The sequence below is a fragment of the Lycorma delicatula genome, chromosome 4, assembly GCF_047948215.1.
Source record: "Lycorma delicatula isolate Av1 chromosome 4, ASM4794821v1, whole genome shotgun sequence".
Lineage (NCBI taxonomy): Eukaryota > Metazoa > Arthropoda > Insecta > Hemiptera > Fulgoridae > Lycorma > Lycorma delicatula.
Window position 1 is genome coordinate 28,552,989 of NC_134458.1, and position 1,153,433 is coordinate 29,706,421.

The following is a 1,153,433-nucleotide window of genomic DNA, read 5'->3' on the forward strand; positions in this document are numbered from 1 at the left end:
GTGACATTTAAAGTAAGAACATAAGGTAATTTTTTGTAATTTCAGGAATATAAAATCAAATAAGAATAAATTATCATTTTTCATAAATTTACTATTATAAATATATAACAACAGCTGCGCATAAACTTGTTAAAGAATTGAAGATAGAAACAAAGAAAAAAAGGATCGAATTAGATTTTAGTGTAGTAGTTATCAGTGACTGAATTTCTTACTGGTAGTGCAAGAAATGAAAACACCACTCTTTTTAATTTGACATACGTGCTAGAAACCCATCGCAATTGAATCTAATAGACTAGGAAACTTTCCTATAGTTCACTGATATACAAATATATTTAATTTTATTGTAACTATTATTACATTGTAACTTGATTTCCATTCTGAGCGTGCACGAATTTGGAAATGTTGACCCGACTTTCTCAGTCCCCCGCGTTTAATAACAATGATTTATAACGAATCCGATAAAGAATATTTTATATATGAGTTGTAGTCGAAGAGATATTTTGACTTAAAAAAAGCATAAAAATTGGAACGGTATCAAAGTTAAAAACCTGAGATTTGGCAGATCCATAAAAAAAAACTACGACGAATAAAGTTTCAAAACTCTAAACGATTTGATTATAAATTTCGGAAGTTAAAACCACCAGAATTAAGGCCTTTGGAATCAGAGCTTTAAAAACGAAACCATTTCGAAGTATGAAATACAATACAAAATCTTTGTATAAAATATAAGTAATTAGAATATTTATATTTTAATTCTTGGTAAATAAAAATTCAAATTTGTTATTTATAGTTATATAATTTAAAATAGTAAAAAGTAAATGATAAAAACTGGAAGAAGTTATTAAGTCTAGTGATGATACGAAAATAAAAATATTTTACCGTTGATATATTAACTGGGAATATTATTTTTATAAAAACACAAAAAATGTATCTTTCCCAAAAAATAACGTAAAAATAAAATAAGGGAAAAACGAAGAAAGTTATCTATTTTCATAAATAGTTCACTGTTTTACATTTTTAGTAAAATGGATATCTACGGTTAATCGACTTTTGAGATACAGTTGATCTGACTAAGAAATACTGTTATTTGGTTTGCCTAGAAAAACGCAATAAAAAGAAAAATGAAAAATAAATTATTAAAATGAAATTCTAGAACATTTTATATCGTATAATTTTGTTTATAATTAATTTATAAAAAAAAGAAGGGAAGATGATTTTGTTTTAACAAAAAAGCATATTGAATCTTAATTTCATAAATCTTTCATTATACGTCTGCCCAAAAAGTTGTGTAATATTATTTAGGGTGTGTGTATATTTGATCCACGTAGCAGCCGGCGGAACCGATTTAGATATGTGATCCCGCGATGGAATCCTTAAGATACCGGGAGTATCATAGGCTATATAAAATATGTATGTATGCGTGTATATATATATATTTGCAGTAGTGAAGATTTGCTTGTTGAAACACAAACTTTTTAATGAATTGAAGTTATGAAACTGTGAGCCTCTATCACTGTGTTAGCTGGGTTTGAACTGAATGATTATAAAATCTCTGCAAACAATCGTCCGATTTTCAAAATTCAAACTGGGTATAGGTTGAAGGCTAACTTTTCCATGCATCAGGTACACTCTCGACCTAACAGATCACCGTGATTCGGAAATATCGCTATATCTTTGCAACCGATCTTCAGATTTTGAAAATTGAAACGGGGTATTTTCTAGTATAATACAAAATCAGGATGGACCAAACCGGAACAAAAATTAACTGATATACTCAAAAAAACTGAGCGGCTTGCGCTACGCTGAGACCAGCTTGAGCCCGGCGAGCTCCCGCAAACGATCTTTGTAGAGTTTGACAGTACGATTAGAGGTAATGCTGTCGGCCTACTCTTGTCAAATTTGATGCTTTAGGGGAACAGGTCAAAGTAGGACGGCATGTGCTGCCACTAATATTGTGCCGGAGTGCGACGGGGCATAAACTACAAGCGACTACCCTAGATAGAGCTGTCCTAGATCCGAGCAGTCTCATCTTTGCCGAGGGCCAGGCAAAGGGCTACGTAGCACTAAGTCGTGTGAGACAAATGGAGAGTTTAGCGATTAGTTGTTTGGATCCCAGAAAATTGCTGTATGATCCGCGCGATAAAAAGTCTCTCGAGGAACTCAATCGCTTGAGAAATCTCTGTACATTTAGATTGGTATACGCCGATTGAATAAATAAATTGAATTTTTTAATTTTTCCTCATTTTGCTCAGTACATTAATTACGTTATACCCATAAGTTTCCGAATCGTGAATTTTTTTCGATGATCACTAAAAGGCATAAAATAATAAAAACAATTATAAAGGTTAAACACACGACTGCCGAAAAATAAAAAAAATAAATCGAACTAAAAAATAAATAAAACAAGTTATGAAAATAAAGGAGTAAACGTCGTTGTACATTATTTAATTAAATAAATTAATGGGTAACCAATCGACTTTCATATAGTTTTAATATATTGTACAATATTGGTATATAATAATTTGTTTAAATATATTTTACATGTTGTATAAATAGCAGGCATTTAAGATTGTCTAATGATTAATTTTTTACCAGGTCTTACATCGAAAAGAAAACTTTGTCCTTCAACGAAAATAATTAAATGCAGTCGGAGGGCTCTGAATAGTAATTATTCTGTATTAAAGAGCACCCCCTCGTCACCCATAAGATGGTCACCCATTGTTCTATTTTATTAAATACTGCATATCGATATTTAGTCCTTTATTTCCATATCTTGTTTTTTTTTTTTATTTCAATTATTGTCGTTTTTTTAATTCAATTTATTAATATTTTTAGCAATATTTATTTTTTATTTTTTATAATTGTTTTTATTATTTTTCAGTTACATGCGTGTTTTATCATGTACGAATCCCTATTTCTTTTGATAAATAAAAATAATTTTGAAATACAATTTAAACTTTCTACATGACGGAATTAATTTCGTGTTAGATTTTATCCCTACTTTTGATTCCCTGATGAGAGTTTAAAAAAGTTTTTAAGCGGCATGCCGTAAATTAAAAATGGCTGAAGTCGGACCGAATACAGTTCACGATTAGATACTGATAATCAAAGCAGATATCTTTGATTACCCGTCTGACTACAACGTTATTTCGTCCAGTAAAAGGAACTAATATGTTAATTCTTGTCGTGAACTGTTAAAATTTTGATTTGAACGTTTTACTTATAATAAGAGATGCGATCACAAGAGTTACGGAACTGAAAAGATAGGAAGTTCATAATCTTCCGATTTCATTTTTATATGGTTTCTACTCGCATCAGTGTTACATAGTTTTCCTACATTATTCATCGTGCTACAAGTGCTTAACCGGTAATGAGAAAGCAAGTAGAAAGAATGTATTTTAATTAGAATTGCGATTTAGAAAACGCAGCCGTTTAGATTAATTTTAGGGATACTGACAGAAATACAACTAATTTTTTGCCATTTTTTCTCATGGAATGCATTTTATAAAAATAATTTAACAGTAAAAACATCGCTGGAAAATTTTTTTTTCTAATTTTGAATTAAGAATCTGACTATTGTAATCAGTGTTTTTTTATGATTTTCTACCTAGCAGTGAATTTAGGAAAAGTATCAAAGTAAAAAAATGTTATTAACTTTTGCGGGAGCATCCTCAAAACTATCACCATAGTTTACATTACTGATAGCATATAACCGACAGCATAATAAGAATAGAAATATCTGGGAGAACACCTGGTAAGTCAGCTATCTGCGGAAATTTGCACAAAAACCGAGTAAGAGTTGAGAAAATCAAATTCTTTGCTCTGTTTCCCATCGTTGTATTACTGATAATACGGAATAACAAGTTAATCGTAATATTATAAAAACCTTCCATCAATTGGTCATGAATTAACTATTTCATATAGGCTAAATGTTTACACCGATCTACTTATTTTATTTTATTTTATTTACACAAAACGATTGAAAAGATCGGATGTTATCAGAATGACTGACAGAAATACGTTGTATGAATTACACCGTACCCGTCTTAAATTTGTACAATTGTTTCCTTAAAGTGTTTAACAATTTTAATAAATTATTTTGTTGTGTAATACAGAGTGAGCAACATAAAACCAAACCCATAACGTGACCGCTGCAGAACCGGTAGGTTATGTTGGAATGAAATTTTATGAATGATGCAGATAAATTAAATAAGTAAAACATAATTAAAATTTTGCATTTATCTATCTTATTGTTACAAAAGATGTTCAAAATGATCACCCTGGGCATCAGTGCATTGTTGTGCCCCACAGATGATATTGAGAGTCGTCTGACGCAAACCGTTGTTGCCAATTCAGTTGATTTCTCGTTGAATGTTCACCTTCAGTTGTACAATTCACCTTCAGTTCATCAATTTTGTGGGAATTAGATGCATGAACTCCCTGCTTTAAGTAGCTCCATAGGAAAAAAACGCAGGTAGACAGCTCTATCTGTCCACCAACAATGTTTTCGAGAGGCCAGTTGCAATAATCAAGTCGTTTCGGTTTGTTTCCTTCAGTTGTACAGTTATAACGCGGTACGGTTTCAATTTTAATTCATGAAGAATTTTACGACAAGATGTGCATTTAATACCAGATTTTTGGGATAACTTGCGTAGTGATTTTTTTGGACCGGCAGTAATTCTCCTTTCAATATCGGCAATGGCCTGTGGAGTCCTAACGGAAGGTTGCCTATTTCGCTTTGCATTTGAAACTGAATTTTTTGTACGCCATTTTTAACTAAATTGTGTATGCTACTCTTCGTTGGGATACAGGCATTCGTAAATCTTTCTACGAATATTCGACATGATTCTTCAAACGATCCAGAATGAATATAAGCTTCAAACTGGATTGAATAAGGCATTTTACACAAAGACAACTGCACTAACAATACTGCACTGCAACAAAACGTATACTGCACTGACACTTAACCGCCTGACAAACGGCAGCACCAATCAGTAGTAACATATAAATCCACTAGTCGCGCTAGCTGCGTGAGTCTTTCTCATAAATAGTGCTGGGTAGCGGTTTCATTGTAGGTTCGGTTTTATGTGGCTCACTCTGTACAATCACATAATATACGATACAGACGTGTCAAATACTTGTACAGCTGTGTGTTCGCAGTAACTCACTGGAATGCAAAAAATTAGTAAAACAGTGTCAGGTTATAACTACAATATTCGTCATGAAAAAAAGCTTGTCTTTAAAACTTGTGTCATAAGAATCGCGGGATGAAAAAAGATTGTTTCATACCACAATAAATCTTATTCTTTTCGGCGTTATTGTTGAGAGATTTAGTTTTGTCTAAAATCTGTAGGAACTACGGCCAATTACACTATAAAACTATGCTGTTTTTCATCCGATTTATCGGTAATGCGATTTCAATCTTCATTATTTCGTTAAGAGAGTTTATAAAATATAAGGATTTAAGCATATTTAAAACCGAGCTTTATACGTCGTCGAAGAAAAGTTTCCCTATATCAGATTTTATAATCCGGCAGTTTGAAAAAGCCGGTAAAGGGTTGCAAAACTTTTCCCGGCACCGTTCCTTATGTTCAACAAATTTCTAAAATGCGAATAATATAATAAAATTAAGTAAAACAAAATTTATTAAATTTCAAATAATTTTAAAAAGTAGTATTATTATTCGAAATTTACCAATAAAAAAATCAAACAACGTTTAATCCCATAATTTTATTAAATAAAATAAATGAAAATAAAAAATTGTAAATATTATTATTATTGTTATATTATTATTAAATATAAGTTGTTATGACTATTAATATTAATAGTGTAAATAGTGTTTTTACTGGTTTGACCAACAGGGTACAAGAGACAGATTTGGCCTAACATTTTGAAAAAGATCAAATTGTTCCGTAAAAAAAAAGTTTGGCTCTATTTGACCACCTTGATCAAATGACATCTTTACCTAAAAATTTTGCAATATTAAAAATACGGATGAGAAAAAAATCAAAATTCTCAGTAAAAAGATTTTGGGTCACGGTTGACCAAATTAATGCTTGTCTCATAAAAATTTGTATTGTATTTAAAATACAATTACTAAAAAAAAATTGAAACTTTAGTAAAAAATGTTGGGTCCCATTTGAACTCTTTTCTCTCACTACACCAACAAAATACATCATTTTTAATAACAGCCACGACTTGAAAAATAAACCAAATCAGAAAATATTTTTAAAAATGTTAAATTCTTATATCGGGATCACCTATTTTTTTAGAAAAAGTTCCTGTCACGTCTACATTAATACTACGAATAGATACGGTTGGATTTTCAATCTTGAAAATTAAACTGTAAAAAATTAATATTTCACACATTCCTTTTCTATTTGAAACACTAATATTTTCTATAATCTATTAACGAAGTTACGAATCGTTGAAATTGCGCTTTCAAATAACAGGCAAAAATCGGAATAGCCTATACTTTATTCATAATTTTTTGGAATTCCTTCTGTTTTTTTCTAAATAAATTGCAAATCTTCAGAATAACGCAGTTTAAATTCTAATACGGTATAAAATTTCATAATCGAGTTTTTTTCGGGGTCTTGCGCATAGATAGAGTATAGTAATAGGATTAAAAACATTTTCTTGAGAATAATACGGTTGTATTATGTTTCTTGGCTGCAAAAATTTTCAGCAGGTCGTTCCCAATTCCCAATTCGTGCGGAACGGTATTATTATGCTATGCTATTAAAACGATAGATAAACGGTGCGCGATTGTGATCAGTGGCAGTAGTAATAATCGCAATATCGGGTTTTACCACGGGCTGCTTGATAAAAGTTTTGTTTTAAGACTGTTGAGTTTTTTTTAATAACCGAATGCAGTTTGAAAAAACTTTGCAACTTTTAATTCTAATGAAAATTAATTTAATTCTTTAATTGAAACAAAAATATTTTATTTGTTACAGAAGTGGCAGAAGTTATAAAGGACTTAGACGCCATGCGGTAAGTTTCTACATTATTATTATTATTACTACTATTATTTCACATACACAAAGAAAGACAAAAATAATTCTTTACAAGGGTAGTAATATAATTATTATATAGGTATTTTATTTTACGAATAAAACTGAAATTTCTCTTGGAAAGAGAATGCCATATACATAAGTTTATTACCATTATGGGATGTAGAAAACGGGATAGTCGGAGAACTTTCTTTTATTCCTTAGGGATATTCATTACACCTTCGTGTATTCCACCATCGTGCTTAAAACTACACGACTACACCATCAATTCCAAACCTGCACGCGATACCTTTACATATATTATTGCTACGGTTTAACCTCCCCGATATTAAATAAAATTAAAGTTTAAGAATTTGTTTATTTTTCTTTAGTGTAAAAAGTATAATTTATTATACAAATTAAACAAATATAGAGGCTTATATACATATCTGAACATAAATTGGACATTTCTTGTTCGACTAGGGTGGACTGCTATGCGATCGCTGGTCGTATTGTTACAATGGTTTTCTGTGTCGTAAAATTATCCATGTCTATTTTTCTACGGTAAAAATCTAATTAATAAAACAAAACAAACATAATTATATTAATATAATCAAAAATATAAGTATCTTTACCATAATTTTCAGATCTTTAGCGGCCACCAGTCGACGGTTTTTTATAATACGGGTTATTAAAAAAGTGACCCGAAACGGATATATAAACGGTGAAAACGTTAAATGTGGCGGGAAGAGTATCTTTCATGTCTGCTATAAACGCACAAACACAAAGTAAGTTAAGCGAAAACTACAAAAATTATGAAACTTTTCTTTTTATATTCTCTGAAATTAAAAGTATAAGTTAATTATATACCAACAGGAGAGGAGAGAAGCTTAGAATATTGTAAAGGGAAAACCTTAGTCGTTGGACGGTATATTAAGACGTTCAGGCATAGTTAATTTGTATGTAAAAACTAAAAAGGAATAAAAAGATTAGAATTTATAAAAAAGATATCCGACGATGTGGGGAGCGATAATACGTCCTTATCAAAATATTAGCACAGAAATGAAAGGAATGGAGAGTAGCGTTAAACCGGTCAAATTACTGACGACTGAAGAAAAAGGTAAAATACTCATTTTTATAGAAAGCGGTTGGTATTTTGAATAAATTTTGAAAATATTCAAAATTAAATAGATATTACTGCACAGGCGTAATCACGAGGTGCAATTATAAAAAGATCTTACATTAAAACTAATACATTTTGAACCGAATGCGTGACGTTCAAAAGTTAAACGTTTTAAATTTGTAGTGTTTTCATTGTACGATAAAATACGAAATCTCGAAAAGATTTTATTTCCGGGGAGACTTATTAATGCGCTAAAATAATTTAGCGTGAATTTAAAACAAAAAAAAAAAAAATCAATATTCAAGCTTATCAAAAAAATAACAAAAAAGAATTTTCAAGTTACACAGGATATATGGCTTTGGAGAATAGACCTTGACACGCTTCTGTTGCCGTTTTTAATAAATTGTCTTAAGAGATATTCTGATAAATTTAATTAAAATTACATATTTATCGCCTTATTTTTACACTAACAGCATTATTCTCTTGATAAGTTTTGAAACAATATAAAGTAAAATTGAAGTTTCTGAAAATTCGTTTAAATTATACTTTCTATCGATGAAAACCTTAAAAACTTTAACTTTATTACACACCTACTTTATTTACTATTTTCTCTATTATTCCATATAAGAGCATAAAATTATAAGTTGTATTAATATGGACTATTACTACATTTTTTTTCTAATTATAATTATATATTTTGTAACGAAGCTCTAATCAAGGAAAAGTATTTTTACCCTTTGTCCTTCCAGGAAAATGATTTAGTAGTTCATTGTTGTTATTCGTAGAATATTATACCAACAGTTCCTGACGAGGTCTATATAACGAACGAGTATAATAATGATCTGAATAGATTTTATATTTACTCACTTGTAAATTTATAAAAAAATTAATTTAAATCGGTTCTTATTAACCGAGTTTATCATGGATTGTACATATTTTAGCGCACGTATGTACATATTAAATTTTCGGAATTAAATAAATATCGAATTTGTGAAATATCATTATTTCATATAGCGTCATTTTAAAATTATTTGCGCAAAAAAGTAATCTATAATCGTAAAATTATTTAAAGATATAAAATATTACGTAATGGAAGATTTTGTCGGTAAGGGATGGTAAACAATGTAGCGAAACCAAAATCTTTAAAAATAATTATTCACAAATATTTTGTAGATTCAAGTCGCAAGGAACTAAAAGTAGTATACCTTCAGATGCGCAGGTCACCGGCTAAAATTAAAGATAAAAGTAAACTTAGAAATCCAATCTTTAGCGTGAGGTGTGTTATTTTTAAGAGGTTTATTCGGATTTGATTATTTAACTTATGAAGATAAATTAAATACGAGTAAAAATTTCATTAGACCGTAAAATTAACCTAATATCTAGAGGCCTTATATAGCGGCTACAGCACAGTAACGGTATATTTCGATCTCGTACAAAACTTTTGCCATCACTATAATAATATCAATAACCCTTATTTTTTTTTTCGGGAAGTAGGAGGAAATGCATTTACGCACGGAGTGTCGGACTCCTGCTGGTGGTCTCATCTAACCGTCACCAGCAGACTACCGACTAAAACCACCCCCCTTTTATTGGAGTAAATCCTACGTACCCTAGAATCACCGCATGACATTATTTCGGGGTGCGCAGGCCTTCTAACGAGTTCGCCCGTTCCGAAAAAATGCGCAACAACATTAAATTAACTGTACAAGCACGCAATACTAAATACAAAATTTACGTAGCCTAAATTAAATTGCCAAACGAAGACAATAACCACATTAAGAGTATGCACAATTTTTTTTTTCGAGCACTCTACTCTAGCTTTCTGTACTAGTTTCAGAATTTGTACAACCTAAATTAACGAACCGGGTACGCTCCGACACGATGATTCAGGAGCAACTGACAAAACAAAGCAAACACACAGCAGGCAACAGCGCCTAAATAATACGAGTACATAACAATATTAAATAAAATTATATACAGCCTAAATTAGTAGTTACCACACCGAACTAACGAAGATGGACCACTCAAGGAGTACGCTGCAATTTTAATTCACCAGACCCTCCACTCTTGTTTTCTGCGCTGACACCGTTCTAATGTAGGTAGCGGCGGCAGTCAACGCCTCCACCTCTGAGCATAAACCCGCAGATATTATCGGGGTTTATGAGTCCTACCTCCGCCACTAACTTCCTTCCGACCTTCCGCCGCCCACTCCCACCTCGAACACTCGAAGATAATGTGTTCGGCAGAATTTGCCGCCGCCGCGCAATAAACACATGCAGGGGTGTTCCTTTTTCCTATTTTAGAAGGATATGCGTTGTTACACCCGTGCCCCGTGAATAATTGAGTGAGATAGAAGTCAAGCTCTCCCACCCTCCTGCTCACCCAATCCTTCACAACCGATATCAGACGCCTAGTCCAGTCCTTTAAGAATACCCTCCCACATCCTTTGCCAGCTCACAAACTCTGTCTGGCTAAATTGCGTTCCACGCCTTCTTTCCTCTCCCTTCTCTTCTTCGCAAGCAACTCTAGAGGAGGAATTCCGGCAAGAACCATTGCCGCCTCGTAAGATACTGTACGGTATGCTGATGTTACGCCAAGGGCCATCCTCCTCCGCATTCTTTCCAGCGTGCCCTTACCCCTGGCGATCTTCAATCCAGCGTCCCACACTGACGCCCCGTACAGTATAATCGAGTCGACTACTGTAGCCAGCAGCTGCCTTTTTTATTGCCGCGGCCCTCCTACGTTAGCCATGATGCGACAGATAGCTGAGGCCGTTCTCTGCTTTCTATCTCAGATGTACCTGGAAGGTCAGTCTCTTGTCTAACCAGACCCCCAGGTACTTCACCTCAGGCGCTGGCACTATGACTTCTTCCCCCACAGGGAAAACAATCTCTGCGAGCCTCCTTTTTCCAGCAAATACAATGGCCTGCGTTTTCTCAACCGCCACCAGTCGGCCGCTGGTCTCAAACCAGGCCATTATTCTGCTGACCGCATTGTTTGTTACAGACATCAACTCGTCTTCCGTCCTTGCAACCACTAAGAGGGTGAGGTCGTCGGCATACGCGATTGTTTATGCCCCCTGGGGCATCTCTAGTCGGAGTACTGGGTCGTAGCCTAAATTCCATAAGAATATCAATAACGCTAGAGCAACGGTAACATATATATGGACATCGATCGGGGTTCAAGGGAATGGTTTATAGTTCATTCGGATAGTTTCGCGACACAACTCTGGGATGTCGGTTTCTACACTTGTGGAAATATTTTTTGAGACAGAATCTTTGGATGACATTAGCTAACAACAGTGAGAATTTGATCTTTTTCAGAATAGAGGTGTTTTTTCTTGAATGTAGATCGTCGTTTCAAACCCCCTCCTCCAGTTCTTTTCTAAATCCGATCTTCCCGGTTTTGGGTTTTTGTAGAAATACGAGCGACCCGGCTAGATTACGCTGAAGATGCAAGTGCATCAGATTAAAAGAGAAAACCGGGCCTCTAAATTCTAAATAAAGTAATAAATACGCACAATTAATAAATTTTATAATTTTACATAATTTTTTTGTCAGATATTATTAAAAACTGACAGAGCTTTGTTCGCTTTTCTCCTCGGCCAAACAAATCAAAGATCATAGTCGGCTTTGTTTCACGTGCAGCAGATTATCGCGATACAAAAACATAAAATATTTGTACGTCAAAAATTAATGATTTAATTAATGATTAAGTAGTAATTTCCTACATAGTTTAAAGTAGCTATTTTCGGTGGAGACGCACGTAACAGACCGAGATAAAATAAATATTCTAACGATGTTGATAAGACACTTTTAAATTGAAAAGGAAATAAATCGGTATCAGTTGATTAACTGCGATTAAATAATAATGAAAAGAAAAAAAAACGAGTTAATAAGAGTAAGCGGTAAACACCGATTGCAATAATGTGTTACATACGGCAGTTTTTTTACCTCATTATAATAAAACATGCATTGTAAAACCAAAAAATATTTTCAATAAGTACAGAAAGTATGTATCATTAATTATTATATCTTTAATTTAGGGATTAAAATAAGGTTAATTACAATTTTCAATGATTTATTTGTCCGGGAGGAGAATTTACGAAGCGATTCCGTAATCATACCCGCATAATTTTCAAACCGGATGTTTCTTCAATTTTTAATCGCAGAGGATATTAAAACGTTAGGACGTATTAAATTGCGGATAAACAAGTTTTTACTGTTTTATACTATACAAGCTAGGAAATCGTAATTGAAAACTTAAATCGTAATAAAAAACGATCTAATTTGAAAGATAAAAATATACTGTTAACACTTCTTTGTAGCTTTTATAAATTTGGTATGTATTCGTAAGCTTAATTATACTGCAAGTATTACTTTACTATTATCATAAAGATCGGTTAAATTAGGTCGTAAAAGTTAATATAGTTTTAATTTAGCGATGAATTAAAACTTATCTGAAATTAATTCGTAATATCTAAATTTCATAAAACCTACAGTTACAAGGGCGTAACAATATATAAAATAATAAAATCTAGTAACAGTTCATGTACCTCGCAAACAAAGTAAAATTAATTTTGCAATAATTGCAATGTAATTATTACAGTGGGCAATATACATATTCTAATAAAGTAATAAGAAAGTTGTTATCGGTAACATTTTTGCTTAACTCGTTCAAAGTAGACGAGATTATAAAACATTTTTTTTTTAATAATATAAACGAGATTAAACTGTAATGTTTTAAATGTAATAAAACAGATTTTATGTTCTAAATAAAATATATTTATATTTAAAATGGATAAACCTAAAAAAATGCATATTAAAATTTTACTTACTTTTTAAGACAACAGAGTTTAAATGTAATTACTCATGTTTAAATAAATATGTTAATAATACGGATTAACAGAAGGCTGTTCGTGTAAGAAACGGGAAAGAAAAACAGTTATGCAGCATTGTACGCCGTGCACACAAACTACAGAGTTACAGACGGCTTCTATTGCGATATCATTACCACTACTAATCGTTACGATAGGCGATTGAAAACTAACTGATCACGAAGAGGAAGGGGAATGGTGGGACGTCCCTTCAACGCGCTATCATCTTACGCCATCATTACGTACTATCGATACTCCCAGATAAACAACGTGATTACACTGATACAAGCGGTTTGTGGATGATGTGTGTTTGTGCTATAGTCAGCCTATCCGCCACTAACGTATATGGTAAGTAAAATATTATACTTTTTATTTAAGTGTATAAAATATATTTGTTTCATTTTCGATGTGTACCTGTTTATACTGATTCAGTACAAATTATAGCTTAAATGTGTGTGACGTTCTTAACAAATTACGACATCTACCGCCTTTTTCATCCGCTAGTACTTTAGTCGCATGCGTCATTCAAAACCTGTTTTCACCCTTCTTCCCTATTCACTTATACTTTTTATGTTGTTTTTTATTTTTAATTTTACTTTAAAAATTAAAGAATTCAAGCTTCCATCGCTTTCTTTACTTATAACTTTTCGCTAATCGCTTTCTTTACTATCCTCATTAGGTTACCAGAGTATAACTTAATGAGGTTCGTTACGTTACAACTCCTCTATTATTTCTTCTGTTACATGGAATATTTTATAAGTTTTCCTTTTTCACTGTGAATAGGTAAGAGAAAATTTGGCTTTCGGTCAAAAAATGGTCTTAATAATTTATCTTGTTTTTGACGTTTTGAGTCTGAATTCGAACAATATTTTAACGGAAGATCTCAGATCTAAATTTTGAGCGAACTTATTTGTGTTAGAATTTATCTGTTTCGCTTTAGTTCCTTAGCAACGATCTGATGTATGTTCATATTATAAAATCATTCGTGTGTTAGAAATTATTTAGGTTATGTGTTTAAATAATTGAATATAGCGGTGGGGATGTTATTCAGTTGCACATTGTCTCGAAGGTATTGGGACTTTTGAAAATTTGTCCTACCGTAAACAAGTATTTAATAAAAATAATTATTATCGCAAAATTTTATCGGTTGTTTTGATTTATCATACGAATTTTGTGTAATTTACAGTTAGTTTGAGATAAAAATATCTGTCCAACTATTCAGAGCTGGAAAATTCCTATTTCATAGTTTCATTAAATTAATTCTTTTTAGGATAAACCTTTGAAAAGCTGACTGAAATATTTATAGTTCGTACCGCTTTAAGTAATGGTTATTTAAAAATATTACCCAGGAAAATTTAAATCCGATATTGTTGATGGGAACGCCGGTAGACTGGAAATTCAAATATAAAACTTCTTCAAATTGATAAATAATATTTTCTTAATATCTCATTAGTATTAGCATTTTGTAACATCGAATTAATATTATTATTAAATTTTTCTTAATATACGATGAGAGTTTAGTACTGGATTCAAATAATAAGGCGGTTGACCGAGATATTCATCTATTCATCTATTCGTTAATTTTGTTTTTTTTTGTTTTTTTTTTTAAATAAAAAATGTTTATGTAAAACATACGTATTATGTCAGAATACTACGTGATTGCTTCAATTTATCGTATCAAATGTAATATATTTTTGACTTTTCCAACGAATTTTTAGTTTTTAAAATTAGGTTTAGTTAAGTCTGGTTGGTGGGGAGAAAACTGCTAACCGACAGCAGTTTTTTTTTCATAGAATCATTAAATTTTATTTGAGAAAAAATTATTGAAAAACTGGTACAAAATTCATTTTCCGTTATAAAACAACGGGAGAAAAATTAAATTCTGCCATATACACATTTTTAAAAACCAGAAACAGCGAAAGAAATATAAATCAGAATATCTAATTTCATTCTGGCCAGTAGATTTCTGCAGCACGTGACATTTTACGGTACATGTAATTCTATTTCAAATTATTAAATAATGTTTAAAGTCTTATTAGCTTCCAGTTTTTTTTAGGTTATGCGAAATTAGTGTTAAGTTTTACTAATTACATATTTTTTACATAAAAAATGTTAATTTTTGTCAAAACGTTAAGTATATTTTACAGTTTATCAGACCGTATAATTTTCATTAGGATTCTTCTAATAAATAGATTATTTGCGATACATAATACATCATCACGATGGGATTAAGTCGCAAATATCTTCTTAGATATTAGGGCCCAATTCCATGTGTCTCGTACGGGTTCATTAATTTCATTCTTTACAATAATTTTTTCAAATTCATCTGATAATAATTTTCAAAAGACTTTTTTATTTATTTTTTTTCTTCTTTTTTTTTGCCCTACATCCCCGAGTCGGACTTCCAATTAAGTATACTCGACTCGGGGACGAGTCCTTTCCGAATCTTTTAATTGGCTGCCTCTAATCTCCAACGTAAGAACCAGGCCCAGCTATGCCGTTACCAGCCCCCCGCCGGAGATCGGGTATCAGTCTTTCCTTTTGCCAGCCCCAAACCGACGGCGCAGGAGCCGAAGCCGCCAAAGCGTATCCGGGAACCCACACCGCCGGCCGGGTCTCGATCTTTTCATTCATTCGCACCTAACGGACCCCAGGAGTCCCCGCTCCATCACGGGAAACCACACACCAGGGCATGTGAGCCCTCAGGAACGGGGCTGTCCGCCCAGCCCTACTATAACCTACACCCCTCAGTATCCCAGTCGTCTTGCCTCATCTTCTATTATTCTGATAACTGTTCTTGTAAATATTGCAAAATTATTCCAGTTTCCGGACATAGCCAAGAGCCACTCCCAGATCTGCTCCGGTTGGGTATGCATCAGTCCTGCATTTATTCGTTGTTCCTCCCATCGTCTGCACTCAAAAATAGTGTGTTCGGCATCGTCAACCGCATCGCAGTAACAACAGATTGGTGACTCTCTCCTGCCAAACCTATGCAAGTATTGTTCAAACGCACCATGTCCCGACATGAGTTGCGTTGTGTGGTAATCTAATTCACCATGAGAGCGATCTAGCCAAGCATCCAGGTCCGGGATAATTCTTCTTGTCCATGCGGCCACTGCTGAACCTACCCATGCCACTTTCCATTGTTCTCGTATAATAGAACTGGCCTCATCTTTGGCTACACCGAACGCCCTTAGTTTTCGTCCTTTAATCTGCAATTCTATCGGGGGCACCGAAGAAAGCACGCACAGTGCATCATACGATAACGTTCGGTACCCCGAAACTACCCCCAGAAGCGACTTCCTATGACTGCTAGTTAGTTTTCTTCTGTTGCGCTGGACATTAACCGCATCGGCCCATATCGGGGCGGCGTACAACAGAGACGTTATCGCCCAGGTGATAAGTCGCCTCTTCGACGCACGTGGAATTCCTTGTCCCGCAAAGAGACCTCGCATGGCACGGATTGTTGTTTCCACTCTGTCGCAGATCATGGCCACATGACTGGAGTATTTGAGGTGTTTATCCAGTAACACCCCTAGATATTTAGCCCTTTCCACCTCGACAATGCCTCTCCTCTCAGGCGCAGATTTAATCTTCTGAGTATCCTCCTACCAGTGAAGAGGATACGCTTGCATTTGGAAGGAGAGACCTCCAAACTGTAATTGACGAGCCATTCATTCACTATTTCTAAGGTAATATTCCCCTTGTCCTCCACTTCATCTAAGGTACTGGCCTCCACTAGCAGCGAGATGTCGTCCGCGTATCCTACGACATTCATCCCCGGCGGGAATTGAAGTCGGAAAATTTCATCATTGAAGATGTTCCAAAGTAGGGGTCCGAGTACAGACCCCTGCGGGACTCCACCGAAGATCTGATGACTTACGACACCATCCACCGTATTGATTTCAGTTCGTCTCTCGGATAGATAACTGGCTACTTGCGTCACTATGTACTCGCTTATATTTTTTCTTTGAAGTGCCCTCAATATAGCTGGCCAAGGTACCGAACCGAAAGCGTTCCTTATATCCAGGAGTATCATTAGCGGGATACGCCTGGTTCTCCAAGTCCCAGCCCTCACCGTAGCAGCCCATGAAATGACTTTGTTGATGGCGTTAATAGTTGACCGCCCCCGCCTAAAGCCAAACTGATTCTCATGGAGGAGGTTGTTGTTTTCCAGCTCCTCAATTAGTCTATTAGCGATGAGCCTCTCCACGACTTTTCCCATATTATTAATGAGATTTATAGGGCGATATTCGAGAGCCCCTGGAACTGACTGTTGTTTGGGCAGGAAAACAGTTCTTGACGCTTTCCAGCAAGCAGGAAAAAAGCAATGCTGGACCCCATAACTCGCAATTTCTGTCATCTCCCACGGGATGACGGACATCAGACCCTTTATGACTGCAGCTAGCACACCATCGGGTGCTGGACTCTTTTTATTTTTTAGACTTTTAACCGCAGTTGCCACTTCATCCTGGGTGAACCTGCCGCGTTCACCAGGTATTAGCTCCGTGACGCCTGTATCAACCCGCGGGAAAAGCGCTTCCATGTGTCGTGTAGCTTCTATCTTATTAAGGACGGGCAACCGTCTTCCCAGTCTCTTCATGACTACCTGGTACGCCCGTCACCAGGGGTCAGCATCTAGTTCACTGCATAGCTCCCTCCACTTCTGCCTTTTTGCATGCTTAATCATGAAGTTTAACTGTTTTCTTGCTGCTCAGTATTGTGTAATCGCCGTGTTCAGGTCTCGATCAGTTCCGTATGCTCTCGTTCTAAGTCTCTGCACGCGCCTCTTCATGGATTGCAGAAACCTGCGTTGATCCGCAATATCGGAACAGCACCAATAGACAGGGTGATGTCTGGTAGCTCTTTCGGGGAGCCTGGCCAGCTCAGTAATAATGATCTGTTGTAATGTATCTGGCGTGACCGGTCTTAGATTCCGTTATTTTTGTAGCAACTTTGCGAACAATGGTCTCTACTTGACGTTCCGAAAGTCTAAAGCATAGATGTTGATTTCTAATATGAGTCTCAGTATCAAGGATTTCAACAGAAACAGCCAAATGATCACTTGCAATCTCGACTTGCAAAACCTGCATGCTCACCATGTCTGGTGGAAATCTACCGTCGATCAATACCAGATCCAGGATAGAGGAATGCCCGCGAGCGTAGAAAGTGAGCGACCCATCATTGATGCACACAAGCCCAGTAGTTCCTAGTAGTTCTTCTAGCGCTAGTCCTCTGTTGTTCGAGGAACCAGCCCCAGCCGCTACGGTACGGCAATTGAAATCACCCACAACAATTGTCCTCTTTGGGGCGTTTCATGACCATCCTCTGCAGTCCGAGTAGTCTGGCTTCGTACTCCGCCAGCGTCACATTCGGGCTTATATAGACCCCAAACAATATATAGCTACAGAGTTCTATCGCAACGACTCCTTCAGTCCTCAACTATAAGGTATAGTCCCAGTTTCCAGTAATTTTCTTGATAGCCACATCCCCAGCGGTATCTGGCACCCATCAAAACCCAGCCGCAGAGTATACGTTAGGCTCAGTGGCAACAACAAAGTTGTACTCTCCAGTATTAGCTGTCTCCTCCACCAAGTCATGGGATAGGAGGCTTCGATGGTTATTGATTAGTAAGACTTAAGGCATCGCGCTTCATTCCGAATTCAGTGCCCCCGGTGCGGTGGTTTAGGCTATAGCAATCAAGACATCTGGATGCCTCTCTGCATTCCCGGATACGGTGTCCAGCGCTACCGCAGTTATAAGAGAGATTGGTTCTGTCCGGGCCCTTATAGTCTCTGCTACTATGTCCGGTGCCCCAACAACGGTAGCAGCGCTCTCCTTCTACACGAATATAGGTCCTACAATGGACCCAGCCAACTCGTAGTCTTGATGCCACCAGCTTTGTGGCGCCTCTGTGTCGTGATGACGGTGGCGTTTTTAGTGTCACCATATGCTTTCCTGAAGGAGGTGACCTGGAATTTCTCCCCCGCGCCGACAACTCTAGAAACCGCTTCTCAGTCCTTCTGTCAGCCCTAGAACTTAGGTCCACCCGAAGTTCTGCGACCGATCTCTCAGAAGAGTGGTGAGTTCTCCTGCCTTCTGCGGCCCTTTTATCCTCACCTCTAGTTCTTCATTTCGGCCTTTCCGGAGGGAAAGGACCTCGCCTGCCTCTTCCTGGGTGACTTTGTTTTTCATTGTTCTTAACAGGTCGGCATAAGTCTTTCCCTCAGCCTTAATAACGATAGTCTTGCTATCAGTTACCGGTGATGTGCCCCTTCTGGTTGAAGCCGATCTTGAGCGAGCCCAAACCGATTCCCCCAATCTGGGCAGGACCATCTTCGGGAGCTCCTTATCTTTTCTGGTCAGATATATTATCAATTTCCTTATCGTTGTACCCGCGGGTCCCGGTGGAAGCACGAAGACCGGAGCCCTAGTTTTCACCACGACTCGTTTCAACGCCCTAAGGAGAGTGGCGGCTGTAGCGCGGTCTCCTGCCGATGAGTCGTAAAGGACCGTGTATCTAGTCCAATTAGTAGAAACATTATCTTCGTCTAGAATGGTGGTATTGTCTATGCTGATTGACCCCCGGTTTAGCGTTAGCATATTTGCCGCTAGCAGCACTAGGTCTCATTTGCTTGTTCAAGTCTACAAAATTACATCTGTCAGAGCTATCAGACTGAGGGTCAACGGAAGTCACTCTATTCATGGCCCATGTGGACCAGCGACCAGGCAATCTATCGATTAATTGTTCGTCGGTCAGTTCGGATTCAAGAATGTCCGTCAGTTCTTCTGCCCTGGAGTGTTCGGTTTGTGTCCCCTGTGATTTAATATCCACGTCAGCCATTGCGTCATTAAGATGCTGAAAAGACTTATATATCTCCGTCAGCTCCCTCTCGTGGACCTTTTGATGAGTCACCATAGACTTGCCCAGATTTTGTCTAAATGTTATAAGGGCATGGCCCAGCCTATAAATGAGATCCCACAATGTAGGGGTAGTCTCTTCTTCCTCGGAGGAACCGGCTGTAATTCGTTTAGTCCCTTTGTGATCCGATGCCTTCCATCCTTTCTTCTCTGGGGGGCCAGAAAGCCCGGAAAAAATTAATTCCATCCCCTCCTCCATAGGGAAGGAATTAAAAAAATCACCAGTATTTTTATTGAACTCTCGGCTCAATTCCAAGTCAGTAGATACCCCACTCGGGGGTGATAGTGGGGGTTCGGGTACGGGGGACGGGTTTTTTTTAGGGGGGGTCGGAAAATGTATGATCCCGAATCTGTCCTCAGAAAAATTCAGGTGGGCGGTGGGTAGGGGGTGGGGGTCGAATATGTATCCGACCAAAAGTGCCTCCCCAAAAATTGTGGTGGGGTAGGGGGGTCTATGGAAGGTATTGGTCTCACATTTACGTGCATTAAGACACTCATAAGGACAATATTACATTCGACTAAGAATGCAACGTTTTCAGTATAAGTTTTGAATGGCTTTGAACAGGAATTTCGGTCACGTTTGATTGAATTTTTTTACTCGCTTTTTTAAAATGTATTCTGTGAAAACATTAACAAATTCTAGTGGAAAAAATTAATGGGTTAAGTATTAAAAAAAAGTATGTGTTGCCTACTTAAGTAATATTGAACCGAGGCATCGGAGTCCCATCAGTTTAAGAAAATTGTTGTTTCGAAAGAAAACCTTTTAGAGAAATTGTATTTTTTTGTGATAATTAATGAAAGTCCTTCATCAGTTCTTTACATCACTTGTATTTTGATCGATCTTAAAAATTCCACAAATTTTGTTCAAAAGTGATAAAGCAGAATTGATGGGTTTAAAGTCAGGAATGGTGGTTTAGGAAATATAATACCATTTTATGTTCGGATTGTGGATATAAATTACTCAGGTCAGCATTTATGGAATACAAGTCACCAACGAAATACGTGTCTGCTTCAGAACTTAGTGTCGTTATCGTTGTCAAGCTTATCTACTTCAATGAAAAATAAAGGCACATTTATTGTTATTATTTTATTTATATACGACATCAGACATATATATATATATATATATATATTAAAGATGAAATAACTAAATTAATGGATTTATACAGAGCATTATACCATTAATGATATAAAATATATTAACTCTCATTGTAATTATCCTAAAGTAAATTTTATTTTGGATTAAAACAATAGATTTTGTATAAAAATAATTTTTAGTTTTCAGTATGAAACGATGATACTTTTTCGTTTTACGCTCCCTAATTTTTTCGCATTTTTTCACATAAAAATTATTTAATATAGCATGTTTTATAATAATTTATGAATAAAACATTAGAAAAAACATACTACCATGCTGTTTTATACTGGTCATTTTAAGCATTCCCCATATTAACATATTTTACACATTAAAAATATAAGCATTATTGCTTATATATATATAAATTATAAATATAATCAACCAAACTTAACGTACACTCGCTAACCTCGGCTAATTAACAGTAATGTTTTGATCATTTAATTATAAATAATTGGAATAATTGCTGAATTTATTATTTAAATAATCAAAACATTACTGTTAATTAGTCAAGGTTAGCGAGCGTAGGTAAGGTTTGGTTAGATTATATTTATAATTTCTCTACAAATACCTCGAAGTACCCCCTTTCTCTAATGTTTTATTCATAAATTATTATAAAACATACTATGTTAAGCTGTTTTTATGTGAAATATGCGAAAAGGTTGGGACGAAAAACGAAAAGGTACCGGAACGATTTGAAAACAGTGGTATGGTACTTACGTATTTTGATATACGTACGATTTGCCAGTACACGAAGTCAACACAACCTAAACAGCAGCTGCAGCTGCGGTGGCGTTAATACGTAAGTACCCAGTGGTATTAATTTATTTATTTAATTGCCACACAAAATCGCCTGTTTGAAAATTCTCAACGGTAGTTGACTTATGAGATAGTAAATTTGAAAAAAAAATATGATGTAAAGTATTGTATATAATAAAAAATATAATAAAGGATAGCACAAAAATTACTAAATGTTTAACCTCAACCCACCGGGTTGGTCTAGTGGTTAACGCGTCTTCCCAAATCAGCTGATTTGGAAAGTCGAGAGTTACAGCGTTCAAGTCTTAGTAAAGCCAGTTATTTTTACATGGATTTGAATACTAGATCGTGAATACCGGTGTTCTTTGGTGGTTGGATTTCAATTAACCACACATCTCAGGAATGGTCGAACTGAGAATGTACAAGACTACACTTCATTTACACTCATACACATCATCCTCATTCATCCTCTAAAGAATTATCTAAACGGTAGTTACCGGAGGCTAAACAGGGAAAAAAATGTTTAACCTCAAACCAGAAATAAATACGGTTGGGAATGAAATATCAAAACTAACTAGTGTTTACTAAAGTCCTCGACAACTCTTAATGTTATTAAAAAAAAAAAAAAAAAATGAATACATGGAAGGAATAGTTGCAATTTTTAAATGAGATAAGTTTACTTTAAAGTTAAGTAACTTTTATTTTTTATACGATACTATTTATTTATGATGACGTTATAAGGATGAAAATCGATTTTTTAAAAAAATATTTTGAATTATGCATTATAATTCCATTAAAAATTTGAGTACGTTTAATTTTATCAAACATTCTCCGCATAAGTTTCTGAATCAATTATAATTATCGTGATCTTTTATGTTATGAATGAATACTTTTTTGTAAACCGTATTTCCCTCCCCAAAAGAATTGCAGCAGCCAACTACGTAGGCGTAATACAATACGTTCCTGTCCACAATTCACAATAACACCTTTATTATAACGAAATGTGAGGGATTTAGTCGTTTTATTATTTCAGCTACGCACCACCAGCAGGCCGTAAATATCACGGTATCGGTGATATTTGGATTGACAATTTAGATAAAATTTTGACGATATTACTATTCCGATTTCCCGTTACCGAAGTTACTGCAGTAACTACTAATAAATAACGAATTTGTTATTTCGTTAGTTTTCAAGATAAAAATATGGGCTTCAGATCGTCGTTTGGCGCTAGTAGATATAGCTTTTGCAGACAGATATATAAAGAATTATAAATATTAATTTATCTAAGTGTGTCCAAATGTGCAATTTTTGTTAAAAATAATAATCTTGGTTTTAAATATATATATATATATATATATATATATATATATATATATATATATATATTCATTATCATACCACATAAAAGAATTGCTTTCGTGTAAAATAATACATATCTTGGGTTACTCGAAAGGGCTTATATTATTCTTCCGTAGCCATTTTTAATAAACTAACTGAACCATTTGAAAAATCTTTCCTTTTATCTATTTAAAATTACAATAAAAAGTTTTCTTTTACAGAAGCGGTATTAATCCATCAATGAATTTTTAAAAATACTGATTAAAAAACTTTGAATTTTTTGTATTCCGTTCAGTGTGTGCTCAAATAACTTTCATTAACGCATATTGAATTGTGAATTATTTTGTAATCATTTTTCATATTTATTGTCTTCATATATTCATTTTAACGTTATTTTATGTGCATTTTAAACAGTTAATATGGACTTTAATCACTTCTATTTTTTATTTTATTATTAGTTGAATATTTTCTGATGCTATGATCCGTGGCTTTATCGCCGTTTCCCTTGAGGCCGTTTCCATTCATGCAAATGCTAGGAGTATTTTTTTATTTATTTATGCCATAGCATGTCTACCTATTCCTGACGCGATTTATATAATTTATTATTATCTACCGCTTGGAATTAATGATTTATTTATTTATTATTGTTAAACATTTCAATGCGGTCTCTGATATATCACGGTGTAGTGAAGTAAAAATTCAGAGCCCTTTGCGTATTTTATTATTTCAAATATCGTTAGAAGCACTTTATATGTGATAAGGATGAAATTTCAACTGTTTTCTAAATTCTTATCCGTCTGTCTACTTAAAATAGCTAAGAGTATGCGAAAGAATTTTTTGTAAAGAGTATAGGTAAAGGAACTAAGTAAAAAATTCTATTGTTAGACAATCATATAGCAGTTACGACGGAGTTACTAAAAATAAGCGAGAAATACAATCAGGAAAATATATGAAAAACCGAAACCATATGAAACAGTAAAAAGCATTTATAACCGGTAAAACAAAAACTGATAACTAGCAAACAAATCAATCTCGTTACGAATAGCTCAAACGGAAGGCAAAAGAGTAGCGTACATCAGTTATATAATAATAATAACAATATATATATATATCATCCAAAATTTGCACTTGGACTGACAATATAACTTAATACTTTTTTTATAAGTCGGTCCAGATGGGCAGGTTCGGGTGATAGTGACTGTACTGCAAATTAATAACCTTTTCTTTCTGCTTGAACAATAGTAAAATTGAGAAATTATTATTTCTCATCGAATACACATACACACACACACACATATATATATATATATACAGCCTTTTATTTTAGTTTTTTTTTGTAATTCCTGAGTTCTTTATAAACCTCTGATGGCGAAGTAATGTGTTTTGTTCTTTAATTCTGATAAAGGTTCTTGTGATTACTCTACAACGAATAATTTGACATAGATAATTCTTTGTATTGTAATGTATGCATTTTTCTTCAGCTTGGAATAAAATCTGTAGTATGTATTTCAGTAAAACTTGCAAAGCGCCTAAGTATTTTTTATTAAACGACAGCTAATCTTAACCGTTATTTCTTAAAATCTACAACTGTAAAACTGAATGTTACTCTGCTATTTCGAACCTAAGCCGCATATTCTTTTCTACAAGTTTTCGTTTCAAATCTGATGTTATTTCAAACTTTTGTTACATATCGCCTAAGTTTGAAAGTAGGCATTTTTTTTTATATTTCCAATTTCCCGTTACGCTTGTAATTTTTTTATATCCTACTGGCTTGATACCGTATTCCTTTCCGACTCTACTTTATCGGTAATTATATACGTTTCTAATCTTTGTGATGCTTTTATATAAGGTAACACAGAATTTAAAAGAAACGGTATTATGCTTACCCAGGAAGCTTAAAACTGCCCATAAGTTAAATAAATGAAGTAGTAGCGCATCGTAGGCAAGATATGAAGAAAAAATTAATATATAAAAAGTAACTATCTCCGCCTTTTCTAACTCAAAGAAGGTGAAATATCCTGAAATAGGTGGTAGTATTTGTTATACTTAAAAAAATTACAAAATAGTCCTGCATGTTACACGAGAAGGTATAATTTCAAAGGATTTAGAAAAGCCTTTAAAAGAAAAAGGTTTTTCATGACCGTCCAAAGTCTGTGTTTTCACAGATAAATACAGACAAAACTGCTGTATTATTCGATATTTCCTTACACAGTAAAGTCTAGAAGGGAAAGCAAATATTCATCAGAACTACTGTTTACGAAAAAAATGAACTAAAAATTTTTACTACTGACAGAAGAAATTGCAACTTTAACATCACTTCGATTATAAATAAAATGCCGAATGAATGTATTTACGTGACAAGACATGAATATATGCTTCAGAATTAATAAACAGATGTTTTGATTGCGTCTTAGAAAGACGCAATCTGGTTGGCTCGCAAAGAAATAAAATATGACGGTTTGCTTTACGCGGTCATATATCGTAGAAAAATGAATCTCATCGAGAAATAAGAATCGATATCTGGCGATACTATAAATACATGCGAATAAATAGTTACAGCTATTCGATCTGTATATTAAGCCGTTAAAATCCGCCGAAAACCAATGCGGGGTTTTATAAATTTATAAGATTTTATTTCGCCTGTTTTAAAGTGCATCGTTTATCATAAACTGTGGATATTTTTAATTATCGATGTTCAATTCACTATTTAATCTATTCTCTTTTAAATAGCTGTTTTCTCGATCGTTACTTACCATTAAATTTTTCGGATTTTATTTTCAAATAGATCAACGGTTTCTGAAGTCGCGATACGTCTTAAAATCAATCGAATAGTAAATTTAAAGTAATAGGTATTAATATTTGTTTCATAGCAGGAACTAATCCGCGATATGAAGGTAAATAATAATTTTAAAAACTTAGTACGATCACATTTCATTACTCGAGATCTAAATACTTCTTAGAGGCAGAAACGACAAGGAACGTACAACTGGGTCTTTGTTTTATGATTTTACTATTATAAAGTTCTTGATTTCAGAAATACCGCAACAATTAGCATATTAAACGAACGTTGCCGGTTATATAAATTTCCGGCCTGTGTAATGACAATTATAATCCAGAAAAACTTATTTTTACCTCTATATGTAAGTAAAAATACTGTAATAAACATCTACGGTAGCGTAACCAAAAAATCCGGATGAAATATCGGATTATATATTATGAGAAAATCTCCTCTACAGAAGGCTCTTAAGTGACAAATGGTTTTTTTAATATTCTCTTCTTCAGGACGTATTTCATATGGAAACAGGCAACTGTGAAATTCTGTAAAATTAAAAATAAAGCATCCATCTTCAAACATTGAAGATTTTTATTTTATATATATATAAATATTATTATTATTATATAAATAAATGTATATATATATATATATATTTTCTTTTATTGTACTGAAATTAACAGTTTTTCTAAAAGATGTGATACGATGATAGGAATAGTTTTCAATCCTTATCGATTTGGGAGTAATAAACTAAAGGTCTTCTTTAGAAATGAGGTTTTGTTGGAGTAAAATCATTATTATTTAGTATTTACTACATTTTTACAAAATCTTAATACAGATTAAAGTATAGTTGAAGGTTTGAGAAATCAACTGGGAAGAATATTTCATTATTTTTCTTTAGAAAAAGTAAATAATTAAAATTTAAAAATAAAAATGGTGTTAAAATTTATCGTTATAGAAACTTAAAATTGTAGCTCTATATAAATACCGGAGGAATCATTATCTTATCTTTTTTAAACCGTAACAAACCTTAGCGATATTGACAGTATGTAATATGTATTAAGTACAATAACGTTGTAATTAAGTATTTACATTCTGATAGTACTTTTTCTTGACTTTTTTGCGAGTAAGGAAGGTCACCATCATCAAAGATTTTGCTTGCAGTAATAACGAAAATATTTAAATCTCTTGGTATGTCATTAACACTAGAATTTAAAAACGTACGCCCACCCACACATAACTTGTAATAGTATAGTACTATTATAATACTATTACAATGGTCCTGAAATTCTTCGTTTGCGAGTTACGGCAAGTGAAAGTTTTCGCTCGGATTTCAGGTACACCGGTGAAGTGATATTTTTAGGACCGAAATTTTTAGGACATTAAGTAGCTAGAGTAGTGACATATTATGGTATTTGACTTGAAAAATCTAATAAAATAGATCCCAGAACCGTATCTGCAGTAGCTTTTGAGAAATCTGGGGTTAAAATCAATAAATTGGGGTAAAAACACGGTTTTTTATGTTTGACCGTCAATAACTTTGTTAAATCGGTAATGAACATATAAAACTTTTAAACAAAACTGGTTGAGAATTTAATTCGGAACAAAATAGTGTAAGTTAAGAAGAATGAAACAAAGAAAAGTTAGAAAACTTAGAATTTTAATTAGAAGTAGCACTCTAGGACACTATGCCAAAGTGCACTATATTTACCGGTTTCTTATAAATGTTAAAAAATCAGCCCGCCAATTTCAACATATTTCTCGGCAGGCTTCTGTACTGAATTTTTTGCTCCTTTTAGTTCTTCAGACTGTCCTTAAGTTGCTTAGCCGCATCCATAATTCAGGCAATTAATTCCTCACTAGAATGTATTTTTGTTTTGTATAAACTATTTTTTATTCATCTCCAGACGCAATAATCTAAAGGTATAAGATTATTGTTTAATGATTTAAACTTTAAAAAAGGATTAAAAATAAAAATAGCAAAATCCGATTCTGAATGCTTTTATCCGACGCCGATAAAAACATGAAAATTGAAGAAGAGTGTTCGAAATATAACCGCCGCGAGTGATGAACAATATAAAATCTTGTTATCTCAATAATACTTTAAGTGAAAATATTTTTAAAAATGTCTGGTTGAACACCTACATGTTTTTTTTACATTCTTATTTCGTAGAAATTATAAATAGTATTTATACTAACGGTGTAAATCTTTAAAAACCATTAAGATCTTAAACGGAGTGACGTAGATTAAAAAATAGTTTCCGGTGGAGCATGTCTTTTTACCATTTTCGAGTGAACCGCAGATTAATAATAATAAATTATTTTTCCGGGAAAGTCATTCTGAATAATATTTTATCTCGTTTCCTTCCTTTGAAATCCAAGGTGAACGAAGATTTTAAATTTCGTAGTCTAATTATTAACTCTTTCTAATACTCAGACTTATTAAAATTCCCCTAATTTTCAAAAGACGATAATTCTTTGTCTTGATAAATGATGAGACGAGAAACGATATAATGAGATTACTACCGATCATGAGCTAAAATTTATTTCTGAAATACGGGAATATTTAGTATTTTTTAACTCTGAATCTTTCTACAATTTTTTTTTGAAATTTTTATTACCAAACGGATATCATATATATCATTCCGTTATAACAATTAAATAATCAAAATTCTGGATGGATAGATAGATATCGTCAAGTACTCGACTTTGAAAAATGTAACAGTTCGTTTAAAAATTCTTCTCCGTAAAAAGTAATCGTCGTAAACGGTCCCCTCGATGAAAATTAATATTTAAGCGTAGATTATAAATTACTGGGATCGACTCGGAAAAGTTCTTCTTTCGTGAAAACTTATTCCGGGTGATTCGTAGTAGTTATCTTATTTGTTTAGATTAGTTTCTTATGAATTATATTTTGTCGGTATGCTTTCTTAGCACAAATATTAAAGTACGATTAAAAATAAGATGGAAGACAAAACAAAATTAATAGATTTTTTTTGTATTCTTTATATACGCTAATATCTATTAAAATCTTTAGACAATATGCGTTAAAATAAAAAATTTGAAAATTGTTTTTTCTTAATATTAAATGGAAAGTAACAACTAAATAGCAGTGTTCTATCTGCGCTTACGTGTGTATCTTGTTTTATTTAACGTAGCCTAAGTGTGCGCGTATGTGTTTGTAAGCGAAGCGTACAAAGTATTATGTCGCCGAATGAATTGCTTTTCTCTTCGCTTTCAGTTTACTCTCATGAATTTTCCTGCCCGCCTTGAATTCCAATTTTTTAAAATTTGTTTCTTTTTTCTACAGTTGACCTCCTAAATAGACACATATAAAGTGATTTAGCGCACAGGGTTGTGAGATAATTTAAAAACTGAGGGGATAGATTGTTAAGTAAAAGGAGCGCGGGCGCCACTGCGCTTTTGTTTTCGTTTAAGCGCAGAGAGATGGGAAAGTGTTGAGACATGCGCCGCGCAACTTTTAGCCGCTTGCATTTACGACCGCTTCCACAGTATTCCTGTGTCCGGCAGTGAAGTCGATTGTTACCTTCGTCTTTGTGATCAGTCGTAATTTAGGATTCTTTGTTAAATCGATCTTTTTTAATAATTCGCTAAGAAACTAATAAATATTTCTTTTCGGCGTAATAGTTATTTGTTTTAATTGGTTAAATAATTAAGCAAACATTTTTATTTGAAAAGATAAAAAAAATTCCGTTACGTTACTTGGAGGTAAATAACAAATTTGAGTACATCTAAGTAACTGTATCTTCGTTTTATTAAGTTATCGTTACAAAAATTATTGTAACGTTATTGTCGTTATTGAAAATTGTACGTTAATATTCCCGGTCTTAATATTTAATATTTCGTTCAAATAATTTTACGTAAAACAAATTTATATTATTACTTACTTAACGACCTATTCGATAGAAGTACTCTTCGAACAGGTCAAACGTAATTTCTTAATTTCAATTATTTTATCTTCGGTTTAAAATATATATTTTGATACAAATATCTTATTATTATAGACGTAAAATATTATCTTTGTAAAGTAAAACTGGTCGAAAGGAATCAGTAATTAATAAAAGTTAAGTATTTTTAACGATACAGTTAGTTTACTTTTTAAAACAATTATCGCGTTAAAAGAAAAAGTGAAGTTCAAATTTGGGATTGTGGCGTCACGGAAAGATAATGAAGAAGAAAGGCTTGCCGAGGAGGCTGAAAGGAAATCTTACAAGGAATCCCGGAGAAATGTTCTTGGTAATCTTCTTCTACTAATATATTACAGATTATTATTAATAAATTATGTACATATTCTAATACGCATTTTGTAAAATTTTTTTGTTTTAATATTCTCTTTTATTTGAATACTCCCTTTTCTTAATTTAATACTAAATAAAATATATATTTTATATGTTTATTCTAACTTTCTAATGCAACGACTGTACTGCACAAGTCAGAAATTTTATATATTAAATTTTCAAATAATTTATTGCGTCATTTATTTAAAAGTTTCTTTTCTAGTTCTCTTAATTAAAATTAACAGATCGATTATACCGATATTAAGTTTTGGTGTTCGTTCATGAATTCAATAGACTATAAAATTTAATCGATTACTTCAAAATAATATAATTGTATCTCTTTTTCGTAAACAAAAAAAATCACTAAACTTTCGGAATAAATTATTTGTTAAATATTTCAGTTGATATGTATGTATGTTATCGTTTAATCTGGACCGCAATATTATTCTCAAATTTTCCTTAAAAGAAAATTAATTATTTTTGTCTTTTTATTAATTTTGTAAAAATTGTTGTTTCGATTCTAAGATTTTATGCAAATATTTATTATTTTATGTTAGTAAGACACATATATATTTTAATTTTATTGAAATTTTTCGGGTTTTTTTAGAAAATCCTTGAAAAAATCTTTATATATTTTAATTGTTAAAATACATAATTTTTTTTTAATACAGTATATTCATACAATGAAAGTTTTATAACTGGAAAAAGCGTTAGGGATCAACAGTTTTATTAAAATTAACTAAGATGTGTAGATTATTTCATACATTTATGATTATTCCCGTCAATTAAATTATTAAACTTTAATAAAAAAATCAAACAATTTTTGAGATATTGAAATGTTAAATTTAGATTATAGGAAAAAATCTAAAAATATTAATTATTCTGTGAAACTGCATATAAATAATTTTTTTTTTTTTTAGATCGGAACATAATTATACATGATCTGTCAATGTTAGAGTGTTTAGATTTGTTTCTCTGGAAGTAAAAAGGTATCCGCGTTTGCCCGGAAGGATTAAAGAAATCTTCTGACGAAGATTTCTTTAATCCTAAAAATAAATGAAAAAAATAGTAAAGGAAATACGTAAACGTTATATATAAATAAAATCATTACGGGTTTAAATAACAATTAGAAAGATGTTAATCGAATCGATAAAATATTTTCATATTTAAAAGATGCAGAAAAATGAGTTTTTTTCGTAATTGATTAATATTATGTTATTTAAAACCTCATCGATATGGATATTGTTTTCGTAAAAGAAATTCGCAAGTTCTTTTATATTGGTCTGTATTTGGAAATATGTTAAGGTTTCTCTCGGGCTAAATATCATGTTGTCTTACGCAAAAGTAGTTCTACTATAAGGTTTAATACGAACAAATGTGAATATAAAGTACGCATTTATATTTTGAATATAAATTTTTATCATGTTCTGAATTACCTAGTGCGTATCTCATTTAAAGAAATTTTTACCAGATTAACAAGTCGACCGCTGTGGAAAATCTTGCCGTACTACACTGTAAGCGTGAAGCACACCGTACTTTACCGATTCTATCTTATGTCCAAAAGTAGGATGTGTAATTTAGTTTAATTTTTGAACGGCAGGAATTCGTTTCACAATTTTTTTTCTGTTTTCTAGCAAGATTTTTATACAGTTATAACTCGTGCTTACGCCCGTGTAATTAGCGTTATGTAATTTTAATCTCGTCAAAAGTTATTTGAAACAGGAAAGTATGTAATTTATAAAGTGTTAAAGGGGTATGTAATTTATTAAAAATTGATATCTGAAGGCTTTGGTGGTCGACGTGTTAACGCGAAAAAAACATTTAATTTCTGAAATAAATTATATATTATTTCAGAAATATTGTTATATTTTGGAAACAAACGATTTTTTTTATTATTAGGTTTAGTATAATGAAGGTGTAATAATAAATAATAAAAAAAATAAAAATTTTTAATTAATTAAATGTCGCTTATTCTCACGAGTGACAAAAAATGATTTGAAAACTCAGTTTTGTATCCTGGAAAAAAAAATTATAGTTTATATAATAAGATTTTTTTATTAGATTATAAGAGAGGTACATCCTATAATTTTTTGCTTAAAAAAGTAATATACTTATTTTATTGTGGTAGTTTTGCTCTCGACTTAGACCTGATTAAATGTCAGGAATAATAAAATAATTTCTTCGTTTAGTATTATTATTATTATTATTATTAATGATTTTTTAAATGTAATATTAAACCGATATTCTTAATCTTATTTTATGTTTTTAAACCGTATAACATATTTTAGCTTCATTAAAGAAAGTTGTTCCTTTATACTATATTTTTTGTGTAATTTATTGCCTGGTGAAAACCCAAAATAAGAAGAATATCTGCGACTCCATAAATTGGTAATCGTTGCCTATTAGATTTATAAAGTGACGTTTTCATATTTACGGATTAGAAAAATAAATTAAAGAACAAATACGAAATAATCGAATTAAAAAATTCCGCTTTAAGATTAAATCGTAAATCGATATTATTCAAAACTGCGTTAAGGTCGAAATTAAGTTAAGATCGTCTTATCCTGTAATAAATAACTAATATTCTTAAAACACGACTTATTTTTTATCTTTAATTGATGAGAACATGTAATTTTTTAAATTTGATCTTTTCACTGAAAGAGAAATGTGCTTTAGCTAATATAAAACAAATAATAAATATAAATATATTTATTATATAAAAATACAAACATTAATAAATATAAAATATTTGTTCTTTGTTATTATTATTATTATTATTATTATTATTATTATTATTATAAAACGGTGCAACGTTATTGGTAAATAAAGGTTGGTTTTGCCGAATTTTTAAGATTGCTAATTTTACGTTTTCTTAACCTTTAAATCTTTTAATCGTAACAAGGATTATGAAAACTTTTACCATAAACCGGTATGTTCTTTCAAATGTTTTATTGCCTTTTCTTCTGTAGTCGTCAACGGAATAGCGTTAACGACAAAATATTAGTTTTGAATCCGTTACGATTTTATTTTTATTTTTTGAAATTCATGTAATAAAATTAATTTCCTATACCTGGAAAACGAGAAGTCCGCTTTTGGTGTTGTGAAATCCAATTATCTTTTCATTTCCTTTCTTTTCTTCTCGATCTCATTTGTGGATAGAGCATTCATAATTCCACGGATGTAGCTTAGTTTCTTATAGAATACAGCTTCATTTGAACTCAAATTTTCACTGTACGAGAAATTTTCTCTTACAGAAAAATTTACTTAAAAATAAAAATATTCTTAAAAATATTATTTTCTCTTGTACAGAAAATATTTTTTTTAGTTAAAAATATTTAATTGTACTTAAAAATATCCCACTTTAAATGTTTAAAGTAATAGATTACCTTTTAAAACATCGTTATCGAGAACACAACATAACGTTTAAAAAAAAAACACAAAAGAAAGAAAATTAAATTTTGATTATAAACGATTGAGAAATGCCGATTTGATTTTTTATATCTCCGAGTTCACTGATAGATAGATAGCCTCGTCATGATTTCACGATAACATGAACTAGTATTTGTTTGTGGAGGGTAAACTTAATTAAATATTTTTCAAGATCAACCATGTTTTAACTGAATCTGTCAACCTTTAAAATGTGCGGTTTTTAATGGACCCACGTAAAATTCCTGAGATTTTGATTTCAGTGATAACACCATTACAGATTTACAATGTAGAATGCTTTTTGTATTTTACCCATAATTTTTATTACGCTTTACCATTTATCGATTTATAAAATTCAAATGATGTGTATAATTTCAGTACAGAGCGTATACGGGTAAATATTTTTAGCAAAAAAGGGTAATCGAAGCTCGTTTTAGTTCACTGATTGGAAAAGAATTGGATAAAATGCCAAAAATGTTTAGGTATGACCATAATCTACGGCTAAGAGGAATGGTTTATAATTTATCCTACCAAAAATGAAACTTCCTTGAAAAATATCAATTTATAGAAAAAAAAAAATTATTTCCGATGATCTTGAACGTCTCTCGGGTACTGTACAGAGTCCAGTTCATGTTTACTTCTATATGAGTGTATGTATCCACTTGAACACCATATAATTAAGAATTTTAAGAATTTTTTTTACAGATGATAGCGGCAAAAACTTGATATCGCATGAATTTCTTCCGACTGATATTTCAAAAAGGCAGCCGCTAATGTGAATCGTGTTAAACTTAAATAGGTGATTCTACTTTTCGATAACTTAAAAAATAATTAACTTCACTGCCTTGAGTTTTGAACATTCTATAAAATAAACATATTAAAATCGAATGAAAATTACGTTTGATGTTTAACAGAAACATCTGTTTGAAATAGATGCATTTAAAAAAAAATAATACTTTAAAATAGTTTTCTGTGCTAAAACAATGTGCAAAATTAAAGGGCTACATATAGTTACACAAATATCTAGGTTTTGAGAAATATAGGTTTGGAAAAACAATCATATTCGTAGAGGGTTAATGAGAAAAGATTGTTTATCGGGTGATTAGTAGGACTTTTTTTCTGCCCGTTTGATACCCGCGTAAATCGAGTTAGACTAAAGAAGTAATCAAAGGGTACTTTTCTTTCAGTATTTTGAAAAAAATAAATCGCGTAGTTAACAAAAAAGCGTTTGGGAAATAAAATTAGACCGACTTTCTTTATTTATTTTTTTTACCTTTGTAAAGTTTCAGACTAACTGATAAAGATATAACGTGATAAACACAAGTAAATAATTAAATGTAATTTAAAAATTTAAATAAGTCAATACAATCCAAAGAGAAAACAGCAAATATATGTCTTATAACAGCAAATATATCTTGCAATATATGTATATATATATATAAGCAATATGATTTCGTAAGTTATAAAGTTATACTGATTTAACATTTTATTTATATAACGTTCAGAAATCATGCTTAATTTTAATTTGTGTTGAGACGAACAAATATAAAAAAAATATCGCTAAAGTATAAATATAGAATATTTTAAATTAGTTAAGCCTTACTTGTAAATAAACCTGTTACTTTCTTAATGTTAATGTTACTTTCTTATAAATTAGAGGTACAATCTACTTGTTAACAATTAATGAATAAAAAAAGACAAACATGTAATCAAATTCCAGGTTTACTTATAAATAAAAATATCTAGAGTTATGACATTTAACTTTATTCATTAGTTACTTATTCTAGAAATCCGCGACTCTGTATACCCGTTCAAAAAATGACTTCGAAACGTGTTACATTAAAAGCAATACAAGAATAGTTTCAAATTTAGAAAATAGAAAAAAACGACCGATAAAACTATGTGTTACATACATTATATGTCGATAGCGTTATTAAATTATTTTCTTAGCTAGAATTAGGCACAAAGAAATACCGTGAATTTAAGTAGGAAATTGACTATTCATTCTCTATGAGGAAGAAAACTACCGACACACCAACGGCGGCGCAATACTCAACAGCAGACATAAAATAAGACTCAAGGCATTAAAATAATATACTGTCGTCTTATAAATTACATAAACATTAAGCACAATTTATCCCGTAAAATACATTATTACAAAGCCGTACATAATACAAAAACAATTTGTAATTATGAAATGTTAACGTTGCTTCAAGTTAAAAACATTTCTTCAAGAAAAATCCTGAAATCGCCGTCTAGCAAACAAAATTAATTAATGTGATTTTAAAGAAATACTAAAAAAATTAACTTACCAGGTTTCGTAAATAACACGTTGTTAAGTTCGAGTTGTATAAACAAAATCGTAAAAAATTATTTTTTTTAATTTTTTAAAAGTTTTTATTTATATGTTTAATATTATTATTTTGTAAACATATTTATCGATAAGGTTTAAATGCATAATGCGATCAAAAATAGTAACTTTTGTAATAATTGGCTAACAGAGAGAGAAAAAAAGAAAAATAATGTAATATTAAAACAAACGGTCTGAGTTTACTCGAATAAAATTTTTCAACGAGAGCTTGTTTAGTAGTTTATAACTTTATTTATAATCTTATTATAGTAAGAAGTTTTGCTGATGGTAAAACTTAAGTTCTGTCGGGTAAAATCACAGTAAATTATGCAAGGAATTTGCAAGTTTTACAATGGCATAACAGAATTTAAGCGGTCGGAAGAATGAAAAATACAGTCAGAAATTACGAATAATTTCACTTTCATCAGTTACATATTAAATAACTCGGATAATTTTAAAACATGAATTTGTCACCGAGCTCATTCAAACAGTTTATTTTAACGATAAATAAAAACAAACGCGATAAATCACAGTTACAATTAAATAGCTTTAAAATAAATGGTACTTTTAACGATTATTAGATTATGATGATTATTCTTATAGGGCGGCGGGAGTAAAAATAAGATGACGCACACGAACGCCAGTAACACGGAGTTTTTGAGCTTGTATGAGAGTAAAAATTTCACCTACAGTCCCCTATTTTTATTCTTATCTATATTTCAATTTTATGTACCTTCTGTAAATATACCGATTTTTAAAAAATCGCTCAACTTTTGTTTTATGCTATCAGTTTAGGCGTTATCGATCTGTAGTGTACAGTTGTATTTTTATTAATATGGTATATGGTACATATTAATACGGTAATCCGAGATATTTATTTGCTTATTTTGCTACTCTTGTTGTACTGATGTAATCAGTCTCTGTTATAACCCACGTGTTTATCACAAACACAAGGTCCTAACAGCGGTTGCTTATTGTCAGTAATCCCGTCGGATGATGGCCAAGAGGAGGCGCGATAGTGGTAGACCCTCATCAGGTCTTCCACTATCACTTTTTATTTTTGCGTTGGCTGTAATTGTATTACAGTTGTGTCTAATAGACACCCAGCCGACCCAAAAGTCGTCGGCTTGTTGTTCTTCCTATAACTTTTCTCTTCCTGTATATTTCGTCCTCGATGTCGTCGTAGAATCTCCCGTTGTCGAAGAAGTACTTAATTCTTCTTCTTTATAGTCTTTGTCTTTTAATGGAGTGAACCAAACCGGTGAATATTTTTTATAAATTATATTCTTGGTTTATTCGCTAAATTAGACTAAAAGTTCCTATGTATTATTATTATAATACCTTTTTATGGAAAAATTAAATCCGTAGTTAAGAATAAAACCTACGTAGTGAAAAAAAAGTGAAATTGACGATCATGTTTAATGCCATTATAATGTATTTTTTTGTAAATAGCAAAAGAATATTAAACATTCATTTCTGGACTGTTAGCGCGTAAAACACACCATTTATTTTAAATATAACTAAATGCGATTGATTGATATTATAATGTGAACGTGAAAATTAATCTCCCAACATAACTATTGCAAAAATGCGCTAAATGTGAAATTCCGTGAAAATGAATATTCCTTTAAACTATACTTAAGATGATGTAGGATTACTTTAACATCAGATTATTTATTCCAGATAGCCAGTCATATTCATTTATTGGCTTGAAAAATTGAAGAACAATTAATGTTTGTTTGAGCCTTGTTCAAAAGAGATTGCATAAAATATTTTCCCACCCGAAGCTAGCAAATAAAAATTTGAAAAATTGGGAAAGTAGTAAGGGGAATAATACTAATTTTAAAATATATCTTCGTTAAAGGAATCTTTTTTATTTTAGGAAGAATAAGAAGACCCTCGTTTATTTGACTGGTACTTAAGCCGGTAGGATTGTAGAGTGGCCGTCGGACAGGAAACGGGTGTGGGAATTGTAGGATAGCCTCCCCTAGCAGATAACATCGAGGATGCACTGGACTTAGCTGTGGAGGTCCCGACATCCTCTGCACGGAAGATCATTCGTAAATCGGTTGAAACGATAAGGGGAACTAGCGATCAAGAATAAAGGAAAAGAGTGGGAGTTGAGAATGGACAATTTACTCTTGGAAGAATTTCAATACGGACAAGCAACACCACACAGAGGAAAATTTCTTTCAGATAAACAGGAAATTTCAAACATTTCTAACAGAAAAATTGTTAACAGATACCTTGCTTCATCCATTTTCTATATTTATAGCCACTCCGATTTTATAATTTTTTATTATTTTCTACGCGATCGTTAGATTTTTTGTTTTATTAATTTTACGAATTAATGATTCTATCGTTGATCTTTGTTGAAATGGTTTTGAAAAAATATAATAGTAATTATAGATTAATTAAAAGACAAATAATGTACCAGTTTATTTCTTTTTAAATCGATATTAATTGAATTTGTTAAATGAGGTAATCTTTTACTTGGACTGACCGATTTGTTTTCAATTAACGCTTTGTTACATTAATTCAATCGATTTAAATAATAATTATCTAAGTGTTGTATATCCAGTTTATCGTTTATTTAATTACTACTGATCCAACTAAATGTATAGTCAGAATTTTACTGAGCGTAATTCACTTATCGATATAATAAAATACATACAAACACAACCCCCCCCCCCCACACTCAAGAGACTTTTAATCTGAATAATTGCATCTAATAATATTAACTGTAGTTCCACTACCCAAGACAATTAAATTTGTCCATTATCTCTTATTAGAAGTTGGTACAATTCTTACGCCTGTAAAAGCATCTAAAATGAAACAAGATTCTTCATTTTTGTTGCCGTTGAAAAATTGCCTCGCACTCAAATATGTTTGGATCATTTACATATCGTGTTCCTTTTCAGTGAATTATTTTTAAAAAAATATATATTTTTAGTACAAAAGTTTTTATTTAATTCAAAAATAGGAAATATTCTGAAAACGTTAAAAGATTAATTAATTCCAAAGCTATATTGCCACTTCAATTGTTAAACGATCATCACTAAACACTGAGCAGTTGGCATTAAAAAAAATAAATAAAAAATTACAATCATATAATAATAATAATTAATGGCTAAATAAATAATACTTACGAAAAGTTATATAACGGTTATTTTAATAGATTTTATTAAATAAAAACAACTGTAATTAAAAAAATTGTGCAATACAATTTTAGACAATCCCAGTAAAAGCGGAAAGATATTTATTTAAATAATCGTATTGCGTAGCTCCCTCTCTCTTTCTTTGCATGTAAGTTTTCTCCTATTTGAAATTTTATCAGCGATCTTAATGTATAAATCCGCTATTCGACTTCTGCTCTTAACAGAAGACCAGAATAGTCAACGATCGTACTCGAATACAAATATAAAGTTAATCATGTGATTACAGTCATGTTACAGAGCCCAAAAAATGTTGTGTTCGGCCTCGGCCTCATTCGGTATACGTGTGTAACAATGTATAAGTTACATCAGTGTAATTGATTATAGGTAGTGTACTTTAACCGTGCTCGGTTTAACCGGCAATCATTTCTTCAGTCCGTACAGCCGCTGCACAACGACTCACATTCTTTCTCGAGTTTTTTCGATTACGTATTTTTAAGGGTCTTGATAATCGACGTGCACGTATCATTTCATACATCTGATTTTGTTTGACTTCCTCGGTTTGATAATTTCGCTAAATTTATGTCGTTACTACTACAAGTGTATTTCCAAGTGTTTCTTTTTTTTAGTTTGTTTCTGTACGTGGTAACTTTTTATGATTAAATCTTAATCTGCTTTTACTATAGAACAGAAACTAAAAAAAATTAGAGCCTGCAGACCCTTAGATTAATATGTCACTTAACAAGTAATAATCCTCCTTAAGTTAATAACAAGAAGAAAAAGGGAAATATATAGAAAACTTATATGTGACTATTTAGTGTCTGTAGTGCAGTTTAAATGAACCGACAGCGAAAGAATAAAAAGCATTGATACTCGAGCCTTTACGCAAATTATATCGGAAAAATAAAATAATTAATTATATCGGATAAATCTTGAATGTTAACATTCAAGATGACTAATCGAGGTCGATATTTGAGGTTTTTTCAGGAACGCCGATTATCGGAAGTGATATCGAAGAATAAAACCTTAATTCTACAAACCGAAATTGAAATAAAGGAAAATTTTCCGTCAGTGATATATTTGGTAGACGAACTGTATTCAAGAAAAATATAAATAATATTAATTAATCTATAGAAGAATTAATATACACAGCTTTCCATCTTATTTTAAAGTAAAAACTTTCTTTTTTTAAGCAAATAACCCACCTTATCGCTGTTAATTCTGTATTTTCGAATTAATTATTCGTTTTTCTAATAAAACAAAAACCGTCTAATTTTATAACGTTTTTATTTTCTTTATTTATTTTTTCTGAGCTATGCGTTTAGTAATGCATAAGATAAAACTCCTCTTAGGATGAATTTTAGAAAACATAATTAACAGAAATGAACAAATTTAAATTAAAATATTGATTTGAAAAATATTTTAAAAATTGAATTGATTTTCAATTTTTTACTAAAAATAGAAAACTTTCTAACGATTAACTCGCTAAAGAAGCGTTCTGACATAAAATTTCATGAGATAAAATTGAACAAAGCAAAGTTTTGAAGGTGAGACACATATTTAACACAGAGATATTTTTTTATTACATTTTACATACTAAAACTATTCATACGAAGTAAGAAACGTTTTAAACTTTTACAAACTCTAAATGAAACGTTTATTTAAAAGTTTAAAAGTGTTTTTACACATCTGACCGACAGTTTACAATTTATTTTCACCATCACAGGTGAAAATAGGGAGCTAGTTTGTTATATATTTTCACTGGCGATAAAGTTTAGCATACCATTTCAAAGAATAAGAGTTAATGCAATAAATAAATACTTTTATTAAATCAGAACATTTTTTTACATTATAAAAATTACTCTGTAACGGGTGGTGTACTTCACCAGGAATAATACAAAGAAATATTACGACATTGATTTGCAAAAATTTATGGAAAGGTTATTAGAAATATCGTCCAATACTAAAAGGTCCATTCTACGAAAAAGTTCTCTGGTTGTTAAGGTCCATCTTTCAAAATGGTCCTATCATAAAGGACGTCGAAATACAAAATTTTCAATGTCAAAATGTCCTATAATGTCAAATGTCAAAGATGTAAGTAAAATGCCCTGGATGGCATTTAATAATGTCCAGCAAAATTGTCCTAAAATTTCAATAATTTTTGGAATAATAAGGAAGTTTAAGAAATCAGAATATGAATCGACTGTTTATTAACTTCAGATAATACACAATTTTATCGCCCGTTCTGGATGGCTGGATCATTTTTAAATGCGAAGATATTGCTATTGAATACCAAAGTAGGATAATAAATGATTTTATTTTATAATTTATCATTCTACTGAGCTGGATCGCTGTGAATTTTCAAAAAGTAAGAAATTGCTCTTAAATAGCGGGGGACGTCGTTTCCAGCCTTATACTACTGATATCGGTCAACCTGAGCGGCCACTCTCTGTCGGTTTAAGAAGTATTTCCAGCTAACACTTGTGTAATCAATATTTCTGTTTTATTTTTTGTTGCTAGAGGTGTTCGATGAAGCACCATATATTTTCTTGATACGGAACAACTAATTTTTGAAATTGTGTATGAAACCCTTCAACTGTAATGTCGGTTTGTTGAAAACTATTATACCACCAAATCGTACCCATTCCACCATGCAGAAGGAAATATTGGAGGCACAGCTCTCTTTCGACCTCTTGCAAGCCGACCGATGATGTATGTAACTTCGATGTACTATACCGACTCCAGCTCTTCTTCGTCGAACCGGTCGTATGATAATTCCCACACCTAAGTTAAATTTTTCAAAGGAATGAATTGTAATGCGATCATCTCTTGCATGCGGTGTTTTATTTGCGGATGATCTATGTCCAAGTATGCATCTTTCAGCCCTTTATTTGTATCATTTTTCCAAACGGATTGTCTAAAACAAAAGAGACTAGTCTTTATAGTGATATTTGGAAAAAGCTTCTCGACAGGCGTTACTGTTTGCCACCTCAAAATCAGACACTGAAAATGTTGGATAAGCTAAATAAATAAGATAAATGAAAATTGTGTCGCTCCCAAAAATAGTCGTCTGTTTCTTAGTGTCGAAAACATCAAAATTTTATTTTTGTCGTGTAAATCAGAATCATAAATAGAAATTTTTTCCCTCGTAATGTATTAGTGTACGGTTCTTCATTTGTTTTTTTTCCCCCTACTCTCCCCGACCGGATATCCATTTAAGTATACTCAGTCGGGGAGAGTGTCCTTCTACTCAAATGGGGCGTTCCCCACCCACCGGCATTACATCCGGCACGGCAGGTTGGCCCCCCGGGTCTTGGATCTTTTGTTTTATTTTTTGCCTGCCTCTAATTCCCCGCGTTAGGGCCAAGGTCCGGCGATGCCGTCCCCCAGCCCCTCCGCAGGGAATCGGGTCTCGGTCTTTACGCCTATGCCTCTAACCGACGGTACCCACCCCACAAAGCGCCTAGACGCCCCCAGGGAGAAACACCGCCGGCCGGGACTCGGTCTTTTCTTTTATTCCCATCTCCCCTGGAGTTCTCCCCCTTCGCAGGAACCCGCATACCAGGGCATACGGGCCCTCCACGGAGAGACTGTCCACCCTTCACTACTTAACTTAATCACAGTCTACCGCCCTCTTCTTCCTTAGTTCTCAGTATCTCTCCAGCAAACCTTCTGAACCAGTCCCAGTTCTCTTGATTTTGTACCATCCAATTAATTAGATTATCCGGTGTTAATCGATTTGTTATAATTACCCTCCTGTTTTCAACCCATCTAGGACATACAAATATAGTGTGCTCCGCATTATCTGTTTCCTCACAATAAACACATTGTGGTGTGTCCCTTTTTCCAATTCTGGCTAGGTACTGCCCGAAAGATCCATGCCCGATAATAACTGTGTCATATAGAAGTCGACGTTTCCGCGTCTACTTCCATACCACCTACCTATATCAGGGATTAGTCTTCTAGTCCAATCCCCGACTCTTGAGCGTGACCATTACAACTGCCATTCTTGCTCCAATTGAGCCGCTATCTCGTCTTGTGGTAGTCCCTCATATCTAAGCATCCTGCTTTTAATCTGCAGGTATATTGGTAGAACCTCTGTTATTACGCAAAGCGCGTCATAGGACACCGTTCTGTAACTAGCGGCCACCCTCAACAGTGCAAGTCTATGCGCGCTTCTCAATTTTCCTTTATTCCGTTTAATACTAATTGTATGTCCCCAAACCTGGGCCGCGTATAATATCATTGATGTTGTTGCAGCAGTTATTAATTTCCTAGTTTCTATTTTTGGTGTTCCATGGTTCTGGAAGAGTCCTCTCAGAGCTTTGACCATTGGAGTGACCCTACTACATATCATATCGATGTGTCTGCTAAATCTCAAATTTTTATCGAGTATGACACCCAGATATTTTGCCTCATTGACTTGCATAACTGGCTCTCCTCTGATATTCAAATTTATACCTCTAATAGGTCTTCTGCCGGAAAGGGCAATACAACTGGACTTCCCTGGGGCTATCTGTAGTTGGCTTCTTTGTAACCGTTCATCTATAATTCCTAATGCCAGATTGGCTTTGCGTTCTAAGTTATCTACTTCCCTATCCTCAACGAGGATTGCTATGTTATCAGCATAGCCAATTGCAGTAACTCCTTCAGGATAATTGAGTCTGAAGACTGCGTCATAAAAAATGTTCCACAAGGTTGGGCCCAGCATAGAACCTTGAGGAACGCCACCAAACATCTGGAAAACTGCCTTACCTTCCAAAGTTTTGATCTCAAGAAACCTTTGATGTAGATAGTGATTAACTTGATTTATTAGATATTCGCATCTCATGCAATGCATCAATTATTGATGACCAGGGGACTGATCCGAACGCGTTCCTAATGTCCAGCATTATCACTAGGGGGATTTTCCTGGTCCTTCAGGTACCGCTCCTGCTATTTAAAGCCCAATTTTTAACTTTCTCTAAAGCATTTATGGTAGATCGGCCTTTTCTGAATCCATATTGTTGTGGATGTAGACAGCCCTTTTCCTCAAGCTCTGCCCTAAGCCTGCCTTCTATCAGCCTCTCAACCACCTTTCCCATATTATTAATAAGAGTAATCGGCCTATATCCATTATTTACCCCCGCCTTGGGTATAAAAACCGTCCTGGCTGCTTTCCAGCAGCCAGGAAAATTACAGTTTTGTAGACCATAACTAGCCGGATCCACAATTTCCCAGGGTATTATTCCTGCTATAGTCTTGATGATGGCCGCAGGTATGCCATCCGGCCCTGGACTTTTCCGGTTTTTCAACTTTTTAATGGTCTCCATTACCTCTTGTTCTGTGAATCTGCCACCTTCACAAACAATTGTTTCCCTATTCAGATTTTCAGGTCTAGGGAAAAGAATCCTAACTTGTCGTTCCGCTTCCTCCTTAATCAACGTTGGCACCTGTCTACCTAGCCTTTTGGTAATTATCTTAAAAGCTTTCCCCCAAGGGTCAGTGTCAAGTTCGTTACAGAGCTCTTGCCATTTATTCCTCTTAGATTGCTTAATGAGAAAGTTAAGCTTTTTCCTGGCCTGTCTATAGTCTTGGGCAGCACGTCGACTTTCTTCATCGTTACTATTCCTTGCTCGCGACCTCTGAGCAGTTCTTTTGTGACGCTGCATGATTTTTTCTGATTCTTCAATTGTTAGTATGACTAAACTTAACGGTGTCGGAGGACGGACCGATTTTGTCGGTTGCATACAAGGCGAGTGAGAGCATTTCGTTGTGGTAGTGATGTCAAAACCTTTTTGTTATCGATATGTGATACTTCGTTTTTACCACTGCAGAAGGTTTTTCAGTAGGGTTTACGTTCGCACGTCTTCGTATTCTGTTTAAAACTTCTCGTACACGTACTTCTGTGACGTCGGAGGGGGGCTGCAAATTATTTTAAGTTTCATCTCTGATTACTCGTATATTATCCAAGTTCTCATTTGTTGTGCACCTGGCATTGCACTACTTACGATCAAAGCAGCGCCAATATCTAGATGTACAGCGAGCATCTTTTTAACTATTAATAATTATATAATTTTAATTATGTATATATAATTATGATATAGATCGTTTATATTTTCGTGTTTGAGTACGCATTTATCGAGTGGCAAAGACAAGTAGCGGCCCGGCAGCTCGACGAATTAAACTTCCTTGCGTATCTGACGAGAATAGAACAATATCTTTTAGCGGTAGATAAATAACAACTGTTTTTGCAAGTGTTAATTTTGAATAATAATCCGTAATTTCTAATTTAATTATTTAATTTTCATTGTTCATTATTTTTTAGAACGCTAATAACGTTATTTGAAAATTATGTTTTGTACGTATGATCCAACGGCATCGTTCTACAATCATTTTTTTGCTAACGATGTGTACTGTAATTGTTAATGAAGTAACAGCAAGTTTCCGTTTATTAATCGTAGATCAACAAAATAAAAAATAAAAACAATCGATATCAGATATAAATGCATTTTATACGGTAAATTATTGTAACAATAATTTTGGAAAAAAGGGACGACGATTAAGATAGATCGAAATTACACGAGTGCAGTTAAATGAGCGCAGAAAGTCAGTATATATAATAATATTTCGTTTAACATATTTGTCAAAGATCTTTTAATTTAATTTTAAATAAACAAGTCAGAAGATGATCTCACAGATCTTAAGCTGGTATATTAAGATGGAAACCGAAACCGAAACGTAATAAGGTCCCTTAATCATTTATCATATTTATCGCAGTTAAATATTTAAATAGGTGTAATTTGTTACATTATTCGAAACTTTTACTGACGGTCTTTCCGCTTAAGAATCAAAGCTGTTATTACTCCGAGTAATCGTGTAGAGTAGCATGTAGATGTAACGACGTAGATGTCTTTCCTTAAATACCCATATGATTAGTAGTATTATAACCGAATGTAAAGAGTAATAACCTTTTAAATGATTTCATATGAGATAACTATTCGTTTAATGAATTCTATAAGTAATTAGAAAGTATATTAAAATAGAGAAGTGGAAATATCAACTTTTTTTCTTAAATTAATTAGAATTTATTATTTAAGTAGTTTTTAAAAAGTAAACTAATAAAAAATTTCGCTCGATAGTTTTAATAAATTAGTTTTTAAACGAAATTGTATTATTACAGAATATTACGTCGTTAAAAACTTTCAGTAACAGTGGTATAAATTAATTGTGAAATATTTGTTAATCTGTTTGGTAAAAAACGTTCCGTATTCTACAAAACGTTTTTATAACTGCTGTTTTTATTGTTATTATTTTTTAAAATGATAAACGTTTAAAAATGAGAAGTTAATAAGAAATGAAATAAATATTAGATCTCTCTCAGTTAAAAAAAAGAAGAAAAACGATTAGAATATAATAAAGAAATTTTTTCATTCTTTTATATAACAAAAATATATTTCTCTAAATGTATAATACATTAATTTTCCGCGAACTAAAAGTTTATTTTCAAACAATATTATAAAACGCTCAGCTTTAATAATTAAATTCCTTGATTCTGGTTATCTACGTTTGAAATTTATTACGGTTGCAGTGCGATTATTTTTCTTATGCGATACTCATTTTTATTAAAACTTAAACAGGGTCTGTTTTTAAAATATGATTTAAAATTAAAAGATTAATATCTTTTCTTTGAACTGATAATGTATTATACTCATATTTCTGTATAGTCTTCGATTCTCTGAACTGCTGATTGACGGAGTGAAAACATTTTCACTCTTTCGCTATAGCTCTCTATTGTTGCTGCAGCAACATATCAATATAGCGATCGGTCAAAACTTTTGGTAACAGTGTTTTTGCAAACTTAGACAGGATCCATCAGTCCAAAAAATACAAAAAAATTGGTTTGTGTGGAACTACGTTTCGCACGAGATTTGAGCGTGACAACGTCTTGCAAAGACGACCTTTGATTTTAATGTCGTAAAAAAAAAAAACTTGTTATCTTTATGAAGTAAACACATGTTTTTTGAGAAATGAACATCAGCAAGAAAGTTTGAAAAAAAACATTGAATACTTTTAAAATTGCATACTTTTATGAATTGAATTGAATCATTATTACTGAATTATCATTATTTTGTATAATACAAAGGAGTTAATTGAAAACTACAATTTTATCGATAAATTAACATTTATTTGCACTCATTAATTCAAATATGATTATTACTTAAATTAACAGATTATTTACAAGTACCAATGGGCTATTAACAATTTATTTACAACTTATATACATGTGTGATATTCAACTTCCCCCAATCCTTGTTATTCTGTTAAGGATAGGACGATGATAGGAATAGTAGGAAATCAAAGGGAGTGTTTCAAGTGTAATGTGCCTTGAAAAAGTCAAATCGATGGTTGTTCCTCTCAGCGTTGTTGACTTATTAACATCTGATACGCATTCGAGATTGTACGTATCTTTCATGAATTTGAGGAATGTGTCATCAGTTTTTACGTTTGTGTTGAAGTCGCCGCAAAGAAGAATTGGTACATCGACATCAACTTGCAGAAACGGTGGCACATATAGGCTGTTGTGTACATACGGAAGAAGTGCACACCATTCTTACATTTAAAATGTACGAATTATTTACCTTTATTGCCGCAATTGTTGTGTAATAAACAATGAAAACCACATTAACTTTTCACTTTACTTTATTAACAGTTGACGAAAACAGTTCACGTGTAGGTGTAAGTTGTGTGCTGCCGCGTCTCTCTTCTACTCGGACGCATGGGCCAATCGAGGGGAAGAGAGATAGTTGCGGCACAAACCGAACGCTTAGGCCGATCGTGCCTCTCTCTTGCACGCTCGGCTCAGGCGGAACGGGACAATGAGTCATGCTTTTTCGTGCGTGCTGCCAGCGTTCATCGATTTATAAGACGTTGTCACGTCAAAAAAATTATAGAAATCTCCGGGAGATATATGTACGTACGTACGTGTGTTGGCCTGTATTTTCATTAATATCTCCGGACTGGCTCGACTTAAATATATAGAAAATAGCTCAAAAAAAGTCTGTATACGGGCCGTTGATGGCATTAAATTTTGGACAAAATTAAAAGAAAGGATAGAGGTAGTTCTCGCATTTTTTACTTTTTCGAATGGTAATCATTGAAAATATAGCTTTAGTACGATGAAAGTATTTAAGTTATTTAAAATTCCAAAGTTTTACGTAGTCTGGATTTAGGGGTAGGGAATATTTAACATTATTTCTAAACAGTTTTTGTCTCATATCTTGAAAACCTGTTGACAAAAAAAGTTTAAATTCGGCTATGTATATCCCAGCTTTCCGGCTTTGGCCTGATTTCCAATCCCATCGGACAAAGGGGCTTTACGATCCTGCGTTTTTTTAATTTTTTTATTAGATTTTTTTTTTTTTCAGCTTTGTTTAATAACATTGCACCAAACCTTATTGAAGTAAATAATAAATAAAATAAAAATTAAGTTACAGTGAATAAAGCTTTAAGCCCCAAAAACCAAGGTGGCTGAATAGGACTTGTACTTAAAATATAAACTTTCTTAAACATTAATTATTTTAAAAAATATTCAATTTTTAGTATTTTTTTACTTTGTTTTTCAAGTTGTGGCTGTCATTAAAAATATAATATGAGGTAATTGTTCAGCGGTAGCCAGGGTGTAGATCTATGACCGGTAACTTTCAAAGCATTAATCGCTTACAAGGCGGGATGCATCATTTTTCGGGGAAATTATATTAAATTTATTTTTGTTCATAAAAAAGGATACTTGATTATTTTAAGATTCATACTCTCCCTGTTTTTTCGTGATAAATTTACGTTTTCCCTACATAAGTGGCGTGCGTGGTGGTGGGTGATCTGTGTTCCGAGTTTCTATGTTTAGACTTTTTTAAGCCGAGTTTACATTTCAACTGGGATTGTCTAAAACGATAGTTCTTTTTTTTGTAAACAGTCGTTTTTATTTTTATTCTATATATATATATATATATATATATATATATATCCGTGGTGGAATTCCGGTTACGTAATGTTTCATAAGTATTGTTTATTTGTTAATTAATCCTTTTCATACTCTTTTCCCACTGTCTTCTGGTGGTGGTCGATTAGCAAACGAAATGAATGTTTAGAATATGTAATTTCTTTTTTTAAAGTTTTTGGTTTTCCAATCGCTTTAATAATCGATTAATAAAAAAGGTACTTAGAGTGGAACAGTTTTTGTTTTTAAGGGCATTAGATGTAAGTTAGTTGTCAACCGTGTCAGTTTACTCCTGATGGTAGATTAAGTCAGACATCATATTTTTGTAGGAAATACGTCGTAAAACGAATTCAAGTCGCTGGCAAAGTCTGTTGAATTATTCATTTCAGATAGATACTGAAACTTGAAATCTAATACGTACAATGCTGTATTCTCTTCTCATTTTTTCCTGTATACAGTAATACGGTAACTCAAATAAAACCGAGAACTCTGGTAGAGGAGTAAGAACTCAGGCGTTATTTGTATAGGAAATATGTAATTTAATTTTATCGCTAACTGAAAAAGATAGGGATGTGTAGTCTAATATTGTAGAATGCTTTTTCTGGAAAATTTCAGATAAAAGATTTTTATCACAATTTATGTAATGCGCCTTATTCCTATATTATTTTTACTTTGTAAATTAAGAACATAATTACTATACGAAATCGTAAAAGTAAGTATTCTTCTCATGAATTTAAACATAATATCTGGATTATTTTTGAAAATTAAAAGCGTTTTCTTATAGAATTAAAACAAAGATATAATTTATTTATTTTTTTAAATTAGCCTTTTTTTGTATTTTATGTTTATTTGTTTTTAATGCGTTATTTGTTGTTTACTTTTTCCTTTGTGCTAATAGTCCTTGAGTTTATTCTCTTCTCGCATAATCCATTTATTGCTAACAATAATGAATGTTTAAATAACATTTTGAATACATAAGTATTAAAATAATTTAATTTTAGGTCCTTTTCTGGTTAACGCTAGAAGGTTTTCCTGTAGTATCTTTAATCAGTTTCCCGTGATATTTCTCCAAAACTAAAAGTTGTTTGTATCTATCAAGGTACTATTTTTTTATGGGTAAAATAATCTTCAGTTAAATGGCCCAAAAGGTTGAAATTACAATCACCTTAAATATCTTTTAGTGTCGAACTTCGTAATCGCCTTTTCCAGAATCGGTTAAAATAAAGTTTCTTGTGCGTATATGTCTCTACCGACCCGAAGAATATGAACTACGATCGCAGACATTCCCTTATATGACCTTCATCATTCTGAAATTAAAAATAATAGTATGCTATGCGCAGAAATTCAGCTAGACTATTTGAGATAATATATATTTACTTCGATACATAATATTCGATATTCGATAATATGATATTTACTTCGATTACAGATAAAATTGCTAGCATTAAGTGTTTTCTATCCCACAGGTACACAGAAGCACATATACATATTACATTTTACAGCGACTTATGGTCGCTGTACTTACGCTTCCTCGCTCTTATGCGTATATCTAGTCGTGCTGAACTACTGATCCACTCAGCGATTCAAAATTATAGTTTCGTTTAGCAACGCTTTATTCATGGGGCGAACGAATCAGCAGTTTTTGAGTTTGTTGTTCCTTGTATTCTCCTGTGTATTTATAAGATAAATAACACTTATTCGTCTGCGTTTTATGATCGATCAAACTTAATGAAGAATAAATATTAATCTACTCGTAAAGAGGAATTATACCGGTGTGCATTATTTATAACGTCTTCCCAAACATTTCTCTTGGACTTAAGAATTTTATTCTTAATATTTGTTTTAAAAATTAGTTTTATATTATTAAGCAAACAGAAGTACAAATTAAGGGTCTTGAATCTCTTAGAATAAATATTGTACTTATATTATAAAACAAATTATACTGTAGTAAATCATTAATTCGTTGAGAAAATTTTATTTGCAGAGATTTTAACATTTAACGAACGAAGTAAAGAAGTCGTTTCTACGTCGGTGCCAAATTTACGCTTGGTTTATTTTTTATAACAATTTTACATCATTTAAACGTCAGTTTCCGACAATATATTTCTTTGACAAATAGCAAGTTTCATTGAAAAATTATCAGTAATTTCGAGGTTCATCGTGTTTACTTACAATAAAGACAACACTGTACTCTTTACATTCTGCTATTAAAATCTAACGTATCTCTCGACTATAATATCTGTTCATAATTTATTTTAAATACTTAATTATTTTTTAACTTTTATTTTAAAGTATTCAATTACACTTATCTTTAATGCCGGGATAAAAGCCGGTAAACGGACAAGGATTCATATCAGCAAATTCCATCTTATAATAATAAATGTTATAAATAAACGAATAACGCTGTTTTTTCGTCCCTATCTGCAAAAGAAAATGTATTCATTATCTAACGAACTAAAAATATGTAATCGGATTTGCATTAAGCCAAAACTGGGTAATCTATACTATTATATAAAGATGAAGAGAAATTTTGTTTATTCGGTATAAACAAATACTGGATCAATCGCAACCAAATTTTTATCCATATATCTTGGCATAACTGAGAAGGTTTTTGAATATATTTCATATCAAAAACCAACCGATTGTTTGCTTCCAAATTTTCAGAACACATTCGCATTATACCGTGGAAGGTTTTAAGCCACAGACTTTAAACCGAGGTCGTAGCTCCCTTACAGGTTAAGATATTAAAAATATTCATTATTTCTTCACCCCCAAGGAGGCAAAGTTGAAAATTAAAGATATCAATTAAGGAAAAAAATATTAATCCTTTTATTCTATTATTATATTTCTGCCTCCGTGGCAAAGAATTTAGTTATAAATTTTTCTACTTCAAAGGTGTATGTACTTCAGTTACCATACCTACTATTGTTGTGTCTTTTGTAATTTAGTTTCTTTTTCAGGTTTCCATAAAGCCTGAATACTTTAATTGTTATTCTCACAATCATGAGTATGACGAATAGTGCGGGAATCCAGGGAACGGAGCCCTCTGGGTAGACGGGAATGGTGACCGAAGTGAGCTCTGTGGGTGTCCAAGGCGCCGTCCCCCTTCAACACAGGAATGGCGAGTGAAGCAAGCTCTGCGGTCCTGGGGTAGGTCCCTTGGCCCCGGGAGGCCACGAGAAGTCTGTGAGTTGGCTCCGAGGTTCGTGTGGGCTGACCTGATTGCTGAGGGTTAAGGTTCTGGCTAGACAGGGCGGTTAGTTTATGAATAAAAATAATATTGAAAAGTAATTTGAAACAGTTTGTAATAGTATACTTTTTACATTTTCCTGTACTGAATATATGTATAATCTTTATGTTAATTTTAAATTAAACGTTCTCTACTTATCGGATGAGTACAACTTTAAATGTAAAAATACCGATTAAAAATACAATATGTTTTGTTTTTGACTAATATTTTTTCTAATTTAGTAACATTAAAATACAATATTTAAAAAATCTCTCTTTCGGTACGCCGGAAGGCGGAGGTAGATTTCACCGGTGCTAAGTAGGGGATAAAATAGATTTCCACCTTAAAGTTAAGAAAAACTTCAAATTTACTCAATACGACAATGGTTGCATGTTTAGCATACGAAAAACCCCATCTTCTTACAATTCCAGAAAAATTTTGGTCATCCCTTGCCGTAAAGGTTGATCATATCAAACATTGTTTCAGACAAATGTTTAGAGGACTAACGACCACTTTAAACCGATTCGATACTGTGCCTATTAAGGGAGATTTGATATTTTTTGTTTTCGTAAACCCGTTTTTCAACCCCCTGAGCCAAAGGTTAGAGATATCAAAAAACTTCACTTTCTGAATTTTAGGCCCTTATCCAAATAACAGTAGGAACTTTAAACGAATTCGATGTTTTACTTAATAAGAAAGTTATAGCGATATCTTTGCTTTTTTTTCGAAAAAGCTCTCTCATTTCCACCCCGATGATCCGATTTTGCCCATTAACGAACCCGACTGAGATTTTGGATCGTTATATTTTATGTATCAGTTTGAAAGTGCTTGGTGCAAAATTAGGACAGTTATCGTGTCCACAAGAAAGTGAAATATATATAAACTTTTGAACTGACCGTGGTTTTGGGGTCTGGGGGATGTGAAACGCAAAGATATGTCGAAATTTTCCGGAAGTCGAATCATGGTACTCATTACAATAGGAAGCTTTCTTATGAAATCTGCCTAATAAGACGTAAGAAACGCAAAAAAAAATGAACATAATATTTACTATAAATTTCAACTTTGTGATGTCGCTCAAATTAAGAATCAGGAAGTTTTTTTGCGTTTGATTTTAACGCGGCACAAATTTCAAAACGCAGAAACTTTTAAAAAATTACAAAATTATTCTCATAAATTTCTGTTGTAGTAAATTTTATTTTTTAAACAAATTTTTATATTATTATAATGCGATTAATTTTTTTACTAATTGTACCGTTTTTATTTTTACAGATTGTGCTATTTATGAAAGTAAAAAATTACTATATGGTCGTTACATTTAAAATTTTACCGATTCCTAAACGAAAGCATTTTTACAATACACTTTTAAGTAGATCAGTATCCTTTCATTTAGTTCAAATCAAACAAAATCAACATTATTAGTACTTTACTAATCAATGCGTGTGTATTCGCGTTTATGTAAGAGTGTTTAATTGTTATTAAAAAATACATGGATCGGTCGCTCTTTAACAATAACAATACAGAAATTAAAGGATGAAACGTTATTATAAACCTATTAGTTTTTCCCTTTTTCACCCAAGTACTGGGGTGTTTTTCTGCTTCGATATGCGCTATCTTTTACGTTCTCTTTTATTCTCCCTTTTAACCTCTTTCTCTATCGTACACTGAACCGCTGTTTTACCCCGTGACAATATCAACAACCACATCACAGACATCAGCCTACACAGACGCACAAACGCCTTCATTAATGCGAAAATGCGTGAAAAGGACGTTGAAAAATTGTTTTTTAAACTTTTAACATCAGTTTTTAACTATCCGAAGTTCACTGAGTATTATTATTATTATTAAATGATTTGTAATTAATCGATTACTTGATTAATCGGTTATCTACAATGATTTATAACTACGGAATTTTAAAAAAATAATTTTACGTGTGGGACTATATAAATAGTCAGTTATTTATCGATATTATTTATTTTTATTTGGATGTTAATGTAGTCTATAATCTTGTAAACCATTAATTCACAAAGATCTCAATAATTTTACAATTACTGTAGCATCCATCGCGAAGAGGTGTAGCGTACCAGTTGCTTAACGGAAAAAGTGATTTTTTAATATTTCGTTAAGATCTTTTATTCTACGTTATTACTGAGAGTTTAAATTTAATTTAAGATTATCAGGCCGTATTACGTATAAACTGTATCCCGTTTTTTGCTTTTGTCCCCGGTAGTGTGATTTCAATTTTTCATAACTTCCTTAAGAAATTGTGTAAAAGAATTAGTGTACAAACGGTTTTATCTGGCGTTTAAATGTTTTTAATTATTCGACGGTGAGTTACAATAAGGTATTAATTTTTTTAAAAATACTCTTTCGGCTTTTGGTAAAAGGACATTTGCTCGGAATGAAAACGAGGTTATATTCAATTTCCATTAAAACTACTAGTAAATTCCTCGTATGTTGAGGAAGAATATAGTATCGGGTCGGTGCTACACATCGAAACACCTATGCAGACAGGTCCGAGATTTGTTCTATGTTCTTCGATCCTAGGTATTAACGACTGTATACTGAATCTAATTTGCCAGCAAATATAATGGAATTTTTTCTTTCCTTCATAACCTATTTTTCCATTACAACTGTTAAATGAAATTACAAAAGCGTGTAAGCACCGTTACAGTGCTTAATAATGCGTTTAATTTAGTAATCAGTTATTCTAAAAAGCCCGCCGTGTCGAAATAAAAACTTATAAAATACTAAAAAAACTTAACGTGAAATTGGAAATTTGTTCTTAAATATAATTAAGTGATGATTCTTTGCATATTTATTATCTTAACGAAATTATGGAACGTTGAAATCGCACTACCAGGAAAACGGACGAAAAAGTTGTAATTTTATGCGTAATTTATTTAGTCCTATAGATTTTCTTAAAATAAATTTAAACTCAAAAATAAGTTCTTACGTGTTATAAAACTAACTATTATCCATCGAGCGATTAATAATAAATAGCAGATCAACGACAAGCTTTTTCTTTCGTTACTCGTATTTCAGTCGTGATATTTGTTTACTAATGGGTTTAAGCTTACTAACGACGCTTCTCATTAACGGTAAAATATTGAGCGTCTTATTTTTTCCGCTGTCATTTTTCTGTTAATTTCAATCGGTTACTCAAATATTTACTCAAAAAAAGTAAACGATTTTTTTTATTCGTTTTTAATTTTATGTCCTTGTGAAACGAAAGAAATTTTTAAATACGTTCTACTGACTTTTTCTGACATTATTACTGACCTTTCCTGGTACCCTTTTTCTGTTTAAGTATTTTTAGTTCAGAGATTTCCAATTTTTTCTATTTTAAAAATAATTACTATCTCGGTTAGGTCAGGGTAGGTTAAAAAAAACTTTGTATGTTCGTTTGGATGAAACGATTAAGAAAAATGTCTAATAAATAATGTTAACCGTTATAATTATAGGAACAAAGTGATGTTTAAAAAAATAAATAAAAGAAACAAATATATAACGGTGGAAAGGAGGGTACGGTAACGGAACTCGTAAAAACACAACGAATTTACACTTGCGGTCTGCTGCTTAATGGATAAAACTGTTTCTTGTGAAAGTTAATGTACATGTGTACATCGATTGTACTGTTGCAAAATATATATAATCAAATTTCTGTAAACAAATACCAAATTTTTTTAAAAATTCATTCGCGACCTAGTTGTTTTTACTAACTAGACACGTTTTCTTAGAAATACTTACGTAAGCGCGGTTAGAGAATGAAATGACTCTCGTTATTTTTATTTTTATTAGGAAATAGGTTATCAAGTTCTGCAAACGCGAACGACGTTGATAACTAACTCTCTGATAATTGATTTCGAATTATTGATCATTTATAATCGATTACGATAACCAAATATTTTCCTCGGTGGTTTGAGCGAGTAGGTTGTTGAATTACCCACCGGATTGGTCTAGTGGTGAACGCGTCTTCACAAAATCAGCTTATTTGGAATGGAAGTAGGGAGTTCCAGCGTTCAAGTCCTAGAAAAGGCAGTTACTTTTATACGGATTTCAATACTAGATCGTGGATACCGGTGTTCTTTGGTGGTTGGGTTTCAATTAACCACGCATCTCAGAAATGGTCGACCCGAGACTGTACAAAACTGCATTTCATTTACACTCGTACACATCTTCCTCATTTATCCTCTGAAGTAATACCTGAACGCTAATTTCGGAAGGCTAAACAGGAAAAAGAAAAGAAAGGTCGTTGAATTAATGTATAGCCGAATTTTATGTATAAGAGTGCGCAGTACTAACCCGTAATCAAAGTTAATTACGAGTATGTTTGTACTGTCAAGCACCAATTAATATCATGCATCTGTAATTCATTTTCTTTTAATAAGTATGTAGCATGTACGTTATAACTGATAACGGTTTCTAAGAATTTAATAGATTTTATTATTTAGTTTTAACCTCTTTATTTAGATCTAATCCTCTTTAAACAGCTTTTATTTATATCCCCTTTAAAGTCAAGCGGATGATCGGTTTTATGTCTCGACCGTGAAATTGCCGCACAACAAACAACAGTTTCCAACGAGTTGAAAAAGAATTCTATAAACGCTGATCGTTTTTAGCTTCGGTTATTTATCACCATCCAGATGTCGCTCGAACTGGTATCTTGCATTTTAATGCTAAAAACAGAGTATTTAAGCTTATATTTGTTTTCATTTAAAATGTCAAATGTATTCATTTTTTATGTAATAAATACTCCTTAAAATCAAATTTATTTTATTTTTTAAATTAAAAATAAATGCGTAAGTGTTCATTAGAAGAATGCTTTCTCGTTGCATTAAATTATCCGTTAAAATAAATGAACAGTTATCAGCTCGTTTTGGTCGCTTCAGCACGAAATGGATGAAATGTAATAGAAATATGAAAACTGGATTATATTTTATAACAGAAAATTTGAAAATGATTCTAATATTATCGTTAAATTAATCCCAGAGAGGTTTCCTGTTATTATGGCTGAATCCGTAAAGAAGGTGGTTGGGGATGTTTAAAATCGGAAATACAATTTTTTTCGTTAATTTGATGTAAAATAAACTATTTAGGGTCATCGGTGAGTTGATAGCATTTTTTTTTCGTTTCTGTTCTGTTAAATCTTTTAAAATACCTCATCCTGTTCGCTTCATCCTAAACCGTTCACTCTTACTCGTAGTTAACTGTTTTATAGTTCCAGTCTTTTTCTTTCTCGACAGGTTTACCCTTTACACATCCCTGTTTTACAATATATTAATTAAACGTAGACTGCTTGCTTAATGATTCATCTATCTACTCTGTTCAATTAAAAGATTCTACACATATTTCTCTTCTTCTCCTGGTTTTCAACATTCTATTGTTATACTATATTTTAGCCGATATTATTTTCCATTCCAGCTTTTCTACAGTCCCCGTTTCGTTAGCCCAAAGCGCTGCCTCCAAACAACTATTTTTAGCAATTTTTTTCTAAATCCTGGATCTACTTTCTTAAAAAGCAGATTTATTCCTGGGTATGAAAACTCCACGCTCTGACCTTCATTATGTAAATAACAAAATTCTGGCATTCATATTCCTTCACAATATAATTTCTAATTCTTCATCGACCTACTTTCTATATATATAATTTCCTATATTCTATTTTTGGTTCCTTTTTTCTAAACTGAATTACTTCCTCGTCGCTAAATCTAAGTCTTTTACTAATTTAAATAAAAGTATTTTTTTTAACTTATTTTTAATTAAAGGAATAAAGTTAGCGAATATTTAATACCAAATTTGCTTTACTCAGATTATAATTTTTCTCTCAAATATTTTGCTTTCAGTTTTGTTTTTAGGTGTATGTTCAAAAGCTACCGGTTCAAGCTACATTCATTATTGTTCCTTTCTGAAAAAACCTTGTCTTTCTTCATCTTTTACTTTTACAACTGCTACCTGATTCTTGATAGGCATCCTGGAGTAGTCGCTTTAATATTGGACAGGTAGAGGGAAAAAATTGTGTAGGCAGGTAACATTTGGAATATGTAAAAGAAATTGTTAGGGATGTAGGATGTAGGGGATATACCGAACTGAAACGACTAGCACTTGATAGGGAATCTTGGAGAGCTGCATCAAACCAGTCAAATGACTGAAGACAAAAAAAAAATAATAAAAGTTGAATTTTTTTGTTTTTATAGACTTTATTAAATAATAATTCTTCTCAGATTTAAATTTTCTACTGGGTTTGATAATAAAATTTACGCATTTATTAGTCATTTAACAAAGTTATTGTACTTTAAACGTAAAAAAAGTGTTCGTTACGGAATTTTTCTGTTTTATGTTGGATCTCATGAAAGTTACGGGAGAGACAGTTCTGGAATTTGTCTTATTCTATTTTTCAGATCAAAAAACATAAGAAACCTTTTTATTTGTTTTATACTGCCTTAAAAATTTCAATATATTATTTCACCGAGGAACTGAAATCCGGGCGAAAGTTTTTGCTAGTCGTAAGCAGGAAACAAGCGTTTTTGGACATATATTTGTATGGAATTTTTCTTTATTCAAGCGTTAGATTCCCAAATTATTTCCCTTTCCTGCTGAATCATTTAGTATGTATAGATACTTCTTCTGTACATATGTAAATGGATTTCGTTCCCAGCTGTTATTGATCACGGATTTCCGTAACAGTATGTTTTGACTTTGTTCAGAAAAAAAGATAAAATATTGCAGTGGTTTTTTTTATCCTATGCTTTGATTTTCATGGGCCGTTTCGGCCATGCGACGTCTAGCAACCCAATACACTTCACCTTCGCTCTTTGCTGTGGTTCTAACCTCCCGTAATTGAGTACAGGTCGATAAATGCAGGTCTTTCCTAGACCCTTGTCGACACAGTGGCCATGTTGCTGATTCGGCGACTCTAATGCGGTGGAGGTGGCTCTGGAGATAGTCGTGCCCTGTCTTCATTCGAAACTGTGCAACAACCTCACCCCTTGGAAGATGTACTGGCACTTGTCCCTTTTCGTCAAGTAATGATGCTCATTGCTTCTCCTTTAAATCTAGCCGCCATTTCTGCTCCAACTCTCTCGTGATGGATGATTTGATTAATTTTTTGCCGTCACAAAATGTACTGGTGTATCGGACTGTTCCTTTCTGGTAACTGCTTTAGATAATTGATCAGCTTTTTCATTGCCCGATAACCCACGGTGTGCCGGTATCCACTGTAAAACGAATTGTATGCCTTCTAAAATCAATTCCTGACACATATTAACATGATTTGTGAAAGAGCAGGAAACGGCATTTATGGCAGCTTGCGAAGCAATCAGGATAACGAATTTCTGCGGTTTGATTGTTTTTTTATGGATTCCAAGGCGAGAAAACTACTCTGATCTCGCCGTTAAAGTTACTGGCTAGCTTTCTCACAGGCTCTGATAACTGAAAAGCTTCTGCATAAACTCCAGCCCCTCCATCCTTTCTTGCACTAGTTGCAGAACAGTCTGTGAACACGTGTAACCATAGGGGTGTGGGGTACCGCTCTCTTATAGTTTCGGCCGCAAAATTCTTTAGCTCTGTTCTTGAGCAGCTTTGTTTGGTCATGGTTGCAGGAGCTAAAATTTGGCTTCTGCTGATTTTGTAGGGATCCTTGGTGGAATCATAACGAAATTTTCTCTATTACCAATAGCAAGTCCTATCTTCTCTTAATTGAGTCTATTTTATCTATGAATATGACCTCGGTTTTAAGTCTTGCGGTAACAGGTTTACAGCCAGTAAGTAATATCTAAACGCTGTAGCGGCTCATTGTAAGTGCTACTGTCTCATTTCTTATTTTGATGGGTTCTATTCACGATTGCAACTGCATAGCCGCAATTGGAGTTGATTTTGGAGCTCCTGTAATAACTCTGTACTCTCTTGTACTCCTTATTTTGTACTTTTTCAGTTTTTTTTTTATAGTGGCCTCCTGCGCTATAATGAGTAGTTCATTTCCGTATTCGAGAACGGGTCTCACATAACTTTTATACGTCACAGACAATACGTCTTAGTGTGCTCCCCACTTCGTACCATTGATTTTCTTAACCAGGCCAAGACGCTTATCACCTCTTTCTACCAGGTGGTCTATATGCTTTGCCCAACTCAATCTATTGTCTAGGACTACCCCAAGGTACATCGCTGAATTTTTTCGTCTTTGTTTCTCTTGAGCAGAGTTATATGATGTTCCTTGGTTGAGAGCGAGAATAGCTGAAATTCGGTTTTCAAGGCATTGACACACATCTCGTTCCCCTCAGCCCACTGGAGCTTCTCTAGTGCTTTATTCAGGTAAGCTTCTAATGTTCCGATATCACTGCTTGTAGCCCAGATCACGAGGTCGCCAGCATACAGAAGCACTTTAATTCCTGGTATGCAGTCAAAAATCTGTATAAGATTATCTATCATTATATAGAATAGAGTAGGGCTGAAGACCGAACCTTGCGAAAGGACTAGTTTTATCTGCCTGAATTTGGATGTTCCTTTTCTACAGCTGACACAAGCAAGTATTTGGTCCAAGTAAGATGAAATATACTGAAACAATTTGTCCTACACACCCTTTTTTAACAGCTTTTCGAGAAGTCTCTTCCTCAAACCTTATCAAAGGCAGTTTTGAAGTCCAAAAAACAGCTAGCGAACTTTGTTTGTAATGATATTCATATTTAATGTCTTGTGTAAGCTGTATTACTTGTTCTATGGCGCTTTGATATAGTCTAAATCCTGCTTGTTTGTGTGATATAAGCCTATGATTTTCCAGATAAGTTGGTAATCTCCTCAGCGCCATCTGTTCAAGCAACTTGCAAAAGTAAGTGCTATAGGTCGGAGGTATTCCACGCAGAGGTTTCCCTTTCTTCAGAATTGGGATGACCTCGGCTTTTCTCCATTCATATGGCACATAAGGCCATACCTTGTTGAGGAACCGAGCCACCACCTGTTTTACTGAACTACCTAGGTGGGTGAGGAATTGAGGTATTATATTATCCGGTCCAGCGCTATATCCATGTTTTATTCCTTTTAGCGCTGCCTCCATTTCAGCTAAACTAAATTCATTGCTAAATAGAGCTGATTCTTCTTTATTTAAGCATGTTCGTCGGATTTGAATGGCTAGGGTCTTATTATTACAGTCAGGTGTGAAATTGCTAATCTTCGTGTAGTGCTTACTAAAATTGTTCGCTATTTGCTGGTCAGTAGTGAGGAGCTTATTTCCATGTTTCATAGGGTTATCGAATGTGATTTTTTTATTATTTAATCTAGAAAAAAATTTATGCGCAGCTGTCCAATCTCTTCTGTACTCTAGATTTTGGAGGAACGACCTGTATGAACTTCTTTTAGCTTCTAGTACGTTTCTTTTCAATAATAGTCTTGTGCTGTAGCACTGCAACATCCTGAGCTGCCACACTTTGTCCCTTTAATCTTGCTCTATCACGTTCGGCTTTTAGCACGTCCAGCTTCTCATTCCAAAATCGGAAGTACCTCTTCACCCTTCTTCTTGAAATGTACTTTACCAGCACATTTGAAAAGAACCTTCATAATCTTGCTTAGGGAGGAATCAGGGTTTTCCTCGATGAGTCCTTAAGAGAGCAATTTATCGGTTAATTTGGCGTATACGTCCCAGTTTGCTTTCCTCAGGTTCCAATTAAATTTGTTGCCTTTATTTTTATCGTTATCACTTTCAGTGAATTCTATCGTCAGGATATTGCGTCCAAATCCTTCTGGTGTAAACAAAAGTTCATTTTTCAAAGCGGGTTTTAAAGAGATGTGTGCAAGGACTATGTCGGGATGAAATCTATTTCCACAGTAAAATTGAAAGGTGGGAGCGGAATCATTATTTTCAATGAAATCTTCTAATGAATTCTTCCACCACTCAGCCAATGAATTTTTCCACTATTTCAACTGCATCTGTGGAGGCATAACCCTATCGTGTTGAGAGAGCGTTTAGGTCGCCACAGAGAACGCACCTTGAATCCCAAGTTATTTCAAGCCGTCAATTTTAGGTTTGTTTCTAAGTGGATTATATACACAAAAGAGGGCGCCTCCTTTGTGTATATAAACACAAAGGTGTACTATTGTACACACGGTGTATAATAAACACTGGCGCGGTGTTTATTATTCTTCCATATTTACAATTCTGTAATCTCCATCTTATCTGCTTCAGTCATAACTTTTTTTATACTAAAATAAACTTTAAGTGACTGCTTTGCTGCGACTATGATTCCTGATGAATGAAGTCTGTGTCTTGGTAGAGCATAGGTCTGGTAGTCAGGGTTTTTAAAGAAATTCAAGGATTCCGAAGCCTCTTCAGCCTCGACTATGCAATAAACGTCAGAATCTTGACTTCTGAAATTATCTTTCTTAATTGTGTGAATTCGTTGTTAGTCGATCCACCCGCATTCCAAGTTAGTACCTTGAGATAGGTGTTGTCAGGGTCTTTAGAAAGACCATTTGCGGATGACAGCCATCGTTTTGGTCCAAGAATGTTGTTGAGCTGCAAGAGGTATTAGCATTGGTCGTTAGTTCTCTTATTTTTCAAAGATATCCAGGGAGCAGGTGGTATTAGTTACACCGGACGCGATCACTATCACCCCCCCCCCCCCCCAACTGCAGTGGGTATAATTGTTATAAAATTTCGCCTTTTTTATTTAAAAGAAAACATAGGTACTACATTCAACTTGATTAGAATAAATAAAACCATAGTACCTAGGTCACTTACTCTTGTTGATCCATCGAAGGCCAGTCCATTTTGTAGGCTCAGCTAAAAAATATCGATTGAGAAAAAATAAATGATAAAATATATTGAAAACTGATGAAGTTTCCCCGTTTTTAAATAAAATGTAATATTATAAATCCAAACAGTTAGAACAGGAAAAACAAATTACACTATATATAATTACATTATATATATATTCATATATATATATAAAATACATAGTAGCATCAACTATGCTTCAATTCTACTAAATATATCTAATTAACTTGTTTAAGTAATATCTAGCAACAAAGAATGTTTGTTACGTTTTATTGAACAGTGCTCTTTAACCTCTCGTTCGGAGAACAAAGTTGTTACGAATTTGACGTCACTAATACAAACTCGTCTCATAATAGATTATCGCCCATTTTTTTTTTGTCTGGATATCTTTCAGTCTATTCAATCATTTGTAATTTGATTATTATTTATTATTCAATATTTATCGTCATTTTCAGAAAATCTACGTATTACTTGTACGTGTAAATCGGTTTATTTTATTTTTCATCAATAGAGCTAAAAAATAATATAAAAAACGTTCAGTATGGCATAAATATACTTTTATATGACAAGTAAATATTATATACTAGTAATTTTGTTACTCCGTAAATATAATATAATAACGAATTGAAGATATGTACATCCAGTAAAAGCGACAGTAGACGTCAGCAGCTAACTCTTTCTAACGGTTAAATAATTAGATTTGTTAAGTAACACGTCGATATAGAGCGCAACACTGCCAGATCCATCGTTGTAAAATCGGTTTAATAAAATTCAGAGAGACGTTACCCGGTATAAAAATATCCATGAATTGACCCTGTTTTTTGTATACATTTTCACAGTTTATAAGTAAAATATTACAGTCCACATCTAAGCAGTTAAGATTAAATAAAATCATGTCGTATTATAGCGGCATTAATGCTCAAATTGTTGAATTAATTCCTATAATGAACGTATTAAAAAATGTATCTAGCAACAACTATTTATGAAACGTAATGCAAAGGAGTTTTATTTTCATTAATTCTTACAAATATATATAAATATAAAATAATGAAATACTAAATGAAATACTAAATAAGATTTAATTAAATCAAATTCCATTTCGTTGGGACTGATCCACCGATTACCAGGTCCCACAGTGTAGGATTATTAAAAAGAATTATCAAAACAAAATTGCACGTGACAAAAATACTTGATAAATTTACTACAAAGAATAATTATATTTCCGATATTTTTCTTTAAAAAAATCTACTCTACTGTACGGCTGGTTCTACTGTTGTTTCTGACGAAAATAACATGTACCTCCGGTCAATATTGATGACTAGACTAAAATAATGAACGAGTTAATAAAAACTAGGTCGATTATTTTATATCAAGTCGATTGATTAGAATCTAATTAAATCACTTAAATCTGATTAAAGCGTAAATAAAAATAAAAAAAATATTTGTTTGTAGAATATGCTGAAAATTAATTAAGTTTACCATTTTTATAACAATAAATATAATACAGTTTAAATTCATCCGATCGCAATAAATAAAATCAAGTTTTCTCAAGTCCAGATCGATCCATAAGTCGCTAAGTTCATCGCTTCCTGCATTGTTAATGAAAAAACTTGATAAAAACATGTTTCCTGTTATGTACTACACCGTGAAATAATAAAATTTTCACTATTTCTAATAAAATATGTTATACAGAACACGTTCTATTAGGTTATTGTGAAAATAAAACGATTTACTGTTTCATCGAAATCGATCTGCATACAGTTTGATTTTTCACTACAGAGCTTGCTTACAAAAAGCAGTACGAAAGAACTCGCTGAAAAAATAAATTAACAAAATATACTATAAATTTATTGTAATTTGTAACTAAAAAATTGTAAAGTAGGCTTCAATCAGTTACATTTGAATAACGGAAACCAAAATAATCCGCACCGGGCGTGCAATTACTAAAAGCCTGGTCGATCTGTATCACCTTAGTTTTTTAATTCGATTAAAAATGTAATTATCGTAAATTTATTTTTGAAATATTCAGTAACTTATCACTTTTTACGGTTTTTAAATAAAATATGTAAGTGAATCATTTAGATTAAATGAGTTCGAATAGAATACCGTCGATCTAGTATCGTTTTAATTAAAGTCTCTAAGAAAAAATCCAAGATTAATAGTAATTCTTAAATATGTGAAATTATTAAGAATTTATGAAATTTTCAGTATTTGTAAAAGGAAAATATAATAAACACCTTGTACAAAACCGACTTCGAGTATGCGAAAATTAATCTGCATATTAAGAAAGTATATTTTAATAAACTTATCCAAAAAAAAAAACTGTATAAAAATATCTTTGAATCGCGCAAAAGAATTAAATTTTTACTATTCCTAATCAAGAAATATTAATACAGATTGTATTCGTGTTTTGCATTAATAAAAATAAATTCTTCTGGGATTAAACCACATATACCTGGTCCAGCACTACGATTTCAAAATAATGAAATCGATTTGCCAAAGATTTATTACTTTTTCAATATAGTTTGTTAAAAAATAAAATAAAGACCATCTCCGAACAAATTAGCTGGAAAAAAAATCAACGGTGAGTCTGAATCGATGAATAACAAGTAGGTACAGCTTAATAAAGTTTTATTCAACAATATTTAGTATTAAATATATAACAAATAAAAATGTATAATATTACTCAGCTTTAATAAGCTAAATATTGTATTATTTATTATAATACAAATGTCTATGAAATATTTCATAAAACGCTTAAAGGTGTCGCTACAGATAACTTTAACTATTTCTAAGGCTTTATAGAAGTCTGAGGTTACTGCTCGTAATAAATCCCTTATCCCGCCAGATCGTAAAAATTAAACGGAGTTCCGTTTTTTTTTTATTCTGATTCATCGATTACGGGCTCCCGTGCAGTATAACTGAAATAAGTTATACAAATATTAATACTACCGGTGTACAAGCAGAAATGTCGGTTTTGTGCTCTGTATGAATCAAATAATTGTCTGAATGTATTATAATCATAACTTATCGATGAGTTTTGTTTTTACGTTTGAACGGCAACACAGTATCCAGGTATAACGGCGACGGTTCATTACGTAGTCGTATCGGCTGTTTCTCCCGACAATAAATCTTCACTTTCCTGACCGTTTTCGGATAGGTGTAGTCGGTGTCCACCTGCGATTCGCAATCATTATTATTAACCGTTATTCTTGTGTACATGTATCTATTACCATCTCTTGAACAGTTCCATTCGCGTCTTTGCCGATAGATACGGGATTTCAGCCGACCGTTAAAATTTAACTTTGTATGCGATCGCCAAAGCTGAACCAGTGAGTAATATTTTTTTTTCTAGGAAACTATTTTGAACGGGCTTAATTTGAATGGGAACCTTTAAGGGCTTAACGGCTTCATGAAAGTTATTCGATTCAATATTTTTTTCCGTTTTTACAAGTAACCTTATTTTCACTTTTAATTTCACGGATTGACCGGTATAAATTGTTTTTTGTACAATGGTACGATCTAATGTTCGAATTACTTGTACGTCTTACTTTATCGCGTTAAGAAAATGTAGATTCTTTAAAACCTTTACCTATATTGAAATGCTGAAATAAATTATGAATTGCGAAATTCTTTCGTTCTTGTTTGTAATTTCTTTTTATTAACTGACTTCACTAGCGATTAATTTAATAATTTTTGAAACATCACTGTTTTTTGAATAACTGGTGTATCCTCGGAGTGAAATATATTTAATTCTACGTAACGAATTAAATCATAAGGTCGTTGAATGAAATATCACTGCATAGTGAATATTAATTCTGTTCACCCGGTGAATAAACCAAAATCTTTAATCCGGATAAATACTGTTCCGTGTAAGTAATTAATTTCTGTACGCGTACGATAGGAAAGGTCTTAACTAGAGTTTCTGTATACAGGTTTATTTCGCGCTTAGTCGAAATTATGCAAAGCAGGTTCCAAAACAGAACTTACTGAATTAGTTGCCTCAGGGGATGTAGCCGACGGTGCTACCTGAGGTCGGTGTGCAAAGCGAAGTTCTTAGATTTTAAAATTATTATTTTTAGATGTATAATATTATTAATCGTTTTAATTTATTGACATTATGGATAGCGGGTACCGTGACTGAGAAATAATACTTGAGATTTAAAAAATAGTATTTATAAATAATAAATATAATATCCTAAACAAACACGTTTTTGGATAAAACTGTTTAAAAACCAGTAACCTAACTCACTTCAATGAGTGTATGAAGTAAAATTAAACATAGTGGTGCGATAAGAATAATTTTAAGTTTGCGAGACAACGCAAAGGTTAATATTTATTTCAATAACATAGTAGCAAAACCGCATTAGAAAATTGTTAAACACGGTAGATTATGTTTTAAAAATTATACAAAATCATTTATTTCCAGCAACTTTTATTAATTAATGGAATCGACTACTATGCTCGTTAAGCACTATTCTGTTTCACAAAACAGGCCGACAGCCGACTGAAACCGCATTAAACGTTGTTTAATTTCTACGGGGACCATTTTATTAAACGCGATATTTTATCCTAAATTCTCACCCTACTGTTACCAGGATTCTACTCTTTTAGACGTTCAAGGTATCGACGTAAAATCAGTTTGAAGAAATGTTGTTTACCGTGTTATCCGGAGTCAAGAAGTCCTTTATTGTTCGATTACCATTTTTATTGTTATTCCTGTTTGTTATAAAAAGTAATGATGAAAGGATTAAGTTAGATTCCTTTTTAACAGGTAATAAAAAATTCTTCAGATAATTTTAAAGAAAAAACTGTTCTCTAGCCGTTCGTTGGTGATAATTACGTGACCTCCATCGTTGATGACGATGTAAACGTTTCATTTTAAAAGACGCTATAATCGAATTAAAAGGTGTTCGATGAATTTTTATTTCTTTCTACGTCGTTTAATTTAATTCTGTAACGTAGGCGATCCGACTGGATTTCAAGGTTCTAATCTCAGTAGGAACTTAAACGTTCGTTTCTTTTACTAAACATCAAAATTAGACAGAAGAGTCAGGTCATCTATAACCCAGTATTTGTAGCTTTATTTAGAAGATCTTTATCAGACCGGATCATATATTCGAAAGGAGCGACCGGGTACGGTAAAGTTAGTGACTGTTGTATAAGCGAAAACGATCACGAATAACTGAAAACTTATTTTGAAATCTATAATCACTTATTAACTTATTATAAGTAAAATGCCTCTTAACACGCATATTGCTTCCTCAAGACCTCGCTATAATCGATTAGCGGGGCTGAGTATACGGTGTTATTTTGAAGCACCTGTGTTTTTATATATATAGTTTAATTTTAAGATTGCTACATTTTGGAATACCGTCTTGAAAATTTCCATATTACATATAACATCACCTTTTCTTACTGCATACCTGTTGCAGCTATCCGCTGAATTAGATCTATTGGCGATTAGATAACATGAACCTAACACTAACACACATGCTACACATGTGCATAGCACTAACCTACATATGCTTTACATATATGTAGGTTAGTAGACTACTGGAAATTATCCAGTGTTAGGTTTTTCCGGGTTAGCTGTTCCTTTCCTCATTTATCAATCGCAGTTTTATTACGATCACTTAAACGTACAAATTAAGATTTAATTTACATCGGTACGATATCAGTATCGGTTTCAAAAGCACTCGCATCAGACTTTAAAGACGAATCCCTGAAGGTATACGTTTGGGTAGCTGAACGTATCGTCTAACAGGTCCGAATTTAGCTTCTTTTAGTCGGCGTTGAGAAAAAACGGTGTCGTTTTATAAACCATTTTTTACGTGAAAGTTCTATTCATATGATGTTAATAGAACGTTTACAAGAAGCTCTTTCGGCTGCTCGAATAGATTTCAACTTAATATCTGTATTTTTTTTAAGCTTTTATTTATTTTCTGAAGTAATTTTTGTACACTCAGTTGTCCAAAAATACACTTGTTAAAACTTTTCTGTGTCAGATGTGTTTAATACAGCTATAATATTTTATTTTCTTAAGAGTGATTTTTTGATTAAATATTGCTCGTTTCAGAAATTACACCTTTATAATTGCTCCACTTTTTTTATTTTAATTAAATTTTAAACTAACGACACGGTTTTATGAAAGCTAAGGTTTAACGAAAAATCTTTCCTAAGTAAATAAGTACTCTTAAAGAATTCGATTCGGTAGAATTTAATATAAAAGTTTTCCGGCAACAAAATCTACTTATAAATCGATTGATTTTTCTTGAGCATCTTCATACTTTTTAATTTAAGTAAGATTTTATTGAAACCGTTCACTATATTTTTGTAAATAATGGATTACAGATAAGAATTTTTTTGTGTCGACAAACAACTTTGAAATATCGTATAAACAATAATCGATTATTTTATTATTTATTATTTCTTCCGTAAATCGTAAGATTTAACTCCATTAAAAATTAAAAATGTTAACTTATCCTTGTATTTATATTTATGAACGTGCAATATTTGCTAAAAAGAATAGCCGCTTCTTTAAAGATAATAACTAGTTCTATCGAACCTGCAATATAATAGTTTTCTTTAACTCAACATATTACTTCAGCTTACAACAAAACCCTGATTACGTTTCCGTTGCCATTTTTCATAAACTTCTGAACCCCACTTTAAAAATCTTTCCCCCAACTTATTTAAAATGCAAGAAAACAATTTTCTTTTACGGAAATAATATTACTCTGTGGATGAATTTTTAAATAATACGAATTAAAAAAATTTCAAAAAAAAACCAAAATTTTCTACATCTCTATTCAAAGTGTACGAAAATATGTAATGAAATAATTTTTATTAACGTTTTCTAAATTGTGATTTATTTTTTAGCGATTTTAAATATTTAGCAGCTTCACGTATATGTTTAATTTTATAATTAATTGGGATACCGCTCTGGTCAAATACTTTATAAAACTCTGAAAATAACAGAATTTTTTTGTAAAAAAAATGTTTCTTGTAATCGACTTTAACAAATTAGCAGTGGGTTCAGCAAAGCCGATTTGAAGAAAATTTTCACGAATACAAAAACACAGATAACACGATCAAAACAAGCTATAAAAATCAAAGTGTAACATACTACTCATTTTGTCTACAGATAAAAAAATGACATTTCAAAATAAAATTCCAGTTTACCATTGCTCAGTAAATGTATTTTTTTTAGCGAAAAAACTACCATTAGTTATAAAACAGGACAAAATTAGTTATACAATATATTTATATATTTTCCCATATTATAAAAAACAAAATAAATACGATTGGACGTCGGTTTACAGCTAGACACTGATGTTAACGCTTCCAAATGATGTGTATGCATCCGTGTAAGAAATCCTCAGGTGAAGAATATCTCTGAAGTCCTAATCAGATGTGTACCGTATTCCATCAAACAGATAAAAAAAAGTTTAGATCTGCTGATCTAATCTACTTAACTCTTCAGTAATGATTCTCAGATTTTCTCATCTCAATACGTCATATCTTGTGAAGACAGTTCAACATAATTAACAGCTGTTCAAAAAAACGTTGAACGGCTGTAACCGTAGTAACTAATCGCATCACACTAATTATTGGGAGTCATAGTATTTGAAAAATGGAATTTTATTCTTGTTTTAGTCAGATTGTTATTTTTTATTTATTTTTTGTGACATGTTTTAATATCCTTGGAAAACGTTCAGCTTAAGTCGATAAATAAAATATCTATAATCAATCGAAGACGGGATTATGTGTGAAGGGCTCAGTCGTTAACTATTAATTCATATGTTAATTGTCTTGAGTTCGAGAAAATTTCCTCGGGGAATCTTTATTTTGTAAGATAACAGGTCCATACTTCACACTACTTTGTTGTGATAATTTTTCCTATAGGGATTACGTGTGTCAAGATATATAAAAATAGATTCAGTAAAGTTTCTAGAGCTCTTAACACCACCACCGCGTTAATATGCATAAAATATTTACGCATATTAAAATATCAACACAGTTTGTGTTCTTTTCTCTATAATAGTAGCTGAGATACAATGTTGGCGTCAAGTTAATTAAGATTTCAATACTTGGTACTATTAAGTACTAACATTTAATAACTTAATATTAGAATAGCGTTAAACATTTACTGAGTGTAGAGCGATCAACGCATTCATTACCTATGATGATAAATTATTATTTATAACCATATAATTTAATTTTATTTTAAAACGTATGTGTTGTTTTGGTCACGCGTTACTTAAAATGCTCTTGTAAAACTTCTTCCTTAAAAGCTATGCGAAAATAAGCCTAAGGACAAAAAAAATTGGCCCGTAGATAATATTTTAAATTAACGTAAGATAATTTTTTTTCTGAGGATTACTTATGTTGAAATATGTAATAAAATAGCCGCGAATTATTTTTAGAACGCTAATAAAAAAAACCGTCGAAACGATACGAAATTCCAATGTTTTGCTATTCGTATATATAGAGTCTTAAAAAATTCTTGAAACTTGCTGTTTGAAGCGGATCAGAATTTTTCGATAAATTTTTATATTAAAAAAAAAAAAAAAAAAAACTTAACGCTCACCTCACTTTTATTAGCGCTTTATGTAGTTTTTGTTACATTTTAAAAAATAAAAAGAGATAAAACTTAAGAAGACAGCAAAATTGAACACATAGTTTATCTATCTCTGTTTGTAATAACTAATCATACGTTTAAAAAATATCGTTTTATTTCCTTATTTACGTAGTAATCTTGTTTTGCATTAGTATAAATGATTTCATACCCGATTAACAAAGTGAAATATATTTTATCAAAAAAAAAATCATTGAGTTTAAAGCTCAAATTTAGAGAAGAGAATGAGACTGAGAAAACTGAGAGTGTATGAGATTGAGGGTGGATTGATTTTGAGTATTATGTTTGCTTATAAAGTAAAAGCCCGTATAAATATAAAATTCACTAGTTCACTATATACATTAGTTATATGTAAATTCAACTCTCTCACTCCCTCTATCTCTCTCTCTCTCTCTATATATATATATATATATATATATATATACTAGCAAACCCGGCAATGCTTCGCTATTGCTAGAGTAGGGTATATATATATTAAATGAACACAGTTGAAAGTTTGATAAAACATTAACAAAATAAACATTACAGAACTTCACAAAATTTAACTTTTTACAATATTTCCTTTCCTTTTCTCTGTTTCTCCGTTCCCTTTCCCCATTTTCTCCTTTCTTCCCCCCTTTACCTTCCCTTCTCTTTCCATTTCTCTTCCCCCTTCATCTTTCCCCTTTCTTTTTTATCCTTTCCATTCCCTTTTCCCCGTTTTCCCTTCTTCCAAAACAAAAAACAAAATAGATAAATGGGAGGATATTAATTAATCGTATTTAAAATCATTTTGGTATCGATTTCTTTCATATAAAAATAATTTTATAAAAAGACACATTGTAAACGTTAGTGAGTTCTGGCAGAACATATTAATCTATCCAAAGTGCCGTGCGTATATCACAATCGATTGCAATGAAACAGTTAATCGATTATGAGGTAGTTAATAAACAGTACATGTATTTACAAAATAGTAGTGTGAATCAAAAAGATATTTGTAAATAAAAAAGCTCGTAATAAAAACACCGAAATATAAATAACTATTGATTTTATCTGCAGCGTACGAGTATATTATTCTGATAAACTATAATTCATTTGTCAGTAGCAGTCGACATAACAAAAAAGATTTAATTAATATTTTTTCGATTGAGTTAGCCGAAACTTCCATCTCGATTCTAAGCATTGTTTTTCAGAAGCACAGTGGATATTTATTCAATTTTAGAAAAATGTTTTAAAAAGTAAATTAAAAATGATGATAATAGTAGGTAGGTGATCGCATTTCAACATTCAGGTATTATATTATCAACGTATCTGTTAAGGTACGTAGTGAGAAAATTTCTTCTTCTAATGTTGGAATACTTAGAAAAAAAGTATGTTTCTTGTAAATAGGCTCTATTCTATTTCTATTTAGTTTTTAATATTTTTTTTCGATTTGTGAAGAATTTTTTCTCGAAAAATTTATTTTTATAATCGATAATATAATTCGTTTAATAATTCGTATAATTTTTATTTAATTTCATACATTCGAGTTATTTTAATAGAATACATTTTTATTAAAGTGGTTACAGAAATCCCGAACACAAGGAGAACATGTAAGGAATTTCTATAGAGTATCCGACAGACGTTCCTGATTTTTGTTGTTTATATCTTTTCTCGTTTATTTATTAAATTAAATTTATCCTATAATTTTTTTTTAGATGATTATAAGTGTACGAGCTACTACTCATTATAGTTGGAAAACTAATCATCCAAAAAAATCGTATTCTAAACTTTGTAGAGGCAAAGTCTTAGTATTGTCGTGCACCACAAATATATTTAAAAAAAATCGTAAGCAGCTCCGCTGCAAGATCAGCGATCTCATTACTATCGAAATGAAAATCTTAAATTATTAATTAAATAATCGTTAATTAGAGAGAAATTAGTTGCTCTAAATTCTGTTTTTTAACATTTTTAAGTAAGTAAAGACTTTTACAAAACTGTTAAATGTTTAGCGAAGTTAAGCTGAAATAAAAACTCAATTGCAGTTTAGTGCGTTTACACTAGAAGAAACTGGTTAGCTATTGGCATTATTCCGATTCAAATCGGATCAATCGTAATTTTCTTCTTGAAAACGGATGGAGTAATTATTTAAATACGTTCGTAAGTAAATTTTTCTGACAGATGACAGTCTACTTGAAAAATTCAGAACGAGGTTTCAAAATAAAAAAACACGGGCTTTCATGTTTGTTTGCAGTATTAAGAAAGAGAAAAAATCTACTTACCCCCCCCCCCCACAATAATAATTCGGCCTAGGAGAAAGGACCTTAATACATTACCTAACTATTTAAAAGTTCTCCAGATCGGTTTGTTTAAATTTTAATTATATGCTTCCTTGTACAAAAACATTATTACTCTGTCAGTAATGAGTTTTTAAATAATGGTTATTAATTAGATAAATATCATATTTTTTTATATAGTTTAACGTGTGCTTAAATACACAATAAAATTCGTAGCGATTACGCCCTTTACAATTATTTTATTATCGGACTATTTTATGTATTTATTATCTTTGCGTATTTACATATTATTTATTATTTCATAAAGTAACTATTTTTATGTATTAATATTAACTATAACTACTTATTCCCAGTTTTATTTTTAATTAACGTTAGAAAAACATCACGTTCATTCTAAACATCTTAAGAAAAAAACATTTTAAGGAAAAAATTACAAAACATTTACGGCCACTTAACATCTAAGGACGTCGCTTAAAACTTTATCTTAGTGACAGGACGGATTGCTTTCGGTTGTGACAGATAAATTAAACAGTAATAAAAACTTTACGAGAATAAACGTAATACCCATTGCAACTGCCACATTTATTAACAACACATCTAATTACCCCACACATTCAAAAGATGTTGCTTTTTAGTTGATCTTACGTAACACGCTCTTGTTAGTCGATCACTATAATGAACATTATAGTAGTAAAATACATAGCGTATAGCTTGTGCGCGCTCGCACGCGCGTACACACACATACATACACAAATATATATATATATATATATATATATATATATATATATATATATATATATATTACTTGAAATACAAAACAGAATAAAAAGGTCACTTAATGACAAAAATGGATACATTAATATCACTCTTAGCTTTTGGCCAAATTTTTAGGGAACACCAACACTCTTCAGAACCACAAAAACAAGTACACAATAAAATCACAAATACACGATGTACACCGCAGGCTAAGTATATAGTTATTAAAATAGAGTGACCGTACCAAACATTACTCTGAGTAAACCGGATGCACATTACCCAACAGTTACAAAGTACTAGGACAAGCAATACACAAATAAGAATCGACCTTTACGAATCGGATCGTAGAAATCTTTTTCGTATACAAGGATATTAACCACTATATTCGAATTAAAACAACGCACGTGAAAGTCTTGAACAACATTAAATTTACAAACACTTTAAATTATACATATAAAAAAACAAACCGAACTAACAAACACAACACATACCGAATGTATTATTTAACCATATATTTAAAAATTTTAACTTCAAAATCCTCTTTCTTTTGGTAAAAACTTTCAAAAAAATATTTTATTTTAAATCCTACAACTTCTTTCTATTTATAAAATTACACGGTAAAACATCAGTGTTGTCGTCACAATATTAAAAAAAAAAGTAAGTAAGATTTGAAATTTCATATATACAGATGTAAAAGAGATGTTTTTCATTAATTAAAAAAATATAATCAAGAATGTTATTTTATATTGTAATTATTTTTACGATTTAATAAAACATTTTTTGCGTGATTTTAAATATCTTGTATAATAATATACCTAATTTAGTATGGGAGCACTTTTTTAGAGATTTTAATACTGTAATAATCATTAATTTTTAAAAGAATTGTAGATATGTGAGGTTCCCCTGAAGTGTCCTGAAGACGGCGAACACTGTGACATGCGTACGAGTATAACCTAATCTAATCTTAGCTACACATGGGTTCACTCGGGTGGCCAGAATATGTTTATATCTCGTCATATTTGATCGAATAAATCATCCCTCGCGTGACGTCTCTTACGCAAGTAGGAATCTATAAAATTTCTATTTTACCGCATTCTCATTTGTTTCGGCGTTTTATTTGATTTCACGTAGAATCAACAATTTGGGTATGAGCACCCATATATGGATCAGCGAAATGTGCAGGATGGTTCGCAGTTTCGTGTTCGTATTACATATTCTGAATACCTGGAATATTGTAGTACACTCTCCAAGAGTCAGAAATCATTTTTTTACCGGATAAAATACAGGCTGTAATCGTTTCATGTAGAGTGGCAACTGTTCTTTCTGCCACACCATACATGAAACATTAGTTGTCCTCTGTACATATTCCTCCTAATACCTACTATTGAAGAAGTACCCGATCGAAATTGTATTTTTGACGCGAGAAGCAACTGTCGTCAATCTCGGCGGCTTTTCCGGGCCGCCAATTTTTATCGAGTTTTCTATTAAATAATGAGCGAAAATTTCTCGGAGATAAATCTTCCAGTCCGCAGTACGCGTAGTATTTGGGGACAATCTGAATTCAGTTATACAAGATTGTTGTATGAATTTACCCGCGCGCTAGTAAAAATGAATAATCGTCTCGGATTAATTTCGAGTCTTCCAACTGAGTTAATGTTTCGCCACGAATCAACCGTACAACATCCGTGTCTTTGACATCGCCATCTGTCTTTCTTACCGGAAAGCTGTAAATTCATTTCCGATCTCGAGGATAGTAGAAGTAACTAACTAGCTTCGTGCAAAATTCATTTGCGTTATAAGAACTCGTCGAAGCTAGTTTTATCGAGTATATCGCGAACTAATTCTATAAGCGACATTATTGAAGTGTAATACGATAAAAATAACTTAACACGACTGTCATATAAAGTTACTTAATTATGAAATGCAGAACATTTACAGTTAAATAAAAGCAGGTTACATCGTGATACAGCTCATGAAAAAGGATAAATTTTGTTGGGTTTCAAATTACCCTCCAGCAGACAGCACTGTTTGGAGGACATTCTTAGTATTAATTTTTAGTTTGTAGTTTCAGTGTAGGGACACGTCAGTGGACAAAGAAAAGTCGGACAATACGGTTTATGCACGCCAGTACGGCCTCTGCACCATAGTAATATAGTTTAATATTTTTAACCTTATATAGTGTAATTAGTTCTTAATCAGTTTGTAATTATTTATTTAAAATACAGTCCATTAGAGTTCATTATTCTGCTATGTAGTAAATCTATGAAATGTAGTATTCTTTAAATCAAAACATTTTGGTTCTGAACTTTCTAACGGAAAGATATTGAAAATAATTATAATAAATTATCTTTTCTTTTCAAAAAACTCTTAATTTTGGAAATTTAGTGTCTATGAGTAAAGTAGTAATACTCAGATTTTAAATTAAACTTTAAACTAAAAGTCTGATTTTAAAATGCACCAAATATATTTATTTAATATCTGCTTAAAAATTGTACAAATGATAAAGCAAAAAAAACCTTGCGTTTATTTACGGTTTACATATCATCCATTCGACACAATAAACATTAATATATTGTCGAAATACAACATAATACTGGGTTTCGACATCATTATAAATAGTTAGCGGTCAGATCAGCATTTCCAAATCGAATAATATTGACTTGCAAGCATTAACCGCAACTAAATTTCATCGGTCATTCAATGATCCGTATTCAAACATATGTATACGATGCTAATATTCTACGGTATGATATGATAATATGAAACACGTATCATTTCCGGCTACGTGTACTTTTGCGGGATGTAATTTACCGTTTATATACACATAAATAAAATTTGAAGTCACTTCCTCAAATTGTTCAGTCGCTCGCTCGCTGGAAAATTTTTATCTATACCGATGTGAGAAATTATAAGCGTTATTCTCCCTAAACATGAAGGAAAAATAAAAATAAAATGCAAAAAATGAAAAATGTAATGTTTATATTATTTGCAAGACTTGGGTAGTGTAGTCCCACAAATTGTTTATAAGAAAAAAATTGGAGTAAAATATGGGTATTACAAACACATAAGTCGTCGTTGTATAGAAAAATCTCCGAGAACCATTTTGTTCTGTGCCACTAAAATAGCCGAACTTGTTCATCTATTCGGGATACGACCTCTTCAAGGGTACTGCCAGTAGACGTTCTCCGTAACACATTCTTGGAGCATAAAATTCGTACACATTTTTTATGTCGTACATATCGTGACTGTCTCAAAACCGTCTGCCAAATCGGACGAATCTGTCTTTTCGCTAAAAGGGTGAACCAAGTCATATAAGCGTAACTTACCACAGTCTGTGTCGATAAGCAAAAAGTAGAGATAACGTTACACATTTTAAATTTGAGATATCAAGGGACCCTAATAATTTTTTACGCTTATCTGGTTGTTTGTTAACCAGATTATTATTTCGCGGATTACGTGTTGTAAATAAAATGTGAAGGTATTTCACATCGTACGAGCCATGTACGAGATAGTACGATACATTTATGTGAAAATGATTAGCGGTTGTCTAACGAGCAGATGTCCATGTTAGGAAGATATTATTTTATTACTACCATTCTATACAGTATCTCCATCTCGCCGAAACAGTTTTTTATGTTAAAGGTTTTTTCTGAATTATCATTCCGTCCCTAACATAATACACATCGATTTTAATTGCTGTATAAATTTTCTTATTCGGCTTACGATAATTTTTTTTTACTTTTAAAATTATCATTCCTAAATAGGAAAAAGTGTTACTCGAAAAAGTTTTAGTTAACGGGAGAATAATCAATAAAAAGACTTATAAATCGGCCGAGGATAATGAGGAAAATTTAATAATTATGAGTTAATAAAACGTAATTTAATAATTTTTTGGAACGGTAGATTAAAATGCAGTAAAAAAAAATGTACTTTCTTCAGTTTTTTTATAAAATGAACGAAATCAGATAATTATGTTAATAGTAAAGAGAGTGGATTAACTATCCTGAGTTTTTTATCGTTGTTTAGAAAGAAGTATTACGCATAGAAATTATCGGCATAGATTAATATCACTGATGTCAATCTGGTTTTGCTTAGCATTAAGTGTAGGAAAAATGCTAAGAGAAGGTGTCACATTTTTAAGGAATATGGATAATACTAAATTACGATTGGATGATCGATTGATAAATTTAAATGATTCAGTATTAATAAAATATATCAGTAGAATGTCGATATAAATTTGTTAAGTCTATCATTAGCTGATTTTTAATTAATATTGTAACATGGATTATACAAATGTAAAAGCTTTCATTTTACATCTCATCAATATCTTAGTCGGTTTCAGACTAAGTTATTCCGTGATGCAAGTTATTGATGAATTTAATCTCAAGCTTAACGTCACGAATATAATTTACTTTACGTAATTATTTCAATCGTATAATTTTAAGAATCCTTTTATTAGTTTATTTATATGTTACGCAAAACTGATGCAAATATCCCGTTCCCTTGATTTTTATCGGTTAATTTGCATGCACTACTAAAGAACAGTTGAAACGATTATAGATAAATTCAACTTGCAAATTTCGTTAAATTGATCGATAAGATTACAGTCTAGGTAATTTTCAATGTTAAATAATCATAATGAATTCAGCCTCCTTGTTAACGAAGAGTATTTTTTCGGAACATTTACTAAATAACATTGAATTTAACTCTATATAACGACAAAATTGTAATTATAATAAATGAAAATAATTACTGTAAGTAGGACTTAAAATAGCTTTCAAAAAAAAAAAAAAAATTTTTAAATTATGGGCAATTTAAGTCGTAAAATAAAATAGAGATGAAAGTTTCATTAAAATAGAAATACAACATTAAGTTATAGATTTGATCTCACGAGGAGGTTCACGTCTGAATAATTATGAGGATTTTATTTATCGACCGAATGGGTTTATTTTTTCGTGGATACCAAAACATCATCGAAGTGATGGTTTAGTATCAAACACCAGTCTTATTTCTCTTCATATATGTACAAAATCGCAACCTTTTTAAAATATAACTCCATTTACGGTTAGAAAATTTATTTTACAATGAAATAACTTTCGTTATTAATTAAATTAGTCTATTTATTAACAGTTTTGAGCTGAAATTCCATATAAATGAAGAAACAAACGTGATTAGCATATCTGTCAAAATTAATTCCGTACACAGTTACGCATTCATAACAATGTTTCACAAAATATGTGTACGCATACTCTCCAAAGTCTTCGGTATTTGGAGAATTTTTTCATTTGAAGGTTCTCATTAGTTTTTAAGTAGGTTATGAAAAAACAGAATTTCTTTCAAATAACCCCATAAAAAGTCAAAGAGAGTTAAATCTAACGATCTTGATGGTAACTCAAAAAGCTCACGACCCGAACTATTCATCGACTAGATAGTTCATTTAATAATAGCTTATGATGTTGGCATAATGAGTTGAAGCATTATGTTACTGGGGAAACAAAAGAATTCATTTCTGAAATGGTAAGATCTGGGACATCGTAAAAATATTTAACAGATATCATGCTGTTGTAAAAGATATTCTAAAACAAAACATCATCGACAAAATGATCCTCCCTTATTGTAATCCCTGTTTTATTAAAGCATTTTCTGCTCAGAATTTTCTCCGCTAAGAAGGCGGAGAAAATTTTGAATTTTGTAGAAATGGATTTTGTGTTTCTTTACAACAGTCATGAACTAGATTTTGGCATACTTATCAAAGGACACTACTATATACTATCAACTTCCTAGAAAGCTCAGGAAAAAAGCATAAACACACACACACACAGAATGTGTTTCTTTCTTTTCCACATCTGAATGTCAGCTGTAGTTTTATAGTGCAGTTCCTATTTCCAATATCAATATCTTTCACTTTGCGATTGATGTTTTTACTGAAGATTCATTACCAGGTTAAATAACTTCACAGCATCTTACACCATCTAAAAGATTCTCAAGTCCTTGAAGCCCAAGCAGTACATTTCGCTTTCAGTTTTATTGAATAAAACATGTTTCGTGAGGGTAATTTCATGCAAGATAACAAAATTAGAGGTCATTACGCTTTCATTTATTCCAGTTTTTTTTTTCTATTGATGGAATAGTTATTCAACAGCACCCTGGATGGTTATAACTTGAGTAACAGATAGTTCACAATGAAAACATACGATTCTCAAAAATATTTAAAAACTAGAGTTTTATTTTGAAAGCTTCCATTTTGTTTGCATGTAACAAAGTGTGTTGATGGTTTATATAATTTTTTTTCTGACGTTTTTACATAGAAGACTTTATCTTTATGAAGTAGGTAAACAAAATACCGATACATAACCAAATACATAAAGTTCTTTGTGCAAAGTACGATTTTCAGTTTTCTGTAAATGTAAAGTTATTAACAAATTATTAAGTTGTTTTTTTATAAATGGTATAATATTGTTCAGCACTTGAAATACATTTTCTAAGAATAACATTTATTCATTGATGAATTTTTAAATTATTCTCTGCATTTGCATTAATTCTTCCTTTTGTCTTAGTGTAATGTATAAAATTTCTATATCTATATTCGATAATTCCTAGTGATTAAATATTTCAGTTATTTTATATAAATGCCTTACTAAAATAATAGTTTCCAGTTTAATTCACTGACTGCACTTGAGGGTTTTTTAAATCTCAGTTAAAAAATAAAAAAAAATTCCCTTCCAGTATGTTTAATGATTTGGACGAGATCGATTTAAACTGTTACTTATACCATCTATTTCATCATGTATTTTAGTAGAAACTTCATTTCAATTGTATTTTAATTTATTTTAAATTGAAGCACCCTTGGTTTACTTGCTAGTTATATTTTTATTTGTCACAATTTACCATTGGCTGCATAATACAGTTCTAGTTATTGTTAAATAAACAACAGATAAGATAAATTACAGATCAGTAAAAAAAAAAATATATATAATTAGAATGATAAATATAATGTTATAACTCAAGTCATCATACTTTGTATTTCAAAAACAGAAGGTTCTTGTTATCAATCGTGTAAAATTTATACGTTATAAACTAATTGTTATGAGCTTAAACAGTGAAAAAGGTGAAAGATTCATTTTTGTACTATGCTCTTTGCAATGTAAGATAAAGCCTGGCTCTAGAGAAAAATTTACTGAAATCTAAGTAAATTTTTATTTTATTAAAAACTGTAGTTTCCAATATAAACTGTATTGTTCATGAATAACAAGTTTAAAAATTAGTGATGTTTTTATGAATTTGCATATTGTTGTACATGTTTCCAAAGGCAGTCAGGCATGCATCTTCTCTGCTGTGAGAAATATAGCTGAGGGTTTGTCTGTAGCAATAAAAAATAAAAGTTTTGTACCGATCACCTTGACTATTTACTGCTATATATTAAATATTTGCCAAAGAGAATTTTGGTAAGGAAACATTTCTCAGGATTTATTGTAAACTTACCTTAAATTCTATAGTAAAAGAAAATTTTCACAGTTAAACTTTTAATGTTTAACTAAAGAATACATAAAAATTGGAAAACAATGTGTATTAATAAGTAATATTTTGCTTTTTCTACCTTTGTCTTTGTTTAAAAAAAATCAAATATCTAAATATTACATTTATATATATGTATGTATGTATAAACTTCATCAATAGTTCTCCTATGAGTACATAAATGCATAAAAAGTGTTGCGAAACAGAATTACATGTATATTATTTTATAAAATCTACTTGCTTACTTTCTCTTTATACCACTGCTCTCATTTCATTTACTGATTTGAGGATTTGGTTCTGTAATGTTTGCTGTATTTTAGTAATTTTATATGCTAAAATGTTCATATGTTATTACACTTTAAAGTACAATATTATGCTAATCTCAGCAGTATTTCTGATTTCCTTCAGTCTATATGTGCATATATTATATTATAGTACTCTGTTCATGATAATCCTTTTTAGAGGAAAATGTACAATACCTTTTGGTTTCAAATGGTACACCTCTGAGATTTTGTTTATATTATATATATATATATATATAATATAAACAAAATCAAACAAAAAAATCAAATCAAAACAAAATAATAAACAAAAATATATATATATATATATATATATATATATATATATGTGTGTGTGTGTGTGTGTGTGTGTGTGTGTGTGTGTGTGTGTGTGTGTGTGTGTGTGTGTGTGTGTGTGTGCGCGCATCCCAAAAAGGAAAATGTAGACTTTGTTAAAATGAAGTTAGCAATATTCACATAATTTTATTTTAATTAGCTTAATGTGTTAATAATCAGTTTTGTAGCATATTTCTTATTTATTAAAGATATAACATTTTATTGTAAAAATGGACTTTTATTTTGCAGATATACATATTTTATACAACTAATATCTGCTGGTTTTTCTAATTTATCTTCTACTGTGTGAATTTTTTATCTTAGGTAAAAGATGCCAGTCCACTTGTGAAAATGAAATAGTCATTCTTAAATATAACAGACGTCTTACTCTAGGCTTACTTTTTTCTTTTTCTGTTTAGTCTCCGTACCACCATAAGGTATTACTTCAGAAGATGAATAAGGATGATATGTATGAATGTAAATGAAGTGTAGTCTTGTACAGTCTCAGGTTGACCGTTCCTGAGATGTGTGGTTAATTAAAAATCCAACCATCAAAGAATATCGGTATCCGTGATCTTGTATTCAGATCTGGTTAAAAGAAACTACCTTTACTACGATTTGAACCTTAGAACTCTTGACATTCAAGTCAGCTGATTTGCGATGACAAGTTCACCACTAGACCAACCTCGCGGATTACTCTAAGCTTGGAAGTGAAGAGTGAAGTGGTTTCCCATAACCTTGTTCATCGATCCAAATATACTGGTTGTGTAACAACACAATAGAACTCATAGCCAATTGAAATTCAAGTGATTTTCAGCCCTAAAAGTGACACCGGCACACTGTTCACTCTAGGAACTGGCTTCATACAGAAAATATTATTACTCTTAGGCAGAATGATTTTCTAATGATTATTGCCTCTTGTGACTCAGCTGCTTTACTCATACATCACTGTTCACTGTTATAACAAAGACTAGGACAAGTGGTGTCTAACAACAAATTATTGTACTTTCTTTTGTGAAACATTGCTCTATATATATATATTGTTATATATATATATATATATATATATATATATAACAATACACTGCCTCTCTAATCAGTAGTGGGTATAAATTACTTCTTCAACTAAAAGATTTTATTTTATTTTCTACCAGTTTTATTTGTTTATTTTCAACACATACTTGCATTACTTTCCTGACAAAATAATTTTTTTTATATTAAATTTTTTGTGTTTATGAGAACAATCATGATTTTCTATTAATTCGGTGCCTCATCATGTTGGCTGTATGAAATAGGTGAAAGCATTAAATCAAATGAGCTAGCAATATGATGCAAATTAACAACTTGTATATTTTAGTATGTTTATTACTGGTATTATTTAATAAGGTATATTTTGCTACATTTTTATTCACAGTTATTATTTTATGTTGTCATTATTTAATGAAATAAATTATGAAGGTAATAATATACAAAAATTCAGTATTTTAATAGTATTTTTTGTGTATTGTCTATCTCATGGTGGGAGATTTTTCTGTCAGTCCTGAAACATTATATCCGTGAATGTTGTTTTAAGAAGTAAATTATTATAAATAACTTTTTTCAAATGTTTGCATTGTTAAATAGTATGGAAATTACTTTTGTATAGGATTTTGAAGAGACATAACAAACACAGAAACATCAAAACATATTTTTAACTGAGTGGTAGGAGTTCCATTAAATATAAAAAATATATTAAAAATGAGATAAAAGGTTTGGAAAAATACATAAACCTAGTACTGTTTATGTGCTGTATATAACAACATTCCTTTGAATCTGAACAGTGGTTCTTAAGTTTTTAAATAAAAAAGTTAACAGATGAAAGTTTAAAAAATGATAGGGAACAAATCTTTGTTTAGAATAATTAAAAATACTTATTTCTTAAATACTTATATGTTATCATCCAAGTCTCTTGGTTCTTAATTTAAAAGTTTGATATTTGATTTAGTATTTTTCTATTGATGGTATATCCATGATTTTCATATCACTGAATTCCTCTTCCTGTCATTAAAAAGGCAGGGTTGTACACAGTTTGTATGCACTTAGAGATAACATACGCAAATAAATCTCTTAAAATATTATAAGACGTATTGGGGACTGGATACTTGATCTCACCCATCAATACAGCGAAGACATGCAAGTACTTTGAAAATGTTAAAACTCTAATGACACTTCCAAATTATGTGGAAATTCTTCTTCCAAAAGATCTGTATTTTATTTATGAAGCTCCTCTTCAGTGGAGTTATTAATAGAACTGTTAATATTGTCATCCATATAAAGTGTTAAGGCAGTTCTTTTAGTATGTAGTCAGACAATTCTATCTTCTGCTTGGCACATTGTTTTATCAAATTTCATGTGTTTGTTTATAAATTTATCATTCAAATGTGGGACCTTGGTTTTTAAATAAATAAATTTACCCTATGTAGACTAAGTTTATTATTTGAGTACATATCAAACTACGTACCTAAAATGAGCATCATTTACAATTCTCTCTCTTTCTATATATATATATATATATATATATATATATAAAGTGTAAAAAGTGTGAAATGATTAATCAAATTAACTGCTAGAACAGAAAATTATAGAATTCACTGGCTAATAAATGAAAGAATATTAACTGCTTTTATCTCACCTGAAGAAATTTTCAAAGAACAACCAAACAAAATTTAAATAAATAAATAAAATTAAACCAAAACAAAGTTACAGTCAAGAACTACATCAATAAAAATAAATTTGTTACCAAGCTATAAACAATTATTTTCAAAACCCCTATCTCTTAATTATATTAAATTTGCTATAAAATTTAATGATATAATGTTCATCCAGTTGTGATTATTTAGAGGTACCGTAGCGGCTTCAAAATTTTCACATTATTTTGATACTTGCTATAGTTTTGCAAAAAACTTTTTTCAGGTAATTAATATACAGAATGTTTCTAAAACGGTCGGCTGGATATACTTTTTCGAATTCTACTTGTAAAACTAAACAAAATATATCCTTTGGAAAAATGGCAATTTCTCCTTCGTTCTCCCGCTGGTCGCCATTTTGTTATTTTTATATAAAAATTTATATCTCAAGTTTGGATAGACAAATCACATTGATATTTGGTAAGCGTCTTGGTAATATAGTTTTAAAGTTATCAAAAAATCAGGATTTAAATACCTTCGCAAATTACAAAATGGGGCCATGTTTATTTTTCAATCCGTTACATCTCCGTAAATACTAGTTTTATAAAAATTTATATTATTTTGATATAAATTTTTATATAAAAATAACAAAATGGCGAACAGTGGGAAACGAAGGAGAAATTGTCATTTTTCCTAAGGATATATTTTGTTTAGTTTTATAAGAAGAATCCGAAAAAGTATATCCAGTCCAACATTTTAGAAACGCTTTGTATATTCTGAATATGAGCGAAATCGGTCCATAAATACAATTTTGCTAAACATCTCAACGCCAGCGTCACCTAGCGGGTCCATTTTTCGCAAAAATATTTCTTTTCATGTAACTAATATGTATTCTAAATATGAGCGAAATCGGACCATAAATACAATTTTTCAAAATATCTCGACCCTAGTGCCACGTAGCGGATCCAAACTAATTCAGAAACCTTCGTGGGCGTGCGTACAACAACTCACCAAAGTTTCATCGCAGTCGGATGAATGGTATAGGAATGCATACGGGACAAACAAACAAACATTAACTTTTTTAATACAGAAAATATGTTCTATATTTATGATGAAATCTTAAAATTGTTAATTATAGAATAAGTCACTTTCAAAGTACTTCTTCCTCACTACAGTATAGTAACTGGTAGTGCTGGTGTGTTAATGGCGTCTGTCTTAAAATAAACGACTTTTTTTAAATATTTATACAGATCAGTTATTCGCCTCTAATATACATTGTTTTTTATCTGCTGTAATCCAGGTAGTTATATAATGATAATTTTAACTGAAAATATCTGTTTTATCATCAATCAATTCATAAAATCACTCAATACATTAATTTAAAAGATATTGATTTGTATTATATTCAGGTCAAGTTGATATTACATGTCAGCAAATGCATTCTCTTATGATCGGTTGGATTCTAGAACATGATATTATCATAAGTCAAACAAGTATTATAATATGAAAATATAGATGCTAGAAATGCCATGCCATAATTTCAAATGAGAAAAACTATTCAAGATTACACTATTTCATCCATCTGATTGTTTTATGCTGTCTCCATGCATATACCTGTTTATATTGTAAAAATCAATAATTAAATTATTATTATTATTTAGAGCTGTTATGTGACAAATATGACTAGTAAAAAAATTTTTTTTAGACAGTTAAATGTTTTTGAAAAGTTTGTGTTGTCATTATAGATTAGAAAAGGAACCTAAAAATCAATTTGGAAGTTCTAAATTTTTCCACTCTGCATTTGTTCAGTATGTTCTTAAAAGGGTTCATTCCGAATTTAGTAAAATTTTTAAATTGTGGTCAAGTTTGTAGATCTTTAAGCTAACAGAAAAAGTATTTTTGTATATCTAGTTGAGAAGTTTTCAGCTTATAACAACAAACTCCAAAAAAAGGATGAATTTCATGTATATTTATTATGAAAATGTTAAAATGTTATAGAACCTGTATTTTTTGTAAAACTATGGTTTTTAATCTTGGTAATTGCATTTGAAATTGAAGAGTTCATAAATTTTGTGGAGAGAATGTAATTATTTTATATATATATATATATATATATATATATATATATATATATATATATATATATATAAAATTTTTATAAATATTAATAATTTGTTTTAATGACAGTAGCATGAACGGTGCTTTTGTTAAGTATTAATAACAATGCAAATATTTCCTAAATATCAATGTAGTTAGCCATACATTACAAGCTACTACTCCCACTCAAATTGTTACATTTGCACAAAAAAAAATGTACAGAATATTTTTGAGGATATTAAATTTCTATTTCTTAAATAACATATAAAAAAAGGGGCTAAGTTCCACACTCTACGCTTGCTGAACCCCCACCAAAAAGATTCTTGTTATTTGTACTTATTTTAAAACCACCTTTTTCATGAATTCAATTCAATTCTTCCGCCATCTTTTTGCTATGCAAAAATGTGTTTTAACTTTTATTTTTTATATTATTTATAAAATGGTATGTTTCATTTTGGAAAAAAAACAATCTTTGTACAAATTTTCCACCTACTTCTTACTCATTTTTGTAGATGACATGCTTATAAATTTTCATTCTTATTTTTTGCAGTTTTTCTAAGAAGCGCTCTTTACCCAAATTATCCGTCTCCTTATTCACTCACTTTTTAAGAGACATTCTTTATCTTTAAGTAGATAAAATCCTATTAGTCTTTTCTCCTTTTTATTAGTTGAAGTTTTTCATTTAAATTTTTCGCGTAATGGTTTGCTATGTTTGACAAGTTTTCTTGGATAAATTTTCTACTAGAATTTTTAATTTTCTTCAATAAATATGTTAATTTAAATTTATTCGGTGACCTTTTAATTTTTGTCTTGTTCCTCTCGTAACATTGATTAGCTGTTTTTTTTTAAATTTGTTTTATATGGTGAAATTAGGGCTGGGATGCCCTGAACATGCCGAGGGCATCAACAATTTAATAAATAGAATGACAATGAAGACTAATATCCCACCAAGGGAATGAATTTTTCAAATAATATCTAGATAATGAAACCTAAATTTGTTTAACATGCACTCTATCTTACTTTTTCCATTCACTCTGCATAATTCATAAATCAAATATTTGAATGCCTAAGAATTAAACCATTAAAGGCGTTTTCTCATGTAAGGATTAATTATGCCAAATGCTACTGTATTTATATTGGTGTTGTGTAACTTAAAAAAAATAACATACTTTAATGAAATGGATCAACTACTGCAAAAAAAAAAAGAATTAAACAAATAACAACCTGATTGTACAAGTTTATTTGAAAACTTGATTGATTCAATTGTGCTAGTCTGGTGTAAAATGTAGTGCAAAACAGTGGCTTAATTGTTATACAAGTCGGTCAGTGCGAATGGGATCATGCTTTGTTAGTTTGCTGTATAATCTTGTGTATTTCATTTATAATTTGGAAAGTATAATGGTAAATTTATTTCCCAAAAATTTTAACAGTTTTTTGTGCCTGTTTATTAGCGTCATGCATTTTCTGTCATCACTTGTATTTTTGACTGTTTTGTATTTTAGTGTCATGCTTTTGTAAATACGGTCAGGTATTAAATGTTTTATTGTCCTGAATTATTCATTGTAGATATCAGCTGACAAAAGCGTGTGGATGATGTAACACGCATAAGAAAGTGTATGTTTGTGATGTGTGGAGTGGTTATATGAGTTTTGTGAAGAAATGTTAGTTGTAATAGGTTTTATATTTTAAATGCGTTATGTATTTTTGATATATGTATTTTTAAATGTGTCAACTTCGGCCCAATAAACGCACTATGGGGATTCTCACCTCCTGAACCTGTGCACGTAAGAGTTGAACCTCCCTGGACCCAAGAGCATTTAGGTCATAAAGAATCCAGCCTCCCCATGTTGTCTGTTAATCCAGGGTTCAAGTACCGGGATGAGGCGTTTCGTTCACGCACCCTTGTCTGACTTCTCCAAATAAGCCTGCTATTCTCTCAACATGAGACCCGTGGCCTGCTCCTTTCGCATTCCACGATGCGCTCTTGGAAGCTGCGCGGCACGAAGGGGTACCGGAGTTACGCTAGTAATAACCTCTACTGTAGCACCCGAAATCGTCCTGCAGGCCAACTACCGGCTTTTACTACCTTTTTTCCTGTCTAGCCTCCGGGAATTACCGTTCAGGTATTACTTCAGAGGATGAATGAGGATGGTATGAGTGTAAACGAAGTGTAGTCTTGTACAGTCTCAGTTTGACCATTCCTGAGATGTGTGGTTAATTGAAACCCAACCACCAAAGAACACAGGTATCCGCGATCTAGTATTCAAATCCGTATAAAAGTAACTTCCTTTACTAAGACTTGAACGCTGAAATTCTCGACTTCCAAATCAGCTGATCTGGGAAGACGCGTTCACCACTAGACCAACCCGGTGGGTTCGAATTTTACTACTTTTTTCTCCACTCTCCTCCACTGGGTCGGATCACCTGGTTGGTATTTCGCCACCCGTTTTACGGGCCGTTTTACGCTAACGGGCCTTCCCACCTACCGGCTTAATATCCGGCATGGTAGGTCGGCCCGCCGGTCGGCTCTTTTGAGTGATCTTTGTTTGCACTTTCGACATCACGCCATACCTTGACTAGTCGCGGCGTGTGTCATGTCTTTTCTCTTTATGTCTCATTCCTATTACCCCCTGGAGTCCCCAGCAGATCATTGATATCGACACACCTCAGCATGCCGACTCTCACCGCTGGGGCTATCCAACCTTCCCTATTCTACTTTTTAAAATCTCAGTTGCCTTTCATGTGCGTATTTTATTGCTAGGACCTTTCTTATAAAGTTTGCTGTTATACTCCATTTTTCTTTGTAACATTTGAGCAGTTACTTCTCCGGTCCTCATATCTGCGAAGCCTGAATCTAGCCTGTATTGTGCCCATTTACTGCAAACAGTAAACGCGAGTTCGGCATCGTCTTCATGTCCATAGTATATACAGGCCGGTTCTTGTCTTCTACCTATCTTATACAGGTAATTATTAAAATTACCGTGGCCCGTATAGTACTGTGTCATATAGTAGTCCATTTCTCCATGCCTCCTTCCAAGCCAGGCCTGTAGGTCAGGGATCAGCTCCTTTCTCCTTTTAGCCGGTCCATCCTCTTTCCATCTATCCTGCCATCTGGTTAATAGCCTATGCTTTGCTTCTTGCTCTGATAGCCCTTCGGTTCTATCCACTCTATATTTAGCCATTAAATCTATTGGAGGTACCCCAGACAACACGCACAGTGCTTCATATGATACTGTCCTGTATGCCGAAACTACACCGATCAACAGCCTTCTGTGCGTCCCCGACAACCTCTTGCATCTTATCGAGGACCACCATACTGGAACAGCATACAGGAGCGAAGATGTTACTGTTGAGGCTATCACTCTCCTTTTTGAAGCCCTTGGAGCTCGCTGAGAGGACATGATTACATTTAAACTCTTAATCATGCCTTCGGCCTTATCGCATATATTGTTAATATGTTCCGTGAAGCGACCATTCTTCTCGAAGGTGATGCCCAGATATTTTAGGCATTGCACCTCCATGATCGATTGGCCATTGATGTTAATATTCAGCGGCTCCAGTTCTCTTCTTTCGGTCAGAGTGATGTATTTGCTCCTATTTACCGATAGTTCCAGGCCTCTTGTTTGAAGCCATTCGTTTATTTTTTCCAGCGTTATATTTGTTCTCTCTTGTATCTCCAATACTGATTTCCCTTGCACTAAAACGGCTAAATCATCTGCATAGGCTATTATCTCTGCTCCTCTCGGATATTCCAGCTGCAGGATGCCATCAAATGCTAGGACCCAGAGTACCGAGCCAAGTACAGACCCCTGTTGGACTCCACCGTACAGTTCAAATTCAACAACCTCCTCCTGGGCATTAATTTTACAGTTACGTTCTGAGAGATATTCCCCGACCTGACTCCGCAAGTATGCACTTATCCTTTTTTCTTGCAGTGCTCTGTGTATGAATTTCCATTTTATTGTGCCAAATGCGTTTTTTACATCTAATGAGACAAGTAGGGGAATACCCCAATACCGCTTGTTCTCCAGGTCCCTTGTTTAACCTGATTAGCCCATTCTGTAACTCTAGTTACAGCCTGTACAGTGGAGCGCCCTCTCCAGAATCCATACTGATTAGGGCTGATCCCTACACCTTCTTCTATTTCATTTATTATTCTAGCGGCTATCGTTTTCTCGACTACCTTTCCCATTATGTTTAGGAGGCTCAAAGGTCTATATTGCAGAAGACCATCTTCATTGGTGCCCTTGGGCAGTAAAACCACCCTAGCCTCCTTCCAACACTTGGGAAAGCTGCCACTCTCCAGTCCTTGACTGACCACTTCAGCAATCTACCATGGTGTTTTCTTTACAAGGCCCTTGATCAGTGCCGACGGAATACCATCCGGTCCAGGGCTCTTTCTGTTTCCGAGTTGGCCAACCGCACTCACGAGTTCGGCAGGCGTAAAGCGTCTTGGTTCGAATTTAAAACCGGTATACACCTGCCGAAGCGCTTTGTGACTATTTTGAAAGCTTGTCCCCAGGGATCATTGTCCAGTTCATTGCACAACTTGTTCCAATGATCCCTCTTAGCCTGCTTTATTTCCTTATTTAGTGCCCGCCTGACCTCAAAATATATTAATGCACCTGACTCATAATCTTGGCCACCTCTGGATCTGAGCCTCTGTTTCCTCCTCCTGGCATTTTGTAGTTTCTGTCTTAAATTAGCGATCTCACTAGACCACCGATAGAAGTGTTCTTTCAGCCACTGAGAGACCACGATCTTTTATGTGTAACATTGTTGCTTTATGGTCACTTGTAATTTCATTGTTTAATACACACCAGTCCTATTGTCCACACCTCCACCTACTATCTATTATTGTCAAATCCAATAATGAGGAGTGGCCTCTAGCCTCATACGTTGGAGTGTCTATCATACACTGTCATTAACACAGTGGCAGCCGATGGACTCCATAAAATCGGCCAGTATTTCGCCCCTTCTGTTGTTGTAAGGGCTCCCAGCTGCAACAGTTTTGCTGTTAAACTCTCCCAGTATAATTATTTTTTTGTCCACATTAGCAGTTATTCTGGTTATTGTATCCAGAAACCGTGTGTATTCCCGTATGTCTATGTTTGGCGAGACATAAGCTCCTGTTAATGGAACAGAGTCCGTTTCGACCACCACTATGCCACTCGATCTTGTTTTAAAACTCCATGAGATCCTACCGCTTATGTCTCTCAGCGCCACATCACCCTCTGAGTCAGCCGTCCAGCCCGATTTTGCCACTTCATATCTGTTTGGCTCCGTTGCTATTAAGAGATCTACCTCCTTTTCCACAACGAGCTCGCTGACCAAGTCATGTGCTAGTGAGCTCCTATTTACATTAGCCAAGAGGATCCTAAGCATTCTGATTTTTTGCGCATGCCCAGGCTCCTGTTCTGTGCTCATGGCTGCTACAATTTAAGCAGCTCTTTGGCTCCTTGCAGTCCGCTATCTTGTGGCCCTTTCCGCCGTAGTTGAAACAAAGATCCAACCTATCAGGCCCTTTACAATCCTGTCGGCGGTGGCCAGAGCCCCAGCAGCGGTAACACCTATCCTCATCTTCACGGATGTAGACCCTGCAATTGACCCAGCCGATCTTCAGCCTTTTTTTTTGTTCTTTGTAACATTTTGGGTTTCAGCATACCCTCTCCTGATGGATGATATCTTTGCTTCTTCACCACCTCCAATTCTGTTCACTATCGCAGTCATTATTTCCTGCTCCGAAGTATCAAAATCTACATCTTTAATGTGAACAATTGTTCGCCTACCCGTTCGCGTTCTCAGATCTACCTGTAGGTCCGCCGCTTTGTCTCCAAGAGTGTTAGTAAAATCTATAGCTTTCTGAACGCCCTGGATCCGGACATGTAATTCATCGTTTCTACCTTTCCGCAGTGATATTACATCCTTTGCTCCTCATTGTTTACTGCAGATTTCATTGATCTGAGCAAATCTGCGTAGGATTTTCCCGCCGCTTTTACGACCACAGTCCGGCTGTCTTCTAGCTGTGCAGCATTGCCTTCTTAATTGGCACCTGGCCTGGTCTGGTCTGTCCACCCCTAGCCTCAGTATGTAAAGTCAGGACCTTAACCGGTTCAGCACTATCCTTATTTATGAAAGATAAGATTTTCTTTGTATAGTTGTCAATGTTATTGTTCGGCAGTATAAACGCAATTTTTGGTGATTATGTGTTAATCTTACTAATGGCCTGTAATATATGTCCCATCGAAGTCTTCTCTGTGTCTCCGGAGTCATAATAGATCTTATACTTGCATCTCCGTACTTCGACAGTTTGGGCACCAGTTACCGAAATTTCATCTCTGAGTATGTCACCAGCAGAGTATCTCGGTCTCTGAACCCCTGCATCCTCATTTGTACTATGTTTTCGAAGGTCGTTAATGCTGCATGTGTCCCCTACTTCATTGCGTACTTCTGTTACAGAGATCACTTTGTCTCGTAGCGAGGTGGGCCAACGCCTAGGCAGCAATTCTATTAACTCATCATCTGTTACTTTACCAGATAGAGCTATCTCCATATCAACTTCCGTTGTGACCAAATCCGTCTGCGTGGCCTGGGTCACTGTTGTCAATAAAGGTGACATTTCAGTTAATGTCTTTAGACCCATATATCTTTTTTAATTCCATCTCATGTTCTCCAATATATTTTGAGAGACCAGAGCCCATGTGTTGCTTTAACGCCATCATTGTAATTCCCAGTTGATAGGTAATACTTCCCAAACTATTTGGGTTTGACTCCTCTTCTACTGAGGATCCTTGTCTGGCTCGCTTCTTGCCCTTATTTTCTGTCATTTTCTTCATAACCACAGTTTTTGAGGTACCAGCACTTTGTGTAGAGATCTCCTCCGGTGGGAGAGACCCTCTGCGGCGCATTGTCTACGGCTGAACTCGGGGGACAATCCCGTGTCGAACGAGTACCCACACGATATAATTGGGGCCCCAAAAATTTTGGGCAGGATGTAAACTGTATCAATACAAATCTGAGGTTCAAAAATTGGGGGGTCAGGGGGTAGGGAAGTCTTTGGAACGGATTTATGTCAAGGTATTTTGAGTCTAGGATTTTTGGAACAAGATCTATTGAGGAAAAACTATAACCGTTTTTAATCAGGACTTAGAATAATTTTCGTAATATTATTCTGACTCGTATTAAAAATATTCTAAGTCGTTTACGACTTAGAATTTTGCTGCTTCAGTCTTGTCTATTCGACTTAGAATATTTTACTGTTATAAGCTATTTTATAACCTCAAAACTATTAATTATTTTAGTAAAAAACAGTTTATACTCACTGTAGATATTCTATTTACGCTAACTCTTGTATTCTCGTTGATTATAAACCACAATATTTCACTAAAAAACTGTGTACCACCAATAAATAACTAAAAACGTTTCCTAATATTCACTTATTTAGCTATTTCACTAAATCTTTAATAAAAAAGTAAATCCTTGACCAAAACTCATAAAAATTAACAATCGTGTCCATTAACCATACCACTTTGAGTCCCGTATACCAAAACCAATAAATTATCCGAAAAACCAAACCAAAAACGCATAAAACGCAGAGCTAGAAATACACGTCCACTCAGTCTGAGTATCCACACTCGACTTCGAATTTTACTACCCGAATACTAAAATGTTCACGCTTCTGACATATTGTGTATATTTTGTGTATTTATTATTTTTATTTTTTTGGTAATACAGACTATTTTTTTTTTACATATTTTAAATTAATTTATACCTTACCTTCTGATAATGCCGTGATGGTAATCAACTTTATTTTGGTTGGGGATTATAATATACCCTTTTTCTAATAACTTGCAACTTATTGATACAATCTTTGCTAAATTTTATCATCTTAGCATTATTTGTGTTTATTTCATTTGAAGTATTTTAATACGTTTTGTTATCGTGTGAAATACCAAATTTTACAGATATTTTTAGCACTTGCAATTTTTACAAAATTTCTTGAATATTTTATTTTCCTACTTTTAATACTTATTTTCAGTTTAAATCCCATATTATTAGCAGCAAAATGTAATACAAGTACAAAAAAAAAAAACATTTGAAATAGTTTATATGTTACCAGCATATGCGGTTTTAAATTCCAAGGAAAAAAGATGTTCCACGAAGAAAGACTAGTTGCCTAGATACGGTAGGGTCGTTCGGTTAGGGTGGCTGACCCTCCTCCTTCTAGGTTATTGAGATCAGAATTGATCTAAAAGAATTGCTACAAATAAACAAGCGTGCGCACATACACACATACCCGGTCTCTCTGTATTCTACCGAAGGAAAATTCTGGATCATCTGAGACCATTTATTTTGTTAAAAAAAGGATTTGTAGTATTTTTCAAATTATTTCAAATAACAGTGATCTATTCAATCAGTAATGATTGTAAGTTACAATCACGTCCCTCGTTTAAAAATTAGTTCATCCAGTTGTGATTAGATGCCAAGGGAATTTGAAATGCGCTGACGAGATCTAGTACAATTATCTTCACTGTTGCTAATTTAGTTATGTGTAAACGGTTAAAATGTATCGATAATTTAAAATCAGCAGAAAGAAATACGTTAATAATATTTTTGGCATTTTATTTTATTAAAATAATAAAAAAAATTCTTTATAAATATTACATGTAATTTTAAAAAAATATAAAATTTATTTTTATTAATTTATGAAAATTGATTCCTGGCTTCCGAAATTCTGTTTATATGAGACTGTAATTATTTAATAATTAGACAGCTCGTAATTCTGTGTTCATACATATTTATTATTTAATTAGCGTTGCGTAAAACTGCGTTACATAACAGTTATCTCCACACAGACATTAGTCATATTAACATCGATTAATTTGACATCAATGTCGCTGTCGACATTTCGGTAAACTACTACAAGTCGATTGTTATAGTAGTTTATCGTGACATTTACTGTAATTTTACTTCACTTTGAAGTTAAAGATCTATACGTTAGAGTTCGGTAACCGATATAACAGAGTTAGGAGTATTCTGTTTCATATACAACTTTCAAAATTGTTTAACTAAACTCAAATATCTCAGTATATCTTTCACATTTTACACATTTTTTTATTCGGGTCATCGAATACTTTGGACATTAGCCCATTTCCTAAAAAAAAAAGATCCAAATATATTTTCAACTTTGATAGTATTAGGATCTTTCTTCTTTCTTTTTCTGTTTAGTCTCCGAAACCACCATACGGTATTACTTCAGAGAATGAATGAGGATGATACGTATGAATGTAAAAGAAATGTAGTCTTGTATAGTCCCAGGTCGACCATTCCTGAGATGTGTTTTTAATTGAAACCCAACTACCAAAGAACACCGGAATCCACGGTCTAGTATTCAACTCCGTATAAAAGTAACTGCCTTTACTAGGATTTTAACCTTAGAACTTTCGACTTCGAAATCAGTCGATTTGCGATGACGAGTTCACCACTAGACCAACCCAGTGGGTTAATATTAGGAACATAATCGTATTAAAACATTCCTTATACTAAAATATATTAAAAACTTAGAATATTTTGATTTAAAAACATATCACAATTGTTATCGCCGAAGTTTTCCTTTCGGCCATCCTTTCTTACATCTTTTCTGCATCCTTACGGCCTCCCCACCTTTGATGATAGGGTGTCTGAGGCCTCGGTCATGGTATCCTCTTCCTTCTCAGACACCAGGGCTTTTCTGCGGCCGACACCAGGTTATTCCGACTTAGATGCAGCGGGTTAGCGTGGTTGTCAAAGAGTTTAAACTCGATGCACTCTCCAATGAGTTTTCTGAGGCGGCTGAAATACTTGCCTTCTCCGTAGAAGCCCTCTGGGCTTTTGGAAGTTCTGTAGCTGCATGTTGCACAGTCTCTATATCCAAGGCCTTCTCTATCGAAACTTGAACCTGCATCACACTAAGCTCAGACTTCTTCGCACTTTCCGCAACTTCCTTTGCCTTATTACTGGTCGAAGGACTGGTGTTTTTGGCTTTTTCAGATGTCTCCTTAACATTCTTATGCACAACGTCCGTCGATGGTTGCATCTTTGCGGGTTTTACTGGTTCTTTTCGCTGAGGAGATTCCATCCTAGTATCTATGATTCTCTCGATCGTAGTAGCAAGGCTTGGCGCAAATTCAGAAAGCAACCGGCTGGATGAAGAACTTCGGTTTCAATAATGCAGCTGTTTAAAAAAAATCTGGTACAGTAAATATAGAGGATTTTTTATTTCTTAGGATTACGCATTATTACAATATTATTATAGTATGTAAACGATTTTATTTTCAATCAACAATAAATTAAAATAGGGAATCGTAAAAAGAAGAAATTTCATTTAATCTGCTGGACATCTTGACCGTCTGTTTGAAAAGAATACATTCATTTCACAGTGTTTTACAGCTCAGTAGTCACACACATAAAAATCAGGTCATTGTTGTGCTCAACATTTACGTGATGTTACGAGAATTTTAAATTTCAGTATCCTGAAATGAGTCAAAATTATAGAGTGCTTACAAAGCGCAATTTTCCATAATTCTAATAGGTATTTCTCAGGTAAATACTACTTATTGCGATCACGAAAAACAAAATTAGGTCAAATATACCCAAAATTCAATTTTTTATAACGAATGTTTGTTAAGATATAAGTTTTGAAAGACACATTTTTTCCTGTGTAATTGATAACGTAGGTAGTAAGTTCGGTTAGGAATTCTATCGAATTCCAAACTTGTCCCTCTACTACTGATACAACCCTCAAAATATTTGATGACTATGAAAAAATGTGATTAATCGACAGAGGCCAAATGTTTAAAGTCGAATTTCTTAAAATCGGTTCCTATAATCTGAGAATAAGTTTAATACGTTTATTGTTAAATATGAATAATCGCTTTCGTAACAATTATCATTTAAAAAAAAATTATTGGTTATAAAAAAATCGGAATTATAAATGAAACTTGAAAGAATGAAATGTAGGTGATAAATGTAAGAAATCGGTTACTACGTTTGTAACCAACTACGTACACTTAGATATTGTGTATTTATTGTAACAGTTTTATTCATAAAACCTGAGATAACTTTATATAACTTTTCATTTTCATGAGAAAGTGTATTTAAAGTCGTTAACATGCTCTTAAGTACAAGTTTAACTGAAACATAAAACCTGCAACCCTTATATTTATTTATTAATATCGATGCTCCTATGGTAAAATACGACCGTGTTTATACTCGTATAGTGTATTAGGTTATAATCAAAAATTAAATTTTTAATTTAAAATGATGTTTTAAATTAACATAGGAGCATCATCTACCGAACTGATATTTAGATAATGGACTTTTAAACAAAATAAGCACAATTATTTTCAATGTAACGACTTGCCGGTTCTAAAATTTACTCGTAATAGCAGGAAGTATACTTTATGAATACATTTCATTTTTCCTATGATATTTGATAAACTAGGTTATAAAAGTTTTAAAGGCTCCCAAGAACTTGAAAGATTTGACTTAGTTTATATGTATATATACGTATAAAAAACAAATAATCTCATTTATTTGTATTTATAAAAAATGTATATATACGAACTAAGATAAGAGGTATTTTCATGATATGTTGTACGGTATCTTTGAACTTTGTAAAAACATTAGTCCGGGTATGCCTTTTTTCAAGCGACGGGTAACAAAAAATTACGTCCTAATTTAGGACAGTAAATTTCTTACGAAATTACTTCATATGAGATGTTTCTCTACTGATAAGAAGACAGATCAAATAATCTTGTAACATGAGACAATCCACATTTTGTAAAGAAGCTAGGAATTGCTTGAATCGGGGATGCGGGCGAATTAATTGGCTTCTAAGGTCACCCGGCTTAACGCCATTCGAATGCTACCTGCGAGGTCGTATCAAAACATCAGTACAGAAATTGAAGTTATTCGCTGTAGTTACATGAAACAAAGCTCGGATTTAAAGAGGATACGGCTTTGGTATTTAATTAAACATTTCGAGTCGAATTACACATAGACCTACAAAATTTATCCCGTAATTGGTTTTCCTGAAATTCTGTGTAACCTTATTAATATTTGTGGTAAAAATTGATGAAATGTCTTTTGTAAAATGTAGGCTCTCAAATCCATGTTCGAATTTCTTTGATCTGAAGTATCCGTTTCCTCCAGGATCACTATATACAAGAATATATATATATATATATATATTCAAACACACACAAACACAACCACACACACACTTTTTATGTGTGCGCGCGCGCGTGTGTAAGTGCTAATAAGACAGTTAAATCTGTAATACCAACGTATTAACCGTTATATCACATACACAAAGTTATGTGAGTGAACGTTTATATATATATATATATATATATATATATGTGTGTGTGTGTGTGTGTGTGTGTATTTTTATCAGAATAATTATTGTAATCTATAATTAAAATATAAAAAATTAATTGAAAATAAATTACATCGAAGTAAAACTGATAAAAATGAAGCCGCTGTAATAAAAGCCATTGTAATTAGGTTAAATTTAATTAAGATTAAAAATTCTTAATTTCAAAGACAAAAGAAGCAAATGTTTTTTAAAAATTACAAACAATAAACACACGAAAAATATCTTAAACAGAAATCCTAAATCTCCTATTTAAAAGGTATTGTTAAAGGACATGAGAAGACTAAACCAGTCAGACTGATTTTGCTGTAGTCCATGTGTTTAATTTCTCGAGAGAAATGAATACATTAAAAGAGAAAATAATACGGCAGTGTAAAAACAAAAGGACATCTTTCATTAATAATTTAAAAATTCATGAAATAACCAACAATATTGAAATAATTTCGTTCGCTGTAGTTAACGCGTATACAGAAAAAATCTGTAAATATTTAACAAATAACTAAAATACGTATAATAATGATGGCAAATTTATCAATAATTACTTATTACTGAGGGGATGCATAATTAGTTATAAATTTTCTAAAATATTTTTACAAGTGTCTAATAAATTGGTAATTAATTTAATGATTGTTTAGCGCTAATAAATCGGCGAGTGGATAAGAATAAAATTCTAAAGTGTATCATTAAACCGCATAACGAGATTCATTCTAAAATGGGAGAAGAAATATGCTTTATTATAAATACGTTTGTTTACAAATTTATAAAAAAACACAATTCAATATTACTGTAGGAATAGCGGGAAAATAAGTGTTACCATTCTGATACCAGCATAGTAACAGATTTTGAAAAAATTGAAATAAGAGTTTCGTTTAAAGGAGGTACAAAACCCATATCAACACAAAAATAAAGGATAAAAAAATGTGTCTCTCCGAAACTTACCGAGCATCCTTAAATATACAACGTAAGAAAAACCCTTTCATGACATTTAAACAGCACAGAAAGGATTATACAAAACCTAAAGTATACAAATAAGATAATAGCTAAAGATATATCCCATGTTTTTATGAATAATAAACACGAATTTTCAAATTTAAATGATGTAAAATTATTAATTCAAATTAAGAAAAATAAACATGTGTATATATACAAGGACAAAAATAAGCTAAAATTAAAGACCCCGATAGAAGAAGAAGCATTAGACATTTTAGTAGATGTTACACAGGCTATAAAATCATTGTTTCAGTGACAAAATGAGAGTGTTCTAGGAACAGTTAATATTACTGCCAAGATGCTGAAAGCCAGTGGCAGAATGTTACACTCATCACTTGCAAAACTACTCAATGTGCCTCATAGACCAAAAGATTCAGAATACATAGAAGCTGCTGAAGTGATTCTTCTACACAAGAAAGGAACTCAGTGGAACTTAAGAAACTCAAAGGAACTCAAGAAAGGTACCTGAAAAATTATCGCCCAGTAAGCCTCCTCTCAGTTATTTACAAGGTTATTACCAGGATAGCAAAAAGAATGCTAACAACACTGATTGAATCACAACTAAAGGTGCAAGCAGGCTCAAGAATAAATATCACATAACAGGTTAGCACAATAGATCACATCCAGGTTGTTGTTTCAGCCGCAGCCTGAGCATAAGTTTTTTTTTTGCTCTAGGCTTGCGGGCGTTTACAATTATCTTTGCTTCAAGTTAGCTGATTTTCTGCAGGGTTTTTACTTCCTGCACAGCTACTTCATCTTTGTAAACAGGACAGTTTCGGGATCTGTAGCAATGCTGTTCTTTACAATTTACACATGAAGGATCCTTACATGGCTCCCCCTCATGAACCTCTTCACGCACACGCATATTTGTGGTCCCTTGCATCTGGCAGCGGTGTGCCAAATCGTTGGCACTTGAAACACCTCATAGGTTGGGGCACAAATCCCCGCACATTCAAACAGTGAATTCTTGCACGAACTTTCTCCGGTAGGAGAAACGACCTCGCCGTTTCTTCTCATGTTCAACCTGCGGCACTCTATCACGCCTTGTTGGCAATTCCTGAACAATTTCCTGCTCTGTGCAGTTCAGAAGATCCCGACAGACCACAACACCCTTTGAGGTATTGAGTGTGCCAAGAGGATCGACATACACAGGAAAATCGCCAATATTCTTGAGCCCTAGCCCTTTGTGACTGTGCATCATTAGTAGTCCCCACATGCAGTCCATTACAAGTTTTTCTTATTTCTTTAACTGGGTTTCCAGTACATTTAGTTATTTCTCGTCCAATGAGAAATTTCCATCATCTTTCATAACCAAATACTTTGGTTTTGGTATATTACTTTTGTAAAAACTCTTTGCAAGCGCTTAGCCTCATTTTCTATCCGTCTTCACTCAGCACTCTTTCTCCGTTTCGCCTCGGGTGAAACCACTGGTTCCAAACGGGGGTGTTTTCGTGAACCCTCTGTCACGTCAGATTGTTCATGCAAGGCTAGGCTAGACTGTTCTGTAGCAAGGCTAGCCGCTGGGATACACCCCCACTTCAGGGCTACCAACCCTGGAGGTCCAGTTCGGTAGTCCGGTGAAACCGGCTTATGTCTTGGCAGAGAGCGGACGCGCAGTCTCTGCACTGACTGCAGGCCCCTACAGACCGAAGTTTTCAGGGCTCCTATGCACCGACATTCATGGGCACCTTAGCTAATTGCCTGCCATCATGGGGGGCATGTGGAGAGCGGATGGGCTTCCGTTATACCTGCAATAACGTCGACCCTAGCTGCTGCATCGGCAGCTCTAAAGATGGTGTGAATCCATTTCCTTAATCATTAAACTTCTTCACATTTGCAGGTGGCTGAAAATCCAGTCCTTGTATTGTGACCCTAGGTGGAATCGGGCCGAACAGAATTCCATCTCCGAGGGAAAACACTCGGAGCCCCGTTAGCCAGCATTATGAATAGTACATATGTACAGCTGTTTTCGCCCTGGACGTGGAACGTAGATGTTATGTTACGGACTTGGAGATTATCTACCTCAGGGCATTATTATTATTATTATTATAGGGAGACGGACTTGGTGCTGATCAGCGAGGAGTACCGGTACGATTCCCAATGTTTGCGGGACTCGCTCGGGACTGCCGCGATTTGGATCCCGTATCGCAGAAAAGCCCAAGTTTGGAGGCACGGCGCAGGCGAGGGTTTCGTTTTGGTCTGCTGGTGGTAGCTGGGGTCGTCAACTTCAGACGCTGGAGTGGGTATGGCGCATACCAACTCCGGAGAGAAATACGTCCTGGACATGACGGCACGTATTTGACTCCTGGTTCTCAGCATAGGGAACACGACGACCAGGATATTCGAGACCATTCCCGATATTTCCCTGTCCTCCGAAGAGCTGTCAGCGGGAGCTCAGTACTACGTGCGGAAATGCATTTCCACCTCTCTAGCAAAAAAAAACAAAAATTAGAATAAAACACTATTAGATAACTACAGTACCAGTACTTATCTTAAGTAACACTGAATTTAATTTTTTTAAATGATTTTTTGTTTATAAAATAGTAAATTATAAAAAAAACGAATAACTTTCCATAGAATTGAATTACTTTCGTAATTGTTAGCGTTTGTTATAAATGGGGATAGTGCAATAAACCTTTTCATCTCTTCTGATATAACTTAAATAAAACCATCCCCCTTAAAAAAAAAAATAATAATAATTGTTAGTAATATGTGTGGCTTCTCACGTTCTGGAAATATTGTTTTGAATGACTTGTTGGTTTTACAGGATGATTTAAATAATAAAACATTATTCATAATAAATATTTTTAATGAAATCATAATTTTATGTAAATTTAGTTTTAAAAGCTGAGAATTAAGCGGATCTTTCTACTAAGTACCTAACTACATATTATTGAACAAACTTATTATGGATAATTAATTTTGCATACATTGTATAATCCATTTACGATAAAATTTCTGTGTAAGAGTATACGGTTATAAGAAGAAAAAAATAAGTAATAAATTTCTTAGTCATTAGTCATGTGGCTGGATTAATACATTTCTCCATCGATTTATATATGCTCTAGTATTTTAATTTCAATGAGTTTGCTGTAAATTACGTCTTCAATGTATGCTTTATCTAACTAATTTTTTTCTCTTGGCTTGGTTTTAATTTCTAATCTAATTAACTACGGGTACCTTAATGAAGATATTTATTTCACTAATAATTTACAGTAGGATATAATAAAATTTTATGAATTATGTGCATGTTACGCCTTATCGTACATAATTTTGGTGCGAACTGGAACATTGTACGGGCGAGCTCTTGATCTTATATAATTAACGTTAGTGGTAAAAAAAATTTTTGAAATATTTACATTTTTTATCTTATGTATTCTCCACCAAAATACGTAAAGTTGATTGTGTATAAGAACGACTTGTACAAACGAACGACTTTTAAGTTTAAACATTTTTTAGGTTTTTTTCTAAAAGAGGAAGTCGGGGAGTTCTGAATAGTAATTGTCCCATATTAAAGAGCTCTGTATAGTAATTATTCTATATTAAAGAGCTTCCCGCATGCATTTAAATATTTTCGTTGAAGGACAAAATTTTTTTATCTATTAAGACCTGGTGAAAACTTAATCATTAGACAACCTTAAATGCCTGCTATTTCTACAACATGAAAATTATATTTAAACAGATTAAAACTATCTGAAAGTTGATCGGTCATCCATTATTTTATTTTATTAAATACTGCCTAACTATGTTTAGTCCTTTATTTCCATACCTTATTTTTTTCTTTTTAGTTAGATTTATTGTCGTTTTTTACTTCCTTGTATGAAGTAAAGGAAGTATTGTAATCGCGAAAAATTTTGGTTTTCAGATTTCAACGGAAATATCCATTTTGACTAGTTTCAGCGTGACGTCTGTACGTATGTATCTCGCATAACTCAAAAATGATTAGCCGTAGAATGTTGAAATTTTGTATTTAGGACTGTAGTAGCATCTAGTTATGCACCACCTCCCCTTTTGATGCCAAAAATGTGTATACAGTCAGACCTCTAAATACAGCGAGATTTCAATTTTGAACCGTTTCGATTTTAGACTTTTCTTAATTGCAGTAATAAGTCCTCGTTGAAAGATTTTCAACGATATATCGTTGGTACGTAAATATGTGGTACTTATTTTCATCGGTTCCAGAGTTATAGCCAAATAAAATTTTAATTAATGAAATATTTGGATCTTACAAGAGGAAGGCTCATCGGTTCGAACCAGACTTCATATACATATATTTTTTTTTTAATTTAAATATATTGATTTTTTAATAATTATTAAACTGATTATAAAAAAATTAACAATAAATAATTATTCAATATTACAATACAAAAAAATATGAAAAAAAATCAGAAGTTATTAGTGGAATAAAATTTTATGTACTCTTATCTTAATTCAAACCTTTTTACATTCAGAGGTTAATAATTATTAATAAACCAATATATTTAAATTAAAAAAAAGCAAAAAAAACAAATATGTATATGAAGTCGGATTCGAACCGATATGTGCTAGGTTGCGGATCCGTCATGTTCTCACATACACCACATATTTACTTAAGACGTGACACAAAATTAATACATAAACTAATATAAAATGCTAAGAAAATTTTTAGAGCCATTTTTCTTGAGTATAATTGAATATTGCGTGTTAGTATTCTGCGATGAAGACACGTAAGCAATGAACTACTCATACACGCAATACGGTTCAAATCGGTGTCCCGAAGCCCGTGCCTTCCCCTTGTTAGCTACAGTAATATAGATCTGAGGAGCCTTATACCGCTTTAAATTTTTATAGAAAAAGGTCACTTCAGAATTGTAAATAATTTACTTACGAAAAACAATTTTTTTTTTAACATTAAGATCTTAGTATTTAGAATTTAGTATTTTTAGTATTTAGATTAGATCTTAGTATATTAGAACAATTTTATTTCCAAAACCTATCTTGTTTTATTTACCTTTTATACACATTCTCAAAAACGATTAGCCGTAGAATATTGAAATTTTATATTTAGGACTATTGTAACATCTAGTTGTGCACCTCCCTTTTTGATTGCAATCGACTGGGCAATTGACATTTAGAATAATTGAAGTTATATTGGTAATAACCATGTATATTATATTTGATTATTTAATATTAATGGAAAATTATAAATTAGAATCGTATTATTTTTGGATTTTCTTAGCAAAATTTTCTAAAAATTGTGTATTTATCTAAAAAAAAATCATTTTATTTAAATATTTGATAGACCAATAAAATACAATGTTATGTTGGTACTAACTGTACATAGTATTAGATAGATATAAGACTTACATTTATTTAACGAGTAATAAAGGAACTTTTACTCTATCCTAATATTTCAGGTAAGATTATTGAATTAATAATTGTATAAATATTTGATGTTAATAAAAACTAATACTATAGCGATTGTGTAATTGTCCACTTTATTAAAGAATTGGAGGATCGTACCTCCCTTTCAAATAAGTTTAAATGAAGTGCAGCAAAAATGTGTATATGTAATTTAATAGGCGTACAAGGAAATCATGCATTGTACACATCAGATTTTTTAGTTCTATTTTTTCCTTCTTTTTATTTAATTTTTTTTTTTTTAATTTGTATAATTATTTTTATTATTCAAAGTCTTTATTCTTACGAGCCGCTTGAAAAAAGTCAAAAATAAAAACATTTTTTGTTGTACTGAAATACGTGTTTCCACACTATTTCGGTGCGTAATTACATTTAACAACCGGGATGAATAAGGATTTAAATGAAAAAGTAATTTTCGTTAAAACTGTTGGTAACTTGGCTTTCTAAGGTTGAAGAGAATACAGTCTATTCACTGTGGCCTATACCGAAACAACTGTACAAAACAATATAGCTTTTATTACATATTGAAGTAATCGTAATTATTTCTTACAGACCGCGATGGTTCCCACTCGTACTGGAAATTATTCTTCCGCTTATAACTTTCTTTTCATTCTGGCTGTTAATTTAAATTATTTACTCGATGTAATATACTTGTTAAAAACCAGACTTCTGTCCTACAAAAAATTCCTTTTTTTTCTTCGCTTCGACCACTACGGATCGTGTTTGCATAGTTTTGACTTCTTTTTCTTTTCCCAAAAGGTTTTCGTTCTTTTTCTCTGTTGTTATCGCCTATCTTTCGTCCATATGTTCAGGTTTATACCCTTCTTTTTCTTTCTACTCTGGAAATTTCGATTCTCGAATATAAATATTTGTTTTGTTAATCTTTGGTCGTTCATTCTACATAAATGTCCGTAAAACTGTAATCTTCTTTTTTATTTAATTCCCCTATTTTTTCTGCATTATGTAAATTAATTTTTCCTTTTTCAAACTGTAAATTCTGTCTTCGTATTTCGGTCCATAAATTTTTCTTAAAATTCTTTTTGCTACTTTTGCTATTTCTTGTTCAAAAAAACTGCAGACATTTTGCCTCATACAGTACTTCTGGAAGGACTACAGTTTTATAGCGCCTCAATCTGGAGTTATATGAAAGGGATTTTTTATTGTAAGTGTTCTTCGTGAAATGATAAGCGGTTTCCATTTTTCGTTCTCTATTCTTCATTCGGTTTTTTTTTTCAATTTATATTCGCCGTTATGATTTTTCTCAAATATTTAAATATTTGAACTCTACTTATTTCTTTGTTGTCGGAAATTTTAGGAATCGAGTCCTGTTCTCTTTATCATCGGAAAAGCATTTAGTTGTTCCATAAGAAATTTGAAGACCGATTTTGCGTGCACATTCATTTTAGTTTTCACGCATATCTATCTTTATTAAGGCCGAAATAACAGGTGTTTCAAAAAGGACAATCCTAAGATTAAGAAGATAGAAGTCACGTATAGGTAGATTTTATTTTTCCTTACATGTCAGTTGGCAACACTGCACTCAAGGTTAGCAGCTTGTAACAGTTGAAATGTCCTTCTTATGCGTTAGTACTAAACCAGTATAAATTCGTCTCTACTGTGTTAACTATGTCGTTTTCCAAGGACGAACGTGTGTTTATTTTTGAGAATTATTGCGCGTATAAATCTTACGAACGAGTGAAACACGAGTTTCGGATAAAATTTCCCAATTCTTCAGTTCCTAATAAGTCGAAAATATCGCGTTTGATTAATAAATTTTTGTGGGACTGGGAGTGTACATGATCAGAAAAGTACAGGTTAACCATCAATATTAACAGTAGAAGAGGATGTGAAAGAACGTTCATCCAGAAAAACGCTCAGAAAGTTATCTTCACAGACTGAGCTTTCACTATCTACAGCTTTCAGGGCTACTAAAAAATTACAGTTGCATGCTTGTCGCTTAGGTGTCGTTCAAGAACTGAAAGAAGTAGACCGCGGAAAACGTACAGTATTATTGTTGGTTTCATTCTCTTGTTGATAACAAAGGTATTGCAATTTTTGATCGTGTTTATTTTAGCGACGAAACATGGTTTCACTGATGGTTACATTAACAGCCGAAACTACCGAATACGAAGCGCTGAAAATCATCAAGCGTTTAATGAACGACCAATACACGCGTATAAAATTGGTGATTGGTGTGCCATCTCCCGGTGTCGTGTAAAAGGGCTTTTATTTTTTGGCAAATCTGTAGAGGTTTGGTTTATCGCAACTTAATCGAAAAGTTAATTGCCGTGTTAGATTTACACGAACGAGAATGTCGGTTCCAGCAGGATAATGCAACGTGTCATACTGCTAAACGCTGGATATGTTACGGGAATTTTTGGACAACGATTGAAATCAAAAGGATTTTGGCCTCCAAGATCTCCAGATCTTACACCAGCAAACGTTTTCCTTTTGGGGTATTTAAAAAAAGTAGTTTTTAAAAAGCATCCTCCTCATACATTTGACAAATTGAAGCCTAGCATTTAAAGTGAGATTTCGAACATTACTGAGCAAGCATTAGGAAAAGTGGCTGCAAATGTTATGAAACGTACACGATCAGCATCGCGATTAGAGAAAGTCATTTTGCACATCTATTGTAAAGTTATTAAAGGTAATTTAAATATTGTTGTATAAATATTTTATTAAAAATTATCTTTTTGTAATAAATTCACGCCATCAATTCAAAAGGGTTGCGTCTGTTTGAAACACCCGCTAGTTTTTCTTTAACGGTCGCTACGTTGTACCCGACTATCAGAAAATATTTTTTAAAAACTTATGTTATTAATAAAGTTACGTCTGATCAAATTCACATTACCGGAAAACCAGACCAAAACAGGGTACTGTTAATTATACATACCTCAGTTTTTCTCTAAATAAATTTGAACTTACTACAGTAATGCAGAAAGGACAAGTTTTAATAACATAAAAAACTCTTTTACGTAGATCTGTTTAAAAAATATAACTATTTAAAAATCAAGTTTTTCTTCCACGGTAAGTGAAAGATTCCTGTCTACCATAAGTTGATACAGAATTTTTCTCAAAAATTGTTCGCCATATTGGAACCGACCGCTGGAGAAATTTGTAAAAATATTTAACCGACAGATAAATCTACGTTCCTTAATAAACCGAACACTATTTTTCTTGTTAACTAAGTTACGGGACGTATAATTTTTTCGCCTACACGAAAAGAGGTGTGAAGTGGGATACTTTTTATGTAATTTGCCAAATAAGTTTCTTTAACTAAACTGAGACTCAGTAACAACCAGGAAAATTCAAGGTTTAATATGGCATAAATCTCAATTATTTTTGTTTAACTGTTGTAAGAAATAGCTCTTCAAAAACAAGCTTTTTCTTTCCTTACTAACATCTACAGTTCCACACTTAGACGCAATACATCTTACACATCATGTTTTTATAAAATATTTAATCGTATCCGTTAAAGTGGGAAGTAGTTGATTGTATTCCTTATTTAATTTAATATTTCATACATGTCGTGAATGCATGAAATTTAGTGCGATTCAGATATTTCTGAGGATGTATTTGTTATATTTACTGTAATGAGCGATTACCAAGCCAGAAAAAAATGAAATATTCCAGAATTTAATTGTGATATCAGTTAATATTTAATCAAATTATCCTGCAATGTAAAGTTCATATAAACAAATAAATGGATTTAATGTCAGGTCGGTAGATTAAATCTGTAAAATTCTTTATCAATTTAAGAACTGAAATTTTGTTGTTCTTTTTTTTTAATTCGGTCCTTTGCATCGCGATGGTAACAGATCACACGAACGACGTAAAAACAAAGTAAAATCTTTACCTTTTATGCTTTACTTAAAATACAATTTTAATTCTTCTTGAAGTTTGAACGAAGGAAAAATATTTCTTTGAATCTTTCATCCATAACAAATGAATTTTAGATTTCGGTTGAGCGACCAGAAATTTTTATATTTACTGATATAACAGTGTTCCATAAACGGCTATTAAGAACCGGGTCGGCGAAACATTTTATAAAAAAAAAGACAGGATTCAGTTCACTTTATTAGTCGCATGAATTAAAAGGGTTTTATGACAGCAGTATTTTACAGATAATTAATTAATCAACAGAGTTATAAAACGGATAGTTAGCTGTTAAAAAATCATTCATTGTTATATGGATTGTGTAACTGTTTAACATTAAGTAAGGATAGAATCGTAAGAAATTTGTTCCTTGGATAAACGTGTTACGTTCCTAATTACATCGGCAGTGTTCCACTAACATAAAGGTAATAGAGGTAGTATTTCTGTTACCAGTTATGCAGTATTTACGACCATATTATTAGACGTTAAATTTTCATGAGATAATCGAATCGAATATGTTTGCGACGAAATCGGCCATAATATAGTTTCTTGTTGAAGCGTATTAATCGATTGTTAAGATCGGCATCGTCGTTAAATATTAGGTAGATTTCATAAGAAATCTACCTATTGTAATGGGTACTATGATTCGACTTCTAGAAAATTTCGACATATCTTGGCGTTTCACATCCCTAAGACCCTAAAACCACCGTCAGCTCAAAAGTTTATATATACATTTATATACGTATATATTTCACTTTCTTGTGGACACGATAACTGCCATAATTTTGCGCCAATCACTTTAAAATTGTTCGCTAAAAATAATTCGACCCAAATTCTCGATCGAGTTCGTTATCAGCCAAAATCGGACCATGGGGGTGGAAATGGGGTGGCTTTTTCGAAAAAAAACAAAATATTGCTATAACCTTTGTATTAAGTAAAATATCGGATTCATTTTAAGTTCCTATTATTGTTTGGATGAGGGCCTAAATTTTATCAAAGTAAAATTTTTTATATCGCCCAGGGGGTGGAAAACATGAGGTTTCGAAGAAAAAAAATCTTACCTTCCTTAATAGGCACAGTATCGGTTTAAAGTTGTCGTTAGTTTTCTCAACATTACCTAAAGCTTTCGTATGAAACAATTTCTGATATGACCAACCCTTACGGCAAAGGATGAGCAAAATGTTGCTGAAATTGTAAGAAAATGGGGCTTGTCGTATGCTAAACATGTGAAAATTTTTTCACAAGCAAATATTGTAGTATTGAGTAAATTTGAAGTTTTTCTTAACTTTAAGGTGGAAATCTTTTTTTGTCCCCTACTTAGTACCGTTGAAATCTACCTCCGCCTTCCGGCGTGCCGAAAGGGATTTTTTATTACACAGATGTATATTCCGTCTGACATATAATGCACTACATCTCGAGGCTGCTTCAAAAGTCAGGATGAGTTTTCAAGGTAAGATTACGGGTTGAGATCTTTATACGGCGCTGGTAAATATGAAGTATGCGAAGAGATTTTTCTAAAAATTCTAATATTTCTACGCATTTATATTTGAGAATGCGATTATTCTGCTAAAATGTGATTATTTATTTAAAAACGTAATGATATTCTCTCCCATCAAAGCAAACGTCACGACTATTTTCAAATAGTACTAAATAACGATTCGGCTTATGAGAAAGGCCGAATTATCAGTAATCATTTATAAAGATTAACTTACGATCTAAAGGGAATCCTCCGTCCGATTATTTAATAATTGAATTCAAAATTTTCCTTATACAGCAAAAATATTATTTTTTCTATGAATTCATAGGTAATTAATTAATAAACCTGAATTTTCTGCGTACTAGTTTAACCTGTACTTAAATATGTAACAAATATTTTTCACTTAACGTTTAAAAGTTTTTACTTTATTCTGTAACGATTTTTTTAGTGTCTTCATAGCGATATTGTAGCTCTACTATTTCGTAAAATTATTATTTCTGTATATTAATTCGAAGTCGAAGCGCTTTTGATTTTATTTATTAATTCTCTATTTTGTAATGCTACTCCGATCACGGTTTCTTCATGCTTTATTAATATTTCATGGCAAATCGCCAAAGCAGATCCGTTTTGCAACCCATAGAAAAGCACACCTACCTTTCATAACGCATATAAAAAACTGAAATAAAAAAAACTAAAATGATTTAACTACATAAGTTACATATATATCTACACTACTTCGCATAGTCTCATCCTTATTCACAGATTTATCGTGCGGCGATGGATCGTCACGCGAAACACTCTCTTTGTGTGCGTTATTCGCCAACAAAATCGTGAAAAGAATTTAATCCTGCACGAATCGTTCGAAGTAACTCGACTAACATAGTATGACTGCTGGATTAACGCTAACTCCGTGGCGGAGCGGTAGCTTCTCAGCCTGCCGCCTGAAAGGTTACGGGTTCATTTTTAACACACGATTGGATTTGCATATCGAATTTTCAAGCGCGTGCTTATGCGGGAATCTACAAAAATAAATATATAAATGATCGGGAAATAACGATAAACGTGGTCGAATTCTCCAAACATGTAATGGATAAATACAAATGACCACATCAAAACTTTTATTCTACACGTTCACAACAAAGAACGTATTTTAACAAACCGGAACGTCGTGAAATAAAAAAATCCACAAGAAGGATATACTAAATGAACACGCAAAATCCAGATTCTTCACTCCTTTAAGCCGCATTCTAAATAAGTTTGTCTTCCTAACTCAACAAAAATAGGTAGTAAAAAAAACCACCGGCTAATGCCAAGGAGGGAGCAACACCAGTCACCTAAGATGGCTGAAAGCGCTGTAACATGAGTTTTGAAGAAGTCTTATTTAATACGCTTAATTCGGTTTGCCATTAACAAAATCGATGCTTTTATACAAGGCTTTTTGATTCTTGTAAGATAAGAAATTATTTGTTTAATATACAGAACTTTTATTTATTTATTTATCTGGTATTAATTTGCAGTAAAATGACAAATGTTATCATAAATCTCTCAAATGATAATGTAACGACTTCGTAATCGGTTTACTTAATATTGACCTTATTAACATAAAAATAATTTTAATGGCAAATTATAATGAACCCTGGCGTTATTAGAATTAACGTTAACACTTTAATTTGAAATCAACATTTAAAGTCCTTCTTCTCCTGTATTTTATTTTACTTCCTTTAATTTATCAAAACAATTAAAAACAATTATTAATTTTAGAAGTGCCGGAAATCATTTTTTTTTTCTGAAAAACACTAAGAAATCTTTTTTTCTAAAAAAAGGCTAATTTAATTAAATTTTTTATAAAATATTATTTACATTATGTTAAATAATATTTTATAAAACTTAAGTGTTCATTAATGACTAAATATGAAAATTATAGTCGTTGTGGTTTTGGAAAACACAAAAACTTAGTTAAGATTAAGAAATATCATTAGTTCCTACCAATCGTTTAATAGCTTTTAAAGGATAATCGATAATTTAAAGGATATCGCTTTACTTTTACGGATAATAATAAATCGAGAAGAGAAGAAAAATCTTCCTTTTTATTTTTATGTTCTACCTTTGATTTGTTTTTAATAAAATTATACCACAAGGATATTTAAAACTTTACTTAGGTTATTTATACCACCTGTCTAGGACTGGCAAGAGAAAACGATGAGTTCTTCAACGTTATTTCTCCCTCCCGCTCAGAAAGACATCCTACTGAAAAACATAAGTAGTTTTGTTTCAATTTCCACTTCGTAACAGTATTACGAATAATTTATGCAGTTTGTAAATACTGAAATTTGTTTATATTAAATATTATTTTTAGACGTACATATCGGTTAGTTTTCGGCTCTTATTTTTCCTTGGCAGGTAAATTTTGCTCAAAGGTCACGCTTTGGAAGGTATTTTTGTGGTCATATCATAATTTGCGACGATTTATCGGACAAATATTTCGAAGAATACTCAAAAGCATTTACCATATCGTGCTCATCGGCGTCGAAACAACACTGTGTCCGATAAAGAACGTTCTAGTAAAACAAAAACTTTAGCCAATAACGACACTTCGATCGGTAGAAATAACAGAAGGAGGTTTCCAAGAAAACTTTATGCGGGTACAACATTTAAACTTAATGAAGGAAGCCGTAGTTGTGATTGATTTGTACAATGTTTCATAAGAATGTTCATTTAGATTTTCTCTACATTACTCGCCTCCACATCTGTTATCGCTGATTAATAAAATGAAGACCTTTGAACGGCTCATGTGGTTCTTCGAAGAACAAAAAAAAATTACGAGATGGAATAATTCTAATAGAAACATTTAATGATGAGCAGAGTCGCTCTCTGTTACGTCTAATATGACGTCAGTAATATGAGCTGCATAACCGTAAGTGCGGTATGCCACAAGAAGTTAAATACAAGCCGGGAGTAATTTTTTGCCGCGACCTTCTGGACTTGGATATAAGTGAAATAGTTGATGAACTTCGTAATCAGGAAGTTGCGGAGATGAAAGGAATAAAAAAACGACAGAACGGCGTGAAAGAACCTACACTTTCACTTATATTAACTTTTAATCTTCCGGTACCACCAGTGAAGACTAAAGTGGGTTACTTGTCGGTTCGGGTGCGATCTTTCATCCCCAACCTACGACGATTTTTCCAATACCAAGGATATGGCCACACCAGAACGTCATATCCAAAAACTTTAATCTGCGCTCGATGTGCCAAAGAAGGTCATAACGACACTAACTGCCAGGAGTAAGAAAAATGTGCTAACTGTGGAGGTGAAAATTCAGCTGGATCTCGAGATTTCCCAGCTTTTAAAGAAGAGAAGGCAATCCTAAAAATCTGTACCAAACAAAGCTTTCTTTTCTAGCCACCGAAAGAGAATATAAAAAGACACTTATCTCTCGAAACTTCGTTAAATCGGATATCTCTTTTGCTTTTGACATCAATTAAAGCTCCTATAAATGTAGGTAACCAACAGAGCGAATCCTGCAGTGAACTGAAAAAGCTTGTTCAGATGTTATCTGATCAAGTTGCTTCACTTACTGCAACTATCTCTGAGTTAACGAAGATGAATAAGAAGTCGTTAGTTGCAGCTAGTGAAACTAACACTAGTGGAATCCCTCTGAAAGTTCCTGTCCCTAAAGTTCTACCTTTGCGGACAGGAATAAATACAGCTCGTGGACAGCCACCCAACAAGCTCCCTGTTAAGGGAGCTCACACAACTACCTCTTCTGGGATGTCGTCAGCAACATCCCATTTATGAAAATCTCCCCTCCAACACCACGTCTACTGGATGAAATGGTAGATGAACCACCCAGCCACAGGGCATCAAAGTTTTTTAAAACAAAATTTCGAAAAAGAAAAACCGAATCACCTACAACTAATTTTTTAATATATAATTATCTGTATTTTTGTATCTAACTACCTTTATGAACATTATTCAGGGAAACGTTACAGGTCTTCGGTCCCGCATTGAAGATGTTAGAGTGTTGATGCGGGCGCACATAACCATGAATATGCTTCCAATACATGAACTTTCTTTACATGAACCATAATGTGCTTCCAAGAAACACATCTATTACACCAAGATGCGGTAACACTCAGAGACTATACCTGTGAAAGATACGACTATCTTGTAGATTGTAGAGAGAGTGGTGGTGTTGATATTTTCATGCGTAATGAGGTGTCGGCTACAAGGCTACTACTAGCTTTCCTCATTCGTGCTGTTGCTTTAAAAATCTCAGTCCCCTTTAAATTGCATATCTGCAATTTGTATCTTTCACCGAACTCTGAGTTCAATGCCCAGAAAGTTTCAAATCTCCTCACGCAAATCCCATGGCTGTCGTTAATAGTAGGGAACCTCAATCCCATCATATTTTCTGGGGCTCATCTTTCTGCTCCTCTCAAGAAAATATGGTAAAAAAGTGAAAGACTTCGAATTTTGTCTACTGAATGATGGGTCAGACACATTCATGTCTTCATGGTCTGGTACACTGTCAAACATCTTAAGTTCACCGAATTTACTCCCTCGTCTTAATTTGCCCTCTTGTGACGACCTTCATGGCAGCAAACACAGGCCGATTATTATAACCATTGGTGTCGACCGCAAGGTGAATAAAAGGCCACGGAGCTGGATTGTTGAAAAGGCAGATTGGAACAGTTATCATAAAGCCTTCCCATCACAGTATGACTATGGTACAGACGTCGTTGACGAACTTACCTCTTTTACGTCTCTGATATTTGTCAATGCTAATAGATATATTCCACAAACATCGTGAAACCCAAGACGTCTTTCCGTTCTTTAGTGGAATGATGATTACCGAAACGCTATTAGCAATCGACGACAAGCGCTGCGCAAATTTAACCGTAGGCCTATTTATGAACTTTAAATTTATATCGTAAGGCTAGAGCGATGATAACGTTAAAATGTTTTTCGCCCCCCCTTCCAAAAAAAAGTGTTACTTGTAAAAGTGATTATCACCTGAATTTTGGTAAATTTGGAACGGCGAGATGCAACAATATATCGATTAAGTGAAAAAAGTAACAGGAAGCCACTTCACTCCTCATATCTCATAGTAAAACTGGCACAGATACATTTTGTTCATGAAATGGCTTCCCATTTTCGAGAGTAACGCGAGTATTATTCGAGTCCCCTCCAACGGCTTTGTACCTAAAATAAAACTCGGATAAAATTCGATCAAAATTTGTAGGACTGCTTGTGATAATTTCTATTTTGAGTTTAGGATTTTTAAGAAATTATTAGTTTTTTTAATTTTTAAAAGATTGCTTCCAAGTATTATTAAAAATTCGTACAAAAAACAAAAATATAGCAATTTTTATCATCAATATTCGGGATTTTTTCGTAATTTACTGTTTTTAAAAGAATTTTGATTTGAAATTTTAAAAATAATTTTATTTTCTTAACATACAGAAGAAGCTTTTCCATTCGGCTTAATCTGCTTGTCAACACAAAATTTATTCAACTTTTATTTTGCGTCGTTTAGTCGCATTATGATTTCGTAAAATGTAATACGAGCTAGCGACGCTAGAGCGAGACAACAATAGTATATCCTAATTGACATCAGAAAGTCTATGTCAAAATGTAGACGAAAAGTCTACGAAATGTGCATAATAAAGTTTGTGTTAATTATACGAGAAATAATTGAGTTAGCTTCTGATAACACGTAATATGAATCGAATTAAAATAACTTTGCAGTTTGATAAAGGTGCTTTTTCTGATTAAAAGTCCTTTGAAAACTTTTGATTTCAAAGAAACAAATTTTCATAGATTTATAGGAATTTATTTTTGCTTTATTTAAAGTAATTACGTTGTTCTTTTTGACAGATATTTTTTCGTATTTATCTGTTAAATATTTGTTTTGTTAAAAATGACAGAAAAAGTGTTAATATACGCTTCCTGCCATTATTTATATATATATATATATATATATATATATATATGTGTGTGTGTGTGTGTGTGTGTGTGTTTGCATATATATATATATAAAACCATAATATAAGTAAAAGCCCCAAAATAAAAAAAAGAATATTGAATAGGTTTATAATATATTAAAACTAAAAACCCTCAAAATGCCGAAAAATGTAAATTATATACATAGATATTGCAACAAGACCGGTGTAACGGACCTGAGCAAAGATCCTACCAATTAGGAAGAAAGTAATAGAAAATATAATAATGGGAGGAATCCAGAAAGGGACTAAAAGAAACTTTTAGTAAGGATAACAGGTCTGTTTAACAATCGTCTTTTGAAATTCTACCCACTGAAGCATCTAAACAGATGTTCCTTGAGAAGAGTTACCGGACCAGGGTAGGAATTTCATGGGAATGTGTTATGGCGGACAATCGTTCTCAGGCTCAACTGGGGTCTGGTGCTGCAGGTAAAGAAGATAGTAAGAATACTCTGGGGAAGATCAGTTGACGATCAGTCTAAGCGAGACGTTATGTCGTCAGTCTGACAGATAAGAATCTGCGAAATCAGTATAAGCGAGACGTTACGATGTGACTCTGTGAGAGCGCTACGGTAGAGAAGATATTATGCTAGTTTGACATGATTGAAGTTTGACGTCACAAGTAATTACGGTACACGAGAACATAAAATTATTCGGTGAGTTACTGTAAGAGTATAAGTGAAAGGTAATATATTAAATTTCATTCCAAAATTGTTAAGGTAGTTTTATTTGTGATCAGCAAAGGTATTTGCAGGCAGTAAAAGAACTTTATACTTGTCCTATCTATTGTTCTATTAATGTTAATACAATACTAGTTGTCAAAATTGTTAAGACTAGCGCGGTCATGCTAATCTCTTTTGTCAATGGGACTGAATTATATTTAACTACCTGTAAATAAATCCTGACGATTACTTTAAATTCTGTTTTGTATGTAATCACTGTTTATTGTTATTACTATTGACATTAATTATTATTTTTGTGGTTTTGATTATGATGATTATTTTTATTATTGTTTGGTGTTATTATTATTATTGATTTTTCTTGTTTTACTTTTAAACCAATAAATTGTAATTATATAAACATTTCCAATCCATTTGTCAATCTCTCATTATCCTGATCGAGCCGCGAACACGTAACAGTATAAATAAGGGGTATTCAATCCAAGGCCTGTCGGCCAAATACGTAATATGGCCCATTAACCCCAGGTTTGAAAAATGTAATTTTAAGGTATAGCATTTTTCATTGCAGTAGTACCATTTCCTTGATCTTTTTATTTATAATAAACGTAGTACGGTTGTAAATTAAAACTTGCAATTAAAATTAAGCAGACAAAGACTTCAAAGATAAACTTATAGATTTAAAAAAAAATTAATTAATAGTAATTTTTTTTTTTAATTTTAATTCTTGATAAAGAGTAGGTTCGAAATTTGTTTTGTAAGCTTGTTCTAGCCTGGATATGTGTTTAGCGATGAATTCGCTTCATAATACGAGTAAAAAAAGCATTGGTTTGTTTATTCTCAAAGATGTCTTGTTACATAAGACTATACGCGGCTTCTCGATGTAGCTATAACGATTAAAAAACACTCGATGGTCAGTTAAAAACACAATACAAATAAAGCACATGACAGTAAAACGCTTTATAATATAAATCCTGCAATATAATTCATACGTTAAGTATAACGTTAAAATACTATCAATATTCACAAGCTTTATAACAAATTGAACACCTATTTAAAAAATAATTATCTATATATATAAAAATCAATGTTTGTTTGTCTGTCTGTTCCAACTTAACTCGACATATACCGGACAGATTTGTCTAAAAGTTTGCACACCTACACTTTGAAGCCCTGCGGTGAACATAGGCTAATGTTTTTGGACCTCAGACATAACGGTTGCGAGTTATCGGCGTTAAAGTTACTTTTTACCATTTTGACAACATTGGATTCATTTGTTCGTATGCTTTAAAAGTTAAATTTCATGTGATTTTAATACAGACTTTCTTTATATATATATAGAAGATAGAAGGTTACCCGTGCGGACAAGATACATATTACAAAATTTTACATTTTTTTAATTCGGAAGATCTCACAAGCAAAGAAGTACCTAAACAAAAAGAAAGAACCTGAAAATCTCGCAGGCAAAAGTATCTAAACTCTAACACTTTTTCATAAGCGATCAGAAAAAGGACTGTGAAAAAGTGCATAGGTGAATAAAGTGTAAAAGATAAAAATAAATAAAAAAAGTGTTTAACAAACTTGTATATGGTTTCATAACTAAGACAATAAGATTTTATTAAAAGTTTTTGAGTTGTACGCACGCCCGCGAAGGCTTCTGAAATAATTCGGACCCGCTAGGTGGCGCTGGAATCGAAATATTTTGAAAAATTGTATTTATGCTCCGATTTAGCTCATTTTGTCGAAAACGACAAACTTTTGGTCGACATACAATTAATTCATATGTAACCTTATAACGCGGACGAAGCCGCGACTGAGATGCTAGTAACAATTTAATAATAATTATGAAGTATAGCGATAGTTAAACGATTACAGTTAGTTAAAATATTACACCAATTTAATTATCGAAATCGGTATTTATTAATTTATTATAATCAATATAGTTTTTGGGATTGACTTTTCATTTAATAAAATATGAGGTTTTTATAATTACATTTATACCGTTATCTAGATACGCGTAATTTAAAACAAAGCTTATTAATGTTTCGATAACCGTACAATTTCTAACGTAAAATATACGAATCGATACTAAAGAGACCAAAAAGAGTAAGATTTTATATCGCAATAAAGTCACTGATAAAATCTACAGAGAATAGCGGGCCTACGGTAGACTTATGAAACTCCCTGCAAAAATTTATTTTTTTTTATTTCAAGAAATTCCTGCAGTTTTTCAACCATTATAACAGCTTTGCGATTCCATAAATTGTTCTCTGTTATGTAGTTACTGTTTTAATCGTTCTAAAATGACACAATTTACCCTGTTATGTTCAAGATCAGCAAGGAATAAATAATAATTCAAAGATTCAAATTTTCCAGCTACTGGATATACTTTTAAGAAATAGCTAGTTCAATCAGGAATCTGTAAAAATAATAAAACCTTATGTTCTTTTTTATTTTTTTATAAGCTGAATAAGAAAATATGTACATCAATTAAAATATACTATTACGACGGGAATGAAGTGGTATTTTAAGATATAACTTGATTAGAATAGTTCTAATAACTGTCAAAATAAATTCCTGAACTCTTGATTGTTAACTTCAAATTTGAACCTGAAAGCGGTTAAAATTAATCTCATATTGCGATATACTCGTACATTAAAATAATAAAAATTTCCCGCGATAAAATGTTATGAAACGGCCTAGGGATTTTCAAAAGTATGGGGGGACGCCAGATATAAAAAAATTAATCGATGAACCCTAATGCCGGTTTGGTTCGTTCATACGTCTTATATCATTTCCGGCTGCACTACCGTTAACTGTTTTGACTATCTGCTCGATTTTAGATTTCGTTTTGATCGTACTAAGAAATAAATAAAGTGTGACGTTTCATACCCGCTAAGAGTTCAGTCAGTTAGTTTTGACTTCCTCTAACTTTACCTAGCCCAAAATTTGCATTCTTATATTATTTTTAATCTCAAGTACGACTTCATTTTATATAAAAAATATCAGAATATGAGATTTAGTGCGTCACTTTTTTTTGACGATACGATACATATTTCTTCCTTGATACCGTAACAAATATACGATAACCAGCTTAATCATTCTCTTTATTAAATCTTGCTACATTTGGTAGAATAATGGCTACATATTTATCAGTCGTAGAAATGGAATGTCGTAAATAATAATTATATAGTTTAGATGCTCAAATAATGACACAGTTAATAAGTATTATTTTTCGTGGACGCTAATTAATTGGTTTTTAAAAATATATTTTAAGTCTACATTAAACTATTTTAAACGATCGACCGATTAATTACTTTTTTAAACCTAAAAATATATTTAAAAATCATAGTGTGAAGCCGCTTTTTGTATCTGTCTTTATAAAATTAAACACTTAACCACTTTTTAACATCACACTTTTTTCAATTGGCTTTAACTAAACTTAACTTTTTTAACTTAAACTTTATCATACTTTTTTTAACATTAACACTTCTTTTTCTATCTAACCTCTTTTTAACTTCTGTTCTTAACTCATAGCTTACATCAATAGTTGCGGTTAACGGTATCGATTGGTTATTCTATACCAAAGAAGTACTAATGAATTGTTAGTACAGAACGTCTAAAATAGAATTTGAAAGAGATCAAAAATCGGTGAATTTGGATTTCGAACCATCAAAATGCAAAAATTAACCGACCGCGCGTGCACTGAAAAAACCTATACAAAATCAACAGTCTTTTTGGGTATTCTCAGTTTTCGGTTTTCTGTTTTCACTTTTTAGTATTCTTTTATTTAGAAAATAAAAGATGTAGGTTTCATAAAATTATGAAAAAAACAACTATCGATCTTATCAAATACTATTTGAAAAGTTAAATATGATTATTATATAAATAATTAACTGAAAATATAAATTAAATTATTATAACAAATTAATACTTTACAATCTTCAATCGGTAATTTGTCTTGAAAGAAAGCAATAGTAATTAAATATAGTTACGGATGTCTTAAAAAAAAAGGATTCTTTCAGACACAACGTTTTTGTAATTTCACCGTTAATAAAACGTATTCGCGGATGCTACACGGTCCATTGTAAAATTCAAAATAACTTAAACCGTATAAGCCCAATTTACCATCAGTTTATTAAATATCTTTGCAGAGAATATTATATATAAGGTAATAATGTAATCTTTTATCGGAAAAAGAAATGGAAAAGGAAAAAAATATTGATAATATCTTAAAAGTTTTGAGTATTGTTGTAGCCGTTAAGTTCAAAATACAGGCTACTCACTTTTTAAAACTCATGTAATTAAGAAAGAAAACTTGTGTTTAATCGATTACCGAATTTCTGAATTACCTTGACATGTTCACTGTTATTGTTGATCCCTTAATTATCAGACCAATTTATCTTCAAGCAGCATTCGGTTACCGTTCCGACAAAGTAATAAAGAAAACGTACAAAACAATGTTTAAAATTGAGATTGATCCTTTGCATCTCCTTTTTACCTCTTTGTAAAATTTTAAACTCTGCTTTCATTTGGAAAACTCAGATTAGGTCTCTTATGAATCTTATAATGATTGTAAAGTCTCTAAACCGCTTTAATGTACTGTACTTTAATTGATATATATTTTTTTAATTCTAGAACGCCATACAAAAAAATATTACTAAATATCCGGAAGACAGACGTTTGTAAAAGGAGAGTACGGTTAATAACTTTTATAAATAGAATTAAATAATCTATGAGTAATCTCTTAGCTAATCCCTTTATGCTATGAGTAAATTAGTATTTTGAATGAAGCGAATCGGTTTACTTTATTTTAGTCTCATTAGAAAAATATAGCCTAATTTATAACTTTTCGATTAGAAAGTAATCTAGCATAAATGGAGTGGTTTTACATTAGTAAAAAATGGAGTGATTGTCATATGTATTATTATTGTATTTCGTGTTCTTAACCGCAACCAACCAAACGGATACATCTACAAAACTTTGTTTTCGTATAATTTCTTGAAACACAAAAAATTATAGTTATCTAACATTGAGTATGTTTGAAGTCAAGCAGAAATTTCAGGTATCGATTTAAATTTAAATTCAGGTAGGAAAACGAAAATTTTAAATCCCGTTAGCGTTCATACAAAAAATACGATCTAAATCCGACAACAGATTTTAATGTTACCAGTTCCTTAGTTAATTTTAAGATTTTATCCTTTTCCGTATTTTGTAAACAATTTGAGTGGCTGGAGTACAAAAATAATCCATACTTTATATTAACAATAAAGATTTAAATCAAACCCGATGCACATCGATGCTTGTACTCTGAATCCTTGCTAGAAGCTCTGTCGACATGTTTCCACGGTTACGACAGCGGGTTTACATATATATAAAACCCGTCGCTATTCAGCGACAGGTTTTAGTTTCATTACATTTAATTTGTATACGCTAGAATTTTATCGCTTTGTAATCAGGACCTTCTGACCGCAAACCTCTCAGACTGAAAATCAGTATTTCAAAAAGTTTCATTTTCGCAAACTTCACTGACGTCAAATGTAATGGAAGAAAATTAGCGTTTGTATGATCGCTCTGCTTCGAACGTTTTCATTTAACAGTAACGTAGGCCTACATGTTATTATGTATGGAGGTTTCTCATAACTCCATTATTTATTTTTTTAAAAATATTTAACAGTGTAACTTTTGGAAACTTTTGTAATTCTTTAAAATATTTATTTATAATACTAACATTTTGGCAATTTCCCAATATCATTTGTTACTAAACATTACAGTTTTAAAATGGTCCATTATCTTCTCATTCCAGTTTCCCGATCAAATGAATTAGCGGAAAGCGGCAGTACTCCGTAGACTTTTTTATTTGTAAATAACCCTTGGTAAACCGTTATTATTTAAAAACATTTATACCCGGTTATTACCTTTTTAAGGTTCTCATAATTGCATGACGTGAATGATTCCAGAAATGTAAAGCGTTTTTTAATTTAAAAAAAATACAAATGTGTTTTTTGTGCAGAATTCTTTGTAGGATATTTTAATGTTGCGGCTGTACATCGACTCGTATTTGTTTATTAAGGCATTCGAGAAAATTTTGGTGTGATGTAACAGGTCAGTAGAACAGATTTATAACCGTGGTTCTGATACTATATAATAATCATTTTATTGATAATAATCAGCTTTCCTGAAATTAATTCTGCGCTTAAAAAATATACTTTTAATACATACATTTTTACATCGATGTGCAACTATATTTTATTTCTTCGTATAAAATTAGAACTTCTACCGTCGGTAGAATAATTAGAAAACTATTATTTACACTTAAATATAAGCGATTCATTAAGTATTTACCCCCCCTAAAAAAAAGTAAAAAAGGAAAAAGGGGGAGATTATTCTCCGACAGTGTACAAGATTCCAAAAGATCTCATAGGAATACTTACCAGACATATTTCTGAACACCTTCTGATGTCTGCTCGATCTATGTTCCATCGATTAACGATTCACATTAATTTCAAATAAAAGAACATTCTAAATTCTTAATTTTTTGTAAAATGTATTTTTAAATTTAATTTATTAAGCATTTGGCACCGTTGGTATTAATACAATTGCATAAATTAAATTTCCACTTACTAACAATTTAAAATTTGTAAATCCTAGTACTTTCGGAGCTGTTACTCCATCTTCAGGGATTTTCTAAAATATATCATATATCATAAAATGTGATAACATAAAATTGAATAATGAAATGAATAATATTAAATATATAGTTAAAATAAACTATACATCAGAATAAAAAATAAAATACACATCAAACACAAAATAATGGTAACGAACAATAATATAATAAACGAATACGCTAAAATTGAATACAATATAAATTATAATAAAATATTTAAAACTTTTAAATTACAAATAATAAAATACATAAATAATTAAGACCCTTCTATTACAATGAATCAAAATAATAATTATAATTTAGAAAAACAAGGGGTATGTAGTCTTAGTTGCGAAAATTGTGACTTAATATATTGGAATGACAAATCGTTCATTCGCCATTAGAATTAAAGAACATATTAATTGTATTATTAAAAATAATAAAGAAAAATCTAATTTCGCCAAACACATTTTAGAAACTGGACATAATTATAACCCCAACGATTATATTAGAATACAATAATAATTATTATAAAACCAGTATTTTAGAAAAATTTCGTGTATATTTAAATAATAATAAATTGGTGAATGAACAGGTCACAGATTCGATGATATGCTTTATAAACAAATTATATAATAATTAATTATTAATAGGTTGGTAGCATTTCATTTAATATTAAATCTATTTCATAACAGTCGCAAACATCTTACATATATGATGTTATTCTCTTATTAAAGTACGAATTAATGTTTTTCTTGACGACCGACTGTTATGAACATAACAGTATAATTTAAAAACTATTATTGATTTGAATTTAAATTAACATATTTAAGAAAATTCCTGAAGATGGAGTAACAGCTCCGAAAGTACTAGGATTTACAATTTTTAAATTATTGGTAAGTGGAACCAATTTGGTAAGTGGATTTAATTTATACAACAGTAATTTTTATTTAGACAAAAATGAATCTATATGACCTGATGCTTACTATTTCTAATCGTTTAAATTAATTAATATTTTGTTTGAAACGCTCAATAAAAATGTACGCGTTTAACTTTAAAGTTAAATACAAGCTTGTTCCTTTACTGTTTTTTTTCTGAGAAATAGCACATATTTCCTTTCATAAATAACTGCACGATTTGAAACCAAATCTATTTCAGTCGTTAGTATCAACGACCGCTAAATGGAAGTTTCCGGATTCAATTCCCGGTAAGAGTCTGGATTTTCACCGCAAGATATAAAGTACCTTTCGTGATCTTTCTGTCATTAAAGCCATACAATTAGAAAAAAATCCCAGTGTTACAGTATTACTAAAATAATAAAACTTAAATCGTTTTTCCGGTATTTTATTATAAACCACTGTTCTTTTATTTAACGGGCAATATTTCTCAAAATGTAATTTTTTTTTACTATTTGTATCTGGCTATTATATTCTGAAAATATTTTATCTAGTTTGAATGTAGTATGTTGCAGCTGTCCTCCGTCTCCCGAATTATATTTGCATTGTTTGCGAATAACGTCCGATTAATATTTCTGTAGTAGAAATTAATACGTATATCTACGTACGAATTAAGTAATTTAGTGAAAAGTGTTCAGCCTGGCTTTCATTATTATTTAAATCTGAAATATTTAACAAAAATTTGTAAACATATCGTTTTGTTATTTATATCAGTCCTTGATAAATATTGAATGTAAATATTTCTTTACGCGGAACGTTATCTAGAAAAATAAAGTTTTGTACTTTATTATTTTTTTATGCGATACCATGCGGTCCATAATTTCAATATACATAATTTCATATTTTGTAGAGTTATTATACTGTCAAGTGGGGAAAACTGGAATGTATCGATAGTTTCTGTGCAAAAGGGATAGGAAGTAAAGGAATTAATGTTCATTGCTCTTGTAAATAGTAATTTTATTTCTCATTTTATATTATTGTCCGATAAACTCGCATAAATTTTTTTTACGTGAAAGACTATTTGAAAAAATTTTTTTTTCCTAATCATTATTATTAGGATATAATACGGTATATTATCTTTGTATCTTACTTAGTTTAAATCCCACCCCGGGAATATTTCTGTATGAGGTAAATTTGATAAAAATTTACTTATCTTTAAAGTTAAGCTTTATATACAGTCTCCAACGCCGGTTTCAATTTACGGTTGTATAAGAGGTTGCAGTTTTAATTAATATTAAAATAATAATAATAATAATAATAAAATTGTAGGACGATGGAATATTGATCTTCCAACTAACGCTATATCGGTGGTTCGTGAAAATACAAAGAACAGCAGAAACAAAAGACCTTTTCATATCATATTACAAAACACTGATGATAGTGCTTCATCCATGATAGGCTCTACACCGCACTACCTGCATAAATGACACACGATGTTTTACGGTAAATAAATCGATACTAAATTTTACTCTGATAAAAATTGTGACTAAATCGAATCTACGTAATCGTAAAAAATGTTAAATGCAAATTTTTAAATTAATTAATTGTGCTTTTCTGACTGATTTAATGGACAACATATAAATTTTTTTATAAATTTCGGTGAATAAGGATTTATATATGCATGTGTGTGTGCGCCGTTGTTTACTTTAATGCTTAATATTCCGCAACCATGTAAAATAATTTGTTGAAAATCTGTAGGATTATTCTTGTACACGTGGAAAACTTCAATATTAAATTTTCGTTCGTATGACAAGGTTTTGGGAGAGGTATTACTCTCAAGGTGGATTGAATTTATGAAAAATTTACCCTGATATATTATAATTTGGTTTTCAATCATAATAAAAATAAAATACATTAGAGAAAGATTCGTATAACGGAAAACTTCATTTTTGGGATCATTGAAAAAGAGTTAATTCCTAGATTTCAACCTAAAAACGGTTGGAAAAGTTATGAAATTTTGTTGCCGGATTTTTTAAACGCTATTTTGTACTCGATAATATAAGTTATGTTTCAGCCGTAATGAAATTACTAACAGAATCATAACTCCTTAAATTTCAAAATAAATATTCTAATAACGATTGTTTTTAGTCATGATCGAGTATCTTAATTTTGAATACAGTAAAGAGTAAGGGAAAAAAAGAAACTGATTCGAACAAATTTGTACTTTTTTTATATGTGGAAATTTTAAATAATATATACGAGTTCACGATTATGTTAGAAATTAAAAATACATGGTTCTGAAAGTCGTCATTACTGAACGGAAAAATTTCCCTTTAATTTTTTATTTTTTCAGGAAATGAAAATGTTGCGTACGGTCTTTCGATCTAGAGAAGTCAGAAAAATTACTTTTATAAGATTTTTAAAATCCTGTAATGTTTATCCGTCTTTCTGGTCTCTTTTCTCGCAACAAAACGTATATCATAGAAGGTTTAAATTTGACACATATACATAATTAGGCACAGAAAAAACAATTATAAAACACTGAAAAAGGGTTTATCAATTCAGAATTCTTTCAAAATAATTAAGGCATTATTTGTTTCTTTTTTTCTTTTTTTTTAGGGCTGAAAAACGTGTTGTCATCGCCAGATTTCTTGATAAAAAAAAAATCTTACGAATGTTAAAAGTGCAAATAACCTTTCTTCACAGTTTTTCAAAAAAGCGACACCTGGAAAATAGGGTAGATGTGAAAAATAGAAAAACTCTATTCTTTAATTCATCTAATCCGATTTATCAAACGGTTTCGATTTCGGAATCGGAGAACATTTTTCGTCTTACGTACAAGAATAACTATGGTTCTTTAGAGATAAAGAGTTAACATCAGGTAAACTTAATAATTGTATTTATCGAGGTTTAACTGTTATTTTCTTTTAGCGTTGTTATGACATCTTCAAAACCATTGTGCCCTTATTTCTTTATATGTATAGATTACATGTTATCTTACTCTTGCACGAAAAGCTTAGCTTCTAAGCTTTTACTCTATATAGGTTCTTGATTTTTGTATAAGTGTTAATATTTTTTTAGAAGAATAGATTATATGTATTTTTGTTAGCGGTAAGTTATACGGAGCTATATGAAAACAAATACTGAACATCGGTGCGAAAAATTTACTTTGTAGGTATGTAATTACTGATATTATTTCTTTTACTCCAGTGTTTCGAATTAAAATGAAACGTATATTTTGCAGGTAAAACTATCAGTTAGAACTCTTCTCTCACAATTTGAGTGTTTCTAAACCTCAGCCGAATTGACATTATTTAATCCGTACCAAAAATTGTTAGCTGTAAAGCATTGATGCATTCGTTCACCTGTTAATTGGAAAAAAATTACAAAACAGCACAAAATTTTAAATATTTTTATCTGGCACTTGATTAGACACGATTTTCATAAAAGAAATTCGTTAAGTTGTGAAAGCTCTTATAATCAGGGTTTAGTTATTTATTTTTTAACTAAAAATGAAAAAATACATTAAAAATCAACCGTTTACGTTTTTTAATTAGAAATCTCCTTGTACTGTTATCATCACTGTAAGTGTAAAGGAATAATTTTTTTCTTTTTTTTAGGGTAGATAACTTAGGAAATAATATTTCCTATGGAAGATAATGTATGTTGAGGTAAAATTTTTAACACATTTTTAACTCAAACATCCTTTAAGTGTTAATAACTGATTTATGAGTAACATTTTCGTGAATTATAAATTACGATCTTTCGTTTAACTAAACGTTCCACTTGTTTCTTTCTAACTAATGGATTTATTTTCGAAATTTTCATACCAGTTCTGAAAACACAAAAAATATGAATGTCAAATAGGGATATTACCACACCATAATTCCAGTTTTGTGAATCGATCGTTTCGGTTAAGTGGTGGAATTATCTTCAAAAGAAAATTTTGTAAGTATCAGGTCATTTTCCTTTATTTCTTTATTATTATTTGACCACAGTTTGAGAAGAAAGTAAATGTAATAATCTGCATCTAATTCAATCTAAACTAATAATTAAATTAGTATATTTGATAAGAAATAGTTAATGAGAGGTACATTAATCTACATGCTCAATAAATTAAAAAATCGATCGAGCGAATTGTTGCAGAATAAATGTGGGGAATTTTTCATGAGTTAAAGAATCAATCGGTTAGAATTTTGAGGGTACTAGGAAGTTTGCTTGCTACGCTTAATAATTACAAGTACAGTACAGTGATCTCTTTAAAAAAAATCAACCGTGGTTCCAGACGATTTTGATTATTTTCGGAGATGATCGCGTTAACAAAAACCGATACCGGTGATCGCTTGAGTATTTAAGACTGTTAAGAATGTTAATGCAGAGTAAGTACATTATTTACGTTTATTTACGCAAAATCTAGTTATTATAGTTATTTTAATTACAAAATTGTAAATGTATGTGCAATTGATGGAGCATGTACATTTATTTCTTTCTATGCGATGTGCAAGTTCTTTAGAATAATCGAATAAACATTTATCTGTGATAGAGGAATCCAACTAAAGTTATCAAATTTATGCGTATTCGCCTAAGTAATGTAGAAATTTATATTTTGAATAATAAATATATTTAATAATTAATTAAATAACGAATTATTAATTAATTTTTATTTTGAATTACAATAAATTAAAATTTATTTTGAATAAAAAATGAATTTATTCCTCAGTAATTAGATCGTGTTAGCTGTTACTATTTTACATTCGTTTATTTCACTGATAACTTCACCAGCCACTTTACATCTTTGCTGATTCATTGGAGATTTAATAACTCGCGTTGTAGTGAAGATCAACAATGCGGGTGGTATTATTTTACTGGCAGGTTAGTTTTGTGGTAACTTATGGGATTTAATTTAACTTTTCAAATTTGTTTGCAGATTTACAAAATTGTTTGCAAATTGAAAGTAACTAAAAAACAATAACCTCTGTTGAAAACTTTTAAATTTACTTGATTTTACGCCCCATGTGAAGCGCGTGAAAAAATTCTAAAATTAAGGCAAATTAATTGCCTAATAGCAGATTTTTTCTCATGGCCGTCGCCCGATTTGGACGTTTTTTGACTGATAGTTTTGAGTTAACAGCTGTTTTCAAGTAATAGCTACCTCAGTTAAGAATTTTATTTAAAAAAAAAATGAAATAAAAGTAGAGAATGATTTGTTTTTTTTTATAAGCCGATTAAGAAAATGAATGTACATAAACATTAAAAATTAAAAATACGATTACCGAAAAAAAGCTCTGCTAACAAGCATTGCTCTTTTTGTCTTGGTTTGGTTCCATTGTAATTTTGCAATATACTAGCAAATACCCCGTTTACATTTTGAAAATCTGAAGATCGATTGCGAAGATATAACATTTCCGAATAACCGTGATCTGTTAGATCTAGTGTATACCTGATCCATGCAAAATTTAACCTTCAACCTGTGTGTGTGTGTGTGTGTGTGTGTAATACTTATATATGCTATGACACTCCCGGTAATGTAAAGATTCCAACGCGGGGTCATACATCTAAATCGGTTCAGCCGTTAAGTTGCTACGGTGGAACAAATATACATTCAAACATACAAACATACACCATAACCACATTACACTCTTTTTTGGGCAGTCGTGTATAAAGGATACTTTTCTTGAGATTTTTGTAGTTTATGAAGTGTTATCACCAATCGATTGAAATAGTGTTCTAACATCATTTATTCTTTAGAAAATAAATGTTTAGGTTTATTACACGTTTTTCATTATATAGGTCTTTACTTTAATAAAATTACAGCAGTAAAAAGTTGAATACAGCCTATTAAAAAATGAGTAAAATTATTACAAAATTTCGCTAACTTAGCATCCACCCACTCTCTTACTCAAATATCAGAAGCCAAACACATGTACTAGTGGATAAATGCGCGAGCACGATTATTATATTGATTCTTAAGCTAACGTATCGGTAATTCTTTTAGTTGTATTATTTTTTTAATTTAATTTTCAATCAGGAAATGCTCATAATATTTTATCTTATTCTGTAAGGTCGAATTTATTTCGGCCATGAACCCCGATAAATTATCACAGTTTCGTAATGGAACTTTGATTTTAAATAGATGCCGATAGAAGTTTTCATTCGTTTATTTGGTCGCTGTCTCTACAGATCATTTATTTTACTCGCATATCTTTTGAGAATGCATTAATAAAATTTCTTAAAAAGATGAATAATAATAAATAAAAACAATTAAAAAAATACACATTAAAAGTCGAAAACTTCGAAGAAGAAGAAAGATTCGATTCTTCTATGAAAGAAAAGATTTTTGGAATTCCTAACCAATTTAAAAAAATAAAAAACATTTACTAATCACTTTCTGTTTAGAGGTGGCTTAACAAGTAGAATTTTAAGAAAGGATGAAAAAAAAACATTTTTTTTCGTTTAGAAATTATTCACTTTTATTAAAATTTAGATAGGTCAGCAAAAAGCACAGCCCTGCAAAGATAGATAGAATAGCCTGGCCTTTTAGGTCAGGCTAAAAAGAAGAAAGAACAGCGAAAACCTTATGAGATTGCTACCGAACATTCCGCTCTTTGAAATTCCACTCTTTGAACATTTCCGTTCCTTGAAATACAGGTATATGATCAATTTTTTTTTACCCTAAGTTTTTCAACTAATTTTCATGAATTTTCTCATGAAAATATTTTGTATATCAGATGATGTAAGGCTGTACATCATTTCGTTGTAATAAATCGATACTAAACGATGACAATAAAAAAAGAAAACACTTCACTCTTAAATATAAGATTGGTTTTTGTTTACAAATCTTACATTTAAGTTATCGGTAAAGAAAATCTTACAAGACTACAAGAGGAAGCTTTATCTCACAATAAAAAAAACGAATCAAGGTCGGTCGATTTGGTGAAGAGTCGAGCTTGTACATATTTCGTAAATAAAAAAATAAATAAATATAAAATTTAAAAAATGCAAACGTATCAAATGGGAACCTCCATCTTCTTTTTTTTAAGTCGGTTGTGTACTATAAATTAGACTAAAATATTAATATTATTAATTAGACTAAACATAAATCTTAACATGTTGTAACAATCTCTGATGAAGTTTTTAATTTATTCGAGGAACTGTCTTTTCGTCCTACTGTTTTCATCCTTCAGTTAGAAATTTATTTTTAAATTTACGTTAAAATTTAATTTTTTAATAACCTCGGTGAAGTCGATAAGATTTGTTGATAGGGTCGATTTGCGCTAAACAATACTTTACTTTTGCAGTAAATATCCTTACTAAACAATATACTGCCGGATAATTTATTTATTAAAGAATAAAATAAAACTTTTCAGCAGATAAAAATATTCCTGTGCCGTTCATGCTACTGTGATTACACAAATTCCATGTAGTATTCTATACGTATTATAATTATTTATATATTAACGTCTGAAGTTGTATGTAAATTATGGTTTCTTTTAATCGGTAAGGTAGAAAAGATTTTAAGTAAAGGGAAATAAATGATATGATCACAGCTTTTGTTTAAGTACTCGAGTCGGTAGATCGAACGGAAATACCTTAGACTAATTAACTTCAGATAATTTAATATAAAAAGGATTTTTTAAATAATTTTGAGATAAACACTACTGAAATGATTTTATATATTACCAGGTATTTTGAGAATAATCGAATAAAAAATAGAACTGTTTATTCATTTGATCGGTGGTTTTTTTCCTATTTACATTCCATGAAATAAACTGCAGTTAAATGAGAATATCGATTATGGATCTTTGTTTTAATATTTCAATGAAAATAAAATTTTTAAAATTCATCTGTGTTTCTATTCTTAATAAATTACTAACTTTTTAATATAACGTTTCAGTCGAGTTAAAATCCGTATTCTCATTTCCACTTTTGTAAGCGCGTTATAAAGTAAATTAATCTAACAATTCTGTGTGTAGACCTCACGTACGACGTACATTTAATTTGAAATACTGGTGTGATATTTGAACTATCTGTTTTAGTTACAATAGCAGAGTTGAATTGTGTCTCTCGCCTCTGTAATTTTCAAAACAAGTGTTATATAGGACGAACAAAAAACGCTTTAAAATCTTTTTAAAATGATTTTTCAATTCGGTGAACAATTTTACCTTATAAGTATAAAATGTAAAATAACCAAAAAACCACATAGGAAGCTGGAATTCCTTTTATACTGAATACTCGTTAAAACCAACATTTTACTTTACCGTATAAAATTAAGATTTACATATCAATCCCTTCTTCAAAACCTTAACGATTGCCAATCAACTGTCGCTATAAATTATGTAAAAAAAGAGGTAAGGTCGGTTTTCCATATGTCGCAGAACGGAACTCGATAATGTTTGATGTAAAAGAAAATAAGACATGTTTTACAGAAAAATTTTAAAAGAAAAAATTTTTGAAAAGGGTTCATTCTAGTGAAAAGCATACTCTGAGGTATCAAGTTTATAGTAGCGAGGAATTAACTTAACATCTTCGTTAGAATTTTTAATGAAATTATAATTTCTACAATATATTTACCTTAGAGTAAAAATTCAGAAAAACGATAGAGTAGTATATATGTCGTAGGGGAACTGAAAAATCAGGCCGTCATTTTGCAGTGCGCTCGGCAAATTGGAAAAATCTAGCAATTTCTAATCAGCCTGATATTTTTCAAGCTTTTTATAATGAGTCCATACACCTTTAGGCTAATTAGAAATATTGTTAAACATCAGAAAATATTGCACATTTTTTCTTCTAAATCAGTGGGTGTTTGGATGCATTTGCAGAGTAATTATAATCTAACGAAGCTTAACGTACGCTCGCTTCGCTCGCTAACTTTCGCTTGCTAGTCAAGGTTAGCGAGCGGAACGAGCGTAGGTTAAGCTTGGTTAGATTATATTTACAATTATAAGCAATAATGTTTATATTGGACCTCTTTTATCTTTAATGAGCAAATTTTTAATTTGCCAAAAATTGTGTGGGCTCATTACAATAAGCCTGAAAATTATCAGAAATTGCGAAAAAGAAAAGAAAAGATGAGAAATTACTAAATAATTTTACAATTTTTCGGAAGCATTGCAAAATGTCGTAGGGCCTTAACAATAAGCACGATTTTTCAATTCGCTTACGACGGGTATTACACATACCCGCTGATTTAAACCAAATAAATAATCGGTTTTAATTTCCATCAAATGGTTCCATTGATATATGCGTAAAAAACCTGTATATAGTATTTATCTACAAATTTAAGTAAAGATTTTTTTAAAATTCTACATTACTACGACACAAATATTCCTTCGTTTTGGAAAAATATTTATGGTAAACATAATTTGCACTTAAACATAATTGCACCGCTTTGTTGTTACTACACAGCTATTCGAAAATTGAGTTCTGTGATTCATAAAAACTGTTTGAAAAGCGTGTTATATTTTTATATCGGTCAATCCACTGACGAGTTTTCAAGCTTCAAAAAGTTAATAAAATAATGTTAATCACTTATGTCTAATACGTTCTGGTTGGAGTAAAATGAGTAAAAACCAGATATTTAAAAAAAAAACCTTTTTTTTAAACAATTACAAAATCAAAGTCGATCAAGTAATGGTGTCCGCAAAAAGATTTCCTTAGTTTGTACATTATTTAAAAATACTACAAACAGTTATATAAAAATATAATTTTATTATCGGTTCAGTTGAACCACAATGACTAATTTACATTAAAATAATATTTAAGTGAAATATACGTTTTACAGGTAAAATGAAATTAGCAATATACTGTGTAATGCACACTTACATATATTATATTTAAGAGAAAAAATAGTTTGCATAAAGACTAATTGTCCACAACTATTTCACATACTTAAGAGTAATTTTATATGAAATATTAGCTTATTGTACTAAAAGACACAGGGCGCTACATGAATAGGATATCCTAAGACGGTTTGGACATTTACAGAGAATGCAGAGTGAAGGAGAAGCAAAGACATGTTGAATACGAACATAATACGTAGAAGATTTAGAGGAAGACCGAAGAAAAGACGATTATACTATGTAAAGGGAAACCTGAAAAAAAGAACAGAGGTGAAAAAAATTTTCGAGGAAAAGCTGTAAAGAGTCAAAGTTAAATGAAGGCTCACAATCTACAGCGCGGCCCTATAACAATCAGACAAAGGGAAAGATTGATGATTATCTTGCTCACCTCTTACCCTAAAACAGCTTGGTTGATTTTTTTTAAGTTTTGACATTATCACACGACTTATTTCCGAAATCAGATAACGCTCAAAAATTTTAACGTTTAGACGCTATTGTGTATAGCTTTGAAATTCATCACTTACGAAATATTTTTGGAAAATTCGACCTACATCAAATACTGTAGACGGATATAAAAAGAACTAAAAATAGACGAATAACGTTTTCTTTGAATGTTTCCATATTACATAATGCGATCGGCTCGTTGCTGCTACCGTTTAATACACTACAGATTAGTATATCATAGCTCTGTGTTAGATTCAGGAGGACAGATTTTTTAAATCACTTCGTTTACAATATAAAAGTATTAAATCGGGGAAACGTATTCCATCCGATGCCCGAGTTCTATACATCGGGTCGGTTCTTTAGAATGAGGAGCTTCGTTGTACTTCTTGAACATTAATCATTTTACGTGTAATAATTATAATTGCATAAAATAAATTAGGTTTTTGTTTTTGAGAACAAGGAAAAAGTAAAGGGCGAGAATAGACGGATGTGTAATATAAGTTAAGATTTTCTGAGATTTTTTTTTTTGTGTGAAAACTGCAATTTCATTCAGAAACAGAATTTCGTATAACCGAAAGATCTATGGTTCATATATCCGTACGGATCTAAGTAGGAATTTTAATGAAATTATTCTTTTTATTTATTAAAGTGCTGTGATCAAGTTGCAGCATGCGAGAGTTGTTATGTTACAGCGTCCGTGACAGAAGATCGAAGAAGTAGATAAGGACGATAAAAAAAGAATCAGGCGTAAAGGAAAATGGAATAGTAAAAAAAATCTAAAGCATATTTATATTGCATTTTATGTACGGTTACGAAACAGCGCTTTGTTAAAGAAACACTACAAGAGGCTGGAACTCTTGTTTATATTAACAATTGTTTATATTAACAATGTAGAATATATAAGATTATGTGGACCGACAAGATCAGAAACTTACACGAAAGAATAATTGAACACAAGTTTACGTTGACGGATAAATAAAATCTAGAAGAAGAATAGGTAGGACATAGTTTGTGACAATATTTGGTCGTAGATATTTATTTTTATTATTAACAATAGTAAATTACAAAACGTTTCACATGATTTATATAAACTTTTTATTTCTTTTTTTTTTTTTCTCTCAGCTCCCCTGGGCCGGACCGACTTGGTATTACGCCGCCCAGGGGAGTGTCTTTAAACTCAAATAGGCCTCCCCACCTACCGGCTATATACCGGCATGGCAGGTCGGCCTACCGGTTAGCTCTTTTTGAGAATTCTTTATTAATATTGCCCTTTTGGACACCACGCCAGACCCAGTTCGTCGCGACGCGGCGCCGGGTCCCTTTAGTATTCAGTGTGCTGTTACCTGACTGTTACCCGTGGAGTCCTTGGTGGCTCATCAGTGCCAACACACCGCAGCATGCTGCACCTCACCAGCAAGGCTGTCCACCCAGTCCTATTCTAGCCAACACCTTGTCTTCCCTCATCGGAATATTTCTGTAGAACAATTTGTCTAACAAAACTAGCAAAATTATTCCACTTTGACTCGCTTCTTAGCATGTAGTCTATTGTTGTCTCTGGAGTTATACCTGTGAGTGCCTTACTATGTCTAAGTGTGTCCCACCTATTGCACTCAAAAAAGGTGTGCTCAGCATCATCTATCTCGTTGCAATAGTTGCAAATTGGCTCTTCTCTCTTGCCTATTTTGTGCAGGTAGTTATTGAAGGAACCATGTCCTGTAAAAAACTGCGATAGGTGATGATCAACATCACCAAATCTTCTCGACAACCGTGGCTTGATGTTGGGGATGAGGGTTCTCGTCCATAGACCCACAGCTTCCTGCGACCATCTTTCCTGCCAGATATTATAAACGGATTCCCTGACCTCTTGTTCTGGCTTTCCTTGTGCCCTCTCCACCCTCTTTTTTGCGATTAGGTCAATAGGAGGTGTACCCGATAACACGCACAGGGCGGCATAGGACACTGTCCTGTATGCGGACACAACACCTAGGAGCACACACCTGTGCGTCCTCGCCAGTCTCTCTTTGTTGCGCCTGATGGCGATAGAGCGCCACCAGGCCGGAACGGCATACATAAGCGAAGACACGACGGTGGTCGCCAGTAAACGGCGCTTTGAGGCCCGAGGGGCATTCTGCGATGACATAATGATGTTTAGACTTTTTATCATCCTTTCTGCCTTGTTGCATACATTGACTATGTGCTCGGTGTATCTACCATTTTTTCTGTATCTACCGTTTTTCTTATATAGACCTACCTTTACATTATAATAACTTTAAAAAAATCTTTGTAAAATAATACTATATTACTCATAAATGAGATTTCATTGTTTTTTCGATGTAGCTGATGTAACTAACTAAACTGACATTTTTATGAGTAGAGATTTTTGAATGAATCAAAATATCCTACTAATAGGAAATTACATAAATTCAGTTACTATTTAAAACCTCATAAGATAAATAAATAATTAAATTAGAAATCAATTTATTTTTAAAGTAATTATTTATGACTTCCGTTCGCGTAAAAATAATCATTAGTATACCGTAATAGCAACTATTTAAATATTTTGTAATGTCTAGTATGAATTATCGTTATTGTTTAAAAATTCGTATATAAATATATACATTTCTTTAATTTTGTGGCACGTAGCTCTAGATGTACGCTTCAAGAAGGAAAGTATGGTAATCAGTCAAAAAATGGGGCTTGGGATTTTAGCATTTTTCGACGTTTCATGACCCAGGGGCCCAAAAAAAGGGAGTAATGTTCGTTCGTACGTACGTATATACGGACTTATGTACGTGTGTGTGGGGTTGTTTGAATGAAGCTTAATAACATTTGATTGGATAAACCGATTTTGATGAAATTTGGCATAAACTCGTGTATATGGGGCAATTTGTTGGTAAACGTTTGCGGTCAATATCTCCAGGGGGTGGAGTAGATAGTCTTTTGGCGGAAAATTTTCTTGCAATAGTAACCCCATTTTATATAAAGCTCAATACGTGCATGTTTCTTACCGTTTAAAAAAAAAAATTGCCCCAAAATTCTCCCCTCCCAAAAATTGAAAAAAGGTATCTTATTTATTGCGTAATTTTAACCGTATTTATAAAATCTTTGGGGGCAATATAGAGATCGGGAGAGCCGACCAAAGTTTAAAAATTTCGAATTTTTTAATTTGTAAAATCTTTGTTCGATATTTAAACTTTTTATATTATAAAAACTTTAAATAATAAACCTTTAGTAACAATATTAGAATAAAATGTCATTATAATTCATCCTCCCCATCCCCAAAAAATAAATCTTAGATAACTTTTTATTTGTTGTACAGTTTTTAGTGGAATTTTTTTATTCTCTTCCATTTAACATAGTAAATGTAGAAAAATTAAAACAATATTCTTAGAAGGTGATTTTAGAGTTGGGTGTAGCAGAATAAAATTTTAAAAATATCGATTTTTTAAAAGTTTTAAAACTTTTTTTACTTTATTTAAATATATCTTAACTTTACATTAAAACTTCATCATAAATTACCCTCACCACAAAAAAAAAAATGAATCCTAGGTAACGTTTTTCATGTATAATTATTTTTCCGCTATATAAGATTAAATAGCTAATGCCAGGAAAGTATTACAACTTTGTTGTCACCTTGTTTTTTTTGCAAGACTTTTAAACGTTTTGATACGGGTCAATAAGTGATTCTTGTTTAGAAGACATGAGAGCAAATTCTTGTGCCTAGTATTGTAATTGTTAAAGAAATTATCGCGAAGAACACTTTCAATGAACTAGGATTTAATTAGAAACTTTAAACGGTAGGTAATACAGAGCGGGATAAGAATAATTTTTTTAAAAATATCCCTTTAAAAGACTAATAAAACGAAACACTAATATATTCATACGAGCCAGAAACTAAGCAACAATCAACTGTTTGGGTGTTCCAAGATGAACTGAATCCAATAAAAGTGGTTCGTTCGCGAAGCACCTCCAAGAAAATGATCGCTTGTTTCTTCGGTTATACATTTAGGAACCATTGCTTTATAGAATCGAGGAACAGGTAATGCTGAATGATATACATCTATTTTGTTTGCCAGAAGTCATCGACGAAATCAGGAAAAACAATCGAAAACATCGCATCATTCTTCATCATGACAATGCCAGCTCTCACACAGCACGTCAAACGATTGATTATTTGACGAAGAAAAACATAGAATTAATGTCTCATTGCCCGTATTCACCTGACTTATAGCCGAACGACTTCTATTTTTTTCACGAATGTCAAACAAAAAATGCGTGGACATCGATCTTCATCACCTCAAGAAGCTGCTGAAACCTTCCAAAACCATGTTTTTAAGGTACCAACTTCAGAGCGGAAAATATGTTTTGAGAATTGGTTCGAATGTATAAATCTAAAAAGCGAATATTTTGAGAAACAATAAAACGATTGTACCAAAAGATTTTTAATTTAATTGTTTTTCTAAAAAATTAAAAGGGTGCCCTTGAATTATATATTTTATTCGACTATCTAGATGCTATTTCAATTAATAAACCCGGTCAATCCTTTATCGTATATGTGTATATTCAAATCGATGTGTGTGGAATTTTCACAAGCATCGACGCGTGTATAACTGTCGTAAAACTGTATGGATGTACATACATTACCAATTTGTGTACTGAATAGCCAAGCAAATGTGCTGAATAACCAAATTTCTTTTTTATATTCTGTATCTTTGTTCCACGGGATATTGAATTCGTTGATAAAATCCATGCTGTAAGTCGCAAAACAAAATCGTTTCGCCCAAAGGAGCGGGTCAGGACCGTAAAATGGAAACCAGGATTGTAAATTTTAAATATTTCATACAAAATTATATTTAATTTTATGAGGTTTTATTTTTGCTTTGTTTTTTCTCTTTTTCAATGTAATGAAAGAGAATAAATGCCGACTATTTTTTTTTCAAGAGTGGTCGGCTCCCGAAACAAATTTTTCTGAATGGTAGCACGTGTAGCATAACCGCCTTGTAAAATTTAAGATAAATTCATCTAATCAGTTTCTCTTCATAGGAAAGGAGAATGAATTTGAAATTTTTGGGTTATTACTTAAAAGTTAAATCGACTTATCAAAAGACTAATCATCCCAACCTCGTAGGGGAAGACACCCACCTTGTGACGTTACCGGTTGCCACACACCCCCTCCGGTCCGAGACCTGAGGGGCTTTACCGGAGGTCATATTTAGTCCCTCTAACTGATTACTTCTCACAGTAATCAGCCAGGCCTCGGTCGGAATGTCACTGATGTAAATGCCTCAGCAGACATTTGCATCAGTAAAATACAAATAAAATTTTGCCTTCACGTAGGCCTCAAACGGATATGTTCACATGCAACTTAAAATAATTCCCTCAAACTAACTCACCGAGACCCGGAAGCACGAACACCGCGTCTTGTATAAATTTGACAACATCGTTCGTGACTGCGAATGCCTCAGAAAACGAACGAGTTGTAAGTTAAATCAGTGTTACACTCGTAGCAATCAAAATTATATTTTACGCAACATAGAAATTCAGACCTACACCCAATAAGTCAATCAAATTAGGTCATCTAACAAGGGGAACGTAACCTCACTCCAGTCCGCTCAGGAACCGGGGACAAACCCCGCACTCACACCCGGCCTCATCATGGAATCTCGCCGCGGCATTACAGTCACAATCAGGGACCATCGCACAAGCTACCAAACCCCGGCAGCGCGGCACCCCTGCTAGTGGAACCCCCTAATCGAATCACACGCGATACAAATGTAACCGTGGCACAATGCCCATGCGCTTGCCTCCAACCAATCTAATGCGTAGGCCGGAACCCTAGCCACCCGGAATCCTTCCATGATCAAATACCTCGATTAAACTCCCTCTGTAGACCTCCACACCGTTAGGGAATGAAGAAAACAGGCCACTATAGACCACTCCTCGCGGATCATCTAGTTAATACGGAGATCCAGAAAGGAATGTATTCTCTCAAGTTCCCTAACAGCTCGTGAACGACCGACCTCATATCGGGGACAGACATAGAGGATGTGGTCCACAGTATCATCAGTCCCACAATCCGGACATTGACTTGAATCCACCAAACGAAAAATAGCCAAACTCGCCCGAAAAGGCACCATGCCCGGAGAGAAACCGTGTGATATACCGATTGGGGGAAACCCATCTAATCTCACTCAAATCAGACACTATAGGAAATATACCATGCGTGTAGCGACCTGTGGGGGATTCGTCCCACCTGACCTGCCAAGACGCAAGGCCCCGGTCTTCAATCCCCTGCTTTCGTTCTGACGTCAATAGGTTATTTACCTTGGAAATGTATCAGCTTGTATCAGAAATATCAGCTTGCAAACAATTTTGAGTACGTAGGCTAGAAGTAAATGTATTTGTTTTAAGCCAAACGTTGACTCGCATTAATGCACGTTATAGCTATTTAATTAAACCGCACATTTGCCACTATAAACAGAGATACCTGTAAACAGAGCTGAGTGTTAGATCCAAGATTACAGAATATTGGATGGAAACGGTGTAGGTCGCACAGCGGGGGAATTGTTTGAAAATTTTAATTTTAATCTTATTTTGATCGTGGATGAAGCTCGTAAATTATTCTTTATCGCATTTTATTATCAACATTTTCTTAGTTTTATGTTTATATTTAATTAAACATTTATTTAAATATTTTCAATGTATCTTATGTAGGTTATAAAATTATTATAACTAGTGTTTTAACAGTACTAATTTTAACTCTAAAATGTAAGTAAAATTTTTACAGTAAGTTTTAACACTAATAATCTTTTAATATAAAAAAAATTCTCTTATTGCCGTAATTCCTCATCGGTTACAGACGAATAGTTATTGGGGTGGATGATTTTTTATTTTGAATTAGTTATCACGTGTGAAATTCATTAATTTCAATCGCCGTTGCGAGTGAAGGGAACTGAGGTCCATCCAAGTCACCAAAAAAAAGCAAAACAAAAGATTAGAAAAATAACGGAATTCATCATTCAATTGCTTCTTCCGCATATAACATTCTGTATTAAATTATATTATTAAAAAATTAATTTTTATTTTGTTGTAGCTAAATGGCATAAATATGCGGTTTAGACACGATGTATAATTTGTATCGGGCAGATCAACTGTTGGAGTCGGCCATCGTGCGTTTCGACCGTGGAAGCAAGCTTCCACGGAAAATGGTGCTAAGCTAGCTTTTCGGTCGCTAGTTTGTGCTCTGTTGTGAAATTTCATTAACATGTAGAACGATAAGATGTTTCTTTTACCTACCTTCTGATGATAAGGACTGGCACGTAGCGGCGACCCTATAACTACGGTCTCTCAGAAAACAGTTTTTGAGACCTGGTGGATACTAATAAGGTTATATAATGTGAAGTTCTGTAAATTGTAATTTCCTCAAGGATTTCCACCGTACATTTTTTTTTATATTGTATTTAAGTATTTCAATTTTCTTTTTGTTGCAGTTTTTTTATTTACCGAGCGTCTACAAGTTTTGATTAAACTACAAAATTTTAAGCGCTAAATAAGTATTGAATTTCTACAAAAATCTGATTTTATAATCTTTATTTAATTTCTAAAATAACAAAATATAATAATATGACACTAATAATATATGATAAGCGGTGGGGAAAATTCCTGTAAAACAAGTTTCTCTAGATCCGCCTCCCCTATTAATGCTAGTAATCAAAGCTCCCTTGAATCGCAAGAAATTTTGCCGACGATTTATCTGAATATTCAGGTTTTTGCAAACGCACGAAATTTAACTCGTGATAAAGCTAAAAAATATTATTTATTTTACGTACTTATTCATTAAATTTTTATTTTAACAAGATAAACATAACAAAAACTTTTTCTATAATGAATTTAACGGTCGAACAGTAAAAGTTTATAAAAATGAACACAGGTCCAATTCTGCACTAATGTTTATCTTAACGGATCTTAGAACGTAGAGAAAAATGCATAAATATAATATTTTGGGCTATTTGAACAAAACTTTTAATAAAATGTTTAACGACACATTACCTTTATGGTTAAGGTCGAAATCTAATCGCTTTTCTAACGTTTTATCTAAAAGAAATTAATTTTAAAATTTCAAGTCGGTTGAAACTGTAAAAAATTATAAAAATAATATTTTTGGCGATTAGTTTTTTCAGTCATTTTTTATATTATTTGTGATAATATTAATCTATGGTGAGCCAAAAACCACTCAAGAGAAAAATTTTCTTTAAGATTTACCCTCATTATCTCCCTCTATTACCCAAATTTTCTCAAAATTTAATAGAACCGATTCCTGAAGCGTAAACGGACTACATTGTAATTTCTGTTTGAACTGTTCCAAATATAAAGCTGAAGAGAGCCATGTATAAATATATACATATATCCATGCGTACAACATTTTTTTAATCAACTAGTATTTTTTGGCCTTTATAAATGCTACATTTTACACAGGTTTTTTCAACATATCTGTAAGAAAACTGTAAATTGTTAGTATGGGTACGCCTAAAGAAATGTCTTTGAAAAGTTCGACTCGAGTTCTTTTTCTTTCGTTCTTAAGATTATTATAGTTAAGGATGAATGATAATTTACTTAAACGGTTCCTTTTTTTGCAAGAAGTAATAGAATATGTTCAAAAGATTGTAACGTACAGTAAAGCTTTTTATATTTTAAACTCGTTTAATTTAGAATTTGTGAACGAAATGATTAGAGAAAAATAAAAAATAAATACGAACGAGTGTGTGTAAATAGTCATCGGTTTCATTACGTTCAAATGTGTAATTTATGTACGACTCAAGTCATCCATAATAAACCTTCATTTAAGTCGATGGAGTAATTAAAAATTTCCTAACGTTCTTTGAATGTCTTTATTATTATTGTTATTATTAATTTATTATTTTATTTACTTATTTTGAGATAACACTTGAAGAGATCATCGCTAAACTTTCGCGGTTTTGCATGAAAATTATTTGCTTAGCTGAGTTATAATTTTAAAAGTATTTTTAATTTTTTGACCTTACCTATTTTCTTATTTATTTACGATATGTTTTTTTTTTTTTTTGTAAAAAATAATTAATAAAAATTATTTCTAGAAGTATTTGTTACGCGAGTAAAAAGTTGTGAAATAAAAAAAGCCATATACGATACTCCATTCCAAAATATATGTATAAAAGAAAATGTAGTCAGAAATAAAGGTTTTGGTCGACAGTATATTTCGGGCCGTTTGAACAAAAATTAATCTGTTTAGATGAAGAACGTTACCAAATACCAAAACTAGAATTACTGCGTTGAAAAGATAAACAGAAAAAATATAGTCAAACACCATTTATCCAGATCACCTTTTGCTACGATGTATCCGAACAATTAGATGATCTTAACCGTATAATTCAAATTTTTATACGATGCGTTAACAGGTGGAATACATAGAAAGTATTTTAAAGATATAAAACAAATATTTATTCAAGTACTAAATCAAGAATAGTTATGGAGTGAAGCGTATCGTATTTTAGAAAATGGTGAGGAGTTGGAAAGGGTGATCCGTTTTACGTGATCTATTTATTAGAATGCTTAATGCGGATTTTAGTAAATTATTATGGAACTATCCCCATTATGGAATAAGTATTAATAATAAAAAAATCACACGTTTAAGGTTCGGCTGATAATTTAGTGTTGTTTGACTGGAATGCCACGGATTTAGAGAAAACGATAAACCAGTTAGAAAGTGAAGAGGTCCTTTAGCAGGATAAAACGTGAATGAGATGAAACCAGTAATAATAAGAAAGGAGTAAAAATTGAAGTTAAATTGGCTGGAAAATTATTGAATTACGTAGAAAATTCGATATATCTAGTCTAACTATTAGGACTTGGGAATAGATCTGAAAAGTGAGTAGAGATAAGATATGCTAAAGGTTGGAAAAAAATACTGGTCGATGAAATATATAATGAAGAACAATAGTCTCATTAAAGAAGAAGGGATTATCATTAAAAGATTATCAAAAGTGAGAAGTAACACGAAGAGCGTCGGAAAGGAGTATGAAAAGAACAGACAAATTTAAAAGTTTGATAATCAAACTAGATACAGAAATGAGGGATGTAGTGGAGATAATAAAGACACTGGTGTGGAAAAATGGGGAGGGGCAAGTAGTAATATGTAATGATGAAAGATGGGTCGAACACGGTACGCTATGGGCTCCTACTATGGCAAGAGAAAGATAGGAAGGCAAAAGATGCGATGGCAAGATGATATAGTGAAAGTCGTTGGTCAAAAATGATATAAGGAAACACATAACGGAATAATGAACTGAATAGAGGTAGGAGATGCCTACCTAGGTAATTTTGCCTGGTTTCACTGGTTTTGATTATATATATATATATATATATATATATATATGTGTGTGTGTGTGTGTGTGTGTGTGTGTGTGTGTGTGTGTGTGTGTGCGTGTAAGGAATAAGTTTATATTTTGTAGTTTTTTGTATCGTATGATTTTCTTATCGTATTAAGTTGAAAACGATTAAACTATTCGTAAGAAATTATATCGTTAAAAATAATAATAATAAAAATAAAACTATATTTGTTTCTCAATACAGTAATATACTACATATTTTTATAATTCTCAATATGTAATAATACCACGTAAATTAATTAAAATTCCATAAACTAAATTATATAAATTATATCAGTTTAAAGTTCCACAATATTTTGTTTATTTATGGAACTTTATAACTAGTTTACGGAACGAAGTAACAAATCGAAAATACTCGTACGTTCTATATGTGCAAAACCTTGCAAAATCGGAATGGAATTTGTTTAAATAAAGGCCTAATACAATTTAAAAAAACTTAACATTATAATGCTGAAATTATTAAAAAGTACTTTTTTTAATACTTTCAAAAGTCAATAATTCAAATTAATGCAAAACTTATTACTAAAGCTCCGTAGTATTTCTCCTCAAAAAAATTTCTGTGTGGGAAAAAAACGCTTCACCGTTTAACGACATACGTGTACTGAAAAAAAAAAAGGTTTCTCCGATAAAGAGAAATCACATTTTTTTAAGTAATTTAAAAGAGGAAGGTGGCTCGCAATTAATCCCGTACGGATCAGTTTATAGTATCTGTTTAATCGGTACAGCCGGATTACAACGGACTGGTGTTGCAGAAACTTAAAGAATAGACTGATTTTTTTGATTTTTTGTTTGTTTTATCTTGTAGTAGAAGTTCTATTCTGTAAGTTCGGTTGTTAATTTTTCTTCATAAATTAAGTTAACGATTTTCAAAACGAAACAAAAATCGAACCAAATATGTATATTTCCATTATTGTTTAGAACTGGATTAGCATATTGTAATTATACAGCTTGATGTAGCTGCGAAATCTGAAGTATATTCGTAGTAGAATTCGAGAAAATTAATCGGAATATTTAAGTTAAAAAAATAATAGATATTTATTACACAGAGACTTGAGTAACGCTCGACGGTTGCTCGCCCTTGTCTTTCTTAAAAAGTCTTTTCATACCGACAGCGTTTTTTTAACGCTTAACAATTTAGATAAAAATAAAACCGCAATTGTGTATTAATACTGAAACACACTCACGCAAGCAATCACATACGGGCGAGCATATTATATATACACGTTAAAGCTGTTTTAAAATAAACCAAAAAGAGGAAAAAATATTAATCAATTTTTCTTTGTATTTCGACTTCATGAAATCGACGCACAGTTAAAAACGTATCACCCACAACTTAACCGACTCTGAAACGTATTTCCATTACGATATTGTTAAAGTTTTGCTTTCTTATATCGATGTAATACGAGCTGGCTTATGAGTATTATTATTAAATACTCGTATTACTGCGGATTTCATATGTAAACTCATTTTTTGTTACTTCAAAGCTCAATTTCCATACTTCACTTGTATTTTGTCATTTATCTGATTAAAAATACTGGACTCCTGGTATAACATGTAATACCTATGTATATTATTGTTATCTTACTTTCTGTCATACTTCATTTCGTTTTTAAAAAATTAATTCTTTCCGACCAACGAATTTATGCAGTTCGATATTACTTCCGACTCGTTTTGGATTTCTACTGAAAGAAAAATTTCACTGAATTTTTACTTCCTTTATTGTGGTATTTGTAATTATCGAACTTCAGATATCAAACAAATTCGTATTTGTACCCTCTAGAGACATATATATATAGGTATATCGGATGCTGAGTCGATACTTTTAATAGTTGTGGTATATGACGTTTCCATGCAAACGTAAGGCGGAAAAAAAAACCATTTCAAAATATGTATATTTCCAGTTACGTACACGGAAAATCGTAATATCAAATAGAAATTTTATTCTTTTTAATTGTGTAGAGTAGCGTTAAATACTATATCTTACCAATCGTGTTATTCACTTAGCGATATCTAAGCTCTGTCGAGCCAATTAAATATATTTTTCCTCAATCTTTCTTCATCGACATTAGAAATGGTAAAAAATATAGTTTTTTAAGGATTTTACGGATCACGACAACGGCATCTGGTGTGAAATACATTTTTAAATCGCAAAATTATTCCTGAAATAACGTTTGAAGGAGACGGAAGAGATGTAAAAAGTGTGACAGTTTATGTTATAATTTTGGTATGAAATACTCTACAGAAATGAAGGTGCTAAGAGGTGCTACATTAAGTACCAATACTAATCGTTTGTTACAGATACAAGTTTTAGAAAGGAAGATAAAAACGTTTGAAAAGTTTTTTTTTAAATTGAAAACGTTAGAAAAAAAATCATAAATGTCAAAAGGTTTTAGGAATTAAAAATCGAAAGAAATGAAAAATGAAGGGGATCTGATTCACAGAATGTAAATCAAAGATGGAAGCGTAATAACGGAGGCACAGACCTTTAAACTTTTAAATTACAAATTTTAATTTCAATCAAGCAGATATTATCACGTACAGTTCAACTATTGCGTTATACCTATTAGGCTTGACTTTGTACTTAACCATCCTTTATGACAACGGTTCCCTTCTCGGATCGGAGACTCGGGGATTTCAGGTAGAGTGACAAGAAAGCAATCATCGTTACAGTAGCTCCTGATTGGATTTATGAAGGAAATATATAAATAAAACGTAAAAGCCCCCTGCACGAGCAAACTTGTATGTGCAATCATCGCGTTCATACATATAAAGCCCCTACATTGAGCCGAGACTTGTTAGAAAGCAAAAGAACGTGCAAACATTCATGACACTGTAGGGAGGTGGAATGTTTAGACAACCTATTCTACAAGTAATAACCACTGACGTTTATATGAAGTGTACTCTCTATTGTTTGTTTCCGATGTTTGTACAAACAATACTGAGAGTTTAGTGTGCAGCGGAGAAGGTACAACTTGTATATATATTTACATACTCGCACATACAAGTTGAACAGCTAAACAGTATGCACTAGGACATTAGCAGGATTGCTCCACATTTTATTGTTCTGCCCATCATGTCACCACACAGAAAAGTTAGGTAATAATATTGACGTTGTATAGTAAACTTAAAAAATGGTGTAAAGAAAAAACGAGTAAGTTTTTCGTATATGAATTTGTTAAACGAATTAAAAGTTTCCGCACAAGAGGATCTGAAAATTTTTTTCCGAATGGATGAAGAAAGGTTTTAAATTTTATTGGATGTAATAAGACCAATGATAACTAAAAGAAATACTGTAATGAGAGAAGCAATCAGGGCAGAAGAAAGATTAACATTAACATTGAGGTTTCTTGCGACTGATAGAACGTTCCAAGATTTAAAATTTTTATGTGTAATTTCCTCCCAATTTTTACGTTTTATTATACAAGAAACATGCTATGTACAAAATTTTACGGGGTGAATACATGCAGGGGAGTTTCTCAACAGGAAATAGATAAGACGCTATTACCGCAGTATCCTTTTTATTGGCTACGGTCAAGTTAGTAGAAGTCTTCAGTTAAATAAACAAAATAAAATAAAATATCTTTTAAACTTTTATTCAAAATCAATTGACTTGGTATTATGTTGATCCCATCCTAATTTAATATTCATTATTACTAACGGAAGTATATCTTATCTGACCGCTGTTAATTATTAGTAGAACACTTAATTATTCAAAATTACAAATTAAATAAACTGTAAGTTAACTTTCAACATTTATTGAGAACATCGGAATCTAAGCCCACACCATCCTAATTAATATTTTTCAACATTAGAAGGTTTTTATTTTTTATTTTTTTTGCGCGCGCGAACGGAAACGTTACGAGCGATTTTCCCGCGCTTCATAAAAAATGAAATTTTATGAAAATTTAATATGAAGGTAGGTTGAAACATGACAGTTTTGTCATATTGCCCTTATCGACGTCTGTTATGTCTTTCTTGCGATATAGAACATGCCTTTTCATGTCTGCCTCAGGTGAACCAGCACAATGACAGTGGGCACGCGATCCGCCAAACACTTACCGGATACACGTGTGTCTGGAATATTCCTCCAAACACTAGGGCCCCCACGGAAGGCAAATTCCTGTTTGACCGAAAGGCTCTAGCACCGAAAGGACTTCAGAAGACAGACTAAAAGGGAATATTTCCGGGAGTACAAAGCACATACTCGCTTAGTCTCCTCGTGTCAGTCCCGGTCAATTATTTCTCATTAGTCTAAAGGACCGGAACGCAAATACCAACTCCGTCCATAAATAAAATAAAACAAATAAAATCTATAACCCCCACTAAACAAATAATAACCCGCCAGATAAAATAGAAAGACACAGAAGCAAGGGACACTTGTCCAGGTTCTACAATTAGTATGGAGAAAACAAAACTCCCGCTTTCGTTCCGTTCCGTGGGTGAGTTTATAGTAATAAAAAACATATTTTTATCGTACAAATATTTAATATTACAATTTATTTTTTTATCTGATTTTAATTAGTCCATTATTAATTTATTTAAATTCAATTAAAGTAAATGAAATAAAACAACTAAATCTATTTATTTATTTTTATTTATAAAAATGATTTATAAAAAAAAAAAATATTTCTGCTTAATATATTTATTTATTTTGTAAATATCAAATAGATTACATAGAGGAATTTATTAGTGCAATATTTATAAATTAAAAAAATCAGAATCTTGTGGCACAGAAGTATTTGCTGCAGTCTAGCAGACGAATACGAAGTGTACGAGGGAGATTGAAAATTCTGCGGTCAATTAAAATTTAGAATTGATGAGCCAAATTGTGCTGCAAATTCGAGGCTCAATTTCTCTAACTCTCTGAAAAGCAATCTGTCCTTGATAATTTTTTCAGCGGATAAACGTTGTTCTTTGCTCAAAAATCTCAATTTCCTGGCTACGTTTTGCTCAAAACTTTCGCAGGCGTCTTCAGAGTGTAACAGTACGGCATATGCCTTCTGTAATATATTGGTTTGAGGTATAACTTTACCCTTTTTTGCTAAATTCCTTGTTTTTAAAAGCAATCCCTCTTGAATTACTTCAGAACTGCTTTGTTCACATTCCTAAAACAAAAATGGGAATATTTTGTTTCGGTTTCCGAGTTCCGAACAAGAATGGTTGGATATTAAAAGAGATTTTGACTTGTCTTGAAATTTCCCACACTGCCTTGAAGATAGCAGTTAGATGAGAAACACATCGAGATAACTCCAACACCTAATTCTCAGTTATTACTACAATTATAAAGGATCACATACTATTGTATTGTTGGGGGTTGGTTAATGCCAATCACGAATTTGTTATGGTTGATGTGGGAGTTAATGGAAGAGTGTTTCATGGAGGTGTCATTGAATTTACAATGTTTTATAAAAAGTTGATGTATAAAAAGTTAAAGTTATCGGGCCCGTAACGACAAAATTGTAATAAAATACTTAGCGTTTGCTTGCCTTTTAACAACGATCCCTATTATAATTCTCTACAACTACTTGAATGTAATGAAAAAACTTACCCAAACCAAATTTTGTAAGAAATTGAGTGTTTTTATAAATAAAATTTCAATTGTTGGTTATTAATTCCAAAATAACGTTGGAGTAATATTATATGTGCTTATTTCTAGTTTCTGACGTCAGTTAACTAGGAATTTTAATGGGTCCGAAGGTTTTTATACGATTATAATTTAAGAAAAATTTTGAGAATATTTTGTTAAATATAAACTTAAATTAATACGAAGCCTATTTTCTTATGATACTTTTATTTAACGTATAAAAAAAATTAAGCTTGGAATTGTTTAAATAGTTGGAATAAAATTGTAATTTAATTAATCGAAGTTAATTTATTTTTAACCGAGTAACGCAAAAGGATAAGGCTCTAAATTCAACCCTAATTTTTTTTATGTTAGGGTGACTCTTTACCAAACAAACCGATTTCGATGATTTTGTTTTTATTTGAGCGTGAATTTCTTCTGGTGCTGTCGTTGTATGTATTTCCTAGATATCCTCAGAAAAAATATACATAAATGAAAAATAAACTTTTCTACGTAGAGGATTCGAATAAATTTTAACATCTTTCCGTTATAATCGCGTAGTATTAAATTATTATATCATGATTTTAAACTACCAGAGGTCATTCTGATATTTAAATTTAGTTGAAAATTTCGGGTGAAAAATAACACGTTTGAGAACATTAGCTCACATTTGCATCAGCGATCACGTTACCTCATTTCTCTGCATTCTTCCTTTCTTATTTTCAGCAATACGCAATAAAAAAAAAAAATAGTGTAGCATTCCACAGACACTTAGCTAACAGTTTTATTTAAGTACTTGACTACCTTTAAATACGAAGTCAAGTCAAATAACAGTATTGTTTTTTTAATACAACTATCACCCGTTAGAAACCAAAATTCTCCATTGTTTGTGATACATTCATATTATCGGCCGAATAAAACGGAATTGAATTGTGAAATTACTTGTTATTTAGTCTTTATTTTATCATTTATATTAATTATTTATTTATCATTTACGTGAGAAAAGTAAAAATATATCGGATTTTATGATCAAATTATCGAGGATTCTTTTTTAACAATTATTTTAACGTAAATGTTTTCTTTTTATTATCCTGTATTTTGAAATTTTTCACAATAAATTACTGAATTACACAGTTTTAATATGTAATTAGCTTTCGATGTATATTTAAATTTTAATTTGGAAATGACAAGATTTTTCTTACAAAATTTTATGGTTCGTTCAATTTTACAAAATTAAAACTAATTTTTTACACCGCCAAATGTCTTCCGTCATGTAAAAAGAAACCTTAATTAATGATGAACAAATTTATCTTGTATGTTTAAAAGAGACGTTAAAAAATTATATATAAAAACAATTTTTTTTTATTATCGTATTGTTTCTGAAATGACCGGATCGTATGCCAAGTTACGATTCATATTTGAATCAACCTGTACACTGACCGTGCTAGATGAGGATAGAATCAAATCCACAAATTCTCAACCGAAACCTTTATTAATCTGAAAAATTGTGATGAACAACTGTGTGCATCAGTCGTTCTAGAATGGTACGTTTTGACTGACGTTAAAGATAAATTCGAACTTAATTTTACATTGAAGCAGTAAACAGGAATTTAAATAGATTAATAAAAAATAATGAGCAATAATGAAATTTATTTTTAGTATAATAATCTCATGGAAAAAACAGCAAAAAAATCAAAAAAAAAGAAGATAAAATAATACAGTAAAATACTGTGATTATTAGTCTTGTAATCTTGTTTATTAATTAAAAAATATATATTTCATTCTTAAGTATATTAATACCATAAGTATCTGTACATTACTTCTTTGAACCGGTGCAGTGTTTGTGATATTTTTCATAGTATTCAATTACGAGCATCGGTGCTAAACTCTTCACGGTTTCGCTTTTAATTCTTTCGAAGAAGTCATCTTTTTCCCATTGCACATAATAGTATAATTGATCGTTCTCTTCTTCCGAAAGGAGGATTTTTTTAATTTTATTAACAGTGTGGGTGGCGAATTTTTTTTCTGCTGGGTGCCGCTTTCTTTTATTTCCATCACCCGATTTCCCCCCTGAATTGCCAACCGGGATGAAGGCGAACGATCGTGTTGAAGACGTCGATGGTACGTTGTTCGACGGAGTCTTGCTCATTTCTGAAAAAGAAAAAAAAACAAGTGTTTCCTTATGAATAACATTCGTTAATAACTGTGAAATAATGGTAAAATGGAGTATCGAATAGCATAAACATTACAAATTGTGGCTCTTACTATTCGAATTCCTTATTAATCGACGCTTTCTTAATCCTTTATTAACTTCAAGAAAAATCTGAAATTGTCTATTGAAAAAAGTGACTAAATTCTTGATCGGCAAACAAGGTACCGTAATCAGCTATTTTCATAGCCTCAGATATCAGTTTCTTTAATAGCCTGGAATATAACAGGATGGTGTGAAATAATTTTTGTGATGTTACATAAATTTATCCGGATATTACTGAATTGAAAACCTTAGGCTCTCGTTTTCATAATGAATAAATTATTCCTAACTACTTTTTAGTTTGATACTTTTTCAAGCCGAACGAAAATGTTGCATAATAGCTTATATTTTTTTAGTTGCAAAACCGAAATTTTTAAAAATAGGACGATAAGGTTTCAATAAAACGTTAATATGCGAATAATAAATTCATAATGCGCTTTTGCGCTCATTTTTTTTTATACTAAAAGAGATATTTACAAAATTATCCGGAGTAATATATATTGTACAGCTTTTCATCTTTAATGCTAAATTAAGATTCCTGAAAATAGTTTATATGATTTTAAATACGCTTATTTTTGATGGAATAGTTCATTATTGGAGCTAATTTTGGATTATCATGAAAATTTTACAAAAGCTTTCGATAAGTAGGCTTATTCTCCTTTTAATATTGCCTAACGATATGAAATATTTGTCACGGACTGGTTTTGCACATTCGTACATTCTTAATAGTATTTTTCTTAGAAAAGTTTCATGATTGCCCCCCCCCCCCCAAGTTTATGATCTATTTTAAGTGCTTAATTAATTATTTTCAAACTAAACGATTAATTTGTAATTATTATTATTTTTTAATTGAATAAACTATAAGAATACTACGTCCCACCTATGTTAATTTAAAAACATTTGTTTGAACCTTAACATTTAACGTACATTTTTATTTTTAACGAGTATATCGAAATTGTTTGACGTCTCCTAAATTATTACTTATCTATCTTTTGTTTAACAAAGATTGTGTAGTACGTAATTAAAAACCGTGAAATGTAATTAAAGATCATACGAAAAATTAAATTACTAGGAAATTACATATCCTTGTCGTTCTGTTTATTTATCTTAAATATTACCTTTTATATTTCTACTTGATTCATTCACAAAATAAAGAATCATTCCAAAGAGTAATAAAAACACAAGACAATTCAATTGTCTAATAATAATACGCTCTCAAAGGTAGATAACTGTAAAAAAAAAATCGCAAAACTTCTGAAATCTGTTCATCCTATTCTACGTAATCCTTCATCAGTTCTCCAGGAAGGATGGAGTTCGAAATTCTTCCTATCCTATAACGGATTTGTCTATTTTAAATGCGACCGAAAGGGCAGATTGAATTATCAACGCCAATTAATATTGATGTAGACTCTAACGAAGTCGATTAAATTCTGAGGGATCCGGCATTAGTGTCCCTATCGCGTGACCTATCGATTGAAACCGGACAATCACGCAAACGATTCAAAATTATTTATTTAACAAACCGCAAAACGATAGATCTCTTCAGCCGGTATTATACAAAGTTTTATTAAAGTTAAACATAAATATGAACGAACAGAGATTAGGGGATTTACTGACGAGAAGACAGCATACTCCCGACAGGTAAAACGATAAGCCAAAAAAAAAATCCAAGCTCATTTCTTCTGCTGGTACTTAAAGATCAACACAAAAGCGATCCCGAAATTTAACCAAAATATTTAATAAATTAGAATTACAAAATAAATTTTTTTCTTTTTTAACCTATCTACCGAGTTTATCCTTTAACAAAAAAGTCTTCGCTTCGATGATAGACTCTTATTAATAAAATTTAACAGTTTTTTTAAGAACGAAGAGTTAAAAAAATAAACAGCTAATAAAACAAATGATAAGAACTGATTAAAAAAAAATACTAAACTGTAAATATGACGTAGAATCTCTATACTTTTTCACATTCGCGACCATAAACCGATGAAATGGGGAAAATTACCGATATAAAAATTCATGAATGTAATATAAGTACGTGGTTATAGGACACTTGAAGAGCTGACAACTTTAGATGATAGTGTAGCTCAAACATAATCTTACAGAAAAAATAAAATTACGGTATATCCATTTATATGAGTATATTAATATAAAAGGAAACCTACAGACTAAGCCTACTTCATTCTTTTCAAATGAGGAACACAAGTTACTAATTTTTAATGTGTCTGTATACTTAAAAAAATTGTTTACATTTTACACATATTTTTTACAACATATGACACTAAAAGCATATAACACAAATAAAATAAGAAAAAGAGGAAGAAATTTGTTCGTAAATATAATATATTTTGATTTTAATTTTTAATTAATACTTTTTTACGAGTAGTTTTACTTTTTTTAAATTCTTTATTTTCTTTTGCGCTACGATTCTTTCCCGTTTACAGAGATTTGGTGAATTAATAGTAATACTATTTACTACATCAGATACCATGCGATGCGTTTTTCTATGTTAGGTCATCTCTCAAGCACATTCATACTCTCCGTGTATAGTTTCATCGATAAGTATGTCATAATTTTGAACGCGAGTTTCACTTGAAACTTGGTTCCCGGTTTCTGTAGCATCTTCGATCATCCGTTCAATTAGGTCTTTCTCCGATTTGATTTAAGTCCTAGGTGTATTCCGATACATTGTTTTACATCAGATTTAATATTTATTAATTTTAAAATAATCATTCTACGTAAAAGTGAATACAACTTATACAGTAAATACAATAGTTTGTTAATAAAATAAATTAGCAGCAGAATATTTTTTTAAAGTTTTATACGTTAATCCACGTAACTTTAGGTTCCGCTTCGTCAAGTCGAGTTTGGATACTCATACTGTGAGGACGTCTTATTATTGCTCCGCGTTTTGTCGCTTTTTCGATAGGTTTTTCGGTTTTTTCATTGATTTGTTGATTGGATGTTAAAGTGTTATGGTTAATGGACTAGATCTGAAAATTTCAAGAGTTTTGGACACGGAATTACTTTCTTATTAGTGTTTTTTTAGTTTTCAAACTATTCAGTGAATTAAAATAGCTATAATTTACTTTTTATAAGGTGTTGAAGTGATATAAGTTATCAATAGTGAATAAGTATAAACTGAGTTTACATACAATTCAGAAGAGTGAGTAGAAGATACTTTTTTAGTGTTTTATTATATACTATTGAGGTTATAATAGTATAATATTAGTGAAAATTTTCCAAGTGTTTGAACAAGCTATTGCAAGTTAATAGTTTTAAGTAAACAACCACTCATAAAAATTTTAGAGAATTTCATAAGAATTCAATACGAGATTTTTTCTAAGTCCTACAAGACTTTTAGTAGGGGGAATTCCTTTCCTTTATAATTCCCGAACCAGACATCATAATCCAAAAATTCCTTGACCAAAATCCGAATCATAACCTTCCTGACCCTTTGACCCCCCTCCACAAATTTGACCCCCCCCCAATTTTTTGGACCACATTTTTGGCATCATACATTTTCGATACCCCCAACCCTCCCCCCCAATTTTTTGTTTTGGGGCACCAAGGCTTGTGGGTACTCATAGGGCTTGGGATAGTCCCCTGAGTACTGCGATACATCATGAGAAGACGAAGTTCGCTCCCGCTGGAAGCTACAGCCATGCAAAGCACCAGTGCACAGAAGTTAACACACGTCAAGAAAACCGACGTTAAGGGAAAAAAGAAAGCGCGGCAAGGGTCCACAGATGAGAAGGAACCTTTGCCAGAGACATTGGGAAGTCTGATTCACCAACTAGGGCTCACGTTGGCGGCACTTAAGCAACATATAGGGCCCGGCTTGCCCAAGTATATAGACACCCATGAAATGGAGCTAAAGAAGATTTATGAAGGCTTAAATGCCTTGACTGATCTGTCGGCGCCTTTGACCTTAATTTCGCAGGCCACACAAACGACGTCCACCTATAGAGAAGACGATATTGAACAAATACACACAAGAGAGCTAGATGATCAAGAACGTATTGAGTTATTACATAGGAGATGGCCCAACGTACTTAGGGCTAAATTGAGTTTGGTTTCTGAGCTGCCTTCTGGAGTAGGTTACGTGTAGCTTGAGAGATGTTTGCAGAATCCGTGACAGTGAAAATTATGATGCAAGGAGTCCCAAATATAAGGCGGGGGATATTATGAAGGATGAGCAAACTGTCTTTGGAGAGGAGACAGAAGTGAAGCGGAGAAAGTATAAAATTTACTATAACTCTAGCATGGATGAGAAGAGTACTATGCTTACCATACTGAAAGCTCTTAGAAGAATTAAAAGAAATAATTATGAATTAGCATATATATTGCCTAATAATAGTATAGGAAACTATATTAAAAAGATTTTGTCATACCTCTATAGGGAAAAAGAAGAAGCTATCAAAGTTCTGACTCTACATACGGACAGTGCTGATACCCAGGTTAGTCCCGGGCAAATGCGTATTAAGAAGTCAACCCCTCCTGCGGAGGATAGCAGAACATTAGTCGTTAAAGCTGCGGGTAAATCATATGCTGAACTTTTGGGTGCCATGAAGACGGCGGTTGCAAAAGATGATGCTAAAGAGGTAATTTCTCTAAAAAAAAGGAAGAAATGATGAGGTACTGGTAAGAATTCAGGGTTCTAAAAGTGCTGAAGAATTTACGAGTATTCTAAAAAGTAAAGCTGCAGACCTAAAAGTGGATCTTAAAACAAGAGCCGGGCGTCGAACCATTGTCCATATCAGAGATGTCGAAGTAGATACCACTGAAGAAGAAATCTTAGCGGCAGTAACGGCAAGAGTTGGTGATGTGGAGGACGTTAGGATCTCTTCAATTAGACCCGGAATCGCGGAGACTAAGAATGTTACGGTGATCACATCCTATAAGGCAGCCTGTAGGATGGTGGAGCAACGCTTACGTATCGGCTGGGTGAACTGCAGAGCCTTTATTAGGCTTTATTAGGATGACGAAAAGTGCTACAGATGCTGGGGCTCTGGGCACCGTCGACAAGACTGTAAGGGCCCAGACAGGCTGGACCTATGTTTTAACTGTGGCGGCAAAGGGCATAGCATTGCGGAGTTTCGGGAGCCTAAGAGCTGCCTCAATTGTGGAGGTCACGACCATCGAACTGGTGCTTGGGCGTGTTCTCATAATAAACATGACTAAACTCCTCTTAGCTAATGCGAACAGAAGCACGCTGTCGCATGACTTGCTACATGAACTGGCTTTTGAACGTGATGTTGACCTGTTGGTGATCACAGAATCTAATAGATATGAATCGGCGAAATCAGCATGGATCGCTGACACAGTGGGTGACGTGGTCATCAGGAATGTAAGCAATAGAATGGCCTTGAGCTTTAAGGAGATAGCTGAAGGCGTAATAGCGACGGAGTTGGATTCCATAATTATTGTAGCGGCGTATGTTTCCCCCAACATCTCCATCATCGATTATGAGAAGTTTTTGGATAGCATATATAGAATTCTGTCTAGGCAGAATAAGAAGTTTGTTTTGTTGGGGGACTTCAATTGAAAAACTGTTTATGCTGGCTGCTCGCACAGTAATAGACGCGGTGAATTAATTGAAGAGTTTATGGAATCGATTGATGGTCACTGTATAAATGATGGCACGCCGACCTATGAGGCTCGAGGTCATTACTCGATACTTGATCTAGTCATCATTGACAACAGATGGTTGAGGGATCAGTGTGAATTAACAGTCCTGGACAATGATATCGCTAGTGACCATTTTTCATTACAATTCGTCATAAGAGATGGCACTCATACTGCAGTAGAAAGACCTATCGTGATTAGACCCACGGCACGCCAGGTTGATAAAATAGTCGATAAAGTGTCACAAAGACTTAGCACTATAATTGAATTGACACCTGATACTCTCACATCAATTATTCAACAAGAGATGGACAGGGAGATAAGGGCCACCAGGAGTAGAAGACAAGTATACTGGTGGTCCAATGAGATAGCGTGCTTTCGCAATACTCTACAACAAGCTAGGAGGAAAAAGCAAAGACTAAGGATCAGAGGCGGCTCTGAATATGACACCGCAGTCAAATGTTATTTAGAAGCAAGGCGTCAGCTTAATAGGTCTATCAAGAGAGCCAAAAGGGATCATTGGGCCAGACTCTGCGAGGAGTTGGACAATGATCCCTGGGGCCAGGCATACAAAATCGTCACGAAGAAGTTCGGCAGGCGTTTACCGATATTCAGCGAGCTTCACGCCAGGGACCAGTTCAACGAGTTATTTCCGTGCGAAGAAGAAGCGATTATCACCTTAATGATTTTGAGCCCAGGAGATTTACACCTGCCGAACTGAATTGTGCCATTGGCCAGCTTGGCATTAAAATAAGCCCCGGCGTAGACAGAATTCCAGCTGCTATACTTAAAGGACTTTTTAAAAAACGGCCTTGGGAAATGACGGACATTGCCAGCCATGGGCTAGAGAATGACTGCTATCCGCGGTGCTGGAGAGAAGCAAGAGTTGTTTTTCTCCCCAAGGGTAGAAAGGAACAAGAACAAGTTCGATACAGGCCGTTAAGCCTTTTAAATAATATGAGCAAGGTGATCGAAAAGATGCTTGCCGCAAGGATTATTGGAGAAATTGAGCAATGAGCGGGGATTAGCCATAAGCAATATGGATTTTGGAAAGGTCGCTCCACAGTGATGGCCGCCAAGAAAGTAATCTCCTGGATGACAGATGTAAGACGCGTCACCTGGAGGACGAGGGGTGCTTGTCTCATTGGATATCAAGAATGCGTTTGGCTCCATTAAATGGAGCCATATACATAGAGCGCTATTAGCAAAAAATGTTAGTCCATATTTGAGGAGGCAAGTAATGAGATACCTCTCTGATAGAACATGCAAGGTGGCAAGAAGGAGAAATGGAGATAGATATACATGGTGGAGTGCCCCAGGGTTCAGTTTTAGGCCCATTATTACGGGTCTTAACGTTTGATGAGATCTTAAATCAAGACTATCCTGCTGGGGTTGAAGTTATGGCCTATCCCGACGATTTGGTGGTCTTAGCGAGTGACAGGCTATTATAAATGGTTGGCTATGTGAAAAGAATCTAACGCTAAATACTGGTAAATGTAATTTTATTACATTTACTGGCAGAAGGATCAACGAACGGCTAAATATCAAGGTCAATGAACAAGTAATAGCAGAAACAGATAGATTAAAGTACTTGGGGGTCACCTTTCAGAGAAATGGTGCATTTATGGAACACATACATGAGGTTTGCAATAGGGCTGATAAGATGACTAAATCTCTTAATATTATTATGACTTCTCAAAGAGCACCTAAAGCGTCTAAAAGGAGGGTTGTTGCGTCCTCGGTTATGTCGTCGATATTATATGCTGTCCCGGTATGGTGGCCTTCAGTACGGATAAAGAAGAACTTGGCACGCTTAGTTAGGACCCATAGGAGACTGTTGCTAGGCGTGGTTTCCGCGTACAGGACAATATCCTATGAGGCGCTATGCGTTTTATCAGGAGTGCCTCCGATCGACCTTATGGCTCATTTCAGAGTCGAAAGAGATCAAGGTGTTGAAGTACATGAAGATTAGCATCTCTATTAGCATAGGCTAATAGAGAGATGGCAGGAGAGATGGAGCACAGCAGGCCCTGGAGACAGGACCAGAAGGCTAATCCCCAATCGAAGGAACTGGATATATAGAAAACACGGTGAAATAAACTTTTACACGTCACAGTATTTTACAGGACTCGGTAGTTTTAATTACTATCTGCATAGAGTCGGTAGAAGGGAAACTGCAGCCTGTATGTACTGTGACTGAGATGATGATGTCGAACATACTTTCACTGTATGTCATAAATGGAGGGAAGAGACAGACGGTATTGACCTGTCATCTGATGGAACTGGGAGACTAATCAATAACATGATAAACAGTGAAGAAACTTGGAAAAAAGTTGAGTTGGTCATCAAAAGAATACTTACGCAGAAAAACAATGATGAGAGGAGACTAGGTTTTTAAACTTTAGCATAGGGCAGGGTGGACAGCCTCAGTGGTGACGGCTGACATGCCGAGGTGTGTCGGTTCTGATGATCCACTGGGGACTCCTAAGGGTTTTATCGTTAGGTTAATATCAAGATCTGAGAAGTCCCAATCGCCGCGTCGCGACAATGCTGGTATTGTCGTGACGTGGCGATATACGGATGGGGCAAAAGAACTCAAAAGAACTGACCGGTGGGCCGACCTGCCATGCCGGACTTATAACCGGTAGGTGGGAAGGCCCATTAGAGTAGAACAGGCACTCCCCTGGGTGGCGCAATACCAACCAGTCGGACCGGCCCAGGGGAGTAGAGTTCAAAAAAAAAAGAAAAAAAAAGGTTCCGCTTGGTCTCGTTCTTGGGAAAAGTTTTCTGCTATTTCGACCCTCAACGTCTAATCATTTTATTAAATATTTTGCACTAACCTAACCTTGACGGTATCGTTTAATTAACAAGAGTGTTAATTGCGTAAATACTATTAGCCAATATTTATTTGTTTCTTTGCGTTATTTAACAGTGAAATTGGTAATTAAGAACACGATAAAAAAAGACACACGCACACGTATGCACAGAAGATTGAGGAATTAATGAGTGACGTAGTAAAATTTTATTGTAAATATAGTAAAAAGCTAAAAGGATTGAAACGAAGTAAAAGTACATAAATAAAATCTAAGCCAGTATTAACAACCGAAGAGATAAATAAATATGCTAATTCATTTCTTTGAACTTTATCTTTTTATAATAATAGAAGGATTCGATATCAAAATTTTGTTACGCTCATCGGTCAATCGTAATACAATAAGATTTTTTTAAACAACAAATTTCTAATAAACTGGAATACAAATTATAAACGATAAATAAATTTGCTTAATTCAAAAATAATTCTAATGAACCCAACAGTGGACTGGAACTCGCACACTTAAGTTATGAATTTACCAATCTTTCGTTTAACCTTCTGCTCCGTCATTTGTACTTCGCACGGCACCTACTTTAACTTACTCAATCAACAGGTATATTGACGAGAAAACACAATCGTTCGTGAAAAAAGAATTACAATTTATTAAAATCAGATGAAATTTTAAAAAATTTCACCCAAATAACGGTGAGATATCGAATTTAAAATAATTATCGATCAATATTAAATTTTACATTAAATATTCAGCATTATATATAAGTGAAGTACTGTTCTCATTACTTCACAAAATCATTTCAATCCTTAATTAACATAAGTTGTGGAAGAGAAAGCTTGAATACGCTGCTAAAGAGGTGAAAAATGCGATTTAGAATAAAGTTAATCGAAGTTAGCAATAAGAAAGCCTCACGACAGTCCAATGATGATCTATAATACTGTAGAATACGCACATATTTCGTTAACGCTCTGTAAGTTCAATAATTTGAACTTAATCGAAGTTTAATATTTATCTCCCCCGCATTTAAAAATTTTTGGATCTATCGTAAACGCAAAAGAACAAAATCTGTCTGTCAAGAATCTGTCTGTCTCTTGGAGCATCACGACTGAACCACGCAGGCGGATTATTTTAATCCCAGTTGGGTTTTAGGCATTAAAAATTTCAAGAATGTCCCCGGCAGTCCCAAAACGGGAAAAAGTTTAAATCTACAGGCCCGACTAAACATATTTTTCGTTCAAGTAATAAGCACCATCTAACTTGATTTCTGCATTTCAAACCGTAAAGTTGAGAAGGAGGTGCTTCAAAATTCAATAACTACTTAACCGTTTGATTCAGTATCACGCTTAAATTTATTAAAACGGCCCATACTGCCTATCAATCTGCCCATTCAATCTATAGTAATTGTTATGTGAAGAGATATTTTTTATTCGAAGCTAGCAGCAGTTCCTATCATTCTCGCAGTCATAAATTGCACATTACGCAAAATGAAATTACGAAGTTTGGTTCGAGTTAGGTAGCCGAATCCAGTTTTCGCGCCAACTATGTTATATTAAATAAAAGAAATAATCCCTGTTTACTTACAAATCATTATTTTACAGTAGGTAAACTTACACGATTCAATATTTTTTTGAGAAAAAAATTGAATCGTGAAGATTTCATGAATTCATATTCGGGAAAGAGGTTAGAGACAAACGAGGGAAGACGGATACGCTGAGCGTATGCACATAGTTTTGAATTAAATTATTAGAACTGTAGAAATATTCGACATTAATCGACTTGATTTTTTACCACTGTTCTAAAATGGAAGACCATACATCGAAATATTTCAGTGACAAACATTCATTATTGTTAACCATTTTGCATTAACGGTCTACAGGTTATAAAATAATACGCGTAAAATTAATATTCACACAAATGAACTTATTAATTTTCTTCAGAATAGTAAAAACTGACTTTTTTAGATTTTTAAGAAAAGTGGAAAAATTAATTTTCTAATTATTTTGTAAAACTTCTTCCCGTTGCTATATATAATATATTTTACGTAAAATGTATCGATAAGTTTTATTAAAGCCGCGCATACGTTTTTGAGAAATACAACTTTGAAGTTTGGAAAAATAGTAATTTTGCGTGTGATTAGCACCAAAGTAGTAGCTTTTCATTAAGAAAGAATGGGTAGTCAAAGATAGTTTGAAATAAGAGACTTTTATTGAAACTTTGTATTGCCTTTTATGTATGCCGAACAAATTTTTTACAAAAGATTCATTTACTAGTTTTTAAAATTTAAAAAAATTGTTTAAATAAACAGGGAAACTGTTAAAGACTCTAACCGCAATAAATATATTTTTCTCGTAAAACACTGTATTTAGTATACAAAATTAATATTTAAGGATCAGCAAAAATGTTAATAATTTAACTATGTGAGGAAAAATAAGAAGCTCGTCTTTCAGAGCAAAAGGTTTGAGCAGGAAAGAATTAGATGTAAATTGCTATTTTTTAGTTAATCAAGTTTTTTTTTTCATTTTACCGTAAATAATGACTTCGTTGATCAGAAAAACTTAATTCGTTATAATATTTTTAATAACTATAAGGTTGTTACGATATGATCTAAACAGCAGATTGAATGATTTGAATTTAAATTTTAATCAATAAATTTATAAATTATAACTACTTTTACATCTTACGCGTGTATTTAAAAAACTATAAGTTGTCGTCATTGTATAATAAATTTTTGATAATTTAAATATTTTAAAATTTGTTGACAATAATAATACGACTTCCAATGGAAAATAATAGATCATTCAAAACTGCAGATCAGGCAGTCTATCTGGAGAATCGATCGCCACCTTCCTGCCAATTATAATTGCGGTTCAAGGATTGCTTCGTTTTCAACTGCTTCGTTTTATTGTATAAACGATGTGTTATAATTTAGTAAATCAGACGAACATCTCAGGCGCGTTGAATCTTGTAGCAGTTATTTATTTATATAAATTTATAGAATTTTTTCGTTAAATATGAAGTTAGAAAATTTTCACTGGAGTACGCGATAACTTGCAATTAATTTATATTGACAGAGAGTAGGCAGCCAGGTAGGCTTTCACAACTTAGGTAGAAACAGCCTTTTCCATTAATGAATAAATATGATTATTATATAATGAACGAAATATCTATGTTGTTGCCGACCGGTATTACAACGTACCGTACGTAACAATATCGTTTAACTAATTATTGCCTTTTTTTTATTAAGATTAATTATATGTTCGTAATCGCCAAATATTTTTTTGATTATGTTATGAAAAACTCAAAGAACAAGAAAATTGTATTTAATATTTAACGAAAAGACGTTAAAAAAACATAAGTTTGATTTTTGCGACATTAAAGCTCCCGAGTTAAAACAAAAATATATATACTGTATATGTATTTATATGTACATACAAACATCGTTTAAAAGGTCATACATTATTTCAAAGGATACATTGTTTCAAAGGTCTTTGCGATTCAATAAAAACGGTATAAAAAATAGATTCTGACTATTTAAACCAAAATAACGACGACAAATGATGTGGTCATTAATTAATTATTGATATTTTTCAAATACTTCTTTTAATAAAACGTACAGTCTTGAATTTAAAATTTTTTGAGTGAAAAGTAATTTACACCCCCCTCTAACTTCATTTATAATTGAGATAACTGGATGCTGTTTACGGCATTCTTCCTTGTACCGAGTTGCTATTTCAACGAACATATATTTCACTCTCTTTTATATTTTTGTCCGGGGGTATGGCGGCAAATCAAAAATTGTGTAAATAGGTTCAATGGTCTTTGATATATCATTGTAAAGAACTCGATGAGACAAGAAAAATTATACAATTACTAAATTCTGATAGCCAAATCCAAGATAGCGGTCAATTATATGTTTTTTTTTCCAGATACCTAGATCTATGGTTGTGTGCTCCCTTTTAATTTTATTTTTGTTATTTAAAGTTTCCCGATTCTCTCTGAAAATTTTCTCTGACATGAGAGACTAACTCAGTAAGCCACAATTTACAGTATTCGGCCTGCTTGGGTTGGGCGGGGACAACTCAAGAACTTTAAATGAGACGTATGGTTATGCGATACGTTGTTTTAAAGATCTTTGCGATACAATAAAAACGGTATAAAAAATAGATTCTGACTATTTAAATCAAAATAACGACCACAAATGATGTGGTCATTAATTAATTATTGAAATTTTTCAGATACTTTTTTAATTAAACGTACAGTCTTGAATTTAAAAATAACTAAATATAATTAATTTACTCATTTTTTAACGTTAAATTTTATTTCATAAGAAACTTATAAGTAATTTTTATTTCATAAGTTGATGTCAATAGCTTATCCACAATTAAACAAAAGTAAGTTACATTTTTCAAAATTTATATTCATTTTTATTTGCGTGATAAGTAACTAACAAATGTTGAAATTCAACTGCATTAGTGTTATTTTTAGACGAAGTTTAGCGTTTCTGTTTAGAAACCAACAAAAAAGAGTTAAACATTATTTTTCATATAGTAGAAAATAAGGGTATGAAAAGGAAATGATCAGAAAAATGAATAAAAATAGAAATAAAAAAAAAAAATGAAATTAAAACAACGAACGATAAAGAAACTTTTAAATGGAGTAAATTAACATTTTTTGGGAAAGAAATTTACCCGATTAAACAATTTTTTAGTAAATATTATATAAAAAATGACTATAAATACAAAAAATACACTAAAAAAGATTTTTAATAGTGTTATAGAAGAAAAGGATATTTACAACATTAATGGTATATACAAAATAAAATGTAAATGCAACTCAACATACATAGGACAAACGGAAAGAAAATTAAAATTAAGATTTAAGGAACTCATGAGATCTTTTATAAATCAAAAACAGGATTTAAATTTTGCAACGTATTTACTAAAAGAAGGACATACTCCGATGAAAATGGAAGAATCAATTAAATTGATTCCCAATTGTACTGTGGAAGAAAAATGAACATTTTTAAAATTTAGAAGTCTTTAAATTAAAAGGTAACAATAAAACGATCATAAATGAACAGATAAACAATCAAGAGGATGTCCTTTTCAAAAACCTTAATTTTCTGAAAAAAAGGAAATAAATAAATAAAATTAAAAGATAGGTATAACCATTAATAACAAATAAAAAGAAGAAAGCCAGATAAGGCATGACGTCATATAAAGGGACTGGCGTAGACTAAACTCTATATAAAGATTAAAAGAAATTTACAATTACCAGCACAATAAGTTTTGACAATTGAGTTGTTCCGAAACGCGTCAACGTATATCAAAAGAATGAAGCTGAAAAAAAAGTCAATAGAACTCAACAGAGAAATGATGTGCTGTTAGCAGAAGATATAATATTTATTATCTGATTTTAAGAACAACAGTAAAATGAGTTTGTAATAAAATCCTTGGGATACAAGTTAAGCGGCAAAGTTGGTGGTTTTTATTAAATCTTTTAATCTGTAAATTTTAATTATAACTTCAGTAGATTACGAGTAAATAATGAAGCCCAAAATACTGAAGTCGAGAACTACACTTTCTTTTAGGTTTGGCGTAAATTTACTTCGTTAACTAGACAAATTTTAGTCATATTTTAATTCTGACAAACGAATGTCAGAGAAGTCAGCTAAAACGGTTAAAGAAATTAGCTTTTATTTTGACGTATTTAATTTAAATCGAAACAGACCAAAACTAGGCAGATAAATTGTATAATTTTAAATTGAACCAAAAGTCGTTGTATGTTGTAAAACAACTGCGGGAATAGAATTAACTATTCATAAAAACAGTTTTCTCGTTAAGGCCATGTAAACCGTTATAAAAATAACTTATATTATTTTTTGAATGAATGAATTTTCAAACTGGAGGTGACATAAACCTTTAGAACTAACTTTTGTTTTCATAACCGATGAAAAAAGAACCCTTTTTTCATATTTACGCGTTTAATGTTTATTTACGTTTAATATTTATTTATCCAAAATATTTTTCTTAATTAAAGTATCAAAAAAACTTAACCTCCCTTTAACTAAAGATCCTACAAGTTTATTGTAAAAAAAAATCATACTTTAATTGTGAGTCTGTCCGTTTAAAAAAAATATCACATAAATTTCACTTAAAAATTAACATTTCAGGCGTTTGTTTGTAAAGATTATTATAACTGGATAAATAGCTGTTTTTATAAGGTAACACTTACTTCCTAGAAGCAACAAGTCAAATTGTTAATTGAAGTAAGTACATCACCGCTTGTGTTTAATTAAAAACAAGTAAAAAAAATCTATCTATTAAATTATAAAATATCTTTTATGTTATTCCAGTAGATAGACATACAATCGATTTTAAAGTTTCTTGTATTTTAAAATGTCTCTGGAACCTATTACTAATTATACAATTGTTGAATCAAAATAATTTTTGATTGCTAAGTAGTATCGCTTTTATGGTCTTCAGCTACATTAAGAAATGCGTCGTTATTATTATTTCTTATAATGAACTATTACAACGTTCAATAAATTAATTTTTTGGCATATATAATTCTGAATCTTTAAAAATTTGACGATCATTTTTAATCTTTATAAACTGGCCTTTGTAGTTTTTCAAAACAAATATTTTGTTCCCCAATTTAAAGTTACATTTCTAAGGTTTTTTCTAAGTAGTACACGCACACAAACAAAAGTTTAATAATATTGACTTCTCGATTGATAATACATAAAATTAATCATATTTTTAAAGGCGTTATAGGAGAAAATGGAGAAAAAACATCAGAATTAAAGAAACATAACCTAAAAGGGAGTTGCCAAGACGGCTTGGCAACAATCTTATCATTTCTGACAAGTGACTGAAATGATGATTGCCGATCGGCTGTAAAGAACATTGAACTTCATTCTATTTTAATAAATAAGATTTTTAAGTTGAAATGTTTTACCGTAAAAATATGAATATTGTGTTTTATTATTATTCCCAATAAATCTAAGGCGACTGTATAAATGCATAATTCATCCATTACCAACCTAACTTGATAAAAAATTGGACAACGTTTAATCGGTTACAAGATTTATACTTTTTCTCTTCAGCAAACGCGGTTAAAAATAATTTCATACTAGAAAGACCTAGAAATTAGTATAAATTCTATGAAAACAAGTGATGTTTAAAAAAAAAAAAATACTAGGAATTGTCAACCTTGTGATAAGGAAACAGAAAAATTATTTTAAAAACTGGTTTAAGTTAAGTGATATTACTGTTGTGAATAAAATGGTTAAATAGATGTGCGTAACTTCAAAGGAAAAAACATGATTTTAAAAATTACCAATAAAAACATTCTTAGCAATCTGTACAGCTACAAAATACATCTTTTTCTTTAATGATGTTGCGCAACAGGAATCGGCTAGGAAACTAATCTGCAGTTCCAACAGATTTTTTCGAAAATACGTAAGTATTTAATTAGCGAATCGTATTATAATTGTTTATAAAAATTTAAACTTCACTCGGACTCGTTTATCTACAAAACTTAAAATCGGATTACTTTCAGTAGTTATTTTTGGTTAGCGGTGATTAATTTTAATGAAAATATCACTTTCCAAAATTAACCTGAAAATAATTTTACATTAATTAAGATAAAAATTTATTATATCTGTACTTACTGATGTACTTTTGATTTAAATAAGAAAGTCAAACACTGACGCGTATAACGATATAAGCGCCTGCTCTAAAGCCGTCTACGACCCCGAAACAACTGCCGAGTTCACAATAAAGCATACAATTTTAGTTAAAGAAAGAAAGCGGACGCAGTGACATCTATAATAATGATATAAAACTAAACGCAAACAGTACGCGATTGGTCAAAAAATAATTCAACAACCAACCAGCTCTTGTTCGCCGGACAAGCTTTGAGAGGGAAAGAGAGAAGTAATTTTGCATCTGAATGTTTCTGTAATAAAAACATTAGTCATTTCTGTGTTTTGGTATCGGATGTTGATTAACTCAACCCGTGTTAATTTTCTTAGTACAGCGTGTAACGAATGGGTTGTACACGCTGATAATTCTACCGGTTTCGATAAAAGTAATCATACATCGATTTTTACTGTTTTTTTTTTCGTTTTTTTTAATAACCCTGACTATAAGTTATGAATAAATGCACGAATTAAATTTATATTTTCGATTGGCGACTCTTCTGTCTTGCCTTACTATCTGTTACATGTATTTTAGCATATCTCGACCTAAAATCTAAAAATGTAGACATAACATTCATTATAAATAAGTTTCTTCCTACAACTTCTACAGCTTGTATTTTCTCTTTTTTTCCTGTTTAACCTCCGGTAACTACCGTTTAGATAATTCTTCAAATGATGAATGAGGATGATGATATGTATGAGTATAAATGAAGTGTAGTCTTGTACATTCTCAGTTCGACCATTCCTGAGATGTGTGGTTAATTGAAACCTAATCGCCAAAGAACACCGGTATCCACGATCTAGTATTCAAATCCGTGTATAAATAACTGGCTTTACTAGGACTTGAACGCTGGAACTCTCGACTTCCAAACAGCTGATTTGGGAAGACGCGCTAACCACTAGACCAACCCGGTGGGTTTGTATTTTCTCTTACAACTTTTTTTTCTATACCCTCATATCTCCCTTTTAATTTTGCATATATTTTTGCACTCGTCAAACCTGAAATCGTTCTTTATTTAATAATAATAATAACAATAACTTGCATCGGAGTAATGAAGACATTTCCTTCAGCCTGTAATGCTAGTCTTGTGATAGGTTTGTTTATTCAAGACCGGCCGAACGAGGTTCATTTTAACTTTTTAACATTAACATTTTAACAACTCCTGTATGTTGTCCCATGCCGCTATTCTCTTGTTTTATTTTAATTGACAACACATCCTAACTTGGTTACCATTAGACATAACGAACTACAGGTTCCCCCGTTACAAGAACAAAGAGCAAAGCCGCCTGCTGGGCCCGAATCAAGAAAGCCGCTCTAATAGATATCTAAAAACTTTCGTATATGAATAATCTACATGTATATATTGTAAGGAATTTTTTTTTAGAAAAATTTAATGACAAAAATATACAATAATCAGATTTTGGTTATTAGTCAAAACTTACAATAAACTAATAATAATATTTCATTTTTTATCATTTCATTGTGTAATTAGAGTAATAATTTGTATAAAAAAATTTATATTTTCATCCCTGTACGGTTAAAATATTGATGAAAATAATAAAATAGCTTTCAAGAACTGTGTTAGTCTCTTTCTCTTCTTTATTGTCATTTCTTTATTTCCGTTGTTTTTACATCTAAAATTTAGGAATTCCTTTGTTGAACAAAATTACTGTCTTTGTTAAAATAGCAAAAGTTTTTTGCGATTGACGATTTGAGAGAGAGATAATAGTTCGTTTACTTTCTGAACTGTCTTCAATTAAAAAAAAATCATATTTGTCTGCCTTCCATTTGCTGCTTTTATAGAGCCTTCACAGTACAATTCTCACTCTCATTATAATACCAGTAAAAATAGCCTTAACCTGCGAGGAACTTTCCTCATCTTCAGTATACTTTGTTCCTCTTCCACACTCCTCGTCTTTTCAGCCACCGTACATATGATGTTCAACAGTCTGTATGTTCATATCATATCGGAAACCTTTCTCTCTTTATATATATATATATATATATATATATATATATATATATATGTGTATATTAATTATTACCAGGCTCACACCTGTATCATAGAAATGCACGGAAGCACTTTAAACGTGTTATTTCCTACCTTACCTATATTTTTTTGGTCAGAACCCTTCTGTTATTAGCACATTTTGTCGTGGAAATTCTGATTTTTCCAAGGCATTTACGTCGATCTAACTGCAAGAAAATAAATCTTCGGTCTGAATGCTGTTCACGAAAAGGTTCGTTACTTAGCGGAGGGATGTTGACTTAGAGTGTTATGGAAACCCAGATAATTGTTCAATGCCACACCAAGTCTGTACTAGATAGCTGCACTTATAAAATCTTGATTCAGCCTTTACACTTATTTTGTTTACTGATAATATGTATTTCACAATTTAATATGTTTTTTAATTCTTTTATCATATATTATTCTGGAAATGTTCTTTTTTAAATAAACTTATCTATAAAACTTAAGAATCGGATTTTGAACAAATCTTGTCATTTCTATTCCAAAATTACATAAAGAAGATGGGTATTATTCAAGTGATCTCACTTATGTCAGGCTATCTGAATTTATCGTCCTTTTTTCCAATATTGCTACAAGAAGCAAATCTATAGTACATATGTACTATAAATTGTTAATAAGAGTATCCCTAAAGAAAATTATTTGAAATGTCAGACTTGAGCTCATTTCTTTCCTTTTAAAGTTACAATTTAGCAGTCTTGTGCAAGTTGTAGATGACAGTCACCCGTCGAGTACCGTAGTAAAAAAAACAAAAACTATCGAACGTAGTTATCAGATTCCACCGCCTACATTCACTGAGACCATTAACGTACTCGAGGTGATTAAAACTTTCTCAACGAACCGAGTAACAGCCTTTGTTAAAACAAATTAACCAATTTATTTGAGAGTCTGTTTGGTAAGTCGATAATAAAGTATGTTCTCTTCGTTAAATAAGGGATTTACCGGAGCTCATTTCTCTCTTCAGAATAAGCTATCTATTTTTAACTAGAATAAAAGAGTACTACAAAACCACCGGTTACAGACACGGACGTTCAGGGTGAAACGGTAATGCAAACTTAACAACATACTAATCATTATATAAAACCTGTTCATTTAAGTCAAATTAAATCAGATTTAAATAAGTTAAATTACGTGTAAATTGAAGTAAAATGGATATTATTTTCTGTAGATTAATTTTTTTTTATTTATCAAAAAAATTCTAATCTTTGTTTTGTATTTATAAAAAAAAAAAAAACTAAAGATTTCATTTTCTAAATCGGTAACAAAAGTGGTTACAAATAAATTTGAAAAAACCATACTCAAAAACTATTTACAAAAAACAATTAATAAATAAATGAAACCTAAAACTGATCGATCAATTCCATAGTTTAGATACTGAGGAAATAGTATACAAAATATAAAAAAAATAAATAAATAAATAAAATTAATTAACAAATTAAAAATACTTACGAAACAGTAAGAATGTATATCTTTATTTGTGTTTACGATAAAAATAAAAACAAATGTTGATCAAAAGAGTGTTGTTTTAGGCGACCCCGATCAAAATCGCAACGTTAGCTTAAAAACAGTCTAAATTACTGAAACTGGGACTGATTTCAAGTCACTTATACACGGATAAGATAAAAAAAACTAAAATTTTACCTAACGAAATATAAAGATAGCATTAACCTTAAACAGAATGAAAATCTGTTCCTTTTTATAAACAAAATATTAGGGAAGAGTATGTTTAATATTGTTACGGCGTAAAACTTTAACAAAAGAGTTTTAATAAATTTAAATGCTAAAAGGTTCTTCAACATTCCTCCAATTTGCCAGGGGGACCGGCGCCCTGGACACCCGCAGAGCTTGCTTCGGTAGCCATTACCATCTACCCAGAGGGCTTCACCACCAGGATCCTCGCACTGAACGTTATCCTCATGCTTATGAAAATAATACTGATACATAATAATTATAGTATTCAGGTTTTATAGAAACCAGAAAAAGAAACAAAATTATAAAAGATAGAATAATACTAACTATGGTAACGAAAGTACACACACTGACCAAAAATTCATAACTGATTTCTTTGCAACGGTGGCTGAATAAAATAATGAACTAAAAGGATTAATCTATTTTTTTCCTTAATGAATATCTTTAATCACATCTTCAACCTCCATTATCGTTAAAAAGATAATTTTTAAATTTATTTAATATTTTATGTAACGTAAATTTAATTTTATTATTTTTGTGATATTATTCATTAAATTGATTCGAATCATTCAGTTCAAACGCAGCTCACACAGTGATAGACTCACAGTTCACAATTCATCAGTTTAATTCATTAAATTTGTGCTTCAACCGGTAAATCTCCACTACTACATACATTTTTTTTTCAAGATGAAATATATCTAAAAACCTTGTCAGTTATGCCAAGAAAAATGGGTAAACATTTCATTGCAATTGATAAGTAGTTTTTTGCTTATCCGAAAAAACCAAAACCCTCTTCCTCCTTATATAATAGTATAGATTATTCGACAATTAAGTTTCCTTATCTTTATCGATAAAGTAAGTCTCTCAACTGTTTTAATTCCTATTTATCACAGATATTTTCCTATAAAAAGATTGTTAGTAGAATTATCGTTTCCAACAAAACTATTGTTTAAGCAGCTGCGTAGGATAATCGGACTACGGCCTGTACCTCTGTTCTTACCCTAATGAGCCAAATTCTTTTTTATTGTAGTTTCAATTCTTCTTTTAGTTTTCCCTATGTACCCTAAATTACAATTACTGAATTTACAAATCGATTTCCAAATTGGCAAAATATACGAATTGTTCTATATTTATTTTGCCTTGTAGAGAAAGATCCGGAGTGTTCTTGTTGTAGCACAATCCGAGAAATTCCGAAGAAAAATTTCCGGAGAAAATCTGTTGTAGAAAGATCCGGAGTGATCTCGTTATTTTTTCTTAGTTTTTTTGGGTAATTTATGAAAGATTCTTTAAAAAAAAAATTCTAAAATTCTATATCTACATTAAAAATTTTTTGTCACAATCATTGATTATTTTCAAATTATTACAGCACGTAAACCTGATTTCAGTTTTATATTGAAAGTATTTTTATGGGAAAAATCGAAAAAAAATTAATTTAAAAACTTAGGGTAAAAAAAAATTAATATTTCTGAATTACAGAAAGCCTTAGCTAACGCTCTGTAACAATTTTAGCTGTTTCTGTATGCTACTTAATTTTATGAAGACTCGGGTATCTTGTAAAAGGTTTTTTTCTTACAGACGTAGTTTTTCGTTAAATTATTCGTATTTTAAATAAAAATTAAATAAAAACCGCGTTAAATAGTAATAAAACAACTAAAAAACTACACTATGAAGAAAAACATAATTTTTCAATTATTTAAATCCCGAATCTTATTAATAAGAGTTTTTAAAAATATTTAACAAAATCGCTTCGCCTAACGTTCAAATTGTCATACCGAATTAAAAAACATTAGTTATTTTTCCTGAGGTATAAATTAAAATAATCGCTAGCATACAGTCTAAAGTAGAAAATATTATAAAAATGGCTTTACTATTTGTTGTTACAAGGACCTTAAACATCGAAAATGGCAAAATTGTTTTAAAATATAGTAATACTATCTTTCTTATTACACGTTAACGATAAATTTAGACTTAAAAGCTAACTCCACATCGTTTTCACTCAACATCGTTTAAATTTTTAGTTTACAACAAAAGCAGCGAAATTATAGGAAAATATTCCTGGGGTTTTTTTAAAATAAAATATTTTTTCATCTAGTGATTTTTTTATATTTACGTAAATAAAATTATCATACAATATGTTTCGCAAGTTTTTTAAATAATCAGAAATTCTTTAACTGTTTTTGTTTTAAATCATTATTTGGTTTGAGGTAGAAAAGGTAAAGGATTTTAGGTAGATAAAATTTTATTTGATATGAAAGGGGTGGCAAATAAAGGGATGAAACAGTTAATTAGTATCCTTGTTGGCTCTTTATGTTTTTTCTTTAATATTGTTACTTAGTTTCTCTTTCTTGTAAATGTATACTTTCTTTATAGATATTTTAATTAATTTTTCTTTACAAAAAATGAATATTTTAAATAGGGAAACTGAAAATTGTAATTCTTTATAGATAAAAATCTTAAGCATAATTATATAATTTCATTTAAATATATGTTTAAATCATGCATGTGTAGTAGTGTAATGCGACGTTGTAACTTTTTAAGATTTAATTTATTTTTATAATTAAATATAATTTATATTGTAATTTGATTAAATTAATTATTTTATGTTATTACAAAAGCTCGCCACATTTAAATTGAAATGCTTTTTGTTTTTTTAAATAAAAATGATTATTAAACTGTTCTTTTAAATGCATTCAGTTTATTTCAAAACTTTTTTAAATTACTTTAAATGATAGTTTTACAATTATCTCGAAGAAATTGTAAGTATATTTTTGCAACCAGTCATTTGTGTTCTTTGGCATAAGGAAATTCGGTTTGCATAGTGTATATAAATACAGTAAAAAATTTTTAAACCGAAATCGACATTAAAATTCTATTATAGGTTTTTATTTAAAAGTGTTTCTTGTAAGTGATATTATAAAAAAATTAAATATCATATTTTCATAGGAGTTTTAATAGAAATTGCCCGTTTTAATAGAAAGTTAAATAAAAATATTAAAATAAAATTGTAAGGACCAAAAAATTACAAAAAATATGGCAAATAGATTAATTTTAAATATCCAATCACCCAATTAAGTTCACGTCCAGCTAAGAAATCGACTGGATCAATCTAACAAAAACCCGATTTTATCGCCGTTTGGTGTTCTTTATGCAGTATATTTGACCGTCGTCAATAGTTTGCTCTTACTTTCTACTATTGTAACCACGGCAACGTCATTCTGATCTCGTTCGAACTATTTCATATCACGTTTTAGTTTTTGAAGCGTTCAAGATACCCATTCGATCTTTAGAATTCATTTTTCCCAACATTCTTGTCACTCATTAAGGTAGGACTTCAATAACCGACCCAAAAAAGACATTCCTTTTGCTCGTTCACACGGAAATCATTATCAAACGATACGATTAACATCACAGTTACTGGAACTCGATCTTTTACTTTTTCCGTTTGCAGATTGCCGGTTCTTTATTTCATATCACGTATAAGAAGATATTTAAATCTTTATTTCTGTGCTTTTATAATATTTTCATTTTTATACAGTGTTAATTTAAAGTTATAGAATTAGAAATCTTTATTTATTTTATCCTTCCACTATTACTTTTTCAGTTAAAGTTTGACCTAAATTTATTTTCAGTCATTTATCGAAAAATCAAAATCAAAACTGTAATAGACTAATAAAATTAAATTAATAATACACGAATGAAAATATTTTATAAAAAATAAAATATATAAAAGCATTTTTAGTCTTCACGTTCGATGAATTGCTGAAAAATCATCGACCTACACGAATCGTGTGCAATAAAATTCCTTACAAGTAGTAAAAATAAAGAACAGAATCATGCGGTTACAGTATAGAAAATTAAATTATTTAAAGCGATTCAAAACATTTGTACCTAACGTAAAAGTTCATAGTACATTTGTATCTTAATACAAGACTAAAATTGTTTAATCAAATATAAAGGAAATGTAATTTACGATGGATTTTATATTTCCTTTTAAGACACCAGTTCAGTATCATATTAAAGGCCGGAAATGAATATTTTCTAAGGAATATGATTAATTTCAGAATGTTTTATTACTTGTATAAAAAACATAGTGTGCTGCTGTCAAATTGTGATCAGTAAGACCGGAAAACAATTATCTTCTACATAACTTCCTTTATTTAAGCCAATAAAATTCTAAGATAAAGTACACTTTTTTCAATTTCTCTTTTCAATAAAATGTGAATATCTAAGAAAAAACATGCAAATAGGCTTTTTTTAGGGCGTTATGAAGGTTTTCCGCTTTATTAAAGGAATTAAACATTGATCGGAAGTTAATATTTTTTCTGGTTTTACAATTTTTTTGCTTTATTATAAATCGTTTATAGTATACAGCTACATACAAACACGGAAGTCTAGCCATGTACAAGTGGAAAACATCAAAACACAAAAGGTTCAGTCATATAAAATGTTGTACGGGTATAATACTGCGGATAAGTTTTATTGTGTTTTCTATATATTGTGTAACTTCGAAACAACTAGATGATAAGATTCTAAACCCACCGGGTTGGTCTAGTGGTGAACGCGTCTTCCTATATCAGCTGATTTGGAAGTCGAGAGTTCCAGCGTTCAACTCCTAGTAAAGTCAGATATTTTTACACGGATTTGAATACTAGATCGTGGATACCGGTGTTCTTTGGTCGGGTTTCAATTAACCACACATCTCAGAAACGGTCGAACTGAGACTGTACAAGACTACATTTCATTTACACTCATACATATCATCCTCATTCATCCTCTAAATTATAATCTGAACGGTAATTACCGGAGGCTAAACAGGAAAAAGAAAGTAGATGACAAAATTCTAGTCTTGAAAGCGAGTCGTTTAAGAGTTTATAAATACAAAAAGTACATTTGACAATTAAAATCTTACATCGTGTGGTCTTTGAAGCTTCATTGAGGTGTCTTTTTTTTAAATTAGAGATTAAGGGAGCCGGGCAACACTGAGCTCGAGATAAAAATGGCAATATATGCTGAAGTATAACCGTATAAAACAGCTTACAATCGTTACACGCGTTCCATATCTACTTTCCATATTGAAAAACACAGTTTGTTTAGCGTAAGTGATATAATTATGTTGCTACCAAAATAAAGTGCTGTAATGTAGACCGTCCTGAAAAATATGCGTCACCGTTTCTTATTACCGAGAACTAATAATACGTGTAGATTATTGCTCGATGATGTAGTCCGATAATTTTTATTTTATAACTGATGCTTGTCTCACAAAACCGTGTAGCAGATATAAATGTGAATTTAGCATGTGTGAGTGATTCTATTACCCCCCCGCGTGTAATTATTGCTTTATGCGAATAATAATGGACTATAAGATATCACTTGTCTGGCGCCGTGGGTTGCCGATGATAAGCGATTAAAACAGTCCTTGTTATCGATGATAACATAATTTGTAATGCTTCACACGATTAATCAGTTCAGTGAAAGAACGTATTCCGGCTTGTGTTATCGTGTTACTCCGTACGGTACGACAGAACCTTATATTTCATTTTTATAACAGTTTCATTCAGCGTACATCACCGATTAATTTATTCGGCGAGAACGCTTCCATTTGTTAGAAATAGATTTAAATTTCGTTCACTTAGAAATTTAATCAATTTTCCAAGTAAAATTAACAAATTTTACGTAATGTTTTTAAACAAACAAAAAATTACTTCACAGAAAGAGACAGTAAATATAGTATTACTTCAAAGTTTAGAAAGCGTTAACATACAACAGCGCAGTAATTCTATCTTCGCTGTTTGAAGTATTATCGACACTGTAATAATACAATGGATATATTAAAAGTTAAATTTTTGCCGTTAATATTAAATATTTTATACCAAGAACATTTATCGAACTGCTTATCTCTTCTTACAGACAAAAGAAGATTATGGTTATAACTTGTATTTCTTTTCTGAAGTAAACAGAAACATTTCACGCTTAATTTTTTTATTAAATTAAGCACTTGCACCTTAATGCTACTTACATATATTTTTAAACATACATTACAAAGTGGTTTTTTTTTTTATGTTAGCTTCGTTATAATTTAATATTTGTTACGATTTTTTAAGTATTAATAAAGCTATCCGTTACTCGTCAATTATTAAAAAAAAAAGAGCGGTCCGTTCATAGATAATAAGGCTATATATCATTTTAATAAGTATTAACTGATCATGACGCTAGTGTCAAAAACATTTAATGTAAATATTAAATAAAATTTAAGTACGATATTTCTGCTAAAGACGCCATAAAAAAGATACAGGTAAAATTGATATACGTTATCTAACGTAACTTTTTATCTTTAACTGTATTTGATATTCAATAACGTATTATTATTATTGACAGTTTCTTAAATTGAATCCTTTTGTTAAAAAAGGAAAATTTTAATATTAACCTCTTAAATTTGGAAGTTTTTTGTTTATTCTTCCCGTGAGTCGTATATAAAATACATTTAATGTACATTAATATTTATTTAGATTGGTCAGCGTTCACAAAGTTTTTGTATGAAAAACCATTTTGATGATTAACGGGTTTTCTATCAACAAAATGTTTATATTTAAAATAACTTAATCACTAACAGTGAAATTAGTTTGCCGATAACAAATCATTACAGCCAACTGCACAAGATTAAATTGTGAAATTTTTCTGTGTTCTTTGATAAATTTTGTTTTTATTTCTAGTAAATTTAAAGCTAATTTCATCTGATATTTTGTAATTATAAGTGAAATTTCATAAAATGTCAATTCTTACCTTTTTTCTGACTGAAAACTGAAGTACAGCATTACACAAATACAGTTCATCAAAAGCTGAATTGCTGTAATGGAGTCATACCGTAATATCCACTATAGGTCACGTTCTTAAACATAACCTAATACTTCATTTCAGTATTTAAAATTAGTCATTTTTAAATCGTTAATTACACACACACACACACACACACACACACACACACACACACACACACACACACACACACACACACACACACACACACACAAAACTAAAAATGTAAACCGTAATCATTACATTAGTACCTCGTAGTTCTTTAATAATTAATAAATAATTGAAAATAAATATCTGGACATCTTTTAAAAAAATTAAAGTTTTAATCCGTTGAAAAAAAAAACCATCGTAAATATTGTATTTTATATCATTAAACTAACAATTTCTTACACAAAATGTATAAAAAAATGCATTTATAAAAATAAATAGAAAATTGATGCTTTACGTCATAGCGAAATATGTTACGATTATTCAAAATTTTATTTTTCAAAAAAATTGTAACTGAATATAAAAAAAAATCATATTATATTTATTTTTAGTACAAACCAATTTGAGAAAAATAACAAAATCACTTTAAAATTTACAAGGAAATTATATTATTAAAAAAAAATAACAATATTAGAAAATATGTCAGAAAAATAAACAATATTAATTCTTTATCGATACAAAAATATAATGTTACTAAATACATCGTCCCCCGTTGTATTAATCATCTGATAACTCACAATACTTGTGGTATTTCTCGTAGTATTCAATAAGGAGCAAAGGAGCTTCCTTCTTCACCACTTCACTCGGGACCTTTTCGAAGAAGTTAGATGCATCCCATTCCACAACATAATATTGTTGTCCGTTTTTGTATTCCGATTGACAAACTTTTTTTATTTTATATCCTTTGCGAAGACCTTCGATTACAGATTTTTTTACCGGCGGTTGCACTTCTCCGCCCGCAGCACCGGCGTTTTTTTCTTCCTCATCAGCTTTTACTTCATCCTTTGCTTGACTGATTTCTTCATCCTCGTCATCAGTGATATCTTCATCCTCGTCATCAGTGATATCTTCATCCTCGTCATCAGTGATATCTTCGTTCATGGACTCATTCCAGTTATCTGCGGGCACTTCTTCTTCTTCTTGATCCTTCATTTCATTATTTTTATTTTCGGAAGAAAACATCGACGGCGACTGAGAAAACGTAGCTGGTGACGACTGTGTGTAAGGTATATAAGATGATGCCGATGATGGCGAAGCACGAGTTTGAGAGACGGCGGTGGCCTCGTCGTCGGCAGCTGGCTGCGTCGAGTTTTCCGTATCAAATTTTTCCACGAATTCGGCGGAAGAGGTCGAGAAATCGCCGTCAACAAAGCCGTTTGCCGGTGGGATGTCCATATCGTTGACTGGTTTACTCATTTCTGCAAAAAGAAGAACAGATATTTTTAATTTACAAAAAATAGCGATGTCCGTTTTGATGGATGAATGGATAAAACACAGTTTTGAACATAAGGGTAGATAAACGATTATTCTAACGAACGATAAATTACATATACACTGTCGATCTAATTATTTGAGCTACTGATTACGAAAGTTTTTTTTACGTAGTTTTAAAATCCGTAAAATTTCCGTGGAAGAAATCGTCAGTTGTCAGGAACTGCAGAAAATTATTTCTCGTTTTCTAAAGTTTATTAAGTTTTGTAAATAAATAATTTATCTTAAAATATGTGCAAAAATATAATATTCTACTGAACGATAAAATTATAGAATTAAAATCATATTTAAGAAATTTATCAAAGGTTTTGCATAATAGTGGCAATGCCTATAGTACAAAGTAGCTTTGCATTCGGTTTACATTATATCAATACTTAAAAGATAACTCGACATCAACTATGTACATCGAAATTTTGTGTAGCTTTTGCAAACAACAGCTTTTCGGTATAGCTTAGTACCATTGGTAACCTTTAAATTTATAATATTTAATTTATTTACCTCTTTTTATATATAAAACAAAATTAGTAGTAGCAGTATTATCTTTATTATTATTTTTATTGTTTTAATATAGAGGTAAAACATTTATTTTTCCCTGCGGATGGCAAGTAGGAAATCATTAGTAAACAGTTAGCCCTTTCATCATAAACCGTGGACTTATTAAAGTATTATAAAATTTAAATTAGAAGTATGAACTTAAAGGCTCGGTCAGTATGTAGAACGAAAGGAATACAAATTAAAAGATAGCAGGATTTGTTACCGGAAACATAAGACAGGAAAAAATTGGGAGAATTGATGAAATTATAGGTAACGGCAAATATTTATCAATAATGAATATCCCTTCAAGAAATGAGGACATCGATGATAGGAAAACAATTGCTAAACGTAATTACTTACAGTAATTCTGATCGTTATTCGATTAATTTAAGATCTTATGAACGCCAGATTAAACGATTCGAAATAATGAAATTTTTAATTCACAAATTTGTAAATTATAAGTATTTTTACGTTTTACGTATGCATTTATATATTAATACAAATCATTTATTTTAAACACTAATTGTGAGGTAGCATGAATTCCACTGGAAACGTCGTTAGACGAAATCTGAAGTCGCAGTTCAGACGGTTACTTAGGCCGGAAGCACTGATCACTCGCCACGTCAGTCAATTTCCATTAATTATAACGCAGAGATAATTCTTTTAAAAATTATCATAAAAGACAAGTTAAAATTTTCTGATTTTTTTATAAAGTTAACCACTTCCGGTTATAAAATAATATAATTTTTTTAATATATTAAATATAATACAATAATTTTATAAAATTAAACCGTTGTTGATTCCAGCAACTCATCCATCCCCACATCCGTCAACTGGCGACTGGCCGTCAACTGGCATCAATGACAGGCCACAAAATTAGTCTTATCTAGTTGACTGGTCACAATCAGTGGCGACTGGCTTCTTGCTACTTATGTCGTCCTATCGCAGTACACTATCTGCTTCACCGTTTTATTATTTTTGGTGCCGACACTACTTCAGACAACCCGGTTAGAATCACCGCATTTCTGTTCTCACTTTCTAAACTTTGACGAGTAATACGTAACAATCGTAAACTAGTAACAAAACGAATATAGCAGGACCATTCGTGTCGATTGACCGATTTTGTTTCTTGTAACAATTAATTAATTAAAAAAGAAATTAAGAATAATAAGTTTATAGTTAATTAAGTTTAAATACAAATGGTTGCAAAAAGAATTTTATCAAATTGGCATTGACTCAGGACAATTTTTTTTTTCATATAATCTACTTATCTAATTAAACTCTTTTTTAAGTAATTATAATTTGAAAACTTTATATGAAGCAGCAATGAGGTGAAACCGATTTAGACTGACGGGTGAAGCTGGGTGGTCAACCTTCTAGCCCAAAAAAACTTTCTCAGGAATGCTTAGATCGAAGTAGACTGTTATCAATTAATTGTATATATATATATATATATATATATATATAAGAATTTACTATTTCAGTATTAAACAATTTTTCTGATAGCTTAACTCAACTATTGTTACCGAAATAATTACCCCAGATGTGCTTTTTTTAAAATTGTAATATATAATTTTATTGAAAAAAAATAATAATATTAATGAATACTTTTCTTCATAATTTAATTTAACATCATTTAAAAAAAAAAAGTGTTGTTTACATATTTATAAACACGCGGTCACCCCTGCAGAGTAGAGACAATGTACGTGATTGATCGTTTACCACAGAAAGAACTTATTTATATATTGACACTACTTCACTCTTCCCTTTTTACGACGTGTTATGTCGGTTATTCTTAAAACCCCTAAGGTATTTCCATAAGTGACTCGTACGTGCCGTCAGGTGGCCGCAACAATCATAAGGTTATGGTATCTAAAGCATGAATAAAAAATCAGAATAAACGCGCTTTTCACGCCCTCTTTTAGGGTGTGTGATTTCTAGACTCTTATAGATTACGTTAATTATACTTCAATTAAAAATAAGTAGTTAATATGATAATTTTTTTTTTCTTTTTATCATATAACATCGTTAGGTCGATCATTTCGGGGATAGTGGATATTTTAATACGAATTCATATTTCTATCGTGGAGTTTAATATAGAATTTATTTTTAATTAATAATAAACACAGACACCAAATACCGCAGAAATAAATTCAGTGATAACAAGGAGGGAAACGACCGATTATAAAGTCTTGACATGAGCGCTAACGTTGGGTAGTCAACTATTAAATACCAAAAAATGTTCCCTATTTTATTATTAGTCCCTAGAGGTAAAAATCAAGACGAGTATGTAGTGTGCCTCGTAGGCTGTTATCGGTTAAGGTATGGTAATCCCGACAGTGGAATTCTTAGCATTGGCGTTTTATTATTGATTTTGCGAGTAACATTCGACAAAATCTATTCCTTCATATTTTAAATATTTTATGATACAGAAATATAAGAACCCCTAGATTTACGGATAGGATTAATGGAATAGCATCCGAAATACCCGAAAAAGAAAAAAATGATTTTAGGAAAACTATATAAATTATCCTGATCGGAATTTAGAACGGTATTCATACCAGGGCATTTGAAAAATGTTGCCGATGAACCGATCGGAGTCGGAAGAGATAAATTTGCGCTTGGCAGGTAGAATGAAACAGAGAGGAGTTGATACGAAAAGAAATTATTCGTTAATTACTGTGGCTGTAACGTTTGAACATAAGGACTGTATGGAAGTTTTTTGATGGGAGCAGAAATATTTTTAATAAGGTGTTTAGATAGGTGATGAAGTAGAATGATTTAAAATCTACAAGAATATCGTGTTCTTCACCTATTCACCAGAAAATTGACGGTTCGCTAAACACAGAAAAAAGGTCAAACGAAAAATTGCGAAAGAGTATTTTTCACGTAAATTTAGAGGATTGCTGTAGAGTCGGAGTCTTTATGAAGGAAACTGAGAATAAAACTTTTAAATATGTTATAGATTATGACATTTTTTTAACATATTCGTAACAACCCTTATTTTGTTATCCTCGAGAGGAGACTATACCTAGTACGGAAGTTCGCAATGTTATTGGGGAGCACAACAGACGATCGGTTGAAACAATAAAATTTAATTAAAAAGTATATCTCTATTTAATCCGTATTTCAAATTTATAACTTAGGCAATTTAATTTCAATTTTAAAACTACTTTTTATTGATAAGAAATAAACTTTTCTGTACAATACCTACTGGCAGAGATTTTTTTTAAAAGCATTACCATCGCCAGTAGTGAATCCAACGATACGAAATGGATGGTAGCTACATATATTTTAGCATTTTTTATGACAGTTATGGGTCTTGAGAATTTCACATACTAAATTAATGACATTAAAAATTATGTTTATCTCCGTTTAGATGAACTAACAAACTAACAGTATCTTGTTGTCCTATCAGTTTTAGAAAAATAATGTAAAAAATGAATAGGCAATCTTATACGGATGTATAATATGACTTTTACAGAATTATTGTTGTTCCTCTTATTAAATATATTAAAACCTTGTGGGTTTTCCCTTTTCTTGAATGAAAAATATTAAATATTACTTAATAAAAAAAAGTTTAGAAACTAAACACACACAGTGTGTAGTTAGTTCTAACTTGACATACTCTAACCGGTGTCTGAAGCAACGTTGACACTGCTAATAGTATACTGAAAATAGAGTGTACTGCGATAGACGACTTAGGTAACAAAATTCCAATCACTGGTCCAGCAATCTTTTCCCGCCTGTACATCAACTGAGATTTCTAAACTTTGACGAGTAATACTTTTTTTTTATTGTTAGTATTCATTTCGATCAGAACTTTATTTAGAATGCGTAATATATTTTCTACAAATATAAAATTCATATTCCATTATTTTAAAGAAAATTCCAAACAGATTATTAGTCTCTGAAAATCACATAACTACTAAACCGAATAAAATCACATATAATGCAGTGCTACCGAGGCACCCGCCGATAATTGATTGATTCTTTTCAGATTAAATTTCTGGGGCGATGGAGTATTTACAAGATGTAATTAATAAAAAGTAATAGTAAATATCGGATAATTAATATAAATCTAAACGATTACCAAAAGTTAAATTAAAAATGAACAGATGAAATTAAAAGCGAAATAAATAAAAGAAAGTAGTAACTTGAGCTGGCGATAGTATTACTAAACTATATATGACATGATTCAAGGAATTCTAATTAAAAGGCTAGCTTACACTTTCACCGACAGAAAATTCTGCGTAATAACGGAAAAGAAACTAATGCTTTTTACTGGAGGAACTGATTTACTCGTTTGTTAAAATCTGTACACGCATTTAACACCCGTTTTAGTAAAATACAACGTGATATCACATTTATTTCACTATTATTAGTATTTATTTCAATACAATTTTGTTTTTTTTTTATCTTCCTTCGATGAAAGTCTCTTTAAATTTCTTATAACAATTACAAGTTAACTGTAAATCCAAACTTTTTATATCGCGTTATAAAAAACACAAAACAAAAAGATTACGTTAACTTGAACTTTCAGATTATATAATATAAACTTATTAATACAGTTTTAAAAATAACTATGTTTTTGAAGGGTAACATTTAGTTTTAGGAAGCTATTAATCTCATTTTTAATTTTAAGATGTACGTAAACCACTTTTGTTCATAAACAGATGCTTAGAAAAAAACTAATTTAAATAAACGTCGTATTCAATTATTTTTTTTTTTTAAATCGAGGTAGAGGCATAAGTTAGGGGTAAGTTATTAAAACAGACGTTACTCGTCTAAGTTTTGAACGTGTAAACGCACAGATACACAGTCGTTCTATCTGGGATGTCGGCTCTGTTAATAATTCAATGGAGGGGATAGTGTACGGAGACTTGATATGTGAGTCGCAATAAGCCACTCATAATCCATCCCAACCCTGAATGTCAACTGAGTTTTCTAAACTTTGAGGAGTAATCGCTTAATTGTTTTGCTGTAGAGTAACCGTGCACTTTTAGACCTTTAAAATTATTTCTCGAATAACGTTCATAAATAACTAAATTTTATTAGATTTTTACTTACAATTTCTTATTTTGTGCAAGTTTATTAGATTAATGCAAAATTATTTTTATATTTTGTTTTAAAAATTTTCACGATGAAATAAAGTTTAATTTCAATATTAACATTTTTCTGGCCGTTTTTCCGAGTCATAATTTCTTAGATACAGGCCAGGGTTCTAACTAAATCTTTTGAAATTATATTCTTGAATGATTAACTTTTTTTTAAAGACAACCGTATCAATTTTTTAATTACATTAAAGGAACAAATATGTTCAAGTATATTTTTCCAAAAAAGCTAATGCTGGAATCAACGAAAGCAGTATGATTTTTCATTCAAAACTTATTTAGTAGGTAATCATTCCAATGGAATTTAAATATCCCGGAAAATTAAAAGACACAAACTTTGCAGTAACATCGGTAGAAACATTTTTAAACTTTAACCACTTCTTACCCCTAATATAGGCACCGACCTATATAGACGCGTGCAAAACAAGGGATCCTAGCAACACTTACAACTCTACTACAGCTTAAAAATAAAAACAGCTGAATATACGTATTTATCTAACTATGTACTTTGTTTATGTACTGTTAAAGACAATTTTTTAATAATAATAGATGAAGTAAAATCAAGGTAGTAAGTACATTAAGTTTACACTAAGACCAATAGTCTTAAGAGTCTAAGTGTACACTAAGATCAAGTAGTAACTACACTAAGTTTATCTTAAATCTAATGTCAAGTGCGATATGAAACATTCGTATAAAACACAATGTAAAAATCCAGACCGGTTAGGTGATTACATACTTCTAATAATTCAAACGTATCATCTGTAAATATCTTTAATCCTTTTCTTAATAGAAATGTTAGAGATTTTTAATAATGTATACCTAATAATAATAATTTATAATAATCTCTCATAATAATAATCTTTTATCTAAAAACAGGACGTAGACTTTTTTTTAATATAAAAAAATCACATTTCAGTTATTGAATGTTTAGGTATAATTAAGATTTGTGTACGTTACATCTTTCCACTTGCAGTAAATTATAATTGCAAAATAGATAGAATACATAGTGTTATAAAAGAGAGAAAACATTTTTAAAATGACTGCTGTTTTAAAAATTCCTTAAACATATTAGTATAATGATATAAAACAACTTATATTGTTATATTAAATTTTAAAATCATCCAAGTAGATAGAGATCATAGTGAAAACTTAGAGACTAACAGTATTAATTAAAAATTCATACTTAACAATAGAAAAAAAAAGAAACTTAATTTAACAGATTATTAATGAATAAATAGATTACGAACTTTCTTAACATTTGGAACTATGCAAAACTTTTCCAAAATTCTAATGAATTTCCTTTTTTTCGGTGACGTATCTCAACAACAATCAGGTTAGAATTGAACAGCAGTTTAAAAAAAAATATTTTACAAAGATTATTTTGAAGTATTTAAAAAGCGAATCAATTATTTGCTGATTTATATCTTATTTTATTACGCCGATTCACTGAATTAAAGATTACATAATTTTTACTTAACATTGAAAGATTACGTTTGGCGTTGATACTTTTAAACTAAAATATTATTTCCGTTAAATAATTCTGAAAAATAGATATGATGTTAATAGTATTGGTGAGTTACTTACTGAAATCAAGTTTTAGATAACAAATGAGGAGAATAACAAACGACTCGAAATGCAGATTAAGATGATACCGAATTCTTTGCTCGTATGAAACAGCGCAAGTGGGTTACCTAAATCGTCTGGCAAATTAGAAAGGAAACGTGCACAGCGTCATCTACGTAGACTTGTGTAACTAATAATAGATGTTTCTGATTGGTCAAACAAAATATTATCCCGCCAATTTCTTTGTTGCCTGCCAATTTTTATTCGCCTGAACAGCTATAACGTGATCAGGAAGTACGTACTTATTGTACATATATAGCTGTTTATTCGTCTACTGAAAACATTATCTTCTTTTTAGTTAAACTATAGTTTTCCTTCTTTAACTGTAGTTATTTAAGAAATGTTTTCAGTACGGCGCATAATGCGCAACGGTTTGTATAATAGCCGTTATAATTACTGAATTTTTTCCAGAGAATGATTTTAACAAAACATGATTATGGCACCAAAGGCTATTTGTAAATCAAAAATTAAGTTTCTTTTTATGTTTAATTTTAAACCCTTACGGCGAAATTTGTCTATCCGTCTGAAGTTTTATTTCATAGAAGTTCTAACCGCATCTCTTTACTGAAAAGATGAAATTTTGTTTGCTATTCGGTTCTTCCTTAAGTTTTTCCTGTTCCTTATTCTTGTACTCCTTTCTTTACCTACCTTATTCTTCTGCACCTTACAAATCCCAAATCGTCTTGCTTATAATTATGTTTTGCTTTACTATTCCTTACCGCCTTTACTATTTCTTACTCGAATATACGTTCGGTTGCGCGGAACATTCTCTATCCGGTTTGCTCGGATGCCTTTCTCCCCATCGGTATAATATGTTCCCCTTCCGTATTCCTTAACATTTGATCGTGTCTCAATTTTTCAGACCTCCACATCCAAATGTCGAATCTTTTTACACATTATTTTTTTTTTACAATATCGTTTGAGTTTCAACACAAAAAGAAACACTCAAACTAAGCATTATATTACTCTAATGTTCACACCGCTCCTTTATTTGTCAAAAGACCATTTTCTACGAGAATTTTGGGCTTCAATTCACTTCTCCAGCACTTTTATTCTTTTACCCCAGCCGTTTCCATATACATATTTGTTCTGTTCGTATAAAATCTACCTTTGTCATTCTTTTCTTTCGCCCCTATTATTTTTGTTTTCTTATCGTTTATGTAAAACTTACATTATCTATTTTTCATTTCATATAAGTGTTGCATAACCTAAAATACTCACGAAGAAAGCACGAATCCGGTAAGATTTTAGCCGAATGCGCGGGACTTTACCGATAAGAAAGAGAATAAAGGAAAGCGGTTAATCGTAAAAAAGGAACTATATTCACGGGGAGCGACATCGACATCATCTGAAGAGTCCTTCAAAGTCCACCACGTTATGCAGCAATCATCTATCTCGTCTAAAATTTGTCAGGGATCGCGTTAATCAGAATTTGCAAATTAATTATTTCACGTCGATCGTCTCAAGTGTATTCCGTAAAAGAAATGTTTTTTTCTCAAGATATTTCAGTTCCACCGGACAACAGGAAAAAGTTTTCTTAAAGATGATCTCGACCGTCTTAGATTATGTCAGTATGGAAGAAGCAGACCGAATTATAAATAGTTTAGTCACAGTTCTACTGGAATACTATTATTCTGTTATTACCTCGCGTAATTAGATTTTACATTATAGATAAATCATTATTGTCATTGGTTTTTCGGAATTTTGAGGAAACATAAGTACTCAGTGTTTTCCAACTCCAGTAATAATTTCTGGATACGGATTTTATATTCATTGTAAAAATTTACAATAATATTTTAACCTTTAATAATGTGAAATAAACTCTCATTATCCAGCAAAAAGTGCTAAATCCAGGATTATATAAAAGTACATTTTGACAGACGATTTTACTAAAATATATTTTCCACTGAGCAGAAGTGCTTGGCCTATAATACTTTTATTTGAGTAAAGAAGATCCTTTTTAACAAAATAAATGATACAAATAAACGTATTCTGAAATTTTAGACTTTTTATCCTAAGTGTTCTTACAGCATCAAAATTTAAGTTATATGTATCGTACACAAGTTTTAACTCAAATTTTTAACAACAGCCATCCGCCCTTTGTACCGTCCCAAATTTCTGTCCGTTACAATGTCTGTTAATCTTTTGGATAACCTGTTATTGAGAAGGGATAACGTCTTCAATATGTAATTAAATGCATTTCTAATGCCTGCAAGTAGATGACATTATAATAAGTTGAAATTTAATTATAGAGTATAAGATATTGTTAGAACTGTTACTCGGTAAACGAAATATACCTTAAAAAAAACTTTTTTTCTAGGAAGTTCGGTTTAATACCGAACTCTTTATAATAGAAAAGTTTGTTGTTATTAGGATACGGATTTTATCTTAAAAACATTTAGTTTCTATTATTTTAATACTTTTTCAACGCCATTAAATTTAAATCTAGTAGATACTTAGTAAATTTGCCCTTTTAATATTTCTTTAACACATGCTAAACTTTGCTAAAAAAAGTAGTCATTTATAAAAAAAAAACTTCCGTAAAACCGGAAAAAAGCAATGTTTTCGCTTACGTTTCTTAAAACTTCACTCTATGATAAAGGACCAATTTTGTTTCAATCGCCATTTTAAATTTAAGAGAAACAAAATAAATCGGGTGGTAGGTCCTTAAATACTATTAATAAACCTGAATCTTCTTCCTACTCATTACGCCTGCAAAATTGTTATTTTATTCTGTACCGATTGTATGTATGTATTATCATGGTCGCATCACTGTTATTTCTTATTTCACGTATTAATATGGACTACAGCCACTTCACTAACTTAATTACTAATCTTATATTTTGATCAAGATCTTGAATTTATTTTGTCCGTCCAAAGAAGTGCTGGGGCATTTCCTTTCTGTTTTCCGTCAAACATTCCTTTTCTCCCTGGAACACCGGTAATAGGCGTTGTTAGTGTTAATATATTATGTAGTGATATGAATAAAATATGTATTTATTATTCCAAACTATATTAAATCGATCATGTTATGTGGAAATGCATAATTAAATGAGAAATACAATGACAAAGATTTTAATAGAAATTAGTTTTAAATATTAGTCGTCATTAAAAGTCGATGAAAAGATGTTATCTACTATATTTCTACATTAATGTATAATAATACAACCTATAAGGAATGCATTGGAACAGCCACTCAGTTTGTTTTTATTTTTCTCTAAGTTTTGAAGTTCACCTCTGAGTCCAAATTGCAAAAAAGAACTAGGGCGCCGTTCTGTATTACATGCATGTTGGCGTCCGTTTATTTTATATCTCTGGAACGGGTGAATGCATAATAGAAAGATTTTATTTGACAACTCGAGAATATGGGGATTAATACCATTAAATAGTTCTAAAATGCGACAAGCTGGTCGGGTAATACCCCTTTTGCACGCGTGGGGATAAGTGAAATCGGGAAAGTACCTCCCATTTAGATGTGGCGAACAACCCAAATTCACTTAGTATTAGAAAACAAATTATTGCTTATTGTATCGATGGGTTGGTTACAAGTTTTAAAAATATAAAATTGTAATCTGATAATTTATTATTGTTTAATTATGTGTTGTAGTTGAATACAATTTTAAAATGTGAGGTTATTTAAAGGTCGAGGATAGAAAGATATGTAGTTCAGCGAATTCTACTTAAATGATTAAACAACCATTAATTTTTTTGTTTCCGTTATGTGGAACAAAATATATGAATATAGACACGTTTCCTTTTCTTAGAAATTAGTCTTATAAATTAGGTGGAAAAATGACGTTTTGCCTATCGATAAAAAGGAAATGATACTGAAGCTATTTTAAAATACGGTATCAAAACTGTTTTGAATATGTAAATTAATATGAAAATAATTTTTAATATATCTCAGTTATGATAATAGTAAACGAAAACAATTTAATTATAAGCAAGAAGGTACGCAAGGAAATGATACTGAAGCTATTTTAAAATACGGTATCAAAACTGTTTTGAATATGTAAATTAATATGAAAATAATTTTTAATATATCTCAGTTATGATAATAGTAAACGAAAACAATTTAATTATAAGCAAGAAGGTACGCAATGTTTATACATCATGGCGTACCGATTTTGAGACTTAACGTCAGCTATTGATATTTTTGTAGATTATTCTCTGTTAATTCTTAGATATGAAATAAACAAACTGCGATTGCGATAGTGCGTGTACATACAGCCCATTGATGTACGCGTCGAGCTGTTGTAACTACCAGATGTTTATAAACAAACATCGTTGTTTATCACCAGCTTCAAAATTGCAGTATAAATTCTCTTATTCCATACTGGATATTTTTAATTTTCTTTTAATTATAGTTCTGTGTGTCAGATTTCAATTAACCGCTCATCTCAGGAATGGTCGAACTGAGAATGTACAAGACTACACTTCATTCACACTCATACATATCATCCTCATTCATCCTTTGAAGTATTATCTAAACGGTAGTTACAGAAGGCTAAACAGGAAAAAGAAAAAGTTCTGTGTGTCAGTACTTTTTTTGGTACGCGCGCGCGCGTACGTGTGTATTACAATAAAACACACACGCGCGCGCGTGTGTATTCGAATAGTTTATCGGTATGGCTAATAATTCAGGAAAAACTTTTAATAAGCACAGAAAAGGAATGATTTGCGAAGTGGTGAAAAAAATAACAAATTTAACGTATTTAATCAACTGCTGAAGAAAATTTACATTGGATAAAAAACAAATAGTAAAACCTGCTTCTGAATTAACTGGTGTGTCGGTTAGTGGTATTAATAGATTACGGCCTGAAATAAATAGGAAAGGAAAGGTAGAAGAAATTCCTGATAAAAATAGAAAACGTGAAAAACCTGTGCTAGGAAAATGTGATGAATTCGACAAAAATGTAATAAGGTTGTACATAATTTCTTTTCTCGAAATGAAATAACATCATTAAAAAAATTGCTGGCTGTGATAAACTGTGACAAGTGTTTACCAAAGATTGGACGCACTAGTTTATGCATATTTCTGTTGTCGATGAATTTTTAATTTATTAAAGAAATAAAGTGTAATTGTTGATCGAGAGATCATAGTTTTGCGGCCAATTATTTTTAAAAAAATAGCAAGTTATAGAAAAACGGGTAGAAATATATTTTATTTGGATGAGACGTGGGTAATTGAAGGCCACACCACATCAAGAATTTGGTGTGATATGACAGTTACATCGGTAAAAACAGCATTTCTGTCAGGATTAAGCAGGGCCCTGCAACCTCCAAAAAATAAAGGAAAGCGATTAATTGTGGTACATATTGGCAGTGAAAATGGATTTTTAGAGGGGGGATTACTCGTTTTTGAATCCAGAAAATCTGGAGACTACCACGATGACATGAACAGAGATATTTTAGGAAGTGGTTTGAAAAAGTATTGTCATTGTTACCCGAAAATATTATTTTAATAAAAGTCGTTAAAATCTTGCTTGAAAAAGGCGTGAACGAGCTACCAACCGATAAGTGGAAACTGCGTAAAGCATGTTACAGAAGAAGAAAGAAATTGTGGGAATTTTCTCGATGTTGTGGTCAACGAACTAATAATTAATGTTAGAGAATTCGTCGTCAACGCCTACTTCTGGGAGTGATGAAGAATCGGATATAGTAGAGGGAATACGGTGTTTGTCGGACACTGACAGAGAATACGGTAAGCAGTTTTCTTGATGTTTAGAAGGGGTAAGGTTTTGTTCAAGTTATACATTTTACCTATTAAATTATTTTTAATAACACGGTAGTTACTGTTTGGGATATTATTATTTTCGTAGGTTTTATTGTAATAAAACTTTTGTGTGAATTACAAAAAATTGTAATTTTACTATGCATTATTTTTTGGCACGCTGTTCCACAGTGCTCTGTCGTCTGCAGTGTGTTTAAGTGATCTCCTTCTTAGAATGAACATAGTACAATATTCGAGTTATTACGCAACAAGTACTTGCTTATTGTTTGGAGCGATGAATTTAAGTATTTCGATATAATATTTGTTCTACATGTGTTAATATCCTTTTGTATTAGAATGTTTTCACTGTTGACTTTTCACTGTCTCACTTCTGGGAAGGTTCGACCGGTTACTGGTGTGCATTCTCCTCACCACTGGCCTCTTTGATTTGTATTGGTTTTTAATGTATTAGTCAGTCGCGCAATTATGATCAAATTAAATGAATGTGTGATCAAAATATTAAGCCGAATCTACTCACATGAGTTTATGTTATATTATAAGTTAATTATTATGATTGTTTTCCGTATTTTATTATTATAGTTAAATATGTTACTCTTCAAAAAATTAGTACGTTTCGTTCTTACTTATTGTTTTATTTGTGTCATAATACCATCCCACGGATTTAACTCAGTACCTGTTTTATTTTATCTATACAGTTCACAAATTATCAACGTTTCTTTACGCAACAAACACTTATCGATTACCGATTATTTACTCTGCGACATCTAAAATATGATAATACGCTTACTTAATACACTAATATTTTTAAGTAAAAGTTTAACGCTATAATAGAGCTTGTGGGCGTTTTGAGGAAAAAATCTTTCAGCCGTTCTCAGTGTTGATCAGAACTTCTTTATTTGAAGATTTATTGAACTAAGCTTACGTATGAATAATGGCTTAGCCTACAGCAAGCTTGTACATTTCATTACAAACGTAATCAACTTAACCGATACCTTCTGCTGGACTCGGAATAATAAAATAATCCGATCTATAGATAATTTTTAATGAAGAATTAAATAAAACAAAAACTAGCAAGTAGGTAAATAGAGACTAAGAGACACAAAGAGATTTGTTTTTTTTTTTATAGTATAAAGAAAGTTATTGGGCTGTACAATGAAATCGCATTAATGGGAATGATAATGAAAATAAACCAAAAAATCTGAATCGCCGATCATAATAAGAAGCTTTAACCAGCCCCAAATGTAATCCTACTTTATTACAAATATCGTAAGCATCTTTCAAGGGAAACATCAGGCTTCTGAGGGTTGATTGTTCAGGAGAAGCCTTCACTCTATCGCGATTTTTTTATTTGTATTTTTTTTTTTTTGTCAAAAGCACATGGGATAAACATATACAAAATTTAATATCTGCAAATTTGTACAAGAGCCCTCGTCAGGCGGTGACTCGGTGAGTGAGGATTAATCTCTTCGCCTCTTCACAGTTTCTAAACTTGCTACTGTTCAGGGACTACCGTTTATAAATAGAGTATTTTATGAAATATCGTTACATTTATTCCGTTCTGCCTACCGGCAAGGAACTTTGCTGCAAAATTTTATAGTAATTTTAACACATTAAAATTTAACTGCGCCACAAATAAATAAACATCAAAATTTGTAATTAAAACCGGACCTCGTTTCTCTCGGTCAGTTAATTTCTGCAGTGATGTTTTGAAAACAGAAGTTAAGGAAACAAACAGATCGTTAATCAGGGTAAATTGCTGCAGGTGGTTCCGTAGGATTCGATCAGTTTTTATCGCATTTCGATTTAACATTAACAACGGTTTCAGTCTTACGAATCCGTGGAACCTGAATGTTAATAGAATTCAAAATTTGTAGGATTGTGATGAAGAGACTTCTTCTTTTTCCTGTTTAGCCTCCGGTAACTACCGTTTCGATAATTCTTCAGAGGATGAATGAGGATGATATGTATGAGTGTAAATGAAGTGTTAGTCTTGTACATTCTCAGTTCGACCATTCCTGAGATGTGTGGTTAATTGAAACCCAACCACCAAAGAACACCGGTATCCACGATCTAGTATTCAAATCCATGTAAAAATATCTGGCTTTACTAGGACTTGAACGCTGTAACTTTCGACTTCCAAATCAGCTGAATTGGGAAGACGCGTTAACCACTAGACCAACCCGGTGGGTTTGTGATGAAGAGACTACTTATATGAAACGACACGATTACGGTAACATAATCATGTATATTTAAATGTAACCGGTAAAATAGGTAGAATAAAATAATGGAATGATCAGCGGGAAAAATTACGCATACAAAACGGTGGTATGTAATACACTATCTGTAATGTAACAGAAGTAATTACTAATAGAAACATTACCATTTATAACAACTAATGCTAACAGTGGACTAATACTGTAACTAATAAATAATACTAATTCTTAAGTAATAAATAATTTATAAAGAAAAAGAACTTTCGGCAGTAATATAATTTCGCGTTATCTGTAGTATCGCCACTGTCGAATCTTGCTGTGGACCCGACTCAATTAAAGGTCAAATCCTATATCACTGTTATTTGGCATACGAAAGCCCTTCTACTTTACATCAGTGAACATTATATTAAACGCGGTAAATTTAATTTATATAAAATATTTTATAAATTTATTTAAATGATAATAATTCAGCATTATCCTACTCTGTTCTTATGTATTTTAAAATTTTATTTTTATTCTGTTAAATTTATATATGTTTGTAGATTTTTAATCATAAATATATTATCTATGCGTATAACTGATCGTAACAGAATATATATTTTGTTCTCAGGAAATTATAATGAATATAACATTTTTTAAAACCAATAAGATAGATATAAATTTAACAACAGAGTTATTCGAATTTAAATTTGCTTGTCCATTTCTAATTAAAATGATTAATTAATATTAATGAATTAATTTCTAATTAAAATTCATTAATTTGAAACGTTGCAGCATTGTCTAATAATTTCTATAAAATGATTACTATTAAAAATAATTATCGAAGAAATATTCAGCGATTAATTTATCTTCTCGCACCGGCAACAACAGGCTACAGGATTACAGTCGTTCTATTATTTTTTTATGATAGATAAATTTTATGGTGTTTGAAAGGGAAAAGCCGACTTGTACTCAAGTCGATTTTGTACTCGATGAGGATGAAAGGCTGACACTCTGCCTTTTCACCTAGGGAAATACGTCATTGTTCAGAGGGGATCTGAATGACAATTTTAAGTGAATATCTAAACCTCAATATTATGGGGAAAAGGACCGTATTCCTCAGTGGTATAGTAAGACAAAATTAATTCCGTATAACACGGTAAAAATATGGAAGGGAATAGCGTCCTTGAAACGGAAGGGTGTAAAGTAAGTTGAAGTGTTCCATAAACCGCGGTTCCCTTAGATCACCAAGTTAGACGACGTTGGGTATAATTTTATTGTAGGTTATCGGCATCCGGTAGTAGGGAATGGATGTAACAGGAGGTTTTATTTTAAAAAATTAATAAAATTAAAAATATAAAATTAGTACATATTACCTAAAGTAAGTAAACAACTGTTAGTTTTTATTTTTACAATACAATTTTTCTCGCGTAAAAAGTATGCGACTCTTATAATAGTCATGGGAGGAACTTATTTTGTCACTACTTGTTGATGAACGTGAAAGAAACTATTAAAAAAAAAAAAATTATTCTTAATGAGATACAACCCTAATATTTCATTCAGTTAATTCTTGAAAAATTCATATTTTTTATTTTTTTAAACACACTTCAAGAAGGGAGGTTCTCGGTTCGACCTGCATTACTTCTTTATTTATGCATATTCAAACATTATTCTTTATAAAATAAACCGATTTAGATGATTATTTTTCAGTTTTTTGGGGAAATTACTCTGATAGTCACGTTATAAGTTTTTTTTAGCAAAAACTAAAAAAAAAAAAATATGTTGTCTACATAGACAACCGACAGATATTTTTCATTTTTTAGCGTACACTGCACAGAATAGAAGTGTTACAGAGTAGTACACCTTGATATCGTTCTTTTATTCAAAGTATTATTTTCTTGCCAAATTTCAAGAAAACTAATAGAAAATATATACCTTTTACCTTTTTCTCTTTACCGCAGGTCTTTTACCTTTCTCTTGCTTACACTATCGAGAATCGCGTTCCTGCAGGATATGTTTTGCAAACGGCCTTCTTCCATAAAGCATATAAATATCAATTTTTTACTTAAAAATAAAGCTAAAAAAGTGTGAAATATAAATAAACTTTGTAAGCAAATAAAAGAGTCTTTTAAAAAGACATAAAAATTAAAAAAAAATTATTTTCTTATACATTAAAATTTGGGTTTTAGAGTCGGCAGTAAATTATAGATCGTTAATGGTTAATGGTTGTATTTGTATTGCGACACGTAAAATCTTAGGACAGTATTGTCTCTGTTTGTCAAAAAAAGACTAACAGAAAAAAATCACGGTAGTTAGCGAAATCAGACTTTTATTACCGTTTACCGAACATGCTTTATCGATAAGTTATCGTTTAATATTTTGAATAAGTACTAATTCTGAAAAAAACGAATTATATTATGTTTTTCTTTGGTAAACATTTAACGTAAATTTAACCGTTAAAGAATTATTTGAAATTTATGTAAAATCCAATTAGTCAACAACAAAAATCAGATAATCTTTTTTCACCATAAAAAAGTGTGAAATGTAAATTCTTAATATCGGATGAAGAATAACAAACTTATCGTAAATGTGAATTTTCCTTTATTCCATTGAATCAGTGGAGGCGTTTTTCCCCTGATGTTATTTTAACATCCATGTTGTGGCTTCAAATCTGGTTTTACAAAAACGTTTTTGGCCGTAAATAATTTTTACATACTCGCTGTAAATGAAATAAAAAGTTATGGAATTTTTTCAATGGATAAACAGTTCAAATCTGAAGTTGTGATCAAAGATAATAGTGTTGAAGAGATCGGCGTTGAGAAATTCTTAACACTTTAATCCGGTAATCCTCACCCGCTTTCCACACACTATATTAGATTTTCCAATAGCACCTAGTTTATATCGTGATTTCGTTTTGTTGCTTTGAAGTTTATATCACTTGGTGTCTCCGATAATATAAAATCCGGATGGTTTAAGGTCACTTTGATCGTTATAGAGGCTTTTTAGGGGAGAAATTAGGATTCTTCCGATCTTGGTTATCTCTGCCGGATTTCGATATTTATTTTTTTATACAAAACAAAACGTCGTTAATAGGTAAAATATAAGTTATCTAAGTACTATTTTTTTTAATCCTTCTCAAAGAAAACAGATTAAAAAAAAAAATTCTATTTTTTGATATAATCAATATCTGAATTTTATTTATTGGCATTTAGAGCGCTTTAAGTTAAAGAAAACAGATTATCAGGAAGTGATAGTTTAATTTTTGAATTTATTGTAGTAGTATGGAACCCTCAGATTCAACCGCCATTTTGCTTTCTATAAAAGTAATGATTCTTTGAAGGTTGAATGTGTGGTCATGTTTCCAAGATGAACGTGTGCTTCTAGTTAAATTTACATCGTGAAAGAGTGGATTTACTGAAAAATATATACAGTAAAACACGGGTTTGAGTTATCCCCAAAAAATCACATAAAGAACTAACAATCAGAATGACGGTAGAACCCGAGGGTCTGTTTTCACTGGTTTATTCAATACATTAAATAAAATTTCAAAATACATTTCGAATCAAATAAAAATACATTAAAGAACGGTTGCTTTCAATGATGAATGTGTGTTCACGTTAAATTTACATGTTGAAAGATTTGATTTACTGAAAAAGTCATACTAAAACATGTGTTTGAGATGCTCCATTCTGTACATTAAATAAAACCTCCATACATTAAAGAATGAAAAAAATTTCGAAAAAGAATAAAGTATGTAAAAATTATCTAACGCTTATCTCTATGTAGATCATTCATACGAATAAAAACAAGATTTGACCTATGATTTTTCAACGCTTGGTTGTTACATCCCATTACCGGTTAATGCTGAGTAAGCAACTATATTCTCATATATTAATTAACAAGCAAAACGCGATCGCATTAGCCTTGAAATTCTCTTCGGTTTCAACTTTAATTTTCAAATAAATAACACCTACTTTTATAGTTTTATTTTTTCGGGAACAACCAATCACATGGAAAGGATATTTATTTTTATAATCTGAAAATGTGTACGTCGAGTCAATATTTTTATAGTATGATTTTTGAAACTCTAAGCATATTATACTTCATCACACGATTCCCCTGTAAATTTTCACACGGATATTGATCTGAATTTATCATTACTATATTTTTCACGTTACTTGAATCAAATTCTCACGCGTCTTTCGTAGCTTTATCTTTCCTATTAGTTTGAAAACCAACAATAACGTATCGTGATTTTTCTAATTGTGACGATATCGTAACGATTCCATATCAAAGAATTTGAGGAACTACTGAATTTTCATAAAGTCCCCAATTTTTAAACGTCATACGCATCTTTATTTTTGTTTCTCAATTTAACCAATTCCGGTTGATATTCAGGCGTTGTTTTTAAATACGGCACAACCCACACGATTTCTGTTAATTCTAGTTTAGATTATGATTAAACTGTAGCATTTATCGCGTTCGAATAGTCACTACGACGTCTCAATACTAATTCTTATCTATCGTTTATGATTACTTTTTTATAGTCTTCAACGAAACCCAGTAACATTGATAATGGTATACATAAGGTTAAATTACCATCATCATCCATATCTATTTTACTGTTACACTTAACTCTTACAGCTCTTTCAGATGATGAAATTAACGAATTTATCATTGAAAAAACATTTTTCATAATCGTTATGATAGCTACATTTCTTGGGCGTTAATATTATTCTGTATCTCATCGAATAAAAATGCTACCGCAAAATTAACTAATTCTGAAGTTGTTGATTTTTTCCCGTTTTCACTTACCAGCTTTCCTGAAACAAGCAGAAAACTATCACCTGGAACAGTATACACATCCGATTGATTTATTGGTATTCTAATATCTTTCTCAAGATTATTAAGTGGATATTGTTTGTGGTATTATTTATATGTTAACGTCTCATCTAAACGTGCAGTTTTTTTAACGTTCACATATTTCATTATGGAATCCATATAAAAATATTTTTATTTTTTATTTCAATAATGTACTGGTTTTAATTTCCCTTCAGAATCAATTTCAAATCCTAGAGATTTTAACTTTTTAACGCTTTCTTCGGTCAATTTGTAACGTTTTTTTAACAAAAAGCCCATCATCATTTTCAGATATAAAAGGCATTTTTATCTATTTACAGCTAACTAAAAACTCAATTACAATAGTTTATTTTTATTTTTTTCAATACCAACAATATGTTTACTCGTTCTCCGCGAAGATTTAATAAATTATAATTTTCGTCAGTCAACTGTATCACTAAATCATAAATTTCTCTCCCATCTACCGGTAGAAATTCAATATAAAATGAATATTCCTTCAATCAAATCACTCGGATCTACACTCAATGGAAACTCATATAAAATACGATCTTGATCTTCATTTCTAAAACTACCCGAAATAATATTACATTTTACACGTATTACATTTACTGGAGCGATATTTATTATTTGATCAGAAAGATGTGTTACATTTGGTTTGAGAATTCTCGATCCGTAACCCAGTAGACTGCCGATACTACAGTCTTTGTCTGAAAAATTTATCCGTAGAGTGGTTTGAATTTCAGTCCGTAATGTATTGCTATTGTTCGCATACAAGTAAATGTTTTTTTTAAATTTTTTTCATTTCATCCTGTATATATTCAGCAATATCTTCAATGTCATAACTACCTGTCGATATGTTTACGCAATGTTTTTTAGTTATCTCATAATTATTATTTTAATTTTTTTTGACATCTTTATCGAACGCGAAACACAATTTATTGTTTTTATTCTCTTCAACGTTTGTAATAGTAGTGGCTGTCATCAAACACTTTAAACCCAACTCATATTTCCCATCGGAAAGGTCGATTGGAGGAGAAAATGGGTTTTTAAACACCGAACTATTACCATCAATTGATAATAGACACGACATAGCTATGTAGGGGAAAAAATAAAACAAACATATAACTTATTTGCATAAAAACTCTAAACGTAATCGCCCGCAAATTACATCGTCGTCGGCTTGATGTCTTATAATTGTACGTTGCATTAGATTCTCCACCGAAATACATCAATTGTGTACATTCTTTAAAACAAACCAAATGCGTACCGCGACCGTTTGAAATGTCTAAATTAATTATAGCGCGTTTATTTTTTCTAATCTTTTTCTGTAAAGCTTCCAGCATAAAAACTCCTCCAAAATCGCGCGTTTCGGTATTGAATCGATTTTTTTTAAATTAGTTTTCTTAGCAGTAGTAGCAGTTAGTTGGCAGTATTGCTGCCAACTTTCTTTAATTTCAATCTACCACCCTTTTTCAGTTTCAGTCTACTACCAGATTTAGATTTAACTTTCATCGCATTAGTTACTGCCTAAGCCACCACTCTTTCAGCCAAACTGCTATCCGGCGCGGTTACGCATTCGCAAGCTCTTTCAGCTAGTGCTTTTTCAGCTTGAGATCCGGTTTTATTGTCCGAATATTTCGAATTTAAATAGCAAAATGACATTCAGGAATGGCAAAGATAGACTATTGACATCGAACTTTCGATTTTCTTTATAAAGTAACTGCAAAAATGTATTCACATTTTTATTAGTTTGTTATGTCATTAGTTATATTTAAATATAAATTTTCAGTTTTAACAGGTAATTTGAAATACGAAAGCATAGGGTGTAAAAATACATCACAATTTCCAGTCGATTAGAATTATCTATTTCATTTTACACAAAAAATTAAAATTCAAAATTAACCTAACTTTTAATGTAATGTAATCGAAATCGCGATTATAGAACGGGAAAAATAACTTTGTGATATGACTTAAAGATTTTCACTTATCGCTACAAAAGTAGCTAAAATTTCCGCTATTTTTGTAATTACGTTATATTATCAGCAGCTGTATTTTGAATCACGTGATTTGATGTATGAAGAGATATAGATATAGGATACCGCATGCAACTTCCCATCGTATCGAGCTCAATTATTTATTACAAATTAAACAAAACATTTTAAAACAATCAAAATTGTCTTCATTTTACTGCAGTTGATTAGTTTTTAATTAATATTTGGCAATCAAAAATAATTGGTTGCACGACATGACGAGCTGCTGACCTAGACATCGGCTCAGCAGGGATTTATTATACAACTTATTGAGAGTTGAAATGCGGATTAAATTTCTAATAATTGTTATTTTTTACTTTATTTTTTTTAATCACTAGATGTATTTTGATGTATATTTTAAATTGTATCTACCGAAATTTAGAGTTAATTTGTTGTATGGTCTTATATAGGTACACACTCCACAACCATCTCCTCTGCAGTCCGATCGGAATTTTAGTACGTAAAAATATAATAGGAAACATTACATTGTTATTTTTCCATCGGTTTCTGTATAAAAGTAATAGCTTCATTTAATAGGATTTTTAATAACAAAATAGGAGAATGCAGAGGAATAATGATGGGCAGTCGCCACAGATTTCTAACCGACTGGAATCGATTATTTGTCATCACTGTAAAAGTGGATAAAAGTAATCAAAAAGGTTTACCTTTTTTGTCATTAGCTATATTTCAACAAATATTACTAAGCCACCCGTATTTTATTTTATCATATAAATTGAAATACGAAGACGTGCAGAGGTGTACTATAGGGTTCACCGTAACTGTATTTTATAAGGTCATTTACCTATCCGAATTCACCAGTGGATAGATTCATATGCCTGTTATTCATGGCATTCAATTAGTTATTCGATTAGTTACTAACTAAAAGTCCATTACATTATTTATTAACTAAAAACAAGTGAATCGTTTCAGATTACTGAAAGTTAAAAAAGAAAAAAATGAATAATCTGAAGGTACAGTGTAAGATACCTATTTCTATTACGGGTTAATTGAAATCGATAGATACTCATCACTGTTGAAAATGGTGATAAATTTCTTTACATTCGTTCGGTTTACTTCATTCCTTGAATAACAAAATTTTAACTCAGATTTTATCTCTTATCTGGAACATTTTAAAACATCAGATGACTTAAGTAACGGAACAGGACGTGGAAAAACACTTCGTTCATGTCCACTTCCAAATGCTTCAGTTTTCTTGTAATACTAATTAACTGACTCAAACCATAGTTTTTCTTTTTAAAAAACTCTGCCCGAGGTTTCGTTGATCTCAACCAGTTGATCTTAAAACCTCTTCGTTTCCAACTTTATAGATTTATCTAATTTTTAAAAATCTCCTGTACTAGCGTATTTCTAAAAAATTACTTTTTTCTTTGTTCTCATTGCGTTCATGTTTGAATGTGAAAAAAGCTGATTTCTGGTTTCTTCGTTTAAAACACGGTTTAAAAATTGAATTTTAAAAATATAAACGTTTGTGTTTATACGGTAACAAGAAATTTTGTAACGTCTCTTTTGTTTGATCATATGATCAAACAAAGTTCAGTTATATAACTGAATGTTATAACCTATATTATTTAGTTCCAATTGAAATGGGTTTAAAAGTAATGTTCTACGCTATTTTTTCATTATTTAATTTTTTATTTAAATTTTTAAGCATGACAATAAAAAATCTACTGTTGTTATTACTTTACAAAGCGAACAAGCAGATTAAATTTATTGACTTTCAGATCACTGGTTCCTTTCACTGTAGCCATATGATTAGTGCCGTCTTATTCCTTGTTATATATCACAGACTATGGAAATGACTGAAAAAAATTATAACTTTTCTGTCATGTAAAATGTATTTGTGTGTCATAGTAGACTGTTTTCCCTTTTGATTTAGCACAATGTATATAATGCATGTTTCTCACAGAAAGAGGTGCAGTAATTTGTTGTTTTACATTAACAGTGGGGTTAATTATCTTATTTGTGATAAATGATAAGCACCTAAGGGGCAAAAGACAGTAATCGGTGTTATTCTTTCAGATAGTAATGAGTTTCAGCATACAAACAGTATCTGCGGTGAAAAGATGAAGGTCTCGCTTGCAGGACAGAATATCACTTGCATTTCGGTAAGTTTGGCGTTCCGATATAAAACCGTATAGGGCTCAGTGAAGAAGGCAACAGGACACCGCTTCATTTTTCATTTTCTTTAGTAAGCCAGGAATGAGGCTTTTAATTCTTAAAATTGCTCTGTCATTTTAAGTAGTGACATGCAGTTTGCATCAGATCGCTTACAATTGCTACGGAAATAGCACATAACATAAATACATGAAAAAAAATTTATTTTCAATTAGTCGAAAGTGAATATAATTAAATGTACAGAAAATAAACGATTCATAATAACATATTACTATATATAATAGATCGATTTTAAAACAGCAAGGTAATAAAACGTCTACAATTAAAAATATAGTAAATAAAATTATATTTAATATAATTAAAACATATATTTCTGAAAATAAAACTGAATATCCGGTCTGAAAACGAATATCAAATAATGAAATTAAAAATTAAAAAAAATGAAAGATATATATATATATATATCTTTCCTCGCAACGACACGATCACTATGCGAATATTTTTCTAAAAATGAAAGATATATATAAATCTTTCTTTTTTTTTTAAATTGAAAAAGAATGAGGAAGGTCTAAGGTTCCTTCTTCAAAGGTAAAAAAATAAATATATATATTTTTTATTTATTTTTTTTTCATTTATGGACACGTATATACCCAAGATTAAACATAGATAGGTGGTATAGAGTGATAATTAAACACCGAATTTGTGTGATTATTCTTATCTCATTAGTAAGTTCAAATCATCAAATGCGTATTGAAAAAATGGCTATAAAAAATTGTGTAGTACTCGATCGCTCACGTTAAGTTTTTTCCATTTGGCGCGCGATTGAAGAACAACGAATGTGTGTGGGTAGACGTATCCAAGGACGATCCTCGTAATCTTGGCTGACGTACCGGGAGTCGGACATGGTCCTCGTTGTGGCTCGTACACCGGGAGTCGATGCCAGCAACAGCGCTGCGCGATGTTGACCGTCCGAATTTTGGCGTTCAACCGAAGACCTTCCCGCCTCGCACTGTGATAGGAGCTACCACAGGAGTTCTCTACTAGTTCTTGGAGTAGAAACTAGTGGTTGCACACGAACATCTTCTTTTTTTTATTTAACCCCCCGCAGTCAAGTAAGTCTTTCCGCAGAGGATGCGATGAGTGTTTCATCCTCTAGAGATCATCCTATCGCCGGTTAAACTTGTTTATCACTTGCATCCTGTCATGTTGTTGGTTGCACAGGAAACCTTAATTAAACATTTGTTTACACAAGAGGATGTACCATCCGGTGGTTGTGTACAGACAATCACATCTGATGGATGGGTATTCAGAAAACGTTTCCGTTTACTACATCATGTATTCCAAGAATGATGCACAATAAACGCTTATGAAGTGTATTCTTGCGCTTCTGCGAGAGTGCCTCAACGGAACCGATGCTATTATATCAAAATCTTCCCGTCATGGGAACAGTGGCTTTTGGAAGTAGCGCATTCGCACTATCCCATTTCGTTTTGCGCACCAATTTCACATCCGTTCCACCATAACGGATTGCATCATCCGACCGGTGTGGCCAATTAAAAAAAAAGTTTTATATAGATTACGTTTGTGTTTCCACACCACCCTTGAGGTAGCAACCCCGGCGCGTTGAGATTTCTTTTTAAGAAAAAGGTGAAATTATTCCCCGATAGGCATACTATGAAACACTCGTACCCAGCTAAGGACTATTTATTTTTAAATAGTAAAATTAGTTTTTTTAAATAAACTTTCACAAATAATCGTGTGTGCGTTCTCTGAGTATGTATTTAGCATAAAATCTTTTGAAATGAAATAGTTAATTAAAAGTGAGTAAAGAAAAAAATCAGATGGGTGGATAAAGTGACAAATAAAGAGGTATTGTGGCAAATAGATGAAGAAAGAAGCATTTGGAAAAATATAGTTAAAAGAAGAGACAGACTTAGGCCACATACTAAGGCATCCTGGAATAGTCGCTTTAATATTGGAAGGACAGGTAGAAGGAAAGAAATTGTGTAGGCAGGCCACGTTTGGAATACGTAAAACAAATTGTTAGGGATGTAGGATGTAGAGGGTATACTGAAATGAAACGACTAGCACTAGATAGGGAATCTTGGAGAGCTGCATCAAACCTTTCAAATGACTGAAGACAAAAAAAAAAGAAAAAAAGGCGTAATAGAGTTTGAAAAAAGTATCCATCTCTGTTAAAAAGGACTGATAGATAGGTACCAAGAGAAAGAGAAATCTTGTTAAAAAGTCCACAGTATAGTGCTGGACAGTATATAAAAGAAAATTTGTTTCATTAATTCTATTCGTAAAGTTTTAAATGTGGTTATCTCTAAAGATTATTTTCTCTATCTAATATAGGAGAAGGCAAGACAAACGAACTCCGCTATTTTTTGTCTCGCTTGCTAAAATCGTCTTAATACGTTCACACTAGGGTGTAATAATAATTTGTTGTTATTACCTCGATTAAATGAATTGTTGTATCGAAAAATAAACAAAAAACGAATCTGTTGCGTTTTTTTTTTGGATAAGCCTACTACTTCTATTCGTGGTAGGTATGTCATAACTCGGTATGTCATTCGTTGACATACCGAGTTATTTTACAAATTTCTATAATAGTTAAGCTGTATAGTATTATTTCATAAAATATTAAAGAAATATGAAGTATATATAAAGTACATTTATAAATTATTTTATTAATTGAGATTACGAGTGCTTAATTACAGTTTGTAGACAAAAGTTACAAAAAGAAGTCGTAGAGACGGACCATCTGGATTTTAAAATGTTTTCTTACGATTAATATATAAATCATGTTTATTTCAGTTACATACGTTCTTGTATCTTATTCACGTAAGCTATCTTTTCTATATTTCAGACTTATTAATCATAAAATTAAGGTATTTTGATCGAGAGACCTGTAATAATGAATAAGCTTCAAGAAGCTTTACTAATATTTCGATCGAATCTTTTTAATCAAAGCTTCCAATTCTACTTTTAACATTACGGTGCTAAAATTTATAAAATCATGTCGAGGTCAGATTACGAAATTTAGAAAATCGATTATGGGAAACGAGATGGTAGTAGAAGGACATGATAAAGGATACTTATAATTAAAGAAAGGACTAGAGCGGTTAGAAAATGAATCATTTTGAAAAACGAAGAAACATCAGAAAGTAGATTAAGCTATGCAGTTTAAATATGATCTTTGAAAATATTGAAGAAAGGTCGTTTTTAAAACTGAGATAAAGCAAAAGATCGTGTTAGACATGGAGCTGGACACCCTGTAAAGAATGAATATCCCGTGTAAGTATATTCTCCCTTACCGAGTTATTCTTCCTGAGAATTCCTTTTGTCGGGGTTACTTTTTTTGACAGTAATAATCTTTATTAAATATCCGATCCGTGTAGTGAACGGAATGAAGGTGTTACTTGTACAGTTGAATATAACCATTCCAGAGGGGGTTTAATATACGCCGATTTACATCAGTATATTTGGCTGGATGATGTAGAGAACAGTATTATATAAGCCAGGCAAGTGATGTTTCTTGCTCTTGAGGATGGATTTGTCATCTTCAGGAGTAACTTGTCATCCATCTCATGTCTGTTTTACCCGTTAAAATTATGACACCTAACCAAGAGATACAAGTATTTTTAAGAATATCCCGCATCTGAATCTGTTTTTACTATATCATAACGTTTTAGATTTTGAACGTAACCGTTTTTGCTTGTATTATTATTTTTATATTTTGTTTATTTTGCCGATTCTTTGTCATTATATTACTTAAAAAAAAGTATTTTTAGTTTCTACTTCGTTATGTTCTCTTAATATTTAATTGCTCATTATCGTACATTCTCTCTTGTTACTCTTATTTTATTGTTCCTTTTTTATTTAAAAACCGAACTTGTTTCTATGCGATGAGTCCATACAGTTCAATAATAGATAACTCATTTTCAGTTATCGCTAAAACAATATTGTCATCAATCCATAACTTCTTTTTTTCTCTTCATTCTTTGTTTCTCGGCTTTCAAAATTTTATTTACGTTAAAAATCTAAGTAGAATGACATATTATTTCTATACTTCTTTTTATAAAGCAGATCTTGTTCTTTCTTATCTTTCGTTTTTGTCATAACTACTATATTCTTATAAAGATTTTAAATAACTAATTTTTTTTGTAACTTAACCCAATTTTTCTAAGATTTTTTACTTTATTCGAAGATATCGAATTCCTTTTCAATATCTTTAAATGCATTTCAATTAATTTTTAGTAAATGTGCTTCTAAAATTAATATTAAGTCTTGTGTCTCAAAATCTCATTAAGAATGGCTTTAATTTTACGCTTTCTCTTTCTGATATGAATCGGTCATCTTCCAGTACATCTTCCGCCACGTATTCTATTCGTCTTTAAATTTAAATTAAATAAATTTCATATAATAAAATCTAAATTAATTTATTCTATTCTTCTTTAAAGATTTTAGACTGATAATGCAATAGTTATCGCATTTATCTCTTTTTACTATATTTGGTAAGATAACAATAATATTACTATATATACGTGTATATATATATATAAAATAAAAATACATATTTTACTTAAAAATATTATCTTTATTAATTTCTTTGGTTAACCAATCAACTATACAAACTTATTAATTATCACAAGAAATTAATAAAGGTAATATTTTTAAGTAAAATATGTCTTTTTATTATATTTAATTCTAACCAATCAAGAGGAAAATAAAACTTAAATAAATTACATTTAAGTAAATATTCATATATGGGTGGATTTTTCCCATACATATTCGTTTATTATCAGAAGTGACTAACGGGATGCTATATAATAAGAAAAATATCAATTGAATTTAGGGTACTTAAATACGGTTAAATATAAAAGAAAGAGCTCTGCTAAATGGCTATTGAACTGAAATTAAGAAAAAAAAATATATATAAAATATTTTAATAACTTTAATAACAATAATTAATGCTCTCTCTCCCAAAATAAGATGGTTAAAGAATAATCATAACCAACGAGTTGCACCGTAATATTTTACCGTCTAATACTTGTATGAGTGCATTACACAGTGCTACATGAAGAGGATTGATTTCCACAAATTTTTTTACGTAGGATTTTAACTTAGAAACGTCATACTGTTCCACTAAACCTCCACAAAAACACCAAGAGATCAGTTGAGAGCATGTTTTGAATAAATTATTGCCTTTTCCTGGTAAAAATCGTTAGGCCTGATCATAAATTACGTCACGTTATTTTTCAAAAATCTTTAATCATTCCCTCTTTTCGTAATATATCACAATCCTGCAGTACCATTCGATGTCAGTCACATGGCAGAATATAGAAATATGAGGATCGATTAACAACGTTCACCTCGGTTATACATACGGGGTGGGGCCGCATCGTAACACTCACCAGGCGTATAATTTTATCGCTACGATTGAAGTTTTAATAAAACGGGAGAAATTATAACCACAAAGAAACGGTATAAATAACTAAATAAAATACTTTCCTCGTAACAAAAATGTTAGAAGTCCTGGTTTCGTAGACGTACGATATGATAAAATTATGAGAAATCCCTAGGTTTCAGTTATCTTGTTCAGACTTGTTTGCATTGTTTTTCAAATTTAATAACTCAACTTATTAAAATTGGTCCTTAGTTATTTAAAGTAATACTACTTTAAAAAACATATTAATATTGTTATAATAATTGGCCAACCGGTCGGTATAGTATGTACTGTAAACTAGGTCAAGAGGTTCTTGTAATACATAATTTCATCCTTTTTTCTTTACTTACAGCTCTTGTAAGCAGTATTTATTATCTGTTTTATGATAAAGTTATATATATTTTTTTTAAAATTGCACTTGAAATAAAAAAAAGGTGACAACAAAGATGAAATACTTCCCTGACATTAGTTATTTATTTTTATATAATGAGGAAAAATTATACATTAAAAAGTTACCTAAAAGTTAAGAAAGTTAAATTGAAAAAAAGTTAAATTAAAAAATCAATACTTTTAAACTTTGATTGGTTCCCCCCCCCAATATTGCTCCCAAAGTATTTTTGGATTCTTACACTACTTCTATGCCTAGGAAGACGTAAGAAAAGGTCGGTTAAAAATATGCACTAAGTAAAAAAAGTCTCTTCGATTTTTTAGGAAGAAGACATTTTGGAGAAAAATCTTTTTAAAAATGTTACGTAATCGTGTAGTTATATACTAAGCTTCGCAAAGCTTAGTACGTGGAGTTAGGTTCGCAAAGTTTGAAAAAATTGACCCCAGAAACATGTACACCACCCCCTGGAGATATTCACCCCAAACGTTTACCGTCAAATTGCTCCATACATACGTTTCTGTGCCAAATTTCATCAAAATCGGTTCATCTAGTCAGAAGTTATTAAGCTCCAACACGTATGCAGGAACATTACCTCCCGTTTTTATTGTCATTTGGGGTTCCTGGGTCATGAAAAGTCGAAAAATGCAAAAACATACTCTCTCGTCAGGGCGTCAGAACGGTGGATTTTCGGTTTTAGTTAACCTTCATAATCTACCCAAAAATCCAGTTTTTTGCCTCCGGTTTTAGTCAACCGATTTTCTTGAAAATCAATACGACTGACTATTGCCAAGAGGTTTACATAACCTCACCAAGTTTAGTTAAAATCGGTTAATATTTGTATCCGATAGAGCGGATGAGAAAATTTTATATATATACATATGTATACTTACCCAGACGCAGTAGCAATTTCCAAATTCTTTGGAAATCCGCTAAAATACCTATACCCCATAACTCTAGAGTTCTGTTGCCAGCAAAGTATAAATTTTTATAATAATTTTAAATAAATCAAATCGTTAGCGCGAGAGGATGTTTAACATCGTATATTATATTAAAAAAATTAAAATTATTCTTTTAGAAATTGTTAACTATAAAAAACTTATTAAATTAATTAAGAATAAATAAATTTTATTTTGAATATAATACTAATGAACATATAAAATTGAAAAAAAAAACTGATTGGAGACGACATGACTTCCTTGTACGCCTATTAAATTCATTTACACATTTTTTCAAATGAAAAGTACATAAAATTTTATTTCATTAATAACTTCTGATATTTTGTCTTATTTTTTTTTAATCATATTGTTGAATTATTATTTATTGTAAAAATTTTGTTACGATAAGAGATTAATAATTATTAATAAATCAATATATTTAAATTAAAAAAAAAAAGTTAAAAAAAAGGAGACGAAGTCTGATTCGAACGAATGTGCCCACCCCTTGTAAGATCCAAATATTTCATTAATTAAACTTTTACTTGGCTATAACTCTGGAACCAATGAAAATTAGTACTACTTATGATATATCGTTGAAAAGCTCTCAATGGTGGGCTTATTACTGCAGTTAGGAAAAAGTTCAAAATCAAATTTTTTTTAATTTTGAAGTCGATTGCAATTCAAACGGGGGAGAGGTGCACAACAAAACTAGATGTTACAACACTCCTAAATCCAAAATTTCAACATGCTACGGCTAATCGTTTTTGAGTTTTGCGAGATACATACGCACGTACAGACGTCACGCCGAAACTAGTCAAAATGGATTCAAGGATGGTCAAAATGGATATATCTGTTTAAGTTTGAAAACCGAAATTTTTCGCAATCTCAATACTTCCTTTACTTCGTACAAGGAAGTAAAAATAGCTCAAAAAGTATGTACAAAAAATAAATATATAAAACTAGTTAAACATTTATATTTTTATTGTATATAGATGTTCCCCACAAAAGGATACAATATCGCTTTAAACAATCAGTACTGAAAATGAAAAGTGGATGCATTAACCAGTTACCATAATTCCCCACTCGTATTTGGCCTTTTCAATAATTTTTTAATATCTACGTATTGTTTAATTTATTTTTATTTTGAATAATAGTCCAGTATATATTTATTTTATCTTTAATAATGGAAATGTTTAAAATTTAGATTTAGTTTGAGATTTTTTTTTTTTTGTAAACGAATATTTTCATCTCGATATTTCTCTGGAATATTTTATTTTGGTTACCGAAAACCGTAATCAAATAACAGGCTCTTGTGGAAGTACATAAACGTGAGAAAACTCAAACCTTACTATAAGTTTACCACTTCTCATCGAAGAACCCCGTAAATGTATTTTTAAATCCTTTCTGAAATAGTAAAGGCATCTAAATTAAGGAAAATTTATTATTTTCTCGACTGACCTCGGCGTGTTCTGCGATCGATCATTTAATAACTTGGGTCTTTTTTCAAATTGATCGAACGTTTAGATTATTGTATCGATCCGTTATAATTCTTTGAATACCAGATGCTTCAAAATCAAATAAATGTAATTTCTGTAGAATCTTCTTACCTACATAGTTTCTGATTCTGTAGACTGGGTTCTGCTATTCGCTAAGGACATATACTCGGGTTAGGAGAATAAAGACGGTCGTTCACAAGCGTTTCAAGTCGCGGTACATAGGAGGGACTCCAATAACAAGAGAAACGGTCATGTTTTCTGCAATCTTAACTGACATTACAAATAACTTAACGAGGTCGTCTTATGCCCTTCCATTAAAACGAATAAGCAGAACAAGTGAATGGTCTATTCTTGAGTAGCTTTATAAATTAGATGGTCAGCAACGTACTTGAAAGCACGAAAAATTTAACTCGGTAGAGAGAAAATCGGTCGATATAAGAATACACCACTTTATATTTTATATTAGGTGCTACCCCGTTACTATATAAAGAATCATTATTTTACAATATTAAATGAGGCTTCCAATAACCTCGATTGATAGACTAATGTATTTATAAAATGCTCATTTATATACCTTTAGAATAAATATTTAGGTCTAAAGCTCTGCAGAACGATAGAGGTTCTAGTTCATGTTCCGATCGGATCCCTTTTATTCCAGCCACCTAATAATATCTAAAAAAAACTAATTACAAATAAAAAACACGTTGTTTATAAGGCAGTGCTTTAGATTTAGGTAAAAATATAGATTCTGCGGATCCACAAGATTATAGAAAATATGACATAGGTCCAGAAAATAAGATTGATTTTTATTATCCAAAAAACAAGACGAATGATTAATAAGAATTTGTGCTTTAAATACATGCTTTTATATTTCACCGCATCAGTCCAACCGAGCTCAACATAACGAAAATGCAGGGGGTATCTTTTAAGTAGCACTGTAAACATATGAATAAAATGCGACCAACCAGTGTTCTATGGGGCAGGAGATATGAAGTGAAGTATGGGTGAAATCTTAAAATCGTTATTATTGTTAATATTAATCACTTTATAAGGTAAAAATGGATACCTTATAAAAAAAGTAATGTAGTTATCTTCGTTTTATATATATATTTACTAATATAAAAATCTAGTGTAAACTTAATGATTTTTATTTTATACTGTAATCATTTTATAAGGAATTAGAATGATCACATATGTTATGTGTGTGTGTGTGTATACACGTTCAAAATGAAAGTATTGAATGTCATTTATACCCTATCCATGTAATACCGTAATGTACAGTTCTAATAAACCAAATTTTCAAAAATATATTGCAAACTTTAGGTTTAGGCTTTCTGTCAAGTTTCAAAAATTCCGTCCCCCCCAAAAAAAATTAATTTGTATTATGTTATGTTATTAAAAGCATGTTTCAGTGGTATTAGCATGAAATAAATTTTGTTTCTTTATTTTGCATTATTAATTTGATTCCGGCTTAGCTTATTTCTTGCGGTAAAGAAAGATATTTCGGTATGATTTAATTTCTGCGTTTCATTGTTTTAACAAAAAAATATTGTGTAATATAAACGATTCGCTTGCTTTGAGAATTTTTTAAGGAAATTTTATCGTTTTAGAATTCGTGTCGTAGAAAAACAAACAAAAAAATACTTTATCATGATTCATTTTACAGTTATTTTTGAATTTGCGAGGATTCTCACATTAACTACATATTCTCTAATTAACGTATCACATTCTAACGCAAGTAATTCTTTCTCAGAATTAGTTATTCAATCTCCAAACGTAACAGCTTTCTATCCGAAGCTAACAAGACGGTGCTTCAACTCTTTAACACCGTCTTACTGCATATGAATTGTTATTTCTGTTTAATGATGAATTTTAAGTGGATGCTTTTAAAATGGATTTTAGGCTGTACATATATAACTCTTTGAAACAAATTATATTTATATTTCTGGATATTGCATGAATGCATTTTTTAAATATTTTTTTTATATGTTTTGTAGTACACATTTGGTAACCAAATGTGTACCAAAAGTACACGTTTTGAAATACCAATAATTCTTTGTGTAACTAATTCTCACACGTTTTCTAATTAACTCGCATTAATTAGAGAAGATATATTAAAATATTTACTAGAATAAAGTGTAAATAAATACTCGCATGGTTATTTTCAAAATAAAATGTATACTTCAAAACATAAAAAATATTTAAAAAATGATTTCATGCCATATCGAGAAATATAAATATATTTTTTTTTTAAAGGGTCACATACGTACAGCCTAAAATCCATTTAAACAGCATCCATTTAAAATCCAGCATTAACCAGAAATAAACAATTCAAATGCAGTAAGACGGTGAAGAGTTGAAGAAGCGTCTTGTTAGCTTCTGATAGAAAGCTATACATTTGGAGTGTACTTTTGCCTAGACGTGGAACACTTACAATAAAAAAAATAGAAAATAAAGAATGGAGACATTGAAAATGCAAGCGTAGTGGCGAGTGTGAAGATTAGATGGACAGACAAAGTGAAAAAGTAATAGAAAACCGAGGGGAGAAGAAACGCTTAATAAGAACGATTCCAAATAGGAAAGCTGACATATAATCAGGGTAGAAGGATCGATTAAAGCAGTACTATAATATTGTAGAGGATGCAAAGGAAGGGTACCGGAATAAAATAAAAATTATAGGTGATCTGACAGTTGTTGAAGGCAGTCATGCCTAGATCTGTTGTTTAATCTGAACGATGTGCCGACTCCCGTTTGTTTCTCTCTAAAGAATTTCAACTATTTTTACAGTTTCTATTAAATCGACTTTCATTTCAATGGTATTCTTCTCATTATGTAATAATTATCACAACCACCAAAAAAACAATTTCATTGTAAAAGTGTCAGTGAATCTTAACACCGCCCCAAAAAAAATTTAGTTGAAAAGAGAACCAAAAAATAATTGTTTGTCCTGAACAATGATTCTTTTACCAACAAAAACAATGATATATAAAAATTACGAATAATAAAAAACTCGGTACTTACGTATTAACCCGTCGACCATAACTGTAATGATCCCGTAACTTTTAAAATACTTCAAAGTTATGGGACCATTAACATATTTTACATATTAAAATATAAGCATTATTGCTTATGATTATAGATATAAATTAACCAAACTTAATCTACGCTCGCTTAGATCGCTACCTCGACTAATTAACAGTAATGTTTTGATTATTTAAATAATAAATTATTGCAATAATTCCTGAATTTATTATTTATAAATACTCAAAACATTAGTGTGTTAATAATAAAGGTTAGCGAGCGTAAGTTATGTTTGGTTAATTTATATCTATAATATAAATGGTTATAAAAGTGGTTATATCAGGTAGTATTAACAATAACCCAAAAGTTTGCAATTTATTGGTCGACGGGGTAATACGTAAGTACCATAACCCCCACAAACACTTACAGTGTGAAGGTATTCGTCAAATTTTTCTCCAATCTGAAAAAGTTGTTATACAAAGAATTCTATTTGCAACTCTCAAATTTCTCTAAAACACAATTTTTTGCTCTAAAAGGACAGAAAAAATGTTTAATAAATTAAGTCATGGAAAAATTTTAAAAAAATTACAAAAGTTCACTCGGCCTCCCTTAGGTAGATTTCATAAGAAAGCTACCTATTGTAATGGGCCCCATGATTCAACTGCCGTAAAATTTCGACATATCTTCGCGTTTCACATCCCACAGACCCCAAAACCAATGTCAGTTCAAAAGTTTAAATATAAATTTATATATATATATTTCACTTTCTTGTGGACACGATAAATGCCGTAATTTTGCGTCAATCATTTTCAAATTGATACATAAAATATAACGAACCAAAATCTCGGTCGAGTTCGTTAATGGGCAAAATCGGACCATGGGGGACTTTTTCGAAAAAAAAAATCGCTATAATTTTCTTATTAAGTAAAAGATCGAATTGGTTTAAAGTCGTACTATTTTTTAGATAGTGCCCAAAACTTATCTAAATAAAGTTTTTTGATATCACCAACCATTGGCACAGGGGGTTGAAAAAAAGGGGTTTCGAAGGAAAAAAATCATACCTCCCTTAATAGGCACTATATCTTTCTTTCTTTTTCCTGTTCAGCCTCCGGTAATTACCGTTAGATAATACTTCAGAGGATGATATGTACGAGAGTAATTGAAGTGTAGTCTTGTACAGTCTCAGTTCGACCATTTCTGAGATATATGGTGAATTGAAACCCAACCACCAAAGAACACTGGTATCCACGATCTAGTATTCAAATCTGTGTAAAAATAACTGACTTTACTAGGACTTGAACGCTGGAACTCTCGACTTCCAAATCAGCTAATATAGGAAGACGCGTTCACCACTAGACCAACTCGTAGTGTTAATAGGCACTGTATCGAATCTGTTTAAAGTGGTCGTTGTCCTGTAAACATATTACCTAAAAATTTTGTATGAAACAATTTTGGATATGACTTACCCTTACGGCAAAGAATAACTGAAATATTGCTGGAATTGTAAGAAGATGGGGCTTCACGTACGCTAAACATGTGAAACGTTGTCTCACATGTTTAGCGTAAAATGTTCTCAATACAATGGTTTCACATGCAACCATTGTATTGAGAACATTTTTTTTATTCTCTACTTAGCACTGGTGAAATCTATCTCCCCCTTCCAGTGTCCCAAAAGGGATTTTTCAACTGAAAATGGTTTTCTTTTATGGCAGAATGGGGGGGGGGGAGTGATAAGTAGCTTCACTAATACTTTACCATGAAATTTTTTTTTGGTGGTTGTGATATATCAGTTATTTTTTTATATCTTGTTAAAATGTATGTTTATTATTTCTTTTAATTATTTCTTTAGGTATACGATTCCATAGCTTTAACGGGAAGCTGATATGGTGCAGTTAATTTTCGGCATGACGTATAAAATCCAGTCGCTGAAAAGAACTGGTATTTAGTTTTGACCCTGAGTGTACGACTGGGTAGCTTTAACAGGGAACTGTTGTATATGATGATTTAAAAAACAATGTTTTTAGACCAGTTTAATAAGCAATTAACACAATACGTAAAAATTACCTTTAGATTGTAGTTGCCGATTTCCTTACTCTCCCAGCAAACTCTCGTCGTCAAAACGGTTGCTTTGAAAGCCGAAAACACCGTTTTCCCAGCAAAACCATTTATTTCATTTTCCATTACACTACATTCACCGCTACATACACGGCGAATACTTTTAATTTGTAAACATAAAATTAGCTCGACTCGAAATTCAAAAATTTACTTTGAAACACAGTGTGTTTTGTTTGGAAATTTTTACATTGTTGTAAGTTTCCATGTAAAAAATATAAAGTGGATATAAATAGAGAATAACACACAAAAAATATAAATCTTTTAATTTTGAATGCATCTCTATATTGCTTAATGTGTCCAGTATTAATATAGATAATTGAAACAAAAATTATTTCGATGTAACCTAAATTGCTTTTTAGAAAACAATTTAAGAAAAATTATTTTTTCTAAGTAATTTCCGTTCAACTGATAATTACCTTATCGTAGACCTGCTGATCGTAATTCAGCTGATATGACTGTTCATTCAGTTAATTTTACTGTGTTTACCCTTCATCATAGTAATACCAAAAAAAAAATTATTATTTATTATCTTTATTATTAGGTTTGTTAATAAATAAGGATAACTATTATTATTCATTATCATTATTATATTCTATTATATTTATATGTATAATAATTTATTAAACACTATTTTCATAATAACCTTTTGATACATATCCTAGGATTTTCCTAGGAACCGTGATAGCTTGCGCCATCGGACGAAATATTTACGGGAAAATGGCAATTTAATTTTTTTGATGAGAAAAGAGTAAAACGTGATTGTGTAGCCTGCATCATGTGACGTAATATAGACGAAACGTACATTTGCTAGCCGTCGGAGAAGAATAAAAATTACGGTTTCATTTTATGCGATGAGAAAAAAGTAAACATATGTAAACGTGTCACCTGTTGTAATGAATATTTAATAGTGAAAATAGTTTTTATATAAAGAAAAATGTATAAAATAGTGGCATTACCGTTTATAATGTTAGTGTATGTTTTTTTAGTAACGAAAAGTCGCAACCTTTCACAAGAAGCTTAACCACTACTGTAAATAACACCTGTTTGTCGTTTTCTTGTGTTTTTATTTCACTCTTGTGTTTGAGCTTTTGGCGGAGATTCATCCGACTCCCGATTGGTGAGTCTTGATAACAAATCTCGGAATACTATAAATGCAAAGTAAGGTTTACATACACTAATGAGTATAAAGTGCAGTGAACGTAAAAACTTATTTCGCGCTACTTGTTCAAGATTGCGAATATACGAAAATTTAAGAAAAAATATACAATCTCGAGCAGCGTGGAAATATGAAGACTAGTAGGTTTTTCTGATTCTGATGCGAGTCACTTTAAAGACCGATTCAATAAAATTATGGAGATGCTGTGCCGAAATGATGGAGGGTGCAAGATCTTTCTTCTCTCATCGATACAAAGAACTGCCTACTCATATAGAAGCGTTAAATAAAGCGATGGAAGAAACTAATACATGTCTGGAACAATTATCAAGGGTAAACGCCGCTAATGTCAAGAAGTGTAATGAATTACAAGAAAAGAATGTAGAAATGAAAAATCACAATCATCAACTACAAATTGAAATATATTTCCTACAACACCAGTCGAGAATGGAGAACATCGAAATAATCGGAATCCCTCAAACAAAGGGTGAAGATTTGCACTACATTTTGGAGTCGATAGCTCGTGCTTTTCATGTAAAATTCAAATAGGAAGACATTACACAGATCAGCATGACAGGATTTCAAACGCCATAATAATAAATAAATAAAAAGTAAAAATGAATTAATATTTTGTATTCTATCAAAATAAATAAACAAATACTTATTTTTAAATACCGATATAATTTTTTTCATTAAATATTATGAAACCAAAACTGCAGTTTAACTGTTTCGAAAAAATTAAGGGTAAAAGCAATCGGGTTGAATATTAAAGGTTCACATCAGCGAAGTAACCTCTCGCATCTAAATTACGAAGTCGATATCCCGTCGTCGAAGTTTGATATAAATAAAAATGTATTCCTTTTTTATTATTTATGCGATCACCAGTGAAGCCATGAGGCTCCTCAAGGTCCTCTTCGTCCAGGAGTCGTACGTGGTCGGGGACAGGGTGGTCCGTTTCCACGGGGTGGATGTTATTCATTCTCGTGGGGGACGGCCGCTCTCCGCGGTTGTGGTGGCCAGTCCGCTGATTAGAGATTGCCTGGAGCCGTCATGACCGCTGCTTCCGGGGAGCCGTCTGTTAGACGTAGGCGGAGACCCAGGCAAAAGTCATGGCCCTCTGACATGAGTGTGTTGGACGCAAGAGTTAAGTCCGCTAGGAGAAGATATCAGCGTCGCTCCCTAACAGGGATTATCGTTAGGGATAATCCGGCGCGTCCTTAACGAATATGTTCACGCCATCAAAGAAGCCAGACTCAAGTGTTGGTCAGACTACATGCGCGAGTTGCAGTGCAATCGCTGGCAGCTCGCGAAATCATGTTACCGGCCAAAGCCATTGCACGTGTTCTGCAGTTTTCGATGTGGGTTTGGTGGTCGGGACCATACATTAACATCTGTGGCGACTTACCAGGCGTTTCTGGATACTCTGTTTCCAGATGCTTTGGAGGGTGAAGCAGAGGTCGACGTTAGGGCGGGATCTATGCCCTTCCCTAGCGTACGGGCTGCGGATCCCGTTAATATAGACGGAGTGGTTTCTCAAATGGCACTGACAAAGGCACCGAGGATTGACCAACTTCACCCGGATATATTTTACCATCTACTGCCTGTCATAAGAGACCGGGTTGGTAGGCTATCCTCGGGGTACATAAGCTGGGGTTTCTTCCCGACTTGTTGGAAAGTGGCTTTGGTGAGGATGCTCTTAAAACCAGGAAAGGATCCTAGTAAGGTCACCAGTTATCGACCCACCAGCCTCTTGTCGATAATCGGCAAGTTGCTTGAGAGGCTGGTTGTGGAACGGCTCTGGCAAAGCACTGAGATGAACTGTTTTCTAAATCGACCCAGTATGGCTTCACGAAAGGGATTGGCACCGAGGATTGCATCTTAAATACTCTTGTCGAGGTGGAAAGCGCTGACAGTGAATATCTTTTGGCCATTTTTATAGATATAGAGTCATCATTTCCTTCCTTGTGTTGGAGTTCTGTCTTCTATGAGTTGGAACCCCGCAATGTTCTTGTAGCCCTGCAGGGCATAGAACGTGACTATTGGTCTAACTGGACGGGTCTGTTTAAGGACGTGCACCTAGTCGTGGAAAACTCTGTTACCAGGGGAAGCCCACAGGGTCCGTTCTCAGTCCCCTGCTGTCGAAGTTGGTATTCGACGGATTTCTTGGGTTGACAATTCCAGAAGGGGTCACGGCCCAGGCTTTCGCCGATGACCACAGGGATCACGATCACAGCTAGAAGATCGGCGCAGGCGGCCTTCTCAACCGCAGAAGGCTGGATGTACATTCAAAATTTAAACATTTCTGTGCTCGATACGAAGTTTATGCTTCTCAAGAGTGCAGGCAAATTATCGTAGAGTCGTAACCCCCATATTAAATATAAAGGCTGAGTAATCAGCCGACTTAGAGTTCATAAGTACCTAGGTGTTTTGTTTGATGAAGAGTTTCTGTTTAACAACCATATTAGGAAAGTAGCGGCGGACGCCGTCTCAGTAATGCACAGACTTAGGAGGATTGCTCAGAAAGACTATCGGTTGTCAGGCCGTCAAATGTACATGGTGTACCAAGGTGTCTTCGAAAACATGTCCTCATACGCGGCGCCCGTTTGGGCGCATAGGTTGGATATGAATAGAGCACTTGTTCAAAATTTAAGGAGTGGCCAGCGCAGATCCTTAATTGCATGCACTGGTGTTTTTATAACAACTTCCTACGATGCTACCACCGTATTGGGAAAGGCTCTTCCCAATCTATTTAGAGGTGAAATTTCGGGCAGCCATGTGGAGATTGCAAAGATGTTGAGACGTATTTGGGATGCGGTTTCGAGCCCGGCCAGTACCAGAGCGGAACGGTGATCACATTGCACCGGATTTTATTTCGTTCAGTTGCTCATCTCCCGCTTGAGAAAGAGGTTGCAGAGCCTCGCGATAGAAGCATGGCAGCTGGATTAAGACACCACGACTAAGGGAAGAACCTTGTATACGTTTATACAGGATCTGGGGGGATGGTATACCCCGAGCTCGTTTTTAAGGGCAAATTGGTGCCCGGGTGCTCACCAACCACGCTAATTTGAACCAATATTTGTTTCGGTCCCGCCTGACAGCTGATGAGCTGTGCGTCTACGGGGAGGTCCAGTCAAATGAATACTTGATGTTTGACTGTCCTCCTCTCGGTGGGACCAGAGACCGGGCCACCCTGGAACAGAGGTCAAGGGGAAAATTGGCCACTCACAAGCGGCGAGTCGGTGTCGCGAGAGCCGCATTGTCGGACCGTGAGGGAGTTCCTAGATGCGGCCGTGTGGGAATTCCTAGATGCGGTTGCTTTGTTCAACCGGCATCCGTAGGTTACTTAACGGAAAGACTCTTACCGCATTGCCGTGGGTTGCTAACCCTGAGTACTTCTGACTACCAGCCAGTTATTATAGCTCCAAGCGCTCTAAAATGGTGGACAGATACTTACAGGACTTATGCGTGGCAGCGAATTGCTGCCTAGACGAAATAAATTTTATTTATGGATGTCATATATATTTTTAATAGTTGACAGGGTGCGCCTATCCATTTTAGTAAATATATAACAAGTGAGCGGTTGGGACACGTAAGCCGATGATGTATGGCGCCGCGCTTAGTCCGCTCACACAGTTAGGTAAGCTCTGGGAGCTATGTTAGGATACTGGTCGCTAAACTGTTCGAGGGTCAGTTGCGGTTTTTGACGCAGACATTCGGTGTTATGCTTTAGGGTGACCGAATGAGATGGTGGCGGGAAAAATGCCAAGCAAACCAATATGCGATTAGGATTGTCGCCGGGTCTAGCGCAGCAGTCGAACGTTTACTTTGACTTAAACACAGATTCAGAAATACAACGGTAGTCCGTGTTAGATACGATACGAATAAATAGCTTTTATTCTTTCTATTTTTGAACGACTAAATAATTACTTCTTATTCGTTCTTCCATACCTATGCCTGGCTTCATTCCTTTCCCTACGGTACCGCTTTCTAATATCGACGTACGTGTTACCCGGAACATTCTCGATCGTCTGTTTTCAATATATTCTAATTTTTATCTTTGTTTGTTGCCTGTTGTTTTTAGTCTGCTCCTTGGATTCCTATTGTATTATCCACCGGATAGTACATTACGGATCCCTTCTTCTTCCTTTTAACTAGATTCTGCCGCGTGTTCCTTTCTTTTCCTCCTAAAAAATTGTTCGTTTCTAACTCTTACTAGTCAATCTAGTTATTAACGTTTTCCTGTAATACCATATTTCTTGTACGCTTCATTTTTCTTGATACCTATATCCCGTAAAGGAACTTATTTCTGGATTACTTATTTTTTGATGCCGTAAAGTTTAGTTTTAATTAAAATTTTTTTAAGAATTTCTTTTCTTTTTTAGGAATTTTTTTTTTTAATATTAAGTATGACACCGTAAGATTTTTTTTGGTTAAAACTTTCTTAGTCGGAGCCGCTCTGATTTTGATATATTCTTTCGCTTCCTTTATTCCTTTGCGCGAATTCTCCTACTTTTACGACTTCTGGTACAACGCATTCTCTTATTAATGTTTAATTACGTATTTTCAACCTTTCTGTCGCATTATATTTACCTTCGTTTGACTTCGTTTTTGTTTTTTTTTAATTGAATTTCTTTCCCAGTAGTGATTTTGTCTTAATTACTTTTTATCGTTCCTACGTTTAATAGAATAGTAATACCGTAAGCGAATCGTAAATATTTTGTATCTTTTGTTGTTCTATTATTTCTCTTCAATTTGTTTTTTGCACTTTTATAGCTTCTTCCGCTTAAAAATTACAAGTTCAAGGGTTCAGGTTCATCTTTAATTGTCTCCTTACTACATTGCGGTTTATCTTTCGTGTTTTTTTTTACCGATTTTTGTATACATTAATAATCAATCGCTCATCTTTCTCTGTTTTCGGTCCGAACGATTTTTTTATATTTTTTTAATACAACTGGTAATATAATTATTGATAAATACAATAATCGATATTCCAATAACGATAAAATAAAGTCATAATTTCTTTGCATAGACTTTGTACAGGAAATGTACAGAAAGGTAAAAGGAACAGTTTCCATCCGCATAATATTTGAAGAATATTATATTACCTTTAGTATCACATTTTATGGTAATATCAACTTTTCTGCAATTTTCCATTTTCATGAAAATATTAATAATTTAATTATGACAACCAAATAAATTATAATTTAACAACTAATATCATTTCAGATAAAATTCGTAACTAATATAATAAATTAATTATGTACTACTATAAACTAACATATATATATATATACACACACACACACACACACACACACACACACACACACACACACACATATATATATATATATATATATATATACGCACGGCCGTACACAACAAAAATTTATTTAGTAAAGTTAATTAAGTTTTAAGTAATCATAATTATTTTAGAATAGTTCAAATGGTATAAAAAGGAATAAAATAATTAAATATTAATTTGAACAACGTTCACTACATAGTTACAAACAATTAAATTTAGAATTTTTATCTTATTATAAAAGTCTTTATTAAGTATGATCTGATATAGAATCGAGTAGGTCTATATATAGAAAATTAAGCCTCCTAACGTATCCTTGTTGTTTATATCTATGAATGTACAATCATCGCTAAAAAGAATGGGGGAGTCGCATTTGTGTATTCATTTGTGACTATTGTGCTTCTGCCCGCTTCGGCATCGTCTATAGTGCTACCGGGGATCTTATACTCCTTTTGTGCAATTTAATTTAGTTGTTGTGGTAAGTGAACAGTGATTAGTTTAATTATAACTTTAGTTTATAAAAAGATAAGGGGTTAGAGAAGCGCGTGCTTTCGCGTTCCTTATTCACTTAACTTTTTGCTAGCCGTTCGATTTTAATCTAATATAATTTAGTGATAATATTACTAGTACTAATTTATGCTTTATTGTTAAGGGCTAGATTATTTAAGATGTAAGCGTGCATTGGTGGGCGACAGTCTCTCCGCTTGCTGTCGCCGTCATCGCTAACCCCTCCTACATTGCGACCTTCGTGCTCAGTCTCGTGCTAGCTTCCTGTCCGATATAACGAACTTTTAATACACAACGTGTATGTGTATATATAAATAACAGGCACACAAAATATTCAGACCCCCAAATAATTCACTACGCAAGTCAGAGAAATAAATATAAATACCAGATTAAATGCGTAGAGTTAGAGAACTCTACGCATTTAATCGGGTAGAAAACCACAAGGAAAGCCGGGAATCGTTGATATTTTGCGAATTTTCCATCGAGAAATCACTTTTAAGTCCTAAAATCTTGAATTCGAAAAAAAATATTTTATCTGCATTCTGTTCAACGTATACATAAACACGCGCTCAAAGTAATTTTTAAAAGAGATAACTGAATTGTGAATTATTCATAACAATATTTTATATTTAATATATTTACCTTAAGATTATTTCATATCCTCGTATTATTAATATGAACTTTAAACATTTTTACTTTTTACTTTATAATTTGATTTTTTATTTATAATTTATATTCTATTGCGTGATCTGCATAATGTATTTTTACGTACTGATCAAAACAAAGATTTATATATTTATTTATTAATCCATTAAATAGGGCGTAAAAATCAGTTTATAAGAGAAATTTAGGTAACTTGCAATTTGTTTTGAGCTGCCGGTTAAAAACGGTTTATACAAATGGTATGATGGCGGTGTATAATACAGCATCACCGATATTTTATACTTTTTTTTGTTGTAGAAATTAATATACCTGATATTTTATAGATACTTGGGGTTGTTTCTGAAAAGTGGTACGCTCTCAATCGGTTCGGCCAATCGGAGTACCCATTTAGTTTGACGTTACACCTACATTCTGGCAATTCCTCCCGCCGACTACCGACTTCCTCGGAGGGGGAATTGTTACGATAGACCTACACTAAAGAAAATTTTTGTTCTCTATCTCGCTTTAACTCGCCAACCATATTGAAAGACAACCTTAGTCTCTACAAACGTCTGCGCTTCATATCCTTACAAAAGATCTGATGATTTTGGTAGTTTTAACGTGATGGAAGGTTGAGATTTTAAAATAGTTATTTATCCTTGGCGATAATGTTCTCGAAATTTGACCGGTTTCAACCAAACCTTTTTAAACATGTGCTATTATAGATACAATTATGTGAATTATTAAAGATATATTTTGTAGTAGATATTGAAGTCACGAAGCAAAAAAATTGGGTAACACCCTTACCTTTACGGCCTATCCTTAAAACGGTTTTTTTTTATTAAAGGAATGGATCTAGAAAAGAATTATAGAAATTTACTGTTAACGGTGTCTCTTGAAATTTCATTTCCAAAAAACTGTGTGCTTAGTTTTTCTCTTCCCGAACAATTAATAATTAAAGGTGTTGAATAAGTGACTATGTTTCTGTTTTACGCAGATATTATTCAAATTGGAAAAGGTTTTTGTGGGATTTTTAGTTTTTAAGAAACATTTAAATATTTTAAATCATTTTAATACGTAAACTGGCGTTAAACAGTAACAGAAGTATTCATAATGTTATTTAGTTTATACCCTTTAATTACTAATCTATGTGTAAACTTAACATTTATTTGTTTATTATTTTTGTTTGTACGTTTCCTTTGGATTTAGGGCTTAACGAAGCACTTTTATTATTGTCTTTTACACTTGTACACATAAAATATATACTTACATCAATTGATTATTATTATTCACACGATTTAATACCACCGTTACCGTCGGTGAAGTGGAGGAACTGCGAGGCGATCTGAACGTCGAACATATTAACTGCACCAAATTGAGAACTCGATATTCTTCTTACAATTCCTTCCACATTGAGGGGTACAGCCGGGACTTTAATAAAATAAATAATACTGATATTTGAACATGAGGTATTCTAATTTCCCCTTTTTGGGGGCCTCAAAAACTGATACGTCCACGAATTCACCGGCGAAGGATGGTAATATTGGAACTAATGGTTAAGCTCTACCTATTATATCAAAATATTCGAGGCCTTCATGCTAAGGCTGCCGAGGTTTTTTTTTTTTTTTCCCAGTACTCTCCCCGACCGGATATCCATTTAAGTATACTCAGTCGGGGAGAGTGTCCTTTTACTCTAAGGGAGGGTCCCCCGCCCACCGGTTGTACACCCGGCACGGCAGGTTAGCTCCCCCGGTCTCGGATCTTTAATTTTATTTTATTCGCCTGCCTCTAATCCCCCGCAACGGAGACGGGGTATGGCTACGCCACCTCTCATCCCCTCAGCAGGGAACCGGGTCTCGGTCATTATGCCTTTGCCTCTTATCAGCGGTACCGCCCCCACTAAGCGCCGAGGCACCCGCAGGAGCGGCACCGCCAACTGGGACTCGGTCTTTTATTTGTCCCACACTCCCCAGGAGTTCCCCCCCTTCTCAGGAACCCGCACACCACGGCGTACGGGCCCTCCACGGAGGGACTGTCCTCCCTACCCTAATTTCAGAAACCCTTTCTTCTGTCCTCTTCTTCCTTGGTGCGTAAGATTTCCCCGGCAAACCTACGGAACCAATCCCAGTTATTGTCACTATAGACCATCCAATTTAAGAGGTTTTCAGGTGTAAGTCCGTTGTCCGAAATTTCTCTTCTATTTGGAGCCCATCTTGGGCATACAAACACAGTGTATTCCGCATCATCAGTCTCTGGGCAGTACACACATTGTGGGGTAGGTCTTTTTCCAATTCTAAACAGATAATGGCCGAACGAGCCATGCCCCGTCAACAGTTGTGTCGTATAAAAATCTACATTACCTATTCTATTACTAGTCCACATATTTATGTTGGGGATTAGTCGCCTGGTCCAATCCCCAACTCTAGAGTGTGTCGATGTATCCTGCCACTCTTGATCAATTAGCCGTTCAATCTCATCTTTGGACATACCCCTATATCTAAATGTTCTTTGCTTAATTTGTAAATCAATAGGTAGAACCTTCGTTAGTATACACAACGCGTCGTATGACACTGTTCTGTATCCCGCAGCTACACGCAGTAAAGCAAGCCTGTGTACTCTTTTTAATTTTGTTTTGTTTCTCTGAATATTCATTGTATCTCCCCATATCGGGGCCGCATATAAAATTGCTGACGTGGTAGCCGCAGTTATCAGTCTCCTTATTACCATTTTCGGTGTACCATGGTTCGGGAAAAGAGTCCTCAATGCCTTAATCAAAGGGGTGACCTTGTTACAAATCATCTCTACGTGTTTGCTAAATCTTAGGCTTTTATCCAAAAGAACCCCTAAATACTTTGCTTCTTTGACCTCCTTAATTCTCTCTCCTCTAATGTTTATATTGAGGTTTCTAATAGGTCTTCTACCTGAAAACACCAAACAACAGGATTTGTTAGGGGATATCTGTAGCATGCTTCCTACCAGCCATTCATCAATTATTCGTAACGCCTGATTTGCTTTATCCTCTAGGTTATTAACTTCTCTGTCTTCTACTAGGATAGCAATGTCATCAGCATATCCAACAACAATAACCCCCTCGGGATAATCTAATCTAAAAATTTTGTCATAAAAAATATTCCACAGTATAGGCCCAAGGACTGATCCTTGTGGAACTCCTCCAAATATCTCAAATGTGGATTTTCCTTATAACGTTTTAACCTCAATGAATCTATGGTAAAGGTATTGATTAATCTGGTTGACTAGATAATCACTTATATTCATGGCTTGTAATGCTGCGATAATGGCTCTCCAAGGAACAGATCCAAAAGCATTTTTTATATCCAACATTATAATAAGTGGGATTTTCCTAGTTCTCCACGTGCCATTTCTACTATTTAATGCCCAGGTCTTAACTTTATCGATCGCGTTTATCGTAGACCGGCCTTTTCTAAAACCATATTGCTCCGCATGTAAACAACCTTTTTCCTCGATTTCTTCTCTGAGTCGGGTTTCTAGTAATCTTTCGACTACCTTACCCATGCTATTTATTAGTGTGATTGGTCTGTATCCTACTTGTTCTTGATTTGGTCCTATTTTAGGAATGAAAACAGTTCTGGCTTCTTTCCAACTATTGGGGAAGTTACGGTTTTGTAAGCCATAACTTGCAACATCCACTAATTCCCAGGGTATGATCCTGGCAAGGTCTTTAATGATGGCGGCAGGTATGCCATCCGGTCCTGGACTTTTTTTATTTTTTAATTTCATGATGGCTTCCAAAACCTCCTTTTGAGTGAACCTGCCAGCCTGACACTCAATTACCTCTCTATTGAGATCTTCTATTCTGGGAAATAGCAATTTAACCTGTCGTGCCGACATTTCAGCACTCAATGTCGGCACGTATCTTCCCAGGCGTTTGGTCACTATCCTAAATGCCTTTCCCCAGGGATCTTCGTTAAGCTCTTCACACAACTCCAGCCATTTCTTTTTTTTAGCTTGTTTGATAAGGAAGTTAAGTATTTTCCTAGCTTGTCTGTATTGCTCTATCGCAAGACGCCCTTCTTCTTCCGTTCTATTTCTAGCGCGTAATCTCTGAGCTGCTCTTTTGTATCGTTGCATGATTCTTCTCTGCTCTTCTATCTCTGCAGACCACCAATAAACCGGGTGATATTTATTGTTACTCGGCGGTATTTTAGCTATCTCCTCTTTAATTATATCCTGGAACGCCTCAGGAGTTATTTGTGGACAATTTTTGATTCTGTTTGCTGCGTTGTTGGTAACGCGATGAATCTGTTGTTCTGTCATTCTACTGAAGATGTTTAACTGTCTTCTTCCTGGTGGGTACTCTCTAAGGGTGACTAAAATGGCCCTATGGTCACTAGCAGTTTCTTCGTTAAGGACCTCGAAGTCAATTGAGTAAGTACGGATCCTACTGTCGATTATAACCAAATCAATTATTGAATTATGTCCTCTTGCGCTATAAGTGGCGGTCCCGTCGTTAACACAATTCGCGCCATTAGCCTCAAGCAGTTCCTCTAGTATTCTTCCTCTAATATTCGTGTAGGCCGCACCAGCTAGCGCTGTCTTACAATTGAAATCGCCTAGGACAAGCGTTCTCTTACAGGAGCGCGTCATGACTTGCTGTAAGTCAAAAAGTCTATTTTTAAAGGCTTCCGTAGTACAATTAGGACTAATGTAAATTCCTATTATTATTATATTGCTTAACTCTACGGCTACCATACCATCACCCCTATGATACAGGTTGTAGTCCACATTGCCAGCAATCCTTCTGATGGCCACAACCCCATTCCTGTCAGTCACCCAATGTCCCCTGGCCGCCAAGTACACATTTGGTTCCGTGGCCACCAAGAAGTCGGCATCGTACCTTGTTGCAATCTCCTCAGACAGATCACAAGACAAGCGACTTCTATTATTATTAATTAGTATTACTTTAGTCATGACCTTTGTTACAGCACGGGTTCCCGGTCCTATGTGAAGTGGCTCCACAGTCCAGGCATATGGTCGCCTCCTTGCAATATTTAATTACATGGCCGGGTTTACCACAGTTGAAGCAGAGGTTTGAACGGTCCTGGCCTCTGCACTCTCTTCTGCTGTGACCGACATCCCAACATCGATGACATTTCTCTATATCCGTCCGGATGTAGGCCCTGCAACTCACCCACCCTACTCTCAGCCTTGCTGCAATTAATTTCGTTGCATTCCTTTGACTTGTGACCACCGTGGCATTTTTTGTGTTTCCAAATGCCTCCCTTAGTGATGTGACCTGAAAGTTTTCTCCTTGTCCTAGTACCTTCTCTACCGCTTCCCTGATCTCTCGCTCAGTAGTGTCGCCTAGCATGTCTTTTACATGGACAACCGTTCTACGGTCTCCTCTTGTTCTTATATCCACCTGGAGATCCTCTGCTCTGTTCTTCAGCAGGGAGGAAAACTCCCCCGCCTTCTGCGCCCCACTAATTCGGACCTCTAGTTGTTGATCCCTTCCCTGTTTAATTGACAGTATTTCGCCGGCCTCCTCAACCAACGTCTGATAAACTGTGCAGAGCTTGATATACCCCATGTCAGCGACGATTTGGTGTTAACTAGCATCAACGAAGTAAACCACAGGGTAGACACTGGACTTGATGGCATACCAAATTTCATCATTAAAGGCTTCAGAAGCGTAATTGCACTTACTCTGTCCTCATTAAATAATTGGAGCTTGAAATCAGATACCTACCCGAACCTTTTTTCTTTTTTTCCCCCTACTCCCTCGGGCCGGTTATCCAATTAAGTAAACGCAGCCCGAGGAAGTGTCCTTTTACTCAAAGGAGGCCTCCCCACCCACCTGCTGTATGTCCGGCACGGTAGGTCAGCCCCCGGTCGGATCTTTTCTTTTTGTTTTCTTTACATTGCCTGCCACAAATTCCCAGGGCAGGAACCGAGTACGGCTATGCCGTCCTCAGCCCCAGGAACTGGGTGTCGGTCTTTTGGTGTTGCCTGCCTCTAACCCCGCAGAAGGTAGACCAGGCCTGACTATGTCGTTCCCGACCACCAACTACGAAGCCGGGTCTCGATTTTTACATTCCCAGTCCGATCTCGTATCGCCTACTCGCGGTCGTAGCTTTCATAAAGAGACACTACTTATGAATATCCTAGTTCTACAATTACTTCAGTCTTTATTAGTACCCCATACGTCTTTCAGTGTCATCTTTCTCTTTTAAAACTAAAAAGGAGAATTTTTCAAAATTATTACAATTTTGTCTAGAACTCAATATGACGCTGATTAGTTCCTCGGGTGTGACATTCTGTATTCCCGTGCGGAACCTAAGTGTTGTCCATTTATCGCATTCAAATATTGTATGCTCAGCTGTGTCATCGCGTTCACAGTACCAACAACGTGGAGAGCTTCTTTTGCCAAAGCGGAATAAATATTGCTCGAAATTACCATGTCCAGAGAACATCTGAGAGACATAGTTTCTGACCATGCTTTCGATTGACCCATTGGCTAATGTCAGAAATCAAACTTTTTGTCCACATAGCCCCCTCATGTTGACTCCATCTACGCTGCCATGCCTGCATAACCACTTCAGAAGCATTACCCCGTTTCATGCCCTGAAAGCGAAGCCAGCGTTTCAAGACCTGGAGTTCTATGGGTTTTGTGGACGCCAGAACGCACGCCGTCTCATAAGATATTGTGCGGTATCCGAACATCACCCCAAGTAGAGCCTGTCTATGTAGACTCCTCAATCGTTTAGCATTCCTTTGCGTGAATATGACTCTATACCAAACAAGTGCAGCATACAATAAATCCGAGGTGCATGCGAAGACTAAAACCTTACGTTTAGATGATCGTGGGGCTTCACGTCCAGTCATTAATATCAATATGGCTTTGAGAGTTTTTTTAACAGATTTACATCTCTCAGCAACGTGTAAACCAAAATTTAAGGACTTATTTATTATTAGGCCAAGATATTTAGTATGTGCCACTCTTCTTAATCTATGTTCTCCAATCCACAAGTCGAGGTCTCGAATATTTCTTCTGCCCGCATTCATTATGTACTCGCATTTGACCAGAGATAATGCCAGTCCATGTTCAGTGAGCCAATCGCATACAGTTTCAAGTGCTCTATTACCAGAGGTCTCAAGTTCTAGCTCAGTCTTGGCGTTGACTATGATAGCTAAGTCATCAGCGTATGCGAAAACCTCAGTTCCGGCTGGCATCTGCAATCGCAGTACGTCGTCGAAAGCAATTAGCCACAAAAGTGGCCCCAGGACTGATCCTTGAGGGACACCACCGTGGATTTGATAATTCAGTGTACCACCCACGTGTTTACCCTGGTCCATCTGTCTGAGAAATACTCAGCAATCTGTCTCCAAAGACCAGCGCTTACATTTCTTTTGTTGAGTGCTGTAATAATCGTAGCCCGTTTGACAGAACCGAAAGCGTTCTTAATGTCTAGAGTTATTAAGAACGTTATCTAACTGGTCCGCCATGTTCCGCTTTTTACTTTAATAGCCCATTTAATTATTTTGTTCGTGGCATCCAGGGCGGATTTTCCTTTAATAAAACCATACTGATTCTTATGCAGCCCGTCGCTGTTATTCAGTTCTTGTATTAACCTGTTTGCAATAAGTCGTTCCGCCACTTTGCCCATTCCGTTAATGAGGCAGAGCGGACGGTATGCAATCTCAGAAGAACCAGCAGTATTCTTTGGTAGAAACACCGTCCTCGAGGATTTCCAGCACTTAGGAAACATCTTATTTTGGGCACTAAAATTGGCCGCATCTGTTATCTCCCAAGGGACCCTTTTAAAAAGTCCCTTGAGAATCACGGCAGGAATGCCATCAGGTCCTGGGCTCTTTTTCTCCTTAAGTCTTGACACAGCCACGGCAACTTCTTGCTGCGTGAAACGGCCGGCATCGCAATTCACCGATTCCAGAGGGTCCGATTCAGGTACCGGAAAAAGCCTGTTTAGCTGTTCCACAGCGGTCTCCGCCGTAAGGAGAGGCAATCGTCTTCCCAGTTTACCAGTAACTATCTGATATGTCCTCCCCCACGGATCCGAGTCGAGCTCCCCACATATCTCTTTCCAGCACCGTCTTTTGCTGGTCTTGATTAGCTGCAGTAGCAACATTATTAACAGTATTAATATAACCTGCGTTTCGGTAGGCTTATTGACACGGGACTGTATAATATTTGGCTTACTGAAAAAGGAAACGATAAAGGATTCATCTTTATTTTTTTAGTACGGGACTTTAAAAACGTATATGCCGCTTAGCGCCAGACTTTTGTCTCAAAAGTCTGCCTTCAACCGATAGGTTACCACAGCCGATATACGTATACATTTAAGGTTATTTTTAGGAGAACGATCGATTAATTATCCATATCATTAAAAAAATAATTTAAATTATACCATATTTATCTGATTATTTAAAAATTAAATTAACGCTTTATATCGCAATGTACATAGACTACGCTACGTGATTATTACACATCGTACAAAAAAAGCAGAATCATAGATTTTAGAACGCCACGGCTTATCGTAAAAAGTGTAAGTAAGTATCGTTTCAATAACTTAAACAATAAATTGCAATTTATAAAACACCGAGTAACCGAATTTTACATTTTTATTAATCTATGTGTATTCACTTAGAACATATATTTTTCATTTTACGTATTCACTCGGCTTTCGTGTTTTTTTAATTAAAAAGTAAATTTGTTTCTTTTATTTTACCGCAGAAAGACGTTTACTTGCATGAAAAGTTCTTCCACTTTTTTTTTATTCTCCAGAAACTTATCCCGTTTTAGCTTACGACTAATAAATGTAATCTATTTTATAATAATAATAAAAGAGACCTTTTAAGCGCTAAAAAAAATATATATTTAAACTCTTTAAGAGGTAAACGTTACCGTGTTTAAGATAATCAATTCGATCCGGCTGCGCTGAGTGTTTCTCATCGGCCGACCGTCAAAGATGATAGAATTTGAAACGTCTGGTTAAAGGTAAATGGACTAATAAAACAACGGATGTACACTTAGTTAAGGCCATAGATTCTTCAGAATAAACTTATCAACGGCTAATTTAAGAGGTACATTTCTGACAATCACCGAATTAATTGGAAAATACTGGTACAGTGTTCGGTAAAGGTAAAAAAGAACCGGTTTTGACTAGAAAAAAAACGCACAACAATGTTTTTCGGATGTAAGCGCCATTTTTGTTGTGTCTCAGTTATTCTTTCTTCACGTTCTTAAGCATACCACATTTTCATGTGGTATGCTTAAACACATATTTAGAATATGATTAAAAAGCGTGTTAATGTGAACTGTGTCCGTTTATTTATATATATTATTGATGTTACATGTTTTTCAGTAAGTGTATTTCCTATCTTTATCGAGGATGTTAAGATTCGGTCCTTTTAGGTATTTCTACTGCCAATGGGTATGAGAAGCGAAGACTGCCTCATAATCTAACAAAAAATTATATTATAGTTTTGGGTAATCCGAAACATCCTTTTTTTTTACTCTACGGAGAATTCGCGTGTATCCTCAAGTGCAAATCCATTTACGTAGCAATTTTTTGAAAGTTATTACTGTAAAATAAAAGTTTATTCTATGAGTATTTTGTTCCTGTTAGGAATTTTCACAAAATTATAAAAAAAACACTCTTTTTTAAAAACGATTGCCAAAAAATGTTAATGAGAGCGCTTGTAAGAGTTAATAACGTATAAAAAAAAATTTAATTTTCTACTAAACGTTTAAAAATGTTATCAAAGTTTGTAAAATTGTTAATGAGACAATTATTTTTGAAATTTAACTTTATAAAAAAAGATTAACTAAATTATTTAAAATAGTTTACTTGTAAAGTAGATAACTTTGTGAGATTTTGCTTGTCGGAACTAAAAATATAGTACTCTGTATAATAACATATATTCGAGTTGCGTCGTATCCTTTTTAAGAAATTAATTTTTTATTTTAATAATATAATTGTTTTGCGTATTGAATAAAGTTTTTGAGTTCGGTTTTGTATAAATCCAGAATATCGTTAATGTTACGTCCTACTGAGTGGTGGTTGCTGAAAATCAAAGCATAGATTGTTTGTCAGTAGAAATAAATCGATTTTTTGTTTTATATCGTGTCTTCCCGTTTTAATTATGCTTAAAACAAATATACAACATGGTACAAGAAGCAGCAGTCAAGAGTTAATTTTTCTGATATACATCGCGTGCAGTTCGGTGATAACAACAGAAAACTACTTTTCTCAGTAAGCTTGGTAAGTTCACTTGTTATTTTTGGAAACGGTTAACCTTTTTATAAAGTGAATTTTTCGTTTATGACGGCCTATAGTGGTCAGGCTAAGGGACCTAACCTACTCGTATATATGAACATAATTATTAAAAGAGTAAGCTTCACGAACGTGTGTTCGGCGTTGACAGATCTCTGCCGAAATCTCAAAAACAGTTTACGAAGAATAATACATACAAATAGCTCCATCTGTTACAATATCATTATAGTATATATATAGATATCTGTATCTGTAGATATAGAGGTATAGCGATATACCTCTTCGATGATAATCTTTATCTTTCGAAACAGATTCTAGTTAAGTTTTATATACTTAATAAATTTTGATGTGTACGTTTTTTTTACTTGTTATTTGTCTGTTAAAACATCAAGCTACTTTCAAAAGCGCCAACAGTAGTTAATAACGCTTTAATCACCCCGGCATAGGTTCTTGTTATTTTTTCAAATGTTATTTCATTTTCACGAGCGGCTTGTGTTCCGTGCTGTGACACTAAAGACGCGAGGTGCAGTGCACAAGATACAACGATACACTATTTGTATATATGCCGGAATGCTTTTTATTTATACCCGTTTAAAATTATGTTCTATTTACCCGATAGTTATTTATTTATAAAAAAAAAAACTTGTCTCTATTTCAACCGTTATTGTTCTACTAATGAAATAATTTTAACTTATTTTTCTTTTTTAATTATTTATTTATTTTACAAACGGTAGTATAAATAAAGGTAATGTGAAAAGTCCAAAATACAAAACTAGAATATAAACATTAATTAATATTCATTAATCAACTAAGGATAAGTACAAGTAATTAATCACATAACACATAATGTATTTACTATAACAGTAACACATTAAAACACCAAACTATTGTTTGTGTATAAGAAGTTATTTTTTTCACTTTATGGAAATGTAGTAAATAAAAAAAAAATATATTACTAAAAACAAAAAATAAATTCCAAGTACTTTGCCACCTTAACCTCGGCATAGAAAACTTAATTTTTATTTTGTTTACAACACAAAAAAATCTTTAATACAAAAATATATTCGTAATTCTTGCCATTTAAAACCTCGGCATTGAAACTTCATATCTGTTTTATACACAGTAACCAAAGAAAAAGATTTTAATTAAATACAAGTAAACAAACAATTCAAATAATTATACTTTTTCAAGTAAAACCTTACTTAATCTAAAGCGTTTTATTTTATTTTATAGAAATACAGCGAGAAAAAAAAACAATTTTTTAATGCAAAATTATTATAAATACTTTGCCATATAAAATCTTATTATATAGAAAATTAACCAATATAACTTCTTATATGAACTTAGTCATCTTTTAAAATCTAATTAGCTGTAAAAATTTCAAAAAATTCTTATAGAAAAGTAATCGTATAACATATTATACGAACAGTTATCTTGGACTGTCTAATTTTCCGGAATGTTTCCGAAAAGTCTCTCCAGGAGATAGTTTTCCACCAATTCAGGCATTACATAGATAGCGTGATGAAAAGGTAGGTATGTCATATTACCAGAGTTTTCCCATTTAATTAGAAATAGCAATTCTCCGTTATACCTATGAGCAGTGACCAATCGTATGTTTGTGTATCCGTTTATCATGTTCAGATTACAGAATGCGACAATTAAATTGGGTTGAACCTCCGGAATGTTTTCGGGTTCATGCGGAGCAGGCGGATCGCAAAGCGGTGGATTTGCCATTACAAGCGGTGGATTCGCCATTTCTCTAGCTGCGACTGGCGGAGCCGGAGGGAACGAATTGAATGCTACGGAAGAACCCGTCCAACGAAAACAGCTTTGTCCGCCTCCGACTTCACGAGAGTTAGACCTTCTAGTCGGCATGTTTCTTCTTCTTGCGGCTTCATACGTCGACAGTAAGTATTTACTTAAATTTTTTCTCGGTTCCCAAGAGTTGTGCTTGCTGCTATATCCTTTCCATTTTAGAAGGTATTCGACTTTTCGATTGGCTACCCTTCGACCAAGAATTTTATCGACCAAATACATTCCATTACCTAAGCCTCCTGAAATCAAATGTATTCGTAAATTATAATTATCTAAATTTTATAATAATATAATTTTGTAACATAATTAAAATTATATTGTAAATTTTTACGAGAAAGCTGCAAAGTCTTATTAAATTCTACAATTATTTTTAATTAATGTTTCTGAATATAGTTATATGTCTCGCAAATGTCAGGATTAAAGGAATTTTCGCCGTAAAAAGATTCCAATCTAAGAAGGTATGGTCACGTATTTTTTTGTCGAAGGAAAGTTTCAGCCTGTTAGTCCGTGGGGTTGGACGATTCAGCGGTTAAAAAGAAAAACTTTCTTTCCGGTCTTTGAACGCCTCACTAAAAATCAGTCGTTTCTGTTCTAATAAGGAAGTAAAAAATCACATGTAGTCGAAACGAAAGGTTTTCAATAATTCAACAAGGAAAGAATCGAAGAATAATTTTGGCGAGGTGGTTCGGGAGTGCAGTGACAAGTACACGAAGTCAAATTTTGAACACCTCATAAGCGGGGTTCAGATGCTACAGTGTTATGCAGTACATCATATTGTCTTTTTTTTTCTTTTGCTATTTAATCCATTTTTGAAAAAATAAAACAACTATGTCGTTTACCTTTAAAATAAGGAACATTGAAATAATAGGAATTATGGATCCTGGGTAATCTAATTAACTACCGTTAAAATACGATGGCGTCTTAATATACTTAACTTCGCTAGGCATAAAAACCGACAACCTGGAAAGGTGTGAAGTACGGATAGATTTAAAGGACCTGAGCAAAATTTGATAAAATTTGGCAGTTCATTTACGTTAAACAATATGTAACCTTGCAGGGTTACAGTCAAACTGAAAGTTATGGACATAATCGATGATTTCTACCGAATGTTTTAGTAATCGCGTAAGAAAACTTTATATTAATTTTAAAAAACTTAACCTGGATAAATTCAGAAAAATACATTAAAACTTTAAAATGTTTATGTATTTGCAGTGATTCACAGTTTTAAACTTAGGCTTTATTTTGTACCTAGTGCAGTCTACATCTACGTATTCTAGTATAAAATAATAAAGTACATCCACGAGTTCATCATTATGAAGCGCAACACGTTAGAATCCTCTACCGTCGGAGTTTCTAGAACTATATGTTCTATCAAATCATATGTTTCTATCAAATCAGTCGGGGAGAATCGATTTAAATCAGCTTAATCAAAATTATCAGTTTTTCTGTTTAGTGGTATTACTGTCTTATGAACAATCGCATAGTGAAATACATATCGGTACAAAAATTTAGAGGTACAAATAAAATATATTTTCTAAATTTTATATTAAAAATTATTATTTTACCTGCCATACGATTTTCATCACCGGGCTTTTGTTGAGATTTTTTATTTTTATTTATTTTTCTATTAGTAGCACGTGCAGATGATTTTTGATTATTCCACTTTAAAGGCTGAATTAGATTACGGTTGATGCCTTAAAAAGCATGGAAAATTATTATTAGTTATATAAAAATTAAGTAAATTACATAAAAATAATCAATAACAGAATAAGTACAATGCGTTCAATATACTTCACCATCATACAAAAAAAAAAAAAATAAAATAATTAAATTTAAATTCATCAAATAATTTATTTAAAAAAAAAATAAAACATCTTTTATCCCTGATGAAGAATTGTTTACAATAACTTAGCTAATATTTTCATACCAAGAGATACCTTGATAGGATTTTATTACTTTTGACCAAGTGACATACTTTATATTCATAGTGTGAAATGATTTGATTCTGGAGATGATTAATATAATACTGAAAAAAAATTTACGCATCAATCAGTATACCTGTCTCCTAATTATATTTAGTAATTTGATTTAAATTATTAACTTAGATAACAATACGTAGTCCTTGTTTAGGGTCTGAATCCCGGTCAGGCTTTCAATTTTACACGCGCTTCAAAACTAATGACAAATAAAAATATCGGAAAAGATCTAGTCTGGAATAAGAGTTAATTCCGGAGACAGAATATTTAATCTATGCAGTAGATTATTATGTATTAAAAACTATTTGTATGAATTACGATAGTCCTTTCCGAGTTAATCATCCTCTCCCTCTAATCCCGTTCTGAGTCGATCTCTTTTAGGCGCATAGATAGTAGCGGTCGTCAGCCGTCTTACCGTCTCCATCTTTGAGGCGCATCGAGACAGTTGGTTCGACGAAAGATGTAAGTTCTCTCTTAGCGGAATGATCGGTGACTGCAGACGCGATCGGTTTTTCCTGTTTGGAGATCGCAAAAAGTCGAATCAGAGGTTAAAAATGTTGAGGCATGGTCGATGTAGCGCTGCCTGCTTACCCGTATTGTACCTATTCATAATTAAACACGATGCCTGATCTAGGACCGAGTTGTGTAAACGGTAAAGCCGAGGCTTCTTTTAATCTTTCCTAATGGAAAGAGGTGTCTTTCGAAAGTATGGCCTCTTATGCTGCGTCCGTTGGGCGCATAGGATGGACAGAAATTGAGCACTTATTCAGAATTTAAGGAGTGCCCAGCGCAGAGCATTAATAGTATGCACTGGTCTTTTTAAAACAACCTCCTACGAGGCTACCACCGTATTGGGAAAGGCTCTCCCAATCGATTTAGTGGTGAAAGTTCGGTCAGATATGTGGAAGTTGCGAAGAGGCAGTGAGGCCGAGGTACTTGGGATGCGGTTTCGAGCCGGGGGGGCTCGGTACCGCAGCGGAACGATGATCACAATGCACCGGTTTTAAATTTCGTTCAGTTGTCCATCTCCTGCCTGAGGAGGAGGCTTTACAGCCTTGCGATGGATGCATGGCAGCAAGAATGGCACACCACGACTAAGGAAAGGTCCTTGTATAGATTTATACAGGACTTGGGAGGATGGTATGCCTTCCTTCGTTTTTAAGGGCAACGGGTGCCCAGTTGCTCTCCAACCACGCGAACTTGAACCAATATTTGTTTCGGTTCCGCCTGGCAGCTGATGAGCTGTGCGTCTGAGAGGAGGTCCAGTCGAACGAACATATAATCTTCGACTGCCCAGCGCTTGTGTGAGGGGGGGGGGGCAGAACTCTGGCCACCATGGAACTTAGAGGTGAAGGGGAAAATTGGCCACTCATATGCGGCGAGTCAATGTGGCGTGAGCCGCATTGTCGGACCGTCTGGGTGTTCCTTGATGCCGTTGCTTTATTCAACTGGCAAGACTCCAAGGGAGTCTTGCCGGTCTTTTCCAGTTTTATCCAGTTAAAGGAGTCTGGTTAGTCTTGTCCAGTTTTATTCCTGGCAAGACTCTAAGGGAAAGACTCCTACCTCGCTGTGGGAAGCTACCCGAGAGTTATGACTGACTATCAGCCAATTAAAGCGCCAAGCGCTTTAATATTGGTGGACAGGTACTTGCTGGCATTCAGCGACCTAGACGTGGCAGCGAATTTCTGTCTTGACGAGATAAATTTAATTTATTGAATGTCATATATATTTTACTAGTTGACGAGGTACGCCTACCCGTTTTAGAATGTATGACAAGTGAGCGGTTGGAAGCGAAGCAAGTGGTTTGTGGCACCATGCTTAGCTCGCTCACGCAATAGCTCTAGGAGCTAGTTGGGACACCGGTCGCTAAACTGATTCGAGGCTCAGTAGCCGTTTGTGGCACAGACATACGGTCTTATGCTTTAGGGCGACCGATTGGAATGGTGGCGGGAGAAATGCAATACAAATCAATCAATCAATCTTTCCTAATACATGTACTTGTGTACGATGCTATATCCTCTATTAATATAAGAGATCATTTAATATCGACATTTAAAATAAAACGTAAAAATGGAAAACTGAAAAAGATACCGGCATTCGTTCGAGAAAGAGCTTTTTATTAATAGCTATTAGATAAAAACTTAAACAAAAATTAAAATTATGATAATAATGAATTGCGCTATTGTCTATTTACATACCACTGGTAGATGGCTGAGGATTGTTGAAATCAACTATTTCCGTTATTTTATCATTGTCAGATTGTTTCTGGTTATCTTTTTCTTCCAACATTCTCTTTAATTCAGCTAAAGAAAGATCTGAAATCACGTAAGTAAAAAGTTTTCATTGTTTTGATAGAAAATTTTCTTTGTGAATTTGTTTTTTATCCTAGTATTATCATAAACAGACAACTGTTTTTAATTATATAAAATATACTTCTGAATATATATTTACAGTAATTGTGCTGCTACTCATCAGTGTTATTATAGGTTTTATTGTCGTTAATAGATCTCATCTGTGATCCCGCATACGTTAGGTTAATTTTGTCAGGTTCAGAGTATTTTCATAAATTACAGGGATACATTTTAAAAGTTGCACGGTGTGATTAATCATTCCTGGTTTCCTTTGAGAATCAACGATTTTCAGACGTTGGTTTTTTTCTGTTGAGTACTGTTTACCTTTTTTAGTTTTATTCTTAATTTCGCGTTTCGGACCACTCCCTTGTCAAAACTTATTGTACTGATACTTTTAAAGTTTTGTTAATCTTTATACAGCTTTTAGTCAACGCCTCTCTCTTTATTTGACGTAATGCCTTATCTGGCATTATTCTTGTTTATTTGTTATTTACGTTTATACATATCTTTTAATTTGATTTATCTATTTCCTGTTTTCAATAAATTGAGGCTTTTGAAAAAGACATGCGCTTGATTGTTGATCTGTACATTTATAATCGTTTTATCGTTACGTTTTAGTTTAAAGATTTCTAAATTTTCTAAAATGTTCATTCTTCTACCGTACAATTGAGAATTAATTTCATTGATTCTTTCATTTTCATCGGGGTAAGTCCTTTTATTAAATGCGTTGCAAAATTAAAATCCTGTTTTTGATTTTTAAAAGATCTCACAAATTCCTTACATCTTAATTTTAACTTTCTTTCCGTTTGTCCAACGTATGTTGCATTGCATTTACAGTTTATTTTGTATTTACCAATACTGTTGTAAATATTTTTTTTCTTTTATATTAATACTAAAAAAGTTTTTTTGTGTATTATTTGTATTTATAGCCATTTGTATATTGTATGTACTAAAGAATTGTTTAATCGGGTAAATTTCTTTCCCAGGAAATGTTAATTTACTTCATTTAAAAGGTTTCTTTATCGTTCGTTGTTTTACTTAAATTTATTTTTATTCATTTTTCTGATTATTTATTTTTTATACCCGTTATTTTTTGCTATATGAAAAATAATATTTAACTTTTTTATATGTTAGTTTCTTTAATAGTAATTTACGTAGTCTTATCTATCATGTATCTAAAAGCCACTAATCTATGCTCCATCGGGTGATTCGAATCGTAAGCTATATTATTATCTTTATAGATTTCTTTTCTGTTTATTTCAAAATATAGATTATTATTATTTCTTTTTATTGTTAGGTCTAAAAAATTAATAGTTTCGTCTCTCTTTTCCGGTGGTAAATTCAATGTTATGGTGCAATTTTTCATTTCTTCCAGAATCTTTTCTTCATTATTATTTATTTTTTTTTTAGTTTACTAATAGAGTGTCATCCATGTACCTAATAAATTCTAAACAACTTTATTTTTTCACGATAAATGGTATATTATCTTCTTCCATATTCTACAGGAATACTTCGCTTAGTATCGCTGATAGTGGGTTGTCCCTGCCTAGTCCATCCTTCGTTTTTTATTGTTAAATTTAAATTGGAGAATTGTTTCCAAAGTTATAATAATTTTTATTTTCAAGCTATTATTTATCTTTCCCTAATTTAGTTTCTATTCTAAAATCTTTATAGTTTCTTTTAATGCTGTAGATGGATATAGATTTTCTACATTTTCGGGTAGTACATCTAGTACACGGCGGGAGCTGTGAAAGCCGCTCGGAAGAATTGGAGTCGATGCAATAATCTCTTGGTAGCAGCACTAGTACACCTGGGGTTTGCTAACTAGGATGACAAGCCATCCTTTTTTTTTTTCCCCTACTCTCCCCGACCGGATATCCATTTAAGTATACTCAGTCGGGGAGAGTGTCCTTCTACTCAAAGGGGGCGTCCCCCACCCACCGGCTTTACATCCGCCACGGCAGGTTGGCCCCCCCGGTCTTGGATCTTTTGTTTTATTTTTTGCCTGACTCTAATTCCCCGCGTTAGGGCCAAGCTCCGGCGATGCCGTCCCCCAGCCCCTCCGCAGGGAACCGGGTCTCGGTCTTTACGCCTATGCCTCTAACCGACGGTACCCACCCCACAAAGCGCCTAGACGCCCGCAGGGAGACACACCGCCGGCCGGGACTCGGTCTTTTCTTTTATTCCCATCTCCCGTGGAGTTCTCCCCCTTCGCAGGAACCCGCATACCAGGGCATACGGGCCCTCCACGGAGAGACTGTCCACCCTTCCCTACTTAACTTAATCACAGTCTACCGCCCTCTTCTTCCTTAGTTCTCAGGATCTCTCCAGCAAACCTTCTGAACCAGTCCCAGTTCTCTTGATTTTGTACCATCCAATTAATTAGATTATCCGGTGTTAATCGATTTGTCATAATTACCCTCCTGTTTTCAGCCCATCTAGGACATACAAATATAGTGTGCTCCGCATTATCTGTTTCCTCACAATAAACACATTGTGGTGTGTCCCTTTTTCCAATTCTGGCTAGGTACTGCCCGAAAGATCCATGCCCCGATAATAACTGTGTCATATAGAAGTCGACGTTTCCGCGTCTACTTCCATACCACCTACCTATATCAGGGATTAGTCTTCTAGTCCAATCCCCGACTCTTGAGCGTGACCATTACAACTGCCATTCTTGCTCCAATTGAGCCGCTATCTCGTCTTGTGGTAGTCCCTCATATCTAAGCATCCTGCTTTTAATCTGCAGGTCTATTGGTAGAACCTCTGTTATTACGCAAAGCGCGTCATAGGACACCGTTCTGTAACTAGCGGCCACCCTCAACAGTGCAAGTCTATGCGCGCTTCTCAATTTTCCTTTATTCCGTTTAATACTAATTGTATGTCCCCAAACCGGGGCCGCGTATAATATCATTGATGTTGTTGCAGCAGTTATTAATTTCCTAGTTTCTATTTTTGGTGTTCCATGGTTCTGGAAGAGTCCTCTCAGAGCTTTGACCATTGGAGTGACCCTACTACATATCATATCGATGTGTCTGCTAAATCTCAAATTTTTATCGAGTATGACTCCCAGATATTTTGCCTCATTGACTTGCATAATTGGCTCTCCTCTGATATTCAAATTTATACCTCTAATAGGTCTTCTGCCGGAAAGGGCAATACAACTGGACTTCCCTGGGACTATCTGTAGTTGGCTTCTTTGTAACCGTTCATCTATAATTCCTAATGCCAGATTGGCTTTGCGTTCTAAGTTATCTACATCCCTATCCTCAACGAGGATTGCTATGTCATCAGCATAGCCAATTGCAGTAACTCCTTCAGGATAATTCAGTCTGATGACTGCGTCATAAAAAATGTTCCACAAGGTTGGGCCCAGCACAGAACCTTGAGGAACGCCACCAAACATCTGGAAAACTGCCTTACCTTCCAAAGTTTTGATCTCAAGAAACCTTTGATGTAGATAGTGATTAACTTTATTTATTAGGTATTCGCTTATTCGCATCTCATGCAATGCATCAATTATAGATGACCAGGGTACTGATCCGAACGCGTTCCTAATGTCCAGCATTATCACTAGGGGGATTTTCCTGGTCCTCCAGGTACCGCTCCTGCTATTTAAAGCCCAATTTTTAACTTTCTCTAAGGCATTTATGGTAGATCGGCTTTTTCTGAATCCATATTGTTGTGGATGTAGACAGCCCTTTTCCTCAAGCTCTGCCCTAAGCCTGCCTTCTATCAGCCTCTCAACCACCTTTCCCATATTATTAATAAGAGTAATCGATTAATAAGAGTATATCCATTATTTACCCCCGCCTTGGGTATAAAAACCGTCCTGGCTGCTTTCCAGCAGCCAGGAAAATTACAGTTTTGTAGACCATAACTAGCCGGATCCACAATTTCCCAGGGTATTATTCCTGCTATAGTCTTGATGATGGCCGCAGGTATGCCATCCGGCCCTGGACTTTTCCGGTTTTTCAACTTTTTAATGGCCTCCATTACCTCTTGTTCTGTGAATCTGCCACCTTCACAAACAATTGTTTCCCTATTCAGATTTTCAGGTCTAGGGAAAAGAATCCTAACTTTTCGTTCCGCTTCCTCCTTAATCAACGTTGGCACCTGTCTACCTAGCCTTTTGGTAATTATCTTAAAAGCTTTCCCCCAAGGGTCAGTGTCAAGTTCGTTACAGAGCTCTTGCCATTTATTCCTCTTAGATTGCTTAATGAGAAAGTTAAGCTTTTTCCTGGCCTGTCTATAGTCTTGGGCAGCACGTCGACTTTCTTCATCGTTACTATTCCTTGCTCGCGACCTCTGAGCAGTTCTTTTGTGACGCTGCATGATTTTCCTTTGGTCTTCGATTTCTCTGGTCCACCACTACACCGGATGATATCTATTACCGAACTGCGGTATGTTAGCAATTTCCTCTTTGATTATTTCTTGAAATTTCTCCGGTTCTATGTTTTCACAGTTCCTAATCCTATTTGCCGCATTATTTGACACCCAGTGTATCTGGAAATCCGTTAATCTAGAGATAATATTATCCTGCCTTACCCGCCTTGGACAATCTCTGATGTTAACCAATACGGCCTTGTGATCACTACCAGTTTCTTCGGTAAGGACAGCAAACTCGACGGTATCTGCTCTAAACCTATTATCCACAATTACCAGGTCTATTGTTGATTGGTGACCTCTTGCGCTGTATGTAGGAGCCCCATCATTTATACAGCACGCACCCGTAACCTCTAACAAGTCCTCGAGAATTCTACCTCTAGCATTTGTAGAATTGGCACCCGCTACAGTAGTTTTACAATTAAAATCTCCAAGCACTACCACTCTTTTCCGCGATCTGGTCATGATCTGCTGTAGGTTAAATATCTGGTTTTGATAAAACTCTATAGTGCAATTGGGGCTGATGTATGTACCCACAATAATCGTGTCACTTAATTCAATAGCTATTATTCCGTCTTCTCTGCTGTACAAGTTATAATCCACTCTATCGTGTATTCTTCTGATGGCCACAGCCCCATTCCTGTCGGGTATCCATTGACCTCTGGCAGCCGAATACACATTAGGCTCCGTAGACACCAGAAAGTCGACATTGTATCTTGTGGCTATTTCCAGCGTCAGGTCTCCTGATAGTAGGCTTCTATTATTATTACTTAATAATATTTTAATCATTAGGTTTATTGCAGCTCACATTCCCGGTTCTGTGTTCTGTACTTCTGCAATCGAGACACTTCATTGCTTGCCTACAGTCTTTGATGAAATGCCCCGTATTACCACAGTTGAAACATAAGTTGGTGCGGTCAGGGCCCCTGCATTCTCTTCTACCGTGCCCCATGCTCCAGCACCGGTAACATTTTCGTTTTCGATGCGGATATATGCCCTACAGCAAACCCAGCCTACTCTCAGTCTTGCTGTTATTAACTTTGTTGCGCTGCGTTGAGTAGTAATTACTGTAGCATTTTTGGTACTACCGTATGCGTCTCTCATAGATGTTATTTGAAATCTCTTACCTGTTCCTAGGACCTTCTCAATTGCCTCTTTTAGCTCACCTTCCGTAGTATCTCCAAGCATGTCCTTAATGTGTACAACTGTTCTACGGTCTCCCTTGTTACGTATATCGACCTGAAGATCCCCTGCTCTATCCTTCAGCATTGCAGAAAACTCCCCTGCCTTCTGTACTCCACTTACCCTAACTTCTAGCTGTTCATCTCTACCCTTTCTTATAGAAAGAATTTCTCCAGCCTCCTCTACTTTAACTTTCTCTTTCATAGTTTTTAATAGATCAGCGTATGTTTTCCCTTGTCCTTGTACAACAATGGTCTTACTCTCGGCGACCGGTGGGGTTCCTCGCCTTACAGACGCCGAACTGGATCTTGGTCTCGCATTGTCACTTGGATTGGGGAGGACCATCCTTGGTAAGGTCTTCCCCTTCCTTAAAATATATATTACTATTTTTCTAATCAAAATGCCTGGAGGGCCATTTGGTATCACGAAAACTGAAGACTCAGAGTTACCCACTACTCTTCTTAGTGCCTTAAGTACGTGTGATGCCATTTCCTTATTCCCGCAACTGGAGTCAGAGATGACTGTGTATCTTGTACCGTTAGTTGTGACCTTACTGTCTTCGAGTATCGTTGATTCCTGAAGAAACATTGCACCAGGCGTTGCTCCTGCATATATGCTATTTGGTCTTATGCCATTCAAGTCTACAAAGTGACAACTACCCTCTCCAGGTTTTGCTGCGTTAACCTGAGTGATCCTGTTCATCACTCACCTTGACCATCTGGAGGGCAGTCTCTCTATCAATTGCTCATCTGATAGATCAACATCCAAAATATCCGACATCTCGCTGTTATAATGACCTTCAGTCTGAGTGGTCTGATTACATGTCTCCGCTTTCTCTGCACACAGTCTTTGTAAGTCTTCATATATTTCTTTAAGTTCCCTTTCTTGGGCTTTGATTGCAGTTTGACTCCCCTTGCCAGTCATGTGTCTCAGTTGTGTGATTGCATTACCTAATTTGTAGGTAATTTCCTCAAGAGTAGGAGGGGTTTCTTCCTCCTCCGAAGAACCCGCTCTAGGTCTTTTGGCTACTCTGCACTCGGTTTCCCTCCATTTATACTTTTCCTGGGTGCTCACCGTAGTATCCATACCTTCAGTGTCCACTGTGCCACTCTCTCTCCTTCCAGTTGCTCCCTTCGAGGGTCCAGCCCCTTGTGAGGCTGTATCCTCAGATGGGAGGGAGCTACGACGTCGCATGTCTCGAAATTGTACTTAGGGGACAATTCCGCATCCGTTGATCCGTATATACTTAATATATATATAAATGATAGCTTGATAAACTAAGCTACAGCAGTCTATCTTATCAAGAGATAACAACAACCGAAATTAATTAAATTAATTCCAATATCAAAAGTTTATCACTTGAATAATAATAAACAATATTATCAGTCGATGCCAGTTACAATTGTCTATGCCATCCACTACAGATAAGCTACACCCGAATTGAAAACAACTCAAGGTACACCACTAAAATGTTATTAGTGGTGATGAATCTTGGATATTTGAGAACAAAAACAAAACGTCTGACCAAGGAGTGGCACACTTCAAACTCACCACGTCCCCAAAAATGAGCAAATCAAAAATCAAAACCATGCTAATTTGTTTCTTCGATAGTATTGGCATTTTCCGTACGGAATTTACAGATTGTAAATCAATATGTTTACCGAGAAATTCTTGAAAGACTGCGGAAAAGAGTTGCCACGTGAGACCAGCCATCAAAGACAACTGGATGCTGCATCATGATAATGCACCTTGTCACACTGCACTCTCAATTAATGAGTTTTTGGCAAAGAAAAACATTCCTGTAGTTCCTCAACCACCTTATTCACCTGACTTGAGTCCCTACGACTTTTTCCTGTTCCTGAATTTAAAAGTACACCTCAAAGGACACCATTTTGGAACAGTAGAAAACATAAAAATAATGTAATCGACTATCTGAAGGATATTCCGATTTCTGAGTTCCAACACTGCTATGAAGAGTGGGAAACACGTTTGAAGCGTTGCGTGGTTTTCCAAGGGAACTATTTTGAAGGTGATTGAGTCCCCGTATAATTGGATTGTCAATAAAAGTTTGTCTGAACCAGTCTCATTACTTTATTTACAGACCTCGTAAAATAAAATGTGTTGGAAAAAATATTTCATTTTTTGCGTTGAAAATAAAGCTTTAGTTATTAAAACAGCTTTTTAATCTTTTTTTTATAGAGCACAAAATAACTGAAAGATAATAATTATTTTTCAACCTATTTTCCAGCCGAGATTTCTAAAAATGTTCAAGTCATAAAGTACTTTACACTATATGCCATACGCTATTATTTCTGAAAATCTTTTGAGGGAATATAAAAAAAGAGAGAAAGAAAAGTCTACTAGGAGCGTATGAAATGTTTTGATAGCATATTATTCTAATGAAATCAAATTTGTTAATAGCGAAGTTTTCATTGCAATCTGGTCTGGAGATTTTAATTGATAGGCAGACAAATAAACATGTTAGAAATCGTGAATAATAATACAAAAAAAAATGCTTAAATATTTTTTAAATTATATAAACACTATCGTTGTGTTGTATTGAGTAAAAATTAAATATATATTCATAAAATGAAATAACGTAAATACTGTAACGTGATGAGCCATTAAGTCGTCTTACCGTCGGGAATCCCATTTTTAGTTATGCTCTCCAAATTTTCATTTTTTGATCGATCAAAATTATTAGTTACTGGATTTGGAATATCAACGTCACTGGAGGTAGTAGATTCAGCGTTATCAGACATTGTTGCTGGAATTGACGGAGCAAATTCGACTGAAAAAAAACAAATTAAAGGATATATTTCAGTAAAAATGTATATTTTTTTTGGATAATCATACTTTGCAGAAAAAAAAAATTAATAATAATAAACATTGCCTTATTAAATTGATAGAACTGGTTACTTGATTAAAATTATAGACTAAAAAAAAGAAAAGCTTGTTGCATACATTACAATCATTTTTCTTTATGGAATTATGTCTAGACTTACGGCTCCATAGAACAAGTAAGTTATTTTCTTTTGTTATGTTAAAAAACAGATGAAACTTACTGTCCACAATTTGAATGAAAATGTCTTATTGCAACAAAGGTGGACTGGTACCAAAACGCCGTTCTTGAACTACTTTTTGAGAGAAATAAAATATTTTCCTTTCACATATTTGTTTTGACTTAAAGTCTGGGCTACATTTTATTTTAACATTAAGTATTCACTCTTTTCATTTTTCTTAATGAAATATATTATCACTTCCTCAAATGAAGTTGACAAAGGACACGGACATTGCTGTAAAATATAAAATTCAGATCGCACGAAAATTAAACATACTTTTGGAAATCCGTAGACAAACCGCAACATAATAAATAGCTGAAAATCTAATTCACGAAAAAAAGTTAAATATTTGACATGAAAAAGATAAGTTTTGCTTCTTATCAATGTAAATATAGAAACGAATGTGCGTTTTTCATAACATTGCCCTGCGCTTGTGGAACCATTCTTGCGGTCTTCTATAATACAAAATCAAACGTTCCGATATTGGAAAATTTACGAGTGTAGCCCCTGATTACCAAATAATTTATTTAAACTTATAAAATTTGCTGACTTCAAAGGTTGGTAAAATTTCCTATTTCGTATCATATAACTAATAAAAAAAAAAAATTGCTTAATGAGTTTAAATATACGAGTGTATAAACCTTATTTATGACGGCTAAAACATTTTATAAATATATATATTACCTGATTCCTATATGGTTCGAAAAATACTGATTTTTCACCATAAAGATGCTAATTATAACTCCTAGTCTATCTTGTTCCTGGCCGATAACTCGCAGCTCCTTTGAGTTACAGCTGACAATTCTAAACGATGAACTGTCACATCATATACTAATAGTACCGATACATAGATTATAAATAAATTACTCCACCGAGGAATTATACCGGATACGAGATCGCAGATTTTTTTTCTGGAGAGTTCTACAAATGTAATCCGACACTTTTCTTTTCATAACAGTTTCTTTAAAACTGAGAACTCGTTGAACATCAGAAACTACAACAAGATTAAAGGAAATAAATATTTAGGAAATGCTCTGAAACGTTACCAGAATTCAGTCCTCTTCGCAACCACAATGTTACGTCACGTTCATGTTCTGATGTATTTTTCCCGCTAAAACTATCTATCGAGATAATCTTCTTGAATAGTATAACATTACTCTACTCCGTTTTTTTGTCTTAATGAGAGCTATCTCCATAAATAAAATTTGTGCGATAATTAAAGGAAGTCGGATCGTTCTTACGCCCACTGTTGCTTTAAAATATAACTTTTAAATCGACCTGGGTTTTTCTAGAGTTATTTTCTAGAGTTCACGCTCTACGGTACACGTAAATTTTTTCCTTTTAGTATATTAAAAGATAGATGAAAACTTACCATCCACAATTTTAATGAGAATTAATTCTATTACCAAGTAATTTATTTAAACGTAATTAATTATTCTCACCGATAATATGAAAGAAATGCTATGTTACATCACGTGATCGTGTTCTGATGTATTTTTCTCGCAAAAATTATCTATAGAGATAATTTTCTTGAATTGTATTGCATTACTTTTTGGCCCTATTTACCACAGTTTTTCTTTTTAGTTTTCTTTTCTTGTGGTTTTACTTTTTGTGCACCGCTCAATTTTTACTTACCCAGCCTAATAATGTTACACTGTATATGTAAAAAACTTTCTCTCGTGAATATTTATATTTCTTGAAGTTCCGAAGTCTCTTGAATCCAAAATCATTACATTAGATAAAAATCTTTTTTGAACTAAGAGTAATCTTAATAGTAAAATTCGTTCGACTATAAAATATTTAAAAGTGAAAATATTACGACACGACTTTTTAATAAATTACTTTTCTACGTAATCATCGTCCACATTCGCTATCCATCTTCAGTCCTAGAGGTGTATGTTTCTCCGCAAGCGGCATTGATGTACTCACAGTATTTTTAAGATAGCCCTTGAACGTATGCGAGACTCCATCGTTCATACTTGTAATTAAGTATGTTGGATGGAGTCTTTTGGTTTATATATCAATAAAATTTAACGATGTAACTTACAGTCGCAAAAGCTTATATGTATTAGGGAGATGTAATGTAATTAATTTTCTTAAAAATTGGTAGAAGGGGTGAGGATGTAGGAGTATAACGGAGTCGTATATTTCACAGCGGATTAGACTTATTCAAGATTTATTGTTTATCTTTTTTACGGTGTCAGAAAATAATACGGCTAATTCTTTTTCAGTAATTTTAAAAACCTCTTCACTACAATTATGCAAATTATAATGTTTAACTGTTTATGACTTGTTGGATTTGGAATTTTTTTCGTAATTATAATTTTTTCTAAACTAAATGTGGGGAATGATGAAAATTAAAAAATTAAATACTGCCAATTTCACAAAACCTAAAACATTGAAAGTTTAGATATATACCAAATTTTATAATTCCTAACAACAGATTACCTCAACCGAGGTTGAAATCGAGCGGATTTTTGTAACCTTTTATTCTTTAACAAATTTAAATTTTATTATTTAAATTATGATGATAAAAATTCTCGTGTGAGGGTAAAGATGTTTTTTTATTTTATAACTCAAGTGGTAGTTAATAAGGTCGATGCAAGCTTGGAGAGTTCAATAACATCGTCGGCAGACTGTTGGAAATCCATCTTTCTAAATAAACTTTTACTAAAGAAAAATTTTCTAAACATATTTTCTTATTAAATTTTACGTACTTATTTTTGCCTAACTTTTGTAAAGTATATAATAAAAGAAGGGACAAGAACTTTTAATTTATGTGACATTTATATTTATCGCTTAGACATAAGCTAAACAAGAAATTTTTTAAATACCTTTGATAAAAATTTTCTGTTTCATATGACTGGAATGATATTAATAGGATAAGTAGGTTTTTGAGAACAGCTTTCCCCGTGAATCATTAATTTTTATATTCGCGCCATTATTTTAGGAGTGGGAAGTAATTTTTTAATCTTATTTTACATTGGATTATATTCTTGTAGAAGGTGAATAATCGACAATTTAAAACTGAATAAATCAAAAGTAAAAGACACAAAGTATTTAGTTTTTGGCTTTCTCCTTAAAGAGAAAACCAAAGGTTTCTTTAAGATCAGATTAACCCCCGTAAAGCGGATAGATATGATTTCACCTGCAGTAATAAAAAAACAGATAGTACCCTGCTTTATTGCGAAATTTCATAACCGATTGGAGCTGCTTTGTAGGGGTTAGGATGGACACACACGATCGTATAATCCTTATAGTAATAAAATTCTTATAGTTATACTTACTGGCTTCATCTGCTGCTAGCCATTGCACGTGCTGTCCAGTGTTCGATGCGGGTTTGGTGGTCGCGATCGCACTTTAACTTCTATGGCGACTTACCAGGCGTTTCCCGACACTGTTTCCAGATGCTCCGGAGGGTGAATAGAGATCGGCGTTAGGGCGGGGGCTATGCCCTTCCCTGGCGTGCGGGCTGTAGATCTCGTTGATATAGACCATATGGTTTCTCGAATGGCACTGTTTTAGTTCGTGGTAATTCACGACCACAGCTAGAATACCGAGCGCAGGCGGCCTTATCAATCGTAGAGTGCTGGATGGACATTCAAAAGTTAAAGATTTCTGTGCCCAAGACTAAGTTTATGCTTCTCAAGAGTGCAGGCAAATTATAGTGTAGTCGTAACCCCCATATTAAATATAAAGGCTGTGTAATCTGCCGAGTTACAGTTCATCGGTACCTGGTGTTTTGTTTGATGAAAAGTTGCTTTTTAGCAACCACATTAGGCAAGTAGCGTCTCAGTGATGCACAGACTTAGAAGGATTACGCGGAAAGACTATGGGATGTCGGGCCGTCAAATATACATGGTGTACCGAGGTGTCTTAGAAAGCACGACCGCGGCGCTCGTTTGGGCGCATAGGTTGGATATGGATAGAGCACTTGTTCAAAATTTAAGGAGTGCCCAGCCCAGAGCCTTAATTGTATGAAATGGTGTTTTTAAAACAACTTCCTACGAGGCTACCACCGTATTGGGAAAGGTTCTCCCGATTTATTTAGAGGTGAAATTTCGGGCAGCCATGTGAAGATTACGAAGTGGTCGGGAGGCTGACGTATTTGGGATGCGGTTTCGAGCCGGACCAGTACCGGAGCGGAACGGTGATCTCAATGCACTTGATCTAAATTTCGTTCAGTTGCCCATCTCCCGCTTGTGAAAGAGGCTGCAGAACTTCGCGATAGAAGCATGGCAGCTAGAACGAGACATCACGACTAAGGGAGGAACCTTGTATAAGTTTATACAGGATCTGGGGGTATGGTATGCCTCGAGCTTGTTTTTAAAGACAACGGTGACTAATAAACCAGGTGCTCACCAACCACGCCTGGCAGCTGATGAGCTGTGCGTCTGCGTGGAGGTCCAGTCAAATGCACACCTGATGTTTGACTGTCTTGCTCTTGGGGGGCCAGAGATCGGGCCACCGTGGAACTTAGAGGTGAAGGGAAAAATTGGCCACTCACAAGCGGCGAGTCAATGTGGTAAGAGCCGCATTGTCGGACCGTGTAGCAGCTCCTAGATGCGATTGCTTTGTTCAACCGGCATCCGTAGTTTGCTTAAGGGAAAGACTCTTACCGCATTGCCGTGGGAAGCTAACCCTGAGCATGGCTGACCACCAGCCAATTATTATGGCTCCAAGCGCTATAAAATGGTGGACAGGTACTTTCTGGCATTCAGGACCTAGTCGTGGCAGCGAATTGCTGCCTAGACGAAGTAAATTTTAATTTATGGATGTTATATATATTTTTAGTAGCTAACGGGGTGCGCCTACCCATTTTAGTAAATATATGACAAGTGAGCGGTTGGGACACGTAAGCCGGTGGTGTATGGCACCGCGCTTATTCCACTCACGCTGTTAGGTAAGCTGTAGGAGCTATTTAGGACACTGGTCGCTAAACTGTTTCGAGGCTTAGTAGCCGTTTGTGGCATAGACGTTCCGTCTTATGCTTTATGACAACCGAATTGGGTGGTGGCGGGAGAAATTCGAAGCAAACCAATTTATCTGTTGCTAATAGTTGTGTTGTATACTTAGGTGTACATATAACCTGCTCTAGAAAGGATTGTTAAGTTATCGAGATTAGATATTTGAATTAAATTAGTTATATCCAACATTTTATTGAATAAAAGTAATTCCAGTAATTTCTGATATATATATATATATATATATACGGAGTGTTAATAATAAAGTAAGGAACTCTTAACTGATTTTTCGACTGTTAAAAATCATTGAAAATCAAGTAGGAAAATTAAGTTTTGAAGTAGGAGAAAATGCTCCTACTTTGAAAAGATCTATTTTTCGGTATGAGATTTCCACACCCTAAGCATCCAGAGGGTCTCCGTGGTAACGCAATAATTTTAAATGGAAAGGGTAGAGTTGTGACAGTTATTTTACAGGACATTAAAAACAAAAGTTTTGAATAAATGCTTTGGCTACGATAATTCTAACCAAAATTTCTGATAAATAATATTTTTCAAAGCTAGTTTTAAAAGTAGCCTAGTACACATCACTCAGTATTGCATGAGGTGCAATTAGTTACCTTCGGACTCGAATTCCGAAGTCTTCTGAAGTTTCGGTTTCTTCTTAATAATTTCTTCGTCGCTGCTAGAGTATTCGTCACTGATATTCAGCTTTGAAAACTTTTCAATACATTCTGAAATCACAGATGTAAATTCTTTTTTTTTTTAATAAAATAAAATCGACTTTAATACCAACTGCACTCGAAAAAGGAGGATTAAAAGTAGGATTCGTAAAATAGATCAGCTTACAGAATGACACGGGATGTTTACAATAAGATATTTCTAACCTATATAGCTAAACAACGACACGAGAAAACAGTAATTCGCCTAGAAGATATCTTATGATATGCAAGCGAATGTTTAAGAGTTTAATATAAGTCTTTTAGAAGAAGACGAATCTTAAGTAAGATTTTTGGACCCAAAAGAACAAAAGAAGATTATAGATTAAAAAAAAATTTTTGATGAAATAAGATTTAGAAACGGAAATGCGGGAAAAAATAATGAGATTCTTTGGCCGTATTTATAGAATGAGTTAGAAAACAATTATTTACCTTTTACAAAGATAGAAAAACAGAAGTAGGGTGTCACCGGGAAGTAAACCAAGACCTAAAAAAACTAAATAAAGAATAGAAAAATTAAATAAAATAGAGTTTCGAAAAACAATTGAAGATATAAAATTAGATGAAAAGGAAAACCAAAGTTCAGCTATAGAAAATTTACAGAGCAAAAACAAGTACTTTTGGAAAGAATGAAGAAGTAATGGAAACAACAGAAAGTACAGGAAAGAAGAGGAAAAGAAGAATGCAAATGCAGTGAGATCTAAAAAGGTCTAATAGGAAGAAGAAAAAGAAGAAAATCGACTTCAAAAACCGCATTAAAAGTTATAAAATAATACTATTCAATTCTTTAAATATGATTCGAACTTTTTTTATTTGCTAGATATAGCTGTCTGCAACTCACTAATTTTTAATTTGACGCCGATTCTTAAACTGGATAATATCATCTTTTAATTTTTAATTCGATTTTTGAAGTCTGTTTTATGTTTTTTTTTTGTTTGTTTTTTTATTTTTATTAAAAATTAGGGTAGACCTACAAAAAACGCCGCCAAAGTCAGAAAGTATTTCGTTAAAGGTGAAAAACTTGTACTCGATATAAATAATTAAAGGATGGGAAAGTAATTTTATAGAGTTAAGTAAACCGCGACAGTTGCTTGTAATAATAGAGCTATAGATTTCTGGAATGCGGGAATGTTTATTAGTTTTACCACAAATTTTCCGACTAATTTTCTTTAAGTTTCGTATAGAAATAACTGTATTATTACAATGATTATGAGTTAGATGTAATATATAATATTTCGGTTTGATTCAATACAGTGAATAAAAAACAAAAACGTGTATTGAGATCATATGCGTGAGCATGTAGGTTTTTTGTTTAAAGATTTTTTTTCTGAAATTGAAAGAAACTGATTACGGGACCAAAGACGTGTTTTCTTCAGAGAACAAACAAAAATGTATCGTAGAAATCAGTGCATTCAATTTTAAAAGTAAGCCTTGAAAACGTCTATAAATAGAAATACTCAAAGAGCTAATTGAGATCCTCTCCGTTTTTTAAGTGGTAATATTATTTAAATAAAATAATTGGTATTTTTCCAAGTAAACAAACACTAGCACAAAAAAGAGCACATTCAACAATTTTTTTACTTTTTTTAATGAGCCTACCTTACAGCATCCTATTAATCCCAGATTTCACATGATTTAAAAAAAAAAATAAACCGTCTTTTTAAAATGTAAGATTTTTAAATGTAAGATTAATTGCAGAAATCAAATATATATGATAAGTACGTTTTAAACTTACCAGCAGACATTTTATTTGTTATAAATTTCCCTTCAGTTTCTTTAATATCGCTATCGGGAACAATTCTCTGCCTAACATTTGGCGCGGAAGTTCCTGTTAATTGAGGTATTTCGAGATCTGAAATCGAAAAAAAATAGCATATTTAATTATCTTAAAATAAAATATTTATGTTTTCAAAAGTATGTAACGATTTTAATTTATATTATTATAAATTTATTTAAAAATTAATTGAAAATTCGCTATCGTTTATTACAACTTCTATTTCTGTATTTTTTGTTGGGAAAATCATTTTGCAGTTTCGTTGTCGTTCTACTTATGACATTATTTTTTTAAATATTGCTTGTGCTTATTTTAGATGTTACCGGCTTTAAAAATAGTAGCAAACCGTTCAGAATGTCGTGTAGCACACCTTAATGCTTTTAGGATCAGGTAATTAGGATCGGAAGAAAATGTAGAAAATAATAACTGCAACGGAAGACAAGGATCAAAGTGCATGACAGATTTAATTTTCGATGCAGAACTATTAAATGAGGATTAAAATAACGATACCACGGACTGTTTTCATAACTCCAGAGAAAAAATTCCTGCCTTCCGAAATTACGATTTTAAATAACGTTTTCACTTTTTATTCAATAAAGTTTTTTTATAAAAATTTATAATAATGGCATATCGACACAAATAACATTTTAATTTGGTATAATCTACTTTTTTCTAATTCTTTAAGTTGTAAAGTTATAACGGTTAGGACTCAGGTTTATTTTTTCCACAACCAGACGAATACCAATTCATCGTTCTTAAGAAATTATACTAAACTGCATTAATTAGTAATTACAAATTTACCCTATATAGGCTGAGTGTTGTAGTCGACTTGGTATGAGACACAAGTCGCTCCCAAAAATTTTACAAATCCATTCCTGAGATAACAAGCTTCCTGATGTCAGCTTACAGCTTAATTGACATATTGAGAAGCAAAGTAGTTTCCTTTTTTTTTTCTTTTTTTTACTGAACCGAATAAAATATTGAACATCAATGATACCAAGCGCTCCAAAATACAGGTGATATTCAGTAAAATGATAATTTGACCTTTTTACTACAGAGAATGGCTCATCATTCATTTTATTACTCTCCTAGAAAGCAATTCTAATTGGTACCTCTTTACCCAATACTAAATAGATAAGTTACACTTATAAGAACGCTTGGAACAATGGCGTAACAAATTAATGAACTATTCTACATCAAGAAAAACGCCTTACGCTCAGATATACTGTAACGCGCTATACATATATATATATATATATGTGTGTGTGTGTGTGTGTGTGTGTGTGTGTCCGATGTTAACAAAGTAGATCAGTCCTTAAATAAATTTTCAATATTTGAAGATAGAAAAATGAAATTTAACAGATACTCCTTCCTCGACAGCGGAAAGGATAGGGTTGTGAACATCATTTTAGAGGGTACAGAAAAACAAATATTTAAAAAAATGTCTGGCTCCAACAATCCAAACGAACATTCCAGCCATTTAATATTTTTCACGGCCTGTTTCAAAAGTAGTCTACTATAGTGTATCGTAAATAATTGCTCTACAGTGAAATGTTAAAAAAAAAAAAAAATGTTAAAAGGCTTCTATCTCAAAATCCTTTGGAATGAGACCACTACTTGAGCTCTATTCTAGGCAAATTTTGAAACTAGCTGTAAAAAATATTAAATTACCCCCATTTCAGTTAGGATTATCGTAGTCCATCGGTTTTTTTTTTCATTATTCTGGCTTTCAAAATCCTTTCAAATTATATGTTGCTAACACACACTTTCTATTTAAAACGTCCCCCTAGGCGCTTCGTGTGCAACGGTCTTATATCTAAAAATAGATCGTTTCAAGGCAGATGAATTTCCTAGATTTACATTTTCTAGTTGTGTTTACCTGTTAAAAATTTATTTAAGGGTAGTCATACTTTGTTAATACGCTGTATATTTCGATACCCTACTTTAAAAATGTTTTACAATATATAGAGAGAAATTATATTTTATTTATTTTTTATTATGTGCGTGATCTCACTTCGTATCGAAAAAATAAACTAAAAGAAAATGTTTTTTATTACTTAATATAACTTGATTTTCAATTTAGTGTGAAATAGGCCCAAAAATAAATGCAACTTTTTTCTCACTCGTCACGCTTGAGATACTTTCCACAAAGTAATATAATATGAGGGGTTAATTATCAACTCTGTTAAAAAATGATTCAACACGTTTTAAACTTAAGATTATACGCGGATGATTCTTTTTATTTCACATAATAAAGGTTTTAGAAGCAATCCACATTTTCGGCGATATAATGAATTAGTATGCGTCAGTGTAAATAAAACAGATAAAATGACAATTTATTATAAATGTAAGTGTACATAAAATATTTCCTACCTTTTTTAGCTCGCGCAGAACCATTTTTTCTGAATATTGTTAAGTTAAATAAAAAATATTACATCTAATGATCGATAACAGATTAAAGCTTTAATAATGAGTCAACGTTATGCTATTTTGTTTAATATAATGGAATAAAAATATATAATTATTTGTATGCTTTTAATGTGTCTTAAAGTAAACAAACTCTACAATAGTACACTTAATTCCATTAATAAATAAAAAATCCTAAAACTACTTTCTCTTATACAAAACTGTAAGTTCGTTCCGATTGTACTTCAATTTTATTATTATACCTCTTTTCTTGAAACAGCATCTAACAATGCAAAAAATATTGTTATACTAATTAATGTAATTATTGTTAACTAATTTTTTTTTTTTTTTTGTTAACTAATTTTTTTATACGAATATCGCTCAAATTAATGATTCTTAATTAATTTTTTTTATTTCACTGAAAATGGTAAAAAAATGTTTTTTTCTTCATTCATAGTAATAATTACAGAATGAAGTCGATGGATAACCACTATCCATAAGACCAAAACAAGCTAAAATTATGAGAAAGAAAATATTTATTTAGCAGTTTATCGTCGATCAGTTAATTTTAAGGTAACTGTAAATATTCATAATCTGTAACTGTCAAAGAGTTTGAAAATAAATAACTTTTGCGATTAGTATTTCGAAAAATATAATAAATTGTAAATATACATTTTTTTTTAAAGCTCTTTTCCAGTTTATTTTGAATGATTAGGCCGGTGGAATCGGGCAACATTTTACCCGACTTTATGCTCCACACCGGCTTGCTACAGAGAGCGAGTTGTAAAAATTTATAGCGCGTGAGAAATGCACGTACGTAACTGGGGTTTGAAACCGGAACTGACGATTGATCAGAATTATACCGCGGAGTAGAACAGATACTTTCCCCCGTTGAGGCGGGTGGATTATTTGTAAATAATAAGTAAATGAAATAAATTTATATTATTTTGTATCTTCATGAATTTCAAGTATAGAGTAATATGGACACAAATAAGAACGAACAGTAGTGTATTATATATATATATATATATATACTGCAGTACATTCTATAAACATAAAACAGTGACGTCGTAAAAGAATCGTGGGGTTTTAAGGCGTGAATTAAATAAAAACAAAAATACTTACAGTTATATATTGTTTTATTTGTGAAAATCTCAGCCTCAAATAATTTTGTTACGTAGTCGATAAACCTCAATATGCCCGCCCTTCGTCGCACGGGAAATGTCCAATCGATATTCAGTTTCTGCCTATACACTATCTAACATATCTTCTGTTATGTTTATAATTGATTCCATATTTTAATCGTTCCATTTTTGTTTGTTTATAGTTGTTTGTGTCATTTATTTTATTGTTTAAATGATTGAGATCGCGTAATTTTTGCGGTAAACAATGTTTTTATTGTATCTCTACAAGAAAAGAATCATGAGGTATTTGGTCCGGACTTCTTGGATGGATAGGCCGAGCGCCTACCCATTTGTTGGCGAAATTTTATTCGAGTCCGGCTTACGAATACGTTATGGTATATGTTGCAGCATGTTGTTGGATATAAAATTCGAATACATCCGGTTGAAGAAAGTAAGTCATTTAACCTGTCAAGATAAAACTTCCATTAATAATCTTTTCAGCTTGCTTGCTGAAAAAAAGAGCTGAAAGTTCTTTTGGGTTTTTTTTCTTTAAAAGGCCTGATTATACAATTTTTCATTAAACTGCTCTAAAAATCAACTTTAGACATGTCGCGTGTTTAGTAAAAAATTACATGCCGGCTTTCAGATCCCATATTTGTTAATTGTATTTATTAAAATTTTTCATTAAACCACTCCAGAAATTAACTTTAGACGTGTCACGACCTTTCACAAGAATTACATATCGGTTTTCAGATCCCCGTAATTGTATATACTAACTCATCCATTAAGTTATAAAAAGTAGATTCACCGTTAAAAATTATTTGTTTTAACTTTGTCTAACGTGTCAACCGCGAACCGAAAACATTTTTCTGTATCAGATGATTTTATCGGTTACTGTAGCTCGTCCAACCTTTTACTTAGAACTACATGAACGGTTTTTTTTTTAATTGTAAAATCTGTAACGGGGGGGCTTTGTTTGACAAGCGATTGATTCTAATCGCAGATTGTCTAATTCGTTCTTTACTTTTTTCTGATGCTGGTGGCCTTCCAGGCGATTTCTGTCTTGAGAATAGATCCTCTTTCTTTGATCCTATTGAATCGGCGTCATATATTGTTTTCACGCGGTAGCTTCTTTCCATACGTATATAGAAATGCAAGTCGAGTTAAAATTACCGACTCCGGTTTAGAAGCCGCAAAATACACTGTGCTTTTTCTTGAATGGAACACACCTCAACGACAATAAGGAGAGCGATGCGGCGGTTGAAATGGTTGTTACACAAACTTTTGGGTGGAGGCTTTCAGCACTACCAACATAATTTCTAAAATATTTTAAGATCTCTAATGCCTTGATCTGAGTTACTGTCCTCTTCTGGGTTCTTTTATGAAGAACCTATATTAATCGATTCTATTGCAATCTGTCGTTATTAAGAGTCGCGGCGTTACGGAAATAGGTTGATGATGTTCCATAACGTTGCTATGTCTCAACAACAGAAATAGGATAAGACATTTTTCTCTAATATTGTGTTTTACCGCCATCACTTGTTGATTTTAATACTATTAAAATTATTTCGAAAATTTTCTTAACGTTTAGCTTCACAAAAACTTTTAAGATTTCTTATTTTCTCACTAAATTCGTAACCTTGTATAATTTTGTTTTTAAATTTTTAACGGGGTAATCCATAGTATGTATTTAGTTACATCACCGAATAAAATAGAAAAAATCTTAATTTTTTTCGAAAATTCGGTAAAATATGATCAAACCGGTTTGGTGTTACAATCTTTGTTGCATTAAATTATTCCTGACTTTTACCCGAAGCAGTATTAAATTAGTTAAAAAATTATGTACTATATATATATATATATATATATATATATATATATATATATATATATATATATATATATATATATATATATATATATATATATATATAGTATTTGTTTTCTTTTATACATATATATAAAACAATCATTGCAGTGATTTTAGTTACTAATAATTATTTCTTAATGCTGAGAGTTAAGCAATATAAGGATCATACGAGTATTTTATGTGTTTCCTTTTATATTTTTAACTGCTAGGAATGATCGATGAAAAATGCTTTTATTAAAAATTTTGCAACAAAAAACCTGAGATACTAAAAAATGCTTTTTTAAAGCGAAGTAAGACTGTATTTGAAAGATTATTAGTACAAAAAGCAGTCAAAATCACTAATGTATTGCAGTGAATACTTCATTTTAAACCAAGAAAACTGTAGTAGACATTTGGAAATATCCAGCGTACTTTACAAATCAATCAGAGGGTTAGCAGACGATCCTTTAAATTTCATTTAATTACGTTAGTTTTGTCGGATGATAAAAACTATACTGGAAAATATTACATAAAATTTTTTTTTTTTTTTTTTAGAACTTAAATGTTGAATTTAATTTTCTTTAAGCCGGGCGACTTATCCGTTTCCATTCCAGCGATAATTAAATTAATAACGATAGATAAAAATCTTTTCAAGTGCTTTACCTAGAAATAGTCGCAGAAAATTCCTACAACTTTTTTTTTAGAAAATAAGAGTATATTACGTATAAGCGTCAACTTTAACTGCACAAACCTCTTCAAACGACGAACAGCATTTTTTGTTTTTAATTTCTCGAATACTCGAGTATTTCTCGAGTAATCTGTTCTTAACAAGATCTATATCACCTAATAGAGTGTAATTATATATTAATAAGAATAAAAAAATAAATTTAATTATTACGGTATAGTGTTTATTATTATAGTGTTACTTTGTAATGTACTTCATTTTTTTTTTAACGTTATTTTTTAATTAAATGGACCGACACTCTCCTAAAATCGTTAAAAAAAATGAATGATTATAATCCATCCAGCAGTTAATATTTAATACAATGCGATATGTATTTTTATAAACTTGACTGTATTTTCCCTGACTCTTATTTCATAATGTAAGGAAAGTATTGTTTACAGTTTAAAAATAGCTGGTTTTATTATTTACTGACTTTTAATATCTCCGCGATCCACAGGCAGAATAATGTCATAAGCGTTACCGTTATACGGATCCGTGTTACCGTATACACCTTTTCAACCTCAAGAATGTTTATTTATTTTTCATATTAGATTCGTTCCGTACATGAAGTCAAATGTTGTGCGCAAGAATAGTTTAAAAAAAATTTGAAGAAAATGAAAAATGCCAAACCTGACCGGAATAGAACGTACAGCTACTAAATTTGGCAAGTAGGAGGTGACCGTTTTATGTCCTTTTATTTCAGCGGATGAGGAGGTAGAAAGATATAAGGGTTTTATACCACGAAGGAACTCAGGCTCATGGAAATTATATTCGTAAGTTTTTTGAACTTCTAAAACAAATTAAATAAAAATGAAAATACCGCCGGAAATAAACTATCCAAAACTTCTATAAATTTCAACATAATTCAAAGTTTATTGTTTTATTATATGTATTTTGAATAAAAAAAAGTAATTACAGTATTTTCTGGAAAACTTACACGCATGAAATAATTCAAAATGCAACAGGGTGTTGCATTACTTCATGTTTTTTTTTTCATGTATATATATATATATTCATTTAAAATGATATTTTGAGGGTTATTTTTTTCAAGGTCCGATCGCTCGCGAAATAAAATCGGATGAACCTTTGCGCATATGTGTTGCGTATCGTCTCTAGTATGGCCTTCAATCACGCCGCGTCACTTCGTTTAGTTCTGAACACGCAGCTAGAACGTAAACATATCTTCAACAATAGCATCTCCCGCCAAGTGTGAAGTGCGTGCGGTAATTCGATTTCTTCGGGCTGAGGGGTGTAATGCGGCTGAAATTCATCGACGAATAAGTAGTTTGTACGGTGAAACTTCAATGAGTTACAGCAAAGTGCGACAATGGTGCAGGAACTTTAAAGCAGGACGTGCAGATGTTCATGATGCAGGCGGTCAGGGAAGGAAGCGAGTGTCAACCGATGATCTCGTTGAGCGAGTGGATGAGGCGATTCGAGAAAATCGTCGGTTCACAATTTCTGTATCGAGTGATTCGTTTCCTGAAATTTCAAGGTCAGCTCTCTACACCATTGTGAGTGAAAAACTTTAGTACCGCAAACTGTGTGCGAGATGGGTTCCCAAGATGCTGTCCGACCATCACAAAACAATGAGAATGGACGCCTCCCTAACGTTTCTCCAGTGCTACCACAATGAAGGAGAAGATTTTTTGAACAAAATTGTCACAGGGGACGAGACACGGGTCCATTTCAAAACTGAAGAAACAGAAAAACAATCCAAAAACAGCGGATGCATTCTCATTCTCCCAGTAAACCAAAGAAGTTCAAGCGAACACTGCAGCTACAACAAAGAAGCTCCTGCAGCGTTTTCGTCGGGAAGTGTTTGATCACCCACCGTACAGCCCGGACTTGGCTCCATCCGATTTTCACCTCTTTGCTCACATGAAACGCCGGCTAGGAGGATAACATTTTGGCACAGACATCGAGCTGCAGACCAGCGTAGAAACACGGCTGAAAACACAGGCGGCTCCGTTCAATGACGAGGGTATTGGAAAGTTGGTACCACGCTACGACAAATGTCTAAATCGGAGTGGCGACTATGTAGAGAAATAGCGTAACTATGTAAGTGCTTGTTACAAATAAAAAGTTTTTATTTTCAGTGTGGTTTTAATTTCGTGACCGATCGGACCTTGAAAAAAAATAACCCTCTATAATATATATATTAGTTTTAATGCATCCTGAAATATTAAGTGAAATAAAAAAAAAAATATTTTGTGCAACCCCCTCCTGTTAGTGCTTTATGTTGAAAAATGGGATGCATTTGAATAATAGTTGATCTTAATCCCAACTCCATGAAAGTTAATCTTAACTTTCGATGTAAATTTCATTAAAATTCGAGGTTTCTGTTGTCGAGTAGGATGAGTAAAAGTTACCCGACACAAACGGTGTGAAATTGAATACTAAATAGTGTGTTTGCATAACATTTTCGTAATATTAAAAATCAGAAAATACCATATTGTGAACAATATCTCCATTAAAGTAAAATAACAAGCACATATAATTAATAATATATGTTATTATTTGTTGATTTTAATAACAAATAATTATCTTATAAGATCTCAAACTTTTGATACATCAAATTTTTTACTGGTCTGTAGAAGCACAATTCACTGGAAAAAAAACTAAAAAAAAATAGAAAAAATAAATAAAAATAAATTTAATTTACCAATATTAAAATTTTTGCAATTTAGCTAGCCTAGAGCTTTTGCAGACAAACGGTCCCTTAAAATCTTCTGTATTATAGAGTTTGATTTTTTATTTGTTTTTGAAGGTAAAATTCATTCTGAATTGTACTAAATTTATATATATGTTAAATGAGTGGTGGCAGGGGCTTCACTGGCGAAGCGTAGGGAGTCGCAAAACATTTTATGTCCGTTGCGTATCTTAAGTTTCTTTGAAAGTAAACCGTATTTAAAAATAAAAAATAGTTTGAAGATCTCATAATTTTATTTTTTTGTTAATTTAAGCGTATCCACGATTTTTTTTTTTCCCCTACACCCTCGGGCCGGTTATCCATTTAAGTATACGCAGCCCGAGGAAATGTCCTTTTACTCAAAGGAGGCCTCCCCACCCACCGGCTGTATGTCCGGCACGGTAGGTCAGCCCCCCCGGTCGGATCTTTTCTTTTTGTTTTCTCTACATTGCCTGCATCAAATCCCCAGGGCAGGAACCGAGTCCGACTATGCCGTCCCCAGCCCCAGCCCCGGGAACCGGGTCTCGGTCTTTTGGTGTTGCCTGCCTCTAACCCCGCAGAAGGTAGGCCAGGCCCGACTATGTCGTTCCCAACCACCAACTACGAAGCCGGGTCTCGGTCTTTACATTCCCAGTCCGATCTCGTAACGCCTACTCGCGGTCGTAGCTTTCATAAAGAGACAATACTCATGAATATCCTAGTTCTACAATTACTTCAGTCTTTGTTAGTACCCCATACGTCTTTCAGTATCATTTTTCTTTTTTAAAACTAAAAAGGAGAATTTTTCAAAATTATTCCAATTTTGTCTAGAACTCAATATGAAGCCGATTAGTTCCTCGGGTGTGAGACTCTGTATTCCCGTGCGAAACCTATGTGTTGTCCATTTATCGCATTCAAATATTGTATGCTCAGCTGTGTCATCGTGTTCACAGTACCATCAACGTGGAGAGCTTCTTTTGCCAAAGCGGAATAAATATTGCTCGAAATTACCATGTCCAGAGAACATCTGAGAGACATAGTAGCTGACCTCGCCATGCTTTCGTTTGACCCATTGGCTAATGTCTGAGATCAACCTTTTTGTCCACATAGCCCCCTCATGTTGACTCCATCTACGCTGCCATGCTTGCATAACCACTTCAGAAGCATCATCCCGTTCCATGCCCTGAAAGCGTTCCAAGACCTGGTGTTCTATGGGTTTTGTGGACGCCAGAACGCACGCCGTCTCATAAGATATTGTGCGGTATCCGAACATCACCCCAAGTAGAGCCTGTCTATGTAGACTCCTCAATCGTTTAGCATTCCTTTGCGTGAATATGGCTCTATACCCAACAGGTGCAACATACAATAAAGCCGAAGTGCATGCGGAGACTAAAACCCTACGTTTAGATGATCTTGGGGCATCTCGGCCAGCTAATAGCCTTATGAGGGCTTGTAGTAATCCTTCGACTCTCTCGCATATATAGACTATATGAGCACTAAAACTCAAGGTTTTATCAATTATCACTCCCAGATATTTAGCCTGATTGACACGTTCAAGCCTATGTTCCCCTATCTTAAGTTCAAGATCTCGCAGCCGTCTCCTTCCCGCCAACATAATATATTGACTTTTATCTACTGAAAGTGTTAATCCTTTGGTCGGTTAGCCAGTTATTTACGATCTCTAGAGTATCATTGCTCCTTTGTTCGAGGACATCTTCTGATCTCGCAGAGGTGAGTATCGCTAAATCATCAGCATAGGCCACTATTTCCGTCTCTTCAGGTAGCTGTAGTCGTAATACATCGTCAATGACCAGTAGCCAAAGTAACGGTCCCAGTACTGACCCCTGGGGGACACCACCATGAACTTGGTATCGTATGTCACCATCAAGCGTGCTAACCGTAGTCTATCTTTCAGACAGGTATTCGGAGATCTGTCTCCTAATGTAACGGCTTATTCGCCTTCTGACTAAAGCCGCCATGATGGAGTCCCACTGGACGGTCCCAAAAGCATTTCTAATGTCGACCAGTAAAGGAATCTTCCTGGTGCGCCATGTTCCAGCCTTGACTGTTATAGCCCAGCTAGTTATCTTTTCAATCGCCTGAAGCGTCGATTTGCCACGCCTGAACCCATACTGGTTGTTATGAATACCCCCGCCTGTCTCTAACTCAAACAGTAACCTTTCTGCGATCAATCTCCCAGACACTTTCCCCATATTAATTATGAGGCTCAACGGGCGGTAACCAACCACTTCTGCATTAGCAGTCTTCTTGGGCAAGAACACAGTGCGCGACTCCCTCCAACAATTAGGGAAGGTCCTGTTCTGCAAGCAATAACTTGCCACATCTGTCATTTCCCAAGGGGCTTTCATCATAAGTACCTTGAGGATCGCAGCAGGAATACAGTCTGGACCCGGACTCTTTTTGTTCCTGAGTCTAGATACCGCCAAGGTGACTTCATATTGTGTGAATCGACCTGCATCGCATTCAACCAGCTCCGATAGACCCGATTCAGCCACCGGAAAAAGTGTTCTCAATTGTATACCAGCAGACTCAGCTGTAAGGACAGGTAAACGTCAACCCAGTCTTCCCATGACGATCTGAAAAGGACGTCCCCACGGTCCGAGTCCAGCTCCAAGCATAACTCCTTCCAACGTGCTCTCCTGCTAGATTTTATTAGGTAATTTAGTAACCGCCTGGTATCAGCAAAAATATTTACAGCTTGCTCATACACAGCACCGCCTCTTCTACGGAGTCTAAATTTTCTCCTTCGCCAGTACTGCAGAATCCGTCTTTGGTCCGCAATCTCCGCAGTCCACCAGTAAGCGGGTTGATACCCCCTGATATTTTGGGGAATCCTCGCCATCTCCGTGACTATTAATTCCTGCAGAACAAAAGGCGTAACCTCTCTGCCACCCATGAGCTTGCGAGCAACTTTGTCAACCACTACTTCTACCTGTCTTTTAGTCAATCTCAGCGGCTTTGATGTTCTCCCGATCAGCGGTCGTATACCGTCAAAAGAAAATAACGTGGCAAAGTGATCACTACCAGTTTCTGACCTCAAAACTCTCCATTGATAGAGCGAAGGATCCCAACTATTGTCAACCAATGTCAGGTCTAATACAGATCTATGACCTCTGGCTTCAAATGTATAAGAGTCGTCATTTAGACAGATCATATCAGTCGCCATCATCATTTCTGTAAAGATTTCCCCTCTTCTGTTAGTATAACTGCTACCAGCAATCGTGGCCTTGCAGTTAAAATCACCCATAACCACGGCTCTTTTCGGTGACTGTAAGATGACCCGTTGTATTTCGTCAATGAAAAGTTCATACTCAGCAATTCCAATATTAGGACTCACGTATCCAGCCACAAGGACAAAATTCGGCAAAATAATCGCTAAAATCCCCTCTCCTCTATGACGCAACTGCCATCCGATCCTATTACTGATGTTTGTTATAGCGACATCACCAACAGCATCAGCCAGCCAGTCATGACGAGCAGCAGTACCCAAGTTCGGCTCAGTAGTAATCACGATGTCAACATTCAATTCCCTGGCGGTCTCTCCCACTAAATCATGGGACAGAATACTCCTGTTGGCATTGGACAATATTATACTAATCATTTCTGGCTTTGCCGCACTTTACGCCTCCGGTGCGATGGTCAGTTCCATTACAATCGAGGCATTTGGACGCCGCTTTACAATCACGTATAAAGTGGCCTGTACCCCCACAGTTGTAGCACAAAGCCGACCTATCAGGACCTCTGCACTCAAAACTGGTGTGTCCCAGCGCCCAACATTTATGACATTTGATAGGATCCGTTCTGATGTATGAGCGGCAGTGCACCCAGCCAACTCTTAGCCTTGATGCAATAAGTTTTACCGCATTCTTTTGTGTGGTAACCACCGTGGCGTTCATTGTGTTTCCATACGCTTCCCTGAGAGATGTAATCTGAAAACTTTCCCCCGTACCCAATACTTTTTCTACTGCCTCCTTGACCTCACATTCCTTGGTGTCGCACAGCATATCCTTTACATGAACCACCGTTCTGCGGTCCCCTTTTGTTCTAATATTAACTTGTAGGTCCTCTGCTCTATTTTTTAGTAGGGAGGAAAATTCCCCCCCTTTCTGTGATCCATTTATTCTGACTTCAAGCTGCTGATCTCTACCCTTTCTAATAGACAATATTTAACCAGCTTCCTCCGCCTTGACCTTCTCTTTCATTGTCTTCAGGAGGTCAGCATAAGATTTTTCCGGAGCCTTAACTATCACGGTTTTACTTTCTATAACCGGTGGGGTTCCCCTTCTCGCTGAAGCAGACCTGGACCTCGCTCTTCCGTGATCTCCCAGATTAGGGAGTATCATTCTAGGTAGTGTCTTACTTTTCCTTATAAGGTATATAACAATTTTTCTAACCAGAATACCCGACGGGCCAGTGGGCACGACGAAAACCGCTGACTCAGTCCTTCCCACCACTCTTCGAAGAGCTTTTATGATGTGAGAGGCCATAGCCTTCTCACCCTTGCTGGAGTCGTAAATCACCACATATTTTGTAGCATTAGTAGTAATTTTCTCTTCCTCAAGGATCGTAGATTCTTGTAACACCATTGCTCCCGGTGTAGTCCCAGCATACTGGCTGTTCGGCCTCAGTCCATTCAAGTCTACGAAGATGCAGTTATCATCTCCCGGTTTCAAAGTATTTTCTTGGGTGAGTCGATTCATCACCCAAGTTGACCATCGAGTGGGCAGTCTTTCTATTAACTGTTCGTCTGATAAGTCAACGTCCAATATATCCGACATCTCATTCCTATGATAGCCCTCAGTTTTGTACCCTGGGAATTCGTGTCAGGTGCTTCCTCACTTATCCTTTGTAGTTCCTTGTAAATCTCTGTAAGTTCTCTCTCATGGGCCTTTATCGCTGTGGCACTTGCCTTACCGGTCAAATGTCTTAGTTGCAACAGTGCATTTCCCAATCTATAGGTGACGTCTTTTAGATTAGGAGGGACCTCCTCTTCTTCAGACGATCCCGCTCTTGCTCTCTTGGCACCTCTACCCTCTATTGTCTTCCATTTGGCCTTGTCTTGGCTGAGTGTTGTGGTCTCCATGTCTTCTGTACCCTCAGTAACGCTCTCCCTCCTTCCAGAACTTCCCCGCGAGTGCCCAGCCAGTTGGGAGGCTGTATCTTCCACGGGAAGTGAGCTACGTCTCCTCATTGTATGGATTCAGAATCAGGGGACGATTCCGAATCCAACGATACCTCACACGGGCAGGTGCCCCCCAAAATAATTTTGGTGGATGGTGGGGGGGGGGGTGGTCGGGGGGTTAGTAAAATGTATCTGTCGAAATCTGAGGTCCAAAAATTTGGGGGGTCAATTTTGGGGGGGTTGGGTTAAAGGGTAGGAAATCTTTGGGTTCGGAAAGAATTTAAGGAATTTTTCTTCTATTGTATAAACTGTAGGAGATATAGAGGAAAAGGAATTGCCCGTATAAAGTGCTTCCAAACACTTAGAAAAAATTCTGACAGTATACTATAAAGTCTGTGAAAATTCTCCAAGTCCTTGTTTACTAGCTTGCCAATGACGTAACGAGCAAGACAATGCTTGTCGTTCGACTTATAAAATTTTCACTCTATATAAGCTAATATATGTAGACTTAAAACACTAAAAAAAAACTTATTTAGAATGTTTTTTAACTCACTCTACAAGTATGAATTGACTTATTACTCTTACCAGCAATTCCACTACACTACGGTCCTTCGCTGTTATCCAAAAATTCTACAGCACTGTAAAATCACTTCACTATTCTCGAAACTTTGTTTTTTTAAGAAAAAAAGTCTAATAACTTAATTAATCCGTGACCAAAACTCAAAATATTTCACACATATGTCCGTTAACCATACCACTAAAGATTCCAATGTCCAAATCCAATAAAATATCCAAAAATACCAGTCAAAAAGCATAAAAACGCAGAGCTAAGAACACACGTCTGTACTCAGTGCCGTCCAGAACTCGACTCATCCACGAAATCTAGGTTGCCTATTCATCACGCATTGTGGTTTTTGCTGGTCTTCGGTAACAGATCGTATTTTTAAAACGAACGATTTGAATATCGGAATATTTAAATTTTTGTCGATCGAGATCCTTCAGGCTGGAGGGGTTTTAAAAGCTTTTTTAATTTTCCCTTAAGGTAGAATGAGCATTGAAAAAGTACGATTATCAGATTTAGGAAAATTTAATTACCTTCCACACTGTGCAGCTCCAGAAGAGCCGACTCTTACTGCAACGGAAAGACGAAACCGTTTTGTGACTAGATCATGTTTGTATCGATGTAGTCCCGATATAAATCGTTTGTGGGAAAACTCCCGTTTAAAAGTATTGGAAGTCGGAAGTAAAGTTACCGTTCGATTCGGGACGTCAACGACATTGTAGTTTCGTCATCTTCCGGAAGGAAGTAGACAGTAGAAGGTTATTTTATTTGTTTATACGGTAAAAAAGTGTACTAATTTGTTTGACATTATTCTAAAAAAAATTTTTATTTTTTCAAATTTAGTAATTTAGTAAAACTATTAATTTTTATACGGTAAAGTAAGTTTTTAAGAAATATAACATTTATCTCAAATAGAACTATCATGAATAAGCCTAGAAATAATATAAAAGAAAAATACAGTTACAAAAAAATTGAATATACCAACTAAAGTGTGATTGTAAAGCGACGTGTATAGGACAAACGAGGCGAAAATTTAAATAAGATTAATTGATCGTTTAAGGTCGTATTCCCAATGAAACGATAAATCTATGAAAGTATTACATTATACAGAAAAAGGAAAACGTTTAAATATTCTCGAAAACATGGAAATACTCAAGCTAAAATTGAAAGGACAGGACATAATTAATAAACAATTCGATGTTATATTTAAAAATTTTAAATTGTTAAAAAACAAATATTTAAAGAATTACTTTCAAGATATTGTAGAACCGAAAGGAGGGAGGGACAAAGCAGTGAGGCTATGATTGTGGTGTTCGGGAGGGGAAGTAGCTAGTTATCTGACGATCCCAAAGACCCAGCAAGAAGGGACCGTTATCCAGGTTCTGCAATTAGTAGGGAGATACATATCACCCGTCATCATTACGTTCCAGGAAGAGTAAGTGATAAAAGTAGTTTTGAGAATGGAGGTACTTGGAAACGCACCAACTATGGTACAAATGTTAGAGTTACTATACTAGGAAAGGCAGAAAATAACACTCGGATAAAATATTCTGTTTTTTCTTCAAAAAATTGCTTAGAGAATTAAGGTTGTTGGATACTTTATGAATTCAATTTTTATCTACTATTTATTAATTTTTTGGCGATTTAATATTAATTTGCTTTTTACCAGAAATATATTAATTTGTTTAATGTATATTGAAACATGCTCTGTTGTTAGGATTTAGTTTTCATTTCGGTTTTGTAAATATAATCATCATGCCTTACATTTGTATAAAAATTTCTTTAAATCTTCCGACTTTTGTGTTAATTTGGATCGAGCGAAGCCCAAGTATTAAATAAAATCAGAATTAATCAAAAAGCAGTGTGTACATTACTTAACGTATTTTACAAACGAACTATTCGTTGAATTAATTTTTGTTGGCTTCTCAGCCGTGAAATTAATTTTTGAAAATATATTTCTAGATCTATCGTTTTTATTAAAATAAACTTTCAAATAAAATTACAAAAAAAAAATATATTTCAAAATATTCTATTTACTAAAAGGTAGCAAATTCACAAAAGAGTAGTAAAGGTCTCAAAATATGAATGAAATTAAAAACTGAACTCTCGATAAAACAAAATTTTAATAAACATTGCCGGTTTGAAGAAAGCTGGCATCAGTTTTGCACGGCACAAAAAACTTATATTTTAAAACCGCTTTATTTAACCATCTCCTCCCTGTTTCTGTTATGGGATTTCATCAATTTCTCTCGAGTAGATTTTTAGTTTATAGATTTAAACCAAACTCTAAATAACCGTCATCATATTTACGATATTTTCGTTTCTACACAGTCGTGCCTCTGGTTGAAGACATACGTTCTTTATCTACACTATTACGTACATTACTGTTCAAAAATCGGTCCATCATTAAAGATTCAAGAGCAATAAATCACAAAATTATTTATCAAAGACGATAAACAAGAAGTAATATAACACTAACTATACTACATGAACTAATTTATATGACTGTTTATTTATATAAAGCGCTGAGATTAATTTCACCGGACTTAGATTATAAACCGACTGACTGAATCGAACAGGCAATACTTGCTTATATACTTTCCGCAAGATCTTCCAGAACCTCCAAATTTGTCGCGAAGAGTACACATCTCGACGTGTCTAGTGCGATCATATGGCGCGATCGAGAAGGCGCCATACTGCGCCGGCGACTTTAGTTTTATACAGGGTCAGGTAAAAATAAACCAGACAAAAATCTAGATATTTTAGCTTCCCACTTTTTTTTTGTTTAGGTAGGCTAAATGTAAATGTCTTGGTTCAATTAATTATGAGCTTTTACAATATTTCCCGCGCCCGTGTGAATTAGCCGCGGCTCCCCGGGGCGCCGCGGGCCACAGTTTGGGAATCACTGTATTACTTAATTTCTTCCTTTATAATCTTGTTCTCGATTACGTTGCGATTATCTGTGAAATTTCATTCGTTACTATTTGCTTAGTTCCGTTATAGTGTAACCAATCGTCTATTCGATTTATTACAAAAATTATTTTTTTTATTTTTTCTATGTACAAAAGCGGTACTGCAGTGCGAGTATATAGCCGCTTCCTGCTGTACATTTCTTAGAATTTCATTTTTTCAGTGATTTAATTTTAACAGATTATCATAATTTATTATCGGGTCTAAAATATAAACTTCCTAATTTATCCATACACTTTCTTTAGCGGGAACCATGTATCACCGTACTGAACTTTCATTTTCTAATGAATTTTGATGGTTTACTCCTTATTACTCTAGAAGTAAATGATACTATTCCTTCATGCATACTGAAACTGGAGCTACCATTTGTCGGCCAGTTTTCAAACTTATCAGCTTTACTGTTGCCAGTTTATAGGATAAATGTGGAGTGTTTTGAAATTTTATTGCGCTTCAATAATTTTCATTTGACTGTCCCTCACACAATAAGTTTGTTACTCTGTTGTTTTTTTTATTTTAAATAACAGTTTGATTTATATACCTGTTTATAATAGGATTTATTTATTTATTAGTTTTTAATTGAGAGAGTTTTTCCATCTTTTACTTATTGTCAAAAAAAATTAATCTGTAGTCTTATCCAAAATAATTGATATAATTTATTATGTCTGGTAGTTTATAATTATTAATAAAAAATATTTTTTGGTTCGGGGTTAGTACGTGTATTTTTTTTCGATATTGTATATATGTGCATTTGAGGATAGGTTTACAGATTTCATATGTATATAATACTTAAATATGTGCTAAGAAATATATATAAATATAAATAATATAATATATATATATATATAAGTATTTCTTAGCGCATATTTAAATAAGTGCTGCCTTGTTCATTGTAGTTTGGATTCATTACAACCAAATATGTTAATTTGTTACTTCTATGAAAAATGTACTATATGTAGAGTTGTATTGTGTTGAGGTTTTGTGAATTATTATATTAATATTTACAGATCTACCTTTTCATCACGAGTTACGTAAATATATCAGTAGGTAATATCTATTTATTCAAATGACAGGAACACACATGAAAAGAAAGAAATATTGTTTGTATTACAATAAAAAAAAAAAAAAAAAAAAAGAGAAATGAAAACATGTTTATGATTCCATTATTTACAGTTATGTTACCTGTCAACATAGGATTAATATATTTTAAATCCTTTTTATTGTCAGATAAACTTGTAGCAGTTGATTCATCAAGATTATTGTCTGTTAACGAAAAATAAAATAAATAAAAAAATAGTAATATTTTTAATATTTTAGGGATGTACATTTTAATACAGTATGTCAGGGACTTGCCTCTAACATGCAGAAGGCCTTGATATAAGCAGATAGAAGAAAGTTGTAAAAAGTATAGTAATAAAAAAATAGTAATATTTTAAATATTTTAGGGATGTACATTTTAATACAGCATGTCAGGGACTTGCCTCTAACATGCAGAAGGCCTTGATATAAGCAGATAGAAGAAAGTTGTAAAAAGTAGAAATTTAATTTCTCTTTTAAAGAGTAGAAACTGGAAAAACCAGAAATAATAAAGTGAGAAATTAAGAGCTCTGAGTGAAGTCGTATTTGTTGGGTTGTTTGCAGAAAGGAGTAACTAAGACAAAAAGTATCCCAGAAACCTACTTTGAATGGCGAAGGAACAAATATCATAGAACAAGTAATAATAGAAGGAAACTAGTGTTAAAATGAGAGTGGTGACTACAGATAGTTGGATGGATTCGGTCGAGGACAAAAATGAGCATATGAAAGGAATTTTTACCTTGAAAATATTAAGGAGAAGAGGTTTCTTCAGAGGGAAAGATGGAGACATTATCGATGGCTCAATAAGTGAGAAACCATAAAGCATGGAAACAGCTAAAGAAGGAATCAAAGAAATCAGACATATTTATTATTATATAATTAGCAGTCATCTTACCCATAAGTACTGGTCTCACATCTTTTAAATCCTTACAGTATTTTAGTAATATTAAACTTTAATTCAAAGATATTAAATCAGTCTATCTTTGAATAATTAGAGGCCATCATAATGAGAAAAATTGGTTTATACTTGCATTATGTAAAATCGTTTTAGTACAACGTTTAAATTTTAGCAGAAGTTGAAGGGAAATAATGTTGATTTAGGCATCATAACCTTTACTTTGACTTTTTGTGCCACCTTATGTAGAATCAAATTTCCTAGACATTCCCACAGAAAGAATTACAGTCCTGCTGTGTTTCAATAAAGAATTGGCTCAAATGCCAGAGAAGTAAGATAAGTCAGGAAGGCATCTGTGGCATTTAACCAAGGAAATAGATTGAAGAATATGGCAGGGAAAGGATAGAGGAAGCAAACTACAATAGAGGGACTGCCTCTGATCTGGATAAATTGAGCTAATTTTCTGTCTTGAATAACTGTTTAAGAGAAATCAAATATGTTTTTCATTGCATAATCTTCAACAATTTTTCCTGCATGAATTAATAATAATGTGAATTTATTGAAAATATCTACAATAAGTATTAAAGAAAATTAACATTTACAATTGTATGGTAAAAACAAAATTAAAATAACCCATTAATGCAGGGCAGACCTGTAGGTCATCAGCCAGTGTGGTAAGCTTCCTTAACTCAAAACAAAAATGAAAAACAAAGCTGCAGAAGTTTGTTTAATGTCTTCTTATTGTTTGTTATTCTTAATTTCATAAGCTATGATTGTGTCGGTTAATGTGCCAAAACTATTGTCTCTAAGAAGAAAAATAGAATGTTGTTAAATAGATTGTCTTCTTCAGAATCCTTGCTATCTTAAATTATTTTTTTCTGTAAAAATGCTCAATTTTCCACAACAGTTTTCCACAACCTCCAGTTGTTTTACAATGTACATACATGTGTATTTTTGCTTATTTTAATTAATATCATCTACTACATTCACTATCTAGCAAGCACTGATGACAAGGTGGGATTATCCTTTTGAAAGAAAACTCCAGCTGCTACAATTTTACTTCAGCGTTGAATTTTCTTCCCACGAATAAATATCGACATAATCTAATTTCTATTTTTAACAGAAATGAGACAATTATTGGCGCATTTTAACATTCTTGTTTCTCTTTCTTACACTCTTTCCTAGAGCACATTTCCTATACTGCTTTTCTCATACATATATCCACCCTCTGTGAATAATGTTTAGTTAGTTACATCAGTCCAGAGACTGATTACAACAAATATGTACTTTGCAATACGGATTTAAAAGTTTTAAACATTTAATGCATGAATAACATAACTTACATATTTTATTCTGGATTAGAAACGATAATCATTCTTATATTAATTTAAAAATTTATATAAAGATGAATTAGGTTGATTATATTTACTGTTCTTGAATCTTTAATTGAATTTACAAGAATTACATGAATGGAAAATAAAAAATAAAAAATTAAGTAAAGATAAATGTATACTAATAATTTTTTTTTGCGGAAGGAGGTGGAAATGCATTTACGCACGGAATGTCGGGCTCCCGCTGATGGTATTATCCAATCACTATCAGCAGACTACTGACTAAAACCACCCCACTTTCTACCAGGACTTGGCCCGGAACCGTTTAACACGTTACTTCCGGTCTATTCCTCTTATACTAGCCTGATTAGGTGCTACCTAATTTTCAGGACTATCCAGGTCAACCTTTTTGGCCCTGAGAATGTTGCCGACGAATCGGGCTACACTTTCCCAGCTGCTCAGGTCACGGAGTATCATCGCAACCACGTTGTGGGGGCTCAGTGCTCCGAGATTTGCCTCTAGTGTCCCTCAATCTGCCGCCCAACGAGCACATTTGAAAAAGGTGTGGTCAGCGCCGTTCCGTACACCGGGGCAATAGAGGCAGTCGGGGGACGGCGCTTTCCCTACGACTTGGAGGTAAGCGCGTAAGTACCCGTGACCCGTTAAAAATTGGGTCATGTAGTACTCCACCTCTCCATGCCGTCGCTCCGTCCACAGTCTGACCAGAGAAATAAGCCTTGCGGTCCATCGTTCTCTGGTCTTGTGGTCCCAGGTATTTTGTCATGCGAGGAACGTGCGAGTGCGTTCCTCGTTGGCAATGGTCTCCCGGTCTTCGCCTATCCGTCGCCTCCTGTAGATCACCTGGCGCTCCCTTGCCAAAATAGCAATGGGTATGACGCCGGCGACCACAAGTACTGCAGGTTCGGAGATCGTCCGATACGCGGAAGCGACTCGCAAGGCTGCGGTGCGTTGCACCTGCGCGAGCCGCTTCCGGTTTCTTGCAACTCTTAATGCCTGGGCCCACACTTCCGACCCGTATAACAGGATGAAATGCACCGTGGACATCAGCAATCGCCGTCTGCTGGCCTTCGGTTCGTCGACATTCGCCATGAGCCGGCTAAGTACAGTTACGGCTCTCGCAGCTTTGTCCGCGGCTCTACGAACCTGCTCAGCAAAGCTGAGTTTCCGGTCAATCATCATACCGAGGTACTTTGCGGCCGGCTTGGTCTCCACTACCTCTACCCCGACCCGCAGGGTGAGAAGGTTGTCGATACGCTTCTTCGTTAGAACCATGATCTCCGCTTTGCTGAGGGCTACAGACAATTCATGGTCATCCGGCCAGGCACCGACTCTGTGCATGAATCGAATGAGCCTCAGTTGGGCGCGCTCCACGTCGCGGTCTGCGACAAGTAGTGCAACGTCGTCAGCGTTCCCAACCAAGACAGATTCTTCTGGCATCTCCAGCCTTAGCAAGCCATCATAAACGGCATTTCCAAAGCCGGGGCCGAGAATCGACCCCTGCGCAGAATAATAATAACAAATCATTATTATTAAAAAAAACATTTGAGGTTCTTTATTATTTAATTTGTTTTGTAAAACTGTGTATTACTAATTAAGGGTGAGACAGGAATAGAGAATATTTTTGCTTCAATACACTTACAGCAAATTGGTTTTCCTGGACTTCACATTACATAATCTAGTGTAAAATTTTTATGATTATCCTTTAAGTAAAAAAACAAATTCTAGTTTGAGAAATTCAATTTTACTTAAAAGCAAATCGCGGCAGAAATTTTTACTGTTCTAAAAAGTAATAAAGAAAAAATCAAAATTATCAACATTCAAGCTAGTAAAAATTTAATTGTTTTACTTAAAGATATTTTTAAAAATAAAACAAACTAAATTTCTAATGAATGTTGAAAAATTCCACAATCAAAATTGATGCATTTCTTTACTCCTTTCCGAAGATCTTGTTTTGTTCATTTCAAAACATCTTCATATTCCTTTATGAGGACAATAATACAAGGACTTGTAAAAAAATTATCTACACTTTCTTTATAACACACCTTCAACGTTGTCATATTGCCTTCTGCGCATGCGTGCTTGGACTTATTACGACTGCGGTCGCGTGTACGAAATATGATCCCGGTCGCGTCATTTTCCTTCCGTCTATTACAGTATAAACAGACATGTCCGCTCGCGTAGTATTTTGCACCAAGGACGAACAGCGAGCAGTCATCCAATTTCTCTGGTCGGAGGATGTCAAAGGGGCTGAAATTCATCGTAGACTTTTATCACAATACGGGGACAGTGCTTTATCACGTAAAAGTGTTTTTTCGTGAATCAAGAAGTTTTAAAGTACCGGAAGAACTGACGCACGTGAAATGTTGGAAAACAAGCTGAAGTTTCGCAACAAAGTCCAAGGTTTATTGTCGTGTTGTTGCATGAAAAAAGTCCGCCCGACCACGGCTCGCCAGACCGTTCAAACTATAAAGATGAATTTTGAGGTACTGGAACACCCTCCCTACAGCCCAGATCTTGCTCCCTCATACTTTCATCGGTTGGGGCCGTTGAAGGATGCTTTGTGAGATCGTCGATTTTCCATAGGGTTAGAGGTGCAGGAAGCGGTGCAAACGTGGGCTAGCGATCAACCGAAAACCTTTTCCTTGGAAGGAATTCGCAAGCTTGTGTACTGCTGGAGCAAGGGAGTAACAAGGGAGATGCCTACGTAGAAAAATGATGTACATGTTGAAGTCCTACCTTTGTGTAAATAGATTGTAGAATGAAAAGTGTAGATAATTATTTGCTCGTTCTGGTAAAATTCTCAAGGGATCAGCTTTATCTCTCATATTAAGTTTATTTCTTTCATATTTTGAGTTTTTTTTGCATAAACTCATTTTTCATCTGACCTCATAAGCAATAATCTAATGAAGTAAGATCTGGAGATATTTTTGACCGATTTACAGGTCCTCCATGACTAATTCTTTTCCAGCAAAATGACGAGATAAAAATTCTGTTACATGATAAGTACAATGTGGAGGAGCTCTGTAACATTGAAAATACATGTCCATTTATTCTGAGAGCGGGACATTTACCAATAGAGTAATAATGAATAATAGAGAATAAACAACTGTATGTTGTAATATGAAAGGGCTAATTAATCGGCTAGTTACCGTACTATAACGTGAATTCGCTAAACATCCAAATTTAAGGTGTGTATCCACAATAATGTGTGAATTCTTTCCTAAATGATGAGAATTTACACTATTGTTGATAACATCACGGGTGAAAGTCGATTCATCTGTAAATACTAGACATGAAAGTACGCAGTAATTTCCTTAATCTATTCACAAAATTGCATTCACGCAGCCATAATCTTCTGGCTGAAGGTGTTGCATTTTCTGCATATTAAATGAACATAATCCATGAAAATATAATTTTCTTCATGCATGAATTTTTACAATATTAAATTGCCAAGATATTCTTCAAAACTGTTGTAAAACTATATTTAATTATTTTAATTATATTTCCAATTTTATCTTCACATTCAAGTCCACGTTGAGATGAAAAATATTAGCACTAGGAAGAGTACCATTTTTACACAAATTTTTAAAAATCGTATTAAATACTTTATCGTCCGGAACTTGCATTTATATTCTGTAACGAAGTTTTAGAATTCCTGTTGCAAAATCTATACGTTTAAACCGTATCTGCATATTTGGCAGATGTGAATAAGTGAACCATTATTAAAGCACAGTAGAAACAGAATTTTAGTTTTCATAAACGCAAATTGAATTTAAATTTTAAACATAAATAATCACAACTCAAAAAACTGAAAATTTAACGATACGTAATACTGCATGGATTGCAATGGATATCATTCAAATTAAATGCCAGTTCATTTAGCCAGTGATGCTAACTAGCTGGTCAACGTAAAATAATTCGATAGAAAATATTCTATAACTAGCATCACTGTCGTGGCTTGGTCCGCGCTGTGTGGTTACTTGCGTTTCCCGTCATAATCAAGGGATGATTAGCTGGTCGTGACTCGCTTCACTCGCCCTTCCCGTTCAACTAGGTGGCTCTGCACCCTGGACCTCTCTGTGTTCATTAAACTCGTGCTTGCTAGAATAACAATGACAAATAAAGATTAAACCCTGTTCAATTTATAAAACCTATCGGTGTATTATAATTCATTCAGAACAATACTCTGGACAGTACAGACCCCAGTAATTGGTTTTTAAATTTCCCTTTGCGGCTTCGCTCGCGAAATACATAATGAGAATTACAAACATAGATTACCATAACAATATTACTAAATCTCATAGATATTGATTCAATAGTGGTAGCATAAAACGGCTAACCCACCGGGTTGGTCTAGTGGTGAACGCGTCTTCCCAAATCAGCTGATTTGGAAGTCGAGAGTTCCAGCGTTCAAGTCCTAGTAAAGCCAGTTATTTTTACACGGATTTGAATACTAGATCGTGGATACCGGTGTTCTTTGGCGGTTGGGTTTCAACTAACCACACATCTCAGGAATGGTCGAACTGAGAATGTACAAGACTACACTTCATTCACACTCATACATATCATCCTCATTCATCCTCTGAAGAATTATCTAAACGGTAGTTACCGGAGGCTAAACAGGAAAGAAAGAAGCATAAAACGGCAAAAATTCAAATAAATTCAAATAAAAATCCGCAAATCGTTTTTAGATATTTATCTGAAAAGTATTTGCAAGCCCAAATCCAGTGAATATCTCGTTTAGTATAGTTGGAAATGGGAAAAACTTGCAATCATTATTTGAAATTTTTTTACCTGTCTTCATCCCTTTCAAGTTGAATTTCAAAAAATCTTGAAATTAATTAAAGCTAATTAATTAATATCTTCATTTATTACAAAGAAGTTTAAAAAAATAATAAAATTTAATATTACCCCAGTTTAACCCAGTAAACTCGGAATTTCATAAAATCCTTTCTTTGTATAAACTTACATCTTAAGAAAAACGTGTATGCAAATTTTCATCAATTTATCTTCAGTAGTTTTTCCTGGGCATTGATTATAAATCACTCACGACATGCTATTTTATACTTATATACATAATTAGATAACTTCTAACTAAAACAGTAACATTGCCTTCTGACTTATCTCTATTAGCTTGACTTATTTTTATTTTTAATTTAAGTTAAATTTCTCACACTAGCATTTCTTTTTTTATTAACTTTATTTACATCACTTTTCTCATAATTACATTACTAAAACGTTTGTTACCAAGTTTTATTTGTTTATTGAATGTTGAAGGGGGTATTAAAGAGGGCTTCACACCTGAAGAATGAAGTTTGAGCTATAAAACAGAAAGCCCAGATGAAATGGGAAGAGAAACATAGATATTAGAAACTAATAATTTCTTTTGGAGATAGGAGAGTTTTAGGGAATGAAATTGAAATGTTATAGATATGTTAAAAGAATGAGTGGAGAAAAATAATCAAAAGCGATGGATATAATACAGAAGGACGGCAGAACACCGTAGAAGTTCTAAAGGCAAGATAAAAAAGGTAGTTAAGGAAGTGCGAAGAGAAAAACGTGCAACTGACAAAAGGTAGTGGAGAAGAAATATGAAAAATTCTAAAATTGGAGAGGCCTAATGTTTATCCAGACGTGACAGTAAATGGAACAGGATAAGGATGTATATGCATGTAATTTATTGCATTATACGAGATTTGTTCAAATAATAGCTGAATATTTTTAATTACGCTACAACGGAGATATTTAGTGACTTGCGGTTGGCAGCATTGTGTTGCGCATAACCTTCTCTGTAACCACATCTTTTTAAATGGTTGATATGCCGTTTAGTTTTCGTGTTTTGTTATTTGTGTGCAATTTGTTTAAGTGTTAGTAGCGATTTTTTTAATGTGCGATTTTCGGGAGCAACGATACAACGTAAAGTTTCGCGTGAAACTGGGGAAAACTTTCACAGGAAAGTTTCAACTTTTGAAACAAGCTTACGTAGATGATGCTCTGGGTAGTAAGCAATGTTACGAATGGTTTTCACGATTTAAAAGTAGTAGTCAGTCAATTGAAGATGACCCTCGACCAGGAAGGCCTTCCACTTCAACTGATGACACCCACTTTCAAAAAAAATCAAAGATTTGGTGCTTGCAAATCGCCGATTATATGTCAGATAACATGCAGAAGAGGTAAGCATCTCAACTGGATCATGCCGTAGCATTTTGTCTGAAAAATTGAACATGCATCGAGTTACAGCAAAGTTCTTCCTCGTTTTACCACCGAACAGCAGAGAGAACATGGAATGGACGTTTGTCAGTAACTCCTTGAATAAGCCGATGGCGATGAAACATTCATGCAAAGGATCATAACGGGAGACGAAAGCTAGGTTTACGGTTACGACATTGACAAAATTTCAATCATCACAATGGATCGGCAAAGAATCTCCATTCCCCAAGAAAGCACGTCAGTCTCGATCCAATGTCAAAGTGATCTCTCTTTTTTCCATTTTAATGGAATTGTGCATTTTAAATTCTTGCCTCGAGGTGAAACTGTGAACCGTGCGTTCTATCAAGGCGTTTTACAATGGTTATGTGAAAAAATCAGCGAAAAGAGACCAGAGTTATGATAACTCATGGTTCACTCACCACAACAATGCACCCGCACACTCAACTTTGTCAATTCGTCAGTTTTGTGTCAAATATCAGATGACTGTCCTCCCTCAGCCTCCCTACTCACCAGACCTGGTTCCTTGCGATTTTTCCTTATATCCGAAATTAAAATCGGTGATGAAATGACGCCGTTTTGAAATTATTAATGACATTAAAGCAAATTCGTCACGGACCTTAAAGGCCATTTCAAATGAAATTATCCAGGAGTGTTTCGCAAAGTGGAAACACCGGTGGGAAAAATGAGTGAATAGGGGAGGGAAGTACTCTGAAGGGAACAAAGGACCAATAATCTATCAAATTAATAATAAAGATTAAAAAATAAAGTTCGGTTATTTTCTCAATAGAACTCGTACATTTTCATTTTTTTTAAAAAAGACAATAAGTACCTTACAAATTAAATAATCCCTGTAAAGATTTAAGAAGAAATATTTTTGTGAATTTTATGAATTGCTGTAAGAACGCATCAAAAACGGGCTGGCACAGTGAAGATAAAGATATCAGTAACAATATAAGTCTGCTGCTACCAGATATAATTCAAGGATATAAATATTCCTAAAGATATTATTATAGTGAAAGGTGCTCTTTGTCAATGAAGTGCAGATGATAATGAAAAAACGTAGTTAAATAAGTTTTTTTGAAAGGTGGTTGAAGTGTTACATCTGGTAGTCTCCTGAATTCAAGTACGAAATAAACAGGTTTTAAAATAAATTGCAGAAGAGGAAATTTTTGTACTGGAACCTGATAAAAAGAATTACAACTTTGATTGGTACTGTATTAAGATATCCAAGTTTATACAAAAATATTAATTTTTAATGATGATCTAAGCCGAATTCAACTTAATGTAAAATTTAACAAATATTTGTAACTTAATGCATTCAGTAGGTGTACTGATCGGTTTCAGTGACTGATCATCAGTTTCTTTAGGGAACTGAAGTTGATGTCATCGGTTAAAAAATTGTTTTATTAAAATAAATTTTGCATGATTAATTATTATTAGAAATTCATATTTTTTTATAATTTTCAACTATCAAATGTCAGAAAAAATTCGCATTCAATTGAACTGATTATACAGGGTTAATTAGTAAAAAAGGTAAAAGCTGTAAGAGGTGATAAAGATTAGCAAGCATGAATAAGATAATATGGGATGTATGGTATAACAAGTGGTGTAACAAAAAATCTCAAAGAAATTAGAGAGTATCATTATTTATCATTTCCTGTGACAGTATTGAGTACTGGGTGAATAAAATTTAATTTTAATTTGAAATTACCCAGACTTTTATAAGATAAAAGGATTTTTTGTACAGTGTAATTTTACTATGAATAAAAGTGTGTGTGTTGAAGCTTAGTAAATTATACTAACAGTCTAGAGATATTAATACACTGGGGATAGTGGCCCCTTAGTATAAAAAATTGTATAAATAATATCTGTAAATTACATTCAGAGAAAACTGGTTTCACATTTAGTTCACATATGTGCTAAAATTTAAATAGTGTGTACTAAATTTATACTAATTTTAAATATACATGCTACATTTTGAACAACATTAGAGTAACCGCCTCTATGTATCAACTTCTGTGAGAGTCTAAAAATTAATGCAGAAATTTTGTTTCCCACTTATTCTGTTTTCATGTATAATTAATGAATAATTTGCAATAATGTATCATAGAATTAGAACAATATTAAAATTATTATTTTAATCAAGACTTAATATTTTTCAGTTTCTAATGCTCATGAGCGCTTAGTTACTGATCTGTACTACATCAGGTGACAATTTGTTATTAAAAAAAATCATTAAATTTAAAATATAAGGAAACATCTGTTTCTTCAGTCGTTTAATGAAATGTTATCTAACATCGCGGTTGTTGTAGAGGTAACAAATAATGATTTAGAGATTTATTTAAATGCGATTAAAAGCTAAAATTAAGTATTAAACTTCATTTATAATCTCTCTACTGATTAATTTCTCTTATAATTGTATAAGTTTAGAAGTTCATTTATTATATTTTCATTGGTTTTTCTTAAAGGGTGTGACATTTTAAATTTGTCATTATGAATTTATACTACTGAAATTTACACCATTAAAAAAATGATTTTGTATTTTTTAATATGATGTATGAAATAGGTCTTTGTCATACTTGTACACTATAAAATGTTAAAAACACTTTTTAAATTTTCTAGCGATCATTCCTGTACAAAATTTTTTATACATAATTTTTCCAGATTTATTTGATAGATATCTGGTTTGTTATAAAATATTTAACTTGGATTTATTTTTATTAATTTATTTAATTTTTTGTTTTCTGTTTTGTATGCTATATTATGACCATTTTTTTTTTTTTTAAAGTAGTATGTTTTAATTTGAACTTATAGGTGCATGTTTTTTTTTGTTTTTTTTTTTTTAATGTCTTTTAAGTCTTTTAAGTCTTTTAATGTATTACATTTATCTATTTTATAACCATTTGAACTAATTTTTTTTTATATAATTATTTATTTACATAATTATGTTGCCTTATCAACCCTTCTTTCTGTGAATGGTGATTATTAAATGTAAAATAATTGTGGTCTAAATAAAAAATTAATTATTGTTATTCCTCGATTAATAATTACTTATACAATTATTGTTAAGGGGTTTTTGTTTTTTTAATTAAATAATTTTTTTTTATTAAATGACTAGAAATAAACAAATATTACCTTCTTCCAATTTAATTTAATGATCTTTAATAACCATATACTACTCATTTGATGAGGTAGTTATTGCAATGAAAGCGCTCATGAACATATAAAAGCTTAAGAGCAGTAAGGAAGGTCATGATTAAAATTAGACATGTTAGTTGTAATCATAATCACAAACTCTCACTAAACATTTTTTCTGCGCATCCAATCAAACAAATAGCAATTCTCTTATGTTGTTCAGATATTATCATACCTCTTTGATATGCCTGTGATTCATCATTGCTTTTATTAGTTAAAATATTTTGAAAAGTTGTCTGTCTCCTTTCTCTAAGCATTTTTACATTTTTGGATATATCTGAAATCACAGGATTAAGTGTTTTACTATTTAAAATAATATTACAAAAATTTTTAAACAATTTTAAAAACTTGCTTTACACCTTTTTTGTTGTGCATTAATCAAATTATTATCATGCATTGTATGAGTTTAATTAGTAGATTAATTTGGATTTGAAACCCCGCATAGCCGTTTTGCAGATTTTGAAATTTTTTACACCCGCTCCCTTAATTTACCGCCATCAGGGGGGGATGTTTGCAAAAGTAATGGTGGAATATTGTATTGTCTTCTGACCATAGTAACTGTGCATAATTTCGTCAATCGACAATTTCAGGAAGTATATTAAATTAAGGATGATTTGAGGAAAAAAAGAAAATTGAAAAAACATTTTGGGTTAAAATTAAGCAAGTAAAAAATGGATTTATGTCAAAAGATAATTTACACAACACACACACACACACACACACAGAGAGAGAGAGAGAGAGAGAGAGAGAATCGTTAGTGGATTGGGGAATTTGCTAATGATCAGACAAAATTCTTCAGTATTTTCTGAATTTATGTACTTAAAAAGACTTTCCTATTTTATAGTAAAAGTTTCCAAAATGATTTGTACTTATTATTGATCTTAAATTATTATTGAAAATGTAGTATTATTAAGAATATTGAAGATACAATTGTACTTTTACACCCCTTCTCATAAAAAAATTAACTAATATTGTAACAGTAGTAGATCTATGAATGGACTACTCATTTTTTCTGTTATCTCTTCAAATTCTTCTTATTTATAAACTACTGGTAATTCCAATTTCTATTTCAAAATAACTCAATATTCTAAAAAGTTTAGTTTTTTTTACCTAGAAATTTAAAAAAAAGCAAAGAATTTAGTTTCTGTAAATTTTTCAGTTTTGATGTACAAGTTGAAAATGAATGTGTGTGGGCACATACAAAAGTTAACATTACAGGCTTCTATGAAGTTGTGTGAGACATGAAAAATTGATTTGTGTATAAACTTGTGTTTTTATTGAAAAAAAAAATTGTTTTATGAAAAAAAAAACAGTTGTGGAATCTGCGATTATATAAAATAGATACAGTAACTTTTATTTACTCATATTATCCTTTGTCTAATTATTAACAATATGAAAAAAGAGTCACAATTTTTAGCAGTTTCTTTCAGTTGTAAACTTCCAACCGACAAATCTGTGTGAAATATGCAAGCAAAAGTACAATTTTACAAGTACAAAGTATAGATTTCTAAAATTATTCATTTTCTCAAATATCAATTTTATCCTGATTACCAGAACCGTCATATTTTTGTTATTGATGGGTGGCCAAGGAGGGCCCAGATCTTTTTGATCCCTGTGTTTTTGTTCCTCTAAAATGAAAAGTTTTAAAAAGAAAGGTTAGATCTTACAATTTCAATTCTCATTAATATTAGAGGGCTTTGGGTGGTAATGGTACCTCTTGCCACACAAACATAATTTCCTTTTTGCTTTTTTCTTTAAAAATAATGTATTTTTAAAAAATGAAGTTTGATTATCACAGGATTTAATTTCTGTGCTTTATTTTATTCTGTAAAAATTTTATGACAAATGATTATTTGCCTTAATTTTTTGGAATAGCTATTAAATTAATAAATTGATTCATATTTTATAAATTATTAAAATATTTAAAACTTTAACATTTTTAAATAAACCGTAAATAATTTTACCATCGCTCTTAATATTACAATTTCTTAATCTTTTTCTTAAAACAAAATAATTTACCCCTGAAAAATTAGAAAGTTTAAGAATAAAATGCTGTATAATATAAATTCAATTTATTTAAATCTGAAAAGTAGTAAAATGGATTTACTTAAACAAGGCTACAGTGCTAATTAAAAATAATATATATATATACATTTTACTACCATTCAAATTTAACAACATTTTTATTGCAATTATTTTGCTTGGATTTCAAAAACAAAAACTTAATAACACTTGTGAGGAATAGTTAATGTTAGAAATTTTTAAATTGTACAAAAGATTATAAAAGTTGAAAAAGAGCCAAATTTTATAAATAATGTTAAATAATGTAGCATTAGTTTTTGCAGCTTTCCTTCATTATTGTCAGTGTCACTTCATTCAATGCACAGTAGGTGGTGTGTTCTCTATTATCTAGTCAATGTATTTTACAATGTATTTTTGTTTTCATGAGAATAATGAACAGTATAAAAAAATAATGAGAATAATGTACAGTTGTACAGTATAGTTGATAAGTAGTAAGATAATTAGTCAGACATGGAATAATCGTATGTGGAAATTAATGAATGTGCATCAAGTTACTCGATGCCTTTATTTTAACAAAAAAAAAGAAAAAAAGAAATAAATAAACAAAATGGTCAGTTATCATTAGGTTAGGATTTTTATGTGTGCTATTCTTACATATAGAAACATGTGTGTATTTCTTGTATTTGTTTATCTAACAAGTTACTTAATTTAATTATAAAGTAACATAAATTGAAAGAACACGCACACACACACACACACACACACACACACACACACACACAAAACTGTTTTATGATCAAGTAATCTTACTTCTCATGGTCTCATCATTATAATCATCGTTATTAAAATCATTTTCCGGTTTTTCCTCATACTTGTGTTCAGATATTTTGCTTGCTCTTATTGCCATCTCAATTTCGTCTGAAAACAAATCCAAAAAGTTTCACATTAGTTTTACAAGACAAAGCAATCTCATAATGTTGTTGATGTAAATTTAATACCTGACAGATACAAATAATTAATAGTATATTATTAAATAATAATAATATATTTATAATATTATTACAATAATTGCACATTACTATATCTGGGTATTGAAAAGATATGTAATCAGTATTGGTTAAAATGTGGTTTAACCTGGTAGGTGATTTCCACTTAACCAATTTAAAATATATCAATCTTCACGCAAAAAGGGGTAGGTTAAGTTTGGGGGCAGTGCTATCATCAATCTGGTATATTTCTATTATTTATTTTTTTCAATTAATGGTATATATAGTAGCTAAATGTTAAAAATTACATGAGAATGTTTATGATTTTTCATTTCTTTTGTTACATTATGTTCTTCTCTGGTGGAAGAACATAATTCCAGGTGGCAGGAGGTGTGTGTGTGTGTGTGTGTGTGTGTGTATTATTTCTCAACAAAAAGTGATATATTAATTTTTTGCTTTACACTATTTGTTGTGATCTGTCTTACTTATATGTGTGTGTTAGGAGAATTTGGTTCCTAACAGGGCGTTTGTATTGAATTATTGAGAAATGATGGTCAGATTATGATTTAAACCATTCTAGGGAGAACTGGATCTGTGAAGAGAAAAACAGATCTAATCAAATCTCATTATGATTAATCATGTGATCGCTAATACTAATATAAGTTGTGCTGTAAGTAAGATCATAATTGGAAAGCACCAGGTACTGACAACATACAGCATTTTGGTACAAGCATTTTCCATCTGTACAGCAAGAATTGTTCAGTTTTACTTGCAGATATTTTAGGTTGCAAATCTAAAGCCAGATATTTTTCATGAAAGGGATGACCTATTTGTTCTATTTCAATCTTTCTCAATCTTTCAACCTTTCTAAACATAGGCCTACTACTTGCCTCACTACCATTTATAAGATATTAATAATGTCTGCCCTGCATACCAAGGTAAATGGACATCTTGAAAAGCATCAGGTGATAGCAAAGCTGCAAAAAGACTGTTGGTGGAGTAGTAAGGATTGTAAAGGAGTAGTCAGTTATTGATGTTGTCATGTCTGGCATGGCAAAGATGAGAAAAATCAGCCTGTATATGGTATATACTGATTACAGAAAGGGCTTTGACTCAGTGCCATAATTCTGGCGTTTGGAAGTGCTGAGGTTATACAAAGATGATCCCTCATCATTATATTTTTGGGAAGGAGTATGGAAAAGTAGCAAACATCTCTTCAGCTGTGTATCCTGAGTAAGGATCCAACCAGTATTGGTGATGTTAACATCTGGCGAGGGATATTTACATTACCAGAATATCTATTAATAAGGGAGATCTGTTAATAAGGGTTTCCAGGTGGATAAATGTAGTCTCAGCCATCTTATGTATATGAATTATATTAAGCTTTTTCCAGTAATGAAGAAGATTTAAAGTAATTTGTTTACCTGGTTGAACGGTTCAGTATGGGCATATGCATGGGGTTTTATTTGGACAAACACCAGGTCGTGCCATGAAGAGAGCTCAGTCGAAGCAGATTGAGGGTAGTGGAGTGCCTATAGTGGATTTTGCTGGTTTTATCAAAACTACAAAACTATGGAGCATGGTGAAACTTACAAACCCTTGGTTTCTTGTAGGATGTGGGATTGAACCACGATAACATGAAAGAGGCTTTTACATCTAATTTCAAAAGTCAAGTAAAGGATGTCATGAGTTTCCAGTTGAGTTGTCCTAATAAAGTAAAATGGTCCTAGTAAAGTAATAAACGCATTTGCACTTCTACTTATTAAGAATAGTTTATTATTACAAAATGCAAAAAACAGAACTCAAGAGGCTAAATTGTAACATAACATGATCTTTACAAAATTCAGTGTGCACCATCAAAGGAGCTCAGTTGGGCAGTTCTATTTACCCAAGAAGAAAGAAAGATGGGAGAGGGATTGCTGATTTCCTTCAGTTACATACAAAACAGCTGCAGAACCGCAGTAACTTCTCTAGAGAAAAGAGCATCCTTAGTTTAGTCCACACAGAGGTAGTAGGAGGTGATATTTGCTTAACTCCATTACAGCTAAACAAGAGTTATTTCCTCTTGGCTAAGGCGCCCTACAGTTGATAAGAAGGTGAATAAATGGAGAAGAAAAAAGCTCCATAGTAGATTAATTGCATGCCTTATGGGTGGGAAGACAGACTGATGCTTTTGATGGCTGGAAGTGCAGGGCTATTTCTTAAGACCGACAGCCTTGTATTTGTCATACAATGTAGAATAATCAACCCCTTCAGTAACAGAAAGTATGTGGTGAAAGATCCTGTATTTACCTCAACTCATATCTGTGCCATCTGTTTAGCAAAATGGATGAATCCATTGAACACATAATTAATAGTTTTCAGATTTTGCCCCCAAGATACTATATAAATTATCACAGCAGTGTGGCCAAAATAATACATTAGCAAATAGCTCTGGACTTGAAGATTCTGTCCTGTACTTCTAGTTTATTATTTTCTAGGAAAATAGTGACGGAGATAACATAAAGTTTCTTGTTTAACCTTTTGTAATATTTATTTGTATCAGAAAACTGTATGGTTTAGTTTGTGTGTGTATGTGTGTGTGTGTGTGTGTGTGTGTGTGTGTGTGTGTGTGTGTGTGTGTGTGTGTGTGTGTGCATAATTAACGAGCAACATACCACCAAGACTGTCATCAGAAAAACTATCAATTGCATCTTCATTATTTAACTCTTCTGCTTCCATATTGGTATTTTTTCTCTTTGGGTTTTCTTGATCTAAAACAAATAGATAAAAACGATTATACTATTTTTTTTTAAATCAATTTAATAGATTTAGTGAAATAACTGTTATCTGATGCTTAAGGATGGCAATTCATATTTACTCAAACTTATTATTTGTTACTAGATATGAATGCCTATGTAAAACACATCATTTGTACCAGTATAGACAATATGTATTATCAATATCCAGTTGCTGAACAAAGTTAACAACTCTGTCTCAGGAGTGATCTGCCTGACACTGGGGAAGATTAGCTGTAATTGGGTTTGCATCCTATTATAAGATATCATAATCTCAAAAGAATAAAAATACCAAAGGAATTTCCATGAAATAGTGCTAAAAATTTAATTTATAACAGACAAAATAATTACTTATATATTTTTAAAAGTTAATTAAAATAATGATTATGATTATTCAGTGTTAGAGAATTGGTTTTGTTATTCATCACTTCAGTTCAAATTTGGGTTAACATTTTGGAAAGTGATACGAGTTTAGCCTTTTAGTATAAGAACATCATATAGTTTTTGACATTTTTAGTGTGTAATCATCAAATTTTACATTGTTTGAAAATATTTTTACTTTGCATAATCTACATCCATTTCAGCATGTACTGCATTCTTTGCAGTAAACATACTCTATTTTTATCTATGTTACCACATATATGCCCAGCGTAATTTCGGCGGACACAACGCTAGCAACTCAGATGTCAGCGGGAGTACATTATAACTATGCGCTTGCACCGTCGCTCCTACCATGTAGATGACCGCGCAGATCTCCCATCATAGCGGCGCTGCGGCCCCATCACTCGCAGCCTCCAATAAACGAGCATACACGAGAGTAAATTTTTAATTCGTCGTCGACTACCGCCAGTAGAAGACCAAGAAGAAGTTTTCTGGCCAGCTTAATACGGGACCTCCCGGCAGATGCCAACATCCCCGCCGGAGCAGCAAGCCTGGCCGGTCCGTCGAGGCTGACGCTACCTTCCTGCTCCAGCTCACAGGGCTTCAATCGCCCTGGCCGGCGGACTCAGCAGCAGGAGCCTGCCCAGCGTGGGATCCCTCGGGGAGAACCGCCTCGGCCGCGCCGGCAGAAGACGACCGACACTGCAGGGCTCTGGGTACCACCACTACCATGTAATGGAGACCCAACTGCCGCTGAGGCGAAGGCCGGTCTGATTTCAATAGACGAGCCGCAACTCCCTGATTACAGCCGAGTCGACTTCGCCGGAGACCAGCTTCCGGACCCAACAGTTCTTCTCAGAGCTAACGCAAAAACGGCTCTTTTCATAGCCACCACTCCAGAAATCTCAATCAGCCCTTTTCAGGGCTACCAAAAGGTTTTAAAATACAACGTGCCGTCGAAGCCATTCGGAGAGTCTTTAGAATTAAAATTTTACGAGACTACTTCAACTATAAATTCACTGCATGCTTTGGATGCTACCTGGATTAAGCACTGAGTTTTTGATATGGCATGTTTTTGTTTTTTTCTTATTTTATATGTAACTTTATCATTTTATACTAAATAAAGACCATATAGTATATCATTATTTTTGGGTACAATTATCTTCCTGCATCCACAAATAACTTGATATTTGAGTGTGAGGTACCAAAAGTAACATTTCAATATTTATGTACAAAATATTGCTGTAACATCTCAGCTCCATTAGTTAAAATAATATTACACTTAATAAGTTATAATATTCCAAATATAGATTAACTTTAATAAAAGCTTCATTATGGTTAGTCAATTTTCTAACCAAAAAGCTGAAAAATTCATGAAATATTTCTATGATGAACGGAAATCTCATATTACAGATTTATTCTTTATTTAATTTTAAAAAAAATTCCTTTTCGGCACGCCGGAAGGTGGAGGTAGTTTTCACCGGTGCTAACTAGAGAATAAAAAACCACCTTAAAGTTAAGAAAAACCTCAAATTTACTCAATACGACAATGGTTGCATGTGAAAAACGTTTCACACGTTTAGCATACGACAAGCCCCATCTTCTTACAATTCCAGCAATATTTTGGTCATACCTTGCCGTAAGGGTTGGTCATATCAAAAATTGTTTCAGACAAAAGTATTATTAATGTTTAGAGGATTAGCGACCACTTTAAACCGATTCGATACTGTTCCTATTAAGGGAGGTATGACTTTTTTTCTTCGAAACCGGGTTTTTTCAAAACTCCTGGGACAATGGTTGGTGATATCAAAAACCTTTACTTAGATACGTTTTAGGGCCTTATCAAAAAAAATAGTAGGAACTTTAAACGAATTCGATATTTTACTTAATAAGAAAGTTATAGCGAAATTTGTTTTTTTCGAAAAAGCCCCCATTTCCACCCCCATGGTTCGATTTTGCCCATTAACAAACTCGACCGAGATTTTGGGTCGTTATATTTTATGTACCAATTTGAAAGTGATTGACGCAAAATTACGGCAGTTATCGTGTCCAGAAGAAAGTAAAATATATATATATAAATGTATATATAAACTTATGAACTGACGGTGGTTTTGGGATCTGGGGGATGTGAAACGAAAGATATGTCAAAATTTTCCAGAAATCGAATCATGGTACCCATTACAATAGGTAGCTTTCTTATGAAATCTACCTAAAAATATCTAAAACCCATTTATTATCATGTATCCTTTTTAAATTACAATATTTTTTTGCAGTAATACAGAAAATGTACCATTAAAAGTTGTAAGTTATTTATTTAATACCTGGAGTATTTTGGGGAGTTACGTATTAAAACACACAAGGATGTAAAGTAAGGATTAATGCCAAAATTTATCATCTTGCCTAAAAAACTAGTTACTGTTAATATTGAATGACATTTTGTAATATTACCTTTAATTGTAGGTAGTCTATCATATCAGTTTTCGTACAAAAGAATATTGTATGAAAGAGATCTGTATATATTTGAAAAATATTTTTAAATTGAAATTATTTTAATTGTAGTTTTCACTAAGGCTACTGACTTTGTCTAATAAGAGGTACCATAATCATTTTCTACTTTTCAGAAGTTGATTTAATAATTTTAAGCAATTACAATTTTTGTATTATTATATGAAACCCATTTTGATACTTTTGATTTTATGACAATTACGTATGCATTTACAATTTTACAGTTATTTAGTGTGTAAGTATATATATATATATATATATATATGTGCGCGCGCGCGTGAGTGTGTGTGTGTGTGAGGCATTCTGCATCCAGAGCAATGGATTTTTATGGAGGATTAGACCTGCAGACCTGCACACAACGTAGAATACAGAATCGCCAATTAAACCTTGATATGTTCATCATGGTCATCAGGCTTTGGCTGACTCACTCCTCAAGGAAGAATTGCTTCACTGATGAACTAACAGATGAATTGCTAATTAAAGAGACCTAGCCCAACATGGGGCCATTCATTGTATGCTATAGGGCCTCAGTAACTAAAATTATATATAATGGCCTATTTAAATTTAAACATTATAATAAACAATTATTTATAAACTAAGTTAGCAAGAATAAGCTGAAAGTAGTTTTTGGATTCTAAGAAATTACTTTGAAAATATTTGATACTGATAATATTTCATCTGCATCTCTTACATTAATCATATTTTACTACTGATCATATTTTACTAAAAATATATCAGGCTGAAAATATAAAACCTTTCAGGTTGGTCAATTTTTATGGAACTAAGCATTCAGTAGTTTTTATGTTACTGACTACAATTATCCTACATTTCTCAATACCTACAGGACTATTTCATATTTGTCTGTATTTGTAATAAGATTTTGCAATCATTAAACATTAAGTCAAATCCTTTTAAAATACTTTTCTAATTTTTTTGCAAATAAATGTATAAAAAATACGTAATAAATGATCACAATATAAGAAGAGTTCCTTCACCTCCTAAAATTTCTTCGGAAAATAAACATTTTCTATTATGTTTTATTATTTGTTGGCAATTTAACAAAGTTTATTTACATCAAACCAATAAAAGTTGTTTTTCAATTTTATTTTAAAAGTTTTAAAAAAATTTTCTCTAAAAAATACTGGATCTAGCTCAAAATTTTCAAGTAAAATATCATAAACAATTTTTCTTCATAACTGTGTTCTAACTTTTTGTATAGTAGTATTTTTAAAAGAAAAATCAAGATGAAATATTTATCATAACTCAAAAACAAAGAGTTTCCAAACTCATATTTATACATAGAATTTTACTTCAGTAGGATGCAACCCACATGTGGGGTAAAACCTCATAAATTCATTAAAATTATTTATAATTCATACTTAAATTATTTTATTTATGAATAAGTTATATATTTAAAAGAGGACTTGAATAATACAAGGGAAGGATTTTTTAAATTATTTTGAAAACTAATTAAAATATTATACATTTTTATAAAGTAAATTTTTAATATATATGATATTATATTATAATGAACAGCAGTATCTTACCATCAGATAAATCATATTCAGAGAATTTTTTGTCAGCATCAAATTCTCTTTTGAATTTTTCTTGACAGATTTTTGTCTTATATTCTGGTTCATCTGAAACAATAAAAGTCAAACAACTATTTTTATATCAAAAACATATCTTTAATCATGAATACAATTTCATTGATGCGGCATTACAAAATTAATTTTTTAATATTTTCTTGGGTGGATTTTTCCTCAGTTGTTAGAACTAGTTCAAAGTAATGTAAAATTAATGTTTGTTCCAACCATTTTGTGAATTACTCTTTAATTTTTTTTTCAAACAGCATGATTTTAACTTAAAATTTGTAATAAAACTAATCAAAGAATGTTATGTTTAGAAATGAGTTTGTCTAAAATATTCCTTGAAAATATCAGGCACTGATGCTCTTTCTTTGAATGATAATTCTAAGAGATCTTTTCCCACACAATACACTATTAAAAAAAAATTTGCATTTCTGCACTCCATTCTCTTCTGCACTAAAATTCTAACCTTTATATGGTTGCTACATTCTATACCTAAAGTTATGTGCTATATTTGTTTGCTAATTGTATCTGTAAGGGTTTAAGAATTTATTTAACATTTTTACCAGCTAAATTAACTTGAATGATTACTTATACAACTTAACTTCTTCATGCTTCTTTCTAAAAATTTTCACAAATTTTCTTCTCCGATTTGTCATAAAACTCACATATTTCATCACTATTAAAATATTTTTCTTTATGAAAAAAAAAAAAAAAAAATATATATATATATATATATAACATACCTGATAATTAACTACCATTTAAATTTAGAATCTGTTTGTTTCTTAGTAAATTCTATTTTGTACAAATATTTCCAAAACCAGAATAAGTAGAATCCAAGAAACTCAAGTTATGAAAGCACTACTTTTATCACTATAATTCAGTGATATTAAGCAACAGCACTATGTCAGAGAAAATAAACACTTATAAGGAGAATAATTAATAATACTTACCATTCTTATAATCTATATCCTTTAAATAAGATCTTTTATTTCCAGCGCAGTTGGAGGTATTCTTACCAGGTTGTATCTTACATTCAGTCATCGATTTATTATGATTAAAAACTTAAAGCAAACAAAATATATTTCTTCATCAATAAATAAATAAATGTATCATATATATATATATATATATATATATATTTGCTCCTTTCCTTGACATATCACATCTATGATTTTATGTACATGATCATGAATTTATTGAGCAAGGAAGCACAGTTTGCGAATGAGTTTTTAAGCAAGAGCATGCAGTTGGCCCAATCTTTTTATGAAGGAAAGGAGTGAAGTAAATGACTTACATTTAGAAACCGAAAATATCTGTTACCTATAAAAATTTGATAAGCTATTTGAGTCAATTGGCAAAAAGCATTGTAAACAATAAAGCAATCTTATCAATTATTATTATAAGCATTGATCAAACAGGACATGAAATAACAATAGATAAAAATATAAGCATGGATATTTCTGCAGCTCTTATGTGATAGTTCCAGGAAAAAATATGTAGCAGGCACGACTCATTTTTGCAAATATTTTGTTCGAGACCGAGACAAAATAATTGAACTCTGCTGTTACCTGTGGTACAGTTATTCTTAACTTGGATCTACTATTTTACCTGTAGAGTAAAGAGAAAAAATACGTATTGGAAACCTATCAAAGTTCCTCCTCCAAGTAAAGTAAAATGAAATTCTTTAGTGGCCAAGATTGTAGCTACTGTGTTGAGGGATTCAAAAGGACTTATTTACCTAGACTTCCTTAGCATTCAAAAAATATCAATGATAGTGTTATTTAATTATGCTAAATGACAAAATGCACATTTTACAGATTCAGAATAAGATAAAGAGCAAGACAAAATTCAGTTTTGTTTGGTTAAGACAGTGCTCAACTTCAAACCAATGTTTAATACCCTGCCAATTCAAACAGGAAGTTCTGCATTATTAGCCTACAGCCTGATTCTCTGTCCAATCATTTGTTTAAAGAATTCATATCACTTAAAACAAATTTTGTGGTTTTTATTATAATGATACATAATTTTATTAAGATTTTAATCTTAGTAATTTTATTATTGACAGTTGTTGTAGTTTGTTTAAGAGACTTCCATAATGATTTTAGAAGTGCATTTGCTTTTACAATGAACATTATTAAGATAACACATTTTGATTGAAACTATGAAACATCTACTCATAAGGAAGGATTATATTTTTTGGGAATAACAGGAGGAATGGTCTAATCAGTGAGCATCTCAGCCCAAGGTTTTTCTTGTTATATAATTCCAGACAGGAAAAGAGTTTGTGGAGAGGGCCAAGTGCAGAGTTGCTCCTACTAACTGCATATTAATGCTTCAATAGTACAGTAGCTATTCTGGATGCATAAGTTAAAAAAAAATGGTTTAATAAAATTAGTACTTTGTTTTTAATTTTAAAAATTCTTAATTTAATTTAATGATTTTTCAGAATTAAAGTTATTATTCCTAATCACTAATTCAAATATTTTATTTATGATCATTTCTAATCAAAAGTTTATTGTATAATTTCATTTAAGGAGTTTTTATAAGTTAGTTTTTTGATCAGCCCATTACTATACTATAAGAAATACACATGACAATAATGAAATAATAATATTGGTAAGTTAAACATTAGAGTATAGTTTTTAATTGAAAAATTTACAGAAAAAGTTTAGATAAGAGTAATCAAGAGTATTTACCACTATCAGTGTCTTTCTCCTTTGGATATGTTCTTTTATTTTCAGCATAGTCAGATTTTTTCTTGGCAGATTCAGTCAAGGTTTCAGGTGATGATACTTGGTGATTAGAAACTGAAAGCAAACAAGATATTTTTCTATAAGAATAAACAAATATATTGTAATTTAATTTTTTTGTAAATTTTATTTACTACTTAGTTACTATGATGCTATGAGGGAGAGAAATAATTGAATCTGATGTTAAATGAGACAATACTCAATATATTGTTGTTGTTGAGGACAAGGGAACATATTTTTACTTATAAAGTGAAGAGAAGAAGTATGCAGTAGATACATTAGCAGTTTCCTTCCTTCATATAAATTAAAATAAATCTCTTTAGTGGCCAAGATTATAACAGTTTTCTGGATTCAAGGGGCTTTATTTACATTGATTAAAGTGGCATTAACTTTAATAAAAAAATAATGTATTTGGCCAAAGAATATCAACGAACAGTATTATTTAATGGCTGAATGTTAAGGAGAAGCCAGAAATCTACTTCTCACAATGAATCTTCTTGCTAAGAATCAATTTTTTTTAAGTCAAGACTCTCTATATCCTAACACCAGTATTTAACATCGACTAACTCTTTGTCAACTATAAAGGGATGTTCCTCATATCAGTTTCTGTTTGGCTTGCCTGCAACCATTTATAGAAGTTATCTCTTCATCCCTAATACTATTGATTGCAAGCCTAGCTGTAGGGAACAAGGTGTTTACAGTTTATGAATAGGCATGACCACAGTTGTTGGTTGTCATTATAGTTTAGTCCATTCAGTCTTGTTTAAGACTTGGTTGATGTGTTTTGTTTCACTTCTCCATAGATACTAGTACATCGATGAGAATGTCGCTTGTGGCATTTGCATAGATCACATCCTGGCTGAGCTAGACTGAAATATCTCATATGCCGAAGTTTTGAAGATAACCTCCAGAAAAGCCCATAAGGGTTAGGTACAGAGAGGGTGGTGGAGGATGTCTTTCCCTATGGGGTCAGAAGTTTATGTATAGGAAAATACCACTAGTATGAAAATTAACAACAAACAAGAAGCAATCTGAATAAGAATTCACAGACAGTATCTGAGGTGTGGTGAAGTACTATCTATTGAGGTTCAGTATGCCTAAAAAATGACACAAAGCCAAAAAGGATAATTTGCTAGGGGCTAGTATCTGTTGCCTGTAAATAAACAGACATATCTCTCTGAGAAGCAGCAAAGGAGTAATTCTTGAAAGGAAGCAGCAGCTTCCTTTCACAAGTCATTGGGGCAGTGACTAATTAATTTTTGGCACCGCTTACAAACTTAAACCTACAGACTTACTGTTTATCTATTTTAGGTTTGAGTTCTACCTGGCTGAAAGCAACAGCCATATGTTCCTAGCATATGCTTTTATTCCTTTTTTTTATTAAATGCAAATGATGGCTTTTTCTTTGGAAATGTATTCCAGATATTCTTTGAGTTTGAGTATGGAAGTTAGAAGTTTAAATAAAGAGTAGGATAGTTAATTTAAAACAAATATGGATAGATATGATAGATATTATCAGAATTAATGAGGTGAAATGTAAAGATAAAGAAGATTTTTGTCAGGTAGTAAGAGAATAATTTAAAAAAAAATCAAATAAGTAAAATGTTAGGATAGGAGTACAGGAATAAGAATAGAGAACAAAGGATGAATTATTACTAACAACACAGTGAAATAATTATTTTAGTTAGGAGAGATTCAATGCCCAAAAGTGCTACTTACACAATAGTGCAAATTTAAATGCCAAACTCTTCAGCAGAAGATGAAGAAATAGAAGATCTAATCAATTATGTAAAAGTAAATGATAATCTACTACTAGTGGAAACTGGATTGCCATAGTAGGAGAATGATAAGGAGGAACATTAGTGGGAGAGTACAGGCTAGATTTAAGAAATGAAAGAACTATGCTTAGAATTTTGGATTAATTATAAAATACTGATAGGAAACTACCTATTTAAAAGTCACAAAATGATGTACGTGTCGGTGAGATCAGAAGATGTAGAAGATATCACACTCCTTATGTAGTGGTTAAACACAGATTTGAAGATATTTTATGGACCGAAAAGTATACCTAGGAGCAAACTGATTTTGAACATAATTTAGTAACAATGAAGTGTACATTAATTTTTTAGAAATTAAAGAAAATAATGTGAAAAAATGATAAGTCAGGCTAAAGAGAACGATGTAAAATTAAAATTTAAAAAAAATAGTAGATTCAGAACTGAAAGTTATTATAACAGAAGATTCAGATGAAAATTTATGGATAACGTTAAAAAAGGAAATAATTAAGGCAGGAGAGGTGTTAGGCAGAAAAGTAACATTGGGCAGGAAAACTATGGATTATGAGAATTATGCTATAACTGATGGATGAATGCAAAAATATTAAAATGATCATGAAGGAAGAAAATTGTATTAATTGTATTAATAATTGTATTTAATTGAAATAAATTGGTTGTGTGAGATAGTAATGAAAGATTGGTTAAAATACTGAAGGAGAAATACCGAGATAGAGAAAAGTATGATTAAGAAAAGGTAGATGTAGGATTTACAAAAATAAGAGAAATATTTTAAGAAATAAAATTAAATGAATTAGTATCAGAGGTGAGAATGGAAAATCGTTGTTACAGAATAAAGAAAGAGCTAACAGGTAGGAGGAATATACAGAAGTATTGTCCAGACAAGAGAAATTATTATCCAATAATATACTAAAGGAGGAGAAATAAATTGATGATTTCAGAAGAAACTGAGGACAAATGATCTGAATTTGATCGAGTTCTGTTTAAACAAGAATAAAGAATTAACCACCTGAATTATTATGCTGTTTAGAAGAAACAGGACTGGGTATGTTATTATTAAAAAATTTATAACTTGAGAAATACCCTCAGATTTTAAAAAGAGTAAAATTATTACCATAACAAAGAAAGCAGGAGCAGAAAAAAGTAAAAAGAAGTACATCATCAGTTAAAATTCTTATGGATAAAAAAATACTCAGTAGGGTAATTTACAAACAACAAAGCATATGATAGAAGATATGTTTGATGAAGGCCTGGTTGGTTTCAGAAAGCGTATCCTTCCTTCATCTTACAATTATTGGCTGACTGAAGCATAAGTGACTCCCTTAGCAAAGGGAATGCATTGTGCCCTCCAATAAATAGGGTTCTATCAGGCACATTCCTGCTAGACTGAAAAGCACTAGCACGTAAAGGTCTTCAATGGACTGAAGGGGAATCATGCTGGGAGAAAGATGAAAATACCTTACTAGTCTCCCAAGGATAACCCAAGTAATAATATATTAAAATTGATCTGTAAAGAAACAGAACACAATCCTCAATTCGTCCTAAAACAAACAAATGTATGTCCAGTAATGACGGACCCAGCAGCAATTTCCAGGCTCTGCAATGAATACGGGGATATACGAGTATATCTCCCGATATCCTTGTGATCTGTTCCATTCAGAATGAGTGCAAGACAGACAATTGTGGTCATCAGATTAACCTTGAAAGGCAGGGATTCAGATGAATAAAGCCACTTATTAAACAGTATTTGTTGATTCAGAGAAATTTGGGTTAAAATTTTAAGAAAATTATGATTTAAAGAACATGAGGGAGAGTTATTTATAATATGGATAAAAATAAGGTAGTAGTTAATAGAGAAGAACATGAAGAAAGGTTAGCATCAATTCAGAAAGGAAAGAAACAAGGTTTCAATGTCTGTTCCATTGCTTTTTACCTTGTACGCAGAAGAAGCAATATGAAAATTGAAGAAATTTACTTACACTATCAAACTTATAAAGATGGCAAGGATTTATAAATAGTAATTATTTTCTGTAGATAATATAGTTTCCTTTACATAAAAATTTGTGTATTCAGTATCAGTGTAATGAAATAGATATAAATTACCTTCTGACTTTGGAATTTCTGGCTCAACAGAACTGTTCTCAGAAAAAGTTATCTCCACATTTTCCTCGTACTCACTGAAGTCTGAAATTAAAAAATAAACATTATCAGCACATAAAATAAAATTTTTATTATTTTCTTGAATTAGTTTTTTGTATATTATATTTATTAGAAATGTTATCAGTGTTGTAACAGTTATTTTTCTATCCTATGATCAAAAAGCTTGTGATTCTATCTTATTCTTGTTAGGTCTACAATAGAACTAGACACATAGAGTCTGAAGCCCTTTTATAAGATTGTACATTTAAAGTATTTTTGTTAAAATTAACTTTCAATTTTTTTCATCACAGCTGTTTCTTATTTATGATGTTTGATGATTGACTCTTTTTCAGAAGAAGTCATTGTAATTGTTAAAGTAATCATTGTTGATAATTGACACAGCAATAAATATGCCTGTAAATTTAAAATTTGAATTAATTCTTTATAATAAATTTACAGTGAAGAAGCACTACTGTGTGAAAATACTTTGTGTAGGTTATTAAAAAAGAAAAATGAGAAGTCATCAGAAATTATTTTAAATAAATTATTTATTCTGCGATGCTAGAATTTGTTAAACAGTTTATTAACTGAATTATTGTACCGCACAATCTTTTAAAGTTTTAGACAAAATCTTTTACAATTTTCATTAGTTTAGCACTTTTTCAATGTAACCAAATAAACACACAATTACAGGTCTCATTTTCTTAACAAAATATTACTATAGGTTTGAATTGTGTATCTCATGATTGTAGTAGTTATTTTAAAGCATAAAGTATTGTACAAACAAGTTCAGCTTGCACAAAAGCTGATTTGATAATATGATGAGGTTTGTAATGAATTAGTTTAGATGGGAGAAGTTATAACATAGGAAGAAGTAAGACAGTGGACATCAATTAAGATTTGGTTAATTTAGTAAGTTCATATCTATACATAATAGATATTTAGCATCTTGACACATTATAGATCGTATGTTTATAGATACACTAAAATGTACATTTTTACCTTTCCATATATATTAGGTGTAAAAAGGTTTTAACATTATTATAGTCAAAGTCCCATAAATTCAAATTTTTCATAGTATATTAGTCTCATAATTTTGTTTTTAAATATTATTTAAAGAGTGTGTAAATGATGTGAAAGCCTGATAATTCCATTTTTTTGCTGATATAACCATCACAAATTATGCAGTCAAAAGAGCTAAAGGCATGAGAATTAAAGAGCATGAGAATGAGCTAAAGGCAGTACAACAATTTAACAGGTTGGATAAAAAAATATTAACTGGAGTGAACCTCTGCAAAGATGTAACTGTCAAAGAACTGTAAGAAGTGAATCATGTAAATTTCTACATAGTGAAAATTTAACTTTAATTTTTTGGTAAAATACAAATGTATTGGTTTTCATTTTAATACTCTATAAAACTACCACATAATTTCACTATTTTTGAATATCAAGTTTCCTACCGTTCAAAATGTCCTGATGCGCAAATACATCTGCATGATGATCACGATCATGACTGATATTACTCTGGGTATTCGTCATATCATTTAATGTTCTCAGGTCCATAACATTTGGTGGTCTGAAGTCACTCATTTCTGAAATTAAAACATTTTAATTAGAAAGTTATATTAATGTCAGAGAGCTAATGATATGAAATAAATAATATCTAATAGATGTAGCATGTATGTTAAATAAATCTTCATGTAGAAAGCACTGTGTCTAGTATTAATCTGTTATAGGCCTGTTCACCATGTTAATCAAAATTCTCTTTTGTTTCCCATTGCACTAGTGTGTGCTTGATATTTCTATAATAACAGTTTGTAAGGAATAGATAACTTTTTATAAGACTAAAGTAAAACTATTGATTATTCAGTGAAATTAAGTGCGACTGAATTATAATGTTCACGTACAATTTAATTTGTTTTGATGCAAAATAGTAGAAAACAATATGTCTAAATATATAACCTTGCATTTCATTAATTGCTGCTTATGTATGATACATTTATTAGTTTGTTTCAAATAGTAAAATTTTGTTTATAAAAAAGAAAAAATATCTTTAAAAAGTAATTTAGTTAAACAATAATATTGTGAGATTTAGCAAAAGCCCCAAGTGTTGATAATGAACTTGAATAGGCCTACACCAGTAAATATAACGTAGCATTACTTTTCACAGTAATAAAACTAAGATGGAATGTGTACAATTATTGTTCTGCATGCCATTTTACTTACAGAGATAAGCAGATAAAGGTATTGATTCTATAAATTTATCCACTGTAAGTTACCAGAAACATGACTCTTAATTGTATTAAAAAGTAATTTAAATAAGAATACAGTGAAACCACCAATTAAGTTCTAATTCAGTGAAATTTAAGTGTGCCTCATTGAATTTTAATGTTTCTACATGATTCAATATATGTTATTGGCAAAGTAGCAGGAAAGAATACCTCTAAATGTAGATTCTTTACCCTACTCGATATACTTACTGTATTTTATTGTAATGTATTTCAAATTACTTTTAAATTTTGGTTGTGAAAAACAAAAAAAATGTCTGTTAAAACTGTTATATGTTGTCAATATGTCCCAAATCGCTTATTTGATACTAAATACATTCGTTTTAATAATAAAATTTAATTTTAATATAGGTATGTGTTAATAAACTTACTACGGAAGTAATATTGTAATAAAATAAACATCGAGAGTTAGAATTAAACTTATTCCCCTCTTTTTTAACAAATCACAATCAAGGTTTTACTGTTAATCTTTTAAAAACTAAACGAACACATATAATTTTTATTATAAATACTTCTTAGATAATCAGTAATGAAATATTTTAGTCACTGGATGAACTATTAAAAAAGCAAGTTTTATCGCTTCAGATTGCTTTCCGCAACGGTTATAAACGGAAGTCATGGCTGCTCACGTTGTACATTTCGAAGAAAGAGGCCATTACCGCACATAAACTATGCTTATATAATTGTTCCCACTATTTTACTGAGCTGTCAATATTATCCAGATAAGTTTTATTACATTATTTAAAATTTATATAATTTACTTTTCCAAAACCTTTTACATACTTACTGAAATACATAAAACGATACCTTTTATTTTTTGATAGAAAATTAATTAGCTTCTTTTTTAATACATGATAAGAAAAATAAAATATTTATCCTACCGAGTACGTGATCGACTTAATACAGAAATTTATTGTTCGATTTTCAGACTGGAATGTTTTATAGTAAATAAGATTAATTTTACTTGATTACATAATATTTTTTTTTACCTTGGAACGATTCAAATAATAGGTTATAAATGTAGGCCTAAGTAAGAGTTCTATAAAGATGCTGAAATTGCATCTAATTTATATTTTATATCTAATCTATAATCTATTATTACATCGAATAAAACTTACTCAGTAGATCGTAAAGGGTGTTATTTAGGATAAAATTAATTCATCTGTTATGTAAAAATATCTGTAAGAGATTGTAGACATCAACAAAATGTAAACCTAGTTCGTAAGAGTTGTATCACTAACTGGTTTTACAGTGCCATGAATTTTATTTAATTATGTTCTACGTTCAAGTTATTTTACACTTTTCTATTTAAATTAATATTTATATAAATCTATATACAAAAAATAGTACTATCTTTTCCTTAATATAGATTAATTCTTCTTTCTTTTTTTTGTTTTTGAAAAACGAAGAAACAAATACTTTCTCGTCCAAAATTAACAGTAAAGTTTTATTTTGTAACCGAAAATTATTTTTGAGTTCTCAAAATAAGAAAAATCGAACATGAAATAAATAATAGAATGTCTATCTTTGTACAATACAAAATGAGACTGATGGTAACTTTTTTTTTGTAGAAAATCACTGCATGATTGCTGAAATAGCTCGTGACAAAATAGGCCGATAGACAGCTCATGTGATTTCTGACAACTATTATTTCTTATTTAAAAAAAGAATGCGATTATTTATTTTAAATTTTATATAAAGGTTAACTAATAAAATTAGATTTACCTAGATTGTAATGTTGAGTAACGTCGATAAACACTACTTCTCTTGCCGATATTAACTATAACCTAGTCCGCTTGACTATCAGGTATAGATGATTCCGATTTGAATCCACAAACGACGATGCGCATACGTATACAAAACAGATAGTGTTTCGCGCAGGATTGTGCGGTGTAATTTAATAGCTCTAACCAATCATATTGCTCCATTCTATTTTGATACTTATATTGCAATCTTGACACCCTTCGAGATTATTCCATAGTCTTGCTGGTATATATGATTATTCCATATTCTTGCTTATATATATATATATATATACAATTATTAAATTATATAAGTTATTGCATATGTAGCTGATTGTTATATCTATTTTAATCTGATCTTTCTTCAGCAACAGCTTCTTACAGTAACTTTTTAATATTTTCAACTCTTTGCAATTTTTTTTGGAAAATAATAATTCTTATATTATTCAAAAATAGAGCCTAATCTAGTTCTTTTCTTTATAAACGTTCATTTTATTCTTTATTTTTTCTTTAATTTTTTTGATTCAATGAATTTTTGTTCCTCTTTGTTTTGATATTTTTTTCTTGTTTATTACTAGGAGGATAAATCATCAAATTTAACTGTTGAAAAGAAGAAATTATTATTAACAATAATAAATATATATATAAAATTAAAATATTATCGCAGAAATAACGCAAACTAGATTTATTTTCAAACGAAATTATTTGATTACAAATAAAAATCAATATTGCCAAATAAAAATCGTATCACTTCTAAGCGTACGTTTTATATTACGTTATTCGATTCGTTTGAACAACACATACACTTTCACTACGCTGCGAGACATTTTTGTCAACGTCCAGCATATTTTATCCTTTTGCAAAAAATAAATTATAAGTATTTTTATTCTTCTTTTATAACACTAGATCTCTGCAAAGATTTTACTTCCTGTAGTACTGTAGAGTCATTACGGAATTTCTAAATCTGAGTCGTGTAATTCACTTTCATCTACGCTTTCTCTTTACCTTCAGATTCTATATTACCTAACATACACGTACATTTAATCTTCGATTGACCCGTCTATCTTCTCTCTGATAACCTTTTCTTCAGAAATGTTTCTGGCATCCTATCTCTGTCCATTCTTTCCAGGGGACTGAGTCATCGAATTGCCTTTGCCTTTATAGTCTCGACGTAACTTCTCCACCGGTCAAGCGGCCGGGCTCCTTCATCCATTCATCCTTTTTACGCCGGTCCAAAAGTTTAATTTAAGTATCAATAAATATAATATTTCGATACAGCTCTCATCTGTTATCACGGCTCATGATTCTACAAGGTATTGGTTTGCTTGGCATTTTTCCCGCCACCACCTAATTCGATCGCTCTAAAACATAAGACCGAAAGTCTTTGCCACAAACGGCTACTGAGCCTCAAAACAGTTTAGTTACCAGTGTTCTAACTAGCTCCTAGAGCTAACCTAAGATCGTGAGCGGAATAAGCGTGGTACCACACACCGCTTGCGTGTCCCATCGCCCACTTGTTATATATCACTAAAATGGGTAGGCGCACCCCGTCAACTACTAAAACATATATGACTATCAACAATTAAATTTATCTCGTCAAAGACAGCTATTTGCTGCCACGCCTAGGCCGCTGAATACCAGCAAGTATCTATCCACCTTTAAAGCGCTTGGAGCCTTAACCTGGCTGGTAGCCAGCCATATCTCACGGTTAGCTTCCTACAGCAGCGCAGTAGGAGTCTTTTCCCTTAGGAAAACTACTGATATCGGTTGAACAAAGCAACCGCATCAAGGAACTCCCACACAGTCCAACAATCTCATTCACCACATTGACTCGCCGCTTGTGAGTTGCCAATTTTCCCCTTGACTTCTAAGTTTCAGTGTGGCCTGAGTTCTGCCCCCCCCCCCCCCCCAAGAGTAGGGCAGTCAAACATGTGTTCTTCGATTGGACCTCCCCGCAGACGTACAGCTGATCAGCTGCCAGGGGGAACCGAAACAAATATTGGTTTACATTTACAAGGTTGGAGAGCACTCGGGCTTCCGTTGCCCTTAAAAACGAATGAGTGTCAAACCATCCTCCCAGATTCTACATAAATATATACAAGGACCTTCCCTTATTCGTAGCATTCCATTCTTGCTGCCATACTTCCATCGGAAGGCTGTAAAGCCTGCTCCGCAGGCGAGAGATGGGCAGCTGATCGAAATTTAGAACCGGTGTATTGTGATCACCGTTCCGCTCCGGTACAGGCCCGGCTCGTAACCGCATCCCAAATACATCGGCCTCCCTGCCTCTTCGCAATTTCCACATGGCCGCCCGGACTTTCACCACTAGATCGATTGGAAGAGCCTTTTCCAATACAGTGGTAGCCTGGTAGGAGGTTGTTTTAAAAACCAGTGCATACAATTAAGGCTCTGTGCTGGGCACTCCTTAAATTTTGAAAAGTGCTCGATTTCTTTCCAGCTTTTGCGCCCAAATGGATGCCGCGTAAGAGATCATGCTTTTGAAGACACCTCAGTACACCATGTACATTTGACGGCCCGACATCCCATAGTCTTTCCGAGCAATCCTCCTAAGTCTGTGCATCACTGAGACGGCGTCCGCCACTACTTACCTAATATGGTTGCTAAACAGCAACTTCTCATCAAATAAAATACCTAGGTACTTATGAACTCGAACTCATCTGATTACACAGCCTTTATACTTAATACGGGGGTTAAAACTATGATAATTTGTCTGTCCCCTTGAGAAGCATAAATTTCGTCTTGGGCACAGAAATCTTTAAATTTTGAATGTCCATCCAGCCCTCTGCAGTTGACACAGCCGCCTGTGCTCGGTCTTCCAGCTGCGGTCGTGAGTTACCACGAACTAACAGGAGAGAGTCATCGGCGAAAGCCTGAGCCGTGACCCCTTCTATAAATGTTAATCTCAGAAATCCATCGAATACCAGGTTCCACAGCGGGGGACCGAGAACGGAACACTGCGGGCTTCCCATGGTAACAGAGTTTTCCAACACTAGGTGCGCATCCTTAAATAGAGCCATACGGTTAGAAAAATAATCACATACTACGGCCTGCAGGGCTACGGGAACATTGCGGTGTTCCAACTTATAGAGGACAGACCTCCAACACAAGGAAGGAAATGCTGCCTCTACGTCAATAAAAATTGTCAAATCATATTTTCATTCGGCGCTTTCCACCTCGGCAAGAGCATTTAAGATACAATCCTCGGTGCTAACCCCTTTCATGAAGTCATAATAGCCTCAATTTAGAAGTGATTTCATATCGAAGTTTTCCCAGAGCCATTCCACAACCAGCCTTTCAAGCAGCTTGCCGATTACCGGCAAGAGGCTGATGGGTCGATAATTGCTGATCTCACTCGGATCATTTCCTGATTTTAAGACACCCTCACCAAAGCCACCTTCCGAAAAGTCGGAAAGCTACCCCAGCTTAGGCACCCAGAGAAGAGCCTCCAAGCGGCTCTCTTATGACAGGCAGCAGATGATAGAAAATATCCAGGTGAAGTTGGTCAATCCCCGGTGACTTTCTCAGTCCCATTCGAGAAACCACTCGGTCTATATCTACGGGTTCCACAGCCCGTACGCCAGACTTCTAACACCGACTTCTGCTTCACCCTCCGGAGCATCTGGAAAGAGAGTATCAAGAAACGCCTGGTAAGTTTCCACAGATGTTAAAGTATCGTCACGACCACCAAACCCACACCAAACACTGGTCAGCACTGTAATGGCTTTGGCCGGTAACATGATTTCGCGAGCTGCCATGGGTTGCACTGCAACTCGCTCATGGAGTCTTGCCAAAACTTGAGTTTGGCTTCCTTGCTGGCTTGAACGTAGTTATTACGGGCGATTCTACAGTGTATGTTGGTTGACAGCCGGTCTTGAAAAAATCGTAAAAATGCTTTCATTTGTATTAATTTTAAAAAAAATTAAGGAAAAGAAAATTCGCATTTTAAAATCAGAATATGTGTGAAGCGGTTACAATTACAATTTAGTTAGTATAGAAAATATAATTTATTAAATAACGAGAACCGTATTATTTTTATCGTTTATCAGTACGCCAAGTAATTTTAATTTTATAACGCCAATAAACCTTCTTTCTCACCGCTCGTAAAAACCAAAATTTTGCTTCTCTGATACGGTGTTATCAATAGATACTTAGCCTTATGTAAGTCCCTGGCTGATTCCTTTTCTTTCTCCTTTAAGGCTGCCACAAACTTTTTTCAAATATTGACTTTTTTAAACGATGAAAAATTTACAGATTTTTTTTGTATCATTATTAACGTATAAACACTGTCTAGGAATCAGATGATATCGTTACGCGTGTGCTGTCAGAAGCTCTTAGAGGGGTGCCTGAAAAGTAAATAGCTACTAGATGTACTGGTATAGGGCGCGGGTAGACGCTCATACACATACATGCAAAACAGATCTGAGGAGCGTTCCGGCTAGCTCTTTCGGTAGTTATCGAGGTGCGGAATCGGTATCAGTTAATACATCCCGAACGACTAGAACTAGTACTAGACAATCTACAACCATAACGACTAGAACTTAACACCTAAATTACTGAAGTTAATAATTCAGATTGTTTTCGAGTATGAAGTCGACGAAAAGCAGAAGTAATTTCCGACAAAAAATATTCGTCATTTCTTTTTTTTTTGTTATTTATTGCCGCATCTTCTCGGGTAAAATATTACGAAGCTAGAATAGTTCCCCGGTAGGATCTCTGGCTGGGGATCATTTGAATAAAGATCTTCATAAAATACTGAAGAAATTATTATAAAATATAAGATTCGAGTCGAGCATAGAAGGTAAAATAGAGATGTAATATGAGAAACAGAAAACCTCACGAAGTAGCTATGAGAACTTAATAAAAGTAGAGATCGGATGCTGTTGTAGGGAAAATAATCGACGAGATTAGGCTAGTTAAACAAACGATGTAGGTTTTCAGAATTTTGTACGATATCGACTAGCGGTAATTATTACATTTTTAAAAATAAGGTGAGACTTGGTACGGGATTATCTGTCGAATAGAAATTCCGAAATCAAATAACGGATCGAATAATGCATTGAGAGCAGAAACAGGTACGGGTTGTATTCGGATATTGTGAAATTTAGATGGTAGTTCAAGAAATTTAGTTTTAAGAAATTACAAAAGAAACTGGGGACCGTGAGACGGAATAAACTTAGAGTTAAAATAACTATGAAATGCCAGGTTTGAATGGACTTAAGTACAGGTTTAGAAGTTATTACAAAATAAATTAATATACTGAAGTACATGTACGTACAGTAGCAGAAAAGTAGTTGATGTTTTGAGGAAAAGTAATCGGTTGATGTCAGAGTAGATGGATTCTATACGCCAAGATCTAAATTTTAATTATTTAAATAAGAATAAGGCGATCGGGATAGTCGATTACACCGTCCGAATTACTTTGTCGTAAATTGGTCGAATTACTTTGGGTAAATAGGTCTTAAGTCGGTATGTGAAATACATGAACTTGTGAACCGCTTTCAAATTTTAACAAAAAATATAATTCCTATCTTTCATTCTTTGTTTTTCTCCTTCCCCGTTATTTTTTTTATATCGTTAATTAGATAGGCTCGATTGAAAATTTATCCAGAAATATAAGAAACTTTTGTCGCTAAAAATAATACGATATACTCCGACAGTATTCTATATTATGTAATATTTTTTTATATTTTAATTTTTTTAAGCGGTTAGTTCAGCGTAGCGAGCTGAAGAACGCGGTAATTTTAAATCCGCGGTACATTTTAGTAAATAATTGAAAAATAATCGTTAAAATTTTTTATTGCATGCGACGTAATGAACTTAAAAATTGTGTTCGTAATGAAATATTAACAAATTAATCGACGAAGTAACGGTTATAGTATAATCCGTTCTGTTCTTCCGAATCTTGATTTATAAATTAATGATAAAATTATGGGGCGTTTGTTATGCGTTATTTATTGTAGTAATTAAATAGTTTTGTAAAACAAAAAAGAAATTATAATTTAACATTTATGAATAAAACGTGACATTTATAAACTATAATAATTCATTACGGAACATGATCGATTAGGACCGACTGACGATTAGATTTGCTGTAACCTTATTTATAAGTTATTATCCGGTTCGATTTCACGATTTCCGGTCAAATAAACAACTATTATCGTTCGTATGAAAATGTGGTTTTTTAATTTCATTCGTTGAGAGTCGTATTTATAAACAAAAGGTTTGCCGTATCATAGTGTATCCTGTTATTTATTTTTTCAAACCCTCTGCGCCCCGACCGTTTCCTCCTTCAAACTTCGTCTTTACGTTTCCAGTGACCACAAAATCTCTCATCGAACAGCACTCGTCTGAGATGTTTATCGTCTGTCGTACTGTACTAAAAAAAGTATATTCAAATAGATGACAGCCGAAACTTTTAATCGATTATTTTCTAGTTTTGATTTAATAGTATATATATATATATATATATATATATATATATATATATATATATATATATATATATATATATATATATATATATATATGTATATATATATATATACTATTATATTAATAGTATATATATATGTAGTAGTATATACTTATACTTCCGATTAAAAATAAATTTTAAGTGATAATAATCAATTTCAATTAAATTTATCAGATGTCATTACCGTTTTACTTTTAAGAAGCTTAGCTTACGTAGTTTAGTTAGACTAACTGGATAAAACAAAAAAATGAGTCTTTAAGTAATTGTAAACACGTAATAAAATATACAACTAGAAAGTTTATTGCTTTGTCTTAAATTAATACCCAAAATATTTTACTTAATTTTTATAGATATGTAATGGTTTTCGCAACCCAATGAATTACAATAATTTTGCTTTCGAGTCAAACAAAATTATGGAGGGAAATGTTATAAGTTATTTTCCGGTTCGATTTCACGATTTCCGGTCAAATAAACAACTATTGTCGTTCGTATGAAAATGTGGTTTTTTAATTTCATTCGTTGAGAGTCGTATTTATAAACAGAAGGTTTGCCGTATCATAGTGTATCCTGTTATTTATTTTTTCAAACCCTCTGCGCCCCGACCGTTTCCTTATATTAATAGTATATATATATATACTTATACTTCCGATTAAAAATAAATTTTAAGTGATAATAATTAATTTCAATTAAATTTATCAGATGTCATTACCGTTACTTTTAAGAAGCTTAGCTTATGTAGTTTAGTTAGACTAACTGGATAAAACAAAAAAAGAAGATAAGTCTAAATAATTTATTTACGTATTCATTAGACTTATAACTGTTTGTCCTTATGTAGATTCCTCGCCGTCACAGAGAACACATTTATAAATTTATAACTTTGAATGAGTCTTAAGTAATTGTAAACACGTAATAAAATATACAACTAGAAAGTTTATTGCTTTGTCTTAAATTAATACCCAAAATATTTTACTTAATTTTTATAGATATGTAATGGTTTTCGCAACCCAATGAATTACAATAATTTTGCTTTCGAGTCAAACAAAATTATGGAGGGAAATGTTTTTTATTATAACAAATATAAAATACAATTAATAATTTGGAACACAGTTTTTATTTGCTTAATTAGTGTTTTATTTGCCCGGTTTTTGTAGTATACAAAGTGTCTCACGAAGAAATCAAAGGAATTTCAAGATTTATTTTACCTGTGAAAATAAATAAAAATTTTCATACAGATATGTCATAACGCGTGTAATATATTTTATTTGATTCTGTCATCTTAAAAGACTGTTCAGATATCACAAACAAAACTCGATTTTTTAATCGGCTCTTAATATCTCTGTATTACGAAATAAGATTAAATTTATGAAATAATCTACTTTTTAATTCCATTGTAAATATGAAAGTTTCGCTTTTTTTAACTTAAAAGAAATCAGCCTTTTATTTAATTTTTCATTTTTTAAAATCTATTTTGAGTAGTTAATTTTTTCTCTACGTTTTTTGCCTTATGAAAAAAAGTTTTTGCTGAAAATTATAACGTGTTTTCTGTAACATTTTGGTCTATTTTGTGTAACAAAAATCCGCATCCTTTAACTGCTTTCGGTTGAGGTTAAATGCAATCATTTTATCCGAATTAAATTCTGTGCAAAATTTTATTACAATTTTTTATTCGTTTATCGGTGACAAGACTTGTAACATGAATATGATGAAATTATCTAGTGTAACACGTGACGATTAGAAAATCGCTTAAGAATTGAAAAAGCAAACCGCATACGTTCGAAACTATCGTCTTTATATCGGTGGGAGGTTACAGTTAATTATTATTAATGACGCAAGTCAAAGCGATTAATTACAATGGATCGCTATACTGAATTCCCTTCACTATTTAAATAAAAGTAACGGAGTCTTTCTTATCGGGGCATATCTTTAAGAGAACTACGACGCGAGTCGTAGGTAGTTGGAGAAATCACGGGCGAAAAGTGACATATGACGTCAACGTTAATCCGACCATCGAAAGAATTTTTACATTACAACTTTTCAAAAGCGCACCGCATCCACTTTGAAAAACTAAGGCGTAATATATTTCTTGTATTTATTTTTTCAAATAGAAACGCACGCCCACGTATGTAACTGTTATTACAATGATGTATTATGAATGCAAAAATTTATCAGACAAATGTCGTCAAGAAAAGTTTGAAAAATCTTCAATTTTGTTGATGCATCAAATAACGCATCGACAAAAGATTGCCACTTCCAGTACTCTTCTTATTAGTGGTAAGAAGAGAAACAGCTGATGGTAAGGAAAACTAGCTTAATTCTTCATCAAAAATTAGAATGCTGAAGTGGAATGTATTATTTTCAGCTGATGGAGATATAAACAAAAAAACTAATAGAAATGTACTTTATTAGTGCAATGCTGTCATAGGCTCGACTCTGTTATATGATTAATCTAAACCGGGAAATAAATGGTACCTGAACTAGTCTGTCGTAGAGTATATATATTAGATTTTTTTAAGGAAAAATTAAAAACCTTGTTTATTTTTACAGCAAACGTCAAGAAACATACTCCTCGGGCAGCTGAACAAGCAACCCCCTGTCGCACCACCACAGTAAATGAATGATCGCACATTTTGGTATCATCAGCTGGCATCTTCAGTGGATCTAGGAGGTCCGACCTAAACTCACAGAACAAAAATAGGAAAGATGTAAGGAAAAGAGTTAAACGATGAGAAAGGTTTTATCTACCCTCGGAAGAACCGTAATAAAAGTCGAATAATTCTACTCGAAGACAGTGTTAGAGCCCCTTTTAGATACTGAACATCTATTCCCCCTACAATCCCTTGAAAAGTCAAGGAATTTTTATCAGAGATGGGAACAGAATATTAATTAATGACGATTCGCGTTTCCCTGCTTAAATATAATGCTTCTCAACCGAAAACACGAAGAGAATTCTTAAAAGGCACGTACGGTGTGCAGAAGTATCCGATTGAACTTTCAAGCTTTTAGTCATACGCCATTTGATATAGGATGTAGGTTCATTCGGGTTAAAGGGTTATAATATATAATGGTAAAATATACAATGCGCACACTTCAGTTGTAAAGAAAAATTTCCGATATCGCTGGTTTGAGAGTAGGTCAGTAGAATTTTCATTTGATGTCGGTTCGATTTATGTCAACTTATTTCTTCAGAAAATAGAAAATTGCGATCGCGAATTTTTATTTTGGAAATATGGGCAACGAGCTGCTTTCTTGAACCGATTAGCAGCTACTTTAGCGGTTGCTGCCTTGAGATAAGCTTTACTAATCGATTTTCCGATCGATCGCTTTAGCAACGAGCAAAGGATGGTTTCGAGGCCGCGGTCAATTTTCTGAGCATGAGATTTTAGAGGTGACAATCAAGAAGATGAATTTTACATATGTTGATTTTTAATTATTATTATTATTATTATTACAGACTTTACTTGTTTATTTTATATCACTTGTTATTTACGTTACAATTAATCCTGTATTTTTTTTGACACTGCTCTGATCAAGTTTTACCACGTGGTTTCTTTTGACACATCCAAGGCAATGCTGGGGCAATTGCCTTTTTTATCTGTGAGATAGCAAAAACCTATTCATTCCTCACGTGATTTATGTAATTTACTCTAATTCACAGCTCAGAAAAGTATAATTACTTATTTCTGAAACATTTTTTACGGCTGAATGGTTTGAAATAAATAACACTTCAAAACAGCGTTTTTTCTTTTGCGACATTCTATAGCCGTATCTTGCGAATAATATTAGTTAATTTCCGTAAGTCTTTGTTAGGGCACTATTTACAGTATTTATAGTACTACTATATATATATAACATTATCTTTTCGATTTATCCATCTGTCTAGCTTTTTTTTTTTGGTTTTTAAAATCTCGATTTAAAATGTAAATTTGGGATTAAATAAAGTCGTGTAACTGTTTAATCAGGACAAATTTTCTCAGTTCGTTTTAACATTTAATTTTTTTTTAAATTCTTTAATATAATTTTTTATTTTGATGTTATCAACTTGTTATGTAGAGTAATCAAAAAACTAAACGTTAACGGAAAGTTGTAAATTTAGCGAATTCAATGTTTAAAAACAATTTAAAAATCCATTATTGCCTCGATCCAATAATTAAAAAAAAAATTACCTCATAACAATTAAACAACATTATTTGAAAAAAATATTATCAATACGATCTTTTTTCCGCTAAACGCCTAAGCGATTAGAATTAAAATGATTTTCAAACACAATAATTGTATAAAATTTCATAACATCTTATACAGGAATGTTACATTTTTCATTCTATAGTTGCTATAGAATGAAAAACATGAATAATAAAAAAGGTAGTTTCCTATAATGTAGAACTTCCCTCGGGTACTGTACGGTTAGTAAAGGTATACAGTTATGTATGAAGGCTCAAATATACTAAGCCGTAAACAAAACGTGCGCGCTCTTTTTGATGATATTTTTTAACGGGTTGTAGTAAGAACCAGACAACGTATCGATATGAAGTTATCGGACGAATATTTATAAAACATCAGCCGATAACGTAAAGCAGTTTAAACAAAAAACATGATATTTTTCAATAGCTTCTTAAAAATAACCAAAATGCGCTAAAAATGTTTTCAATAATTTAGTGTTTCGCACAACGATAAACACATTAAATTTTACGAAACGGTTATGGAGAAACTTCATATTAAAATTAATTAAGCGTTTTCGGGTGTTTAAGTGTATGAGAATTGCAGGGTGCTGAATGTACTCGTGCGAGGGAAATGAACAAAGATTAATAACGAATTTATTTTTCGCAAACAATTTTTTTTTTCGAATAACAATTTTATATTCGCAATAAAATTCTATTAAATCTTAATTGCTCCCGGAATATTTTTTACGGTAGAATTTGTTCGAACTAGAAAATAAGGCTCCTTAACCTTTGCCAGGAAGTTTTGTAAAAACATAATAAGGCCTGTATGCGAATGCGAAGTGCATGCGAAAAGGTGAACGAGACATACTGAAACACAGATAAGTGACCAGAAAAACATTAATTCTTAATAATTTCAACGCATTCTAATTTATTTATTAACGTACGGTACATAGACGAGCTATGTCCAAAATATAAAAACTAAATATTTGAACGGTTATAATAACATCCTATGTTTAATATTTATATAGGTATGATTACAAATTTCAGTATAGCTAAAAAATGACATCCAGTTTTTTTTCAACCGTTCGACTCCAGGCGGGGTAGCACGATATACATCTTGTGGATCTCCCTCGTATACTCGCTGTGGACAGTACTTAATTACATGTTCAACAGTTTTGAGTAGTTCACCGTACTCACAACGGTCGTAGGTGACACAACCCATTTGTTCAAAAGGTACATCTACCACGTCCAGTTATTATACGATTAAGTCAGTACCGCATTTGTCTAGACTAAAGCCGGCACTTGCGCACAGACCACCTCTATCCTTCGGCAGCCATAGTTTTTATCCCGCGAGATCAGCCATCGGTTTTTGATATTAAAATTCTCCTCTATAAGCTTTTGAGCCTGTTCCCGTGCAGTTTTTCGAGATTTCAAGAGCCGATTAGTTAATCCACTGAAGACCATGTTCATCGTTGACGCTGCATTGGTAATCTTTTTCAAGAGTAGTACGAGGGAATTCTGGCGACTGAGTTGTGGTGGAGGTATATTAGCCTGTACTGGGGACCGTTTAATTGTTCTCACGATTCTATTTAACTCGATATCCACCTTACCGGTATGACAGCTATTTACCCGACAGGTGTGCAATACTCAGCCACAGAGTAGGCCAAGACTAATGCTGATGTTCGGAGTACGCTTGCATCCACTTCCCAAGAGCTTTCAGACAGCTTATGACTTATTTTACCTCGAGTTCTCAATTTTCCAACGGTATTCATAATATGTTGCTTGTAGGTCAGGGCTCTGTCAAGTGTCACGCCGAACTACTTCGGAATCGGATTATGTCGCAGTTCATTCCCCGCTAATGAGACCTTTAGCGACTTCCTGGCATCTCTATTGCTTAAATAGAAGTAGCTTATCTCTGTTTTACTCGGGTTCGGTTTCAGATCCCATTTATCGAAGTACATACCAAGCGATCTCAGATCCTTCTCGATTACTATCAGACACTCCCTGAATGTTTTACATTGTGCGGCAAGAGCAAGATCATCTACATACATGAATTTCATGCATCTAGCAGATGGTAGGTCACTTAGGTCACTTATGTATAGATTGAACAACAAAGGTGCAAGAACAGAACCCTGAGGCAAGCCGTTATTTAATACTCTCAGCATACTCTGAGCCTCACCAACATGTATTGTGATCCGTCATTTGACAGCATTTCAGTGATGATGTTATTAAAGGTTATGCACTGATTACCCCAATTAGTTTATTTCTTTACACTCTTCTGACACAGCTGAACAGATGATGCGATAAGATTTAACCTTTGCTAAAAGTTTATGGTGGTTTATAGCTTATTGTTAGATAATTTATTTTTGAGGAATTTGTACGCGACTTAATTTTACGGATTTTTAAATATTCGATTTCTCGCCGTGATACTAAGGTAATGCGATACATATTGATTTTTCAATGCGTAATATATATCGATGCTCACTTCATACGATAGTCGGTAACGTGAACTTTGAAGTATTTTTTTAGTAAAAAGTGTGGCATCGAGTAAATTATACGACTATGCTTTGTAATAAAAAGGTAAAAAAAGAAATCAAGGTACATTAGTACACCTCAACGTTTATAGGAAGTGCCAATCCAACTTTCTATATCCAGTCCTTTCTATAGAAAGTGGAAATTATTTCTGTCAGTACCAATAATTCACTGCTTTTTAAATAACAGTTAAATAACAAAATTAACCGAAAAGCTAAATATGTAGGTACAGTAATAACAACTGAAATATCAGTTTTGATATTAGATGTTTTAGCAGTTTAAAACAGATGTTTTTAGCTGTCTAATCATATAGACAAGCCGCATCATCAATGACGTGTAAGAATTATTTTTAGACAACTTCTGATGTAGGGTAATTCATTTAACTAATTTATATCTATTAACGTAACTAGTGATAATGGAATACCTAACTGACGTTAAATCAATCACTAATTAAACAAAACCCAATGTAGCGGAGGAAGGAAAAAGACAGAAATTGTTTAAAATTTAAAGTATCAAATCAAAAGGATTGAAAAAATCATTTAAAATAATAGTCATAAATTCGAGCGGAGTGTTTATTTCTAATTTATTTTTATCGCAGTTTATTTACGTTTTTATACTAATGAACATTCTTGAATATTCGGAGCTAAAATAAAAGAACAATAATTACCTTCTCTCTTTGTAAATTGGTAAACACGGAATAATAATATATATGACATATCTTATTAGAATTGTTTAATGTTTTTAAGGCAAATCCACCACATTTATTTAACAAACATATCATTAAACTTGGTCCTTGGATTCTATTTTCAATTAATATCTTCTTCAGACACACACACACAAAGAACTTAAAAATTTGAATGGATTGAATGGATTTCTTTTCAGTTATCCATTGCTGTCTTTCAATAAAAAAAATTGCCAGAGTTCTAGTATTGATAAGTTAAATATTGTTTGAAGTTATACTTAAATTAATTCAACCGATAGTGACAAAGAGATGTAAAATAAATTAAATGATAGTAGTAATTAAAATAAATTTTTACTAAGAAAAAACAGTTACATACAGCTCATTTTTTATGAAGATATTTTTAAATTAATAAGAATTTATCGTTTGATTTTTGTTATCTAACTTGTTTTATTTTGATTTTAAGCAGCTGAATTTTATTTAGATTAAAATTTAAAATTTTTCTTGTAGCCGTTATTGTTTAGTGAACCCTGTTATCAGAAAACACATCCGGTTTTAACTACTTTATTTTATTTACTGTTTGTGTTAATGGTGTTGGCATTAATATGAAAACCAACCAACACTGTAAGTCTATATCCTCAATTAGCACAAAACAAGTTATCACTAAATTTCAAATTCCAACTAATTAAACATTTTATTATGTGTATTAAATTATGTTTTTATCATTATTATTTTTTTTTTTTTAAATTACATTCAATATATATATATATATATATATATATATATATGATGTAAAAAAACTGTTGGAACTCTTCCGTTATATGTCAAAAAACCGTTATAATGTCAGTTTTTAACTGGTTTACTTTAAAACAAGGCCCGTAGAATAATGTTCAATTAACTGAAGATTTTGTGAATCAATATTTTTTTTAATTAAGTTAATAAAAATAATTTGCTGTCAATACTTTACGTTTAATAACCGTTGTGAGTTAAGGTATTTGAAATGATGGTTTTCTGGCTGATCCTTTTTTAGTTATAGTGTTGTTTTAAATATTAAATTGCCTTTTATTTAGGAGGCCTGTAAGCGGCAATGTCAGCGAGGATTTTCTGAAATAAATCCCATTCTCTATGACCGTGACGCCACATGAACTCTACAGTATACGAATCTATGATTCCTCTATCTGTACCGCACCGCATTTTAATGGCGTTTCGATCATTTCCAGACATTTTCTATAGTTTGTAAAGAAATTCAAAGCGTTTCACGTTATTATGGAAATATTGATCAAAGGGACTTATTGCAAAAATCTGTTTATTAAAGTAAGTTTAAAACAATCACTGTACGATCGGATGCATACGTTCACAGATGTATTCGAACTTTCGATAGAGTAGTCGAGGAGGTTCTGAATCACCAGATAAATCAACCGTTTTCATGAACTTCCATTTTTTGGGATTCCTAAGTCTTATTATAAAGCATTCTTTATGTGTATTCCTAAAAATAAGGAATTTTGTATAGAAAGCTGGATTATGGTTTGTTTACATCTTTTATTTTCATAACTAAATGGTTACGAGTGATAACACTCGAATCGCTAAAGAAAAACAGCTTAGCTTTCTTATTTTTTAGAATAATACTCATTCCATTTTAGGCTTTCTATAGATAGTGAGAAGCGAAGCGGTTTCCTTGTCTTCTTCATCGAGCCAAATATATTGCTGAACATGAACATGCCAAACATAAAGAAATTTCGGTTATATTCAGCCGTTCGAGTTACACCATCACTATATTCGTTAAAAGAATCGATGGATTATAGATATTTTACCTTTTCGTTAGGCTGATAATAGGAAAAACGATCGTAAATAGATTATGCAGAGTTTTGACATCCTTAAAGACTGACAAATACTGACGATCGACTTTACAATAAAAATAAAGCAAAAAATTGTTGAAAATATTCTAGTAAAATTCTTTTGATCCATCTGGATAAAATATTTTCCGAGAACACGCTTCCCAAGATTAAAAGTTAAATCATAAATTAGTTTATGAGAAAAAGTTCATAAATTTTATTAATTTTAACATTATGAGGATATCAGGTTATGCAGTGTCATAAACTTCTTTTTTATATTAGTAAATCCATTTCACGTCTAATGTACGTAATACTCATTAGCGTTAATTGAAAGAAGAAACACTAACTGTTAAATATGAACTAGGTAAGGAAAAGAGAAATTTAATAGCGAGATATGAACGTGTGTGTACTTATAAACTCGAGCACGCACACGCACACACACACACACACTCTCTCTCTCACTCACTCACTCGCATGCGAGCGCTTCTTTACGTATTTGCAAGGAGGGTGAGACCATCTTTGAAAAATAGTAACGTTTAATGTTACGATAGGAAGATCACAGATTTAATTTTCCATCGGCTGCACTTTACTTTCCGCAAGACGATCAAAACCGTCGTAAAATAAGTTAGTCACAAGCTATGATAAAACTGACTATAATGTAAATGTTAAAAGGAAAAAGACTTTTAAAAACTAACGTCTTATTTCTTAGTGTAATTTATTTGGTTTTGATTAACGCATTTTAAATATTATATAATTTCCTATCTTTAATTAATTTCACTGAAGGTGGTTATTAAATATTTATTATCAGGGGATTGTGATGTTAAATTTTTCTCTTTATTTCTTTCTTCGTTTCCTTAAGTGCTCCTTTTTTTAATATTTCCGCTCTTAATTTTATTTTAATCCAGGATTCCCATTAGAATTTAATTTTTATGGAGCTTATAAAGTTACGAGAATAACAGGTACGTTTATCTATAAAAATAATTTTTAGGAAAGTGGATTTTAATTGAAAATAAAAAAAAAATTGTTTCCTAGTATGAAAAAGATGACGCCCATTTTTATAAATGTTTGTATTTCATCTAATGCTTCAATCGGTACTGTTATTCTTATTCGTGAATATAGTCCGACAAAAAAATAAATGCTAGAACCTAATCGTGTCTTATCAGCCGATTATTTTAAGAGCATAATTCCTTTTACAAAGATCCCGATAATTATCGATTAAATTATTTCAAAAGAATATTTTTTAACATCGAAAATTATATTTTTTTTTATATATTCATATGAAAAAATATGAAAATCTGAACGTTTTGTGTGTGTGTGTGTGTGTGTGTGTATGAGTGAGAGCGCGCGCAAATTTACACACACGCTCACACAGCGTGTCCCACTGAGTACTTTACATCTTTGATCGGTTGCAAATATCTTTTCTACTGATCGATTTACTGAAATTTCTTAACGACCACAAAAGAAATAACAAAAATTCACCATAAAGTGTTATTGTTAATCTTGGAGTCGAAAGAAAATAGCTTTCAAATCCTTTCAAAATAACAATCGTAGTTCTGTTATCGGAAATACGGAAAACCAACAGTCTACATGAAATTTTCAGGATCTTAGACAGCAAGATCTTGTAATTTCTTTTGTCATTATTTTTATTTAAATTACGGGCTTATTTAGCAAAAGCAGTAAAAAAGGTATCGGGTTAAAATATCGGAACGCGTAAAGTAAAAAAAAAACTTAGTTATTATATAACAGTCTAGTTTATAAAGAAAGATAACGAATATAATGTGCAAGTATAAATCGCAAACGAGTAAAATGATTATTAAATGTTCACTTTTTATTTTTATTGGGGAAATAATTCGAAATTAAGTGACACAAATTTCGCCTAACGACTGACAATAAAGTTAGTATTACAACGCTATAAACAGAAAATAATGCGATGTTCACCCCGCTTTAAAAACTGTGTACCTATATAAATGAACAAACAAACATACTCATTTATATCTACATCAAACACAAAACTGTCAGGAGCGAGAGTGAAAGAGCAAACAAATTAAAACTGAAAGGTGAAGGTAGTAAACCAATACTCATAATTATTATGTGTACCGTGAAACCGGTTTTATCATATCTACTGTGGACACATCTCATCCGCTTAAAGTGATTCTAATTCTTGTTTCAGTTTAATACATTTAGTGAATAATCGATTTTGAGTCGTTACCCGTTAAAACCCTTGATTTGCATCTCCGATTTAATTCTTCCAACATCGTAAGGATGCTACAACTTAATCCGTAAGAATAGTTTAAAATTAATTACAAATCTAATAATTTTAATCTGGAATTAAAATCCTCATCTATGAGCTCATCTATATTAGGTCATTTAAGCTTTATCTTAAATATTTTTAGGATTGTTCAAAAAAATTCCTTATCGACTTAAAAATATCCAGAACATTTATCTAGAATATAATTTACTGTTATCCAGCGAGTTAATTAATAATATTTTTTTTTAATATTTCATGAATTATCATCCCAAACGTTATGTACACCACACTAGCTTCTAAAGCAGTCGGTCTCCGTTTTTATAATTGACAAAGGTGTGATAAATTTACTTACGATTCAGTAATTTTACAGTCTCCGTTAAAAAAATTGTAGTGTTTAACAAAGCACGCTGTTGACAATTGATTTGTAGCTTCGGACATGAAGGTTTTTATAAAATGTTATCTGTTTATACGACTTCCGTTTCAGATTGAAAAATCAAAACTTACATCGACCGCTTTAGAAGAAAAAAAAACAAGTACTCAGGAAATTCCTAGATGAAGGCAAAATTTGTTAATCAAATTTTTTCCTTTGTTCTGAAGATAATATAAATATGTGAGTACAACCGAATAATTTAGTAAGATTGGTACTTTTAAGGAGTAGTTAGCCGATAAGAAATTTATAACTTTGATCTGAAAATTTACGGAAAATATGTTTATAAGATTATGCCCTCTTCCTTTTTATTAGTTTATAAATAGAGATGATTTTTTTATTTTTTATTAGGCAAAATGATAATAAAATTTAACTAGATTGAATCCGTTCATCCGAAGGTATCTCGTGGCACTCGTTCCAGTACTCCGTCTGTACTGTACTTACAGAAAACATTCCCGTCTTTTTATGTCGTATTACAATCGACATGAGTTAAGCTCACATTACTTGCATTACGTCTAGGATTACTTAACGATGAGTTATTTTATTTGTTTATGAAAACCTCTCCATTTTAGTTTAAACTGTTAGAAATATTTTAACGAACCAAGTTGACCGGTTAGTCTAAGCGCTGACTGTTCTGAGGTAGAATTTTCTTATATTCTTCACGACACTTGTTATATCTAGAATAACGTTTAATACCAGTGCGCAAAGTTATGTTTTTATAGTTAATAAATATTCCACAATACCTGTATTAAAAGATTACTTAAATTTAGTTTTAGTGGTTCGATCCGTTTACGGTAACAGTAAATATATCTGTAATATATATATATATATATATATATATATATATATATATATATATATATATACATATATATTATAAATAATAATATATATATAAATTACAGTAATATATTTGTAAATTTATTTTATCTTTATTTAAAATTTCGATCGGCCTGCAAAAATAGAGCCCCTTGCGAAAAAATGCAAAGATGAGAAACCTGCTTCTTAATAAAAATATCAAGAAATAAGAAGCAAGTTGATACGGTGTGCAGTGATATAATTATACGAGTATTTCTAATATATAAGAAAAAAACACCTGTAACGTCTTTCTGGAAACCTGATTCACTGAAATTATTGAAAAGGAATGAATGTTAAACCTCGCAATCCCGTTCACCATAACTATCTTTTTTCACAAGTACTGAGCTTTACGACGGGTTGTTGTAGGAACGGTTATAAAATTTGCACGGGTTTTTTTGATAAAAGTTAAAACTTTCGTAGAGTTCGTTTTTAATTTAATAAATAAAATAATTTTTTAAACTGAATTTTCCGTGTAGTTTATTCCAAAATACCTGATAGGCGTTTTTGTTGACAATAAATTTACAAATTTTTTTAGAATATTTATTTCACAATATACAATTACCGTTTGCCTTATTTTAACTAAACAGATTAAAATAAGTATCTCCGTTTCTATTTTAATTAATAAAATGATATTTTTATTTAAATCGCGTCCATTTAGTTCGAGGTATCTGATAAGCATGATTCTTTGCATTTATCAGCTACTTTTTTAAATATTAATATGTAACTTATCTTTATGTTTATGTATTACCACAACGAATGCTAATGACATGAATCTTTTTTTATAAACTGTTTTTAAACGGAAGTTCATTTGTGATTTTTTTACACTTTATTTATTATAAATAAGTGAATTATCAAGTCGATAAATGATTTTTTGTACGCGTCATTTGAATTAATCTGGATTGTTTTTTGAATGTGTGAAAATAATCCTAGTATTAAAATATGACAACACACTACTAGACACACTAATACACTTCATAATAGTAGAAAAAGCTTGGCAATTTTCTTACTTTCTACTCAGGCCAATATTATGGCAACCCATAAAAAACGGTAATCTTGGACTATTTAGAAAAAGTTTATTTATTGCCATATGTAAAGAAAACTATTTTTTTTTCTTATTGCATTAGTATAAGAGATTTCCACCGTTAAGAGAATATTTCTGCTAAAGTATTAAGAGCAGGAGTTTGGCATCAAAGAAACAAATTACTTAATGTCACTTTTTATTTGCGTTAATAATATAATATCCTAAAAAAACATTTTAAAGCCATATTTCGGACAAAAATGCTTTGCACGATTGCGTAGAAAGAAAATTTTTTTCAAGCACAGGTCTTTTACATTGTTCTATTGCATACTTAAGGGGTTTCCTAATCTTTCTAAAACAAACACCTTTGTATATCAGTGCTACCGAATGTTATAATAAGGAAGAAGCCGAAAATTACTTTCGAAAGGTCTTAGAAAAAACAACTTTCATTAATTTGAATGCGAGCCGTTTAGAATCAAAACGTTTTAAATTGTGAAAAACAAAGGAATAACTTTTCACAAACAAATAAATCTTAAAACTCTTTGTGAGGAATTGTTTATTTACTTTTATATGTAAAGTATACAATTTTTATATAGTATTTGAAGGCCAACATTTTATGTCTTCCGTGTTTTATATGTATTTCAAAAATGTTTATCCAAAAATGGCAATTTAAAAAAATTTAATTTTTTTACGGTAAAAAATTATTTTAAATACATTAAAAAGAAAAACCGGGGATGAATGGAAACTTAGGAAAAACAAGTAAGTCAAACAGAAAAATTATCAGCTGTGATGAGGAAAGGAAAATCATTTTATTTAAATATAATATTTTTTTCGTTTATTTAATTCAATGATTCTAACTAAAGCGCGCGCGCAAACCGTATTTAATTCGCGTGGGTGTGGCTGTACTAGCGACGAAGGTTGGCACTATAATTTAATAACTTACATAGAATAAATTTCGCTCGTACAGTCGGCAGCTGGTGTAGCCGCAAGGCTGAGATACTGAGTCAATCGGGCGATCGAGAATGAGACCCAGCCAGACCGTGATACTTTTTACACTTTAAATATTATTCTTTTTTTTTAATCACCGCTCACCTGTGACGTCACAACATAGCAGATGACTACAACAGCATTTTTTGGGATGGGGTGCGATTTTTTAATTTTTTTTTGTACAAATATTGTTATTATTAATTTTTAACAAATCTGACTAAGAAAAATATGACCTTTATTAGGAAAAATCTTGAAATACTGAGGGTGACCTTGCTCTACGGTCTCACTCTCTTGATCTTTTAAGTTGAAAATTTAACGACATCAATGTCCCATACGTAGAAGTAATCTGACCAAGTTTGGTCAAAATCACTCCAATAGTTCTGGAGATATAAGATGATTTAGAGTGCGATACAGAACACATACACTTACATACATAACATCCGGAAAATTTCCATCCGGTTTTTTTAGTTTTTTGGGTTCCTTACGTGTCAAAACTCAAGATTTTGTGAAAACCGTATATGCCCAAGTTGGATCGATTACAATATTTTATTTTCTAGAGTTATAGCTCTGCTATAGCGCTATCTAGACGGGAAATTAAAAAAACATTGTAGACATTTCTTGATAGCACTATTTATAAAGTATAAACTTACAAAAAAATCTTTGAAAAATATTTAAACGGAAGGAACATTATTTAAAAAGTTGAGGTTGATTATTTAAAAAACGTTCTTTTTTGAATTATTTATATATTCATTAAATAATTTGGTAGGTAAAAATTTATCTTTAATAAACTTTCTCTGCAATACCTCTGAAGAACATTGAAATTAGTTTTTTTGCGATATCCTTCCACATTCTTAACAATTTTGAAAAAATAAATACGATCAATGTCTCATATGTATAAATATATGTGCTAAATTTGAAGAAAATCGGTTCAGTTAATCCTGAGATATAAGGCCAAAAGCAGTGGGACACATATACGTGCATACGTACACACATACTTACGTGTTTTTTTTGTCTAAATAAACTAGTTGGAACTCTAAAACGTAAAATTTGCAAAACACCGATATCTCGTTTTTTGACATGTTTACTATACTTTCCCGGTTAATACAGTTTTTATAGTTATATTCACAGGGAAAATAAAATTTCTTCCTAATCTTTATGTGATAATGATCAGTATTTTTTCTTAAATAGAAATTTTACTCATTATATTTTTGCAGCGTACAATATTTCATTTCAGCTTAAGACCTAAATAATATAATTGCTATGGTAACAATAGTAAATACGTAATTTGTCTAAATATCACTTTGTTTCGATGTTGGAACGTATCAGATAGCTATCTGATACACTGTAATCAGTCCTGCAACTGCGCACTGCCTGCTGCGTTCAGCCTGCCTGCGACGTCTGCCTGCTGTTGCTGCGCGGACATGTTACAACGGGCTCGAAACGTTGTTAGCTACGCGATGTCAGTTCGTTTATTGTACGTTTAGAGCTCCTGTTGCGTATAAAAATATAATAAATTCGTACAAACTAAATAATATTTTTTTAGTCATTTTTAAGATTGTTTAATTGTGTTTTGTGTGAGTTCCTGTTTCTACATGAAAAATGTATCTTTTGGAGTATTTTATGTTAAGGAGTATTTTATGTAAGGTATTTTATGTTAAGGTTATTATTAATAATAATAATAATTTAAAAGTGCAATTACTTATTTCGTTTAATATTAAGGATCTGCTTGTTTAGTCGTTTCTTTACATTATATTAATATTATATTCACCCTGAATTGACATCGTAATTTAATCATTCAATACGAACTGGTATCCGAATTTGGAGTAAATATTTCATACTAGTATTAAGAATTATTAGTATTTGTGATATGTTAAATTTATGTTTAGTTGTGCGATATGTTAAATTTAATTCGTTTTTTTAGTTTTATACTATAAAATAAAAATAGTTAATCTATAAAAATTGAAATTGTTTGTAAAAATATTTGACTAATATTAAATGGATTTGGATCGAAATATTTGAAGAGTAATGATTAGGTTTTTAAAATCTGTTTATACACATTCTTTAATAAAACGAATTGAGTAGTTGATCTTCGAAATGAGAATGGTTTTGATGAAAATATAAGCATGAATTTTTATAGCTTATAAAAAAATTGATACCCCACACCACTATGTTTGTAACTTTCATTGCAAATCCCAAATGGGATTTTTTAGGGTCCAGCCAATAGGTGGGGGTTAGAGCCCCCATATTGTAAAGGAAACATTTTTGGGCACAACTAAAAGCCAATAGAAAAGACTGCAACGAAAATCACCCCTTGTTGGCTTCTACAACTCTTCAAAATTAAAACCATTTTTAAGGAGTGGGGTTAAATTAAAAAAAAAAAAATGACTAAAGTTAATTATTAATATTCATTAAATTATTTTTTTTTAAATATAATCTTAATTATGAAAAATCTGGAGACGATTTCGTTTTCCCCTGTATCTCCCATCCCCAGAACTTTTGAATTGAAAATTTAATAAAATCAATGCCCCTACTATAGGATATTATAGCCAAGTTTACTGAAAATAGGTCAAATAGTTCTGGAGATATAAGGCGATTTACACGCCAACATACATACATACGTACGCACATTTTGTCGCAGAAATTTCGATGCCATTTTTCGATTTTCTGGGGTCCTTAGGGGTCAATTCGTCAAGATGCCCAATTTTGACTGATCACCGTGTTTTTCCTGCTATAACTGCTACATAGACGGGAAAGTAAAACTAATATAAATCATCTGATATTTAAAAGTTGTGTAATTTTGTCATATATTTAACGAAATTTTTTCTTATACATTAGCGATACTATTTTTAATTTTTATTTTTTAATTAGATTTGTCTGCTATAAGTGTGCGAGCAATTTTTTAAAATATTGAATAAACGATTTGTCCTGAAAATATGTCAAATTCAAGAATATCTTTTTCCCAGCAATTTTGGTAAATATCAATAAATAAAGTAAAATCTTAATACTAAGAAAACTTTAATTAAAAAGTAGATTTTATAATTTCGAAATTTCTCTAGAAAATTTATTGAGAAAAAGTAATAATAAATTATTTTTTACTTTATTAAGTATACCAAGCGTGAAATAACTAGATCTATCTACACGGTCTGTCTGAAATCGTATATTATAATGCTGATCTCCTCCTATCGTAGAAAAATTACATTTATTTATTAAAGAAGTTATTTACAGTATAACCGTAGTTATTTGATAGCTTCAGAAGAAAGTTATATTTAGTCATGGAACATTCAATTTTTAATCTTTTTTAAAGTAGAATAAAGATTAATTGTACTGGTAAAGTTAATTTTTTCTTAGTTTTCTAGCGTACTACAAATTAAGATAGAGTTTTGCAGGAAAAGTTATTTCCCGTTTATTTCAAAAATGCTTTTAAAAAATTAATATAAGATATTGAGAATATTTCTAACAACCAAAAACCCCAAAAAATTAACGTTATAAACTTTTATCAAGGTTTACTACACGATACACCTTTTTCTTAAGACTTTGTAGTCGACGGGAGAGCTTGCGATCCTTTGAAAAACAGCCGTACCGTAGCTTCTATCGTAACAGGTAGGACAGAGAAACCAAACTTAGAAATATTTTGTGAAAGAGGACCAGTAATAGCAAGCGTTTTACTAGTCCTTGAAGGCACCGAATGATGGTTGCTACCCGATTTAAGCTACTAACAAAATCTTTTTTTTTTAAACGTTGAATAATGTCTGAAAACAAGAGAACTGCGTAGGCTACTTTTTTTCTAGGAAGTGTAACATTGAAAATAGAAAAATAAAGAAACAAAGAATACAGAACTTTGAAACGCGGTGTGTCGATAGAACATCGAATAATAGGGTTTTAATATGAATTAGAGAAATTGTCGTCAATGAATCGCGTAAATAGAAGAACAAGATCGGTGAAGCATTCATAAGGAATCAAATGTTTACTTAATCTGTTAACAGAGAGTAAAAATACTAAAGGGAGACTATTACTGAAAGTTATGAATCTAATAAACGAAAATGTAGGATGTATTTAAGAATAAAAAAGTGGCGTGGGGTAGAAAGGATAGGAAACCCGTATAAATGAGTCATAAACCGTATAAACGACTATTGGCCAGAAATAATTCCAAAACAAACTGATATAATACTATAGCGGCTTGCTGTATAAACTCACACATACGACGATTCCCTGTCGCTATGTCAGATTGATACGGTCTTATTTACTAGACCGACAATTTGTTGTACGCGTAGGGGGAACAATCTCCTCCGCCGGAGACGTAGCCGCTGGAGTCCCCCAAGGAGCAGTGCTTTCGCCGTTCTTGTACACGGCCTACGTCAACGATATGCCGCTGTCGGAAGGAGTCAAAACAGCTCTATACGTAGACGACACGGCATATTATTATGAATCCGGAAGTGTAGATTACACGATCGAGAGGCTCCAACGGCAACTGGATCTATTAGAGCCGTGGCTCGATATGTGGAGAATCAAGGTCAACGGTGAAAAATCGGTGACAGTGATGTTCACATATAAGACACGTGCTCCAGCCAGACAGCTGGAAATCTCAGGAGAGAAAATCCCCTTTGGGAAAACAGTCAAGTACCTGGGAGTAGTGCTGGACAAACGGCTTAACTTAGGAGAACATGTTAAATATTTGACCCAAAGGGCAAAGGCCGTTAGGGCCTCACTATACTATAGTACTGAACAGTGCCAACCCATATCCACAGGTGACCAAATTGCTCATTTTTCGGCTATACGTCCTGCCAATTCTAACAAATGCTTACCCGGCATGGGGAGCTTTGTTGAACTCCACGCTTCAAAAGAAATTAGAAGCCGTCCAAAACATAGCGTTGCGGACGATATTTGGAGCACCGTGGTTCGTCAGAAACGTCACTCTTCGCTACGATGCGGAAGTGGGAGGTGGGAGTGGCGCAGGCACGCAGACTGTTCGGGAGAGCGGTCGTGTCCGAACACGGCCATCTCCGGGACATCTGCCTAGAGGACCGTACTCCACAGGGTATAAGAAAACGGCCGCATGCCGTATTAAACGAACCACCGTGAAAAGGCGGCACGAGAGTCAACAAAATGACAAACCAGGCTTAGGAGCCTCTATATTTCGTAACCTATAAATGGAAACCGCACAAACATTCCGGCCGCGAAAGTGACCGTTTTCGCAATTAAATTTTGTTAAAACTATAAAAAGCTAGACGTCACCCCACACCGTCCCACAAAGAGACCACAATTTCATTTAGTTAGCATATGCGAATCCCTCCGGGGAACGGGGCGCATTTCTCCCTCCAAATAACTAGCGCTTCAGTAGACGCACTCCTGCTAACCCATACGTGCTGGTACCGAGGGTACTTCAGCGGAGGACTGAAGAGGAATCACGCCGGGATTACTAGGCTCAAAAGCTTAGTCTATCACGGTCAGAACCAGTAAATAAATTACACCATGGTCCATACGGATAGGAACGCAATGAAATCCGTCCATAATTAAAACTTAAAATTTATAACCGCCACTAAATAACCGATGAAATCCGCCCGATAATAGAAAGATTCAGCAGCAAGGGCATTGTCCAGGCTCTGCGATCTGTAGGGAGAAATATTGAAACTCCTGCCATTCTTGCGTTACGTTCTATATAATACTGATATGCATTTAACCGATTTATTCTGAATAATTTTGTCGTTCGTTTTTGTTAAACTATTTTCTACGTGTACATTGTAATTAGTTAATCGACTATTTACGCTATACGTTCATCACTTATTGATAGCAAGAAACATCCTATGAGGAAAATATACAGTTATAAAATTTAGATAAGCATCGGAATAAAAAGCTAATGAAAATAATATTTTTAGGTTATGACTGATTTTAGCGTGCATATTGTTCCGTCTCGCTGTAAAAATTGGGAACTTCATTTTAGCAATCGCTGGTACTGGCGACTGGCAAGGCATTTATATCGTGAATTAATTTATGGGTTTAAATTAAAATATGTCAATACATTCTAAATCGTTTAGATGTCGAATAAGTCGCTTCGTTACAATTTTATATGTATTTTTCTGATCGTTTGGGAATCAACATATCGTGTAGCTTTTAGCGAATGGGTACTATTAAAGCCTTCCTTACAAGCATAATATGTAATATCAGCATAAATTTAAAAGGGACGAAAAATAAACATAGATTTTCTATTGCACATTTACGTGATGACCGTTTCTTTTTATTTACAGTAACAAAAAATAAATTTTGTTAACGGTTGCATAACCTCAAAAAAATTGCAAAAATTCAACATTGTAGTAAATTTAACAGTATTATTTGTACAAATTTATTTCAAAACTTTTCTATGAAAATAAGTTTTCATTAACATGACACACAGTAATTGTAAATGGAAACTTTTATTACTATCTTGGCAAAGTTAACTCATCCGTATTTTACAAAGTTGTATAAATAATTTTTGTTAAAGTTTTGTACACACATACACACACACAAAAATAAAATAAGGTATCGTTATTTTGCTGCGATCAGGTTAGTGAATTTACATAACTGACAAAATATATTATTAGAAATGCAGAATTAAAAAAAATAGCTCTAGACAAAAATATGTCTTCAAGAAAAAATAAATAATTATACGTTCCTACGAAGGTATTTTAATTACACTTTTTTCTCCATCACTCTTCTGCGTAGCAGAAATATTTAATGATCCTAGTTACAAGAAATCAGTCTTCTTTTTTCCCCCTATTGACGGGAGTAGAATTGTGTAAACACTTTTTTTTTACCACAGAAAGCGTTATTTTACATATAGATAACAGTATTTTTTTACAATTGTGGTGGTTGTAAAGCATGAAAGATGGTACTAATTAAATTGCTTTCTCTGAGAGTAATGCTGTTTTTTGTACAAACAGTCCGTACGGGGAACAAAATGAAGCTCTCTCATATGTAAGGAAGAATATTACATGGAATTTAGTGTCGTTTCTGTGATGATACATATTCGGTTTAGTGAAAAAGTCCACGGGGGACTACTTTATTCCTTACTTTACTTACTAAACCCGGCACGAAATATTTATTATTCTTTGGAAGAGCTATGGATTTTTAAAATCGATTACCTATAGTGTCACGTCTCTTCGATAGTTACGGTTATGGCATCTAAGATAGATGCACGTACGCATGATTGTTTTTAAGCGTGATATTTGACAAGAGATCCAGTAAAGTAGGAAACCTACAGAAAATTTCTTAAAGTTTTATTAATTGTGATTACTTTCTAATAAAGACAGCCGATATGTTTTAAGCATTTTAGGATCAGAAAATTAAAGTTTAGCGCACAACTTTCTAGTTATTTAAGTTTTCTGAAGACTTTTCCGAACAAACTTGTTATTTAAATATTACTTTGCTCGATATTGGTACTTAACGGATGTTACTGATTGAACTTTTCCCGTAGATAATCTTTCTAATTTTAAATAAAACGGGAATATATCTTCACGAAGATAGGAGTATAATTATAATTTTATAGCGATTAATTGTTCAATAATGTAGTAACTGACAAATAATTCAGCAATAAACGATGTAAAAAGATAGTAAAAGCTTAGAAAAACAACCCGAAACAACCTATATCAACAATACGTTCGAGTGACTGACGTTATAAAAACCAAGAATCCCAGTAGATACTGCCAATGACCGGTAGTATAAAATAAAACAAAGTGACTATTATTATTGATATCTAAAGCGGCAGTATAGTGAAGAATAAATAAATGATTTTGCAAGTTTACATAATATTTCAGCGGAAAAGGAACAAGACGGTTAAAAACTCTAAAATAATATTACTTCAGCTGAATTTACTTTGCTACATTTTCGATGACTCGCTATTTCACTAGAAAACGAAAAAAGGGTAAAACAGTGTTTGAGTCAAAATCTGAATTTAAACATCTTAGATTAAAATATTCAATGGAATCTTCCTGTAAGTTAATTAATTAGAATTAAGGAAGGGTAGGCCTACTTGTTTATGAGATTTATGCGATATTGCACTACTGAGGATCATTTATATGTCTTTACATTTTTACTGTTTATTTACTTAGGGTACCGCACGCGTACATACATAAGACACGTATCGGTATACAAATTTGATTCGAGGAACGGTGGTTCTGAAATTTTCTGGATGGGTAAAATAAATAAATCATTTATTATTCCTCATTTCGCACAACGTATAAAACCCCTCCTCAGTATCACTCATTACTATAATAACCCCGCGTCGTCTTCCATCAATTCATCGTTATTTCATTTAATGCTTTTTCTAACGTCGCGTTACCTCTCCCATCTTTTTCTTCTCTACAGAAGTTTTTTCTTTAATTTTTTTTCATAATCCCGAGGGAGTGGGTACATTAACACCAAAATCGTATCATTATCTCTAATAGTCATTAACGAACCAGTCAGTTCATTTGCCCGTCCTTACACAAAAGCTTATGCACGTTTTCTTTGTATTTTTTTTTTGTGTGTTCAGTTTTTTATGTTAATGCTGATCATATAGTCAAAAAACATGAATATACTCTCATGTATCAATTTCTTAAAAGTGACGCCGCGAAGTACGATGTTATCTTTTATACCGCATCTCCATTTTTATTTACTGTTTTTGTTTCTTCAAAGAGCGAGTGTGAGAACAAATAAATTACTAGAAAAGTAATTACGACTATGAAAAAAAAATATATAAAAAAGTAATCTAATTTTTGTCCATTAATTACAGCCATTTTTTACGTATGTTACAGATTGAGCTACCCGGTGTTCCTTTGGGTAGTGTTTTTGTCGATTACCTGTAAGAAACCTTAGATGAAATTAGAAAAAACAACTTATTGGAAAAAAATTTGTTTCAATTTTTTTTTTCTTTAATTTTTGTCCGTGAGAATTTTTCTTAAGCCAAATCTTTTCCTTTGTCAGTTAGTATTTTTTAAAAAATGTACATAAGAAATTTATATCCACCTGTTATACTACGCAATCGCCTGCGTGAGGTGCTTTCGCGTACTTCTACTTACAAAATGACACGGCAATTCAATTCTACTACCGCTCTTTAGTCGCCGTTATATCACAAGATAGTTAAAATAAATCTAAAAAATAACTGTTAACAAAATAAAACAGCAATCTAAACTGTTAGCCAAATAAAAATAAAAAAATTCTGTCGGCTAACAGAAGGGATTCTTTAAATCAATCCACAGCCATTAAATCATAAATACATAATGGTGGAAACCACTGGGGGTGGGAACAAAGGTCCACTAAAATGTTCAGTTTGAAAAGTTCAAATTAAAAAAAAATTCTTCTTAAAATATTGTTTAAATTCTATTTACATTAAAAGGTATCTGATGAAATTGTGTTAAAATATGTATTTACTGAGTTAGCTAAAAACAATTTATTCAAGAAGGTGAAGGTATTAATATAGTCGGGAGTGGGCTCCTCCCGACTATAAGAATGTGTTTCCAAGGGAATGCATTTAAAAAGAAGTTACATTTTTATCTGTGAATTGTTTTATTAATAATCAACCTGAAGTTATAAATTACAAACGAATATATGCGAAGACAAGATAGATCTTTTATGAAACAAAAAAAAATTCTGAAAAGAATATTATGTTGCGCTTATTATATTTTTTACACGTTTTACTATATTTATTATTATTATTGTTCAGATTGTATGCTCGGTGACTGAATAAAAAAATGCTTTCCTGTAGCTTATAGGAATAAGTCCCCTAGAAAAAACTTTCAAATTATGTATCCTTCAAAGGTTGTAAATTTTGTTAATCTTAATTTGGAGCCTTTCTGTTATCCCTACACATATCCATAAAAAAAATTTGTAATAAATGTAGAATTAAACTAATGAATACTTACTGAAAGAAACGTAAGAACGTACTTGATTTACTCAAAACTTATTTATTTGACGATAAATCATAAAAACACTCGCACAAACTCATCCACAATGATCATATGTTTGGTCGGTGAGTGTTTTATTTTTCTCTATTCTTCAAATAATATTTTTGTTTGTGCTACTTCGGGGCGCAAAAAATTCATAAAAACAGGAATACAATCCTTTTCTTTAATAACCACATTCCTTTCCGTTGAAACTGGCAGGTGTTATTAGATTCCGCTGAATCCGTAGTTTCTAAAGACTTGAGAAATCCGAATGCGACTTGCTTATCGCAAAATCTTTTGCTCATCAGATAGGCGTATACACTAAAGAACAAACGGATTCAGCGGAATCTAATAACACCTGCCAGTTCTATAATTCAGGGTTACCATTATCGGTTACATAAGTCGGAAATTACAGTTCTGCTACAAAATTATTCTTAAAACAATCTTTGCGGTTCGTTCCGAAGGCAAATGTATAAAACAATCCTTATTTTCTTATCAAAAAACACAAAAGACCCTTCGGTGCGGATAAATTATATCAAAATTATAATTCCTTAATGAGAAGCAAGTTCCATACTTACCAACACGTGCCTCTAAGTTTCTTAAATCAGCACCACCGAAGCACAACAGAATTCTTAACGAATGTAGTTTCTTTATTCCAGTGAATTGCAATATCGTTCATCGAGATCTAGAGTAAAGAATTAATAAGAATAATTCTTGAATGTGATCATAAAGCGCTTTAAAAATAAATCACTGTACTTCTGAAAACAAGCGTGAGAGAATAACCAATAACACTTATCTTTTTTCTCATGAGTATCTGTGGTTACACGCAAGTCAAGATGATTTAGACAAATATTCTAAGCGGATACAGAACTAAAATTTTAACCGAGGCAATGTTTGAATAGAAAGTATCATTAAAATTGTTTTTCCATGTTACATGATTATTGTACAAACTGAAAAATGAAGGTAAATGTCACTCTCACTTCAGTTTTTGGTAACACTAAAAATTACAGGAAAGATCGTATGCCGAGTTTTGTACTGGAAAATTAAAATTTTGTATGTATTGGCCTATCGGTTTCGTGATAAAACGATACGCGTTGGCAGAATAAAATAGCAAGCAATCATAAAGTTATTCAGAGTATAATTCTATGTTTAAAATTAAGTTAGGGATAGAGAGTAATTAAGTTGGGGATAGTGAGCGAGTGAGGGAGGAAGGGAGAGAGATTGGGATATACTGTATATACGCTAGATAGTGAGGTCTCCCTATTTATTACGTAATCTTTACTCTGTAAATCTTTAAGATGATGCGCTGGAGGTTCCTTTGTAAGAAAATATCCCGTTATTTCACAAATTCTAATAATTTATAATTCGTAATATATTGATTTAAATTTTTTGGTATAAATCTAACTATCTTTTAACGTTTCCCTTTGTAATTTTATCCGATTTATGATTATAGAAATATTTGTATGAGTACTAGTTTGTAATATCACTTCCATATGCTACAGCAATTTTTTTGTTTTTAATTAATTTTATAAGAACAAAATTTTTACAAAATGAAGCGTCTTGACTGTGCTGCCATTGCTTTATAAATTTCAAATAACTTAAGTAAATAACTTTCATCTGTAAATTCTTCTGGAGTAATGTACAACGTAAAATAAAATTCTAATAACGCATTGTAATCTTTGATATTCGAAGTAAGGAGCAGGACAGCTAGTAATACAGAATTTGATATCTAATGAGATTCTGGTCGTTTCAAATCTGGCTCTGATCACCCGATCTCGATGTTAATCTTCTGTAAGTTGAACCACCTGTGTTCATCTTTTTCATTTGTGGGTTTAGTTAAAAAAGGTCTGGTGCAGTGTTAGCCGCATTACTTTCTTTTGTATTTTTGAACCTTAAATACAGTCTATACATTACCAAAAACTTAGCGTTTGGTTTAGCCTTCGCTTCAGAAAACAACTATTAGTTTTACAACAGGTTAATTAAAATTAAAATTCGAAAGAAAAGAGAACAGAAAAGTGTACATAAATTTTTGTTTTACTCTTCGTCTTGGAATCTTTCTTATGGTCGTGATCCTTGTAAAAGCACCTGAGGTGCAATAGGCGCTTGTCAAAGTCGCCTTCTCATAGTTTAATGATGTTCACTGAACAACCGGGCTCTGTGGGGAAATAGTGAGAAGGTATCCGACGCTTTGGCCGGGTCCGTTTGTTGATAAGCAAAATTAAAATCGGTTCATTAAAGAAGTTAAGAGGAAACCGCTTTACTACTTACTTTACCTAGAAATTCCTGATTCGGTAAACTTGTCACAGTTAAAAATAGCTGTGCCATTTTTGGAAATGTCTGATGTGTCATGTCAGGTCGCCTAAAACAGTACTGTTACTTCTGTTTAATCTAATGAACAAATATATTTTCTTAAAAATGGTCAATTTTGTATACTATTTTTTTATTATCTTGTGTGTTTCCCAGAAAATGTATTTTTTGTTGTGTGTGTGACTATTTTTGTACGCGCACGCACGTAGGTGACGAAGAATGCGCTTTCTATAGGAGAGAAATTTGATTATTTGGTATTACTAGAGAATCGGCTACACCTGCCCAAACACAATTATTTTTGTGTCGGTGAAACTGATGTGCTATTTAAAATGGATCCATCATGTGTTGGACGCTTCGTAGAATAGGGTGAGGCAAGAAGATAAAATTCGCTGCGTTTTGTGCCGGTAAAATTTTTATAGATAAAACTTAAACGAATCCGACGAAAAAATGAGATTCGTGAATTTAAAAAATTAAAAAATTCTATTTCTATCCTTTTTTACGTAGATTTATACATTTTAATTATAAAAAAAAAAAACTAGTGAATAACCGCCTCTTTTTTCTTTACACATTATTTGTAATTAATCTAAGAATGATAAGAACAGTTAACATAATTACGAATTAACAATCGCGAATTCAAACAATTTTATATTTTTTTATTTTACATTATTATTATTTTTAACATTTTTTCTTTTTTTTTTTTGTCTTCAGTCATTTGACTGGTTTGATTCAAGCTCTCCAAAGATTCCCTATCTAGTGCTAGTCGTTTCATTTCAGTATACCCTCTACATCTTACATCCCTAACAATTTGTTTTACATATTCCAAACGTGGCCTGCCTACACAATTTTTTCCTTCTACCTGCCCTTCCAATATTAAAGCGACTATTCCAGGATGCCTTAGTATGTGGCCTATAAGTCTGTCTCTTCTTTTAACTATATTTTTCCAAATGCTTCTTTCTTCATCTATTTGTCGCAACACCTCTTCATTTGTCACTTTATCCACCCATCTGATTTTTAACATTCTCCTATAGCACCGCATTTCAAAAGCTTCTAATCTTTTCTTCTCAGATACTCCGATCGTCCAAGTTTCACTTCCATATAAAGCGACGCTCCAAACATATACTTTCAAAAATCTTTTCCTGACATTTAAATTAATTTTTGATGTAAACAAATTATATTTCCTACTGAAGGCTCGTTTCGCTTGTGCTATTCGGCATTTTATATCGCTCCTGCTTCGTGCATCTTTAGTAATTCTACTTCCCAAATAACAAAATTCTTCTATCTCCATAATCTTTTCTCCTCCTATTTTCACATTCAGTGGTCCATCTTTGTTATTTCTACTACATTTCATTACTTTTGTTTTCTTCTTGTTTATTTTCACGCGATAGTTCTTGCGTAGGACTTCATCTATGCCGTTCATTGTTTCTTCTAAATCCTTTTTATTCTCGGCTAGAATTACTATATCATCAGCAAATCGTAGCATCTTTATCTTTTCACCTTGTACTGTTACTCCGAATCTAAATTGTTCTTTAACATCATTAACTGCTAGATCCATGTAAAGATTAAAAATTAACGGAGATAGGGAACATCCTTGTCGGACTCCCATTCTTTTTACGGCTTCTTTCTTATGTTCTTCAATTATTACTGTTGCTGTTTGGTTCCTGTACATGTTAGCAATTGTTCTTCTATCTCTGTATTTGAACCCTAACTTTTTTAAAATGCTGAACATTTTATTCCAGTCTACGTTATCGAATGCCTTTCCTAGGTCTATAAACGCCAAGTATGTTGGTTTGTTTTTCTTTACTCTTCCTTCTACTATTAATCTGAGGCCTAAAATTGCTTCCCTTGTCCCTCTATTTTTCCTGAAACCAAATTGGTCTTCTCCTAACACTTCTTCCACTCTCCTCTCAATTCTTCTGTATAGAATTCTAGTTAAGATTTTTAATGCATGACTAGTTAAACTAATTGTTCTGTATTCTTCACATTTATCTGCCCCTGCTTTTTTTGGTATCGTGATGACTAACACTTTTTTTGAAGTCTGACGGAAATTCCCCTTTTTCATAAATATTACACACCAGTTTGTATAATCTATCAATCGCTTCCTCACCTGCACTGCGCAGTAATTCTACAGGTATTCCGTCTATTCCAGGAGCCTTTCTGCCATTTAAATCTTTTAATGCTCTCTTAAATTCAGATCTCAGTATTGTTTCTCCCATTTCATCCTCCTCAACTTCCTCTTCTTCCTCTTTAACACCATTTTCTAATTCATTTCCTCCGTATAACTCTTCAATATATTCCACCCATCTATCGACTTTACCTTTCATATTATATATTGGTGTACCATCTTTGTTTAACACATTATTAGATTTTAATTTATGTACCCCAAAAATTTCCTTAACTTTCCTGTATGCTCCGTCTATTTTACCAAATTTTTAACATATAAATTTGATTTAATAAATACATTTTTTATTTTAGTAAGAAAGATACATCGGTTAAAATATCATTTTTAGACGTATTGCAGTTACTAGTTGGTTGTCGACACAAAGTTATTGAGTAACGTTATTTGCTCGTATTAAAGTCTGTTTCGGTTATTTTTAATGTAATTACCCTTGCTCTTTTTCATTGAAAGAATATGTTTCTCTATGAATATTTGAGTTTAGAAAGCAGACTTGTAAGACAAAAATTCTCGTAATTCCTTTAGACCGGTAAAAGAAGGATAAAATTCTTTCAAGACTGTACAGAGGGTTATAAAGTTTTTTGTTTATTTACGTAAAATATAAAACAAATATTCATTTTTAGGGATATAATATATTGCGATTGGAATATGTAAACGAACGATTTTTTTCACGGCAGAATTATTCTATGAAATGAAATGGTAGCATATTCTTTTTGAGTCTGATACCGTGTGGAGCATTCCACAAATAAATTCCACTAATTTACGAAAAAACTATTATTATAGTTTTTTCGTATATAATTAACGCGTATGACCTGTGATCTAGAGGAAAACAATTATCTACTTAAATTTAAAAAAAAACATTAAAAAATTCTTTTCATTTTACTTCTGATACCCTGGAAAAAATTCAATCTATCGAGGTAAAATCTGTAATTTAAATAGCAGCGCTTTTCTTTTTGTGAATCTTCGTACGTTAAACGGACCACAAATAATTATGTTACACATTAGGTACTTAATTAACGGCCAAATTAGCCCGATTGTTCTTAAAGCTAGTTAGTTCTTAAAGCTAATTAAATATTTAGTTAAGGATTATTTGTAATAAATCTAGATAGTATCGTGCAAAAAATTTGTATAACGATTTCGGTATACTGAATCATAAAAATCATTGTTGCGTTGCATGTTCAAAAATACGATTCATTTTAATTTTTTTTTCTACAACCAGAAGAATTTAAAAAGATAATGTTACTATTTTGAGATTCAAAAAAATCACTTTAGGGAAATGTATATTTGTCATCGAGCCTGACGATAATATTAATTTTCGAAATTTTAAAAATTTTAAGAACCACACACTAATAAAAAAAATTAAAATTTTGTATTTGATGCTTTATATCTAATCGTTGATGAATGGATGTTAATCGGCTATAGTAAAATATTTTTGGGTTTATTATATGATTTTTTGTTGTTGACTTTCTCCTATCAGCGATTAAAGTCATTAGACGTCTGTATAGCGATCAAATTTAATTTTTGATTGATAATAGTAAAAAAAGTACTGTAATGTTGCAATTTTTACTTTAATACAAGTTGTAAAATACATAGGTTTTTGCAGATTTACGTATTTTACTGCTAGAATCAGATTGCATTTTATTTTATTTCAAATAAATGAGTAAAAAGAAATATAAAATTAAAGAGTAAAAGATACAGATCTGTACAAAATTAAATTTTAATAAATTTCAACTGAATTTAAATTAAAAATTTTTCTTTGAAGAAAACACTGCTGTTTAAAAACTGTGTTTACGTTATGTATTAAGATATATGTTAATTAAAATTATTATGCCCGTAAAGAAGTTATACACTGAAATTAACATTTTGAACACGATTCTTTCTTATTTTTATCGTTGTTAAAAATCGAGATCACACACGTGAAAAAGATTCTTCTTTAAAATAAATATAAAATTATCATCGTATTAGCCTCGTTTATCACCTAAACTAGCCTGATGAAGTATAAAAATGGGAAAATATTTCTGAAATTATAAATTAATATCGTGTTATTTTACTATGATAAACGTCTACAACTAAACTTATTAAAAGGAATAAAAAATACAAAACATCGGCATCGTCCTCTAAGTTTAAAACCCCATCAACTATCGTGTTTCCAGTGTTATTAAATTTATGTTAACTTTATTACTTATATTGAAACATTACTTACAATGGAAACAGGATGTTTGGTCGGCGCACTGTTACCTATAAGACTTTAAATGATTTTGATGGTAAATAATACCGTTAAAAAGATCTAATATTATCTCTGTTCTTCTAGCGACAACTGTATACTACATCCTAATTCTCATTAAACTTTTCTGGTATATTTTGAAATTATTCCTGAGAAAACAACTTCAGCGAATAATAATATAATCTATATTTATTTGCTTGGATTTTTACTAAAAGGTGTTATTTACAATGTACCTATTTTTATATTTGCTGTACGTATATGCCGATCAAAAAATGTAGGTTTAGCCCCAGATTCCTATATTTAATACAGCTGATACGTGTTATGAATGCCTTCCCCGATTCATTCGACTGTATTTTACTTTCATTAATCCAATTTTTGTGCAAGTTCGTGAAAAAGTTGTTATTTTACCGGCAAATTGGCTTAAAATTTGAACAAAGGGGTAGTTTTAGTATTAAACTGCGTATTTTAATATTTAATATATTTTAATTTCCGTACCGAGCGGAAACAGTGTGCGTACATCGCATTGTTTCCTCCAAAAAGGAGTCTATTAACGTAAGCTATTAACCCTATCTACCCCTCGGTATTTTAGGGCTGTAACGCACGTAAACATCTTAGATACAAGGGACAATAGTTACAGTGGTTTTCTCAGAACGTAATAATGTTAGACTTATAGCTAATACTTATGGTGAACGTTGTCAGTGTGTCCCTTGTAAAGCCGAATTTCAACTAGATTTCAACGGGTTATGATTCGCGACAGTTTATTCGACTAGAAGAAGAAGTGACAGGAAACCGGTTCGTACACTGTTTTCCCCTAGCAAGCCTGGCACAGGATGCTTCTTATCCTTGGGAACGGCTATGCCGATTTCGTCAGCGGTCGTTTTCTATCTGGTCGCCTGTAACCTTTACAACTACGGGATCTGAAATATATATAATTAATGATATTTCCGAAAATAACGTCTCCAAAAAAATTTATTGTGAGACCTGAAAATCGCATTCTCAAAATAGCTTCAGTTGTAGGCAATGATTTTGTCAATAAAAGCTAACGGATATGTTATTTACTCGATTAATAACTGTTTATTTTATTTTATTCAAATTTAAGAGCGCATATGAGCATAATAGCTATCAGGATAAAACAAATAACAATTTAAATAAGGCTTTATTAAAATATTCCGTGCAGAAATCTAGTTTCAAACAATATACTTCATCTTGTGAACACTTACCTTAATTAGTTCTCTTCCACATGCCTTACGATTTCAAACAGATTTAGCATGAAGGGCTCATGTATTCGATAGTGAATAATTAATTAAACCATACGCTATATTGTTAAGGAAAACGATAAGAAGGATAGTATAGTTGAAACTTGACTAGAATATATTATAATCTGCTTTTAATATTATTTAATACACAGGATAAGATTTCCTTTGTTTTTTTTTAAATTTTAGTTATCTATTTAATTAATTTTTTAATTATTATGGAAAATAATTGGTAAAAAATCTGAAAAAATAAACTAAGAGGGATTAATCTCAATTATTGTACAAACCTTAACCGGTTTTTTAATATTTGAAAGTATTCATGAAGGTAGAGAAGATTTTCTGACCCGTGGTACGAAGGCGGCTGCGTTTACTAATTTTTATTTTTGTTTCTACCGAACTTCTCTGTATGTTGTTACATCCACAGTTCGACAGGCTTCACAGCACAGTTAATAAGACTTCAATAAACAGATCGGTGACGGGTTAATAATATCGAGAGTAGCCGTTAGGGTTAAAATATAATCGGTCCGATGGACCTCGAACTTGCTTCAAACTTTAAGACAAATGCCGATTCCGTTGCTGCGACACCCATTAAAACATCCATTCCAACCCCCGTAAGGGAAGACACCCACCTTGTGACGATTCCGGTCGTCACCCCCCCCCCCGTTCATGCCCTGATGGGGTAGGCTTTAACGGGAGTCGTCTTCAGAACCTCTAACTGATTACACCTCACACTAATAAGCCAGGGCTCGGTTGGGATGCCACCGATGTAAATACCTCGGTAGACATTTACATCAGTGATTTTTAAACTCACTTTTGCCTTCGCTCTAGGCCTCGTCCGGACATCTTGATTGTCCTACATCGTTTCCCTCTGAACTAGCTAACCTAGTTCGTGGAAGCATGAACCCCGCGCCTAGTTCTACTTTTACTGAGCCAATTCTAGTAAATGTCTCGTAAATTCGAGGCAAATTAAACAACAACATACCACCAAAAATGTTGTTCGCAACAATGAAATTTAGTCCTAGTTCCTTTAGTGAACTCAACCTTTCAGTTCATACCCCAGACTTAGGTTAGCCGAAGAGCAGCTTCCGAACCTAACTGCTCTTTCAGAGCTAACGCAAAAAACGGCCCTTTTCAGGGTTACCATAAAGTTATAAATTACAACGAGTTGTCGAAGCCGATCGACGACAACAACAGTCAACAGATCTCATATTATTTACTGTAATCGATAAACATTAATACAGAACATTACACAAAAGAAGTAGATATTTTTATTAAGGTGGTAAAATAGAAACGATCGTTTGAGGAAAACTAATCATTTAAAGGTTACCTCCTAGATTGTAGGATTGTTGACTACAGTAACTGAGGATATTATTCATATATATATATATATATATATATATATAATAAAAGGGTCATATCAAGTTATAAAACACCGAACGTATTAAAAGTAAATTTTCTATATTTTATTGGGTCTAAATGCAAAAGATTGATAGCAGAATAGATAAAAAGATACTGATTTATAGACGTTTGAAATGTGATGTTATTTGCAAATACTGAAAAATGGATGGAGTACAAAAACTTTGATGTAGAGGTTTAAATAAGCGGAGCGACACGGCCGTGTCGCTCCGCTTATAAATAAGTCGATAAATAAGAAACAACGTGGTGTCAAAGAGTTCGGAGACCCTTATGCACTCTAGCCCTCACTATTCTCAAATTAATTATATTTAAATATTGTATTATTTAAACCGTTCTTTGTTATACTTTTTCTACTTTGACAGACGAGTAAAAAACTTTTAATGCAATCTAGTGCTAGATATTTTTGACCGTTTGCCACCTGTTCCCTTCAGTTAAACATTTTGGAGTATTCAATCGATTTCTTGTTTTTGGAAGCCACTAAAAAACGTACGAGTATATCATGGAAACTTTGAGACCCATTTTCCACCTACGTATTCTAGGTTCTGTAGGCCTCTTTATTAAAATAAATTGAAATATTTAAATTTTATTTTCAAAAAAAACTAGTTCAAATTAAAAAGAAAGATTAATTTTCAAGGATATGGATATCTTTTAATTTAATTTTATATCGGGAAATAAAAATATCAGATGTTTTGAGCCTCTTTGATCCTTCCCAAGCCTCTTTTAATCATCAACATTTTGTGGGCTTACAGGCTTACAAATTACATCAATTCATTCATAATTATTAAAATCTGTACTTATAAAATAACATATTTTTGTTCGTATTCTTTACATTACAGTATTTTCATAAGAAAAGAGTTTAAAAAAATTAAAGCAAACAAGTTTGCGTATTTATCTTCTATTTCAGTTGGTATGATTTTTCTCATCAGATTAAAAAGCATTATTGATTTTAATGAAATTTGTACGAGAAGTTTTTCTTAATCAGGATTGAAATATATTTTATTTTTTTAATATACAATTTATAGTTCTTCTTTGAAAAACAAATATCATTCATGTGTTTTTTATCATGCATTAAAACTAATCAATTTAAACTGAAAAAAAGACCGTCATCTAAAATTTTCAGAATTATTGATAGAGCCTTCTGTTTTTTTTTTCTTATTAATTTCAAATGGAACGCTCCAGATCCTTCTATTTAGCAAAATAATTTCTCCATTTGTTTATTGCTCAAAATTTATGTTGCAAAGTTTCAAGATTAAAAATTAAAAGATAAGTCATTCGAAACAACTTTTGTAAGAAACGTCTTTCATAACGTTTACAAGACGACCCCTTGTACGCGTAATAAAACTCAACAAAAAGGTTTTTGTCTATTTGGTCCCGTAATTTTTTTTTTTATTACTAATTTTTATGCTTATAAGAATAATGGTGATAAATAGGACATCAAATAGTTCAAGTGAAACCAGGTAAGACTTCTTGAGTTATAGATGATCTTAGACCGTTCATTGTTATCATTCATTGTATTCATTGCAGAAGAAAATTTAACCAGATTAAGAATATCTGCATAATATTTTACAAAATCACTCATCGGGCGGGTGTAACTAAAAACAAAAAACAGTTATGTCGCCTTTATTGAAAAATATATACGTTGAGTTTTAAAAAATATACAGAAAAGTGACCAATGCGAATTTTATACCAACAAAAGAAACTTCACGATCAACTGATTTTCTGAATAGTAACACAATCGTTTGAATAAAGTTTACATGACAAAAACTGATATAATATTCAATTGAAACAAAATCTAAAACGGATAACAACTGTTAATCGGTAGTAATAAAACTACGTCGAAAATAATTAGTATAAATGCATAAAGAATACGAAAAAATAAATGAAAAAAATATTTATGACTATTTATAATTCTTAACTAAATAAATAATAATATCCTTCTTGAAAATTTAAACAAGATTAATACAAGAAATCAAATGAATGTTACTTATGAAATAAAATTGCATATACAGCCAGAAATTGAATTCTTTGAATGAATATAAAACGGAATTAAATAGACTAAATAAATTGATATCAATATTGACAAAAACAAAAATTAGTCTAGTCGGTCGGTTGAACTCCAGGAATCTATCTTGCAATTAGCCTTAATCAAATCATGCGAGAACTGATGTTTTTGTTAAATCTTCATCTCATGAACTGTAATTCTTTTTCGGTCTTATTTGCACATATCAGTAATAAAAAATATGAAATTAAAATAAGAAATAAAAGGAAAATTGACTTCTATATTATTTACTTTCTCTAAATGAAAAGTAGATTGTAACCGTCTTAACATTAAATGATAAAATCTTTGTTGTGTAGATTTTCAGGCGATTTTAATATCGGTAATCGCGTGGACTGTATTTCCGTGAACGATAATAAAAGTATATCTGTTCCTCGTTAACAGTTTTGAATGTTTTTGTTAAGTGGTAAAATTTTGTCGGACGACCGAATTTACTTCATTTCTGATACGATCAAACCGTGTCTTTGTTCTAAAGACTAATAAAACTGATAGACAAATAAAAATTTTTATGTTTCTTTAAGTGTGATACCATTTCTTGAATTGTTTTTTTGCGTACTACGCTTGAAAAAAAATTAAGGGAAAATATAGTTAAAATCTGTAAAATTTATAATTTTGCATGCCCATACCTGTGTTAGAATGATTTCGCTGATGATTTTCTTTTATAAATAGCCTCAGGCACATCCCGAATTAATGTCCAACAGTAATCGGCTAGCACGTTACTATTCCATTTCCCTTTATACCGGCTTTCCGTCACCGAAATGTCTTTGTGGAAATGTTCACCGTGTTCGTCACTTATGTCTCCGAGGTTGTCCGGGAAAAAATCCAGATGTGAGTGGAGGAAATGTATTTCCAAAGACATATTACATCCCATCGGTCTGTATGAAATAACAAGTTGATTGACAACATGGAGGTAATTGTCGGATTTTTTTTTCCGAGAAACGTTTTGCTTCACTTCTTTAAGTGAAGCCCAAGCAGCACTTTCTACATTATTTAATATCGAGTTAAATACATCATCTTTGACCAACTCTCTTATTTGAGGACCAACAAATATTCCTTCTTTAATTTTTCCTTCACTTACATTCGGTAATTTCTGTCTGATGTAAAAAAATCCGGTACTATCCTTCTTCATTGCTTTAACAAAATTTTTCATTAGTCCTAGCTTGATATAGAAAGGGGGTAAAAATATTTTTTGGGTTCAACTAAGGGATCATGAATAATATTTTTACCATTTGGAGTTAAGTAGTCCCGTTTCTGCCACTCTTCGGTAACATAATGTTTATTCCTAGCTTGGCTATCCCATTTGCAAAGAAAGAACATGTACTTAGCCTATTAGCTTATTTGTATAGCTTAACTGCATGCCTAACAAAATAGCTACAACTTTCAAATCACCACATATGTTCCACCTATGTTTTTTATAATTTATTTTTTCAAGAACGTCTTTCATCACAACGTATGTCTCTTTCAAATTAATACCGTAAGCGATTGGTATCGAAGGATATTTGTTACCGTTGTGTAGTAGAACCACTTTTAAACTATACCTGGACGAATCTATGAAAATGCACCAGTCCTCAGTTTTATGTACTTGTCCTAAGTGCAACATAAGTTCATTAATATTTGTGCAATAAACCAAATTATTTTCATCGATAAAGTACTGTAAAGTTCTTTTTGTCGGCTTCCAAAGCCCGAAATTTTTGTATTTTTTTGAAATAGATTCCAACCTTGCAGTCTTGATTCTAACAGTTCAGCTTGATTATTTTGATAAATTTAAATCCCTAACCAAGTCATTTAATTCACCTTGTGATACAAGATGTGGTTTATTAGAAGATAATGATAATTCAAAATCATTGTTTTCTTCTTCAGTACTGCCCGATTCTTCATCGCTACTTTCGAAACATACATTCACAGGTGGCTCAGGAACTGGAATAATTTCACTGTGAGGTACAGGCCTGATTACAGATTGCAATGAAGAATATTTTATAGTATGTTTAGATTTTTTAGAAATACCAGACACACTTGTTAAGCAAAAGCAGCAATCGGTTACACGATTCTTTGGTTCACGCCCAACCATAGGTACACCAAATCGCAAAGCCTTCCGTGTATCTTTCAACCAGCCTCTTAAATATACAGAACAATTATTGCATACTATACGAGGTGCTCACGTTATATCCTGATCACTAGTTTTACACTGAATGTACAAATGATATGCTTTTGTAATTAAAGGTGTAATTTTTTTTCTATTTGATTTTACAGTAAACTCACCACATACATAAAGAAAGGCATCACCCATAACATTTACACAATTTCGAGGCATTATGACACTACACTGTTAACAAACTTATGACAACAAATAAGACTGAACAAAATTAATTCATTCCTAAATCCAATGCTTAATATAAATAACACAGCTGTGTTTTCAGCTACATGTTTTGACCTGCACGGACATGATTAATCTTGTCCATGAAGGCTCACTCTTCAGTATTAGATATGTCTTAGATAGATTAGATATGTCTTCAGTATTAGATATGATATTAGATATGTATTAAATATGTTACTATGATATGATTTAATTCTTTGTCTAGTATTGTTTATTTATAGCTTATAAATTATTTTAACAAAGTTAAACAATAAAAAATGAGCTAAAAAAATACAATATAGGAGCTTAAAATGCTTACTATACGTTGAAAAATGAAAAAAATCCTTTAATTAAAATTTTAAAGTTTTTCAAAAATGATGGGTGATAGAAAGATTCCAGTTCATATTCGTTTTCAGCATCAAAAATCAGATTAAAATCATGTATCGCATGTTAGGAAACAAAAATTATGTTTATCAATCGAACGCTAAGCAGAAATCAATTTATTATTTTTACGTATTTCGTTGTTAAAATGTAATGTTATACGGTAGGGTTACTTTCAATAATTCAAAACGACATTTCAAAAAGTAAAAATTGTCCGGCAGATCTTTTCTCGTACCGGTAATTTGCTCCTTTTGTGATCCAGCGCTCTTAGGAAACTGCTAAAATCATTCGCTTAAAAAATAAACGGATTCTATATTTCTCTAATCGTAGTTATAACTTTTTATACTTTACTAAATATTTACGCCAAAACGATTGCAAAAAGAAAATTCATAACGTGTCTAGTATTAATCGTCAAAAGCCCGGTAGAAATTAATTATTGCAGTTTTGCATAGAGGTTTATATACGAGGACGGAAAGGGGTAAACACAAATATTGCTCACCGAGTAACTAACTTTTGACATAGGTTAACACTATCGCTACCGTTATACAATTTATTTATAATAATATGTAAATTTATGTTAAATTTAGTATTATAATCTGTTCAATTTCTAAATATTCATTAAATAAAAGCTACGTGATTGCCTTACATTGCCATCAGATTGTTAGTATACACACTAGTTGCGCTATGTCTTTACCCGATGAGTTTGAAGTTTTATAAATAATTTCATCACACATAATTACCGTAAAATTTAAGGTTTTTCTTTGTTTTTAATTGATTATTTTCACATAGTTGAAGGCAAAAAAATTGTAAAATCTTATTCCATTTACTACTTATCTAATATTTTAGCGTTGCCCTCAATGAATGTCGGTGTTTGGTTATCGGCTACTTTTCAAGCAAGTTATTTTGGTTAGGAACGGCTATTTTTTTCGTCTAAAAAGTCATTATTGTCGTTTTGATATGTTGAATAATAAGATCTGTGGATTACTTAAAAGTAACTATTATTATGATTAAGTTGCTTCATTGATCGCTGCGGAGAGAAAAATGCATCCTAACGATCACGTGATCGCAAAGGATACAAACACTGGTGTTAAGGGTAGCTGCTACAAAAAATAGACCAGTTTATTTTCTTCTGAAAGTTAATGTAAATACCATGCACTGGAAACGAAGTATTTAATCGCAATTATAATTTCCTTCACACGGCGTAATACGGTATTACTCATTTTTTTCTTCGCTTTAACAAAAGAAATACAGATTTTTTATTTAAAAAAAAAATTGGTCTGCCAGAAATAGCAATTACATGGAAAACGGTCGATAACTAGAAGACCTTTGAGTGAAAACCCCCCAAATGTTTTGAGAATTGTGAAAACCGTTTAGTTAAGCGATTAATAGGATATATTTTTAGAATTTCCTTGCGCGTTTAAAACAATCGTAAAATTACGTAAGATGGAAGCAGTCGACCCTCAACCTTTACACAAAATTGCGCTTTTCTTTAATTGTTCAATCACCTGAAGAAAATTCTCTGTAATGAGATTAAATCGTGTAGATAAATAGCAAATTTATTGGGAAATAATATAAGACGACTGTCTATTTTTAAAAAAATAGACAGTCGTCATGAAATGAGCTTTTAAGATTCAAATTCATCGGCAAAGACAAAGCTGAAAGTATGTAGAGGGCTTCTCATTAATGCTAACATCTTTTTTTATCATTAATTTCAACGACAGAAGTTCATAAATAATGAGCGTTTAAAATTTGTTTATACCCAAATAATATTCGCGGTACTGTTAAAAGATCAGTGGTCAAATCGTTAACGTTCGAAATCCTATGATAAATTAACCATAACGGAAAAGTTTATAAGTCGAATTTCTTAAACGTTGACAGAAGATTATAACACGGTTTATATGAGTTTATTTCGCGATGCATGTGTTTCTAGGCTTTTACGTCAAAATCCTCAAATTTTATAAACTGTACTTTAAAAAGTAACGATCATTTTCTTTGTCATTGTTTTCTCTACCAACCTCTCTGTTAAAGAATGCAAATTTACAGAAGAATTAGAACTTTGACGTCATGAAAATGTTGAGGAACATGAATAAATGAGAACATGAGGTATGAAAAAAAGGAATAAGTAAACTGTTCCTTTCCAAGGAGTATCTTCTTAATCGTTTAAGTAATTACTTTAAGATAAATATTTGCTCTGCAATTGTATAAACATCGGATCGCTTTAATAATTTCGTATGTTGTATTAAAAAATCCTTTAAAATGACGAAATGTTATTTAACTACTTAATTTTTTGACTTTTTTTTGTAAAAATTGGTTAAATAATTTTTGAAATTGAAATGAAACACATTTTACCGGTAATGCAGACTGATTGACATCCTATATTTTTGCCAGTTCCCAATTCTAAGAATTTAGTAATATAATTTAAAAAATGTTTCTTTGAATATAGGAAATGTAAAAGAGATTTTTTAACGTAGAATTTTTCGTTATTATTTAAATCTACACGAAAAAAATTTGATTTTCCTTTATATATATACACACACACACACATACACGAGCAACAGATAAAATATATATATTTAAAATTGACAAATAAACAAGGAAATTGATTGATTTACCTGTAAGAAATATTTAAGTGCACTGCAACGCGTAAGGAAACAAAATTATCAGCTTGAAGTTCGGCGCTTACTGGTCAGATTTAATTTACGTGATACTCAGTGAGAAAAAGGAGAACTAACATGTGTGTAGGTGTAAAGGGTTTTAAGAAATGATATTTGGTGGAATAAAGAACTGCTAGTCTGACGTTTACGATAACCAATCATGCAGTGATAGCAGCAGATTTCTTCTTAAATTTAAAGATTTTAAACTTATTGGTTTGGTTGGTTAAAATATATATTGCATATTTGTTAGTCCGTTTGCGATTATTTGTCCATGTTTAAAGGAATTTTATCGGACGCTGATAAAATGCTGTTTAACGTCGCGGGAAAAATCTTGAACAAAAAAACAGGCCTTTAACTTATTGTATGTATCTATGTAATGTGCGCAAGTCCGTTTTTAGAATAAATTGCGGAAAAAATATATGAAAAACCTTCAGTTCCTGTAGTACGGTTCGAAATGGAAAAAATAGTAAAATGACGTAATGTAATAGAATAATCTTTTCGAATAGTATTTATCTAATTTACAATCAAATGTAAATAATTTTAATTATTAAAATTTGCAACAACAATAGCAATACCAATTTGATAATGAGATTAGATGTTATGTTTAGAGTTTAATTTAGAGATTTCATCTTCTAATTGATATTAAATGTTTTCACGTTTTCTTTGTTTTTAATGGTATTAAGGTTGATTGATGCGTGGCAGTCAATAAAATCGTGGTATTTATTTTTGCACTTAATTTTAAGGATTGTGATTCTATTCGAGTGAGATAAAATTCTGTAATGTTATTTTCATAAAACTTTTCCGCTAGAAAAGCTGTGCAAAACATTAGAAGGTTAGTGGTAGATTTAACTATTCTCTCTAGGTTTTCCTTTCAGGATTTTGAAGTTTTCATGAATAAAGTTATTTTCATCACTAAATCTAGTTTCATGTATAGCGCAGATTTTAATTTGAAATTTATTTGGAAGTTTTGTTAGCTAAATTAATTTTCCTTTTTTAAAAGAGGATTAAAAGAAATAATAAAGATTTTAGGATGCCAAGGAAATGTTTTTGTTTGAATTTGAGTTTTGAAGTTAACTTCCAGAACTCGTTCTTCTCTAAATCCTGTCCACAAAATCCGAGATGACAGGTTGCATTCTTTTAGAGGTACGGTGGATTTTTACCGCTGTCAGATTTCTTCTTTGAAAAAGATTCTGCATTACTTACCATTGAAGTTAATTTGACGATGACTTCCATGCGAGAAGTTAACATCATTAAGAAAGAATTATAAGTTCTAGAATTTTCACAGCCGCCCGATATGGGAAACAGACGCTGACCAAAATGCCGCCCGCTACGGGAACAAACGCGTTTGGGTCTTAATTTCTGTTTTAGTCCGCCGTTGGTACTTTATTTCCCACCTACCCTACATATCTCTAGAGCCTTCCCAAATCTGCCGCCTGGAGATGCGCCTGGTAGAGGAACAGAAAACCTCCTCAGGAGTTTATACTAATTTAATTTACAATAAATTTTCGAAAATACCACCATTGACATCGATGCACATTTCAACTAGTTTCTTTACATTTTCTGTTGCCAACTTAATGATATCCTTGCGTTCCTTGATAAGGGCAGCAGCACGATAGTGGGAGCGATCAATTCATTGCGTGTGTCTACTTTTGTTTGTATACTTCACATTTCATCCACCCCCGTAAACAGTAATGTAAAGGAGCAAGGTGCGATGATCTACGTGGCCGATTTACCGGCCTTCTACGTCCAGTACAATTACCAGTAAATTGTTCATTTAAGAATTGTCTTACTCTATTTGTGAAATGTATCGGTGCTCCATCAGGTTGATGGTATATTTCAGTTCGATTCGCTAATGATAAATTTTCAAGAACTATAAAAAATTAATTGTTGAACCTTCCTGATAATTTCTCCCTGTGACACGTTGTTCTAGTAAGATAGAACATATTGATTGATTATCGATTGTGCCACACCAAACGTTCCCCGAAAATCGTTGCTGGAAATTTGATTCAGCTTCAGAATGTGGGTTTTCTTCAGACCACCGATGTGAATTTCGTGTTTTATGTATGCCATTACGAGTAAAAAAAGCTTTGTCTGAAAATAGTAAGAATGGAATTACTGTTAACCCACTGAAAAAATGCAGTCGTTTGTCATGGTCACCAAGCTGGAGGAGTTGAACTTTCTGGATTTGATAAGAACATAATCCGTGAGCATGTACGTTCTCCATATTGTACGTTGTGGAATGTTGAGTCATTTAGAAATTCTTCGTGTGCTCGTTATAGGACTAAGCTGAAGAATGTTTTCCCTTTCATCACCATATACCGGTTGGTATTCAAATGAAACAAGAGCAATGGGAAGTGTACCGTTTTCGCGGAAATTATTAAAACTTCAAAAATATACTTCCTTAACGTTTAATTGTTGGGAAGATACTGAAATCTATTGTACTAAAAACAGCTGTTTTTAATTTTTACAAATCCATAACATTTTTCTGTCAAGTTTTGTCCTGTGTTGTTTTTAATGGTAAAAGTTGATAATTTTTTTTTGTGTTTCATAGACTTTATTACAGAATTTTCTCAGAATTTGTAGAACTTTTCTATACATTTTAATAATAAAATTTACTCATTTATGAATTATTTAACGGCGTTATTGTACTTCAAACCTAAAAAACACATGTTTTTTGTCAACGAATTTTTCTGATTTTATGTTGGTTATCATTATCATGAAAACTACGGAATTTATAGTTCTAGGACTGCTTTATTAAATTTTTCAGGTCAAAATTATAAGAAACCATCGAGTTTACGCCTTAAAAAAGTCTGTATGTTCTTGTATTTCACTGGAGAAGTAAAATCTGTGCGGGGTCGAACAAAGCGAGATCTGTGGCTCTGGAGTCGGGCCCGTGACCCCACGAGACCCCGGAGAGCACCTGGGCCGGCTCCGAGACTCTCTTGGCCAACATGATCTCCGGAGGTCCATTTCCCCGGGGCTCGCTCGGCTCATCCCGACCGGCTAGTATATATATATATATATATATATATAGAGAGAGAGAGAGAGAGAGAGAGAGAGAGAGAGCGATTGAGAGAGAGAGGGTGCGAGAAAGAGAAAAAATAGAAATGCATATATAAATCATTATATACATATATATTATACGTACAGTATGTTTCATTCTGTTTTGGCATCGCTTCTAATCGTCTTATCCTATAATGAAAATCGCTGGTTGATTTCATCTTGACCCTAATTCAAATTTACGATAAAGAAATACCGAAGAAGTCTTAGAGTGCCTCTCCTGTTTTGTCATAAGAAACGGATTATTGCCATTTACTTGCTTGAATGTTATTTTACTTAAAAAAAAATTATTCTTTGTGAAACTTCGAACATAATTCCTTAAAAACATTTGTATACTTTTGACAATTTCCCACTATCTGTATTCCGCTTACGGTAGTGACTAGAATAGGCCTACAACAGTGGCCGAATTTATAATTATGTTAATAAATTTTTAGAAAGATTAAATAAAATATTTGCTCTGAAATAGAAGAACGTGGAAAATCGTACAATTTCTGATAAGGAGATTCTTTAAGCTACAAATCGGAAACGAGTTCGTAATGTTAATTATTACTTTAAGTTTTCAGTGTAAAACGCATTTTATTATATTATTCGTTAAAATTCAAATATTTTGTGTTACATGAAATCAGTTGTATACTAAAAAAAAAAATAAATTAAATTTATTAAAGCATGATTTTATATTTTTTCAGTACTAATTTCAAACTCTTTATCAGGAATTTTAATGATTCAATATAAATTTATCTTAAATTACGTCTTCATATTACTTTTTACAATTACTAAATGATCGTCAACATTTAATTTGATTATTTCTGGTTTTTTTTTTTTTTGTTGGTGATATAGATATTAAAAAAATTCCAATTCGATTACTTTCATATTATGGTTTCAGTATGATCTCGATTAAAAAAAAAATCAATCAGAGAATTAACATAGATCAGAGAATTTTAATAGGCAAGTACTCTCTCTCGGGATATCCAGATGAAACCGGGTTTGAAATAATAACTAAATCAATAAACTACTTACGTTTAATCTTCATACGATTCTGTCTAGAATAAAAATTTCTGAACTTTTTAAAGAAGATAGCCATTAAAATATTTACCATAAAAAGGGGAATCTGGTGGAAAAAGTTGGGAATTACGATTTAATATAACGGAGCAACGCATCTCCCAGTTGTTTCTCACGAAATAATACACATGATAAATTTCAATGGTAAAATGTGAGATAGTTTACAGTAATTAACTTTTTGCAGAAAAGTAAAGGAAGAAGAAAATTTATTTCGATTTTACTCCTTGTAAAATGAAACATAATTTTTGTTTTCTAACATTTGATACATGATTTTAATCTGTTTTTTGATGTTGAAAACGAATATGAACTCAGAATCTTTCTATCACACACCATTTTTGAAAAAGTTTTAAATTTTAATTAAAGGATATTTTCATTTTTCAACGTACAGTTAGCATTATTTTTAGCTCCTATATTGTATTTTGTTAGCTCTTGTTTTATTGTTTAACTTTGTTAACATAATTTGTAAGCTATAAATAAACAATACTAGACAAAGAATTAAATCATGTCATAGTCACATATGATATATGTACCTATGGTTTGGCGTGAACTAAAGGATCATGTTACCGATTGTTACTTTTGTTTAACAAGTGTGTCTGGAATTTCTAAAAAATCTAAACATACTGTAAAATATCCTTCATTGTAATCTGCAATCAGGCCTGTACCTTGCAGTGAAATTATTCCAGTTGCTGAGCCATCTGTGAATGTATGTTTCGAAAGCAGTGATGAAGAATCGGGCATTACTGAGGAAGACAACAATGATTTTGATTTATCATATATCCACATCTTATATCACAAGGTGAATTAAATGACTTGGTTAGTGAAAAAATCAAGCTGAACTGTTAGGATCAAGACTGCAAGGTTGGATAACTGTCTGTTACTATTGTGCATTAATTCGGGATGTGCCTGAGGCTATTTATAAAAGAAAAGCATCGGCAAAATAATTCTAACACAAGTATAGCCATGCAAAATTATACATTTTTCAGATTTTTACTATATTTTCCCTTAATTTTTTTTTGAAGCGTATCTTATTTAAAACTAAGGGTGACACAAAAATTGTATTTACAGATCTGTAATGTACGCAAAAAAGCAATTCAAGAAATCGTATCTCATTAGAGAAACATTAAAAATTATTTTTGTATATCAGTGAAGAGAATTTAGGCGAATCCTTATACTGTTGTGTAACGCGCAAGGCATTTCAAATTTCTTAGAATATTCGGTTCCATTTAAAAATTGATTCGGTGAATGGCAGTCGATCGTGATACGACATTGATCGATATTGGTTAGTTTTATAACAGATGAAAACTTAATTAGCTTCCGTTACTGTTTGTGAGATGGATATTTATTTTATGTTGTCGGTACAAAAATCAATTCAATTAACTATCGACCGATTCACATCGACCTAACAAAATAATACGGTTATTCTACGTGAAAGGAAGGAAATACAGTTTATATTCTAGCAGTTGTAAACTCTAAGGTTTGAGGTGACCTCTGATTTGCTTGAATAAATAAAAAAATAAAAAGAATAAATGAAATTAAAATTATATAAGGAAACGATTTATGAATTTTTATCTTTTAATCGTGTTCAGAAGGTAAAATCTTATTTAAGTTGTACTTGAAAACATTCTTACACAAAAGTATAAATGAAGCGAATATATCTTTAATGATTTAACAGTTACTTCGTGTTCATTACGATTCGACTTTTTTTCTTCTTTTTTTCTCAGAAATATTTTACGATATGTCATATTTTGTTAGATACCGGTTATTTGAAACATCAAATCTCTTAAAACCCTGTGTTATTAAACGAGTCGACATATCCTACGCCAGTAAACGTAACAAATACAAAATAAAAAGGATGACTGATGTTACGTATAGCACCTAAAAGTCATGAACTCGGCGTACTTGAGCGATATGAAACCTGCATACGTACTAAATTCTAAAAAAAAATTGTATGAAAAAACATTACGTAGAAAAAACATGCTGTTCGACAAATAAGCGGGTTTTCTAACCGTTTTTCATCGAGCACCGCTAACAATCATGCCATCTTCAACATCACTAATAAATGAAGTTGAAACTTCATTTCAGTTATAAAAACGGTTCTTCTGGAACTTATTTCCTCCTATTTTAAACCAAAACTGTGACAAGTACCCACGTCTTCTTCCACAACTGGGACACTCAGGGCATTACCTACCTTCTTTAAAATTTTTGTTATTTGCTTTTGTAGTGCCATTTATTTCCAAACAATTTATACGAGAATATTGTTCCAGTTCATCCGGTTGGTATTCCAAGCTTTTAACTTTTTTTAAACACGCGTTTTCTTTTCCAACAGCTTCAAATTTAAGATACAACTTCAAAGTTAACAGATACAGCTTTATCGTTTAGGCTTACTCTTTCATTAGTTTGACTAGACGTGTAATCTTTTTGTGGCAAAAATCAGTCGATTTTCCTAATCCATTTTCCAGTGATTATATTTTCGACTTCGTTTATTCTCCCTCATTTCACGTAAAAACTTTATGACGTCTTCGTTACTTGTACCGATCGCTGTCTCCACTTGCAGGCTCTTTTGTTTCAAACATTGACACAGTTCACAACTGCAAATAGTATTTTCAGTTAACAAATAATCTATATCATTTTCAGGTAAATTAACACAACTGCCATGAAAAAATCGTTACATTCAGTACATTAAATTTTTGTGTTTACTCGCGTAGATAGAGTTTTCACACAACTTCCATTCATCAGTCATTTTAAATGCCTGGTTAACAATTTTAAATGCAAAATTTGTTTTAACAAATTTTTTAGGAAGCCCTAACAATTTTTTGTTAGGAAGCCGTAACAGGTACAGTTATAGCAGTCGCTGAACGTTATCAATTAAACAAAGAAAAACCACCGATCGACCGCGCCCGTCAGCACACTTGTAGCTCTTATTCATTACTGATGAGTTACATAAAAAGTTACTTTTATTATTTTAATTGCACTCATCGATTTAATGTATCGTTGTGTTGTAATTTTTTATTTTTATTTTTAAGGATAGAAATAATATATTATCAAAATACTTAAGATTAAAGTAAAATTGTATATACATTAATTATTGTTGCATATAAGAAGCTTCATTGTAATCTCCTTTCATCCATTTTTTATTATCTTTTTACGGTTTCCATTCTTTGCATTAGCTCTTCACAATAATAAACTGATAAATAAACACATGTATACTTCCTTTGTATCAGTACATTGATTTTATGTTTTTCCGTTATATCAGTAACTTGTAAATTCTTCTCCTTTTTTATAAATTCTAGTTCAGTCTGTAATCACTTTCTTTCGGTTGTAGGTAGTGTACATAAAAAATAAATAAGTTTCTCAGGAAACCGATAGGATAATTTATTTTTAATGCCGGATAAAATGGTATACTTTATTTTATTATTATATTTTCTTTAAAATATAACAGCAATATATACGTTTAACTGATATGTAAGTGTTTTTTATTAAACCGATTTCTTTGATTAAATTCTTTTTTTAATAATAATAATAATAATAATAATAATAAAAATGACATGTTTCTACTAAAGCCTTTCAAGCAGAATAATAATTCAACGATACATCCGTGCTAAACGTTATATCTTACGAAAGACAACTTTATATAATGTAATTTGGATAACTATGTAAAGTTAAATTAACCGGTACTGGTAACAGACGGATCTCTTAGAACATCTAATTTTACATCGAAAACATTAGTAAGTCGAAACGACATCCAAACTTACTCAACACTATCGTAATAAGATTATCTTTACAAAACCATGTAACAAACTTTCATCGGATATAATGTATTTACATAAGCGCGTGTGCTTATATAAATGTATTCCATGCAAACACGCACATCTACAAGCAAACAAACACCTGTTAAGAACATCCACAAACATCATTTTTGAATTTCTACGACTTGAATTAAATATTTTTAAAACGAATACTTGTATACAAGGTGCACTTGATCGTGTAAAGTGTACTTAGCCGTAAATATTGATTTATAAAAAATTGAATTATACAATTTTTTTCAATTAATACAATAATAATTATATTAAAATGTTTAACACAAAACATATTTTTAAGTTATTCCTTTACAAAAATAAACATTGATTTTCTGTCAACAAATGTTTTTGCGCATCAAAACTTTTTTCTTCCAGCTTGTGGTGGGAGGTAACATATATGATGCGCTATTTCTTTCACAAAATGACCCGTTCATTTTATACCGGTCTTTATTATTGCTGTACACATACAAAACATTGAACTATAAGCGGTAGCAGTTAGAATCGCTTTCTTGGCTTTCTCTGAGAGAAAAATTGTTCTGAGAGCAAGATGTGAGGAATTTTATAATAATTCGGTTAACGATAATTTACCGGTAATGTTTTCACAAAATATAACATTTTTCAAGAAAATAAGAAAAGTATTTCATTTATTGATGAAAGAATCTTTGGACCACAAATAACATTTCTCCACAAAAAAAGAATTTTTTTTATCGTATTAATATAATTAGAATTTTAGCTATAATAAAGTTAACATATAAATTTATAATTTTAGTTAATTAGGTAAAAAATAATAAATAATGACTTGATTACATAATTGCAGAGATTTAACTGAGAAAAATTATTTGTAGTTTGGAGGCTGTGATGTACTTTCGAGTACTTATTTTGAATCGGTTATATATGTGCTATCACCAATACGTGAGTTCTATTTAAGCTTTTTTTACGGCTGCATAATTGTGAGATCAATAAAACGTACTAATTTAGCTTAATTCGTATATTTAGATCGGAGACAGATATTTTTTTTTTTTTTTTTTGTTAAGAGTGAAATGTAATAAAGTTATTTGCAAGTAAAATTTGCTGTTGCGTAACATTAAAAAAATTATTATTATGACTACTAAATATAAATGACGGTTTATGACATTTTTTTTCTGTCGAAAATTGTAACGTTCTTCTTCCACAGTTAGGTTTTTTGTTTTGAATTAAACGCTATTTCTGAAGTTTTTACTTATCTGCTATCTATTTCATTTATATAGATTTTCTAAGAAATTTAAACTGCACTGTACTGGCAACAATTCATTTATAGCAGTAACGCAGAAACCCGCGACGCACTGATGACACGACATAAAATGCATCGTTAGCCATCTGATTTCTGTGTTACCGACTTACGAATTCATTATTTTTTAAATGTTTAATTTGAAAGTGTATTCGTGAACGATACCCAAACTTTATTATCATAGTATCATTATTACTGGTTTTTTATTATAATAATTTTTTAATTTTTTTTGCCATTATAACCATTTTATTTTTTATTATAACCATTTTTTGTATCGTTGCAGCTTGTACGAAAGCAAACGAGCTTTGTACTTGTAATCCCTTCGTTTTCATACGTGTTAGTAATATAATCAAATTTTTTCAACTTGTATTTGTTTTTGATTGAGCTACTTTAAATCAGTTTTTTCACAATAGATTCTCTACAAGTTTTGATAATAAATTTTACGCATTTATTAGTCGTTTAATAAAGTTTTTGTATTAAAAAACGTGTCTTTAAACCACAAAAGTTTTTGTTTTATTTCTAAAAACTACTGAAGATATGATTCTAGAATCTTTTTATTCAATTTTCAGGTCAACAAAAACTATCAACTTTATTCCTTAATTTGGGCTCCTAGAATTTCAGTACGGTTTTATTTCACTCTTTGCCCAGGAATCAGTACAAAATCTTTCGCTAGTCGGAGCCATGTTTATATGATTTTTTTCATTATTTTAGCTAACAAAGTGAACTCAGAAAGCGTCGGTAACACTACGTGAATCATCCTATAGTATTACACGGCAAATCGTAATTCTTTTTAACGAATCATTTTTTATACACTTTACATCAATCATTGTTATAATATGACAATAAATTCTAGCCAGAATTATTTCGTATAAATATATATAATATATGAGAAAATTTAATTTAATTTAATTGTTATTTATTTATTGTTAGTTATTTATTTAGAGGTAAAAGAAATTTAAAAAAAATAAGTAAATAAAATGTAGTTTCGTGCTAAGGTAGAGCAGAACGGAGCGAGCGGGCAAGGTAAATTAGCGGTATTTGTTTATGTTTACTCTTTTGCCGACTGGAATTAGTTTGTAGCATAAAATTAACCTTAACGAACCTTGATATATAATAAGCTAATTATTACAACTAGTCATGTTTGTATTTTATACTTCTCTAAATGTAAAAATATTAAATAAATCTCCGAAATATTTTGAGTGTTTAGTTTTTCTGCTTTCAAGAGTATTAAAATTGTAAAACTTTAATGTATTAACGAGTAAACCTGTCATAATTTTAGCAGAAATTTTTAGCTACAAAGTATTCATCGTAAAGCAGTATGTTAAATTATTTGAATTTTTATAATTTCGTAATACAGTCTTGAGAATGTATGTTTTGTTTTTTGGAAAAAACAAATTAAATACAATGAGGAAATAACTTACTGTAGGATGTGATAAATAAATAGTGTTCGAAGAACCTCTCGTAATATGAAGTCATTTAACTTCATTCTCACTAATTTATTTCTTCTAAAGTAGTTGCTTTGCCTGGAGTTGATTAATTAAAGTAACTGAAAAGTAGATACGTTAGAAGTCATCTGTCCAAACCTGGGTAATCGTCAGTTAATAACTTTCTTACTTCTTTATAACTTTATTATTTCTTGCAGATGAATATCCTTTAAGTACGAAAAAAATAATTAATCGCGTCGACGACAAAAAAAAATTGTTCCTTTCATTTTGATTAAAATAAAAATGAATTGAATTATTTAATTCGATTAAATTTTTGTGTGATATATTTCTGTTTGTTAGAGACAAATCATACGACTAAACCTCGGAAATATTTTGGTTAATATTAAGTTCTCCTCACTTTTGTGGAAGATAAATCTACTACAGTAGATCTCAGTTAAGTCGATGGTGCTCAAATACAAACCCGTTGACTAGCGATAGTCCGCCGCAATCGGTTAAAAGCTTAGTTCAATAAATCCTAACTATAGATATTCCTTCTCATCAAGGACATGATGACGGGGATAAATGTCACAAAACGTTTGTCTTTAAACTTACATATTTGTATAATTTGCGCATCATTAAACTCTTCTCAATTGACATTAATTTGATTAACTTTTAAGCAAATATACTGTGCTCAATAGCTTTGAATATTGCAGTCTGAAAATATTAGAAGCGAAGATGATGGTATACGCGATTCGTAGCCTCAGTATATAAATATATCTTTTATTCTCATTCATACATAATAACACGTTCTATAGATACTGACAGGAATGTTTAAACTAGTTATTATAATAAATTATATAAATAGAGATTTGGTTAAAGTCAATATTATTAATTTTAAATACAAACATGTGAAATAATATTACGATAGAATACATTATATCAGTGAAGATATTAAATATAAAAAATAATTCACGATTCAGAAGGCTTTATTGAAGATTATTTAAGCACATTTATGTAACCTAGAACGGGATGCAGAAAATTTACGTTTTTATTTTATATCTTTTAATAACTATTATTTAAATATTCGTCGACAGAGTAGTATTCTTTTTACAAATGAAAACTTTTTAATTGTATTTTAAATATAATGATGGAAAGATTTTTTAATGGCTCATTAATTTGTTAAAAATGGCAACGGAAGCATTATGACCCTTCTCATAAACAGAAATATTGCGTTGAGTTATAAAAAAACAGTTCTTTTGTTTAGTTTGGTAGAAGGGAATAACGTTAATTTTTTAAGAATAAGTGACGACCATTGTTTTTAGAAACCGTTTTCATAAGACTTTCCTAAATATAAACGCAAGGATAAGTTATTACATTTAATTTTTTGAAATTCAGTCTACACTATTCATACTTATGGACGCTAAACAGTATCTGACAGCCCATTTTTGTATTTTGAAAACTCTGTCCGACTTTTTGAGGGAGCCCCAATAGATTGCATTATATCTTTAGATGGGATACAAAAGTAATTTCTCTTAAATGTTTAAAGAAAAAATCGAATGAACTCATTTGGAATAAAAGAAATAATGCTATATTATTGAAGGTAGGGTGAAAATCAATATCAAAATGCAATTGGTACATTATAAAATATCTTCTCCTAGAAATGAAAAAGTGAAAAAAAACCAAAAAAAAAAAAAACATAAAATGTGCGGTTTCATTAATTACTTTAAAACATATGATAACAAAGCTGTAATACTTTCCTGGCATTGGTAACTTATTGTTATACAGTAGAAAAATATTTATACATGAAACAGGTTACCTAAGCTTTATTTTTTGGAATAGGAGTAATTTATGATGAATTTTTATTGTAAAATTACTACTATACGTTTAAATAAACCAAAAAAGTTTAAAAAATTGAAAAAAAAATGGTATTTTTTTATTTTTTCTGTTCCCTCCTTCCAAGATTTTTTTATTTTTACTATTAAAAAGATTTTTAATATTAAAGATTTTTTATTTAAACTTTTAAAAGTTTAAATAATAACTTAAATATAAGTTCCAAAAAAGTTTAAAAAATTCAAAATATCGTTATTTTTAGAATTTTATTGGCTTCCCCAGCCTCAATACTACCCCAAAGTATCTTTTTGGGGTCGCTTGCACTGCTACTATGCCTAGGAATAGATTTAAAAAAATCTGTTAAAAAATATATAATAAATAAAAGGATAGTTTTTTTTCAATTTTTGGGAAACGGGTATTTCGAGATATTTTTTTTTTTTAAATGGTAAGATAAGCACGCACTTACGGACTGATCTTAATATAAAATGGGGTTATATTTGCACATTTTTGGGGTCCCTGGGTCATGAAACTTTGAGAAATGCAGAAAAACCGATTGCCCTCCTTTTTACTGATCAACATGTTTTCCTTCTTGCAACTTAGCACTAGAGCTATGATGCCAGGAAAAAAATAAAAATCATTCATTGTACAGAAATTATTAAAAAACGAAAAAGTAAGGGGTAATGTTCGTATATACGTACGTTGTCGTGTTTGAAGCTTAATAATGTTTGACTGGATGAATCGATTTTTAATGAAACTTTGTACAGACTCGTGTATAAGGGACAATCTGTTGGAAAAATTCTGAGATCAATATCTCTAGATGGGGAGGGGATTTTGGGGATTTTGGATAAGTCATGCTTACTCACTTATCTTAAAATTTAAAACAAATTTGTCCCAAATTCTTCCCCTCACCCTAAAATCGAAAAAAGCTATATTTGTATTTATTGCATATTTTTTAACCGAATTGTTTTTTACGTCTTCTTAGGCATAGTAGTAGTGTAAGTGACCCCCCCCCCCAAAAAAAAACAATATTGGGAATGAGGGAGCCGATCAAAAGTTTAAAAATATCGTTTATTTTTTAATTTTTCAAAAGTTTTCAATACTTTTAATAGTATTAGAAATTTAAATAGTAAACCTTTAGCAATAATATTACAATAAGATTTCATCATAATTCACCCTCCACCGACAAAAACGAAATCTTCAGTACCTTTTTTTGGTTGTACATGTTTTATTTTTTGGTTAAATTTCTTTTCTTTTCTTCCATGTAATATAATAAAGTAGAAAGATCAAAAAGTTTTCTTGGAAGGTTATTTTGGAGGTGGAAAGCAGAAAAAATAAAAAATAACGATAATTTTTGAAATTTAAAAAATTTTTTTGGTTTATTAAAACTTATAATTTTAAAATAAAACGTCATCATAAATTACCTCCACCTCAAAAAAAAAGAAACCTTATATGTATAATTATGTCAAATAAATAACAATGCCAGAAAAGTATTACAACTTGTCAGATTTGTCTGCATTTTTATATCTATTGATGATGATTATTTAATAATCGAAATGTCCATGTAGTTACACATTTTAATTTTTTTACAAATGTTCATGAGCATTTGGATTTTGAATTTTACTTCTGTAATCATGTAAGTTATTTGAATTTGTTTTTTTTTTTTATAAATAGTTATGGATGGAAAAAAAATTGTTAAAGGATTATTGGCAGAGAAGCTAACTAGATTTAAACTCAAAAGAAAAATTTTAACCCGTTTTTTTTGTTTCAAATATTTATTTTGAAACTTAAATTTGGTTTGAATGCAATGAATTATGAAAAATAACGCTTCTTTGGAAAGTTTAAGCGATTTTATTCATGTTAAATAAACCATTAAAAATATAACAGTTCCTTTCGTTGTTAATAAAAATAATAAATAAAAAAAATAGCGGATAATACTCGTATATCGTTTATGTAACATAAATGTTTTGAATTCGCTGTCAAACGCACGTAAATTTTCTATCAAGCCTGGGAGATTCAATTCATATTTTATTAACGCCGTATTTTAATAAATCTGATTTCGAGTTCGTGAAAAAATCTATATTTAATTCATGTTACTGTTCACCGTACTTTATTCCGATTGAATAAAATACGACGTTTCTGCTGATTATAATACATGAAGATTATAACACGTGCAAACATCTGAAGATAAATAAAATTTTCTATCATCTAATCTCCGCCGGTCTTGCGCTCTGTCATATGTCCTCACGAAAAATTAAATCGGGATTTTCTTGTATCATAAATAGTTTGACACTCGCAGTGCCCTTACCCGAAATAGATACATAGTGCTTAGTTTAGAAACTTAAAGATCTCAACGGCAGCCGGAGATAATCGTACCTACCGTTTACTAATCGTACAGCCGGGACAACTAACTGAAAGAACGCATATAGACGTTAAAGTAAATACCTGCTAAAAACTTGGCAGCGACGGTTTTATAGTGGATTTCGTCGAAATAATTTTTACGAAGCGTAAAAATTAAGCCGGTCGTCTGCTTCGGCAAGCCGGGCGCTGCAAAATTATTCGGTGAATTTCCAGGTCGATAAAAGACGGTTATCTAAATTATTCGTTACAAATCTCTCGACATAAGTGGTACCATCAAGCAAATGAGACCGATAGTCAAAAGCAAGTTTACTATTAATAACTTAATAATTAATTATAAGGAAACAACACGAATAGACATTCAATAAAATTTACGAAAGTAATCGGACAATATACTTTTATGAAACTAGTGATTCTCTGTTAATGCATAACCTCTCTACGCGATTATTTGTAGCATCTTTATTCATAAGTAAATAAATGCGGTTCTTATTAAGAATAGATTTATTTCAAAATTATGTTAAACTTACTTTTTATCGAAGATTTTACTAAAATAAAGAAAAAACAGAATATGTGTTATAGTAAAAAGGTTAATTGTTTTCATACTTACACAAAACAATTTTTGTTTTTAATCGCTTTTTTACTTTACTATATTTTTTTCTTTCTTTATTCATCGAGTAAAACCATTAGATAAATAACTCCGAATTAGATTAAAATATAAATAATATCGATAACGAAATGCGCTAAAAAATTAGAAAGTAAAATAATAAATCTATAAAAAATAAACAAATGAAGTGAATAAATGAAAGCAGTACAGAATACGTAAGATTAAATATTAGGCGTTAATAATAAAAATATTTTAGTACATATTACTACGTAAATATTAACTATTTAACAATATTTACCTGGTCATTACCGAAGATAAATAACATTCTGGTTAATTAATTAGAATAATTTAAAAACAAAGCAAAATAGCTCTTTATTTTAATTGTAAATAAGTTGCGGGTTTTGATGGTTCGGTAACTTTTTTGATGCAGCGACGAAGTAACAATAAGGCCCGTATCCTTTTCTTTAGGTCTAAGTATATGTTACATAACACAAAAACAGAGTTCTGTAACCTGGAATGTTCAAACTGAAGAAGTAAATTTTTTTTTCATAACACATTCGGAAATATAAACGCACAGACTTCTGATCATTTCTGTTCTGATCTGCGACAAATAGATTTTTGTTTTTTGTCTTCAGTCATTTGACTGGTTTGATGCAGCTCTCCAAGATCCCCTATCTAGTGGTAGTCGTTTCATTTCGGTATACTTCCTACATCCTACATCCCTAACAATTTGTTTTAGATATTCCAAACGTTGCCTGCTTGCACAATTTTTTCCTTCTACCTGTCCCTCCAATATTAATGCGACTATTCCAGGATGCCTTAATATCTGGCCGTTAAGTCTGTTTCTTTTTTTAACTATATTTTTTCAAATGCTTCTTTTTTCATCTATTTGCCGCAATACCTCTTCATTTGTCACCTAAACAAACAGATTTAAAAAAAAAAATATTCTCATCACTGTGAATTTATAAAGTCTTGAAAAAATTGTTGAATTTGCTTACCTTCTACCATAGGGCCGATAATGCTCAAAACGTGGAGGTAATTAGTTTATTAATTTATGTAACTTTTGTTTCAATGGGAGCAACAGCTAAATGAGGGCATATAACTTACATTTGGGCATATTTTTTCTAAACTTCACCCGCACGAAGCGGTTGAAACAATTACGTTATTTCGTCATGTCAGCTTTGTTATTTGCCAAGGATGAGCGTAAGTTTATCTCATGTTGCGTGTAAATCTTTTAAATGTATAAAAGACGAGATTCAGTTGAAATTTCCTCAGCTTGATATTCCAGGTATACAATACCGCGTTTAATACATTTTTTGTGTTGTGCAATCTCTGTCACCGTGTAATCGGTCCTTTAATATATATTTTTTATAAAGTATAAGTCGTGAAGTCTATCGTGACTTTATCTAACATTTTTCTGTACCGTTAAAGGTAAACGAACGAAAATGCTGATTTCACCAATGTTGTGCCTGCTGACATACTGCTATTAAACAATAGCCATACTACAAGAATTTTTTTATCATCGCTTGATCTCAAAAGACTTGGGGTGTTCAAGAGCTCTGGATCTTCTGCAATAGATTCCTACTTCGTTTTAAGGGTATCTATAAAGTTTAGTTTTTTCAGAAAAATCTCCATACACTCGATAAGTAATAAATGACATTGAAAAGTGAGATTTCAAACTTTAGTAAGCAAATATTACGAAGTAGCTGTAAATGTCATGAAATTGGTAGGAGCCAACATCCAGGTTGAAGAAGATCACTTTTAATATATATCGTTAAATGTAAGGTTGTGTGTGTGTGTGTGTGTGTGTGTGTGTGTGTGTGTGTGTGTGTGTGAGAGAGAGAGAGCGTTGCAATCTTTTTTGTACAGTGTGAAAAAATAATTTAAATATAAAGTATTAAAATTTAGGTTGCGTACGCTTTGAAATATTTTGTAGAAATGATACATAATATTTCAAGTTTACTAAATAATAATGACATCTACAAAAAAATGAATTAAAGTGAACAGTTCACCAACTGGGCTGGCAAGAATTAAACCGTAGTTATTGTTGCCTGTTTTATACTGTGGGCAACAAAAAAAAAAATTATCAGTAATTACAGAAGAAATCGAGGTAAAATTTGAAAAAAATATTACAATTTTATGCGATATTAACAAACTGGTTTTTAAAATTGTTAAAAAATGGAAGTAATAAGTGAAATAGTTGAGAGGACAAATATTTAGGAAAAGAAACAATAATGATTAAAAACTTTATAATAATAATGAAAGTTGTTGGAGAAATAAACTGGTGAAGTTAAAAGTATTTTATGTTTTTAATAGTTGCAAAAATAGAAGCGATCACTTTATCGTATAACTGTAAAGCGCGAAACTACAATTATAGCCGAAATGCGGTCTACAACAATCTGTAACAAAATAGTTTCATGTGTTTTAAATTAAACCATTTTATGAAATTCATACTCCCCAAGTAATTCAATTGTTCATCTACAGATAATAGAACGCAGTAGGGTTCGAAAAATTAAATTCGACTTCATTAGCGAATTACTTCGATGTAAGTAATCACATTTGACTTTAATAAGGGGAATGTGCAATAACGTGTGGTGAATAGTGTAGACGATTCGTGTATTTTGGATATCATCAGCTATTTTTGTACACAGCAGAGATAATTATTTTAGAAGACGCGGCATCTTTGTACGAGTATACTGATAACCGATATAAAGAATGTACATTGTGTTATTGAAACCGTTTTAAAATATTGGCATAAAATTAATTAAATTTTTAATTATTTGTCCATATAAATTAACAGGTTAAATATTCTGTAAACCTTTATTATCGCCGATTTTCTTGTTTACTTTTAACGGTATTTAAGATGATTGCAACTACGCGCAGTATTTTAAAATTAATACATTTAAATTAATTTAATTGCTAAGTGAGTTTTTAATTTTCATAATAAATAAGTTTCTTATGAATGTCCAGTTTACAAAAACAAATAGGGGGAAAGTAGTTTTGGCTGATCCAGAATATTTCTTGGGTACATACGGACTGTCCTAATGCGTGTGGTGTTTCCAGCGGCGTACCAGATCTTTTATACAGGTTTAAATATGATTTTATTCTGAATGTATTTTTGTAGTAAAGTAATATATATTTCAAAAACTGTAGCCAATAATAAGATTATGAGCATTTTAAAATAAAAAAATTAATTTCTTTTCGGTAATTTTGTGAAAATTGATTGCAAATACTATCAATATGTATCATTCGATTTTTATTTAGTTACTTTATCCGTTGATTTTTCAGTTTATTAACAGTAATAATATAGAATAAATATAGATGTAGTAGGAATTAGCGAGGTTCGGTGGAATGAGGAAAACTACTTTTGGTCAAGTGATTTTAGAACAATTAACTCAGCTTCAAATAATGGGCAGGCAGGAGTAAGCTTCGTAATGAACAAAAAGATAGGGAAGAGAGTAGAGTATTTCAAAATGCATAGCGATAGAATCATTGTAATAAGGATAAAATCAAAATCTAAACCGACAACGATTGTTAACGTCTATATGCCTACAAGCGCCCATGATAATGATGAGGTAGAGTGTGTATACGAAGAGATTGATGAAGCAATTAAACACGTAAAAGGAGATGAAAATTTAATAATAGTTGGAGATTGGAATGCAAGCATTGGAAAAGGCAAGGAAGGAAATGTAGTGGGTGAATACGGGCTGGGTAAAAGGAATGAAAGAGGGGACCGACTTATAGAGTTTTGCACGAAGTATAATTTAGTAATTGCCAACACTCAATTTAAAAATCATAATAGAAGAATATACACATGGAAAAAGTCAGGTGTTACTGCAAGGTATCAGATAGATTTTGTCATGGTTAAACGAAGATTTAGAAATCAACACCTCGACTGCAAAGCATATCCTGGAGTAGACATCAAATTTAGATTTTCGTTTAAAAATCTGAAGAAAAGGTGTCAGATGAATCGGTGGAATTTAGAGAAGCTTGAGGAAGTGGAGGTAAAGAAGACTTTTGAGGAGGACATCGCTAGAGGTCTGAGTAAAAAATAAAAGGTAGAAAATGTAGAAGAAGAATGGGAAAATATAAAAAAAGGAAATTCTTAAATTAGCAGAAGCAAACTTAGGTGGAACAAAGAGAACTGGTAGAAAACCTTGAATTTCAGACGATATATTGCAGCTGATGGATGAACGTAGAAAATATAAGAATGATAGTGATGAAGAAAGTAAAAGGAACTATCGACAATCTAATAATGTTTTAAACAAAGATGATACACCGATTTATAATACGAAAGGTAAAGTCGATATGTAGGTAGAATATGTTGAAGAGTTATACGGAGGAAATGAATTAGTAAATGGTGTTATGGAGGAAGAAGAGGAAGTCGAAGAGGATGAAAGGGGAGAAACAATACTGAGATCTGAATTTAAGAGAGCATTAAAAGATTTGAATGCCAGAAAGGCTCCTGGAATAGACGGAATACCTGTAGAATTACTGCGCAGTGCAGGTGAGGAAGCGATTGATAGATTATACAAACTGGTGTGTAATATTTACGAAAAAGGGGAAGTTCCGTCAGACTTTAAAAAGAGTGTTATAGTCATGATATCAAAGAAAGTAGGAGCAGATAAATGTGAAGAATACAAAACAATTAGCTAAACTAGCCATGCATCAAAAATCTTAACTAGAATTCTGTACAGAAGAATCGAGAGGAAAGTGTAAGAAGTGTTAGGAGAAGACCAATTTGGTTTCAGGAAAAATAGAGGGACAAGGGAAGCAATTTTAGGGCTCAGACAAAAGTAGAAGGAAGCTTAAAGAAAAACAAATCAACATACTTGGCATTTATAGACCTGGAAAATGGATTCGATAACGTAAACTGGAATAAAATGTTAAGAATTTAAAAAAAATTAGAGTCCAATACAGAAGATAGAAGAACAATTGCAAACATTTACAGGAACCAAACAGCAACAGTAATAATTGAGAACATAAGAAAGAAGCCGTAATAAGAAAGGGAGTCCGACATGGATGTTCTCTTCCCCCGTTACTTTTTAATATTTACATAGAACTAGCAGTTAATGATGTTAAAGAACAATTTAGATCTGAAGTAGCAGTAGAAGGTGAAAAGATAAAGATGCTACGATTTGCTGATGATATAGTAATTCTAGTTGAGAGTAAAAGGATTTAGAAGGAACAATGAACGGCATGGATGAAGTCCTACGCAAGAACTACCGCATGAAAATAAACAAGAACAAAACGAAAGTAATGAAATGTAGTAGAAATAACGAAAATGGACCACTGAATGTAAAAATAAGAAGAGAAAAGATTATGGAGGTAGATGAATTTTGTTACTTGGGAAGTAGAATTACTAAAGATGGACGAAGCAGGAGCGATATAAAATGCCGAATAGCACAAGCTAAACGAGCCTTCAGTAAGAAATATAAGTTGTTTACATCAAACATTAATTTAAACATCAGAAAAAGATTTTTGAATGTATATGTTTGGAGCGTAGCTTTATATGAAAGTGAAACCTGGACGATCGGAGTACCTGAGAAGAAAAGATTAGAAGCTTTTGAAATGCGGTGCTACAGGAGAATTTTAAAAATCAGACGGGTGGATAAAGTGACAAATGAAGAGGTGTTGCGGTAAATCGATGAAGAAGCATTTGGAAAAATATAGTTAAAAGAAGAGACAGACTTATAGGCCACATACTAAGGCATCCTGGAATAGTCGCTTTAATATTGGAAGGACAGGTAGAAGGGTAAAATTGTGTAGGCAGGCCACGTTTCGAATATGTAAAACAAATTGTTAGGGATGTAGGATGTAGAGGGTATACTGAAATGAAACGACTAGCACTAGATAGGGAATCTTGGAGAGCTGCATCAAACCAGTCAAATGACTGAAGACAAAAAAAAGAAACAGTAATAACATACATAGAATGCAGCAAAATATATCGACGTTATTCTATTCATTAAAATCCTTTATTAACGATAAAAGACCAGAGAAAATAGTATTGAATGATGAGAATATCACAATAGAAAAATTTAATGTACACATTACGACTTGTACGTACTAATTTGAACCTTTGTAAAAAAAAATATTTATAAAAATTAATTATTTTACTAATACCTTCTTTTTAATTATTAGTAACGACTTCAAACGGTTTGAATATAAATAACACTGATTCTTTTGGAAATATATTAATTTTCAAATGATTGTACCAATTGCATTATTTAAATTTATTTATTTAAAAAAATAATGTTCTTGTACTATTTACAAGAGCGTGCAGGAACATTCTATATTTCAATACGCGCAGTAAACATATGGTTTTACATCTGCTCATGTGGTTTAAATTACTAATAAATGGGTAGTATTCCCAGTATATGTTTTTAGCTCCCTTTCATAATTCTTGTCGATTTTGTAGAAGAAATAAGTGGCTTATTTGTTGTAATTTATATGGCCTGAATAATATCCGTAAAACAATAGTAGGGTTTAATACTGTATATATAGATATGCAGTAAGATTCTAGCAACTTGTACTTACTATAAATCGTCGAAGGCGACTTTTATCGCGAACGAAAAGCGAAGGATATTGCAGCGTTTATTCGATTGTATTCCTAAACGTGTGCATGTTAATGCATTTAGGGGGTTCGTAGCTGTTTGCTGGAACTAAATAATTGTCCTTTGAGAGCTCTCATAACAGTATACGCCCTAGACGGTTCGGTCTATGTCCCTTGCTAACATCAACCGCTGAATTTCCTTCCGGTAAACTGTATAATTATCTACCTGTTTAATATACATTCAAACCGAGCTTGTTTAAAATTTAAATTCGTATTATGTACTTTAAAATAAGGTCATCGAATAATAAACGTATCGTAAAATAGATCGATTCTGTGATCGATTATAATCGTTATTGAACGCATAGTCTTCACGTTTTTAAACCCAGAGATGTGTCAATTTATTCACTACTCATTTTTTTACTACTTTTACGCTTTAGAATTAAAACTAAACGATTTGCCTACAAGTTTTTTAGTTTATAAAACTTTTGAATCCGTTTATCGTTGACTATGTAACACCCTCTGGCATATAGTAATTTTATTTTCCAAGGAGTTATAGTGTAGTGTAGCTAACTCCGTATAAAAAGGAAAAAATGTGGTAAGTAGTGCAAAAAATCACCTTTCCATTTCATCGGCATTTTCGAGTCTGAAAAACATGAAATGATGAGAAATCCAAAATCCCCCATTCGTATGTAAGACTGCGTCAAAATTGAACACCGCCAACGCTGACTTTTAACTTTCTTAAAGTTAATGTGTTTTTTCATCGTTGAAACAAATTTTATAATAATTACTGTTTTAGGTATTTAAAATCATAAAATAAAATTAAACTCTATTCCATTCTTAATTTAGTTAAATTTCGGATAAAAAAACAAGAAAATTGAATTTTCCTTTACTGAAGCAGAAAAAAAATTACTTATTTCATTTTTTTTTAAACTAATAAAAATGTTTTTCTTTATACAAAAACAGTGAGTTTTCAAGATATACATTTTGAAATAAAATAAAATTTTAATACGATAAAAAAGAATGTAGAAAATCGTTTTTCAAAATTTTCAATTTACAGTATAATAAAAATATTATTGGGCTTATTTACGCATAGATGCACAAATTAACTTTTTTTTATTTTATAAACAACGATTTTTTTTTTCTCTTTTGATTTAGAAATCTCGTCTTCTTTTCTTGAAATAATATTTCGTTTGGTATACTCAGAAGCTGTTTTATACCGGATAAGTACTATAAAAATTTAATTATATAGTAAATGTAATTTATTATAAATACTATAAATTAAAAACTGGAATTAAATGTATGAGTTAAATATATAGAATAGATTTAAATAAACCAACGGATGATGAAATCGTTCCCGGTACTATCGACCTATCGATTAGATCCCAAGGAATTTCCTAGAGAGTAAATTTTAAAAGGATATTCAAAACCCTTCGCGCTGTTCGTTCAATCGACTCGAAGGGCTTAGCGTTAACTATGTTTTTATAATTTATATTATTTATAAAAATCAAAAACGGTATTACTTGCCAATGAAAAGGAAAAGTCGCCCTGTTTGCTGTAGGAGGATTTATTGATTTTTATGCTTTATATCGCAGTCAGGAGTGAGTAGAATTAAATTGTATAGCTATAAGCAAGGGTTTGCTCCTTTATTGGAATAATTAATTTTTTATGTTTCCAGAAACGATTTTATTTTTTAATTATGCGTGCTTAGGAAATTATAAATAAAATTTTATTGTATTCTTTTTTGTATTCAAAATATGTATAATATAAATATTAATAGGAGTTAATTAAATTAGGAAATAATAAATATTGAACTAGGAAAAATTGAGGAGGAATTAGTTTAGAAATAAATGACCCCTGAATTTTCCCTAGGGGTTGTGTCGTAATTAAAACAGGTTCGATCCCAAGGCCAAATAACAAAGTAAGAGAAGAACACAAACGAGTTAGGAGACAATATATTTCTGTTGCCGTTTTTTACCAAAATAAACCAGAGGACTATGAATTTTTTTAGAATTTAAAGAAAAACGGATTCTTATGATAATTTATTAAAGAATCAAACTACTGGTACGATATATGTTAGAACGTGTCGTTATAACTACGGGTAGATGTTACACGTTTTGTAAAGATACTAGAACACATGAAATTAAATAGAAGTGTATAAAACAATTAAAAACATACGAGGAAGTAATATAGAATTAATTACACTTTATTACAGAAAATACGTTTTTAACGATAAACTTTACAAAATAATTACATTCCGAGTTACTGAATAGATTACGTGTACGACTTAACCGGAATTATTACAAAATTCTGAGTCCGCATAATAGAAAATTGAGAAATTTTTATTCGGATAAACAGAGAGCTAAGTTTAATCGTCCACTAATCAAAATGTTGGTATCCAGAGTAGTCTCTTGTTTTCTACCGAGAGTTGCTCTAAGTTTTATATACCCTCAAATAACTTAAAATGTATGTTGATCCTTATTCACGGAATTTTGATTCTGTACTGTTTTATTTTAAACGTAAAAATTATGATTTCATAATCTTCTTATAATAAAATAAAAAAATACCGGACAACTAACAATATTGGAGCCTTTTATCGGTAAAGCACAAAGGACGTGTGCTTAGCCGGTATCTATATAACAATACGAGTTATAAGAGTTATAAATAATAAAATTTATATATATACGAGTTATATTATATATACAAGGTAATGATTATGCATCCGCTGATGGAAATATGAATTTTCACCCGTTACGTAATATCCAATGTAATACCGTTAATATTGATTTTAATAACTGAAATTTTACTCGGAAAACCAACTACAAATGCTTTTATATTCCTTTGTACAGGATAAATAATTGTAAAATTATATAATAATATATCTATTTTGAAAGGAAGAGGTAAATGTAAATTTTAAGTTCATATCTCAGTTCTCCTGCATGAATATGCCTTTCAGAATGTGCTTCTGAAAGTGATCGTTTTCATTTAATTTAATATGACCTCTCTAATTGCTTTTTCTTATAATTTATAGTCTTCGTGAAATACAGAAAGGCAGTTCAATACGAACATGTCGATTCACAAACGCAAACCACTTATATTTTCTGCACTATACGCAACTTACGCTCCACCATTTTCGTCTTTTATATACCGGAACAAATTTTTTAATTTCCAGTTGTCAGAGAAACTAAATGAAATAAAAATAACTTTACGACATGTTTGGTAAAATAATAATAATAATAATATTCATTTGAGAAATTTAATCTTGCTATTGACCGCTCTTTAGTACCGAAACCCACTCTCGCTATAGACCAACAGGAATATCAATAAGTAAGTAAACAAAACTGGAATTCTACGATCGATTAATACACAGCAAGTATGTTTGTATACTAACATAATAATGTTCTGCGTAAAATATATTAATATAAATAATTATATTATTGAGTATTGTATAGTACTACTGAAGTCAAATTAAACATGAATTCATCATAACATTAATAATTCTTAAAGTAATAAAAAAACCAGCTTTCATCGATTAAATTTAAAACATTTATTTATAGAATATATATTGTTCAAGTAATTTTCTAAATATTCGTATGGGATAGTGTCCCATTCTCTTCTTTTATTTCTGTGAGGGCCGTTTCGAAATTTCTCAGCCTGACAAAAAAAATATTTTTCAGAAATCTTTATTTCTCATCACTGTTACCTTGCAATATGATACTTTTAGACTAACGACATTGCTATTTTTATACCCTCCGAGCTATTTCATAAAGTTTGAGAAGAGAAAACAATCGCTGAGAGTCAAATCCACGGCCAATACCCCCAATATGAAAGTATTTTAAAGCGTAGGGTATGAATTTTGCAACAACAATCCGAGACCTGTCCGCAGGCGCATTATCGTGCTGGAAGAGCACTTTCTTTTTGGAAATATGTGGACGTTTAGCTTACATAGTACCCTTCAACTGGTCCAGCAGTGAAGAGTAATACTTCCCACTAAAGGTCCTGTCTTTGTCCAGTACCAAGAGAATCCAAAAAAAAACCGTAGCCGTGACTTTTCCTGTAGATGGAATCGTTTTCGCTTTATTTGACGCAATTTCATTCGCTCCCACCCGAATCCATGTACCGCCTAATATTAAAAGACGTTGAAGAAATTTTGCTGAATTACTTTTAAGTAAGTCTAAAACCCATCGAGAAACGTTCAGTCAATGCCTTCTTGGTTGAGTGCTAACAAACGCGCACCCATAAAGTGGAAAGCTGTTTCACATCCTAAACTTCGTGTAAAATGTAGCGGATACGGTTTGTCAAGATTTTGGTGATGTCAGCAAGTTCGTGTATCTTAAATCGGCAATTATTTAATCCGGCATTTTAGATTTTTGTAACGATTTCGTCGGTCATAGAGGTTTTTGGAAGTCCCGTACGTTCATCGTCCTGAGTGGATGTACGATAACATTAAAATTCAACACCTACTTTTTCACCGACGGAAACAAAGGGGAAATATCCTTTAAAGTTGAATTTTCATTCTATTTGCATGTTTGTCGGGGTTAGACCATTTACAATATAGTACTTCATAACAGTTCGAACTTTAGTTTTCATTTTTCAGAAAATTTCAAAACTTGTTTGCTTTACCAGATCGCCACAAACAAGGAACTAAAGGCACGCGCCTGAAGAAGTGCGTAAGAATCACTATTCTTACGCACTGCGTAAGAATAGTGATGGACAAATATCTTCATTGACTTGGGAAAGGCTTTCGACCGAATCCCATGCAAGCTCATATAGCAAGCACTAAGAGCCCAGCTGATACCAGAGCAATCCATCAGTATCATACAAGACATGTATAATAACGTAACAACAGGAATGCTATCACCAGCGGATACAAGCGATAATTTTGAGGTCGAGGTAGGGGTCCACCAGGATCCGCTCTGAGCCTCTTGCTTTTCAAATTTTCATTGACTACATCACAAAAGATATCCAAAAACTGGATCCATGGATACTTTTATATACAGACAATGTGGTTTTAATAGAGGAATCGTTGCCGGGAATCCAAAACAACCTCGACAGATGGCGTAAGGCTTTGGAAAGCAGTGGCCTACAAGTAATTCGACAAAAGACTGAATACTAGCATTGCAGTTTCTCTGGTGACAACAGCAACACTCAGGCAGTACCTACTGCCGAAGGAACTCCCTTAAATAAAGTAGAGGCATTCAAGTACCTTAGATCCATAGTCAATATTAGGGCAAACACGGAAAGAGATTTAGAAAATCTTTTGAGTCAATTTTGAGACAAGGCAGGCTGGTTCAAGTGGAGGTCGCTCTCTGGGGGTCCTCTGTGACTCAAAAATAGCTATTAGAACTAAAGAAACCGTGGATAAGCGAGCCGTTAGACCGGCAGTGATAAATGGATCCGAATCCTGGGGGACAAGGAAATGAAAAATGCAAAAAATGGATGTCACGGAGATTAAAATGCTGCGATGGGCAGGTGGTGTTACGAGACTTGACAAAATCCAAAACAAGTACATCCGAGGGACCTTTAAAGCAGCTGAAATACAGCAAAATATGCGAGAAAGCCGTTTACGTTGGTTTGGACACGTAATGCGTGAAAGTGAAGGTCATATGACCCAACAGGTTTTAGCTATAAAAAAGGCAAGAGGAGCAGAGGCCGCCCACCGACTATCTGGACGCGAACCATCTATAATGATATGCTGACGATGGGCTTAACGCCAGACACAAAATCGCCAAGACTGGCGTAAAAGTATCAGGATGGCTGACCCCAAAAGAGGAACAAGCCAGGGGATTGATTAATTCTTTATTCAAAAAGTAATTTGTTATTTTATTATTATATTTATTATTAGAAATTAGGCTCAATTCATGTTTACTCTATCTTATACATTTATATATTTCTAATATGCACTTTTTGACCGCATTCAAAATATATGTATTCCCATTAAAAAAAAGCGTCTAGTAGTACTAAAGCTAGGAAATGTGGAAAAATAAGTGTATGTAGAGTGAATTTTATCCATTAGGCTAATCAGGCGATCGTCTATACGCCTTAATTTGAAGAAGCCAAATCATGGTAACACTTCAGCAGCATTAATTTATTTGTTTGTAAAATGCACGATTATGTAATATACACGATTATAATTATAGATATTTACAAAATATCATACAGTCTATATATATATATATGAAAAAGGAATAGATTTATTTGAAATGCAAGATTAAGGACCCTATAGGACCCAACAAAAAAATCTAATTCGGCAAAAAGTTTTTATTTATTGCAAGGGTGTTTATCTATTGTACCCTTAATTATCCGGTTCTTTGGTTACCCGGTCATTCTCTTATTCCGAAACTCAGTTATATCTACGAGACGGTATGACCATTTAACAAATTTAAACGGCTTATTTTTTAACATGTTGAGTGCTAACGTTTGCAAAAAAAAATTATGTTCGGTTATCCGTTATTTTTCTGAAATTTACTTATATCTCCGGAACGGCACGACCAATTTAAAAATTCAAAGTGTATTTGCTAGCAATACAAGGGCTAAAATTGAGGGCAAGGGTTAAAATTATGAAATAGAAATAAGAAATCGAAATGAATAATTAAAGTACCGGAAAAACAAATTGTAAAAATCTTTTAATTATGGTATTTTTTCGTAATACGCAGTTAATGTGAACACGGAAAAATTAATCGTGTCTTTAAAGATTTACAAGACTGAAAAAAAAATCACATTTGGCTGTACCTCATAGGTTGTGTGGGAAACGGTTACAATTATTTTTGTAAAAATTTAGTGAATTTTATAACTGCAGTAAAAAATTTGTATTTTTTCACAATTACGATAAATAAATCAGCGTTTCAAAAACTGAATCTCCTTTTAGTCCCCAAAGAGCAGAGCGAAGCGATGCCTGGCTGAGTAGCTAGCTGGAGCGATAAATGCGGAGAATAAGTTGCGGTTCGATAAATGAAGCTGTAGCTAAAATCACTGCAATAAGTTCATCGCGGCGAAATGCTACTATTTATTTTCTTAAAATATTTCAGTAAAATACTTAATATTCTAACAAACATGAGGATACGAACGTGACAAGGGTCCAGGATGCAGAACTCCCTGGCTAAACGGTCGGGCGAGCGAAGCGAGCCCTGACCGGCTATTATGAACATAGAAATACACACTCGTAACTTAAACTTTATCGTATTTTTGTCCATTATGTTTATCGGTTGAAATCATAATTCAGTAAACGAATTTACCACCTGTTAACAACGTTACAGCCATAAACATCGATGTTATAATTAATAATCCACATCGCATCTTTAATATAACTGTAAATCTCTAATTAAGATGTTTGGAATCTTTCAAAATCGATATTACTTCCTCCAACCTTCTTCGTTCTAAAACTACTTGAGACAAAAAAATTTTAAAAAATCGATATTTTAATAGGTAAATAATAAAAGGGATTTTTTATAGACGGAATGTATTTTATATCCTAAAATCTTTTGAAATAGCTCAGTCGATTAATATAAAATGCGAGTATGATCTTAGCATACTTAAAGAAGTCTGTAACGCTCTTGAATATTAGCCCATATAATACAATCGTATCCAACAACCGACTGCACTAACGCTTAATAAAAAGTACATAGAATATTTCAATTAAAAACAAAAACCATTAAAGTATTAAATTTATAAAACATCTATTTTTATTTGTGAACGTGTAGATTATATTTCAAACGTCTATCCGAAATAACACCCAAATAATTACAAGTGGTAATCGATTTCCGTCCTTTTGTTATGATACGGATCAACTCGTTTGCACTTATGAAATTTATAAGTATTTTTATTCCAATTCATATTTTGTTATGCAAGAATGAATTTTTCCACAGTTATGAGCTGTAAATTGATGAACAACCAATTTTTAATCATAGTGACACCATTGGACGCTTTAAGCATTTGTTTACCACAAATTGCATTTTTTTGTTATTCGCGATTCACCCGATCAATAATTGTAAAATTTAGCGGATGAGGTTTTAGAGGTATCGTTTTTCAATTTGCTTCGGTCGTTTTTGTGGCTTGAGCAGTATCATTTAATCGCTGATAAAAACCGGTTATGGGTAAACATTCAGATAAAGCAAAAAACTTTTCTGATGTAGAATACATATGTTTTTCGGCTCTTCGATAAAAAATTACTTAATTAAACTATTTCGTATCGTGAAATACAATTAAAGGGAAAAATATCAGATCGAAAACATTTAAAGGAAGATTTTCCATTCTCTGTAAAATTAACGATATTGAATTTGTGGGATTTTTTTTGTGGTTAAGACAGAAATTTATATCAAACTTATTATGTATTATCTAAGCTTCACACTGTAATCTAAAAACTGCTAATAAAATCTTGTAAAAAAAATAATAAAATCTTATAAATAATCTTGTAATCTACTAATCACATTATATGACTGTACAAAAAATATTTGATAGGTAAAAATAGACTATTTTTATTTATGAAATGAAAATAAATATTACTAACTTAATATGTTTTGTTTCCCGGTTAAGTAATCCTATTATTTCACACAGTTGGCAACACTGTACTGTTACATCCGTACTCTCTAACATTCATGGTACTTGGCAAGAGTATAATCCTTTTAATCAGTAATGAAGAGAATATGTTCGGATGTATACTTTTTCTATCTTACACGCTCATTTTTCCTTAGTTTTTCTGTTCTAGTCAGAAGAGGAGGGGTTTGGCAGCATTTTTATGGCTGGATGCCCCTTCTTCTAGATGATGCCAGGAAAACACGAAGTAAATCATCTAAACGGTCGGTTATCCATTTAATAATTGTGCTTCCATGTTGCTTAACTCCTTAACGTTTTTGTTCAAATAAAAGGACGACCTTATTTATTTTTCACACACGTTTCTTGACAGTCGGTTTTGGAATTCAGTAAAGAAATCTCTAACCGACTCGTTAAAATTTATAATATTATTTATATTTAAGTGAATACGAATTAAAAGAAAAAATTGTGAATGTAGAGTACATTTCTTTAAAGAGAAAATAAATAGTATCGTCTCAGCCAAATCGTGATATTTTTTCTGATAAGGTTTTTATACGGAAGAAAAATTGATTATTTATTTTCGTTTTGACAACGTACAGTAGTACAGTACGTCAACTACGAGTATTTAGGAGTAGAAATCATCAATAACTATGGTATCGATGTCGTACTACGATTCGAGATTTTTTCCGGCGGTTTTTTTTTTTATAAAGATATTTATTGTTAACTCGATAAAAAATTTGTTAAGTAATGCCTTTAAAATATCCTTTAAGGAGAACTAGTAAAAGGCGATGAGAATTTGGCGTTGCATTTAACCATCAGGTCTCCATTTTTCCGTTTCAATATCTGTGTCGTATACCGCGTTGAACCTTACGTTGTTGTACGAACGCTGTAGAAGTCGTTCTTCCTGTAAACATGTTTTTTTTACAGGAGTTTATCTAGAAGTATTATTGGAGGTCGAAGGAAGGCGGTACTTTCCTTCCTTCTCACGATGTACAGGCCATGCATTGGTGGATCGCTAGTTAAAGAGAGGGATAGTTACGCTCGACGTCACAATAGTCTCTCTACCTCTATGTCGGGTTCCATTTCTAAACAACAGTTTCATCGCCTGAGATTTAGCACTTTAATAAAAATATCATACTCATCGTTTAAAATTATCTTTCCGACCAAGTCGGCACCAATTAATATTAAAAAAAAAAAAAAAAACAGATTTGGTTTATAATAATTCAATTTCGGTTAAATTTATGAAAGATAAATTTTACAACATAAATGTAATAAATATAAATAATATAAAACAAAAATAAATCACCGGTTAAGGTTCTTTAGAAATTCGTCAAACTAGTATAGCAGGTTTTTAATAAAAAGTTTCTAACGTCTTTGTTAAAATCTGTGGCGGTTTAATTTTAATATTTTCAGGTAAATTATTAAAAAAATATTATTGCTTATTATTTGATAGCAGCACAGTTATTAGCTGTGTAGTACTCAGCAGATTCATATCGGGTTATAATTGTCACATTTTCATTTCTTCAGTACCTGATGAAATTTAATTTTTTTTTATACATTCAAGAACACAGCTATAAAGATGGAAATTATCTGATTATCTTTAAATTCTGCTTTATAGGATCTACATTATCGATAAAAATAAGTAATAATTATGATAGTCTTTTGGGCGACAAATACTTTTTGTTAATGAAGAAGGTCACCCGATTACTTAATTCCATACAGAATTTTTGAAATAGCTAGCTGACGTAAAAATATTTAATTAAACTTTATGCTCAGTACATTTTGAAATATGTAAATCTATTCTTAAGATCATAACTTCCATAGAGCTAATAAAAAATCTATAATTCAAATCGTTTTTGATATGACGTCGATTTACTTTGTTAAACAAAATAAGATTATCAGATAAAGGAAAAAAAGAATGTTTATTTAAACTATGTAAAAAATAAGATTAAAACGTTTTAAGTACGTATTTAAAATAAGATTGCTTCCGGTGGATATTATTTCAGAGTTCATTAGAAAATTTATTTGTTTATTTATTTAAATATAGTTTTTTCCTACAGAAGCAGTATTATTCGCAAGTTACAAGTAAAGAAGGGGCTAAAGAATAGAAAATTGTCAAAAAAATGATGTTTAGTCGGTGGTAAAATAAAAAATTTATTTGTACACCGTAATCAGTTACGAGTTGTAAACGAACGGGTACATAGGACGCTAATATTCTGATGAAGCGCTGTTTACGTGAATTACGGATCCAGACGCGATCGGATAACTTATCCCGTAGCGTCTATCAACTTTGATAATAAAAAAGACTTTTAAAGTTCTATAAAATAATCTTGATTTGTTATAAATAAATAAACTTCTAGATTTTAAAGTAGATACGTGTAAACTATACGCCTACCGTCGGGACATGTTAGTTTTATTATTTAGTAATTCACTTTGTAAACATCTATCTGATGGGATTTATTAGGTGGAGTTAAGTATTATTTGATAGTCGTATAGTAACTAAATACAATGAGCGAGTTGGGTTTGTCGCCAAAATTGAAGCTTATAAAATCGCTTCATTATAATTTAAAGTATCGAAGGTATTGTTTTGTTCCTAAATCGGTTTCTTGGTAGTTTCTAGGTGATCTGTCACGAAACATAGGCCGCTTCTAAACGCAGTACTCATTCAAAAGAGTAAGAAATCCCGCGTCAGGCTCGCAAAAGAAATTCACTGTTCCTGACGACTACACCGAATCAAGTTTGCTGTTTCATATCAGCGTACAGAGCCTGTTAACTACAGGTAACATTGAAACCTACAACCGATACCCTATCTTCATTAATAAGAAAAAAGTTTCATTTATTTAAAAAAGTAACAAATTATATTTTACAACAAAGGCGCTACAGTCATAAAACAATACTATTGTGTTAAGATTTTAAACAGACCTCAGCTATAACAAGTAAAAAAAACGTTTCTTCTACATTGTTTTTTGCAAAATTACTATACTGTAAGTTACTGCCTCGAGGTAATTAAAACTTTATGATGGAAGGAAGGACGGTTGGAAAAAGTCAACACCTTCGTCCTGCTAACAGCCGTCCGCTATCAGGATTTTATGTGGAAGACGCATAAACACGCAGATACGACACTAAGATAATAAAAAGTTACTAACTTAAAAAAAAATAAAATCATTACAACTTATTAATTTTTCTATAAAGTTTTTTTTTAACTTTTCGTTACGTATTTTATTTCGCATTATTTACACAATATTTATATTTTTGATTAAAATTTTTGGGTAATCTCCATCAATTATGTTAATTTTGATCTTATTTATTACAAACTTAAAGTCTACTAGCTACTGAAGATCGCATAATACGACTAATTTTAACAGAGGAATAACCTTCCTCTGTTATGAGGCAGATTTACCTCATTTACCTACAAATGTGGTAAAGTTGTTTACTTCATTTACAATTACGCGATAAAATATTTAAAATAAATTAGATTAATCAGGGTACTAACACAGTCAAATATTTATGTGAATAACGAGTTAATATTTAAATGAATTTTGATTCATGCAAATCGGTACCGTATTTAAAATGTTTAATCTTCTGGCCTAAACTGAAGTTTTATTTATCACTTCTCGTTAAAGCATACACAACCCCACTAAATTTATTATCTGCAGTATTTTAACACTACAGTACATTCACTCTGGTATCATATATACTGGACAGAACTTTATAAACATTTATCCTGTCGTTTCACTGCTTTGCACATTTAAAATCGGTGTCGACCCGTATTACATCCCGCTAAAGTTATAAATTATTCCAAAAACATCTCTTTGAATTTTAAACAGCGGAGTATATATATATATATATATATATATATACATAAAAGAACTCATAAAAAATCATTAAAAAAAACACTGTAACAATATATTTACTGCGTTTTTTTATAATTCATTATTTTTACACGGGCATTATTATCTATTATACATAGTATATAAAATAAATACCGTATAAACATAAATAAATACCGTATGGAACAACTTTTATTCCGAAGAGGTTTAAAAGCCATTACAATGAAAAATATAACCTCAATAATATCTGCCTCAGCCTATTTTTTGGGCCGCACGTTTTAAAAGAGATGCGAATCAAGCGATTTATGACGTGCACTATATTCCCGTTAACTGCAACCACGGTCCACGGCCCCCGACTTCATACAGGCTTCTGTGCCGATTCACTCATAATCGTAATCTAAGAACGCATATCCTTAAACCTACTCATAAAGGAAAAAATACCCGCAAAATTAAGATTAATAACTTTATTACCATTATTTTCTTCTGAACATAAATATCTTTTCTTTGATGAATTTCACAATTATTTACATCTTAAACAGTTGCGGTGCCAGCCATCGTTCTTTACGTAGAGTGACGAAGTCATTTGAAGGGATTTCCCATGATTTCTCAGTGACCGTGTCTTCCCTGAAAATCGTTTTCATGAAACTATGTTCGGTCTTTAAAATGGAACTCCATCGTATCGAATTACTTTTCAGCACCTTCTAAAGAACTTTCCGAGCTAGCATTTTCTCAATAGTTTCGAGTTCAATGGCTATCTTGAAATGCAAAACTTTTGCGATCGATCTGATACCGTCTCTTATAATGAACCTACACGATTTCTATTCTCCATACTGTAACCGAATCGACTCGATATGGATGTCTTAATATACGGCTCGCCTACCAAGTTTGTCTACATTTTCAGGATTCTGCCGTAAATTTGTCTCCTTTCCAACTCTAAGACGTTTTCGTTTTGAAATATATCAACTAACCTTCTGTAACCTATGTGAAGTTACAGAAACAGTTTTTCTGTGACCTTACATTTCTTTTCCTATTTATTTATTCAATTTTTCGTATTTCGCTACCGCGAAGAGTCGCATTATAAAATATGAATAATAATTAATGAAACAGCGGCTGTGATTATAATTGTACGATTTCATTATCTTACAATTAGAAGATTTTAAAATTTTGTTTGATGATGCTTATATGTATGATGAATCGTAGGGCATATATATAGAAAAAGAAAAAACACAGTGACCCTGACCTGTCAATCCGGTTTTACGTTTAAATAAATACACGATGTTTTATTTTTTGTTAGTAACGTAAATAGGACTATATATTTACTGAATCGTTCAAGTTATACTTATTCGAAGTAACAGATACTCTATTTCATTCGGTCGAGAAATACTTTGCATTTGTTCGAGCTTTGAAGGCGAGTATCCATTAGGCCGATTTGACTCGATCGCTATACTTAAGTTTACAGATTTTTTATCGGTTCGGAGAATTGAACCTAGGATCCTTTACTTATAAAAGATTCTTAAGCTAATACAAGTACGACATGTAAAAGTAGCAAATCTTTCTTATTTTTATTAATTTATACAAGGTGATATTCAGATTTTATGTAATATTTACTAGCAAAACGAATAGGTCTTTACTTTAGGAACGCTTTGCAGAGCGGTCCTTAAAATAAATGTTATCAATTTATTCGGTAAATATACGTCATATTATTAGACCGCTCTGCAAATGACATCGCAGTAAATTATTAAATTAGACGGCTTACTCTCGCAGTTACTTTCTACAGTGAAATTGACCTCCGTAGAACTTAATTTGTGCGCTTCAGTGATTCCTCTAAATTACCGTATATTTAATAATGTCCTACGTAAGAAGAAAATTATTAAATTAATAATTGATCACGACTTTAGTATTTTTCGACTAATAAAATCAAATTAACAAAGGAAATACTGCTTTTATTCTAGAGTATTACGATCAAATTTATTAAGAATACGACTTTTGTAGATCGATTGCTCGAATGCAATTTATTTAAAAATATTTAACGAGAAGAAACTTTGCATACCAATTAGTTTCCGATAAATGACCGATTGAACGACGTAAATAATACAAATATTAATATTATATCATAATTACAAATATTATTGGTAGAATTTTAGAGCGAGATTGGACTGTATTTTCATAGGTGATGAATGAAGACAACGCCTTGTCGCTTATTGAATAATGGTTTAATGAATTGTCATCTTCACAGTTAATGAAATGAATCGTAATATAACGTATAACTTTACATATAAAAATTAATAAAATATAAAATTAAATAAAACATTAAAGCTAACGTTCATCCGAACAAAGAATGGAGTCAATTCGGACTAAGAGTATGACGTGACCGCCTTGGATTAGATTCGAGCGCCGAATACTAGTAACTATGAGTAACACTAATTGTCCATCCGGACGAAATTAAAAATACTAACGCATTGCGCGTGATTCTAACGTAGAATGCTAGTACGAGCAAACTTTCCGGTTAGCGCTAGCACCCACTAGATCGCAGCACCGGACGGATCGGCGTGGAACGGAACAATTATAATTTCTTTTTTAAATTGCAATAAGAATTAAAAATTATTAAAAACAAAACGTTATTGTTTTTTATTCTTTTTTTTCTGTTCAGGCGTTTGACTGTTTCGTTGCATTTTTTCACTCCTTTCTACTCTGTGAAATTATCTTAGTCTCAACATGTTCTTAAACTGCCGTATTCTCGTTTATCTATTTTATTGTTTTTACTCCGTACACTTCTTTTAGCACCGAATTTGTTGAATACGCATGTCTTAACATCTATAACACATACTACCTCGATTTTTTTTTAACAAGATTTTCTCATAAAATTCACTCTTCTCAAATTCGTATTAAAACTTCTTCATATCGTACTAATCATATCGACCTCTCTAATACATACTGGAGGGTCGATCAAATCTCCAGTAAATATTTTTCGCATCAACCTTCCTAATCGTTAACAGTAGTGTTACATCACGTCTCAAAAGCTTCTAATCTTTGTTTTTCTAGCTTTACTTTTACCCACGATTCACCGAAACAACGCTACAGTCCACACAAATATTTTAAACAATTTCTTTCTAATTCTTATATCTATGTCCGTTATTTTCAGAATTCTTTTCTTCACGACAACTTTCCTACCTTTCGTGCACGTTTGCACTTCTAATTATCGTTCCTTTGTAAATTTATTAAATTAATAACTACATCAATATCATCCGTCAGTCACAACATCTTAATTTCTTTATTCCTTCGTTGTTTTTCTGCCTACAGTTTTTCTTCTAGTCGTTTTGTTTTTTCTTAATAAAAATGATTTTAAAAAAGGGACGGGCTAAATCGTTGTCCTCTTTCTGTCTTGCAGCCTACCTAACTGGTTTTCTTCTCTTATTGTAGTTACCTGATTCTTGTACAACTTATAGGTAACTCTTCTTCCTTTGAATTTGAGCCCTATTTCTCAAAAAAATATTTAACATTAATTTACGAGTTGGTGTTTCTTCAACTCGCTTTCTAAAATGAATCACACTGCAAATAGTATTTCTAATATTCTCGCGTTATTTAAGATGTAAAAAATTAACTACTTACGTTATTTAATATGTCAATAATTAAGAAAAAATAACTGTATAATTTTTTTTTAATTACCGCAGACCATTTACCTTTTGGGCTAAATTACATTTTACCTTTTCAGCTAATTACATTAGTGTAAATTCTACATAGAGATGAAAACTTTAACGATAAAGTTTCACAGCTTTCTTCGTTAACCCTTTCCATTTTCTAAATAGATTATTTTTAGCGATTAGAAAGATGAAACGTACTGACTGTTTTAATCGTGAACAAATAGTGTTTGAGTCGGCGTGAATAGCATAGTTTATTTAGTTTGCATAGTATACCTCTTCTCCCAGTACGGTTTTATGAATTGTGCTACCGTAGCTCCTGTTATGTTCTACACATATAACTTAATAATTTAACTTAATCTACTACTGGCGTACACATATAGCAAGAAAGTAAATAATTTTATAAACAATTCTCGCTTAAATGCCGAATATGTTGACTTTATTTATTGTTCCTGTCAGATCTAAACGGGTTAATAAATCTAAGTAAATAGTAAAGTCTCTTTAACCTAACTAGAACCTCGACTTAAACTTTTAGTCTGGCTTATCTCTAAACCGTAGGCTAACTTTAGTCGATATGATACATGAAAGAATCGGGAGAGTATTACAAAAAGTATACTTTGTGATCCGATCAAAATAAGAAAAATAGTTAATGCTTTATATTAATTTTTAGTAAATCTTGCGGTATTCGTTTTAAACTTACTCGATAAAAAGAATAACCTTAAAAAAATAATTGTAAATAATACTTTGTAAAATTAACCCTAAAAAGTATTTTATTGTTTAATCGAATTTTTAATTCTTTTTTAAACTGTAAATTGGTTTTGCTAAACGTTTGGAGTTAACGAAGGGTTTATGAGCAAGTGATTATTGAAGGTGCCTCAATCGTTCTGTGGTGCAAAATCTATTTGAAACGAACACTTTGCCAGATGTCATATTTTAATAGATGAAGAATTCAGCACAAAGAGCTACTAGCTTTCTAAGTGAATCGAATAGAGTAGAATACAAGTCATTGACTGCTAACAAGTAGAAGTATTGCAAGACGAAAGCACTACTTTACCCGACATTTGCAGAGGACTAGTAGACTTCTTATTTATATCCCACCTTAACACCGATACCTACCTTGCGTTTTATCACTGATGAAATCGGTTTTATACTGCTAAGTTCTTGTCACCTATTATAGTGTTTCGATTTATTTATTTCATTAAGAACTAATTATAGGGAAATTTTAAATTACAAAAAATACCAAATTTGAAATTCAGAGACAAAGACAAAATAAAAAAAAATAATGAAAAATAAAAATTTTAAAAGGAATTATCACCTTAATAATGATTAGAACTACATTTTAAAAAGGTAATGTAAGCAATAAAAATATAAGCTTGATTATATATATTTACAACAGTTATAATAAAGTTCTAGTAAGAAATGCAAAAACAAAAGAACAGGTAAAATAGACTGAAATAAATAAGCAATTTATTCCCGCAACAATAGTTAAGGAATTAATAAAATTATATATATATATTGTCGCCGAATGGCTTCGACGGAGGGTGGCACTTAATAACCTTGTAGTAGTTTCTGAGAAGGACTGTTGTTGTCGTCGATTGGCTTCGACGGCTTGTTGTAATTAATAATTTTTGGTAGCCCTGAAAAGGGCCGCTTCTGTCGTCGATCGGCTTCGACGGCTCGTTGTAATTTATAACTAAGATAGCCCTGAAAAGGGCCGTTTTTTGCGTTAGCTCTGAAAAGAGCTGTTGGGTCCGGAAGCAGATCTTCGGCTAACGGTATGAACTGAAAGGTTGAGTTCACTAAGGGAACTAGGACTAAATTTCGTTTTTGCGAACAATATTTTTGGTGGTATGTTGTTGTTTAATTTGCCTCTAATTTACGAGACGTTTACTAGAATTGGCTCAGTAAAAGTAGAACTAGGCGCGGGGTTCGTGCTTCCGCTAACTCGGTTAGCTAGTTCAGAGGGAAATGATGTAAGACATTCAAGATGTCCAGGCTAGGCCTACAGCGAAGGCAAACGTGAGGTTAAAAATCACTGGTGTAAATATCTACCGAGGCATTTACATCGGTGGCATCCTAACAAAGCCTGGCTTATTCCTATGAGATGTAAAAAGTCAGAGGGTGATAGACGACTCCCGTTAAAGCCCATCTGGGCTGATATGGGGGTGGTGGCGACCGGAAGTGTCACAAGGCGGGTGTCTTCCCCTACGGGGTTGGGATGTTCTCCGGAAAAGTTGGGGAGTTGCGACTTGTCCATTGAAATCATACCGGGCTTCCCCTCAGCGGCAGTTGGGTTCCCACTACAGCGTGGCAGTGGTGGCCCCCAGAGTAACGCTCAAGTAACGGAGAAAATATTCACAGAAAAATCTCCAATGTCAGTATCCCAGAAAAGAGTATACCAGAGTCACACACGAATATCTGATCTCAGCAGGACTCAGCATGACTGTGCACCACATACGTGTGGATTACATTTGTTATCTGACGTTGCGTCGTAAATTTAAATTGCTCTGAAATATCCGCAAATTTTTTATCAATGAGAATGAAGTTTAGGACCGGATGTTTCTGTTTTTGCATCGTGTTGGTTTTATACCTAAAATTTAATATTGTGGCGTATAGTTTCTGTTTTGGAAAAGTTTGTAATGTGTCTATTTTTTCTTTATATCTTATGATTTTGTGTTGGTCTTTTTTCTGTTATCCGCGAAGGGGCCCTTTACACCCCCTCTCGGAGTTAGGAAAGTTTTATATTTAGTTATTTAGTTGAACTTTATATATTTTTATTTATTTATTTTTTTTTATTATTATATTACTCTTATTTTAATTCGTTATGATACCTTTTTAATCCGGGTGATGATAACGCGAAAGCGTTTTCGCCTTCAAAAAAAAAAAAAAAATAGAAAAATATTCTTTTTTGAGAAAAATGTCACGTGTAGCTTTGTAAAACGCGTATTAAATCATCTTTAACTTGAGGGTTTTTTTTATTACTGTACGACCGAGAAGAACGTTCTGATACAAGTAGCCTGCTTCACTATCCCCTCCATAGTTATAAAATAACTGTTTGATAAATAACCTGTCAAAATAACAAAATCTGATCACACTACCAGAAAAAGGTGGTGAAAAGTATATTTTTGCAAAAGATTAATATTTATTGTTTTAAAGAGATTTTTTTCATGAAAGATTTAAAAGAAAATTTGTATCGGTTTTTTAGGTCGCGGATGACGCTTGAGATGTCAAAATTAGAATTGACCGATGAAAGCTGTTAATCTCCATGTCAAGTCTGTAGAAAACTATTTTGTAAATAACGAGGTCATTATAAGTTTTCTTACATCGATGAATATAAATTTGATGTTGAAACGGGTTCGACAAACAGTCATATGTTTTTTTAACATTCATTGTGGTAATAATTTATTACCTGCCGCGATAACAGATGAGTGAATTTAAGGCGAATCCATATTTGGCATTTATACACTACAAACGGGAATTCTCGCTACGCGGTCTATTTAGGTTTAATGATATTTTAGGAAATAATAATAATAATAATAATAACTAAATTCTTACAAGGTGGTATTTTTAAGAAAAATCATAGCTCTCTACAAAACTGTAACTAATATAATATTACATAATTTACAGTTTTTATTTCAATATATTTTAGTTTCTTAATTTTTTTATTATACCCTTTTATAAAAAACTTGCTATTTTATTAAGACCTGTTACTTCACTTACAATCATAAAAGTAAAAGAAAAAGAAATTTAGGACATTTTTTTATCTTTAATTCAAACTTCGTCTTTTTGTAAACCGAATATATTTTACGTGATGAACAAAAATATAACCGGTTTGGTTTTTCTTTAAAAGTTGTAAAAATAGGCTAAGTTAAAATAATTTAGATTTTAAATTCGTTTTACAGAATCCAAAATTCAGTGTCGCCAATTTTCTTCTTTTTTTAAATTTTATTTTAATAATTACCAATAATTATTATTTTTTAAACATTTAGCTACGTTGTTAAAATGGTTATTTTCAACCCTACACTGATGATAAACGATTGAATCTTCCACTATTAAAAACCTCATTTATTGACCGATAAACATCTTAAAACTAGATTTATTTAAACAATAATATTTGTAACAAGTATGTCAAAAGATAATTTTTCTTTCAATTTTTTTTTAATTTTATAATTATAATGTAAGATATGTATTTACAGAACTAATAAAATATTTAATAAATGCACACAGCTAAAACTAGTTATTTTGTTTTGTATATAATTTTTTTTTTAGAAATTCCAGTTAACCGGAATAATTAAAACTTAATTTACCGTCGGAAAGTATTTTAACTTAGTAGTTTCACCGCGCGACGTTATTTTTCGTAGCCGGCAGTTCGTACTGAAACTCTCTGCCCCTAACCCTTCAATTGTTGTTATCAATGGCATTTCGAAAGTCACTGGTGTCTGGTCCGCATTTTCGATTTGAAGTAGGGAATAATTGTTTCTTTTTGGAAACTTATGACATGTTTGAAACTTCGTCTGTTTATCTTCGTAGCACAGCGGTTTCTGGTAGCCGTTGTGTTAGTGTTGTCCTTCGAAATAAAAAACTATGGAGGCAAAAAAATCGGCGTACTCAGACTTCCTTTAGATAGACCGATCTACCTTTAAATTCATCCCTAACGATGTTAAATTCATCGGCGATTTCTAGGGCTCTCATCTGACACATTTCTGCAGAAATCACGTATCCAAACCGATACATATATCGCGTATACATTTAATATATGCGCTGCACGTTTTTCTTCTATTTCCGGATACTTTGCGTTTTTCCGCAGAAATGATCTCTCGTTTTCTTATCGGCTACGAGAAGTTCATATTCTTTCTTTAGCCCACTCACCGATTCGGGATTCTACTATATCAATTTTTTTCCGTCTGTAGCACGATTTATTTCTATGCTCCTTTGCGCAAACAATATCATAACATTTTTGCTACAGTGAATGAACGCAATTTTTTTTTCGCCCATATTATATTATACACGAAACTTTTATCATAAAATTATTCCAAAATTATCGATAAAAATGCTTTCGAATAAAATATGAGTAGCCTATGAACGAGAGAAATACAAAGGACGGCTTCCGTTAAATCTTGTACCATGTCGTAGATAATAGTTTAATTTTCTAATACCGGTAATTACTCGTAGCCCAGTGTTTTTGTTTCATCCTTATCACTTTATTTCACTATATGTAGGTTCTTAGTCAAAACAAAGCAGTATGTAAAGATCGATTAATGTATATGAGTTTAACGATTATATCATTATCATCAATGTGAAATCCTAAAATTCCTATACGACGTGCAGGATATTTTTTCAACCGTCATTCCGGGCAAAGTGATGCGCGTGGTACACGGGTATATACTTTAATTAAAAATCATCGGGTTTCGGTCAATTTTTGTCGAATTGTAATAAAAAGGGGACCATTTGAAAAAACTTCAAGTGACGTTTTCTCGAAAATCAATAATTAAGTTGCCGACTAAATATTTTTAAGCGATTATTTAATGAAAATTTTTATAATGAAATATTCATTGCTTTTAACAACAATATTAAAATATTACGATCCTAAAATATACGGTGATAATTGCAATTTCATAATGAGTAAGAAAAGCTTACGATATTGTACTGTTTTTTGTTGATTATATTAATAGCATAATAAATTTGAATTTAATATTTTAATTTTATTTTAAAATATATGAAGTAAATTAATTATAATTAAAATATTAATATACTGAAATTTATTTTTATTTGCATTAGCTATTTTATTTTTACTTATGATTATTATGGAAATTACATCTTTATTTATTTTTAACAAAAAGGATTTATTCTTTTTGTTACTGTGGTTTTTTTTGCTTGATGATATCACTACATAAGTTTGAAGCTTGCGCCTGGGATATGGTAATGGAATTTTGTATCGTGTAAAAAATGCCATACCTGACCGGGATTCGAATTCGAGACCTCCGGATGAAAGACCGAGGCGCTACCACTCCGCCACACATCAATTAATTGGCTTCATCCATCGACTATATAATTTATTTTCTTGGCAATTCATCTTTTAAGTACTATTTTTATCAAACTACTATTTCAACCTTTCTTATGTTAGTATTATTAATTTTTTGTTATCTGTTATTTAATTAATATAATTATTGTATTTTGTTATTCTTTTCTTGCAAAACTATAATTATATTTTATTTAGATTTCGTCGATAAGGGCGCCTTAAGATCCAGCAACATTAAGTCAATCTAACTGGCATAAATAGGGTTAACGTTTTTTATACCTGTATTTTAATCCAAGAAAATATTGTGAAAACGTATGCAAAATATTGAATATTATTATTCGTCTTAATCTATTTTTTTTCTATACTAAAACTATTACTCGGTCTAAAAACTGGGTATTAGAAATACACGCACTTATTTTATGGCAATGTAAACACGAATTTCCGAAATAAGCGCACTAATATTATTATACAATGAAGCATTACGAAGTTCGTGTATTTCTTTCTAAAATTGTTCTATCTACTGATAAAACTGGAGGTGGAAAGATGAGAAGAGGTTCAGCGTGTTGGTGATCATTGTGTGTATCTGAGAGTAATATAAACGACTTCCTTTAAAAAAAAAAGGAGAAAAATGCATAAAATGGAATCCTTTCATGCTGTAGGTTAGATAACATTGCCTTCCTTTTATGGAAAGTGCCTACTACTGCATCTTCGACTTCTTTTCTTTTTTTTTTTTTACTGTTAATTCAGCAAAAGTGTAATGCATTTGCAATACGGTTGAATTCACATATATATTTCTAAAAAAATCTATAGCTTCTTAAAATAAAAACGACAAAATTAACTGTTTTCATTTATTATTACTCAGCTTATTACATTTTTCAATTCCCGTAAGTTTTTTTTTAGATACATTTGCAGATTGACTTTATCTGAAAAGTTTCTTTACAAGAATAACCACCGCATCTTTAACTTCTGTGCTTTAGTATGCTTTTCCTTTTACGTTTATCCCTGGTTTATACTAAACCTTTAAATCGGATTTAGGACCTTTAGTAGATTATAGGACTTTGTCCTATAATCTACTAGGTCATCGGGTAATCTTTTTATTCGAAGCCTTTTTACCGCAGGGGTTAAAAGAAAAGTCTCTTATCTTGTTTATTTAGTTTTCAGAAATTATTTTTCGTACATTTCCCAAACATTTTTCCTGAAAAAATTATGAAATTTTCTTCACTAAATGCATATAACCACTAACTATTTTATCGATCCTCGTTTACGTATTGAAGCATTAATAACCAAAGATTGATCGAAGTTACATTGTCGTGAAACTTTTCATTTCGTGTTAATTACAGTTTATTGTTTTCTGAAACCGTTTACTGTATTAATAAAGTTTCAATTTTCGAAACGATAAACTTAAATATTTTGTGTTTAATATTTACAGAAATTAAAGGTTAAAAGCTCGCGTTAATTTTATGTATAGCGAATGGAAGCGCTTGAAAATAAAGCTTTGTTTACGAAGTTTAATTGAAGAGAAATGGTTTTCATTGAATTACTTGTAAATTTTTTCTTATTCGATTGAGTTATAGGTTAATTTTACGTTTGGACAGTAAATATAGTCGGCAGATGTTCTACAAGCTATTAATATTATGTTACAATCTTCGATAAATTTTTTAGCGCTTCTGAATATCTAATAAAATTTGTCGCTTCATGCACAGTTTGAGTACTCGGGTAGAAACAAGTAATCTAATTTTTTGAAATTTAACTGTAGAATTTCTTATACTTCTCAAATTATATACTTTTATTTAATTAACGGTTGTGGGTTTTAAGGTTAAAATTATAATTTATAAAACTAAGAAAAATGTTGATATAATAAATATTCTTCATTATAACCCCGCTCTGGGTTAGTTAAACGGTTAAATTTATTATTTACCTACAGAAAAATAAGATTCTGATATTTTGTGTATCTATATAGAAAGTACGGTGTATTGTCCGAGGTCAAAGAGAAGCGATTATTTTCGGTAGAATTGTTAAACTGCTGAGAAAAGAGTCGCCAGAGGTTATACTATCCGATGTGCGTCGCTACCACCACCGAACACAACAAGCACGCGTAACCGCAGACTTACAGGAGCAGCAGATTTGACCGTATCGAATCAAAACTCCTTACCCGAGAAAAATAGTTATGCCTGAATAAACTTTTTAATACAGCAACTGTTTAACCTGTATTCTTCGCTAGCGTCTTACCTTTGCGTGAATATTCTGTAGGTGAAACTAATTAATTAATTAATTCCTATTGTTCTGTAGGTTATTTAATAAATTTATAAACAGCAGATAGCTAAAATTTCAGATAAAGAATATTTTTAAAGTAAATTATCAGTACTTCATAAAAAATAAATTGGTTTTAACTCGGGAGTATATTTTTTATCGGACTGGTAGTCGGAGGTTTAAAACAGTATATGTGTATGTTGTTACGGTAAAGTTTGCTGTAAGAAAGGCAAATCTTCTATTCATACTACTTCTGAGAAATTTAATCGCCGTACTCGTCGTGGAAATTACGAAAAAGAAATTCTGATATATTTTATTATCGGAAGATTTAATTAAGCACAAACGTACTATTTCGTGAGAGTGGAATAAGAGGAGTGGAACGGGACCTCCTGAATCGGAATAAGGAGAAAAATACTACCGATTGTTTTTCAACTCTCTCTAATGTATTATTTGTGACAATTAAAATTCACATTTGTCACAAGTACTTTTCACTGAAAATATTTTGGCGTAGTACTAAGCGTTACTTATTGCGAAAGCACATTTGCTTATTTTTCAGTGTACATTCCGTACACCTTTTTATTGTTGCTGATTGCCAATCGTTAGAGTTGTGTTGTGATGTTCACCGTCTTCAGAAGGACTTGTAGTAAAAGCGGCTGCCATTATCTTTACTAAATAGGTCGTAAGAATAATCTTGCTTGTTTGGTAGCTAATATCGTTAGTTTTTTGGAAATTTAATTCGGACGATATGTTACAAGCTAGGCGTTTATTTACCTGTTGCCTATAGTTACATGAACGTTGCGAATCCGATGTTTTTTTTTTAACTTTCTATTTACCTTATGCACTGGTTGGTGTCGTGTATAATATGATCTGTAAATCTTGTCGCCCTGGCACTGATTTCTAACTGCGAAATCAGAATACAGTATTGCTCACTCAATTTTAAAGTAATTATTCTGTATTTTATTTTAAACATAGTAATAAAAACATAATTCTGTTTTTCTTTTTATGTTAAAGAACTGGATTTGGACTACCTGGAAAGAAGGGCAGGGACCCGGCTAGATAGAAGTGCATTGTCCTTACCGGAGACAAGTCCTGACTCGATGGATCTTGTCAAGGTGATTCTTTTAGGAGCACCTGGAGTCGGGAAAACCTCTATAATACAGGTAAGATGATTTTAACCCGATAACTTTTCGATCGACTTATAAATACAATAACTCTTATATCTTTTTTAAAGTTTCTAATAAATAAACTAAGAAATATAAAAATGATTTCCTGATCCAGATAATGGTCGCTGGATCTTTAAATTCATAATTTTTCTTTCTACGCACTGTTGACGGCTACACTGTTCTTTGTTATTTTTAATAAATAGTTCACTATTAAAGTAAACACCTCGTGGCATTAGACTAAAAACGTTTTCGCCCGATGGAGAGTCGACTGGAGAAGTGAAGCTTCCATATCACAGGTCGTGCAAGCTGACTGATCTTTACTGAGCTGCGGTGTGGTAGAGATTTCACCCGATATTATTCCAAAAGTGTAAGAAGAATGACGATCCGATATTTTACTACCGCTTCTATTTCGCTTCTACTACCCACCTCCATATGCGGTGAAGAGAAGAGATTCCTGGAAGCATTGTTACGTCGATTCGATACCCGACTGCTCCCAATCTCTCTGCGAAGACACATCTCTTCGCGTCCCTCTACAGGTGATTTATCAATCGATTTATATATACCAAAGGTATTTATATGTAAAATAAATCTCTTCTCTTCTATTCCCATGGGTGAGCGCATTAATGCGTTCACCCGTCCATAAAGTGAGGATATATGTTTAATAAAATTATGCATAGTTTAATAAAATTCTTTTCTGTTAGAAAAGCAGAAAATAAATTGCATGATACTCTACAGAAGCTTTCCAAAACTTTGTATATAAAAAGCAAATAGATATTTTTTTTCAGATCGGTATACAATAATGAGTATACACTGAATACACTATATGAGTACATTTCGCATAGTTCACGAGGTAGTTTTGCTACTCTACAGGCAACAAAAGAAATTGCTCCTGCATTCGTCGGGCAAAGCTAATTTAGTCAAAAAATCGATAAAATAATCCGTCATTCTCTATAAACCGTTTTTGTAATTGAAAAAAAACTTTTGTACAAATGTATTTTTTTAATGAACTACCAGAATCGATGCGAGAAGTATAATGAACCGAATAATTTATAGTTTCAGTTACTCGTTGCTGAAGAAAACAATTTTTGGGTAAAAACTTATATTTTTATACATAGAAACTTCCTTTACTTTCTATATCTCAGACTAATTAGATTCTTTTCGATTAATACAAGTTTTCTTACAAATACATTCGTAATCTTTAATAATATAATCCTTCACAAAGCAGGTTCTTTATATGATTAATATTTTTAACTCCAAAATATACTAAAATTTCCAAAACTTTTCATTAGTTTAGTTATTTGCAAAAAAATAGATAAATCTTTTGTGGTTTATTAAAATATTTCTCAACTTCTACACAAGATTTGTTGCTTCAAAAAGTACGACGAGTAAAAAAAAAATGCTTCCAATAATTATTTCATTTTTTTAATAATTTTTTTCTTGTTACGAGAATAGATGAAAACGGCCTATATCAACCGATATAACTTTAGACGTTATAGTATTTTATGGATTTACATTTTACATTTTTGGACTTCAAGAAATGTTAAAATCAATTTCAATTATTTATTTCTTCTTTGTCCGTTGATGTTGAAACTGCTGATGAAAACTTACAACTGGAACTAATCGAAATTCAGTGCGATTCCGTATTGAAACAAAAATATATGGATGTTGGGATTAAAAATTTCTATAATTATTTATCATCAATTAAAATTATTTAACACCAGTGTGTTATTAGCAATTAAACGTATTTTATCTATGTTCGGTAGCACATATTTGTGCATACAACTATTTTCCACTTTAAAAAATAATAAAACTGGGGAAAGATTAAGATCACCAAATTTTGAAAATTTGGTTAATGGCAAACGTTGGTAAGTTTCTTAAAAATAATTAATAATATTATTTTATTTAAATAATGTTAAATTGAAAAAAAAGAAACTTCCCTACATACATATGTATTTTTTTATATGTTTATATTCTGTGTATTATTATTTTGTATGTATAGATTTGTTTATAATTAAAGCTATGCTTCATCGTTATTTCCATTTTTTTTTTTTGTTTTGCGGCCTGCGATTTAATATATAATACTTAATATGGCTCTTTGACTTACCTGCTCTAGACAGTCTTATTTTACTTTCGGTAATAGTCTACATCGTTTCTCTGCTTTCCTTTTGTTATTATTATCGAGATGTTTCACATCTTTGGATTACAAACCGCTTTTTCACAACAGTGCGTTTTTTTTTATTTTAATTAAAAAAATTAATCAAAAAAACCTTTTGAATAGTAAAACCGACTCAAAAACTAATTCCACTAAAAAAAAACATACAAAAAAATATTTTTGTAATTGTTTAAATATTGTCTCTAAAGTTTGACACCGACCGTGGGAACCAAATTAAGGATTAGTAAATCGGTGGTGGTGGTTATTTATAGTTTGGCGGCAACTTCATAAACGAAATACTATAAAGAAGAATGGAAAATTGTAAATGTTTTCCATCGTATTACGGGTATTTTTTTTATCTAGATTTTATCTTGTTCTTTTATAAGTTTATTTTATAACTTCTGCAAAACAGAATAATTAGTCATCACAAGAAGATGGGAGTAATTCTTCTTGATGAAATCCAGAAGAATGTATAATTATGACGTTAAAAAATTAAGGTTCACTGTACTTTTATAGTCTGTATAAGGCAATATTAGATATGCTCTACGATCTATTATTATATTAAAAAAATAAAGGTAAATATTGATAAGGATAGAAAAAGTAAAAAACTAAAAAATAATAGAAAAATAAAATATCAGTATAACAAATATTCTGGTTTTTTCGTTAATTTCTTTTTCTTTAAACGCAAAAATGGCATTTTCAATATAAGATTCTCTTAATTTTGTTTCGGGTTTTTTTAAAATCTCGCTGGTAATTTTTTCTACTATTCTTAAAGTATTTCATTGAAAGTACATTTTATTTGTATCGTATTAAAAAATATGAAAGTTATATTTATGCCTTCTTTTGAGTCAAAAGATATCTTTATTACAGTTTACGTATTGGATAAGGCTACATTGATCCGACTATTGCAATCATATAATGATTAATAAAATTTAGTTTTCATGTTATTTTATTTCCTTACAATCTGTTTTCCTATATTATAGCTCTTTCAAGTCATTTCAAGTATTTCAAACAAAGAATAACAACCGATAAAGAACTGCATTTTAAATAGAAATCAGAATTGTGTTTCCAATAAAGAATTTTGTTCGTGCATAAAGGGTATGATAACAAAAAAAATATCGTCAGAGATTCATAACATATACTCAAAAATACAGTTTAATATATATATTTAATCAAGAGAAAGTTCAATTAATTTTAATTTACAAGACAAAAGTATATAAAAAGTAAGTACCTGACCGTAACAATAGCGTGTAAATTATCATCGATTTATAATTTATTCTAGTAAACATTAATAAAATCGGTTATCATTAAAATCGATTATAATATAATTCAGAATCTGAACTTAAAATTACGATCGGTTGAACGTTTCAATATTGCGATTTTAAAAAACCGTCGTCTAAAACATTCTTTAAGCGTAGATATTACGCGATGAAGAGTTTCATTGGTATGTACACAGTAAAATATTGAGGAAACATTTTCTATCTTTTACATTTTACAATTAAAAATTTTTTTTAAATGACCGTAAAAGATCGTAAAGTTCCTCTTTTTAAAAGAATCTTTGTAATGCGACTCTCTTTATTGAAAAAAATCCTCCATTTCTCTTTAAAAAAGATGTGAAGTGCACGTTGTTTTTCATTTTTACATTCCCTATTCTTTTACTATACGTGGCAGAGAAAAAATATTTTTATTAGCTAAGACATAATATTTCCATTAGATTATTTATACTTCTGGACATTTTGCGAGTGAAAATATATTTTTCGCTTTATACCGAGGAAATATTTAACCTGTAATTAGGAAACTGATGCAGTACGTTATGTGTTGCAAAGAAAACACTAATTTTCGAGTGTCACAAGTGTTTTCGTAAGGATCGTGTTAGGTGTGATGATATTCATAGCTAGTGTTCTTGTCAGCTACCGATAATGAAAATATTGAGTGTCTTTTGAAGTACCCTGTTGTGAAAATAGCGTTAAAAGTTGGAATATCGGTGATAAATTACCACACCTTTCGCAGTGATCTCAAACATTAAAATCCAAATTGTTGCCATTATTGATCAGTGTCAATGACTTTCACTGACATATAATATCTCTGGAGCATCCTATCCTCAAACTGAAGACACCAGTCTTTTGGTGATTCCGATTGACTTACCACTGCAACCGTTCTTGTGGCTGATAGGCAGTTTTGGAGCCTTTAGAACATCTACCATAATCAATCGACTTCAAACATAATTTTATACTAGTTTTCTCACTTAAAATCGCTTGTTGAAAGGAAGACGATATAAGGACCGCGATGACGTCATCAGTAGTGAGACGAATCAACTGAAGGAGATTTCTAAGAATGTATTCCAGGAATATAAATGTATTCATAAAACATTTCGAAGATATATAATATATACACATATATTTAATATCAGAGGAGTAGATGATGAAAACGATACTATATATTATTAAAGAGAATTAAATTTTATGAAAATTTTATTTTATATATATATATATATATATATATATGTATATATATATCAAAATGCACCACTATCTAGGTTCGAGACTGACGAATATTTTTTCTTGTGCTAAAGTGTTTTACTTATTTCCCTTAAATAATTGCGATATCATTTTTTTATTTATATTTCAATAATTTGTATTGTTTCAGCAAATTAGTTTGAACATTTCTGTATTATCTTTCTCAAAATCAAGTATTTATAGGTCATGAATATTTTCACAATTATCCTAACCGTAAAAAGTCGGTGTTTTATTAAATAGATTAATATTTTATTCCTACTGTCCGGAATATTTTCATTTGAGATGGTTTTAACTACACGTTATACATTGGTATCTAAAACTTTTAACGAAGTTGAATTTGTGAATTCGTGTAACTACTAAGTTAATTTTTTTATTATTATTTTTTTTGTTATGCGGGCATCGACTTCTAAGGTCATTAGCCGTCCTCACATTTCTTAAAAGAAGTTTAGATCACCATCAGGTTCGTCATATGTAAGGGTGTAAAGAGCCCTTACATTTTATTTAAAAACAACAAAATAAAGAAAACATTTAAGCACAAACACTGAAAACACTTACAGGGTGTAAAGGGTCCTGATATTAAAATTAAAAATAAATAGAACACAATAAATTAATAAAAAAGATCGGCTTCACAATCCCGTATTTCCTTCTTTTTTTTGTCTCCCTTATTTTATTTATGCACCCCCGGGGCAACCGGAACCGCCGTTAAGCAGCACATCAGTCGCCCTAGGATGCCGTGGCAGTTGGCTCCCACCTGCTAATAGTCCTGTAGGATATAACCGATCGGGGTCTCCCCCCGCGTTTAAGAGAAATTCGACCACCTGCACAGGACGGCCAAAGAACCCCTCCGTAACCTCCCCTAAAAGATTTGTTTAAAAGAGTTAGGAATGAGGTCACATACATGTTGAGATCAGCAAAAAGAGAATATTATCATAAAAAATTTACAGAAAATTTTAAAGCTGTAAAGAAATCATTGAATATTATTAATCAATTTATTAATTAGAAAAAGAGGCCAACAGTATCGGAAATAATTAAAGAAAATTTTAACTTAAAACACGATTAAGATATATGAGAAAAAACAGAATTCAAAGAGAGATTTAAACATATGATAGAAGACATTTTAACAGAAATGAAAGGAGAAGCACTTGAAATGAATGATAAAAGGGTTCAAGGCAATTACTTAGCAGAAGAATATGTAAGTATGCATTTTAAAATGATTAATGAAAAACTTTTACAATCAGCAATAAATTAAATTATAAATCCCCAGCTGGACCGGAAAAAATTAGGCCTAAAGATACAAAAAACAATATATTCTACCTGAAAATGATACTGATGCATTTAATAAGAGGAATTTTTAACACTGGTTCGATACCAACATTAATGAAAACAACTCACCTGAGACTCTTGTATAAGAGAGGAAATAAACAAAATGTATACTGTTGTAGGCAAGTGGGTTCAATTTCTGTACTAACAAAAATAATGGAACATTGTGTGTGTGAACAGCTGAATAGGTATCTTGATATTGCGAATAAGGCCAGTGTGGCTTTATTAAGAAAAGTTCAACTATAGATTTACCGGAACTACTTACAAATGACATAAATAGTGCATTGAATGAGAATAAATATGTAATTGCTGTGTTCACAGACTTAATCAAGGCATTTGATTTGATAAATTATAACATTATGTTAGAAAAACTTAAGAAAATAAGAATAAGGGGTAAACTATATGTATTTTTTGAAAACTATTTTAAAGACAGGAAATTATGTGTCAGTTAGGCAAATATATTAGCAAAATTATGATCAGACATGTGGTCTAATACAAGGGAGCATTCTTTCTCCGACTATGTTTAATTTTTATATGAATGATATGGCCAGCGTGAAGTTTAATAGTAACCTGAAGCAATTTGCTGATGATAATATACTGTATCTGGTATATACTAACCTAACAGCTGATCTGACATCGATTCAAGATGACATAGACTTGGCTGTGAAATTCTTTTTTAATAACTCAATAAAAATAAGTGCACAAAAGACTAAAGTGATAGTATTTAAAAATTCAAGATTCTCATTGGATATGAATTTAGAATCAAAATTAATCTGTCACTCACAAGAATGTTTATCTAGTTGGCCTATTCTGTCATTGTAGATTGTTAGATTTTGTTGATAATATTAAATATTTAGGAATATTTGGATAGCGATATGAAAAATATAAAACGCATATAAAATCACTGAATAGAATTATGAGAGTTTATTTAAATGTGAAAGAATTACTTTTTCAAATGTATATTAAAAGAATAATATATTTCTCTCTAATTCAGAGCTGTTTTTATTATGGGATTTATTTGTACTATTTGGCTCCAGATTATATAACAAAGCCTCTAAAAAATACTGTAAACAGGATATTTAAAGTTTTATTTAATAACATACAAACAAATACTTTATGTATAATGACTGAAATGTTTAGCAAAATTCACTGATTTATCGAGAAATTATTTTAAAGATGAATTTAGATCGATACAGAATATTAATTATAAGCCGAGGAATAGACATTACTTTGTACAAAGACACTCAAATTATTATGGCAAGTAAGCGGGAGAAAAAAGAATCGCTGAATTAATAAATTCACTACCGGCAGAATTACAATTGTTGCAAAACAAGAACCAGGTTAGAAAAAAATTAAAGAATTATTATATGGATATGGAATGGTCTAAATTAGATATTTGGAAACATAAGAAATATACACGATTGTAAATCGCACTGAGAACACTTGGACAATCTCTAATTTCAATATTTACTGAAATCAGGAAATTGAGAATACAGAAAGGTTATGAAATGTGTTATGAAAAGTTTATGAAATTTAAAAGACATTACCAATCAGCAGAAAGCCATCATCGACGCTGGACTATAGTAAATATTTTATGACTCATCTGTTTAGGCTTATGTGATAAGTTTCGAATTCGTATCTTTTTAATATTGTAACTCTTTTTCCTATTGGATATAATTTTAATATGATCTGATATTTTATTATTTGATTCTGATTTTGTTTTTCACAGTAATTTTAATTTCAGTTTTTTTTTTCGTATAAAATTATTAGATTTTTTTTTGTCTTCAGTCACTTGACTGATTTGATGCAGCTCTCCAAGATTCCCTATGTAGTGCTAGTCGTTTCATTTCAGTATATATTTTATATATACTGAAATGTATATATAAAATACATATAAGTAAAGATAAATGAAAAATGTTATATGAATGTAATGTTCGTACGTATATCACAAAACAACGAATTATGTAATATACAAATTATTGTTACTGTAATATTTGATATTAAATGTATGTTAGCTATTTTGCTAATTATTATATTTTGAATTTAATATTTGTATATTATTCTAACATTGTTTCTAATATTAACTGTAAATTCATTTTTTATTTGTTAAATAAAATTATTAGAGAATATTTTAATGTTTGCTCATTCTAAATGTAATTAAAGAAATTTTTTCCTATAAAATTATTAGATTATAATAATAATTTTAAATATTACAACATTATAATTATGACATTATCACAATAAAAGGTAAAGGTAATTTCCAGGTTTATATGAATGTAATGTATGTATTTATATTCTGACTTTGAAAAGATACATATGTAATGTATAAATTATTTTACTTTTTAATATTATTAAATGTATGTTTGATAATTTGTTTTTTTCTCTCAAATTTAAGCTAAAGAGATAGAATATATTGGAAAAAAATAAATAAATAATTTTTTTTTTCAAGAAAATAGTGTGCATCGACTGCTATGGTCATTAGCCCTCGTCACAAATTAAAAAAACATTCCCTCTCCTGTGAAAGTGAGTTGGTCAAATGCCAGTCTAGTGAAACACATCATCCGGAAAAACAGATTTGTCACAAAACTATAAAAACCCAGACAAACGTTAGATGACAAGGGTGTATAGGGCCCTTTTCACTTAAAATTTGGTATCCATTTCTAAAGAAATGTCGTTAAATTATCAAATCGGGTGTAAAAGGGCCGCAACTGTTAAAACACATCCTTAAATAATTTGTCAACTACACTAAAAAACACCAAAACTCAATACTGGAGAAAGCAAAATTCACAGTTAAAAATACAATAAATTAACAGTCAAAAAGACAGAAACAATTAAATTGATTTTATGAATTATTTATGATAATGAATGAGTCATAATCGCTTCAATAAACCGCTTCCTCTGAGAAACTCAATCATTTTCTTTTCTCTTTACTCATTATATGATAAATCATGTGCCAATTGGCTGGTTAGACTGAGCCTCATTCTGAGGTCTCTATACAACGTACACTCTTCTATTATGCGTTTCACTGTGAGATATGTGTCACAGCTTTCACATATTGGTCTCTGTTCTGCTAGCATATAAGTCGAAGAAGTCTGGTGTGACCTATTCGAAGTCTTGTAAGAGCTACTTGTTCTCAAAGAGTTAAACTGTATTTTGTTTTAATAGGAAGCGAGGTATTCTTAATACAATTAAGCCTCGTAGTAAGCGCACCCCACCTCCTTATCTATTTCTTTCTTATGACCCTTTTACTGTAATTTTTAAGGTCATCTAGTTGAACTAATGAAATGTCGATTTGTTTGCTTTTTGCCACTTATTTGGCTGCTTTATCAGCTGTTTCATTACCAGGAATACCGAGATGGCCAGGTGTCCATATCAAGATGCACTGTTTGCAGTTATCTTTAAGATTTTTTTTAAATGCTGCCAAAATATTCTGAACAAGTGCATCATGCGTGAAGGCATTCCTTAAAACGGTAATTGCACTTAAGGAATCGGAGGAGAAAAGCACTTTCTCTTTGTTGTAATGTAATGCATAACGAAGAGCTTGCTGCAATTGCATATAACTCTGCTGTGTAGACACTGGGCTATTGCAGATAAGCCCCAAAAGTGGGATTTGTCATTTACGTCTAATGAGCTTCCGACGCCGTTCTCAGTCCCGTCAGTGAATATATGGGTGAAATTTTTAAATTCTGCAATCAGTAATCGAAAAGCATTTGAAATATATACGTCTGGTAATCCCTGTTCTATCTTCTCTTTCAAGTCTATTCGGTCTTCCACCGTAGACATCAACTACGGCGGGACTTCTCTTCTGGAGACCGGGAGAACTTCTGGCAGATCAATACCATAGCTTCCACAGATCTCCGTTCTCCTTATTCCAGCTGATCTAGAAAAGGTGGGTCTCCTCTGAAACTGTTCAGCCAAACTGTGTTAATAAAGGAAAACAAAATTTGTATGTCTTGGGGAGGCCAGAACATAAGCTGCATATCTTAGCAGGATTAATTCTCTTCTATAGTTCAACGGCATAACTCCTGCTTCTGACAATATACTGTCAATCGGACTGGTACGGAAAGCTCCTGCAGCAAGCCTGATTCCTTTGTAATGGAACAAGTCGAGTTTTTTAAGATGAGACAATTTGGGGAGCCATACGCTATTGATCCGTAATCTATTCTAGATTGGACCAATGCTTTGTAAAGTCTCAACAATACTTCTTTATCAGAGCCCCAATCCAAATTTGACAGACACTTGATGACATTTCGTGCTTTCTGACACTTAGTTACTAACTCTATCATATACGTCCTCCATAAAAGGTATCTGTCCAAGTTTTCTCAGTTGAAAACCGGAGTCCATTCATATTTGCTACTTCGACAAGTTTGATAATAGCCGTCTGTAGCTTGTATTTAATCATAGCGATTTTACTGCTGGCGTAAAAGATCGCAAGGTCGTCCACATATAAACTTCCGGTGATATAGCGGGAATAAGCTGGTCCACTGCAATTGTGAACAAGGATCCGCTAAGCGGTCATTGTGGTACACCATTTTCTAACTTTCTGAGCGACAAGAATTCTTTTCCAATTCTAACACAAAAGTGTCTTTCCTCTAAATAACTCATAATAATGTTTGGAAGTCTTCCTTTTATTCCCCAATCTTGTAGCTGTTTAAAATGCCGTATCTCCAAGTCATATCCACAGCTTTCTCTAAATCGAAAAAGACGGCAACACATTGCTTTTTATTTATAAAGCTATCCAATATGAAATTTTCAACATTAATCATCTGGTCTGTGGTGGAGTGAAATTTACGATACCTCGCTTGATGGTGTGAAATCCATTCCATGATCGTGGGTATATACCAGAAAACCAAATTTGATTAAAGAGTTCTAATATTTTCTTCCTTGTAATGACATCTAGCATTCTGATCATTTCGTATCGGATGTTGTCTGGACCAGCGGCAGTGGTCGCAGTTTTACTCAAGAGCATGATTGAATTCTTTTTCAGTGAATTCTTCATTATAATACAAATTAGTCTGGGTATCAAACAACATGTCATTTTCAGTTACAGCTTTCTGTTTTTTAAAATCATCATAATTTTCGGTTGCACTGACAGCTAGATAGTGACTCGTAAATTTCCCGGCTATGTCCGAAGGCGTCAAGAAGCTTCTCTCCATCTTTGATACAGGTAAACTGGTGGTAAGTTGATCCATCGGATACCGCTTTGACTTTGCTTCATACCTCTGCCAAAGCTGTCTGTCCTGTTATCGAGGAAATATATTTTTGCCAGGCGGCTCTTTTTTCAGTTAAAGTAACTCATTTAGCGCTAGCCCAGTATTTTTTTTAATTTCATTATTATTATTATTTATTAATTTATAATGAGAGTAAAAAATATTTTTTTTTTTTTTAACTTTAGGCAATTAATTTATTACGATCTATCGGTATACAGTGCGAGTCAAAAATATGGAAACCCCTCAACAACTTTAAAACCGTTCCAGATAGAAACTGTAACTTTTAAGGTAAGTTATCGGTCAATTACTTTACCTTTTGACGAGAAATAGAATTTCAACCCCTTCTTGGGGACGGCCAAGGGGTTGTAATTTAAATACTTCAACGGTAACACTCTTTGTATGATACATATTTCAAAGGTTTATTCAAGTCAAGAAAAGTGATGTAAATAGAAGGTTGGTACGATGTCTGTACCCAAAATGGTGACGGGATAAATTCTGGATTAAAAAAAAAAAATTACCTTGAAATTTAAGGAACTGTTATCGCAAATAAATAAATTTATAAAAACTGGATTAAATTAATATTATCAAATATAATTATTTGAAAAATAGTTATTTATTAAGCATAACGTTCGTTAATTTGCTTGGAATGGAATGCAAAGGTGGCGGGAGTTTCACAAATTCTCCCTACGAATCTCAGAACCTGGACAGTGTCCCTTGCTGCTATGTGATTCTATAATTGGGCGTGTTTAAGGGTTTATTTTTAATGACGGGTCTAAGTTTAAAAGTTTTATATTATTTTTTATTATATTTTAAGGACGGATTTATTAGCATTCCAATCCGTTTGTACCAGCTTTCTCGAAACCCATTTTAGGGTCCGGCCGCGGGAGGCTAGGCTTTTAAAACCTGTCCTTGCGACGTAATTCCCCTTCAGACCGTCCACTGAAGTCCTTTCGATGCTAACGCTTCATAGGCTAGCAGGAATATGCCACAACGGGGCACTAACTGTTTTTGGAGGGAGCAATGCCCCCCCTTATCCGGAGGGAGTCGCAATTGCTGTTTTAATTTAATTTAATTGTAAGTGTTTTTGTTAGGAATGGATAAGGAGAAGATCTTCATTCACTTCTTTAATGCTTGCCCTTCACGGTGCATCTTTGCTGGGCTTAATTTGCTTACATTTCATTTTAATAAATGTTCGAAATGTCTCCCTTCTGTTATTTGACGGTGTGCCAGTCAAAAGTAAAACGATCATTATTCAATGATTCACTAGTGATATTTTGTGTTGATCCTCTATTTCTATTTTTTAAATCATCGATTTGTCGGTGCTTATTATGATAAACAATACTTTTTAAGTAGTCCCATAGAAAATAATCCGATGGTAACGTGTCGGGTGATCTGGCTGGAGATTATTTAGACTCCTTTGGCCAATCCATTTTCTGAGAAAAGAATTACATTTTACAATTAAAATTTCACCTACCTTAAGACAAAAATGAGGCGGGACACTATCTTGTTGAAACCAAATATTCTGGAAGTCGGGGCCAACGTTTTGAATGTTTGAAGTGAAATGATCGAGAAGACCATATATTTCTCTGCGTTTAAATTTCCATCAATAAATATAGGCCCTACAGATTGTCCACCAACAATATATTCCCATAAGTTTACTTTGACTGGATACTGTGAATGTTCCTCGCGATACTAGTGTGGATTAATATCATTCCAGTATCGACAGTTATGGCGATTTACTTTGCTGTTTAAAAAAAATGTGGCCTCATCACCAAAAACTATCTTGTTAGTAAATTAGGATCTGCACAAATATTTTTCGTCATAATTTTGCAGAACTCAAGTCGTCGATCTTCATTAAGTTCTTGCACCAGACGAATTTTGAAGGGTTTGAATTTTTCACATTTTTATGTTTGAATCACCGATCTTAATAATGTCTTGCATAATCTCTAACGATTTGTTATTATTTGTTGCAGATTTAGGCCTCCCTGGATTTTTCCCTGTTTAATAACAGGGAAACGGGGAGCATTAATATGCTCCCCGTTTCTTCAAATCGTTTGATGGTTTTTGACACTGTACCTTTTGAAATACGTTCACGATTATTAAATATTGCATTAACAATTCACAAACTTCATTTTACGACCAAACTCTGATATAAGGAGCACGAAAGCCCCTCATCATTAGAAATGTAACCCTTTCTTTCCTGTTCACTGAGTGACATGTTGATAGCAATGTTAGCATGTAGCACAGAAAAGATTAATTCGGTAAAAAGCAATTATAAAAAAGGTAAAAAAAATGTAAACAGCAAAAGTGACTTAGAAATGCGGTAATGGTAGACAGAAACAGTTAGCCAACCGATCATAATAAATTCGCATAAGAAACCAAGAATGTAGTAATGAACACTCTAAATGGAGTATTAACCCACCGGGTTGGTCTAGTGGTGAACCCGTTTTCCCAAATCAGCTGATTTGGAAGTCAAGAGTTACAGCGTTCAAGTCCTAGTAAAGTCAGTTGTTTTTACATGGATTTGAATACTAGATCGTGTTCTTTGGTGGTTGGGTTTCAATTAACCACACATCTCAGGAACGGTCGAACTGAGAATGTACAAGACTACACTTCATTTACACTCATACATATCATCCTTTTTTTTTTCTCTACTCTCCCCGACCGGATATCCAATTAAGTATACTCAGTCGGGGAGAGTGTCCTTTTACTCTCAAAGGAGGCGTCCCCCACCCGCCGGCTATACGTCCGGCACGGCAGGTTGGCCTCCCTGGTCTCGGATCTTTTGTTTTACGTTGCCTGCCTCTAATCCCCCGCTTTAGAGCCAAGGTCCGGCTATGCCGTCCCCCAGCGCCTCAGCAGGGAACCGGGACTCGGTCTTTACGCCTTTGGCCTCTAATCGACAGCGCCGACCCCACAAAGAGCCTAGGCTCCCGCAGGGACGACCCCGCCGACCGGGACTTGGTCTTTTATTTTAACCCAAACTCAAACTTCCCTGGAGTTCACCCCCTTCTCAGGTACCCGCACACCAAGGCGTACAGGCCCTCCATGGAGTGACTGTCCGCCCTACCCTACTGTTTATACTCCCATTCTTCTGTCTTCATCCTCTTTGGCCCGCAAGACCTCCCCGGCGAACCTGCGGAACCATTCCCAGTTCTCATTGTTGTACCCCAACCAGTTTATGAGATTTTCTGGTGTAAGACCATTAATTACTATTTGACCTCTGTTAACGGCCCATCTTGGACATATGAACAACGTATGTTCGGCATCGTCGTTTTCTGGACAATAGATGCACTGCGCGGTGGCTCTCTTCCCGATCCTATACAGATACTGACCGAAAGAGCCGTGCCCCGACAGTGTCATGTAAAAATTGACATCTCCGAGTCTATTGTTATTCTAGGTTTTAATATTAGGGATTAGGCGTCTGGTCCATTCTCCCACTCTGGACCCTGCCCACTCTTCTTGCCATTCTTGTTCTATAATCCCTTCCATCTCTTCTTTCGACATACCGCTGTGTCTGAGGGTTCTGGCTTTTATCTGAAGGTCTATGGGTAGGACCCCGGTCAGTACGCACAGCGCGTAATACGATACCGTACAGTAACTAGCAGCTACACGCAGCAATGCCAGTCTATGGACACTTCTCAACTTCTTTTTATTTCGCTGTATGTTCATTGCCCCCCCCCCCCAATATGGGAGCCGCATACAGTACCGCCGAAGTGATAGCCGCGGTTATCAATCTTCGAATAACCATTTTAGGTGTGCCGTGGTTTTGAAATAATCCTCTTAATCCCTTTACAGCAGGAGTAACTCTCCCACAAATCATATCAATATGCTTGGTGAACCTTAAACTTTTGTCCAGAAGTACCCCCAAGTATTTTGTTTCTTTTACTTCATCAATTCTCTGTCCTCTGATATTTAGATTCACACTTCTTAATGGTCTTCTACCCGAGAGGACCAGGCAACAGGATTTATTAGGATTATTAATTTGTTATCCTCCATCCATTCATCTATTGTTCTAAGCGCTTGGTTTGCCTTGTTCTCCAGTTCATTAATATCTCTGTCTTCTACTAATATTGCGATATCATCCGCGTATCCTACTATCGATACCCCTTCGGGGTAGTTCAGCCTGAAGATTTTATCATAGAAAACATTCTATAAGGTTGGGCCAAGGACAAATCCCTGCGGCACCCCTCCGAATACCTGAAATATCGCTTTCCTTTCTAGGGTTTTGACCTCTATGAACCTATTTTGCAGATATTGATCTATCTGATTTACTAAGTATTTACTTATTTGCATGGCTTGAAGCGCCTCAATGATGGCTGTCCAGGGGACCGTACCAAATGCGTTTCTAACATCAAGCATTATGATCATGGGGATTTTTCTAGTCCTCCATGTACCGCTTCTGCAATTTAATGCCCAGTTTTTTACCTTCTCGACTGCGGTCACCGTGGACCGTCCCTTTCTAAATCCGTATTGTTCCGGATGTAGACATTGTTTTTCCTCTATTTCCTCTCTAAGTCTATTTTCTAACAACCTTTCAACTACTTTTCCCATATTATTTATGAGCGTAATCGGTCTATATGCTGTGTTCTCATGAATTTGTCCTGCCTTTGGGAGGAAGACTGTTCTTGCTTCCTTCCAGCATTCAGGGAAGCTTCTATTTTGTAGGCCGTAGCTGGCTACATCGACTATTTCCCAAGGTACGATCCTAGCTATTATCTTAATGATGGCCGCTGGGATGCCATCTGGGCCGGGGCTTTTCTTATTTTTTAATTTATTTATAGCTTCCATGACCTCTTTTTGTGTAAATCTTCCTCCCTGGCATTCTATCACCTCTCTATTATATTGCTCCTACGTTCTGGGGAATAACTTTCTGATCTGCAACGCAGCCGTTTCTTCATTCAGTGTCGGAGCTTGTCTCCCAAGCCGCTTGGTTACTATTTTGAAAGCCTTTCCCCACGGATCAGCATTCAACTCCTCGCATAGTTCTAACCATTTCCTTCTTTTGGCCTGCTTTGTGAGGAAGTTAAGCATCTTTCTCGCTTGCCTATATTGCTCTGTCGCAATGTTACATCCTATTTCCGAACCAACTCTAGCTCGCAACCTCTGGGCCGTCCTCTTGTGTCTTTGCATAATTCTAAGCTGTTCCTCTATCTCCCAGGACCACCAGTAGACCATATTATGTTTAATATTATTTCTCCTCGGTATGTTCGCCATCTCTTCTTTAATTATATTTTGGAATATTTCAGGTGTTATCTGAGTACTATTTCTAATTCTATTTGCCGCATTATTAGCCACTCTATATATCTGTTGATCAGACAGTCTGATATTGTTATTTATCTGTCTTATTTCTGGCCGTTGCTCTCTGAAGTTAACAAAGATGGCTCTGTGATCGCTGGCTGTTTCGTGATTAAGAACCATGAAATCAGCTGCATCAGTGCGCATCCTTCCATCAATTATAACTAAATCCAGGACCTATTGATGCCCTCTTGCTTGGTAGGTGGCTGTCCCGTCATTAATACATGTCATTCCTGTCGCTGCCAGCAATTCCTCCAGGAGTTTTCCTCTAGCGTTCGAGGAGACCGCTCCAGCTAGAACAGTCCTGCAGTTAAAGTCTCCAAGGACTACAATTGTCTTCCGAGCTCGTATAATGACTTGTTGGAGGTCAAGGAGTCTGTTCTTAAGAGATTCCCTGCTGCAGTTAGGGCTGATATATACACCTATTATAATCTTATCGCTTACCTCAACAGCAATGAGTCCGTCACCTCTACCATACAGATCATAATCCACATTTCCAACGATCTTTCTAATTGCCACATCACCATTCCCATCGGTCAGCCACTGTTCTCTGGCCGCCGAATACACATTAGGTTCGGTGGCCACCAGGAAGTCCGCTTCGTATCTAGCTGCTATTTCTATGCTCAAATCACTAGAGAGTAGGCTCCTGTTATTATTAACTAGTATTACTTTAGTCATGACCTTTGTTACAGCACGGGTTCCCGGTCCTATGTGAAGTGGCTCCATAGTCCAGGCATATGGTCGCCTCCTTGCAATCTTTAATTACATGGCCGGGTTTACCACAGTTGAAGCAGAGGTTTGAACGGTCCTGGCCTCTGCATTCTCTTCTGCTGTGAACAAAAACAATTTTTTATGTTAAATTAAATTAATTTTTTATGTTAAATTAAATTAATTTTTGAAAATTTTAAATTAGCTTTTAAAATAAATTGTAATTAAATTGATTACTTAATTTAATTAATTTTAATTTCTTTTTATGTAATTTTATTATTTGATCTTACTAAATGTAGTAATTTTCAAAATCCAAAATTATCTGCCGCCGTTTTGGGTACAGACATCGTGCCGACTGCTATGTATATTATTTTTCTTGTCTTAAAGAGACCTTTAAAATGATTTATCAAATGAAGGGTGTTACCGTTAAAAATATTTGAGTTACAACCGCTAGGTCACCCCTCAGTAAGGGTTTGAAATTCTACTTCTCGTGAAAAGGTAAAGTAGTTGACCAACTTTCACTTTACCTTATCCTGAAAGTTACAATATTCTGTCTTGAACGGTTATAAAGTTGTTGAGGGGTTTCCATACTTTTGATTCACTGTGTACAAGAAAGGTTGAATAACATAGTTGCCAGATTTTTTATGTGATGACGAATTTTAAAATATATATGAATGAACAATTTTTAAAAAAATATATCATTACCACAGAATTGGAAATAAACTTATAACAGAATTTATCAAAATAACGTATTATTAAAGTATATTTTGAAAGCTCATTAGATTTGAAATCGCTTATGTTTTCTGACTCCAGCCAGATGCAAAATTTCTAAGAGAGTGAATTTAATCCTTTTGCAGTTTTTCGAGAAGGGATATGCAAACAGGAAGGATTACTATAAATTTTTCAACGGAAGCTTAAAGGCAGTAAAAATGAACTAATCAGGTTTTTTACCATTAATATAAAATCACAATATTACTAAAAATAGTTACATTTTCAATGAAATCCTTGCCTTTGTGAAATTATTATTCCGTAAACTAACTTAGACTTTTTTCATACGCCATAATCTCCTTAAGTTTACATTCAAGATACATTAATAATTCGGTATTCTATTATACGCTGATTTTGTAGGGCGTACAAATCAGCAGAGAGTTTCACATCCAGATATTACTAATTAACTTCATCGTTACAAAAGAAACTTACTGTTTCCTGCCAATCCTGCTAAGTATTTCTTCGTACAAAGCATCCAGAATGTTATGGTAAGACGAAGTTAATATTGCTGTTTGCGTTACGTCCCCTGATTTTAACTAAGTTGAATTATCAGAAACTTTAGTTTGACGCTATTGTATGGTAAAGCGATTTCTTTTTAGCTGCAGTTGAACCTGGAACTTTCAACGAACAAACTTAAGAAACATTAATTGAACTTTAATGTCGAAACGAAAATCATTCATGAAGATCCGCTTGCTAGAATATAGTGCAAACACTTTAGTCCTCTAAAAGTTTTAACCTCACAAAAATTCCAAACTCCTGATTTATTTTTCATACAGGTATATTTTTCGTAATTAGAAAAAAGAAAAGTTTTCTCAATTTGTATCGATCTACCTAAAAATTGACTAAATTGCCTTTTTTCCCGAAAAATATGACTAAATAAAAATAAATATAAAAACTGAGATCATAAATTAAAAGAAAAGATTTGAGAGAGAACATTTTACATAAAAAGACTTTTTTCGTTTTGATAAATACGATTTTTTTTTTATAAAATGCAACTACTAGTTGCATTTCGGTTCATTAATAGTTGTACCCACACGGCAGAAGGAGTGTAAGGAACGTATGAGTTTCCATACTTGAATTTTTTTATAATAGAATTCTTCCTGGCAAAATATTTAACGAGGAGGTTTTCAGTTTCTATAAAATATGTCCTAGAGGATCGCAACCATTATTATTCTGTTCAAGGGTTCTAATCTATTCCGAACTGGGAGTAGTGGAAAAGAATGCAGGAATTTATTGTCGGAGTACTTTTGTATTACTAAGCCGTTTTTGAATGGCAGCTACTACTAACATATTTAAATAAGTCGGCTGGATTGAAATGTACTGATTTTATATGACGCTAATCAAAAGTTGAATAACTTTTTAAATACTCGTTCACCTCGTTCTTCCTCTTCATATATCAACTACGTTGGGATTCGGATAGTAAATTATAATGCCACAGTATCATACCTAAACGGTATCTGTCCGGCGTATGCTACTAGTACATACGGCAATGTTTTGTCGTTTATGTTGGACCGATGAGGTATTATCATTTTTAAGGTGAGATTTTATAAAGATATTTAGGTAAACTAAATGATAAGTGTTATGTTCACTCGATAGTTATCAAGTGATAACTAACAAAAATTACGACCTGTATGTAAAAATTCAGCCGGTTTTGGAATTTTTGAGAGATTTTTTGCCTGTTATTTGATGGACTGGACTAATTAGTACGATTACAGAAAAAAATCATTTGAAAATTAAGAATCTAACTTTTATCTTAATCGATATCTTATCTTTAAGGAGATGAAAATCGTTAAATAAAATTTTTCTTCCAGTTCAGATGTTACATTTTAATCGTTCAAACGTTTTTAATGAAACTAGATCTAAGATTTCATTTTTGCACTATTCAAACCTATCGTTCCAACAACTGTAATTGGCGGCATCCAACTGCTCTTGGTCAAATATATTTTATACTATTTTCCCGCTAAACCTTTTTTTTAATGTTAAATTATACAAACTAGTGGGGTACCGGGGTTTACGCAAGCGATGGCGTTTACGCCTGATTCAAATACCTAATCAAACGACCTGATAAATATTTTCACTAAAAAAAATTTCGAAAATTAATTAGAAATATATTTCGATTTTTAACACGTTTTTAGGTAGATTTCATAAGAAAGCTTCCTGTTGTAATGAGTACCATGATTCGACTTCCAAAAAATTTCCATATATCTTCGCATTTTACATCAGCCAGATCCCAAAACCACCGTCAGTTCTAAAGTTTATGTATACATTTATATATATATATATACACACACACACACACACACACACACACACACACACACACACACACACACACACACCACACACGTATTTCACTTTCTTGTGGACACGATAATTGCCGTAATTTTCCGCCAATCACTTTCAAATTGATACATAAAATATAACGACCCAAAATCTTGGTCGAGTTCGTTAATGGGCTAAATTTAACCTTGAAGGTGGAAATGGGTGGGGGCTTTTTTCGGAAAAACGAAATATCGCTATAACTTTCTTATCAAGTAAAATATTGAATTTGGATAAGGGCCTAAAACTTATGTAAGTAAATTTTTTTGATATCACCAACCATTGGCCCAGGGGATGGAAAAAATGGGGTTTCGAAGAAAAAAATCATACCTGCCTTAGTAGGCACAGTATCCAATCGGTTTAAAATGATCATTAGTCCTCTATATATTACCTAAAATTTTTGTCTGAAAGAAGTTTTGATATGATCAACCCTTACGGCAAGGGATGACCATAATGTTGCTGGAATTGTAAGATGGGGCTTGTCGCATGCTAAACATGTGAAACATTTTTTTACATGCAACCGTTGTCATATTGAGTAAATTTGAGGATTTTCTTAACTTTAAGGTGGAAATATTTTTTATCCCCTACTTAGCACCGGTGAAATCTACCTCTGCCTTCCGGCGTACCGAAAGTGATTTTTTTTAAGTGGGAAGAATTCCTTGTTATAAAAAGGTTTCTTATGAAAGCTGTTTACTTTAATTCCCTTTACTTTTTCATTGAAAATCTATTTATCAAATTATTTTTAAAAATGTTTGTATCGATGTGATAAAAATTTCATGAAGTTTGTTTTAGCATTTTTAAGTTTTGCTTGAACAATTAAACTGAAAAAAGGATATTGCCTCCTTCTTAATAGGAATACGTGGATAAAATGCAGTACAAAAACGGTTATCTATCAAAGGAAGGGATGTTGTCCGTTAACTTGTTTCTTATTTCCATTCTCTCCTTGCATAGCCATCTCTTACGAATCTTTTATCCGATTTTGAAGAGAAATTTTGAAGATGATCCGGCTTAAATATTCGGTTAGGTTTCATTTAAAAAGTATAATGGCGATGCATCTCTTCTTTCGGGAATCGGGACGTGAACAAGTTAAAGAGAAGCAAATTTTAACCGACTCGTAGTTTTGAAAAACGTTATGTATGTAAAAATAATAGTTACATACGAACTAGTGGTTTTATTAGAAACTAGGGATAAAACCTTTTAATGTAATTTATTTACCTTAATTTAGTGGTTATTTAACAAGGATTTTACTGAGTGATTCCCAAATAATCATTTACTCGGTCTTAGAAAGTTATTACAAACGTGTCCAAGTTATTTTCTCTACATCGTATGGTTGCTGTTCTATCGAGTTGATTTTTAATTTAGGACTTCTCTTTTAGCATTAGGAACGGTCAGCTCTCTATGTTTTGTATTTTAAATAATTTTTAGGTTAATTTATTGATTCATTTGTAGCCTTTATTAATCAAAAATAAAATGTGAGCGGAGATATAGTTAGCCCCACCTAAAAACTCAAATCGGCTGATAAAATAGATGTAAAAATAAAACGCAAAATACAACTAAAACCAACAAAACATATAATATTACTAAAACATGTAAACTGAAAATAATACGCTAAAACTTTAAAAAAATAGTATATTAAAAAGAATAATAATAATGGAAAGTAGTACTTATTACGTTAAGACAAACCTGTCATGCAAAACAAAAAAGAAAAAAATTAAAAAAATAGAAATTAGTTAAAATCTATAACGCACTTTAATTTTGTTTTATATAAGGAAAGTAAAAGGAAAGAAACAAAACATTCTTTGATTAAGAAAAATAAAAAAGAAAGAAAAGAGATGTGGGAGAGGGACGAGAGAAATAAAATAGTGAAATAAAAATAAAGTGCTTAACTTTAAAACTAGTAAAATAAAATAACGTAATGAACAGTAAAAAGGAAATAACGTTGGTCCAGAAAAAGAAACACAAGATAGAAAAAGAATTTCAAAATTTTAACATATGAAATAATAAAAACTGTAAAGTTTGAATGAATGATTACTTAATCGAGAATAACTGATTCAGAAAGAAAAAGAGAGAGAGAATGAGTGAGATAGAGGGAGTAAGAGGGAGTGAAAAGGCTTTTCTGAACATTTTTCAGAATAACCTTTTTTGTAATTATTTTATCGCATTATACAAAACTGAAAGAAATAAAGCTAATTTTTAAAATTATTTTATTATATACGAGTATTAAAAGGAGTTCTTTAATGTTTTAAATATTTAAAAATTTAATTAATAGAAGAGTATTTTTTACATCATTAACGAAATCGATATCGCAACATTTATTTGTAATTTTTTATCAAAAATAATTTAAAAAACCGTATAACTTCTATAAACCGATAAATTTTCGTTACATCCACCGCTTATAGAATTTTTGGATGTCAATTAAAATATTCATATTTTCATGTTGCTTAAAATACTTGTATGCGCACGCGCGCACTCACACAAGAAATTTAATTAAGTAAAAGATGGGTTGCAAAAAGTTAAATTTTGTGCTTATCAGCAAATATTTGTTTAGCTCAGTTTTTAATATTCTATTTGATTATGAGGACGAAGTCCCCAAATTGATTTTATCTTAGACAAGATGGTTGATCTTTAGAAAATTTTAATATCATTTTAATGTTTACAATAACTTGTGTAAAGAATGGATGCTTATAGCGTTGTCTCTTGTCATCGTAGCGAAATCTTCGGGGATTTCTAACACCATCTTATAAGTGAAACTTAATCCGTTCTGCGGCAAACAAGTGTTTATACACACTCAATCGTTCACCGACTCATATACAGCCAACTTATGCAACATAGATATTACTTGCGTTAGAAAATCATAATTTACAAAATACTGAAAGGTCTTTACTCATAAACAATCCAAAGTATTAAACAATTTTACATCAGCTAAAATATGTAATAGTTTGTTATTTTATCATAAGTACAGACGAGCAGTTATAGCAAAGCGTTTGCGGAGGGTGTAGATGTACGGCTGAGGAAGGTACGCAACAAATGCGGGGAAGAACTTACTTGTAATAGAATTCAGTATACTAATCTATGCAAAAACCATTGAGCGTAACATTATTTCCTTACCCTGATTAATGTAACTCTTCGATACCACTAATTTCACCGTCTGAATCGTCTTCGTCACTGGATTCACTATATTATTATCAGTATAGTTTTCATAATCGTTTGCTGTGTTCACTATAATTTCCGATATCTGGTCAATCACGAGCTCGGTCTCTAAATATTTTTTTCTAATTGGCGCACATGCTGGAATTTTTGCATTCAATCATCTTTATTAATTATACTTATTTTATCTTGCAATAATTTTACACAATCATGCAATTTGAAAGTCACATTTTTATCAGCAACATAATCCTTTATATCAGCCCATATGATCTCTGTTGATTGAGATCCGGGTGATACGGTGGAAGCCGTAATACACTGTGACCCTATTCAGCAAGTAAAGCTTCTTTTTTATACAATTTAAATCTTGATTTACTGACTGAAATTAATTTATATAGCTCTGGTTTTAACATGTTTTATTGAACGGTATATTTTTTTTAGTCGGCCATTCAGTTATTCGCATTTCTTGGAGGTTGATTTTGGTGCACCATTCAAATCCAAATCGTGGTAACGTGCGTTATCACTGAATGTTGTGGTAAATTTTTACGAGTTGATTTGCAACCAGTTTTCATAATTTCTATAATTCACACAATCATGCTAATCAAATCAAATCATAGTAATTGCCAGACTCAAGTTATGGCACGACTCCATGGGCGAGTTGCAGCGCAACCCCTGGTAGCTCGCAAAATCATGTTACCGGCCAGATCCACTGCACATGCTGTCCAGTGTTCGATGCGGGTTTGGTGGTCGGGAACAAACTTTAACATCTGAGACGACTTACCAGGCGTTCCTGGATACTATTTTTCCAGATTTTACGGAGGGTGAAGCAGAGGTAGGTGTTAGGGCGGGGGCTGTGCCCGTCCCTGGCGTACGGGCTGTGAATTCCGTTGATATAGACCGACTAGTTTCTCGAATGGCACGGGATTGATCAGCTAGACCCGGATGTATTCTACCATCTGCTGCCTGTCATAAGAGAACCGCTTGGCAGGCTCTTCTTGGGGGGTGCCTAAGCTGAGGCTACTTCCCGACTTGTGGAAAATGGCTTTGCTGAGGGTGCTCTTAAAACAAGCAAAGGATCCCAGTGAGGTCGGCAGTTATCAACCCATCAGCCTCTCGCCGGTAATCGGCAAGTTGCTTGAAAGGCTGGTTGTGAAACGGCTCTGAGAGAGCATTGAGGTAAACTGTTTTCTAAATCGAGGCTAATATGGCTTCACGAAAGGGGTTAGCACCGAGGATTGCATCTTAAATGCTCTTGCCGAGATGGAAAGCTCCGACTTTAAATATGTTTTGGCACTTTTTATTGACATAGTGGCATCATTTCCTTCCTTGTGTTGGAGTTCTATCCTATATGAATGAATTGGAACGCCGCAATGTTCCCGTAGCCCTGCAGGCAGTAGTACGTGACTATTTTTCTAACCGTACGGCTCTGTTTAAGGATGTGCACCTAGCTGTGAAAAACTCTGTCAAAAATCTGGAGGCAAATTTAAAAACTACCCACAGAAGTAATGCAGAACCGAAATGAAATATTTCTGTCACAGTTACCCCTTATAAAACAGATGAAACCAAGTGACAAGCTTCAGTTTCAAATTCAATTTATGCAACTTATCCAGACGTACAGCTATCCGAATCGTAATTCGTGCGAGAGTACCTCCACATCAACTCCATCCCCTATTAACGGCACCTTGTCATCGTCATCGACCACGTCGAGGGCACCATCAATTGCAGATAGAAAAATTTCAATTATGATAATGTCTTTTTAACGATCAAGTAATGAACCGTATCCGATAAAAATTAAGGATTCTGACAAAACAGGAAGATTTATAAAACCAAAAGTAAGTCAAATTCAATATGAAAAATTTATATAAATTAATAATTATGCAAATTTTAAAGGAATCAGCACACTTTATGTATGTAAATATTTATTTCTACTCTTCCGGCTGTTGTAGTGTACACCAGAGGAATTTTACTGATATCAGTAAAAAATATTCCATCCCCTCGGTTGATAATACCACGACGTAAAAATATGCCTCGGTAGTTATACAAGTATATCAACCAGATTAGTATATTTTCTGATGTGTTGAGGTCACCCGATCCAAAAAATACAAACATTTCAAAAGCAAATTATGTATTTTGTACGGTGTGTTAGCTTTATAACCCGAGAATAATTTAACCTGGAACTGTGGTGTTATATAGCAGCTTCTATATTAAAGGGATTTATTCTATGTAATATTTTTTAAATAAGAACGATTAGTAGAGCAGATATTGAAGGAGGTGAAAGTGACTGTGCTTCATGAATATTTTACTCGTATTTGTTTATCCATCTAGAAGGAAAAAAAATCGAAATATCATGATCGTTAATTACTTAAAAAATCATTAATAAAGAACCCGACTCTTAATATTAGTATTTAAGGGGACAGTATACGTTAAAAGCTATTTTTTTAAATATAAGCTCACGGTTACAATTTTTTGTCATAAGTTTACAACAGTTATGAGTAACGCGTAGCATTATTTTCAACCCCAGTAATTATTTACTACCCCTGACGTAGGGGTTGAAGTGGCAAAAAGAGTGATTTGCTAGAAAAATCATAATTTCATTGATACTGAAGCTATAACAGCAAAACTAGTGTCATTTAAAAGGCCTAACTTGGTTTTATGAATTCTAAGGAAATATACAGTTTCCAAGCAACTATTTATTTATCTTGTTTTTAATGTAAAGCCAAATTCATTGATGTAACTATTTTTAAAAAAAAATACCTTATACCAAAAACACTATATATGTTTCTATCATTTTATAGATCAAGAAATTCTGATCACTTGAAAGAAAATTATGTTTCTACCTAGTATAGAACCAAAGATATGGTTGATCTATGAAATGAAAACGTGGAAAAAATAAATTTGCGGAAAACAAAATAAAATTAACTAAACAAACAGCAATCAAATACTAAAACTCATTCTGAATCAGAACTACCTGCTGTATATGTTTTACCTTCTTCCTGCAGTTATTTTTCTTCGTCTTTTAAATTTTATAAACGAAACGTTCTCTTTCTTTCTTGGTATGTGTTAGACTGTATTTTAGTGTTCTTCGTTTTCTTCTATTTCCATTTTTTCGTACAAGAATGATGGATGAACGCCCTGCGGAAACCCCAGCTCTGTCCATCGCTGATAAAACTGATATATTTCCAAAATTGTACTTACCAATATTTTCTGCTACAGCCGTCTCAACGATTTTTCGAGAAACACTTCAGGGTTTGTTATATCTTCGCCATATGCAATTAATCGAACTTTCATTATCGTTTTGGGTTAGCCCTCACTGCATCTTGAAAGCAGTGTCTATTACACTTTCATATATAGCGGCGATATGCTGCAAAACAAACAAACTGATCGGTGTCTTCATATTATCTTTGTTTCCCAGGAGTTTTGTCATGTGCTTGCGCTCTGTTATAAAAGCACCAAGATTTCTCTCTAGTCAGACACTTATGATATGTAGGTTTATCTTAAAATTTTCCATTTGCTTACAGGTAACTTCCTACGCTAAAAAATTTTATAAATAATTTTTACTCTTACATCCTATCATCGGTATGGTTAAAGTTTATCATGTGCGCTCCATATAAATTTTTTAAATGCAAAAAACGGGCTGTATTATTAAAATAAACCGATATACTAATACTGGAGATACAAGACAGTGTAATAAAACGATCTAGAACTTCATTTTAATTTTTTTTTTTTAAATAAGTCAAATTAAAACTTCGATAATTCTATTATTTTCTTGCTCTGAGAGAAAGCAAGAGATTAAATTTTAAGCTCTACGCAAATTACGAAAAACTTCGTTTTCCAACCTTAATATGCTTTAAATATTTTAATCTGTGACATCTTCGTCTTTTTTTTGTAGGAAGTGCTTTAGACAGAAAAATTATTTCTTATTGTCGCTAAAAAATTTCAAATTCCTATCACAACTACTTGCAAAAGAAATATCTATTGTATTTAATTGTATTTTAATAAATTATGTGCTAATACGTTATTCAGTCGTTTTATCTCTGAACCAAATCGTCAACATATTCACCGATTCCGAACTGCCAAAACCAAAAATCTGTGAAAAAATTTGAAACCCCTCTGCATTTTCTAAATATTAAGAAGGTAACGAGTTTCCTCTCGCTGCTAAAAATTAAAATTGCAATCTTGATTTCTTATTGGATAAGGCTCAGAAAAAAATATTTGATTTACGAAGTTATTTAAATATATTTTTATTTAATACCGATAAAAGATTTGGTCGTATGACATTTCATCAATTACCAAAATTTTTGTTCTTTTATTGTCGGTTAAATTTTGTTTTCAAACGTATTTATATAGTATAAATTCAGTTTTTTTTTATTTATCATATAAGTATACTTTTCGTTTTATATGTACTAGGTTTCTGGTAACCTCAAATATCCGTACGTATTATTTATAAGTAGAGAAATGAATCAGTACGTATAACTCTAACCTAAATTTAAAAAATTCGTGTTTTGACTGATATCTTTTAATAAAAAATAAACATCGTCATTTAAATAGCTTAAATCCATTTCAATAAAACCCTACAAAGCTTACCGATAAAATTAAACCGATATAATTTTTTTAGTGTAGCGGTATATTGACTTGAGCCGTTTGAAGTTAAAATCGTTTGGAGTTTCTTTGAATTTCATAATGATTTTAGGCTTCGTTTATCTGAATGGATTTGTTATACATTTTTTACGTCTCGATTTTTCAGTCATAAAGCTAATAACATATTTTGTACTTATTTTAATAAAAAGTTTTTCAACTAATATAATCCGGTTAAAAATATAAAATAAATTTAAGCTTGCATCTTAATATTTTCAAAACGGACTTGATAAGAAGTACAAATCATTCCTGAAATTATCGTAGCAGTTCCCATGATAACACGCACTCACGTCACTCTTACTAAGAAACCAAAGTGGGGTTTCCCATCGCTATCAGTTCTTTACAATCTCTAACCATTTCTTTTCAGGTATTTTTTTATTTTATTATTTTCCTATTCTATTATTAGTATAGAATCCAACAATAATGGTAAAAATAAAGCAATCTATTCATTATTTCTTGACGTTGAGGTTCCCTGGATATAAAAATGACAAAACTAGGGAAAATTTCTATATTTTTATATGTGTGTATATTTATTTGTTAGTTATTTTTCTTAATATTTTCGAAAAAGTGACTGTATGATCGTAAAACTTGGTAGTTACTCGTTCATGTGAGAGTGGGTATTCATGGAATTAAATTTTTATAAAAATTTGCGAAGGGGTAGGATAGCTAGTTCTTTTTAATCTAGGACTGCTAGCTCGATACGGCTGTGTTTTGTCAAACCTCCACCAGAAAATTGTTTTTTGACGAGCAAAGATGTATATATGTACTGCTAAGAAGTTGGATGGAGTCCACGACTGATGTCCTTTCCTCTTACTTATAGCAGAGAAAATCGGTAACTAATTTTATTTAATTTTTTTTATACTAAGCTCAGTGTTTAATGTTTTTCGTGAAAGTTGCATAAATATGGGGGCTGACCCACCTCGAATTCATGATTGTTATATACTCGGATGGAATTTGGTGGACATTTAACCAAATAACGTAACTATTTTTTGAGACTATTAGAATAAATATTTTATAAGAATAACAAATATTTGAGAAACGTTCTCACTCCATTACCGAAATAGAATACTAATCTAAAAATTCGGGTTTTAAATTATTTGACATGTTACAAGTACAAAAAAATAGCCTATAATAAAGTGTGGTGTACGAATCAGAGGGAACGTAGACTTCATCTTGGGTTAGAGAAGGGAGTAATTAATCTTTTTTTGTTATTTTTTATATATCACAATAATTACTTTTTAGTTTCCTGTGAAAATATAAGACATGTTTACATTTTTTTCATTATTTTTAACACAATATTGAAATTTTGATACCTTTTTAAGAGAATCTGGTACTAATTGTACCTGAAAACTATCGCATTGTTCAGCATTTTTTTATTATACCTTATTGTTTCTTTACCTTAGCGTAAGGTGAAATTTGTAGGAATTTTTATATTATTTTGATTTGTTTAAAAAATCAACCGACCTAAAATATTTTTCTTCACATAAAAAAATAAATAAGGCTGTGATATAATAATAATTTCCAACTTTATTATTCAGAAAGGGGTTAAAATGTAATCTGTATACAATTGCGGAGATAGTTCAGGGCACAGTCGCTAGCTTTTTTTTTTCAGTACGACATTAATATTTCTACTTTACCATGAAATAACAAAAATATCTACTGTGTTATTTTTTATATTTCTATTTTAATTTTCCTAGTTATTTCTGTTTTTCGTCTACGTAAATTTAATAATATTTATACTTGCGAAGTTTAATTACTTGTCCTTTTCTCTTGACAATAGATTGTAAACATTATATTAATTAGTATTGAAATTTTAATGGGTTTGGATTATTCACGATTGATACCTTATACCTACTCGGTGTACAAAGCAAAAACAACTTAGCTTAGCCAAAGTTTAGGTACGGTAACAGTAAGTAAAAGTAAGTTCAGTAATATACTCGTATAACTAACTTAAGTTTGTAAGCTCAAGAGAGATCTGCAATAAAAGTTTATATAGATACCTATAACTTAACTTCTTCAAAGCCCTGGAGCAAATAACCTACCTTCTTGGAAAAAAGTTGCCTCAGATCTATCGAATACATTTCTCCATTCCCTAGTCCGTTAACGTGTGCGCGCGCGCGTGAGTGTGTATTCGTTTCTACGTGAAACTGCCTTTAAACGACAATACTCAAGCATAACATTTTTTTCAAATATTTTACAAAAGCTTGAATTTCTGAAACCTTTTATTGTAAGCAGAAGTATGTTTGAAAAGATCGCAGCAGGCGCAGAATTTAAAGGTTCTTTTTTTCAGTATTTGCTTTTTCGTAAACTATGAAAATGTAAAATTGTTATTAAAAAATTTCATTGTATTTTAAAATAAAGCGTTATATAATTAAAAAGAAATTTTTTTAATTGTGTACTTTATTTACGAATTATCCAATTAGTAACACCTAGGTTTTTTATAATTTTTATAATTAAGTATTCAGTGGACTTTAAAAAACTTATGGCTGCGCAGCCAAGTTGAACTCCGAGAAGAAATTACTACTATTCGGTTTTGTTTTATTTACATAAATCGAATACTGAAGATATTTATGCATTTTAATATAGATATATTTTAATTTAAATACTATTATCTATATTCGTTTTTGGAATATTTTCTTTTTCTGTTTTTGGAAAGTCGTTATCAAGATTTAGAATGCCGATTCTTCGTTGAAAGATATATTATATTCTTAATAAATTTTATCTGATTTCTTGTGATAATAGGATTTTAATGGCCTTAAAAATCTTGAATTTTAGATAGTTTGAATAAATTCCAAACAACCTTTTTCAAATATTTAAAACATTTTTATAAAAATTCTTGTGTTTAATTTTCCAGTTATTCCTTCAAATAAAAAACACTTGCGTAAATTTTCAAAATTGACAGTTTATTTGACATAAAAACAGTATACAGCTATTTCGATTCCAATGGAATCATCTTCAGTTGTATAACATTAACAGAATAATAAAAATGTTAACATTAATAAACTATCAGTATTTTTGAAACACGGAAAGAACATGCAGCTTCTGCGGAGATCTACATTTTATAGAATAACTAAAAAACCTTGGCGTATTGCCGTATAAAAATTTTTCCATAAACAAATGGATATTTATAAAATTCGTTATCGTAGAATTTTCACAAATAAATTTGTCAATAAACGTCCAACAGCCCTTATTTAAGGATTTCTGCGTGTATTAAAAACGATGTTATCACTGTTATCAATTCGTAAACGTGAATAAAAAACAGGTAGAAAGCATCTGGTCTTGTACTATATATTTAAAAATAAATAAAATCGTGTGAATAAGAAATTATATTAAAATGTATAACTCTTCTACTCATAAATTTAGTTTAAAAAAAAATATATATTAATAAATATATATATATATAAGAATAAAAATAAATTTTAGTTTCTTTCAAGCAACATTTTTGCACACTTATATATGTACATTATTAACGCAGATATAAATTTATTTCAAAATATAATTAAAATTGGCACTTAGAAGTTTTCACTTTTTTATGTTTTACACACAGATTAATTATTCATAGCATTTTTCATTACATGTTACGTCACATTTTACTTTGTCATAAAGGCATCTTTTGAAATATTCTCTTGTCCTCTGAATATTTTAAAAAGTTTGACTTTTATAACAGCTACATGCTATTTTCTTAGAAAGTTACCGTTTTAAAAAAATAACAAAAAATGTAAGGTACAAGATGGATCTCTAGGGAAATTGTTTAGGGTGTTAATAAAAAAAAGTAATAAGTTTTCTTTCCGGAATGTGTTGTAAAAAGTAATACATAAATAAATATCGACACAAACATTTTTACATCTTCATTTTTATCTCGGAGATATTTTTGTATCTTTAACTATTTCGTTGTAATAGAACAATTCTTAATAACTTCCGAAAATGTATTCATATTCAGTATTTTCCTCGAGTTTTTTTGTAAAATTATCCTTTCCCAATTTACATCTGCCTTCTGAACCATTACAGTTGCGAGCTGAAAAAAAATTGATGTTATAAATAACTTTTAAATAACTTAAATTCGAGGGTAGTTTACGAATTTTTAAAATAAAAACTTCGTGTTTAATGCGATCTAGTTTTAACCTTTAAATAATGAAAGTGTTATATATATACAAGTAGGAGGCTAGGACTGGTAACGTTAGAATGCTCGTTTTTCAAACAGGAGAGCGGTGTTTAATTCCACTTAGGCGATTACGTTTTCCACCTCTTTTTTACTTTAGAATGTTATTATTTAACATAATTTTATAAATTAAACTTCGGTCAGTATCCCTACTTTTTGATATAATTTCTCTTGATCCTTAACAGACTTGCCTGAATCAATTCCATGATTTTATATTGACTTCAAAGTAATAAATAAATTAAAAATATATATAAAATTTATTTCATTTTAAAAATTAAATGTTTATTTCCTACCAAATTAGAATAATAAAACTGAGAAAACGAAAATTTTAAAGTACACCTAACTAAAATTCGAAGTTTTATAAATTATAAAGGTGCGTGTATGCAGTTGGCCTTGGCCTATATTTTGATTAATACATCCGGTTCGCTAAGCAAAAATCTTTTGAAAATGACCCAAAATATTTCAGTATATAGATTAATGATGGCATTAGAATTTTGGGCAAAGTTTAAACAAGTAGGGTTAGTTTTCCCTGTTATTTTTTTGAATAGCGGTCGTAAAAATTGAGCTTTATTACAATAAAAGTACTAATTAATTTATTTAAAATTCCAAAGTTATAAGTTAATCGGATTTAGGGAATGGGAAAGAGGATATTCAACATTATTTGTAAATAGTTTTTGCCTTATATCTGGAAAACCTGTAGACCAACAAAGTTGAAATTTGGTTATCCCAGGTTTTTCCATATTTTCAGTGTCATCGCATAAGTGGGCATCACAGTACCAATATTTTTGATTACCAACTACAAATGCAATTTTTTTTAGCCCGATTGAATAACACTGCACCATATCAAAGCAACTTCTTAAAGGAAATAATTATTCCAATAAATACAATTTTAAGTCCCAAAAAACGATGGAGGTGAAATTATTTTTTTGTTTTTTTTTTTATTTTTAAACTATAATTCCCACTATTGAAAATCCAACTTTATCTAGTGTTAATATATAGAACGAGGTAACTTTAAAAAAAGGATGGTCCCATAGGACCCGGTTAAGAGTTTAATTTAAAAAGCTTTTTGAATTTTTTATAATTTCTGATATTTTATCTGTATAAAATTGCTCAATTATTAAAAGTGTTAAATGAGATAGCGGTCGATCGAGGAAGTAAAGAGAACCCAAAACGTTTTCTACAAAATTTATTATTTTTTTTTTGGTAATTACACTCTAAATACAGTAACATTTGAGGATAACAAAAGTCATTTTGGTCAAGGGGTTTAATTTGGACCCAAATCTGTTTATTGAACATTTTGACATTTTTCAAAATTCTATTCTAAATATTTTATAATTAGATCACAAATATTTAAAACTCCTTTGGCGTATTTGAAACAAAAACCTGTTATAAGTGAAGCCGGGAAAGTTATACAGCCTTTGACGGCATTTTTAACTACATTATTATAATAGAGTAATTTTGCTTGCGATCGAAATTTTATAAATATTTACAACTTTTAACGGGTTTAATAAATCTACATAAAGATTGTATTCATTAATTTTATTAATCTACGTCAAATAATAAAGCATAAGGGTAAAATAATTTTTAATTTTGTCATCTCGTGGAAAGAAAGATTTTAAGCGATAGTTCAGTTCCATAAAATTTCAGCTGAACTGTTACAATCATTTTTAATGATAAATATATAATTCCTAAATTGTTTTATTTTAAGTATTCGACATGAAAAAACAAGCGTATCTCATCGAACAATTCGTGAAAAAATATGTCGTTTCTCCTTTTGTTACTTTATTAAAATTTGTTCTATTCTGCGTTATATTGGCGAATTGCAACTTCTAGAACGAAACATGCAGATTCCGTAATTTTACCCCATGCACGTCTACGCTACTATAGCGTGTGTATCATTTAAGCAGCATTTTTAATATACGCGTAATAATTATCCTGTTTTTCACCTGTTTTCAAAGTAATAGAATTTTCAGTTCCCGCAAAATTATTACACTTTCATTAACAAAAATTTAAATTTAGGTCGCTTTTCACTTATAACTAACAACAAATGTTGAAAATATCCACTTTAAGCATTTACATAGGCATCAACTCATTTCTTCTTGTTTAATGCAGGTATTAAAATGTAGAATTTCTACATTGTAATCGTTTACACTTTCGTCAATATTCTGTAGTTCTTCCGATGCGTGCATGTTTTTTTGAAATCACTATATTTATGATGACCTCAAAAACAAAAATCATCGGGTAAGAGGTCTGGGGAACGTGAACACAGCAACCGCAGAAATAGAATTTACCTAAGATCAAGGTGGTTCATTTGTTACCGAGGCGCATAGCGCCATCTTCCTGGAACCGGTATTCTTACTCAGCAGCGTATAAAAAAGCTAAAATATTCGTAATAATTTCCTGCTAGCATTCACCAGTTAATTTATCTGTAATAAATATTTTCCGACAACTTTTCATCGACAAATCGCTCATCATCACCGACCGTCTAAACATACAAACGTTTCACATGAAAAGCGTTTGTCTTATCGTAACTCCCTACTGTACTGTTGTGGCCGTTAATGTATACGAAAAATAAAATCGTATTTCATCTGAACAGAAAGCATTGTGAAAACATTCACACCATCCGGAACTAAACGAACATGCATACTTATAAATCTAAAGTAGGTAATTAAATTAAGGTTCTCCGAGTTCATGCATTATTTGCCTCCTATGCGGGCACGACTTAGGTTTTTTTGATTCGTGAACAAAACAAAGAGAACAGCTACGTTCTTGAGAAATTTTACTGAAGTATTTTTGCCAGACATCTAACGATCGAGAAATATTTTGTTAAAAGTCATCTTGTAAAACCGACGGACGATCGCTGTATTTACCGTCAGCTACAGAAGCGGTTTTTCGAAATCTAACCGTTAAACGAGAGATTATTTATTAGCTACAATGATAAAAAAATTAATCGCAAAATCGTTGTGGGATGGTGAATATGACTTTTATCAACCGATAATTTGCAGGACTGTACACCTGATGTGCGTTTGAATAGACGAGTCAATACGATGTTAAAATTAAACTACCGAGAAACTAAAACCAAAAACGGGTACTTTTTACGCCTGATTTCCGTAATTGCTATAAGCTTCCTTGGTGTGAACTGCAACTCACACCAACACAGAAAATAAAATTTTTTTACGGTAAAAATTAATTTTTTCCATCAAACGGTCGGTTATATACAATGTACATATGAGTTTTGCTTTCGTGAATATACTGTAAATATCTACTACTCTATATTCAAATTTGACTTTTATTTACCTTAATAGAAAACAACCTATCCGTTAAATAATTCCTTTTTGAAAATATTTGTAAGATGTAATATCTGCATATTATATGTTAGGTTAATATGATTTTTTATTAACTGTTCATAGGTCCCTTTGAAGTCTCAAAGATTAGAAATTTAAAAACAGGACAGGGGAAAAAGAAGATGAACTCGCTTAGTTTACTGTTGAATGGTTCCAGCTAGAAATCTGTGCACCCGCTCTTTGCACGAATCAAAAGTCTAATCAACTGTTAAATCAAAGCAAGGTGAAATAAAGACCTTAAAAATATAGTAAAGACCTTAACATCGTGTATTTATTGATTCGGTTTGAAAAGAAAATGTTTGGAATTCATCAGCCTTCAATGTAAAGGAGTATTACTCAAAAACGTATGTTAGCAATTATTTAATTAAATAAAATATAAAAGAAAAGAGATCGATCAGTAGTAAAAAAAATTGCACCGACAAAAGTCGTTAATATAAAGTAATGAGATATTGCATCGATTTGAATTTAAATAAACGATTTATTATTGATATTATAGTTAATATACAATTAACTCTATATTATCATAATTAACAAAATACCGAACAAACAAAAGTAATTAGTGATCGAATAAATAAACATATTAAAAAAAGTGTATACATATAATTTATATTCTCTTCATTAACTACTTTTTTATGATAAGTAATAAAGTTTTCGAATGTGTAAAAATGGCAAGCCTGAGGGGGATTCGAACCGGGAACATTCCGGATAAAGACAGAGACGCTACCACTCCACGGCTTACTTTCTTAAACATTTATTCGATGCAAATTCATTTATTATTATTTTTTCAAAATTAAAAAGAGCTTGTTCGATTATGATAACACTAATAGACTTTTTATTATTATGATTTTTATTTTTGACCTACTTTATTCCTTTATTCGACTGAGAACAATTTTTCACGATATAATTTTTACAAATTCGTAAAAGCGGTAGATCTGAACTTAATTTTAAAAAGTGGAAGAACAATTTCTATAAAGTTTTTATTTTTACCTTTATTTAGAATTCTAATTTTTATAACATCGATATATGCACATAAAACCGTTATTTTTTTACATTGTAGTAAAATGACTTTTTGCGAAAATTTTAGTTATTTATTTGTTTGAATAGATATATTTACATCAGCAGCTTTTATGTCTATTTTATGTAATATGCTTTCTATTACTACGGTAGTGCGATTCTGGAAAATAATTCTTTACATTTACCAAACGAAACGTTTTATTTTTTTGTAAACATCACTTTTAATGAAAATAAGTTTTTCGTATAGTTTATTTTTATTATAAAAATTGTTTTTTTCTCGTACGATAACGGAATAAATTTGATCTTTCCTCCGACTCCAAAAACGTTTATTATATATAATTTCATATTAATTTTTCTAGTAAATTGGATAACCTACACCGCTTATTGTACCTAACTCATATAGATATTAGAATATCTTTAAAAGTGTTCGTGAGTCCTTATGACGTCCAAGAGTATTCTTTGGCAAGCATCTCACTGCAGTGAAGATTTAATGTAAATAATGCATAAATATTGCATATATATCAGAAATCTATTTGATTGGGATCAATAATTCGCTACAATGAGCGTACGTTCATGTTTGTAATAGCCAGTCTGTAAATCGTTTAAAAGCGTAGAGCAATATGAACATGATGTAATAGTTACATTGATGTGCATCTAGAACTTGTAACAATAATACATTAATCAACAGATTAAATTATAACATGAGATTAAAATTATAACATGAAATCTTAATAATAACATAATGTATTAAATCAGATAATATATCTTGAAAATATCATAATTTAAATTAACTAATTATTTATTTAAATAATAAAATTTATGTTAATCTTTAAAAGTTGCTAAAAAACATAATTTATTTATAGGTCTCTTTAGTGAACCATTAGCTGTATGTACATCTACAACTCTGACTAAATTGTCAGAACCCGGATAAATCTGGGTTAAAACTTCATGTTCCCAATACACGGGTGATCCAACTTTCGTTGGTGATCAAAACTAGATCTCCAGCCGAAAGGTTACGTGTGAGAAAACGCCATTTGTTGCGTTGTTGAAGATAGTGCAGGAATCCTTTGACATCCTCTCCAAATGAATTGTTTAAATTTTTGGAGCAGTTGCCATCGGCCTAACCGCGTAATTTCAACCCTTTGGTAATTGGGTTCAGGTAAAGATGTGAGAGGACATCCAAAAAGAAAATGTTCCGGTGAAAGTGGTACTGGGTCTTTATGGTCCGTGGAAATAGCAAAAATAGGGCGAGAGTTAAGAGAAGCCTCAATTTGCGTCAACACTGAATAAAATTCCTCAAAGTTGAGAATTATTTTTCCTATTACACGACGTATATGATATTTGACACCTTTGATTGCACTTTCCCATAAACCACCAAAATGAGGAGATGAAGGAGGAATAAATGACCAAGTAATCCCTTGTGGTGTTGAAAAGGTTTGGATGTTTGTTTTAAATTTGTCTGACTTTAAAAGTTGGTTGAAGTTATACAAAATATTTCTAGCAGAATGAAAGTTAGAACCGTTATCAGAAAATATTTTAGCAGCTATACTTCTGCGTGAAATGAATCTTTTGAAGGCGAAATAAATGATTGTGAAGTCAAATCACAAACTAACTCTAAATAAATAGCCATAGTGGCTAAACGTATAAAAAGCGCTGTGTAACCTTTACTTAGTGTTGTAGATCTCTGCCCGCTATGGGGAATTATAATTGGGCCACTACATTCTACTGCGCAAAAAGAGAATGTCCGGGAAGGAATCACTCTAACAGGCGGTAATTGACCAAGTGGTTGGGATTGAGTTTTTGCATCAAACTTAAAGCAAGTTAAATACTTATGAATGATTGACGAAATGATTCTTTTTGCATCTATTATCCAGTATCTCTATCGCAACGATTGATGTGTTAATTGTACACCAGAGTTTAAGATACTTAAGTGTTCAAAGTTGATAATTAATGTCGTAATGTTTGCACTAGGGTGTAAAACGGTAGGATGTTTAACGTGATATTGTAGGAGAGAACGTTGAAGTCTGCCTCCTACACGGATTAGACCTAAATCATCCAAAAATGGATCTAGTGAACTAAGCTTACTTTGTTTTATCAGTAACCTGATTATTTTTAAGATTCTTTATCTCGTTATTGAAATACATGGATTGTGATTGACATATAAAAAGTAAAGAGTATGATATAACTCCTTAGTGGTTAGAGTACCAAAGATACGTTCATACGGTTTTGATTTAATATTGTGAATGAATCTGAAACAGAAGTTAAATGTTCTTAATAAGGCATGGTAAGAAGAAAACCTTTGTGTGTAATCGCATACAACGTTAGATACACATGCAATTTATATAGTTTTACGCCTTTCTAACAAACATTCAGGATTTAAATTGTCATCATTAAACGTAATAATACGATCCGTTGGCCAACGGGAAGAAGATTGTAATAGCCAAGGAGGACCACAGTGACATATGAAGTAATTTTTTTGGTAAGCAATCTCTAGACAATAAGTCTGCTGGATTATCAGAGGATTTTATGTAATGCCAATTGGTAATTGAATTGTTTTGTCGAATTTCAGATGCTCTATTATCTGTAAAACTTTCCAACTTGAAGAATGTCTGCGAATCCAGCAAAGTGCTATTGTGGAATTCGTGTCTAAGTTTATCTCGTCAAAGTGTGTCTTTAACGCAGTAGATACCTTCACGAATAAACGTAAAAGTAGTAAACAACTACAGAGTTCACGTCTGGGTAATGAGATCTGTTTAAAGGGGGCTAATCTTGATTTAGAACATAGTAGATTAGATGTAATTATATGGCTGGCGAATAAGGTGCGTATATAAAGGAAACAACCGTACACCTTAATAAAGGTATCAGAAAATCCATGAATAGAATGAATTTTAGTATTATTATTAGAATAATGGATCTTCTTATCTTAAATGACGCAATTAAATGTAATATATTATACAGTGAAAGCCATTCTATTATTAATGGTTTGGGTAATATTTCGTCCCAGTAAATTTTGAGTTGTCATAATGATTGCATAACTGTTTGTATAAAAATATAATAGGGCCAATGAGTCCTACAGGATCATAGACTCCTGCTACGATGGAAAGATATTCCTTTAGGTATAAATTTTAGAATTAGTAGAATGAGTGATTTGGAAATTTAGTTTATCTGACTTGTTGTTCCATAGAACTCCTAGAATACGTATATTGCGTTCTTGACTAGATAGTATGGATGAATTTACCCACCGGGTTGATCTAGTGGTGAACGCGTCTTCCCAAATCAGCTGATTTGGAAGTCGAGAGTTCCAGCGTTCAAATCCTAGTAAAGCCAGCTATTTTTACATGGGTTTGAATACTAGATCGTGGATACCGGTGTTCTTTGGTGGTTGGGTTTCAATTAACCACACATCTGAGAACTGAGAATGTACTGTATGTACACTTCACTTACACTCATACATATCATCCTCATTCATCCTCTGAAGTATTATCTGAACGGTAGTTACCAGAAGCTAAACAGGAAAGAAAGAAAGTATGGATGAATTATGATTAGAAGTAGAAATGCTGCTGTTAGAATATAATATATAATATAAAATTCTGTTAGAATACCATGTGTGAAGTGAAAAACCATACTGTTGGAATAATTTGGAGATATCGTCCTTTAATTGAATAAGTTCATTTAGGTTATCTGAACCGGCAATAAGATCATCGACAGAGAAATCATTTTTAATAGCTTTAGAAGCTTGTGGAAAATTATTTTCATTTTCAATTGATATTTGAATGAGACAACTTGTGGCTAAATATGGTGAACAAAAGGTTTCATAAATTACGCGTCGTAGTGCATAATGTTTTATCTCTGTTTTGGAGAATTACGCCAGAGAATCCGTTGTAAATTAGAATCACTGGACTTAACCTGTCGATGTACCTGTAGGATGTACGTGTCGATACATCTTTTTATGTCGGAGGTAATGGCATAATTATGAATTTAGAATCTTAACAATATAGAAAATAAATCTTGTTATACAACAGGTCCGACTAGTAGAGTATCGTTAAGAGATAAACCGTTAGTGGTTTTAGATGAACCGTCGAAGACCACTCAAAGTTTAGCAGTTAGACTAGTTGATTTAAATATCGGATGATGGGGTATATAACACACATTTAATGACATGTGACCCAAGCCCAAATATTCTTGTATGAAAGTGAAATAGTCAAGTTTAACATTGGAATCATTGTTTAGTCTTCATTCCAACGAGAAAAATCGGTTCTTTGCATTTACGAAAGAATGGTCTAGCTTTCTATTACTGGGGGTTTCCGTGGTAATGCCATTACAAATCTACTTTGATTGTTTCGAGTAAAATTGAGTTAAAAATGTTTTTCGCAAATAGAACTTTCATTAAATGGAATATCGGTATTAATTTCTTCAATTTTCCAGAAGTTCTCAAGTGCAGTCGAAATATTTGTAGAATCCTTTCGATAAAAGATGCAATGGTATTATTGCTCTAAGAGTTAATAGGACAACAACCTCTGAGAATATATCCCAGTTTGCTTTCTTGGAGAACAGGATATTTAAAATTTCGAATAAATTTCCTTGGTAAAATAAAATTGTGCTCCAATAAGGACGTTAATTTTATTTGTTACGTTAAATTCAGGTTCTGCAAAAAAACAGATTATGAGGCAAATTAAAATGCGAAATATCAAAGGTACATGTAGGCTATCTGTTATTTCTGTTAAAATAGCACATTGCAATTGGAACGAAAAGTTCTTATATAAAGAATGTAATGTGAATACAACTATATTCGGAATAAGAAAGTGTATTATTTATTCCTAAAATAGGAATATCATTTTTTATAAATGGAAGTTCTAACCGTCGTGCGAATTTATAAGTACAAAAATTCGCTTGAGTGCCAGAGTCTAGTAAAACTCGACATGTGAGTATTACCATGTACATCATTGGTAATAAATAATGCGGCAGATAAAGTTATGTTTTTGTTTTACTGCAGTTTAAATGACGAATGATTATTATTTTCAGACTTATTGTCTTTTAATTGACAATTAAAATTATGTATTTGAATAAGAGTGTTATGTTTTTGAGAACAAATCTCGCGTACACGTTTAGAATAACATCCGTCAACTGAATGAATGGCATTTAAGTAAACAATTGAAACAACAATTGTGATGTTCCAGAAATTCTTCCCGTTCATCAACAGAAAATTTTTTAAATTGCTTACAATGTAAATAATGTTTAGAATTACCAATTAGACATTGCTTATAATTAAATTTCGAATAACAGCTAAAATTATTTGCCTTACACTGCTTGTTAGTATTTATTTTATAATGTCTAGTTCAGAATTTAGTTCCATTGTTGTGTCGTTCCTTGGAATTATGTCTAAAGATGCCTTGATGGTTTGACTTATTTGCATTAATATTTTCAAGCATCTGTCTTCTAAATTTAAGGAATTCTATGAAATCGTTGAAAGTGCGAAACCTTTCAGTTGAAAGTTTCTCCTTCCATAATCTGGAGGTATTGTAATCTAACTTTGATATTAACAACCGAACAACAATAAATTCATATGTATTGATTGGATTATGCATTGCTTCAAGAGCGTTGACATATGAAGATACTTGGATGAAAAAATTGGTTAAATTATCCAAAAATTCTTCCTTTATGGAATTTAGTTTTAAAATACAATCTGCGTTATGAGAGGCAATTAAATATTTATTTTTCAAAACGCCTTTTTAATAGATCTAGTGCAATTGTATAATTTTCATTCGTAACTGATAAATTAAAATCAAATCGTAAACTGATATAGCGCTTATCAAGATAACAAGCATCCCGTGCCAGGCATACTAAGGAGACTGAGGAGTTGTGGATATATCTTGCTCTTCTTCATAGGGCTTCAATGTATTGTCGCATGTCGGCAAGTCTATCTGCCCTTTTATCGGGAAATAGCACATATACACATGAACTGTACTCGGTAGGAGAAGAATGATTGTATGAACTTAACACGTACGCCACGAAATTATTTTAATCGCATTTTAGCGAGTGCTGTCCCGGTTCCCGGAGACCGGAACCAATCTTGCGTTTAGTGTGGCTGCTTTTTCTTCTATAACGTGATCTTTTCAATTCTATAAAATATTATAGCAACAAATAAACGATTTAAATTTTTTTTTTGTGACTATTAACCTTCCGATCGCCGGCGGTACGAAACGCACAGTGGTTACGCCATATTACTTAGTTACGATGGTTACCTCCGGGATAAGGATGCATCAATTATTTAAGTTTTTTTATAACTTATGAATGCCAAATAACTCCGTTATTTCCTGTTTGTTGTCAAGATTATTTGTTTGAATAATAATCAGTATCTGGTTAGGCCTAATGGTAAAAAAAATGCTTATGGTTCTGATTAATAAATTGCATAATTGCTTATTTATGCAATTGTCAGCGACCTTGTACGCTGAAAACGTTTACTCTGGTATTTCTCTGGCATAGAAATTATTAAAAAATGAAGATTGCGTACTGTGGTACCTTGTGAAGTAATAGAAAAGAAGACTCCAAAGAAATAAGACGAATGAAATTAAAACGTGGGGAAATCTTTGGTCTAGAAAAGAAACAATTTAAAGTCATAAAATGGCTAAACAAACGGCCTGCATTAATGTTGACAACAGAGTATTCAAGACACAAAATTAGTTGACACAGGAAAGACCAACAGAAAAGGTGAACCATTGAAGAAACCAAGTTATATTATTTAAACCCACCGGGTTGGTTTAGTGGTTAACGCGTCTTCCCAAATCAGCTGATTTGGAAGTCGAGAGTTAAAGCGTTCAAGTCCTAGTAAAGCCAGTTATTTTTACACGGATTTAAATACTAGATCGTGGATACCGGTGTTCTTTGGTGGTTGGGTTTCAATTAACCACACATCTCAGGAACGGTCGAACTGAGAATGTACAAGACTACACTTCATTTACACTCATACATATTATCCTCTGAAGTATTATCTAAACGGTAGTTACCGGAGGCTAAACAGGAAAAAGAAAGAAAAAGTTATATTATTTACAAAAATAAAGCAAAACAAGAAGTAGACAGTGACCAAATGTCGTCATTCTGTTTTGCGTAAGAGTATAAAACGGTACCACAAGGTCGCATTTGAATTAATTTTTAGAGTCGCAGTAGTTAAAGCTTGGATCATTTATAAAATGATACCAGGTAACAACAAAAATTGACAATAACAGGATTTAGGAGGGTGTTAGCAAATAGTTTGGTAAGTAAACCAAAAACAGTTGATATAGAAAAAGGAGTAGGCAAGAGACTTCGTCATACGTTTATAAAACCCGAAGGTCCGGGGCGTAAGAAATGAAAAACATGCCACGGTTGCTACCAAAATCTGGGGAATCAATGAATTGCAAAGAAGCAGGCAGAAAAACGCGTAAGATGACATCTTTCTGCCAAGAGTGCGATGGCAATCCAGGTTATTGTCTAGAGTGTTTTAATTCATACCGTACTTCTATTTAAACTGTAAAAATTTTAAAAAGTTAAGTTTCGTTAGAATATTATTAAAGTGATAATAAATTTTACAGTCAAGCGTTAATTCTTATATTACTTGATTTTTTAATGACTTTTTGCCCGTTTTTTTAATTCTTGAATTATTAATACGGAATTTTTTAGAATGTAATTAATAAATTATTGAAAGAACAATAGAACAAAATTAAATTAACAACAAACAGTAGGATATCTATTATAAACTAAATATACTAGAAATATTTTTACTTTTATCTTATTTACTTATTTTAAACTGTTATGTATTATTTTTCATTTAAACTATTTTAATATTATTTATTAAAAGTAAAGTTGTTTTAATTAAAGTGTTAAAAGATAAAAAAGTGAATTTATTAACAGATGGCTTCTGATTACGCCCATAATTATTAGTCCGGTTTCGGACTCCGGCGTTAGGAAAACTAAATACATCGCCATTGCTACTCCAGATGCCGGTGACACGAACTACGTGAAAATATGCAAAAACTAACGTAAAAGAACAGATTCGTAAACTAAACGTAGCAGCAAATTACAACTTGATTCAATAGATAGCGTTATAAGTATCAACTGTGTTCTTGTACCCGGCGACCGGAGCCGCACTATTGCTAAAGATATGTTTCGCATCCTGGGGGTGGGAAACACATTACCACCAAGGCAGGCAATTTTAACATCGCACTTGATTGAATAACCTTTCCTAGCACCGGGGACCGGAACACCAGCGAACGTGTTAAGTTTTAACTTTAAAATGTATTCTAAAGCTACAAAATACAATTCAAAAATTTGACGGTCCTTGTAACGAGTAAAGTGTATGATTACTGTAAAATATTCGCTGCTTAGTACATCGCTTTCGTGGTGATGAATTCCAGATACGTTTTCACTTATAAAATGTCAAAACACTATCACGGATTTCAGATCTTTTGAATTCTAAAGGCTTACCGACGAAAATTGATGCAGTTCAGTAGTTATTAATAAAGTAATGTTTACTTTTTGCGTATCTCTGCGTCGAATCTTGTGTTACCTCTTCGATCTACTCGCATTACTCTTGTTCTATAAAAACTCGCATCACACGCGTAATAAATAAAGGCGACCGTGTTGTTTACTGAAGTGGACGAAATTAATAAAAATTTAAACTATTTATAAATTAGGTAAGGTTATGTTTAACAGTAAAGCCTGTAACTGGAAAGTAAATTTATCCGATCTGTTATTGTGAAGAGATTAAAATGCTCGGCATAAATAAATATTCAATAAATATTTATTTTGTATTTTTTTTTGCAAGAGATGATGTTTGGATAAAGGGATTTTTAAATCGATACAGGTCATTGCTTCTTTATCGCATAAATTAACTCGCCGCTGAAATAATAGTCATAAATTTTATCAATATGTTATTCGAAAGCTCGTTATCAAAAATCAGTTATTTTAAAAGAGGTGTGTCTTTAAAATAAAGTTCCTCTGCATTTAAACATCTACTTAGTCTACTCGTGTGAAATTAATAGTGATGGGTATTATAATTAAAACCTACATTATGAATAAACTGATTTTCATAGGGTTTACCAAACTAGAATACATGATTTATAATTTCGACGATATTTACTCGAAAAATATAAAAAACTATCTCGGCGCAAAAAACTTATTTCACGGACGTATTATAATAGATCCTACAAATTGTGTTTCAATACCTCCCTTTAAAATATCTACATTATACACTAGTCTTGCAAATTAATAGAACGCTATTCGTTAACTAAGTAATTACGTTTCACTTATTATATTAAATAATTACTCGTAAAAAAATAAACAAAATGAACGAAATATTTCCACGCAATCTTCATTCAAATACTTTTATTCGATTATTGAATATATGAACATTTCAATCTCATTATCTTGTTTAGTAACGATCACACTATCGTGTAATTTGCACATTATTTTCAGCCGAAATATGTTCGGTGAAGTTTACTGACGATGCAACTTGTGAAAGTAAAAACTATTCGCTCGATTAAAATGAAAGAAAGTGATCGTAATCAGACGCGGACATCGTCGCTCGACAATGTTTCAGTAGTAAACCGGCCGGACGTTTAGCGTCACCTCCACAGCTTTTAAGCCCTGAATTACGGTAGTGAATGTATTCCTTCGTACTTAAGTATAGGCTATGAAAAGAGTTCTTTACAGTCGGCGCGATGTAAGTGCCTTTCCCCATTCCAGGCTACATTTCCGTTATTTTTTCATTAGCAACATGCCAATAGACTTTTTGTACACGGAAAAGCGTTTGCCACGACAGCATTCGTACATCTGTCAGCCGTAATAAAATGTGCTCCTATTCACTCTGTAATATGTAACTACTATTTTCCAACGATCGACGATTACGTCAACACTACACTGTCGTGCGCCAGGCAGATTCCCTGTTTAAATCCAACAGCTATTAACAGAATTGTGAAAATAATTATTATATACTTTTGCAGTTACGATTATTATTACATCGTTTGATTACATATTATTCAATCAGCGGCGTGTAAATTTTAACGTAACAGTGGGAGGAAAACCGGATAACACATATTCTAATAAAACCGTTTCGACTTCTGTTTGATTATTTTTTATCGCTTGAAATTCTTTGTGAAAGTTAAAATTAAAAATGATTTATTTTTAACTAGTCTGTAATCGGACTTACCCCACACAGATAAAGCTATTTGCCGAAAATATGACAAAATATAATAATAATCATGACTAAGATAGAAACCGAATAAATGACGAATGATATGATGATAATACTACCATCTGTTGCAGTATATTGTCATCAGTTTTTCAGAAAACTAGTGAACGCTTCTTAATAACGATAAAAATAGGGTAGTTTACCTTTCCTGATCAATTTCTTCTTTTAATATTAGTAATTTGTACGATTCCTAAAAATCTTTTCCAACGCTGTTTACTTCTTTTATTTTACATTAAATCACGCGATTCTCTACTTCACATTAACTAATTTAAAAATTGTCCTAAACTTTTGTTTAAAAAATGTAAATACATATATATATAAGTGTAAGATTATATACATACTTGAATTACATAACGCAATAATAAAATTTGTATATCTTTGTAGAGTGCAGATGGATTTTATTCAAGAAGATTCAGTTCATATCATGTTTTGCTAATTCAGAGGTTCAAGATTTATTATTATTTTTGTTATTATTAATATTATTATTTATAACATTTCATCGCTAAGTCCTATGAATTTTTGTATCTACGTATTTTGCAAATTGACCCTTATATATCATTGTTGTCACTTAAACTTCCTTGAACGATAATTATGTGTCGTCCGATTATTATCCTGATAATTTTGCTGTGTACATTGATCGTCAAGTCGACATTTCTGGAAAGAAAGACTGTTGTCGGGTAATCGTTATATTGGTTTTGATACTCCCTTTCTTTTACTACAGTCGTACTTAATGAGGAAGCCTAAAGGATTGACTTAAGTTCTTATCGCGTGTTGATCATCGGTAATTTTAAATCTAATTTTCGTTTGTATGCTAAATTGGTGATAGACTTCTTACTGTTTGGTTTTACTAATGACCTTAATATGACGTAGTTAATCTGTACCGTTCGCCAGAGGCGAAAATTCTTTATAAAGCCGGTTTATTGAATAGGACCTGGTCTGGATGAAGAGAACATTATGAGGAGCCTGAAAAATTAAAACTATACCTTAAAAGACTTCGATGGTGTTCGTCCTCTCAGAACTGGAAATCGGATTGTTAATGCTGAAGATTTTTTTGTTCAATTCGGACCCTATTTCATGTCGGTTTCACCCCTCTTTGATGGACGTCAACAAGATAGATCTTAAGTCGTGTGACAGTGAAGATCTTGACATACGTTGGTTTCGGCTGTTGAGTTCTGTATCAGGTGTTTGCATGTTAGAGTTGGCGGTGTTTTGGACGGACGCCCGCGTTTGTTTTTAAAGCCTTCTCCGATGCGATCGTCCCTGTATTTGCATGGATGTACAAACTTAGCTTGAGATCTGGTGTGTTTCCTGTCTGTTGGAGGTGTGCAGTTGTCACGCCGGTGACCAAAAGAGTTGCTGCAAAGAAGTTTGAGGTGTTTGCCCTATTAACATAGTTTCCTTAGCCATAATTACGGCAATTAATCTTAGCGATGTGTTGCTGTTTACCGCTCCAGAAGTTGGATCGCTTAGACAAGTTGGCGTTATTTATATTTATTTTTCGCAAGATGTTTGATAATGCGCCTCAAAATTTACTTCTGATGAAGCTTATTTTCTCGGTACTGGAGAAGTGATTCTGAAATGATCGAAGAGTTACATTTAACGCGTTAAGATGGCTGTTATAGCTTCCTGTGAGTTTAAGGCTGTGTCTGGGCTTCCTCAGGATTCCAAACTCAGTACGTTATTATTTAATATTTTCATTAATAATATCTATAGCGGTATTATACATAAAGTATTGTTATCTGCTGATCAACTTAAGATTACCGGTCGGGTTAATAAAGTTTCTGATTACGTGACTTTGAAATGATATATTAACATTCATGATCGGTCTATTGTTAATAAAACGCCTCTTATTTCCGATCAAACAATTATTATCATAGAAAAATCCTGATGATGATATATTTATACAAATTTGACCGACACTCCATCTAACGTATTGTATGTATTTCTGATCTCTTGGTTGTTTTCGAGTCTAATCTTCTTTTTAATAAACACGTTTCTAAGATCGTGTCCAAAGCCGCAAGGAATCTCGTATCGCTTCTACGGTTAATTGCAATTTCCGTCATGCAAATACCATCTTTCATTTATGTGAAATTATGTCAGGCTCGTTCTCGAATATTGTTCAGTAATTTAGAATCGTGGTACGGGCTATATATGTTATTAAGGATGGTCCAGAAGTTACTATTTTATAACCTATATCTACGTGGATTTATTCATCCGAGTGAAAGTAATGAGCCTGCAAGTAAAATTGTGGAACTCCTTACCCTCAAAACTTGGCATGATATACAACAACTTATTTTTAAGCAAAAATTTATTAACGGTTCTAATTTTGGTTGTATTAACGATATTATTTTTGTAGTTCTGTATGTGTACGCTAGGAAATACCACCAGTTTTAAGTGGTTTGATAACACAGATAAATCAGAAACAGTATAGAATGGTATACTATATTATACATTATAGTATAGTATATTAGTATGATTATTTGATCGGTATATCTTCTATTAGACTAAAAGATATCAGATTTTTTCCGAAATGAATTGCAGTCGGTTGTTCGAATCGACAACGCTTGTTAATTGTGAAGAACTTAGCTTAGTCGTTTGTGACCCACCCGTTTTGAATTTGTTCATAACATGTTTGACAGACACTCACCTTGCTGATTGTTTGATATTTATGGTTTTGCTTTTACGTGTTATTTATTCTGTAAGCTTGATTTTATTTATTTAATATTACCTTTAAAGTTAACTAAAACTTTTTATAAGTGTTTTTAGCTTACCTCAATATATTTTAGATATTATACTAGGTTTGTACAATATTACTTATACTTATGACGATCCCGCTATCAATATTTCCTTGTTACGTTAAAAACATACGTTAAGATTTTTTACTGTTCTTCGCACTTTTTTTACGTACTTAACATCAGTCACTTCGTTTCCTGTTTAGATATTTATCTTCATGGAGGCTGGAATGACTGTAAGAAAGGTGGACGCATCAGAGAAATGTGTTACTATTATTGTTATTATTATCGCTTCTCAGCCTCTGGACACAGGCAATTACCGTATTTTTTTCTGTTATTAATAATGGATCGTGGATACCGGTGTTCTTTGGTGGTTGGGTTTCAATTAACCACACAGCTCAGGAATGGTCGACCTGAGACTGCACAAGACTACACTCATACATATCATCCTCTGAATGATACCTGAACGGTAATTCCCGGAGGCTAAATAGGGAAAACGAGAGAAAAAGAGAGTAATGGATCGAGAAGTACTAATAAAATCTTCGGGCGACTGTTAAAAGTTATCAAAGGTGAACACGATCGAAATCAAAGTCTACCTGATAGCAAAACTCCCTTATATACTGTATTCAGGAGGAAAAAATACATAAATATCAATAAATAATGGGAAATTTTAATTAAAAGTATAAAAATGATTATGCAGATAAAATAATATACAACTAAAATTAACGATTATAACTGTTTGACAACTCAAAAACGTTGTAGGAAAAAAGTTGTATTGCTTAAAATTCCTCGTACGAGTCGAATAATTTTCACATCTCTGTTAAATTGTATATATTTTATTCATATACTCATTATTTCATTAGTTAAGTCGTTATATACCCCCTGGCTAGTCGGCCCTGACGGTCTAATCTTTAATAAATTTAAAAAAATTATTCCTCCATCTGATAACTCCTCCTTTGATGAAAATAATAATAAAAATACACTTTAGCGTAGAGGTTTCAACAGTAAAAGAAAATCAAAATTCTATGCATAATAATTATTAGTAATGGTTCATTACCACCAAAAATCTGTTACGATGTAAAACTATTCTCTCATTAATAACGCCTCGCACAGAAAAAATTAATTTAAATGATGCCTTCAAACATATCGAGTTTAAGGTTACTAGTCGGTAATTTGGAACAGTAATAAACGAGAAAAGTTTACACAATTCCTGGTTTTAATGGTAAAGGTAAATACGATTCCTAAAATTAAGGATAAAAATTATTTCTACCCCGATAAAATTTCATTTAAAAAAAATAATTTTCAAATTTTAATCGATTATTTAAAAATATTAGATATTCAATTTAGAAGGCAACGTTATAAAAACTAAATATCGAGTAGGACTTTATAAAAAATATTTTCAAAAACCGTTTCCCATACCGTCGTATTATTTTCTAAGCGTATTTTAGATAATAATGTGTTCGCAAACCCAAAATGGTCTTTACCAGTTAATTAACTGCATATTTATAAAAATTATTTAAAACTAAACGACCATCGTTTTATTACTAATTTTACGAGGCTGCTGCTGATTTTGAGCTTCGGAGCCTAATACCTTAGCTACTAAAGTGTTACGTTATTGATTCATTACGTTAAATTGCGTATCAATTTAACGTTTTTATCGTAAGGCAAATTACTGCAGGGATTGAGTTTGTACTCGGTAATGCAGTATTACAACGATTCGTTTGATAAGTTTATTTTCATTAATTATTTATTTGTCGTTATTGTAAATTAATTGACATAATTAATTTATAATGACAATGTAGAGTTAATGAAACGTGTTTAGTTTGTTCTTGTTTTACGCCACCGTTGTATCGCTATTTAACTTAGTGTTAGTTCGGTGTTTCGGATGAAACTTTTATAGAAATAAAAGTCGGAAACTTACCGTCCGCTGAAAAGGCATCTAATGCCTTCCTACAGAAACCCAATACCAAATATTTTGAGTAGGAAAACATATGTTGCATTAAATAATATAGTAGTAACTATTATGTAAAACCTTTTTAGTAACTGATCATTTTAGTCGGCAAAGGTTTTTGTGAAAGTCGTCAAACGCGGACCGATAATGTTGAACTGGTACTTTCGTAAGATTAGAAAATCGATGTGAATTTGAAGACGAAGTAACTCATTTAAAATTTTTCCCTCGTAACAATAACGAATACTATCAAAGCCGATATAAACGAGAGATTTGTCATTTATTTTGACTGATGGCGCGCGTATTATATCATCTCGATTAAAACAATTCAGTTCTGGTATTTCGAAACCGACTGCAGACAATTTTTTGTATTCAAATAGTGACAAGTACGCTAATCATCGAAAGGTTATGGGAAAGTGAAAAATGCCAAAGAAAACAGCCCGGAGAACGAGAATACATTTGTAATCGTATTTAGGGGAATTCCAATGAAGGTAGTCGCATCAATAATTCGTTTTTTCTAAAAAAAATCAACAGAATCGGTCCCTGTAGTACAGGCTATCGCTCGAAACTTCTGTGTATTCATCATGATTATACTTACGTCACCAAGAAAAAAAATGTGGAAAACCGTTTTAACTCCTTATACCTACTAATAAATTGGTATCGGGTCCTTGGTATCCTTTAGGATAGTTGTGCCGTTTTGAGAATCTTTCTCATGCCAGGTCACCTATCTATCGGATTATGTCACCTATAAAATCTACAATTAAGTTTTACGCTTATTTTAAAGAAGATATTTTTTTCAGTATTATATTTTTCAAGATTGTTTACTAGTTTGAGGTTTTTTGTTTTTTATTTGCTGTTTCTGTCTGAAAGCAATATTTTATTGAATTATTCGTTAAAATTTAATTTTAATGTGAGATGAAGACTTTCTATATGGTTCTGTTTATCTTCAGTTATTTAAATTTGAAATAAACATTTTAAAAAAGCTTGCATATAGATCGAGTCAGTAATTTTTGAGAAATGCCAACCAGGATTGGTAAAATTCACGATCATAAATCTATTAAAAGAGTATCGAAAAAATAAGTTCCATTTAATAATAATATAATGTTAACTCTGATACCGTAAAAGCTTTTTAATAATCCATCATTTTAAATTGAAGACTCCCATTTATTAATTACATGAATGTATTAAGGGATACTTTTAATCGGTACCCGAGTTAAATTTTTTTTCTGTAATTAGTTGATATAAATATTAGCAAATGCGGTTTTATCTTTAATGCAGGGCATCCGTAATTTTAATTAAATTATAAACATTTTCCACGTAATTAGAAGTACATTACAAGGCTAACGTAAAATGCAATCGTCTATTTTAATTACAAATATTAATGAGATAGCTAAATCCTCATTACATTAATTATTTTACAGTTCTTTTTCGTAGAATACAATAACAGTTTTTTTTCTAGTAATAATAATTAAAAGCCCCCCCCCCCCGACCACCTTCCCTTACAAACCTTCCTCTCTCTAAAACGCTAGGTCCACAGCGTTGGACGTGCGCCCGGCAAGAAAGGGTCTTGGCCGTGACAGAACGGTTTTGAAAATTCACCCTACTTTTCGCAGCCGCTATATAAAATAAGGAAAACAAGAGAGGGAATTCTGCAATAAAATTAAGAATTATTAATAACTACAAAATCACATACGTGTAAGAAACTTATACAAACAAGCAAGTAGTTTAAACATTTACTTACATTACACATTTGCTTTATGTAGTCCACTAATATATATGAAAAAATAACTTTAAAAAAATAAATAAAGTTATAAAACCAAAGAAGACAAAATTTGATTACTGTTAAATGTAAATAAACGATCTACCTCAATGATATTTCTAAAACAATCGCAGAAATACATTTTGCAAAAAATTGTTAGTTTTTACGTAATTTCACGGGGAAACCTATGATTTATTTAAAAAAACTTTTTAAAGTAACTGTTACTGTAGTGTGTGTGTGTGTGTGTGTGTGTGTGTGTGTGTGTGTGTGTGTGTGTGTGTGTGTGTGTGTGTGTGTGTGTGTGTGTGTGTGTGTGTGTGTGTGTGTGTGTGTGTGTGTGTGTGTGTGTGTGTGTGTGTGTGTGTGTGTGTGTGTGTGTGTGTGTGTGTGTGTGTGTGTGTGTGTGTGTGTGTGTGTATGTATGTGTTACATATGTATTAATAAATACATATATTTAGGATAATCGGGTTGTTTTCTATTTTAAATCAAACTACAGTGTATTAAATTTTTAAACTACTTCAACGAAAGATCCGTATGGAATATTCTTTATGTTTAAGCTTGTACTTATGTTTAAATTTACAAAATTTTCAAAATCAGTCGATTTCGATGATTCTTTTTATTTTGTCGAAGTTTTACTAGATATTCTGTTATTAATTTTTTTCCATATAAAATAAGTATATTTTTTTTATCAAAAAATTAATTGACTTTATAAACAATTGAACATTTTTCTTTTAGTTCGTCATCGTCGCTTAGTATTTTATTTTTATAATGGACTGATAAATAGCCTGATATCATTCTGATATTCAAAGAATTTTCGCTTAGAAATAAAAGAGAATTAGTCGGGGAAAAATAGGTATAAAAAATAATCCATATTCTGCTTTTGAAAGAGCCTTGGGTTACGCTCGGTTGTTGTATTCTCACATCTCTTTTTCTGCTCGGTTCTCTTTCTCTACATTCCTTGTCTGCGTTATCGAGAGGTCAGAGTTCGTGCTCTTACTTTCCTAGCAAACGGCGTTTTTTTTCATTTAGGTAGACATTTTTGTAAAGCCATCCATTTTTTAAATAAAAATGAAGCTAAACCGTTTAACATATTTTTTTTTAAAAATATTTTAAAAAATCGCTCTAAAAATATAATTATACTGTTTCAATTTTTCTTAAAATATCCCCGGACAGAATAATGAATAATTAAGTTGTTTTTAATTTGATGTAGGCTTCAAATGTTTACATTTAAAGTAGATTCTAAAATATTTTAACTTTTTACAGTTTAAAATATTTGTTGAAGTCGATTTTATTTAGTAATTTTCAAGTATATTTTATTAAAACATCTTTTACCTAATTTGTACGATATATAAATATATATGATTTTTATTTTTTGAAGATTTGCGATCTCCTGAATGCAAAAACGAAAACTTGAACTTTCAATTCTCTCTCTCTTTGGCGCGCGCGTTTGTGTGGTGTAATTTAACAAGTTTTATCTTTTTTTTTTTGAAAGAAGGTTAATTTAATAAGATATAGGATAATTTATATGGATATTCAGAACGAAAGCGGTAATTAACAAATAAACATCTCTCAAATATTTCTGAATAAAAATGTTGCAATTTATCTCAACACAATTTTTATTTTCTTTATTACAATGGGGTTCAAACGAAACATTATGTTTGGATTATTATTATATTTTTAAGAAGCCAAAACAAGAAAGTAAACAAAACATTATTAAAAAAAAGTTTTAAATTTAAGTACGGATTATTTATCAACAAACTATACCTATCAGGTGCCAAATGGAAGGCAATAGAGGGTAGAGGTGCTAAAAGAGCAAGAGCGGAATCGTCCGAAGAAGAGGAGGTCCCTCCTAATCTAAAAGACGTCACCTACAGATTGGGAAATGCACTGTTGCAACTAAGACATTTGACCGGCAAGGCAAGTGCCACAGCGATAAAGGCCCATGAGAGAGAACTTACAGAGATTTACAAGGAACTACAAAGGATAAGTGAGGAAGCACCTGACACGAATTCCCAGGGTACAAAACTGAGGTCTATCATAGGAATGAGATGTCGGATATATTGGACGTTGATTTATCAGACGAACAGTTAATAGAAAGACTGCCCACTCGATGGTCAACTTGGGTGATGAATCGACTCACCCAAGAAAATACTTTGAAACCGGGAGATGATAACTGCATCTTCGTAGACTTGAATGGACTGAGGCCGAACAGCCAGTATGCTGGGAGTACACCGGGAGCAATGGTGTTACAAGAATCTATGATCCTTGAGGAAGAGAAAATTACTACTAATGCTACAAAATATGTGGTGATTTACGACTCCAGCGAGGGTGAGAAGGCTATGGCCTCTCACATCATAAAAGCTCTTCGAAGAGTGGTGGAAAGGCCTGAGTCAGCGGTTTTCGTCGTACCCACTGGCCCGTCGGGTATTCTGTTTAGAAAAATTGTTATATACCTTATGAGGAAAAGTAAGACACTACCTAGAATGATACTCCCTAATCTGGGAGATCACGGAAGAGCGAGGTCCAGGTCTGCTTCAACGAGAAGGGGAACCCCACCGGTTATAGAAAGTAAAACAGTGATAGTTAAGGCTCCGGGAAAATTTTATGCTGACCTCCTGAAGACAATGAAAGAGAAGGTCAAGGCGGAGGAAGCTGGTGAAATATTGTCTATCAAGAAGGGTAGAGATCAGCAGCTTGAAGTCAGAATAAATGGATCGCAGAAAGCGGGGGAATTTTCCTCCCTATTAAAAAATAGAGCAGAGGACCTACAAGTTAATATTAGAACAAAGGGGGACCGCAGAACGGTGGTTCATGTAAAGGATATGCTGTGCGACACCAAGGAATGTGAGATCAAGGAGGCGGTAGAAAAAGTATTGGGTACGGGGGAAAGTTTTCAGATTACATCCCTCAGGGAAGCGTATGGAAACACAATGAACGCCACGGTGGTTACCACACAAAAGAATGCAGTAAAACTTATTGCATCAAGGCTAAGAGTAGGATGGGTGTGTTGCCGGACATACATCCGGACAGAAATCGAGAGGTGTTACCGCTGCTGGGGTACCGGGCATAGCAGAAGAGAATGTCGAGGTCCAGACCGCTCGGATCTATGCTTTAACTGTGGGAAACCTGGCCATGAAATCAGAGACTGTAAGGAGGCAACATGATGCCTGGAATGTAATAGTACGTTGCACAGGACTGGCAGTACGAGTTGTGATAAAAGTCATGAATAGAGTGATCCTAATTAATAATAATAGAAGTCGCTTGTCTTGTGATCTGTCTGAAGAAATTTCAACAAGGTACGATGCCGACTTCTTGGTGGCCACGGAACCAAATGTGTACTTAGCGGCCAGGGGACAATGGGTGACTGACAGGAATGGGGATGTGGCCATCAGGAGGATTGCAGGCAATGTGGACTACAACCTGTATCATAGGGGTGATGGTATTGTAGCCGTAGAGTTAAGCAATATAATAATAATAGGAATTTACATTAGTCCTAATTGTACTACGGAAGCCTTTAAAAATAGACTTTTTGACTTACAGCAAGTCATGACGCGCTCCTGTAAGAGAACGCTTGTCCTAGGCGATTTCAATTGTAAGACAGCGCTAGCTGGTGCGGCCTACACGAATATTAGAGGAAGAATACTAGAGGAACTGCTTGAGGCTAATGGCGCGAATTGTGTTAATGACGGGACCGCCACTTATAGCGCAAGAGGACATAATTCGATAATTGATTTGGTTATAATCGACAGTAGGATCCGTACTGAATCAATTGACTTTGAGGTCCTTAACGAAGAAACTGCTAGTGACCATAGGGCCATTTTAGTCACCCTTAGAGAGTACCCACCAGGAAGAAGACAGTTAAACATCTTCAGTAGAATGACAGTACAACAGATACACCGCGTTACCAACAACGCAGCAAACATAATCAAAAATTGTCCACAAATAACTCCTGAGGCGTTCCAGGATATAATTAAAGAGGAGATAGCTAAAATACCGCCGAGTAACAATAAATATCACCCGGTTTATTGGTGGTCTGCAGAGATAGAAGAGCAGAGAAGAATCATGCAACGATACAAAAGAGTAGCTCAGAGATTAGGCGCTAGAAATAGAACGGAAGAAGAAGGTCGTCTTGCGATAGAGCAATACAGACAAGCTAGGAAAATACTCAACTTCCTTATCAAACAAGCTAAAAAAAAGAAATGGCTGGAGTTGTGTGAAGAGCTTAACGTAGATCCCTGGGGAAAGGCATTTAGGATAGTGACCAAACGCCTGGGAAGATACGTGCCGACATTGAGTGCTGAAATGTCGCTATAATTGCTATTTCCCAGAATAGAAGATCTCAATAGAGAGGTAATTGAGTGTCAGGCTGGCAGGTTCACTCAAAAGGAGGTTTTGGAAGCCATCATGAAATTAAAAAATAAAAAAAGACCAGGACCGGATGGCATACCTGCCGCCATCATTAAAGACCTTGCCAGGATCATACCCTGGAAATTAGTGTATGTTGCAAGTTATAGCTTACAAAACCGTAACTTCCCCAATAGTTGGAAAGAAGCCAGAACTGTTTTCATTCCTAAAATAGGACCAAATCAAGAACATGTAGGATACAGACCAATCACACTAATAAATAACATGGGTAAGGTAGTCGAAAGACTACTAGAAACCCGACTCAGAGAAGAAATCGAGGAAAAAGATTGTTTACATGAGGAGCAATATGGTTTTAGAAAAGGCCGGTCTACGATAAACGCGATCGACAAAGTTAAGTCCTGGGCATTAAATAGTAGAAACGGCACGTGGAGAACTAGGAAAATCCCACTTATTATAATGTTGGATATAAAAAATGCTTTTGGATCTGTTCCTTGGAAAGCCATTATCGCAGCATTACAAGCCATGAATATAAGTGATTATCTAGTCAACCAGATTAATCAATACCTTTACCATAGATTCATTGAGGTTAAAACGTTAGAAGGAAAATCCACATTTGAGATATTTGGAGGAGTTCCACAAGGATCCGTCCTTGGGCCTATACTGTGGAATATTTTTTATGACAAAATTTTTAGATTGGATTATCCCGAGGGGGTTTTTGTTGTTGGATATGCTGATGACATTGCTATCCTAGTGGAAGACAGAGAAGTTAATAACCTAGAGGATAAAGCAAATCAGGCTTTACGAATAATTGATGAATGGCTGGTAGGAAGCATGCTACAGATATCCCCTAACAAATCCTGTTGTTTGGTGTTTTCAGGTAGAAGACCTATTAGAAACCTCAATATAAACATTAGAGGAGAGAGAATTAAGGAGGTCAAAGAAGCAAAGTATTTAGGGGTTCTTTTGGATAAAAGCCTAAGATTTAGCAAACACGTAGAGATGATTTGTAAGAAGGTCACTCCTTTGATTAAGGCATTGAGGACTCTTTTCCAGAACCATGGTACACTGAAAATGGTAATAAGGAGACTGATAACTGCGGCTACCATGTCAGCAATTTTATATGCGGCCCCGATATGGGGAGATACAATGAATATTCAGAGAAACAAAACAAAATTAAAAAGAGTACACAGGCTTGCTTTACTGCGTGTAGCCGCGGGATACAGAACAGTGTCATACGAGGCGTTGTGTATATTAACGAAGGTTATACCCATTGATTTACAAATTAAAGGAAGAACATTTAGATATAGGGGTATGTCCAAAGATGAGGTTGAACGGCTAATTGATCAAGAGTGGCAGGATACATGGACACACTCTAGAGTTGGGGATTGGACCAGGCGACTAATCCCCAACATAAATACGTGGACTAGTAATAGAATAGGTAATGTAGATTTTTATACAACTGTTGACGGGGCATGGCTCGTTCGGCCATTATCTGTTTAGAATTGGAAAAAGACCTACTCCACAATGTGTGTACGGCTCAGAGGCTGATGATGCGGAACACACTGTGTTTGTATGCCCAAGATAGGCTCCAAATAGAAGAGAAATTTCGGACAACGGACTTACACCTGAAAACCTCTTAAATTGGATGGTCTATAGTGACGATAACTGGGATTGGTTCCGTAGGTTGGCCGGGGAAATCTTACGCACCAAGGAAGAAGAGGACAGAAGAAGGGGTTTGTGAAATTAGGGTAGGGAGGACAGTCCCTCCGTGGAGGGCCCGTACGCCGTGGTGTGCGGGTTCCTGAAAAGGAGGGGAACTCCTGGGGAGTGTGGGACAAATAAAAGACCGAGTCCCGGTTGGCGGTGCCGCTCCTGCGGGTGCCTCGGCGCTTAGTGGGGACGGTACCACTGATTAGAGGCAAAGGCATAATGACAGAGACCCGGTTCCCTGCTGAGGGGATGGGAGGTGGCGTAGCCATACCCCGTCTCCGAGGCAGGGGATTAGAGGCAGGCGAATAAAATACAATTAAAGATCCGAGACCGGGGGAGCTAACCTGCCGTGCCGGGTGTACAACCGGTGGGCGGGGGACGCTCCCTTAGAGTAAAAGGACACTCTTCCCTACTGAGTATACTTAAATGGATATCCGGTCGGGAAGAGTAGGGAAAAAAAAAGAAAAGTTATCATAGCTTCGATGCGTGCACGCGGAGTCAGTGGATATATATTGAGTATTGTCAATTGCTATCTGCATGAGAGGAAGGTGACGACTCTGACTGTGGATGGGGAGATCTCCTTTGATATGTTTGGTGGGGTTTCGCAGGGGTCGGTCTTGAGCCCGCTCTTGTGGAACCTTGCCTTCGATGAGCTGTTGCGTCTTGAATTTGATGGAGACGTCAAACTGGTTACATATGCCGACGACCTGGCCCTCCTGGTCGCCGGCTATACTGAAGCAGAGGTTGAGGATACGGTGAATGCCGCTGTGCAAAAAGTGAGTGAGTGGATACATTTGAGAGGTCTTAGTTCGGCCCTCCGTAAGTCCAAGGCCGTCGCACTCGCTGGTAGGAGGGGAATACGAGAGATGAGAGTAACTATTGGAGATGTTTAGGTTAACACGTCGCAGTGCGCTAGATACCTCGGAGTATGGATCGAGAAGAATCGGCTCTCCAACACACATCTGATGAGAACATGCGAGCGGCCGAGAGTGTTGTTGCCAAGTTAGTTCAACTTATGGGAAGCTATAAAGGACTGCTGGCGTCCAAGAGACGATTTATCCTGCAGGTGGCTTTATCCATAATTTTCTATGCGGTCCCTGCCTCAACACTATATGAACGACCGTACTTTCCAAGTACGCGTCACAACAAATATTAATCAGAAAAATATTGGAAAATGGCATACCACAAGGCTCGCCTGTGAGCGGTACCTTGTTCACGACCGCCATCAGTAAACTAATATTAGCCATTCCAGCAGAAATCAGCAAAAGTGTCTATGTCGATGATCTCGCAATTGTGTATGCCAGCAACACTACAGCTATAATGAAGTACAAATTGCAACGAGCGATAAACGCTCTCAATAAAGTTACAAGGAATAATACATTCAAATTTTCACCAGAAAAAACTTGTTGTGTACACTTCTGTAGGAAGGGCTCACCGAAGTCCTATTTTGACCATCGACGACCATCCAATAGAATATTAGGAAAATGTTCGATTTTTAGGTTTATTATTGGATAAATCCCTTACATGGGGATTACATATACAGAACTTGAGTATTAGATTCAAAAATCCATTAACATTATTAAATGTTTATTCAACATCAGTTGGGGCTCAGATAAAGAAATATTATTGAGGCCGTATAAAACATTGGTTCAATCGAAGATTGACTACAGTTGTATTTTATATTCATTCGCTAGAAAGTCAAATTTACCGAAGTTAGACGTAATACTTAACAGCGGAATAAGGTATACCATAGGCGCATTCCGTACAAGTCCGGCGACTAGTCTAATGTCGGAAGCCGGAATAATGCCTGTACATTGTAGAAGAGGTATCCTATTGCTAAGATATGCAGCAAACTGACGGTTAAAAAACCGAACATGGTGTTGATGCTCCACTTGCGTGAATGGGAAGTCCATTTTTGGAAACTGCCAGATAGGTTCAGTGTATATATGGCAGAACTTATTGCCATACAGGAAGCTCTTCGCTACTTGGAACACTAATGCGAAGAGAGAGAGCGCTAATATATTCCGACCCTCTAAGTGCATTTACTGCATTTCAGAATAAGAACATTAAGGACGTCCTTATTGCAAACATCCTGTCCATTTTGTACGTTTAAATGAACGAGGATAGCGATGTGTATTTTTATGAACTCCTGAGCATGCTGGTGTTGCAGGGAATGAAACTGCAGACGAAGCTGCCAGAAAAGCGGCAACCTGTGATAAACAACGTATAATTCCTGTACGAGTATCAGATGTTAAAAATTGTCTAACCAATGCAATAAGAAACAGGTGGAGTAATGACTGGAGAAGATTAAATACAAAACTAAACTCAGTTAAAACTTCTTATAAATGGAAGAGCATCGTGAAGCTGACTTGCCGAACAGAAGTATCGGTGACCAGACTTAGAATCGGTCACTCGCGAATAACAATTTCATATTTGTTAACCGGTGAAGAAGAACCAATGTGCGGTATTTGTAATAAAGCACTTACAGTCAAGCATCTAATGAAAACGTGTACCATATATGAGGATCTCAGAGAGGTTCGGACTAAGAAATAATGTTGCTGCTGGTTTGGAAATTGGAAATAAAGAAAACATAGTTGCTTATCTACACGCCAGTTGACTACTGAGGAGTCTGTAAGTATTTTCAAGTTGTGTTAAAGAATCTCTAAGGGAGTAGTCTAATTCTATGTATACAAGGGGAGTCTTGACGCATGGGACGTATAGGGACGGAGGGTAGCTCTCTTGTCTAGGACGCCCGGGCTCGCCTGAATTCAAGAGTGGTGGAGTCGGGGTGTATTCGATGGTTGCATAAGAGACTTTCGAGGTTGAACTGAGGGCGCGTGGCAAAGGGTAAACTCAAGGCATGGCTAGAGCCACATAATTCAGGACAGAGAAGAGCAGCCTTCACGCCTAGGGGTATTTTGGCCGTCCTGAACAGATTTGTCTGGCATGTCTGCCACACACCCCATTCGGTCACCCTAAAGCGTAAGACCGAATATCCGTGCCACAATCGGCTACTGTGCCTCAAAACGGTTTAGCGACCAATATCCTAATTAGCTCCTAGAGCTTACTTAACTGCGTGAGAGGAATAAACATGGTGCACTACACCACTTGCTTGTCATATATTACTAAAATGGGTACGCGTACTCCGTCTACATACTAAAATATATGACTTGTCAATAGATTAAAATTTATTCCGTCAAGGACAGCAATTTTCTACCACGCCTAGGTCGCTGAATGCCCGCAAGTGCCTGTCCACCATATTATAGCGCTAGACGCTATATTTTTTGACCGACGGTGAGCCATAACTCAAGGGTAGCTTACTACAGCAAACGGTAGGAGTCCTATATCCTTTAAATTACTGATGCCGATTGAACAAACAACGGCATCAAGGAACTCCCACACGGTTTGACAATGCAGCTCACGCCGCTTATGAGTTGCCAGTTTTCCCCTTGACCTCTAAGTTCCAGGGTGGCCTGAGTTCTGACCCTCTCAACAGCTGGGCAGTCGAACATCAAGTGTTCGTTCAACTGGACATCTCCGCAGACGCACATCTCATCAGCTGCCCGGCGAAACCGAAACTGGTATTGGTTCAAATTCGCGTGGTCGGAGAGCACTTGTGCTCCCACTGCACTTAAAAACGAACTAGAGGCGGACCATTATCCCAAGTCCTATATAAATCTATGAACCGGTGCATTGCGATCACCGTCCCGCCACGGTACATGCCCGGCTCGAAACTGCATCCCAAATACCTCGGCCACACTACCTCTTTGAAATTTTCACATGGCCACCCGAACTTTCACCAATAAATCGATTTGGAGAGCTTTCCCAATACGGGGGTAGCCTCATCGGAGATTGTTTTAAATACACCAGTGCATATGATTAAGACTCTGCGCTGGGCACTCGTTAAATTTTGATTAAGTGCTCGATTTCTTTTCCATCCTATGCGCCTAAACGGAAGCGGCAAAAGCAGCCCTACTTTCGAAGACACGTCGGCACAACATTTAAATGACGGCCCGGCAGGCCGTAATCCTTCCGAACAATCTTCCTATGCCTGTGCATCACAGAGACAGTGTCCACCGCTACTTGCCTAATGTGGTTGCATAACAGCAACTTCTCAAACAAAACACCTAGGTACTTATAAACTCTAACTCGGCTAATTACACAGTCTTTATATTTAATAAGGGGGGTTACGACTGTACGATAATTTGTCTGCACCATTGAGAAGCATACACTTCGTCTTGAGCGTAGAAATATTTTAATTTTGCACATCCATCCAGCCCCCTCTGCTGTTGACAAAGCCGCCTGCCCTCGGTCTTCTACCGGTGGTCGTGAATTACCATGAACTAACATAAGAAAGTCATCATCGACAAAAGCCTGGGCCAGAAAATGCAGAAAATGTCAATCCCAGAAATCCGTCGAATACCAGCCTCTACAGCATGGAACTGAGAACAGTATCCTATGGGCTTCCCCTTGTGATGGAATTTTCCACAACTAGGTGCGCATCCTTAAACAGAGTCGCACGGTTAGAAAAATAGTCACGTACCTCTTTGTCCTGCAAGGCTACGGGAACATTGCTGCGATCCAACTCATAGAGAACAGAACTCCAACACGAGGAAGGAAGAGATTGATGGGTCGATAACTGCCGACATCACTCGGATCCTTTTCTGATTTTAAGTGCACCCTCTCCAAAGCCACCTTCCAACAAATCGGAAAGCAACCCCAGCTAAAAAATCCCGAGAACAGCCTGCCAAGCGGCTCTCTTATGACAGGTAGCAGATGATAGAATATATCGGAGTCAAGTTGGTCAATCCCAATCCGTCCGGAAAAAGGCACCCGGCATTGGCCAATCCCGGGTGCCTTTTTCAGTGCGATTTGAGAAACTACTCGGTCTATATCTACGGGATCCACAGCCCGTATGCCGTAGAGTGGTGTCTCACCCGCCCTTACGCCGACTTCTGCTTCACCCTTCGTAACATCTGGAAAAAGAGTATAAAGGAACGCCTAGTATGTTGCCACAGATGTTAAAATGTGGTCCGACCACCAAACCCGTATCAAGCTCTGGACAATATGTGCAATGGCTTTGTCCGGTAACATGACCTAGCGAGGTGCCAGGGGATGCGTTGCAACTCGTGCATAGAGTCTTGTCAAAATTTGAGTTTGGCTTCCTTGATAGCATGAACGTACTTACTACGGGCGCGCCGGTAGATCTGCAGACACTCCCGCGCACGTCGTCAACGATAATTCCCATTAGTGGGTGACGCTGGTATCTTCTACGCGCGATTATAACTCTTGCGCCCAGCACGCTCAGATCAGAGGACCACCACTATTTCCCGGGTTTCCGCCTGCATTTAACAGATGGCTCCCGACAAGCTGAGGTCATGACGGCTTTAGGCACTCGCAGATCAGTGGACTGGCTACTATACAAGAGTTTGTACATTGGCCTAGACCGCCGTAGGACTCTGTTGCAGCTAGTCGTGATGGCTCGGCCGAGTTGTTCAGCCATCATCATCATCAGTTATTCACCTCCTAAACAGTGTAGGAGGTGGTTCAAGTGGTCAAATTTCTCCTATGACACCTGGGAGACCCCGATGGGTTAAGTCCTTCGAGACAATTTAAATGGGGGAGTCAACTGCCAGGGTATACTGTGGCGACTGGGCTAATGCTTAACGGCGGTTGCGGTTGCCCCGGGGGTGCTTAAAGAGAAATGAAAATAAGAATTCTGGTGTTGGAAGACGTTCTTTTTCACTTTCTTTCTATTCTTTTCTATTTTTGTGTTTTATTTTAATATTAGAGCCCTTTACAGCCTGTAAATATTTAGTGTATTTTAATCTGTATTAGTGATTAAATGTTTTATGTAGTCAATTTTAGTGTTTCATTTTAGATTAAAATGTAAGGGCCCTTTACCCCCTTACGTATAATGAACATGATGGTGAAGTTAAACCTCTTTTAAATAATGTGACGAGGTCTAACAATGACCTTAGAAATCGATGCCCGTATAACAAAATAATAAAAAAATAAATAAATAAAAAAAATAATAATAATAACCAAAAATACTCGTATTAAGACAAATTTAATTTTTTTTAATAGATATTGTTAAAATAGTTGTTTTTCCTATCAACAAAGCTAACAGATTTTGTTTTTTGCTTATTCTGATCTTTATATTATTCTAATAATATGATATTTACAGGGGAGTATGCTAATATAATTTATCATATTCAGTAAAATGAGTTTACATGATAGTAAAATATTACATAACTCGGCAATATTAAATTACAGATTCATATAATGGTACTTGTATCGCATAACTCTGGTACTATTGATCAAATATTGCAAAACTTGCGTAATTTTGAAAGGAAACATAACACTGAACATTTTTAGAAAGGGTACGGAAATATTTATTTATTTAAGAGTTATTGCGTATTGAACATAAGTCAATGAGTGAACATAATGATAAATTCGATATGTTTTGAAATTTTAATACAAAAAAGGAAAGAAAATAATTGTAATATTTATGGACATAGTACGGTATCAGTACGCGTGACAAAAAGATGGTTTGAGCGTTTCCAGTCCGGAAATTTGGATGTTAAAGATGTACCTCGCTCTGGTCGGCCGATGACTGAAGAAGTCGATGAAATTATAGTGAGAGTTGAGAAAGACCGGCACATTAGCGGTCGTGATATCACTTACGTTTGGGTAAGAACCACGAAACAGTTTTAAACCGTTAGAAGAAGGGCGGATATGAAAATAGTCGATGTTTGGGTGCCATGTGATTTAACAATGAGCATTTAATGAACCGAATTTCCATTTGCGAATTTTTGCAAAAATGGAACGAATTCGAACCATTTTTGGCAGCTTATTACGGGTGACGTAAATAGATTGCGTATGATAATAGTGTTCGAGAAATATTGCGGTCAAAGCAAGATGAAGCTCCGCAAACGGTGGCCAAGTCGTCAGGATGGAGACCAAGAATAGATCCCACGTGCGGTGGGATCGGAAAGGAAATGCTCGTTATAAGCTACTGCCGCCTATTCAAATGACTGATTCTAACCTCTGCTATCAACAATTGTAAATATTACACCAAACGATCGAAATAAAATGACCAGAATCGATCGATAGGAAAAGTGTCGTCTTTCATTACGGCGACACCAGACCCCACACGTCGTGGGTGATTGTCAAAAATTCATACAGCTTGATAGCGAAGCTTTCTTGCATCCATCGTAGAGTCCTTGCACCGTCAGACTACCATTTGTTTTGTCATTATAAATATCTCTTGAGGATATAAAGCCAGCTTCAGAAGAGACCTGTGAAAATCACTTATCACAGCTTTTCTTCCAGAAAACACAGAAGTTCTACAGTGACGAATTATGATTTCAACTCAAAAATTGCCATGGTCGATCAAAACGGCACAAGTTTGGTTTACTATATGTCATTTGAAAAATAAAATACCCTTGTATTTTACTTTTGTATTAAAATCCGAAGAAACTTTTTATCCAACCATTAATATAATATAATTTGGAATATACTACCACAGTTCTTATATGAGTGCTTAGTGCAGTAATTTATAAGTTCACAAAAATAATTGCAATTTTTTTTTTTCAAAAGTACCTATTCCGTTCTACCCGCTCTCACTAACACTTCCATGTTGAAACTACTATAGAATTCATTTGAACTACAGCGTACATGGATTTTCTTGCTGATTATTAATGTATGGACTGGAGTGAATGCGTATAATATAAAATTTGGTTGATTACGGCTGGAGAGATATCAATCTCTCTATTGTTAGAGAAATTTCTATTTAATATTCAAGTTTATAAGTTTTTAAAGTGAATTTATCTTTCTTAAAATAAGTTTAAACTGTTAATTTTATGTCAAAACGAAAAGAGACGGTAATATTTTCAATATTTGTTACACCCTTCATTAGTAGTCTGGCTAGAATCCAAAGATAAGTTCTTTGTTCTAAGATTTTTCTTTTAATTCTAGGTCGGTTCTCGTTGATATACATTAATTTATACGAGAAGCTGAATCTTAGGAAAAGTTTATCAGATAAAGTAAGGGGTTTATCTATATGTATACTAGATATTACCGATCGATATAGCTAAAATTTCTCACGGACATCGAAACTAGGTTTCTTTCTATAAATTTTATTATCTAAATCATTTGATGCGATAAAAAAACGCAATAAAGAGTCATAACCCCTTATTTTGTAAATTTTCATGAAAGTATCTTCACTAAACATTCTCTATTCAATGAATCAAAAATAGCTTTGCGCTTGGACTATAGCATTTGAAAATATTTCAGACGTGATACAATGTTTTAGAGTTACCCGTTTATGTAATGATTTTTTACCGACAATCAGATGTTAAATGGGAAACATTGCTATCGGAAGAAAGTATTATTGTAGTAAAAACATGTGGCTGTGCTTCAAATGTACAAATCGAGTTTTGTTGGCTCTCGAGTTACCGAACTTCATGAATCTTTTCTGGAATGTCTTCTCTTGGATGTATATTGGGAAAAGCTATCCATTATCGTAAACATTTGTTAAGTTGACACCAATTTCATTATTGTAATTCATAAACCCTCATATATTGGCGAAGTAAAAGTTTAAATTATTATTCATATTAATGTATTGATTTATTACATCGTAACCAACTTATTTACATACCAGTTATTTAAAACCAGTTATTTACATACACGATTTCCTGTACATTATTTGGAGCATAATATCGTGTTTCACTACGGCAAGTTATTAACTGTTTAATCCTATTTGAAAAATTTGTAAATAAAAAAGGAAATATACTCAACATGAACTAACAATTGAGAGAAATTTACACATAGTATACGATAAATTAATATTTTGCATTACATTGTTTGTTGCCTTTTATAGAACGAAAACAAAAAAGCGTAACTAAGTTTAGTATAATTTTCGTGACTTCGGAGGGTGTTGTAGCATGATCTGCTGGAAATAACGAGTAGATGATAGAAAATAATTTAATAATTATAGTAACGTTAACATTTTGTAAACAAGCACAGGTGGGAGAAATACTAGGTCCAATTTAATTTTTAAGGATAACCGTTTTGTTTGTATGCAAAAACATAACTGACTGATCCTTTACAGTAATTTTTTACGATTTGTTTTTGTATCTGTACAAAATTTCAGTTAAATCTGTGGATAAATAAAATATCTGCAGCGATTGATACGTAAACCTGTGTTTGAGAACAAAGTACAATTGTAGAAATACGATCACGAGGTAATCATTTACACGAAATAAATATGTTTCACGCGAAGCGTTCGGAAATGTAACTTTACGGTTCATATTACTACCGATAACAGAATTTGGTAAGTTTCATACATTTTCTCTGAGTTAAAATAATTAATCGATGTAGGAAGAATTGGGAAGGAGACTGAGAAATTGATGATGTATAGTAGAACTATTTGCTTGAATTACATCGCGATGTGTCAGTCAGATTCGGATTTGCCTCGAATAAATGAATGATTAGATGGAAATACATCTACAGGTTTGATCCATAATCGGAAAAAAATACCGGGAGAAACACAAAACGAAGAAGAAGGAGAAAGAAAGAAAAATAAAAAAAAACACGTTTTAAAAATAAATCAAATGTAAAAAAGTCAGTTAAAATACGTAAACGGTTAATTTTTACCCGACTAAAGAATTAATTTTCGAAGAAGGATCACCAGAAAATCGTTGTTAAACGGTAATGAATAACGGTTTTAGAATTATTATTATTTTTAAACAGGAAAATGAAAATAATTAGTTATATAATATGGATAAATGTTGTAAAAATTAAATTGTATAAATTAGTAACGGCTCATCGCACTGAAACTTTTTTGTACCAATTTGTTCTTAACAGGACGAAGTAATATCAATCTGGGAAAAGGATTGTTTACTGTTATATATTTTTATTTATTTATTTTTCAATAAATGGACAATTAATTAAAAATATTTTTAATATTCGAATAATTAATATTTTATTATTGACAATCTTATATTTGTAATTGGAGATTCTGGGATTTGATCTAAGTATGTGTATGTATATATATATATATATATATATATATATATATATATATATATATATATAATTTTTTATTAACCTTTTGAGGATATTTTTACACGATTGCCCAAAAAGGAGTGTACTGTATTTAGGGTATGTATGTTTATTTGTTCCACCGTAGCACCCCAACGGCCGAACCGATTTAGATGTATGACCCCGCTTTGGAATCCTTACGTTACCTGGAGTGTAATGGGTTATATAAATATGTGTGTATATATAAATAGTCATTTATATAGATATATATGTGGTAGTGGAGATTTTCCGTCTGAAGCACAACCTTTAATAAATTGAATTAATGAACTGTGAACTGCGAGCCTCTATCACTGTGTTTATTGGGTTTGAACTGAATGATTCTAATCAGTGGAATGAAAAATGTTACAAAAATAATAGAATTAAATTTACATTAAATAAATTTAAAAATATTTCTCTTTAATAAAAATATCTGTTTAATAAGAATGGGTTTCCCGTGGGGAATACGTGTGAGGCTAGAGTGATGAGGTTATGCGAGGCTAGACGATCATCACCATCAACTGGTAACAAACGGGGTGCCCCTGGGGCACTGTTTTGGGAGGTGCAATGGGGTTCTCTTATAATATCTCTGCAAACAATCGACAGACTTTCAAAAGTCAAACGGGGTATATATTAGCAAGTTGAAGGCTAACTTTGAATGCATCAAGTACACTCTCGATCTAACAGATCACGGTTTTTTGGAAATGTTATATCTTCGCAACCGATGTTTCGATTTTCAAAATTCAAACGAGGTCTTTGCTGGTGTAACACAAAATCACGATGGAACCAAACCAGAACAAAAATTAACTCGGTGAGCTCCGGTCCGGTGAGCTTCCACAAACGGTCTTTGTAGAGTTTAATGACGGTAAAATTAAAGGTAATTCTTCGGTATCGGATTGAGGATCGAGCCCGCTTTTATCGAATTTCATGCTTTGGAGGACAGAACAAAGTGGAACGGCGTATGCTGCCACTAATATTGTGCTGGATTGTAAGATGCATAAACTACAACGGACTACCCTAGATAGGGCAGTCGAAGGAGCTCAGACGGTCCCCCAAACCATTCTCGGACACACGTGTGTCTGGATGACTTTAAAATGAAGTTTTTTCAAAAGAAATCTTCATTTGATCAAATAAAATGTTTCAATCGACTTTCCGCCCAACACTCGCGAACGCGAAATTTTTTTGATATAAAATTGTACGACACCCAACCTCCCATTTTCTAATCCAAGAAGAAGAATATCGCCGGTGGACAGCAGAAATTGTGGAAGAAAAGCCCAGTAACCGCCCGACGGAAGAAAGAAGAGGCCTGTCCTTTCCCCCGTGCTGTTTTTTCAAGATGCACGGGGGAAAGGGCACGGGAGTATGCAAAGCAAGGGGGAAACCTTGAGTAGTCCCGTGCCACGGGACTATTCAAGGTTTTATAGCATGTAAATTATTTACAGCTGGTTTACGGAAAGGCAGGCTACAGAAGAAAAGAAGAAAGAAGAATTAAAATTGGCCCACCATCACGAAGTAGAAGCCGGCACGACGGAGCCCAGCAGAGACGCAACAGCGAAGACAGTCCGAGTGAAGGAAGACTACAAACTTCAACTTCACCTCACCAATCACCCACCATCCTTTTGACCTAATTCTAACAATTATATTCCCAGGCAGCCATTCGATTCCCTCCGGAAAGGGGAGCGCATTGCTTCCTCCAAACACTAGGGTTCCGGAAGTCGTATTCCTATCGCGCCGAACAGCACTAGCACCAAAAGGACTTTAGGGGACGGACTGAAGGGGAATCACGTTGGGAGTATGAAGCTCATATACGGCTAGTCTCCCACAATCAGCTCCAGTCAATTATTTTTATTGGTCTAAAGGATCGGTACGAAAATACCAACTCCGTCCATAAATAAAACACAAAAATATATAACCGCCTATAAATAAAAATGACCCGCCCGATAAACGAAAGACAGAGCAGCAAGGGATATTTGTCCAGGTTCTGCGATTAGTAGGGATAATAAACTCCCGCTATCCTTGCGTTCCGATCCAGGATCTGAGAACTTGCATCTTTGCCAAGGGCTAGACCTACGTAGCACTGAGTCGCGTGAGACAGAGTTTAGCCAATAGTTGTTTGGATCCCAGAAAACTGCTGTGTGATCCGCACGATAAAAGGTCTCTGGAGGAACTCAATCGCTTGAAAAATCTTGTGAACTTAGATCGGTATACGCCAAATAAATAAATTGAAATGTGTACAGTTTCCTCATTTGGCTCAGTACGTTATATACTTTATATTTATAAGTTTTCCAATCGTGAATTTTTTATCAATGATCACTAAAAAGTAATAAATAAAAAAAATAAAGAAACATAACTGCCAGAAAAAAAAGAATTGAACAAAAAAAACGACAATAAATCGAACTAAAAAAAAGAAAACAAGGAATGGAAATGAAGGAGTAAACATCGTTATGCAGTATTTAATTAAATAAAATGATGGGTATCCAACTAACTTTCAGATAATTTTAATTATTTAAGTCATTCATATAGACGGGCACCTGAACTGAAAATATGATATTAACCGTAAAAGCAGTATTTTATAATCTATTCTAATTCTTTTGTCAGTATAATTAATTGAAGGTTTGTTTGAAACATCTCTTTTTGTTATATTTAATTTTAATTGAAAAGTTTATTTATTAGTTTTCCAGCTTGATTAATGTAGATTAAAATCTGAATCTAAAAATATATTTGAATCCTGATGATGAGTAATTTATGATATCACTAATAAAAGTACAGTACTTATACAAAAGCGATTGTTTTTTCTCTAATTATGTTTACCGGGCAAATATTTCCTGAAAAGCAGAAGTACTATTACCACCTACTGATAGTAATAAGGATTAATTTGTGCAACTCTTGACTACTTCTTCGAATATAAGATCTTTGGGAATCTGATTTAGTATAATTCATGGCCATCCTACTAATCGACATTAATTGGATTCGTGAAAAATTCTTAAAAAGATGTAAAAATAAATATCGGCGCACGTTGAATTCTGCGTTCCCCTTTCATACGATTCTGGTTGCTATTATTAAATGTTGTTACGTAACTGCTGGAATCACTGCCGGTAAAGCTAGTGCGATGTTCCAAATGTTTGTCTGCTATCCGAATCTTATTGATTACTGATCTACTTGCCTGTTTTCTTGGTACTGAACTTGAATAACGATTCAAAATTTTACTGATTAGATAAGAGAGTGCCTCGGCTTATGTTTCCAACCGAACTTGAAACTGAAGTATCGAATAGATTTTCATATTTTATTATACTCACGTAAGTAATATAATGACAAAGGATTAAATTGAATAAGTCTGTTATCTCGATTTGAATCTCCCTATCTGCTTATTTGTTTATTTTTCATCGTTCAAGAGTGACCTTAAGAACGTACCCTTGTTTTTTTTTTACTGCGAGATGCTATGGTAAACGTCTATACCTATCCCTGACACAATTTAGTCGGTATATATGCGGGTATATGCAATCCGCACAGTCAAAATTGAAACATTGCCATTACCTGCTGCCGTTGAATCCTACCGGTTCCTGGGAGTAAAAAACATTATATCGTCATTCATTCTGTGAAATCTCTTATGTGCCTCAAAAATCGATTTTGAGTTATATATATATATATATATATATATATATATATATATATATATATATCACTGGAATCAGCTTTTCAAACTCTACAAGTCTATGAAATCCCTTATGTGGTGAAAAAATTGTAGCTAATGCTATAATGAGAAAAGGAATCTCCTGTGTAAAAACACAGTATTTCTCAACTTGAGAAACCTCTTATGTAACATTAATCCACATGGGACTTTTCCTCTATTTGATATTGCCATGTAGATGGCTTAAGGTGAACTATGTTATGTGAACCAGATGTTACTTAAGAAATTTCATGCAATCAGCTGTTTGTACTTGTATTATTGTGATTATTAACACGTGTGGTTAATGGTTTTTTGTTTTTTAGCTAGATTTAACTGTGTTTTTGAAAATATGAATAAAAGTTATCCCATTTTTAGTCTTGGGTAACTTCTTTTGAACTTGGCAACAAGAAAATTTAATGGTAAGTTAATTTCAATTCCTTTACATTTTTACATTTTTCCTTATAACCTAAAGTATGTTACAATAGAAAATTCATTACACATTTTTTTGTTAATGATTTTATTGTATTATGTTCTTTTTCTAGAAACCCAAGAGGCAACAAAAGATGAATTTGTTGATGCAATTGAAACAGAAGCTAACACTGAAGCAGTCCAGAGCTCCTGTCCTTTAGACAAAACTGGTAAGTCTTGATGTTTAAAAGATTTTTTTAATTGCAGTCTTTGTAGCCATTTTTACACACTAAATTGAATCTATGCTTTAACTTTATTTTATAAATCTAAAATACGTAATATGTTCTAGTAAGTTGATAATTTCTTGATAGATTCCTTTTTTTAGATGTGCGTTTTGCGCATCTAATAACATGCTGAATGCCTTGCATGATGATCCTGTGCTATAAAGTGAGCACTATAAAACAGATAAATAATATCTGGTAGCTCTGTCAATAAAATAAAATTTAAAAACTTCATAAATTTTTGTTCACTACCGTATTATTAGCTTTTATGATTTTTTCTTTCAGGTACCCAAGATCATTCCAGATCAGTTGAAGTTATATTGAAAGCAGCGGTAGGTGCAAATGTCAGTATCGAATTAGTTCAACAAAATGGATCTTCTTTTGATGAAGCCAATGAAGATAGAGTCCGTTTTTTAATTTCTTGATACCAATTTCAGTTAACACTGCGGTCTATAAATTTTTAGATTCTAACAATGAATATTCACAAGAAAACAAGAGTTTCTCAGAAAGCATCACTATCAATAATACTGTTGCTGAAGAAAAAAAAATACAAATTGAGATACTCTATGAAAAGATTACAGATCAGGCATTCCAATTTGAAAATACATTTGACGTTCTTTCTGATGGATCTTACCTTATAACCGAGGTTGTGGAAGACCAGCTAGAGTTTATTGATATAGTTGTCTCAAATACTACACCAAATAATAATTCAAGAGCTATTTCACCATTGATTGACTCTGATGTTGTAAGTTCTGAAAGACCTAGTATTGAATGAATTGACTGTTATTAATTAGGAAGTTGGCTCAAATATTCCTACTGCTACTAACACCTTCTGTGAGGAAGTAAATAAGGTAAGAAAGCCAAAAGAATTAGGTGTTGTCGAGATAAAAGACATGAAGCATTTAATAGAGCTTCAGGAAGAAAGTATTTAGGAGATAAAAGAGTTGGAACAAAGGTTGTAGGAACAATTGTAAAGGAAGCTAGGACCCTAAAAGGTAGATGTAACCATGTCTTATTACCCGAACCTCTGAAAAGAATGAATCGAACTTTTTTGTATGCTACGGTATCTGATACCAAGTGACAAGAAATATTTAATCATTTTTGGCATAATCTTGCCTCATGGAAAGAAAAACAAACATTTGTGGCAACTTTCATTAATTCAAGGTCCATTATTAAAAGAAGAAGCTCCACAGATCTCAAAAAAGCCAAATTGTACGGGCATGACAACCTGCTGGAAAATGATGCTGGAGAGAAGATAAGGGTATGTAGAAGCTTTTTTTTAAAAGACCCTTGATCTTGGAGAGGATACATTTAAAGGATGGGTTTCTAGATCGGGACAATAACCCGATAAGATAAGTGAGAATGTAGAATCAATTGGTGAACTAGATGGACAGACTGATAAAATAACAGAAAAGAAACAAAAGAGAGAAGACTATAAAAAAGAAAGAGAAAAGTCCCCATAAGTGACACGAAATATCAACATCTGCAGAAGCTTAAAAAAATTATAGATAAAGATTTTTGGCTCTTCTATGATGGTCTTCCAATCAGTTGTGCAGGAAAACGAGGAGCAACAGAACATGTTAAGGTAAAAAGAAATAAAAAAAAAATTTAAAGAAAGGGGTCAACAAATTAATATTTTTAATGAAATAATATTATTCTGTACATTTATTATGTAAAACTATAGTGTATAGAACTGAATGAAATAATGAAGCAACAGTTATTCATTAGTTTCATTTTTAGTCTGTAAACCTAATGGTAATAATTCAATACCAAGTTTAATTTTTTATTTACAAAAGTCTAAGTTATAATATTAGTAAGTTCTAGGTCAGTAGGATAAGAAACTAACTAAATATCTCTTAAAATGTATTTTTGTACTGTTATCTAGAAAAATAAAAGTGTTTTGTGAGTAATGTCTTTACTTTCTATCTCTACAATTATTTTGTTTCCTAGTAATATCAATAATTAAGAAAAAAAATTGATAATATAAAGAATCTATTAATATCATGAACACTTGTATTAGGTTTCAGTTTAAGAAAAAAGCAGGAAAAATTAAGTTTCTAGGCAGACAGATGTTTTTCACAGCATATTTTTCAACTATAACGTGTTTAAAACGCCCAAGAATAAAGTTCAAAAGGCTCTATGTAGCCGTTCACCGTTGTTTGAAATCACCTACGTGGCAAAATAAACACATACGTATTTTTTCGAATTTAAGAAATCTCCTAAGTGAGTAATAGATGAAAAAATCCTTGTTTACAAGCAAAAAGGCAAATCATACAAAGAATTTATCCTAAAAAACAGGTAATTAGACATATTAGATTAAATTTACGATGTAACTGTAATATTACATTCTGTCAATTGAATTTCAAAGGTTTTTCTTTCCTGAAAAATTTAGGTTTTTGCACATAGGAGGTTATATAGAATGAATGACGATGTGCAAAGCGTCAGCTGTCATCTACCCTAAAACGACAAACCAGATTTGAAGGTAAATGAACTTTTGCAAATGAACTTATCCTTTTTCTTTACGTACTTTATAAAATACATAAACCTGAAATTTCAAACTGGTACTACGACCAATTAAAATTTTTGTAGTTTAATTCTTCAGGAAGCATTTTTTTTTAATTTTATTAAATCGATAGCAATATGATATCAATTTTCTTAAGTAAAATCTTTTTATGAAGTACCAATCGAAATTTCCTCTTAATACCTGTATGTTTTTGTTTTATCAATTTATTTTTTTTGTTACTTTTATGTCATTATATCGTATCGTGTAATCTTTTTTTTGAAATTATTCTCTGAGAATAAGTATTAGTGAAACATAATGACAGACAGAAACGAGATAAAATTAATTTTAAGCATCACTCTTAGAAAGTAATCTTTGAACATCGGATGGGGTGTAGCATTTTGACATTTATTTTGCGATTTACTGAACCGCGATGTGGGAGATAAATAAAGTGATTAATTTTAAGGTGCAAAAACTTACGTAATTAACAGTTTTGCGTACGGAATTTTAAACAAATTTGTCGAAAATTTTGTCCGACGATTAGACCTGCTTTTAAGGATTTTTTTAATAATTCTCTTGATGATGACGCATTTAAAAGTGTAGGAGGGAAAAACTAATTAAAGCGATACAACTTTATAAAAATTCTTGTATGAATCTTTTAGTTATTCCGAGGTTCCTCTCTTGTTAATACACAAAAATTGAAGATTTGGGTACTGCTTTATGATTCTATTACTTTCTTAAAAATATCTATAATAGTAGGTACTATTATTATATAATGAAAGCAGTAACTCCACTTTAGAGACGATAGAAGATGTAGGTGAACCGTTATCACTACCCTTTTCCTTACTTTAAAAATGTTAAAAACGTAAAAAAAAATTACATCATTATTACTGATCACCTGATGATCTATATTCTGAGAAATATATTTATTTTACGTTATATTAGATACAAATGCTTATATATCAGTGAACCACGTAAATACTGACAACTATCGAATATCGGACATTGTAGTAAATACTGACAGCCCGACTAATATTACACACTGATGAGCGGATGTCTCGCACTAAACAAAACAATCCTTTATGCGAAAGTTTTATGTAATCTACTTGTATTGTATTACGGAAAAAAATTATTGAATATCATTCTATATTAGATTAGTTTGTAATTCCCATTTATCTATAAAAAAAATACTACACACATGTAGTGACAATAGTGATTCTTTATTATGTCAAAATCACAAATAGGTAGACACTTATTTTCTTATAAAAGATGTTTGTAAATGTTTTTTGCGAAAAAAACTGCTCGAAAGACTTTTACTTTGTTTACTTAATTACTAACTATTCTGTCACGAATACGTCCTACGACAGCTAAATTTAGCATATTTTTGATATTCTTGTGAATAAATCTTTCAACTAAAATTTATGTATTAAAGACTATCGGTTTGTATATTTATACCGATGTTCGCATAAATCTCAGGATACGCTGAATCGATCGACATGATTCTTTTCATATACTATTTTTCGAAAAAGCATTTTACAAGTCATTTATTTTTACATCGTCTGACTTAGAAAAGCGCTGCGACAAACCTAGAGCGATCCATATTTTAAGGTAAATTTTAGTGAAACGATATTATCGTCTTAGTCGAACAATCATGTTCTATAAATAATATTATTTGTTTTCCGCAAATTAAATTTATTTTCCGCAGATTAAACTTTTCCTCGTTCTTTTTATTTGTCAATAAAAGACAGAAAAGACGAAAGAATAATGTTAAACAGATTAATATGAGTACACGCGCGCACATAAATATGCACGTACCTATATAGGTTTATAAGATTATAAAATGAGATTAAAAAATAATGATCATCTACCGTAACAATCCGTGGTAGTTGCACCCACCTGAATAAAAAAGTTAAGAAATTTATTTTTTATTTTTTCATCATAAAAATACCTTTATATTGATTACATTGAAGTATTAATTTTTTTTAAAGAAATGTCAATAAAAGAAATATTTCCTATAATTGAGAGCTTAAAAAAAGATCTAAAAAAATTAAGACCGTGATTTGAAAATTTCAGTTCTTCAGGGATCCGTTTACATAAGTAGATGTAGATTACACTAGTTAAACCTCTTTTTACAAACAGCGTAGCCTAAATCTTCTTAATGCAAACATTTATTCATGAATAATATATTCGTCGTATATACTCGCATTACTGATAACAAAAGCAAGCGTTAATTTATTCATGAAAACTGAAAAAAAAAGAATAAAAAAAATTTAACAGAAAATTATATTCTCCAGTAACACACCACCAAATCGTAGAATTTTTGAAAATACTGTTCATAATCATAATCCGCTTCGTGTTTTAATAGAATAGACTACCGGATTTTAGGTTTAAAAAACCGGAGCCCTTGATTTAAATTTTCTTTCTATACTTTATATTTTTTTTAAATGATTCGTTTGTTAAAGGGAGCGAAAATATATAGTGATACGAACGAAGGTTTGATATCGTTAAGTAATTTCTTTGTTTTTATGCAATATTTCTGAAATAGTTTCCGAAAGGGTTCTCACTCGTTGAGTTCTATTTATAAACGACAATATCGTGAAATCCTATGGGGTCATTTGAAACTTATCGGAGGTTATTTCTGTTTTTTATTTTTTTTTTTATGAATTAAGAGTTTATATATATATATATATATATATATATATTATTTTCTCAACATTCAAATATTTTATTATCATAATTACCACTGTGTTAATTGATCTTAATATGATATTGTAAAGAAAAACACACCAAACACAGTTAGTTATATAAACATTTAATTAAGTTCCAAGAGTTAACTTTCGCGGTTATCCTGCATCGTCAGTTGCTGATTAATATTATAATTATATGAAAAATTATTAATCAAATGACTGAAAAAAGATTTTTTTAATCATTTTTCATATTATTATAATATTAATCACGAACCAACGATGCGGGAAAACCGCGAAAGTTAACTCTTGGAACTTAATTAAATGTTTATATAACTAACTGTGTTAGGTGTGTTTTTCTTTACAATATCATTTATAAATGTATAATCTAGATACTAAAATTTCGTAAGTTATTTGTTCCGTTTCAAATTATCTTTCCTTCAGGGAAATTATGTTTTTATGTATGTTGGAAGTCATGGAACCTAAATAAGGGAAATTCCCATCGAGATGTCTGCTAATCCGAATCCCGACCTCACTCTTCCGGTTAAAAAAACCTTGTACCGTTTATGATGTGTAGTTTCTTTAATTTCTAAAATTAAGTCAAATTTTATCGCAGAATATATGACTTCTTAAAATTCTCTGGGAAAAATATTTTCTCAAGTTTATATACACCCGTCTACAAGGGATAGTAATTTTTTATTTAGTGAAATCATATCATTTTTCACAAAATTTACCAAATATTTTCTATTTGTTTGGTTTCCAACGCGCATTGTGTCAAACTAATCTCATTTTGATTTCGCATCGAAATAAAAGGCGCAGAAAAGAAATCAAAATCCAAATATTTAATCTCTTCATTTCTGAACGACGATCGGTTGCTTACCGTAACGTAACGCTGCGGACGTTTATGGATATCCTGAAATCCTTTCGATCGGTTGAAATTTATCATAGCCGATTTTTTTCAAATTTTGAGGAATAACTGTTGTATTTTACGTATCCTTTAGACATAAACCTGGCATCGGCTTGCCGGAATCATAATTTTTAAATCGTGAAATCAGTTTTTACAATGTTTTCTTGAAACGGTTAACAGATATCGGAGATTTTTCTATGGTATTCCGCTTTATAATATTTTATATTGAAATGCATTAGACGTTTGAATAAAACAATTGTTTATGTGTTTCTTTCTATCCCTTTACGTATCAGATTTTCTGTAAATTTTCCAGTAAAGCTTTTTCGTACTTCCAAGAGCTTATTATAAAACTGGGTGCACTGCTAATCCAGGGATTGAAATTTTGTATTTGTCGAATAATTTTTCTGTTGAAAAATGACTTGAAAGCTTCGTAAGTCATCGTTGTCGTACCGTGATGACAACGGAACTTACCGCGGGCGGATTTTTCCCAAATTCGAAATACTTATATTTTAAATAAGTGTATGTGTTTGAGAATATGTGTAGTTGTAGTAGTAGTAGTAGTAGTAGTGGTAGTAGTATTTCTGTTATTGTAAAGTTTATTGCAGTTGCGATGTGTTTCTATGAATTGGTTAGTGAGAGCTCAGACTGCATTATTTGAAAGAGCTTTACATGTTTACTATGTCGTTAAAACTGCTTTTGGTGAAACCGAAATAGAAATTCATTCCGTCGGTAAAGTTAAATTTGTATACTTGTTGAGCCTATGTTTGTTTAGAACGCGATTGTTTATTTTGTATTGTTCTTTGTAGCAAAACATTTTTATCGCGTTTTTTACTTATTGAACAAAACCTTTTTGTTAGTAGCTTTACCAAGAATTTTGAAAATTATATAGGTCGGTAAATTACAGATCAAAGGTGATTTATGATAAAAGAAAGACTTTCGTAAAATAAATTATTGTGGAAAAAAATTTAAATCGCAAATCTATGCACAGGACTGTCAGCACGATCTGATTGTTTTAATATTAATAAAAAATAATGATAATATAACAACACTGTTATTCATCGTATTCAGTTTTTAAATTTATCTTTTTAAGGAGTAAATATTACGATTTTTCAGTATGTCTTAAAAGTTAAACGATCCGAATGTTTCTCTCATTTTACACATCCATTTATCCTCCCTCTGAAACTTATCCTGGTCGACCGAGATTTTCTGATGAGTTATTTTTAAGGGACAATTTGAAAGTGATTGACGCAAAATTACGGCAGTTATCGTGTCCACAATAAAATGAAATATATATATATGTATATAAACTTTTGAGCTGACGATATTTTTGGAGTCTGAGGGATGTGAAACGCGAAGGTATGTCGAAGATTTCCGGAAGTCGAATCATGGTACCCATTACAATAGGTAGCTTTCTTATGAAATACACGTAAAACATTACATTGTACAAAAAGATAATGAAATAAACTCTTTGCAATTTGGAGTGTTTTACCCATTTACAACCCCTTAAAACTGAATAATTCATTCGATTTGAAAAATAGGTATTTTACGTAAAAATAAAAACAATAATTTATTTTTAATTATTAAAGATCTTTTACTGATTATGAATAAAAGTCCATTTAAAACCATAACCTAGTTTATATTAAACATCGGACCTTTAATTATTAAATATCACGTCATTATTTTCAAGTAATTTAAATATAAAGTGATGCGTTGTTATTAAAGTGTAAGCTGCCCTCATATTTGTATTGTATTATAATATAATATTAAATTTAAACTTATTTTCATATTATAATTTATTATAAGCGTGTCATTACACGTGTATTACTCATATTTTTTTATAAATTTTGTTTTTATGAAATAGTTTTTTTTAATACTATTACGTTCTATTAAATGAAATGTTTTATCTCTTTAATTTTTAAATAGCAAATGTAATATTTTTTATTACTTTAGAACGGAACACTCACTTATAATTCTATTTTGTAATATGTCGACATTATAATATAAACAACAACAAATATATATATATATATATATTTAACCTTTTACTTCAGAGTTTCTACCTTTTTTCTGTTTAGCCTTCGGAACTACCGTAAGGTATTACTTCAGAGGATGATATATATGAATGCAAATGAAGTGTAGTCTTGTACAGTCTCAGGTACCGTTCCTGAGATGTGTGGTTAATTGAATCCCAACCACCAAAGAACACTGGTATCCACTATCTAGTATTCAAATCTGTAAAAACGTTATAGTTATTCTTGCCTTTGCTGGGATTTGAATCTTAGAACTCTCAACTTCGAAATCAGCTGATCTGCGATGACGAGTTAACCACTAGACCAACCCGGTGGGTTTACCAATTAAGCCTGCTACTCTTCAAGACCTGCGAAATCGAATTGTTACAGTAGTGAATTCAATAACCAGGGACCAGTTTCCAATAAAAATAATTTGGGATCAATTAAAATAATTAACTTTTATTTATAAATCTCGATATTTACATCCTTTTACAAAGTAAAGGAAGTATTGTGATCGCGAAATATTTCGGTTTTGAAATTTCATCGAAAATTTCCATTTGACCATCCCTGAATCCATTTTGACTATTTTCAGCGTGACGTCTGTACGTACGTATGTGCGTATGTATTTCGCTTAACTCAAAAAACGATTAGGTTTAGAATGTTGAAATTTTGGATTTAGGACTGTTAAAATCTAATTGTGCACCTCCCCTTTTGATTTTAATCAACTGGACCAAAAGTGTCCAAAAAAGCCAAAAATCCAAAACATTTGGATTTTGGAGTTTTTCTTAACTGCAGTAATAAGCCCTCATTGAGAACTTTCAACTATAAATCAATAATACGTGGTACTTATTTTCATTGTTTACAGAGTTATAGCCACATAATATTGTAATTGATGAAATATTTGGATCTTACAAGGGAAAGGTACATCGGTTCGAATCTGACTTCATTTTCTTTTCTTTTTTTTTTTTGTAAATCTTAAGTACGTAAAAATTTTATTTCACTAATAACTTCTGATTCTTTTTTCATTGTTATTATTGAATTATTATTAATTGTAAAACTTTTTTTTTACAATCGGAGGTTAATAATTATTAACAAATCAACATAATGAAATTTAAAAAAAGTTGAAAAAAAGATTTCACCGGTGCTAAGGAGGGGATAAAAAAAATTTCCACCATAAAATTAAGAAAAACTTCAAATTTACTAAATACAACAATGGTTGCATGTGAAATAAAATTTCAAATGTTTAGCAAAGAAGCCCATCTTCTTACAATTCCAGAAAATTTTGGTCATCCATTGGCGTAAGGGCTGGTCATATCAAAAATAGTTTCAGACAAAGGTTTTAGGTAATGTTTAGAGGACTAACGATCACTTTAAAACGATTTTCTACAGTGCCTATTAAGGGAGCTATGGTTTTTGTCTTCGAACCCCCATTTTTTTCATCCCCTGGACCAAGGTTGGTGATATCAAAAAACTTCACTTACATAAGTTTCAGGCCATTACTAAAAAAAAAATGTAGGAACATTAAACGAATTTGATATTTTACTTATAAGAAAGTAATAGGGATATTTTGTTGTTTTTTTTTAAAAAGCCACCACATTTCCACTCCCATGGTCCTATTTTGGCCGTTGACGAACTCGACCGAGATCTTCGGTCGAGTTTTTTTAGGCAACAATTTGAAAGCGATTGGTGCAAAATTACGGCAGTTATCGTGTCCACAACAAAGTGAAATATATATAGATGAATATATAAAATTTTGAGTTGACGGTGGTTTTGGGGTTTGAGAATGTGAAACGCGAAGATATGTCGAAATTTTCCGGAAGCCGAATCATGGTACCCATTACAGTAGGTAGCTTTCTTATGAAATCTACCTAAAATTGTAATAAAATATGAAAATTAGCATACATGAAGCAGATAATTAATAAATAATGTAGTAAACAAGTAACAACTAATTACAAAAAAAAAAAACACCCATTGTATTCCGTGTTGCACAAAAGTAACTTCGTAGTTGCTTCTTAGAATTTTATGTACAAAAACTTAACTTTATTACTGAAAACATAAAAGGAAGTAAAATATTTAGTCGTCCTTTTAAAGTCTGGATTAAAGCTAACATGAAACTTTTGAAGCAACAAGTTAAGATTAAAAATTTTCCACTTACATCATAGCCATCTCGCCCGGTGAAAAGTTATGGTCAGACAAATAAATAAGAATTATCAACAAAAAAAGAAGAAAAAAGAAGAAATCTATAGAATATATAAGTTTTCAATTCACTTGAACTGTTGAATAATTTTTTTCTTTTTTGTTACGTATGTTGATGCGGAAGAAATGATAATGCTTGCTTAACAACAAAATTTATTTTACTTCTTTCGTATTTAATCAAAGAGAGTATGTTTTATTTCGAATCCAAGAAATTTATACAATATTATTTCAAATTTGATATTCTATAACAATGACCAATAGTTACTAAATTAAAATGTAATAATTATATAAAACAATAACAATTATAAAATACAATTTCAGTGTATTAATGATAAAATAAAATACGTAAGACATGAGAATATGACGATTTTTCGAAGCATCAGTATACATGATAGGATTCAATTAGACATAGTAAACTAATAAATAAAAAATAATGACTAATCCTGTTTATGTTATCGACCTTCCTTTTAAAAATAACCGTAGATGCTCGTAAATGCATTCGTTGTTACAATATATTTTTCAAACGATGAAACATACGTTCCAGCATGTTGTTACGTATGGGTTTGATTTTCTTAAATGATGTTTTAAAATTTTCAGGCGATCTCAGTTCTTTTTCGTATCCTTCTGCTTTTATATAATCCCATCAAAGCGAAATTACTCGTACCGAAGTCGGGAGATCTCGATGGATTCTTAATATTACCCTTCCGAGAAATCAACTGACAGAAAATAATATCGCTCGTAAAATATTCATAGATATTCTTAACATGTACATGTTCGTTTAAAAATTGAGATTCATTCATCGATGAAATCGTAGAGCCTGCCACCGTTTTATTTCTTCCTGTTACTGTTTCGCTGTTTAATTCAAAGAAATAAGGACCGATGACTTCATACGTTGTCACTCCATGGCAAAGTTAATTTTCAAAACGCGTTAGTCGTTCGTGCTTTTGATAAATGTTGTTCGGAAGAATCTACAGTTATATTTAACACACCTAGTAAATGTAAAACAGCTTCATCTGACGTAATTAAATCGTAAAATAATTTATGGCTCTCGCATAAAATTCGAAAGAAATTTTTTTTTTAAAGTCAAGGCGATTCGGTAGATCGTTCAGCAAATTTATGTGAAAATGGAATTTTTACGGGTAAAAATTAATAAAACAGCTGAAAATATATCACATATTATTCGCTCCGTTAATCGACGGCGATTCTACACTTATCGATCGTCGAAAGCCTTATACCACCGCTCGACTTACCGTTCAGATTTTTAGGATTTGACAGACCAAAAAAAGTACCTAATACCCTTCCAGTTTTATTTTAAATAGTTTATACCGTGTTAAAATAAACCTCCAAAAATCGAGGTACATTTTCTATGAAATCTTTGAAAATCTGAGATCGATTTACCACTCGATGAACACCATTACAGAAAAACCCACAATGCAGTGTCGCGACCAGTTCTCGGTAACTGCCGACAAGTAAACGTGTAGAAGACATTAAGCTGTATCCGTATTCTCTTATTATTTCCTCTGTACATCAACGCAAAAGTGTCGTATTCTTCTCCCATACATACAACATGTTATGCTGAATTTAAAAAGTTATAGGAAAAAAATTCATCTCAATTAGGTTTTCTTTTTGAGTAATTTTACGTTCATAATCTTTGAACTCGGCTCCCTGAATCTTATTGAAATGTATCAGTAGATAACTTTACAATCAATTTAAACAAGCGATATTATCGTTACAGCGATAAGTAAATGTCTAAAGAATCAGAAAATAAACCGAACAAAAATTAAGTCATTAAAATCGATTTAAAATATTATTTAAAGTTTAAGGGATCAGTAATAAAGAATAAAAGCACGAAAAAAGTTAAAAACTGAAATAAGGTATGAAATAAGAGAACTAAAAGATAAATAATGGAGATTTCTAGAAAAAGGGATTTTAAACGCAACCTTCAAAAATTAAAAAGGTTGATTAAAATTTTTTTCCTGGCGATGCATCAATGTAATAATGCATTTCCTGATCATTACATACTATTGCGATTAGGTCAATAATCAGAACTCCACAGATACCATTAGCGATACAAATTTTAATTAAAAGTACCAATAAAGTAATATCAAGAGTTTCCAATTTTATGCTTTCCAATCCAATTATAGACATATTATTCTCGTTTTAAATTGAGTGACGCACAAGAGTAATTTATCAGAGTTTGGTATTTGCAGCTGTAATTTTTATTGTCGTATGAGGTCATAAAATTAGTTACAAAATTGTAAAGATCTCATAAGAAGAGGGAAATTCGTCCATTTAAAAAATATGTTATTGTCTCTTTCAATAGACATGTGTACATCTACACGCACAGGCGCGTGCTCGTTCACACACACACGAATATTTTGACGTCATAGAAAAATTATTCGTTCTCAGTAAGAGATAGAGGTTAAAAATTATATTTATTTTAAATAGAGGATTATTTTAATGTTTTTACCAGGAAGGAGTATTTGAAGGCTGTAGTACTTCTGATAGATCAAATTCGTATTCAATCATCTTTATGCCACGCGCGTGCGCGTGTGTTTAGAGTTCCCTGAAGCGACAACGACTTGCTTTTTTACAGAACTACAATATTTTGTTTCAACATTAAAAATTTTCCAGTTCACTTATGAAAAACGTTTTTTTTTTCCTTTGAACGTAGTGGAAAATACGTATAAAAATACAAGACAATAGCACTAAGGTACGTTATCGGATCGATCATGCATTACGACACGCTCTTTTTAGTATTTTTCAGACCTCACAGACGTCCGCTTTATCATCGCTCTTTGTCATACTATATTCATCATAATTTTAAGACACAATTCTTAAATTACTCTGCCGATTTTACTTCAAATTTATTAATTAAAATCTGTAAACCCTCCCTCACTTTTCTACAGATCTATGCAGTTTTGAGTCCCTTGGCAGTAATTATAATAATATATTAATGTTATTACTTATTTTTAATTTTTTTTAAATAATTTATAACTTACTTTCTTTGATTTCATTGTTTTTGTTACTTTTATTTGTATTTTAATTCTACTATCTAGTACTTCTGTGTTTATATTAATGTTCAAGCATGAAGAAGCGGGCAAACTTTGTTTGTCCTACATTAGCAGACTACCTCTTTATCACACAGGTAAAGGAAAAAAGCCAGCAGAAGATTTTACGGTAGAGTTAGAGGATAGCGGTAATTCGGTAGAGAGCTCTCTAGGGTGCATCATAGTCATAATAGTTGTAGATGGCAGGACACAAAATCGCTTACAAAAATGGCATAGCTGTTCCCAAGAATTACAACCGTACTACATCGAGCCTACTGGTTTCTCTTTGCCTTCTTCAATGAGCCAAATATACTGCAGCTTATCAGCAGGTTGATGCGGCTAATATTCGGTCCTACAACCGGTGTGAGTATTCGAGTGTCAGGTAGTACATAGGGTTTTGAACGCTAAGCGTTCAAAAATTTCAGGCCGTAAAGAAATTTACCGAACGAGTGAAAACTATAGTTTTGTAAGGAAAGCTTTTTTGTGCGTATAAATTTTGGAATTAATGTTAACACGTCCAGGCCGAATTAAACTTATCCGATTGAATTTACATCTTAACTAGACTACATGTTGTTTGTGAACGGAGTGTACAAATCTTAGAACCGTATTTCTTTATAAGCAAGGTAAAAATCGCCAAATAATCCTTCATAACGCTTTCTCTAGGGTAAGACTTAGATAAGGATTCAGGTGCTTTACATAATCTTATTAGTATCGTTCATTTGTTACACCTATTTACTTTGAAAGAATCGGCAGCCGATTTAAAAATCCATAGAAAAAATCTCACTAGCTTGCTACAATTTCTTCAATAGTGCTTTTTTCTTTCAATAATTCTTCAAGCTACGCGTATTCAAATAAAGTTTTCTGTCTTGTTCGTGTCTGCCCACCGGACGGGCAGTGTATCTTTATCTCTAATTATAACTTTTGATTCGTTAATAATTAACAGAGAATAATAATAACGTTAAATTAAGTATTTGTTACCGTTAAGGTTATTTATAATTAAGAAACTTTCTCTATGAAAACTCTTTTAAATTTTGCTGTCCTCGAAAGAGAAGTTAAAAGGGGATTCTTAAATTAAAACGTAAAATAAATTAACTTATAACTAACAGACATAAAAAAAGTTCTTCTATTTTACGGATGTAAAGATTTATAACCACGGTTAAAGAAATATAGGGTTAGAAAAATTAACTTTTCAAGCGCTTTTAAAAATTAAAGTCGAACACCAATTAAGTTAAATAATTTTCTTAGAAATATTCCAGTTTAACTATAACGACAGTAGGCCTCCCAAAAGAAAGGTTATAAGCGTTTTCATATTATTAACCACATGATGAAAAATAATTGAGTTTTATATCAGATAAAATATTGTTCTTTTCTGTACTATTATTTTAAATCTCAATTTATTTGAATAAAACTTGTGAGGATTTTTTTTAAATACCCTCAGTAAAACATTTATAAAGATATTTTGATATATATTATGTATTTTACGTTTATATGAAGCGACTGTACTATTTTATAACAGACGGTCGAGGTTTGAGCAGGTTTAATGGAAATTCTTCTTTTCTTCTCAATCCTTTTCAATTTCATTAATTATTTAAATTCCCAACACATTGTAACGATTGGTAAATCAAATCTTTATTTGCAAAAGTAAAATATCCTTCCCTACGGTGAGCAGAAATAGGCATTTTTAAAAAATAGTGTTGGTCTCTTTAAAAGAGTCCATCGGACATTTCTTTTAAAGAACTAAATGTCAGAAAAAGCTTTTATTAGATATACTTATATATTAATTTATTTTTTGCATTATTTCTTAACGATGTAATGGAAGATCAAAACCTCATTATTGGGTTAAGAAATGAGAAACCAACTACATATACATCTAATTTTCCGTCTTTACTAAAGGTTTCCTTCAAAATAAATTACGGATGACTGCAATAACGGAGAAAAGAAAGTTCCGCATGAAATCGATTTTTTTCATCTCGGTTTTCGTAAGATACAACTTCTGAAAACAGGCTTTTCTTTCGTGACGAGTATTATAGTAACAATTATATTTAATGTGCATTTACTTTGTTAGAAAAATTAATCGCGTAAAAGAAAAATTAATACCATTATTTCTCTCTTTCTTTAAGTAATTTCTCCTCTTGGTTGCAGGTTTTTTAAAATATTTTACCCGGAATGAACGCCCGGTCAAAATTCCCAAAAATATTTCGTATCGAAATTTACTAGTTTTGAATTTTATTATTTCGCTATTTTTTTCAGCTATAATTTTGATGAAAATGGATTCTCGGGTAGTTGATAAAAATTAAAATTGTTTAGCCCAGTTAAGGTAAGTTTAATAAATTATTCTGAAAATTTGTTCCAAAATTTTATTTAGTTTCATTTTAATTCTTGCAATTGTTTTACTAAATAAACTTTGTGTTCATGTAAATATAAATACTGCAGATTTTTCATTTCTGTTTTTTTTTTACTAGTAACAAAAGAGGTAATTTTTCCTTTATTAATTACACATTTCTATAAATAGTGACGATCGGTACAAGAGGCCTTGTACAGTCAAGAGGATATTAAAATAAAGTATTTTGATAAATGAATATGTATGCTCGATTTGAGTTTTATCTCTGCCCTTCCTAGCATTGACACTCCAACATTCGTAGTTGACGCGTTTCGGACTACCTCCATTATCAAAACTACATTTAGCACTCTTTTACGCTAACTGTAGTTTTGGAATGAAGGTAATACGAAAAGCGTCAAATACGAAAGTTAGAGTATCAGTGCTAGGAAGAACAGAATATAACACTCAATTATGATAATCCTAGCGAAAATAGAAAATATTTTGAAGATTTTGAATACGTATATGTTTGAGGAGAATCCGCAAACGATTTTGTAACCAGTAGAAGCAATTGAACGGTTCTGCTGCAACCTTGACTTTTAACCCCTACTCGGTACAACTGCCAAAACGCAAATAACAAAAACACTTACGACTTCACAATTTAGGTCACATCGATGATGTCACAATATTAATTAACTGGCCTTACAATAAGTTTAAAAGAAAAAATTGATATATTTATGGTGGAAGGTGCAATTCACAAAGGTACGTTGTGCTAACCGATTAAATTTCCAGTTAATCCAGATCTGGATGATGAAGAGTGTACCTGATGCATTAAACAATTAGCACTCAGCCCACTGACACATATGCTGTTTTAATCGTGAAAATCGGATGAGTGGTTGCCGAGATAATGAAAGTGAATCCCTCAAAATAAGCGCTCCAGGGGCACCTCGATGTTACCAATTGATCGCCTTTGGTGTGATCAAACGGTGTTACGGAAGGACGAAATTTTTTTAGAGCACTAGTACCAACCGTTTTCGAGATATTTGCGATTTTCGTCCGAAAATTCGGATATATTGAAAAATTAAAATATTTTGCTCAGTATAAGTCTGTTTATACATTGCAGTGCTAATGTACTTAGTTCTTGTTGTACTCGTATATACTGATATATACATTTAACTTAGCCGATTAGCCGCCATCGACTGTTATAGAAGGAACCATATACAAAGCGTATTTAATAACCACTGTATATACTAATATATAAATTTCACTTGCTTATAAAATAATAGCATATGATCATTTAGCTGCAGTCGGTTGTCATTGAGGGAACTGTATAATCTACGTGTTAAAAGTATGTATTTCAAACGTGCGCACGAATTTTAGATTCAAACTTAGCGAAACAGGCTAGGTTAGCGCTATGCGATTCGTTAGTTTACAGCTCTAGCCAATGTCTCGCAATGATCCAATGCTGAAACATATCATTACAACTTTCTTTTTGATGAACAAGTCATCGCCTTTCCTGATAAAGTAGGGGAAGATATCAAACGTTTGTTGGTAGATTCAATTAAAAATACAGGGTCTATAAAGTTCAACCTTCTTCTTGGACGTACTGGGATTGTAAGGAAAACAAACGTTATACGGGAGCAAAGAGCTATAGATCTGAATAGTGGTGATATTATTGTGAATAACGACATCAATTTAGACGAATCGCTAGAAAAGCCAACCGAAATCATTTATGATAAGGTATTTGATCGTGAAAACTTCCACTTGCTTAGCGTTGACGGCTTATTGCCTTGAATTAATGTTAACTGTAAACGAGGACGGCTGCCAAAAACCGGTGCGGGTTTGACTGAGGACAATACCAAACTCAAAAATAAACGTCTAAAACAGGAAATATGAGAATCGTCGCATATACTTTAGTTGAGAACGCGTTCCATAAGAATGTAGCAACATACCAAAATAGTCTCTGTTTAATTTGATTGCTTTGGACAACAATTTTCTCATTACTGATCATTTTTCAGAAAATCTATTGAGGAATAAAACGAGACCTCTCTTAATTATTTTAGTGCGATTCTGAAGAAATTTAATAAGCTACAAATTATAAATTTGTATCTTCGTTCAGGGGTTAACTGATTGAATTTCGGCTCAACGATTATATTTTAACGTTTACAGCTCCTAACAGTGTCTCTCAGTATCCATCCTGAGTTAGGGTCTAATCAGCTGTATATACTATCCTGTTCATGTACAGGGTACAAGTGGAAAAAAAACAAGAGCGTAGTCGCTTACGGATCCCGAATAAAAATGCTATCTTAATATCTAGAGATTTTCAAAATATCATACATAGATTTAGCAAAGCTAAAGATTTATCGCCAAAGACGTTAAATTGTTTATTACCGAAAAACTGGATAAGGTAATAGCCATGTCATACGACTCGACTGGACTTTTACATCAAATAATTACATTCAGTTGCAGCTATTTTATTGATCGTAAGGGGAGTCGAGTAGTTTTGGTTATGCAAAATAGGGAAGTAGGAAAGAGGAGAAGCCCTGTGATGGACGGTGTAAAAAAATTATACTTTGTTTTTAATAAGAATCAGCGATGGGCTTTATAAGGACGATTTAATTTCAATGAGTTCAGCCAACTAGAAAAACGATCGGCCTTGGCTATACTACTGCATACTTCCTTTATCGCGCTATCGTTTTCTACAGTAGCGTTTTCTAAGTAGTGTACTACTTTTGTCGTAATTATGACGGCACGAGCAAAGGTAGAGCAGCCCAAAATTCTCAAGGCCGTGCACGGTCAAAATCTGTTACTGGATATGGCCGTCGAAGATTTTCTTCGGATAACCAAGGTGGTTCGGCAGCTGGGGAGAAATCAACCCCAAAAAGTCACTGGGTGTAGGAGACCTCGCCAAAGATCCGGCAAGCCTTGGTGGCCGGTGGACGTTTGTTTTTCGGGTGGACCTCATGTAGGGTTGATGACCTCATATCGGTCGCCCGATGTTTTAAGTTTCAGGGCTTGGGTCACTCCTCTCTCCGCCACAGAGAGCAGTCGGAAATGTATGGTAACTGTGCTCTTCCGGGGCGCAGGGCAGCCAATTACCCTGCCAAGTCCGCCGCGTGTATATTGGTGAAAGGCAGCGATTCTGGACACCGGGTCGGGGGTAGGCAGTGCAGGGCGTATGATATTGCACGGGCGAGAGCTGGGACAAATACAGCTTATGGCGACGCCTGAATTGGGGGAAACCTTTGAACGCTTGGGGCAGTTAAATCTGCATCATTCCCGGGCGGCCACCAGTGAAGCCATGAGGCTGTTTGAGGAGTACAACCTCGAGGTCTTCTTGGTTCAGGATCCGTACACGGTCGGGGAAAGGGTGGTCGGCTTCGACGGGGTGGATGTTATTCATTCTCGTGGGGGACGGTGCTCTCCGCGATCATAGTTGGCTCAGATTGGTTGGGTGTCCTCTGGATGTCCCATTGGTTCGATAAGCAATTCACCGTCGTGCGGCGATGGACTACTTACAGTATATTCCTTATTTTTCTAACGATAAATCACAGTAACGAATCGTAAACATTCAGAAGAATCAGCTAAACCTCTGATTCATTAAAATTTCAAATTCAGTAAAATCTATCATCATAAAAATTTAACGCTACTAAAACCTGTTATAAAGTTAAACCCCCATAAAAACCAGTTTTTTTAATTAAAAAAGAAAAACAGATACAATTCTCACAACATATAGAATATGACAGATACTGAATTCATGTGTATTCATGTGCTGGTAGTTCTTAAGTTACTGGCATTTATATGTGGAAATGTTTACCTACGTGTTACTAATGTTAACAGTTTCATTTTGATGTCTCTCTTTCTTACTCGACCGTGGTCCAGTCAGGAAAGTTATAGTTTTTATTCCGAGCACGTTTCTTTAAAAGCCACTACAGGTTGAATGAACTTCTGAGTCGATTCTAAGGTAAAAACATCAGATTATTTATTTTTCTTAAAATAATGCCACTTTGAAATAATTAAAGTATTTATGATTGAAATAGAATAAAACACACAAGCAAAAATAATAAGGTTTTTCTGAACAAGTGTGAGTAAAAATTGAGTCCGATAAAAAGTTATTCTTAAAAAATTTATCATCGAGTATTGATCTCTACAGAATCGATTGACATCTAACTTTTTACAAATCCGATCTAGTAGAATTTTATTATAATTTTCTTTTATTAATACAATAATTACTATATCGACAAGGATTACCACACAGATTTTAATTTAAAAAATAGCTATATTATTCACTAGACAGCATGACAAATCGAGATTACATTTTACAATTATTAAATATTCTTTTCAAATTATCTTTCGAATAATTGGATGTTTTTCTTTCAGAGATCTTTCGGAGTTCAGTGTTATCGGATACTCCACTGAGGAAGGAGCTGATAATTATTTTCGGAAGGCATTTAGAACTAAAATTTTCATTAATTTGAAAACGAACAGCTCAATACTTTTAATATTATTTTATTACTTTTTTTAGTTTATTCTATCCATTTATTTACATAATAAACAAAGAATAAAAACAAAACAAACAAGAATTGCGATTTATTAATTGCAGTTATGAAAATTGCAGCTCTAAATTGGACAAACCCATATTTAGAGGAAGAGTAAATAATTTTTTAATTTAGTACATTATATGTTTTTAAATAGTAAAGAGAAGTCTTGATTATTTAAATGTAAAACTTTAAAGGCAATAATTTTCTTTTTTGAATTAATATTATTATCGAATATTTTTTAATAATAAATAGAATTTTTCATTAAAAGTAATTAAAAACACTATGAATTCATATATAACTAGGTAAATATTAAATTTTCCCCGAATCTAAGGCACTATTCTATGGAAAGAGATACGTAGGGAAGTGGCGAGTAGGACACATAAATCAACAATAGTTACTAAAAATTGTTTCTGAAATGTAATAACGATACTTAAAGAAGGTGTAAAAGGTAAAGTGTTGTGTTTTGTTGATAACACTGCTAACAATTTTGTGACGCAGCTTGTAAGATGTTCTGGAAAAACAAATTATGAATTCAGGTTGATTAAAAAGCGGATACATCGTAATTTTTTATACACATAAATGCTGCAAAACTTAAGTTATATATCTTTTTAATAGGAGATGAGTACCTAACTCTAATTATAAAGTAGTGCTGCATAGTTTTAACTGTTTCTTAACCTCAATAAATCTTCGTATCTATGATACGAAAATTTAATTTAAATCTTTAGTAGCTGTAAAATATATGGGTATTGCGATCGATAAAGTTTTGAAATTTTAATATCGTAGTAGAAGTTTTTGAAATAATGAATGGTTTTGTAAATTCTCAGTTCAATTTAAGTTTAACTTACGAGTAGAATGAGTTATTGTGAACTAGTTGGATCTTCATCGTGTTACGGAATAATTACTTGGGGTAATTCTTAATATTTTGTGCTGCATCATTTTGTTATATCTATAAACTCTTCTGAAAATTTGCTTAAGAAAGCCTTATTTTAAGTAATAAAAACCTTGAATTCGCATTTTAATGCTAATCGCTTGAATGGATTCTTATTTAAAAATTTACGGTTTTTTGTATTTAAAAATAAATATTTGTTTAATTTGTATTTTTCACATTCATATGTAACAAGACATTAAAAGAGACTTCGTATCTGTTTACCAAATAAGGATATGTCACTGTTTAGAAGCGCTCTTTATACTTCTTCTAGTCGGCGTTTACTGAAGTTAGATATAACTATCCAAAACTTTACTGCTTCGATGAATTTAAAAGTAGTGTAAATTTAACACATCACATTGATGTTAATAGTGTGTATTATGAAACTTCTTGGTTTTCTTCTCGGCTCTTGTTACTTTTTCGTTTTATATACAAAATGTCACACGAAGAAAGGGAGAAAATTTCAGGACATGTTCTACTGGTGAAAATAATGAAAAAGGTTATATTAACATAGGTCTGGAAACGCTTGGTTTCTGAGTTACGGCTAGCGAAAATTTCATCCGGATTGCAACTCTTATATTAAAAAGAAGCCCTACTATAATCTTTGGAACTAAAATTAAGAAGTATAGTTGATGGTTTCTTATGAAACTCATTTCGAGTAATAAGCGGGGTTCTTAAGGGAATCAGGACAAAATTTCGCTGTGTTAAAAATTTTTTGTGGGAAAGTTTTGTTATAGTGGTTGTTTTACTCGGATCTGAGACATTCGATAAATTGGCTCATTAATAGTTAGTGCTAGGCGCAGGATCTTCATTCCGCGGTTAGGCTTCTAGCTTAGTTCCTGAGGGTGACGTGGTAGCTGCAGGTGTCCGTTGTCTTCTTTCTGAAGGCATAAACTTAAAAACTACTATCGAGGTGAATTTTACCGATGCAGATATCCCTCGGGGCATCTGCATCGGTGGCATCTCTGCGGGGCCTGAACTGAAAGCTGTGGTTCGCAATCAGTTTGAGGGCGAGAAGATGTTCTCCGTTAAAGCCACTACTGGCTAGGAACGGAAGGGGTGGTGTAGCGACCGGACACGCTACGAGGCGGGATCTTCTCCCGGGTGGGGGGGGGAATCGAGATGATGGTTTCTTATGTAATTTGAGCTGGGAAATAGGATAAAGTAGGTCCCAAAACTGTAACTCCAGTTGGTTTTAAGATATCCGACGTAAAACACAAAATTCGGTATCGAAAAACAAGTTTTTTTTTATAGGTTTGTAGTACAATAGCTTTGTTAAATTACAAATAAATGCGAAAAGTTTAGTATCAAAACTTGTAGAAAATTTAATTCTGAGGAAATTAATGTAAACATAGCCGACAGAAAGCAAAAAACTTTTAAAAATTGTTTTTTTATTGTAGCAACAGACGAAAAATAGACAGAAAATCCTATTATTCTTTCTGTACTTATTAAACATTATTCTTAATATAGCAAAACAAAAAAAATAAAATACATGAAAAGATAAATGGTAACAAAATAACAAACCTCAGTAATAGTAATTCTTCGAAATTTTCTTTTTCACAGTGTACATAGCACTGCTCGACGTATAATATTTCCGATGGCTTTCCGTTTCACGATCGATTTTATTTCTTATAAATCCAGTACCATTTCGTATTTTAATGAGTAACTTATCTTTAGTATTAATTTGCAGGTATTCCTATTAGTATATAATTTGTTGTGCACTATCGTTTTCAAATGGCGCTAAATGAAGTAATCAAGTGGCGTTAAGTCAGATGATCGTGATGGCCAATCTTAACGCCAGACTTATATTTATATGACCTTTTTTTAATATTTTCACCAGTAGAACATGTCCTGAAAGTTTCTTCGTGGGACACTCTATATATAACGATTACATTAATTATATTTATTATAAAAATTATAAAAACCGTTTACGTTCGTATAGATGTATGTTATTGTAATATGTTTTCTGTACGTCGGTCTTAGCCGAAGCTTTGTGGTAATATATATATGTATCAGTTAGAAAAAAAATGTTTTATGAGAATTATTAATTAATGTGTCTCTTCTACGTCTATAAATGCCAAGTATTTTGGTTTCTTTTTCTTTAATCTTCCTTCTACTATTAATCTGAGCGCTAAAATTGCTTCCCTTGTCACTATACTTTTCCTGAAACCAAATTGGTCTTCTCCTAACACTTCTTCCACTCACCTCTCAATTCTTCTGTACAGAATTCTAGTTAATATTTTTGATGCATGACTAGTTAAGCTAATTGTTCTGTATTCTTCACATTTATGTGCTTCTGCTTTCTTTGATATTATGACTATAAAACTCTTTTTGAAGTCTGACGGAACTTCCCCTTTTTCGTAAATATTACACACCAGTTTGTATAATCTATCAATCGCTTCCTCACCTGCACTGCGCAGTAATTCTACAGGTATTCCGTCTATTCTAGGAGCCTTTCTGGCATTCAAATCTTTTAATGCTCTCTTAAATTCAGATCTCAGTATTGTTTCTCCCCTTTCATCCTCTTCGACTTCCTCTTCTTCCTCCATAACACCATTTACTAATTCATTTCCTCCGTATAACTCTTCAATATATTCCACCCACATATCGACTTTTCCTTTCGTATTATAAATCGGTGTACCATCTTTGTTTAACACGTTATTGGATTTTAATTTATGTACCCCAAAATTTTCCTTAACTTTCCTGTATGCTCCGTCTATTTTATCAATGTTCATTTTTCTTTCCACTTCTGAACACTTTTCTTTAACTCACACTTCTTTTGCTAGTTTGCACATCCTGTTTATAGAATATCTTAATTGTCGATAGTTCCTTTTACTTTCTTCATCACTAGAATTCTAATATTTTCTACGTTCATCCATCAGCTGCAATATATCGTCTGAAATCCAAGGTTTTCTACCAGTTCTCTTCGTTCCGCTAAGTTCACTTCTGCTGATTTAAGAATTTCCTTTTCAACGTTCTCCCATTCTTCTTCTACATTTTCTACCTTATCTTTTTTACTCAGACCTCTTGCTATGTCTTCCTTAAAAATCTTCTTTACCTTCTTTTCCTCAAGCTTCTCTAAATTCCACCGATTTATCTGACACCTTTTCTTCAGGTTTTTAAATCCTAGTCTACATTTCATTATCACTAAATTATGGTCGCTATCAATGTCTGCTCCCGGATAAGTTTTGCAGTCGATGAATTCTAAATCTTTGCTTAACCATGATATAATATATCTGATACCTTGCAGTATTACCTGGCTTTTTCCATGTGCATATTCTTCTATTATGTTTTTTAAACTCTGATATAAATTTTGTAATGTAAGTATTACAAATTATTTGGGAAGTTCGATTTACTGACAGAAATTGTATTGTTATCAGAGATAAAATAATTTTTTTCACTTGTTCATGTTAATGAAAATTCTGCTAGGATTTAGAGAGAAAATAAAAAAAAACAATGAAAAACTGAGCATAAATCTAAACATTCAAAAAATTATTAATCCTAAAATAATGAGGAAATTTTAGAAATCTCCGTGTAGAATGCTGCACTAAAATCTATAAATATACATCAACACTGAATATTATATTATAATATTTAAAATGGACAAAATATAAGTTTTCTTGTTGTTTTAACATATTTATTCGAGTGGCAAAAACAATGTAACTAAAATCAATTGATTTACAACGTTTTACTTTGTTCTTTTGACAGTGATTAGACTAAAAGAAGAAATTAGGTTACTGACTAACAAGCCAGTTAATTAGTTTGGGAATTTCGAAGTTTTTTTTTAATAGGAAACCGTGAAAAAACTAATTATAATACTCTCAAGGGATATCATATACGCGCATCCGCACGCGAGTGCACATACAACATATTCAATTTGTCACTCTTAACACGTAAACTTTTTATCAGCTAGATCAAAATTCTTACCGGTTATTTTAAAAAAGATAGTATATATATATATATATATATATATATATACGTTATTTTAGAAAAAAGATAGTATATATATATATATATATATGTATATATATACATACTTTTTTTTTACTAAGACTAATGAGGATAAACACATATTTTAATAATTATTTTCCCTATTAACTTTGTAAAAAAGTATATATTACAAGATTCTTAAGAAAATTATCTTTTAAGTAGGATACAGAAACAATTGAAAACCAAGTTATTTCATATTCGTTTAGAATCCTACAAATACGTACAATTTTCCCCGTAATTAATGTTTTTCTTTTTTGAAATCATATTGTAAACTACAATACGTATTTTAATAGTATTTGAATAATTTCTGTGATTTAATTATGCAAAAATGTTGTTTTCCAATCAGATAAAAAACATAAAATCTGAATTCCGTGTACACGTAGGCCTGCAATCTGTATTTTTGTGTACTTACGTATGGGCCTCTCGTGCAATTTGTTTCTTTTTTTAAATAGTTAAAGATTAATCCTTATTTTTAAATGAACGAAACTAACATTGAAATATTAATATATATTTACGTAAGCGTAAAATAATTATATAATAAGCGTTACTTAACACAAAGCGTATATATTTTTCTTCAACTGTGATTACTCAGTAATTTGAAGACACTTATCATTAGGTGAGAATAAAAGGGGTCGTGAAGAGAGATTTTTCGATGAGTAGTAGCGCGGTCACTCATAATAGTACAGTGCGTCCATACTATAAAAATAATGTAGATTATATAGAATATGTCATATGTGGACTAGCACAATACAAAGTAGTTCGTCGAGAGCTGCGTTGCAAACAGTGTCGCTATTATAGTAAGTTAAAGCGGATTAGATAACTAAAGGGAGCTCGAAGGTAATATATGACAAGTATAGTAAGTATAGTATGATAAGTATAGTAATATATGACAAGTGAGCGGTGGGCTCACTTGTCATATATTACTAAAATGGGAAGGCGCACTTTTTCTACATACTAAAATATATGACTTTTCAGTAAATTAAAATTTATTCCTTCAAAGACAGCAATTTGCTGCCACGCCTAGGTCGCTGAATGCCAGCAAGTACCTGTCCATGACGTAATAGAGCTTGGAGTTATATTTTACCGATGGTCAGCCATTTCTCGAGAGTAGCTTCCTACACCAAGCGGTATGAGTCATATTCCTTAAACTACTGATGCCGGTTGAACAAAGCAACGGCATCAAGGAACTCCCACACGGTTCGACAATGCGGCTCACGCCACATTGATTCGCCGCTTATGAGTGGCAATTTTCCCCTTGACCTCTCCGCAGACGCACAGTTTATCAGCTGCCATGTGGAAACGAAACAAATATTGGTTCAAATTTGCGTGGTTGGAGAGCACTTGGGCTCCCGTTGCCCTTAAAAACGAACTAGATGCGTACCATTCCCCAAGTCCTGTATAAATCTATTAATATCGTGTCCGAAGTGTAAACTCCTCCCTCTTTTGATTGTACCGACCGCCTCTTTCCTTTATTTAGCCTTTCTAGGACCTTATCGTCTGCCGCATGGTATTTCCAAAAAACCCTGATTAACCGCCGGTAGCACCAAAACTCGAATGCTTGTATATGTTTGTTGATATTTTTGGATAAGTTCCACGATTTGATAACGCGTAACATCAGAGTATATCGGTGGCTTAATATTCAGGGATAGGATAATCGGTAAACGTTTTAAAGGTTTAGACTCACCTCTTGCTTTTTCTGTTCTGACCCTTATTTGTTTAGTGCGGTTGTATATAGGCTTTTCGATTTAATCTGCTTTTAAAATGACAATTTCCTATATTTTTCAATACCATTTTCTTTTTGTTTATTGCCCATTCTTTATCAAACGCACCGATTTTGATTATTCCTTTTCACTTTTAAAGGAGAAAGTTTTCTGGTGGTCCCGTTGTATGTTTTACTACATAACTTAAACGGTAAATCTCTTTTTAAAAAATAATTATACATGTCTACATAAGAGTATAGAATTAGAAGGTATATTTTTATAGCTTAATATTGAATCATTCTACAATCAGCACACTGTGTTATATGTGGTGGCCTAATTTTCACATTTGATATCTTATTGAGCAAACGTTCAACAAAATTAATCGAAGAACTTAGAATGGGGTTTTAGAAGTATTATCTCATTTCAAGTAGCCTTAGTTCGCACTCGGTAGCGATCTCTTTACGTCATTTTCTTAATTTTAACAAGTAGAAGGTTTCTCCCCTTCCCGTCTCTTGCGAGTGCCTTTTATCATACGGGCAGCGTAGAACTACTCAGATTTTAAACAAAAATAAAATTAAAACGTCTAAAATATATATACTAAAATAAATTACACTTTAGAAGAACTAATCATTTTCAGTTCTTTAAATTATTTTAAGTAAGTTCCTTTTTTTATTTTTTGAAGTCGGAAACAAATTAAGTCAGTGGAAATTGATTTTTAGTCGATGCCGTATTCTAAAGTCAAAATTTAAAGAAAAATTTACTTTTTAAAAAATTTTATTCCGTTTTATAAATTCTGTTTTATTTTTTAATGATTTATTCAATTATAAAAAAGCGGTACAAAAAAATCGTTATTCTAAAACGAAACAAAATATAAGAAGATTAATTTAATTAAAAATAAAAACATTAGGAGAAAGAGGATGAATTCATTTTTTTTAATTCGTTAATTAAACGTAAATATAATAGTAATAATAATATGATTTCTTTATCGCTCCCATAAACAAGAAGAAATATGACGTATCAGTTTAACTAACAGACAGGAACCTAATGTTGATAATTTATTAGACGGATCCTGTTGCACGAGTTTCAATTAATCAAAGTCGCTATAGATTTTCTTCCCTTTAACTTTAACCGTTTTAGGTAAGAGGAATGCAGTGATACTTATCATTGTCTGCTATGTAAATATAAGAATATATTATGTCGTAATATTTCAAAATTTTAACAGAAATTTGATTTACGATTCTCAACGCGCGTATAAATCATAAACACTTTTTAAAACTTCTAATTTAATACGCATTTATTTTTCGTTTTTAAGGTAAATTTTCGATCATTTATTTTTTACAAGGTAAATCATTTAACATTTCTCTTGTTAACTGTATTATAATAAAAGATTTTTATTAAAAGGTCACGAAAGCCTTTTAAGAGTGTAAATTTACGTTTAAATAAATCTTTTGAGCTTTGTATTCTTCTTCTCTTTAGAATAGATAGATAGAAAAAAAATATATAACTGAAGAAGTACAAACCGATTAAATAAGTTGTTATTCATAAATATAATAAACTCATTCAGATTCTATCATCTTTTTCTTATATTTAACGCGTAAAATAATAGCTAAATACGTTGATTATAATTCAACCGACCGACGTGGTGATATTTAAAAATATATATATATAAATAATTCCATTTTTACATCGGGTACCTCAAAGCTTCCAGAAATGCAAGATGCCGAATACTCAAAATTTCGACCGATTACTATAGTTGTAAAGATTATTGTGTACTATATTAGCAAAAACGAAAAAATATATATTATACGAGGGATTCTTTCACAGCGTAGAATACATTTACGTGATACTCGCTCAAAAATTACACTCTTTGAGTACGACGAACAGTCCTCGACTACGTCTAATCATCATGTTGTGGCTGATATTTAGTAATTTAATAAATTAATATTTCAGTATCTTTTTTTGTGATATGTTTTTACACAAAACATTTTAATAAAAAAAACAATTTACATAAAATCATGTTGAAAAATTTGATTGCGAGTGTAAACATTAAATTATTTAAAACAAATGCTCCTGTAGAAAACGTTACGTATAATATCAATTGCATATCGGTATACGTACTACATCTTCATGAAAGTTGCTATGAAAAACGAAAAAAAAATTGAAGCTTTTTTTAATGAGATTAGGTAACTCCAAAAATACAATTGTCTTTGCGATAACCGTTAGTGAAATTAATTATATTTAATACTCATATTTATAAACAGAAAAGAATAAATACCTTTATCGTGTGGTAAAGTAATTTTTAAATTACCAACACGTAAAATTACATAAACCAGGTAAATCGATTTTATTTTTGCATTATTTTTTTCTTTTTTTTGAATAGTGAAGCGGGGGAATCCTAGTTACGGACAACGTGTCGCACTCGCTACAGGTTCCACAAAACGTTAATAATATGCGATGTATACTTTTTTTTATGTATCCCGTACTCCCCTGAGCTGGACATACAATTAAGTAAAGCTCGGCTCAGGAGAGTACCCTTTTACTCAAAGGGGGCCTAACCACCTACCGGCAGCACGTTCGGCATGGAAGGTCAGCCCCCGGTCGCATCTTAACCTTGCCCGCCTCTAATCCCCAGGGGGGTAACCAGGCCCGATTATGTCGTCCTCAGGTCCCACCCCACGGTCGGGTTTCGGTCTTAAATTTTCCCCTCTTAATTTCCCCCGGAGTCACCAGCCGTTCATTGGAACCGGCACATCTGAGCGTGCCGTACCACGCGGCTGGGACTGTCCGTCCGTCCCTAAATTAATAACCCCTTCTTCTGGCTTCTACGTCTGTGCTGTATAAAAATGTCACCGCGAACTCCTCAACGAGCCTTCAGTTGTCTGCAGTTGAAAGCATATATTCTACCAGGTATTCTGGATCAAAGCCTGTAGTGCCAGCCAGTGACCGTTGCTCAACCCACTTGGCACAGTAAAATAGCGTGTTTTCAGCTACGTCATCAAAATCGCAGTACATGCAACGGGGAGATTCCCGTCGGCCTATTCGATGTAAGTATGCTCAAAGTTTCCATGCGCTGTAAATAGCTGCATAAAATGATGATTAATCTCCCCGTGCCGTCTGTCACACCACGCGTTTAAATCTGATACCAATCACCTAGTTCACGTAGAGCTGATCCCTACCCGCCATTTTTCGTTCCAGTCATTAAAACTTACAAATCTAATCTCGGATCTACTACTGCCTTTATAGACGTTCTTCCGTTGCCGCACTAATAAGTCGATGGGAGGGACGGCCTCCAGCACACATGCCGAATCGTAAGAGACGGTTCTGTATATCGAGGTGACTCCCAGCAGCGACAATCGATGAACCCGTATCAATTTGGCCAAATTCCTTTGTATATTAACAGCAGTGCCTCAGAGTGGAGCAGCGTACAACATAGATGAAGTGACGGCTGACATAAGAAGTCTTCTTCAGGAGACCCTAGGGGCAGACTGTGATATCAACAAACTAAGAGTCTTCATTGTGGCACGGTTTTGTCGGCATACTCCTTAACATGATCACTGAATTTGCATGCAGGATCAATCATCACTCCTAAATATCTGACACTAGCCCTGAGTCGAATTAGCTGCCTTCCCAGTCTAAAATTAACAGGGATAACGTGTCTTCTTCCAGCCATTATTGTGTATACGCATTTACCAGGAGATAATTCCAGACTGTGATCCACCATCCAAGCACACATTGTTGCTAGTACGGTGTTACCATTCATCTCCTGCTCTTCTTCCGTTTAGACGCTAACCAAAACAGCAAGGTCGTCAGCGTTACTTATGGCTTCATAACCCATTGGCAGTTAGAGCCGAAGCACCCCGTCAAAAACTATAACCGACAACTGCTTCGGGCTCTGTGCCGGCGGACTCTGGAGCGAAGCCTCATTTGAAGGGGGTCTAGCTCGGATCTGAAGGGATAGGGTGGATCGAGGGTATGCGGTCCGCATGGGCCCAAATTTTCTCAAAAAAGGAGTCTAGGATTTCGGTCGAGTTTAGACAACCGGTCGACTCGTACCTTTCTGAATGTTCCTTGATGGTTGCTGAACTGGCGTTGAAAAACGAAAACCTCCAGGGCGCAAACCAAGCCCTTGATTCAGTCGTTTCTCAACTGTCGGGTAAGGTGGATCAGGTGGTAGAATCAGTTAAGGACTTCAAAACGGCAACGGATCATTGGCGAGATCCACACTTCTTTGAAACGGGTGGTGGAGAAGACAAAAAAGCCTGTCTCCTTCGCTGCAGTAACAGCCAATTGGAGCCTAAGCGGGTTAGTCCCCCGCCACCAGTCCAGGCGTTGGCTATCAAAATTAAACGGGCCGCCCTCAAGTGGCCCCTGTGACTCCTGGTCCGGAGGCTTCGTCTGCGATGGCGGAGCTGACTCTGAAGAAGGTGCTGGCCCCGCAGAAGAAAAGGTTCCAGATTTCCCGGGTCACAAAAACAAGGGACCATGGAGTCGTCTTAGAGGTTGTTAATGAGCAGCAGGCGAAGCGGCTGCTCTGAGGCCGACGTTCTTAGGAAGAACAGGCTAATGGCTCAGTTAATGGCTGAACGGAGGCCGCAAATATTGGTCTAAGATTTGCCAAGGGTAACGAGGGTGAAGGAGTCCGAAATCCTCAGGGCTATTCACAGCGAAATCCTGTGTTGGATATGGTTGGGAGGACTTTGTCAAGGGGTGCTGCATCTGGGGAGGAATGATGCTCCAAAGAGCCACTAGATAATTAAAACCTTGCCAAAGATCCAGCAGTTCTTGGTGGCCAATCGTCTGCTGTTATAAATAAATTTATTTTTATTTCTTCTACCGCGTTTCCGTTACAAATTTATTACTGCTTTCATCATTTCAGATAACCGATATGGAATATACTCTAACTTTTTTTTTTTATTCTCGAGTCAGAGAAATACCATTTACGTACCCCTCATAAATGAGGGAGTGTCGGACTCGTACGGGTTTTGCTAGTAATTATTAAAAGCCCCTATGTGTTCTCGCACCCTACCGACTAAAACTCTTATCTCACCGTACCCCCTCCCACCACGCAGAGCCGCATCAGTATTTAAGCACTTGCTGAGCTCTGGGTGTGCCTGCCTACCATGGATGAGCTGCACCAGGCCCGGCTATGCCATTCCCCGCCGCCACCACCAGTAGCCGGGTCTCGATCTTTTCCGCTCAAGTGGTCCCACCGCTTCATCGCAGCCAACCATCCAGTCAAGCCCAGACGAACAACTCCACGGAGGTCTGTCCCAACTCCCCTCCCTCCTTCCTCTTTTATCTCTATTTGGTGTTAATCCTCACCCAGTTTCTAGCTTCATCTTCCTTTTTCTTTAATATGTCAGCGGTTAACTTTGACACCTCAACCCACTGAGCTCCTCCTCTTAGCATATATTCAACGGTATTATCTGGTGTCAGCCGCCCCAGCCCATACTGATGCCTATCCTGATCACACCTATGACAGTTGTAAAAGGTATCTTTAGCTGTATCTTCTAATCTGCAGTATTGACAATCTGGTGTCCTCCTTCTTTTGAATTTAAACAGGTAAGAGGAAAACCCGCGTGTCTCGAAAACAGTTGTGTAAGCCAATAAGTAGGTTCACCATGCTTCCTTCTAATCCATGGCGAGAGCTGCGGTTTTAGGCATTTAGTCCATCTGCCCTTATTCCTCTCATCCCATTGCATCTGCCGTTCCCTCAGCAGTTGTTCCTAGGTCGGTCCATACTGTAACCTAAAAATTAACATAATTTATTAGAGATAGCTTAAAAGATTAGCTTAAGGGTAATTAGCTATTAGGTTATTAGCTTAAGATAGCTTAAGGGTAGTCGAAGGTTTTACATCGTAGTTGTTACATAATAGTATTAAGAGTCAAATTTTCAACCGATAACACTTAAAATTTTGTTTATGCTCTAAAATATTTACGTATATGATAGGGAACTTGAGTTTATAAAATATAATGCTTTTCTCCGAATACATTTTAAAAATTGTTAAAATACCATAATTTAAATTGTCGAGCAGTATGCGTTTTTGGTTCTAACGGCATATTTCGGAAAAAGGTACCAATCAGGTCGATTACACTAATTAAATATAATTGCGTGTGTGTCCCCAAGCATAATTCAAACTAACATATTCTATTATAAAAGTTGACTGAGCCGATTTATTAGACACGCTCCTCGTTGATAACATATTGACCAAAAATTTGTAATGGCTTTTTCTTTATCAACGTTCCTATCTTATCGTTACGTGCAGATATAAAGCATGTCGTGTGTCATCAAAATAGAAGTTTCTGATAAATTTAAGGTAATTATACATTTTGGTAATTAAAGAGATTATTAGGAAACAGTTAAAAGTTAATAATGAATCGTAGAACTTAGTATAAGTCGTTTTTTTAATGCTGCTAATAAGACAGAATTTAATTTTACTAGGTTTGTGTATAGCGCGGTAATTAAACAGCAGTTTCAATAGTGCTATAGAAATTACGTATGTGTAAACCACCGTTTAATTACCTACTGAATTCGGTTGTTAATGTCGAACTTTATTATTAGTGAGCAGTTAGTTAATGGATGTTTATATTACAAATTGTCTATATTGGAGCGGATTAGTTATACAACGTATAATAGACTGTTACAGCCGATTCAAACTTTCTTGTTCAAAATTGGTTTACCGAACAAGAATTGATAAACTGTAACGCGAAATAACGTCAACAGTTTTCACACATTGAAATTCTGGAGGAAATGATAAACATATTTACTAATAATTTTCTCTTAATGCGTTAAGTTTTATACATTTAATTAAGTCAAAAAAGCATTTTAAAAGCTTGATTCGTAGTTAAATTCATATGATTTTAGTGACATAAATTAAAAAAATTATTTAATTTGTAACAGAATAAAATTATATTTTATTTAGTATTTTTCGTTAAAATTTGTAGGAGGTAATGTAAATATCTTTTAAGAAATTAATCAGCGGATCTACTTCCTGCATTTTATTATTAAAAAACTATGATTCTAAATACTTTATTGCCTATTAGCGTCATAGGTACTTAAACGATTTTCACATATTTATTTTTGTTTAAAAAATGCTTTCAATAATTTTTCTTTATTTTAAATTTCCTCGTAAAAATGATTAAATTTCCTTAAACTGTAATTTAGATGTAAAAAATTCTTCTTTTTGAACTTTCCTGGCATCATACCTCTAGAGCTAGGCTGTAAGATGAAAGTATGGTAATCAATAAAAATGAGGTATGAGTTTCTTTGCATTTCTCGACGTTTCATGACCAGGAACCCCCCCCCCCCCCCACCAAAAAAAAAAGCAAAAACTGGGGTAATTTTCGTGCCTACATATGTACGTGTGTTGACGTGTTTGAAGCTTAAACATTTTTGACTGGATAAACTGATTTTTATACACTTTGTACAGAAACTTGAATATAGGGAAATTTGTCGGTAAAATTTTCGCATCAATATTTCCATGGTGGGTTTTGGGGGTCAATTTTCTCAAAATGTTGCAAACATAAACCCACTTTATATTAAGCTCACAACATGCGTGCATGCTTATCTTACCATTTTTTTTTAATTTGTCCCAAAATTCTCCCTTTCTCCAAAAATCGAAAAAATCATTTTATTCATTACATATTTTTTAACAGCAAACGACCCCAAAAAAATTACTTTAGAGCCATATTAGGGGAGGGGAAGCCGAGCTCTCTCACCAATGGTTACTGTCACTCCCCCCCGAACATAAAGTCCAGCATGTTATCAGGCGTTATGTGTTCCACACCGAGGTCTCTTTTTAGCGGCGCCCACCTCCCACAATCGAAGGTGTGTTCAGGCGTGTCTACCTCCTCGCAATAGACACACCCTGAATCTCCCCTTGGTGGAACCTGTGGAGGTACTCCCCAAACTCGCCGTGACACGTGAGGAGCTGAGTCAGGGGATAACTCAGCTCCCCGTGTTTCCTTCAGTGCCACTGCACAGTCCTCCTGATTAACCTCCAGGTCCACCTACCCTTCTCCGACCAATCCCATAGATCTTGTCAACAGTCCAAAGTCGGTTATCTCGACTCCTGTGGTGCCACATATCTGTGCCAGTGGATTCTCTTCGCCTCAGTCAGTCTTGCCGGAGGTATTCCTGCCAGCACTTAGACCGCCTCCCCCGAAACCGTCCCCTATGCTGTTCTAACCCGGCATGGCATCCTCCGCTGTACTGCTTCTAATCTTGCGGCATTCCTTTTAACTTGTACAGCTTTGAAAATTGCAAAAAGGCAGGGAGGCCGAGATATTTGGGATGCGGTTTCAAGCCGGGCCTGTACCAGAACGAAACTGTGATGTCAATGCACCGTTTCTAAATTTCAAATAGTTGCCCATCTCCCGCCTGCGGAGGAGGCTTTACAGCTTCACAATGTAAGCATGGCAGTAATAATGGCACTCCACGACTAAGAGAAGATCCTTGTATAAGTTTATACAGGATTTGGGGGGATGGTATGCCTCTCCTTCATTTTTAAAGGCAACAGAAGCCCGCGTGCTCTTCAACCATGCAAATTTAAACCAATATTTGTTTCGGTTCCGCCTGGCAGCTGATGAGCTGTGCGTCTGCGAGGAGGTCCAGTCGAACGAACATATAATATTCGACTGCCCAGCTCTTGGGGGGGCCAGAACTCAGGCCACCCTGGAACTTAGAAGTCAAGGGTAAAATTGGCGACTCACAAGCGGTGATGCAATGTGGCGAAAGCCGCATTGTCGGACCGTGTCGGAGTTCCTTGATGCGGATTCTTTGTTCAACCGACATCAGTAGTTTACCTAAGGGAAAAGATTCCTACCTCACTGCTGAGGGAAGTTAACATCATAGAGATATGGCTGGCTACCAGCCAGATTAAGGCGCCACACGCTTTAATGGTGGACAGGTACTTGCTGGCATTCAGCGGCCTAGGCGTGAGAGCGAATTGCTGTGATTGACGAGATATATTTAATTACTGATAGTCATATATGTTTTAGTATGAGGTGCGCCTACCCAATTTTAGTGATACATGACAAGTGAGTGGAGGAAAAGGCAAGCGAGTGGTGTATGATACCACGCTTATTCCGCTCACTTTTTTAGATAAGCTGTAGGTGCGAGTTAGGACACTGGTCGCTAAACTGTTTCGAGGCTCAGTAGCCGTTTGTGGCATAGACATTCGGTCTTATGCTTTAAGGCGACCGAATGGGGTGGTGGCGGAAGAAATGCCAAGCAAACTAATGCCGGGCTTTCCATTATGTGGCCGGCATTGCCGCACGCCACGAATCTACCGGCTCCATGCAGGCAGCCCGGAAATGCCCCTTCCCACCATAATTATAGCACTTCTTGGACCTATCAGGACCCCTGTATTCTGCCGCTCTGTGTCCGGGTTCTCAGCATCTGTAAAATGTCTCGTCACTCTTGCGGGGCTCTATTCTGCAGGAGTGCCATCCTAGGAGTATCTTTTGCCTTTGTATCAGTCGTGCAGCGGAAGCACAACTGTGGCATAATGTGTGCTCCCAAACGCAGGTCTAAGCGATGCAACTTTGACGCTAACCTCTCCCCAGTTGTTTATTAGTAATGGTTGCAGCCCACCTACTTTTTAGTTTTTCCCAGATCAAAATCTTTCACGTGCATCGGGGCTATCTTTTCTCTTTTGCTTCTTTCTGCTACCACGAAGCCTATTATCTTGGCACCAACCCTCTTTTTGAGACTGTTCTGCTGGCCACTCTCCTCTTTAATGCGAACTTCCACCTCCTCGTTCCTTCCCTTTCTCACAGAGAGGACATCTCCTGTTAAGTGGTTGTCCGCACTCTGCTTAACGTCACGGTTAACCTCACGTCATGACTTAGAGTAATTTTCCTTGTATAATTTCTTCAAAAATTCTCTAACTCCTTTTTTACTGTGACATCATTCACTTGTACAGTCCTGCACACAGGATTTAGGAAAATTCTCTCCTGCTGTGCTTGTTTCTACTTATTATAGTACTATAACCTACAAATTAATAAACTTACGCGTTTATATGGGGGCCTTTCAGTCCTGTGCCGCTCCAAAAAAAAACACAAAATAGAATGCACAATATTACTATACAACACGCAAATCTTCCTTCACACCGTATTCTTATAAATAAATAAAACTAAAAGGTGATCAGATCGCCTGTTTTCACACTGGTTTGCACAAAAATAAATATTTCTTCCAACCCCCAGGTGGGATTTCCACAAAAATTGGTCGAAAATACACGACTGAAAATACTGGTGAATGGAGTGCGTGAAAAGGCGGCGCAGAGATACTACACGTGCGTGATCGGTAGTCGATCAGAGCCGGATGGAAGAATTCAAGGAGAAATAGTCCAACAATACCTTCACCGACATTACGTGTCGATCCTTTAATCTCGGCTATTTTAATTGTTATTTGGGCCGATTGATTTCATTTTTTTTTTTTAAACTAAGTCCGTACAAGGGAAATAAATTATTTAGCTTTTATAATCAAATATGAGTGTAGAGCTATTTTGTTCTGTTAAGTTGAAAATATTTTTATTAAATACTGAACGGTAGAGTAATGAATTTAAAACCTGCTTTAATACAAACTAGGTTAGAAAGTTTTTCACCAAAATAAATAATACTTTTTAAGTTGTTCATTAAAACCTGTCATCTCATGTTCTGAAATAAATTGTTTTTGTTTGAAGTTAAACGTATAACAATAATAAAAAAAAACTTCATTCCACTAAATCGCTTTATCGTAAAAGCCAATGATTACTGAACAGAGAAAGAAGAGTTTAATTTTATTTTCCCTACTATTCAATATCAATATAATATGTTTTTTACTATTCAATATAATATGTTTTTTTGGAGTTTATTCCTTTGTAAATAAACTAAGTTTCATAAGCAGTAAATAAGTTATTTAGTTGATAAAATGCGGGGTGTTTCGATTTCACTTGACGAATTTAGTTTTTTATAGTCCAAAATCATTAATTTAATTTTTTTGTCTTATTTATTTATTATTAGTCTATTTGTGGACCGATTATCATTTGAATCGTTATTATTAAGAACTATAATTATAGAAAATACTAAACGTGAAAAATAATCTCTAAACATGGATATCACTTTGAGGGTACAAACTCTTTACAGATAACAGGACTTAGTCGGTGACGTCAAATAGGAAAAATTTCTGTTTATGATCATTTTTACTAACATTAGTTCAGATTTCATCTTTGTTTTTTTTAATAATAATCTGGAATTTTCTCTTATTTTATTTCGTCGTGGTTCTACGTTTTCGGATTATCACTGTTCGATTTTACGTCGGACAATGTGAACGCATTGTAATAATTACAAGTACTTTTACTGATTCTACATTTAAAAAAATCAATACTGAATAACTACATCCTCCGATTAATGTGAATTTATAATCGAACAGAACGTTTGTAATTATTTTAATCATGCATCTATCCTCACCTTTTCGAAGTATCTTTCAATAATATTCACGTAATGAAAATAAACGCTTATACGGTTGAGTACAATGTCGTTTCTAGGGGGCTTAAGGTATCGTTCAACGAGTTGTAACACAAGAGGTTCACAAATGAATTCATCAAAATCTAATATTTAGATCTGTACCCGCCTGTCTACCTACTCTTTATTACTGTATTTGTAATCAGGAACATAGATGCTTCTGAACGAATTTAATATTACATCTACCGATGAAATATTCGATTGACAACTAGCGGGAGTGGATGTAATACATTTATATTAAATTAACATAGTCCTATTTGTATGCCGATTCAAATAAATCGCTCTAACGAGACAATCTTTTTGTTGGACTTTTTCTCAGGAATTGTCTGAAATCAAAAAATACGGTTACTCGTGTCATTTTCCATATGTTAAATTTAAGATTTTTCTCTCGCTGACTAGATGGCAGATCTTAAATATAATAGCCGTGCATAATTACTGAACGACTGGCACAAATCCTGCGGCGGGGAACCGATTTTATACGATAGTAAATATTTAGAAGAAAAAATAATCTTTTTTCCACAACAGGCCTGATACAAAACGGTTATGTTCACACAGGATCTCACGTCCTACACTTAACTTAGAATTAAAGAATTTTTAGGATTCCCTAATATATAATTAGTTATTATAGTATTATATATATATATATATATATATAGTTGTTTTAGTAATATATTATTATAATATTAATTATATTATGTATAATTAGGATTCCTAATAAATAATTAATATTCTTCTACAGCACCGTCCTTCCTCAGCTAAGTGGTAACGTGAAAACGTGTATAAAGCTTAAGAAGAGAGTGTGTATATGGGATCGTGTCTGAAATATGACCGGTGTGGCCGTTATTTCAACATATGGAAAAAACGGTAAATATGGAAATCGGTAGTAACCGACAACCCTAGTAATTTACACGCCGTTTAATATATTAATTCAACACACAGACTACATCTAACACTTGTGTGAAAAATAATTTGAAGAGAAAAAGAACGTGACTTAAATACTCCTTCATCAGTATCATTAAATAATATATACTAAATATATATCTCATTATATAACGATAAATGATTAAGAGTAGATATATTTGTAAAAATTTAATATTTTTTACATTGATCCGTCTTAAAAAATGAAATTTAGTCGAAGAGACGACGCTAGTTTTAGTTTTATTTATGTAACGTAAGCGAAACAAAAAAAATAATTCAAATGTTATTAAAGACGTAATAACATTTTGTAAAACTTACTATTATTTTATTGTTAACGCGTATTCTATATCTTATCTTTCGCTTCATTCCTACAATTTCTTCTCCTTCACCCTTTTCTTGTTTTTTTCCTTTTGACATATTCATAGTAACTGTTGGAAATCATCACAAAATCGCTTTTAAAAATCCCTGTCTTAAAATTCTTTTAGAAAACGGATTTTCGATTTTTAAAAGTTAAACGTTTTAGGTATTTTTTAGAATACCGTTTTGAGTATGTTGTAAATTTTTAAAATTATTTATTTTTATTACAGTTGTAATAGTGATTAAAACGTTTGTACGTATTCGAGCCGGTTTTATGCGGCTGAAATATAAAATAATTTCTAAAGAACATAAATTGCCGTGAAATTTTCTGTATGGTATTATCTTATAGATGTATCGTTATCGTTGAAGATGAATGCAATTCATCTGTAATTTACAATGTTATAACAAACGCTATTCGGATGCTTTATTTGATTACGTGCAAATACTGCTACTGGATTTACTTCTTCTGTAGTCGGCGAGAATTTCTACGAGACAAAACGTCTTTTCTTGGAAAAATATCGCGTAGTAACTTTTATTCGCAAGTTTTCTGTTTTGAATACATCCTACCATCACGCTTACTCTTTTTAGATAATTCATTTCACCGCATTAAATTAAAGAATTTGCTTGATGTAATTTAAAACAGTGTATCGTGTGAAGATTGCTTTCCGGAAAAGCGATTAATTCATCGCTACAGAGTTTGGTAAGATTTAACGTAAAATAAATAACGACTCCAGTATTGTATTTTATTTGTATTTCGGGTGAGATTAAGAGTCTCGGCTTTACTTCATAAAAACTAAGTAGCAGGGTTACTATACAACTACCAGACAGGAAACAGATTCCACTGACAGGTCCATAGACAGCTGTCGTAAACATATTATAAGACGGATGCACCGACTCGGCAGTTCCTCATATTTTTAGCATGGACTAGACTACAACCGCCGACTTAAACCAGGAAAAGAAATAAAAAAAAAAAACAAAACGGGTGGGTGTTGAGAAGGGAGTACGATATACCATCCCATCCGGAGAATAATTTAAGGCCCTCCAGGCAGTCTATCTCTCGTTCTTATTCATTTAGGATCAGAGAATTTTTGCCTTGAATCGGAACGGCACGGATCGATAATTTTGTGTTAGTTTTGATGCGCATAGCTTCAAACATATTCATCTGAAAATAAAGTGTTACCTGGGAACTTGAGTTTCAATTACCTATAATTATATGACGTTGACGAGTTCAACTGAAAATGCGAGTTTAATTCTTTAGGACCATTAGCGGAGTATTGATGACCGGCATAAGTTTTTAAGATATTGTAAAATTTAATCGTAAGCTGTTCAAAGTTAAAATACAAATTTTAACTTTTAATTTAATTTAATTTTTATTTTTATTAAAAATAAAAAATAAATACATCCTAATCTAACGAAAATCACAAACTAAACGATATAAACTTAAAATCACGATTTCTCTATTGCAAAACGACTGAACAAATTACTCTCCAGTCATTCTCTTATGGCTTAATATCATCGTCTTATACCTTATATACTAAAAACACAAGATATACGTGTAAAAAGTATGTATTGTTCAGTCCCACGTCCTCCTTATTTGTGGTAAACAAATTATGTAACTCTTTCTTTTTACTTATGTAAGCCATACAAATATGTCAATCTAAGTTGAGTTCAACAGCTGTTATAGTATATATTTTTTCTTTATAAATACTATTGTTAAATATTACATTGTGTTTAACAATGTAAAACAAATCGGTTCTTAAGAGATGTTAAAGTAAATGTACTTAAAGTGATTTCAGTTCTGCTATAAAATGTAACTTAAAACTGAAAATCTAACTATAACAGTATGTACATAATAATAAACCTTAACTATATGAAAAAGTTACTAATACTATAAATATCTTAACAAATAAAAGGTATCTAAATCTATTATAAATTATACATCGTAAAAATATAATCGATCACAGTAATAAGGTATTTATTGAAAATATTGAACCAGTGGCAAACGCTTCGAATTCTGGAAAGTGTAATAAGACACATATTTCAGACATATGTAATATTTACAAAGGGTGCGTGCGAGTAAATGAATATATATTACGTGAATTTTACGATCTACTAAATTGAAATTACAAACATGCGCACCAATATAGTCTCTACACAGTGAATGTACAAACAGAACAAGAAGGATAGACGATAATAAGTATTATTAACGCATATAGACGCACTAGAAAATACGATAAACTTCTATGTTTATTTTAGGTAGGTATATAGATATTAAAAAAAAATAAACAGGATTTAATCCGATTTAATTTCATCATTAGGTTATTCAGTAAACATTCACAGAAATTTAATGCTCGGTGACTTTCTTTTCAGCACTAATGGAGTTCTAGTTTATGCATTATACGTGTATTGTAAAATTTTGACTATACAATTCGGCTTGCTTTCTTTTCCAAATTTACCATCACTTGTAATTCATTTTCACTTCTACAAAACGTGAACTGTATCGAAAATGTATAATAAAATCTATTTTAAATGTTTTGAAATTATTAACAGCGGAAAAAGAAAATAGAAAACTTTAGAATAAGAAACGTCTTCGGTATTGCGAAAAGATAAATTAAAAAATAATATTAACGATAGAAAAAAATGTCTTTCGTCGAACAATATTAAAAAATATAATATTTTTTTTTTATTCGATTTCGCAAAAATATATCGAAAATATCAAGTAAAATAAAATAAAAAACTAATGTAACTCGGTTAATGAAGTAAAACATAATTTGATGCGTGCATCACGTTAAAAATTCTTTAAACAATTTTTATTATTTTTTCGTAAACAACTTCAGGACGGATAGCGAGGAAGAACTGCTAGTAATCGGGTCATCGCTGGCAGAAGATGTAGAGGGACAGATACGGACGTGAAAACGGAATGGGTTCACAAAATCAATAAAAAAGAGTATATTACGGAGAGTATCATACGTACAATGTTCCCTGATTCGGTTGATGATGATAATTTTTTCAATACTTTCGTATGGCTTAAATAAGTTACTCTCATTAAACTAGGTTCTGTTAGCTAGATTCATCGTATAGTTAGAATTTTGATTGTAATTCTTTTACTGATCTACTTATTTACTTTTAATTAAGAGTTGTTTTGCTTATACATCGATTAAGATTTAATTTCAAAACATATTTTGGAGTTTGAAGTCATAATACACAAATCCTCTTTGAATCGGTTTCATTAAAGTTAATTAATATAATAAATGTTTAATGGTGCGCTGAAATATTGATTCGGTAAACGCATAAATCGAGGTTGTAGTCGCTACAGTTTCTGAATTGTTAACAGTACAGACAGGTAAAGTAACTAGGTCGGTAGCGTATATCTATAGAGAAACCGTATTTGTTGATATCGTTTCATCAATATCAATGTTGTTTCTTTACCTTATTCTTGTACATTTTTAATATTTATTTTATTTAACGTTCTAAAGTTTTTATTTAAAGATTCCATTTGTAACAAAGATTCTTTGGTAATAAAATACTGTACCGGATTAAGGAATTTCAGATAAAAATAAAATCTGCTGAATATGTTACGGTGGAACAGTACAGCGAAATCGATCGGTCGATTCGTATATTACTTCAAAAATCTCTATGTATCTTGTGCTGATTTCTTGTCGGTAGACGGTTACGTTCTTTGATCTAACTTATTGCTTCTTGTATCTTCGATTGCCGAGCCAGAACGGTTGTTAATAAGAACCCGACGACAGAATGGTAGTCAGAGACGGATTCGAGGAACCGTTGGTGTTAACGTATACATATCCGGACCGGGCTTGAACCTACCTTCCTCACTGGTAAGCAAGCTCTAACCTTAAGCGCCGCTCCGCCCGCAACAGAAAATAAAATATATGAACTGAACAATCACTACAATGAAGAATGTTAACCGGGAGTCGGACGATTAATTTCATCGATAGCACTGTTTAATTTAGTTACTTTACTTAGAAAGTATTTCGCTGGGTATTCGAGCAATTAACCTCGAACTGTAGCCTCCGTGTATAGATGTATAGACCGAAGCCTTCTACTGTTGAACCGTCAAAACACATAAATACTGTATAATAGAATTTCTGATAACAGAATACTGTCTTATAGATATTCCCTCGGTTTTGCGAAGAGATGTTTTTTATGTAGAATGTTGCCGCCGGTAACATCTCGCTTCTTTTTTAACTGTATACTGTGGTTCAGCCTTCCTGTACGCGGTAACAAGCTGAATCTTAAGATAATTTGTCGATGCGATTGCAAATATTCCCGCAATTTGCTTCTACTTCAACCTATGTACGTCAAATGCCGTCACTACAGCCAGAAATTTAATAACTGAAGGCGAACAGAATGAGAAGCGTCACTTTTCACCATTACCTGCGCATCTGCCGACGTTTCTTTGCCGGCCCATAAGTGTAGTGAGAGAACAAAATGTTTTTACTGCCACCGGTGTGACGGTTTAAAATGCATTATTGTTACCTACCCCTATGGCGATAATAATATCTTTAAATATAAAGGCGATAATAAGCACGCATAGTGAACGAGTTTTGGACAGCCTGATATTATTTTTAACCCGTAGTAAGAAACAAATATTGCAGAAGAGAGTTAATTATTCTAGAATCTAGAAGCCTTCCATCAGTATGTCATTACTAATCGGGAAATAAACGTACACATCACATCAAACTACATCGTACCACATATACATCAAGCCCTTTTTTCTTCTTTTTTAATTACGTTTTTAATTTTAATTTACACCGGGTGACATATGTTATACAGCATACATTTCTAAAGTTAATTAGGATTTGGAATTTATTCATGAAGCACACAGCTTTGAAATGTTCGTATTAATCAAGATTAATTAAACATTTGAAAATTTTAGTTAAAAAACTAATAATAATTATTTGAAAAAATGTGTTTTTTGCTAAAAGAAAAACAAAATGAATTCAGTAATGATTTTCAGTCGTACCACATATTTGCTCATCATATGGTAAATCATTTATACTTTCCAGTGTTACAGCTTTCAGCTTTTATACAAGTAGTAACAAATATTATAACAAATGTTTTAACCGGATAATGACATCCCGGTTTTTCACAGCTTAACCGTCTGAGATCCTCTCAGTTGAAAACCTGGATGAACTTATAATAATGAAATACAAAAATGTGACTCGTGATTACAGGGTATTAGCGCTATTAAATATTTATCAAAATCGGACAAGGATGTGAAATACTTTTCCTTTAACCCATGATAGGTGAAAAGTCGCAAGCCGGTGAAAATTTGACGGATCCTATTAAAAATTATGCACCAATGAATCGAAGGAGTGTCATCCCCATACCCGTCGTAATAATTCATAATTCTCCGATTTGAAATACTTTGAACGGCATCACTTTCTTTGAAAAACTATTAAGAACTGTACATTTATCCGAAATATGTATCGATGTTAGATAATATAACCGGAACGGCAAAAATTACGCAGTCTTTCCAAAGAATATCAAGCATCCCGCGCCAGACATACTATGGAAAGAGATGGTAAGTTGGTTTCCCGTTACTTTCTTCGCTGAGCCGAACGTACCGTTTCACATCAGCACACCGAAATGCAGTCGATACTCGACCCCGCAAGCGAAATTTTCTCGTCACTATGTTTTCTACTACATTGTTGTTTTACTGTATATGTTTTCTGCTATATTTTCTCTCTACCATTAATAACACGCACTTAAAACCCATAATGGTACGAATACCATTAAACTCAGAGAAAGCAATTCTGAACGGTTCACCTCGTGTCTTATATGCTTACATGACATTCGTAACAGAAACTGAAACAGATAGTGTAAAGCACAGATTAATGTATCTCTTTCTACGGGAGTCAGTGCATTAATAACACCGTTCCCAGTAAGTAGGGAAAATGTTAGATGATATTCGTTCATTAATTAATACGGTAGATACGTTTCGTTACGATGGAACTGGTATACATCGATGTTTGTAAATAATTTTATGAAACGTAGAGGAATTTTACGAATTGTAAGAATTACGTTACTTATTTGGTTTCTACTGGGATTTATTAATATCTGCGACGCAAATCCGAATTGAAAAAATCTTTTTAGATTTATATTGTACATTTGGAAGACGATTACATGATAATAATATGAAAACTACATTTAATATAGTTCGAAACGTGTTTTAATAGAAAAAAATTGCTTCCTTCAAGAGACCTTTTTATGGAAATAAGTTCCTTATTCGGTTCTCTGATTACAATATCGGTTTTACATTACATATAGTTTCCAACATGTTATTTTCTGGATTCCGTAACTATTGTAGTATAATTTGCATCTTGTTACTATGCCAAACATTTACGTTTAATAATATTCGATGAATATTTATCGTTTTCTGTGTATTTTTTATTACCAGTTTAATGGATAGTCTCACTCTCACTATCGCGAATTAGGTGTAATTTACACGGTTTTAAATTTTATTCTCTGGTAAATGAAATGCATATATATATATATATATATATATATATATATATTGAACTTCAGCCAATCCGCCAAGTACAGAATTAAAAAAACATTCTTCCCTTCATTTCCTTTGCATTATAGTGCTTTCAGGCATAAGCCCATCTTCAGTAATGTTTTCACATTTATCTTTATTTCCATTTACACATATAACTACCACGCAACATCTTTACAATTGATTACGTTTTTATAATTTTAGTTTTTGAGCAAAATATAAAAAACTATAAATTAACAAAAATTTCTAAAAAATTTCTAAGACATTTTAAATAATTTTAGTATAAAAATGTTAACATTAATTGGAGTTTTAGTATATGTTTTTAAATTAAAAAAAAAATTGACTGAATAAATGTACGTTCTGTAAATGTTTAAAGTTTTTTCTTTAATTTCTTTAATTCTGTACTTGGCGGATTGGCTGAAATTCAATATATATAGGTAAAATTAATGTACAGACGAATTAAGGACTATAAAAATACTAATTTATATATATATATATATATATATATATATAAACAGTGATCAAAGATCATATTTGTTTCCACAATTCCCATTCGCTTACAACAACAAAAAATCTTTAGCTTTGGTTAGGGTGATTTCATAAAAGGTTCTTAAAAATTAGGGAGAAAAAATATACTATCGTCCCATTGTGAGAATCCTTTGAAAAATACAATTCCAAAATATGTTTATATTGTAGCTTTGATGTCAAAATATTACATTTATAGCAGAGTTATTAAGAACAAAAGATATTAAGAATAAATCGCCTTTATCACATTAATTTGTTTTGCGGTTAAATAATAAAAAATTTAAAAAATGTTTTTTTTATGGTTTTTTTTACCTTACAGTGATAATTATTATAATAGTTTGGTTTTAATTCATTTTTCCATACTTTTCTTTAATGTATAGATTTTTAAAATCAGTATATTTTTTAGAAAATTATTTAACATACTCAGGTTTTATATATATATATATATATATATATATTTTTTATTTTTTATTTATTTTTTTTTTTATTAATAAATGCAGTTTAATTTTGATTGTTTGTCTCTGACAGGAACACATATTTTGACCCACCAGGTTGGTCTAGTGGTGAACGCGTCTTCCCAAATCAGCTGATTTGAAAGTCGAGAGTTCCAGCGTTCAAGTCCTAGTAAAGCCAGTTATTTTTACACGGACTTAAATACTAGATCGTGGATACCGGTCTTCTTTGGCGGTTGGGTTTCAATTAACCACACATTTCAGAAATGGTCGAACTGAGAATGTACAAGACTACACTTCATTTACATTCATACATATCATCCTCATTCATCCTCTGAAGTATTATCTGAACGGTAGTTACCGGAGGCTAAACAGGAAAAAGAAAGAAAAGGAACACATAATTTAATCCGCTTTTATTTTATAAAACGATGATAATCTTCTTGCGTAATCAGTGGTATTTTCTTCGGATTTTTATCTTTAAAATATGTGCTCCTACACTGATAGAGGAAAAGAGAAGTAAAACGAATCAAGAAGAAGCGGATGCCTGTAAAACAAAGACTCACGTGCGTCCCCGTGCAAGAAATGGGAGAAGAAAAGTTCTCGTTTATCGATTTGTGCGAGAATATGATTCATTATCTACCAGACTAAATTAAAATTTTACTCTACAATATTTGAAAATAAAAGAAGGATTACGAAGATAAAATATTTTAGCTGTTTATCCGCTTGCGCGAACAAACGTTAACCACCGGATCGACTTCTCGTACGATTTTTTGCTAGCTTCTTTTTATTTTCTCCGATATGCGAAGTGACATTCGATTACCTGTATGTTTCATGGTGGAAGAATTCTATTTTCTTTGCTTTGTTTTACTTCACTTAGAAGAAGTTGAAGTATTAAGGTGGGAAAAGATCTTACTGTATATCGAACGATTTTCCGAGTTTGTGTTTCTAAGCGTTTTTACAACATATATTTAATATCCGATTTTTTTTGGTCGATTTAGAAGTGACTGAACCGATTAAAATTTCACGTTAATTATCTCGAACTTAAACCGTAAGATGTCTTAAAGCGCTCGCATTTTTGCGTATTTATCGGTAAGCAGAATAGATAAATACAAAAAGTCCTTTAAATATAATGAAAATAACATGTTGACCTCCTTTCTTTCAACATCAAACGAACGTTGTACGATAAGTTTTCTTAAAACAAATTTTCTTATTTTATATAAAAATTGGCAACATTTAATTTAATGGATTAGGCATACTCACGCCTAACAACTATTATTCAAAGCACGGTAGGGGCATATATAACTACTGAATACTATTTTAAGAGTAATTGTATTGAGTATTTAGTATTCTGTATTTAACTACTAAGTATCGTATTGTTATTGTATGAGTATTGTATCGATTATATTTCTCTGAGGGAAAAGGTAATAACTTTGCTTCGTATCCGTCTGTTACTGTCAAGATTTTGTGCAGCAGCTGATGTGTTAGCCTTTGATAGATTAAAACAGCCTTTGAATCAATAAAAATTGATAAATATACAGTTGCTTTTGTAATGCTGACAATACATGTTTGTTTTTTTAATATTATTAAAATTGGTATATTTAAAAACATAGAAAAATCAATAATGCTCTTTCAGTCCAGTTGAATTTTGAAATCATTACTAGCTATTAGATTACTTTGTCTGTAAGGTTATTTATTTTATTCTTGAATTGTTACTATTCGTATTATTATTATTATTATTCTCTTGGGCAAGCCCAGTAAAAAGCATCCTGGCCGGCCCAAAGGCAAGGCGCAGGAGCTATAACTATTGTTCTGACATGCATTGTATATGGTAACATGAACTATTGAATACTATGGGTGAGATATATGAATGAAAGACAAAATACCAGACATAAAAATTTATTAACTGCCAGATCTTAACGGCCATTGTCCCTCGTCTGCAGTTCCATCTGATGACGATCAGGTGGCCCTTCAAGAACAGGCGTTATCTTATCGCTCGAGCTTGTGATGTACCGGCGGACCAAGCGGCATGTATCCAGCAACACACCCTTCTGCATTGGTCGGAACAGATTTGCTGGTGCTCCAACGGATCTTAATGAACCATGCAAAGAACGTGGAATCTCTCCCATCGCGCCCAAAACCACCGGGACCACCATTACGCTCTCCTGGTCCCAAATCTCCCTGATTTGTTCTGCAAGATCCCTATACTTCACTAGTTTTTCCGTGTACTTCTTCACTATGTTGGTGGACAATGGGATTGTGACATCGATCAGGAAGGTGATCTTTTCCTGCTTCTTGGTCAGAACGATGTCTGGCCTATTATGCTCCACTGTCCTGTCCGTCAGAACAGTACGATCGTAGTACAGTTTATACTGATCGTCCTCTAATACAGGCTGAGGAGCATACTTAAAATACGGGACTGAAACGGCAAGGAGACCCAGGTCCAAAGCGAGTCTCTGATGAAGTATCTTCGCCACGTTGTTATGTCGGACTGTATATTCCCTTGGAGTTAAAAACTGACACCCGCTAACGACATGTTCGATGGACTCGTTGGTCGATCCAAAAGACGGCACAGGTCAATGTTTACAGCAGGATCCTTGACGACATGCTTTCTGTAGCTGAGTGTGCTGATGACCCTGTCCTGTATAGCAAATACAAGGCCCTCCGTCTCAGCAAACAACTCGGCATACTTCAGCCAGGCCACAGACGCATCTCGATCAACCGCTTCATCCATAAGCGCCGCGTAGTACCTCCCATGCAACTCCCTCGAACGCCACCTATCCATCACACTGATCTCGGAGAAGGTATCCTCAAGGGGCTGAAATTTCTCATCACTGAGGCGCAGTGGGGTTAGACTACTGTCACTTTTTACTATAACCCCGTGGAGCAAGCTGGATTGGCTCTTCTCTAGGAAGTATTTCCGGAGATTCAGCAGTTGTTTTGAATGAACCTCCCGCAAATCCACAACGCCTCTTCCTCCTCTATTCCTGGACAGGTGAAACCGCTCGACGGAGCTGAGCGGGTGATGGGAGCGGTGTCGCGTGAACGATACACGCATCATTCTATTAAGCCCTTCAAGGTCTGTCCGAGTCCAATTTATCACGCCAACGCTACAGGAAATCAACTGAACGGCAAATATGTTAATGGCCTTTACCGTATTAGAACCACTCAACCGGGAACTCATGACGGCTCTTACTCTACTCTTGAAGCCAGATGTAAGGGCCTCTTTCGCTCGACAATGGCTAATTCCAATATCCTGCAGGAAACCAAGGTACTTATATGTCTCACCACGCTGCATTGCATTCATGAGTGCAGGAGCATCCATCTGCGGCACTTCACACGCCTCAATCTGCGACCATTTTCCTCTCTTCATAGCATTGACCCTACACTTGTCAAGACCAGAACTCATGCATATGTCGACACTGAACCTCTCGACTAATTTGACAAGTTGCCGGATCCCTTTTTCAGTGTCAGAAATAAGCTTAATATCATCCATATACATGAGGTGGCTATAACTGTACTGCCCAAGAGCAAAACCCTTCTTGGACTTCTGTAAGATGGCAGACAGAGGGTTCAACGCTAAGCAAAACCATAGAGCGCTCAAGGAATCGCCCTGAAAAATGCCTCGGTTGATCTGTGTTACTCCGACCTTAACGGGGTTCTTATCTGGAATAGTCAACAAAAGATTTATGCACCACTCACCCACAACGACACTTAGGCACTCAACGACAACGGGATCGACTTTGTAGAAACGTAAGACTTCTATCAACCAGGAGTGCGGAACCGAGTCAAAGGCCTTCCTGTAGTCTATATAACCAGTATATAGGCTGTCCCGACTCTTCTTTTCCGTTACAGAGATAACGCTATCAATCACTAGCTGCTCTTTGCAGCCCCTACCACCTTGACGACACCCTTTCTGCTCCTCAGCTAAGATCTGATGCCTCTCAAGATGCTTATTGATTTTGGCAGTGAGAACAGAAGTAAAAAGCTTATATATTGTAGGGAGACAGGTAATAGGTCTGTACTTGGACGGGTCTGCCTTCGCAGTAGAAGATTTCGGGATCAGATAGGTCATCCCCTGGGTGAAAAAGGTCGGCATTAGACTTGCATCTCGCAAGATGGCAGAGTAAAATTCTTCAAGACGCTTGTGAACAGAAGAAAAGCGCTTGTACCAAAACTTATGCACTCCATCAATCCCAGGCGCCTTCCAATTATGGGTTTTCCTAATTGCATCCTGTACATCTTCTAGAGTGATTAAATGATCTACCATTGTCTGGACTCTATCAACTCGTTTTCGTTCCTCACGAATCGACCTTGCCCCACTGTTATGCTGTGAGGAACACGACCAAAGCGGGCCCCAATAACCCAAGACCTCCTCACTAGTAGGGGACGCGTTCGCCTGAGGTTGTTGCTGAGGTGAAACCTGCAACTGCTTATACAGCTCCTTTTGATTGGTACGGAACAAGTGAGCTTGTTCCCGGCGCATGTTACTCTGCCGATACCGCCGCAGCCGACATGACAGTACCATCAATCGTTGCAGGACTTCATGGCCGGTGGTGTTTGCCGGGTTCTCATATGTTCGGATTATCGACTCCGCTCCCGATCGGATCCTTCCACTGGGGTTAGCAGATGCTAAGAAACTGGACAAACGACCAATCTCTTTTCTCAGCTTATCGACTTTCCTACACAGTCTCTCCTCCCAAGGTGGACGCTGTGGACTCTTACGCATTGCAGGAGCGACGATTCGCTGGCCATTCGATCTGACTGCCGTCATCGCACCGATCTGCCTTTTCAAATAACCATCTTTTAGGGATGGGATACATTGTTCTTGTAACATCAGTTACAATTTGCACCGGGAAATGATCGCTTCCATGCAGATCGTCTATGACATGGAAGCTGTACCTCGGTTCTATCGATCCGCTTATAAGTACAAGATCTATACAGGACGACGATCCGTCTCTGGCATTGAAAAAGGTTCCTGATCCGTCGTTTAAAATAATAAGTTCTGAATTCATCAGGAACCCTTCCAGTTCTCTTCCACGGGGATCTACTCGATCTGATCCCCAAAGAGAATTATGAGCATAAAAGTCACCCACCAGTAAAACAGGTGGGGGAAGCTCGGAAATTAGTGTTGCTATGTCATCCTTATTCCAATCAAAATACGGCAAGTATATGCTGCAGACAGTGACCTGGAGCGGACGCTTCATTCTAACGTCGACCGCTTGTAGGTTTGTGTTTAGAACAACCACTTCGGTGGCAGCTCTAGTCGATGTTAATATAGCCACTCCACCTCTAACTCTTACATTTGGCGGTTGATCTCGCCGAAATATATCGAATCCTTTTAATTTAAAATTTTCATTTCGGCGGAAATGCGTTTCTTGCAGACATATACAAATCGGGTCTACATCGTGTACCAAGCGTTGGAGCTCATGGATGTTTGAAAAACATCCATTGATGTTCCATTGTACAATCGACTCGCTAATTTTTAATTAAATTATTGTCTGGGTTTGCCTTTCGGCCATCCTTTTTTTCTCTTCTTCTCCATTATGCGAACGGCATCAAATTCGCGGAGAACGTCGTTGCCGGCGTAGCTTCCGGCCTCCGAATCGGAGACCACCGAAGTCGCCGACGACGACGGGCATGGATCGGCGCCGGTTTCAGGCGCCGATTGAGAGGCGGCAACCTGGCCGCTCCCCGACATGGGGGTCGCACCGGTCACCGCCTGTGGAAGGGGGGACACTCGTCCCCCTGTGAAATTTTTTGTGGCCTCTGAGGCTTAGAGGCCACTTCAGTTACAGGAGGCTTGGGAGCCTCCATAACAGACTCTGTAGCTGTCACTTTCTTATCTTCAACTAAAATCTCACTAAGACGGACTTGGATTTCAGGTTTAGTGTCCGTTTTCTTCTGTACTGGAGCGACTTTCTGTTTTGTTTGTCATATTTGTAAACCTGATCGTTGTTTCAAAACGTCCGCCTTGTATAAACTTTTTCTATCTTGTATGTAAACATTTTTACAATTTTTCTCAGTCGTGACTGTTATAAACTGCCGAAAAGCTTCCGTCGCTTTTCTCAGAACGCTCCATATGTAAAAAAAATACAAGTATAAACATGAAATGACATGACACCGTAGCTTAAGATTCGTTTAACAGATGTTAAAAATAGCTGTCAATGTTTTTGGTATGAAATTTTACATCGCTGTGCGCTGTGAGAAAGTAAGTCTCAAAATTACGGAGTTAGATGTTCGTGTATCCCCTGGCCTAACTAAGTTATTCCTATTTTGTTTACGTACACACCGTTTATAAATAAAATATATTTTACTTTGAAATATCTCTATTCTAAATCCTAGTTTGTTTTTTTTAAATAGTAGATATTGAAACTACAAATAAAAAAGATGTGGTTTAGCTACACGAATGAAAAACTAAAATAGTAAAAATATGTAAAAAAAATTGAAATACAAGAATTTTAATCGCTTAAAAAATAGAAAACCTTTATGATGATTTAGTGATTTAGTGAAGCTTTCATTTCTTTAATTAAAGGAATTAATTATCTCACTCGCCCTAATGAAAATTAAATTGTTAGAGGAAACATTTTTATAAAACTTCACTCCAAACTTCTGCATTGCGTGTGACATGACATATTAAGATTATTATTTTTTTCTATCCAAGATAATGTACACTTTTAAGAACATAATCCCCAAATTCCTATTTGTGTACGAATATTTTTACGTTGAGATATTGTTTATATGTACTTAGATTGTTCTTGCTGTTTAAGGTTCCATCTTAATAGAAAATAAAAATTAGTTTTTCAAGTTCAACTTTGTTTTCTTAATAAAAGGAAATTCTGCGGACAAAACCAAAAACCTTCTTTCTAAAGTTTTTTTATTAAATCTGTAAATTTAAAACTTACCGTATTATTATCAGTCCTCATGCAGGTTTCTTCTCCTTTCTCTTATACTTTCAGCCACTCGGAATTTTGAAAATTCCGAGTCGCTCCCGTTTCCTGTTAGTTCGTCTATAATTTAAATTTAACAATTTTTTATCGTCTCTTTTTTGAACCTTCTATTCATCCTTCCAGCAGCATTTATTAATCAAGCCTCTCATGTTATGTCTCACCGTGAAAAATTGTACACATGTTCATAAATATAAAGTCCTAAAACGTCATATTTTAAGAAAGAAAATATCAATGCTTTTATTTTGTAATAATATAATTCATTTTTATTTTTTTTTTAAATTTTGATTACTGTTTAGTTGTTTATTTTAATGTTTTTTTAACAACGGCCTGGAAAAACCTTCGACCAAAAAACAAAGATTTTCTTGTGTTTTTAATCAAGTTATGTATTAGTATATTTAAAAATAAACACGTTTATTCTTTGTATTCCTGGAATATCTTTGGTACTATTGTAGAAATATTTCCTGTGCGGCTTTCGTGTACCTTTTACAAAAAATTTATTTACCCAGCAAATACAAGAACGACACGAATTCTTCATAAATACTTAAAATCGACAACTCAAAATGTTTAAATTACAGACACCAAGCGATTATGCAATACTTATTAACGTTTCCCTTAACTTTTTTATTATTTAGAAAGTCCCCTTCCATTAGAAAATGTGTACTTCGCGTTACCAAATATGAAAACAATAATATTTTTATAACATCACTGTTTTTAATTAAACAGTTAAATATCTGCATGAAATATTATCCCGCACGGTTCAGAAGCGGTGTACACTATCTTATGCAATGTTTCTAGATACAAAAAATTGTTATCGATTCATTTCTGTGCCCTAATCCGTCTCTGTCTTTTTTATATCTATGGTGCATGTAAATCTCTGAAGTACATGAACCAAAGTAGCCTTCTCTATGACGAATAATTCTTCCTTTTCTGTCGGTTTCTGAGATAAACAAAGTTGAATCACATTTAGACAAGAATTTTGATTATTTCTGTGGCATCATGTCGACATGTATTTACTCAATGGGCTCACTGAAGGAAACAACGGGAAACCACTTCTTACCTCGCTTTCTCTATGACGTCTTGCATGAAATAGTGTGTTTTTTTAATTTTGTAAATGGTTTTACCTTTTCAATAAAGACGTGTTTTACAAAGTGATCCAGTGTTTTCTTATACCGAATAACTATGGAATGAAAATGGAGCTGATGTTGCAAAACTTTCCTATAGAAATAAGTGCGATTATTTGTTACTTTACATAATTTGTCGTACTTTCTTAAAACTATGATTCGTGTAGGTTAATGTTTCTTAATCTGTGGGGCACCCCCCCCCCCTAGGTAGCTGTGATAGCACTAAATGGGGGGGGGGGGCAAGCATATTGAAAAGAAAATATTATTAAAAAATGTATTAATTTACTTAAAAGAAAGTAAAACAAAATACTTGCTGACATAATAAATAATAAAATACACATTTACACTGATATAACACACTTATAAATAGGATTGTATTATAAATAGGACAATGTATTTAATAATTAACTTATCGATATTAAATTAAAACAAGTTTAATAAATTATTAGCGACTCCCTTGGGCCTGTCTTGCAGAGCAAAGATTTTCGAAGGAAGGTTTAATATTAGAAATGGAGACTCTGAGCTCTTTTTCTATATTTAGCTGAGATCTGTATTTTGTCTTCAAAGCAGCCACCGCAGAAATCCGGTTTCGCAAAGGTAGGATGTTGAAAATAGTGATAGTATACGAAATTCTCTTGTTTTCAATGCAGAAAACTCATCATCCACCCCTGCCCAAAACTCAAGGTGTGATTTATTAATAAATTGTCTTTTGATTTCGCCACTTGCCATGAAGTTTATGAAGATTTCTTTTTCAGCAATTTATAGCCCTGAAATGGATCCCTAACCCACACGTAACTTGCTACCAATTTGTCGTCAGGAAGAATATACTTTTTAAAATTCTTTGCCGGCATGGCTAAATAATTTTCAACGGATACTAAAACAACTTTCACATGTTGTTCTTCAGCCTTGTAAGTTTTAACACATTCATCCACATTTGCAAACATTTCTAGGTTTTTTGCTTTAAATCTCTGCTCCACAACTCCAGTTTTATGCAAAATGCATTAACTGTATCGTTCGTATCCAACATATGTGTATTTGCTCCTTGTAGTTGAAGATTCAAGCTGTTTAATTTCTCTAATACGTCGACCAAGAATCTCAGTTCCATCGCAAATAAACCATCTCGAAACTTCTCGACTTCCGGTTGGTTTTCCTGTTCTAGAAAAATTGCTATTTCATCTCTTAATTCATAAACACATTGCAAAGATTTCTCTCGTGATATCCATCTTGCCGCAATAAAATATTAACTGTACCCATGTCTACAAAATGCAGAAAAGATTCTTGATTTTAGGGGGTCTCATTTTTATATAATCTACTACGTTTACAACCGTCAGACCAGGACTCATTTTTTTGGAAGCCAGAGCTTCTCTGTTGATCATGCATTATGTCCAGTCACACTGTGGAGTTTTTGTTTAACAGGTGCTTGTATACTTTGGAATCTTTCAGATATTGAATGAGCGCCATCGGTACATATTCCGACGCAGTTTTTCCGCTCAATGTTTACCTCTATTATAAAATCATTTAAGATAGGAAATAATGCGAGGGCTGTTGCTTTGAGTTCTATTGATTTGCAGAAAGTAATTCTTCTAGTGTTGACATACCATCACAAAATCGAACATAGGCAACAAAATGTGCATCTTTTTATCTATATGTTGCATCATCAAGCTGAATTGAAAACAATTTGTCACGCAACTTCTCGAAAAGCTGTTGCTGTACATCTTCAGCTACATCACAAATTTCACGGGCAACAGTATCAATTTATAGAGATATGAACTGCAGCTGTTTAGCAAAATTATCTCCAAACATAGTTTCTACAATCTCAATTGCAGCTGACAAAATAAGCTCTTCACCAGTAGTATGAGGCTTTTTACCTCTGGCTATTTTATTTAAAACTTTGTAAGAGGCAAGTAAAGCTTTTTCATTCACAGACAAATTTAGAAACAAAAATCCACAAACAAATTCAGAAATTGCATGCGTATAATACTGTTATACTGCCGACACAATGCTTTTTCTCACTACAAAAAATATTAATTACAAAAAAAACTATGACTGATAGAAAAAAACTACTTTAACGTTTGAAATAAACATGAAAGATACTACAAGATTTAACTATTAACTTTCTTGTAACAAAAAAAAGAAGAAATTTCATTGTACAGTGTAATAGTTCCCACACAACTATTCTTAATTGATTAGCTAAATCCGAGTATGTTATTGGAGTGATAAGAATTTTCATCTTTTAGTTAAAAAGTAAAAATTATTGTTTTTTTTTCAAGTATACGTAACACCCGGATGTAAATTCGAGGTTACCTCATTTAATTTGACACGTGCTTACTCAAAATATGTATACACTTTTTTTAATTTAATAGATCGAAAACTTTCAGTAGCATTTTTACACCAATTTTTTTTTAGAATTTATAAAATTAAAAAAAGATTTTTTTGAAATAATAACTACACTACATAATTTATTTTAAATTATATTCCATATATATCAGTTGCTATTATTTTGTTTACGTAATCACAGTATAAAATGAGCTAAGATCACGTATTGTCGGCAAAGCGAATTATATCCGTGGCCGTGTGTAGTCGGTTACAGATGTTAGCGATGTTATATTCCATCCCATAATTGTTTTTTTCCTTTTCTTCTTGTTTGTTACTTTTATTAGTATTATGTCGACAGAAACAGTGAAGTACAAACGATAAAATATAAATAGTAGCTCTTTATCTTCTGCTTTATTACATTTTTTCAATATTTACAAAAAAGAAAGAATTCCCATCGAGAAATTTAACAGTAACCATTATGACATTTATTGAGAAGTTTTTCGTTGTAAGTGTTTCATATCTTGTAGGATTTCATCTTTAAGTCAAGCTGTCGTATTTTTATTGGGTTAATAGCGATAAAAGAGTAACAGTAATAATCCAGCATAGAAGGGTTTTGTGTACTTGTTGGACTAATACAGCTATTATATTTGCCTTTTTTAGACAAATCTATAAATTTATTATGGTTTCTCTCATTTTAAACGACAGCTTATAATTTAATTTTAATTATTTTACAACTCTGTGTGTGTGTGTGTGTGTGTGTGTGTGTGTGTGTGTGTGTGTGTGTTTCTATACAAAATTATTTTTGTAAGTTTTGGTGCATTTGCATGTATATAGTTAAATCAAGATTTATGTATTCTCTATTTCAGTTTTCCATTCTGAGTTAGAAAAACAACTTTTTTTCATTTATGAGTATTTATTAAATGCGTAAAATGTACTCCGTATTTCTTAAACACTAATTTAATGATATTCCTGAATGCTAAATAAAAATAATGGAAATAGTCGTCAAATTTCCGTCATAATTAAGAAAAACTGTTTTTCTTTGAAAAGCTAGCAAATCATAAACAGAAATAAAACCGCCTAAAATGATACAATCTTCTCAGGTTGTAACCTGAGAAATTACCATCATTCAGGTTGTAACTTACAAAAAGTATTATTTTCGAGCGGTTATATCCTTCAGTGTTCTAAATTGAACTGTTACTAAGTAAGGGAACTGTAAAGGGTTTTACAATTTTAATTATTATTTTTAATAAAATGTCGAACGATTTATTTATTCTTATCGGAAATATTTTTATTTTGTAACGGTCATGATAATTCCATATTGTAATCGATAGAAAACTGCTGATTTCTGAATGATTTTATATGTATGGTTATGACTGATAAAAAAAGTATCGTTATGAGTCGGGATATGGTATTAACGCCGCTTAGGTCTGCAATCGGTCGAATAATTACGCATTGCAATCGGCTTAAAAAGTTTCATTGTGATCGGTGCCAGATGGAATTTATTGTATTGTACAAACTTTAGTTTTATTTAAAATCCAGAAATAATATTTTGCGTTTCTTTAGCACTTGTTATTCAGTAGCTAACATCGTAAAATGAGTTTTGAAACTTATCTAAATCGCAAAAAAGATGAGATAATTTTCTAAAATTACGTGATCTCAAATAAGTCTACTGAAATTTTAGACCTATAATTGTATAATGAAAACTCACCCTAAATCAAATCCAGAACCTGCTACTTATACTTCGAAATAACAGGGATTACTATCATTTTCTATTATTTTATAAGTAGGGTTTTCTGTATTTAAAAAAAATAGATTGTATTTTTTCATAAAAATTAAGAGTTTAAAAAATGTCCATCTCTTTTATCCTAGAATTATAAGATTTGTGCCTCTTGATGTTAAATATAGTCTTATGTGGAAAGTATCTTTTAATTATTTTTTAAAACTACAACATTTCTAAGCTGGATTTTTCTATAACTGCCGTAATAATTTAAAAAAAATATTGAAGCGTCATTAAAAGTGGCATTAAAGCATACTCTGTAAAAAATTCTATGTACATCTTGTTTATTGGGAATTATTTTTTATATTTTTATTCGTAGTATTTTTTCATTAAATTTTTAATTACTTTTACAGAAAATTATCAAATATGTAATTTATGTTTTAAAATTATTTTCATTTTTTCGTTTCGGACCTGGGAGACTAAAACAAAAATGAAAATTTTTTGTAATTTTTGTTGGAAAAGATAAGTAAAAACGTATTTTTTTTGAGTAAAAACGTATTATATTATTAACAAATTTTATTATTCACTGAAATACTGTACGATTGAAATAATTAACAGAATTAATTAAAGAAATGCGTTAACAAAATGAATAACGTGAATTCTCATTTTACATGTCTTCTACATCTTTAGTAGGGCTAAACAGTCACCTTAGACTTGCGCTTAATACTTACTTTTAGTTTGTAGTTCGGTTCTTTGTAGCTATTTGAGTTTTATATAAATAAATTTTTCAGACTAACTCGGTGAAGGTATCTTATGGTATCCTTACTAATTCAATAAAAGCGCTCTTTTCAGGAGGTTGAGAATGATTTCCGACCTCATGATTTAAGTCCTTTTCTTATATTCCTTTTTTTAACTTTTCGACGCGATTTAATACCGTCATCGATTTTATTTATTATATTTAATAAATGGCTAGGCTTTCTATAACTCACATCGGCAATTTGTTTCGTGTTCATAAAATTCCAATTAGACGGCAGTCTACATTGTGTACACTGCGATCCCGATTTGAGGTACTACTTTTCAGCATTAACTATTATTTATACGATATTTTCAATTACTTATTTAAAGCATTTATATACTATTGTCTCTCTCTCTCTCACACACACACACACACACACACACACACACACACACTCTCTCACTCTCTATCTCTACCTATCTCTCTCTCTCGCTCCCTCTCTCTCGCTCCCTCTCTCTCTCTCTTTCACTCACTCTCTCTCTCTTTTTTTCTCTCTCTCTCTCTCTCTTTCTTTCTCTATTTGTAGACGAGCTGTGCGTTTTCCTCTACTTACTTGCTACATTTTTGTAAAATGTTATTATTTCAGCCATAATTTGTCGATTCCTTTTGGCAACTTTGATCGGAAAGTCATTTCAGTGGAACCCTTTCATTTATTAATACGTAAGTGATATTTTTATAGTTTTGAAAATTTGTAGGTATCTTCAGTTTAACCTTTAACAGTACATTTATTATCGATTTACTTCTATTTTAAAGTTTATTTTTATTTTTTTATTTGTTTTAATATTTCTGTTCATTATTTCGTTTATTTATTTTAATTATATATAATACAGTAAATTCATCGAGTTAAAAAAGCAAATTTTGAGTTAATACCTGTGCGGTTTAATTTAATAGAAATGTAAATAAATAAAATTGTCCTAATTGTTTGTAATTAAAGCATTCTGCAAAGGATTAATTCGTAACAAAATAAACAGGTTAAATAAAAATGTAAACGTCACTCGTGCAGCCGGGCATGAACACACACATACACAGATACAAACTCTCACATACTTATATTTTTTTAAATTCATTTTTAAAACATTTAACTAAAATGGAAATATTTATATAAACTGTAGTATGTTACGACTTATGGATTCGACACGAAATAAAAAAACAAATTGCTGGCTATGGAGACGGCTTCCTACAAAAGACGTTTTGAAAACTCAGTATTAGATCTAGATGATCACCAGGACAAATAGAAATGATAAAAATGTAGTAAAGTAAATATTTGAAGAAATCCTTGCCGGTTTTGACAAGCTGACAAAGCATATCATCGTACACGATACGCTTACATGTTTACGTTTGAGACTAACAACAAAAAACTTGTCTGAGATATAAAAAGGGAAAATGAAAAGTTATACCCGTTTTTTTTCAAACATCAAACAAAATGAAAAAAAAAAGGAAAAAATGTATTACTGTTTGTGTGACCGAAGCTTTTGTTCCGTAGTCGATAAAAATGATAAAAACGTTTACGATTCAATAACGGAGAAATAGCAGTAAAAGTAAATACATTGCTACATTCAGATTAGACTTCTAACAGTAGCATATTTCAAAAAATGTTAGATCTAATTTTTCATACTACTGTATTTATGATTTTACGTAATTCATTGTTTTCGAAAAGTAAACTGAAACAGTACCGTTAAACATTAATACTGAAATATATATTACGCAGGCTTATATATCTATGTATTTTAAATAAGACCGTTTTAATGTTCTAAAGGTTAATAAAACAAATCTTTTCTCATTATCCTAACTGAATTCGATGATCAAGTTATGAAATCGGTACCGGAGAAAAATCGTTAAAACTGTTACATTAACCTCTAGATAGATTCTGAAAAGTGACATAAATCACTTTATGTTGTAACGACCATGAAATAACATGGACTACAAAAATACACTTGAGGACTTCTGCTCGCCGACTAATTATTTTTTTGTCAAGACTATCTGTATATCGTCTGTTCTAGCGCGAAATATTTAATATAATTTGACAAATATAATCTCCGATACAGTAACGACGTTTTTGCAACTTATGTTTTCGAAACGAATGTAGGAATTTGTTATAATTTTTAAGATAACGCCCATCAAAAACGCTCACACTTGATGAAAACAGCGAGGATGAATAAGATGTTTAGTATGGAAAGACTGTAAAGAATCTTTTTAACGTAAATCCTCACTTAAATTCGACTAAGGTTAAACGTCAAGAGTACTTTTCTATAGCTTAATAATGGAATGAAATTCTACGGTTAACGGAAAAGTGATCAAAGAATAAAATAGCATCGCGCTTGAAGTCTTACTTATTACAAAGCGAATAAACTAACGACTAAAATTTTTAGTAAGTGTTTAAAATGTTTATTCTTTCGTATGTAGTCTCCGACTCACTTGTAAAATATTCATTTAGTTATAAGCGAGCGGTATTTTATTTTTGATCTGATGAATTTTCTTTGTTCAGCTGTAAAATGCCGCAAAATGTAAATGATATACACATCGATTATTGAAAACTGCTTTGTTTTTAACCGTTACTCCATATTTCAATATACATTATAACCGGCAAATAAACTTTTACTAATACTCCCTTTTTTATAACTTACTACACGAGAAAGTAACATACAGGATAGCTGATGCGTTGAACGCTTAAATGTAGTTCGTGAATAAACCAAATTTTTCCCAAACCTTTTAAGGACATCACGACACGAATCGTGCTATTATTGCCGCTTATCAAAACAACGGAATACATTTTTTAAAACTAACGAATGTTTTTTCTTCAATTGGTTTAATTGTTTCAGCCTTTAAAAATAATATAATTTTATATTAAAAAAACGGTACGGTATTTTTAGGTTTTGTAATATTATTAAGCACGATATGAAAAATATAAGAAATATATACTAAATAGAGGAAATATAAAATTTAACGTAGGGTAGGATATTCCATTAATCTCAAAACACCATTTATTTGCCTTTTTCTATATTATTTCCGACTGTTTAGAAAATATAACCTATTTTACACGATGTAACCTAGTGACACGAGCAAGATTCCGTTCGCGTAGTCGGTTTATCAGGAGAAGAAAGATTTATTGCGTTATACATTTTTTATAAGACCCGCGATTCATTACGTTTACAGAACTGTTGGGTAACGAATCGTTTAACGTTCAACGCAGATCTGTCAACGTTTCGTAAGATTAATCTTCACGAACAGTGAAAAATTGTCAGATTTTTAACTTTCGATCACTTAAATAAAGAAAAGGTAAATACTTAAATAATTACTTAATGAATACCAGCAGTTTGATTTACTTTTCCATTTTATGCGCATAATTATATTAAGTAACGTAAAATTAAGATAATAGTAATATTAATTACAAAAAACAGACAGCGATGTTGCTGATTTCCTACCGTTTTACTGAGATTATAATTTAGCACCATATTAACGATAAAATTAATTGAAAATTAATGATTGAAATAATTAAAATTATTGAATTAATTAAAACAATGATTGAAAATTGTTTTTATTTATTTATTATTTGTTTAGTTTGATTCAGTTATTATTCAAGATCATACGGAATGCTACAGCATTTATCATACACGTAGTCATGCGTAAAATAGTTCTACCAGTACACGTTAGTGTATTACGATAAAGCGTAAACAATTAAATTATTTAAAATACTATTAGTTATGACTTGATATAGGTACTGTAAATTACGTTTCAATAATTAAGTTATAATTATGTTAAGAATTACTTAAAAGTATTTCAAATGCAATAATAAAGTATACTCTGTTCACAAAGATACACAAACAATGGATTTATAAACATACATGAAAACACACTCGTGTACTAGCGCACATACCTGTGCACTCACAACTTATAACAATTTATCATTACAAATAATAATAATTATTTAAATCACATACATTGAATTAATTTTTATTTCGTCAAACCATGATGACTTACAAATAAATAAATATATGTATTTACAATTACATGTAAACACTTATACAATTCACGACTATATCTAGTTTTATAACTGGAAACTTAAAATTAGAAAAAAAATTAGATTGATTTGTTTAATCGGTAAAAGATTATAAAAATAACCAAAAATAGAAAAAGGTAAAATTATATATATATTTCAAAAAAATTTTAATCCCACTTTTTAAGATTCTCTATCTTGTAGTACCGGTGATGTAAAAACACCTAAAACCATATTCTGGGCTATTAGATAAAAAAAGTCTAAAAAAAAATTATCACTGTCTTCGATGAGAAGGGAATAAAACGTTCTTCTACTTTTATACTTACCTTTGTTTAGGAAAAAAATAATATAAAAAGAACTAGTCTAGTCGATAACTTGTGTTTATGCAAGCTCGGTGCTATAACTAGAAGCGTATTGCAATAGACATTAGTCGTTCCCAAAAGAACGCAAAAGTACCTAAAGTTGGAAAAGTGAGGAGTGAAGTGGTTCCCCTTTTCTTTTTAGCTGAGCGTAATATGCTGTTGCGTGTCAGCATGCCGAATCCATTGAAATGCAGTCTATATTCATCTATGTAAGTAACAGCTTCCTTCTTTTTCCGCTAGGATCTGCAACGTAATGGACATGTTTTTTTTTCTTCAGAAAAACGAATTTAAGCGAATCCGTTTGTACTTCAGGTGTTTTACATTTATAATAAAAAAGACCGGAACAGATAATATCAAGCGACGAATTAATTTACTTACCCCTTTCTGTCGGAAATTAACATACACGAAAATGTCTCAAGTTGAAAAAGTGAAGGTGTAAAAGTAGAGAAATTAGATGTTAAAATCAAAAATTAGTTCTTTAAACAGCACGACGAAATTGTTCGAAAACATTTTAAATTTTATTAAATTATAAATGGCTCACGAGTTCGGTTAGTTCGAAGTTTTGTAGTGATATAATAATTTATTAAAATAATCGATTATTAATTTTAAAACAATATAGGGGCACCGTAGATAGATAAAATAGCTTGAGCCCAAAATATTATTGGCGAGAGTCGGTCTCGAACCTACGGGTGGATGACCGGACGTTAGTGTTGATAAATTTATTTCGTAAAATTTCTACATTGTCGGAAAGAAATTTACAAAATTCGCATTTTTAGGAATACGAACTATTTATATAACATATATTTTAAAATAATTCATAAATTTATACCCATATCCTTTCTTGAATGTTTTATAAAATCGCTAATTCGGTAATAATATTGACAATAAATAACTACTCGGATTGTTATATTTCTTTGTAAGAAAAATTGTAGCACGAATATACAAGTACTCGAGTAGATCGGATAACTACGATCTAGTTTACACTCTTGAGACGCTGTATTCGGTGTTAATAAAAACAGTTTCGAGTTCGCTTAAGAGTCCGTGTGTTTTTTAAACACTAATTCAGAAATGCACACTTATACAGGTAATGTGTCGTAAATCTAATTAATCAATCTACGGTTATATTAAATTGTTCCTGATATTAGTAGAAATAATATAATTTTAAATTTGAATAAAAACTTTTTATCACATGTTTATTCAAATTTTCACTCCACCAATGGATTACAGCTCTCTAATCTTAACTTACTTTTAGATTCTTCGCAGATTATTCATAACTCTTTTATTTTGTTCTTTAAATTCTCATATCAGATTTGTAATGATACTTAAAAAGAGTAGAGCGTAAAGGAAATACGTACCGTTTGTTTATTTTGTATAAATGTTAATTATTATAATTATTTATTACAGAAGAAAACGAATGATAATCGGCTTAAATATTATTGAAATCATCAGAAAAAAAAGTAAAAAAACGATAACGAACTATTTGTTTTTAACTTATACATAATGAAGCTGTCATCGATCCTTACTAGTACTGTACATAGGTTATTTTAAATCAGAAGCATTCATTTGAATTTTAAATTAAGTTAAATTTAAACATTCTCACTTAATACCGTCAACATCTTGAGTAGCTTTTTAGTATGTAAATGTGCAACCACAAAAACATGTTTTATCAGCAAAATAAAGAAATTTTTTCTTTTTTATACTTAGGAGGAAATACGATTTATCGGATGCGAAAAATACAGAATTTTGATATTTTTTCGCCAAAAAAGCTTTAATTATGTTGGGGTTTTAATATATTTAATAAATAAATGTTCTTTATTTTCAAACAACTTTTATCACACAACGTTAAAACAAACACTCCAACAATTATTCGTTAGTATAACCTATTATTTTCATTTAACGATGATATGTTTACTTGAACTATATCCTGTTTTAGTAAGCGGTTGGTTAGTTTCCCCTTAACGACTTAAATTGTATAAAATATTTATATAAACCTGCAAACATAGGAACAAATTCCAGTACTGTCTACATTATGAGAAGTTATTTTATTAAGCACATTTTTCTCCCCGTTGATTTACATTAATGTACGAAGTTTTTTTCTTAACTTTAATTCTCATTTTGTTTTTACCTTCCAACTTTCAAAAAGTTGAATTATTTTAATTTTAAAATAATATTATTATTATTATATCACATCTTCTCGTTTATTTTCCTATTTACTTACGTAAAATTTAATCTACAGTCGATTTCCATTTTTTTTCTAAGATTATTATTTATTTATTTTTGCTTATTTCCATATTTATTTAATATTCATGTTACATGAATTAGCCGCTTGTTACAAACATTACCTTTGGTCTTAACACAGATTTTGCTCGTTAATCGGAGGTCGGTTGCCTACGAGAGCTGCGCTCTCTTTAATTTTGAATTTAGTCCGAGTTTAGGAGAATTCCTCAATTAACTTTGTACCATTTTTCTGCGTTTATAGTGATGCATCTGCGTATATATAGAAGTAATTATGTTTCCCGAAAACTTGCTGATATCAACGATCGTTTCTAAATTCGTTCGAATAAAGTCCTCACTTCGGTTTCCTTTTAATCTACTGGAAAACTGAAACCGTTTTTAATTTATCATCACTTTTTCTTAAGCTTACTACATCCGTTGACAGGGAAATCTCAAAACGTAAGAAAATCGACCTAGGATTGTACCGATCAGTGTTATCACTGATATTTCAGCCACTCCGGAGATATATTTACTTCAGCCACTCAGGGGGTTACGTAAATCGGGTATATGTATATCGTAAAGTGACAAATGAAAGATGTTGCCCGTCTAGTGTTCCTAACATCGCAGCTTTGACACTATAAAGTGGCCACGCATTGTGGAAAATGTGAAAATTAAAATTTTTAAATAATAATTACATAATCCATCTCTTGAAGTATACAGTGATAAATCCTAAATGGATATATATTATTTAATTGTGTCTAACTTCAAGCATTTACTATTAATTTCATTTTATTCCTTAAATTACGTTTCTTTATGCTTTGCTTTTTTGTTCAGCATGTTATAACGAACTTTTTTTTTCTTTTTTTTTCTCTCAGCTCCCCTGGCCTGGACCGACTTGTATTACGCCGCCCAGGGGAGTGTCTTTAAACTCAAATAGGCCTCCCCACCTACCGGCTATATACCGGCATGGCAGGTCGGCCTACCGGTTAGCTTTTTTTTAGAGTTCTTTATTAATATTGCCCTTTTGGACACCACGCCAGACCCAGTTCGCCGCGACGCGGCGCCGGGTCCCTTCAGTATTCAGTGTGCTGTTACCTGACTGTTACCCGTGGAGTCCTTGGTGGCTCATCAGTGCCAACACACCGCAGCATGCTGGACCTCACCAGCAAGGCTGTCCACCCAGTCCTATTCTAGCCAACACCTTGTCTTTTCTCATCGGAGTATTTCTGTACAACAACTTGTCTAACAAAACTAGCAAAATTATTCCAGTTTGACTCGCTTCTTAGCATGTAGTCTATTGTTGTCTCTGGAGTTATACCTGTGAGTGCCTTACTATGTCTAAGTGTGTCCCACCTATTGCACTCAAAAAAGGTGTGCTCAGTATCATCTATCTCGTTGCAGTAGTTGCAAATTGGCTCTTCTCTCTTGCCTATTTTGTGCGGGTAGTTATTGAAGGAACCATGTCCTGTAAAAAACTGCGATAGGTGATGATCAACCTCACCAAATCTTCTCGACAACCATGGATTGATGTTGGGGATGAGGGTTCTCGTCCATCGACCCACAGATTCCTGCGACCATCTTTCCTGCCAGATATTATAAACAGCATCCCTGACCTCTTGTTCTGGCTTGCCTTGTGCCCTTTCCACCCTCTTTTTTGCGATTAGGTCTATAGGTGGTGACCCGACAACACGCACAGGGCGGCATAGGACACTGTCCTGTATGCGGACACAACACCTAGGAGCACACACCTGTGCGTCCTCGCCAGTCTCTCTTTGTTGCGCCTGATGGTGATAGAGCGCCACCAGGCCGGAACGGCATACATAAGCGAAGACACGACGGTGGTCGCCAGTAAACGGCGCTTTGAGGCCCGAGGGGCATTCTGCGATGACATAATGATGTTTAGACTTTTTATCATCTTTTCTGGCTTGTTGCATACATTGACTATGTGCTCGGTGTGTCTACCGTTTTTCTGGAGGATATTCCTAAGTACTTGATGTTATTCGTTTCTTCTATAACATGACCGTTGATAGGAACCGCTCTGTAATAGGTCATGCCGTAATATTTTGTGTCTCGCCAAATCCTTTCCTCATGGATGTTATCTTGACTTCCTCGCTAGAACCCACGCGATTTATAATGGCGGCCATAACCTCTTGCTCTATTGTGTCATGCTCGACATCTCGGATATGCACAACAGTTCTCCTTCCAGCTCTGCTTTTTATATCAACGTGAAGGTCGGCAGCCTTGTCCCTCAGGATAGATGTAAATTGTTCCGCTTTCTCTGCACCCTGTATCCTAACGTGGAGCTCCTCGTTACGGCCCTTTCGCAATGAGATGACGTTATTTGCCTCCTCGCTGGTGACAGCATCATTCATGGACCGGAGGAGCTCCGCGTACGTTTTTCCTTCTGCCTTAACAATCACTGTTCGGCTTTGCTCCGCCGGTGGAGTTGCCTTCTTTATCGGGATTTGATTATTACCGATGTGCCTGGTCCCATCATCCCCTTGGAGAGTTAACACATATACAGGTGTTTCCCTTGTTCTGAAGATATAGGATATGATCTTCTTGGCAAAATTTCCGATACTGCCCGAAGGCAGTATGTACGCTGCATTTGGTGAACGCCTTCAATAAACAAGAAAAGGTTTCCTTTTCCGGGGCTCCCGAGTCATAATGAATCTTAAATTTCTTCTTTTTTTCTTCAACGGTTTGGTCTCCTATTAGAGTTATTTCGTCTTTTATGATGTCACCAGCTGCGAATTTGTTACCCATATCCTGCCCACCTACTCTCCTTAAATCTCTAAGAGTACAAGTGTCTTTGACTTCAGGTGGAAGGTCAGTAACCAACTTTAGCTTGCCCCTAAGTGAGTTAGGCCACCTTTTAGGGAGGAGCTCAATGAGTTCTTCATCACTCAAATCGCTGGTCAAAATATACTCCATGTAATCGTCACCCGCAATAGGGTCCGTTTGGGTAGCTTGGGAAGTCTTTGTGTCTGGAGAGGACAGCTCGGAAAGCGTATTCAGTCCCTCGTATACTCGCCTTAGATCCTGTTCATGAGTCGCAATGTACTTATTCAAACCTGGGCCTAAATGCTGTTTCAACGATATCAGTATTAGACCCAATTGGTATGCTAGACTGCTCACTGTATCGGGTGCCTCTTCTTCCTCCTCGGAAGATCCTTGACGGAGCCTCTTCTTCCGTTTTAGATCGGTTTTTTTGACCGTCGCCGATTTTGTCAACCTGCTGCTACTTTGGGCGGATGTCCCATCCATAGGGAGTGAACCACGTCTTCGCATGATATAGTACTGTACTCAGGAGGCCGTCCCAAGCTCAATGAATACCCACTCGGGAACGGGGCCCCAAAAAAAATTGGTGTGATGGTAGGGGATAAAAAATTTTATAACGAACTGGATACAGTTTTTCTTACTTAGAAAATGACTTCGTCGTAAATTCGATATATTTATTCGTCTATCCTGTCTGCCATTTTTAGAAAAATTTTTAAGCCTCATCCGATCATAATGAAATTATCTATAATATTTATAGATTAATTTTATAATGAGCGAATTCGCCCAGAATTTTCTGGTTTAAGTAAAATACATGTAAATTAAAAAGTATTTTTTTATTCTTTAGATAATTTAGGACGTTTTTATTCCCTACGCTAAAGTCTCGTTTTCTAAACGATAACGTTTGTATACTGCACCGTCGGTCCCGATTAATTGAAGATCCCCTTAAGCCCGTTTATTATCTTTTTTACGCAAAAATATTATTTATCTATTTTTCGCAGAACCTATAAAATTATTGTCGTAATTAATTATTACAAAAGATAAATTTTAATTATCTTAAGTTCAAATAAATTTCGTCTTCTGGAGGCCCGTGAAGTTTAAGGTTTAGATTTATCCACGTTTCAGTTTTATCGGTTATTTAGGTGGGTACAGTTTGTTTCTCTGCGGTTTGAGATTTTTGGAAAACCGTTAAAGATATAGCCTAAACATCTGTCTAAGCTCTGGAGTGGAGGATGACATCTAATAATTTAATTTAAATCATCTTTTTTTTTCTCTCTCCGATATTATTATTATTCTAAAATCGTCATTTATTTATATCGGTTTTATCTTTATTACAATATTGATTTTTGTCTTAAATTATAGAAAAATTTTTTAAAAAATTATAATATTTTGTATACTTGACCGACAGGCAAATTAGACTTAGAGTAACTGCATTTTACCTAGGTACTTAAACGCAGAAATACGGAAATCCAAACGACAAATATTTGTACGTTTATTTTAAGCGATATCACATCGTTCGCCGGGTACTATCGCACGGCCGTTTGCGATGATTTTTTTCAAAAAATAAATACTCGAAAATTCCACTATCGAATTCTATTCCTTCGACGATGGCATTTTACATTTTTTCATAGAAACCTTGCTTCGACTTTATTTTTCGATATGAAGATTTGAGTTTGTTCATATCGTGTGTGTAACTTCGAACAGAATACGTTTGGCATAAATAATTCTATGAGAAAAACATAAATATCCTTTAAAATAATTTTTCAGAAGTCAAAATACAAATTTCCCTTCATTTTAGTGCGTAGATTACGTTCAAACCGATTCGTGCCGCGGTATTACATCGGAGAATAATTTGTGGTGATAAATCGATTGAATATAATTTATTGTTTTTTTTTATATTTTATTACACCAAAATATTATTCCGATACCGTAATTATTTTTTTACGTTTAGTAATTTACATAGTTTACTTTAAAAATATTGTAAACATAAAACCATTTATATAAACTTAATTTTAGAACTTTAGATTTATCCGTATGGAATTTATATTCCTCTTGAATTCTTTTTTAATGCCGTTTAAACAAACACAATTACTGTGATTTCACGATAGATAGTTGTAGTACGAGTAAAAAAGAATAATTTAGAAGTATATAGAATATTTAACGAAAAATGAAATTAAAAAAAAATATGAGAGTACAATATTAGTTTAGTTGTTTTTTCTACTGAGGTCGCATCGTTCGGCAGTTGTTAAAAAAGAGCGATTAGGGAATTTTTTAACACCTTCCTCCGTATTATTGAACTCTATAAAAAAAATATTAATAATAATTTTATAGTGTATACTTTAGTTTTACTCTTTTAGATTTAATTTTCTCATCTGTTTCAACGATTCTCACTTGGATCCGTTTGTACGAGTATATTTCATCTGTTATCAAACCTGTAATTTTGATTACTGAATTCGATTACTCTACTTTTTTATTTTGTAACGGAAGTTTACCCGATGATTCGGTTGAACTTTCAAGGCCGCTTTAACGGAAGTCTTTTTAAAATAATAACTGTGTAGTTTACGTAAATGATTTAAACGGTATTTTCATTTTGTTATGGACACCGTTTTATTCGATTATTATTACAGAGAAAAATACTATTCTGTTATTCTGATATTCAGAGTATTTTCTTAAAAAATTGTAGAAAACTAGATGGAAACGTTACAGTAAAAAAAAATACGTATACCCTCCACATTCCAGAAAGCACCCGTTTGTTACTAGCCTGTTTAGGCCTACATCGTTTTTCTGCATTCGTTTTCTTATATTTATCAAGTGCAGGATTTTACATTTCTTGCAAACGGCTTGATTTCCCTACGACCAGTATTTTTGTCGGCCTTCCATATTATAAAAAACCGTCTATATCACAATCGCCTTAAAAAGTAAAATGTATTATTATTTTTGTTCAATTCTTTAAATTTCAACTTCTTGAATTTCTCTTCATAATAGTGAATAAACTTCATAGTCGTTTTTTATTTGGTGCTGATTTCTAAGGCGACGGTTACGAATCAAGCTAATAGGTGAGTGCAGTGTGAGCGTGTATAAGATTAAAGCTAAGTAATTATTCCGTTTGCATTGCAGTTATAAACACAGCGAGTCCTTTTAATTACGTTTCGTTTGACTGACACGGTTTCAACTCCACTTTATTTTTAAATCTAGTTATTCGTTTCGGATGTATTTTTTAGATGAGGCAAATGAATGTATAATTTTAGTTATTTTTTTTTAAATTATTTTCTGTCTTCGAAATATTCAACGTTTTCTTAAATTTTAACAAAGGCATCTTTTTCAAACAGTGGATTTTATGCTATTCCATTTTTTTAATGCCTTTGTGTTCAGTTAATATTAATATTATTTTTATTATTATTATTTGTATTATTTCCTTCTTTGTCGTATTATTACTTGCACGTACTTCTTCATACGATGAGGGATAATTACACTAACCAGTGTAGTAATTTCTTTAGGGTGACGAAATTTCTAGGTGACTTCCTTTTGGAGATACAGGCTATGTTTCGCTTAGAAAGTGTAAGCTAACAACAAAAAAATGTTATTTACTAATTTTAATTAGTAAAGAGCACCACTCTTTGATTTTCATAAAAATGTCCGTTTAAAATATCAGCAAGTTTTTACTCTTTTGCTTCCAAACACCTGCTATGAATTCACAAAATTTACAAACACATCATAATTTCATCACAAACGTTATTAAAGCCAATCGTCCTTCCGTCAAGAAACATCACTTGATGTGCTAGGAAAAAAGGGGGTAAATTATAACAACATTAACTCTTACTAGCCCGACTCCAACGTTAAAACTATAGAACGAAATAAAAAAGTCTCATTCTATTCTCGGATTCTTATCGGTTGGAGTTTCTCATCGTAATTTGGCAGATAATAAAAAAATCATTCGTACCGGACGTTCACAAAACACTATGAGAAAATTTCACTCCTTTTCAGTAGCTAGCATTAGCAGCTACTGTCGTCGTATTATTATTGTCGTAAATCTAGTGTGCGATCGACAAATTCAAATGGAAATTTCCGAACACCACTGAAAGCTACTAGAATAATCGTATACACGTTAAAACAGCTCTTAATTAAGGCTATCGATTCATCAGTTATAAGGAATACATTTCAATAGTGCTGCAGGCATTGTTGAATTATATTGCGTGTCGTTTGACCGTGAATATACACACCTGGGAAATAAAGCTTGATTCATAGCCGATAGCATTAGTTTCCAGTGGATTTAAAAACCCTCTCGGGCAACGTAACATGTCACTTTTATCTTCTCATTTCATTCGTAACCTCAGCTTACAAGAAATTAAGGTTTAAAGTAGCATTTCTTTATACATTTTTATGGCGGTTTTTAGGTATTTTTTGTACTTTTTAAAAGGTTATCTTATTACACGTATTTTAATTTAATAAATCGGTGACACAATATTCATAATTATTAAAGAAGAAAGAGGTCTCTGAAATCACTGTATCCGATAATTTTTGAAATCAAGTTGTTTCAGTTAATTTCAAATAAAACAAGAGCATATTTATGTAGTGAATAGAAATTATTATTTTTATTAGTAATTCTTTTTGTCAGTTATTCGACCGATTTAGTGTTATTCTAATTACCTTATCGTATTATTTTCTTTATGTTTTCTATTGAAAACATAAAATTTTACTATTTTAATTGAAAACATAAAATAGTTCACTATTTTCCCGATCCTCATTTGTATGTTCTAATCTTTAGTTTCCTTTAAAACTTAAACTGTTACCATCAATTCCTTATAGTACTAACTTATCAGAGACACATTCGTCAACGTATTATTTTTTTGCTTTACTGAATTCTATCTCTACGTTCCTTACTTTTTTTATATTAGCAGAATTATTTTGTGTACGAATGCTTTCCCAGTTTAAATCACTGTGCTTTTAATATTATCTTTATTTTGACCGTTTAATGATTTTTTACAAAATTCTGCCTGTCACCTTTACTAGTTAAATTTCTTCTCTAGTCATGAAGATGGGCATCCTCTGGCAAAACCTTAGATGTCTTTGGATTATTACTCTTATCCTAGCTCTTTTAATTTCAACTTGAAAAACGAAAGCGATGGAGATAGTCTACAGCCTTGTTTCACTACTTTATGTACTCTCATCATCTCTTAATAGCCACATGGATTACACTTACTTTAATTATAGATATTATTTTTTCCTATATTTAACCGTGCTTTTCTAAAAATCTTAAATATTTCATATAATCAAATGCTCTTTCAAAAACTGAATGATATGTTTTTATAATTCAGTCTGCATTTTAAAATTAATCCGTTAAAATTGGTTCTTGTGAACTTATCATCTTCCTGTAAACAAAATCCCCGTTATTTTTTTCGTTTTTCCTCTTAAGTAATACAAAAGAATGAAATATTAGACTTATAAGTGTGTATGTCTCACTTCGCTACTTAAGATTCTTTTTTGGAATTGTAATAATAATTACACATATATCGAAATCAGAGTTCTTCGATTTCATAAATATCAAATAGTTATTTGCTTTGCTGATTTATTTCTTATTACGTCGTTCAAGCATCGCATGTTAATTTTAATATTTTATAATATATTCCTAAAGCAAATATTTCTAATGCAAACCTTAGGGTTCTGTAGCATCAAACCGTATTTTCCCTTTTCCATAAGCGTTCTATTTGTTCATTCCGTTTATTTAATTCTTTCTTCTCCTAATAGTCGTATTCAATTTACCTTAAAATTCCTTTCTTTCGTGTCTCTAAACGATTATTTCTATGCCTTCCTTGTAATTAATCGATGCTTAATGTTGAAACTATGTAAGTAACGTATAAATAGAAAACTTGATTTGCGGAAAATCTTAACTTTTTATACACCGAGTATCTTTTGAAACCACTTAAATTTACTATAATAAAAATTTTATACCCAGCAGGGATATTACTACTTACATTAAACACGATTTTCAGTATTAAGAACTGAAATCGTTGAAAATTGAAGAAGTGACAATTTTCTCACTTATTTTATCTATATATATATATATATATATATATATATATATATATATATATATATAGATAAAGTAGATTATTAAGATATAAGTAGATTAATAATAGGAGGAGAAAAGATTATGGAGGTAGAAGAATTTTGTTATTTGGGAGGTAGAATTACTAAAGATGGACGAAGAAGGAGCGATATAAAATGCCGAATAGCACAAGCAAAACGAGCCTTCAGTAAGAAATATAATTTGTTTACATCAAAAATTAATTTAAATGTCAGGAAAAGATTTTTGAAAGTGTATGTTTGGAGTGTCGCTTTATATGGAAGTGAAACTTGGACAATCGGAGTATCTGAGAAGAAAAGAATAGAAGCTTTTGAAATGTGGTGCTATAGGAGAATGTTAAAAATCAGATGGGTGGTTAAAGTGGCAAATGAAGAGGTATTGCGGCAAATAGATGAAGAAAGAAGCATTTGGAAAAATATAGTTAAAAGAAGAGACAGACTTATAGGCCACATACTAAGGCATCCCGGAATAGTCGCTTTAATATTGGAAGGACAGGTAGAAGGGAAAAATCGTGTAGGCAGGCCACGTTTGGAATATGTAAAACAAATTGTTAGGGATGTAGGATGTAGAGGGTATACTGAAATGAAACGACTAGCACTAGATAGGGAATCTTGGAGAGCTGCATCAAACCAGTCAAATGACTGAAGACAAAAAAAAAGTGACGCAAATACAACACCTGAGCTATCACAGGTATCGATTATAATCATTTTCTCTAAGAATAATAATAATCTAAGATGATCTCTATACCACCTGGCCCTGTGAAGAAAATACTGTGAATGTCACCTAGTCTGTTATCCCTGGTATGCAGTTATAGAACAACGTATATGGAACGGTGACGAAATCAAACAGAAAAAGTTTCATTTATTTCTTGCTTCTTCCTGTGAGCGTTTTATGGTATTCTCATTATTCTTTTTTAGGGTTTTTCGGGGAAAAATCACTTCATATTGTGCATTATATATATAATACACATGTTTACGTTGCATTTAATTGCTAATTTAATTACAGTCAGAAGAATTCAGATGGTAAGCATTACTAGAAACAAGGTTTCTGAACTTATCAGTAGCCGCTATTAACATGCGGCAGGAAATTTAATATAAACTATAGGTGTAAAATTCCTTAGAAATAAAGATGTTTTGACTGATCAATATTTTTTTTTTATTGCGTATAGTACGGAATGAAAATTGTATTATAATTATACCACTTTTGCGTGACAAAAGTGGTTTTTGCCGTAGCTATTGTGTTTTTTCTTGACATAATTATACATCTTCAATTTGTTTCATGGGAAGAATGAAAAGTGAAATGTCTATAATTCTCTTTAAGAAGAGAAAGCTCATCATATTATTAACTTTTCTATATTCTCTTTTGCTATCGCTGGCACCCTGTAGCAGATGCTGATGGATGATAATGAAAAATTAACTTTATACAATGTGTGAAATGATTCCGTGCTTGACCGAGATTCGAACCCAGAACCTCCGAATGAAAGGCAAGACCCTACTCCTCCGAGATCGGGATTATAATTATTAAGAAGAATTTTGCTTTTATCTAGCTTTTTTAGTATTTATTAGTAGATGCTTCAGTGATCACAAAGATTATTATGTAAGCATTAAGCGAATTTAATTAAGTATTTTAAAGGATGGTGTAGTAATATTCATACGCTTATGAACTCATGAGCTGATAGAATTGAACTTGTGTATCTTACTACTTTATTACAATAATTTCTATCTTAATTCATTTACTAGTTGGACGATTTTAATTTTTCAGTTTCAATAAAAAAAAAAATATCTGATACAAAGTTATAATAGTTTCCTGGCATTCTTATGAAGTGGAAAAATAATTATACATGGAAAAAGTTGCCTAAGGTTTCCTTTTTTAGATTGATTTGTGAATTATGACGAAATTTTCTTATAATATTATTATTAAAAGTTTATTATTTAAACTCTTATAAATATTAAAAGTAAACTAAAAAAATTTTGGAAAATTCAAAAAGTTTATATTTTTATAATTTGATCGGCTCCCCACTCCCAATATTGCTTTACACCTTGAAAGTATTTTTTTAGGTTGCTTGCATTACTGCTATGCCTAGGAAGATATTAAAAAATCTATTAAAAATATTCGATAGATAAAAAGATAGCTTTCCGATTTTTGACAAGGGGGAATTTTGGGGTAAACTGTTTTTAAAAACGGTAAGATAAGCGTGCACGCATTTACTGAGCTTAATATAAAATTGCGTTGTGGTTGCAAAATTTTGAGAAAACTAATTTCCAAAAAAACCCCCACCCACTGGATATATTGACTACAAAATTTTAACGACAAATTTCTCCGTATATAAGAGTTTCTGCACAAAATTTCATCAAAATCGGTTAATCCGGTGAAAAGTAATGAAACTTCAAACACCCCAACTCACGTACAAACGTACGAATATTACCACCACTTTTGTTGTTTGGAATTTCTGGGTAATGAAACGTCGATAAATCCAGAAAAAAAATAAAAATTTTATATGATGCCAGGAAAATAAAAAAGGTTATATTTATTTACAAAAAATGTTATCCTTTTTGAGAGTTTCAAACTTAATTAATTTCATAACTTACAATTGAAGTCAAAATACATAAAATATGACCGTTAAGAAAAAAAAGATACCGGCTAGGTTTTTTTCAAGAAGAGATATTAAATAATAACTAACCAGGAACTTTTGAGTCAAGGTTCCCACGTTCCTTCTTTATAGATCAAAGCGAAAAATGAAAAAAAAATTATTAAGAAATATTTTAAAAACTTTTGAATTTTAACAACAAACTTAACAGAGAGGTAAAGAATTACCTTTAATGTTACCGTTAACAAATTAACGGAAATTTTTTCAAAGCGATCTATTTGAAAGATTTTTTCATGTTTAAAAAAAAATTGTATATCCACATTCAAAATAAAAAGAAAATTTTGCACATAAAGGCTAAAGTTTGCTAAATTACCAGTTATTAATTTCTATACGTTTGCGTTTGTAAAAAATGAAAGTTAACCGAGCGAGATGTAGCAATATAAAAGTAAAAGGCCATTTTACAATAGTTTCGCCGCATTTTTTATACATTAATTATTGTGTAAAATTCAGCTTAAGCTGGGTTTATAACAACCACATGTCTTAAACTAGAGGTAATCGTCGGTACATATGCATGAAATTAAATTTAAAATTGTGGCAAAATAGAGATTAAGACAGCAGATATCGTGAAGTTAAGTTTTAACAGAGTAGAAAATATCATAGATGATTTTCCTCCACCCTTATGCATAATTTTTTTTATTATATCCCGACTAGTTCTGGAAATGCTAGTTAACTTTTTAGCAGTATTGTGTCTCTGAGTCTGCAGTAGAAGCCAATAATTTATCTAGCTAGAGTTTAATATGTTTTAAACTCGTTATATCATATGCTGGTTAAGATAAATAGAACTTCTTTGGCACCGTATTAGAAAAAGAATAGCAATTTAGATTTTAAAATTGTGTTACGACAAACCGAATCACATTTAATAGTAATAACCTAATTAAAGATTTCAAAATATTTTCAGTTCTCTTTTCGGCAGTCCTCAGCGTCTCAAAACGTTTTCTATGGCAAAAATACTGAAAATGTATTCAAGTAGGCTTTTTTACACGTTTTGTTACGAAAACTTGGTTCATGATCGCTAAACGTAATGGACAAGAACGTAACACAAAATAAAGAAAAAGTGTTTCGCGAGTTTGACTTACTTGAGAAAATGTTACGCTTATGTCATTATCGTTCTCTAAACGATTTAATTATTTTTTCTTAAAAATTTTGTAAATACAGAATTCCCTAACGATAAACAGTCTGACAGAATCACAGTTTGTAAACTATAAGTTAATATAATTTTTCCTTTGCTATCAACACTCACTGTTATATCATCGATACGAAATGTATTATTCATAAAATCTAATTTAAGAAAAGCGTAGTAAGAGACAAAACACGTAGAATACAATTTTATTTTAAAAGTGTTTGTAAAAGTTAATTCAACATATTATTTTTCTGATTTAGCTAAAAGTTAAATAAAATTCAATGTTTAAATAAGTTTAAGTAATTAACCGTAATAAATGACATTTATTACGAATCCGCCATGCAGATGTCACAATGAGACATCTGCATGGCGGACAACATAAAATATTACTTAAATTACCTAAAAACTTCTAAATATTCTTGAAGTTTTACCATACTAATATAGAGTATGAATTATTAACAGGCTGAAAAAAATTAAATTAAAAATTAATTAGGTCAAATTGCTGGTATTAGAGGAAACAGGTATGACTGAATGAGGACCCAAGATATACTCAGCCGAGAGAACTGTAACATTTTACACATGAAGAAATGAATTTGGTTATTTAAGAAGAGACGTACACATCTGTTTGCCGTTATAAATAAAACAAAAAATTCTAATTACGGATTTTCTTACAGAATTAATGTTAAACTTGGAATTAAAAGTTTTTGCCGAGTAAAATTGAGCGAAAAATTAGCCACAAAAACTTGAATTTTAATATAGATGTTCTCAAAATTCTCATTTCCCTCACAGTAATCATAAAAAAATAATAAAATTAAAATTTACCGCGTATTACAAAAGTGAACAGAAGAAGAATTTTTTTCAAAAATAGGTAAAAATGAAAAATTTTAAAACTAATAAAACACTATTCATAGAATAAAATCCCATCGCAGAGAACATTAAGTCTGATGATTTAATTAATCTCTTGTACGAGTACACATTGTACAAGTAAAATTAGGTAATTATATTAAACACATCGATAGCAAATTCTATTTAAAAAATGTTCAGTAAAGTGTTAGGAGCAACAGACCAAATTACTTTTTTAAACAGTTTTTTCTGTTGTATTTTTATATAAAAAAATATCAAAATGAATTCCTAGCCGTTTTTGCCACAGTATGCTTTTTAACAACCTAAACATTTTTTTTTAATTCTGTAATTTTAAGGAATTATGGGGATAACTTGGTCACGTTTTATAGTCGAGAGTCGTTTATAAAAAAAGTAAATGAATAAATAAATACAAAACAAAGATATTTAAATATGTTTTAGACTTTGATACAATTTTCATGAATTGCCGTTAGAATAAAATAGGAAAGTCTCTCATTTTCAGAAGTTAAATCATATGAAATCCTGTTTTTACCTCAATCATTTTTTATTGTACGGAGACGAAAAGCTACTTCCAATGCAATCATAAATTTTAGATTCCAGAATTTCTATTATAATATCGTATTCTTATCGTTTGTACTAATCGATGATAAAAAGTAATCTAGATGATTTAAAATTTAAATTTACGGATGAGAATCACGACGGGGATAGGACAAACTATTGACTTTTTTTCAGCGAATATTCCTATAATAACTAAGACTTTTTTATTTGTAGCATTGTTAAAATTTATTAAAATTTAATTCGTAGAAATTTCTATTTTATTATTTCGATAAAAAATTTAATTGAAAGTTTTTTGATAAGTTTATGATCAAGATAAATATGAATAAAGGTGACGGACGTTAAATTTGTTTTATTGTAAAACAAATTTGCCAATAGGTGACATTACGATCTCGTTTGCGCACTGTAAACTACAATAATATCCCAAGGAAAATTAAGAATGATGTAACTAAAATAATTTGAATTGTGCTGACGCGAATGGAAATCAGTCTCTCAGAATTATTAGACAAATAAGACGCTTAATGATACACCCACGGTAACAAAATAATTAAATGAACAGAGGTGAAAAGAAAAAAGTTACAAACAGCATTCTCATCGATCCTAAATTAGCTACTCAGACTCGTATTAGCCGCTTTACATTTTCTGTGAGTTTGAAGCAAAATTCGGTACAAAATAATAGTGAAAGCAGGTAGTTTTATTTTATTCTCCAGAACCTTTCTGTTTAATGTACCGGTGCACAATTTCGGTAAACTTTTTATTTAAAATTATTTATTAGACAGATTTTTTTATTTTTAACGGAACAATGAGGTCGTCGCAGTAATTTTGTTTTATCAGTTACTAATTTCAACATGAAAATAATTTCTCTGTAGTCTGGGTAAAATTTGGCCTAGGTTTGCTTACATAAACTTCAGAGAACTTATGATACGGACTGGGTTATATAAGCACAGACTTTTGCGTGCTTCGTAATTATTGCTATTTTAATTATTAGTTTTAATTATTATTAGTCATTCTTATTTAAATTTTTCCTTTTACTGTTTATAAATTCAGTTTTTTTATATACTAATTCTTCAGTGTTACTGATGATGAATATTAAACGATCGAAGTAGCCATCTTTTTTTTTAAATTTTTTTTAATTGAAAACGGTTTTTGAGTGTTTTTTAGATCTGCAACTTCAGTTACAATGAGTCTAACGCTTTACTACAGAGACTTACGAACTAAATGAAAGTCTAGTATATATAGATAAAGGTTGAAGTAATAATATGGAGTATTCATAAATCGAATAATATTATATTTAGGACGTAACTGATGAGAAGAAATTGAACTACTAACTCACAATAAAAGGTTAATCATTTAAGTGAAACTTGAATGTTACAATGTAAAATTTTAATTTTTTTGTATTAGCGGAGTAATACATTTTTCGATTAACTAATTTATAAAGGCGCATTAAATAACAGACATGAATATTAAAGTGTTTTTAAGAGGAGTTTTAAGTGAAAACCTATCCCCGTTTATTAACTCCAGAAAATTTAATATTTCATAAGAATATTTTAAAAGAATCAATTGTTAATGTTTTTCAAGATTTCATCAGAAAAAGAGGGTAAAAACATGAAAATGTTTTTAAAAATAACATTGATGTTATTTTTTCCGGTTTTAATCTCCACTGAAAAATAAAGAACGGGAAAAATAGAGATGAAAAGAGCGTATGTGATTCATAATACTACGGTATTGCCGCCCATAGCGATTAATGGCACGATTTTTTTTTTGTTATTACTATTATTACTTTTTTTTAATGTATCTCGCAACTTCTTTCAATCCCTTTGTTTTATTTTTCTTCAGCCTGCCGATGAAAATCTACGTTTATGTTTACTGCAACGTTATGTCAACAAGCACTCACATAGGTGCATACACTTACACGCATGTACATTAAACTAGTATACCGATCAGTTCTTTACGTTAGATTTGATAGTCAAAAGGCACAGAAGGAGAATGAATGTTTGCGGTACAAGCCGAATTTTGGAGAAGGAGCATTTGTTATCATCTTTTGTCTGTCAGTTTTACTTATAACACCTATAGGATCTCCATTACAAACACAAAAATTAAGAATATTGAGTTATAAAAACACGAGCTTATAAGTAATTTTTGAAAATGTTGACCTAGTTGTCATATAAGAAAACACATTCTACATCGAAGAATGTGCATGTTAGTGTCTTAACCGAACGGTTGAAGGAAACCCCCGATCCAAAATTCCAATTACCCTTAAAGTTGGTGAAACTGTTATTAAGAATATGAGTGTACCGGAAAACGCTCATCGGAGGAAGAGATGAGAGAAAATTTTTCCGATCGATTTCATCACTGATCCAATATGTTTTTTATACCTGCATACCAGGATGACAGCAATCCAGGTGAGAATCATCCCTACGAATACGTCTTCAGTTTTCCTTACACAGACAGATGGTATAGAGGTCATCCTTACTTTCAGACAAAATCAGTATAAGAATATCGGAATGGATTGATGGTGCAAAAAATATTTCAAATTTTTAAATATTTTCATGTATTATATTTTTTTAAATATATGATGCAGTATAAATTAATGAATAAAAGGATTAAGAAATGGAAAAGTTAGTGGTGTGATTTTTCATTATAAAAACTGAAACTTTTTCAATTTATGTTACTTTTATACTGAACAAATTGATGTTTATATCTACATATTAACTCGTATTTAAGTCATGTTTGTTACATAATATAGAGTGGCAATGTTATACAAATTTATTTGCGATAGGATAAAAAAATTGATTATTGTTAATCAAATATGTACAAAATAAAGAATACACGTTTAAAACAAAAAAAAAAATATATATATAAATTTATTATTCAATTTAATTAATGGAAAAAAATGATGAGTTGATTGATCACTCAAAATGGTGATTTCTACGTGTGTAGATGCTTAGATTCTGCCTGATTTAGATTCTTATTTTTTTATCGGCGTGGGACCAAGCCGTAACTTGACATTCTATTTCATGTCGCCATTTAAACGAGTAATGGAATTTTAAAAAAATAGAATAATTAAATTTAGAAATACCGCTTTAGATGAAAAATTATCATATAATTGAAAACGTCCGAACATTGAATTATTCTAAGGCTGGTCGCGATAAACGATGCGATTTAATTTTACTGATTTTAGATAAGTTTAGAATTTTCTCTACATTTAGTTAATACATTTGTGTGTGTGTGTATATATATATATAACTACGAAAGCTAAATCCAAATCGATTAAAAGAAAAATATAAACTTTAATGAGAGAAAAGTAATATTTTCATATTTTTACCGACCTAGAAATGAATAAACTAATAAAAATAATTTATTGAAAAGGATTTAATGTTTTATTAAATATTAAAATTTTATGTGAAATTGAATTAAAACACAGCGTTAAAAATAAAAAATAAAAATCCTTAACCTGCTTTTATTGATGAAAACGTTGAGCTGAATGATACCGAAGTCAATAACCCGTGTACCGAATCGCCTCGGTTCTTAAATTATTATTCAGAAAAAATTTCACTTCATTATTATTATAATAATAATAATAAATAAATAGTGTGAAATAAAATTAGACGAATCAGTAATCCATTTTTCCCGGTTTACACCTGCTTTGCTGACATGTAGGAAACCTTGGTTGTGAAAGTTACGAGTAAACAGATACAGTGCGGTCGCCAGTAAACGAAGTTAAGTAAGTTGGTCGGGTAATGTTAGTAACTCGAAAAATTTAGGGAGAGATCGGAAAGTAAAGGGAAAGAACAAACGAAGAAGAAAGATTGAAGAGATGCGATATGAAACGTACGGCGTGGACTAAAACTAAAGGAATCAGTCGATATAAACTTTACAACAAACTATTGTCTCACACGCAAGCACGCGGGTGCGTGCACATTCACACATAAATATTAAAACAAATGATTTTACTTAAACAAAGTTACAAAAAAAGAAATAGTGTTCAGAAATTCAAAATTCTAACGTAAATAAAGCGTCATAAAATCTGAAATAATCATATTATAAAAGTATAATCATAGGCTCGTCGCGACATAAGCATTGTTGTGTTTTAAACGATTTTCTACGCAACAAAAACATTTGAACGATACCTTTGCCTAAAGAATACATTAAAAAATTAAAAATTCTATTTTCTTTCTGTTGTGTTCGCTACTATAGATTATCACTGCATGCAGAAACGAGAAATATTATTTTTATTTGCTTATGTCTCAAAAAAGATTTTAATAAATCACTACCTTTAATAATTGTAAAAACACAAAAAGTCTTTAAAATTTTACTCGTGGAAACCATGTCGCTAATACTTTAACGATGTAATTTAGTTAACGTTTCAAAATATCAGTTAATAACAAAAAATAACGATGTAATTTACGACACCATCTTGCTTTAATTTCCCTTTATTGCCTAGTTGTTTGTCGATCTGTTTTGATAGATTTTCCCCTAAAACCGTTCTGAAAGTTCAAAAAATACAGTGATAAATCACTGATATCGGACCTGCGATCTTTATTATTATTTTTTTATGCATAATATTTTAGTCACCAAACGGTGGCAACAGAAAAATTATAGAGAATGAATTCGTTATTCGTCTTGTGCCGTCAATCACTTTCTGGTACGGATGACATGCTTCCGATGAAGAAATCGGTTATCATTCAAGGAATCTCGGGAGAGATTTTATTTTTTAAAATGAAAATACGTTTCGGGGGTATAGGTTTTTACCGATAGAAGTTTGCTGCCGGTGGAACTGACAGAACAACACTGATCTGATCGTATCATTTTAAAATCAAAATAGAATGACAGTGACCTTTCCACTGTATTCCGGTAAAAACTTAACCTACGATACAGAGATTCTTTTTGCATGTTATATGAGACAGATCTATTGTTTTAATTGTGCAATTACTTTTTTTTGTGGGGAAAAGTTTTTTTTATTTGGGTATCAGGTCAGAATATTTTGAGTACATCTACTTGTTGGACGTCAGTAATTCACTTATTTTTAATAAAGAGAAACTCTAAAGATTTATCTTACCGGTAAAAGGAGTTATAATAAAGATTTTTCAGATTTATCTGTTCAGCGAATACAAATGGATTAAAAAATATTACAATTCTTACACAAATTTGTGAGTCTGTAGATGACACAACTCACAATTTCTGTATCGGTTGAGATCTGCAGAACGGCATCTTATATCATTTATAACCCCGATTTTAAAAGTACGGGTTAAATTTTATTTCGTCTTATTATATTAAATTAATTAAAATTTTATTAAAATTTAGTCCTTGAATAAATAAATAAATTTCTTCAAGGAAAAGGGTAAGATTATCTGTAAGTTAGAGTTGATATAAAACGTTCTGAAAATTTACCTAGTTTCTATTATAAACTCCGTATAATGCAATTGGTTATCTGTCCATTATCTAATAAAGCGTACAAAAAAATATATCAATCTACAAAGATGGGAAAGAGATTAGCAAAAACTCAAAATCTTTTTTCTTAGATTTCGTTAAAGAATTAACGGGTACAAATTTAAATAATATATATTTCCTATTGAAAAACTTGTAAGCGACCTGAATATGTAGGTGAATATGAAAATAAATGTTGATTTGTGTAAATGGAATACCGATGTTTACGATACTTTTTTTTCTCGAATAGTGTAGAACTTAATACCGACGGTATATCGCCGGTGAACGACGGATTCTGGATAATTTCATATAAAACTAATTTGCAAACCGTCAAAGATCGCGATATTCCGTCTTTTATCGTTAGTCTACGCGGCGGAACTTTTGCTACATAGTTAAACGGTATCCCCGGTTTGTTCATTAAAAGTAATATCATTCTGTTAATAAACCCGTTAAAACATATCTTAAACCTAAAAATATATCCATTTATTACTTAAAAATATATTTTTATGTTTAATGAACTTACGGATGCTTTTAAGAAACCCTAGGGTGCTTTCAAAATCCCGAAAGTTTACCCTGTTATAAAAGAACGAGTCCTCAACATTTTAACTAATGACACGTTTCGCTGTTAAAAATGTTTAATCACCTTAACAAGTACAACATGTTACCTTAAATTTAAAAGATGCATTTTATCTACGGTTTAGCGGGAAATAAAATTAACTACTAACACTAATAAAGAGTATGAGTATTAGGTTTTTTAGGTTTGGCGAAAGCTTTCGATAAGGTCAAAGGAATTAAATTGTTTCAAAATTCAGAATTCAATGGAGTCAGACTCCGTACGCTTCCGTGGTTTAGTATCTCTTTCGATGATAGTCCGTATTTTAAGAACGAAGTGACGAAAGGTGTAGTGGGTTTCGGTGCCGTACAAGAAGTACTTTATGACAGTTCCTCGTTCTGACGTGCTATAATAATTCCCAAAAAATTTAATTTTGAAGGGGAATTCTCGTTATGTGCCAATGAAACTGTTTTTTTTTTTTTTTTTTTTTTTTCAGTTCAATAACTGGAGAGGTCTGTGAAGTTATACATCAGGATCTATCAACAGCTAAGAAACTGTTTAACTGTTGAGGCCTGGATGATTATAATTTGTGAAAGTATGATCGTTTCCTATATAAAGTAGATTATTAAGGGAGTTAGTCTCAATTTGTGAGTCGGTTCGTCCATGGAATCGGTCATGATGTGTAGTTCGGATACGTAATATGTAGTATAAAAGTACTTATCTCTATATGTTAATCCTGAGTTATATTACTATTGCAACAATAGCGGTAATATTTAATACATGACGAGAAGTTAGTGTTAAAATAAGCGAGGGCAGACGTATATGACACCGAGTTAATGATTGCGATAGATGAAAATTAGCAAAGGTTAGTTACATAGATGTGAAATATAGCGTTAGTATTTCTTTTTATAAAAATTTACTTCGTTAAAATTTAAGTACCAAGAGCTGTCTAAACAGGACCGACGTCGCTGTTCCGTCTTTATCGATGTACTTCGCACACTTCGGTACATCGTCTTGCTAATGTTTTGCTCAATCGCAGAACGATCGCTAGATCGCAGCACGTACGGTTTTATTGAAAGTACATTTTACCAAAGGTTTTTCTAAAATATTTTTTATTACTTTTTTTTATTTTAAATATTAAACTAATTAATTATTTGGCGTTTTATGTAAGTATTATTGTTGTTATACTTTTAAAAATAATGTTTATTATACAATACATTTTAAAATAATTAGCTTAATATTTTACATATATTTAAATAAAGCTATAATTTCATGAAAAAATTATTTGCACGATTTAATAATGCATAGTAGTAGAACGAAAAAAGCTGAACTGAATCCAAAAACCCCGTTTTATAGCTCTGACTACAAAAACCGATTCGCTTGACAATCATTAGGGCTCTATTCCCAATAGTTTTACATCACCCCATCGAGTTTCATCAAAATCGGTTAAGATTTGCGTCCGGTAGAACGAATGAAAAAATTTTATACGCACAGATATATAATGTATATAAACATGAAAACAGCACATTAGCGATTTCCAAATTGTATAGAAATACGCTAACAATATAATACAAATAAACTGAACACTTTTTAACTCATTACACGTTACAATATACTAAAATATGATAATAAATAACTGCTTGACTCGGACGCCTAATGATCGGCAATAAAATAAAACATACTAAATTATTTACGTTTCTTAAGAGCTAAATTATATCTTATCGTAAAAAAAATAAGGTCGTTTACTTTCCTTATATTCAACTTACACTCTTAGAGAAAGACAATCGTATGGAGTTGCTTTTAAAACCGTTTTCTGACCGCAAAACCTAGCGCAAAAAATTATCAGAATTATAAAAAACATTTTCCACCTTTTTCCTCCGATTCGCTTTTTAATTGTTTTAAAGTATTAGATGACTATCGAACTACGACTAGTTCGTTAACTATTAAATAAAATTCTAATTTAAAAAGCGTAAGATTATATAAAAATAATTTTTCATAATTATATAAAGCTCTGTGTAACTAACACCGGAGTATCAGCTCTTGATCAGAGACAAAGTAAAACTTTTCTTACGACCGAGCTCTGCTGTTTTCGCCAGATATAATAGAAAAACATTATATCAGCAACATATAATTATATAGTAAGGAGGTTTTTTAAATTTCTAATTGCTGCTTATAAAAATTGGGTTGAAAATTTACGGCAAGGTGTAGGATGCAGCAAGATAATTGTTCGTTATATCATTTATTTATAGATCTTTAAGGAAATAAATAATCTTTTTTCTCCTACACACATGTGGAAAATAAAGCGTTAACAGGAACTAAGGAAATAATTAAAGATACAGTTCTTCTCAATGTCTGTTTTTTTTAAACTATTTATTCATTTGTTCATTATTATTAATATTTTTATATCCTTTCTAAGTTGTAATCGATACAATGCGGTCTATATTGTAATATATATTAATTTATACAAAGTGGTCTCTCGGATGGTAAAACTCTAACTGTGGTGAAGTAGACGGAGGATCTACCGAAATTTAATTTTCTATGTTGTAATTATTTTATCTTTCAGTTGTAACATTCTATTTATTTACGAACTAAAAATTCGTAAATAAATTCTTTTAAATTTTTAATTCTTAAGTTTATTATTATTTTTTTTAATGGTGAATTTATTTATTATAATTATTGTTTTATAGATTATTGCATTTTTAAATATATATATATATATATATATATATATATATGCAAGTTACTCGTAACACAGTGAACAAATTTATGTAGGAGTAAAATGTATCTTCCTGTACATCAGTTTATAAATGATCAATTGAATTTTAATAAGAAGCAGAAATTAATACAAACATAATAAAATAAAGTTAAATAAAGAAAAAGAACTACGATCGCGTTTCGCATGATTATTTATACTTTCTATGCTATCGACATATTGAGAGGCTGAATATCGCTCGATATAGCTGATTTTCCGACATGCTTATCAGACTAATTATTCAGTTTCATCCCCGTTCCGTTTCTAGTTCGATTACGTTCAAGAAATATTTTCTTTTATTTATTAAGGAGGTAAGAAGTAATATATAATTTGACAAAACAAACGCATCCCTTCTCGATTTCTTTTCGAAAACATAGTATAAATATTATAAATTTTAGAAATATTAAGAACGTCCGCACACGTTATGCTGTCATTTCCATATCTCATCTTTAATGATTTTTCTGTTTCCAAACGATGATGGGCCTTCTGATCACGACTAAATCGATAGGAACGATTCGGCTGATAAAACATCCCTTCGCTGTCACTAAAATATCATAAATATCTACGGATACAAATGCGAACGCACTTTCAGCCTATATACATGAATATTGATTTCAGTAAATCGTATATATGCTGGTTTCAACTGTGAAATAATTATAAGATTCTAAGTAATTTTTTATGAATATATGTGTTTACGTACGCGCGCATGAAAGTTCTCAGCGATACTGACCGTTCCCAATAGGAGAGGAGAACGTAGCGGTGGAAAGATAAGCGCAGAAAGTTTTCAGTCATCTTGAGTTCCATTGCCTTTTCTGTCCGCGATAATATCGGAATTAATATCTCATAACTTACAATTGCGTTATATATTTTTAGGACTGAACGAATGAATTATCGGTATTCAGTTTGTAACACCGTGTTAAAATCGTTTATATTTACTTAAGTTTTTTCTCGAGGATGCAAGTTCCTTATAAATTTGATGACCTGGACATCGATCGTCGTATACATTGATCTCTTGCTCGGTTGTCATGAATATCATAAAAACTTTTTAATGGTCTTTGCGATTGTCTTTCTCACTTGTCACTATACAATGAACATTTGACTCGATCCCTACCGTGTTCAAAGGAAACTTTGATAATAACTCTTCATTCCGTACTATTTTCATAACAATACACTTTGTGATACTGTAACTTTTACTAAGCTAAGTTTCAACAGAAACAGTGGGTGTATTAATTTATATATATATATATATATATATATATATATATATATAGAGTTGAATAGTTGTCGAATTATTAGAAGCGAACAAAAACGAAATTATTTCTTTTAAATATGACAAAAGAGCTGTTCTAAACGGTTATCGAAAAAAATTCCAGAGAGAAACACTGAAGAACGTTTATAAAAGTTAAATCAAATTTTTTTTTAACTCTCTGGAATGTTTCTTAAAAGCTTTTATATTTTCCATAAAGTATTTCGGTTTCAGTCGAAGGTCTTTTATTTTCAATACGCATTTATTGTTGGAAATTAAGAATTTTTTTTACGGTGTAATTTAATGAAAGAAAGAATGTGAAAAAATTTCATCTATTTTGAGTTAAAAAAAGTATTTTTTTTTTTAAATTAGTATTCAACTTTTCAAACAGCGATTCGGTCAGTATGTTTAAAACAGGACATAAAAACATATGTGATAACATTCTCATCGACTTGTAAAAAAAATGCGATGCTTTACAAAAAGCATCGATGGTTTCTGTATTTTTAAAATTCAGTTTTTTAGTTCGACTACATTTACCTAATAGGTATAAAGTGGCTTTGATAAGGTGATCTGTCCTTAAGCATATTGATAACTGAACTCCCGATGTAAGTTAACTTTATAAACACGTACGGTTAAGTCGCAGTTACCAATTGCTAAGCTACATTACGTTAGTCGAATAAAATTTTTATAATTTTTGACTTCGTTTCGTAACACGAAATGGGTTTTCTTTATCGTTTATTTTTCCTGACTACTCTAATCTCTGAATGAAAAGCGTTTTTGTCACAGTTCAAGTTAAAATCGATCGACGTTATAGTCCGTCGACTAATAATAATTTGCCCCTTCCGCCCGGGTAAAACCTTCTCCGATCTCTTGAAGGATTGTAGTCAGATGCGTAGCCGTTGTTTGGATAAAGAATTAATCTTTCCTGCGGGTGAGGTGGTTGTTCGAATCGTATTGCGGTTTCTCCGTGGTAGATCATCATTTGTTACCGTCTAAGTCTTTGTTTATTTCTGATCCCTTTTTCCCTATTTCGGGTTCTGAGATGACCTGGTTAAATCTAAAATGAGGATGCTGGAACTTGAAGAACCGGTGCATTACCGGTGTTCTCTACAAAGTCCTATAGACGTGCGAGGTGTCTACTCCGTGACCGACGGCTGTTGAATAATCCTAAAAGTATCTCATTTAAAACTGAGCTTCCTAACTTTTCGAAAAGATAAGTACTTTTTTAGATCTGTGACTCTGAATCGGATCACCTCTAGGTCCCTGCTGACACGATGCGTACCGGTAATCGCTTGGTTTGAAGCTTTGTTCGAAGCGAGCAGTTCGTAGACCTGCCTGGAACTAGGTTTCCTATCTGGTAACTATAGAATAAGCCTAACGATCAGACCGCTTATAGATTTGCGTCCGTATTTGTAATCCCTCATAAAATTTATTTATAGCAGTCAACTCTCCAAAAAGCATCGTAGAAATCGATCCTTTCGTTTAGAAGAACAGACTGCCGGAAATTCAGTTGCTGAGTTTCACTCACTAGATAGGCGTCATAACACTGTTACAGTTTATTTGTTGTTGCAAAGTCGATCCCGAACAAATACTACTATGAAATCCATCCTCAAAAATTGACTTATTTATAATTCTAGACGTTCTAAACAATGAATTAGGAGGCTGTTTTATAAATCAAATTTCTTTCAGCTAAACAAGTTTAGTCTCCCTACGTAATGATTTATTATCAAAAGGAAAGTTTACTGGCGCCGTTTACAGCTGAATAAAACACACACACATATATATATATATATATGCACATATAAGTTTTGTATATATATATATATATATACACACATGCAAGTAACGTGTTTAGGGGTAGCAATCCGATTATACAATTTCGTAATTTGTTTTTGTCCTTGTTTATTAATCCATTATTATCGGAAAGTGAAGCGATGACAGTATTAAACTTTATAATAATAAATATTCGAAATAATGATGAGTCCGTATATATTATTAATGAATTATTTCAGATAGATCCATTTTGAGTTTGAAAATGTAATGAACGGTTTCGTAAGTTAAGTTTTACTATATAAACTACATTTATAAATTTTAATTTCCATTCAAATCGTCGCGTAATCGTTTTAAAGGAAAACAAACCCTATTTTACGGTCGTATCTTAGTATATCCTATAGTAAGTGTTATTTCACCACCCTCTTGTAAATAAATTTATGCCGTAATAAATTAGGATGTAAGTTAACAGTAGACATTAAAAAATAATATAAACATGCTTAAATCTTTCATCGATTCTAACAAAAGTAATTGTAAATGTAAAATCTTTAAATGTTTCTTTATTTAAAATGTTAACAAAATTTTACCGATCGTGCTATATACTTATCCGTTTTAGCCTTAATAACCCGGCAAGCGAATTAATAAAAAATTAAGGTAAAAATTTCACAAGTCTAGTTACACTGTCCGCTTTTTTCTTATAGTAATCATATTTACATTATAATACATTATTTTATTTCATTTCTGAACGTTCCTTCAGGAAACTGAAAAAAATTAAAGAAAAGTATCCTTTTTTTGAATATTTTTTTATACTAACTTTACTTTATGACCGTATGAAATATTAAAAAATAAAATTCTCCAAGCTACCCGTAAACCGTGTAATAACAAAATATTTTTTTTGTTTCCTAAAAATTTACTGATCGTTAATAATATTAAAAGTAAACAATGAGTAAAATAAATATATACTTTTTTTAAGTTTTAGGGGCATCAACTGCTTTGGTCATTAGCTCTTTCCACATCAAAAAAAAAGAAAAAACATACTTTTCCCTCCCTGTTAAAAACACAAGCGACATAGTCAGTAGACTAGTCTTGCCAATAGAGATCATTTAATAAACAGACTTGTCATCGAAAACACCAAAAGAAACATAAAATGGCAAAAACCCCCAAAATAACATTAAAACCCCAAAAGAAACATAAAATAGCAAGGGTGTAAATGGTCCTTGCCACTCAAAAACAAAATCATTTCTATGCGAAATAATCAAATTCGCATCAAGTAAACACAATCTAAAACACCATTACAAAACATTAAAACCACAATTATAAAAAAAAGTGTTAAACACATAATGTCAAGGATATAAAGGGCCCTTGGCACTTAAGATCACACTGATCATTATGATAAAACACTATTAAAACTATCATGTTATTCAAAAATAAAAATACAACCTTTATTGAAAAATTTTTTTATAGTATCATAAAATCTTCTTAAATTCTATCGCCTTGGTTTCCCTTTAGGCCACTTTTTTCTTCTTCTTTTTTTCGTCTTCTGAAGGCCTCGATGTCGAATTCCAAGGTATCTGAGACCTCGGAGATGGAGTCTTCAGATCCTCTGCCGTAAGTCTCAGAGGATCTCCTGCTGCCGGCATCGAATGACACCGGCTCCGCTGTCGCTATCAGATGTACATCACATTCGAGACTAGATGCACTCACCGCTAGAACATGTGGGGGAACTTATCCAAAGCTGGTGCCAATACTAAGGGCACATCTTGTGATTTTAAAGAAGTTGTAGGAGCTGAAGGAGCGGTCGCAACTTGTGCGTATGACGCGATCTTTGCCTTCTCCCAAGCACGATTTTCCTTGCGTTAAAGTGCCTGACTTTCTGAATTGTCTTATCTCTTGGAGAGCTGCTTTTTATTTATAAATAGGACGATTCCTAGACCTTGCAGAATGGTGGCAGTTGACACAGACAGGAAGATCCCTGCACTAGTCATCTGGATGTTCACCTCATACACATATTTGCTAGCTTGTGCAACGAGCCGCCGTGCATCTGAATCTCTGACGCCCAAAGCAACGCAAAGGTGTGTTGGGATAAACGGACGCACATCCAACCTATGAAACCCAGCTTTTATCTTCTCCGGACACTTCAGTTTACTGAAAGTTAACACGTGTGAAGCAGAGAATAGAACTTCGTTGTGTCGCGCATTTAAGCGACGGCACGCAATACCTTCTTCCTGAAGTTCATCTACAACTTCCTCTTCCATGTATTTTAACAAATCCTTGTACACGATAACGCCCTTTGAGGTATTCAAAGTACTATGAGCTACCTCAACATACATGAATCCGATCTTCTTGGCTTTTAATAATCGCAACGATTGAACGTCATTGACAGTTTCCACAAAACGTCCCAACACTGCAATTTTTCTCGGCTCTTTAACCGGTCCTCCAGCAGCTTCTGTGACGCTACGAACTATCACGAAAGGGCTAGTTTTCGAAAAATCGCCTTCTTTCTTCATTATAACTAAGTATTTTGGTACTGAACCACTATTCTTCGTTCTAAACTTAGACGTTTCCTTCTTCCTTTCCAGATCTATAACTTCTTTATCACTAAATTCTACACTCTTCCTTCTCTTCGTCTGCAAAGATAAAAACTTAATAATTTAAAAGTTTTTATTCATTATATTAAAAATCTATATTCGTTCGTTTCAACGGTTCATCCGTTGCATTTGGATACTTTTATTGAATACAATAAAACTAGACTTATGTAGTTTAAAATCTTATATATACCTATTTTACATATTATAATAATAATAATAGCTCCGGAAAAATATCTCTAGCCCCGAAAAAATCTAACCCTACGTCCGTGCAATAACATCTACGCACACATCCCGGGCGGGTGACGACATAGTACTTCGTTACATCCACTTATGTCGGCCAACGGGGCAATGGTTTTGCTCAGGAGCTCCGTTGTGGAGTACGATATTGGCGGTCAGAATCAAGAGATTTAGCAAATTTTTTTAAAAAATGATAGCACACCTGTTGATAGTGGTAAAACTTTATCTAGAGCACCTGGTCCTTCTGTTTCCTCTTTCTTGTCTTCTATTTTTGGTGTACAAAGTGTTAGAAATGTAAGAGACGGGGAGGTGAATACTGAACGTGTCTTTGAATCTCATTGTGAAGTTTCCATGAACAAATTATTTGATGTGATTGAACACCCAAACACTAAGGTAAGTTTTTAGATCAATCGTGTCTCAGACATGAATAGGGAAATTGTTTCTTTAAAAACAAAACACTTGTTGATAGGCTTGATAAAATTAGTATGGACGGTTTCTTTGTCTTCGGAATCTACTTCGTCTACTTCTACCGATATTATTGTCGATTTAATTAGGGATGTAATAGGTATTGACGTTGTCTACGGTAAGTTGTAAACAAAAAAGAGGGTTATAGTTCATTTTATCTTGCGATTCCTAAGGTGCACTTTGATAAAGTGATGACTTTTGAAACTTGGCCTTCTTGTGTTTTGGTACTCCCTTTTTACGGACAGTTAAAATCTGAACAGTAGTTTTTTCGTGGTTGTAATAAGTTCATGGAAGTGAATTGTGGCCATTGTTATGAGGAAGAAAAGTAATTTAAGCATAATATATTAGAATGTTAGGGGTCTTCGTACCGAAGCTTCTGATTTTTTTGTATCTGCTGCTGCAAGTCCTTATGAAACTATCGCTGTTACCGAATCAGCTTTTAATTACACCTCTCTGAATTATGAATATTTTCCAGACGTTTTTAACGTTTACAGGGCTGATCGTGACTTCCTTAAATCGAGCAAGAAGTATGGTGGTGAGTCAGTACTTGCCGTTCGCTCTTCTATTGCTTCCTTCAGACGTCCTGATTTGGAAAGCTTGGACGAATGCGTCTGAATTGAAATACGGTTCCGTTGCGGGGTCAGGGTTCTGCTTAATAATCCCTATTCTAGTCTTGATACTAGGCCTCAGATTATATCTGATTATTTTGATAGACTGGCTAGTAAAATTGACGATAGTGCTTATTATATAGTAGTTATAATTGAAGACTTCAACGCCCCAAATATTAAATGGAAAAATAGAGCTGTTAGTAATAACGCTCACTTTTATGCCAAGAAGAAGGCCAACATTTTATTTTTATGGATGACCTAAATTTAAATTAATAAAATCTCATTTACCTGCTGGTGTGTCATCCATTTTAGATCTTGTTTTTTTCCAATGGTGCTGTTGATGTTAATTTAGCGGCTGACCATCTTGTCCTTCCTGACAAGCCACATGATACGCTTTCTATTAATATCCCTGTCAGTAATATAGTATTCTATAATGGTTCTACTGAATTGTTAAATTTCAGTAAAGGTTTATATCAGTATCTTGGTTTATATCAGGCTGTAGATGGAAAGATGTTTGTCAATCACCTAATGTTGACACTGCTGTCTTTGTTTTTAATGAGATTTTTTTCTCATCTATACATAAGCATATTCCTTTATGTAGACCAAGGTCTAAAACGTTTCCGAGTTGGTTTTCATCTAGCCTGATCAAGTGTCTTAAACAAAAGGATTTTTTCATAAAAAGTATAAGAAAACCGGTATTATGATCTACTATCAAATTGTTTTTGAATTGCGTAGTAAGGTTGAAACTCTCTTCAGAGCTGATAGTTGGTTGGCTGAGAATGACCCCATGAGGAAGCCACAGAACTTATTACGTCACGTGAAGTCAGCACTAAAATATTCTGGTGGAGTTCGCCCGCTTAAAGTTGGTAATCGGACTACTGTTGTCGGTTTGGAATTACGTGAAGAATTTGGTAGGCATTTAGTGTCTATTTAAAAATTTAGTGAACAGGTCGTTTGGAAGATTGATTTTGGTATTCTTGATGACGTTATTGTCGACATTCCGGTTGTGACTGTTGAGGAGGTCGAGTTGTGCATCAAATCTCTGCGTCCTCATTCTGCGGCTGTTATCGACGGAGTGCCACCTTTTATCATTAAAGACATCTCTAATCTGGTTACTCCAGTTTTATCCTGGATTTATAATTTTAGTCTGTAGTTCGGAATGTTCCCGTTCAATTGAAAGTGTGCACTTGTTTTACCTGTGCCAAAGAAAGTTGATCTTCAATGCATCGATAATTATCGTCCGATTTCGGTCATTAATGTTGCTAAAGTGTTTGAAAGAGTAGTTTACCTACATCTTTACACATTACTGGGGAAGATGGTCCGCCCGTATCAACATGGTTTCCGCGAAGGTAAATCCACTGTGACTAATATTAATGATATGCTATTATTCACTGCTCCCTAAGTTGAATCTTGTAAACAGGTTGATGATGTTTATTTCGACTTTCGTAAGGCGTTCGACACCGTGTTTCATGATCTACTTCCGTTGAAAATTAGCTGCCTCGGTGTTAGTGCAGCAAAGTTGAAATGGTTGTGAAGCTATATTAGTAACAGACCTTTTCGCGTAAAAGTGTTCGGTAGGGTGTCTGGTTAGTTCAAGGCTGTTTCTGGGGTACCTCAGGGATCCAACCTTGGCCTTTTTTTATTTGTTCTATTTGTAAATGATACTGGACTGAATATTTCTTGAAAGGCATTATTGTACGCCGACGACCTTAAAATTATGGCTAGGGTTAACAGCTATTCTGATCGTGAGGTTTCTGCAATCTGATATTAATAAAATTTATAAATGGTCAGTTGACAACAGAATGCTGCTTAATAAGACAGAAACAGCTCTTGTAATTTATTCTAGAAAAACCCTCGTGACCAAATATACTTACAAGATAGGTCAGCACCCGTAGAGTGCTGACCAATCGTATACAACGTGTTGACGGTATCTCTGATCTTGGGGTTTATTTTGATTCAAAATTAATTTTCAGTGAGCATGTAAATAGTCTCTAAGTCCAGGACTCTTGGTTTGCTTCTTTGGTTAGTCGGCATTTCCAGTATGCAAGTACCATATAAAATGCACCTATATTAAATTATGGTTAGACCCATTCCTGAATATTGTGCTGTCATCTGGAATTGTGTTAGGGACTATACGGGTAATAGCATAGAAGCAGTGCAGAAGCGACTATTCTGTATGCAGCGTCTTCGTTGTAAAATCTCTTCCTTTGAAAGATACCAGGAGGACTGCTGTTTTTGGAAGATGGAGCCGATCAGGGTCAGGCGCACTGTACAAGCGCTTGTCTTTGCCCATAAAATGGTTAATTGACTGATTATTGAAAGCAATTTAAAGAACATAACCATACGTGTTCCTTTTATTCGCTCTAACAGGTACTGTCTGTTTAAACGGTGTAACAATAGTAGATTGACACCTATAGCTGGGTTTATTAGCAGCCTAAACGAATATGGTTGTGTGGTCGATGTATTTCGTATTAAACCCTGCGACATAATCAGTTTACTGGAGTAGAATTTTTTGTTAGTGCCTGGTTAAGTTATATTTTGTTTTTTGTATTTTTTTTTTGTGTGTTTATTAAATGTATTTTTTTCTACGTTCCCCTGCTTCATACGTTCCCTGATGGGTTTAGTGCATATATGAAGGTCTCTTTACTATGCACTATCTTCACATTAGAGTAAGCCATTCTGCTTCCCTGTTAGTTAGGGGTTTTTTCAGGGAGGTTCGGATGATTATAAGGGGCGATGGGGGCTATCAAAAAATTAAAAAAAAATTATTATTAATAAAATTACTTAATGAAAAAATTTGGATGGATGTGAGTCTTTGGTCAAAGACTGGCTTAAAAAGGTCTGATCCAGTTAATTAGGTCTCAGAAGATAGCGATCCACGTTAAAATTAAATGCATTCAGGGGTCATTTGGCCAAAAATGTAAAATCAGACGTAAAAAAAACTAAACAGGATTTAGTTATAATACCTTAATACCTGGTGGTATGACTTTACAGTACAGGTTCTGAATGTAGTTGTGAACTAGCCTTTTAAAGATAATTTTTAGATGCGAAGCAACACTCGTATTGGAAGAACAAAAAACCTTCCGTGAGCTTATTAGTTGAGTGCATTATTAATTCATAGAACTCTATAACACTAGATAGCATTATTCGAGGATTTAAAAAACGTTGCATTAGCAAAACATTAGATGGAACTGATGATTATATTTTGTGGGAGGAAGAATCAAATAATGAAAACAAAATTTTATTTTTAGGTAGGAGTAGTGGTGATGAAAACGTCAATTCAAGTGTTATGAGTTAAATTTTGTGAAGCAGTGAATTTCTTTATGTAATTTATGTTTTCATAAAAATGTAGAAATAACTTAAATAAACATTTAAAGATTGCGATCATTATTTCTTTTAAAATATTTCTTACTAAAAATCTTAAACAAAATCTTATTTATTTATTTATTTTTTATTCTGATGTTATTTAAATATAGAATTTAAGCAAATGTGTATAATATTACAAAATAGTATAATAAAATACTGTCCCATGCGGTGTGGGTGTGGTTCCGCGCGGCTCGATCAGGATATTGAGAGGTTGTTGACAATTTATAATGTTTATAATTATAGTTTATTGATTTAAAATGTTCAAATTACAACCAGGCAGATTAATAATAGCAGTGATAGTAATAATAATAATAATAATAATAATAATAATAATAATAATAATAATAATAATAATAATAATAATAATAATAATAATAATAATAATAATAATAATAATAATAATAATAATAATAATAATAATAATAATAATAATAATAATAATAATAATAATAATAATAATAATAATAATAATAATAATAATAATAATAATAATAATAATAATAATAATAATAATAATAATAATAATAATAATAATAATAATAATAATAATAATAATAATAATAATAATAATAATAATAATAATAATAATAATAATAATAATAATAATAATAATAATAATAATAATAATAATAATAATAATAATAATAATAATAATAATAATAATAATAATAATAATAATAATAATAATAATAATAATAATAATAATAATAATAATAATAATAATAATAATAATAATAATAATAATAATAATAATAATAATAATAATAATAATAATAATGCAATAATAAAACAATTAATGAACACAAATATTAATATAGTAATTACAACCACAATAATAGTCAGGATAATAGTTGGAAGCATGACATAAAAACAGACAAAAATACATAATGCAATCAACAATGATAATCAAAATATTACACATCAAATAGTGATAGTAATGTCAATAGTAAGTGATAAATACAGAATACTCGAAAGAGGGTTTAAAATAAATAAATTAAAATAATATTCTTTATAAAAAGGGTTCTCCATTTTGTTCCTTTCTGAATTCTTCCAGTTAATCACATTTTCTATTACTTTTAAAATAATTGGTAAGAATCCATTACTCAGGCCCGCTATACCGGTCTTGTTACAATACTAAAATAATAGTAATAGAAATGTTGTATAATATTACGTAATTACGTTTAATACATTCGAAAAATAATATCTTATTGGAAGAAATATCTTTGTTTTGGTGGAAAAAAAGTTTATCTATTTTTTCCCTGAAAATTAAATTCAAGAATGCGGTAGACCTATATTTGAGCAAATACGGTATTTATTTTTGATCTCAGCTAGAAAGATTTTTAACATTTTGAATACACATTAGTTTAAAAAAATACTGAATGATGGAAACACCTAATGATGAAAACGAATGATCGTTTTTCACACCTACTGAAAAATTTTACCCACCTCTTCCTTTTCTATATTTGTTGGAATCAAACAAAATTCTTGTTCCAAATTTTGATTTTTTTAAGAAATTAGAAAATTTCCTTCTTGTTGCTAGCAGAGAATCGCAAATTTTGCTATAAACTGTTTTTCACTTTTCTTTAATATTATTAAATTCATTTGAATGATTTTATGATTAAAAAAATTACGGTTTCCGATAATTAAAATATGTTACCGTCTAAGATTAGTGGATTATCTACAAAAAAGGTACTATTCAAGATAAAAGTACAAGAATCATAGACTATTCTTTTTTTTTATTCCCCGCCAAAATTTAATTTTTTATTACTTTGTAAACGTTTTAATGAATAAATATTAATAAAAAATCAGATTGTTAGTTCATAGAAAATTAACTACTTTTTAATTTTTGCTGTACTAATTTACATTGCATGTGATAAATTTATCCCGCTGTTATGATAAAATTACACGTCCGGCTAACCTATAGATTAGGCAGAATTATCAGAATCAAGTGGATAAAAGCCTCTAAACAACGCTTGAACCGGGTGTATGTTTATCGTACTCTACTCGATGTGACAATGTTGTTCACTGATGCGTAGCTAATGTTATGTATTGTATCTCGTTTAAACACAGCGTATCACACCTTCTCTTCTCGATAATTGACAGTATTTTAACGTAATTTATTTTTTCTCAGCGTTTTGAATTCGGTACAGTAATCGTATATTTAAAAGCATACGTCACTTATTATTCTGAACTTATGATTTATTTCGGTCGGCTTTTGATACTCACTGTTTTTCAGAGGTTTTAAAATCGACTACAAAATTTCCTTACAAAAATTCTACTTTGTAATTTTTACAACGTATCTACCGTTTTATAATTTCTTTAATATACATACCGCATTGTATTATCGCAATTTAATATCATTAGTAATTTTTTCAAGAGTTAAGCCGTTAAAATCAAAAATTCTGTGATACATAATATTCGTTAAAGCGAATAAAAGGAAGTAAGTACAAACCTTTTAACTGATCGCCGAATAAAAATAATTTCTGAAGCAAGAGAAAATATATTCCGTAACCAAAGTTTTTGTTCCTCCGTGTGATGTACCGTTTCCTAATATTTCTTATAAATATGTTTTAAATGAAAAATCAGTTTGATTGATCCGGAAGACCTCTAAAAAACAAATTCGAAAATGGGAATTGCAATATTGGAAATATAATAACGGATAATAATTATCGTATAAATTTTATTATTCGCTTCGTTATCGTTTTCTTATTATCATTATATTCGTTTTAAGTACCTGAAGGTTAGTAGACTTTACAATTATAACTAACTTTCACTTAACAAACTTTACACTTTTACAATTATTATTGTTCAGGTTTTGACCTATTGAACGATTTTGTGCAATATAAAGCGATCTTTTCAACAGTAGTTTATCGATTTGTTTCTGCAGCTATTTTCTCCTGTAAATAATGCAACCGTTAGACCGATATGAAAATTTATGAAATGAAAGTGACTCTCCGGCTGTATTCTGGACTTCATTAACTTTTTCCCGTTTATGAATTACTACCTGATGGTAGATTAGGTTAACGCTTCATAAATTTTTTAGAAATTGCTTACTTTGTGAAAAATCTTGACTATCGTGTAAAATTTGTCAATTTAGCATCGTGCGTGATGAAAGTTAGACATCTTAGTGTGAGGGATTACCATAGCTAAGCGTAACCGTTGTCGATGGTAGTCCTACCCCGATTACACTCAAATCATCCCAGTAAATCCCTAGAGGAAATCTTCGGATATGAATTTGATCCTCTTACAAAATATTTCATCTACTGATCGTGAAAGTTACCTATAATCCAATTTCTCTATTCACTTTCTCGGTAGACAAAATTTCATAATAAAAAATCTATCTGAATATTAAACAGTTTTATTATTTATCTTTATCTTTAACTGTTAACAGTTACAAATGTTAAATTAAAACGATTCTTACGTTTCTCTTGAAGCGTCAATAGTGTCTGTTATATTTTAAAGAAAAACGCGGCAAAGCCCGGTCTTTATGCTTTTTGTCGGGTATATGCTATCGCCAATAAAATTATAAAAATTACCTAGTCAACAAGTATTAAAACATTGACTTTTTTTCTTGGTTCTCACCAAGTTTTAGGTCGTTTTGGTGACAGCAGTAGTTAAACATCGCCTTAATTTCAGTCTGAAAAATATGCGTTAGTACTTTTTTCTCATTAAATAAATCCATTACTCCGGTTAGTTTTTGTAATTTAAAAAGGAGTGTTAAACCAAAAAAATCTCAATTTTATAGCTATTATTTTTAACTTTATTTTTATTCATTTATTTTTTGGCTTATTTGAAGCTGTACTATATTCCTTTCTTCGATTAATCTCGCTGTAATTACTATACTGTATTGGTTATCTACTCGTCATCTGTTATCTACTTTATACATTCCAGTTGTTGTCTTTCCGTACATTTTTACCCTTTGCCCATCCTTTTATTTCCAAATTAACTAAATCTGGTTCTCTAATATGTGTTCGGCCATCCTAGTGCCCAGCATTATGCGGGAGGTTTTCTTCATTTCCTGCTCATCCTACGGCAGCTCTTCGTTTAGTGCTTTATACTAGCGCATAATTTTCAGTAACATTCTGTAACACCATGTCGCAAAGAACTTTCTACTCTTTTCTTATCGTCCACGTTTCACTACCGTAAACAAAACTATTAGACAAATATTTTAAAGAATATTTTGGATGAAAGCTTTCCGTGCGCGTGCCCGTGTGCTTTTTATTTGTACCTTCGCGCATCCTTTGTAATTTTACTATCTAAGTAACCAAATTTTGCAACCGTTTATACCTTACATTTTACTATCTTAATATTAAATTCTTCATTATCTTAATTTATATTTTTCGGTAACCTTTCATTATCTTTTTTTTTACTATAATTTATTTTAAGTTGAAGTTTTCTTCTAGCGATAAATCCATTTATTATTGGATCTAATCATTTTGGGTTTCTTCCAAAAACAGTTTTACCAAAAGGAATCGCAATAGTTATATTTTTTCTGCTTGGTATTTCGATCTCGAATTTACGCTTCGATTCCTTTGTCTATGCACAAGTTGAATATATCATTTTTTAACACAACTAAAGCTGCGTAGAAAAATATTACTTACCTTTAAAAATCCTAATTTATAACGTAGGTCGGTCAAAAGGTCTCAACAAAATAATAAAACAGGCTTTAATTTCCTAGTTGGAATATTTAGTACTTATACTACACGAGAAAGAAAATACTATGCATATTGACTGTACGTTTGGTGCAATAAATAAGTACACTGATTAACTAGAAAAATTTCCTAAATTTTAGTAATATTTGATAATGAATAACTAAATAATAAATCTTTCTAACTGTAGAAAAAATTTGTTTTTATTTAATTTTTAAAAACATTTAAACGAGTTGGATTTTTTTAAATATTTTGTATTACTCATAGGGAATGTTTGAACACAACTTGTGCGAGTTTAAGTTGTACACAATCGGCTGGTCGAAATAATACTGGCTGGCCTTCGATTCAGTCGGTCCTAGTTTCTAATTCCAGCAGGAACTTCTGACTTTTATCGATGGATTTTGTGCGTATTTTAACAAAAACTGGAAGATATTTGTACTTGTAGCTGTGCTTCAAGTATTTTTATATAAGAAGTAATAAAATATATCTTGCAAGATTAGTATATCCAGACGATTATTATTTTTTTTACTCGTAATAATTTATAATAGACTACAAATCAAACAATAATTTTATAAAAATATTTATACTTAGAAAAAGATTTTGTGATAATTTATTAACAGGTTATACGCAGGAAAATAACTTGTAAAAAAATACTAAATTTCACAATGATTTTGGGTCATTCTAATCTAAAAATCAATTAAACGTTTAGCAAGATATGAAGAAACAAGCTACCATAGTTCTCATAGGGTCGCTGAGTTTTCAGTTCATTTTATCTCAGTTAATCTATTATTTCGCTATAACTATTTTATAAGTAGGAAAAACACCGAGTGACAGTTAAGATGCAGTCGTGGCCACTACTATTTTAAGAAACTTTATCAAATTGTTAGTCGTTGTAGATTAGAGTCTACCTATCATGTAGGTAAGAGCGGAATGAAAATTACACGAGCCAGCGGTGGTAGGCTGCTTGTGCACAACACTCGGCTTAGTTATTTCTGACCAATTTTTTTTTAATAATAAACACCTTTATAGCTTCTGAAAATATAATTCTAGTTATTCTCATCTGGAAGTTTTCCAGTGTATTTTACACTTTCTGGTTTTTCTCACATCATCTGTAGAGGTATATTACCATCGTAAACCCTTCTGCTTCTTGTTCATTCCCGGCCTACTGGTATTTTACTTTTCTTTTTTATAATGAGTTAGTTATTTTGTAACTTAATCGTTGTTTTAATGCCAATTTTGAATTCATAAATCTTTTTTTTTTAATTCAACAGCGATAATGAGTTTTCATATTAATATAAAATTAGTATTCAAAAGTACTTAATTCTCTGTGAAGTATGGAAAAAGGAATGATCCGCATCCGCATTTGAACTTCCTCTTTCTGTTATTAAAATCTGCATTTTTTAACAGACGAAATTAATTTGATAAATATGCAAATATTTTTGTTTCAAGACTGTGCTGCAATAAACATTGGGGTGCACTACCGATTATAGTAGAATCGCTTGCATCGCCTATTCTAAGGATATTCCTGAGGAATTTTCATTGATTTGATCCAAGCGATCAAAATTTAAAGATGACAGGTCATTGAAATATTATATTATATTAAAATCATAACCAAAACTATACTCTTAACTAAATACCGGAGTCGTACAACATCTTAGAACCGCTGACCGACAGTTATCTTAACTACTTCTCCAATCTACGATTGCGTATCGGACTGGAGCAAGAGGTTCGGATTGCCTCGGTGCGAAAAGTTAACGTTTGAAAGCTTCTTCGGACCAGTTTTTCTTTAAAGCTAATAGCTCTTTGGTTCTGTCTCTCGACTACTATTCGCTTGTTAGATTTTTCCAATGAATCTAAATTTTTCTAGCTACTAATTTTTTGTTTTATTTTATTTTATGAATCAACCGATAATGATTTCAATGAGTCTGTTTAATGATTTGTGTATTGTATAATATTTTGCATCACTTTGTGAAGATCGTTAAGAAATTATGAAAAAAAAATCTACAGTTTTTTAAGTCGACTTAAAAAAAGAAAAGGTTCTCGGATCCAGCCGAACTTATATTTATGTTATGTATGCTAAGGTCAATTATTTAGTGTACCAACTGAGATGATTCTTTTTTTATTTTATAAAGCGACTTCCACTGGAGGTCCCATTGTAAGTTTTTCCAGATAACCTTAAGCGGAATATTGTTAAGTAAAAATTACAGTCTTTACCGATGATTTGAAGAAAAAAAAATTCTTTATTGCCTGATATTTTATTCGATGAATTGAATTCTTGAGGAAAATTTAAAAAAAAATCTATTGGGAAAACTTAATAAAAAAAACACAAACATATTTTCTCATTCCTGAAAACCCTTATTTTATAATTGGTACCGACTTTTTCTCTTCATTCCTTTCATTGTTTCTATCAACACGCAGGTTTCTGGCCTTTTTTTTAATTTAGGCCACGTTTTTAATAAAGCGTGGCCCTTTTCATACTGTTATAAAATATAAAACTAAAAATCATTGAATAAAATAAATGTAAAACAAACAAACCGACTTCAAAAATAGTACTGAGATAAAAAATTATACTTTTTCAATTAATTTTTGTGAAGTCGACGCTTGTTAAGGGTTAATAAGTTGTGGGTAGTTGTTTTTAATTTGGAGCTTCAAAATATCGAAATTTAAAGAATTGAAACGCATATATTTATTTTTCACTCCGGTTTTTTAAGTAAATTTTATTATTTTTAAGGTTTTTTAATAGTACGCTGACGTACTATAAAAAAATGTGGTGGTTGTCTTTTTAATACCGATTACCTTACTTTGTTTCAAAAACGCTGTTGGTTTTTCCTTATGTAACAAAATAATAATACACAGATATTGTACCGTTAAATTACGAAATTTGTTGTTTCATTTAGTAAAAGACGTTTTCGTTAAAATAAATTGTTTGATTATTTATACATAACTTTTCAAACATTTATATAATTTTATTAATTTATCACTATTTACCATCGCTTATTTCACTGTCTTCGGGAAATGAAACGTAACGAAACTGTCAAATGTGTCCGGAAATTGGGAAACCGACCGTCATTTTAATCTGTATTTTGAATTTGTTAATATATTAATATCGTTATTACGTAAAATAAGGAAATAAAGTTATCACCTAATACTTTAAAGAACACACGTTTTGTTGAACATAAATTAGGCAATCATATAAAAATTTTATTCAGTAAAATAAGAGAATTATAAACGTTAATGTTAGTAAGAAATGTGCAGTTTTAAAATATATTATTTTTATTCGACCGGGTTGATTTTAAATTCATCGCCGTTATAAGAATCTTTTTCAAGTTAAATAAGAGATATATAATTAAATTAAGCAAAATTTAGTTTGAAAAATTGTTCACTTTACGACTTATTTTATACGAAAAATATATTGAATCCTGGATAATAAAGTGTGTTACGACACGGGACGCTTGTATCGAACACAACTGTACTACGTTCGATCGGGCTCTGCAATTAACAGTGATAATCTGGAATGAAAAGAACAGTTAAATTTTATCTTCGGATTTGAGGATAAATATTACAGCTTTTTTTTGAATAGTTTCTTTCCGATTAGCCTAAAATATTGACATCTGAAATGATTTTAACTTTATTTTACGATACCATGGAAAAGGACTTCAGGATTGACTTTCAACACTTATCATTTAATATATAAAAAAATTAAATAGAAAATTTTTCATTTATTTATTTATTTACTTATTTTTTAAAATAACTGTAAAAGGTTTTACTTACATCTTACTAAAATCTATTTTTTCAAGACTAAGGGATGAGTTAATTTTAAGTTCAATTTGAACTACGGTAAATTTCAACAACAGTTATTGTATTTTGGTGTTTGATTATTTTATTAAACTTTAAATGCGTATGATATAGCCTCAGAAATATGTTAAGTTATTACGTCTGATGTATTAGCAAGAAACATAAGACGTATTACCTACCCGAATTTCACCGTTCTCTCAGTTTTAATACTTGATATCCTCCGGGGAAATTTAGAGCTTCAGGCGGAGAATAATGTAACACAGATGTCAGTCACCAGAACCGCACGTAAGAAAAATTAATAGAAATCGCACGAAATGGGATAAAAAAATAAATCGTACGATGATTTGTTAAAGTGTAGTTTAAAAAAGAGAGAACATTTTTCATATTAAATTATTTTGCGTTTCTCGATTTTAACACTGCGTTACCTAACATTTTATTTAAGGATAAATTTTAGTTAACATATTAAAACACGTAGTAGATTGCTAACCTTATCATTCGCCTAAATCGGTTTACAAAGATAATAGGTTTTATTAAATGCGGTTAGACTCATACTTTATAAAGTATAATATAATAATTTTAACCCTGTTAAAATTACTCTTCTTTTATTAAATAATTAATTTATATCATTAGAGCACTTATCCGCCCGAACACCCGTTTACCTTTGATTTTTCTAATATTTATATTTCATAAAAAGAAGCGAATAAATATTATCGGCTCTTGATTATTTTATTTACAGCCTTTTATTTTGTTTGAACTTGAAAAAGATATAGTTTTATTTTTAATTGATAGGTATACTATATACCTACCTATAATTTAACTTTTCATACATTTCTCTTTAAATTATTACGAGAAATAACAGAACTTGGGTCGATCGATATACATCTGGATTACAACCGGCTATAAATATTTAATGATATATTGTCATACGGTGTAATAATGAATATCAAATGATAATAAATTCTGTTTACCAAAATTTGAGCGAATGATAAAAATGATAAACAAACTATTTAAATTACTTTTGCAAACCTATAAGGATTCTGTATCGCATTATTAGTATTAAATTTTTGATAGTAGAAATAACATATCCATCAAATGGAATTCCCTTAACAAAAATGAGTATTTTTAAAACTATATTTCTAACGGCTATATAAGTTAAATTCCCAAAAATGAGTTTTATTCTTTGAGATGTTTGGAGATCGGTGACCCCATGATGGTTAGTGGTCCGCTTGAAAAATCATTAAAAGATATTTTTGAAAATATCCCACTCAACGTTGCCTGACAGAAATGTTGATATTTTTGTAGAGAATGGTGCACCTTTTAAAAAGAAGAGAATGTAAGAGAATAATATGAAGAAAATATAAAGATCCTTCAATGCCTCTTTATACTGTTGATTATCCTCGACGCACGGCCGGGTTATTCTAGATTTTACCGTCTTTTGCAATTTTTAAATTAAAACATGCCGTCCGTTTATCTTCCCTTGTATCCTTCCCTGTTTATCCTTGTCAGTCAATGTTCATCGCTATCTTGGAGGATTTGTCCGCTTAATATTAATTCTACCTTAATTAAATATAATAAGAAATACACAAACCGGGATGTTTTTCAACAGGAGTTTTATAATATCATAAGTGATTTAAACAAACCGTAAAGCGTAAAACATAACGTGCATAATGGAATTTCAACAATCTAAGCTTAAAGCATAACATGTTGTCATATACGACAACTCTAAAAATACTAATTCTTAGATTGCGCTTTTGTTTTCGATGGTAGAACGTGTATGTTTCAACCGCCACGTTCAATTATTATGTTTGACACCGAGGACTGTATGCCATTAGTTAGACCCTTAGACGTGACGTTATTCGTCCACGATGTCGTCACGTTCTCAATCGCTCAGATTTGATGAGCGCATTGCAGACGTCAGGAGATTTCTATTTAAGACATCTTATCGTATCGGAAATTAATGCAGCTATTGCTTAAGTAATCCGCCGTATTTATTTATCTTTCGCTGGATTCCTAGCCGTTTCAGGATATTCAGCAATGAACTTGCCGGATAACGCAACTAAAGAAGCCTACACTCAGCCCGCTTTTAAAAATAATATCGGTCTCCTTCATCAACTTTTTTTTTCAAATAACTTCTGAATAATGACTCGACTACTACTGCCGATAAAAAGTTACTACGTATCAAGAATACTGCGCTGCCTTGGAATTTTTACAATCTAACCCGTCCCCAAAAGGATATTGTAATTTTTCTTTCAGAATCGGGCATACGAGAACTACACGAACTACACATGGGTACTTGCCAGAATCAAGCGACGCCCCGATGTGTGGAAGATATAATTTGCCACCTCACAGTCGGCCACATCCCCATTGATTGTATGCGTTATCCGGTCTTGATGAGGGAAGTTCAATTTATCTCTTTGTGTTTGCGGTACGTTGAAGAACGACAAAGTTATGATTAATAAGCGTTTTTAGCGGAGAATTAAAATGATTCAATGTTTTTGGTAGGAAAGATGCTTTAATTAACTCCTGCTACTCGTTTTTTAACCTTTATATATATATATTTTTTTTTTTTTTTTTTGTTGATTGAATCGTATTTCATTTTGTTTTTTGTTTGTATTTTTTTCTTTTTATAGTTTATGCAAGTGATGGCTCTTTAAACTTCACTTGCACTGTTATATATCTACAAAGTAATGATTTTAACTTTTTAATTAAAAGATGAAAATTTAGAATACAACAATAAAATACTCGGATTTAACGAATTAATTAAAAATGGTTCTACCGAAACTACACTGGACAACGAAATTTCGTTTTTTGTTTGTTACAAGAAAGTTAATAGCTGAATCCTATAGTGTTATTTACGCTTATTTCAAACGTTTAAGTAGTTTATTTCTATCAGGCATAGTTTTTTTGTGATTAACATTTTTTGTAGTAAGAAAAAGAATTGTGAAGGTAGTATAACAATATTATATAAATGCAATTTCTACATGTCTAAAATCTGCTTGTTTTGGATTATCTGGTGCTGTTTTCTATAGGTACATCAGTGTTGAGATTACAGCAGTAGTCAGCCAGCATTCTTGAATTATATTTTCCCTGCTAGCGTGTTTCCATGGTGAATATTTCGTGTTAAAAGCGTTCTCCATGTTCATCACTCAAAGTTCCAAAATTGGTAGGGGAAATCCAAATCAGAATCTAAGAAGTGAATCTTTAAGAATTTCAATAAGAAATGAAATATTACATCAAAGTGTATAGCTTTTAAGAAGCTTAGTTATAAGTTATTTCTGTTTATCTGTCTTACGATTTCTAAGGAAGTTGATTACAACCTTTTGAAAAGATATCAACACGCAGCCTCACAGTCATTCAAACTGTCTTCAAATGCAATATCATTCATTGGTTTTCTTATTTGTGGTCCAGCAAATATATTTTCCTTTACCTCAGCATCGCTTTTATTAGGGAACTTCAATCCCATCACCGTCCATTGCTTTAACGAAATTTTTCATTAAACCTAAATTAATGTATAGCGGCTTAATGTTCATCTTTTTGGCCACTCTTTTTTAAATTGATTCTTTCCATTTTTGCTGTCTCACTCGCACAAGAAGCGACAAAATTTAATTTACACCCAAAATGTAAGCCAAAAAATAACAGTTCTATTACTTTCACAGGTTTCCACAAATATGGCAGAAATGCTTCTCTTACTGAACCATACCGAACACAAGTTTCTTGTTTTCATATAACGCCATGTGATATGCATGAGCTAAAGGGATTAATGGGATATTATTTCCAACATGAAGAAGTACAACTTTCGAACTACCCTTTGAGGAGTCTTTAAAAATCATTCATCAGGACGGTGCATATATCTCAAAGCATCTAGTAAAGATTCCAAATCATTACAGTAAACTAAATCTTCATACTAGAAGTTCTCGTCCAAATTGACATCGCCTGTCATGAAAAGCACTTATTTTAATATTCTGCTGTAAAAGATTCTACCCTTTCAGTCGTGATGTGAAAATATCTACTTGATTCTTGGATAGATTTAGATCACGAATAAAATCTTTTAATTCAGACCGATTAATTAAATTTGGTTCAGTATTCTAATTTCCTAAAAAGTCCCTTCTTTCTTCATCATCTTATGTATCTGCAAAACCTTCAACATCAACAGCTTTATATTCATCTGATTTCCGTGTTTTTTGTGATACTGTAATGAAAACTGTGGACGGTGAGGCATGGTTCTTAAAGCAAGGAAATATTTAACAGTATGTCTAGTCTTACCTGTTATCTCTGACATTTTCGTTACAAAAAATAGCAGCCCGTGAAGTGATCTTTTGATCTTTCGGTTCACTCCCAACCATTGGAATTGCAAATGTGCATTTAAGATCCATTCAACTCACCCGTCACCAGTGTTACATATGAATTTCAGCAAATATGAAGAGCCCAGGACCTCTCCTGATCAACTATTTAACATCCATAATATATTTCATATGATTTTTTATCAGTGGGGTTATATTTCTTATCTGAAACTTTAATGTTACCTTACCACGAATGTAGTATAAACTGTATGGACGGTTAGTGTAGTTGCTGACATTTTTATTAAAAAGTTCACTTCAATACACTCACAAGCATGTGTTACAAACAACATTTTATACAGTCATTAATGTAGTATATACATTGACTTTACAGGGAAAAATAGAATCAAAAATCAGTAGGAAAAGTAGCTGCACCATAAAATGTTACACACGTGAGAGCTGCTCGCACTTGACTGATGTAGTCGAGATTTTTCTTAGACAGCCTGATGCAGTGTTTATTATTTACAGTATTACATCCAGCACTGAACCACCAAAACAAAATTCATATGGCCTACATAATGTGTGACTAATGAGTGACATAGCTACATTTAGAAAAAAGATAAGAATTTATAAACTTAAAAACAAGTTAAAAGGCGACTTTTTCTACTTTTTATGAAGTAACATCGGTAAAATTGAGATTATTGTACTACCAGTTCGGTAATTTTTGCATATGCACAGATAACAATAGCTTTTACTGAACTGCCTAACGTCACGTTACGCCTATAGTTTCTACAACATTTAGAACCAAATTTACTTAATTTAAAGAAAAATTTATTACTTTATTAAATCTTAATGTAACATGTATTACAAACAACGCGACATCAATAATACGCGTATAACATAAACTACGCCTACAAAGAATTCGTCACGCGATATATACCGTATCCAAAATATTAATATCGATTTTATTTATTCGCATCGATAATTAGGTCACTTTTGTAATATTTTTAGAAGTAGTAAGCATTTTAAATTATCTGTAATGCTACTCCAGTGAATTTGTCGTTTTTACAAGTACGATAAATTTTTTCCAACATCTGCGGAAAATCGGTCGCGCGATCTTTACTTTTCTACTACTTTTTTATCGACTATTTTTTTTTTTTTTGTAATAGGATTTCAAAATAATTCTTATTACATTTTTTTATTATTATTATTATTTATTATTAGTCTCCACTTTATATCAGTTTTTTTTATTTCCCATCAAACAGGACGTGGTGTCGTGTGAATGCTACCTACCTTAAACGGTATTTATGAACAACACTAATTTTTACCTACGTTCAAATAAATTTAATATTAGATCATTTTATTTATGAATAATCTTGTATGTGTGTGCGTATGGATTAAAATGTATTAAAAAAGTAATATTAAATTATATTTACTAACGTGTATATTTTGTTTGTATTACGTTATAAACAACCAAAACAAACTAGGCAACGATGAAAGCGTAATTCGTTCGTGAGTTGTAATTAATTTAACAACTCGGATTAATAGAAACTAATGAAGCGACTGTTTTATCAATTACTATGAGTCGGTTCATCAGTGTGAGTAGTTGATTTATGTATATATCTTTAACTAAATGCTTCAAAACGTATTCACCGCACACAAAGATTGTTTTTCAGTATAAATTTTTAATCAAGCTGATTCATTACCAGGTTTTTTAACGCGATGTTCGAAGAAACCATGCTATAAGAAACTGTTTATTAAAACCATACGTTCTTGAGAAGACAGTAATTCACTGACTAGATTGGTAAAAAAAGAAAAAAAAACCTGTTACAAAGTATTTTTTTTCTATTTTCAGTTTGATATTTAACAACTAATTTGGTAATGATTGTTACTGAATGATAACTGTTTGAAACCTTCCTTGTTGATGGAGATCAATAAGGCTTCCTTTGCTGATGTAAAGTTTCAGAAAAGATAGAACATCCATCTAAACGTAAGCTGTAGGTAACTTTAACGAGTAGAGAAAAGTAGCAAATTGACAACAATAAAGTCTTGTACTAACGTACTCATGATGGAATACGTACTAATAATAGTCTTCAAGAATATATAAGTGTATTCATTTTTTTGTTATTATTATTTTGTTTGTAAATTTATTTCACCTGGAGACATTCATTTTCATTAAGTTCTTTCACGATATGAAATTTCTCTCTCGTTATTGTAAGGGTACTGTCGGGTAAAGTAAAGCTTTCATAAAAGTTATGATTTCGTGGAGAGTCCGAACTACCCTTTATTAAAACGCTGGGAAATTTCAGAAATCATTATAATTAATATTATCACTTTTTCTTTTTTAAGCTCCGGGACCACCGTTAGGTATTGCTTCAGAGGATGAGATTAATTCCGGAGACTTCCGGATGAAAAGCCGAGACGCTACCACTCGCGCCACGGAGGCCGGCTAATATTTTCGCTTATTTTACTAAAAATAAACAAACAAGTATTGTGATATACAAAGGAATAGCGGTTATTCCAAGTTTACGAGGAAAGACTTTAACATTTATTGATTTTCCCCTACTGAGTATGTGACAACATAAACGAAATCGTATGCCGTCGACATTTTTAAAATATTTCCTTAAGAAAAAACTAAAGTATACTCTCTACAGAATATCGTATTTTGGATGCGAATTCCGTGAATAAAGTAATAAAACAAAGGGAGTATAAATGCAAATGATAAGAGAAATTCAAATAACTAAGTTATGAGGTAATGTAATAACACGAGCCGCAGCAGTTTCGTTGTATTCACTGAGAACATTTTCACGTCTACCTTACAAAATTTCCACTGTCAGTCGGTTATTATTTTCTTCTATATAATATAATTAGTTCATACAACGTATAGTTCATTCGTATAAAGACTAAATAACACTTCTTAGATTTTTATTTAAAAAGTAGCAGACCCAGCAGTGCTTCGCTATTGGTAGATTTGAGTGTATATATAGACTGAATGAACACACTTCAAAGTCTGATAAAACATTAACAAAATGAACATTACGGAACTTTTTTCCAGACTTATTCAAACTTATCCAAACCTTTCCAAACTTATCCAAAATTATCCAAACTTTTCCAAACCTTTCCAAATTTTCCAAACTTATCTAAACGTATCCTAACTTATCCAAACTTTTCCATACTTTTCCAAACTTATCAAAACTTATCCAAACGTATCCTAACTTATCCAAACTTCCGCAGAATTTAACCTTTCCCTTTTTCCTTTTCCCTTTCCCTTTCCCCTTTCCCCATTTTCATTTTCCCTATTTCCTTTTCCTATTTTAATTTTTCCTACATTTCCTTTCTCTTTCCCCCAATTCCCTTCTCTCCCCTTTACCTCTTTGACCCCATTTATCTTTCCTTATTTACCTTTCCCCTTTCTCTTCCCCCTTACCTTTTTTCTTCTTTCCCCTTTACATTTCCTTTTCACGTTTTTCCTTCTCCTTGTTCCCCCCTTTTTTCTTTTCCCATTTTCCCCTTCTTCCCTTTTTACCTTACCTTTTTCGATTTCCCCCTTTTCCAATGTTTCCCTTTTTCTCTTTTTCCTCGCGCGTAAATCGGCCCATTAGTTTTTTAGTTTAGCGAACACACATATCGGATACACTGAAATGGAATCGTAAAATGTTTAGTATACCGTGTGTTGCTTTTACGTCCAATAGATATCGCGCGTTTTTCAAATAAATTTTTTTTTTTACCTGTCACAGTTGTGACATCTTAGGTATTTAGTTACCCCTTCTGTAAGAAATTATGGATTACTCTCGGTGACTTTATTCAGTTGGGTAATTTATCTCAATATTAAAAGTCTATAAGGTATGTTGTACCATACTTTAACGATTAAATTAAACATCATTTCAGTAAAATTAAAAAAAACTAGAAAAAAGGCGGGCCTAAGGCCCGCTGCGTAAATATTACATGGTTTATATTTCTTTACACATGATTTTTTAAATGTTTTTGCCGACTGTAACTAAATAACGTTCGCGATTTTAGCGTACTAACAACAAAAAATTTTACAACGAAAAGCTTCAAAATCCTGGACATTTTTAGCTGTTTCTTGAGTTGTGATTTTTTAACAAAGCTCTGACCCCAATATTTTCCTTTTTTTATTCCCAAAACACAAATATAATTTTAGGTAAATCGTTAGTATGAAGAAGTATAAATCGTTCGAACGAATGAATCGTTCGTGCGCTGCACGCAGCCTCTCGGCACTCCACGTAGTCCTTTCAGCGCCAGTAGCAGTTAAAATAAAAATGCGAGTACATACTTCAAACAAATAAACAGACCCACGAGGGAAAGATATCATTTTTAACATAAAACAAAACAAATGTGAATTAGCTATAACGTGAAAATATATCGTATAAAATGGAGGTCCTCATGAATAAAGTTTAACCTTAAAATAATAAATACAATGTGTATTTTAGACATAAATATTGCAGTATGATAATACACAATAGTATTCCCCATATATAAATATTTTTTAATATTATATAATAAAAAAATCTATTTTCTTAAGGATATATTTTTTATCATTTAAATAGTTTAATAATGATGCATGTTATATATTGTCCAGTCAATATTGTGTGTATGTGTGTGTGTGTGTGTGTGTGTGTGTGGGTGTGTGTGCGCGCGTATATATATGTATATAAGAAGGAGAAACAAGGAATAGTACACAGAATAGGGTAGATGTCTAAAAAGCAATTTAGAAGTATATTTCTTACAAATAAATATTAAGCCTGAGCCAGTTTTCAGATGGCTCTTTACTATCTAGTTGAAAAGTTTGTTGCAGCGTATATTTTAGCAATGTATCAGAAAATGATTATTCAGTAATGTGCTTCTTGTATTTTGGATAATGATTTCCTAAAGAAGTGATAGCTGAACGGATATGTACTGCTATGAGAAAGCAATGAAACACTCTTTAGATGATTTCCTGTTTCTTGTTATTTGTGTTAGTGACAGATCATTTTTTTCTCACTACCCATTCCTTTTCTTACTTATAACGCCTTCAATCCTGGTTGGAACTCTTTGGCCAAGGGACCAATTTGAAGATCCTATCTTCTATGTGACGGTTGTAAAATACAAAGAAATCCAATGTGTTTTACCTTCAAACAAATACATACGAATCGCTCAAAAAATTTATATTTAAAATCGAGATCAATTAAATTTTATAATTTTAAAATAATTTTTTTAATATTTTTACTATATTTCTGTATAAAGAATAGCAAATATATACTTCCAAATTCGTACAAACTAATATAAATAACTAAAAAGAAAAATTTTGTCACATTATTACTACTAATGAAAGAAATATAGGTTCACTAAATTTTTTCATAATGAAATATTCCTAGGAAGAATAATTTTAAACAAACCAAGCTGAATGAAGAATGTTAGCTTAAAAAAATTTTACTTTGTTTTAAGCAATAATTTTTTATCTTAAGAGAAAAATATTTAGTTTGACGAGAATTTAAAAAAAAACTACCTTCTTGTGCGAATAATTGACGTAGTAAGAATATATCGTGTTTTGAAAATATAAATGCGGAATAAAAAACCCAGATTTATATTAATCCCTATTATTGATTTTTTAATTGAAATTCAATCATATTATACAGTTTCAAGAGAAAAATACTTCGTTTGACGAGAATTTAAAAAGAAAACTTCCTTCTTGTCCGAATAATTGACATAGAAAGAATATATCGTGTTTTGAAAATATAAATGCGGATTAGAGAAACCCAGCTTTATATTTATCACTTTTATTGATTTTTTATTTCCAATTCAATCATATTATAGATCTTTAAGTGAAAAATATTTAGTTTGACGAGAATATAAAAAAAACTACCTTCTTGTCCGAATAATTGACATAGAAAGAATATATCGTGTTTTGAAAATATAAATGCGGATTAGAGAAACCCAGCTTTATATTTATCACTTTTATTGATTTTTTATTTCCAATTCAATCATATTATAGATCTTTAAGTGAAAAATATTTAGTTTGACGAGAATATAAAAAAAACTACCTTCTTGTCCGAATAATTGACATAGAAAGAATATATCGTGTTTTGAAAATATAAATGCGGATTAGAGAAACCCAGCTTTATATTTATCACTTTTATTGATTTTTTATTTCCAATTCAATCATATTATAGATCTTTAAGTGAAAAATATTTAGTTTGACGAGAATATAAAAAAAAACTACCTTCTTGTCCGAATAATTGACATAGAAAGAATATATCGTGTTTTGAAAATATAAATGCGGATTAGAGAAACCCAGCTTTATATTTATCACTTTTATTGATTTTTTATTTCCAATTCAATCATATTATAGATCTTTAAGTGAAAAATATTTAGTTTGACGAGAATATAAAAAAAAACTACCTTCTTGTCCGAATAATTGACGTAGTAAGATTATGTCGTGTTTTGAAAATATAAATGCGGATTAGAAAAAGCCAGCTTTATATTTATCACTTTTATTGATTTTTTATTTCCAATTCAATCATATTATAGATCTTTAAGTGAAAAATATTTAGTTTGAAAGGAATTTAAAAAAAAACTACCTTCTTGTCCGAATAATTGACGTAGTAAGAATATATCGTGTTTTGAAAATATAAATGCGGATTAAAAAACCCGGATTTATATTAATCCCTATTATTGATTTTTTAATTGAAATTCAATCATATAGTACAGTTTCAAGAGAAAAATACTTCGTTTGACGAGAATTTAAAAAGAAAACTTCCTTCTTGTCCGAATAATTGACGTAGTAAGAATATGTCGTGTTTTGAAGATATAAATGCGGATTAAAAAAATCCAGCTTTATAGTAATCAATTTTATTGAGTTTTAATTTTAAATTGATTTATAATACACAGCTTTAAGAGAAAAATATTTAGTTTGACGAAAATTTAATAAAAAACTACCTTCTTGTCCGAATAATTGACGTAGTAAGAATATGGCGTGTTTTGAAACAATAAATGCAGATTAAAAAAACCTAGCTTTATATTTATTAGTTTTATTGATTTTTTATTTTAAATTCAATTATATTATACAGCGTTAAGAGAAAAATATTTAGTTTGACTAAGATTTAAAAAACTACCTTCCTATCCAAATTGTTGTCAAAGTAAGAATATGTCGTGTTTTGAAAATATAAATGCGGATTTAAAAAACCCAGTTTTATATTAATTAATTTTATTGATTTTTTATTTTAAATTCAATTATATTACACAGCTTTAAGAGAAAAATATTTTGTTTGACGAGATTATAAAAAAAAACTACCTTCTTGTCCGAATAATTGACGTAGTAATAATATGTCGTGTTTTTAAAATATAAATGCGGATTTAAAATACCCAGCTTTAAATTAAAAAATTTTATTAATTTTTTTAAAAGTTGAATTATATTATACAGCTTAAGAGAAAAATATTTAGTTTGACGAGAATTAAAAAAAAACTACCTTCTTGTCCGAATAATTGACGTAGTAATAATATGTCGTGTTTTTAAAATATAAATGCGGATTTAAAATACCCAGCTTTAAATTAAAAAATTTTATTAATTTTTTTAAAAGTTGAATTATATTATACAGCTTAAGAGAAAAATATTTAGTTTGACGAGAATTAAAAAAAAACTACCTTCTTGTCCGAATAATTGACGTAGTAATAATATGTCGTGTTTTTAAAATATAAATGCGGATTTAAAATACCCAGCTTTAAATTAAAAAATTTTATTAATTTTTTTAAAAGTTGAATTATATTATACAGCTTAAGAGAAAAATATTTAGTTTGACGAGAATTAAAAAAAAACTACCTTCTTGTCCGAATAATTGACGTAGTAATAATATGTCGTGTTTTTAAAATATAAATGCGGATTTAAAATACCCAGCTTTAAATTAAAAAATTTTATTAATTTTTTTAAAAGTTGAATTATATTATACAGCTTAAGAGAAAAATATTTAGTTTGACGAGAATTAAAAAAAAACTACCTTCTTGTCCGAATAATTGACGTAGTAATAATATGTCGTGTTTTTAAAATATAAATGCGGATTTAAAATACCCAGCTTTAAATTAAAAAATTTTATTAATTTTTTTAAAAGTTGAATTATATTATACAGCTTAAGAGAAAAATATTTAGTTTGACGAGAATTAAAAAAAAACTACCTTCTTGTCCGAATAATTGACGTAGTAATAATATGTCGTGTTTTTAAAATATAAATGCGGATTTAAAATACCCAGCTTTAAATTAAAAAATTTTATTAATTTTTTTAAAAGTTGAATTATATTATACAGCTTAAGAGAAAAATATTTAGTTTGACGAGAATTAAAAAAAAACTACCTTCTTGTCCGAATAATTGACGTAGTAATAATATGTCGTGTTTTTAAAATATAAATGCGGATTTAAAATACCCAGCTTTAAATTAAAAAATTTTATTAATTTTTTTAAAAGTTGAATTATATTATACAGCTTAAGAGAAAAATATTTAGTTTGACGAGAATTAAAAAAAAACTACCTTCTTGTCCGAATAATTGACGTAGTAATAATATGTCGTGTTTTTAAAATATAAATGCGGATTTAAAATACCCAGCTTTAAATTAAAAAATTTTATTAATTTTTTTAAAAGTTGAATTATATTATACAGCTTAAGAGAAAAATATTTAGTTTGACGAGAATTAAAAAAAAACTACCTTCTTGTCCGAATAATTGACGTAGTAATAATATGTCGTGTTTTTAAAATATAAATGCGGATTTAAAATACCCAGCTTTAAATTAAAAAATTTTATTAATTTTTTTAAAAGTTGAATTATATTATACAGCTTAAGAGAAAAATATTTAGTTTGACGAGAATTAAAAAAAAACTACCTTCTTGTCCGAATAATTGACGTAGTAATAATATGTCGTGTTTTTAAAATATAAATGCGGATTTAAAATACCCAGCTTTAAATTAAAAAATTTTATTAATTTTTTTAAAAGTTGAATTATATTATACAGCTTAAGAGAAAAATATTTAGTTTGACGAGAATTAAAAAAAAACTACCTTCTTGTCCGAATAATTGACGTAGTAATAATATGTCGTGTTTTTAAAATATAAATGCGGATTTAAAATACCCAGCTTTAAATTAAAAAATTTTATTAATTTTTTTAAAAGTTGAATTATATTATACAGCTTAAGAGAAAAATATTTAGTTTGACGAGAATTAAAAAAAAACTACCTTCTTGTCCGAATAATTGACGTAGTAATAATATGTCGTGTTTTTAAAATATAAATGCGGATTTAAAATACCCAGCTTTAAATTAAAAAATTTTATTAATTTTTTTAAAAGTTGAATTATATTATACAGCTTAAGAGAAAAATATTTAGTTTGACGAGAATTAAAAAAAAACTACCTTCTTGTCCGAATAATTGACGTAGTAATAATATGTCGTGTTTTTAAAATATAAATGCGGATTTAAAATACCCAGCTTTAAATTAAAAAATTTTATTAATTTTTTTAAAAGTTGAATTATATTATACAGCTTAAGAGAAAAATATTTAGTTTGACGAGAATTAAAAAAAAACTACCTTCTTGTCCGAATAATTGACGTAGTAATAATATGTCGTGTTTTTAAAATATAAATGCGGATTTAAAATACCCAGCTTTAAATTAAAAAATTTTATTAATTTTTTTAAAAGTTGAATTATATTATACAGCTTAAGAGAAAAATATTTAGTTTGACGAGAATTAAAAAAAAACTACCTTCTTGTCCGAATAATTGACGTAGTAATAATATGTCGTGTTTTTAAAATATAAATGCGGATTTAAAATACCCAGCTTTAAATTAAAAAATTTTATTAATTTTTTTAAAAGTTGAATTATATTATACAGCTTAAGAGAAAAATATTTAGTTTGACGAGAATTAAAAAAAAACTACCTTCTTGTCCGAATAATTGACGTAGTAATAATATGTCGTGTTTTTAAAATATAAATGCGGATTTAAAATACCCAGCTTTAAATTAAAAAATTTTATTAATTTTTTTAAAAGTTGAATTATATTATACAGCTTAAGAGAAAAATATTTAGTTTGACGAGAATTAAAAAAAAACTACCTTCTTGTCCGAATAATTGACGTAGTAATAATATGTCGTGTTTTTAAAATATAAATGCGGATTTAAAATACCCAGCTTTAAATTAAAAAATTTTATTAATTTTTTTAAAAGTTGAATTATATTATACAGCTTAAGAGAAAAATATTTAGTTTGACGAGAATTAAAAAAAAACTACCTTCTTGTCCGAATAATTGACGTAGTAATAATATGTCGTGTTTTTAAAATATAAATGCGGATTTAAAATACCCAGCTTTAAATTAAAAAATTTTATTAATTTTTTTAAAAGTTGAATTATATTATACAGCTTAAGAGAAAAATATTTAGTTTGACGAGAATTAAAAAAAAACTACCTTCTTGTCCGAATAATTGACGTAGTAATAATATGTCGTGTTTTTAAAATATAAATGCGGATTTAAAATACCCAGCTTTAAATTAAAAAATTTTATTAATTTTTTTAAAAGTTGAATTATATTATACAGCTTAAGAGAAAAATATTTAGTTTGACGAGAATTAAAAAAAAACTACCTTCTTGTCCGAATAATTGACGTAGTAATAATATGTCGTGTTTTTAAAATATAAATGCGGATTTAAAATACCCAGCTTTAAATTAAAAAATTTTATTAATTTTTTTAAAAGTTGAATTATATTATACAGCTTAAGAGAAAAATATTTAGTTTGACGAGAATTAAAAAAAAACTACCTTCTTGTCCGAATAATTGACGTAGTAATAATATGTCGTGTTTTTAAAATATAAATGCGGATTTAAAATACCCAGCTTTAAATTAAAAAATTTTATTAATTTTTTTAAAAGTTGAATTATATTATACAGCTTAAGAGAAAAATATTTAGTTTGACGAGAATTAAAAAAAAACTACCTTCTTGTCCGAATAATTGACGTAGTAATAATATGTCGTGTTTTTAAAATATAAATGCGGATTTAAAATACCCAGCTTTAAATTAAAAAATTTTATTAATTTTTTTAAAAGTTGAATTATATTATACAGCTTAAGAGAAAAATATTTAGTTTGACGAGAATTAAAAAAAAACTACCTTCTTGTCCGAATAATTGACGTAGTAATAATATGTCGTGTTTTTAAAATATAAATGCGGATTTAAAATACCCAGCTTTAAATTAAAAAATTTTATTAATTTTTTTAAAAGTTGAATTATATTATACAGCTTAAGAGAAAAATATTTAGTTTGACGAGAATTAAAAAAAAACTACCTTCTTGTCCGAATAATTGACGTAGTAATAATATGTCGTGTTTTTAAAATATAAATGCGGATTTAAAATACCCAGCTTTAAATTAAAAAATTTTATTAATTTTTTTAAAAGTTGAATTATATTATACAGCTTAAGAGAAAAATATTTAGTTTGACGAGAATTAAAAAAAAACTACCTTCTTGTCCGAATAATTGACGTAGTAATAATATGTCGTGTTTTTAAAATATAAATGCGGATTTAAAATACCCAGCTTTAAATTAAAAAATTTTATTAATTTTTTTAAAAGTTGAATTATATTATACAGCTTAAGAGAAAAATATTTAGTTTGACGAGAATTAAAAAAAAACTACCTTCTTGTCCGAATAATTGACGTAGTAATAATATGTCGTGTTTTTAAAATATAAATGCGGATTTAAAATACCCAGCTTTAAATTAAAAAATTTTATTAATTTTTTTAAAAGTTGAATTATATTATACAGCTTAAGAGAAAAATATTTAGTTTGACGAGAATTAAAAAAAAACTACCTTCTTGTCCGAATAATTGACGTAGTAATAATATGTCGTGTTTTTAAAATATAAATGCGGATTTAAAATACCCAGCTTTAAATTAAAAAATTTTATTAATTTTTTTAAAAGTTGAATTATATTATACAGCTTAAGAGAAAAATATTTAGTTTGACGAGAATTAAAAAAAAACTACCTTCTTGTCCGAATAATTGACGTAGTAATAATATGTCGTGTTTTTAAAATATAAATGCGGATTTAAAATACCCAGCTTTAAATTAAAAAATTTTATTAATTTTTTTAAAAGTTGAATTATATTATACAGCTTAAGAGAAAAATATTTAGTTTGACGAGAATTAAAAAAAAACTACCTTCTTGTCCGAATAATTGACGTAGTAATAATATGTCGTGTTTTTAAAATATAAATGCGGATTTAAAATACCCAGCTTTAAATTAAAAAATTTTATTAATTTTTTTAAAAGTTGAATTATATTATACAGCTTAAGAGAAAAATATTTAGTTTGACGAGAATTAAAAAAAAACTACCTTCTTGTCCGAATAATTGACGTAGTAATAATATGTCGTGTTTTTAAAATATAAATGCGGATTTAAAATACCCAGCTTTAAATTAAAAAATTTTATTAATTTTTTTAAAAGTTGAATTATATTATACAGCTTAAGAGAAAAATATTTAGTTTGACGAGAATTAAAAAAAACTACCTTCTTGTCCGAATAATTGACGTAGTAATAATATGTCGTGTTTTTAAAATATAAATGCGGATTTAAAATACCCAGCTTTAAATTAAAAAATTTTATTAATTTTTTTAAAAGTTGAATTATATTATACAGCTTAAGAGAAAAATATTTAGTTTGACGAGAATTAAAAAAAACTACCTTCTTGTCCGAATAATTGACGTAGTAATAATATGTCGTGTTTTTAAAATATAAATGCGGATTTAAAATACCCAGCTTTAAATTAAAAAATTTTATTAATTTTTTTAAAAGTTGAATTATATTATACAGCTTAAGAGAAAAATATTTAGTTTGACGAGAATTAAAAAAAACTACCTTCTTGTCCGAATAATTGACGTAGTAATAATATGTCGTGTTTTTAAAATATAAATGCGGATTTAAAATACCCAGCTTTAAATTAAAAAATTTTATTAATTTTTTTAAAAGTTGAATTATATTATACAGCTTAAGAGAAAAATATTTAGTTTGACGAGAATTAAAAAAAACTACCTTCTTGTCCGAATAATTGACGTAGTAATAATATGTCGTGTTTTTAAAATATAAATGCGGATTTAAAATACCCAGCTTTAAATTAAAAAATTTTATTAATTTTTTTAAAAGTTGAATTATATTATACAGCTTAAGAGAAAAATATTTAGTTTGACGAGAATTAAAAAAAAACTACCTTCTTGTCCGAATAATTGACGTAGTAATAATATGTCGTGTTTTTAAAATATAAATGCGGATTTAAAATACCCAGCTTTAAATTAAAAAATTTTATTAATTTTTTTAAAAGTTGAATTATATTATACAGCTTAAGAGAAAAATATTTAGTTTGACGAGAATTAAAAAAAAACTACCTTCTTGTCCGAATAATTGACGTAGTAATAATATGTCGTGTTTTTAAAATATAAATGCGGATTTAAAATACCCAGCTTTAAATTAAAAAATTTTATTAATTTTTTTAAAAGTTGAATTATATTATACAGCTTAAGAGAAAAATATTTAGTTTGACGAGAATTAAAAAAAAACTACCTTCTTGTCCGAATAATTGACGTAGTAATAATATGTCGTGTTTTTAAAATATAAATGCGGATTTAAAATACCCAGCTTTAAATTAAAAAATTTTATTAATTTTTTTAAAAGTTGAATTATATTATACAGCTTAAGAGAAAAATATTTAGTTTGACGAGAATTAAAAAAAAACTACCTTCTTGTCCGAATAATTGACGTAGTAATAATATGTCGTGTTTTTAAAATATAAATGCGGATTTAAAATACCCAGCTTTAAATTAAAAAATTTTATTAATTTTTTTAAAAGTTGAATTATATTATACAGCTTAAGAGAAAAATATTTAGTTTGACGAGAATTAAAAAAAAACTACCTTCTTGTCCGAATAATTGACGTAGTAATAATATGTCGTGTTTTTAAAATATAAATGCGGATTTAAAATACCCAGCTTTAAATTAAAAAATTTTATTAATTTTTTTAAAAGTTGAATTATATTATACAGCTTAAGAGAAAAATATTTAGTTTGACGAGAATTAAAAAAAAACTACCTTCTTGTCCGAATAATTGACGTAGTAATAATATGTCGTGTTTTTAAAATATAAATGCGGATTTAAAATACCCAGCTTTAAATTAAAAAATTTTATTAATTTTTTTAAAAGTTGAATTATATTATACAGCTTAAGAGAAAAATATTTAGTTTGACGAGAATTAAAAAAAAACTACCTTCTTGTCCGAATAATTGACGTAGTAATAATATGTCGTGTTTTTAAAATATAAATGCGGATTTAAAATACCCAGCTTTAAATTAAAAAATTTTATTAATTTTTTTAAAAGTTGAATTATATTATACAGCTTAAGAGAAAAATATTTAGTTTGACGAGAATTAAAAAAAAACTACCTTCTTGTCCGAATAATTGACGTAGTAATAATATGTCGTGTTTTTAAAATATAAATGCGGATTTAAAATACCCAGCTTTAAATTAAAAAATTTTATTAATTTTTTTAAAAGTTGAATTATATTATACAGCTTAAGAGAAAAATATTTAGTTTGACGAGAATTAAAAAAAAACTACCTTCTTGTCCGAATAATTGACGTAGTAATAATATGTCGTGTTTTTAAAATATAAATGCGGATTTAAAATACCCAGCTTTAAATTAAAAAATTTTATTAATTTTTTTAAAAGTTGAATTATATTATACAGCTTAAGAGAAAAATATTTAGTTTGACGAGAATTAAAAAAAAACTACCTTCTTGTCCGAATAATTGACGTAGTAATAATATGTCGTGTTTTTAAAATATAAATGCGGATTTAAAATACCCAGCTTTAAATTAAAAAATTTTATTAATTTTTTTAAAAGTTGAATTATATTATACAGCTTAAGAGAAAAATATTTAGTTTGACGAGAATTAAAAAAAAACTACCTTCTTGTCCGAATAATTGACGTAGTAATAATATGTCGTGTTTTTAAAATATAAATGCGGATTTAAAATACCCAGCTTTAAATTAAAAAATTTTATTAATTTTTTTAAAAGTTGAATTATATTATACAGCTTAAGAGAAAAATATTTAGTTTGACGAGAATTAAAAAAAAACTACCTTCTTGTCCGAATAATTGACGTAGTAATAATATGTCGTGTTTTTAAAATATAAATGCGGATTTAAAATACCCAGCTTTAAATTAAAAAATTTTATTAATTTTTTTAAAAGTTGAATTATATTATACAGCTTAAGAGAAAAATATTTAGTTTGACGAGAATTAAAAAAAAACTACCTTCTTGTCCGAATAATTGACGTAGTAATAATATGTCGTGTTTTTAAAATATAAATGCGGATTTAAAATACCCAGCTTTAAATTAAAAAATTTTATTAATTTTTTTAAAAGTTGAATTATATTATACAGCTTAAGAGAAAAATATTTAGTTTGACGAGAATTAAAAAAAAACTACCTTCTTGTCCGAATAATTGACGTAGTAATAATATGTCGTGTTTTTAAAATATAAATGCGGATTTAAAATACCCAGCTTTAAATTAAAAAATTTTATTAATTTTTTTAAAAGTTGAATTATATTATACAGCTTAAGAGAAAAATATTTAGTTTGACGAGAATTAAAAAAAAACTACCTTCTTGTCCGAATAATTGACGTAGTAATAATATGTCGTGTTTTTAAAATATAAATGCGGATTTAAAATACCCAGCTTTAAATTAAAAAATTTTATTAATTTTTTTAAAAGTTGAATTATATTATACAGCTTAAGAGAAAAATATTTAGTTTGACGAGAATTAAAAAAAAACTACCTTCTTGTCCGAATAATTGACGTAGTAATAATATGTCGTGTTTTTAAAATATAAATGCGGATTTAAAATACCCAGCTTTAAATTAAAAAATTTTATTAATTTTTTTAAAAGTTGAATTATATTATACAGCTTAAGAGAAAAATATTTAGTTTGACGAGAATTAAAAAAAAACTACCTTCTTGTCCGAATAATTGACGTAGTAATAATATGTCGTGTTTTTAAAATATAAATGCGGATTTAAAATACCCAGCTTTAAATTAAAAAATTTTATTAATTTTTTTAAAAGTTGAATTATATTATACAGCTTAAGAGAAAAATATTTAGTTTGACGAGAATTAAAAAAAAACTACCTTCTTGTCCGAATAATTGACGTAGTAATAATATGTCGTGTTTTTAAAATATAAATGCGGATTTAAAATACCCAGCTTTAAATTAAAAAATTTTATTAATTTTTTTAAAAGTTGAATTATATTATACAGCTTAAGAGAAAAATATTTAGTTTGACGAGAATTAAAAAAAAACTACCTTCTTGTCCGAATAATTGACGTAGTAATAATATGTCGTGTTTTTAAAATATAAATGCGGATTTAAAATACCCAGCTTTAAATTAAAAAATTTTATTAATTTTTTTAAAAGTTGAATTATATTATACAGCTTAAGAGAAAAATATTTAGTTTGACGAGAATTAAAAAAAAACTACCTTCTTGTCCGAATAATTGACGTAGTAATAATATGTCGTGTTTTTAAAATATAAATGCGGATTTAAAATACCCAGCTTTAAATTAAAAAATTTTATTAATTTTTTTAAAAGTTGAATTATATTATACAGCTTAAGAGAAAAATATTTAGTTTGACGAGAATTAAAAAAAAACTACCTTCTTGTCCGAATAATTGACGTAGTAATAATATGTCGTGTTTTTAAAATATAAATGCGGATTTAAAATACCCAGCTTTAAATTAAAAAATTTTATTAATTTTTTTAAAAGTTGAATTATATTATACAGCTTAAGAGAAAAATATTTAGTTTGACGAGAATTAAAAAAAAACTACCTTCTTGTCCGAATAATTGACGTAGTAATAATATGTCGTGTTTTTAAAATATAAATGCGGATTTAAAATACCCAGCTTTAAATTAAAAAATTTTATTAATTTTTTTAAAAGTTGAATTATATTATACAGCTTAAGAGAAAAATATTTAGTTTGACGAGAATTAAAAAAAAACTACCTTCTTGTCCGAATAATTGACGTAGTAATAATATGTCGTGTTTTTAAAATATAAATGCGGATTTAAAATACCCAGCTTTAAATTAAAAAATTTTATTAATTTTTTTAAAAGTTGAATTATATTATACAGCTTAAGAGAAAAATATTTAGTTTGACGAGAATTAAAAAAAAACTACCTTCTTGTCCGAATAATTGACGTAGTAATAATATGTCGTGTTTTTAAAATATAAATGCGGATTTAAAATACCCAGCTTTAAATTAAAAAATTTTATTAATTTTTTTAAAAGTTGAATTATATTATACAGCTTAAGAGAAAAATATTTAGTTTGACGAGAATTAAAAAAAAACTACCTTCTTGTCCGAATAATTGACGTAGTAATAATATGTCGTGTTTTTAAAATATAAATGCGGATTTAAAATACCCAGCTTTAAATTAAAAAATTTTATTAATTTTTTTAAAAGTTGAATTATATTATACAGCTTAAGAGAAAAATATTTAGTTTGACGAGAAAAAAAAAAACTACCTTCTTGTCCGAATAATTGACGTAGTAATAATATGTCGTGTTTTTAAAATATAAATGCGGATTTAAAATACCCAGCTTTAAATTAAAAAATTTTATTAATTTTTTTAAAAGTTGAATTATATTATACAGCTTAAGAGAAAAATATTTAGTTTGACGAGAATTAAAAAAAAACTACCTTCTTGTCCGAATAATTGACGTAGTAATAATATGTCGTGTTTTTAAAATATAAATGCGGATTTAAAATACCCAGCTTTAAATTAAAAAATTTTATTAATTTTTTTAAAAGTTGAATTATATTATACAGCTTAAGAGAAAAATATTTAGTTTGACGAGAATTAAAAAAAAACTACCTTCTTGTCCGAATAATTGACGTAGTAATAATATGTCGTGTTTTTAAAATATAAATGCGGATTTAAAATACCCAGCTTTAAATTAAAAAATTTTATTAATTTTTTTAAAAGTTGAATTATATTATACAGCTTAAGAGAAAAATATTTAGTTTGACGAGAATTAAAAAAAAACTACCTTCTTGTCCGAATAATTGACGTAGTAATAATATGTCGTGTTTTTAAAATATAAATGCGGATTTAAAATACCCAGCTTTAAATTAAAAAATTTTATTAATTTTTTTAAAAATACAGCTTAAGAGAAAAATATTTAGTTTGACGAGAATTAAAAAAAAACTACCTTCTTGTCCGAATAATTGACGTAGTAATAATATGTCGTGTTTTTAAAATATAAATGCGGATTTAAAATACCCAGCTTTAAATTAAAAAATTTTATTAATTTTTTTAAAAGTTGAATTATATTATACAGCTTAAGAGAAAAATATTTAGTTTGACGAGAATTAAAAAAAAACTACCTTCTTGTCCGAATAATTGACGTAGTAATAATATGTCGTGTTTTTAAAATATAAATGCGGATTTAAAATACCCAGCTTTAAATTAAAAAATTTTATTAATTTTTTTAAAAGTTGAATTATATTATACAGCTTAAGAGAAAAATATTTAGTTTGACGAGAATTAAAAAAAAACTACCTTCTTTTGTCCGAATAATTGACGTAGTAATAATATGTCGTGTTTTTAAAATATAAATGCGGACGGATTTAAAATACCCAGCTTTAAATTAAAAAATTTTATTAATTTTTTTAAAAGTTGAATTATATTATACAGCTTAAGAGAAAAATATTTAGTTTGACGAGAATTAAAAAAAAACTACCTTCTTGTCCGAATAATTGACGTAGTAATAATATGTCGTGTTTTTAAAATATAAATGCGGATTTAAAATACCCAGCTTTAAATTAAAAAATTTTATTAATTTTTTTAAAAGTTGAATTATATTATACAGCTTAAGAGAAAAATATTTAGTTTGACGAGAAAAAAAAAAACTACCTTCTTGTCCGAATAATTGACGTAGTAATAATATGTCGTGTTTTTAAAATATAAATGCGGATTTAAAATACCCAGCTTTAAATTAAAAAATTTTATTAATTTTTTTAAAAGTTGAATTATATTATACAGCTTAAGAGAAAAATATTTAGTTTGACGAGAATTAAAAAAAACTACCTTCTTGTCCGAATAATTGACGTAGTAATAATATGTCGTGTTTTTAAAATATAAATGCGGATTTAAAATACCCAGCTTTAAATTAAAAAATTTTATTAATTTTTTTAAAAGTTGAATTATATTATACAGCTTAAGAGAAAAATATTTAGTTTGACGAGAAAAAAAAAAACTACCTTCTTGTCCGAATAATTGACGTAGTAATAATATGTCGTGTTTTTAAAATATAAATGCGGATTTAAAATACCCAGCTTTAAATTAAAAAATTTTATTAATTTTTTTAAAAGTTGAATTATATTATACAGCTTAAGAGAAAAATATTTAGTTTGACGAGAATTAAAAAAAAACTACCTTCTTGTCCGAATAATTGACGTAGTAATAATATGTCGTGTTTTTAAAATATAAATGCGGATTTAAAATACCCAGCTTTAAATTAAAAAATTTTATTAATTTTTTTAAAAGTTGAATTATATTATACAGCTTAAGAGAAAAATATTTAGTTTGACGAGAATTAAAAAAAAACTACCTTCTTGTCCGAATAATTGACGTAGTAATAATATGTCGTGTTTTTAAAATATAAATGCGGATTTAAAATACCCAGCTTTAAATTAAAAAATTTTATTAATTTTTTTAAAAGTTGAATTATATTATACAGCTTAAGAGAAAAATATTTAGTTTGACGAGAATTAAAAAAAAACTACCTTCTTGTCCGAATAATTGACGTAGTAATAATATGTCGTGTTTTTAAAATATAAATGCGGATTTAAAATACCCAGCTTTAAATTAAAAAAATTTATTAATTTTTTTAAAAGTTGAATTATATTATACAGCTTAAGAGAAAAATATTTAGTTTGACGAGAATTAAAAAAAAACTACCTTCTTGTCCGAATAATTGACGTAGTAATAATATGTCGTGTTTTTAAAATATAAATGCGGATTTAAAATACCCAGCTTTAAATTAAAAAATTTTATTAATTTTTTCAAAGTTGAATTATATTATACAGCTTAAGAGAAAAATATTTAGTTTGACGAGAAAAAAAAAAAACTACCTTCTTGTCCGAATAATTGACGTAGTAATAATATGTCGTGTTTTTAAAATATAAATGCGGATTTAAAATACCCAGCTTTAAATTAAAAAATTTTATTAATTTTTTTAAAAGTTGAATTATATTATACAGCTTAAGAGAAAAATATTTAGTTTGACGAGAATTAAAAAAAAACTACCTTCTTGTCCGAATAATTGACGTAGTAATAATATGTCGTGTTTTTAAAATATAAATGCGGATTTAAAATACCCAGCTTTAAATTAAAAAATTTTATTAATTTTTTTAAAAGTTGAATTATATTATACAGCTTAAGAGAAAAATATTTAGTTTGACGAGAATTAAAAAAAAACTACCTTCTTGTCCGAATAATTGACGTAGTAATAATATGTCGTGTTTTTAAAATATAAATGCGGATTTAAAATACCCAGCTTTAAATTAAAAAATTTTATTAATTTTTTCAAAGTTGAATTATATTATACAGCTTAAGAGAAAAATATTTAGTTTGACGAGAAAAAAAAAAAAACTACCTTCTTGTCCGAATAATTGACGTAGTAATAATATGTCGTGTTTTTAAAATATAAATGCGGATTTAAAATACCCAGCTTTAAATTAAAAAATTTTATTAATTTTTTTAAAAGTTGAATTATATTATACAGCTTAAGAGAAAAATATTTAGTTTGACGAGAATTAAAAAAAAACTACCTTCTTGTCCGAATAATTGACGTAGTAATAATATGTCGTGTTTTTAAAATATAAATGCGGATTTAAAATACCCAGCTTTAAATTAAAAAATTTTATTAATTTTTTTAAAAGTTGAATTATATTATACAGCTTAAGAGAAAAATATTTAGTTTGACGAGAATTAAAAAAAAACTACCTTCTTGTCCGAATAATTGACGTAGTAATAATATGTCGTGTTTTTAAAATATAAATGCGGATTTAAAATACCCAGCTTTAAATTAAAAAAATTTATTAATTTTTTTAAAAGTTGAATTATATTATACAGCTTAAGAGAAAAATATTTAGTTTGACGAGAATTAAAAAAAAACTACCTTCTTGTCCGAATAATTGACGTAGTAATAATATGTCGTGTTTTTAAAATATAAATGCGGATTTAAAATACCCAGCTTTAAATTAAAAAATTTTATTAATTTTTTCAAAGTTGAATTATATTATACAGCTTAAGAGAAAAATATTTAGTTTGACGAGAAAAAAAAAAAACTACCTTCTTGTCCGAATAATTGACGTAGTAATAATATGTCGTGTTTTTAAAATATAAATGCGGATTTAAAATACCCAGCTTTAAATTAAAAAATTTTATTAATTTTTTCAAAGTTGAATTATATTATACAGCTTAAGAGAAAAATATTTAGTTTGACGAGAAAAAAAAAAAAACTACCTTCTTGTCCGAATAATTGACGTAGTAATAATATGTCGTGTTTTTAAAATATAAATGCGGATTTAAAATACCCAGCTTTAAATTAAAAAATTTTATTAATTTTTTTAAAAGTTGAATTATATTATACAGCTTAAGAGAAAAATATTTAGTTTGACGAGAATTAAAAAAAAACTACCTTCTTGTCCGAATAATTGACGTAGTAATAATATGTCGTGTTTTTAAAATATAAATGCGGATTTAAAATACCCAGCTTTAAATTAAAAAAATTTATTAATTTTTTTAAAAGTTGAATTATATTATACAGCTTAAGAGAAAAATATTTAGTTTGACGAGAATTAAAAAAAAACTACCTTCTTGTCCGAATAATTGACGTAGTAATAATATGTCGTGTTTTTAAAATATAAATGCGGATTTAAAATACCCAGCTTTAAATTAAAAAATTTTATTAATTTTTTCAAAGTTGAATTATATTATACAGCTTAAGAGAAAAATATTTAGTTTGACGAGAAAAAAAAAAAAACTACCTTCTTGTCCGAATAATTGACGTAGTAATAATATGTCGTGTTTTTAAAATATAAATGCGGATTTAAAATACCCAGCTTTAAATTAAAAAATTTTATTAATTTTTTTAAAAGTTGAATTATATTATACAGCTTAAGAGAAAAATATTTAGTTTGACGAGAATTAAAAAAAAACTACCTTCTTGTCCGAATAATTGACGTAGTAATAATATGTCGTGTTTTTAAAATATAAATGCGGATTTAAAATACCCAGCTTTAAATTAAAAAATTTTATTAATTTTTTTAAAAGTTGAATTATATTATACAGCTTAAGAGAAAAATATTTAGTTTGACGAGAATTAAAAAAAAACTACCTTCTTGTCCGAATAATTGACGTAGTAATAATATGTCGTGTTTTTAAAATATAAATGCGGATTTAAAATACCCAGCTTTAAATTAAAAAATTTTATTAATTTTTTTAAAAGTTGAATTATATTATACAGCTTAAGAGAAAAATATTTAGTTTGACGAGAATTAAAAAAAAACTACCTTCTTGTCCGAATAATTGACGTAGTAATAATATGTCGTGTTTTTAAAATATAAATGCGGATTTAAAATACCCAGCTTTAAATTAAAAAATTTTAATAATTTTTTTAAAAGTTGAATTATATTATACAGCTTAAGAGAAAAATATTTAGTTTGACGAGAATTAAAAAAAAACTACCTTCTTGTCCGAATAATTGACGTAGTAATAATATGTCGTGTTTTTAAAATATAAATGCGGATTTAAAATACCCAGCTTTAAATTAAAAAATTTTATTAATTTTTTTAAAAGTTGAATTATATTATACAGCTTAAGAGAAAAATATTTAGTTTGACGAGAAAAAAAAAAACTACCTTCTTGTCCGAATAATTGACGTAGTAATAATATGTCGTGTTTTTAAAATATAAATGCGGATTTAAAATACCCAGCTTTAAATTAAAAAATTTTATTAATTTTTTTAAAAGTTGAATTATATTATACAGCTTAAGAGAAAAATATTTAGTTTGACGAGAATTAAAAAAAAACTACCTTCTTGTCCGAATAATTGACGTAGTAATAATATGTCGTGTTTTTAAAATATAAATGCGGATTTAAAATACCCAGCTTTAAATTAAAAAATTTTATTAATTTTTTTAAAAGTTGAATTATATTATACAGCTTAAGAGAAAAATATTTAGTTTGACGAGAATTAAAAAAAAACTACCTTCTTGTCCGAATAATTGACGTAGTAATAATATGTCGTGTTTTTAAAATATAAATGCGGATTTAAAATACCCAGCTTTAAATTAAAAAATTTTATTAATTTTTTTAAAAGTTGAATTATATTATACAGCTTAAGAGAAAAATATTTAGTTTGACGAGAATTAAAAAAAAAACTACCTTCTTGACCGAATTATTGACGTAGTAAGAATACGTCGTGTTTTGATAATATAAATGCAGATTAAATAAATCCAGCTTTATATTAATCAATTTTATTGATTTTTTATTTTAAATTCAATTATATTACATGGCTTTAAGAGAAAAATATTTAGTTTGACGAAAATTTAATAAAAAACTCCCTTCTTGTCCGAATAATTGACGTAGTAAGAATATGTCCTGTTTTGAAAATATAAATGCGGATTAAAAAAACCCAGCTTTATATTTATCACTTTTATTGATTTTTTATTTTAATTTGAATTATATTATACAGCTTTAAGAGAAAAATATTTAGTTTGACGAGAATATAAAAAAAAACTACCTTCTTGTGCGAATAATTGACGTAGTAAGAATATGTCGTGTTTTGAAAATATAAATGCGGATTAAAAAACCCAGCTTTATATTAATTACTTTTATTGATTTTTTATTTGAAATTTCATTATATTATACAGCTTTAACCAGCTTTAATATATATATATATATAAATATATATATATATATATATATAAATATATATATTTATATATATATTGATTTTTTTTTTTATTGATTTTTACATTATACACTTTTCAAACTATTATTTAATTTTCTTTAAAGAGAAAATATATATATATATATATATATATATATATATATATTTATATATATATATACACACAATTGACTGTTTTTACAATTTTTCCAGATATTTGCAATTATGATTAATTCTGTTCACATACCTACAACCACCTTTCTTCCTACTCTTAGTAAGTTTTGCTACAAATGTATACGTTTTTTTTTTTACTTTAAATTTTTCTTCTGGTTTTTTTTTTAAACTGAATTATTTTATTTCTACTGATCTATAGCGCGAGGCGAATTCTGATATAGAACCGATTACGTTTGTCATGCATATTCATTTAAGTCGTGTCTTATACCTCCTAGTACGGAAATCGTTTCTATAAATACGCGTAAAGTAAAATTAAACCAATTTTCTTAGATTATTTTAGGAATAATTGAATCACTTTATTAGTTTTGAGAGGAGTTACTTTAAAAACACATAAATTTTAAGTGTATTACTTTAAATACTAAAATCTAACTCCGTTTCTTTACCTTATCTCAATTGTGCAGATTAGTGGTTTCAAATCACTGTTATCGACCTGTTACATTAATAGTTTTTTTAACATATAGTAATCGCTTTAAATTACGAAAATTGTAAATTTGATAACAGAATGTAAATTTAAAATGAGGGGAAGATTGATTTTAGCAGTTCCTTGTCAATTTCTTTTCTACGGATTTGAATACTAGTTTGTGAATAACGGTGTTCTTTGGTGATTGGGTTTCAATTAACCACACATCTCAGGAATTGTCGAACGAAGACTGCACAAGACTACACTTCATTTACACTCATACATATCATCCTCATTCATCCTCTGAATTAATACTTGAACGGTGATTCCCGGAGGCTATACAGGAAAAAATAAAAAAAGTTACTTGTCAAAATCAAATCCTTAAAATTCTTTTATTGTTAAAATTCAACATAATTCTGAGATCATTTCCTTGGTTCAAGTGCTTATTAGTAAAATATTTCTTATTAGAAGCAATTACTTCTTAAAGCCTGTAGTAATTATTTTTCTGTTAACAGTCGCTGGGCTGATAATAGTTTTTCATTCCTTCCTATAATATGCTGGTCTCTCTACTTCAACGTACCTCTTACAATATACATCCTCAATTATTTCTTTCAGATATTCTAATATTTGTGCTCCTTCATCAATTTTATCACCTACATTTATTTCTACAACCGAATTCATAAGTTCGGATGCTTTAATATTCTGCCCGCCAACCACGTACATTTTTACAAATTTCTGCCGCAGACTTCTCTCTTTTTAATTTATCTTTAAAGCTCTTAATTTCCTGCCTAAAATATCAGCCTATTTTTCAATTCTCCTAGCCTTACATTTCAAAGCAACAGGTTTTTTCTATATAAAAGCTTTCTTTATTTGTACTTAATAGTTGTGATATCTTCTTTAATTTTCCCGTCCTTTGTAATTTTGTAATTTGTTATGTAGGTAACTAAATTCTGCAATCTCTGAGCGTATTATTTTCTCTTATCACCTCATTAATCTCTTTTCTATCGTATTTCATTACCTTTTGTTTTATTCTTGTTTACTTTCAATTTATCTTCCAGCAACTAATCCATAACCTTCATTGTTTCACTTCATTCCTTGTTCAGCGAATAAAACAATATGATCAGCGAAACTTTAACATTACTTATTTTTTGCCCCTGGATTTTTACTCTGCTGCTAATTTTTTTCATTTAGTTATTTTACTTCTTCTTCCAAATTTAAAAAAAAATGGGGTTTCTGTAATATTATTGCTTACTATGCTTGAAAAATTATAAATCATTTTTATTTTTCTAATTTCAATCCCATTTTTTTAGAATATTACATATTACATTCGATTCTACAATATTAAATTATTTATCGAGCTCTCCAAATGCGACATTTTAACGTTTAGATTAGACTAAAAATTAGATTATATTAACCTAAATTATCGTACCTTCAAATATCTACTCAGCATTATGTTATAATTCTTAATTATTAATTCTAAGAAATAAAATAAACCATACACATATTTACCGTCTGTCATATTGATCCGTATGTCTTGAGCTATTACTCGCAGCATAATTTGATGGCCGATTTTGGTCTGTTACTACAGTATAAAAAGTGACAAAAAATGAAATATACAATTGCAACCATCTCCTAATATCTATAGTGTGGCTAACGAACAAAAACACCTGAATTTGAACGGTTATAGTTATGCATTCTAGAAGAATAAAGAGAAAATAATGTACCCCAATTTATAGCAAGTTCTATTTTACGCTACTTCATTAAAAACCACTTATAACGGCTAAAAACTCGTCTTTACATTTAAAAAAATATTGTAAAGATTAAATGTTAAAGTATATATTTTTTATTTGCATTTACATCCAAAAGACAAAAAACAAAAAAGACAAAAGATAGTTTTAACGTTGTTATTATTACATTTTGTGTACGATTATTTTTTACGGTGCTATTTACTCGCTAAACTCCTTCTCCGAGTTACATTGAGCGTACTATTATACAGAGTGTCCCATATAAAACGCAACCCAACCTTATATTGGTAGGTATTGAAATAATAAAAAGGCATGTGTAAATGTAAATGTAAATGTAATTTTTATTATTACCATCCATTACCTTACATTTACAGTAAATGATGGAAGTGGCCGCCATCTTCTTGAATACAAGCTTCAATTCTGTTTACAGCGTTTCTTGTAACTTTTTTCAAAGTTTGTGTCTGGATATTTAATACAGCTTGTTCAATATTGACTTTCAATTGTTCGTGGTTTGTTGCTGTAGGCTTTTTCTTTGAGGTAACCCCGTAGAAAAAAATCCGCCGCAGTCAAATCTGGAGATCTTGGTGGCCACAAGCCTCGACCGATAACACGATTACCAAAGAATTCCTCAACGAAATCAGAAGTTGAACCTTCTGATTTCGAATCAGAAGTAGTGTGATGTCGCACCGTCATGTTGTAGCCAGCAGTGTCTGTCTTCCTCTTCCAAGAGTGCGATGAACTGAAATAAAATATCCTGATATCGTTCTGCATTAATGGTGTACTCGAAAAAAATAGGACCGATTATTTTCTTCCGCGATATCGCGCACCACACGCCCGACTTCTGCGGGTGTAATTGTTTTTCGTGATAATCGTGGGGATTTTCAGCACTCCAAATTCTTCTGTTTTGGCTGTTTACGTAGCCATCCAAATGAAACCGTGCTTCATCTGTGAAAAATAACGAATCCATAACATTAATTCCCTCACGCAGAAATCGACGGAACCGTTGAAAATATTGTAGCCGTTTTTCTTTGTCGGGCTCAAGAAGTCGATGAACCGTTTGAATGCGATAAGGTCGTAATTGTAATTGTTTGGTCGCCCGATGAACAGTTGATTTAGACAAATTAATTTCAGCAGACAAACGTCTGATCGATTTATTTGGCGAGGCGAGTAATCGGTCTTTGATATCAGTGACTGTATCTGTATTCAACACTGACGCAGATCTTTTGTGTTCCTTGTTATTAACAGAACCGGTCTCTCTAAATTTTGCGACTAACCTTAATACTGATGTTTTGCTAGGAGCTGGTTTATCTGAGTACTTATGGCGAAACAAATCTTGCACTGCAACCACTGATTTCGTACTGAAGTACGACTTAACAATGAAAACACGTTCATCTAGCGAAAACACCATCTTGTCTCTAGTAATACACTGAACGTTATGATTGCATTGTTGTTACTATCGGTAGTGTTCTACTGCGTCGCCGCGATGTTCAGATGTTGGACGAGTCCATTTCAGTAACGAGTAGGGGAGTAAGCTTGACTTTTGAAATTTCATGGATGAGTGATTTATGGGTTGCGTTTTATATGGGACACCCTGTAGTTTTCTTTGTAAATTCAAGGAATCTCCACATATATAGGGTATCAGAACCGATCCCAATCTTTTTTTTAACAGGTGTCTGTAGTTACTTGGATTTTCCTAGAACTTGACCTCCCTATACAAATAGAGAGATATTTGTATATCACCTACTGTCATCGACAGTACGTGAAATGCTAACACAAACATTTTATTTCAACCGACTACCGCTGTATATTTTTATCGTTTACTTTACTTCCTTTAGGTCGTTTGACACCGAGGAGCCTTGCTAAATTTTACAAAGTGTCAGGAATTATAGACAAAAAAGCCCCTAGTTATTTCATGATATTTTCTTTCTTTACGTTTCTAAAGCATTGTCTCTTACAAAATACCCTGTCGTTTATTCAAGACTAGTTCCCCGTTCGTAACATATTCTTTTCAGAGTAACTTTGTTATTCAGTACCGGCAGTTTCTTTGTTTTTATAAGCTGGAAAGTTGTCATAATATGAGCTTAAAATTTCTCTTATATAAATAACAAGACGGAAATAGTAGTAATGCAGTCTGCGTTGAAAAGATTATACTATACATTCGTATACTACATGTGTGTGTGTGTGTGTGCGCGCACACACACACATACACAGATACATAATCGACTTTGAACCGTGTAATGCAAATCAGAAAATTAAAAACTTTCTTTTAAAATCTTTTTATTTTTTTTTTTTATTAATCTATTTTTTTTTTTTATTATGTCTTATTATTCTTGATCTCTTTATTTAAAAAAAAAAAAAAAAAACAGAAAATCGTTGTCTTAACTAACGCTAAATCTAATCTTGATTCCTGCTGATTATCGATAACATTAGGGTCTTAGAGTATTGCCGCATCATATTTCTGTAACTTATCGTGTGATCTTTCCGTTTGAAAAGGTCAAATTCATTTGAATATAGGAGACATATTAACCCCACACATATTATAAACGTATGTTTCACATGTTTCCTTGCTAGTATCTATATCATACACCTATCAGGTGTAATATTTTAGTGCAAATGGTGACGCGGACCTTTGCTGTAACATTACTTAACAAAAGATCGTTATACGATCGGAAAAAATTGGTAACTCTCCATCCCATCAAGAAGATTATTTACGTGAATATGGGATACTAGTGTGGATGTATCCCGTATATTACTTCTATTTAATTCTACTTAATAACAGCTAATTTATTGTTAAAGAAGTCTATCATTTTTCACGAGTTTAGAATCACTTATTAGGGTATAAAAATCTATTTTTAGTTGAATAGGTAAACTAATCATTTTTTCTATCCGACTGCCCAAATGATTAAAATTTCTCATAGCCGTTCCTATTAAATCGGATAATCGAATATTGATAAAAACGATCGTGCTGTAGAGAGAGTGTACAGTTTGTATACGTTTTTAAAACTGTTTTAATTCTCCATGTTGACAAAAATGGGGGGAATCTTGGTTTAAAATAAACAAACGGAAACTATTCTTAAAATACCACTTTTATAACAATCTCTTAACTACAGCAAAAAAGAATATATTTTTTAGGTATCATTGAATTCTAATATTATAAGTCGGTAATTTCACTTTTCAAACTATTGCAAATCTATACTTTCCAACGATTCACAATATATTCATAAGGTTTTAATACTTTCGATACTAAAATGCATTAAAGATTCAAAATGGAAGCGAAACACCGTGAAGTAATGTCACCGAATCGCAAATAAAGCAACCAAAAGATTTTCTATTTACTTAAAATGACTTTCACGATACGATAAATTATACGCAAAAAGATTTAAGAAACAGATCTGTACCGGTAACCACCCGTGGTAGTTCAGAAGTTTAGCTTGTGGGTCTAATCCGTTCTTCTTTAGATGTGCAGACATTATCGACTTCTTTCTTCTATCCGCATTACTTTTGTTTTCCCATCGTTAATTCTAATTTTATATTCTGACATATCTTCTAATTTTTAACAGGGCTGTTAGATATTCTGTGTTTCATTATCTAAATAAAAAAAGGGTCAAATCACTCCGTTTTGGCACCCATTTCAGAGCCGTTTTCTGATTCGGGTAATTCATAAATAATTTTCTACCATTCCGACATACTTTTTAGCTTCTTAATATTCCCATTAATTATATTCCACTCGAAACGATTAAATTATTCTTCCACATCTTTAACACTTAAACTTATTTTTTCCCCTCTATCTATACGTACATCTCTCAGGAATAATTCTTATTAGCCCGTTCCCATCCCTTGTGCCTATTCGATTCCTAGATTCCCATTGTTCTTCTGTACGAAAGCAGTAACCGACCGGAAGATATCTTTATGTGAGGTTTATTCCTATGGTATATCGGAAGAAAGCGAAAAGACATCAACGTAGAAGTAGACAAGTAGCAAAAAAAATCACGGAGAGGTACTGCCTCGGCAATTAATTTGTGGTGTATATTAAGAAAAAGTCATATAGTTGTTTTATAACTACAGTAGTAATAATAGCAAAACCCTTCTTCAGATTAATTAAAATATATTAGAATCCGGATTTATTATGCATTCAGACAGCTAGAAAGGATACAATCACGATAAGCTGGAAGCTGCAGAATTTATAGACCTAGTGGCTACAATTTCACCGATCTCTCGTCTCTAGTATGAACCAGAGCCGAGTTCATACTCCCGACGAAGTATATGAACATATATTGTACGTGTTCATATGCAACGTAGGTTTGATACGTCTAAAATATCTGGGAATACATCAAATCGCATAATAACATCCACCGAAGAAGGGAGCGACTCGATTTAAAAAGGACCCTGACTGAATTCGCATTTTATGAAATATCTTCACAGAATGAAGAGTTGGATTGTATTCTACGTTGATTTACTAGAGTGCTAATCTGGACTCCTGAGGCGAACTAAAATTACCAGTCTAAAATTTGTTCGTTTTAAAATCTTACGAGTATGTAACTATTGCAGTATCGTTCGCGATGCAGAAAAACTTATATTACATAAAATAAATGAATTCCTAGTTAACAGGCAAGTCCCAGAAGTACGAGATAATATTCTACTGGAAAGCTAATTTGCGGTTTCAAATTAGTTCTGCGCTGTTGTCAGCCGTCATCTTTAGTCGCCTAGATTATTATTACCTTCAATATTTACTTTTTGAATGGATTTTTTGAATAAGCAACCGAATTAGTGGCTTCTACTTTTTTATTCAAAAAAAGTTATCTTTGCCTTTTACTAACTCGGTGTTTTTTAGTATATATATTTTATTACTTAAATAAGCGTAAATATAAAATAAATTATAGAAAATAAACGAACGATTTAATTTATTACTTTCAAAATTATTTTTAAATTTAGTTAGAATCGTCCGTTAAGTAATTATTTTACTACTTTAAACATTACTCGATATTCTGGGCGCACCCGATATTTATTGCGGTGGTAATATTTATGTTATTAAAAACTAATATATGTTTAACAAAATAACAGAATACATTAAACGTATGTTTTCTGATCGACTGAAATAGAATTTTTTTTTGTTAACAGAATATAACATTTAATTTAGACAATATATTTTATGCGATAAAATTTTTACAATCGTTAATTTTAAATTCCGTAATAAAATTTATTTTAAATAAATCGATGAAATTTACGATAATCGATACATTTTCTGCACACGTCTTACCAAAACATTAAACTATTTTTAGTCTATTATATGTTTTACATCCTGATGAACACTGAATTTCTTACATCAGGTAACAATAAAAACATTTTCATATTGCAAATTATACAACGGTTACTTTGATTTTATTTATTACATTATTATGAATTTAGAACTAGAAAACTCTCAAAAATCGTTAACTACTTTATCACGTTTTTTACATTTATTTAAAATCATTATTTAAACGGTTATTCTAGTTAAAAATTTATTTTGATAACGGTGATCTTAATTAAATTAATATTTTGTTTGCGAGTTAATTACTCGTATTATTATTATTATTATTATTATTACTGACACAATAATCGTTCAATAATAATTAGAGACAAACGATTGTATAAAAATTATTACTTATTCGATGACAATGAAACTAACGCTACGATGTACATGTCTGTGACAAATGACAAGAAAATAATCAAAATAATCTCCGGCTACATTTAAGCATTTTTCCCATCATTCTGTGAGCTTTCATGTTCTAGTCGTAAAGAATTGTTCACTTCGGTGTTTGAGTCGTTCTTAACCCGCTCGTTTTTCAATTCTGGTTTCTTTTTGATTTTGAGTCGACCGTTTCAAAATACATCTTGAACACGTATTGCGGTAATTCAGCTTATCGTCGATAATGGAATGTACAGTGACGTTAGTCGATCTGCAAATTTTAGCGATTTCCTGAATTTTTATGCGTCTACCCTCACGAGTAATCAATGGAAATACTTTTCGAACCGCTGATATTTTCTATATCAGGGTGCCGACTTGAAGGGTCAGACCATCTCAGTTTATTTTATTAAATAGATTTTCCCGCTATTGCTATTTGTTTCTTTAATTATAGAACTACCCTCATATATGTTAAATGCTTGATTTTTTGTGATGTTAGACGTTCTCTTTGTCTTTTGTTACCGTTCGTTTGGAACCGTGCAAAACATGCAGGCTATTTGCATACTGCTACCTCTACTTGAAATGAAGTACGTACAGATGGAAAATGTTTTAAAAATATAAACTGTATTTTTTAAATTAATATTAATATTTTTATTATTAAGTATTTATAATTAACAATGTACATTTTTACCATTTCTATATTACATATACCGTTGATAACACTGGTCAACATGACTTTTGTCTCACGAGCCCTACCAATAGGTGTACTTATTATAGTATTTTATCCTTTTTTCAAATATATATTCAGAATTTCTCCATCAGCCACAGTTTTTTTGTTATTTTAATTTTTTTTTTAATTTAATACGTTTTCGTCCATTTGTCTACTGTCAAGTAAAGGCTCCTGGAGCATTTTAAATATGATGTAACAAAATGAGCTAACTCAGAGGGTAGCGTTGCTACTGTTGTCATTCATCAGAACGATGCCAGTTGTGAGATAGAAGTGAACCTGTAAACACGTCATTGTGAGAGCTTTGTGTGTCTGAATTATTGTGTATTACATACTTACAACTTTATTTCTTTTAATAAGTCGTTAGTTACAAAATTCCTAGAGTTAGTTTAAATCATCCTAACAATTTTTGTTACGTATGTGGTGAAGTGACGCTCAAATCCCAAAGGCGAAACCTTACTCCATTACTAAAAAATCGTTATGAACTTTATTTTGGGTGTAAAGTCGGGGACTAAACAAGGGCCTGGGCCCTACATATCTGTTGTTTGTCGTGTTCTAGGCTTCTCACTGTATGGAAAAATGGCACACACCATATGACACTTGCTATCCCTATGATTTGGAGGGAACCCAAAGATCGCTCTTGACTGTTATTTCAGCTTAATAAACATTAAATGGATTACATCAAAATCAAAACACACAGTGCTGTATCCTAACTGGCAATCTGCAATGAGACCAGTTCCACACTGTGAAGAATTGCCCATAACTAAAGCTTTCAGAACTTGTGACATTAGATGAAGAAAACACAGAGTCTGATGGAAGTAAGGAAGAAAGTGAAACAGATTCTGGTGATACGACTTTTAAACAAAGCCTTCATCTGAGCCTCATTTAGTGACTCAAGAAAATCTTAACGATCTCATTTAAAGTTATCCAAAAAACAGTCTGAAATGCTTGCTTCCCGGCTAAAAGAATGGAATCTTCTTCAAAAGAATACAATGATATGTACTTATCATAATCGTCATTCTGAATTTAAAGACTATTTTTCTGAAGAAAACGACTTAATGTTTAGTAATGACATTTCGTTTCTTACGGAGACACTTTGTAATGAACGTTACCCAACAGAATGGCGCTTGTTCATTGATTCCTCTAAAGTAAGTTTAAAAGCTGTGCATAGTGGCAATGAATTTCCATCAGTAACTGTGGCTTACTCTGCTAGTATGAAAGAAACATATGAAAACTTTAAATCTATATTGAAAAAGCTTCAATATGCAGTGTATGAATGGAATATTTTTTTGTGATTTGAAAGTAATTGCACTTATTCTTGGTCTGCAGCTTAACCAAGCTGTGTAACCACACAAAGTACTTTTTTGTGTGAATGGAATAGTAGTGACAGAAAAAACTATTTGATTAGAAAAGAAGCCTAAACGCGAATCACTCATTCCTGAACAGAAAAATGTGAAACATGACCCATTGTGTAATCCTAAAAATGGGTCTCTACCTCCGTTACATATCAAACTAGGATTAATGAAGAATTTCGTCAAGGCGATGGAAAATCCTGATTTCATGTACTTAAAACAGAAGTTTCCTAAAATTAGTGATGCAAAAATTAAAGAAGGAATATTTGTGGGTCTACAAATACGATCACTAATGAATGATGAAAAGTTTGAGGAACTATTGAATTCACTGGAGAAAGCAGCTTGGCAAGCATTCAAAAATATTATTCAGAGTTTTTTGTCGTACATACGATAAACAGCTGACACTCACAATGTTTCGCAAACAATTTTAACCCCCTTTTAAGCCGATTTATGAATCATACGTACGTACAATATTCACATTTATTAGAACCGGTCAAGGACTTCCCTGCTGCATCAACTGTGCACGTGTCTTACTCCCATATGTATCTTTTATAGTTTTTTTTTTTAAATTATTTTTTCCTTCTTTTTTTAATTGTAACCTTTGAAGAACGTTTATGAAAACTACGCTAAAAACAACTATGAAAACCCATTATTAAAATAGTAAGTAAAATATACCTATCGAACGACTGGACATTATTTAATGTAAAACGTGTTTCTAGTTTTCTCTATTGAAATAGCATTTTATTAAAACTTTTCAATTTTTATGATAGATCATGAGGAAAATTTTCTAACCGACATACCTAAAAAGAAGGTAATTAATACTGACCTGCTCTGAGCTCTAAATTATATCCGTTACCGATTTATCTAAGCACGCACACACACTCACAAAAATATTATACATTTTAAATAGTTCCGTATGTAGATCGGATAACGTATATATTATTTCATCTTAAATTGTAACAATGCGACCGAAAACTTATTAAAATAAATCCCTAATCTTTCTAGGTTTGGTAATAGTGAAAATATAGTTTCAGATTTTTCTTTTGACTGAACTGTCAGAACCATGAGTGTTCTTTCTTTGAATGAAAATTACCTTGTAATAATTCGTGAGTAATTTAACTTGTCTTCAGCTTATAGTAATATAAAATTTATACGGGGTGTGCTTATTATGAAGTGTTTAAATTGTATTAAATACAATCTAATAAGTATCCGTAGACTACGGTCAACTTGTAAAGACAAATCAACTCATATAGGCTACCGGACAGTGAATTGTTGCCAACTGAATGACTCTCGATGTCAGTACGGTGAGCAAATCGTAAGAAGATCCTCGACCGCACAACGATGGGTATGAAGTAGTTAGTTCGAAATATCTGCTATCGGTAGATGACCTTTTCTAAGAAAAGGAGAAACTTCGTAGAGGGTCACAAAAATAAGGTAATATGTACGGAGTGTTCCGGGACGTATTAACCGAACTTCAGGAACTGATTCAGTATACCAAAATGAGCAAAAAGGTTTATATCGACCTATTAAGTCCTATTTTGCTTTGTTTTCCTTCTAGCCGCCATTTTGTGATTTTCAAGAAAAAGATTAATATATTATTACCATGTAAATTTTATGAGAAAAAACGATTATAAAAGCCGTCTCTCGATGATAACTAGTCCTGTTTTTGAGATATCAGCGACAAAATTTACAAAAATTGTGTAAGTGCAAAAGAATCGCGTGAATCTGCGATCTCGGGTCTTTATCTTTCCAGTAACCTAAGAGGAGTGGAACAAGTTATAAGTGCTTTTGTCGTTACAACAGGGGAAATAATTTAGAAGGCCCGATTTTAATTTTAGTTCGGTTCATTTTCACTTTCTATTTACATTTTTTTTTTTAATTTTTACAAATTCTTGACTTAACGAATTTTTTAATTTTACTGAAAAAGATTTATATTTCTTCATTAGATAAGTTTCTTGAAATTCATTTACAGTTAAAAATTTTAATCAAGTGAACATTAGAATTTTATCTTCTACAAATATAAGTATTTTTATGTATTTATTATTTTCTCTCAAAATTAAATACAGTAACACAATTAAATATTTTATTTTTAATAATAATAATAAAAAGAAAATTCAGTAAAATAATTTCTGCAATTTAACATAAAATGTGTAACTTGTATGAAAATAATTTTTTTTTAAATATACCTTTTTATATATCTTATCTTATATGAAGCGAATCTAGATGTAAATAATACTCGGCATAAGTAGTGAAAATTTTCCTATCACCTATCACGTACATTTTTTGTAAATTCGTATAGATGGAAGCGTGATTCTTAGACAGATAAAAATTTCTATGAAATGGTTTTTCATTGATTTTGATAGAAAAATTTCGGTAAAGATTATTCTTTTGTTCAGATCAGTCAGTTTTTATAAACATTAACTTTTATTTGCTCGAAGTGTAAGTTTGGGAATGTGAAGAGAAACATATGACGAGGGTTACTACAGAGATAAAAGGAATTAATTACACACGGATCGTTCTAAGAATTTACGTATCTCGACCGGATTACTTTTGTACTAATGCGCTTTGAAAACATCCACTTTTAATGTAGCTCGTTAGCTTACACGTTTCACTTAGTTGTAACTAGCGAGTGGTTCACCTAATTTTAATAAGACTTAACATAATTCAACTTCTGTTTCGTCGGTCCACGATCTCGTTTAAGTTAGTGTGCATTTTAACGGCGATCCGCTAGTGTGTATTAATACCCTCAACCGCAAATGCTACTGGTGAACATTTTTATGCGACTAATTCATTAATCATCAGTCCGGAATGTACGCTTCTGACAGCAAGAAACTGAGCGCAACACCTTAAATTTTGGCTGAAGATACCTCTTTAATATCGTTTAAAGTTTTTTTTAAAACTAGGTAGCTCGTTAGATCGATCATAACTTTCGAGTCGATCGTAGACTAAAATATTCTATCCTTAAAAGAAGAGAAGACGAAAATTGTTTAAAAGAGGTTAAAAAAAAATCTAAAATAAAAAATTACGCTTTTTTTAGAAAACATGCATCAATGTCAAATTAGGTAATTAGTAAATTTACTTTTAAATTGCTCTCACAAGGTTTGTCTATTCTTAGTGTTTTTTTTCTTCAATTTTCATAGTGATGGAAGTTAAACCAGATCACTTCAGCGGTTTTTTGTACTCATTCTTTTCTAAGGTAACAAATACTCTTATTTGCTAAACCGATCGATGATTTTCGTATAGTGCAAATTATTAATTTTTATCTGGGACTACAAATTATCTTTTTCCACACTGCTTCATGGACTTAGTAGAATGAATATTGTTGTTAATTTTTACAAATAAATCATACAATAAATTAATACTGCTGTAAAATACATATAGTATCGCACAAAATACATGTGATTGCAGCAGTCATAGTTGTGATAACTATTTTATAAATAATTATAATGGATAATTATATAATTCTGAAACGTAAAATAATCTCTCCTTCTCTTGGGTAAAATTTGTTTGCAACACTTAACAGTGTTTAGGAGCCATCCGAAAAAGAAATCATGAAATTTTATCATTTTCACCCATCTACTTTTGTCGCCACGGGTGACATTTTCAACATCTCTCCAGACCTTCTAAGGAATGTGAAAAATAAAGCGGTTTCCTGTTACAACGACAGTAAAGGTTTTCGTCAAACGACGGAAGACCGGCTATATAATGAAAGCGTTTACTATCGCAAAAGACGATTACGGTCGGTGACTTTTTTATCTCGGGTGATTTGCATAGTTTCGGTCGTAACGAAGACTGGGACAAATATATGAATACGACAAATTTATGTACCCGTTTCTGCTGTATAATAATGCGTTAGCTAAATACTGTACCTCCACCATGTATTTTACTCTTGAATTGACAATTGGTATACTCATTTTTGTGGAACTTTATTCTGGCCGGTACCCGAGATAAATTTCTTTAAATTATACTATTTTTGTTTGATACTTGTAAAGGTATGTCATCTTAAAGGTTAAAGCAATCGAGTATTCGCTTTTAATTATTCTGCATCCACTGAATTTAACGTAACTCTAAAATAGAATTAAAATTGATAACAGACACTGAAGAATTTTCTACGCTAGAAATTGAAACGGCTGATTCAGCATTGCTAATAATGTCAGCCTTTTCAGAACGATAGTTTTAATCCTTCAAGGTATGAATATAACAAACGGCAACCAGATCCATGTATTTAGGTAATTACTACTGTATATTCCATCTCTTACCCTTCACTGTAAGTGCGACTCTAGAAACCAAGCCAGAACTTAAAGAGAAAAATGAATGTTGAAAATATTTTAACCTCTTTTGAACCGGTTCACCTCCTCCGATGTTTACAAGCTTTTTTATAAATGATGCATAACTAGGTGTTAGCCATTTAAAGAGAAATCTCTTCGTAGAGTCAAGTTTGTTGTTTTACGTACTTCTTATGCGCTGTAGGTGTTTTTTCTGGTAGCAAAGCGATCACGACGTACTTCCTGTCCTCTTGTATTCATGATAAAAAAAATTCTGGCGTTTGTGAATCGAGGGAAAAGACGCTAATCGCTCTCAATAGATATGAAGATCGTTATCGTAGTCGTAGTCCAAGGTCGCCGTTGTCAACAGCAAGCGCGAGATCATAAGTAAGCAGAGCGATTGCTCGATGTGTCAGAAGCGTGCAAAATCCGGCTAAGTCAGATTTATCCGGCTAAGGTTGTCGACTGTTTCCTTCTCGCTTGTGACCTATCCTCTCCCGGATCATCTAAAGTTATGATAGTATGTAATCTGAAGACTTTCTATACCGGCCTTCTAAAACGTTAATTTCTTTTTTAAATTAATAATGCAGTCTATTAGACGTTATTATTGCACATGTAGATATTAATATTGTAGATATAGATATTAAATATTTATTCTTTAAGACAGTCCTGTAAATATTAGCTCTTTACAAATATGTACAGCATTGAAATCTAATCTCTACAAACCCTCGAAAATTTAAAAAATGACCCTCTAATTAACCTTTGTAATGACAAATATTTTCGAAAACAATCAAAGGAAGAGATATGTGTATCTTTTAAGATCACCTATAACGTTTTTTTTTTTTCAAAATTCCTACATTTAAAGCGATCTACAACAACCGACTGATTATTATAATGCTCGATATTTCACTGTTGTAATGGTAGTTAGGATTATTGGAAGAATAAGTAAATTGAAAGTTTGGGTATGATCTTATAACCGGATCAAGAATAAGTTTTTTGAAGTGCAAAATTCGATAAAATAAATTTAAAAAAGTTTTTAACAGTGAAAAATGGAACAAAACAAACACAGGGTTTTGAATTCTCTTTTAAATTGATTTTCCATCCACCTCTCTCCAAAAATAAAACCAACTATAAAATATAGAAGGATCCTGCAAATAATGGAAGAATACTTTCGTGCGTCTACTTCAAGTTATGAGACAAAAAAGAAAAACATGAAAAACTGTATTTCCTTAAGGACCAAAGTGGCAACTACTTCCATTTCTTTTACGTTGAAAAATACTAAGTGTTCCTTCGAATCTGTTATTAGTTGTAGAAGTATGAGTATGTATTTATTTTGATATCTATACATACGGGTTGTTAGTCATTATGGGATAATAGTATGTATCTGACCCGTTAAAACAAAATTACTTACCGGTTTTATGTTTTAAATTCAATCATCTCTAGATGATTTACTAAACTTAGGTGTAACACTTAACATTTAAATGTAACTTACATCAATTTATTTTCCATGAATCTACTTGTCTTCCCACGATGTTTGTTTATTTTCTTGTGACCCCTGCATCTCTATTCTAAGGAATCCCGTTCTTCATTCCTCGACTATAAATCATATTTTATTGACACAGATATCTGAAATTCTCTTTTGACTTATGGGTACTATAATTTTATATAATACACCAGTACATAAAAACGTATGACAAGTATGTTTATAGTTTTGCTAAAACTGCCATAAGTAAAATTTTACATAATAATAAATACAATTATAAAAATTAAGAAACACGACTGTCAAAAAATAAAAAAATAAATTGAACTAATAAAACGACAATAAATCTAACTAAAAAAAAAAAAAAAAACAAGGTATGGAAATAAAGGACTAAACATCGTTATGGAGTATTTAATTAAATAAAATAATGGGCGACTAATCAACTTTTCAAACAGTTTTCATTTGTTTAAATATATTTTTCATGTTGTACAAATAGCAGGCATTTAAGGTTGTCTAATGATTAAGTTCTCACCAGGTCTTACATCGATAAGGCTGTGAATAGTAATATTCTGAATAGCAATATCTATGATTGCAATATGGTATTCATTTTTTCCCCACCTAAATTTTTAATATCTGACATTAAAAATGTTGCGTTATTACTACCAACATATTTTTTCAGAGCTGACCATACCATCTCAATCGGATGTAAATCGGGATGGTAAGGTGGAAGTCGCAGAACATGATGCTCTTGTTTTTTTTAATAGTTCATCAAAACGGTACTTAACGAGTATTTTTGAATTTCTATGTGATTTAATTATGTCATACAATTGTGGTTTTAACACTGCTTTATTAAACAGAATATTGTTCTTTTGTCACCAATTAATCAGCCACTTTTCCTCTCGTTTGAATTCGGAGGTTTCTTTAGACGTGAATTGTGGTATGACGCATTATCGGTAACAACTGCTGCCTGGAGGAAAACCAGGTATTAATTTCGCAGATGCCCACTTCATAAAATTGTTGTTGACGCTGCCGTAATAGTCAGCACTTTATGAACTCGTTTTCAAATTTAACGTCGCGTTCAGAATGAACCTCATTTCTCCTCCAGCGTGGATTATAATTAACCGATCACCTTTATTAGTCGACATTTTTACTCCTGCAGCTGCCACGCAGGGGTTGGAATGGCGCATGAAGCACAATGAGGTGGTGGAATTGATGGCTGAACAATTCGGCCGGGCCATCAAAACTGGGTGCGATAGGTTCCTACGGCGGCCTCGACCAATGGACGGACCCTAGGTAATGGCCAGTCCGCCGATCGGAGAATGCCTGGAGCCGTCATGACCTCTGCTTCCGGGGAGCCGTCTGTTAAACGTGGGCGGAAACCAGCGTAAAGGTGGTGGTCTTCTGACCTCACCGTGCTGCGTGTAAGAGTTAGGTCCGCTAGAAGAAGATACCAGCGTCGCCCTCTAACGGGGATGACGTGCGCGCTGCGGGTCTACGGATCTACCGGCGCGCCCGTAATGAGTATGTTCATGCCAAAAGATTAAATTACCGTCAATGGTTTAAACGTTTTACTGACCAAATTCCGTAAGTATTCTCAACATTACGTTTTTTTACAGATTAGGCTTGGTTTCATCTGAGAGGTTATATTAATTCACAAAATACACGACAGTGTTCAACGATTAACCTCCATGAATTACAGGAACACTTTTTACCCGGAGCGAAAGTTGGAGTCTGTTTCCAAAATTTTTGAAAATAGAGTTAATAGCGATCGTTATTGTGCTGTTTTAACAAACTCATCAGTCAGTTAACAGAAGTGGAAATCAATCACGGTTGGTTCCAACAAGATGACCCACAGCGCACACAGCTAACAGGTCAACGACGTTTAGACGAATGGTGAACGAATCATTTCGAGGGGTATGATCGCCCGATCTGACTCCTCCAGATTACTTTCTATGGAGTGCAGCGAAACAAACAGTGTATCGCAACAGACCATGCATGATTGACCGACTAAAATCCGCTATTACGGCATAGTACGAGATATTCCAGTACATCAGCGAGTTAAAGTGTTTGAAAACAAATTGAAACGTGTGTAGTGATTTTGTACTGGTGTTGGAGGAGGTCATTTTCAATACCTTTTATAAACTCTTCCAGTTATTGTAATATCCGTTTCGTTAAAATAATGAAATACAAATACAATGTAATAATTAAAAAAGTTTCGTCATTACACCTCCATGATTCCAGAACACAGCAACTTTTCGAACGCCTGTATAATGGATTGGGCTGAGAAATTTTTAATTATTTTTGACAATCAAAAAACACAAACATAAAGCACTTAGTTGCTTTTTGTTTGTGTTTTTTAATCACTGCCGCATCGCAGATAAATTATATTTTATAACTTGTTTACAAAAAAAAAAAGTATATATATATATATATATATATATATATATACTTTTCTATAAAATAATCTATATATAATCTTTCCTATAGAATCTATCTTAAATAAAAATATTAATTTTTTAACGTATTTAAAAACCTACAATTAACATTTTAAAAATAGCCATAAAGTTTTAAATAAATTTAAAATCAATGTTATATTAAAATATTAATATAAAAAAATAAATTTTCAAACTTCTGCATCAAGTCATTTTAATTACTCGTATTAAAAAATCGGGGACATTTTAACACACTATTTTTCCTCCTTTTTTCTTATTCTGTGATTTATTAGAAACTTTTTAAATTAAATGTGGCTTTGGCCATTGGCATTTTATCCTTGTTACACAGCTGCCCAAAAAGGAATTTAGGGTGTATGTATGTAGATACGTTGTTCCACCGTAGCTGCTCAACGGTTGAATCGATTTAGATGCATGACCTTGTGTTGAAATCCTTACGTTACCGAGAGTGTCAAGCTAAATAATTGTGTGCGTGTATATATATATATATTTATTTAGCCATAAATATAAACCCATAATAAAATTAAATTCAGGTTAAAGAAAATAAAATAACATTAAAAAGATTTTAAAAAGTTCTGTGTAATAATAATGGGCTTCCCGTGGGAACTGCCAATGAGGCTAGAATGATGAAGTGATGCGAGCACCTTGTGCGAGACTAGACCGATCATCACTATCAACTGCAACAAACGAAGTGCCTCTACGGCGCTGTTTTGAGAGGTTGAAGGGGGTGCTCTAATATCACTGTAAACAATCTTCCGATTTTCAAAATTCATACCGGGTAGTTGCTAGTATGATGCAAAACCACGATGGAACCAAACCATAACAAAAATTAATTGATATACTCAGAAATTAACCTTATTTAGCGTTGCATAGAATACGAATGTAGTGTTAACAAAGCTACATCTGTTAGTAGAAATTAATGTGCAAGCAAATTCTTAGATAAAACTATATCCATAGATTTAGTGACGACAAAAATGACGTAATTCAGCAAAATATGATAATTATATTTATACCGATTTAAAAGACGTTCTTCGATCGTGTCACATGGTAATTCTTATTATTAGAAATTCTTACAAATATAAAAAAACTCATGATCACAAAATTAGATCTCTGAATTATTATAAATAATAGTTATTACACGATTGGCCAAAATGGACTGTAATGTATTTAGAGTGTATGTATGTATATTCGTTTGTTCCACGTAGCATCTAAACGGCTGAACCGATTTAGATGTATGATCCCGCGTTGGAATCCTTACGTTACCGGGAGTGTCATAGGATATATATATATATATATATATATATATATATATATATATATATATGTTTAAATAATTTTTTTTAAATTTGGGAAAAAAATTATACTATATATAAAATCGCCACCCGCACGCTCTTTAATTATCCTTTATTAAACAACAGTGTTTGTCAGCAAATTTTTTTTGACAGTCGTATTTTTTAATTTTTATCTCTTGTTACCAAAAGTTATTTAGTCTTTCATTATTTCATTATTTTTTCCATTATTCTTCTACTACGAAATATTTTGTTTAAATAAATTCATTCTCGCCTAATAGAGTACAACAAAAAATTTTGTTTTATTTAAATAGAATAGAGATTTATGTGAGGTTTGAAAAATCATATTCCTATAAATATTCTTTTAAATTTTGTTAGCGTATCTTAAGAAAAATCCCATTTCTTTACCTCATAAATTTTATTTGGGCCAAAATGCATCCTCAGCTCTAATCATGAAAGCAGTTTTGCCCATCTGGGTGGGTTGAAACCCCTTTTTAAAATTTAAATTTTCATTTCTCCCGAACAAGTTAAGTTTTTAAAAAGAATCTTTTTGTTTAATTCTTGTTTTAATTGAAATGTTTTTGTAACGTTCATCCTGAGCGGATGAGTGATTCTAAAAAAATAAAAAATATTTTTATTGAGTTTCACCAAACCCTGATCAGTACTCTTTGAAATTACACGAAACGTTTTTCTACAAAGGCGTTTCAAATTTTATTCTTTTTTATTTAATTTTGTCCGTTGAAATCATTCGGAACAAATTTAAACAATCTGGACATTTTTAACAATTATGGAACATTTGGAATCATTTGAAATGCAACGTAAGTAAATCATTTAAAAATTAAAAAGAAAATTATTTTTTCAACTCACCTGCTCTATTACGCTTCCTCTTCCAAACACAAGCAAACATGTATTTAAGACATGTGCACGTGTAACCTTCTCTTTGCTAACCTGAGTTTGGGAAAAAGAAACCGCAGTCGATTTAGGACTATTAGCCGATATGGAGAGCAGAAAATTCTGAAACCTTTAATTTAGTAAAAACTGAATTAAAAAAACTGAACCTGTTGCGGTAAAAAAAGAAGGAAGGAATCAATAGAAAATAATTTCTAAAGATTAACAGATTTCAGGTAAATTCAGAACGCTCAACATCATCGTACGGTTATCGGCCCTGAAGCAGGTCTCTTGCACAGTTTTCAACTCCATTCTCCAGTGGCAGCTTTTTAGAGATTGTTCGTTCCCTTTATTTTTAAGTCATTTGTAATCCATACTTTTTTCCCATCTCTTTTCCATATTCCATTAATCCTTCTCCTCTCATGATCGGTTAGCTTTCCTATTCTGAATCGTTCTAACCGAGCTTCTATTCTCGTTTACATTCCTCCTTACTTCATTTTTCAATTTCTGTTATCTAATCTTCTCTGATATCCTCCATACAAACATTTAAAATGCCTCCACTGTTTCTTTTTATCTTTATCTTAGTGTCCACGATTCATATTCACACACAGTACACTCCAAACGTAACAATTTTCGATAAGGTTCGTTGACTCTAGTTCCATCTTACCTTACATAACTGTTTCTTTCTGTTAAATGTTAGTTTATCTATTAGCCTACTTGTTTTCATTTCATTTTCACCTTACAGTCTTCTATTAACACGGCACGTTATACTGTTTTACTCATTCGATTCTTTCTTTTGTACGGCGATTTATCGGCTTGTTTTCTATCCTCATTTTTTCGGTTTTCTTAACATTGATTTTCATACCTTACTCTGTCAAAGTTTTTTTAAATCACTTTTTTAATAACTTATGCTTTATACGATCTCAGAAATTTATACGATTTATTCTCATTCCTCCTATACCGATTCGTTTACCCCTTCTAGAGCAGTTTTGATCGTAGCTTCGATATAAAAGAGGTCGGTGATTATTATTATATATTAAACTACCATGTACGTTGTATGTTTCTAAAGTATGAAATTCCCGGTATAAAAAGTGGAGTGGTCTAGTTCGATGACCGTTTTAAAAATGAGTAGTAAACATCATCATAATCATTTGTCATGGATTAGACTCGTTGGCCTGTTCCGGCGGCATCCATCGCTTTCTTGAGCGTCTTATATCTCTTTTTCCTCTCGGTTTGTATCTCTATACTTGAGAAGGAAGTCTAAAAAGCGGCATACGCATCAAATGATCGCTCCATCTTTTACGATATTCCTTTAATGTACTCAATAGTGGCATCACACTTAGCTGTCTTCTTATCCCCTCAATCTTTATTCGGTCTACTCGAATACATCTTTTGACCGCTCTCCAAAACCTCAACTCAGCAGCCTGAATATGTAACTCATCCCAACTCCGCAGAACCCACATTTCACAAACATAAGTAAGAATAGGCACTGCTATTGTTTTGTAGAATCTTAACTGAGTCCTGTCTTGCCTGTTTCCCTAACGTCCTCCCCGAAATCGACACAGCTTCTTATTAACATCTATATTTTTTTCGTATGATAGATCACAACCAAAATAATTAAAAACTCGTACTTGTTCCAAGATCTGCCTTTCCAAGATTATTTTCGAGCGTACTGGCCATTTACGTTTAAAAGACGTAATCGTTGATTTCGCAGGCGAGATTTTCATACCCAATTGCTTACTTGTTTGATTTAGGATATAAATTTCAAGTTGTAACTTATCCTCAGTATCAGAAATAATTACGGTGTCGTCTGCATACAATAAATAATTTAAGTAAGTACTATCACAAAGCCCAGTGCCTGAGTTAACCTGATGTTTCAAAATCTTAAGATTTTATCCACGTAAATACTAAAAAGGGTCGGAGACACTGGACAACCTTGTCGCATTCCCTTATTGATTTTTTATTTTTCGTTATTTTATTTTCACCTAAGAAATCGTTATGGTTGTGTCAACATACATTTCAGCAATAGCTGCTACAAGATATCTCGGATATCCATTTCTGAGCATTATATCCCATACTATGGGCCTCTGAACACTATCAAAAACTTTCTCAGTTTATAAAAACCGTGTGAGTTTCATAGTTATATTCGCGATGCTTTTTTATAATTTGGGATACACCACCGACCTCGTCGAAAACCCATTTGCTCTTCTCCAGTCAAACAATCTGCTATTGCATGCAAGCGCTAATTCAAAATAAAGGTATAGTATTTATAAGCAGCATTAACAAGAAGACTAATCCCTCAATAATTTTCTGGCTCTGATTTTAGTCCTTTCTTATAAATAGATATTACTTTTGAAGAAGCCCAGGCCTGTGGCATTCGGTGTTTCTTTTCCAATACATGTTGTAAACTTGTAATAACCTCAAATGAAAGAACAAGCCATCACATTTTATAATCTCAGCATTCACACCATCTAAACCTGTTGCTTTCCGATTTTTCAGATTCTTAATTGCTTTCTGAAGCTCATCCATAACGATATCATCAACATGACAGTCGTAGCAGTCGATAAATTCAGAATTAGAGAAAGCTTCGTCATACCATAGACCCATATAATGCTTTCTCCTCTCTTCCTCTGGCAGACAATCTATTCGCACACGTTCTCTTTGTGTTTGGCCCATCGACATTAAAAACCTATCAGCGAATTCCTCCCTGCCATACAGATCACTCTCAATGTTAGCAATTAATCTTTCCCAAGAGCTTTGATGAACATGCCTGCCAACGAGTTTTAACATAATTCCTTACTCTTTTATAGTCATTCCTATTTTATTGCGTGGGATTAGCCGACCATTTAATATAAGCCTTTTGTTTCCTAAAAATAGCCTCTGGAATTTCATCATTCCACATTTGTAAACCTTTCTTTTTGTTTCGTCGTTTCCAAGTGCTTCATCGGCAGCTTGTTTTAAAGACCTCTATATTTTCCCATTCTCTATCTATATTTTCTTCAGTATGGATAATTCTCAATATAGATGTTAATCTATCTTGAAACAAACGTTCCACACCTCCATCACGCAGTAACGATACTTTAAAAGCTTCTTCGCTACTACTCTTTTTCCGTGCGGCATAACCCGATGGATGATACCATCGAACATACAAATCAATCTTCCCTAATACTAAAAAATGATCTGAATCCGCGTCGAAACTTCGAAAAACCCTTACATCGCGAAGCTGTTTCGCCAATCTCTAATTGGCAATGATATAATCTATGATCGACCTATCTCCTCTAGCTGACCACGTAAACTTATGGATATCTCGCTTTCTGAAGAAGGAATTGATGACTTTCAGCTGATCACAGTGACAAAATCTCTTAATTTGATTCCATTCCGATTAATTATTGTCTCTCCAAACATTCCAACACAGTCAGGTATGAGGCAGTTACCAATTCTGCCATTCAAATCTCCCTATCAGCAAAAGATCATCATTCACATTAATATCATCAAGCTGCACATAAAAATCATCCGTTTCTTCTTGTTTTCTATTATCTGTACTGTCTTCCGCAGCATACACACCAAGAATCGAGAAGTAACCAATATCCTGTGGTACTCACACTGTCATAATTCTATCATTCATAAATTTATAATCTTTAATTCTTGAAGCCCAGATCCTATCAACATATATGGCTAACCCGATGCTAGTTCTCTGGTCCTTCCGAACCCCACCATACAGCATAATGTAATCACCCGCATATTTAGTACCTTATAGCTTCTTTTAGGCTCTGTAACTACCGCAATTTTTATCTTCGCATAACGAAAGAGCTTTATTAATTCCATCTCTTTATAAGACAAATCTCTAACATTCCAAGTTGCCACCTTACTGTGTCCATAATCCATTTAACATTTTTTTAATTTTGACTTTTCCGGTTTTCTTTGCCGATTATTCAGATTCTGATCCGAAGCTAATGGATGCTTGCCAGTACTGTAAAGATTCCTCTAGCCGCGTTACGGGCGCTGCGTAGAGTAAGACTGATGGTGGGGCTGCCACCTCTCTGCTTCCAGACTTGCAGGATTATCATTCAGGGTTTACTCCCCTAGGCTGTTTCGCCATGTCCACCTTTGGGAAATTCTTCCTCTTCCGCTGTAGAGGCCTTTGACCTGTTACCGGTTTTGGTCCGCCCCGGGTATTCTATCACCCGGTACCCACCATATCTGATGAGCATTCTCCTATCCGCCATCTTGGGAGGCGCCCGATGGGAGACCGCAAAACTCCGCACACGGTAAACCGATTAGTAAACATAAACCGATATTAAATATCCTAAAAGTCTAAAAAATTAATAGGATAGTGGATTTTAAAATTTTTATACTGAATATTTTTTGTACAATAAATTACGGATAAAAGTGTTGATTGCTGTTTTATATAAACTAATTCCTGTTTTATATAGGCTACAAAATGAATTAAGATTAATCACGATAGTAAGTGTTTATTTAATTAATTATTTTGGCTTACTTTTCAATTTAAAATATATTATATTAACGATATAATCCTCTTATCGAAAAGGTTAGAAAAGCAAAATAAAACGGTTAAGTCTGAAAAATACATCGTCTTCCTATCGATTTAATAAAAGTAGGCGTCTTTCTGAAAGGTTTATGATAATAAATTCAGAGGATAATGTTCTTTACGAAAAGCAAAGAAATATAAACTATTTGAAATTCCTTGTGTTTTTTATGTGTTTAACGGTTTTCCAGGAAACAGAACTAAAAAGAACTTATATAAAAGGAACTTAAACGATAAGGATGAAATCCTTTATATTTTTATATGTAGCCATTAAAGGAACGGTATTCCTATACATATCACGTATCGCTCACACGCAGTACGTAAAATATGATGTACTCAACAAAGAAAATTCTTCAAACGATAGCTATCATAAATAATATGGTATTTTTTTTTATCGGTATGTACTAGATATAGAGATTATACATTATGTACGACCTAATAAATCTTTTAAGTATTCTTTTAAGTTTTAAGTATGTTAAGTAACTTTTAAGTGTTTTAAGTATTTGGTGAAAAAGCTTGAATGATAGAGTAAATATTGGTTTTGCTTACAGGAAATTATTTAAGTATGTTTTACTAGTATTTAAATTTCAAATTCTTTCTCGTGTAAAGTAATTGTTTGTGCGGAATTAAATTGTGCAAAAAATTAAGTATCAGAAAAATAATTGATTATTCTTTCCATTTATTTAATTAGATAATACCAGCACAATTTCACAAAATTTGAAAGTAATACAGATATTGATATATATATATATATATATATATATATATATATATTCTTACTTTTATGGATTTGTATGATATCTTCAAATAACTTAAGTCTTCATTTTACCCTTTTCTTTGATGAATTTCATAATTTCTATTCTTATGATTTCATTTAATAATGACTCGATGTAATAATTTAGCTTTTTTTTTCTAAAGTTCTAAAGTTACACAAATTGTAAACGAGGCACGAGAGTAGCTTTGACCTGTCCGGGTGACAACTTCGTTTGTACGGTGTCATAACTGTTTGCAGGGTGAGTTGCATATTTCATGCGTGTATAAATTTAATATGAATTTATTAAACAAAATCTGTCACAACAAGATTATCGAGTCATCATTATTTTATTTTTTTATTATTAATCTAAACATTGTTAGACTGAAAGATTTATTTTCACATCATTTTTTATCTTATTATTTTTTTTTTGTGCTCATAAGTCGATATTAAAACTTTCGATAACACAGTAAACAATTAAGTTTTAAATAATTATAAAAACTGACGTAAATTATGTTATCAGACGAAATTCGTTAAAATCATGATAATTTAAGTTTGCGTACGACAGTAGATTATTTATACTATACTCATTACCATTTATATTGGCGGTTTTCCCCACTGCCTGTCGGTAACATCTAAGCAGATGCTACCGCCTTGTCACCCGCACTATGACCAAATTCTCCAATTCCGTGTGACCGTGTATAAGTTACCGCGAAAACAGTGCCGTGTTTCACTGTGCAGTATACGTGTACGCTATGATCTGTAGAGAAATTACACAGTGAGGAAAACATTGCTTACTGTTTTAAACAGCCTGCGTGTGAGAGAGCATATGCGTGTATCAACTGAGATCTATGACGGAGACTGTATGCTGCGCGCGCAACCAGCCGATATTAATGGTAATGAGTATAGAAGGTAGAAATTATGACATTTTTTGAATTCTAATGTAAGGTTTGAATTGATTTAAGTATGTCGAACTATTTACAAAATAGTTCAAAAATGTTATATTCGTAAACTTATAAAATAATAATAGAAAAATAGTAGGAAAAATACATTCGTATACAGGGGAAAAATAAAGTATCGTAGCACTCGTAAGTTAGTGAATGCAGCCGACTTAATAATAACGCCTGCAGAAGCAGGAATAGACCCAAGACCCAGGCAATTTTGTTTCTCGCTGACGATACTGCTAATTTATTTCTCTCAATTTGGCCCAGACGCTCAAAATACTAAACAATCAAATAAAAATCTATTAAAAAAATTCAGGTTGGTGATAATTTTCAGAAAATTCTATATTCATTGGTATAAGATAACGACGAGACAGTACATTGCCTCGTTATGTCCTGAAGTTCCGAACGTAAAATGATTTTACGAATTGAATAACAGTTCTAAAATTATTAAAAGCACAAAAAATGGAAATTTTTTTCCATTTTCCTCCTGGAATTTCAGGAGTGATAAGTAGTTAATACAATGGGCTATCTTTATAAAAGTTTTAGCAGGATCGGTGAGATAGAATTTTAATGACAAGCGACCAAAGCCGATCTGCACCACAAAAGACTAAAAAATGAAGTCTCTTTTTCCGTTATCACAGCAGAAACATACATCAAAATATTAGTAATTAATACAAAATATTAACAAAAATTTTTGTTCGATACCACCACAGGCATAATAAAATTATGAAAATTTTGGTGTAACTTATTTTGAAATCAGATAGACGGTTTGTATTTTTTTATAAAGCTTCAGCTGGTATGTATATAATTTCTGTACCGGCCGACAGTAATGCGTATGATATACGTTTACGTAGACAATAAATCATAATATTGCGCGGGACTTTTTCAGATAGTGTAACTATTGTAAACCTTATCTTGTTAATCGAAGTTAATTTTGATGAAGTTTTGGATGATTAATTAGAGATCCGTCGTATAAGTTGAATTTAAATCATGCGGCTGTAATAGCTGCAATTTCAACTCACTACTACATGCACATACTTAAATGTATACAATAGTCATTATTAGCTCCAGGTTTCTAAAACAGTAATTAAATATTTATTTTACTACTGTTGTAGTAATTTGTTTCTGCTTACTACTACAACGAAAAAAATAACAAGGTTTAATACTGTATAAAATTCAGTTTATTTCCCGTAAGACATCATTATTCGGGCCGACATTGTCTTTCGTGTCGCAAACTATCTATGAGTGCTTACGGTCACTCATAGAATTACTGCACTCGCCGTTCCAATGAAAAGTTGAATATATTGAAGCGGTACGCCTTCTGCTGGAGTATTCAACACAGAGATCGATGGAAATAATAGCAGGAACTGGTAACCGTTGGAGAGAGGAAAATTCTTATTAGATTTTATTTGTTAAATATAATATAGGATGAAATTAAAAACTAATTACTAAAATATTATAATGGTGAAAATGGACTTAATAATACTAAAATTAAACGAGATCGGAAAATACTGTAGAAACACTTTGATGAATTTTTTACCTACGATTTTAAAAATCATTCGTTACGGTAATTATTTTCTGATATAATTACCTTGGTTTTTATCGTATCTCTTTACTAAAGTCTACAATGAGATGTGAAGATACAGACTGAGATTGTGGAACGAAGAAAGTATGTACAGAAACGCAAATTTTAGTCATTTATAGAATATATAATTTTAAAGGAAGCAATTTCATCATTTAACGGGAACATAATATATCTTACAAACGAGATATTGTTCAGGTAAAAGATTAGCTGGATTCAATTACACCGAAAACCGACCTCTGACTATCATTTAAGCCTAGATAAACTTAAAGAGAGAAAGTGAGACCGGTGAAAAAAAGGTAGAAAATATGTTTTCATTTTTTTGCAGTCAGGTCAGAGATTCAAATTTCCTTTTAATAATTAAGTTAATTATTTTCTTTTTCTATCCTTTAGTTTACGTATTCTCCGTAAAAATATATCAAAATATTTTTTCAGCTCTCAGGAAAATGTAAAAATAAATCATTCGCGTCCTTCCGCGTTAATAATTATGTCGAGTATTATATCTCAAATAAAATGAACGATTAATAACTGGTATAATAAAGTAAGAAAATACAATAAACGAGAAAAAGCGTATAATTTTTAATTTTGTTACTTTAAAATAATTTACGCTTAACTTAACAAAAATACGAATTCTTTCCTATAATTAATTAAAAGAAAAGAATTTTAAAAATAAGAAAGTTATAATAAAATAAAAGAAAACTGCTCAAATAGCCGAGTAATTAAAAGCGACAGAACTAATAAAGTTCGAGGTCTGGTAATCTAAATTCTACCGCGTCTAATAAATTAAGAAAATAAGTTTGTAAAACCATTTTTTTAAACTACTGCAATGCTTCATCGTCGTGTACAGCGACAAAACACTTTGTACTCGTAAAACCGCTAGAAGAGAGTCATTTTTTCTTCTTTATCCTCTCTTTCTTGTTTGAGTTTCTCTTCTTCAGTTTGTTGATATTACATATTTAATATAATGCCTCTCCTATGTTTGTCCCTCCTTTCGTACCCAGTCTCTTTCCATTGAAAACGTACTACTATCATCGGTCGTAACGCCTTTCTAAACGCGTTTACATAGGAGTTACTTAAGACAATGGGCCGGCTAATCGATTTTTTTGCAAGAATAAACGTACATTGTCCGTTCTGGCCCAAAATATTTAACAAAACGCTTCTCTGTCATAATACGGTCATCCACGTCTTAATTTTGAAATATCAGTTTATATGCGAAGAAAATTATATATATGATTAATGTCGTGAAATATATAATTTCCAATTTTGTGGTATTTTAATTATAAATGGCAATTTTCGTGAAAGAATTTAATTATTTTAAATACGATTAAAATACTTTTATTCAACAACATAAATTTTAGTATCGCTTTATCGTAGACTTAATAACCCTGTTTTTAATTGCACATTTACTTAAAAAGTTTTAATATTTATTTGCGGTTTCATGCAGCGGTTACATTATAAAGTTCGTCATATTTTTAGTAATACTGTCACATATTTCTTTAAAACCTTTTTTACAAGTATACAGCACTGCTCCTTTCAAATATTAATTTCATTACGTCAGTCGTACATCAGTTATTCAGAAATTTAATTGACAAAAGTCGATTAAATTTCTGAAGAATGGGAAATAGTAATACTCGTTAAATTTTCATTTAATTAAAAGCGTCTACCTACTAGAGCGGTCAATTTATTGATATTTCATAACGAAAGCTTTATCCTGATCGATATCAGTCGTTCTTGAATTAAAGGCAAATGATTGCGAAGATCGAGATAAAAATGTGGAAAAAATTGCAAAAAGTCATTATCGGTATTCTGTTGCCTGTAAGTATATATAAGAAATAAAAATCGGCTAAACTAAAAACTAAATAAATAAATAAACCGTGATGATGTAAAGGCTATTCGATAAAACAGAGAATAAAAACGGCAAAGTTATTCGTTGTTAAATGTTCAATTAGATATGTTCAGAGTAGACTATCTTCTCGGCCATGTTCGATCGACGGTTTGAAGATTGCAAATTTCGATGACCGTAATACCTTCAGAGTCGTTAACGATCTCGTTAAGATTCCTATGAGATTATCGAAGTACACGTAGAGTTCGCTACAGTTTCGCGATGCTAGGTGATGGCTCCCCCTGGCGCGAGCGGTACGACTCGGCCTTTCATCCGCACAATATCATTATAACACTACAACTTATCATTTATTTGAGCGTAAAATGGTTAAATTTAAAAGGGATTGCAGTTTGAGCTGCTGTTACCGAGGATGAGAGACGGCAACGACACGAAGACTAACTCGTAATCAGAGGTGTAAAATAACACGTTATCCCCCTTTCTTCTGTTATCTGAAAAGAACCATCTTTGGATAAATTCCGCTTTTTTATAACAGGTTGCTGTTTCAAACCGTTCAACATGAATGAAACCGGCACTGTACAAAAAGAATAAAAGAATAGAAATCATTCAAAGATCGATTCTTTTTCAAAGATGCAAGCGGTGTCAACGAATCTCAGAAGCGGAATATAACCTAACATTACTCCCATATTTGATTTAGTTTTCTTGTGGTTTTACTTGAAATTATTACTTCTCTATAAAAATATATGTAGGCCTGTATAATTTTATTTTTAAATTTGATTGAAATTTATTTGAAAAAATAAAATGTGCTATTAAATTTCTGGTATATCGGAAATGACCCGACTGGCAGGGTAAATGCTACTGATCGGGTAGGTGTACCCGATCCTGATTGATTACTCAAGATTAGATTGTAATTTCATATGCTAGAACCGCTTAATTTATCTCTTTTCTTTCTTTTTCCTGTTTAGCCTCCGGTAACTACCGTTTAGATAATACTTCAGAGGATGAATGAGGATGATATGTATGACTGTAAATGAAGTGTAGTCTTGTACATTCTCAGTTCGACTATACCTGAGATGTGTGGTTAATTGAAACCCAACCACCAAAGAACACCGGTATCCACGAATAATTTATCTCTTACAAAACATTATTTGGTCAGCGTCTCAAGATATTTCTAAACACAAAAATAATTCCTTAAAATACAACACGCTGTCGATTTAAGTCCTTCTGCTTACCTTATTAATTAGGCATCTCATTAAATTTATGCCTGTAAACTTCTCCAAATGTTCAGTAAGTACAGCGGTCGATTAATCATTCAGGATCATCGGTCTCTGAATTTAAGAGAATATTTATTTTCTTAAGTTATCACAAGTGATATAAGAAACGTCTGATGCATCAAACATATCAAAAAATAAAAATACGTAAATAATAATAATAAAAAAGGTAGAAATTAAAAAAAAAATTATTTAAATTAAAAATGAATTAATTTTATTTAAGATTAGAAAAAATTTTAAATAAATTACGTTGTTAATAACAAATACGTGGGCAATCTAATATTTACAATGACTTACTGATCTGATAAAATATTTTTCTATTAACGATAATGTTTTTATCAGTTTAATCCTTTTTGTAATATAATGGTCCGTAAAGTTACTTAAAATTTAGAGAATTTTCCTGAAACAACTCTTTTTTTTTGTTTCGTGACATTAAATAATAAAAAAACGGATGAATATAGAATTTTCAAATTGATATACCTCCAAACATATCTTTCTTAATAAAGTGAAGATTTTATACTTTTGAATCTGATAAAAACTGCGTTTCATGCGTGAATTTAAACTTTATATGTATTATATCAGCTTCGATTAGCGTAAGTTTATTTATATTAAATCTAAAGAGTGTGCTCCATAAAATGTAATCAGACATAAGACATCGCTGCTAAATATGATGATATCAGTTAATATAGATACAGATATACAGATATAATACAGATACAGATATAAGTATGATATCAGTTTATTTCAATAAGTAATTTACAAGTGAATGCGAAGAGACAGAAAATGCCAGCCCTTTTCTTGTAAACATGAGATATTTCGCTTTATTAAGATACCCGGCTTACTCGCATATTAAAATCAATCATTTCCGCCTTATTTACTCGATTTTTTTCTGTTGATTTTTCATTTACGATTTTATTTTAACAAAATATTTCAAGCTAAATGGAACTCTTTATTTAAAACAATTTATAAAGAAAATGTACACATTACACATTTTCACGGTATTAATACTTTAAAGAAGAAATTTCTTTCGCACTACCGCATTCGTACAACAGTCGGTAAATCATCTTTACTTTCCGATAATAGAACGATAACCGACAAACCTTAACATCTACAATTTTCCCTTGGGATTGCTACTTTTACAATAAGATTTTCTTTCATACTTTTTCTGCTCGTAAGTTAAAAAACCGTAAAAACTACATTTTTCTAACTTTTTTTATTATAGATATTTCTCTTTTGTCCTCCTATCGTAATGTTATAAAGGATGAGTAATACTGGACGGTAATTAGGAAAAAAATAGTAAAATAGAATATCAATATCAAACCTACAACAAATCAAAGTTTACAAATATGTACGCACTTTGATTATTTAAGTCATCGATATTTATAAAGGAATTAGTAAAAATACTCGTAATATTTATCTATATAAATAAAAATGTAAATGTTCTTTTGTTCAAAATTTTAAATCTCCAAAAGTTAATGACCGATTGCTTTCAAATTTTCACACAACGTTGCATTCTAATACGTGCGTGTTATTATATACCTACTATTTAAATACCTAAGATGTCACACGTATGACAGGTAAAAACATGCTCTTTTTGAAAAACAGCGCTATCTGTTGGACGTAAAAGCAACACACGCTATACTAAATATTTTACGATTCCATTTCAGTGTTTCCAATATGTGTATTCGCTATAGACTAAAAAACTGCTGGACCTATTTACGCGCGGGGAAAAGGGAGAAATGGAAAGAGGGAAAAATTGTAAAAGGTAAAAGGGAAGAAGAGGAAAAAAGAAAAAGGGGAAAAGGAAATCGAAAGGGGAAAGGAGAAAAGAGGAAGGTAGGGGGAATACTGGAAACAGAAATGGGAGAAGGAACAAGAAAGTAAGAAAGGGGAAAATGGGGAATGGGGAATTGGAAAGGGGGAAATGGGTGAAAGGCAATGTGGTAAAAATGAAAATGTGAAAAGGGAGGCGGAAAGGAAAATGGGGAAAATGAAAAGGGGAAAAGGACAGGGTAAAAGGGAAAGGTTAAGTTTTGTGAAGTTGCGTAATGTTCATTTTGTTAATGTTTTATCAAACTTTCAATTGTGTTCATTTAATCTATATATATATACTCAAATCTATCATTAGCGAAGTATTGCTGTGTCTGTTAGTAACACAATAAAAATAATAAAAAATAAGTGTAGAATATATTAATTAATACTCCACTATTTTTTTTTTACATTTATACACATATCCTTTTTTTTTAAAATACAGTTTGTTTATAATTACAGTGTAACCCCGTTTACCCGGGTCCCGTTAATCTAAAATACTAAAATACCCTGACCGATTAAACATCGGGATATTTATTTATATCTAGAAATTCTAGAACCCTTTTTGAAACTTTTGTAAGTTATTCTGTTTTTTTCACGTCGGTAGATAATTATGAAATATTCACGTAAAATGAATGTATTAGCTTTATCATAGTCAGAGAATTTAGTTTTTTCATATACATTCATTAGTAATTAAAGTTTATGTATTATAAACCCAACAGTTACGTTATACATTTATAAACAAGCATAATGTGCTGATGCGTAGCACATTGAACTGACCGGCCTACTCCGCCATCTAATAAATACGAGCGATTACTTAATGTATTGTAGGCTTATTTCTTTAAAATTTATCGTATTTTAAGTAAAAATTGATCTTTTATTAATACTTACAAATTTATTAAATGCTGTAATTAAAAAATAGTTTTTTTAGAATCCGGGACCAGCAGCTGTGTTTCCTTCTTCTCCAACGCTTTCACGAATTCTTTCATTTTAAAAGGTACATTGTATGAGTAATTATACTCAGTTCTGAAATTTAGTAGACCTTCAAGTTCTGCTTTTTTCGTCCGAAAATCTTCATCTTAGTTAGCCGTTTTGCTGACCTTTTCAAAGTGATTGGCTAATAACTGCAATTACATTTGGAGTGTTTCATCTTCATCTTGAAGACTAGTTATGGGAGCAAAGTCTTTACGCCCACAAATCACCTTCACTTTCTTCCAAACATCTGATACAATAGTATTTCTGTCAATGAATGACAGGTATTGCTGCCAGGATCGTTTTTTAGAGTCTATCATAAGTCTTTTTGCATACGCCCTGTATTTTTTAAAGGCAATTAGATTTTCTAGTGTTGGACGTTTCTTAAAAGCGTATACGCTTTTTTCTTTGTTTTAATAGCTTTACTTATTCCATCGTTCCGCCACGGAATAGGTCGCTTCTTAAGTTTCCCAGATGTTTTGGGAGTTTATCTTGATGCCGAGTCAAATACTGTATTAGTTATACCTTATCCCAGGCGTCGGAAAACAGATCACGGACGTGGGGTTGGATTTATCCGAGGCATTATTTTTTTTTTTTTTTTGTAGTTTCAGGGGCATCGACTACTGTGGTTATTAGTCTCTTCCACAACAAAAAAGAAAAATAAAAAAAGATTTTATATCCTCCCAGTACGAAAACTCTAGCGACATAGTCAAAGTACATAATAACTTTTTCTTCCTCGAAAAACAAAAACTCAGGTGACATAGTGATCGACTAGTCTTGTCAAAATAAAAGAGAGCATCTAAAAAAGACTTGTCAATGGTTAATGAAAACCCCAAAAACACAACATAACAAGGGTGTAAAGGCCCTTGTCATTTTAAAATATTTTTATCCATTGCTTACGAAATTTAGTCAATAACTGTCAAAAACAAAACTTGTCAGTGATGTAGAATGAAACACACATCAATAAAATCTATTAAACGAAAGCATGACAAGGATGTAAAGGGTCCTTGTCGTTTAACATCACACGAAAAAACACTTATATTCAATCTTAAATATCTATATTAGTTTAAAAACAATTGAAATTATATTTATTTCTAAGAAATCTCAATTAAGATATTTGATCTTACTCTGTTAACTTTTATCGCCTAGGTTTTCCTTTAGGCCATCCTTTTTTCTTGCTCTTCTACATTTTCCTGACGGCCTCGAAGTCGAATTCTGCTGTGTCTGATCCTATTAATTATATACACCATAATCAACTTAACCATAATAAACGCATTCAAAAAAAATAATATCAATTTTTTAAACCAAATTAATACTCAAACAAATTTAACAAAAGCATCTCTAATAATTTCATCCGACATCGATCCCTCAATTCCTCCGGTAGAAAGCACGGAGGATCTCCTGCTGCCGGTATCAGTTGATACCAGCTCCATTGGCAGAGCAAGAAGCACATTACAGAGAGTGCGTAGGACGGCCGAATGTCTCGCCCTCTCAGATAAAGGCCTCTGTGATTTCGGAGGCTCCATTTTAGCTTTCCCCAATCTTCCTTCTCTAAGATAGGTATGTCCATTTTTGCGGATCCCGGAGTTGGGATTTGTTCAATCTGAATTTGGTTTCAGGTTACTTCGTTTGCTTTGGACTTTGCGTCTCCTTTGAGTTAGTTGAAGGCTCATTTTTTGTAGAAGTCACACGCTGTTGCTTTGGCAGGTCTGCTTTTGTTTTAGACGACTTTGGGCTGTTGTTCCTAAATGTTCGATTCCCTAACCGCTGATTAATGATTCCTTCTACCAACATTGTTATAACTGGCGCCAGTTCTGTTACCACGTCCTTTGGTTTGACGGTGGCTACAGGAGCAGCAGCAACCTGTGCATAGGTCGTGGTCTTTGGTGTTCTGCTACGCACGATTTTCTTAGCTTCGAAATAACTAACCTATTGTACGGTCTTTACTTCCTGAACTAAACTAGACTAAAACTAAATATTATTTAAAGATGTAATTAAAATATATAAAGCGCATCATTTTACAATTAACATCTCATTATACAAATAATATTTAAAGTGCGTAATTATTAACTTAATTTAAAATGGGTAAGATTGTTTTTTAAAGTTGTTTCACTCATCCGAATGATAAAAAAGATAGTGTAGAATGAAGATGGCTAAAAATATGAAAAAATTAGAATCCGTATAGTAAACTATAAACATACAACGCGGTATGATCACAATGAAAATTTGGCGAATATTTATATAAATCCGTTAGGCTTTATCACTGACGCAAATGTGTTATCATTAGATAACTTTGAAATAAATAAGTTAATTAGTAAACAACGTTATTGTAATATCATAAAGCACGTGAATTGTGCACAAGTCTCTAACATTTCCCGATTACGCGTTATGACGTATTTCCAGCACGTGGACTTTTTTTGTGTTTTTGGAGTGGTCAAAGGTCAAGTTTTTTTTAATGATGTCATGGGGGTGAAAGTTTAAGGTTGTCCGACCTGGAACTGGCATTTCTACGTTAATCTTGATTTGTGTTAAACTTAAAAGTGTTACGTATTTCAAGTTTACCTCTTCATTAAATCTAAACTTACTTCATTAATACTTACTTCATTATTCGCAATAATATTTTTAATAACTTTGAGTGTATTGTAATCAGCTACTTCATATCTAGATGCGTTAGCCATAAAATTTACGTCATATATTTTATTTTCATTAATGTTGTTTGTATTATATATAATGTTCCAAACAAAGTATTAATTTATTTTTACTTTCTAAGAAACTTAAGATGTCAAAGAAGATTTGTTAATTTATAAATCTGTATAAATGTGTGCTTTTAAATTTGTTATGTATTCTACGTTAAACGTAGAAAGAAACATTTCTGTTACACATCTAAAGAAGTTTACAAATATTCCTCTTTGAAGTTCTAGAGAAATAAATAAAGAAGAGGATATTCCTGTTTGTGAACTTTGCTGTTATTCGCCTACGCAGTTATAATTTGTTTCGAGTATTTAATGTATCTGACACTACTTCATTTACAAATGCATGTCTTTCGAAGACTGCGGTTCAAACGAACTCGACGAGTACGATTCCCTTCTTATATAGAGTAATCTGATATTACATGTAAAAATAAATACGCATTGAAATACAAGTTTTATTAACTCCCGCGTTTCAAAAATTAAATACAGTAAAACCTGAGTTAACAGAATTTCGCGGGACCGAAAATATTTTCCGTTGTGAACAGGATTCCGGTGAATGCAGGGATGAACTAGCGGGCTATACAATTAAAATTTTCGTATTTTAATTTAAATCTTAAATTTAGGAACTGATAATTTTGAAGAATAACGAATTTCAGTGCCTTAAACTAATTACACTTTAATCAGTAAACATAATTTAAATTAACCTAAATGTAATTTATTATTGTTCATTATGTAGTTTAGTCTTCAGTACAAGAAAAATAATTGTTTTTTTTCTTTTTTACTGAAATTTTACTTTCAACTACTCTGTTTTCTGTCAACATTCAGGCTTTAATAATTATGTTAAACAACTCTGAATCATTTGTTTAAGTGAAAATTACTGAAGGGCTAGGATGTTGGATAACGCTAAAAGCGTTATCCAGCATTAAATATGTTGGATAACGCTGCATGGTATGATCTAGTTTTTGTATCGTTCGTTGCTGTTGCAGCGTTACTATTACGGTCCTTGTCATCGTAATCGCTTTTGTCTTCGTCGGTTTTCTCTCGGTGGTGGTCAATAAATTCATCATCTGTATTCTCTACGTTAGCCTCGGTCTCTAATAAGTTGTCCATGTTAACAAAATTTTTAGCAATTATATTTTCATAAGACGCCTGTTCAGTTCTTCCTGCAAGTCATCAAATGTCGTCGTCACCTCCGTTTCTGTAGCTGTGTGCAATTGAAAGTTTGTTTTTTGGAAGCAGTGTTGAACCGTCTCTGCCGATACGCATTTAAATGCTTCCGACAGCCAAAAAAAATTATATCGTCGAGCACAGATATAGATTTAGATTGATATAGATTTATTGAGTAGTTGACCGTGCCGTTTCAGTAGATGCTAACAGAGATCTCATTAAAAATCTACGGCAGTGTAATTTGGGACATTTAATTACACCCTGATCCATAGGCTGGGTAACGCTTGTCGTATTTGGTGGAACCCAGTTAAATTAAAATGGCTTAATGCAATATCCGGATGACATGTGGCGTTATCTAAAAATCTTTGCGTTTTTCCAGTTCTCCTGTCATAAAACCGCAAAGAGAAACCGTCAACGTTTCCTTGGAATGCTTCCCTCCTGTACAACGTTCTCCTTTCAAGCAAAGAGTCTTACTCGGTAGTACACAATAAAAAAGTACGGTTTCGTTAGCCGTTTGCAATATTTTTAGGTTCGTAATATTCAGTCAAAGTAGCAAGTTTTGTTTTCCAGTCGGTTACTGTCTCGTCACACACATCTCCAGCCTCGCCACATACTTCTTTAAACACAATTTGATGTCTCTTTTTAAAACTTTTCAGCCAACAGTTTGAAGATCCAAGGAACCAAACTATTAGTTCAGATGTTTACTTTTAACAACTAATGAAACTGGAGGAAACGATCAAAGAAAAACGGCCAGAATTGGCAAATCGCAAAGGAATTGTGTTCCACGAAGACGATGGTTGGTAACACTTGTTCCCTTACATATGTTTGGTAACTCGTGGAAAATTATTGGAGCACGGCCGGGAAGTGATGTCATCCCTGATAACCCTGATCTTGCACCGTCAGATTACCATGTATTTTGACGTTTGAAAAATTCTTTGAACGGTAAAACTTTCACTAACGATGACCTGAATCACACTCGGTTCATTTTTTTTCTGATACGGACCAGAAGTTCTATGAGCGCAGAATCATGAAGTCGACAGAAAGATGGCAAAAGGTTATCGGACAGAATGGAAAATATATAATTGATTAAATTCTATTCCTTGGATAAAAAATTGAGCTTTATTTCCCACTAAAACACCGAAGTTATTTTCTTGTCAACTCTACAATATTATGACTGGTCAGAAGGAAAGCATAAACGTTCACTTGGAGGAGGTTATTGAAGATCACACAACCGCTTAATAATATTAACTATCTGGGTGTATTATAAATACCGTACATAACAATTATAATAATAAAAAATTATTTTGAAATAAGTGTTATTAATACGATTCTTCACTTTTTTAATTAATTTTTTTCTGTTTTTGTTTTGAGATCAATAGTTAAAGTTTTTACTATTAAGAATAGAACTTTTCTTCTGCTTAAAATGGTACCTTTCTCTGCCACATTTTGGCCTGTTTTGATTTGAATTAGATCGATTTCTGAAACTGGAGATTTTTCTACAGAATTTCTCGTATAAATATTTTCAGAATTAAATTCTCTACAAAATTTGATAGAAATTATTATTAGTTTATTGACACGTTAACAAAGATAATTTACGCCGAACCTAAAAAAACTTTTTTTTCTTGATTCCACCTTTTTGATCTTTGAAACTTTCTTGAAAAGAATACGGTTCTGGAATCTGTTTTATTTAATTTATCAGACCACAGAACATTTAAACCACCGAGTTTTCCCATAATTTGGGTTTCATGAATTTCAGAACAGCTTCACTATACTCTCGGAACAGAAATAAAGGAGAAATATTTCGCTAGCCATAACGCGTAAACAAAACGTTTCCTGACATGTGTTTGTAGGAACTTTTATCTGTAATTACTGCCCGCATCAGTTCCTGAAATATTGCTAGGCAATCTTGAACCATTCCGTTATATTAATTGTCAGCGTATAGATCGATCGACATACCGAAATTTTCCTTGAAAACTTGAAACCGTTCTCCACTATGATCTGCCTGGTTTCTCCCACCGTGTCCGGTCCGAAGCCTTACCCTTTTGCCTTACTACAGGGATAAGGATTCACAGTAATGCTTTCGGAGGTGAATTGATTAAAAAATTAAAAAATATATATATAGATTTAACTACGAGTATTAAAATATGTAAAAACGCGTATTAATATATAAATATTTATTTTTTTAAGTGCTATCGACTTCTATTGTCATTACCGATAAATACCAACCGATAAATGCCAACAGCATGCACTGAATGTTGAAAAGGTAAATCAGTCGTTACTTACCTTTATTCTATAGTTATCTGCGAGAACCGATTTATAAAAAAGAACATGGCACACCTTTTAATTTCCAAGATGCTACTCCCTGAGACGTTCTTGTTGACTGTAAAATTTTCCGGTTGGCGGTTAACCGTCTTTTCGAGACTTAATATTTGTGTTGCATTCATTCTTTATTGATATAAACATTTGGTGCCTATGAATGATTCTACTAATAGTTACAATAAGTCAAATGTGTATCTCGTAGTTAATATTGATTAAAAAGAAGCTCTGCTTTGATCATTTTTCCTTCTTTTATATCAACGAGCCCGAGAATGTAAATAGTCTAATTTTTGTACGAATACACAACGACAGTTTTTTAGTTCTAATTGTCGAAGGATAAATTATGGGGTACATGATGCTTCCTTCTTTAATTAATACGGTTTATTTTTACAACTAAACAAAAATATGTGAATTCGTCTACGAATTCATGCCCCCTGTACGATATAATACTGAGTAATGTCCTTTTTTTTAAATAAAACAGAGAAAAATTCTTTAAAATTAAAAATTGAATTTAATCTTAAATAGATTTCATTCATAACTACACATGACGATAGCTCTGCTTTATAATTTGCTGCTACTAAACCCCGTTTTTTGTAATCTACCGTTCTCAGTGCAGTATACTCTAGTATTTAGATGCAAGCTCATTTAAACACTGCGAAACGAATACATAATTTTAACGGTATTGTAACTCTAATATATCAATAGTACAATATGTCTAATAATATTATTTGTATCGTTTCACAATTACGAATTGTATATTCTATCGTACGTCTCATTCTCTAGATGTAATAACGACCAGAGTTCTAGAAGAACTAGAACTCTGTTTTCCTGTTGCAAAAATTTCCACTGCTTTGTCCTTTTTTTAGCAAAACGAAAAAATTGATCTTTTTTGTTTTACAAGAAAACCTCGACAGATAAAGGATGGAATACGATCTCTTGAATCGAGGCAGAAATGCGGTAACTCATTTCCCGTAAGATCTCGCCCGACACTAGAGAATGAGACGACGCGCATTAAAACTATTTGTTTCTCTTTTAATTATTTTAATTTTTGTATTTTGTTTTGCTCTTTGTTTCATGTATCGATTCGACCGTACCGGACGATAGCAGTTCGTATGGAACGATTTTTCAGAAGAGTACGTATCTACAGACCGGAAACACACGTATTATCCGTCGGTAATCATAAATGACCGTTTGTACGAGTTGAAAATATCTGATCTTCCAGCTATACCTTATTTTCCAGTCAATTCATTTTACGAATGGACAGAATTTCGGTTTTACGGTCTTCGAAGCGCCACAGCTTACGTACTTGTGTTCGATTTATCGAATACCGATACGTTTCAGTATATTAGGACATTGCGCGATCAAATAGCTGAGAGTAGAGATATTAGAAACGTACCGCTTCTTGTAGTGGGAAATAAACAAGACCTTTTGGTGAGCGCAGGTTCTTCGGCGACTAACTGCAGAGGTAATAATAGTTCTTGCACGGCCGGTCATTCGAGCGGCAACACTTCAACGGTACCGGCCGTCGGTTTATCGAATAGCGAGCGAGATAGACGGAGAGACATTATGAATCTCGTTAAAAAACACTGGAAATGCGGTTACGTCGAATGTAGTGCGAGATATAACTGGCGGGTCGTAGCCGTTTTTAAAGAATTAATGAAAACTATCGACTCTATGGAGTCGGCCGGCGGTGGAACGCAAGGACATAAAGAAGTCTGTTCGCCGATGATCGACAATATACACGAAGCTTTAGACAGAAATAAATGCTCCATTTTGTGACTGATTTTTCCGGTTGTAAATAACGGACGAATTCACAACGATTCGAATTCATCTACCGTAAATAAATCGGTACTAACGATATTAATAAAATTATATTTTCATAAAACTTTTAAGGATTTAAAGCGATAATTTTAAGAAAATTTTAGGATTCGATTCCTCACGTATTAATAACAGCAAGATTTCTACCTTAATCCTTCGAATGCATCACCTAAAGAGGTGATATTTTTCCGTCGGTGCGACTATTTATTCACCTATATTTTGATAATTATGGCATGAAAAAACACATTTTTAAACGTTTGTATACAAGAAAATTTTATGTCTTACTGAAACCGATGGCAATTTTTCCGAGTTAGAAGTATGAAAATATCAGTCACAAATCAAACTATAATCGTTTGAATGAGAACTCCTAGTTTTTATAACCAGCTCGACATCCGCATTTTCAATTCGTTTGACCCCGACCTTCCTAGCAGCGCAGGGATGGAACAAAAAACTTGTTCAGGGTGTATTTAAACAAATATATAACCTTTGCACTTATTCTGCGCTGGTTTACTCGGCTAAAATAAAATTAAAAAAACAAAAAAAAAACAATAATAATAAACAGAAAATATTTTTGCTTTCCAAGATAGCCGATAATAAAGGTTATAGAAAACGATTAATCTCTAATTACAGTGTTTTTAAATATCGTTCCGATCCTAATAATGATAAAACCGTTTTTTCTTAGTAAATGACTTCCATTTAGTCCAAATTCGCTTCAGCTTATCGTTAAAACGAAAAATATTTTCAAGATGCTATATCATACTGATAATATAAGAAGAGTAGGAAAATACTCTGTAATCTCTGAAAAAAATTTTTAGCATTCATTCTTGTCGGTTCGACTCGGTATTATTTTTGAGCTGCTCACATGTCAGATTTTACTTTTACTTCCCACCGGTTATAGTATGTAATGTAGGAAAAGCATCTCTTTCAATAAAAAATGATCTGTAATTCTTGGCACTTTGAGGTCCCCTACATCCAAAAATACTAACATTTTGGTTAAAAAATTATGCGTGTCGGCGTCTAGTCGCATTAAACTCAGGAACATTCAGATCTACAGTGACAGCATTTACAGATAACTTATCTGATAGGAGGAGGAATGAGAAATGATTCTATTAGATTTCTTTTTAAATCAGACAACAAGAATGAGGGAGCGGTATACCTAGAAGGTGATTGTACATAAAAATTTCACGAAAATATTTTAATTAATCAAAAACATAAGTAATACTATCAGGAATATCAATGAAAATAATCCACAGAAGCAAAGAATCAGGAATATCAAAGAGGGTGAAATCAGGGAGGAAGTCAGAAATATATCTGTCACTTGGGAAGAAGTAGCTTAAACAGTAAGGAATTTTACTGATCGGTTCAGTAGTTCCTAGAATTAACCTACAAAAAACTAACCTCTCTTTACAGCGTTATAGACTTTAAATCCTTTATTTTTTCCTCTCAAAGCATTTTAATAAATTGGACATTTAGTAAAGACGTTTTTTCTAAATCCACAAGAAAAGGTTTGATTTTCAATTAAAAAAAAAAAAAAATGCTTATATCCTACAGTTTTGTCTTGGTTATGACGTACTTTGGTAAAATTGCTCTGACTGCTTTTGAGCCTACACACAACAAATTGTAGAAAGATGCAACTCGCAAACTAAAATAAAAAAAAAAAAAAAAGATGAAAATGAAACCTCGTCTCTAAATCGTGCAAATAGTTTCTTCACGCTTATCGATATAGATTTTGGTCGCATAAATAAAATCAGAAAAGCAATAAAATTATGAAATGGTCTGAACTTGGTCAATAGGTCTTTGTTAAAACACTGCAAATTGAGTCAGGATACTTCTGTAATTGCAAAATAATGATGATGTTTCAGATGCAAAGAACTGTGATCAGTAGATTCTATGGCAGTTTTTGTTCATCATTTACAATCATAGCTGTATTCATCAATCATCTTGCTGTAATTAATGGTTTAGAGTGGTAGCTTTAAAATAATAATAAAAAAAAAAGAAAAACAATAGTAATGTAATAGATAATACAAATTATTGAATACTAAAAATAAAATATTAATTTGTATTTAGATAATCTAAACGATAGAAATGATGTGCCAAAATTTTGTTATTGTTAAATTATATTTAATTTAGTAAATAAGAAAAATTAATATGTATGAACCTACATAATGTATGGATGAGTTTCTTTTAATTTAAAATAGTTATTTGTATAAAGAAGTAGCATGTATATGTAATCTTTAACATATTTATATGTTAGTTTAAATAAAATGACCTATTTTTATAATTTTTATTTTCTACCAGTTCAATTAATATAGTTGATTTAGTTAAAACTGTTAAAAAAATATTCTGTTATTGGATAGAATAATGCTTAATAATTTATGTATAATTCTAGTACAGCAGTCTATATACTTTTACATTCCTGAGCTCCTTTATTCTATGAAAACTTTAACTGTGTAGAGTTTCTGTTTGTGTGGATTTTAATTAATATTCGTATTTATAACATTACAGTTTGTATTTGAGAAATATATGAGTTATTTATTTATTTTCTTTATGTGTAACTTAGGAATAAACTGTATTAACTTAATAAAGGAAGGGTAACTCCTCAATTATTAGATAAAAAATTCTGATGCAAGCACTCGAGCAGAAAAAATTTCAATGGTTTGGCAAAGTAAATAGTAATTGTGTTAGACATACTGTCCTTTTGTTATCGGTTATTTAATAGCTAGCTATTAATCATTCAAGTGCTTTTTTCAGGTCTTTGATTGATTAATAGTGTCAAAGTTTTTACCATTATCAACTTTTTGAAAAGTATATGTTAATGGAGAAAACATGACCAAAAGGTCAGCACAGGAATCTCTCAACCAGGCTTGAAATTTGTTCAATTACTTGACAGTTTTTAGAGAGAAAGGAACATAATCTGTTGTTACATTTTAGGAAAATTGAAACTAAGGGGGGGGGGGGTGTTAAAGGAACGTTTTCCAAATTTTTCTAAAATACTATTTTAAAGTCACTACTGATAACAGCATTGCAACATATGCTTCTTCCAAGCAATATTTTTACTTCCTGCATCTCTTGAATGCAAAGCTTTTTACCAAAAGTTATTTTAAAGCTGCATACTTGTTTATCTAAAATTTAAAACAAAAGAAACTCAAAATCATCTTAATAGCTTCAATTTAAGGAAAATTGTTCTAATTATAATAATAAATTTTAAAATTTAACTTATCTATTTTAATGAAACAATTAATTTTTCTCTATGATGTATAACTGTTTCTCCTGCCTACCTGTCTTTTCTCATCTGTCCATGAAAGAGAGGTATAAAACAGCAAAAAGGTTTAAAACATAAAAAATCCAATATTTTTTTTTATTTAACTATTTAATTTCTGCACATTTTATATATTTTGTTAGAAAAAGACATTCTATAATTTGGATGTGTAATACTGGATTTGTTTTTTTATCTTTTATTTATAAAATTTTGAATTCTTATTTGCCTCTCCTTATTCTCTTTTAATTAATTGCTTTCTTTATGAAAAACTTTTATATCTCTTGATTTGTTTAGTTATGTTTTTAGATGAATACTTGCTCACATTAGAATTCGCTGTTGATTCATCATGCAAGTAATAATATAATGTAGATGTCTGTAATCAAAGCCATGGTTTTTATGATTATTTACACATCCTCAGCACTGATCGAAGAATTATATTAAGGTGTATAACAGACATTTAGGTTATACAGATGTACATATAAAGATATGAACAAAAAACAATACCTAATGTTAAGCACTATAATACAGAGTTGTAAAGAAATATATCCTTTCAAAAGCACTGTTTCAAAATATGATAAAGTAGCGTGGTAAAGCTACTTAGCATGCCATCCTAAACTCTGAGTATAGAAAGCACAGATGAAGGGAGTGCACTTCACAATGTTTGGAAGTGGTGTTTAAATTGTACAAATGATTGTTTCGCAGTTACCCTTGCAATAAATTATCCACACCTATCACCCTGTGAGAAAATTGTACTGGTGTATTTGGGTTACCATGGATTAAAAATTTCTTTAACTTCTAGAGAAAATTAGTGTCATGAGTGTGTGTAAATGAACATATGCCATGCGTCCTGCTCAGGCATTTCTAGGCAAATTTTCTAGATTTCTACTTTTATCTCCTTAACTCTAACCATCTGCCTTTGTTTTTCAATGCTTATCATTAAAAAAAGTAGAAATGTATGTGATCTATTAAAGACAAAATAATTTTTAACTCTGGAATATATGAAGACATATCTTTTACTTCTGCTTACAAATTTTTTAATCTTCTATAAGAGAGACAATCTGGGTCAGAAACATAACAGAGCAGTACTTTAAAAATAAGAATTTATTTAATGATCAAAAATTGTAAAAATAAGATATCATTTAATAGTTTTAATTACAACTAGCTATCATAATATTGTGTTCAGGTAGCACAAAAGCGCTTACCTTTCTATTGGGATATCATTGGGTTGAGATTAACCTATACTAGTCTAAATATTGTTTCCACAGTATTGTCTTCTCCTGTATTTTGTTATCAGGTTCTAATTAGTCCTACATTGTGGCCTGCTGAACTTAGAATGTAACACAGCTGCATGTACATTGTCACTTCATTAACAAGAGATACAGCTACTGATAGATCCTGATTAAATATAGCAGAAACAGTTGCCTTTAAAACTTTCTGACTATTATACAATTCACTCACTTAACATAAAATTTGGAAAAAAATAAACATCCGCCTTTCATGAAAGAGCTAAGCCCTGTTCTGTTCAACTTTTGTAGCTACAAACTATTTGCAATCTGAAATGGTGTTCCATAATTTTAATCAATAAGTAATAAATAAGAATTTAAAAATAATTACATAATTTTTATTAAGAAAAATAATAAATTCTAAGTTGTAGTTAGTGTATTATTTTAGGATTAAATATGACAAATTCCTTTTTAAGGAATAAACAATATCGGTGCTTCCACCCACTTTTCCTTTATTATTTTTTTTTAAGGAGAAAAGTATTCAAAGCTTTACTTCATCTTCAGTTCCCTTCCCTTCAGTTATGTAAATTTTTTTTCCTTAGTATTTAGCATGTTAAGTTATCAAAATATTTACAGTAAACAATTTGTCATCTTATTTGGAATTATGTTGGTAAACTAAATCATATTTTATTTACAAAATGAAAACAAGGCACTGAGTAAACAAATAATAAAATGCATATTAAAAAAATTACTCATTATATTGTTATGAATTGCAACTTTATCTATTAAACTTGCTGAATCTATATTACTGTAAGTATTAATTATTAACTATTTAAACCAACAAGAGAATCATTTCTGAAATGCAATGTTCAAATAATCTTAAACTTTGCCAAAAACAAAATTGTATTTAAGTCATTGATTAAGTGAACTGTTAATTAAAATAAGCCAATCTACTTTAAAGTCTTGCTAGTTTATACAGGTCATCATAATAAACTATGGTGGTTTATTAGTTTACATTCGTGTTAAAATTTTTTTTTTTGAACACGCCTGCAGAGGACCATGCAAACATCATTTCAATTCCCTCAATTCTGATTTTTCCTCTTTTCCTCCAGAATTCTTTCATTCTTTCACTATGCTGTGTTTTTTTCTTCTGTCCAGCACAGGCACTAGCTTTTCTTTTTTGCATTCACAAAATCTTTATTCTGCAGATTTTTTCTCTAAATTTTTTTCTATCTTGACAATTTTTTATTTTTATATTTGCTTTGTTTTGGTTTTCGTTTACTTGTTTTACGTGTTGCATATTTACATATATATATATATATAATTTAATAAATTACAAAATTACAAATTCAAAATCACCAAACATAGTACATTACAGACAATTGAAAAAATAACAAAGCACTATATGCAGATGTATTTTTGTGTAATTATTGATATTAACTGCTGATGATGAAGTAATCACTTTGAAAGTGTTACATTTGGTAAATGTCTCTTATTTTTAATTTACTGGTTTCGATTTTATAATTGATTAAATTACTAAATAATTTAATAATATTTATGTATATATATATATATATATATATATATATATATATATATGCAACTGGTATATTTGTAAATATATACCAGTAAATATGCAACTGGTTATTTTTCAACCTTCTGTTGTTTCCTCTTTGCTTCATCTCTTTCCTTTTTCTTCCTAGTTGACTGCATATTAGTCATCTTCTGCTATTAGAATTTTCTAGCCTTATTTCAACAAATTTGTTGAGCATGGAAATAGCTGGTTTTTCTTGCCTTATCCCCTCAAGTTATGGGGATGATGTATTCACAGAATGTGATGCTGTAGCCTGATAGAAAGATTTTTTACCAGGTATTCGAGTGTTAACACTTTTCTTTCCATGACAGTAGATAAATTTTTGCTGGGTCTGTCTCCTAAATTACAACTTCTATTTTAAAAAACAGCAGAATTTTGTGATCTTGTAAATGTTATCCACCAAAATTAACAACGTTTACAGAGTGATTGCAGGATGCTTCTTTTTCATGAATCTTTTTCTGGAACAAATACCAATTGCAAAAATGTGTCATGAAATAACCGAAATGGTAGCATTTAAAGAAGGACATTGGCAATGAAATATACACACCAATATCCAAGCAATGAATACTAGTATGGAACCTCTCTGGCAGTATTGATCTAATAAAAGTTAAAATGTGAGATGGAGAAGGCAGAGTTTTTCCATTTCTTCTCCCATTCAATCATTAACACGTGATCACTCATTGTACTAAAAGCTGTTCAACAACTTCCTCTTTCATATAGTTAAGGATATTGCAACAAACTACAACACCCAAGAAAAATTAACGTACCATGAAACTAAATGACAATCTTGATATCTCCCAATTTCTTAATACAAAGAGTCTTGCTAATCGATCATAGCAGACTGTTTCTTGTAACAAAACAGCTACTCTTATTTATTACAAAGAAGAGCTTGCTTCCTTGCTTCCTTTACAGGAATAAAAAGCTTGGCAATTGCTTTGGCAATAAAGAATGGACTAATCTTAATAAAATCATCATCGACACTCTTCACAGTAATATTTTCTGGAGTTAATCTTTATGGGGTTGCATCGCTTTACTTGGCAGTTCTTTACTTTTCATCGTTTGACTGCAGAAGGTATTAAAGAGGAACAGTGGATTTGCCCTCAGGGTTTTCTGCCATAGCTGAACAAGTTCTTGATGGGTTGTCATTATCCATAAACATGTAAATTATTCTTCATTCCTTCTACTCCCTACTCAACTCAGAGCCACATATTTTGAAATGCATATTCAGGGCCGCTAATACAAATCACCCTGAAGTTAAAACATCAGGGCTTCTTGCAATTTCCACCTATCTATTCCACAAAAAGACAGGATGCATAGGCCAACATGCTGCACTGGTAAAGTTGACCATGGATTTCACTCCGTTGGGACAGGTTTCCCTCAAATACCAGGATCTGTAATATGCTCAGTAATATTCTAGAAATCTTTTTTTTAAATGAGCTGTTTATTTTCCCTATGTATATCATTATAATTGTCACTCTTTTTAATACATCACATAAATTATATCTGTTTTTTCTTTCTCTTCGGACATGTTTTTTTTATAATTCTGATGGGTTTTATAATTCTTTTAGGTTATATAACTCATAATAAATACATTTTTATCATTATTATAAACATTTTAAAAATTTTGTAAGTTATTTAAGTTTTATACTTTATTTTATTTATATACTTATGGATATATCCATTTTTTAGCTATTTTATTTATATAATTTATTCATTTAATAACTTTGTTTTTATCACCACCATAAACTCCAGTAATCAAAATGTAATATGTTTTATAACACTGAACTACAATTCATAATTTTGTTATTGTGTATCCATGGATGATTAGAATTCTAGTATATTAATTCTATTTTGTACACATCTGCATCTATTTTTCTTATGCATTTTTGACTATTTTATATTAAAAAAAAATTATTATATTTCTCGTGTAAATTGTTATTAGATATATTATTTGCTTTAATAATACTTCATGCTTGCCAGCCTCTGTGGCATGAGTGGTAGTGTCTCAGCCTTTCATCCAGAGGTCCCGGCTTTGAATCCCGGTCAGGCATGGCATTTTCACATGCTACAAAAATTGTCATTCATCTCATTCTCTGAAGTAATATTTAACGGTAGTCCCGGAAATTAAAAAAAAAATTAAAAAAATACTTTATGCTTGTTGCTGATTTATTGGCTAAATAGAACTAAAATTCATTCACATACTGATTTCAGGTATCTATATCATAAGTGTAGGTATAATGATGTCTTCAAAATATTGAAAGTCAACCTCTGACATCAGTGAAGTCAGTGAATTCCATTGCTAATTCTGCAGTTTGTTTATAATAATTTTTTAATAAATATATAGTAATTAATTATTTAATTTGTTTAATTAGAAAACATTTCATAATAAGGTGATTATTGCATTTATGACATTTTCTTCTTTGTAATAATTTGATTTACACTCAATTATTTTAACATCCATATTTCTAAAGATTTGACTAATAATGTTGTGTATAATAATAAAAGTGTTATCTAGGTAAGTGTGTCATCATTTTACTGCATGGCAGGTTTAAATAATTCAGAGTAAATAAAATTATATATAGTAAAGCTTTACATATTATTATAAAAAGTCTGCTTCCATGGGAACACTGCTAAATAAAAGTAACTGCATATTTCATTAATCCAGCATATTACCAGTTGGCTAGTAAGTGCTGTACTCATTTTGATTTGAATTTTATTTTATTCTTTCTTTTAGGTCACAGTGTTTAACATCTTAGGCAATACACTGTCAATTTCTAGTCTGGGATTAAATCCCTAATTTTTTCTTTGGTACACTGTTGCCAAGCCTTCAAAATCTCACTTTTTTTTAAGTTTAATGATTTTTTACTGAAAATCACCTACCAAACATATTTATTCTGTGAACAATGTTTTTTTTAAAATCAAGGAAAAATTAAAATTTTAATATTCTATAATTTTACTGGAAAGTTGTGTTTTAACAACCACAACTTTGACCTTTTCAGTCAATGTTTTTTTTTTTCTGCTGCCACTGATTCTACACTAATAATTACCCTATTTCTATTATACAATGCCATAATTTAATTAATAAACACTGGTTACTATACATTAATTAAAGTACACTAATACTTTATTCATAGGCTTACCATGTTTTTTTGGGTCCAACCCAGGACATATTTTTGAAATTACTTAATAAAAGTCTTAACACTTCACTGAAAAATTAAATTTAAAAACTTTTTTTCCTCTTTTTTTCAATAGTATCTGGTACTTTTTCAGAACTTGAACCAAAACCTATCCTTTGGTTTTGAATTAACTGGTTCAGCAATATATGTTCATCAAATAAGTCATCAATATTTATGGAATTTTTTATAATTTCATTAATAACTCTCTTCTAAATCAGACCAGGCAATTTCAGTCCATAAATTTATCAATTTAAACTTATTAACTTTATCAAAATAAAACCCACCAGGCTCGTCTAGTGGTGAACTTGTCTTCCCAAATCAGCTAATTTGGAAGTCAAGAATTCCAGCGTTCAAGTCATAGTAAAGGCAGTTACTTTTATACGGATTTGAATACTAGATCGTGGATACTGGTGTTCTTTGGTGATTGGATTTTAATTAACCTCACATCTCAGGAATGATCAAACTGAAACTGTACAAGACTATACTTGATTTACACTCATATATATCCTCATTCATCCTCTGAAGTAATATCTGAACAGTAATTACTGGAGGCTAAATAGGAAAAAGAAAAGAAACTTTATCAAAACTGGTTCTCCATAACTAAGTATTGTATACTAGAATTATAAAAATTGTTGTTTTTTTAGAAGAATTTTTGTTTCTAAACATCATTATTTTCTTTTAGGGGTAGAGAATCACACGCTGTTTGTACTGAATTGTGTACAATGTGGGCTGAACAAACAATTCCTAAAATAGGTCTATCTAAATTACTTTGAACTTTTCTGAACACATTTTCATTTTCCTTTCTCTTAACACCACCAAAATTGCTGTTAGTGTTATCAGCAGTATAACAAACCAACTTTTTTTCAAGTTTATATTTTTCACACTCTGCAAAAGATACTGAGCAAAATTTAAACAATTTCACTCGATACTTCATCAAAATTTAAAAGTTTAACTTAAATTCCCTCCTCCAGACTAAAATATCTTACAACAATTGGAACAAGTTTTACTTCACTTCTGTTTGAGTTATCCATCTTTATTGTTACATAATTAATGTTTTCCAAAGAATGCAACACATTATCAAATGTAAATGGCGAAATAACATTAACAATAACTGCCTCAATTTTGGTTCTAGCAGAACAAAATTTGGGTCATATAACTTTTTAACCAGTTTAGAATTGCAATCTGATGTTTTGAAACTGAGTTTGTGTTTAGCAGTGTGGTATGAAAATGTAACTTCTTTAGCAGCACACTCCAGATCACTGTTATTGTTATTCTCATCTTTGATATTAAAAAAATCTCTTATGTTTGCTGAAACAGTAGCATTAATAGCACTCCCATGTTTAGCTGTTTACAGGTGATCTTCTATATCACCCTGTCCTTTATGTGCAACAGAAAATTCTCCAGTATATAGTATGCAATGAACACGTTCATTATTACTACTGTCATTACACAATTTCAAAAATTTGTATCCTATTCCAGGTTAACATTAAACACACATTTTCTTTTGCCCATTGCTAAATGATGAGACAAAAAATGAATAGAGAAAAAATTATCAAAAACATGTAGAAAAGTTATTTCACACACCAAAATCAACATAAACACTTTGCTCCTGTTGTGTTGCCAAATGACTAAGTAAAAAGTTGTGACAAGACCGGTAGCCATGCCTTCGTCAAAATCAACATCAACGCTTACTCCAAGGTTGGTTGAGAGATGCACGGCCATAAGAGAATGTTAAAAACGCAATGTCAAACATATAGGTCTAAAATTAAAAAAATACCTCACCAGTCATAAAATTCTCAAACCCCAGACAGCACTAAAAAACCAGGACTGTCTGGGTTAATCCAAACGTATAGTAACCTTATTTATTCACCATTAATTATTCTTCATAGTTTTCTGATAGATGTATTAGGAAGCCAATGTATATTTATAGATGTATATTTATATTTTTAAGGCCAAATTTTATTTCACAAAAATAAACAGATCATTTTTATGAACTTTTTGTTTGTACCTCAAAAAAATTTTTTTGTGAGAAATGTTTTTGCTGCTATTAGAAAGAAATGTACCATGTATCAAGCTAAATGTTCACAAAATTTCCATAAATCGTTTTTAACAGTTATTGGATGAAAGTTGGATCCAGAAACAGATAAATATAAAAACAAATTATAAGACAAAAAATGGATACATTAAAAGTATATATTAATTATTTAAATACAAATAATACATAAAATAATATTAATGTCACATTAAATAAAAATTACTTCACAATAATTCACAAACCAATTGTCACTATTAAAAATTATTTTGAATACATATCTATTACTTGTTGAACAGGATGCAAATAAATATTTTTTTTCATTTTTAATTAATATTACTTAAAAATTCATACACAGAGTATAAAACCCTCCTAACCGGGGGTGTCTAGCTTGACAGAATATAATATAAGGTGCTTAGTAAGAATAAAACACTGGAATGATTCTGCTGTCTGCTAGATGAAATAAGAGACTTTTTGAAATCATCTCCTGAACCATATTATCAATATTATCATATTGTCAATGGAGGCAAATGGATTATTAACAAAAATATCACTGGTTCAAGTACTGAATACTGGCTAAATCTATTGTCAAATTCAAACACAAGCGTTTCAAGTTGCTTGGCATAGAAGGAAAGATCAGATTCACCGTCATTTATTGTTTCTAGAAGCGATTTGAAATTTGGAAAGTGTGAAAGGAAATTTCTGTTTAAATGTGTAATTCATAACTTCACTTTCTTTACAAACGCATTTATAATACTTATCATATGTAAAATACTACGATATTTCCCTTGCAATTCGAGGTTTAACTCGTTTAATTTTAAGGTGATGTCTGCCAGAAAATGTAAATCTAGTAGCCATAATATATCATCAAGTTCATGATAATATGGTTTGGAAGATGATTTCAAAAAGTCTTATTTCATCTAGCAGACAGCAGAATCGTTCCAGTGTTTTATTCTTACTAAATCACTTTATATCTGCATGAAGAATTACATCACCATATTGAGTATCTGATATATTCAGAATATTTTGAAACAGTTTATGATGTGTAGGAGACGATCTGATATAGTTCACCACACGAGTTACAACTTTCATGACATGATAATATGTTAAAACCTTTGCGCATAAAACTTCCTGGTGGATAATGAAATAATAAGAAATAAACTTTGGAAATGATTCATCTTTAGCACAAAGAGATAGAAATCCATTATTCCTAGCAGTCATAGAAGGCGTTATAACAACAAGCTTTGAAAGTGGAAAAGTTACTATCTTTGACAAGTTTAAGGAACGCATTAAATATGTCTATTCTCCTAGTTTGTCCATGAAGTGGCAACAGTTTGACAAACTCTTCCTTTACTGAGAAATCATAGAAAACTATTCTAATACACACAAGTCAGCAATATCAGACATGTCAGTATTTTCATCAAACTGGAGTGAAAAATATTCACATAATTGGAAATCCTGATGTAATTGAGGTTCCAAATTATAAGAAATATGTTCAACCCGCCTAGCAACTGTTTGGTGAGACAATTGTAGACCTTCAAAGGAAGACATAAGTGCAGATTTATCTTCGTGACCTACGAGCAGAGATTCGGTGGCACTGTTCATTGTTTTTTTTGCTACTTCCCCATCCCTAAACGGTTTTTTCTTTTAGCTAGTACATAACAGATTTTGTAAGAATCTTCTGTCAAGTTACTGGTGTCCTGAACAGCTTTCATAAACACGGATTGTTGCAATTGTAATTTAGATTTAAGGTCTTTCACTTTGTGTTTTCTCAGTTCAGAATTCACAGGAAATTCATTATTAAACTGTCTGTGATTAGTCAAAAAATGTCGCTTTACATTTCTTCTTTTAGAAACAGATATGCTAGCATTACACAATAAACGCACAGATTTTCGCCTATATTCAACAAAACAATATTGGTTCTCCCATTCACTGTTAAAGCTGTAAGTTCTTTGCCTTTTAGCCACGTTAAGACTGCACTAGATATTATGTCAAAATAATATCTAATAATTTAAAGAACTTCACTTTAAAAACACTGATAACATGTAGAATGTATAACATATACATTCATATACATAACATATCTCATATACATGAGACAACGGAATAAATTGTACCAGCAGAACGTAGGCCTACTTCACTTCACAACTACCAAGTTATATAGAAGTTAAAATGCAAGAACCGGATGGCATTCAATGAGTCAGAATTGTTAAAATGTGCAAATTCATCTCCTTATTGGCTAGACATAATTATGTTGAAAGACAGAAGCTCATTGGTTCTTCTAACTAACAGAAAATTTACTGGCCACACCCATATGCAAATTAATTCAAAAACTCTCTCTCACACGAAACATCTGTTTCTATTTTAGGAAAGTCAGGTTAAAATTTATTAAAATCGATGGTAGGAAATACAAATAATGAAAGGGACTCAGTTTTACCAAAGAACAGAAAAAAAATTTCAATTTTAAATTTATTACAAAGAATGCTAAGTAGCTTGAGTGGAGAGCAGACCACCAAGTGAGTGACAATTAGGTAGTTTGTTCTGTCAAACTAGACCTCCTGCTAGGAGGGTCTTATACTTACATACACCATTACAAAGAAAATGAATTTGTCAACAACAATGACAAAGATTTGAAGACGTGTTACAAATGCCAGCAAAATTACTACTGTAAAATATAACGGCTAAAATGTATTTTTTATATCCTTTTTAAGATGTAAAATATAATGTTATTTTGAAACGTGAATTAATATTAAAAATTGTGACAAATGGGTGCGGACGCCAAAAGATGAAACAAAGGGTGCCATGGCACTCGCGGGTCCCAGGTTGGACAACACTAGTATAAACCATTGACTTTAGGTTACTCTGGATGGTCCAAACCAACCTTTGGCATTATTGAAAACTATTTTGTAAAAAACTTAATAAACAGTGATAATAAAATAACCACCTTCTAAGTTCTAAATAATTGAATAAATAACAAATTTACAAAAAGTATTAGTTAATAATAATGATTTTTTGAAAGCAGCTCAATTACTTCTTGTAAAGTATTTGATTCAAAGTTTAATCTTGAATATAAATAATAGATTGAATTTATCCAATATATTTTAAATAATAAATGAATCCATTATTTAGATTTAAAGTTTCAGTACTTTGTGTCAAAATAATTTTAAGTGAGAATAAACAGACCTGATGATTGGTATAGATAAATGCAAATCTTAATCATATTATTGCCAGTCACCTACCCACAGTCTTCATTCTGACTGTTCAGAGGTTAAATTGTTATTAAAAAATCTTATTGTTATGACGGCTAAAATTCTGTTATATGTAGATAATACTCTGTAAATCCCCCGCTAAATACCAATATATCACTGTTCATATACAGCTACTTATATTAGTATGAAATATCATTTAATGTTTTTTTTTTAAGATACCTGCCTCTAGTATTATGAGGAATTAGAAAATTTACTTTATAACATTAGAAAGAGCACAAAAAATACATTACATAGTGTCAAATTCAAAATTTTGGACAGAACTGTATGTAGGGATGTATTGTCTGACAATCAGCTCCGTGAATCTGCTCAACAGCGTCGAGTAAGTTGGCGAGGTGAAGATGGCAATTACTATATACTACATACATCAATTATACTAGTTAAAAGAATCTGTAACATATTTCACAACACTTAAAATAAATACGTAAAATAAAATGTACTTAAAATAAATACTTGGTACATAATATTTTTGTACATAATAACATTTATTACTGCACAATTTTTTTTTTATTAATTTGATTAATTCTTGTTTTAATTTTATGTTAAAATAAAATTACAGAATTATATAAATGATAGTTTAAAATTTATGTTACAATTTGCATAAAAATTTGTTATTTATGATTTAATTTAAAGGTGTAGCTAAATCACTCACTACCTTCATCAGAATCATTTCAGTTTTCACTGCTTTCACCATCACTAGAATTGCTATCATTTTCATTACAGAGATTAACAATAAATTTATCAGTTACATCAGAAACTATTACGTCATTTTTCCAGCAGTTAATTTTTTTATACATTCTATTTTATTACAACATGTATTCCAGTCGTTTGGTGTAACATTTGCAATAGCAGTTGTAGGTAATGTTTCTTCAGTGGGCACCGGCAGTTTTTGTTCTTGTAATTGTTTTGCTCCTTTATGGATATTAATAATGACATGTACTGATTTTCCACAGTAGTCAGATGCCCTCTTAGCTGCCTGACTGATTTGGTAATTAGAGCTTTACATTTTGATTTGCTGTCACATATTTCAATTACTCTGCTAATTAGCACACTTGGTTCAGGCCGGGTAACTGTTGCTCTTACTCAAAATAATATGTCAAAAAAACAAAAAATTAAGTAAATATTAAATGAAAACACTGAAGTAACTCATGTAAACACTCGCTCCCTGAAAACTGAAGCCGAATATGTTAACAATAATAATAATAATAATAATTACAACAAAACTCAGTTGATTTAGAATAAATGTTAGTGAAGAGAAAAGAATTAACAGTACGGTATTATAATACATGGAAATTAACTAACAGTATTTAAAATACAAATGTACAGTAACTGTTTTCATAAATTCGCTGTTACTTGCTGAATGTCATTTTACTCTATGATATCATGTAACTGTTACTCAATACCTATATTCACAGCACTCTGCATTGCATAATGTCTTACCTTAAAGGATTTATGTATGAATCAATTACTAAAGGACATTTGTACCTTACATCTTCAAGATGCATATACCCTTTTTAAACATACTGCTGCATTATTAAACAACATTAAACATACTGCTGCATTATTAAACAACATTAAACATAATGCACATGCATTATTAAACATACTGATTTATTATTATATTTTTTGAAATTACATAATATGAAGTAAATCTGCAACCAGAAACAAAAAAGTAATTTCCTTTTAATTAATTTGTACAAAGAATGTTTTCAGAGGTATCACCAGCTGAAACCCAAAGGGATCACATTACAGCCCTTCTAAGCCCAGACATAGTAACTGCTCATCAGCTGTATCTGAGAAAAATTAGTTTTAAGTATGTTTAGCTGCCATTTTATACTAAGTAAAGTAACATCTTCATAAACAATACTATTTTTTTTAAATTTCTTCTTGTTGAGTTCAAGTATGACAAGGTAATTTACATGCAATCATTCATTATTAAATAAATGCGATTACTATGAACAGCAATTCAGCAAGGCAATAGCCATATCGGCCAAAACTGTATAATGCTAATCATTATTGCGTGAGGGGGGGTTAACTGAGTAGATACAGCATAGTGACATACACTGTAGCTAACTTAAGATACAGCTAATAAAGCCTAGCAAATGATGTTGTAAATCTTGTAGCTATTTTAGATGTAGTCTAACTTATGAATACTAAATTAATTAGCCTATGAATACTTTTAACATATTGATAAATTAATATATCGCTGAAAAAAATTATAAAACTTTATAATCGCTACTGATAAGTTTAATTTAGACTACAGGGCTGAAACCAGCAGTTATTTCTTTGAAGCTAATATACACCAGTAATTAAAAAACCATTAAATATTTGTTTAAGGAGAATATTCTACTTCAAAAAATACTGCAGCTTCAAAAAAAAAATGAACACATTTTTCATTATAATTATCAGGCTTAATTAATTAAAACAATTTTACGATTAGGGTTAATAATGCCTGAGGATACTTTATAACAATGCTAAATAAAAAAGCATCTTATTACATTCTGATTAAATACCAAACAAACCAAATGATAATTTAATAAATGTTAAGCTAACAACAGCAAACTATTTTTACAAACCTTAACTAATCTTATAAACAAATCATATGTTATATAAAAGAAATTTTATTGGTTTAATATACAATAAAAATAAATTGAAAGTTGCTGTTACATTTACAAGCAATAATGTTATGAGAAAGCTTATTTTAAACTTAAAAAGTGTTTTAAAAAAGAAAGGAGGCACTTCATTACATCTTCATATTCAATGTAATATTAAATTTTTAAGTATATGAGAACAATCTATAATAATAAAAACCACAATGCACAATGAAACAAAATGATTAACAGTTCCTAAGATTACCATACAAAAACTTTAAATAAAAGGGCATCACATTTATATAAAGAAAAAATTACTTTATTCTTTAATTTTTCCCTTCTTCAACCCATCATTACTTGTCAGTGATAATTCATTAAAAAATTGGTATCTATTTTCAGGAACAATGCTTGTTCCTGAAAATAAAATGTTAAATAAACATAATTAAGTATTGTTAAGTAATTATTGTTAAATAAAAATAGTTTGTTATATTTCAATTTTTAGAATCTATCAAAATTCCATGTGCTTGTAATTGAGCTGGTGGTAAAACAGCTTGATTATCAATTTCTCTTGAATTTTTGTAATGTAAAAAATTTACTTGCTGTGAAGCAAATGTGAATATGTTTTATCTAATGTTATTATGATCTAAGACAATTTATTCGTAAAATATACATTGTGTCTTAATTATATGTTGCACTTTCATTTACATTTTTCAGTAACAAGCTACAGTAAATAATATCATGTAGTTTATTGTTATTTGAATACTAAAAATATAAAAATGTCCCTCAGAGTCTCTTATACACTCCACATTACAACAGATGGTTGAAAATTTGTAGCACAAGTCACTTCAAAACGGGTAGTAAAAAAAAACAACTTTTAATTGTTGTTTAGTTTGGTCAACGTCTGAATTTGATTATGAAATGTTAAAAGGAGTAGACGTACAAAATGTCCAATATTTAAATAACTCTGGCGCGCACACACACACACATACATATACTGGTAATTACAATTTTTTTTCAGACATATAAGTGAACATATACGTGTCGTATGTTCATACATATATATCCAATTATAACATACTTGTCTTTTTGTGATTATTTTCATGTTATCTCAGCTATTGGTCTTTGTCAATGCAAACTTTATGAAATAGTCATTCTATAGTTTTACTGTTTAAATGATTATAACTTTTATATTAAAAAAATGGGTACATTCAATCCTGCGCCTTAAAAATTCCCCTACGAAAATAGCCTTAACACATTTGTGGTAAAACAATAAAAGAAAACAATGCTCTGGACATAATTTAGAGTAATAAAAATAAACTAGTTCTATTGCTTCATGGATGATGGATCTCAAAAAGCAATAATTAATTTATCATTTCTAAACATTTATTTGTTGCAGTTTGTTATTGTTAGTAGTTGTTATATTAATAATGTATGATAAAATGTTATAAATTACTTTATGTATGTTACTAATTTTTTATAGTTAAGTAACTTTGTATTGTAACTATGTATTGTTTGTAAAAACATTAAAAAACATTTTTAAATGTTCATAAAATTATTTATTCTATTGATTGCATAATAATTAATTACCAGAATGCATGCATTATATAAACAAACAAATATTAAAATCCTAGGAATTTACTTTGCTTAACATGTATTACTATAGTCTGTTTGTAATATAAATGTTTGCATGTTTACACATTTTACATAATTCATTTTCTTAGGCTCTACAGAACATTCCAAAAAACAGTAATCATACACAAACATATGAGTGACTGTTACACAAACATAACAGACATAAATGTGACTGTTTCATATGATATAACAGATATTGTAAAATTAAGAAAAAATATGCTTATGTAAACATATACAGCAACTTTTTATATACTTTTATTGTACGTTTGAAAAAAACATAATTTGAAAATTATTTTTAAAGGTATCAAATGTTATAGTCATTACCTACTAATAAATACCATTACACATGAAGAAACTGTGCCTAACTGTTTCCAGTAACAAACAGGAACTTGTTTACTAAACATATCTCCTATTGTCACTTTATACTTACACTATGCCTTTCAATCTTCCATGATGCTAGTCTCTGAAATTTATTAGGTATTATCATCAATTTAAAACAGTTGCAATTTTTTTTCTATTCAAGAAACACTGAAATGAACATGATGAATCTGAATAAGTTAAACAACGCCAAGTCTATTTTCTTGCATGTTGTTGACATTTACGGATGAAATTAGTGGCTAATGACTAACAGATGGCATTTAAAAAAAAAAATAATTTCTTTATTAATTTTATGAACCTATATCATAAACATATATTAAAATATGATTGTGTACACTGATTAGTAATAGTAAATAAGTGTTAAAAATGAATATCATCATATCCATCCTAATTTTCTGCTTGCCAAACTGTCTTCATCGCTTCATTGTTAATTTGCATGATATTCCTTACAAATTGTATACTAAACAGACCAGTTTTTGTTTTTCAGTGTAAAATATTATAATATTTTGTTAATATTTAACACTTATAAAGATATCACACATCATTAAACAGCATTAAATAAATATATAAAAAAAGCTACTTAAGCTAAAATGGACAACCTCATTTTTTAGAGTATCTTAAAAATTATATTACTCAAAAATTAAAATATAGAAAAAATGGTTCTTTCTGAAATTTGGAAAGTAAATTTGGTCTTATTCCTGAAAAAAATTTGAAAATACACACAGGCACATTTGTTTTGTGCAAAGGCTTCTGTGTAATGCAATTACTGCAGCAAAGGTATGCTGGTTCCAACAGCAGAGTGTAGTATGAGGAAAATATAAAAATTACAATTGTATAAATCAAAAACTTTTAATCAGAATAAATTAAATAATTTTATTCAGTATCTTTAATATTAAAAAAATCATACAATAAAAATTGATACAATAAAAAATATTATACCAATAATATTTTGATACAATAAAAATATTATACCAACAGAACATAGACAGTGTTAAGAATATGTAATTAAAAGCTAAAAACTTAAAGGAGCATATTAAAAAAATGGTCCTTCTTAAATGTTCAAATTTATTCAATTCTAACATTTTAACACTGATCAGTGTAATAGGATAAAACATAATTTTCATAAATAACAAGCATTCCTAGTAGTAGTACTTTTATTTATTACAATAATGTAAAAAAACTTCCAGAAGTATTTTATACAACTATTCATTTAATTCTATCAAATTAAGACTACATATTATTGTTTATTATAAATCATCAATATGTGTAATATGTTTCATTTATTTTGTTAGTTCAATAAATTAAAAATGGATAATTTGAATACTATGTATGTATTGTATCGTACAGCAAAACATTACACAATATTATTTATTTTGAAACATGCAGTGCATCCCTAAAAGAATCATTCGATTTAAAAATTTCATAACTATTTAGCTTTTAATCCATTTTGATAGAGCAAAGTACTGTGGAAGAGGGAACTCACGAGTTTCACTTTCCAGCAGGATGGAGCACCACCACACTGGAGTCTGTATATTCGAGGATTTCTGAATGATAGGATTCCTCAACGATGGATCGGCCGAATGGGATCTAATGATTCAGCTTTACATCACTGGCCTCCAAGATTGCCAGACCTCACTGAGTGTGATTTTTACTTATGGGGTTTTGTAAAAGATTCCATCTATGTGTCTCCCCTTCGAGCTACAGTGGTCAAACTGTGGAACCACATAACAGCAGACGTGGCAGCAGTGAATAGAGAAATGCTTGCTAAGATGTGGGGCAAATTCAACTACTGTGTGGTCATCTGTCGTGCATCCCAAGAGAGTCATATTGAGCACCTACGACTTGGTATGTAAAAAAACTTCATGAATAAACCTAAAATTAATCTTATATTTTTAGAATATATATTTAAATATTAAAATATATTATATATTATAATTATAAATATAAATATATTATATATTAAAATATATTTTATATTTTTTCAATATTTTTCAAAATAAAAACAATTCAAATCAGATGATTCTTTTTGGGACATAATGTATATTATATACATAAGTTTAAAACTGATTTCAATAAAAATAAGACATGTCTTTAAGCATGAATAGATAATCCTTATTTTGGCAATGCTCTATTCAAATTGATATCAAAGTCAATTTCATATTCAGCTGCTTGTACCTGGTCAGTTAAATTTCTGATATCAGTTGTCCTGTAACAAAATGAAAAGAAAAAAGTTGAATTTATCATAATAAAACTGTATATAATGAATAAAAATAAGCTCCAAAATTACTAATCTAATTTTTATTTTTATTTTTGAGAAGATAAGATCATGCAAGCACCTCTAGAACTTTTCTCTTTTCCAGATAAAACTTGTTTTATTAAATTTTTTCACACAGGATATACATAACAACTAATATTTGCAGATAAAACCTTGAAAACTGTTATCATTTCTACTTAAATTTTTTTGTAAAATTTTATTTAGGAGACTCAATACAGTAAGATCTCTTCCAAATAATAATTCTCACCTAAAATGTATGAATGGTTTTCCTTTAGAAGGACTTTAACATTGTAAGATATTTCTTAACTGAAAAAGAAAGAGAAGGTTTTTTCATGCTTTTGAAAAGATTTGAAAAATAATTTATTAGGTTCCTTTGTTTTTATCCTTTCTAAACGTTCAAGAGTATCTTGGAAATGCTTTTATGATCTGAGATTCAGCGATTGGAAAATCCTGATATTTACCTCCCACTGGTAGAAAGAGGGCAAAAACTGTATGTATTAACAACTGCTAACAAATGAAGGGACTAAGTTACTCCTGGTGTTAAGAAGTCTCCCCATTACAAGGGCCAACAGCCTCCTCAGAGGGTGGATGAGCAGTGGTGGGTACAGAGTACTCAACTGCCCCCAAAAGCAGAGGAATTTCTTGGTATAAGAATGCAGAAGGCAACAAAAAACCACTATATTAAAAATCCTAGTATTAATTTCTTGCATTATTCTATGATTCTGGCTTTTTCTGTTAAATATAAGTTCTCATTTGGATCTGTGGGGGAAGAAATATAAAAAGGTTAAAAGACTGAATGCATATACAAACTTGGAATGTCAACTTGTTACAAAGTGGAAAGAGTCTCAAGAGGGAAATGAAGAAAAATAAAATGAATACTTTACGACTAAATCAAGTAAAGGGGAGGACCAGGTGAAATGAAGAGTGGAGAAGTTGACATATTCCATTCTAGAAGAAAGGAAGGAAAAATGGAGTAGCAATAATTATGAAGTACGAAGTAGCTAAACAGGAGCAGAAAGTATGTTACATAAATGATAGGTTAATGTTGTTATGAACTGGGATGATATCAAAAATGTTGTTATAGTATAAGTATATATGCTGACATCAAATTATGAAGAAGATATTGAAGAGATGTATGAGAGTACTGAAGATGTAATAAAATCAGAAAAGGAATGCTGTAAGGTACTGATGGGAATTGGAATATACTGTGGTTGAAAAAGATGAAGAATGAAGTGTGCTAGGGAAATTTAACTTAGGGATAAGGAATAGAAGGGCGAAGAGATTAGTAGAATTTTTCTAAGAGAAAAAATTATTTATAGCCAACATTTAATTAAAAAATGATTTAAGGAGATATAAGTGGGTATACCCTGGTGACAAAGCTTGCTATGAAATAGACCATATTTAAGTAAATGAAAGGTATAGGAATGCTGTTAACCCTATAATGGTAAGGTGAAGTCTCTCAGACTACTCTCCTAACAAAACTGATCTCAAGAAGCAGTTCAGGGGATGACGGCATCAACAACTCCAATACCTTCCCTTCCATCCTCAAGGTCACCAGTCTTACTTTTTTTACTTCATTCCATTAGTGCCACTACCATTGTTATGTGACAGACTATACGTTACCATTTACATTAGTTTTTTCTCACTAGTTAAATACACAAACAACTACTAATTTTAGTAGTGTGATGTACTGTTACTTTTAGTAGTGAAGTTTGTAAATATATTTAGTGAAATGGGTGACAGACTAAATACTAGTTTTAGAACAAACGAAGTGCTTTCTCAACTTGATAGGGAGGACTGTGATTAGCAAGATACCTTGCATTTTTCATGGAATGCTGTACAGTATTATAATCTACTCTTTTGTGATATACGTACATCAAGCAATAAAAGCCAATGACAAGAAAAGCATTTGCAAAGAAAATCAGCAAGATCTTATCATTTCAAACATTCAAAAGCGGCAAAAGATCCCAAACTTGACAAGACTCTCAAGCAAAACACCAGTGACATTGGTCCATAGACTTCTGAAGCTGATAATGATCATCAAGAAGTAGGAACAAGGATAATATGTGGATCTTACCCAGCTAAGAAGCAAGATGACACTAAGAAGCAAGAAGCATGACACTTTTCATTGAAAAAATGTTTGTTTGAGTAGAAAACATATTACATGGAGCATTAGGAATGATATGTGTAGAGTGCACAGAAAAGTTGGAAATGGATAAAAACCATATAAACATATTTAAAATAATGTATGTATCTGAATTAGTTAAAATCTATATTAAAATTTGTTTTCAGTTCTTGAATATTTTTTCTGTTTTTTTACATGAGTAGTCTGAGAGTTACCATTTCATGTGTAAAACCAGTGTTACCATTCTAGGGTTAAGAAATCTAATGTATTACTAGGTGCAAATATCAACAGTCATCAAGTGCTACTTATGATGGAATTAAGAAAAGTTGAAGATTGGGTGAGGAAACAATGGGAGAAAAACTAAGGCAATTAAAAATGAAAACAGTAAGGAGACCTGGATGAAAATAAAAAATGCCATACACAGCAAAAACTGCAGAGGAAGAAATATGCTATTATGAGGAAAACAGAGCCAAGAAAAAATGGGTAATAAAAGAAATGCTAAAGAAATTGAAGAAAGAAAGTGATACAAGAATAAGACAAGAGAAAAAGAAAGAGTGATTGATGTATTGCAAATTATATTAATGAGTTAAGGGGAGAAACACAAAAAGCTAGGGAAAGTTGGTTGATGGAAGAATGCAACGATATTGAGGATCTAGCAAAGAAAGGGTAGTATGATATGATGTACAGGAAGGTGAGGAGCATTAAACAGGATAAATGGAAAGGGAATGATAAAATGCTATATGAGGAGAAAGAAGTAAAAAAAAAGATGGAAGGAATACATGGAGGACCTGTATATGAAAAGAGAGAAACCTGAGGAACTGAACATGGAATGGAAGGTAGCTGAAGAGGATGAAGTACTGTAGCAATGCCAGTATGACAGACCTGGGTAACAGATTCCTTCCAGTTAAGAAGAAAATATGAGAAAGTAACAATGAAATGAATCCTTTTCTCATGCTAACAGGTCTAACAATTTAACAATCATTATTTGTAATATTGCCAATGAACACCTCCAACATCTGTTGTTCGATGAGAAGGATTACAGGACCAGAATAGTAATTCATGGGAAAATGTAAGGCCATGATGATACTTCTCACGCTTCAACAGTTACGGAATATGGTGGAGTCTGCATGTCAGGGTACATAAGACTGCTTGGACCAGGAGTAAGAAGTCAGTATGAGATGAGTGTTGAGTGAGGCTGAGATGCAATTGTGAGATTGCGTTATCAGTCAACAATGACTGAAGTGATGTCACAAGCATTCCAGTGTGGATAGTGGATAAGTTGATCGGTGAGTTATTGGTAGAAACTAAATGAAAGGGATAAAGTATTAAATTCATTCTTAAATTGTTAGGGTAGTTCTATTGTAAACAGGAACAGTATTTGCAGTGAATTGAATTGAATGATCCTTAAAATGGTCTAATCTTATCTGGTTGTTAATACAATACTAGTTGTTGAAGGTGTTAACATTGGCGATCATTATAATGTCTTTAGTCAATTTGACTGAATTATAGTTTTTATGACATAACTATTTTTAAATAAATGCTGTCCTTATTTGAAATACTATGACATCACTATTTTTAAATAAATCCTGTCCTTATTTGAAATACTATTTTGTATGTAATTTATTCATTATTATGATTATTACTGTGGTTGTTACTAATATTATTATTCTTATTATTGTTTGTTGTTTATTATCGTCATTAACTATTATTATTGAAATAATAATAATTATTTTTCTATATTCTTAAACTAATAAATTGTATTTATATAAACATTTGAATGTTTATATAACAAGAAATGCATCTCCAAACAAGCCAAGATAAGACACTATAATACGGTGATCAAATCGGTAGTAATGTATAGGAGTGAAACACTGGGTCAAATCAAGATAGCATCGAGAAATGAAAAATTAGCCAAACTAGAAAGAAGGATCGTAAGGACCTGTATTGGCAGGGTAAACTTGGTGGAAGGAAAGTGGAGATTACTCCCACACCATAAAATCGATGAGGTCCTTACACCAATTACAGAAGAAATAAGAAAGACGAGAATAAAATTCTTTCGCCACCTCTTGCGTTTGGAGGAATCAAGAAAAAGTAAACAACTCTTGGAAAGATTGCTAAAGCTAAAAACACAACCAGTGTGGCTCACTGAGGTGCTTCAAGACATCAAAGAAGCAGGCATTGCACTGCAAGATCTCAGAATAGGATCTGGAAATTATAACAACTTGCCCGGTGTTAAATTTGGAGAAAAGCCTAAACAGAAAACGGGGACAGTTTGGACAGAGGAACGGAAAAGGGATTTTTCCAGGAAAATGAAAGAGTATCGGAAGATAAGAAAGACTAAACATAAATGACTAATTGGTCCATCCGCGCCGTAAAAAAAAAAAAAAAATCTGAATTTGTTAGTCTTTCAATATCCTGGTCAAGCTGTGAAAACACAACAGTACCATTATTAAAATATGAAATAAAGAAAGTAATTAAAGAAATAAAGGATAAAAAATAGACTGGAGTAGATGAACTTCCCATAGAATTTTATAAATGCTTAAGAGGGAATGGGCAAAATAATTAAACTGTGTAATAGGACATACAGAGAGAAGAATCACCTGAAGACTGTGAAAATGATAATTATATCATTAATTATGAAGAATCTAGTACCAGAAAATGTACAGAACACAGAACAATAAGTTTAACAGCCCATGTTGCAAAAATATTGTTAACAGTCCTAAACCAGAGGTTGCAAAGAATAATGAAAGAGAATGCAGGAAAGGCTTCAGGTAAGGGAAAGGAACCAGACATGCTACTAGGCTAGTAGCATAAAAAAAAAAGGATGGCTGGAGAGAGGTATTTAGAGAGAAAAGAGGAATGACTCTGTGTTTCTTAGATTTAGAGAAGGCATTTGATAAGAGTCAAATGGAAGAAAAATGGAGATTCTTAAAATAAAAAAGTAGAATAGAAAGACAGAAGGTAAAGTCAATAATTATATATGAAACAAACAGCAGAAATGAAAGTAAATCAGAATATGACTGACTGAGTGGGTTTACGTCAAGGTGTTAGGCAAGGTTGTTGCCTCTCACCGACACTCTTCAACATTTACATTGAAGATATGATAAGGAATATATTAGAAGCAAGAAAAAAAGGATTAAGTGTAGGGGAATGAAAAATAAGCTGCATAAGTTTTGCTGATGATATGGTAATTTAGCTGATGACACCTGGAAGAAAGAACAGAAGAGTATGGAATGAAAATAAATATAGGAAAAACTAAAGAAATGGAAATAAACAAAGAGGATTTTAGCGGTAAGAACAAGTAAAGGAAATTTAGAAAAAGTACAAAATTACAGATATTTTATACAGTGGTGGCAGGGAACTGGAAAAGTAGTAAAATTAATATATTTATTAATAAATAATATATTTTATATATATATATTAATAAATAAATGAATAAATATTGCGATCCCTTGTGTTGTTTAACTATGAAGCGGACAAATTACAATAACAATTTGCCTACAATACCAACAAATTTTCAACCCAAATCAAACATAATTTTTGATTTCATAGATTTCAATGAGGAATACAACTGACCTATTAATAAAATATTATTTTCTCAACTGAGTATTTTTAGTACTCAGAATTACCCACTGTGCTAGAGGTTGTTGAAATGATAAAATGCCTCATATTCTGAATTATTCCTTCTGTTCAAATTTACGATTTTTATATTTACCAATTCAATGAGTTAGTTACTATTTTTATCTATCAAAATATGGCACATAATAAAATTAACTTAAAAAAAATTTTAAAGTTACTATGGATTTGTATACAGAAGGAAATGAATTTACCAGAACAACTTAATTCTACACTTTATATTTTGTTATTGTTAGTTTTATATTCACAATTGTATTTCAATAAGCTAACTATTTGACGTTATAAGACATTCAATAATAATTTTTTTTTTTAAAGTACCTATACCATTACAATTGCATACAAGTTTGGAAATTTTTAACTAATATTACAACAAAAATGTTTTTGTACATATTTTCCTTGCCATAAAAGGTCACTTACGAGGCATGTTTTTTAAGTAAGGGCTGTTTTGATATAAAAATTGAAATAAGCAAAATAGAAAAAAACTTTATTTTAACAAAATAAACTACATGATATATATGCTATTTTTCTACATATATGCCATTCACTGTAATAAATACATTTTTGATATCGGCTTACCAGCTTCATTATTTCGTTAGTGAAGAATTCTTCTGCCTGTGATTTAAACCAATTAATTATGTTGTTCTGCAATTCCTCATCATCTTCAAACTTCTGTGATGCAAGCCATTGTTCTATATGGAAAAAAGATAATGATCACTCGGTGCAAGATTTGAACTGTAACGTGGATGTCTGAAGATTTCCCAACAAAATCATTGCAATTGTTCAGTGGTTTTGTTTGCCGTCTAAGGTTATGCGTTATCGTGGAGAAACAAAATCCCCTCTGTTAGCTTCCATTTTGAACTAAACATCTAAGTTTTCTAAATGTTTCACAATATGCATCAGCATTTACAGTTTTTCCATGTCCAAGAAATTCAACCAGCAATTTCCCTTTGGTGTCCCGAAAAACAACAGCCATAAGCTTCTTCATTGAACTTTCTTGCTTAAACATTTTGGCTTCAGGGATGATGAATGCTGCCATCATATTAACTGATTAATTGCTGCTGCTTTGACTCAAAATTTGTATAAGATATCCACGTTTCATCACCGGTTAAATGTGTTTCCATAAATCATTACCTTCATTTTCGTAGCATCTCAAAAATGAGTTGAAGCAACACATTTTTCTTTGGGTATTTCTGTCAACATTTTTGGTATCCATTTGAAACATAACTTTCTGAAACCCAGTTTTTCAGTTAAAATGTTGTAAATCATTGATCGCAAAACAAAAGGAAATTCAATCGATAATTGAGAAACAGTAAGCCTTCTGTTTTCATGGATTTTTACATTCACATTTTCAGTCATTCATCAGTGATGAAGTTGGTGACCACTATGTTCTTCATCAATAAAACATATGACACCATTGGCAAACTTTACCTTTGCACATAACACTGGGTCTATAAACATTGACAATTTCTCACTGCATCCATAAACATCGACAATTTCTCTATGAATATCAGCAGCAGATTTGTTTTTCACCAATAGATAACGAATTACTGATTGCACTTCACAACTCATGGGATTATTTATTGTAGCACTCATTTCAGCCTGGCTATATACAGCAACTAACACAAATAATGTTAAGCTACTGTAGCAAATAAATGATTGTTGATATAAATAAACATGCTACATTAACGCCATCAATTTCCACGGCATCTAATGGCGGCAAATTAGAAACAGCCCTAACTAAAAACCACGCTTCGTATATTACATGTCCAAGATATATGATCATATATCATATTTTATGATATATGATGATTACATTTATTTGAGTAGTCGACGTCAAATGATATGAAACCCTAATAGCAAAAATATTGTAATTACTATATGTGTATTAATAGTACATGTAATATACTATATGAACTACTTGCATTGTGAATACTCATGTGCCTTCACTGAACCACATATTTACCAAACATTACTGCTGCTTGCCAAATGTCAAACAACTTCTATACACGTGGAAGTGTAATTTGGTGTTCTACACTTTTAGTTCTCATTTTCCTTCTATATTTGCTGTTGGGTTAAAATTACATTATATGCAAGAAATATCATTAAAGGAATGGAATTTTAACCTTATTCTTATGGACTTTTAAGATACGCAAATATCCCACCAATATCTTGTAAATCTTGTTACAGGTCGAAATCATTAGTAAAACTAAAAATAAGTTTTACTGAAATCGAAGCAAGACTATAAAAATAAATAAAAAAAAATTCCTTTCAGCACGCCGGAAGGCAGAGGTAGATTTCACCAGTGCTAAGTAGGTATAAAAAAGATATCCACCTTAAAGTTAAGAAAAACTTCAAATTTACTCAATATGGCAATGGTTGCATGTGAAAAATGTTTCACATGTTTAGCATACGACAAGCCCCATCTTCTTACAATTCCAACAACATTTTGGTCATTCCTTGCCATAAGGGTTGGTTATATCAAAAATTGTTTCAGACAAAAGTTTTAGGTAATATTTAGAGGACTAATGACCGTTTTAAATCAATTCAATACTGTGCCTATTAAAGGAGGTATGATTTTTTTTTTGTCTTCAAAACCACATTTTTTCCACCCCCTGGGCCAACAGTTGGTGATATCAAAAAACTTTACTTAGATAGGTTTTAGGTCCTTATCCAAAGAATAGTAGGAACTTTAAATGAATTTGAGATTTTATTTAATAAGAAAGTTGTAGTGATATTTTGTTTTTTCCCCCACTTGCAACCCTGTGGTCCAATTTTGCCCATTAATGAACTTGACCAACATTTTGGGTCATTATACTTCATGTATCAATCTGAAAGTGATTGGTGGAAAATTATGGCAGTAATTGTGTCCACAAGAAAGTGAATTATATATATCAACTTTTGAATTGATGGTGGTTTTGGGGTCGGGGAATGTGGAACGCGAAGATATGTCGAAATTTTCCAGAAGTCGAATCATGGTACCCATTACAATAGGTAGATTTTTATGAAATCTACCTAATAGCTTTCTTATTAAATCTATCGATCAGCTGACTTAAATAGTTTATACCATTCTATTTCACAAGTCACTAATTAATCTAAGCAATAATTTAGTAGGACCACTGGTCCTACCTTAATAATGAATACCATATCAGTTATCATACCATGATATTGTAAGATCGATATACCATGAAGGAATATTCTTAATTTCACTCTCACATCCTTTTTTAAATCAGAGTACAATATAACAAAATCAACAATAACATACACTTACATATTTGAGAAACTGTTGCTAAGAATATGAACATGTGAATCAGGCATATAAAGTTCCTTTAAATTTTGTGACAGCCAATTTTGCATCTGAAAATAATAATAGTAATATTAAAAATTGGAATATGGATTTTAATTTTGGAGTACAGAGTGCATTAGTGACAAATCAATTTTTCTTCTATTATGTTCTTCAAATCATAAGTTAATAATCAGGAAGTTCTTATAATAAGAATATATATTCTGGTTGAATATATAACATAAAAAAGCCATATATAAATAAATCACAAGGTGATGTTAATAACATAATAATACTGACATCTCATAATTAGCAATAATAATTATGAAACCTTTTGAGCAACAAGTAAATATATTCTAATTTTCAGCTATGTGCCGGTATAGTTCTTTTTTTTAATTCTTCTGGACTTTGTTATCTTTTTTATAATTGGGTCTTATTCCATTGATTTTGCAAATTTTCAGAACAATAGCTGACTAACACAGAAGTTCTGAGGGAGGTAATTTCAAGTTTGCTGTAGGTTTTTATAACTTACATATAAATGGAGGAACCAAATTTTTTTTATAGATTGCCTTTATGAAGTTCAAAATTATTGTGTATTCACAGAAGAAATGAATTCTGTATATTGCATAATTCAATGCTCTAGTCTAAATATTTAGGACTAAATATTTCTATTTTTTTTTTTTCAGGACTAAATATAATTCTCTGCTAACTATAACTAATATATTAAACCTTTGCCACCTGCAATGATAATTTTTTTACAAATTTAAAAATGTTTTCAACCTTTTGTGTAGATTACAGCCTTTCAGATTTTAACTGTCAAACTGTAGTAGCATCAATAAATAATCTACGAGTAACTGTTTGTAAGTGAAAACATGTGACAAGATAATTATTACTTTCAATTTTTAAAGGATGATCAATAAAAATTCAGTTACACATTTGAGACTCTTATTATCAGAAGAAAAAATGGGAAAATATCGATCAAAAATTTAACAATTCTGTAAATGATTTTCAGAAGGTCTTCTTTCTAGCTTGCCTACAGTAAAAAAAAAATCTTGCACAGTTCTGCACAAGAAGGTTAACTTTTTGTTATTAGAAAATACATAATATGTAACATGAGGTTATACATTTATGTATTTTGCAACTTACATATATTACAAATTTTCTAACTAGCCCTGCTCAAATTTTTTCAACCTTAAATTGAGTATAACTCAATCTATCTTCATCAAATTTTCACATGCACAACTTCAGATACGTTACTAAAGCACACCTAAATATCAATGAAATTGATCTAGTAGTTTTGGAAATTTTTGAGCCACAAAATGTTATACATAGGCCTGTAAATAAATAAATATACATATATAATCCAAAATTTAAGTAACTGGTAATTTTGTATTTCTCATACCTCCAAAACATAAAGAAAATTCATTTTCAACCCCCTCCATTCTTAACATGTGACCGAAAGTAATACTGTACTTTTCTTCAAAAGGTTGGTAAAAAAAAAAAGAAAGATGCATGAGTTACTAAAGGAACTGTAAAATCTAACTCTATGCTAAGAGATCTGTGTGAAATGTCTAAATATAATTTGCCTGATAACCTTCAAAATTATTAGAAAAATTGCATATGAATTAGTATGAAAGTTATCCATAATGCTAAAAGAATATATTCAAATAATTTAATATCTGATTTAAACACGTTAAAGCAATGTGGGGAGTTATTAAAAGAAAGTGGAATTGGCAATAAAACAGGCCAAATAACTATGCCAAAAATACAACTCTGTTATCTCATTCCCTACTCTGGTAGCAGAAAAATTTAATAAATTCTATTCTGGCATTTCAAACAATAATATTGATCCATTACAATCAAAGCCATTCACCTTAAACAGTTTTGTTGATGAATAAATACTACAACTAAAACTTATAACTTATTAAAATACTAAAACTTATTTTTCACTGAAATCCAGGATGTTAAAATCTGTACTTTGAATATAAAAAGTAATAAACATTCAATGGGTTTTAATGAAATTTCAGCCATTTTTAAAAGAAGCTGTAGATGCTACAATCGCTTCTTACAAATTTAATTACTTAACAAATCTTTTAACAATGGAGTATTTTCCAGTCGCCTTAAGATATCCATTATTATTCCCATCCTTAAAAATGTTTTTGCACTTGCATATAATTTGAAAAATTGCAAGTTTAATTATTGTCTATATTTCTAAAATATTAAAAAATAATTTGGAAAAATAGACTACAGAATTCTTTTAGAAGGCATTACAAATTGAAAAACCTTCAGCATGATTTTAGAAAAACTTGTCTAATGATATCCTGGTCTTAAAAAATATTTTAATTAGAACAAATATCAAAAAGATTTCAGTTTTGATATTTGCTATCTCAGTAAAGCAGTAGATTTAGTTCTGTATTTCTGAGTAATGAAAATACTTAAGTTTCTACAGTATCAGAGGAGCTACTTACAACTGGTTACAACTATACCTTACTTTCGTAAACAGGCAATTCGAATTTCATCTTTGATAGAATACATATGTAAAATAGGTCCTCACTTCAAGATGTAGAACATTTGAATGTTACAAGTGTCCTCGGTCCCTTTTTTATTATTTATTATCTGTCACAGAATCTTAAATCATCTTTTGTTACTCTCTTCACAGATGACAACTATATCTACATCTGAAGTAATTGTTTTAAAAGTACTTGAAGTTTCTACATTAGTGCTTCAAAAAATAATTCACTGGATGAAAAGCAGATAGAACTGTTGATTGTGCTTCTCACTTGGATTTAACATTGCTAACGGCATACACAGAATATCTAATAACGATAATGATAACATATTAAGTAAATTTCTGAACCATTAAAAATTATTTAAAATAATATTTATCTGTTCATTTTGTGATTCTATTCTGATCAATGGTTTATCAATTTTCCTTAATCCACCCAGGCAAATGCTAGGGGCAGTTTTTTTTTAATCCATTGATTAGCTTACCTATCCATTCCTAATGTAATATATGTAACGCATTAATATATATTGATCAGAATAAAAAACATATTTATTTCTCCAATGTTACTTTCTTTTCCTTACTGAGTGATGAGAGTGTGTGTAAGCACTCTTTTAAATAAGAAGAGGGTATTAATCTGTCACCTAATTTTAACATTTCCTGGGAGGGGACAAAAAAATTACAAATTTTATTTGGATGAAAATCATGTTTAGGAAGATGATGAGCAAGTTCTCCAAAATGCAGAAGAAAGAGAACAGAAAATGACTAACTATTTTAGAATTTAGAATCATTTAAACACAACAATTTAGAACTTTACTTACTGAAATTATATTTTTTATTAAATTACAGTGGTACATTACATTAAAGGGATATCATAATTATTATTATTATTATTGTTTATTTTGTGTTGAACACTTTCTGCACCATTCACTATATTATTTTCCAGTTCATTAGAAGGTGACTCATCCACATCTATTATGTACTTTATGGCTGGTAAAGACTATAAATTTAGCATTCAGAATCTGCAGTTCACATCTGAGTTATAAAATTTGCAAATTTTTAAAGTGATTGTCTTTGTTCTAAAATTTCATATGGTAGTAGTAGTTTGCACTTTTTTAGTTCCAGAATGGTTTTCTCATCTAATAATGAATCCCTATCCTTATAACTTCATGAAATTGGACCTAGCTAGCCAGTATTTTCTGAAGAAACTGCCTACATAACACGATTCCTCAGTTTTTAGTACATTATACCAATTTTAATGATAGAATAAGATTTTAGGATTAAATCTAAATATACTATAAGTACTGCAAATGAGCAAAAAAATACATACAATGCGATTCTGACTGACTTCTCGTAGTCGAAGATGTTTAATTTGTTCTTGAAATTTATTTACAACAGACTGGATGTCAATTAACTTTGTGTACATGCTCTTTTCTGATCTTGTCAGTCCTTTATCCATAGTTTTTAAGTTCACTAAAATATGTTCTGCTCTGAAATCAATTATAAAATATTAATTTAATGTAATAACATTTTAAAAGCTACACAACAATTAGAATGTGTTTAACACGAGGGCTTTTTATAAAAATTTTAACTAGTGATATAAAATAGTTTCCTTCAATAATTATTTAAAAGTATCATGAAATAACAGATTTTAAGTTTTTAACCGATTAATTAAAAAAAAACAAAAAAAAAAAAAAAACTTTTACTTCTGCAATAATAATGAGGGGGATATTTAGAATGTTCATTACCACCAACAAATAATTTTATGGTAAAATATGTTCAGCGAGTTCATTTCTAATTTTGATTTTTTAAGCTAATCTTTATTTATAATTAACAGAACCATATTTTACTGACTACAAACACAGCTTACTATGAATTCATAAGTTAAAATAAACAAACTAGATTATAAAAAAGGATCTACTATGTGTCAATATCAATATTAATAAATGAACAACCCAAATCCAGTAACTAACTCAACACTTAAGAAGTTCCTTTTTGATTTTATAATTATTAATATAATAATAACATTCTTTGCACTAAAAAATAGTATTTTATCAGATGGTCCAATTATTATTATTATCATATATATAATAAAAATAAAAATTGTATATTTTTAAAATAAATGATATATTTATACAAGGTGTGTAAGAAAAGTAATGAGATTGGTAACACTGCGAGTAATCTGGAATGCTCTGTCTACCAGTCTGTGCTAGACCGGTTTGTTCATCCCTTCCACATGCTCAGTACGAGTTTCAACTCCGTTCAGCCAACATTATTTTTGACAGTGTCATCACTGAAGAAGTTGTGTTATGAAAATGGAGCATCGAAATTTAGAGCAACGTTGTGCAATCAAGTTTTGTGTTAAACTTGGGGAATTCGTGAGAGTGACCTTTGAAAAGTTGAAACAGGCCTGTGGGGAACATTGCTTATCAAGAGCACAAGTTTTCCGCTAGTACAAATCATTTTTGGAAGGTCAAGAACAAGTTGAAGATCAACCTCGTTCAGGGAGATCTTCAACTTCAAAATTTGACCAAAACGTTGAGCGTGTGAGGGTTCTTGTGAGATCAGACCGTCATTTAACAATAAGGATGATGAGTGAACTGTTAAATTTAAACACTTTCACCGTACATCAAATTTTGACAGATGATTTGGACATGCGAAAGGTTTGTGCGAAATTGGTGGTGAAAAACATCACAATGAAACAGAAGGAGAATCAAAGAAAGGTGTGTGTTGATCTTCTTGAGAGGATTGACAATGCTTAACAAATAATTAAACATTTAGCTGGGTTTTGTTTTATTCAACTCAAATGTAAAATAAATACATGAACCAATATTAATTTAACCCCATTACAATAACCTACAATAGTATAGATAAAATCTAATGTCCTAACAAGTGCTTAATAATAGCTAAACACATGGTTTTGTTGTACTATGCTTTGAAGCTGTCCTCAACAGGAAGTAGATAAGATGCTGCTACCTGGCCAGACCCTTTTCATTGTCTACGGTTAAGTTAGTGGAAGTCTTCAGTTAAATAAAAAAAATAAAATAAAATATCTTTAAACCTTTTATACAAAGTCCATTGACTTGGTATTTTGTTGATCCCAACCTAATTTAATAATAGGCACTATTACTAACGGAAACTTATCTTACCTGACCAGTGTTAACTACTAGTAGACCACTTAATTATTCAAAATGATAAATGAAATAAATTGTTAACTTTCAAATTTTATTGAAAACATCTGAATCTAAGCCCATACTATCCTAATTAATATTTTTCAACATTATTAGGGTTTTTTTGGCGCGCGCACGTGAGCAGGAACGTTAAAGAGTGATTTTGCTGTGCTTCATAAAAATAAAAAACAAAAATAAAACTTTTATAAATATTTAATATGAAGGTAGGTTGAAACATGAGAGGTTTGTCATATTAGCCTTAACGAGGTCTGTTATATCTTTCTTGCAATACAGAACATGTCTCCTTTTTATGTCTGTTTCAGGTGAACCAGCACAATGACAGTGTCCACGCGATCCCACCAAACCCTTCCCAGTCACACATGTGTCAGAGAGCTTCCTCCAAACACTAGGACCCCACGGAAGGCAAATTCCTGTTTGATCGAAAGGACTTCAGAGGACGGACTGAAGGGGAATGTTGCTGGAAGTACAAAGTACATACACGCTTAGTATCCCCGTATCAGCCCCAGTCCATTGATTCTCATTGGTCTAAGAGACCGGAATGCAAATACGAAATCCATCCATAAATAAAATAAAACAAAATCTATAACTGTCACAAAACAGATGATAACCTGCCAGATAAAATAAACTCTTGCTATCCTTGCGTTCCATTCCGTTTTTTAATCTACTTCCTATTAATTTCCTCTGTGAATTTCATGAGGGGGGTATTGCTAAACATTGGGGGTAAGAACCATTCTACATGAGATTTTACTAATATTTATCAGAAACTAATAAACAGAAAGTTTAATGTAGGAAATATTTTTATGTCCATTACTCAACATTATTCCAAACTTTTATTAAAAAAACAAGATACAATAATTCTGAATTATGATATCAAAGAAATTAATGTAATTTCTCTTAGAATACACACGTTCAGTATGGATTTAATTCCAAAGAACTCTGTAAAATGTTGCAGTCATTAGCAACTAAAAAATGCTAACAATGATGTAGTGAACAGTACACAGTGTTTTCAACTTTGGTAAGCTACATGTAAAGGATCCAGTTTATACATGACTTCATCTATTTAGCAGTTAGCAAGCATTTTACTTTAGCAGTACAAATCCTTTGATTACCAAGATGAAATATTCTAGGCATTACAGAATTACTGATCGTAAGGTATTCAGTTTGACATCTTATCTAGGACCTATTCAACTCATTTCTTTTTATAACATTGCACTCCAAATCCTATAATTTTATCCTGGAAAGGGCTTTAGTGATTTCAATTAAATTTTCACCCTTTTTTTACCGCTTATTTAAAATAACTAACCAGAAATGAAGTTCAAAATATTAAAGTAGTTCTAGAACTACATTTGTAACTCAGCAAAGTAAAATTGTAGTCCAATAACTATATCTGTATTCACTATCAATAACACAATTTTTAAAATTTTCATAATGAATAATTGATGGTAACAACAATCTATAAACAAAAGAATATGTTTATGAATAAATTAAAAAAAACAAAAACAGAACTGAATGCACCTTTTATATAAGTTGATCTGTTTTTCATTTATATCTTCATACTTCTCTGCAAGATGCTCTGCTGAAATTTGTAGGGATGCTTTACTATTAATCAGAAGTTTCAAATCTTCATGCTGTTGTTGCTTCATTTTTGTCAACATGATTGTTCTGGAAACAAAATATTAATAATAACAACTGTAATCATGATATGTAAATAAATTCTGAGCAGCTCTGTTCACGTTAATACCAAGTAATTAAACCTTTGTGCAGCGAAGTTTCTAGCATTACCTTGGGTGTATTTTTTAAAAATTACATTTTTTTACCAAAAATTATGGAATAATTTTCTATCATACGGTGAGGTATGAAACACCTAATTGAAACTGAAAAATCATGAACTGTTTCTCATCAATTTTTTAACTGGAATCACAAAACTCAGAATTTATTTCAAATTATTATTTTTATTATATGATTCAGGGGAGTAATCAAATACCAGTTCAAAAATAATTCACTACCCATAATTTCACAGAAATAACAAGAGTAATCTATGAGACTAAAACAAAAAACTGCTAAGAATTAAAAAATGTAAAACCAAACAAAAATTACAGCATACTGTCAAAAGGAAGTAATGAAACCAGTAAAGAATTTATAACTTCAATGGATATCGCTGTTGCTATTAAAATATTTATCTTTTTTCACTTTAAAAGTATTCCAGTTTTTCTATAGAAAATTCTTTTAAGAAATGGCAATATTAAAAAAAAAAAGGATATTTGGCCACAACAGACTACAGACTAACAAAACATAGATCCATATCATTGAAAATAAGGATTGCTAAGGACAGTAATGCACAACTACAATATGACAATAATAAATAAAGGAATAAGAAAGTATTCTTAATAATAATTCAAAGCTTACATAATAGTATCGACAGGTATGATTTTTTATTTATTATGTTTTTTACTGAAATTTTATAAAATGTGTGGCATAGATGAGTACATGTCATGTCTATATAAATTAATTGAAAAAGACTGCAGAATTTCAAAGAAACTGAATTTCTAGAAACAGCTGGTAGAGGGTTCAATTTCAAAATGAGTGTTTGCGAACTCGTTTCGGTATATCTTACCTGCAGACCATTATTTTTGTATAGAATTTCTGCACTTGTTTATTTTAGTGAAAAAAGAACATAATTAATTTTGGTGAAAACTGAAGTTCAGTTTAAGAAATATTAGTGAAAAATCACGCTTACATTTTTTTCTTGTAATAATCAATTACCAACATACCCAAAAAACATGTTCAATTGCTTCAGAACTATATGTCAGTTAAAACTGAAGCATAAGCCCATGTATGGTTTTGGTGTAAGTATGATCGAGTGTGTGACTGGCCAAGCCATGTCTAGATTGTGAGCACTCTTCAATCTAATTTTATTTTTTATTTAATTCTACATTAAGATTTACTAAGTGTAATCTCATTGTTTGATTGTTTGTTTAGGATCATTTATTAGTTACTTTGTTTGATTCAGTCAGTCTTTCCTTCAACGCAAAGGATTTTATTGAAATTAACTACAAACTAGACAGCCACAGTCATTCAAATTTATTCAATATGAGGTTATTGCATTACTGTTGAAATTTTCTGTTTTTCTAAGGCTATTATATTTTTGATATTAGTATTAGTGTTATTTATAACAATGAATTTATTAAACATTACATTTCTAGCAAAAATTTTGCAATCCTAAAATGTCAAAATAGATAAAAAATTATTTTATTTTTTTTAATACTACTTCCAGTACTTCATGATTTGCAGATAAATTAAAACTACATAAAATGCATATTAAAATGCTTTCGATAAACTACTTTATATGTTTTCAAGTTGTGAGGTTTAGATAATCTAATGGAAAAGGAAATCAAATCTACTAACTGTTTTTATAGAAACCTCAAAAACCCTCATGTTTATAGTTCCATAAACAGCCAAATAAGATAGATAGTTAAATACAGTTACTGAATATATAATATAACACAAATTAGGTTAAAAATGTACTAGCATTCAAGGTTGAGACAAAATAATTTATTTTGAAATTATAAAAATTTATTTTATAATTCATTATTTCAGGCGATTAAGTATCCTATGAGAGTATGTAAAAATTAACAAAGTATATAAATGTACTGTTAATTTTGCAAAAGAATGAATATCAAAAAATTATTTTTAAATCTATCTGAATGATTTTTTGTAGTATATCGAGTGTATTTGAAAAGTAAAGCTAAATACAGAGCAATTAAGGTTGTTAAAACATCATGAACGCTATGAAAAAAATGTCTCTTAGCTGCCATTGCCACAAGCACTGGAAGACATTTATGTCAGTAGTTTATGTTAGTTGAGAAATGAGACGTTTCACTTCTCATTCTACAAGGCACTTTACAATTTATTACACAAAATATGTATATTCAATAGCTTTTTCAGTTTTTTCATAGATCTTTTCTTAAAAAATTTATGAAAAAAAATCTGAAAATTATACCATCAATTACCGGTCTTTATTAATAGTTTACATATGAAAATATTTATTGTTTAATTTTCAGTTCATTTTATATAAGTATTTCATTTTTTTTTATGTTGGTAACATTCAAGCAAGCTTTGTTTACTTACTAATCTTTAAGACATGTATTCTACCTTTCTAAATGTGCGATTATGTTTGTAAAGTTTGTATGGTTATTTATAATCATATTCACTGTTCATTTAGGCAATTTTAATTTTTTCTTGTAGCTTGCTATGCGCTTTTATAAATAAATCTATCAGCAACTTTTGTAAGTAATTAAATGTGGATGAAATAAAAATCCAGGAAGTTTTAAATGAGCTCTATTTTGAACAATGAAGTTTGCTTGTGGACAGTAGCACTTATGATCCATAATGAGATGATAAAGATAAGGCGGTTAGTTCTCATGAAAAGTGAAACAGGATCATATGAATGTAGGTATTTATAATATCGGGTCGATGAGCATAGGCCATAATATGTTTTGAACAAAAAATATATTACGTTTTATGCAGATAAATGTATTTTTTTGTTTGAACTTTATACCTTTAAAACAAGGAAGTTGTAAAATTTCTCTAAACCTAAAAAAGCAAAATATAACAAATAAACAAAAAAATAACCTTTGCTTTCAACTCTTTAAATCTGGTAACAAAAAAATATAAATAAGCGTGCCAAAAATAAATCAATATTACTGGTAAAATTTTTATTTTATATCAGGTAATTCAGTATGGACTGACCCTGAAACGAGTGATATAACACAATGAGTTGCCAAATAGGTTACATCTACTAGGGTCATCCAACATAAATAGACCTATTAACAGAACTTGGATCAATGTGACAGAAAATTTAGAACTAACTGATATGAGCTGTCAGATATTAACCAAGATTTAATAGATGCAACGACTTATTGGACTCGTGCGTGCTCTGAAATTAGTTTTTTATTGATGCAGTTACATTAATAATTGCAATAAAACCAACCATTATACAGTACAACAGAATAAACCCGAGGAATTATATAATTCCAAGGCCTATATTGCAAAGAAGGTCGTAAGTGATGTAACCAAAATGCAAACATTTACAGGAATAGTCATGAACATGGATCTAATACCCATTCCCAGCAGCAGACATTACTGATGTAATGATGGGCTATACTCATCACCTATGTCAAAATAAATGAATAAAATAGGTCTGAATTAAATTTATGTATGTTTCACTACGCTGATAATACAAATGTTCCTTCATCAAATAACAAGTCTCACAAAATTCAAAACAAAATTGGTTTAGTAGTAAAAGATTTGAAACTTGCATTTATCCTAAAAAAAAAATGTATATATCTATGAGACAAGACTTCCATTTTTAGGAAGAATTTTTTTTTAGGCAGTATTTAAAGGAAAATATAAGTACGATAGAAAATCTTTAAAATTTGCACTAAGGGATTTTATACTGTAAAATATAATGTGTAATGGGAGAAGAAAAAGAATGATAAAAAGATGATGAATTTGTATACAAATAACTGTAATGGGACTCATAAACCCATTATCCTGATCCTGATTCTGGTCATACGTTGTTTACCACTAATCGGTTTAAAAGTGTGGCATTGGCACCAGAATTTTAAAACAAAACACATCCTCAAAATATAATCAAACTACCGTCAAAACTGTAATCTTCATTACAGTTTTTATTTGTAGGGATCCACAAAGATTCTTTTTTGATCTTTACATCTTTGGAATAAGAATCTTTTTAGATCCTAAAAAATAGAAATTTATTTTACGAACATCAAGCCACACGCTTTACAGATACATACAATATTTTTGAATCAACAAGCAATTCTTTTGATAAGACTGTTCTTTACTGGGGTCAGTGATGTTTAGTTTCTATCTGTAACATGAAATTTTCTGTCTCTACCATTCACTCACAAAGAAACCAACAGTACTTCATGAAATCAAGTTTAAGTCCAAGCAACAGAACAATTACCTTTATATTGCTACAGACATTCCACTTACATGCTTACATGCTTATTCATGCTTAATTTTATCCAACACTTATTTCATATTCTCATTAGTCTCTTTCATATCAGTGGCATAAGTAAGTTTCAGTTCTTATTTCCAACATGGAGAAACACAGCTTTAAGGTAAATTAACAAACAAATTTCATTCATCCGTTCTTTGTTCACTGAAAGATTCCGTTACAGAATAAACATTGCAAAAACCAGGAACATCTACAACCAAACAGGAATCTTTAGTCCTTATGCCTATTTCTAAAAATACATACTTCTGTATGCAAAACATATACTCTGTACAATTATATAATTGACTAAATAAAATAAACTTACAAATAAAAATACACAGATGTTCAATGCGCTAAACTCAGACTGCAAAGTGGCTAAGGGGTATAACTCAAAATACGAGGTGCAACAATAAAGTAATGGACTGATTTTTTTTTTGAGCAAAATGTGGCAACTCTGCAGTCTTCATAGAGACTCCATCTTTAACCTTGATCTTCCCGCCACTAACAGTCCAAATGGCACAGTCGTATAACCTCTCAGTCTTGAATAGTGGTATAATAAGAGAACGTGTTTTGGTATCTTGTCACGGAAATGGAATCTAAAAATTTGGCAGCTGATCTCTTCGAACAAGTACAAATCAACAGAGTTATTGAGCTGTGTTATCACTGGTGATGAGAGTTGGTTCTTCCAGTATGATCCATAGACAAAACATCAAAGTTTTCAATGGTGTTCAAAGGGATCACCCAGACCAAAAAAAAAGCTTGCTTGTCGAAGTCAAAAGTGAAATGCATGCTTGTGTGCTTTTTTGACTACAAAGGTATTGTTCATAAAGAGTGCGTGACTCTTGAACAAACAGTTAATCAATATTTCTACAAAGACTTTGACGAGTCCTCTCAGTCTGTTCAAACACTGGTATGAATTAGATTCTTCATCACGATAATGTGCCACATCATGCTACATTGTCTATACAACAGTTTTTAATCTCAAAATGCATTTCAGAACTACCGCAGGCACCTTACCTTACTCACCACATCTCGCCCCGAGAGACTGTTTTTATTCCCAAGTGTAAAATTGGTGGTCAAGGGACACCATTTTCAAATGACAGAAGATGTCCAAAATGCTGTGACATGAGTCTTAGCAACATTCCAAAAGAAGAATTTCAGAAATGTTGTGCAAGCAAAAGGGAACTGCTTTGAAGATTACACCCCAGCTGAGTAAAAACATAAATAAAAATTTTTATCATATCAGTCTCATTACTTTATTGTTGCACCTCATAAAATAGCTTTTAATCAAGACAAAAATTCCTGACTCACCACTTTAACCATCATCTAAGAGATTTATGATCCATATATAACTTTCATGTCATGGGCTTTAACTAATCTTTCCATAACAGCAGCTGAAAAAGAATTAATTAAAAAAGGATTCCCTAAAACATTATTGTAATGCATAATCTTTAAGAAGGGGCAACTTAAAAACTAAGGAAGATAGAAAATCTTAAGATTTTTTAATTCAGCAAAAAAAGTACATACACATGACATCCTAATTGGTCTGTGACAAAACATTTACTAGTATAATTTTTTTTTTTAATTTAGCAATCGTAATTATATAATGTGGTAATACGTTTAAGAGCCGACTAAACATGTAATCGTATGTATTAATATAATATACTTAATCATACCTAATACGGAGGAACTCAGCAGCTTGTTCTTGTCTAGGAATGGCTACTTCACGAAAATAAGATGTTGCTCTAGCCAGAAGCTGCAAATAAGAACAATTAACCACAGTTTAACTACTAAAATAAACTAAGGACAAAATGCATGATATAATGTTTATTTTTACTATAGAAGTGACAAGAAAAAGATATTTTGTTTTTGAAAAAAAACTAATTAAAAAGAGTGAAAGTAGATAAACTGTCAATAAATTATGATAGAGAAAATATAAAAATTCATGTTACTCAAATACAGATGAAACTAGATAACCTTAACCAATAAAAAAATAGATTATAAAAATTCAATTTTTTTAATAAAACAAAAATTATAATCATTCAGGGTGTCTTGCAAATAAATGGAAAGGATTTTAGAGCACGTTCCACAAATGGAAATAAAGAAAAATGCTCATATAAATTTGGGTCACTAAAAGTATGTATTATGACACAATATTTTTATTTAAAAAAAAATTACTTCAGATACAGTTCTGGGACCTATTTTATTTCATTTTTCAGGTCAGAACCCATAAGAAACCATCAAATTTACTATTGATTTATGTGTCAAGAATTTTGTACGCCTTCATTTTACCCCTTGAGCAAAAATCAGGGATAAATGTTTTTAAGCTATAACTCGAGAACAAAGCGTTTCCAGACCCATGTTTATATGAATGGTTTTCTTTATTTTCACTTGAACATTTCCTGAAATTCTTTTCATTTCTTTTTGTGACACTCTGTATACAAAGGATATTCCTTTACACAAGCATTTTCCTGATTAAAATAATAAAAAATTTAACATAAATATGGTTCCAGAAACATTTTGTTTCAAGTTAGAGCCTATCTATCAAAAATTTCTCCCTTTTTTTGATCTCAAAGGTAAAACAATGTTTATTGGGCATGTGTGAACACAGTTTATAAGGTTAAATTTATGATGTTCATGTAATTTAACTTAAGAATTTTAAAAGATCACAAAAATATGCATCTTTTCATATTTTTGTAAAAAAATAAAAAGGTTTTTCTAGAAATTTAATAAATTATAATATTTAAAATATTATTATATAAGCAATATATATTATTATTATAAACCACTTTTTCCAAAAAAGAAATCAACAGTAAACATGTAATGGAAAATTAATTGTGTTTTCAATAAAAACAATATAATACAGAAAAGTTACATTAAATATAATATTTGCACCAAAATAAGTTTCTCATATTTATATTAAAATAATCTCAACAAACAATATTTTTATTTTATAAATTAATAACTTCATAAAATTAATTTTTATATCAACTGTTAAAATTGCTCACCAACAGCTTGTGTACTGTTCAGTTGTTACAGATGAGATTACATTCTTTAACATTCTTGTAGTGTTCTTCATTTCTTCAGCGGCAATCATGATTCTTTGTAAAAGTTAATTTGTCAGTAACCGACTGTGAGTCACAAGTAAAATATATAAGTTTGTTTTGTGCATTGGCACGCAACTTCTTTTCTTTGTACAGTACCATCATGAACTCGATCTGTGAGTATAAACTGCCATAGATTGCAACAACTACTTATGAGAAATATGTGTTAAAGCTTTTAAGACACTACTGCTAATGGGGAAGAAAACATAGAACAAACTGATCTTATTCCCCTTTTGCATACTAATTGACTTCAGATTACTGCTTGGGTCGTTACTGCAGATGGTACTTAATCTTAATTCTTTAGTAGACATTTAGGTATTTTAGATTAGCATTATGTCCTACATCATACCATTTCACAGTTGTTTTACCTAATTCAACTATGGCTATTTTCCACTAAGAAGATGTTACAGCTATTTATGCAGATTGTAAAACTGTTATTACACAATAAACTGTCTGGTAGCAGGACTGGATGGGATAGTGAAATTTTAGATTGGTCACAGAGTTTATTAGATTTAACTGTTGCGACTGTAGAAAGGGACATGGTTACTACTGTAATCAAAATACTACTGATAAATTAAAGATCATCAAAGAAATTATTCAAATTCTGAGAAATTTTTTCTGGCATGCTTACATATTGTTTAAGAAACAGTGCTATCAATGCGTATCAGTGGATGAAAATTCAGTCAAAATCATTAATTGATGGTGTGGACTATATCAACTACAGATTAACAACAAAATAGGATATCACATGCAATTCGATCATCATTTCAGAAAGGACCCTGCATGTTTCTATCATATTTTTATTATAGTAATTGGGTAGTAATAACTATATTGAGGATTTTTGGATAAGTTTATGTACCACAAACTAAGTTTTTATTTAATTTACCACAAACCCTTTTGATACCAGCAGATCTTGTGTACATTGCACGTGAGTAGGAATATGTTATTACATAATGCATAATCATAATGCAATATCATGTAAAATTTAAAATAAACTGAATAATTTTTAGTGCAATCATTCACCATACTCTCATAAAGACCTTAAATTTCCTCTTTAATTAGTATGAGCATATAACAACATAATTTTTGATAAATGGATTACGTATATTAAAAGTACTTGATCAACAAAACAATCTACTTGGATACACTTCTTGTGTGTGGTTCAGTAATTATAATCATTTGAATATATTCATTTTATTTACTATAAATTAACCATACCACTTCCCAGCTAGAGAATATCATTAATTCATCATATAAACAGAAATAAGCACAGTAAAACCTTCCTGTGTTAAGAAAATACCTGTACTAATTGCTTGAAACCAAAGAAACTAATGCAGAAAATTCATACTTTTTTTGTGACTAAAACAGAAAAAATTTCATTTCATTGAATTTGATTTGGCATCACTACAAAAAGGTGTATAAACATGGAAACTATCAAAAGGTATGTAAACATGGAAACAATCAGTATTATTTCAAACTGTAGAAAAATTTTTCAGATATGAACAAATTATATTACAGGAAGTGTATACATACAAAATAATGTTTATTCAAATAAATTATAGTAAGAACAGTCTGTAGTAAGAAAAAAGCAATTCTTACAGTTGTATAAAGATTGTACAACAATAACAGATGGATAATAAAAATAAAATTTTATGTCAAATACTGAAGGAAAATACTAAATTAAAATATATATTATACTTTGTCAAACTGTAAACAATCAGTAAAATTAATATAAAAGGATTAATAATAAAAATAAAATTCAATTTCTAATAAAAAAAAAAAGTCACTAATGCTGTTTGCTGTTCTCTCATCTTTGTAGAACACTAAGTTAAAAATGCATTTATGTTATAGCTGCCGTCAAATATCATAGTTCATCTTTTTAGAATATTCACCATAAAAATATTATATTATAATATGTATATATATATATATATATATATATATATATTTTTTTTTTATATATATATGTATTATATTTATAATATAAATGCTATAACAATTTTGTAAATTTTATTGTAATCTATTAATGTAAATAATTTTTTACATAAATCAACATTATATTTGTTCTGGTAACACTCCAAATTTATTTATTTAAATAACCATATATAATCTTTACTATGTTAAAAGATTATTTTCCCTTTAAAATTTCTAATTAAAAATGTAATAAAAAACAAAACAAATTAAATTATTAAAAATAAAAACAAAAATTAATAATTGTAAAATTTTTTTCAAAAATGAAAATAATAAAAAATAATAATCCCACAAATTCTTGATTAAGATGGAAGTCTATACAATACAGATTATTAAACTAAAGAGTAAGTAAAACAGCTTAGCTAAATACATACAAGGGTTATTTTTTTTTTTCAAGGTCCGATCGGTCACGAAATTAAAACTACAGTGAAAATAAAAAATTGTTTATTTGTGACAGTACTTACATAGTTACGTTATTTCTCTACATAGTCGCCCCTCCGATTCAGACATTTGTCATAGCGTGGTACCAACTTTCCAATACCCTCGTCATAGAACAGAGCCGCCTGTGTTTTCAGCCATGTTTCTACGCTGGTCTGCAGCTCGATGTCTGTGCCAAAATGTTGTCCTCCTAGCCGGCGTTTCATGTGAGCAAAGAGGTGAAAATCAGATGGAGCCAAGTTCGGGCTGTATGGTGGGTGATCAAACACTTCCCAATGAAAACGCTGCAGGAGCTTCTTTGTTACAACTGCAGTGTGCGGCTGAGCATTGTCATGGAGAAAGACAATTCCTGATGACAACATTCCTCTGCGCTTATTCAGAATTGCCCTTCGTAGACGCTGAAGAGTCATGCAGTATGAGGCTGCAGTGATGGTCGTGCCACGTTCCATGAATTCCACCAAGACGCAGTAGCCATACACTTTCTGTTGGAGAAGATTCGCTTGAACTTCTTTGGTTTACTGGGAGAATGAGAATGCATCCACTGTTTGGATTGTTCTTTTGTTTCTTCAGTTTCGAAATGGACCCATGTCTCGTCCCCTGTGACAATTTTGTTCAAAAAATCTTCTTCTTCATTGTGGTAGCGCTTGAGAAACGTTAGGGAGGCATACATTCTCATTGTTTTGTGATGATCATACAGCATCTTGGGAACCCATCTCGCACACAGTTTGCGGTACTGAAGTCTCTCACTCACAATGATGTAGAGAGCTGACCTTGAAATTTCAGCAAACAAATCACTCAATACAGAAATTGTGAACCGACGATTTTCTTGAATTCCCTCATCCACTCGCTCAACAAGATCATCGGTTGACACTCGCTTCCTTCCCTGACCGCCTGCATCATGAACATCTGTACGTCCCACTTTAAAGTTCCTGCACCATTGTCGCACTTTGCTGTCACTCATTGAAGTTTCACCGTACAGATTATTTATTCGATGATGAATTTCAGCTGCATTACACCCCTCAGCCTGAAGAAATCGAATTACCGCATGCAGTTCACACTTGGCGGGAGATGTTATTGTTGCAGACACGTTTACGTGTTAGCTAGTTCAGAACTAAATGAAGTAACGCGGTGTGATTGAAGGCCATACTAGAGACGCTGTGCAACACATATGCGCAAAGGTTCATGTGATTTTGCACGGGTTTTTATTTTGCGACTGATCGGACCTTGAAAAAAAAATAACCCTCGTATATAACCTTTTTAACAATTTATTCTATTTTAATATATTGGTGAAGAATACTCACCTCAAGAGACTGCTGTGGGGAAGGATTTGCTGGGTCGGCCATTTTAAATACAGGAGTACTTTTGTTATCAGGTCGCAAAATTTTCTTTACAAAGTCCTGAAATGGAGGTGAATCCACCTACAAAAAATAAATATTAAGATTTAAGCTAAATCTCAGACAAAAATTTGTCAAAAAGTCTGTTGACAAAAATTTTGATTTAGTTGTAACCCAAAAATTCAGTAAACATTTAAAACTAAATTCAAAAACTAATTTAAAAAACTAAATTAAAACTAAATTAGAATTTAATTTGTTGAAAATAAATTTTATTTAGTAAAACGATTTAAATAAAACATTATTTTGTAAACACCTACATGCATATAAGTTTAATATAGGTCTATATCACTACTAGATGTGATTGATGCAGAAAATTGAATGAGTGGGAATCAAAATTTGTTGGAATTTATAATTTTTAATGTTATTTTTTTAATTCACCTGTACACTGTCAGTATGGAAAATAGTTTTGAAGAGTGATCCTTTTAGGACTAAACAATTTAAAAAATACATTTTATTATTTTTTAACAATTACTTAACTTTAAGATCTTTTTTCATCTAATTTAAATGTCTGATGCCTTCATAACCTAAAAAAAGAAGATTATATGGATTTCCTTTCTTTTTTAGTCCTGCAGGGAATATTTGTGATTTTTATGTGGAATAAATTTCACAATAATCAAACATCTGGTGTAGCTATTGAATTCTACGTGATCATGCGTAACACAAAGGTGATTTTAAAATAAAAAAAGATGTGAAATATATAACAAATTCTCTAGTAATATGTGATGAACATAATATTACAGACCTAACCTCACTAAATTTTAAAGATTCGTGTGGAATTATAGGTACATTGAAGGAAGAAATTAAAGAACTAAAGGAAATAAATTTTCAATCAGAAAATGAATGTAAACAAGCTAATAGTCAACATGTTATTAAAACGGATTTTGATAAGTTAAAATCTGAGCAATCAGAGAAAAAATTCTTTATCAGAAACTAAAGCAAATGAATTTACGAAGGAAATTGAATATTTAAATGAAATTAATCATGAATTATGCGATAAAAATACTACAAAAGATGTTCAATAATTAATGAGAAAAATTGATGTAGAGAAATAATGATTCATTCATTGACAATGAAACTTTGCCAACTTTTCAAGTTGGCAACCTTGGGAACACATTTAATCAGCTGTTCGATCATAATTAATCTAAAATAACCTATTTTGTTGATTTCAGAATCTCAGCTCCACTTGAAACGTGTATGCCGGAAAAGCAATGTTCAGTGATGAGATTTTTGCTATCAGAAAGTGTGAAACAAGTGGAAATTTACTCAAGAATGTTGAAAGAGTATGGTGTTTAAACTGCAGTAACATGTGTAAGAGAGTGGAACAGTTATATTTGGGCAGAACAAGTGTGACTGATCTCCATCACTCTGGAAGACCAGTTAAAGTTTCGACTACCGCGCTGCAAAATCGCATAAATGATCTTATTTGTCAAGAGAGGTGAATCAAAATTTTCCAAAATGCCAGTTTGTGTAATATTAGAGTTGGAACTGCACATTCAATCATTCATGACGTGCTGAATTATCACAAAATGGGTTTGAGATGGGTTCCAAGATAGTTGACTCAAGCCCATAAAGAGAATGGGAGAAACACTTGCGAAGTTGGGTTGAGAGGTGTTGCCACCTCAGACCTCGCCCCATCCAACTTTCATTTGTTTGGCTGCTCAAAGATTTTTTACATGGCAAGAAGTTCAATGACAATGAAGCGGTCAAAAAAGCAGTACACAAAAGGTTCAAACAGCAAGGTAAAGACTTCTACCCTGCGGAAATCAGAAAGCTCACAGAACAGTAGAGAAAGTGTCTAAATGTTACTGGAGACTATCTTGAAAAGTAGTGTAAGTTTCACTGTCATTGAATACATAATGTTTTTCCTCTACATCAATTAATTACTGAAGATCCCTCATATATTAAAGAATCTTAATGCACAGTTAAAGGAAAAATTATTTTGCTACAAGATAAAATTAAAACTCAAGAAAATTCTGTACAAATTAGGAATTAATTCTGAAATTACAAAAAATAATCTCAATGAAATAATAAGCTATCTACCAAATATTACTATAAAGTATACAAAAGAAAATGTGTCTGATCATCCAGCTGATAAGTAAAGGCTTACTAATTGGCTTCTTCATACGTTACAAAAAATTAATTATCCATTTAATCTAATATTTTTAGTGTAATTATTATTTAATAATATTCTTAGTCTCAACAATCTAAAACAGTTCAACAATCTAAAACGGTGTTTCTCAACATCAGGGTCGCAAAATTAGCCTATAACTTTACACAAAACAATAATGAAATTATTTTACGAAAAAAAAAACATATATTACAAACATTTTACTTATATTTATATGTACACGTGTAAAGAAAATATAGATCAATGAGATGGCTGTGTTTGTTTTTCATTTAAAAGTTTTTCCATACACAGATCTAAGTTAGAAATGCACAAAAGCAAATTGTTTTCAAGTGATAAACGATGATTCCTATGTTTAAATTTAGCACAAACATAGACAACAAACCATCTTCACACAGGTAAGATGTGGCGAAAGAGATTAATATTTCCAGTGCTTCTATTATTAAATTTCCATATTTATTTTGATGAGCAAGACAAAATGTATCTAAATTTTCAGATATGAATTGTAGTTGTGATGTTTTATCAGCAGACATTTCGATGAGCTGGTTTTGAAATTCAACCGATAACTTAGCAGCCGCAACAACAGTTTCATTAAATGGATTCAGTACTAATCTCTTTGAGAAATTTCATCTTCCAGAAAGTACTTCACCAACTGAAGTTTCAGCTCACACATATGTATCTTCATGCTATCCAAACCGTGGTGAATAATAGTGTCTTCTTCATCCAAATTTTTCTCAACGTAATCAGAAGCAAGTGGAAACATATCAAAATTTTTTTCTTTACAGGTAAATAATCTAGATATCAAACTTTTTAATGAAGTAATGAAATTTGTCTGTCATTAATAAAATGTTTTTATCACGTCCTTCTAAATTCACATTTAAGTTGTTTAAATATGAAAATACATCAGCTAAGTATATATCATGCTAACAGCAACATTCTCATTATTCTGTAAAAACATTGAGAATGGAATTTGTTTATCCTGGAATAATATTATTAATTCATCTTGCAATTCCAGTAACTGTGTTAACACTTTCCTCTGCGATAACTGTCTGAGTTCTGTATGGAAAAGAAGATTTTTTCTTTTCACCCATTTCACTGCGTAACTTAGCAAATAGCCTATTCTGTGTTGTTTGGCTTTTAATAAAATTAACCTTTTTTACTGTTTTACAAAGAATTTGTTTGAAATTTTCCAGCATATTTTTTCTGGCAAGATCATGTTTGTGAAGGAAGCATTCCACCCTTGGTATAAGATGATCTTTTGATTTTTTTCTTTTAAATCCACTGTTCTTTTCTGTTGTCGCCTTTGCACCACCACTACATACTGCAACACATTTTGACTGATCTATGTTATAGTTTTTAGTAGCTTCATAAAAAAAAAAATCTAAAAGACATTGTCCTGTTCCATGACCAGGTATTGATATGAAAAACAACATATTTTCTTTGATTGATCTGTCCCTATTACATTCATATCTCACAAAACATAAGAACTGAGAAATGTTTGCCACTATTTATTCATCAAATAGAATACTAAGAATTTACTTGAACTCACTTGCTGAATTATCTGATCACAAACATTGGCAGCCATGACATCAATTTGCCTGGACAATGTGTTATAAGAATGCAAAATTACATTTTTTTTTTTCTTCTTCCATGCCTATTAAACACTTTCTATATCAATTGTAGCAGGCAATATGTAGTATCTGCGATTGTATGGAGTTTGAACAGGTTAATTACTCATAATGCTACGAAATAAAATACTTCAAATGTACTTTTATTAGTACAGCTTGATTTACAAATAGAAGTTTCATAATTTCTCAAAGTATGTCATTTTCTTACAAAAAATTACAAGGGTTTGCTTTAATCCAGATGTTTAGTCTCCAAGTGTAGAATTAATTTTGATGGTTTCATGCTTTCATCGGAGAGGAGTTGAAAGGAAACAATGCGCTGTTGGCTTTCCATCCAATGAGGTAAAACTATAATTTAAATAATTTTCAATCGTCATTGTACAATTTTGTCTTTTTACCCATCGATTCACTGGATGTAGATGGCTCACTTCCATTTTTTCAAAATGTATCCATTTTGCATAAGAATCTAATTGAAAAAAAAACAAAAAACAGTTACACTGTTTGACTGTATATTAAAAAATTGAAATCTCAATTATTAATATTTTCAATGAAACTATGCTTTTAAATAATTAAATAAAGGCAATAGATGCAAACTTTGCCTTTCGAAACTAAACTGATGTTCCGCAATCCTTTACACCTCCTTTATACTGCTGTCAGCATGGCGTATTTAAATGTATCATATGCATATTTGAACATGATGCTCTCACAATAAATATTATGCAAGCTGACCAAATTGTAAGGAGCACGTACACACCAAGTTGGAACATGTAAATTGCTCATGTTTGTATACTTCATACATGCATGTTCCCACCCATTGCTATCAGTGCAGCTAATAGTTTTAACTAGGTTTCATTGAGGTGGGGTTGGGGGTCACAAAATAATAATTATGTATGTTTTTTTTACATTTTGGGGGTCATCGAGCTAAAAAGATTAAAAATCACTGACCTAGAAGATAGCATATATATTTGCAATGCAGAAGGAAGTGAATTGAGGGCAACCAATGTGTATGTTATCAATGAAGAAATTTTTGGAAAAGCATCTGATTTTAATTTAATTAACAAGTTGTAATGGTATGCTATTACTGTCTGTTAACATAAGAAGTTTGAAACTAAATATTGTTAAATTAGAAACTCTTTTACATCAACTTATCTTAAAACCAAAGATTATTATTTATAATGAAGGTTAAGTGAAAAAAATAATTCTATTTATATCAATTGTTATAATTTACATAGGAACAAAAACAGATGGGGTTGTGATTTTTATTGATTACAACATTGAACATAAAGTAACTGATGATAATTTAGGATTAACTAATTACTTATACATATAACTAAAAAATAAAAATATAAACATATTCACCATAAGTCATGATTATAAAAAAAATTTATCAAGGATATGTATTATTTTATAGGTAATAAACACATAAAGAATCATATAATATTAGGTGATTTCAATATTGATATAAACAAAAATGATTTTGAGAGTGTTCTCTTAATAACTTTTATGGATTAGGATTTGAACCTTATTTTAATAAAAGTATTTGAATCAGAAGAAATTTTGATGAACTGTGCATAGACGCTTTTATTAAAAGCTTTTTTATATAAAATTTATAAGGCTTAGTTATCAGATTACTGATCATTATCCTTTATTTTAAAATATTAATAATGAAATAATATCTGAATTTTTTGAGACTTTTGCTTATATTGATTTAAAAAAATTGTTATTATTAAGTACAGCTTTACCTTGGGAGAGGTATATTTTGTACATAATGTAAATGAAGCAATAAAATTATTAACTGAATTACTAAATGAATTAACTGATAAAACTAGGAAAGTTAAAAAATTACATAACAAAGGTTCTAAAAAACCATGGATTACACAATATGGCTAATAAAAAAAGAATGGTGATTACAAAAAACAATAATGTAAACAACTTGAATAGAGAGTGTATGAGCAAAAGTAGAACTAATGTTAAGCCAATATATCTTAGACATGTAGAAAACAATGAAATAAAGAAAATAATTGATAAATTGAAAAATAAATCAGGTGGGGCTTCTGGGATACATACTTCTGTGATAAAAGTATTATGCAATAATATTAAATTTATTAATGCTTAAATGTATTTATACAATTTAAGCTACTATACAGGTATATACCCAGATCAATTGAAAATGGTTAAGGTTAAATCAATTTTTAAAGCTGAATTAATAAAACTAATCCTGGAAATTATAGACCTATTTCTCTTGTCTCTGATTCTGAAATTATATATGAAAAATTATTACATAATAGAATTTTAAATGTCCTGAGTAAATATAATATTCTGTGTTAGTGAATTTGTAATTAAGCATCATAGCATGTTTTATTAACAAAGTTAATAAGAGTACACAATTATCTGCATTAAGTCTTTCTCTCTGGTGAAGAGAGATCTGGTCAGTGGTTAACAGTTCATTTGAATATTCTATACACCACATAATTCTGGGAATGACTAAGCCTAACTTAGCCTCAGCCTAAGTTAGTTATTAGGAGGTTCATTTTAGAAGATAGAGTAATTTATATTTCAGTATATATTTAATCTGATCAATGCAAAATCATTTATCAGTAATGTGCTGTTTCCATTCAGGATAAAAATGTACCAACTGACCGAGAGATAATGGGCGAGATAAGCACTTGCTGCCACAGGACTTTGTAACTATTAAGGTAGTTCAAATTTAAATGAGAATTTTATTCTGGAAAAAAGAGAAATTAATGAACGATGTTGTAGCTGCACTGACTGAGAGACTGGACTAGTAGAGATCACTCTAACTTACTGCAATTCTGTTTTCATTGTTGGATCAGTCAGTAGCACGATCAACAAGCAAGAGGTGCATGTGTCTGTTGCACAATGCATTATCATTAAATTTTTAATTAAAGAAGATGTTAAACCTCCATTAATTTACACCAGGCTGTACACATAATTCGGTGGTTATATGTTATCAAAGGCACAAGTGAATCAGTGGTGTAATGCCTTTTAAGGAAGGGCATGGACGAGTTGAAAATGAAGCCCATGATCAACATCTGCGTACTACTGTCATGAACTAGAACTTTCATCACACTGAGCAGATGATTTTGGTTGACAGACACATCAATGTAAGATGACAGCAAGAGTGGAAATTAGTGTTGGCAATATCAAAACAATTATTCATGACTATCCTGGTTACTATAGAATTGCCACCAGATGGGTATCTCGCCTTCTTACCTTTAAGCAAAAGTTTATGAGGAGAAAGGTCTGTGATCAATCATCACAGAGCTTTTGCATAGAATGAAAAAACAGAAAACCGTGAATGCTGCCTACTACAAGCAACCTCTTATGGGAACACGTGAAGCCAGCCTATAGATTGAAAAAATGTGATATTCCAATATGGAGTTCAATCTTGATGCACAACATGCAGCTCCACATTGCATGTTTAATATGCGAGACACTCAAATACCTGGCCTATAGTCCTGATCTCAGTCCTTATGATTATCATTTGTTTAGCCCACTCAAGAATGCATTAGATGGACATCAATCTGTAACTGATGATGAGGTTGAAGAATTCAGCTCACTTGCAGAATAGCCAAAAGAATTCTACAAATGGATGTTCAAAACTTCCCAAAACACTGACAAAATGTATGACTGTTCATGGAAACTATGTTGAGAAGATTTAATACTCATTTTGTCAATTTCTGTAAATAAACTATTTATTCAGACAAATTTTCATTTAAATTTGAACCACCCTTGTATTTTGTAAATTGTATTTGGTAAGTGTAGGTCAAACCCTACTAGGTCCATGGTGATCATGTAAAAACCTGTGTCGGCCTTAATATGATCTAGTCGATAGCAATCATCTATACATATTTCTGAGGATTCTGTTTTCTGTTCGGCAGCTGCAAAATAAATCTAATAACTGAATTATCTATCAGGCAAAGTAAGCCTCCAAATTTTCCCTAAAATATAATCTAAAGTAAGTTTAAAAAATCATGCATGTATGATTTTGCTGCATGCAGAATATCACAACACATAATTCACTCCTTAAATTTAATAACTTACTTAATCTTTTTTTTTGTATTTATTTACAATTGATTCAGGGTAATTGAATAGCTTACACAGATAGATGCTTTAAGCATAATTACATCAACTGATGCTAAAAATAGTAAATATGTAAATAAAGTATCAAAATAATACTGTAATAAAAAGTGCAAATTAATCACCACACAGATATAATGCTGATGTCGAGTACATATGTAGGAAAATTCTTGCATCTAATTACAAAATGATCCAACTTCAAAAAAGTTTATTTACAGAAAATAATTCAAGTACGCATCTTTCCTGTCAATAAAGAGGAAAAGACTTATTTAGAAGAGAGAGAAGTACTAAATGGAAGAAAAAATATTTTTTTAGAATTTTTCTTATTTTGAATGATTTTTACATTATTCTACAAACATTCAAAAGAATTACATGAATAGTATATAAAATGTTCCATTTTTTAGAATTAAATAAAATATTTAATTTCATTGAAATCTGTATCATAACTCTGATTTAATGTTTATAAAATTATTCTGTTAAATACAAATAAAAAATGAATTTGCTTTATCATTTCCAAATAACAATTCTGATAAAGACAGCATCTATAACTATCGTTTGAAAATTGATCATTCTCTTCCTACATATTCCACTAATTTTTCACAGATCCTTTTTCCCTGGATTCCTTGAAGTTCATATTAGCTGATCCACTGGGAGAGTCTGTATTGCTAGATCTGCACCATCTGGCTGCTAATGAGGCAACATTACATCTATAATATTTATTATGTCTATATGTTTATTATATCTATAATTTTACAAGCAAATATTTCAAAGATTAAATTTCTTTCTAATTATGATGAACTTCAAGGATGTGTCCTTTTCAAGTCTAGCAATTACGCCCAAATAAAGTCTGAAGTTTCTACAATAACCAATAAATTTACAACTAAATATCAACAATAAATTGATTACCAGTAAATGCAGCTTAACGTTTGAAAATAGATATATTTTTTTTTGCGGTTAGTATTACATAATTTATCAATTTAAATTCTTATCTATCCCCACAAAAATGATACTGATATTACTATAATTTGGGGTTTTATTCATTTGTATAGCCTGAACTCTTCATTTTGGATTAATTTAATTTTCCAAATTTCAGAACTGCCCTCTCATTTATATTACCTTTGAAAACATATTTATTTACTCTGAAGTTCAACATAACTTAAAAACTGTTACACATATTTACATGTTATAAAGTAAATTAAAAAGTATATATCCCTGAATAAAAATAAAAATAATAAAATTATATTTATTTTTATTACAAAACCACATAATCTGAATTAAATGAAAGACGTTAAAACTGGTAAGTATAAGTACATAAAATAAACACTACAAGATTAATAAATATTCTAAATATTTTATCTATAAATAAAAGTTCTACAAATTAGTAATAATTGAGTAAGTTTTACTACCTGATCTGCTATGCTTACCGCATTTGCCACTGGTCCTATCACCATATATTTGTTAAATGGATTACGAGACACTCCTGGTGAAATATACCATGTTGTTAATTGTAAGCTAATTATTTCATCTGGAAATAGTGTAACTAAAGTTGAAGTGGGGCATTCAATACATACAGCACCAACAACTGGACATGGTTTTGTACCACACATCTGGCTGCAAACTGTATATTCAACCACACTTCTATCCCTTTTAAAATCAAGCAATGCATGTGGAGGTAATTCAGATGGTTCTAAAATCATTATTACACAGCAAAATGTAAAATTATGAAATTAAATACATATATTTTAGTAATGTAACAAAATAATTGTATATTTACTTACAAATATACTTTCGTAAAGTGTAAATATTTAGTCCTCACTGAATAAGTAGCAGAGACTATCCATGTTATATTTTCAATTTATTTATAGAAAATGTACATCCCTTTGGGTTCACTTACAATTTTTAGTTTGTGACTATTTAATTTACATCCTACTGTAGGTGGTAAAATGTACAGTTATAGAAAGTATTTTTACGAAATGAAGACGAATGTTCATTCCAAATAAGAAATTATAAATGTATATAAAAAAAAGAGTCATAAATTATAGAGGCCAAAATGTTTTACTGAACCTTTATAAGATAATTTTTATTCTTTTAGTACTGTAAGCGCTATTTTATACCAACAAACTGAAAATATAAGTATAAATTTAAATATATAAATTTATTATATCTATAATTTTACAAGCAAATATTTAAGGTTAACAACCTGTATTGTAGCTTAAATTTAGATACTTCTTGAAAAGTGGATGAGTTTGTATCATCGTATTGTTGAGTAATTACTATCACTCTAATGTGATTATAGATTTAAACATATTATTATGACACAGTTTAACATACCCCAAGTGATTCTGTACACCACAGTACAAAATAACAAATAATTTTACTAAATGGTACTTATTTGATGCATGTTAACCTGAAAAGAGATGAACAGAATAAATATTCTATACAACTTATTACAAAAAATATATAGTTCCTAAAAACTTTTCTGCCTAAACTTTTTTGTGTGAAAATGGAATACAGGTTAGCAATACAACATATTACATATGTGACAATGCTACTCAAAAATGAAATTTCAAAACTTTACTTTTGAAAGGTACATTAATCCTAAAACCTAAGATGGTATTTTGAAAGTATACAAATACTAAGTATTATAATAATGTGTTTACAAATATTATGTATTTTATTAATAATTCTTGATAGATGATAATCAGGCAGGGATTGAAATGAACAATTAAAATTGCTGATTAATATGATTTTGGGGCTATGTGCTGGAGAATGTTTTTATGAATAAACTAGATCATGTCAAGAGTTAATATAATAATGAAGTTACATAATAACAGGAAAATTAATATTTTAGAAAATCCATTAATAAAAATGAGTAATAATCAGACTATTTAATCAAAATATTTTCTAAAAATTACAGTTTAACTTACAATATTTTCACTTAATAGAGAACAGGGATACATATAAGATGTTACAACTGCAACAAATAGAAACTTAAAATAATAGAGAATTACACTTCTAGAATTATATTAGAATAATTAAAGATTTATAATAAAACTGTTGATAAATGTAACCAAAATTTTGGTTATATGGGAAAAAATTATAATGGAATTGTAATGGAACCATATCAGTCCCAATTTATTAAAAAAAATTAGCAGGTAACTTAATGCAATACCAAGCTCAGCTCTATTTAAATAAATGAGGAACGTTGAATTAGTAACAATCTGTGACCAAAAAAAAATTCTCAAGCTTTTTCAGTAAAGTGATGGGGGAAATATGATTCCTCCTTAATCAAATAGTACTGAGCCAGGCTCAGCACCAACATTTTTTAACATGTTATAAATCTCCACTGTATATTCATACTGACACCAGTAGATCTTGCTTATTCGCTTAACTCCAAGAAGAGGTATGTTTCAGACTCTATTTTTTTATGACATCACTTATTTACATTATCAGTATGATATGTTCAGTAATGACCTATTATCTAAATTTGATAAACCATTTGTTGGAAGACTGATCTTATCAACAAAAAGCAATAACATTTTGTTATTCTTGCTGGCTTTTTTTTAGTGAGGAATGATTATCAGTGCCGACTGTTATAAGGAAACTCTCAAAAATCTTTGTTGAGTTTCAGAAACAAGCAATAGGCTCCACGAGTCCAATGCTTACTGCATTCATTCATCCTGAATGCATATTGTACATTCATTCTCAAAACATTCTTTGTTAGGCTCCATGAGTTGTAAATTACAGTGTTCAAGATACTTTACAGCAAGATTTGGCTGCAACAAGATGTGGCTCCAAAACACTGTATTGTTACAATGGTTAGAAGCAGTAATTTGCTGTTAAATTATTTGATAATTGGTTTCACATGCAGTAATTTACCACAATATGTAGACAGTATCTGTGGTGTCATTGTATAGATCAGTGCATAACAATTAATTAATTAATTAAAACTGTTTTAATTTAATTACTTAATTATAGCCAATAAAAAATATTTAAGTAGTACTTAATTGCCTGATAATATGTCTATGCTAAAACTTGTATCCAAAGCAATTACATGTTTACTACTTGTTTACCGATGAAGGAATTTATATCAATGATAATAGATCCAGTGGTTAGTAAATTAATGTTTTGTTTTATGTCTTGAATCAAAAACAGAAAAAAATATCTCAATAAATTTTTTAAAGTTTTATCAGATGTCAGAATGTTTGTTTAATTGGTCCAACTTTCATGTTTCTGTATTTTAATGTTTTATTTTTCATGTCATACACGTATATCTTAGGATATTTCTCTATTTCTACGATGATTTGTTCATTATCTAACTCCATTTTAAAAATTACTGCTGACTGATAAACACAATAAAGTGAAAAAAAATCATAATTATGCAACTGGATATAATTAAATAAAAAATATCTGGATTGTATAGAAAATTGGAATAGTATGCAAATAAGCAGTGGCAATAACTTACAGTGTGCGAAATGAGGTCTCAACAGTAAACTATCGCTAAAGAAAACAGAACATGTTCTATACAGCAGCAATATGACTTTGGTAATTGTGGAGCGATTCTTACAGCCACTGTAGCATTTAGCACATGAAGCCCCACTTCTATTTATCGATGTGTCTAATTTTTCACTGTAAATTGCAGGAGGTACAACCAGTAAAATACAAGTTGTGGAGTTCCAGCTTTAACGGAGACTTTTACATGGAATAATTCTGTAACATAATGATACGCACCAATATGCTGCAAAAATCACTATCTCTCTTTTGAAATTGTACTAGTGGAAAACCTGACTCATTTTGTATTGCCCTAAATTCATCCCCTTTGACTTCTATAAAGTTAAAAGAAAAGTGCATTTTGCCCAAAATTAAGTAAAAGAAATAAAACATTCTTATGGGAACTGGATGAAAACACTTACAAAGAAGCATTAGATTCGCTTATAACCACTGGGATAAATAATTATTTAATTTCAGTGGCTGTACAAAAGAAAGTACAAATGTATAGATTTCTGGACCTAATATCAAATAAAGATTATAAATCAAAAATGGATTTTTGTACAGCTTTCTCATTTTGTCCTATAATTAGTGATTAAAAAGTTGAGAAGTGTTCTACACAGATGAAACAGCATTCATATGATCCAATTCTTATATATAAAAATATACTTTTGTGGATATATGACATTTGTGGAGCTATTCAACATTTTATTCAGTATATTTTAATAAATAATGAAAATAATTAAAATTTTTTTCATATTTAAAAGCAAATATAGCACACAAGAAAATTATTTCACTGTCACAATAAGTAAAATAATACTGTAGATAAGTCATCACTACTGAAATTTTTTAGTTTATCATAAACTTTTTCAACCAACCATGTAAATAAAATGTGCAAAATTGCATTTACATATGCATTTTTTGTTCACAGTTTATTCTAATTGATAAATGTTGGTGTCCATTTGCATTCCACAGTAGAACAGCTAATGAATTCAAAACTAATTAAGTTGTTGAATTTTGTGAAACTAAAACTTGAACTAATTACATCATAAGAGGAGTGATCACCTGTGAAAATGGTTTTCAAATCTGTTATGAATGTGACTAAAAAAAAATCTTGTTAAATTAGTGTCACGTACACTAGGGTTTAGAGTAATATAATGAGAGAACTGTTTCGGGTTGGATATACCTGAAGTAAGTTTAAAGTTAGAGGATAGACTTGTAGTTTTAAGAGTTGGTAGAAATAAATGATTATCACATAAAGATGGCCAAATATTTGTGTTGTCTGGTTTAGCAGGACATAAATTATTTGATTACTAAAGTTGTAACAATTTGTAAAATATGTAGCCTTTGCAGATGGCTGGGTGGGATCTCCTACAAGAGTTCAAGTAGCTCGATATCTGGTGGTTTATTGCAATTAGAAAAGTGACTGCAAAAAAATCTTCATACCTCAATATTGCTAAAATGAGAATATACCTTTTAAGCTGAGGAGGTTCCATTGTTAATGGAACCATTGTTAATTCATCACTGGTTCCAGTGATGAATTTAATGTAAAAACATCTTATTATTTGGAATTATTTCCAAATCAATGGGAAAAAAACAGAAGTTGTATTTTTTCTATGGAATAACATTTTATATATAAATATATATATTATACTTTATGTTCCACAGTAAGTTCATTAAGGTCAATCATGTATGGGGTAGACCACAAATAATAAAATGGAAATTTTATCATCTTGTAACTGAACATGACAGAAGTCTGCAATGCACTTTTTAAGATAATTGACTAATTTTCTACAAGAATTGGAATTGGCTGGGTAGATTTTAAAACTGTCAGTAGTTTTAGAGTATCTGAAATTTTTTTTATCCCAAAATAAATTTTTTATACAAATTACAAAACAGAAGATATTTCACAAACTAATCTACGATGATTTGGTATTATGTACATTTAAATTCAATTTCTGAATCACTCTAAACTCTGTACTGTTATCAGAAGACTGTAAACCTGTAACTGCTTATAATGAAAAGAGAATAATTTTGAAAAAAATGAAAATGAAATACATATTTTTTTCTGAATTTTATCTGTAGTAACTATATCAGATTTCCTAAAGAATGTAATTTTTTCTTTTCTAACTCAACTTTCTATTATACAAAATAATCTATAAGTTTAATTTAAAAGCAAAGAAAATCAAGTATAGTTCTACAAAACTGTTTAAACAAAAGTAATAATGGTCTACAAAATAAATGTAAAAAAAAATTATCTCGTTTAGTCATAAGTAATTGGAAATAAATAAAAAAAAATTAAAAAACGGGGTGAAAATTCAAAATCTGTTCCAAAGTAGTCTCCTCTCGCCATAAGCACACCTAGCTGGTGCGCTCTTATAAAAGCGTAAAATACAACCAATTTTAGGAATCTTTCAGGAAAATTTTCTTAAGTTGGAAGGAGAAGTAAGATAACATTTTTATAAAATATACTTTATGAATATACTTTTTATAAAATTACAGGCTTGTTTTATTTTATATCTAAATTAAATTAAAGTCAAAATGTCCACGGGTTTGTTTGTACACATCCATTAATGTTCATGTTAAACTCTGAAACCGATGGGTGATGAGAATAATTCTTTTACCAATGGTTTAAGTGAACTCTAAGAATGGACAGCATATAATATCATATCATGACACATTTTCTGTGTAGTAATATTTAGTCTGACTAAATGATATTTGTAATATGTGGTTCCCACGAGTAAAATTTATAAACTAGACTGAATTTATTTTGGTATTTTATTTATCTAAATTGGGTTAAGTGTTCTTGAGAAATCAGCAATTTAGTAGAAAATTTCACTTTTTTGTTTTATAAAGAAGCGAGTGTAATAATATTTTTGAAACAAGATTCTTTTAAATAATTAAAAATTTGTTCTTTGGTATTTTGCATTTCATGTAAAACTAATGCTTAAGAGATCTGCTTTTTTATTTAAGAAGCGGAACAGTTTTTATTTCAATTTGTGGATGTAATTTTGACTTTTGTATTTTTCTGTTTGTATGGGATTACCTGAGAATGGTGTAACCTACTTTAACAAAACTTGCAGAATGAACTTATTTTAACTAGACATTGAGGATTTTAACATTTAATTGATGAAGATAAAGAATAATAGGATAAAATAATTAAATTATTTCACTTTTGACAAAACTTACAATTTATACATTAAATAACCTCTTCGACAAAAAGTTTCAATTGAAAATAAAAATAAATAGAAAAAATATCCTAGGAAAACTTTTTATATTTGGATTGGAAAGACTGGTTTCACCCAGTAGGAGGGTAATTTAGCAGTTTTAAGAAAATAAAGAAATAATTATTTACGATTTTAAGAAAATCACCTTAAAAAATACAGCATCATTCTTTATAACAATAAACATTAAATTTTTATTAAAAAAATCTGTATCAACTGTTTTTAAGTAATTCAGCGTTAAAATTCTGTAAAACAGTGGTTGTAGAATAACCTAAAACTAGTTTGTTTTTAGCTTCTTTTTAAAATAGAACAACAATAAATTGAGTTACAGTTGTTCTCTTGGCAAAGTAGACTTTATCCATTTTTAAAAGAAAGAAAGGAAATTAGTTACATTATAAATTTATACGAACCATAATTTTTAGAAAAGTAAATCTTGAACTCTTGCATTATCGGAAGATTAACAGAATGGAGACCTGCAGCATGTATAATAAAGTACCTAGAAAATAAACCACAAATATATGTACAAATACAAACAGTAACTCATTGATAAAGTAGTAAATACTAATGAACTGAAATGTAATGAATACATTTAAATCACAAGGATAAATGATTAGTAGCTTATAAAGCCCAGTGTTCACTGCTAGACACTGCTTCTTGACTTCATCTAGAGTTTTATATGAGATCTGTTCAGAAAATAACCGAACTTTATTTTTTTAATCTTTATTATTAATTTCACAGGTTATTGGTCCTTGTCCCCTTCAAATTACTCCCCTCCCCAATTCACACAATATTCCCAGCGGTGTTTCCACTTTGTGAAGATAGCTTCATTTGAAATGGCCTTTAAGGTCTGTGACGAATTTACTTTAATGTCATCAACAGTCTCAAAACTGGGTACTTTCATCATTGTTTCTAATTTCAGAAATAAGAAAAAAGGAATAAGGAACCACGTCTGGTGAGTAGGGAGGCTGAGGGAGGAAAGTCATCTGATTTTTGGCACAAAATTGAGTGTGCGAGCACATTGTTGTGGCGAAGGAACCATGAGTTGTCTCTCTGGCGAGACAACTCATGTCTCTTTTTCCAGATTTTTTTTCACCTTGATAGTAAACACAGTTTCACCTCGAGTCAAGAATTCAAAATGTACAATTCCATTAAAATTGAAAAAAAAACAGAGAACATGATTTTGACATTGGATCAAGACTGATGTGCTTTCTTGGGGCGTGGAGGTCCTTTGCCAATCCATTGTGATGATTAAACTTTTGTCTCGATGTCATAGCCATAAATCCAGCTTTTGTCTCCTGTTGTGATCCTTTGCATAAATGTTTCATCATCATTGGCTTGTTCAAGAAATTGTCGACAAACATCCACTTGATATCATTTCTGCTGTCCGGTCATCAAACGAGGAACAAACTTTGCTGCAACTCAATGCATTTCCAATTTTTCAGTAAAAATCTCATGGCATGATCCAATTGTGATAGTAACCTCTCCAGAAAGTTCTCTGACAGTTAATCGGCAATTTACACACACCAGATCGTTGATTTTCTAAATGTGGGTATCATCAGATGAAGTCGAAGGCCTTCCTAGTCAGGATCATCTTCAATCGACTGATGACGACCACTTTTAAATCATGAAAATCATTCGTAACATTTTGTAAAATCCAGAGCATCATCTCTATAAGCTTTTTCAAAGTTGAAACGTTTCTGTGAAAGTTTTCCCCAGTTCACATAAAATTTTACATTGTATCGTAGCTCCCAAAAATCGCATATTATGAAAATCACTGCTGACACCTAAACAAGTTGCACTCAAATAACAATTACACGAAAATTAAACTCGATATCAACAATACAAAAACATGTGGTTGTAAAGGAGGTTATGCGGAACACAATGCTGCCAACTACACGTCACTAAATATCTCTGACGGCGTGTAATTAAAAATGTTAAGTTATTTTTTGAACAGGCCTAGTACACTCCCTGTGAAGTCGCAGATGGACATGTGCAAGGTCACAGAAGCATGAATGATAATTATTCCGATATATATATGGAATTATGGTGCTGGTACGCATGAAATGTTTAAGTTGGACTTTTTTTTTTTTTATAGGAATAGTAGAATTTTTATTATATTTCATACAACAATAATTATAACACACTTCATCTACCCACCGGGAGAGAAGTGATTCTATATATTTAAACTTTTATTTCTGTTACTGTATCAGTTTACCTTTTCATTACAAAATACTTATTTGTTTACTACTTTTTACTTATTTATTTACATCTTATAATTTAATTCTTTAATCACCCAAACTGAAATTTAAAACATAGATTCACAACTAGCTTTTAATGTAATGAAAATGGTGGTTTTATTTTTTTGCCAAACATATCGTTTTATTTTTCTTGTAAAACCTTCACATACTTACAAGATTTTTAGATTTAACTTATTCAGCTGACTTAAATGTTAAAATTTAAGTCCGCTTTTTATTTTATAATCCAAGAAAAAAAACGTATTGATGCAAAAAAATTTAAGTTAATTAAAAAGCAGATTTTTAATTAAATTTGCAAGGATAAAAACAAAGGCCTATACAAGATATTATATCATTTCTGTTTAAAACATTTTGTGATATTTTACTTTTTTTGGTGAATTTTTTGTTTAAAATAAGGAAAACCATCAAAATCAGCTTATATGTTTAATGAAAAAAATTACAGCTCATATAACAAAACAATTAGATTACAATATAAGTGTTTCACCCACAGTGAATTCTAGCTTTCTTAAGGTTAATCTTTCCTAGGTAGAAATATTAATATGACAGAATGAATCTAATATTGTTATCAGCATATAGTATATTATTTTCAATGTACTAACTAGTTTGATCCTACATTAAACAATTAATTAATTACATTAAAAATCAATAATTATGCTTGTACAATATACATGAACTGATATGCTTGTAAACAAGTTAAAAACATATTACAAATTTTTAATAAAAATAATTATAAAAGCTGACTTAAAAGTGATTTTGCATTATTGTCTCTATATCTTAACAGCATGGAACATAATGTTACCAAAAATTATATATTGATCACATGCACTTGATTATAATTCATGAGCTAAGGGCATGAGAGACATGACGGCTGTCCTGTAGCTTTTCTGAATTTTCACATATGAATCTAGTACATGCAATATGCAACATATGTTACTGTCTTGCCAAATAGCTCTACATTCTGTTTTGAGAGTAGCCTAAAAATAAATAACACAAAACAGCTGACTATGTGACAAATTAACATAAGTTCAGCAATTAAGAGCATTAAGTTCTTATTACAAAATAATACAAATAAATAAAGTATTTTAAGAAATAGAAATGAGATTACAAGTATTTACAAAAGATTACAATAAAATCAACAGAAAAAACTCCTAACATTATGTAACATAATTAAAAAAAAAAATCTTAAAAGGATGCTGATATTAAAAAAGGTAATTTTCAAAATTGAAAAACATACCTAATTTTCAGAATCTTGTAGAAAAACTGGAAAAGATACTGAAAATTTCAAATCTAGCATTTCTCCAACAGATATACAGACAATTGTATTTTAATGTACACATTACTGAAATTGATGTTCCTTTCTTTTTATCGATAATTCTTTTTCTATTAACAGCTTTTACAGAGATGTAATGACAATATACAAGGGTCAATCCATTTGAAGTGTCCCAAAAACACATAAGTTGGTTGCTTCACCAATTCAAACAAAAATGATACTTACCCATTTGTTTCCTACATGTCTCAGGACCTTAAAACTATTTGTTTTAAATTTTTTATTTAAGCAGTTTACCTGTGGTGGCCATTTTTGTTATGGTGCACACACTTATTTTTGTGATTGTAAGGGTATACGGAAAAAATAATAACTAAAAAACTATTCGTCCTGGAAGGATGAAACAAAAAGCCATTTATTCATATTTTCTAAAGGTAAAAAGATTGGTCAGTTGTTTATTTATCTATTTCTCTTCTTTGTATGAGAAAATTATCAATACATTTTAACATGAAAAATTGTGAAATTTCACTTTTGGTAATTTTTTTCAAGAGGTAGGGATGGCATACACAGTTTGAACTACTTTTTTACATGTAGGTTATGTTTATAGATTTACCGTAAATAATATTAATGGTGATACATTTACCCCTAAATTTTTATAATGTTTTGAAAACTAATTTTGAAAAAAATTCAAATTTTGACTTCAAATAACTCTGATGGGGCTGGTGATAAAAATCTCAAATTTGCACAACTTACAGTGTTTTTGTAGATGTTTATGGCAAATAAAAAAGTTTCTTGTGTATTGTACTAATAAAAAAGTTAAACCTCTCAAAAACCATGAAAAACCTGTTAAAAGCAATACCATTTTGACTCACTAAATAAGTGCTCCAAGGGGACTTCTTGTATTCTTTGCACTTTATGCTACATATATTTTTTTATTTAGCCCCTATGTTGTTGAGGTTGATGTTTTTAATATTCATAAAATAGTTTTTTAAATTATTAATGATAGGTTGCAATTTAATAATAACTTAACCAGTACCAGTAACCTAATATAATTTTGATTCAAAAATGCTTGTAAAACTTACCCAATCTGAGATTTCAATAAGTAGCCCACCATCTTTTTTCAAGAATTCATTTTTATTTTTATACCGGTTTATTTTTGTAAACACTATTGAAAAAAAATAAATTGAAGCAAAATTTTAATTATTCTTCAATGAAATAGCCTGTTTTTGTAGCAATGAAAGTTTATTATTTAGTGTGGTTAACCAACAGCTGTGATATCTCTTCTGATAATTCTCTTGAAATTGTGTGGGAATGACCCATTACTGTAGTTAGTTCAAGTGATGTCAACTTTCTTAGGACTCTGCAGATCGGTATCCACACTTTGTTTTGTTGAGACTTTTGAAATAATGTACGTAGTCAAGCTGCGTGGAAAAAATGAACCTGCAAATCGTCATTTTCAAGGTTAATATCTACCACTTCTCCTATCCACCACTGATCATCATACACACAAGCAACAAAGTTTTTTTCTTTAAGTGAAAGTGGTACAATACTTGATACAGGATGGTCTTCATAGTCCTTGGGGTCTGAAGTAACATAACATCTTACAATGCTTTCTGACAAAGGAACATACTTGTGGTAGCTTCTAGTACCAATAACTCTTTCACAGCAGTCAAAACAGTTTTTTGACCTACGTATTTGTACCTAAGTTATATATGTAATAACCTAAGTTATTTGTCTTACATTTTTCTTAACTGTTTTTTTATGAGTTCTGAAAGGGTCACAACAGAACTATCCATACTAGTGACTGAATTTTGACAAACACTTTTTTCATGATATTTACAAACATTAGTGACATCTGAATTATCAAGTAAAAAAATAAGTTGGTTTTCATCACTAAATTCACAAATTTTAATGAGTTCTTTTGTCACTGTACCATACACTGTTTTAAGACACTTTTCATTCACATAAATTCCTATTGAACATTGTTCTTCCATTGTTTTATTTGAAATTACTTGAAAAGAATGTAAAAATTATACCAATTTTAAGATTTGCAAATATAATATTATGAAGTAAAACTTATTTATTTAATAAACATTTTCAAACACAGGATGAAATTTGAGATACTCGGTAAAGATGTAAATATGTCACTGACTAATGTCAGACTCTCTTTTCCTGTTTAGCCTCCGGTAACTACCGTTTAGATAATACTTCAGAGGATGAATGAGGATGATATGTATGAGTGTAGTCTTGTACATTTTCAGTTCGACTATTCCTGAGATGTGTGGTTATTGAAACCCAACCACCAAAGAACACCGGTATCCATGATCTAGTATTCAAATCTGTGTAAAAATAACTGGCTTTACTAGGACTTGAACGCTGGAACTCTCGGCTTCCAAATCAGCTGATTTGGGAAGATGCGTTCACCACTAGACCAACCCGGTGGGTTGACTAATGTCAGACTGACCAGTCTATAACTGCAAAGCTAAATGATGCAACAAGCATAAATGACCATGTTGCAAAATGAATTTTCCTGATGACTTGAAATGACTTCAAGCTTCTGTTATAATATGAACACTGCAGTTGAATGGTTCAAATAAGTCTAATTAAATTAGAATAATAAGTATAAAAATATTAAAGAACCAAGCCAAGAAACCCCTTTTTGGAGCACTTATTTAGTGAATAAAAATCACTTTTAACAGGTTTTTTATGATTTTTGAGAGGTTATTAGTAAAAGTACTTTTTTATTAGTAAAATGCACAAGAAACTTTTTTATTTGCCATAAACATCTACAAAAACACTTTAAGTTGTGCAAATTTGAGATTTTTATCACCAGCCCCATCAGAGTTATATGAAGCCAAAATCTGAATTTTTTTTTTAAAAATTAGTTTTCAAAACTTCATAAAAATTTAGGGGTACGTATATCACCATTAATATTATTTACGGTAAAATTACTAACATATATCTACATATAAAAAAATAATTCAAACTGTGTATGCCATCCCTGCCTCTTGAAAAAATGACCAGAAGTGAAATTTCACCATTTTTCATGTTCAAATTTATTGATAATTTTCTCAAACAAAAGTAGAGAAATAGGTAAATAAACAACTGGACCAATATTTTTACCTTTAGAAAATACGAATAAATTGCTTTTTGTTTCATCCTTTTAGAACCAACAGTTTTTTAGTTATTTTTTCTGTAAACCCTTACAATCACAAAAATAAGTGTGTGCACTGTAACAAAAATGGCTGCCACAGGTAAACTGCTTAAATAAAAATTAAAAAAAAAAAATAAATAGTTTTAAGGTCCTGAGACATGTCGGAAACAAGTGGGCAAGTTTCAATTTTTTTTGAATTGGTCAAGCAACCATCCTTGGATCACTTCAAATGGATTGATCCACAACTAAATACTAACCTCGTATCAACAGTTGCATCACGAACAAGTTTCAGTGGAGATGATGTAATTTCCACTCCAGTTTCTTCAGAATGTACCTCTAAATTAAATCCAATGTCCAGTTCAACTGATTCAATAACATGAAGTGCATACTGAGGTTCTTCAAAATGACCACTAACCTGGAGAAAAAACAGCATTGTCAACGATATGAAACTATTTCATACATACAATAAAAAAATTATTACACTCCATTATGAAAAAAAATCATACATTCATGCTGAACACTTTTAAACACACACACACCCACACTTTACTTAATAATATTTCTAAAAAAAACTATCAAACACTGTAACAAAATAACTACCTTACACCCAATACATACCAACACACAAATGAGTGAAAAAATATACGTAAAGCATTTATAAACTAATAATAATCATTGAAAACATTACTAAAATTTATAATAAAGAAATATTTAAACCAGCATTCAAACTGAATGACCAAATAATACAATATTAAAAAAAAATAAATAAAATTAACAATCTGTGTGGAATTTATAAAATTTAATGTAATAGTTGTGATGGTATTTATACAGGAAAAACAGATTTCTTGAACATTACAGAAAATACAAAAATAATAAATTAGGTTTATCTAATATGGCGACCATCAATAAACTAAAACATTTTATTTCTGATATTAACACAAATTTAGAAATATTAGAAATTAATAAAGATGACATAAAATTAAATACATTAGAAAAATATTACGTATATAGATACAAACAAAATTTTAATTTAATAAACCAGACAGTGTTTGAGAGAGATGGTCTTATAAAAACTGAAACAGACAGCAGCACTTGTGTAAATTAATAAGCAATTTTCAATGTTTTAGTACTTTTACTTTTAAATTTTATTATGAAATAATGCAATTATCTCAGTCATCAATGAGATGCAGGATCTTGCAAAATTACTTTCATGAAAAATTAAGGTAAGATATGTCTTACCTTAATATTCTGTACTAGGTGGTTTATTTAATGAAATTTAAATATTATATATATATATATATATATATAATTTTTAATTAGTATATGTAACGGCATACATGTAATTATAAATTAATAGATATAAGTACAAATGAAAATCACTTCAAATGGCTGCCACTCCTTGTCCAACTGCTTTCATATAAAACAAAGTAAGATTTACTTTAAGAGAGGTTGGTAACAAAAACTTTCAGTTATCAGAAATATTCCACATTTTTAAAAAATTCGACAGGATAAAAGTTTTAATATTCATATGATAACAAAATTTCAGAAAAATTTTAAAATTCTAAAGGGTTTTTGATCCCTATTGTTATTCAACAATGAAGTTTTTGCATAATTATTAATAAAGTAAATTTCCCCCCCCCAAAAAAAAAATCTCAGTCCTGTTCGTTAAGTACATGAATTAGATATAAGGCAACTTTGAAATAAAAAAACAAATTACCACTGTTACTTCTATGCAGATTGTTGCAATCTTTTATAATCTCATTATTTGTACACACCTTAACCAACACAAAAAATTATATTGTGAATAAAACCATCACTCATATAATTTTGACATTTTTTAACTTGACTCCACCAGATTTTACTGCTAATTTATTAATTTTACTATCATCACCTAAATATTCATATCACAGAAAACTGTAAAATTGTAACTGCAGTAAATATCATTGCATTACTGAACCTGAACCGTTCATCTGGTACTAGAGGTAACCATAGATGCTTGAACGATTTGGTTAAAAAAATTAGAATAAACATTTTATACACTTAATAAAAAAATTTATAAATAACGGATGGAAATCTCGCTTACATCATCTGTGTTTTTATTTTCATAGTTCTGGTAATCAGGTTCTTGAAGGTTAAGCAGCATGCAGTGGTACAGAATTCCAGTACTGGATGCTATTACAACAATTGGTAATGGTCCATTTAAAACTAAAATTCCACTGCAATCTACACCATAATTATCTTCAGCAGATGGAAACATCAGAAGCGGAGAAGTCATTCTTGCAACTTTACTGAAATATATTTAAAATTTATAAAAAATGCACTATATATATTAAAAAAAAATATTCTAAAATTCCATTATGACTATTAAAAAGTTGTTTTGTCCGTTAGGGCACAAAGATATAATTTAGCTATAAAATAAACATTTTTATGTTTTCATTAAATCATGGGACAAGTGCCCAACAGAGAATATTATGATATATTTGAAGTAAATAAAAGGCACTAAAGATATTCTATTTAAAGTAACTAAATGTAAAGTTACAAAATAACTCGGTGAATTTAAAAAATATATATTTCAAAGAATGTTACAGTTAAAACTACATTGTAAAATCTTCCATATGTTACTTTTTTATTTATATATTTTTTTGTGATTCTTAAAGCTACTGCAGTTTTTTGCTATCTAGATTATTTTGTATGTAAAACTAGTAAGTCTAATTTGGATTAAAAATTAGAATCCTATAGGAGAAAGATTATTTTGTAATATTTTCAAAAAAATATAAAAATAAATTAATTTTGAAGTTACCGTTATCTCAATATTAAATTTATAGAAAAAACAAACCAGCATCAGAAATTTTAGATTTTCCAGTTAATCCAGTGGAGATTTAATATAGCTGGTTTTATATTTAACCAACTGGTTGGTTCTAGGCTCGTTTCTACAAAAGGATCTGGCATTTGTTTCACTGTTCAATTCATATTACTATTATAATGAGAAGAAATGGAGAAACCCTAAGGCACAAGACACTTCAATCATAAGATTTATTAAGCGCTTCTAAAATTTTATTTCACAATTAAAAATAAAAGGTCTGTTGTAATGCAGCATGTAGTAACAGTAAAATTAATTTATATAGGTAAATAGTAAATATAAAAAAAATTAGAAATAGGTATAAAAACAATATATCAATTAACTTTTTCTCTTAGACAAAATGGGACTCGAGTATGCTTTCAATTATGGCCCATCCATTCATTCACCACTGATTCTAAATCACGTTAAGGACAGCGTTTTACATATTGCACATCGTCTCACACACATATACAATAATATTACATCAGTGATATCATGGATATAATATTAAATAGTATTAGATTTGACAAGATTCATCCATCTCTGAGTGGATTCACCAGGAGTAACTTCAAATTCATCAGATCTGGCTAAAAAGCTCAGTTCTGGAAATATACAGGGTGTTCTAAAAAGGCGAGACCAAACTCTAGGAAGTGATTTTACTTAACATATTAAAGAAAAAAGTCCAATAAACATAGTTCCAGAAACGCATATTTTACTTTTTGTCTGCCATTTTGTGTTTTTTAAGAAAAAAATTATTTTTCAAGAACGGTTGGAGATAACGCAATAAAATTTTGTACTTTACTTTAAACTAACATTTTTTAATGGGAAAATGAATAATGACACTCTTCGTTGACAAATTTCATAATGGTGGTCGTTTCAATTTTTCAATCTTAAATATCTTATTATCATTAGATATATCAAATTGTGTTGTATTATAATTATGCATTTCTTTGTGAACAAAATAACATCTTAGTTGTAAAAATTTACCAATAAGCAATGGAGTTATTGCAAAAGGGCCTCAACCAATAAGGTGGCCATCTTGTTTTTTTATTGAGACTCACTTGATAACTAAATCAAATTTTTTGATTAAAATTGCTAAAAATTCAACATTATCGATATTTAATAATAATTACTGTAAGAGCATGAGACATTTTGTTTGTTTTCCGATGAGAATCACAACAAATATTCAATGTGACCTCCATTCATTCTAACACAACAATCCACATGCTTCATTAGTGACTGATGAAGGTGCTCAAAAATTCCTGGCTGCTCCCTGATTGTTTGAAAAGAGCAGACAGTTCTATCTTCTAACTGATGAGCATCAACAAGTGGTGTTGAATAAACAAGAGACTTTACATGTCCCCGTAGATAATAGTCTAATGGGTTCTGATCTGAGGAGCATGCAGGCCAACAAATAGGACTGCCCTAACCAATCCATCTTCCTCGAAAATGATCAGTTTATTTTTCTTTGACGCCAATTGCAAAGTGGCAGGCACACCATCATGCATGAACCACATTGTGCTTTACAAAGGAATGTCCTCCAGAAGTTCAGGTAGGTCATTTGTTGTGAACAAATTACCTACCCGTTACCATTATCCAAATATGAATCACCTATCAACTATGTGGCAAAAAGAAAGGGCCGATTAGCTTATCCATGTAGATTGCACTCCAAACAGAGAAAACCTATGTTGACTTTCTGCTTGAAATACTGCACGAGGATTTTCCTTACACCAAACATGTCGGTTATAGAAGTTATTTATACTATCCTTAGTGAAAGACGCTTCATCTGTAAAAAGAATGTTAGATATCCACTTTGGGTTATGGGCACACTTGTTAATTAACCACCAATTGAATGCAATCGGTGGTCAATTAATCAATCACCTGGTAAGTAATTGGTTATCGCCTAGTAGAAGAGCTTGTACCTGTTGCAGATGGTACAGGTACAATAATTGGGAGTGTAAAATATTCCACGCTGCTTTACAAGATATGTTTTCTTGGATAACAACTCTTCTGGACGATAATTCTGGACCCTCTGCAAACTTGTTCAAAACCCTTTCTTCTACCTGTGGTGTTGAAACTGTTTTACATCTACCATTACCAACTATGACGGCTTTAAAGCTTCCAGTTTCTCTTAAATGTGCATGAAGACATGAAAATAATTTTCTATCTGGCTGACAGCGGTTTGGATACTTTTCTTGACAAAGCAGTTTTGCCTCCCTCGCATTGCCATTGGCAAGTCCATATGTAAAATGCCTACCAGCGAGTTCATTATTTGTATAATTTTGATTCATTTTAAATGAAAATTAACGTGATTAATGACAATTTTCAACCAAAAAAAACAAAGATTTTAAAAATTCAGAGCACAGATATCACAATTCAATGGAAGCAATACAACATGAAACTGTTGTTCACAAGTGAAAGAAAAGTAATGTAAGTAAAAAACCAACTGTTTCAGTTGCAATTATCACAGAGTACTTATTTATATATCCTTTGTGATTAATAAAATTTGTTAGAATATGTATTTTACATATATTTTTTTATTTCATTTTCAAAATTTGCTTGAATAACCTATCTATTTGATTTTCACATTTTTTTTCAATGTGACCTCCTATTACTGTTTCTAGGATAGGTCTTACAATAATTATTATTAAATATCCATAATGTTGTATTTTTAGTAAATTTAATCAGAAAATTTGATTTAGTTATCAAGTGAGTCACGATAATAAAAAGCAAGATGGTCACCACGTCGATTGAGGCCTACGTTTTGCAATAACCCTGTTGTTTGTTGTCAGACTTTTAAGACTAAGGTATCGTTTTGTTTACAAAAAAATGCTTCATAATTTTTATAATAAAACACAATTGGTAGATCTAATAATTCCTAAGATATTTAAGATCAAAAAATTGAAATGACTGCCATTTTGAAATTTTTCAACGAAGAAAATCGTTATTTTTTCCCTATTAAAAAATGTTAGTTTAAAATAAAGTACAAAATTGTATTGTGTTGTCTCCAACCATTCTTAAAAACTAATTTTTTTATTAAAAAACACAAAATAGCAGACAGAAAGTAAAATATGCATTTTTGAAACTATGTTCACTAGGCATTTTTTTTTCAGTATGTTAAGTAGAATCACTTTGTAGAATTTGGCCTCACCTTTTAAGGGCACCAGGCAGAATTCCAAGATTTTAAGGACTTCTGGAAGAACAAAGTTAAATCTACAGCCAATTTTTGGTAGTGTAAAGGAGTAAATAATTTTGGGAGAAAATCATCAGATGATAAAGATGATGTGGTGTCTTCACATCAATTTCATCAGGGCCCCCCTCCAGTAGGGTGATAAGGACCACTATATATAGAATTCATCTTCAGTACATAATTTTTCATAAATAAAATACAGAAAAAAGCTCATTTACTATTTTTCCAAAGAATAAAACATGGCTGTACTCAGGGACAATGTAATATTTATATGAAGTTCAATGCTACTGCTGACAAGCAACTTTTATCATTTACTCTTAAAGCTTTTTTTCCTCTCCTACACCCCTGCGCGGGACCAACAGCAAAGTGTTACAATATGAAGAGACGTGTCCTTCAACTCAAACGGCCCTCCCCACTTATTAGCATAACGTCTGGCATGGCAGGTCAGGCCAACGGTTGGAGGATCTTCTGTTGTTATTTGATTTACTTACTGCAGTAAAAACAGCCATTGCAGACTGCCCCACCGGTCTAGATCTTAATGTAACCCTCAAAAAATTGCTACTCAACAGGAAGATGCAAGGGATCCAATGTTCCCACACTTCTTCACCACCACCCACCAAGCAAGCCCGGATGGATGGTGACTTCATGAGAGGCTAATCTTCATCCCCCACATCCACACACGTCATGCAGCCACAGATACTCATGATCCAACTCTCAAGCATCACAGGTTTTTGTCATAAGTATTCTTGAAGCAAGCTTCTCAACATCATCCCAGCCTCATCTACTGGACAACATTTAGTCCATGATTCTCTCTGGAGTAAGCCAGACTAATCCAAACTCCTGTCTCACACCATCCCATCTATAACATTTATAGATGATATGCTCGGGTGTATCCAGTAACTCACAATATCTGCAGGCAGAGGTAGCATGCTTTCCAAATCGACACATGTATCCTTTGAACTCCCTATGGCCTGTTAGTATCTGGGAGAGGTAGAACCCCACCACCCTGAAGCTATGCTTCACTAATGAGTCAATATTACATATAATACGCTGAGTCCATTCCCCAGTAGGCGAGGCATTCTAAGTGTCTTGCCAGTCTCTCAACAGTATATGACTTGCTTTAGCTTTAGGCATTCCATTGTATACTGGAAAGAGCATTTGGGCCCTCAACAAAACTGGAGGAACATCCCAACCCCATAGGGGATGACACCCGCCATGTGACGCTTCTGGTCACTACCCCTCCCACCATTCCTAGCCCTGATGGGCTTTAACGGGAGTCAACTTTTGTACTGTAACTTTTTGCACCTCACAGTAATAAGCCAGGCCTTGTTGGGATTCCACCGATCTAAATGCCTTGGTAAACATTTACATTGATGATTTTCAAACTCGGCTCTTGCCTTCGCTGTAGGCCTTGTCTGGACATCTTGAATGTGCTACATCGTTGCCGTTTGAACTGGCTAACCAAGTTCACAGAAGCACGAATCCCATGCCTAGTTCTACTTTTACTGAGAACTGGAGGAACATCCGCAATGACTTCAACCGCATTTTGAGAGACATGCAGTATGCCGCAACAATACTAATGGCTGCTCGCCATTGCATTAACAACAGCCTATTAACATTCTTTTTGAGAACCACAACTTCCTTCCAGAGTCTCTCTACAATTTGCCACTTAAGAGCTTACCAACAGTATTCAATAACGATATAGGATGATACGCAGTCCGAACATCTTTTGTTACGGCTTTCATCAGCACCAGCACCAACAACGGCTCCTTCCACTGTAAAGGAAAACTACAATCTTGTAACACATCGTTAAATGTATCAAGGGCAACCCAAGGGTGTCTTGACACGAGCATCTTAATGATAGATCCTGGAACCATAACTGGGCTCGGGCTTTTATCAGGATGAAGCCGTAAGGCCGCTCCGCGTAACTCCTCAACAGTGAATCGATTCGTATGAGCCACTTGTATTTTATTTCAAGCCAACTCAGATACTGGAAAGAGCTCCAAAATAGCACGAATAGCATCATCTCTGCTTAGGGGGCAACAGATTTTCTAAACATGTTGATAAAAATTTTATATCATCTCCCTCCCGCGGGATGATGTCTAAATCTGCAAGTAAATCATGCCAGGCATTAGCCTTCGCCTCCTTAACGGCAGCATTCAATATACCCCTCGCACAACGGTAGGCTAGAAGGAATTTATCAACGACCCGACCAGCTCTTCTATTGGTACGCTGTAGTCGCCTCCTGGCCGCAAGAGCCGCAGCCCGTTTGTTCGCAATGCCACTGGATCACCAATACACAAGCCGCTTACCAGGACCGTACGGCATTCCACCACGCAGGCACTCTTCACTTATGACGTCTGACAAGCTCTCAGGAGTAATGGGATTGTTTACTCCAAACCTGGCAACAACACAAACAGACTGAACATCAAACAGTTTCCATCGTTGGGGTCGTGTAATATGTCCAGTACGTTCAGTTTGGAACTGAAAAGTGATTTTTCTATGATCACTCGCAATTTCCTTACAGAGAAGGTTCCGGTCTTGAATCCTAGAAGAAATCCGTTCAGATGTTGCTATAAGATCAACAACCGACCCACGCCCCCTTCCAATGAAGTTAGGTGAGAGCCGCTCGTTGCGAACAAGCCTCTGCCGAGAACATAGCCGCCAAAATATGTCCTCTAGGAGTAGAGATTTCCCCCGAGCTCGAGGGACTGCGAATTAAAATCTCCAGTTAAGATAACCGGGTTCCTGGCTCTTTGAATACAATCTTCTAAATCACAAACAAAATCGTGATACCTGTCAGCACTCGAGTTAGGAGATATATAGCCTGAAATGAGCATACAATCGGTAAGGTCTACTGATACGTAGCCATCACCTCTAGAGACTCGGGAAGTGATATGTCTGCCCGAAACATTCAGAATAGCAGCATCTCCAGATCGGTCAACAATCCACGAATGCGCGGCCACCTTTCTCTTACTGGGCTCAGCAACAGCGAGGAAATCCACGCCATGCTCAATCGCAACACGCCAGATAAGGTCGTGAGCAATAGAACTCCTATTAGAATTAACATGTATAACTCTCACTGCGTGGTCTGTTTACAGTCCTTAGACCCAGCCCCATGTCCAACAATAGCACAGGAACCACACCTCGCAGGCTCCTTACAATTTGCCCTTAGGTGGCCTTGTCCAACACATCGGAAACGTCGACCGATCCGGGCCCCTGCAGTATGCAGCCACGTGGCCGGTCTCCCAGCACCGGTAACAGCGACTTTCGGGTTCCCAGATACTCATACAGCAATGGACCCAACCAATACGAAGTCGCTGCTCAGTTAACCGTTTAGCCACCCGATAGTTAGTAATAACATTCGCTATCCTTGTGTCATCAAAAGTTGAACTAACCGAGGATAAATTATTCAGTCGCATCAACAACCTGTAGCAAAGCATCAGTAATCTCCTTCTCAGTAGTATGACTAGATATGTCCTTAACACGGACTATCGTCTGACGACTCTCTCTAGATTTGAGATCAGCCCAAAGTCCAACAGCACTAGAACACACAACATTACGGAATCCTTCTGCTGCAGCTGCTCCCTTTACCCTAACATGAAGGTCTTTATTAGTCCCCTTATGCAGGAACAGGATTTCACCAACCTCGCCAGAAGGCACCCACTCCTTAACAGTCTTCAGAAGATCGGCATACAATCTTCCCTGCACCTTAGCAATAAATTTTCTGCTGTTAGATAAAGCAGGAGTAGTTCGACCAGCCCTTCTACAGTCAGCAGGCACCGTGTCACCAGAAATCAGATACTGGTAGTATCATCATGTCCACGATACAAATAAATCAACAACTTCTGTATGTGTTCCTCAAGCTTACCTCCCGGTAAAACAAACACTGGTGAAGATACCCGAAGTACCTTCCTAATACAATCCAGTAAAATAGCCAAAGTGGATTCATTTCCCGAAGACAAGTCATAATATACCGTAAAGCGTACTGTCAAATTAGACAGAAGAATCGTCCTCCCCTGCCCACTCCTTAACAGTCTTCAGAAGATCGGCATACAATCTTCCCTGCACCTTAGCAATAAATTTTCTGCTGTTAGATAAAGCAGGAGTAGTTCGACCAGCCCTTCTACAGTCAGCAGGCACCGTGTCACCAGAAATCAGATACTGGTAGTATCATCATGTCCACGATACAAATAAATCAACAACTTCTGTATGTGTTCCTCAAGCTTACCTCCCGGTAAAACAAACACTGGCGAAGATACCCGAAGTACCTTCCTAATACAATCCAGTAAAATAGCCAAAGTGGATTCATTTCCTGAAGACAAGTCATAATATACCGTAAAGCGTACTGTCAAATTAGACAGAAGAATCGTCCTCCCCTGACACCATCGAAAACTCCTTCTTCCTTACTTCAACCGCTTTAATTTCCGGTCGCTGTGCCGTAAGATCTGATCCGCTCGGAACACCAGCAACTTCCTTAAAATGACATAAGTCACCTTCAGTCGGAAGAGAAGCCAGTTGTTCAACCTTCTGCATAATATCAGCCGGCCATCTCTTTTCTACAAGCTTACACAATTCTGCATCCGAAATCGATCCAGCAAGAACATCAACAACATTCCGTATACCGTGCTCCAAATCGCTCCATGGCCGTTCAGTCTGCGAGGTACCCAATCGCGGAAGACATTTCATAAAGAGAGGTCACCACAACCTCTAAATTCAGAGCTTTTTCAAGTGCCCTAGACGCACTCTCCTTAATTTCCTCCTTGATACTGGTATTCTGTAGAATAAGCCGCTCCAAAATATTCAATTCCTGCAATAAATGGTCCATATCGAATCCGTCAGTACCGCTCCCTTCACTACTATCAGAAATAAGGTTAGACTTCCTCTTAGGGATCCGCGTCCCTGTGGTTTGAGATTCCTCAGTCACAACAATAATCAATTTTCCTGTATCGTCAGAACTGTCTAACTCCGGTAAGATAACACGCATACGCTGTTGTCCAGCCGTAGTACGGCGAGGCTTCCCTTGATAAGGTTCTTTTTGGGCCATTCTGAACCAAAAAATACGATAGTCTACTGCAATATTTAATATATTTTATGTCGTAGTTAATGCTACTAATCAACAAAGAAATTGGAATTTAGTAAATTCCAATACTCAATACCATAGCTTAAGATATAAAGCTATTAATCTTACCAATAAAGATAACAATGAAAATAAAATAAAATTTATTTTCAACACTAATACTAGTACACTAATAATAAGTAATAGTCAATGCCACCCGCACAGAAAAACTACGTTTACTTCAATGTTATCAATTAATGATAACAAGCAATGTCTATTGTTAATAAAAGAACAATAGCAAGATAAGCAATAAATAATTTCTTACTCGCAACAAGAGGCTTCCCAAAGGGAGCACAACAAGCGACTATAGACCTTATTATTTATGCAAATAATAGACTTCATAAAAAAAATAATCCATTCGCCAAAACTCATAAATCAGTTTCGATATCCAATCCACAGTATCCGTTTATAAAAAACCACTAAATCCAGTCAAAAAACACTAATAAAGGAAGAGCTCAAGTAGCGACTACCACACTCGGTAAAACCTCCAACTCGACTATCCTTTTAAAGCTTAGGACTTCAAAACTTTGTGTTGTAAATACAGAAAATTTGAATAAAATAAGATAATCATTTATTTAAATTTTACACTAAAATGAATAAATGAGATAGATAAATGAATAAATAACAGAAAGCACATTTTTACAACTAACAAAACTTTCCACTTGTAAAAATCTGATAATGTAAAAGTTAAGGTATTTATTATTACTATGTCTAATAACTACAATTTTATTTTTTAAATTATAAAGAATTATAATGAACACATTTTTATATTCCATGCAAATATAAGTTCTATTACAATGAAAAAGTAAAACAAAAACCATTTTTCCGAGGAGACTGGAAGATCAAGCATAATAACATCACCGTTTCCACGCAGTAATAGGACTGGCCATTCCATAGGTTCATTTTTATTTTCAGGATATCGAGGAGGTATGTACTGAAAGAAAAAAAAATTATCTGAAAACCAATTTAATCACAGTTACAAAATTAATAAAAAGTGTTCATAAACATGAATAAAATTCACTGTTCACAATTATATTACAAATTATATCTTGACTAGAACACATTCTTGAATCGATTTAACATTTTTTTTCAATTATTACACTATTATTTCTCGATCTATAAAGATAACAATTCTAACAGACTTAGTCAGAAGATGAATTGAAAAAATAAGTTCTATGTAGAGATGCTTAATTAGCAACTGAAAAGATTTGAAAACTGTTAAGACTACTTATATTTAAATACAAATATGCAGGAGCTCTCTTCTATAAGAGAGTAAATGCAAGAGATGCGACACATAATTCTATTTTTTCTAATTTTCTTTAAAACCCAATAATATGCTTATTGGTAAATTGAAAATAGCCATTTTGACACGCTGATACATATATTAATATGGTCTGTGATACAGACAGAAAAAAATTTACAAATATTTTTAAGAACATTTAAATTGGAAAAAAGTTTAGATATTAGAACCTACTAACGATATGTTTTCTCAATCACAGTTAAAGTAGCCTGACTATCTCCTGTTTTTTATTGACACATTTAAAAAAATGTTACTTTCTAATGTAGTTATTTCACTGACCGATTTTCAAGTAGTGGACAAAATCAGCCACGGACCAGCTTTCACCGGTTCATGACTGATTTCTCTGGTAGTGCACTTTCAAACGGAAACATTTAATAACCGTTTTATTGGTAGAAGTTAGAAAGAAAAAATACAGAGATAAGGGATAATAAAAACTGTACTGAGAGAGAGAGTACTAAAACTTAATTACTACTAAATCCAAATAGAGAAACAAATAAAGCAAAGTTATTTTATGAGTGTAAAATGACAACAGTTTTTACAAACCCATAACCTCTGCGGTACCTGACTATTTAGCCAGGTACAAATATGTAACTCAAAATAATATTTAACTGTTATTCACTCGAAGTATACTGAAAAAATGAAGAAATTCTATTTTTATAATTATTTTAGTTTTTAAATGGACAAAATATTTTACAGAACAAATTTTAAAAACGGTACAAAATATATGAAGAGAAAACAATTTTAACTTTTACTTAATTCATCATAAAGATTATAGAAACTTTTACAAAAGAGATCGAGTAAAATAAAGGAAAGAATAAAAGAGATCGAGTAAGATGTAAAGAAAAGAGAGAGTGTGCTTAGAGGTAGAGGAATGAGAAGTGTACAGTATGGTGAGAGAAGAGGGTGCTTAGTGGCAACAGAAAGCGGCAGCAGTGTTTTCCAATCAATTAGTCTCTCAACGACTTTTAAGGAGAAACAATATTTTACAGATTAAAATCTGTAAGTTGCGCATCTTATAAAATGGGCCCCTCTCTATACGTATCCCAGTATAACTTACTTGTTACTTTTAGGAGAGTAAAGAAGAGAGCGGGTAAAGTGAAAATTGTAAATTGAATTAATGGCATTGAAAATTTAAATGACTTCTTATCTGAGTAAAGGAGGGATGAAGAAACTTTTGCATTTCTCCTGATGCAGGAATTCTGTAAGTTGAAATAAAGGGCGGCGATAGTAACGGTACAAAAAGTTAACTGTAACAATTCTTCGGTAAATAAAAGATAAAAAAAATAATCACACCTTACATATATATATATATGTGTATAAGTGATAACAATAACCACATAAAATTTTGGGACAATGAGAAAAACAAACATAAAAAATTAGTGAAGAAATCCTGTATTAAAATTTGAGATTACCAAACATAAAAATCGAGGTCCATATCTAGTTAAGGGTAAAATTTTTGATTTTTAAAAAGATTTTCTAGCAATTCTCTTTTCACGTTAACAAAAAAATAAATTTGACGTTAGGTAAGATGAGTTACAATGAAAGTGCTGAATAGGAACTTAGTCATTATATGAATGTCTTTCAATTTTTGTGCGTTTAGAACGAGAACCATTAGAAAATAATAATTTTGATTTATTCAAATCGTTAGACTACAGTAACATAAAATTGAAATTGTAGATTTAACAGAATAACACAATAAATTCTTCTAAGTTTGAAATAATTATTAACGTGTGAAATTTACTAGTTTTAAGAATTAAAGAAACTGATTATCACGTAACTGCAGTCGATTGCCAGTAATGTTTGACAATATTAGGATTATTTTGAATGTTTAAATATCACAATTATTTAAGTGTTTAGGCTTTGCATATTAATTCACACGCATTACTAATGAAGTTTATATTCTATAATTTAATTATAACCTCTAATTATATTTTTTTTAAATATTCACGCAGAAAACTTACAATGATCGTACCAGCATGTGGCTGCTAGATTGTAAAAGTATATTTACACTATAATTAAAAGCTTTATTTGTAATTACTATTATATTAGCGTATTATATCAAGGTTATTGACTATTCGAATGCCGTAAATAAAAGAAATAGTTATTACAATTAAACTAATACGCCACATGTATTATATCAATAACTATCGTGCTACTGATTTAGTTTATTTTAATCCCCTTAGGAATGGTAAGTTACATATATTTTGTGCAGATTGTTATTTTGCATAGTTCTTCATTCGCTTCAGCAAATTAAACTATAAAATCAAACACACTAATATCCAATTAAAAAATATAAGTACACAAATATAAACTTTATATTGCCATAAATAAAAATATGTATGAAAATCGGTTCATTACTTAAAAAGTAGAAAAAAATGTTAAAATGATGCCTATATAATGAATAAGTACTGATGGATTTATTTGAACAAACTGGTTTAGATGTAGTGGAAAATACTATGAACGGGTATCAGATACAGATAAAATGAATTCACTATACTTTCATAACGAATAAAACTATTTTTTTTTTAAGATAGTTTAATTTTAAAAAATGAAAATGATTGTTTGAGGTAATATCGAACCTCCCTTGGTTATTCTATAAATCTAGTCTTTACACACAGGTTTTTTTTTCTGAAAGTAACCGGACTGATACTGTAAAACTCAATTTATTGAAAATATGAGCAAATACATTTAATAATCTTCTAAATAGGCTCCTTATGCCGTGCTCCCAGCGATGTTTCCATTGTTGGTACGCCTTCAGAAATCCCTGTTGTAGGATGCTGTGGATGTTCCTTGTCACGGTCTCTTGAACAGCTTTAATGGTCGCAAATCGGTGTCTTTCATGTCTCTTTTCAGCAGAGGGAACAAAAAAAGTCGCGGGGAGACAAGTCGGGGCTTTGGCAGTACCGACACTTTCTTGTCGGTTAGAAACTCCCTCGTCAACGCAGTTGCGCTTGAATTGTCATGGTAGAGGATCCAGTTGTCAGAGAACTCGGGACAAACGCGAACGATGCGTTTTCTAAGTCTTGCCAGCACCTGGGTGGAAAAAGCCGCATTCATTCTCATTTCAGGGGGGACAAACTAAATTTCCACATTACAAGTTTTCACACTCATCGTGCCTTCACGACGCACCAGAGCCAATCCACATACTTTTAGGACAAACCCTGTATGAGAGTATGTATTCACCGATGTAAAAATCTTTAGAACTGTTTTTTTTTTTGTGCTTGGTTGAAGTGAGAACTCAACACTGCATCGACATGAAATTTCTTCCGCTGATTCTGTGAAATTATTATTTTAATTTGAATATTGTTTGTATTTGAAATAAAAGTTGCCTACAAGCGCTAAAGATACTCCGTACAATAATAACAGCTCTGATTATTATAATTTTATCAAAATCTCACTACTTTTTTTGAAAAATTAAAATTTGATATTTAGTATTTTTTGAAAAAATATATTAATTTAAAGGAATAATTATTTTTTAATAATATTGTGAAAATTGCTTAAAAATAATAAAAATACATACAAAAATTAATACGGTGTATAACAATCAATATTTTTTTATTAAAATTATATGAACTATTTTTGAAAAATTCTTGAAATTTTGCAAAATAGTGGTAGCGCCTATAAAAGAAGCAGTTTTTCAATCCGGCTAATACTAGTTAACGAGTTAATGATTACCTTTTCCTAGGAATGATTCACAAGTTTCTAAGAATAAGGTACAAAAAATCGTCCTTAACCAGAGACGAACTACAATTTTTAGAGTTTCAATTTGTGTGCATACCGTTTTTACTGCTTCAAGTCATATTAAATTTATACATTAAGAATGTGTAGTCACACATATTTTTTTTTATAGCACTCAGATTATCACACTATTTCCTTGTCAATGAAAACGATTAATTTATAAAGATTTTTCTTAATTTTCATTCATTTATTTAAAAAAGAAAGGGTATTATTATTTTTTTATACTCGTAATTTTTATATTGACGGTTAGAATAAGGATAATACGGGCAACTTAAATGAAAAAAATTTTTCCTAAAACGATCAGAAGACATTCCCCAGAAATGTCTCAAAAATTCAAGTAGAAAAAGAAAAGACAAAAAACAATCAGATTCAACAGAATTGAAAAATAAATCTACTTACTGTAAATAAATAAAAACCCAAATTCCAAAACACGAAAAAAAAACATAAAAGGTAAAACATGGAATTTTTTTTGTTGTAATTTAGCTAATTTGTATTTTAATGTTGAATAATTATTTAAAAAATGTTGGAATTTTGAAATTAAGGTTGTTTTTTTTCATCTTGTTATCTGATAAACTGATTTAATCAATTTGTTTTTATATTTTTTTTATTTTTTTCATTTTGAAAAAAATTTTTTTTTTTTTAATTGTTGTCAAATTTATGAATAAATATATAACAATTTAAAATTATTTTATCTTTATAACTAGAACTAATTTACACATTTTTATGCATACAAAAACACTTAACACTCCACACATAAGAATGCAGATATTACACATATAAGAACGCTGAAGAATATTACACATAATAATATAAATATTACACGTCTTACCTTTAATGATGAATGCGGAATAAACTGGAAATCTACCACATTTTCCCCAACAGATTCGACCGATGGTAAACGATTAGGTGAGGCGGTATTAAGTATCCAAGAAGTGATACATTTATAAGATGAAACGTCATATATTTGTATTACGTTATCGTCGGTTAATATGACGAGATGGTTTTCATAATCTGATCCTGGATGCCAGTCGACTTGAAGAATATCTGTGGTACCTTCATTAATATTTAATTTTCTGCATCTGAAAGACAACAAGAAGTTTTAGTAAGAATATTTTGCTTAAAAAATTATATTTTATTTTAGAATACGATAGACCCATCCGACCTAAAAATATTGAGGTAGAATAGCGACTTAGTAGTTGCAGTTCAATTCGGAAAGCTGACTGCTAAATGCCTGTCCGTACTAATCGCAGAAGTATTTTTTTACCGATGTTTCTCGCTACAATTAATTTGGGTTTTGCTACTAACACATCCTGGTATTAACTAGAAACTATATACGACCCTAGAATGCTAATATGTACAGTATATTAAGAGTGCATGAAGACGCGACACCTATCTTTTAGCGAAGATAGAATCCTAATTTAGGATTCGGTGAATATCCTTATATCTGATGGATGTCCAAGATAGTTCTAGATTATCTTATAACTTGCTCCTTCCCGTCAGATCTAGCGATAAACGTTTTGAAAGGTTAAATCTACGGATGTTACGTTTTAACAAGATACTACTTTCAGAGCGCGAAAAAATAATTCTTACATAAATTAAACGCTTACGAATAAATATATTTACTTTTTGATAGGAAGACCAGATAAAACTTTCTATCTGTTATTTCTTCACCGGCCGTGACTAAGAGCTAATCAAGTGCATTAATTCTGAAGAACCTTGTAGCCAAAAAGTAAAGAAAGGATGTAACAGTTTAAATTTAATTTTACTCTCAAATATATTTCCTCGTTTCATCTCGAAAATGAAAACATCTTAATTATATGCCCTCCAAATAACAGAAAAGGAGATCGGGGATCTTTATTTGGAAGGAAGCAACATATTAAAAGTAAATGATTTTGTACGATCGGCTTAAATATAAGGCGTAACAAAAATGTCTATTTGGAAAAAAAGAGGAGTCACCGGAGAAGTGCAGGGTTTTTAAAGGAACAACTTCGTTCCCTAGAATTGTGTGGGACGTGAAATTTCCAAATGAAACATAAAATGTTCAGCCAGAGGAGAAGAGATGTGCAGTCAGTTAAGCAGTAACACTATGCCCTTCGGTTGAAAGGAACTTTTGTATACTTTTACCTTAAATCGTATCGATAAACTGATGCAACTTCTGTGTACAAATGTTTTCCTCCATAATAATGATTTAGATCCCTTTAAAAAATTTTAGTGGATAATAAAGTTTTATTTTTGTAAAACAGTTCATCCTCTTTAAATTTTTATTAATTACTTTTTTAACATTTTGTGAATTACGATAGTTTTACTGACAAAAATACGCGATTTTTATATAAACAAGTGAATGTATAAAATGGACAAAAATTACCGTTCAGTACATGGAAGGTATGATCGTCATGAATTGAAAACCAAAATAAAATTAGGAATTTTCTCTAAAGTTCATTACTCGATGCTATATAAAAACTCTTACAGAAAGTGATTTCAAGATTAAAAATTTCACTAGATGAAAGATTTTGAATTTAAAATATTTAAAAAAAAAAACTAACAACATAGTTAAAGGTCACCGGGTTTCCCTATTTATGACTTTCCTTTTTTGGGATGGGGGTGCGATTTTATAAAAAAATATTATTTGCAAATACTGTTACTGTTAATATTGTTAACAAATCTGCCTAAGAAAAATATGACAATTAGGTGAAACCACGAAATATTGAGTAACCTTGATCTACAACCTCATCCCCTTGACCTTTTAAACTGAAAATTTAATGGCATCAATCCCCCACACGTAGAAGTAATCTGACTAATTTTGGTCAAAATCGGTCCCGTAGGTCCGGAGATATAAGGTGATCTACAGGCTAACACCGAACACACACACACACACACACACACACACACACACACACACACACACACACGTACATACGAACATTCCGGATTTTTGGTTTTTAGGATTCCTTATGAGTCAAAACGTCATGATGCGGTGAAAATCGCATATGCTCAAATTGGACCGATTATAATACTTTCCCTTCTGGAACTATAGCGCTATCTACACTGGAAAGTAAAAAACAAATCGAATGAATGTGTAAAACAATATATTATTAAAGGCAACAAATTTAGATAAAAAACAAATAAATGATCTGATTTGACCAGAAACCGCTTACAAAATACGAATGAATTTTTGGTTCCCGAATCCAAGAATCGATAATGTGGCTGTGATACCGTGAAGTAAAGGATACAATCTTTTTTCATGGACACTTAATGCGAATTTTTGGTAAGAATAGCGTTTTCATCGACGATCGTTATGTTTCGCAAAAATAAGCTGTAAGTTTACAGAAGCCTGTCGATTATATTTTATTTTATTTTTATTTTCAGACATCTTGTGCAGTTGTATCGATTCCGGGAGTGTAGGCGGCTGCAACGCCCGTAATGAATGTACAAAGCCTAATAGTGAAGTAAGTATACATGTTTTGTTACATCTTCGAATGGCTAGACGAAAATTAATTAAAACCCCGAAACAGAACGACGATCGGAAGACGGTATCGAAGAGCAGTATCATAAGCGTTGAACTATAATCGGTCCAGCCTGCCGTCGACCACCTACTTTCGAAAGGGAACGGGTATCCTTTGGGTCGACCAATTTTCAATTATTACAGGAGATATCCGCATGAAATACGAGCTAATGCCATCCATTACAATTTAATTGTAAGTGAAGCGTAAAGGGTAGTCATACCGGCCGTTTTTTGACCACCGTTAAGATATAACCCAGAAGTAAATCTTATCGCTTCTAAATACCAATATTTTTTTCCTACCAACTGAGATTTTTCCTATCTTGTTATCACGTATTTTGTAAAGAAAATGATACAACTTCAAGAGATAACCTTTTTATAAAGAAAAAAAATCACACCAACTGAACCAAAATTGTTAAATGCGCTGAACTTTATTATACGCATAAAAGTAAACCGTGTTTTTCACATTTATATGCGAAAACAAAAATTTTCTTCCTGGAAACGGTTATCGGTAGCGACTATGTGCTAAGTGGTATAAATTATCGATTTCTTAAATCTATTTAATTATTCACGAAGAAATGATTATTTTAAATAAGAAATAATAAGTTTTACTATACTCATACGTCGAGTTAAGTCGCTTAGTGCTACATTTAACACTTCGTACCGGTGACAGCACCGGTTTTCGCTGAATAAAATCAACACATAAAAAACTCGCCCGGTATAAGAGATTAATTGATTGTCATTTTGTGAAAATACAAAAAACACACCTACATATACGAACCCTTTTAAAATGCTAGCAAGCAAGCAAGCGAAGCCATTCCTACCTCACCCTCTATATACGATTCTCCGACAGGGTAAAAGAGATTTTCCGTACCGAACTCGAACCAAAAGCCATACACGAAAAGAGGAAACGCAGGCGGAGAAAAGAGAGATGACGAAGGAAAGAGATACGGGGGGAGAAAAAGGGATAGCAATTCGCTACCGTTACTGCAGGAGGGACCGCAACCCTTTTAGATAACAAAAAGTAAATACAAATGATTCAAAAAATGTCCTCCTCCAAACGGCGAGACAATTTCTAAAAATTATTAACGCGGAAAAAAAGAAAAGACCAAACCTCTACTTCTACCTCATCCCGAACAGAATTAAACCGTTTTACCTTAGCTCACAAAGCTTTACGGTATGAATATCGCACACAGAAGGTTCGCATCGCCGGTAACTCATCACCACCATCAACATCATACCTCAGCGAGATATGTTACTTAACACTCATTCAACTCTTATCGTAAAGAGAAAAAAACATTTCATCTACTAATCTACATTGTTATAGAATATTATTCACGATTCGATGAGCTAAGAGAGGAAGGGAGTTTGTGCGAATAAAAATAAAATGAACGTGACGCGATAAACAATAACGGGGAAATATTCTTTTTAAACACGACACTTTGACGATTTGTTATTCAAAGGAAATACAAAAAATATTTTTATAGTAAAATCAAAAGTAAAATTAATGAGTTAGAATAGTAAAAAGTTAGAATAAATAAAAATGATTGGAATCATGTTTTGGTTAAATTTTTTTTTTCTTGGCTGAGAGTCACACCAAACAAAGGTCATGACGGGTTGATTTCTTCTTTCTGTTAATCGTTTTAAAGAATCTTTATTAAAAAAAAACCTATTAAAAAGTTGTGACGAAATATCCTTTAATATTTCGCTGGAAACATTTTATTAAAGTAAAATACAATCGGTAGCGAATAACTTCTATTTGGTCTACGAATGATATAGTCTGAAACTTGACGTCGAAGAAGCGAATTCGACGGGGAGAAGAAAGGTAACATTAATAGAACATAGGTCGATAGACCTCGGTTCGAAATAAATTTCTTGAAAGAATTGTCAATTCAGATCTTACGGTGGCTAAGACCGAAAGCGTTCATCGTCAAGCGCCGGTAAGCTTATAATAAACACTAATAAAAAATTATTATCGATGAACATTCGAAAAAAAATTCAAGGTGTTTAGGCACGGTATAGATAACAGAAGTTAGAAGTTAGGACTCGCCTAAGACTTCTTTTTCGGAAGAGTAGCTCGTATTCCCGCCTTCAGAATCTTTTGATTCTCCGTAAACGAAACACCCGAATTAACGCTCGGCATATATTTTCAAGCACACTTCGTTTCAGAATTTTTCTAGTATATCTCTTCGCTCTACATTAGAAAATGTATCGCGTACTCCTTCGAATAAAGGTCGTAATAAAAAACAGAATGCTGATATACGATTTAGGTGTCCGTCAGATCCCAGATCAGAGACAGGACAAATGCTTACACGAGACTCGTCTCGTAACTCTGGAGCTCGTTTTTATAACGAAAAGCCCGAAAAGAATAAATTAGTTATCGGATTCGAATTTAAAAAAAAGACTATTAACCCAGTCTCACAGTTAATTACACAAAGCGTGGTTTAGTTTTTAAATCAAATAACGACATTATTTACATCGACTAATATATAATTTTCAGTTGTAACCGTGCATATGATATTTGCTTTGTGTAATTCAATCGAGGCTACGGTTACTGCCTTAAACGTTGTATATTTGATTTAGTTTTATTTAGTTCGGTGTTCCGTTAAAACATGAATTTTTTTACTTAATCGGATACATATTTGATTAATGAAACGATAAAATGTTAGTGTGAACGACTCGAGCTTAACTTTTATAGCGAGTTTATTTAATCGTTAATAATTTATTTAAATTACGTTATTAAATAAAGAATTATGATTCTACGCGTATACAAAAAAATATTTTTATTCACATGCCAACTACAAAAATAAATTCTACTAACAATAACAGAATACTTGAAGAGATTACGAGAAAGGCATTTTACAAAGATATTAAAAAAATAGAAAATTCCTAAAAACAAAATCTCTAGTCTATTTAAATTTGATTTATTTCTATAATTAAATATATTTTAATGCACGAGGATAAAATATATCCTACCGTTCTTACTAAAATATTTTAAAATAATAAACGATATTTTATTTTTCTTCGGGGGAGTAAATGAAATCTTGCTCAAAAGGAAAAAGAAAATAAGAGGCGAACGGATCGGATGATTTTATAAATTCGATATTTTCCCATATTAACGTAGAGGAAAAGAAACCCTTAAAGATAGCCGATTAGTAATCCTTCGATGATATACTGTGACCTGAAGTAAAAGAGTTTAAGGGTGAGTAGAACGAAAAACCGCAGTTACCCCTTTTTCATAATATTCATCATTAGATTACAAAACCATTAAAAAATCTGTGCAAGAGCCCGAACGAACCCAGTAGTAACCGACTCGTTCGAAGCGAAATACGTTCCTTAGTACCACGATCCGAGGGCCGAGGGAAAGCCGGTTATCGGTTAAAGGGAAGACAAGAGAGAGGGAAACCGGAGGAAAAAAGAACACAGGCGATGCGGGGAGGGAAGATATTTTATGATCTACCCTTTTTACATTTAAAACGTACAAGATAAAAAGTTTCTAAACGGGGAACGGACCTAGACCCTGGTCTACAACGGCATTTCCCTTTTCCTGATACCGAAGAGGGCGGTGACGGCAATGTAAAAAATTAAGGCGTGCATATTAATGTTTCTGTAGTACATCAAAAAACAATAACAGTCTGCAAAATATATCAACGATTATATCTTTACGAATGCAATAAATAACCGAAAGAGGGAGACGAATATCACGATGAAATTTAATATTCAGATTAAAAATCAAAGAATTTTACACCACACGATTAAACGTTAAGGAAATAAGAAATTTGATTTTTTTTTTTATACTTAAGTAATAGGAATTAGCTAAATTACCAAAAGATCTACGGGTTGTAAATTCCTATGAACTCTTTAAGAAAATATCGTATTTTAAAAACTATTAAATACTAAATCTATTACTTCTAAATTAACTTTAAAAAGCTTTTGTTTACTTTATAAAATTAAAAAGAAAATAATAATATCGTAAATATATACAGCATGTATACAAATTTATATACATTATTTTATTAAATTTTATTTTTCTGTCTTTCTACTAGCTTGGCTTTTTTTTTATAAACTCAGTCAAATACTTTCGCAAACGTATGCTTCTTCCGAATGAATTTTTATGAAAAATTAATAAAACTTAAGTTAAAACCTACAAAAATAGAGGTTTAATTTCCTGTCGTTAAAAAAAAATTCTGCTGCTATTAACAACTAATGTAGACAACTAATCCATTACCGTATTTTTTGCCATATTTAAATATATTTGATATATAAAAAATAAATGTATGTGTAAATTTAACCTTTTTGTGACGTCTTTAACAGTGAAACGCGATGTTTTTATAACAAATTACTTTTAAAAATATAAAAAAATCACAAGTTTTCAACGGTATGTCATCAGTTCATCAGTTACAAATGTATTTAAATTATTTACAATTAAGACAAAAGGTAAAATTGATCATTTTATAACATATTCGTTTTAATGAAATCGAATATATAAAATTATTATAATTATAAATAAATATATATATATATATAAATAATTACACATTCGCACTTTACAAAAACTATAAATACTTTAGTGGACAGTTACTTACTTAATCTTCTGTAAAGGAAAGAACTAAACAAGGCCTAACTGTTCAAAATGTAGAAAACAAATATATTTCTTGTGAGCTTTAAAAATTAAATTAGTTTTGAAAGTTAAATACAGTTATTTACGTATTACAGTTAACGAAATGTTTAATGTCCGCATTACGTAAGTCTCACGACATATATCATCCAGGGACTCCGATTCATCTCAAGCACGTGAAAGAAAATCTCGCTCGACACTAGCAAGAGCGATTGCGATAAGTCGTTTAAGGTATCTACAGGAAGGGAAAGAATAATGTGTGTGTTTTATAAAACCCAACAAAAATAGTCGCAAGGCATCAAGTCCGCACTTGTTGATAGCCGACGTATAAAGGCCACGTTTTCAATCGCGCGGCCGACTGCCGACTCGGAAGATAGTCGCCTACATAATTTTGAACCTCTACGGGCCGATGAGGCGAAGTTTCATTTCCATCCAAGAATGAAGTTTAATCTACCTCGAATCGAGGCGTTAGCCGTTCGCTTAACATGTCGAGATAAATTACTCCCGTTACTGTGCGTTTGAAAAAAAAAGAACGGTCCATATACCTTTTCGCAGCAAACAGTACAGATGTTCACTTTAGGCGAATCGCGTATATGTTGCACAGCTTCTCTAAGGTTTTCTGTTCCCCGAATTCATACTCATGTCTACTGGCCTGAAACGTGTCTACATTGACGTGAAACTTACACGCGTCATCCAAAAATTACGCGATGAAATCTTTTTCGTCGATACACGTTTCTGTACGACCAAACAGAAATCTTTACGTTAGAGTTTACAGTAGTCGCTTAAACTTTATACTAACTATAATTTATAAAGCGCTATTTTAAACTTTCCTCCAAAAGTTTCTACACGTTCACAGTTGCGGAATTTGCAATTTTAAACTCGCCGATCTTGTCGATTAACCTAAAATACGCCGGTACACGGCGCGAACACGATCCACTCGTTCTTCACACACCGGTGGTCTTCCAGAACCTTTCTTTTTACAGACACCCTGTGTTTTCTAACTGATTTTTCCAGTCGTAGGCGGATCACCGTGTTGGCGGTCGTTTACCGTACTCGCTTCCGAAACGCCGCTGCAGGATAGTAAATAGTAATTAAGTCTGTTTCGGTTAATTCGAGCACAAGAGTAGCAGCCACAGACAAACTACTCTTTCAGACCGGTTAGGCGACACAACAATCAATAATAACTTCAATAACAGCGATTTTGCCGACTTAATAACACTCCCTTTAAAACCATATAAATTGGTTTTTACTATCTTTACATAAATAAGTTAAATTGTTTTTTAAATCATCAAAAGTGTCTGTTTCACTTGCAATTATCCTGTAATGTTACTTGCCTGATTTACTATACCATATTTAGAAAACCGTTTCTAATTTTCAGTTTGCATTAACGTAAAACATGAAAGAATTTCCGTGAATGAATCTGACAATTAATTTGCACGAATTCAAACATTAGTGACTAACAGACGATGATATTGTACCTCTTTTTTTAAGTTAAAACTTTTAAGAATGTTCTAAATATTTATTATTTATTGGTGTTACGGTAAAAAAAAAAGTTTAGGCGAGCGTATGATTTTTATAATCAATTATTTGGCAATCGTCTTTTTTATTGTGTCCTTCAAGGATATCAAAACAAAAATGATATATTATAGGACATACGCTTAAATACATCTGTGGGGTTTATAGCCAGATAAAGTACCCAAACTTCTTACCTAAAAGGGATGTTTTTGCAAATAACTTGGTTACAGATGGATATCTTTAAGTATACTACATAAAGAAAAAATAAATAAAAAATACACCGAAACCATCAACTACTTTTCTGTAGAAAAAAGTACGTATTTTTAGAAATTTGATTGAGTTTTTAATAATTAATAATTTAGCTGTATCAAAAATAAATTACGACCTAATATTTTAGGTAAATTTAACAGTTGGTTTTTCAATAATTCGTTATTAAAAGTAATGTTATACTGTTTAAAGGAAATACACAGATTTAAAATTTCATCAAAAGTGAAAATATTATTAGTCAGAATACACGAGACCAATAATTGTTATTATTATTCAAATATGACATTAAATTTTCATTTGTTATAGAAATAAGAGGTAATATTTCGTACGTTATGAATCGTTAAACAATTATATTATTATTTATTACATATATTAATCGGAACGGGAAAAATAAGCAGGATTAAGTATGTAGGCAAATTTATCCCCTTTATATTTTACCTCTACCTCATTAGAATGTATTAAAATTATATTTAATGTAACAATGAACATTTTGCGTTCTAAAAAACAAATCATACATGCCACGGGACACGGAATTTCAATATTCTTACCGTTATATGAATCTGAACGTTTCATAAATCCAGTTAAGGAATGAAAAAAGAAAATATTACTTTTTCGGATTTCTCGGACAGGGACATCTAGTACGTAACCCCATGGCTGAAATTTGAGCCCGTAGCTTTCGGCATCCGACGATAAACCTTGGTCTCGTATGAAAATCTCTTCCGTTTCATTCAAATCTGTACAATAATCCACTTCGGTTATAACAAATAGTGTGAAATACATATTTTCCTCAGGTAAGAGAAAAAATATACATATATTTTGTCGTGTACATTTAATGGAAACTAATTATGAAATGTAAGGATGACAGTTAAAATTAAAATATTTTATCAATAAGGCTAATAAATAATTAAAGCGAGAATGAAAGTCAAAAGATCCTTTTTTCGTCAAGGTGGACGATCGGCTGGAAATAAATTCAATCAAAAGAATAACTGACATCTCTGCGATTTCAATACTGTTAATCATTATTTTCAGTTAAAGTAAATTTATTCATAACGTTCTAATAAAAGCTAATATTGAACAAATTTCATAAAAGTTTAAAGTAAAACGAAAACATATCATCTTCTGTTAGTCGCCGATGAAAAACGAAACTGTTGAACCCAAAAATACGTTTTTCATCAACTTATTATATAACCTAAAGATAACAGTACAATAATACGTTTCGGCAACCACTCGAATCGTTATGTTTGTTATAGACATGCCATACAGATAGCGCTCACCCGCAAAATTACACCCGTAATTTAAAATTAAGTCGCCCGTAATTTTACACTAACACACACGCACATATACAAAAAAATGTCTTATTTCATTTTATCAAGGACATGAAACAAACAACAAAGAAACAACGGAAAAAGAGTTCGCTCAGAATTCAAAATCCAAAAGCAAAATAGTAAAATATTCAAATCGACTAAATTAGCTCATAACAAAATGAACGGCTTCAAAAGACAATTCGGTATATAGGCGGGATAGAAGAAATAATTATACGTAATGTATATTAACCGATTAAAAATAGGGTATTATAGTCGACTACACCGATGCGATGATTAAAATAAAGAGAAAGAAATTTATTTTCGATCCGTATAACCAGGACCGTACCATGGCAATGGCAACGGGACATTTGTCAAGGACGCAAAAATTTGAAGGGCGCTCGGAACATTAAGCAAACCTTTCTTACGACGAAAAATGCAATATAAACAATAATCACGATAAAGAAAACCGGAGAAGGAATTGCATCTGAAATTAATAAAAAACTGATCGGGGATGGATTACAAATCGAAAATATTTGTGGCCAGGGCTATGACAACGGAAGAAGTATATCTGGCAAATATAAAGGTGTACAAGCTGTAATAAAAAATGATAACTTGCTAGCAAGATATATCCCACGTTGTTCGCACAGTAGAAATCTTGTCAGTCTTTATGCGGCGTCGGTAAATGTTGATGTCACAAAAGTTTTTAATACTACACAAGAACTTTTCAATTTCTTTTTTTCTTCTGCTAGTAAGTGAAAAATTATCATCTATTATTAAAATTAGCCTCAAAATGAATTCTGATAAGAGATACTGTTTTATAGCAAATGCAATCAGCTGATCGATTTGAGGATATTGTTTCATTCTTGAGAAATATGAAAGAAATTCGCTTGCCGAATCGCTGTACATGATGTACAATCTTAAGTTTCTTATATTTCTGAATCTCTGGAATCTGGTACTAAATAATTCAATAATGTCAGTATATTATTTCAGAAAAGAGATCAAGATATTTATAGATCGTTGAAATTGATTCAAGGGTTTATTGAAAATTTTACAAATTTTCGAAAGAACAATGTAGATCAAATTTTCATAAAGGTTGTTGATCTTTGAGATAAATTAAGGACTAATATCAGACCGGATAAAAAAAATATAAACGAAAGAAAATGACAGATGAACTTGGCGATGATGAATCGCCGAGTTTAAATTTCATTAAATTCTTATATTACAGTGTTACAGATGCTGGAATAATACAATCGGAAGAACGCTTTCACTGCATTCAACAGATTGCGGAAGACTTCTATTTTTAACCGGAAAAGGCTTAAATTCATCATCAATGGAAGAAAAAGGACATATATTATCGGCAGCATACCCAGAAATAGACAAAAATAAGTTCATAAATGAAGTGAAATATTTTAAATACCAAATAAAAGATCTATTGGAAAATAAAGAACCGAGCGCTATTTGTCATGCGAATATTTTGAATATACTGAATGAATAGGATTTAGAAGAATCACATTCAAGTATTGTACAACCTAAACGCATATTTCTGACAATGCCAGCGACAATAGCCACGGTCGAAAGAAGTTTTAACAAATTAAGAATAATCAAAAGATATTTGACATCTACAAGTCTCAAGATCGTGCTTGAAATCTAATCTTTTTGTCAATAGAATGTAAATTAGTGAGCGATTTGAAATTCGACGATATCATTAATGATTTCGCTAATTCAAAATCGACAAAAATAAAACTACAGAAGCATTTTTTTATTTAAATTTGAAGTAAGAATAATTAAATTAGTACAACGAATAAATGTTACGTTTTACTGTAAATTTGTTTTACATTTTTATCGTTTTAAAAAAGCTTAATTTTATTGCGATAAATAACCTGCGTAATAAAATTATTTCTTTATGTTTTTGCCACTTATTTATATAAAAAGACATGAAAAAAGGCGCCATATTTGATATTCGCCAAGGGCGCCGAAATAATTGTTACGGCTCTGCGTCAACGAAACGAAGTGGGGGACACAGAAACGAGTGAGGTTAAGAGTTTAGGTTATCCGCGACGCTTCGATTTTTTTACGAGAAAAAAATCAATAAAGGAATTAAACAATTTCATGAGACGCATAGCCGGATATTTTTTCGATAAAAACGTGACGTAAACGACCGTAATGAAGGTATACATATCGATTTCTATAGATAAAACTATCGTGTAGATCGTACGTACGCATGCACGCGTGTGTGTTCGTATTTGTTCCTGCGAGTACGCTTAAGCGGATATAAAATGAAATAAAAAGCGCACGACTCGAGTCGGTTTAGTTTCTAAACGCTGTTTAAACGAGGTAGAAAAGAAAATGAATAGCTACTGTGTGACCGGTTAGGGGTCGATCCGAGTATATATGTATCTGCGTCTGTATGAATGCCGTTTATGTGTACGCGTGTGTGTTATTTTAACCGTAGTCGTAGTAACAGTAGGAGCTGCAGAGACGGTCCGGCATACTAATTCCGGCCCTAATGACCCGCAGATTTACAAGATACGGTACAGGACTGTCGTATCTCTTTTTCCACGGATAAATAATATCCCGGATTTTTAAACCGTCACTAAGCGACCGTATAGCAGCATCGTTACTCCGACTCGTTATTGTTTTTATTACAACTAAAAATGACGGTAAACAGCATTTTACTTTAAGATAATTCGATAAAATTGAATTATTAGGAGATAAAAATAATAACAATATTAAAAATTAAAAAATACGACTGCTAAGAAAAAACCCTAATCTTTAATATAGGATAGTCATTAACAGAGGATAATTAAAGAGTATGGGGGTGACAATTTTGCGTATATTTTTATATAGTATAATAGTTTTTTCAAATTTTTTTAAATTTATTTAAACATATATATAAATACATATTTATATAGCCTATAGCAGTTCCGGTAACGTAAGGTTTCCAACGCGGGGTCATACATCTAAATTGGTTCAACCGTTGAGCTGGTACGGTGGAACAAACATGCATACACTCTACAATCCTACAAGTACAAACCTTTTTGGGCAGTCGTGTAAAACTTTTCGTTTAAGGACAAAATTTTCTTATTGACGTAAGATCTGGTGAGAACTTACTCATCAGACTACCTTAAATGCCCGTTTCTACAAGGTGAAAAATATATCTTTTAAATAACAGAATACAACATAATAATAATAATAATAATTACAATTAAAATTCCTACGATTATTTTGCAGACATTTACGTTTATATTAATTTATTTTTTCTTATTTTCATTTTGTGTTCAGTGAAGTCTTCTTTTTATCATCCAGCAGTGGTCACTCATCACAGATTCATCCCATTGGTGGAACCTTTCTCCTTGTTCGTCGCTGATGTCACCCAAGTTTAAAGGGAAAAAGTCCAAATGGGAATGTAAAAGAATGGATTTTCAATGACATTCTGCAGCCTAAATTTTTGTAGTTCATTTATACGGTGATCACGGTTTTCAGTTTTTTTGTTTCAAAGAAAACCGGTAACAATATATTTGAATGACTTCCATGCCGCTAGTTCTTTGGGATTCAGTTTGCTATGAAGTATATTTTCACGAATTAATTTTCTTATTTGTGGCAAGAGAAAACAAAGCAAAATAGGGTTTCTGTCGATATGAATTTTTTTTTATTTTAGTGTCATGAATCAGTTCCTGAAGTTCGGCTAATAAGTCCTGGAACATTCTGTATATAAATATACATTAACAATTTTTTTTTTTACTTTTATATCAAAAATGACTTTACACCCGTACGAAATACGTAAAAAATTGTAAAAATGTATGAGCATGCTTCGCTACAAAATACATTAATCTGTCGTTTGACACTATCTGTCCCCGGTTTTTCTTGTGAGCGTATGTAAATACGTCTGAGAGATAAAAAAGCCACCGGTCAAATTTTCTTTACTGATGTTCAACAGCCGTTTCTTGCGGCAACTCGAATGAAAGTCTATTGAACATCGTTTGTATTTTAGTCGGCCAAGAGTGCTGATGTACGACCGTATACTTGGCCGGCAGAAGAGAAGGACGGTAAGCCACTTAATCGTCACTTTCCTTTGGCATGGGATTCTTGTTATTCTTACAATCAAAAGGGGGCCTGGATATATAATTTTTGGGAGTAATTTACAGCTCGAAGTAATAGCTGGTATGTTTATGGCGTTTAATACAATAAATGCATAAAATACACTAACATAAAATCTTTTTTTTATTCTTTCTCGGTCCGTTTTGGCGTTTGTCATAAACGTGTGTACATTCCAATTACGGGCTAATTTTCTGATAGTAACAATTTCAATCAAAAATCAAAACTATTTTTTAAATTTAAAATACCCATTAAAAATACCCATTTTTTAAATTTAAAAACGTAAATTAAGCAGTAATTAACACTTTTTATTTTTTAATAACTGCTATATCGAGTGCTAAGACGTAGAAAATATAGTGTAACTAAAACCTAATAATATAGCTGCTCGCAGGATAAAATATCGGTTAATCATTTTCTCGCAAGAGTTACCGTACATCGAATATTTATTTTTGAATATCGATTCATCACGACATAACGGTCACACACCCTCACACCTTTTTACAATCATACATATCTTTATCGCTCAAATTATCAAAGCGAAGCGGTTCCTTTTTTAATTTAAAAAAACCATTCCGATAGAAATAACTATTTTTTTGAAAAATTCCCGTTAACTGGAATACCACCGGTTGAAAATTCCCAAATTGGGGAGGGGACAATGACAAAAGACTACTTGTCAGCCGTACTTTTTAGAATTTATTTTACGTTTCGCGTGGCCATAATATACAATTAAGTTGAAAATTCATAAAAAAAGTTACTTTTCTTCAGTTCTTTTTTTAATATAAGTAATAGGATGAAATTGCAACAAAAAATTTGAAATAATAAAATAACATCAGTTTCAATTTTTATCTTTATTAATAACAAACTTTTAAACATATCCGACATTTAAACTCATCGGTAAATATATAGGACGACTAATATACGTAAATAAATATAGCGGCCCAGATTCTAAAGCCTCTGAACATCTAATTCATCGTAGCAGATATTATCGTAATAATCGCCAGAAAGAATACAAGAACTTGTATATTAAACCGATTTCAATTCGATCTCCTGATCTTAATAGATTTTCATTTCAGTAAAAAAATATTCTTATTGAATCTACCTTTATCTACTTTTTGTTCTATTTATTTAAATTTTAAACTACAAATCGCTCAAAAACCGTTACAAAAAAACTGTACTTAAATATAAATTATTTTAAAAATAGCTTCACTTACCTCTTTATTTAAATTAAATTCATTTATCTATTGCGGATTGGAATTTACGGGATTTTTTTCTAAGTAAAAAAGGTTCAAGCAAAGGCATTTATTAAATCCGATCTTGTTTTCCCTATTTACAAACGATTTAGATAAATATTTTTCAGGAGTTGCGACATTTCATAAAGGAAACGTTCTAAATTGTTGTATGAAGATATCTTTTTTAGGCCTCTGTTAGGCTTACGTTGTAAAATACAATAAACGAATTTTAAAAGTATCGTATTAAGTGGAATTTGAAATTAATATTATATAAGTCAAGCGAACAGTTGTGTTTCAAAAAGTCGGAAAAGCGGTGGTTTGGAGCAGAACGGACCGAAATCGTGAAAATTACAAATATATCGATTACGCCGGACCTCTAGAACACCTTTCAAAAGATATTTAAGAGAGAAAGCAATGAAAACAGAGTCGGCGATTAATCTTTTTAACAATATTATTCATAATAATGTCATTAATCTTTCAGCCGTGCTCGACATTTTTATCGGGGTCTCAATTAAGTGATACGAGCCTGTAAAATTTACGATACCTTACTCTATTATTCATTCCTTTTTAAAAAAAAATCTTTAATTTACCGAATTATTCGCTTGACTTTTTGAAGTTCTTGGAAACTAATCTGTCTCCCTTCTACTTTTGTTTTTACATTAAAAATTCGTTAACATTATGCGCGAAGTTGTTTTAATTTGCTAGAGAGCCGATATCTTAAGATTCTTTTGATAGAAATTTTAAATAAAAAAACATCCTTCTATAATGACCGGAGGCATATACGTAATTCGTTTAAATTTTAATCTTATGAGTTTCGTTAAATTTTCCCCTGAAAATACGAAAATTAGAATTATTTTGAACGATAGCGGAAAATCATTTAGTTGCCAGTTACGGGTCTCGATCGCATAACAATACCGACGTACATCGTACAAGAAATCGAATCGTTACAATTCTTGCCCGTCTAGTAACCGGAATAAAAGATGTTCGATTCTTTAAGGCCAGAACGGAGTCGCTGTATTTCAAGCAGTTCTTTTTAATAGTAAAAAAATGTTCTAAGAATAACATTCATGCACGAGAAAGTTTGTAAAATTTTATTGTGGACTTTCAATTCGGTCTGAATCACGAAGTTCGTTAGAACTTCGACGGTAAAAGTCCGCAGAACTGGACGGACGGCGAAGTCAACGAACTATTTTTACAGTTCTAAACATTACTTACCAAACCTAAAAGTGAAATGAAAATGAAAGAAAAAAAATAATTAAAAAGTAAGCATGAAAACTTTATATTTCAGTTCAATAAAGAATACTTTCAAAAAATACCTCGAATTTTGTTACACGTTTCTTTTTCCATTTGATGAACCGCGGGACTCGAATATGTCATTTTTTAAGGTGACTTTACGAATCGCGCCGCTAGATAGCAGTACTTGATAGTACTAAGTAGCGTACAAAAACTTGATAATGTACTTGAAATAATAAAATTTAAAAGAAAATATACCACAGCTTGTTTTAATAGTAAACGCTCTTATGTAAATGAAAGTACTGAACATGAAACAATTTTTTTTAATTCCCATCACCTTTTTAGAAAAAAATAAAAGTATTAGTTTACAAGAGATTACACTAGTTTTATTAAAAAAGGAATACATAAAACAGAAATAAATTCGATCGGTAAAGTTTTTATTCTACAAATAGTATTTGAACCATCTGATGAAGAGATAAAAAAAAGTTCATTTAATCTTATATATACATATAAAAATGAATGTTTGTTTGTTTGTTTGTCCCGTATGCGTTCCATACCATTCATCAGATGAAACTTTTGTGAGTTGTGCGCACGCCCGCGAAGGTTTCTGAATTAGTTTGTACCCGCTAGGTGGCGCTGGGATCGAGATATTTAGAAAAACTGTATTATGGTCCGATTTGGTTCATATTCAGAATATAAATTAGTTACGCGAAAAGAAAAAAAAATTTTTTCGAAAAAGGGAAGAAGGGTAAAAGGTAATAGGGAAAGGGGTGAAATGTAAAGGGCAATGGTTAAATTTTGTGATAATTTTCAGTTAATGTATTCAGTAATGTTCAGTTTTTTAATATTTTATAAAACTTTCATTTGTGTTCATTTAATCTATCTATATCTATCTATATATATATATATATATATATATACTCAAATCTAAAAACAGCGAAGCATTGCCGGGTCGGCTAGTAACAATATAAAAAGCATATCCACGAATAAGATAAAAATCGGGGATTCCACGTATTATAAGTAATAAGTGCAATTCCACGTATATTCCAAGTAATAAGTGCAATATTATATCACGGATCTTCAATTCGTGAAGGTCATTATGCTGGTTTTATTAAATAGGAAAAATATGTTATGAAGTGAATGATATAACTATTAACAACAAAAAATTGGCCGTGAAATTCAAAAAATGTATTTTTGTTTGTTCTAGAAAGGCAATAATTTTAATAATAAATCCATTAGATAAAAATTAGTAATTGATAAAAAAAAATAAGTAAAAGAATAATCTAACAAAACGTAGTGATATAAAAAAAATACAATGAAATTGTAAACCGTGCGGTAAGAATATCGCAGATATAATTTCTTCCGCTGAAAAAACAAAGATTTTTGTAACAAATAAAACTGTTTTTAACTAAATGATACTGATATCAAAAAAGGTAAGACATTACATTTCTATTATCAAAATCGGTTATTAATTTAGAATTTTGTTTAAAAAAATACATGTTAAATATATGTAATAGCCAATAGGCATACATTAATAGATAATAAAAAATGTTTAAGCGTTTCACAAAATAAGTAAAAAATAGAAAAATTTGTTACAAAAGTCTTACCGGCCCGATTTCATTTACATATCACATTTACAGAAATAATACATTTCTTATGATGCCGGGTCGGTAAGAGCTTTGTAACAATTTTTTCTATTTTTTGCTTACTATGTGGAACGTTTAAACATTGTTTATTATCTATTATTGTATATCTATTGTCTATTACATATATATAACATGCATTTAAAAAAAAAAACAAAATCTAAATTAATAACAGATTTTGATAATAGAAATGTAATGTCTTACGTTTTTTGATATCAGTATCATTTAGTTTTATTTATATTACACAAATCGTTGTTTTTTCAGCGGAAGAAATGATATCTGCGAGACTCTTACCGTACGGTTTACAATTTCATTGTATTTTTTTTTTTTTGGATTTAGATTACGCATCGTTTATGTTTATATACCTAAAGTTAAGTAATTTAAAAAGTACTAATCGATTTAAAGCGAGCAAATATTACGGATCGGCCTGGAATATACATATTCACTAATTCACTAATCGGAGTCGATTTAATTATCGACTCTCCTACTTCTGTTTTTTTATTTAACAATTTATTTGTTAACTTTTTTCTAGTTTCTGTTTTATATCACTACTCTTCAGACAGTAAGACATGCTTGGAATTTGTTTATTAAAAAAAAACCTTTTTCTTTAAACAATGTAGTTGTGATTTCTTTTATTTTGAAGTATCTTTGGTTAACTACATCGTGTGTACTTACTACAAAAATAGTAATCGTAAAATTAATTTATATAGGAAATAAAGATAACAATATTATATTACTGTTTATTCGAATTTTAACACCACCATTATTCAACGCTAAAAACAATAATAAAACTAACTTTAATAAATAAATAATAGAAAAAAAAAGATAAAAGCCCCATTATAATTAAAAATATATTTGCTATTACCCCAAAACGACATTAAATTGTAGAATTATTAAAAGTAGCTTAGAGTCGATCAAAGATCTATTTTCTCTTCCTCAGTCTGATATCCACCGATCTTTTTATTACCGTAATAACTTTACAAAATGCTTAATCGTAAAATATAAATCGGATAAATAATCATTAATGAACGTGAAAAAATAATTTTTTTATATTTTTAAAAAACATGCCGTCTATAACCTACAGTCATAATAACATTTTTAATAAAGATGATTTTTAATTGTAATTTCCAGGCTGGAAAGGAGAGAGATTAAGTATAACTGTTCCGCTAAAAAAAAAAAAAGGAGTTAAATGAACGCTGATATCAGCGGTTGTTAACTGTTATTGAGAATATATTATAAATAATCGTTTTATAATTAATATTTCGATAATTAATCTGATCGATTTCGAGATATTGCACGGATAGGGTCCGTGAAAAAATTAATTTATTTTAATTTTAACGATAAACAAATTAAAAAAAAAAAAAAAAACTAATTAAAACTAGATGAAAAAGCAGTTTTTGCATTAGCATTCCGATGAACTGCGTAAGAGTGGTGCGGTTGTACAGGGGCGGTATCGCAATCTTGTTCCCCGCTGCTAATGTCTGCGTCCGTATTTCAAAATAAAATACAGACCGGACCGCCACCCTTACAGTCAGTAATTATGTATACAATACATGTCTTAGCCATTAAAACGAAAAATCCCCTACGCCCGGAACCGAGGGCATCATAACGGTCACAAAATATTTATAACTTTTTGACCCTTTCTCGGCCAAAATGCTATCCGTTTGAGATCCGCACTCTGCCCGCTAATGACCGTCGCCTTTGCAAACCGAATGAATATTCCGAACGAAATCGTCTCGCACACCATTACAGTAGTATATTTCGTACGTACACGATGTACAGCGAGCGGCCTTTTACCCAAAATTATAATTCCGCATAAAAGTACACTTAATTCTAACCGGATGCGAGTGAAGATACAAATACGAGTACTATTATTATACCGGCGAGAGTTAATAATATAATCTTATACTGAAAAGTTGAGATGACAGAAATACAGTTTTTTAATAAGAATTTTAAACACATGCTACATTCACAACTAAGACGAAAAACTAAAAAACCGTTTAACGAATTATACATTAAAACGATTTTATAATTGAAACTACTCGTAAAAGGAAAATCAACAGAAGAAAACGACTAGCGGAGGAAAGTTAACTGGTACAATAGTTATGTATTCATGATTTGAGGCGTTTGGTTTACACTTTTCCATCATCCCTTTCTCTCTCTCTCTCTCTCTTTCTCTTTCTCTCACACGCATAAACAACATATCTTATCGGTGTATTTCGTAATACCTGCATTTGTATTTCGAGCACCGAGCAAGTACAGGAGTATTATAATTAGCTGTATTAGTAGTGGTAGAAACAGTAGTAGAAGGCCTAATTGCTCTGTGCAGCTTGCTAATAACAAGTACGTACGACTTGTAATGTAACGGTGTATATATATATGTGTTATGTAGCGTTGCGGCAATGCAGTAGCGTCTAAATCTTTGGTACCCGGTAGCAAAGCTGCTAAACGGGCACCTTACACGTAAACCTAGGTTATATAAACTAATTATTTTTCTCTGAGCATTAACTGAGACGAAACCTCAGAAGTTGCTCAGAAAGGCATGAACCCTAATTCACAGTACAGCGTGCCTGAAATACGCGCCTCCTGTACCGCGTTACAACCGACATTACACTCCATAAGCGCATTACAACAGACCTACTATAGAGCTGTTGCCGCCATCTCTTGTACGCTTTCGTGTGCCCACCCGCAGTCGCAACGCCTTCGACTACCTACCGTCTCCTTCATCAGCCAGCCGACCCTCCGTCTTTCATTTACTTCCCTTCTAATATCTATATATGCATGCGCTATATATTTATACGCATATACATCCATACGAATACAAGCACTTACAAATTATGCATTTCAATTTAACTCTTGCATTATTAAAACGTCTCATCCGACGAACAAACAAGAAATTAAAAGACAATCGCGATACATATGAATTTAAAGCAGCGGTTCTTTTCACAAACAGAAAAATGAAGTTAATAAAATTACTCGTAATTTATACAGAATAATCAAATAAATAAAAATACTATTTACGGATTACAAAAGAATTTAACAAAATACAGCTTTACCAAGAAGTAATTGTAATTTGCCGACAGATAAAAGCATCTAAATTAATATTGGATCTACTGCTTACTGGATACTGCTTAGTATAAGCGCTTTGAGAAATTAGAGAAAGGTTTACTATATAAGGTACAACAGATTTGATGAAGTCCGCGTGCAAAAATAACTAACCGAAAGAGAAACACGAGACGATTAATTGAATCGTTCTAATTTACATGATCTCAACATATCGAAAAATCTAAAAAAAATTTATCCCAGAAAATCTTGATAAATACAAATATTGTTTTAAAACTGCAATTAACACTTTCAATGTTATAGTTACTACTTAAACTTCAGAACTCAGAAACCAATACGGTAAATAGGATATGGCAGCAAGTAAAATCAATAATAGGATATCTGATTCACATTAAAATAACGTAAACCGTCTATTTGTATTCTAGTGACTTAGAGATACAAAAATTAAAAACGATAATAAAAAATTATGTTCCTACATGGAAAAATATTTTCGCCGTTTAAGAGTTGGTTATTAAAAAAAAATTACCATGCGTTTTAAAAGATATCAGTAAGAAAGGGGAAAAAAATGAAATCCATAAAATTTACAGAAAATTAATTAAAACTTCCTTAAGAAATCTTGATAAGTGTTTTCAATTTTTTTTTTTTAGACGAGTCGGGTTTTGTTAGGTATGTATATATTAATGAAACGGAAAAATAAGACAAGAAAAATAAGACAAGTTCGTAAAAACGATTTCGACAGCTTTTGTCGGTCTGTCTATCGATGACGTTTCTGAGTAAACGATCTTTCTTTTTCTGTTTAGCCTCGAACCACGTAAGGTATTACTTCACAGGATGAATGAGGATGATATGTACGAGTGTAAATGAAGTGTAGTCTTGTACAGTCTGTGTTCGACCGTTCCTGAGATGTGTGGTTAATTGAAACTCAACCAAAAAAGAACACCGGTATCAACGATCTGGTATTCAAATCAGTATAAAAGCAACTGTGTATAAGATCTGAACGAAATACACTTTATTACACATCGACGTGCTCGGTGGTACGGTTTTTTGTGACATGTACGTTACGAGAAAAAGGACTGAAGCGGTTTCCCGCTGTCTAATCACTAGCACTCGTGATCCACCAATGTGGAGGCAGCTCATCTTACGGTCAAACCGTGTGGTAGACATAATTTTACTCTAAAATAAAGCGATTCTAACTGCCGCCTATTTTATCATAAATCCTTTTATTTAAAATTCATCTGCAACAGGGTAACTTTTATACGCTTTGCAAAGACATTAGCAAAATAATAATTCGACAACAGAATATTAACATTTTATTAAAATAAAAGGAAAAATAACACTCACGATCAAAACAAAATATCCTCGACTACTTTTGTTACCGAATGTCAGAATACAGCGTATCGCTTCGGTTCTTTCAAGATTCCGACCGTTTTTTAGACATCTAAAATCCTAGCAAAAAAATAAATAACGTTATTTAAGCTTGATTAAATAACGTTTTGGAGTCTCAGCACATAATATATTGTTATGTAAAAGCGAAGCAAATACGCCTGGTTATTTTTCACCTTCGTGTTTATAATTTACGATAAATTTGTACAAGTCATTAAGATCTAATTTTTTTATCGATTCAGACCTTAACGAAGAAAGGAAAAATGTAATATTAATTAAAAATTAACATTTAAGAGCTAATAACTCGAGCGAATCGAGGTAACAAAGTTCAGCTATATGCTACTCACTTAGTTTATAGAGTTCAAGTAAACAAAATGCGCCGTATGGTGTTCAGGCAGCCGATTCACAAGTATCTCCTGTAAATCCTGGTGCATACAAAAGAAACTACGCGACGTTAATATTCAGTAACCAGGCGGGCATTTTAAATTATATTATATTTTAAATAAATTAAGACAGTTTATCTGAGTTTTTTTAATAGTTATGAAATTGTCAATTGTCCATAAACAGTAAAATTTCACAAACGTATTAGATTAAATTTGTACGATAATAAGCTAACAATAAATTCAATTCGGTTTTCGTCAACCGATTGTTAGAAATCCGTAGTGCTGTCCTTATTAAGAGATACAACGGGAGGCTCAATTTTGTTTTCTATTATAACATCTAATTTCCAATAAGTTTGTTCAACAGTATCCGTTACATGTTTTATACAGTTTTCCCTTCCTGCTAGCCTGTTTTATCGATGGTTTTTAAGGGTACATTCTTAACATCAGATATTTTAAAAGCGGTATTTTATGACGGTACGTAACTTTTGATTTTTCCCAAATTAACTCGATCGGGTTGAGTACAGGATGATAGGGAGGTAATCGAAGCACGGTTTTGCCATTGGATCTTGTTAATTCGCCAATTTTATAAGCATTAAAATTACTTTTAATACGGGAATCCCTTTACAATAATCGGCCTTAAGTTCATCCTCTTCAAAAATTACTCCTTTTGAACTAAGTCGCATTTTGATATCGTTATTTTTCCAGGCACGGCTGGAATTCTTTCCTTTTTACAAGAATGATAAGGAACGTTGTCTAAGACGATAACCGAATTAACTTCCAGGGGTAACAGATCGCTAAACCGTTTCTCAATAAATAAAATTCGTGTACTTTTTTACGAAAATAGCGTTTTTGTCGAAATCTTCAACATTTTCTTCAACTGACCTACGGGATTTTGTTATCTTAGGAAACCGTAATTAATTACTAGATTTATACTAGCGATTCATGTTGTACACTGAAGCAGTCCAGCTTCTACTTACGTTAGCAGTTTTATTAAGGACATCCGAAATCAACGTAGTTGGATTACTCTGTATTCGCTTTTGTAAGCGTTTATAAAATATGCTTTTCAGCATGACAATAGGGCTTTTTTAGTGGCCTTTTTTCGGAGAGGATGTCAATAGTCGTGTACTATTATTATCTGAATCGGAATCAGATATGATGTCAAAATAACGGTATAACTGAAGTTGTTCACACACAAATCTAGGAATACACTACACTCACGTTCCAGCAAACATAAAAAAAATGCATTAACTTTAAATAAAATTAGATTAAATAAATAACAGAAGCACAAAAATTGAACACGAGAACAAGAGTGATCGTATGAAAAGATCAAGAGCGTTAATAGAAATGAAAGACATAATATTATAAATTTATAAACGTATGATTACACGAGTAGTATATGATTAATTAATTATACGGCTACTAAAATGAGCAATGATTATTGTGTTTTATATAGGTACAGTCGAGTTGTGAATCGTCACTGATACAAGGGACGGGACTCAGCAGAAACATGACAAAATCACTAACACAAACCCAACGTTTGTTTATTCTTCACTCTACAAGCTAACTGAATACAGTATAGTTAATTATGCAATTCTCAAAGTCGAGAGTTCCGACGTTCAAATCCTAGTAAAGGCAGTTACTTTTATACGGAGTTGAATACTAGATCGTGGAAACCGGTGATCTTTGGCGGTTGGGTTTCAATTAACCACGCATCTCAGAAACGGTCGAACACGGACTGTACAAGACTACACTTCACTTACACTCATACATATCATCCTCACTCATCCTCTGAAGTAATACCTGACGGTGATTCCCGGAGGCTAAGCAGGAAAAAAAGTATAGTTAATTACAGACCTATTATTTACATTTCAATTTATTAAGGTATATTTGAAGTCCGTTAAGAATAATTTCGCTAACAGAAGATTACAAATCGCGTGCGCGCTGTCGGCAATAGAAAAAAAACAAGACTCAACCGTTAAATACTTTTTTTACTCTAGGTTGTTCATATACTATACGATTCAAGGATACGTATGATAAAACTAAATACTCTTATTGCAGATTAGTCACCGTGCAGCGGCACTACCGTAGTAAACACATTTACTAAACGGCAGAAGAGAATATGCGTGAGTGTAAGTTTTCGTAGATGTATAATACCGCGAGTGTTTAATGAGGACCGTACATCCACTGTACATTAGGAGAGGTGATAGTAGGTCTCCCTTGTGCCTGCTACATCTTCTTCATTTCTTGACAATGCGGCATTCCGAGTCGTTTCCAAGTCCATTAAAATCCCTGTCTACATTCTCACACGTCCTACTTAACTCGAGTCTATATAATAATAAAATGAAGACGATGAAGTTAATAATGCGCTACTGTTAAAGCGGGCTAAGTTTTAATGTTCCCGCCTCTCGGTAGCCGGGCGTACGGGAGCTCACGAACTCGACTTTCTAACGGCTTTACTTGTACGCACCCACGGCGCGCTCGCTCACCGTTATGTATCCCGATTTCAGCGGGTTGACAATTAGAAGACTGACGACACAGTGCGTTCACTTCCTCTCAAACTAGGCTCAATGGGGTTAACAAATGAGAGAAACAAATATACATACGCGTACCTACACAAGATAAATTTATTTGCCAGGATGTTACCGTTATCGTCTCACGAGTCTGTTCTGTTCATTATAATTAAATAATACATCTTCCTCTCTTTTTGTTAACGAATTATAATTCTATCGTTACTTATGTATACACTTTTATCTCGTACATCGAATCGATATAATCAACAGCGATTTTTAGGCCGGGTTTTTTAATGCGGTTGTAAACGATGAGAATCAATAATCCGATCGAATGACAGCTGTTTCATACACAAATGCAATATTGCACTGCAAATGTATACGTTTCTGATAAATGCTAAAATGTCCCTCGATACAGAAAATAGTACCTGTCAATATTTTTACCGTGAATCTGCATACGATTTAACTTACCTTAATTTCCCTGTTAACCGGTCTGTCGGTTTATTAAAAAAATGTCCTATGGAATGCGTTAAATAGTTAAATATCTCAAAACCATACTCCAATACGATTTCTATCAGAGCATTATTTTTAGCTTACCGTGTTTATTATTATTAATAGAATAGTCGTAATATTTTCTGTAACTGACTATTACGCACATTAATTTGCAGGCGAACTTTTATTAAAAAGAATTTTGATAATGTTATTGAAACAATTAAAAATAAAAATAGTAGGGAACGTAGTCGACAATCTTAAAAGTATTATTATTATCAATAGGAAAATTACAAAGTAAATTTATAAGGCTCTTGAAATTTGTTGTTACAATACACTGTTAAGAACGGCAGGATTGATACACGTTACTCAGAAGTCTTAAAACGAACCGGAGAATATAAAACTTAGCGGTAGAAACTTATAAAAAGAGGGATAAAGATATCGACCACACAAATATCCGGGTACGGCTAATTCAACAGAGATTAAAAACTATAAAGGAAGATCGAGATCACTATAAACGAAGAATTCAGTCTGTAGGGGATGAAGATATATTTTGAAATTATAAGATAGAAAGGAACAGGGAATAGCGACAACCGGTGGCTCGACTTATGAAGAAATTAAATCGCAGGGCTAGACACTCGATTATGTAATAGCGCCTATCGTTCTATTCTCATTAAAGCCGACAGTGCATCTGATATGATTTCTTTAATAATAATTTTTTTAACGAAATTAATACGAGCCTAATTATAATTTTCTACCGTCCTAAACTAGGAAAAGTTGCTGTTTTTGAGCGTATAAAAAGTTACACGAAAACCGTGATAAAAATAATAAGAAAACATATTGAAAAGAACCGTTTTCTTAAATAAAAAAAAACGCTCGAAGAAAAAGTGCAATAGTTTCTTTTATTTATAATTTATTTAAATTAACGATCAACCTAGCATTATAAATCATCTGTCTATGAATTTTTAAAAATTGAGTAAATTTTAATTAAAAAGAAAACTTTTTTCCAATTTATTCTTTAACAGGATAAAGTACAATTCTACGAATCAGATCATTATATCGTTAGTGTATAGGAAGACTTGATTAAGTTTAAAAGAAAGAAATTCGCCGGTATTTCTCGAAAATCAAATTCTAGGATAGAATCCGACGCCCACACGAAAGGAGATTTATTTGAAATCACTTCTAGTATTCAAGTTCTTGCTGTATTCGTGTTGTAGCGAGAAAAATAATATGAGCACTCTACGATCAAAGGTAGATAATCTATATACGGAACGATTATTGTTTCTTATAAAAAGCAATCGCAAAAGTGGTAAAATACTCTAAACGTTAACCAAACGTTTAGTAGTAATGTTATTCTGGTCCGAAAAATAGAATATACTTACTATTTACTGTATAAAGGCTTACTTTTTCTCAATAAAAAAACTTTATTATCAAAATAGTAAATTTCTCTCATTTCTTTGGTTAAACCTTCCCGCTAGAAAACTCACGATTTAAAGGTTAACTTCGAGAAACAAATTACACTGATAAACATAATTTTTGTTTCCTAACATCCGATACGTGATTTTATTCTGTTTTTTGATGCTAAAACGAATACGAACTCAGAACGGTTCTATCACCCACATTTTTGAAATTTTTTTAAATTTTAATTAAAGGATTTTTTTCATTTTTCAACGTATAGTTGGCATTTTAAGCTCCTATATTAAATTAGTTAGCTCATTTTTATTGTTTAACACTGTTTAAATAAATAGTAAGCTATAAATAAACAATACTAGACAAAGAATTAAATCATATCATAGTAACATATTACGACATCATATCTAATACAGAGGAGTGAGCCTTCATGGACAAGATTAATCATGTCTCTGCAGGTCGAAACATGTAGCAAAAAACACAGCTGTGTTGTTTGTATTAAGCGCTAGATTTGCGAAGTTCAGTATTGTTGCTGTCTTAAGTTTGTTAACAGTGCAGTGTCATAATGCCTCGAAATTGTGTAAATGATGTGGATGCCTTTTGTTATGTATGTGGTGAGTTTACCGTAAAATCAAAATAGAAAAAACATTACACCTTTAATTAAAAAGCATATCGTTTGTACTTTCAGTGTAAAATTGATATCAGTTTAAGACCTGGGCTCCTCATATAGTATACACTGTAAATTATTGTTCTATATATTTAAGAGGATGGCTGAAAGGTACAAGGATTTGCCATTTGGTGTACCTACGGTTTGACGTGAACCAAAGGATCATGTAACCGATTGCTACTTTTGTTTAACAAGTGTGTCTGGAATTTCTAAAAAATCTCAACATACTGTAAAATATCCTTTATTGCAATCTGCAATCAGGCCTGTACCTCACAGTGAAATTATTCCAGTTCCTGAGCCACCTGTGAATGTATGTTTCGAAAGCGGCGATGAATAATCAGGCAGTGCTGAAGAAGACGACAATAATTTTGATTTTGAATTATCTTCCGATAAGTCACCCTTTATATCTCATGGTCAATTAAATGACTCGGTTAGGGATTTAAATTTATCAAAAAATCAAGCTGAAATGTTAGGATCAAGACTGCAAGGTTGGAATTTCCTTCAAAAAAATACAAAACTTTCCGGCTTACGAAGCCGAAAAAGGTACTTTCTCAGTATTTTATTGATGAAAATAAATTGTTTATTGCACAAATATTAATGAGTTTATGTTGCACTTAGGACAAGTTCACAAACCTGAGGACTACCGCCCTTTCGTAGATTCGTCCAAGTATAGTTTAAAAGTGGTTCTACTACACAACGGTAACAAATATCCTTCGATACCGATCGCTTATGGTAATTATTTGAAAGAGACATACGATGTGATGAAAGATGTTCTTGAAAAAATAAATTATAAAAAAACATAGCTGGTACATATGTGGTGATTTGAAAACTACAGCTATTTTGTTAGGCATGCGGTTAGGCTATACTTAGTACATGTGTATTCTTTGCGAACGGGAAGCCGAGCTAGGGATAAATATTACGTTACCAAAGAGTGGCAGAAACGAGACTACTTAACTCCAAACGGTAAAAATATTATTCATGAGCCCTTAGTTAAACTTAAAAAAAATATTTTTACCCCCTTTCTATATCAAGCTAGGACTAATGAAAAATTTTGTTAAAGCAATGAAGAAGGATATTCGCGGATTTTTGTAAATCAAGCAGAAATATCCGAATATAAGTGAAGGAAAAATTAAAGAAAGAACATTTGTTGGTCCTCGAATAAGAGAGTTCGTCAAAGATGATGAATTTAACTCGATGTTAAATAACGTTGAAAGTGCAGCTTGGGCTTCATTTAAAGACGTTTGCAAAACTTTTCTCGGCAAACAAAAATCCGATAATTACCTCGATATTGTCGATCAACTTCTTACTTCACACAGAACTACGGGATGCAATATGTCTGAAAATACATTTCCTCCACTCACATCTGGAGTTTTTCTCGGACAACCTCGGAGACGTAAGTGACGAATACGGTAAACGTTTCCACCAAGACATTTCGGTGATGGAAAGCCGCTGTAAAGGGAAATGGAATACTAAGATGCTAGCCGATTACTGTTGGAAATTAATTCGGGATGTGCCTTAGGCTATTTTAAAAGAAAAGCAACAGCGAAATCATTCTAACACAGGTATGGCCATGCAAAATTTAAAATTTTTCAGATTTTAACTATATTTTCCTTTAATTTTTTTTGATTCGTACTTAATTTAAAACTAAGGGTGATAGAAAAATAGTGTAAAAAAATTCAAGAAATGGTATTGAAAAGGTACTTAGAGAAACATTTTTTTTTTGTGTCAGTGTTACATTCTTCAATATCTGAAAAAACCCTTTTTAGGATTTAATTTCTACTATAATTTTTTTTTATCTGGCGAATTCCCTGAATGATCAATAAAGCTTATAATTTCAAAAACCGGTCGCAACGAACCGGTTACGGAAAAAAGTATCTAAGATACTAATTATCTAATTAGAAACAGTACCTTATTCATAATTACGAAAAGCTTTTACAGCAGGTCGTTTATTAACGATTTTTATTTTGTAGATTTGGAGGAAATGAAATGCGGCTCGTTTCGTTTCAAAGAGAATAAATTATTAACAGTCATCGATATGAATTCATAAAGAGTTATACGACAAATAAACGATACAGCTTCTTTGGTAAATGACACGGGAAATTAAATTTAGGGGAAAACCTCGCTACAGATTATTTTTAGGAACAGAAAAAGCTGTGTAAAAATCGCTAAATCCGACGTTTTTGACAGAATAATTTTGTTCTTTTAGTTTTCAAGATAACTTGTGATGTAAATATCTCGCTAACCATTAATCCTGTCAGACTGTTTAGCGGTAAAATTTGAAGCGCTTTATTTTGAAGAAAAGAACACGTCGTCTATTTTCGAATACCATTTCGTCGAGCGACCGAGTTACGGCGGAAGCTATATATATATATATATATATATATATATCGTACAGAAGCTCTGATTCTAAAACGCGGTAGAAGTCAGACAGATTTTTGAACCGCATTTCGTTTACTCTGATACGACAAAGTAAACGTTAATATACGAGCGGATAAACCTTTTTGTGTTTATAAATAATTTGTTTACAACGCTTGAATGGAAATAATACGAACGGAAAAAATACCAGAAGATAAACTGATTAAATCGCCTAACGGTCGGATACTGATTAATCGCCTAAATCAAGATCGGGCTAACGATCTGTAATTCTAAGTATTCGACTGATCATTTAGGTTAAAATATCAAGAGTTTTTAAAATCGAATTTACGCGCTCTTTTTTTTTTTTTATACTTGTTTGTAGAAAAACATATTTTTGCGATAAAATGTTTCAACATGTTATTTAAACTGTTTTATTAAGCGCAATAAAAAAAAAATATATATTTACCTTTCTAATAAATAAATGAAAAAGTCACAGCGATATTCTACCGCGTACGTATAAAAGAATAAACTAAAAGGCGGCGACGGACATCCGTTGAAATCAAATCTCGTACGCAAAAGCTGAAATTTAATTTGTCGACTTGTCAAAACAATGTCCTTTACATTTTCAATTCGTTTTATACCGTACCGATACATCAGACTACGCGTAGGTGAGGTGAGCCGCGACGAATTCTTGGTACGAACAGGGTGGTGTCATCAGGAAAATTTAAAAAACAGAACGGCTTTATGAATCAAAGGATAAGTTAAAAATTAATTCAAAAAATCCAATACATGTGTATACATATACGTATATGTGTACGCAGATATACATATCGCACTCTTTCTGACAACAAACGTACAATTCATAACATGGCGGCAGCGACAGTCACGGAAAACGCTCACAGCTACGAGATGTAACGCGACAAGTAACGTATAAAAATATTTTACCGATCGCCTCTCCTGTTGTTACGATTAATAATAATTTCTCTCGGTTCACAAAGGGATCGCAAAGGGCAGTATCAAATATCAACAACAGCAGTAGCGGCGGAGAGGGCGGTCAGGTAATACGTGGGGTGCAGAGATACCCTGCGGCGAACTTTTGCTACGGATAAGTCAGGGTGAGTGAGGTTTATTTTTCTGACTGAACAAGGGCGGTTCACTCGCCGAGTTATTACCTGTTGACAGATTGACGATTAATAAATTGCATAAAAATAACGTGAATATCCCAAGAAAATATAGAATGACCGGAAATTTGAAGGATAAGAAACCGTGCGATAAGCATTATCTAGTAACGTTAAAGCGTAATTACAGATTATGATATATTTATTAATATATTTTAGATCGGGATGTATTATGAATTCAGTTTATTAAAACTGCAATATAAGCTACTAAATATATAGGCCGTAGTTATCCGAGCGAAGCGATTTATCTCTATTCGGTGATTTACGGTACAAGAAAAACAAAAAGAACGGACTATTAATCCACAGTATAGACTAAGAACACCTCTCCGGCGATATCTAAACGATATAAAAAAAGGCTGGCGGTACATATTAAAATAAGATTTATTTCCTTATAGTGTACGGAACGCTCACTTCGATCGGTACACCGTTAATAGAGAAGGATTATATCCTGAACGCTACAAGATTATATAGCGATGTTGCGAGTTTAAAGCGCGTTTTGTCATTCCGAAGAAGGTAATCTGTTATGCACATTTATTTGTAACATCGTTCCTCATCTATAGCGTAGAAAAAATGGCGGATATCAGTTTCCGATCGTTCATCTGACAAAGGACAATTTCACACTTCTTGTGAAAACGATACGCCTCACCGTTATCTATAAAATGTTGAGAAATACCAAAACATTAAACGAGGAACGTTCTCGAGCTTTTTTTGAGGGGGATGCTGAATACGATATCGAAAGGTTTCAGATAATTTTCGTTTTTCGGTATCTTTTGGTCGGTCGAAATTATTTTTTTACGTCATTTTACCATAGAATACACGATTTTACAACTTTTTTTTTAACATCGGCATTTGTTCCTAACCCAACTGTTCATTAAACTGTTAAGTCACCACGAATTATTATTTATTAAATCAATAGTAACGCCGGCTAAGAAAAAAGTATCGCATTACATTAATCGAAAGATTTCCATCGAGAAAAGCGTAATTTGGTTGGTCGATGTAATATATACTTCTCGCGATAGTCGCCACCGGTAACATTTGTCAAACGGCGTAATACTAATCGACCTGTGTCAGGATGTACATAAACTAGCTAATCTATACCGAACACCAAACCGTTAGAATCGACAAAAGTTGACACCCAAGGTGATTTGTGCAGCGTCAGTAAATTTTTACGCAAAAAAACGATCGTCAGATCTACATAAAATAACAGCGTTTTCATAACCGAAGTTAATCGTCTTAAGACTTGTAACGACTCATCTTCTCTATTAGAAAAAACAAGAAATGTCCCATTAACATAATTCATAATTTTTCCGTATTTCGGAAAGCTTTATTTCATAATTTGTAAATAATGGATCTCACTGTAATATCATTCGCATTCCATTATCCTACTTTTCGCCTTGTCAGTTTACTTCCTAAATAACACGAAAGTCGGGATCTGCACGACCTATCGATCCTACATTTTTAAATCGTAACACATTTACGTTTTTATAGAACGAAAGAAAATCTAAAAAGAATCGAATAAACTAAAAAACTAATAAAACCGATTCCAATACTGCAAAATAAAAATCGATTCTTTATTAAGTTTCGACGTTTTGAAATCGACGCCAGATTTATAACCGATTTTTTATTACTCGTCAAAGTTCAGAAAGCGTAAACGTACATATATACGCAGCAAGCGCTTCTAATAGTACAATGGAGGGGATAGTGTACCGCTACAGAACGTCGTCGATAACATGAATCCAGTTGTCGGTCTAGCAAACCAATCCTCACCCTGCGTATCAACCGAGCTAACTAAACTTTGACGAGCAATACTATCCCTTATCAGGAGACGACTTAAAAAATCACAAAATTTAAACGGTATTACTTTTTATCTTTTAGTGCGTTTTATGAAGTTGAATATTTAAAGCTGTTTTTTACGGATCAAAAAGTTAGGTCTGCAAAAAATAATGTTCATCTGACAAAAAGCCGTTCACAAAAAAAGGCCAGAAATCTGCGTCTTGAAAAAAATGAGAAAAGAAATTTAAAAAAATAATATAAATAGGCTACTACTGAGGATGAGATAAGGCATTCTCTAACGCTTAAATAAGCATATCTTTTTAATTAGTTTCACGTGAAAATATATTAGATCGTCATCAGGTAACGTTATACTTACTTACCTAATAAGTACTCATCAGGTAAGTATTACTCATCAGGTTAGATATACTTACTTTACCTTTGATTAGTATAATCGGAGAAATAATGGCGACAAACAAATATTTATAAAAATTATCTCAGAAAATCGTGTCACTTTTCGTTAAAAAATTGTAATTAAATTTAACCGGAAGGATCATTAATTTAATTTTACTACGGACGGACTGCCGGCAGAAATTCTCCTAAACGACAAAAAGAAATGATTGAAATCGGTGTACGTAATAGAAAATAAGGCTGTATTCTACGTAAACAGAAAAAATACGGAGATCGAAACGGGAACCATCTTCTCCTTTTTGGAGTAAGTTAAAAATTATTTTGTAGCGGATTTGTCAATCGATCATCTATTTCACAATAGAATTGTGAAAAAATTTACAAGTATGCACGGCTACAATAATGTTGTACGGCGATAATTACAAGAAGCGACTGTCACGTGAAATAGCTCTGTTCTGATATCTTTCCGTCGAAAAGAAGTAGACTCAAATAGTGTAACAAATTATACTTACAAGACCGGCAAAATTTCAAGCCGGTAACATGCAATATCAATTCGCATTTTGTGCGAGCATGTAATACATACACACTAACGCACGCATACGATCGTATAATAAAAGCAAAGAGGAGTGAAGGACGGAGCCGGTGGATATCTTTTCACCGCTTACCTCGATCCTACCGCTTCGTTCGCTCTACAGCTCGAAGCGATAGGGGCCGCACGCCCGCTTCGCCTTTGAAAATCAAATACGGGGGTCGGAGTATTAGAGCGATGCGGAGCGGGAGCGTGTCTGTGACAGATTCCTCCGACGCCATCGTAAAGCACCGCGCCTCTGCCGCAGAGTCGGTTAAGTTAATGCTTCGATGAATCTTCACTGCCCCGTAGCGAAGAAGAAACCCCTTCGTTTTTCTCTATCGCATACAACACGATTCGCAAATAAGGACATAATAGGAACAGAAAGCCGTACAATAGACATTACGCATCGATAAACTTTTTACATAAAGAAATAATAAAACAAGCAGATAACGTACGGTAACGTTTATCGAAATAATTCAAACAATAAAAATCGCAAATAATGTAATCTGTGATTATTCTACAACGCAAAACAACTGACAAACCTAAAAGGACAAGGCTATACGATAAAGTATAACGGCAAGACTAATGTGTAATCCTTCTAAAATTTTGATTTGTTAATCGAATGCTAAAGCGCACATTTCCTAAACTAAAACGACGCTCGAAAAAACCTTAGTCAGAATCCCAGAATTTATTGTTTTTCAAGAAGAAAAAACCATCAGCGAGCGATTTAAAATTCGGTATTGACTACATATAAAATTTACGGAACAAAAGAATAATCGTTTACCGGGAAGCAAATTGTCGCACACGCGTCCATCTCGGTAATAATTTTATTGAAGTTTAAATTAAAAAACGTTTCGGTAATTTGATGCGGACTCGTGAACGGTAATTTATAAAAGTTTAACAGAAATGCAATATTAATCTATAAGCTACTGTTACAGGAACCAAGTATTTCAGCACTACGCTGACTGTCCCTTCCCGGAATTCAAGTCGTGGAAACCTTAAATATATATTTTTCGGGTTACTTTTTTTTTTTAAACCGGTTACCGAAAAAAACCTTTATGGCGATTTTAAACTTTCAAGTTATCGGTTTTCCTCCACCGTTTATCTTGTCTAATGAAAAAATTATCGCAGTCCGATTCAATTCGAAACGCGGATAACATATTTTAAATTTACAGTTGTTAATTTATACAAATTAAACGGTTAATAAGTAACGAGAAAATAAACGGCTGTGCTTTGACGTCCCTATAAATATTTGTTTTGACAAATAATAAATGTAACGCTTCTTTGTAATATCTTGTGCAAAACCGAAAACAAAGTTATAGCTATAATCGAGTGTTACAAAAATTATTACATACGCTGAAATAAGATAATAAACGCACGGAAACCTATTAAACGGTTACGTTTCTGTTATTTCCGTAGACTTTATACGGTAATTTACAAAAAAAAAACTAAATTACAGAATCTGTATTATATGAAGTTAGCGGCCGACCGTCTAGAGACTTTATTATCACAGTCTGAGAACCGTGAAAATTGATGAATCAATTTACAAATTCCATGGAAAATTCAGATAAGATCAATGAATACAGCCGTAATAATCTATTTTTAACAAAACTTACATTAAGGTATGAATAGCGGGACTCAAAAAGGTCCGCTTTAAGATTCAATGAATAACTGAAAATTAAAAAAAAAATAAAAGTTTATTTAAAATAAATATGTAATCGCTACAGTTTAAAGATAGCTTCTTTAACTTTTATTAAGTAAATGAGTCGGAATAAAAAATTCTTTTTCTTATTTGGTTGTAGTAAAATTCTATTTTTTCGATGACCAAACGATTCTATTTTTAAAAAAAATCCAGAATTAATGCTACAAAATAAATAAGTCCCTGGTTTAAGTTATTTGAAAAATAACCGTAACAGTTTACGAAGTAAAAAGGCAAAGTTTGAAATCGTTACGTAAAATACAATTAACTAATAACATCTAAATGTACGACCGGTACTAAATCATCTACATCGAATAACCTCTCTGCATTTTCTGTAGTCTTTATTATCGGATAGATCATATACTTTTACAAAATACAGAGATAAGAATGTGCGTCTATATAATCGGTAAGTCTCGACTTGGTATATCAAGGATTTAAAATTTCATATTTTAGGTAAATTACCGCAAAACTTTTGGAAGAGTTGTAAAAAAATCTATACCGTCCTGTGAGGTACCGTAAATAAAAAATAATTTAACGGTACTTTTTATACCGGCATAAAAAAGAAGAGATAAATCCGTACAGTTAAGATCGCGATCTCGGCTGGAGAACGTGCTATCTCACATTACGTACGGAAGGTCGGTAAGGAAGGTTCTCCCGAAAAGCTTATCGGTGGCTTTAATTTTATCGACCTCTGCGATCTAACAAGTCACTTCGAAGAAGATCGACAATCGACAAGGTGTCGGTCGAGCGTCACGTCGTTACAGTGATTTATTGGTTACAATTGCACTTAAAACGCCACAAAATAAATTAAATAATTTCCCTATTGTTTGCGTTCTATGAAGTTTTATTTGATAAAAAACCTAAACCGGTAGAAAAAAAACGGAGAATCACTGTCCCGATCTTAGCTATCGATCGGTTTGAACTTTTTTTACCATTCGTATCTCAATAAGAACAATCATTTGATTAGGTCGATCGGTACATTTCAAGCGGTTAATTTCATACTATAATTGAATAAAAAGAAAAAATTCAGAAATATATTCTCATTAACGGTTGAAAGTTATTGTACGTAATTTTAATTTTAAATAATCGTACAAAAAAAATAACGTCGGGAATAGTAAAGCCACACAGTCGCGTATTTAATCTCGTATCTAATATGCCGAATCAGAAAAAATATATAAATTTAATCGTTATTACGTAGCGTCAAACTGATATCTGTAAACAAAACCGTGTTTACATATTTCGTGCGCAAGCGCAAGCGATGTACATCGACACTCAAATGAAAACGATCGTGAGACAAACCGTCTAACGAGTAGCACTAAGTAGTTAACGCGGTCGTTTTGTCACTCTTTCCTCTCCGAAGCAGTTAAATCATGTAAAATACGCGTAAAAAAAACCACATTATTTCTGTATTAATCGTTACTTGTAATTGTTATTAACTTCGTTATCGGATTAACAAAAGCCGACGTAATAGTTTTCTACTTCTTAAAACTAATCGTGGACAGAAATGATTATTAACTAACTGTAAATCGGTCGATAACTGTTAAACTGTCGGTCGCAAACGCCCAAATCGGGTGAGTACAATACGATAGGTTATTTACTTACAACCTTATTATTCAGGTTTGGTTAGACGGTTAACGATACACATTTTTCAAATATTTTGCGCGTTTCAAACCCCGTTACATTAAAAATATGAAAAAAAGTACTACAATTTTTTTTTTTAAGTTTCAGAATGCAATTATATAAGACAGCCGTCGATATTTTATCGTCATTATTAAGCTTCAAACTAACTGGAAAGTTTACAAATCTAACGAATATAAACCGAAGTACTAAACGATATTAAAAATCTGCTAAACGGTTTGAAATTATACCTCCTCAAAACAGCCGATAAACCTAATTACAGTTTAATCGATCCTTTACGTTTTTAGATAACCGCTTCCAAGACGGTGTCGTCGATTTAATCATAAGAAATAAATTAATCAGTAATACAGGAAAAATTAAGTTTTTTTATAGGTACTGCAGTATCATCGAACGGAGAAAGTAACAGCCGATCTGCGATAACGGTAACCGGCGGGTTTATTACTAGACGGGGTATATATTTTTTACCGATTACATTTAATCCTTTTAAAAACTAAAAATCGTTAGGTTATGAACGTAACATAATAGATAATAATTTCGTCGCGGTAGTAATTTACAAGCGAACCGAGACGTTAAGACATCTTAAATAAATATCAAAAAATATACAGAATCCGTTCTGGATGATGAGTCTATAATAATTTTCTTTTAATATAGTAAAACACTTACGAACTAAGGATTACTAAGCGCTTAGATAAACCGAGCGAGACGGCGGTAATGTTATTAACCGGTAAAACCGTATTCCCTTTGGTTTTCGCCAGCGTTTCAGTTTTTAATAGCCGGCAAAGATCGCATTTAAATAACGAGTGTGTTGCGGTCGTTGAAGCTGACGTGCCTGATTCCAGGCTCCGGTTTAACGACAGCAGTCTTTGGAACTTCTTAATACGGCGAGCAGGAAAGAACAGCGGGAGGTGGAAGGAGGAGGCGCGACGCGACGCGGTTTCAACCCGGGAACTTCGTTAATCCCACCCGCTGAAAACATGTTTAAAACTATATTCGGAACTGCATTCATACCAGCTAATTCCTGATAATTACAAAGTAGGCTTCCGCTACGGTAAAGGTACCGTAACGGCTTACTTTTATTGTTCCTCTTGTTCAGCGTTCTCTATTCTTTAAACCGCTACCGAAATTTTACACTTCATAAAGAATTTGCCAAACATTAATGCTCGCCAAATGTATACAGCGAAGAGGCGCTCAAACAATTGTAACGCATATATGAATAAGATCTTTTGCGGTGGCCGCGTATTCGGGACGGTTACTAACGTTGAAACAAAATTAACATTTTAATAAACGGAATTATTTTACTTAAAATATATTCAGCTATACCGATAAAAATAATCCCTTAACGTCTACGATTTGAATAATATACTTGGTAAATCCTATTCTCCCGAATCTGATAATAATATTGAACTTAAAAAATAAAATAAAAATACTGATCTTTAAAACTGCAACCGATAATTTGAAGAATAAATTACATTAAATACCTTTTGTTACGAAAACAGAGATTAAATAAAAGACGATAATTTATTTCATAACAACATTATTAAGACGATTATTTATTTATTATTCAAGCTCTAAAAACGACTAAGTTTATAAATTATTAATACGACCGTTTTTAACAACTTTTTTCCGTACGAGTCGAATTTTCAGTAACTAGCTATACTAGGCGAGTTATATCTCCGTCGATGAACCTGAAGCTTAATAACTTCATACCGACGGTAAAAATTGAATTGTCATATTTTATTCCCCGATAACGAACCGATGCGATTTCATTTCATTACTAAAATTCATCTTCATAATTGTAATAAAAGTACCCTTTTTGACTGTTTGAACCGTACTAGACTTTATGTCCGTAAAAAAAAAACCGGAGTAAAAGTCTAAAAAAGAAATATTAATTAAATAACTAATGTCCAATTTTTATCACAGTCATCGCCTGTTGCAGGGAATTTTTCGACCGTGTATTTTTTGATACAATTTTATACGATGCGTATAAAACAATCAATATTAGCTCGAAGATGTGATACCTTTAAACGAGGCGGTGTGTATAACACCCGAAAGGAAATGATTCTTTCTGAACGGCTGTAGTCGTAAAATATCGTTATCGGCTTTTTTAATGATTTTATCTCTGAAAAACCTTCAAATGATGCGTATGTTCTTTAACTATTTCATAAAGTTCTGCTTTAAGATCGGTTTCGCGGAAAGGAAAGCCATGTGACTTCAGCCGGTGTTGCGTAACGATCTAATAAGAGGCATTACCTAGCACAACTACTGAATTAGGTGGTGAATTTGGAAGTGGTTTCTCTTTAAGCCGCTTTGAAAAATTCATTTCGTGATGATAGGCTCCCGCGTAGCTGTCGTGGATTTCTACATAGTAAGGCAGTGAAGTATGAATCCCGTATCGCCTACGGCGTGCAAAACAATCGATCTTGATCCTCTGCCAACCGATTTTTTCAAAAATTCTTTAGGCGGGCTCTTTTCAGCCCATCCTTGGTTTTGAAACGAATAATGTATATGAACGTTTCGTCGAGAAAACACAACTAAACGATTTTTTTCTCTGAATTCACTTTTTTTTCATATACTTATAATAGCGTTTGTATCGGATGTCATGGCTTTCCACTAAAAACCGATATACTTGTCGAAACTTTAACCCGTTTGAAGCCGATCTTTTTCAAAATACGTCTTAATGATGTAGCGGAACCTGCGAACGCATTATCATTTTTTAATTTTTCTTAGTAACTTTTGTACGGTGGGAAGACATTTTCTTGAGTGTTAAAGTTGTTAACTACACGGTGAACACGGCATTAGTCAAAGTCGTCTAACCGAGAAATAGTATTTTTTTTGAGTGAAGAAAAAGTCGTTGACGGATTTTCAGTCATAAATTTTGCCTCTGCTAATTAAAGCAGAGGCAAATAATAGACCTATTAACTAGCATATAGACCTTTTCGAAACTCCCGTCGCGGCACTAACCCTTTCTATTATATTTTTAGGATCGATAACAAATAAACAGTTTTTGCCTCTTCGGTAATAAATTTCACGACATTAGTCATAACTTCGCGAGATTTACTAAATACAATTTTTCTTCCCCCGATTTTAGACGGTTTAACAAACTAAAACTAACATTAGATTAGGATAAAAAAAGTAAAATAAAACTTAACACTACGGTTAGCCTGTAAAAGTAATTTCCGCATCGTTAACAAAAATAATTTATATGCTTTACTATTAAAAAATCGTAACCTACGAAATACGTCTGTGATGTGAACACAGCGAACAATAATGATGAACTGAAGAAATGCGTTCGCATAATATTAGTACTTGTATATGAATAATGAAATTACTCTTCAATAATAATATTTATAAACATTTCTGAAAACAAAGTAATTACTTAGGTACGCAAGTACGTTTGAACAATAACCTGTTGTTGATAATTAATTTTTATTTGCGGCATTACAGAATTTAATTGTAACTGATTGCACACTTATGGAGGGACGAATAGAGGCACTGTCATTCTGGTGGAGTGGTAGTGGTAGGTTCACGAGCCCATATAAAATGGCAATATTTATACTTGTTTTACGAGCAGCGGTCTACAACAGGAAAAATATAATTTTTGTTATTAAGTGATTGTTACAATACTTTTTCTTCTAAGTAGCAATTAATATAGCTCCTTTTTTCAAAATACCATTTACATTCTAACCGTTCATCCTGCAAATAATGGTGTCGACCGCAGTGATTTAAAAATAATTTTAAAAATTTAATTTTTTCAACCGATATTGAATTTTCTAAATATTTATCGGAATATAAAGTAGTATAATTCTACCAATAAATAAAAGTATGGCAAAAAAAAACATTCCGACAATGACGTAATTTTGTACTTTAAAATAATGTAGAATGAAATTTAATACTAATAACATTACTGGTTAAAATACATAAATGATAATACATATATTTAACGTGTTTGTTATATAAATGTGCATTAACCGATATATTAATTATAGATTGACGACTACGAAACAAAATGAGATTCGGTCACCGACTAAATTAATAATATTGACGTTTTCCGTAGCTTTTAATTCGTTTTCTTGCTAATCACCCATCAATTGTAACCTCATCCAAAGCTATTCTAAAAAAATATGCCAGTAGAAAGATTTAAATAGGATGGAGGTAATAAAATGAAGGAAAGAAAAACCCGACCGGTGAAAGCTGCAAGCTAAATTCAAAACCGGCGTAAGCAATCGAAAAAAAAACGTGCGAAGATAAAATTGATCATATTATTCGGTCGCCGAGTCATATTGTAAAATAGTATTTATCTCTGTATCGATTTATAATTGTTTGGCGCTGTTAAATATTTCGGTAACTGACTAGATTGATATTATAAAGGATAATCAAAAATTATTCAGCGCATTTTAGGTGTTAATAAAACAATGTACTTACGCGTATGTTTTATTGTTGAACAAAGCATTTCAAACGGTTTTGTTTACAACACTTGTTAAACTAACCGATTTCTTTGAGCTCTTTTGTGACGCGTAAAATGTCGCATGCGTCGACTGAATTTAGTATGCGTGAAGTTTTATGTTTTTGTGTAGAACCTTCACGATCGTCGATTTAGCTCGGCTTCTCTGGAAAGTTTCTCTTTCTAGATCCACAAATTCCTCGGAGACGGGAGATCTACAAGTTCATTTTTTGTGTACTAAACTTCCAGTATCCAGAAACCGCTGCGCTGATACCGAACTTAATACAATCTTTATTAGGAGGATCACGGCCGAACTCGAAAACATCTACCAACAGTAACAACAGAACCGTTTTCATGAAACCATAGTAGGCACACCGTTTCCTCCTGTACAGAAGCCAATGCTCAACTGACAATCCCCTCTGTCGTTACATCGCGTCGGGGGTGTTCATTCAAGGTCATCAGTAACTATAGTACCTACACATCGACCCGATCTACACTGCTTGTTCGTGTTTTATTAGTCCCTAAAATGGAAACCACATCGCTTAGTTTAATCTATAAATAATAGTTTGTTGGCAAACACTCACATGATAATTTACAGATGTTGAAAATAATGTCCATTCACTTCTAAGCACTTGTCAACACGTTTGACTATGTTCCTGGTTACTCTTGTTAGATGTACCATGTCTATTTCCTGGACGGCACTGGTAATGTTTATCTGAAATTCTGGCAGGGTGTGTTGATTGCTCCTATAAACAATTTTTTTTAAGTAACCAAAACGAAAAATACTTGGACTAGTCAGATCAGGGGATCTTGGTGGCCACGGTCTTTTAGAAATGATTCTTCTATCGGAAATATCCTGCACCATCTCCATAGTAGAGCGAGCTGTATAGCAAGAAGCACTGTCCCGTTGCAACCAGCAATCACAATCATCCTCTTGGAGTAAGGCTATGACTGTTGGATAATTTCTTGGTAGACGGCAGCTTCCACAGTTTTTAAAAAAAAAACCAAGGGTCCTATTATTCATCGCCCAGAAACCGCACACTATACGTCTATATTTGTGAGTGTAGGAGATTCAAATAAAATATGCAAGTTTTCAGAACCTCAGGTCCGGTACTTCTGACTATTAACATACCCACCGAGGTAAAACCACGGCTCATCTGTGAAAAACGCTTCATCAAAATGCCGATGTTCTCTCTAATGAAGTTTTTGAACCGTAGAAGTTTAAGAACCCTTTTAGCGAAATCAATATTAGTTAGCTCATGGAAACCCTGTATTCGATATATATAACATTTCAGAATTCTCCTCGCTACGGTGTGGGCTGAACCTAGTGAAATGTTCTTTTCTCGGCGTTATCTCAGCAAAACTTTATGAGCTATTCTAACTTCCGTTTTAATGTCCAGTACGAGCTGCGTAGTTAACATTGACCAGTGTCGGGCACGTTTCTAATCTAACTCCGAACCGGTTTCACAAAATTTTTTAACAAACTTCTGAATAACGCTCTTCACTGGTGCTTCCTTTTAAAATTTCTCCTTATACTTTCGTCGACACACAACATAAAATTTCTTTCGTTTATAAATAAGTCTCCGTCACGAATACACGTTCTTCAACAGTTAACCGCATTTTAACAAAGAACAACACACGATTACGCAACCTTGATCAAAAGTAAATGCTCTACACAGACTGATAATACTCAAATTTGCATGCGATAAACAACCCTCCCCGTTCCAGCTCCAGTCGAACCATCAATTTTCATATTATTTTACCCGTTTCACACAAGTAGATACATTTTACCAAAAATATGCAAAAGTGATGAGGCCTTTGTTAAGTTGAACACTCTGTATACACATTAAACTATTTAAGTAGGTAAATACTTTCAAGGTAAGAATTTCGACTATTCTAAATAATAAAAAAAAAAACAAATCAAATGTATTTCTGCTTTACTTCCAGAAAAAATTAGAATTTCTATAATTCATAATATAAGGAAAAAACAAAGTATCAGGTACACGTAAAGGTAACAGTTCCCATAAATCGGTGTAAAACGTAATTATATTGTACGTAGCGCGTGAAAAATGGATTGTGTTCATTAAATAACATTAAGAATTTAACACAGATTTTCAATTATTTCCTATAACAGTTACGATGACATATTTAAGTAATAGTAAGCTTAGGATAAAAGCCGTTCCAAGACTTACCGTTAGGTCAGTATAAATTACCTTATAAACCCGTTCATTGAAGTATTCAATAACCCCGTATGTACTAGACCGTGTTCGATTTTCCACGGATACCTTAAGTATCTTTCATTATTGGCAACCAGGTGGAGGTAGAACGTTTGTGATTTACGCGTCCACAATTAAATTCTAAAGGGAGCTAATTTACAAACACTTTCTAACCTCAATTATCAAGAGCGTACATACGCACACATACCGAATTACAATTTAACATGACCTAATTCTCCTTCAACAGACACGCACAAAAGCTTCATTTTAACGTAATTAATAAGAAAAAAAAACAAGCGATGAAGGAACTTTTTCATCCTTGAATCGCATTAAAAAAAGTGGTTGATCGGCTGAATGAATTTTCGAACGGCATACATTTAATATCACTCAAAAAGTTCCCGACTTGTTGGAAAGTGGCTTTGATGAGGGTGCTCTTAAAATCAGAAAAGGATCCTAGTGAGGTCGGAAGTTATCAGCCCATCAGCCTCTTGCGGGTAATCGCCAAGTTGCTTGAAAGGCTGGTTGTGGAACGGCTCTGGGAAAGCATAGAGGTGAACTGTTTTCTAAATCGAGACCAGTATGGCTTAACGAAAGGTTGGCACTGAAGATTGCGTCTTAAATGCTGTTACCGAGGTGGAAAGCGCCGACTGTAAATATGTTTTGGCAATTTTTATAGACATAGAGACAGCATTTCCTTCCTTGTGTTGGAGTTCTGTCCTCGATGAGTTGGAACGCCGAAATGTTCCCGTAGCCCTTCAGGCCGTACTACGTGACTATTTGTCTAATCGTACGGCTCTGTTTAAAGATGCGCACCTAGTTGTGAAAAAAAATCCGTTACCAGGGGAAAATATTCTGTAACTTTTGGTTTCCGTGTTTTCATACCCTAATATTTAATTTTACAATGATATTCTTTTAAGTTGAATTATTCCCTCTATCTTATCCTAGTTTACTTTAAAATAAAGTTTTTCCCGGGAGACAAATCCTCGCTGTTCATTGATTTTTATATCTCCTACTTTCAGGAAATTAATAACATCATCAGTAAATTGTAATATTTTCAAGAACGTTTTCATCTTTTTATCTGCGACTGTTACTCACCACTAAAAATTTTCATTTCATTCCATATAGATGAAATAGTACCGCTGTTCTATACGAAGTAGTAGTAGTAGTAGTATTGCTTCCTGCGAATACAAGTTAAAATATAAAACGGACAGACTACCGCATTTTACTTCGAGAAACGTTTTAGACTATTATTTTAAAGATCGGTAAAAACAATAACCGAAAATTTAAATCATTAAATGAGTAAAAAAAAAGATAAAAACAAGCCGAGAAAGAAAGAGAAAGGGTGTGAGAGAGAGAGAGAGAGAGAGTGAGAAAGAGATGCGAACATCATGCGATTATTGTAAGATAAACGATACAACGACAGTGAATTTGTAGAAATATCGGTGTGTCTGACGAAGAGAAATGTCTATATAAGATGATCAAAGTACTTGTTATCGATTAACTTCTTGTAGGGTAGAGGACATAGGAAATGAGTCGGGATAGGACGAAGCGTAAGAGGAGGTGAAGCGAGTGAATTCGCAGCGGCCGATGTAATGATCTGATTTTAACCCTTCGGGCAGAGACACTCTATACCGTGTCCTTTCCTAATTACCCAGTCCCCTCGTGCTTACTACCACCACCATGTGTCAAAACGGCCCTTTAGAGGGCCAGATGAAACGAGGAATATCTATAGCTAATTCAAGAACCGTTAGACCGTATCCTGTACACAGTCACCGTATTCGACGAATAAAGAAAACATACATTTTACTTGGAACTCGTGTGTTTAATTCTAATTCGGACACAAAGAGAAGTCGCTTTTTGTGTTTAAACAAATTCATACGTACTTTATATCTTACACTGACACGTACTGGAGAGAGCGCATGCACACACAAAAACTAAATTTTATGAAAAACGTTATCGGCTTTAGAGTGCGATTTTCAAAGCCGAGTACAACAGACCTACTAAAAAAATGTTTGATATCCAGACGAAATTAAACCCAGATAAATTCAAGGATCGTTATCTTCGAATCTTTCGAAACTGGAATTCGAAAAATTGGACGTCTTTAACGTAAAAAAGTAACTCCGAATTTCATAAGACCTAAAGTTTAATTGCCTAGAAAAGAGTACATTTAAGTCAACGCTAAGGATTAGCGTCGACCGACGGGCGGTGAACGGTCGTGGGGGCGTATCTTAGAATTTATTAGGAAGATCATGAAAGAAAAGCAAAAGGAAGAAGATCGTTTTGTGTAGTGTTGTGACCTCAGATTTTTTTGTGGCATGAATTGTGGCGCTGTGTGTGTGTGTGTATGTGTGGTCGGAGTGTTAGTCCGGGTTGCTTGTCGCCAGTTCCGTCGTCCCCCCGTGTTCGGGCCACGGATTGCGTCCGCGCGGGATGTGTTGCACGTTATGAGCACGGTTCCGTGTGCAATAACACAGCGCGGGCATGCGATGCTCGTGGGGCGAGTGTTCGGGGGCACTCTCTGGGTGATTTGGTGTGTTAGTTGTTTGTTGGGAGTGTCATTTTGTTGAGTGAGTTTGTTCTGTCATGTGTGGGTGCCTGCGCTCCCAGATGTTATGCCCAAAGGTAATTCCAGGGAGCGTTAACGAGGGTGTAGTCGGTAGGAATCCGACACGGATGTCTTATGCAAGATTCTACCTCCTCCTACGTAAATGCCTATATCGCTCCGCTCCGGCGGAGAAAAGGGGAAAAAATCCGACCGTATTATCACATATGTGTATAGACAACTAGAAAGATACAAATACATAACGAGGGCTATAACATTCGGTAATCTAGAGGACAAAATTAACATCAAAATCAAGTTCTCAGTGATCATATTACTGCACCGCGGTACTGTCGAAACGGCGAAATCTAGAGAGAACTGAAAGCAGAAGCCGTCGGCGATGTAACATCCTCTGCCGTAAAAAATCCACACCCGTTTCACGAACATGTTAACGTTGAATCTCATCTGCCATTTAATAACATAAAAACGACGAAAAAGAGAATGAACCTTTCTGGCCCGTCGACTGATTAACGCTTTTGTGAAACAAGATAGAAAAATTATTTGCAAGGCGTCGTTTGACCGCTCTCAGTTAACGTAACAAAAAATGCAGATATTCGTAAGTTACAAACGCGCAGAAAGCCGGTTCAAGCGATCTGAAAGTTTGAGAAGGTGTAACTAAGCGACAGAGCTTGTTTAAGCCGATAGGCTAACCTAGCCGAATAGAAAGCGGTTTTACTACTGGATTTGTTTTATAAATGTGCCATTCGCTTTTTTTACGATTTTTCGAGTTGTTTTGAACTGGAGTTTTTTCTGCTTTAGTGAAAATTCAAAGTAGGAGACTGCGGAGTCATGAAATATGCTTCTGTATTTAAAATTTTAGTTAGAAATAGTCTACAACTCGATGCGTTTAAAAACGGGAGAAGATATTGGCGTTTCTTTACCGAATGCCGTTCGACTTACGACAAGAACTATTATTCTGTTGAACATTACTTGTTGGAAGTTGTTTGAAGATAAATATCTTGGAAATCGACCGTTTGATTTTCATAAAGTATACCTAAAAATTTAGCTTAAGTTTCCTGTCGATACCCGAAATATTTTAAACGAATTCGAAAAAAAGTATATTTTTAGAACCGCTATCCTTAAGTCCGTGGTTTTTCTTCAATAACACTTCAAAATTTGAAACGATCTGTTATGGATTTCGCAAGTTATAAGCAGGCTATCTAACAACTTTGGAAACAGAGCTCTAAAGAAAGGCACGTTCTTCGGCTTTACCTAAACCTTCTTAAATAACTGAAAAATTAAAAATTGTCATTCAAGAGACGTGTAATTTAACTGGCTGCATTTTTGTGGCCTGTTTTATGAAAATATGACGTTTTATTTCAGAGATATTTTTACTAATTTGACATTTACACTTAATCGGATAGTAAGAGATTGGTTTTACAGTGGTTTCGCTACATCGCAGCAACTATATTTCACTTTTTTCTTAAAACTGAATTAGGCGTTTTCGAAAAACTCAATTCTGAAGTTAGTACTCGTAACATATAATCGTAAGCTTATTCCAAAGAAGTTTTTCTGAAAACTACTACAAAGGTGCCCAGATATTTTTACGCACAAATACAGCTATACGCATATTAAAATGTTATTAACATAGCGGGAAACGGTTTTTTAAAATTTCATTATGTTATTATGTTATTCACATAACTAAATACAACTCTTTAACACATGCTGTAACGTTTAATGAGGAATTGCAGCGACACATCGTTCAATTTCGCTCTGCAATTCGGGAGTGGTGAGGATGAGTATTGTAAGCGGCATCCATACGGTATCCCACCAAGAAAACGTCAGAAGGGGATAAATCAGGAGACCGAGGGGGCCACAACTCCTTTAAAATCACCTTTGCACGAAAACACTGATCCAAAAAAGTAACAGAATTGTTGGTTGTATGAGCCGTAGCATTGTCCTGCTGAAACCATATGTACTCGAGCCGGTCTGCAGGTTTGGTTTGCTTGGCATTTCTCCCGTCACCACCCCACTCGGTCGCTCTAGAGCATAAGACCGAATGTCTGTGCCACAAACGGCTACTGAGCCACAAAACAGTTGAGCGATCAGTGTCCAAAACAGCTCCTAGAGCTGATCTAACAGCATGAACGGACTAAGCGCGGTGCCATACGCCACCGGCTTACGTGTCCCAACCGCTCACTTGTCATATATTTACTAAAATGGGTAGGCGTACCCCGTCAACTACTAAAATATATATGACATCCATAAATTAAATTTACTTCGTCTAGACAGAAATTCGCTGCCACGCCTAGATCGCTGAATACCAGCAAGTATCTGTCCACCATATTAAAGCGCTTGCAGTCTTAACTGGCTGGTGGTCAGCCGTGTATATCATTAGGTTAACTTCCCACAGCAGTGCGGTAGGAGTCTTTTCCCTTAAATTCCGACTGATGTCGGTCATTTTTCAATCGATATCAGTCGGTAGAACAATGCTTTCAAAGACATCTCGGTACACCACGTACATTAGAGGCATTAGTCTTTCCGAATAATCCTCCTAAGTTTGTGCATCACTGAGACGGCGTCCGCTGCTACTTGCTTAATGTGGTCGCTATAAAGAAACTTTTCATCAAACAAAACACCTAGGTACTTATGAACTCTAACTCGGCTGATTACACAGCCTTTTTATATAATATAGGGCTTACGACTGTACGATAATTTGTCTGCGCCCTTGAGAAGCATACACTTCGTCTTGGACACAAAAATCTTTAAATTTTGAATGTTCATTCAGCCCTCTGCGGTTGAGAAGGCCTTGACTTGTTCAATAGGGATCCGTAGTTTGCTTACGGAAAGACTCTTACCTCATTGCCATGGGAAGCTAACCTTGAGTATGGCTGACTACTTGCCGATTATTATGGCTCCAAGCGCTATAAAATGGTGGACAGGTACTTGGTGGCATTCAGCGAATTTCTGCACAGACGAAATAAATTTTATTATGAATGTCATATATATCTTTAGTAGTTGACGGGGTGCGCCTACACATTTTAACAAATATGACAAGTGAGCGGTTGGGACACGTAAGCCGATGATGGTGTATGGCACCACGCTTAGTCCGCTCTCACGCTGTTAGGTAAGCTCTACTTTTCTTCAGTTTTTTTTTTTTTTGTTTCTTAAGTGTAATTTTAATAACCAAATAAAAACGCATAACTTAACAAAAAACAGTACGGGGAATAAAATACTGTCACTCTTAAGACTTTTTTTTACGGTAAGGAAGTTATTAATTTTCTAACTCATCGGTAAAAATATGACGCAACTAGTACACCGGTTGACCACAATATAAAACAATAAACGCTTTCTATTAAACTAATGTAGTTTTATCAAATATTTAAATAAAATCTACGTCTGCAATCTTCGGTAGCACCGTAACGAAACGTCTCGCTATACGCTAATAAAACGAATACAGGAATTCGATGCGGGCGAAACACGATCCTACTGTCGCTATATAATAAGTAGAGCTAAGCCATACAAAAACAATTAAATTTAAATAAATGACGTTTCACGGCCGACATAAATTGAAAACACAAGCACACATAGATACTATATTTAATCCAGTAGAACGGGATGAAAAAAATTCAATATAAAATTCTTTACTGAAAATAATGAAATTCCTTTGGGTAATATTTCATTATGTTATCTTCACAGTTCAGTTATGTGAAACACTTCGATACCGTTATTATTGCGGTTTTAATATCGTTAATAACGACCTATCGCGTCACTTCATTTATTAAAGGAAAATACGTAAAATAATAATAAAAAAAATTTAATGTAATAAATGAAAATAAAAAAATCGGGTGCACTTATCGTTTTGCTACAGTTAATAAATTAGATTAATATGGAATAGTTCTTAAGGTATAATCCAACTCATATTGAAACACATTTTATGCAACGGTTAATAGACAAAACTGTATTTTATAATTTTTTTTTTTTAAATTACGTTTAAAAATGTGAAAATGATTCTTGCTATTTTTACGGTCATAAAATATTACTTCGAACACATTTAAATATACTTACAAAAAGTAACTTTTTGCTGCTGTTGTTCGATCTCATTACGACTTCTACCTGTGAAGAACTAGATGATGTAATCACCGCCATACCAGTAAATAAAAATATACACACTCCGTTAAACAAAAAGATTTTACAAACCGGTTAAAGAAAACGGGCTCGCCGGAACGACAACTGAATAACCGTTTTCATTCTACTTTGGAGATCCAAATAACTCCATTATCCGGAAAGCGGTAAAGCCCAAATAGAGACCGTGTCTTATTTTATAGTATAATTTTTTTGGTATAATTTTCATTCGCGGACTGAAGATACGTATAACTCGCGTTCTATTACCGATAACTCGACGGTTCTCGCGAATGAAACTTAGAAAATAGTGTGAAAATTCGTTTTATTTTTCGAATAAACTCTAGCTATCAGACCTGCAGGTGTAAGAGACTTAATAGAGAATGTTATAGCATGCGTTTTTCGAAGGAAGGCAAACAATGTGATTTTTCTTAACGAGTTCTATATATATTTTCTATATACAAAATATCTTGCCTGTAAGTATCAGAGACTTAGTGCGAAACGACAAAACCTTTTAAACGACTGAAATCTTACAAACGTCCGCTATCCCTTCACCAAAAATATTTGCCAAAAGATAACTCCTTTTTGACTTGAAACAGATTTTTTGCGTTTACAAAAAAAAATTTACAAATTAAAGCTGGGCGAGGATGTCTTTTACCGTAATATTTTAAACAAATGAAAATAAATCAACAGAATTTTATACAACTATCGTAGAAAACTAGAGATTTCAAACAAGAATACTCGATACTTGTCGCGATGAAAGTTTAGTTACAGGGACGACAATTAAAGGAAATAATTTAAATAATGTTTATAATTTTTTTAGGAATTTACAGAGACTTTTCTTCTAATTAAAAGAAGATAAATACTACAGTGTAGTTCCTACACTGGAAGTATTTACTGGAGATAGACATTTCTAATCTGACGTTTTAAATACCTTACTTTAACAATCCGTTAAAAAGTTTTTTTTATCTATTAAAAAAAAAAAAAAAAAGCGGCGATGTCAAGTATTACTCCTATAAGAATAGAACATCAATTTACAACACTATTAGTACTCAAAAAAAAAAAAAGAAGTCAAGAAACTTTTGTGGGATTTTTATTCCGTTTAATTTTTTTATAAACCGTAGATTTATATGCGCGAGTTATACCTACATGTAATGTTTTGTTGCTTGAACCTTTAGTTCCCCAAAAAATTGGTAAAAAAAAGAGCACCGTTGATTTGTGGTACGATCTCAAGAAAAACCCAACTTTTTGACAAAAAAAAAAAATTAACTGATTAGAAAACGATCGAATTATAAAAGATTAAGTGGTTTAAAGGGAACTAGAATCTTCCTCGGTCAGCGTACAGTAATCCGTAAGTGTTTTTACCGGCATGTATCATCTTGTTTAGCGGTTCTTTTAAACCGGTTTTGATTATTCTATTTTTGAGCAGTTTGATTTCAGGTGTGAACAGAAAAGTGAAGCTTATAACAGTTTGGTGAAATACTCTATCTTAACGTCAACAAAAATAGGCCGAGGGATAAATCCCAAAGCTAGGTTTTGGCGCGATCAGGAATATCATTATTATTTTCTGAACGTTAAGTTTTGAGAAAAGTATAAAAATGCTATTTTTCTCATTAAAATTAGTAATACTATTTTCGATAGATCCGCGTTTAATCTGCATCGGCGTGATGGAAAATATTTAACTCGAAATTTTCTGCGAACAATTCTTTACACTTTTTATCGAACATTTAAGTAAAATAAGAGCGTATGTCATCTGAGAACTAAATTATTAAAGATTGTCTATTTTCAGAATTTGAGGTAACATAAAAGTACCGAGTCCCTCCGATTAATATTTTTATAACCGTAGCCTATAACGTGAGAAATACCTTTAACCGAAAAAAAATTATTTACTTTTCAGTAACTTTAAAAACTACGAAAATATGTGCTGTAATATTATTACGCGACAACATTAATGAATACTACAAAAACATGTAAACATTTCATTTTCAAAATCTACTTCAGAAAAATTAAAACAATATCTTTTTCAGTACTAAATGAAACCTTTTTGCAAATGTGCAAAGAGAATCGCTAAAATATACGCCCGATAATATAATATTTTAATAATATACATAAATTACAAAAATGTTATCGAAACTATAAGAACGTTTTTTGAGAAATTCCGATTTCAACATTTTGCAAAATACCGATTATCGTGTTAAAGAATAGATTTTGCGTTGTAGCGGTTTAGTTTATATTAACTTTGAAAAGAGTACAATAATTTCTTGTATATAATGATCAATAAATATTATAAAAAATTAAATTAATAAACAATCTCGAGAAAGTTGAATTTAAAAAAATATGGAAATTAATGTTTAATCGTTTGAAACCTTCTTAGCGACGCTTTTTCGTCAGATATAAAATGTAGGTTATCAAACGATTTACAAATCATCCGACTGAACTATACTTCAAAATTCAACGAACTCAAATATCACAGCAAAGAAAATCAACTTACGAACAGATATTTATCGTATCCAATTCGTCGATACGAATGTTAAAATAGTCCCTTAAGACTGACAGACTGTTTACTTAATTACCGATTTACTCTGCGGTCTTTGGCGCTTAAAGTTTCAGAGCCGTTTTAACAAAACACAGTCATTTTTCACCTGTCACGAGCCGATCCGACTTAATCGTCGTTTAGGTTTATCGTTTGCTTAAAATCTATTCTATCACGGTACTCTGGTCTTCGTTTACGTCTGCATAAAGGGAGTTAACCCGTCGGGTCGACCGAATGATCGGTTAAATACCGATCTTTTTTACCCGATTCGTTTCACACGACTTTGTAATAGCATAAGCTAATTTTATCGGTGATAGTAATAGAAACCGTCTGCTTAAGCTCTAGTTTAAAAACAATCACTCGTCAACACGGTATAGGCTGTCAACATCCTTAGCCGGGCGTTAATACGTTCTTAAAGTCGCCCGCGGAACAGACGAAGCTGTTCCTTTAGAAATCGATATCTGTTCTCAGGCGGTTCTGATTTCTGGAGAAAAGGGAATTTTTTTCCAGTGCAATTGTATTTAAGTAAGTCTACACAAAACGGTCGATCTGTAATGTACCGCTCCCATCCTCGGTAAAATTCATCGACTTTACAAGGGACTGGGGGCCGGTCGAGAGGAGAGCCTGCCGCCAGGAGGGCCCTACCCAGGACAGGGTTGTTTCCGTAGTAATGCGGTCCTGGGATTAGATAGTCCTTTCTCATCGCTTAACCTTTATCGTTGAATCCTTCCCGTTATCGAGTTCTAAGCGAACGTTCGGCCCTGTAAGGCCTTTGCTTACGGTCGGTATGCTGGGAACATATAGAATCGGCGCACCTTTTGAGCTAATTGGTCGACGGAGAACTCGTAACCGACCTGGGACTCATATTACGTCCGATGACATCACCGATTTCTTAATGCGGATTATTAAGCTAACGTCCTGATCGGTTAGAGCAAACTCTCCCGATTCATCCTAAAATACATATATCGTGCTTTGTCGGCACAGGTCTGTATCAAAATATCCGGCCGTAAAACTTCCCGCCCGAGTAGTCCAAGAGAAAAAAAATGGGGAAAGACGATGTAAGAGATAAAAGTAACGGTATAAAAATATATTTAAATATTTTTTAGCGACTCTGTAATAAGTATACAGTGTATCAGAAGTTAATCGTAATCTACTTTAAATGACCTCTCTTGATGGTGGGGGCGGAAGTGACGGTAGGGGAGAGAAATAACAATTCTTTTATACAGTTTTTCAGAAAGTTTCGATATCACAAGTTCTAATATCAAAAATAGCTTCCTATGGAATATGAGCCTGCGAATAAATAATCTTTGATGGAATGACTACACGAATAACTCGTAAAAATGATTTTTCTAATAATCGTAATCTTAGTTCGCTGAATTAACGCTCCGTAAACCTTTTCTTTCACATCCTGTGCTATAAATACAAATTTCTAATCAAAAATTAAAAATAATTTTAACAATAATTACCACCTAATAAATAAACATTAGCTGGAGCGTTACCATTTTTTAGACTTTTATTCCTGTTTACAAGTTTCACTAAGAAACAGGTACAAGCCACAAAAAAGTACTAGGTGAAGAAGTCTCATACAAAATTTCCGCCACTAAGTCTAACGACCGTTAAGCGACATCTCGCTTTCTTTGATTATCTTACGACTTTCAACGATAAGGAAATCTCAAATCGGAACCGTTTGGATAAAATAATTCTGTATCATGTTAAGACTAAATTCGATGTTTTCTGATCGGTTAGGAATGTACCTTCTTGAGATCGGTAAAAATAATACGGTATCATGATCGGCCAGATATTATGTATTCCGATCGGTAAGGATTTTTCGGAGGAATCGCGAACTACTCCTTCGTCCGGATAATTTTTGTTTATTTTCTTCAAATCGTCTTATTCTCAGCGTCAGCTGCACGTTGAAGAAAAATTCTTTTGGCATTTACTTCATGAAAACCTGTGCGGTCGCTCTGGAGCTACACGGAGTACAAACGACCAAAAAAATATGCAGCCCTAATACAACATCATCCATCAGAAGTGTACAGTTACATGACCTTTTTTTCCTCACGTATCGTTATTTTAAAGTACAAAGTACTTTTTAATTTAAAGCGCTGAGAATATCACAAGTTTCAGTTACACAAACATTGAAACCGTTCTCTTATGTTTAAACCGCTTCAGATACTATCAAAAATGTCGGAATGAATCTTCAATCGACACCGCAAGAGCGCGTTAAAATACAGTACAAATAATGACAAAAATAAGTGTATTTGGATAATTAAGAAAATCAACCGTACATCTTTTTTAATTTGTAATATTAATTAATTAGGCAATTACAGAAAAGAGTTTACTGCACGTTGCTATTTATACGTACAGAGAGGTCGATTATTAATAGTAAATTCAGTTTTCATGTTATTTTTGCCGGGAATATTTATAAAATTAATTTTAGTCGCGTTCAGTTTTAATCGAATAAATAAAGTCACAAATTCTCGACAAAATAAAATCTTTTGCGAAGAAAATATCATCGAAACAGTAATACAGAGATTCGAGTGACACGGTCGATCTGTAACACCGATTCAGACCGTATGTACTGTTCCAGTCACACGACTGGAAAGAGGTGAGTTCAATTATTTATATCTAATTGTGCGGTGTAGTATTTTGGTGTTATAAGCGGGCAGTAACAGTTACTGTACGTATTAGTAACATCAGTTGACGGTCGAACAGCCCTGCTCCGCAGTCCGTAAAAACAGGCAAACATGCAAATTCTGTTTATCGGCTAGAGATATTAACGATACATCAGAGCCCGTTATTTCGCCGTTACACTTCGATAAACCTTCAATTTTATCAACCGTAAAATAACAGCTGACGTTCTCTCTCTCTCTTTCTCTCCCGTTAACACTTCATCCCTCTTTCTCCCCGGCCGTTCGCTCGATCTCGTTATTAAACAAACACAATTTTTTCCTACGACCAGTAAAAATCATACGACAATATATATGAACGCTTCTCCATTTTTATCCCCGTAATGAAAATTACCTTCACATACATGCCTTATCATCCGATGGCCGCGCGTATGTACGTGTGCCCCACCGGTCACTGGCGGCGGTAAAAATTATTAACCTTTATTGGCGATTTTTTTCCTTTTTTTGCGGGGAGAAATAATCGCGACGAGGCGAGGGGTTATCGTATACGAACGATATAGACGCGTGATAAAAGCTCCGTTAGATATATTGGGCGCGACTACGGTGCCTTTCCCGTGACCCCTCATCGTCCCTACGCTATACGCTAACGTAAATTATTATACTTGTGAAGAGTGAATCGCATTAAAGAATATACCGCACTCCAAACACCGTGCGTCGTATATCGTGTGCGATACCGCACGCGTTAGCAGAATATTACAAAACAATACAAGGGAGTTAACCGTTCTGCCCTTCATTCTGCCAGTACGCGTGTTGAATTTTAATGACTTACGCTATTTACAATGCGAAATGTTTATATTGCGATTACCACACGTAACATAATTTTACTTATATATTTTTATTTACTCACGATGTATACGGAATAAAATCCACGTAAACTTTGTTTTAATATTACAAGGTACGATCGGATCATCGCGGCCTTTTTCTTAAACGAGAGCGGTATTTCTTAACCTTCGTACACGATTAATGAGTTTTACCTTTACCGAAAAGCGACCGATCGAATACTACATGTCAGTCGTACAGAAAGAAAGTAATTAAAAATCGAATGAAGTCGAAGCTTGTACGATTTTTAGGCAGAAAGTTCCATACATATCTATTAATGCCTAGATGAAAAAATAATGTCACCGAAAACAAAAGAGTGAGCGTCGAATAGAGATTACACTTGTTAAACGGTTAAGGAAACCGATATTTCAAGTAAAGACAGGCGGTAGTTTTATTTCTAGAATTGAAAACTGCGCGTCTTAAGACAAGAAGGTGTAGACGAACTAGTGAAGGCTGTACCACGAGTTCCTCACAATTGATATAGATATAGTAGGAAGCGGTATGAATTTACTTAAGAGTTACAGCGTGCAGAACCTCATCATAAGAAATAAGATGGGAACTGAGAAAATTGTTATCGATAAAACCGAGAAGCGGCTTAAGCTGCACGGCCGCTTACCTCAACGGGTTACAAACCGAAGAACCCGATGGAAAGAATTCTAACATACGTTTTAAAAAAGAATAGGAAAACTTGTTAGAAGGAACGTATATGATGTAATGTAATCCACAATAACAGTCGGCAGGTACGAAAGCGAAGTAGCTTATTATTATTATGACGATGAATGATTTTCAGAATAATCTTTACTGGCTTTTCTCAAATTTCATTCGTACTCATCGAACATTAAGTTGTACGTTTAAAGTTATCGAGTTACAGAATAATTATATTCGTAGAATCTTACGTAATTTGTTTGAACGTTTTAATATCGCTTTCTTTTAGAAGGGAGCAAATTCTTAGCGTAAATAAGCCGAAAAAGAAACGTTAACAAAACAGACACAACGAGCTATTATCTTTAAAGGTAAGATTATACAGCGTATATAATATATTCGTGAGATATATCATCCCGGCCGCTCCGCCAGTATAGACTCCTAAAATGAAGAAGTTTACGGCTTCGAATCCTAACAAGTTTCTACGGCTAGAACGAAAGAAATCGATAATTTTATCTAGCCGCAAAAACTATTGAGTTGCCCGTTCGTAAGGTTGCATTCTTTGCAATCCGAGAAAACCATTTTTGAAACTCAAAATATATCTGAATTTTAAAAATACGCATATATCAATACTAATTAAAGCTACTTACTGCATCGCCATCTCATTGTTTTTTACAGTGTCGAAGCGCTTCTGTAATGTACAATATTTCATCGGCGATTTATACATTTTATTTTAGATTAAAAATACAAAATGTTGTACATTTAAAAACCGATTTAACAATTTTACAGTTCGCTAATGAAACAGTGTATAATATTTAAGCGTTTTAGCAATAATAAAAAAAAACCCACTAGTCATTAAGAGTAAGGTAAGCGGCAGCAATATATTTCGTAACAATATCGTGCTAGGAAAATTTTCATAAATAATACTTACGACACCACAAAAATAGACACAAACAGAAAAACAACACCGCAGAAAAATAAGAGAAAAAAAATTCACCGTTCGAAGCGGATTCTGAAAAATATCATCAACACGAAAATCAGCTTCAACTCACTTTTAGTACATAAATCTATTCATTACGAACTAAATTTAAACGACGAATTACGGCACTTCTGAGGCACTTGTCGAATTATGGCCAATCATAAGCGACGAGTCAATGTGGCGAGAGCCGCACTGTCAGACCGAGTGGGAGTTCCTAGATGCGGTTGCTTTGTTCAACCGGCATCCGTAATTTGCTTAAGGGAAAGACTCTTACCGCATTGCCGTGGGAAGCTAACCCTTAGTATGGCTGATCATCAGCCAATTATTGTGGCTCCAAGCTCAATAGAATGGTGGACAGATACTTGCTAGCATTCGGCGACCTAGACGTGGCAGCGAATTGCTGCGAGACAAAATATATTTTATTATGGATGTCATATATATTTTAAATAGTTGACGGGGTGCGCCTACTTAGCAAATATATGACAAGCGAGCGGTTGGGACACGTAAGTCGATGGTCCACGGCGCTTAGTCCGCTCATGCTGTTAGGTAAGCTCTAGCAGCTACGTTAGGATACTGATCCCTAAACTGTTCGAGGCTCAGTTGCCGTTTGCGGCACAGACATTGGTCTTGTGCTTTAGGTCGGCCGGTGGGGTGGTGGCGGGAGAAATATCAAGCAAATCAATTCACTTTTTAAAAAAAACCAATGACGAGTTATGCAACCTAATCCATATGATAAAACATAACTTCTAGTTAAAAAATCAAGACATAAAAAAAAACAAGAAACCCAATAAAAAAAAAAAAATCAACCCCGTAGAATAAAAATTAAATATAAAAAATAATGACTCAAAGAAAAAATAATATTAGTAAAAAATAAGTTATAACAAAAAAACACAGCCTATCGTCAGATATCTTTGACGACAAAGATCAAAATGCCTTTCTTTTGATGCCTTTATTTATTTTACTTCAGGTTGATTTTACTTTGTAAAAATATTTTTATATCAAACATCGCTTAGATAATGCGGGTTAAAATCTATTGAAAAAACTAAAAGAGTAATTTGCAAAGAGAAAAATTAATGCCCGTGCTATTTCCAAAAGAAATTTACGATAACTTTTCCACTCTAACTTTTTTTTTATCTACTAATACATTTAATTTTTATACATTACATAAACGACTAAACATCGAAACGGCATCTGGATGTTTTCGTGTGAAATATTTTAGTCGATACCGATATCGATTTAGTTATTTTAGTTTATGGCGATATCGACTGATTTATGTTCTTTAATCGAAATAAATATTTTACGGCGAAAAAAATTTATCTAACGACATGGACCGTCGTACCACAATACCGTGAAAATAACAAAAAAAAACATTCATTTGTATCAAACCAGGCAAAAGAACTATTACCGCAGAATAAACCGTAATATTTTGGCCAAAAAGAAAGGATTTAATCGTACTTCAATTTCAATTTTCCGTAAATTATCTAACGATTTACAAATCATCGTTACAAAAATAAAAATAAAGAATTTCTTCTAACAAACGCAATATTATTCCGTTTTAAGTTTTTTATCGAGATAAATCTGAAGTATATATTAAATAATTAAAAATTAACACCTTAAAAAATGTTTTTCGATTGCGTGCCGATTTAATTTATTTTAAGCTAACGCATAGGAGTATCGCGCTTTTGGTTCATGTAGTTATGATTAGCATCTACTAATACGGACTATAACCGCTTTTCTTTTCTGTTAATAATTAATAATTTTAAATTCGTAACGGTATCCGATTAAGGTTTTCTTCGATCCTTCACGAAAACATAAATAAAGCAGTTCCTTTTTTATCGGTAGAACACCACATCTACCCAATTTGATGTACGACCTGAATAAAGTATTTATTTTATACGTAACTCGGTTTCATTATCTGTACTTATGTTTGCGGTTAAAATTACCTTTAGACCGAGTTTTGTTAAGACGTAAATCAGCTGCCTCGTATAACCGTATTATTTTTTTGAGTAAAAGTTGACCTTTGCGCATATAAAAAGTTAGGAACACACTGATCGCTATATTACTGTAATTAGAAATAGAAATTTTCTGAAGGTTGCTGAAATTATCTGCTGAATTTAAAAAAAGCGAGTACGCTTAAACAAGATAGCGCGTACATAAGGTCAAATTACACTAACTAACTTCTAGGAAAAAGAAAGCTTGCCGGTCTTAACTTTGCGTTCCTGAATGCGCCCGTTTATTCTAATTTAACTCGCTCAACCTTCCTAGAGTCTCTGCATGCGTGCGCACACTCGCGTTTTATTGGTAGACTATCAAAATTAAGGACCGAGGAGGGCGCTGCTAACTGTTGTATTACAGATTGATAAGGAAGAGTGAACACGAATCGGCCAGCGAGATGATAAGGCGTTCGGTCAGCCGACCTCAGTTCCTCTAGTCCGCAGAGCCGTTCTAACGTCGAGTTAAACCTGTTAATTAAGTCAACAATTACTCAGTCGGAGACAGTGCGATGTGTTATCGGTTTTAATTAATAGCTGCGAAGTGAATGGGTACGGAACCAAGAGCAGCACGGGCTTGCGAAGCAACACATTATGAATCCAGCCGCCCGGATGACCCCCCTCCGCCAACCCGACCATAACCGACGACCAAATCCCAAAACCAATTTCCTTTCCTCCTCCCTCTTTTCCGAAAAGAAAATTAATTAATGAATTATTTAATAGAGACGGCGAACCCGGATCGTACGATTTCCCTCCGGTCTTGTATTCGGTATTCCGTATCAGAAGCTTCTTATTTCTTTAGCGAATCTTTCACCGTCGTACTTGTTCCAAAACGCAGTAATTCGGTTATTAATTAAATTTAATTAAACTGTTAATCGAATAATAATAATTTAAAATGCATTAAAAGGAGAGAAAGCAATAAGAACCGAAAAATCATACCGCGAATCAAGTTTCTTACAAATAATTATGCACCCTTTTTAATAATGATTCTTTATTAAAGAAAACATAAAAAAAAAATGAAAAACATAGAAGGAAAATAAAAAAAAGTAATAAAGTCGCGCTTAAAATTGTTACATGCTGCGAAAATATTCTTTATGGAAAACTAAAAATGTGCACAAAAGGGAATCGTTATTAAATTACTACGATAATTGAAAATTTGTCATTTTCACTTCTCACACACAAACAAACGTGCATAATCCAGAAATAACAATGAAATATGTAGTTCTTATTTACAACGATATACCATATCGAAACGGTCACAAAACATTCACACGTAGCTTGCTCTTTTCGCAATTTATTATTCAGGTAAAATGCCACTTATGACGAATACTTGCAAACTACACCTGCTAGTAAAGGGAAAAGATAAAAAATGTTGTCCGTCTGCAAAATAACATTCCTATGACAACACGTAACAAGCATTTTTTGTACGTAAAAATTGTCCTTGGAAGATATTTTCGCACCTTATCCTGATATCATTCTTGAAAACTAAAAAAAAAAAACCGAAAAACGTAACAATAATTTTCAGTTTTGTAGCGTTACAGCAGCGACTAAGCGTAAGTATATACACACACCATAAGTATATCTCTACATAATTTTATGTACAGTTACCGGCACGATTCACAATTAAACGCATAAGTAATTCGGATAGCGGTAAAATAAATAAGTTAACATTAACGCATAATAGAAGATCAGCGACTTTTAAAACTTTAGAAAGCGACTTTAAGAAGCGTTTCATAAAAGAAGGTATAAGAACCGCTTGCTGTTCATGCTACTTTCATCGGTCTTTTAACGGCTGTAAAGCGTGCACAGTATTTTAGCCGATATAGATACCGATCGTAAACGCTAATATAAATCGATAAACGTAATATTTTTCACTAAACGGCCAGGGTCCCGCGGTGAAAAGAGTGTATGTATCCCGTTTACGGTTGAATTTCACTATATTTCGCGGAGATCGAAAGGATGAAGCGATATATTCGGTTCAATAAGACAGATTCACTCCTCCGTTTCCTCGGATATCTGTCTTACTCGTCGTCCTTGAGAACGGATATTCCGTTCTTACAGTACTTTAGCGTTTTAGTATTTTAAATAGTACTTCGTAACCGGTTAGAATATTTTAAAGGGGAATCGAGGTAAAACGTTTGAGAAACACAACAGGGGTTTTTCCGTTTTAATTCAACAGATTTTCAAAAGTTTTATCACATCACTATTTTTGATTTCCGTAACTTTTTCCACGAGCTGTAGTATTCTTTTTTACATCATATAGAGGTCAAAAAGGGCTTTTTGCAAAGAGTAAAAATGGAACTTCATCTTAGCGTAGTAAAAATTCATTTTCTTACATAACCAAATCTAGTAATGTTTACTGAAATTACGTTAACAAATTGTTGTTTATTCAAATTACGGGCCCAAAATAAATAATGAAGGGGTTAAGGTAACCGGCTTGTTTTTTACCTTTTAACTCTAAGGTAGCAGTAGTACTTAAAAAAATAATTGGACTGATACCGAGTGTTCTTCATAAAAAAAATAATGGCCGCCAAATTGTAAAACTTTGAAAACGTCTCGTGTTTGGAATCTTGGACGAAGAACAAAAAAAATATTATCGGCGATTAGAGCGAGGCTAATGTAACGCACCGATGAAAAATCTACCAGAAATAAATAGTTTACTGAAGACTCTTTAGGCATTAATATACTTAGAGATACATAATACACGACACGATCGATCGCTATACCGAAGTAGTTTATATGCGGATACGAACGGTGTCATTAGGTGAATGATTTACGACTATTAATAAATTTACAACATCCCGGTACGGTTGTTACCGTGACAGAGGGTGTACAATTTCTTCAGTAAACAATCGGTCGGGGAGGTTTTTGTAGTAACCTGCTTGAAATGAATGCGAACAGAACGGTCGAGACGAGATTAGATGTACGGAGAGGCATACGGTCGAGAGGGAGAGGTTCAGACGCTTTGGATCACGGGAACGATGGAGGGGGTAGGACCATTAGTGTAAAGTTAATCGGTGAAACAAACGCCATAAAATCCAGGTGCTGTGTTCTTACCTTCGACGGCATAAGAACTAAGTTGCGGTGAGAACGATAGCGGGACGAGAAGGGGGCCGTGTGCTTTATTGGATCGCTCTATCATGTAAATTAATGTAGAACCTATGCGCTCTCTATTACCTTCTACGGTTGTCATTACGATCCGACAGGCATTAGGGGTTTTTTGTCCCCTCCGACGAACCTACACTCGGTTATAATGATACAGACTTCGAGTGTAATGCGGCACAGAGTTTTATAGCTACGGTTATAATCTTATTCGGCCTACCGCAACGGTATCAAACTTTCGACATTAAATCATGTACATCAAACTTCTTTAGTTTTTTCTCGTAGTTGAAGGCATGTGAAAAAAATCTTATCTTTCTTTGAATGCGCTTAGGGAATTTCATAGCTCGTAAAACAGATACAAAAAATAATATCGCTTATTTATAAGCCGCTTAAAGTTTTATATAAAGTAATTTAAACAATTCGCGCAAATACATTCCGTTTAAAATAATTTTACTAGTTAGACCGTATAGTTACGGGGTAGTTAACGATTATCGTAATCATGCGAATCCAATCTACGAAAATTTTTATCGTTCTTCGATGAAAACAAGTAATGAACGACAGACTGTATATAGCTACTGCATCGACCGCGTTTTAACTGCCGCTTCCATTTGCAATCTAATGAAAAACACCTACGTTTGAGCTGAAGTAATTCTGCAACTAGCAGTTAAAAAAAAAAAGTTACAATATATGACAAATTAAGAACCTGTTTACATTATTATACGAGAAGTTCGTTTAAAGTAAGCGTATGAAAAAAAACCGGTATATCCATCTCCAGATATCGAAAGAGAATAATTATTAAACTTCAGCGGAAATAGGTTGCAGTTCACGCTAATACGGAATGCCCTACATTCTTTTATTCACGTGAAAATTCTCAGAATCTACATGAAATATCTTTAAATATCAATAAATACTTTTTACGTTATAAATATGATTTTAATTTTATGTTAATTATTTTTAGAAAAGTTCTCTTATAAAATTGTTTTTTACCGAAAAAAAATAACCTCGATACGATAACCTGAAATACAATTATTTTTAAACGCCGAAAATGAGTGTTTTAAATTATCCTCCAAACAATCTTCAACGATTTAAAAGGATAATAATAAAAGTTCTTATATTAAATAAATATTTTACAGAATTTTTTTGTCAAAGTTATACAAACAGAAACCTCACCCACAAAAACCTTTTTATACTGCGCATTTCTAAAAAAGCAAACGAACGTTTCTTGGTGTTTAAGAGAGTTTTACACGATAGCATAAAACACGCTTTAATTTGACAAATATCATTGTTTTTTCTTTATCTTAAAATAATCAGTTAAAGCTTCATTCGTCGGATAGACTGTATAGTTCCGATAAGTCTCCGTACCCCTTCCTGCAATAAACATATTGCTACTGTTTAAAAATCGCGCGATATTCGGTACCAAAGAAATAATTTCCTTACCGTGGTCGGTATCTCTGCTCTCAATGTCATACAGGACTATCGATCGCAAATCGCTCGTTCTATTATTTCAGATGCAAATCCGCGGCTGATGTGAGCGAACGCAATTACAGTGTCGAGGAGCGGTCAGTGACATGTGTTTGAGTGCGCGGGTCAAACAACGCCACAAATAATGAAATGCATTTCGTGAACGATTTAAAAAAAATACCTTTCGGCACGCCGGAAGGCGGAGGTAGATTTCACCGGTAGGGAATAAAAAAGATTTCCACCTTGAAGTTAAAAAAAAACTTCAAATTTACTCAATACGACAACGGTGAAAACATGTAAAAAACGTTTCACATGTTTAGCATACGACAAGCCCCATCTACCATTCCAGCAACATTTTGAGGACTAACGACCACTTTTAACCGATTCGATACTGTGCGTATTAAGGGAGGTATCATTCTTTTTTGTCTCTGAAACTCAATTTTTAAACCCGCTGGGCCAATGGTTGGTGATAAAAAAATTAACTTAGATATGTTTTAGGCCCTTACCCGAAGAGTAGTAGTAACTTTCAACGAATTCGATATTTTACTTAATAACTAAGTTAAAACGATATTTTGTTTTTTTCTTCTTTTGTATTGGCCATTTCTTGCTGTGAGGGTTGGTCATATCAAAAATTGTTTCAGATAAAAGTTTTAAGTAATGTTTAAAGGACTAACGACCACTTTAAACCGATTCGATACTGAGCTTATTAAGGAAGTATGATTTTTTGTCTTCAAAACCCCATTTTTTCCATTTTTGGGTGGTGTTTTGACCTGGATACACGTCCAACCCTTTTGCACCGACTTGTTAATGGTATTTGCACCGACTTTTCGTAACGTTTCAAATCTCAATTCCATATTGGTTCTCGGTTCGTAAAGTTTATGAAAAATTATATATTTTTTTAATATCGTCATTGGAAAAATTGTCCAGCGTAAGATCTGGGTATGTAGGCGTCTATAGGCGTTTTGATATAAAGCGACGACAAAAGTATTTTCGCTTTGTGACCGACATCAAGGCGATTTTAATTTTTTTGTAGCCCCGAAAGCAGCAGCTGTACAGTCCGATTTGTTAGCAAAATTTCAGTTTCTTGGTGAGCGATTTAAAAGTTTTTACGTCCTCAACAAATTACAGAATTAGAGACCGTCAGCCACGGGCGCTTCGATTCTATCTTCTTATCTCACAAGATTTACGAACGAGATACGAGTTAAATTATTGCTAACACCAGACTGGAAATTCAACTGAAATTCGTCTTTTAACCCGTTCGAAAGATTTACAAGCGAAATAAGATTACAGTAAATAAACCCGTCGTAGATAAACCTATAGCTAACACAACACGAAGAAACAGGTGACAGTATCATTTCAACCGTTTCGTGTGGCTGAAAATCATTAGGGTAGAATTTACTCAAGCGAATTTTATGCACCCTTATTTTATAGGATGTTTCTATTCTCATAAATCGGTTCTAAGAAGATCTGTGGGTTTGGCTGCAAACATTAACTGGATAAAATCGCCAATCGACGCAGATCTATCAGTTCTGTAAAAGCAATATATTAACGGATACTGTATGTTCGTATAACTTCACACGTATACAATTTAGATAACGATATACAATTATATAAATAGTAATTACCTGCATGATATATCAGTCGTACCACCTTTAAAAAGATCATCGGGTCCAGATCTCGGCGGTAATGTCAAATTATATACATCATGTTTACAAACGATAGCGATTTTGTTAGGTCTTCGTGGAAAATTTAATGCTAATTTAAATACTTCACTATCGATAACTGTTGTGGGTATCAGTTTCTGGAAAAAAAGAAAGAAATAGATATAGATATAAATTAAAACACACTAACACACACATACACTTCAAAATGATGCAGTTATCTCTTCTGAGTTATAGGCGCAATCAATTAAGCTTTTGCATATTTTCGAAATATAAAATGTAGACAGTTCTAAGGATTTATTAAATACTAATTTATAGTTACAGGTATAACAGTTTATTACTACGTTAAAAAATAAAAACTTACCATTAAATTCGTCCATCAGCTTGTGTTCATTTCCTTCTTTTTAGTTAATTAACCGTACAGTTAATTAAAGAATTAATTAACGGGTTTACCCGTTTATTGACTTTTTTTAAACACGATAAAGTTTTTTGTTTATCTCATTCCTCTTCTTCTTTTACAAATACAAATTAATCTAATGTAATCTATATTTTAACTGTATTTGAAAAAATGGCGCGTTTTAAACTTATGTATCCTAAATAGTATATTATGCAACGAGCTTATAATGATAACCACAAATGCACGAGTGCAAAGTAAATTACGAGACGAGCCTTGACGAGTGTCGTAAACTTCGCAAGAGTGCATTATAGCATACAGTTTCGTACAGTATTTTTTCTACGGTTGAGAATATATGGGGATTTTTTATTTAAATCGACGTGGTATACATTGTTTACGGAATATTTTTTTTTTTAATTTTTCAAAAATATACATTAAACAATACGTGTGGCAAAAGGTTATCATAAGTTCTGCTTTTCTTTAATATCGATCGGTGTTATAGGGGTGAAAGACATTTCTTCCACAGAATCCGACATAATTAACAAATGGATAAACAGTATAATATAGAAATTTAGTTACTTATCGGCGTACGCTCAAATTAAACCCTGCTTGCTAACTACTAAATCGGATTAAAATTAAAGTAAAAAGCACCCGATACGTTAAATAATATCCGCTTCTGATCTGTCAGCGGTTGAAAGAGTAGGCGTTTAATCTGTTGAAAACCTGTACTGTAATGAAAATCTGTTTCATAATGATACTATGATACAGGTTCCAGCTGCGTAATTCAAACATTATAATACAGCCGTAGAAAAACAATAGTTAAACTCTTGATCGAAATCAATCGTTTAATTACAGCAAATGATTCTCGACAAACGGGACAAAGGCTGTTACTAAAACGCTTTTTAAATCCAAATTCTTATCTGTTAGTCTGGAGGTAAGCACAATATCTAAATAATCGCTGGTCATATCGGAAAAAAACGATCGTTTAGGCTCGTTTTTGTATACCTCTTTGCCTGTAGGAGTCATCATATCTCGGGAGCCGTACCTTGCGAGAGCTACCGTGCGGATTCGGGAGATTTTCACCAGTCCGATCGATATATCTGGAAAAAATCGTGGAAGACTACAAAAAAAATCCCATGGAATATTCTGCACGAATTACAGCGTATTATAATTAAAAGCCCAACAGTTATTTCATCGAAATATTTTCATTCATTAGGAAAGATCAAGAGGCCCGGATTTACCTGACACAGTTGGGATAATTGTACAAGGAAGACAGAAAACAGGATCGCCAGATAGGCGCAGCCGTCCCCATCGAACCGCACAGGTTGCAAGAGGCTTAAATAATTTCTTACGACTCCCAGGCGGATGGAACGAGCACCTGGGTAAAATCCCTAAAATATCACCAAGGAGGAACGGATTAAAAGTAAGAAAAAGCGATATGTAGTCTGTACATAAAGCGGTCTTTTTAAGGAAAACCTACCCAAAATTGTGCGGTGCGTGGTGAAATTAAACGACTAAACCGCAAACCGTTCGACCGGCTCCCCCATTGCTATGTTACGTAGTTTGCTATTCAGTTTCGCAAACTACGTAACATCATCGAAAGACGGTCGTTTTGCTAACTTTTTGAACTTTTCCTGATTCCTATGAAATGGGATTTCAATAAAATAAAATTAATATAATTTATTCGAAGAAAGATTAAGTTATAACATTATTTTCTTAAAACGATTCATTTTTTTGTACGATTAGAACGAGATTTTTTTAAACACTCAAGACCCTTCCTGGGATTTCGATTTCAATTAACAGAGTAATTAATTTAATACATACATCATCGATAGCCTAACGGTTTTATTAACAAAAAAGGATGAACGAATCACGGTTACCGATTCTGCATTCTATCAATACGAAACTAAAGAACAGGAGATTCAAAATGATATAAACGTTTTTCGTGAACGACTCGTTCATTATTACGAGTCAAAGCCGATAAAGAATAAAAAAACGTTTTCGAAAGTCGTACCGTTTATAATTAGAATAACACGAATATATACTACATTAACACAAGATATTTAAGAATATCCAGACCGAATAATTACGAGTAGAAATAGAAATACTGAGATTTTTATCAAACCTTTTCCGGTTCTTTCTTCCGATGAATAATTACAAAGTAAAATTCCCCCGACGATTTTAAGTCCAAAAGTTAAATAAAACAGGATAAAACCATTTATACCCCCGCAAAAGCACCACCGCTTTGTTCCGTCAACTCACCATTTTTACGCGACTACCTTTTCTCTCACACTCCCCGGAGAAACCTGAAAGAGAGGGATGATGAATAAAAAGAACACTTTTTAGAATAAAATCCCACACGCGCACCCTTCTACGGTAATAATTTATATAAGACCGAAGAAATTCATTTAAATTAAGCTTCATCCCTTCGGGTAACCGCATGGTTATTAAGACCGGATAGCCGCAATTTAGAAATCCTCTTCGCAAATATATATATATATATATATATACTGCTATTTGGGAAGAAAATTAAATACAATAACAATGTTGAAAAAAAATAATAACAGCCATAATAACTAATAATTAAATTTAATTAGTAACAGCCCTATATTAACGATAAGAAATAAAATATAAACTAAAAAAAAAAAAAAAACGAATAGCGTTTATGATTAAATACACTCGCAGTTAAAAAAATAAATACCATCTCGCAATCGCGTGCGCGGGCGCGCATGTATAAAAAAAGTAATTGTTTGATTTAAATTACATTAAAAAAATAAATAAAATTGTATAATTTTTAAAAATGCCAAACTTTCAAAAAACTAAATCTGATCTTTTTCAAGTACACAAGGAACAGAGAAGCAGCTTAATTTTAAATGACAGGATATCAGAAAACTGTGAATTACAGGAAAAAAGTTGTTGCAGGCCTACCTGGGACGCTTGTAAACTCGCAGAATCCAGATAAGTGTGTGTGTATACATAGCTGTAAAGGAGTTTTTTCAAACCGATTTTCTACTTTACCTAGTCAAAAACTATTCCTTTGATCGATTATGACTATTTGACTTTAAATACGAAAAGAACACGGTTATGTGGTTGTCAGATGAAGGCCCAACAGCTAATCTTATCTAAATAATTACCGTTAACGATTACACTAGAAAGGTCAGCTCAGCTGCTCGGGGTGTAAAAAGTTTGGGATCGTGTTAGATAAATTTTTATGAAATCTAATCGACTTTGCTTGTAATAAATCAAAACATTCAGTTTTGTTTTGAAGAATGCCGATGAAGTGTTACTCTTGTCGTTATATTACGTTATATTCGTACATACTTATATCTGCCTAAAATACGTATAATATCTCCGGATTATCTCAAAATAAATTTCCACGACTGAAAATCGGCCTGAGATTTTTATTTGTGCCAAAAAATCAGTCCCAGATTTTTAGTAAATTAAGAATTGTAAGTTATTCGCGCGTTTTTATTTAACGAACGTGCAAACTTCATCAAGAAATACCATTGGATGTGAAAAGACACCTTTTTTTTAATAAAGGGGAAGCAGAATCAAGTAACATTAATAATAAAAATTTTATTATAACACAAGGCTTACTAAAAAGAATATCGGAGTCTTAAAGCGACATAATATCTCTTAACTTTAATTTACAGCAACGAATCACAAATATAATGAGAGTAACTTGCACAGTTTTCCGTACAAGTGTTGGAAGTTAAATCATTATACACGATATGATCCGACCGATAGGTGAGTTTGTACTTTAACTGACACATCTTAAGTAATGGAAACGACAGCCGCTTCGATCCTTTGCTGCGAGTCGGGTAGATAAGTGTATACGCTACATAGTTTATAAAACCCCGAAGGAAAAATCGGATAGGACAGATCGGGTGACTGCGGAGACCACCGTAATCAAGCTGTCATCGGATTATTTGCCGAACGATCCAGCGACCCCGACCGCTGGATCGTTCGGCAAATAATCCGTCAGATGAAGGCCCAACAGCTAATCTTATCTAAATAATTACCGTTAACGATTACACTAGAAAGGTCAGCTCAGCTGCTCGGGGTGTAAAAAGTTTGGGATCGTGTTAGATAAATTTTTATGAAATCTAATCGACTTTGCTTGTAATAAATCAAAACATTCAGTTTTGTTTTGAAGAATGCCGATGAAGTGTTACTCTTGTCGTTATATTACGTTATATTCGTACATACTTATATCTGCCTAAAATACGTATAATATCTCCGGATTATCTCAAAATAAATTTCCACGACTGAAAATCGGCCTGAGATTTTTATTTGTGCCAAAAAATCAGTCCCAGATTTTTAGTAAATTAAGAATTGTAAGTTATTCGCGCGTTTTTATTTAACGAACGTGCAAACTTCATCAAGAAATACCATTGGATGTGAAAAGACACCTTTTTTTTAATAAAGGGGAAGCAGAATCAAGTAACATTAATAATAAAAATTTTATTATAACACAAGGCTTACTAAAAAGAATATCGGAGTCTTAAAGCGACATAATATCTCTTAACTTTAATTTACAGCAACGAATCACAAATATAATGAGAGTAACTTGCACAGTTTTCCGTACAAGTGTTGGAAGTTAAATCATTATACACGATATGATCCGACCGATAGGTGAGTTTGTACTTTAACTGACACATCTTAAGTAATGGAAACGACAGCCGCTTCGATCCTTTGCTGCGAGTCGGGTAGATAAGTGTATACGCTACATAGTTTATAAAACCCCGAAGGAAAAATCGGATAGGACAGATCGGGTGACTGCGGAGACCACCGTAATCAAGCTGTCATCGGATTATTTGCCGAACGATCCAGCGGTCGGGGTAACGTCATTCGACCATCCTTTACAGAGCTATGCCAGAGAGGAGGCTTATCGCCAAATAGAATTTTCTGGCCATCTTTCAGTCGAGGAAAGAGTCATTAACGCAGCATATTCAAATAAGCAACTACTGTTACGCTCGCTTCAGCGAAAAAGAACGGCCCATGAACTTGCCGTCGGGATATCGCCATAGAACATTTAATTTTTGTGAGTCCCTTAAGAGTTTACGGGGATTTTCTAAACCCAAGATACGGACATTATGCGCTTTAACTTTTCCACTAAAAAAATCTCATTACTAAATACAATACGATCAAGAAAGTCATCTTCGTGCCCCAACATTTCGATCGCCAAGTGTGCACGCACAGCATATTCGGTAGGCTTCAAAGCATGTAACAGCTGTAAACGCATATGCAAGCGCTTCCTTTAAACATTCTACGGTCATCACCAGCATCGCTAGTTCTTAGCTGGCCTTTCTAACAAATTTTCTACAGATAATCATGAAAATTTCCTTGACGTGTTCAACATTCTCTTCAAGCACCCTCGATCGTCCAGTACTCTTCCTTTTACACAAACATTCAAATCGATTATGCCATCATGAATCTTACTCGGAGGATCGCAATTAAACTTTCTACAGCATGCACTTAGAACTTTAACAACAAATACACATTTAGCAAACCGCAAAACACAGAAGGTTTTCAGTTCAGGAATCGCCAACTTTGCCATCTTTCGCTGTCAAACGGAAAATTTGGGAATCGATCTACGGCCGTGCGCGCGACTAAAATTGTCCTTATTGCTCGTCGATTCTAGGCTTAAATCAATATTGCACACCTCATACATGAGATATTATAAAACTTAAAACCGTTATCTTTTTTGTACACTTGGTATTATAAATTACTCAGTTTATTTTATAAAATTATAAACAATGTATATATCGCTAATTAATAAATTGATAGCGACTAAAATTAATTATAACAGTAATTAACATCGATAATATTAACCCGCAGGTTGTACCACATATTTTCGAGAATACTAATATAACGCTGAAAATAGAATAATCTTCCTAGCTCGTGAATCGCTGGCGCGCAGCATACATATTCAATTACTTTTCATTACAAGTTTCAAAACAGATAAGTTATTCTATCAGGACGTTTTTATTTATTTATTACCTTAACATGGACGCGTCATTAATTTTCATTAATTTATTCTTTCTTGCATTACTTGTTTTACGCGTCGATACGGACGTAACCGGTTGATTTTTTTTATTTACTACTTTTGTATGTCGCGATGCTACTTATGATCACAATTTTATGTTTTCCAAACAAAATAAAAGTAATATAAAATAATAATAGTAAAAAATAATAACATATAATATAATAAAAGTAAAAGATTGTAAAATAATTACGTTACAAGTACTAGAATAAATACAATTTGAAACTATTTTCATTTAAAAGTTTTTTATTAATTTTGACTAAGTTCCTTTCCAGAAATAAATAAGAATTAGTGGCAAATAAAATTTATCAAGTTTAATAGATGAAATTAAACTGTTGAATGATTCAATCAAGCCACATTACAATCAATCGTACTATCTAACGTAACCTAAAAAAATATGTTAATACGTAACTACATATGCGAATACTAATAAACATGCGAATAATGCACAGCTTAAAATTCTTAAATTAATCGTGTGTTTTATGAAAGTAACAAATATTTAAAAACTTTATTTAGTAAAAAAAAGAAAGTAAAACAACTTTTGTGTTCTTTACAAGGTGGCTTCTTCAGGAAGTTACACGATTTTTTGTGTCGTCGTAAACTTATAAAAACGCTAACAAAGTTTCTTGTTGGTCTACGGAACATATAAACGTTCTAAAAACTTTCCTGTTTAAATTTATGCACGTTATTAACAACATCAAACGAAGTAAAAATTTTTTCCAAATTTTAAAAACATTAATATTTAATTTAAGACTATGTACACAAGAGTGTCACTGTTATTTAAATCTGAAAATATTACTTTTTTATGAATATATTTCACTTATTTAATATTTAAAAATTCTGCAACTTTTTAACGCGAACAAGCCTTTGTTCCATAGGTGTTAAGCGCTCCCAAAAGAATAGAATCCCACAACGATTGATTAAAACGATCGTTGACGATGGTAAAAACCTTTACACGGTATTTCATAAAACGAATTTTAGAATCGGTAGATCCGTAAGATCAATGCTAATGAATCTGATTTAAAAAAATTAAAAATAGCTTTTATCTTTAATGTAATCGAGCGATAAATTCGAAAATAACTATATTTACAGTACGCAAAATGTGTACAAATTAAGTGTAACAGAAAAATATGAACCTTGAATCTATAAATACAGAAAACAGGAAATCTATACCTGTAATTTTTTTTTCTCTGCGGATTTGATGTTAAACTTATCGTTTTAATGTTACGATGCGAAAAATCGTACCTTACAAAATTCATTCGTTTTAAATTATTATAGACGACCGTCTATAATATTTAGCTAAAACTGCTTAAAAAAAAAGTTAACACAAACTGCTGCAAAGGTTAAAAGTTGTATCCTGATAACTAATCTATTAATAAAAATAGTTTGATTTAGTCGATATATAGAAACAGAAGAATCAAAAGAAATCAAAATCATTTGTCGGAGGTTAATTAGCCTACAAAAACAGTACAACAGTGTTAAGGAATTGTCGTACCGTTTGAAAACTATTCCCGTCACGATAATGCTTCATATCGGAAAAAATAAAACAAAGAAACGTCAAGCCGATAGGATAGAACTGTAAAAAAAGCCGTTTTTGATTAAAATGTCACATACGAGTAAAATTTCAAAATGTAGAACTCCGGCGTTATCTCTCCATTCTATCGCTCGATTTTTTTTTCAAAATTTTGGTCAACACAATCCCCTAATAAGCAAGCGAATCTAAATCCATCTCAGGCAGGTAAAGGTGTGCTTAGGAATCTTCTTCCCCGCAGTACATACACCACGGGATATCCCTTATCTCGAACCGGTGAAGGTACGTACCAAGTCCGGTCAAATGAAAACTCAGTTCCTTTTGAGCGACGGCTTTATACTGGCTATTAGCCTCTTTGTCCACATACCTTTACTTCAGGCTTCCCAGTCGGCCTGCCATTCGTTGACGAGTAGCTCATATGCTTTTGTTTTTGCCACGCAAAAACAAAACTTCATGAACAAAAATGCCACGCAAAACAGAACTTCATGAGTTCTGACTAGACAGTTAGCTCCGACGTGTATAGTTGGGACACCTGTCAACACCAATACCGCCTCCCTAGAAACCCTTTTATATGCAGATGTAATTTTTAACGTTGCCATTCTTTGGAGGGAGACTAGCCTTTGACCGTTCCTTTTCCGCTGAAGTGCCTCAGGCCAGGCCGGTATAGCGTATAATAACACTGAGGTAGCATCTGATAGTATCAGCCTTCGTTTATCTTGCTCTAAGCCCCCATCTATTACCCGTGAGTCTACCCAGCGTCCCGATCGGTTTTACGGTACATTTCGTAATATTTTTGTTGAAGAGACCTGATCGCTCATCCACACACCTAAATATTTTATTTATCTCTCGGTTCGCACATTAAAACCTTCCGACGCTATGCTTTTATCTCTTATTCTTCTTCTTCCGACCATCACCAACACAGTCGTCTTTTTCGGAGCTAACTCGATCCTTTGTTTTAAGATAGTCACTAACCTGGTTCACGGTCTGTGTAGCTGTTGTTTCAACCTCTTGCTCCTTTTGACCTGCCACAATCAGGCCAAATCGTCGGCGTATGCTACTATGGATGTATCCTCCGGGAACTCTAGCCTCGAGATCATCGAAGACTAGGTCCAAGAGGATAGAGCCCAACACTGACCCTTGTGGGATATCGCTATGCATTTGGAATCTGACCTCCCCTTCCACCATCAGGTTTCTATCATACAGGTAGTTATTTAATACCCTTATCAGATAATCACTAATGTTTTTCTACCTCATTGTCCCCAGCACAACCGGGCAGGGGACACTGTTAAAGGCGTTTTGGACGACTAATAGGATAATTAATCAACGGGATTCGTCTTGTCCTCCGCGTCCCTGCGGATCGGTCTTTAGCCTTTATAACCTTTTGAATTGAATCCGTCGTGGATTTGCCTCTGTTCTGACAAACCCGTATTGGTTGGGCGATAGTCCTCCAGCCCCGTTTATCTCTTCCCAAACCCGTCCCGCCAGTCTTTCATACAGTCTCCATAGTGCATTTAACAGACAAGATTCTTTCTTTCTTTTCCTGTTTAGCCTCCGGGAACTACCGTTCAGGTATTACTTCAGAGGATGAATGAGCATGATATGTATGAGTGTAGTCTTGTACAGTCCCAGTTCGACCGTTCCTGAGATGTGTGGTTAATTAAAACCCAAGCAGCAAAGAACACCGATATCCACGATCTAATATTCAAATCCGTAAAACAGTAACTTGAACGCTGGAACTCTCGACTTCCAAATCAGCTGATTTGGGAAGACGCGTTCACCACTAGACCAACACTGTAGATAGAGAGATAGGCCTGTATTTCTTTTCTTCATCATCTGCTCCTTGTTTGGACAGCAGTACTGGTCTGGTTTCTTTCCAAGGGCCAGGGAAGCCACCTCGGCTCAGCGCCATATTCAGTGTCTCAAGTTCCAGCCGTGGGTGCCGGTCTACTAGCTTCTTCATTAGTGACCCAGCACCCCATCCGGTCCTGGACTCTTGTTAACGCTTATCCTTCCCGCCGCCCAGTTAAGCTCGTCGATTGTAAATCGTCTATCCCCTTCATTTACAATAAATTCGTGGTCTGTTATATTTGTGGGAATAACTGAAACACCGTCCTCAGGGTCTGTGCTCTGGATAAAGGTTGCAAGAGGATAAAGGTAACCAAGTCTCTTGGTTATCAGTCTGTAGGCTTTCCCCTACGGGTCCACCTCTAGGTCGTCCACTAATTTTTTCTATGCAGCCCTTTTTGCGCACTTAATTTCGGCGCTTAATATATTCCTTGCGGCCTTGTATCCAGCTCCTCTTCACAGTCTGCACTTGATGTCTTCTTCTCGTCCTCTCTAAGCGCCTTCTTGCTTGTTGGGCAGCCGATCTCAAGTTAGCAATAGTGTTATTCCACCGATATACTCTACCCCTTGAAAGTCCACTTTTCCGTTTTAACTCTTCACATTCCTCTGACTTGATTGTAATGATTTTCTGGTCTACTAAGCCGTGTATCCCGGAATCTGGCAGCCACAGAATCCGCAAAGCAATAGCCTTGACCGTTCTAAAACGTTCCAGTTGTTCTTAGTATCGAGGTTTTCAGAATATTCGAAGACAGTATATAAAAACGCTGACTAGAAAATTATATTCGGTTCTAAAGCGACGTTAGACGCGATGCGTTCCACGTCTTCGGATTTATTTCGTGTACGTTTTTATTAAGGACCAAAAAATGTTTTTTAACACGGTCGAATGAGATGGTACAATCTAAAGAATGAGAAATTGTTAACTACTTTTTTATTTTACAATATTCGACATAAATTCCAGAATCGACAACAACCGACTACTGTACGGTGAAATGAAGTTAACGAATTGTACGATTGACCCATTCGATGCAAAGGTATAGAGCACGTTAACGAAAAGCGAGCGAAAGAACTCATTGTTATTTTAACTGATTTGCATTAAAAGCTAAAATCCTCTCTAAATCTTTGCAAGAGTTTCGGTGCAATATTAAAAGGGATCGACGATAAGTTCAACAGCTGTGTGTCTGAGCTCCGTTAGCGATTTTTCAGCTTTGTCAGCTTTTTGCGATCTCGACAGCTGTAGTAATTAAATCAAAGTAATGAAAACAATCTTATAACTGGGGAAAAATGCGAGTAGCTATCTTCCAATAGTTATTTCTAGACGACTAAGGAAAAAACGTTTCACTAAAACTTTCAAAGTATATACCAGTCTCGATAAATATTTTTGTTCAGAATTTAATAAGATTCATATCGATGTTAATAAATTAATTAAAAACTATACGAGAAACAATTTTATTTAAACATTTTGATACTTCAGTTAACTTGTACGGGATTTCAGAATTTAAATTAAAATCGTATATGTTATGTACGAAAATGATATTACCAGGTACTTCTACTTTCCCGTCTATATAATAGCTATAGCTATAGCTATATAGAGGGGGAAAGGATGGTGGTCAAAATTGGGCATATCCAGTTTTCACCGAATTTCAACTGTAGAGAGGTTTTCGGGTGTACTGAGCTAGTATCCCGGAATCCCGGAATGGGGTCCTACGAACCCCAGAAAGCCGATAAATGGCATCGAAATTTCCGCGGCGAAATGTGCGTATGTATGTATTATCGCCGAATGGCTTCGACGGCACGTGGCACTTTATAACCTTGGAGTAGCCCTGAGAAGGGCAGTTATCGTCGATTGGCTTCGACGGCTCGTTGTAATTTATAACCTTCTGGTAGCCCTAAAAAGGGCCGCTTTTGGCGTTAGCTCTGAGGAAGAGATGTTGGTTCCGGAAGCTGGTCTCCGGCGAAGTCGACTTGGCAGTAGTCGGGGAGTTGCGGCTCATCCATTGAAATCAGACCGGGCTTCCCCTCAGCGGCAGATGGGTCCCCACACAGCGTGGCAGTGGTGACCCCCACAGCCCCGCAGTGTGGGGTCGGCGTCGGTCGTCTTTCGAAGGCGCGGCCGAGGCGATTCTTCCCAAGCGATCCCACGCTGGGCCGACTCCTGCTGCTGAGTCCGCCAGCCAGGGCGATTGAAGTCCGGCGAGCTGGAGCGGGAAGGTAGGGTCCGCGTCCAGCGGATCGGCCGGCCAGGCCTGCGCTCCGGCAGGGTTGACATCCGCCGGGAGGTCCCAGGTTGAGGCGGCTAGGGAACTTCTTCTGTCTTCATCTTTTTCTTTGTCTTCACCAGCTGGTGGTCGATGACGAATTGAAAATTCTCTCATGCACGCTCTTTTACTGAAGCCTGGTGGGGCCGCAGCGCCGCTATGGTGGGAGAACTGCGCGGTTATCTGCGCGGCGGGATTGACGCTGTACCAGCGCGTACGTGCACTATGCTCCCGCTGACATCCGAGCTGGTACCGTTGCCGTCCGCCAATATTAAGTTAGGCATATATATGGTAACAGTACGTATGTTGGCGTGTAAATCGCCTTATATCTCCAGAACTACTTGACCGATTTTCAACAAACTTGGTTATAATATTTGTATAGTAGGGGCATAGATACTATTAAATTTTTAATTCAAAAGGTCACGGGTGGAGGATCCACTGGGGAAAAACGAAATCGTCACCAGATTTTGCATAATTAAGGTTATATTTTTTTTTGTGATAATTTTATGAATATTAATCAACAACTTTTGTCAAAAAAAGTTTTTTCTAAATTTCACAACCACCCGTAAAAATGGTTTTAATTTTGAAGACTTATAGAAGGCAGTATAAAAGGTGATTTTCCTTGCAATTTTTTTTTGTGAATATTAAAAAGTAAACAATTTTTGTAAAAGAGATTTTATGCTGAATTTCAGCCCCACCGCTAAAAATAATTCTAATTTTGAAGAGTTATAGAAGGCAATACAAGGGATGATTTTCGTTGTAGTTTTTTAAAATAATTTTTGTGAACAATTATAAAAACAAACATCTTTTGTGTAAAAATTGTTTTTCTAAATTGCCCCCCACTCAAAAAATTTTTTTCTATTAGCATCTCTGGGGATCCACAAATTTGTTCCTCATCAAAGTGGGGTCTTAACCCAGCCACTTCCCCCTTACACAACCCACTTAGCGACTGGACTACTGCTGTAGTCGTTTGCTATGCTGTATCATCACAGGTGAGCGGTAAAATTAAATAAATGAATAATATTTTAAGTGAAAAAATTTATTTAAAGTGGTCACTAGTACCGCCACACCGCTTTAGCGCACACTACACGCTTTAGCTACACTATGCGCGCACGCTTTAGTTAGAATCATTGAATAAAATAACAAAAAATATATTATTTACATAAAATGATAAATATTTTAAATTACGTTGTGGGTGTTAGCCGTGTAACAGAAAGTCGCGTGACGAGAAATTCGTACAAATGTGTAGTCAGTTTTTTGAATGTAACAAAAAGACTTAGATTATTATAACACACATTAAAATCACATAAAGTAAAAAAGATTTCTCCTCATCTTAACACGATAAAAGTGAAAATAAACAGTAAAAAAACTGCAATTGCAAAATTGCTAAGAGCGATTTTTTTCTCTTTCTTTATTATTCCTATCGTTTTTAGATAGGTAGAAATCTTTTTTTTGGCCAATTTTCCACTCTTTATAATTTTTTTCGGTTTTTAGATGACAAGGGAACTTTTTTTTTAAACAAACATTTTTTCAGATCTATATTAATTTTCATAATTCTTTTATTTTTTTTTTAAAAAGAAGACAACGTAAGAAGTCAATACATTAAAGAAAAGAGGAATGAGTTTTATTCTTATTTATATAAAATTCTATAACAAATAATATTTTGATTATATTTATTTAATGTACATACGTTTCAACATACAAAGTCCATCACTATTCATACTTCATGACTACGTATTACATACTGTCAATCTACAACGTATTTTTATCAAAATTTCTAATTCCCCGTCGATGTCTCTGTAACAACTGTGATTTGTTTTTTACAGCTTACTACCGGTTACAAAGTTAGGTTAAGAACAGATACAGAATGCATTATATGATAAACAATATATTTACATAAATTAAAAAATGTTACTAAGATTTTCAATGAAAGAATTAGAGACTACAATACGAATTCCTGTACATATGGTCTAGCCGTTACTAAAATATTAACGTTAGACCAACACCTAAAAACTGAACCTGAATATTCATCTGCGATCTATTTAACACCGTTACGGGTAGTAAAAACTAAGTTAAAATTTCAGCTCGATCGGTCAAACCGTTTCTAAGTTATCGCTGCGACATATCATCCAGCCAAAATTAAAGAATTTTTAATAGACACAGATTAAGATGCACATCCAAATTCTCTAACAATAAAAGGGAAATTTGCGCTCGGAAGTTGGTCGTAATCAGCTGTTATAATTACTATACAATGGTTGAGTTCATTAAACAAACGAACAGTTCGTTATTGAATTCAGAATGTACGTGTGCATTTGCGTGAATACTTCTCGTCTAGGACTTTGATTTTGGATTAAGCGGCGTTAGAAGACTACAAAAGTGTACGAATGACCGCGATCGACCGTCGAGTTCACCGTAAACGTCTGCCAAAATTAAAATTTTGTAATAATCATTACCCAATAACGGTGTAAGCTATCAAGTCGGTTGAAACGCCCTGATGTAAGGTTTACTAAAATTCATAAAATATATAAATATCAATTTTTTTTTTAAATCGAATGTAAGAGCCCAAAATGGCGGAAAAAAGTTTTAATAATTGAAAAAAATTAGGCATAAAACCGATAAAATATGAGATAAATAAATTAATTAACTTAAAGTATGCAACGAAAGTAGAAGTTCGAGATATCTTGGTTAAAAATTAATTAATAATAATTGAAAGAACAGTAATAATGATAATGTTCGTTTGGGAAAATCTTTTCATCGATAACCGGTTGTATCTGTATTGAGAAAATGGCTTTTAACTAAAAAAAAAATACATTTTACGCTTAAGTATAGGTGGAAAAAAAAAATAATAACCTGTAATAATTATGTTGGTGAATATTGCTGCCTACCGGGGACTCACGAGGCCGGACTGAGCACTGTGGGTTGTGATCAGTTTGAGGGCAAGAAGATGACCTCCGATTAAGCCACACTTGGCTAGGAACGGAGGGGGTGATGTAGCGACCAGACACGGTACGAGGCGGGATCTTCTCCCCTCGGGGGGTTTCGAGATGCTGACCGGGAAGAATTCCCCCAAAATAAGTAGCGGCCATGAAAGATCTTGAAGCGCGACTGTCGTTATCCAATGTGATCTCGGAAGACGTGGCGACAGAGGAGATTGGGATGTTCAACACTCTGTAATGAGGTTGAGGAGTTCATCAGTGACTCAAAAAACGTTAGGAAGAGGAGTGCGACGTATATAATGACAGAAATGAGGCTGCGATGTTTACACCTTTTAACAGCCATGAATGTTGATAAACTACAAGGATACATAAAGGTTTCAGGGCTGGTATTGGACAGCGACAGATGAGTGAAACTACGCCGACAAAGAGGACGGTAGCAGAAGTTCTGAAGGCTCAAAGACCCAAGGTGATACTGATTTGATAAGCCAGAAGGTGTCACCTCCTCATCCTTTAAGGATGAAGAGGTGACACCTTCTGATTCGTACACCTTTCAGGTGTACGAATCGTGGCTAATGATAGTGAAACTGAAAGGAAAGGAAACAGAAACACTGAAGCGATAAATAAATATCCCATTACGACTGTCACCAAAAAAGTCTTGAGGCCACGGATGAATGTATACATTTCACCAGATATCGGTGAGGAGGGATTTGTTGATGCAATAAGAGTTCAAAATACGGATAAGTCTGTGGAAAAATTTGCGAGTCTTTTTAAAGTGGTATTCCGGGTTGGCCGCAGAGAATCTAATGCGGTGCCTTACGTAGCTGAATGCGAGAAGCAATTCCGAACAAAAATTCTTAGAAACCTGTAGATTGTTTATAGACTATCAGCGATGTAATATTAATTAATGTTTTCGACGTCAAGGCCTTGGCCACGTAGCAGGGGTTTGCAAGGAGAAGGAACTTTGTTCCTTCTGCGGCAAGGACGAGCATCTGACGAAGGGCTGCCAGGTTAGGAAGGACCGTAGTCCTCCTACCTGCATAAACTGCTCTCGAGCCGGAAGCCGGCGAATCACGATTGCCGTTCTGAGGAATGTCGTCATACAAACGTGCGCGAAATCTTTTGAGAGGCAGAAGATATATAGACAGTTAGTAGGGTTAAATGTTTTCCTGGCTTCCAGATACTCGTTTAGTTTTGTTGATTTATGCTTTGTGTTTAGTTTGTTAAGTTTTCAGTTTTATGTTTTACGAATTATGTTATTTTTTATGCTTTGATATGTTTAATTATTTTGCGATTATCGTTATTTTTATTTTGTTTCGCTTAGGTTTTAGGGTTATGATTAATTGATAGTGTATATTTCTTATTTGTTTATTCTTGTTTTGTTAAGTTTAATTTTGCGTTTATTGTTTTTTATAAGTTAACTGTAAGTTTTTAGTTATTTGTAGGTTTTTTGTTAGTTTTTATACGACTTATATAATTTCTTTGTATTTATTAGCGTTTGTTTATGTTTTATGTTTATAATTGTACTTATTGTTTCTCCTTTGCAATTTATTAGGTATTGTTTATTAGAGGTAATAGTTTGTTTTTCTAGGGTAGTTTTATTATTAGTTGTTATATTTTGTGTTTATCGAGTTCTTATTTTGTGTTTTTTTTTTTCGTATTCACGAAACACTATTTTGGTTTGGTATTTATTGTTTTTTTATTCAGTTAGTGTTTTGTAATATAAATAGTTCAGTTTTTATGTGTATATTCAGTTAATTTCGGTTGCTGTTTATTATTTTATGGGTAAGCTGGATGCCTGAGTTGTGTGCTAAACTCATTCCTAACACCGAGTAGTATAGTGGTTGCATCAGCTTAGTCGGGTGGTCCTGTTTAGGGCCTGATAAAATTATTTATGATTGTAGGTTCCGAACTAGGCGCGGTACACCGATATGAATGTCGCTTGTGGCATTCGCATCGGTGGCATCTTGGCAGCGGCCAAGTGAGATACGTCTTGAGGCCATGAAGATGATCTCCGGTAAAGCCCCTAGGGGCTGGTACGGAGGGGATGGCGTGACGGTCAGAACCGTCACATGGTGGGCGTCTTACCCTTGGGGGTCAAACACACTACTGACTCTTCGCCAGTCCCTGGCAGTTTTACATCCCGTCCTGCAGAACCAGTACCCAACAACTCTTCCCTTTAATTGTTGAAGCGTAACAATTTTCGTTATCCGCGCTCTTACGTTTTTCTATAAATTCTTTTCCCGATCCGATAACCCTTCTGGTCGAACAACAGCTTTTGGTGGTGACGTTGTCTGTATTATAAAGAACAAACTATTAAACGGACTAGCTGTCCTATAAGAAAAGAATCACTTTTAGTTCCTTCTAGATTCTTTTTTTCATTATTATTCTCTCTTTCTTTTTTCTTAATCGGAACAAACCCGTTGCCCTGGCTCGTTATACTGATCATGTTATACTATCCTCGAATAGGACCGTTTGCTTGTTGCTTAGCGTCCAATCGAATAGGACGCCAAGCAACAAGCAAACGGTGACGTTAATGTCATTTAACACCTTGTCAAATGATATTAACAAATTGACAGTTCTAACGAACTGTCAGTTGCATGGCAGTTTTTCTTCAAATCCACAAGCTGAACCGTAAGCTGATAGAAGCTAAATTGTGAACTAAGTTGCATTAAAAAGCGGGACAGAAGTTTCTTTAAAAACAAAATGTACTCAGTGCTTAACGCTGCCAGCAATGCATAAGGTCAGGAGAAAACCTTTTTCAACATTTCATTATTAGTAACTGGAGAAACTTATTTTTATTCCGCTTTGTACATATGGCATCCGACCGGATGTGTTAGTTTAGTAAATACTGAATTATAGGTTAAAGAGTTTCTTAGATATTTTCAGATATGCGACAAAATTTAGTAAGTAAACATTTTCGAATCGAACTTCTACATCTGGAATCCGGCACATTTTTTAACCGATCGCAATACTTTCTATCGATACAAATTAAAAAAGTAAAAAAAGGTAAATAAATAAATAATATTTAAACAAGAACTACATTAACATAATTTTTTCCAGAAATTTAACGGCATGAAATGATTATAATAAAGCAATAAAATTAAATTCTAATCGCATAATTTAAATGTAATCTGTAGCTGGGGTCTGTTGTAGCCGACCGCAAACCAACATATACCAGTAAACGTTGTAGGATCTAATAAATCAGATTCATATAATTTTCTATTCAAGAGCCTTAACCGAGGACGTTCAAATAGGAATAGTTACAGGCCAAGCAAGCAATTATTTATCTCAGTCTATTTAAGTAACAACATTTATTACACTAGTCGCCCTATACCTTAGTCCATAAGTTTGAAGTTTCCTATTAACGGTAAAGTCGCAGGTATTATTAAGAACTCACGCTTAATCTTCAGTTAACCTAAACAATTTCATTTTTTGTCGCTGAAATCTGTTTTAAAAAACTAAAGAAAAATATCCTTTTTTGAGTACTTTTTACTTTATTCAATAGAAAGCGCCAAAATGTCAAACTCGCTAAAAAGAAATCTAAAATTATTACCTACTGACCACCTAATAGTAGTTAGTGTAATGTTTCTTCATTTCCTTGACTAATTTAGGCATATTTTGACTAACGTTTTCCATTTATCGGCCGTTTTAAGATTAATAACTATTTCAGTTAGTAATGCTTCATTTAAATGGTTTAAAAAAGTTGATATGTTCTGATAGGCTGAATAAGACGATATGAAGAGTGATTAAAAGCAACCGTTAATGTCAGAGAAAATATGTTATTTAAAAAAAAAAAATGATGTTGACACCACATGACTTCCTTCTACGCCTATTAAATTACATATACACATTTTTTTTGTGCACTTCAACTAAAATTATTTCATTTGAAAGTGAGATAGGATCCTCCAACTCTTTAATAAAGTGGATAGTTACACAACTGCACTGCGGTGGACACCACATTGGTGGTGCCCGTATCAGCATTTTATATTAGTTTATGTATCAATTTTGTTTCACGTCGTTCAAGTAGTTGTGTGGTTTAAATGAGAACGTGTGGGATCCGTAACCACGCACACATCGGTTCGAATCAGACTTCATATACATATTTTTTTTTTAACTTTTTTTTAATTTAAATATATTGATTTATTAATAATTATTAACCTCTGTAAAAATTCTTGAATTAAAATTAAAAGTACATAAAATTTTATTTCACTAATAACTTCTGATTTTTTTTCATATGTTATAGAATTATTATTTATTGTATTTATTTTACAATCAGAGGTTAATAATTATTAATAAACCAATATATTTAAATTAAAAAAAGTAAAAAACCATATGTATATGGAGTCGGATTCGAATCCATGTACCTTCCCCTTGTAAGATCAAAATATTTCATTAATTAAAATTTTATTTGGCTATAGCTCTGGAACCAATGGGTAATGTGCAGTGCCACAATTAAAAATTTTTTTGTGTAATTTTTTATACTGTACTATAAAACTTTTTAAATAAATTCATTCATCGGTCGGTTATCGAAAATGTGCAAATCGTTTTGTTGCTTACATATATTTTTTATAAGCATCAATTTGCACGCATTAATGTTTTTGTAAACAAATTCACGGCTGTCTCACTACCACCTACGAACATTTGAACTAATCTAAACATATTTATAAATCGTCGGGCTTGATTTCGCTTCCTTCCAATAAAACGTTTGTTGGTTTCTTAAAATCGAATGTGTGCACGAGTCATCCGTTGGGTCATCGCTTCAGCAAACCCATCGGATCGGTCTGGTGGAGAACTCGTCATCGCAAATCAGCTGATTTCAAAGTCGAGAGTTCTAAGGTTCAAATCGTAGTAAAGGCAGTTATTTTTATACGGATTTGAATACTAGATCGTGGACGCTGGTGTTCTTTGGTGGTTGGGTTTCAATTAACCACATATCTTTTGAATGGTCGACCTCAGACTGTACAAAACTTAATTTACATTCATACATATCATCCTCTGAAGTAATACCTTACGGTAGTTCCGGAGACTAAACAGAAAAAGAAAGACGTCATCACTTCAACAACAAAAACAAACATTTAATTCGACAATAAAAACAAAGAAACGTATTCTGCATAGTACAGAAAACACTAAGCACGGTCGTTATTGTTAACTCGTCTTATGCATTTACGTAAAAATTATTAAGAGAAGGTGTTTTACACATTCATTTTTATTTTACGATAATAATATTGTTTATTTTTGATTTTATTTATCGATTTAAATTATACATATCTGCATAATACCGGACATGTTACAATGTTTTATCGTTAGCAGTTTTACATTTTTAGTTATGGAAATTCCAAAGAAAATTGGCGGTCATAAAGTTTTACACAGTCAGACGTGAAATCATTCTCAATGTCTATTCTTTTATGACAAAAGAAGGCGTGGAAGATCCACGGTTAATAACGAAACATCAGGAAGCGGATTGCTGAAGCAACAGAAGTTTCTCGCCGTAGTGTACAGCGAATAATTTAGGAAAATAAAAAAAAATGCAGCATGAGGTAGTGGATTTTCTACTTCAAACAAAAAACGTTCGCGAAATAAACCGAAAATAGAAATTGATAACGGTAACAAATGTATTATTAGACAAACTATATATGAATTTCATGTTTTGCAAGGTCAATGATGTACGATAAAAAGTTTATTAACAGTGCTCAGAACAAAATGGATTAAGGTTGGAGAATGGGCTTTGCAGGAGGTTATTAGACAATTAGGTTTCAGATGGAAAAAGACTCGTAATAATGGAAAATTTTTGATACAGAAAAATGACATTCAGGATAAACGAATACTATATCTAGGGGCGTTAGAAAAATGCAGAGCTGAAGGATGTCCATTGATTTATATGGCCATATTGTTGGACGAACGATTTCGATGAAACAACCGGGTTACTTGCTCCGATAAAGAGCAATTATCGTTCACGCAGGTGGGAAAAACGGTTTTGTAAAAGACGCGTTACTGATTTCAACTCGTAAAAAATTTACCACAACTTTCAGTGTTAGTCATTGATAAGGCACTATATCACGATCTGGAGTTGAATGGTGCACCGAAATCAACCTACAAAAAATGTGAAATGACTAAATGGCTACTGAAAAAAATATACCGTTCAGAGAAAAGTTAAAACCCGAGCTGTATGAATTAATTTCGACCGGTATGGTTTTCGCCCTGGCAAGGGCACAGAGGACGCTATTCTTACAGTAATGGATTTGGCTTCGACCAGCGAGTGCAAATATGTATTGGGCGTCTTTCTGGACATATCCGAGGCCTTCAATAACTTGTGGTGGCAGAGGGTAACTAGAGTAACTATGATGTTACTTAAAGGTCCTCTAGCCGCGACCCGTCACCCGCGGCTTGTGATGGACGGCCTACCGATTAGGTATGTCACCGTTCAGAAATATCTGGGCGTCATCCTTGATGAGAGGCTTCAATTCAGGGAGCATCTTCAGTCTGTCGAAAGGAAGACTATATATGACTTCTTTGGTGTTCGTAGTCATCCATCCCGTTTGGGGGTTGAATTATCGTACCGCGCGTTATTTAAAAAGGTGTCTGCGAGGCCATAATGTTGTACGCTGCGCCCGTACAACATCGTCTACAATTCCAATATTATAAGGACATTTTCTTGCCAGCGCAGCGTCTTCTATTGTTAGCTGTTGACGGAGGCTATAGGTTGTCTCGAGAGAGGCAGTCTCTGTGATCGCCGGCATAAAACCCGTCGACACTTTAGCTACGGAACATAGCATCCGGTTTGTTTCTAAGAAGGAAGGTCTTCTTACTTCTGGGCGTATGCGAGAAATTGAAGATCAAGGTGTTGATTTTTGGCAAGTTAGGTGGAACGATTCTTCTACTAGTCGATACACGCATGGTATATTACCAAATGTTAAGGAGCTGCGAGCAATTAGGGGGTCTCCCCCGATCGGTACACAACTCAATTCCTTTCAGGACGAAGTGCTTTTAGGAATAGTTTGGCTAGATTTGGTTTGACTGATTCGGGCTTGGGCCCGGACTGTAGGGTCGATGACACTGCGGACCGTGTCCTTTACGTTTGTCCCCGGTACGAGGCTGAACGTACCGGTTGTTAGGGAGTTCGAGAGAGTAAATTGCTTTCTTGATCTGCGAGTCTACTGGAAGATTTGCAGAGAATGGACTACCGTAGCTGGCTTCCTTCGTTTTCTCGCCCTGAGCAGAACGACTGACGGGGTATAAGTAGAGTAGCAACCCGGTTGACTAGGGACCACCTGACCAGTCGGTTAGCATCGAGCCACGGTTAGTCGGTAAAAGTAATGGTGATTATTGTTAAATGTTAGCTGTTGGCGGAACGACGACTGCACTGCTGAGGATATGGGTAACCATGCATCCGTGAAATGTAGCGTTTTTTTGACGAGGACAGTTGTGAATGAGCAAGCATCACTGTCGGCGGGATGGCGACTGCACTACCGAGGGCATGGATTCCCGTGCAGCCGTGAGATGTAGCGGCATCTCGACGATGGTAGATTAAGTGATTAAGCAAATATCACGGAAAACTCCGCGATGGAGCTGAGTGGGAGTAGGAGGTCTGTCCGCCTCTCCCTGTTAGACCAGACCGGAGTCCATAAATGAAACTAAGTCAGGGGTATGAACTGAAAGTTGAGTTCAATAAGTAAAATAGGAATAGATTTCGTTGTTGCGTATAAAACTTTTGGTGGTATGTTATTTATTCAATCGCCTCGAATATTATGAGACATTTACGCACAACTGGCTCTGTAAATTGTACACCTAGGCGCGAAGTTCGTAACTTCCGCGAACTCAGTTAGCTAGCTCGGAGGGGAACGATGTAGGACATTCAAGATGTCCGGATGAGGCCTGCAGCGAAGGCAAAACCTGAACTACAAATCACTGATGTAAATGTTTACCGATGCATTTACATCGGTGGCATCCCAACGAGGCCTGGCTTATTACTATAAAAGGTAAAAAGTTAGAGGGCGAAAGAAGACTCCCATTAAAGCCCACTGGGCTAGGAACGGGGGGGTCGTGTAGTGACCGGAAGCGTCACCCCTACGGGGTTAAGAAGTATAAAATAGAAGCTTTACTTGCTGAAAAGGGTCACAGTGTTTTACGGCTTCCACCGTATCACCCGGATCTCAATCCGATTGAGATGATATGGATTGATATAAAGAATTATGTTACTGATAAAAATGTGACTTTCAAATTTTATGTTGTACAAAATTAGCGCAAGATAAAAAGGATGAGTAAGGTTAAGTGCAATTAATAAGGATGATTGGATGAAGAAATGCCAACATGTGCAACAATTAGAAAAAAAATTTAGAGACTGAGCCCGTGATTGACAAGGTATCGGAAATTATAGTGAACACAGCAAACGATTGTGAAAACTATGCTGATTAATAGTGACAATGAATCCAGTGACGATAACGATTCAGACAGTGAAATTAACGGTATATAAGATTTACATTAATCAGATCTTACTTTTAATGTTTTTTGCATACGTTAGTATACAGATTCCTGTTACGAATAGTTCGTATCATTTGTTGCGTACCACCCACAGCTGCACATCTACTCCAATCCGCAAGCATCTTGGTACATCAAACTGCTCGGCTGTTCATCAGTAAAAACCGACTTCAACCTATACAATAGCTGCTAAGTGTCATCGCTAGCTACTACAATAGCGTGACAGGCGAAACCACTAATCCTACAATTTGCACTTAATAAATTTATTTTTATAATTATGTAATCCTCCTCTATGAATCATGAGACCTTGCCGTTGGTGAGGGGGCTTGAGTGCTCAGGGATACAGAGTAGCTGGACCGAAGGTGCAACCATATCGGAGAGGTATCTGTTGAGAGCCAGACTAAGGAATGATTCCTGAAAGAGGGCAGCAGCTCTTTCAGTAGTTGTTAGGGGCGTGAGTCACAATGACTTAAACGGCCGTATCAGCATCACTCAGTCCTCTGAGTACTGCGCAGCTGAAAGCAATGGAAAACTACAGCTGCTTTTTTTCCAAGAAAATGTGGCTCTCTGCATTTTCACATAGCAATAATGGAGGCGCCTTCCTTGGTAAAATATTCCGGAGGTAAAATAGTCCCCCGTTCGGATCTCCGGGTGGGGACTACTAAGGAAGCCTTTTTTAAGCTTCTAACATTCTACGAGTCGGAGCGTGGAATGTTAGAAGCTTAAAAAAGGTTGGTAGGCTAGAGAATTTAAAAAGGGAAATGGATAGGGTAAACGTGGATATAGTAGGAATTAGTGAGGTTCGGTGGGAAGAGGAAGGCGACTTTTGGTCGGGTGACTTTAGAGTAATTAACTCAGCGTCAAATAATGGGCAGGCAGGAGTAGGTTTCGTGATGAACAAGAAAATAGGGAGGAGAGTGGAGTATTTCAAGACGCATAGCAATAGAGTCATTGTAATAAGGATAAATTCAAAACCTAAACCGACAACGATTGTTAACGTCTATATGCCTACAAGCGCCCATGATGATGATGAGGTAGAATGTGTATACGAAGAGATTGATGAAGCAATTAAACACGTAAAAGGAGATGAAAATTTAATAATAGTTGGAGATTGGAATGCAAGCATTGGAAAAGGCAAGGAAGGAAATATAGTGGGTGAATACGGGCTGGGCAAAAGGAATGAAAGAGGGGACCGACTTATAGAGTTTTGCACGAAGTATAATTTAGTAATTGCCAACACCCAATTTAAAAATCATAATAGAAGAATATACACTTGGAAAAAGCCAGGCGATACTGCAAGGTATCAGATAGATTATATCATGGTTAAGCAAAGATTTAGAAATCAACTCGTTGACTGCAAATACTTACCCTGGAGCAGACATTGATAGCGACCATAATTTGGTGATAATGAAATGTAGATTGGGTTTTAAAAACCTGAAGAAAATGTGTCAGATGAATCGGTGGAATTTAGAGAAGCTTGAGGAAGAGGAGGTAAAGAAGATTTTTGAGGAGGACATCGCAAGAGGTCTGAGTAAAAAAGATAAGGTATAAAATGTAGAAGAAGAATGGGAGAATGTTAAAAAGGAAATTCTTAAATCAGCAGAAGCAAACTTAGGCGGAATAAAGAGAACTGGTAGAAAACCTTGGGTTTCAGACGATATATTGCAACTGATGGATGAACGTAGAAAATATAAGAATGCTAGTGATGAAGAAAGTAAAAGGAACTATCGGCAATTAAGAAATGCTATAAACAGGAAGTGCAAACTGGCGAAAGAAGAGTGGATTAAAGAAAAGTGTTCAGAAGTGGAAAGAGAAATGAACATTGGTAAAATAGACGGAGCATACAGGAAAGTTAAGGAAAATTTTGGGGTACATAAATTAAAATCTAATAATGTGTTAAACAAAGATGGTACACCAATATATAATACGAAAGGTAAAGTCGATAGATGGGTGAAATATATTGAAGAGTTATACGGAGGAAATGAATTAGAAAATGGTGTTATAGAGGAAGAAGAGGAAGTTGAGGAGGATGAAATGGGAGAAACAATACTGAGATCTGAATTTAAGAGAGCATTAAAAGATTTAAATGGCAGAAAGGCTCCTGGAATAGACGGAATACCTGTAGAATTACTGCGCAGTGCAGGTAAGGAAGCGATTGATAGATTATACAAACTGGTGTGTAATATTTATGAAAATGGGGAATTTCCATCAAACTTCAAAAAAAGTGTTATAGTTATGATACCAAAGAAAGCAGGGGCAGATAAATGTGAAGAATACAGAACAATTAGTTTAACTAGTCATGCATCAAAAATCTTAACTAGAATTTTATACAGAAGAATTGAGAGGAGAGTGGAAGAAGTGTTAGGAGAAGACCAATTTGGTTTCAGGAAAAGTATAGGGACAAGGGAAGCAATTTTAGGCCTCAGATTAATAGTAGAAGGAAGATTAAAGAAAACCAAACCAACATACTTGGCCTTTATAGACCTAGAAAAGGCTTCCGATAACGTAGACTGGAATAAAATGTTCAGCATTTAAAAAAAATTAGGGTTCAAATACAGAGATAGAAGAACAATTGCTAACATGTACAGGAACCAAACAGCAACAATAACAATTGAAGAACATAAGAAAGAAGCCCTAATAAGAAAGGGAGTCCAACAAGGATGTTCCCTATCTCCGTTACTTTTTAATCTTTACATGGAACTAGCAGTTAATGATGTTAAAGAACAATTTAGATTCGGAGTAACAGTACAAGGTGAAAAGATAAAGATGCTACGATTTGCTGATGATATAGTAATTCTAGCCGAGAGTAAAAAGGATTTAGAAGAAACAATGAACGGCATAGATGAAGTCCTACGCAAGAACTATCGCATGGAAATAAACAAGAACAAAACAAAAGTAATGAAATGTAGTAGAAATAACAAAGATGGACCACTGAATGTGAAAATAGGAGGAGAAAAGATTATTGAGGTAGAAGAATTTTGTTATTTGGGAAGTAAAATTACTAAAGATGGACGAAGCAGGAGCGATATAAAATGCCGAATAGCACAAGCTAAACGAGCCTTCAGTAAGAAATATAATTTGTTTACATCAAAAATTAATTTAAATGCCAGGAAAAGATTTTTGAAAGTGTATGTTTGGAGTGTCGCTTTATATGGAAGTGAAACTTGGACGATCGGAGTATCTGAGAAGAAAAGATTAGAAGCTTTTGAAATGCGGTGCTATAGGAGAATGTTAAAAATCAGATGGGTGGATAAAGTGACAAATGAAGAGGTATTGCGGCAAATAGATGAAGAAAGAAGCATTTGTAAAAATATAGTTAAAAGAAGAGACAGACTTATAGGCCACATACTAAGGCATCCTGGAATAGTCGCTTTAATATTGGAAGGACAGGTAGAAGGGAAAAATTGTGTAGGCAGGCCACGTTTGGAGTATGTAAAACAAATTGTTGGGGATGTAGGATGTAGAGGGTATACTGAAATGAAACGACTAGCACTAGATAGGGAATCTTGGAGAGCTGCATCAAACCAGTCAAATGACTGAAGACAAAAAAAAAATTAAAAGAAAATCCTGATTAGTTTGGCTGCAACGATTAATTTTTCCTTAAAAGACCGGTTAGATTTCTTCTAACCGGTCAAACAAAATCTATCATTTTTGTTCTTTTAGCCATTTATTGTTCTCATTTCCCGTTTAAGCCGGAACGTAATACTTTATACTATGACAAGGGGGACGGTTTTTTTCAACGTACCGTAAATCTGAAAGTTCGAAGCGAGTCTTCTAGAATTCTTCTTTTTTAACAATAAAAACGTTAAATCCAGTTTTAAGTAGTTTTCTTTTCATTTTTTTGTATAACTGTTATTAAAGTACCGACGATCAATTTCCATAAAGTTGAGATGCTAGGTGTAAAATCAAGCGATAGTAAATCCATATCCAGTCGGTAGGGGCCGAACGAATCGGCTGTATTAAGTTACAGAAATACTATTACCGATTACCCGTTTAAAGATATTTAACCCAACAGAATATGAAATCTGCTACCTATTTTCACGTCGGGTATCGGATGACGATCCTTAATAGTGTTCAGCCGATAAAGAAATAAGGTGGAAATTCAGAAAAGCAAAGATTTCTGCCCAGACATATTCACGTTCTTCATACGCGAATCGCGTAAATAAAACCTATATTTAGGAATTTATCTAACAGTAATGTACTATAATACTGTCTTCAAGCAAAATAAGCAAAATCTTAATAAATCGGGGAACAGTTTTAATAAGGCTAAGATATACCATCGGCGTGTTACGGATCCAGCTTCTCGAGATCAGAAAACCATTTTGAGAGTAAATTAAAAAAAATAATGTAGTATCTTCAGTCTCGGATAATCAAATCTCACACGATCGGTGTTTTCGTACGGCCGTACATTATAAAAAATATGACATATATTAAGTACGAAACGATGAATAATAAACGGCACATTTTACCGTTTATTTTAAATAAATTAAATCTACCGGTTATCAGTTAAGATTTTACTACATTATAAAACAAGGTCGATCAATTTTAAAACGTATAAAAAAGATATTACTTTACGGCCGTGAAGTGCTAGGCTTAAAATTTAATACCGAACGACCGAAAAAAGACGGGGAACTTCTTGCAAAGCAGTAATGCAGCCATGAATTGCGCCGGAGTAAATCGGGAAAATTAATAAAAAAAGAAGACAACAAAAAGGCCCGGGGAGAAGGTAGGACATTGAGATATGGTCCCCTATAAATAAAAAAGGAAATTACCTATAATGGCAAAACTGTTTCAGACCAAATTAAGGTTAGGTCGGTATCGAGTGAGCCGGGCGAAGGGGAGCGAGTGGGGAATCGTTTTTATGGAAAACAAGGTTATTACTCTGCCCCTCGTGCTTCCCTATCCATCCGCCACTTCGCTTTAAGTTTCATCATAAAAAAAATGAAAACTTCACCTGGCCAATGTTTCACTCGACTTCTGCAGCATCAAATAACCGAGAACAACACAGATATAGATAAGTCTGAACTATTTAAAAAGATCATACATTTAGCGGTCATATATATCTCTGAATACGACTTTAAAATAACAAAGAAACTCTGTGTAGAAATGTGCGTCGTAAATGAAACACAAAATATTAAAACATAAATAAACAGTTATAAATTATTATCACAAATTTGGATAAACAAACAGAAATTAGTAAACAACTATTATAAGGTTAGATTAATTAAAAAAGAATAATAAAACCTTATGCGTTCTATTTTTTTGTCTTCGATTACTTACAAGGGAACAGCGTTTCGACAACGAGTTCAAATCTTCTGATCTCTATTGTCTTTCAGTCGAGCCGATGACTCGGCCTATTCTGTATTCAGTTAACTTGTAGAGTTAAGAATAAACAAACGTTACGCTTGTGTTTGTGATTTTTGCAGATTCGCGTCCTTGTATTAATGCCGATTCACAACGCGGCCGTATCTACATTATTATTATTTTTTAGTTTATAATTAATACGAAGAAACTAGAACCGGTGTTGATCCACAGTGAAGACAGAATCCTACCGAGGAAGGGATCACCGCGATTTCGACTCGTCGAATAAAGGTGATCCGTTCTTTTATGTTATTCATCAAATTTTCCCCGACGAGTCGCTCGATATCCTACCAAAGGATACGGAGGTAATAGTAGGTCTTTTCGAGGTGTATTGTTAATTGGAAAAAACTAAGCGACTAAATAAAATCTTGAAAAAAGTTAGTTTTTTACCCGACGATGTTTTAAAAAAAACTTCACGGGACGCCGGTTAAATCTAGGTAGTCATGTTGTTCTAAATACAAGCAAACGGGGCAAAAAGATTATACCTAAAAGTTCCGATAGAGGTTCTTCAAAAAGTAATATTCTTTAAAAAAATTCAGTGAAGTGAAAATTAAGCGCGTTTAGTGTTCCAAACGGTACAAATTTTGAAGCGTGTATAATAAATATTACTTCCCACAATCACATACGGAAAAAAACATAAAAAAATTATTTACATGTAGATCAGATGAGAAGTCGAATGAGATAATAGAATTTTTTAAATTATATTTAGCGTTTCAAGTATTTTAAATTTTGGACAGGGGAACTTTCCTTAAGTTATAAATACATAACTGCTCTAGAAAAATAGAGACAACCCGGGATAAAGGTTAGACAGGAGGTTCAGTATCTTTCTAAATATATAATTTTTTTTTTAAATTTATATGTATATAATATATAAATTTTCATCGACGCATAAAGATGATGAAAAACAAATTAAAAAAAGAAGTGAGACAGTTAAGAATAAAGAAAGAAGGAAAACGGCGATGAGAAATAATTTAATAAGCGATGTTGCACATGAATGACCCGTACGCCTATCGCAAAATAATTTCTTAAGGAGCGATACTTTACCCGTTCTTGTGTCGCAAACGCTACAGACCTGTGTCGTTCCGTTACCTTCCTGTTTATCGTACCGGCTTGGAAATTTTATTATTACGAAACAAGAGCGGATACGAATAATGCAGCTAATTTTACGCAATGCTTAGTTCCGCCCACCCGTCACTGAATATCCTACTTAAAAGCGGTAAGGATGACGAAGAGGTGGAAGCCGGCGGGAAGAACGAAATTGAAAATATGTTTTAAAACCTCGGTGAATATTAATACGGGTGAAAAGAAACGAAAAACGTAAAATGCAGTAAAGGGAAAAGATGAAGAATTCGAATGCCTCATAAAAATAATGATATTAATTACAGAAAGATTATTATTATTATAGCATCACGACCTTCGGATTATATATAACTTACTGTCCGGTTAACGTATAAGCGGTATAATAATGTAATTAAAAGAATAACAATTGATTTGATTTTAATCCCGTGTTTATTTTGTGAGTATATACTATTTCTCTCTCACACATATACAGAGAGAGTGGATGATATGCAGGGTAGGCGAGTGAGGGACGATGTAGAGAGGCGTGGGAGTGGGGAAGAACGTATATAACAAAAAAAAAGAATAGCTATTACTCATCAATGAGATTGAGAAATATAATTATATCAACGTCAGTTCATAACATAAAAAACCTTTTCATTTCTTACTAAGAAAAGAAAATCATTCGATTTTCATAATAAAATTTCTAAATCGGTTACATAATTTTAAAAAATAACTCCGAAACACGGATAGAACCTACATAAAAAAAATAACTCCAGAATGAATGGCTAACAATAAGCAAAATTTTTATTTCATAAACGACAAGCCTAATATTAGAATAAACTTACATTTATATCGCTTTCTGATCAGAGGATAGAGGCAAACCTAGAACGGTGTATCCCGAATCTTGAGAACAATTCACAAAGAGAGAAATAAAATAATAGGTCTAACACGCTATTCAGATCTTTGTCTTTAATTACGGAAACCGAATAGTCGAAAATTAACAACTTAAAATATCCAAGAAGCTGTTTTGCATACATAGAAATAAACGAAAAAAAAATGTGGCAGTGAATATAACTTTTCCTTTAATCTTTTTTCTGGTTTGTTAGACGGTCAAGGTTTGTCGAGATTTTTGCAGCCGAATGCAACCTATAACATGATATGAAGCGATTTACAAAGCTAACGAGTATTTCTTTAAATCCTACAATTATAACAACAAAAAAAGGTGATGAGTGAGAGAAAATAGGGTGAGAAATTTTTTAAATATGACGGAAGAAATATTCAAGTGTACTACACAATTATATAACAAAAACCTTTAGTATTTCCAGACCAAGTGAGTACACCTAAAAGGCACGTAGTAGAGTTTCTAATGCTCTGGCTACGACCCGATAGAAATTATTTCTCGTCATCGTAAAAAAAAGATCATGCATATGATTTACCTACTCTAAAATTTTATAATTTAAGATTCATAACTTTTTGTGAGGTTTAGTCAGAACGGGATTTTATCTAAGAAGTTATCGTAAATTTTCAAGTGTAATCTGTCGCTGCAGCTCGCTTCGGATCCGAGAGTTCGATAGATTTAGGTAGCGCAGTCTTGTATGATTCTTAAGATTTACTATTCAAAATGCATAAGTACGTGAAGCACAGCTTTTTCCCTCGAGAATTAAAATTCTAGAAGAACTCGCGGAACGCATCTTGGCCCGAGCGATACCTCGATCGAACCATCTATTCTTGAGATATGCGAGACGCACAACCGACCGAGAAAATACGGAAAAGTAGGTAGTTAACTCGATATATTGTTTAAAACTTCAACGTAACCCATCCTGTCTTTTTTTCACCCGTTCGTCGGTAGAAAATTTTAAAAATAAACGACCGATTAACTAGTAACTAGTAATAAGATAATAAGTAATAACTAGTAATAAGATAATCCACTCTTTATTACAACATTATTAACAGTTCTACGAATATAAATCCTTTACTATAATTATAACATTGAAATTAGCGTATGAAGCCGATACGAGGTTATATGTGATCATACAAGTCAAGAATTTCTTGCTAGTAAAAGCTTTTCTCGAAGTTAACTTTCAAGTTCTGTACGGGCTTTGGATAGCGGCTGATGATGAAAACCGACAAGTAGAGCGGACAGTCGATGGTATCAGTAATAAGGCAAACAGCGGGCTGCACGATAAACCGTAAAAATGATAACCATATTCTTGGAAGCACTGTGAACGAACGGACAAATATAATTACGATGGTCTGATATCACTAATTACAATCGTATAGAATTATTAAAAGTTGTCCGACAAACAACATTCAACGCGTATTAGAAATTAAAGTAGTTTTATGAAATAAAAAGCAGCATATTAAGAAGAATCTTCGAGGCACGTTTGTATACAATGTTAGAGATTAGAAGGCCTGTCTTAATCTTTTTATAAATTAAGTTCGGCAATTAACTTTCAAAATTATACCCCTATTTCGTTATCGTTCGTAATTTCATACGTAAAAAACTTTCAGCGTAGTTTTAGAAAAAGAATAAACTTATTCTTAATAAATAATAAATATCCACCTCAATCGTAAACCAGACAAGGGAACTGTTTTCGTATAACTCAACACAATAACTTCGGCTTACGAGAAAGGGCATCGTTACGCGTCCGTCCTGCTGCTTTAAAATCTTCCCACCGGTTTATTAAAACAACAATTAACATGTATTCTTTTACGGAAACAATAATACTCTGTTGATGGATTTTTAAGTAATAAAATTAAATAAACGATTTTTCTTCATCCCGTTCGACGTGTACAAAAATATGTGGTCAAAATAGTTTACAATTGCGGCCTCTTATTTGTAAAACATTTTTTTAATTATTTTTTATATTTTGTAAATTTAACATTAAATATAAGATTTATTTTAACATTATCTCATGAGTGTTTATTTAAACGATCACAATATAGATTTTAAACAAATTATTTTTTACCTTATATTGTTTTTATATTTGTAATTTATCTCATAAATGACGCGATCTACACAACGCATCATGTTCCGATAAGAATAAAGATTTATCTATTTATTGATTTATCCGATAAGCATCTCAGCCCAGGTCCGGCTTTACTGACAACCAATGCGTAACAAAAACCTTGGACAGATCCACCTCATGAAATACTAGATCGTGGATACCGGTGTTCTTTGGTGGTTGGGTTTCAATTAACCACACATCTCAGGAACGGTCGAACTGAGAATGTACAAGACTACACTTCATTTACACTCGTACATATCATCCTCATTCATCCTCTGAAGAATTATCTAAACGGTAGTTACCGGAGGCTAAACAGGAAAAAGAAAGGTCCACCTCATGAAAAGAAACAAATATCAAAGACACGGTAACTCTTCGGGTTCATGAATACTACACAAGATCTAATCGGTGTCTAGCGAAACCCCACGCGATATCCCAAAAAAGAGGGATAATAGGGATCTCGTATTAGAGAGAATTACGGATAGGAAGAGACGATATGAAACGAAACAAACTTAACGGTTAACCGAAACATAGCTACAAAACACTCCGAAGTCAAGGTTCCCGTTCCACCTACAACTTCCTCGGGAGATCAAACATACACGAGGAAAGAAATCGTTTTTATCGATATATTAAAGAGCAGTCGGAGAACAGGCACAGGTTTCCTTAAAGAAAACCTTGCTCATCCCCGAATCGTATGGCGCTTAGAGGTACCCGTAGTACTTTGATAATGATGATGCAAGAAAACCGGATGTTGATGGTGCCGGGGGATAAGATCCTCCGGGTCACCCCCACTTCTGTACCACTGACCTAGAAATAAGTCTGCCCCAGACGAATTTGCTTCTACATGTACTACTGATATTCCAAAAATAAAACGCGCGTTTTATTTTTTATCTGCAATGTACTATTGATTTTATAAGAAAGGTTTTTTAATTTAATCTTGAGAAATGTATACCCTATTAATCTGTATCCACGTGCTGTATTGTAAAAATAAAAACGTAATTTGTTTGTGTTGTTGTGTGTGTGTGTGTGTGTGTTTATGTATACATATATATTGGAATGGATTAAAGAGGGGGCCGTACGTATTTCATTTAAGTGCAGAATAAAGATGATGACGTAAGTTACTGAATTTTATTTAAGACTGTATATTATCGATCAAACATCAAAGAAAAATTTTCATTCCCCTTTTGTACTGCATCGCTCTCACCCTAAAATATCGTGGTAAAGATTACAACCAAAAAAAACCGCGAGAAAGAGCAACCGAGTTGAGGATAATGTGTGTATATATATATATATATATATATATATATATATATATATATATATATATATATATATATAAGTTCTTAACCTATTATTGCTGGCATATATTGCGTTTTTCCTTTTTACGGTTGCCAGTACCGAGGAGAGATGCGATATCGACGAGAGAAAAATCTAATGCATATCATTATTAGATTTTTCCGCCTATAAAGAGGTATTATTAAAAGGAAAAGAAGGAGTACAGTGAAGAAAAAGTAGGGGGGGAAGCACGATTCCGACCAAAAGAGTAACAAGGTACGAACGAAGCGCAATATGAGACTAGCAAACTTTGAAATTGGTTCCACGTCATTGCCCTCCCGCCTCACACTTTTCTGTTTCTCAGCATCCACTCATTCTGATCTTTTTAACTTCTTTATTTAAAAAAAAATCAACAACAGAATACGTAAACTGTTTAACAAATATCGGATTAAACACTGTAAAAACAGAAACCTCTCCGGTTTAACCATCAGTATTAAAACTTATCGGTCATTTTTCCTACAACGAATAAAAAATAATTAAAAAAGCGTATACCTTACAAAACGTAATAAAAATACGGTATGTTACGTTAACGTTGAATCGAAAACACAAACAGAATCGGATTCAAAGAACGGGCGGGATTTTTCCGTTCTGAGACCGAGCTCAAAACTCCGTAGCTATTTCTACATTCCGTTAGTAGAAACATGTTTCGGCAAAATAAAAAATACAAAAGATTGCTCGACACAAACGAATACAAAGAAATGAGGATCGGTTTTCTACGATACAGATTAGATTACTCAGATGAAAATTCAGTGCCGTACTAGAACAAAGCGATTCAGGTCGAAGTACGCTAAGCCGATCCATTATTCTCGCTATTCAAAATGAAAAAGTCGATTAGAAAAAACATAATCCCACATCCAAACGCAAAAATTATTATAAAAAATAATTAAACAATTTTTTTAACCACCTTCCCAGCAAAAAAAGATGTATTTTCTTAAGATCTTTCGGTTTTTTCAAACCACCATTAGGAGATTAAAAATATTATAAGTCAAAAATTAAAATGAGAATACAGTCATAACTGAAACTCAACAGTATACTCAATCGCCAGTAATGCGGTTAAAAAAAAACTTTTTCATTATTTTTTATAATTAAAATATATCAGCAGAAACCGTGTTTAAGAAATTTACAATAATAATTATTTTTGCCGTGCAACCGAAATTAAAAACCGATTAAACTTAAGTGTAATACAGAACCGAAGGACTTTAAAATTGCAGTTGCGTTATTAAACAAAAACTTTTCTCCTTCATAAAATAAATATATATGTAAATAAACTATTTTTTTTTTTTATACAGAATTATTTGCACCGTATAAGATGGATTTGAACTCGACTGAAAATGTATAAACTTATGATCTGTTAGTGTTTTATACTTTTTACCCCTCAACAGAAAAAGAGAGAATAATCTGAGCGGTTACAGCTCAATTTTCTTGTGTGCCCAGAATAGAATAATTTTTTTATCCGGTGAACTTCGGATAATAGGATTTTTTTCTGAAGTAATTCTCAGTATAGAAAATTAAACGTATAAGTTAAAAATAAAAAAATATATATTTCCTTTAAAAATACTATCGAATGATGTATATGAAAATTAGCAACTTAGGGCAAAAACTGTAGAATCTGTTTTCCTTTTAACTTTTTCAAATTTATCATTAGATCTAAGATTTAGAATATATTTTTTGATAAAAATTAAAATAATTTCGTCTGACCATTTTGAGATTTAATTTTGAAATAAGCTGTTATTAAAATTCTGGATATCCTTAATTTCTAGGTTCCTGAGGGGAAAATCAGCTATTCTCTCGTTTTACACGTTCTTGGGGATAAAAAGCCGCACAGTTTATTTTATACACTGATTATAGTAAATACAAAGGAAATTTTTATACGTCCACTTTGTTCCGATGAAAGTCCTTATTAAAGGGTTTTACTATTTTTATTCGTTTATTCTTTTCGCTGATTTTTTAAAAATTTTTAATTTTATTACAAACTATTTACGGCAACGGATATTTGAGCGCTTTTAAATGCTTTTTTTTTTTAATTATTATTTCATGCTTAGCCAGTAATGCCAAAAATATTTGCAAAATTTCATTTTGCCAAATTAATGCAGTTTTTGATAAATTAATTTTGGTAATTATTCGAAGCTTTTTTGCACGTGACAAAACTACAGGCGTAAATATAGTATTTTCTACGTAATAATAAACAATGAAATTTTATTTTAAAAAATGTACGAATGGTTTTTGAGAAATTCTGCTTTCAAATTATTCCGAATAATGATCGTGGGTTTTGCACAAGAGTTTCTTCTTCAAATTCATATACACTATTTCGAAGCGGGTTGTTATTTCTAATACTTGTTAAAATCGTTCTAACTTGTCCCAGGAGAAAGATTTTAACAACCGCACAAACACAAGAAAACAAAATAAAGTGTTACAAAGGCGTTTCGTTTTGCATTAGACTATTAAAAATAAATAACAAAGTAGAAATAAAAATACGACAGTTTTTTGTTAATTTCTTTAAATTTTTAATTTATTAGTTTAATTTTAAATTCTTTTAGTTAATTTTAACTTAAGTTAAAATGAATTTTCGTCGGTATACGAAGTATACAAAAGGAGCTTATTTAAGGTCGAGTATGACCGCCGTTAATTAATATAGATTCTTTATTTGATAACGACAAAGATATCGTCGATTCAACGGCCCGGCAGAAGACAGAAATTACAAGTAATCGACATCGTTTAGCTGCTGACTGGAACTCCATCGGATCGGAGGAATCAGTGGTACGGTGACAGCGGCCGTGTCGGTATATTTTACAGATGCGTTGTGACACCTCCCTTCACGTTATTTATTCCCATTTAATACAGTTTGGAGAGGGCCGAACAAGGAATGCTCATATTTTACGGTCCGGGTATAAATCGTTCAATGCTTTCCGGCTACCCGACGGCAACAGTCCCTACAGCGGCAATAAACAGTACATCATCCGAATCGTTTCCCGTATCAAGAGCAGACCGACCGCCTTTATAATACTCTCGGAAAAGCTTCACTTTGTTTTAACGGTTAAAACGACCGCGGCGGACGGGCGAATGCAGTTTCAAAACCGGCGCCGCATCTTGTTAAATTGTTTTCTCACCCTCGACCGCAGGATTCGACAATAACGCTTGCCCAAACCCGTTCCCGTTCGAATTCACGAAGCAATTTTACGCGAACGGTCTAGGAATTAAAGATTTAAGACTAAGAGCGCTTATTAAAAAGAAATAATTTAAAAGACGGTGCGGTGACGCATTACAGTTCAACGTTTTGTAACTAACAGTAAATACCTTAACGCTGTTATAAGCAAGCATATTCTCAGTTTAATGTTCATAAGCGACCGCACATATAATATACCCGCAACCCTTAAAACGGACACTCGCATAGTTTACGCTACGTAATTTACAAGTATATAGAATATAAATTAGTATATATATTTTTAACTAACAGCTTTTTACTTAGAAATGCCGATCTTTTTGGCGGTGTGGTGCGTATCCGCCTTCCATCCATTATTCGAATTTGAATTCCGGTCGGGCTCGGAATCTTTCACACGCTACAAAATTTCCGTACCTTATTTCAACGAACAAGAATCAAGCTTAGATACCGAATCGATCGTCACAAAAGGAAAATCATTTCTCTTGTCTTCGTTCTTTTTTTCTTGCTTTTATTTATTAAGTTTTTTTTTTAAAGGGTTTAACAGATCAACCGGCTTATTATTCTGCTTTCTTATTATTCGCTCGCTATCGGATAAGTAATCGTATAAAAAAATTAAGATTAGTTGAAAGCGGGAATTAGGTGCTACTACGCCTTCCGGTACGTATTTTAATCACACCGTTTTACAAGATTAACAGAAAATACAATTCATAAAACGTTAAGACTAAAGGTTACCGCTGTTAGACACTAAGTACGAAAACGAACACTAAATATGAGGAAAAGCATGGTACACACATAGGAAAAGAAATACTAATCGATAAACCAGGACTACGAAGAGGAAAACACGTTGACCGTCTGACAAATAATGTTATGAAATATCTAACGTGGATAAAGTCAAAACAATATTATATGTTTTGAAAGCTTCAAATAATTTTAAATTTTAAAATCGCGTAGTAAACTGGTGTGTAATATTTATGAAAAAGGGGAATTTCCATCAGACTTCAAAAAAAGTGTTATAGTTATGATACCAAAGAAAGCAGGGGCAGATAAATGTGAAGAATATAGAACAATTAGTTTAACTAGTCATGCATCAAAAATCTTAACTAGAATTTTATACAGAAGAATTGAGAGGAGAGTGGAAGAAGTGTTAGGAGAAGACCAATTTGGTTTCAGAAAAAGTATAGGGACAAGGGAAGCAATTTTAGGCCTCAGATTAATAGTAGAAGGAAGATTAAAGAAAAACAAACCGACATACTTGGCGTTTATAGACCTAGAAAAGGCTTTCGATAACGTAGATTGGAATATAATTTTCAGCGTTTTAAAAAAATTAGGGTTCAAATACAGAGATAGAAGAACAATTGCTAACATGTACAGGAACCAAACAGCAACAATAACAATTGAAGAACATAAGAAAGAAGCCCTAATAAGAAAGGCAGTCCGACAAGGATGTTCCCTATCTCCGTTACTTTTTAATCTTTACATGGAACTAGCAGTTAATGATGTGAAAGAACAATTTAGATTCGGAGTAACAGTACAAGGTGAAAAGATAAAGATGCTACGATTTGCCGATGATATAGTAATTCTAGCCGAGAGTAAAAAGGATTTAGAAGAAACAATGAACGGCATAGATGAAGTCCTACGCAAGAACTATCGCATGAAAATAAACAAGAACAAAACAAAAGTAATGAAATGTAGTAGAAATAACAAAGATGGACCACTGAATGTGAAAATAGGAGGAGAAAAGATTATGGAGGTAGAAGAATTTTGTTATTTGGGTAGTAAAATTACTAAAGATGGACGAAGCAGGAGCTATATAAAATGCCGAATAGCACAAGCGAAACGAGCCTTCAGTAAGAAATATAATTTGTTTACATCAAAAATTAATTTAAATGTCAGGAAAAGATTTTTGAAAGTGTATGTTTGGAGTGTCGCTTTATATGGAAGTGAAACTTGGACGATCGGAATATCTGAGAAGAAAAGATTAGAAGCTTTTGAAATGTGGTGCTATAGGAGAATGTTAAAAATCAGATGGGTGGATAAAGCGACAAATGAAGAGGTATTGCGGCAAATAGATGAAGAAAGAAGCATTTGTAAAAATATAGTTAAAAGAAGAGACAGACTTATAGGCCACATACTAAGGCATCCTGGAATAGTCGCTTTAATATTGGAAGGACAGGTAGAAGGGAAAAATTGTGTAGGCAGGCCACGTTTGGAGTATGTAAAACAAATTGTTGGGGATGTAGGATGTAGAGGGTATACTGAAATGAAACGACTAGCACTAGATAGGCTGCATCAAACCAGTCAAATGACTGAAGACAAAAAAAAAAAAAAGAAAAGTAAACACGTTCGTTCGGCAGATTTTCTGTACAGGAAAACGTTTTTAAATCGATAAGATACTACGGGAAATGAATGTTTTTTTTTTTAAACAAGCGTTGTTGAGAACATGGGATTCTTCACGGACCATAACATCAAGACCGTACAGCGTGCGAACGAAAGTACGCATAAGCAAATGCTATTAAGATGGAAAAAACTATTCTTTTAACCTCAAACCTACTGCTTTAGTATAAATCCCCCTTTAGTTATCCCTAGGTTGCAATGGTAGATTCGACCCAGACTTTGGCCTGTTAACACATACGTAAAGGATCCGTGTGATCTCATCCAATACCGTAACACGACCTACCCTTATCCGTTTTTCACGGTAACTTTATTGCTTTTATAAATTCTGCAAGTGTAATGCATCTCTAGACCGCTTTTTTCTTTACTGTAAAAGAAAAAATATCGAATAGGCAATTCATTTTTTTCTAAAATATTTATATTTATTTTTGCTCTAGATTAAGTGGAATTTAAATAAATTGAAAACATCCCATCAAAACAGTGTGACCCTAAAAATGTGGCGGAGATAAAAAGTGGACTTTTTTGGGCGAAATCTAATCTGTACGAATACAGTCTACATTTATTTTAAAATGAAAGAGAAAATTGTGTTGTATATCCTGTATATAACTTTGTTATACTTACTACTCCGTACATTTTTAAACTTTTATTGTACTTTTATCGAAGTTGATAAAAGTGTTGAAATTTATATTTGGATAATTTTTAAATCTGTAAGCGGTTTTGAAAAAAATATACACACTAGAAATCAGATGAATAAAAATTACGATAATTAAAAAATATATAATAATTGTGTATGTCGATTTAGTAAGTCTCAGAAGCGGTAATGCTCTAACGAAAGCGTATTTAAAATATTGAATTTATAGAAAATTCGACATAAAAAATTAGTAGTTAAATGTTTCTAAATTAACTCATTTAACACCGAATGCTACACCTTTTTCTTGGATTATACAATCTATAACACGTTCTGTCTTGAAATTCTGCCGATCGCGCGGCTACAATTTTGCACTGCTTAAGCAATCTTTTTTCCGTCCTATAGTGATAGTTGTGTGACCGATGGAAAGGTAGTTCTTTTCATTACAGAAATTGCAGTTAAAATTTCAAATAAAAACTAATCGACCGTTTGTATGACAGAACTAATAATCTATGTCAAACGCTTCTAGATTTATCACATTTCCTCTAAATGCGGCTATAAGGGCTGCCTGTACTAAAAACAGCTTGTTTGCAAGAAACTCAAATTCCAAAAGCCTGCCTCAGGATAAAATAAGTAAAAAAACTAATGAGCGCCCCAAATATGGAACGCTCAAGATGCTAATGGCATCTTCCATCGACGATGGCATCGATAAAAGCATCTTTTATCGTCGACGACGACGATAAAAGATGCTTTCGAGAGTAAGATAAGGGTCTCTGGAACGGGAGAAATATATTTTTTACCTGTAACTTTTCCAGCTCGTTTTTCTAATTTTCGTGAGAATATAAATATCAAAATGAATCGTACTAAAACATCTTCAAATCGTCTATCTAGAACGTTATGCAGTGTACTACTACACGATTTAATTACAAATTAACCGGAGGAATATCCGCTACAAAATAAAAAAAATCATAGAAAACGAACATCAATCGCTTACTGTTAAAACAGAGTCAAAGTCCGTAGTTAACCCTACTACAAAAATGAGGTATATTTTGGATTGAATACCAACTTAGTAACCGTTCGGATGATTTTACTTAAATTATAATCGCGTAATTATAATTATAATTGCACTTATTTATTTTTCAAATCTACCTGCGGCAAGACGTTAAAAACACATTAATATTCGCATAAAAGAATCAAATTTATAATAAGCGCAAAAATTAAAAATATCTAAAAGCAACGATTAATGTTAATAAAGAGTAAAAATTCATATAAAAAAAAAATCCTTTCTAAGGATAGGTAATTCGATTGTAAAGCGAGCAGACCGCGCTCAGGTTCAGATGGCTGACAAAGTTTTCTCATTCTCCGTTTCATAACAACTCCCGTTTTATAATCGGAAATACTTTCTCTTCGCGGAAAAAACAAATCGATTCGTATTCTATACCGAAAAAAAAAGACGTCGGAATCACAAAATAAGGCAATTTTCTCATTTTTCTTCACCAATTCCTCGCTCTTTCAGTTCATCTCTTACCCCAAGCCCGACAGACCTCTCCTTATCACGGTTTCACCCGCTCTTAACAACAGCCATCTCTGTTCACCCCCTTTCTAAAAACTCAACTACAGATGGGAGCAAGCGGAAGAAATATTTAAGCGCGTTTCACGGATGACGATCTGAAGGCTAAAGCCGCTCTCTTTACAGATCGTTCAGCGACTTTTTTTTAATTTTCTTTTCCTTCTTTTCTTCATTTAAATTTTTTTTTTTTTTTATCTTATTTGTTATTATTTATTCTGTTTCGTAAATAAATTACGATTCGTGTAGTCCGAAGGCTAAACAATTTGTTTTATAATAACTTACCGAATATCAAACCGTATTAGTTTAATTTTAAAATTATAAATCTACCGTAAAACAAGCGATAAACAATTTTTTGTTACTATTATTACTGAAATAATACCCGAACAATATCAACGGTTACCAATCTTAACGGGTCATTTGTCGTTGAAATTCTATCGAAAAGACTATAAAGGACATTAAAACAAAAAGTAGTAATGACTATTACAGTATTGCGATCAAGGCTAGGTAGTTTACAGGAAGATAATTTTCAAATAAAATAAAATTATTATTATTTAGGTACTCTTGTTTTACGCAGTCACCGAGGTAGGTTTTGTAAATTCGGTTAAACAGTTTCTGTAACCAAAACATAAATAAATATGTACGAATTAAATAGATCTCTTTTTAAAATAAAATGTACCGATTTATTAATAATTTAATATATTTTTATATACGCAAATAAAGAGCTATGCTAAACGGTTGTTTAAATAAATGGGGAAACTAGATTACAGCGATTATAAGAATTTCACTATACCTAAAACTAAATCGCCATTGTGCTAGATAAACAAATCATCAGTAGACACTAAGAAAAATTATATAGATATACATATGCGAATAAAAAAACAGGACCGTAACAAATATTCAATAACAAGTATGAAATACTTCCGGAACACTATAAGAGTATTTCTAAAATGTTTTTAGATTAAAAGTAAAAACTCTGACAAAAAAAGTTGTAATACTTTCTCGGCAATGGTTATTTATTCTTATATAGTGGAAATACAATAATTATACTTGAAAAAGGTTATCTAAGATTTCTTTTTCTGGGATGGAGGTAATTTACGATGGAGTTTTATTGCAACATTATCATTATATGTTCACATAAACCAAAAAAACGGTTTAAAATATTAAAAAATCGATTTTTTTAAAACTTTGTTTGGTTCCCTCTCCCTAATATTGCCCCCTAAGTATATATAATATATATATATATTTTTTTTTTTTTTTAGTAACTTGCACTAATACTATTACGCCCAGGAAGATAAATTGGGTTAAAAATATACTATAAATAAAAAGATAGCTTTTCTTCGATTTAAGGGGAAGGGGGACAAATCTTTTTAAAAATGATAAGATAAGCGTTAACGTATATACTTAGCTTAATATAAACTGGGCTTTTTCAAAATTTTGAGAACATTTACCTCAAAACACTACCTACCCCACCGCCTGGAGATACTGACCTCGTAAGCTTACCGAATTGCTCCATATGCGAATTTCATGAAAATCGGTTTATCTTGTCAAAAGTTAAGTTTCATACGCGCCAACACACGTACATAAGAATATTAATCCCCACTTTTTTTTTCTTTTTTTGAGATACTGGGTCGTGGAACGTTCAGAAATGCAATAAAATACCTATAACCCATTTTCTGACCGATTATCAAACTTTCCTTCTCGCAGCACAGCTTTAGAGCTACGATACCGGTCGAGTAAAAATACAAAAAAAATTTGTTGTTTTAAGAGATTCGATAATATTTATCTTAAAAACAACAATATCATTAAAATGTCCGACTCAGATTCCAACCGAGACCTGATGCACGCTTCTTATATAGATTGGATAGCAAAAATTTAATTAAGAAAGAATAAAATAACACGAATTTTAAATTAATCAGAGATATCCCCGTCAGTTAGCAAAATTTAAGGAGGGGAAAACCCGTTTACTGTTTTTACAATCGTTAAAATTTACAAAAAAGATTTTAATCGATTCAAAATTTAAATAGATATTAGAGAAAAAACAGGTAGTAGAAAGCGATCGGATAGTTAGGAATTTACTCGATCGATTGTGATACAGAAATTTCATTGTTAAACTACAGAGGACCGATATCATATAATTTGCTAATAAGACTGCGGTCGGACGGCCGCCCATTCTCTGGAGAAAGGTGCTTTTATCTGGCCGTTTGTTCTTTTGTCTTTTACCGCAGGTCCTCCGAGAGTGAACGCACCGTCCCCTTATCACGCTTTCAGATTCTTAGGGTGCAGGTCTCATTCCGCCGAGTCCGCGCTGAGGACGCCGGAAACACTGGATCTTCTGAATCTTCGGTGTGATGTGGCAGGAGAGCTGCCTATCATCCTACACGGGATTCAGGTTCGTGGCCGGAGGCCGCATAACAAACCTGATGACCGAAGTACCTATCGGATAAAACCGATTCGTTTATGACGTAGAATAAACATCAAATTAATAATCGAACCGTATCTTTAAAGATCGAGAAAAATCTACTCGAAAAACTTATCTACAGGAACAATGAGATTGGCATAGGTGTAAAAAATACAACGACCACAAAAAACTAGGTAGTTATTCTACGGGCACCCGAAGAATACACCCACTTAATTTCTAAAATTCCGCAAGACTTCATAAACCCTCTATGCCTTGCACTTTTTGGCTTTCCTGTCGTTTTCGCTCCACACCGCTGTTTTTTTTTAACTATGTCTGAACGAATACAAAAATTCTAGTGTCGGTGTAGGACAGTTTGCGGATAAAACTATCCGATTTGTCCCACGGTTCGCCCATGCGACATGCGAAAAGAAAGGTTAAATAATCTATTCCTTACATCCAGCATCCGTCATATTACTCGTAAGTAATAAAATCCTTCTAATTCAGGTATGCTAATTTATGTTAACATTTAACTCTCATTTATTCTCTTTATTGTTATTTTTCGTTACCTTTTTTGATTCTTATTTATTTTCAAAGTAAATGTTTCTGCTAACAATGAACCCTGAACCCGTACCGTTAAGTAATTACTTCAAGTCGTAAAAATTTCCATCACTCAATACATATTTGTACACCCGTATGTGAAATAAACTCACATCAGACACTGAAATTTTTTTGAAAAGTTCTTGCATTCATAAAATACCTAAAATCATGGTAACAGACTAGTCGAATCAACATAGAGAATGGTAATATACTTAATAATGCTATTACTACTAAAATATATATATATATATATATATATATATATATATATATATATATATATATATATAGGTGTCAGTTATAAAATAATAGTTGTAGAAGTGTAATAAAGGGGGTAAGAGATGTCGGCAAAGTGTGGTAGAGTATGTACAATGTTCATTAGGGGGAGGTTGCATTCTCCGACAATAAATTGTCGGTGTGCAATATTAACAATAACAACAAACAGGGACGAGCAATATCAGAGGAAGCGCGTGAGGCCAGGAGAGGAGCGAACCGTAGAACGGTTTGGAAAACGAACGTCGAAGGGGATGGAGTCTATGCGGGAACATAATTTAGTGGACAGTTGCGAACTCGTACTCGCGTACACAGTCGCACACGGAACACACATACTCGCACACACAGAGAGACACGGTTGACTGCAGTAATCTTTAATGAAATTCTTGCTCTTCATTAATAACACATTATAGCCGTGTAGAGTGTGGAGTACGAGGGAGACTAGATTTACAGCCCGCATAGCTTTGCATGCACATTCCGGTCCCGCCCCCAAGCACCGCCCCACGCCGCCCCGACCGCCTCCAAGACCTGCCGCCCGCCACCGCTACTACAACCGACCGTCACCCATCGTCCTTGTTCTCAGGTGCGACACTCTTGAGCGACAAAAACTGCCACCTTACTTACCTATGACATTCGATCTTGTACTGGAAACGTCAAAGCTTGATAAAAACAAATATTGTTCGTTAAACATACAATTTCAATTCGTGTTCTTAATCGGCTTATTCTGAATAAGCACAAATTACGCGGTCGGTGGCCTAGAAGTGAGCAACAAACAGTATATATTAATAAATACATATATATTACGAAAATATGTGTGTGTGTGATTTATTTTAAATGGCTAACCTCAGACACAAGTGCCTTTTCTTCTTCGAATTTTTATGTAGAAGGATAAATATTTCTCTACGGTCTTTAAATATAAAAAATTTAAGTCAATGAAAAAAGAAACAAATTATACATTAATTTAAGTACTTACGTATTAACGCCACCGTAGCTACATCTTTATTTAAAAAACAAAGTAGTCAATCGGATTTCGGTGGAAAATGAACAGTCTCTTTATTCATTTTAATAAATGGTTATTTATATTTATTTATTTTATAAATATAATTTAACCAAACTTAACCTACGCTCGCTAACCTTGACTAATTAACACCGTAATTTTTTGAGTATTTATTTAATAAATTCAATAATTACAATTATTTATTATTTAAATAATCAAATTGCAATAATTTAGTAATTATTATTTAAATAATAAATAATTGTAATTACTGAACTTATTAAATAAATACTCAAAAAATTACGGTGTTAATAAGTCAAGGTTAGCGAGCGTAGGTTAAGTTTGGTTAAATTATATTTATAAAATAAATATTTATTTATTTATGTTAAACTCTATATCGGCCCATTTTCCACCGAAATCCGATTGACTACTTAGTTTTTAAATAAAGCTGTAGCTGCGGTGGCGTTAATACGTAAGTACCTTAATTTAAAAAAAAAAGATGATAATCATTGATGTTTTTTGTCGCGTAAGATAACACTGTGAATAAAAAAGTATTCATTATCTTGCCTTTATGAAGCGAGTTAAAGGCGTTTGTAGCTCATTAGCAGAAATACAACGCGACCAGTACAGTTAGGTTCATGTATCGTACGACAGTTCAGTTACAAGTTTAAATTAGTCGGATGGATATAAAAATATTCCGGTAGAACGACTGTGAATAACGAACAGAAAAATCGAGGTGTATCATACAGTCTCCTGAACATTACGCGCAGCTTTACACAGGTTGGTCCTCAGCGATACCCGTAGCAAGCCGAGTCTAAAATTCACCGAGTAATAGTATAGGTATCTACAGCATCCTAGGATGAACATGTCTATTAGAGTAATTTGTTATATTCCTACACCCGAAGAGAGCAGAGAGATAAAACCGATACGCCCAAGCCATCGTCTTTTGATATTTCATACGTCAAAGCAAGCTTTAACCCGTTCAAGATAACGTCTTAATAACACTTGTGTCATTAAGACGTCTTGAACGTCTTAATAACGTTAAAGACCGGACTTAATAACGGTCTCTTGACACCGACTTGTTAGCAAAAATTCTATACGGATAGATTTTGACGAATTAAAAGGAAATATTATTAATAAAAAATCCTTGGAAATAGTTTTCAGGACGAAATCAAAATAATTGTATTTAAGTATAGTTTTTTGTTTTTATTTTCAGATATATTAGGCGAGCTAAATACGAAGCACGCAAGCTTAAGTTCTTCAAACGCGAGATGAATTTTCTTTTTAAGCGATAAGTTATCAGATTAGCGATTAAAATTGAATTAACAAAGGTCCGGAGGCTGAAATAGCGCGTATAATGTTGCGGTGGGTGTCGTAGGAATGTTATAGTAAATAAGTAAAAATGTTAAATATTTTAATGAAAATACTACGTGCGAATCTTTTTTCTAACTTAATACATTATCGTGAAGTTCATTCATTTTCCATACGTTTTTTACTTAAGTAAGCGCCCCTGACGACGTGGAATTACGATGTCTATTATAATTTTTTAAGTCGTTTATATACTTATTATTTCACGTTTTTTTCAAGAGAAAATTGAAAGAATGAAAGTAAATATAGAATAGATTTAAAGATTTTGGAAATACAGTAGAACATATTTCCCTGATTAAAAGACTTTTTAAATCAGTACCGCTCGGCCGTCATCTCTTAAGTGTTCGCGTAATAATGTATAGATAAGAATGAAAAGTATGTTTCTTTAAAGCACATTCATATCTATACACGTTATCTTTATAAATCACATCAGATATACGGCACATCTTATAAGTTAAAAATACGTCTTCAACGTACATACCCTCGCACCACAATTTTAGGGGGTAGAAAGATACTATCGCAGTGTAAGCCTCGACACCCGGGACGGTTGATAATTCGGTTAAAGCAAAACACAAAATATTTTTCCCTATACTTCAGCGAATCGTTTTACAAAATTAATACATAATACACGAACAAAAAGATCTAATACTAACATCCGTTAACGTCAATATTATTAACAGTATCTGTTATAACATAAGCGAAAAAGTAAACGCCAGTTTTATTTTTTAGGAACAATACGCATATCGTACTAAAGGAGATAGGTTAAGATCATCCGATATACCTGTAATACTTAGTTTCGAAGAAAAACTTCTCCGTTTCCAGTTTAGAGCCGAGAGCCATTTTAATGACAAAGTCTCGACTCCTGACGTTCAAATCGGTAGAAGAGCGAATGCAAAACGTAAGGTAGACGAGAACAGCAGAAGAGGAGGGTCGAGGATTATAAGCCTACGGCTAATATTAGAATCCTACGTATCCCATTAAAAGTATTACATCGTTTATGCGGCACGCATTACACGCTACCGCTCGATAACAAGCTCGTTCAACTTTTTTCCGTAAAAAATCTTTATTTAAAAGATAATCAAGAAAATAACCCGGATACATCTTGTTACTTTTATAGGTCTACACATCTTACACCGTATTTATAATCGAATGAAATATTGCAATCTTTTAAAAGGTTCAGTATAATTGTCAAATAAAGAAAAGACCGAACAGAGCTACAACTTCTTGCTTTTTATTTTTAGCGGGTGAATTTCATATCGCGCTTGGGGACGGCAGAAAAGCAAAAACGAACAGAATCGATGTGATTTTCAAACAAGACTTCGAAAAATGTTTACAAAATATAAACAAGTATCTACGACATAAATCCTTATCCTTAAAATTTCTCGGAAAGTAAAATAACTCACAAAAAGAAAGCAAGCGTCTGAGATTTTCTTGTCAAAAATAGAAAACATTCGTGCGATCCTAAGCAGAGGGATTTGAACGATCAAACCTATTACGGGCACGGGCGCTTGATATGAAAAAATAATTAAGCTAAGTATTATACTGACTTTTTTTATAGTTTAACCTCCGGGACCACCGTTAGGTATTGCTTCAGAGGGATGAGATGAAAGATTTGTAGCGTGTGTGAAAATGCCATGCCTGACCGGGATTCGAAACCGGAACCTCTGGATAAAAGGCCGAGACGCTACCGCGGGACAATGTTTTAAAAAATCATTATTATTACGTCCAAAATAGATCATTTATTATTCTTTTTAACAGAAATGCAGTAAGAAAATTTATAGAGAGAAAAATGCCAACCCTAAACTAGGATTAAACCCTGAACTTTCCTCGATATTATTTCACAGATTAATTAACATGATATAGTCGCCGTTCATTTCATTATACTAAAAACAGCTGGCGATAATGCCGCTACAGATTCCTGATGAGCGTATCAAGCTTTAAAATGTAATCCATCTCACGATGATAAAATTATAATTATTTTATCTGTACGACCTAATTCATTTTCTAATTTATTTATTTATTAACCGAATTTCACAACGAAAGAAAAGCAATTTAAACAAATAAAAAATGTTCTATATAGATTAAAAAAAGGTATAATTTAATAAAATTTCACCCTCGAGGTGGTAGTCTGTTCGCAGAATGCGGTGAGATAAAATAATTTTGTTAAATTATTATCTCTACCTTCAGTTAGTTAGTTAACACCGATTTATACCCGATCCAATCGAATCCTTTACATATCTTTAAGTGCGTATGGAAATTAGTCGAAATTACGACAAACGACCGAACTAATGAATAACAATGTAAGAGTCGATAAATATCACACTTTTACATGATTCCTGTTTACAAATAGTGACATTTCATTTGAAGTAAACAGCTTTCAGTTTTTTTTTTTGTTTTTTTAATGAAAAAACGAGTATCGTACAATAATTAAATTTTTGTTTTTAAGGCTTAACAGCTGAAGATGCTTGTAACAGAGCTTAATTTTTTCGGCTCTGCAACATCAAAATTAACAAAAGTATTTATTTTGATTTTGGTGATATCAAATCTTGACGCATAAGCACAAAATAAAAGCCATACGCGGGACGTCAAAACCAGATAACATCAGAGATCGCTGAAAATTCCACATCGTTTTGTAACATCATCGAATAAAGCCGCGTGAGATTTCTGACATTAACGTATACGCATCTTTCAAAAAATATTTTTGCGGGAAAAAGCAATCCGCAAAATCGGTACCGCGTTTGCTTAAATTCGATAATAGAAAGCGATCGTTTGGCTACTTCTAAACTTTTGAATGCCGCTTAAACAAATGCAAATGAATTTCTGCGTCGATTCATATTTATCGATGAAACATAGATACAATACACACCAGAAACAAAGAGTATACGAGAAAACAGGTAATAAGCGGTGGAAACGCATAAAAGAAGGCGAAAGTCATCGCATCTGCCGGAAAGGTTACGCCACCTCTTTCGTAAGGTCGCATAAAAGATAATGATAATAGACCGTCTGAAATAAAATGTTAAAGAAAAATCGCATGAAAACATCGCATAGCGTTATTAGATGTAGTGAACTATTGAATCGAGCAAAACATTACAAAACCGGACAGAAAGTGATTTTTTTTCATCACGATGCTTCACAGCAGCAATTGCAAGAACATCACGATTCGCTTTCGCATTCACCATACTCCCCTGATTAAGCAGCGTGTGAGTTCTATTTCCAAACATGAAAAATCGGATTACTGTTAAAACTACTAAATAGCTTATGAAATTAATGCATATTTTTTGATTTTACGACATCGCCTCCAGCAGCGAGCTTTATAATTTTTTATTTTATAAATAGTAAAGATAATCTGTTTAAAAATTGAAATCCGCTGATACCGCGAAACGATAGGTTGCGAACGGGGGGAATCGGAAATTCATATATGTAACATAAACGATACAAAATTTCGAATTGTCGAACGGCTGTTTATTTTTAGTAATAAGTCTACAGCATTCAAATACATATAAGCAACAATCGTCGAATTTTTTTGATTCTTAAAATAGGCGAGACAAGACCATCAGTATCGCAGTCATAGGATAATAGGAATCGCCATTTTCGAATTTAACAACTCGTCTTCTTCGGGCAGAAGACCCCAAAAATTCGATTACCTTAAGAGCTCCAGCGTTATCCGTCCTACGTGTGACGCAATCAGCTCCGTTCATCGCAGAGACAAGATGTACAGTGAAAATAATTATTCTCGGCGAACGAAATTTTGACGAATACCGGCCGTGCGAGTATCTCTGATGCTTTTTATACGCCAAAGTAATGAACCGGAAAATATAGACCGAGGCAAAAAATTGATCTGCGTCTTTAAGTACAGAAACAACTTATTATACGCATCGTGTACATTCAGAAGGAAAGGTTGTTTTAAAAAGAATCCGATACTACTATTTTCTATAGTATTTTATAAGTCGATACTTAAAAAACCAAACGATAAATTTTAACTCCAATAATCTCTTAATAGTACTCGACAACATCTCGATTTTTTTTTCTTTACATAGCCAATCTCGCTAATACAACTGCGTATCTACTCGCATAGATCACGAACTTTTTTGACCGACATTTTTTATCTAAACGTAGGCGCGTGATTAATGCGAGGAAACGATTTTACATAGGTTTATAATGAAATTAAAATGCGATAACGGGTGAAAAAACTATACTTATTTGACTTAATATTTTATTTTCGAATATTTTTTTTAAATTCAGGCGCGTGAATTACGCAAGTAAATACAGTACTTACTACACCAAATTTTATTATTCTAAATTAAACCGCACCTGATATGTAAATCCAAACGCGGTTAACTTTGTCTGTTTTCAGTCTATCGACTTGAATTATTTTTATTATTTTCCCAAAAATGAGGCGTTACTTGAGCGAACTGTGTTCGCTCAACGTCGAAAACTCTAATCGAACGAGGAACGCAAGAAACAGTTCTGTGAAAAGACGAAGTACTTAGCTGAAAGAAAAGAAAAAACATTAAGAGGAAGTGAAAATGTGAACTTTCAAATGATGATTTACGGTAACATCCTACTGGTCGAATCGAAAAAAGATAATTAAAATAATTTTAAATAATACGAAACCGGTGTTTTTAACTTCTTTCGTGAAACAATACATATAACTAACCGTCTGAAAAGTTAAGTTTCGTTAGACAAAAGCGTGAAGTCGGTTTAAAAATAGACTAAACTTTTGACATTTTTAATTCAGATTGCCCATCCGGATCGAGTGGACAATTCGACTCAAGAGGTTAATCGGTTTAGGTTGTTTACAGGCAAACTTTATGCTTTCGAACTATCTAAAACGATGCTTCATTTTCTGTTAACAGTTATTTTTATTTATTTTATACACGCACTTAGAACTCATTTTTTAGTTTGTTAAGTGTTCTTTATTTAGTTACTAATAACTGTTATTTCTTCTTATCGTTTTTCATTTTACTACTTTTTGAAATTACTTAAGTTTTTTTTAAAATTCTAATCGTTCAGTTTCTGTCTGTTACTAGCAGTCGTTACAATGCGCGTATGAGTATTGTTTGACGACGAAACGACCGTTTATTATTATTTAAAATAATTTCTTTTTTAAACGGTTTTGGGCGTTTTCTTTTTTGACTTCGGTTTATGCTTTTAACTTCGCGACTAGAACTTTTAGCTTTATTAAAACGTCAACAAAGTACAAAGGCATCATCGTTTGCTGTTTTAAAGATGCATTTTATACACGCTTATGATTGTAAATTCGGTTCACCGAATATATTAATACGATTATCGACCGGTTAATTTTCAATTAAATGCGCGAAAACTATCAACCCGAACGTTTAATAACGATTTCATAGCGTTTTTGGGCGTACGAAAATGTCGATACACGAACGTAAACTTAAATTCGATTCGTAACAAATGAAGAAAGCGCAATAATAAAACGTAATGCGGTCGAATTCAAGAGATAAGTTATTCGGATACACGAGTGCTTCTCGTTTTGCACGGTACGTAGGAATAATTACAGATTTGATGGCGTAGCGTAGTGAAGACGGGGTTGAGGACGAAGGAACCCCTCGCATTACTGCGAGGCCATAAATAAAGGTTCTTCCGCGCCGGGTAGAAAGCATAATGACACAAGAACGTCATTGTAATTAGTAAATATTGCAGATTAAGATGATATAAGAGCTATAATAAAACCACCCCTTCCGTTTATATATTAGGACATCCTACGACCGACCGGGGGATAAGACGACTAGTCAGGTTTCCTCTACGCTCGGAAGCGGCACGGTACACCGATCTAGTTTAACACGACTCGAGTGCGTATTTCATGAAGTTTATAACACGATATAGAATATAAGACACTCGTTTAATAAAAATAGAACTGTAATATACGCATAAAATGTTACTTTTTAAACGCCGATTAAGATTTCTATTGCAGCCGAAGCCCGCATAATGAGATAATAGAGAAAATAAACGATTACAAGGTACCTTTTTGCGATGTCAATTTTGGAAGAAACTCTCAACGATAGTTGCTTACGACCGTTAAATTATAGCACTCTCCATACGTAAATTTACAAACTGTTAACGAATTTTAAGAAATGCGATCTTAAATTCCGTAAAAGCCCGTGGAATAACAAGACTATCTGTCTTTTAAAACGGTTAGTTATTATCATTCGCCGAATGAATTCAGTAGGATGAAATAGCGATATTCGTTCAATCGTTAAAGAAGAGCCGGTACAGTTATCTTACTTTCTCTTGAGGAAATTGTAGAAGGCACAGCTATATGTTTTAAGAGCTTCCCCGACAATCAATATATACAAAATTTCTCAATTACAACAGCTTATAACTATTCGAGATTTTCTTAAATTATAGCTACAAATGCCATCCATTTTACTTACGAATGTAGTTGCTCTTTTTTTCAGATTTGTCTTCATGAAAACGTAACATCATCGGATACGACGCAGAAACTAAAAAATCAGTAATTATAAGTTTCCAGTTTACGGCTAATAAATGAATTGTTTTCAATTCTATTCGAGGAACTTTTATCGTTTTTACTGTCATTTCAAAAAAAAGGTACGATAAAAATAATAAATATAACAAAATTATACAATAGAAAAATATATAAAATAAAATGAAATGCGTGTGTCTGTGTGTGAGCACGTGCGCGCGACAAATAAGGTAATAAAACTAAGAAAAATATGATATAAAGTAACTAGAAAGTTTGAGCGATTTGATAAAGATTGAAAACTGAAATCTTAAAAGCCAATTTACCTTAATCAAGTAGAAATGCCAAAAAAAAAAAATGTTTATTAAAATTTTGTTGTAGCCGAGTTTAACTCCCAATATACGTAATTTGAAACCATATTAAAATCCAAATAACTACTTTTACGTATTTGTAAAGAGGGTATAAAAAAAGAATAATAGCAGGTAGATGAAAAAAAATGAATTACACTACCTATATACTTACAATAAGATAAACATACTTCACTTACTACAGTACGGCGCAAATTAATAGAAAGCTTCTAAATTTTAATGAATTTCTAAATTTCGTTTACAAGAGTTTACACCGTACAATTTTCTTATTGAGAAATATATCCACCTTTATATTTAAGCACCTCTTTCATTCTTTTTGGCATAGAATGAATTAGTTTTTACACGTGTTCTTCAAATTTCTCATTCCGAAACCGTATACGATCGCACTGTTAATCGTTTTTTTCCTTTGTCGTGCAGTTTAGTCGGCTCGATTCCCTTTAGCATATGTTCCGTGAATTCTCAATAGGATTGAATTCTGGTGATGTAACAAAAGGATATTATTGCAACTCGTGAAATATTTTTTCCGCTTTTGAAGAATAACGGAAGAGAGGTCTTTCTAGAACGGCCAAGAGATGCTTTTTATAAGAGCCAGAACTTTGTTTTTCAAAATCACTACAATTTTTCTGTATTGTCGTTTTTCGTTAGAAAAAATGACATGAGCACGTTTATTAGAAAATATATTTTACCGGATGTTTCATCGACTGTACAGTGTTTGGAAGAAACAGATTTTCCACCTGCGCTTAGAATCACGGAAGTTTTTTTTCCGCATTAAAATATATTTCAGCAGAGAAAATCACTTTCGTTCGATTTTCAAGAGTCCGATTCCCACCTTTTACAAGCGACCTTCCCCACAACAAAAACGAGAATTTCAACACCGAAGCCAGCCGCTTCTCTTCGAAGATCAACTTTATAAGATGACTTTGATTTTTGAGGATCGATGTTATAACCTAGCCGGCAAGACATTAACTATTTTAGTAGTCTTTCTTCAGCCTCTTTTCTTTAGACGGTTAATGGAATCAACCGTTTTAAAACTCATCCCGCATAATGTTGGGATTTAACTGAGATATATTAAATAACGTTCACGGAGAGTTATGGATTTAGTTGGGGCTTTTTCTGACTAAGATCCATCTAAAAAAGCATCGATTACCAAAAATTAACAAATAAAAATACTGTATGTACTCGATGATGTTTGCGTTAAATCAAACAATTTACGCTCAATTACAAAAGAAAAACGATTGTGAGCACAGCTGTTGTTATTAAGCGGCGAAGGTGGCTTCTCAAAGAGAAGTATTAACACCTAACTGAGATTTTCCTCTACAGTACGTCCGAGAAATCTCCGTACCCTCTTTGCAAATTAACATATTTGTTTACTATTTTGAAAGTCGCGGTGATATTCGGTTCCTAAGAAATAGTTTCTTTACCGAAGACGGTATCCCTTTTCCCAAGGTTTTACAGGACATTCATTCACTCTTGTTTCGGCTGCAAAATTAGGCTCAAATGAGCGGATGTAGTTACAATGCCGAGGAGCGGTTAGTTGTATGCGTTCGGGTTCACAAACGACGACGCAAGAAAATGCAACAAACAATGAATGTATTCTGTGATGCGGTCGGATCGACGAATGCATTTGTTGACCGTTTTAACAAGGACCCGCCTCGTAAAGCGACAACGCTTGAATCGAGAGAAACCTTTCGTTTGCTTCCGACAATGTCAACGAAATGTAGTTGAAAAAATAAAAATCGAGCGCCAACATGTGACGTCATAGACGATTCGACTGAGCAAGGTCCAATTAAACCTATTCGTAAACGAGCGCCTGCAATAAATATACCGCGGTCAACAACGCATAATCATATTAAAAATTAGACCGTTTCGGGCGATCTTTGTAATAATCGGATGGTAACATGGAACAGGGTATCCCAGCCTGCCGTGCTTTATCACTACGATTTTCAAATGCGGTGTCAACACGGTGGTGTCGTTTCCGATGAACGTGCGATTTATCGCAGTACAAGATCCAGAAATGAGGTTTTCTGGGCTAAAGAGAATCATCATTTTATTCGATACTTTTCGGACCGTATTTTCTTAGAAGAGTACGCGAATGGCGACTGTTTTTTTCAAATGTTGAAAAGACGACTGAACCTCGACTTCAAGGTAAGAGATCGTGGAACACGACCGGTTACAACAAGACGAAGGTTCAGCTCGTTATGCTCTTCGAGCGAGAAATATCCTAAACGAAAAATTCGAAACCGCCGGGTCGGGCGTTTTATTAGACTAAAATAGGGCGACTGACTTTTAAAGATTTTGAAAATACAAGAAGAAAATACAGAATAAGGGCTAACTCTTTGTTTTAATCGATTATATATATTCGCGGGAAAAACAGTTTTTTATATAATAAACGTTATTAAAAAAATATATATAATAGTTTAAACTGAGCATATGAAAATTGTTTATACAATATTATACGTAAAACAGAGGAATTTATTAAACGAAAGTTAAAAAAAAAATCGCCATGTAATAAATTTAAAACTAGTTGTGTGTGCGTGCGCACGAGCATGTGCGCTCATACACACATACACAACAAAAAAGTGTGAGAAACGACACAAGCATATCGTACGCACACGCGTACACCGGTATCCGTTCAAGTGCAGAAACGAATAAGTAAAATGGAACAGTTTATCCCGATAGGGTGCATTATAGATGGGATCGTGGACAAAAGCGATCCGACGACAGGAGACACGCGATTTCAAAATAACAACGGCTGTCGACGATATACGACGACGACGTTCGACCGAAAGGACGTACTCTTCGAGCGGGACATAAAAAGTAAAAATTACTGGGGTACGGCGGTCAAAATTGAATGAAAGTCCTTCGTGCATAAAAGTAATTACGATATTTATAATGAACGCAATATATCACACATACATATATCTAACCTACCCGGGGTTTTACAGCTAAACAACACTACGTCCCCATGTCCTTATTGTTAACGACGGCGACATTTTCTCGACCCACAAAAGACGTACTGAGCGTAAACATTAACAAAAGGTATAGAATTAAAGTTGAAATTTGAAACTTCCATGATAGAACAATATCGCTGCGAACAATACCGAAGCGTTTATTCTGCGTCTAATTAGAATTAAGATTTGTATATTCCTTAACCGCATTTCTCGCCGTTGTACTCTCGCTCGTTTAAAAACCCAGTACAGCGCATAAGAAGAATATCAAAGCTACACCAAAGACGCTCTGTTAAATAGATCATCCGACCGGCCGTTATATTCTAAATAGTAATTTAATACTTATATGAAAACACACGAGACAATACTTATTTACATAATGAATTAAGAAAATAACACGATAATAAAATACAAAGCAAAATTTATTACTATATGTTATTTAATGTGACTAAACACGAAGTTAACGAAAGAAGGCGGTTTCGACCGACCGACGGAAAATAAGCGATATATTAATTATTCCTAGCGTGAAACTTATGTTTACTAATATTCAATAGTTAGCAGCTCTACTCGAACGAACAGGTCGATACGTTTAGCAATCGATTTCATGAATCGTAAACGCGATAAAGACGCGTTAGCGATTCGATCCGGCTTCGATCGATCGAGCATCGTGACCGGATTACAAATACTCTGCGTATATGAATTCACCTTTTTTTGTCGGTTTGAAATTTCGACATGCGTGCTGTTAAAGATGACGCTTCGGGGACCGGAAAAGAAACGTCGGGTTTTTTCTCTGATATCTCAAATTACATTTATTTACTATTCTGACCTTCAGCTGTGTACGTATAAGGGACGATATAAAATTTGACAGCGTTTGGAAGACCTACGTAATCGATTAGACGTCATCTCTTAATCCGTTAAATTAACGATATCAAATAGCGGCGTAAAAGTAACAGGACAATACAGGACTCGCAACAACACAAATAACTTTAACGGGGAAAACGGCACTTACTGAGTAATCGTTTCTGTTACTCTGACGGAATAAATCGTTTCGTAGTTATTATATTTACGGCTAAGTAATATATGGAGGCATTTTATTGAAGAAATTGCCGCTATTGTTCGGTTACGTTGAAGGAGGTGTGAGATATGAATGGTGATTGCGAGGCGGATATCGTTAGGTACTGATGTTGCCAGACGGCAGTAGACAACGGACAGTAGCGATAGCGGTCAACACTTAGCGGTCGTACGGAAGGGCGGGGAAGGTCCCTGTTTGTTCTATTCGCCAGGAATTAATGGCTACGCTAATCGTAATTACTTAGGCTGATAGTTACGGAGACATTACTCAAGAAAATGTCCCGGCCATTGTCCGTGTATCGCGTATTATTATTACGGTCGAAGACTGATACCGGCCATTTGATATTCTATCTGAGTAATATCGCAAGGGTAATGAGAACAGATTTGTCAGGGGGCATATTGTTGTTGTCCGGCAAGAAGTAGCGGTTGTAACTAAGCAGGCTACTCTCTCTCGCTCCGTTTAGTACAGTCTCGCTCTCGCCGTTCTTCTTCTTAACCTCTCCGATCCTTCCTGCCTGACCGCTGCGCCTTCCCGCGGTAGACCCGTTCGTTTCTCCTTTCTCTTACTTCTCTAAATCCTTCTTTATCCTTCTTCTTCGACCGCCCCTCAGTCCCCTTTTCTTTTCGGCTTTGACATTTCTCCGATCAATCATTTCATTTTTTTCATTTTATTCGCGACAATAATAGTAGACATCTCTCTTACGTACATTAAAATTTTCTTTAAAAGATTCATTTAATGACGGTTTATTACGTAAATTTTTACCCGTAAAATATAAAAATTTGAGAAAAATAATTAACAAATTAATCTATATAAATTATAAAATTTTCCCGTTCGGGTTTATTCGAGGAAACGGTAATCCGGTTATAAGCCGTTTTACCAGAGATATCAGAAACGGTTACGTTCAACAACTAAAAAACGGATACGTTCGTTTTGATAATTTGAATAAGACGAACTGAATCTCTATGAACAGTCGTTACTATGATGCGACACTTATAAATAAAATCGTTATTAAATATCTCGCTCCGTAGCGGGCGAGGTGTAACTCGTAAGAAAATAAGCGACGGACGTCTTAGGTTTAAAGGACGACGATCAGTTCGATCTTTACAGGACTTAGCTCGCAGTTGCAGTTATTTACAGAATTTTTTTCACACACCGTTTCGTCACTGTTGTATTTCCTTTTATTACTCTACACATTTTCTTATAAATATATATTATAATGAGAACGTATCGCCATTTTTTTCCATTTTTTTAAAATAACCATTATTTAATCGTTCCTCTTTATCAGCTGTCAGTCGATAAAATGCTGATCGTCGGAATTTTATCCTGTTATTTTGCTATAATAACATATTTATTTGAATCAGTTTTGGAATGTTTTGATGTTTAGTTTATATTTTTTAAATAAGTGTAATTTTGTAAGCTCGATCGATTTGCATAAATCTATTTACAGCTTAATCAAAAGGAAATGTTAAATTTAAAAAAAAATAATTATTTAACTTCTCAGAGCATAACAGGTACTTTTCGCCATATCATTTTAGATCATCTATAATTTTGATTATTTGTCGTCCTCTCTGTTTTCCACCTTCTAACAATATTTTTAATCGACCCCCTTGTTTCATGATACTACCAGTTTTGATATATAATACATAACTCGACTTTCACCGATCGGTTAGTAATATTTCACGTTAAAAGACAAACGTTTTCATCCATCACGGACAGGTTTACAATTTTATATGTAAATTATCCGATACAATATTATATTAAAGATTTTATTTTTTTGATAAAACTGCTAATAAAATATCTAAATGACAAAATATTGACCGCATTTTTATAACAAACATAATATTACAGGTTTTTAAAACGATCATTTACAACAAAAAAAAAATTAATTTAATCGGTACCTTAATGTAAATTCAATTACTTACGGAGAAAATATTTATTCTTGATCGAATATTTAAAAAGCGCTCGACGGATAAAAGCGAGGTATATAATGCATTATTTCTCAACAGAAGGAGCATATTAATTTATAGCTTTACACTATCTGTCCCCCGGTCCTTCTTACGGCTGTAACCCCGCCGTGTACAGCACCTGAGATATAACAGGCATTCAAAGCTTTCCCTGAGAAACGTTTACCGTACAGCTAGTCCCCGCGGTGTACAGAATGAAAGCGTCACTCGTAGAGAAAAAACATTTGCGTTTCGGGCGGCTTGGCACGCCGATTTAAACAGGATATCCACTTCACTCCACATTTTCCTTAGTAAGCTAAGCATACGATCTTGTTACTTGTGAACAGCTATACCTATTTCAGAAACGACTGAGTATCGCGCCGGGTCGTCTACGACCTTTTACATATATACATTAAAAAATTACTTCGTAACTTTTTTTTGTAGCTGTTACAGAAAGGAGTTTTACGATCGATGAATCATAATAGATAACTTAACGTAATCGTATACCTATAAATATTGCGTTGTGGTTTAAGAAAAACGAAATACGAGTAGGCGTCGAATTCGATTGTACGGGTTAGGGGAAGAGGGTAGAGCCGCTATGGATTTTATAACGGCAAAAGAGCAATGTACAAAATTCAAGCGAGATGACAATACGGACTATTTTGTTTAACAGATCGCATTCATCAAATTCCATTTTTGTTGATCTTAAGATTATAAGACTCTTCTCTTACTTATAGATAAAGGTCGTACGTAATAATTACGAATGGTAATACGTAAAGTATAATTTTTAGGGTGTAAATGGTATAAAAAGGTATAAATGTTTATACCTTTTCATAAATACTTTTTAACTGCGATTTTCGTGGGAGGTGGCGGAATTCCATGTAGACGCAGAAAAAATTTCGAATTTATAACAAGCAATTTCACTTAAAAATGTTTAAAAAAAACACGATGAAAGAACAATATAATTTTATTCAACAAAAAAATATGCACAAACAGACAAAGTTTAGCTATCACTCGTTTGACTTCACCGTTAATTTCAATACATTATGTCCATCGATAAATTTGATTATCGAACCCGGTTTGACTTCTTAAGCAGATGACCGAATGAATTTCTGAAAAATTTGCGAGTTTCTTTCCTTCCAGAAAACATGGTTTCGTTGAAAATACATTTACACGCTAAAGTAGATCCAGCCGATCTCGTCACCGCAAAATAAAACTCACAGCGGCGATCGTAAAAGATTCCTCGTTCCGATGTAATAACCGCATCTTATTTAAGGTCTATCCAAACGTTGGACTATCGTATCGTACAACTAACAGAGATAAAAAAAATGTTTAAATAGACTATACACTTGTTTTCCGCACGAAAGTTTTCCTGGCTCGAGCCGGCTTATAGTGATCTTCGCATCTTTCATGAATTCGGTTATCTAACGACTCCCTTCCTTTACCTCAGACATCCGTTGTTCTTTTGACCGCATTCTATTCTCATCCGAGCCGATTCGGTTTTCTTTTTCCGAGTTTTTCTAACTCTCACCTTCCTTCTCCGATCCTTTCCGGCGATTCCTCGATACCGACCCGATCTTTCGGTTGAAACTTTCTATTATAAAATAAGTATATACCGGTATTGAAAACGTTCATACCCGTATATTTATGTAGCCAACATGTATTATTTTCGACATCGAAAATCCTTATGATATTTGTGTTGTTTTTTTAGAAGATTTTTTTATATCGTGTAATAAATCTAAAACTTACTTAGTACTTCCGTTTATCTCGACACGATAATATAGCAAAAACTAAAAATTCTCATCGGCGAATAAAGAATAACGAGACTACGTCACTGCGACGGTTAAAATATAAAAACAGATGGGAATTATAAAACGTTATAAAACATGAAAACAAATTATAAGGCGGTTCAAATGATAGTAGTAATAATAACAATAATTGTAATTTGTGAAGAAGGATAATCCCGGCACAAAACAAGTGGAAGATTAATTAAACTCTACGGACTGTCCGAGGTACAATAAGACTACTAAGACCGGATGCGAGCAACAAAAGACGTGTGTTTGGTCCAAGAATTAAGCTTCTCATATTAATTACTTCTGCCCGGTGTATAGTGCGGTAGAGAGACGGCGGTTACTATCCCTATATTGTATATTGTATACTGTGTCATTGTCATTTACCTGAAAAGTGACGCCAATTTGCCCATCATCAACCGTGCTACTGCCCGCAACACGTATACCCATTTATAACGGTATTCAGAGTTATAATGTTTAACCGTCCGATGACCGATGCTTCCTTGTTCTGTTATATTACATAAAATACGCTTACAACAAAGAAATCTCATTGTAATTTAAACAAAACCGTACATAATATGAAATGCCCGTTTAATTTTACAAACAATACGTAAAACTGTCACGTTATAAGATCTAATATCAATGAAATAACGCCTTTTTTTTAATTATTATAACAAAAAATACTATCAAAACAGTAATTTTTTATTTTATGAATTTATACAGTTATAAAATGAACACGAACAATACAGATTTTAAAATGCGTCACAATACCCGAACTCAACTCGTGTAAAACGACAAAAATTTACGAGTAACAACTAATTCACACTAACAGGAAACATATTAAATTTAAAAAAAAAACATATCAAAATCAAATCTGTACTTTCGATAGAACTTGTACGTAACGCTAATGTACACCGATCTACGATCACATAAACCGTCGGAAACGTCTTCGATGAAAAATTTCTTCCTTTAAAAATTACACAAAATACAGATTATAACATGCCAGTGAACACAACTCCCAGGAGTTTGCGAGAAAAAATCCAGATGATATATCTATCAAACAATAGGAAAGACCGAACGAACATTCCTCCGTAAAAACTATTAACACGATCGAGAATTTCGTATAGTAGAATCGACCTTCGGAAACTATCCAACAAAAAACGTCACGCACAAAGACCGATATCAAGTACGGCATGGAAATCAACCCCGCGAAGACAACACGGTGAAAAGGTACGAAGTTTAATGGCCGGAGAGATTTTTAAAACTCACTACGTTGTCGGTCGAATGAGCAGTTTACAAACCGTGTATTCATTTAGATTCCATACAAACCGATTTCGTAAACGGGTAACATCGACGACAATATCAACGACAACGAGGGATATAATAAAAAAAAATGCAGAAGTGATTACTGAATAATTTACTTAATTATTTATTAATAACTATTTACCGAATAATTTATTTGTGAAAACGTTTATTAGATTAACGTAATATTTTAAGAACCGTTACGCGTTTCAGTATTATAATACGATTGGCCAAAACAATGGTGATTACTTAATCCAATAGATAGAAATTATAACTTCGTCTTTTCGTCCGGTGAACATTTTATAAGGCCAAACTTAAGAAAAATCAATTAATCAATATTAACTTTAGAAGTTCAGATAAGCATTTCGTCAATCAAAAAGGAATGTCTTTATGCAACAATTTTTATTGCAATCCCGACTTTATCTGCAATGAAAAAAGACCGGCAAAACGTAATTTAAAACCGTTACCTCCCGTTCAAAAAAAAATTGTTTTTTTAAGAAACCATACGTATTCCTACAATTTTGTTCTTCAGTGAGGCCTATTATTTTGTCAGCCGTATCATAGCAATCTTTTACATAAAGCGTAGTTTACGCGCATGAACGTAGATTAGTTCTCTATATTTCCGCTTGACAACGCCACTAGCAAAGATGACGAGCCGCTATCAATAGCATTCTGTTTTGCGGTTTACTAAACGTAAATCTGCAGTTACAGTTCGACGAGCGTTTAGTAGAAAGTTTAATTGTGATCTTCCAATTCATAACATTCGTCGATGGCATAATCGGTTTGAAACGACCGGATGTCTTTGTAACGGGAGGAGTACGGACGACCAAGGGTGTATCCCTTTCGGACCCTACCCTCACTTTTTTGAGGGTTCGGTTTTCAAGCTGCAATTATTTACAGAATGTATTGAAGTGACTAGACCTGGATAGCAATATTCTGCTGGTTTTGAACTATAATCTCTGTGATCCTACTGGTGCTGCAATTTGTTGAGACTATTTTGTACTACGTTGAATATTCAGTTAGTGTAAGAAACGTGGCTTCCATATCACGAGCAGGTAAATATGTTTATATTATTTTTAATTTAATTGTGACATACCTTTTATGTAATGTAAAATGTTCAGAAATGAATTATCTTCACAATGTTGTATTTAGATCATATGTAGGAAGATATTTAATATTTTTTTTTAGCGGCCATATCTTTAACCTCACTTTTGTGAGGTCTAGGACTGACTGCTGCTAACATCGTACTGAATATTGTAAACATTGTTGTGACAACTAATTTTATTTTCCTGCAGAAGTTAAATTAGTAGCACTACAGATATTAATTTTATGCTTTTTCATAATATTTTGGTTAAATTTTTTTTTTAATTTGAGAGAGGAATATATAAAAATAACGTACAACAAAATGGTTATTATTTCTCATTACAGATCTAAATGAGAATGCACTGAATGATGATGCTTTCTTAGCTTTATTAGACGATTCAGATATCGATTGTTTGACCGATGATGATTGTACATTTGTATGCCCTTTCAATGTACCGGCTGATGAGGAAGATGAAGAGGATCGGTGCCCATCGCCCCCACAATCGGACAGACCAATAAGTGATCGTATCAAGGACCGTATCCGATGGAGACACCGACGCTGGAAGATACCAGATGTACCAAATAACGACGAAGAAAATGAAGCGTACACAGAACCGGTACTATTCAAATGAACAGAGTGAAAAATGTCAATTTTAAGCCGGAGAAAAGTACGGCGCGTGGAGATCGTGAAGAAATATGTAGACAAGACGACAATGTATGTATAGTTCGTCGGAAGGATTCCAAAGTTGTCACATTAGCCTCTACATTTCACGGAAAAACACCGGAACATGAAGTTAGGCGATGGGACAAAAAGGAAAAACATTATATCAATTTATCTTGTCTCAATGTTGTAAAAAAATATAACGAGAAAATGGGAGGTGTCGATATTTGCGACCAACAGATTTTTTAAAACAAGGAAATGGACACTAAAAACTGCAATACATTTCATTGATCTAGCAGTAGTAAATAGCTGGATGGAAAACAGACAGAATGCAAAAAATAATGGTACTGCAAAAAAGGATATACTTGATTTGTTAAATTTCCGTTTAGCTTTAGGTGAAAACCTAGTAGCTGCTACTGACACAATTCCATTTGAGGAACAGGATAATGAAATAGAACCCCCATTTAAAAAAAAAGAGTACCCACTTCCATGCAATGAAAAAAGATTCGATAGTTATTCACACTGGCCAAATGCGGACAATCTCGCTGCTCCAAGGATTTGTCATATGAAAGGTTGTCAGAAACGAACTAAAGTTCGCTGTACAAAGTGTAATGTTTATCTCTGCCTATCTTCAAAAATTGTTTCTTAGCATTTCATAGCAAGTAGTATAATGTATTAAATAGTAGTAGTAAAGAGAATTGGTTGTAAGTAAAATATGAATGTAAGTAACTAGAAAGTATGTAGAAAAAATTGAAAAATAAATATTACGTAATTTGAAAATAGTTGGTTTTTAAATTTTATAAGCATCAACTTAATATTTTACAAATTAATACAAGTTGTTTTCTATGCAAATGCCAAAGCAGGTAAAAAAATAAAATAGTAAACATAACAGTAACCGATTGACAAAAAAACCATCTTCAAAATTAAATAAAAAACATTCCCAGTGGCGTGGAGTCCCAACCCTCACAAAAGTGAGGGTACTAAAAACAATAGAAGTGGTGGGGGAAAAATTCCAAAAAAAATTATTATATGTTTTGGAGGTCTATAGTGGGCAGGAAATACAATAAACATTGTTTTCCTTTTGTAATTTTACACTCGGGTCTGAAAGGGGTATGGAGCAAATCTTGGACGTATCAGAGTGTTTAATGCGTAGCCCTAAAAACTCTCTTAGGAAAGCCGGCCGCGAACTAGCGATACCGATGATGACTACAGTGTGGAGGTTTTTAAGGAAACGGATACGTATGAGTCCATACCGCTTACAGTTATTACAGGTTTTGAAGTCTACCGATTACGCGGTGCGTGCCGACTTCGCGATCGAAATATCGAAAGATGACAACGTTGTTGATCGTATCGTGTTCAGTGACGAGTCAACACTAAATTTTAGCGGAAAAGTTATAATATCCGTATCTGGGGAATACGGACATTAAGCGTGGGATTAACTTAAATCTTTCCTTTGCGATATCCCGACGGCAAGTTTACGGGCCGTTGTATCTCTCTGAAGCAAGTTGCTTATTCGGATATGCTACCTACAAAGCTCTTTCCTCAACCAAGAGGTAGACCAGAGTATTTTATTCGGCAACAAGATGGTGCGCCTCATCGGCACAGCTCTGTACGCGATCGATCGAATGATTTTTCGCCCGACCGCTGGATCGGTTGGCATGGAACCGATGACTGAGCTTGTTTGTGGTGATTTCTACGATAACTCGACCTGATCGGATGTAATTTTTTCTTTTGCGGTTTTATAAAGGATCTTGCGTATGTCCTCTGTTACCAACTGATCTATCCGATTTGAGGCGATTGAAGCAGCTTTCGCTTTCATTATTCCACACGTGGCGATTAAAGTATGGGACAAACTCTCCTATCGGTTGGATATGTGCCACGTAACGAAAGATACTTATATTAAACAGTTGTAAGAGTTACTCTTTCATTTTATTTGCGATTAATTACTTGTAAATCAAAGTTAAAGGATATCATTTAAAATTCCGATATTCTACTAGTACATTCTGTATAATATTATCTACTCAAGAACGAAATATTTTAAAATAATTCATAATAATAAAAACAATTATAAAAATTAAAAAAGACTGCCAAAAATGCAAAACAAATAAACAAACTGAACTAAAAAGACGAAATTAAATCGAACGAAAAAATATAAAACAAGTTATGGAAATAAACGACTAAACATTGTTATGCAGTATTTAATTAAATTAAATAACGGGTGACCGATCAACATTCACACAGTTTTAATTTGTTTAAATATATTTTTCATGTTGTAGAAAAAGCAGGCATTTAAGGTTGTCTAATGATTAAGTTCTCACCAGGTCTTACATCGATAAGAAAATTTTATCCTTGAACGGAAAATATTTAATATAGAATAATTATTATTCAGAGCTCTTTAATACAGGGCAATTACTATTCACAGCACCCGACTGCATTTAAATATTTTCGTTGAAGGACAAAATTTTTCGTATCGATGTACGACAACATTACCTCTAATCGTACTCTCATCAAACTCTACAAAAACCGTTTGTAGGAGCTCGCCGGGCTCAAGCTGGTCTCGGCGAGCGCAAGCCACTCGATTTATGAGTACATCAGTTAATTTTTGTTCTGGTTTGGTTCCATCGTGATTTTGCATTATACTAGAAAATACCCCGTTTGAAGTTTGAAAATGAGAAGATCGGTTGCAAAGATATAACATTTCCGAATAACTGTGATCTGTTAGATCGACAGTGTACCTGATGCATGCAAAGGTTAGCCTTTAACAATCACCCCGTTTGAATTTTGAAAGTCGGACGATTGTTTGCAGAAACATTATAAGAACACCCCATTTCACCGCCAAAAACAGCGCCTTAGGGGCAGGGCACCCCGTTTGTTACCAGTTTATGGTATGATCAGTCTAGCTTCGCAAGAGGTGCTTGCAACACCTCACCACTCCAACCTCACACGCAGTCCCACGGGAAGCTCATTATTTAAACAGAATTTTTTTAAATTTATTTTATTTAAAGTAAATGTAATTCTATTATTTTTATAATATTATTCAATCGACTGATTCGAATAATTCAGTTCGAACCCAACTACATAGTGATAGAGGCTCACAGTTCACAGTTCATTAATTCAGTTCATTAAAGTTTGTGCTTCAACCGGCAAATCTCCACGATTACAATTACACTGAAAAATAACAGAGGTACTACCTTTAATCACACTCTAAATAAGTTTCAGCCGGGAACCATACAGCCTTGTTTCATTCCAAATAAAGAACAGTTATTTGCCTGACGGCGATTTAAAAATTGTACAGAATAGTAAAATGTAGAAAATGGAAAAACGTAATTAATTAAAAGGCAAAAAGATTTCATACGTTTAATTTTTTAACAATAAACATTATGACTTATTTATAACGTGGATTTAAGTAATAAAAAAATAATTAAAGAAAAATACTCTAATAATAACATTATAATTGTAAAAATAAAATAGCGGTGTATTTTTGACTAAAATCAAAAACTAAGAGAAGCAAGGTAACATCCGAACAGAACTTAAGGAAATTCACTTCAGAAGAAGAGGAGAAAATTTAACTCGTAGAAAGGGAAAAGGACTCTAAGAAGACAGAATGAGAATCTTGATCGCTTCAATTAACAAAACATCGTTCTTGAATGTGTCCTGCACTTAATTAAATTCGCTTGTATACAATTAGTTTAGGTTTTATTACTATAAAAGAAATAACAAATTTATACACATACACGCGCGGAAACACAATCCCAATTAAGGTAAAAAAGAAAAGCAAATTGTAAAATCAATTAATATTCAAATACACTGTACATAAGTAGGTTGTTTGTCACAAACATTTATTATAAACATACACAATATAAATAAATATACTGGTACACGAAGAAACGTAGACAGTCAGTCACATTAAAAAAGATGTGTGTGTTTCTTTCGTATATAAAAGTCTGTGTTACCTTCAAAATAAACTCTGACTATAAGATTTTTAATATGAAAATATTAAATTAAACATTTCTATAGTAAAAGTATATACCGGAACCTAGTTCTCTACCGTCAACGCAACCAACACGTTAATAACAGAAGGATTGCACATTTATGTATGTTACGATATGAAAATAACGTAGAGGATCGAACAGAAAATAATCCGATTCGCCTAAACCAAAAATCGTGACAACAAAAAACCCTTTAAAATTTTGAACAGATGGAAATCGATCGATGCTAAGTTAAGAATGTATTAAAAAAGTCCGATTCCGATTTTTCTGAACAACGTGTCGACCGCAAAATGCGATCTAACGTTATCGTGTAACATAATGCCCTCTGTCAACCTATCGCGTAACTTACAGACCATTTCGGGGTTCTTTGTACTTTGCAGCATGTGTTTTGTTCGATAGACAAAACACCAAACCGATGTCAATAGATAGCGAACGTTAAGTTGTGCGGAAAAAAAATTCCCTAAGATTTTAGTGGCTTTTTCCGGTGATTGCGGACGACGCTACTCGACCGACTATAATTTCATATTAGAATCGCTACACGATATCAATAATTTATCACCAGTAACAACCTAATCGTGAAATCCATCATTTTCTGCTACAAAACACCGAAAAGAATCCCTTTTTTTCGGCGGTCTACCTTTAACATATACGATTCCCGAAAAAAAAAATCAAACCTGTACAAATCTAATTGTATCCTAATCAGTGGCGGATGTTTTTACAAAGAATTGTTATAAAAACATCCGAAAAAACAATTGCAATCCGTGATAGGGACTTAAAAATTACTTTGATTTCATAAATGCGCTTCTTTATTAATGATCGAAGATCAAACAGAACGCTTTCGACGTTAACGTTCCTTCTGCTTTCTGTAATATTTCATACGCTATCTCGTAAGTTACTTTCATTCTTCAAATTTACATTGCATTACGTTACACAAACTAACTACGTACGATGTACGGCGTCTACTACGGGTTTGAACTAAACACTAGGTAAATTACCGGTAGTACTAGTTTTGAACTCGATACGTAATTTTTTTTTTATTCTGACGTTATAAAGTGCAACAAAATAATCTTTTCATTAATATTATTATAATATATTTTCTCAGCACTGTTCGTTACACCTTAGTCCTTTAAGCGCAAAGGAGAATAGCGAGTGTAAGTAGACGCTCGATTTCATATACACCTTTTAATCGCACGGTTCTCTATTTCCTATTAACCGGTTTGTAGCACCACCTTGAGCGTTTTGAACGAGGCATTTAAAAAAAATATATCTCCATTTTTCTGACGATCAAGAAACATTTTTACAACATCCCATTAAGAGACGTGTTGACAACGTACTACCGTGTACTTAGGTCGACGGAGGAATTCAACTTATACAGCGCATCTAGCTTTAATCCCAAAACGACTGTCAAAATAAATTTGAACTGATGTAGCGAGCAGACTTCTACACCAGAATTTTAACGGAAAATCTAACTGTAACAAAACAAACTCTACTTTACCATTTCGTTAATGAATAGTGCATTCCGAACTGTCGGCGGAAGTCGGAGGTCTTCCAATTACAGATGCTTAGTGTACCGTGCTACCACTAAGCATCTTCTCACCGACTAGTAATATTTAAAAAACCGACGAGAATGTTTCACGGGCGTAAAACTTTAGTCGTTTATTTTGCTATATAATGGTACTACAAATTTAATTTAAAAGAAAACCATAAAGAAAAGATCCCAAAAGAAGATATCTGTAGGCGGCAACAAACGAATACACGTGCGTGGATGTGAACTGGAACGAGAAGGGCAAGAGAAATAGTAATGGAATAGAAAAGAGGATAGATTAAGATAAAAACGGGGAAAAATTTTGTTTAAATAGCTTTGAAAGGAAGGTACACAACAAAGTACGAATCAAAAATTCCTTTGATATATAACAAAAAGCATGCGAGAGAGAGAACGATGCTGGAATATTTCCGTTTTACACTAATCGAAATGCTATTAACTCATTAGAGAAAGTTTGAACGAGACGGTTTACCAGGAAGGGAGACTGATTTATCAGTACGCACAAAGTTCTGTCTTTGACAAGTCCGTGTGGCGACGACCGGAGCAGTTCAAGCAACAACAAGCACGGTAAAGTGCAACGGGAGTGTAGAGGGCGGCGGGGCTGGTCGGCTTATTTACGTAATAGCTCTCTCTATGAGTGTTTATCAATAAGAAAACGATTAATAATAACTCACAGACTCCTTTTCCCTCCACCACCACGAATCGGATAAATCCGCACCATTAGGCTGTGTTGAAAACCCATTACGAACAATCGTTCGCCATATATTTCGATCCCAAACGGTACCGAAATCAACGTATTTGCCGCGCACCATTATAATTACGTACAGAAATAACAGATGTATCTAAAATTAATTACAGTTTGCTTTAACACGATTTCAGAATTAAGCTACTTCAAAAATATATAATACAGCTTAAATATACGCTTAAAAATTACCGTTCGTACTTGTAAACTCCGAATTAAACAGTGATGATATTCCGACGTACACTACTTAAAGTGGAGGGTAACCGGAGATCACAATTCGTAAAATTTACTGTTATGTTGTAGACAGGTTTACTCGTATATTTTCGTAAATCACCGATGAAGTGCATCCTCGAGAAAAAAGGATGCACTTAATAAGAAATAAGAAAAAAATGGGATGTAATCGTAAATTTCATTCACGAATGCCATTTACTACCTCTCAAAATAGTAACACTGAACTCAACATTTTAATACGTGAAAAAAAATTATATATGTGAATATATACGTGAAAATGTTTATATAATTACAATTTATTGGTTTAAAAACATAAGTAAAACAAGACAAATCAATAATAATAATAATGACAATGGTAATAATAATAGTAAACGACAATAATAAAACAAATAATAAAAAAAAGTATATTGTTCACTACCAAAATAATAATTCGAATAACAGTAATAACATAAATAGCAACAACAAAACCATAAAAAAAATCTCACAATAATAATTAGAATAATGGCAACAATAATAATATTTGTTTGTTATTAAATGTCAATAACAGAAAAATATTCACAAATAGTAACCACAACCACAAGAATAATAATCATAAATGACAATAATAATAATAATAATAATAAACTGAGATTATATACAAAATTAATCGTCAGGATTTATTCACAGGTAGATAAATAATGAAAACCGGAATTCAGTCCCAATGATGAAAAAAGACTGTTCACAAATAAAACTACCCTAACGATGTATGAATGAAATTTAGTACATTATCTCTTTCACCGATAGTCTTACAGTAACTCGCCTAACCATTTCTTGTTTTCGTGTACTAGAATTACTTGTGACGTCACCGTAATTGCGTCGAACCAAAAATTCGCTCTTTCACGACCTCCTCGCAGACTGACATCCCTTTCTTTTTCCTGTTTAGCCTTCGGGAATTACCGGTCAGGTATTACTTCAGAGGATGAATGAAGATGATATGTACGAGTGTAAATGAAGTGTAGTCTTGAACAGTCTCAGTTCGACCATTCGTGAGATGTGTGGTTGACTGAAACCCAATCACCAAATAACAACGGTATCCGCGATTTAGCATTCAAATCCGTATAAAAGTAGCTGCTTTTACTAGGACTTGAACGCTGGAACTCTGGACTTCTAAATCAGCTGATTTGAGAAAAAGCCCGGTGGCTGATTTGAGAATTAGACCAACCCGGTGGATTAGAACTCATATCCTGCAGACTGACATCAGAACGTCTCACGACTGATTTCGCAGAACTAATCTTTAACTGGTCTTCACCAGCGTATTTATTCTCCTATCCTCTTTACCTGCCGGACCGGATCCAACACGAAGCATTGAATGATCAATCGCTTTCACATTTTTCAATGAAATTCCAAATCTTGGTCGGTAACTCTTTTCACGGAACGACATGTGTTTAGTATGTCGGAGGATAGTATTACAAAAGACGATTGTTAAACGGACCAGTTACCTTTACTAAAAGGGCTTATTTTAGCCTCTTTCTGGATTCCTCCCGTTATTATATTTCTACTACTACATTCTTTTTAATCGGTAGGAATCCGTTACTCAGGTCCGCTACACCGGTCTTGTTAAAATAAAATACGAGTCGATTTCAGTGCATGCGATCGACTGAATAAATCCACCGATCGCTTCACACTGCGCTACACTATTAGATTATTTTAATCTATTACAATCGATGAGATTACTTGTTTGCGCCGACTTCAATTCAACCGAGACTACCACGCATCGACTCTGAAAGGGGAACTTACCTTCAGCCGTTTTACAGTCACAAAATCTAGTATATACCTGATTCATCGACACGTTTTTTCCCCTTTTTTCCCGCAGCCGTTAGTCAGAATACGATCATTCATTTCTTTTTACTTTGATCGCTCCGATAGGCTTTTCTTTCATAATTTCCATTATTAATAAACCGTACTCATCACACTTCAACGAAAAATACGAGCCGTGACACACGAACATTAAATCCGTTGTGCGATCGTTACTACGTAAAGGAACTGATTCGTGAGAACATGTTGTTTAATTTCTACCGAAAAATACAGAACACGGGAAATATTATCTCTAGTAATTGATTATTTTACCGTCTAGTAAAGAATATGTTATATTAAAGTGAAATATTGAAAGCAAAACGAAAATCTCATTACAACTGCGAGAGCGTTTGAATTAAAACGAAAAGGTGTTTTATATTTTTCAATCGGTAATTATTTTAAATTATATTTCCTAAAATAATAAACTACGTGAACTGCAGCCGAGAATTTGATAAAATATTTTTTTAAACGCATTTTGTTTTTAATTTATTTAATATAATGACATATCTGAATCGTAGTAAAGGTGATCGAATCGAGTTAACGTAGTTAAAAATAAACGACGCTAAAACCAACAAAGATCAGATAAATTTAAGTTAAATTGGTAGTAGAGTAATTTTACTCACATAACTCGTCGAAACAGCGATTTAACAATAACAGCTCCGATAAAAAGCAAATAAATACGGGCAAAATATAATAGCTGCAGAACAAAAACCTAAAAGGGTACCCGATATTAAATAAATACGTATCGGCACAGCAAATAACGTGTATTACATTATACATCCGACACGATATTTTAATCGCAACATCACCGTTAATTTTACGCGGGTCGACTCTGTCGATTTTTAAATGCGATAAAATTTATCAATTGTTATTTTCTTTCAAAGAATACCGCTTTAAAAATAACGGTCTTAGTGACCGAGTTTTTAAATAACAAACGAATAAAATGTATACTCTTTTCGTAACATAACAAAAAAAAAATCCTTATTGCGTCAGTAAATATTATTTTAACTCCGTCCGTTCATTACAAAAAAATAATGATGGACACGATTAATGTTTTATATTACAGGTTAATGCGAGTAGATGAAGAATAACAAATTTAACGAGCGTGTTGACGTAATAGAAGCGCCGAGTTACGCGACATCGTTTTCCGTATCGGACGAGGTTGGATGCGAATACGCTGCCAATGTTTCTTCTAGGACGACCTCGCAGCTCTTAAGCCTTGAAATCTACGGCGGTATAGTCATAATCGTTCGTCGAGCTCGAAATAATTTTCACGATGTCTGTTTACAACTCATGGAGTACTAAAAGTTTCAACGGTGTGGAATAATAAAGTAGTACCGTATATTAGTTTACTTGCTTAATTTCTAGTTACAGGCGGACACTCAAACCTAAAATAAAAAAAATGAAATATATATATATATATATATATATTGTAACAAGACCGGTGTAGCAGGCCTGAGTAACAGATTTCTACTTATTATTATGAAAGTAATAATTAATATAATAATTGGAAGAATCCAGAAAAGGACAAAAAGGAGAACTCTTTTTGTAAAATATAGGTTCTTTTAACAACCGTCCTTTGTTATACCACCCGCTAACATGCGATTAACACCTGTTGTACGGTGAGAAGCGACCAGGTTTGGAATTTACGGGAATAAAAGCCTCGATCAACTGTTCTCACGCTTCGACTTGGGTCCGGTAGGTAAAGAAGCCCTGACTATTAATAGTCAGGATAAGACCAGTTCTATTAGAACCAGTCTGAGGCGTTACAACGTCAGTCCCGCAAAGGCAGTTCTGCGAGGAGAGGCTGCGAGTTGTGTGGAGTCGTGTGTGTTCGGTGGAGTTCTGCGAACCGGTCCGAGGAGAGTCAGAAGTGTGAGTCTGCGAGACAAGAGTGCGGGACGTCAGTCCAGCGAGGAGAGTCTTGAATCCAGTTCGATGATCCATCAGTCATTGTTGCTAGTATACAAGAAATACTATCGGTGAGCTACAATAAAACAACGTGTATATGCGAAAGAAATAATGCGATAGACTTCATTCATAAACTGTTAGGGTAGATAGCAAAGGTAATTACAAGTGATCACTATACGACTGTTTGATAATGTGTCTAGTTTTGCATTTATCTACCTGGAATAAATTCCGAACGATTATTTATTTTGAACTCCGTCTTATGTGTAATCTGTATTTATTATTTACTATTGACATTTTTCAATATTTCATGTGTAATATTTTGATTGTTATCTTTGTTGATTACGTCCTGTTTTAATGTCGTACTAACTGTTTTAATTATTTATTATGTCATGTACTTTGTTACGTATTTTTATGTTTGATTTGTTGTAATATTTGTTTTATGTAATATTATTATAGTTCACTACTATTATTATTGTGGTTGTAATTACTGTATTAATATTTGTGTATTAGTATTTTTATTAGCCGTTTTATTATTATTATTATTAATTTGTTTGGTTGTAATTATGAACATTTTAAACCAATAAACTGTAATTATATAAACATTTTAAATTGTCAACCTTTCAATACCCTGGTAGAGCCGCGGAACACGCGACAATATATTTATTTTTTCAAACATGTTGTCCTGTGTGCTAAATTGTAATTAGCACACAGTGCAACAAATAAAAATAATTGTAATTATTAATTAAAAATTAATTAATTAATTATAATTAATTATTTAATTGTAATTATTGTTCACTTATAGTTTACAAATCACCAGATTCACAGATATATAACGAAACATTGATCTCACCTCCAAGTCAAATGTTAAAAATCCTTTCTCAATCAATGCCTTTTTGAACCACCAGATCCGTCATCAGTTGTTAAGATAATTCATTCATACTAATCTGGTTATTTGTAAACTATAAATGATTAATATATTTATGTATTTTTTAAATATATATATATATATATACAATTAATATATATATTAAACAATATATATATATATATATATATATATATATTGTTTAATTAGTGTATTTATTTATAATAGGATTAAGTAAATGATATATATATATTATTCCAATAGGATTTTTAGATTATCATTAATTTTTATGCTTGTTTACATGTTACCGATCCTAGATGATACCGCGCGTTATTGAAACGACACAAGTTGTCTCGATTGATCATAAAAAGATGGTTATTTATGATGCACAGACGTCGATGTGATGGGATGCTTTATAACGTTTTAAGTTATTTATCTTCATTCCGTTTTTACATCGTTTGGTTCAATACGCCTATTCAAATTGTGATGTGGAAATCTGTGTAATGTTCTACTCACTCTTATATTCCCTACCGTAAACTTTTTCCTCCCCTCAATTCCTATTCCTCCATAACTTCCATCCCGCCTTTAGGTCTTGATCGTTCTCGGATTGTTTTTCAATTTTTTTACAGACACGATCGTTTTATGTATATAAAATTGTGGGTGTGTGTAAATTCATACTTTAAGTTTGAGTTTCCAGTTTTTCCTGCTCGATGATTTTAAAAGTAAAATAAATCGATTTAAAATTAATACTTAAATTTAAAAATTATACTATTTTCAAAGAAAACTACCAAAAAACAGAATAAATTCAACTTGGCTTTCTTCACTCTGAAGATATTAAATTAAAATACTACGTTTAGTATTAAAATTAAAAACGAATTTAACGTATTAGGATAAGTAAATAAAATTATTTAAAGGTAACTAACTTTAATCGTAAAGGTAAAACGTAATCGTACATAGAATAAATGCGCGATTTTCCCGACCGAGCGGATGCAGAGTATATTCTAAAAAATTACTTTTTCACTCGATACGGAAAAATTATTTGTTGCTTTCGACGCTCCCTTAAAAACGTACTTCTCGGCCGTTCTCATAATTTAATTATCCCGAGTATACTGACACGAAATGTTTATTATTTTTTTAGACTGTTTTGCCGTTTTCGAGGACGATTTGTCTCTGCAACGGTTACATAATTACAGGGAGATATGCTGTGAATACGACGCCGTTTACTTTAGGACTTGAAGAATTAGAAGGAAAACGTATAAGTACATGCAGATCTTGTATTACACGTTAACACATATTATAGACAAGTAAGAAAACAAACGCGTATCGGTCAAGAAACTCTTTATGTTTAAATCCTCCGTTTTATTTGGTTTCGGTAAAGTATAACAGAAATAATTTTTTTTCTCTTTTTAAAACTCGAGGTAGATTTACGAATCTAAGTAATTTTGTACTTAGAAACCCTCATTTTTCTGCCCCGGTAAATCTTTATTTGTTGTGTCGCAATCGTTTTGACCTTAGATACCTTTATCCACAACCGTAAAACTTTAATTACTAGTTAACTGTAAATGTTCTGGGATATCGGGAAATGCATTTTTTTTTCTCAAGAGGACAAACGGTCGTAGGATATAACTAACCGATTCGATATAAGATATTTACAACCGTTTGGAGGTCCGAGACGTGCTATAAGTATATAGAAAATGGTGTCAGATCGTTTAACAAGCGACATCGTTTACCGTAATTCATATATAAATTTCATTTACATTAGATTTTAATAGTTTACTTTCCCACCCACGATTTTTCGGCCCGTGATAATTTTAATAGCGGCTAAAGTACGAGCGTGTTAAAACATTGGAACTACTTGAGGCGATAATTTCAGTTTATAGGAAAGCCCTCATTCGGCAAAAACCGATTAGAAAATGTGGAAAATGTTTTTCCCCTGTTCTAGTCTAAACCGAACATATCTCCCGATTTATAAAAATTAAACAAACCGCTTCACGACCAGGACTAGTAAAGAAAGAAAACCGAATAAGACTTCGTTTAATGATCGATTTGGTACCTGGAATTTGTCTCTGAAGTCGTAACAATAGACGACAAATAGTTGAAGCTCATTTACTGCAAATCATCGATGAAACTGTACATACAACCATAAACGTACAGAATCTCTACTAATCTTCCAGTCTTTTTCTCAAAACAATTCAAAAGATTCATCACAAAAAAAACTAATATTAGAAAATACAAGTATAATTCCAAATTAGTGAAATCAACTTTAAATCTTTTTAAAAATAACGTTAAATTTTTGTTTAAACTCGCAGCTAGTTTTTTTAATTTTATTTTATAAGTGCACCGGTTTCAAATATTGTGTTCTTTGTTACTGATTAAGACCATCGTTATTTTCAATCGTTTTTTTTTTTTTATTTACGCGTATATTAAGTGTTTGGTTTATTAACATTAATTCTTCAGTAGCTACTATTTTTTAAACTGGTATTTTTTGTAACGGCTAGATAGATTTTCATTTCTTTTTGAAACTGCTATTGAGATTCTCTTATTTTCGAATTTAATTCAATAGCCGTTTTTAGCATAGCCTTTACTTTACTAAATATAGATAATAATTAAAAATAACTATTATGGAGAAAAGTGTATGAAAAACACACATACGTTTTCACAAGCAATAAAAATTATATATAAAAATATATTTATTTTCTGTGCGCGCGTGTGCGTGTGTATGAGATTAATAATAAATAATATATTGTATTCATCATAACGCAGTAGTTCATGGGTATATCTGAAAGTGACTGTGTGTGCGCGATGTCATCGGCGTTGTTTTGGTCGCCTTTTTGTTATATCAGTATTCCCAGCTATTAAGAACAAATAACGTACGACATCGAAAATGACATTATATAAAGAGTGCGCAGCGAAAGGCCTGTAGAGAGAAAGGGGAATAAATATCACACCGGAGTAAAAATGATAGGAGGAATAGATAGTAAAGGTAAATAAGGGAGGAAACAAACGAAAAGATGAGGTAAACAAACCGTATGAAACCGATATTATGAAAAAATATATATATCAAAACCGAACAGCGGCATCCAAACCGAAATACAATAAACAATATAAAAAAAGAAATAAGGCAGCAAAAGACGGGCTGGTGTGTTGCGGCAGCAAAGAGTAGCGAGCATGTATACAGATATCCGAAACGGATCTTAAAAGGAATTTAGGTGGCGGTCGGACGGATGTTATGTTTGAGAGAAAGAGAAAGGCTAAACCGAATGAGGGGGTCGCAGAGAGCCACGGTGAAGAAGTGAAGAGGAACAGTCGCCTGTATGATGAATACGGGTGTCGTGCGCAGCATATTTTACTGTTCCGTATATTTATTGGAATCCACTATGTCATTCGAAACAAATCCTCCGGCAACAACCGTACATCCCCCTTACTCTGTCGCACTCCCTTTTACCCGCAAAGCCATCATCCACTTCCAACTCCTCGAAAATATATACATAAACAAATTTCGTATCGCTCAATAAAACTCCACCGCATTATCTTCAGATACATTTAATATATTTATATTTATATTGTACATATTTCATCAAAAAATGTTAACATTAAAATTACATTAATATCAGATCTTTGTGAAACAAAATTTCAAAACACGGTTTTTGATTTGTATCTATGTACAAGGTTATAAAGACAAACCGTACGACAAGAAATTTGTCATTTTTTTACATTTCTTCCACGATTTAATCCGAGTATTTAACATTCCTATCACGACACATTTAATTCGAGCGATTTTAAAAAAATAAAAATCAGCAAAAAAAAAATCTGTAAATAACGTCTCAACTGAGGCAGACTATTTATAATGCCGCAATTTTTGAAAACTGTAATCTTATTAAATCAATAACAATTTTAAAGGAGTAACAAATTTAATTATACATTATATTATTGATTTATTCAGATAATTTTTTGTTAGGAAGTAATTGTCCTTTTTAATAAGACTTAAATAAAACGATATACAGGAATAAATACGACGATTTCGATGTTTTTAATCGACGTAAAGCTTCTTAAAGCAAACGCTAATGCCTGCATTTAAATCAACGGCAACGAAATACGGTATTCTGAAACCGAATGTGACAGACGGTCGACAGTAGTTATTCCCCCGAACACAGTTTTTTTAACTGACAAACAGGAAGGGAAGTAATATACTTCCTTCCGATGTATGTTAGGAATAATCGGTTCATTCTTCGATCATATATATCGACGCATAAACACGTTCTGTTCAAGACATGGGTACGAACTTGTGAGCCTCGAACGCAAAGTCACTGTTGTGAAGGAGAAAGAAGACCCTAAGGTTTATATCTGACAAGCTCTCGCGGTAAGTAGATCGAGTAATCTTTTTTTTATTGTGGACGACGGAAGATAAAGATAATAATTGTATACAGACAAAATTTAGTACATATGCGTCAACACCCGACGTGTTTATTTTCATTCGATTTTAGCTCAAAGACTTTGAGCGAGCACGACAAAAACTTGTTAGACATAAGGCAATAGACGAAATATATCTAAAAAAAATAAAAACCGTTCGGTTTTCTAAGTTAGGAATGATACGTCGTCCGTCCTTATTTACAAGGAATAGTCGTTTTTCGCAAAACGTACGTAGCGAATGAAAAATACAGAATAAGATGTAATACGCGATAGAGTTCGGCCTTGCAATCAAGTACTTACGCACGGTATGACCTAAACGTATAAATTAAAAAAAACCTCTTTCGGCACGCCGGAAGGCGGAGGTACATTTCACCGGCGGGAAGTAGGGAATAAAAAAGATTTCCACCTTAAAGTTAAGAAAAACTTCAAATTTACTCAATACAACAATGATTGCATGTGAAAAAAAGTTTTACGTGTTTAGCATACGACGAGCTCCATCTTCTTACAATTCCAACAACATTTTGTGCCATCCCTTGCCGTAAGAGTTGGTCATATCAAAAATTGTTTCATACAAAGTTTTAGGTAACGTTTAGAGGACTAACGACCACTTTAAACCGATTGGATGCTGTGCCTATTAAGGGAGGTATGATTTTTTTGTCTTCGAAACCCCATTTTTTCCACCCCTGGACCAATAGTTGATATCAAAAAACTTTACTTACATAAATTTTAGGCTCTTATCCAAAGAATAGTAGGAACAAACGAATTGGATATTTTACTTAATAAGAAAGTTATAGCAATATTTTATTTTTTCGAAAAAGCCCCTCTCATTTCCACACCCCCTGGTACGATTTTTCCCCATTAACGATCGTCATATTTTATGTATCAATCTGAAAGTGATTGGCGCAAAATTACGGCAGTTATCGTGTTCACAAGAAAGTGAAAAAAAAAATATATATATATCTACATAAACTTTTGAACTGACGGCGACTTTGGGATCTCGAGGATGTGAAACACTTTCATTTTCCGAAAGTCGAATCATGGTACCCACTACAATAGGTAGCTTTCTATGAAATCTACCTAAAATGCTTATATTGTTTCTGTTTTGTACTTTTGAATGAAAATAACTAGTCTGGATATTTTCAAATTTTATAAAGGTAACCGCTAAAACGTCTAAATTCGGAAAACCTGAACCGAACACCAGGATGGAAACCCGGAACAAAACATGTATCATCCGTTAAAATAGCAAAAATAAAATAAATTCTAATCGAATTTAATTTTTGTATATTAGTTTAAAGTAATAATAAAATGATAATGCTTTATTTTCAATATTTCGTTTTAAAATATGTTTTACAAAAAATAATTGCAATATAAACTTCACAACATTCTACAGCTTAATTTAAGAACAGTCAGCTAGAAAGTTGGAGTATCAAAATAAGATAAAATAATACTATCAGTGAAAGAATAACACTACTTTCATGTTAGTAGCATAATAAATAGAGGTAAAATATTACTAAATAAAAAATTAATATCATTATTACTGCAAATACTATCGTGATACGACCAGACTTAGAATCGGTCACACGCGATTAACAAATTTATATTTGTTAACCGGTGAAGTGAGACCAATGTGCGGTGTTTGTAATAAAACACTGACAATCAAGCATCTAATAGAAGAGTGTACCATATATGAGGACCTCAGAAAGAGGTTCCGTCTTACAAATAATATTAGTGCTGATCTGGATAATGGAAATGAAGAAAATATAGTTGCATTTTTACACGCCAGTGGACTTCTTAAAAGTCTATAAAATGGAAGTTTAAAGCTGTGGTAAAAGATACTCTAAGCGGTAGTTTTATATACACATATAAGGGAGTCTCGAAGCGTGGCACGTATAGTGACGGGAGGTAGCCCTCTTGCCTAGGCCAGTTTGGGTCACCTGCATTCAAGAGCAGTGAGTCGGGGTGTGTCCGATGATGGCATGGGGGACCCTCAAGGGTGGATTGAGGGCGCGAGGCTATGGGTGTACGCCGTGCATGCCTATGGCCTGATATAAGAAGGATCCAACTGCCACGGCACCCTGGCACGACTGATGTACTGCTCAACGGCGGTTCTGGTCGCCCCGAGGGTGCTTAAACAAACTATAAATGAGACTTCGTAGAAGAAAGAAAGAAAGATATGGTATTGATAAGATTAATTTTAATTTTAATTTCATGGTCTTTTGAGAACCTATCTCAAATTTTAATATTGGGGCCCTTTACACCCCGTAAGTGTTTGTGATTGTCCTTGTCTTTTATGTTTTAATGTTTATTGTGAAGTTTGTGTTTTTAAATAAAATGTAAGGGCCCTTTACACCCTTACATATGACGATCCTGATGGAGATAATAATTTCTTTTAAAGAATGTGACGAGGGCTAATGACCTTAGCAGTCGATGCCCGTAACAATTCAGTAAAAAAAAAAAAAAACTATCGTGATACGATTATCTTTGTACAAAGAAACAATTCCCTTTAATACAAAAAAATATCAAATTTATTATAACACGATGCAGTTAAGAAAACAAAATTAGATGTACATATTATAATCAATTTAAAAGCAGCATAACGTGTTATAAAGTTCATATTTAACATAATTCATTACTACAACGTATTAACTTGAAACCGAGTTCATAATATTTTAACTTTTCATTTACAATTTACCAATTACGTTTACTTTTTGATCAATCAAAGATAATAACTTCAATATATTCAAGTTTATGCACCTTAACTTAAAACAACCGGAACTCAGGCAGAAAGTAATGTGAAACATCGAAAACGATGTCGAAACTAAAAAGGAGAAATATCGGTACACCACCGAGCATATCATTATAATCATTTTCAGTTGATGTTCTAAGCAGTTAATAACAATAGTCCACAAAATTTTGACCCGGTGCAAGTAGAAGTGGTGCCCACTAGCTTACGCTACGGATCTAAAAGAAACTTAAGTGAACGTGAAACTTCTGCTAGATAAAATAAAGTATGAAGAATTTCGATGAAATACCTGTGGTAACTTGAAAGTAATCGCTCTGTCGCTAGATCTTCAACTTGGTTTCACCAAATATTGTTGTTTTCTTTGCGAATGGGAAACAGAGATCGAAAAAATCATTACGTACAGAAAGAGTGGTCAAACCGAACAGCATTAACACCAGGAAAGAATAATGTTGTTAATGTACCACTTGATTCAAAAAAGATCTATTTACCTCCACTTCATATAAAACTGGGGCTTATGACAAATTTCGTGAAAGCAATGGATCGAAGTGGGCTTGGATTCGTTACTTAAAAAATAAATTTCCAAAGATCAGAGAAGGAAAATTCAAAGAAGGAAACTTTGTAGTACCTCAAATTAGAAATTTATTTAAAAATGACAACTTCGATAGTACGTTAAATGACAAAATGACAACTTCGTTAAATTCGATGGAGAAAGCTGCAGGGAAATATTTTTAGAACATTTGCCAAAACTTCTTAGGAAACCATAAATCAGAAGAGTACAAAGAAATGAACTAAAGATTCACTTCTTGGACACACTTGATTTCTTCCCACCATATCTAGGAGCAGTCGGCGATGAAACTAGAGAACGGTTAATCAGGATATTTCGGATACGGAAATGCGGTACCAGGGCAAGTGGGGTCCGAGCATGCTAGCTGACTGTTGCTGAACTCTAAAGAGAGATGTTAATGACACAACAAAATACCGTAGAAAATCAAACATTACTACTTTTTAGGTAACATTATATTATACTAAGAATGAATTTAAATATGTAATATAGAAAAATTAAAATAGTTGTCTAAAAATCCTTACGTGATAGACTAATTCTGAAACCATATTTAAATCTAGCGTGAGAAATGCTATTAGATTCACCCGTTTTCACTTCTGGAACAAAAAATAAATAAAATTTTGTATACCGATGTAAGTGAACTCCCAAACTAGTTCCAATTTATAATGCCACGTATCTCTGCAACAGACTGCCGACTTACCCCAAAAAGCCTATATATAAGCATAAAAATCAAAAGACCTATAAATAAATCATATGATAGCTCGACTGACCGCTAACTACTCTGTGTGAGTGGGCGTGTAACCCCCTTCCAGAAGGAATGCTTCGCTAGCGGTTCCAGGAAGGGTGGTAGCCAGGGGTGGCGGTTTAGTCGGTAGTGCGCAGGTTTACGTACGTATATTAATAAAATCTTGCGGCACCTGTTAGCAAGCTCGACACTGCTTAAGCGTCCGTAAATGGGATTTCCCACTTCTTTAAAGAAAGAAAAAAAAAAAATAAAAAAAACTACTCTACTCGGCGAGAACAGGACATGCACCGACCAACAAACTGAAAAATATCCTCTTGCGCTTCTGTACATAAATAACATCGCACAATTATATCTATGACCCACGGCTTACAATTAAGATCTATTAGTCCACGCCTTGCTTTCGTAATCCATTTAACCGAGGAAAATTTATTTACCCGCTTAAGTTAACTGTTTCCACCGGATTCAATTTCACTAATTTATAATGAGTACGATACAATGAAGTTCCCGCTTTCGGTATTAGATCTCCTCTGTACTTACCTTTCAATCTTCCCAAAAACGTTTTCCGTCTCGGTTCTCCAATCTGCTACATAATCTAATCCTAAATTTACACCGACATCAAACTTTACAGCTAACACTGACCGTTCTTTAAACAAGACGCTATTGTTCTTAATTATTTCTAATGCGATAAATGTCGCTAACCTCTTTTCATTCCTTTTTAGCTCTTTAAGGATATAATCAAAATGAAGTTTCAAAGTATATTCATATAAAAAAGACTCCGGCTTCTAAAAGAAGCATGTAATTAGGGGGTATTATTAGGAAAGTACAAATACTCTTTTTATAAAAAAAAGGGCTGCAACTTCTCTAGATTACTGTATCGCTTAAAACCCCAAGACTGCGCAGTTAACTGACAACAGCCCTACAGCGAGCCTTAAATAGAGCTTTCTTAGCCGCCATATTAAATTTTTTATTTTGTAACGCACTACACCGTTCTACATTTAATCCTAATTTAGAATTTTGCAGTTTCTCTTTTAAACGTAACTTTACATTCATCGTGGGTGTTAAAATTACACCTAAATATTTATATCTATCGGCACATTCTACTTCTCTACCCCTGAAAACCCATACTATCCTTTCAACCTTACCCGTTTTCTTCCTTTTCCAAAAACCAATATTTTTTACTTTTCTAAGTTGACCCTTAAATTCTATCGTTTACAAAAATTCGCCAAGTTCATGTTCTGAAGCCCTACAAGAGTATCTCCTAACAGAACTATGTCATCAGCGTATAATACCCTTACTCTTTTCCCTCCCACCAGTAAACCATTCCGATACCTCGAATAAATCACTTAGAAAAGGAAAAATAACAGTGGACTGAGTCGCAACAGTGCGCAACCCCATTGTACGGTTAAGTTTCTTGAACAGCCCACCTTTATACCAAACACTAGCTGTTGTCCGGTCATTCAAACTTCGTATAATATTTTTTATTTTAGTTGACAATTATAAAAAAAAGCCTTGCTATCGATCGATTCAAGTGCGGCGAAAAAATTACAAAACAAAAAATAAAAACTTTCCTTTCTTTTTTTGCGAGCTTTAATTCAACGATTAACGACAAAAAAAATATTAGCAGCGGTAGAATTCCCTTCCGGAAGCCATCCTGGAACTCATTTAAAATATAGTTTTCTTGAACCCACTTCTTAATCTTTTTTAACAGCAACCCTGTAAAACGTTTACGAAATGTATCAAATATTACAATTCCATTCGTAATTCTTTGGTTTAATTTTACACAATTGTTTATATTTGTTTATGATTTTTTCTTTTAAATACATTTTTATAATGTAATCTGAATTGTTATGACTGTACAGATTAAGAAACGATAACGTTATATCTCTTAAACTCCAACATGTCCAATCAAACCACGGTTATTCAAATGTTATAATTACTTGATCTTGGCTTGCAGGACGCCTACGAATCGATTCATATATACGAATCATTATAGCATTTACCCCCTGCTGTACATTATCATCCATATTTATACACCGAACTTTATTAGCTAACTTAACTTTATACGAAACTTAATTATCACTATTCCAAGATAACCTAGGCAACAACGGGAAGCATTCAAACTCTACATCTATTTTTTCCACGCTAATTTAATTGCACCGGCATGCAATCGGAATACGGTTTCGTGATAACCCTGAAATTATTTACATATTCCAAATAACCGAAAAGTACTGCGACAGTATCATTTATAGTGATCCCATTACACCTAGAAATGCCATTCATTTCGCCCTCTACATCCCCAAGAGTTCTACACTAACAATAACGTAAACAAATCTTCACACATGTCCAAGTTCCGACAGCCATTTTATTACGTCGCGAATCTTTTGATCTTCTTATAATATTTAACCGATTATTAAAGATACCTAACCCAAATTTATCCGTAATTTCCTGAACCCCTCCGATCGGCACATTATGTCTCCCGTTACTATATCGATATTTGAATTTTGCAATAAAAATCATTCAAATTAAAAAAATCTGAGTTCCAGTTGTTACCGTTAAGGTAGACCGGCAATAACCTGACCTCTTTTGAATCGCTTAATTTAACTATGACCACTTATTACTTATGTTTATTAATCTAATTTTTTCCTAAAACGTAGATGACATCTCAAGTCTAAAAAATAAGCCCTCACTAGCGTTTAGACGCTACCGATCCGCCACGGATATCGGCATTTCATATCTTCCACCGAAAGAAACCCGAACCCGACTTACAACTTTACATTACCGGCCACCTTAATTTCTTTCCGCACAGCCGGCAGTTTATTTCGCTTTTTCCTAATTTTCTTTGTGTAATCACAATGTACTACAAATTTAGTGTTCTTCAAGTTTTGGAAAAAAATACCGACATGTTCGTCCGTAGGCGAGTGCGCGATTATAGTAGTATCTGTTGTTCTCAAAGAACGGGCTTTATTTACCTAGATATCACCGCAATACCCGTAACATTAACGTAAAATTCTTTTACTTTCAACTCACAATTGCCATCGATTAGTCCTTTAAAAGTAGCACGTTCCTCCTTGATCGTACAACACAAAAGTAAAAGGAAAGATAATTAAAAAACAATGAAGCGATAAGAGTTTGCCCGTTAAGCAGGTAACGTAAACGTATTAAAAGAACGCGATAAGAAAATTTAAATAAAAACAACGATTAGATAAACAGTCAAAATGAAGAGTAACTTGCATAAACTAGCCGTATTTCCTCGATAACCAGCGACACGATAGATACGTCCGTTCGCTTCGACAGCTCAACTTCCTAAAGCGATAGTATCTCTTAACTAATCGTCTACGTATTACGAATTTAATGAAATTTTTTTAACGAATTACTATACGATAAAGATAAAATTATAAACGGTAATAAATATGATAACAGAAGAAGCTTATTTAGTAATAAGATAACCCCAATCGAAATCCAAAACCGCGTCTGCCAGGGTAAAAAAGAAATGAAAGTGCCGGACAGCATATTGCGTATTACAAAGTTTAATCGATAACGAATAACGATAAAGATGTAAATACTGGTAGCGGAAGAAATAACTTCGTGCGGTAGAGAAATGCGGGAGAAAACAGGTAGCAAATTCAAAAAAAAAATTTTAGCGACAATAGAAATTGAGGAAATTCAAGGATTAGCTGGATATCTCGAACACAGCGAGCGCTAACGAAGGGGTAATCGTCTACAGATAAACGAAGTGGCGATCGAGATAGAGGACGGGTTCTTAACTCGCACTATGTAAGTTACGGATGATTGTCGGTCGAAGAAACTTTTCTTCACAACAGTTTGAAACGGAGTACGCCAAAAGAAAAGCTAAATGTTTTAGTGAAAACTTCAGATGTTCTTAAAGCGATACATTTTTAGACGTCACCGGGCAAATAATAATTAGAGAATCTATGTATTCATTTACTTCATAATAAAACCGTTTAGAAACGGTTAGAACATTCGTATGTCTTTTCGGCATATAATATAAGCATTTTACCCCGAATAATCGCGATAACAAATTCAAGAGTGATAGATGTACACGCTAAATTAAAATTTTTTTCGCTCAAAAAAAATTCTGCAAACAAATTTTACCAGATTGCACGATTAATAATAACCTTTAACCGGTAACAAAGAGAACCGTTTTTAGACATAAGAATACCGCTAATTGTAAAATGTTTAGTATAAGTACTTCGAGGAAGGTTATTACAATATAGAGAGAGAGGCGAGAACTGTATATAAAAAACGGTAACGTTCCGGTTTTAGAAGCGTATGCGGGTAAATAACAACAATAATAATAATAACGACAAAACGACGACCGTAATACAATGAGGTGGATTCTCTAATGAATATAGTGAAAAAGAGGGAGCTAGGTGAAACGGCCGGAAAAGGAATCGGTTTAAAGTAGTAACAGAAATAGAAACGTACGCGCTCAGTTACGAGTGAATGAATGCGTGCAAGCGCACGTAGATGTAGTATGATTCCGCACGCACGTGCGTCTTGCAAAGAACAAATGAATGTGGGTGAAACGTACGATGAGTGTGTTTTTCGTGTCTATATAAACACGTTAAAGCACGAGTACGAACGGATAATGTAGTGTCAAAATATTGCAATGCGCATTTAAAATGTGAACAGATACATTTTCTCTTCTTTTTACCCCTATCTTCTTTCCGATTAGGAATCGTCTGAGCGATCTGTTCCTGACGGAATAAAATAAGACGTATAGAGGTAGAGTAACAACGACTGTGTGTGTGTTTTTCTTACCGGCGTATATATTCGAGATCCGAAGACAGCCTTTACCGCAGAACTGGTACAACAAACAAAACAATTCTTTTATCGATCGATAGTCTTCAGAAAAATAAAACTTAAATATTCAGAAATATTCGAGAAATTAAAATAAGGTATAAAGTTTCTATAAACATATATCCGAAAAAGCTTTAGTTACTGTCTATACATTTTTGTGAATTTTTAAAAAAACAAATTCGTAATCTAAGAACCGATTGAAATATTCAACGAAAACTCCATATGTATGGTTACTCTATATTTTCGGGAAATAAAGATACTAATCTCCTAAAATTGGAAACGTTTTGAGTTAAAAAAATAAGGTAAATTTTTAAACAATTATTTCCATTTCAAATATTTCTACAAGCATCTTATTAATAAAGTAAAATATTAAGCAGTTTTCTCTTTGGCACGCATATTCTGTTTGTGAGTAACAAATAAAAAGAAAAACAAAGTTATTTCAGCCTGCAACTCTACGAGCAATATTAATATGGATTTTTAATCGATTAGATCTATAATTTCAACAATCTTCGCATGGAAATCAAATTTCCATGCGAAGATTGTTGAAATTATATTTTATAAGTGCTCGTTGTAAGTGTATATTTCCCAAACCGAGGGAAGAGAAAGCGTTTATGTAATATCTCCCGGAATATTTAAATAACTTCAGTAGTTTAAGCTAGCTGTTCCGGTCTTTCTTATTATTGCGACACCTTTAAAGCGACCGAAAATAGAAAAGGCCGAAGTCAAGGGTCGATTTCTCTGAGAGTAATGATACTTATTGTGCGGTCTATTCTTTCGGTGGAAAAACGAAAGCTATCGCTTATAAGACTGAATGTCGCACGCGTTTTGTTCGGATATGCGTGCCGATACGCGGCGATATATTCGGCACGGTTAAGAAGGCAAACGGACGCTACTTCGCTATTCGCTTTCCATAGTAAACCCGACAAGATACGATCGTATTCTAGACGATATCCAGGCCGTTTTCGAAGTCTGTAATAAAAACGAATATATTAAAAGGATATGTTACGTTCGGATATAAAGGATATATTATGATGTTTATGCGTTGGATAATAAAACACAGTCAACAAGAGTACGGGATGTACGAGACTAATTATAATTAATTCGATGATACGGTAACTAATGAATTCAGTCCTTCTCATTAACGTTAACAACAAAGGAAGCAGCAGTGAAAAGCATAAGAACGTCGCCTAGCAACAAATATAGCCGCTGATAAGAGATCGACTAATACCTTCCATTTTATTGTACTGTATGCGTTTCATGTAATATCACCGACTAACCGATGTCACGGCGTCTTCATTATCGATTATCAATTGGGAGAAAGGTTCACCAAAAACGGAAAGAGGGAAAGAAGTTTTAAAGAAAAGAGGTGTGTGTGTGTGTGTGTGTGCGGGGGGCTGAGGGAGGCTTTTAAATGTGCGAGTATGGGTGGGTTTGTGTGTATAGTTTTATGTATCGGTTGATATATTGATTATTCCATTATTTATGAAGGATAACACAAAATGAAATAAAGCGAGATAGAATGAGAGATCATAGGGGTAAGGTAAAGAATATGTCAATGTCGTATTCCTCTAATGTCATGGGGATAATACGTCTATCCATCTCTTTTTGTGACTCTTTCCATCTCATCTCACTCGTTCTCTCTCTTTTTATTAGTCCATTAAGAAAAGGTCATCATCAATGTATCTGTTCGTTTATCGTATATATATGTATGTATCCACCCCCCGATTGGGAATAATACAAAGATTAATTTAACATCGTTCCAACTCCGATATAAACAGCGCGATACACTTACACAACACTCAAATAAACGCAGTACACATTTCCTTCAAACACTACCACATTCGCACATTTATGTAGTTACTCGTATAAGGGTGAATGTGATAGTAATAGAAGGGTGGTTATATACATGTATTAGATAACAGCAGTCGAATTCACATATACATATAAGTTGTGTGTGTGTGTGTGTGTGTTTACGAGTAGATATATATATATATATATATATATATATATATATATAAATATACACCAAGGATTCGAATAATAAAGTGATATTATTTGACAATGAGAAATTGTGTTAATACGAATAATACTTATCTCAGTTGCACATATTAAGGAAAGGATAATTTATTCCTCCCTCCCTCACTCTCTCTCTGTCTTTCTCTCTCACTATATATATATATATATATATATAATATAAAACAAGGATCTATATCCTTGGCGATAAAGTGATTTAATTTAATTATAAAATATAACTAAAAGATGTACAGCGCATGCATTTATTTTTTTATTTAATAACCGTGCAAACAACTACATACAGCGTATAGTACCAAACATTAAATAGCCTAGTAAATTGGTAATAAATATAAACTATATATATGACCGAACACGTCACTTTCACTGATAGAATAGGACGAAAATTTACTTTTAAAGACCATGTGATCTGTGAGTAAAGAAATTATAAAATTTGGAGTAAATTTTGCACATTATTAACCTACGTCGAAAGTAGATGAAAATGTAGGCAAATTTTTGTAATTAAGATATAAAAAGTTATTTTGCGGAAAAAAGTAGAAGCATAAAGTTCATAAAAATGTATACAATGAAACTCTTTCGATTTACACTAGTTACAGATATCGCCTTAATTACTGTTTCAACGGTGAAATATAGTAGAACTAATTCTCGGAACACAAATTACGGGATATAATTTTGGCCTCGTGGAAGACCAAAAACAACTGTTTTAGGCACGGGATAAATTAACTCGTAAAACGGCATAAAAATTTTGATAAAAGGTCGGTTTGTAGAGATCTTTATTCTGAGAAGATTTATGTAAATAAAGTTCACCGAAAACGAGAATAAGCCTTAAAAATTCTACATTTATTAAAAACAAGCATACCAAAACACGACTGACAATGTTATATTCTGAATCAAATCAAATATCAATATTAAACATTTAACCGTTAAAAGTTTAACGGTTAAATTGTTAGAAATCTTCTTACAATTTAAGGGAAATACACTTTTAAAAACCGACCCCCTTGATTGTTTGTACAAAGCCTACTGTGATGTACACATTATAAAACATAAGAAACTCTAATGAATACGATTGTTATGAATATCTTCTTTTCGATCGATTAATTCTGGCCACTTTGTGTGTAATTCAGTAATTATTGTATTAAAACGTAGGTGGAAACACCTACACAACCTAACAACGATTAAATGCTAAAAAATGTTTGTATCATTAAACGCACCGTTTTCATAGTAGTAATAAAAAACCGTACTCGTAAATATACATTGTTTTTAAAACAAAGGAGTAAGAACAGTCATTAGGCGCTCCTAAATATCTACAGCAGATTTGTATAGATTCAAAAATCTTCGCGGCAAGTTTATATCCATCAAATAAAGGTACTTTGGCTTTGAAATGCCAGTACTACCGATATACTATAATCGTTAGGATTCAATCAAAACAATGTATCAAAATAGAATGATTAAAATGCAGAGTTACAGCCGGTCGAGAGGTAGTATACAACAACGAATCGTATAAAATACGTACCTAAGTTACATTTAACCTACGTGTAAAAACGAATCGGGAGAAATGTTACGGGGATAAACGTCACAATAAGCGGTCAGAGTGATAAGGGAGCCGATTATGTAAGCCTATTACTGTCTTCCGGTCGTTAAGCAAGATTATTGTTATGCTAGGTTACGATTATGTAACATATAAAGGAGATCGGCGTCCAAAGATTGAAGTGTTCAAATCGATAAGCGGTAAGTAGGAATTACCGCCTCTTGTTTAACAAAGATATGATTACGTTTGATTATTGAGGTTAGATGTACACAAATTTAACTGAAAACGTAAGCAGAGGATCGAAATGAGAATCGTCTGGCAGATTAAACGTATATTTCACGCTATGAATAATAATACAATTTCGTCGCGGAAATAAAATTATTCACTATAATATTTAAAAATAATAATAGAAGTAAGTAGATTTTTATTAAAAAGATTAATGTATGTATTCCTTTTAAAATGAAAAAAATAAAAACATAATATGTAACAATATTTCACCGGAGCTTTTAACTTGTAAAATAACAATAGTGATTCGTACGTTTAGTTAAAAGGTCCGATTTTGAAAAAAAATCATACGGCACTAATAAGTTTTATAAAAACAACGGTAATCTCGGTCATCTAATAAAACAAATAAATGGTTGCTTGATAATGCTTTCGAAACAGATAGTTCGGAAAAAATCTTACGTTTATCGACGACTGAAATATTAATTTTTTTTTAAAACGGCCACCATACTGACACCGACGATCGGAAAAATAAAAAAATAAAAAACATAGAACGGTAGTTACAGCTCTTTCTTAAATATGCTTACAAACTAATTTTTTGTATTATCTGTTAACGATGTTGTGGAACGTTGAAATCAAACCGCCGGGAAAACACAAAAAACTATTAAATTTTTCATATATACAAGTTACCACAATTTATAAAGGTTTTCATCAAATAAATTAAAACTTTAAAGAGTAACACCAAAAAGAGCAAAATATGTCAATATTAAATTATTTCCATCGTGAAGTTCGAAAGATACAACTCTTCAAAGACAAATTATTTCTTTCGTCACGCATACGATAGTCGGTTTCTCTTTCTGAGAGTAATGAAGTCGTATTATGAAGAACTTCAGATCGGTCCCTAAGGCGAAGTTCATTTATACCGGAAATAGATTCGGCGAAACCAGAATCCGGAACGCTGATACGCAACAGCATATTCGGCTCGGCAAAGAAGGCGACAAAAAATCCATCGCCACATCGCTAATCGCTTTCCCGGGAAAGCCGCGACGCTCGTTACGTTGAGAACGGCGTGCTGTTTCCAGAAGCAACTTGTATCTCGTCTCACCCGCCCTACAGTCATTCGGTTACACAGATCAAAAGACCTATTTAATATACCGTATTCTCATTCGATGTTTCTAAACAGTGTATTTTAGATGTAAAGAACATTTCTAACAAGTCGATTCCCTTCGATAATATTAACTGCGTGCTAGTTACATATGTATTTTAACGAGTTACATCTTTCAAAATTTTAACTTTTCAACAAGTAATCTATAATAAACTCTTTTTTCTTTTTTATTCATCTTCTCCCCTGGACCGGATCCATCAGTTAATGTAACACACCCCAGGAGAGTGTCTTATACTCTAACGGGCCTCCCCGTCACGGCCCTGCGGTCGATCTTACGTTGCGCCCACCTCAAACCCGCAGAGTATAGGATCCACCAGGCTCGGCTATGCCGTCCCGACCCAGGGACGGCATAGCCTGGTGGAAACATTACTTCCCACGTTTTACGGACACTACGTTTTCGCATTGGACTACTAACTATTGCTAAATTTATCAAGATTTCCTTATGATTTTTCCTGAGTTGCTTGACAACACACCTATTTGAGAATTAGTGGAGATTATTGGTTCGTCTCTTTGTATTGATAAAAAAAGAACGATGTTTTCAGAAAGTTTTATTTAAAAACATGTATAAATGTAACAACAGTGATGTTAAAAGATTATTTTAAAGCAAAATAGGTCTACACTAAAAATTAATAGGAAATAAATTTTCAATAAGTATCAATACTAAACGCTAGACATTAGATTTTCATCATATTCATTTAAAAATCATTACGAAGAAAAGCAAAAATATCAACGCATCTTCTCCAAAATACTCGTACATATAAAGCATCTATACCTAAATATACATACGTTAAACACTACAAGTATGACGGTTTTAAGGGACCTGACATGCATCACAAGATATTCCTGAAAACGAAAAACGTTCTTATATCTTGTGCATCCCGTGGTAAACCTATCGAAAAAGTGGGTACTAAAAGAGCATAAAATCTTAATTAAAAAGTTTAAAATAGCTACGAGAAATTCAGTTTGTACCCTAGCATCTTCAGGTATAAATATAATTAAAAATTATAAAATAATTAATAAATCACATAGATTGTCAGTTATTTTTAAGATACTACCGTCGTTTTAATTGTTTAAACATTTTTATAACTGTTGATAACCCCGCTATCAAAAACGTGTTATTTTAAGATGTTTCAGTTATAAATAGAATAGGGGTCCGATACTACCGGGTGTCAAATGGGCAGAGTCCCGTCTGTCAAGGTAATTTGCATTCATATAAAAAACTAGTTATTAATAGAATATATAAAATATTTTTTTTACCAATTAGCTTAATAACGATTCTTTGCTAAAGGGGACAGGTATATTTATAAAATTCTTTTAAATAGATGTCGTTTATCGGTTACGGTACACCAAAAAAGTAATCCTAATTATAAGCGACACATTATCAAGAATGCATCGCATATACTGGTATATAGTGTACTGGGTAAAATATAAGTACCAGTTTTACGAGAGGGGAGAAATGTGTTGCACTGAATCGAGTCGGTGAATAATCAATATATTGTTAAATTTTGTTAACCTAAATATAACAAACTATAGTAAAAAACAGCTTTTAATATTTTGCAAATATCTGTGCGGATGATTTCTTATTGTTAAAACGATCTTTAAAAACTGTTTTGATAATATTAAAATTAAGTCTAAGACAGCTTTATTTTATCGATTGTGTTCAAATGAAAACTTTCAAACAAAAAAAATCCTTGCGGTAGCGACAAACATTCCATAAAAAATTGTTTTGAAAGGGCTTCAACATAGACTTCAGCGTTTAAATCCGCATCTAAAGCGCTTATGAACAACGGTTTTCTTTTTCCTCCGACAGAATGCGCTGTGGGTATCATAAACGTGAAACCGAGCAACTCTGTACCACCGATACACTGATCTACAGTTTACGTACAGAATAAGATGCTAGCTAGTAATTCACTTATTTTACGGGAATTTAAAACAAAAACAGAAAATCGGTTTTAACAACTTCTAATGTATATTTACAGTACGTTTTATTTACTGGAAGATTAAAATTACAAAAATATTCTTATGTTCATACCTGCATACAAATAAGCCTAATTAAAAGATTTATATTTTCCCAGAAATAAACCTATTGTTCACGGGTTTTTGTTTGGTGTACCAAAACATAAACCATTTTATGAAAAAATTTTCATAACACTTAAGATAATTTATGTAATATTTAATATAATGATATTATAAAAAAAAAATTACTTATCTTAAATATTAAAATTAATCGGATAGATTTTTTACGTTAATTACCAACAGATTTCTTCAGATTTTTACATTCAATATAAGGTTATATTATCATTTAAATTAATTCACCAAAGGGATTCCTGGCTCTATAATAACTTTTTCTGGGAAAAGAGGCTTTTAAATTTTCTCTGGGTATCCCACTCTAATAAAACTTATTTTATTTATTTTTTATTTTAAGCGAGAAGGTCCACAATTTAAAAATAAAAAAGTCATCGTATTAACACAATGTCCGTTTTAAATCATAAAAAAACCTGGCCGTAGTTGTTGACCCTTCAAGGCAATAAAAACAGTAAAATTTAACCATCCCCGGCGATAAAGTCAAAATTATTTTTAACACCTTCATTATTAAAACTAAAATAAAACTTAAAAAACAAACAATAGTAATATTAAACCCCAGTAAAAGAAAAGTAATTTTTATTCGGTTTTCCTTCATTTAAGACGGTTAGACTTACAGAAAAAGCTATTCGGTATGAATAGAAGCGGTTCAAAAGAAAAGCAAAGGCCAAAAAACCTGTCTTAATCAAAAAGTGTGCAAAGTAATTTGTACCGAGCGTGAGCTAAAGGCTATCTGGAATACGGGAATTACGTTCTATATTCTTTTACCTCACATTTTAAAATTAATCTTTATTGTAGTTGCCTTTGAAACACAAGAACGACACGGTACCGTTCGTTAGTATTTTGTTATCGGTTCCATTTTATATAATTATATATACATTTTTTTAAGGCGCCCAGATATTCTATATTTATTTATAGTATTCTCTATATTTATGGGGTTTTTTTTTTAGGAAGAAAGTTCAATTTTCACATAATTTCTTTTGATTTAATCTTGCGGTTTGTTTATAAGTTCATTTTCATACCGATACTCGATTAATTTGGTTCCAAAAAATTATTTTTCGATTTGATTACCTTTTTAGTCAGTTTTGAGTTAATTTCCATAGTTACAGATTTTAAGTTAAAATTGTACGTTTCTTTTTCTTACGCATCTGTTACCGATAACCGGGCCTAAAATTAATCTTTCGGGTTAAGTGTTGTAGTACTAACCAGGTTTTTTGTAAACGGCTCGATCAATCTCTCTCTCCGTTTATCATACTCTACCCTATTTTTACCTCTTTTTATTTCCTAGTAGTTACTATTCTTAATGGCAGTAAATGAGCATAGCTTCGGCGTGTATGATTCGGCGCAACCCTTCCGCTTCTTTTACTTTCTAATCGTACCTGGAATTATGTTCCATTCTAACACGAGATCTCTCCAAGAAATGGCTTTTATTAATACGATTCGACGGATCGCAATCATATCTACTCACACATGATATAGAGAAAAAAATCTATATTTAAAATAACTATGACACTATATCAGTGTCTTATTGAGAAATATATTTTGCGAATAAACATCGCACGGTTAAAAGGTAAATGTAGTTTGCTGGTATTTCTGAATTTTTTATTAAATAACGAAACTGCCCTTGTCATAGCGGACTACGTTAAGATTATTGATTTTAAAACTGGTCAATTTGCGCCTCTCTATTTTTTTATTATTTTTTTTAATTCTCTTGATCTGCGGAATTCCTTTTGGATTTATTTTCATAAGAAAAACATGTACGTATCGGGTCACGCTGAGCATTCTTGCAGACATTTTAAAGTAAATTTTCGCTATAACCATCTGGAATTCCATGTAAAACATATTTCGTATTATGACAGAAGTCACACCGAATGCAGACTGAAACTGCTTTCCTGCAGGCGCTCTTATTTTTTTCTCTAATTCTTTCTATTCTTCCGTCTACTGAGGAAAAAATGCACCACTTTAAAGTTTAATTGTTGCAAATTTAATTTTTTTTGAGAACGCTTATATATCTTTTTACAACAAATTAATTAAAATTAACTACTTAAAAAAAACTACGATAAACATTTTTTTTGAATACAAAAATTAAGGTGATAAAATTTGTTTACGTATAAAAAAAAATTAGACACGAAGTATTCAAAATTAAATATAAAGTAATTCGATATATAAAAAGTATCTGATATTTTTGTTAAAGTTACTTCTTACAATTGCTACGATTTTTTGAGCAGTAAGGGATATATATATATATCTATAATAATGAATAAAATGTAATCCTATTCGCTATTCGAGTTGAAAAATCTTTTTCTTTATCTATTTTCAAAATTTATTAAAATTTTATATTGTAAAAACAGACCTTTATCGTGATTTTTATTACTCAAAATTATTAAATTTTTTTTAACCGTTGGTTCTTAGGTTCTTAATTAATTAAAATTGATAAATCGTATTATTCTTATTTTTTTAATAATTTAACCTGAATTCTATACAAAAAATATAATCTGATCGCAAGAGATTAAATCTGCAACTATACTTCTTTATTCGTCTTACTACGTCACAATCTCGGGCAATTTTTTCGATGTAACAAACGGTTACCAAGCAATGATGACGACAAACTAAATAAAAATTAATTTCAAACGGTCTAATATAACCGCTAATTATCTGAATGAGACTTAATTCGGGGATCACCAGCAGAACTTCCATTACGAAACAGAAAAAGAGAAAATCGATGGAATAAGAGAACAACAGAATGCTAGAAACGGTCACGAATAACACAAGAAGAAACATACTAAAAATGATGTACGCATACACGAGATCGAATTAAGGATACGCTGCTTTTAAACCGGTTACAAAGATAATAAATAAACTTTTCGAATAGTTATACCGTAAAAAAACTGCACTCAAATGACAACATTCAGGTATACAATTCAAAGTACACTTTTTACATATTTTCTTTAATTATTGTAATATAACTGAAATATAACATCACTGTAGAAAAACCTACGAGGAATATGCCTATAAAACTAAGCTTTTTCTATCTAGAATTAATACTATAAATTTAAGCTTTTTTTAGTATATTTTTAAACGTTAAAGTTTTTAATTTTCCGAAATGTATAGTAATCATATATATAAAACACAATAATTAGCACCGTCTGCAAAAGGGAAAATCTTTAGCTGAAAGCGGTAGTGATAATCAGCAAAACTTTAATACTACAGAACAAATAGCAAAAAAATTAAAGGCAAATAAGTTAAAAAAAGAAAGGTTTTTATTTATTTTTTTTACATTAAAATTTTTAATAACAATTACTATAATGAACTAATAAACGTAAAAAAGACATATCTGGATCTGTATCGGTACTATTTAAAGACTTGTAGAAAATTTACACTGTAGAATACGTTATCATTCGTCTAACCGAACTACTGTTTACTATACCACAACCGTTACCATTTACTATAATCATTTTCACGTCGCAAAGAAATTAACAGGAGAAGATAAATAACGGGTTCTATTTAAACGTTTTTCTTTATTTTAACCTAGGAGGCTCTACCCATCCGCAAAGCATGTTTATAACAAAATAGATAAAAATATTTTCATTTGTGTTTTCTACACGTTTCTTATAAGCAGTAGAGTTATATGCGTCACACGTTCTAGAAAAAATTGTTGGAATCGTCTGTTAATCAACAATCTTTTTTTAACTCAAGAATTTTTTAACAATAAATAACCACCGTGTATTTATTCAGCTAATGATAATAAATCCATAAAAGCTTAATTAAAATATTACATTTTTACACGACTGCCCAAATATGAGTGTAATGTAAGCAGGGTGTATGTATTTTTGATCCACCGCAGCAGCTCAACGGCCGAACCGATTTAGCTGTATGGCCCCGCGATGGAATCCTTACGTTACCTGGAGTGTCATAGGTTATATAAACGTGAATATATATAAACATATAAGTAATAGTGGAGATTTTCCGGTTGAAGCACAAACTTTAATGAATTGAATTAATCAACTGAGAACTGTGAGCCTCTATCACTATGCGAATTGGGTTTGAACCGAACGATTCAAATCGGTCGATAGAATAATATTACAAAAATAATAGAATTAAATTTACTTTAAATAAAATAATATTAAATAAATTTAAAAAACGTCTGTTTAATAATAATAGGTTCTGGTGGGACTGCGTGTTAGGCTAGAGCGGTGAGGTGATGTGAGCCCCTCGTGCGAGGCTAGACCAACCATCACAAAAAACTGGTAACAAACGGGGTGCCCCTTAGGCGCTGTTTTGGAGGTGCAATGGGGTCCTCTAAAAATACCGCCGCAAACAATCGGGTGGTATATCAAAATTCAAACGGAGTATTTGCTAGTATAATACAAAATTACGACGGAAGCAAATCAGAACAAAAATTAATTTATATACTCAGAAAAATCGAGTGGCCTGCGCTACGCTGAGACCCAGCTTTAGCCCGGCGAGCTCCCACAAACGGCCTTTGTAGAGTTTGATGACAGTACAATTAGAGGTAATGCTGTCGGCATCGGATTGAGGTTCGAGCCCGCTATAGTCGAATTTGATGCTTTAGGGGGACAGGGTAAAGTAGAACGGCGTATGCTTTGAATAGTAATTGTCCTATACAAAGAGCTGTGAATAGTAATTATTCTATAATAGAGCCCCCCGACTACATTTAAATATTTTCGTTGAAGGACAACAGTTTCTTATCGATGTAAACCTGGTGAAAACTTAATCATTAAACAATCATAAATGCCTTCTAGAACATGAAAAATATTTTAAACAAATTAAAACTGTCTGAAATTTGATCGGTCACCTATTATTTTATTTATTTACATAATGCATAACGATGTTTACTTTTTTATTTCCATACCTTGTTTTCTTTTTTTAATTCGATTTATGGTCGTCTTTTTAGTTCAATTTATTTTTTTTTTTTTGGTATCCGTGTTTTTTAATTTTTATAACTGTTTTTATTATTAAAACATTCGATTACATATTTAAAAACATGGATTTTATTAAATTGTCGGTACAATACAAATAATCAATTCAAATAACAATAACGTTGTAAAAGATAGCTTAAATATTTCTTTAGAAATAGTTTGAGATGTTTTTATTTTTATATATATATATATATGTGTGTGTGTGTATATGATGAGAGAGAGGGAGTGAGAGAGAGGAAAACTAGTATTTAGCCGAACTATATATAGTCTTTAGATATCTATATAATGTATTTTTACGTTCCGGTCAGAATAAAGATTTATTTCTTTAGCGTAAAAGCTGGCCTTCTACCTAATAAGCACGATCTGTATTTTGGAATGTGCGTCCGATTCTAATAAATCTTTTAGCGTGAACGGGTAACTATTTTTAAAAATCATTATTTCTGATTATTATGCTTCAAATTATAGGTTACAAGTTTTAGGAATAAAGGATTGTCGATTGGATGTCAAATTTTTACCATAAAAACCAAAAACAGTTTAAAAAACAATAAAAATCCTAATAAATTTTAAAAATAAATAAAATATTAATATAAACGCTAATACACACTGACTGTTCTGCGCAAAGCTGAAGTAAGGTTTCAGGGTATCGGAAAGTATTTTCATTCATTTTTTTTTATAAATTAACCGCTTTCAAAAACGTGATTTCAAGATTATAAGACATTCCCGTTACTTATGGACAACGATCACGTATATTTACACATTTTCGGTTTTCATTTTTTTTTAATTTCCTTAAATATCAAAGATCATTAACTTTTCGTTTCACCGTTAACATTATAACTCGTTCGGAATCTCTTAGCCCTTCCTCAGGGTTCCTAGTTTTCTTCATTCGATGTGCGGATTTAGAAAAATTGTTCTGGAATTCTGTCTCGAGCCGTACGTTTCACCCTTCCTCCGGTACGCGATATGTTTCTGGATCGTTCAATATTCTCAAATCGTTGCTCGACATCTTAGCGATCTCTTCGAAGCGTAACGCCTATAAAGCTTCTCGGATAAGTTATTTTAGCCATACTAATACTACTACAATTTAAAATCAGATTTGCCGACATCATTTTAACGTAACCGCTAATTAATTAAAGACCACAATCATCATCGCCGTTAGCTTTTTGCGCAGCACAATAAAATAAGTAGGTAAGTACAGCCGTCGCACGCTATTATGAAAATTTAGTACTTATCAGTACTAAATTTTCCTAATATATAATATTGATAAATATTTAAAGAAACTTAAAAAGATTTAAAAACTTTATTGTAGTATTCCACGAATAAGCAAACTTTAAAACTTTCACGAACGGCGTAATCATACATTACACACAGTGTAAAAGTCTGTTATTAACAACTGTATTGTAAAGACCTTTCCTAACATACATACACACGCGCGCCCCGCAAAGGTTTAGTTTGTATATCGGGAACAATTTACATATCGATCTTTCGGTAGCATTAACTTAAAAATCAGAAATCTCTCTGCTTATTCGATATAATATATAATTAAATGCTATACGTATATAAAACTACTTCGATTAGTTTAACAAGACACGCGAAATAAGGTAAAATTATAACTTATGTAATCACGATCTGGCGTTAAAGTACAAGTTGAACATTACACAAAGTTATTGAGTAAATACGATTACGAAAAAAAAAAGAAAATGATTTGAATTAAAACAACAGTAATGCGAGTAAACTTTTTAAACGACTGATAGATGAAAAAAATATACGAACTTTATTTTACGCCACCTTTAAAGAAAGATTTTACGACTTTTAATCGTACGATATGTTAGACGTTTCTAATTATCTACGGTGGGAGGGAGATTACCAGGTATAAAAACTAAAACCTTATGTAGGAAATTTACAACATATTTGCTCGTATAATGTATAATTATTAGGAACTAAAGTTGGAAAACGCTTTTTGCAAGAAACATTTACAAGATTTAAGCCGAGGATTTCTTTTCTCGTAATAATAAGAACGTAAAACAGGAGCAACAACGGCCATATTTCCATCCAGTATTTAAGTGTATTTTCATCAATACCACAATACCACAGACCGAGGTCCTCGACCTCGGTCTGTGGTTTTTAATATTCTCAAACATCAATTTTAATGACGAAGTATGTAAAACACTTGCAATTTTATTCCACGTATCGGTTTCTTTAGACGGCTTATACTCTGCTTCGCGCTTTTCCTTGTGGGTTCTCTATAGTGTTCATATCAGTGTAATATCCAGCAATAGTCTGCCATCATCGTAGTAGTCCATTTTTGTTGATACCGTCTTCCTATTTATTTCAAGTCCTTCAACACATGTGTAGCAAACGTAGTGGGGTGTCTTGATCTCAGTTTTTCACTCCGAAATACGTGAGGTACACCCGGCGAGCAAAACTTTTTATATTTCTTTTTTGTCTTTCGACCGTTAACACACCACAAATGTAACAAGAAGAATCAGCAGAGTTTTTGTAGCTTCATGAAGCCATTTTGAAAACGGAAAGTTTGATTTACGGCATGAAAATATATTTCCCACCGACAAAAACGCGTTTGATCACGGAGGACAGAAAAAACTCGATTTACGCACGCTGATGATTGAAACAGCACTGATATTAGTTGCACTGTGCACGAGTGGTCGGATAGCTGCCAATAAACATTTTACATCTTGTTAAATCTTGTCACAACCTGTCGGTCAAGCTCTCCCACCGTCTCGTCATTTTCAACCCGAACAACCCGCGGCCTCCTCTTCAGACCACTCAACTGTTTAGGAAAAAATGAAGGTTATTTTCGAATCAGCGCTAAAATATATATAGGGATCAAATATCAAAAGTTAAAAAGCACCCACAACCCAAATTTTGCAAGCCGGTGTTAGAAACAGTACTTTTATTAACTTTACTAACGACTTCTAATCGTTATCCATTTTTATTTTATTTAGTATCGTATTTAATTGTTTGTTTTTTCTTGAACTTATAAACGTTTAAATTTTAATTATAGCCACGGACTTCACTCGTATGCATTTTTTTATTTTTAAAAGATTAATTGGTGAAACTGCTCCGGTCAAGGTTTTACCACCCGCATAAATGCTGTGGCAGTTCCCTTTTTTATTCGTCGAACAGCACGCATATCCGTTCCTGACGCGATAAAATGTATTATTATTAGAACCGATCACAATAGAATATTTATTTACCGCAGATCCGCCTTAACGGTTTACGATTAAGTCGGAAAGTTGCACAAGCCGGACCATTCTGAAAACGGGTGAGGGTTTTTCTCGGTGAAACCTTAATGCGTCTTCGAATAGTTCTATAGTATCCGATTGAAAAGCGATAACATTTGTATCGTCGCAGCACATGCCGATCCCGTCCGAGATAAAAAAAAGCCGATGAATTATAAACGGAATGGGAACCCTAATCAGCAGGGGCTTTGAAGCACCTCCACGATCGTTTCTTCGATCTTCGATCTTTATACTTCCGTCAAAAACCACACCCGTAGTATTATCTAGGATATGGGATCGCATAGGGTTAGTTCGCCGAATACACGGTAACGGTGCGGTTTCTTGTAGGCGGTTATGCTCACAGACCTAATCAAGAATTCAGTTTCCTAACCGGCGATCGTACAGAAAGCCCGATCTGCGGTCATAATACTTACCCGGTAAAATCGGATCGCCTACTTCTACCTAATTTCTAATGTAACATTAAATTTCCCTATCTTAGAACACCAAATCGAATTTACAAAAGTATTACTTAACTTCAGGCCGAATATTCTTCGGTTTAAAAATTATATTGAACAAGCAACGGGATATATAAATGTATCATTAAAACTTAATGAAATCGTTCAATTAGTCAAATGAGACAACAAAAATTATTATTATTATTATTATAACATCACCCTATCTAATGGGGGGCAGGTAAATGGACCGTCCGACTAAATCAATTAATTATGAAAGTATCACTTAATTTGAATCTAGATGAACGCCTTGATAACGAACGAAACCGGTGTAAAATTAACGAGGGGAAAATGTAATATAATGTTTTATATATATATATAGATAGATAGAGAGAGAGAGGGAGAGAGAGAGAGAGAGAGAGAGAGAGAGAGAGAGAGAGAGAGAGAGAGAGAGAGAGAGAGAGAGAGAGAGAGAGAGAGAGTGAGAGTCATCGGAAAAATAAAAATGCATTAATCAATTAACAAAATACAATATTTTTTAATAAAACGACAAGGTCTTTCTACATGCCGTTGTGGTAGGAGGTAATTATTGTTTTAATAGTATACCGTAATGTAGAAATAATAAAAGCGGTCGAACCCCTAGGGACGTAATCAGCATCAGTTTTTCTCCCGCAGGATAAAAATGCAACATCGACATGCAACATCGGGGTGTGGTATCCTATATCTAAATATATGTGTTGTGTTACTGTACGAACGGTACGAATGTATTTGATGGTAGCGATGATCCTATTAGGACAAAACAGAAAAATGTACAATTAATTAAATGAAAAATATCAAACCTCTTTGGGAATTGCCTCACACACACACACACACACACACACACACACACACACACACACACACGCTCGCGCGCGGAGAGAGACTGAGAGAACAGATATACGCTAAAATAACATAAAACAAAGGATGGCTGTTATTATCATTTTTATAGATACACACAATCTTAAACGAATATATTTTATGCTGTTGACATTATGCGAGAGCGATCCAAATATAGACAAGAATTGATTTCAATAGATATTATTTACAACACAATAAAAATCAATTGCCGATTAATTTTTAATGTAGATACCCCCAACTACAAGGGAATCGTTCCACCGTTACAGAAGTTCGTCGAATATAGTAAGTAATCTTTCGGTTGTTTCTCAGACAGAGAAGCGACCGCCCAAAAGAGAGTATTCTTTGATAACAAACCTCCATAAACTTCGAAGGAGCAAGTCTGAATCTCCACTTACTTTTCGTCTGGAACAAATTACCGGCTTTATTCTTCGGTTCGATATCTTTTAATAATACACGCTGCTTTTTCTTTGAGCGTTAAGGAAGTCTAAACGAACGATACCTGTTGAATCCCATAAAGCGGTAACCGTGAACTTATCCGCTAGAAAACCGATTTTAGCTTTTCTTGGAGAAAAATCGCTACCATCAGTTGTTTACGAGACACGAGTAAAACGGTGACAAAAAACCTCACTACAGATCAAAATAAATTCAACAATTTCCCTCTTCTTTCAAAATACTGAAGGTCACGAGCGAACGCTGCTAAAGATTTCTCGTGTGACGCTGTAAGAACCTCGATCACATATTTCGGTACTGTAATTCTATGTGAAATATTTCATCAAAATTTTCAAATTTTTAACTTCTGACAGTCGCGTGCTGTGGTTATTTAGGGACCGACCAGTCGCTAAATCAATTTAGATCGACCGATCTATCTCAACGATTTTCGGTAAGACGGTAGCGGTAAGAGATGTTTCTCGATACCCGACCGCTAGGTTAACTTTCCAAAATGCTCTCGTGAAACAGTTTTGACCGTTCGCATGCATACCTAACTATATAAAGATTTATTCTCAACCGTGCCTGGTATATGTAAAGGTTCCCGAAGTCAAATTATTTTATCCCAACCTCCATTATTTCGAGAAAATTTATAAGGAAGACCATTGTGCGACATCGTTACAGTAATTATCGGAAATCGGACATCGTTACAGTAATTGTCAGATGAAGATGAAATCGGATCTAGTTTAAACATGTCATAACCAGCATAAGATCACGGCTATGTTACGGCAAGGGAAAATAAAAAAGTATTTTGTTTATATCTTAATAGAATCAATAACATTAAGAGTAAAAAATGTTAAAACAAACTGAATGTTCTGATCGTAAGAAAAAACTCATAAATTTTGGCATATTTTGTTTATATATTTCAGAAGTCTTAGTTAAACGAAAAAATTACAAAATAAATTAAAAAAAAAAAAAATACAAAAAACAGCGAGTAAGACAGAAATTCGCACTGCTGAGAGACTTTGTACCATAAGAAGGGTTGCGAGGACTCCGTTTAACAATGGTGTTTACATGCTGCGTTCGGGAAAGATCAGTATCGTCGGTGATACCTCGTACAGATAAAGTAGGTGGTGAGGACGATGGCCGCTCCTTCATATCGGTTTGTCAACAATGCGGAAGATTTTCTGAGAAGGTCGGATTTGAATGCGTCGTGAGAGAACGAATAAGACTGGGCGCGACGCTAATAGTATCAGCACGTTGCCGTTAGGCAAAATGCGCAATAGGAAAACATTCGAAATTAGTATTAATTTCATAATCGATTACTGTCCATTTGAAGCGGAAAAAAATATTTACAAACACAGCAGTTTAAACGAGTTCGGTGCAGAATTCTAAACACGTACTGTCGGATGATTTTAATAAGTAAGAAGAGCTGACGTAACTTATTTTCAGGAAGTAACGACGCTGTTGTATCGATTGAAATGTTACAGCTATCGATTTGAAATCTGGATTTTACTGGATACAAAACGGTTGTTCCCACCTTACTGCGAATAATTCCAAGCGAGCGTACGATTACAGCCCAAGTTGTTTACCCCTATAACCGTCCGAAGAGACTTAAGATCGCTAGGAAAAAAATGAGAGTCGTTACGGCCAGCGGACTAGCAAGGGCGGTCAAGTATGGTTGAAACTGTCTCCTGTAGCGGGCATCTTCCCTTACCTCTGGATTACAGATAATATGGAAAAATAATTACATATTTCTTTTTTCATAGCGGAACTCTGCGTTTGAGTAGTATTATGTCAACATAATTATTTGCCTGTAACTGATTTTCAGTCACGGCCACTGAATAGTTATTTTTATAAGCGGTCTACCGAATTATCCTTTAATTCCAAACATAACATTTTCTTGAAAACCGTAAGACTACGGATTTATTGAAAACCGTGAAGAAAACTACAGTAAAGAACTGTAGTTTCAGGAGATAAAACCTCCCTTAGGTGCTCCACAAAGCGTGTGTGTGTGTGTGTGTGTGTGTGTGTGTGTGTGTGTGTGTGTGTGTGTGACAGAGAAGTTATACGATTCGACAATTTCATCACACTAATATCATTTATATATTAGTATTATTCCCACGCTAAGTAAGAGAATCCATGTGTTTCAGGCTCGGAGTAATAAACGCTCCTGTATTAAAAATCCTGCACCACCGCCTTGAAGAGTATAACAAGGCAAAAACTATACGGTTTTGTAGAAAGATGTTGGCTACAAAGCCAACTTTTGGTCTAAGGAAAAGGTTTTTTCAGAAGACATAGTTTTAAACACCGTTAAATTATATGAGTCTATAAATTATGAAAACAAAAGGTTATAGTTCGAAGAAAAGAATAGTTCTTAATAGAATTCTATAAAATACGAGTAAATGAACCGGACCGGATGACTTTGAACGGGTAAAACAACTACAGATCCAGAAATCTTACGAAGAACGTATTACAAATACCAAATTTTTTTAATTCGAAGTAATACTGTTTATTTCTCGCTGTAAAGCTATGTTTAAAAAAAATATAGGGATACACGATATAAAATGAAGAAGGCATAAAACTGGAAATTGATTACGGCATTAAATTGTTTAGACGCTATCTACTCATTCAAGCATTTTATTTAAAATGTGTACCTAGCACTTATTTATTCATTTATTAAATTGAATTTTTAATGCGCTGTTTCGTTCATTAAACACATTTAATAACTGTACTTTTTCTTCTGTTTAGCCTCCGGGAATCAGCCTCAGGTATTACTTCAGAGGATGAATGAGGACGATATGTATGAATGTAAGTGAAGTGTAGTCTTGTGCAGTCTCAGATTGACCATTTCTGAGATGTGTGGTTAATTGAAACCCAACCACCAAAGAACACCGGTATCCACAATCTAGTATTCAAATCCGTATAAAAGTCTTTACTAGGATTTGAACGTTGGAATTCTCGACTTCGAAATGATCTGATTTGCGAAGACGCGTTCACCACTAGACCAACCCGGTGGGATTAACAACTGTACTTACAGTAAAATATTTCAAACGAGTATTATTCATAAAGTTAAGAGAGTTCAGTTGACCAGCGGTTGGGAATGGTTGCTGATCCGGCGACTGGCTTCATGCTACCTACGACGTCATACCGCGGTACAATATCCACCTTTACTGTGTTACCGGCAGTGCCAACACTACTTCAGGCGTTGCAGGTAGAACTACTACGTACCGATATTTAGGCTTTTTAAATTTTGTCGCCTAACAATCTTCTTTTCATTATCCTGGTTAAAGCAATAAAATGAAGCACTTATTTTAATGCTACTGTGATTGACCATTAAAATAAGGTAAAAGCAAGCAGCGGATATACTCATGCACTTAGAATACGAATATACAGAAACCGATTCACCGAAAGTAGCTCAGCTGTTGGCACTGAACCTTGCTTTACAATTAAATTTTTCAGGATTTTACCTCCTGAGACATTGTAAATGTTACGAAATGAACATGATCATATAATAAACAAATGCAGAATACTGTCGTACATAGAACAGGTAATTATATATAAATATATATATATATGTGTGTGTGTGTTGTGTGCGCGTACACATAAGTAGGTATACAGGTGATTCCAAATTGCACGTCAGTCTCTAGGGAAATGGATATATGATTCTATAGCCCAAAAATAAAAAAAAGTTTTAACATAAACGTAGGTCAAAAAACGGTTTGTTACCGAGTTTCGGCTCGCGAAACATTTGGCCCTGCTTTCTCCTCCCTCTGTGAAATTAAACCGTACTAAAATTCTTGGGGAACAAACCGAGGGGTATATTTAGCGCTTCCTCGTGGTTTCTGATTTAACAAATCGGATACAAATGGTCCTAGATCTCTTTCACTTAAGTTTTAAGAAACCGTGTTTTATCAGAAATACACTTTTTTAGGTTTTGAATAACAAATAAAAATTTCTAGTTAAATTTGTAGAGAATTTAATTCTAAGAAATTTGATGCAAGTAACGTATATTAAAACAGAACAAAAATTTTAGAGTTCAACTTTAATGAAAAACAACACACGCACTGGATCGGAAAAGTGACACGATTTAAAACAAAACAATTTACATACAACTGCTAAAAATTGTAAAAATAAATTTGAAGACATCCTTCAAAAATGTATTAAAGATTTTTCTTTTTCATAGGTTGGCAATATCATCTGATCAACAATTACGTTCAGTGTCTAGCATCTGAATATTCATCGAGCGAGTTTGTGCTGTTATTGTTCAGTCAGTCATTCACAACGGGTGATACCGCAAATCTGTTTTCATTTGTAGTTGACGGACATGCTGTTAATTATTGGTAAAGTACATAAAAATGGATTGGCTGTTGTGTGTGAATAGCGGGAAAATTACCCAGATTCGAAGAGTACGGATCGTAAAAACATTTGAGTCTTTGAAGAGGCGGGTTCGAGAAACACGTGTGCTTAAACCGCAACGATTCGATGCTGGTCGTGAGCGTTTTGTGAGAAATGCCATCGCAGAAGAAGCAATATGGAATGCGGTACAATTACCTTCAACCTCGAGCACCCAAAGATTGACACGTCGCTCTCATTTTTAGTTGTTGATCCCACTTGCAAACAAGTGGGAGCAACAATTATACCCGTTCCGTATAACACGTGAACAAGAGTTATTATCACCTGATTTTGATAAACCGATGAAATTCTGTCGATGGTTAATTAGAAAATGTGAACATAATTTTTATTTTTTTAAATCAATTTTTTATTCATTTATTGTGTTATTCTATCGTTTTCATTTACATTATGTTGTTCAAACATTGATGAAAATTGTTCTGTTTAAAATCGTATTATTTTTCCGATCCAGTTTGTGCATTTTGTTTCTAATTAAAGTTGAACTTCTCAAATTAGTATTTGATTTTAATACACGTTATCTACATCACTTTCTCAAAGTTAAATTTCCTATAAAATTAACTACAAATATTTATTTGTTTATCGGTAAATTAACAAAGTTATTTTATTCCTAACTTAAAAAAGTGTATTTTCTGACAAAATGTTTTCGTGTTTTATCCCGTTTATCTTAAAACTTAAGTGAGATAGAGGTCTGGGGCCACGTTTACTCAATTTCTTAGATAAAAAACCATAAGGAAACACAGATATACCTCTCCCGATTTGAATCCCAAGATTTTAGTCCGGTTTAATTTCAGGGGGAACAGAAAGCAGGGCTAAATGTTTCGCAGGGCGAAACTCGCAAACGAACCGTTTTCTGATTTTGTTTACATGGACTTTTTTTGGCTATAGAATCATTTCCCGAGAGATTGCCGTTTAATTTGGATTCTCTATAACTGCGATCGAATATAAAAACCGAATCGTAGTTAATAAAAATGTCGCTTGTTTCATGTATATCTTTCATTTTTATACCTGTTGTGAATATTTATTAATTAACATCCGGTAAAAATAGCCTAAACAACGTTACTCGCAGTGTTTTCACGGGGTAGGGGAATTTCTGATAACTAACCGAACCGCTTATACCGGCTTATCTCTTTGTAATGTGATTTTAACATATACAGTAAGGTATTCGCAAACATCAAACGTACCTGGACTTCAATAATAATAATGAAGTTACCGTACATTCGAATTCGTTTTGTAGATTCCTTTGACTCGAAATTAATGTAGTTCCATTGTAATACGAGTCTAGTATTTTATCGGAAAGAATAATCAACATCGGACAAAGGATACATATAAAAAGGTAACAAAGAGATGGAGGGATCACGAAAGCGATGAAAATTAAACGAATAATCTTACACCGTTGTCACGATGTAGAATTCAGTCGACGTGTCCGAACGCAACGGATAACCGAAATAAATAACCGGTGGTCGTCACTGTCGTAGTAAATACCGTCGGTATCTACCAGTATTACGGTTTAATACTGTTCATCCAGTCTTTGATTTTAATAACGTGAACGCAGTTCGAAAAAAAGACAAAGCGTCCGTGTAAACAAAAGAAGATAATCATAGGTGGCGGTGGAGTTTCAGCGAGTATGACGCGATGTTGTACGGTGGAATATTAAAAGGTTACGGGTTGATTAAAAAGAATTGAACCACACCCCGATAGTACGGGAGGACGCCCTGCTAATGTAAATTATTATCACTGGTCATCAAACAGAGTTGACAATGACGAGCTAACCCTGCCGCTTCACCGATACGCTCCGGCCGACAGCGGGTAGGGCGGGAGGAGGATGATTGTAGATACACACGTAGGAAAATACGCATCCAGTATGAGGTGGAGAAAAATGACCGATATCCATCACTAACTCCCCCCTTAGCACTCCGTAACCATCAAACCCCCGACCGCCCCGCCTGTAATTAATTAAGACTCCATTAAGTTATGTCATCAATATTCACTTTTTATTACGCAGGATGTTTACTCTATATAAAAGGAAAACAGCCCCTAAATATGCCAATGATATCGCCGCAGGTTATCGAACGATAAATAAACACAATATTATGAGGACACGTAAGGTAAAACGTGTTATTAACATTAATTAAATACATCACCGGATTTTATGGGACGCAAAATCAATTTTTCGGCGCAAAGTACGGTTTCTGTACGACCTAATAAACAGATTTTTCGTTAGATAAGATTTACCTGTTCCAGTTGATTTTTCAACCGATTAAAATAGAGATAAGTACTACAAACCGAACTGCAAAATCCAGTTTTAATTAAAAGAAAAATTATCAACAATATCGATGAACTTTTTCGATATTTGCATAAAAGTTTATCTCCTTCCAAAATTACAAAGTCGAAAATCATTTTTACCCCTTCAACCTTATTATTACTTGTAATCGTTTTATGTAATGAAAAAAAAACAAACAGTAAAAAATGTTTTTAAGTAATTTATTATATTAATATAATATAAAAAATCACACTGATTCGGGCGCATATTAAGGTGTTTATCGTGTAAAAATATCATAAAATAAATTAATAACAAATAAATTGTCAAGATTTTGGGCTACTTACTTAATCTCCTATCCTTGCGATATAAATTAAAAACTATTCCTACCCTGATAACTCCTGATTCTGAATAAACGGTACATCGAAACAGTAGGAAATACAAAAATGTTATTGAATTCTATACGACCTTACTCTTGTATGCATTTTGGATGCCGTAACTGAACGACTGTAAACGACCTACCGCGAATCAAAAGTCGCTTCCGAAAACGAAACAGCCGTTTTCAAGAATAACAAGCACTCCAAAACTAAAGAAAATAAGGAGCGAAGTAGTTTTTCGTTGCAGTTACTGATCCTAACATACAGCTCAATATCACCGTTTTGGTGGGCCAAGCGCACATAAATACATGGGTGATAATCAGTGTTACAAATAACACATTTACTCTGTTCACCGCACGATTATATGTAAAAAAGTGAACACCGTTACTTTCAGAGATAGCATCTCTGACTGTTCTCATTTTATTTCAGATGCTTTATCGCGTAAAAACGATAAGTAAAACCGCGACTGATAGTACTTCGCATAATAATCTAAAGTATACCGGTTTCTATTTTGTCGCAATGTATATAAACAAATATCATCTAAACTCGGTGAGGAAATCCCAAATTCACTGAAAAGTTGTAAAACCGTTCCCGACCTGACTTTTCCACACAGAAAAATATCAAGTCGATAGGTTGAAATACTAATGAAAAAATGTTTAATTTTTCAACAGTAATAATTCTAAAATAAACCACGTGCGAGTGAATTTTTCATTTATTTATTTTTTTATTTTTTGATAAAGCTCTCTAGTGTTTTAATACCCCTCATCCAGAGTTTTAATAAATTTAGCAGAATGATCCACCCGTAATACAAATGCTTCCCTTCAAGATAACATTATCAAAGATCAAATAAAAAACAAAGTCAAATAGAAACCTACTTATATTCACGCATAAACAATTACCTAACCTTTACTATTTTGGAATAGCAGACACTGTTATTCGAAGAATAACAAATTTTTAAGAGGAGGTCATATTTTAATCGATAACAATTAATTTTTTCTTATATAGACCGTAGCAGCCAGTAATATAAACTCGCAAACAGCCGTTAAGAACAAACGATGAAGGTGAAATCAGTTGCACATGTTTACTTCAACAGAGGAATAATTACATATCAAAAATATTATACAGATAATTTTTGCTCAAGGGTGAATATTTATACGGCCGCTAAACAATTTTAGTTATATTAACCGTAGAAAACGAATACAGGAAAAACAATTGCTCGAGAGCCAAATTTCCGATATCAGTTATGAGTGTGATTAGATAAAAATAACAGAAGTTGAAAGAAAAGTACAAATGCCTTAAAATAGTATGATACAAATGAAAATTTCTTGGAAAATAAAGGGGAAGCTTCAGGTGATCTAAATCCCCGCTTAGAATTCTACGGATAATCCCTATCTGTGCGCGTGCGCGTTCACTTCAGTAAGAATTCTTATACAATTTTTATTTTAGTCCCTTTGAATAACAGTACTAAAATTGCAGCTGATATACGAAGCGCTTTCAATCGCCGGTATTTAAAATACGTACTAACGTTTTCCGTAAAAATTAATTAAAACCAGAGGTGGATTTTAGAAAAGGTGAGATCTGGCGCTAACGGAATAATTAGATGATCTTAAAAATATTATAAATATATAGATAAAAAATAATTCCATATGAAAACAATAAGCAAAATTGGCTATCCTCATTTTATACCCTCTAATTACACAGTACTTAACCGATTCATAACAAATACGCGTTGAAGATTAATAACAGAAAACGATGGGGAAAGAGTGGATTATCGGAACGGTAACGAGGATATAAGCTAGACATCGTTCACGAGAGAATTCCGAGGAACAAAATGAATGAAAAAAGATAAGAGAAGAAACCGGTCATCGAAAGAAAGAGATAGACCTGAAAGAAGAGTTAAATTGCAGGCGTATTGTACAATGAATACAGAGCAGAACTTTAAAACGATTCCTTTTATTACCTAACGTTAATAATTCCTCGAAAAAATAAAGAAGCGCGTTAATAACGGAGTAAAAATTATTAAAATAAAAAATTTAACCGTTGAATTTACGACGAGCTGGTAGCTGCTTATTAGGGATGTGATTAAATGGAGTCGTCGGCTTATCAGTCATGAGGGGCGTTCGAAGAGTCTCAGGCGTTTGTAGCGGATTATTTTTGAGAGGGGGGTATAAGACCGGCTTCTTCCTTTATCTTCGACTGCGTGTGTATGAAGACTTGTAATGGGAATAGTATGCAAAACGGGCAACACCGTACAGCGTATAGCGCGTATAAAGTAAAGCGAAGATAGAAAGAGTAAGGGCGAGCGAGAAGGAACGAGAGAGAAAAAGGAGAGGAAGAGAGAGAAGCGATATATAGAGTGTAGCGTTCCCCCGTCGATCATTAGCCGCCCTACCGCACCCCTCTCGCGCGAACCGTGACTCCGACCCGCATCCGTAGCGAAGCCTCCCACCCGCCGTTCTATATATTGAATACATCGGCATTTTTAATTATTGTAAACAGACAAAGAGGTCGAAACAAAAGGCAAAAATAATTTTTAAATTATATTTTGGGCTTCTCTCTTGTCCGACAATGAGTTTTAAAAATTTACTTCGTTTCGTTTATTTTTTGTTTCCAAAAGCGCTCATCAAGGATTAATAAAAGAGAAATGTTTGTTTTTATATTCAGTATATATATTAAACAAAAATAAAATAAATAAAACTTTAAAACGCATTACAATGTATAAATTTATTCGTCTGTTTTTCCTTTAAAAAGGCAAAAAGAAAACCAGCTTTCACCGTGAAGCTTATAGCATACCGATTACGATAATGCTAACGTGCGACAAAAATACTTTTTAAACGGAAGAATTTCAGGTAACAGCTAATTACCGGGACGCCAAATCAAAATATCATTCTTAAGATAAACTACTTGAAAGTTACTGCTGTATTTATTATTTATTTTGTGAATATATATTTTAAAATAAACAACTTGCAGAAAACAATTTAAAACTTCACTTTCTAAGAGCGGACTTTAAAAGTAAAAACGAGTTGCAAACAGTTCCATCGATTTTAAATTAATTATTTCCATATAAAGCGCGACGTGAATACATTTTTCGTGATGTGATGTCGATCAAAATAATTTTTAAACGGTTAAAAATAAGTTTTATTATTAAGAAAAAAAAAAGACTTATTTTCAGCTTGACACATCGAGCTTTAGTTTTACGCCGACACGAACCTACTACACATCCTAGCAGACCTACGCGAATAAAGCGCATCGTTATAAATAAGGATACTGCGAGAAATTTTGACGGCTAGCCTCACAACAAAATTTCGTTCGACATAAAAAAATAAGGAAGGAAGTTTGCGGCTCAAACGGTTGACGCATATAATGAAACGATAAAAGGAACTGTTACGATACGACGTTTTTTATAAACAGAGACGTAGAATAGCCGTAAATACATATAACAACGCGAAAAAGGTCGGTAAAGAGAAGGTATGGCGATAAAAGATTAATTCAGAATAGAAAAAATACAGAAATGCACGGAATTATTAAAGTGAACGATGACGAAGAAAAATCATTAACCCGGCTCATCTTTTAAATTGTAAAAGTAAACGGTTTTCTTCACTCACCAAAACGGGTCAAAATAAGATATGCGGTCAAAGTATTACAAGTTTTTTAAATATTAACAATTCTTGTCCCGGTAAATTAATTTATTGATTTTCCGTGCATAACGAATTAGTTTTATCACGTAAAATATTAAACGGGTTGGAAATTCTTGAGTTCGGCCAAATCTCTCATCACTGACATTAGTTTTCCAGATGTACGAACAAGTATGAAAAGTTGTCGAAAAAATGTTTAACCCCGACGGCCGAACATCAGGCGCGATTGTAGACGTATGTTTTTCGATGAGAAACTTCTTTCTTTGCTATCTTGCAACGTTTATACGAAGTAGCCTATTTCAATGCGGTTTTCCGATCTTCTATTCGGAAAGAAGATTTTTAGTTAAATATTTCGTGTAGTGCGTACGAATTAAATTTTCAGGCAAACGAATTTCGATGACAGCTTCCCGTACGAATACAGCGGCCGATCGTGTCGCCGGCGCTCGATGCCGCTAGCACGCGTATACAAACTCGTACGAATCGATATTATTGTCAGAAGCGTTTAAATTATTCTTCTGAGAAAGTGGAAAACGAGTCTTTAAATATTAAAAGTTATGAACTAAATGATTTTTGAAGCTTCCGTCATTTTGAGAAGACAAATGACGCCTTTCTCGATAACGACAATAGAGATTATGCTAAAAAATAAGTTAGATACCGAAAAGAAATACTTGTTTTAATCAATAGTAATACACTTTTGACAATTTCTGCTAAGTATCATGTACGAATCGGAAAAAGATCTTTTAAAAATTAGAAACGAAATCGGATTATAGAAAAATATTATAAACGTGAAGTTACCGCTATTAAAATAAATTAATCGAATGGAGAGGATGAAAAAGTAATTATTAAAAAGAAATGTATATACAACGGACAAATGCACAGGATGCGGGATCAGTTCTACTAAAGTGTAAAGTTTTAAGAGCGACAAATTCTAATTGTAACAACGATGAGAATGGTATTCAGGGTCGGGTCAACCAGAATAAACGAAGAAAATGGAAGAGATGTCGAGAGGATACGAAAATATGTCTCTCGGTAGCGAGTATACGACTGAAACGAAACGAATGTCTGCTCCGAGAACTATGCGCGCATCCCCTCGAAGAAACAGCGGCTCCGACATAGTTTAACGAAATAACTCTTAATCAAGAACAGCGCGAAGAGAGGGACGGAGAGAATTAGAAAAAGAGAGAAACGGAATAAGAGAGGATGTCTAAGATCAAGTCAAAGAAAATGCACCGAATGGTAATCAAGCGAGGGAACCGTGCGTGCTCTACCGTACTCCGAAACAATTCAATTAACATTTTACGTACGAATTGCCGTTGCCACCAGTTCTGGTGATAACTTCACCCTGAATCAAAATGCAGAAAGCCCCCCTACTGTACTATTCCTTATACCCTTCACCTCTCCCCTACCTAAAACTATACGATCTACCGCCGTTCATTTCTTAGTACACCGCCTTCGCGGCAACCGAATTATATAATACCACCACTCCCCTTTTCTATTTTATATAACAAACGGGAAAATATAAAACAACAAACGGCGAACTGCTAACTAAAAACTGAACAAACTATTCAACTTTTTAAAGGTTATATACAAAAAAAAAGTTAAAATTCATTAAATTAAAACTTCAGCGATTCAATCTCGACAAATTATACGACGGGGAAATAAATTTAAAAAAAAATCAACTGAATAACAAGCAAACAAAGCGCAATACTTGTTTATCGTTTATTTAACCTGGAAGCATTAATTAATTTGAAATGCAGCTTACGGACATGCAAATTAAGAGGAAAAAAGTTTGCCTTAATAGTTTTACTGTATACGTCGAATACTATGATAGCATCCGTCCCTAATATTTTTATATGGATAAGCATAAGTTATACGGATACCCAAAGACCGACAGTAGTAGTAGTTAAAAATGATTATCTGTATATGCGGGACGATCGGATAATACAGGGAATATACTAACGTTATTCTTCCATCGGACAGCTGATTCAGAGCGGATATATTCCGATGAGGAATATAACGCTCTACATATATTCACGGACTTTTAAAGCAGAAGAATGCACGAGTTCTTACTGCACAACGCCTATCTACATCGAACTAGCCTAAGCCTTACGCTTAAAGCTTCCGGTTTTATACGATAAACAAGGCCACTCACTAGTTTGCAAAATTTTCATACGGTTTAATAGTAATACAGATTATTTCCGCACATATTTTTTAGATTTTTAGCGGCACGATTGACTCTCAGATAAATTATAATTCTTTAAAATAAAACTACATTTTTAAATAATGTAATTTCTAAAACGACGTAAGAATTAACGTATTTACAAATTTAAGAAAACCTCTTATCCGTTCCATTTATCAGGTAAAACAATAAAGCGCACTTCAGAAGAAAACATATTTTTAACCCTAGAATGGTACGTATACGCCTATTAGACGTAGTTCAGTAGTTGAACAGCCGCCATTTTGTTTTGGAGGAGAATAATACCCCTGACTTCTAGATATACTACACCTGACTCTCCATTGGAGGATTAGTGTACTTCAAACCTCAGAAGTGTTCACATCAAGGTCAGTGCATTTTTTCTAACAAATCCTACCACGCCTCTCAGGCGTGTTGGTACTATTCTTGATGTATTTTTTTTTTTGCTAAATATAGCAAGCTATAATGCTTACATTATTTATTTGCACAATTTTTTTATGAAAAATAATGGTGACAAGAAGCCTTTGTCAAGATTTCACTTCCTCATGAAATTGGCCGATCAACTGTCAATTCCGTGGATGATGGAGAGACTGAAACAGTCACACATGCCTCACAACCTACGAAGCATCATAAAAGATTGTCTCGGTGTGACGGATGCACCTGTTGAAATACAAGCGGCATCAAAATCTGAAAAAAGGCAGTATTGTACGTACTGTTCTTATAAGAAGAAAAGAATGAGTAAAATGACCTGCTGCAACTGCAGAAAGCCAGTGTGTGGCGAACATTGTTTCAACATTTGCCAAGTTTGTAAAAAATAATAAATTTATGACCAATTTTTGTTTAAATCTCATTAAAGTGTTTTTTATATACCTCATCCTTTCATTTAAACATTTTTACCTGCTTGAAAAAATTCCTGGGAATCGAATTCAAATTTATTTTCTATAATGATGTTTTCTTACTTGCAGTTTTGTTTAATATTTTAATTCTAAGAGCAGTTTTTCATTCTATGATATGTAGTAAGTATGCAAATAGAAGAAGATTTAACATTTATTGACATTTACAGAATTTAAAATATTTATTATACCATTTTTTGGCACTTTTCAGGGCTGTACGTCTATAAGACGTATAGGTGGTACCATTCACTATTGTTGTGTATAGGTACTATTCTAGGGTTAAGCGATGGCTTTTCAAAAACAAGTTTTTATGTCTGGGATTTCACTAAAAATCCAGAAAATATTTTGAAATGAAGATGAAAATAACTGGGATTCTTTTTTTCATTTTTGAATGGTACAACAACCGTAACGTTATATAATGAGAATGATCTGTACCGTGCATCAAAGTTCGATCCCGTTTAAGGTAAAATAAGACTAAAAAAAGTAAAAACAAATGACAAATAATAAAAATGCTAAATATGATGTATCAGAACATAAAACTATCCGATAACGGGTAGGAAAGGGTAAAGAACAAAAGTAAACAAAAAGAACAATATAATATAAGGAATAACAGAAAAGAAGGCCGATCATCAACAAAATTTAAAGGCAAAACACTCATTCTGCGTGTATAACAAAAATTACTTTATATTTAAAAAAAAAAGAACAACTTATTTTAAGTGGTTTAACAATTACTGAGGGAGTTAGGTTTAGCATAAACTCGTTAACACTTGTTGAGTGCATATTGTGTCGGATAGTCTCCGGGTACTCGTTATAAAGGGTATAAAAAAAAAAAAAACACAAGGGTGGCATGGTATTTTACAGGGGGGATGCGGTGATCTGTTTTCCATTCAACGGGTTTTAAACGGCAGAGCTACGTGAATTCCAGAGTGGAAAAATAAATGACAGGTTTAATCATTTTCTAATTTCTAACCGTTTTCATTATACTTCTTTGCATAGAAGGAAATTCAATTAAATTATTTTTTTTATATACCGATGCATGAGTATATATATATATATATATATAATATACACATACATATGTGTGTGTTTGTGTGTGTGTGTGTGTGTGTGTGTGTGTGTGTGTGTGACATAAAGCAGAAAAGTAACTGCATTTTTGTCATAGGTCAGTCTACCGGTTCGATTCACTTCTGCGTACCTTTCTAGTCTCCTCTAATATTTTAATTTCACACTAACTTATTTTTAATCGTAAACTGCTTTATATACTATTTTATATAAGACGTCAAAGTTTTTATTTTCTAAATTCGCTTTTGTTAAGGAACAATCCGACCTCAAATGCTAACGTTCGATCCGACAACACACCATGATTATTTCATGGTGGGAAATAATCATGAAATAATTAGAAATTATATTTCTAATTTGTTAAACGTGAAATTTCAATTCATCAGACCGTGGAAATACGTCTTCAAAACGCCGAAAAAATTCGACGATAATACTCTATCTGACTAATGTTTAACCTTGTACGATTTTACGCCTATGCGACACGCAAAACATTTCTAAAAATAGTTCTTATTAATTTCATTACGATTAATCTTTTCTCATTTTTCTAGCCCCATTTAGTCGTTTTTCGATAATCGGTATTCCGCTTTTTCAAATTACAACTATTTCAGTCGGGAATAATTATTATTAAAAAATAAAATAAATATTTATTTTATTTATCGACTCGCTCAAATAATGGAGCTATTAGTCGTCCTACTGCAAGAAAGTTGTGATTTTTAAGCGGCAGATAGCAGGAATACTTTTGGTATTATTTTTAAGCGTAATCTCACCGGGGCGTAAAATCGTATCCGGTTAAACTTTAACAACAAAAGGGTTTCTTCGCTTTTGTAGAAAGCAAATGATTTTCAGTAATCAAATGAAATAGCATAGAGTAATAAAAATATTATCGAGGAGTAAAATAAAACCACCCTGCACTTTTTAATTATTACGAGACGAGTTAAGCTTTACAGGTATCGGTAGATATAAAGCTACTACTATAATCGTCGACTGTTATTAACAAATAAATGAAAGATACTTTTTCACTTTAATAAGCTTTAGGTTACAGGTTGCCAATCGATAAATATTAGTCTAAGGGGCATTAATGCAACGTTCAGATTTTCTACGTTAGCAAATATAGTACTTATAGTCGTACATGTCATGTGTATATTGTCAAATCTATAATCAATAAGTAAATCACATACACACGCACGCGTGTGAATATATGTTCGCGCTTGTGTTTGTAGCTTGCTCATACACTATTCAAGAAAATCGGTTCCGGATACCTGAAAACGTTTTTTTAATTTATCACTTTTACGAAAGTCCTATTTTGTAGGATTTCAAGGTTTTAATTCGTTCTTAATAAAGGTCGACGCATATTTATATAATTCGTGTTAGAGACCGCCGATACAACATTATTCAACAAAATGTTTTTTGTTCGGAACGACCGAAGAAAAAACATCTATTTCACCTGAAATATCGCTAATTATTTCCACTGTAATTTCATCGGAGAGAAAGGGTAAGTTAGTCAGAGATCGTGTAAAAAAAATCAAAATAAAAAGAGAAAGAATAACCAAGAAGAAAAAAGGGTTTGCGGAAAAGACGTAGTGTTAGCGGTAGGGGATGGGACGGTATAGAAGAAATAGGGGGGGGGGGGGGTAAGAGGGGCAATGTCTAATCTCCTTCGAAACTACCGATTATCTTAATGGTTTCACATCTGTTTTCCGCTTTAATATAAACAGAATACGTTAGGATTCCTTCTACTTTATCCCCGTTCCACTGTCGTATTCGTTAATCGGATTTTTAATTATTTTCTTAGGCCGTCCTCCACAGTTTCCTTCGTTTCATCAGTCGTTCTTCTCCGGTTTTTCTTCTACAGAAAAAAAGAATCGTACCCGTTCTTCGTCGACAAAATACAGTCTGTGACAAGATCGTGCGCTAACTCCTCTCTATTAAAAACGCTTAATAATGTAAAGGTGGTGCTTAATGTCCAGATGCTTTGTTTTTTCTTTTCGTTCTAATCTAAAAATCTCGGAATAAATTTTTCAGTTATCGCATTACACGACGGAACAATATAAACAAAAAAATAAATCGCAGCTATTATATACAGCACATCTACACGCGTTAATAAATCGTATTTATTCATAAATATACACGTATTCACTATTCCGGGGAGATATAACGTAACATATCGATTTCCAAAATACCTGACTGATAATTTACTTTATTATCAGTAATTAAAATTTGATCGACTAAAGAAAAATAGCTTTACTTCGCTGAATTGCCAGAAAATACTCTTGAAAGTAACAGAAATTAAATAAAGAGAAGTTTACCTCCGCGACTAAACCCTAGGCGATGAAACACGGTTTCCTGGACTCGGGTGCTTATGTAACAGCCAGCTCTAAAGTACCCTATCGCTATACAAAAGTATACCTTCTTAACGAACAACGGGGCGAATAACAGGCATTACGACAAACGGTAGAGAAGTATCATATACCTGTATCCGCTGATCTCCTCTTCCGTCCTCGAGCGTACGCGTCGAAGTTTATAAACATTTTATACCGAACAACATATGAAGTGAGGATGTAAAATATCGTGACTCTCGTACGCGATGTACATATCGGTACTGTTGAGAATAACAGACCTACGGATTTGGGTCTCGTACATTAAAGCAGTGTGCCAAGATTTTTAAATTGTAAGTTTTAATTAGGTTAAATATATTATAATTTAATTATTTAGTCTTAAATAAAAATTAATTTTTAATTATTAATAGTAATTTATTTTATTCAACTTTTTTGTTAATTTTTTAAAAATCGTTAATCCTATATTTATTTAACAAACGAGCACTGTAAAGAAAATCGCTTAATAAATGCAAAATTTTCATACAGATTACTTAATTTTTATGTTCATTTACGGATCTAATAATGAATTTTGTAATTAGGAGGCGAGGGAGCACGGTATATCCGAATGACTTTGGAGAGTAATTTTTTTTTAATTCTGTCTCGAATTAACAAACTAAGAAATCAAAATAGGCTAAGGAATCTAATATTAAAACCTTTTTTACGCTTTGTTTCAGCGAAATCGAGTGTGATGTTTTCTAAATATTTATCTTAGCAAAAACGTGTATTTTTTTACGTAGTATCAGTTTTCTCGTTAACTTTATTTTTCAGTCGATTTCTGTTTAATAAGCATCGGCTTTATGGAATATTTAATCGAAAACAACGATGAATAGAGAGAAAAATTTTCAAATTTTATTGAAAATTCAATAAATAAGATATAAAGTTCGACACAACTATCACCAAAACTTTGAGTAGTTATTGAACGCAACTTCCGGCTGTCGAATTTCATTTTCCTTTACAAGCTTTGATTTCCAGGATGCTGCTCCTCGAGACGATTATGTATCGCGGAACTATCGGATCGTAAGCGCATTATTTCCAGAAACGTTCCAGAATCCCGGTTCAAAACCATAACACAGACCCTTTATACGCGCGTACTTTTAAACAACATATTATAATTTAGGTGCAAAAATTTCTGCCGAGTGCCTTTTTTGGAAGGTCATAATTACAGAAGAATCGACTTTGGAAGTGCTGCTATGTATGAAAGGGAAAAAAAATAAAGCGTTCACTTACAAAATCTAACTATAATTCAAATAAAAAAATAAATCGAATTATTGTTTATAACGCTTATAATTTACAAGTAACACTCCTCTACGCTATATCAAAATAATTTTACGAATTCATCTTTACTTAACGTACAGTTCAGTCGATAAAAAAAATTAAAATCCTTCGTGAGATGTGAAAAAAGTCACATAATTCTAGCAGGATGTATTGAATTAGAATGTTTAATTATTAACTGCGAAAATCAAATTTTTAATCGGTGAGGTTGAAACCTAAATTTATGTTTATAGCAACTGTTACGATTTTTCACAGTTTGGTCAGCATTTAAATTCTTAATTTTTAATTTTCATAGTTATAATAATGATGAGTAACGTTAAAAAGAAAAAATATATATATATATATATATATATATATAAGGGGAAAAAAATGTAAAAATCGTGGTGTATGCTTTTTCTGAAAATACCGAAAATTATTTTTAAACACTACCACAAAAATCAAGCCCTTTATTTACGTTTATTTTTCCACTTTTGTATTATAGAAACATCACTCGTAATTACTTTTTTTGTTTTCATTCCGTTGTGAAAAACTATTTGAAAAATCATATCATTTTATTAAAAAAAAGAAAAAAACACAAAAAAGCTATAATTAACATACAATGTTGGTTGAATAAATAATTACAAATATTTAATAATAATTAAAAGGCTGATATGAGATTTTAAAAACGTATAAAAACACGACTTCTATTTAATTACTAAATATTAAATACAGGATTAAATAAATTTAAAGATATTAATAGAATAATTTAATATTTATTAAAGATACTAGCAGACTCGGCAATGCTTCGCTATTGCTAGAGTAGGGGCTATATATATATATATATATATATATATATATATATATATAGATTAAATGAACACAATTGAAGATTTGATAAAACATTAACAAAATGAACATCACAGAACTTAAAAAAATTTAACCTTTCCCTTTTCCCATTTTCCTACCCACCAATTCCCCATTTCCACACCACTTTTACCTTTCCTTCGTCCATTTTTCTTTCCCGTATTTCAGGTTCCCCTTCCTCTTTCCCCACTAGACCCTTTTATTTTTTTTCCTTTCCCTGTTTTTCCTTTTCCCGTTTTCCCCTTTTTCCATTTTCTTCTTCCCTTTCATCTTTTTCGATTTTTCCGTATTTCCTTTTCCAATCTTCCTCTTTCTTCCTTTTTCCCCGCACGTAAATCGGTTCAGAAGGTTTTTAATCCATAGCGGACACATTGAAATGGAATCGTAAAATATTTAGTATAGCATGTGCTGCTTTACGTCTAACAGATAGCGCTGTTTTTCTAAAAAAGCATGTTTTTACCTGTCACAGGTGTGACATCTTAGGTATATAAATAGAAGGTAAATAAAAGCACGCGCGTATTCGAATGCAACGTTGTGTCAAAATTTCAAAACAATCGGTAAAGAACTTTCGGAGATTTAAGAATTTGAACATACGAACATTTACCTTTTTATTTATGTAGATGAATATTGTTTAGAGGAATTTAAAAATAAAGGTAAAATTAAATATTTTCAGACATCGTACGTTCATTTAGGAATTATTCTGGTTTACTTAAACGCTTCAAATCATAAAATTAATTTAAAATATTTTATTTCATATAGAAAATACAAAAGACGAAATTACGTCTTTTGCGTTTTCTATACGAAATAAACTGGTTATCGTAAATGAAATTTATTTTAATATAACTTATGAATTACGGTGACCTGAGTCTCAAGAAGAGAAAAATTTGTGTTAGAATCTTGCGAAGTGACGAAAAAATTGACCGACCGTGTTATTAAGACGTCCAGGGTTAGTTAATAGAGAATAATGTAGAATGTAAAAACCGTTACGGGTAATAAAGACTGAATATAAAAAACAGATATATGTTGAGGCTAAAATATTATCACAAAAAGAGAAGAATGGAGTATTGCATCAAATCAATCAAACTGATGACTCGAAAAAAAAACAGTGTCATTTGAATTTTTTTCTTTCAAAACTTCGCTGAAATTAATGATATTCACTTACAGACCACAGTTAATAGAGTGAAAGTGCTTCTTTTTTTTGTAGGGTTATATATTAACAGAATTTTTTTGGCCTTGGCATACTGACGTGCAACCAGATACTTGGTTGAATGAAAAAGGCAACGGGAAACAATATAATTCCTCATAAACCTGGCACTGTTTTCTTGTCTAATATTGTAACAAGACCGGTATAGCGGACCTGAGTAACGGATTCCTACCGATTGAGAAGAAAGTAGTAAAAAATATAATGAGAGGAATCCAGGAACGGGCTAAAAGGAACGCTTTTAGTAAAGGTAACAAGTCCGTTTAACAATCGTCTTTTGTAATAATGCCCGATGAAAAACCAAAACAGATGTTGTTCCGTGAGAAGAGTTACCGGACCAAGGTAGGAATGCATGGGAACGAAAGGGCTCGGTCGATCGTTCTCACACTCAACTGGGGTCTGGTCAGGCAGGTAAAGAAAATATGAGTATAAATACTTCGAGAAAGATCAATTGAAATTATTTCAGCGAATCAGTCTAAGCGAGACGTTATACTGTCAGTCTGCAAGAGTATTCTGCGAGAAGGTCAGTGAAGGGCGGAATTTTTAGTTTAGGTTCGACGCAATTACGGTGACTTTTCAAGTAATTCCAGTACATAAAAACAAGAAACGGTTCGGTGATTTACTGTAAGACTATAAGTGAAGGAGATAAAGTACTAAATTTCATTCATAAACTGTTAGGGTAGTTTTATTTGTGAACAGCAAAAGTATTTGCCATAAAAGAACTTTATACTTGTCTTACCTATTGTACTATTGTTGTTAATACAAGACTATGCTAATGTCTTTTGTCGATGGGAATGAATTCTGCTTTTCATTTATCTACCTGTGAATAAATCCTGACGATTACTTTACACTCTGTTTAGTATGTAACCGTTGTTTATTTTTATTATTGTGGTTGTGATTACTACGATCATTATTTGTTTATTTATTATTGTCATTATTCTAATTAATATTGTGAGTTGTTTATAATTGTCGCTTATTATTATTATTACTATTGCCATTATTATTGATTTTTCTTGTTTTACTTAAGTTCTTTAACTAATAAAGCGTAATTATATAAAAATTTGCAATTGTCAATCATTCAATATCCTGATCGAACCGGGAAAACACGCGACAAAATATTTTTTTTTTGTGTGTGTGTGTGTGTGTGTGTGTATATATATATATATATAAAACTACAATTTTTTTTTTAGTTTTAGCTTATTATTTTGAATTTTTTCAAAAAGTAACTTTGAGTTTATATTTCTTTTTATAATATATACATTTCTATAATATATCAAATCTGTAATTTTAAATAATTTTCTTTTTTAATACATAATGTACAGGGTTTTATAAAAGTCTAGAAGTCAGTGATGCAATAGTAACTTACTTCGTAAGCATCTTTACCCTTAATGTGACTACAGAAAAAGTCATAAATGAATGCGATAACGAAACTTCAAAAACTAGAAGTTTATAAGTCCTTAAATTCATTACTCGGATCGAATCACAATTTATCTTTTTAAGATCACGAATTACCGATCTTAACCGATAACATGTAAGGTAGAAGACAAAGAAATATAATAATAACAGTTTATATAACCACTTACCAAAAACTTTTTTATGTTCAAGTATTTTCAGATACCAAATCCATCTTCAGGAATTCAGAAAAAACTTTCAAAATATTCTTCAAATAAAAAAACTAAAACTCATTCATCGTATGTAAGTCGTTATGTAAAATGTAAAAATGTACAACAGCAGTCATATTTTAAAAAAATATGTCGACTTAGCGTCCAGTCACAATAAAAGTTTCCACCATTATGGTAAAATTGAAAGCAAACGGCGTGGTCAACCCGTTCTATATAGTTCAGAACTTGCTATATAATACATTATTGTCAAATCTAGTTTGTTCATTCATTAATTTATTATTAAGATATAAATGGTATTTTTCTAAGTTATTAGTACCTTGTATATATTTGAAAAATCAAGAATTTCAATAAAATTTTCCGTATTATAATTATGGTTATTTATTTATTTACGAAAAGTATTATTTGTAACGGTTTTTATACGAGAAATTTATAAAATGGCATAGTAACGATTAAAATTATTTAAGATGGATAACTTAAGTAATTATAACTTACGAGAATTTTATTACGGGCGGATAAAAGCGACAGTACATCCAGCAAACATACCTGTAACAAAAATGACATTATTATAAACGATACAAAACAAACAGTTTTTATATTTGTTATACAAGTTACTAATCGATTTCTTTAGACGTCTATATCAGAAGTTGGCAGAAATCGTCAATCGGGTAGTAAAATTACCTGAAATTACACAGGACGGAAGAAACAAATAAAAAGTTAAATGCTGGCTGTCACACGTCAGCTTTTGTGCTTTTGTGCTGATCTCAAAAGTGTAATCAGAAATCGGTTTGAAAATGCTTAAATTATTTATACAGTATAGCGCTTTAACACGATGAATTACGACCGATAGATTAGTCGATTACAGAGGTGGTATGTGTATGGTATTTCAGAAAAATGAAAAATAAGGAAGGTCGACACATTACGAAACGAACAGAGGATTTAAAATGAATTAGAAGAGATAAATCTGCGGCAGAATTTGTTGAGGGAAAAGGTTTTCGGTTCATATACTAGTATTAAGACGTCAAAGTCGAGCAAATTCGGTAAAATAAAATAAAACAGTAGAGCTAGATAACGATTTAACCTATGACACAAATAATCGAGGATGTACGTCGAGGCTACCTTCTCATTTATACGAGAGTATATCGGACCGGTGAGGAAAGCGTTCTTCTGAAAACATTTCAATCTAATATCTACCTCGTTAAGCAGAGTAATCCTGGGATGTTAGTTATTCTGGAAAACGGCTGTACCGCTCCGATGAATGCCTTGTGATTAGTAAAATCGCAACCGTTCGGTCATCGAAGTTAAAAGATAAGCCAATATGTATTTGTATTTGTGAGTGTACGTGCGCGCAATATTATGCGAATACGAAGCGACACACGGTAATAAGCAAGTAAAACCTCTTTGTAATAACAAAGAGTTTATCGAATAAATAACGATAAAATGAACATAAAAGAATAGATGCACAAAAGGAACTGAAAAAGTTTCTTTATAAAAAAATTAACTAAAAACAAAAGGCAAAGGATTAGTATTTTGTAGTGCCGGCGACAAGTCTTCTATAGACACAAAAAGCTGAAGGCGTAATAGAAATTTTTGCGGAATCAAGAAAAAAAGATGAAGAAAAATAAATCAACAGTAATAACCGAAAAAAGAGAAATTAAGAAAAAAACCCTTATAAAGCCACGATTAAGTGTCGAGTAGAATCATACTATAGATGTAAAAGGAACAAAGCTAGGAAGGGACTCCTTCGGTACTTTTACAGTCGACGAACAGCATATCTAACCGAAGGCGGTTTTAGTATAATATTTAGAATTAGCATCGGCCGAGATAAAAGCAGCTGTAAGGAAAACGAAATGTATTACTACAACATAAATAATAAAGTAAATAACAGTAAAAAAAAAAGCGTAGTAGAGGCACCGTTATTCAGATTTCCGATCCGATAAATTCATAAACGATCGATGAATACGAAAAAAATTTTACAGTAACACCTATAAACTACCGCGCGTATAAAACAGTTTAATTACAGTATTAGGTTCCGATTTATATCAACCGCGACCTTAAACAGTAAAACGTAAAACTCTCGGTTTCTTTAGAAAAACCTTTAAGCGAAATATTACTAAACGAGACGACTAATGGTAGACTATTCGTATGTAGATTTTGTAACGTACGAAATAACAGTAATTTCGTACGTAACTAAATCTACATCGAATAATAAGCCTAATTTAATCTGTTTCTTTTAATAATATTTTATAACTCTTATTGTTATTTTTCTTTGCATTTTTAATGTGAAAAGTACAGGAAAAAATCATGACGGTTTTCAAAATAGAATAACTAAATAAAGAAATTTTATAAAGTAGTTACGCGAAAATAGTTTTGTCGTCCGGTTTGATGAACACTGAAACTATGATTATTTTTTAACAAAGAACAACGCTTTATTCCGTACGCATTATTTACACCGCAACCGTTCTCGTAAAACGACCTTCGATGATGTTTGTCTATATCCGGAAGGGCATCTTATCAGCTCGGTGAGCGTTAGAGAACATTCCTCGAGGGAGTTTCTTAAATTCCCTGCGCGAAGATAAAATAGGATTTAAACGATCGATGACCGGAATGTCTCTCGCGAAATCACGAAAGATATGAGGGTACGCTGGTGCAAACGATATCCACAAAGTCAAAAAAAGACTTTGAATGCGCGGGATAAGAGACCGAGACGCTTTTCGTTTTTCAAATCTAATTTTGGAAGTAAAAATAGCTTTTTATCAACAAAACGGGTTATTTTTAACACTCTTAAAAAATTACCAGTTACTTTGTTTTGAGAAGCGTTAGATTTTTGCTACACCCGACCTTCTGTCTGTTCAGCGTTTGTGTAAATAAATTTTTTAACGCGAAAGAAAATGTAACCGACAAAAGAATAAAAATATACACAGGTTTTGAATTCAGCGATTATAACTTTGCCGAGTTTAAGATGGAATATCTTATTCGCCGGTCATTAAACGTTTGAGAGAAATTAACGGCCAAAAAGTACGCTTCATAATTACTTGATCCCATTGAAAATTCCAAGTAACATGGAAGTTACATTTTAATAGCGAAAATAAAAACCGCTAAGATAACGTTTGAAGTGAATTACAGCTGGCCGCCGACATGAAGATACCGTGAATAGCGATTAACGACAACGACCTTTAAAAACGAACTTTTTTACCTCATATCTTTCATCGACTTATTTCGGTTCGGTAATATTCTACTGCAGAATCGAACCGGTATACCGTACGGGTTCGAGAATATATGCGAGTATATACGTGTACGTTTGTGTGTACATCGAGCGGGCTTGTATGCGTATATGATCAAATTTCAAGCTCGTACACTATCTTTCCCTCATGCTTAGAGCGTGTGTATGTGTGTGCCGTTGTTGATGGCCCGACATAAATCTTATAATGTTACCCGGGAGACGAATTTACTATCAACACACGCTTCTCTCTACCGCTCTTCGCCCTTCGTCATATCTTTATGCCGTGTATAGACGTTATGCATGCGCTCCTGTTATTTATATGCAAAGGCGCCATGAGGAACTCGACTTACAGGGACACAATTAAACAATCGCGCAGCCCCTTGTACAGTTATCGTTCGCCATAACGTAGCAACAAAATTCAAACTTTCACCTTAAATTCGTTCAATAATTAATTATAGTCGTTAATATAAAAATAAATTCGTAGTAAAGATCAACGGCTTCTCTCCTTTATAGGGTAATTATATTAAAACTAATCGAAGAAAAAAAGTTAAATATTTTCAAAACGCTTATAAAAAGGGAAAGCCTTTTATATAAAAATTTATTTGAAATCATTCACCAATCTTTTTCGACGCGAACCGAATACCGAAAAACGCCGGTAACACGGACGTCGAGATACAAACACAATTCAATCGAAATACGAGTTTCCAGTATTAATCACGAAATAACAAGCAAATTGAAGGACGTACGACGTTACAACACTAGTGTTTTACTCGACGGGATCTAGAATCTATCGATTTTAATTCGTCTGAACGATACAGAGAATTCGAAAGACCATACGTCGGAATAGACATTGGTCAGCAGAACGATCGTACGACAACGAATACGTTAAAGATGCAGGATGTATACTTTTTATTTTGAATTTTATCGTCGCGGGTGAGTGAATTAACGATCGGGTGAAAACAGACAAATCTTATTCACGATGTAAAATTTTGAACGACGTGATACCATCTAATAACGAGCAGTAAGAAAACAAGTCGCATAACTCAAAAATAAGAGTTTCAAAATAATGAGATTTCCAGTAAAGTAACAGACATCTCATCGTATCAACGGGCTGTCCCCGAGCTCAGTCAACAGCCTACTTGGGCTGATAGGGTCGACGCCGGTCTCGCTTTTCAATCAGTTATATGTAACTAATCGTTTAATCCGGTTAAAATATGAAAATTTTTTTTATATATAGATGTAACTTTATAATTTTCTGCGTCTGTAGAAATAAAGCGTAAATAGTTACTTCTACTCATTTAAAAGTTAGTTCTACTCATTTAAAAGCTAAAAAACACAAGCGAGTAAGAGGAAAGAACGTAAAAAACTAATCGTTACGTCTTTTCTAAATTAGATAAAACAGAATTAAGAAGTTTTAATTTTAATTCTTAATTTCGATGTCACAGCTATTTTACGTCTTACAATTTTGGAACACCAAAAATAAAATTTTAATGAAAAGTGAAGTTTTCCAGATGATATTGAAACTTCCCTTGAATATTCCACGAATAGTTCTTCGTACGTGCTTCTGAGATGAGTTTAAACAAATCTACTCAAATAGCATTTATTTTTAATTTGATTTTCTTTTTTTTTTTTAAGCGGTAAAATTTGACGTGGTAGTAAAAATCGATATGAACTCTATCCGTCGAATATTTTTTAGATGAAAGCCGATAATATAAAGCGCTTTAAATTACATAAAATAATTTTTTTTTAAATTTGTAAAAATTACCCCATGCAAAAGAAAAAAAATTCGAAAATTTGTATTCTACTCATTATATTGAATATTTATCAAAACTGTTTTAACTGCTTTAAAAAAATTTATTTATAATCAACAGCATAAGAAAGTCCATCGGCTAGAGTTAAAAATCACTAAGGTGTCAAAAATATACGCAGAAATTAAATATTTTCATTCCAATAAAACAACAATTTTTTTATTAAAAAGAAAATCACCGCTACACAGGATCGATTACTAATAAGAAAGAGCAAAATTAATCCACGTTTGTCAGCTGTTGACACAAATAGAGACTTGAGAGCCAGTGGGACTAATGTTTCTGATATGACAGTTCGTAGAAGATTGTCGGCAGCAGGAAGGATTACTCGGAAACTTAAAAAAAAAAGCAGTTATGAAGACAAAAAGACTTCAATGGACAAAGGAACAAAAAGAATTGACTATTGAGACGTGGAAAAAAGTTATTTTTTCGGACGAGACTCAATTCTTTGTCCAAAGAGAGAGAGAGCAGCCTACATTTGTAAGTCAGCAGATGAGAAGATTAAGCCAGCACACCAGCAACAAGCTCCCAAACTCCCGGCTAAAAAGATGTTTTGCACATGAAGGGCCAGGAGCGCTTATGCCTGTGGATGGGTTGATGAAATCGTACCGATACATTAACATATGTCGTAGAAAAATAGTGCCGCTTATGCAGAACCCAAAACTCATTTTCCAACAGGACCTTGCACCACGTCACACGTCAAAGAAAGCAAAAGAGTTCTTCAAAACCAAAAACTTCGGAGTGCTCTCGTGGCCAGAGAACTCCCGACCTGAATCCCATTGAAAAATTATGGGTCATACTAAAACGAAGACTTGGAAAATGAACTGTAGCATAAAAATTGGTCTTATTAGTTCAGCGATACCGGTTTGGTTTCGAGATGAAGAAATCAAAAATCATTGTTCTACATTAGTGGAATCGACGCCAAAGAAGATTAATGAGATAATAAACTAAAATTTGAGTACGTTTGACTATTAAACATTTTTTTTCTTTTGAAAATAAAATTTTCTGTTAAAAATACTGTGTTCGGATTAATTTGTTCGCCACTGTACATCAAAATGAGACACGCATCTTAGAATTTTAAGATCGTAAGTTATTTAACTTTTCAGTAAAAATAAATTTTTAATAAACAGTTTATTTCGAACGATCAATAAAGTTAATTTCTTAATGTTACCAATAAAAATACAAACATAAACTTTCTAATGTACAATTTAAATATGAATCTTGTAACTGTGATTAAGGAAAAGTTATTTTATTTATGATAACAGTTGATATATATATATATATATATGTGTGTGTGTGTGTGTGTGTGTGTGTGTGTGTTTACTGAAATATAAACTCCCATTTATAGCGCGCGTATATATGAATGTATATATAACATACACATACACACACACACACACACCTGCACAAATAAATAACACTAAAGTTGATCGAAAAAAAGAAACATCAAATAAATAATTTTGTATCAAATAAAGAGAAATCTAATACACATTACTTTACATTGCGATGCTAATACATTAGACGGTTAGTTAATACATTACACTGTAAAAAGAGCTCGAATAGAAGTTTCGGTGTTGAACATAGAGCGTGAGAAGTTCAAAGGGTGGGACGATTGCAAGCAGGACTTAATGTTCCACAAGGATACCCTGACAACCACTGCTATAAGTTCCAGTAGCATATTGTACCCTATGGTCTAACCTAACGCAGACAGCGTAAGAAAAATAAACACTTTTGTTACCGTTTTTTAATTTGAATCTAACCTTTATCTTTTTTCTTTTGGTATTTTTTATTTTATCTAACTTTATCTTTTTACTTTGGTGGTTTTAAACGGAATTATTTTTTTTTTTTTTTATTAAATAGATTATCACCGACGCCTTTGTTATAAGCGAGTAATTTTATTAATACCCTGAAAAAATAAGAAACAAAAGTGAATTTTGAAAATTCTTAATCCGTTTACATTAGAATCACTTACGAATATAAAAATCGAAAGGGGACGAGCAAACACTTTTCTCTTTTATTAAATATCACAAAAAGTAACCGCTAGGCATTAAGTTTGGACTTCACGGTGGTCGATGTGTTAACACCGTGTTTTCGTCAGTTGTACGGCCACTTCGAGTCTATAGTCGAACATCAATGCGAGACGGAGCTCCTTCTTGTACAAGATGAAGTTCTCAGCGTCTTCTTCGTGTTGAAGCCTTAGCCGTTCACTTATCATGATGAGATAAATTCCTCGATTTACTGTGCGTGTGAAAAAACGACCCGTACAACTTTTCGTAGTTAATAGTACAAAACACATTCGCTTCAGATGGAATAGCTTATATGTTGCACAGTTTTCCTAGCTATAGTATCTGTTCTCCGTATTCGTATGTTTATCATGTTTGTTGACTTTCCCGTAAACATAAAACGTTAACATCAACTTAAACTAAGCGATGAAAAAACTATCTTCTTCATCGATACGTTCCTGCATGTCCGAAAAGAAATATTTCGGATCGGCCGTACAACTGACGAAAACATGGCATTGATACATCGATCGCCAAGAAATCCAGACTTAATGCCTTGCGACTACTTTTTGTGGGATTTTATAAGAGACAAAAGTTTTTCCCGTCCCCTTCCAATTTTTATGCTCGTAACTGGTTCTAATTTAAACAGATTACGAATCTTCAGAATTTTTGTACAAGACATTATCGTCGCCCCTTAAACCTTGTGAATCTACAGGCTGTCAGTTTCAATCATTTCCGTAAAATTATCGACAAGATCGTTTGCGGGATTCGTAGTTCTGTAACTGTTGTTGGAATCGATTTACCTAGACTAAATCAGTGCTCGGCGCGAACACGATCGACTTCTGACACGGGAGGTCTTCTAGAATTTTCTATTTTACACTTGCATCCCGTGTTTCCCGATTAATTTTTCCAGCCGTAGATAGATCGCTTTGTTGACGATCGTTTATCGTCTGTATTTTGAAATATTGCTGCACGATAGGATTTTGTTTCAGCCGATTCCAGCACAAAAAGCTTCTTCTACATGAGTAGCGGCCATTTCTCCAGACTTTTCCTCCCAACATAATTATCAATATTGACGTCAACATCAGTTTTGTATAGACTTAAAAAACATTCCCTACAAAACTATTTCTTTTCGTCTTAAATACAAATTTGATTTTTTTTATAAAACATCAAAAGTTTTATATATATATAAATTGTCATTTACTAACCGCTTAATCTTTTTCTTTTCTTTTCTCTTTGTTAAGCGTTTTTTGCAGAGACCTACGCTTCGTTGGAACGTAATAAAATCATATTTGAAAAATTAAAATTATAAACATAACACCTCCGTGTTTTAATTTTACAAATACATTTTTAATAAATATATATATTTAATAAATTCGGACAAAGCAGATACCTCTGCGAAAGCGCTAAAAAAAATAATAAAGAGAAAAAATATTAATTTAATTAAGCGATAAGCGTTAAAAAATTTGTTTTTGTCGCTTTATTATTTTTTTTTAACATAATAAAAAATAGTACCGGTCTCTTTTTTAATCATCCGTATTCTCAACTGAGGTTTATTATTGACATTATTTATCGCCTCGGATGATACCTCATCATCAGGGTGAATCCGTATGACATTTTACTAGATTACTAAACTATGAAAAATTATCAATATGTTTTACGAGATAAATTTTACGTAAATACGGTGAAAAGAGTAAAAATGATTTTCATCTTTCATCGGTGAGATGAAGGAGTTTAAAGGGACAAATATAAATATATATTAACTAGGGTGTTATTCTATAGAAAAGTAAAAAAATACAGTAAGGGAGAAGATAAAATGAAGAGTTATATACAATCATAAATAGTTACCAGTGATCTTACAAGAAATCTAGAAAGGAAATTCATTCGGGTTATATGTGTAAATCATTAATGTTATAAATTTTACCGTGCGATTTCGTGTCTTCTAAGAATACAACGCTCTTGAGACTGCTGAAAGAAGAGGGAAATATAGGTCGATTTTTTACATTCTTTATCCTCCCTGCAACATCGCTACGAAAAACTAAAGACAGGGATAAAAGAAATATTATGTCCATATTCCCCGATGCCTATCGACGCGCTCCATCATAACACATAAAAGAAAAATGAAATTAATTTTGCCCTTGTGAGTATTTGCCATGACAAATATTACCGGCAGATAAAAATCGGTCCGTTTATAAATTATTATACTTAGAATTTATCGGTCGTTTTTACTTATATACAACAATATTTCTACTTTGCTGTTGTCAGAATGAGAAAACACAAAATAAAACTCGGTTATCCGTTTCACATATATAAATTCATCGGTTAGATTAGAGAAACAAAATCTTCTTACGCCACTTTATTTCTTTTAAATCGGTAATTATATAAAATAACATTCGATTGCGATAAACATCGCACCGATTATTCGGATTTCCATTAAACCGCGATACCGCATAATAGGATCCGTAAGAGGCTCTTAATATTTTTTTAAGATTAATAGAAAATATCGCCATACAAACGTAACATGCAAAAATATTCCGATATTGAACACTAAGGTTCCGTTTTAAAATTTATGAGCGACGAAGAGATTACCGACTACGTCCGACGATTTATTAGAAATAAAGAGATGCAATTGATTTTTTTTAATACATCTGCCGATAAAAATTAATATAAATTTTGACTAATCGAAGAAGATTATTTCAAAAGATGAAAACATTAAAAACGAAAAAAATACATTTTTAAAGTTTCTTCGTAAAACTTCCCTTGTAAAATAATTTTACAAGAGAAAGAATTAATGTTTTTTTAAGGTAGAAACGAAAGAAGAAATTCTAAGTTTTCAAGGATGATGCAGATATAACCAGGACGGCCGGTCAAATTCAGATTCGAGAATGAAAACGCGTATCGGCTTATCATCTGTGTGTTTTTTACGCTATTCAATATGCCAATATTCTCAAAATTCGCTTTGAGAAAACGACAATTATTATTTAATCGCAAGCCCTAACAGAAAAGTTCTTACATTGTTTCTTTTGAAAACAACGCTTGACGTGAAAATTTCTACATTTTCTCTTTGGTTTTGATTTAATTTTGGATAGAATCAACGAAAAGAAGATCAATCGCTTTTAGCTATGAAATTTTTATACGAAGCTATTTTATCTTAAATAAATATATTACTACAAAAAGTCTACGAATATATTGAACTGGAGTTCATAAACAAATTTTAAAGAAACTGAGGACACGCATAAATTAAATGTTTCGTGAGATTTGTTGAAAAATCTCATTCTCAGTCCATTTTTCTTCAATGAAAAGAAAAAAGGGGTCTTTTAATCTATAACGAGTAGAATTTTGTAAAACGTTAAATTAAATAATTTTTTTAATTAAATTTTACATAACTAAATGTAATACCGCGTTAAAATGTTTGCTCCGTACGCTCAGACGTCCGATTTTATTCGATACGGCCCATGACGTACGTCTGATCGGTAAGTGACGTTCGGCATCTCCATGAACATAGAACGTCAGAATCGTATTAAACACGACGGGTCACGTTAGTCCACGGAGTATATAGAACAAAATAAAACTTATTTTTTCTAGAAATCTTATATTTACAAATTCGATACGATATAATATAATAAAAACAGATTACCAAAGAAACTGACTAAACCACTCGAGTAAGAGAGAGCGTAAAAAAATGAGAGTCTGTGATAAGCGACACAAGCACAACCCGTACACACTCTTCTAGCGACTGAGGTGAACGATGCGAAAATAATTTATTGTTGAAAAATGTTACAGGTGATCGCATTCACAGTTTCATAATGAAATTTTAATTTACAACCCTACCGATATCAATATCTACCACAGCAAATCGTACAACGGAACTATTTCACTGTAACTCGATAAAATACCTCAGCTGACGAGTAAGAGCCTTAATTATTCTTCTTCCGTTATTGTTTTTATTAAATTGCCGAACCGCTTAAAAACTCTTCCCGACAATTAGTTTTTTTTAATTTAAACATTTTCTTTTACGGAAATAACATTATTCGGAGATGAGTTTTTAAATAACACTAATCAAGAAAAAACCTCCGCATTTATCTGGAATTTTTGATATTGTATTAATTCTTATATTAAATCTATCCACTTTATCATTATTTTAAGCGATTATATTTAAAATAATTTCTTTGGACTTAAATCGCATCTATTTTTATCTTATAATATATTGAGCGATCTATTTAGGGTCATTCCGTGTTAAATCAACAAGGCTCACAACCTAACCGACTGGGATCTTCATGCAATTAGGTATGAATTAACCGTTGATAAAGTTATGAGAAAATACTTACAGATTTCAGAGAATTTCAGATCTCTATCTTAAACCGTTTTGCTTTTACAGCCCTTCAAATGTGCGAGAAAATGGTAAATTTTGACTTGCGGCAATAGTGTTGTCGCAAGAAAGAGCATCAAATAAGATTTAAAAATAAGTCCAAGTTTATCATTCTACTTTAATAAATAACGAAGTTAGTCGACCTAACGCTACGGCCGGAAGTCAAAATGTGCCATTTTCCAGCACATTTGAAGGACTCTAAAGATAAAACGGTTAATGGCAGAGATCTGAAATTCAGTATTTTCTCATAACAATAACAATAGTCAGTTCATATCAAATTTCATGAAAATCCCAGTCGGTCGGGTTGTGAATGGCTATCCAGCTCGTTGATTTGACACGGAATGAACCTATAATGTACCAGTATTAATTATTAAGTACCGATCGCAATAAAATATTTATTTATAAATAATCCTAATTATTGTTTATTAATTTTATTTATTTTTATTTCATTCCTTTAATCATTATATTTTATTAATCCTTATTTTTAAATCTTATTCTTCAATAATTTAATTATTTAAAACAAGGTGATTTATTCTGCAACGCATCACAATATTATTATTTTACTAACCGTTTGGCATCGTTGGTATTAATACAATTGTATAAAATAAAGTTCCACTTACCAACAGTTTTAAAAGTATATATCCATACTTTCGGGGATATATACTTTTAAAATTGTTGATAAGTGAAACTTTATTTTATACAATAATATTATTATTGCCAAAAATTAAAAATAATATGTTATTTTAATTACGCGATTTGTATCTTAATTTGTTAATAAAATAGACCCTTTATTTTATCTAAGCCGTACATCACCCGAACTGAAAATTGTTTTTAACTATATATTTTACACTCTACATGGATCGGTTAGAAACCGTTTAAATTTTTTATTTTCATTAAAATTGTAAACCCATCAGTCGGCTTTTTAACCCTTTTTTTTTCTTTGTGGTAAAGTTCCTCAAGGCAAATTTTGTCGCGTAATACTTAGTTATTTAATGAAAGCGAAAGAAATTTAGAAAACGTTCAAACCTTTTTTGCTTTTGTTTCATTACAATCGAATCGGACGATATTGCGGATCGTAACTGTAATCTATTCCGATCTCTGAGCCCCCTATTTCGAAGAACCTTCCCCGCCCGACCTTCGCCGGGATTTTGGGAAATTTCGATGTTTTTAGGGATGTTGAAAGTATTAAAAAGTCTAATACTCAGTTTGACGTTAGGATACCTAACGGTGTGCATCTTTAGTCGATTTTTGTTAGTTGCGTGTTTTATTTTTATCATCTAGCGGATTTCCAAAGAATTTGGAAATCGCTACTGCACCCGTTCACGTTTATATACATACGTACAGACGCCGCAAAATAACGGAGATTTTGGATCACCGACGATTACTACCCGGCGTAAAAACCTGTTCTTCGCTTTTAGTAATCCCCCTTACCAAATAAATGCTCTATTTCTAGCAAATGAACGCAGCAATTTTAAAATGAAATACAGTCGGCTAATTATGCGCTGTACATTGTAAAATGTATTAACGTATGACAAAATGTTATCTATTACTAATTACAAAGTAAATGTTGCGATAGATGGTTATTACTGTAACTTTAATTACTTACTGGAAAATGAAAATTATTCGTTTAATTCCTCAGCTAGAACGGTCTCCTCGCTGTAATCACTACATTCAGTGTAATTGTCACTATTGTCACTGTTACTACATAAAAAGACGACGAAATATTCTGTCAGAGAATCTATTAAAGATTCTTAGCTCCGATATTCAACTTCGATTTTTTAAATTTTTTCACAGTAAGGTTTCCATTGTTCGTGGCTTACAGAATTTATTTTAGCTTCGCACAGTTTCTGCACTTCTAACATCTTAAATGAACTCCTGCACCGCTGTCGTCAGCGGTCGAATGAGATGATAAAACATAGGATTCAGCGATGTACACGATAGCCCAGTTACATTTTCTAAAGTCACTGATCACCTGCAAATATGAAATCTTCTGCCTAATATTATGTTTTTCAACAAAAATTTTCCTTCCGTTTTCTGTTTACCGCCACTTAAAAATTAATTCTTTCAAAATCCTTAAAATTTTTTTAAGGATAAGTGATAAGTAATTACATTTTTTTAAATGTAATCCGGTAACCGGTTTACGTTTCTTTTTCTTTTTCGAGGTGATGAACGAACATCCTGGCCTCTCGGATCGAAGACAATCTATTTTTCTTTTCTTAAACTTTGAACCTGAATCCTGGAAATGCCAGAGGCAACTGTAGTTTTCTCTTCACACTTCTGTATAGCGATTAAATGCGTCAGGTTTTAATTTTTCTACAGCTTAGGATTCTTTCTTCGTGAAATCGTACGCACTGTTTATAATTTCGCGCGCCTATCTTCGAAGTGTTTTATCTCTCAAAGAAGACTTAAATTCAGCCGTAACTATTCGCACGTGAACGAACTAATTTAAAAAGTTTGAACCCTAAACCACGATAAAGACGTTTTACAAAACATCGTACTGCACAGTAATTGAATACGTAAGAAAATACACGATACACGTCAAAAGAACCCTACTGAGAGGCAGAACCACAGAAATGGACTTTGTACACATGGAAAAGCAAAAGAGAAACAAAAAAAAAAAGGAATCGTTTTGTATTTGAAACACGTTACTTTCTTAATACTGTAAACACACAAAAATACTCTACTTCGTAAAAAACAGTTGCATCATGTTTATGCTACTAAGAAATGACTAATCATGGTGTGCCAATATTTCAGAGAACAATAACATAGCAAGACTTGCGGGCTGATCATCCAAGCGCCGTTACGTGGCAGCTACCATATGTAAAATGTATTCCTCTATCGGATCTTTTCTTTCTTTTTCCTATTTAGCTACCGGTAACTACCGTTTAGATAATACTTCAGAGGATGAATGAGGATGATATATATGAGTGTAAATGAAGTGTAGTCTTGTACAATCTCAGTTCGACCGTTCCTGAGATGTGTGGTTAATTGAAACCCGACCGTCAAAGAACACCGGTATCCACGATCTAGTATTCAAATCCGTGTAAAAATATCTGGCTTTACAAGGACTTGAACGCTGGAACTCTCGACTTCCAAATCAGCTGATTTGGGAAGACGCGTTCACCACTAGACCAACCCGGTGGGTTCCTCTATCGGATCTACCGGATCAAATCTTAACTGATTTTGAGAAAAGTTGTGGATTTATGTAAGCCTATCGGGAATGAGCCTTACTGATTTTTAAGCGAATCAGTTCACAGGAACAGGAGTTAGTTAGAGGCAAAAACTGGATTTTTGGGTACGTTTTCAAGGACCGGAAATCCCCCTTCTGATACACTTACTAGAACAGAGTTTTTTTCAGATTTTATGTGGTCGAGATAGCCAAAAGATGTAGTTTTACATTTTGGAAAACTAATGGAAATTTTTATCTCGATATGCTAACCCGTTATCGATTCTCTTAATCGGGTGAATAAGAGAGATAGCAATTCACATTTATTCGGGTACCCTAAAGCAATTTATTATTTATTAAAAAAGTGAAAAATACAGAATTTTTAATAAAACATTTCCAGACAAGCGGATAAGTAGAGGAGGCCACATATGCTGAACTGACCTGACACGATTTGACTTTTTTATTTGACTTTTTTATTTACATCATAAATATCGTTTATTCAAGAAAGTTTCATGACATAAATCACTTAAAGAAGAGAATTAAGGAAATGATATCAACCGAAACATGAATGATAGATAATGTCTGAACAGAAAGTGAAAGTCGATTGAACATTGTCGAATCGAAAACCGAACAAATATAGCAATTTATTACATAAAAAAGAAATCTGTTTGAAATGAAGGAAGCAACAAGAAATTATAAGTTTTTTTTTTATGTATAAAACACTAACATTATTTTTTGATAAGTCTGTATAATACAACTTTGATGCTAAACATAAAAGATGCTCTTATTAAATATAAACATATATATGCGTGCGCGTAAATGTGGCATCTGCTATTAAATTTTATTTGTCAATAAAATATATATAAAAGGAAAAATCATTCATCTTGAATTTTACTGGGCTGAAGTTAATTTAAAATAATAACATAAAGCGCGCACTTAACGTTCTATGAGAAAAATAAATAAATAAAATGAATTACTTAAGTACGAATATGATAAAAAATATGTGGTTTAAATCAGTAAATTTGTTTGTAAAGCAGTTGACATTTGACAGCGGCAAAGGAAAACTAAATTACCTCAGGGGGAAATTTAACTGTATGGTGTACCGGCATTTTCGACTGAATACAACTGACACAGCCCTGATGTTACGGGAACGATTTGATCACGCTCCAAAGGATATCGCAAGTTTACGTAAGAATCTTTGATATTTGCCTGATACTGCCGATTCCCTTCAGAACACCGCGTCATAGCGCACGATCCCGCCGCCAGTCTCGTCATCTTGATTTGATATTCCATTTAGGTCCGTCCGTTTGAAACTCCGAATGATTGAACCCGATTTATCAAAGAATCCAATTTATTATATTCAACCGCGTCGCTGTTCCCACCGCACCCTAAATCCTAAACCGGTCTGATGCCACCCCTTTATTTCCCTCCTTACGGCACTTCAAATCCTTCACGATTTAACTTCGCTTTCAAAGAGGATTTAAATGATTAAAAACCCAATATATCTTTTTACAACAGCGAGCTAGTAAAAAAAAAATACCCGCACACTTTTTATATTAATTTTTTTAAAACATTTTACATATACAATAAAATGATGAGTTCTTACAATAAAGAAATGGATTTCTCTATTTTATTGAAAATAATTTCACGTGAAAATTTCAAATTCAATTACTAAAGTATTTTTTTTTTTTTTAATATGAGGTTAATGGGATTAAAAAAAACAGCAAAACTTTCCCTCACTCTCCAAACAAAAGGTTATTATGCACTTACTGTCGAACAATCAAAATTATCACAGAGTTCCTGTATCACCAACATTTTAAATATTTCACATATAACCGGTCACCGGTAAAAGAACAGTTATCTCTAAGCGATCAGGAAATGTTCAGCTTTAAAAATATTATTGTACATTTAATGCCATAAGTAAACTGTTGCACGCGATCTGACAAATTATAAGACATTCAAAAATATAATACAATTCTGAAGAATAACATCACGTGTTAGGTTTACTAGGAAAATTGAGGAGTGAAGTAGTTTTCTCACTGTCTTTATCGACGGGCCGATTATATTATCGGATATTTTAAGCAAAAGCCACCTAAATGTAGGTAATATTCAATCGTACAATGTTGCATTCACTTATCTCACCGAACGGCCCGGCTGAATAACGATAATTTATCTCAAAGAAAGCAACGGTGACCAGAGCCACTTATAACTCAACACAAGCTTACTGGTGTGTGTGTTTTTGCAGTGAAAACGAACAAATTAATATAAACGTTTTTTTGAACAACAATACACTTATACATCGTACAGATTATATAGGAAAAATAAGCAACCATATTAATAATGAAATTAACATGGGGCACGATAAGTAAATACTGCGTTTATTTTTACAATATATTGCAGGCATCCTCTAGTTAGTGTCAGGAAGGTAAACATTCGTAAAGTTTTCACCATATAACATTAAATCCAAAATTACGGCAAAATAAGAATAAAAAACGAGAAAAAAAGTTAAAATAATTATAACTAACGGACTAATAATAGTCAAATATATTTCAACACGGCATGTTTGACTATTATTTCAAGTACAATCGGGTCGAAAATTTTATTTTTATTTTAAAGGCGGTGAATTGAATTTAAATTTCTATGCACGAAATATGGGGCTATTAACCGAAACTCTGACGAATTTAATGCTGTATCAAAGATATGATTCTAAGCTTTGCCGATGCTCATAAAACTTTCTTTTTAAACAGTTTTCGCGTAACTTTTTCACTCTTATTGAAAACGACCAAAACTAATGTCAATACCACTTATTATCGGACACCTCTAATAAATGGAAGATTTTAAAATGAAATATCGCTATCTGTTAATCGATTTCACCGAATAACGTATTTAATGTTATACAAATGAAAAAGAAGGGATATACAAAAAAAAAAGAAGAAATATAATGGCAGCTTCAAGGACAAAAATGAATACGATATAGAAACTTGTAAAGAATTGCGTGGGGGGCTACATAGAAAGTAAGAACGGAAAAGAGTAGAAGGATAAAGGAATGACAGAAAGAAAAGAAAAAAGAAGGTAAGAAGTAGTAAAAGAAAGAAGTACGAGTAATGGAATTTGATGTAATGTTTGAGCAACATTTTTCAAGATTAACACCGGTGGGCGATACGGTGACCACATCTCTTGTATTATTAGGTTAATATCAGGCTGTCATCAATCGCCTTGTCAGGTTAAGCCCACGGGACACGAGAGAAAGAAGAAAGAAAGAAGGGAAGGACGTTTCAGATACATCCTTTACCCGCCACAACTCCCTCTACAATCTACACCTATACAAACAACCAACGCAACCCGACACACCATCACCTATGTAATCCCTAATGAAATTACTTACTTTTATACAGTACACATCTATTCTATTTAATTTTATGTAATCAACAAATAATACAGCCGTAAAATCACTCTCTTTCTTCTGTGCTCTCAACGTAATATATATGTCAGAAAGGCCTATGTTTTCACCGTAACTCGTTTTGTCTTTCCTTACAATAATATTAGAAAAGAACACTCCGGTGACGAGCTGAAGCATAAAACAGCCGAGAAAGGACTGATAACATCTAAATGCGATAAGCGGATATTAGTTCTGTCGGTACCGACAAATATTTTAAGGGAACCGAACAAAAAGAAATCTGGAACACTTAAATCCGTAAAACGCGGTCACGATCAAAAATTTGTGCGGTTTGAAATAATTTCGATGACGAAATCGATCTGCAGACACGCCGTAATAGGTTTCTGTAATGTAGTAACATCGATTTGTCAGAACTTGATAATTTACAGGTATTACTTGAGATTGTTACTTGATATTCTAACGGTGGCAAATATTAGGTTAACGTAAACGGAGAGTTTAATAATTTGAAAACCGATATTTCAGATGTGTACTCTGCGAATACCGGGAATAACCACACTTCGGATCCCATAATCGGGCAGATTTATTTTCTTTACCGCTAAAAAAAAATAAGACTGAAGCAGCGCTATATATATTTCCAATATGCAATCGCGTAACAGGGATGTAAAGGTATTCCATGTGTTCGCGTTCGCATTCGCATAAAATCTCTATTAATACAACCGCTCAGTGGGCTCAAAAGTGGGCCTCGCCTACGGCGATAAAGAGGCCATGGGAAGTAAAAAAAAACCATAGTAAAATGTAAAATACCGCAAGGTTGTCACATAATATGACTTCTATACGATATCGTATTAAATCTCCTGAAAAAAAAATTATATTCTACAAATACAGAGAGTGCACTGCACGGCAGTGTATTAAGTCTAGGGGGGATTATTATGGAAGAGTTACGATCAGTATTAAAAGGAAGAAAATTATCATTAACTGGATATTTACACGCGACTCGTTTCCACGATCGAGCGAGGCTGAAAAAAGCAAAGTTTGTTTATATGCAGGTGTGTGTTCTGCTCCATTTGCAATTAAAACTGGCCGAACTTCACAAGGGGTTGTGGGCGATAAAAAAGACCGCTGCATTTTTAATGTAAAACGCGCTGCGATTCATTCATCAGGAAGAACATACTTTTTACCGTTCGTTTCTTATCGTTACCCGATTTTTTCGTTATTTGGTTCCGAGGATCTAAGCCGGATCGGGTCCCGGTCGGGTGATCCGTGGATCCGGCGCGTTTTTTGTTCTATCGCGTGGAGCGTTACCTGTAGACGTACCTCACCGGTGACTGCACAATACGGCAAACTGTTGCGGTAAACCTAACGCGAAATCAGGCCTCCTAAACCTATTCTGATGGAGTAGGATGGCCATTCCTGTTCCCCCTTGACGTATACACTGTCTGATTACGATTCGTAATTCGTCAAATATGTAAACGATAAACTGTCACGAGAAAATTTTCTATATATGAATATGTGTGTATATATATGTGTGTATATATATATACACGTGTGGGTACATATATATATATATATATATATATATATATATATATATATATATATATATATATATATACACGTGTGGGTACATATATATACATGTATAAGGTGTATATATATATATATATACGTTGACAGTATTTATTATTAATTAAGCCTAACGCAATTGTTTTTATTACATTAATTTTCACAGTAATAAAACCGTTGTCGATAAATATTTTCTTAACAAAACCGGTTTTCAAATTATTAAACCCACCTTTTTAACCTAACATTTTCTACCGTACCTGTTGAAATATAAAACATATTTTACATTAATTAAAATTGATTTAAATCTATCACAAAAAATACAGTAACATTTTTTTTATTTAATGTAATTTTAAAGAATGAATTAAAAATGGACACAGGCGGTTCTATAATTAATTTAAAAAAAACGTACACAAACGTAAAACTACAATCGACTACATGAAGTATATGTTTGTACACTACAATGAAAGTCTCCAAGGATACAACAACAAGCATCTCCCACTCGTGTTTACAAACCACTTTACCTTTCTTCTTTCTCTTTTCATAATTACACAAGAATCTCACAATTACTGCTATCACACTATTGTTATGTACTAGTTGTGACTGAGATTTGCGGTTTTTCTTTAGCAATGTAAATTTTAGTTATAGACCATCGGGCCGTCTGAAAATTATAAATTGTGTAAACAAAAGATCACCATACCGTGATTTTAAATCTCCTTGCCACGATGGAAAATTCCATCACGTTTTAAGATACCCATCTCATTCCGTTGCTTATGTGATATTTAGTCCAAGAATAAAATTTAAAGAGTAGGAAAAAAGAAGCATTTTTGCAGAAAGTTTTAATTATCTTAAGACTTCTAACTATTTACTATAAATTAGGAATACTTACGTTTTCATTCTTTAATAAATAAAATTTTTAGCGCTTGTTCTATCATTTTCCCCCTAAATGTAAATAAAAGAACAGGAAAAATTCATTTTTGTTTAATTTTTTTGTTTAATGTAAAAGGACTATGTGCCAATGCAATGGATCGTTTTTTTTTAAATTTAGATATAAAATGTACATTTTTTAACAAAACATGTGACCCGAAGTATCATCAGGATATTACTTATTTTTAAAACTTAACTGGGAAATCGTTAAATATAAGATTTCTTACACACAGAAGAATACACGTGATGTTACCGGCGCTTTCTGAGCTCATTCTACTAGTTAGAAATAATGAAAAGAAATCTTATAAACCTGGATTGGGAAACCCTCCGTTAGGGAGTTACGGCTAAGGAAAGATTTCGCCCCGACTCCTGGGCAAACGGTGAAATAAAACCGTACTGAAATTCTAGGAACCCAAATTAAGGGGTAAAGTTCATGCTTTCTGATGGTTTTCAATCTGAGAAATTGAATAAAACAGGTTCCAGAACCATATCTCCAGGTTCAGGTAATAACAGACATAAAACAGGAACCTTTGTTGTAAAAAACACGTTTTTTTAGGTTTGTAATACAAAAAATTTGTTAAATGACTAATAAATGGGTAAAATTTATCATAACTTGTAGAAAACCTAATTCTAAGAAAATTGATGTAAACATTGTAATAAAAAACAAATACAAGTCCAAGAAATTTGCATTTATTAGTAACACATACCGTAATGAAAAAGTTTTAAATTTATCAACTACAGAAAATGAAATTAACATACAACTGATACAATGTTAAAAATATAAAAATGTAATTTACACGTCTAATAGAGTTTACTTACAGTAAATTTTCAAAAATTTATTCGAAGTAGCTTCAATACATTTGGCCGCACGATTACGGATTGCTAGGGCGTTGCTTTCGCAAATTTGCACGACTTTCCGTAAAATGTGCGGCGCAAACTGTAATCCAAGAAATCAACTCTTCATGCGTAAGAAATTTTTTGTTGTATACAATACTTTTCATCTAACCCCACACGTAAAAATCCAACGATGTTAAATCAGATCTTGGTGACTAGGAGCGTGGCCTGCCGAGACCAATGCATCGGTCTGGAAATTGCTCATTTATAAATGCCGATTGACACGTGATAAGTGGATAGGCGCACCATCACACTGAAAGTACATCTAATAGCAGCGGCAATTGTTCCTTAAGGAATTCCAACTAAATGTTGGAATTTAGACGTTCTGGAAGAGTAAACGGTCCAATTAGCTTATCGTAAACTAGACCGCAACACACTGACGCTAAATCGTGTTGGAAATTACGTTCTACTGTCGTGTGTGGATTGGCTTTTGCCGAAGTGCGTTCGTTATGAAGATTATTGATGCAATTCCGAATAAACTGAACCTAGTCAGTAAATAAAAAGAATCGTGCTATCGGCGGTTCATATTAAACAAGTTGCAATACTGCAAACGAAGAAGAGGATCTCCCGGTTGAAGATTTTGTACACGTTGATTACGGTAAGGATACAGCCTGTTGTTACAAAGTATCTTCCACACCAAAAACTGGGAAACTCCAAACCGCCGGAAAAGGCGTAGTGTACTAACACCCGGACTGCGTTGTGTAGCCTCGATAATGGCTTCATCAATATCGGCGTCAAGAAGGGAAGAACGATCGCGGTTGAGTACTAATGTAGGAAAGTGTACTCGTTTCTCGTGGCGTATGGAATTTTTCCACTAATTGTTTTAGGATTTAGAACTCTGGGGAAAGAAAAACGTCTTTGATATTTTGCAGCAGCAGTTACACTTCCTTCACACACCTCCATGACAAACACCATGTCGGCGTATTCCTCAGTCGTAAATAACAAAGGCATTGCTGTAGTATGACACCAATTAAAACAAAAAACACACACTTAATTAAATTTCATTGTACTGGCAAAAATTCAAAGCAGTAACGCACAGAACATACAACGAACTGATGACGACATAAAATGCGTTGTTGGTCAGCTGATTTCTGTGTTGTTACAACAAACCGTCTTTATTCCCTTCGTTTTCATACGGTAAGTGTTAGTAATAAAATTATATTTCTTAAACTTGTATTTGTTTTTATTGGATTATCTTCTGAGAATTTGATTCTCTACAAGTTTCGATAATAGATTTTACACGTTTATTAGTCATATAACAAATATTTTGTATTAGAAATGTAAAAAACGTATTTTTATACAACAAATTTTTCTGTTTTATGTCGGTTATTATGTGAATTACTGGAGATATGGTTCTGGAACCTGTTTATTCAATTTATCAGATTGAAAATCATAAAAAACGATCAAGTTTACCCCTTAATTTGCGCTCCTAAAATTTCAGTAGGGTTTTATTTCGCTCTTTGCCCAGATATCAGGGCGAAATCTTTCGTCAGACGTGACTCGCTAAGAAAGCGTTTCCGGATTCACGTTTATATGATTTCTTTTCATTATTTCAACTGGTAGAACGAGCTCAGAATGCGCCGGTAACATTACGTTAATCACTCTGTACGAAAATGCGCCTACAAATTTTATTCATTCGTTATTACAAAAATAGCAAATTCGGTAACTTTTTCAGCTTTACATAATAACAGATCACTAGTAGAAACTGATTGTAATCCATTATATTTTTTTTATTTTTTCTTTTTTTTTATAAAAATTATTCGTTTTCATGTAAAAAAGATTTCAAAAAAATATCTACATGTTCGACGTTTTAGCTATTTTCCGTTTTCTTTTAATCGGTATTAAATGATTAAACGTGATTAATTTTTATTTGATTTTTACCCGTAAAAGACGGATGATCTAAAAATTAAAAATATCTATCAGAGATTTTACGTAAGAATATTTAAGACCTCTCGCCCACAAGTAAGATTTAGTTACATCTCTCTTCTCCCTTAATGTTTACGTAATTAATGGATTTTCCCTAAAGACTTTAAACATTATCTCCGGATAACATAAACGCAGATAACAATAGGCAATAAAAATAGTTATAGGATAACCGTAATTACCGAACATATCTTCATTAACACAAATAAGAAGACGTTAAATATACAGCAGATTCTCGATAATCTGTATACTTATAATTCAAGACTAAAAAAAACGCGATTAAACCAGTAATGCTTCCAATTCTTTAAATGAACTCTAAACGTTTCACTGTTGTGTTATAAACGAATACCAGAAATATTTTACGTTGAGGGTAGCGAACGATATCGGTGATTTAATGCCAGCAAGCCGTTTTTAACAGATGCCATAATTGCAATCAGCTGGCGAAAACGGCGAATGTTTACATCCTTCCTGCTATCCAGTAATCCAAACGAAGTAATTTTTATTAGGTAACTAACTACAGATATGAGTCGATTTAAACAAAGTATGTACTCGGTGAATGAACGGCAGGAAAAACGGATATCAATTGTCTGTTTATGCAGCAATTTTTTCCGCATCGTCTTCTTATGAAATCTTACTGTGCTGTTTATAAGGCCGTGCATCTACTCGATTACATTTACAAACAATACAGAAGATTACCATTATGCATTATAACGACAACTCGGCCCGATCAATGCATAAACCAAAGGTAAAATTCCCACGAACAAGAGAATTAAAACCTAATACATTAATAAGTTGTATGGAATTGTATCGCTGTTCATATTAAGCTCGCTGCTACGTAGCTCACATGACATTTAACATTACCTGAAGTGAAAATATCTCGGAAACGGAATGCCAGATTTTCATAAAGTAAACGTAAAACTAACCCTGTTCAGTTTTGTGTTTGTTGAAATGTTTTTAAAACGCTTCGAAAAATATACATTTATCACTGTTATTTCAATGGCGTTACTTTGAATGTTTATAACTCGCGAAACCCAAAACTTAGATCGTTTCAAATCTGAAGCGTTATTCGTTATCGTGTAATTCTTTTCGGTTAAGTAACTATTGTACCAGGGAAGAATGCGGTAATATTGAGTCCCTTCTCACCGTCTCAACATATATTTATTTATCTTTACACGGAATAAAGCGTACGTTTACCGAAACTATTTCAATAATTAAATTATTATACTGAAATCTGAACGACGACGACGTACGTGTTTCGTATCCCCAATAATAGTCGCGAAAAAATCCTGTCTCCAAGAAAAGTACAAACGTTGGTATTTCAGATTTGGCAGACACTTTAAAAATTCTATGGCGAATAACGGTCCAAAATCTGATACAGGCGACTTATATTCAGCAAATGTAATGGCGTTATAATCAGAGATAAAAAACAAGATATTCCTACGGGTTTACTAACAACCCAAAACTACGAATTTACATATATATTTAGCACACGTTTTCCAACAAGAAACTGAGCACGATAAATTTTTATGAATACATTAAGTTACATTTCTGAAATATTTATCCGTAACATTTCTTTTTCACAATAGTACGAAGACACGGGAGAACGTTTAAATCATTCATTGACACCAAAAAAAATAATAGTGTCTAAATTGGCTGGAAAATCGTTTTTATCGCTATTTTGTTTTTTTACGCTAATCGATAGTTTAGACTTTGAATCGATTGATAAAATACAGTTAGTATATTTCTTAAGTATATTTTTAATTTATTTTTAAATCATTTCACGATTTTTGTTTTTGTATTGTCTGACCCAATAGTGTAAAATTTTAGAATTGCATAACTTTCGAATTTCTTCATGAATATTACCATGATTTTTTTTAATGTACACATTTTACGCTCTTTTAGTTGTTATTACAACGTGTTTCATTGTGATGTTTTGTTGATATTATCTTTTTGATAATTTGAGTGTTTGTGTAAGTTCTTCTTAAGGTTTTCACAACTAGTAAGATGTATTTGTATTTATAGTTTACTAAGCCACGTTTTAGTAACAAACATTTTTAATCTTGTAAAGGAAAAAAATGTCGACCAAAACACAGTGAAGGTGAACATATCCAAACACCTTCAACTTCCAAAGCAAGTCGGCCAAAACAAGACCGACAGTCTAGTTCGAGCAGAAAGTTTTGACGCAAATAATTATAAATACAATGCTAACGGCAATTATGCGTATGAGTTACTGAATTTACTATCTTCTATTTTGGAAAAGTGACTTTGTGCCGTAACTGTAAATCTTGCGGCGTTAAAATAAGGACGGCAGATTTTCATGTCGGTGTGGCTATACACAGGTTGAAATATACTGTCCCATTTGATTTTATTGTTAAAAAATGTTCATAAGTCTAGTGAAGTGCAGAGTGATGAGAATAAATTAATTTTTTTTTTTATCGATGTTACGGAGAAATGGCACTTACGTAACCCCCCCCCCCCCTACCAAGTGGGGGAATGTGGGATTCGCACGGGTTCGGCTAGATATTATAGCCTATTTGTGCCCGCTCCCTACCGACTAAAACGCCTACTTCACAGTACTTTATGATGTTAATTTAAAATTAGTTTACGGACTTAGACGTATAGGAACTGAAAAAATGGTGGTCAGATGTTGTAAGGAATTTTTAATTTCCGACAGCCACCTGTAAAATTGATGAAGTACAATAAAATTTTGGGGAAAGCCACAAAAAAGTTGCTGAATTATCGATGCAACAAACTGTAGAAGAGGCTGTTTATGAAAACAGCAAAACAGAAGGGGAAGATATAAATCCTAAGCATATATCTGCTGCCTTCAATGGTTCATGGCCGAAGCGAGTATTTAAATCTACGAATGGTGAGGTCACTTGCGCGACCGTTGATATCGGCAAAACTTTACATACCTTTATATTGTCTAAATATTGTTCCTGCGATGATAAAACTATTCATAAAGAACATTGTCAAAAAAATTATCAAGCGGGTATATATGGAAGCAGTTGGGGTAAAAATATAATGTTCGTTTCACCGATTACTTGGTTGATGGAGACACTAAAACCTATGTGGCTGACGACAACCCCTATGGAGATGTTCAGATAACGAAACTGATATTTGTCGGACACAGCCAAGAGAGTGGGTGGTAGGCTCAGAAATCTTAACAAAATGAAAGGTGTTAAGTTCAGACGGTATTGTCATCGGCGGCCGGAATAGTTTGACAGACAAACGGATCGATGATTTTCAAAATTATTATGGTATGACTATAAGAAACAATGTAAGAGGCTTGAATTCCATGAAGAGAGCTGTGCTGGCCATTTATTTCCACAAATTCTCCATTGATGATGAACCTTGCCACGGCTTGTGTTTTAGCGGTGCAGATTCACGGTGTCAACATAAGAAAGCTGTAGCCATTGAAGATAAAACACCATACCATCATAAAAATAGCACACCTAAGGCTGTTACGCAAGCGATAAACCCTACTTTCCAAGACCTAGCTGACCCTCATTTATTAAAAAAACTCTTTACACGGAAAGACCCAGAATTGTAATGAAAGTGTAAATAATGTGATACGGTCGCGTGTTCCCAAAAGAGTTTCTGTTACGAGACCTACATCGGAGTTCCGGGTATTTGAAGCCATCGCTACTTTTAACAGCGGTAACATTGTGAAGCGTGATGTTCTGTTTTCATCAGGTATTACTCCAGGTAGAAGAACTTTACGATGTATGAAAACTTTGGACCGATAGCATACTAAAAAGGCGGATAAATCAGTAACAAATAGAACGCGAGACTAGAAAAAAAGAAAATTGGATGAAGATCTCGATGAATTACTTGTTTACAAACCTGGAATGTATCGATAACAAGTGCATTTACATAATGTCAATCGCTGATATGATGGTCATTTTTTTGTTTTTCAAAGTTTTACAGTAAATTTGGTTTTTTGTGATAAAAGGAACATTTTTTTCAAAAACCGCTCGACAGATCACGGTGAATTTTTTTACAATATTCAAGTCGTAATATTACATACACTGAATTATTATTAGCTTGATATTTGCTAAGTAACATTTTAAAATTATTTTCACATTTTAAAAGAAATTCTGAACAGCAACCGATCATAAATGTTTTTCTCTGGTCCAGCACAATATTTTTTCACTGAATTTATTCAGCAGGTCTAAAATTCCCAAATAAAACTGCTGTAAAATTTAAAAGACATAGGCTGGATAGATTTTGAGAAAATGTATCTAACGTTAGCACTGAGTAAGATAGGAGTCCGTTTCACTTTAAAAATTATACGGAGCTCCAATTGTTTAAATGATTACATCTCGTAGTGAATCAAAAGTTGTATATTACCCGATAATAAACATAATACCACATTTTAGTTGTAGATAGGCAGGCAAAGCATTTTTAAAAAAATGGCAACTGTGGGGTTTGTGTGTATGAGAGAGTGAGTGAGAGAGAGACAGAGTGAGAGCGAAAGAGGGAGGGAGTGCGCGCGCGCACTGCTTAGGCTAGTTAGTTATGCAGAATTATTTTGTTAACTTAATAAGTAATACAAAGTTATTCTTGAAATACGTAAAATTATAGATAAATTAATCGATTACCACAAATCTCGCGAACTTTTACGGAAACAGTGATGTACACAGCAGAGTGATTATTTTAAATGAAATAATTCATATCTTACGCATGTAATGAAAACAGTTTGAATTATAGTGAACAAGTTAAAGAAAATTAGTAAAGCAGAGCAAAATGAGTTCTTAAGAAGGAATCTACTTGTGAACGGAGGAGCAACTGGGAACAAAATGGAGCCGATTTCTACTGAAATCAGTCGTTCTTATCCGCAAGCACATCTGTACGTACCGGTAGCGGTGGAAATACGGCAGCTTGCTTAGGTTTCTGTCTCCCCCGTTATGCATGCATATTTGGAGGCACATCCTCGCTCGACTGACTTATAAAACTGTTGAATGTTTTGTTTCTATTAATACGACGCGTACATGAGATCACATAATTACAGATATTTTAAGCGTTATATATACAAAAAAAAAAAAACGCTGTCGACAGCGTAAAAAATAAATATAAACCAAAAAAGCATAATTCTGACTTCTTTTAATCGTGTAAGCTCTTAATTATTTATCCACTCAAGAGAAAAATTCTTAGAAAGATTTAAAAGAAAACTGAAATTATATATAAATTTCATACACAGCATTTTTGTTTAAAATTAAAGGGAAATTACAAAATAGAAAAGTTAAATTAAAACTTCGTCGATTCATTTTCTTAACCAGTAACTTCAGTTTTTACCTCAATATATGGTATCTTTATATATATATATATATATATATATATACACAAATATTTTTTTAGTAAAAATGATGAATGAAAAATAGAATACGCCGTTTATATCAAATGGTGTTCCAAATCACACTATAAAAAAAAATAATTTCCCTCTAATGGAATTCCTTGTTTTCAGGTTAACAGAATTATCCTGCAACATTCCGTTGAAATCGGTTAATCGAAAGACTCGAAAACTATCACAAATGTCTTGATGGCAAAGTTAATAAGGCTGCTCACTCGCTCAATCAATAGTTTCAGTAAAATAGTGATTATTACAAGATATTCAGAAACGCAACATTATTATCTAATTTTGTTTTTAACTGTTAGATATTCATAACTTTTGGAAGTCAAAGAAAAGATTATTTAAATTTATTAAGAAATGCTTGAAACAAAAACGTTTAAAAAGTGCCAGAAATCGACCTGCAATTTAATAGTGTCGAAAGTAACTTTATATAGTGTGAAGTGTGAACGGAAGACGTTTTTCTTATTTTAAATTTTATCAGTAAATAAAATTTCAGTCACCAGGTGTTTGGGACGTGACATTTTTATTAACTTAAAATAAAATTAACTAAACCGAACTGTAATTTTTTAACAAAATACAACTAATTTTAGTAAAGAAAAAAAATGAGGAAAAAATATACTAGACTTAAAACCGAGTATTTAAGATTAAAGAGATTAGTCTACAGAGTTAAAAAAGGCAATACGACGTTATTAAGCCGAGGGAACCGAGATGAACGCATACAGACAAACGGGTAAAACCCGGAGAATGTCTTCCTAGTGGATGAAACTAAACTTAATAGGTTCGGTCAATCAATGTGTCTTACGGATTGTGGCGGTGGCAGAAAAGGCAGCACGGAAGCCAGCAGCGTGTCCTATAATCCAAGTAATAAAGCTCGGCTTGATCGCATCACTTATCCGGAAAGAAACCTTATTGGGAAATTTCGAGCTTCTCTCTTTCCTTTAAGACGGACGGACGCCGATATATTTTTCTCTCGGGTAGTCGCTGAGACAAGTAACAGGATTAGAACGTTGAGCCACAAACGTCTATCTTAGGAATCTCGTGCCGGTTAAAAATTTATGACCTTTCGGACTGTCAAACCGCATACAGCTTTTATTGTACGTACAAAATCTTAACGCACATCGTTATCCTAAGAAAAACTAAATTAAAATTAAACCAAATAAAATTTATTCTACACATATCTTTGCTTTTTATTATTATTCTTATCGATATTATTATGTATTTTATTCAGCACAATTTTATAATTCATATAAAAAGCAGAAAAGTAGAAACTTTAAAATCCCCTGAAAATTAAAATTTATTATATTGAAAAATGTTAATAATTTCAATGTAGGAAATTTATAAACGTATTTAAAAAGGAGGTTTTCGATTCGAACCGTATGCATTCTTGTAAACTACGAGGCTCGGCTGATAAAAGTTTGCAGATATATGCGTAGCACGGGAATGAAAAGAAATATTGGAATGAAATAAAAAATTAATAAAAGTACAATACCTTAGCTATCAAAATACAGTATTTATTTTTCTATGTAATCCCCGTTTATACTGATACACGTTTCCCAACGTGACAAGATTTTGCACATCGTCACTGAAAAATTCTGGCGGTCTTTCTCGGATCCAAGTGGCCACAGCTTCCTTCACGTCATCGTCGGTGGTGTAACGATTACCTATGAGATCCCTCTTGAGATGACGGAAGAAGTGGAGGTCGCACGGAGACAAATCCGGCGAGTATGGCGAATGCGAAATAGGCTCAAATTTCAGCTTGCGGAGAGCCATTGGAGTTTGCGCGGTACCCAACGTCCACAGATTTTACGGTAACCCGACTGCGCGACAATATGACCTATTCGCGTTCTTTGGATATGTCTAACTGAATAGCGATGCGTTGCTGGGTGATTCGCCGATCACGTTGAAGTCAATCGTCCAACTTCCTTTAGATTTCGTCAGTCACGGAGACCGGTCGTCCGCTACTAGGTGCGTCCTCAATTGCCCCAATTGTCTTTACCAGCTTCACATTATCGACATTTCAACGCCTACCTATTCACACTACTCCTGTCAACAGCTTCACTGCCGTCGCTTTTAAAGGACAAGAAATATTCGTAGGATTCGGGAGTTTCTGTTGAGAAGTGAAAGTAGAAGGTGTTTCATAGTGCTCTTGTGTTAGTGTGTTACTAGTGCTTGTGTGTTAGTGTTCTGATTCGTTTCCGGCCCACCTGTGTCCCCGACCATGTGACGTCGGCAACATCACGTTAGGACGCCTACCCAGGCCGGCAGTAACATACCACTGCTAATGTCAACGACCAGATAAGTTTTAAACCTTTGCTTAAAAACTTTCTATTTAATTATTATAAACTATTTTAGTTTTTTCATTAGTGTATATTATTAAACTTTCATACACAGATAATATTATTAAATTTAATCCACTTAAATTATAAACATTAATATTATATTTACTAAAATATAATAGCAATTCCTCTTATTGTGTTTTCTTAAATAAATTTTTTTTAAATTTAATTTAACTTAATAAAATAAATGTATTTTATTTTACTATATTTCAGCCATTAATTTGGACTTTTATAAATGTAATATAATAAACATTTTTATTAAGTTTTATTAAGTTTTTATTAAGTTTAATTCTAGTTTAAACCGACTTACTTTTTAGTTAAAATTTTCTAAGACCGACTTTCCATCAAAGTCAGAAATAGTTTAACATAATATTAATTTAGATTTAAATACTAATTTTAGCAGTTCTATTCGCACGATTCTTTCTTAATGGAACGTTATCTAATCCGAACAAATCCTCTTCCTCCCTGTTCCATCACCGGAATTTTCTGATGGGGGAGAGGATACAGTGTAGGAACAAAAAACAGATTGAAGCCTATGTCAGTAATCACGGAGAATGAACGCTCCGAGGAGCAGAACACTACACGGGGCAGCCCTAAAACGGTAGCTGTCACCATGCAGGTGAGCGATGGAAATTTCTCGCAACCTCCGGTCACTAGGCGGAAGAAAATCCCGCCTATTATATTGGACTGCTCTAAGGAGTGGCCAAGGCTGGCGAGAGCTATCTCCGCCATAATAAGAGGGCGCCTGGTAGCCAAAAGTATCGGGCTCTCAGTCAGGCCGCAACTAAGCAGCGAAGGCGACTTCAGTGAAGTGCAGAGTTTTCTACATTTCAAAGGAGTCGCCTTTTACTCCTTTCAGCTCCCAAAAAATAGGGAGCTCAAAGTGGTCATCCGGAGCATCCCTTATGGGACCAAAAGGAAATGAAAGAGGAGCTGACCTCCCTAGGTTACGACGCAATTTCAGATAAAAAGCTGACGAGGGATGAAAAGGAGACCTCCCACGTGCTCGTCGCCTTAAAACGAACGCCAGCTACCAAGGGCATTTATGACCTGGATAACTTATTCTACTGTAGAATTAAGATCACCGCATTTGTATGTCGAGGGGGTCCACCCCAATGCCACGGATGCCAAAAGTTCGGCCACACGTCGAACTATTGCCCGCAGGGCACAGCTCTGCGAGAAATGTGGTGGAGACCATGACACGCCATGACACCAAGATCCTTTCCAGATCTTAAGAGCACCCTCACCAGAGCCATCTTCCAGCAAGCCGGAAAGCAGCCCCAGATTAGGCACCTCGAGAACAGTCTGCCAAGTGGCTCTCTTATGACAGGCAGCAGATGGTAAAAAATATCCGGGTCAAGTGGCAAACAAACCAAGGTCCTGGAAGCCCCACACCCCAATAAAAAGGTGTCAACGACCCCTGGTCTCTCCAGCGGCAGGAAAAACATGGCCGCACCCCCGAAGGAGAATTCCGGAACGGACTTCTTGTCGCAAATGACAATTAAGTACGTCCTACCGGAAATTCAAGCAATATTGCCCTACCTGCTCCAAGGAAAATCTCTGAAAGACTGTATTCGGTCCAAAATAGAGTGCCTCATAAACCTGCTATCTACGTATGGTTAGGCAAGCTCTGTGGCACTGAGCACTGCTACAGTGCTCTTAGGCACTGCTACAGTGGAACGCCAATTCAGTAGTAGGCAAGACAGCAGAACTTTGCCGTCTGGCCGAGGATCTACTAATAGACGTGATACTGCTGCCTGAGACATGTCTGAACGCGAACAAAAACTGACCATTCAGAATTACATGTAATTAAATGTATAGAACGGATAGGCTAGTACGACCCGGACGTGTTTTCAACGGCGGACCACAATCTTAGTTCACAGACGCCACATACACACGCGGGTCAACCTCCAAACTACGGTGATGGCGCAGACTTGTGTACATGTGGAGCATCTAGGCAAGGTATATCGGCTGGTTTCGGCTTATAATAAACCAAACTCAGATCTCGATGCCGTGCTAGAAAATTGGGATGGGCCCATGATACTCATGGGCGATCCCAAAGCTAAGCAAGAGTTTTGGAATAGCAATCTGACAAGCAAATGGCAGGCTGCTATACGAAAGGGTACGAGCCCGCCGGTTAGTCGTCAGAGGCCACGAGGTGCCCACCTTCGTTCATCGAATGGGCAGATCGAGACCTGATGTTCTCGACATCGCAATCATAAAGGCGGTAACAACCCCGTTCACGACTGAAACGATAGAAGACCTCAGCTCCGACTACCCTCCTGTCTTATTAGAGTTGTGCTTAGCAGGAGGCGGCCGAGACCCCCCCGACTATACCCCGAAGATCAGTGAACTGGAAAAGGTTCTACGAAACTCTCCAACGGGATTACAGGCCAGTGCATCCTGAACTCCTGACCACACCGGAGGAAATCGACGACACGGTCGAACGTGTAACGTCGTCAATGACCAAGGCACTATCAAACAACTCTATGGAAAAGACCATGATACCTACTCGTAATAATCTCCCACCTCACATATCTGACGCTATCTCAGAGAAGCGCCGACTGCGGAGGAGATACCGAATCACCCTGACCCCGATGATAAAAGAGCTTTTTATATTCAAACGAACAGAGTAAGATAGCTGCTGGCAAAACATCGAGAAGATTCGTGGAATCAGACTCGGTCTCAGATGACCACACCTTGGTGTTCAGGCTGAACAAAAAACTACAATAAGGAAAGAAGCCCCGTCACCCGGTTGTGAGGCAACAAGGTCTTATGGCATATTCTCGGAAGCGGACAAAGCGGAGGTTTTCACTGAAACCCTGGAAACCAAATCCCCTTCCCGCCTTGAGAAGGGGACTACACCTCCGTTGTGTGGTCGAACGACGACCACGCAACGGAGGCGTAGACCTTCCTAGTAGACTATTTAGCACAGGTGGAAGACACCCCACTAGAAATAGACCAAGTCACTGAGGCGCAAGTTTCGGCAGCAATCAAAGCCACAAACCCCGACAAGGCTCCGGGTGTCGACGGAATCAGTGCCCGCGCATTCCGGAATATTCCACCCACTCTTATAGCGACCATAACCACAATATTCACGTCAATTTTGTACGTTGGATATTTTCCAAATTCCAGGAAAATTGCAGAGGTGGTATGCCTATCCAACCCCTGAAAGAAAGTTAACTCTTTTCCCAGAATTACAGGCCGATCTCCTTATTACCAGTGTTGTCAAAGCTATTGGAAAGGATTTTCCTGGAGACTTAGGCGACATTTGGGAAAAGAGGTACGGCCTGAGCAATTTGGGTTCAGAGAGGGCCACTCAACGACCCTTCAACTGGTTAAAATAATCGACAGTCTTGTCAGAGGCCTAAATAGAAAAGCGGTAACTGCAGCTGTTTTTCTAGATGTGACTAAATCCTTTGACAAAGTTTGGAATAGCGGCTTGCTATGAAAACTCGCACATACGATGACTCCCTGTCGCTATGTAAAATTGGTACTGTCTTATTTACTAGACCGACAATTTGTTGTACGCGTAGAGGGAACAATCTCCTCCACCAGAGACATAGCCGCTGGAGTCCACCAAGGAGCAGTTCTTTCGCCGTTCTTGTACACGGCCTACGTCAACGATATGCCGTTGTCGGAAGGAGTCAAAACAGCTCTATACGCATACGACACGGCATATTATTATGAATCCAGAAGTGCAGATTACGTGATCGAGAGATTGCAAAGGCAATTGGATCTAGTAGAGCCGTGGCTCAATATGTGGAGAATCAAGGTCAACGGTGAAAAATCGGTGGCCGTGATGTTCACATACAGACACGTGCTCCAGCCAGGCAGCTGGAAATCTCATGAGAAAATCCCCTTTGGGAAAACAGTCAAGTACCTGGGAGTAGTTCTGGATAAACGGCTTACCTTAGGAGAACATGTTAAATATGTGTCCCAAAGGGCAAAGGCCGTCAGGGTCTCACTATACCCGGTACTGAAAAGTGCCAGCCCATATCAACTGGCGACCAAACTACTCATTTTTAGGCTATACGTCCTACTGATTCATATGCTTACCCGGGATGGGGAGCTTTGTTGAACTCCACACTTCAAAAGAAATTAGAAGCCGCCCAAAACATAGCGTTGCAGACGATATTTGGAGCACCGTGGTTCGTCAGAAACGCCACTCTTCACCACGTTGCGGGACTACAAACCGTATCAGAGATGGGGGCGGCGCAGGCGGTTCGAGAGAAAGGCCGCAACCGAACACAGCCATCTCCGGGACATCTGCCGAGAGGACCCTACTCCACAGTGTATAAGAAAACGGTCTCATGCCGAATTAGACGAACCACCGTGAAGAGGCGGTACAGGAGTCGAAAAATGACAAACCCAGCTTAGGAGCCTCTATATCGCGTAACCTATAAATGGAAACCGTGCAAAAATTCCGGCCGCGAAAGTGACTGTTTTCACAAATACATTTTGTCAAAACTATAAAAATCTGTACACCTCCATACCGCCCCACGAGGAGGCCACAAACGGTACATATTTATATATATTATTGTATCAATTTTTTATACAATTTTCTTTTTTTTTTAGTGGACTACAGCGGACGGACTGAAGGGGAATCAAGCCGGGAGTACGAGGCTCAAAATCTTAGTCTCCCACGGTCAGACCTAGTAAATAATTTTCACGCTGGTCCATACGGATAGGAACGCACATCACCAAATCCGTCCATAAATAAAACTTAAAATTTATAACCCCCACTAAATAACCTATGACACACGCCCAATAATATACAGCAGCAAGAGACACTGTCCAGGCTCTGCGATTTGTAGGGAGAAATATTGAAATTCCCGCGATTCTTGCGTTCCGTTCCATTTCGTATATTCAATCATTACTCTTAACAAAACGGACAGATTTTGATTCGTCATTTTGAGAAAGATGTTCCCCGTTAAAAATTTCCATCATAAATTTTAACATTTTTGAAATGAAAAATGACATCGTAACATAAATAATTTGAAGACATATTTATTTTTCGTTTTAGGAAATTTGCAGTAAAAAGTTATACACAAACGCCAGCATTCCAGGGAACCTTAGCTCACATTCAACAGCAGTCTCTATATTTCTTTTCTTACTTTTATCAAGTCACAGGTTTCTCGTCTTTATATTTCTTGCGATGAGGGTTTTTATAGTGTTATTCATAATTCAGGTAAAAATCAAATGAAAAAATAAACAAATAAAATCGGTTTTAAATCAGCAATATAAAGTAAAAAATAGTACTTTTTAAATTCTTCAATTTCCAATTTTTGAAGTCGACAGAAAATTAAGGGTTACTTAGTTGTTAGTACTTTCTTTTTTAGGCCGATTTCATAAGAAAGCTACCTATTGTAATGGGTACCATGATTTCCGGAAAATTTCGATATATCTTCGCGTTTCACATACCCCAGACCCCAAAACCACCGTCAGTTAAAATGTTTATATATATATATATATATATATTTCACTTTCTTGTGAACACGATAACTGCTGTAATATTTTGCCAATAATTTTAAAATTGTTCCTTAAAAATAACTCTAACTACTTAGCACCGGTGAAATATACCTTCGCCTTCTGGCGTGCCGAAAGGGATTTTTTTTTAATTGGCGCCGATTTCAAAATTTAAGGAAGAATCGAAAAATTATTATTTAATTTTTAGTGCTTTTTAAAAATGGGTTTAATTTATTTTTTATGTTTATTTTGTGCATAAAACCCACCGAAAAAGAAATGTATTTGTTTAAATAAAACCACATCAAAACTGTTTCCTTTTTTTAATCTGATTTTCCCATTCTTATCAATTTTCTTATTTAGATAATATTTTTATTCAGAATTTCAATCCAACGTACTGTTTAAATCAATTTTAATGCAAAACATCACAGCACAATACATTTCAAATTATCCATATTGTTTCAGCATACATTTCCTTTATAACACAACATAATTCCAAGCTTTATACATACCTTTCATTTTTTTGTGAAAAAAAATTATTTTTTTTAATTCCGACTTTTATAATAATTATAAAAGGGTCTTATAATCTAAAGGTTAACATAACCTGTCACTCAACCCCCCTCTACGAAAATACATGTTTTTGTTTTGATTCACATATGTTTTTCCTTCTATTTAGTTGCTATAAGAGGTAAAACAAACAATTAAATACACATACCCTCTTTTTGGAATCACGAAAAGAAAACAGAATCATCTTAATTGTTACATAAGAACACAAAACGTAAATATGTTTGTAAGACGCTATGGTGTAGGACGACCGTGCAAAAGGTGGCACTAATCAAGGAAAAATGACAGCATTCAAATAGACAACGGGGCAATATCTCTGGAAAAAAACCAAGAACTGCAGTTTTATTACTCGTTACCGTAATTTCGTATAATAATTCATCACGATAATAGGATATAAGAAACACTAAAGGAAAAAAATCGAAATAGAAACACAAAGAGGAAAGGGAGATACGGAGAGGGTCTGACGCATAATATAAGAGGGCTTTTATCATTTTATAAGGCATATCGCACACACGCGGGCGCGCGCGCTTTGTAAAGCAATATCTGAAGTTTGCAATATGTCATGTTCAATATAATAAACTCATTTGACATATTATGATACTTTTTCCTTTTCAGAAACCAAGAAACATCTGAACAAAAATGACATTTGATATCGTCATTCTTGAGGAAAAAATACGTTAAGTAAAAACTGATTCGTGAATTTTTAGCATACTTTTGTATTTGGAAAGCAGACGTACAGTAGAAGCTCTTTTTATTTTAAGTTAAGTACACAAACTGAACTCGTTATTAAGGATCCTAAAAGAGATTAAAAGAAAAAATACATAAGTATATAAAAGAGAAAAATTTGTATAGATATATATATATATATATATAAATGGAATTTCAATTCATAAAAAACACGCTGTTTCAGAAAAATACATGAATAGAACTGTCTAATATTTAAGTATCCGTTAAAACTTTGGAAATCGGCTTAATTTTTAATAACACTAGAAAGTAATTAATAAGTTAGGGAATGTCTCCACGTCATCTATCCAAGAATCAGTATTTACTTCTAATTTGGGACCGAATAAATTGGATTAATATAGTAATTAAAATATATATAATTAGATTTAATAACGATGTAATAATAATTAAAATCTATACGCAAAAAAGCAGTTTTATCAAGACATATCGGTTACAATACTTTCATATCATCCACTTGTTTCTTTTAAGAAACCTGTCGCGTTCTTTTAAATAAAAATAAAAAAAAATGTAAATTCGGTTCTATTATTAAAAAAGAATATATAATTTTAAACTCTAGCCGCCGCGGAAGTAATACCAGAAGATACCGCCGATTTTATTTAACAATCGTTATTATTTAAACGATTAAAAAGCATAATTTATCATACATTTTGAAGGAATTTTTGATTTAATATTCTTCCGTAAGTTAATTTTTAAATTACAAAAAATAAAATAATTAAGGAATAAGATATTTATTATACATTATCGCTATATATTTGATTAATTTAAATGAGTTTTGTTGTTACCCATTTTAAGCAAGAATTTCTTTAAAAAAAAATAATAATAGTAAAATAACCGGGAAAGGGAGAAAAATTCAGGATCGAGAAGTTTGTAATTATAAAAAAAGTAAAGGAACGAACGGAACAGCAACATAGCAGCAGTCCATCTAGTCTTTCCCCGTGTCTTATAACACAATTTAGATTGAGCGTTCAACATTTGTTTGTGTCCCGGAATAATATACAGGAGCGGGTAGAATGGAACAAGGAACAGAGCCGTAGACTTGTTCTAAATCGCCGATTTCTCATCGGGCCGGCTACATATATAAAAAAACTGCTTTTTAAATTACATTTCTGTACGTCTCTCTCTTTTTTCCTTCTCGCTCCGACACTTTTATTCTCGTGTTCCACATTTATTTCCCCTTATTTTTCTTAGTTAGAAAAGAGAAGGGAGGCGGCAGAAGAACTAAGATCGTTCCGGCCGGGCGTTCAACAACCAAATTGACGATTCCACCTCTCTCCGTCGCCACCCACCCGAACGAACCGACCTCCTTTTACCCGACCGTTCCTATCCGCCCCGTTCCTTCGGCTATCTGTCTCTGCTTATTTATACCGTTATTTTTCACTTCCTTTTATAAATAAACAAGTAACTTTTTTTCAGTTTATATTCATAAATAGAGATTCGTTACCCGGAAAAAATAAGGATAAAGTACAGCCGTAATCAAGCCTAATGAATATATTCTACATTCTGATTAACACCAAGATATCGCAAACACCGACTGTCCGACAAAAAATTAAAATTATTTTTATCCGTTACAGAAAAATCTTAAAATAAACGTAATCCGTATAACAGCACGATCAAACGGGAGGTGAACGACGAGATCTTATGCCGACTACGAGTAAATTAATACACAAAAGTGCGTTCCCAATTAACCAATAAACAACACTTTAGCATATATAGTACGTTGCAAGTTTTTAATAACAAACTTTTTTTGTGTTTTCGTTAATAATATTTAAATATTACATATGCTGTTTTCTTTTTAATAGAAAGAAAATCATTCGAATGAAGTTTATCTTTACGTTCTGAAAACGCTGACGTACTGTTCGGAGTAATTCAATTCACGCTTTTTATAGAGTTCCTTTTGTATCCTTTCTGTTACTTGCAAAAAATAAGCGAAGCAATGTTACATCAGGCGATTACAGGGGCTAAAATTCCAATGAAAGTTAGCGATCCCGAAGATTGTAAAAATTTTTTAGGTGTCTACCTAAAAACGGACCCACAAACTAATCCCGATATTGCGCCGTGGTTCGGGAGGGAGTTTCGGGAGCTGAATTATTGGCTCTCCCAGTTTCTGACCGGCCACGGAGCTTTCAGGACGTATTTATACAACAGGAGAAGAGCAGATAACGTGGAGTGTCCTTACTGTTCAGAAATTGACACCCCTGAGCATGTAGTGTTCCTATGTAGAAGATGGTGCGACGAGAGACAGGAATGTGAAGCGTCCGTGGACCCGATTCAAGTTAATAACATAATCTCCAAAATGTTGAACAACGAAGAACGGCTCGTCACAATAGCAAATTTCGTGGCTAACATCGTGCGACAGAAAGTTAGACCGTAAGGAGATAAACAGTCATGAACTGATGTTAAAAAAAGTCGTAGTCCTGAGATCAGTTGAAGAACTGGACCGGAGAGCGAAGGGGTTACAGGCAGCCCTCTGCGGAGCCATCGCTTGTCTGCGCCTGTACGGATAGGCGATGGTGATGAAGCACGGAGACTCTTGAACCCCGAGGTCAAAGCCACCCCCGGAGTCGTGTAGTGGTTAATTGCTGATCCGACCTCGGGTGGGGAGAAACGGTGAACAAGAAGTTTTAGTCGGTAGGGTGCGGGCACACATAGGCTCTTAATAACATCTAGCCGAACCGGTACGAGCCCGACACTCTCCCACATATGGGGGGTACGTAACTGGTATTTCTCCGCAACATCGATAACAAAAAAAAAAAAAATAAGTGTCTACCTAATTGTAATTAGGCGGACACCTGATTAAATTAGGTATCCACATCTGAAGTAACATTCAAACACCAACTTTCTCAAAACGGTGTGCAGATTTTTTGTCGATTTATATACCGGACGGATAAACCCATCCTCATACGCGATAAAGTTCTCATTCGGTATCTAAACTTCATTTCATCGTAACCGTAATTCTCCGACTGACAGCTTGTAAACGGGATTATTTATTTATTTATTCTTTTAATATTTTTCTTTCAGACTTTTTGTCGGAATAATCTTTGCATTTATCACCCGATTTAAGATATTATCGACTGAAAACGTGCATACTTTGACGGTTAACGTACTTAATACGCCTCAATCATAAATCCATCGCTTAACCGACAAGTATAAGCCGCAAGCGGCGAAAAAGCAGATACGCGCGTACTGTGCAGAAGGACTTTTATGTATGTTCTGTGCGATATTAGCGATTAAGAAATCCGATATGATAGCATTCGTGCAGTCAGGAAGATTCTGGAGTACGGTATACTTAAAGAAACTATTAAACTTTATTTTAATCACGATCAGACAGTGCAGAACGGTAAAGTTTATAGCATCGAAAGCTATAAGTTAGTTCACTATATAGTAACCAATCGATCCCGCACAAAAAGCCCTCGTCGATTATTATTTTAATATTAATGGAACAGAACAAAAAACGACTAAGCCTTTATTAACAAATAATACTTTTTAATTAAAAAATATTTCGACGATAAAAAAGATGTTTGAAATAATTTTTTTTAGAAAATGTCACAATAAATATCATATTACTGTGTTACTTCGATTTCGTTCTGTAATTTTAAAATTTTTAACAAATTTATCCGTGTATATAATTTATAAATTAACGTGAAAGTTTAGTTAAGTTAAGTTCGTAATGAATGTAATTTTTTTTCATTTCACTAATTTCAACAGAAAATTAAATAATATAGCAAGTTTCTAGAATTTTGTTATCGACCTAACTTTTATCCCCGTGCTTAATGAAAAACAATTTAAATTTTGAAATCACAATTTACAATTAATGCCACAAATTATTCTGGTTATTTACCGATTTTATACAGGAGTAGCAAAGAAAAGATTGTGGACAATAAACTTTATTTCTCATACAATAAAACATAAAAAAGTAATTATCTTGAATAATACTCACAAACGTATGTATGTATGTACGTTAAATCAGAATATCGGGGGTCACTATGGTACGGTTTGTTTAAATCTCATGAAGGGCTAATCCAGTAAAAATTATTCTTTTACCATACTATTGAACAATGAAAGTATTCATTGGACTAATGTAGCTAAAGCGCCCCGCAACCGAGAAAGCAGTACAGTTTAAATCGAGCACTGCTCTATCTTTATAGCGTCATGTTTTGGTGTAACGGTATTTTAAATCGCTAACTTAATTACGTTCGATATAGTTCTTCTTTTTTTTCTTTTTTTTTTAACGAAAAACATTTACATGTTATCAACGCCCGGAAAACAAAGATGAAATATAAAATCTAACAAAACAAAAAAAAAAACTTAAGCTAGAAATTTAAAAACAAAATTAAAACTTAAACTAAAATATCAAAAAACAAAGATAAAATAAACATTTTAAACACAAAAAGATACAAATACTATTACAGCTAACATACTAAAAAAATAATTAAAACTACTAACACAGATAAAAAACTTAAAAATAAATAATATTTAAAAACGAACTCTATATAAAATATATATAAAACAAAAATAAAAATAAAAAAAATTAACAAACTCCGAGAGGAGTGTAAAAGGCTCCTTCTCGGATAACAAGAAAATAAGTTTTAAAACGAAACTGGTAACAAAAAAAACTGGTTAGAAGGTATCTAACATACTAATCCTTCTAAAAAATAAAAATACCCGGTCCAAATCTTCACCGTTACCCACGATTTGACGAATGTTCCTGGGAAATTTATATTTACAACGCAAGGCCGCATAACGCAAGCAATCCACAAGGACGTGGCGCACAGTCAAGCAGCAGTTACATCGTATGCATGTTGGGGCGTTTACTGCTGATATCATACAACCATGATTTGCTCTCGTATGCCCAATTCGAAATCGGCAGAGGACCACTTCCTCACTACGAGTTTTTCTACATGAGGAGTCCCATGGCAACACAGAATCCTTAATGTGCCGCAGTTTTTTATCGATGGTAGCAGTCCAGTCCCTTTGCCGCTTTGCTCGAAGAGTCTGTTTTACACAATTAATAAAGTCAGAAGCAGCAACACGAGTGGTGAAAGGAGATTGATTGCATGCGTCTTTAGTAGCGGAAACTGCACGTTCATTACCTGGAATTTCCGCCTGGCTAGGAATCCAACAGAAACTCATTTGTGTATTGCCACGGTTCAACTCAGCGTAAACAACAGTATCGTTCTGTTTCGAACCATCAGTGTATACTATTGCATCTTGGTTTATCTTGGAGAGAATAACAGTGAAACATTTGCTGGAAGACAGGTGGTGTTGATTTTTTAATGTATATCGTGTGGTCAAACATGAAATTTATACGGTTGATTCCTCACGGAAGATATAAAAACGGATACGGTGGAAAAATAAAAGGTGTGTCAACATTTATAAGGTGCCATAGACGACGGGTACAAACACCTACAGATGCAGTACAAGGTGGATGTCCTCATACCTTCCTAAATTAGAATTCTCAAGGACCGAGTCAAGAGCCGGCTGATTTGGCTGCTAAAAGCTGGTCCCGTCTATCCTAAATTGATGGCTCACTGTAGTCAACAAGTAAGCTAGCAACAGGGCTTTATCTAAATGCACCTTTGGCAAGCCGAAGGAAACAGCATCCAGCATTTTAAGCACGGTACGACGCGCTGAGGAATAGGCGACACAACCGTAATCTAAACGGGAACGAACTAAGGAATAATAAAAACGTATCATACATGACCGATCAACACCCAAATTGGTGTTGCTAAGGACTCGCAGCAGATCTAAAAGTTTGAAACATTTTGTTTTTAATTTTTTGATGTGTTTGATCCAAGAAAGGCGGCTATAAAAAAATAAACCTAACAACTTGACATCAGCAGAGATAAGCTCGCCGTTGAGTAAAACTTGCGGACTGAAATGGTCTCGCAGCCGAGAAAAACTACACATTTTGATTTTTCAAGGCGAGATATAGTGTTCTGTAGTAGTCTCTCTGCTAAGGCTGTTATATGAGACGTAATATATATAGCAAAATCAACAAAAACGAACATGAAACAGGTGGCTGCATATATTTAGTGATACCGTTGATGGCTATGGAAAATATGGTGGCACTTAAAAAAACTCCTTGAGGTACTCCATTCTCTAAGATGACGCTACCAAGTAGAAAATCTCCAACACGAACACGGCAAGTCCGGTCATTTAAGAAACCTTTGATTAAAGCAAGCATGTTGCTCTTGATTCTCCGTTCTTTGAGGGTGTAAGAATACCACGTCGCCAGGCCGTGTCGAACGCCTTTCTGGTATCAAAGAATATAGCGATGAGGCGCTGGCGTAGTAGGAAAGCGTTTGAATGGCTGTTTCCAATGACACTAAATGGTCAATGGAAGATCGTCCTTGTGGGAAACCGCACTGTTCTCGAGATAAAAGGCCATGTCTTTCTAAGTACCATATAAGCCTGCCGTTCACCATTCTCTCCATCACTTTGCATAAAACGCTTGTCAAAGAGATAAGGCGGTAGCTTGAGGGGCTTCCTTTTTCTTTACCAGGTTTAGGTACTGATACGACAATGGCTTCTGACCACATCGAAGGGAAAACTTGTGAGGAGAATATTCTATTATAAATAAACAGTAGGTGTTGTAGCGCCGAATTAGGAAGGTGTGAGAGCATACTGAAACGAATTTTGTCAGGTCCATGGGAAAAAAAAACCGAAAGAGGAGATAAAAATTAGAATACAAAAAGTATAATTAAAAATATAGTATATAATGGAATAAATACGTAAGCGCATAATAGAACGGTATAGAAAAATACATCAAACCGATAATCGAATGACTGATGAACTGAAGAAAAAACGAATAAACAAATACTGAATGTACGCGACAAAATCTAAACGCGCGAGCGCGCACACACAATACTTTCAAGACGTCTCCGAGTCTAAAAAGCGATTGGGATTTTTGTTTTTTAATTCTTTGTATTCATCAAAATGAAAACACAGTGGTTACCGATTACTTAACATAAATGGTTTTACAAATAAATATTGCATTGCCTCTGTGGCGCGAGTAGTAGCGTCTCGGCCTTTCATCCGGAGTTCCCGGGTTCGAATCCCGGTCAGGCAAGGCATTTTCACACACGCTACAAATTATTCATCTCATCCTCTGAAGCAAACTTAACAGTGGACCCGGAGGTTAAACACAAAAAAAGAAAGTAAATATTGCAGATATCAAAATAAATTACTAAATAAAACATTTATATCTGTTAGGGAAAAAATCAAATAACTGTGCAATTTAGATCGGACTGCATAACAAACTGTTCATAAATCGATAGATATACATTAGAAACGAGATCACGTTAGGAACGCCGTCTACTAGGTTACTCGGTGTAGCACACTTACTGTAAGTGTACTACACCAAGTAACAATTAATCCTATACAGCTTGGAATAACGAACGAAAAATCGAGTGAACTATCGATACAAGCAACACAAGATACGAAATTAGTAATAAAGAATAATAATATACAATTAGTATATACAATAACCGAATAAATGAGATTTATTAAAGCAAATTAGAAACCGTTATTTGAATATAAATTATTTGTACACGTTAAATAAAAACGCATTGAATTCTGGTCTTATTTATTCTTAAAAGATTCATAAATAGTAACAGTGTTTTAGCAAAGAAAATCTTAGGTTAATTTTAAATGAATAGGTCGAAAGCTCCTTTAATTAGGTAATTAATTAATTACAAACGGTATAGAAACAAATTATATAAGTCGTAAGCGGAAGCGTACTGAAAATTATGGAATAACTTCAAAGGAAAAATGCAAAATTTAAACTTTTTATAGAAAATAAAAGAAACGTAACCTGTATTAATCGGAAGTAAAATCAGTAATAAAAACGAACATAAAACATAGTAAATTAATAAACTGCTAATTAAGATAATCAAAATCAATAAAAAATATGTTTCCTACAAAACAACAACGAAGAAAATTAAATCTAAATTCATTAAGAATTTACAGTAATACACTACACTGATAAAACGAAATAATATATCCGAGTATACTGTGTCGGTACTCAAGTTCAATATTAGGCGAATAAAAACTAATCCACGAGTTTTTACCGGCTTTATTCTGTAGCAAAAAAGAACAGGAAGAAAACTTTTGCGGATACGCTGCAGAAAGCCGAGAAGAAGAGTATACGAGTACTACAGAGAAAGACGGAGATACAGAAAGAGAACGAGAGACTCATTTTCTATCTCGAGGCAATTCTTCATCGGCCGAGCTCTATACGTGATCTGGCCGAGTATTTCCCAACAGGGAACAAAAGAAAATTGCATTATCAAAATGAGCCGTTCGGTGTCGTTAGGGGAGGGGTTAACGCTGATCATGACAAATACCGATACATTGTTTATAAGCGAGGAACCGAGTGCGGAGTCGAGAGGGGCGGGAGATATAAGGGAGAATAAGTGAAACGGAGAAAGAGAATACGTCTAGAACCACTTAGTCATACTTAGCGGCCCCAGCGCCCCAGGCAAGCAGAGTAACTACCAAGCTGTACACCGTCGTTTAGTTAAAGCAACGTTAATTCGCCTAGCAATTGAATTTAAAGTCTCCATCGATCAAAGGATTCTTATATAAGGTTCCTCTTCTGCTTTAATGCAAATTATTAAAACAAATGATACTGTATCTATAGAATTCCTTCATACGTACTCCTAAATTCATTCATCCGTAGTTATTATTACGTTCGGAAAATTAAAGCGGGCCTATTAACGTAAATTCTGGATTAAATACGCGATTCTGAGTCACGCCGATAACAAACGTATATTTTCATTCAAACGAACGATAAATTACTAAAACAAATGTCGAAACGGAAATCAGTTAGCGAGTAAAAGGAACGTAATCTTAAAAATATATATTCGTAATTTAATAAAATAATCGAATACACCGAATTGATTATTTTAAGACACACTAATAACCAGGAACCGTAGATCGAGACGGTCGTAAGCGACCTGAAACGAACGAGTCGCCGATCATTCCTGAACACTGACACAGCCATTATTAGCGAGAACGGCTAATAACGGCTGCACCCGGTACGCCACGAAACGAGGAATAAAGTAGTGCCCTGTTTCTTTGACATTACAAATATGCGGTACTACACCGACACACCACACAACGTAAGGGTTTACAAGTAACACATTCACCGATCGCGATCACTACAGGGAATGTCCAATAAAAATCATAATTCTTAAACAAACCGCCTCTCATTAACGCCTTCTGTAACTTACGTGGTTGTGAAATATCACAAACAAAAAAAAAAAAAAAAAATCATTTATTGTCAAGGAAAAAGGAAATATAAAAAGATAAATATAACAGTTTGCTGGAGGGTTAAGGTTTAGATCTTCAATGTTAATCGATATTATTATTTCTGTTCCTGAGATAATTAGATAAATACGAAACGATACCAAAATCCTGAAATTGAATCGTCTCACTAGGAAGATTGCAGTTCAGAACTGCAGCACTTTGCGCCTTCTCGAATTCTTTTCAGACACCGGTAGTGCCCTAACCGTACTAGCTGTACTTGTAGATAATATACGTTACTGTTAGCTCCGGGTCAGTATTTGTGTTTCGCGATCGCCAATGCGATCGTTAAAGGAGCGAAAATTGACTTAAATTTATTTTTATCACGGAAATACAATAAATCTCTAAATAAGGACACTGCTAAGACCAAAATTAAACTTACGAACGATTTAAACGTTTCAAAAAGAACAGTACATCCATCTGTGACGACTTAGTTTCGGCACCCTTCAACCGGAATCAAAGATGTAAATGTTGCCGAGGTTCGTGATAAAATCCACGAACGTCTTTGAAAACGTTTATGAAGCTTTAGATACGTCGCACAGGATTTATCGGAAGAATTTTGAATACGCGCCTACGGAAAAATTGGGCCCACGCCTGCGAACGATCCAACAAAAAACATCGCGTTCACGCGTGCAAGAAGTCATACGAACACGGTCGTCATTTCCACTCCGCCTAGGATGGTTTTTTCTTCTGAAAACTAAAATTACGTCCGAGGGAAAGCATCTGACGCGTAAGAAGATTCAACAGAAATAGCAGGATACGGTGAAGAGGTTGAAAATAAATTACTTCTAGCAGCGTTTCCGAGCTGTGATCGACGCATTAACCGATTCGATTACTTTAAAGATAAAGTATTAGTAGACTAAAACAAAAGTAGTCTACTAATTTCGTTTTATTACGAGTGCAGATTTTCAATAAATAAATTTCAGGTAACCTATAGTAGTTAAAGAGCTTCCGTTGTTATTTTTAACACAAGCGAAAAGAAAATTTAAAGAAAACTGAAGGAAAAGAAAATATTTTCAATAATCCTCCGCGAAATACAGAAAACGCTACAATTCCGTATCGCTAACTACTTACAGCTGACAATTTCATTACATCGTTCGGATAATCCGATTAAATTAATTAAATCTGTACACCGGTTTTTACTTACGAGCATTTACTCGTTATATATTTCAATTCGTATTATTTTAATTCGTACTTCACAATTACACAGAAAGATTTTACGGGTGTTTTTTTTTTTTTTTTATTAATCGATTACGATTTAATTAATAAACAGCATGACCGCGTTCGAACACGACCGTCTTTTGCAAATTTATTTCCGAAATAACGCTCCGTAAATCTCCTTTCATATATTTTTCAACGTATACTAGATTACAGATAAATATAGTTTCTTCCGCACATTATCTTTCTTGAGAGCGATCGAAATACATTTCTACATATCTCGGTAACGGAAATTCTAATTTATTTTTAAACGCTTTTATTCCTGAACTCCTTGTACCAGAATACACAAACTTTGCCGACAAATTCGAAGAATAACCAAAGACGTCTCTAAGAGCAAATATTTATGTTGGAAATCTCACCAATTATACACATACAAACGACCTACTTATAAAAACGGAATAGAAATCGGGCACTTTTTCCTTTTTTAACAATAATAAAACGCTTATAAGGTGAATTTTACAAGAATAAATTTAGAAAAAAATACGCTATTAACTATCAATAATTATATTTTTCCCAAGAATTCGCAACGATCAGCTATTACGCGGTTATAATCATTCTACGATTCGATTTATTTTTTCCAGCGTTTTCATCGTTTAAGTACTCGATTAATCGAGGTTAATGGTAACAGTTAAACCTATTAAAACTAATAATCGAACAAGGATACGCTGTAAAGTTCATTATAGCATAGTGGATTGCTCGTAACGGTGACGACAGAAGCATCTCCTATTAGCAGAACGGTTAAGAAACAATGATCCCTCATATTATTAGCAGCAGAAGCAGCGGCGACAACTGTTATGTACGTACAATACATAATAATACATATCCGACCCTTTAAATTACACCTCTTATTAAATTCTGAATGAATGAATGAATAAGACTGAACGACATGCATATTATATAATGAGGGAGACGACAAACAAGCATCAAGGAGCGGCTCGGTAACCGCCGCATCGTACACCGTACCACACTTACTATATTAACAACGAACACTTAAAACCACCCTGATTTAGAACAAAGGTGTGCACACAATAACTGAAGGTGAAGTATTTAATTGTCGGTAAGGCGAGTGCTTAACTGAACTTAACTTGTACAACTAAAACCGCTACTATTACTATTACAAGAATATTATCTGCTTATCGGGTAAAATCCGGCACCGGACTCACTTGTTCCCTCTTGCACCCCTAATACTTTCCGTCGCTTCCCCCTGAACCGCTATGTAGAGCAGCTCTGCAATGAAGTGGCACATCGACCCACACATTCATTACCTACCTCCTTTTGTTAAACAATAATTAAAACCCACATCAGTAATTTACATCGTTCTTCAAACAGCTTTAACATAATTTCTGATATATAGCCTATAATTTCCTCCTCTTTAATATAAATATATTATACAATATTATGAACGGCTTTAAGATGATGATGATGATGATGATAATAATACCGAAGATTCTGAATATCTCCGATGATATTCAGACAAAAAGATTTTAGCCGTATATATTTTACGATAAATTATACTTGTATGATATAATTATAATAAAAGGCTGAGAATGATGTTTCTCAGCAGTTGTATAAAGCTTGAAGTTTTATCCTATCCCATATAATAAAAATTGAAAATTACCTCTACCCTTATATCCTTGTACTTAAACTAACAGTAATAAAAAAATAAACTCCGTAAAAAACAAGCAATATTTAAAAAAAGAAAAACTATGGAATAGTTTAAATTTAATTTTCAAGCGACTTAATTTTAAGCATTTGGCACCGTTGGTATTAATACAATTTGGATAACTTAATGTTTCCAATTACCAACGATTTTCAGTGTATGTGTCCTAGCGCTTTCGGAGTCACTTCTCCATCATCAGGGATTTTGTTGAAATTGTTAATTTAATATTCATGTGTATAAATTCTCTATGTATAATTATAATTAAATTTAAGTTAAAATTATTACGTTCGTAATAGTCGATCGTCAAATAATGAAATAATTTATACGTCAATAAGAATGTAACGTCATGTCCGTACAATGTTTACGACTATTATCTAACGACTATAATTTTTACGACTGATAGTCGTAAACATCTTACGGACATGACGTTACATTCTTATTGACGTATAAATTATTTTATTATTTGACGATCGACTATTATGAACGTAACAATTTTAGCTTAATTATAATTATATATAGAGAATTTAATCACATGAATATTAAATTAACAACTTCAATAAAATCTCTGATGATAGAGAAGTGACTCCGAAAGCGCTAGGACACATAATTGAAAATTGTTGGTAAGAGAAACATTAATTAATACAAACAGTTTAAATTCCGAAGTATTTTTGTGAGCCATGTATTTTTTTTGGGGGACAGAGTATTTTTAAAGGAACAAGTCTATTCTTTAAAATACGTCTAGTAACTGTAGAATTGTTGAAGGGAAAAACTTATTTTTATTTTTGTGGCGTACATTTCAAGCCGGTTAACGTAAAGCATTGCAAAACAGTAATAAAAATAAATATTATTAAAACTGTCAGTCTTATTTTGAAAACTATAAAATTAATCTGCAAGCGTAAAATAACCGTAAGGAAGCGTAGAAAGCGGTAGAATACAATAAACGATGTCAACATACCTGTCGTTTAATTTCAAGAAGGCTTTCTTAGCTGTTTGAATATATTCAATAATTATTTACACCCACAAAAGTAATTAAAATTCTATACTTTTAATACGATGCAACAAATTTTTTTCTTCTATTGCACTAATAAACTTATAAATATACAGTACAAAAAAAAACCATTTAAAACTGTTTAAATTACAAAAATTAATACTACTGGTTTTATTAATAAATTTGAATTGTAGGTAAATATTTTGAAAATATCTCATAGAAAGCACTGATTTTAATAAATAAATCGGATTAGCAGATATTACACATATTTTTTATGAGATTAATAATCAAATTATTTTAAAAAAATAATAATAAATGGTCATATTACGATTAGTTATTAAAAATCCTAAAGAAACTTGTATATCTATACATGTAGACTTAATTCAAATAAGCTACTTAATTAGATCGAAAATAGAAGACAGTTGGGGTTTAAGCAATATCTTCAATTAACAACAGAATCGTAGAAAAAAGAAAATCGAAAATTCATTTTCGGTACGGAACTTGTAATTTTACTAAAATAAAAAAAGTTTATTGTAAAACTTTCATCGACCCTCCTTACGAAATTCTAATCCGTACTGCTTTTGTACGAACCGAGCAATTTTTCGTCAGGTATTAATATGCTTTGTCACGTACTAAGAAATAAAACATGCGCGCATAAGTAAATAAACAGCGGTCGCTTAAAAATAAAAAAGAAACACTTATAAATTACAATTCAAGAGACAGATTTTTAAAAAATGAAAATGCTTTTATTTAATCCGTTTCAAAAAAAATAAAAAAGAACAAAAATTAATTCCGGTATAAAATTTCTGTTTTACGACGTTGAATAGCTGATACTATTGCTATTTGTTAGAGTACACCGCTATCCGCTATCGCGCGGGTTATAATAGTGTTGTAGGCAACAGAACGAGTACAATACCGAGGGTCCGGTGTCTCGTATGAAAAATGTTACAAGAGTTCAGACTAATGTGTCCTTTGTCCACAACAATGCCTTTCTCTTCAGCAGGAAATTTATTTCTACGCTACACTCATTACTGCTTAACGCTTACAGCTTCATTCTATATTTGTTTAGAAATCCGATGGATAATGTGCAATGTATCTTCCTTTGCCAGCATCTTCCTCTACGCACATAAATTATAACATAATACTGTTCAGAAAAATAATTATGACTACAGTGTTTTTTTTTTCTCTTTTTTAAATGAAACGAACACGCGCACGACGAGCAATAAAACACGAATGAATCGAGTAAATTTTGATGCCGAGTAACAAGAGGTCTATATAATAAAAATAAATGATGATCTAGGGGCTCCTTCATAATCGTTATAAACAAGGAGTATGTACCTAATAAAAATAAATTATTAATTTATCTTACGGTAATCTACACGTAAAATCTGCATCGTGCTTATTCGAGTATACGTACAAAATCTCGCGGAGATTTACCCTCGCGAACGTGAATCTCAGAGAGATTCAACCCCAGAAGAGTAAATTTAAGATAAATATTACTCAGGAAAAATATCACGATAAACAGTCCGATAACTAGTCCTGTCTCTGAATCACCGCCAGTATGAAATTTCATCCCTATATGCGATCGGCAGTTTCGCACAAGTACTGAAAATAGGATTTATGGAGAATCCCATTTAGAATTTTATGAAAAAATTAAAAACAGAGACAAAACTCACTCGACGGGAAAATAAACAATACCGACTGACAGAACTGAACCTCAATGTTAATTAAACTTACAGATTATATATCAAATAATAATTAAAACGTTATGCCGGTACGTTAACTTTGCAACGTTACCAATACGCGTTCGACATTCAATTCAATTTTAAAGAGCATCCACCGTACTCTTCGGACTCGACACCACCGATTGCTTTAATTTTTTCATCCCTAAGGCGACTATACGGCCAGAGGAAGTTTCAAAGAATGATTTTTAGGAACGTTTCAACTAAGTGTTTATAAATGTTGCCAAAATGTGTCTAGCTGTCGAAGGAAACTGCTCTGAAGAAAACACAATGTAATTTGTAACGTAAAAATATTTTGAAAATACATATTAGAAAGCACCGATTTTATTAGTAAACTGGATTTGCAGATATTACACATAATGAGGACATCTTTTATAAATTAAAAATGTACCTAAAATTAATAATCAATTTTTCCTAAAAAAAAGAAACATAACAATAACAATAATAAACAGTCATATTACGATTAATTATTAAAAATCTTAATAAACCTGTGTACCGGTTGACTTAATTCAAATAAGTGACGTAATTTGATCGATAATAGAAGAAGGTTGGGATTAATATTAACGAAAGCATAATTCCCTTAATTTTATTAGTTAATTCCCATATCTTGTATTACCACGCAATAATTTTGCATGCAGGTAATGATTATTGAAGCCGCCTAAAATAAAGCAATTACCGGCGGTTGCATTTTTTAACATCCTTCCGTACTTTTAATACTACACCGGCATCTGACATGAACGCATCGCTTTATCGAGTGCCGACTGTTTAATTAATTTTAAATTTAATTAAATTCAAGGTTAAATCAAACAAAAATCTAAAATTTACATATAGTACTCTATCGGTTTAGCAACGATATTTTTCATCGCCGCAACAAACGTTGGGAGAATAAAAATATTTCAGTTTTACTCATATATTTTTTATTAAATGAACTATTTAATACTATTTGTTATCAAATAATGATAGGGAAAACCTATTTTTTGCATATATACGCTCCAAAAACAGAGATTTCATTATATTTTTGCGATCAGTCGGATAGAGAGATAATAATCATCGGATCGATCTCGCGCAAAAAACAAATCAGATAACCGAGGATGTACGACGTAGTATACGCGCATTCTGAAATTTCATACGTACACAGATAATGAATTCGCAGAATTATATTGCGCAAATTATAATTCATACGGTACTGTATTTTCAAAAATAACAAATTTTTATATTTATTGTTGTTTTAATCGTTCGGTCAGTGTGCATCTTACCGTCCAGAAAATCACAATTCGAAAAATACGTCCACAACCACACAGTATTAGTTTTTCTTTTACGTTAAAAAAAAGGAGAGAAAAGAGAAGATTACATACGATTACAATGAGAAAACGAGTTTAAAATTAAACCGATACACTAATATTATAAGGAAAAACTAAATAATTATATCGAAATAATAATTATTTATAATTAAAATCATTTGTATAATGAAACATATAATTAGAACACAAAAAAATAAACGAAAAACATAATATCCTTACAGAGAGCGCAATCAGGGTGTAATTTTTTTTCTTCGCTTAGAGAAAACAAAATGTAAAGGATTAACCGAAAGGAAAAATAAAGCAGTTTGAAATGTAGCGTCCCCTCGCATACCCGCCCTACGCTAATGACACTAATTTTTATTACATTTTAAGTAGACCTACTCAGCAGCATTCAGGCTCGGCGCATAATTACACATTCAAAGCGGTGGAGGGGGCAGAATCCTGGTTCCTGGATTAGTGCAGAAAGAGAGATTCTGTATTATATTATACAGCTTGATGGCCTTTTAAAACTCGGCAGGGATCATTTAAATACTCGCCTCACGTTCGAAAGGAATGAAAACTTGAGACGGTTTGCGTTTTGAAAATCCCGTCATGCACTGTAATTAGCCGATGGTAGTGTGAGTTGAAAAAGGGGTATGCACTGGTGACCTCAACCGCGGCTGCTCTTTCGCTCATTCAAGCAGCAGCGATCGTCCTTGAGCGGAAGAGATCGATCGACGGTCGTGTTGCTCTCGCTGTTATTATTATATTCTTATTACTGTAAAGGAAGAATAAGAATTTTTCCGTAAATCGCAATCGATTTAAAATAAGTCTATACGACTTAAGCCCTCTACGACGTATTATACGACAACAGATAGCTTATAACCATGGTTCTCAGCGTTTTTAGGTCTGCGGAATCCTCTGAAGTAATCTGTACGGTATTTCTTTGTGAGAAAGGATACAACTATATATATATATACATAAATATATAAACAGAATGTTCAGGTATATAATTGCTTGCTTTTACGTACCGATGTTTACTAATAACTACAGGAATCGCTGAAGCGATCTGAAAAATACCTTTTTTATATTAATATTATTATTTTAAGGACAGTCGGCGTAAATTTATCCAAATAACTCCGTCAATGGAAAACCAGAGGGCGCGACGTATTTTAGTCATTTTCCTGTAATATTCTGGTCCCTGACTAAATCACGGCTTGTATGAGATAGCTAAGAGGTTCCCGCGAGTGAAATTTAGAAAGTAAAACTGAATTTTATTTTGGTACTACGTTAATAAAATCCGGAAAAACTATCCTCAAGAAATCAACGATTTAATATAAAATACGTTGTAGTATGTAAGCGGGTGACGAAATTTTTTGTGGCAAGCACTGTCTATATATTGTACATATAAATACAATCTTGATGTAAACTGCTAAAAACGAATTTTATTTTCATGCCGCCTTTGCGTTTCATACAAAAGCGAAGCAAAATGGCTTTTAGTCTTTTGGGTTTATTTATTTAAATTTTTGACCACCATCTTTCGGCGTTTTTGTAGGGATTACACACCAACGGATTTAAGGAAACTTGGCAGAATGAACTCATTGTAACTAGATATAGCGACTTAAACGATCGAAACTTTAGCTTTGTCTATATCTTCAGTTGAAATATTTACAGACAGGTCACACTTACTAGTTTAGGATGATGCGCTTTATACGTTCATTAATTTCAGAGATATTATTTAAGACTGACACACACACACACACACACACACACACACACACACACACACACACACAAAATTGCACCCTACTTTTGTAGTAGTTTTGGACTCCGGATTTCAAAAGCAGGGCAATGATAAAACGGATACCTTGAAAAAAAAAATAATACTAAAAATATTTCCTTAGAGACGATGATTCAAAGTTACTGATTTTTTTACATTAACTGTTGTATTATGAGGGGCCACACGCGCTAGAATTCACAGAATTACTAGAGCAGAAGACAATAATCTAATCATTAAGGTGAAAGAATATACTTCGGTGTAATTAAATATTAAAATGTCAATGAATTCATAATATCACTTAAAAATGTAGAAAAGAGTACAATATTTGAAAGAAAACAGGAACACTTACACTTCTTTGATATTAAAATGTTTCAAAAAACCATTTGTAATATTTCTTTCTACGTTAGATGTGAATGAAAAAAAGAAAACACCGCTCAAAAAAAACCTAGCGATTTTATACAGAAGTTGTTATCATAAGAGTGATAGAAATACGCCGCTATTTTAAAACTAATTAAGTTCAGGAATGTTACTAAACGCTGTATATAAAGTGATTATTATGCGATTACAATAAAATTACTTAACGAGACGATAAAATGAAAACGGGAAATATAAAATAATACGGAGAAACAAAAAGACCAACTTAAAAGTGATACGTACAGAAGTGCTGCCAAGCACGTTTGTGATGACCAGCGATACGTTGAGTTTAGCAATAAACAATAGAAGGTTAAAATTGTAGCAGAAAGAGAAAGGAGGGGGATGAGAAAGACAGAAATACAAAGCTATGTGTCTAACGACAACACGTCTCACAGATATTATAATAAGAATTCCCAAACGTCATTAAGAGCAGGGGTTCAATTAAAACAAGTCTGCGCGAGGCAAGAGAGAGAAAGAGAAACGGGAAGCGACAGAGAGCGACAAAGACAGAAAGCATAGACGGAGAAAGAGAGAGTATTGCACTAGCTCAGACTGTTTGTCGTATTCGCCATCACCTACCCTAAATTAAACAGAGATAAAACAAATTAGGTGACTCCAGAAAACGTACGACTTTTTATTCGATGCAATTGAATACAACAGGGTCTAAAGTATCTACCCGAAGGTATTTTAAAAGTACCGTTAAAATACATTCGCATAAACACATGCGCTCATAAACGAACACACACGCATCGCTTCAGAATTAATTATTTTATAAAAGTACTGCGACTGCAGAATGCTAATACAGGTGGCCCTAAAAAAAATTAAGGAATTAAATATTTTCTAAGTAAGCAGTAAAAATATAAATGACGGTAGAAAGACAGAGATATGAAAAAAATGAGTTCGAATGATTTTCTAGAGATTTATGTTAAACCGAAACCTATCGTCGTATAAACTGCGGTCGCTTCGTTTCGGTTGTACATTTTTTTGAACAGCCGGTGCTTGAAGCCATAAGAAGATCAGATATTTATTTTCTGATCGTCACATTTTTAATGTACATCCAACAGTTGAGAATGTAAATGCTTACTCGACCGCAATGAACTGATCCTAAAATATGAATAAATTATACTTTAGGCTACGGTTCAGTAATTTTAATCTATAAGCAGAATAAATGCATATAAATATTCTTACGACTATTGAATTCGATAAGTTTTCTTGATCAAACAGTCGTATTGAGAACTTAACGAAGCTAGAAAGGAGATAGTAAATTCCATCCGTTTTCATGTAGGCGATCGAATCCTCTACGACCATAAATCCGACTCAAGTCAAAATCAATACCGATGGTTTTCGGTTTTTGAGCGTAGGAACAAGCTTTCCTGAGAAAAGGCGCGAGCAAGTCATATTTACTATTTCCACGATTTCCTCAGCCGCTACACGAAAGACGTAGCAGTTAAGGACGGCTAATAAGTGCTTTTACTCAAACTGAATAACCGATACGGTACGTACACCGCTTAATATCGTTTAAGGAAGATCCGTGTAATGTACGATTACTTCATGACATATTAAGAGAATTAAAATTGAAGACAAAGTAAACCTTACGCATCCGTTCGCACTCCAGGTTCGAACAGAACGCAGATTCGATTACAGAATTTTTCTTTATCTTTATTTTATTTTATTTATCTTTATAATAAAGATAATATAATTAGATTAAAGATTATAAAGCGTTTAGGTAGGTCGGAGAAGTGTTCTACAAAGATTCTAATTCTTGGGAGGGTAAGGAACGACTCTTGCTCGCTATTATACTGAAATATGGTACTATATTACCGAGATAAAATATTACCTCATATTACCGGAGCAAAATGGAAACCGTTCTTCTCAAATTCTACGAAGATATCCTGCCACCACCGAGTTCAACACCCGGTTATCTGAACGGTTTAAAACTCAGGATTATCCTCTCTATCGAATGTTGTACCTTAGTGTTGTCCACCCGCTAATTAAATTACTGAATAAGCCTGAGAATATAAACCTGAAATGTTTTGTAAGAGACTATGTCTAATGGATACAATACTCCTGAATTTGAAAACTAACCGGGTATCTGAAGTAGGACAACCTTTTACTTCTTTGAATCCATCGAAATTATTTCGATGGCATCATTAGCTTCAGTTCATCATACCTTTAGGAAAGGAAGAGTGAACAAAAAATGAGAAATAATTAAATTTTTACAACCCAGACTATCTGTTTTTGTTTTCTGGACCGTCTTATTTTTATAACACCGTATCAAATTTAATCCTTATCACCAGTCGGCTGAGGTTTTCGGATATAAAAAAATACGAATTAAAACAAGTAATTTTAATATGCCGAATTTGTGGAGGGCAGGAAAGGGAAACTGAGGTCCGGGAATGCCCGGCGTATCATACGGAAAGCGAACGATACCGATACACGAGCGATTAGTTTTAACAGCCTTCTGGCCGATCTTACTTACCTCTTCCGATGCGCTTCACCGTTACACAGTGAAAGCCGTGAAAAATCGTACCCATATTGTTAATTTTAAGTAACGTTTTGATCGCAAAAAAAGATCTTTGATTTGTAAATAAGAATTTCATATTAATTTAATATCATGTATTTTTCTTTTTGTTTTACAAAACGAACCGGTAATTAATTTATCACCTCCCGTTAATTTATTAAATATTTGCTACAAATCTAAAAATTTTACCTGTATTTTAATAAGTTAACTTTCTTTTTAACGGACAAATTTTACATAAATCGTAAAAGTTTAAAGTATTTATATTGTACGACAGTGTCTTTTACTGATGTAAAAATAGCTTTTCTTATGAGCGATGTTAATCGATTACTTTAGTAAACTTTAGATTTCAACTTTTTTAAGTCGACGAATAGTTAAAAACTAACGAACCGTCGCAGAGTTCAAAAAGTCAAATTTTAAAAAACGATCTGAACAGTATTATTTGCCTTTTAATGCGTCTCCGAATTCGGTTTCATTATTTAAAAAAAAAAGGTTACTGCTTAATTACTGCAGAACATAAACAGAAATAAAAACATTTTTAACGTCACTACGAATAATCGGCAGATTCGGTCAAATTTATTTAAACGGTTAAAACTAGAAAGAAAAATGTTAACGTATGTTATATCAATGAAATAACAATACTACAAACAGACTTCCCACTTTAAAACACGATATATACATATATACGGATGATTTTAACTTTCGGCGCAGATAAATAAAATGAATGGAAAATAACTTCGCGGTTAATTTCAGGAGTCGTGTAACTTTTTAATTGAACTTTCTTTTCTTGTTGCAAAATTATACTATATATTACAGTACGCGTGAAATGTAATGAAGAATGTTTAACGAGTTAAAGGGATGTATACGCGGTAGCATATATACCGTACTGGTCAAACGGTGAAAGAGAGAGAACTGATAGCAGAAATAATAATACGATAACTAGACTCGGGTAGCAAGAGGCGAACGGGGCACGAGGCAGAGCGGCACTGAAAGAATGCTCTAATGATGACGTTTGTAATTCATATCTCCGCAGAGGGAGTAGTCTACGTTATTATTCCCTATCTATTTTGCATATCAATAAAAATAACTCCGGTCCCAAACAATGGGAATATTGTCCATTCTTCTTATGGGCGACTGGCCTTATTGTTTTTGAAATATAACGACATTCAAAACGCCACCCGGCTTGCGGTACCCGCTCCGCTCCCTAATTCTGGTATATAAGTCATATCCATTGTAGCGGCCGGGAAAGAGTGTTCGGACTGGAAAGAGGCGAATTTAAACAATGGAAAACCTGTACCGACCGCCCGTCCGATAACTATATTTTACGGATCATTTAAAGATTTTATATAAAGAAAGGAGCTTTAAAATGCTCAGTGACTTCTAACGTAACGGTGTTCCATTACGGCTAGTTTCCTGACCGTCCGGTTCTTGCGACCGCGATACTCTATATACAGCTACATCTATCTACCTAGTACCGACCTCGCCAACATAATGTGCCGACTTTATCCTCTCAATAGGATCATTCGTAGGTTCTGGCGTTTGGCCTAATTTTCTGTTATTCCAATCCGCAATAAAATATTCTACATAGCACACCGGATCGATAAAATGAACATAATTATTCTAATCGTCTTTCATATAATACACAATATACTACGAAAAAATCTATTCCAAATGATACCGCAGTCCGCACGAAACAAATTTATACGCCGCATGTAAAATACACATGTCAAAATAAAATTCGATGAAAATAATAGCTTAACGTTTCTAGTTACGCAAATCTAAAATTTAATCTTTCCTCGGCGGTAATTTTGAAAATTATTATTAACTTTACCGTATTTCCACCATTGTTTTTTTTACACAAAAATAATTTTTAAAAAAGTCCTGAAGTTATTTGTAAAGAATAAAAAGCTACAAAAATTAGCAAATTTAACCCTAAGCCCGAGATACTTTACGGTGCACAAAACGTAATTAAATATACCGCTACAGAAAATGCCAAATTTTAGCCTAATCTGGAAAAACACTTTAAAAACATATTAAAATTACCGTTCAATCGTCGTGATATGGGTTAAAATCTATTTCCATCGTAGACCCCTATTTAGAAAGAAAAAAGTAGACAGCTTGAAATAGTAAGAATTTTTAAAAAATATATAAAGATTTTATATGAAGAGTTATACGGAGGAAATGAATTAGAAAATGGTGTTATAGAGGAAGAAGAGGAAGTTGAGGAGGATGAAATGGGAGAAACAATACTGAGATCTGAATTTAAGAGAGCATTAAAAGATTTAAATGGCAGAAAGGCTCCTGGAATAGACGGAATACCTGTAGAATTACTGCGCAGTGCAGGGGAGGAAGCGATTGATAGATTATACAAACTGGTGTGTAATATTTATGAAAAAGGGGAATTTCCGTCAGACTTCAAAAAAAGTGTTATAGTAATGATACCAAAGAAATCAGGGGCAGATAAGTGTGAAGAATACAGAACAATTAGTTTAACTAGTCATGCATCAAAAATCTTAACTAGAATTCTATACAGAAGAATTGAGAGGAGAGTGGAGGAAGTGTTAGGAGAAGACCGATTTGGTTTCAGGAAAAGTATAGGGACAAGGGAAGCAATTTTAGGCCTCAGATTAATAGTAGAAGGAAGATTAAAGAAAAACAAACCGACATACTTGGCGTTTATAGACCTAGAAAAGGCATTCGATAACGTAGACTGGAATAAAATGTTCAGCATTTTAAAAAAATTAGGGTTCAAATACAGAGATAGAAGAACAATTGCTAACATGTACAGGAACCAAACAGCAACAGTAGCAATTGAAGAACATAAGAAAGAAGCCATAATAAGAAAGGGAGTCCGACAAGGATGTTCTCTATCTCCGTTACTTTTTAATCTTTACATGGAACTAGCAGTTAATGATGTTAAAGAACAATTTAGATTCGGAGTAACAGTACAAGGTGAAAAAATAAAGATGCTACGATTTGCTGATGATATAGTAATTCTAGCCGAGAATAAAAAGGATTTAGAAGAAACAATGAACGGCATAGATGAAGTCCTACGCAAGAACTATCGCATGAAAATAAACAAGAACAAAACAAAAGTAATGAAATGTAGTAGAAATAACAAAGATGGACCACTGAATGTGAAAATAGGAGGAGAAAAGATTATGGAGGTAGAAGAATTTTGTTATTTGGGAAGTAGAATTACTAAAGATGGACGAAGCAGGAGCGATATAAAATGCCGAATAGCACAAGCTAAACGAGCCTTCAGTAAGAAATATAAGTTGTTTACATCAAAAATTAATTTAAATGTCAGGAAAAGATTTTTGAAAGTGTATGTTTGGAGTGTCGCTTTATATGGAAGTGAAACTTGGACAATCGGAGTATCTAAGAAAAGGTTAGAAGCTTTTGAAATGCGGTGCTATAGGAGAATGTTAAAAATCAGATGGGTGGATAAAGTGACAAATGAGGAGGTATTGCGGCAAATAGATGAAGAAAGAAGCATTTGGAAAAATATAGTTAAAAGAAGAGACAGACTTATAGGCCACATACTAAGGCATCCTGGAATAGTCGCTTTAATTTTGGAAGGACAGGTAGAAGGGAAAAATTGTGTAGGCAGGCCACGTTTGGAATATGTAAAACAAATTGTTAGGGATGTAGGATGTAGAGGGTATACTGAAATGAAACGACTAGCACTAGATAGCGAAAATTGGAGAGCTGCATCAAACCAGTCAAATGACTGAAGACAAAAAAAAACAAAAAAAAATAAAGATTTTAATTTTTAGGAATGGAGGATGCTTTCATACAAACCTGTTTTTTATCTTGATGGTCTATTTCTCTGAAAAAAAGGCCGCCATTTAAGGAACTTGAAAAAAAAATGCAAAGAACGACTGCTTCCGATCGCGAGCTAAATTTTATGGAACTTAAAATTTTGTATTTTTTTAACCGTAAATTTTCCTACTAATTTTCCTGAATTTCGCTCGAAAATACTTAGAATATCAGACGTACATCAATCAGCCTATGTGGATGCAGATATGCGATAAGGAGTTAACCCTTTAAAAATGAAAGTTTTAGATTAAATCGATTAATTTTTCTATTTAGAATTCTAAACGTTTTGCAATATTGATTACACCCAAAAAAACCGATATTAAGTAAAAATATATACAATAAAATCCCTTCGTTTACAGTATATTTTTTGCAAAAAGGGAGACGATTAACTATTGTGTTTTTAAAAACCTGTTAGGTCTTGTTTTTCAAAAACGATTCATCTGCTTGAACGCTTTTAAAGGTAGAACACGTAAGTGAAATTAAAAAAAGGAGTCTAGCAACAAGCGAATCGTTTTATATCCGCATTATACACTGCAAACCGGTTTTCAAAAATGATTTAGCCCGCAAGAAAAGATTGAACAAGCATTATAATGTCGAATAACCTCTCATTTCTGTTGTGTGTCGACGTACAAATATCGCTGCGGTTTCACGGCCTTCACAGTTAATGAATAGCAGTTAACATAATGAATAAAGGTAAACACGATTATTTATTACTTTTTAAACCGGTTTACAATGCTACTGATTTTTATAAATCGTTTTTAATAAACGCAAAAAACTATTTTACTGAATAATATACTAACATTTTGATGAAATTTCACAGTTGCCTTTTAGCAAAAAAATTGTTTTTTTTTATGGTAAGCCGGTAAAGAAAGATATTCTTTATTTTTTTAGTAAAAGGATAAACTACTAGAAAAATGTTATCGTAATATAAACATACAGACCTGCGGAGTTGTTTTTAGCTACGTTCACAATTCTGATTAAACGTTTATCAATCTTATGTTGATAAGCGATGTTGGTTATTACCTTTCTTATTTCTGCCGATAAAAGGTAAGTTTCTACATAATCGACGTAGATTTTAAAGCCATCGAAATTATACGATCACCGTCCGGCAATGTATAGAGGGTTTGAAATCACGAGAATCAGATTTATTTTGTTATTGACTTACGACTTATACGGAATCTTACACGTAAAATCTCAGCTTTTCGACAAGATGTTCACGGCGTTCGGCAAGTTCTCGTTGTACACACCGATTCTTACCGGTTTGGCCTATCTTTTTTAACGCCTTTTTCGTAAATTCTTTTGACATCATAATGTTTACCGGGCATTTTCCAGACCGCCATCTCCGGTTTACGTTTTTCTTCAAAGGATTAAGTACATCTCGCGTAGTCGACCGTTACCAGGGCCGCTTTACTTTCAGTTTCGATGGCTTTATCGCAAAATATGTTCGTTTATCCGCCGACAGTAGTATCCGATCTTTTTTTGTCGAATATTTCCGCTAACCGATTATAAAATTAATCTGTTGGCGAAACGATTCAACGAGTTGCTTTTTGCTTACCCTTAACATTAAGCGTAACATAAGTAACATCGCGTCGTAATATCGATAATACCGTATCGATCTTAAAAATTTAACGCGTTCGATTTGTTTAAACGATTAATAAGGAGATACAACTCGTTTTCTTGAATGAATACAGTGCGCGGTTTCCGATACGACGGAATTTTGGAACCGTCTCTCATATAGACTGTTCCAAAATCAAATAAAGTTTTTCTTCATTTTTCTTGAATATTTTTTTACAATACGTTGTCGTAGATTTTTACATTCAAGAAATATAGGTACATCGTTTCCTTTAAACCTAAACTATTTTTCACCGTTCTGTTTACGTATAACAGATGTCCGCATTCAAATTTTATGTCATCAAATAAAGAAAATGTTTGTTTTATCAAAGTCAGGTTTATTTTCTAATAATAAAAAATAAAAAGTATCGAAACGAGTTCGTTCGAAAAATATAAGTAGCGTGTAAACCGTTATTAAAATAATAATTTAATTTATAATGTACTATATTGTATTCGTTAATTTATTTTACAATCTAAGCTATTAAATAAATTTATTTGTTTTAAACGATTTGTTTCAGATTTCCAGAGCTCTCCTACAAAAGGAAGTATTACGGTTTGCTTACAGAAGATTATAAAGAACGTTTAGAATCCGAAAACAAGCGTTCCCAAAACGCCTATTACTAGCGAGGAATCCGGTGACTATAATCCACAATCAGGTATACTTCTTATTACTCGTAATAATCAGGAATGCGAAGTAAGGCGTAATACAGAAAAAGAATGCGATGATTTAAGCGGAAAATAAAACCGATCTCCTCTTAGTCCGTCGATCGATTATCAGTCGAATCGAAATTCACATAACAATGATTACGGGAAAACAAGTCGGATATAATAACAGTAACCGTCACGATAACAACGTTAAGATTTAACTTTTAATACCGTTGCAAGCATAGATATTAATGATAGTTTATTAATCGATAACTTAAAGCGAGTGAGGTTATTAATTTCATCGTGAATAAAGATAGTACCGCATTCTTTTAGATATTACTACTTCTCACGAACGATGTGATGAGTTACATAAAGAGAAAGGATTAAATAGTAGCGAAGTAGCGGTCGCTATTATTAGTGAGATAATAGATAAAGGAAATAGCAATAACAACCGACGAAAATTCTGAACGATCAAAAAAGACAGAAAAAGAAAATATTCCAATCTATCACGACGACAGGAAAATTAATAGTAATTCAAACCAGAATTATTAATGAAAAACGTAAACGCGTTCCGCCGAAAACTTTTGACGATTTTGCACGTATATGTACTAAAGGATACACAGAAATTCATTCCTAAAAGCTATTTTCACAATTTTGGATTTCCGAATGTATGCTGCAGTGTGCATTAATCTCGGGTTATGTGGCCGAAATAAAGAAAAAACGAACGTACAAAAAAGGACATTTTGATTTTAAAAGAGAGAACAAAACAATATCACAAAATCGATAGCACAGAAATACGTAGAAGATTTTAATAGGAACTTTACTGATCATTCACAAAAGAATTAATGTGGCTTTGAAGAAAAGATCTAATAATAATTGTTCGAGTTAAAAATAGATCATAATGAACCGGCTGTTTTCTGTAGCTGTAAAAAAAACATATTTCCGTTTTCTCTCGCAATAAATCTCATTACTGCCGTAGCACACAACATTTTCCTATCTACAGGATTAAATTTAAGTAAATGTTTGCGTCGGATACAGAAGAAGTAAAGGAAAAAGTAAAATGGTATGAAAATCGAAGACTAGCAGCAAAAAAAAGAAGATACTTGAACAGAAAAGGTTAGCTTTTCCGACTATAAATCAATTTTTTTTTTATAATAACTTCAATTTAAAGTTTAAACGGCCGCAAAAAGAAATTTTTGTTCAAAACGTATGTCGCTCGTCGATGCGGATTAGTCGAGGAGAACTTTAAAGAATAAAGATGAGTAAACAATTATTCGGCTAAGGCGTAAAATCTTCGAAACCTTATAAATGCAGATGTATTTAAATCTGAAAAAATGATCGGCTTGAGATATTTATTATGACGTGCAAAAGACACATCCTTTACCTAAACTGCCGTCTAACATAACTTATTACGAACGCCAATTAAATTTATACGATTTGGGTATTCGTGTAGGAAGTATAAAGGCTCGCACAATTAACATCCGGAGTGAAAATGTAGCGACGCGGACGTGTGAAAATGTGGACGTGGACTCAAGAAGTTGTTTTACTTAAGAATAATTTAAGTAATACTTATGTATTACTAAGTAGCGATTACTTAAACGTATTAAAAAATACTACGGCTCCGGTTAATAAACTGCAGTTGCGGTCTGATTCTTGCGGGGGGACACAATCGAAGTATTAAACTCGTCGTAATAGCACTGTCTGTTAAAATAACTAGTCGATACAAAACATACAGTTACGATTTTGTCACCGGTCCGTACACATTTACCGAACGATTCGGAAATTGGAAATGTCAAGTCGAACTGAAAATTCAGCAAAGATTATATACTCGCAAAAGACTGCTACATCTCTGTAGCAGAAACATGTAGAAAAAATCTACCGTTAATAGAATTAATATATCAGAATTTCTATCGATATCTCTATCGCTCCGAGCTGTTGTAAAAGAAAGAAAGATACGGAAGGTAGGAAAGCGAACCGGTCGAGATGCTATGAAATAAAAATAGTTAAGGATGAAAAGCGTACCTTTTGTTAGAAATGATCTGACAAGCGATGAAGATTTTTAAAAAGTAAACATTCGTAAAAGAATTCGATGAAAATTAACAGAATTAGTTTTTATTAAATCGATTGAACTGTGACCTCTTGATGGCAAATTTTGTCAAAAAACTAATTAAAGATTTACTAAAATCGACGGAAACTTATTTCCAGCGACGCACAATACTGTTAAAATTTTTAGAGAGAAAAAAGGGCGAATTTTTACAGATGATTTGGAAGCTTTTACTGACGATATTGATTTTGAATATGAAAATAAATTCTAAACTTTACTCAAAATTCGAAAACATTTTAGTTTCGAAGAGGGATATTTTTCCGTTTATTATAAACAAATTAATATTATTTTCTTTTCAATGTTTTACGAAATAATTTTAGTTTCTATAAATATTGTTTTTTTAATACTTTTACCCAACAAAAAAGATCATGACAATTTTTTAATAACAGAATTTTATTAAAACTTAAAGAATTATTTTTCAATCGTGCGTTTATTATTTCAATTTCACTTTTTTGGCTAGAAATTATCCATTTTTCGGCAAATTATTAGTAGATTGGAATTTTTAAATTTTATAATTTTTTGATTTTTTAAATTTTCAAAATTATTATGACCGAAACATTATTTTAAAAAATGGAATTATTGTAAAAAATATTTCTAGGCATTTAATAATAGAATATTTAGCTAAAATATTATCATCGTTTTACGAACAATTTTAATTTTTTTATTAACATATTTTTGTTTTAATACGTACGTATTATTCATTTTTATAATAGTTTTATAAACGTAAAAATATCATATTATAACATATTTCTATCAAGAAAATTCTGATTTGACACTTTTAATTAAACTGCATCTCAGTATTATATTTCTACAGCTGCACTGTTCTTTAGATTATTTTTAAAGAAAATTTCGATATCTTTTTTAGATAAAACTTTTTCAACTTTTTTATGATAATACTGGTATACAAGAAATAATGTAAATTTACTTACGTTTATAATTTATTATTTGTCGTTATTTCTCATTAACATACCGATGTGAAAAGCAGTCGTAAACATTAAAGGTTATTTTTTGGAAAAGTATAAAATATCGGTAGACTCCTTAGCGCATACCTACGCTCATATATCATCCTCTCTAAAAATCCGAAAATAAACGATGATAGCAGAAAAATATCTTTAAATCGTCTATTTAGACGTAATTTTTCGTTGCAAATCTAAACTTAACCTCGACACATCGAGAAACCTGCAGGCATAACTTTTTAATCGACAATGTTTTCCCTCGGTAAAGTATGACAAACGCCACGTGTAATTATAACAAATTATAATGGATATGACGATTGCAAACAAAGCACATAAGCAAAGGCTCGAACGATAATTACACCGATCTCGTTTTTATCATACGATTTATGATTTTACATAAATACACGCTATTTCAACAGGCTTGCAAAAGAACTTAAACGAAGGAAGCTGAATTAGTTTATCGCATCCCATCGGGTCAGTCGAGATATCCGCTAACGACGACGGTTATGTTTATTTGTACGCGCAGATTAAAAGGTGTGTGAGTGAGAGTGTGTGTATGTATCCGCTTCTAAAGGAGGAAAGTGGAACTGTAGAATCGGAAAATGGAGAGAATACGCTTATCAGATGGCTTACGATCTCCTGTTATTATTAACTGTTGTTTATGTCCCGCATATATAAATCTGTATTAGCATTCGAATCCTGAAATAAAACGTGTTTCTGCAGGATCTCAAAACGGATATATTACGAAATGAGCTCGGCTAATATTACTATCCCTAAATATAAATTACTTAGCGTTTCATTCTTCCTTTTTTTATCTTATAAAATAAACAAACAACTTATACGGTAATTAAAATATAAAACACCTACGTGCGCACTCGAAGTCGCCAATATATATCGATACCGAGCGATAGCAAGAGGTTATTATAATTACTAGAAATATGAAAATAAAACTTACGCCTCATTTATTAAAGAATAGGGGGTAAGATCAAATAAAAATTTCAAGGAGATTAATGAAGTGCAGTTGAATTTCACCAGGCTTCACCAAATAATTATTTAGCGCTCCTGTGACAAATGAATAATTTACTTATTACTAAACGATGCCAAAATATGCATTCTACGAAACGTTACGATAAACCGGATTAAATCGTATAGCGACATAAGGTACTATATAGGTTCACCCGTGAATTACGTTAGGGAAAACCGCTCTAGCTTTGTTATTACTCACCTGATAATAGCGCGCATGAAAAAACTAGAGTAGTCTTTATTTTATTTCCCGGTCACTTGTCTGATTATTTATTAAAATTTATAACACAAATAAAAAAATTGTAAAGAAACACCACTTATTTTTAATGTTCGTCAAACGACTGAATTTTAAATCTACGTAACACGCCGGCTGCGGTGTTTTTTCTTATCGCGAGTAATTTTCATGCGTTACAAGTCCCCGTCTACCGGTATTCGTGTTTTCACTGGTGTTTATAGGATACCCGTATCTTGTAAGCTTTCGTCTCTTCTATCCCTATCTGTCGAAATGAAGGTCGTGCGTTCGATTACAGGGAAAGTTCTATAGTTTTTCAGGAAGAGATTTATCTTCTTTTTAAGTCCCCCCCTATAAATGAAAGCTCTCACACTCTCTCTCTTCCGCGTAATAAAAGTTGTATAATTCATAAAAGAAAAACATTCAAAAGTCGATCGATAAATAATTTCAATAAAATTACCTTCTCTATAAATTTACGTCAGTTATAATAAATGTTGTTCAAAATATCTCGTGGACTTTTAATCTAACTCTCCGAGAACAAGTTTAACGACGATTTAATTAGTTTTATTTTGAACATATTCTATGTATATAAATGTAATTTCCAAATAAAAATAAAATTTAATGGAAAAAATGTTCACAAATTAAATGCTAGCAGATAGACAAATATTTATTATTTTTTTAAAGTAATAAGAAATATTTTCAAGCAAGTAAAAATATTAAATGTATGTTTTAAACGAAATAAAATTATATTCAACAAAAAAGAAGTAAAATAAAATATATGAAAACGAAAAAAAGTATTAAAAATTGTTCGGTTTATTTTCGGTATTTTTCTTTAACGAATAGAAATGGATAAATATACCAAACCGCGCCTGCAAACGAGCCTTCTCGATTCTGTACCGACCGATAGCTCCGGTGTTGTTACACACATAGAGTGTAAAGTATAAGGGTGTCGACCGAGAAAAGCGTCAATAACAGAGCGTCGCATATGAAACGAAAATTGGTTCCCGTACACGTTTCACCCCGCATATGAAAAAACATTTCTCATCTTTTCGTCGCTGTTCATAACGGCTACATATTTTATTCCGTCCGTCATTTTGTCATTTTTATGAAGGAATATCGAGGCCTAGTTGTACATTAGAACAGGCTTTCTTATTTCGAAGCGACGTCGGCGGCAATGACGGTAGAAAAGAAGGGGGTGGTTCTTAGGGCCTATAGTTTTTCATTCTGCTCCCGCTATCGCTAGATCGTAGTAGAGAAAAAGAAAGATAGAGGGCGACGTGTGGAACATAGCAGCGCCCGCGCCGTCTTGTTGACGAAACGTGGCACCGTATCCCGTATTTTGCATATGAAAGGTGACAAATGTGAAGAGCAACAACCCGCCCCCGTCGCCGCTCCATAACATTCCCGAACCGAGCGACTCGTAAGAACCCATCAAGGGCGCCGATGTCTCACCTACAGCTTTATCTGTGTTCCCTTATATAAGACGCATAACCGAGAAGGATAAAGTGCGACCGTCAGCCCGCTTAATCACCCGTTGAACATTATTCATATCAACAAATAATGAAACCCGCAGACTAAAAATCAACTCCCAATTTATTCCCCCTAAGCGAAGGAAATAACGTACTGTAAATCACGGGGACAGGTCGATCACGCGATATTTTTCACGTCACACCGCTCCGAACATATTTAAACTAACCGTTAAATTATATTAACGTAAAATATTCCTCAGGAAATAAATCTAACGCGAACGATAAATTAAAAAAAAAAAAAAAATCGTGAGAATTATTTCTCTTGCATTGTGCTTCCTCAAATTGGCAAAAATGATCAGCCGAGAAATTGACTGCGTCAGACGTTCACCGCGAACGACAACCGCGTTCTATTATTAAACATTACTTTCCGAAAGGCTTGTCGAACAAATAATAATATACGAATGAAATAAAATTTAGCTAAACAGAGAAATTTATAAAATGATGCTTTATGCACACAAAAAAAATCTGCTTAACGTATGTAAGAATGACTTTCGGCTTTAACACGCTTAAAGGGAAACTACTTCTTATTACATAGAAATAAAAATGCACATTGTTAATAACTATTTTTCCTTCGTTAAAAAAAGTAATTTTTCAATTAAGGATCTCGCAGTCAAATTTCTATTACCCTGAGATCGATCGCGATTTAACAAACCGTATATATTATTAGTATAACAAATTAAAAAACACCTATTCAATCGGTAACCACAAATTTAATTTATAGTGCGTCAATTCAAGTAAAAGCTTTTAAAACCAATACCGCACATTTTACACGTTTAGTTTCCACAATCGCTCTAAAATATGTCGGCTTGCAATATTATATAGTCGTATACAGCGAATATATGCACCCTTTTACAACAGAAAAGAGTATAATAATCTGTTAAATTTTATACTATCTTTAATAATATTTCTTATGCACACAAATAACTTGAGATGACAGCGGTACCGGTCAAGAGTCTTGTTCACACGGCAAACAGAGTGATGGTGTCACTCTGAACGTCAAACGTTTCAACGCATACCGATGTCAGATGCGTAGCAGTAAATTCGGTTCGGTAAAGATGACGACCGGAAATCCATTCGATTTTCGCTTTCCCTAGTAACTCTGGCGCGGGAGTAAGGCCTGTTACAACCGTCACCGTTACGATAACTAATGTAAATAAGAGTATCGAAAGCCTTATTGAAAGTTTTCAGCGAAAAGTTAATTTATTATCGAGATACAAAATTGTGCTTTAAGAAAAAGACTGACCCTCGTGCATTTTTATTCTAAATACGATAAAAAAGGAAAATAATATAAAACAGCAATAATAGTTATATAAGGGACAAATACTTAAGAATTTGTATTCTTTATTTATAACGTACCGGTTAACGAAGAATACTCGAAACAAGAGTACAGGAAGAGTTTTAAAGTTTCATCAGATGAAAAGGAGCCCTTTCTTATTTGCAAGACGAAGAGTTTTAGTATAACGGAAAGTTTTCTAGCTTTATCTTACGATGTTGCGACAAGGGATTATTTAATGTTTCCGATATAAGATCTCCGCCTTAAAACGGGATATATTCTCCGATGAAAAGGGGCGTTTTGTTTAAAAGGGTTTGTATGTTGTTAATTATCCGAGTCTGAGGTCCTGTGTCTCTCTATAGATAAGTGTAAACTTGTGTTCTCGTCGCAATTGTTGATAATATTTTCCTGGACAGAAATATAAGCGACGAGTCTTGAAATGAAAACACAAAAGCTTAACCCCTCCCCGCGTCATCATCCCATTCATTAAGTCTGTCACCAGTAAACTTTCTTATTCCGCATTTAACACAAATGAAATACGACTGCGTTAAAGGAGGTGGCCGGAAAGAAAAGTATACATTACTTTCAAGAAGTAAAACGTTTAACCGACAATAGCTAATAACCTTTTACGAATCGTTAAAAAAAATAAATAAAAATACGAATCGACAACGAACAGCGGAATTCCTCGAAAACGTTTCTTCATACTCGTAAATAAACGCGAAACGAATTCATTAATTTCCGGAAATAAAGGCGACCGGTACTACTACCGCTTTCCCCGTTATCGTTTGGAGAACATCTAAATAATGCGTTTAAAATTTTCCATTATCATTATATATATATTTTTTTTTTTTCAGTAAAAAAAATGTTTATTTTTTGTAACAAAACTACAAACGTCACAATATACTGCTTCACGGTTTTAATATTTAATCGTTCTTATGCATATATCTGATTGAACTATACTTTAGAAATCCTTTAAACCGGTAGAATACTTGTTCAGACATATTGTTTTGCGGCGGTAAATATGAATCTTGTAAACCAATGACTCCCGGAGCGTAGATACCTAACACCACAGGAAAACAAAGATGTGGCTTAATACGTACGTATAACTTTCTGAAATTCAATTACTTTCAGCATGCAATTTAAAAACACAAATATATTAATAAATAGAAGAGCACTGTAATAAAGTCCGATTTTCAAATTAAATAATCATTTTCATAATATTTAACGCCCACAAAATATCAATCTTGTATATATATATATATATATATAGAAATGAATATTTGTTTGTTTGTCCCGCATGCGATCCTACACCATTCATCCGATTGCGATAAAACTTTGGTGAGTTGTTGTGCGCACGCCCGCGAAGGTTTCTGAATTAGTTTAGACACGCTAGGTGGCGCATATTTTAAAAAAAAATTGTATTTTTGGTCCGTTTTGGCTCATTTCAGAATATGTGTTACGTGGAAAGAAATACCTCTACAAAAAATGGCACCCGCAAGATAGCACTGGGGTTGATATATTTAGAAAAATTGTATTTATGGACCGATTTCGCTCATATTCAGAATATACATTAGTTCCGTGACAAGAAACAAATCTACAAATAGACTTATATATATATATAAAACGCAATGTCCGTGTGTGTCCGCTGTAGACTAAAAAACTACTGGATCGATTTACGCGTGGGAAAAGGGAAACGGGGAAATAGAGAAAAAGGGAATTAGGGAAAAAGTGAAAGCTTAAATTTTGTGAAGTTCCGTAACGTTCAGTTTTTTAATGTTTTATCGAACTTTCAATTGTGTTCATATATACACATACTCAAATCTAGCAATAGCGAAGCATAGCCAGGTCTGCTGGTTTAAAACAAAAATAAAATTATTTACTGTATTTCAGAGAAAGGTAGCGAAATCAGTCTAATTCTACCTACAGGATTCGTAATAACTTCAATAGTAATAATATATTCAGTCTACTCGTTCACGACGTTATCTAAGATATAGATTTTAACGATCCGAGTAAAATATTTATTTATAAAACTTATGCCGCTACTTTAGTTAGCGATCTAAAAAAGGTTATTAAGTTATGTCCTTACACGTAACAGAAAAACGTTTTTTGCGGGTAACAACAAAATCCTTGAATCTTAATTATTACCGGTAAATTCAATCACCGAATATCACTTATAATAAGTCTTTAGTGGTTTCATTTTTATTAAAATATACTATATTGACTTATTAAAGTATAATACATCTAAAGATTTTTTGAGATATGTCCTAAAAAAAATATACAATTTTACGGATAATTGCAAAAACTATACCGTAGTAACAAATCGTCAATCGCAGCGGTTTAAAACCGGGTAGATCGCATCAACAAGAAAAACGACGTGTGAACGACTGATACAGGCCACGTAAACACGATTTAAACCAAGCCTGGGCAAACTGCGGTCCGCGAACCTATAATCGTATTTTTAAAATGTTTGCTTTTTTCTGTGGACGTTTGTCCTCAATTTATACGTCCTGACATCGAAAGCAAATTGAGGGTATTAGTTTATCTCGGAAGATCGCAGAACGAATTGAATCTATCCATTATTATCAATATTTAAATTTATAACATGGTATTCGATAGCTCTCGACGAAAGTAACTATAAAAATAATACTCCGCAGTAATTGATTTTCATACGCGGATGTACCTCGAAATTTGTAATAATTGAAGAGCTTCTGACAATGGAATTTCTTTAAGACCGAACAACTAGATCCAATATATCTTAAAAAGTTGAAAAGTTGTAAATCAAGATTTAATATACCACAGAACAAAACGCTAAGCGTAACGACCGACGTGCAACGAGTTTAACAGGTGACATTTAGAAGCGCTCCAAATGTTGCAGCACTAAAGCGAATTCAGGATAAATTTTGTGAAAATTATCCTGAGTATAATTTAATTACAATTCGTTGCCTTTATACATCAACAAGTATTGTGTAAGAAAGTGTTAAAGGTGGAACGCGTCACACCTTGTATTATGAAACTCGTAAATTTAATACGATCGAGGGGCTTGAAACATAATAGTTCATTACTTTTCTTCAAAATATTGAATCTGAGTTCACAGGCATTCCTCTCATCGTAGCGAAATTCGACGGTTTAGTTTAGGAAAAGTTCTCCGGCGAGTACGGAGATAATGCCAACATTCTCTATTTTTAGAAATTAAAAACATTATAGATTTTCCAGAATTAACTGATAACAATTAGATTTGTGATTTTGCATTCGCTGTGGACAGTGTGACATGCCTAATTACGTATGACTCCGCATTGCAAGGTAAAAATTTATATGCCCGTTACATGGTAAAAACTTTGATGGATTTCGATTAAAATTCAAACCGTTTCAAAGACATTTATCGATTAACAAAATAAACCGCTTTCCGACTATGAAGTTACGGAGGATACTAGAAAATAAATTTGAATACGGTGAAATTACCAACGCTTTTAACGAATTTTCACGAAGATTTGGCAATTTCCGAAAAATTGAAACAAGTTGTTTGTCAATAGTACGCGATCGATTTTCAACAGAAACCGACAGGGCACCGAGCGAGCCACAATTTCAGATTAGAGATCTGCAGTGTGATACTTTTTATTTTTATTTTTTGTCTTCAGTCATTTGACTGGTTTGATGCAGCTCTCCAAGATTCCCTATCTAGTGCTAGTCGTTTCATTTCAGTATACCCTCTACATCCTACATCCCTAACAATTTGTTTTACATATTCCAAACGAGGCCTGCCTACACAATTTTTCCCTTCTACCGGTCCTTCCAATATTAAAGCGACTATTCCTGGATGCCTTAGTATGTGGCCTATAAGTCTCTCTCTTCTTTTAACTATATTTTTCCAAATGTTTCTTTCTTCATCTATTTTCCGCGATACCTCTTCATTTGTCACTTTATCGACCCATCTGATTTTTAACATTCTCCTATAGCACCGCATTTCAAAAGCTTCTAATCTTTTCTTCTCAGATATTCCGACTGTCCAAGTTTCACTTCCATATAAAGCGACACTCCAAACATACACTTTCAAAAATCTTTTCCTGACATTTAAATTAATTTTTGATGTAAACAAATTATATTTTTTACTGAAGGCTCGTTTAGCTTGTGCTATTCGGCATTTTATATCGCTCCTGCTTCGTCCATCTTTAGTAGTTCTACTTCCCAAATAACAAAATTCTTCTACCTCCATAATCTTTTCTCCTCCTGTTTTCACATTCAGTGGTCCATCTTTGTTATTTCAACTACATTTCATTACTTTTGTTTTGTTTTTGTTTATTTTCATGCGATAGTTCTTGCGTAGGACTTCATCTATGCCGTTCATTGTTTCTTCTAAATCCTTTTTATTCTCGGCTAGAATTACTATATCACCAGCAAATCGTAGCATCTTTATCTCTTCACTTTGTACTGTTACTCCGAATCTAAATTGTTCTTTAACAACATTAACTGCTAGTTCCATGTAAAGATTAAAAATTAACGGAGATAGGGAACATCCTTGTCGGACTCCCTTTCTTATTACGGCTTCTTTCTTATGTTCTTCAATTGTTACTGTTGCTGTTTGGTTCCTGTACATGTTAGCAATTGTTCTTCTATCTCTGTATTTTAACCCTAATTTTTTTTAAATGCTGAACATTTTATTCCAGTCTACGTTATCGAATGCCTTTTCTAGATCTATAAACGCCAAGTATGTTGGTTTGTTTTTCTTTAATCTTCCTTCTACTATTAATCTGAGGCCTAAAATTGCTTCCCTTGTCGCTATACTTTTCATGAAACCAAATTGGTCTTCTCCTAACACTTCCTCCACTCTCCTCTCAATTCTTCTGTATAGAATTCTAGTTAAGATTTTTGATGCATGACTAGTTAAACTAATTGTTCTGTATTCTTCACATTTATCTGCCCCTGCTTTCTTTGGTATCATTACTATAACACTTTTTTTTAAAGTCTGACGGAAATTCCCCTTTTACATAAAAACCTGCACTGCGCAGTAATTCTACAGGTATTCCGTCTATTCCAGGAGCCTTTATGCCATTTAAATCTTTTAATGCTCTCTTAAATTCAGATCTCAGTATTGTTTCTCCCATTTCATCCTCCTCAACTTCCTCTTCTTCCTCTATAACACCATTTTCTAATTCATTTCCTCCGTATAACTCTTCAGTTTATTCCACCCATCTATCGACTTTACCTTTAGTATTATATATTGGTGTACCATCTTTGTTTAACGCATTATTAGATTTTAATTTATGTACCCCAAAATTTTCCTTAACTTTCCTGTATCCTCCGTCTATTTTACCAATGTTCATTTCTCTTTCCACTTCTGAACACTTTTCTTTAATCCACTCTTCTTTCGCCAGTTTGTACTTCCTGTTTATAGCATTTCTTAATTGCCGATAGTTCCTTTTACTTTCTTCATCACTAGCATTCTTATATTTTCTACGTTCATCCATCAGCTGCAATATATCGTCTGAAACCCAAGGTTTTCTACCAGTTCTCTTTATTCCACCTAAGTTTGCTTCTGCTGATTTAAGAATTTCCTTTTTAACATTCTCCCATTCTTCTTCTACATTTTCTACCTTATCTTTTTTACTCAGACCTCTTGCGATGTCCTCCTCAAAAATCTTCTTTACCTCCTCTTCCTCAAGCTTCTCTAAATTCCACCGATTCATCTGACACCTTTTCTTCAGGTTTTTAAAACCCAATCTACATTTCATTATCACCAAATTATGGTCGCTATCAATGTCTGCTCCAGGGTAAGTATTTGCAGTCAACGAGTTGATTTCTAAATCTTTGCTTAACCATAATATAATCTATCTGATACCTTGGAGTATCGCCTGGCTTTTTCCAAGTGTATATTCTTCTATTATGATTTTTAAATTGGGTGTTGGCAATTACTAAATTATACTTCGTGCAAAACTCTATAATTCGGTCCCCTCTTTCATTCCTTTTGCCCAGCCCGTATTCACCCACTATATTTCCTTCCTTGCCTTTTCCAATGCTTGCATTCCAATATCCAACTATTATTAAATTTTCATCTCCTTTTACGTGTTTAATTGCTTCATCAATCTCTTCGTATACACACTCTACCTCATCATCATCATGGGCGCTTGTAGGCATATAGACGTTAACAATCGTTGTCGGTTTTGATTTTATCCTTATTACAATGATTCTATCGCTATGCGTCTTGAAATACTCCACTCTCCTCCCTATCTTCTTGTTCATCACGAAACCTACTCCTGCCTGCCCATTATTTGACGCTGAGTTAATTACTCTAAAATCACCTGACCAAAAGTCGCCTTCCTCTTCCCATCGAACCTCACTAATTCCTACTATATCCACATTTACCCTATCCATTTCCCTTTTTAAATTTTCTACCCTACCAACCTTTTTTAAGCTTCTAACATTCCACGCTCCGACTCGTAGAATGTTATTTTTTAGTTTTCTGGTGACCACTTCCTTAGTAGTCCCCGCCCGGAGATCCGAACGGGGGACTATTTCACCTCCGGAATATTTTACCAAGGAAGGCGCCTCCATTATTGTTATGTGAAAATGCAGAGAGCCACATTTTCTTGGGAAAAAAACAGCTGTAGTTTTCCATTGCTTTCAGCTGCGCAGTACTCATAGGACTGAGTGATGTTGATATGGCCGTTTAAGTCATTGTGACTCACGCCCCTAACAACTACTGAAAGAGCTGCTGCCCTCTTTCAGGAATCATTCCTTAGTCTGGCTCTCAACAGATACCTCTCCGATATGGTTCCACCTTCGGTTCAGCTACTCTGTATCCCTGAGCACTCAAACCCCCCTCACCAACGGCAAGGTCTCATGATTCATAGAGGAGTGTGATACTAATTTAAGAGAATCGCATCATCGGGAAGAAATCTGTAAATTTTACAATGCCCTTAATTCGGACAAATTCGACCGACTTAAAGATTTAACTCAAAAAATGTTGGTTACTTTTGAATTGACTTACACGTGCGAATAAACATTTTCTATCGTATATTTATCTAGCATTTTCTAATATTAATCGGAATATTGATAAAAATAATTTCCGATCTGGCATTACCGAAGAACATTTACAAGCATTTTTAAGAATCTGCACTACAAAATTAACTACTGAAATAAATAAAAAAATGTTAATAGATGTGAAACTGTTTTATTCGTCTCGTTAAATTATTGTAGTTTAGAAAATATTTCTTTTTTATGCTGTAATTTTTTGTTAAGATAATAAATAAAGATTGCCTAAAAAAAGTTATTTACTTGCGGCCCTTCACCGAAAACGTTGCCCAGGCCTGATTTAAACCGTCAAAAGAAATGTTACCGAAGAGAGTAATGAAGTATTCATAAAAAAACAAAATATCTTATTCAACCGATTTCTTATCGCAGATATTAATCAATATATTTTTTTTTGTAACGCAGAAATTCTGTTCGGTAACTGGTTCAAAATTTTTACTGCGATTAATTGTTACTTTTTTAAAAAGATTTTCTCTTAAAGAATAAAGAAGGATAAAACTGTAAGGATAAATTACTACAGATTCACAAAAAGTTAATTTCAGAACAACGAATAATCATAAGAATTGTATTATTTCTGTAAATGTGATATGTATTACATATAAATGAAATCGGGCCGGTAAGAGTTTTGTAACAAATTTTTTTTTTTTTTGCCTATTATATGGAACGCTTAAAAATTATTTATCTATTATCGCATCTACTATTATGTTTATCTATTTTATCTATTATTGTCTATATTTAACATGTACTTTTTTTAAAAGTAAATTCTAAATTAATAACAGATTTTAATAGAAATGTAATATCTTACCTTGTTTAATATCAGTATCGTTTTGTTAAAATCAGTTTTATTTATATTACAGAAATTTTTATTTTTTCAGCGGAAGAAATGATTTCTCTTCTTTTTTTTAAACCCCTTACCTTCCAAGACTGTTCCCGGCCTCAGGCACTACTCAGTCTTAGTGGGATGCCTTGTAGCCTTTAACATCACAGGCCAAAACTGGGCCCGGCTATGCCGTTCCCAGCAGTAACACCTGATCCGCCGGGTCTAGATCCTTTAATTGCCACGCCACAAATTGGGCTGCACCAAAGGGCCTCCCCACCGGGACTCCAGTCTCAACAAACCCTCCCTATCCTCTTCATGAGCCCCCGTTCACTCATCAGAGATGAGACGCCGGAGCATCTCACCCTTCCTGAACGGGGCTGTCCGTCCAACCCTAATCTGACATCCCCACATCCTCAACTTCTTCCGCTGTCTTCCTCTTGATGATATTGTTTATCATCTCACTAACCACCTTCCAATTATTTTTCCCGTGAAGCATAGCCTCTACTATATTACCTGGGGTAACCGTACCCCAGGGTACGGGTATATGTTGATATAGAAAAACCGATAACCGAGATAACTAGAAATTTTTTCGCGATTCTAATATAAAAATTATAACAATTTCATTTTTATTAACAAACTACAAGTAAAATTAAATTTTTAATTTATTCTTTCTCAAATGTTGAACTTTGCAAGTAAAAAAAAAAAGATACGCAAACATGAACATACGTCTACTGTATTATACAATACGATAGTTTTGTAAAGACTTTAAAACTGATAATTTAAAAAATATCTTGACGTACTTTAAACTCCTGATAGATATAACACCCTTACGTCCGGGTAATTATAATTTCAAAACGGGTATCGAGATATATTAATTACTGAAATAAACTATTTCAATAAATATTCAGCATATGTTAAAGATGTGAAATACACTTCTTGGAAATATTAATAACGACAATAAATTCCTAAAAGAAAGATTCGATACGGTTTTAATAAAATGTTAATGTTTACGTTCTCAATATTTTATTAAATACAAAATATCTGCAACATTTAAATCGCAAAAAAAATTTCACAAGATAAAACTACTGCCCGATTGAAATACGTTTAATTTAAAAATAGAATTTAAAAAAAAAAAAACACTTCGTGATTTCGATAAACGTATTTATAGTTTAATAATGTATTACATTAATTTATAGTTTTAGTAGCCGCAGAATTAAAATTCTGGCATTAAAAAAAAATTGTAATTATTTAAATATGTATATTTTTAATTTAAATATAACGTATATTTTTTGTTAATATATTCAAAGGAACATCATAAATCATAAAAATTAAGAGATCTACTGCACGAGTATAAATTCACGCTTAAACAAAGAATTCCCGTAGAAGTTGCAAGGAAAGTTTCGTATTAAATGTAAAACCTTTTTTTAATTTTTTAAAATTTATAACTTTGATAAAAGCTGGATTTACGGTTATACAATAATGCGGCTCTCAGGATAAATTAATATATATATATAATACATATATAATACATGTGATATATATATCACAGCCGATTAAAATATATAAGCGATGAAAATAATAATAAATAAATAAACGTAATAAAAATGAAAGATGATAATTTAGTCGGATGTATTACGAGAAGAAAGAAGCCTTTTAGTGGCAATAGTAAATTTAAAATGAATAAACTGATAACCGGTAACATATTAGCAGTAATTATTGCGACATGAAAAGGTTATATTATGCGAGGTTAGATAATATAATAGGTAGGTTATACGGTGCAGAATTAGTAATAATAGTACAACAGTATTGTAATAGTTAACATCAGAGCGCAAGCAGCCGAGTAGGGTCGTGGTAGCGGCAATAGTAGTGTGGCAGCGGCAGCGAGCGGTAAGCAACTAGCAGGTCCCATGTGGTTTACGACTCAAGTTTGTTGTTTGTACCCGTTAAAACAATACTATAAAGCAGAGAGAGAGATAAAGCGGGTAGAGAAGAAGAGGGGCCGAGAGAGCCGGGGCATACGATCATTCCGCAGGATGCATGTCAACCTCATTGTTACGTAAAGGAAACGCTACTTATTATTAATTATTGTCTTAAAGATCCGGTACGAATAAAGAGACTTCCTCGGCAAGACAGTTAGAACTCGCCGAGAGTTTTACAATAAATTATATTGCCATCATGGCGACACACTAACTTCCTCCACCCCTAAAACTCTACCGCGATCTACACTTAAAACAAACCTCATACCTTTCGCTCAACCGTCCTTCTTGCTCGCTCGCTTTTTCCATCTCTTTCTCTCGCCTTCGTTTCCACCATCTACCACTTGTAACTTTTACTACCTGTCTCGATTTAACACACCTTCCTCTTCTTCTTTGTTCTATTCCTTTAATTTAATCTTTAAACGATTGTTCAACGACACGACACAAACGATCCTGTGTAACCGGTGGCGGGGAGGTAACAAAAACGACAGAAACAACAAACAACACCGTAATAACAGAAAAAGAACAACGGTAACAGCAACGCGTAACGAAAACAAAGACGAAAAATTTATATTATATGTACATCAGGAAACGTGTTTTAACTCACAGGTCGGAGTCGAAATACAACTATATAAAATACCTGCTCTCGAGTAAATTTTACTACGTTTATTACAATAATTTTATTAACGCTATAAATTACTGTACCTAGTTAACCACGACCTATATCGACGACTACTATGTAGGCCGGATTTTAACCGTAGGACAACAAAAAATTAAGAGTTCTAATAAAATAGTCGATCTTTTTAAAATCGGAGTTTACAAATCTTCCTTTCGTTAGCGTATATATAATGAACAAACAGTGTATTCGAGTAGAAACAGAATTGGCCCGATTTTGATAACGTTTTTTTTTTTTTTTTGAATGGAATTTTATAGTAAGAACTCTAAACCGCACATAAAGATTGTGCGACCGATATTTTTAAAACTGTAACTTTTTAATTAAATTGTCATATTAAGAAATTAAAAAAAAAAACATATATGAATGTGCGAGTTAAGCGCAAGAAAAAATAATTTAACACAACTAACAGCAAAGTTGTAATACTTTCCTGGCATCGGTTATTTATTCTTATATAGTGGAAAAATAATGATACGTGAAAATAAAACAAAAAGGTTTTATAAAGAATTCAAAGAATCTAAATTTTTAAACCTTGATCGGCTCCTCCACCCCTACATTGCCCCAAAGTATTTTTTCGGGGTTACTTGCCAAGGAAAACAAAAAGAAAATCGGTTGTAAAGTATAAATAAAGAAAAAAATAGCATTTTATCAATTTTTGGGAAAAGAGGGATTTTGGGACAATTTTTTTTAACGGTACGATAAGCATGCACGCATGTACTTAACTTAAAGTGGACTTTGACCCCAAAATTTTTACAAAACATTGCTCCACGTACACGAGTCTTTGCACAAAATTTCATCAAAATCAGTTTATCCAGTCAAAAGTTATTAAGCTTCAAACAACACGTACAGACGAATATTACCCCACCCACCAACCACTTTTTTGTGTTTTTTGGGATCCCTGATTCATGGAACGTCGAGAAATGCAAAATAAAACCAATACCCCATCTTTTGACTCGTTACCGTACTTTCCTTCTTGCAGCATAGATCTAGAGCAACGGTCTCCAAAGTGGGGTACGCGTACTCCAAGGAGTACGCAAAGTGATACTAGGAGGTACGCCAAAGAAACAGGCTCACGATCACTTCCGAGTGTATGATCGTGTATCACGTACGTTCGAGGTTCCCTTACCGGTCGCTGTGACTAGTTTCACTAGGATCTGGGGAGGTCAACATCATAAATGCACCGGCTTTAAAGCGCGCGCGCACGATGACAAATGGGAAGCAAGGCGCTCTGCCTTTGAGGAAAGATATCTCTGAACGTTCAACTAGAAACTGCTAAATTAGTGCGCATGCGCTTAAAAGCCGGTGCATTTGTGATGTTAAGCTCCCCAGACGCTAGTGCCTGGTTTCACGTCCCGGTCGTTCAGTAACTCACTGTGCAAGTGGCTGGTACGTCGTGTATCTGCATTATCATCGAGAAAACTTTATGAACTAAAATAGATAGCGGTGTGATATTAAACCGTAATATAGATAGATATTACCGTAATTAGATAGATATTATTATCATAGATAAAATGCTACTGATTTTAAACCCCTCACAAAATGGATGAACGGTTAAAAAAACTGCCCGCAAAGAAACCGCGGGTTGAAGATTATTCTGATAGTGCTTTTACTTCTGGTGAGCAACAAGTAATAGTGTTGATACTGATAATTGTTCAAGTTCATTAGCAATCGTGCCAAGAGATAAAAATATTAACTATACGGCGTGTACAAAAAAATTGTACCAGAAAGTTCGAAATTATAAACAGACTACTTAAAATTTGGGTTTACATCAAAGTTAGTCACTGATGAATCTCGTCCTACATGTGTATTACGTTATGAGATGTTATCTAATGCTTGTATGACGCCTATATGTATGTTGTAATAAGGCATTTAAAAACTCTATACATCCCGAATAAGAAAGCAAAGCTCTGACATTTTTTGAGCAACATTTAAAAGTACGCAATACTCAAGCTAGTTATTTTAAAAAAAATTGTTACATTTAATGGTAAATGTTTAGAAGCCTTTCTTGAGGTTTCTTTCTTAATAGCAAAGAATAAATGCCACACACCATTGACCACACGCCACTTGTTCCTACTGCAATAAAAATGGTACAAATAATTCACGGGGAAGAATATCCTGAGAAACTAAACTGTACTCCCTTGTCAGCAAATACCGTTTCTAGGCGTATATAAATTAATGCTGATAATCTAAAGTAACAATTATTAAAATAAATTACTCGATATGGAAAATTTGCTACACAAGTAGATGAAAGCATAGATGTCGCCGACTTTGCTCGGTTAATGGTAATCATTAGATATTTTTTTAATAACGAATCGCGCGAAGAACTAATTTTTTGTGAGCCTCTTAAAAAAAAACATCTTTACAACAGTAAACAATTTCTTTGTTACAAATAACATTTTACGGGAAAACTGTGTAAGTTTAACCGGTGACGGAGCAGCTGCTTTAACCGGAAGAAAAAAGGATTCAAGGCAAAGGTAATTGAAATAGCACCGCGTATGAAATTCGTACACTGTATAATCTACCGGCAAGCTATTACAGCAAAGAAATTGAAGCCAGAAGTACATCGTGTGTTGCAGAATGTTATCGGCGTAGTTAATTTTGTAAAAAGCAAGACCCTTAAATAGTAGAATATTTTCAATAATATGCAACGAAATGGGCAGTAGCCACGAAAATCTGTACCACACAACAGTCCGTCCGTTCTATCGTGGGAAATGCTAAAAAGAGTTGTTGAACTAAAAGATGAATTAGACATTTTTTATTTGGACAAAGATAAGAGTTCAGAGTTTGCCCGCTTTTTCAGCGACAAGATCTGATGATAGTATGTTACTTGGCTGACATTTTTTGAAAAATTAAACACGCTCAATTCATCTCTTCATGGAAAAGGTGATATTTTAACAATGACAGAAAATTACTGCATTTCGAAAGAAAATCGTGTTGCGGAGGGAAAATTTAGAAAAGGGATCTTTAGAAATCTTTCCATCACTGTGTGAATTTACTTCTGAAAATAAAGTAAATGTGGAACAAATTGTTATATCAAAGTCTTATGTCTACACATTTAAAAAATTGGAAGCATAATTTTGTAACCTATTTACAGATCTTTCTAGTATTAAAACAGAGTTTCAACGGGTCATAAACCCGTTTGCTGAAAATGTAATAATAGTTCATCTTTCTATTCCAGCTCAAGAACGGTTAATTGATATAAGAGAAAGAACATCACAGTCCGAATTTAAAGTAAAATCTCTTCATAATTGTGGATAGGCTTAAAAACCGAATATCCTGATTTAGTAAGCACAACGACGAATACAATCTTACCATTTGATTATACGTATCTGTGTGAAGTAGAGTTTTCTGAATGACAGCAAATAAAACCAATTTTTTTTTTTTTGTCTTCAGTCATTTGACTGGTTTGATGCAGCTCTCCAAGATTCCCTATCTAGTGCTAGTCGTTTCATTTCAGTATACCCTCTACATCCTACATCCCTAATAATTTGTTTTACATATTCCAAACGTGGCCTGCCCACACAATGTTTTCCTTCTACCTGTCCTTCCAATATTAAAGCGACTATTCCAGGATGCCTTAGTATGTGGCCTATAAGTCTGTCTCTTCTTTTAACTATATTTTTCCAAATGCTTCTTTCTTCATCTATTTGCCGCAATGCCTCTTCATTTGTCACTTTATCCACCCATCTGATTTTTAACATTCTCCTATAGCACCGCATTTCAAAAGCTTCTAATCTTTTCTTCTCGGATACTCCGATTGTCCAAGTTTCACTTCCATATAAAACCAAATACAGAAATAAATTAGAATTAGAACCAGATCTTCAAACTGCATTAACAGAGGGCATATGAAACCAGATTTTTCCGAAGATTAGTAAACAAATGCAATCGTATTGCTCACATTAAATTCTAATTCAAAATGTAAATTTGTAATTTAATTTAAATGTATATATATATTGTTTAAAATAAATAATTTGATTTTTGACTAAACACACACACACACACACACACAGAGAGAGAGAGAGCGCGAGAGAGAGAGAGAAATATATATATGTATGTATCTCATATGGAGTACAACTTATTATTTTCATCTTAGGGGTACGCGATCAAAAACGTTTGGAGATCGCTACGATAAAGCTATGATGCCAGGAAAGTAATAAATATTTTATTAATTAATGCAGGTTTATTTAAGGAATGCTTAGAGCTTTCAACTACTGACCGCCACCTTCAGACCGTCTCTGAAGTAATATTAAAAATCTTTTAGAGCTTAAAAAACCACGAACACGACATAATCGAATGAAAGACGATACATTAGCACGCAAATATTTTATTATTTTAAATTGTTTTTATTATAAATATTAGTTCGAGATGGTCGGAAAGCGACGACTAGCTAATATGCTAAGCGACTGGGTATAATAAAAAAACTCGTACGATAACGAAGGTAAATAAACATCCCACTCGCCAATGATCTTTGTCAACGTTACTTCCAGGAACTAAGAATAAAATTTAATGTCCCATATCAAAACAAACATACAAAAATCGTACAACGTATTTTAGTCCATCGAAAAACCCGAGAGATATAAGTCGACTCAAATAAAATAAATCGAATACTGCTACCGGACAAAGAAAAATAATGGTTCGTTGTCAGATTATCTCTTACATATTGAATGCATCAACGATTTTATTACTTTATTGCCTATTTGTTTATTTTATTTTTACATTTTCATTTCCAAATAAAATTGCCTGCCACACGTCAGTTTTTTTCTATATTAAATCGGTGCTTACACAGAACTTGTAAAATTTTTCCTGTCGATAGTAACAACAGAAGCCATTGTTTTTATTGTTTTCTACGGTGGCATTCTTCTTCTACCACTACTGACTGTAAGCAAAGGAAATTAAAAATAAAAGTTACCCGAAAATAAAATTTTTTTTCTATTTTCAGTTTTAAAAAACGTTTTTCTTCGTAAAGATAGCGACTAAAATCTAGTAACCTACGGCGTAAATATTAATATCATGCCGACAGACCCCATATTAAAATCCAATAGAAGAGAGACAGTCAATATAATTACATCTTGTCGATTCTACTAGTGTATCTCAGTTTATTGTATTCGATTAGCAGCAAACGGGTTAAATATGGACAAGACCAAATTAACTATTAGACTCAGACATTTAGCCAAATTTGTAAAGTTCTGCTGACTTAAGTCAGTCAGACTGCCAAAAAGTACGAGTCTCAGGCGACACGGAAGAATCCACCTCACACAAAATGATGATTATGCGACGACAGGAATATATCTGGAATTTCTAGATAATAAAAGGATTTGAGATCAGATAAATATTTACGATTTAAGTCGCGCTAAATAAATCTGTATCCTTAGACCACCTACGTTAAAAAATGCTGGGTGCAATTTCCATCAGGGTAGTTCTTTACGATTCCCTTTTCTTTTTAAACACATGACATTAGCACTCGATGTCTCTTACGAAAAATCAAAATAAATTGGATATTAGATATTTAGAATGTGTAATTAATGTACTGCGATAGAAATCAAGTTGTATGTTAAATATTAATATAAGTTCAAAACAGAAGACGCTGTAAAATTATACACATCAAAAGTCAAATTAACGATGGCAAAAAATATTACTCGAAAAACTTCCACCATTAAAAATGTAAAAACAAACGATTACATTCTTAAACCTACTTGTTTCTTTAACGACAAATATATTAAGTTTTTAGATGAAACTGCTAACAACTGAATTCACAAGATTACATTTTAACCGATAGTTATAGTATAGCGTAGTACACATTTAATGTAACAATTATACGTACACGTTACTATAACAGTACCTTAATCTGTACTACAAAAAGTTACAACGTAATTTCATTATCGACAAGAATTTATTAAAAGTAAAATGCCGATTAACTCGTGAAACGTAGCCAGCGTTCACAGACTACTACAGTACGGTTCAGGATTTAATTCCCAACAAAACTGGAAATTTAAAAAAAACATCTACCCGTACCAGACCTGCCGGATTTACCTTGGACGAGGCCCCAAGCAAATCGATATTTTTGAGGCCCCCCCGGAAGTTCCAATTGCCTATTATCCTACAAAATTTCATTTGATAAACATATAGGTTATGATAACAGAAATAATTAGACACAACCTAATACATTTTTTAATGAATTTTATCGACCTTAATTTTTCGTTTGAATTTTTAAGTAGTACGATTCGAATACATACCTTGTATCTTTGACTCAAGCAACGAAACAAGATGCTTCAAGAATCTGTGCCGGTTTAGACAAAGACGAACAAAACGTTTGACCAAGGCGTCATCTTTTTGTTACACATGGAAATGACGCACGGGAAAAAATGGTTTGCACGACAAACCAGTTTTAAAATATACTGTCATTATAATCTACGCTATAAATATAAATGAAGTTTTTACATAATTGAAGATAGCAATTACAATTATACATAAGTTATAAAAGTAATACGTAAGGTATTATAAATATATTCTTTATTTTTTGTTAATTTTACTTTTATTTTTCTAAATTTTTTACTTCGAGGCCCCTGTCAAAGTGAGGCCTCAAGCAGCTGCTTATTTTGCTTTATGGTAAATCCGTCACTGCCTATCTAAGGATTGTGAACGAGTGAAAAATAAATTCACACATCAGGAGGCGATAAAAAGTAGATTTCGGATCTCATCTGAAACTAGTCTTGAATATCCGATAGGCAAATCGGATGCCTACTGAACTTTGAATTTTTCGATCGTAAAAAACATAGCGGCATCGCTATGATTAACAGATTAGTAACGCTTACTAGCTCCTTCTTTCTGAGCCGTACCCCACAAAGGAGATTATCGACGTTCTATTTGTCAGAGCAAATAACCTATGTACTATCAGAATTAGAATACAGAAAGAATTTCATAAAAAAACAGGTCGTTTAGTGAATTTCCTACTGAATCCCACACAAACAAATGAAAAATTTTAATTGTAATCAGCAATTAAAACGGTTCACCGATCGATTCTTATGATATTCCAGAAGTTTGCGGTTATCTCGAGCAGTTTTGTTGAATCGGTCCTTTAGACAATCGCAACCGTTAATCGCGTAGCAAGTGTAACTATAACTCGTTATATTCCTGGGTTACCAAGCCAGGACATATCATCATTTACAACTCGATAACAGAATGTCACCGGAAGTAATTTTAGAACCGATGGCGTTAAAAAATAATTTATCTGATTTGACCTTCGACTTTCACATCGAAAGGATAACCCTTTGTATTTTCACGTATATATAAATCCGATCTGCATTTTAACAATTCACATACTAATGGTAACACATATAAATGCAATACAATCACTAGTTGCATAACAGTATGAGAAATGACATGAAATTAGTAGTTAAAATTTACGAGTAAAATAATATCAGGAAACCTCCACAAACAAAATGGCATTTCGTCTGTGAAGGAAAGACGAAATTACACTACCTGACATTAGTCTTTTTGAGCCGATTTGATAGCTTAGTTATAAAATACAATTTTGCAAGAGTTAAGTGTACGACATCCTGATAAGTTGCAACAAAGAGATCGACTAATCGTGAAATAATAATTTTAAAAAACTCGACAGGTTCCGTAAAAATACAATGGAAACTTGAAATAATAAAATAAAAAAAAAGGTTTAATGGATGACAGCGTTACAAAAAATTAAAACGAGTGAAAATTAAAACAAATTACAGAAAGTCAACGGTACTAATCGCAGCAAATCGGTACACTCGCCCCGCCACAAATTAACAACTTCCAGCGCTAAGATCGATAGTAGATTTAATCAAATGCACAGCTATTAATGATGTTTTTAAAAAGAAGACATATAAATAAAATAAATTTTAAAAAAGAGTTAGCATGACTACTCCATTACAAAAATATCAATAAACAGGCTGATAATATTAAAAAATATTGCCAAAATATAATAATAGTGCTCAAAAACTTATCCGATTATAAAGTACCATAAAAACAAATAATAAAGCGGACAATAAAATTTATATACAGGTGATTCAAGAGGAAAGGGAAATAATTTGTGAAATTCTACAATTTGACAAATTTTCATATAATCCGATAACGTCTTGTTATCGAGGTAAGATTAGAGAAAACGGATTTCAGTTCTTCCGGTAAAATGAGATCATATTGAAATTTTTAAGGCGTTGTATTAGGCGTAAACTTGATGGTTTCTTATGTTTTTTTGGCCTGAAAAATCGAATAAAATAAGTCCCAGAACTGTATTTCTCCATAGTTTTCATGATATCCAACCTAAAACAGAAATATTCGATGACGAATAAACTTGATGGTTTCTTATGTTTTTTTGGCCTGAAAAATCGAATATAATAAGTCCCAGAACTGTATTTCACCATAGTTTTCATGATATCCAACCTAAAACAGAAATATTCGATGACGAAAAACACGTTCTTCTAAGTTTGAAGTGCAATTAGTTTGTTAAGTAACTAATAAATGCGTAAATTTTATTATTTAAATTTGTAGAGAATCTATCTCTGAGAAAATTGATGTTACAAAGTGTATGAAGAAAATCTTTTTTTATTCAAAACAGAACAAAACTTAACAGAAAAATGTCATAAACAAATATCGGTCTTATACAAAGCTTCTTCCCGACACAAACAGTAAAATGCTACTCAAGGCGTTTCAAGGATGACCGATTTTCAATCGACCGTATGAAGAAAGCAACAAATTTCCCGTAAATACAGATTCTTCAAGATTTTTGGTTCTTAGACACTGTAGACACTCGACCGCAGCCCTGTCCGCCGCACAGCAACCCTTCGGCCTTCTTCAGCGACAGTTTATTTACAACTACTTTGGCAAATCTCGCCACTGAAATCTCTTCCAGTCCTAATCTGCTCGAAGTCTTCAGGTAAGAACATATGCCTCCTGCCTAACGTGTTCAAGACTTTGCCTTGCTCTAGCTGAAAACGGGAACACCGGGAAAAACAGGATAAGACGTCTCTTCAGTTCCACTAACAGGGCAACTATCCGTATAATGAAGCTCATATATCATCCTTCTTTCTTTTAAATAAGCACAGATGATCATCACAAGATATTCAGGAACATCGAGGGTCCTCAGTGCACTGATGATCGCAGTGTGTTTAACGCAGTTAAACGTGTTTCTTACATCCAAAGTCACAAGCACGCACATCTTGCCTTTGGATGGTCTCCGGCGAGCCGCCACAATCCTTTCTACCATTCCACGCACCGTAGACACCGCGACCAACGTAGATCTATTCCTACTGAAACCCTATTGTCGATCATTGATTCCACCTGCTTCTTCGATCGCGCAGGACAGCCGCTTAAGTATCAATCTTTCCAAAATCTTGGCAGCCGTATCAATCATTGACAGTGGACGATAAGAGGAAGGGAGCGTCAACTCCCTGCCCTGCTTCGGGATCAGTACTAAGCGTTGTCGCCTCCACCTTCCTAGAAATACACCTTCCTCCAGACACGCATTATAGGCATTCAAAAACGCCGCAGGATCAACCCGAATTGCCAACTTAATAATTGCGTTAGGCAAAAGGTCAGGTCCCGGTGCTCTATCAGTTGGGACGCGACTCACTGCTGCATCAAGCTCCCCGGCAGTAAACAGTGGTATCATCCCCAGCTCATCCACCTCATTCGAAAGCAGCTCGCCTCCAGCTGGAAAACGCGCCCCTCCACTATATTCACAATCTCTCCGGACTTACAAGTCATCGGAATTTTGGGTCTGACTGCTCTTCTAACCAGTAATTTATATGGTTTACCCCAAGGATTATTTTTCAATTCAACGATAAAACGCCTCCAGCATTCTTTCTTCGATTTCGCTATCAGCCAAGCAAGCTTTATAAAAACTTTATAAAATGCCGAATTTGCTACCCTTGCTGAGGTAGGATAGGTAGGATCTCGTCGCCGCCCGCCTAGCCCTGAGGCATTCCCTTCTTTTTACTGCAATCTCAGCCGTTCACCAATAAACAGGTGGACGGACCCTCCAACTGTACCAACGAGGGAGTACTTGGTCCCACGCACGTGTCAACGAATCGACCAAACGTGCAGACTTCTCCTCCGCAGTGGGAGCCTTGTTCACCGCTCGAAGATCCAGCCTCTCGGTAAAGGTACACAGGTTCAGTCCCCTAGAACTCCAGCCCTTCTTGGGCTGGAGTATTGTACTTGGATTGGAACTATTTCTAAAGAGTAAATCTTTTGTCTTTTAATGCCCGTTTATTCCAGATTACTGGAATTAAATAAGTGGATGTCCTTCCTGACTCTTGCATAATCAAATCTAATAGTAGCAGATGTATCGTGACAGATATCGTCTATTCGGTGGCACTTAATACTTTACTTTCATTACCAATGAAAGTAAAATAATTGGCGACTTTGGCTCTGTCCAACGGTATAACTTCCATTACGATTCATGAAATATTTATGAAAATGAGTGTAAACTTAAAAAAAAAGACAGTCCGCCATTTTTTTAAGTTTAAATAAAAAAAAAAATATGAAGGAGATGAACATCAGTCAGAGTTTAACCCGATCTTGCGGCTTTGTATCATAAAAAAAACCACCAAAAATCGTTTAGGAGCAGTAGTTAAAACATTTTGTGATTAACGTAAAACACATAAACTTTTTGGAACATTTTTAGTACAGCATGTTGCCCTGGAATAAGCTTTTTAATTTTGGCTGCTCTGCTAATAAATTCTTTTGCATACATGGAACTCAGCGTCCGTTATTACGGATGTAAATTAATCTTTTAGTACCATTTTTGCCTACATAACTTACAACGCTCAACAATGATTTTGTTGCATGGTCAATATTTGCTGGATCTGTGTTTTTGAGCGCCGAATACGAAGTCAGAATTTCCCTATCGGCCTCATATTTTTTGTAATTGCTCTTCCTATTTTCCAGCAAGAACAATATATTATTTACTTATTTTTTTTATTGCAGTAGTTAAGTTGCAAAATAAACTGTAATTTATTTGAGTTGATAAACAGCTACGAAAAAGAAGTATAATTATTATTATTAATTACAAAGAATTAAAACGATTACAAATGATACACATATGATTCATGCCATGTTTTTTTTATATAAACATAATTATGTCACCCATTAAGTCACATATTGCGCAGCGTACATGCCACTAATTTTGTTTTGATGACTGGGTGCTGGATCTAAATATTATACAGAATAAACAATGTATCATGCAAAAAATCTCAACTACATGAGTCAAATGCGAGATTATTGTGTGAAACACTTGTTGGTGAAGCTACTTTTACTACAGATTTGTGATTTTATTTTTTCGAATAGTCAGTGTATATACTACATTAATGCCTGTATAAAGTGTTTAAAGTTTTGTAATACATGTTTGTGAGTTTTTAATAAACAGTCACGCAGTTGCATTAACCATCCATCTATCCATTTTCTACTACTTTTGCAGAGGGGTAACATTAGTCTCAGAGGAGAAATATACTACACCGATTAAAATAAGATACGAACTATATATATTTTGGATCTAAAGTAGCTGATCAGGGGGCTCCTATATTTGGTGCAATTGATGTTGTTGATCGGTCGGTTGAATGTATTTCGTCAGATGACAGTTGCAATACCAATAGTTTGGAGAGAACTGAAGGATCACTTCATGGACTGGTATTTTTGTATAACGAAAATATCATATATAACAACTAAGACTACACGTACTGTTAAATACGCTGATATTCCTACTGCAACAAGACCAGTGCCTCACAGTCCACAGTTTCAGATTCCAGAACCACCTAAAACACGGGAATTAAATGAAGATGAAGCTGTTGATGTTGAAGATTGTGCAGATTTATCAGATGATGAACAAAGGAGAGACCCAGATTTATTAGGAAATACAAATACAGAATTACACTTAATTAATCAGTCAGAATTAAATGATCTCGTTTGTGATCTAAATTTATCAAAGAATGAAGCAGAGATTCTCGCATCACAACTGAAAGGATGGAATCTTTTACAACACAACAGTAAAATAGGTGCTTTCCGTGACAGTCAGTGTGAATTTGAATGTTTCTTCTTCCAGTGGGAGGACTTAATTTACTGTAACCACATGGAATCTTTACTAGAAGCTTTAGAACATATACAACATCCCGATGAATGGGGTCTTTTTATAAACTCCTCAAACATAGTTTGAAAGTCCTTCATATTGGAAATAATATCCCATCGATTAGTTCCTTTAGCTCATGCAACTCACGTGAAGGAGTCATATGAAAATATGAAACTTGTGTTAGATATGATTCGGTAAGAGAAATATTAGTGGAGACTTGAAAGTGATAGCACTGTTACTCTGTTTACAAATTAGGCATATTAAATTTTGTAGCTTCTTGTGTGAATGGTGCAGCTGAGATAGGAAAAATCATTATGTTAAAAAAGTGGCCAAAAAGAGAAATATTCACTGTAGAGAGAATGCTGTGAGCCACCGTAAATAACATCTAAGAAAATTTACCTTCCACCAATACACATTAGCTAGGTTTAATGAAAGATTTCCTTAAATCAATGGATTGTGATTGCACTGGATGTAACTTTCTAAAAAAACAAGTTCCCTTATATAAGTGATGCAAGGATAAAGGAAGTATATTGTTGGACCGCAAAAAAGAAGACTAATGAATGATATTGAATATTAAAACAGTTTGAATGGCTGTGAGGTTGCTGCATGAAAATCTTTTAAAAAATTTGCAAACAACTTTCTTGGATATCATAAGGCAGCACAACTACAATCATAACCACAAAGAACTTACAACTGAGTCTCTTAAAAAGTACATAACAGATGTAATATGTCACTAAAGATCCACTTCTTAGATTCTAATTTGGATTTTTTCCCCTAACAATCTTGGTTCCCTCTATGAATCATGAGACCTTGCCGATGGTGAGAGGGCTTGAGTGCTCAGTGATACAGATTAGCTAGACCGAAGGTGCAACCATATCAGAGTGGTATCTGTTGAGAGCCTTCCATGGTAAAATATTTCAAAGGTAAACTAGTCCACCACTTGGATCTCCAGGTGGGGATTGCTAAAAAAGGAGTTACCAGAAAATTAAAAATAACATTCTACAAGTTGGAGCATGGAATGTTAGAAGTATAAAAAAACATTGGTAGTTAAAAAATTTAAAAGAGGAAATGGGTAGGTCAAATACAGATGTAGTAGAATTAGCAAGGTTCGGTGGGAAGAGGAAAATGACTTTTGTTCAGGTGATTTTAGAATAATTTCAAATAAAGAGCAGGCAGGAGTTGGTTTCATAATGAGAAAGAAGAAAGGAAAGAGGGTACAGTATTTAAAAAATCATAGCGATAGAATCATTGTAATCAGGATAAAATCAAAATCCGATGTTTGTTAATGTCTATTTACCTACAAGTGCCCATGATGATGATGATGAGGTAGAGTGTGTATACAAAGCAATTAAACACATAAAAGGGGATGAAAATTTAATGATAGCTGGAAATTGGAATGCAAGCATCAGAAAAGGGAAGGAAAGATATATTGCAGGTGAATATGGGCTGGGCAAAAGAAATGAAAGAGTAGAAAAACTTATTGAGTTTTGCACAAAGTATAATTTAATGACTGCCAACACCCAGTTTAAAAATCATAATAGAATATAGACATGGAAAAAGCCGGGCAATACTGCAAGGTATCAGATAGATTATATCATGGTTAAGCAAAGATTTAGAAATCAATTCGTTGACTGCAAAACATATCCAGGAGCAGACATTGGTAGCAACCATAATTGATAGAAAACATTGAATATCAGAGGATATATTGCAGCTGGTGGATGAGTTTAGAAAGTATAAGAATGCTAGTGATGAAGAAGGTAAAAGGAACTATCGACAATTAAGAAAAACTATAAAAAGAAGTGCAAATTAGCAAAAGAAAAGTGTTTAGAAGTGGAAAGAGAAATGATCATTGGTAAAATAGATGGAATCTACAAGAAAGTTAAGGAGAATTTTGTGGTATAAAAGTTAAAAACTAATAATGTGTTAAATAAAGATGGTACACCGATTCATAATATGGAAGAAAAGGTTAATAGGTGGGTGGAATATATTGAAGAGTTATACAAAGGAAATGAATTAGAAACTGATGTTATAGAGGAAGAAGAGGCAGTCGAAGAGGATGAAAAGGGAGATACAATACTGAGATCTCAATTTAATAGAACATTAAAGGATTTGAATGGAAAAAAGGCTCCTGGAATAGATGGGACACCTGCAGTTTTACTGCGCAGTGCAGGTGAGGAAGTGGTACATGGATTATACAAACTGATGTGTAAACAAGGGAATTACGAAAAAGGTGAAGTTCCATCAGACTTCAAAAATAGTGTTAGTGCCATGATACCAAAGAAAGCAGGAGCAGATAAATGTGAAGAATACAGAACAATTAGCTTAACTACTCATGTATCAAAATCTTAACCAGAATTCTGTACAGAAATTGAGAGGAGAGTGGGAGAAGACCAATTTGGTTTCAGGAAAGGTATAGGAACAAGGGAAGCAATTTTGGCACTCAGATTTATAGTAGAAGGAAGATTAAGGAAAAACAAATCGACATACATGGCATTTATAGATTTAGAAAAGCCATTTGATAACGTACGCTGGAATAAAATGTTCAGCATTTAAAAAAATTTAGGGATCAAGTATAGAGAAAGAAAAACAATTGCTACCATTTACAGGAACCAAATTGCAACAGTAATAATTGAAGAGCATAAGAAAGAAAAAAGCGTAATAAAAAAGGGAAATGGATAAGGATGTTTCCTATCCCCGTTACTTTTTAATCTTTACAAAGAACTAGCACTTTATGATGTTAAAAAACAGTTTAGATCCAGAGTAACAGTACAAATATAAAGTGACAAATGAAATATTGGGGCAAATCGATGAAGAAAGAAGCACTTGGAAAAATAAAGCTAAAAGAAGAGACAGACTTATAGGCCACATCTTAAGGAATCCTGGGATAGTCACTTTGATATTGGAGGGGCAGGTAGATGGGAAAAATTGTGCGGGCAGGCAACGTTTGGAATATGTAAAAAAAATTGTTAGGGATGTAGGGATATACTAAAATGAAACGACTGGCACCAGATAGGGAACCTTGAAGAACTGCATCAAACCAGCCAAATGACTAAAGACAAAAAAAAAACAATGCTGTAGCTGTGAGTGACAAACATGGAGAACAATTTCATCAAGAAATATCTACTACGGAAACACACTAACAAGGAAACTGGAACCCAACAAAGCTGGCTGACTACTGCTGGAATCTCAGGACTGATGTACCTACAGCAAACTACACCATAAAATCCCACAGAAGTAGATTTTAGGCATGCAGAAATTGCATATACAATATTGTTAACTGCAATCACAATGCTTTCCTAAAAAAAAAAAAAAAATAAATGGTAATTACAGAAAGACTATGAACAATAGAAAGAAACCACTTACATGTTTGAAATCAGTTTCAAAAATATTATAATATTAAGCTATTAACATTCTTGTAACAAACAAAATTTTGTTGTCAGTGTTATCAATGATTACTATACCATACATATATATGTATATGTATAGAATTATTTACAACTGAATTGATATCTGTTAATTAAAAGTGGCCTGATAGTTTTTGAGAAAATGTAAGGCCACACATCATGGGCAAAGCAGCAGAAGTTTATCAGAATTATATTTCCTAAAGCTATACATTCTATTAAAAATTTGTGTGCAAAAAAAAGATGGTTTTTTATTTCTTTTTTAATCAATAAAACCAATGTTATAGTCAGTTTTAATTGATTACACTTAAAAATATTAAAAATAATTAACAACTCACAATCATATTACACAGGAATTGTTCTTGTAAAGGATCCACTTGACGCTAATTATATAACTTTTCCTCAATGGAGATATATAACACCACTATTGATGTCATTTTGAAATTGTTAGGAAATCCTTTATATTATTGAACAATATAGTAGTGGTGTTTCAGGTTAATAAATTATTTGTATATGTTAAATTTAGCGTGTCTTTAAGTTTCATAATGTTCAAGTGTGTTGAAATCAGGATTGTGTGCTAATGTAAAATTTGCATGCAATTCTCTCTCTCTCTAAATATATATATATATATATATATGTAAGTATGTATGTATGTATGTATGTATGTATGAATGAGATGAAATTCAATGGTTGACTTTGTAGTTGTGTGTAATGTATGCATATATTTTGTATATGTTGGTAAATGTCTGCATTATCTGTTCAATATAATACTCAGTGAAATCACTGCAGTTTAATTTGTATATTTTGTACTTCTGATGGTAACACAATTATCTTCTTTTATGAAAATGATAGCAATTTTATGACAGTTAGTTGAAGTATTGTGTATTTTTTGTCACTATCTGTTTTTGGTTCTGTTTGGAATTTTATGTAGCATGTTTATAACAACTGTTAATGGTATCTATTAACCTATTCCACATGTTTTATTATATTGAATTCTTCAGTGTAGTTAATTGTATGCTGACACAGACTTGCATACACATTATATTGTAATATAATGCTTGCAATAAAGCTACATGTTTATGCTAATTTTTAATAAGTGACAAAATGTATGAAAGATGTTCCAGAAAGACAGCATACTATTTCATTATTCAGAGAAAAGCGACAAAAGGAAAGAGCTTGATTACCATCTGGCTTGTATAATCAATTTAGATTTGGGTGTTTTTACTGATCAAATATCAATTGTCATTGTTTACACAATTCACTATAATGGGTGTCCAAAAAAGACCTCCGCGGTTTTAAATAAAATTTACTTTATTACATTCAGAATTATAAATGTATGTTTTATTATATAAAACTACAAAATTTGAAGTCTGTTTTACCTCTTAATGTAACTCATTATAAGCACAGTTATCCACTCCAGACATCAAACTGATAATCCACTTCATGCTACACTCTGGCAAGCTTGTCTGCAAGTTGTTTTCACGTCTGCTGTTATTCTTTGGCACTGTTAGTAAAGTGACTGGATTTTTTCTTTGTATATGTATGGCTTTTATGTAGCCTCAAAAGAATAAATTAATTTGTCAAATTAGGACTTCATGGGTGAACAATGGGAGCTTCTCTGCCAATCCAACCTTATGGAAATCAGTTGCTGAGCATAGTTCGCACAACTTCTGCATGATGTGGTGGGGCTCTATCCTGTTGGAAAATTAGATCCCTCCATATTTTGAGTTTACAGAAACACAAAGTTCTCTAACATATCTGAATACACTATGCTTGTAATAGTCTGCTCGCAGAAAAAAAACAGCCCAAAAATTCTATTATGCATGATACCGCACCGGACATTCTCTTTCTCATTGGATTTTCTAAGCTACAAACTCAACAATTATGGCAATTCACGATTCCATGAACATGAAATTTTGCTTCATGAGAAAATAAATGCATTTGATGATATTTTTCATCAGCAGAAATGAAGTCAACATGATTGTTACAAACTGAACTCTTTGCAGTTTATACTTAGGTTTAATTTGATACAGTAGCTGCAGTTTATACGCACAAAGTTTCAATTGTTTGCAAGCAACATGGACAGTACTTTGGTGCAAACCAAAAAAATAACCAGCATCTGAAGGAACGCATTATTGCTGAGGTAATGTTAAACCTTTAACATTCATTAAATGTTAATTTACTGAAATGTGCCTTGAATGGTTTTTTCCACAGAATGAATGATGTATTTGTCACTATAGTGGACATTTAACTGATAAAATTTCAAAAAAGTGAAACCTGTATACTAAATTACATACAACAAACTTCCTTTTATAGTAGTAGTTTCTTTTTTCATCCAACCTACCACCTCACTAAATAGGTTTGTAAACACTCTGATCAACTGGGACACACAGTATAAAAAGAATTACTGGCATGAAAAGTATAAGGGCATTACTGGCATGAAAAGTATACCTCAAGCATTCACTACCAAAATGTTATGTATTTGTTTGGATTTTCTAACAATATTCTGGATGAAATTTATTACTCAAGAACTTTGTGACTGATTTGCATGAAATAAAAATAAAAAGATTTGATTTTGACTCAATCCATTCAACCATGTCAAGTTATTTGAACAAAGTATACAGTACTCATAAGCGATAACACTTACTTTTATTTTTAACAAAAAAAAAAATTGCTCAAAAACCAATTAACTAAAATCTAAAACTAAATGGCCGTTTTGAGTACAACGAAACTGGTGGTTTTTTAATTTTTCCATTTTCAAATTTATTTCAATAACCAGTTAGCAGAGTTCTCTCTTTACATAAAATTACAATGTAATATTAAAAAATATTACTAACATTTTATAAATACTTAGAAATCTTTCTTCTGGAGGAACCTTCAGAATTCATTATATACCTCCTTTTTTAGTGGAAATACCATTGGTAATATTGTTAATGGCTCTCATCTTAACTTGTTTTTTTTATTATAATGCGAACAAAAATTCATAAATGAACATTATGCACACGTCACTTGTATCCATAGCGGTTCATCATTCACTATAAATTTTATTCATTAATTCTAATCATGTTGTTTTTAATCAATTTAACTTGTGTGCAAATATTATATATTTTAAGTATTGGGATCTTGTGTTTTATATGCTATTTTTAAAATTTGCATGTTGCAGCCAGTATTTCCAGTGTAATATTTATGTAACCACTGAAGCTTAACTTTTATATTCCTGGATTCCTGATTTCAGAGTGTGTTTTATTTTTCATTGTGATACACTAATTTACAACACATCTAATATCATGTAATCACGTCACATTTACAATAAGATCAGAAATTTAAATCATAACAACACATTACAAGAAAACATAGTTACACATAAACTACAATGTACCCAGTTCTCATAAACAATTACAAAGAGACACAAATCCCATTTTGTGAGCGATGGTTACAATCAATAGGGCTGTTCTTAATTTGCATTTGCAATATATGGCAACAATGAATGAACCCATGCTAAACATTTCTGATTTTAGGAAAGATAGTGCATTTTGCAATGTCAGCACTAAACAACAGAGAGCAAATATCAAATGTTATTGGTTTATTTTAAACCAGGGAAAAGTGGATATGATACTATGCAGGTGAAAAGACAACTGTATTGGCATACATGTTTATCTCAAGTAATATGGGAATCCCTGAAGATGAAGATCCTGGTGACCAATAACAAGTACTCAACGCAAAAGTAATAGAGAAAATCTGAGACCAATGTGTGGATATTAATAATTGCAATACATTACAATAATTGTTTTAACTGTGAGGCAATTCATCAAATTTAAAAAGAAATGATTTCAGCTAAAAGAAGATTGTTTCTCAGTTTATGCCACAATCATTTTCAGATGATCAAAATACATGATCTTGAGCATATGCAAAAGTCATCCTTTAAGATAGAGGTAGAAAATTTTAACAACCAATCATTTACAACGAAACAAACAAAATCTTCCTTCTACCTTTTTTGATTGTAATTTATATTATATAAATTGAAAATAAGATGAGATACAGAAAATACATCAAAAGAATACAAAAATGAAGTTGTCCACAATTAATTTTAAAATAAAACAAAATACAACAATAAGAACTCAATTGGGATAGCAAAACATCAACAAAAACAATGAAAAATTAGTAAATTACTCTAATAAAAATAAACATAACTATAATACTCTCTGTTAACATTTTGAAAAAAACTGAATAATAACATATCAGTTTATTATTCAGAACTAATTCAAGTTTATAGCAAATCAGGCTAAGTATACTAAAAACTAACACTTCATACTACTTTGTTGCAACAATCATGTTGTTATATGTTATAATGTGCCACAGACACAAACTGTGTTGAAATCTAAACACACTATGTTTAAAGGCATAAACACTAAATAAACTGAAAAAGGACAAAATTAAATCAACAAAATAAAAATAAAAGCAAGATATTTATTTTTTTAAATAGGCCATCGTGTAATATCCAATTAATTGAAATGTAAAAAATTGTAATAAAAATTACTACATATCCATAAAAAAATCTATAATACAATTTTAGAAGAGATCAGAATTTTAATACAGAAAAGATCTTCTGGAAGCATACTTCCAGAAAATTAGATGAGATATGAATTTTATTGATTTATAAACAGTAACCAACTTTCATAAAACTGATTTGTGAATAAATAGTCTAAATAATGAATGATGCTGTTAAGATAAGGTAAATGCAAATTAAGATTTAGTATGATGCACTTAACTCAATTACGTTTAAAATTTAGAATAGTCTTGACTAACATTAGTTAGCATTAGGTAAACAATAATTAAATAAAACTACACAAAAAGGTTTGGTACTCGTCTTTAATCTATAGCAACAAGATATTTTTAACTGTTTCTCTTTAATAGATTACTACAACCACTCCTTAACTTAATGCAGTTTGATTTTCATAATGGCATATTCATCACCAGTAACCAATGATTTAAAAAAGGCAGCACTTACTGTCTGTTCTTTTGTTATCAATATTTACGGTAATAAATGAAAACTATTTAAATATTGGAGACAACAAAAACATTATAAGAATCAGATCAGTAGCTGAGCTGTAACAAAATAGAAGAGATACACTAGATTGTACAACAATGTCTGACAACTGGAAGAGATTGAAAAATAGGTTGTTGAATGCCTGACTAAAGAATAAACGTGATAGTAAACTACAAGTAAAATTTCACTTTCTTTTCAACAGGAGCATATAGAAAATAAGCATAACATAAAAAAGAGATTACTGAAATGATAAAATGCAATATATATATATATATATATATATATATATATATATATATATATACTATATTTTATGTGGTACAAAAAACTACGGACAATCAAAACAAATGTAAGAAATAAGAAGCACAAATTATTTTAAAATATCAACTCAAATACCTTATAAGCAGCAGAGGTTTAGTAAAAGTATGCAAAATGGTGAAATAATAGAGTAGGCTCAATAATAGTACAAAATTCTGTGAATCTATTTAAGCAACATAGTAAATGTAAAAACAAACAAAAATAAACAAAAAAAATATACAATGTACAAATTAAACTAAACTGGCTAAAATAATCTACAAGGATTAATCATATGACAAATGAGAACTGACCAATTTAATTTCAGAATGATAATTTTTTTACAATTTAATCTAATTAATAATTATTATGAGGCACAGTACAATAAAAAATAAATTTTAGACACAGCATACTGACTTTGAGCTTTTTAAAAAATGCTCAAAGTATGATTTTACTTTTAATAATGCTCAAAGTATGAATAAGTAGTAGTAATAGCTGTAATCATATGACAAATGAGAACTGACCAATTTAATTTCAGAATGATAATTTTTTTACAATTTAATCTAATAAATAATTATTATGAGGCACAGTACAATAAAAAATAAATTTTAGACACAGCATACTGACTTTGCGCTTTTTAAAAAATGCTCAAAGTATGATTTTACTTTTAATAATGCTCAAAGTATGAATAAGTAGTAGTAATAGCTGTAACCTATATTCTAACTGAAACCAATTACATTAAATTTCTGTTTACTTTAAACATTTACTACTGTAAAATTGTTTAAAAAATAAAACGTAGTTGCTAAAAGTTCACAAATTATTTTGATGTGACCAACGCTCCAAATGGATAAACCGTAATATTATGGCCTAAATCAAGAATGTCATCTGTACACGTTAATTATATTAAATATTCAGTCTATATTAAATATTTGGCCTATAATCTAAATTGATCCTAACTACACCAAATCCCAGAATGTAACTGTAACATACAACCTTATTTTAAACAAAACAAATTGAACATCAAAGAGGTTGTTACTTAAACAAACAACAATTAAATAATAATACAATTCAAATATTAAAAACATATGTAAAAAATGTACAATTCCCACCTAAAAGAAATGTAAAGTTTGTATTACATTTTACAATTAAGATTAAATTTTCTAAGTAGGAATCCTAAATATAGATATTTGGTTAGGTAATGTCTAGTATAAAAGAATTCTAAGTTCTCAGCAATAACTGATGAAAATGCTAACAAATATTTGTAACTATAGAATCAAAACGTTTTTCACGCTACGTTAAAACATTTAAACACGGTAGAAAACGTTAAGATTGTGAGACATAACCTAAAATTACCTATACCAATATTTTCAAAATAACAATACTTAACCTTAGGTGTGTACGATACAAAAGTAATACTCAAGTTAAGAAATTTTAATCCAATAAACAGCTCTAAAATGTTTACTAACCTGAAATGTCTTTACAGCATCTTCAACCATGAGAAATTTTGTCAGAAGTACAGATAAGCATAACTGTTTGTGATCCCAAGCGTATAACACATCTTCTGCGAATTCTAATATATTTCTAGGATCACAAAGGTTAGGTCCAAAATTATAATCCGATAAAAGTTTATACCATTCAGTTTCACTTAACTTTAAACGATCAGCTGAAGAAGCCATGCTTTCATAAAAACGTAAACAAGCACGAAACCTTCACGTGTAACGGTAATCAAGATGGCGATCACCTTATTACCAACTGTACAAAAAAACCATATAACAAGTTTAACATAAATTTAAAATTATAAGTTATTGTTAATTATCAATTTACATTAGTTAAATTATTTAACAGTTTTTATCAAACTGAAACCATACTGCTAACTTTGAAAATTATATTAAAACAATAATAGGAAAAGTATGTTTAGACATTTACACTAAAACCATATCTGTTGTTTGTTTTAAATATAATTATAACTCATTTATACATTGTAATAATTTTAAAAAATGTTTAAAAAACAAAGAAAGACAAAAGTCAACCAAATTCGACTACGTTAAAGCTTTCCCTCGTTAAGTCATTCCAATCAGTAAAAAAACTAAGTTTTCTTTTTTCATTGTTTTATACCAGCAACCCCCAAAGCTTTTATTACACTACAAAACGTTGTTCCCTTGCTCCAGAAAATGATAACAGATTTCGGTGAACTTGTCATTAATGACAAGCGATTCCCAATAACTTATAACTGTATTATTGTTGTTTTGCCCCTTACACCCTTCAGAAAAATGTAGTTTCTTAACAGATGTTACAATGAAGCTGCTTTTTTATAAAATGATATAGACCAGAAAAAACATTATTTCAATCTCTGCTTACCATTGTCTGCAGCTATATAAAGATTATTTTCTTTACCATTATAAATATAAAAACCTAATACTAAATTTCTTGATTATATAATACATCAGAATGTAGGCAGATGAAGAAATGATATGTTCTACTTGAAATCAAAAGCTGTAAATACTAACTTTTCATCAGTTGTGCAATTTGCTCAGCTGCTTTCATCTCTGTATAAAATACTTCACTTCATTTTCATAACTTTTTGTAGGATCTTCACTAAATATGATAGATTTTAAAAATTGTTTAAAATTGTTCACATTACACAGACACATCTGCCCTCTGCATCCTGAATGAATAAGTGAACTGTTCAATATTATAATTCCATCAAAGTTAATGAATAATATTACACATAAATTTCTTTACTTAAAATTATAACTTTACAACATTATATAATCTTCTGGATAATAAAAACAGCTTATACATTATTGAAACACAAAAAAGGAAATGTTACAAAATCCTTTCAATCGCAATACACTACGATACAATAAGTATCGCAATATACATACAAGGACACTAGAGAGGCAAGAAGGCGCAGTTGACACTGTTGCAGTTATTGACATAAGTGAAATCACTGAGGGCAAATTATTAGATGTGCTGGTGATGAGGGGCCCGAAGGTGGCATAGCTGTTGAGTGCTTCAGGGATCCGAGCAGGGAATGTACTGACAGCCACTATGGAGGTGAAGCTTGTTGGCAAGGAGACCGATCAGGAAAGCCTTCCATGTGGTTGACGTCGACTCTGGTGCTGATAATGACCTCATCCAAGTATTGATAGAAGTCTTCTGCAATATAAAATACAACAATAGCGGGAGCATGGGGTCCTTACAGGCAGAAATTTATGGCACTAAGTCTGCCACCTATGTTTGAAAAATCCTTAAGTGCGACAGTAGGATGACGGGGCAGAATTATTATGTGACTGTCCCGGGTGGCAGATCTCCTTCTGCATGGCAGAATGAGTTGATAGTTGAATCTACGCACAAGATGGTGACGCTTGTTCTGAAACCAACAACGTCGTACGAAGATCTTTCGAAAACAGTTAGATCCGAGGTTGCGGTCCCCGGCCAGGCGGAAATCCTTTCCATTCGGAAAACGGGGGACCGCATGTTAAGTAAAATAAAGGAAGACAGAAGAATAATGCGGATGCATTTAAGAAGGCGGTCGCTACCGCCTTAAAGGATGGCTCGGTGCACACTAGGACTAAGACTACCGCACTGAGAATCCGAGATCTCGAGTGCGATATTCAGACAAAGGAAATCCCGGAGCCAGAGGACTCCGGGAGGTCGCTGGACCGGAACTCTCCGGAGATTTGCGCTACATCAGAACGGGGTATGTTGACACCAAGGTTGCCATATGCAGGCTGCCGGTGGCACTAACGGCAACGATTGCACAGAAGGGCCGAGTCAGAATAAAGCTAGTTTCGTGTCGTGTCGACATTACAGACCAACCAATGAAATGCTATAGATGCTTCGAGATCGGCCATACGGCTAGAGGATGTCGTGGGGACGATAGGTCGGAAACATGCTTCAACAGTGGAAGCGAGAACTACACGGCCTCAGACTATAAGGAGGCGTCCAGGTGCTTGTCCTGTGGCATCGAGGGCTCCAGATGTCCTCAACTGAGTGCCCTAGAGGAGCCGGAAAGGATATTGCGAATGAGAGCCGAAAGAGAACTGGCCCGACAACAGCACGGAAAGGAAGATTGTACAAATAGATTTAATCCATGCTGCTCTGGCGGCTCACGATCTATCGGCCAGGTATGCATCGGAAATCGGCGCGGACCTCGAGCCCATTTCCGATGCATTCCGTACATCTCCGAGCCGTACATTACTGGCTACCGATTAGAGTGGAATCTGTCGGGCGTCGGACGCGCTGCCATATGGACATACAGTACTACGCCTATCCGAAATATATACCTGTGGGAGAGTTTCGACAGGTTGAGGGCAAGGGCACATGTTCTATACGTGTTACATGTCACCCAACATTACGACAGAGAGATTTCAGGAGAAACTAGACTATATTGCAAGGGATCTCCCCGCACACTGCCCCGCTTTTCTTGCGGAGGACTTCAATGCGTAGTCCAGACAATGGGTCTCGCAAGAACCGACTTCCACGGGAGACTACTATCGGAGACCGCTGCGACACTCGACCTTGTTTGCCTGAACGATGGTCGCCATTACTTTTAGAAGGGGTGCATCGAGATTCTTTGTGGTTATAACGATCATGACCTCAGACTAGGCAATGCGCATCGCCGGTCTCTCCGGAAGCGACCACTAACCGGTAATCATAATAATCACTGAGGAAGGATAGGTGGAGACGGCCCACCCACGTTTACGTGCTGGAGCACCAGGGGCTTGCAAACTGGTGTTTTTGTAGAACAGCTTGAATTCAGTGCATTACGGGAAGTATACACGGCAGAAGAGAAAAATATCGACTTGTGAGCTCACTCAAGACGGCATACTCTGTATTACCGCGGATATATTCCAGGAAGGGTCACCCGCCGGTTTATTGGTGGACCGCCGAGATATCCAAAAAGAGAGAGGCGTGTTACAGGGTGAGGAGACGTGTAACGAGGACGCGTCTCCCAGCCTTCAGGGACATTTATATCGCCTAATATCGGAATATCAAGAAGGGCCTCTTCATAAGTATTCGAGATGAGAAGAAAACATCCTGAAGGCAACTGATTTCAGAAATAGAAACAGACCTGTGGAGAAGGCGACTGGTAAGGAAAGCCCTAAAGCTCAGAGCTACGGTTACGAAGGATGTTCGAAAGGTCAGGAAAATAATAGAAGAGCTCTTTCCTGGCGGCGAGATATCAGCAACTGATGACCGGGGCGAAGAGGGCAACCCGCATTTCTGCACCCAAGAATAAATTATGTAGGCAAAATCACGTATGTCTCCGGGCAGGTTCGGAAAGCGCTTTTCGGTCCGACCTCGCCGGTGGTCTGATCTAGGAGCTTTTAGTTTTGACGTTTAAAGCGGGGCTACGTGAGAACAGATGCATCACCTGCAACAGCTACATCATTCTCGAGCGGCCACCAATGAAGTTATGAGGATCCTTGAGGAGTACAACCTCGAGGTCCTCTTGGTCCAGGAACCGTACACGGTCAGGGATAGCGTGGTCGACTTCCACGGAGTTGGTGTTATTCAATCTCGTGAGGGCGGCCGCTCTCTGCGATCGTAGTCGACTCGGTTTCGTTGGGTGTCTTCAGGATGCCCCAATTTTCTGATGAGCAATTCACCGTCGTGTGAGTCACAAGGGGTACGCACGACGTCGTACTAGTATCAGAATACCTTCAGCTTGGATGGAGTATCGACGATTTGCTGGCGAAGTTGGGACGGATCTTGGACTATCTCCCGGGCATCAGAGTGCTGGTTGCTCTGGATGCCAACGCCAAGTCTTCCGCCTGGGGTTCACCACTGACCCCAGAATCGCTGGTCTCGCACAGTTTGCAGAAGCCAGCAACTTCTACTTGCTTACCGAGGCAGAACAACCGCCGAATTTCTCTTCCAAACTGAGGGAAGGCTACATCGAAGTCACCTTGGTGACTGATGATCTATTTAGGAGTACAATTAGTTGAACTGTCTGGCCCTAGGCCAGTGTGAGTGATCATAGACTTATAACCTATGAGATTGCTTACGGAGGCGGTCTAAGAGCTCCAGATTTGGGTCGCTATAACCTAAGGGGCCTGGAAAAGAAAAAGCTGTGGCGCGAGTGTGCGGCTGCTTTACAGGGGTTGGAATGGCGGATGGAGCACAGGGAGGAGATAGAACTGATGGCTGAACAACTCGGCCGGGCCATCAAGACTGGCTGCGATAAGGTTTGCCTCAAATTTCGAGACATTTACTAGAAATTAGCTCAATAAAAGTTAAACGCGGGGTGCGTACTTCCGCGAGCTCGATTAGCTAGTTCAGAAGGCAACAATGTAGGACATTAAAGATGTCCGGACGAGGCCTAAAACGAAGGCAAAAACTGAGTTTAAAAATCACCTATGTAAATTTCTACCGAGGCGTTTACATCGGTGGCATCCCAACGAGGCCTGATTTATTACTATGAAATGTAAAACGTTAGAGGGCGAAAGACATTTCCCGTTAAACCCCATCAGGGGTTGGAATAGTGGGGATGGTGTGGCGACTGGAAGCGTCACAAGGCGGGTGTCTTCTCCTACGGGTTGGGATGGCTGCGATAGGATCCTACGACGGCCTAGACCAATGGACGGACCCTTGGGTTGTAGCTAGTCCGCTGATCTGTGAGTGCCTGGAGCCTTCATGACCTCCGCTTCAGAGGAGCTGTCTGTTAGACTCAGGCGGAAACGTGGGAAAAAGTGGTGGTCCTCTGACCTGAGCGTGCTGCGCGCAAGAGTTAGAACAGCGCGTAGAAGAAACCAGCGTCGCCCCCTAATGGGGATTACCGTTGACGATGTGTGCGCTGGGGTCTGCGGATCTACGGTCGCGCCCGTATTGAGTACGTTCATGCTATCAAGGAAGCTAAATTCTAACTTTGGAAAGACCCTATGCGCAAGTTGCAACGCAGCAGCTCCTGGCAGCTCCCTAATTTATGTTACCGGTCAAAGCCACTGGATGTACTGTCCAGTGTTCGATGCGGGTTTGGTGGTCCCGACCACAGTTAACAACTATGGTGACTTACCAGGCGTTCCTGGATACTCTGTTTCCAGATGCTTCGGAGGTTGAAGCAGAAATCCGCGTCAGAGAGAGTGAGACACCATTCCCTGGCGTATGGGCTGTGGATCTCGTACATATAGACCGAGTGAAAACTGTTGGTGAAACTTCGTATCATCATCGTGTCCGAAGGGAAGTCGCGGGTTTTGACTCTGAGAGTCAATCTTCAGAGATTACCGAGCCAAAAGTCCGGTAGGTAGTCTGCAATCTAGATAGGAATAAAGCCCCTTGATATGACTGTATCACGGTGGAGCTCCTTGTTCGCAAACTGACCATAATTCTTGGTCTCCTTACTAGGTCTTTAACAGAATGCTTTTCGCTGGATATTTTCCAGTTTGTTTGAAAGGTGGTTTTTTAAAGTTTCTTTTCAAAGCTGGCGACAAGGATCCTAAGCTCTTCTTACAGAGTTCTAATGTCTTGCCTGTAATAGGTAAGGTCTTCGAGAAGATTTTATACCTCCGCATAAATAGTAAATTAACTTCTAATAAATGGTTTATAGAAGACCAGTACGGTTTTTGCCCTGGCAAGGGCACAGAGGACGCTATTTTCAAGGTGATGGTCATAATTTCGACAAGCGAATGCAAATATTTTATTGGTGTTTATTTGGATATAGCAGGGGCCTTCAACAATTTATGGTGGCCCTCTGCGTTGTTTCAATTGCAACGGTGTGGTTGTATGCAAAATGAAGTAAAGACTATTTCGTGTTATTTCAGCAACAGGGCGGTCGTCCGTGACGGCAGCCTGAAAGTAAGAAAGAGCCTGTCAAAAGGTTCTCAGCAGGACAGTGTTTTAGGTCCCTTCTTCTGGATTGTCGATTTCAACTCTCTGATGTGGTTGAAGTTTCCCAGTGGGTGCCGCATCATCGCTTATGTCGATGAAGGTTTGCTGCTAGTCGGTGGAAAACTGGCGGAACGAGATAGAGTTCAAAGCAACTCAGGCATGCAAAATTCTCAGGTCGTGAAGTCTTCAGCATAAGATGGTCTTTAGTGTAGAAAAGACCACGATGATGATTTTGAAAGACCGCTTATCCAAAATTCGTCATCCATGAGTTTTGATAGACCGTCTTCCCATTTGGTATGTCACTGTTCAGAAATATCTGGGTGTAATCTTTGATAAGAGAGTTAAATTCAAGGAGCACCTTCAATTTGTCGCAGTTCATCCAGATTGGGGGTCGAATTTCCTTACCGTGTGGATTCTTTACAAAGGTGTCTGTGAGGCCATAATGTCGTACGCTGCGCCCGTCTGGGCTCATCGTATGCAATTTCAGAGTTATAGGAATGTTCTATTACGAGCCCCGCGTTTTCTTTTATTAGCGGTTCTCGGGGGCTACAGAACTGTCTTGCAAGAGGCAGTCTCTGTAATCGCCGGCGCGAAACCAATAGATATTGTACCTACGGAACGTAGCAAGCGTTATATTTCCAAGAAGGAAGGCCTTCTTACTTGAGAGCGTATGCGTGAAATTGAAAACCACGGTTTAGACTCTTGGCAAGTTTGGTGGAACATATCTTCTACAGGTCCACCATGCGTATATTCCTGTATGTAACAGCTTTGCGAGCGATTAAATGGGTCTCCCCCAATCGGAACATTACACAGTTTCTGTCAGGACAAGGTGCCTTCAGGCCAAGTTTGACTATGTTTGGACCGGTTGACCCGGGCCTCTGCCCGGAATGTAGAGTTGAGGATACTGCGGACCATGTCCATTATGTTTGTCCCCAGTACGACGCTGAACGCGCTAGAATCGTTAGGAAACTTGAGAGATTAAATTCCTTTCTGTAACTGCGGGTCAATTGGAAGACCCCCCAGAGAATGATTAATAGTGGCTGGCTTCTTAAAATATCTCGCACTGAGCAAATCATCTGAGGGGTATAAGTAGAGTAGGACCCCGGGTGGCTAGGGTACTGCCTGGACAGTTAAATTGGTCGGAGGTAGGCGCATTCACACTAAGTCTTGGTTTGTTTGAGGAATTGAAATGACAGTATAGCTGTCGGCGGAACGGCAACTGCACTGCCGCGGGCATGGTCTCTCATGCAGCCGAGAGGTGTAGCGCCGTTTTGACGAGGACGGAATATAATAGAGTAGCAATGTCGCTATCGGCGGGATGGTGACTCCACTGCCGACGGCATGGGTGTCCATGCAGCCGTGAGGTGAACACCATCTTGACGATGATAGTTTTTATGTGGTGAAGTAAATGTCACGCGGGACTCTGCGGTGGAGCTGAGTGAGAGGAGGAGGTCTGTCCTTCTCTCCCTGGTAGACCGACCGGAGCCCATAGTTAAATAAATTGAAGGCTTAGACTGAGCAAGTTAATAATATTACGGCAACTAGGACTAAATTCGTTATTGCGATCAACATTGCTGGTGGTGTGCAATTTATTTACCAAGTAGACTATGTTATGAGATATTTACAGTCACTAGTAGCTTACTTAAAAGTAGAACTAGGCGCGGGGTTCGTGCTTCCGCGAACTCGTTAAGCTAGTTCAAAGGGAAACGAACTAGAACAGTCAAGATGTCCGGCAGACGCCTACAGCGAAGGCGAAGAATGAGTTAAAAAGATCACCGATGTAAATGTCTACCGAGGCATTTACATCGGTGGCATCCCAGCCGAGGCCTGGCTTATTACTGTGAGATGTAAAAAGTTAGAGGGTCAAAAGACGACCTTTGTTAAAGCCCATCACGGCTATGAACAGGGGGGGGGGGTGGTGACGACCGAAATCGTCACAAGGTGGGTATTTTTACCTACGGGGGTTAAGATGGTTGATCGTATAAACTCCGGTTCGATTACCGTTTACGATAATCAGTTTAAAAGTTTTAGTTTAGTATCCTACCCTACTAAACGGCATTTGTATGTGTGTGCGTCCCCCTTAGCTTAGCATCGGAATGTACCGATCACTAGCGGAAAATTCCGATTCGTTAGTACATGTCTCGTGATGGTCTGGTGTGTACTTGCTATCTTCTTATAAATCGATATATATGCGAAATATATATTAATAACTTTTTTTTATTTATGTGATTGTTTTTCTTCAAAAATCATTTATTTATGTTAAAACTCAGGTTTTATTTCCTTTTTTTTTTATTTGTAAAAATAAAAATTTTTCATTTTTTATTTATAAATTCTCACTTTTTTCTTAGTCTTATTAAAAGGACTTGTCTAATTTTCTATTGTTAGTCGGTCTTGTAATAACTATAAAATAAATTAATTTATTTTACTACCGTAATGCATTCATTCAATATCATAGCAGATCTAAAACACAACTATTTTCGATACAAGTACATCGATACTGAAAATACTATCGATTACCCATCTAGAATGGTATATATGACTTTCTTTTGACCTTTTAGTTACAATTAAACATACGGAGAGCCAAATTTACAAATAGTAAACAATAACGGTCAAAATTAGAAGAAACAATAATGGTCAAGATTAGAAGAATTTTGAATCCTATGTATCCTCCTTAGCGATTTATTGATTTTCTCTTTTTTTACTGTGTCAAGGAAGGTTAGTTTCGTATTACGATAATTTGTTTCGTAAATTGAATATAATATATAAATAATAAATAAATTAATTTATATTTAAGCTTCCAGCTCTCGTATTGAGTGAATTTGCATATGGATATTATGAATCTCGATGAAAATGTTGAGAGTGTGCAATCTTTCAAAGATGCCTAACTCGATCTAAACCAAATTTAATTAGGAAGATTTTTTGCAATTTTTTCGTTTCTCATTGATCAATTTTAAAAATTAAAAAAAAACAGTTTTACACAAGAGGTAATCAATTTTGGACACCTAGTAATCTCATTCCGAGACCTGCTCGTAATAATCTCATTCAGCCCGCCAGGGCAACCCGTCCGGAGGGCCTAGCTGCGAAGGCGTGCCGTAGGCACGCCCTGCAGTCAGTTATTTACAAAAATACGACATGACGGATGATAATTGTTTTAAAATTTATAATAAAATATCCATAGAATCTACGCAATGAAGTGTTTATTACCGGGATATTTTAAAATTATACTCGTGCAAATATCTTTATTCACACTGATTCTTAGTCGGTTGCGGGCTCTCATTTAATAATGAGAGACGTTTATTGATATTCTGCCTTTACAAGCATATCGCATTGAATGACAAACTATGAAATTTTTCTATGTATTTTGTAAGGTAATGTTAAGAAATTAGGCGTGGTATGATGGCTAATCAATTATTTTACGTACATTAATTTTCAACCGGTAACCGAATTAAACTTTTTCGTTATGAATCTGCATTTAGTAAACGATTTACATTTCTATAGTCATTTAAAATAATGTTCCTAGAAAAATATATAATGTTTTGAGTTTGCGTTTATAATTTGATTTCTTATTTTAATTTTTCCATAAATTGTTTGTTATTAGGAAATACATGAACGATCGTACCGGTGAAACATCTGTACTTTGATTTTTGTGAACAACCTAATAGGTTTTCATCGTTTGAACGTGAGGAGATCTGTGATATCTGAACAGGTTACAATCCTCCTTCATACTATAAACAGGCTACAGTAGCCACACCCTCATGTTATAAAAATATTAGAAAGAGGATAGCACACGCCTCTAATATTTTTTATTTAAAATTATCACTATATGATTTTCAACATTTTTTATAATAATGATACTCCTGGAAGGCTTCATAATTTTATTTTACTGAGATCGGATTCTAGTTACAGACCTAAAACGTATCCTAATTAATTGATTTTTGTCGAGATTGTAACGGATGACAATTATGGCGAATTTTTACAGATGGTATATTTTTTTCAGTTAAATACCGTTAACATACAATGTTACATTACCCAGAAATCATTACAATTTTTTTTGTGTCATTTTATCATATTGGTCTACATATAATGTAAATGGTCCTCCTGGATATCGATCTAACATTTTTATTCCGATGTCCGTGTCCGAATGGATAATATTATTTAAAAATATTTTTTTAAATGTGTTTTTTTTTTAATATTATTGAAATAATATAAAATTGCAAGAAATTCTTTTTAAAAATATCAATATAGGTGTCTCAAACTTTTAACTTAACGAGGTCGATCGGCAGTTTGCGGTGGGAATCAAAAACACTTCAATTTTGTTTTAATTATCGATACTGCGGCGTTAATGGATGTTTACACTTATTTTAGTTAAATACCATTAAAATTAATTTTTATATTGTAATATTAAAAAAAAAATCGGTGTTTTAATTCTTTTTGGGTATGACTTTATTCCATCCTAAATACGATTTCATCCCCGTCACACATTCGTTAATCGTTTCGTTTTAATTCAAAATCGCACGTTATCGACCCAAGATAATTTAATTAGTTAATAAAAGAATAATAAACAGCATTCCTTTTGACTTTTCTGTTATTTACATAGGAAACTTATAGAAATAACATACTTTTATAATTACGTTTTTATTGTATTTTTTTGTATATTAAATTTCTTTTTATCACTTTACATCAAAGACGTTTAATTCAATTATTTTTATCGAACTGATGATTTGTTTCTGCATACTCAGTCTTAATTTCGTCGAAATCAATTAATTTAATAGATTATAATAACACATCGTATATGTTATTATACGTGAGTATTCATCGATAGTAAGCATTTTAAACGGTTTTCAGCATTAATTTTCTTAATTTAATTAATCATACCTCGGTGGAGTAGCGATCAGTGCTGCTCCCCTACAATTTTCTTCCGGTGAAATTTCTTTGTAATCCTGAATAAAAATTAGGAATTATCTTTTTTTCTGTCGTTCAATATCCATCAAATACGGACTCTTGAATGATTGTCTTTATATATTAGATATCTTATTTAATACCGCGACGAAATTTTTGAAAATGTAGATCCCGCGTGTTCAGATGTACAGAGCCATGTTATAAACTGAATACTGCTTTTATTTTTCTCGAAGGTTCTTACTTATAAAAAACGATCGGAATTTTTTTCGCTCAAAATCGTATCGGTTAATGAGGATGCAATTTGTAATTATAAAGAAATTGCGGTTCAGTATTTGAACCCAGACTAAGAATGATTCCACGGGTCGAGTACAAAGCGGTATGGGGCGTTAAGAAAGTGATAGTACACGGTAGGTACAGAGGAATTAATGAGCTTCAAGAACGTAGTTTAGAGATGGGCGCCATTACTAGGAAGGAACTCTTCTTGCGAGAACGTTCGGTACGCCTCTGTTATCCCGCACTCTACGTCCTGTCTACGTTACTCCTTGTATCACGGTGTCAACATTTTAGTTTAGAATTTCTTCGGCCAGTAAATCAGTCGCAGTTAATGGCAAGACGCTCTCTGTCTCGCTCGCTCTCCCGTCGTTACTACATCCTTTCTTCCCTACCACCAAATAATCCACCCCTCATCAGTCTCTAAACGTGTACTCTCTCTTTCTGCGTATCCATTTACCCAATGAAGTTTCACAATATCACTTTATACTCTACATTACATTAACCCGTGTCCTTTTACAAGTTATCATTTATTTAAAATAACTATCCGGCATAATTTATTCCATTACATAAGGTTTTTAATTTAAAATGTCGTTCGGTTTATCGACTTCATAAATAAATACAAAAAAGAAATAATTAAAAAATATATATTATTTTAAATTCGATCGTAATTTTCTTAATTAATATTTACGCTCGTGTTATTACTTTTTTATATTTCTAAGTGAATCTATATTAACAGACTTAAAAAAACGAAGAGAAACTAAGTTGATCCGTTTGTGTATTGTTTACGTGTACTCAAAAGAATTTTTATGTAAGCTCAGGAGCTTATCCTCCGGATAACATCATTAAAAATCGTTTAAGTTAAAGATAATACGGCCGCATAGACAGTTTGAAAACATTGTTTTTCTATTTTTGTCATCCTTAGAAGGATCGCAATAGAATTTAAACATATAGAATGAAGTCTAATGATAATACAGTATTTTCATGCGAAAATTCAAGAAGATTAGTCGGAAAACAACTTGGAATAAAAAACCGCTTATTCCTTCACCCCTAACAACCTTACATCACGCTCGTCAGAAGTTACTTAACGTAGTTTCTTTACATTCGTTTCTTATTTTCATAAGGACACAGGTTTTTCACCTGTTGCGTATATTACAAAGAGACCTTCTTTAAAATGAAGGTAGATTTTCATGCGAGTGATTGACCGTATTTTAAATAATTAAAAGTAACTTTAAAAAGATACTATTCGACTTTATGAACATGGCGTTGAATTATAAAGAAACAACTAAATACTATAGAAACGGGGTGGGGGGGTTAAGGAAGACCTTGACCTTTTACGCCGTGTCGTCATCAAAGTCACCCCGGTCAAGGTCACTTACCTCCGCGAACCAATAGGATTGCATTATTTTGTTCACGTGACGCTGGTCCCGCCTCTTCACCTTCTCGTCGGGCGTATCGCGACGCGGCAAAGAACGTTGCTATTGGGATGATGTAATCTATCTTTTTAGGAAGAAGGGTACGAGGTTTTCGGATCAGGGTACTCTCGCGTTCGTGCATGCACGTTTGAGTATTATAATACTACCACTACCGCCACCGGAGAATAAGCGGTTATTACCGTTTACTATAAAAATGTTCATCGTCGAACATATTGTTTTCATACGATTCCTACTCTTTTCCAATCTTCAATGGTCTTTTAACATCTTACGTTCCCATACTACTTTTATTCCTTATATATCTGATGCTTGTCTAATATTTGTTTTTCTGTTACTACACAACCTCCTGTGTCCAAATTAACTAATGCCGGACGGGTATTATAAAAAAGCAAATAAGCGGACAATATTGTCCGCTTATTTGATTTTTTATTAGATTTTATTGCGTATTCCTCTGTACTTACTTCGATGTACTTCCTTTCGTACTGATTAAATCTCTTCGTTTCGCATTTTATCAACCCGGCTAATTTTCAATAAGTAATATCCGATCTAAAAACCCTCTTTTTTGTCATCGGGTTAAATAGTACATTTTTCGACTACCTTATCGCAGAATTAGCGTTTCAACTTTAACAGTATATTCTGTCATTTACAACACTTTAAAGCTCAGTAAGCCTCCACTTTAAGACTTTTAGTAATTTTCTCATAGATTCTCTTTCAAGGAGATTTATTTCAATCGATTTGTGAGATCGCCATTGTATTTTTTCGTACGGGAGTCTGAAACTATATCTTTTTCGATTAATTTATGTGTACTTCTTTCCTAAATGGAACAAAGAGACCCGTATGTTTGAATTAAATCCCTTACCCTATTTTAAATTAATTGACCAACTGACTTATAAATATGTAAAGGAATAAGAAATGGATAGATTGCCATATCGTGTGCCCACCTCCTCCGATCTGTTAATAACTTTTTTTGATATTAACTTTTTTTAATTTTTTTTATATCTGGGGGCGTATATTAACTATGTTTAAATAATCTACTTAATAAACGCCAACAAAACATTTAATACTGAACAAACACAAAAAAAACTCTTTAAAACGCTTGCGCGTTCTCGCGCTCACAAGTATTTGAACAAAAAACTGTGAATGAATTAGCAAAACGATAGGGGGAAAATCTTCATACAATAAAATTAATAAAATTGCCTTGTGGCTATCGATTTGGCTTTTAATTTATACAGACCTTCATATAAAGAATCAAAACTAGGCAGATTTTTTTAGCACAGAATATTTAATTTACTTTTGACTTTTTTTTCAGAAAAATATAATTGAATTTTGGATATATAAAAAAAAACTCCACTTTACCTAGAGGGCGTGACAATTTAGTTATTGCTTTCATATTTGGTAACTCGATCAAAGCTGCGTGCTATTGAACTTGTCACCAACATTCGTACATATTTATGATCTGGCTGTATGTTTGGCCTTAATGTTGTTGGGGTTTCAATTTTATAAAATGTCGATTATTACACCGGTTTTAAGGTAATTCATTTTAATTCAATTTATATATTTTTAAGTTCCATTACTATAAATTTAATTTACTTGAATGTACTGATAAATTATTGGCCTTAATGCACTGCTATTTGGCCTTAAACAAAAATTCAGAATCACAATTTCATGGCTTTGAATATAAATTGATTTTATCTCCAAAATTCATTTGCAAACTCCGAAGTGATTTAATCAGTTTATATTCTGGGCCAAAGATTCCAGTGACATAATTTGTCCACAAAAATTGGGTAACATATTAATACTTTTAAAAATTGGTTGAGTAGAGATCCGCGTCAATTTCCTAAAAATTAAAAAAAAATCTTAATGCGTTTGTCTAATTTTGTAAAATGTAATTAATTCTCTATATAATCTAGATTGAAATCTAAATATCAACTACCTGTAAATTACTTTTTAAAGTAATTTGTATTTTAAAATTAAGCCGGATGAAAATGACTGACTTGTGATCAGGCGATTCTTGTAGACCAGAAGGATTTCTTGCGTTCAGTAGATTCTTTTGAAAAAGAATTTTCGGAACGGATCTGATTTATGATGACATATTTTTAAGGCCAACATTCAATTTTAGATATAATGATATCAGACTACAACCTATAAACAAAAATAATGCTAAAGACGACATTGAAATTTACAACAGTAAGGAGTATTAGTTAGAAATTATAGTATAGTTCAGATTTTCCCTGCAAATAATAGGAAAAAATCGTATTGATTAGAAATTAGAATAATTTTCAAAATGTATTATCTCTTTTTGTCATAGATAACATATCATGATAAAATTAACCACAAAGAGTTCATAAGATATTAGAAACATAAAATCTAACTATAAAAATCACTGTAGTGCAATCGACCTTCAAAATCACATCGATGGAAGAGGAAATGTTACTATGAAATAGAGAGAAAAAGTAAATATAATTTGTGATGAGTGAATTCGTTTGGCTGCAAATGATTACCAGGACTTTCTAAATATGACTTCCCAACAAATAACGATTGCTGTTTTATTATCTTAAAAAACATAATAATTATTTTAGAAGTACTATTTCAACATATACTTTCCAAGCTCTTGAATATTATGATTATAAAGCTCTGTTTCAGATTTGGACTATATTACATGTAGTGTCTGCTGCTTCAGTTGTTTCAGGAAAAGCACAGAATTAGTGTCACTCAAATGGTTTAAATAAATTAATTGATATTTGCATCATTAAAATCAATAAAATGTCTAGGGTTACATGGTTACAAAGTGTACAGAGCCCTCTTCTTAGAATAGTTGTATAAAAACATAATGTATTTATATATATATATATATATATATATATATATATATATATATATATATAAAACTAGCCGTGGCCCGCGACTTCGTCCGCGTGGATTTATTCACTCGTTACAAATAGTACTTCATTGTGAAAATTGATTCGCAAAAATTAACTACTATATGATACATAGCTGAAACCCGCGACTTCGTCCGCGTCGGAATCACTTAATTTATTGAATATAGCTGCCCGGCCCGGCTTCGCACGGTTGGTGTACCCATTTAAAAAAATAAGATATTTGTTGCAGTCGTTCAGGGTTTTGGGCCACTTGTTCAGCCGTTTCTGCGGTAAAATACACCCTTTGGCCGTTTTCTAAGTGGATAGGTAACTGCAAGACTGTAGGATGTCGCTCGTGAATGGGAAATTCTAAAATTCGCCAAACAGCTTCGGATGTACTTATGTACCGGCCATTTACATAGTTTTCCACTTCATCGTTTGGGTTTTTGACGCTAAAAGTAGCTTGGTCAGATCCTTTATTGATATATTTACAAATGTATTTGATGGCTTGAACTGAGTGGTAGTACTCGATATTTATGTGCGCGTTAAACATCCTACACAATAATGGAGAATAAGGGACAATCCTATTATCTATATAGAAAGTACTTCCTCTGATATTTAGCGTAGCGCTCTGGCCTCCATTTTCGGCGTCACGACGACGATAAACAGGATATCCGTCCTCTCCGGTTTGGGTATCGTTGACGAAACGTCGAGGGTACTTTTTTGTGCAGATACCGTTTTTCATACATGGTGGTGTTAAGTTATGCTCTCCGCATAGACCGTGCACCATATCTTTAGTCACGATATCGTACAATATCGGGTCGTTTTGTTGGTTGGGCAGTTCCGCAACTATGACACTATCAATTTCGTCTGGCTGGATTTTTCTTTCTAGCCAAAACAGCAAATAACAGTGAGGTAAACCCCGCTTCTGCCACTCTACACTTTTTTTTTTTCTTCCCCTACTCTCCCCGACCGGATATCCATTTAAGTATGCTCAGTCGGGGAGAGTGTCCTTTTACTCTAAGGGAGTGTCCCCCGCCCACCGGTTGTACACCCGGCACGGCAGGTTAGCTCCCCCGGTCTCGGATCTTTAATTTTATTTTATTCGCCTGCCTCTAATCCCCCGCCTCGGAGACGGGGTATGGCTACGCCACCTCCCATCCCCTCAGCAGGGAACCGGGTCTCGGTCATTATGTCTTTGCCTCTAATCAGTGGTACCGCCCCCACTAAGCACCGAGGCACCCGCAGGAGCGGCACCGCCAACCGGGACTCGATCTTTTATTTGCCACACTACACTTGCCATGTAACATTTCACTTTGCCGAATATTTCATCTTTTTTGAATAATTTTATGAATTTTTTCATCTTAAAATGAAATACCCGTGAAATTATTTTTATTGCCCTAGCCTGTAAACTATTTCTAGAAAGTTGAGATCTTAATCTTTTGGGCATTTTGAAATTATAAAAAAACCTAAATACAACATCAACTAATACTAAATTATTTGCTTACATGTTGAACAGGAATTAGCCTGTATATGAAGTGGTGATTAAAAAATTATCAAAAATTCAAAATATTTTCAAGGAAAAATATTCGATATCGCACACAACCGCTGCGTAGGAAGTCGACCGCGCGAATGAGCCGCGCGGCACTTTATTTTGTGACATTGACTCCCCTTCCGCACCGCAGTGACGGTTAGGTCATATGCTGCTGCCTAGCTAGCCGAGCGGGGTGTGGGCGAGGCGATGGAGCAGAGGCAGGCGGTGGTGGGGACGCGAGCGTCAAGAGAGACACGACGACGACTGACAGTTGCTAGTTACTGAATTACAAAGATAGAACAATTAAAATATGTTGCTTAAATAACGCGGTAAAAAGTAGCCTATGTTCATCAGGGATAATGTCGGCTTCTAATGGAAAAAGAATTTTTCAAATCGGTCCAGTAGTTTCGGAGCCTATTCAATACAAACAAACAAACAAATCTTTCCTCTTTATAATATTAGTGTAGATATTTAGGGATTGAACCCAATACCAGTTGATCTCAAGTTTTGTGCTGAAATTTTGAGGTAAGATTTTATTGTGTGGACTCTTTATCATGAATTAAGAAAAAACAGTTTTCAGTTCAGTCAAGTCACCTCAAATCCATTCTCAGGTGGGTCTTTTAATTTTTGGATAAGTAATTTTTGTAGCATATTAAGCTGGTTGATTCTAAATTGTTAAACGGAAATGTGCTATCACCATCACGGGTAAAAATGATCTTCTTTCTTTTTCTGTTTAGCCTCTGGAATCTCTGTAAGATATTACTTTAGAGGATAACTGAGGATGATAAGAATGAATGAAATGAAATGTCTTGTACGCTTTCAGGTCAACCGTTCCTGAGATATGTGGTTAATTGAAACCCGACCACCAAAGAACAACTGTATCCATGATCTATTATTCAAATCCGTATAGAAGTAACTGTCTTTACTATTATTTGAACTTTAGAACACTCGACTTTGAAATCAGCTGACTTGCGATGCCAATTTCACTACTAGACCGACCTTGTAGGCTGGGCAAGAATGAAGTAATACGTTAAAGTGTAACAGATGAGATAGACACCTGCTGGCTGAAAGGAGAATTAAAGTCATTCACAGCTGAACAAAGCTATACACCTTGAATAATTTTTTGATGAATCAGTATTTTTATATCCTTTAATAGCCCTGCAGGCCGTAGTACGTGACTATTTGTCTAATCGTACGGCTTTATTTAAAGATGCGCACCTAGCTGTGGAAAACTCAGTCACCAGGGGAAGCCCGCAGGGTTCCGTTCTCGGACACCTGCTGTGGAACCTGGTATTTGACGGGTTTTTGGGATTGACATTCCCAGAAGGGGTCACGGCCCAGTCTCCTTTTAGTTCGTGGTAATTCACGACCGCAGTTGGAAGATTGAACGCAAGCCGCCTTGTCAACCGCGGAGGGCTGGATGGACATTCAAAATTTAAAGATTTCTGTGCCCAAGACGAAGTTTATGCTTCTCAAGGGTGCAGACAAATTATCGTACAGTCGAAACCCCCAAATTAATTACAAAGGTTTTGTAATCAGCCGAGTAAGAGTTCAAAGTACCTAGGTGTTTTGTTTGATGAGAAGTTGCTATTTAGCAATCACATTAGGCACGCCGTCTCTGTGATGTACCAACCTAGGATGATTGATCGGAAGGAGTCTGGGTTGTCTGCCCGTCAAATGTACATGGTGTTCCGAGGTGCCTTCGAAAGCATGACCTCTTTAATTGTATGCACTGGTATTTTTAAAACAACCTCCTACGAGGTTACCACCATATTGGGAAAGGTTCTCCCAGTCAATTTAGTAGTGAAAGTTCGGATAGCCATGTGGAGATTGCGAAGAGGCCGGGAGGACGTGGTATTTGTGATGCGGTTTCGGGCCGGGCCAGTACTGGAACGGTGATCACAATACACCGATTTTAAATTTCGTTCAGTTGCCCATCTTCCGCCTGTGGAAGAGGCTGCAGAGCCTCGCGATGGAAGCATGGCAGCTGGAATGGGACATCACGACTAAGTAAAGATCCCTGTACAAGTTTATACGGGATCTGGGGGTTGGTATGCCACGAGTTCGTTTTTAAGGGCAACGCGTGCCCAGCTCCTCACCAACCACGTTAATTTGAACCAATATCTGTTTCGGTTCCGCCTGACAGCTTATGAGCTGTGCGTCTGTGGGGAGGTCCAGTCAAATGAACACCTGATGTTTGACTACACTGCTGTTGGGGGAGGGGGGCAGAGACTGGGCCTCCCTGGATCTTAGAGGTCAAGGGGAAAATTGGCCACTCACAAGCGGCGATTCAATGTGGCGTGAGTCGCATTGTCGGACCGTGTGGGAGTTCCTTGATGCGGTGGCTATATTCAACCAACATCAGTAGTTTACTTAAGGGAAAGACTTCTACTGCACTGCTGTGGGAAGCAACCTAGAGATATATGGCTGACCACCAGCCAATTTAGACTCCAAGTGCTTTAATATGGTGGACAGGTACTTGCTGGCATTCAGCGACCTAGGTGTGGCAGCGAATTGCTGTCTAGACATAGTTAATTATAATTATGGATGTCATATATATTTTTAGTAGTTGACAGAATGTGCGTACCCATTTTACTAAATATATGACAAGTGAGTGGTTGGGACACATAAGCTGGCGATGTATGGCACCACGCTTAGTTTGCTCATGCTGTAAGGTAAGCTCTAGGAGTTGTTCAGGACACTGGTCGAAAACTGTTTCGAGGCTCAGTAGCTGTTTGTAGCACAGACATTCAGTTTTATGCTTTAGGGCGACCGAATGGGGTGGTGGTGGGAGAAATATCAAGCCAACCAAACCAATCCTGTTAATACCCAGGAAGTTAAAACTTGTTTTTTAATATAAAATGTAAATATTCTGGGTGGGTATTGATAATAATTCTTATTATTTTAAAAGAAATCATGAATGGTATTGTTATGTTCTTACAAATATAATTAATGAATATTTTAGCAACGAAGTATTCCCTAAGTACCTTCAGATTTCTGTTGGTACCTCCTCCTTAAGAAATATTCAGCACTTAAGTTGCAAAATTATAGACCGATCTCGTTAATGTGTATTTTCTAAAGTATTTGAAAAAATTATGAAAAATCAACTCAACGTTTTTTGAAAAGCATAATCACTTAATAAACTATCAGTATGGATTTAGAAAAAAAAATTGTCTACTGACACAGCCATTTCCCAAAACTTGGAAAATTATTTAAATTCCATAAATAACAAGATATTCCATTTTCAATTTTTTGCCATCTCAGTAAAGCATTTGATTTAGTTCCACAACTTTTTACTGATGAATAAACTTAGTAGTTGTCATATCAGTGTAGATGGTTACAGTTGGTTAATGATACCTTAAAAAAATAGAAAGGCAAAATCATACCTTACTAAAAACAAGTAGATGAAATTTCATCTTATGATAAGAATACACACGTAAAATTTAGGTCCTCACTTCAAGATGTAGAAGGCAGAGTGTCTCAGGGAATTTTTCTTATTCCTTTGCTTTTTTTACTGTTTATTAATGACCTGCCTCAAATCTTAAACCATTCATTGAACCTCTTTTCTCAGACAATACAACTGTATCTATATGTGAATATAATTATTTAAAAGGAACTGAAAATTGTACTATAGGAACCCAAAAAATTATTCACTGGATGGATTGTAACCATTTAACTTTAAATAAGGATTAAACCATTAGATAGTGTTCTCAGGTAGACCTAAGATTGCTGATCGCATGGATGGTTACCACTAACGATAATGATAGTATTTCTGTTGCTCACAAAGCGAAATTTCTGGGTGTTTTGTTAGTCGGAAAGTTCTTGTGGGATGATTAAACTGATTTCTTTTGTAATAAAATCAAATGTATTGTTTTGTTCTGAAATGCCTAAATAAAACATTAAGCTTGTCATCATTATTAAATATTAATTATGCCTTCATATATTCTCATATGAAGTACAATGTTATGTTTTGGGGGTCCCTCAGAAAGTTGGAATGAATTTTTAAGATAGAAAAATAGGCTTTTAGATCATTATCTGGAACTCATAAAAATGAATCATGTAAACCGATATTTAGAAAATTAAATGTGTTAACATATCCTTGTCTCTATATTTATGAATGTACAATCTTCGCTAAAAAGTAACTTATTAAAAAAAATAACAATATCCCATCTTTATCAAACCAAACCAAAACTGTTTTTATATAACTCAACACAATACTTTGCGGCTTATGAGAATGAGCCTTGTTATGCTACCATTACCATTGTTAATAAATTTCCAAACCATTTGAAAACCTTTTCCCACAATTTGTTTAAATTGCAATTTAAAGATTTTCTTTTATGGAAACAGTATTTATTTGGCTGATGAATTTTGAAATAATACTAATTAAAAAAAAGTCATAAACATGATTTATTTCCATCCTGTTCAGTGTGTAAATAAATATGTGCTCAAAATAATTTTCAATAGCAGCATCAGAATAATTAATTATTTTGTAATAATTTTATGTATTTATCTTACCATTATTTCATATGTTTGTATTTAAATAATGTGTATGGACTTTGAACACATCTATTTTTTATCTTATAATCTGTTTTTATACTTATGGATCATCTTATATTGATGTGATATATATAAAACGTAATTTTATATACCAATTAGAATAAGAGTTTATTTAAGTTAATGTTTGAGATCTGTTTGACTCACATTGTGGTTTTTATGAATAGATTACTTATCATTCACTCTTTTCCTATATTCTTATTCCCTATTCCTCATTTTTAGTTAAGTGGATGTAGACCCCCATAAGGTTCATACTGAGATTGTGGGGTCTTGTAGAGCCGGTGCATGATTGATATGATCTAGTAGTAGATGGTTGTCAGGATTTTGTCAAAGGATTCTGTTTCCTGTCTGATCGCTACTGGATACAACTGATTCCAGTACAATTCCAGTTACAACTAAAGGGTTCTATTTTCTTAGTTTTATTCTACCATAAAATGATTATAAAAAGCTATTTTAGCATTTGGCTACAAGCAGGGCATAAATAAATAATATTTGTATAGGAAGTCTCAATGACACTTAAAGTAGTGTTATAACACTACTATAAATAAATCTACAAGTAATCTTAAAAATCTATTTTCCTTGCAAAATATAGAACGAAAATTCTTTCCAGCATAACAGAAATGTATTGAAAAAATTATAGTTTTAATCAAATTCATCAAATTATAGTTATCATCAGCAAAATACAGTTAAATATTATTTTATAATTATTAAATAAACTAGGGTAATGTTTTACTGAATAATATTTATCAAATTGACAGTTTTTGCATTTTATGTGATACAATGGAGCAAAGTGTTATTGTGTGCCTTCCCATCTAAAGGTTTGAGATCATACTGGACCAGTTATATTTTAATGTTAAAGGCTTCTTAATACTAATCTTCTTTCTGACTGTCTTGTTAGGTTCTAATTAACAACAAGAGATCCCAACTTGGTGATGTTCTAAATTTAACAAGTTAAGGTAAATCCTTTGTACAAACAAAGGACACAGTTGCCTCTAAAGACCCAGAATTAAGAAGTCTATATTAAACATCTGGAGACTTCCAGAATATCACATAAATAAATTGATCAGTCAATTGTAAATTAATCAGTAATATTTATTCATCTGTTGATTCTCCTTTGGTAACTTTTGTTCATGAATATATCTCTGTTATTTTATTAATAAACCACACATTACGCAGTTATTTCTGGGTTGTTAATGTGAAATATATAAAAAATAAATTGTGTCCTTCTCTACAAAGTTGACCCTAAAAATATGAAAAAAGTTAATGTAGGTTCCTGTTAAATAGCAGGTTATATAACTGGAACTTCTGATTAATTAGAAAATTTATATGATTTTGAAATTTTATATGCAGACATACTGTGATTTTTTTTGTTTTTTGTGTTCTTGATGAGTCAGAGAAAATTTTCGTACCCCTCATAAATGAGGAGGTGTAGGACTTGCACGGGTTCGGCTAGATGTTATTAAGAGCTTATGTGTTCCTGCATCCTACCGACTGAAACTCTTATCTCACCATACCCCCCACCCAGAGCCAGATTACCATTTAAGCACTTACTCATCTCTGGGGGTGCCTGCCTACCAAGGAGGAGACGCACCAGGCCTGGCTATGCCGTTCCCAGCAGCCTCAAACAGTAGTCAGATTTTGGTCTTTTCTGCTCAAAGTGTCAGGAGTCCCACCACTTCATTGCTGCCATCCATGCACGCAAGCCCAGATGAATGACAACTTGACGAAGGGCTGTCTCAACCCCCTCACTGCTTTCTCTTTTTTCTGTATTTGGTGTTAATCTTCACTCCAGTTTCTAGCTTCATCTTCCTTGGTCTTTAGTACGTCAGCAATTAACTTTGACACCTCCTCCTACTGAGTTTGTCCTCTTTGCATATGTTCAATGGTATTATCTGGTGTCAGCCACCCCAGCCCATAAATATTATGGGCTATTCTGATCCCAACTATGACAGTTGTAAAAGGTATTTTCAGCTGTATCTTCTAATCTGCAGTATTGACAATCAGGTGCCCTCTTCCTTTTGAATCTAAACAGGTAAGAGGAAAACCCCCCAGGTCCCGATAACAATTGTGTAAGCCAGTAAGTGGGTTCACCATGTTTCCTCCTAATCCATAGCAAGAGCTGCAGTAGTAGGCATTCTGCCCTTATTCGTCTCATCCCATTGCATCTGACATTCCTTCAACAGTTCGTTTCTCAGTCATTGATTAGGGAATTCCCTCTCGTCTCCACACCAGTTGTCTAGCCCTTAATGTCACTGGGGGTATCCCAACTATAACCTCAACTGCAGGCCTGGATATAGTTCGATATTCAGCAGTTATTCCTATCACTGCTGTTCGTTGCAACGAGGTTACACAATTTACATTCCTCTTTTACTTTAACAGCAAGGACCACACAGGGTTGCGTACAACAATATTGATGTAGCAACAAATAATATCAATCACCTTTGGCTAGCACGTGGGTGCCTTCTAGATGAGAATAACTTATTAAGTTCAGTTTTCATTCTTTCTGCATGTTCTGACACTTCTTTCATGTGGGTAGATAAGGGTCCAGACCTTTCTACCCACACTCCCAGATATTTTGCTCTTCTGGATTCTGCTATTCTGGTGCCGTCCATCATCACCGCCAACTCCCTCAGTTTTCTCCTGCCCATTACAGCAACTACAGACATCTTGTTCAGGGCCAGAGACATTTCCCTTGTTCTCAGCTACTCACTTATTCTGCATATGGTACTATTTACAATTACCTTCACCTCACTTTCAGTATGACCTTCCAGCAACAGTGCCAGGTCATCCACATGTGCAACCATGTGACTGTCACCAGGAAGCTCAGTCCTGAAGAGGCCATCATATACTGTGTTCCATAAAATTGGGCCCAATACAGAACCTTGCAGCATACCACCATACATATTAAATTCAATGGGCCCATCCTCAGTGTTTGCTGTCAACTTCTGTTCTGACAGGTAGCTGTTTAGTATCAACAGCAGGTATTTTCTGAAACCCCTGTCCCTCAATGAACCCATAACAACTGGCCATGGTACACTGGTAAATGCGTTTTTCACATTAAGTAAAATTATCAGAGGTATCTGCCTACTGTGCAATGTGCCCGCCATCCTGTCTCTCACCCAGTCCATCACATCTATTATTGCATCTATGGTGGACCTCCCCTTCGTGAATCCATATTGATTTGGGGATAGCCCACCCTCAGCATCTAGCTCATCCCCTAGCCTCACAGCAACCATTCTCTCAAACAATTAGCTTAAAGTATTAATTAGATACATAGGTCTGTAAGCAATGTCCTCACTTGTATTTAGTGTGTAAAACTTCTTTTAAAAGTCAGTTATATTATTCTTTAATTTAAGGTAAAATTTATAACAATTTTGCCTGATTAAGTTAGCTTTTAATCTAGAAGCCGGATTTAGATTGTACAATAGTGTTATAATTAAATTAAAGTGATTTAAGAATATATTCATGCTTTTTATATTTATTTATTAAAAAAAACTCCTTTAATTTTTAATTTCTTGTTTACAATCCTTACTTTTTAATTAATTTAATTGATGGAAATTTATTTAAATGCTACAGAAATTACTTAAAATAAATGACCAACATTTATAAATAATACAAAATAATGTATAAATCTTCCAAATCCAGAAACAAATAATTCATCAGAAATAAAACGAATCTGAAAACTTCTGACTGATATGGGATTTAAAAAATTATATGTAATTATTGCAATGATATTTGTATTAGAAAAGCCATCAGGTCATTCAATAAGAGATTTTCAAAACACTTTACATATTAATAAACTGGAAATAAAAAATTCTCCAATAACACAGAACATAAGCCTAACAAAGGACACAGATTATCAAATACAAATAATGATTTAGAAAACCTAGAAACAATAAAGATGGAAACAGTAGATAAACTGCAGTAATATATTTATAAATTCAAAAATAAAAATAAACCAATTAATAAGCAGAAGGGACTTGATAATGAATTATTCATATCAATAGAACTCGTATCAAAGAGCTAGGAAGTAGGTGCAAAAAACACATTTTGAACATGTTATGACAGCAAGGAAATCTGAAAAACTGAAATTTTAACTTTGAATTTACGCAGTACATTTATATTAATTATTTAGCTGATGCAAAAAAAAAGAAGAAAATGTGAATTACAATAAGTGTTTCGACACTTCCTTCTTGACAGTATTTTGGTTGTTTAAGAATATAGAAAAGTTATTCTAAATTAAAAACGAGCAATATACTTTGGCTGTACACACTACAAGTGAAAAGAAAAGCTTATGATAAATCACTATTAAAGAGTGAACACACTTGTAATAAAATGAGCACTTTTTTTCATTGCATTTTGTTTATAATATAAAATTTAGTAAGTAAAGTAATGAGTTTATTACTTACTCAAGTCTATTGCAAATTCAATAAATTTTAATAAATAAATATATTACATATATATGTATGGACATGCATATGCAAAGTATTTATTTTATAAAAAAATATTAATTATATTAATATTAATATTTATAATGTACACTTATATATTTTTATACACAGAATGTTGCTGTAATGATCTTAATTACAAATTAAAATTACTACAAATATTAGGGTAAGAATTAAAGTGTATATGAATTATGATCGAGAGGAGGTTGCAGGATTACTTTGTGAAATTTTGCATTATAGCATGAAAGGGATGCAAGCTTGAGTCAAATGTTAATGGTTTGGGGTTCAAGAGAAAGTGAGAGGGCTGAGAGAGGAGGTTTTAAGATACGATGAGGATATGCTGGAAGGAGGAAGGGGCCAGCCACCTATAAGAAGTTGGTGATGCATGGTATGTAAATAAACTGGCTTAGACCCCTTCCACCGATCTCTTGGTGAACATAATAGAAGCGATACCCTGATAATGTAAGAGAGACCCAGGAGCTATTGTAGACTAGGAGCTTCAACTAATTAACACAGCCTGTATACGGATCACCTAACCTAAAATTTAACCCAACAAAACCTAAGTCAACCGTATTTTCTCAAACAGTTAATAACAAAACAAATCCGGCATAGCGGTATAGCTTTGGCTTTGGCACTTTCAATAATGTATAACCTAAAATAAATTTAACTAACTGTGTAAGCCTAGGTAAATGTTATCTAAAAATTTACAAAAAAAGAAGATATTTATGTACACTGTTATTTTACTATATAAAAATATAGTGATTCTATGTAAACTATTAAGAACTTTTACAATTGACGGTGTATGGAATGTGCTCAAAGCAAATAAAATTTTAAACAGAATTTTTTTTTTTTTAATTAAATGGTTGTTTGAAATATAAATTGCATGATTAACACTCTCAATATAGAATAATAATTAAGATTTTCTACAAAAGCTATAAAAAAAACTAGAAAAATTCAGTTGATGATCTTGAATGGCTGAAAAAGCTCCTGTTGCTTAGTTACTAAAATATTTCCATTGGTGTCCACAAAATGTCAATAAAATGTTTGCTTATGGTAATGATTTCATATAAAACAGTCTTCACTGATTTACTATCTTTGACAATGAAAATTACTTAAAAAATAGAAAAAAATGTGAAGGTTAAAAGTAGGAAGATGAGTCTTATTTTGAGTCAAAATTGCAGAATTTAAATTATAACATTAACAAAGAAACCAAGTTCTAACTAAAAGTTATAATTTCATTTAATTCTGAATTCTGTAATAAATCCCTACTTTACCACTTTAACAGTATAGTTTGGCCTTTTTCTGTATTATATAGTGTCAAAAATTAATGAAATACTATCTACATAATTCTCTGTAATTGATAATAATCTATACTGAAAATCAAAAAATTCAGGAAAGGTTTGTGAAAAGATGAAAAACTCAGTTGGTAATCATAGTAAAAGTGATACAGCTCTCCTCACACAATGATGGGGGAGATGATAAAGCTTTAATTCTATTTGTTATTCTGCTACTTTTTTAATGAAATTGTCAATCATTGATTGTATTTTTCTTGCTGTCATAATTAACATGAATTTCTTATGATAATAGTTAACTAGAATTGCTAAAAATGTATTTATGGTGATGTCCACTTACTATTATATGCAACAATTACCCACCCGAATATAAAGATCCTGCACTGTGAATAGATTATTCTCTATTAGAGTAACAATGAAGAGAAGGTAAGATTGGTACACTGCTGTTGCTAACTGATTGAAAGTGGTGTTTCTATGAAAATTCATTTAGAGACTATTGAATAGGTAAATGCATAACTTATTATCAAGACAGTATTCTCAAACCATAACTAATACATTGCAATCTATGTTATTACTAATAAAAGATTAAGCGCTGGAAAATTACTTTGAATTGAATTTGTGTTATTTTTAATTTATACATATGAGTTTAAACAACTAAAAGCAAGACATTTATATTTGTTGTTAAATAATGAATAACTAATTTTTTTAATCTATGACAAGGCTCTTTTAACTGCTCTTAATTGAATTTATATTCCCATTAGCCTCGTGGTGTAAGAGGTGGACAACAGCTAAAAAAAAAAAAATTACTAAAATGCCATCATGTAATGGTGTTAAATAGTTATTATGAAAAACATGCAAGTCAGCATCAGTAGGCTTGTTGTAGTCAAAACAAAGTAATTATTTACAAAGTACTGTTCTGTACTGTTCAGTATTTAAAAAAAAAAATTTTGGTAAAATTTGGTAAACAATTTAAATAAGTAAACAAATATCAAATACATCTGCTTGAAGTTTCTTCAAGTGACAGACTAGCAGCTAATTAAAGAAATCAGAGATAATAAATGATCGATGAATGGATCGATATAAAAAGAAATTAAATAACTGTCCATCCATTTAGTTATGATGAAATCATCAGTCGTGAATGTATGAAAGGTCTTACACTAGAAGAAGAGAATTATGAAGATGAAGATTGAAATTGATGATTTTCACTGTCCATATAGAATGGACAGTGATACAAAAACAATGGTATACTTGGAATCGCATGATGTTGGTTTTACTGATTTAGTTACCATATGTACCTGGTGTGATTGAGCTGGATTTTATCACCATTTGAATTATATTAAGGTTAAAAGTAATCATTTAAAAAAAAAATCTCTATTGTAGTTTTCATTTGTATCATAACTCTATATTATTTCATTCATGTTGAGCTGTTAATATACAGTATATTTCATAATAGTGCAGTGTGGTTAATAAATATTATCATTTAAAAAAATATATATGCAAATTAAAATTGCAAATTTTTTTATTATTAAATTTAGTTATGGTTTTATAAAATGTAATCTGTTATTCTGGCAATCTCCATGGTGGAGTCGTAGTGTTTCAGTTTTTATGTGGAAGGTTCTGGGTTTGAATCCCTGTCAGGCTTGACATTTTTCATACACTATCAAATTTCCGTTCCATATTCCAGTAGAAATGTTTTAAGCTTAGGTGATGAATTTATAATATAAAAAGAAAAAAATATTAACTTGTTCTTTTCCAATAATTCTGAGTGCTTACCACAATAAATTCTTAAATTCTTCTAGAATTTATTGTGGTAAAGGTCAATGCCTCTATGATGTGACGTTTCTGATATTCAAGATGGTCTCTATTACATAAAATGTATACCTGTAAAAAAGATGGGTAAAGTTACTAGTTTTAATACATTATTTACATTGAATATTGCTGGAATATTGTGAGACCATGTTTCTGAATCAGTTCAAACCAACTTATCTAGTTTCAGATTATTGGATAGAAAGCAAAGGGAACCTTCAATTAAACTACTTATACTGAAATTAATGTATACAAACAGATAGACTGTTTTAACTTCATCACACCTACAAGTTGCATTTGTAGAATAAATGAGACTTTTCATCGATACTATGAAGTTGAAAAATGTAAAGAATTCTTTTTTTTTAAAGAATAGGAAATTGACTGAATTTTTGAAGAAATTTAAAATGTTCATTAATTTTGTTTTAAATTAAAAGAATCTTTCTTATTTATCTGATGATTTAATATAAATATTATTTCTCTTAAAAATACAAAAGAACAAGTTTAATTCATTGTTAGGAAATGTTAACATAAAATAATATCTTAGCTCTAATGATAGCATAAATAACAAGTTTAAATCATTAACCTGCATGACAAAACATTTCAACACTTGTATCGGATATTAAAAATGAATTACAACTCACTTTCAAATTGCATCAAAATTGTTCTTTTTGGAAGAAACTAATCTTTTTAGATACAATTATGGAGCTCCTTTGTCAGTGGAGTTACTGGTAGGGTAGCACTTGTGGTTGTCACCAATTTAATTTTATTAAAAAAACAAAAAACCTACATAATAGTACGAGTGTCTACAGAATCAGTTGTCATACCTCTTCAACCTTGTTCAACTTATTATTGCAAAATTAACTTACTTTTGTATTAGTTGATGGTTGTAATGATTTATTTCCAAAAGATTTCTTAACTGCTTTTTCATATAGCATTCTAATCATATGACGCAATAATAATGGAGTCTGAAAAGTTTATTGGCTAGGTTAAACACTGATAATTTAACTGAAATCTGCTAGCTAATTTAGTTTTTATTCATTTAAGGATAGTATTATTGTTTATGGTGGTTTTGAATACTAAATGTTTTTACTGATAGAATCTGGTAAATTTTTTGCTTATAAACACCTAGGCATTTGTAATCAAAACCTGAATCAGCTGAAGTTGAAGGGTACCCTGGCCCGGAGAAAATGCCTGTAAAGGCTAATTTAGTAACATAAAAAATTTCATGAAATTTTCTGAAATTATAGAAAACTGTTTCCAAGGAATCTAAACAACAGGTAAAGAGAAAACTATCCTGCTACATCTTCAATCAAAAATATATGAAATTTTTTAATGAAATAAAATACTTTTGGCATTAGGTAAGATCTTGAAGAGGATCATGTCATGTTTTTTGTCATAAGTCAAGTATTTACATGAAAGCAACTTTCTGTGCTTCTCTGCCTCTGCTACCTATTTTATCAACTTATTTTCCTTCCAATATTTTGTTATCCACCAACTGATATTCTTTGCAGCATAACGTTTTTGTCTTTTACCAGTCTTTCAAGGTCACCCACTAGAATGCATTTCCAACTTAGCCAGTGGCTTTTTCATTTCTTTTTCCTGCTTTGATTATGTTTAAAATGCTTCTTACTTCATCAATTACTACATTGCCTAATCATTCTTAATTCTTTCCACCTGGCTCATTGTCTCCGGTATCCTTTATATTATTCTCTTTGTTTTCAGGTGAAGACCAGTGGGATTAAATCCATTCCAGAATTGATTAGAACTACTATTTAAATATATATACATACATAAGTATTTCTAACTGGATTAAATTTTCTTTGCTAAGTCTAGTGGAAATAGGTACATGTTTTTCCTTCTAGAAAATTATTTCTTTAACAGTGAGAAGTAATTTGCAACAGCAACTAACCATATATGGTAACATCATTTTTTGATCAGTTGATTAATCATCTTCTGATGCCATCTTATGATAAGTTCTTATGCCAACTTCTGATAAGTTCTGATATACCAGAAGTTGATCATTTAAATCACTTATAAAGTAGTCATTTTGGGTGTTAACATGTGTAATTCCACTGTGGATATAAATATGTATTAAAAATTTAGAACGACACTGCATATTCTATGGAATATTTTAAGGAAATCAATGTAATTGAGATGTAGAGATGCATCAGGGCATCAGGTAATCAATTTGTCAGAAAATTATTTCACTATAAATTGTAAAAGCAAGTTGGTTAAATTTATCTTATTGTTAAAGATATAATATAATTTTCCAGAAATTTCTGGAAGAAAAGAAACAAGTAGTGAACACAGCTTATTTTGACTTAGCAATGAAAAATTAATTCAATCCAAAATTCCTATTAACACTTAAGTATTTGCACTACGAAAAGTCACCTAATTGGTCGCATGGTGTATGCTGTATGCCAAACACACTACGGCCTACTTTTATCACTTTTAAGAAGTTTGTACTGTGTATTTTTTAACAGTTATCTTTTTAATATATTATATAATTTTTGTTGTAATGTTTTAACAATTTTGTTGATTAATTTTTTTCATGTTACGAGTACAATCTTTTTTTATATCATATTAATACATTGTAATATTACTTTATTTCTATATTTTAAAACTGATATTACTAAATAAACAAGATGAAACGAATTTCATAAACATTAACAGAAAACAAGTTATTTTAAGATGCCTAGAATAAAACCAATCTAATGTCATTTTTAGTTTTGTAATATATTTGATAGGCCCTTAAGATATTAATAATTTAATATTTAAGAATTATTATTATTATTATTTTTATTCTTATTCTTTTTCTTCTTATTAAAACATTACTACCTCTATTTTTAGTATATTTATGTAATCTTTAAAGTATTATGAGAAACAGTGAGTGTTGGAGTATGAAGCGAGCGAGTTGTAATAAGGGAAGCGCTTGATTAATATTCCAGAGTCAAGTTAAACAGCAAAGAGTTAGCCACTGGGATTAGGACCGCAGAACATTCCGGATTTTTAACTCGTTTTAAAATTCCTATCATGATGACAGTCTGAATGTAACCGGGATTAAGCCCTTAAGTCCCAGATCTAAGTATCTTCAGAAGCAGAGAAAGAATTCAGCAGACTTATTATAATTAATCTAACACACACACACACACACACACACACACACACACACACACACACACACACACACACACAAACTTGTCTTTATATACTACCATATATATATATATATATATATATCGAACTGATATCAAGAGAAAGAGAAAGTGACAGAGAGAGAGTGAGAGAAAGAAAACCATTACGTTAGAATACAATTATTTGTAAAATAAAGAAATGTTCGCGCACAAACACAAACACACACACCCACACACAAATACACAAACATACGTGCACTCACATACATATATAACATGTATATAGTGCGCCACACTCAAATTACGGATTACTCAAATTATTGTATTTGTTTCATTTTATTTGTGAATATATCTATCATGGCTTTTCAAATCAGTTTGGTTGTGTATTACCGACAAATGTAATGCTTACGTTCCTCTTCTCGATTCCATTGTCATCCAATTTTTTATTATTCTTGAGTATTTTTTATTAAATATTTATTCAAAAAACGTGTAATGAAAAGTACTAAAACGCTGATAAAAGAAACTGAATGATGTGAAATCTTCATCGGACAATTTTTAATCTCACTGGTAGCTGCAAACAGTTTTTGGTCCATTTTAGCTTCCGATGATGGTTATTTCCCAATTTCTCTGTTCTTTATTTCCCGGATGGATGTTTAGTTTTTATCGTAAATATGATGCATTTCGTATGCTAATTTTGAACTTGAAAGTACATATTTTTAATCGATTTTTCATACAATTGGAAAAAAATTCGCAAACCGGGAAATATATGAATTATTTTCTGTGTAACATCTTAGATTTGTAAACTGGATGTTAGTAAACCGAACGAACGGGCGAGCAGATTATTGAATAATTATATTATTTAAGCCAAAATATGAGAAATTTATTTGTAGGTAATGTAAAAAGGATAAAAGGTATTCGTTTTGATGTTTTTACGGGATATGTGCATATCGAATATGAAAACATTTTATAAACGTATTCGTACAACGGTAGACAAGCCGGTTAACTGACAGCCAGTGTTTTCTGTCTTGTGAACTGAATCAACTGCCAAACGGTTTGATAGATTGACAAATAGAAATGTACGAGTGATGATAGGTGATGTCAGAGGAGTGTTTTATATGAAGGTAGTCTAAACGGGTTGAAGGGGAACGTTCTGAAATCGGCAGTAAAGAGATGTTTGGCGTGATGTGTCGAACATGGAATGAGTTGAGTAGTAGATGGTGAGGTTTGAGGGGGCTAAAGTTGTGAGATTGTGATGAGTTGCGGGGTGGTCGGAGGGTGTTGCACGGTGAATAGTACGGTCGAGAGGAAGAGAGAAACAGAGAAAGATCGAGTGAGAGAGGTAGGTGTTAAATGATATCTGTTCGCAGGCCGGCCCAACGGTTATAGATCCTATATCGTGGTTCTGTTCACGTGATAGCCCGATGCTGTTCTACTCGCTCACGTTGCTACTTTCTATTGACAAATGACGAACCACACGCACACACAATCCTTGTGCTACAATGTAAACTCGCTATATATTGCTGGAATACTCGTTTTATCAGAGTAAACAGTACAGCACTCGCATTCACGTTTTACAGGCGTAAAATGCACACTATATACACAGAAAAAAGAACACTCGTTTGTTTCTATTGCAGGACGCTTCATTTAGTTTATTGGCTTTAAAATCACTTTCATTTGCTATTAGCAGAGTTTTTTTTAAATGATATACTTGTGCACATATAACATAAGATATAACGTAACGTATACAATTACTGATGCTATTTTAAATTTGCCGCACTCAATAATTTGTGGAGTTATTGGTTGTAAACCCGTATCCTCTTCAGTCATAAATATATATATATATATATGTACAACACCCCCCCCCCCCACACACACACACACACACATCGAGTGAGAATGGTTTCCAGCAATCATCCCATTTCTTCCGTCTGGATATCCTTACACCATTGACCTGGAGTTTGTTCCTAAGGACTATTTCTGAATAAATCCGTTGCCAGTATCTGTATCTAGATTGAAATGAATAAAACTAAATTTAATAAATTATATTTTAAAAATCAGAGGATGGAACAGAGCTCTAACCCTGTTCCATCAAACCCTAGTTAAATTGTGCATCCGCCCCTCTCGTGTCCTACTTGCCTCTTAAAAACTAATTAATATTTATATATAATTATAAAAACAATTTATAGCTTCGCAGAAGAAACTATGATACCTCGGTTATATTTGAGAAGCCAGTTTTCTTTATAGCCAGTTTTCCTTACAAAAAACACAATTTTATACAATAGGTAATAAAACCTAGTAAAAATTTTATCGAATGAGATACAAAGGCATCAAAGATTAAAGATAACAATAAAAAAAAACAATTCCAAAAGATTTAAAAATTTAAAAGATTTTTAATAATAATAGAAATTAAAAAAAATATTCCCTTCCAACTCAGGACCTTGAGGGGCCTTTAGCCTCTCTTGCTCCGCCACTAGCAAGAGATGATACAGTCCCCTTTGAAAAAAAAACTAAAATCCTGAACGTTTAGATTATTTTATTTGTTTTTTCTTGAGATGAGGAAGGATGAAAGAATTTTTTACAACATTTTTTACATGTTAAAAAAGTGACACTTTTTATCATTTTTATTTTTTCACGGTTAGTACTGATTTTTTAACTTTCTTCAATAATTTCAATACTATTATTTTATGGTATTAATGATATACCGCTATTAACGATCAAAAACTTGTTTGATAAACTAAATTGAAAACTTGTAGAAGTGTCATTTTTATCAAGTTCAACATTTCAAGGTATAACTTCCCTCAATGTCCTCTTCTCGCTAACTATCCCGTTATCCGACCTTTAAAAAAATGTAATAAAACGTTATTAAGATATTTATTTAATGTAGTTGGGATATCAGTTCTAGAAAACAAATTCAGCTCAGAAGCAAATCGGTCAGTTGAAACAGATGAACTGCTATGTATTATATTCACTAATAGCCAAGAAATAAAAAAAATAGTGTAAAAGGGTATAAATACTTATCCGCATTCACAATTATAAAAAAAAGCGAGTAAAGATAAATAAAATTAAAATGTAGCAGTAATAAATTAACATAAGATGACCTAGTGGTATGACAGTAATAGAATGAAATACAAAATGAATAATTAAATTAAATACGACGTAATATTACACATTTTTAATGTTCTTTTATTGATCTTTAAAAATGCTGACAACAGTTGTAGGACTTTCCCGTCACGCGGCTTTTTTCTGATGTACGGCTTACACACACAACTTAATTTAAAATATTTATCATTTTATTTAAATACAGTATTTTTGTTTATTTAATTGAATTATTCTAACTAAAGCGCGCGCGCATACCGTATTTCATTCGCGCGGTTGTGGTGGTACTAGCGGCCACTTTAAATACTTTTTTATACTTTAGAAATTATCCATTTATTTAATTCTACCGGTCACCTTTGATGTCACAACATAGCGATCGGCAGATGAACCACTTGTACTGCCTTGTATTACTCTTCAAAATTAAAACTATTTTTAGGGGTGGGGGTGAAATTTATAAAATATTTTTATTTTTTCAAAAGTTGTTTATTTCATTAATATTCACAAAATTATAAAAAAAATACACACCCTTAATTATGCAAAATCTGGAAACGATTTCGTTTTTCCCCTCTGTATCCCCCACCCACTGACCTTTTGAATTGAAAATCTAATAGCATGAATGCCCCTACTATAGAAATAGTACAGCCAAGTTTGGTGAAAATCAGTCAAGTAGTTCTGGAGATATAAGGCGATTTACACGCCAAACTAAAATAAATACATAGTACACACTTTTTCACGGAAATTTCGATGCCATTTTTTGGTTTTCTGGGATCCTTAGGGGTCAATTCGTCAAGATTCGGTGAAAATCGGGTATTACCAATTTTGACCGATTACCATACTTTCCCTTCTGTATAGCTATGCTGCTTTACAGACGGGAAAATAAAAGCAAAATAAATCTTTTTTTTAACCTGACTTGTATGTCTATCGGTCAGTGAATTATCGATAGCGTTATTTAAAATACTATTGAATTTAATGTATCCTTTAACCAGATAATCAATAGAGGATTTTCAAGGTATTCCGTGTACCGGGAACGTTTTTATTATAATTTAATTGTCATCAGATCTCGAAAGGGAAACTTTGTAAAATAAACGGGTTAAGTTTTCAATATAAATCGGTAAAATATTAAAAAAAAAAATTAAACCGATCGAAGTCGGTGGATTTTCCAATAACAGATGCGTACAGGCACGGGTTAGAAATGGACCGTTAGACGTTGACAAGTTTCTCATCTATTACGGTCAAAGAATGAATCTGGAATTTACTGTCGTGGTCAAGAGGGTGGAATATTCCCTTCAAAAGACCCTCGACTGCGGTAGGGATTTGTTTGCCAAGCTCGTTGGTTCCGTTGACCCGACCGAATAAATACGGGTAGAAACTGAATAAAGATTACGCAATAATTAAACTATGTAGTCATTAAAAAAATTAAATTAAATTTTTTTTCTAATTTTCAGCTTTTCGTTTTATTATATGAAGAAAAGAATTGTTATTTGAAGTAGTTAAAATGACAGTAATTAATTCTTCAGTTTGTTTAATTAAGCGAATTGCCAAAATAATTATTCGTTTAAGAAAATAGCCTTTCAAAAAATGAAAAAAAATTTTGAACGGGCTTTTATGTGTGAAAGTTCATTTAATTCTGTAAAATAGTTAACGCAACCGTTTTGCTTAGTTTTCAACTCTTTTCTTTGTATTTTTCAAAATTTTCACTGTTACACTTGAAATGGAGTATTAGTTTTCTTGAGGATAAACATGCCATTTTCAGGTGCGATTTTATTTTTTATAGAGTCGCACACGACCGTTCTGTTGTAAAGAGAATGATAATTGTGGATTCTCCAGATCAGATTCCCTTTATAAAATATAATTTAGAACTGTTCGAAGTGAAGGCGAATAGATCTAAGAATCCGTAAAAAATATATTTCTTTGCAGAGTACCAAAAAATGTGCGGTAAGAAAGAAACAGAAAGGAATACGGCAACATTTGACTTTAACAGATGTACTTTTACATGAAGTCGCTGAAGACCGGGAGTCAATATAACTAAAAACGGTTTAATAAAATGAAAATGAGAAAATCAGTGGAAAAATCTTACCGAAAGAAGAAAATGAAGAAAACGGTTCGTTTATTAAATCGATTCAGTTAGGGTAACCCCGCAACAGAAGGAAGTAGAGAAGGATAAACGACGAAGGAAGGCGAAAATTTCGATATTTGAAGCAGGTGAATGATGTAAAAGTAAACGTAATTAAAAGACTGAAACCGAAAATCATTTAACGGCAAATGCGGAAAAAATTTCTAATATCCGTAAATTTTGAAAAAAGAAGATTTTTCCATTCTTATAAACCACGTAAAAACATACTGCAGAAATATATGCCGCATACAGTTATAAATTTCTACTAACCTCAAAAGATTAAAATATAAAGGTATAACACCAATTTATTTTTAAAACGGGTACATTATTATTTAAGCGAGAATTATGTAAATTTTAAATTGGAATGTGTGTTGGAATATAATCAAAGCAAAAATTACTAGGATCGATGGCAGAAATAATCACTGTAACGACCAAGAAGTGAATGAAATGTAGAGAGGATAGTAGTGTATCTTATGCGAATGTGTAACTGGGGGGCAGGCCGGGCGAGCTATGATTGGATATTGCCGCTGATGACAACGCCGTTCCCACATGACATATCGCTCACTCAATGTCTAATTCAGAACGTGCTCAGGGTGTAGTAATAATTCTGCAACTTCTTCTCCACCCCTCATCGACCGTCCTACTCACGCCACTCTGTACGTTTGCTCTGTTCATCCGCTCACCTATTTTCGCTACATTTTCTAACGCTCTCTCCTTTGTGCTAACCCTAACAAAAAAATACGTCTTCGCTTTCACGTATTAAGTCTTATTCAATACTAACTATTTTACTCGTCTTCACCCGGGCATTGCGTGCTGCACTACGCCTCGGAATAACACAACCTTTTACAGGCAAGAAAAAATATTTCCGGCGATTCGGGTTATACTATCCCGAATTGAACTTCATATTAGTTTTTAATTACTTTTTCGTGTTAATTTTTTCGCTCTCGAGTATAAATGCGTATAATCTTTTCACGATAGAAAAGGGTATTTTAATTCGATATTTTAAACAGATCTTTTTATGGTTACGGCTAATGTAAAGGATGTCTTGACATACGCAGGTGGCCTAGGATACCGGGTACACCTGTTAGAGTCACTTTCTTTGAGATCGGTGATGTTCATTATGCAGTCGGACTTGTGTAAAAAGAGTGAAGATATAAATAGTAGAGGCGATATACCGTTTTGGTAGGCTTGACACGTTGATAAGCAACGGTATATTCGAGTTAATGAAGTCGCCGACGGAAAATCAATTCACTTCTTATTTTCCCTCAAGAAGAAAGACACAGGATGCTTGTTATTCTTGAGGGTATGCAAATGTAAAGAAAGAAACAAAAATTTAAGTTTAAGGGCTAAATTATAAGTACGAGTAATATTGTAAATATCGAGTTATATTTTACATTAAGGACTTGCTTGTAGTTAATTTTATGTGTTTCTAAGAATGATATCGAAAAATAAAGACTTTTTGATCGAATTCATGTCGATGCGCATTTGGAAAGTAAAATAATTGAGTAGGCTAAATTTGAACAGCAATAAACACAGATAATTTCACCTCGCATCTGAAACTCTTACTATCTGAGAACGATATTAAAACAAATACTTTCGAATAAATTTATTACTTTATCTCGAAAGAGACTAATAACTTCTGGGAAATGAAATCGTTTGACCTTTCGGGACAAACTTGATTCGACAGAATGCCGTATTTTAATATTAACATTTTAGAAGTTTTCCATGATAGAAGTATACTTGTGTGTTTTAAGGGAATTATATCTATATTCTAATTGGAAAATTTTTTTCGCTCTTTTTTGGGTCGATGGGAATCTGACGAATTCATGATTCTACCGATGGAGAAATATCCTTACCATCAAGAACGATGAAAAAAGGACGAACGAAATGGAATTACAAATAATATATTAAGTATCCATATTCTTTTTTGGTTGTCAGCCTTTAGGCTGGTTTGGCAGCAGCTCTCCTATCTTCTCGCTTATCAGCCTTCTTTTACCTCCCATTAAGAATCATAATTCATATCGTCCATCATCTGTTTTATGAACTTCAACCGAGGCCTTTCCCTACAATTTCTCCTTCCATCTGTCCCTCTATCACCCTCTTAACCAGACCCTGGTGCCTAAGAATATGGCCTATTAGCTGAGCTCTTCTTTTTAATTGTTTCAAAAAGTTTCTCTCTTTATTAACTCTCTTAAATACCTCCTCGTTTGATGCTTTTTCCATCCGACTTATCTTCATCATCCTTCTGTAACACCGTACTTCAAAAGCCAAAAGTCTCCTCTTTTCCACACCTCCAATTGTCCATGACTCGCTCCCATACGATGCAATACTGCAAACAAATGTTTTCAGTAATTGTTTACTCGACTCAAGGCTTATATTATTTGCTGTAAAATGTTTTTCTCTTTGTTAAAGGTGTTCTTTGCCTGGTGTATTTTACTCACAATTTCTTTGTTGCTTCTCTCATCACTTGTTGTTTTACTTCCTAAATATTTAGACTCTTCTACTTCCTGAATAGTCTCACTTCTCAGTTTTATTGTTGTTCTATTCATCCTGTTCTTAGTGCATACCAGTATTTTGGTTTTATGATTGTTAATACACATGTGAAATTCTTCTTTCAGTACCCTATCCATAACATATAAAATTCATTGAAAGTCCTCTTTGTTTTCTGTGATTACAGCTATATCGTCTGCAAATCTTAACATGTCAACTCTTTCTCTCTGAATCTTTACAGCTACACTCACTTCCTCTCTAACTCTATCGATGATGGTCTCTTGTATGTGTTTAAGTTGAACAACTATGGAGGTAATGTGCAGTACTGTCGCACGCCTTTTTTAATGTTTGGTTCTTCTTTTTTATTTCCACAGAAAATTATTCCCATTTCATTCTGATAAATACTGTAAATAATTCTTTATTCCTTGTAGCTAATACCTATTCGATTCAATTGATGGAACAAGATGTTCCAATTTATACTATCAAATGCTTTCTCCAGGTCCACAGATGATATGAAAGTAGTTTTACCTTTCTTCAGTTGTTTCTGTGATATTTACCTTAGTGCTAAAATTGCTTCTCTCATTCATATCCCTTTCTAAATCGAAATTGGCCTTCTATTAACAGCCCTTCTATTTTCTTTTGGATAATTTTAGTTATTATTTTTGAAGCATGACATACTAGGCTCGATGTTCTATATTGCTCACACGGTTGGGTATTTGTTTTTATGAGGTAATGGTACTATAATGCATTTTGTAAAATCCTGGGGTAATTCTCTGGTTTCATAAATGTTACAGACCAACTTATATAATTCTTTAATCATTCTGTCACCAGTCCTCTTTAAGAGTCCTGATGGTATTTTGTCTATTCTTGTTTCCTTTCCATCCCTCAATTCATGTAGTGTCTTTGTGAACTTTTACTACGTTATCAATTCCCTTGTTCCTCTGGTAGTACTTCCAATTTTTTTTCTATTACTAAAATCTGGTGGTCATGTCACCTCTATACACCATTCCAAATATTCCCTTCCATTGATCTGCAATATTTTCTTCATCATGTATCATTTTTCCCTCTTTATTCATTATACACATAGTTTTTGCCTTCCTTACACTAAAAAAAATTTTAATATCTCCATAGTCTTTATCAATCTGTCCTGCTTTCATACAGTTGTTTATATCTTCACAGATCTTTTTCAGGAATTTTTCTTTATCCTGTCTTCTTTCCTATTTATCTTATACCTTAATTTCTTGTACATTTCTCTTCCTTCTTCATCTACCACATTTTTGTTTTTCTTCTTTCATTGATCAACAACTTCTACACTTATCCATTCCTTCCTCTTTTCATGTGTTTTTCTGTTGTATTCAGAATGGCCATTTTTTATTCCGTTTCATTTCTGTTCAAGATCCAGTTTTTCTATGGTTTCAGTGACTTTCTCCATTTCTGACATGTACATATTATGAAATACTTCATCTTTTAATTTCTTGACATTCCAATGATTCACTTCTGTTCTTACATCTAAAATTTTTAACACGGAGCTCATGATGACTAAATTGTGGACACTATTTGGATCTGCTTCAGGATAATTTCTGTTGTCTCTTTTACTTGATCTCTGTACCTTTCCTGCACTAAATATAATCTATTTGTGTTATCTTTATGTCCCCAGGAGCTTCCCATTTTTATCTCTGCCTTGGATAGTACTTAAATAGTATATTTGAAATTATTAAGTTGTATTTCGTGCAAAATTCTGAGTCTTTCTCCTCTCTCTTCTAAGTCCATAAATTCCTTACAACCTGCTCCCCACATCCTTCCCAACATTAGAATTCAAATTTCCCTTTATGATCAAATTCTCTTCCCCTGTGATATTCTCTATTAAATTACTTAACTCTTCATACACTTTCTCTACTTCTTCATCTTCTTCTTTGGTTGTTGGAATGTAAACCTGCACTATCACAGTGTCCTTTGGTTTAGTGGTAATTCTGACTAGAATAATTCACTCATTGTATCTCACTGTACCCCTTTACATATTTCCAAATTTTCTCTTAAAATTATGCCTACTCTTCTATATCCTGGTCTGTTTTTCAGTGGTACCTGTATGTATTATCCTATACTCCCTACTCCAAAAGTCTCCATGATTAGGCCATCTCAACTCTGCAACTCCCAAGATATCCATTCTTTATTTCTCCATTTCCAATTTAACATTCTCCAGTTTCTCTGCCTGTAATATTGTTGGTTGCCTCTTCTGATGTTTGTACTTTATTGGAGCAGAAGCCTCTCTAGTTATTCTCCTCCGGAGATCCGAATGGGGGACTATTTTCGTTCGGACAATGTAGCTGAAGAAGCCTCTTCAATCATGAGCGACAGATACTAGGGATATCAATTGATCTTTACTGGGATCATTTCCTGTTGCCTTCCCCATCCTATGCCTTGACCATCTAGGTGGCTCCTCTACATTTAGGGGTAGTTTCCTACCCCAAGGGCAAGAGGGTGCCCTGTACCTCTACCTGCTCATCCACTCTCCAAAGAGACCTTGGCACTTGGTATAGGGAAATTCCTTATACAGAGAGTTGCAGGAGCCTTGTCGATAACAACAGGGTATACCGTGCAAGAAGCCTTAATTGCAACTCAAGAAGGTGAGGTTAATATTTCATAGGAGAGGCTATTTGAGATTCATCCACATGTCATACACCTCAGAGATAACCATGTAAGAGTAGTAATTGAATTAAAAATAGTAATTTCCTTTAAGATAATTTCATTTTTTTGTATTTAATAAATTAGCGCATCTAGGAAAGCCAAAGTCGTAAAGAAGATAAGTGTAAAAGCATAAAGCACAATATGACGATAAAAATCTTTTAGAGAGTGGGATTGAAATTTAAAGAAAAGTGGATTATTTACAACTACGCAAGAATCAGATAGCTATGATAACAGTAGAATATCAGAAAAAAGAAACTCGAGTAGAGAAAGAAGTGAAAAGAAGGTACTCTATTTTCATTACTTTTCAGCTATAGGTAGACGAAACGATAATGAATTTAAAGAAAAAACTTGACAATAATTCAATGAGTAAAAGAAAAGGTGTAAAAATCGGCTAAAAATGTATTTGTTTGGGTGATAATAAAAATGCGTAAGAAAGAAAACCGAGTGTTAAGGATTTCTAGCGGGCCCCGATTCGTTCTGAAAATAAATGAGAGTAAATTAAGATAATGAAATACGGCAGCAAAGGAAGATAATAATAGGTTAAATATCATGGGAGGAGATTATAACAGGTCATTATTCAACGAATTTTCTTACTTGGGCATTAAATTACAGTCGATGAAATAAATACATAAAAACGTACGTTAAAACAGCAAAAGGAGAACTTTCACGCAGAAAAGAACTGCAAATATCAAACATAGATTTATAAATTAGAAAGATACTTAAAAAAATATTTATGCAATTAGCAATTTTGGATCTAAATATGGATAGCAGGAAAGCCAGAAAGATGAATAAAACATTTTAAAATGCGGCGTTAGAGAAACATACTGTAGAGAAACATATGTATTGAGATTTTAAAGGAAGACGTTTTAAAGATCGGAGACCTTCCTAACGTAACGAAGAGGTTTTCGTCTCTTGGACAAAAGGCTAAGGGACTTTTGTCTCTTGCGCTGGGTAATTCAAAAAAATTGTCGATTATATAAATTTAAAGGTTTGAAAATAATCATAACTAAAGAACAGAGTGTGAAGGGAGTATTCTTTGTTGACTCCATAGGTCTTTTAAAATAATAATTTAAGGATAATTCTGGTGAAGAGTGGATCCCCCGTTAAGTTTACTCTTCTCGGTGCAATTCCCTTTCGAGATGGCATTCTATGAAAGACATAGCAGTGCTAGGACGGATTCTGGTAAAGCAGGAGTGTACGTTATGAAGTCCTGTGTTCTGGATATGCGTATCATCTTTGGTTACCGTGAAACGATATCTGCTTACGTGTCAGGATTATCGGATCGATCGGTAAGGTGGAAGAGGTATGAGGTCTTTTTCTTTTTGTTCTCTTATTGTCTTCTTTCAGCACATCTTCTGAACTCATTCTTGTTCTTTCTTTATTCGAGATCTTCTTACGACCACACTCTTCGCGTGCATTTTTGTATTGTATTTTTAGAATATGTAAGATAAAAAAAAATGGCGTCACGATGGAGAGTTCACATCTCATATTATTCATTTTTTTATTTATTTTTTTCAGAATTCATCTTTTCCTTAATGTGTAGGATCGATCGCATACAGAAAGACAGAAATCGATTTTAAATATACATAGAATTAGATCGTCAGTTTGTCGGTTTATTGAACATTCTGGGTATGTTAATTTCATAATGGAAGGCAAATCGAAGGTGAAAATTTTTTTGTGAATATATACAAAAATTACAATTAGTGTAACCGATAATGAATGTATAGAATGTTAAAATATTAGCACAAATTAAAAAGTAATAGTGGAATTAATCGAACCGGTCGAACGGTTAATGAAAAAAGGATATACATGTATTTTATACGCCTAATAAAAGAAATTATTATAATAAATGAGGAATGACATTTAATCATGGAATGTCGGAATGTTTAAGTCGTATTAGCAGATGATATTGTATTGTCGTCTTTTTTATTTGTTTTCATCTCCCTTGTGAGCGGGTGTGCGTCTGTTTAAGTGTGTACAGATGAGATATGGTGAGGGTGTTTGGTGTCTGCTGGTAAGTCGTGTCATCAGCAATGAAAGTGACCGCTGTAGTCCGGTCTATTATTGGGTTACACGAGCATCTGCTGACAGGATATTAAGAAAGACGGGGATAGATTTTGTTGCATTGTTTTTCAACGTTCAACCCTCCAGGGAACTCCGGCAAATATAAAGGAAAGATAGCCTTATTCAGTATCCTTACAACTTCAAGCTTCTCTGTGAGCCCGCTGTTTTTATTACCTCACTTTTATTACATTTTACTTTTTATGTGTAGTTTCATAACCGTTTTATATCCATCGATGTCGTTACAGTATTATCATCGCGTCATTAAATTATTAAATAACTATAATTTTAATTTTAATGTTATAAATTACTATCTAAGCTAATTAAATACGCTAAACAAATAATCCTATTAGAATTATAAATTAATATTTTTAAGAACCCGGTAATAATGTAGTACGGAAAACATCTCGTTGCAGCGGGCTATATTCTATATTCTTACGATCACGTAACACGTAACACGTAGATATAGATCTGGTATTTTTATCGTTGTCGGAATGTTCTCCGAGACGGTAACGTAAAAACGATACAGACGTCGATGACTTTTTCAAAGCTTTTTTTACAATCGTGAAAGTATTCGATCATCAAAGTATAAAATAAAAACCAAAGAGATAAAACATTGTCTCTTAATTATTTCTTATTATACAACCTAATTTCATCCTTTACGGCATCGTCCACTAATAATGTAGAATGATCATTACGTATCAGAATTTATCTTACGCGATTCTTAAAAAAACGAAAAAATGAAAAATAAACCGGGTGTGTTAAATAAAAGTGAATGTACATCCGATTTTATAACTATTTTTTCCTTACCCTTTAAAAGCGTAGAAAATAATTTTTTTCATCTTATAAAAATGAAATGACATAAAACCACGATTAATTCGCGATAGGAGAAAGCGAAATAATCATTCCAAGTTTAATTAATTTAAGTAAATAATGTAAACCGGCAACATTATCGAATGTTTTACTAGAATTTTTAGTGAACGTTTCTCGGTATGTGTATAGAGCTTAAATTTAATAATTATAAAATACCTATTTTTATTTACGAATAATATGTTTGAAAATACGTCGAGATATTTGAATAAAATTCATCTTAAAATTAATAACATTTTTCCCGCTCTCTTATAATTAAAGTTTAGGGTTATTCCGAACCTTCGTTTAAGTTACAGTTAACCGAATCAGGAAAATATAGAAGAATGGATAAAGATTATATTTTTTTGTTATTACCTTCTATTACTTCGGTGCCGTAATAAGGATTGTAAACTGTTTTTACCATGAGAACACCTCGATCTGGAAAATATAATTATTTAAAGAAATCTGTCTTCAGGTAGAAAAAGAAAAGTTATATAGTACAAAGTGGGATATCGGTAGTAAAAAAGTCAACGGTATTACTTCCAATAACAATCAATACTATCAAACATATTTAAATATACAGAAGAATTTCCATACCTATGTTTGCTTGTTCGTTTTAAAGTATATTTGATTAAACCTCGATAACCAATGAGCCAATCCGAATGAATTTTTATTATTGTTTATATTGAACTTTTAGAATATAATATTGGGCGTAAATTTATCCATATAACAATAATAAATAATCGATAAAGTTTAAACAGATCGTGCCAAATTTTACGGTGTCTATTTCCTACCGATGTTCTTTTAAAACTCAGGAATCACAGGAGCGATTTTAGAGTCTTTTACCACTATTTTTATTGAATTCAATTAATGGTTTTAGCTATAAACTTATTCAGGAAAAATGTAAAACAACCCATACCCAATTTTTTGACTGCTTACCATACTTTCCTTCTTGCAGCATAGCTCTAGAACTATGATTCAAGGAAAGTAAAACTAAAGTAATTAAAGAAATATGAGGTTTAACCTTATTTTGTGTCTAAACAAAATAATTTTACTTTAATCTATATCTTTCTATCGGTCATTATATGGAGAAAGAATGCTTATACCACTATTTGTATTTTTTTCTAGAAATACCAAATGTTTAATAATAGAATGATAAATACATAACTTAATTTTACGCTTACAATACAGAAGTTTAAATTTATAATAATTTAATTAATTCAATTATAGCTATTTCAAATAATTTCAGTAATAAATTAACGGATAAATAACTGTAGCAGTAGCAAAATCGCTGAAGAATAATGTCACAGAACGACTACCGTTAGAGTTCAAGCTTCCACTTCTGTTAATCACCACAAACGGAAATAAATAATAATAATCCAAAAGGATACGGTAATCATAAGCATGTCGATATCGTAATCATCACTAAATTATAATTATAAGGAATGATAAAAACGTTAAGTTATGAACCAAGATAAAGCATCGATTAGCCCTATATTGAAACGGGATTAAGGAAGGAGAAAATATAATGTTATCCAGTAGCCAATTTTGAACAGAAAAGATGAAGTTAGAAGTTAGAGAAAGAGAGCGCGAGTGAGAGAGAGGGAGTGAGAGAGATAATGTGACGGTATAAGGACGAAAAAATAAATCTGTCTGTTTTTGAATCTAATATTTGAAAAAAATTATTTTATTTTTCCCATGTTTTGTTCAGAAATTAAGGCGTTTAAGGGATATTACCGAACAAGGAAAGTCAAGAAAGAGTGGAAACTTAAAAAAACAACATATAAACACACACACGCACGTATACAATTTGAGAAGTTGAAAGAGATTGTTGAAAAAGCGAAAGTTTTTTGTTGTCGATTGTAAAGATGTTGAAGTCAGTGGGGTGATAAAAAAAGAAAAAAATATACCTAATGCATGCAAATAAATACAATTTGTTTACGATTTATTCACAATAGATCATGTAACCAGGAAATATGCCGATGAACATGTCATACAGAAAGCAGATTTTGAAAGAGAGCGGAAAAAATGCAGGGCTGATCCGGTCTCCTTCGTATTTAAAAAGTGTCTGACTGTCTTATCCGTCTCTCTGTTTGTCTGTCTGACAGTCTTATCATCATGCTTTTGTTAACATTCACTTATATCAGTTTATTATATGACTGCCTGTCATGGATACTTGTTCAGAGTTTTGACGTTTCTTTTCTTGCCTAACTTTATATTTTCATCATTTTTTCTTATATATAAAATTCTTCTTATAATTTAAGGATTTAATGACGCTTTCTTAGAATCTTTTGAAGCGATTTCGAATAAGATAAACCGAAATAATTTCTCGTTAAAATTGCTTATGCAACATTTTCTTACTTGTATTATTTTATTCATTTCTTTTTCTCATTAGAGTAAAAATAATGGGAAACTAAATTTGGATCGTTACCGATCGTTTACAGAAAACGACATTTTTGTTTCTTTAACGATGATCTCTCAGAAAAAAAATGCGGATGATCAGTTTTAGAAAGATAAAATGAACTTCGGCATAATAATGAAGCGGAAAGCTCTTTCAATATGTTATTTAACGCTTTTGAAATCCGTGCAAAACAATTCGCTTTTGAACTTCCAAGTTCAAAAATAAGTCCCTGACTAATGCGTACTCGGACAATAATATTTACTACGTAGTTATTTGTTTATTTTTAAATCTATATCGTACAATAATAGAATACATTTTACGAAGTTTGTTTAAATATGGTCTTACGACAGAAAAGTTGGCTACTTTCTTTCATGTCTCAACAGCCGATATCTAAGTTCGGCACCTTCTGAATTCAAAATATAATCACATTAAAATTTAACAGAATATACCAAACATGTTTCTTAATGCCGATAGAAAAATTTAAAATTCGTAAAATTATTTTTAAATGAGCTGTTCTAAACTAATTTTTTAACGTACTTTACTCGCCGCAACCAGAGGTCCAAGAAACACGTACATTACATCAACGTTTTTGACTTTATTTTTGGAATCCAGGAAACAGCTGTTTCCTGGATTGAGTAGGTCGAGTAAAATTTCTTGAATGAACTGTTAGCAATAACTTCACTCTTCTTAAAAGTTTAAACTCGGCATCTTAATTTTTGCTAAAATTTAAAGATTAACACGACCGATTAAGAAATAAGAGCCTTATTCAGCACAACACGAGAAATATGAATAATTGCAGATATACTCTAAAAGCAATACGCATAATTATAAAAAAAAAAAAAAAATCAATAAATAGACCTTTAAATACAGCTAAAGAGCTTTGATTTGCAAAGAGAATTCATCAGGCTTCTGGAAGCAACTTCTTCATTAAGAAGTAGATTTTTAATTCTTCCTCCTGTTTAATAAAGGTGATGCAATTATTCATTACGAGGGTAATTCTATAGAGTATGCTACACGTAAATATTGTTCCTGAATGATCACATATCAGTTTAAACTAAAAACAAAATCAACATATGATTTTTGGCGGGCAGATATGTTAAGACCCAGAGTATTTAAATGAAGTTATTTATTTTCTGAATTACTCATTGTACAATCTTTCTTATCATTAAAAGATTTATCGGTACTTACGCATTAACGCTACAGCTTTATTTAAAAACAAAGTAGTCAATCGGATTTCGGTGGAAAATGGGCCGATATAGAGTTTAACATAGATTCAAAACAGTCTATTTATTAATTTTAATAAATGGTTATTTATATTTATTTATTTTATAAATATAATTTAACTAATCTTAACCCACGCTCGCTTCGCTCGCTAACCTTGACTAATTAACAGGAGTGTTTTGATTATTTAAATAATAAATAATCGCAATAATTACTGAAAAATAATTAAATAAATACTCAAAAAATTACGGTGTTAATTAGTCAAGGTTAGCGAGCGTAGGTTAAGTTTGGTTAAATTACATTTATAAAATAAATAACCATTTATTAAAATTAATAAAGAGACTGTTCATTTTCCACCGAAATCCGATTGACTACTTTGTTTTTAAATAAAGCTGTAGCTGCGATTTATCATCGATTATAAAGTACCGATTTATCATTAGTACTTTTTATATTATCACTTACCATCTTAATATCACAGCTATTGGATTCCTTACTATTTTCATTTGACTTATCTGTTTTGTCTTTTTTAATATTTGAATATCTATCATCTACTTTTGAACTTACAACAGTATTCTCCGTCTTTTTCTTATTATTCAATAAAAACTCGTAATTTATATCTTTAATATTTTGATTATTGTTATGTACTTCATTGATGTTCATTTCTAATGAATTTCTTTTTGTATCATCTTCAGTCAATTCTTCTATAACTACAATAATAATTTCGTAATTTAACTTTGTAAATGGTTTTTGTTGTACAAATAATTCAATCGATTCTTCAATAGTTACATCATCGATAATAAATTTTAATGGTAGTGTACTAGTACTTCGTTTTCTTTTAACAGTTGGCCTTTTAACAAATTTTTGTAAACTATCTTGTTTAACAACGCTCTCTTTATGTTTCATATTTGTATTTATACTGTTATTAGAATCATTTGTTTTCTTGTTAGATATCTGTTCCATTTGGAGCTGTTGCATTTATTTCATTGATGACATCATCGAATGGTAACGTTGTTGATGATTTTTTACCAGTATATTTCTTTATTGTTTTTCTTTTAATATGATTATGTTTAACAGTACCACTATGACTAATATCTTCAACTCTTGTACTCGAAATTAAATCACTACTATTTTTGTGACTTGAAGGCGTCGAATGCAAATGTTTAATTTCTTCAATTTTCCAGAAATTCTCGAGTATAGTTGAGAGATTTTCATGAGTGTTACGAACAAAAAAAGATGCGACACTATTGTTACCTTTAATGTTATTAGGAAGGCGACCACTAAGTATATATATCCTGATTTAGTTTTCTGAATAGTAGGATATCTGAAATTTTGAACAAATTTCCGTGGCAAGATAAGACTCAAATAGAATTGTGCTCGAAGCAGTATGTCAATGTTATTTGCTATGTTGAACTTGGGATCTGCTAGAAATATATTACGAGGAAGATTAAAATTAGAAATGTTAAATGTGATTGATGGAAGGCGGCTGTCTGATATATCAACAGCACATTGCACTTTAAAATGAAAGGTTTTTATAACGAGAGTGTAATGTGAATGTAACACTGTATTTAGATTGAGTTAATGAGTTATTTATGCCTGAAATGGGGAGATTATTTACATAATTAAATTTGACAAGCAGTTACGTGCTGATTTTCTCGGGAAAGGTGGGTTATTTGTTGATTGTAGATCTTGCAAGATTAAAGATTATATTAGCATGAGTTAATGTAGTGCTTCCGATGCTCCGGATTAGGGAATGTGTCCAAAGCATGTAAGGGCGAGGAGCTGTGTCCCTACGACAGCAAGGAGCGACATTATGCGAAGGACTCTCAAATTAGAAAAGCGGTGGTTAATTGTTCCCGTGTTGGGAAGCCTGCGTCTCATGACTGTAGGTCAGGAATGTCCCGCATATAGGCTTGTGCGGGAGGTGTTGTATAACGAGACCGATAGTTAGATGTAGGTGATTATACGGGCAGTTCGAAGTTCTTTTACGTTTATGTTCTGTTCATAATTATGTTCATATTTGTGTTTACTTCGGTTTCTATGTTTTTGTTAATGTATGTTATCGTACTGCTCGGGTTGCATCTGTTGTCTCTTTAGCAGTCTTGCTTTTTGCTTCGCGATTTTCCTAGTTTTGATATTTTTATGGGTATTGTTCTCTTGTATGGATACTTTTATTGTTTCGTTATTTTGTTGTAGTTTTTATCACTTTTCTGGCTACTCGTCTTCTTGTTAGGGTTTAGTTAGTTTTGTTATATTTTGTTTCTGTTTTGTTATTTATTATTTCGAGTTGTCGTTGTCTTTGACTACTTTGATTGTTCTTGATTTCTCATTAGTGTCTTCTAATTGTAGGTTTTATATCTTTTGGTTTCTTTTGATTTTGGTTTATATCTTTTGATTAATGTTTTATTATTGTGCTTTCACGTGTATGTAGTTCTTGTTGGTGTTATGCGTTGAGCTCATTCTCCTCTCAGGTAGGTCGTGCAGCTCAATCGGTGTGGTCTCGTTTGAGACTCATAAATGGTATCAGTTTAGGGGTAGTGTCCATGTTAGACGACGTACACCGATGTGAATGTCACCTGTGACATTTGCATCGGTGGCATTATGACAGCAGTCAGACTGAAATATGTCTTGAGGCTATTGAAGATGACCTACGGTAAAGCCCCCAAGGGCTATGTACGGGGGGCGTGGCGGTCGGATCCGTCACATGGTGAGTATTATTCCCCAGGCGTCAAGATATCGATAGGTTAAAATGGACGCAAAGATAAAAAAAATTATAAAATTAAATATTTACGATATAAACAAATTATATAATTTGTTTTCCCATGGTTTTCTCATCGAGTTCACTTCCGTTCTAGATATAGCATTCTTTCAGTATCTCCACGTTCACCGTTCCAATTTTTCAGAAACTTAGCCGATTTAATCTCCTTATTAATCAAAATATTTCAACGAACTTCGTGACTGTAGTTTAAACCGTTCAAAACGTTAAAAGCCTTACGGAGTCGAACAGATTTTTACTATTCTGGAACCAGGGAACTTAAAGATCGATATTTAAAAAAAAAGTAGAAACAAATAATTATTCTAATCGATAGTTAATACTTACTGACTGATAACAAGCAGGCGCAAGGTGGCTTTTGAGATGTGGGCATGAGGGGAACGGAGAATATGAAATAGGAAAGTGAACAAGAATAGAAACTTTATTAATCGGAAAACGATTCCGAATGAAAAATAGCCGGGACGTATCACGAGAGAAGGATTGATTAAAATCGAGTTAGAAGGTACGAAAAAGAGGAAATGCCGGAAAATTACAAAGATTGTAGATAATTGTAAAAGGAAACGGGAGCTATTAGGAACTCAAACGTTTACCTGAAAGTCGAAAAAAGAACCAGTGGAAGAGTAGGTGACCGTTTCATGATAAGCATAACGGTTTTTCTATTATACGTTACAACACCAGTAAAGTTTAAAATTCATTATTGTTATTATAATCTATTCTCATTATTATCATCGTATTTTCCTTAAACATATTATTACCTTACGATGTAGTTGTTTTAAAAAAGATTACTTCTTAATCGCTGCGGTTAGACGAGTGAAGTTTAAGGTGTGTATATTAAGGTATATATAGATGATAAAGCGCAGAGCATGGGAGTTGTCCTGTTCGCATGTTAAATATGGTAACTCGCATGTCTGGCGACTATGTCTAAACAATGCCTTATTGAAAACGGGTCTCTTATGCAAATCTACGTGTATAGATTACGTGTATTTGAGAAATAAAGATAATGCTCGGTTGGACGTACGCGATCGCGCGTGTTGTAAAAACGGGCCGGTCATTCGATTTTATTTGTGTAAGAAATTACGGCTGACATGTGTCGTTCGTTATGAGCATTGCAGCACCGCCTCTTTTAGGTAGAAAAAAAATTAGATTGACAAAAGCGATTTTTATATTATGGAAATTAAACTATGCACACTACTAAATATGTACCCGACTGTTATCGTTTAAACTTCACTTAGAAACGATTAAATTACTGATAAAAAATAAAATGAAATATTTTATTGAAAACACGGAGTGATAAAACGAATTAAAAAATTACAACCGATTACATTACTAAATTTAATTTATTCATACTATTTGTGATGTATAAAAATACAATTGTACAAAAGAAAAAGAAAAAAGGGTTGTCACCACCGGTGTGTTAAATTTCCTAATATTTATGTAAGGAGTTAAAAATTTAACTCTTCTCCTGGTGATAGCAATAAAAATTAAACTTATCTGTAGGAGTTTACACCTAATTTTCTAATTTCTTTACTTTTTTAATCGAAAAAAATAATTTTAAAGACTTTTACATTGGTTTGTTGACTAACAATAAAAGGTCGAGAAAAATTTGTCGGAACGTTTTTATGTAGTGTAGGTATTTGAAAACATTTTTCATAATTTCAAAAACAACTGTCAAATATTTTGAAGAAGTTACTCTGTATTACTCGCCAAAATGTCTATTTTAAAGGGGTACTAAAATTAAAAGTTTTATATCAGAAAACAAATCGATCCCGTTATTGAAAAAACTATAACGGGGTCGGTTCGTTTTTAGATATAAACAAATTCCTCAAAATGATATAAACCAAAAAAATGACATATATCATTTTGATTGTAAAAATAGTGACCCCCAATAAAAACGTGTATTAACAAATGTGATTTTTTTTTTTTTTTGTCTTCAGTCATTTGACTGGTTTGATGCAGCTCTCCAAGATTCCCTATCTAGTGCTAGTCGTTTCATTTCAGTATACCCTCTACATCCTACATCCCCAACAATTTGTTTTACATACTCCAAACGTGGCCTGCCTACACAATTTTTTCCTTCTACCTGTCCTTCCAATATTAAAGCGACTATTCCAGGATGCCTTAGTATGTGGCCTATAAGTCTGTCTCTTCTTTTAACTATATTTTTCCAAATGCTTCTTTCTTCATCTATTTGCCGCAATACCTCTTCATTTGTCACTTTATCCACCCATCTGATTTTTAACATTCTCCTATAGCACCGCATTTCAAAAGCTTCTAATCTTTTCTTCTCAGATATTCCGATCGTCCAAGTTTCACTTCCATATAAAGCGACACTCCAAACATACACTTTCAAAAATCTTTTCCTGACATTTAAATTAATTTTTGATGTAAACAAATTATATTTCTTACTGAAGGCTCGTTTAGCTTGTGCTATTCGGCATTTTATATCGCTCCTGCTTCGTCCGTCTTTAGTAATTTTACTTCCCAAATAACAAAATTCTTCTACCTCCATAATTTTTTCTCCTCCTATTTTCACATTCAGTGGTCCATCTTTGTTATTTCTACTACATTTCATTACTTTTGTTTTGTTCTTGTTTATTTTCATGCGATAGTTCTTGCGTAGGACTTCATCTATGCCGTTCATAAATGTGATATGGGGGTAAAAAATCTAGAAATCGTGATCTCAACAGACGATATAATCAAAATCTTAATCCACCGTATCTTTTAAACTTTTCTAATAAAAAAAGTCTTGGGAAAGCTGTAAAAAGTGGTTATCAGTGAATCGATCGGATACAATAAATACCAGTGTTTCGGGGAAAACGCTTGGATAAACAAGCGGTTGTATAACGGAAAGATCAAAAGCTTAGTGTAGCACATAAACGTATGGAAAATTCATCAAATAAGTCCGGAACAATCCTTTCTTTATTTTTTAAATGCGCGTTAATAAAGTGAGAGGAGAAAAATTCTTATTCGTCTCCGGCATATGTATGGCGCCTGAAATTATCCAGTAAAATACAAAAACCTTCCACCCGAATTTTCACCGTAGGATATCTAAAAAAAAATTAATTTTACATAACGCTCACCGTCGTGGAAAAATGTTCGTCGAATTTAAATCGATAATTAATAATTATTCAAAATCGATAATGAATATAGTAAATCATAATCCAAATAGACAGAATTATGAATTTTTAAAAAAGGACCGTTTACCGAAAATTGAAATATTTTAATTGCTTATATTTTCATAAAAAACGAGATTTTATCCTTCATAAAGTCGTATAATTTATTTATTATATTTTCTTTAACAGAATACTGATTATTTTTAACAAAAGTAAGAATTGAAAAAAATTGTATTTTTAAGTTCAACAATTCAGTTTAGTTCCTATTATTATGAAAGTAAAATAATAATAATCTATATTAGGTTAGGTCGGCTTTTCTTTATTAATTGAAACTTTTGTCAGAAAAAGCCTTTTTCTTGACCTCTAAAAAATAAAACAATTCTTTTATATTTAGGGTCCTGGATAAAATGGTAAACAGCACCTTAAAAACGGATGGTTCCGTAAACACCTGGAACATCTCAGATAGTGTCAATACGGAAATTAAAACCACGAAGAAAGTGTAAAATGCCGTCATGACGTTTACGAACCGGTTCCGTAGATAACTCGAGTTAAGAACACCGGGTGGTTCACGCACATTGTTGGCATGCCGTTTTGTAGCGGTCGAGTAATAACCGAAGCGATCGATGCCCTTTGAAATACAAAAACAAACTCTACCGTAATAATAAAAAAAGCTAGAAAAATGTAACAAATTAAAAAAAAAATCTGTCAACTCAAAATTTCAAATTATTGGACGTTCAAAATTTATAAAAAATACCTTTTCAGCATATCCGGCTACTGCGTACCGAATATATCTTTCATTTGTAAGGTCTTAATTTTGAGAGTGAATTTGACTTCCTTAGCGATCGATTCCTTAAGAAAAGTTTTAATTTTGACTACTCGGAATTTTTTTTAAAATTTTAAAGTGGTTTTACTGAAAAGTAATGATGAACCGTTTGAATCGATGAGAAAATCTGTGCATATAAATTAGGATAAAATAAAAAATAAAACCGAAATTCGATATTATAAACGATACGTGATCCCTAGTTGAAACCGGTAATCATTTACATAGCGTACGATAGTCAAACCGATACGGATGAGATCTATCGGCAGCCGTTGGAAATATTGTGTAATGCAGTTTGCGGGGAGTTGTATACTGACCCGTACCACAACAACGCGAGACCACCTTGGTTCTCCTACCCCCGGCCACAGGTCGCTTCTACCTCGTTGTGGTGTGGTGCGGTATAGTGTGCTCTACCCTCGTAGCTCATCTACCACGCGACCACTGCTCATGTGCTTCACCAATAAATCGTCGAAACGATTCGCCACGGCCGGTCTGCGTTAAGATCTTAACTGTTACCGATAACACTGATGTACGGTTCGTTGTTAAGACCGCCTGATCCGGGTGTACATATTGTCAGCTCTATCGGAGCCGGTAAGTAACCGTATGTGCGATTCTATCGCGTGTACATCGTATTTACGTACGCTGTCGAAATAAAGAAAACAATTAAATCTCTTTTTCTTGTAATAAATACAGCTGTTCGTGACACCTACGATTCGAGCGACTTACTTATTCAAATTTTATTACTTAACGTTTCAAAAGGAAAACATATTATGAGTATTAACCGTTTTTAGGAAGAAAATTTACTATTTCTCGAGTCATAATCATTAGAAAAAAACTCCCTGTCGGTTTCCTACGTTTAAGAAATATTAAAAACGACTACTCATGTTTTATATAATTTATAAAACGAATTGGAAACGCTGTTGACGGTGCAAACCCTGTGACTACAAGACTGCCTTAGGACTCAGCTGTTTTGTCTTCTCTTAAACCTGAATGTTGACGGGAAAGATTTCACGAAGCGAAATGTATCATAACGAAATATAATTAAAATTGCGTACACAAATCGGTAAGATTCTCTACCGTATCATTAATCGGTCGTTTCATCCGTTCAGATTCGGAGACTCCATATGCCCTAAGTATATTTTTTAGTGTACTTTAGTGAACAGTTTGTAAGTGCGATTACTTTCCACAGAAGAAATCTTTTAATGCTTACGAGATCAAAAACGTTTAAAAGAATCTACTCTTTAAGTTTTCCTCCGAAAGAGCCGAGGATGCCTTTTACATTAGTTTCTATTTTTAATACGATGCCTGTGTTAAGTGGCCGGCTTAATTTTACAAAATCTACAACCTATGTCGATGCAAACGAACGGTCGTCGGCGTCTCGATATGAAATATTAATCGCTTCTGAAAATGTGTAGTCATTTCCAAGAATACGTTATTACTTACCGAAAAAGCAATGCTGATCGATTCTTGTACCTCGGACGTTTTATTTGCGTTACAGTCATAAGAAAGACTGTGATAGATGGTGTAAAGCGATACACTAAGTACCCGTTTCTATGAAAAACACTGTATTAAACGTTTTACTTCCACTCAGTAGGGGAATAAACAAGATTGCGGTTGATAAAAATCAATTTAATCTACACATTACCCCTTGTCTGTAGATTTATATAATTAGTAATTTCAAAATTTGTTTTCTTACCTCCCTATATATCACTTATGCTACTATATTATTATTAAGTCGTAAACATTACGTCTAGGTTTGAAGATAATTTAGATATTTGCATTTCATAAGACATTTTACAAGACAGAACACCCGTTTCCAATGTATTCTAACCCGTGGAGGAATTGACTTAAAGATCAGTTTCTCTCATGTAAATATACAAATTTCTAACCGTCCAGAAATTAACAAAAAAAGAATACATAAAATTAGTAAAACTATACTAATATAAAAAGTAAATTTCACAATTTTCTGTTTTATTTGAGTAAAAGATTCGCAAGAAAAAAAAACCATTTGCTTGCTATACGACAAATCCTTTTTTAAAGGCCTCTTTTTTCACCAAAGCGGTTGAACAAAGCGACCTCAAATTCGTTGATACTAAAGAAAAAATAGTCATATTTCTACACGGTTACCTACATTCTTTTTGATAGTTTTTAGCGAAGCTAAGAAGATAGGAAATCAAATATACGGAAAATCTTCTTTTTATGTATATAAAAAACACATTTTTTTTTTGTTTAAATGGGTTTGTATAATGTAAAAAAAAGCCTCGATTTAAAATATCATTTTCTATATCTTTTCTTTTAATAAATAAAATTATCGTAGCTCAAACTCATACGTCTTCTTTTGTTAGCTGAAATATAACGACTTAAGACTCTGTTTTTGCCTCACCCGAACGGTTGTGCTAAGAGAAGAAATTTTAGTCCGTCCGAGATAATTACACGTAATCAAATGGGAAGTCTCTATTGGAGCTACGCGTTAAAAAGCAAAGCGAGGAACCGTCACGAGATAAGTAAAGGGAGCGACGAGATGATGTCACTTCAAATACTACTCCTCATTAACCGGCGGATAGCAAATACCGAAACAAAATATTTTATCTCGCTCATCATTTGTGCGATTTCTGATGAATATCGGTCGGTGAAACTTTTATGCGCCGGCACATAATAGAATTTAATCTCTAAGAGTAAAAGGTGGCCGGCCAGGAGAATTTGAAAGAATTGTTGAACGATAATAGTACTCCGTAAAGGCGAAATCATCACACGCGTTTCAGTTATACCTTCTTTCAGTTCGGGGTACGACTTCGTTCAAAATAGTTGTAATCGTCTTATGAAGATTATTCTATCTTTGCCGCTTATTTTGTTTTTGTTAATTTTAGGTAAAATGTTAATTTTATGTTAATATATACTATTTTTATTTGTTTTGTAGTAATACCGGGCTTTTCACTCCGATAATAAAGTTTCTTTTTTAAAACGATAACCTTTGTCGCTGAAGAATGTTAATTATTTTTTTTTTCAGGTAGGATTAAATATTCACGTTTAAATACTTAGAAAAGAAAAAATATGTCTCTTTTATCCCGACAATAGAAATAATGAATTTATAAAAAAAGGGTCTGTTATGAATTTCTAAAGAAAGGGACTGAGAAAGAATCGACTGTATTTTTAATTAAAAACATTAGAAAAGGTTTGCTATAAGTGAGAGAAAAGGGGTAGAAAAAAATGAGAGACAGAAAGAGATGGAAAACGAGAAAGGAAGAGAGGTTATATAAGAGAATAAGTAAATTAGAGTCGGAGAAGACAGAATGTAGTATCGCAATGTTCGGCAAAAATTATAACCGGTTTATACGTAAGCTTAATAATTAAGAAAAGATGGAAATTTTTTTAATAATCTTTGAAGGAATTATTAAATTTTAGTAGAAAGCGGTTGTTTTTGTATTTTCGTCACGTTATCGCATACACGACTAGACAGAGAAAAATTTAGTTGTAGCTAATGCGTGTTAATGATATGACGCACTGGGTGAAGAAAGAGAAAAGGTATTAGAAAAAAGGTTTGAAGATGCGGTGCGGATTAAAAATGTTAAGTCGCTAATAAAGTTTCTCGGTAGGAGATATAACAAAACCGGAAAAGTGCCACGCTACACTCACGATCGAACGCTACCTCACTCGGTTCTTATCATTTCAATATTCGCCGTTGGTCCGCCCAACCGCTAAACGTGTAGGAAGTAATTTGAAACGATTTATTATTACGTCGGCGTAAGGTGTAGTTATTCCGTCTAAAGCGTTCATATTTCACGTCTCCTGTTCTAGGTTGCATGTTAAAACTATTATTAACTAAATATTATTTTCTTAAATTTTACAATTACAATATACCTTAAAATAACCTTATCTCAATAATTTACACCGCTAATCATAATGATATATGTAATGTATTATTTTATATCTAAATAAAAGAAAAGTAAATATTCCGACAGAAAAATAAATAAATGTTACCAGAAATCACTACAAAGAACTTTCCTTAATAGAATGCACCTAAAAACATCTTACGAGGTCAGCATATGGTCTTCTCCCAAAAGCAGATTAAAAATATTGACAAAAAATTATTATCTGAAACAACGTATATGATTTCTTTCCGTATTTATCTTCTTTTATGCATTTCAGCCTGAATTGTCCGGGATTTCTTCGGATATGAGTTGTAGCCTATTACATGGAAAGCCACCCTCAGGGAAAATTAAAAAAAAAAAAAAAAGTTTCAAATTTTTTATCCCATTATTTGTTTTTTCCACGAAATAATTTATAAAGTACCAGTCAGTAAATCGATAATTATTTTCGCAAGATCAAGGAAGGATTTTCCGTTTAAAATTTCAAGAAAAATTCTACGAAAGTTGTTCACATTTAAAAGTTCGAACGTAGAAAAAAAGAATTCTCATTAAAACTTTTCGGTATCTTGCATCCTCGGCTATTAAATTATAAAAATTGTTTTGCCAGAAGGAAAGAGAAAACCACGTCTGTTGTTTGAAATAAAAAACTTCCGATGATAGCCGTTCAGAATTTTATTTGTCGACTAAAATCATTTTCTTAAACGCATTAGGATTGTAAATTAAAAAAGCGATTTTACCAAAAGGAAGCGGGTCTAATTTTTTTTCCCGAATAAGAGAATGTAAAAAAACAATTTTTTGGTCGAGCGCGATCTCCACGCTGGTAAATACTTCAAGTAAATCCTTAACGAACATATATTTGCCGATTATTTAAAAATTAAATACGTCAAACATAAAAGAATATAGATAATTATTACCGAATAAGATGAATAACTACATAAAACGATTTTTTTGTTATTAATTCATCGATAATTAATTATTAATTTTTTTATTATAAAATAAAAAAGAGATCGCTTAAAACCCGTTTAAAAAAGGAAAAATTTCCGACTAGATGTATATTTCTATCGTTAAACAATCATCAATAAAAAGGGATCGGGAGAAACAAATATTTCTACAAGAATAAGATTAAAAATAAACAACTCTTCCGAAATACAATGAGAAAATTCGGTTTGCGCTTACAAAATAAAATAAAAACTGAAAGCTAGAAATAATATAATCCGGCTACGAAAAGAGATCGAGTTTAGATGTTTGCGATAATTGAAATCTTTTATCGGTCTTCTTTAGATAAAATATTTATCTTATCCTATTTTACTTGTGCTTGGTTTTAGTTTCTATTTTGTATAGTTTTCTTTATACCGAGAAAATATTAACGAATTACAATTCAGGTGTATTTTGTAATATTACTTTTTCCAGGGGATTTGTTAACGAAGAAAAAGAGTATTAATAGCGTAGAAACAATTACTAATATTCAATCGACGTATAATTTCAATTCAAGTAGTCCTTTGACTCAAAACTGAAACTAATGCATAGCAAGCAGCGTAATAATAAAATAAAATCGTGATATAATTTTTGCTGATCAATTTGAGTTATGGGAGTCTGTAGATTTTTGCTCAAAGTAATAAAAATTGTTTGTTTAGTTATAAATTAACGTTTTATGCTAGAAAATAAAAAAATTCTAATTTTACCTTTGATACAAAAAGGACTCGGTTGCTGTTTAACTCGTGATCGATTATTCTAGCTAAAATCATGTTTTGCGACAACATTAATCGTACTGTTATAAAAGAAAGCTCAATTTTAATTTCGTTACTGTAAATTTTATCCAGTTTTTTTAACTTTTTAAATAGAAGACCTCCAAACACGATAGGCATTTTGCACAATTATACTCTAAATACGCTTTTGGAAAAAAATAAAACTTATAAACCTATAATGAATGAGATGCTTTATTATTAAAATTTATTGCGTATAATTTATTTTTTTAATATACAGAAATTCTTTAAAAATCAATGAACAAAGCGGTGTCGTGTATATGTACCTGCGTACATTTAGTACCAAAAGATAAAAGTTGTACCGCTCATTAGAAGACACGAATCGCTTCCAGAAATGGTATAGTCGTTCTCAAGGATGCAGAAAACTTCCAGATCAGATATATTAAGGAATTCAATTGAATTCAAGAAGCGTAATGGTTTTCTGTTACCTTCTTTAAGTACCCGAATATAATATTACACATCGGCGTGCGACGCCAAGTCCACCGAGACGTAGGTGATATTTAGCCTTGTAAACGACACAAACATTCTATTCATCACAGGAACCGGTTGTACAATGAATATCATTACATTCAGAGAAACAGTATAGTCATAATCATTATTTTCAGGGAATTAACAGGTCGCTTATAATTCGAAAATTTAAATGCACTGCAAGCTGTAAAATAGCCCCGTTCCCGAGAAATGTCAAAGACAAGGAACCTGTGTCATTCATCATAACAAAAAACAAAGAGCAGGGTAACTGCACAAACAGACCGCTAAGAGTGAAATAACGCTCTCTGGAAATCGGAAAAATATATTATTTTTTATCCTAAGTTTTTCGACCGATTTTTTTGGAATTTTTACGCAAAAATAATTTGATTATCAAAATGACATCGAGCTATTTATCGCTACGCTATAAAAAGTCCAATACTACAATTTTGATGACATTTTGAAAAATATTTCCAAATAATTTATTTAGGCAACGTAAATAAAAAATTCACTCGTGTTACGCGAAAAAACTTATAATGAGGCCACCAGACGGAATTTATAATAAAAATAATAAAAGGATTATCGAAATCAGGCCGTTCAGTGAAGGATCTAACATTATATTAGTTAAATTGAAAATGTCTTCCTCTATTTTTTAAGTTGTTATTAACATGAGAAAGCATTTGTTACGAAAAACCAAATATTTCGTAAGGTCGGCAATAAATACAGTCAATAAATAACACGATAGTTGTGATTTTTCATTAATAATCAATAAATAAAAAATTTCATTAATAAAACAACAGGAAGCGACGAATTAATACCAGTTTCATAAATATTTAATATAATGCATCTTTGCTTTGTTACAGCAAAATGAAAAGTTGAGGTGATTTTTAATTTAAATCACAAAATAAATGACATTAGCGAATGTATTCTTATTCGACAATAATAAAAGTTATAGTATTTATTTCTAATATTTATCTTTGTTGAATCCTAATTTTGGTACCAATGTATTAATTCTTAGTAAATTTTCCGACAATTTTGCTTATTTCGATGAGTGCTCTGCACTAGAAAATTCACCTTCTCACGTCAGATGTTAATTTAGTACTGGATTTTACGAATTTTGTTGACGTTTTAATAAATCTCTTTTAGGAATATCATTATTGACGACACAATAACTATTTTATAAACTTGTGAATTATTATTATTTTTCAAATTAGAATAGATTACCGATATAAAATAAAAAGTAGATTACAAATTAAATAGATTATTAAAAGAACTGAAAAACATTTTAATATGGTGCACTTACTTGTTTAAGTGCACGGAAAAAGCTAACGCTTCACAGCCTGCACGATCAACAAGATTCGGACCGCTTTTAAATGAACCATCTAGTACGACGCTAATAAATAAAAAATCAACCGTTTTTTATATAATCGTGATTTAAGAAGAACAGTTTTTCGAATCTAGATCGGTGTTCATTATCGGAAAGATTAAATGTAGTTAACGGAAATAAGATTAAAATTAAACGAGAGCTATAAAAAATCATGAAAAAGTAAATATCACAATAGGTTATCGTAAATTATACCGTATTGTAAATAAAAAAATGTAAATCTTAATTAATGAATTGTAAATAATCTAACAGATAAAAAATTTAAATTAATTCATTGCGAGAGTGTTGAGCCGGAATTAAAGAAGAGTATCTTAAACGAAGCAGTCAATTAATTACGTCTGGTAATCAAATTCAAGAACATCCATTCGGGAGGGGAAAGTGGGGAAGATATATATACATATATAAAATAGAAATGATGAAGAGGAGGGGAGAAGTAAAGATAAGGAAAGGGCTGGTGGGAAGTAGAGGGAGTCAGAAAGAAAGTAAGAGTGAGCTCTGGGGCGAAGAACGAGAGACGAGCCACTGCATAGTCGGTAGAGTGTAAGGGCTAATAACATTGTTCAAACCCTTTTTATTTCCAACGACATGCTCAACCCTTTAACTACTTTTCTTGGCTTCACTTCACTCTTATAAAAAAGGAAAGAAAGAAAAAAGGCAACAGCTTAAATAAATACTCGCAATAAAAATGCGTGTCCACATCGCTAACAATTTCTTCCCGCAAGCTAAATCCACCGTCGAATTGATCTCCCCCTTTTTTTAATAAGAAAGGGTTCATTACAATATACGAGAAAACCTGACGTAACCCTTTTGTTTCTAAATTGAATAATCATCAGTTAAAGGTAGAAATTACTGCCTTTTCGAAACAAATTTTATTCTGACAAACGCAAAATTCATACTCTACATTTTAAATCGTCGGTTCGGCTAAAATACTACAAACGTTGAAACATCTATTTTCATTACTTAACAAAAGGATATTTTGGTACGCTTCATCTTTTAAGCAGCCGTCTTTCCGAGGGCTGTGATCATCATGACGATCTATAATCTGTTGCACTAAAAAGGCAGAGGATTAAAAGTCTTCTTTGAACCGTGACGGCTACTTTAGTCGTAACGACTACACTAATGATATAACTAATAATATCCTAATATACCTAATGATATCTAATGGGGTGGTTTCTCGTCGCCTTATGTTCTCATACCGTTGACCTACCGTCGTTTCGTCCGCCTATAAGGACAATGCAATGAAATCCTGCGTGTACATCCGTTCACTGAAGGAGCGAATGAGATTTATTACAGGGGATCATTATCTCGGGAGTCACTCGGTAGGTTGATAGTTGACTCAAAGACAGACGGTGAGTCACCGCATCCCTACGTCACACCGGTATCGGCGCGATAACGTCTTTCATCTCTCATGACAATCATTAAAAAAAAATAAGTAAGTGTAACAGGGCGTCAGCCTCGTCTTACTGGAATGTACAAAACTGTAAGTTGGGGTCGTGTGGGATTACCGAAGAATGGTATGATGCTCCATCGCATTACTGGAATATTGGAATGTGTGATGATGAAAAAAATTGTTAATACTGTTCTATATCAGTCGCAAGTAAAGAAATTAATATAAATAACGTGGTGGGGCGTACAATGACTTTACGTTGAAAAAGTGTAGTCAAACGGCATTATCAGGAATAAAAGTAATCATTTTAAGTTTTATATATTTAAAAAGTTTAAAAATGAATACATCCTAAAAAGTAGCATATGCTCCCAGAATCCCTCTTAACTCTCCCGTGCGGAATAAATTATAATAATTTATTATTATTTTTGCAGATAAATTTTTTTACAGTGCATTTTGAGTCGGAAATCGATGTAAAAAACGAATTTTAACACCGAAAAGTGAAGTTCCTGTTCAATTTATAGAATATTTTTTAGCAGCAGGAAATTTTTATTAAAAGATATTCTTCAGAGATAATATTTCCAAAATAAGTTTTTATCACCGATTGTTTTTATCGAAATCATTTTATACCCCTGTATTTTATGGATTCAGCAGAAAATACAATTTTTAAATAAAAAAAATTAACACTTGTACCTTAACGTTCCTAATGGTTCCAAACGGTTCCGAATCGCAAGGTAATGTATCCCTAACAAGTTTCTTAGAAACCGGTAGTTTTGTATCATCTGGAATTTCCCAGGAACCTGGATCCTAAAAATTAAAAAATTGTAAAATAGATATTATACAATAGAATTTGTAGCGACATCTTATAAACCGCTTTCAATAGATCATCAGATTCAAACAATAACTCATTTCCTTTTGGATCGGTAACCGCATACTTTTTGAGGTTTCTGGATAATGAATTAACCAGTGGATGCCTTTAAAAACATCCCGAAAAGTCGTTGGGTTGATTTAAAAATAGCAATCGGAATAAAGATCAGAGTTTTAAAAGAGTATTTCTACCGATAAAGAACCGAACAAATGTTTATTGCAACTGTACTTGTCTATTTTGCCTGACGAAAATAGATTTGGCTGCTACAATCAGCTTTTTTAACGTGTTTCTGAATTCGGTTTCCAATTATCATTGAAATTTTTACAAAAAAAAAATTCTACCTAGTAATAATTATTATACCAAGAGACGGATTCTGCCGGTTTGTGAATTCCATAGACTTCATACACGTGAAAATACTGATCCTAACCTAAGTTTGAACTGCATATTCTTGAATTGAAATAAAAGACATTTTCCGTGGAAGTAATTTTTTTCATTATCGTTATTTTTAATCAAATATTGCTGCCCCACTATTCCTATTGGTAATTCGGGGAAAAATATGATTATGGTTTTTTTATCAGATTTTTAGGAGTAACATTGTAAAAAACAGACTATCGTACTTCATTTGACTTTATTTCTACGCTGAAAGCCTGAAAGTATAGTTATTACGTCATACTTATTATTTTATTTATTATTATATATTTATTTTGAAACTAAACATTAGAATTTTTTTTCGAAAACATGAAGGCATTTGCAGCATATTTCTTAATCGGTTATGAAATTTCTATTTCATGCCAAATATAAAATTTCTACGGTGAACGTGGTTTGTCTATTAAACAATTTCTACATAGTAGAAAGAGAACACAAAGACAAATATGAATGATTTTCTTTAAGGTTATGATAAATTTTCATTGAGTTAGTAACAGATTATCAGTTTAAACACACACACACACACACACACACACACACACACACACACACACACACACACACACACACACACTCGCGCGCGCGCGCGTGGTATATATATATATATATATATATATATATATATATATATACCAATCAAAATTTACTTGTTATTAATTGATTAACTGCTAATCAACTACATCTTTACTACTACTATAGTTTACGTATTTAACAGATAATTTCTATTAAGGAAACCAAAACCGAATACGTATAGCTAAATTTTGAACAAAAATATTACGATTCTATAATTAAAGAACACATGTTAAAATAACATATTAAATAATCAATACGATTAAGAAATGTGTTAGAATGTCCATAGGCCATACTTCGTAGACGTACTCAAAATACAGACGTACTACAAAATTATGAAAAATATTCATCTACATACGGACTAAGAACAGTTTGTTTTCATTTACGGTCGATCAAAGGTATTTCACTGTTTTCATCGTCAAAAGTAAAACAGAATTATTCTGCATTTATTTTAGCGCTAAAAAAAATAATTTTTCATATATTTCCCGGAAAACACAGTAAATCGAGAAAAAGGATGGGTTTAGTACAGATATTTTTGGGAAATTAGTTATAAATAAATACGAGTAAACTGTATCAGTTATAGTGGAAATATAACAGTAAATTACACGAAATTTAACAGAGAAATATGCTTATGAATAATATCAGGATTTTTTTATATATTTTATACGAGCTGAACTACCATGTGTTTCTCCGGGTACCAAATCTTATTTATTACTCTCAGAAAGGAACCCCAAGTAAAAATTCAAAATAATATTTTATAAGAAAAATTTGTTATCTTTATTTGTTTTAATTCTTGCTTACAGAAATATTTTATTAAAATTTATTTATAGCGAGCGAGTAAGTCACAAAATAAACGTCTTCAAAAGAAGAGGGAAGGAATTTTTATTTGAAACTTCAAAACGTTTCTGCGATAGGCCTTTTACAGTTCTATTGGTTTTAATTTTCATCGCTTGAAATTTCTCGCGACAATGTATCTTTTGCATCTAAATAGCAAAAAAAGTTGTCGTCTGTCCAAAATTTGTTGAAAGGAATTATGTACACTAAAATCCGTTTTACTAAATGGAGTGCGGATTTAACTTTTTGCCAGTTTCATATTTTGCTGTGCGGTTAAACGCAAAAAAATTATTTTTGTCGTACTTCTCAAAGTAAAGAAATAGCGGACATCACTACAATTTCAAAGTGTAAATTAGTATCTAGTTAAACATAAGGTATATTTTACAGATTCTGCCAACACATTGATGCCGTTCTCGAGTGACAATTTATTTATATATTATTTATTTATTTTATTTGTATTCAAATATTGACATCTCGACAATATTAAACCCGATTTTTTTGAATGAAATGCAAAATAAAATTTAGTCTATTTTCTAACTTTCATCCGCGGGTACCATGAAGATATTCCTTACTGGACGTGTTTTAGTCAACGACTCAATGTAATGTTGTTTAAAGTAAAGTAAATATTTAGAAAGCGTGAATATATAAATACGTAATAGATCTGCTCGGGGTATCTGATGTGTAGGGGCACTGGTAATAGTACATTGGAAGGGATAGTACCTCGACAAGACTTTGTAGTTACCAAGAAGGCTGTCTCAATCCATTACACCTTGCGGGTCAGCAGAGTTTTCTAAACTTTGACGAGTAATAATGTCTTTTATTATACCGGGATACATCTAATGTATTCTGCAGTATCAAAAATTCAATTAAAGCTATTTCTCTGAGAGTATTAAGTATTATCTTTATGCGCCGGTTTTGGGTTAAATGAAAGGGTATCAATTGTACCGTAAAATTGCCACCTGAATTTCTGTGACTCTAGTGAGCCGGTGTACAACTTCATATTTTTCACAGCAAATAAGGTACAGGAGAAACCATTACGTATTTTATTTTCTACAGTTCGGAATGGTTTGTTACTCGTGCCGTGCAGATGAAATAAAAACAACCGTACGGGTGTATATAACAGTATATCTGTAGTTAAATGAGGGTTAATGGTATGGAAAAATGTGGAATTCGGTCCTATTATAATATTTATGAAATTCTTATTAATTTCAAACATACAGTAACATTTATAAAGGACTCTCTAAGCTGTATTCGGTCAAGCAAACAAACGGTTGTTCCTCAGCAAAAATGGGAATTTGAAGTGGTTTATTCTTTTGGTAATACACTAATAACAGTAAGAATAGCAACAGTAATAATAATATTAATAATAATAAAAGCAGTAACATTGCGACGTAGCGGCAGTATTGAAAACGATCGCAACCTGTCAGTTATTTATAGCTTCATCTTGTACTACAAAGCCCCTTCTGTCCTATTCAATAGGTTGTAGGTAGGAAGGTGTCTTTTTAAAACGGCACACCCTCTTTTTAACTCTTCATCCCCTTTCCCGTTTCTATATTCGTCTACCCTCTTACGACTCCTTCAGTAACAGGGGTATCCGATTCGAGAGAAACAACTTACTAAATATTTTATCATGTGAGTACAGGGAAATATTTCCTCCCATCAAAAAAAAAAAAAATAATAAAAAAATAAAACACAAAAATGAAAACCACATTTACGTTTATACATACACATACATAAATTCAACAACACGTACAAAAGAGTTCATTTCTTAATTAAGCCTTTAGAAAATTAGTTATAAAAAATTTAATATTTGTAAAAAGTTTAAATTAATGTCGTAAATTTGTCGTCGATCGGTAATTCTACTTCAAACAGATGAAAGGCAAGATTCTAAATTCATTCGATCCACATTCGATATCTCATTTGTTAACGACCAAACGTTTGAATCAAAAGAAATAAAACTTTTGCTGTTAAGTATGATTTCTGGAAGAAGAAATCAAAATATAAGAATATAAAAAATAAACATTTTTCTCTTCTGTAACTACTTATCGCGCGATAAGATTTGGAAACTGTTGACATCACATATAAATAAAAATAATTTAAAAAATTCAATACTAAAAACTATAAAAAGTTAATAAAAAATAAAATTTAAGTTTAAGGTAGTGTAAAAAAATTATTTAAAACGGTATTGGCATGATAATATCAACTGATAAGCTGAAAAAGCTCATAAGTAAATCTTTCATGAAGCTTAAACTCTTGGAGATACAGCACTCTTTCGATATTTCTCACCACGTAATCCTATTTTCTACGCCGAAATTTAGATGAATCGATTCCTTAATTATATACAATCTGAAAAATTAACTTGATCTTAGCGATTAACATGATCTTAATCTAAATCATTTGAAATATATTTTAGCCGAACGACTTACATGCAACATCAACACCGTAAAATTAATCTTTTTTCCATAAGAAACGTTAGTTGTGTGACTATTACCGTATTGCGAAGATACGGCATAGAAATAATTTATTATTTAATTTAATGATTTTTATATCTTTAACACCTCAAAGAATAATTAAAAAATATAAACGGATCTTATAAATGGCATTACTTTAAACGGATTTCGAGTGTGTAAATGCGATTCTTATCCGCAACAGTAATACGAATAACCACCAGAACTGAAAGGAGGCAACGGTCAGTGTGATATATTTACTCCCTTTTTCAAATATATGATTATTATAGGCTATAGAATTATAATAATACGTATAGAGATATTTAAACCTAAATATCTGGTCCGGCTGAAAGGCGTATAGTTCGATCGGATACTTCATCAATTTTCAGGGATTACTATCAGGAATTCTGAGGCTATTCCTATCTTCGATTAATCATATCCTTAATTAATCCTAAGCTAATTCCCGGTTTTGCAAGGGATTGCGGACGGGATGGATGTTCGCTTCCCGGGCAGATACTTGAAGCAATCCTTGAGGTAGCAACCCGTTGTTTATCTTGCTCCTCCGTGGTACACCACGTCTTTTCCTTATACTTGATCCATTCTTCCTGGTTTAGGGGGGCCTCCTATGCGTCTTCGGTGTAATCTGATGGTGCAGTTACATTTCCTGGTACTCTGGACACAGAGCTGTGCATGTAAAGCGGGACCTTTTAATCTCTGTAAATCATTATTGGATCGCTACAGAGGAAAATTTTGACCGATTTTTTTTTTTTTGAAAAATTAAACTTTGCCGGTAGAATCACCGATAAAAATTTATCATCGGTTTAGACATACTCTCCATCTAAATATTTAATTTGATGCTAATAAACGACTCAAAAAATTCTAAAAATATAGTGCATTCCACTCGTCGATGAACGTTAACAGTAAGAAGACGATAATTAAGATGAATAAGGTCATAAAATTTTGCGATTAATGTTAATAGATTTTGCATCAGTAAGTAAAAAAAAATAGTTATTTTTCAGTATTTTTTAAAATTACTTGCAGGTACAAAGGGTATTTTAAGAAATAAGAAAATACAGATCTAAACAATAAAAATATTATAGTTTTACTAGCATTTTACGAATCGTTTCGATGCAACTCAGCTTTGAATATTTTCAAAATAGTAGTCATCCCTATCATGTAAAAGTATTAGCTTTTGAATTTATCTAGGACCGTTTAATAATACAAAAGTGTATAATTTGCTTATGCGATTGTTCAACTATCTTCCTTTTTTTTGGTCTCGGCCGAAAAGATAAGGAAGTCCATACTAAATTACGGTAGGAGACGTAACGTCTCTTATCAACGTATACCGAACATTTCTAGTTTAATAAAAATTCATTCGAAGTATGAATCGTGAAAGCATGAGAAAAGTATAAGGAACAGTAGCTATAAGTTACCTAACTTTTCTCAATAGTGTGTAGAATATTTTGTGTATTTTCTATATAGTGACTACCTGCATTCAACAAACACTTTTCATTAGACCCAGAAGCGGTCAGTATAGGCCGGTTGCACTGTATATATATATATACCGTATTTACACCGCAAAATACAGTAATACGCAAAATTCTGACGTCTAAAACGGATTTATGATTTCTATTCTAATTAAAAAATTACACTAACTTAATAAATTAAAATCATTTTTGTAGTATTCTGTATCGCATTACTTTTAAATATAAGATGGAATTTTTAACTCGGTCGATACACCAGTATTACGGTAATAGAATATACAAAATCTCTATCGTTAGCGGATGAATTTTGAATGCCGTATTGTTAAGGATACGATTCATAATAAAAGGATAGGTTAAGATGTTATTGGAAGGAATGAATTATTTACGGACGAGGACCTGAATTTAGTATCTGCCACTAGCCAATATTGACATTTTGAAAGCCGGTGGTGGCGTGGTAACTGCTCCCGTGTTAGCTGTTGGCAAGCAGCTTCTGCCATTCATCCGTCGCTACGGAATGGATCATTAATTTTTACACATTCTTTTATGCGGAGCTCTTCTCAAACAAGATCCGGGCAGCAGGACTTCATACAAAATTACACAATATCAATGCATTTTGATCAAACATGGTCGAGGAAAAGGGGATAAAACGTAGAACGCGGTCGGGGCAAGGTCTTGCAGACTAGCTCGTCTTGCACGAAGTAAAGGTTTGGAAAGAGGAAGGGTGGTTGTCGAGAGGATGGGTACAAGAGGTGGAAGTGGTCGCGTCGGTGGCGGGGAGGGAATGAAGCAATGAAAAATCTATTGATAACGAAATGATGAGTGGGGGAGCTTTCATTCTCCAAGTACAAAACTGTAATGAAACATTAAATATTCAATGACATCTCTTCATCCGATTCCCTAGCTGCTGGCTCCTACCCGACCCGACCCGACACGGTGAGTAGTCGACTTCACTTGCAATTTCCCTTCCTGCCAAAACCATCTCTAGATGATTAACATTCTTCCCTTCCGTGCCCCTTTTCCATTTTTCCTTTCACATTCAGACATTTTTAACCGTTTACATTTCCACCTTGCATTTAATATTAATCCCACTTAAAATCTGCCCGATTGGAAAGCAAAATTTACATCCCCTTCCTTTCTTCCTAAAAGATAGCCTAACAGAGGCTGGCTATAATTATACCTTGTTATAAACAAATGTATACTTTGTACTCGATTGACTCGTATGATATAACAAACAAAGGACCCAATATGGACTACATACATACTGTTCGTATATGTTTGTGTAAGACACACACACACACACACACACACACACACACACACACACACACACACACACACACACACACACACACACACACACACACACACACACACACACACACACAAACACGCACACACACACACACACACACACACACACACACACACACACACACACACACACACACACGAGCGCGGGCGTACATACATTCATATACACACAAGAAATTGTTTTTTTTTTTTTTTAAATAAAATTTAAAAGTAAAAGGTACATTGATTAGCCCAAGTCAAACAAACATGAAAAATATGAAATTAAATACCTTCACAACAGATTCTAACGATAAAAATTGGTAACGATTCTGCTGAATTTCGAGTTATTTCCATATAGTTTAATATCTAAACCTTTATCAAGTTAACGTGTTGAAAATTATTATTATACTACCGAGCTTACTATTTTCACGATAATTTGTGTATTTTTCTTAATTTATTTTATTTTCATTATGGATTTTCTTAACGAAAGAAACTACGGGTTATTACATAATTAAATGGTAAAGGAATGATAATGAAAAATTATTAAAAAATCAAACGGTCTCTTGTATAATTTGTCGAACCGATAACAATTTATTAAAAATTCAATTCTGTTCAGTCACAAAACGTAATTAAAAACATCTTAAGTGACAATGTTTTGGGCTACTGGAGCAAAAGTAATTGAATTAAAGTATCAAATTAATGATAAAAATCGAAAACTAATCCACTCCCTATAAAGTTATCGTTTAGAAAAAAAAATTTAAGTCAGAAAGTTGAAACATAATAATGTTTTTTTTTTTTTTTTTGAGAGGGAAGTGGAATTTATGCAGGAAATGCCGGGCTCCCACTGGTGGTCTTATCAAACTGCCATCAACAGACTACCACTCATCCTCCTTTCTACCAGGAAGCGGCCCGAAACCGTTTTTCACATCACTTCAAGCCGAGTCCTTCTATCCTAAACCGAGAAGGCCGTCATCTAGTTTTGGACCTGGCTCAGGACGATTAAGGTCGCCCTTCTTGGTCGTCGTCCCGTATACCGGGGCAATAGAGGCAGTCGGGGAAGGCGCTTACTCTATGACGTTAATATAAGCGCGAAAGTACTCGTGATCCGAAAACTGAGTCACGAACCCTACTTCTCCGTGCCGTCGTTCTGTCCACGGTCTGACCAGACGGATGAGCCATGTGGTCCATCGAGACTGCACAAATTAGCCTCAGTTGAGCGCGCTTCACGTCTGCGTCAAGAAGCGCTATGTCGTCAGCGCACCAAACCGCAATAATAATAATAAAGCCCCGAGTAAAATACAACCTCACGTCCGTACAATAATATCTACGCACACGTCTAGGGCAGGAAATGAAAGGGTACTTTCGCTTATATCGGCCAACGGGGCAATGGTTTTGCTAAGGATCTCCCCTGTGGAGAACGGGATTGACGGTGCCAAGCTGCCCAGCTGGATGCGGTTGCGCTTCTCAGTTTCGCTGTTTGCGGCAGTGGCGGGAGGCACGACCGTGATCTATTTTTCTAACGCTGAGTGAAGTGCAGAAGGGGAGTGCTCATCTGTCTTCTCGGTTGTGGAGCCGGGTTGAGGATGAGCTGATGTTAGCTTAGCTCTACCGAAGTCTTGCGCCGCTCAGTGTTAGTCTGCAATTTCGGCCCTTGGCAGGGATCGTCCTACGGGTGAGGGTTTCGGATCTCTTTACTGCTACATGCGAGCCCTGGTATGTCAGTAGAGTGAACCAGGCAGTATCTGACTCCCCTGCCCGGATTAAGTCTGTGGGAGCTGGCTGACTGGGGGAACCCAGGCATGATAAATGATCTGGGGCACGTCCAACCGCCTCTCTGCCAACACCTTAAGACATATTGACTGGCGACGCTTTATTTATGGGTAATTCAATTTTTACATATCCATGGCAGAAGGTTCACATAAAAACCCACCTCTGGAGATTTTTTGTCTTCGAAAACGAAAAGAAGGAAAATCGGGTTTAGTGACGTAAATGAGAAATATCAACTAAGTTTCGACCAAAAGGCGATGAAGCGATGTCAAAATATTTGGTGATAAAAAAAAAAGATGAATATTTTTCCAAGATCAGTCTTTTTGTGATTGCTCGAGGAATCACATAAGCATCAGAAGGAATGTTAAAGAAATAAGGAAGACTGCGACGGGAATGCTTGGTGAAACCGGCAATGACATATAGTCGAAACAGTTACTCAAAGTGAAAAAGACAGGACTTATTGATATTGAGGTTTTACCACATAGTACTGTAAGTACTTCCAAAGGAATAGTTGTGTACAGCGATTTGTTGAATTGCACAGAAGACGAAATTGTAGAAGATCTTTATGGACAGGAAGTTATTGCATGTCAACTATTGAAAAGAATACACGATGAAATGGAGAAGTCGTACCTTCCGCGTCGCATGCCTTGAGGTTTAACAAACCTAAATTCCATTAAAAAATAAATAGGATAGATGCTCGTCTGTTCGTTCCAACACCATTGCCACGTTTTAGTGTCAGAAATTTGGACACACTGCAGCGAGATGCACAAAAAAACAAATCTGTGTTTGTGTTGACGCGTTACACTGGATGACCCTTGCAGGGACCCACCGTCCCTTCTTCAGTGTAACGGACATCACAGTGCAAGATCACTAAACTGTCCTAAATATAAGGATGAAGTGGCATTACAGGAGGTAAAGACCATTGAGAAGGTCTGCTACTTCGAAGTGAGAACAATCGTGCTTTGCTGAAAGCTAAAGGCCACGTCTTATTCATAAGTTGCTACTGCTACTGCAGCGTTGTTTAAACCAAAGGGCATGATATTAGCATTATCACCAGTCCTAGCAAATTTATTAGAACGGATGATTGATCAGAAGCTGACGAATTGAACAACTAGGGATAGTAGCCCAAAGCCGTAAAGGATAAAAACATACATGATTAAATAAAATACTATTTCTCCACTGAGGAATGAGCCTTCGATCCGTTCCAAGGGAAAGGAAAATGAAACCAAAATGCAAAAGAAGCCTGAAACCAAAGCTAAAATTCAAACATCCTATTCAGAGAAATGAGAAAAAAATTAAAATATTAGAAAACGAGGATGTAGGATGACATACAATGGAGGATCCGAAAGCTCGGAGGCCTTTAAGTTTGAGGGCGATTATTTCAGCCACTTCACAAGCTGTAACGGGGAGTGCATCGAGTCTCGACTCTGATGCATCGATGAACGCGCCATCTGAGCCGGAATCATCTGAAGTCGGTAGCAAGACATCCTTCGTAATTTACTAGGGAGGATCAGAAGAATCCATCTTCGAGACATCCGAATCCTTCGAGTTCGATGTCAAGGCCTTTAGTAAGATGGAAAGAAAAGCAAGAAAGGTTGGCCTAAGTGTAACCTAAGCGATAAAATATAAAATTGAGGAAGTTTTTGTGAGATTCTGATGAATTTTAAGGAATGGATGAGCTTTTAATACTTGTATGACTATGTAGCTTTTTGATAGTTTTGACAACATTTCGTTAGAAATGGATTGTGTGTTTTTAAGTGGCAAGGACCCTTTACACTCGTCATGTTGAATTTTTTTTGGTGGGGGTTTAATATCCCTTGGCAAGTATATTTCTGGATGACCTCTTATGAAAAGACTGGTCTTCTGACTATGTCGCAAGTGTTTTTATCTGGGGGGGAAAAATATTTTATTTTTTGTGTTGTGGAAAAGGTGTTATGACCATAGAAGTCGATGACCCTAAAACTTAAAAATAGTAGAAATAATTTATTTGTATTAATATATTAAAAAGAGGTTTAAATCTTGAATTGTTTTTATAAGATATTATCGAAGGTATAAGCTATCTAAAGTATTTGTAGCTTTCAGATGAAAATTAAATCCTAAACTGCATTAAAAACACTAAGTTTGTTCTATCATGTAAAACAAATTGGTGATTCAAGAAAAAAGGGAAATTATTTAGAAACTGAATCTAGTACTTGAAATTGGACAAATGTTCACAAAAAAATATGTCCGAAAACGATTTGTTATCGAGTTACGGCTAGTGAAAAATTTCGCCCGGATTTCAGTTTCCCCGGTGAAATGAGGTCATAATGAAATTATTAAGGCGTTACCTAAAGGTAAACTTGATGGGTTTTATGTGTTTAGACTGGAAAAATCGTATAAAACAGGTTCCTGAACTGTATCTCTCGTAGTTTTCATGATATCCAACGTAAAACAGAAAAGTTTCGTGACGAAAAACACGTTTTTTTAGGTTTGAAGTACAATACTTTTGTTACATAACATTTACTGTAGATTATTTGTTATTTATAGCTGCTTTAGTACAATAAATTTTGACCTTTGAGAAAGTAATTTTTTTAATTTATTAAAAAAACACTAATGTTTATACTATATAAATTTACAATAAATTTTCGAAAATTCTAACACTGACAACGGTGCACTTTTAAGACAGTTTTTAGGTTCGTTTTACGCAGCTTGGTGAGCATTAAAATTAGTTTATCTCTGGAATTGGATGTGATAGAACGTTGAGTGAAGTGTCGTTGAAACTGTTTCATCGAATATTATCTACTCCGAATATTATCTATAATAATTAAAGTTGCAAAAATTATTTTTTTAGACGAAATATCGCAGTATACGGGTGTTAAAGTGTTCAAAAGAATCGCAAACCCTACGAAAGAGTGAAACAGATCACGGCACACCAAAAACCTTAAAATGAACAATACCAAACGTCAGAGTGTCGATTTCTTGTTTTATATCAGCTACTTCTAAAATCATACATCCGTAGTAAATAAAGTCTTGCTTGAACCAACTGTCTAAGTTGTCTGATGATATTGTCAATGTGATTTCGTTCTTCTTAACGCTAAATTTGTCATCGTTCACTCTCTTTCATAACACATTAGCAACCCTACACCACCCGTGACATATTCTACGTTATAAAGGTTTGCGGCCATGGCTCCGTCACAGTCCCGCAGATTATTTTTTTTTAAAAAGATGAAAGATACAATTAAGAACTTTCATAAAAACTTCAAAATAGAGTAACCCTATCTGTTTTTTAAAAATTTAATAGATAAATCATCTCTGTGTAACGTTATCTTTGATATATATATATATATATATATATATATATATATATATATATATATATAAGCTGCAAATATCAAATTTTATGATCGTAGGTTAAACCGTTACAAAAGATAAATAAAAAATACAGGCCGACACACACGCATACATACAATCAGAATTTTGTAAGCGAGATAAAAGTATTTTTGGATCGAGTGATCTCAAGATATCGAGAAGTACCAATATTTTGAGGGTAAGTCCTTTTTTCTGATCGATAGCAGTATTTTCCCTCAGTTATAAACTATTGCAACCGGAAATTAAAATTAAAAACTGCTCTAAGCAAAATGCAAGTGACCTTTTTTACTTGTTAGGCAGGACAACACATTTCGCATAATCTGAACAGATTTTCTAAAAAATTATTTGTACGGTAATTAAGTTCCTTTAATTACCCACCCCATTTATTCGATTAACATCTCATTACGTTTATTATAATTATATTTCTTCACAGTAGAAAATATTGCATACTATTAGCCGATATTTTAGACTTTCGAATGTAAAGTGAATTTTTAATACTTTTGTTGATGACTATTAATGGCAATAATATGTGCAAATATTCAGCGTTGCTCTAAAAAAATTAGCGTTTAAAAGTTTTTTCGGAGTCAAACAAAACATTTTTGAGAAATTCGATTTGGAATGCACGATTAAAAAATATATGAAGGAACAGTAATTTTTCAATAATTACGTAAAAATTACTTGCAGGTGCATATAATATGTTCACATATTATACATGTAAAAAAAATTTAATTTTTATCAAAATTACACCTTTTTAAGAAATTAAGTTTCAAAATGTCATGTTGGTAAATACAGTTAATTATATTTGATAAGATATATGTCTTCTTTATAAAACACTATCATTTCTATCCATTTTTTCAATAAATTTATTTTACTTGTCAATTTCTTTTTAATTTAGTACGTTTGATAAACAAAAAGAAATTTCCATTAAATTAAAATAAATTTAGGTTAAGCTAAATATATTTTTCTCATTTTACACATCGTAGTCGCTTCGGAATAAAAATTGTGTTTAATAAATACGGCTACAAATATAAAAAATACCTAATCTGAATTGGAAAAAAAATTTTATTACTGTATTTGTCAGAGAGGTGTTGAAATGAAAGTAACTGTTATAAGTTTTTCTGGTTCGAATGTGTCTTTAAATTTCAAATAAAATCCACTACGATACAGTCGTAAGAGGGGAAAACCCCAAGAAGTGATATATCAATATGAGGAAAAGCGTCATCTTCAGCCCATCTCAAAGAAATATATCGTTCCTTATGGAAATTGTTATTAGATACGCTTTCAAGTGGGAAAAAAGAAAGATTCCGACAAGTGGCGCCCTCAAAGACAGCGCGGCTGCCTTTTCAACTGCTCGTTCAGATAAATCCGCACGCTATATTTCACACCGACGGACCGGCTCTGTTCAACACATTAATAGCATTCAACAATTCCTTGTACTCTACAACGAAAATTAATCGATTAAAATTAAACTTACAGCCTATCCGTCGAGAGAGTAAATCGATTACATTGATATAGGTGTACTAGACTTCATTCAAATTGGCATTATAACAATTAATTTACTCTAATAAAAACACAATTAAATTTCAAATGATTATAAATATTTTAATTAAAAAAATGTTATAATTTATTTTACATAAATCTCATGTTAAAAATCCTATTACCCGAACCATCAGTATACCGAAATAAATTTAATTATCTATAAAATGTTAACATAAATGCTATAAAATTATTAATATAATTTTGTTTTTATAATTGAACTTAGAATACGAAATCGTGCAGATAACACATATACGGTATGCGTAGCTTTATTTTAAATATAAAAAAGTAAACTAAGATTCTGTTACGATAAGAAAACTGACTACAGAATATTTAAAAATTATTAACGAAAAAAAAATTACAGAAAATAAAATTATAAATTTTTTATTCCGCCCAAGAAACTAATAGATGTAAGGTCACATAAATTATTAAGTTAGCTTAGTGAAATATTACAAAGAATTTTTAATACTCGTGAAAATCTTTCTACTCATTTAAAAGATTGATTAGTCAGTTATATTTTCTTTTAGAAAACTTTATTTTACGTTTTAATGAGTAAATAGATTCATTAATTTTCGATTTAAAGAATATTGTTTATACGGAAGGCATAAAATCTATTTTCTTTGCCAAGAATATCTTTCATTTATCACTTTGTATGCTATCTCCAACTTTTTAAACTAACTTAGTTTTCAACAAAAAGGGCTTGTTTTCCTGTAAATTATTATTTTTTAATTTCATGTTAACGACGCTTCATTCTTGATTTTTTTTATAAAAACATCTAAAGAACAAAAAATAATTTATTTTTGATTTATATCTCAAATTTTTATAGTAGGTAGATGAATTTAAGATCTTTATCTTTAAGCTACTTTACGAAGGCCGACTGTATGTTCTCTCAAACATTCTCTCACCTGATATCGTATTTGAAAATATATTAAAAGCAGAAGTTGCCCTGAACTCTGTATCCGTAATCGATATAGGAAATATCTTCGAATCTGTTACTTGATGAGAGGTTCGTAAATCTCTCAAAATAAGTACGATTTAACGAAACAGCTGTATACGAAGAATTAATTAAAAGAATAAAATCGTGATTACAGAAGAAACGAGGGACGTTTGACGTAAGTTTAAAAGTTTAAAGAAATTACGAAAGTCTACTTCCTGTTATTCAAATGGCACACAAAAAGAGTGTAAATACGTTCAGTTCGATTTGTTACGAGTAATTATCGGAAAAAAAAGACACATGACTTTAAAACTTATCACGGTGTATTTAATTCAAAATTGCTTGCAACCATTTTCAAACTGTAATATTTCATCTAATATTGATAAATACGATCATCTGGGAAAAGAAAAGGACAAACTATGTGTAGAATATTTTGGATAATATTCTTGTTTGTTAGTTATCTAAGTTACAGTATTTAACAGTAATAAAAAAAAAAAAAAAACATACAAGAAATAATAAATAAAAGTATTGCGTAAAAAGTTAAAAATAGAAGAAAAGATTTTTTGTTTGTATTTTTTCATTTAAAGCTTCTACTTCAAAACATAAATTCTTGGTAAAGCTCATACGGAAAAAAATAAATCAATTAATCTATTAGCAAACTTTAAATAAAGAAATCCAAAAATCGGTTCAGTGGTTTTAAATTGTGATACGTAAAGTAAAAACGATCTAGCAATTTATAAAAATTATGGTATTATAAGAGCGATATTTTATACGAATCCTGACTTTTAAAAGTCGTTTGAAAATAAGAAAGATATTATTTAAATTGATTTCTACTTATATAAATTTTTTGTTGCAACATCTGTTTCCAATAATGAAAAAGAAAATATATTAAGTATTATAGAACAGTTACTCATCGTTTTCCTCTATCATCACTGAAGTATTAATAAATAAAAACAAATTGAAGTTGCAATTCGAAACGATGCAATGGTTTCCTCGAATCAGTCGGGGTTAAGAAACGATCAGTAAATATAGGGCTGTCATGTTCAGGCCATTACATTATGTAGTTGTTTTTTTTTTTTTTTTTTTCTCAAACTATATGAAAACACGCAATCTTCTGATCTGCGTGACCACATATCATTTACTTGTGGATCAATCACGTTGTACAGCTATAGGATATTCTTTTCCGATTTATACCTTTTTTATTCCATTCTTTTTCTTCCATTTCTACTGTCCTTTCGTTCGTTTTTTTTATTACGAGTAAAATTATATATTACGGGCATTTGATTCTTATTGGTACGGTGGGTATATAAATATAATCGAATCAACGTAGAAAAAATCACGATAAAACACAATGTATTCACTAAAATGATTTGTCATTTCAGACTGTTGTGAGTTGTCGCGTTAAAATTGATGAAACGCAGTAATAATAAAAGAGAATAAGGAGATTTATTTTTATTTTTACTTATTTATTATTGAAATGAACTAATTAGTTTATATAAAGAATGCGTGAAGATTTCCTCCTTTAACGAATACGTTGTTAAACAGTACGATAAATTGTGACATTGCGTGTATAAAATTTGAACCGAACAATAATAACTCTAACAACAGAATGGATTAATTTAACGTTGCGAATAAATAAAATTATATACCGTATAATACTGTGACAAAATTTTACTTAACTTATTCTGAAATATTACGTGTTAAATGAAGTTTAATACCGGGATACTTTTACAGCACTCCACTGTCGATAAGGGAGGTAGTGGGGTGAGCGATGTTTTTAAGTACTGTACCGTATTGCATAAAATGAATCCTGGCTCTAGATGCGGGTACCTCATTGGTAAAAATACACCTAAATTTAACACGCGGCCTTTAAATCTATTTATGTAAAATACGCTTTATAAAAACATATTCGAAAAATTTGGAGCACTTAGTATAGGAAAAAACATTCTAGTTTTAGTCCATTTTTCGTCACGTTTAGTCCAATTACTTGATCGTCTTTGAGAGAATGTAATTTCTAACATTTATAATTTATCTTCGGGAGATATTACCACACACTTATTGAGTATAAAAACAAATTTTAAACCTTCTAGCGGAAGGAGTTCAGAAGTTACATCTGTTTAAATAGATCTCGGTTAAAAGTTCGTTCTTTCCATTTTTGAGAAACGCGACGAAATAATTCCAACGTTATTATCCGTACATTAATTTGGGAGTATTGTTAATACATTTTTCTAAATAGCTTTTTTTTACGATATATGTACCTATTAAATACACAGGATATACCGAGGCAACAATTTAATGTAGTTAACTACAAACAATAGCAACATCCTGTAAAACGTTTTCTGTTATAAAATCTGCTTCAAAACATTACTTTACTGATGATAGTGATTAATATCAATTCAACCGATTAGAAATATCTTTGAAAGTTTTTCCGTTTATAAACTAAAAATGAAATTAGCGAACGAGTGGTATTTGAAATGACGGCCCCGTGACAGGCAGTAGACATTTATATTAAAGTGTATCGGTGAAGAGATCATTTTTTATTACACTAAATCTATACAAAATAATAGGCTATGAAAAAAAAAAATACTGCTCACTAGTAACATGCTACGAATATACAGACAGTATTATTGAACATTTTGACAAATTCCTTAATTACAAACGGATTTCAGCCGAAGCGGGTTAACATTTTCCACTAATGTATTGAATTCTGTATAAAATAGAGAAATTATTATGGAATAGAAAAAATAGAAAGCGAAAAAATATGGAAAAGTAAAATAAAACAGATTCCATTAAATCAGTACACGGTTCGACAATCTGGCAGTTGACAATATCTCTGAATGTTTCATCCGATGCCCGTAATATTTTTTATACAGAATTATCTCATAAATATCTCGGTCGTTTACAAAGATGAGCAGAACTCGCTCTCAATTTTCTGATTTATCGAACATGTACAGAAAATTTTTCTTTATACAGGTCACATGGTAAATTATTTAACTTGACATTCCTAGTAGAGAATTTTACCCCAAGAGACCTGACTTTTTACGCTAAGTATATTATTTATTTATTTTTTATAAGTAGTAGCTACCGATTAATTTTTTATTTAAAAATTAATTTTTTGGTTCGTTCAAGATCGATGTCGTATCACATCATTAAGCACATGTAAAGTTCCAAGTTTCAGCATTTTTTTTCTGTTTTATGTAAGCTTTCTTTCTTTCAGGCTTCATGTAAAAAGCAATTTTCTTCATTTTTTTTTTTTCATTTTAAGGCGCGGACTTTTTAGAAATAACTTTATCGCATCGTTATTTTGAATTTGTTCAATAGCCGGTGTTTAATGATGTGATCTTATAGTTAAATTTGTATCTCTGTCTCTCTCCCCATTATGAAAATCATTCATTTATCCATCTATTTAGCCATTCATCCATCTATTCCTTTATCCACACAAAGAGAATTTTATGTTTTTTTTCACAAAGAAGTAAGAAAACGGGTACGGTATGGATAATCAATTTGTTTTTGATAATAATCTCCCCCTCCACCTGCCTTTCTATTTTATTCCCTTTGTGATATGATAGCTTTTTAAACATTATCCTGAATATTATATATATATATATATATACCGAGAGAATGTTCTCCTGCCTCACGTAGACAATTCCTTCTTTTTCTTTAACAGAAGAACAAGGGAGAAATAAAGACGAAAGGGAAACGGGTGAGGTAAACCACCACACGCATCTTCTCATTTTCAATCAACATTCCCCTCTTTATCTTTTGTTTTCTACCCTTCTTTAAACATTACTTTGCTTTTTTAATCGTTTACATAATTTCTTTTATTTTATGAGAATATGTATTTACAAGTTAAAGGGTGTAATCAAATGAAAAAAAACATATAGATAAGAATTAATTGTATTTCTTTTGTTAAACACAAAAACTAATAAATAATAAGCGATTATAGATAAATCTTAAGGTTAAGTATGAGATAAACCTCAAATGTTTATTATTAATGCTTCAAAAAAAGTAAGTTCAGAGCTTGGTAGGACTTTATCAGATGTGTGCTCTCGAGGAGAGCATTAAACTTAACTAGATGTTCCCGACTGATAGAACTAGAACTGACCACCGACTATTTACTACACAGTTAACGTAACTTTAAAATATTAAAACTTCAGAATGAACTAACGATTTGAATAAAACCTTTAATGGTGTATTTAGCAAACAGCTTATAAAACGATATAGACTACAAAATGTTACATTTTGTATATACATTTTTTAGACGATATGTCCTGAGAAGATGTTTAGGTCTTTGGTCGGCTGTAGTCATTTTATTTATTCATTGATTTGACTGAAACTTTACATGTGATCGAAATAAATTGCGAAAAATATACCGTAAACTATTAGCTTTTATTATTGTTTATAAACAAAATGGTGACTTTTAAAATAAAATTTCAGTTTTCAATAGTTTAGGATACTTACTTACAGTCAAACAAAAAACGAAACTGAGATTACAAACATTTGAAAGCTTTAATTTTCTCATAATTTGTTTAAAGATAGGGTAAAGGCGAGTACTCTAACCGTAGACTACCCGCAGCTACTCTAGTCAGTGGCACAGTTACTAATAGCAACTCTATATTAACGCATGTTACAATTTCTGAATAGTGTTTGGAGAATGTCACTACGCATTACAAAGGTAATCAAAGGTTTTCTTTGTACAGGTCACATGGTAAATTGTTTCACTTAACATTCCTGATAAAGGATTTTACCCCAACAGGCCTGACTATTTTACGCTAAGTATATTATTTATTTATTTTCTATTGTTAATAAGTAGTTGCTACTGATTAATTTTTTATTTAAAAATTAATTTTTTGGTTCATTCAAGATCGATGTCGTATCACATCATGAAGTACACATAAAGGTCCAAGGTAACGCGTGTAGGTGAGCCTCTGCGCGGACATGAAACATTGTTACTGTGTACTATAGCAACCGACTTAAAAATTAAAATAACCTGGAATCTACTCAAAATAATTATAAAAAAATCACAAAGACTAATATAAAAATATTTTTTTAGATATAGCAATAATACAATTAAATGAGATATAATAAAATGATTGCACCAAACGATTTTGAGTAGCGGTTAAAACACATTGACGTACTAAATAATTGTGTAGGAAATAAACAGAAGCTATAAACTGACAAGGATGAAAACGTTCTTAAGTCCAAAAACTTAACGATATCCTGAGGCTACAAAAACGATACGCAGTCTGAGAGAAGCATCATATCAAATAACTCTTAAGTGAATCGGTACTTAATTCGTTAAATTTATAAAAATCATTTGTAATATATTAGCCTGAGCGTATCTCTGAGTACGTTGATGCTGAGAGTAAAAAAAAAATAATTGTAAAAATAAAATAGGATCTGATTTTGATAAGATTAAGATGGTTTGCTACCTCACCGAAAACCCTCACTAAAAGAAAAATTAGAATAATATAAATAATCTGAAACCAACTAACAGTTATTGTTGGAAGTTAGGACTTGGGAAACACAAGACTACCACAAATAACATCTTTGGAATAGAATGTTTAAACATTATCTCAATCAGATAAGCATCGGTTTATGATTATTGAAGACGTTTGAAAACGGGTAAAAAATAGTGAAATGAAAGATATTTTCCAATTTTATTTTGAAGCCTAATAAAGATTTAAGGAACGATTTAAGAAAAATATACAGAATGTTCATAGAATTAAAAAAAAAAAAATAAAACAGGAAAGATAAATGATCTCTGTATAGTTATTCCGATAAGTATAATTATTCCATATTTCCTGTATAGTCATTACCCAGTATGTATTGATTGCTCACGATAAAAAAAGATTATAAGAACAGGCCGTTTAGATTTCTAAGTATAACAGAGGCACATAAAAATATCAAAGCAACTACTACAGCTTACAACTTGTGTATTTATCATATGGTAGTAGGTTACCTTACGCATACAGGCACAGTTAAACGTATCTCCTCGAAGAGAAATGGTATCGCGTTGTTTGTTAAACACGATTCTGTTGCCATTTTATCACCTGCCTTAGTAGTTAGCAGCCCTTCGACCATCAAAAAGCTTTTATGCGGTAACGTGTACACATCCTGTTGGTGTATCGGTATCCGAATTTCATCGTTGTTGTTGAAAGTCGACGAAGCGTACGGTAGATGAGTATGATATTCGTACTGGGTGATCGTGTTGTCGAAAGAAACACTTTCACCAACGTCCAACATATTCGCCCCTATTGCTGCCATTACGGTTCACCACAACTGTAAAACCAAGTTTTTGAAAAACAACACGTTACGCGATGTTAACGCTTTGGTGTTTGTACGTCGACTGACCAATCAGCGTATCGTTTCGCTACTACTACTACTACTACTACCATCGTTATTGTATATTATCCCCATCGGTCGGTCGGTTTTACTTTTCTTTGTAAATGCAATCTCACGTTACGGTTTCACCACGGAAATTTATCAGTTTTCCGTCGTGATCGGTTAACTTTATAGCGATCTCGTCTAAGCTCTTTGTATTTACCGGTTGATATATTATATTCTTCGGCGATTCGATTATTTTGAAACCAGGTGGTACGCTTATCGTAAATTCATGCAACACATTTCCTTCTTCGGGTACCGATACACCAACAGGATGTGTACACGTTACCGCATAAAAGCTTTTTGATGGTCGAAGGGCTGCTAACTACTAAGGCAGGTGATAAAATGGCAACAGAATCGTGTTTAACAAACAACGCGATACCATTTCTCTTCGAGGAGATACGATACGAGGTAAACGGAACGAAGATGTGTCGTGTAAAAAAGTTGGGAATAACGACGACTATAAAGAATATCCTATCATTGCATAAAAGCGAAAAAAATATTTTGGAAAATTTCGGGTGGAAGTTCGATGTGACGAATAAATTCGATTTGGATGAAACCACGGGAAGATTTTGTTTCTACGTACCACTGCGTATGCTGATGGGTTTTGCCGAAGACTACAAACACATAATATTGAACGTCAAACAAGAATTGGTTTTGCTTAGATCTTCCAACGATGTGAACGCACTAGTATCTTCCAAAGAGGCACTAGATTCTAAGTTGAAAGTGACTAAGGTAGCGTGGAAAATTCCATATGTTCACGTTGCCGATACGATGCGATTGCAATTGTTGAAGGTAGTAGAACAAGATAGACCCCGTTAGCGATAGCTTTTCGTTCGTGGCAAATCCACGAATATATGGCTCTACCACAAACAAACACACATTCATGAACGGTAAAGACATGTGCGCAAACGGAGAAACCGGGATACGTGATATTCGGTTTACAGACGGTCAGAAAAGATAAAGCTGCAAAGTCACTGACGCTCTTCGATATGTGCGAATTGGTAAACGTTTGTCTGTATTTGAATTCGCAATTCTATCCGTACGACAATCTACAGGGTGATGTAAATATGATGTATGAAATGCTCGCCAGCTTTCGGTCCGGTTATTACAACAAACCGGAGGACGAGTGTCCCGCTTACAGTTTGGCAGATTTCAATACCAGTGTACCGTTAATAGTAATCGACTGTTCCCGTCAGAACGATTCGCTTAAAACAGGAACCGTACATGTCCGTATCGATTTCGAGACCAAAAACAATATACCAGCGCACACGACCGCCTACTGTCTCATTATAGATGATACCATCGTCACATACACTCCGCTTACGGGAATAGTGAAAAAGGATATGTAATGCGGGAGGTATTTAAAATCGAACTATTAATGGGAGACTTTTCGCATGGTGTAATTCATCAACGGTGAAAGCGTTGTCCATTTTTTACAACACTACCTTATTGTCATCAAAATAAGAAAACAAGTCTGCTGATACTGTTAGCAACATCACAGCATCGTTACCTTCAGAAAAAGCAGAGGTTAACATCGCTAATACGAGTTTATCATTACGTAACGTAACGTTAAATGAAGAAAACCTTAATGATGATGATATTACTACGTTAACATAACGATACCATAACGTTACACATACATAAAAATGATGATGGATTTGTAGAATAATAAGTGGAGGGGGTTACCCCCACCACGTCTACGGTGATATAATAAAGGGGACTAAGATCTTTGACCTCGCAGTTGAGCAACGGTCATGGAAGGAGTTATCGAGTATCACGGCTTTCTCAGCAATCGAGGTGAGTTGATAGTTAAAGAACTCGCTGTTGTCGGTGACAGCGGATGTTACATGATAATACATTTTCGTTCACCATACCCGCGCGCTGAATTGAAATCGAAATACAGGCGGATGGCTGCTTGGTTAGAATGAAACTATCACAAAATAGATTGGGAGTACGGTGACGTTGTATACAGCGATGATGTTATGAAGAAAATTTGTTCACAGTTCTCCGCTGTCGCTTGACTTGAAAGCTTACTACACATATCATCGTCGTCGTCGTCGTTATTATTGTCATCACCACATACGTCAATATGTTGCAAAAATTTATTTAGAAGATTAATGCAAAGACCTCACCAAGCCAACTCAATCAAGTCACAAGTGTTGGTGAATTAATTATCGAGAAGAAATACGAAATTTTATCAATGAATCGATGGACTACTAAATACGGTACTTGTATTATGTGCACCCTTCAACGTGAGGGTGATGATGATGAAGAACGTAGAGTTTTTCTACCAAAGCGGTTCGCCGATCGTCTAAACAACGATGAGATTGATAAGCTGGTGGCAAATATGACAAAATTAATGTTCAAGGGGATTGTAGGGAAAACCTACAATGTCGTTTTCGAATAGGTATTTAATTCAAAATTAGAAGACGATAGAGGTAGAGGAAAATAGTCCTTTTCAGGACTACAACATATAACACGTACAACACACATTCAATTTATTATACACAAAACAAAAAACACTTTAAACCCCCATACAGCAAATTTGTACTAACTATTGTTTTTTAAAAATTAGAAATGATAGTTTTTACAATTGCTATATGTAGTGGTTCCAAGGCCCGTTACATGATCTGGTAATAAATTTATCTAGTATCAGGTTATGTGACAAATGGTGAGAAGAGTGTTTAATAAATTAGTTATGGGGGGGGGGGGGGGAGCGTAATCGTTTCTTGGAATTACACGATAGTAGTCGTTTCTTACAAAAAAAATACAAGTTATTTATTTTTTTTTAATCGTAATAAATTTTTGAAGTAAACAACATAATTTTGAATGAGTGTTTTGTAGGCCTCCAGGGGAGATATTTCACTCGTTAAAAAAAATCTCAACGCGCCACAGTCGCTACCTCCTGGGTGGTGTGGAAATGCAACAACAACAACACTATAATCCATCATACGGTAATGTAGGGCTGATTTGGTTTTTCTTTTGAATTGTAACGGACTTTGTTTTTCAGTTAGGTGGTGATGCGCAGCCGCTTTGAATCCTACGCTGTGATTGGTCGGAAGGGTGTAGCACTTTCGCGCCTACCACTGTAACGGTTGTTCGAAATAGGATACTCAACGTTAGGTCATGTTCGTCAGCTGTTCTTCAGTCGCACGCCAGACCTCGGACTGTCAACAACACGTCGACGCTACGCCAACGGACGCGAACACACATGCACCCGCCGCCTCCCGGTGCAACGGCCACGACGACCAGGACCATCCTCAAGGAACGTCCATACTTAATGGTCATAGCAGCAGTAACTGTCTACGTGTTGCGCATGCGCAAACGCTTTGAATCCGGCGCTGTGATTGGTCGGAAGGGTTTGGCGCCTACTACTGTAACGGACTTCAAAATAAGACGCAAAAAAGGGAAAATCCAAGATGGCTACTGCGATACTAGCGCTCCTAGTGGTCACCAGAAGAACTAGTGACGCCAGTACAACTGTCAAAGAAAACTGCAAGATGGCAGTAACAGTCTGGTTGAAGCAATCTTTTACAAATCAACTAATACAACTGGTAAAAATGAACCTATCGTGAGAACATAGCTGCTACCAGTAAGTAAATATAGGCCCACTGTAATAAGCAGCAAGCTTCAAGTAAAAGATGATGGTGACAATAGAACAGTGACATTGAAAACAAAGCTATTAGCAATCAGTAACACTATTACTATCACTGTCAGAAGAATACCTGCACAACAAGTAATTACCAATTTATCATTAGTCAACAGAACTTTAAATGCGGATGATGGTGTATATGATGAGTATGAAGCAACAGAAGAATAAAATTCATCAAAAGTAAAGGGAGAACCCCCACTATAGCTACTGTGATCATAAAAGTATATGAAAGTTGCGTTACACCTCATCCTCAGTTGAACATTCGTCGTGGAAGAAGTTATTGAGTATCACGGTTTCCTCGGCAATTGTGGTGAGTTTATAGTTAAAGAAATTGTTGTTGTTGGTGAAGGATGCGATATGATTCTTTATTTTCGTTCACTGTACTCAAGGTCCCAGTTGAAATTTAAATACAGGTGGATGGCTGCTTGGTTAGATTTGATTGATTTGACTTGTGTGGCATTTCTCCCGCCACCACCCATTCGGTCGCCCTTAAGCAGAAGACCGAATGTTTGTGCCACAAACGGCTACTGAGCCTCGAATCAGTTTAGCGACCAGTATTCTAAATAGCTCCTAGAGCTAATCTAATTGCGTGAGCAAACTAAGTATGGTGCCACACACCACTTTCTTCGTGTCCCATCGTTCACTTGTCATATATTCTAAAATGCGTAGGCGCATCCCATCAACTACTAAAATATATATGACATTCAATAAATTAAATTTATTTCGTCAAGACAGCAATTCGCTGCCACGCCTAAGTCGCTGAATTCCAGCAAGTACCTGTCCACCAATATTAAAACGTTTGGAGCCTTAATTGGCTGATGGCCAGCCAATAACTATCGGGCTTCTCACATCAGTAAGGTAGGAGTCTTTTCCTTAAGTAAACTACTGATGCCGGTTGAACAAAACAACGGCATCAAGGAACACTCACATGATCCGACAATGCGGCTCACACCATATTGACCCGCTGCTTATGAGTGGCCAATTTTCCCCTTGACCTTTAAGTTCCAGGGTGGCCTGAGTTCTGGTCCCCCAAAGGCTGGGCAGCCAAACATCATATGTTCGTTTGACTGGACCTCCCCGCAGACACACAGATCGTCAGCTTCCACCTTGGAACCGATACAAATATTGGTTGAAGTTCACGTGGTGGAGGGCACCCGTTGCCCTTAAAAACGAAGGAGAGGCGTACCATCGCCCTAAGTCCTGTATACATCTACACAAGGACCTTCCCTTAGTCGTGGTGTGCCATTCTTGCTGCGATTCTTCCATTGCGAAGCTGTAAAGCCTCCTCTGCGGGCGGGAGATGAGCAACTGATTGAAATTTAGAACCGGAGCATTGTGATCACTGTTCTGCTCTGGTACAGGCCCGGCCCAAAACCGCATTCAAAATACCTCGGCCTCCCTGTCTCTTTGCAAATTCCATCTGGCCGTTCGAACTTTCATCACAAAACCGATTGGGGGAGCCTTTCCCAATTCAGTGGTAGCTTTGTAGGAGCTTGTTTTAAAAACACCCGTGCATACTATTAAGGCTTTTCGCTAGGCACTCCTTAAATTCCTAATAAGTACTCTATTTCTGTCCAATTTATGCTCCCGAACGGACGCGGCATCAGAGGCCATACTTAGGAGACACCTCGGTACATCATGTACAAATGACGACCCGACAGCCCGTAATCTTTCCGAGCAATTCTCCTAAGCTTGTACATCACAGAGACGTAATGTAATCACACAGCCTTTACACTTAGTGTGGGGGTTGCAACTGTACCATAATTGATCTGAACCCTTCATAAGCATAAACTTCATCTTGGGCACAGAAATCTTTAAATTTTGAGTATCCATCCAGCCCTCCGCGGTCGGTAAAGTCGCCTGCGCTCGATCTTCTAGCTGCGGTCGTGAATTACCATGAACTAACAGGAGACTGGGCCGTGACCCCTTCTGGGAATGTCAATCCCAAAAACCCGTCAAATACGAGGTTCCACAGCAGGGGACCGAGAACGGAACCCTGCGGGGTTCCCCTGGCGACTGAGTTTTCCAGAGCTAGGTGCGCATCTTTAAACAGAGCCGTACGGTTAGACAAATAGCCACGTAGCAATCTTTTTGTTATGTTATGTTATGTTATGTTATGTGGCCTGCGCCACCGCGCGCAGGCCACATAACATACTCCAGCTAAACCGAATGCAAAAATCGTCTATGAATATGTACCATACCCATTTTTAAAGTCCACACACATCCAGTTACGTATATACGTCTTTCTAAGAATTATCTACTACTGTTGTTGTTGTAGTAGTAGTAGTAGTAGTAGTAGTAGTAGTAGTAGTAGTAGTAGTAGTAGTAGCAGTGGTGGTGGTGAGGCTGGTCGGTGTTGGTGGTAGTACTCACACTCGAATGAGTCGCAAACGGTTCGGTATATTTATATATGTCTTCCTTCCTCTCCTTGGAAACTTCACAAAATATCTGATAAAGTTCGTTTTCACCTACAATACATGCATGTGGACTGTCCCATAGCAAATCATATTTGATTCGGTCACCATCGCTTTCAGTCTGTTCACATTCCAGTAATAATCAATAAATACGAGCACAAATATTTTGATAACCCGCGACCGTAATAAACGAACTTTTCACAATCAGTGGCATGATATTCATTAGAGTGGGTGACAAACATCATAAAGAAATCATAAAAGAACAGTGTTTGTACACGCGCGGAGCGATCCACCTAAATTCGTTAATCAATTCGATAACAGTCTTTTTGATTTTCATTAAAATTCGAAAATTTTTGCACAAAAATAATACGTCCTTGCAATCGTTCAACGTTCGTTTAGTCTTGATGATTTTATCGCTTGGTTTTTAACCTTTCTTCAAAAATAGACAAATATCCCACCCGCTAACCACAATCCAATCGATTATATTTGATAAATTTCCTTCTATATTTTGTATGTTTGTTTGATACGTTATACCCAGAGGGAATATATTGGGTAAAATGTCAGTCTCTTCGATTATTGAAGTTGGAAACACTATGGTTAGAATATCCTTCACAAGTAAGTAAGCGATGAGTTTAGTTCAGAAGGTAAGAAAGACACCATGGATGAAGATGTCTATGTGGACATCTTCATCGCTTCGTCTCTAGTGATGGTCTACTACCTTACCATCATTTTTATACCTTACCCCTCACCGTTATAATTAATCACTACTACTTTTCCCACACCGCTTGTGCGATAGACCTTCTCCACAGATGGATTTGAAATTAACAACGATTCTGTAAAAGTTTATGAGGAGACTGTCACTTACTCGATATCTGATTCCGATCCTTCTGCTTCTTGCAGATGATTGATTAGTCTTAGGCATCTGGGTTTAGTCCGTTGTATTGCAGAGAGAAGATCAGAACACACATACTGGATCTCCTCAGAATCGAAATTATTATTAAGTAGAATATGCAAACGAATATTGTGCATATCTTCGAATGCAGCCACAAGCTCCTGGATGTCATGTGTTGCTCCATGCCTGAAGAGTAACTGATGGATTTTAAAAGTATCTCCCACCACCATTTAAACCAAGCTGCAGCATCAATCTTTAAACTATCTAGATATTCATGCATTCGATTGTGAATTTCATCGAAGGTTACATTATAATTGAAAATTAACTAACCTTATTAAAACGATTAACGTCCACATTTATACTTTTTGTGTATGTAAATTCTGCTGTCACAAGGATCATCAGATGTCGCAATATCCTTACACGATGACGTGAAAAAAATCTAACTAACCAAATCAATGCGGCTACCAATTCTTTCTTGTTTACGTTGGCGTTTTCAAAAGACCAAAACTGATCCGCTTCCCTAGCCAGATCCAACAGCTTTCAACATAATTTAACCACTCCATGTAGAAACAATTAGATTTGTTACTTTTCATTTGCATTGAGGTTGTGATACGGATAATTTACAATGTAATTGGAACTTTGTTTCGGTGCGCCCTTCGTTATCAATTGAATATAATTATGAAATCCAAAGTAGAATTTGGCTTTCTCCAGTCGTTTGCTGTATACTGTAGTGAATTGCGAATGTAATGTTTTCATACTATTTTCACTGAACACAGCCTCACATTAATCCCAATCGATTGTGTGAAAGTTTTTCTCTAACCAAGCAAGTTGCTAAAGAGGCTGGTTGTGGAACGGCTCCGGGAACGCATCGAAATGAAATATCTTCTAAATCGAGGCCAATATGGCTTCATAAAAGGGGTTGGCACCAAGGATTGCATTTTAAATGCTCTTTCCGAGGTAGAAAGCGCCAACTGTAAATATATTTTGGCAATTTTTAAAGACATACACCCAGCATTTCCTTCCTTGTGTTGAAATTTTGTTCTCTATGAGTTGGAACGCCGCAATGTTCCGGTAGCCGCGCGAGTAATGTAGGAATAGTATTAATGTAGAAGACTAGTCATTTTCTTGAGTAGCATCAAGTGCTTCACAAGTATTGAGATGGATCCCATGGCTTTCATCAATGTCTTTAACGACACCTAAACTGCAATTATTTATCAGTTAAGAAGATTGGTAAAACTTCAGTGTTCCCACGAGTACATTGTATAAGACGTCTTGAGTGTTTACCAAATACGGAGATTTGTTGGTAATGGTTTTGAGTTAAAAAAAAGGATGAAACTTTACAAGTTTACTTACCATTTATTTGTGTAAATCGGTTAGCGATGAATATTTAAGACACGCTAAGTTTTATTATATGAAACTGGTTTATTTCGATTTGAAAGAAGATGGAAAGATATAGAGCATTCAGTTAAGACTATAATTATTTATAAAGTAAAAAAGGCAGTGTTTTATAGTATGCCTATTGGGGAGAGATTTCATTCATTAATAAAAAAATTTACATTTGGAAGATTTTCTTAAAAATAATTAAATACAATTTTCGGAAAATATCTGCAAAAATAAAATGATTTATATCGAATGTTTTATAATATGCCGACTTGGAAGTGATTTCACACGTTAATGTAATAAAAAAATATCAATGCACCATGGTTACTTCCACCTGGGTGGTGTGGAAACGTATCTATAAGATAAATAGCTATTTTCCCAATCAATGATTGTAGGCTTTCTATGTTTCTATAGACATTGTCCACCATCGGTGTTTCTAGACTTTCTATAATTTATTTTATTAAATTGTGTGTGGAATTCGCGCGAGTAAAATATAACGGTCTGGCTAGTGCGCATGCGTTAGTTCTAAGAGCTGCCGTTAGATGACGCAATGCAAGATGCAAAGAGCGTAGCACATTTCGCGCGTAAAATGTAACTGTCTTTCTTATTTCAGTCTTGGGGACGGGTCGACATAGCTTATGTGTGGGAAATTCCTGTTCAAACATGTTCGAGCTCGACCGGATGTGTAGATTCTACCGAATCGGGCGCGCTTAAACAAATGTAAGGGACTTTTGGTATAAAATCTTGGCGCGCGAAGTGCGGGGGTTATGATGCAAGGTTAGGCCATATTTTTAAGGTGTTCTTCAATCGCACTTCAAAACTCGTACTGTTAACATCCTCACGAGCAAGCACCGCCTCCTGCTGCATGAGTTAGGACGACGTCCTTTACCGCGTGTGCGATGCCTCCTACTGTAGTGGCTACAACAACCAGGATCATCCTTGAGGTACGCTTATATTTTACTTACACACACTAAATCACACGCTTAATCAAAAAGTTTCCGGTCCAAGATGGCGAATTTTATGTGACCAAAATCCTGCAATCCTATTGGTTTGCGGTGCCTTATCCCTATTTTCATACTACTGTGACTAATTCGATCAAGATTTTGCAAATTTTTCTTCTTTTTTTAAGATAATACTGAAGTCTAATGTGGAAGTTTTTATGATGTGGATTTTAAATGAAAAAATTATTTAAGAAGTAATGCTTTTTTCAAGTAAGTTTAAAATCATAGTGATTAAAAAACTCACTTTATTCATATATTTTGCAATTTATCATTCTGTACCACTACTCTTACCATTGAGGGTCATGTTCCAAACCTTTAGCATTGTAATGGTGTCTATAACATGGAACAAATGAATGGAATTCGAAATACTAACTCCCTAAAAATTGAGTTTGCTTTCCCCAATCCATTCACATTACAAATTCTTTTATAGCTTGCAAGATCAAAATATTGTTTTCTCATTCGATTTTAACTTTATATAAAGAGGAAAGAAAAATTCCTCTAGAACTTTATATTGAAAACAAACAGCTGCATTTCAGTGGGTTAAGAAATGTCAATCGCCTTTGTAGATCATACTTTAAAGATTACTATTAGAAATTTTGTTGTATACTTCACATTTATTTTTATCGATCAGTAAAACCGGATGTTAATTTTATTATAATGCTAATCGTGTATATTTTTAACCGTGAATTTGAAGCTAAATAAATCGCTTTTTTTAGTAATTAAAATAATTTCCGTAAAAAAGAGGGAGGTGTTATCCTATTCAGCTATAATTTTTTGTTGAATTATGTAATTTAATTTCATGCGAGATTTGTTTTCAAAGAAATAAAGAAAAATTAATGACAAGTACTCTTTATGACAATTTTCTATCTAACTACGTTTTGCTTTTGTGTAAGACACAAAGGATGTAAAAATATGACTAATAGTCTCGCTTAACAACTAATTTTTTCGTTATTCTTACTCACTTTGGGTGCTTTTTGATTGTTAATATTCCAGTTACAATTGTTATTTCAGCCAAGAATTTTAACTAAAATTTTTAAAATGACAAAAAACTAGTATTTTCTTTTTGATTAAATAAATAATAATATGCGAATAATTAAAAATAGCCGTTATTACAACGGGAATAGAGTGGTATTAAAAATTAAAAAAAAACATTGGGCACTAACTGCAATGAAAAATATGTAGACTTAAAATTGCAGTATTATATAATAACCTCGAATTTATTTTACCATTTGAACGATGATTGTTTTTAAGGAATCATAAAGTTAAATTGTCATAAATTTAAATGAAAGAAAGAATATAATTAAAAAAAAAAAAAAAACAAAACATAAGAAGGAGGAGGATTATATAGTTAAAAAAATAATAGGCGGAGTTTTTGCAATAGATATAGGTAGTACTTCTAGTGAAAATCAAATCTGCTAAGTACAAAACACGTAACGCATTCGATCGGTCAATTCACTAAAAACGAAGATATCGGTTAGAATATAGAAATGCAGATGATTCGTAAACTCATTAAATTTGATGACGTAAGCCGACTTCTGTAAATTTTTATGTTATTCTCGGCTAGAATTTAGAAAAAAAGAACAGTAATATCCACAAAAAAAGTTTCCCTGAGAATTGTAATACGTCTTAGACTATCTAAATAACTATGAATTATAAGAAATATTAAAAAAACTTTTAACAAAAACAGTTATTTGATCGCATCGTATGTGGAAATTTAAATTATTCCTTTTTTTTAATATAGCAGTTTTTATTTTGTGTAAACCCGTTAGGTATGTTAAGGTCAGATTTTTCATTCGAAGAAGTGTCGGATTACGTCAATTTTTTTGCACGTAAATAAGAACAACTTGAGAAGAAGAAAATAAAATGTATATTGAAGAGATAGATAGAGAGAAAGAAAGAGAGAGTGAGTGAGAGAGGGTGAGAGAGAGTGAGAGAGTAAATCGAGTAAGACTTTATGTATGCACGAGGATGTTCATATGTCGTATATCTATTTAGCTTTAATAAAAAATCATTACATTCGATGTGGTCATTTATGAATTACGGAGAAAATTTAGAACTAAATGTTTGCAGAAATCAGAGTATGTTGATGTAATGAAGGAGTGGTGGTTCGTAAAAATCTTACTCTTATGTTTTTAATCTCAAAAATATATAGCATGTAATCCAAGAAAAGATACTACTAAATGTTTCTGGAAAAAGATTGTAACAGCACTTCGACACCAGAAAACTTTATGTCCTTTTGATTATGATCGACGATAACCACATTTAACTCCTTTTGGAATAATAATCTCTTGGTAAGTTTTTAAATGTTATGAGAGGTTTTAACAGTAATATACTCTCCTCCATAATAATAGGAATCATTAATATTTTTTTAACGTTTACTTTACTATCTGAAATTAATTTTTCTTTTCTCAAAATACTCTCAATGATCTGAGCAATTATTTACAATATTTTATGAAACTGTCGCTTCTTCGTGCTTCGACCAATACATCGAGAGACTAACAACTAGATTTCTTATAGATACAAATTATTACTATAAAAACATTTAAAATGAAATAAATAATAATAATAATAATAATAATAATAATAATAATAATAATAATAATAATAATAACAATAATAATAATTAAAAACGCAATAATAATAATATTATTATTATTAAAATAATAAGACTAATTATAGACAAGATTTGTTAAATGATCATAAAAATGTGATTAACTAAAAACGTTATAATGCCGGTTAGAAACGAATATTGCATTAACAACAAGATAACAATAGAACAGTCTAAAGTTCATACAACTCACTTTCTGCAAATATATTACTTTTACTGTTTACAACAGAACTACCCTACAGTTCACGAACAAGTAGAATACTGTCACTTCCACTACTGTTTACCAATAACTCACCGAACAACTTCCTGTATTCAACCACGGTCTGCATTGGAATACCGGTGACGTATTCTTCACTCGTTGTTACTACACGCTTACTGATACCGCCGTCACCGCAACCGCTTAGAACTCGGGCTTGAAAAGCTCCTCACTGTTATCGATTGTTATCACGACTGCCTCGAACACGGCCTCGCAGAACTACTGACCGTTTTCGCTGGTCCCTGGCAGTATTTATATCCCCTGGCCTGCAGAACCAGTTCCCGCCTCATCCCTTTAATTGTTGAAGCGTAATAATTTTCATCGTCTACGCCCTTACAAATTCTTATTTCTGTCTTGGCACCCTTCTGGTAGAACAACAACTTTTGGAAGTGCCATTATCTGTTATGACAAAGGACAGATTGTTAAATAGACCCGTTATCCTAAAAGAAAAACATCCCTTTTAATTCGTTCTAGATTCTTCTTTTCATTATTATTTCCTCTTTCTTTCGTCTTACTTGGAAGAAATCTGTTACCCTGGTCCTGTTACAATTCTTTATGACAGAGGACATCACAATAAAGATGAATTCGTCTAAGTTTTGTCATTTGTTACTGTTTTGATAAATTGCTGTAAAAGGTTATTTATTTCACTTATTTAGCTAAGAAAATAAGTAAAGTGTGATAAGAGAAATAATAATTTCAACCTTTTTTAGCGGAGGAAAGGTTAAATTTTAAGCTCTATTTTAGGTCGGGTTAGTTGAACAACATTGTTCTCAGATTTTCTTTAAAGGGATGTTTTTGTAAAAAGTCATAGCTTTTGCAAAGAATATTCTAATAATTAAACTAATTTGATAAGGTAAAACAACCGATTCTGAATTTAGCTCGTTACGTTTTAAGCGGTGATAAAGTAAATGAAATTTGATTTTTCACTTTGATCGGAGCGAGCTGTGATACATAACACAGCAACACCCGATCCCGCAACCTCCCCGATTCATCCTAAAACCCCCTTTTCCTCGTTTTCAACCCTTTTAGCTTCTTTTCTTCGGTTTTGCTTGTAATAAAACTCTTTTCGCTTATCGGAATATAATCTCACAGCCTTCATCACGAGTAGACGATGCACCCCTTTGACTGTGTCAACCCTTTTGATCGGGTTAGCTATCTTAGCTTTTAACATTATCATACATTACATTTCATAGTTATTTCATTTCAACCGTATCTCCACGGTCATATTAAATTTTACGTCGGTGCGAATTACTTTTTCGATAGAAATCTTTCTTTAGTTTTTCTTTCTCGCTATAATATACCGTACGATGTTCTGTCTTTATCGTTCCCCTTTATAATACATCTTCCATTCTTTGTCAAATTTTCTTTTATTTCTTTTCTTATTCCACAGCTTCCCCTATTTCTAATCTGTATAATCCTTAATCCCGACCTCTGATTTATATTAATACACGTACGTGGCCGTACAAAACGCATACAGACACGACACATACAAACAAACCTCAAGCTTACACTCATTAACATCGGTTCCTTTATTATATTCCTTTATTCGTGAATCGACGTTCAATTAAACTTAGAAACTGCTAATTAAGAAGCCCGATAACTATAAATATATAAAAAATTGATTAGGTTAAAAAGATTTATATCTTTAATCGATAATTTATCTACAAATGTTTTATTTACTGACCGATTTGGCAGAGATTTTAGTAAAAAAATATGAAAGACTGATACAAAAGAACAGAGTTTTTATCCAAAACCAAAATATCCTGGTATTAAATATAGCTCTAAGAATCTGAAATAAATTCTTGAATATATTTGTGTGGAAGGTAGTGCTCTACAGTAATGGAATACGATTGATAGGAGAACTATAAGGAATAGAATAGAGGACTTTGAAATTTGGTATAACAGGAGGATGTTAAAAATAGGTGGATCGATATAATACAAAATTGAGAGGTCTTGAAAAAAATAACGAAGGAAAGAAATTTGTGACAGAATTTATAGAAGACAAACTATTTAGCTGGGCTGCACATAAAGGACATACGGATTCAATTATTTCGGTAGTAAAATGTAAAATCTATAGAAGAAAACAAAGACTGGAATATGTAAAATAGATACCCGAGACTGTAGAGTGTTGCATATACGTTGAGATTAAAAGATAATTATACAGAGTGGCCGGGAAGTCACCGTAACCCCTAAAGTTGGAACTAAATTTTATAAAGAGTTATAAATGAAAATGAAATACAATTATGAATTATTTTAGTTACTACTTGAAACATAGTATTAATTTTAATGGTCTAGTGGGTTTGTGTGTTTGCCCTCATGTTGAACGTACAATTCTATAAATCGAAACGTCCTCTGAGTCATGCGACGGAGTATTTCTGTTGTTATGTTACGGAAGGCATCCCTCATGCAATTCTTCACTTGTGGTGTAGCAATTTACAGATACGTGTGCCTTGATAATTACTAATAATAAATTGTCTTGTATGGTGAGATCAGGACTTCGTGTTGGCCATAATAATGAAGTTGGTGACGCCAGAGTACCGCGGCATATCCAACGTCCTGGAAATCTTTCATTCAGAAACGCGCGGACTGATCGAGCAAATATTCAGGTGCTCCATCCTGCTGCAACCATGCTCGTTCTATGAGATCCTTCTCTTGAAGCTGTGGTATTAACCTCCAACAACTCTAAATAAGTTTGTGCATTCACTCGCCCGTCAAAAAAATGAGGACTAAAGAAATGACGGACCAGCTGTAATTCCAGTCCATATCGTGGAGTGCGGTGGATTTCTTTCCAACTTTGTCGCGTAATAAGAATTTTATTTTGCCCAAAATAACACATTTAACTGCGGTAGATTGCTCATTCGTCAGTAAAAAGCACCTTTCCACGGTGCACTGCAGCGGGGAATTTTTCTAATAAAATCCGGCAGGATGCAGCGCGACGTTTCACGTCTGCATCTGACAGTTCATTGATGAACATCGGACGAACTGGCCTAACTTTGAAGCTCTATTTCATATGATCTTGTATTGTTGTCTGCGGTAGACAAAGCTCAGCTGACCGTTTACGACTTGATTTCATCGGACAATGTTCAATGGAAACTGCAACAGCAGCATGTGTTTCTAACCGCGTTAACTTTCGTCCGCTCGGCTGCCTGTCTTTAACACATGTCTAATTAAAACGCAAGTTTTCCCAAAGCCATTATTGTTGCTTTTTGTGATGGCGGCTTATTAAAGCGTTGCCAAAACGTATCACTAATTAGCTTCATTGTTTGATTCGTTTGTTGTCGTTCATGAATCCATAAACTTGTCGCTAACCGCTCCTCGACGATGTTACTAATCGTGTCAGCCATTTTAGCACAGCTGTCTTTTATTCAGAGTGTGTGAAGCTGTAAAAAACTATTGCCAACCGACCCCAACGATTATACCGTATGTTCTAAAGACATATCCTAACTCATATTTTTCGTTAACTTTAGGAGTACGGTGACTTCACGGCCACATTGAAGAATAGCAAGGAATTGAGAATAGCGGCGGACCAGCCGAGAGACCGATAATTAAAAATAACCCGATGATAGAAAATGTCATGGCCTACAAAATGATTCTAATTCAATGGGTAAATATTCTGATGACTTTTCTAGCAAAATTTTTAGAAAGTAAAAAAAACCGATATAATTAAAATCTACTTTACTTCAATATATATATTTTCAGAAATTTTACACAATTTATCTTTTTTTTTCCAACCGTCAAAGGATCATGCAAATATCATTCTTTGACTTTTTTATTCTTTTCTTTTTTTCTTCCTAAAATTTCTTCATACCTCTTGATTTTACTTTTTTTCTTTTCAGTCTACTTCCTAGCACTGGGCTTTTTCTGTTCCACAGGTGAGTTCAGATTGTGCAAGAACTTTCTAAATTTATCTGTTAGAAAATCGTTCCCGAGTTAAATTCAATTTTTGTACACATTTTTTCATTTGTTTGATGTAAATTATCAAAAAATGATAAATAATTAACTGTTATCCCCCTTTTTTGGTGCCCGATCTTATGCCTTTGTTATTCTTCTCCCAGAATGTTTTCATAATTTTATGTAATACAATACCGACAGTACGGGTGATAAACCATCTCTTGTCTTAATTTGGAACGGTTTGTTAATTTCTCCCCAGAATTTAGCTTTGGAAATTGTAGCCGTAACAGTAAGTTTTAAAATGTTTATCGTCTAGGAATCAACTCCATATTCTTCTAAAGATTTAGTTAATGTTTCTTTATTCACAGAGTCATACGCTTTTTCAAAATCTATAAATGAGATGAATATCGGTATGTTTTATAATAGTTTTAATTATTAATTTTAGATTTAGAATTTGTTCTTGACACAATCTATCTTTTCTAAATCCTTCTTAGTATTCTTCAAATTTTAGGATCAACTTGCGGTTCTAGCCTGTTTAATTAGAGTTTAGAAAATATTTTATTTGTTTGTTACTGGAAGTAGTGAAATTCCTCTATAGTTATTTACATTTTATATTTTATTTATAATGAAAATGTTTTTACATACGCTAGTTTTTTTAATAAGAAATTTATTTTTATTTAAAAAAAATATTTTTTGTTCATTAAATAGTCATTTATTTCGCGTTTTTACGCATGTTACTTGAATATAAATCGGAGTTTTAAATTTATTTATTTTCATTATTATTTTATATATAATTTGAAGGTACAAGTTGAATGTACACTAACTTCATCTATTACATTCGCTGCCGGTGCGTTTTATTATTTTCACTTATAGTGAACACAGGTAAAGAAAAAATATTTTAAGTGTTCCGTAAGAGAGGTAGTATTTACTTAAATTTCTGCGAAATGATTAAGTTAAATTTAAAATAAGAACAGAGTGAGAACGCGCAAAAGATATAATAATTCAGAAATAGAAATATCGCGCGTCAGGCAGAAGAAATATAAATAGGCTGATATTGTTTGCACAACGGTTTGACAGAGGTTTATTTTCCGATGCGATCTACGTAGAAACGGTAGCTTTATGAAAACGGGGAAATCAAACAATGAAAATATCTCTTAAATAAATAACAAGCGGAGAGAGGTCGGTAACCAAACGTTGAGAGAATTGACGGCGGCGGTCGAGAATTGAGTCGAGGAACTCCTGGTGAGATTTTGTATCGACAACGTTATAAATGATCCAATTATTCCTTTCCGTCAAACGAGACTAATGCAAAAAGCTAATATTGGGCTTCTTCTTATTATTATTTCGAATTCGCTCGTTCCCGGAAAACCTGCAAATTATCTGTCTTCTGGGATTTCGGTCGAATTTCACAATAAAAAAAGGTAAACAAAATAAATCATTCAGCCATCCGTTTATTCGTTCCTTCAGCGCTTTTCAATTTATCACCCGAACGGAAGTGAGTAAAACCAAAGGATATTTATTCCGTTTAATTCATCGGTTAATGTAAAACTTATAATTAAAACAAAAGTTTGTCGGCTTTTCATTGTTCAATTATTTTATCTCTTAAAGTAATTTTAATACTTGTTGGTTTTTTAACGTGTTATTCCTTTTATATATAACGAATATCTAATATGAAAATATTTCGAGTAAATTATTTAAGAATTATTCTTAATATCGGAGTAGATTACTGTACTTACTTTGTGTTGTTTTTAAACTACATCTACCATTCCCAAAAGGCGCCACCTGCCGTGTATCAGCATTTTAAAGCTTTCTGTAAACAACAAACGTTAAATTTTGTAATACGATTACAAAATAAAAAAATATTAAAAGAAAAATTACATTATATCTTATAAAAACAAATAATAGAAGTAAACTTTAAATACATTGTTATAAGAGATCGTGGATTATCAGTTCGATATCTAAAGTAAACATACTCTCAGATTAATCGGACGAGAAAGTATTTTAAAATAAAATTTTATAAGAAGAAAAATGAAATTTTTATCAAGATATATATTTTTTTTAAATCGGTTACAGAAT

At 32.7% G+C, this 1,153,433-nt stretch overlaps 2 protein-coding genes across 2 annotated transcripts; one reads left to right on the forward strand and one right to left on the reverse strand.

The window, feature by feature from the left end:
* The first annotated feature begins 13,228 nt into the window (after positions 1-13,228).
* On the forward strand, positions 13,229-660,576 carry LOC142322823 (ras-like protein family member 10B). The gene is made up of 4 exons (XM_075361895.1): positions 13,229-13,342; positions 406,793-406,941; positions 658,584-658,953; positions 659,029-660,576. Exons 1-4 carry the CDS (start codon positions 13,294-13,296, stop codon positions 659,256-659,258), a joined length of 798 nt encoding a protein of 265 aa, XP_075218010.1. The 5' UTR covers positions 13,229-13,293; the 3' UTR covers positions 659,259-660,576.
* Positions 660,577-679,588: 19,012 nt separating this feature from the next.
* mbo (Nuclear pore complex protein Nup88) lies at positions 679,589-1,048,561 on the reverse strand. Its single transcript, XM_075362597.1, has 14 exons — positions 1,048,297-1,048,561; positions 814,891-815,066; positions 747,636-747,885; positions 742,587-742,702; positions 732,704-732,908; positions 730,878-731,035; positions 724,358-724,443; positions 717,660-717,922; positions 708,292-708,408; positions 703,154-703,233; positions 696,974-697,120; positions 693,598-693,757; positions 689,753-689,838; positions 679,589-680,654 (listed from the first exon to the last, which is right to left on the reverse strand). Exons 1-14 carry the CDS (start codon positions 1,048,504-1,048,506, stop codon positions 680,561-680,563), a joined length of 2,148 nt encoding a protein of 715 aa, XP_075218712.1. The 5' UTR covers positions 1,048,507-1,048,561; the 3' UTR covers positions 679,589-680,560.
* Between the last annotated feature and the right edge of the window lie 104,872 nt (positions 1,048,562-1,153,433).

Excerpts from the sequence above, each read along its gene's own strand:
- LOC142322823 (XM_075361895.1), top strand. The coding sequence starts at position 13,294 with ATGATGTGTGTTTGTGCTATAGTCAGCCTATCCGCCACTAACGTATAT. Across the intron at positions 13,343-406,792 it reads ATCCGCCACTAACGTATATG|AACTGGATTTGGACTACCTG; the intron begins GTAAGTAAAATA and ends TTTATGTTAAAG. Across the intron at positions 406,942-658,583 it reads GGAAAACCTCTATAATACAG|CAGTTCGTATGGAACGATTT; the intron begins GTAAGATGATTT and ends ACCGGACGATAG.
- mbo (XM_075362597.1), bottom strand. The coding sequence starts at position 1,048,506 with ATGGCTTCTTCAGCTGATCGTTTAAAGTTAAGTGAAACTGAATGGTAT. Across the intron at positions 732,909-742,586 it reads CCAGTCTCCTCGGAAAAATG|TAAAGTTGCAAGAATGACTT; the intron begins GTTTTTGTTTTA and ends AATATATTTCAG. Across the intron at positions 703,234-708,291 it reads CCCCACAGCAGTCTCTTGAG|CTTCTGGCTAGAGCAACATC; the intron begins GTGAGTATTCTT and ends TCTTATTTGCAG.